At 42.8% G+C, this 922,719-nt stretch overlaps 3 protein-coding genes across 10 annotated transcripts; 2 read left to right on the forward strand and 1 right to left on the reverse strand.

The window, feature by feature from the left end:
• Window positions 1–386,647: 386,647 nt before the first annotated feature.
• ANXA10 (annexin A10) lies at window positions 386,648–553,294 on the forward strand. The gene is made up of 12 exons (XM_033958721.1): window positions 386,648–386,780; window positions 435,474–435,584; window positions 496,325–496,419; window positions 508,903–509,016; window positions 513,435–513,525; window positions 515,369–515,448; window positions 519,488–519,541; window positions 519,648–519,741; window positions 531,055–531,150; window positions 534,335–534,393; window positions 546,803–546,925; window positions 553,185–553,294. The coding sequence occupies exons 1-12, from the start codon at window positions 386,648–386,650 to the stop codon at window positions 553,251–553,253; spliced, it is 1,119 nt and encodes a 372-aa protein (XP_033814612.1). The 3' UTR covers window positions 553,254–553,294.
• Window positions 553,295–571,229: 17,935 nt separating this feature from the next.
• On the forward strand, window positions 571,230–634,191 carry LOC117359345 (flocculation protein FLO11-like). Of its 3 annotated transcripts, none has more exons than XM_033941959.1 (7): window positions 571,230–571,641; window positions 583,887–583,973; window positions 598,005–598,238; window positions 600,827–600,849; window positions 605,554–605,696; window positions 609,421–609,524; window positions 631,267–634,191. In XM_033941959.1, exons 1-7 carry the CDS (start codon window positions 571,459–571,461, stop codon window positions 633,919–633,921), a joined length of 3,429 nt encoding a protein of 1,142 aa, XP_033797850.1. In that variant the 5' UTR covers window positions 571,230–571,458; the 3' UTR covers window positions 633,922–634,191. The 3 variants fall into 3 exon arrangements, with proteins under 3 accessions (XP_033797850.1, XP_033797860.1, XP_033797846.1); XM_033941969.1 differs by having other exon boundaries at window positions 571,232–571,424; XM_033941955.1 differs by having other exon boundaries at window positions 571,500–572,307.
• Window positions 634,192–655,199: 21,008 nt separating this feature from the next.
• LOC117359357 (probable ATP-dependent RNA helicase DDX60) lies at window positions 655,200–909,945 on the reverse strand. Of its 6 annotated transcripts, XM_033941983.1 has the most exons (38): window positions 909,711–909,932; window positions 900,499–900,754; window positions 894,304–894,373; window positions 889,525–889,714; window positions 883,329–883,670; window positions 879,035–879,136; window positions 858,866–859,039; window positions 857,563–857,721; window positions 855,211–855,352; window positions 844,832–844,981; window positions 837,680–837,779; window positions 826,784–826,899; window positions 822,610–822,773; window positions 814,667–814,916; window positions 807,275–807,441; window positions 804,095–804,247; window positions 801,388–801,537; window positions 792,395–792,514; window positions 789,971–790,066; window positions 785,992–786,107; window positions 783,900–784,036; window positions 769,542–769,651; window positions 750,700–750,804; window positions 743,180–743,308; window positions 736,274–736,401; window positions 733,740–733,898; window positions 727,726–727,867; window positions 726,702–726,854; window positions 725,965–726,069; window positions 715,943–716,143; window positions 708,273–708,377; window positions 700,928–701,069; window positions 689,139–689,266; window positions 686,260–686,407; window positions 679,446–679,588; window positions 671,914–672,065; window positions 665,808–665,870; window positions 655,200–656,013 (listed from the first exon to the last, which is right to left on the reverse strand). In XM_033941983.1, exons 1-38 carry the CDS (start codon window positions 909,912–909,914, stop codon window positions 655,908–655,910), a joined length of 5,577 nt encoding a protein of 1,858 aa, XP_033797874.1. In that variant the 5' UTR covers window positions 909,915–909,932; the 3' UTR covers window positions 655,200–655,907. The 6 variants fall into 6 exon arrangements, 5 of the variants coding, with proteins under 5 accessions (XP_033797874.1, XP_033797883.1, XP_033797896.1 ...); XM_033941992.1 differs by lacking the exon at window positions 743,180–743,308 and having other exon boundaries at window positions 909,711–909,933; XR_004539215.1 differs by lacking the exon at window positions 671,914–672,065 and having other exon boundaries at window positions 655,955–656,013; window positions 909,711–909,938.
• Between the last annotated feature and the right edge of the window lie 12,774 nt (window positions 909,946–922,719).

Consider the following 922,719-nt stretch of genomic DNA (forward strand, 5'->3'; position numbering starts at 1 on the left):
TCCTTCTCCTTTTTCTCTAAGGCTGACAGGGAGAGCTGAGAATTTCTCAGCACTTTTTTTAACAAATGCAGGTTCTCTTAATATACCTTTTTGAAAAGGACAAAAAGAATATTGGATATGTAATAAAATGTTAATGTATATTCAGAAATGAATGTAAAAAACAAATAAGATTTCTGAAACTTTTAAACATGTAAAGGAATTTTCTTTGTCTAAATTTAAAGACCACCTCTGTTTTTAATTGGCCCATGGCCAATGATATCACACTGGACTAAAGGTATATAATGGGGAGCTTCGAAGTATCGGGTGAAGTTCATTATCAGAAGGCCAGCATTTTGGCAACTATAACGACCTCCCGCTAACGCAACTAGCCTTTTGAGTTCCATGATGGAAAAATAAAAGCAATAAATAATTATATTTTGGTAAACCTTGCGTTATGCGTTATTTCCATATTTTTGTTATTTTGCACACCTTGAGTGAAAGCTAGCAGCTTAATTGGCAGCTGCAGCTTTATGAGTGCGCTGGCATTCAATTCCCCATGCTTAGGTGGCATGCTCCTCTACAGGTCACCTCTATACCACTATTCCCCTGCCTAATGGTCTGCAAAACACAGAGCAAACAGTCTGCACCTGCCACCTGCTTCATACTTGACTGGCTGTGGGACTAGATAACATACCTTTCCTGTGGGTATAGGCCACTGGAATAATGGAGCTTGTCTTTGGCTGCATTCTGGGTGGATCAGACAGATATACCCGAAGTGACGGGTTTAGCCCAGCATATTTATCTGCTGAGCCCTTAAAGGGAGGCCTTATGCAAATCTCGTTTATCAATCTTCTTTGGCAGGGAGCACCCATGAAGGGAAGTTGGGAGGTGGACTGGGTTGCCAACATGTTTTTGTCCCCACAGGGTTGTGTTAGATTCACCTAAGCAACTATAATGCTACCTGTGCCACAGAGTACACATGTGAATCCAACAAAGGCCTAGTATGGGCGAAGATAGTTCCCCAGGCTACAGTGGCAACATGTCATTTAGGTGACCACTCAACCCTGTACTGTGTGTCACAATGCTGTATAGTTTACCTGCTTTGACTGCTTATGTAGTGGTGGTAATCGTAAAGGGCCAGACTCCTCTCATCCTGGGTGGATTTGATTTAAATCAAATCAATTTTAATCACGACTTAAATCACTAGTCAAAAAGACTTGATTTAAATCATGGTTTTCTACAGAGACTCATTCTTGCTGGTATAATCTTAATATTTAGAACCAGGTGAATGTTTCAGTTTCTGAAAAATAACTGTTCAGATTAGTTTTACAGTTAAATATAAAAAATTACTAATTTGGTTATAATATTAGAACTACATAGATAAATAAATATGAAATTATTGCGAGGTAAACTATCTCCTGCTTAATCATTCATATTTGGACAACTTTTCTGCTGTACTTTATTAAAAGGAGAAAAATAGTCATTACCTTAATGTAGCCTAGGTCTCCCCTAAGGTAGAATAAGGTACTTTACTTAAACCGGCCCTCAGCAGAAAACCAGGTTATCATATTAAAATTACCTCATCCCAAAAATGTATAAACCGGGATGATTTTAAAAAGTAAAAGAAGCAGACATGTTTCTGTAAAGTGCAACAAAATTTAATTTTGGTTTTGCACTAAAGTACATAGGAATAAACATTCAAATGATTAATTGTAAAAGATATTCCATCAGTGGGTTTTTTTTTAATTCAAGCAATCTCAAACACTTAGGGCTCCTTTTACTAAGGTGTGCTAGTGGTTTTAGCGCACTAGAATCCATAGAGCTTGCATTAGTATTTTTTGTTTAGCGCGTGCTAAAAATGCTAGCGCACCTTAGTAAAAGGAGCCCTTAAATATCTGAAAAGGTGTTTTTTTTTCCTTTAGGTTTGTACTTCAAGTTACAGTTTCTGAGGTTTCTCTACTCAAAACAATCTGTCAGATAAGGAATATTGGGGGTCTTTTACTAAGGCGCACTAGACGATTTAGTGCACGCTAAATATTAGCATGCGCTAAATGCTAACGCGCCTATTATATTCTATGGACAAATTAGCATTTAGTGCATGCTAAATTGGCTAGCGTTCCTTAGTAAAAGATCCTCATTGTTTCTTATTATTAAATCTTTTTTTATTAAGTAAAGTCCCATGTTAGGAATTGATTTTTCCCGCTTAATTTTTGTCTTTTTTTTTGCTCTTTATTCATTTTCAAAATTACATTAAGTGTTATGAACTATTCCTTCACATTAACAATAAATACATCACTTATATACAATCATCAATACATTTCATAAATTCTTATCTCCTTATGCTTAATTTTTGTCTTACAGGTTCACCCTCCTTGGAGATCCAGGTAAGTATGTTCTTCTTTTTCTGTTCTTCTCGGTGGGTACCTTTTCTCTTTGCACTTTTGCTTGTAGTCAGATGAGCCTATGCCCTAACTTTAAGAGCTTTAAAAGAAAAACCTACCACCTAACAAAATGTTTCCTATGATTCTCTGTCTTAATCTCCCTTAAATGAAAAAATACGGTAATTATAAAACCCTTATCTAAACCCTCCCACAATTTGCCATCAATTATATATAACAAATTAGTGAGTGTAATAACCAGTGTTTAATTAGGGAAGTATAAACCAAGGTTCAACCAAATTTAAATCAGTTTCTTTTACTAAAACTGCATGAGCATAGCAGCAGTGCATACATTTAAATTAGAACACTCAGCCTCAAAGCTTCAAACAACTTTTAAAAGTAAAGGCTTTAAACAAAGGTCTTCAAAACATTATCAAAAGACCTCAAAGCTTCTGACAGCTTTAAAAATAGAATACACTTACCAAATTAATTATTGATTTCACTGTACTGAATACTACAAGCAGCCACAGAGGGAGAGAGGCAAGGGAGAGACTTGGAAGGCAGGGGTTAGGAGAGGAGGAAAGCCAGGAGGGCACAGGGAGAGTGCAGAGCGAGGGGTAGCGGCAAGAGGTAGCTCCGCCCACCCCTCCGACGTCGGACCTCGGAGCTCCGCCTTAAAAGGGGCGGAGCCAACGCCAAACAGTCCAGCTTGCCTGCAAGCAGCCACAGAGGGAGAGAGGCAAGAGAGAGACTTGGAAGGCAGGGGTTAGGAGAGGAGGAGAGCCAGGAGGGCACAGGGAGAGTGCAGAGCGAGGGGTAGCGGCGAGAGGTAGCTCCGCCCACCCCTCCGACGTCGGACCTCGGAGCTCCGCCTTAAAAGGGGCGGAGCCAACGCCAAACAGTCCAGCTTAACTGCAAGCAGCCACAGAGGGAGAGAGGCAAGAGAGAGACTTGGAAGGCAGGGGTTAGGAGAGGAGGAGAGCCAGGAGGGCACAGGGAGAGTGCAGAGCGAGGGGTAGCGGCGAGAGGTAGCTCCGCCCACCCCTCCGACGTCGGACCTCGGAGCTCCGCCTTAAAAGGGGAGGAGCCAACGCCAAACAGTCCAGCTTGCCTGCAAGCAGCCACAGAGGGAGAGAGGCAAGAGAGAGACTTGGAAGGCAGGGGTTAGGAGAGGAGGAGAGCCAGGAGGGCACAGGGAGAGTGCAGAGCGAGGGGTAGCGGCGAGAGGTAGCTCCGCCCACCCCTCCGACGTCGGACCTCGGAGCTCCGCCTTAAAAGGGGCAGAGCCAACGGCGCGCGGCCGAAAGCGCCTTTGCGAAGGGCCTTGAGAAGGGCCAGGGCACTACACCAAGGTCAGCACACAACCAGAGGCAGAGAGTGAGTGTGGGTGTGAGGTGAGCACACAACCAGAGGCAGAGAGTGAGTGTGGGTGAGAGGTCACAGCAGCAGCAGGCAGAGGGAGAGAGGACACAGCAGCAGCAGGCGGAGAGTAAGAGTGGGAGAGGGGACACAGCAGCATCAGGCAGAGAGAGAGAGGACACAGCAGCAGCAGGCGGAGAGTGAGAGTGGGAGAGGGGACACAGCAGCACCAGGCAGAGGGAGAGAGGACACAGCAGCACCAGGCGGAGGGAGAGCGAGGGAGTGAGGACACCAACAGATCAGAGGAGACCAGAGTGGTGAGAGCCAGAGGAGAGAGCAGAACAGGCAGACGAGAGAGCGGAGAGCAAATAGACGGACCAAAAGAGCAGAGCAGAGAGCTGAGGGAGACCGGAGAGCGGAGCGGATAAGATGGAAATGGAGGCAGCCGGAATACACCAGAGCTTTCCAGTATACTGCATGGGGTGCCATATGTACGACTACCTCCCCTCGGGAAGGCGGGAGTACATATGCGGTCGATGCCGGGAGCTGGAAGGCCTGAAGTATGAGGTCTCGAGATTGCAAGCCAGGATTCAGGACCTGGAGGGGCTGCACGCTTCAGAGGAGCCATGCCAGGCGTCTGAGGATCCAGACAGAAACAGCTCCATTGAAGATCAGGTGAGGGACCTTGAGAGATTCATCGAGGAGAGCTACAGGAGGGTCGAGGAGCAGAACCAGCAGCAACTCAGACAGGTGTCATCAGACGAGAGCCAGGACCCACCGGAGGATGGACCTAGTGGAGAGGCCAGTGGAGAGGCCAGGAGGGCAGAGGAGGCCAAGGACCCCGAGGGAGGAGCGCCCAGATTCACTATGGACACGGACCTGAGGCAGAGGAGGCTCTTAAGGAAGGGAAAGACTGCAATTGTTGTGGGAGACTCGATCCTGAGGGAGGTGGACAGTCACGTAGCCGGAGGTCGAGAGGACCGGCTGGTGACATGTCTCCCTGGGGCCAGGACAAAGGACATTGCCGACAGAATCGAGAGGATCTTGGACGGAGCCGAAACGGAGGAGACAGCAGTAATTGTCCACGTCGGAACAAATGATGTGAGCCGGAGGAATTTCAGCATGCCTGCGCTAACAGACCAGTTCAGGGTCCTGGGAAGGAAGCTGAAACGGAGGTCACAGAGGATAGCATTCTCGGAGATCCTGCCGGTCCCGAGGGCAGATGCAAGGAGGCAGGTCGAGCTCCAGGAGGTGAATGCGTGGCTGAGGAGGTGGTGCAAGGAGGAGGGCTTCCACTTTGTGAGGAACTGGTCGTCCTTCTGGAGAAAGAGCAAGCTCTACAGGCGGGATGGCCTTCACCTGAGCACGGCGGGAACAAGAATACTAGCAGCCAACGTAAAGAAGGAGATCGAGAGGGCTTTAAACTACAGAGAGGGGGAAAGCCGACAGCTGACCTGATGACGCTTCGGACAGCAGTATCAAGAAAAGATGCTGAATGGGCTGACTGCAGGGAGGAGGACGGGGGTCCGATGGAACTCGCAATCAGACAGCGAGGGAAACACCAGGTAACAGCAACTTGCTGGGAGAAGTCTAAGGGGAAGGGGAAAACAGGGGATTCAGGAGGACAAGATGGCACCAGGGTGCAAACAGAAGGCAATAAGGCGGAGCCACAGGGCAAAGGGGAGACACAAGGCAAGGGGGAACAAACCAAGGCCCAGGGGACGATAGCACAGGAGGGGGCTGGTACTCCCCGAGGAAAAGCGGGGAGGTGGGGTGGAGGGGACATGGGGAGGAAGAGAGTTGCGAGGGTAAAGGCGGAGGGCACAGCAGAGGCACCGGGAGCGGGAAAACGGCCCGAGACCCAAGGGAAGGCGGCCCAGGTAAAGGCAGAGGTGGAGGACAAACACCGGGACCTACAGTGCTTATACGCAAATGCAAGAAGCCTCATGGCTAAGATGGGTGAACTGGAAGTCATGGCCAAGGGGGAGGACCTGGATATAATAGGAATTACAGAAACCTGGTGGACAGAGGAAAATCAATGGGATGTGGCGCTGCCAGGGTACAAGCTCTACAGGAGGGACAGGACCCACAAGAAGGGGGGAGGCATAGCGCTGTATATAAAGGACTATATCTACTCGATTGGGATCGATACGGCAACAAAGGCAGAGGAGCTAGAATCGCTATGGGTCAAATTGCCGGGAAAGAAGAGTGCAGACATAAAGCTGGGGCTGTATTATCGCCCGCCTGGTGCGTCAGAAACAATAGGACAAGACTTGGAAGCAGAACTGAGACAGGAATGCAGGACTGGAAGTGTAACAGTGATGGGGGACTTCAACTACCCGGGGATAGACTGGAGTACGGGACACTCCAACTCCACGAGGGAAGCAGGATTCGTAGAAGCTGTGAGGGACTGCTTCATGGAGCAACTAGTCAAGGAACCGACGCGAGGGGATGCTACTCTTGACCTCATCCTTAACGGATTAGGGGGGCCTGCAAGAGGGGTAGAAGTGGGAGGAACACTAGGCAACAGTGATCACAACGTGATCAGATTCACATTAGAAAGGGGGTCACCCATAGTGGGGAGGACAGCAACGACTGCGCTCAACTTCAGGAAAGGGAACTATGTTGCTATGAGGAAAATGGTGGGGAGGAAGCTCAGGAACGGCTTTAGGATGGAGACTGTAGGGAGCGCCTGGACCCTTCTCAGGGACACACTGCAGGAAGCGCAAAAACTGTACATCCCCAGTTTCAGGAAAGGCCGCAAGAACAAGCGGTCAAAAGACCCGGTTTGGATGACACATGAAGTAAAGAAGGTAATCAGTGACAAGAAAGTGTCCTTCCGGAAATGGAAAAGGGATCCAACGGAGGAAAATCACCAGGAGCACAGGAAATGCCAAAAGGAATGCCACCGAGAGATTAGAAAAGCAAAAGGGAAATACGAGGAGGGGCTGGCCAGGGAGGCGAAAAACTTCAAGGCATTCTTCAGTTACGTAAAGGGGAAGCAACCAGTGAGAGAGGAGGTGGGGCCATTGGACGATGGGGATAGGAAGGGAGTGATTAAGGAGAATAAAGAGGTAGCTGAGAGGTTGAACACGTTCTTCTCGTCGGTCTTCACGAGCGAGGACACGTCCAATATACCGGACTCAGAGGAGCTCATGAGTGGGGAGCAGGCCAAAAGATTGGGGCATATAGAGGTAAGTCGGGAGGATGTCCTCAAGCAGATTGACAGACTGAAAAGCGGCAAATCACCGGGACCGGACGGGATCCACCCAAGGGTTCTAAAGGAACTAAGTCAGGAAATAGCGGGCGCAATCCAGCATGTTTGCAACCTATCCTTGAAAACTGGAGAGGTACCAGAGGACTGGAAACTGGCGAATGTCACACCTATCTTTAAGAAGGGATCGAGAGGTGACCCCGGGAACTACAGGCCGGTGAGCCTGACTTCAGTTATAGGGAAGATGGTGGAAGCAATGATCAAGGACAGCATTTGCGAGCACATCGAGAAAAATGGCCTACTGCGGACAAGCCAGCACGGATTCTGTAAGGGAAGGTCGTGCCTGACAAACCTTCTGTACTTCTTTGAGGGAATAAGCAGTCAGGTGGACAAAGGGGAACCCATAGACATCATTTACCTCGATTTTCAAAAGGCCTTTGACAAGGTGCCACATGAAAGGCTGCTTAGGAAGCTGTGGAACCACAGGGTGGGCGGGGATGTACACAGATGGATCAAGCACTGGCTGTCAGGTAGACTACAGAGGGTCGGAGTAAAGGGCCAATATTCTGACTGGCGGGGAGTCACGAGCGGTGTGCCGCAGGGATCGGTGCTGGGGCCGCTACTCTTCAACATATTTATCAATGACCTGGAAACGGAGGCAAAGTGTGAGGTTATAAAATTTGCAGACGATACCAAGCTCTGCGCCAGAGTTAGGACCAGGGAGGAGTGTGAGGAACTGCAAAGGGACCTCGATAAGCTGGAGGACTGGGCAAACAAATGGCAAATGCGCTTTAACGTAGATAAATGCAAGGTCATGCACATAGGGAAAAAGAACCCGTTGTTCGAGTATAAAATGGGGGGGAGATTGCTGGAAGACACCGGACTTGAGAGAGACTTGGGTGTGCTAGTGGATCCATCCATGAAACCATCCGCACAGTGTGCAGCAGCCTCGAAGAAAGCCAACAGGATGCTGGGCATCATCAAGAGGGGCATATCAATCAGGACGCGGGAAGTCATCATGCCGCTGTATCGAGCGATGGTGCGCCCACATCTGGAATACTGCGTTCAATATTGGTCACCGCACCTCAAGAAGGACATGGCAGTTCTTGAGAGAGTCCAAAGGAGGGCAACGAAACTGGTAAGAGGGCTGGAAAACTGCCCATATGCTGAGAGGCTGGATAAACTGGGGCTCTTCTCTCTGGAAAAGAGGAGGCTCAGGGGGGATATGATAGAGACCTTCAAAATACTTAGGGGCATAGAGAGGGTGGACAGGGACAGGTTCTTCAGACTAAAAGGGACGACAGGTACGAGGGGGCACTCAGAGAAACTGAAGGGAGATAGGTTCAAATCAAATGCAAGGAAGTTTTTCTTCACCCAAAGGGTCGTGGACAAATGGAATGCGCTCCCGGAGGAAGTGATCCGGCAGAGTACAGTACAGGGATTCAAACAGGGATTGGACAGATTCCTGAGGGAAAAGGGGATCGTGGGGTACTGAGGGAGGTGCTGGGGTGTTGCATAAGTATAGACAGCTCACCAGGTCGTGCAGGTGCAAGGCCGGAGGGTTAGGACATTGATGGGAAGATAGGACTTCGATGAGAAACCTAGGGGGCAAGGGGGCCCGTTCTGGTGATTAAGGCAGGTCATGACCTGTTGGGCCGCCGCAGGGGCGGACTGCTGGGCGGGATGGACCTCTGGTCTGACCCGGCAGAGGCACTGCTTATGTTCTTATGTTCTTAAACCTTTAAACCAGTTTTTAAAGACCTTCTGTCAGAGTTATTGACCAAGAAACGTTTTTTTTAATCTCAGTAAATTATTCTATCCAAATTTACTCAAACCTAAAGGCACAATAACATAGAGTTTCTAAATTTCACCTATTCCAAGACCAAAAATGGAAACTTATCTTTCACAAAACTAATTTCCTCAAGAGCCAACAAACACAACACCTATCACTCACATAACCAACCTCCCAACTGTCAACCTGACAGTTTAGAACCTCCACCCTTCTGATGACTTCTGCACGAGGTAAGTACACCTGTTGCAGAAGTCAGCAGCTTGCAGTTCCAAAAACTGCAACTGCTAATACAAAAACAAACCAGCCAAAAATGCAAAATAAAATAAACCATTAAACATTACCTTTTGATGTCTTCAACACCTTTCCAAACTTCAATTTTCTCAAGTTTTCTTCTGCCATGGAAACCTCCGTGAGCTCCGATCAGGCTCTGAGCATGATCCTGCTCAGGAGCAGTTGCCATGACTCCTCCGATGCTTTCCCCACATGCCCGTGCCATTGCTTCCATTCAGGCACTGGTTAACCCTCACCCCCCAAAAAAAATTAAAAAGTGTGCAAACTGTGATTAAAATCTTCCGAGGAGGCTCTCTGGAGCTTCTTCCTATTCTTTCTGACCACCCACCAGCCTCTTTGATGCTTTTGGCACTTTAAAAATTCCTCTTCAAGCCATCTAGGCCCAAGCCGGCATTGGGGAGTTATTGCGCATGCGTGGTTGCTCACCAATTATGTCACTGCAAATACGTGATGATGTCACTAGTATGCACTGCCACCGCAATCATTCCCCCACGGGCAACAAGCAGTGCTAGCCAATTCCTGCTCTCCTCCCTCACTCCAGCGGCTCTCCAGCAGCTGTGTCTTCAGGCAGGCCTGTTCCATGCCCTGTCAACTCTGCTGGTTGACGTCTCCACCCCTATGCAATGAGCAATACTAGTAAACTCCTGCCCCTCGTGCCCCAGCGGCCAGTTTAAAAACTATCTGGGCTGCGCCTGCCTGGAAAAGCCAGTAGACTTGACCTGCCTCACACAAATGCCAGCATGAACACGGCAGAGATCCTGAAATGCCTGGCAATAATCCTGCCCGGCTAACTGGGCCAAAATGTGGCACTCCTCCGACAGCCAAAATGCATCGGCCCTGCCTCCTGCACTCTCCTGCTGCCAGCCATGTAACTTTAAAAAAAAAAAAATTATATATATATTTAAAACCTTGTACATTAATAACAATTTAAACACTTTTATTTAACCAAAACAATAACATTATGTATTCTTGTATTTGCTTAAACATTCATGTTAACTGATGTGATTAAACAAAATGTCTGAAACCTCTTTGTTTGCCTGAATACTGGCAAGAGGCACAAAAAGTCATTTTTATTTGTAGAGGACCAAGGCCAGGACTAACTTTCAAGCTGGATTCTTGAAGCAAGCAAGCACCAGACAATCCACATTCACCTTTCTCTCCAAAATGATAGGAGATCACACCAGATCTGTAATTTCCAAAGTCAACTTTACTTTTCTCAAGGTGAAAAGAGGTATTCTCTACCAGTGAAAGGTTTCTTTAGCAATAGACCAAACTATGTATAATATCTCCTAGTGGTAAAGATTTTTAGATGCTATAGAATCGTTCTTGTTGGATGGATTCAGATGCATATGCACTGGTCAGTTGGTAGGAGAGGGGTCAAAAGACAAAAAGTCTGCCATATTTGGTCTTAAATCTCCTCTGGAGTGAGGTCACATTGCCTAAGACCACTATCCAGGAAGTTCAAGAGCTAGGCTTGGCATCTCACTTTTCTTCAGGCTTCTGGAAGCTGCTGGGTTTCAAAGGTTGGAGTTCCTGACAGTTTCCAGAGGTGCCAGCTAATCTGCATGTACTCTGCTATTCCCTTGGTAACACGGGTGCAGATAGCAATTTGAAAAGACACAGCTTACAAGTTCAAATCCCCCTATTCTCAATTATCACCCTTTTTCTGCAACCCAACTGGCTATAGAAACTTATAGTACAGCATTGATAATGTAGAAGCTCTTCCACTTGGCAGTTATGGAAAAATGCATGTACTCATTACTTTTTTCTTCTAATGCATATCATTAGCCCAGGGCTATATATCTTAACAAAACAAACAAAAAAAACCTTAAACTATCAACCAAGTCCACACATGAAAAATTTAAAATACTGTCTTCTGTAGCTCACTCATTTTCTTGTTTGTTCATAATATGGAAAAGAAAAACAAGCTTTATTGAGTCCCAGTTTCTCAATTTGGAATGAATGAATCCAAAGGAAGAGAATATTCTGTCTATGCCAGCAGAAGAAGCTATTGCTGTTAAAAGTGAAATCATTACTTCAACAGTCTCTAAAAACAAGTGCTTAAAAATTGACCTCCACCATTTCACCAGAGGCTGTTATAGGGGAAAACACCCTCCAGGGATTCAAGATGAAGTTAGACAAGTTCCTGCTGAACTGGAATGTATGCAGGTAGGGCTGGTCTCAGGGCACTGGTCTTTGACCTGAGGGCCGCCGTGGGAGTGGACTGCTGGGCACGATGGACCACTAGTCTGACCCAGCTGTGGCAACTTCTTATGTTCTTATCATTGACAAACATATATTTCTTGAATGGTTCCCTCTTAGCTCTGAAATTTATTACAGTTGGCACTACAGATGGATGATTCCTGGATACCTATGTTATAGCTAACTCCTCTTCTTTAGTACTTAAGGTTTGATCCTATTGACAATATTTGCAAGAAAATGAGCTGGAAGCAGTGCTTGCCCCATTCATTTTTTAATGCCTGTAATTTAATTCTATCATGGTGCAGTTTTTTAAGTACTCACTCAGTTCTTTCCCAATCTCAACAGCATCAGAAATAAAACAACTATTTTTCTGTATTTTGTTTAAAACTTTAGGAATGGGTTTCAGGCTTCTCAGAAAATCAGTTAGCATAACAGGGTTTTAAATAAGTTTAGATAATTTCCTAAAAGAGAAGTCCATAGGCTATTATTGAGATGCCTTGGGGATATCCACTGCTTAGTTCTAGGATAGTCAGCATAAAATCTATTTTACTCCTTGGGATCTTGCCAAGTTCCTGTGACCTGGGTTGGCCACTGTTGTAAACAGGCTACTGGGTTTGATAGACCTTCGGTCTGTCCCAGTATGTCAATTCTTTTGTTATTATATTATATTCTCTTAAGCCCAATGTTGTGGAATTTGACCATAAAAGTGCCATCTATTTTCTCTCAATTTTGTTCAGAAATTGACATCAGAATAGGCCAGTTCTTGATATACTGCTCAAAACTATCTACTATAGAGTTCCACCTAACATCTTGTGGGAGTGTTAGCTTGGGTCTACCTATTCTTTTCAGAGCTTCTGCTGCAGCAAAATGATTGTTACTGAAGTAGTTAGCAATTTCAATGACATCAGAATTAGAAAAGGCAACAAAAATGATTAAAGGGATGGGATGACTTCCCTATGAGGAAAGGCTACAGCAACTAGGGCTCTTCAGCTTAGAGAAGATACAAATCAGGGGTGATATGATAGAAGTCTATAAAATACTGAGTGGAGTGGAAAGGGTAGGTGTGAATCATTTGTTTATGCTTTCCAAAAATACTAGGACTAAGGGCATGCAATGATTTAAAACAAACTGGAAAAAATATTTCTTCACACAACATGTAATTAAACTCTTGAATTCATTGCCGGAAAATGTAGTAAAATTAGCTTAGTAGGGTTTAAAAATGTTTAGATAATTTTCTTAATCTGTTTTACTGCTTGAGATCTAGATAGGTACTTGGGATCTGGGTTGGCCACTGTTGGAAACCAGAAAAAACCAAGCAGGAGAAACAAACAAAACTGCAGCCTCTTTTTATTGCTTCCTTGAGACGGTTTATTTTTTGCAGCGATTCTCGGCAAACACAATATACAGGCACTTTGTTACTTATCTTCATTTTTTTATGGTATGTCCCAACCTTTTTCACTATGGACCCCTGACGAAGGTTTGTCCGAAACATGGACCTTGTTGGGTCCCTTGATTGGTAAAAGGGTTTTATTTTACTTATTTGCATTTTAATTTTGGTACAATAAATTTTTGCCTGCATCTTGTACACAGTCTGCAGTTTTGTTTGTCTTTATTTCTAGGACACTGACATCTTTGGCAAAGAGGTGCAGCAAATGAGCATTGCAACCATGTTATTAGCTTGATATTTTCTTCATGCTTTTCTAAATTTCTTCTCATCTTGGATACTTTTGCTGCATTGTGACTAAATTGAATACTAGATATTTCAATTTTTGTTCAATTTTTTATTATAACTTTTGCTGCTACTTCCTATAAGCATTCTGTTGTTTGTACATTTCCTGAGGTATCAATTGTTTCTGCAATAAATACATTCCCTTTTTCTGTTGTTATACAAGCACCTAGAACATCAAGACTTGAGTTAACAATTTTACCCTCTAGATCTATTGCACATTGCTCCATTTCTCTGTCATTCACTTTATCCAGCAGTTTCCCTGCAACATCTGCTATGCTGGATGGATTGTATGCTGGTCTCAACGACCGAACCATATTAATTAAGAATGGGTTTTCAATCAGATATAAAGAAGATTTTGTTGCTTAAACAAACTGGGCAATTTTTTCATCATTACCTATTTTTTTCAAATCTGTTGGGTTTTTTTTATCACAAACATATATATGGTAGTTCTTGGATGGTCAGATTTTTTTTCTTTCCAAAAAAAGGAATATTTGCTTGGATGGTCAGATTTTTTCTTAAAAAAAAAAAAGAGAATATTTTCTTCCCAAAAAAGGAATATTTGCTTGTTTCAACTCTTTATTTCTTTTAAACAACTGCATCAAAATGATAGTAACTTGCAGTAATAATAACAAATATATCTTTGCTCAAATATGTCATTTCCTCAAGGCAGGCTTTAAGAAATATTATGAACTCAAAAATGTTTATCAACCTGAAGATCCTGCTTGTTAAAACATGTTCCTTTTGTTATCTTCATCAAAACACTTCTGACCAGTGTCGGACCCTTTCCTTTCCGCGTTTACCACTTCTCATGATGTTGGTTCATTTGGGTCACCAGGCCTTGCATTTCTTTGATGTAGTGTTTATATTTTGCATACATGCCTGACTTACCCATAGGTAGAGGAACGTCATTAAAATATTCCCAAACTGGGTCTCTTTTATAGCCTGCTGTCATTATGGCCCAGATTCTCTATATGGTGCTGATATAGGTAGCCATCTATAAAGTGGCCACCAATCACATGTCAATCATGTGACAGTGTCCTATACAGAATCACACCCCTGTGAAAGATAGATGCTGCAAAAATAGGCCTAGGTTTTAAGGGCCTACATTTTTGGCGCCTATCTTTGTCATAAATCATGACTAAGTAGGCACTTTTGGCCACCTAATGCCACTGCCAGCATTAGCCATGTCCAAAGTGGTGTTCAGTGGCCTTTAAACCTCTACATAGGTATGATTATAAGCATTTTAATGGTGCCTTTTTAAATGGTAACTAAATCAGTTAAATTTAGTTCAAAAAATGCAAAAAAAAACCAAAACCCCACACCTCCCATTAACCCCAGCAGATTAACACCTGGGTTTCAATGGTTCTTAATCCTCTTCATCCAGGAAATTATTTGTAAATCCACATTCTGCTAGGAAGGGTTAGAACAGGGGTGAGGAACAAAGGTCGCAATCCAGTCAGGTTTTCCTCAATGAATATTTTTGAGATCTATTTGCATACAATGAAGGCAGTGCATGCAAAGAGATCTCATGCATATTCACTGGGGAAAGCCTGAAACCCGACTGGATTGTGGCCTTGGTTCCCCACTCCTGGGTTAGAAAGTTGCATTTGTGGGTTTAGGTCTGATTTGGAGTTTTGATTAGTCAAGTTTTTGAAGAGCAATTTTTTCTCCAATGAGATATGGAGTTTTTTTGCTGTTCTCTTTTTCCCGATTAAAATAAACTGATGATAACAAACGGGCTTCAGATTTAAACAGTCACAAACTGAAAAAGTCTGTTTTTGGAGTTCTGAGACTCGTATTTTGATCAATGAGTGTAATCAGCTTAATCCCGGCTCTTCCCACATAGCAACAAAATATTAGCAAGTTGTGGTAGGCTTTTTTATTGCTGGCCAAGGCAGTATTAACTCCGATGCTTATAGAATTCCTATGTCAAATCAAAATCTATAGTGTAGGCTATTCCGGACTGGACTCTAGCATACTTATTTCAAATTCAACACCAGTCAAACAATCCTCATAAGAAATAACATAAATTCTTAACGATCCTCAGAGGGTTTAGAATGTCCCATAGGTTCTAACGATAATAATCACCGGACCCAATCGTCATAGGATCAGTAATTTATGTATTGTTTATATATTGTTTATATTATATATTTTTATCTTAAATTATTCATCAATCAAGTTTTACTTAGCTTTATAGTTACTTCACTCGAATTGGGAGCGCCTCTATGAGCATTGACGCTAATACTATTGCGGACGGTGATAAAAGAAACTAACGTGGCTTTGTAAAAGGGGGGGGGGGTTTGTATTAAATATTTTTTTTCTTTTAACACAAACCCTTTAACTGTTTTCAAAGTCTGTCTTTTCTTCCCAGAACCGTGTCTTTTCTGCAGTGCAGTTTGTCTGACTAAAATTTGAGAGCAAATCCTTAGAGGACATCAGTCTGATCCAAAGTACCTTCTAGTTTTGTTTTTTCCTGTGCTAAAAAGCCAATCTGAACCTGTACAGAAGTGAATACCACCTCTGACAGGTTTAAATCATTCTGTAGATGTTCAGAGATTACTTTCATGTAAAGCAAGGAATCTTTGAACTTATCATTTGAAATATGCAGCACACAACTATAATTTGCCAACAACTCCACAATGAGCTTGGGCTTTGCAACCAGCACTTTTTCCAGAGAAGTAGAAAACACACTAGCTGGACAGACAAAATTACTAGAATTAACAGTAGTAAGTTGCGTTAATGTCTCAATGTACATATCCATGGCATTTTTGTAGAGCACAAGCCAGCAATTTTGTGTAATGCAACTCATTCTTGCACAGACTCTTCTGCCAGTGACAGTAAACCATTAATCACAGAACCCAAAAGAAAATATATCAGTTCTTATCAGCAAATGTATATCTAAATCTGCAGATGCAGAACATAAGAATAGCCATACAAGATCAGACCAATGGTCCATTTATCCCAGTCTCCGATTTCCAACGGTGGCTAATCCAGGTCACAGTAACCCAAATAGTAACTACGGTACATTCCATGTAACCAATCCAAGGCAAGCACTCTCCTGAATGATCCCCCAGTTCTGTAAGGAGGTGTCTCCAGTCCCAAGTTCACACATTCACTGGCAGTAAGAATACTAAGAGGATTATTATTGTATAATTGGCAAACAGTGAATAACACAAACTAGTGATATTTTTCTTAGTAGTAGTTTTTTTCCAAACTTATCTCATAACCGCTAATAAATTCTACATAACCTGACTCAAACTTTCCAAAAACAAATTCCTCTAATTGACCCTAAACCCTAAGAAGAATGTAATAAGCATCCGTATAGCCATTTCTGGCAAATAAGATTTATTTATTTGGGTAGATGGTGGTGCAGTGGTTAAGCTGCAGCCTCAGCACCGTGAGGTTGTGGGTTGAAACCCACACTGCTCCATGTGATCCTGGGCAAGTCACCTAATCCCCCTAATTGCCTCAGGTACGTTAGATAGATTATGAGCCCACCAGGACAGACAGAGAAAATGTTTGAGTACCTGAATAAATCCATGTACTCGAATATAAGTTGATCTGAATATAAGTCGAGATCCCCTTTCCCCCCAAAAATGAAGGAAAAATGGTTGACTCGAATATAAGTCGGTCAGCTTAATATTCAAGTGCCCTGCCTATCAGGCTCTGCACCAAGCTCCCTCCCTGCCAAGCTCTGCACCCAACCCCCTTCCCCCCCTGCTAGGCACTGCACCCAGCACCCTTCCTTCTCTCCCCTGTCAGGCATTGCACCAGCCCCCTTCCTTCCTTCCCTCCCTCCCCTGTCAGACTATGCACCCAGCACCCTTCCTTCCCTCTCTCCCTCCCTCCCCTGTCAGGCTCTGCACCCAGCACCCTTCCTTCCTTCCCCCATCAGACTCTGCACCCTTCCAAGCTCTGCCCCCTGCCCCTTCCCTTCCCTAACCTCAAACCTCATCTTGCTGATCCCCGGTGGAGGTACAGCGGGAAGGAGTAAACTTTCCAAGTTCCTGCCCTGCTGCTAACCAGCTGCCGTGAGTTTCTTCAGCTGCTGAGCGGCATGAGCAGGAACACAATTTGGCACTGCTCGGTACTGAGAGGCATCCTTACTGGCTCCCATGAATGGAATTTTTGGATGCCTTTCCCAAAATGTCCAAACAGACTTAGACATCCTATTGAAAATACCCCTCTACGTAAGTTAAATTCCATTGCACAAGGTGCTGTCTGCTAGCCTACACCAGAAAGCCCACTGCTGCCAGGTTGCTAAATTTATTCTTGCAATGCTGACTGTAGCCAATCCAATCTCTTGGTTAGTGAGCCAAGTGTGCAAACTTCAAGGGCAGAGGGATGTTCCTGAATTGCTTGCTATCATTTTGGTACTGCTTTCACCCTCCATTGTTGCATATATTCTTGGTGTTCTGAGGTCACTACACTCTAACCCAATGGTGGGCAACTCCGGTCCTCGAGGGCCAGAATCCAGTCAGGTTTTCAGGATTTCCTCAATGAATATGCATTGAAAGCAGTGCATGCAAATAGATCTCATGCATATTCATTGGGGAAATCCTGAAAACCCGACTGGATTCTGACCCTTGAGGACCGGAGTTCCCCACCCCTGCTCACACATGATCTATGTTGGGTTAGTGAAAAATTCTATATGATGACTCATTCCTTGTGGTTCTTGCTCTGTACCTTTGTAATTGTTCTTGATGTTTATCCTGCTTTGTTTTACTGACATGGCTACCCAATACCTCCAAAGACTAATATTGCTAACTAATCACAAAAAAAAGAATGTTGTATAGATTTGTCCCATTTCAATCCTGTGAAGTTTACCAGGCAGCATTTCCTCATCTTGTTCTTCATAGTCAACATTTTCTTCTGCTCCTTAGCTTTTCCACTTCTTCTGATGGTAATATTACTTCTATCTTTTCTCCATTGCTGACATCTTTGGAATACCTCTATATTCACTGAAGGTACTGGCTGATCATTGCCACTGCTTTCATTAGTCATGACATCAGCAGTCTGTGTGACTGCTGATTGAGTTGCTTGCTTATTTACTTTCAAGTGCTAATATCAACAATGGAGGGAGGAGTTATCGTCTACGAATGATGCCACTTACCTGTCTGTAAAAGAGACACCAGCTTCTGAGGTGGAAAAAAGGCCATTACACTTTTGTCATCAAAAGTACTGCTTCTAGCTGAGTCCTACCTATAGAATGGCATGGGTCAAATTTGTCCCAATCCCCACAGGAACTCAATTTCCCCATCCTGTCCCTGAGAGTTTTGTCCCTGTCCCTGCCCCAATCCTGTAAGCTCTGCCTTAACCGCACAAGCCTCGAACACTTATGGTTTTAAAGTGTTTGAGGCTTGTGCAGGTACAGATGGAGCTTGCAGGAATGGGGCAGGGACAGGAAAATAACTCACGGGGATGGGAAAATGAGTTCCCGCGGGGACAGGAAAAATTTGGCCCCATGTCCTACCAATATTTTCAGTGCTAATACCAACAATGAAGGGAAAAGTTGTCACCCACAAATGATAACACTTTCCTGTCCATAAAAGCAATGCCAGATCATGAGGTGGAAGAAAAGCCAGTACCCATAAAAGGACTGCTTCCAGCTAAGTACTATCTACGTTTTCCAGTACTAATAACAACAACAGATGAAGGAGTTGTTGCCCATGGATGATATCACTTACCCATCCAAAGAAGAGACACCAGCTTCTCACGTGTCACACATCAGGCCAAAGTGGAATGCCAAAGGGGAAGGCCACACCCCTCTGTATGTCCCTTTATACAATCTTTTTGTGCCTAATGCTGACTACTGAGGCCATCTGCAGCACAGCGCTATTTTATTTTGAGTTTATCTTGATTTATTTTATTTATGTTTAGAAGGTAGGACAAGATGCATTGGCCAATGTTATGTATTCTATCCTGTTTGGGCATTGGACTACTGGAAGAAATTTTATTGGATTATTTAAACTGTATGGCATTCCTACTGTTCCGTCTTGACGACTACATCAATGCAAGCCTCATTATGGTAACTTAAATACTACCAACATAATAGATTCTCTTGCGTCCTTTCTATCAGTTCTTGCAATTGTAATTGATTAAAGATCATGCCCACAAGATAAAAGAGGTAGAAGCCAGATCATTTGATTTATATACCTCTTAGGAGTAACCATGAAGAACTGGATGATTGTATCACCATAGAATGTATTTATTTTAATGTAAGATCTGTGTGTAATAAGTCACAAATAATTAAGGGTTTGATAAGAGACTCTCAGCTAGGCCTGGTCTTCATAGTGGAAACATGGATCCCTGATTTAAATTCAGCTGTATTTTATACATTAGTCCATCAGGTTATAATGTTATTAATTGCTCTAGGTAGCAGGAATAGCTTTGGATTATAAAAATCTATTTTCCATTAAATTGATAGTTTTAGTGACCAAACCTTAGACAGGGGTGTCCAGCCTGCGGCCCCATGAAGTATTTTGTGCGGCCCTGGTCAAGGGTGATGTAGTGTTTTCCTCTGCTACCCCCGGGTGTTTACCATCTTGCCGGCTCCCTCTTCTGTCTTCTGCAGCGTTTGCGCATTTGTGCGGCCCCAGAAACATTTTTTCGGCCAATGCGGCCCAGGGAAGCCAAAAGATTGGACACCCCTGCCTTAGAGCTTATGGAATGTCAGGTAATAGACTCAATCATTTATGGAGCTTTAGGTCTGGTTACAATATATAGGTCTTCTGGGAACTGATGTTTAGTTCACAGAATTTGTACAATTCAGTTTCTTATTATTCTACTGTTTTTAGTGAAATGGAGGGGCATTTTCAATATGACATCTAAATCTGATCTTGGACACTGAGGAAAAAACGTCCAAAAATCCAGTAGAGAAAATTGTCATTTTCAAACCAGAAAAAAAATGTGTTTTGAAAATGGCCATTTGCTAGATGTTTTTGAGTTTGGTGCATCTATCTTTTAAGACCATTAATTTTTTTTTTTTTTTAAAGTCCAGAAGAAAAGTGCACACAAACAAGCCATTGGGATATAGGAGGGGGACAGCATTCTTAGGAGACTGTCCACACAGAAATCCTAGCAGAGCACAGAGCAGTGGGGCATCCTAGGAGACACTTCAGTGAACTTCACATGAAAAGTACCAAGTACACATCTCACCATAACTCCCTTATATTATACAGTGAGCCCTCCAAAACACATCTAAATGTATACAACCTATTAATTTTTTATTTATTTTAAAATTTTTTTAAAAAACTCATCTGGGAAGGGGAAAGGTGGCAGGGTCCTATGGAAACTACGGAAAATTGGTATTAATGGTGATGATCTGTCCTAGAATAACCCTGGAGATGATATGGAAAAATGTGCTTCCCAGAATAAGAAAAATTAATTAATGAAAACAAGATGAATAAAAGGACCAATCAGTACGGGCCCAGTGCCCTCGTAATAACCGTTGGCCCCGGGCAGGTGTTTATGAAGTGACAAGCACATAGAAATGAATCTAAATAAACCCTGCCCCGTACATCATCTTGTCCTTATATTATGTGTGGTTTATATAGAAAAAATATATCTATACGTAATAAATAATCGGGAGCACAATCATCCCCAGATTAAACCAAAAGGAAAGAAAATCACCCCAAAAAAACTCCCTGAAACCTACTACAAAAAAACACAAAATGTGAAAATGAAAAAACCAAAATGCAAAAAAAATGACAAAAATCATCAAAAAACAAAGAAAAATATAAATATAATATCCTCAGTCTCGTCCATCAATCCACAACGCAGTGAGCCCTATGCACCTGTCACAAATTGTTCGTGAAAGTAATGAAAAACAGTGAAAAACAGTGAAGAATACTTAGCTCAAGTGGCTGAAGTAAATCCAGAGCGAGACAAAGTTCAGAGTTCACCAATCATCACTGTTCAATTCCGCTCGCTACTCAGTCCCGCTCACTTCAACTCACTCAATGAAGAGTCATAAAAGTCGGTCCATTCGCCGTTGAACTTAAATCACTCAGTCCCATGCAGTCAAAAAAGACTGTTCAATAGTGTTCACCACACGTTTTGCTCACTCGACAGGTCCTGTTTCAATATCCTCGTCAGGAGGGAGCAAGAAAATTCAAAAAGGTTAGTAAACTGACTGAAAATTCATACGCCCAGTCCCTACATATAAAGGACAGAGTAATCCACAGCAGCGGCACAATCAGGCTGCTTTGACAAATGAGTGCCAAGAACAAGGAGTTCTTTTAAAACACTTTAGGAGCCCCACCTGGGACAACGCATACGTAGTGACGTAGGAGAAGTGTCAACTGGATCGAAAAATAAAGGAATGAATAAACCTTTATGTAAAACATTTGTCAACATTCTCATTCAAACCATGAGGGGGGAATGCTTGTAAATTAAAAATTCAAAAATTCTCCCTTACCAATAAATAATTTTGTCTATCTCCCTTAAAGTTGATAGGAATTTGTTCCAATACACACCACCTAAGTTGGGCGAATGTGTGATGATATTTTAAATTGTGAGCCACCATAGGAGCAGTAAGTTTTTCAGTTTTAAGGCAGCTACGATGTTCAATCAATCTGACCCTGATAGCCCGACTGGTACAGCCTACATAAATTAAACCGCAGGGGCAGGAAATCACATAAACTACGTATGTAGAAACACAAGATGTAACCGCTCTCAACCGATAGTTCCGCAAGGTTTTAGGGTGTATCCATGAATTGCCTTGGTAGGAAGTAGTACACACCGAGCAACAACCACACGGGCCGTGACTACCTTCTGTTACCGAAGGAGAATACTGGGTAGTAAAGTCCGAGGAAACAAGGTGCTTGGATAGATTTCTGCCTCTGGTGAAAGCAATGCACGGATGATCTTTAAAAGCAGGATGTAACTGCAAAACGTGCCAATGTTCATGTAGACTCTGAGCTACCACTGCAGATTGAGTTGAATGGGAGATGACACAAATTTGATTGGTAGATGTCTCTTTATTTTTTTGAATGAGAAGGAGATCTCTATTGGCATGACGAGCACGTAAATAGGCTTTCCGAATGACAGACTCAGGATAACCCCTATTCAAAAATTTATCCCTTAGGATCCTAGCTTCAATTTGAAAATCATGAAGAATGGTACAAATCCTCCTGGCCCGTAAAAATTGGCCTATCGGAATCGCCGCTTTTAGGCGTCTGGGATGGCAACTGGCATAAGATAAAAGATTATTTCTTTCAGTATGTTTATGGTGCATCCTGGTGGAAAGACTACCCTCATTGTAAATGACTTCAGTATCTAAAAAAGAAATACTGTGAGTATGACAAGTATAAGTAAACCTGAGGTTGGTTGTGAGAGAATTTATCCACGAAATGAAGAGCTGAAGAGCTTCCATGGATGATGTCCAGATGAAAAAAATATCATCTATAAATCTAAACCAACAAGCCATCTGTTGGAGATAAGGATGGACATATAGATGTTGTTCCTCAAAGTTAGTCATAAATAAGTTGGCTATGCTTGGGGCTGCCGTGGTGCCCATAGCTACCCCTTGATTTTGTTGGAAAAAGTCTTGATCAAATTTAAAGTAGTTCCTAGTTAGAACTAGGGTAGCTAGATCCAACAAGAACTTAGTAGAAACTCTGTCTGAAGTGTCCCGTTGATTTAAAGTAGACTCAACGACTTTAAGAGCTTCAATCTGGGGTATGCTGGTATAAAGAGACACGACGTCAAGAGTCACCAGGATACTGTTTGAAGAAAGAGAACCAATCCCTTCAATTTTACGGAGGAAATCAGAGGTATCCTTGATATAGGATCTGGCCTGACATACAAAGAGTTGCAAAAAATAGTCGAGAAATTGAGACAAAGGCTCTAGCACGGTGTTCTTCAAGGAAACTATGGGTCTGCCAGGGGGAGATGTAAGGGATTTATGAATCTTAGGAACGGTATAGAAAACAGGAATTCTGGGACTGATAGGTAATAGAAACCGTTTTTCTGCCTTGGTAATCATCCCCTGTTCCCATGCTGTGTGAACAATCGAAGTGATAGCTTCTTGTAATTCCTTGGTGGGATCACGGGAGAGACGACTATAATTAATAGTGTCCCCTAACTTCCTTTGTACCTCCTTCAGATATTGATCCCTATTTTGGACAACTATTGAGCCGCCCTTATCAGCAGGTTTAAAAATAAGCTGAGGATTCTATTTAAGGGTATTAAGGGCCTGAAATTCCGCAGATGTCATGTTAGCATAATATTTTTTTGGAAATTTTTTGGAACAAATTCCTATCAACTTTAAGGGAGATAGACAAAATTATTTATTGGTAAGGGAGAATTTTTGGATTTTTAATTTACAAGCATTCCCCCCTCATGGTTTGAATGAGAATGTTGACAAATGTTTTACATAAAGGTTTATTCATTCCTTTATTTTTCGATCCAGTTGACACTTCTCCTACGTCACTACGTATGCGTTGTCCCAGGTGGGGCTCCTAAAGTGTTTTAAAAGAACTCCTAGGGGGGGAGAGATCCAAGATGGCGACGGAGTGAGTCACCCTTGAAAGCTGCTCCTGCTTGGCTTGGTGAATTTTATCTCATTTAAAATTTTCCTACCTCAATTATGCCTAAGCGCAGAGGCAAACAGAGAGGCGTTCTTCCAGCCTCATCTGGTACTTCAACGGCGAGACAGGTGGCAATTACAGCGTATGCCACACCGGCTGGATCGGGCATATCCGCTGACCGAGGGGGGCAGACCTCGGTCTTGGAGAGCGAAATTTCGCTTAGCCCTATGGGTCCTGGAGCTCCTCCGCGGCCCGGGAGGATGTCGGGGACACCGTCGGCAGCGCAGGAGGCACCAGAGACGAGTTCTCCGTTGATGCTGCTGAACTCACCTCTGACCCCGGAAGTGTTCCACGGCTTGCCGACTCTCTTGCAGTCGACAATGGAGAACGGAGGAGCAGTTGCTGGTGAGGAAGCAGGGACAGAGGAGCAGCGAACTAATGGGGTAATCCCTGGAATATCTTTCCCCCCTCCTCTGGTAAGACCTGAAGTCATCGATATGGAAGCAATCTGGAGTGGACTTGAATCAATACATAAGGTATGCTCTCAACTTTTTTCTTCAACACAGAGCACTAATTTACAAGTTAAAACTTTGGAAGAGAAACTCCAAAAGCAGTCCAATAGAATGGACAATTTGGAAAAATCAGTGTCAGAAATAAAGGCTTCTATGAATTTACATTTGAAGGAAAAATCTTTGCTGGTTAGAAAAATGGAAAATTTGGAAAATGCAAATAGAAATTTAAATCTTAGACTGTTGAACTTTCCGGTATCCAAATTTCAAACTCCAAGAGACTTATTTAATTCCTTCTTACAATCAGTGTTGAAATTTCCTGAAAATAATATGCCACCGCTCCAAAAATTATACTATTTGAACATTCCCAAAGAAGAGAAAAGCAAAGGGATTGTATCAGGAGACTTGGATCTCACTGGTATGCTGGAAACATCAATTCAAGAAGAAATAATTGTTAGAGCAACTTTACTGGTGACCTTTGTTTTTCTTCAGGATAAAGAGGCAGTTCTCCGTTTATTCTATAGGACTGAGAATGTGGAATTTCACGGCTCCAAAGTTTCAATATTTCCTGACGTATCAAAATTGACGCAAGCCAGACGGAAGAAATTCCTGGCTTATCGACAGTCAATTTTGAACATGGGAGCAACCTTTCACTTTCGTTTTCCCTGCAAATGCTGTCTTACCTACCAGAATGTTAGATATATATTTTATGATCCTGATCAATTAAATTTCTTTTTAGAGGGTAAGATGGAGTCCAGAGCTCCAGATCCTTCCATACAGTCCTCTATCCAGGCAGATGATTAAATCCAACCGCACTCTGTAAATTTGTATGAGTTTTTCTTTTCTTTTAGATCCAACTTCCCTTGGAGGTGATGGACTCTCTCTTCAATATGTGGTCTCTGATTAGTCAAATATGTGGAATTATTATATATAATTTAATATAATTATTTTCTTTTTCAATTGTTAATTTCTTTAGATTGTTGTTAAACAATTTGTGAAAATTATAAATAAATAAAGTCAAAAAAGAACTCCTTGTTCTTGGCACTCATTTGTCAAAGCAGCCTGATTGTGCCGCTGCTGTGGATTACTCTGTCCTTTATATGTAGGGACTGGGCGTATGAATTTTCAGTCAGTTTACTAACCTTTTTGAATTTTCTTGCTCCCTCCTGACGAGGATATTGAAACCGGACCTGTCGAGTGAGCAAAACGTGTGGTGAACACTATTGAACAGTCTTTTTTGACTGCATGGGACTGAGTGATTTAAGTTCAACGGCGAATGGACCGACTTTTATGACTCTTCATTGAGTGAGTTGAAGTGAGCGGGACTGAGTAGCGAGCGGAATTGAACAGTGATGATTGGTGAACTCTGAACTTTGTCTCGCTCTGGATTTACTGCAGCCACTTGAGCTAAGTATTCTTCACTGTTTTTCACTGTTTTTCATTACTTTCATGAACAATTTGTGACAGGTGCATAGGGCTCACTGCGTTGTGGATTGATGGACGAGACTGAGGATATTATATTTATATTTTTCTTTGTTTTTTGATGATTTTTGTCATTTTTTTGCATTTTGGTTTTTTCATTTTCACATTTTGTGTTTTTTTGTAGTAGGTTTCAGGGAGTTTTTTTGGGGTGATTTTCTTTCCTTTTGGTTTAATCTGGGGATGATTGTGCTCCCGATTATTTATTACGTATAGATATATTTTTTCTATATAAACCACACATAATATAAGGACAAGATGATGTACGGGGCAGGGTTTATTTAGATTCATTTCTAAGTGCTTGTCACTTCATAAACACCTGCCCGGGGCCAACGGTTATTACGAGGGCACTGGGCCCGTACTGATTGGTCCTTTTATTCATCTTGTTTTCATTAATTAATTTTTCTTATTCTGGGAAGCACATTTTTCCATATCATCTCCAGGGTTATTCTAGGACAGATCATCACCATTAATACCAATTTTCCGTAGTTTGGATTATCGTCGTTATTAGGGTCCTATGGAGTCAGGGCCCGAGTTTTGGGTGGCCTGATTTGTGGAGAGGAGGAACAGTATTGTGGGCCTGCCACGATAATAACTAATTATTGTTCACAAAATATCCAAATATATAATGAAACTCAGTACATAATTATCACACAACTTTGCTAGATAAATAAATAACTAATTCTTACATACACTAGATAATTCCTTATAATAATGATTCCTGAATAGCAGCAGTCTATTACAGTTTATCACCCAAAGTAATTAACAACTCTTTTCCTGTCACCAATCATTGCCCCACTGATAAGAAAATATAATTCCTTGCTCACCATCCCTAAGGTAAATCCTCCTCCGATCAAGGAGTTGGAAATTTTCCTCAGCGTAGCATGTGGTAGAAATTCTTCTGGTCAGTAAGAGTATGTAATTTACTGCAGTGAGCTGTAAAGTCTGTCAGCAATAGTTCTTTAAGTGATATGAAAACCAGGTCTGGGTAAAAGTCCTGTTCCTTCACTCCCTGGAAGAGAGCTAATCACAAGAGATACTTTTCAGGTCTTAATTATTATAGAAGATATGCGTGTAGAGAGCACAGCGCTAAGATTCGAGCTTCCCCACACCCTAGCACAGACTAAAATAATAATTAGATACCTTCTTCTTAGTTCTCATCAGATGACCTCCTTCTGACCAATCCAGAAACAATCTCAATTAGTAGTCTTTCACCAATTAGTAGCCATTCTATATCTTCGTGTACCAGCCTTCAGAGAGGTGCCTCAGTAGATAACAGAGAGACATACCGATCATGGAAGCTAATTCCTCCTACAACTTTCTCAGAAGCTGAGCCGGACAGATGTCCTTGACTGGAGAAACACAGAGTTCTTGTAAACAAGTCCAGAATGCACCTGGCAGGCAACAAAGATGATTTCTTCTTTTCTCTTCTTGTAAAAGATGGTTCAGGCTTTGTGACATCATAGAGAGGCCTACCTTCGGGTGTGAACAAGGAATCACCCCTACAGAACGGCCTGATGTGAAAGAGCTTCTCCTCTTTTGTAAAGCCTACACTGGTTACCAGTGAATACACAAATTGGATACAAAATAGCATGTTTGATTTTTAAGTCACTCTAAAGTCAAAGTTCTGAAGAGTTGATTCAATTCATATCCCTAACTATAGACAAAATTCTTATTTTTTATAATTTGTACAACTGTTATCCATAACTTGTTCAATCACTCATAAGTTATGCAACTGGGACCCACTACCATGGCTTTGTAAAAAGGCCCATAGTGTTCTATAACTTATGCGCACAAATGCAGCACATGCCCCTGACCTGCTGAAGTGCATACACACACGCTTTATAGTTGTGCACTGGAGCATTTAATTTAAACACTCTTCCTCATATCAAGGTGCAAAAATGTGCACTAGTTTGCCTAAAGAACTAAGGCAAATTTCTGAAAAGGTGAAAAGGTGACGGCGAAATCTAGAAGGATGCTAGGTTGCATAGGGAGAGGTATGGCCAGTAGGAAAAAGGAGATATTGATGCCCCTGTATAAGATTCTGGTGAGACCTCATTTAGAATATTGTGTACAATTCTGGAGGCAGCACCTTCAAAAAGATATAAAAAGGATGGAGTCGGTCCAGAGGAAGGCTGCTAAAATAGTGTGTGTTTTTTATCATAAAGCATATGGGGACAGACTTAAAAATCTCAATATGTATACTTTGGAGAAAAGGTGATAGAGGGGAGATAAGATGGAGACGTTTAAATACCTATGTGGTATAAATGCGAGAGTCAAGTTTCTTTCATTTGGAAGGATGCTCTGGAATGAGAGGACATAGGATGAAGTTAAGAGGTGACAGGCTCAGGAGTAATCTAAGGAAATACTTTTTTACAGAAAGGGTGATAGATGCGTGGAACAGTCTCCCGGTAGAGGTGGGACAGAGACTGTGTCTGATTTCAAGAAAGCCTGGGATAGACACGTGGGATCTCTTAGAGAGAGGAAGAGATAATGGTTACTGCGGATGGGCAGACTGGATGAGACATTTGGCCTTTATCTGTCATCATGTTTCTATAACTTGAATCGTCATCTATTTGCTAAAGGGAGATAAATTGATGAGGCCGCTGTTATATAATCCACCATGAATCTTTACTTGGAAATTGAGTGGATTGTAAGACATAGAATAAAATCTCAGGCTTTAACAAATATGATATAATCATGGAAGGGGTTTTTGAGTAGATGGACATGACTTTTTCCAGGGCAGCATTCATTTCTGCATGTCAGTCTTTCTGCCCCTCCATCCCCCACCTGCATATGATGGAACTGTAGTCTGAAATTTTGCAGACATTTGCAATTATTTATTTATTCAATTTTCGATACCGTTCTCCCAGAGGAGCTCAGAACGGTTTACATGAATTTATTTAGGTACTCAAGCATTTTTCCCTGTCTGTCCATGTGGACTCACAATCTATCTAATGTACCTGGAGCAATGGGGGTGGAGGGTAATTAAGCGACTTGCCCAGGGTCACAAGGAGCAGCGTAGGTTTGAACCCACAACCCCACGGTGCTGAGGCTGTAGCTTTAACCACTGTGCCACCAAACGTTTCACATGTAAGATGTAGTCTGCTGTTGGTAGGCTTTTGTCTTCAACCCTCCTTGCTACAGAGGGATCTAGACCTGTTCTGTTTTGCTATACAACTTATTACACCTGGTTGCACTTTGAAAAAAAGCAAAATAGGCAATCAGTCAAAATGGTGTTGACTTACAGTGACTTTCTGTTGTCCACAGACCTAGGGCAAACTACATAGTTTTGAACTATTGATCCCCTTTGTCTACTCTATCCCATAAGATTCCAAAAATTGGGCCTTGTGACACTTTTTTTTGCAACCCCACCTAGTTCATCACTTTCTTGTCTACTCATTGGCTAATCATGCAAAAAAGGTACACCAGGTACTCAAAGTTTGAATGCTGATATTCATTAAGCATATGCAGTTTATTCATTTATTTATTTCGATTTCTATCCCATTCTCCTAGAAACTCAGAACGGGTTACAGGTAGACATTCACAATCGTTTGAAAACAGACTAGTCATGACAACAAATAGGTTACAGTAGACAATAACAAAGCTTATTCAAGAGACCAGAATGGTCATAGCGAAGAGTACTAGGAGAAGTATACTGAGGAGGCAGTTTTTAATGGCCCGATTGGCAGAAGAGGAAGGTCTTTACTGCTCTGCGGAAGGTCATTAGTGAATCTAGTGATTGTTGTGATTGCATATGGCCTATTTTTTAAAGCAAATAGCTGAATGTTATATACAAAACATGCTTTTCATTTCTGAACTTCCAATATTTATTTGACAGAAAGAAATATCATTTTAATACACAGAAAACTGACAATAAGGAAACAACCTACAAGTATCATCAATCTATACTCAGATTACACTATATGTTTGGATTGGTAAATGCTGTATTTTCAGCATTTTTTCTGGACAAATGTAATCAACTGTTCGTGTGTCGGCTAACAAATGGGAACCTCTACCGTTCCTTTCAAAAGTAAATATATTTGTGAAATGGTGCAATTCCTTACATTTGGCACAGTAATAACAGTTTAATCAATCACTAAAAGACAAATGTACTCACTGCATACTAATCAGTGTTTCTGCTAGGTACTTGAGACCTGGGGTAGTCACTGTTGGAAACAGGATGCTGGGCTTGATGGACCTTTGGTCTTTTTTAGTATAGGAGTTCTTATGTGAGCCAAGTATAAGATCAAGCCATTTTGACATCACTGATACGGTTGGCTTTTAGGCATTGGTGAAATGAGGTATTATGACATCACAATATCAGCTCTGGAATGTTGCTACTCTGGGTTTCAGCAGGTATTTGGGACCTGGGTTAGCCACTGTTGGCACAGGATACTGTGCTTGTTGGACTTTCAATCTGTCTCAGTATGGCAATTCATATGCTCATATGTTCTTATACTAAACTTTCTTTCTCCATTTAAGGATAAATTTTGAGTAACCTACATATTTTTTTAGTAGGTGCATAATTTTCCTGTGCAATGAATTTGTATCTTATTTTGAAAGAGAAGTCCGTTACCTCTGAATTGTATAAATGACATTTTGAGTTGTACCCGCAAATTTACTGTAAGTGTGCACCCAATTGGTGCATGCAACTTAATTGAATATGAGTTAAGTCAATTATTAGCATGAATTGGTTTTAATTTAAATTTATGCATGTATATGTGGGATTCTCACCTCGGATTTACATGCTGTGCTAAAAAGGGGGCATGGAAATGGGAGGGTCATGGGTGGATCGAGGGGGTGGTCCTTAGTTATACCCAAAATTATAGAATAAGGGACATCTGCACCTAAGTTTAGGCACCATGTTTTAATGGGTGCAAATAGTTGCAGCTCCCAGGGCAACTCCCAGGAGTAAGTGCTATTCTATAAACCACACCTAACTTTAGGCACCATTTATAGAATAGCACTAAGTGGGGGGAGGTTTTGGCAATAACTATTTAGGCACAATATATGTAGAATTCAGTCCGTAATGTATAATAGAGAGATTTATTTATTTTAAAAATTTCTGTTTTGCTTAATGACTAAGGCCCTCTTTTACTAACCCCCTCGTTTACTAAGGTGCGCTAAGCTTTTTAGCGCACGTTAAATATTAGCACACGCTAAACATGCATTAAATGCTAACACATACATGTTATCCTTTGGACACGTTAGCGGTTAGCACACACATTGATTTAGCGCATGCTAAATCTGTGCTAAAACGCTTAGCGCATCTTTGTAAAAGAGGGCCTAAGGTTCACTAACCGATTAGCATGCGCTAATTGATTTAGCGCGCACTAAATGCTAATGCGTACATGTTAATCTATGGACGTGTTAGCGTTTAGCATGCGCTAATTGATTTAGTGCGCACTAAACGCTAATGCGTGCATGTTAGTCTATGGACACATTAATGTTTAGCGCATGCTAATTCAATTAGCGCGCACTAATCAGTTAGCACACCCTAGTAAAAGAGAGGGTAAGAGAATTACAATAAAACATACATATCTTATCATATCAATAAAACATCAATACATCCAGTGGCGTAGTAAGGGGGAGCAGTGGGGCAGAAAGGGCAGTCCACCACAGGTGCTGTCTTGGTGAAGGCGCCAGCACCCCTCCTTCTCTCCATCCACCACTCCTTCCCACTCCTCCCCCTGCTGCATGCGCACCTTCATTTCCCCTCCCCTTCCCCCTCACCGTACCTCTATCTCTTTGCCAGTGCAAGTGGCAATTCGAACATGCTGCTCACGCCCCTGTTGGCTCTCTCTCTGACATTTCTGAGTCCTGCGCCTAGAAAGTGGCATCAGAGGTAGATCCAGTGCCAAAGGGCAGCAAGATGGCGATGATGCTCGTGCTGGGGAAGTTAAAAGAGGTACGGGGTAGGCCAATCAGGGATTTCCTTAGACTCCTCCCTAAGGAAGTCCCTGATTGGCTGAGGCGCCTCAGTCAATCAGTGCCTTAGGCCCCTCCCCGTGCATCAGGGTGTGGCCTAAGGCCAGTATCGCAGTGGAACAGCAGGAGCAGGAGGACTTTGGGCTTCCACCTGCTCTAGAAGACGATCACGGGAGGCCTCAGGAGCAGGAGGGACTGGGCACCCTTCCTGCTCCCAATTCTAAAGGTACGGGGATGGGGTGGGCTGGACCCTGCCAGCCAGACAGCCTACTACAGGGAGGGCCAGGCCCAGCAAGGTGGCATTTAAGATGGCAGGAGGGAGTTGGCTTCCCTCCTGCCTTGTGTTGGCGGGGCCTCAGCATGTTGGGGGACATCAGCGTGGGGGGGGCATAGCAGGGGGCATCGGCATGGGGAGCAGCACAAGCCACAATTTTTTTTTTTAATTTTAAGTATTTTACATAGACCAGGGAGCCTGTGGTTCTAACCCACTTTAACCCATGGGTTAAAACCACAGGCTCGCAGTGCGGGGAAGGGTAGGAGAGGTTTGGGGCAGCAGAGAACAGGGCCAGTAGAGAGCAGGGCAGAGAGCAGGGCTGGAGCTGGAGAGTCAAAAAGAAAGTTTTGACTGGTCCCCAGCAGTCGCTTTTTGGGTTGATCGGCCAGCCTAGTCGGATCGGGAAATTTGTTTAGTGAATCGTGTCCCTACCTACTTTGCATGCAGTTCCCCTCATTTGCATGCACGGATTGGAAGTGGATCACAGGAGAGATTAGTGAGTTAGGCCGGATGGAAATTTGGTTGCTAAGGGGTCGCAAACCAATCGGTACATGATCGGTTTGCTTAGTGAATCTAGCCCTAAGTGGCTTTTAAGAATTGCACATGAGCATCCTATATAGAATCGGGTCTGTCCTCATGGACAGATGCCTAAGCCCACTAAATACCACTATTCTTTAACCAGTATCCATGTCACAGGCACCGGTTAGAGAATCGGGTTCCTACTAAGCAGATTGCAGCAAGGAAACCCATGCCTTTTCCCCGCAAAGACTACCAGCGGGAGGGATGCCCAGTCCCACTTGCCAGAACCACAGAAGCCATCCCCCCTACCCCCGAATGTCTGCAGCAGGAGTGCCCAATTCCTCCTGCTGCCACCACACCAAGACATCCCCCAGTAGGAGGGATGCCCAATCCCTCCTGCCGGAATCCCCCCTGAAAGTCAGAGAACAAATACGGATCACCTCATAAGTTATCCAATCCACAATTGAATATCATTGATCCAAAAAAAGGGGTCTTTAGGATAATTTATACATTTCCTTTAAAAAAAACTTTTTACACATTAGTGTCAAAATTCTATTTTATGATTTGGTAAAACATTTATGCTCCCACTACACTTTATATCATTCATATGATGTCCCACTTTATCAACAAACTTACCCACATGAGAACTAAATTAGGAGGTTGAAGTATCATAAAAATGCTCTATTCTCAGTAAAGGGACCTCTTATAAAATGGATGTTATTTCAAGTCCTCATCCTAAATGCATGTGATGTATTCATTTACTTCAAACCTCCTTCCTATCCATTAATTCTACATTTTATTTTATTTTGTAACTAACATTGGGTTCAGATTTTTACTATTTATTGTTTTATCAAGAATTGGTTGTGCGACCTCTTCATACAAAGGAAAAGCACAAAAAAGTACTAAGAGAGGAAAATAGACTTGCCGCATTTTAGCTCAGATCCACCATCTTGGAACCTCTAGCACACATGTATTTAGATATCTATTCATTTTACTTCTAAGGACTCATTTTACTTCTATTAACAAATTAAGGGCTCCTTTTATAAAGCCACTAGTCTTTAAGCCCGTTACATTAACGGGTGCTAGAATAGATGTGTGTGTCTTTATTTCTTTCTCTCTCTCTCTTCTTGGCCGCTTTCTGTCTCTCTCTTTCCTTGGCTGTCAACCATCACCCCTTGCCTGTTCCACCTGTCCAGCAGTAGACCTTCTCCCTTCCTTTTACCTCCCCCTGTCCAGCAGCACTCCTTACCTGCTCCACCTGTCCTTCTTCCCTGCTCCCCCTGTCCAGCAGCACTTCTTCCCTGCTCCGCAGTCATTCTTCCCTGCTCCCCCTATCCAGCAGCACTTCTTACCTGCTCCCCTGTTCCTCTTCCCTGCTCTGCCTGTCCAGCAGCACTCCTTCTTTTCTCCCCCTGACCCTCTTCCCTGCTCCCCCTGCCCAGCAGCACTCCTTACCTGTGTCTCTCTTTCTCCTTAGTGTTTTATTTTTTTCAATCTGTCTCTTTAGCCCCCTGTCCTTCTGTGAGTGTCTGTGTGTCTCTGTCCTTGTGCACTGTTGTTTGTTTGTTTTTTTTAATCTCTGTTTAGCTCCTGATCCCCTCTGTTTCCATGGCAACCCTGTTCGCGGATGTGAGGGCCGTTTTGTGGTGCCGGGTCTGGCGGCGCCGTGTAGGTCGGAAGCGGAAGACGGGCCTCAGCGTTTTGTAGGGCCGGGTCTGGCATCGCCGTGTAGGGCAGAAGCGGGAGGCGGGGCCTCAGCACCGGCCGGGCGGCATCTGGCATCGCAGTGTAGGGCGGAAGCGGGGCCTCAGCACCGGCCGGGCGGCTTGCGCCACCGGCCCCCAGGAGCTCGAGGCCGGCGGCGGACATGGCTGGCGTGGCATGGTGGAGGAGGAACAGAGTTCGGTGACGTAAAACCCACGCAAGCGCAATCGTGTTTCCGCGACGGGATCAGGGAACACAATTTTTTAGTGCGCATGCACGTCCTACCATTTTATTATATTAGATGATTGCTGCAGAAATTACTCTGATGCCTATAGAGATTTAGGGCTCCTTTTACAAAGCTGTGTTAGGGCTTTAACGCGTGGAATAGCATGCGCTGAATTGCTGCGCATGCTAGACCTTAACGCCAGCACTGAGCTGGCGTTAGTTCTAGCCGCGTAGCGTGTGGTGTAGCTCGTGATAATATCTTGCGTGCGCTAAAAATGGTAGCGCACCTTAGTAAAAGGAGCCCTTAATGGGCATCCAAGCATTTGCCACATGAAACCTACTACTTTGTTAAAAAGGGGGGAGGGGGTTATTCAGTTGTGGTCATCATGTGTTAAATAGCTTTATGGTCTCCAAATAGTCAGGCATACAATATTAGAAAACTGGTATTTTTGATCATTTCTTTCTTGCAGTACTAAATTCTTGTCCTGAACCATTACTCCTATATTTGTGATATTGGAATTCATTGTAACTATTGAGAGATGCTTTTGACCATATTTGTTCACTCCTACTATACAGATGATTCATCTATCCTACACACTTAAAATACTGATATACTTATTCTCCAAATAATAACTTATGTGCTGGTAAATTCAATCATTTCTAGGCATCACACCATATCAGTGTGTTGTCTTGTTGCCCATGAATTCAACTTCATAAACCTTATCATGATTAATATGCTTTTTATATAAAAGAATTCAATTTATATCTACTTTTTTGCAATGTCATAGAATATATTTTTTTGCAACCTTGAGTCTGACAGCAAAAACAATTCATTTCATGCTGGTCCCTCTGTTTTGTTCATTTCAAGTAAAAGTGACAATTAATAAAGCCTTTTTTTTTCCATGTAGGCAATTTATTATCAAGCAGCGTTGATGACACAACAGTTCTTGACCTTCAAAATAAAAAATAGGTACAAGCTGGAGTCAAGGTGCATATATCATATTGCAACTATATCTCTTTCATTTGTTGAGATTGTTAAAGCAGTTTCAGAACACTTTTCATAGAGAAATGGGCAACATATTTGAAAGTCACATAAGGTTGGCTCAAAGGTATTCACTGTATCGCTATATGACCTTCGCTGAGGAAAATTCTAACTGACTGAAGAAGTTTCAGTGAGTGCCGATGAAGATCATTAGTTTGTGAGGGAAGTTTTTAAAGCTGTCTAGCTGGGCAGGCCATCTGTTCTCCACTGAGAAGGAGTGAAGCGGATAGATGATACACATTTATTGTTACTGCCCTCAACCTGACAGTATCTGCTGAACAAAACGAAATGTAAAAAAGTGAGAAATACATTAACAAAGAATATGTCGTTATATTTAAGATATCCTCTGTGATGGTATTTTAATATCCACATTGGGCCGGGTTCTGTAAATGGCTCCTACATAAGGCGGCAGCTTCGAAAACTGTGCCGTCTGCGAGTCAATCTCGAGTAGGAACTGTTAGCAGAATTGTGGTTACAGAAACACTTAGGCCCAAATTCTGTAACCAGCGCCTAAAGTTAGGCACCTATTTTGGAGGTGCCTATCTAAATTGAATAACAAGCCCAATTAAGCTTTTTAATCAGCACTGATTGAAACCTAGGTGCCTATCAAGAAAAACGCAATTCTATAACAAGGCACCTCTAAATATTTAGATGGCCTTTAAAAAAAATAGGCACTATGCATGTTAGGCGTAGGCGCCTTCTTACAGAATCACTGCTCTTAAGCGCTCAGCTAGGCACCTAACTTTTAAGTGTGGCTAGAGCTGGCCTATTTAATGGGTTCCTCCAAAATAGGCGCCCAAATAGGTGCCGCTCAGCGTGATTCACTAAACAGCACCCACTTTTACTTGAATCACGCTGAACAGTGCCTATATAGGCGCCTAACTTTTGGGCGCTTCTTATAGAATTTGCCCTTTAGAGTTTTAAAGGCCTACATTACCAGTGCATAAGTTTGATGGAGAATCACGGTTCAGGGTGCCTAAAGCCATCTCTTTCCCTAACCATGCCTGCTTTGACCTTAGGCGCCATGAGGTGCCATACTTAGACATGATTCTGGCATCTACTTTTTTTTTTAATGAGCTTTTAACTGGTTTTTAACGGTGTAACCAATTACCACACTGATTAAAACCAAAGCAATTAAGTTAGGTGGAGGAAAGGCCTAACTTATGGTGCCGTTTCTAGAATCCAGGCCAATGCGTATTAAAATGGAAGTGAAAATGAACTGATACACATCATCTTGAATTTTTAATTTTATTTATTTATAGTTTCTTTATTTTAATGTTAACTTGGAAGAAATGGAAATTCATATTTTTTGCTTCATTGTTCTAATGTCATTGGGGGAATGTTACGGAAAATCAGTGAATCTCTGTGTATAATTTGTATGTGAAATAGTGAAGCTGGTAGTTCTAGATTAAAAACAATTAAAGAAAAGGTATTTCTAATTAATTCAAATTAACTATAATCTCATAAATGTGGTACAAGAAAGGAGGATGAAAGGCTTCACTACCCAGTGGCACAAGGCCACAGAGGGCTCAGGTTCTGTCATTCTCTGATCCTGCAATCTTACGCCCCCCCTTTTTACAGAAACATAGCCGGCCGTGGCGGTAACAACTCTGACTCAGGAATTCTGAGTGCTGGAGCTGTTACGGTTTTGTAAAAGGAGGAGGTTAATTAGGTACATATTTCTGCACTGTCTTATCAAACTAATTCTATTGTTCAAGGCAATTTATGTTGCATACATAAAACACATAAGAACATATAAGAAACCAAACTCACACCATATGACGGGAGCTCAATAATTTATCTACCTGAGTATGAAAGAAAGTATCAAGCGTGTTGAAACAGGTTTGTGCATGTTGTGGAGGGTGGTGGATGCCTGGAATGCACTCCCGAGGGAGGTGGTGAAGAGGAAAACGGTGACAGAGTTCAAAAAGGTGTGGGATGAACACAGAGGATCTCGAATCAGAAAAAATTAAGGCCAGTATTGGACAGACTTGCACGACCTATGTCCGTATATGTTCGTTTGGTTGAGGATGGGCTGGGGAGGGCTTCGATGGCTGGGATGGTTTAGATGGGCTGGAGTGAGCTTTGATGGAGACTTCAGTAGATGAAACCTAAGAATAGTACCAGGCAGAGCTTTAGGTTTTGGCCCAGCAATAGCGAAGAAGAAGGAAAATTTAAATTAAATTAGTAATTTAAAGAGTGGGTAGGGTTGGGCTGACTGGATGGACCATTCGGGTCTTTATCTTCTGTCATCTACTATGTTACTTTGTGACATGTCTCAAGTTTACTCATGCACAGTTCCAGCTCAGTGCAAGTCTAACATTCCAAGAGACAGGATGTAAGGAGAGTCTTCATGCAAATCAAGTAAGAAACTGCTAGATTTGGAGCACCGTTGAGTGATAATATGTCTCACAAAAGAAGGGAAAAACCAAATGAGATCCATGAATGCATGACTGCATATTATGGTGAGCCTGTCCCATCATCCTACAAAGTAAAATTTTGGAGCAAGCAGTATAAGTAGGGGAGAGAGTCCATTGAAGATTATCCTCACACTGGACAGCCTGTGGAATCAACTTCCACAGAAATGTGCAAGAAAGTCAAGGATTTAATTTTAATTTTGTCAGACAGAGGAATTAAGGTTTCCCACATAGCTGAAGTAATGGGCATCTCAGCAGGTACAGTTTGGAAAAATAATTCATGAAAATTTGGGTATGTCCAGGGTTGGTGCAAATTGGGTTCCAAGAATGCTGACGCCATGTCAGAAGTTCTTCCAATCAATAATCTACACTCAAACAAATACTTTGTTGAATGGGAATTCAGATTCCACCTTTTCAAACAGAAATGGTGGTTGTAGTGGTACTCTTCATTATTCCATTCACTGGTAAATTTTTTAAATATTTATAAACTTGCTTATTAAATCTTTTTATAAAATTTAATAACTTATCTTTAGATCCTTATCGGTTCCCCTTCCCGACGCATTTCGTATTTCTTTCTCAAGGTCGGGGGAACTGCAAAACAAGTACAACAACCCACATTATATCTTCCATCATCCATTCATATATCATTAAAAATAAAAAACAGCTACACTTACCAAAGGATAAGGGTAAACTTGTTCCATTTCCTACTGCCACTAGCGATCAAAAGATGGCCGCGGAGTTCACACTTTTGATCGCTAGCAGCAATAGGAAATGGATTTTAGAGGAAGAAGCAACAGGCTTTAGCAGTTTGTTGGATCTGAGTGGAAAAGGAGAGAGAGGAGTCAAAGATAACCCTGAGGTTGTGAGTCAATAAGACAGGGAGGAGGAGAGTGTTGTCCATAGAGATAGAGAATGTCCATCATGCCCAGTATCCTGTTTCCAACAGTGGTCAACCCAGGTCCCAAGTACCTAGCTAGATCCTAATTAGTACAACAGATTTTATGCTGATTATCCTAGGAATAAGCAGTGGATTTTCCTTATGCCATCTCAATAATGGCCTATGGACTTCTCTTTTAGGAAATTGTCCAAGCCTTGTTAAAACCCTGCTAAACCAACTGATTTCACCACATTCTCCAGAAATGAATTCCAGAGTTTAATTACACATTGTGTGACAAAATATTTTCTCTGATTTGTTTTAAATCTACTACTTAGTAGCTTCATTGCATGCCTCTTAGTCCTAGTATTTTTGGAAAGAGTGAACAAGCATTTTACATCTACTCTTTTCACTCCGCTCAGTATTTTATTGACCTCTATCATATCACCCCTGAGCCGTCTCTTATCCAAGCTGAAGAGCCCTAGCTGCTTTAGCCTTTCCTCATAGGGACGTCATCATAAACCTTTTATCATTTTATCACCCTTCTCTGTTCCTTTTCTAATTCCGCTATATCTTTTTTGAGATACGGAGAACAGAACTGCACACAGTATTCAAGTTGCAACCATACCATAGAGTGATATTTATTTATTTACCACTTATATGCTAAGTGGTTTACATTCAGGTACTTTATCACATTTCCCTATCTGTCCCGGTGAGCTCAAACTCTATCTAGTGTACCTGGGGCAATGAGGGGATTAAGTGACTTGCTCTGGGTCACAAGGAACAGTGAGAGATTTAAACCCACAACCTCAGGGTGCTAAGACTGTAGCTCTAACCACTGTGCCACACACTCCCATATACAAGGACATTATAAAATTTTCATCTTTGTTTTCCATTCCTTTTCTGATAATTCCTAACATTCTATTTGCTTGCTTAGCCGCCTCCGCACATTGAGCTGAGGGTTTCAACATATCCTCAACAATGACACCTAGATCCTTTTCCTGGGCAATGACTCCTAACATAGAACCCAGCATCATGTAGCTATAGGGCTCCTTTTACAAAGTCACGCTAGCGGTTTTAGCGCACACACCGGATTAGCACATGCTATAGCGCAGCTTTGTAAAAGGCCCTAGCGCAGCTTTGTAAAAGGAGCCCATAGTTTGGGTTGCTCTTTCCCACATGCATCACTTTGCACTTACTCACATTAAACATCATCTGCCATTTTGATGCTCAGTCTTCCAGTCTCACAAGATGCTCTTGCAATTTTTCACAATCCTTTTGTGATTTAGCACCTTTGTTTCATTAGTAAATTTAATTACTGTATTTTTCACTCCATAAGACGCACCCCAGATTTAGAGAAGGAAAACAAGAAAAAAACCCATTCTGAACCAAATTGTAAAATAATATATACCCGACACCTTTAAATTCTGTCCAAGCCCCCCCCCAATCAATCATCACTTTTATATACCCCCCAGCACATTTAAATTCAATCCTAGCCCCCAGCACCTTTAAATTCTGACTCGGCACCCCAATCAATCATCATTTTTACATACCCCCCAGCACATTTAGATTCAATCCCAGCCCCCCGGTAACTTTAAATTCCATCCCAGCCCCCCCAATCAATCATCACTTTTATATACCCCCAGCACCGTTAAATTCCATCCCAGCCTCCCCCCCCCCCAGCGGTACTTTTAAATGTTGGAGGTCGGTGGACAGCTGCCTGCTGCTTGTCGGGGCCCGCAACACACAAGCTCGCTAATGTCTGGGCCAGGACACTTCCCTAATTGGGCCGGTCGCTGGTGCTTCACAGGGCTGCTGCCTGCTGATTATCGGCAAGTCGGGACCAGCGGCGCACAAGTGTGCTGATGCGCGGGTGGGCGCCACTTCTGAATGACTGCTCAGTGGTTTTTTTGTATATTCGATTCATAAGACACACCCTTATTTCCGCCTACTTTTTTTGGGGGAAAAAAGTGCGTCTTACGGAGCAAAAATTACGGTATCTCACTAGTTATTCCTTTCTCTAGATAAACAGTTCTGCATATGCCCTCACAAGTTTTCTGCTTCTGATGTACCTGAAGAAGTTGTTACTGTGAGTTTTTACCTCGGTGCCCAGTTTCTTTTCATATTCTCTTTTAGCCTTCTTTATCAATGTGTTGCATCTAACTTACCAGTGCTTGTGTTACTTCTTTAGTTTCTTAATTCAGATCCTTTTTTCCATTCTTTGAAGGATGTACTTTTGGCTCTAATAATCTCTTTCATTTCCTCTTTTAACCATGCTGGCTGTTATTTGCTCTTTTTTCCACCTTTTTTAATATGTGGAATATATCTGGTCTGAGCTTCCAAGAAGGTATTTTTAAACAATATCCAAGCTTGATTTAAAGTCCTAAATTTTTGGCTGATCCTTTTAGCTTCTCTTTAACAATTTTCCTCATTTTATCATAGTTGCGTTTTCAAATTTAAATGCTGCTACATTAGATTTCCTTTCTGATTTCACTCCAGATACTAGATCATGTTAAGATCACTGTTTTCCAATGGACCCAATACCCTTACTTCTTACACCATGCTTTCAGGTCACTAAGGACTAGATCTAAGAGAGCTCCTGCATTTGATTGATTGTTTAATTCATTTTTTTTTCAAGATTAATATCAGGATTCTATTCTTCCAAAGGGGGGGGGGGGGAAATAGAAACTTTCTATGAGGAACATTGACATGATACTTAATACAGTTGACCCTTGGCACAATCATTATTTTTATTGTCTCTAATTGCAAGGAAACTACAGACACTGGCTATGCAACATATATTTATTTAAATGGAAGTACCTCTGATTTGGACCAACTGAGTATATATTGAGAAATCAAAGAAAATTTATGTAAAGTCTGCAACAGCTGGAAATTAGAGGTAATTGTGATGAAAACCAGTATGTGGTCTGCATAAACAGATAATTTGCATTCAATATATTTTAGTTTGATTTCCCAAATGTCCTCATTTTGTCAAATGGCAACTACCAGGGGCTCTAGTGCTATGATAAAAACAAAAGAGTGGCGATATATATGACATCCATGTTGATTGCCCCTAACACTAGGTTATTCATATGAATAAGTTTACATCCAAATGCAAATACCTGAAAAAAATATCTCCATTCAATGTGGTCAAATTTATTTACAAGTGCTGTGATGTTCTACAAGATGTTGGCATTATCAACAGTTGATTCACCATCATGAAACCATGTTGTTTATAATGAATGATATCCCTCAAAGTTGGTGTAAAACTTCATGCCTAAAGTGAGGCATGGGTCCCCCTTATATTTACTTGCGAAACTTTCAGGAATGTCCGCAATCCACCCATGACCTTCTTATTTTTGCATACCCTTTTTTGACTTGTGGCTAAATTTACATGCATATCTTTTAATTAAAACTAATTAACAACAATAATTGCTCATTATGATTCTAATTATTGGCCATAATTGACCTCTTATTCAATTAAATTGCATGCAGAAATTGAGCACATGCACAAATTTGCGCACACAATTTTTAGCGCTTTTTATAGTGTACATGTGGCTTGTACTGGTGAACTTTACTTGGACTGAACAGAGGCCTCCAGGGGCATTTAGGGAAAGGTTACATTGATATTTTTTGAAAATACACATGCATGCACATAAATTAGTCTAGAAAATTTTGGGGTGCCAAAAGCAGATGTAAATATGTGAGAATAATTTCCCAGAGGTAATTTTCAAAGCAGAATTACAGTATAAGCATGAGTTTCTTCTGAAAATTTACTCAAGAATGTGCAAGGACAGATAAACACATTTTTATACATGCACGCGGTTGCATTACTTCCATAGAGGGCCATTTTTTTAAAACCGTAAAAAGGGTATTATTTGTGAAAATAAGTTTCAATGGACTACGCACTCAACATAAAGGTAAAGCTACTTTTATAGTGACATTTCACCCAATATTTTCTTTCGTTTTTAAATTCTGCCTGTTCCTGACTGAGTTTTTTCACTGCAAGGTCGTGTTGGTTTGTAGTGTCACAAGATTTGGAGCAACGGTTTGATCGTTGTGTTTTAGAGCATATTTATCCAATTGATACCCAAAGACTCCTAAGACTCCTGATGCAGGCCGGGTGGCTGAAACATGATCATGTCGAGTCATTGAGTTACTTTGGATGAATGAGTTATTTTGGATGAATAAAGACATTTGGATTTATCAGATGAGTTGAAAGACACTTTTTGTGCACCATTCTGATTGGACATTTCCACTTTTGCTCTTGCTTGTTTGATTTTTGTGGATTTGTTTCCCCTGTTTTAGTGTACCCAATATTTTTAGCCTTGAAAGGTAGGAATTCTTGGAAATGGGTTTTGAAATTATGTGTATACTTTTATATTTTCAAAGGTATCTTTGTATTTTAATGCAGAGCATTTGCTAAGGATCTTTTTCCTTGGATACTTTTTAAAGTGAAAACGCACATGTGCTGTCATTTTGAAAATCTGTCAAAGTTCATGAAGTGAAAAATCTGTGTGTAGTTTCTACTCATGTGAACAGTAATAAAATTACCCCCTACTTACCGACTAATGCATTATATTGAAGGGCCCTTTTTTTAAGAAACAAAACACGTTGATGCGCTTTTGTGCTCAATGCGATACTACATATACACAATTATGGCTTTAATGTAGCATTCTGCAGTAGGAAATGTCAGTTTCAATTTTGGGAGATAAGTGTATACAAAGACACAATATCGGTACATTCATCTTCCTGTTCAAAGTTGCTTTTCTTCTTCAGCAAAGTAATGTAAACAGACAGGTTCTAGGGAACATGTGGCTGTCACCAGTAGTCAAAGCTCATTTCATAGCTGGCTTGGTACTATGATTTAATGATTGTGCACAAGGTCACAAGGAATGCTCTAAGACCTGAAATGGAGAAGTGTTTTTCCATTTATTCAGTGAATTCAGGCATCCATTCCTAAAGTAGTAGTTACTGAAGCAAATAAAAGAGAGACTTGTCCTTCGCGTTGATGTTATTTTTATTTTGTTGCTGATACAGAAAAACGGTCTCTTGCTTTTGCTGTGAACAAAGCCAGATATTATATTAATTATTTGTGGTTAACTGCAGGGATATACTTTGTATAGTAGGAAACAGAGATCCAGTAATCAGAGGTGCCCAAAAATGCCCACATATACATACAAATGAGTAACTATCTCTAGAAGAAAAAAACATTTTCTATTGTGCCAAATATAGGACTTGTTGAAAAAAATTACAGAATTGAAATACAGTAGACCAGGGCTGCTAAAGTCCTCGAGATCTACTGGCAGGCCAGGTTTTCAGGATATACACAATGAACATGCATGAGAGAGATTTGCATACCAAGAAGGCAGTGCAGGCAAATCTCTCTCATGCATATTCATTGTGGATATCCTGAAAAGCTGGTCTGCCAGTAGATCTCAAGGATCTGATTTGGGCAGCCCTGCAGTAGAATCTCAGTTAACCGGCACCCATGGGGATTGATAGATACCGGATAAATGTAGTTTCTGGTTGCTTGAGAGTTACTATTAAAAATAAGCCTAACTAATACTATACCCCATACTATGCCATAACATAAACTGTTCCAGAAAAACTACCGAGCACGTGGTAGGCAAAGTGTGGGCGTACTCAGGTGTGGCGTGCCAAGTTTACACTTAAATTTCTGCCAGAAATTGATTTTATTTTTATTTAAGGTATTACAGGATTTCTTCGATATTTTTTTCTGATTGCTTGAGAGTTCTGGTTAATTGAATTCTGGTTAACAGAGAGTCTAGTGTATAACCTAGAAATAGCAGCTACAAAATGAGTACACTAAATGCAATCACATACCTTGGGCCAGCTATTTGGGGAAAATGGCTAGTGACAAGTATACTGTGAGAGGCAGAGGAGACCAGATCCTAGTTCAGGGTCGTTGGAGTGGTGGAGAGTAGTAACAGTTCAAAGTCTTACAACAAAACAGCAACCCCAGAATAAATGTCTGAAAACCATTAAAAGAGTTTATTCCTTAGGCTAGGAGTCTACCAGAGCAACAGTGCACAAACAAAACCCCCAAAGAAACTCCTGGTGTTTAAACAAAAGGCAGTCTTATTGCTACTCATCAAAACATATAACGTGTGCCTCTCATCCGCTATAATAAAACCCTTAGCATGCATGCGCAGTTGAAACTTTGTGCGGTCGTGATCCCTGATCCATAGCTCCATGTCACCACATGCGCAGTAGGAGCCTTTGGCGGTTTGCAACGCGTGCGGCGGTTTCCCCAGCAACGTTCCTGCCCTGATCTCTGATGCCGGCTGACTTCTGATGATGCCTCTCCTTCTCACCCCAGACCAGCAGCGGCAGCAGCCGCGGGGCATTTGTTAGGCAGGCCCACTTCGATAATTTGAAGCGGGCCGGCCTTGCAAAAGCTCCAAGGCTGCCCGGCCTAGTGGATTCCATTCCATTCCATTACATTAGGGACTTCTATTCTGCCTATACATTGCAGTTCAAGGCGGATTACAAAAGAGCTAACTGGACATTTCCAGTGAAGTTACAACAGTTTTGGGTTTTGTTTTGTTTTTTGTTACAAGGGAGGAGAGGTAGCTGGATTAATTCCGGAAGAACTTGCAAATTGGATATTAAATTGACTGTACGTTACTGTGTGATATAGCAAATAGAATACAGTTAGAGTACAAATAAGATTACGTTACATTTCAGGGATCTGAATACTTGGTTGGTGTTTTGGGGAGGAAGAGATTATTTAAGTGGAGGTTTTGGGGGAGAATTTATCTAGGAGGAGGGGGAAGGGTTGGGTTAAGATATCTGGATAAATTTTTTGAAAAGTAGAGTTTTGATTTCTTTTCGAAAAGTTTTGAAGTCGCCCGTTGACAGTGAGCAGGTAAGGAAGAAGGGGTACTACTGGACATGAGGGGGAGGTAAAAGGAATGGAGAAGTGCTACTGCTGGACAGGGGGAGCAGGGAAGGGGTGCTGCTTGACATGGGGGAGGTAAAAGTAAGGGAGAAGGGAAGACAGACAGGGGGCAGAGAGAAAGAAAGTAGATAGAGTAGAAGCCTGCCAGAACAGTTAGGGAGCAATGCTTGAGTACCTGAATAATTTGTAATCCATATAGAATTGTAAGATATGCAGAATATAAATTATTAATTTCCACTTTAAACTCTCTACAACAGCATTTATTTTTTTCATCAAAACGGGACATCTATTAATTGTTAGTCCCACCCCCAATCTCTCCCTAGCCCCGCACCAATCCCATCCTAGCCCCGCCCTCAATCCCATCCCCAATTTCTTCCATGCATTTTTCATGTACACGTGGAGGGGCATAATTGAAAGGGACATCTAAGTCCATTTGTATCAATGCAGTGATTACAGGGGCTTATGGGTATGGGTCCTCCTTTCCATGAGTCCCTAACTCACCCCCAAGAGGACTTAAGCTGCCTCTGTGCTGGACAACTAGGCTTTCCTATGTCAGGCGGCTAGGTGATGATGGTCTGGAGGCTGAATTTTAGAGGTGTGATTATTATTTTTATGGGGGAGGGGTCAGGGATCACTGGGGTAGTGTGTGTGGGTCTGTTTTATGTGTTTTCAGTGCTTCTCTGCTGACTTTAGGTGGGTTTTTGTGACTTAGACCATATTTTACATGGTCTAAGTCACACTGTCCAAGTTCCGTTGATCGTCGGCTGTATAACTTTCAGTTATACATGCTGAACGACTAAGTCTAAGCCGGCCCACGTCCCGCCCAACTCCCACCCTCGACAATCCTCCTGAAACGCTCCATTTAGCTGTGGTCGTTCAGTGGCACTATGAAGGCCTAGGTCATTTAAAAATACGTCCTGAACATATTTTTAGTATCAGCACTTGGACATATTTGGGAAATGTTCATCCAAGTGCCGACTTAGGACGGTTTTTGGATGTTTTTCTCTTTCGATTATGAGCCCCATAATATCTTACTAATTCATAATGGTAACCATAAAATTTTTTAAAAAACCACAAAGCACACTATACACAGAGAAAATGTTAATTATCATTTATATTTTGGGGTTTTCAAAGATGTCAAGGCAGATGACTTTAAAATATGCAATGTCACCTCAGTAACTATAGAAAAATAGACAAATATAGTGCAAAATATAGACAACAGATATAAATTCTCAAAACTGACACATTTTGATCACTAAATTGAAAATAAAATCATTTTTCCTACCTTTGCTGTCTGGTGATTTCATGAGTCTCTGGTTGCGTTTCCTTCTGACTGTGCATCTTTTCTTTCATTTCTTTCTTTCTGCGCTTAGGCCCAACATTCACTCACTGCACTCAGGCCTTTCTATTCCCTCCCTCCTTCCTTCCTATGTCCTTAGTGCCCACAGTGCCTCCTTCCTATGTCCTTAGTGCCCCCAGTGCCTCCTTCCTATGTCCTTAGTGCCTCCAGTACTCCTTCCTATGTCCGTAGTGCCCCCAGTGCCTCCTTCCCATGTCCTTAGTGTCCCCAGTGCCTCCTTCCTATGTCCTTAGTGCCCCCAGATCCAGTGTCAGTTCTCCTTTGTACCTTTTTCCAGGTCTCCCTCTCTCTCTCTTCTCTATTATGATCTTGCCTCTCTTTGTTCTTCCTAAGGGTCTCTCCCACTCTGTCTGCACCTCCAATAGTCCTACATCTGCCTTCTGTCTTTCCCCTTTCTCTCTCTAGTCTTTCTTCTGCTTACAACCCTCCCTTTTTCTCTGCCTCTTTCTCTTCTACCTTCCTTCCTTCCTTCCTCCCTCCTTCCTATGTCTCCCTCACTGCCTTCCAGTCTTTGTCCCACCCCTCCCCCAAAGCTAGTCTGCCTGCCTACCTCCCTCCCTCCCTGCCAAGCCAAAACCAGCCTCCCTCCTTCCAGCACCTGATTCAACTTCGGTCCGCTACCACTGCTGCTTGTCAGCCTCTCTCCTTCCCTCCCTCCAGCGCCGATTCAAACCACCCACCCCCCCCGGTCTACCGCCACTGCTTGCCACTCAGAAGCCTTCTTCCCGATGTCAATTCTGACGTCAGAGAGGAAGTTCTGGGTCAGCCAATCACTGCCTGGCTGGTACAGAACTTCCTCTCCAACATCAGAATTGATGTCGGGAAGAAGGCTTCTGGGCGGCAAGCAGCGGCGGCGGACCGGGGGTGGTGGTTTGAATCAGTGTTGGAAGGAAGGAAGGAGAGAGGCTGGCAAGCATTTGCAGCAGCAGTGGTGGACCGGGGGGTTGTATTGGGCACTGGAGGGAGGGAGGCTGGCTTTGGAGCGGCAGGGAGAGAGGGAAAGCAATCACCTGACCCGTTGTCCCCATGCACAGCTTCAGGATGCTGTCCCTGAAAACGGGACATTTCAGTGTCCCGAAGCTGTGAGCAGGGACAGCGGGGCAGGGGATCTAGAAACAGGATGGTCCCATTCAAAACGGGACATATGGTCACCTTAGGTATACCCTGCAATAATTCTACCACTGTTCTCTATTAATGCTAGCCCAGTAATGTGGGAACAATCCACCCTTTAACTGGTTTTCACCATCTCTCCGATTCCCTTTCTAGGGTTATTACCATTGACTCTCAGCCTGTTCTCTGGAATCCCAGTCACCCACCATGAAGCACAGCTTGTGCCTCTCTTCAGATAATTATAAGCACTTCTCTAATTTGCTTGTGGGTTTAAAAATTTTAGCCTAAACACAGTATTTGATTCAGGAGGCATATTACCCACAATAGAAAAGCATATATTCCTCCTTCCAAATGTTGGATTCCTAACCCATTTCTTGCACTTCTGGAATCCCTGAACACATCTTCCCACAGTCCATGGGTTCAGTATCATTAATTACATAAGCATTTTCTGTTGAACAAGTAGACATTTGTTCTTCAAAGTCATCTACCTCTAAGCACTTCGGACTTGGATTCAAAGGCAGTTTAAATTCACCTAGCTTCCCTTATGAGCTAGTTCTTGGGGCAAGAGTAAGTTGGCTTTCAGTTTTCTTTCCCTCGTGTGTTCTGTGTGGTTTCCTCCTTCCCTCTAAGCTCTGAACTGTTTAATAGTCCTACCACGTGTGTGTTGAGCTCTGATTGGTTGAGCCATTCTGTAGCTTGTTGAATGGGCTGAAACTATGCTGTTTCTTTCCCCGGGTTCCCTTCCTTAGCACTCCAGTAACAGGATCTTGACAAGGTAAATAGGTCTTTATACTTGATAAACCTTTCTCCTGTGATTTAACTGAGGTAGAACTATTAGCTCAGTTTTGTGTACTTTTGAAAACTACACCTGTTATATGAATGCCCTAACTTACAAGTTTACTGGTCAGACATTTGGTCCAAAATCTGCTCAATTTTAAACATGAATATTAATGAGTTGCCCATGTCATATAAATCAATCATATTGTGTTCCTCTATTCTAGATATATCAATACCATCGTTATATAAAAAAATATTTGATTTCATGATTGCCTTAGCTATCCATCATATTGTTACCAATTGGAAAGACAATTCTAGGCTTAATTTTTATGAATGGTGGAATCATCTTTGGGCTCCTTTTATCAAGGTACGCTATAGGGGTTAGTGCATAGGACATTTCATCACTCGCTAACCCCCGTGGCACACCAAAAAACTAACGCCTCGTCAATGGACTAGCGCGGCAGGTGGTTGAACGCGCGGTATTCCGCGCATTAACTGCCTACCGCAGCTTAATAAAAGGAGCCCTTTGTGTCAACAGAAAGTATGAGGAAATAATAACATTCAAACAAAATAGCCAGATTCACAAAAATTTGGACCCCTCTTGATGAATATGTAAGGACTCATGTAAATCCCAATTAACTTTACTTTGTATATTAACTATACTATATTTTGCATACTATTGTGTATATTTTGGTATCTGCAGCTTATTGTTTTGTTTTATTCTTATAAGAACATAAGAAATGCCGCACCGGATCAGACCGTGAGTCCATTTAGTCCGGTGGTCCGCACCCGCGGAAGCTCAGCTAGGTGTTCCCCGACGAGGACCTTGGTCACTCGTATCCCTCAATGTGTCTTGCAAGAAGATGTGCGTCCAACTTGCCCTTAAATCCTAGAATGGTAGTTTCCGCTACAACCTCTTCCGGGAGTGCGTTCCAGGCGCCACCACTCGCTGTGTGAAACAGTATTTTCTGACATTTGTCCTGGTCCTGTCTCCCTTCAGTTTCAGTCCATGACCTCTTGTTGTTTCTTACTCTATTTTGTCAATTCCTTTTAGTATTTTAAAAGTCTCTATCAGATCCCTGCGCATTCTTCTCTTCTCGAGAGTGAACAATCCCAGTTTTCCGAGGCGTTCATTGTAGCTCAAGTTCTCCATATTTTTAACTAGCTTCGTCACTCTTCTCTGCACTCTCTCCAGTATTGCTATATCCTTCTTTAAGTAGGGAGACCAGTGCTGGACACAGTATTCCAAGTGTGGTCTGACCATTGCTCTATAGAGCGGCATTATGACATCCTCTGATCTACTCGTGATTCCCTTCTTTATCATGCCCAACATCCTGTTTGCCTTCTTAGCCGCTGCTGCGCATTGAGCCGACGGTTTCAGGGTCCTGTCTATTATAGAGAGTTGCACGGGGACAGAAATCCCACCCATCCCCGCCCGGATCCTTTCCGTCCCCACCCGTCCCCATCAGGTTCCTCTCCGTCCCCACCCATCCCCGCCAGGATCCTCTCCGTCCCCACCCATCCCCGCAAGGAACTACCTCCATCCCCACCTAGCCCCATAAAAAGCAGCAATTACTTCTGACAGGATCATCAATTCCACAGTTTCTTTTGTGTTTGCGCTGTTGTTTTCCTTGTGGAATCTCTTTGGTGGATCCCTTTTTTTGTTTTCTGTTCAGGTAATTAACTTATAAACCCCCTCTTTTACTAAGGCTGACGTGTCCATTATATTATATGGATGAACCCTGCTTCCAAAGCCTTCCATCCCCTTGGGAGTCCCGTTGGCTAAAGGGGGGTCCCCGTGGGAGTCCCGTGGGTTAGGGGGGATTCCTGCGGGACCCGCGGGATTCCCGCGATCCCCGTTCCCGTGCAGACCTCTAGTCTATTAGTATCCCCAGGTCATTTTCTTGCTCACACTTCTCCATTTTTACACCTAACATTTTATATTTGTGCTCCTTGTTTTTTCTGCCCAGGTTCATCACTTTGCATTTCTCTATATTAAACTTCATCTGCCAGTTTTCTGCCCATTTTTCTAGTTGGTTCAAATCTCTCTGGAGCTCTTTGCTGTCCTTTTGTGACCTGATTGCCCGACTTAGCTTGGTGTCATCTGCAAACTTGATGAATTTACAGGTCGTTTCTTCTTCCGGGTCATTTATAAAAATATTAAATAAGATGGGCCCAAGAACCGAGCCCTGTGGCACGCCTCTAGTTACTTTTTCCCAGTCCAATAACTTCCCGTTTATGCACACCCTCTGCATTCTATTCACCAGCCATTTACTTATCCATCTCAGTATATCCCCTTCTATTCCGTGGCTTTGTAATTTTTTGAGAAGTCTTTCGTGTAGAACTTGTCGAACGCTTTCTGGAAGTCCAAGTATATTATATCCACCGGTTCTCCGCTATCGATATGTTTGTTCACCATCTCAAAGAATTGAAGTAGATTCGTCAAACAGGACTTCCCCTTCCTGAAGCCATGTTGACTGGCTCTCATCAGGTCATGAGCATCCAGGTGTTGGACTATGCTATCCTTAATTAGTGCTTCATCCATCCCAGGGACCAATTTAAGACTCACAGGTCTATAGTTGCCCGGTTCTCCCCTTGATCCTTTTTTGAATATTGGGATGACATTTGTTATCTTCCAGTCGTCCGGTATCTGTCCGCTTTTGATCGATATGTTAGCCAGGGTTTGCAGTAGTTCTCCAATTTCTACCTTTAGCTCCTTTAATACTTATACTTTTGTATTTGTAATATTTCAATTTAAAAAAAAAAAGAAAACTTGCCTTTTTGAACAAGCTTTTGCCTAATTGGTAAAAGTAATGGAGAGCATATTCCTCTTTGCAGTGTTGATCTTTGAATGCTGTTTATGTTCTTTAGTATGAATTCAGTATTATATCCTATTTTTAATGGCATTCAATTCTATTTTTTATTGATGTATTTTATTGTAAACCGCTTTGAATTTTGCTGCAATTAAGGTGGTTTTTCAAGTTTAATCAATGATAAACAATAGCTCTAGACCAGTGTTCTTCAACCACCGGTCCATGGACCGGTGCTGGTCCACAGAAATTTTCTGCTGATCCACAGGGCCGGCACCTCCAGCGGGCCCAAGAGATTGTTCTGTAGCTGCCGGTCCTCGGTATGATCAATGCGGCGTCTTCGGGCCAGCTCCCTGAGTACTACAGTGCCCAAAGCTGTGGAAAAAGGCTCCTACCCATGGCCTGCACCTGACCTGGAAGCCTTCTCTCTGACGTCGCTACGTCAGAGGGAAGGCTTCCAGATGAGGCGTGGGACACGCCCGAGGAGCCACTTCCCACAGCTTTGTGCGATGCAGCACTCAGGGAGCCGGTCCGAAGTCCGGGGGGAAGGAGGGGGGACAGGCAAGAAGGCAAGGCATATGGAGGGAGTGAGACAACAATTTTAGGGGAAATGCTTTTATTTTTTTTTATTTAGTGATTTTACATCTACCCTAATTGTTTATCCTATCTGTTCAGGAAGAAATGCATTTGTTTCTTTTCCTCTTGGTTGTACTGCTTGCAGAGTCTTGCATCTTAGGGTTTGTTTGTGAATATTAGTACTTTTAGTTTTTGGTCCTGCATTTGCATGTGGTTATCTGTTTTCTGGTAGGAATGAATGTTGAAAAGCATACAGTGTGCTTTGTGTATTTTAATTTTGTGGTTATCCATTATGTGTTGTTAATACAATTATATAGTATGTGTGTATATATGAAAAATGGATGGGAAAAATGGTGTTACAATTAGTACTATTATGGGGGCAGGGTCTGGGGTGAAGATTAGGTGGAATTGGGCACAACATAGCCCAGTGTTCTTCAACTGCTGGTCCTTGGACCGCTGCCGATCCACAAAATAATTATTTTGTTTCCGTGGTCCATAGATGTCAAATGGTTGAAGAACACTGCTCTAGATTGCCCATCCGTAGTAACCATTATCTCTTTCTCTCTCTGTGAGATCCCACATGCCCACACGTTCTGTGTTTTGGCACAGGGGCAGGGACTGTCTTTCTTTCAGGCTGCTTAGTACTAGGTACTGCACTGCACTTAGAATCTTCCCTGCCATAATACATGCATGCTGATTTACTCCCTCAGCGTATGTAGATTCACCCTTTTTGTACTGTTTATCATAATTAGATTGTAAGCTCTTTTGAGTAGGGAATGTCACGTGCATATTTAATGTAGAGTTCTGTGAGTGCCTGGTAGCACTATAAAAATAATAAATAGTAGTAGTAGTAGTAGCCTATATTATTGCAATATCTTTTTTGTTAGAATTAGATTTTTTTAAAAAAAATTTTTTATATGCTCATGAACAAGATGTAGTAGAAATGTGATGTAGGATTTATTTATTTTTACCTTAGGCCTGTGAATAAATGGAAATTTCATAGGGAAAGATCAGTGAGAACAGAAATTGGACATAAATTATAGAACACATCAACAGACCAATGCCATCTAATGTTTTTAAAGTATACTGCACTGTATTATATCTCAACAATCCAATACAATGGCCAAAAGGTTAGAGTACTTAATGGTGCTTTCCTGAGAAACATTGCAGTGCTATTAAATTTTACTCCATTGAAACTTTCAGGAAATTATGGGGCTCATTTAAAAAAAAAAAAAATCCAAAAAATGACATAAAGGGGCAGATGGATGTTTTTCTTGCCAAATCCTTCCAATTTGTTATTTTCAAAACTTACAGTACATTCTAGACCAGGGGTGGGCAACTCCAGTCCTCGAGGGCCAGAATCCAGTCGGGTTTTCAGGATTTCCCCAATGAATATGCATTGAAAGCAGTGCATGCAAATAGATCTCACGCATACTCATTGGGGAAATCCTGAAAACCCGACTGGATTCCAGCTCTTGAGGACCGGAGTTGCCCACCCCTGTTCTAGACAGATAGCTATGCCATTGATCAATAGCTCGTCTAAATCTCAATGGCTGTGCAAAAAGCATTGTGTGGGTAGGACTAGGGCAGGTTTATGACCAGTGGCATAGTAAGGGGATGCAAGGGGGGGAGGTGTCTACCCCATGCGTGGTCTTCCTAATGGCATGGCACTCCTCCTCCTCTCTGCCCCCCCCCCCACTCCTTTCCTTGCCACATGTGTGCACTCCTTGCCTTCCCCGTATCTTTTTTACTTCCCCGGCGCAAGGTTGCTGCCCACATTGGCATTGGTGCTCTCTCTGACATCACTTTTGGAACCTGCATCTAGGAAGTGACGTCAAAGGGTGTGCTGACACTGACATTGGTAAGCTCAGGCCACGCCGGAGAATTGTAAAAGGCACGGGGAAAGGGAAGGGGGCATATGCATGGCAGGGGAGCAGGGAAGAGGGTGGGGGAGGGGTGCCACCGCCCCGGGTGCCGCTCACCCTTACTACACCACTGTTTATGACTTGGATGTTTTGAGAAAGAAGGGTCTGTACTTCTGGATTACGAGTATTATTGAGAAAATTAGAAAGATTTTTAAAGAAACATAAGTAAAATAAGGAGATTAACAAGTATTTCAGAGATTAATGAATACAGAAAAAAAAGAAATATAGAAAAGGGGTTTTTGCCATTGACTGTATGTATCAGTCAAAATTGGCATTTCTGCTGAATCATATAGAAACATAGAAAAAAGCAGCAGAAAAGGGCTATAGCCCACCAAGTCTGCCTATTCCAAGTATCCCCTCCCCTGAATTTACTCCCTTAAAGATCCCACGTGAGTATCCCATTTTCTCTTAAAATCCGTCACGCTGCTGGCCTTTATCACCTGGAGTGGGAGTCTGTTCCAATGATCCACTACTCTTTCGGTGAAGAAGTACTTCCTGGAGTCGCCATGAAACTTCCCTCCCCTGATTTTCAACGGATGCCCTCTGGTGGTCGAGGGGTCCCATGAGCCAGAAGATATCATCTTCTGACTCGATGTGTCCCGTGATGTACTTATATGTTTCAATCATATCTCCCCGTTCTCTTCTTTCCTCAAGTGAGTACAGCCGCAATTTTTTTAGTCTTTCTTCATACGTGAGATCCTTGAGCCCCAAGACCATCCTGGTAGCCGTTCGCTGAACCGACTCGATCCTCAGCATGTCCTTTCGGTAGTGTGGTCTCCAAAATTGAACACAGTACTCCAAGTGAGGCCTCACCATGGCTCTGTACAACGGCATCATAACTTCAGGTCTCCTGCTGACGAAACCTCTGCGGATACACCCCATCATTTGTCTTGCCCTGGAGGAAGCCTTCTCCACTTGATTGGCAACCTTCATGTCCTCACTAATGATCACCCCTAGGTCGCGTTCCGCCGTGGTCCTATCCAAGGTCTCACCATTTAGTACATAAGTTCTACGCGGGTTTCTCTTACCCAGATGCATTATCTTGCATTTTTTAGCATTGAAGCCTAGCTGCCAAGTAGTTGACCATTGTTCCAGCAACAGTAGGTCGTGTGTCATATTATCAGGTAATAAGCTTTTGCCTACTATGTTGCAAAGTTTGGCGTCGTCGGCGAACAGTGATACCCTTCCTCTAAGTCCTTGTGTCATATCTCTTATGAATAAGTTAAATAGAATCGGGCCCAGGACCGAGCCCTGCGGCACTCCACTGATCACGTCCGATGCTTCGGATGGGGTACCGTTCACCACCACCTTCTGAAGTCTACCGCTCAGCCAATCCCCAACCCATGTAGTTAGAGTGTCTCCTAATCCTATCGATTTCAGCTTGTTCAGTAATCTTCGATGAGGGACGCTATCAAATGCTTTACTGAAGTCCAAATATACCACGTCCAGTGACTCTCCGGCGTCCAGTTGTCTAGTAACCCAGTCAAAAAAGCTAATCAGATTAGATTGGCAGGATCTGCCCTGGGTGAACCCGTGTTGGTGTGGATCACGCAGTTTTTCTTCGTCTAGGATTGTGTCAAGATTCTGTTTGATCAGTGTTTCCATGAGTTTACACACTATAGACGTGAGACTCACTGGTCTGTAGTTTGCTGTCTCTGTCCTGCAGCCCTTTTTGTGGAGTGGGATTACGTTGGCGGTTTTCCAGTCCAAGGGGACCCTTCCTGTGCTTAGGGAAAGATTGAAAAGAACAGATAATGGTTCTGGCAGGACTTCCCTTAACTCCCTGAGCATTCTGGGGTGTAGGTTATCCGGTCCCATGACACGGATCAACTGTGCAGGAGGCTCTGTATTCTGAGACTTTTTCCCCTTAGATTAAATTAAACTAAACTAAATCAAATTAATTAAATTAAATTAACAAAAATTGAAATACTGTTAAATCTGCCTTGGAGTCAATCAATAAGGTACGGTTCTGCTCACTAGTGGAGTTATATATTTTGATTGAATGCTTTTCTGCCATAAACATTTAAGAATATGTCCAGGGCACAATTTGGATGTCTAGGGCTAGGTTTCTTTTAATAACAAGTAAGTACCGAAAAGGGAAAGGGAAAAGGGATTTGTATACTGCCTTTTGTAGTTATACAACCACACTCAAAGTGGTTTACATACAGGTACTTCAAGTATTTTCCCTATCTATTCCAGTTGTAACACAATCTATCTAATGCACCTGAGGCAGTAGAGAATTAAGTGACTTGCTTAGGGTCGCAGGGAGAAGTTTGAACTCACAACTTCAGGGTGCTGAAAGCATAGCTCTAACCACTATGCCACCCCTCCACTGACCAAATGACCAATGGAGGGGTAATAAACATGACCCCCCCCATACTTCCCCTATGGTCATTTTACCCTTCTCACCCCAGACTACTTCCCTTCTCTCTTGTTGTGCAGTGCACCTGGAACAGAGTGCCCGAGTTGGTACGTTAAGCCCGAATCCCTGGAAATATTCAAGTCTAGAATAAAATCTCACCTTTTTAAGGTTGCTTTTAACTCATAATCCCTTGCCCTAAAGTACCCTTGTGATCCTGGGAAGGTCATTTGGCACTCCATTGCTCCAGGTACAAAAAGCTTAGATTGTGAGCCTGCTAGGAACAGAAATAGTACTTGCTTTTAATGCATACAGTGCTGCATATGCCTAGTAGCACTATAGAAATTAGTAGTAGTAGTGGTAGTAGTAGAGCTACTAGATCCTTTATCTGAAATTCCAAAAGCTGAAAATTGAAATTTGATGCAAAACGTAAGCAGTTATTTTCCCATTGTGACATGAGCTGAAACCAAAACAGGTGGATATGTTTCTCCTTATCTCTGTGCAATTCAGGTCAGAGGGCTGAAAAGTGGCTAGATAGTAGAAAGCTGCAGATTCCAGGGTGGCAATGAGAAGCAGAAAAATCAGAGGACTGGAAAGTAACAAACAGAGATGCAGATTCCACTTAAAGCAGTGATAAGCAGAAAATGAAGTGGTTATCGCTATGAATAGCATAGAAAGTTGAAGTACTGAAGAAGCTTGATCATAGTATGTCTGTACAGTGGCTGACTGAAAAATATGGTGTGAGAAGAACAACCATATATGACTTAAAGAAAAAGAAAGATAAGTTATTGAGCAGGATAACCATAAATTAATAAAAACCAGAAAAACATTGCATGGGGTAAAAAATAAAGCTTTAGATTGAGTGCTGATTGAGTGGGTTTGTCAAAGAAAAGGTGAATGCATGCCATTGACTGGGCTGATGGTAATGAAGCAATCAAGAACTGAACACTGATGGTAGTTGAATATTCAGAAGATTGGCTGCAGAAATTTATGAAATTCCATGCTATTAAATATTTCAAAATCTGTGGTGTTAAAGCTTCTGCTGATTACAAGACTGCTGAAAATTACATTGCTGAATTTGCTAAAAGGATATCTGATGGGAACCTTGGCCCTGAACAAATTTACAATGCTGATAAAACAGTTCTCTACTGGTGCCATGTTCCTAGGAAAAACACTGATAAATGAGCACCATCAGGTTTTAAAAGGACATAAAGAACAGGGTAACTGTTCTTGCATGTACTGATGCTGCAGGCACACACTAATTAAAGTTGGCAGTGATTGGAAAAGCCAACATCCTCAATGTTTCAAAGGTGTACATCATCTACCTGTGCACTATTATACTAACAAGAAAGCATGGGTAACCAGAGAAACATTTACTAAGGTTCGCTAACCGATTAGCATGCATTAATCGAATTAGCACATGATAAACACTAATGTGTCCATAGACTAACATGCATGTCTTAGCATTTAGCATGCATTAATTCAATTAGCATGCGCTAATCGGTTAGTGCATCTTAGTAAAAGAAGGCCTTAGTGATTGGTTTCATAACCACTTTATGCCAGCAACAAGAGCTCATTGTAGAGAAGCTGAACTGGAAGAGAATAATAATGTTTTACTGGTTCTAGACAATTGCTCTATACATCCACCTCAAGAACTTCTTTTGAAAAATAATGTTTTCCTGCAATTGACCTCCCACCCAATGTGACATCCTTACTACAATTTTGTGACCAAGGAATTTTATGTTCCATGAAGACCAAGTATAAATACTTTTCTAAATTGCATGCTTGATGCAATTAATAGAGGCATAAGAATTGAAGACTTTCTCAAGTTCAGTTTTAAAGATGCCATTTATGCACTTGCCAATACCTGTAAAGATGTAACAAAATCAGCATTAAAAAAATGCTTGTGATAAACTTTGGCTATCAACAATATTCAATGAAAATGAAGCTGTAGAGGATGAATTTGAAGGTTTCCAAGTCACTAATGAAATGCTGATATCAAAGCTCATTGCTTATGCCAGAAGTCTATCATAAAAAATGTTAATAAATTAGAGGTAGCTCATATTAATGAAGTGCTGAATATTGACAAAGATGCATCTGTTGTGCTTTAGACACGATGGTTGTTACCAGTGGCTAGCCACGGGTAACCCACCTAAATGGTGACAAAAAAAGGTCACCGCAAATACGGGGACAAGGCCATTTACTGCCCCGTGGAGCGGTGAATGGTCTTGTCTCCACAGTTAAAGGAGTGAGCATGCGCGGTGAACGAGTGAGCGGTCCGGCAGCCCCCTCTCTCCCGTCAGCTGTCCGGCTGTGCATCTCCCTCCTTCCCTTGCCCTTACCTTCTCTTAATGGCAATTTCTATAAGGTTATGCGTTTTATTGCAGCCAGAGCCTTGAAGTCACGTCGCATGTGGCTGCTGGAAAAGTTTCCTCTGACGCAACTTCCTGTTTCCGGTTGCATCGGAGGAGACTTTTCCAGCAGCCAATGCGACGCGACTTCAAGGCTCCAGCTGCAATACAACGTATAGCCTTATAGAAATCACCACAAAGAGAAGGTAAGGGAAAGGGAGGGAGGGAGATGCACGGCCAGATGGTGGGAGGGGGCTGCTGGACCGCACGAAGGGTGCTGGGTGGGGAATGGGGAGGACAAGACACTGAAGCAGCCTGAAGGGAGCTGGGGAAGAAAGAGAAGGGAGAAGACACAGAGAAATGGGGAAGAGAGAGTGGGGAGAAGATGCTGGGAAATGGGAAAAAGAGAGTGGGGAGAAGACGCTGGGAAATGGGGAAGAGAGAGTGGGGAGAAGACACTGGGGAAGAGAAAGTGGGAAGAAGATGCTGGGAAAGAGGATAGATTAAGAATATTTGAATCGCTATCCCCTTTTGACTCTTCCCTATCAATCGCCCCTGCCTTTACTCCTTACCTCCCCACCTCCCTTTCCCAATTCCATCCACTTTGGTTAACCCCTTCTACTTAAAGAACAATCTTCTCTCTAGGTTTGCGGAGACGGGGCGGTGAGGGAGACAGAACTCGCGGGGACGGGACGATGACAGGGACCAAACTCGCAGGGATGGGACAGTGATGGGGACCAAACCCTTGGGGATGGGACGGTGATGGGGCGGAGACTGGGGAAAAAAAATTTCCCCATGTTATTCTCTATTGTGCATTCCTTCAGTGATGGCAAGAAATGTATGAGGATAGTAGTGATGATGAAGAGCTTGTGAACACTGGGAAAAAAAATCCCTGTAGATGATATGGTGAAAATGTGTGGCCAGTTAATTGCTGGCATGGAAGAGCATGCATTTATCAGTGATCATGGGATTATGGCAGTGTACTCGATCAAAGAGAGACTACTGAAACAAAAATTTTGTTAATTAGACAGATGGAACTGGAAGAAGTCTGTAAAAAGACTGCCACTGTTCCTCCACCATTGTCAGATAACCAAATACAGATAGAAGATGCATGTTTTTGGCTAAGAAAGACTATCCCCCTCTTTTACTAAGGTGCGGAATGCTTTTTAGCATGCGGTAAATATCAGCATGCGCTAATCACGCGCTAAATGCTAACGTGTGCATGTTATCCTATGGACGCATTAGCTTTTAGCGCATGCGTTAAATTAGCGTGTTTTTAAAGGCTTAGCGCACCTTTGTAAAAGAGGGCCTATGTGTGACTAAAGATGATGCTTCATGTTAAAGCTTCATTTAAGGTATTGCTTCATGTTAAAGCTTCATTTTAAGGTATTGCTCCAGTACCATAGTTTGGAACAAGTTTGTATTTGAAGTACTTGAAGTGTTTAATGGTTGTGACTCTTTCCCCAGTAATGTGCACTCTTTAGGCCCTTTTTACAAAGCCATGGTAGCGGCTTTGTTACAGGGGCCCGATTGTGAATAGTGGAATAGTGCATTTCCTCAGTTGTGCACATGCTTTGTGAAAGAGTACAGTTTACTAAACAACATGGAAATAAAAGACTATGGGGCTCATAATAATAATAAAAAAAAATCTAAAAAGTGACCTAAATGGGTACTTGGACGATCAAAAAGCCTGATCGTCCAAGTACCCATAACCAAAGCTGGTTTTAGACGTATCTAAAACCAGCTTAGGACATTCCCCTGCCTCTAAACGCTTAGAGCGAAAAGAGGCGTTTTTAGAGGAGGGGAAAGGGCGGAAGATGGACAGGAGGTGGGCCGACCTAGACATAGTCGTACAGTAGATATAACCAAAACCTAAAACAGGCTGCCTAATAGGCACTTATATGTTTTGACTTAGACCAAGTCAAAACAGGTATAAGTGCTGAAAAAGGGGCTGCTGAGCTGATTGCGGTTGCCACGATGAGCTCAGCAGGCCCAGCAACTTGCCCACCCCCCACCGCAACTATCGAGGCAGGAGAGATGGCTCATCTTCCCTGCCGCAACGGCGATCGGCCACCCCTCCAAACCGCGGCACTTCGAGGTGAGGATCGCGATTCTCACCCCTAAGTGCTGCAGTTCGGGGGGTGGCAGATCACCATCATGACAGGAGAGATGCCCAATCTCTCCTGCCGTGATCCATCCCCCTCCCGACAAGATCAGGACAGGAGGAAGTCCAACCCGCCCGCACCCGCAACAAGATTGGGGCAGGAGGGAGTCCAACCCTTCCAGCCCCCCTGAAACTCCCTACCCCCACCCCCACTAAGATACAGGCAGGAGGGATCCCAGGCCCTGCTACCCTCGACGTACCACCCCCCCACAATTGCCCTGCCCGAACCCGTGACCCCCCACCACCACCGACACCCCCCCTGTACCTTAACAAAGTTGGACGGATGGACAGGGCCCAAGTCCGTCTGTCTGGCAGGCCCGCCATCCTCAGAATGGTGGGCCTCAGGGCCTGATTGGCCTAGGCACCTCAAGCCCCACCTACAGGTGGGGCCTTAGGCATCTGGGCCAACCGAATTGGCCCAGTTGCCTTAGGCCCATCATGTGGGCGGGGCTTGAGGTACCTAGGCCAATCAGGGACATGGGCTGGGTTGGGCTCCCTCCTGCCCCAATCTTGTCGCTGGTGCGGGTGGGGGTTTCGGTTGGGCAGCAGGGGTTGAGCTCCCACCTGCCCGATCTGATCGGGGGGATCGCAGCAAGAGAAATCGGCTATATCTCCTGCCACGATCATTGCTGGGGGGTGGGGGGGTGGATTCTGTAACCAGTGTTCTTTTTGACAGACACCAGTTACAAAATCCAGCTTTTAGGTGAAGGATTGGCCCCTTCTTCACCTCAAAGCTCTTGTGTTGGGCATTTGGGACTTAAGCTTTTTTTTGGTTGATTATATGTTGTTAATGTAGACGTAGTGGTGGTCTGGGCGTTTAAACAGCTGAACGTAGAGGCAGGCCATTATTTAAAAAACCTCCTTTTGGACGTTTTATTTTTGAGAATGGACATTTTCCCTGCTTCTACTTTCAGCATTTAGGACCTAGGCCAAAAGGGGACTTAGACGTGTTTTTTATTATGCCCCTCCACGAAAATTGTTGGGATTTCTATTTATTTTATATTTTATTTTACTCTGTCTGAAGGGGTACACATATTCATTTTAATTGTTTTATTATGTACTTAGTGTTTAAGCCCGTTAGATTAACGGGTGCTAGATGTCTCCTGCTTTTGAACCTGGGCAGGGGCAGAGGCAGAGCCGGGGCGGGAGGGAGTGACGGTGGGAGAGCAATTTCAAAGCTTCAGCAGCGGCGGCTCCTTGACCAATCCGCGCTTACAACGTCCCCACACTTGTGGTCTGGCTGGCTCCCCCACCAAAGCCCTTCGCAGCGGCAGCCCATCCCACATCCGTCCCCGCGTCCCAAGCCTCTCCGAAGGCGGGCTCCCACGAAAATGGTACCCCTCTGTCCAAAGCCGCGGCGGAAGCCTCCCTCAAGACACATTTCAAATCTGACATATTGTAATCATAAAACAGAAAATAAAATTATTTTTCTTACCTTTTGTTGTCTGGTCATTATTCATATCATGTAGGGGTCCCAGGCTATGGTTGGCTTTTCATAACTCGCTTGCCAGGGCCCCTTCTTTCTTCTTCCCTCCCTCCTTCCCTGCAGCTGAAGACAGGCACCTCCCCCCAGTGGTCTGAGACAGGAGGGAGCAGTTAGGACAGGGTCTGAGGGCAAAGAGGGGCTCAACAGCACACAACCACCTTTCCTTCCCTCCCTCCATCAGGTGCTCCAGTGGTCTGAGACAGGAGGGAGCAGTTAGGAGAGGGTCTAAGGCTAAAGAGGGGCTCAACAGCGCCCAACCACCTTTCCTTCCCTCCCTCCATCAGGTGCAGTGAATCCACCAATGTTAAAAGGAGCCGCGTCGAAATCGGAGGCCTGCCACTGCTGTAGCACGTTCCCCTCTGCCTTGGTCCCGCCCCTTCTCTGACATATGGGACCGCGGCAGAGGGAATGTGTTACGGTGGCGGCAGGGCTCCAATTTCAAAGCAGCTCCTTTTAACATAGGCGGAGGTGAACTGTACCTGATGGAGGAAGGGAAGGAACGGTGGGCCAAATTTCGGCAACGGCAGGAATTGTTTTGCGGGCCAAGCACCGTGAAACTTTGTTTCTTTAGGCAGCCCCGGTTGTTTACTTGGATTCAATGTGAGCCGGGTGAGGAAGGCCGCCGCAGCCTCGCGGCTAGGTAGGGGGACAACAATGGCGCTTATGCTCAAGCCCCCGCCGCAACTCCTCTCTCGATCCTGGTGCGGTTCGAGAGGGGAGTCGTGGCGGTGGCTTGAACATAAGCACGATTGTTGTCCCCCTACCTAGCTGCGAGGCTGCGGCGGGGTTTCCATGGCAACCCGATCGCGGATCTCAGTGTAGGGCCGGGTCTGGCGGCGCCATGTAGTGCGGAAGCGGGAGGCGGAACCTCAGCACAGCGCCGCGGGCCCCCAGGAGCTCGAGGCCGGCTGCGGACATGCCTGGCGTGGCATGGTGCAGGAGGAACAGTGATCGGTGGAGAGCAGGTGATGACAGTGATAGGTGGCGCGAGGTGGAGAGTAGGTGATGACGTAAAACGTGCGCATGCGCACTCGTGTTTTCGGGACGGATCAGGGAACACGTTTTTTTTAGTGCGCATGCGCGGCCTAGCATTTTATTATATTAGATGTATACTCTTGTAATCTGCTTTGGATAAAGGCAGCCTAGAAATAAACTACACTGCACATTACTAAACAACATGGAAAATAAAAGACTATGAAAATAATTGGTATGTGCATTTCTATATTTCATTTTAGAAACATAGAAACATAGAAAGATGACGGCAGAAAAGGGCCATAGCCCATCAAGTCTGCCCACTCTATTGACCCACCCCATTAAGTCTGAATGCTAATGACCTAGTTCCTTAACTCGACCCCCGTAGGGATCCCACGTGGATGTCCCATTTATTCTTAAAGTCGAGCACGCTGGTGGCCTTGATCACCTGCACTGGAAGTCTGTTCCAGTGATCTACCACCCTTTCTGTGAAGAAATACTTCCTGGTGTCACCACTAAATTTCCCTCCTCTGAGTTTGAGCGGGTGCCCCCTTGTGGCCGAGGGTCCCTTGGGAAAGAATATATCGTTTTCCACCTCGACACGATCCGTGACGTACTTAAATGTCTCAATCATGTCACCCCTTTCCCTGCGCTCCTCTAGGGTATAGAGCTGCAGTTTGCCCAGTCTTTCTTCGTATGAGAGACCCTTGAGCCCCAAGACCATCCTAGTGGCCATCCTCTGGACCGACTCAGCTCGAAGCACATCTTTCCGGTAATGTGGCCTCCAGAATTGCACACAGTATTCCAGATGGGGTCTCACCATGGTTCTATAGAGTGGCATTATGACTTCAGGTTTACGGCTGACGAAGCTTCTATTGATACATCCCATCATTTGCCTTGCCTTTGATGAGGCCTTCTCTACTTGTTTGGCAGCCTTCATGTCTGCACTGATGATTACCCCCAAGTCCCGTTCCTCTGAGGTCCTAGCTAGCGTTTCTCCATTCAAGGAGTATGTTCTGCATGGATTTCCTCTGCCGAGATGCATGACCTTACATTTTTTAGCGTTGAAGCCTAGCTGCCATGTCGAGGACCAGTTTTCTAACGTGATCAGATCTTGTGTCATACTATCCTGTAGGTTGCTTTCACTTACTATGTTACACAGTTTGGCATCATCGGCGAACAGTGCTACTTTACCCTGAAGCCCCCGGGTCAAGTCCCCTATGAATATGTTGAAAAGGGATGGTCCCAGGACTGAGCCCTGTGGCACTCCACTAGTCACCTCCGATGTCTCAGAGAGGGTGCCGTTGACCACCACCCTCTGAAGTCTTCCACTCAGCCAATCACTGAACCATGCAGTTAGTTTCTCACCCAAACCCATTGATTTCATCTTGTTTAGTAGTCTACGGTGTGGGACACTGTCGAAAGCTTTACTGAAATCCAAGTACACTATGTCCAGAGACTCTCCCAAGTCTAGCTTTCCTGTCACCCAATCGAAGAAGCTTATAAGATTGGATTGGCATGACCTGCCTCTGGTGAATCCATGTTGACAGGGATCCCTTAGATTCCCTTCATCCATTATCGTGTCTAATTTACCTTTAAGTAGAGTTTCCATGAGTTTGCACACTATTGATGTGAGACTCACCGGTCTGTAATTCACAGCCTCTGCTCTGCAACCCTTTTTGTGCAGAGGAACGACGTTAGCTGTTTTCCAGTCCAGGGGGACTCTCCCCGTACTTAGGGAGAGATTGAAGAGCATGGCTAACGGTTCCGCCAAAACATCGCACAGCTCTCTGAGCACTCTTGGGTGCAAATTGTCCGGTCCCATGGCTTTGTTCACCTTGAGTCTTGAAAGTTCTCTGTAAACATCAGCTGGTGTGAACTCAAAATTCAGAAATTGGTCTTCCTTGCTTTCCTTTGCTTCCAGCCGTGGCCCGTGCCCTGGCGCCTCGCAGGTAAAGACTGAACAGAAGTAATCGTTCAGTAGTTTGGCTTTTTCAGAATCTGTTTCCACATAATTCCCGTCTGGCGTTCTAAGGCGTACTATCCCGTCTGCATTCTTTTTCCTGTCGCTAATGTACCTGAAGAAGGATTTGTCCCCTTTTTTAATGTTCTTCGCTAGAGTTTCTTCCATTCGAAGTTTGGCCTCCCTGACTGCTGTTTTGACTGCTGCAGACTTTGTCCTGTATTCAATGTTTGCTTCTTTTTCCCCCATGCGTTTGTACAAGAGAAACGCTCTTTTCTTATCCTTGACGAGGTACGAGACCTCATCAGTGAACCATTGGGGTTTCTTTTTTCTTTGTTGTTTAGTTACTGATTTTATGTAGCGGATAGTTGCCTCATGAAGGGTCGATTTCAAGGTTGACCACATAACCTCTACATTCTCCGTTACTTCTTGAACCTGAAGCGTCTGATGGACGAAGTCTCCCATGCATGTGAAGTCAGTGCCCCGGAAATTGAGTACCCTTGTTTTTGTTTGTGATCTAGGGAAGCCTTTCCTAAGGTTGAACCATACCATGTTATGGTCACTGGTGGCTAGCGGTTCTCCCACCGAGATCTCTGAGACGCTTTCCCCGTTCGTAAGTACCAGGTCCAGGATGGCCTGGGACCTAGTGGGCTCTAATACCAATTGTTTGAGTCGTACTCCCATCATGGACGTTAATATCCTCCTGCTATCATAAGTAGTCGCTGAGAGTGTGTTCCAATCTACATCAGGCATGTTAAAGTCTCCCAACAGAACAACGTCTCCCCGTAAGGTGATATTCTCAATGTCTTCAATTAATTCAATGTCCTTGTGCTCCGATTGTCTTGGAGGTCTGTACACCACACCAAGATACAGGCATTTTCTTCCGCCTCTGGCCAGGTTTACCCAGATGGATTCCCCAGTATACTTGATATCTGTGATTCTGGTTGTCTTGATGTTTTCTTTGATATAAAGTGCTACCCCTCCTCCTAACTTACCCTCTCTGTCTTGGCGAAGCAGGTTGTATCCTGGTATAGTTATATCCCACCCATGAGAGTCTGTGAACCATGTTTCTGAAATTGCTACTATGTCTAGGTCTGCATTAACTATTTCTGTTTCCAGTTCTAGAAATTTATTCCCTAGGCTGTGTGCGTTAACATACATAGCTCTCCACTCTTTTTGTTTACTAAGCTCATGCAGAGAACCACCCATTTGAGTTAAAGTGTCTCCTAGTAATTCTTTTGCAGTAAGGGTACTTACCTTAGACTTAGAAGCGGAGTTTTGGTTCGCCACATCAGGATTGTTACTTACTGCTCTGGTGTAAAAGTGGGTACCCACCCCCGACTTACCTAGTTTAAAGCCTTTCGAAGTAGGTGGGCTAGTCGGTGTCCAAAGACGTTCTTACCTCTGTTGGTCAAGTGGAGTCCGTCTGGTCCCTGTAGTCCCTGTAGTGTCTCTCTGTGATTCAGGAATCCGAAGTTCATCTCTCGGCACCATCGTTGTAGCCACTCATTCGTCTTCAGGATACGTTCGTCCCTGTCCCTTCCTCTGCCCCTAACAGGAAGAATTGAAGAGAATACTACCTGTGCTCCTGTCTGCTTCAGCCTCTTTCCCAGAGCTCCGAAGTCTCTGGCTATGTCCTCCAGGATGTTCTTGGCAGTGTCATTCGTTCCGACGTGGATGAGCAGCATGGGGAAGTAGTCCTGGGGCTTGAAAAGTCTATCAAGACAGGTGGTCACATCTCGTATTCTGGCTCCAGGAAGACAGCAGACTTCCCTCGACTGCATATCTGGTCTGCATATTGGTCCCTCGGTGCCCCTCAACATGGAGTCCCCAATGGCTATGACTCTACGCTTCTTTTGGGTGTGTCGATCCATTGTCCCCGGAGAAGGAGCTATGTGTTGATCCTGGTCTTGCTCCACGTCGGTAGTCTCCTCCTGCAAGACCTGGAATCTGTTCTTCAGGTTCAGATGTGGAGTCGATGTGAAGCTGTCCTGGTGAGAGAAAGAGTAAGAAGGTGAAGAGTTTGTAAATGGGGGGCGGGGTCTCCTACATTTACCTGTGGATGAGGTCACCAACTGCCAGGAGTCAGTGTCTCCATCCATCTCCTGAACTCCAACAGTTGGTTTCTGTGGTGACGGCCCTGGTGTCACCATGGGAGATCCGTCACGGGCCCGTTCTGTGATTTGGGACAGTTCCTGCACTATCCCATCGATATAGGCCTCATCCTCTCTAATGCCTCTCAGACGTTTCACCTCCTCCCTGAGGCTCCTGAGTTCCTGCATGATGTCGTCATCCTGCTGGCTGACCTCCTCTGTCTGTGTGGAGGCCGTAATGTACTGCTGTGGGATGGTCTCGGTCTGCATGGAGACGTCCTTTCCTGGTGCTGTGTTCTCCTCCGTCTGTACGTAGGTTGAGGTCATCTCCCGGATCACCTCAGTGCAGGGGATGCCGACCTTGCTTGTAGGTTTCACACTCCTTGTCCGCCCTGCCATAACAACAAAAAGGGAAAGAGTAAATGTGAGAGTATAAGAGATAGTATGAGAGTATGAGAGATAGTATGAGACAGTAAATGTGAGAGAGAGAGATGGTATGAGAGATAGTATGGGAGTATGAGAGATAATATGAGAGTATGAGAGATAGTATGAGAGTATGTGAGGTTAGGGCCTCTGAGGTTAGGGCCTCTGAGGAGTAAAGTTGAAGAGTTAGGTGTTAGAGAGTTCGGAGTTAGGTGTTAGAGAGATCTGAGCAATAGGGTGATTAGAATGAAGGATATGCCCTACGGTGTTCTGTTTGGCTCTTCTTAAGGCTCTTATATCTGTCCTACATGAAAATTTGAGGCAAGGCCATGTTATCCAGTGCAAATAAGTTTGTACTTGAAGTGTTTAATGTTTGACTTATTTTGAAATAAAAGAGTTTGGTGGCAATTTTATGGTCTTATGTTCTGTCTTTTTCTGGCTTAACATTGTCATTCCGAAAACTGAAAACCAAAATATGCCAGGTCCCAAGGATTTCAAATAAAGGATCCTGTACCTGTAGTAACTTCAGATGTTATGGCCAGTCCTAGTACAGCAGCAAGCAGCTCTCTGGATTAGCCTAGTGGTGGTGTAGTCAACTATAGAGATGGGGACTCGTGCCCATATCTCACTCGAACGACTACACTTATGGTGGAATATTTGAGCCTTCCAAACCCTACCCATATCCCACTGTACCTACATATAGGTGACACCTGCAGACATAAGGGCTAGTGGCATGGTGTACAGTTGGGTCCAGTAAGTTTTGGGTAGGTTTTGGAGGGTTCACTATAGGCAGTAATGGGGTTTTGTTGAGATGTATACCTGGGACCTTTTATGTGAAATTCACTGTAGTGCCCCCCCTAAGGTGTCACACTGCTCTGCTGGGATGTCTGTGTAGCCAGTCTACTACAAACGCTGGCTCCTCCTACATATCAAAAATGGCCCTCCACATCTCCCAACTACATGTTTAGTTCTAGGTTTGAAATGTTCTGTTTGGGCAAGGATAGAACTGGCTAAGTCTAATGAAATGTTGAGATCAAATGCTGAATGTAGAATAATGATTTTGTAAGTGAAGTTTTGTGTAGGCTGAAGATAATATTGGAATGGACTATTAGGAAAAAACCTTACTATTGGAATCATAGGTGTCGTTAGGGCCACAGAGGCCATGGCCTCTCCAAAATTTGGTGATGGTTTGGCTCCCCCAGCTTACTTCCTCTTCCGGCAGCTGTAATTTTAAATCTTCAGTGTAAAGAATATGTTCTTTCTTCCTTCCTTCCTCTCTCCCTGTGGCACGACCCTTCAGCTCCAGACTCCCCCACACCTGCCCCCCACTCCAGGTTACTATCTGTGTTCTGCATGTGTGACCAAGGCCAGGTGTTCTGGTAGGAATAAATGTTGAGAAGCATACAGTGTGCTTTGCGTAGTTTAATTTTGTGGTTAACCATTTTGTGTAGTTATTAAGATTATATTGTGCGTATATATGAAAAATGAATGGGAAAAAATGATATTACAATGAATACTATCGTTATTATGGGGGTGGGGTCTGTGGCAGAGCTTGGGTGTGGTCTGGGCAGAGCTTTTGGGTCCCCCAAACAAAAAAGTGTTCCGCTGCCTATGATTAGAATTATAGATGAAATTATCTTTCTGAAGATTAAAGTGGTAGGAATGAAAGATTGATTTGTTATAAGGGTTAAGGATATGAGGGTTGGATGGTTATTTTGTTAAGATGAAGATAGATTGGAAAAAAATTGACCTCTGAAATTTATGTTCTTAAGTTTCTACCCAATTTTCAGCCAAACTTAGGAGCATAGGTTAGCTGAATATTTATCTTATTTTATGAATTTAAAAGCTATTAGGAGCATGGCCAGTAAGCCTACAAGATGGCTGTTTAGAGATCAAGCTTGCATTCTCACAATACATTTGGGGTTCTTAACCTCTATATCAGGTGTAGGGAACTCCGGTCCTCAAGAGCCGTATTCCAGTCAGGTTTTCAGGATTTCCCCAATGAATATGCATTGAAAGCAGTGCATGCAAATAGATCTCATGCATATTCATTGCAGATATCCTGAAAACCCAACTGGAATACGGCTCTCGAGGACCGGAGTTCCCTACCCCTGCTCTATATTAACATTCCATCTATGATTTTAAAAGTGCCTAGACATTTTCTTTTCAGTACTATAAAAAATATTTTATTCTGACACTCGTGCTTTAGAACCAAATTACAAAGTAAACTAAGTGAAGGCAGCAGGACCAGTCTCAATGCTATACCAAATAACATTGAAAGGTATGAGAGACAATATCTTACTCTTGAATCTTTTGCGTGGTTGTGGTTTGGGTTTGGGTTTGAGTTTGAGTTTGGGTTTGGGTTTGGGTTTGGGTTCCCCCCCCCCGCTGTTGCAGAGCTGAACTTGACTAACCCCTCTTTTACTAAGGTGTGATAACCAATTAGCGCACACTAATCGAATTAGCATGTGCTAAATGCTTACGCGTCCATAGACTAACATGCATGCGTTAGCATTTAGCATGTGCTAATTTGATTAGCCCACCTTAGTAAAAGAGGGCCAAAGTCCTGTACAGAATTTGGTGCACAGGACTGTGGTTGCCATTTTCATTTTCTTTATTCCTTCTCTGCTCAGCTGTTTCAGCTGCTCCAGAGGTCTCATTGTATGGAATTTGGTATGGCTTGATAACCCTGAAGCATTCATTGGATTCTCTGTTTCACTGACAGTGTGACCTCATCCTTGTTGATGTTGGGCTAGATTAAATTGAACTCCATGTAAGAACTGGTACTCAGCTTTATGACTGCCATTTTTAACTTCTTTCCTCAATGAAAACTTTGAAGTTGGTTTGCTTTTGTAACAACCCCTTGGGGTATCCCTTGATTCATGGCCCAACCTGGATAGAGACCCCCTCGGGCAGTCTCTGTCGGTCCCTTGAGCAGTTGCCATATGGTGCTTCCACCTGGGGAAGAAAAGCATTAATGGGACGATTACCCACTCCTCCCCCACAGGGGAAATCCAAAGAGACCACTATGAACAAGATTGTCAAAAGCTTAAGGGCTAGATTCACAAAGCAAACCGATCGTGTACTGATCAGTTTGTGACCCCTTTGCGACCAGATTTCCCTCGGGCCCTATTCACTAACCTTTCCTGCAATCCATGCATGCAAATGAGGAGAAATGCATGCAAAGTAGGCAGGGACACGATTCACAACGCAAAATTCTCAATCCGACTTGGGCTGGCCGATCAACTGAAGAAGCCACTGCTGGGGACCAGTCGCAAACCTTCTTTTCTCACTGTCCAGCCAGGGGGAAAGCAGTGCCTGTTGGCTCCCTGCCAAATGAAGCAACTTTTAAGCAACTTTCATTCTCTCGCCGCCCAGACTGATCTCTGCTGCCTTCCCTGCAGTGCGAGCCCGCGGGTTTAAAGCGGGGCTGCATGCCGCAGTGTCTGACCCAGCGGAGGCACTGCTTATGTACTTATGTTAACTATGCAAATGTTCTGCTGTACAGATACCAACCAGCAGCACAATGCACCAAACAAAACTGGGTCAAAAGAGACATCTTTACTGCCATTTAGTCACTATTTATAGGGAGAATACATTTGGACATGACTGTAGTCTATACATACATTTTCTATAGAATACATCCTGAACACTTGTTGCCCAGGGCATAACCACTTTCCACCACAAATGAACCCCTTTTAGAATGCATACATATATTCAACATGCTGCAAAGGGACCTAACGACACTAGAAGAATGGGCCAAAAAGTGGCAAATGAGCTTTAACGTAGGGAAATGCAAGGTCATGCATGTAGGGAAAAAGAACCCGATGTTCAGCTACAAAATGGGGGAATCACTGCTAGGGGTAAGTAACCTTGAAAGAGATCTGGGAGTGATGGTAGACACAACTTTGAAGGCGTCGGCACAGTGCGCCACAGCCTCAAGAAAAGCAAACAAAATGTTGGGTATCATTAAGAAGGGTATCACGACCAGGACGAAGGAAGTCATCCTGCCACTGTATCGTGCAATGGTGCGCCCGCATCTGGAATACTGTGTCCAGTACTAGTCGCCGTTCCTCAAGAAGGACATGGCAGTACTTGAGGGAGTCCAGAGAAGAGCAACTAAACTGATAAAGGGTATGGAAAACCTCTCATATACTGACAGACTGAAAAAGCTGGGGCTGTTCTCCCTGGAAAAGCAGAGACTTAGAGGAGACATGATAGAAACCTTCAAGATCCTGAAGGGTATAGAAAAGGTAGACAGGGACAGATTTTTTAGATTATGGGAAACCACAAGTACAAGGGGGCACTCGGAGAAATTAAAAGGGGACAGGTTTAGAACAAATGCCAGAAAGTTCTTTTTCACCCAGAGGGTGGTGGATACATGGAACGCGCTTCCAGAGGCTGTGATAGGCCGGAGCATGTTACAAGGCTTCAAAGAAGGTTTGGATAGGTTCCTAGAGGATAAAGGAATTGAGGGGTACAGATAGGAGTAGAGGTAAGTCATAGGGATAGTCTGGGACCACTGCTCAGGCAATGGGCCTGATGGGCCGCCGCAGGAGCAGACCGCTGGGCGAGATGGACCTCTGGTCTGCCTCAGCGGAGGCAACTTCTTATGTTCTTATGTTCTTATGCTGCACATGAGTATGCCCACTTGGTTTTTATGGAATACTGCTTAGCATGTTCCCGGCTTTTAAGCAATCTGCTAACATAGCCATAGGTAGGCCCTGGTGGACACAGGCCCACCCAGCAGTGGCACAGCCGGCTTGTGACTGCTGGGGATCTCCAAGCACTACCAGCTGAAGACTTCCTGTGATCCAGCATCTCTTAACGTCCTCCGCAAATTAGGGTTACCATATCACTCCAGAAAAAGGAAGTATGATCATGTAACCCCCTATTACCATGAGCTATACTGGCTCCCAGTTGAGGCCCGGGTGATCTTTAAGTTGGGATGTTTATACTATGAAGTCGCTTTTGGTGCCGCTCCACTTTACCTTGTTGATAGATTTGTTACTATGATTCACGGGAACAGTAGACAATCCCATGCCCTATTTATGTTCCCTTCTGTTAAGGGCTGTAAAAATCAGAAATATCATGGGCACTGTCTTTCCTATCAAGCAGCTTAATTCGATAAAGAATTCCGCCCATTACTGACCAGATCAATATCTTATAAACACTACAGAAAACTTTTGAAAACTTTTCTTTTTTCTAAATTTGTAGCTAGCTAATTCTTGCGTATTGCATTATCTCTATATTCACTCATAGCATAATCTTTTTGTAAACCGCATTGAACTAAGGGTTATGCGGTATAAAAATCTGTTATTATGTTATGTTATGATGGTTTGAGACATTTGGGTTTTACTTCTATTGAAAGCAATGGAAGTAAGGAGGACAGATAAAGACATCTGGCCTTTACTTCTATTGAAACCAATGGAAGTAAAACCTGGATGTCTCAATCCATCCTCCTTTAGCTGGAGCCATATGGTAACCCTACCCCTAATGCCCCTTCCCACAGTACCTTTTAAATCCTTCAGTGCTGGGCCAGCAACAAGCAGCAACTCATAATAATTGCTCACACTGGCCCTGAGCCTTCCTTCTAAGGCAAATTCCTGTTAGTGGCTCAGGTAGGGTTACCAGATGTCTGGGAAAACCTGGACATGTCCTCTTTTTAGAAAAGACTGTGCAGTTACCCCGAGGGACTTTCAAAACCCAGCAGTTTGTCTGAGTTTTGGAAGTCCCTGAGCTTGCAGACATTGACACGATGATATCACATGTACATGCACATGTTGACATCCATGCATGCGCAGATGCTCTCCAGACATAGCTCCAGGCTCAGGGAAAGAGACATGAGGTTTGTGTGGGGGCAGGGCTGGGGCAAAACAGGGCAGGGCCAGATGTCCTCTTTTTTTTAGAAAAAAGGAAATCTGGCATCCCTAGGCTCAGGGCCAGCCTGTTTGAGTAGTCGTTGCTTGCTGCTGGCCCAGCACTGAAGGATTCAGAAGGTACTGGGAGTGTTTGGGGGAGTGAAGTTAAGAGATGTCAGATTGCCTGGGGATGGAGGAGATGCTGAGCAGACAGGGTTCCTGTGCTGCAAACCCACCTAAAACTGGGTATCGGGCTATGACTATGCAAATGGCGCCTAACTTTTTTTTAAAAGGAGCCCTTAATCACCTGTATCCTCTCCTCCCCCCTCCACCCCTCTCCCTACCCCCTTCCTCCCCACCTCTTCTCCATCCTACCCCTCTCCCTCTATAAATTGCCTTGAAACTACCTAGGTATGAGCAACGCAGAAATAGAAGATTAGATTAGATTATATAAGAAGAAATCTCAATGAAAAGAAAATGCATTCTTCATTAAACAAACCTGTCGTGACACATAGATCATATTTGTTCTGCTCAATCGCTTATGAATGTAGATTATTGTATCACATTTTGCTTTTTACCTCTTCAAGAACACGTTCTTATTTTTCCCATCCTCTAATTGTGACTGTGAATGTTTAAAGTTACTATTGAGGTGTTTTTTTTCTGTTGTTTGTAGATTGTTGTTTTTTATTTTTTTTTTTTGCATGGAGCATAACCATGTGAAAGGTCATTTTGCAATTGAAAAGCTTTTTAAAGCTTGCTGGGCCTTAGCCAAGTCTGCTGCTTTGACAGGTACACATTGTCATAAATTTTACTTTCAACCAAGAGCAAAAAGGAAAATGTCTTCTTATTTGTTTGAAAATCACAGCACGAGCCTCCATAAATCTGTGGGGCAAATAGAGCCTTCATGAATCATCAGCATGAGTTATCAGATAGCAAGATCACTCTGAACTCTATTTATAAGCATTTTATTGTGACTTGCCAGCTAATGCTACAATGAAATTTGCTTTCAATTTCAGGGAAACAATATACAGTAGTTTGTATGAGAGAGCCTTATGTGGGAAAGGTTGCATATGTCATTATGTCTCTCTAACCCAGGTTACACCTCAGCATCTTATTGCATAATCTAGGTAACCCAGCTTGAACAAAAATAAAATAAACCACTGGTTTACATAGTCTGTTAGGAGATTATCCTTCATAGAAATGAAAAGGTGACAAGTCCTCCATTATTCTTCAGGGAGACAGCTGCCCATGGCAAAGAATATTTATGAAGCTGAGGCTGTAGCAACATTTTTTTACTCCTGAGACAGTGAGTGGGCTGATTCTCTGGATAAGACTCAGATGGATGCCATGTTGCTGCTGCTACTATTACTACTACGACTACTATTTATTATTTCTATCGCGCTACCAGATACACACACAGCGCTGTACACTAAACACACACAGAGACAGTCCCTGCTCGAAAGAGCTTACAATTTAATTATGAAGGACACACTGGCCAAAAATGGTAAATCAATATATGCTGGTCATGTAGGGAAATACACAGGGAGAAGAGGCAGAGAGGGTAGGAGGACTGCAGAAGAAATGACAAGCAAATGTGGTGCTTTACAACCTGGCAGGGTTAGGACTTAAATGCAGTTTTGAAAAAGTGGGCCTTTAGTCTGGACTTGAATACCGTCACAGATGGAGCCTGACATACTGAGTCGGGCGGGTTGTTCCAGGCGTGTGGCGCAGCAAGGCAGAAAGGATGGAGTGGGAAGTTGGCTGTAGAGGAGAAGGATACGCACAAGAGAAACTTATCTGCCGAACAGAGTTCTCAGGACAGAGTATAGGGAGAGATAAGAAAGGAGAGATATCGAGGAGCCACAGAATAAATGCCATTAAGAGGAGTTTGAACCGTATGCAGAAGTGGACAGGGAGCCAATGAAGTGACTTGAGGAGGGGGCTAACGTGAGCATAACAACCCTATGGAATACAAGGCATGCAGCAGAATTTTGAACAGATTGAAGGGGAGAGAAATAGCTTAGCAGAAGACCTGCAAAAAGCACATTGCAGTAATCTAGGCAAGAGGTGACAAGAGTTTAGATGAGGGTCTTGGTAGCATGTTCAGAAAGGAATGTCTGGATTTTAATGATGTTTTATAGAATGAAGCAAAAGGTTCCTGAAGAAGGGGGTTTTCACCCTCGAAATGGAGTCCCGTTGGATGAACTCGATTTTGACTGGCTAACTCTCCACTTCTACGGAGAAGCTAAGTACCTCAAGTAGTTATTTCTGTGCCTGCTCAGCTGATTTTGGACGCTCCTGCCAGTGGCGTACCTAGGGCATGTGGCACCCGGGGCCCATCATTTTTTGACACCCCCCCCATGTAAAAAAATATTTTTTTGTAATGACCATGAAACGGAATAAATGGTCAGAATAGAAACAGGCAGTGAAAATTTTCTTATATTCCAAACATAACATAACATAAATTACCGTATTTGCCGGCGTATAAGACGACTTTTCAGTACCTTAAAATCCTCCCCAAAGTCGGGGGTCGTCTTATACGCCGGGTACTGTTTACATGCCCTTACTTTACATGCCCTAACATCTCCTTCCTTACCTCCTTACGGTGCTTACGGTACTAGTAAACCTGCCGGGACATCAGCGGGGCCATGGCGGGACATCAGTGTGACAAGGGTGCCATCTCCTTCATCCTGCACAGCGGGAAGCAGCGGCGCTCTGGCCCCACCCCTTTTCTCTTTACTACGTCTCTCGCACATGCGGCCGTGTGTGGAGTCTAGCCCTTAAGGAAGTTGCGGGGGCGAACAGGAGGCTTTTGAAGGCTTTTAAAGGGAAACTGTCATGCCAGCAAACTTGCTAGGGACTTGCCCGGCACTTGCTCTCTCCCTCTATGTGTTATCTTCCTTCTATCATTGACAGTTTCAGTTTGGTTAACAGTTTAGAAAACAAATAGCATGGCAGCTCCCATGGGTTTATTGTTCTATTCAGCTTTAGTGAATTAATTAAAATTGTTGAAATAAATTCTGATGTTCTTTTAAGTTTTATTTGTTGTGCAGAAGGTGTGCGGAAGAAGGGGTAGTCTTATATGGCGAGTATATAACAAACTCTATATTTTAACTGTAAAAGTTGGGGGGTCGTCTTATACGCCCAGTCGTCTTATACGCCGGCAAATACGGTATGTCTGAATTGTCATGACATCAGAAGTACATATGGAGTAGTTGAAGGTGATGCTTGGGACAGTTCTGATTGTGTTAGTTTGGTTTTATGTGTTTTTTGAATAGAAGGGTTTTTATTTCTTTTTGAAGGTTTTGCAGTCTGTGGTCGATGTCAATTGGTTGTAGAGTTGGGGGTCGAGTGTTGCAGCTCGAATGGCTAGGAGGTTGTCGAACAGTTTTTTTCTTTTGACGTTTTTGGTTGGAGGGTGTGTGAATGGTGCGTGAGTTCTCCTATGTCTGGTTGAGGTGGATTGAATTATTTAGCTGAAGAAATTAGTTACCCCCTCATCCCACACACATTAATTCTCTTCCATTTTTGTTCCCATTATAAAAAACACTGATAAGTTCCCAGAAAAAAATACATTAAAATAAGAAGTGAAAACAAAGGCCCCTACAGATGAGAACATAACATAAGAATAGCCTAACTGGGTCAGACCAATGGTCCATCATGCCCAGTAGCCCATTCTCATGGTAGCCAATCCAGGACACTAATACCTGGTCAAAACCCAAAGAGTAGCAACATTCCATGCTACCGATCCAGGGCAAGCAGACACTTCCCCCATGTCTTAATAACAGATTATGGACTTTTCCTCCAGGAATTTGTCCAAATCTTTCTTAAAACCAGCTACACTATCTGCTTTTACCATAACTTCTGGCCACTTCATTTTTAAGTTTAGATCTTTCCTTTCAAACAGAGACCTTGCTAGATGTCAAATACAGCACAAGGTAACTTCACATGGACTTAGCTGTGCAGGAAATGTGAATCTCCTCATACACCCACCATATAGTGCACCTCCGGATGAGGGACCGAGGCAGCCTTAACAACTTTGTTAGTTTATTGTTTACTATTCACTTTTAGCACACTGTTTTATGAATTGGTTTATCACAAAAAATTTATATGAAGGCAGCCCAGGGATGTTTCACAGATAATACCCTTCTGGGTGTATGCTTATGATAGCTGGTGCATTAGGGGTGTGTCCCCATTGCAAGCTGTGTGACTGAGGGCTTTCCTTCCATTACAAATATTTCTTATTGTGGTAGCATGCTGTTTGGGCTGTCTCTCCTCCTCACTCTTCACCCTTTGGGGTAGGGGAGATTTTCCTTTTGCATTTAACGTTTTTTCTCCCTTGTTTGTGGGTTTGTTTGATGTTTTATAGAATGAAGCAACAAATTTTGTCGGTCTGTTGGATATATGAAGAGAAGGAGAGAGATGAATCAAAGATGATTCCCAAGGTTGTGAGCCAATGAGACAGGGAGAATGAGAGTATTGTCTACTGAAATAAATAACAGAGGAAGGGGAGAGGCAGATTTAGGAAGAAAGATAAGGAGTTCAGTCTTGGCGATGTTTAATTTTAGATGGCAGCAAAACATCCAGGTAGCAATGTCAGACAGGCAGGCTCAGACTCGGTTCTGGATTCCTGTAGAAATTTTGGGTGTAAAGAGGTAGAATTCATCAAGCAGTGTTAGGCCTTTAAGTCACAGTAAATGGCCTTCACCGCAACTTAAAGAGGCCTAATTCCGCAAGGCCAAAAATAGTGTAGCGTCATTTAAGTAATGAGATGCAAAACAAGGGGACATGTTTTGCATCTCATTACTATGCAAATTGCCTAATGCGATTTGCAGTTATATACCACAGGCCACATTACGGCCCAAAACTGACAGTAAAATAACTCCAGCACTTTGCTTGAATTATTTTACGGTCCGGAAGCATCGAGCCACACAAAGCCACAGCCCGATGGTCCCAGGCAGTTCAGATAAAGTCCCCCCCATGTGCCAAGCTCCTCATCATTCTCCAAACCCCTAACCCCTGTGGTCCTCTGAACTCATGGCCCCTTGAACCCCCCTGAATTCCCCTATGGTCCTCTGATCCCTCAAACCCTTCTAGTGGCTACCTTGAGAATCCCTTTCAGTCTGGTGGGGTTCAATGGTGGTGGTGAGGATGGTCAAGAGTAGAGAATGACACGGTGACACAATTCATCACCGTTCCCGTCCCCACGGATAACCGTGGGAAATAATCTCATGTCATTTTCTAGTGTCTATTTCAACCTCGGTCCTTCTACACCAGCATTCTTCAAAGCAAAGCCTTTGGGTCAGTGGTTGTGGCCATTCATACTCTGATTCTTATATGAGCCAAGGATAATGAAGCCATTGTGACATTAGTTCTTAGGCACTGGTGGAATGAGGCATTATGACAACACAATATCTGCTGTGGATACCAGAGACTGTCATTCTGTAGTGTCTGTTTCAACCTCGGTCCTTCTACACCAGCATTCTTCAAAGCAAAGCTTGTGGGTCAGTGGTTGTGGCCATTCATACTCTGATTCTTCCCTCTCTCCTTAAAGAATGACATGAAGATGGTTTTCCGCGGTTATCCGCGGGGACAGGAACGGTGATGAATTTTGTCACCGTGTCATTCTCTAGTCAGGAGCAATACCTCATTGCTCCTGGCCTCTCCAGAGCCTCAAAGTAAAAAAAATCCCTAGCGGCCATCTTGCAAGATTGTTACTAGTTGTCATATTTTCATATAAATGTAACCCCTAAGGGGTTAAAAATATATGAATCCTGGGGCTCATGGGGAAGTTTATGTATTTGTATTTGCTGTGGCTTTCTAGCTTTGCATTTGCAGGTTTTGAAAGAATGTTCTCTGCTGTTCTGCTTCTGGCAGAGATTAGCTGATGCTGTTACAATAGCAAGATTCTAGAGCTGACAGTTGAAGCTGGTTGGAAGGGAAACTTTGAAAGAGGCAGCTGTGTGCTGGAAACTGCCTTTGTCACTGAGAGTTTGTTTAGTTAATTATATAGATCCCGCGGAATGTATTTGGCTCTTAGTGGCTGTGATTAGAACTGATATTTTGACAGTCTTGCTGAGAGAACTGTGTATTACTTTAACTATTAAAGAAATTCTAGTAACTTTAAAAGTTACTAGTTTCTATTTGAAGTTACTAGTACTAGTTTGAAGTTAAAGGTACTAGTTACTAGTGACTAGTAAAGTTATTAGTTACTAGTTTGAAGTTAAAGATAAATACTTTATATTGTGCTCACCATTGTTGTGCTGTGGTGATTGTAAGACAGCTTCTATTATGAGAGTTTTATATGTGTCTTCTCTTGATGTAAACTGAGTTGTGTTAAATACTTTAAAGCAGGGGTGTCCAACCTGCGACCCAGTGAAGTATTTTGTGCGGCCCCGGTCGAGGATAATACAGTGTTTTCTTCTGCTGCCCCCGGGTATTTACCGTCTTGCCGGCTCCCTCCTCTGTCTTGCTGTAGCGTCTGCGCATTTGTGCAGCCCCAGAAACATTTTTTTTCGGCCAATGCGGCCCAGGGAAGCCAAAAGATTGGACACCCCTGCTTTAAAGGATAGCCAAAGATGGTTTATTCCATTTATTATAAGACAGGGGTGTCCAATGTCGGTCCTCGAGGGCCGCAGTCCAGTCGGGTTTTCAGGATTTCCCCAATGAATATACATGAGGTCTATTTGCATGCACTGCTTTCATTGTATGCTAATAGATCTCGTGCATATTCATTGGGGAAATCCTGAAAACCCGACTGGATTGCGGCCCTCGAGGACCGACATTGGACACCCCTGTTATAAGAGAATCCTTGAAATTCATATCAATAAGCGTTAAAATCTTTTAAAATTTGGAGTTACAAAATTGATTGGTGATATTGGAATGTAACTGTCTTATGGCTTTCTGATGAGAACTGTATTATTTGAAACCTGGGAATGAATTTTAAGTATTTGGGAGATGTCTTTTAACTGCTTGGATGTTTAAATAATTTTGCATTTGCTAAGGGTGGGTTCAGTTTACGGTTCTCCAATTATTTGTTTATTTTTGATTAGTTAGGGTTGGTAAAACAGCTATATTGAAAAGATAAATACTATACGTTTCAGTATTTTCTTTAGGAAGATATAGGGCTCCTTTTACTATGGTGCGTTAGGGCCTTAATGCGCGGAATAGCGTGCGCTAAATTGCCACGCATGCTAGACCTTAAGACCAGCATTGAGCTGGCTTTATTCTAGATGCATACCGCGCGGTGTAGCGTGCAGTAATTTTGTGTGTGCGCTTAAAACACTAGCGCACTTTAGTAAAAGGAGCCCACAGGGTTTTGTTTAATGATTTATTAAAGATAGGTCAGTAGGCATCAATTAAGAACTACAGATAAGAAGGTACCCTACTCATCACAACCCAGAAGAAGAGAGAAAAGGGGCTGCACCTGAAATAGAAGAAAACATCAGCAGAAAGAATCACTCTTAATGGTACCATTTTCACATTGAGCTCAGTGCTAAAATGTAAAAGTGTTAACTTATTTAAAATGATCTGTTGTGACTAAAGGTGATAAATAGTTCTGACAATTCAGGGTTTATTGTAAAGAAATATAGAATACAAGCTTGAAATTGTTATTGTACTATTTCTTACATTTTGTAATTATTTTGATTACCAATTCTTTTGAAGTTTACATAAGAAAATAAAATAATAAAGTTAACTATTTATCTTAAATCCTTATTAGTTTATTTCCCTCCTGCTGTTTAAGAAACTGCAGGATGAGGTTAAGAACATAAGAATTGCCGCTGCTGGGTCAGACCCGTGGTCCATCGTACCCAGCAGTCTGCTCACGTGGCGGCCTTTTGGTCAAAGGCCAGTGCCCTAACTGAGACTATCCTTACCTGTGTACATTCTGGTTCAGCAGGAACTTGTCTAACTTTCTCTTGAATCCCTGGAGGGTATTTTCCCTTATAACAGCCTCCGGAAGAGCGTTCCAGTTTTCTACCACTCTCTGGGTGAAGATGAACTTCCTTACGTTTGTACGGAATCTATTCCCTTTTAACTTTAGAAAGTGCCCTCTCATTCTCTCTACCTTGGAGAGGGTGAGCAACCTGTCTTTATCTACTAAGTCTATTCCCTTCATTATCTTGAATGTTTCGATCATTTTCCCTCTCAGTCTCCTCTTTTCAAGGGAGAAGAGGCCCAGTTTCTCTAATCTCTCACTGTACTGCAACTCCTCCAGCACCTTAACCATTTTAGTTGCTCTTCTCTGGACCCTTTCGAGTAGTACTGTGTCCTTCATGTACAGCGACAAGTGCTGGTGAAGTATTCCAGGTGAGAGCGTACCATGGCCCGGTACAGCAGCATGATAACCTTCTCCGATCTGTTCGTGATCCCTTTCTTAATCATTCCTAGCATTTTGTTTGCTCTTTTCACCGCTGCAGCACATTGAGCAGATGGCTTCATTGACTTGTTGATTAGTACTCCCAAGTCTCTTTCCTGGGGGGTCTCTCCAAGTACTGCACTGGACATCCTGTATTCGTGTATGAGATTTGTTACCGACATGCATCACATTACACTTATCCACGTTAAACCGCATTTGCTATGTCGCAGCCCATTTCTCGAGTGTGTTTATGTCACATTGCAGGTCTTCACAATCCTCCTGCATCTTCACTACTCGTCTGCAAACTTAATCACCTCACGCGTCGCTCCAATTTTCAGGTCATTTATAAATATGTTGAAGAGCACGTGTCCAAGCACCGAACCCTGTGGCACTCCACTCATGACGCTTTTCCAGTCCGAGTATTGTCCATTTATCCCCACTCTCTGTTTCCTATCCACCAGCCAGTTTTTTTTGTTTGTTTTTTTTTATATAGATTTTTATTGGAAATTTTTTTTGTATAGTACAAACATACATTCCAAACTGAACAACAGTACAAAGTCAACAGCCAGTTTCACACTCAATTCCATAGCTCGCAATTTTTCGAAGAAGTTGTTCATGTGGAACCTTATCGAATGCCTTCTGAAAATCCAGATATAGAATGTCGACTGGGTCACCTTTGGCTATCTGCCTATTTACTCCCTCAAAGAAGTGCAAGTTCGTCAATCAAGATCTTCCTTTGCTGAAGCCATGCTGGCTGGTCCTCATTGTGTCCATCAAGGTGATCAATGATGCAGTCCTTTATCAGCGCCTCTACCATCTTTCCCGGTACCGAGGTCAGACTCACCGGTCTGTAGTTTCCAGGATCTCCCCTTGAACCTTTCTTGAAGATCGGCGTAACATTCGCCACTTTCCAATCTTCCGGAATCCTTCCTGATTTGATCGACAGATTGGCTATTAGTTGAAGCAGTTTAGCTATAGCCACTTTCAGTTCCTTGATTACCCTCGGATGGATGCCATCCGGTCCAGGGGATTTATCATTTTTAAGCCTATCAATCTGCCTGCATACCTCTTCTAGTCTGACTGTAAACCCTGTCAGTTTCCCATCTTTGTTTCCTGCGTATAGCCTGTCAGCTTCTGGTATGTGTGTATATCCTCTTCGGTAAATACAGACTCAAAAAATGTGTTCAGTTTGTCAGCGATGGCTTTGTCCTCCTTTAGCACTCCCTTTATTCTATGGTCATCCAATGGCCCCACCGTTTCCTTCGCATTTCCCCTTAATATATCAAAAGAACGGCTTGAAGTTTTTTGCCTCCTTGGATAGTTTTTCCTCGTAGTCTCTTTTGGCCCCTCTTACTGCCTTATGGCACCTGCTTTGATATTGTTTGTACTTGTTCCAGTTTTCATCCGTTTTTGACCTTTTCCATTCCTTAAACGAAGTCTTGTCTCTGATCGCTTCCTTCACCACTACAGTGAGCTACGCTGGTTCCTTGTTCTTTTTCCTCTTGGATCCCTTGATACACGATATATAGATTTTGTGCCTCGGTGACTGTGTCCTTAAAAAGGGACCATGCTTTTTCTAGCGTTTTTACAGTGCTTATCCTCTTCTTACTCTTCTTCCCCACCATGATTCTCATCCCTTCGTAATTCCCTTTTCAGAAGTTCAGTGCCATGGCCATCGTTCTGGATCAATGTTTTTGCTCCTGTGTCTAGATCGCAGTGGCGTACCAAGGGGGGGAGGTCCGCCCCGGGCGCAGCCTTAGGGGGGTGCACAGCCGGCCAGGTCCGGAAAATTCCTGGGTGGCGACGGCACTCAGCTGCATCGGCGCACCCCCTGCACCGTGACAGCACTCAAGTTCAGCCTCCTTCTCCCAGCATCAGCAGAACTTCAGATCGGCAACAGGTGCTCAGTCAAAAGCTTCCCCTGACTCAGCTTCCTGTTTCCGCCCAGGCTGTTCAGTTAGGGGAAGCTTTTGACTGAGCACCTGTTGCCGATCTGAAGTTCTGCTGATGCTGGGAGAAGGAGGCCGAACTTGAGTGCTGTCGCGGGGCAGGGGAGGCGCCGATGCCGCTCAGTGCCGTCACGGGGGGGGAGGGCTTTCCGATCTTGTTGCCAAAATCGGAAAGATGAGGGAGAAAGATGGGCCTGTGGTGGATGGAGAGATTGAGAGAAGGGGATAGATGATGGAAGTGGGGAGAAGGGGCAGATGATGGAAGTGGGGAGAAGGGGCAGATGATGGAAGTGGGGGGAGAGAAGAGAGCAGATGATGAAAGGAGGGGGGAAGATAGAGAAGGGGCAGATGATGGAAGTGGAGAGAAGGGGGAAAGAGAAGAGGGCAGATGATGGAAGTGGGGGGGAAAGAGAGAGAAGGGGCAGATGATGGAAGTAGAGAGAAGGGGGAGAGAGAAGAGGGTAGATGATGGAAGTGGGGGGAAAGAGAGAGAAGGGGCAGATGATGGAAGTGGTTAGAGAGAAGAGGGCAGATGATGGAAGTGGGGAGAAAGGGCACATGTTGGAAGTGGGAAGAGAGAAGAGGGCAGATGATGGAAGTGGGGGGAAAGAGAGAGAAGGGGCAGATGATGAAAGTGGAGAGAAGGGAGAGAGAGAAGAGGGCAGAGGATGGAAGGAGGGGATAAATAAAAAGAGGGCACATGATGGGGGAAAAGTATTGAGTTAGGGAAATACTGGAGGGGGTGAGGGAAAGAGGTGGCAAACTGTAGGTAGACAGTAAAAAAGGAAATTGATGAGAGGGTAGTAAGAAAGTAATCTAGATGGATGCAGAAAATAAATTGAAAAGGAAAACGAGGGAAGAAAGGGATTGCAGAAGAGAGGTGTGGGAGAGGGAAGGAGAGGAGAGAGATGCCAGACCAATGGGGGTGAAAGGAGAGATGGAAGGGGGAGGCATACAGTTTCTGGAAGGGGCATAGAAAGAGAGAAGATGCTATATAGGGGCAGAGAGATGGCAGACAGTGGATGGAAGGAAGAGAGTAACAAGAGATGAGGAAAACAGAAACCAGAGAAGACAAAGATAGAACAAAAATTTTCTATTTATTTGTTGCTTTAGGAGACATGTGTCACTGTTTCTGTGGTGTTGCATTGTATGCAGAGTCCAGCTTCTTGCTGGTTCAATTTAACCTTTGTCTATGTATTTCTATTTTATCCCCCCTTTTACAAAACTGTGGAGCGTTTTTTAGCGCCAGCCGTGGTGGTAGCAGCTCTGATGCTCAGAATTCTATGAGCGTCAGAGCTGTTACCACCGTGGCTAAAATCCACACTACAGTTTTGTAAAAGAGGGAGGGGTTAGTTTGTGATGACATATTCCATACTAGGCAAAGGTATTTTTTGTGTTCTTTGTGTTCGAAAGACATGGTTTTCTGTTAGGATTGATGGTGTAGGATTGATATGTACTAGTCTGGCTTGTTTAGTTTTACAATGGGTGTATTGATGTTGTACTGCTCACTGCATATGTAAGATGCTGCCTTTTCCTAGGTACTCATGTGTGACGTGTGGTTTGGTACTAAAAATCATGTTTTTCATATAGATGGGGGGGGGGCAAAAAATGATGGGCCCCGGGTGTCACATATGCTAGGTACGCCACTGCTAGGTTGAAGCAGATCATATTGTGATCACTGCTTCCCAGTATCCCTTGTACTTCTACACCTTGCGCCGGTCATTGTAGTCCATTTAGAATTAAGTCCAGAATTGCATTTCCTCTCGTATTTTCCTTGACAAGTTGTTCCAGTAAGTAATCCAGTATCCAGTATCTAGGAACTTGGTCTCCTTACCGCAGCTGGAGGTGCCTAGGTTCCAGTCTATCCTTGGATAATTGAAGTCACCCATGATAAATGTGTTGCCTCCCTTGCAGTTGCGTTTAATCTTGTCCGTCATTTCTCCATCAATTTTTTAGTAGATGTCGATCTTCGTTTCCGTTCCATTTGTTCCCTGAATTTTGACCCATAGAAACTCTACCTTATTTTTCATTTCTGGCATGTTTTCTCTGGTAGATTCAATTCCCTCTTTGACATATAGGGCAATACCCCCATCTTTTTGACCTACTCTGTCTGTGTGGTATAGCTTGTATCCCAGTAGCACAGTGTCCCAGATGTTTTCCTTGTTCCACTATGTTTCGTGATGCCGATGATGTCAAGGTTATCTTTTTGTGTCATAGCTTCCCATTTCCCCATCTTATTCCTTAGGCTCCTTGCGTTAGTTTATTTTATTTGTATTCTACCCCCGGTTTAGGGTTTTACAGGGCAACTCTACAACCTTGTACTTGCCTTGCGGCCACTAAAAACTGTCCTGGGGTAAGGTACATAAGGAAATTACATTAGGAATTGCCCTAATGGGTCCATCAAGTCCAGCATCCTGTTTTCAACAGTGGCCAACCCAGGTCCCAAGTACCTAGCTAGATCCCAAGTTGTAAAACAGATTTTATGTTGCTTATCCTAGTAATAAGCAGTAGATTTCCCCAGGTCATCTCAATAATGGCCTATGGACTTCTCTTTTAGAAAATTATCCAAACCTTATTAAACTCTGCTAAGCTAACTGATTTCACCACATTCTCTGGCAACAAATTCCAGAGCTTAATTCCATGTTGTGTGAAGAAATATTATCTCTGGTTTATTTTAAATCTATTACTTAGTAGCTTCATCACATGCTTCCTCATCCTAGTATTTTTGGAATGAGTAGACAAGCGATTCACATCTATTCTTAGACCTCTATCATATCACCCCTGAACCATCTCTTCTCCAAGCTGAAGACCCCTACCACTTTAGCTTTTCCTCATAGAGAAGTAATCCCATCCCTTTTATCATTTTCATTGCCCTTCTCTGTACCTTTCCTAATTCTGCTACATCTTTTTTGGGAGATACGGCGACCAGAATTGCATACAGTATTCAAGATGCAGCCATACCATAGAGTGATACAAGGGCATTATAACATTTTCATCCTTACAAGATGTCTTGCGAGACAGCCACTAGAAACACCATTTCCTTAGAGACACCAGAGGGACCAGAAACGATGGAGCATTGTTCCTGGCTGCCCCCTCCCACTTTGGACCCCCCCAGGACCATCAGGGATTTTCAAGGTAGCAACTGGGGGAGGGGGGATTCAGGAGTGGCTAGGGGAACTACAAGAGGTTTAGGGGGACATGGGGAGAACTTTTTCCCAGTAGCCCGGGAGCATCATGCCGTGGCCTAATGCTCCTAGGCCACAGGAATAACTCCGCTCATGAGGTGGCTCACAGGTAGGGTTACTCCTGGGATACCTCAGGTTACTGAATTCTGTGAGGCATCAAGGTGCTGTAAAGGGAAAACCTTTACTGCACCTTCATGAATTCCCCCCCCCCCCCCCTTGGCCACATTTTACTGCAGCTCAGTCAAAGGAACCTATAGAGTTTTATAAAGTGGTAATAAACATCCAGGACCATGAAGAGATTTAAAAAGAGAGAGAGAGAGAGAGGGAGAATGTTATCAATAAGCTACTCTTTCCAACAATATTTGTATCACCAATTTAACTATAAAGAAAGAAATTCTCATTTCCTGGTTTGAATAGGAGTTCCCCTGGTAGTTCTAAGGAAAAAGAGTGTAATGAGTACTAGCCTATTCTAAATTGTTAATTGACTTCTTCCTTTTTTTTTTTTTTTTTTAAGAAAACATAACGGGGAACTTGAGGTTTTATAGCAAATAGAGAAGCTGTTTTGTAATTGTTCTTAGGTTCTGTACACTACTGAGAGATTAACATCAGTTCCGCTTTCAAATAAGAAACAGGAGACCCATTTAATTAATGTTGTCAGCTGAAAGCATTGTATAATAATGCAGTCAGCACTTAGTGAATTAAACACCGTAACAGTCAATCACTGAAATGAGTCTGGGAGGTAGAAAAACATTTACAGTGAAATTGTAACATGGCATTATTATTTTTTTTTATTATCATGTATTCCATACTAGATAATTGTTTTGGAGTCAAGGTAATGGACTACAATCCGATTCATATATGTTTCCCTCAGATGAGCTTGAATGGCTTTCCTCCTTGAACTCCAAAAGGGCATTTTCAATATGATGTCTATATTTGATTTTTGATGTTTTGAGGAAAATGACCATTTTCAAACCAGAAAAACATTTTCTTTTTTTTTTTTAAATGGCCATTTCCTAGAAGTGTTTGTCCTCAGTGCATCTATCTTTCGAAACCATTTTTGGGGAAAAAAGAAAGAAAGAAAAATGGCCATTGGGACATAGGAGGGGCCAGGATTCTTAGTAGCCTGGCCACACAGACATCCCAGCAGAGCAGTGGGGCACTCTGGGGGGGAGAGGGGGGAGACTGCATTGAAATTCACAAAAAAGGTCCCAGGTACACATCTCACCATAGCCCCCATACATCATTTGGTGAACACTCCAAAACTCACTCACAAACTACTGTACCCAACTGTATTTCTCCTCAATAGCCCTTATGCCTGCAGGTGTCATCTATGTCAGTAAATGTTTTTTTTACTTTATGGAAACTTCATAACATTAAACACTATTTTGACTTTTTTCTTTTTTCGACTGCTGGTTCAATCTTTGATCTTAAGTATTTTAGACGATTGCAATATTATATACTTGAAATCTTTTAAGAAAACTATCAAATGACTGAGAATCGTTCAGGAACGCTGCAGTCCATCTCATCTATGGCCTCAAGAAATCTGATCATGTAAGCCCATATTACAAAAAACTACACTGGCTGCCCATGGAAGAAAGGGTTACATTTAAGTTTGCTTGCCTTTGCTTAAAACCATAACAGGTTCATCCCCAATCTGTCTATCTCATCATTTCAAATTTCCAGGCACAACTTGTACATGTAGTGCCTACTTGTTCGCTTTCCCATCTTTAAAGGGCTGTATCTAAAAGAGATTCATCAATAGAACATTATCATTCCAAGCAGGCAAATGGAATACTGTAAATGTTTAACCAACTTTATCTCAAACGCTCTTTCTTACCAAACTTTAGAAAGTCAATCAAAACTATCTCTTTGACAAATTTCTCCGACTCCATTTCTGCCATGATGTACTTCTAAAAACACTTCCAGGAAAAATTTGATTAATCTTACCATGCTAATGTAATTTTGAAAGTTTTTTTGTAATATTGCTGTCTGTATATAATATCTTCCTCTGTAAACTGCTCTGAACTGTATGTGGTATTGCAGTATATAAAAAATAAAATTATTGTTATTATTATAATAGTATTTTGATGGGCTCACACTTTCCACCACAAGTGTACTAGTTAGAGTGGGATATGGGCCTGTGCTTCCTTCTCTGCACTGACTACCAGGCTACTTCAGAGACCTGCTTGCTGCTCTAATTGGAATGGCCATAATATCTGAAGTTTTCATTTATATTGTTGGGGGGTAGGACGGGGTCAGTAACCACTGGGGGAGAAAGGGGGCATGCCTTCCTGCCTCCAGTGGTCATCTGGTCAGTTTGGCAACCTTTTTGCCACTCATTCGTTATTGAAGCAGGTCTTGTCTCGATCATCCAAGTTTTCTCCTGGACATTTTCTTCAATGTTCCATTATCGCAGGAAAAAGTCCAAATCATAAGTCATAGAAACATAGAAACATGATGGCAGATAAAGGCCAAATGACCCATCTAGTCTGCCCATCCACAATAACTATTATCTCTTTCTATCTCCGAGAGATCCCATGTGCCTATCCCAGGCCCTCTTGAATTCAGACACAGTCTCTGTTTCTACCACCTCTTCCGAGAGACTGTTCCACACCCTTTTCGTAAAAAAATATTTCCTCAGGTTACTCTAGAGTCCTCCTTAATCCTGCCCAAAACATGCCCCCTTGAGATTTAGATGCACTGATGACAAACAGCATAGATAACAATCTAAAAATATATATTTTGAAAATGGCAATTTGGACGTTTTAACAAATAAAGTGTCCAAATGCCACTTTATACCATTTTTGGACATTTTTCTCTTTTAGAAATGAACCCTATAGTCAGAAATCCTTATGATTCAGAAGGAATGCATTTAAATATATCTATGTATCTTCTGGAGCTAGAAGTCACAAGACAAAGATCTTTTGGTTGTTCCCACAATTCATTCTGTCACTAAAGCCGTAACTCGATCTTGTATGTTCCAAGTAGCTGGACCTTCACTATGGAACTCGGTTCCAGATTCCATCCGTTTGATTTCTGATTTTCTGGCATTTCAAAAAAGCTTGAAAGCCTATTTTTTTCCAACTTGCCTTTTCAAACCTGGCCAACTTACAATTACAGTATTTGGCTTTAATTATTTTAAGGTGTAGGTTTAAGGCTGTATATGGTATGTTGTTATTTATCATGATCTGCTATGTTTTGTTTTAATTATGTATGCAATTACATTATATTACATTAGTGATTTTTATTCCGCCATTACTTTGTGGTTCAAGGCGGATTACAGAAGAGGTTAACTGGACATTTTCAACGGTGTTACTGAATAGAACAGGTTGCTTCAGGGGATTGAGATGTTTCCTGTGGAGTTAGTTAGTCATCATGATCTGCTATGTTTTGTTTTAATTATGTATGTAATGTTGTTATCCGCATAGATGTCTGATATGCAGGCTACAAGTGTTTTAATTAAATAAATAAATATTGCAGTGAACTGGACTGCTCTGCATATTAGTATCATTATAGTGCTTTTGGTAGGAATTACCTTGATCTGTTCACATTAAATGGTAGATGCTACTGGAAGTAAATGATGGTATGTAAGTCTTCTTAGCCCATCTCATTGCCCAGTGACAGTACCTTATATTCTGTTTTACAGTCATATCTTTTAGGTAGCTTCTGAATGTAAATTTATCTGCAAGTAGAAGAGAAACCTAATGGTTAGAGAAACAGACTGAGGTCTCCTTACAAGCAAGTCTTACTTACAAGGAAACTATCCTACTGATGCACAAAAGGGTTCTCCATGGATGCTACAGATCGTTGGTAGCAGCCAGGAGAATCCTATACTAAATGCATTACAAGGGGCTTATTAGTATTCTAAAGAGCACCACATGTAATGCACAGCAGGGAAACACATTGTTTCCCATGCAGACTTTAATGACAGGGTCTGGGCTATCCTAGTCTTACTTTCCTGTCAGTGAATGCTGATTGGCTCAAGCACTGACAGTAAAGTAAGGCTATAACAGCCCACCCTGCTGGTAAAGGCCCTGACAACAAAGAAGGTGGGGAGGAGTCAAGATGGTGGACAGACTTTGACAGCATCTTTCTTGCTCTAGTGAGTACTTCTTTTAACTCTAATTTACTTACTTTTTCGGCTGCTAGATGATAATTTGTCCTCAAATGTTGCATTCCAAGAGGAAAGGGGCAGTTAAAGCTGATCCACCATCGGCATTAACATCCTCTCCAGTGCAGCTGACAATTCCCCAGGTGCTGGAATGTTACGCTGCCAACTCTTGACTGGAAGATCGGCGGTTGAGTTCTGTGCAGGACCTGAACAAAGGAGCGTCCGGCCCTTTAGAACATGACATCTCTCTGTCACCTCTGTTAACTAATGCACCACCATGTCCAGCAGTGACGAGGGGTTCAGTGTCAAGTTCCAGGAGATCAGGAGAGGTCACTCTGGAGCTGATTTCAGGTGGAGCCTTACTCTCAAGAGAGCTGCATGGAGCTGGGGATTTTGGAGAAGCTGAGATTTAAGATTCAGAGCCCACAGTGACTCTGGGAATGCTTCTGAATGCCATAAGGAAGTTGTATGCTACGTCAGGGAAAACCCCAGAAACAAAAAGAAACTGCAGAGTGAAATGTACAAGGTACAGGAACCTTTATTAAAAGTCAATAAAATGTTATCTTCCAAAGGATGGCTCTCATATACATCCGGAAGCATTCCCTCTGATGTTGTGATGTCAGAGAGAAGGCTTCCAGTTCAGGCACAGGATGCGCGTAGGAGCCGTAGCCCATGGCTTTGTACACACTGTGACAGTGAGGACGAGGGAGCTGCCAGAAGATAAAACACCCGGGGCGGTAATGAAAATGTAAGACACCCGCTGGAGGGAGGCACCTAGTTGAGACACAGAATGGAGGGAGGGAGAGGGGCATGTTGGGACTTAAGAAAGATGGAGCACAAACTTCAGCCAAATGATAGAAGGGAGGATGGGAGGGGGCATGAACTTGGGACATAGAATGAAGGGAAGGAGAGAGCAATAGAATGGAAGGAGGGAGAGAGTGAGGGAAAGAGATGCTGAGATGAGGGAGGGAATAGAAAGGGAAAACTGGGTGTCTGAGAGAGAGAAAGAGAGATGATGCACATGAGGAGATGAAGAAAAAGGAGAATTGTTGGGTAGAGAGAGGGAGGGAGAGAGAATTATTGGACATGGTGGTGGAAGAGGAGTGAGATAGAGAGATGCATGGGGAAAAGAGAGATGTCAGACCACTGGAATTGGAAGGAGAGAGAGTGTAGAAAGAAAGGAGGGGGTAAGAACATAAGAAGCGCCTTCTCCGGAACAGACCCTAGGTCCATCAAGTCCGGCGATCCGCATACACGGAGGCCCCGCCAGGTGTACCCTGGCATAGTTTTGGTCCCCATATTGCTCTAAGCTTCTCGTAAAGAGAAGTGCATCTAGCTTACCCTTACCCATGTCACTTCATGCCACTCATAAGGAGATGCACATCTAACTTACCCTTAAATCCTAGAACGGTGGATTCCGCAATTACCTCTTCTGGGAGAGCATTCCAGGTGTCCACCACTCGTGGTGTGAAGCACAACTTCCTGATATTTATCTTGAACTTGTCCCCCCTTAGCTTCAGCCCATGTCCTCTTGTCCGTGCCACATTGGACATTGTAAATAACGTTTTTTCCTGCTCTATTTTGTCAATTCCTTTCAGTATTTTGAATGTCTCGATCATATCCCCTCGTAGTCTCCTTTTCTCAAGGGAGAACAACCCCAGTCTCTTAAGTCTTTCCTCATAATCCAGGTTCTCCATACCTTTCACCAGCTTTGTTGCTCGTCTCTGCACCCTCTCTGGCAGTTTGATATCCTTCTTTAGGTATGGAGACCAATGCTGGATGCAGTATTCCAAGTGTGGTCTGACCATCGCTCTATAAAGCGGCATTATGACTTTCTCTGATCTACTCGTGATTCCCTTCTTTATCATGCCTAGCATTCTATTTGCGTTCTTCGCTGCCGCCTCACATTGCACCGACGTCTTCAGTGTCCTATCGATTAATACTCCCAGGTCCTTTTCCTTTTCAGATTTTCCCAGAGTTGCACCTGACATACTATACTTGTGTTCCTTATTTTTTCTGCCTAAGTGCATCACTTTGCATTTTTCCACATTAAACTTCATCTGCCATTTACCTGCCCAATTCTCCAATCGGCTCAAGTCACTCTGGAGTTCCTCACTGTCCTTCTGCGTTTTGATGGCCCGGCATAGCTTTGTGTCATCTGCAAACTTGATGATCTCACTGGATGTTCCATCCTCTAGGTCATTGATGAAGATATTAAATAAGAAGGGCCCAAGTACCGAGCCCTGGGGCACACCGCTAGTCACATTTTCCCAGTCCGAGAACTTCCCATTTATGCCCACTCTCTGCCTTCTATTCTCCAGCCATTTGGCTATCCATCTTAGTATATCTCCTTCTATTCCATGGCCCTGCAGTTTCCTGAGGAGTCTTACATGTGGAGAGATGACAGACTGCAGGGAGGAGAGCAGGGAAAGATAGAGATGTTAGACCTTGGAAGAGGGAGGGAAAGAGAGAGAGATGTCAGACCATAGGAGAGAAGAGAGATTCCAGGCTATGGGAAGGAGAGGAGAAAGATGCCAGACCATATGAGGAGGAAGGGGGAAGACACAGTTGTCTGACCATGGGAGAGGGATGAGATGGTACACAGAGATGGAGGGGAAGGGGAGACAGAGGGAGGAGATAGTGCACAGTAATGGATGCGGCGGGGAAGACAGATATGAAGAAATGCTTCTTATGGATAGATGGGAATAGGGAAGAATAAAGAGGGAGGAGATGGTACACATGGATAGAGGGGAAGGGAAGACATGGAAAAGTAGATAGATTTTGAGAAGAAAGCAGCAAAATTGAAAGAAAGTTAAATGTTGCAAATTCTAAAAATAGATATATAAAACAAAACAACAAACCCTACTCCCTGTTAGCGTACTGGGCTATTATCAAAAAACAAATTTAAATATTTTCAAAAACCATTCTTAAATATTTCAATGTGCTCATAAGTTCTTCAGCAGGGCACCACAACAGCGATACAAAGTTGCTGACACTGTGCTTCGATTTTAATCACTTCACATTTTAATGGAGCAAACTTGCTTACACTACATGCTGATACTATGGCTTTTCAAGTAGTATATAGTAGACCACTGTTCTTCAACCGTCGGTCCGCGGACCGGTGCCGACCCCCAGAAAATTCCTGCCGATCCGCGGAGGGCCGGAGAGATCGACACGGTTAAATTTCCCGTTAGTATCTCTTCCCCTTTACCTTCCAGGGCTCAGGATCGGCTGCAGACAGCAAAAAGAAACACAGAAGCCACGGACTTTTCCTCTTGCCTGCATGGCTATAGGCTCTGCCGATCCTGATCCCGCCCCCCTCTGAAGTGACTTCTTGTGTTTGAGGGGCAGGATTGAGACCGGCAGAGCTTATAGCGAATAGCAATGCAGGCAAGAGGAAAGGTCCCGCAGCTTCTGTCTTCGTTTAGAGTTCTGGGCAAGGGAACTGTAAGTAAACTGTTAAGAACCAGGCTGCTTCCAATTTAGTGTCAGTTATGGTGAGACCAGCCATTGTGACACTGGAGTCACTCTGGGGCCAGCACGTGTTGTGGGAAGGGGATGGTAGACCCGGGGGTGGGGGGGAGGGATTGATGTGACAGAAGGGAGATGGTGGATCCCCTTGGGGGAGGATAGCTATTGGAACTAGGTGGGAGTTTGAAGAATAGGGACACAAAGGCAGATACTGGACCTTGCAGGGGGCAGAGAGACATGGAAAATGCTGAACAGGAGGGTGGAGTATGAAGACAGAAGTAAGATGGGTAGAGGGAGTAGGGAGACAGAGGGCTTATGCTGGACATGGTGAAGGGGGAATAGGGAGACAAGGAGAAGATGCTGAATAAGGAATGGAGGGAGTAGGGTGATGGAAAGTATCTGCTGGATTAAGATGGGGAAAAGAGGGGAGGTACTGGAATACATTCAATATAAAATCATAACTGAGGCTTGTGTGGATGGGATCAGATGGTTTGCGGGAACCGAGCTTGCGGAGACGGGGCAGAAATGTGTTTTTTTAAAAATTTCAGTCTTAGTAGTTTGCCGGTCCACAAAATAATTCTTTTATTTCTGCCGGTCCACGGGTATAAAAAGGTTGAAAAACACTGTAGTAGACCACTTATCTGAAGAGATGTTCCTTTCTTCAGGAGCCAAGGAACATCTCTTCAGATAAGTAGTCTACTATCAGGGCCGGATTTTCTTATAGGCTAACTAGGCTTCAGCCTAGGGCCTCAAGATCCGTGTCACATTTTTTATAAAGGTTAGTACCAATAACAACATGTTTCATTTAACATATTGATATATATCAGAGTAATGATGTATTTTATTATCTTTCATATAATTTACAAACTTAAAAATGGGAGGTGAAAGGGTCTCATAAGTGGAATAGCCTAGGGCCTCTTTTCATCTAAATCCAGCCCTGTCTACTATACACGTACTCTAGCTTTATGTGTGAATGTGCAGTGATTTGTGCATGTGTGATAGTTCTCACTTACACAATGGGCACCCTCTTGAACAAAAATATTAATACAGAAAGAGAGGTTGCAGTTTAGCTGGGTAATTGCCAGCTAATCATATTTGCATATTGGCCATATTCCAAGAACCAGCGGTTAACTATTATCTAGATAACATGCACCAATTTATCTGTACATTGTATCATTTGCAAATTGTTATTCAGGGATATTTTAAGAAGTTATCCAGACAAACACTCTTTTCTGTCAAAGCACCCTGACAGAAAGCCTGCTGAAGGAAAGCCAATTTCTTTGCACGGGAGACAGAAATGGCTATTGACCTTGTTCTAAGGCACTGTGCAATTCTCTTCGAAGATGGAGATGCACACATTAAGTAGCAAGCCCAGTAAGATATTGCCAGGAAAGAAAATGCTGTGTATCACCTTAATAGAGATGTGGAAGACATCAAAGAAGTGGTGGGTGCTGAAAGAAGAAGACCAAACATAAAGAGGCTACTACTACTATTAATTATTTCTATAGCGCTACCAGACATATGCAGCGCTGTACAGTCACAAAGACAGCCCCTACTCGAAAGAGCTTACAGTCTAAACAGACAAGACAAAAAGGATGTCATGGGAACGGTTAATCTGCTGGCTGGATTGATGGGCAGTGAGGAGCAGGGTTATGGATTGAAGGCTATATCAAAAGGGTGGGTTTTCAGTCTGCTTTTAAACAAAGGAAGGGAAGGAGCTGGGCGGACAAACTCAGGTTATTTATTCCAGGCATAGGGGGCAGCTAGATGAAAGGAACAAAGTCTGGAATTGGCAGTGGAGGAGAAGGGTACAGCTAAGAGTGGCTTATCTGAGGAATGGAATTCTCTGGGGAGTGTATAAGGAGAGAGAAGAGAGATATTGAGGGGCAGCAGAATAAACACACTTGGAGGTCAGCAATAGGAGCTTGAGGTCATATGGCAGGCTTGGTGGAAGCCTGCAGAATATCGGGAGAGAGGGGGAACAGGTACAGGCCAGAGAGGTGGGACAGGGTGCAGAGCCTGGCAGGGAGGAAGGGGGGACAAGGTGGAGAGCCTGGCTGGGAAGGGAGTGAGGGGGGCTGGGTGCAGATCCTGGCAGGGCACATGAATATTACCCCACCCCCAACTTATATCCTAGTCAACCTTTTTTCTACCTTTGGGGGGAGGGGGGAAAGGGTATCTTGACTTGTATTCAGATTGTCTTATATTCGAGTATATATGGTAGTTTTTGGACATGTAAGTGATCTGCAGCACCACAGGATCATGCATGAAGTGTTCTTATATTTCACAGGCTCTTGACATGATCAGATTAATTACAAAAAAGAAAAACAAAACAGGTCAACTATGTTAGAAGGAGGTTAAGCAGATGTCTATTTCAAACCCATTTTATAAAGATATCGGTGTCCACTTGTTTATAAAATTGCCTTTCAAAAACTGCCAAAATTACATCTATAATAAGATTGGTGGAAATATATACATGTACAGTATGCACATATACTTCTCCCTCCGTATTTGCGCTTTCAGCATTCGCGGTTTCACTTATTTGTGATTTTCCGCATGCTGACTCGGCCCCCCAAAATTATGTTCCTTTTCTTTTACTGTACCGATAAAAAAGTTTAGCTTACCAACATTCACTCTGAAAATCGCTGCTTCCCAGCTTCCCAGTGTGCACAGAGAATAACGCTGCTTCCCAGCATGCATGGAGAAAATCGCTATTACCCTGAAAATCGCTGGGGATCTTTGGGAATCGACTGCTAAAAGCCCTAACAGCTTTCTGAATCGCTGCTTGCCTGCTAAAAGTCCTAACAGCTTTGGGAATCGCTGCTTGCCTGCCATAAGCCCTAAAATATCTGGGATATTGCCTCTCCTTCAGGAACAGGTCAGGTATCCCACCATGTCCACAAAGCGCAAGAGTTCAAGTGCTACAGAAAGTGCTCCCAAAAGGGGGGAAAAAAATGAAAACCTTACATGAAAAGATAGAATTATTGGATATGCTTCAGAGACTAAAGTCATCCTCCGCTGTTGCTCGACATTATGGCATTAATGAGTCAACTGTTAGGTACATAAAAAAAAGAATGAGAAACAAATCCATGAAGCTGTTGTGGCAGCTGCGCCAGCAGGTGCAAAGACATTACCTGTTGTGCGAGATGCCAATCTCTCTCGTACAGAAGCTGCAACGTTTCTGTGGGTACAGGATTGCTACAAAATGAGAATCCCGCTAGACTCTGTGATAAGAGGAAAGACAAAATCTTTGTATGATAAATTGAAGAGCAGGGATGGGAGAATGTCACAATCCACCGACTTTCTGGCCAGTAAAGGGTGGATTGATAAATTCCATCACAGGTATGGCCTGTGTAATGTGAAAGTGACAGGAGAAGCAGCATCTGCCAACCATGAGGCAGCTAGAGAGTTCCCTGCTACCTTTAAGGCAATTATTGAAGAGAAGGGATATGAACCTGAGCAGGCAGGCATTCAATTTTGGAAGGAAATTCCATAGAGGACTATCATTAGCAAAGAGGGTAAGCGAGCACCAGGTTTCAAGGCTGGAAGGGATAGATTAACCATGTTGCTTTGTGCGAATGCAGTAGGCCATATGATAAAGCCAACACTGATTTATAAAGCCGCAAACCCTCGAGCCTTGAAGGGAAAAGATGTTCCAGATGCCTGTTTACTGGATGAGCAACAAGAAGGATTGGACAACCAGAGCTCTGTTCCTAGAATGGTTTCATCAGTGTTTTGTGCCAGAAGTAAGAAAATACCTGGCCAATAAAGGAATGGAATTCAAGGTTCTGCTGGTATTGGACAATGCCCCTGGACACTCAGACACACATGAGTTCCACATTGAGGGTGTTGAGATCGTATACATGCCCCCCAACACAACATCTCTCATCCAGCCTCTCGACCAGGGGGCAATAAGGACCTTCAAAGCACACAACACACGGTATTCATTGGAGAGTATTGTGCATGCTATGGATGAAGGCTCCAACATCGAGAACACCATGAAAAATTGGAAGGAATTCAATATTGTTGATGTCATCAATATTATTGAAAGAGCAGTGAAAGCCAGAGACAGTGAACTTGTACTGGAAGAATCTTTGGCCTGAATGTGTAAAAAGGGATAAAACACTGTCAATATCACAGAGCCAGACCAAGAAATTATAGAAGACATCATTGACTTGGTAAAGCAGGTGGGCAGGGAAGGCTTTAAAGATATGAATATGGAGGATATTCAAGACTTTATAGACACCAGAGCAAATGAACTAACGAAAGATGATCTCATTGACCCGACTGCTCCTGAAGGTGAGGCAATACCAGATGAAGCAGAGGAAGGAGGAGTAGAAGAAGTACTGGAAGACAAGTTTACACTGGATAATATTTCAGAGGGCATACGCAGGTTCAATGGTGCGATTGATTTTTTCTTTGACATCGGCCCATCCATGGTACGTGCGTTAAAGATGAGGGAGTTAGCAGAAGCAGTGATTTCCATATACAAAAATATACATAAAGAAATGATGAAGCAGAAGAGCCAGACAGAAATCACAATGTATTTCCAAAAGATACCGAGAGTGATTGCCTCCTCATCTACTGCCTCACAATCCACCTCTTTCACCTATGAGGAGGCATCCCCCTTCATCTCTTCATCTTCCTCCTACTGAAGACCCACTTCCACTGCCTGAGGAGGCCCCTGGTGCTCACTTATCTTCTTCGTCTCCTCCTCCTGCAGTACTTGTACAGGATGATGAGGATGAAGACACTGTCCGAGTAGAGGTATTCCAGTACTGTATTGAACATTTCTTTTTTTTCCTTGTTGCGAAAACAGTATTGAACTGAGATTATTACTTTATACTACTGTATTGTTGTGTAATAAATATTGTTATTCTCCCAAAACTGCAAATTTCAATAGTAATACATAGTGGCTGTTTCTAAAAGCTGCGAATAGGTTTCAATAGTAAAAACTCTGGCTGTTTCCAAAAACCGCAAATAGCATTAAAAAAGTTATTTGCGGTTTTTCTATATTCGCGGCTATGTTCTGCCTGCATCCACCGCAAATACAGAGGGAGAAGTGTATACAGTTATTTCATAAACAATGCACATAAATCAAGATTCCACCTGTACTCCAAATAAAATCGCCCTTGAACTTGTTTACGCCCATCTCATTTGTTTTGAAGCTCAAGTGAAGAAGCATTGGGGAATCCCAACCACTGTTCCCACTAAGCTGAATGGGAATCCTCCATTTGTCAGTGGGGGGGCTGTTTCACTATCACATTTTCAATAGCGAAGGACAGGCAAGTTCCGCAGGACTCCAGGGAACCTGTCTGTCCCCACTGAAAATACAGTGTTGAAACACCACCCTCATCTGGTAGCAGTACAGCTGGAGGACACCACTCAAATTAGAGGGAGCAGTGGTCCCATCAATGCCTGCCAGCCTTCTATGGCACCCTTGACCCAATTACTGCCTTTTTCTGTGCCTTTTCTTTCACAAGTGATAGAGGCTATTTTTTAAAAAAATTCCTGGTGTATTATTCCTATTCCTCTTCCCCAGAGTATTGCTGAAGAGTGCTACAATATGGTCCACAGGAACTCAAAAGCTGTAATTGAAAGGACCTTTAACTTTTGAAAACTGGCTTCAAATGTTGGAAATATCTGGGGAAACTATCACCCTTTGATCCTAATCTTCAAACAGCCTCCTGAGGGAAATCAGCCAGAGCTTCTATAGAGCAAGGAAAAGGCTGCCAAGAGATAGAACACTATCAGCAAATAAGTGAGGACTGGTGGAAAGAAACAATTTGTTGCAGAAAAATGTTTTTTAAATCTATCTTTATTCATGGTGTATATTTTGACATAACTCAAGGGTTATGTGAGTACCCATGGCCTCCAATTTCTGCCATAGGCTGCCTGAACCATTCCATGAAGGGAAGTTTGGTCCGTGGTAACACTGGCTTCTGAGGGGAACAATAGCCCAATCGGTTCTTCGTATCCAGGGCCTGAATTTGATGTTAGTGAGAAATAAAAAGTTGTAGGGGATGGGAAGCTAAAGAAGAATAAGGAAAGTGTGTGTGTGTGTGTGGGGGGGGGGGGGGGGGGAGAAGATACTGCTACGTAATGGTGCTTATTTTAGAAGCACTATTAGATATTCATAAACTGGCACTTAGAGGTCCTAATTGCATGGATATAGAAAGCCTAATTTTACAAAGCCTAAAACTGTAGGATGCCTAGCAATGTCTAAGTCCGGTTTGGGCACCACTAGGTGTGATTCCATAAATGGCACCGCACGGTTAATTGACAACTGCACCTACAAGTTAGGAGCTGTTAGGCACTGTTTATGGAATCATGCCATTGTGTCCACTGAGAGAAGAAGCTCAGTCAGAAGTTTAAGGTTGATATTAAATAAAATTGGAGATGGTGTGGATGCCTGTGGCACCCCACAATTCAGTGCCCAAGGTAATATGTGCTCTTGCTGCAGGATTTGAACCATGCAAACACTGTCGCAGATACCATGATCTTATGATCCAGTGTTGAAGGCTGTTGAGAAATCCAACAACACTATTATCAAGGCAGATCCCCTGTCGTGGTTTCTGTGCAGATCATCAAGAAGAGACACAAGAACTCTTTATTCCAAAACCAGGTCTGAAGCCAGATTGACATGAGTCTAGCCCAGAGGAAGGCAATTTCAGTCCTTGTGAGCCACAGGCAGGTCAGGTTTTCAGGATATCCACAATAAATACACATGAGCTAGATTTGCATCTCAAGGAGGCAGTGCATGCAAATCCATCTTATATATATTCATTGTGGATATCCATTTTATATATATACTAGTGTTTAAGCCCGTTAGATTAACGGGTGCTAGATGACCGCCTCTCCTGCTTTTGAACCTGGGCAGAGGTAGAGCCAGGGCGGGAGGGAGTGACGGTGGGAGAGCAATTTCAAAGCCTCGGCAGCGGCGGCTCCTTGACCAATCCGCGCTTACAACGTCCCCACAGTCGCGGTCTGGCTGGCTCCCCCACCAAAGCCCTTTGCAGCAGCAGTCCCTCCCGCATCCGTCCCCGCGTCCCAAGCCTCTCCAAAGGGCGGCTCCCATGAAAATGGTGGCCCTCTGTCCAAAGCCGCGGCGGCAGCCTCCCTCAAGACACATTTCAAATCTGACATATTGTAATCACAAAACAGAAAATAAAATTATTTTTCTTACCTTTTGTTGTCTGGTCATTATTCATTCCATGTAGGGGTCCCAGGCTATGGTTGGCTTTTGATAACTCGCTTGCCAGGGCCCCTTCTTTCTTTTTCCCTCCCTCCATCCCTGCAGCTGAAGCCAGGCACCTCCCCCCAGTGGTCTGAGACAGGAGGGAGCAGTTAGGAGAGGGTCTGAGGGCAAAGAGGGGCTCAACAGCGCACAACCACCTTTCCTTCCCTCCCTCCATCAGGTGCAGTGAATCCACCAATGTTAAAAGGAGCCGCGTCGAAATCGGAGGCCTGCCACTGCCGTAGCACGTTCCCCTCTGCCTTGGTCCCGCCCCTTCTCTGACATATGGGACCGCGGCAGAGGGAACGTGTTACGGTGGCGGCAGGGCTCCAATTTCAAAGCAGCTCCTTTTAACATAGGCGAAGCTGAACTGTACCTGATGGAGGAAGGGAAGGAACGGTGGGGCAAATTTCGGCAACGGCAGGAATTGTTTGGCGGGCCAAGCACCGTGAAACTTTGTTTCTTTAGGCAGCCCCGGTTGTTTACTTGGATTCAATGTCAGCATTAGGGTTCGCCGGCCGCCGGGTGAGGAAGGCCGCCACTGCAGCCTCGCAGCTAGGTAGGAGGACAACAATGGCGCTTATGCTCAAGCCCCCGCCGCAGCTCCTCTCTCGATCCTGGTGCGGTTCGAGAGAGGAGTCGTGGCGGCGGCTTGAGCATAAGCGCTATTGTTGTCCCCCTACCTAGCGGCGGCCTTCCTCACCCGGCTCTCACGGCTGGTGGCCGGCGAACCGTAATGCTGACATTGAATCCAAGTAAACAACCGGGGCTGCCTAAAGAAACATGGTAATCATATTCTGTCCTGAAAGCCCCCGCCGCAGCTCCTCTCTCGATCCTGCTGCAGTTCGAGAGAGGAGCCGTGGCGGCAGCTTGAGCATAGTGCACAGTGAGAGCCAGGGGCGCGCATGCGCAGTCGTGTTTTCGCGACGGGATCAGGGAACACGTTTTTTAGTGCGCATGCGCGGCCTAGCATTTTATTATATTAGATATATATATATATTTTTTTTATTTTTATTTGATTTTTCATTCATTCATTGTGGATATCCTGAAAACCTGATCTGCCTGTGGCTCTAGAGGACTGGAATTGCCTACCCTTGGTCTAGCCAATTACTTTCAATTAGTCAGTCATTGAGTTGAATGCAGACTATCCGCTCCATAAGTTTTGCCAGGAAAGGAATGTTAGAGACTGGTTGGTATCTTTTAAGCTTGTCCTCAATAAGGGAGCTTTTTTTCAGTAGGGGGCATGCCATAGCTCTTTTTAGTGTTGTTGGCAGATGCCCTTCCACAAGTGAGGAGTTAAAAATTTTAGTTGCCCCTTCAATGAGGCCTAGGCTCACTTGTACTATCTTTTCTGGACAGGGGTCAAGAGGGCAGGTTGTAGACAGTAGGCCTTTCAGCATTTTTTCAAGAGCTTCCTCTGTGACCCGATTGAATGAGTCCCAGATGGCTTTGTAAGATAAGAGAAAAAGAGTGTTCTCTTTGTTAGCTGAAGGGAGCTTTGTAGGGACTGTCTGTAGGTTTTGATGGAATCATTGCAAGTTAGTTGTGACTAGGTAGGCTGGTTCTGTTGTGGAGTTTGCAGTAGGCTGTTTAATATTATAAATAGTTGTTTGATTGAATTTGCAGCTTGTTTGATATTTACAGAGAAATGTTTTGGCTGTTAAGGTCTAGTGGTACATTGCCATGTGTTTCTTACAGTTGAGTCTGTCTTCATCAAGGTGAGATTTTTGCATTTTCTTTTCAGTTGAGATCCTTGATGTTTAAGGACCCATACTTCTAGGGAGAACCACGAGGAATATTTAGGACCTTCTTCAGAGGGGCTGTATTTTTCTAATGTCATCGTTAAGCATGTATTCCAGATATCAACCTGTTCTGACACTGCCATCATCTTTTTATGCACTTGAGGGTAGGACAAGGCCTCTAGGAAGTTATCAGCAGTCAGATTTCTCATGTCTCACATTTCCTTCTAAACTTTATTTGGGCCAATTTTTTAAAATGTAGTTCTTATTAGAAAACTGTATTCGAAAATGACCAGACCATGAAAGGAGTGTTATCTTGATGCCAACAGCCTTCTGTTCAAAGATTTAAACTTATTTTCAGAACGCCAAGTCTATCATATGATCCTTTACATGGGTTAGGGATTTAATCACCTGAGTGAATCCTAGAGCGGCCATCATATCATTTCTAATCTGGGTAATTTATCTTGGAAGTTCATTGAAGACAGGTTCCTGAAGAAGGATTATTTCCAAAACTGAATCAGTTGAACCATCTATGTTTCCTAGAGTACAGCTTCTGCAATTGGACCCCTTGTGAAACTCATTTGGGGAGTTCCTGCTTTTGCAGGCCATCCACTTAAGTTAAGTCTTTTTACTGCTTTTTGGATAAACTGTGCAGTTATTCTACCTTGTTGTCAGTTAATGTGTTACTGCAACTTCATATTAATTTGTATGATTTATCACGAGTGTTTTTGTGCACTGTTATTTTGGTTCACTACACACGAGTAAGATTCTATGATGGTGTGGTTAAGCTTTTCACTTGGTGCCAAAAGGAACCAAACCACACAGTTTCAAAAGCAAAGCCAATGTTTCCTTTAATTAGAAATAATAATTCAATTCACAGTCATGTCAGATGGCATAATTGAGCAAATATAACAAAACAGTTGGAGTGCCCCCTGGCTAAGCAAAGTTCATAAACAGGACCCGACATTCAAGCTTTGCACTTCTTATAAACTTTATCAAATCAGAAAAAGGAAAAAAAAAACCCTCACATTCAAAACCAGGGTTTTTCCCTGTGCAGTGCTGAGGGAGCAGCCCTGCCCTAGATCTGTGGGTCAGGCTGTTTCCCAGCAAGAAACGTAATGCTGAATAAAGAAACTCTCCTCCCCACTCCTGGAGGTCTTATTGTTACAGTCTCTTATGAACAGTCCAGCAAAATAAGCAGCCTTGAAGAAAACCAGCTCGGGTTTAAAACATACCCAAAAGAAAAACCAGCATAATTCTCACAGTCTTTTTTATTTTGGAAAGTCCAGTTCAGGTTTTGTAACCACTTCCCTGGGTCCCACAAGTTCAAAGCAGAAAACATAGAAAGAAACATAAAAAGGCAAAAATAACTTTCTCAATACTTCCAGTCCTCGCCCTCATAAAACAGGCTCAGTTATTCGAGAGCAAAACATTCAAAACCCCAGCTTTTCTTACTGTCCCACAGAATGCCGGAAGCTTCTGGTTTTCCTTATACCGTTCATTCAGCTGAGTCTGTTTCAGTCGGCGTTACTCAGGTGCCCTGGGCTCAGGTTTCAGTCCAGAGAGAATTACACACGGTCAGCAAGCAGAGCAGCAAACTTCCTCAATGATAACTTTGAAACTCTGACCTGCTTTACACGCTGTGCTACCATGCATGGCTTCTAGCATAGGCAATTCCTCAGCAGGGAAATCTCCATCCTTGCTACTCGGCTGTTCCTCTCTTCCAGCTCTTCTCCAGGTTCTTCTCCTCCAGCTCTCCCCTTCTGGCTCAGCTTTGCTGGAGGATAAGGGCTCACATGTGCCAGGCCCCTCCCCCTAATTACTATCAGTGAGCACAGCAGAGGCTTCCTGGCTTGAAGCCAAGGTAATTTTCTGTCTCTTTTTAAAGGGACAGGATTAAAAGGTGCAGCACTTTCCCCAGCTGCACTGCTCTAGGCTCGAGAATAGACAGAGAGGAAACTTGAAGACACCATCCCCCTCTAACAAGAGCTCCTCCCTGCTCTTTCTTCCTGGCACAGAGAGCCAACTAGAGGCTCTTGGGAAGTGTAGCTTTCTGTATAGCAGGGTTTAAACCTAGGTTTGATGGAGGGACTAGGAACTTGTCGGGTGCTTGGCACAGGATATCTATCACCCTGCCACAATATATTGTTGCAGTATACATTTTTCTGCCTCAAGCTAGTGTTATCTAGAACTTTTTTGTCCACTAGCTCAGGGTTACCTCAGTCACCAGATTCAGCAGTTCTTGCACAGATGATGAATTGTTGCTTTGTAGACCAAAAGCAGCCATATTGGTTCCTTATCTCTCAGGGTCCAGAGAAGAGCGATTAAAATGGTTAAGTGCCTGGAGGAGTTGTCATATTGCGAGAGATTAGAGAAACTGGGCCTCTTCTCCCTTGAAAAGAGAAGACTGAGAGGGGACATGATTGAAACGTTCTCTTTCTCAAAGGACCCTCAGCCACAAGAGGGCATCCGCTCAAACTCAGGGGCGGGAAATTTCATGGCGACACCAGGAAATATTTCTTCACCGAGAGAGTGGTTAATCCTTGGAACGAGCTCCCGGTGCAGGTGATCGAGGCAAAGAGCGTGCAAGAATTTAAGAGCAAATGGGATGCCCATGTGGGATCCCTTAGAGCAGTGGTCTCAAACTCAAACCCTTTGCAGGGCCACATTTTGGATTTGTCAGTACTTCGAGGGCCGCAGAAAAAAATAGTTAATATCTTATTAAAGAAATGACAATTTTGCATGAGGTAAAACTCTTTATAGTTTATAAATCTTTCCTTTTGGCTAAGTTTTAATAATAATATTGTAATTTATAGCTAAAGAGATATGATCAAGAAACTGTTTTATTTTACTTTTGTGATTATGATAAACATACCGAGGGCCTCAAAATAGTACCTGGCAGGTCGCATGTGGCTCCCGGGCCGCAAATTTGAGACCACTGCCTTAGAGGGTTAAACCAAGGGAACCTGTCACCAAGTGGGATCCCTAGGATAGTAAACTTGGGGATGGGTCAGTAGAGTGGGCAGACCTGATGGGCTATGGCCCTTATCTGCCGTCATCTTCTATGTTTCTAAGATAATGAAGGGAATAGACTTAGTGGATAAAGACAGGTTGCTCACTCTCTTCAAGGTAGGGAGAACGAGAGGGCACTCTCTAAAGTTATAAGAGGATAGATCCCGTACAAACGTAAGGAAGTTCTTTTTCACCCAGAGAGTGGTGGAAAACTGGAACGTTCTTCTGGAGGCTATCATAGGGGGAAACACCCTCCAGGGATTCAAGAGAAAGTTAGACAAGTTCCTGCTAGACCAGAACGAACACAGGTAAGGCTAGACTCAGTTAGAGCTAAGGTCCTTGACCTAGGGGCCACCGCGGGAGCGAACTGCTGGGCACGATGGACCACTGGTTCTTATGTGGATTAGGAGGCATTCTGGCTCTGACAGGTGGGGGATGATTGTCTCTCGGACTTCCCTTGTCTTGGTTAGTGCAGGATAGTGAATCCTGTGGGGCATAGTTAGCTAGTGAGGCTCTTCTACTTTCATCCAGCCAGGATTCAGTTATTCCCAAGATTTCTAAGTGGTATTTGCTGATGACATCATGGATCATAGAAAAATTTGTATTGGCTAATCTGGTATTTACTAGGCTAAAGTTTCCAAGTACTGATCTGTTAGTTATAGCTGTAATTTTATGGGTTTCTTGATGGTAGTAGGCAGGTTTTTGAGTGGGAATAGTTAGATAAGCTTTTATCCTCTAGGCCAGTGTATTGCAAACTGTGTGCCACAGCACACCATTGTGCCTCCTGAGATTTCAGATGTGCTGCGACACACTGGCAAGGAGAAGAGTCATCCACACTAGCTGACTGCAAGTGCAGATGACTCACCTCCTGGCCAGAGTCTCTCCTCCTCTCTCCACACCTGCCATATCCCTCCACCGAAGCGGGTCGCGGCCAGATGGGCCTCCGTGTACTTCTGGGTGCCTTCCAGCCAGGGCACAGGATTTAGTGTGACACCGGCCGGAAAGTTTGCGAGACACTGCTCTAGACGGATGAGGGGGTCCATGTTTCCTTCCTCCTCAGGTAGATCTTTGGTTTACTAAGCCAAAACACATTTTTGTTTAAAGTAGGTAAGATTTCAAGATCTCTAGCTTTTCAGTATAACAAAAAGCTAGTTTGTCTTTGGTAGCAATTAGCAGTGGAGTGTTAATTACATAGGCAGTGCTTGATGAGAGTGTGTGTCTCTGAAGAATCTAGAAAGCAGATTCTCTTGAGATATGAGGTCAGAGAGGTGTTAGCTTGTAGCCTGTTTATTCCATCTATATTTTGTGCTTTTAAATCTTGCAACAAGATTAAATAGTTTTTAAAGACTATTATCTAATATCTAACAAGGCACTTCTGTTCATTGGAGACATAAATTAAATGACTGCACAGTATTTCACTCCTGTGAAATTATTTGTAAGTTTTAATGGAGAAGGAGATTCAACAAGATATCAGAAATTTAGATAAGTAAAAGATATGAATTCTATTGCATTTTCTGTCTGTAATTTGTAACCCGCTTAGGTTTTATGCAGGATATGTTTGCTAAATGAATAAATAAATTTCAACTCACAGAATTTCAATTATAATTTCATCATTTTGAAATTTCTGATCCTGATGTCCTTTGATGATCCAGTTGCTGCAGATCGCTGGAGGCTTTTCTGTTGTTCAGTTTAGATCATAAGCAAAAAGGAGTGTTTGTGTGCATGGAGATAAAAAGTTGCTTTTATCCAAACAAAACAAGAATCTAACTAAGGCCCTCTTCTATCAAACCGCGATAGCAGTTTTTAGCGTGGGAAGCTGCGCTGAAAGGCCCGCACTGCTCCCGTTGTTCATAGGAACTCAATGAGCATTGGGAGCAGCGCAGGCCATTCAGCGCGGCTCTCTGAACTAAAAACTGTTAGCGCAGTTTGATAGAAGAGGCCCTAAACCGCAATATGCAAATACTAAACCACAGGCCGATGAGATAAATGCCCTGATGCTCATTCAGTTCCTTTGAGTATCGGAACATTTACCTTGTTGGCCAGCGGTAAGAAGCTCTTCTGCAGTTAAGTAAAATCCAGAATAAGTAAAGGAAATAAAACTTAAAATAAAACTCTGGAGTGGTGCCTCAACATAGACTGAGAAGAAGTATGTACAATTTTGAGCAGTAAATAAACAAATAGGGGGGTATTCTCAGTGGCGTACTAAGGGGGGGGAGGTCCACCCCGGGTGCAAGCCCTGAGGGGGTGCTCCGGCGTCCGTTCCCCCCCTCCCCCCCGACGTCTGGTTCTTCCCCTCTGGCCTCCCCGCACCATTTAGAGTAGAAGTAGCCTGCAGCAAGATCGCGATGTCAGCGATCTTGCGCTGCTTCGTGCTGTCCTCCGCCGCGGTCCCGCCCCCTCCACTGACGTCAGAGGGGGGGGGCGGGTCCGCGGCGGAGGACAGCACAAGCAGCTCAAGATTGCTGACATCGCGATCTTGCTGCAGGCTGCTTCCCTATTCTAAATGGTGCGGGGAGGCCAGAGGGGAAGAACCGGACGTCGGGGTGGGGGGTGGGAGGGGGGAGTTGAGCGATCCTTCGGGGTGGGGCGGACAGGAAGGCCTTCAGGGGGAGATGCAGGCCTTAAAGGGGGGGACAAGCCTTCATGGGGGGAGACAGGCTTTCGGGGGGGGACAGGCAGGCATGCCTTCAAGGGGGGGACAGGCAGGCAGTCCTTTAAGGGGGGGACAGGCCTACAAGGGGGTGGGACAGGCCTTCAAGGGGGGGGACAGGCCTGCAAGGGGGTGCAGGCCTTTGGGGGGAGTGCAGGCCTTCGGGGGGGTGCAGGCCTTCAAGGGGGGGACAGGCCTTCAGGGGGAGATGCAGGCCTTAAAGGGGGGGGACAAGCCTTCATTGGGGGAGACAGGCTTTCGGGGAGGGGTACAGGCAGGCAGGCCTTCAAGGGGGGGGACAGGCCTACAAGGGGGTGGGACAGGCCTTCAAGGGGGGGACAGGCATTTAAGGGGGGAACAGGCCTACTAGGGGGTGGGACAGGCCTTCAAGGGGGTGCAGGCCTTCGGGGGGGTGCAGGCCTTCAAGGGGGGGGGACAGGCCTTCAGGGGTGAGATGCAGGCCTTAAAGGGGGGGACAAGCCTTCATGGGGGGAGACAGGCTTTTGGGGGAGGACAGGCAAGCAGGCCTTCAAGGGGGGGACAGGCAGGCAGGTCTTTGGGAGGGACAGGCCTTCAGGGGTGAGATGCAGACCTTTAAGGGGGGGGACAGGCCTTTGGGGGGGACTCTGGTATAGAAGTACACAGAGGGAAGGGGGTGTTCAAAGAGACGTGCATATGCCAGACTTTGGAGGGGAAGAAATAATGGGTCTGAAAATAGAGGAGAGGGAGAGAGATGATGGACCATGGGATTTAGGGAGGGAAGGAACAGAAAGGGAGAGAAATTGGACACAAGGGATGGTGTGGAGGAGGGATAGAGATACTGGATAGGAGGGTAATTGGGAAAAGAAAGGGAGAGATGGTGGGCCCTGGGGTGTTGGGGAAGGAGGGAGAGATGCCGGATGAAAGGGTAGTTAAGAAAAGGTGGATCTGTGGAGGGAGATGAAAAAAAGGAAAGATACCAGACTTCCTGGGGAGGGAAGGGAAATGGAAAGGGAGGACAGAGATGGCAGATGGATGGTTAGCATGAAGAAAGAAGGAGATCTTGGCAAGCAAGTTATCAGAAGACAACCAGAGCCTGGGACCAACAAGATTTGAAAAAAATAACCAGACAACAAAAGGTAGAAAAATTAATTTTATTTTCTGTTTTGTGATTACAATATGTCAGATTTGAAATGTGTATCCTGCCAGAGCTGGTGTTAGACCGCAAACGTGAGCTAGAATTTAACAGAGAGAGGAAAAGTCCTTTTTGTTTCTTTTTTTATTTACACCACAGCGCCAGTGTGGTTAGGAGAAGCCAAAGGGGGTGAAAAAGCTATAAAACCCACCAGTTTTTTTGAAAAAAATCACCCAACTGGGCAGGAAAATCGAATCGAAAAACCAATTAAATAGGATGAATCGAAATTTTTCTTCCTGAATCGGGCAGTTTGTGCTACTGTCTCAGACTTTAGGACCTGGGATTAGGGAGAGATGGCATCCTCAGTACTTTATAATGCAAGTGAAATGAGGATTTGGTCAGACTTTTGAAGGGTATGCAGAAGAAAAATATTGTATAGGCCGGGGACATGAGACAGCAGGAAATGGGAACTTTTCTTCCTTCTATTTTTGTGAATGGAAAGGCTGAGGATGTCAGAGAGTTCAGTTAAAATATGTGCTTTATAAAAAAATATAATAATGTGTTTTTTAAAGTTTATAAGCATTACTGGCCTACCCGGTGAGGTGTTCCTAGTGGTGGTGGTGGCGGTGGCAGTGTGTCAATGTGTTGAGAGAAAGAGGTGATCTGGGAAATTCTGCTGAGCAAACTCCGGGCCCATTTCAACCCCCCAGTTAGTCCACTCCACTCAACTGGTTCACACACTGAGTGGGTCTTTCGGTATTGTGCCTAGGTAGTTGTTTTGGGATCTCTTCCAGTGGTTTGTCAGTATCTCCTTGTGGTCCAAGGAAGGAAACTTTGTTAACTTTAGCATTGACCTTTTGTAACAATGCTGCTTGTGTGGCATTAGGCTATATAGTGATCGAAAGAAAAAACCAGACCTTTGCACATTTTTGCACTATATGTGGGTGTATGAGGAGATTCACATTTCCTGCACAGCTAAGTCCGTGTGAAGTTCCCTTGTGCTGTATTTGACATCTAGCAAGGTCTCTGTTTGGAAGGAAAGATCTAAGCTTAAAAATGAGGTGGCCAGAAGTTATGGTAAAAGCAGATAGCTTAGCTGGTTTTAAGAAAGATTTGGACAAATTCCTGGAGGAAAAGTCCATAGTCTGTTATTAAGACATGGGGAAGTGTCTGCTTGCCCTGGGTCGATAGCATGGAATGTTGCTACTCTTTGGGTTTTGACCAGGTACTAGTGACCTGGATTGGCTACCATGAGAATGGGCTACTGGGCATGATGGACCATTGGTCTGACCCAGTTAGGCTATTCTTATGTTATGTTCTCATCTGTAGGGGCCTTTGGTTTCACTTCTTATTTTAATGTATTTTTTTTCTGGGAACTTATCAGTGTTTTTTATAATGGGAACAAAAATGGAAGAGAATTAATGTGTGTGGAATGGGGGGCAGGGGTTTACTAATTTCTTCAGCTAAATAATTAAATCCACCTCAACCAGACATAGGAGAACTCGCACACCATTCACACACCCTCCAACCAAAAACGTCAAAAGAAAAAAACTGTTCGACAACCTCCTAGCCATTCGAGCTGCAACACTCGACCCCCAACTCTACAACCTATTGACCTCGACCACAGACTACAAAACCTTCAAAAAAGAAATAAAAACCCTTCTATTCAAAAAACACATAACACCGAACTAACACAATCAGAACTGTCCCAAGCATCACCTACAACTACTCCATATGTACTTCTCATGTCATGACAATTCAGACATAATTTATGTTATGTTATGTTTGGAATAATGGTTATATATATGAGGTTCAATAAAAGAATATTTTCACTCCCTGTTTCTATTCTGACCATTTATACCGTTTCATGGTTATTACAAAAAATATTTTTTACATGTGTCAAAAAATGATGGGCCTCGGGTGCCACATACCCTAGGTACGCCACTGGGTATTCTAAAAATGGCGCTGAAGCTTAGGCGCTGGTAGGTGACCAATCAGCACCTAAGTTAATTGAGCAACGCCATTTAAAACAGCAAAAAATAGTCAAAATAAACCTCCTAGGGGCACTTAAACAAAAGGCACCAGAATCACGCCTACATAGGCGCTTTACGGCGCTTGATGCCAATGTGGGTATGGCTAATGCTGGAAGTCAATACAACTCTATTATATCAGACTCAAAGGTTTTAGACCTCTTTAGACATCAAAAGATAGAACATTAGCTGAAAGGGTCTTCAAATGTTTATATATAAATTCAAACCCACAGACCTCGGAAGAACCGTGCTGTATGTCTAGTTTCTTCAAAAGGCATACAGACTAATTACGGCAACCATGGTCGTCATAGGTCTCTATAGCATTTTTTGTTTTTTTATATACTTTTAATTATTTGACTTAACAAGTACTTATCTTTTATCTACGCGGGTGGGGGTAGGCACTCTGACATAGACTATGTTTCGCCCCGAATGGGCTGTACCAAGGAATCCCCCTGCAATAGTAAAATTGTATTATAATTTATCTTATTTAGAACACTTCTAATGAGTTTACACCAATAAATATCGCAAACATTCAAACATACCTTATATCAAGCGACTCATGCTTCCCGCTATAGATTTTTAATCAGGAAACATGGCCGCGGCGTTCTAGGCTATAAATAGTCACAACGTTCTGTTTAAAAGCGGAGTGACGTATTATCTGGCGTGAGACACACCCCCTGCCTGATTGGCCAACTAAAACTAGTCTAAATTAGATTAAAGAGAACCATTCGATTTCAGCATTTAAACCTAAAGGTATAACAGTATTTAGTAGGTATATCCATTTCTGTTCTTTAAAATTTAGTTTTTCTTTAATATTTCCACCCTCCCACCCACATATAACCTGATCTATGACCCGCCATTTCAGATCCGAAATTTTATGCTTCTTATCCCTCCAATGTTGAACAAGGGGTGCCTCTAAGTTCCCTGTATTTATCCTAGATTTATGTTCAGTTAAACGTATATTTATTTTCCTACTCGTCCGGCCTATATAAAGTAATTGGCAAGGACATTGGATCATATAAATAACGGAAGAGCTCTGGCATGATGTATTCGACCTAGCTCGATAGATCTTATTAGTTTGTGGATCATTCCACCTAGGACCTTGTAGCGTTAAATCGCACCATTGGCATTGGGTGCAGGCTTGATGGTTGAATATAGTTCCGTCATCTCTTCTTTTAATTTCATATCGGTGAGTAGATAGAAGTTCTCCTACCGTCCTCCCTCTCTTGTAGGAAGCAATCGGATAGTTCTGAAATTGGGAGCTCAGCTGAAGAATCTGCCAGTGGTTTTTAATCACGGCAAAAAATGCAGTACTAAGAGGTGTAAAAGGCAGTACTGCTATTAAGTGATCGTCTTGAGTATCTTCATCTTTCTCTCTAAGGAGAAGAGATCTTTGTGCATACTTCGCTCTAAGATATGCTCGTCGAACAGATTTTTTAGAATAACTCCTCTCATAAAAACGATCACTAAGTATCTTGGCTTGTTTTTCAAATTCTTCCTCAGAAGAACATAGTTTCCTAATACGTAGAAATTGGCTCACAGGAATATTAAATTTCAGAAAAAAAGGGTGAAAACTGGAGAAATGAAGGAAATGATTTCTATCCACTTCTTTCCTAAATAGCGTTGTTTTGATTTGTTGATGTCTATCTTTCATTAATAGGATATCCAGAAATGAAATATGTTCACTATGGTAGGTCATAGTAAAATTCAGGCAGGGGGTGAGAGAGTTAAGCCACAGTAAAAAAACTCTCCAGTTCGGGTTCAGATCCGTCCCAAAAAATTAGAATATCATCCAGATATCTTTTCCAGAGGATAACATGCTTAAAGTTAGAAGAAGGAAAAACTTTATGTTGTTCAAAAGAAGCGACATATAAACTAGCTACCGATGGAGCTAGGGTAGCACCCATTGCGACTCCCTGAATTTGTTTATAGAAGTCCCCATCGAACCAGAAAAAATTGTTTGTTATCACTAATCTGGCTAGTTCTAAAAGCCATTCATAGTTAAATCTGCCCAAATCTTTCAACATCAATACCTCTTTAATCACATCTAAAGCAGCTTCTTGAGGTATTCGTGTATATAAAGATGTTATATCTAAAGTCACAAAATAAGTGATATTATCCACATTTTTATTTTCTTCAATAATACGTAACAAATGGGCAGAATCTTTTAGGTAAGATGGAATTTTAGGGACTTCAGATCTTAAAAAATAGTCTACAAATTTAGACAAAGGTTCAAGGATTGATCGCTGAGTAGAAACAATGGGTCGCCCCGGAGGGTCTTGTAGCCTTTTATGTATCTTAGGCAACATATAAATTTTTGGAGTAGAGGGACCTACTTCTAAAAGAAACCCTGCTTCCTTCTGGGTCAGAAACTTCCTTTTTGTGCCTTCTTCTATAAGTTTTTCTATTTCCAATTTAAGAGCTTTTGTTGGATCTTCATTCAGCTTCACATAGGCCGCAATATCCGATAATTGTCGGTAGACCTCTGTTTGATATACTCCTCGATCTTGAACAGTTATGGCGCCCCCTTTATCCGCTCTCATAATCACTATATCAGAATTATCTTGCAATTCTCTAAGAGCCAACCCTAAAGTTTTAGTAAGATTGAAGTTCTTATTCTGTCCATAGTATTGTTCTTCCAACTTATTTAAATCATTAAGAACCAGATCTTTAAAAGTTGAGAGGAAGGGCTTCAAAAAACTAGGGGGACACCATTTTGATGTCGTTTCATAATTGAAATGTCCATTCCAGGAGGATTTTCCTCAAAAAATATTTTTCATTGAAGCTTCCTAAAGAACCGAAAGAAAGCTATTCTCATCACAAAAGGGTCATATGTTACCGTTGGGACAAACCCTAGTCCTAGCTGGAGAACTTGAGTTTGAGAATCTGAAATCGTGGTAGATGATAAATTTATAATTAATGTTTCTGATGTTGTTGAGGTTGTTTCGATCTTAGACTTGGGCCTGTTTGATCGCGAGGTCTCTGCACGAACTTCCCTCTCCCTTTGGATGATTCGAATTGTTTTAGAGACGACGTTGAGCTATCTTCCGTAGTAGATTGTATGCTGGAGCTATCAGTTGTATCTCCACTACTTCCTTCTGAAGTACCAGAAGATCCGTCAAATGCCACTTTTTTAGTATTAGTATTATTGATGTTATATGCACCTTTTGGATTTCCTCTTGTTTTATTCCCCAAAGATTTTTTCATCCAGGTATATACCCGGTCATATTGGTAATCACGTTCGTCGCGCTTAAATTTCTTAATTTTATTTATGCGTAAGGAATCTTTAAAGGTAGAGATCATATCATCTAAGTTCTTTCTCTTCAATACTAGATCTTCATTATCGGCTTGTTGTTCCGATTGAATCGTTTGTTCAATATTCTTTATCTGCTCACGTAGCTCATTTTCTATATTAGAAGTAGTTTCTACTAGTAATATCATCAAGTCTCTACTGCATTTATTAAGAATAGCAGTCCATTTATCCATGAACTGCTTATCCATAGTGAACGTCTTCGGCTCCTTAAGGATTCGGAGACCTCGAGGGATCATACTTTTCCGTAAGTATTGCACTAACGTACTTTCATGCAGTTCAGCACGAGTCAACCTCTTCCAGGCATTCTCTAGGTCATCCCAGGAACTAGTCGCCATTATGTCACCTCCTTCATCCAGCAAACATGGTCTAAGAAGAATCTGCTGGAATTGTTCTTCAGTGTAACCTTCAAAGTTAACTTTGTGTTGAGCCATATTTCTTTTGTCAATACAACTCTATTATATCAGACTCAAAGGTTTTAGACCTCTTTAGACATCAAAAGATAGAACATTAGCTGAAAGGGTCTTCAAATGTTTATATATAAATTCAAACCCACAGACCTCGGAAGAACCGTGCTGTATGTCTAGTTTCTTCAAAAGGCATACAGACTAATTACGGCAACCATGGTCGTCATAGGTCTCTATAGCATTTTTTGTTTTTTTATATACTTTTAATTATTTGACTTAACAAGTACTTATCTTTTATCTACGCGGGTGGGGGTAGGCACTCCGACATAGACTATGTTTCGCCCCGAATGGGCTGTATCAAGGAATCCCCCTGCAATAGTAAAATTGTATTATAATTTATCTTATTTAGAACACTTCTAATGAGTTTACACCAATAAATATCGCAAACATTCAAACATACCTTATATCAAGCGACTCATGCTTCCCGCTATAGATTTTTAATCAGGAAACATGGCCGCGGCGTTCTAGGCTATAAATAGTCACAACGTTCTGTTTAAAAGCGGAGTGACGTATTATCTGGCGTGAGACACACACCCTGCCTGATTGGCCAACTAAAACTAGTCTAAATTAGATTAAAGAGAACCATTCGATTTCAGCATTTAAACCTAAAGGTATAACAGTATTTAGTAGGTATATCCATTTCTGTTCCTTAAAATTTAGTTTTTCTTTAATATTAATGCTGGAAGTGGCATTAGGTGCCGTAAAGTGCCTACGTAGGCATGATTCATGGCATAGATAGGCACTGGAAATGTAGGCCCGTAAAACCTTGGCCAACATTTCCGGCGCCTATCAGGGAGGCACAATTTTCTATAGGGCACCGTCGCATGATCGACGTGATCAGTAGCTGCTTTTTAGGTGGTCACAGATATCAGCACCCTACAGAGAATCCAGGCTACAGTGTATTATTTAATCTGAATTGTACAGTAGGAGCCGGATGTGAGCATAGCCTCTGCCTATGCCTACCTTTGTTCCAAGCTAGTTACTATTATGGGTTAACTGTAAAAGAAACCATCTTAAAGATAGCCTGCAGTGATAACTCCCTTCCTCTAAAAAAAAAAAAATCAGTACACGCAGACACAGAATCAATTTAATGCACATTAACCTATGAATTATTGTTCATACAATTAATTTATGTGCATTTGTAGCAAATAATCGGGGTCATTTATAAAACCGCAGTAACGATGCTACCGTGGTAAAAGGTGCAAAGCCCATGGGAATCGAATGGGCATCAGGCATTTAGGGCCGGATTCTGTATAGGATGCCTGGTCTCAGAAGCTGCCTAAGCGGCTTTTGCGAATCACACATGAGTCCTATATAGAATCATGTCCGTCCTCACGGACAGACATCTAAGCCCACCTAACACCATGATTCTCTAGCTGGTGTCCATGTCACAGGTGCCATTTAGAGAATCAGGTTGCTGCTGAGCTGATCATGGTAAGAGAATCTCCCTGACGTGATCAGTTTAGCGGCCATGGCAAGGAACCCGTTACTCCCACAAAGACTACCGGCAGGAAGGATGCCTAGTCCTTCCTGACGGAACCCCCAAAGCTAACCCCCATCCCAAATGCAGCAGGAAGAGTGTCTAATTCCTCCTGCCACCACCCTACTGACACACACTATTTTTTTGTCCAAGTATAAACACCAACTCAGTGGGTAGTTCAAAAATGTTTGCATATAATATAATTAGAGAATTATAGCAACGGGATATCAGAGTTGACCTTAGAGTTTATGGCACTCATCAGGCCTGTCAATTCGTCATTAATCCCTGCTTATTATTCTCATATTCATTTTTTATATATACTTTTTTTTAATTATCATCGTTCTTATTCTCTTAATGGATTTTACTTGTCCTCTTAATAAGTTAAATAATTTAAATAACTTAGCTTTTTTTTTTTAGAAAATATGCAATCTGCATAGTTTACCAGTGCTGTTCCAGCGTTAAGGTGATACTCCCCCTTGCCAACACATTTCGCATGTCTTTGTCAAGGCTGGGGATTCTGCGGGAACATTAAAGCACAGGGAAAAAGCTTTTAATTTACAATTTTACTATTTACTACCTAAAAGCACTTAGAGGAGACATGATAGAAACCTTCAAGATCCTGAAGGGTATAGAAAAGGTAGACAGGGACAGATTTTTCAGATTACGGGGAACCACAAGTACAAGGGGGCACTCGGAAAAATTAAAAGGAGACAGGTTTAAAACAAATGCCAGAAAGTTCTTTTTCACCCAGAGGGTGGTGGACACATGGAACGCGCTTCCGGAGGCTGTGATAGGCCGGAGCACGTTACAAGGCTTCAAAGAAGGTTTGGATAGGTTCCTAGAGGATAAAGGAATTGAGGGGTACAGATAAGAGTAGCGGTAGGTTATAGGGATAGTCTGGGACCATTGCTCAGGCAATGGGCCTGATGGGCCGCCGCGGGAGCAGACCGCTGGGCGAGATGGACCTCTGGTCTGCCTCAGCGGAGGCAACTTCTTATGTTCTTATGTTCTTAAATCAACTATCAGAAAAACCTACCATAGTTTAATATGCGTTGGCAAGGGGGGAGTATTACCTTAACGCTAGAACAGCACTGGTGAACTATGCAGATTGCATATTTTCTAAAAAAAAGCTAAGTTATTTAAATTATTTAACTTATTAAGAGGACAAGTAAAATCCATTAAGAGAATAAGAACGATGATAATTTAATAAAAGTATATATAAAAAATGAATATGAGAATAATAAGCAGGGATTAATGACAAATTGATAGGCCTGATGAGTGCCATAAACTCTAAGGTCAACTCTGATATCCCGTTGCAATAATTCTCTAATTATATTATTTGCGAACATTTTTGAATTATTCCAGCGATCAACCACCCTTTCAGTGAAAAATAATTTCCTGGTGTCCCCGTGCAGTTTCCCGCCCCTGAATTTCCACGGATGCCCCCTTGTTGCCGCGGGACCCTTGCAAAAGAAGATATCTTCTTCCACCTCAATGCGGCCCGTGAGATACTTGAATGTCTCTATCATGTCACCCCTCTCTTTGCATTCCTCGAGTGAGTACAGCTGTAACTTATCCAGCCGTTCCTCGTACGGGAGATCCTTGAGTCCTGAGACCATCCACTGGCAGAAGGGATGCCCAGTTCTTCCTGCTGGAATCCTCTCATCTACCAAAACATCCTCTCCCCAAGCCCACCTGAATCCCACCAGTACCTTCTTTAGTTGGCCGGAGGGAGGCCCATGTGGGGTGGCCTAAGGGATTTGATCAATCGGAATCCTAGGCCACTCCTAGTGCATCAGCAGCACTGGGAGAGAGGCCTAAGATTCCAGTTTGTCCAGGTGCCTAAGGCCCCTCCTATGGGAGGGGTAAGCATCTGGCTTTAGGCCCCCCTCCTCGGTGCATCCCACGATGTACCAGGAAGAGGAAGGCTCACCATTCAGTGGACGTGAGTCTGCCAGCTAGAGGGAATAAGCATCCCTCTAGCCTGCCAGCTAAAGAAGGTACTGCTGGGGTAAGGGCATCCCTCCTGCTGATGATCTTTGGGGGGGGGGGTCCTGCAGAAGGGACTGGATATCCCTTTTGCTGATGATCTTAGGGGGGCATGGGGAGGTTCCAGCAGGAGGGACTGGGCATCCCTCCTGTCAGTGGATGTATTGGTGAGGTGGCGGCAGGAGGAATTGACCACTCATTTTGCCGGTGGATGTCTCAGCAGGGTGATGGCAAGAGGAATTGACCACTCCTCCTGCCACGGATATTCAGGGGTGGGTGGCAGCTTCGGCAGTTGTGGAAGGAGAGACTGAGCATCCCTCCTGCCAGTAGTCTTCAAGGGGGCAGGTTCCCTGCTGCGACTGTTAAACTGATCACAACAAGGAGAATCCATTGTTGCAATCAGTTCAACGACCGCTTCTATTTGAAATGGTGGCTATCGCGGCTCTAGGGAGAAACCTAGGGCAGCCTAAGCCCGCCTAAGGCCACTTCCAGGTGAAACCACGCCCACACCTAGCCTTGGGCGAGCTTAGATAGCCCTACGCACTTCCCTAGGCTCATGAAGATGCCTTCAATGTATGCAGCCTGCCTCGGGGTGTGTTTAAAACAAAACAAACGTGTGCCCTGATTGGCTGGTTAGACAGCGGTAGGACACCTACTACCTCCTACAATCGGGATGCCGTTTATAGAATTTGCCCCCTTCTGTCTAAGCATTGCTACAGCAGCTTTAAAAAAGACCCCAAATATAAATTGTTTTTTTAATGCTGACCCAAATTTTTAATAGTAGGTAGCTGCTTCAATGATTAGATATTTCAATATAAAACATATTGCAGATCTGAACAGAGAATGCAGAATTTTTGCTTCAGATTTGTCTGCTTTTTTTTTTTTATAATGTATGAAGGCTATCTTTAGAAATATGAATGTATGGCCAGTAACTTGGAATAATCACACAAATAGCTACCAAACATAGACATTTCAGTTGTTTCAAGTAAAGCATGCACCCACCCGTCTTTTGGTAGCACGCTGTCTGAACAGACCATAATAATTAACAAAGAGGTCAGGATTAGCAATGAAAATGCATAACAAAATTGCATTTTTTTTCCCAAGGAAAGAAATGAGCCTGTGCTTGTGTTTTCAGCTAATCTGAGTGCTGAGGAGCTTGCTGGTAAAATGCAATCAAATGATGCTGTGAAATCTGCGGGAATACTTCTAAAGAGAAACAATGCAGAACGCCGATTCCTACCTGCAAGGCAAATTACGTGATGCTGATGAATCGTGCCACTCGTACGAGAACAGAGTAAAGCTGGAGGTCTTCCTGACACGCTTTTTTTCATCATTCTTCAATCTCAGCGTATCACTTTTGCTTCATATTGCAACAGCACCGCACAAAGATGAATACGATAGAAAAAAAATTGACTGGGACTATGAGACTGACAATGACAGAAGTAGTGAATTGGAAATGGCAGGTTGCACAGTTATCACTTTTTTTCCAAATTCTGTTCTATGTACTGCACAAAGAGAGTTCTGTTGCATATGATGATTGCTGATAGCATTTGTAACAGATGTTCCTAGCCTTTATAACAGAGTTCCTAGCATTCATGAAACAGTGTGCTAGAAAATGATGCTGATGTGACAAGAAGCCACAGCCTACTGGCTGCATGGGTAGAAAAGGCACTTCAAATGAACAGCATGTCTACTCAAAGCCATTTCAATTCAGTAGGCTTGATCATTGGTGATCTGGATAATAATGACTTTAAGGCCCAAATTCTGTAACCAGCGCCTAAAGTTAGGCACCTATTTCGGAGGCGCCCAACTAGATAGGCGCCTATCTAAATTGAATAACAAGCTTAATTAAGCTTTTTAATCAGCACTGACTGAAACCAAGGCCAAATAAAGACTAAAAAGTTACTCAAACTGATCTTATGACCACTGGAAAAATGAAAGTATGGTCCCCCAAACTCCCCTAGTGGTCACTGACCTGCTCCCACCCAAAAATATGTACATGAAATAGTACATACCTGACTTTAGAACAGTGGTTCACAACCCTGTCCTGGAGGACCACCAGGCCAATCCGGTTTTCAGACTAGCCCTAATGAATATGCATGAGAGATATTTGCATATAATTGAAGTGACAGGTATGCAAATCTGCTCCATGCATATTCATTAGGGCTATTCCGAAAACCCGATTGGCCTGGTGGTCCTCCAGGACAGGGTTGGAAACCACTGCTTTAGAACATCAGCACCTAGTAAAGGAAAGCCTAGTACAGGGGTAGGGAACTCCGGTCCTCGAGAGCCGTATTCCAGTCGGGTTTTCAGGATTTCCCCAATGAATATGCATTGAAAGCAGTGCATGCAAATAAGTCTCATGCATATTCATTGGGGAAATCCTGAAAACCCAACTGGAATACGGCTCTCGAGGACCGGAGTTCCCTACCCCTGGCCTAGTAGATCAGCACACAGGTGTCTTAAGTAGCCTGGTGGGTGGGCTAGTGAAACATAGAGAGGAGAACCCAGTCCCATAAGCCATTCTAACCACTACATTTATGGTGGAAAGTGTGAGCACACCAAAACCCACCTAAAACCTACTGTACTAACATATAGGTGCCACCTGTAGCTATAAGGGCTATTGGGATGATAGACAGGTGAGTATACTAGAAAAATAGAAGCATGAAGGCAGATAAAGGCCAAATGACTCATCAACTCTGCTCATCCACATCCCACGTGCCTGTCCCATGCATTCATGACCTTTTATATTGTCTTTGTCTCCACCACCTTTACTGGGAGACTATTTCACACATAAAACCCTTTCTGTAAAAAAGTACTTCCTTAGATTACTCCTGAGCCTATCACCTCTTAACTTCATCCTGTGCCATCTCATTCCAGAGCTTCCTATTAAATGAAAGAGATATGCCTCATGCACATTTATGCCTTGTAGGTATTTAAATATCTCTCAAGAAAAAATCAGAGTAATAACAAAATCAAAAATTACAAAAATATATATACCGGTATATTACTCACCAGAGGTGGGCTAAACACTCCCGATAAACATTTCATACAAAAGGTGGAGAGAAAAAGCCTCAAAATTCAAATAATCAGGAACCAACAATCAAAAAGTGATAAACGTTCAATACTGCTTCATTTCCTATCATAGGCAAAAAACTCCACCACCACTGAAATTAATTTATCAAAGGGTGAAAAAACCTATCTCTGTGCACAGAAAAAGAAAAACCAAAAAAGTTTACTTAGCTTAGGAAACATGGTCAAGATCACGCCAAAGATGGAAACGTCTGGCCAGACACAATGTTGATGGCGCTTCACCAGATGAACACTCCACAGACCATGTCCTCTTTCAAATTCCAACAAGTCCTTGTTTCACCTCACACGAGGCTTCGTCAGGGAATATGATGCAGATCAAAACTCTGTTTCCATTCCTTGCACATTGGCACAAGAAATGTCCGTTGCTTAAGAAGCCAAAAGATTGCACTTCCGAGAGCACTTCTGGGGTCGGCAGATGTCACCAGTACAGGAAGACTAGAACAGCTGATGGCCAAAACCCGCCTCCTAAAATTGGAGGTATAATTCCAATGTTGTTCAAAACTGGCCATATACAAATTGGCTATGGAAGGGGCAAAAGATAGCCACCCCATCCATTTTTGAAAAAATTTCCCATCAAAAATAAAATAATTCTGGGACATTGCCAAGGCCGTAAGTTGTAACAAAAAATCCGTGGGCACCAGATGGGGGCGAAATCTTTTATTTAGAACTTCTACCACTAACAACGCTTCTTCCTGCAGAATGCAAGTGTACAACAAACGTACATCCAGGGAAACCAAAAAAGTCACAGAGAATATATTCTGCAAAAATGCGTAGTGTCCTGAATATAAGAGGGTATCTCCAAAATCATCGGAGCTAGGAACGTGTCAATGTATTTACAACCTTGAAATCGATCCTTCATGAGGCAACTATCCACTACATAAAATCGGTATCCAAACAACAAAGAAAAAGGAAACCCCAATGGTTCACAGATGAGGTATCATACCTCGTCAAGGAGAAGAAAAGAGCATTTCTATCATACAAACGCATGGGGGGAAAAGAAGCAAACATTGAATACAGGACAAAGTCTGCAGCGGTCAAAACAGCAGTCAGGAAGGCCAAACTTCGTATGGAAGAAACTCTAGCGAAGAACATCAAGAAAGGGGACAAATCCTTCTTCAGATACATTAGCGACAGGAAAAAGAACACAAACGGGATAGTACGCCTTAGAACGCCAGACGGGAATTATGTGGAAACTGACTCCGATAAAGCCAAACTACTGAATGATTACTTCTGTTCAGTCTTTACCTGCGAGGCACCAGGGCACGGGCCTCGGCTGGATGCAAAACAAAGCATGGATGACCCATTTCAGAAGTTTGAGTTCATACCAGCTGATGTTTACCAAGAACTGTCAAGACTCAAGGTGAATAAAGCCATGGGACCGGACAATCTGCACCCAAGAGTGCTCAGAGAGCTGTGCGATGTTTTGGCGGAACCGTTAGCCATGCTCTTCAATCTCTCCCTAAGTACGGGGAGAGTCCCCCTGGACTGGAAAACTGCCAATGTTGTTCCTCTGCACAAAAAGGGTTGCAGAACGGAGGCTGCGAATTACAGACCAGTAAGTCTCACATCAATAGTGTGTAAACTCATGGAAACTCTTCTTAAAGGGAAATTAGACACGATATTGGATGAGGGGAATCTGAGGGATCCCTGTCAACATGGATTCACTAGGGGCAGGTCATGCCAATCCAATCTTATCAGCTTCTTTGACTGGGTGACAGGAAAGCTAGACTCGGGAGAGTCTCTGGACATAGTGTACTTGGATTTCAGTAAAGCGTTTGACAGTGTCCCACACCGTAGACTATTAAACAAAATGAAATCGATGGGGTTAGGTGAGAAACTAACAGCATGGGTCAATGATTGGCTGAGTGGAAGACTTCAGAGGGTGGTGGTCAATGGCACCCTCTCTGAGACATCGGAGGTGACTAGCGGAGTGCCGCAGGGCTCAGTCCTGGGACCATCCCTTTTTTTAGCATATTCATAAGGGACATGACCCGAGGGCTTCAGGGAAAAGTAGCGCTGTTTGCCGACGATGCCAAACTGTGTAATATAGTAGGTGAAAGCGATCTCACGGATGGTATGGCGCAGGATCTGATCAAATTGGAAAACTGGTCCTCAACATGGCAGCTGGGCTTCAATGCAAAGAAGTGTAAGGTGATTCATCTCGGCAGCAGAAATCCATGCAGAACATACACCTTGAATGGAGAAACACTAGCTACGACCTCAGAAGAACGGGACTTGGGAGTAATCATCAGTGCAGACATGAAGGCTGCCAAACAAGTAGAGAAGGCCTCATCCAAGGCAAGGCGAATGATGGGATGTATCAATAGAAGCTTCGTCAGCCGTAAACCTGAAGTCATAATGCCACTGTACAGAACCATGGTGAGACCTCATCTGGAGTACTGTGTGCAATTCTGGAGGCCACATTACCGTAAAGATGTACTTCGAGCTGAGTCGGTCCAGCGAATGGCCACTAGGATGGTCTCCGGACTCAGGGGTCTCTCATACGAGGAAAGACTGGGCAAGTTGCAGCTATACTCTGTAGAGAAGTGCAGGGAGAGGGGTGACATGATTGCGACATTTAAGTACGTTACAGGTCGTGTCGAGGTGGAAAACGACATATTCTTTCCTAAGGGACCTTCAGTCACAAGGGGGCACCCGCTCAAACTCAGAGGAGGGAGATTTGGTGGTGACACCAGGAAGTATTTCTATACAGAAAGGGTGGTGGATCACTGGAACAAACTACCTGTGCAGGTGATCAAGGCCACTAGCGTGCTCGACTTTAAGAATAAATGGGACATCCACGTGGGATCTCTACGTGGGTCGAGCTGCACTCTGACTTAATGGGGTGGGACAGTAGAGTGGGCAGACTTGATGGGCTATAGCCCTTTTCTGCCGTCATCTTTCTATGTTTCTATGTTTCTATGTTTCTACACGCTCCAGCATAGACCCACGAGCCGACACAATAGGACGGCCCGGAGGATGTAATGGATCCTTATGCATTTTTGGTAAAAAACACAAAACTGGTACCTTAAATATATGATGGGTTAAGAACTGATATTCAGATTTGGTCAAAAAAACCGGCCTTCCTACCCTCATTCAAAGTATCCAACAGCATAGAAAAAATGTAATCAGAAGGGTCACTAGGTAATTGTGCATATACAGTGCTGTCACTCAATTGATGGTATGCTTCTTGGTAATATTGAACCTTGTTCTGAATGACAATCCCCTCTCCCTTATCTGCTTTACGGATTATGATGTCCATATCACTACGTAAAGACAGCAAAATCTTTTTTTGATGGGGAGTCAAATTACTGTGCATATGATGTTGAGATCTTTCCAACTTTTCAAGCTCTGAATACACAAGAGCCTTAAAACCCGCCAACATCAGATCCATATGACCGGGGGAACCCAGGTGCTCTTATCACGAACCATGGAACGGTCATACTTGGGTTCAACACCAGATAAGTGCAACCGAATTTGCAAAATTCTAAAAAAATCTCTATCATATCGCCAATCTCTTGCCTTTCCTCCAAAGTATACATATTGAGATCTTTGTCTGTCCCCAAACGTCTTATGATAAAGACCATGCACCATTTTAGTAGCCTTCCTTTGGACAGATTTCCTCTGTTTATATCTTTTAGAAGGTGCAGCCTCCAAAATTGTACACAATATTTTAAATGAGGTCTCACCACAGTCTTATATAGAGGCATCAATACCTCCTTTTTCCTACTGGCCATACCTCTCCCTATGCACCCCTAGCATCCTTCTAGCTTTCACCGTTACCTTTTTAACCTGTTTGGCCACCTTTAGATCATCACATACTATCTCACCCAAGCCTCGCCCCTCTTTCATGCACTAAAGTTCTTCACCCTTTAAACTGTACTGTTTCCTCTGGTTTTTGCAGCCCAAATGCATGACTTTGCATTTCTTAGCAATAAATCTTAGCTGCCAAATTTCAGACCATTCTTCAAGCTTCGCTAGGTCCTTCCTCATGTTAGTCACACCATCAGGGGTGTCTACTCTGTTGTAGATTTTGATATTATCTGGAATGAGGCATATTTTACCTGAGAGTCCTTCAGCAATATCACTTACAAAAATGTTAAAAAGAACAGGCCCAAGAACTGAACCTTAAGGCACACCACTGGTAACATTCCTTTCCTCAGAGAGATCTCCATTGACCACTACCCTCTGTTCTCTTCCACTCAACCAGTTCCTGACCCAGTCCATCACTTTGGGGACCATTCCAAGGGCACGCAGTTTATTTATTAGATGCCTGTATTGAACAATGTCAATGGCTTTGCCAAAATCTAAATACATTATATCTAGTGAACTGCCTCTATCCAATTCTCTAGGCACCCAGTCAAAAAATTGATCAAATTTGTCTGACAAGACCTGCCTCCAGTGAATCCATGTTGCCTCTAGTCCTGTAATCCAGATATTTTTCCATTAATTTGCTTACCAGAGAATTCAGACTTACTAGCCTCTTCCTTACTTCCAGTTTTATGGAGATGGACCACATCCACCCTTCTCTAGTCCTCTAATTCCACACCCAATTCTAGAGAAACATTGAAAATGTCAGCAGGTTGATTTGCCAAAACTTCCCTCAGTACCCTTGGATGTACACCATCTAGCCCCATCATTTTGACCACCTTTAGTTTAACCAGCTCCTCACGAACACAATCCTCTGAAAATTGATTAGGGTCTACCTCACCTCCGTCTCTGCTTGTGTTTGTCTTCTGCAGTTCCGCTCCTGGCGCTTCAGCTGTGAACACAGAACAGAAATATTCATCAGATTCTACATATTTCTCCCCTTCATTTCCATACATTATCAAAAGTGATGATTTAGCTAGTGATTTTTATGTTAACAGAGCAGTATAACTTTTGTTGAAGTGAGCTAAATCAGTTAATAATAATAATAATTTTATTCTTATATACCGCCAAAGCCATGATAGTTCGAGGTGGTTTACAACAAGATGTGTTGGACAATCAGCAAAGTGGTCACAATATAGAGTTATCAAATACAAGCCGTGATAGTTCGAGGCAGTTTACAACGAAAGGTGCTGGACAAACAGTGAAGTGGTCACAATACAAAGTCATCGAATACAAGCTTACAGAATGGAAGAAGTGGAAAGCTATAAAATTCTTAGGTTACAGATTGATTAAACAAATTCGTTTTTACAGATTTTCTAAAATTGAAGTAGGATGAGGAATGCGTGATAATGTTACCCAGTGAACGAAACCAGTTGAAGTGAACTAAATTAGTTAAAAGTGAGCTGTATTTAGCCAAGCATAACTGGCATAACTGGGTTGCTCTCCGAATCTACCTATCACTCCCTCGTCCCTCTCTCCACTAAAACCATCTCCTACCTTACCTCCCCTCTTCGGAACCTGAGCTCTCTCCATGTTTTCCGCAAACATCTGAAAACCTGGCTTTTCTCAAAAATGTAAGTCTCTCTCCAACTTTGGTATCCCAAGTTCTCAAAAAACTCTTCATATCTGGCATCCCAAGTCCTCTAAATATTCTTCATACTTCGTCCTCTAACCCTTTATTGTAGTTCCTTCCTATCTCATCTCCTGTAAACCGTGCCGAGCTCTACGAACGTGAAGAAGATGCGGTATACAAACCTAAGGATTAGATTAGATTAGAATAATGCTATTAACATTTTTCATTCATTGGTGTGTTTGGTGTTTTTAAGGGTTATTCCTGAGGAGAGGATAACAACCAGTAAGCATCATCTCTATGAATGCATGAGATGCTTTGCATTCTAAGCTGCACCATTATTTCAGAAACACTGCCTCTGAAGAAGCCTTCAAAGTGAAATGGCTGAGTCAACCTTGGGTGAAAGCTAAGTGTTTCTTTCTGGATTTTATTTTTTTTTTTATGACATAGATGTTGCTATATTAATCTTAGTTGCAGTTTTTCATGAAAACAAGAGATTTATAAGACTTTCACATATGGTTTTTCAATAAAACATTAAACAATTAGTTTGTTTTTTTCAGCCAACAATATTATTCATAACTCCATTAAAGAGACAAGGTTATAACTGGTGTCTGGGTGTTTGAGGTCTTTTTCCTTCTAGAGTCACTTTATCTTTTTTTTGAGATAAGTAGACCAGAACTGAATGCAATATTCAAGGTGCGGTCGCACCATTGAGCCTAGCACACCATTAGAATTCACATTAGAGCCTACACACAAGCATCATGGGGTAAAGACCTAGAACAATTGCTTTCGCCCACTACTTATGAGGAATTTAGGAAATGTCTGAAAACACACCTGTTCCTAAAGTATCTAGACAACTGATCCTCTCTTCTCTCTCCCCTCTATAGCGATTAACTTGTTCTATTGATCACTCTCTCCTCAAAAATGGATTTTCTGTCCTATTAACCTTCTTTCTTCCTCCCCTCTTAAAGTAAATCAATTTGTACCTTTGCTTAATCTTTGTAAACCACATAGAACTTCACGGTTTTGCGGTATATAAGCTGTTATTATTATTACTAGTCTTTAAGCCCGTTACATTAACAGGTGCTAGAATATATGTATGTCTGTCTTTCTTTCTGTCTCACTCCCTGCCCTTGTGTCTTTCTTCTTTTATTTCTGTCTCCCTCCCTCCTATTATTTGTCTTTCTTTCTATTTGTCTCTCTTTCTGCCCCCTATGCAGCATTTATCTCCCGCCATATCAGCATTCTCTCCCCCTCCATTTCCTTGTGCATCAGCATTTCCCCCCTCCCTACTTCCCTGTACAGCATTTTCCTCCCTCGGGCTAGAATATATGTGTGTGTGTCTGTCTTTATTTCTTTCTCTCTCTGTCTCCTTAGCCACTTTTTCCTGTCCATTCTCCCTTCTTTTTACCTCCCCTGTGTCCACGACCACCCCTTCACTGCTCCTCTTATCCAGCAGCAGCCCTTCTCCCTTTGTTTTACCTCCCCCCTGTCCATCAGTACCTCTTCCTTCTCCCCCTGTCCAACAATAGGCATCACTTCCTTTTTCCCCCTGTCCATCATCACCTCTTCCTGCTCCCTCTGTCCAGCAGTAGGCCTCCCTTCATTTCCCCCCCCCCCGTCCATCAGCATCTCTTCCTGCTCCCCCTATCCAGCAGTAGGCCTCCCTTTATTTTTTCCCCCCTGTCCATCAGCATCTCTTCCTGCTCCCCCTGTCTAGCAGTAGGCCTCCCTTAATTTTTTTCCCCCTGTCCATCAGCACCTCTTCCTGCTCCCCCTGTCCAGCATTAGGCCTCCCTTCATTTTTCCCCCCTGTCCACCACCACCTCTTCATTGCTCTCCTTATCCAGCAGCAGCCCTTCTCCCTTTGTTTTACCTCCCCCCTGTCCATCAGCACCTCTTCCTGCTCCCCCTGTCCAGCATTAGGCCTCCCTTCATTTCCCCCTCTGTCCATCAGCAGGTCTCCCTTAATTCCCCCCCCTGTCCATCTGCACCTCTTCTTGCTCCCCCTGTCCAACAATAGGCCTCCCTTCCTTTTTCGCCCCCCCTGTCCATCATCACCTCTTCCTGCTCCCCCTGTCCAGAGTTTTTTTAATTACTCGGATAGAGTCCTTGCGCCCCCCCTTCCCTTGCCTTCCCTTGTAAGTCGGCGATTCAAGCAGCCTGTGCAGCAGTCTTCACACGCTGCTTCAGGTCCTTGTACTGCGCTTATTTGCTCTGCCGCGTCTCTGATGACATCATCAGAGACGCGGCAGAGCAAAGCAGGGCAGTAGAAGGGCCTGAAGCAGCATGTGAAGACTGCTGCACAGGCTTCTTGAATCGCCGGGTAGGTATTCGGGTCAGCGGCAAGGGAAGGGGGTGAGCGGCAAAGAACTCCTCTGGTCTGTTGCGGAGGGCGGCCCGGCTCGATTTATTGATTCGTTGGGGGGGGGAAATGCGCTGTGTTGGGGGGAAGGGTAGGCAGACGCGGGGACCGTCCAGTTCGAGAGAGGAGGCGGGGGTGAGGAAGGCCGCAGCAGCTATGGAAATTTTTTTTTTATTTGAAAGCCGCCCCGAGGCCGCGCATGCGCAATTGTTTTTTTGCGACAGATCAGGGAACACGTTTTTTTAGTGCGCATGCGCGGCTTACCATTTTATTATATTAGATTATTATTATTATAAATGGAAAAAGACCCCTGTGAGTTAAACACTATGTCCTAGAAAATATTTACATTAAGAAAACTTGCTTAAATTAATTTTTCTATGTTACATTGTACCCCAATAATCTATGTCTAAAACCTTTCAAATATATTAAATGTATTTTACTGAGAATTTAAGAAAAATTAACATAACAAACTATTGTAACTATGTATTTGTAACTATGACCTAAATGTGGGGTCCTTTTACTAAGGCACATTAACCGATTTAGCGCGTGCTAAAGATTAGCGCACTAAATGCTAAGGCGCCCATAGAATATAATGGGTGCCTTAACATTTAGCATGCGTCTTAGTAAAAGGACCCCTGTATTAATAACTTGTGCTGATCTATCTGTACTAGCAACTCTAGTGAACGTCCGTGTCAAACTGTCCATTGTAACTTCCTGGGTAATTGTCCCAACCACTTGCAATGTAACCCGACCTTGAACTGAATAAAGGTGGAATAGAAACCTAATTAACATAAGTGTACATTTTTAGTATATTTTAATTGCATGTTGAATATTTTTTTGACATTAGTTATTATGAATGTTGTTATGTAACCTGCTCAGAACCTATCTTAGAACAACAGGCTTTATGATGTATGTTGCATGATTCATTTTGCTTCTACAATGATTAGAGCTCTTTGTGGGCTGTGGAATAAAAATATTGGACTCTATATTCAAAAAACCTGCAAAGCTGAGCAGCATAATTTACTAATTCTGCCCTTTCCTTGCCCAAGTAAAGTGTGATTTCTTGATTTCAGTAAACAGTTTGGTGCATATTTCCAAAGGAGAAAACTGAGAGCATTTGCCATTAAAATCAAGATACATAAAATGTCTAACGCTGGGGGCAGGAGTATGATTTGCAATATACTGTCAAGTAGCGCTTCAGCCTGCCTCCACAGTTTTCCACATTAAACCTTGCTCTCTCAATGGGAGGTTTCGTACACACACCAGGGATAAGAGCAATATCAACAAAATAATTGCCTCATGTTTACTCTCGGGCTAAAAAAGACTTTCTGTCAGTTGGATTTCTAATATCTATCAATATGGCTTAAATGATTGCTACAATTAAAATGTTATTTGCTTGGGTTTGCAACCACTGTAATTGCCGCATAATTAATTCTGGGTGGAGACATGTGGAAAGATGGGACTAATATTGCCCAAACTTTTCTCATCATTCTGCTGAATTGCTGAAGCTGAACTGTTCACTCCATTTCTTAGATGCAAGGAAAACAGCATTTAACTTTTTAGCGAAACACGTATTTCTTTTTTTTTCCCCCTCTCACTGTATAAGCAACAGATTAACAGCAAAATATTAAAAATAAATACATTCACTAATATCATTTTCAGGCTATAAATTTCTTCTCATGTTTAAAATTAATATAATTAACACTCATTTGCGTATGTTCCATCCTAATACTTAGATGGTTTATACACATTTGTTTTGTTGTAAAGGACAAAAAATTTTCAATAAAAATATTGAACCAAAAAAAAATTTAAGGTATACCAGAAATTGCTGTTGCAATTTACCTTACTGATACAAAGATACATCCAATGCACATATCTACACCCCCAGGTACCACAGTTCTCTGTAAAAACATACATACAGGGTTACAAACACATTTCACATTCATTCCCTTAAAATCCCTGACCAGGTGTTCCCGACCTCTGAGGTGTGTCCTGGACTCCTCATCTCTCCAGGCTTCTCCAGAGTCCTTCCTGACCCTCCATTAGCCCTCCAGGTTTTCAGAAGTGTCCAGTGCCATTTACGGTCCCTCTGTCAGTTGCCACTGTCCCAGCTGGTCTCTCTGCTGGACCACTTTTCAGTTCTTTGGTCAATGCTCCCCAGGTCCTTGGAGTCTCCCAGCTTCTCCAACGCTCGATTGTCTTATCCGGCACACATACACTGAGGGCTCTCCCAGCCCCTCAGTTATCTTCTCACTGACACATGTACTGAGGAATGCTAGCTGCTCCTATGCCTATTCATCTTATCCAGCACACACACACACTGAGGGCTCACCCAGCCCCTCTGTTGTCTTCTCGCTGACGCACACACTGAGGACTCACCTGGATCCTTCTTCACTGATCCCACCTCTGGTTGTCATGCCTAAGTACCTCAACTTCAGGCTCTACCAGGTCCCCGGCTACTTCTTCAGCTCTTTCCACGCTGGTGTATAGATCCCCGTGGACCCTCCCACCACAGGCTTCACCACAGGGCCAGATCTCTCTGTTTCTGTCTGCTGATGTATAGGCCCCTACAGAGCTTCCCACCACTAGCCTTCTGTTCTCTACTGCACCAGTGCCCCCTGTCAGGACTGATCAGCCTGGCCACTCTACTCTACTGCACCGAGCTCTCTATCAATGCCAGTCAGTAGTGGCCTTCAGGGCTTACCAGGAGTTAGGCCAGAAATTAACATTCCTCCTTCCAAGGATCACCTAGCTCTTGAAGGAGCTCCTTGCTTTTTGAGCCCTCTGTGCTGGGAGCTGTTGTCTTCAGAACCAGAATCCACTCAGAGTGAGTAGGCAGCTCCCAGCACTTTCAGTTCTATGCAAGTTTCCAAGTTTATTTATAATTTGATAGACCGGCCATCAACAAGTATCTGGTCAGTTTACATTGCTAAAATTAACACTTTAAAATAATTAGGGGGGGGGGGGATGTAAACTAGACAAAGAAGACTGGGTGATGAGGGAGTTGATACATAAGGTAACAATGGAGGGAGGGTTTCATAAATACATCATGGTTGAAATTAAAATTAAAATAGAGGAACGAGGGGGAAGGGAAAAAAACAAATAGGGAGTGCAGGTTGCTTCTTAAAAGTAGTTCTTAGTAAGCGTTGATGAACAACTAAGGGGATGTCTAGCTTATGTTTTGATAGGCATCCTGAAATAGAAAGGTCTTAAGTTTAGACTTGAATTTGTCAAGGGAGTTTTTGAGATGGAGGTGTGATGGCATAGCGTTCCAGAGGGTAGGAGCAGCGGTGGCAAAGTTGGTGTTACGAGTTTAGAAAAGCTCTTTGATTGATGGAACGGTTAAGAGGTTCTGGTTGGCGGATCTCAAAGCTCGAGGGGAGGCATAGGGAATGCAGGTTAGCTCTTTCTTTCAACTGCGCAGGCTCCCTCTGCTGGCCTGGGAGAGGAACTTTACCCTATCACAAATGAATCGAGGGCCTGATTATATAAATGGTGCCTAGAATGGCAGGCACCTAGTTAAATGGTGTCTGCCTCATGTCAATCAAATCTAAGTCTTACACACTAATCACCTTATTAACCATATCAATAAATAAATACATCATATGGTCACTGCAGTGACGCTAGGCTTTTAAGTGAACGCTCAGACCCATAACCGAAACTCTAGTGAAAAATCACAGAGCCATGTAATGTATTTATTTATTGATATGATTAATAAGGTGAACAGTGTGTGAGATATATAAATGTATCATCTTAGAAGAAAGAAGTTCCCTCATATTTTGTGTGAATCAAATCGAAGTACCATTTAGAGAATTGTGCCTATAGGCAGTTAGCACAAGTATTGCAGGCGCCTACAATCAAAGCATTGGTTTTCATTTCCTAGATTGTAGGCTCCTGCCAGCACCTAATGCAGGTGCCTACTGGTGCTTAGGCTTTCCATGGCCATACTCCGCCCTTAACCATGCCTACTTAGGTATTAGGCACTGCTAAGGAATTTGAGAAATGCAATTTTCAAATTCATTTCCTGGCTTAAATACCAATTTACTTGAGTGAAATAGACAGAAAATTCTTCTTCTCAAAAATTGCTTAAAGTACATTCAGGATTTCTGGGGAAGTAGTACCATTTGGTAAAGCAACCTCTTTTCACACAGATCAGCAATATTATGGGAATTAGCCACTGGATTCTTATCTGCAGTACACAAGGGACCCCTTCACTGTATTATCTATCATATATTCTCTCACCATAAGATGGGTGATCTTCCTTCATCCATCTCATTCATGCAGGCAGGCTGCCATCTTCTAGAATGCTATTCCCTACTACACGTAAGATGTCATTGCAAAAGTAGCTGAACATGCAATGGTCTAATTTATATGTCTGGATCATATACACATACAAACAATGATCTTAGAAAATCGCCCCTACTTGTGTATACCTTGTGTAAGAGACTTGGGCGTGGTGGGGCATGGCTAGATCTGGTCTGAATACATATTATTTATGAAAATAATTTTGGACCATCAGATCAAATCGCAGTAAAAAAATAAAATAAAATAAAAATAACTCTCATCATAATCCTCATAGGCCCATTTCTTGAAAATGTTTTATTTTTACAATTTCTTTTATAATTTAATATCTCTTGAATTAACTAAGACCTCCTTTTATCAAGCTGCATTAAGCTCTGACGTTCATAGAATTCCTATGAGCATAACGCTGCATGATAAAAGGAAGCCTAAGTCCTTCACTTAAGATCTGTCCAAGAGCTGATGTTCTCCAGAACACCCCCACAATAAACAGTTTTCGGTTTGGATCCAATTGGTTATTTTCTGAAGCACTAACTAAGTGCTGCAGAAAATTACCAATTAGCCCCAAACAGGTGATTTAACTGACCAGGAGCCGTTTCTGGCTGCTTAAATCACATTGAATATCAACCCTAAAAATGAGTGGAGTAGAAGGGGTACAAATGAATCAATTTTTCACTCCGTCAAAAATTTTTAAAACTAGAGGACACTCAATGAAGTTACAGGGAAATACTTTTAAAACCAGTAGGAGGACATATTTTTTCACTTGGAGAATAGTTCAACTCTGGAACGTGTTGCCATAGATTGTGGTAAAAACGGACAGCATCGCTGATTTTAAGAAAGGTTTGGTTAGTGCATGGAGTAGGCATGCTCTATGATAAACGGTTTGCACAATTACATTTCCATGCACTAACCAATTAGCACATGGTTAGCATGTGAGCCTTTACTACCTACCAAATAGATGGCAGTAAGGCCTCACGCACTAATGGGAAAATTAGAACATTAGAACATAAGAACATAAGAATAGCCCCACTGAGTCAGACCAACGGTTCATCAAGCCCAGTAGCCCAATCCAGGTCACCAGTACCTGGCCAAAACCCAAGGAGTGGCTTCCACCATGTCTCTCTCAATAACAGACTATGGACTTTTCCTCCAGGAACTTGTCCAAACCTTTCTTAAAACCAGCTACGCTATCTGCTCTTACCACATCCTCTGGCAACGTGTTCCAGAGTGAGTAGCAATTGATAGGAAAAAAAAGGCATCCATTCTACCCCTGCAGAAAAAATGGTCTCAACACATGGGAATGACCCACGTAAACATGTGCTAAGGCCACTTTTTTATGCAGTTTGGTAAAAGGGACCCTAGAAAACCCTTTGAAGCACTTTGTGTACCTCTTTAAAAATATGTAATAATAAGAAGCAGTTTCAGATAATATCCATATCTGATGGAGCTGACCTATAAAAATTACTACCTATCTGATGCTGAACTGCATTTTTTTAAACTAACCAAAAAAAAACCCCCCACCTAATTTGTATTCAAAAAATAACACATTTTTGTACTTTACTGTGTATGTTCTGCTTAAAAAAATACAGCTGCATAATCATGCTAATTTGCATGTTGTTTTAAATTGTAATTCTATTTTTGTAGTTGTCAATATTCAACAAAATTCATTAAAGTGAAGAAGAGACTGTTCAATAACAAATCCTGCAATCATTAGAATTTAGATTACATGTTCATTTCTCTGCCTATAACAAAAATAGTTAGGTGGTATTTTTGTAACACTATACTTTATATGGCCTACAGCCTTGCCGCCCTGGGTAGGCCCATTCTTGCTATTCTTGCTATGTAGGGCTTGCTCGTGGTCGATGTGGTTCAGATGGGAGGGAGGGAAGGATGAGGGTTTGGCTGCGAGGGGGGGGGAGATGTTCGGGGGGGTGCTCACTCAAGGTTTCTGCTACACAAGGAACGGGAGGGAAGGGAAGCTGGGCAAGGATCCTGTCGCACAAGGGATGGGAGGGAGGGAAGGATAGAAGCTGGGTAAATCTGGATGTCTGCTAACCCTATTCATGCACAGTGAGGAATCCTTCCTGTGTGTTTCAAGACAGAGTACAGGAGTGGTTTGCCATTGCCTTCTCTGGTGCTGTATGTGCCTCCCTTGGTTTGCAACTACCCAGCAGCCTATGGCACCTGATGTTCCTCAGTGGTCCCCCATCCAGGTACTAGCCAGGCTGCTTAGCTTCTGATATATCAGGGGAACAAACAATGCAGCCTTGAAAAGTGCAACCACGCTAAGACCAGCCCCAGCGTGGCTGCACTTTTCAAGGCTGCATTGTTTGTTCCCCTGATGAGCCAAACATTGATGAAACAAGGTCGCTTTTTGGGAAGTTTGGAGAAGACATGACAGCGTTGGAGCTCAAGTCAGCGTTGGAGCTCAAGTCGTCTTTTGTCAGTTAAGTCCTTGAACATGCCTCCGGATGACTTTTCCCTTTTCTAAACCTGAGCTGTTCTGTGAGGGAGTTTTTTGCCAGTGAAAATATCAAAAGCAGTTTTGATTTGTACCTTTTAGTTCTATACAGTTACATTAGTCTGAGGCTTTTTCTCCTTCTTTTTGGGTGTATGCTGGGTTTGAAGAGGGGGGTACCTCGGTGCCATGATCACACAACATTTTGAATTATTATATGAGCATATTATATGTTGTGCGTCCTCGTATAATTTGTTAAAATTTAAATATATCACATTAACTTCCAAATGCTGTCCAAGGATCAGGTTGGCCACTGTTGGAAGCATGATACTGGGCTTGATGGACCTCGGTGTGTCCCAGTATGGCAATTCTTATGTTTATCCATGTTACAAGGTTTATGGTATATGGGTTGGAGGTTTTTTTTAAGCTGATGACTGACTTCATCAAAAATCACTGTAGGGGTAATAAACTCAACATATTCACTGTTGAGTGACTAAAGGTACAACTACAAATCTTGAAAAAAGTCACTCCATTAAGGTCAAAAATAAATTCAACCCAGATTCAATTTGTTTGCATATCTAGTAGAACTCTGCTCAGAGACATGAAGGCTGAAAACTCCGCCTCACCACCCAATCATCGCAGTGTTCAATGCAATTTCAAGCCAGTTCATTATCTTATCACTAGCTACTCGAGCTATAAAGAACGTCTCTTTTTAAATAACTTGAAAGTATATTGAAAATACTGAGACTTAACTTAGACTTTTTTACTGGTTCCGACGTGCCACGTTTCAGTACTGCTTCAGGGAACTGACATTAAGTTTAAATACAGTTTAAACTGGAGGTGAAGCCTCACTGACTTTAAATACGATTACAAAGACGCCAAACGAATTTCCTTCTTTGTTTTTATGACTGCCACTTCGAGGCTTTTTTTTCTCCACCCGGTTACAGTTGCTGCATGGTTTGTTATATGCTCACTCTGTGGCTTTACTCCCCATCAGCAGTATTTGTTAAGAGTTAGAATTGTTATTCTGTTGAAACCCTTATTTTTGTGGTTCACATTCTAATTTTCCCTTTAGCATGTGGCCATTAGCAGATGGGCCTTTAATACCATCTATTTTGTCATCAGTAAAGGCTCACATGCTAATCCTATGCTAATCAGCCCATATTCTATAAACGGTACCTTAATTTAGGTGCCAGTAAACACCCTACCTGTGCCTAAGTCCAAAATGCCATTTAAAAGTGGACTTGAAAATTCAAGGCACCTACTGGCACCTAAAAAAGCAGCACCAGAATCACACCACTGGAGGCATTTTACGTTGCCTAATGCCATTGTAGGCATGGCTAATGCTGGAAGTAGTGTTAGGTGCCATAAAGCACCAAGGTAGGCACTGGAAATATAGGCCTTGAAAACCCTGGCCTACATTTCCAGCACTTACTTTTGCAAGAGACGCAATTCTCTAAACGACGCCATCAAGTGATTGACAAGCAATAGGTGGCCGCTTTTAGGGCAGTCATCAATAATGGCGCCGTTTAGAAAGTCCGAGCCTAACTAATTAATATAGCCACACCTACTGGCAAAAGTCAGAAGGATAATTGGATCCATAGGGAAAGAAATGGCTGTAGCAAAATGGAGGTGATAGTATCTCCGTATGACGCTGGTACAACCTCATTCAGAGCAATGTGTTCAAATCTGCAAACTGCATATTAAAAAAAAAAAAAAATATATATATATATATATATATATATCTGCTTCACCTGATTCAATTCCTTATGTCAGCACCGCCAAAGATTACCCCCTATCCATTCCCTCCCCTGATTTGATCGCCATTGTCAACATCTTCATCTAAGATCAGTGGCATAGGGGTAGAGGCACTGGTAGTACTTCTGTGCCTGCCTATGTTTTTACAGTTTGAGGGCCAGGATTGCATTAAATGCTGGACAGATGGAACAGAGAACCTGTGCTATCAGCCCAGACATGTAACATGGTGCACAATAAATGAAAACCTTGTTACACTTTATTAAAAGGGCACCTTTGAATGATTATACTGATTATTACAAGATTGGACTACTGTAGTGCTCATGGTATAGGTTTTTATGCTAAATATATCTAAAGACTATAATTTATTCAAAATTGCTGTAATGTCTGCTGTACCTGGGATTAGAATTAGGGAAAAATTACTCTAAAAACTGTTCTAGCTGCCTATTGCTTTTAGAAGTAAATTTAAGATTTAATTGTCGGCTTTTAGAGTTTTAAATGGCTTCAGTAGAGGAAGTCTTAGGGACTGCTTGTTGTTTTATGGGCCTTCTCACTTATTAACATCCACTAATTATGCTGTTCTATCAATTCCCTCTGCAAGGGAGGTGAAGCTTGCCAAGAAATGTAAGATAGGTTGGTTTGGGGGTTTTTAGAAATCCTGTGACCAAGGAAATTCACTTCACTAAAGAATATGGAATATTTATATATCTTTTAAAGACATATGAGTCAATATTCAGCCAGCGGCAGTCAGCATATTTTAAACTCTTACCTTGACCAACTAAATGATGGAGAGCATATGGCACAGTGGTTAGAGCTACAGCCTTAGCACCCTGTGGTTATGGGTTCAAATCCCTCACTGTTCCCTGTGACCCTGGGCAAGTCACTTACTCCCCTCATTGCCCCAGGCACACTAGATAGAGTTTGAGCCCACCGGGACAGATAGGGAAATATGATAAAGCACCTGAATGTAAACCACTTAGGATATAAGTGGTATACAAATAATAAATAAATTAGTCCTGGATATTCAATGTCAGGCCATGTGCCAGTCCTGGAATTGAACATCTAGCACTAACTATTGCAGTGCTGCCCATTGGAGCAGTTGCAGTTTCCGGCCAATATTTAGTATCGCTAGAGGTCATGGCAGCCATTTTGGAATCTGTTAGGATCAGGAGTAAGTGAGCTTCACTTCTGCCCTCCCCCACTCCAGCTGGACCACAAAGGATTGCAATTGACTGTAAGGGGTGGGGGAGCTGTCCTGCACTTTGGAGGGATGAGAGGGGGTACAGAAGAAGGGGATCAGAATCCCATGATGAGGGACAAAGGGAATTGGGACTGGAGGGCAATCAGAGGGCCTCTGGAATTTTCTTTTGTTATGCGAGTCCCAACCTACTACCACCACCACTACTACTACTATAGCAATGAAAGCATTTTCCATATTCTCCCATTTCTGATGCAAAGAAGTTTGGACCTCCTTCATTTAAGTCCTGTTCTATAGCCTCTACTTTAGTAACAGTCTCTCTTGCATGTTTCTGCTCAATCTGTGATCTCTGCACTAACTGTGCTGAGAATTGAGCAAAGAACAAATCTTGTGAATGAAGTCAACCTCTAAACAAATATTAACTGATATTGTTATAGGTTTAACAAATGGGGGGGGGGGGGGAACCATTGGCATAGCAGGCTAGGCACCCAGCTCAGGCACCAACTCCATTCTCCTTGCTTTCTCCAAAGAAACAAGCTCTTCTGGGTCATATATATCTAAGGTGACCATACATCCCGTTTTCAACGGGACAGTCCCATTTTCGGACTGACCGTCCCATTGTCCTGACCCACCGCTTTGGGACACCGAAATGTCCCATTTTCAGGGACAGCGTCCCGAAGCTGTGCGTGGGGACACCAGGATGGGCGATCACTTTCCCTCCCTGCCGCGCCGATTCTAACCCTGGGCCACCGCTGCTGCTTCTTGCCTTCTTCCCGACGTCAATTTTGACATCGGAGAGGACGATCCGGGCCAGCCAATTGCTGCCTGGCTGGCCCGAACTTCCTCTCCAATGTCAAAATTGACGTCGGGAAGAAGGGAAGAAGCAGCGGCGGTGGCCCAGGGTTTGAATCAGCGCAGCAGGGAGGCAGACTGGCAGGCACCGGTGGTACACGGGCGGGTGGGCGGTTTGAATCCGGGGGGGGTTTGAAACCATGGGGGGGTTGAATCATGGGGGGAGGGGGTTGAATCAGGCACTGGAGGGAGGGAAGGAGGTAGGCAGGCAGGCTGGCTTCGGGGGAGGGACAAAGGCAAGGGAAGACATAGGAAGGAGGCACTGGGAGCACTATGGACATGGGAAGGAGGCACTGGGGCACTAGGGACACAGAACAGGCACTGGGGGCACTATGGACATGGGAAGGAGGCACTGGGGGCACTAAGGATACTGGACAAGCACTGAGGGCACTATGGACATGGGAAGGAGGATGGGATTGGGTGGGGCTAGGGTGGGATTGGGGGCGGGACTGACAATTAATAGATGTCCCCTTTTGATGAAAAAAAAATAAATGGTCACCTTATATATATCCCAAGACTGGAGTTCAGCTGCTACTCCTGGAGTCTCTGTTGTTTCCACAGTATCCTGTGAGGATGGCTTCACCTCAACATTTGCTTGGGATCTGCTTAAGTGCTCTAGCACCTGGAAACCTTCTCCATGCTGTTCTGATGGCAGTGAGTTTGGGAAAGCAGGGCTAAAGGAAACTTTGCCTCCTGAATGAGAAATGGTCTCCGGATGTCTATCTACTGCCAGACCACTCCTAAAGTCTGACTCCATGAAGTCATGAATTGATAGCTGATAAGGTGAGTGTAGAGGTAGGAAAGGGTTTCCATATCCTTCCGTTCCTTTTTTGGCATTATTTAACTATAGAAAATGCTGGAAATGTTTGCTATGATTAGGACCTCTTATTCAGCACATCTGCTTTCCATAGGGTTACCATATGGCTCAAGAAAAAGGAATATTTTCATAATGAAAACCCACTTCAAAAGATTATAAAAGACTAAACAACTAACTTATTGTTGGAACAAGATATACATCAATATCAACAATTTGGGAGACTTTCATCAATTAAATTTAAAATAATTAAATTTAAATGTTTAACCTATACACAGTGGATTTTTGAATTTTGAGTTTGAATTTTGCTTTATTAATAGGTGGCACATAGTAAATTACGAGAGGTCTGAGGATGTTCTCAATGACCATACCCATTTAGGTTGAGGTCTACTAAACTAGCCTTCATTGAAGGAGGCTGGTGGCTTTCACTGGCTTGTGAACTGAGGACTCTCGTACACATTTCACAATTATTTTTCACTTTAGGAACATTATTGTGGTTAGATCCTCTGGCAAGGTGTATATCTTGTTCCAGCAATAATTTGCTAGCCTTCAATATTGTATCTAGGTTTCCTCTGTTCTCTGTAATCTCGCCAGTCCTTCTGTCACCCCACTCTCTGAATCTGTGTTTGTTCTGCTGTTACCCACCCTGAGATTTCTGGGAGGGCAGGAAATAAATCAAAATGACCAGATAAACAGTAACTGCCTTTCTGAAATTCTGTAGTATCAGTTTCATCATTCTTTTCAGAAGCTTATTTAAATCATCCCCAATTCTCTGTGACATATTCAGCAATGCCATCTTCACCATAATGTTTGTTGCTTTCCCAAACCCATTTTCACAGTTAGTGTATAGAATACCATCATAATGATATCACTTTTGCACAGTAGGACAAGTAATTAAGCAGCGTTCTGACAAGTCAGTTATGCAAAGTGTTTCTTGTCATTTTTTTTTGGTACATATTACCCAAATTTGCTTAAAGTGTACCGTTAAACAGCTTAGTAAAAAGGGGTCCTAAATTTCTCAAAATTGCTCTAACTCCACCAATTGATACAATTCAAAACTGATATACTGGAATTTGAGTTGGAAGCTGGACTCATCTTTAAAAATCTAAGCCCTGACTACGACTTGCCAGTTTAATGTGCTAGTGAAGAAAGTTTCCTTATAAAGTATTCCTACTTTGAATTTGGAAATATATTTTCTATGATTAAATTAAGATATTAATACAGGAGCAGCACAGTCATGGAAGTTCAATCCTCCCTTCCCCATTACTCCGTTCATAACTCTGTCCTCCTCAAATGGCTATAATGTAGCACACACATTCTATAATTCCTTCTATTGTAAGTCACCTTGAACCTATTTAAGTATAGCATGAGTCAGAAATTCTGGATTAGATTAGATTAGATCGTGTCCTGACACAAATGGACTACAGCAATGCCTTATATATAGGTTCTTCAAAACAAGGGAAAACATTGTATAGGGATGGAGATCTGATAAGTTCTGATCCAGGGCATTAGAACACAGGCAAGGTCAGCACACAGGCAGTTCTGAACCAGGCCAGGTCAGCACACTGACCTAGGCCCTGTGTACAGATCTAGGCCCTGTGCACGATGTTAAGCAGAGAACCAGAAAAGAGAGAAAAAGATTTGTATATTTTTTGCTGTTTGAGCTCAGAAGCTTTGCAGCATCCAGAGTATAATGTTTTTATATTTGAGAGGTCACTAGCATTTCCAAGGTTTGAATGATTTCCTAAAAAAAGCAAAAACTGAGAAGAGAGGTGGATTTTTTAAAAGTTTTGTATGTTTTTCAGTTCCCCTCGACCCTGAAGAAAAACCTTGTTTGAAACATGCATGTCGGGAGAGGTGGCATTGATGAACGTTTGAGAGCTAACCTCAAAGCTAAGTAGCCAAGTAATAAGATTAAATTAGAAGAAAAAGATATTAAGTAAGGAAGTGAAGTGAACTAAAATGAAATACAATGAAGAAATATTTATGAAGTTATGAAATTAAGAATAAGTATGAAACTAAATGAATTTTAGTTTTGAGTAAATAAACAATAAAGTGGACTGCTGAAGACAAGAGATTGCTGGGCATTACTCATGATCCAGCTGATATCCGAAGGCCCATACAAATGAAAAAATGAAGAATTAATATATATATACATAAACACATATAATGAAGTGTATGTTAATATCAGACCAATAATCTCTTTACAGTGTATATGGTGCCGCAATATGTAAATAGGCACCATATAGCTTTATTAGATTAGAGATTTAAAAGAGTACAGAGAATAGTTAGTGATTCAGAGAGAAGTGAGATAGTAAGATTTGAGACATATCAGAAATGTACACATTGGGAATCACTTTATTGTAACTGTTATTATGTATTCATATGTCACGTGAGATAGTAACTCTGAGAATCATATGAAATAGGTAAACAATGAATTACCTTGGTCTAATCCTCACTGTAAATGCATTATGAAATTATAACCTTGTAGATCATTAGCTAAGTAATTAATGGAGCTATGATTCTCAATAAAAGGGGGAGAGACCATCCATTTAATAATAAGAAGAATAAGAATAACTTTATTTTTCTATACCGCCACAATCTTGTGACTTCTAGGCGGTTTACAATCAAGATAGCTGAACATTAAGCGAAATACAATAAGCAGATATTCAGTGGAAATACAATACAATAATCATGAGAGTTGGACATTCAATGAAATACAATAAGCAGATATTCAGAGGAGATACAGTGCACATAGATTTTAAGAAAGCAAGAAAATAGAAATACAAATTGCTGAGCAAGAGTTTAAGATGTACATTTTGGTGGGTGATGTCCGAGATGCCCTGTTAGGAATGGGCCGCATGTTTTAGAAAATAACAACAAACAATTCCGATAAGATAACAGTTTATAAGTATCACAGTGTCATGAAATTCAAGTGGACTGAGGAGGGGGAGGGAAAGGTTTGGGAGAGCGGGTCAATTGTTTAGGTATTTCAGGAACAGGTACGTTTTTAGGCGCTTCCTGAATTCCCCGTAGGTAGTGGGCGAAAGCAGTTGATCTAGGTCTTTACCCCATAGGGCTGCTTGGTTAGAGAGAAGGTGTTCGTGGTGTTTTTTTAATTTGCAACCTTTAACTGGAGGGGAAATGAATTTTGAGTGTGTGTTTCTCTTGCGCTTGTTGTTAGTAAATGAGGAAAGGTCCGTTATGTACTTGGGGACGAGTCCATATAGTACTTTGAAGCAGAATCCATATAGTACTTAGGTCGCCTCATCCCACTCTGAGCCTTATATGTGCAGCATCATTCCTACAACACTGACAACTTTGCAGAGCACAGCAACATTACTGATTTCCAGGGCAAAGATATAAGATAGAGAAGGGTATTTTTGATATGTCTACATCAAAATTTGGACATTTTATGGAAGATGCACAAATATCCAACAATGAGCATTACCATTTTCAAAACAAGAAAATGTCTATTGTTTTGTTTTGAAAATGGCCATTTCTCAGATGTCCGGAGGATAGCCTGGGCGGTCCGGCAGGGGGGTGGGAGGAGTACGGCAGGAGGGACTGGGCATCCCTCCTCCCAATGAAAAGTGCTTTGGGGGGGGGTGTCTGATGTCATTAGAATGGCGATTTTATGCTTTTTTAGCAGTAAAATGCTGGCACCACTATTTTATTTATTTATCGCTTAATTATTTATATACCACTTATATCCTATGTGGTATTTAAATTTGGCTCCTTTATCATATTTCTATTCTGTTCTGGTTGCCCAGAGTCACAAGGAACAGTGGGGGATTTGAACCAACAAAATCAGGGTGCTAAAGTTGTAGCTCTAACCACTGCACCAGACACACTCAGATAGTAAACTGCATGTCAGTTCTAAAGCCAAGCTTATATTCTCTTGATTTACAAGTAGTCATTTCTCTACGATAAATATCAAACATGTAGCTTCAATATTTGTCCAGTTCCTCTGCTGTTTTCTAAAAAAAACACCTCTTTTGGCCTCTGTGTTCTTCAATCAAAGCACATGAAAAAATATATATATTTTGCATTCTAAATTTTTGGTGTAAAGAGAACTCCTTGCAAAAGCAGGTTTACTTTTGAGTATGAGTTGGGCGCTAGATAGTCTTGAGTTAGGTGGACGTGACTTAAGTGTCACTTAGGTGTGCCAGAGACATCTGCATATAAGTGAATGGGACTTCTATTTTGGGGGGTATAGAAAACTCCAGTTTGATAATAGGGTCAAAAGATGTTCAATAATGCATTACTCAAGCAAAGCACTTGAAAATATATATATCGGAGGGGCATAATAAAAAAAAAAATATTTTGGCCTAAGCTCATAAACGTTAAAAGTTATCAAAACAAAGGCCAAAATGAGGTGATTTTTTAGAAATGCCTACCTTTATATTCTCAATTTAAACACCCAGACCACCACTACGTCTAACCTTTAAACACATTCCCAAATAAAAAATTGCCCAAGTCCCAAACGTCCAAAACAAGACCTTTTAGGTGAAGGAGGCGCCAGTGAAAAACAATAATGGTTACAGAATCCCCCCTGCAAAGATAATGGCAGGAGAGATGCCTAATCACTCCTGCCATGAGCGCGATCCCCCCTGAAGGGCCGCAAACCAGCAGGAGGGATCCCAAGTCCTCCTGCCGACACCCCAAACCCTTGACAATACTGAAAGGAAGGAGCCCAGGCCCTCCTGCCGAAAACGCAGCCCCTGAACATAAGAACATAAGAAACGCCTTCACCGGATCAGACCTAGGTCCATCTTGTCCAGCAATCCGCACACGCGGAGGCCAAGTTAGGTGCTCCCTGTTGGAGACCCGGATTTCCCGTACCCCCCGATATGATTTGCAAGAAGGTGTGCATCCAACTTGCGCTTGAAACCCTGAACACTAGTCTCCGCCACAAGCTCCTCTGGGAGAGCATTCCAAGCGCTCACCACTCTCTGTGTGAAACAGAACTTCCTGACATTTGTCCTGAACCTGCTGCCAGACAGTTTCAGGCTATGACCTCTTGTCCGTGTCACATCTGAAAATGTCAGTAATGCTTCTTCCTGGTCTATTATGTCAAATCCTTTTAATATTTTAAAAGTCTCTATCAAATCCCCTCTCAATCTTCTCCTTTCGAGGGTGAACAGTCCCAGTTTTCTGAGGCGTTCCTGGCAGCTCAAATTCTCCATACCTTTGACTAGTTTTGTGGCTCGCCTCTGCACCCTCTCCAGCAGAGTTATATCTTTCTTGAGGTATGGAGACCAGTACTGGACACAGTATTCTAAGTGTGGTCTGACCATTGCTCTGTAAAGTGGCATTATGACGTCCTCCGATCTACTCGTGATCCCCTTTTTAATCATGCCCAACATCCTGTTTGCTTTCTTTGCTGCCGCCGCGCATTGAGCCGATGGTTTTAGGGTTCTGTCTATCAGGACCCCCAAGTCCTTTTCTTGTTCGCATTCGGCCAATGTCACTCCCAATAATCTATATTCATGTTCTTTGTTTTTCTTTCCTAGATGCATCACCTTGCATTTGTCTATGTTGAAATTCATTTGCCACTTTATTGCCCATTTCTCCAGCTGGTCCCCTACCTCCCCTGACAACACTGGCAAGAGGGATCTCAGGCCCTCCTGCCAAAGACAGTCCCCCCTTAAACCTCCCCCCCCGAACCCCTCCTGATAATACTGGCATGAAGAAGCTCAGGCCCTCCTGCCGAAGATGGCCCCCATCCCCTGCAAACCCCATGAATCCCCCACTCCCAAACAACCCACCACCACCCTGGCCCCCACACACACTAACAGTAACGTCAGCCGGGTTCCTGGTCTGACCAGCAGGCCCACCATCCTCCCAGCTTGTTCACTGGAAAAGCTGATTACATTCTTCCACATATTAGTGGCCATCCCCATCAAATATAGAACACTACTGACACAAATAGAAACATAGAAACATGATGGCAGATAAAGGCCAAATGGCCTATCTAGTCTGCCCATCCACAGAAACCATTATTTCTTCCTCTCTCTAAGAGATCCCATATGCCTATCCCAGGCTTTCTTGAATTCAGACACAGTCTCTGTCTCCACCACTTCTTCTGGGAGACTGTTCCAAGCATCTACCTACCTGTCTGTAAAAAAGTATTTTCTTAGATTACTCCTGAGCCTATCACCTCTTAACTTCATCCTATGCGCTCACTTTTACGTGTTGTTGTTGTTTTAATTCCATTTAGTCCCAAACTCTATAAATGATGGCTAAAGTCAGGCACCTAGATTGGCGTGCCTAGTTGATCTAGGTGCTTAACTTAATTGGCTTAATCGGAACTGGTAAATAAAAGCACCATTAAAAAAATTAATTAGCTGGTAGGTGTCTAACTCGATAATTGCCTACCTCTTTGAGGTAGGCATCTACTCTGAAGCATCTACCATCAAGTAGGTGTGGTTAGAGGCAGATTCAGGGCAGATTTTGGACATGGTATAACTTATGCACTGGTAGGCACCTAAATAATGTGTACTCATTTATGCCAAGAAAATCCTGGTCTAAATGGGAGTGCGCCTAAGGTTTCAATGTCTAACATTGTCTAAGACCACTTAGGTACCGCTAGTCATGATTCGACAAATGGTGCCTAGCGGATGAGTGGCAATTGCTCTCAAAGGCACCTAAGAGTAAGGCTCTGTTTAGAGAATCAGGGCCTTATAGTAATGAATCCAAAGAAAACTTTGAAAACAGAAATTACTGAAAAAATTCAAAATTAATTAACATCATTAGCACAGTATAAAAAAAAAAAAAAAAAAAAGTTTACTATACATAGTTCACTAGAAGGGAGAGGAGTGAAGGATAATTCCATGGGAAATGAAAATGCAATTTTAAAAAAACCTAACAGAACAAAAGGTAAAGAGCAGAAACCTGAAGCAATCTAAATTCAAAACCTAAATTATGTTGGTGCGCTAAACGCAGACACAAAGACACTGTTACCCTCAAGGAAAAAAATGCAATTGAGCTGGTTCATAAAATATGTCTACTACCCTGATAGGTTATAAAGCATTTACAAGGAAACCTTTATTGATGCACAGCTCCAAGTGAAATAACAGCTTGACAATACTTCAAAAAAGTTCTCTTTCCAAAGTTCTTTTTCCAAAGTTCTGTCCATTGTTTAAGATTATATAATCTCAGCACCATTTCTTTTTCCTGATGAAATACAAAAGAGATCAACATTGTTGCATACCCAGAAAGTTTTATATCCGATGATTCCAGTAATGCAGAAACATCTAAAGCTTTCCCTTCATCGTTAATTTCTTTTTCGGTCTTTGTCAAATAGTATAAAACAGTATTGGTGGCATTTTCAAAACACTAAGGGCTCCTTTTACGAAGGCATGGTAGCAGTTTAACGCGCGTAACAGGGCACGCTAAACCAGCGGCCTAGTCCTAGTATTTTTACTCTTTCCCAAAAATACTAGGATTAGGGGGCATGCGATGAAGGTACTAAATAGTAGATTTTAAAACAAACCAGAAGAAATATTTCTTCACTCAATATGTAATTAAACTCTGGAATTCGTTGCCAGAAAATGTGGTTAAAGCAGTTTGCTTAGCAGGGTTTTGAAAAAGTTTGAATAATTTCCTAAAACAAAAATCCATAAACTATTATTGAGATGGCTTGGGGAAATTCACTGCTTATTCCTAGGATAAGCTGCATAAAATCTGCTTTACTCCATGGGATCTTGCCAGATACTTGTGACCTATGTTGGTCACTGTTAGAAACATAGGCTTGGGCTTGATGGACCTTCAGTCTGTCCCAGTATGGCAACTCTTATGTTCTTGGGTTCATGGTCTCTCCAGGATGGGATGTATGTGAACCATGGGCATTAGGAGAGATGTGATGAGGGGCATATCAACAGTAAAGGGTTTATAAATTAGATTGACTGGATCCTTTAAGAAGCAGCCAGGGAACATCAGACCATGGCTGAGTGGCCCAATGCTCCCTGCCAGGAAAATATAACACCAGCTTATTACTGACATTATTTTTCCAGGAATAACAGTTTACATTGTTCATTGCAAAACACGTTATTCAATTTGTACAGTACGGAGGTGTTCTGCATGCTGTATGTCTCATCGCTGTATATCTTGAGATATCCTAAATTAATGAGTAATACTATAATATAATGCATGTTATTGCCATTTAACACATGTAAGTAAGACCATAACACAACATAATAACTGGCCCCTATATTGTGAATATATTTTTTTTGCAAGAGAACGTCATTCTAATAGAAGAAGAGAGAGAACTTTTGTCCTTATGTAGCCCATTTCTCAAAACACCGACAGTAAACAGCATTCATTTGGTTTGAAAAATGAGGTTAACAGGGTTTCAGAGCTAATGCTGAGACACTGATTTTCCCTGTACTATTTGCCATACTTTGTTATATAACATTTCTTGCTGGGTGTTATTTAGAAAGACATAACAATACTCTCAGTAGCAATAAAGGCACACATGCAACAGTTCCTGAATTAATTAGCTTTATCCCTAGAGAATAATTTTATAACAGGTCACTAGGTTGGAAGGCCAAGTAGACACATGAGGCTGCTTAAAAAGCAAATAGACCTGTGTTTTTCAACCTTTTTACACCTATGGACCGGCAGAAATAAAAGAATTATTATGTGGACCGGCATCGGTCTGTGGACTGGCGGTTGAAGAACACTGGGCTAAGTCGCGGGCCAGACCCCGCCCATCTCTATACAATCTCCACCCCAGACCCTGCCCCCATAATAGTACTAATTGCACCTTGCACGTCCCGTGCCTCATTTGGAAGCCTTCCCTCTGACGTTGCAACATCAGAGAGAAGGCTTCCGGTTCAGGCGCAGGATGCCTGTAGGAGCCACTGCCCGTGGCTTTGTGCACTGAATCAGTGAGGAAGAGGGAGCTGGCTCGAAGATAACGCTGCATCGATCGCACCGTGGACCGGCGGTTGAAGAACACTGTTTTGGGCCTGATGCACGTGCTGGCCCTGTGGACTAGCAGGAAATTTCTGTGGACCGGCACAATTCCATAGGGTTTGTGTGAACATGATCACCATGAAAACAGCTTGTTCCATCCTACATCATCCAAGGGAAGAAGGAAGAAAAGGCCAAAGGACTCTAAGCAGCCCAGTGTCTGAGGCTCCCAAGGACTCAGAAGAGAAGCAGTGTCTGAGACTCTCAAGGATAGTAAGACCTGAAAAAAGAGGCTTGCCGTTGCCTCTGCTAAAGCTGTGTGATGTTATAAGCATTGTTTGGTCAGAAATAGACCTCATGAAAAGCCCAGGCCACACCCATTTTTTAGGAGATTTGAGGTACGTTAGATAGATTGTGAGCCCACCGGGACAGATAGGGAAAATGCTTGAGTACCTGATTGTAAAAACCGCTTAGATAACCTTGATAAGCGGTATATCAAATCCTAATAAACTTGAAACTTGAAACTTGACCGATGGTTGAAGAACACTGACATAGACTATATGTGTTCTTACAAAATAGCATCATTAAAGCTGCCAAAATCATGATTAAAATATGACTATACATTTGCTGCAGCTCATTAGCTATGGTAAATGTTTGAGACTGAAGTACACACACAAATAAGCATTTTATAACCTATTCACCTAAAGGTCCAGCCGCAAATAATCCCCTCAACTCTCTCCCACCAACAACCACTAGTTGGTGATCCTCTGGTCCAATCTACTGTGTTACCTCCCCAGGAATTTCCTATGAATGTCCCCACCCAAGCTGTCCTTAGATTACTGCACTGTCCAGCCTTGTCATTATGCTACTGTATTGTATGGTGTTGTCATTATGCTACTGTATTGTATGCTACTGTATTGTATGGTGTTGTTTTCACATACTGTGAATGTTGGCTTGTAACCCATTCTGAGCTCCCAGGAGGACAGGATAGAAATCAAATTAAGTAAATAAATTTGCACTCCACCAAAACTGATCTCCTAAACATGCCTGGCCTAAGGTCACATTAAAGCATACATCTTCTTGTACATTTACATGAGGGTAGTTTTATAAGTTTTTTTTGCACGTGTATACTCTTCCTGCTCCATATACATACTTTACCCCCAATATGTATAAAACCTTCTTCTTTACACCAGAGTTTGAGCCATGCATTGAAGATATTATTGAGGACAATTTTCAAACTGAATGTATTCCTATTAAATAGCTGTATTCTTTGTACCAGTTTTCAACATGAAAGTGCACACAATTTTCAAATTGGAAATTGCATATAGAAAAACTATCAGTATGTCTAGAAATCTGCATTTTTTGATTAGTCTGTAGAAGTTACTTTGAAAATTGCCCTTTCCCCAGGCCTGAATGGGCAATGCCAGTGAAAATGGCAAGGTCTTTGTTCTGCAGTTAAAAACTATGGCTTAAATTCTTGAACTTTCCCATGGATCGCCATTCCTCTGGGGATCATGGTGCTGCTGGCTGGGCGTGCCCTTCACTGCCACCTCTTTCGGCTTTCGGTGGCGCAGTTTAGACCATTGAGAGTGCTTGGATGGTGTGCGGCCTGCCTCTTCGGATCCTACCTTTTCCACCTCGTCGTCGGCAGGGTCATGTTCTTCAGCCGTATTGAAGCACTGCTGTTGGTTCCTTTCATGGTGAAGTCCTGGGCCAGGTTGGGAACAAACTTTTCCAGAGACTCCTTTGTTAAATTTGATTATTCCCCCCCCCTTCACTTCTTTACTTTCATTTTTATATTTATTTGATCTCGATTATCCATTTTTTGTGTTGTTTTTATTTTCTCTACTCTTTTGAAATGTACCTTATAGTTATATAGTTTTATACAGGTTCTTTAGTTAGATTCTGAGCCTGTTGGACAGATAGGGAAGTTTTCCAAGCACCTAATATCAGATATTTTATTATTTGTTAACCGCTTTGATTTGACTATAATTGTTAAGAAATGCGGTATATCAAATAAACTAACTGAAACTGTATGTTACCTTGACTTTTTTTGGTCTAGATCAGGGATAGGGAGCTCCGGTCCTCGAGAGCCGTATTCCAGTCAGGTTTTCAGGATTTCCCCAATGAATATGCATTGAAAGCAGTGCATGCAAATAGATCTCATGCATAGTCATTAGGGAAATCCTGAAAACCCGACTGGAATATGGCTCTCGAGGACTGGAGTTCCCTATCTCTGGTCTAGATCATTGGCCCCAACGTGAACTTTGCAATCATTTTTTTTCTTCTCCTGTGATACAAAGGCATTGAAACAGAAAAAAAAGGAAGGCAGTTATAAACCATAAGACCTATCCAATCTGCCTATCTATGCCATCTACTATCCCTTCCTTTTCCCTTAATTTCCAATGTCCCAATCTTTTTTGAATTCAAATACATTTTTCATCTCCACCACTTCCACTAGGAAGCTGTTCCATGTATTCACCACCCTTTCCATGAAAAAATATTTTCTGAGGTTACTTCTGAATCTGTCCCCTTTTACCTTCATCCTATGCCCTCTCATTCTAGAGTTTCTTTTCATTTGAAAGAGACTCGCCTCATGTGCATTTATGCCATGTAGGTGTTTAAATGTCTCTATCATATCTCCCTTTTCTCACCTTTCCTCCGTAGTATGTATATTGAGATCTTTAAGTCTGTCCTTTTACATCTTATGATGTAGACCAGGGGTGTCCAACCTTTTGGCTTCCCTGGGCTGCATTGGCCAAAAAAAAATGTTTCTGGGGCCGCACAAATGTGCAAACGCTGCAGCAAGACAGAGGAGGGAGCTGGCAAGATGGTAAACACCCGGGGGCAGCAGAGGAAAACCCTGCATCGCCTTCGACCGGGGCTGCACAAAATACTTCACGGGGCCACATGCGGCCCTTGGGCCGCAGGTTGGACACCCCTGATGTAGACTATCAACCATTTTAGTTTCCTTCCTCTGGACAGACTCCATCCTATTTATATCTTTTCGAAAGTGTGGTCTCCAGAATTGCACACAATATTCTAAATGAGGTCTCACCAGAGTCTTCTATGAGGGCCCAAAATCAGGATCACTGAATAGGAAGAAACATCCACATTTAAAAAGAAGAATTAGTGAGGATTAAAGATTAGCTAGGTACTTGAGACCTGGGTTGGCCATGATTGGAAATAGGATAGTGGGCTTGATGGAGCTTCAGTCTGTCCCAATATGGCAATTGTTATCTTCCTATGCTCTTAAGGACATGAAATCTGGATGTCCAAGAGGGATTACAGAAGGGGAAGAAAGATGAACTTATTTAGGCCTGTTTCAGGCACATCCAGGGTACAAAAAGATGCTCTGAAATTCATTGCCGGATAATGTGGTGGTCAGTTAGCTTAGCAGAGTTTTAAAAAGGCATGGATAATTTCCTAAAAGAGAAGTCCATAGGCCATTATTGAGATGGCTTGGGGAAATCCACTGCTTATTCCTAGGATAATCAGCATAAAATCTGTTTTACTACTTGGGATCTAGCTAGGAACTTGGGACCTATGTTGGCCACTGTTGGAAACAGAATATTGGGCTTGATTGAACATCCGGGCTCACCTCTGATCGTGGGACTTAGCTGGGCTGCCTCCTGCAATATGAATACCAGCCCCCAGTGTTCTGTTCCTGGAGGACTCACAATCTATATATATAAAATCGGATGTATGTATGTATGTGCCGCGATCACGCAAAAACGGCTTGACCGATTTGAACGAAACTTGCTATGCAGATCCCTCACTACCTGGGGTGATATGTTCTGGGGGTCTCGCGGCCCACAACTCTATGTTGCTTGCTCAAGGGTGGGTTCACCCAAGAATTTATATGTTCTTGCTCCAGGAGGTGAAACTAAAATTGTTGTTTATAATCACGTTTTGCGTTAGTTGTATTGTATTCATTTTGTCAAATATTTCACATTATAATTTGAATATTGTACTTTTTATTAAGCTGTAAAACAATAATTTCATTCACCACTATAAAGTATCTTTATTTCAATCCATTTACTGTGTTATTGCTATTATTAAATACCCGTGCAACGCCGGGGCATCAGCTAGTTACAAAATAAAAGAGCTGAAGATCAGAGTTGATGCTGGACCTTTTTTTATCCCTCAAACTTGCTACATGTTCTTGTACTGATTTATCCAGATGCATTCAGCCCTTCCTATAGAATTTACAATACAATACAGCTTCTTATATTCTGAAAATTTTGATAGGGAATCATTGTGGTTTACAGCAAAAAAAATTACATTTGTGATTCCAGATTAAAGTGAGCAGATTTAACGTAGATAGTTCAGAATTTGGGGGAGTGATGAATGCGAGTGCTAAACCATGGATAGCATTTATAACTACAAAGGGAAAAGGTATGTCTTGAGTCTTTTCCTGAAGAGACAGTGTGTGGGAATCTACTGCAAGTGAGTTGGTAGATTGTTCCAAACACATGGGCCAAGGAATTTGAAAGTGGAGTTAAACATTTTTTTTTCCGGCGTTTTCATTGAGAAGATGATAAAGGTATTTTCTCATACATCTTGAATTGAGGAAAGTGGGTGAGACTGGATTATAGGTCATTACACTTCCCTCTCCCCATTCGCGGTTTCTTCACTCGCGATTTCACATAATCACAATTTTTTTTTGGGGGGAGGGGAGAAAAAAACCTCATATTTTTGCCTTCCCCCCGGCATCCTGGCCTTACGTGGTGGTCTAGCGGGCTTACAGGGCAGGAGCGATCTTCCTACGCTCCTGCCCCGTGCAGATTGCCAATAGGAAATGGCTGCCGTGAGCTTCCGTAGTCTCTCGAGACTACGACGGGAACTCCCTACAGCCATTTCCTATTGGCGATCTACACGGGGCAGGAGCGTAGGAAGATTGCTCCTGCCCCAAAAGCCCGCTAGATCACCAGGTAAGGCCGGGATGCTGGGGGGAGGCAGGGGTGGATCAGAACCGGATATTCGCAATATTTCCCTATTCGCGGTCCGGCTCTGCCCCTATCCCCTGCGAATAATGAGGGAGATGTGTAGTCCACTTGAGTTTTCTCCGTAGATGGCCTTGTGGATAATACAAGAATTTCACCTTATTGCATGTGCAGCTTTTCTCATTCCCATTACTGCCTGCATCATTTTTCTTACTTGTAACCTATAAAAGGTCAATGGATTTCGTGCACAGTACAATTATTTATTTATTATTTATTTTAAAAATGTATATACTGCCTGTCTCCAAGCAGTTTCCAATTAAACATAAATATCATTAAGACAAATATCTCATTGCAAAGACAAGAACATCTTACTTTACATCTTCATTACTAACTGCTAAGATATATTACAAAAATGCATTAACAAAACAACTTGTTGAAGTCCTCTAAGATAATATACTAGCAATCTGTTAAATATTACAATGACAATTCTCATTGTTTAAGGACCCTAATTTTAATGGGCTAGAAATATTTTGTTTGTTTCTTTTTCAATGTTCAAAGATTTAACCAAACAGAGGAAGGCAAGTTACAGAATATCTACCCTCTAACTCTCATCAGGGTTTAACGGTCAAACTGCAGCAGCAAAACACTGCCAGCAGCAAGAGCAAAGAAGTACTTGCCGTCTGTAATTTATGGCTTGCCAGAAAAATTAAGCAGTGCCATGGATCAGATAATAGATGTGCAGGTAGGTTAGATATGCATTGCAAATGTGTTCATAATTTATAAAGGAAGCAACTCTAAGGAGTTATAAAAATGTAATATTGGTTCTGAAATAGCTACCTGGAGATATAATATAAGATCAGGGGTACATAAAATTCCAAATAATTATGAGAGGGAGAGGGAGACAGGAGAGCTGGGACAACAATCAGTTTTCTGTTCCTTTTTTAACCTTTTCCTCTAAGGTGTTCTCGTATAACGATGTGCTTGCTTCTGTGTAATTAAATGATCACCCAGTAGATTTCACTTGCAGCATGGTCTTATATTAAGGATAGTTCAAGGTTATATTTTTTTAGAATATAAGAGCATTTTGCATGGAGAGGGTATTTTCAAAGGCATTAACCTACAAAAATTGCCCTAAATTTTTCATAAAAGTACATATTTAACTATTAGCGAAGAACGAGTATGTTAAATTTCTGTTATTTCCTATAATAAAGTGCAGATATTCAAGGTTCATTTAATAAAAGAGTGCAAGATTTTTTTTTTTTGCATAAAATGTGTTGGTTTGTTTTTTTTAATCAATGTATCATTGCTGAGTGTGAAAACACAAAATAAATTTGCTCCAATAAGCAAAAATAACAAATGTTAAGAAAAGTAGAACCTTATGTAATAAGTAGCTTTGAGCGACTGCAGGATGGGCTTTATGTAATCGGTGACTTTCAGTGACCGCAGGATGGGCTTTAAACATTTTTTTTTTAACTATTTTCTGTTCAGTCATATTAAAAACATAGGAAAAACTTCAATTCGCACAATTTGTTTTCCAACTTTAGGTTTTTCTGAACAACTCTAAAGCACATGCGGGTTTCAGAGCACAAGTACTCTTACCAAAACATAACAAAACATCGGGGGGAAGGCTGGTGGGCCGGCGGCTTGCAATCGCTGCTTGCGCCTGGCCCTTCCCTTCCTCTAGTTGCAGCACCAGCGGGGCTGTAATTAAATGTAGCAGGCGGCAAGCGACGGGCAGGGAGCAGACTGGTGGGGGTGGGCGGCAGTCAGACCATGTACCCGCCTGGGGTACGCATACCGCACATTGAGAAACCCTGCTCTAGACCAGCGGTCTCAAACTCAAACCCTTTGCAGGGCCACATTTTGGATTTGAAGGTACTTGGAGGGCAGCAGAAAAAAATAGTTACACTTCACCCTCCGAATCTGCGGTTTCAACATCCGCGGATTTGTTATTCGCAATTTTTTAACAAAATTTTTTTTCATTTTTCAGGCTATTTTAAGCCCTGTAAGCCCCCTTTTAAGCCTTACCTGGTGGTATAGCGGGTTTTTGGGGCAGGAGCTATCTTCCCAGGCTCCTGCCCTGTTCAGATCGCTCATAAGAAATGGCTGCTTTGAGCTCCCATAGTCTCTCGAGACTATGACAGGAGCTCTAGGCAGCCATTTTCTATGAGCAATCTGCACGGGGCAGGAGCATGGGAAGATCGCTCCTTCCCCGAAAACCCACTAGACCACTAGGTAAGGCTTAAGAGGGGGGGCTTACAAGGCTTAAAATAGCTGGGGGAAAGTGGGGGTTAGGGGCAGAACTGGCCTGAATATTATTCGCAGTTTTTTAATATTCGCGTGCCAGCTTTGCCCCTAACCCCTTTGGATATGGAGAGAGAAGTGTAATGTCTTATTAAAGAAATGACAACTTTGCATGAGGTAAAACTCTTTATAATTTATAAATCTTTCCTTAATTGCTTCTGATAATTTCAACTATACACAGCTGAAAGCAGTGCAACATGCAGAAAGTTTTTTCACTTTCTGCATGTTGCACTGCTTTCAGCTGTGTATAGCTGAAATTATCAGAAGCAATTAAGGAAAGATGTATAAACTTTAAAGATTGCCTTATTCATATGCTTCTCCTTATAGCGATCAAGACCATACTCTCGAACTGGAAAAATCTTGAATCTGTGAGTTATGATTCCTGGTGGAACTCTGTTTGCTTGATAGTTAAATGTGAGAAAATAGCGGTGGAAAGATCAAATTCAATGCCTAAATTTAGCAGACTCTGGGGCCCACTCCTCCAATTTGCTGATTTGCCATTCGATAACTGACTTGTGTCCCCAATCCTTGTGATAGTAACACTTCAATACCCCCTCTGACATTATCATTCACTACTCATTATTGACAACACTATTAATAATTTTCTCCAGTGATGGTTATTATTCATAGATGTGATATGTTCCTTCTGTTAGATTCTGTACAGATGACACCATTGTTATTGTTTATGTATCATGAACTGTTTATTTCTCCCTTCTTCTTTGTCCCCCTCCCTTTTACTGATATGGAATGTTGAATATCAATGCCTAGTTCTGGGCGTTGTCTCGTGTAGATACTGTTTTCCAGCACAGATATTATTGTCAAGATCCATTATTATATTTTTGTATTCTTTTGCTCTTGTGTTATGCAAAATTTTCAATAAAACATATTGAACTTAAAAAAAAAAAAAAAGAGTTTTACCTCATGCTAAATTGTGATTTAGATTCTAAAGTATCAATTGCAAGAGACAAGATTTTGGTGTAGTCCTCTAGGGGAAAATCAATATCCGACTTGTGCCTGGAAAACTTGTATCTTAAGTGTCTGGTGGTCACGTCCGCAACTGCCTTCAGCTCTCACCTCCTCCAGCACCGGACACAACTGCCATCTTACATCAAGCAGTCACCGTCAGAGAGGTGCCGAATTTTGCGAAAGTTCACGAGATTACGTACACATGCACACCTCACAATCGCATACAGACGCAGGAAAGCGCTTGCATGAGATTACATCAGTGAGGCGGGCAATGTTCCAGAACAATGGTAACATACCGAGGACCTCAAAATAGTATCTGGTGGGTCGCAAGTTTGAGACCACTGCTCTAGACCAACTCTATCCTGGTTATATCTTTTGGAAGGTGCGGTCTCCAAAATTGTACACAATATTCTAAATGAGGTCTCACCAGAGTCTTGGGGCATCAATATCTCCTTTTTCCAACTGGCCATTCTTTTCCCTATGCACCCAAGCATCTTTTTAGCTTTTCAACCTGTTTGACCATCTTAAGACCATCACATACTATCACACTCAAATCCTGCTCATCTTTCGGCATAAACGTTCTTCAGCCTCCTAAACCGTACCATTCCCTCTAGTTTTTTTCAGCCCAAATGAATGACCTTGCATTTCTTAGAATTAAATTTTAGCTGCTAAATTTCAGACCATTCCTCAAGTTTCACTAGGTCCTTCCTCATGTTATTTACACCATCAGGGATGTCTATTGCACATTTTGGAATCATCTGCAAACATGCAAATGTTACCAGACAGCCCTTCAACAATATCACTTCCAAAAATGTTAAAAAGAACAGGCCCAAGAACCAAACCTTGAGGCACACCACCGGTAAGGTCTCTTTCCTAATATCAGTCTCCATTGACTACTACCGTCTGTCACCTTCCACTCAACCAGTTCCCGATGCAGTCCATTACTTTGGGGCCCTTTGACAAAGCTGTGTTAGACAGTAACATACACCTAATGCAATTTAAAATAGCGTACCACGGAACGCAGTCAGGTATCTTCTGCAACTGCCAAAAGTGCATGCACTAACCTCCCACTAAAAGTTTTTGGAGGGGGCTGAGAATGGATGTGCCTGCACTAAACAGCAGATCTACATTAATGAGCATATACCACTTACAAAATGGATGGTGGAAAGTGTTCCTAGGGTCATTTTTTTAAAATGACCACATGTTAAGGGCACTATTAGTACTGGGTCATTAAAACAACCGATAGAACACCAGGGAGCCTGATATTTTCTGTACACCTGCCTTCATTTTATTTTAAGAAATACATTTTGCTTCAGGAAACTGTTTCTCTTTCTACTGTAACTGTCAAGGTTTTTGTGCATTAAATATTCATCCCTTGTTTGGTGATACATTGTCAGTGCATGATGGGCTGCTTATGTTATTTGGGAAAGCATTCCAAAAATTCAGTCATTTGCAGGTTTTTTGCAAATACATTGTTTCACTTGAGCTGGATTTGCTGAACTCAATCTTGCTGAAAGCATAATGCATCACTCATACATCTGTGCAACCTGTAAGTAACATAGTAACATAGTAGATGACAGCAGATAAAGACCCGAATGGTCCATCCAGTCTGCCCAACCTGATTCAATTTAAATTTTTTTTTTTTTTTTCTTCTTAGCTATTTCTGGGCAAGAATCCAAAGCTTTACCCGGTACTGTGCTTGGGTTCCAACTGCCAAAATCTCTGTTAAGACTTACTCCAGCCCATCTACTCCAGCCCTCCCAGCCATTGAAACCCTCCCCTGCCCATCCTCCACCAAACGGCCATACACAGACACAGACCGTGCAAGTCTGCCCAGTAACTGGCCTAGTTCAATCTTTAATACCGTATTATTTTCTGATTCTAAATCTTCTGTGTTCATCCCATGCTTCTTTGAACTCAGTCACAGTTTTACTCTCCACCACCTCTCTCGGGAGCGCATTCCAGGCATCCACCACCCTCTCCGTAAAGTAGAATTTCCTAACATTGCCCCTGAATCTACCACCCCTCAACCTCAAATTATGTCCTCTGGTTTTACCATTCTCCTTTCTCTGGAAAAGATTTTGTTCTACGTTAACACCCTTTAAGTATTTGAACGTCTGAATCATATCTCCCCTGTCTCTCCTTTCCTCTAGGGTATACATATTCAGGGCTTCCAGTCTCTCCTCATACGTCTTCTGGCGCAAGCCTCCTATCATTTTCGTCGCCCTCCTCTGGACCGCCTCAAGCTGAAAGCAAAGGATCTAGCTCGGTGATTATTTAAAAGGGTAATTCTGTGACAGGCCATCTAAACTGTCTAGCAGGTAGGTTTCTCAGCTGCACCAATTTTCAAGGAAAAAGTATGCAACTATTTTGTTTCCTGCTATTTATTATGCATGTAGAGGGTAGTTTTTATAAGAGGGTGCCTATTAAAAAGGCTATTTAAGGCAATTATTTTAAGCCTATTTTACATAGAAAGGTAGATGTCTAATTTTCTTTATAAAATCTTAGGGCTCCTTTTATCAAGGCGTGCTACGGGGGGTTAGCGCTTCGAACATTTCATCACGCGCTAACCCCCGTGGCAAGCCAAAAAACTAACGCCTCATCAATGGAGGCATTAGCGACTAGCACGGCAGGCGGTATTCCCCCATGCAATCCGCTAAGAAGATCGACTGTCGGCTCCGGGCGGCTTTCCCGCAGAGGAGAGAATCCTGCATTCACCGTGGGCCTCATCTGGGGCAGCCTCCTTGGAGCGGCTGGGGCACAGGCAGTGTGTCTGGGAGGGAATGCATGGATGGGAGAACATCGCAGGGGAGGAGACATAGGCATCCTGGGACTGTCTGCCAAGTCTCTTCCCTGAAGAAGCCCTTTCTGGAAACGTCAATCGCTCCTCCTAAACTTACTTGCTCCACTTCATCACTGACGCTGAAACCGTGGATTGAAGACAAAGTTTTATTTTATTTTTCTTTCCAGCTTATGATTTATCTTTAATCTTATCTATTGTTTTGCCTTTTGTCTTTGTTTTGTTCTATTTCTATCATTTAAATTTCTCCAGAATTCTACTGTTCAACGGCTCCCCCTTCTGCTTCTATTCCTTTCTCTCCTCTCTTCTACCTTCCAAAGTATTTAGATCAATGCTGTCTTGTTAAAATGTTTATTTTATTTTTATTTTTCCTCTAACTCTACTTTTCACTTCTCTATTACCCTCCAGGTACTTTAGTTAGATTGTGAGCCTTCAGGACAGTAAGGGAATTTTTCAAGTACCTTTCTTATTTCTAATCTTAATGTATATTTTCTGTAAACCGCTTAGAACCTAACGGATGTAGCGGTATATAAGAAATAAATTACATTACATTACATTACATTAAACCCCTACCACGCCTTGATAAAAAGACCCCTTAGTGTAAATGGAGAATGGCATGCTTTAATTTAAGGTGTAATAATTTATACCATCCCTTATCCACACCTAGATTTTAGCTTGAATACTGAAAGGCCGGCTGCTTAGCCCTTCACATAATGACCTCAGCGCCAACACAGTTGCTGTTTCATATAATTATTTTAAGTTTAATCTATATATATAAAATCGGAGGTATGTATGTGTGTGTGTGTGTATGTGCCGCGATCACGGAAAAAAGGCTTGACCGATTTGAACGAAACTTGGTATGCAGATCCCTCACTACCTGGGGTGATATGTTCTGGGGGTCTCGCGGCCCACAACTCTATGTTGCTTGCTCAAGGCTGGGTTCACCCAAGAATTTATATGTTCTTGCTCCAGGAAGTGAAACTAAAATTGTTGTTTATAATCACGTTTTGCGTTAGTTGTATTGTATTCATTTTGTCCAATAATTCACATTATAATTTGAATATTGTACTTTTTATTAAGCTGTAAAAAAATAATTTCATTCACCACTATAAAGTATCTTTATTTGAATCCATTTACAGTGTTATTGCTATAATTAAATACCCGTGCAACGCCGGGGCATCAGCTAGTGAATAATAAAGTAAAAAAAGGCAGCTTATATGATATGCATCAGTAGAAAGGATATGAGGCAACTGTGCAAGCAAAGGAGAAAAGCAGATGCTAGCAATCTGTACAAGTCTCAGTTTGCCCTAACCCTAATAGCTTGACCTTTTATAGAGTATTACATAGCTAGTATGATTGGTGGATACATAGGGGTCCTTTTACAAAGGTGCGGTAGCAGTTTAACACACGGAATACCGCGCGTTAAACCGCCTGCTGCGCTAGTATCTAACGCCTCCATTGACGAGGGGTTAGGATTTTAGGCTGCCGCAGGGGTTAGCACGTGATGAAATGTCCGACGCGTGCCTGGATCAAAGGAGCCCATAGTCATTCTGATTGGTTCTTACATTTGGTAATTACTTATTGGTTGTCTTACAGGTAACTTTGGGTCAAAAATGACAGCCTCTCCTTCTGCTTCTTAGAGATTGCGGTTATCAATGCTTTCAGGGTGCTGTGTGTCTTAGGACACTTGAGTTATTCTTAGCCACTGCCCTACAGGACATGTCATGTTGACCTATTACAGTGGCTTATCTTGTGACCCATTGCTTCTTCTTGGAAATTTCCTCAGTAGCTAGTTGGCAGATGTCAGCATCTATCTGGGTCAGAGATGAAGTATTTTTGCAGAAGGCATTTGTATACTTTGCAGAATTCATTTTTATGCTTGGCCTGTTTTCATTACAGGCCTTGTCCTGTTAGCACTGTGTCTGTGTGGTCTCATGAGGGGGTCTTATCTCAATACGCATAAATGTACGTGCTGATTTGTTTGTTCATACTACTATAACCAGCATGGCTGGTTTAGAAGTAGGAGAAGAGGGAAGATAAGATCCAACTTTATGGAAACCCCAGGAAGCCTCCAGAGCCTAGGAGAATAAGACAGGAAAAAGAGACATTGGCCCTTACCTAGAGAACACATAGCCAAATGCTTGGGAAATTCCTCACAGGAAGAGTAGTCCTAATCCTCAAAGTACATCTGAATTCCAGAAAGCTTGAGACATATGGTCCTCATCTGCCTTCCTATTTCTATAGAAAAGGCAAGACTAGGAAAAGCAAGCAAAAACGGAACGACTCCAAGCTCTTATAAAATGTAATCTATGGTCCCCTCCTTCTGTAGGTGATACTCCGATGCTCATATAATTCCTATGAGTGTCAGAGCAGCATAGGAGGATTTAGCATTCTGAGCTGTGGTAGAAATCTCTACTGCTTCCATATGAGAAAATGAAGCCCAACAAAGATACCAGCATTACAAACTGTAATTGAAACTATTAAGGTGGTTTGGGCAATTAAGAAAGGTGCCTAAATCGACGGCTCTTATAGAATCTGGCCCAAAATTACCACAAGACACCTCAGCCCATCCCACGGTAAGCCCTTTCTTGCTGCAGTATGTACTCACTTGTTCTTACCATACCTTAGTAAAAGGATCCCTTATTCAGCTTTTTATTTGGACATTCATAACAATATGATCTTGAGAAACAGCGGTTAGAGTTAGAGTAAGCATTATATTGTCATCTTTTATTCTTGCTATGTTTTTCTGTGAGATTTATTATCCTGCCTCTACCTGTCCCTGTTGTTTCCATCCAAGATTTATTTTGTCTTTTTATTTTATATTTAGAACTTCTTAAAATACAAATGGAGGACACTTTCACAAATATACAGAGCTAAAGGTCATAGCACACCATTTTGTAAATGCCTCACTAAAATATTACAGCCACAAAAATCTCAGAGAGAACAAAGTAACATGAAGTAGGGCTTCCCCAGAATACCAAAAAGAAACAAAATTTATTTTCTTTAATTTTTAGCCTTTCTTTCCAAAAGAGCTCCGAATGGGTTACAAGTCAGGTACTCAAGCATTTTACCTATATGTTCTGGTGAGCTCACAATCTATCTAATGTACCTGGGGCAGTGGAGGATTATATGACTTGCTCATGGTTACAAGGAGTAGAGCAGGATTTGAACCCTCAACTGCAAGGTGCTGCAGCTGCAGCTCTAACCACCACACCACACTCTCTGTTGTATTCTTTTTTTGCTTATTATACCGTCCGATTCCTCATACCTTCCTTTTTTCTATTCTATGTTCTTTGGCCTTTTCCCTTTCCTCACTTCACTTCAGTCTCCTTCCCTCATCTGTCTCACTTTGCTCTCTCTTCTTGTCATTTTCAACTATGTGTAGTCTGTTAAGAATAAAATCCAATCAGCAGTATAACTACTCAAGACCCTTGAAAAAAGGCTAACAAAAGATCAGAAAGATCCCAACGTGCTCATAAATAGAGATGAAGACTATATATCTCAAGTGCCCAAAGCCAGTTACCAGAGCGAGTCATAATTACTAGGCTTATAGAAGGGCTATCATTGATAAACGTCTTATTTTCTCTATGAGCAGTGTATATATTTGGCTATTGCTTAATATACCGTGATATTATTTAACTTATGCTGTATAATACTTAGCTTGGGTCTAGTATATTGCCCGGCTTTCCTCCCGACGGAAGATCTCCGTTTCGCTCTCATCTACGTATGGAGAGCTTCTTCAGGACAGCATTTTGTTAAACAGTTATTAAGTTCTTATAGCCACCAAGCTATTATCGCCGCGGTCTTGTACATTAAAAGTCATTAAGAATCAGCCATAATGGTTGTTGTGGCTTCTCTCAGGCCCTTTTATACTGAGGCAGGCAATGCATTTTCTACAGTGAGCCAATTTGGCATTTGGCTCTTTCTAACTGCATTTACGATAGTCTATAATGCATCCAAGAATATGTTGTCATAAAATGGGATCAATAATAATGTGATGGGATCTTAAATAGTGTCTGCAATGAATTCAAGGACATGTTGGCATCATAAAATGGTATCAATAATAATGTGATATGTGCAGTAGCTCAGTTCAGTTATCTGAAGTAAGCTAGCAATTTACGTACTGGAAATAAACCATTGAATTTTGAATTGATTTGGGGGTCCTTTTACTAAGGCGTGCTAGGTGTTTTAGCATGTGCTAAATATTAGTGCGCGCTAAATGCTAACATGTCCATAAACTATAATGGACACATTAGCGTTTAGCGCGTGCTAAAATGTCTAGCACGCCTTAGTAAAATGACCCCCAAATCAGCTGTTTATTAATCTAAATTAAACTAAAACATGAATTTATAGACAGGATCATCTTCATATAAGCTCGACTTGGTTTACAATAAATTAAAAAATTGAAAAAATAAACTTAAACTTACAATTTTGAGAATAACCCGGTTTTTAAGTTTTTGCGGAAGGACTGAAGTGAGCCTAATTCTCTGAACCTTAGGGGAATATTGTTTATATATATATATATATATATATATATATATATATATATATATATATATATATATATATATATATATATACAAATTTAATGATTACAATATCAAATGATACCAGGGAAAAAAAAGATTCTTACACATAATTAACAATATTTATACATACAAATAAAATTCCTTTCCAAGCCCACAACCATGGGAAGACATGCTACAATTTCAACTACAATCTTTAACCAGTCCCTACTATTTGGGACTCTTACATTCTCCAATTTCTCAGTAGTGAAACATATTTAAAGAAAGAAAACTCGTTTCTGTTCTCTAGCTAATAAGAATTGTTGCAATTGAATGGGATCCCAAAATACATATTCAATGTCTTGTAATTTAACAAAAGCAGAATAAATGGCAATATTTTGAATATCTCAATCAGGAGCTGTATCAAAATGTCTGTCTCTAACTCGAAGCTCCAAATGTAATCTTATCACCACTAGTAGTATCCAATATCTCACTATGAGGAGACCTCAGCCCCACCACTCCACCGCTGTAGATCTACAGCGGTGGAGTGGTGGGGCTGAGGTCTCCTCATAGTGAGATATTGGATACTACTAGTGGTGATAAGATTACATTTGGAGCTTCGAGTTAGAGACAGACATTGTAATTTAACAAGACATTTACATGGAAATTTTAGATAAAACGATGCCTCAAGAGCTAAAACTCTTGTTTTTAATTTAAAAAATTCTTTCCTTCTTAATTGCGTAGCTCTTGAGACATCGGGAAAAATTCTAACCAAATCTCCACAAAATTTTGTCAACCTATTTTTGAAGTAAAGTTTCATTATTAACATTTTATCTATCTCACTCATGCGTGTTATTACCATAGTGGACCTACTCTGAATCACATCCTGACTATCTTCCAAAAACTCTATCAAATTTATTTCATTTGTAACCAGATGGTCCACCTCCTGGGCGGATTGTATTTTTCTTTGCGGAACATAGTAATAGTTATTTATTGGGAAATTTTCCACATTGGGTAATCACAGTATTTCTTTAAAATATTTCCTTAACAAAATTTCAGACAACTGGACGCCGGAGAGTCACTGGACTTCAGTAAAGCATTTGATAGCGTCCCTCATTGAAGATTACTGAACAAACTGAAATCGATAGGATTAGGAGACATTCTAACTACATGGGTTGGGGATTGGCTGAGCGGTAGAATTCAGAAGGTGGTGGTAAACGGTACCCCATCCGAAGCGTCGGACGTAATCAGTGGAGTGCCGCAGGGATCAGTCCTGGGCCCGATTCTATTCAACTTATTCATAAGAGATATGACGCAAGGACTTAGAAGAAGGGTATCACTGTTCGCCGACGACGCCAAACTTTGCAACATAGTAGGCAGAAGCTTATTACCTGATAATATGACACACGACCTACTGCTACTGGAACAATGGTCAAACACTTGGCAGCTAGGCTTCAATGCTAAAAAATGCAAGATAATGCACCTGGGCAAGAGAAACCCGTGTAGAACTTATGTACTAAATGGTGAGACCTTGGTTAGGACCACGGAGGAATGCGATCTAGGAGTAATCATTAGCGAGGACATGAAAGTTGCCACTCAAGTGGAGAAGGCTTCCTCCAGGGCAAGACAAATGATGGGATGTATCCGCAGAAGTTTCGTCAGCAGGAGACCTGAAGTTATGATGCCGTTGTACAGAGCCATGGTGAGGCCTCACTTAGAGTACTGTGTTCAGTTTTGGAGACCACACTACCGAAAGGACGTGCTGAGGATCGAGTCGGTTCAGAGAACGGCCACCAGGATGGTAATGGGACTCAAGGATCTCACGTATGAAGAAAGACTAAAGAAATTGCGGCTGTACTCACTTGAGGAAAGAAGAGAACGGGGAGATATGATTGAAACGTATAAGTACATCACGGGATACATCGAGTCAGAAGATGATATCTTCGGGCTAGTGGGACCCTCGACCACCAGAGGACATCCGCTGAAAATCAGGGGAGGGAAGTTTCATGGCGACTCCAGGAAGTACTTCTTCACCGAAAGAGTGGTGGATCACTGGAACAGACTCCCACTCCAGGTGATAAAGGCCAGCAGCGTGACGGATTTTAAGAAAAAATGGGATACTCACGTGGGATCTTTAAGGGAGTAAATTCAGGGGGGGGATACCTGGAATGGGCAGACTTGGTGGGCTATAACCCTTTTCTGCCGCTTTTTTCTATGTTTCTATGTTTCTAATAAATGAGTTACTGGGAAATTAACCAAGTGGAGATTCCTCGCTCTATACATATTTTCCATCGTTTCCATTTTAGAATGTAACACCGTAGAATCCTTAACAGCAGATACTGAGACAGCTTGAAGTATATTACTTAGAGTTTCAACCACACTTAATCTTTTGTCCAAACAACTTAAGTTGGAATCCACACTGTTAATTTAAATGAATAGGATTTCCCTAGTTTAACAATAGACACACTGTGTTTAAGAGAAGGAAAAGACAGTTTAAGTTTTTGCATAGGCCTAACCAGACCCAGTCTTTGAGAGTTCCAGGCAGGGCTGGATTTAGATGAAAAGAGGCCCTTGGCTATTCCACTTATGAGGCCCTTTCACCTCCCATTTTTAAATTTGTAAATTACATGAGAGATAATAAAATATGTCATTACTGTGATATATATCAATATGTTAAATGAAACATGTTGTTATTGGTACTAATCTTTATAAACAATGTGACAGATAATTAAAAAAAAAAAGTCGAGAACACTTATTTGGACATTTATTCTCAGCACCATATATAGTACTTGTAACAATAACTAATCAAACATAACACACAACATTGCCCCTTCCTATGTCCATAGTGCCCCCAGTGCGTCCTTCCTCACCTCACCCCCCCTCCGATGCCCGCCTGCCTCCCATCCCCCTTCCATTGAACACTCCCCATGCCATCCTGCCTTCCATTAAACTCCCCCTCCGATGCCAGCCTGCCTGCCTCCCATCTCCCTTCCACAGAAACCCCTCACCCCACCCCCGATTCCAGTCTGGGCCGCCCTGTCCTGACGGATCCACGTTTTGCCTCTCTCCCCATGGGGCTGGGCTTTGCCCAGCTGTTTCCGGACTGACGTCTTTCCCTCCCCGATCCTCCTCCCAGATCGAGAAAAAGAAAGGGAGAAGCCGAGTCGGCGCCCCGTTGCGGCTGGAGCCGGTTCCGATCCCGAAGCGTAGAATTTCTCCTTATTTTCGGTTCAGTGTTTTAGTGTTCACTGTTTTTAGAATAGTGTAATTTTAATTTTGCTAACAATTTGAATGTAGGCCCCTCTTGGTCTTGAGGCCCTAGGCTGAAGCCTAGTTAGCCTATAGGAAAATCCAGCCCTGGTTCCAGGAAAGAGGAACAAGTAGTGAGCATATGCCAGATAAAATCTTTAAAGTTAAACAGGCACATTTAAAGTGTATCCTCGAAAATATCAAAAGCCAATGAAGTTTAGCCAGCAGTGGAGATACATGCTAAAATTTACCCTTACTAAAAATCAACCAGCTGCAGTGTTCTGAATCAACTGGAATCTCTACAGGCTATTCTTGGTTAAACTTAGATAGATTGAATTACAATAGTCTAGCCATGAAAGGATAATAGATTGAACAAGAACAGAGAAATGCTACTGATGAAAACAGGACCTGACTTTCCTCAGCATGTGAAGGCTGAAAAAAACATTTTTTACTAGAGTTAATTTGTTCATTAAATGAGAGGGATGAGGATACAATGACACCCAAGATCTTAGATGAAAACTCAATCTGTAGAGATGTCCCTGACGGCAATGAAACAGTAGGAGGGAGATGATCCAGTTTTGGACCAAGTCATTGGAGTTTAGTTTTGGCTTCATTTAATTTAATTTGAACAGAGATAAGCCCAGGCCTGTAATTTCATTACGCACTGAATTATACTTGCAGAAAGATTTGAAAGATTCAAGTCTACCTCAAGGAGGATGAAAATATTGTCTGTGTAAATGTATAGGGATTCAAGAATTGATGTTTCAAGATATTTCAAAGTGGTCATATAGATATTGAAAAGGATTGGAGACAAATCCCTTTAAAAGAATATAAGAACATAAAAATAGCCTTACTGGGTGTCAGACCAATGGTCCATCAAGCCCAGTAGCCCGTTCTTCTCATTTGGATGTCTTAATTCAGGTGGCACTAGAGAGGGCCCCAAAACAGCCCCCAAAGAAGTCCCTTTGCTATGTGGATGAACTGCAGATTTTGGAAAAACAGAATTTGGATATTTTTTGACCATTATGAGATGTCCGTGTGATTTGTAAATTTATTTATTTATTCAATTTTCTATGCCATTCTCCCAGGGGAGCTCAGAATGGTTTACATTAATTTATTCATGTACCCAAGCATTTTTCCTGTCTGTCCCAGTGGGCTCACAATCTATCTAATGTTCCTGGGGTAATGGGGGGGGGGATTAAGTGACTTGCCCAGGGTCACAAGGAGCAATGTGAGTTTGAACCCACAACCTCAGAGTGCTGAGGCTGTAGCTTTAACTACTGAATACAATTTATAAATAAACTGAACCTCTTTGGTATGGCCCCTAAAGTGATTGGGGTTAGAAACTGTTTGAGGTAAAAACAAGACAGTAGTAAAAGAACAGAACCTCTAATCACCTTTGAGCTGGCTGGTGTTCAGTGTTTCTTTAAATGCTGAAAAGAAATGTAACTATCTCAACTCTATACACACAGAAACAGACAATGATGGCAAATAAAGACCATATGACCTATCCAGTCTGTTCATCCATATCAACTACTAATCTCTACTATCCCTTCCTCTCCCTTAGAGAACCTCTGCAATATGGGGAAAAAAATAGGGAGAGGAAAGATATGATAGAGATATTTAAATACCTCCATGTAATAAATGCACAAGAGACAGGTCTCTTTCTTGAAAATGAGGTCTGGAATGCAAGCCATAAAGTGAAGGTAAAATGGGACAGACTCAGGAATAATCTAAGGAAATAGTTCTTCACAGAAAGAGTGGTGGATACATGGAAATAGGAAATCATGAAAACATGGAATACCCATAAAGAATCTCTAAGGGAGAAAAAGGGATTGAAGAGCTCAGTAGCTATTATGGATGGACAGTCTTGATAGGCCATATGGTCTTTATCTACCATCATTTTATCTGTTTCTCTGTTTTAATTAAAATGCACTTAAGCTCCTATGATATAGCTAGATTGCTAGAAGCCCCATTTTTAATAAAAATAGATGACAATCAAAAGATTTGTCTACTTTCTTTTTCTTGACAGCAAGATTGTATCTGCTGGTTGTGGTAATTTCTGAGGCTTATTATTCCTCTGTAAGTCATACACAAAGTACATTAATTGTCAATGTCATCCATGCTTTGTTTAGCACAGAAATGGACCAACCAGAATGGATTTGTCCTAAATCTAAAAATGATAACAACAAAGGGCACTGAATGTACACGTTCACTCTTAAAGTCCTTTACAAGCTGAGATTCTAGAAGCTTTCATGGAATCAATCTATATTTTTGTAATACTGCCAGATACTTGTGGTCTCAATTGGCCATTGTAGCAAATAGAATGTGGGGTTTGATTGACCTTTGGTCTGACCCAGTATAGCAATTTGTATGTTAAATTAGTACATAAATCTCACCGGATAATTACCTTCAGCTCCCTCTGGTTACTGCAAATTGTCCACAATTATCAACCCATCTCTTCAGCTTTTATGATTTGCATTTTCAAAATGTCTCTTTTCTGTTCTGCAATGATTTGTGTTTATTTTGTACTAGTGTTATAATATCTTTCAGCAATGAAGATCTATTTTCTGTTTCACTTACTTACTTTTTAAAAAGATAATTACTGCATTTTTCAGACCATAAGATGCACCAGACCATAAGACACACCCACCTGTAGAGGAGAAAAAAACCAAGAAAAAAAAATTTGGTTCAGAATTTTTTTTCTTCTTGGTTTTTCCTCCTCTACACATAGGTGCATCTGGTGGTCTGGTACTGGGAAGCCCGCAGCCCGAAGCAACCTGCAGCCCAAAGCCCGAAACAGCCCGAAAAAGCAGCCTGAAGCCCGAAGTAACCTGCAGCCTGAAGCCCCCCTCCCCCCTCCACTTTTTAAAGTGACGGTGGTCCAGTGCGGTCTCCTGCTGGACGGCTGCCTTTCTCTGCAGGAGCACGACCTTTGTGCTTCCTGCTTGGTCCCATGCCGCTCTGTGATTGGCTGCAGTCAATAATTGCATTGTGCATCGCTCTGCAGAGAAAGGCAGCTGTCCAGGAGACCGCGCTGGACCACCGACACTTAAAAAAGGTACCGGGGGGGGGGGGGGGCGCACGTTTTCGGTCCATAAGACGCACCCCAAAAGTGTGTCTTATGGTCTGAAAAATATGGTATGTTATAAAGGATACTCTCACTATTTTATCCCCACCCTATCCCCCTTTTACAAAACCGTAGCGCAGTTTTTAGTGCCGGCCGCAGCAGTAACAGCTCTGACACTCATATGAGCATCAAAGCTGTTACCACCATAGCCGGTTCTATAATCCGCACTACAGTTTTGTAAAATGGGTGGGGGAGGGTTAATTTCTTAAGTTGCTCCTTGATTCCCAATTTTTACTACCTTTAGAGGTTGTAATGCTCATCTGATCATAGTAAAGGTGGTTCTAGTTTCTTTTCATTCCACCAAACATTATCTGTGGTGATGGAGTATCCTGTTTGGACCCGTAGAGGGTAATTTAGTAACCGTATGCCTAATAAAAGGTGCTGATTCTATTTAAACTTATCTTATAAAGCAAAGCAGGCACCTATTTTTCTTTTATGAGGTGTTCCTAAATGTTCTCAGCCTAAATTCTGAGTGTAATTTTGCCTCTGTAGCTGAAAAGAGTGTTATTTTATTTTGCAAAGTGCCAATTTGCAGAATCATAACGCTAAGTGTTGCCATTGTTTCAGATCCTTGATCGAAAAGTGTAGAATTTTCAAGTGTGGAACACCGAGCTGTCATGTAATTCCTATTCCTGCAGAAGAAAACTCCGAAGGAAATCCATGAATATATGAATGATGCAAATATTGAGTGACAAATGAACATACGAAAAGCCTTACTGGGTCAGACCAATGGTCCATCAAGCCCAGTAGCCCGTTCTCACAGTGGACAATCCAGGTCCACTAGTACCTGGCCAAAATCCAAGGTGTAGCAATATTCTATGCTACCGATCCAGGGCAAGAAGAGGCTTCCCCCATGTCTTAATAACAGACTATGCACTTTTCCTCCAGGAACTTGTCCAAACCTTTTTTAAAACCAGCTATGCTATCCGCTCTTACCACAAAGAAAATATGTGGATAAACCTATAAATCATTCAAAATGTAGCAGCCAGACTTATTTTCTCGGCAACCATGACAAAGTGACACCCCTGTACATCGAACTACACTGGCTCCCCTTTGAAGCAAGGTGTATTTTTAAACTATGTACACATTGATCTTCCATGATGAAACACCAGACTACAGGTTGAATTTAATCGAAATACCACCCAAAGTCAAATATTACCTGATCAGCAACCATATAAGAATAAGATTCCCAAATTCTAGAGGAATCAAATGCAAAACTCTTCACTCTACAAGCTTCCCAAGCCTGGCAGCAAAATGTCGGAATCCTTTACTAGCACAATTGTGCAAATGTACAGAGGGTTAAAGCGATTCTATGCTTTGTTTCTTGTGTATTAATCTATGAGTCAGACAATATTCTGTTTCAATAAAGTGAAAAGACTTCTATTACAGGGGCCATTAGGCAACTGTTTTGGTTCACAATGCACACTAAATATAGCCATTAATTTTGTGTTTACTTTACATCATGGCTCAAATTTTAGTATTTCTAGTTAACTGCCTTTTGCACTACTATATCTTGAATATTTGATTTTTTCTTGAATTTTCAGAAATATGATGTATAATACAGGAAGGGGCCAATTTTCAGACCATGGGAGGCAGCCTGGCTACTTTCCATGATCAGCGGCGAACCTGGAAATTCAATGCCGGGACCATAACCAGTGACCAGCATTGAATTTCTGGTCTATTTTCAACTGTGCTTGACCTAGCCATCTGAGTCAATATTCATTGGCTGACTGGCTAAGTCACAGCTGCCAAAGATGGACCTGCTATTTAGGCAGGCCTTACTAGTTGCTAAACTTAGCCAGTCAGCCAATTAATTTTGGTTCTGACTGGCTATGTCACGCAATATAGCCTATGACGGGGCTAACCACCTACTGGGATGTTCAGCAGGAGATAGCCAGCTATCTCCCACTGAATCTTAGCAGTTAGCTGCCTTAGCACTATTTAGCTGGCTAGGAGCTTAGCGACATTGCTGAAGGGTTAGAAGGTAAGGTTAGCCTATTTACAGATGATACCAAGATTTGTAACAGAGTGGACACCCTGGAGGGAGTGGAAAATATGAAAAAGGATCTGAAAATGTTAGAAGAATGGTCTAACGTCTGGCAACTAAAATTTTTTTTTTTTAATTCATTATTTATATTTTCAAAAAAACAAACTTCTTGTCAGAGAAATACAGCATAAACATTTGTTATACATTCAAAGAAAAAAAAAAAAACCAGTAGCATACTTGGTTAGCCTTCCTTAGATCACCACTGAAGGGGAGTTAAGCTCAAATTTATAGTCAAATATATTTTATTGAGCAAACAGAAAAAAGAAAACAGAACGAGCAACAATGTACAAAACCAGCTCAACAGTTTTTGAAATGACCCCAAAAGAACCCCTCCTACCCAACCCAAACCCCCTCCCCCCACCCTCCCACCCCCGGGTCCTCCTACCAAAACACAGTAACCAAGGAGTAAAAAGAATTAAGACATGAAACAAAAAGAAAAATACAAAAAAAGAATCAGCAGTTAAGAATCCGGCTACGAGCCAAAGGGGTCAAGGTAGTCCAAAAAGGTTCCCAAGTATTCTGAAATGAGTGGCCCTGGCGAGAAGACAGATCTTTCACATCCCTCCACTCCCACATCAGGAGAGAAATCATGCGGCATCTCCACAAGGAATAGTCTGGAGCTTCAGCCTCAAGCCATTTCAGCAAGATGCATTTCAGAGCAATCAGGACAGTCCACTTGAGGAAAGTTGCAACTCCTTTAGAGCAGGGGAAATGATGAGGAATAGTCCCAAACAAAAGCAGAGGAGAGCTGCGAATGATGACGTGCCAAAGGTGCTCAACAAAAGTAAAGACAGCAGTCCAGAAAAGTTGAACCCTGGGGCAGGACCAAAACATGTTTCCCAATCCCGCTTCCGGAGCCTGGCAATGTAAGCAAGCAGCGTTAAGACGGAAATGGGACAAATAAGCCCTCTTGGGAGAAATGTATAAACGAAAAATCAATTTAAAATGTTGTTCCCAAAAGGTAGAATATTTGCGAAAAGCAGGCAATCGACGGACAGCCTGAAGGAGCACATCAGAGGGCAAATCAACAGCAAGATCGCGAGACCAAGCCTCTCGCAACCGAGCATGATCAAACAAAGGGGATTCATCTTTCAAATGGCGATGATGGAACTTGAGGGGGACCGGATGTTGGGAACCAATAGTAAAAGCCGTGGACAACAACTCATGACAGGAGGCTTGCAAGGAGCCAGAAGGTAAGGAAGAAATATAATGGTGAACTTGCAAAAAAGCAAAATGGTCAGTGGGGGGGGGGGGGGGGAGATCAAAGGCTGCACTCAACTGAGCAAAGGTTTTAAGATTTCCATCATCATTAAGCAACTGAAAAACATAATGAATACCCTTTGCTGCCCACCGAGCAAAACTCGGCCCATCAATCCCAGGCAGGAAAGAGCTATTAAAGCGGAGAGGCAGGAAGGGAGAGACAGAGGGGGAAAGAGAGTGAAAGCGACAGACCCAACGCCAGACCTTCCTCAAGGGGTGGTGCAATATTTTCACAGAGAGAGAATCGGGTTCAAGAGAAGGGACAGAATGAAGATAGGCACTAAAATGAGTAGAATGAAAACAGGAAAGTTCCAAAGAAGTGTTAGTAAACGCTGAAGTACCCCTGAAAAGATCATTAATATGCCGCATACCACAGCAAACTGTTAAATATCGGAGATTCAATAAGCCCAGGCCACCCCTGTACCAGAGAGTTGCCACCCTCCTATAAGACAAATGAGGTCTCTTCCCAGCCCAAAGGAACTTCTGGACCAAGCGCTCCAATCTGTGCTCGTCACAAGAAGTCAAATAAAGTGGAAGGACCTGAAAAACATAAAGCCAACAGGGAACTATGAGTATATTATACAGGTGCACTCGACCCAAAAGCGAGAAGGGGAGAGTTTCCCAAAGGGCCAACTTGTTCTGAAGGGCCTGAAACAACGGGGAAACATTTAACTGATACAAGCGAGATAAGTCTAAGGGAATGGTAACCCCCAGATACCGTAAACTGGAATCAGCCCAGCGAAGCGGAAAGTCACCCCTTCACGAGGTACGTAGGTCCGGCGGAAAAGGTAAAGCCAAGGATTTATCCAAATTAAGAGAAAGTCCCGAATAAAAACCAAATTCAGAAATAAGGTCCAGGGCCGCCGGAAGAGAATCCTCAGGCCGGGTGAGAATCAAAAACATGTCGTCCGCATACGCCAGAGTCTTAAGCTCAAAGTCACCAATCGAGAGACCACAGACCTCCGCAAACCCCCGAAGAGTACACAATAAAAATTCCAAAGAAAGAAGGAACAGAAGGGGAGAAAGAGGGCAGCCCTGCCGGGTACCGCGAAGGATAGGAAAGGAGTCTGAACGGGTCCCATTGACTAGCAGAGAGGCCTGTGGATTAGAATAGAGGGAGCGCACGGCTTCCAGATAAAAACCGCCCAACCCAACATGCTCCAGGGTACGAAACAAGAAGGGCCAATGAATGCTGTCAAACGCCTTAGAGGCATCCAGGCTAACAAAAAGAGTCGGAAGCCGGCGAGATTGACACTGAGCAAGAGCAAGAAGGACCTTACGAACATTGTTTACAGACTGACGGCCCCGAACAAAACCAACCTGGTCCTCATGTATAAGCTGTGGCAAATGAGGAGCCAAACGATCAGCCAACATTCGAGCCAAGAGTTTTAGGTCCACGTTTATCAGAGAGAGGGGGCGATAAGACCCAGGGTGGTCAGCCTCCTTCCCAGGCTTCAACAGTAAAGTAATAAGGGCCTCATTTGCAAAACGCAGAAAGGAGCCCTGAGCAATAGATGTATTAAAATATGCCAGCAAAGGTCCAAAAAGAGTAGGAGAAAGAAGCCGGTAAAAGTCACCGGAAAAACCATCCGGGCCCGGAGCCCGATCAGAATGAAGTGCTTTAATGGCGGACTCCAATTCAGCCGCCCGAAACGGACTATTAAGCGAAGACACCACGTCCGCGGGCAGACGAGGGAGACCAGAAGATTGAAGATAGTCCGTCAACATCTTCGGAGAGACAGCATCAGGAGCATCGTATAACCGGCGAAAGAAGTCAAAGAGAACCCCAGAGATTTCAGACGTTTGGGACACCACCCCACCACTCCGAGTCCGGAGAGATAAAATCGGCCTCCTAACAGTCTCAGCTGTAACTAAACGGGCCATAAGGCGTCCAGGTTTGTTCCCATAACGAAGAAAGCGGTGCTGATAAAAGGCTCTACATTTTTGGGAACGAGAATGGAGAAGCGAGTTCAAAGCCGCCTGAGTAGTGAGATAACATTCCCGAGTCTCCCGTGAAGGGTGGAAAGAGAAGGACCGCTTCGCCAAACGTAAGGCCCGTTCCAAGGTAACTATCCCCTGGTTAATACGCTTATTACGAGCACACAAAAAAAGAGATAATCTGCCCCCAGATTACCGCCTTCCCAGCCTCCCAGAATAAAATAGGATCATCCAGGTGGGTAGCATTATTGAGAGAATAGTCATCCCATTGAGTCTGGAGAAAGATCCGAAATTCCTCATCCTGAGCAAGATAAAAAGGGAAACGCCAGGACGAAAGCCGGCGATACATGGCATCCAGAATAACATCCACCCAAATTGGGGCGTGGTCAGAGATGGACAGGGGACCAATCTCAGCCGACTGAACAGAAGGAAACAAAGAAGACAAGAAACTATAATCTAAGCGAGACCAAGAGCCATGAGCACGAGAAAGGTGAGTATAGTCACGGACTTCCGGGTGAAGAAGACGCCAAGGGTCCACTAGGGAAAGAGTATCACAGAAATCAGAAAGGAGATGACCCCTAGCACCCAAAGAAGAAGCAGGTGATCCAGACTTATTCAATTCAGGATTCATAACCAAATTAAAATCACCCATGAGAAGGAGAGGATCCCCAGGAAAGGTAGAACAAAGTGTAAATAGACGTTGCACGAAGGCCGATTCCCTTGAGTTGGGGCCATAGACCACTAAAAGAAGATAAGAACTGGCTCCCAAAATAAGGCGCAAAAACAAAGATCTCCCATCAAGCGCTGTATCGAGAACTTGCACCCCAATAGGAGAAGATTTCCGAACCAACACTGCTATGCCACCATGGCGGCCCTGAGAAGAAGCAAAATAAACCTCCCCCACCCAAGAACGACGTAGCTTAAGATGTTCCGCGTCAGTCAGACGAGTTTCCTGTAAGCAGGCAATATCCGAACGACCGCGCTGCAAGGCAGCTAAAATTTTAGATCGCTTCACAGGGGACGTGATGCCCCCAACATTCCAAGAGGTTAGTCTAAAAGGGGTACTCAGGCTAGAAAATCAGAATAGAAAAATCGAAAAAGAACAGCAAATAGGAGAATAAACCACCCCAGGGGCCCAGCCACCCCCCAGAGCAAGGATCCCATTCCAAATGCAACACCAGGGAAAAAATACAAGAGTAAATGAATCGTAAAATCAACAAAAAATATAAAGGTAAGGAGGACCCCCACCCCCAACAATCCAACCCACCCCACCCCAAACCTCCCCCCTTCCCAAACCCCCCAAAATACCCAAAAATCCCCCCACAAGCACACACCCCAGTCAGCCGACGTGGAGTGAGAGGGGAGTCACAAAAGATGTTAAAAGGGCCCCTGGTCCCCCCCACCCCACTAAGCAGTACAAAGCAAATACCCCTTGTACATACAGGCAGAAACCCAGCAGGACAGCCAAAATAATACTCTGAGTCCCCACTCTCCCCCCCCCCCCCCATCAATCACACTCACTCCAAAAAATCAATCAAGCTACATGAGCCCCAGATTGAGGACTCAAAATCAATGCACATAAAATACAGGACTCACACAGGAATAATATACCCCAGGCAAACCCCCAACCACAAACAAACCCCCCCATTCAAGTCACAAACATCCAAAACAAGTGGCAGGAGCCTCCAAGGGTCGGGTCTCCCAAGCATGGCATCAGAGACTCACGAGTCCGGGGATCCGTGCAAAGGGGGCAACACAGACACCACACCTGCACCCCACAGCCACAGAAAAGAAAAATAATAAGGATAAGGCACACAAACAGGGTGCAAGCATCAAACAACCTGCAAAGTATCAGGAGGTGGTGTAGAGAGTCCAAAATACAGTGCCAACCAAACCACCCTCAGCAAACCCCCCGAGCTTGTCACAAACCCCTCAAGGGAGTCCACTGGAGGTAAACTGTGCAAAGGAGGTACACAAAGTCCTCAGGCAGGCCCAAGGGATCCAGAAACGTCCTGCCCAGGTCAGGTCAGCATCCAAGGTGGCCAAGATCACAAAGTCACAGGCCCTCCACTCAAGACCTCCAAGGAGGGAAAAGATGGAACAGGAGAGCCGGAGGCCAAACCACAGGCAAAACTCCCACGAGGGCCCCAGCCAGGAGACGATCCCTCACAAAGCCACAGGAAAAGAACTAGGGCAAACTGAAAACCACCACCAGGACTCCGGGATCCTCAAGGGGCCGATGAAGGGCCAGATTCCCCGGGTAGGGAATCCAGGTAGACCTGCGCCTCCTCTGCCGTGGTGTAGCTCTTCCAGCCGGCATCCGTCCAATTCCGTAGTAGTGCAGGATAGGCGAGTTAGAACCGATGCTTACGGTCAAACAGGGCTGAGCAGACCCTTGAAAAGCGACAGCACCGCTCCTGCAACACTGGGGAATAGTCCTGAAATAAGCGGACTGGAGCCCCTTCATAGGTAAGCATGTTTCTCTTCTTCCTGTAGTGGCGCATCAGTTCAGCCTTATGCGCCGAGTTCAAGACCTTGAGTATAGTCACCCGCGCCCGGGTATGATCCTCAGACCGCTGACCCAGGCGGTGGGCGTGCTCCAATCGTATAGGCCCCATCCCAGCAGGAAGTGGCAACGTAGCCTGAAGCCAAGACTCCAAGGTGAGCAGCAAGCTGGATTCAGAAACTGTCTCTGGGAGCCCGATGAGACGTAAGTTGTCGCACCTCGAGCGATTCTCCAAGTCTTCAATCTTTTCTTCCTGGCGTCGGAGCAAATGCTGTAAAGAGGAGAGTTCCGCTGCAGAAGCTGTATTTGCGTCCTCCACGTGGGAGACACGGGTCTCCAACTCCCCGGTGCGACAGGTGGTGTCGGTAATTGCAGACTCCAGGGAGGCAAGTTGGGAAGAGAGCTGATCGAATCGGGCCTCCAAAGCTCTCACCACCGAAGCCGACAACTCCTCAATATGGGCCGCCGAGAGAGGAAGCGCGGAACCAGTCACAGCTGCCGCCGCCATCTTGGAGTCAGCCCACGAGGCTCTCACCTCCCTGTCCTTAGCAACGCGGCTAGATTTGCCGCTCATAGTGGGGCTGCCCGACTGCAAGTAGTGGTCCATGCACCGGAGAGGTAAGAAGGTGCTTCAAAGGAGGCAGAATATAGAATTGGGGAGGTGCAGGGGGACCCAGGGCCCCGGAGCTCAAGCTAAACACGTCGTGCTCGGCTCAGCACATCACGTGATCTAAGCTCAAATTTATAAGAGGCTTATTTAAATAAGAACAAAGATAATTGTAAGGGAAGGCTATAACGCAACTTAACTTGCCATTCTAATTACACTGGGTCAAAACTTCAAGCCATCTCTTTTAGCTCCAGAAAGGACTTTAGCTGGTCAGGAAGAAAACTTAACTTGTGCATACTTTACAACACACTTGCAGGGGTATGCCAACAGGAAAGAGGCTCCCAAAGCAATTGATTTCTGCCTTAAAGATAAGAACTGTTTCCGTCTTTCCTGTGTGGGCTTTGAAACATCCATATATGCCCATATTTTTTTTTTAACCATAAAACAGAGATTTTGAAAACCTAAAATATTGCTTCATAAATGAGTCCAAAGGCCTCTTCTATCAAACTGCACTGAATGGTCCGTGCTGCTCCCGGTGGGTTTTGTGTGCACATCTTACAGTCCCCATCATTTTCAATCTTGTGTATGGGTGTGAAATGTCAGAGTGACCTGCTGGCTTCTGCACTGGAAATAAAACTATACGGCAAATCTTTTTATGTCACTTTTTTCACCTGAAAAGCAATGAAAAGTTGCATAAGCTTGAGAATGAAACTCAATATCTTATTATTGAATTTTGAACCATGAAAGACATTTTGGTTCAGAAAACTTAATAACTTTACTGACGTCAAATAAACTGAATACTTCACTTTAAAGCGAGACATCAGCATGAAACCTCCCTAATCAGTAGTTGAAAATTTTGTTAAAAGTGCAACATTCTGTTCTCATTGAACCATGACTGCCATAAATTACAAACCCAGCAGACATGATTAATATATATATTATTTTATATACCAGTGACAGATAAATTTACTGTAGTATCATCCATTCCCAAATGCTTTTTCATAAACTATACTCTTATTAAATACTAGCAGGTTACCCGGTGTTGCCCAGATATTTATTTATCCAAAAATGTCCCACCCCCCATGTCCCATCCCCACATGTCCCCCCCCCACCCCCCACATATCCCATAGGAATGTCCCTCACTATGGGGCTGAACTTGGGCTTAAACAGCATTGGGAGTGTCAGTATTCATCTCAGTGAGTCTGAAAACTATGGGTTAGACACTAATATCTGTTGTTTTCGATCATTTTTAAATATCACCCCCTTTCCCCACACACAGTATTTTACCCTTCCCACCCCCACAGTATTTTTCCCCAGATAGTAAATGATATGTATACCAAGTTTTGTTGAAATCTCTCCATGCGTTTCAAAGTTATGCTGAGTATTCATCTCAGCGAGCCCTAAAACACTATGGGGTAGACACTAAAATCTGTTGTTTTGAATAATTTCTACATGTCAACTCCTTCCCACCTCCACAGTGTTTGTTCCCAGATAGTAAGTGATATGTATACCAAGTTTGGTTGAAATCTGTCCATTCGTTTCGGAGTTATGCTGGAACATACACACACAGATACATCCGAATTTATATATAGATATATAGATAGACTAGTCTTTAAGCCCGTAACATTAACGGGTGCTAGAATAGATGTCTGTCTGTCTTTCTTTCTTTCTTTCTGTCTCTCTACCTCCTGCTGTTTTTCTTTCTCCCTGACCCCCTTTCTCTGTCCCTCTTCCTGCCCCTGTGTCTTTCTTCCTTTCTTTCTGTCTCCCTCCCTCCTGCTGTCTGTCTGTCTTTATTTTTATCTGTCTCTCTCCCTGCTCCATATGTAACATTCCCCCCCTTCATTTTCCTGTGCAGCAGCATTTCCCTTCCCCGACCTCACTTCCCTGTGCAGCAACAGAAGCAGTATTTCCCTCTCCGTCCACTTCTCTGAGCAGCAGCAGGGGTATTTACCTTCCCCTACAGGTCCCTGTGCAGCACCATTTCCACCAATCCCCCCCCTCCACCCTTTGCTTCCCGTGGTCTGGCCTACCATCGCACTCACTGTGATAAAGGAAATCGAGAGGGCACAGCAGGAAAAACGGCACTACCGGTAGAAGTTTATTTTTAAGTTTAAAGTTGCTGCCGCGGCTCCTCTCACAATCGCTGCCTGCGTCGGAAGCCTTATCCGACGCAGGTGCAATATATATTTTTCATGTGCTTTGATTGAGGAACACAGAGGCCAAAGGAGGTTTTTTTGGGTTGTTTTTTTAAAACAGCAGAGGAACTGGACAAGTGTTGAAGGTACGTGTTTGATATTTATCCTAGAGAAATGACTTGTTTGTGAAGTAAGAGGATATAAGCTGAGTGTGTGGTGCAGTGGTTAGAGCTATATCCTCAGCAGCCTGAGGTTGTGGGTTCAAACCCTTTATTGCCCCAGGTACACTAGATAAGAGTTTGAGCCTACTGGGACAAAAGGGAAATATGATAAAGTAGCCAAATATAAATACCATCTAGGATATAAGTGGTATATAAATAATTAAAAGATAAATAAATAAAATATAATAGTGGTGCCATTTTACTGCATACAATTTTAATGTAAAAAAACCAGCATAAAATCACCGTTCTAATGATGCCATAACGCTAAAACACGATAACATTATAGACATTGCCAGGACGTCTATGTCAGTGTTTTTCAACCTTTTTATACCTATGTTCTGGCAGAAATAAAAGAATTATTCTGTGGACCGGCATCGGTCCGTGGACTGGCGGTTGAAGAACACGGGGCTAAGTCGTGGGCCAGACCCCGCCCATCTCTACCCCAGACCCCGCCCCCATAATAGTACTAATTGTAACACAATTTTTTCCATTCATTTTTCACAGATACACAATGTAATCTTAACAACACATAATGTTTAACCACAAAATTAAACTATATAATTTTGACAGCAGATGTAAATGCTCAAAATTGACATAATTTAATCACTAAATTAAAAAATAAAATCATTCCTCCCCCTACCTTTGTTGTCTCCCTCCCTCCATACTATGCCTTACCTTCTGGCCTGCTCCTGCCTGGCCATTTTATGCTGCCCCCGGTATTATCTTCAGGCTGGCTTCTTGCATCTGGAAGCCTTCCCTCTGACGTTGCAACGTCAGAGAGAAGGCTTCCGGTTCAGGCGCAGGACACCTGTAGGAGCCACTGCCTGTGGCTTTGTGCACTGAATTAGTGAGGAAGAGGGAGCTGGCTCGAAGATATCGCCGCATCGATCGCACAGTGGACCGACGGTTGAAGAACTCTGTTTTGGGCCTGATGCACCTGCTGGCCCTGTGGACCGGCAGGAAATTTCTGTGGACCGGCACTGGTCCATGGACCGGTGGTTGAAGAACACTGGTCTATGTGATGCATAAAAGGTGATTCTGTAAAGGACACCTAACTGTATAGGTGTGCCTAAACTTGCTGGATGCCGCTGAGCATGATTTTCTATTGTGCGTCTATGCATAATAGAATCGCGCTGAGGATTGTACTCCTGGACATCTAAATGATGCCTAACTTTTAAGCGTCCTTTATAGAATTTGCCCCAAAATGTCCAAAGTCAGACTTACCCATCTCTTTTACTAACCAAGTAGCATGTGCTAAACGCTAACGCATTCATAGAATAACATGCACGTGTTAGCATTTAGCGTGCGCTAAATTGATTAGCACACGTTAATCAGTTAGCGCACCTTAGTAAAAGAGAGCCTTAGATGCACTATCGAAAATGCCCCTCCACGTGTTCCAGATGTCAGGCCTATTGAATTCATTTAAACAAACCTATCTCAATTTTTTTTATTTATTTATTTTTTTTTTAACTATGTGCAGTCTTTCTGCACAACTCTCGTCAATTACTCTAGAATTCTTTCAATTGAAATATAAAAATAATGTTTTTCTAAGGTCTTTTTTCTCAAGCTTGTGAAATGATTAATTGTAATATTGTACCTTTAGAATCACTTTAGAATCACATTTGCAGCATAAAAACAATTTTGTTTCTATTACATGTATGCAAATTAATTTTCCTTCATTTTTACAATAGCTTAACAGCTTCTCATTTGTATTAGGAAGCATAGGAAGCAATTCTATGGTAAAAATTATGTCTTACCTGATAATTTTCTTTCCATAAGGGGTGGGGAGGTTTCATCCATGTGTACTACTGTTAAGATGGGCTATTTTGCCACAAATTCTGCTATTTTTGCAGAGTCCTATTTCATCCAATGAGACCTTGTACTAAAATAGCAAAATTTGTGGTAAAATAACCATTCTTAACAGTAGCATTCATTGATGAATTTCTTCCTTAGTCTCAAGAGATGAATCCAGATGTATGGGTTAAGCCCATCCACCAACAGGAAGAGATAGAGACCACTGAACTGTGACCAATAATATAAGATTGCATGCTCTATGATCTCTCAGTATTCCTCATCTCTTTTCTTCTCTTCGAATATCCAACGGACCAGCAGAACTTGTTGCTTCTTTCTATACAACATTGCTAAAATCTGGACTTTCCTTTCTGAGCATGCTGCCAAGACCCTCATCCATGCTCTTGTCGCTTCTCACTACTGGAGTTGCTATTGAAGCTTACTCCAGCCTATCCAAATCATCACTTTTACATGATTTAGACTGTGAAAGTTTGCCCACTCATATTCTAGTTAGATCGTCTGGCCCAGATTCTAAAAATGGTGTCCCGATTGTAGGCAGCAGTAGGTGTCCTACTTCTGTCTAACCAGCCAATCAGAAGGCACGTTTTTAAAAGAAAGCTCCCGAGGCAGGCTGCCTAAATTGAAGGTGCCTCCAGGAGCATAGGGAGGTGCGCAAGCCCACCTAAGCTCACCAAAGGCTAGGCAAGGGTGTTGTTTCACCTAGAAGTAGCCTTAGGCAGACCTAGGCGGCCGTTCGTGTCTCCCTAGGCCAGCAGGAAATGCGTACAATGTAGGCCTGCAAAATGCTGGCCTACATTGTAAGTAGACATGGCCACTAAGCTTATCGCAGGGTTCTCCCTGCGGCATAAGTTTAGTGGCCGCGATTGCGTCCACCAGTCCGTCCCCCCCTGAATGGCATGAGGGATGTCCTATTCCTCCTGCCCAAAACACCCCCCACCATAGAAATTGTAATGACACCGCCACCACCCCCCCCCCCCCCTCCATGCTTGGACCCCTCAATCCCCCTAACCCCCCCTCCCAGACCCCTCCCGCTAACCTTGAATGATGGCCGGATAAACTGTTCTTTCCACTGTCCATCCGGCAGGCCCGCCTCTGTTGAAATGGGTGGGATGTTTGAGTTGGAGGTCAGTAGACAACATGTAGATAGAAGCTCCATCTTCTCTTTTCAAAACTATCCATATCGCTTCTTCCTTTCCCCGGGCCCCCTGCATTTCAGTTGCTTGGATATCGGTCTTTACATAGAGAGCTACTCCTCCACCTTTTTGACCATCTCTGTCCTTCCTAGAAAGATTATAGCCTGGTATGTTTGCATCCCATGCATGGGAATCACTGAACCATGTTTCTGTGAGTGCTACAATATCCAAGTCTGCCTCTAATATCAGGGCTTGTAGATCATGATTTTTGTTGCCTAGACTGCAAGCGTTTGTGGTCATTGTTTTCCAGCTACTTTTCAGTGGCAATGTTATTTTTTTTACTAGTTTTTTGTTGTTGTTGTTTAGCCTCACTTTATGTTGCCTTGCTAAGAAGTGTATGGCTAATATTGTTATTTGCATTGCTATCTTTATTACCATCACCTCCGGTCTTTTGCTGGGGATGATTACTGTAAGTGTCCTGCATATATAAGCCACCCCCACCTTCTAGAAACACCTAGAAACATATTGTCTGAATTTTTCTTAGTAGACTGGTCACACTGACATCCCAGCAGAGCAATGGGGCACCCTAGGGGGCACTGCAGAGACCCTCCCAATAAAGATCCCAGGTATACATCTCATCATAACCCACTTATGGTGAGCCCTCCAAACCCACTATACCCAACTTTACATCACACCAATAGTCAAATAGTCATGCCTGCGGGCAATACCTCTATAGTATATAGGTACAGTGGGATTAGGATGGGGTATGGAAGGCTCACAAATTCCATCATAAGTGTAGTGGTTAGAGTGGCATATGGGCCTCAGTCCCCATCTTTGTGACTCACTACACTGCCCACCAGGCTACTCCAGGAACCTCTTTGCTGCTCTAATAGGACTGACCCTAATATTTGAAACTATAAAACAGGCAGGTATTTACTGTTTCAGTCACATCTTTTTTAGGGGGGTATAAGGGGGCCAGTGACCACTGAGTGAGTGATGCAGGAGATCATGCCTTCATTCCTCTAGTGGTCCTAGTGGTCATCTCATCAGTTTGGGCAACATTTTGGTACTCATTCATTGTTAAAACAGGTCTAACCTCATACATCTAAACCAGTGGTCTCAAACTCAAACCCTTTGCAGGGCCACATTTTGGATTTGTTGGTACTTGGAGGGCTGCAGAAAAAAATAGTTAATGTCTTATTAAAGAAATGACAATTTTGCATGAGGTAAAACTCTTTATAGTTTATAAATCTTTCCTTTTGGCTAAGTCTTAATAATAATATTGTCATTTATAGCTAAAGAGATATGATCAAGAAACTGTTTTATTTTACTTTTGTGATTATGATAAACATACCAAGGGCCTCAAAATAGTACCTGGCGGGCCGCATATGGCCCCCGGGTCGCGAGTTTGAGACCACCGATCTAAACTGTGCCTTGGAAGTATCTTAAATGTTTGATTATTGCAGAATAAAGTACAAATCATAAGCCCACCTTAGTACCGCCCAGATCATGTCTCTAACATGCTCCCTTGAGATTTAGATGCACTGTGGACAAGCACCGTAGAAATCTGTCTAGAAAATAGAAAATCTGTTTTAAAACTAGCAAATTGGAAAAGTTTGATGAGAAAAATGTCCATCTGTTCCTGTATGTCACATTTTGGATCTTTTTTTAAAAAAAATTCTTTATTGATTTTCCAAACTTCAATAGTGCAATACACAAATATATAACATATAATAAGTCAATAAAAGCACATTAAACTCACAAATATACATAACCAACCATTTTCTCCCACCCACCCACCCGTCCAATGATTAATCAATAAAACACAGAAACATTGATTATCCCAATAACCTTTCCCTATTAAAATGAATAATATCCTCCTACCCTCCTACCCACCCCAAGTGTAAATATTCAAAGAACAAAATTAGGACAGAAATAGCCCCCCTTCCCCCCCACACACACATTCCGTTTTTGAAAATGAGCCTCATTATCTCCAGAACAGTACACAGTACAGAAAGTTTTATGAATCTTTGGGAAAGTATAAACCATACATGGAATCATCAGTGCAGACATGAAAACTGCCAATCAAGTGGAGAAGGCTTCATCTAAGGCAAGGCAGATATTGGGTTGTATCAATAGAAGTTTCGTCAGCCGAAAGCCTGAAGTCATAATGCCGTTGTACAGGGCCATGATGAGACCTCATCTGGAGTACTGTGTGCAATTCTGGAGGCTACATTACAGTAAAGATGTGCGCAGAATTGAATCGGTTCAGCGGACGGCCACCAGGATGATCTCGGGGCTCAAGGGTCTCTCGTACGAAGAGAGACTGAACAAATTGCAGCTCTACACTCTCGAGGAACGTAGGGAGAGGGGAGACATGATCGAAACATTTAAGTACCTCACGGGACGTGTCGAAGTGGAAGATGATATTTTCTTTCTCAAGGGACCCTCGGCCACAAGAGGGCACCCGCTCAAACTCAGGGGCGGAAAATTTCATGGCAACACCAGAAAGTATTTCTTCACAGAGAGAGTGGTTGATCATTGGAACAAGCTTCCAGTGCAGGTGATCGAGGCAGACAGCGTGCCAGACTTTAAGAATAAATGGGATATCCATGTGGGATCCCTACGAGGGTCAAGATAAGAAAATTGGGTCATTAGGGCATAGACAGGGGGTGGGTAAGCAGAGTGGGCAGACTTGATGGGCTGTAGCCCTTTTCTGCCGTCATCTTCTATCTTCTATCTATCTATCTATCTAGTTGTCTATTTTTTTTTCAGATATTCTTCCCTCAACTGAATTACTATGCCCTTCTTTTTCTGCCAGTTTCATCATCTGTTCTCCTGACAGGCAATTTGTTCATCTTTCAAAGTATATGGACTTTTATAAAGGGTTGTTTTTAACATCGAAAATTGTAAAATGTATATGGAGGACAAGTGATTATAAATAAAGCATGTGAAGAAATGTTTGTACCTTTCACTGGAATTTTGACTGTCTTCTGCTTTAAGTTATTTGGTATTTGCACTTTATTGAAATCATTAGCAGAAGCGCTTGAACTTTTAGATGCAGAAATATTTTCTACTGCAATTCGGTTGAAAAGTCAAAATCTACATTTAAATTAAAACTGTAATCACAAAGGAGTATCATTTTCAGTTTACATGATTAGAGGAATGTTGAACTATGTCATACAGACTTGTTTTCTTTGGGTATTTTAACATTGTCATAATTTCTTTATCATAACCTAGTAAAATGACAAACCAAAGGCCTGTGCATGACCTTTTCAATCCCTAAAAGGAGAACATAAAATTCTGTTCATTTAGAAATACTTGTATGTGCTGTGTGTTGCAGCTTACTTTTATTTGATTTTCTTTGTAGAACATTTTAAAGTTTATGTAATCTTGGGCCTGAAGTTAATGTGTCCCCTGCAGGCAAACTCTATATAAATTAGAAAGAAATTCAATTACCAAATCCTGATAACTTATCTCAACAGAATGCAAATGGATTAAGATGGTTAAATGTTCATAGTCTTACAAATGTACAATTTTAACTAGAAAAAGGTTTTTGTTAATGTAGATTCACAGTGTTCATTTTCCGTATGTCTGCTTCCCATTTAGATGGCAATTTTTATAGCCTTTTCCATGTGTAAATTATGTTTTCTATAAGGAAATACACTCTTATAAAATCATATATTAGGGTAGGGCCAAGATGGTATCTGGAAGAGGTGTGTATGGATGATCCCAGCATTTCAAAGGCTAAAGAACCTTGGTACGGGGAAAAAGGAAGGGAAGAGCCAGACTTGCCCCTCAATTTGATGCATCTCCATGATTGGCTCAGACTACCCTTGAAGACTTAGGGCCAGATTCTGTATAGGATACCCGGTCTCAGAAGCTGCCTAAGCGGCTTTTGAGAATTGCACACGGGCGTCCCTTGTGTTATTAGAATGAGTATATCGTTTCTGACAGGTATTTTTTTATGCTAGTACTTCTCATCCTTGGCAGACTCCTGTGGCTCGTGATTTTCGGTCTGCTTCTTCTTCTACTTGGGTCTAGATACAGTCCTATATCGACCCTCAAAACTTTCTACCCACCCCATGTTTTATTCAGCTGCACAGCAAGAGGCAGAGCCATGACAAAAAGAGGATTGTGCATGCTTAGTATAGCATGTACACAATGAAATCAATATTCAGCTATGCAGCATAGTTTTATTGCCATCTAGGTCCATGTTTTTGAAAGTATGGTAGAAAGCACAGAGAAGGCAGGTGGGTTTGAATAGCATAACATTTATTTTTGCATTCGGCAAATTCATTGCATCAAGTTCATTGCGGATCACATATTAAAAACAGGGCATACCCTAGAATTATGGCATATCAGACAATACAATAATTCAGCAATATATGACACATTTCAAGATATAAATTTAAGCCCGGATTCTATAACCGCCATTGTGAGTAACCGCCATTGTGAGTAGCCGCCTTAAAAGCAGCTGCTGATCGCATGTCAATCTTGCAACGGCACCAGGTCCAGAAATGCGCCTCCGGCAAAGGTAGGTGCTGGAAATTAAGGCCAGAGTTTTTAAGTCTTCATTTCTGGCGCCTACCTTTGAAGTGAATCATGCCTTTGTAGGTGCTCTTGGGCGCCCAATACCACTTCCAGCATTAGCCACGCCTACAGTGGCATTAGGCAGCCTAAAGTGCCTACAGAGGCATGATTCTGGCACCGATTGTTTAGGCACCAGTAGGCGCCATGAAACTCACCCCCTCTTTTACTAAGGTACGCTATACTTTTTAGTGCACGGTAAATATTAGCGTGCGCTAATCACGCGCTAAACACTAATGCATGCATGTTATCCTATGGACATGTTAGCGGTTAGTGCACACGTTGATATAGCGCGTGCTACACGCGTGCTAAAACGCTTAGCACACCTTTGTAAAAGAGGGCCTCCGTTAAAAAACAATGTTTAAAAGGCATTTTTTTTTTTTTTTTTTTACTGAGCTTGGGTGCCTATTAGCGCCAGTTAGAGAATCCAGGCCCTAGTGAATAAGAGAGTCTTCAAAGATTTCCTAAAACTCTATAATCTACAATGAAAGCTGAGAAGGCAAGGATTTCCACCTTTGAGCGACCTGAAAAGCAAAGGAGAAATTAACCACTGGCTACTGGGAAGGTAAGCACAGTTGTCCTCTCAAGCACTCTAGTCAAATCAGAGATCCAAACAAGGAGTTATCCAACCATTATGCATGGCTGATAGCAGGGATAAATGCCAACAGTGTTCTTCTACAATACAGAATACATGTAGCTTAGTTTTAAAAGTCTTTGGGACACTGTTGCTAAAGTGCAGTGAACAACTGCAATTACTGCATGGTAATTACAAAAATTAACATGTGATTAAATTTGCAGATGACACAAAACTGTTCAAAGTTATTAAAACGCCTGCAGATTGTGAAAAATTGCAGGCAGACTTTAGGAAATTGGAAGACTAGGCATCCAAGTGGCTGATGAAATTTAATGTGGACAAATGCAAAGTGATGCACATTGGGAAGAATAACCCAAATCACAGTTACCAGATGCTAGGGTCCACTTTGGAGATTAGCACCCAAGAAAAGGATCTGGGTGTCATTGTATACAATATGACGAAACCTTCTGCCCAATGTGTGGCAGCGGTGGCCATAACAGCAAACAAGATGCTAGGAATTATTTTAAAAGGGATAGTTAACAAGACTAAGAATGTTATAATGCCTCTGTATCACTCCATTGTGCGACCTCACCTGGAGTATTGCGTTCAATTCTGGTCTCCTTATCTCAAGAAAGATAACTAGAAAAGGTTCACAGTTCAAAGAGGAGCAACCAAGATGATAAGGGGGCTGGAACTCCTCTCGTATGAGGAAAGACTAGAAAGATTGGAAAAGAGACAGCTGTGGGGAGATATGACTGAAGTGTACAAAATCCTGAGTGGAGTAGAATGGGTACAAGTGGATCAATTTTTTTACTCTGTCAAAAATGACAAAGACTAGGGGGACACTCGCTGAAGTTACAGGGAAAAACTTTTAAACCCAATAGGAGGAAATATTTTTTCACTCAGAGAATAGTTAAGTCCTGGAACGCATTGCCAGAGGTTGTGGTATGAGTGGATAGCGTAGCTGGTTTTAAGAAAGATTTGGACAATTTCCTGAAGGAAAAGTCCATAGTCTGTTATTGTGGAAGAAATAGGAGAAGCCACTGCTTGCCCTGGATCGGTAATATACAATGTTGCTACTCTTTGGATTTTGGCCAGTTACTAATGACCTGAATTGGCCACCATGAGAATGGGCTACTGGGCATGATGGACCATTGGTCTGACCCAGTAAGGCTATTCTTATGTTCTTATGTAAATGCAAAGACCCTGCATTAACTGTTGGGACCATATCCAGCAAATTCCTATATATTTAACCTGAAATAACCTGAAATGGAAGATTTAAGCCTTGTGTACACTAACTTTAAAACAGATTTTTTTTTTAAAGAAATTTCTTTACCCCCTCATTTACAAAGCTACGCTAGTGTTTTTAGCGCCAGTCGCCTGGTAACAGCTCTAACGCTCATAGAATTCCTATAAGCGTCCAAGCTGTTACTGCCACAGTCGGTGCTAAAATCACTAGCGTGACTTTGTAAAGGGGGGGAGGGGGTAATTTTTACCTTTTGGTTTTTGGCTTAGGTGGATGGAGCAAAGTGCAGGATATTAGCCTCATTGTTGGGATGGGGTGCAATTGGGGGTTAGTGGAAAGAGGGGGTTGGTCCCAGCTCCAGTCCTTTTCAAAAACAGCAGGCCCAACTAATATTTATCACTGGAGCAATTTGATGACTTCCGTGGTAGACTTCATGGCAGTAAAATTACTACAGCTTTTGCTGGAGTCATTAATCTGTGGTTCTGACTTCTGCAGTAAATTCTGCTGCAGCAATGAATTGTAACTATGCATTGTGTGACAAAATATTTCTCCTATTTGTTTTAAAAGTATTACTGTGTTACTTCACTGGCATGTCCACTAGTCTCTGTACTTTTTGAAAGAGTAAACAATCAATTCATGCTTACCCGTTTGGTTCCACAGGGGATTTTGTAGACCTCTGTCAGATGCCACCTCAGTTGCCTCTTCTCCAAACTGAAGAGCCCTAACCTCTTCAGCCTTTCCTCATCTGAGAGGAATTCCTTTTTCTTAATCATTTTGCTCGCCCTTCTTTGTACCTTCATTAATTCCGCTATTTCTTTTTACAGATGTGGTGATCAGAGTTGAACACAGTGCGCAAGGTGAAATCTCACCATGGAAAAAATAAAAAAGCATAATTATGTTTGTGTTATGTTAAATTCCTTTCTAATCTAATCTAATCCTTAGGTTTGTATACCGCATCATCTCCACGTTCGTAGAGCTCGACGCGGTTTACAGTAGGAGAAATAGGAAGAAACTACAACAGAGGGTTAGAGGTAGAAGTGTGAAGAAAATTTACAGGACTTGGGATGCCATGATATAAGAGTTTCCTTGATTCCTAAGTTGGAGGGAGACTTACATTTTTTGAGAAAAGCCAGGTTTTCAGATGTTTGTGGAAAACTTGGAGAGAGCTCAAGTTCCGAAGAGAGGAGGTAAGGTTGTTCCAGAGCTCAGTGATTTTGAAGTGGAGGGAGGTCCCTAGCTTTCCTGTGTGGGAAATGCATTTTAGCGAGGGGAAGGATAGTTTTAATTTGTGGGAGGATCTGTGGTATTAGGGTTTGAGGAATTCCAAGAAAGAGGGATAAAGGGAGGGAGGATACCATATAGGATTTTGAAAGTTAAACAGGCGCATTTATAGTGGACCCTGGCGATTATCGGAAGCCAGTGGAGCTTGGCCAGGAGCGGGGAGACATGGTCAAATTTACTTTTAGCGAAGATGAGCTTGGCCATGGCATTCTGAATCCGTTGGAGTCTGTGGAGGTTTTTCTTAGTTAGGCTTAAGTAGATAGAGTTGCAATAGTCCAATCTGGAGAGGATGATGAATTGGACAAGGAGGGTAACATTCTATTTCCATTACTGGTCAGAAGATTCCAATGTATTGGCCATGATTAGGGTTATCATATGGCTCCAGAAAAGGGAGGACGGATTAAGACATCCGGGTTTTACTTTCACTGAAAGCAATGGAAGTAAGGAGGACACATAGAGACATCTGGGCTTTACTTCCATTGAAAGCGATAGACGTCTCAATCCGTCCTCCTTTTTTGGAGCCTCATGGTTACCCTAGCCATGACGACACCTGGATCTTTTTACGGGGTAGTGACTCCTAATGTGGAACTTAGCATTGTGTAGCTGTAACTTGTGTAGCCTGTGTGTGTCTCTTTGTACTTGTTCACATTAAGGGCTCCTCTTACAAAGGTGCGTTAGGGCCTTCACGCGCAGAATAGCGCACGCTAAAATGCCACGCGCTAGCCGCTACCGCCTCCTCTTGAGCAGGCGGTAGTTTTTCGGGTAGCATGTGCTATAGACCGCGCTAATCCGGTGCGTGCGCTAAAAACGCTAGCGCACCTTTATAAAAGGAGCCCTAAATCTATTCTTTCATTTAATTGCCCAGACTCCCGGTCTCATAGGGTTCTCATGCAATTTCTCGCAGACCGCATGTGATTTACAACTTTGACTAGTTTTCTGTCTTCTGCAAATCTGATAACCTCACTCATTGTTTCCATTTCCAGGTCACTTATAAATATATTTTAAAAAGCGCTGATTAAAAAGGATGAGTGTAGCATCATCTTGTCTAGATTGTAAGCTCTGTGGAGCATGAAATTGTCTTTATTATGTTTGCATAGCACTTGAATATGCCTGGTAAGTACTTTTGAAATGATAATTATTAGCAGTAATAGTAACATGTACATTTATTATAAGGAGAAACATTTGTGGGGGTTGAGAGAAGGCAGGGTTGAAACAACTTGAAAATATGTGCATGCTTTAGAATTTTCAAAAGCACATATGTACTGCCCTCCAACCCAGCCCACTGATTAACTGTTCCCCTTAACTGTGTCCATGACATCCTGTTTGTCTGTCTTGCCTGTTTAGGTTGTAAGCTCTTTCGAGCAGGGACTGTTTTCATACTCTTTATGACTTTGTGCAGCACTGAATGCACCTGGTAGGGATATAGAAATAATTCATAGTAGTAGTAGTAGTAGTGTGAAGAGTTTCAGTCTTTGGGAAGCAGAGCTGAGCTTGTGATGTCATAATGCCTCATTCCACCAATAAGAGCCAACCTTATCAGTGATGTCAGAATGGCTTGATTGTCCTGTACTCTCCTCTGCCCTCCAACCTAGCCCGCTGATTAACCGTTCCCCTTAACTGTATCCATGAGATCTGTTTGGCTTGCCTGTTTAGATTGTAAGCTCTTTTGAGCAGGGACTGTTTTCTTACTCTTTGTGACTTTGTGCAGCGCTGTGTGTATCTGGTAGCACTACAGAAATAATAGTAGTAGTATTTTCAATTCTGATAAATTAGCAGGTGTATGCATGAGGGTACTTTATCTGGGATAATTCTGAAAATAAAAGCAGGGTAATTTAGTTTTTCTTTCTTTAAAATGTCTTGTATCTCACATACACCGACGATGGCCAACGTTTCACGACCAAACATTCGCTGCTTCAGGGCTCTAGGAAAGTGGCTCATATGAGCTAAGCAGTACCTGCAGCCACTTTCCTAGGGCCCTGATGCAGCAACTCTTTGGTCGTGAAACGTTGGCCTATCGCCAACGTATGTGAAATGTAAACATTAGCGGCGGGCATGTGAGTTTCTGAAGCATGAAAATGTTCCCGGCAGGTGTGAAAGCATTCAGTGATCCCTGGCTGCTCTATTGAACTACAAATTACAAGGACTCGGCACAGTGCAGATAAGAGCTGATTTTGGGTATTACAATGATTTGGCTAGAGTGCATGTAAATAGGGGTTTTTTTTGTCTATGAAAGAAGTGTGAAGGAGGGCTAGTTTGCACAGCTTTATCCTCCACAGCTATAGAAGTAACATTTTCTTCATAGCTTTTGAGGTTTTTTTCCTCCTGATAGTCACTCTTATTTAGAACCATGTAACACCGGAGCACCTAGCACACCGGTGTTACATGGTTCTAAATAAGAGTGAAGGAAGAAGGTGTTGATGCCCCTGTACAGGTCATTGGTGAGGCCCCACTTGGAGTATTGTGTTCAGTTTTGGAGACCGTATCTGGCGAAAGACGTGAGAAGACTTGAGGCGGTCCAGAGGAGGGCGACGAAAATGATAGGAGGCTTGCGCCAGAAGACGTATGAGGAGAGACTGGAAGCCCTGAATATGTATACACTAGAGGAAAGGAGAGACAGGGGAGATATGATTCAGACGTTCAAATACTTGAAGGGTATTAACGTAGAACAAAATCTTTTCCAGAGAAAGGAAAATGGTAAAACCAGAGGACATAATTTGAGGTTGAGGGGTGGTAGATTCAGGGGCAATGTTAGGAAATTCTACTTTACGGAGAGGGTGGTGGATGCCTGGAATGCGCTCCCGAGAGAGGTGGTGGAGAGTAAAACTGTGACTGAGTTCAAAGAAGCGTGGGATGAACACAGAAGATTTAGAATCAGAAAATAATATTAAAGATTGAACTAGGCCAGTTACTGGGCAGACTTGCACGGTCTGTGTCTGTGTATGGCCGTTTGGTAGAGGATGGGCAGGGGAGGGCTTCAATGGCTGGGAGGGTGTAGATGGGCTGGAGTAAGTCTTAACAGAGATTTCGGCAGTTGGAACCCAAGCACAGTACCGGGTAAAGCTTTGGATTCTCGCCCAGAAATAGCTAAGAAGAAAAAAAAAAAAATTTAAATTGAATCAGGTTGGGCAGACTGGATGGACCATTCGGGTCTTTATCTGCCGTCATCTACTATGTTACTATGACTATCAGGAGGAAAAAAACCCTCAAAAGCTATGAAGAAAATGTTATTTCTGTAGTTGTGAAGGACAAAGCTGTGCAAACTAGCCCTCCTTCACACTTCTATCATAGATCAAAAAAACCTCATGGTGAGTGTTTTGTTGTGACTTGAGGACGGTTGCCTGTGGTTTGGGTTGGGTGTGTATGGTTGGGGGGGTGGTTTTCTTACCTAGAATGTAAATTGTGACAGGCCTCTAACTAAGGGGCAGGGCAGGATTAATTCTTCGCGGGCCCCTAGGCACACAAGTACACTGGGCTCCCTAGCCCTGCCCCGCCTCCACCCCACCCCTGCCCCACCCATACCCCGCCCATGCCCTGCCCCTGCCACACCCCCATTTATTTACCATTTTCTTATTTACTTCTTTATTTCCACTTGTATTTCTTTTATTATAAAATTCAAAACAAACAACAAAGATTACCATACCAGTGCCAGTGTACAGTTTTAGTTCTATGCAAGCCCCCAAAATCTCTGAACAAATCCCCCTTCCTTCCCTTTAACTTTAACTCTGAACCCTTTCCATACAACAAGGCAAGCGGTTCACCAAAGAATCCAACGTGGAACAAAAGAAGATCAGCCGACAATAAGGAGATTCAAATCAGGTTTATTCAAGGTGCTTCCAAGAACCATACCTGAAGCATTTTGCCAAATAAGGCTGGTCAATGCTAACAGAAAACCATGTCTTTCATACACACAGAATCACCTGCGCCCAGTAAGGAATAAGTAATCACAAACTAACGTCTCCCCCTTTTTACAAAAGCACAGAAGAGTTCCGATGAGCGTCGCAGCACCACTGAGCATTCAGCACGCTGGACGGTGCTACAAACCGAAGGAACAGTACAGTTTAGGAGGTGAACTTATGCGCATGACAGAAGAGCAGGACTTGGGTGTGATTGTATGTGATGACCTTAAGGTGGCCAAACAGGCTGAAAAGGTGTCGGCGAAAGCTAGGATGCTTGGGTGCTTAGGAAGAGGTATGGCCAGTAGGAAAAAGGGAGTCCTGATGCCCCTGTATAAGACTCTGGTGAGACCTCATTTAGAAAATTGTGAACAATAATGGAGGCCGCACCTTCAAAAAGATATAAAAAGAATGAAGTCGGTCCAGAGGAAGACTACTAAAATTGATTGAAGAAACTTCATAGCTTGGGTATTATGTGCTCCAACCATTGTATTTTTGGTAAGGGTCGCTATTCTCCTCTAAAAAAAAAAAAAAGCAATATGCCTTTACACTTCCTGTGGGTCATCCATAGGTGGGATGAAAGGAAAGCAGATGTGCTGATTCTGGTGATTAGGGTACTGTTGGAGACTGATGGAGTGACCAAAAGTAGGTCAGATTGCATAATGAGAGAAAATGTTTGCAGAAGGAAGTGACTGGAGGATGGCACTAGATAGGAAATGATAGTAAACATCCACTTGGGCATTGATTCTGCCATGCTTAAAAAATAAAAATAAGGTATATCTTTTACTCATTAATAAACACCTTCTCTGTTCAGTCACTTCAACTGACAGACATGTTAAAACTAAGATTTTATCTAAAAGCCTTTGGTTGGTTGGTTGGGTTTTAATTTTACAAGGCCAGGGAGTTATCTTTGCTATATGAACATATTTTGTTTCTGGATCTGCCAGATCTTTAGTAAATTTCTAGTGTACATTTCCTTCAGGCCCTGCCTAAATCCTCACCTCTTTGTTTAATATCCCTTTCTGTCATGCCCTTCTTATGGACAGACCACTTTCTAGATCTGTTTTTGATAACTATTTCTGCAGTGTGCTCACAAATCATCCCCCTTCACAACTACCTTAGGTCAACACAGTATAGACCCCCACATCCCTACCCCCTTTTGATCCCTTCCTATTCCTACCTTTTCCATCAATGCCTTTACAGCTTACAGGACTGCATTGACTGCTGGAATACCTCACTTACTTGGTTTTGCCAGTGTGCCAGACCAAGGCCCAAACAACTCTCCCGTCCCAGCTCTACCGCAGAGCCCTGTCCCATCTCCCTCCCTTCCCCTCACTTTCGCGCGGCGGGTCAGTCACCCTTCTCCTCACCCACATGGCGGGTGAATCACCACTTATCTTCTTCTTTTTGATTTTTTTTTCAAACGAATACGGGGCTTGGCATAAGATCGACAACACGGCAGCAACCCTTCTGTTGCAAACGGTGCTGCTGCTGCTCGGCCAAAGCTTCCCTCTTTGAACCGCCCAGGCGGAAACAGGAAGGTGTGTCAGAGGGGAAGCTTTTGGCTGAGCACCGCTTGCAACAGAATAGTTGCCGGTTGCTGCCGCTGCCGGGGGAGAGGGGTGGTTGGCCGCATTGCCAAAAGGAAAAAAAAAAATCGGAGTCCCGTTTGTTTCTTCAGTAGGCCCCCCTGACAGTTTCAAGCCTTAGGCACGTGCCTCTTGGGCTTATTCATTAATCCAGCCCTGGCTAAGGGTCTCTTGTTCTCTCTCTTATTGTTGGCATGTTCTATTTCTTGCTATGACACTTGCTTGATTGTTTTGCACTTGATCCCCCTTTGGTTGTATGTCCCTTTTGTAATTGCTAATAAATATAATTGAAAAAAAAAAAAAAAAGAGCCATGATTCAATGGCATGTTTCTTACTGAATTGCACTGGAGGTGTATTTATATAGTGATTTGTGGTTTATTACTCCATTTCCTCATTTCTATAAGTGCATTTTTGGCCACTTATGCTAATACTTTATTAAAATAAAAAAGTAGGTTTCAAATAGGTGCTTTCCTAGGGCCTAAATCTTGCCCTACGCCCTTACAGAATTTATCCACTAGGCACCTATTTTCCTTTATAGAATACTAATACTTTTGATGAAATAGGTTTCTTAGATTTAGGGCTCCTTTTATAAAGGTGCGTTAGGGCCTTAACGCGCGGAATAGCGCGCTCTAAAATGCCGCACCTGCTAGTCGCTACCGCCTCCTCTTGAGCAGGCAGTAGTTTTTCGGGTAGCGTGCGCTAATCCAGCGCATGCGCTAAAAACGCTAGCGCACCTTTGTAAAAGAAGCCCTTAGGCATGAGCACTTGAAGACAAATGCACAACTTATCGTATTCTGTAAGTTACATGCAAAAACGTGAGTCCTACCCTGACTGCCCATATGTACAGTATGCCTATCTGTAAATTGCACATTGTGGCCCAAATTCTGTATATGGTGTCTAAAGTCGTGCACGTACATTGGTGTGCATAATAATAATAATAATAATAACAGTTTATAACTAATGCACCCAACTTAATTTATTAATAGGTCTAATTAATAGATCATTGGCGTTTAGGAGCTGATTCTATAAATAGCACCTAAATCGACCAGCACATAAATAAATGGCATCGGCTGCAAGTCAATCACACTTAGGCGCCATTTACAGAATCGCGGCTAGCAGCACCTATGTAAAAATACAGGCAAGAGTTTTAAAGGCCTATATTTCAGGCTCCTAAGTTTTTGGAGACTCACGCTTAGCGGTGACTAAGGCTCTCTTTTACAAAGGTGCGCTTAGCGTTTTAGCACGGATTTAGTGCACGCTAAATCAATGTGTGCGCTAACCGCTAACACAGCCATAGAATAACATGCTCGCATTAGCGTTTATCACGTGTTTATTGCGCACTAATATTTAGCATGCGCTAAAAAGCATAGCGCACCTTAGTAAAAGAAGGGGTAAGTTACGCTGTGCCCATAGAAATACCCACTTAGGCATTAGTGCTGGACACAGTACTCTAGGTGAGGGCGCACCATGGCCCGGTACAGCGGCATGATAACCTTCTCTGATCTGTTCGTGATCCCCTTCTTTATCATTCCTAGCATTCTGTTTTCCCTTTTTGCTGCCGCCACACATTGCGTGGATGGCTTCATCGACTTGTCAATCAGAACTCCCAAGTCCCTTTCCTGGGAGGTCTCTCCAAGTACCACCCCAGACATCCTGTATTCATGCATGAGATTTTTGTTAATGACATGCATCACTTTACACTTATCTGCCATGTCGATGCCCTCAAGCCTGATTATGTCACATTGCAGATTTTCGCAATCCCCCTGCATCTTCACTACTCTGAATAACTTTGTATCGTCCACAAATTTAATCACCTCGCTCGTCATACCTATGTCCAGATCATTTATAAAGATGTTAAAGAGCACGGGTCCAAGCACCGACCCTGCGGCACCCCACTAGTGATGCTCTTCCAATCCGAGTATTGTCCATTTACCCTCACTCTCTGTTTCCTATGCTCCAGCCAGTTTTTAATCCACGTGGGTATTTCACCCTCGATTCCATAGCTCGCAATTTTCCGAAGTAATCGTTCGGGCGGAACATTGTCGAACGCCTTCTGAAAATCTAGATATACAATGTCGACTGGATCGCCCTTGTCTGTCTGTCTGTTTACTCCCTCAAAGAAGTGCAGCAAGTTTGTCAAACACGATCTGCCTTTGTTAAAACCGTGCTGATTGGTCCTCATCAGCCCATGTCCGTCAAGGTGATCAATGATGCTGTCCTTTATCAGTGACTCTATCATCTTTCCCGGTACCGAGGTCAGACTCACAGGTCTGTAGTTTCCCGGATCTCCCCTCGAACCTTTCTTGAAGATCAGCGTTAGAGAATGACACGGGGGAAAAAATCTGTCCCAGTCACTGCACCGTCCCCGGCCCACCATCCTCTGCACCGCCCCGTCACCGCCGTTTCCTTCACCGCCCCGTCACCGTCACCGCCATCCCTTTCACCGCCCCGTCACCGCCATTGCCATCCCATTCACCGCCCCGTCACCGTCCCCGCAGCATCCATATAAGCCTTAGTACTGCAATATTTAGCTTATTCCTTTCTTATAAATCAAAGTTCCTGCTGCTGAACTAGAGATGTTTTGTTTATAAATTTTTATCAACACAACTTATATACTACTTTATCCTAAAGCAAAAAATAAATAAATAAATAGAATTTTTTTTCTACCTTTGTTGTCTGGTTTCTGCTTTCCACATCTTCTCATTCAATTCCTTCCATCCACTGTGTGTCTTCTCTCTGCGTCTTCCATTTGCTGTTACTGTGCCTCTCCCTTCACCCCCTCCCACAATTGGTCTAGCCCCCATCTTCTTTCCTCCGCTTCCCCATAGTCTGGCATCTGTCTTCTTCCCTTCCAGCGTCTTCTCCTCACTCTGCCTTCCACATTTCCAAGGAAGAGAAACTTTTCTCTTTCACCTCCTCCTTCCTTGTGTGAGCCGGAACACGCGGTCCCCGCAGCCCCCACCCGCACGCCGGCTCGATCGTTTAACCAGCTTCCTCTCTCCAGCTCTCCTTAGTTTGCCGGCTTTCTTTTTCGGTGACCGGCACGCTTTCAAAGAGCCGCGCACGCGCAGCTGCTCAAAGTTCAATCTTCTGCTCTGCTGCAACTTCCTGTTTCCGGTTGGGTCAGAGCAGAAGATTGAATACTGAGCAGCCGCGCATGCGCGGCTCTTTTGAAAGCGTTCCGGTCGCCGAAAAAGAAAGCCGGCAAACTAAGGTGAGGTGGAGAGAGGAAGCTGGTTAAACGATCGAGCCGGCGTGCGGGTGGGCGGGTGGGGGCTTCGGGGACCGCACGATCCTTTATGCCTCACTGCGGTGACAAGACCATTCACCGCTCCACGGGGCGGTGATGGCCTTGTCCCCGTCCCCACAGAGGCTGCTAATTTTCATTCCCCGTTTTTGGCGGGTTACCCGCGGCTAAAAGTGGTAGCCGCGGGTAAACCGCCACCGTGTCATTCTCTAATCGGTGTAACATTCGCCACCTTCAAGTCTTCCGGAATCTTCCCCGATTTGATCAACAGATTGGCTATTAGTTGAAGCAGTTCAGTTATGGTCCCTTTCAGTTCATTGATGACCCTTGGATGGATGCCATCCAGTCCCGGTGATTTATCACTCTTAAGCTTATCAATCTACCTACACACCTCCTCTAGACTGACCGTAAATCCTGTCAGCTTTCCATCTTTGCTTCCAGCATATAGCCTGATGGGTTCCAGTATGCTGTGTACATCTTCTTTGGTAAATATAGAAGCAAAAAATGTGTTCAGTTTGTCGGCAATTGCTTTGTCCTCTTTTAGAGCTCCCTTTATTCCATGGTCACCCAACGATCCCACCGCTTCCTTCGTGGGTCATTTCCTCTTAATATATCAAAAGATCGGCTTGAAGTTCTTCGCCTCCTTAGCTATTTTTTCCTCATAGTCTGTTTTGGCCCCTTTTATCGCCTTATGGCACCTGCGTTGATGTTGTTTGTGCTTGTTCCAGTTTTCGTACGTTTTTGACCTTTTCCATTCCTTAAATGAAGTTTTCTTGTCTCTGATCGCTTCCTTCACCTCTACAGTGAGCCACACTGATTCTTTGTTCTTTTTCCTCTTGGATCCCTTGTTGATACGTGGTATATATAGATTTTGCGCCTCGGTGACTGTGTCCTTAAAAAGGGACCAAGCTTGCTCTAGCGTTTTTACAGTGCTTATCCTCTTCTTATTCTTCTTCCCTACCATGAGTCTCATCCCTTCATAATTCCCTTTTTCGGAAGTTCAGTGCCGTGGCTGTCATTTTGGACCAATGTTTCTCCCCTGCGTCCAGATCAATGCGGATCATATTGTGATCGCTGCTTCCCAGCGTCCCTTCTATTTCTACATCTTGTGCCGGTCCTCACAGGCCATTTAGAATTAAGTCCAGAATTGCATTTCCTCTAGTATTTTCCTTGACAAGTTGTTCTAGGAAGCAATCGCCTACAGCATCCAAGAACTTGGTCTTTCTAATGCAACTGGAGGTGCCTAGGTTCCAGTCTATTTCCGGATAGTTGAAGTCACCCATGATAGCCGTACTGCCTCCCTTGCAGTTGCGTTTAATCTTGTCTGTCATTTCTCCGTCAATTTCTTCGGACTGCCATGCAGTCAAGTTATTGCCAATACATTTGTTGGATGGTTATGTAATCAATGGATATACGTGAGTGAATTCTAGTGGAGTGCAGTAAGCAAGTGTTAAATGTCAGGTGCCTTCCTGAAATGGAGAATGAATGTCTATTAATGTGCCCGCTACTGTTCTGCCCAAAACATGCCTATAACTATGCTCCTTTGCCATTTGTATACATTTAGGTTTGAGATATGCATATCCCGGCTTTATAAAATGGAATCTTAGATGTTTATCTTGCATAAACATTTAAGTGCTGGTTTATGCACATCTCAAATGTAAATTGGGTCGATAAAATGAGGGCCAAATGCTATTATTCTAATTACATAGGTGCATAATAGGCATAAATGGCAGCAGTCATGCCAGTCTCACAAAATGGCACAAAGGTAAATGTGGAAATCCAGAATGTTCTAAGGTAAACATAATGCATGTCCTGCTTTTATATGTGTAGCAATTAGTAATTATGTGGTTATTGCCAACTCTTTACCCCATGTACAGCTATACGATGGGAGGGAGGGTACTGGGGGAAGGCAACCTAGAAAAAGACCTGGGGGTATTGTTGGATAAAACAATGAAGCCGGCGGCATAATGTCCAGCAGCCTCAAAGAAAGCAAACAGAATGTTGGGCATTATCAAAAAAGGTATCACGACCAGAACGAAGGAAGTTATCCTGCCACTGTATCGAGCGATGGTGCGCCTGCATCTGGAGTACTGCATCCAATACTGGTCACTGTACCTTAAGAAGAATATGGCGATACTCGAGAGGGTCCAGAGGAGAGCAACAAGGATGATAAAGGGCAAGGAGAACCTTTCATATGCTGAAAGGTTGAACAAGCTGGGGCTCTTTACCCTGGAAAAGCGGAGACTTAGAGGGGACATGATAGAGACTTATAAAATCATGAAAGGCACAGAGAAGGTGGAGAGGGACAGATTCTTTAGACTAGAGGGGACAACAAAAACAAGATGTCATTCAGAAAAATTGAGAGGAGACAGATTCAAAACGAATGCTAGGAAGTTCTTCTTCACTCAGAGGGTGGTGGACACCTGGAATGCGCTTCCAGGAGAGGTGATAGGACAGAGTACAATATTGGGGTTCAAAAAGGGACTGGATGACTTCCTGGAAGAAAAGGGGATTTCAGGGTACAGATAGAGGGTTACTTTACAGGATATTAAATGAATAGGGTATAAACGTTTTAGGTAAGGAGCACTTACAAGTCATGGAACTGGGGGGGCCGATGCGGGAGCGGACTGCTGGGCACAATGGACCCCTGGTTTGACCCGGCAGGAGCAATGCTTATGTTCTTATGTTTACTGAAAACAGTATTAATCTTCTTGCAAAATTTTCATTAGAACTTAATATGAGTTGCATCTGTCTTGTTTACAAGTGTAATATTTGATCATCTTACCATCTTAGGGTAACTCTAAATAGCATTAAGGGGTCCTTTTACTAAGGCAAGCTAGCCATTTCAGAGCACGCTAAAAGCTAAGACATCCATAGACTATAATGGACGCGTTAGCGGTTAGCGTGCACTAATATTTAGCATGTACTAAAACGGCTAGCATGCCTTAGTAAAAGGACCCCTAATAGAGGTTTATATTTTAACTTTGGACAATTTACGAAACAATGAGATGGTTTCATGAAAATATATAGTTTAAATTATTTTCTGTGCATATTGCAAATGTCACAGTGTTACAGCTGGTATGCCGGTAATTAAACTGTCATATTCAGCTGAATTTTTAATAATGGAAAAAAAACACACATCAAGCCTCTGAGTATTTGATATTCTAATTTGAAATGAATAAATTCAACAGCATGCTTTCACTCTTTTCTTAAGAAAGTACTGCACTGCATTAGGTCGTCCCCCCCCCCCATTAACCTTTTCCTCAAGTGTTTATTCATATTTTTATTTTTATTCGTAGACTCTCTTCAATAAGGTTTGAGTCGCATGTGTTCTATTTGGCCTCTGGGGGAATGTACTTGGAAGAAACGAAATAACAGAAGTGCGTGTCAAAAAAATATTTTCCATAGCCTGGTAAGAGTTATTTAGAGTAGAGAATAACATGGTGACAAAATTCATCACCATTCCCGTCCCCGGGAAACCGTCTTCATTTCATTCTTAAGGAGAGAGGGAAGAATCAGAGTATGAATGGCCACAACCACTGACCCGCAAGCTTTGCTTTGAAGAATGCTGGTGTAGAAGGACTGAGGATGAGATAGACGCTACAGAATGACAGTCTCTGGTATCCAGAGCAGATATTGTGATGTCATAATGCCTCATTCCACCAGTGCCTAAGAGCCAATCACATCAGTGATGTCACAATGGCTTCACATAAGAATCAGAGTATGAATGGCCACAACCACTGACCCGCAAGCTTTGCTTTGAAGAATGCTGGTGTAGAAGGATTGAGATTGAAATAGACACTAGAAAATGACATGGGATTATTTCCCACCAGTTATCCGCGGGGACGGGGACGGGAACGGTGATGAATTTTGTCACCGTGTCATTCTTTAATTTAGAGTATGCAGGAGGCAGAACCAGCAGAGTTAAGAATATAAAAATAGCCATAATATAAAAATAGCCATACTAGGTCAGATCAGTGATCCATCTAGCCTAGGATCTTGTTTCCACAGTGGCTAATCCAGGTCACATGTACTTGGCAGAAACCAATTTGATCTAGTTAGTCCTTCCATTACACCCACAAACATACCATGCAACAAGTTAGAAGCATGGAAATGCCTAGACAGAAAAGTTTTGATTTGTTTACAGATTGCCTTTATTTTTCCTAATTTCTCAATATTCTGTTTGTTCATTTCACATATTTATTCCAATAAAAACTTTCAACACATCTTAGAACTTTTCAACATACATAAATCGATTGTATGCAAGTTAATTCATAGCTTAATATGCTTTTAATCAGTTTTGTGAGTACTAAGAGCCCCTTATACAAAGCTGCGGTAGCAATGCCGGCAATGTAAATACACCATTCGATTCCCATGGGCTTCGGAATACCACGCGTTAAACCGCCTGTCGCGCTAGTCGCTAACGTCTCCCTTGACGAGGCATTAGTTTTTTGGCTTGCCACAGGGGTTAGCGCGTGATGAAATGTCCGACGCGCTAACCCCGCTAGCGCACCTTGATAAAAGGAGCCCTAAGTGTTCACTAATTGCACGCTATTTATTTTTTTATAATTTGTGGGAGGGGGAAAAACATGAGCAGGAAATAGGCATAGAAGCGCTATCCACCTTGTATATTTGCATTGGTGTATGCTAACTGGACAACACAGGCTTAACATGGGAGCCTTAGCCCTTAGGAGGTTTTAAGTTCTTTTTGCAGGTACGAGCACTGATGCGAACATTAGCACAATGACATGAAAAATATATTTAAAAGAAAAAGATTAACCCCCTCTTCTATGAAACCGCGCTAGTGTTTTTTTAGCGCAGACAGAGCACAGAGAACCGCGTTGAATGGTCCGCGCTGCTCCCGATGCTCATTGAGTTCCTATGAGCGTCGGGTGCAGCGAGGGCCATTCAGCGCGGCTCCCTGCGCTAGAAAATGCTAGCGAAGTTTCATAGAAGAGGGGATAAATATGCTATGATAATTCGCCAAGCTTAGCATACAGGAAAATCCTGTTAGTAAGTGCTAAACCCAGATTAGCTACAGTTTAGTAAAAGGGCCCCTTAATGTGCACTAATCAATGCATATCTTTAATTATTGAATAATACTGAACTATAGTTGTGCCCTGTGTGATTCATTTAGTGGCACCATCATCTCCTGCCCCTCCCACTTCACTACCACCAATGAGAGAAGACAGTGGGGTGGAAATAATTTTTGCACCCTTCCATATTTGTGCTCTCTGCAGCTGCACTGCTTATGCAACCCTAAGTACCCAGTTAATAGATTATGTATATTATTAATTTGTTATACTACCTAATTTGGGAACAAGTATAAATGGTGTACAATGCATTAAAATAATTTTAAAAGTAGAAAGGAATTCCATTAAAACAGAAAAGATACAGTCACAACCTACAACATAAGGGCATAGAGGGTTAAGGTGATGGTGTCTGCATGTGACTTCTATCTTCTAGCATTGTTCACTGAAAAAAAAAAAATCAGCTATTAAAAGCAAAGGAAACAAATGAGTTTTAAGGTTATATCTAAATTTCTGATGAGAGATTCATGCAGAGTTTACCAATAGACTGGAACTACGGTAATTAAAAAAGCACAGTGCCGAGTGGATTTCCAATGTACCTGGGATGGGAAGATAATATCAATATGTGATCAAAGAGCATGAGCAGGAACATAAGGAATGGAAAGAGTAGCTACATAATTGGGAAGGCCAGTACAAACAGCTTCAAATGCTAACATCAGTTTTTTAAACTGAATATGTATCACAACTGGAAGACTGGAGGACAAGTAAAAAAAATATATATATATTTGCCAGATTGGGGCCTCTTGCTTCTGTGGGACTACTTTTTATAAAGTATGTTTTCCATGTACAGCATTTTTTATACACAGAAAATCAATCGTATAAAATTGTGTTACCAAACACATGTACAAGTGCACACACCAGCAAGATCCTGATTACTTATATGCACTGTTTCCTCTAAACTGAGCTTGTGTCCTCTAACTGCATTGCTGAAAATGTGTGTGGGGGTGGGGGGATGGGAGGGCAGTGCTTCAATATTGTGTTTTCAATCACTAGGGACAAGCAGGATACTTGGAGTTTTACAGAGCTTGCCTGTCCCTCCCTACTGAAAATGTGACAGTAAAATAGCACCACCCAGTGGTAGGACTGTAGGTGGAGGACTCTTGCTCAGCTTAGAGGCAAACGTGCTTATATGCATAATGAATATTAATTAGGGCAGAGCTAGGGAAGCATTGTCATGTATGCATATGGTTTTTAAAATATGTGAATGCATACATAAGGGGATTCTGGAAGTAAGACATCATCCAGCAGATATTATGAGCTATTTAACCAGCCAGAAACAGCTGCTGACCGGTTAAATAGCTTGTGATGCTAACTGCGAATGTTCAGTGGAACTTAAACCAGTTATCTCTACTCAATATTTGCAGTTAGTCCCTAAGTGAAACTGGCTATTTCAGGGGACTTATACAGTCAGGCACCAATATTCAACATCTAGCCGCATAAGGTAACCGGTTAAATTGGGCCGCATTAATAGCAGTTCTATCAACTGGTTAAACTTAAGTGCTCAGGCACTAAATATTGCCTTAACCAGTTGTGTTGTAGAAGTCAAAAATAAAACCAAATTTTTAATGCCAGTAGCCGTATATAACCCAGCGCTGAATATTGGGGTTTAACTCAAGTGGTGGATATTAAAAGCACTGCCTGCCATTGGCTGAATATCATGTAGTATATTTCCATGGACAGTGTGTCTACTGCATTCTATAAGAGCACAGATGTATATAAGTGTTATTATAAGTTATGTGGGAAAGTAGTCGTTCTGCCTATAGACTGCCTATAACAGTTATATATAGTTTACCACATATTTACCAGTATTCTCTGAATTTATGCAACATAAATTTAAGTGCCTGTTGGAGAATAAGAGGAATAAAGTAAATGCACACATTTACACGTCTGCAGTTGGTGTAAATTTGTGTTAGAGATAGAACATAAGGAAAGAATTGCCATAATGGGTTAGACCAGTGTTCTTCAACCTTTTGACACCTATGGACCGGCAGAAATAAAATAATTATTTTGTGGACCGGCACCGGTCCGCAGACCGGCAGTTGAAGAACACTGGGCTAAGGCGTGGGCCAGACCCCACCCATCTCCACCCATTCTCCGCTCCAGACCCTGCTCCATAATAATAATAATTGTAATACCATTTTTTCCATTCATTTTTCATATATATACACACACACATAATATAATCGTATTAACAACACATAATGGTTAACCACAAAATTAAACTACGCAAAGCACACTATATGCTTGCTTCTCACTATTCATTCCTAGCAGAAGACAGATAACCCCATGCAAATATGGGACCAAAAACTAAAAGCCCTAACATATACAAACAAACCCCAAGATGCAAGACTCTGCATGCAGTACAATCCCAGAGGAAAAGAAACAAATGCATTTCTTCCTGAACAGTGCAAAATACAGACAGCAAATGTAAATCAATCACTAAATTCAAAAATAAAATCATTCCCCCTACCGTTGTTGTCTCCCTCCTTCCATGCTGTGTCTTGCCTTCTGGCCTGCTCCCTTCTGGCCGTTTTATGCCGCCCCTGGTATTATCTTCGGACCAGCTTCCTCAGTGCTGCAGTGCACATAGCCACGGGCAGCAGCTCCTCATGCGTCGCATGCCTCATCTAGAAGCCATCCCTCTGATGTTGCAACGTCAGAGAGAAGGCTTCCGGTTCAGGTGCAGAACGCACGTAAGAGCCTCTGCCCACGGCTTTGTGCACTGCAGCACTAAGGAAGAGGGAGCCGGTCCGAAGATAACGACGCATCGATCGCACCATGAGCTGGCAGCTGAAGAACACTGTCTCGGGCCCGATGCAGGTGCCGGCCCTGTGGACCGGCAGGAAATTTCTGAGGACCCGGCGGTTGAAGAACACTGGGTTAGACAAAAAGTCTGTCTAATCTAATATCCTGTTTCCAAGTGCCTGGAAGAATTCCATAATAGTCAAAACATTCTGAAAACTTATTTTATAATGATACAGTATAAAGACTGTATTACCTTTACAAACCACAACAGAAAAGGAAATCAATGCAATAGCTAAAACAATCTAATTTCTAATATAACTCTGTGTATAAGTACAAAAGAAAATAATTCAGGTCTTACTGCAATTCAACTTTAATTTAAAAATCCTCATCCTTCCAACTCCACTGCAGCAACCACATGAACTGCTTATAAATGTCACCAGATGTAATCATTGGTCCAAAAAGTCTATAAGGTCACTTGCATCTATGTTTTTGAGGTGCTAACACTTATAAGGTGGGGTCCATAGTCAGACAACACAATTCAACTGGGCAGGAGAGGTAGTACACACATTTCAAAAAGGTCCATGTTAGCAATTCCACCTGCTTCAATTCACATTTAACTGTGAACTACATTCTGGGTTAGGTGAGAGCTATAAGGTAAGTTTGAGGAAGAGCATTATGCTTATCTCTCAGATGTTGAAAGCCACTTCAAAATCCCCCCCCCCCCCAAAGTACATTTCAATGTTGGGCTTCATAGTTAGCTCCCCTTTTATAAGTAATTATAAAAAACATCCTCAAGCTGGCATTGTTGGTAGCATACGACTAATGAGGATGCTCCTTGATACAGCTGATAGTGAAACATGACTTGTGTCGGGACCAGCATCCCCTGCCAAATTTATTTTTCTTCAGGATAAGTAAACTTTTTAGATTTAAATTGGGAATTATACAATGGATTTTGATATGAAAAAAGAGAAATGTTTCCGTATCTTGAGCCAATGACAATTGAAGTGAAGCAACTCGGAGTAAGTCTTTTATGACTCCTGAGTATCACTGCTGGGACCCCCTTTGACACTATTACTAGAGAGAAGGAGATAGTGGATGCTGCGGATGGGCCATTTGACCTTTATCTGCCGTTTCTATGTTTCTTTCACTTGGAGATTGAATTCTGTTGACTTCTAACATCTTATAAAGTTTTTGGTGCTGTGTTTAAATTGATCTGGTTCCTAGTATGAAACAACTAGTATGTATTCAATTGTATCTATGTTCCCGGCAGAAGAATGTGTAAAGATTTACTTCCCACAGATGCTTGAAATTGAATACCTCTAAAAGTATGGCTATTTTATTCCAATTTTATGGTTCCCCTTTGCTACCCTGTCTACCCATTATATATGCAGTATAGGCCAGATTCTGTAAAGGGCGTCTAAAACTTTGGCATTGTTTAGACATTCAGCAGCAGAATGCTGAGCGCAATTCTATAATTCATAGACGCACTATAAAGAATTGCGCTGAGCGGCACCGAATGAATCTAAGCGCGTCTATATTGTTAGACGTCTTTTGCAGAATCGCCTTTTAGGCGTTACATAGACATCCAAATAACATCTATAATGTTACCATGTGTTAGCGTTATGATGTCATTAGAATGGCGATTTTATGCTTTTTTTTTTACATTAAAAGTGTATGCAGTAAATGGCTGGTACCACTATTACATAGTAACATAGTAGATGACGGCAGATAAAGACCCGAATGGTCCATCCAGTCTGCCCAACCTGATTCAATTTAAATTTTTTTTTTTTTTTTCTTCTTAGCTATTTCTGGGCAAGAATCCAAAGCTTTACCCGGTACTATGCTTGGGTTCCAACTGCCAAAATCTCTGTTAAGACTTACTCCAGCCCATCTACACCCTCCCAGCCATTGAAGCCCTCCCCTGCCCATCCTCCACCAAACGGCCATACACAGACACAGACCATGCAAGTCTGCCCAGTAACTGGCCTAGTTCAATATTTAATATTATTTTCTGATTCTAAATCTTCTGTGTTCATCCCACGCTTCTTTGAACTCAGTTACAGTTTTACTCTCCACCACCTCTCTCGGGAGCGCATTCCAGGCATCCACCACCCTCTCCGTAAAGTAGAATTTCCTAACATTGCCCCTGAATCTACCACCCCTCAACCTCAAATTATGTCCTCTGGTTTTACCATTTTCCTTTCTCTGGAAAAGATTTTGTTCTACGTTAATACCCTTTAATTACATTTAATTACATTTTATTTATTTATCTTTTAATTATTTATATACCACTTATATCCTTTGTGGTATTTAAATTTGGCTCCTTTATCGTATTTCTCTTCTGTTCCGGTTGCCCAGGGTCACAAGGAACAGTGGGGGATTTGAACCAACAACATAAGGGCACTAAGGCTGTAGCTCTAACCATTGCACCAGACACATGTCAATTCCAAAGCCAAGCTGACCATAACCTGACCATAACCTGAACCCATAACCTTTGACAGATGGAAGAACTATCTTTAACCACTGAGCCACGGGAGCTTTTGTTTAGGCTGGGGGTTCCTGTTATTTTTTTAGTGACATTCTGCCATCTAGGTGCATATTGATAATGTCACGATGATGTCAAGATTGTGCATCAGACACATCCACTTGCTCTGAAGCACAGCCATTGTGAGTAGTATATCCTTTTTCTTTTCTTAACCTTTTGGAAATGAAGTTTAGTATGCAATATAGATATTTTTTTTCACGCGCTTTGCTTAAGTAATGCATTATTAAACATATTTTGACCTTAAGATCAACCTGGAGTCCTCTATAACCCAAAAATAGAAGCCCCGTTCACCTATAAATGGATGCCTACAGCACACCTAAGTGCCGTCTAAGTGGTGTCTACCTAACTCGTGCCTACCTAGCACCCAGCTCACGCTCAACAGTAGACCCAGTTTTGCAACGCCTACATTTTTGGTGTTAGGTAGATGTGTTCAGGCACTGAGCGGCATGTGTTTCTGTAAATGGACATCCAAATCAAAGCCATTCCCATGCCACACCCACGCCTACTTTTTAGGCACAGCTTTTTCCAACGGGCGTCCAAGAAATTGTGGATGTCTATTTGTAGAATTGCATCCAGCAGTTGGACGTCTAAGTTCCAATTAATGCTTATTAAAGTCTATAATTGGACTTATTATCCCCTTTATTTAGATGCCTAAATCGACAGACGTCCAGATTGTTGACGCCTAAAGATAGACGTCCTTTATAGAATTTGGCCTATAATACACAGATCCCTCTTAAACACACAATCACAATATTGGGGGGAGGGGTAACCATCTTTTTTTTCTGCTCATATCTTATCAACTATACAAAAACTTTCTGAACATTCACACAAATATGAGCTGCCCACTCCTATTCAATATTAGTTCTCTTTCTCTACTAATTCACTCTCTTATTTCACAGATTGATTATTGTAATTCTCTTCTCTGCTGTCTTCCACAATACTGACTCTGTAGATTACAGGTGATCCAAAATACCACTGTCAAATTAATTTACAGTGCTAAAATGTATGACAGTGCTTCTGAACGTCTTATAAAAGAATATTGGTAAGCTTTCTTCTGTAGGACTATTTATAAAATCCATTCTTTCTCTTCATGTTTGCTATTCCATATCTTCCGGCTCATATTCTTTGTTCTATTAACTACCACCTCTTAGTAATTCTCTGCTCTTTACAGATCTGCTCCACATCTTGCCTATTCTTCATTTACACACACACACACACACACAGTTTTTAATGCATGCTGGTGCACTGAATGCTCTGCGCTGCTCCCGACATTCATAGAGTTCCTATGAGCGTCAGGAGCAGCGCAGAGTATTCAGCGTGCCAGCCTGCATTAAAAACCGCTATTGTGGTTTTGTAAAAGGGGGGTTTATTAGATTTAAAACTTTTCTTAAAACAACCTTTTCAAAACATACCCATTTAGTCGATACAGCTCCCACACTTGAATTGCTCTGCTTATATCTTTCCTTCTCTACCTCTTTACAGCGCCACTAATATCGTCTTGTCACTTTTTCACTTCCTCCCCTCTTTTGCATCTTATTATTTAAGATGTTATATTTTATTTGTGTTTAAATCAATTTTACTGTATATCCCTAACCCTAACTCACTAGATTCTTAATCATATGGATGTAGCTCGTAATCCAGACCTCCTAGTGAAGTGGTCTCAAACTCAAATTCTTTGCAAGGCCACATTTTGGATTTATAGGTACTTGGAGGGCCTCAGAAAAAAAATATTGTACTTTTCGCTCCATAAGACGCACCTGATCATAAGACGCACCCTAGATTTAGAGTAGGAAAACAAGAGAATAAAACAAGAACCAAATTGTGTACTAATATATACCCGGCCAAAATCCCATGCTGAGAGAGACTCTTGAACAAAACAAATGAGAAAAAAATAGATCCAGCACAAGTGAAATAAAACAATTATCCCCTATTATATAACTCCCATGTTCTGCTCAGTTTCCTGTAAATATGCATTTATCTTTTCCAAGAATCTGATGCCTGTACTATACTGATTGTGAGCACAATCTCCAAAGCTTTTTACCATAATGAAGAAATATTTACCTGTAGCAAAAGTCCAGAGCCAAAATCCCAAGCCGAAGAGATAGTTCTGCGAGAGACTCAGTGGATCCTCTGACAAGCAGCTGCTACCTCTTGCTCGCATCCCTTTCCACTCCTATCTGGGCAGCGGGAAGAAGGGGGGCACGCGGTGCTTCTCCTCAGCATGCCCACTTGCAGCTTCCCCTTGGGGCTGCAATGAGGATGCACGGCTACGGCAGCTGACGTCACCGCTCTATACTCGAGAGGTTCTAGTCAAATATACAAATCCAACAAATCCTATCTTAAGGCCCCCAAAATGTGGGCTAGTATATAATGATGTGAGTAATCAGTATATTCGATTATATAGTGATGTGTATCTATTTCTTTGTTAATTTGGTTGTAATATAAATATATAAAGTTTAGTAAAATAAATAAATAAAATAATACATGTCGACTACAAGAGTTCCTGAAAGCAAACTTCACTTTGCAGCACTCCTGCACCCTCCCCTTCCACAGGAGCAGAGAAAGTCCGGTTGCAGTGAATAATACAGGGCCCTCACACATGCACATTGCCAGTAGCTCCCCTCCCCTCAGGTTCTGCAGCAATTATAGGCATAAATGCACAAACATACAACTGAGCTGACCCAGGGAGGCTTGCAGCTGCTCTCGGGCTGCGCACATTCGCTAGGAAGCGGGGGGTGGGTGGAGGGAAGGGAGAGAGACACGGAAGCTGATGGCACCACGCAACTGAGATGACCCGGGGAGGTTCACAGCTGCTTTCAGGTTGCGCGTGACTGACATGACCCAGGGAGGCTTGCAGCGGCTCTCGGGCTTCGCATACTCGCTGGGAAGCGTAGGGGGGGGATATGAAGGGAAGGGAGAGAGACACAGCAGCTGACGGCACTGCATGACTGTGCTGACCTGGGGAGGCTCGCAGCGCTCGCTCATGGGGAAGTGAAGAGGGAGGGATGGAGGGAAGGGCGAGTCTGGTTCAGAGCCATTGTCTGGTATATTCACTGCATAAGACGCACCCACTTTTACACCCCCTATTTGGGGGTGGAAAAATGTGTCTTATGGAGTGAAAAATACGGTAGTTAATGTCTTAATAAAGAAATGACAATTTTGCATGAGGTAAAACTCTATAGTTTATAAGTCTTTCCTTTTGGCTGTCTTAATAATAATATTGTAATTTATAGCTATAGAGACATATGATCAAGAAACTGTTTTATTTTACTTTTGTAATTATGATAAACATACCAAGGGCCTCAAAATAGTACCTAGTGGGCCTCATGTAGCCCCCGGGCCGTGAGTTTGAGACCACTGTCCTAGTGTATCTTCACTTTTGGAGTGGCCTGGTGGTTAGGACTGCAGCCTCAGCACTCTGAAGTTGCAGGTTCAAGCCCAGCATTACTCCTTGTGACCCTGGGCAAGTCACTTAACTCCATTGCCCCAGGTGCATTAGTCAGAGTGTAAGCTCACCAGGACAGATAGGGGGAAATACTTGAATACCTAAATGTAAACCACTTAGGCTATAAGCAGTGTATAAATAAATTAATTCTTCTCCCTCAATTATTATTTTTATTATGTTTTTTATTATTATTTATTAAATATTTGATATACCCTCCTTTTTTTTTTTTTTTTTTACAAAACCATAGTATGGTTTTTAGCCATGAGTGTCGGAGCTTTTACTGCCATAACCGGCTCTAAAAACAGTGCTACAGTTTTGTAAAAGGGGTGGTTAGATATTTTATATAATTTCTGATATAACACATATGATCTCTGGGTTCTGATTTAGGGCCCCTTTTAAAAAGGTGCGCTAGCGGTATTAGCATGCACTAAAATGCTACGCGCACTAGCTGCTACCGCCTCCTTTTAAGCAGGTGGTAATTTTTCAGCTAGCACGCACTAATCTTGTGCGTGCACTAAAAACGCTAGCGCGCTTTCGTAAAAGGAGCCCTTAGTCATTAAGATAAGCAAATCCAGTGGCTTGCGTTTTAAAAAGGGCAATTTTGATATCCATATGTTTCTGTTAGAATGTTATATTGTATATTCTGATTAACAATCTCAAATAAGAAAAGTTTTATCTTTACATTTTAAAGGGGTTAATAACCCTGTTAAATGTAAAAGAAAAACAGACCTGTTATAAAACTCAAGACAATGTCATTTCTTTTTCTGTTTAATAATATTTCTTGACTTTTTAAAATCACAAATAACAGAACATCCCCACATCCACCAAGGCACCATCAAGAGCCAGGTTTATACATTTATTCATCAGTCTGACAATAAGAATCCAACAAACCCCATATTTTTTAGGATATGTACCTTTGTTTACTGACAATATTATTATTTTGCACATTACAGTACTTATGTACTTCATTATTGTGATAGACACTTTGACTTTGTTATTTCTATATGTATATATTACCCTTGTAATCTTAAAACTTAATAAAGATCTTTGAACTTAAAAAAAAAAAAAAATTATGGCAAATGCTTCTGTTTTTCAGAAGCTACTTCCTCATACTTTTGCACCAAACAAACAATATTCCAACAGGCACAATCTGAACATTCAGAACTATTCTTCCAGCAAGTTAAAATTTGCTGAATCACTAAAACCATTAATACATCAAATAACTTAGCCTCTGCTTTATTTAACATTGCAGCCAAGACTGCAGACCACAGAACAACCAGTCTGGAAGTTAATGGAACATGAAATTTAAAAATAGCTACTGATTTTCAAAACAAGCAAATAACATATGTTGAAAGGTCCCCACCAAACAGGGTTCGTTGCTCAAAGACATTCTTCAAACAACACAAGACTGGCTTTTCACATGTTAAATTTAACAAAAGCCATGGATGATCCGGCCTTCTCTGAATCCTTGGATACAGAGAAGGCCTTTGATTATGTAGAGTGGACCTTCATGTATCAAGCAATGGATTGGTTTGGTATTGGTTCTGAATTTGTACAAATAATTCAAATCTTGTATATTTCCCCTTCTGCCAGATTACATATTAATAACACTTTTTCAGAAGGTTTTCATCTGGAGAGGGGAGTTAGACAAGGATGTCCATTATCTCCTTTACTGTTTGATATTGTATTGGAACCCTTGTTATTGGCTATTCAACAGGAAGAGGAGATACAGGGTATTCCTTACGCAAGTCGGGAATATAAAAAAAGTCTCTGCGTATGCAGTTGATATTTTGCTTCATTTGAAGAATCCTGAAACTTCCATCCTGCACTTACTGGATTTGATTGACCGATTTGGCAAATTTTATGTCTATAAAATAAATTGGAGTAAATCGGAGGTTCTTCCACTACATGTACATTGTCCAGAAGGATTATTTGATTCGTTCCCCTTCCTTTGGAAGGAAGAGGGTATAAAATATTTAGGTATTTGGATATAGAAAACGTTGGAAGAGACGATGAAAGTAAATGAAAAATCTTTACTGCTGAAAAGAACCACAACGACGGCACTCAACTTCAAAAAAGGAAATTATGATGCCATGAGGAAAATGGTAAGAAAGAAACTCAAGGAAGATGGAGTCCATAGAAAAAGCCTGGACCCTACTCAAGGGTACGGTGCACGAAGCACAGAACCTGTGTGTCCCCAAGTTCAGGAAGGGGTGCAAAAAAAATAGAACAAAAAACCCAGCGTGGATAACAAATGCAGTAATAAAGGCGATAAGTGACAAGAAAACATCATTCAAAAAATGGAAAAAGGACCAAACAAAGGACAACCAAAAAGAGCACAAAGAACACCAGAGGGAGTGTCACCGAGTGGTTAGGAAAGCAAAAAGAGAATATGAAGAGAGACTGGCGAGGGAAGCAACAAACTTCAAATCATTCTTCAGGTACGTTAAAGGGAAACAACCAACGAGGGAGGAGGTGGGACCCTTGGATGATGGAGACAAAAAGTGAATAGTAAAAGAGGAAAAGAAGATAGCTGACAAGTTAAATGAGTTCTTCACGTCAGTCTTCACGAGGGAAGACACAACCAACATTCCGGAACCCGAAGAGATCGCAAATGGAGACCAGGATGATAAGCTGGTCCAATTAGAGGTAAGCCAAGAAGATGTCTTCAGGCAGATAGATAGGCTAAAGAGTGACAAATCGCCAGGTCCAGATGGCATTCATCCAAGGGTACTCAAGGAACTAAGGAACGAAATAGCAGAGCCACTTCAACAAATATACAACCTATCCTTAAAAACTGGAGAGGTTCCGGAGGACTGGAAAATAGCTAATGTCACGCCCATCTTCAAGAAGGGTTCAAGGGGTGACCCAGGGAACTACAGGCCGGTGAGTTTGACCTCGGTCCCAGGAAAGATGATGGAAGCGCTGATTAAGGACAGCATCTGTGAGCACGTCGAAAACAATGGGCTGTTAAAGTCAAGTCAGCATGGTTTCTGCAAGGGTAGGTCATGCCTCACAAACTTATTGTACTTCTTTGAGGGGGTAAACAGCCAGGTGGATAAAGGGGATTCCATAGACATCATTTACCTTGATTTCCAAAAAGCCTTCGACAAGGTACCTCACGAAAGACTGCTTAAGAAGCTATGGAACCACGGGGTGCAAGGGGAGGTTCACCAATGGATCAAAAACTGGCTAGCAGACAGGAAACAGAGGGTTGGGGTAAAGGGCCATTACTCAGACTGGCAACGGGTCATGAGCGGAGTTCCGCAGGGGTCGGTGCTGGGACCGCTCCTGTTCAATATATTTATCAACGACCTGGAGGCGGGAACAAAATGTGAGCTCATTAAATTTGCGGATGACACCAAACTATATAGCAGGGTTAAAACCAAGGAAGACTGCGAAGATCTCCAAAAGGATCTGACGACACTGGAGGAGTGGGCCAAAAAGTGGCAAATGAGCTTCAACATAGGGAAATGCAAGGTCATGCATGTGGGGAAAAAGAACCAGATGTTCACTTACAAAATGGGGGGATCACCGCTAGGGGTGAGTAACCTAGAAAGAGACCTGGGAGTGATGGTAGACACAACATTGAAATCGTCGGCGCAGTGCGCCACAGCCTCAAGGAAAGCAAACAAAATGCTGGGTATCATCAAAAAGGGTATCACGACCAGGACGAAGGAAGTCATCCTGCCACTATATCGTGCAATGGTGCGCCCGCACCTGGAGTACTGCGTCCAGTACTGGTCGCCGTACCTCAAGAAGGACATGGCGGTACTTGAGAGAGTCCAGAGAAGAGCAACTAAGCTAATTAAGGGAATGGAAAACCTCTCGTATACTGACAGACTGAAGGAGCTGGGGCTGTTCTCCCTGGAGAAGCAGAGACTTAGAGGTGACATGATAGAAACCTTCAAGATCCTGAAGGGCATAGAAAAAGTAGACAGGGACAGATTTTTCAAATTACGGGGAACCACAAGTACAAGGGGGCACTCAGAGAAATTGAAAGGAGACAAGTTTAGGACAAACGCCAGGAAGTTCTTTTTCACCCAGAGGGTGGTGGATACATGGAACACACTTCCGGAGGCTGTGATAGGCAGAAACACGTTACAGGGCTTCAAAGAAGGTTTGGATAGGTTCCTAGAGGACAAAGGGATTGAGGGGTACTGATAGGAGTAGATAGGAGTAGAGGCAGGTTATAGGGATAGGAGTAAGAGGTAAGTACAGATAGGAGTAGAGGCAGGTTATAGGGATAGGAGTAAGAGGTAAGTTATAGAAATAGTCAGGGATCACTGCTCAGGCAAACAGGCCTGAAGGGCCGCCGCGGGAGCGGACCGCTGGGTGAGATGGACCTCTGGTCTGCCTCAGCGGAGGCAACTTCTTATGTTCTTATGTTCTTATGAATGTTACAGAAATGTGTGAGCAATGGAACGCTTTACATCTTTCTTGGTGGGGGAGAGTTCAAACTGTTAAGATGATGATTCTGCCTGTGGTTTGCTACCAAATGGGTAAGTTGCCAGTTTATTTTCATGGGTCCTTTTACAAGAAGTTGAATAGTATCCTTATCAAATTTATTTGGCTAGGTAAAACTGCTAGAATTGCTTTAGTATCTTTACAAAAACCAATTACGGTGGGTAAATTTCCCAACTTTTATAGGTACTATCAAGCCTATATTATACATCACGGTATGTATTGGATCCTCCCCGAGCTCATGGAAAATCTTCCAGACTGGTTATGGTTGGAATGATAACTCCTGTCTCCATTGAGATTGAGTCACATTTTAAGTATCAAGTTACCTATGTTATATATGGACAATAGAATTTTATTAGACACTTGGCAGACATTAAAATTTATTAATAATTTAACACCTATTCCAATTCATAAATCCATGTGTCAGTCCCTTTGGCAGAACTTCAAGATTCAAATTGGCGGGTTTAAGGTCCTTTGCTGATTTGTGGAATACATCTGGTCAGGGCTTCCAAGATGGCATTTTTAAATAACATCCATGCCTGGTTTACAGTCCTAACCTTTGCAACTGATCCTTTTAGCTTATTTTTAACCATTTTTCTCATTTTCTCATAATCACCCTTTCAAAAATTAAACACCTGTATAGTAGATTTCTTTTGCGACTTTACTCCCGATATCAGCTCAAATGTGATGATATTATGATCATTGTTTCCCAGCAGATTCAACACAGCTAACTCCTGTACTATGTCTTACATTCCACTAAGGACCAGATCTAAAATAGCACCCCCTCTTGTCGGTTCCTGGACCAGTTGCTCCAAGAAGCAGTCATTTATGACATCTAGGAATTTTACCTCCCTAGCACTCCCCGATGTAACATTTAATCAATCAATTTTGGGGTAATTGAAATCATACTATTTGAAAAATTGAGAAGAATATAGTGTTTCACCAACATATATATCAAAAACATATGCTAGACACTTATCTCGGTCTATCTGGTCTATAGGATCATGAGGCAAAATAAATCCAAAATGGAGCCATGCTAGAGCAATGTTTGTTCAACCAGAGGAGCACCATTCAAAAAAAAAACAATGTTTGGAGAAAAAAAGACCTCAGTTAAAGGGCTTCATGGGTCTAAAAAAACTCCAAAGTAGGTGCACCCACTCGGGTCACCACATTGTACTTCTATACTTTAAATTCTTCAATTTGTTGCAAATTTTACTCTAAAGCACAGTCCCAGATGGTGCACACTCAAGGTACAATCCCAGAAGATCGTTCAGAATCAACATGTCCTGCTAATCACAACTACACAGCACTGAATGTCAAAAAAACAGAAAGGGAGATTTAGCTTCTGCAAGGGTCTAGCAGTATTCAGCGATATTCAGCTTCTCTGCTGGTTCTACTCTGTACACAGGCTTTGGAGCTCTACCTGCCTCTTGGGTCCTGCGCGTGGAACTGGGAGCATTTCTGAAAATGCAACCCTGGAGGATCTGGATTTTAGCTTTCTACCTAAGAACCTAAATTTGGCTTCCAGAACCTCCCTCCTACATTTTCCTATGTCATTGGTACCTATATGTACCAGGACAGCTGTTTCCTCCCCAGCACTATCTAAAATCCTATGTGATACGTGAGGTCGCACCAGGCAGGCAAGTGACCAGGCAATCCTCATGCCCATCAGCCACACAGCTATCTACATGCCTAATAATTGAATCACCAACTATAACCGCTGTCCTAACTTTTCTCTCATGGGCAGAAGCCCCTGGAGACACATCCTTGGTGCAAGAAGATATTGCATCCCCTGGTAGGCGGATCCTAGCTACAGGATTATTTCCTACTTCACCAGGGTGATGCTCTCCTTCTAGGAAACCTCTCTCCTCCTTGGCAGCACTGGGGCTACCAGACTGGAGGTGGGACTTCTCTACAACATCCCTGTAGGTCTCCTCTATATACTTCTCTGTCTCCCTCAGCTCCTCCAAATCTGCTACTCTAGCCTCAAGGGAACATGCTTGTTCTCTGAGAGCTAGGAGATCTTTGCAGCGAGCACACACATATAACTTCTCGCCAACCGGGAGAAAGTCATACATGTGACACTCAATGCAAAAAACTGGATAGCAACCTTCTTGCTGCTGGACTACTGTCTGCATCTTGTTATTGAGCTAATTAACCTTTTTAAGCTACTAGGAATATATTAGACTAGTATAGAGAGCCTTAGGATTTTATTAAAAGTTTGTTCTTTTAAGATCTAAACTTTCTTTAGAAGGGAACCTACAGTTAAGCTTTCCTTCCCAAACCTATCAAAGCTCAGAGCAAAATAATGTATACTTAAACAAAGATATGTCTTCTACTTTTCTTCTCTCAGAAGGAGAATGTCCTCTTCACTCCTTCTCTAACAGTTCACAGGTTGCTGTGAAAACTATCTTTAATGCAGTTCCTCTACAACCTCCCTCCTAGAACCAGATTTATTGAGAGTTAGGCACTAGGATAGCATTCTTCCCCTAAAGGGTCACCTGTGGAATCTGATCTCTTAAGATAGTCCTCAGAGTTCAGTTTCTGAGAAATCATCTTGAAGCAGAGGAATTTGTGGTAGTTTTTAAAATCTATTATTACGATTTATATATTGTATTCCTTCATTTTTGTTATAGTTTTGTGACCTATTAAAAGCAAGCGGAAAATATTCATTGAGCCTCAGGAGAGAAAAGTGGAATGTGTCCATTCAAAACGGATGGACACTTACATGAATAACATTCAATGAAAAGCCATAAATGTGTTATGTGTAACTATTGTGCCTCTAGGGATAAATATTCTGTTCCTGTTATTGCCTGATAAAGTCATACATATGTATGATTCCTTTTATTTTGTAATTGCAGGATCAGGTTTGAGCATCTGCTCACTACCTGATAAAACAATCTTATTGTTTTAAGTAAAGCGGTGGTTATATATTACAGCATATCAGTTATTGTAAATATCCTGATATAAAGCCGTCAGCTTGGGTGGCAATGCATTTTAGTTGCTGCAAATGTCACAGGGTTAGAGTTGGCATTTCATAAGCTTTTCTTTTTTTCAGGAAACATATTTGTTTTTGCAAAGTATGTACAAATCAGAACTTAACAGTAGCAGATGTTTCTTTCCTGACATACGTAAAGGAGGTGGAATAATGAAGAGAGAATGCATTAATTTTCTCGCCTCCAAGTTGGCAGTTTGATTACTAATGGCAAATTGACCTTAACGTTGAAAACCTCTTATTGCTTTCCAGCTGGAGTACCTTCATCCATTGAAGAGACGGATGCTTTGTTTTTTAACGTGAGTTGCATTATCCTTTCAGTCATGTGGATCACAACTTTATAAAGTTTCACAATTAGAGAAAATCTTGGTTTAATCTGGATTCAAACAGGTTCAGGTTTATTTGTGAGCACCTGTTCAATTATTCTTTTAGTTTTTATAGCAAATGTTTTACAGTAGGAATTCTTTTCAGTTTCTTCCAAACTATTATGTTCAGCCAAGTAACGAAAACAATCACATATGTTTATAGACATCTTAGAATTATCTGACACACTGTCACTCTTAGGGAAGATGTAACACATTAGTAGGTTGAGATAAACTATAAAAAAAAAAAACTGTGAAATTACTCAACCCAGTGCCCTTAAATAACATACGCTCATAGGAATTGAATGAGCTTCAGAGCATTTACCTCGCCAGCTCACGGTAAAAAGCTCTACTGTAGCTTAGTAAAAGGAGCCCACAGTATGTTGGAACTGGTTTTAGTAATTATAAATTCCTTATCATGTGAGGATTAAAATTCTCTGTAATTCTTTTAACTGTACTGTAAGCCATGGTCTTTCGGACTAGTATAGTTCACTTTGGTAGCTGCCTACTATAAACCTAGAATCAACCTTTAAGTCTGTCCCCATATGCCTTATGATGTAGAAGCGCCAGGGCTCGGCCCTCAGCTACAGACAAGGATTGGCTCAGTTGACCCGTTTAGTAACTTTGAGTTTACGCCCAGCAGTGTCTACGGTGAGCTGTCAAAGCTCAAGGTTAACAAAGAAATGGGGCCGGACAACCTGCACCCCAGGGTGCTTAGGGAGCTGAGTGATGTCTTGGCGGAGCCACTGTCCGCACTCTTCAACCTCTCCCTTAGTACAGGCAGCGTCCCGTTGGACTGGAGGATGGCTAACGTCATTCCACTCCACAAGAAAGGCTCAAAGATGGAGACAGCAAACTACAGACCAGTGAGTCTAACATCGATAGTGAGCAAACTAATGGAAACTCTAATCAAACACCAATTAGATAAGATCCTGGATGAGGAGAATCTACGGGATCCCCGACAACATGGATTTACTAAGGGGAGATCCTGCCAATCCAACCTGATCAGCTTCTTTGACTGGGTAACGGGGAAGCTGGATATTGGGGAGTCCCTGGACATCGTGTACCTGGACTTTAGCAAAGCATTCGATAGCGTACCACACCGCAGGTTACTGAGCAAGATGAGTTCTATAGGATTAGGTAACACATTGACGAAATGGGTTGGGAGCTGGCTTGGAGGTAGGCTCCAAAGGGTGGTGGTGAACGGCACCCCCTCCGAAATGACGGAGGTGATTAGTGGAGTACCACAGGGCTCAGTCTTGGGCCCAATCCTATTCAACATCTTTATAAGAGACTTGGCAGAAGGGCTTCGAGGTAAAATAACATTATTCGCCGATGATGCCAAACTGAGTAATGTAGTGGGCAAATGCACAACAGACGAAGATTCAGTGCCCGACAACATGATGCACGACCTACTCCTACTGGATGGTCTCGGGACTCAAGGATCTACCATACGAAAAACGGCTTGACAAATTACAGCTATACTCGTTCGAGGAGCGCAGAGAGAGGGGGGACATGATCGAGACGTTCAAGTATCTTACGAGCCGCATCGAGGCGGAGGAAGATATCTTCTTTTTCAAGGGTCCCACGACAACAAGAGGGCATCCGTTGAAAATCAGGGGCGGGAAACTACGAGGTGACACCAGGAAATTCTTTTTCACTGAAAGAGTGGTTGATCGCTGGAATAGTCTTCCACTGCAGGTGATTGAGGCCAGCAGCGTGCCTGATTTTAAGGCCAAATGGGATCGGCACATGGGATCTATTCACAGGGCAAAGGTAGGGGAGGGACATTAAGGTGGGCAGACTAGATGGGCCGTGGGCCCTTATCTGCCGTCTATTTCTATGTTTCTATGTTTCTATGCACCATTTTAGTACCCTTCTAGACCGACTCCATCCTTTTTATATCTTTTTGAAGGTGCGGCCTCCAGAATTGTACACAATATTCTAAATGAGGTCTCACTAGAGTCTTATACTGGAGCATCCTTTGTCCTACTGGCCATATCTCTCTATATGCATCCTAGCATTCTTCTAATTTTCGCCATCACCTTTGCAACCTGTTTGGCCACCTTAAGATCATCACATATAATCACACCCAAGTCCTGCTCTTCTGTCATGCACTTAAGTTCTTCACCCCCTAAACTGTACTGTTCCCTCTGGTTTTTGCAGCCCAAATACATGACCTTGCATTTCTTAGCATTAAATATTAGCTGTCAAATTTCAGACCATTCTTCAAGCTTTTCCAGGTCTTTCTTCATGTTATTCACACCATCCTATTGCAGATTTGGGTATCATCCGCAAAGAGGGAAACATGGCCGCGGCTTCCTCTATTTTATTTTAGCATTTTATTTTATTTTAGCATTCAAAATAGTGTAGTGAGGTAAATATCCTTACGTGTCCAATTGGGAGGGAAAACCCTCTAATGACGTGGATAGATATTAATCTTACTTTAAACCAACATCATCCACTCCAATTTGGCATTCAGGCCCTTAGGTTTCACCGTATCAAGAATAAAAATCCATTTTTGTTCCCTAAAGTTAAGTTTCTCTGTTAGATTTCCACCCGAGCTTCACCTGATCAATCACTTGCCAGTTTATATCAGTGATCTTATGTTTTTTCTCCTGCCAATGTTCTACTAAGGGAGCTTCTATATTCCCTGTATTAATCTTAGATTTATGTTCCATCAGGCGAACCAATATTTTTCTACTTGTGCACCCCACATAAAGGAGATCGCAGGGACACTTTATTAGATAAATTACAGAAGTACTAATACACGATGTGGAAAATTTAGCATAATATACTCTTTTTGTCCTGTGGTCTATTCAAGAGGGACCAAACATAGTTTGAACACACCATTGACATTGTCTACATTCATCATGAGTATGTACAATATTGTGATCATCCACTTTCATTTCAAATTTATGTAGAGCCAGAAAAAAACATAAGATCACTGATATAAACTAGCGAGTGATTGATCAGGTGAAGCTCGGGTGGGAGGGTGGAAATCTAACAGAGAAACTTAACTTTAGGGAACAAAAAAGGATTTTTATTCTTGATACGGTAAAACCTAGGGGCCTGCAAGCTGAATTGGAGTGGATAACGTTGGTTTAAAGTAAGATTAATATCTATCCACGTCATTAGAGGGTTTTCCCTCCCGATTGGATACATAAGGATATTTACCTCACTACGCTATTTTGAATGCGTATAAAATAGAGGAAGCCGCGGCCATGTTTTCCTGCATGAACTTGAAAACGTGGGAGACATTGCTCCGGCCGATTTAAAGGTTAGTTTTAAATAACTGATAGAAAGAATTTCTTTTGAAAAAATCTTTTTAATCAATTGAATTATATACATGAGATAATTTTGCTAATTATAATTTTTGTTTATAGGGGGATTCCTTGATACAGCCATTTGGCAAAACATAGCTCTATGTTGGAATATTTACCCCCATGTCATGTTTCTTGCACATTAAGATGAGTATTTACATTTATTAAATATATTTATAAAGATTGCACTTCAAGCACTTTCTACAAAAAAACCTAGATCGATGATGATTTCTGGTGTATAATATGCTGTGTGTTCTAAAACTTGATTTTCACACGGTAACACCACTGAAGTCTATGAACTGCTGTAATAAGTTTATCTAAGGTTCCTTTGAATGAATATGAAGACATCAGAAACAGTTGCAGCAGAAAGTGAAAGACTGAGGATATTACAGACAAAAGGGATGACAGTAAAAGAGATGGGAATGGAATCAAATAAATATATAGTGAGTTTGGAGGAGGAAAGAATATATTTAATTTCCTCTTCATGGATTGTAGAAAAGGAAGAAATTGTGGCAGGGATTGAAGGAAAAGGATGAGAATAAAATAGGAAAAGGGAAGATAGGGGTGACCTGGTGGAGAACTCAAGGTTAATCTTATGAACCTTGTCATAAAGTACTTAGCCACAGTCTGGAGAGAAAGTGAAGTAGATTGGAGGAAAAGTCACTTTGGGGAAGATTTTAATGTGGCAAAGAGACAGGGTTGTATCCAAGAAAGTTTGTCAAATGGATGTAGTGGTCTTGTTTGGCAAGTGCAAGAGCAGACTGGAATGAAATGTATGAAGTCAACATGGGCACAAGATTTTAGCCAATCAGAGTGGGCACAAGAACAATGGATTCTGGATGTCGGGCAAGGCTGGGATTTGGTATATCATGGAGATGAACGGAAAATGAGAGGAGCAACAGTGTCCATAGCAGGGGAGAGAATAGTATTATAGGAAAAGGCAATCTCATTGACAGTCTTGAATAACATAGTGGAAGAGAAGAGAAGTGAAATAGTAGTGGAGAGAATGCAAGTATCAATAGCCTCTAAGAATATTTTCCACCTCCTAAAATGACCATGGGAGAAAAGATCCTCCTTCCTTTCTGGACTCTTCCAGACTCTTCCAGACTCTTCCAAATATTTATTCTGCCCAGCATCTCATTATGTCACTGGTAAATTTTTTATAGTACTTCCTACTTAGATATTAGAGATGTAATACATTCTCGCCCCATGCATTAATTTTTTGAGGTCACTACAATACTATGTGTAGTTTTTCAATATGAACACATGATTACCACTAAAAATTTTCCACATAATATAGAGTAATTTTATAACAGATTTTCTTGAGTGGGAAGCCAAGTAGGACTATATTTTAGGTTTATTTTATACATACATATACAGCATCATTTTAGATAGGTCATGGATGTGTGAATCTTGATGTGGTAGGACATATTTACAGAAGATGAGACATATTTTACAAGACCTGGGCTGCATGTATATGAGGAGGTGCTGAAAAGTTCTCAGCTCAACCAAGAAAAGAATGATGTGGATGATCTGGAACAATGTCAAAACATAGAATTTTAATTGGCACATAACGGAATAAGATAACACTCTTCTCAGCTACAGTGACAAAATAACACTCAGAATTTAGGAAGTTGGTTGGTTTAGCTGAGAACTTTTCAGTACTCCCTTGTATGTACCATGTAAAACATATTTATAATAATAATAATAATAACTTTATTCTTATATACCGCCATCAATCTTGCGACTTCTAGGCGGTTTACAATAAAAGAAACTGTAAATACAATCAAGAGAAACTTTACGAACAGCTAATTAAAGAGTATAGCAGTGTATATCTCGTACAACGAATTAGAGAATATAGCAGTGTACATCTGATAACATTAATAATGTTAACTTCAGTTTGTGTGTTGCAAGGCCAGGAAGTGCCAAGTTGTTTACACAGAAGTAGAAATATTCCGTAAGTTCATAGAGTGTTCATATTTAGCGAATAGGGGTTGGGGTTAGTAGTTTGCACATTCAGGTATGTGGTGATGTTACGAGGGGGGTTGATGTTCCGGTTCGTTACCTAGGTATTTCAAGAATAGGTAAGTTTTTAGGTGTTTCCTGAATTCTTCATAGTTGTTTGTGTGCATAATTAATTTTTCTAGGTCTTTACCCCATATGGCTGCTTGATATGATAGCAGTTGTTGATGGTGTCTCTTATATTTGCATCCTCTAGCCGGTGGGGAGACAAATTTCATGTGTGTTTTTCTTTCATGTCTGTTGGTTGGGAATGAGAAGAGGTCTGTAATGTATTTTGGGGCTAGACCATTTAATACTTTGAAGCAGAGACATCCTAGCTTGAACTTCGTGCGCGCCTCCATCGGCAGCCAGTGTAGGAGTCGGTAGGAAGGGGTTATGTGATTGGACTTCTTCAGCCCGAAAATCATCCTGACTGCTGCATTTTGTATCAGTTGTAGTCTTTGCATTTGCTTCTGGGGGATTGTCAGATGGGTGATGTTGCAATAGTCCAGGTGGTTTAGTATTAGGGATTGTACTAGAATTCTGAAAGCTGAAGTGTGGAAGTACGCCTTAATGGACTTAAGTTTCCAGAGAGTGAAAAACCCTCTTTTGATTAAGGAGTCTATGTGGTCTTTCATGGTTAGTCCTTGGTCTAGTATTACTCCTAGAATCTTCATCGTTGGTTGAATGGGGTAGTTTAGATTGTTAATGTGTAATGGTATTGTCGTATTCTGTGCGTGTGGCGAGGCTATGAAGAATTTAGTTTTTTCTGAATTGAGCTTCAGTTTGAAATCTGTGGTCCATTGATCCATCGTGTTTAGCGCTTCAGTTGCTGTGGGGGTGATTTCGGAGGGGGATGTTGTAAACGGGATTATGATTGTGAAGTCGTCTGCATAACTGAATACTTTTATGCCTCGCTGGGTTAGCTTCGTTCCTAGTGAAGCTATATAGACGTTGAAGAGTAGTGGGGATAGTGGGGACCCCTGTGGAACGCCTGATGGGTTTCTCCATGTTTTAGAGAGGTTATAATTGAAGCGAACTTGATAGGTGCGGGTCGTAAGGAAACCTCGGAACCAATCCAGCACTTCGCCTCCGATGCCGATTGAATCTAAACATTGTAGTAGTTTTTTGTAATCTACCAAGTCGAAGGCTGAGCTCATGTCGAATTGCATCACTAAGGCTTTGTGGCCCTTACTAAATAAGTTACGTAGGTAATCTAAGATTGCTGCTAACACCGTCTCAGTACTGAACAGAGGTCTGAAGCCTGACTGGGTTTCATGTAGCAGTGAGAACCGATCTAGGTAGTCCATCAGTTGGGTTTGTACCAAGCCTTCCATTATTTTTACGAAAAATGGGATAGATGCTACTGGTCTATAGTTGGTTGCTGAAGTTAGGGGTAGTTTATGATTTTTTGGGATTGGGGTGATTATAATGTGACCGTTTTTTGATAGGAATTTTCCATTTTTGAAATTGTTGGACATATGAGTCCATAGTGTTATCTTAAAGTCTAAAGGGGCTGCTTTCATTATGTTGGGTGGACAGGGATCTAGGATGCAGTTTGATGTGGTATATTTGTTGTAGAGTTTTATGAAGTTATTCCATTCTAGGTCCTGAAAGGAGTTCCAATACATGTCCACTGGTGTTTCGTTTTCGTGTATGTTGGCTATTTGCTGTTCATCTGTGTTATTTGTTGGGCAGTTGTTCCTTAGGTTCACAATTTTTGAGTTAAAGTGTTGTGCTAGATCGTCTGCTGATGGAAGTTTTATGTCGTGCGTTGATTGACTGTGGCGTGTGGTGTCAAATAGATTTTTTACTAGATTGAACAATTCATGAGTGTTAATTCCTTTTGCACTTGTGTTGGATGTGTATATTTTGGATGAGTAGAATTTTTTCCTTTTATCAGTTGTTTATATTCCTTTATGTTTGATCTCCAATTATTCCTGTTGGATATTTCACCTGATTTGTTCCAGATCCTTTCTAATCGTCGTATTGATTGTTTCATTTTTTGTAGTTCGGAGTCGAACCAGTTGTTATATTTATTTGAGCGGTTTGTTCTGTTTTGTTTGGGAGCTATTTTGTCTAAGATAGTTGTGCTTGTTTTTGACCATTGTTCCCAGAATTCACCTTCTTCATTCATCTCCTCGCGCGCTTCGTAGTGGGCCCAGTATTCCTCTGGGTTAATGTGGCCCCTTGTGAGATGTTCTTTTTTTATCCTTGGGTGAGTTTTTACTTTAGTTTGGTTCCAGTTTAGATTAAAGTAATAGGTGTAGTGGTCGGACCAGATGTCGTGGTTCCAAATGCCGTTTGATATGGAAATAGTGGGATTTAGGATTTCTTTTGTGGACATAGCTACTAGATCTAGCTGGTGGCCTTTTTCATGGGTTTGTGTGGATGAAGGAAGATTGAAGTTGAGTGAGGATAGGAAGTTTTTAAAATCTTTTGTGTCGGGATTTTTCTTGTTTTCTAAATGTAGGTTTATATCCACCCCACCCCCCTGGGGGGGGTATAAATGTGGATATTATGAAAATAATGTAATGGCACATGAGCAAAGCTTGAAAATAGGGGGGCAGAATTTTGCCAAGAGTCGCTTTTAGCCTCTGATCCATGAGTTTCTGTGCCAGGACCTTTATGGACCCCTGAGGAAGACTGTTTAGTCAAAACACAGACCATGTTGGATCCTTAGTCCCCAATGGTTTGGGTCCTAGATATTTCCTTTTGTGGATTTTTGGATTGAACTTTTAATAAAACCTGCATCTTGATCATCTTCTCCACAGTGTCTCTGGTTTTATCAGATTTGTATTTCTGTGGAATACTTAGGGTCAACGTTTTGGTTGTGAAAGCAGGTCCAAATACAGAAACACTTTTGGTACCTGGCTGCAGCGAAGTCTCTTGGATGTGGAAGACAGATGTGCAGCACCTACAAGGAAAAATATTTACCACATTTATTTGATACTCAGATTTCCTCATTGGGTGCTGGAATAGATGTTATCCCACTACAAAGACTGAAGGTATTCAATTTTGAGTCTTTTGGGGAGGTGATTTCAACTATGTGATTTTCTCTGGGAAACCAGATACAAGTTCTTTCCTTCAGTTGTACTTTGGTTCTCTTTGAAAATTTAGATTTTAAAAATAGAGTTTCAACTTTGGAAAAGTAGATTATGAGACCAGATTGAATACATTAGACTGATTAGAGGGTCAAGTTTTTTGACATGGGGTGAAAGACAATGACAGTTTACATTCAAAACAGGAGATTTGGGAGAATGCTGCCAGAAAATGCAATCTCAGGATTATAAATTTTCCTAGAACATTTTCAGTTATTGCTCAAGATATGCTCAGAAGATATTTAACTGAGACTTTGAAATCTCCAGAGGCCTCATATTCATCTCCCTCTAAAGTTTATTATTTGCCTGAGAAGAAAAAGAAACAGAGTCTTAGCGAACAGATTTTGTCTGCAGAGAATTTGGACTTAACAAATTTCCTAGAGAGAACAGATACTGAGGCACTATTTCAGCTACACTTTTGGTACAATTTGCTATTGATTTGGACATAGAATGGTTGCTTAAATTGGGTTTTTTTTGTTAGCATAGGGATTCTTTGTTTATGATATATAAAATAAGAATGTAACCAGATGTATCTAGGTCAATCCAGAAGAGAAGAAAACAGATTTTGATATTGAGACCTCAGGTAGTACAGCTGGGAGCTACATTTATTCTAAGATACCCATGTAAATAGGAGTCTGAGAGCTCGTCTCAACAGGCGTAAATAATGTGGGGTGGGGAGGCCCACATGTGTGTTCGATGGTGGGCTCATGACGGCTACAGAGCTGTGTCAGAGCGCTATTGGCTGGCGGGGCCTTTCCCACCAAACAGGAGCTGATTGGGCGGCCACAGTTGTAGCGGGGTGAGGGAGGTGGATACAAAGCCAGAACCTTGGATGTCTCAGGGTTTACCTGGTCCTCCGAGGTAGCTTTTCCCACCTGCCCTACCTTTAGGTTGGCTGGAGGGGTTGATTAGGGTAGGACTGTGGAGCAGTATCCCGAGCTACTGGCTGTTGGGCTCATGGGGGGGGGGGGGATGAGCTGCGGGCCGGCGGGGAAGCCATGCCCGGGGGGGTCAGCAACCCTGGAGAATGGGGCATGCTGGAGACATGCCACTCCTCAGATCCTTGCTGACATGGCTGGGTTGGGGGCTATGTTTTGATGTTCTTCTGTAACTCGGGACAAGTGTTATATTGTTTGAATTGTTAACACCATGTTGTATTATGACAGGAAGTTTGGGGATCAGGGGGAAGAGGTGAAGCAGGCCTTTCCCAATCTCACTGTTAATGTGTTGTCACTTATTCTGGAATAAGATACTTACTTTTTTTTTTTTTTTTTTTACCTCAACAGTTATCCAATTTTATTTCTGGTAAAGGACAAGTGATAACAAGCATGCCATGAGAGTTGTCTTCATTCACTCTAAGTAATTTTGCCAGAATTTCTTCAAGCATCATCTTTATTTCCTTGAAATGTATTACTTGTTTTTCTTTTAGGCTCTCCTTTACAAAACTGCGCTAGCGTTTTTAGCGCCAACCATGGCAGTAAGAACTCTGATGCTCACAGGATTTCTATGAGCGTCAGAGTTCTTACCGTCGTGGCCGGCGCTAAAAATGCCAATGCGGCTTTGTAAAGGACGGGGTTAGTTCTGTCTTTTCTGTAGCTCCCCCTTTAAGTTTGTGGACTAATAATTACAATGTATGATTGGAAATTTTCCTTAATTTGTTTAATTCAAAAAATACATCTTTGTTCTGTGTTTTTTGGTTTCTAAATACATTGATTTCCTGTTGACCAAATTGTCATTGTAAAATGAAAAGTTGCATAAACAAATAAAACAGATCCCTGCTTACCTTCTTATCCTAGGCACTCTTTCATATAATTGCCCTTAACATCTATATTTTCTCTCTCGTGCACAACTTCATCAATCACTATCTACATCATGCATTGTGATTAATAAATCACAAAATCTTCATTGGCCAGTCTTTGCATTCTAGAATAATCTATTAATTCTAAATGGTTTTACTTAAAAAAAAAAAAAAGATTCCCTTTTTATGTGCCTGAGAGCACTCTTTTAAATTCAAATAAAGTCTCTTGATTATTTTCAAGATAATTTTATTTTAGACATTTTAATAATTTAATTGGAATCATATATCACCTGAAGTATTTGTTTCACTACAACATTTTTCTTTTCTTGTATTTATAAATAATTCTTTTCATACTGTCCAGAATGCTGATGAACTGATTTATAACTATAACATGTAGCTGTCAACAATCATTGATTCTCTGGCTCCTAAAATAACCTGCTCAGTTTAGTTATAGTCACAGCTCATAATGTTTTAATGAGAAACTGTGGGATATAAAGGATGAAGGAATCAGCTGGAGATTGCTGAAGTAAGAATATATGATCGGGCTGCACTTCAGGCAAGTAAGATGTATTTCAGCTGAAAATGCATTAGAAAAAAAACTTACAATATTGGATCTGTCTAAATTATTTTTGAGCGGGCACAGTTAAGAAGAAGAACACCTCGCCTTGAGATACAGACAGTCCAAAGAAAGGCAAGGGAGACATCAATTCAACCAATGAGAGGATCTTTATTCATAAATGTAGTCCCAACGAGGATCCAAGTTTTGGTGTAATCAGGACGCCTTTCTCGTGTAAAACTCACGTAACGTGCTGAAAAGTGGAGCCACGTGCAGTAGCAGGCAGACGCTCCAAGCGGTGAAAACGAAAGTCCCGATTACGCTGAAACGCGGATCCTTGTTGGGACCATATTTAATGATAAAGATCCTCTCATTGGTTGAATCAACGTCTCCCTTGCCTTTCTTTGGACTAAATTATTTCTGAAACAGAATTAATTGTGCTGGATAGGCTCAGGTCTAACATGAAAAAAAATGTACACGTAAAGGGGGTGGGGGGGATGTAGGCTAGAACCTGTCAGTGGATATAGGATTGAGGGCCCCTTTTACAAAGCTGTGGTAGGGAGTCCCAGTGCAGCAAGTGCGACACAGCCCAAAGGAACTGAATGGGCGGTGTCACATTTCTCGCACAGGAAATGCTCCTGTGGCTTTGTAAAAGGGGCCCTGAATTCTTTATATCGAGCCTAAAGAATTAGAGCTGAAAAAAAATGCCTAAGTGCTACTTTATAAATAGCACATAAGTTAGGCGAGGTTTAAAGCAATGAGCTTATGCCTGGGAACCGTAGCTAACTTCAGACCCATGAAATGAACAAACCACAGTGGTGATGTTGGTGTGCAATTTATTAATGAATCTTAAAAGTCTGTGCGGTGGCTGTTTTCAGAGCAAGTTAAATGCTGAGAAAGACAATCAGCTTAATGCTTTGGTTAAGTAAGGAATGAAATGCCTATTTCAGAGCAAAATTATATGCTGAAAAGGCGGGTCAGTTTAATGGTTTTGTTTTGGTGTTTTCTTCTGAGTTCAGCTGAGGGTGGAGTGATGATGACAGAGCAAGTTAAAGGAATGATGGTATCATCAAGGGGGTGGACGCTGATAAAAGAAAACATCCCCTAGTCTTGTAGAGTTGCAGTAGTGAAACCCCGAGAAGGGGGGCAGGAAGATAATTTGTATATGCTAATGTTCAAATAAGACTGTCCATTAATCCTGTTCTCTTTGTGTGCAAGTAAGAGCCAGGAGCTACAGAAAGCAGCGGATGTGAATATAAGCCTTCAGACATCAGCAGTCAGTGTTCAAGAGGAGAAGAGACGTGTGAATTTTTATCCTGACTGTAATAGAGTTCCGAAAGGAGAGCTACTGATGGTAATGCAGTGACTGAAAAGGGTCTGTCTCTGAGCCATCTCTTAGAAACAAGGGTATCTACTACTGCTAGGTAGCACTGTTGTCCCTAGAGAGCAGCCTGTTGTCCCTAGAGAGCCCATACCTGTAGAAGTCTTTGAGCCTTCATCCAGAAGATGAGGCACTGATCCAGGTGAGGAACACCTGCACCGTCTCCCTCATTCCTGAGGGGTTGACCAGGGTAGTCTACCACACTATTCTAGACTCTCTATTCTATAAAACACTTTCTTAGAGAATATGTAATATCAGAAAAAAAATGACACTTGATGCAGAGGTTCTTCAACAAACTCCATATCCACTTGACAACCCATGCTTTTTAGCCCTTTCTTGGTGGGGGAGGGGGTATGATAGCTGTGGAACGAGGTTGGTCTGACACTGAGAGAGTATACAGCATGGGGAGTAGTAGCGTCCTATGGATGCTCTCACAGGGGGGGGGGGGGTTGGTTAGATAGTTTTAAAAGCTCTTAGGCTTCTGGTAATTAAGTAGTTTCTCAGTTATCCCATACCCTAAGAGGGGGGGGGGGGACACTACAAGGTTGCCTGTTGGGATCATGTCAAAAATAAACAGTTTAATTGATATAAATTGTTTTATAAATTACAAATTGTTTTGTAAATTACATTACATTACATTAGGGATTTCTATTCCGCCATTACCTTGGGATATATTTTCTTGCCAGAAACCTCACCACCACCACCACCTGGCGACCAAATTTCCCCCATCCACCCGTCGACCAAATTTCCCCCACCCACCCGGCGACTATCCCTCCACCTGCCTACCCTCACCCACCCGGTGATCCCCCTAAAGGGGAGACCACTACCCCCCAACTCCCTCCCTCCCATGGTAGCTTGTAAACAGAAGTGTATTGCAGTTCACATGGTTGGCTTCTGATTTAGGGAAACTGACTTTTATCACCTCTGCTTTTTAGCAGAAGTTAAACCTGACCAACCAGGTCTGGTATTCCCCCTTGATCCTTGGGATCTTGGTGGGCAACCAAAGAACCCACTCCAGCAGTGCTTAGCACTTTTATTTGTCTTTCCGCTCCACTCTCTCATCACTATAGTGACCCCCAGGAGATCATAGAAACATAGAAACATAGAAAGATGACGGCAGATAAGGGCCATAGCCCATCAAGTCTGCCCACACTATTTACCCACCCTCTTAAGTCTACTGACCCCTTAAAGTATAATTGTGATTATACTGTCACTCTACTGACCCGCTCATTCAGTCCTAGTGACCCTATCCCTTGGCATGACCTCGCAGGGATCCCACATAGGTATCCCATTTGTTCTTGAAGTCTGGGATGCTGCGTGCCTCGACCACCTGCACTGGAAGCTTGTTCCAGTGCTCAATCACTCTCTCCGTGAAGAAGTATTTCCTGGCGTCTCCACGAAACTTCCCTCCCCTGAGCTTGAGCGGATGTCCTCTTGTGGTCGAGGGTCCCTTGAGAAGAAAGATATCATCTTCCACCTCGACCCATCCCGTGATGTACTTAAATATCTCAATCATGTCTCCCCTCTCCCTACGCTCCTCGAGAGTGTAGAGCTGCAATTTGCTCAGTCTTTCCTCGTACGGGATACCCTTTAGCCCCGAGACCATCCTGGTGGCCATCCGCTGAACTGATTCAACTCTGAGCACATCCTTACGGTAATGTGGCCTCCAGAATTGCACACAGTATTCCAGATGCGGTCTCACCATGGCTCTGTACAATGGCATCATGACTTCAGGTTTCCTGTTGACGAAGCTTCTCTTGATACAACCTATCATTTGCCGTGCTTTAGATGAAGCCTTCTCCACTTGAGTGGCTGCTTTCATGTCAGCACTGATGATTACTCCTAAGTCTCGCTCTGCCGTAGTCCTGGCTAAAGTTTCTCCATTCAGGGTGTAAGTTCTGCAAGGATTTCCATTACCGAGATGCATGACCTTACATTTCTTGGCGTTGAAGCCCAGCTGCCAGATCAAGGACCAATTTTCTAAAGTACGCAGGTCTTGCTCCATAGCATCCTGAAGATTATAGCCGTTTACTATATTGCATAGTTTGGCGTCATCAGCGAACATGTAACATGTAACATCACTGTATACGTACAGTCTCTTCTTTAGTATATGCCTTTTTATTACTGCTATTTATGTAACATCTCTGTAAATGTAACAACACTGTAATATGTATCATCGCTGTAAATGTACAGTCTCTTCTATTGTTAACCGCATTGAACTTCCATGGTATTGCGGTATACAAGAATAAAGTTATTATTTTATTATTATTACCTTGCCTTGAAGCCCTTGAGTTAGATCCCCAATGAATATGTTGAAGAGGAGTGGGCCCAGGACCGAACCCTGTGGCACTCCGCTGGTCACCTCCGACATTTTAGAGAGGGTACCATTGACCACCACCCTCTGAAGTCTGCCACTAAGCCAATCTTTAACCCATGCAGTTAGAGTCTCTCCTAACCCCATCGATTTCATCTTGTTCAGCAGCCTGCGGTGTGGGACGCTGTCAAACGCTTTGCTGAAGTCCAGGTACACGATGTCCAAGGACTCTCCTGAGTCCAGTCTTCTTGTTACCCAGTCAAAGAAGCTGATTAGATTGGACTGACATGACCTACCCTTGGTGAATCCATGTTGGCTGGGATCCCGGAGATTTCCCTCGTTCAGGATCGTATCTAATTTATACTTAATTAGTGTTTCCATGAGTTTACACACTATTGAGGTGAGGCTTACCGGTCTATAGTTCGCAGCCTCAGCCTTACAACCCTTTTTATGTAGAGGAACGACGTTGGCTGTTTTCCAGTCCAACGGAACTTTCCCTGTACTTAGTGAGAGATTGAAGAGCACTGCCAACGGTTCCGCCAAGACATCTCTCAATTCTCTGAGCACTCTTGGGTGTAAATTGTCCGGTCCCATGGCCTTGTTTACCTTTAGCCTTGCCAGTTCGTTGTAGACGTCCCCAGGTGTGAACTCAAAATTCTGAAACGGGTCATTCACGTCTTGTTTTATCATCAACTGTGGACCGTGTCCCGGTGCTTCGCAGGTGAAGACTGAGCAGAAATATTCATTTAGTAGTTCTGCTTTTTCTGAATCTGCCACCGCGTAGTTTCCGTCCGGTTGTCTAAGGCGTACTATACCGTCTGTGTTCCTTTTCCTATCGCTGATATACCTAAAGAAGGATTTGTCCCCTTTTTTAATGTTTTTTGCCAGAGTTTCTTCCACTCGACGTCTGGCCTCCCTAACTGCTGTTTTGACTGCTGCAGATCTGGTCTTATATTGTACTTTAGTTTCTCCTCTCTGCGTGCATTTGTAGGAAAGAAATGCTTTTTTCTTCTCCTTAATGAGGAGTGAGATCTCTTCAGTGAACCATTGAGGTTTGTTGTTTCTTTGCCGTTTTTCTACTGATTTTATGTAGCGATTAGTTGCTTCGTGTATGGATGATTTCAGGTACGACCACATAGTTTCCACATTGCCGGTCTCTGCTTGGTCCTGCAGCGTGTGATGAACGAGATCTCCCATGCGTGCGAAGTCGGTGCCCCGGAATTTGAGCACCTTTGTTTTTGTAATTGATTTAGGGGATCCTTTCCCAATGTTGAACCATACCATGTTATGGTCGCTGGAGGCTAGCGTATCTCCTACCGAGACCTCTGAGACGCTTTCCCCATTGGTGAGTACCAGGTCTAGAATCGTCTGGGCCCTAGTGGGCTCCGTTACCATCTGTCTGAGATGTACTCCTTTTATGGAGTTCAAAAGCCTCCTGCTGCTGCTGGTTGCTGCTGAAAATGTGTTCCAGTCTGCATCAGGCATGTTGAAGTCCCCCAGCAGCACAGTGTCGCCCCTTAGAGTTATATTCTCTATGTCTTCAATTAATTCTGCGTCCATGTTTTCCGGTTGTCTTGGAGGTCTGTATACCACACCAAGATACAGGCATTTTTTACCCCCTCATGCCAGGTTCACCCAGAGGGACTCCCCGGTATACTTGACATCAGTGATCCTGGTGGTTTTGATGTCCTCTTTAATGTATAGTGCTACCCCTCCACCTAACCTGCCCTCTCTGTCCTGACGAAGTAGATTGTACCCTGGTATAGCCATATCCCACCCATGTGCGTCCGTGAACCAAGTTTCGGATATTGCCACCACGTCTAGGTTGGCATCCCTTATTTCAGTTTCCAGTTCTAGAATTTTATTGCCTAAACTGTGTGCATTAACATAAATGGCCCTCCACACTTTGTGTTTGTGTTTGCTTAGTCCCTGTAAGGCTATTCCTGACTGAGTCTGTGTGGCTCCTAGAGAACTGTTTGCAAATTGGGTCCTTACCTCTGAAACCGAGTGTCGACTCGTCCCATCAGGATAGTTCCTTTCCACCCCAGTATATGAGTAGGTCCCCTCCCCCAACTTACCTAGTTTAAAGCCCTGCAGCAGAGACTTCTCCTCAGGAGTTATACTGGAAAAGAGTATATATATATATATATATATATATAATATTTTTTTATTTTAAATACTGTATGGTTTTTGTGTAGAATATGTCTTCCATGATTTCTCATCAGACAGGCTGTCATTCTAACAGATTGCCTTAATTTTCTCTGCTTTTACTTCACTATTGGTTTGGGAGGGGTTTGATTGTGGTTTACAATTGCAAAATGGACTTTCGGTGGTCTGACCGGGATTGGGACCTATTGTGTTAAAGTTGTCATTATTGGATTGCTTTGACTTGCATGTGTCAGTTTTCTTACTTTTGTATTGTGCTTAGATAATGTCCTGTTCCTTTGTTATGACCATGCGGAAGTTCTAATAAAGATATTATTTTATTTTATTTTTTTTTAAATGCTTTCTGTTCCATCACTTACTTTGAAACTATTTCCCACTTATAAGAAGCTTTTCAATCCTGAGCTGATTCATTATGGACTTCATTGCTGTCGGATTTGCAATTACTTAAGATTTTGTAAATTGCTAAAGAGCGGGTTTTTCAGAAGATATTTTACTTCTTAGTTTTTGTTTTATATAGCCATCTAATGAGATATGTATATTCTTGGTTAAGTGTTGGTAATTTAAAAGACATTCTACCCCTTAGAGACTTCGCTATTTAGACAGGGTTTTTTTTTTAAGCTATTGTAATTGTTTTCATTTTTTTTAGTTTTTTGTAAACTGTTCTGAGCTATTGGTTGGATACAGTATATATGAATTGTTATGTTATTTCATTGAGGATTGAATTGGGTTGCAGAGAAGAGTGCATGCATATGTTTTAAAGATGTACACCTACACAAAATCATTTCAAATTGTTACTCAGTCTCAATCTCTATAAACATGTGTCTCAACAGAAAATTAAAATGGGCTAAGATTTGCTTGTTGCAAAATAAAATGGAATTGAAGTAATCCTGTCTTATATTTCATAAAGTTGTTAAATGACAGATTTACAATAATGTTAATACCCAGATTTATTTCTGTAGATCCCACTGGACATTTTAGAAATACAAGTCATACTCAGTAAATTTATGCCAACTACAGTGCTTAGGTGTCTTGGGTTCTGCCGCTACACTCTAGCCAGTTGAATATTTGTGGTTAAGTATACAATATTTGTTTCAATGGGGAACTTATAACTTTAGAGAAGAAAGGAAAAAAGAGGGTAACAATTAGTTTCACAGTACAGGCAGTCCTTGAGTTACAGACACCTGACTTAAGTACGACTTGTTTTCCAATGGCATAGACTCCTATACTCCTGCAGCAGATTCAGGAATGATGCATGGCCACATTAACAACAGAGTGTGGTTGTGCATGCTGTACCTTAGAGAGAACACTGGTAGGGACAGATGGCCCTTTTGTCAGCTGGGAGCAGAGGTAAGCAGCAAGAATCTTAAAATCTAAATGTTCTGAGTTACATAGAAATCCAAATGAAAAATGGCTTTAAAAACGTAACTCATTCTTTTTCTGTTTAAAGTCTTAACATTGGGACTCAGTAACAAGCCATACATTCAATTACTACTTCACCTCAATAACTCCAGTTCAACTAGAATTGTTGGCATAACATTGGCCACAGCTTTATTTATATTAACCCATTAAATTCCATAACCAATTTCAATAGCTGATAAATTTCAGCATATATCAAATACAAACTTGAAAATCATTGGATCCTCACTGGAGCCATTCAGCAACGAAACTAGCTCCAGTATACAATAAATTACTTTATAACATTTTTGTGACTTACGGTGCCGTCAAGCCACCTTAACTCGTGGCTGTGTCGCCCACGAGTCCATATTTCAATTACTCTCTTATCAAGTCTTCACTTCACCCCTTCCGCAATAAATGTTCATATCTAGGCCACAAGCAGTGACAGAGACACTCTTGTCACTGCTCCCTCCAAGAAAACTACAAACAATTAGCCAACCAAAAACCCCTCCAGCAAATCCTGAATCGTACTCAAAAAGATATTAACCCCCAATTACCGATAAATGCACCCCATCAGGCCAGAATAAACCAGGACAGTCAACTGAAATGAGATCATGTAGTAAGACTAATCCCCCCAACATAGCAACAAATCTAGAAATATCCACATTTACTTACCTACGAAGGCAATCCACAGCAACTGGCTTCCTTTCTCCCTTCCAACAACGCCTCGGCAAAATATGTGACCATACCAGGTGAGCCGTGGGGAACAAGCAAGCCACTGACGAGAAATCCGCTTTCATTTGATGAATCAACTGAAGCCCTATGATTGTACACAAATCATTTCCTCCTAAATGAATTAAAATCAAGAATGAAGAAGAGAATCGCCTCGCTTGCATAAGGGTAGGCAATAACTGGTCCCAGCACATCCCACGAAGGGCCAGCTAGCGAATTTTGATGCCATGTTCCACCAGTCCAAGATTAGGACCCCAGCGAGATTCTCATGAAAGCAGCCACTCAAGTGGAGAAGGCTTCATCTAAAGCACGGCAGATGATAGGTTGTATCAAGAGAAGCTTCGTCAACAGGAAACCTGAAGTCATGATGCCATTGTACAGAGCCATGGTGAGACCTCATCTGGAGTACTGTGTGCAATTCTGGAGGCCACATTACCGTAAGGATGTGCTCAGAATTGAGTCGGTTCAGCGGATGGCCACCAGGATGGTCTCGGGGCTAAAGGGTCTCCCGTACGAGGAAAGACTGAGCAAATTGCAGCTCTACACTCTTGAAGAGCGTAGGGAGAGGGGAGACATGATTGAGACATTTAAGTACATCACGGGACGGGTCGAGGTGGAAGAGGATATCTTTCTTCTCAGGGGACCCTCGACCACAAGAGGACATCCGCTCAAACTCAGGGGAGGGAAGTTTCGTGGAGATGCAAGGAAGTACTTCTTCACGGAGAGAGTGATCGAGCATTGGAACAAGCTTCCAGTGCAGGTGGTCGAGGCACGCAGCATCCCAGACTTCAAGAACAAATGGGATACCCATGTGGGATCCCTACGGGGTCATGCCAAGGGATAGGGTCACTAGGACTTGAATGAGCGGGTCAGTAGAGTGGCAGTATAATTACAATTATACTTAAGGGGTCAGAAGACTTAAGAGGGTGGGTAAATAGTGTGGGCAGACTTGATGGGCTATATGGCCCTTATCTGCCGTCATCTTTCTATGTTTCTATGTTTCTCATGCTTGTTTATGGGCCCAGAAAATGTGCGAATGTCCACAGACCCACACACAGATATCTGGAGGTAAATGATCTGAAACAGAAACAGAGAAAAACAAAATTAAGAAAGCCTGAAGTTGTAATGCCGTTGTACAGGTCCATGGTGAATATTGGACAGGTCATCTGGAATATTGTGTTCAATTTTGGAGGCCACATTATGAAAAGGATGTGCTGAGAATGGAGTCGGTTCAGCGACTGGCCACCAGGATGGTCTCAGGACTCAAGGATCTCCCATATGAAGAACGTCTAGATAAGTTGCAGCTATACTCTCTTGAAGAATGCAAAGAGAGGGAAGACATAATAGAGATGTTCAAATATGTTACTAGCCGTATTGAGGTGGAAGAAGACATCTTTTTCCTTACAGGACCTACGGCAACAAGAGGGCATCCATTAAAAATCAAGGGTGGGAGATTCCATGGAGCAATTAGGAAGTATTTCTTCACTGAAAGGGTGTTGATCATTGGAATGATCTTCCACTTCAGGTAATTGAGGCCAGCAATGTGCTCGATTTTAAGAAAAAATGGGATAAATATGTGGGTTCACTTCGAGGAAGTGCTTAGAGGGGAGGATTCTTCGAGTGGGCAGACTTGTTGGGCCAATGGCCCTTTTATGCCATCATATTCTATGTTTCTATGTTTCTATAGCAAAGGCCCTTCATAAGGGATCGGAAAACCCTCCCCAAAACCTACCCTTAACAGAAAAGAAGACAGACAGGGAAGATATAACAGAAATAAAGAGGGCAATAAATGACAAAAAAGTATCCTTCCGGAGATGGAAAAAGAGCCCAACGGAGGAAAATCACCAGGCGCACAGGAAATGCCAAAAGGAATGCCACCGAGAGGTTAGAAAAGCAAAAGGGAAATACGAAGAGGGGCTGGCCAGGGAGGCGAAAAACTTCAAGGCATTCTTCAGTTACGTAAAGGGGAAGCGACCAGCGAGAGAGGAGGTGGGGCCATTGGACGATGGGGATAGGAAGGGAGTGATTAAGGAGGATAAACAGGTAGCTGAGAGGTTGAACACGTTCTTCTCGTCGGTTTTCACGAGAGAAGACACATCTAATATACCGGACTCAGAGGAGCTCATGAGTGGGGAACAGGCTGAAAAATTGGAACACATAGAGGTAAGTAAGGAGGATGTCCTCAAACAGATAGACAGGTTAAAATGCGGCAAATCGCCGGGCCCAGACGGGATCCACCCAAGGGTTCTAAAGGAACTAAGACAAGAAATAGCGGGCACAATCCAGCATGTTTGCAACCTATCCTTGAAAAATGGAGAGGTACCAGAGGACTGGAAATTGGCGAATGTCACACCTATCTTCAAGAAGGGATCGAGGGGTGACCCCGGGAACTACAGGCCGGTGAGCCTGACTTCAATTATAGGGAAGATGGTGGAAGCTATGATCAAGGACAGTATTTGTGAGCACATCGAGAGAAATGGCCTACTGAGAACAAGCCAGCATGGATTCTGTAAGGGAAGGTCATGCTTAACGAACCTTCTGTACTTCTTCGAGGGAATAAGCAGTCGGGTGGACAATGGGGAACCTATAGACATCATTTACCTCGATTTTCAAAAGGCTTTCGACAAGGTGCCACATGAAAGGCTGCTTAGGAAGCTGTGGAACCACGGGGTGGGAGGGGATGTGCACAGATGGATCGAGCACTGGTTGTCGGGTAGACTGCAGAGGGTCGGAGTAAAGGGACAATATTCTGACTGGCGGGGAGTCACGAGCGGTGTGCCACAGGGATCGGTGCTGGGGCCGTTACTCTTCAACATATTTATCAATGACCTGGAAAAGGAGGCAAAGTGCAAGGTTATAAAATTTGCAGACGATACCAAACTGTACGGCAGAGTTAGGTCCAGGGAGGAGTGTGAGGACCTACAAAGGGACCTGGACAAACTGGAAGACTGGGCAAACAAATGGCAAATGCGCTTTAACGTGGAAAAATGCAAGGTCATGCATATAGGGAAAAAGAACCCGTTGTTCAACTACAAATTGGGGGGGGGGCATTGTTGGGAGACAGCAGTCTTGAGAGAGACTTGGGTGTGCTGGTGGATGCATCACTGAAGCCATCTGCACAGTGCGCAGCAGCCTCGAAAAAAGCCAACAGGATGCTGGGCATCATAAAGAGGGGCATAACAACCAGGACGCGGGAAGTCATCATGCCATTGTATCGAGCGATGGTGCGTCCACATCTGGAATACTGCGTTCAATATTGGTCGCAGAAGGACATGGCAGTACTTGAGAGAGTCCAAAGGAGAGCAACGAAACTGGTAAGAGGGCTGGAACACTGCCCATACGCCGAGAGGTTGGATAGGCTGGGGCTCTTCTCTCTGGAAAAAAGGAGGCTCAGGGGAGATATGATAGAGACCTTCAAGATCATGAGGGGCATAGAGAGGGTGGATAGGGACAGATTCTTCAGGCTGAAGGGGACAACAGGTACGAGGGGGCATTCGGAGAAACTGAAGGGAGATAGGTTCAAAACAAATGCAAGGAAGTTTTTTTTCACACAAAGGGTCGTGGACACTTGGAATGCACTACCGGAGGAAGTGATCAGGCAGAGTACGGTACAGGGATTCAAACAGGGATTGGACGGATTTCTGAGGGATAAAGGGATCGTGGGATACTGAGAGAGGTGCTGGGATGTAACACAAGTATAGAAAGCTAACCAGGTAATAAGTATAGAAACCCAATCAGGTCGTGCATGTGCAAGACCGGAGGGTTAGGACTTCGATGGGAAGATAGGACTTCAATGAGAAACCAAGGTGGCAAGGGAGCCCCTTCTGGTGATTCAGACAGGTCGTGACCTGTTTGGGCCGCCGCGGGAGCGTACTGCTGGGCAGGATGGACCTATGGTCTGACCCGGCGGAGGCACTGCTTATGTTCTTATGTTCTTATATGATACAGATGTTTAAATACTTGAAAGGTATTAATATAGAACCAAATCTTTTCCAGAGAAGAGAAAATGGTAAAACTAGAAGGCATAATTTAAGGTTGCAGGGACAAAGACTCAGGAGCAATGTTAGGAAATTATTTTTCACGGAGAGGGTGGTAGATGCCTGGAATGCCCTCCTGAGGGAAGCGGTAGAGAGGAAAATGGTGATGGAATTCAAAAAAGCGTGGGATAAACATAGAGGATCTCTAATTAGAAAATGAAGGAAATTAAAGAGTTAAGGCCAGTACTTGACATTCTTTCACGGTCTGTGTCCCATATGTGGTGATTTGGTGTAGGATGGACTAGGGAAAGCATCAATGGGAACTCCACTAACTTGGAACAAGAGGATGTGACTGGTCAGACTTTATGGTAGATATCCTGCAAACAGGATGGTTGGATAGGCTGGAGTGAGCTTGGATAGAAACTTCAGCATTTGGAACCTACAACAATACCAGGTGGACTTTACAATCTATGACCCAGAAATATCAAAGAAGAGACAAGTTAATTTAATCATGTATTTTAATGGAAACAAATTAAGCGAATTGAACAAAAATGAACCAAACTAAAAATGTTTAGCATGCACATCCCTATTGGGAGGCTTAAAAAAATATGGAAAGAAATACTGGATGGAGTCTAGACCCAGGGCGTTTCTCACTTTTATCTTTGTAAATTATTGTCCTGTGTATCCTCTGAAGTTCTGTAAAGGAAGATTGAAGAACTCTTAATTCGGCACCTGTCTTCTTTCTCTTCCCTCCCTAACTCCATAGTAAAGGATGGCTGGGCCTCTGGTAGCTCCTATGAGGAAAAGCATGTCATTAACCCCTTCTGAAAACTTGTGCAACACACTATATCACCAAAATATATAGGTTTCAGGATTCAGGTTTATTTAAAAATTTGATATACTGCCTTATCAAAATTCAAAGCGGTTTTACATAATATAAAAGCAAAAAATAAAAAGGGCATGAATTAAAATCAAATTACAATTAATATTACAAACAGTCAAACGCACAGACAAACATTAACATACCGATACAAAATGGAGAAGGATAGAAATACATTTGTATAATGAGAAAGAGAGGGAGAAGGATCAAAACAAAAGGGAGGGGGAACAGAAAATAAATAGTCTGGTACTTTGTAAAATAGGTTAAAATGATTAATAAATGGCAAGGAACAAGTTTCCATTGCCATCCTTAAAAGGACTGTTATACTCCAAATGTGTCTTTAAAAAGAAAGGCCTTCGAGTTACTTTTAAATTTATCAAGTGATGAAATTTCTCTTATATAATTTGGTGTTGAGTTCCAGATAGTAGGGGCCGTAACAGAGAAGATATTAGTGCGCATAGTGTTAATGTGTCTTAAAGAGGGAATGGATAGCAGGTTTTGATTAGATGAACGTAATGTACGGTGGGGAGTGTGGGGGATTAATAACCTGTTGATGAAATCAGGTTGGCCAGAAGTTATAGTCATATGTCAGTAACATTATTTTATAGGAAATTTGATGATCTATGGGAAGACAATGGGCGTTAATCAAAAGTGGTGTGACATGATCAAACTTTCGAGCTTTTGAAATAATTTTAATGGCAGTATTTTGAATAATTTGAAGACGTTTTATTTCTTTCTTAGTGATTCCTTTATATAATGCATTGCTGTAGTCTAAACATGAAATGACAAGAGAATGAATGAGTATATAGGCTACTGCTAGAGCCACAAATCCATATATCATTCATTAAATTCAATTTAATGAATGATATATGGATTTGTGGCTCTAGCAGGAGCCTATATACTCTTATTCATTCGCTTGTCTAGCAGTAGCCTATATATTTTGGTGATATAATATGGATGTCATGACATATGAATCATATCAGTAGAGTGTCTTGATACTATTCTACCTCATTACTAAAGATGTTTGCATGAAGATGTAGTTAGGGCTCATTTTCCCTGTACTCCTAGAATCTCTGTCTAATGGTATTTTTTTTCTGATATAATTATGAATGAAATAAAAATTTAGAAATATCCTTTTAAACCCTCTGACTCAGATCTAAGAACCCTTTAGTGTTAACTGACTGCTGGTGTTAGCTGTGTTTAAAAGTTAGATTTAGACAAGTACAGTTTGAGGAAAGAGAAAGATGCAATTAATGTCCTTTCTGAACAATGTTGCCATAAAATGTCATAAATCACTTTTGCTGAAATGTATTTCCTTTGCAATTGATGGAAGATATGATAATAAGTACAACATTTCTTGCTATGTTTAGTATATGTTATTTTGTAAGTGTTATATTATTTTCTTGGAAAATAATGTTATATTCTCACTACAGACAATTTTTTATTTTTTTTTTTGCTATAAGATTCTAAGAGAAAATCAATGTATGTATATGTATGAGTGAGCAATATCACAGTATAATACTTAATAATAAATTTTGATGAGCAATTCAGCTGTTTTAAAAATTGCTTTCTCACCTCAAGAATGCAAAGATAACTAATGTCCAAAATGTTAAGTAATATGCTCACAAGAACTAGCTAATTGGTTCAATAATAGCTCTGCAGTCAGTCTTGGGTTTCATTCCTGGGCCACAACTCCATTTCTGGACTGAAGATGCTAGAAGAGTTAGCATTTACAACCCTGGGGGTAGGGAGTCCCAGACACCACACAATGGTTACCCCTACTGGTTGAATTCATGATTGCACATTTTTAGAAATACACTAGTGCTAAGCTCTCAGGTTGCAATGACTTGGTTAATGAGTTAGGAGTGGAAGTAGAGCAGAAGAAAATGTCATAGTTAGGTGGAAAATAAAACCTCATGGTGTGAGATTTCAGTCCCAATGCTGATTAAGCTAGAAGCCCAAAAGACTAAGAAGAAACTGTAGGGCCAAAAATAACAACAAAGCAATCAATTTGTATACAATTAGTACATTTTCCAATGGTTTCCCCACATAAAAAAAGTCCATAAATTGTTTGTATCCACAAACATTACACCTAATTTCAAACATTTCTTGTAGGTATAATGGATCCACAGACTTCATCTGCTTATTCTACAGATGTATTTTTATTGTAAACAATGTTGATAGATTTGAAAAACCATTTTACACTCACTTTTCAATGGATAATTATTTATTTTTGGTTTTACATATAATTTCATGACCAAGGAAAGACAAGTCTTGTTTCTTTTGCTTCTACCATGGCAAATTCCTGCTCCTGATGCAGGCCAGTTGACCAAAACACAACTCCTGTCAAGTCAAGCAACTATGATCATACAGTGGTTTCAATTAAGTTTGGTTTGATTTATATTCATGTCTATCTTTGCTAGCTAATCCACTGTTATCTGTTTGTGTTTGTGTTCTTCTTGGAGAGGGGGAGGTCTCATTCTGATGAGCAATTCTTTTTTGCCAGAGGTCTGTTTCACTAAAGTCATAAAATTATTTTGGCAACACAATTTTTAAAATAAGGGATACTTTAATAGGCATTACAAAGTGCATTTGCATGCTTGTCTAACTTCTATCACACAATAGAAAAAGGTTCTGAATAAAGAAAACAAGAAGCATCATAACCACTGGTAAGTTTAGATGCAAAGCACTAAGTACAAAAATAAAAATAATGCAAAGAGAAGCTTGCTACAGAGGTAAAAACTCATAGTAATAACTTTTTTGGTCTTTACCAAAAAAAGATGTAAGATATCTTCCTATACCAGTAATTGTTTTCAAGAGAGACAATACAGAGAGACTAAAAGAATTCTCAGTGAACATGTATGATGTTCTGAGCCAAACTGATAAACTAAAGAGTAGTAAATCACCTGAACTGGATGGCATATACCCTAGAGTACTGATAGAACGCAAACATGAAATTGCTGATCTTCTGTTAGTGATCAGCAACTTGTCATTAAAATTGTCCATAGTACCTGAAGGTCAGAAGGTAGTCAATGTAACACTGATTTTAAAAAAGGATTCCAGGGTAATACAGGAAATTACAGCACAGTATGAATAAAATTATTGATCACATAAACAAACATGGTTTAATGGGACAGTGTCAGTATAGATTGAGTCATGAGAAGTTTTGCATTACCAATTTGCTTCATTTCTTTGAAGGCATGATTAAGCATGTGGATAGCGGTAAGTTGGTTAATATAGAAAGGCATTTTCGATATGACATCTAAATCTGAGTTTAGATGTTTTGCAGCACACGCACAAAACTCCAGTACCAAACCTGCCAGTTTTCAAAACTGCAAGATATCGATCTTGTTTATTTCAAAAATGGATATTTGTGCTTAGTGCGTCTATCTTCTTGAACCATTTTTGAAAGAAAACACGTCCAAAAGAAAACACACAAAACAAGCCATTGGGATGTAGGAGAGGTCAGCATTCTAGTAGACTGCTTGCACAGACATCCCAATAGAGCACTGCAGTGAACCTCACCTTAAAAGTCCCAAGTACACATCTCACCATAGCCCCCTTATATTGTATGATGAGCCTTCCAAAATCCCACTGTATTCAACTGTACATCACAACAATAGCCCTTATGCCTGCGGGTGACACCTATATATAGGTACAGTGGGATTAGGATGGGGTTTGGAAGGCTCACACATTCTACCACTAGGGTAGTGGTTAGAGTGGAGTATGGGCCTGAGTCCACATCTCTATGGTTGACAACAGCACTCACAAGGCTGCTCCAGGAACCTGGTTGATGCTCTACTAGAATTAGTCATAACATCTGAAGCTGTCATACAGGCAGATATGAACTGTTTCATTCACATCTTTGGGTAGTAGGATGGGGTCAGTGACTACTGAGGGACTGTGGGGGGTCAAGCTTACATCCTTTGAGTGGTCATCAGGTCAGTTTGGGCACCTTGTGGGTACTTAAAGCAGGTCTAGCCCCAAATGTCTAAATGGTACCTTGGACGCATCTAATATAAGAAAACGCTAGGCCGCGCATGCGCACTCCCATCTGCGTGCGCCGGTTTTCTGTGAGCTGTAGGGCACCGCAGATAAGAGTGCACATGCGCGCGAAGCTCTCTCTCTCCCTCCCCCCAAGGTGGATGTCGGCCGCGGCGGCTGTCGGCGGCCTGAGGAGGATGTCGGCCGCGGCGGCTGCTGGCCACCCGAAGCTCTCTCTCTTCCTCCCCCCCCCCCCCGAGGCGGATGTCAACCACGGCAGCCCGAGTCGGATGTTGGCCACGGCAGCCCGAGTCGGATGTCGGCTGCGGTGGCTGTTGGCCGCGGTGGCTGTTGGTGGCTGCAGGCCGCGGCAGCCAAACCCGGAAAGCATTTTAACATAAGTAGGGCATGGAGTTCAGGAGGAAGGTATGGAGGGGAGGAAAATACTGCACAGGGAAGTGGGATGGGAGGGAAATGCTGCAACACACGGAAATGGAGAGGCAGAAAAGGGGTTGATGGACAGGGAAAGAAGTGCTGATGAACAGGGAGGGGGGCAGAAAAATGAAGACAGGTCTACTGCTGGACAGGGGGAGCAGGAAGGAGGTGATGATGGACAGGGGGAGGTAAAACAAATGGAGAAGGGCTTCTGCTGGATAAGGTGAGCAGTGATGGGGTGGTGGAGGACACAGGGGAGGTAAAAGGAAGGGAGAATGGACAGGGGGAGCAGGCAAGGGGTGGTAGTGGACAGCCAAGGAAAAAAAAAAAAAAAAGACAGACAGAAATACAGAAAGCGGCTAAGGAGAGAGAAAAAAAAAAATAAAGACAGACACACACACACATATATTCTAGCACCCGTTAATGTAACGGGCTATAAGACTAGTACTTTAATAAATGTTTGATTGTGGTAGAAAAATGACCAGGTCATAAACCCACCCTAGTCCCACTCACACCATGCCTCGCGATTTAGATGAACAGCATAGATATCCATGTAGAAAAGAGGTTTCAAAAATAGCAAATTGGAGGGGTTTGGCAAGAAAAACATTCATCTTCCCCTTTGTGCCACATTTTGGGTATCTTTCTTTTTTGAAAATTAGTCCCATAGTGTATCTAGATTTTCAGAAAGCTTTCAACAAAGTCCTTCATGAAAGAATCCTGAGAAAATTAAAAAGCTATGGGATAGGAAGCAATGTTCCATTGTGGATTAGGAACTGGTTAATGGATAGAAAACAGAAAGGTGGGTTTAAATGGCTATTTCTCTCAGTCAAGGAGGGTGAGTAGTGAAGTCTCCCAGGGATCTGTGGTGCTATTTAACATATTTCTAAATGATGTAAAAATCAAAACGATAAGTGAGATGAGCAAATTTGCAGATGACACATGTTCTTAAAACACATGTAGATTGTGAAAACCTAGAGGAGAACCTTAGGAAATTGGAAGACTAGGCATCCAAATGCAGCTGAAATGTAATGTGAACAAATGCAAAGTGATACACATTGGGGAAAAATAACCCAAATCAACATGACCAGATGTTAAGAGAAAAAGAAAAACGATATGGTTCTCCAAACCAGTGGTGGAGAAAATAAAGTGAAAATAATTTGCATTCGTGAAATATTTTTTTAAAACGCAAGACGTACAGAAAGGAATACCAGATGAAACTAAAAGAAGCTAAGAAAAAGACAGGCCTGGTGAAAGCGCAAATAGAAAAGCAAATGACTAGTGTGCTGTCTAACTCCTACTATACAGCTACATTTCACTGCATAGTATCTATCTCAGGTTTTTGTGCTGAAAGGAAGGACTCCTTTAAGTTACACTGGCAACTGTAAGAGGTTCCTGTTCAGCCAACCCCTAATTCTGTATTAATTGAACAGGTCTTTAATAAATGAAGAAAAACAACTTCAATGCAGTTCAAGCCTAGTTCATTGCCTCTTATTCTACCAGCATATCGGGGTTAGAAACATAGAAACATAGAAAAATGACGGCAGAAAAGGGCCATAGCCCATCAAGTCAACCCACTTTATTGACCCTCCCCCTTAACTACCCTCTGAGAGATCGCACTCTGATGACCCTTAACTCTACCCTCTTAGAGATCCGACATGGGCATCCCATATATTCTTAAAATCTGGCACGCTGCTGGCCTCGATCACCTGCACTGGAAGCTCATTCCAATGATTAACCACTCTTTCGGTAAAGAAATACTTCCTGGTGTCGCCATGAAATTTTCCACCCCTGATTTTCAGCAGATGCCCTCTTGTGGCCGAGGGCCCTTTAAGAAAGAAAATATCATTTTCCACCTCGAGACAACCAGTGATATACTTAAATGTCTCAATCATGTCTCCCCTCTCCCTACATTCTTCGAGAGAGTATAGCCGGAGTGCCCACCTTGTGGAGATGACACCATTCTCCAAACCCTAAGCTGTGTTAGAGCATTAGAACTGAAGGGGTGAAAAAAACCTGGTGGCAGAACAACACCACACTCAGGCTCTCATATAGGCATGCGCTCAGCAATATGGCCACTGCTCTCCCCACACTGGAGAAGGAGGCGGGCCCATGCTCTGTGGAAGCAGCCCAGTCCTCATGAAAGCAAAGCCCTCTGGGAACTTGATTCCACAGAACACCCATAAATAATACATCTAATGCAAACAATTAACTGAGCAAAAGCCCACATAACATGGGGGCAGAACAACTAGAAATGTGAAAAAGGGAGGCAAAAATTTTTTCAGGTATATTAGTGAAAGGAGAAAGACAAAAATGGAATTGTGAAACAGAAAGAAGCTTTGAACCGCTATGTGGAGAAAGATGAGGAAAAAGCTAACATGCTAAACAAATACTTCTGTTCTGTGTTCACAGAAGAAAATCCCAGAGAAGGACTGCTATTGGCTGGCAAAGTTATACATCTTTAAGGGTCTTTTCTATATAACAGCTGAGCTGGATTCACCGAGCTCTACAATGTTTTTCACTGTGACTAATTCTTCCTGAAGTAATAAATTGTATTAATTTTGTCATTAATGTGCCTAAGGAGAGCATGCCTTTATAAAGTAATTGTTATGAGTCTCCTTCCATGAAAGTAGAGCGAACACAAAAGACCCATCAACACTTGTTTGATAGCAAACGGCGCTGTCAGGATGGTACATTTTTAAGACAATCACACCAAGCTGCCTGGGCTCTGATGATGAAGCATGCTCTGGTGATAAACGAGCCTTTCAAAGAGATGATCACACCATAATGTTTGTCTTATCTCTTGGTTGCAGTGCTTTTCAAGGTAAAAGAAGAATCACCTAATTTTGTAATTATTTACAGCTGCTGTCCTTTTTTTCCGAAGCTAGACTTGTTATTGTGCACATAAATTCTATTACATACATAAACAAATACCAAGAATTAAAAATTTAGTGAGCGGGTGGGGATAGGACTAAAGATGTAGACTGGAAGACTGCCTTCAGGATATCCAGCAACAGGACACACGTCTTAGATTCCTTTTTGTTATAAAGTTCCCAGAAATATTAATACAGTTGTTTTATTGCTATTAATTATTTCTATAGCACTACCAAGCGCTGTACAGAGTCACAAACAAGAAGAAAACAGTCCCTGCTCAAAAGAGCTTACAATCTAAACAACCAAGGCAGACAAACAAAGGATGTGGTAAGAGCGGATAGCGTAGCTGGTTTTAAGAAAAGTCTGGACAAGTTCCTGGAGGAACAGTCCATCATCTGTTATTGAGAAAGATATGGGTGAAGCCACTGCTTGCCCTGGATCAGTAGCATGGAATGTTGCTACTGTTTGGGGTTCCAGAATCTTTTGTTACTCTTTGGATTCCGGAATCTTGCTGTTCTTTAGGATTCTGAATGGAATGTTCCTACTTCTTAGGTTTTGGCCAGGTACTAGTAACTTGGATTGGCTACCGTGAGAATGAGCTACTGGGCTTGATGGATCATTGGTCTGACCCAGTAAGGCTATTCTTATGTTCTTAAACAGGATGTCATGGATACAGTTATTAGACTTTTCTATGTAATATCGTCCAGAATTATAAGTCTTGATTTTACATCAAGGATGCTATTCCTCTTGCTAAAACGGCATGTTTGCTAGCTAATTACAATCAATTGCATAGTAATGATAGGAGTCAATTGAATAAACTACATAAAAAATCAGTAGGTAACATGCGTGATCTACTGATATTATTGTGTTATTTAGGGGTGTCTTTTACTAAACTTTGTTAGGTACCTTACATAGCTTAAATAATGCACCGTGGGATGAGTTCAGGCATCTTGTGATAAACAAAAAAACTTGGGATAAAATATAACCACGTGGGTAATACGTGGAGCGGATGCTAATACAGAAAACACCCACATGTATACTTTTATGAAAACACCTTAACAATGTCAATAGTGCTCAAAACCAATTAAATGGTATTTAAAGATCGCAATGGGGTAAAACCCTGAAAAATGTGCCTTTAATGTTCAGTGACTGCACTTTGATCATTGTACTGGTTGCGATGAACTCCAACTACTTAAAGACTTAAATAATTAAAAAAAAACTATTGTGTACTTATCTTGGGTGTCCAATATTCCAGGTTCTGATGCGTTTCGCCAGACCAGGCTTCCTGAGAGAACCCAAATGTAAGATGTATCAAAGTTAATGTGATCTAATGTTCTTTCCTACTGTTAAGCTGTTTTCATAAAAGTTTACATGTGAGTGTTTTTTGTATTAGCATCCTGTGATAATTGCCAAATGTGCACGTGCTAATAATCTGCTAATAAAATATATCTATATATATAAAATCGGATGTATGTATGTATGTGCCGCGATCACGCAAAAACGGCTTGCCCGATTTGAACGAAACTTGGTATGCAAATCCCTCACTACCTGGGGTGATATGTTCTGGGGGTCTTGCTGCCCACATGCACACGTGGGCGGAGCTACAAACAGAAAATCAGATTTCACCCATTCATGTCAATGGAAAAAATGTAAAAAGCTGTGGGACCGATTTGAATGAAACTTGGTATGCAGATCCCTCACTACCTGGGGTGATATGTTCTGGGGGTCTCGCAGCCCACCTGCACATGTGGGCGGAGCTACAAACTGAAAATAAGATTTCACCCATTCATGTCAATGGAAAAAATGTAAAAAGCTGCCATTCTCACAGTAATTCACAAACAGCTTGACCGATTTGAACGAAACTTGGTATGCAGATCCCTCACTACCTGGGGTGATATGTTCTGGGGGTCTCGAGGCCCTCCTGCACACGTGGCCGGAGCTACAAACAGAAAATCAGATTTCACCCATTCATGTCAATGGAAAAAATGTAAAAAGCTGTGGGACCGATTTGAACGAAAATTGGTATGCAGATCCCTCACTACCTGGGGTGATATGTTCTGGGGGTCTCGCGGCCCACCTGCACACGTGGGAAGGGTGGGTTCACCCAAGAATGTATATGTTCTTGCTCCTGGAGGTGAAACTAAAAATGTTGTTTATAATCAATTTTTATGTTAGTTGAATTGTATTCATTTTGTCAAATATTTCACATTATACTTTGAATATTTTACTTTTTATAAAGCTGTAAGTTTCCAAGTTTCCAAGTTTATTAATTTTTAATATCCCGACCATAAACCAAATATCTGGCCGGTTAACAATATAGTTTAAAAAATAAAGGGGGTAAAAGGGAAGAATGGATAAAATATTTAAGTGAAACATGAATGACAAAACAAGACAGACTTGACTGTGAGGATAGTAAGGGAGGAGGGGAAAAAGTTACATTTAATAAGAAGAAAAGGGAAGAATGGGTAGGGGAAAAACGTGAAGGTAAGGGCATGTTGTAGTAATAATTGCTTGCAAGAGGAAAAAGAATGGAAATAAAAGAGAAGGGAGAGGAAATGGATAGAAGAAAATCTAGGTTCGGTTATAAGCGTCATGGAATAAGAAAGTCTTTAGACAAGATTTAAATTTAACAAGTTGTTGTTCGTCGCGGAGGTATTGTGGCAAGGAGTTCCATAATGTAGGTGCTGTTACGGCAAAATTTGTTTTGCGAGTATAATAGAAATCTTTTAGAGGGGGGATGAAAAGAAGTTTTTGATCAGATGATCTTAGAGTGCGGGAGGAGCATTGAGGTATCAGAAGTTTGTCAAGGAATGAAGGTTGATGAGATTGTTTAATTTTAAAGCAGAGTAAAATGATTTTATAGGTGATACGGTGGGTGATAGGGAGCCAGTGAGCTTCTTTTAAGAGTGGAGTAACATGGTCAAATCGGCCTTTTTTATAAATAAGTTTTATTGCAGTATTTTGTAATAATTGAAGGCGACGTAATTCTTTTTGGGGAAGGCCATTGAGAAGGGAGTTACAATAATCTAGGTGGGAGATTACTAAAGAGTGAGTCAATACTGTAATAGAATCAGTGTCCAAGATAGAAAGTAGGGATCGAATAATGCGCATTTTGAAGAAGCAGACTTTAACGATTGAGCTGATATGATCATGATAAGTGAGATCTCTATCAATAATAACCCCTAAAAGTTTAATTTTACTTTCCATGGGAAGTGGAATAGATTTAATAGAGATAGTTCCTAATAGAGTTTCAGAAGTTTTAATTGGAAGAAGAAGACCACAGGATTTCTCGATGTTAAGAGAGAGCTTGTGTGTATAGAGCCAATCATATATGTTATCTAATTTATTGTTTATATCTATTATTTCTGAAATGTTGGTGGTGTTGATTGTAACAAAATTATTTCATTCACCACTATAAAGTATCTTTATTTAAATCCATTTACAGTGTTATTGCTATAATTAAATACCCGTGCAACGCCGGGGCATCAGCTAGTATACTATATATATAGATATAGATATATACTGTATATATATAGATATATATATAGAGAGAGAAAATTTTTAAGGGGTGTGTCAGGGAGCAAAGTGTGGGTGTTCCTGTGCTAATTAACTGAGCTCTTACCACCTCCAAAATGGATGGCAGTAAGGCCCAGATTTTCTAACCGGCAGCCACTGATTGCGTGTCAAGCATAAAACAGTGCTGTTTAGAGAATCGTGCCTCCGGCAAAGGTAGGTGCGGGAAATGCAGGCCAGAGTTTTCCAGGCCTAAATTTTTGGCGCCCTCCTTTGATATGAATCGTGCTATTTTTTAAGGTACTGATAGGCGCCTTGACTATCAGCTTAAAACGGCATTCTTCACTGCGATTGGGTATCTACCAGCGCCATGAAAAATGGCATCATATAGAGAATCCGGGCTTAAGTGCTCACATGGCGATTAGCAGATGGCCACTAATACAAAAAGTAGAAAATTGGCCATTTTATGGCTGCAGTAAAAATGGCCTTAGCGCATGGGAAAAATCCCATGTAAGAACATACTAAGGCTACTTTTTACTACAGCTTAGTAACTGGACCCCTTAACTTGGTATTTGGAAATCTGAGATATACAATGGGCGTCCAATACTTTATGTACCCGAGTATGAAAGAAAGTAGTAAGCATGTTGAAACGAGTCCGTGCATCTTGTGACATGTCTCAAAGTTACTCATGCACAGTTGCAGCTCAGTGCGAGTCTAACATTCCAAGAGAAAGGATGTCAGAAGAGTCATTTTGCGAATCAAGAAAGCCCTCGGAATGTAATACAGCAGAACTGTATGAGGGTTAAGAATCTTTGTTTCCTAAATTTGCCCATTACACACTACCTATCTCCATTGGAGCTAGTAAGAATGTATATGAGGGAAATTTTACAATATGCCAATGTGGATACTTTTGAGCCTGATAACCTATAAATGGTGTTTACCTCCAGTGGTGCAGTAAGGATGAGAGGCGCCGGGGGGGCGCTCCTCCCCCACCCTCTTATCTACTCCTTGCCACAACCTTTTCTTCCTCTGTACCTCTAACTTTCCCAGCACGAGCAGCATCAGAGGGAGAGCTGACACAGGTGCAAGCAGCAGGTTGGAATTGCGGCTTGTGCTCCAAAGAGCTAGAGGTACATTGCGGGGGGGGGGGGGGGAGGGGAATTAAAGTGCATGTGTGGTGGGGAGAGGAGTGGAAAGGAGCCGGGGGCAGAGAGGAGGACGGGTACCAGCACCTCACCAAGACGGCGCCCAGGGCGGACCCCCCCCCCCACCCCCCACACACACACACCTTACTATACCACAGCTTATCTTTAAACGCCTGCTTATAGAAGTGTTCCATTAGAAAATTTTCCTGTAGACTGGATTCTGATGGTGGATTTCTTTTTCATATATCAACTAGATCTGAAAACTGGGACTGAATTGGTCCTACAGAGTTTTGGAGACCCCATAATGTCTTAAGGCTGACTGTCTCATGTGACAATTCCATCCAGCATATTGCAGACAAACTCAGAGGCAGAAGCAGAGGAAAAATTGGCACGTTTCAATTAACTTGCAATTATGAACTTATTAATGTGGCAGTGTTTGTTTGCGATATTATAATTAATTGGCACAATCCTAATCAAATTCCCTTGCCTTACATTTGACATCAGTTTCAAAATTATATCAGACACATTTCAAGATGGTTAAAATAATGAATTTCAGATCAACTCACCTAGATTGCTTTTGGCCTTAGGATGATAAGCAGAGCCAAAAAAGAGAGAGATAAAGGAAAAAAAAAAAAAAAGAATGTCAGCCATTGTAAAACTACTATTCAGGAGATTTTCATCATAAACAAAATATTGGCCACGATCCTGGAAAAGATACTCAGCTTGTATTGGAATATCATAGATGTTTCCTCCTCTCCGCCATTTCACCCATGGGAGTGGCTTAGTGGTTAAAGCTACAGCCTCAGCACTCTGAGGTTGTGGTTCAAATCCTGTGCTGTTCCTTGTGACCCTAGGCACTCAATCCTCCATTGCCCCAGGTGCATTAGATAAATTGTGAGCCTACTGGGACAGATAGAGGAAATGCTTGAGTACTTGATTGTAACCCACTTAAATAATCTGATAGGTAGTATATAAATACCAAAATACAAATACAAATAAACCTTACATTTGCCATCAGCTGCACTCAGACACAACTACATCACTCCTGTTTAATCTTGAGGCTATTTTATAAAGACACACAGACCCTTTGTATCTTTATAAACAGAGCTGCTCCTGGTATTAGGTAAACTATATGACCACTTAGGGTAGCATAATGTTGGGGGACAGCAGTGCAGCTCTGTCCCAAATACTAGAATTGAATAAATTAATAGTCTCAGCTGTGATCTCTTCTATAAGATATGACTGCATTGATGCAGTGGCATACCTAGGGGGGGGGGGCAGTCTGCCCCGGGTGCACGCCCCAAGGGGATGCAGAGGAGAGAGCTGAACAGGGACAACGGGGGACCCCCGGGGTTAAATACAACTTGAGCAGCGAGGCTCGTCTTCTGTTCCTACCTGCCCTGCCGCGCACACATAGCTGACCGGATATCAGCGCTGACTTGGAGGGAGGGCTTACGCAAAGCCTGCCCTCTGACGTCAGCGTTGACATCGGGGAAGACTTTCGGTCAGCTATTTGTGTGTGGCAGGGCAGGCAAGAAATGGAAGACGAGCCTCATGGCTCGAGCTCCATTCGGCTGAAAAATTTGCTAAGATGAGGGCTGGGAGGCAAACGCGGAACACAAAAGGGGGGAGGGAGTGCATGAACTTGGGAAAGAGGATGGAGGAAGGGAGGGAAAGAGATGCTGAGGTAGGGGAGGGAGTGCATTTTTGGACACAAGGCATGAACTTGGGAGAGAGGATGGAGGAAGGGCGGGAAAGAGGTGGGGGAGGGAGTGCGTTTTTGGACACAAGGCATGAACTTGGGAGAGAGGATGGAGGAAGGGAGGGAAAGAGGTGGGGGAGGGAGTGTGTTTTTGGACACAAGGCATGAACTTGGGAGAGAGGATGGAGGAAGGGAGGGAAAGAGGTGGGGGAGGGAGTGTGTTTTTGGACACAAGGTATGAACTTGGGAGAAAGGATGGAGGAAGAGAGGAAAAGAGGTGGGGGAGGGAGTGCGTTTTTGGACACAGAAGGCATGAACTTGGGAGAGAGAAAGGGAAGGAAAGAGATGCTGAGGTGGGGGAGGGAATGCGTTTTTGGACACAGAAGGCATGGACTTTGGGAGAGAGGAAGGGAGGGAAAGATGGTTGTGTACACGGGAGTCATAGGGAGGGAGTGAGGTACAGATGAGAGGGAGAAATATTGTGGTGGAATGGACAGATTGAAATGGATGCAAGAGGGAGGAATGTTGGACACAGTGGTGAAGGGAATGGAGGGAGAGATGTGGCATGGTGCTGGAGAAGGTTGATAGAAGGAGAAATGTTGGGCATGAGACTGGTGGGCAGGGGCAAAAGATGAGAAAGGGATAAATGCTGGATCATGGTAGGAGGAACCAATGGACAGCAACAGAAGAATTTACAGAAGATGGGAAAGCGGAAAAAAGAAACTGGGACCAACATTATGGAAAAATAAGTCTCCAGACAACAAAGGTAAAAAACGGAATTTATTGACTAAAATATGTTAGCTTTGGGAAATGTATATAGCAGATGTCTTTGTATTGTGTTCAAAAGAAAAGGAAATGCATTTCTGGTTTTATTTCTACAATGTTGAAGCACTTGCTGTGACTGGTGGGGATCCCCAAGCACCGCCAGCAGAGGACCTCCTCTAGAGACATCCAGAACTCCCCTCCACCAAGCACAGCAGTCGCTGGCAACATCCATGAGCCACTGAGGTGCCAGCATCTGTGACTCAGGGACGCTACTGCTGCCTGCCAAGCTTGGCAAAAGGGACCACCGGCCAACTGCAAAGGAAGTCCTCAGCTGACAGCTTGGGGGTTCTCATCAGCTGAGTATTTATATTTTATATTTACATTAGAGGCTCTGGTAGAAACCCGTTTAAAAAGTATGTATTCTTCCCAATTAATATTTCCAAATTAATAAAGTGTTTTTGCTTATTTGTAAATGGGTCTCTACCAGAGTCTTTAATTCAGTAGCATAATTAAATGAAATAACTATTTCTGAAGTTTATAGGTACGGGCGGAGACGAAGGGAATTCCTCGCGGGGACAGGTGGGGATGGAGGGATTCCTCACGGGGACGGGTGGGGATGGAGGGATTCTTCACGGGGACGGGTGGGACTTTTGTCCCTGCGCAACTCTCTAGTGCATAGCCGGCCATCCTCCCTATTCTGCCACTGCTGCTTTCCTTAACCAGCAGCAGCGGCAGTAAACAGGGGTGTCCGCAGGTGCTCACCGGCGTTGCTCATCTTCTGGCTGGCTTCCATGCTGAAAGCCATGGGCGTCCGCTCCTCACACGATCTGCAGCTGCATTGGAAGCGCTCCCTCTGGTGTCACATCAGAGAGAAGGCTTCCGACGCAGCTGTGGATCGCGCGAGGAGTGAACACCCATGGCTTTCAGCAGGGGAGCCGGCCAGACATGCTGGGCAGGGAAGGGGGGAAGGTAGACATGCTGGGCATGGAAGGAAGGAGGGTAGAAATGCTGCACAGGGAAGGTGGAAGGGTAGAAATGCTGTACATGGAAGGGGGGAGGGTAGAAATACTGCACAGGCAAGGGGGGGAGACATGCTGCTGTTGCTGCAGCACCCAATTGGGAAGGAGGGAGAGGAAGGAGGGAAGGAGGGAGAAGGGAGAGGAACCAGAGATGCCAAGTCAATGGGAGGGAGGGAAAGGAAAAATGGAAAGGAGATACTAGACCATGGAGGGGAGGAAGAGATGCCATGACATGAGGGAAGGGAAGGAGATAGAGATACCACACCATGGTGTGGAGTGGAAAGGAAGGAAGGAAAGGAGAAGAGAAAGAGAGAGATGCCAAAGCATAGGGGAGGGGTGGAAACAGAAAAATGGAGAGGGGTGAAGCTGAAATGAATCATGTGCAAAGGAGAGAAAGGACCCCAGATATACAGTTTATTGAAGGAACATAGAAAGAGGGAAGATGCCATATGGAAGAGAGAGAGGGTGGACAGTAGATGGAAGAGGCAGAGAGAGTGTGGGTAGTAGATGGAAGGGGTAGAGAGGGCAGAAGCTGGGTGGAAGGGGCAAAGAGAGGGCAGATGCTGCATGGAAGGGAGAGCGGACAAAGAAGAGAGCAAAGAAGATGATTAAAATAGAAACGACAAAAGGTAGAAAGATTTTTTTGTTGCTTTACTTAGAATCAAGTAGTATTGTAACTGTATTGATAAAAGTTTATAAATAGGAAATGGAAATAAGGCAATTTTTTGGACTAAACCCCTTTCCTCAGGCCAGGATACCATAACAGCAGTATACTGTACTGTTCTGAAGAAAGATTTGGCTTCTGAAAGCTAAAAACTGGATTAGTCCAATAAAATGGTATTTTCTTATTTCTCATTATTTGTTTTATTTTTATTTGTTAATTTGTAAAGTGGTGATTGTTATGTATCAGTTTTTTCAAATTTATATCTACTGTCTTTATATTTTGCACTGTATTAGAGGACATGTGTTACTGTTTTTGTGGTGTTGCATTGTATCCAGGGTCTGGTTTCTTGGCGGTTCAGTTTAACTTTTGTCTACATATTTCTATTTTTAGTTTGTGATTATTCCATATTGGGCGAGGGTGTATCTCTGTTCTGTGTGTATGAAAAGGACATAGTTTTCAGTTGGCATTGACTACAGGATCAACTGACTATGTGGGATCTGGCTTGTTTAGTTTTACAATGTATGTGTTGGTGTACTAGTACTCACTGCATGTTTAAGATGCTGCCTTTTCCTAAGTACACTCTTGTGCAATATGTGGATTGTTACTAAAAATCATATTTTTGATATAGATGGGGGGTGTCAAAAAATGATGGGCCCCGGGTGTCACATATGCTAGGTACGCCACTGCATTGATGTGAGACTGGCTTCACGTCAATGATCTGGTGTTTAAATTGAAAAAGATACAGGTATAGTGAGCACTGTTGTTCAAAATACATATTAACACAGTAAATGTATCAGAGGAGTCTGTCTTTAGGAGATATGACCATTTGAAAATATCCTAACATTAAGTCTAACCATTTGGTTTTTACCTGAGCATCCAAGACACATCATTTCTGGGAAAAGGGTATGCATTCTTAATAGTGACTAAATTCAACTTCCTGTAGTCACCGCAAAATCCATTAACTCAAAAGTCACTAACTCAAATCCATGTATCTTAAATTGTTCAAAGATGTCTATGAGGTTGTTTAATTGGTGCCAGATAAAACCAATGTCATGAGCATTAACAGAAAATACTTGTCAATGTTTCCATATCAATCACTTTAAATGGAAAGTTTTGTTCTGAATTAAGTTGTTACCAATCAGTTTTAACAAGAGGAATTTGTTCATGTCACATCATTATTTTCATTGGACTGAACAAACCCATTTTAGGAGTCATGACTTCTGCTGGTTTCTATACCTCAGCTACTCTTCTTCTGATTGAAATAACAATAACACTTTAATTTATCTTTCCCACAATAATGTTTCCATCCACTGGGTGGACTAACACATTTGACCACCATGATTTTCTCTGGTGAATTGATATTTCTCTTTGCTGTCAACATCATATTGCAAGCTGTAATTCCACTAACACTGTGGCATATGCCTTTTAAATACTCCCTTGCCTTTTCTGATCTACACTGTGAACAGAAAATAAAACACACCAGAATGTTCTTTTGTTCTATCTTCCACAGAACTCGACCGATTCTTATGAAATTTAGTGTGTCATGTCCTGAATGAAGTTTATGTAAGATGTTGTAAATATTTCCCACCACATCACAGCACTACCTTGTGAAAATAAATTATGAACTGAATAAAAACACATCAAAAGGTTTTATGGCATATCTTACGGAAAAATGTAAAGTCAAAAGTAATGTTTCAATTAAGCAAATGTTCAAAATGTGCTCCCTTTGCACGAAGCTACACCCTTAGCCTTGGTCGCCACTGATCTATGGACTTGTCAATGATGCTCTGCTTCAGCTCAGCCCAAACAGAAATGAGGCGCTATTTAAGGTCTTCAAAGTCAAATATCGCTGTCTGGTAGATGCGTTCCTGTATCAGCCCTCTGATCCGGTAGTCAACTGAGTTTAGGTCTGGTGAATTCACAGCCAGAGGTCTGGACTAATGAAGTCTGAGGTCTCCTGATGTAGCAGTTCTACAGTGTCCTTTGTCTAATATACTGGGGCATTGTCCTGTTGGAAGATAAAGTAATCTCCCGCCATGTGATAGATTGCTGGCAACGGCTTTTACATCAAGAGGATGTCCCAGTAGTATGCACCATTAATTAATCCTAGGATAGATGAAGAACAGATCTGTGAATCTCAGTTTCGAGATTGTGTGTGACTGATTGGCTGAGGCGGCTCCGTAGTAGACCTTTGACATTAACCTCAAGGTTCAGTGTTATTGAAGGCATGTATAGGTGATCATTCTATGTGTTAAGCGGTAACGCTCCCATGGCGAGGGCCGAACAGTTCTGGTCGCCTCCCTCCGCTCACCACCCCTCCCCACCCCCGTGCCTAGGTCCCTGATCCTGATTGGTTCCTGACCCTAATTGACCCCCCCCCCCTTCCTGGCCCTATTTCTCTCTACCTCAATTTCCCCTCCCTCCCCCCTTTCCCTCCCTCCCTAGGCAATGGCCTCGGCCATTTTGTCGTCGCTGCCCCCTATACAGTGGGGCGCATGTCCTAAATATCTTTTCATCTGTAAATCAGATGAAGCTGATGGATACTTGGTCAAAAAGCTGCTTTCACCATTTCAGGTGTGTCTTTGTTGTGTAAAGTTAACTCTTGGGCACGATGTTTTATAAGGCACTTTAATTTCAGATTGTCATAAATTACCCGAACCACAGTTGTCTGGAATATGCCTGCTTCTCTTGCTATTTGGTGAGTTATTCGGTGTGTTTGTGGTGTATCATCTGGCTCAGTATAATATCACATACAACATCAATGTTTTCTTATGTGTGAATTGAGCGCTTTTGCCTGGTTTACGATCCACAGTGCCTGTTGTTCAGATCTTGTGTAGCAGCACATCAAGGCCGTTTTTGTTCCAACCCTTCTGCGGGAACTCTTTTAATAAACATTGGCTGCTGTGACCTTTTGGCAGTACCAAGTTATCAGACTTCGGTCTTCTGCAGTGAAAAACATTTTGATACAGAGACTGTGTACAATCTATTGCCTGCTTCTGCATGTATCCCTAGCAACAATTCATTTTCACAAGATAGTGTTGTGGTGCAATGAGAAATAATTACAATATTTTATATTAACTGTGGAAGATAAGACAAAAAAACATTTTTGGTGTGGAGGTTTTTTCGGTTCACAGTGTAGATGTCCTATGCAAAACTGGGCTTTCTATTTTCAAAAAAAAAACTTAAAAGAAATATGTCTTCCAATAACATATTAAATCACTATTGTAAAAGTGCATTTGCATATCTTTTTCATTTTGTACCCTCTCTAAGGTGAACCAAATGATGATACAGTAAAAAATATTTGCTGACAACTGGTATTAGTGCTACAATTTCATCTCATCTAGGAATAGAGATGCTAATTGAAGCTATCCTTTTCCAAATCAATTACAGCAAAAGAGATGGGCTGTCACTTTACATCAATTACTTTGTCAATGCCTTGACAGAACATGAAAGTTCTAATGAAGCTGAATATACACGATATCACATGCTTCTATCCAAGCTTCAAAACTAGTCAGACATCTGATAAGCACCAAATGATTTTGCTAGGTTTCTGAATTTGAAAGAGTAATTGTAAGCTTGAGAAGAGTATGACAGAAGGGCTATAATAATATATATATCTATATATATAAAATCGGATGTATGTATGTATGTGCCGCGATCACGCAAAAACGGCTTGACCGATTTGAACGAAACTTGGTATGCAGATCCCTCACTACCTGGGGTGATATGTTCTGGGGGTCTCGCGGCCCACCTGCACACGTGGGCGGAGCTACAAACATAATATCGGATTTCACCCATTCATGTCAATGGAAAAAATGTAAAAAGCTGCCATTCTCACAGTAATTCAAAAACGACTTGCCCGATTTGAACGTAACTTGGTATGCAGATCCCTCACTACCTGGGGTCATATGTTCTGGGGGTCTCGCGGCCCACCTGCACACATGGGCGGAGCTACAAACAGAAAATCTTATTTCACCCATTCATGTCAATGGAAAAAATGTAAAAACCTGCCATTCTCACTGTAATTCAAAACCGGCTTGACCGATTTGAACAAAACTTGGTATGCAGATCCCTCACTACCTGGGGTGATATGTTCTGGGGGTCTCGCGGCCCACCTGCACACATGGGAAGGGTGGGTTCACCCAAGAATGTATATGTTCTTGCTCCTGGAGGTGAAACTAAAAATGTTGTTTATAATCAATTTTTGCGTTAGTTGAATTGTATTCATTTTGTCAAATATTTCACATTATACTTTGAATATTTTACTTTTTATAAAGCTGTAACAAAATTATTTCATTCACCACTATAAAGTATCTTTATTTAAATCCATTTACAGTGTTATTGCTATAATTAAATACCCGTGCAACGCCGGGGCATCAGCTAGTATATATATATATATTCCTATCCGCCACACAAGTGGGTAAGGAAGAGATATGGAGGGGCATTAAAAATAAAAATCTAAGTCCCCTCCCCCCCAAAAAACACTGTCCTGCTCATAACATTTAAAAAAGCATCCATTTCACAGCCATTAAAAAAAAAACTGGAAAAATATCTTGATTTCCTGTTCGATTGTTCTCGTAGTTGTGAGATGGATGTCTGCACTGAAAACATCCAACTTGAAAAGTCATTTTCCAAAGTGAAATGTCTAACTTCAATGACAAAAAAAAAACCAAAGACATGAATATGAGGGGGTACTGAAAGGTTCAAAGCCTAACCAACCAACTTCCTAAGTGCTGAGTATTATTTTGCCAGTGTAGCTGAAAAGCGTATTATCTTACTGTATTTTGTTTAAGTGCCAATTTGCAGAAATGAAATTCTATGTTTACACACAGCTTCACATCATTGATTGAACCATATTCACATCATTCTCTTCTTGGTTGGGCTGAGAACTTTTCAGCACCCCTTCATATTTGTCTGGCATCATTTTCAAAAATATGGTTACACAGCAATCCCTGCAGAACAGAACAGGTGGTTAGTGAAGTTGACTGTAATACAGAGGACACAGGTTCAAACTCCACTATAACTTTTTTTTTTTTAATGTAAATGTGATCCCTCCAGGTCCTGAAAAATACCTACTGTACCTGAGAGTATACCACTTCAATCGCCTTCAGGATTGCAAGTATCTAATCAGTATATTTGGGTACAGTAGGTATTCTTTCTGTTTCTAGAAGGCTCAGAATTATAAATCAACCCAAAAATGCTGAATGGAGCTTGAAACTGGGTTTCTTGACTCAAGCTACTCCTCTGTTGTTGATTATATATCTTACATTAGACTTGGACAGAGAGCGGCTTTTGAAAATATATGCTAAGGTCCTTGGTTCTTGAATTGCAAAATAAGAATGTTCCCAGATACCTTTGTAAGTGTGATGTAAAATATATGGGTTTGAAGTATGTATTTTTTTTGAACCACAACGTCTGAGAACCTTTCTAGGTATGAAGAAGATCATAAGAGTTACAGAGTCAACTAAGGAGTGAATTAAGAATATGAACTCAAAAGGGATTCAGTTTTTTGCTTTTTCCTTAAATTTTATTTCCTAAATTTCTTCCGTGTAATGATGACCCTCCTCCTGAATATTATTGTGGTATAAGGAGGTTTATTATTTCTTTCTTTATTTCCTTTTTTGGGAGGAAAGTATGTAATGATTTCCTCAAAGATGTTATATGCCATGTTTCTGTATCAAGTGTTTTGTTTGTAAATTATAATTAAACTTATAAAGAAAAAAGAATGTTCCCAGATATTTGTTGTAAACATATTAACGAGTGCTAACAATTAGTGTGCACTAAACGCTTAGATGCCCAATATATTCCTATGGGGGGCCTTAGGCCTGGATTCTCTATGCTGCCGATCGTGTGTCAATCACACGACAGCTTCGTATAGAGAATCGTGCCTCTGGGAAAGATAGGTGCAGGAAATACAGGCCAGGGGTTTCCAAGCCTACTTTTCCAGCACCTATCTTTAGCATTAGGCACTTTACAGCACTTAACGCCACTTCCGTCATTAGCCACTCCTATAGTGGCGTTAGTGGTTAGAGCTACGACCTCAGCACCCTGAGGTTATGGGTTCGAATCCCATACTGTTCCTTATGACCCTGGGCAAGTCATTTAATCCCCATTGCCCCAGGTACATTATTTAGAGTGGGAGCTGCTGGGGTAAAATGCTTGAGTACCTGAATAATTTCTAATCCGCATAGAATTGTAGGATATGTGGAATATAAATATTAAAATAGGACAGGGTTTTAAAGGTCTACATTTCAGCCACCTAAGTTTTTGGAGAATCACGCTTAGCGGCGCCTATTTATTTAGCCCATCCTCCCAAAAGAGCCCAGAACGGGTTACAGGAGTAAATACATAGTATATTCAAGACAAATATGGGCAAGTTGTACTTGGAAATTGAGTAGTACAATGACTGAATTATGGTAAATAGAGAACATCTGAGATACAGTAGGTAAATATACATGTTATACTAGAAATAAACAGCCAAGGTACATTAATTAATTATACATGCTATAGTGGATATAAACATCTGAGGTATAGTAATCAATTGTAGTAGATATAAATATCTGAGACACTCTAATTAACTATACATACTTTGGCCAGGAACTTAGCATTATCTAATCTATCTAATCTAATCTTCCATTTGTGAGTCGCACATACCTATACAGGCTCAAGGCGACAGATCAAAGAAGAAGGGAAAGTTGTAGGGGAAGGGGGCATGGAGAAGCAAGAGGAGGGAAATAGAAGTAGGGGGTGCTATACAAAAACTAAGACAGTTAATTGTCAAAGAGGTGAGTCTTCAGGTTTTTTCTGAACGTGATGTAGTATGTCTCTTTCCTGATAGTTTCAGGTAGGTCATTCCAGGTTTTTACATCCAGATAAGTTAGTATAGAGTGGAAAATTTGCTTGTAGTGAAGGTATTTTGTGGATGGCAGGTTCAGTTGGATTCTGTTAAGGATTCTTTTTGATGTTGACCAAACAGTAGAGAATAATTGGATGAGAGGGGCTGCTGAGTTTCTGTATAGAATCTGGTATAGGATACATGATGATTTGATAATTATTCGGGATGATATTGGGAGCCAATGTAGTTACCTGATGAAGGTTGTGATTGAATCAAATTTCTTTAATTTGTAGATTAGTCTAACAGCTGTGCTCTGGATGAATTGCAGTTTGTGGATAAGAGTAGTGTTGATGCCAAGGTAGATAGAGTTGCAATAATCTAGTTGAGGCAGAACCATCATCTGGACGATCAGAGCAAAGTGGTGTGGGTGGAAGTATGATCTTGTGAGTCACAGTTGATGAATAGTGTAAATGGTGTTTTTCTGAAGGTTAGATATTTGTGGTTCCATTGAGAGAGTGTCGTCTAAGATGCAGCCTCGTACCCTGGTGGATTTTTCCATAATGGGAGGATTTTAATGAGGATCGGTCTGTAGTTAGATGCTATGGAGAAGTCTGCTTGGGCTGTTTTTGGTTTAGGGGTTAAGGCTATTTTACCCATTTCTTTGGTTCAGATGCCCTTGGTTCAGTTAATGATATGATGCAGAGCTGATGAAAGAAGGTATGGAGGACAGTTGTCTAGGGGGCTGCTTCGTAAGGCTAGCTTTGATATTAGTTTATTAGTATCGGGGATGGAAAGGTTAGCGGGTTCAGCATATTCCATATAGTTATGTTGGTAAGTGTTTGTTGTGGCTGTCTTAGCAACTTCCAATTGGACCAACTTGACTTTGTTGAGGAAGAAATCTGCTAGTTCTTGGGCTGAGATTTTATTAGAAAAAGTTGCAGATTCTTAGTTTGGGGGATGTCAGTTGTTGTACTAGGAGAACCAATTTTTTGTTGTCGGTTGTGTTGTCTCCTATTTTACTGGCGTAGTAGTTTTTCTTTGTTTCGGATATATTGTCCTAGATCTGATAGTGACTTTATGAAGTCTTGTGGGGTGCCCGCAGTATTTGGGTTCTAGCTGGTGCGGGGGTTTTGTGGGTGTAAGGTGCTAGGTCGCCATTTCTGCCTTGTCCCATGATGATTGGTATGTGGAATGGCATTATTTGAGTGCAGAATACAGTAGTTAAAAGGAAGGAATGAGAGTTTAAGATTTTGTGGGTGCTAATGGGGAGTATGGGAATGGTTTCTGGCTTGATCCTACTTGGGAGGACTGGAACATAGAGTTTGGCTTGGTCCTGTTTGGTATAAAGGGCCATATAAAGGGACCTTTGGTGGGTCCGGCTGGTGGGAGAGGCCTGCCTGCACGGTAGCTCTTTAAAGGGCTGAAGAGGAGGCAGGGAAGCTCCAGTGAAGGGGGTGGGGCTTCCTGCCGAAGTTTGAAGCGCTAACTGATGAAAGATGGTATCCTGATGCAGTGAGGGGGACAACTTGGCTTTCCTTCCCCTCACTGTGATGCTGGATCTGGCTGCAGAGCATCTTAAATTAGCCTGTCATGCTCTGCCCATAAAAATGCCCACTTAGGCATTAGGTGTTGCTCCTATCTTTTATAGAATCAGATAGGCATCTATCACCCAATTAATTATTATTATTATTATTTTTACCAATTATTGAGGCTATTAAGGGTATTTTGCCAATTAAGGTGGCCTTTATAGAATCAGCCCCTCAATGAACAGTTAAGCTCTAGAACTCATTGCCAGAGGATATAGTAATAGTGATTAACATATCTGGGTTTAACAAAGGTTTGGACAAGTTCCTAGAGGAAAAGTCTGTAGTCTGTTATTACCACTACTACTTCTTATAATTTCTATAGCACTATGAGACATTCGCAGTGCTGTACATCAATACATAGAGAGACAGTCCCTGTTCAAAAGTTGAGACAGAAACGGGGGAAGCCACTGCTTGCCCTAAGATTGGTAGCATTAAATGCTGCTACTATTTGGGTTTCTATATTTAAGCTAATAGGGTAAACAGACAGTTAATAATCAAATCATGTGATAATATCTGGCCAACATATGCCTACAACTTAGTTTATTTAATTATTCTATTTCTTAGCTTTTCTTTCCTTTTTATCCAAAAACCACTTTATAAAACCTTAGGTGATAAACTAGGAGGGTATATCATATGGTATTATTAGTTCTCAGAGCATAGGACCTCACATAACATACATTATCCCAAGTCCACATTCTGTCCACAATGTATAATCATTTATACCATATCCTCCATCCCTTCCCTTACTCATTTATAATCTTAATGTATATTTTCTTCAAACCGCTTAGAACCTAACGGATGTAGCGGTATATAAGAAATAAATTACATTACATTACATTAATACTTAAAAATACACTTTTATTATTTTAAACTTTATGAATTATTTTTAATATATCTTCCTAGCTTATTGAAAATATTGAATTGATGTATGCCATTACTAAACAGTTTTCAATTTCATTATTAGGCTACCCCAAAACTGAGTTTGCATTTGATGCTATCTCTTTGCCTCAATAGTTTTCAATTTCATTATGCTACCCCATAAATAATTGTGCATTTAGTACTGACTCTTTATTAGGAACTATAACTCAATGCTACTATCAGCAACACTTATCTTGCATATAGCATAATGCTTAATCCAACATTGGTCTTGGAACTTAGTCTGCCCGAAGCTCAGTTTTTACTCGAGCGTTTCAGTCACCTGACCTTCGACGGGAGAAATGGATGTTGCTGAATTAAAGCCTCATGTCCCATCTAACGTGTGACGAGCTGCAACAATTATTTGGGTTTCTGCCAGGTACTTCTGAGCTAGATTGGCCACTGTCAGAAACAAGATATTGGGTTAGATGAACCATTGGTTTGACCCAGTATGGCTAGTCTAATTTTATTTGTAGATTGGATTACCATAGGTGCCTTCATGGCACCTCAATATAGACAACCCCTTATAGAATTGACCTCAATGGAATCTGAATGCCAAAATATCAAAATTCTCCTTAAAAACCTCTAAGATACAACTCCACTGTGGAGATAGAGGGGCAAGAAATGCCCCATATCTCCACAGTTTATTTATGTTTTCCATGATGGGGGCAAGAAATGCATCAGAATGTCAGGTTTCTCCCATAACATTAGTTTTCTTTTTTTCTTTCTGCAATAGACTTATAAATAGATACATCTCACTTGGGACACTGAATCTACTTATGGTATTTTGGGGTATCTGCTCTCCATGTTCATGTGGCCAAGTAGATCACATAAGAAGGCAATACCTAAACTGTATGGATCCCTGCTATGAGGTCATACAGCTTTTTCTCATTTCCTGAACTCCTTATGACATGAAGATCTTGGGCACTAAGTTGCCAAACCCTTTATACTTCCTTTGAAATCTGTGGAACTGGTTCCTCCAAACCTGTGCCTGGCAAGGATGTCCATTCCCCCATTAAATCATATTATTCTAGGGTTTAGTAAGAAACAGGGAATCCAGAATCTTCCTCAAATAAACTAAGAGCCATAGTGACGGGGGTCCTGCTACATTTGCATATGACATTAAGTAGGAACTAGGAAATTAAGCTTGGGATATCCACAATTCCCAGAGTATTCACAAAAGGCTCACTGAACATAGAGCCTTTTGTAAAATACATATAAAGAGCCTCTCCTGCCTGTTTAAGCCCTATTGATATTGGGTCCACTATTTATAATGTTGCAGCTTTAGGCCTGACATTAGCTGGAGAAAACTGCAAAGGTAGTACCGTAATGATCACAGTTCTTTGGGGTGAGGGAAGAATCCTAGGTATTACAAATCATTTGAAACTTATTAACTAATGATATATGTTTCCAAAAGGATTATTGTGTCCTCTCACTTGTGGAACTGATTGGGACATATAGCAAAGGGAAAGGGACATAAAACAAATGGGGAAAAGTGATAAAAAGAATAGAAAAAAATGGTGTATTTATGAAGCATATTCTGGGTTATGTAGGTGTTATTTCTTGGTCCCTGACGGGTACCGTGAATGGAATATTTAGAGCTATCTAGCAGATGAAAATAGTAAAGCAAAGTGTTCAGACAAGCACATTTGTTTCCTTACTGTCAGAAAAAAGTCTTATCCCAACATAAAACAATCTGACTCTGGGAGGTTCGTTACATGAAGTAAAGTTGCTATTTACTCCTTGACTGCTGTTTGTTTCTTCCATGGTGAAGCCTTGCTGACATCTCATCTGGAGACGGCAGGATACATGTGCAAGCAAGGCAAATACCAGCAGAAAAAAAATTATGAATTTGCTTAATAAAAATATGGTAACCTTGTCTTCATCTGACAAAGCATCAAGTACGGTAAATAAAATTTTAAAAAAATGTGCTGATATTAAAAATATAAATAAAGATTTGGCTAAATGGTCCTCATCCCTTAAAGGGAATGTAAAGGCTAGAAACTAGTCACTTAAATGATAGATAATGGACAGCAGTAAGAGCCTTTTTTTTTTTTTCCCCAAGCACATGCACTTTAAGGACCTTATATACTGTGATGTCTTTGGGGGTCTATTGATGATATTAAGATTTTTTATTTTTTATTACATATTCCTTTCACATTTCTTTAAATTCTTTTTCATTATATTTTATTGTGTCCTCTCCCTTGATGGTAATGTTTAATAGGCATTTTTTATGTTCATACTGAATAGAGTGGTCACGTCCAGATGGACTAAAGGTCCTGCCAATCCAATCTAATCCGCTTTTTTGACTGGGTAACAAGAAAGCTGGATATGGGGGAGTCCCTGGACGTCGTGTACTTGGACTTCAATAAAGCGTTTGATAGTGTCTCACACCACAGATTATTGAGCAAGATGAGTTTGATGGGATTAGGTGGAACATTAACTGCATGGGTTAGGGACTGGCTTGGAGGTAGACTTTAAAGGGTGGTGGTGAACGGTACCCTCTCCGAAACGTCGGAGGTGATCAGTGGAGTGCCGCAGGGCTCTGTCTTGGGCCCGATCTTATTTAACATCTTCATAAGAGACTTGGCTGAGGGGCTTCGAGGTAAAATTACATTATTCGCCGATGACGCCAAACTATGCAACATAGGTAGGCAAAAGTACAGTGCCTGACAGTATGACGCAGGACCTACTCTTACTGGAACATTGGTCAAAAACTTGGCAACTAAGTTTCAATGCCAAAAAATATGCCAAAAAATGTAAGGTCATGCACCTTAGCAGCAGAAATCCATGCAGAACTTACACTCTAAACGGTGAGACCTTAGCAAGGACTGCAACAGAACGAGACTTGGGAGTGATCATTAGTGAAGACATGAAGGCTGCCAATCAAGTGGAGAAAGCTTCATCCATGGCTAGACAAATCATGGGTGGTAGCCATAGAAGTTTCGTCAGCTGAAAGCCCGAAATCATAATGCCTTTATACAGATCCATGATGAGACCTCATCTGGAATATTGTGTACAATTCTGGAGGCCACATTACCCAAAAGATGTGCTGAGAGTTGAGTCGGTTCAGCGAATGGCCCCCAGGATGGTCTCAGGACTCAAGGATCTTCCATATGAGGAATGAATGGGTAAGTTGCAGCTATACTCACTCGAGGAATGCAGAGAGAGGGGAGACATGATTGAGATGTTCAAATATGTCACGGGCCGTATCGAGGTGGAAGAAGATATCTTTTCTCTTATAGGACCCATGGCAACAAGAGGGCATCTGTTGAAAATCAGGGGTGGGAAATTTCATGGCGACACCAGGAAGTACTTCTTCATCGAAAGGATGGTTGATCACTGGAATGATCTTCCACTACAGGTAATTGAGGCCAGCAGCGTGCCAGATTTTAGAAAAAATGGGATAGGCATGTGGGATCTCTTCATGGAGGAAGTTAGGGTGTGGGTCATTAGAGTGGGCAGACTTGATGGTCCGTGGCCCTTTTCTGCTGTCATTTTCTATGTTTCTATGACTAAATGATGTTTGGGGCAACTCTCATTTGGACTTACGTCTGGTGCTAGTCACCTATGAGGTACAGCCAAAGCCTATACTCTTCCATTTATCCACAAAAGGCTCATACTGATGTCCATTATCTATCATTTAAATGCCTAGTTTCTAGTCTTTACATTCCCTTTAAAGGATGAGGACCGTTTAGCCAATTCTTTATTTATATTGACATTATTGGCTAACCTAGTCCTTTAGGGTTCTGTTTTTTGAGCTGATATTAAAAAACCATCTGGCCCTGGGGCCAAATTAGAAACCTTGCATTAGAGACATATGCTAATGCATATAGGGGATCTTTTACTAAGGCGCACCCATTATATTCTATGGTAAAGACAAAGGGTTCCTTTTACGAAGGTGCGCTAGAGTTTTTAACGCACACAACGGATTAGCACGCGCTATAGCATGCGCTAGCCAAAAAACTACCGCCTGCTCAAGAGGAGGCGGTATCAGCTAGCACGTGTGGCATTTTAGCGTGCGCTGTTCCACGCATTAAGGCCCTAACGCGCCTTCATAAAAGGAGCCCAAAGTTTTGCTCCTTAATGCAGTAACCAAATAATATGCAACTGGGCCCTGTACCAAAAAAAACAAAATGTGTGGACACTAGAAGAGCACAACTACTGCATGCATGCATGGGACCACGCTAACAGACGCTATGTGTTGCGCACAAATCAGTACTTAGAGCTGCATGCACACACATCTGCACATGTGCGGTATTGCTATGCCGGCAATCAGATCGCAGGATAGCGAGGAACTCCAGAGCAACTTGTGTCAGTTAGAGAAATGGGCAGAGAAATGTCAGATGAAGTTTAATGTGGAAAAGTGCAAAGTAATGCATTTAGGCAGAAAGAACAAGGAACACGAGTATAGAATGTCAGGTGCAACTCTGGGTAAAAGCGAACAAGAAAAGGACCTGGGTGTACTAATAGAAAGGACCCTAAAACCGTCGGCACAATGCGCGACAGCGGCAAAGAAAGCAAATAGAATGTTAGGCATGATAAAGAAAGGAATTACGAGTAGATTGGAGAAAGTTATAATGCCGCTTTATAGAGCGATGGTCAGACCACACTTGGAATACTGTGTCCAACATTGGTCTCCCAACCTAAAGAAGGATATAAAACTGCTGGAGAGAGTGCAGAGATAAGCAATGAAGCTAGTAAAAGGTATGGAGAAATTAGAATATGAGGAACGACTTAAGAGACTGGGATTGTTCTCCCTTGAGAAAAAGAGACTGCGAGGGGATATGATCGAGACCTTCAAAATACTGAAAGGAATCGACAAAATAGAGCAGAAAAAAAAATTATTTACAATGTCCAATTTGACACGGACAAGAGGACATGGACTGAAGCTAAGGGGGGACAAGTCCAGGACAAATATCAGGAAGTTCTGCTTCACGCAAAGAGTGGTGAACACCTGGAATGCTCTCCCAGAGAAGGTTATAGCGAAATTGACTGTCCTAGGATTTAAAATCAAACTAGATGTGAAAGGTCACTTGGACACACAAAGTCAGAGGCGTGAAGAAGTACAAGTTTTATTCACAGCATGCATGCTGGACCCCTGAGCTCCAAGCTGGCTCAGAAGTGCCGAAACCAGGAAGTTACAGAGATATTTATTCATTTTTCTGGCTATAAAACTGAATTCTAGAAAAAGCTTTTCACGTGTTACTTTTCTTAACACTCATTGGTTCTAAGCTCACACTAGCAGGTCACTAGCAGGACACCTATCTAACTCTAACAGTTAAATGTACAGAAGGGCAGGGTACATCATGGCTCAAACTCTTATCTATTCAGCTTACAATGTGGTAAGGTAGGGACATACATTTTAGGCAGATGCAGTCAATAGATTATACACTGTTTTCAGCTATGTAGGCCAGAGCAATATTTTAAACAACAGTTAACTATTTCATGACCCTACATTCCCCCCTTTCAGGCTGGCGTACCTAAGGAGCCAAGCCTGACAAAATAAAGTTAGGGGTCAGGAAAGTCGGGGTCCCCAGTGGGTAAGGGACGATACTGGGAGAGGGCCAATGCAGCAGTGGAACGTTTGACAACAGAGTCCATAGTTCAGTGGAGCAGCTTTATGGCTATGGGGACCACACAGGGCAGGCAGCAAAGGAGCAGAGAAGACAGGGCAGCAACCAGCAAGATGATCTTCAATGCTGAACCAGAGGGCAACCAGGAGCTGAAGGTACCAGAGATCCAGTCTGCAGTAAGGTCACGCCAGGTCTGGTCAGGAACATGAGCCAGTTTGGTGATACGATCCACATCGTTCTCAATCACTTTACTCAAGTTCAAGGCAGCAGTTGGAGAGGTTGAATTTATCACAGGCACAGCAGCTAGTAAATAGTCCAAAGCTAGACGATTCTGATAAATAGCAGTGCGCATTTTAACATTCGCTCTGCCAATGGTACTCAAAGCTCGGGAGGTCTCATTGGTTATCAGTTCAAGTACAGCTTATAGACAAATAATGCAGTTCAGCATATAGATTGGGGTCCGATAGCCCCAGGTGTCATCCTCGGTCCATGTGGCAGGTTCATAAGCAGCAATGATCCGTTCTGCAGGCCAGTCATTACCCCATTCACCTATTTTAAGGGAATTGGTGGAAGTAGACCGCTTTTGGCGACCTCTGGTGTTGAATACAGGGGCTCCCAGGTGTTCACCATCGGCCAGTGGTAACAGGAAGAAGCTGGGACGGATCATGCAAAGCACACATGTACCAGTCTAGTTAGCAGGCAATCAAGAGTAGGCAAACAGATCACAGAGCCAGTATCATCATTCATAGGAAGTTCCATTAAGCAGTGTCTGAAGGGCGCTGAAGACAGTGGGAAGCAACAATGGAGGTTCACAAGGCCCATCGTGAAGGTCGTGGACCTAACGTAAAAGTGAGGGTCTGTGAAGTCAGGTTTAACATGTCCAGCTGCTTTGCCTCCCATAGCCACTGTTCTCCCATACCAGTCCCTCCTCATACAAAATAATTGCTAACATTAAGAGTCTGACCTATAGTTTCAGCAAACTATATAAACAGATTTCTAGTGATTACAGGATATTAGTATCTACTTTCATAATTTCATAAAACTGGGGAAACACCACAGAGTGATAGACAGGAGCACATGAGTGGGATACAATTCGGACATATACATCAGTACCTGATTCTCACCTTTTACCATCAATATACAATGCCATGCAGTCTCTGGCCTTCTGGACTTGGACATTGGCATTCCAGTTATATGGGTCAGTGATAGTGAAAACCATGGGATTACAGTAGCCTGTAGTACACAAGGGGCCGGAGCTAGGACCTATAGTAAGGGAGGCAGACGGGGTATTCTTTCTCATAAAGGACAGGCTCCACCATTAGTGAAGGTTTCCTCATAGGGGCAGTTCTTAAAAGGCATCAGGTTATACAGACCTATATACTTAGCACATTTGTTATAATAATGCTGTCAATCTAGGGAGCCACACAAAACTGAATTAGGGGTAGTACCATGACCTTGAGAAACATCAAATAGCACACATGTATCACAATACAAAGACACCGGGTGAGTGGGGTCTACAATAAGAGTCTAGTTGATAAGTGGACCCTCAACATCATCAATGTAGATTTCCGCCCACTTTTAAACTTCATCACCAGTAGGTTGGGAACAGAAAATACCCTCAAATGTTTGACATTTTCTGTACTTAACTCCTTCATGCAAACAAACATCAGGCAAAGGGGCTGCACTTGTTAAGTACAAAATACAGAAGAAAGAAACATAAGTGAGGGCAACACAAATATCATATCTATATATACTAACATAGGAAGCTCATTTTTCTTTCAGGCACAACTTAGAAAACTTCAAACAGTTATACTCAAGACACTTGCTAAAGGCAGTGTGAACCACAGGCAGTCAATTAAACTCAAACACTTATAAAGAATTATATTCAGAACACCTGCTAAGTACAGTGGTAAATATTCAGAACTTTTGAGGTCTTAGAAAGCTTCAGCTGAAGATCCGTGTTGTAGTGGAACCAAGTTTCATGTCCGGACACCTTGACAACTGTAAGAGAAGAAATTATTACAGTAAAAGGACCTATCCACCTAAGTTTCAGGGGTTTGACTTCCAAGTTTTAGCCATACTGTATTTACAGGGACATACCCATGGACTTGTGTAGCTATCGATAGTGGGGCCCTTTCCAGGACCCATTTGTGGAGCTCTTAAAGGGCTTTAGCTAAAGACTGGACCTGACTCTAGAGGATATCTGATCCCAGAGTAGCAAAGGAACCAGGATCTGGGTTCACAATGGGTGGTGGCCGGCCGGACATGAGCTCAAATGGGGCTTAGATGGGATGCATCTAATCTGAAAAAGAACAGAAGGCAGCAGGACAGGCCAGGACAGATTAGTTTCTTCAATTCATTTTGTGAGAAGGGTCTTAAGAGTTCTGTTTATTCTTTCGACCTGACCAGAGCTCTCAGGATGGTAAGCAGCATATAATTTCTATTCAATTTGGAGGGCCTGAGCAATTTGTTGGACAACATCGGCAATGAAAGCAGGGCCATTGTCACTGCCTATAAAAACAAGGAGATCAAGGCACGGAATTATTCAGGAGGTGTTTGGTTACGTCTCTGGCGCGTTCAGTGCAAGTAAGGAAGGCTTTGACCCATCTAGTCAGGGTGTCTGTGAAGACTAGGAAGTGACTGAGGGAACGGGAAATGGGCATGTGGGTAAAATCTACAGACAGAACCTGCATCGGATATGTTCCAATAGGTTGGTATCCAAGAGGTGGCAGTCATCTGATTGGGAATTTTATTCTAGAACCGACAACACACTGTCGGACCATATTCCGGACTAGCTGATCAAGGTGATTGATAAAGAAATGTCTCTTGAGAGTCAATTTTAATAGCGGGTTCTCCAGAGTGTGCCAGATCATGGCATCTTTTGACAATCGTGAGGGCCAGGTGTTGAGGAATGAATATGAGGGTACCCGCTGTGCTTGCGTTTGAAGTATCAGTGTGTGGGTCTGGATTGGCACTTGAATTGGTGCATTTTGTATCCACCCCCCTTTCAGGACAGACTGGCCCAAAATAATGCATGCCCAAGTCTGTTCCTGAGAAGCGTACTGGGGTGTAAGGGAATCCAGAAAAGGAATGATTGTATACAGAGGAGCCGAAAGAGGGGGCAGAGACTGGCAGCTCGGGCTGTGCGGTCGGCAAGGGCATTGCCACGAGAGACAAGGTCCATCACGCGTCTATAAGCATGGCAGTGCATAACAGAAACACATGAGGGTAGTTGTACGGCCTCAAGAAGGTCAAGAATGAGGGGAGCATGATGGATCAGGCGGCCGGAGGCTGTAATGAAACCTCGATATTTCCAGATGGCCCTATGGGAATGCAAGTTAAGGAAAGCATATTTGGAGTCAGTATATATATATTGCAAGACTGAGAGGCAGAGTGGCGCAGGGCAAAAGTGAGGGCATAAAGCTCAGCTTCTTGGGCAGAAGGGCCAGAAGGCAGGGGCCTGAGTCAGAAGTTTTTGGAGGCAGCGAAAAGACCGCTCCTGAAGTTGGGTCCAGACAAAAGGGGCTGAGTCAGCGCCTTTGGTGGAATCATACAGAGGACGAGCAATAGTAGAGAAATCAGGGATCCAGATGGGACAGTATCCTGCAATACTGAGAAAGGTGCTCAGAGCCTTGCAGTTATCAGGGACAGGGAGACTACAGACAGCCTGGACACAGGTGTAGGAAGGGACCTGGATTTGAAAGCCAAGGTAGGTGACACGAGGAAGGCATACTTGAAATCAATGTAAATATGGCCACAGGAAAATTTAAAAGGCAGACCCACTATCTGAAAGACTCAGATAAATAATAATAACAGTTTATATACCGCAATACCGTGAAGAGCTATGTGGTTTACAAAAGATTAGAGAAGGTACAAAATAATTGAACTTAAGATGTGCACTAACACATAAGAATTGTTCTCAATCCCTATTCTATATCAGGTTCCTACCCCAAAGAGCTGACTTATAAAATTAAGCTAAATGCAGTTCTGGATCCACCCACTAAGCAGGGTAGTCTGACACAAGCGCTCTCTAAAGCAGCAGTCCCTTCACTATCAGCTGACTGGCAAAAATATTTACTTCAATACAAAAGCATTCCTAAAAATTACATTGTTATACCTAAACTTACATTTTTTATATACAGAAATACAAAACAAAGATTGGAATATACAGTAAAACTTTGGATTGCAAATAACTTGGTTTGCAAGTGTTCTATAAGACAAGCAATGATTAAATTTTAACTTGCTATACCAGCAACGTCTTGCAATACACGTACATACAGTATAGAAGCATCACATTTTCACAACTGAGCCAATGGTTCCTCTCTATATGACGCTGCAGGAATGCAGTGACTGTTCCAAACGAGCAAGGGCTTGCAATACAAGTATGTATATTTTTGTACACTAGTGCCCTGGAATACAAGCATACTTCTGGAACAAATTATGCTCCCAAACCAAAGTTTTACTGTACTCACAAGTTTAAACATTGTTCATTTTTATTTTTTTTTACAATCAACATGGGTCTCAGTAGAGACTTACTCCCCCTTCCTACAGAATTTCACAAAGGAGAGAGAGTTGCTTAAAGATCAAAGAGATCAAATTACAGATGTAGTCCTTTTCAGAACTTTTAAATTTAGACAAATAACTACTAAATTTGGACAAAGAACTTCTTTTTAGCATGGAATATAAGTTCCAGAAATCATATTTTTCGTTTATATGCATTTCTGAATATGCATATACATTTTATAACATAGCCAAAAACTTAAAATGCAAAACCACTTATCTGTTTCAGGAGAAACCACATTGGAAGTGCTACACACTTCATGGCCCTTATCAGCACAAAAGGAAAAGTACTCTCCTCTCATGCTGTGAACAACTGACAGTTTAAACTTCACTGATACATTTGAACAGACAGAAGTCATAAAGAACCCGGGATACTGCAGGACTTGGGAATCAGATGAAGGGAAGAATTTGGCAAGGTCTGAAGCAAGGGCAGTGCTGAATAGAGAGGGGCTATTTTTAAAGCCCTGGGGTAGACGGGTCCAGGTTACTTAGGAGGTTTGTCCAGTGGAAGGGTTTTCCCATTGGAATGCAAAAATTGGCTGACTGGAAGAGGAACTGACAGCAAACGAATGCATAAAAACCTGACGAGTTATGTCCTCTTCCAGGGAGCCAGAGGGGGCCAGCCCACACCAAATATCGGCCATTCTAACTGGCACAGACAAATAAGGGTTGATTTGTTAAGTATAATCAAAGACAAATTCCTTTTTTAAAATTAGCTAACATATCAAGGGATCCCCACAGGTAGACAGACATCCCCCCATTGTGCAATGGAGGACAAAAACACTTCCCTGAATTCCTGGCCCCGCCCATCTCTGGACTAGGGAAACGCAGTACTAACAGGTCCACACTCGCTTCGTCCTCAAGGACGTCTCAGACACTCTCAAACACACAAAACACAACAGATTTCAGTTCAGTTACTCAACCAGAAAATAACAGTTCCTAGAATCCCTTTCCCACAACTTTTCAGCGACAGATCACGTGGCTTACTAGGCAGGAGACGAGAGACAGGATAGGGATGATCAATCCCCACTTACCAGATAGTGGCCACTCCAGGTACAGATACAGATACAGATACAGATTCTTGTACTTTAAACTGAGACTAGATAAGTCAGTTGAAGCGGTCCAACGTCCTGAGGTCTGCCAACCCCCCAAAAGGAAGGCAGCCGGCTAAGCAGACATATCAGCCGTAGGACCAGAAACAAGTGACCAATCGAGTAACCAGTGGTCAAGAGACCTTCAAGTCCCTGTTCGGGCGCCAAATGAAAGGTCACTTGGACACACAAAGTCAGAGGCGTGAAGAAGTACAAGTTTTATTCACAGCATGCATGCTGGACCCCTGAGCTCCAAGCTGGCTCAGAAGTGCCGAAACCAGGAAGTTACAGAGATATTTATTCATTTTTCTGGCTATAAAACTGAATTCTAGAAAAAGCTTTTCACGTGTTACTTTTCTTAACACTCATTGGTTCTAAGCTCACACTAGCAGGTCACTAGCAGGACACCTATCTAACTCTAACAGTTAAATGTACAGAAGGGCAGGGTACATCATGGCTCAAACTCTTATCTATTCAGCTTACAATGTGGTAAGGTAGGGACATACATTTTAGGCAGATGCAGTCAATAGATTATACACTGTTTTCAGCTATGTAGGCCAGAGCAATATTTTAAACAACAGTTAACTATTTCATGACCCTACAGATGCACATCTCCTTACGAGATGCATAGAGGGATATGGGTGACTAAAAATTACGCCAGGTGTACACCTGGCTGGGCCTCCGCGTGTGCGGATCGCCGGACTTGATAGACCGAAGGTTTGATCCGGAGATGGCGCTTCTTATGTTCTTATAATGTGTTTTAAATAACATGCAATGGAATAAATGAAACAGATAAATGAAATATTTGTAATACTAATATTTATGTCCAGAATAACAAATTTATGCACGTGCATCTTGAGTACCAATGCAAGTTTGTGTGAGCAGCGCTTTGTGTATACCTATGCCTCCCACAGTCCAGCACTTACGCTTTGTATACTAACATGCACCTTGGCCCTCCCTGGTGGTCTGTTGATTAGGATTCATCATTTTCACTGCCACAACTTAAGTTCAATTCACAGTTACTTTGTACCTCCCAAGTGAATGTCTTGGGGTTTTTTTCTTCCTTATTGTAAACTACTACGAACGTTATGGTATTAGTGACATATACGAGGGGGTGCTGAAAAGTTCTCAGCCGAACTAACCAACTTTCTAAATTCTGAAAATTATTTTGCCACTGTAGCTGAAGAGTGTTTATCTTAATTCGTTAAGTACCAATTTGCAGAAACAAAAGTCTATGTTTTGACATTGTTTCAGATCACTAATTGAACCATATCCATGTCATTCTCTTCTTGGTTGGGCTGAGAACACTTCAGCACCCTCTCGTAAGCATAATTGTAATGTAATGTGTAATGTAAAATGACTCATCAATGTTAAATTATGAAGAAGTGGAACCTCTGCAGAGTGCCAGCTTCAACTCTGGTCACCTTGTTAGGCAGACTCGATGGACTGTAGCTCTTTGTCTGTTAACAATTACATCCCCCACCCCACACACACATGCTTTAAAACACATTCTCTCAAATTCTATAAAGTTTCCAAGTTTATTTAAAAGTTTCTATCCCAACCTAGGGAAAACCTTCAAGGCGGCTTACAATCTAAAACATATTTGAAATACACAGTACTGTATACAGAATAATCCATACATAATACTTACTGGGCAATTAAGATTATGTGCAGACCACTACAGCTTTAAGAAGATGTTGAAAACCAAGCTGTTTGTAGATTCACACTTTTGACCTTGTCTAGGCATTTTCATAAAATCTTATCAAATATGTTATTGAAGAATTTGTAGGTTCTATTGTTATATGTTTTGATATTATTTTGAAGATTTATTTGTATTCAAGTTTCAAGTTTATTAAAAATTTGTTTGACCGCTTAATCCAACTTCTAAGCGGTTAACATAATAAAATTACACAAAAATAAATTAAACATATTAAAACAGGGGAGACAAATGACTTACTCAAAATATACTGCAACAGTAGGGCAGATGGGGAGGAACTACAATAAGTATAGGATAGATAAGTCATAGGGCTAAAACAGTAGGTTAGGTAAAAATTGAAAAAAAAGGAAAAGAAAGAAGAGTGGCAATTTAACAAAAGGCGTCTCGGAATAGAAATGTTTTTAATGCTATTTTAAATTGTTTTATATCTAATTCATTGCGGAGATTTATAGGCAGTAAATTCCAAAGGGAAGGGGCAGTGACAGCAAGGTTGTTGGTACGTAAAGTATTTATTGATTTTAATGATGGTATGACTAAAAGATTTTGAGAAGCGGAACGTAGGGATTTAGTTGTTACATACGGGATTAAAAGACTGTTAATGAAATCAGGTTGGTTATTCATTTTAGTGGTAAATGTTAAAAATATAATTTTATAATTGATTCTGTATTCGATAGGCAGCCAATGATCATCAACTAAAAGTGGGGTGACATGATCATATTTCTTTGCCCCACTAATGATTTTAATAGCGGTATTTTGAATGATCTGTAATCGCCTGATCTCCTTTTTTGTGATTCCCTTACAGAGGGCATTACAGTAATCTAAACACAAAATAACCAATGAATGAATTAAAATTTTCAATGCGGCAGCTTCCAGTAAATTAGAGAGGGAACGAATCATTCTTAATCTATAAAAACATTTCTGGACGACTGTGCTGATATGGGAATGATATGAAAATTTGCTGTCTAGAGTAACGCCTAAAAGTTTTAAAGTTGAAACAGTTTTAATGGGAGTAGATTCAAATTTCAATGGAGCCAGAAGTGTTGTACCTTCTTTTAACGGAAAGATCATTAGTTTGGTTTTATCGATATTCAATGAAAGTTTATTCTTTGTTTATTGGTTTTGCTTTATGTATGTTTATAAGGAAATCACTCTGACTCCAGGCAGTATAGCAAGCCTTTAAATAAATAAAAATAATATAAAACAATCATTTTAAAAACCCCCAAACATTAATGATATTTTTTTGTCTTCCAAGATCCCTACAGCACTACCCATTATACCTGAAGTATGCATGAGTGAAAATATAGGTCTTTAAGTTTAATTTATCTACTGAACTTACTGTTTTACGTGCCAATGGTATCAAATTTCAATATTTTGGACCATTTACAGCAAAAATTGCATCTCTTACATGTTCATGTACAATATCTTTGTACAATGAAATTATAAGCAGGGGATAGACTTAGTAGATAAGGACAGGTTGTTCACCCTCTCCAAGGTAGGGAGAACGAGAGGGCACTCTCTAAAGTTAAAAGGGGATAGATTCCGTACAAACCTAAGCAAGTTCTTCTTCACCCAGAGAGTGGTGGAAAACTGGAACGCTCTTCCGGAGGCTGTTCTAGGGGAAAACACCCTCCAGGTATTCAAGACAAAGTTAGACAAGTTCCTGCTGAACCAGAACGTACGCAGGTAAGGTTAGTCTCAGTTAGGGCACTGGTCTTTGACCTAAGGGCCGCCGCGTGAGCGGACTGTTGGGCATGATGGACCACTGGGCTGACCTATCAGGGGCAATTCTTATGTTCTTATGTTCTTAAAGATCTCAAATTCCTACCCTCTACATATGGATCCAACAAACGTGCTAGATATCATGGCTCATCTGCTCTCAATACCTTGAATGTCCACCTAAAGTTAGACACCTACATCAGCATGCCTAGCCAATGTAGGCACCTAATTTAATTGAATAAAAGAATTCATTGGCACTGCTAATTGCTAATTATGAGGCTTAATTGACATTAATTGAAGCTTAGGTGCATAGCAATCTGTGCATATTCTGTAACAGTGCACCTACTAAGTAGGAGTCGCACAACAAGAAAATGGACATTTACAGAGATAGGCAGGTGTATGGTTTATACTTAGGCATATTTTTACAGAATCAGGCTACTAACAATGCCTATATTTATGACGGGGTGCTGAAAAGAAGCGATATGGTGGATATGGTTCAGTCAATGATCTGAAACAATAGAACATAGAATTTCATGTCTGTAAATTGGCACATAATGAAATAACACTCAATATCGGATAGAAAACAGAGGGTAGGGTTAAATGGTCATTTTTCTCAATGGAGGAGAGTAAACAGTGGAGTGCCACAGGGATCTGTACCGAGATCGGTGCTATTTAACTTATTTATAAACGATCTGAAAATTGGAATGACGAGTGAGGTGATTAAATTTGCAGATGACACTAAACTGTTCAAAGTTGTTAAAACGCATGCAGATTGTGAAACATTGCAGGCAGACCTTATGAAATTGGAAGACTGGGCATCCAAGTAGCAGATGAAATTTAATATGGACAAATGCAAAGTGATGCATATTGGGAAGAATAATACAAATCATAGTTACCGGATGCTAGGCTCCACTTTGGGGGTTAGCACCCAAGAAAGGGATCTGGGTGTCATTTAAGACAATATGATGAAACCTTCTATCCAATGTGCGGTGGCGGCCAAAAAAGCAATAAGATGCTAGGAATTATTTTAAAAGGGATGGTTAACAAGACTAAAGATATTATAATGCTTTTGTATCACTCCATGAGCAACCTCCCTAGAGTATTGCATTCAGTTCTGGTCTCCTTATCTCAAGAAAGATATAGCGGCACTAGAAAAGGTTCAAAGAAGAGCAACCAAGATGATAAAGGGAATGGAACTCCTCTCGTATGAGGAAAGACAAAAAAAGTTAGGGCTCTTCAGCTTGGAAAAGAGACGCTGAGGGGAGATATGATTGAAGTCTACAAAATCCTGAGTGGAGTAGAACAAGTACAAGTGGATCGATTTTTCATTCTGTCAAAAATTACATAGACTAGGGGACACGCGATGAAACTGCAGGGAAATACTTTTAAAACCAATAGGAGGAAATATTTTTTTTCACTCAGATAATAGTTAAACTCTGGAACGCATTGTGGTAAAGGCAGATAGCGTAGCTTGTTTTAAGAAAAGTTTGGACAAATTCCTGGAGGAAAAGTCCATAGTCTGTTATTGAGAAAGACGTGGAGGAAGCCACTGCTTGCCCTGGATCGGTAGCATGCAATATTGCTACTCCTTGGGATGTGGACAGGTACTAGTGACCTGGATTGGCCACCATGAGAACGGGCTACTGGGCTTGATGGACCATTGGCCTGACCAAGTAAGACTATTCTTATGTTCTTCATTGTCCCTTTGGGTTAGAAAGCACCTGTATTTTAGGAGAAACTATTCTGCCTTTCAACATCTGTCTCTAGCTAACTTATTCTTATTTACTGTATATCTCATATTTCCAGTAATGTTTATAGTTCCTTTTTCCTGGGTATTTTTGCCACACCTCTGTGGTTGTTCTATGCTGTTTACACTTGTTTTCTTGCCCAGCCATGCAATTAGTTGGCTCACCTGCCTAAATTTAAAAAAAGTTTATAGATCCAGTGAGGCCAGGGCACCTACATCCAGGCTGGAGACTTTTAGGCCATTCCTGGTTTTGAATTTATATCTCAAAACAGTCTGGGATTTGTAGTGCCCGATCCTGTCCATTGAAATCTGTGTGCAAGTTCCATAATGCACCAGATGAGGTGGTCAGAAATCTAAAATGTCCCAAAATCTCCAGCCTGAAACTGGGTAACTTAGGAATGTCTATAAATAGAATCAGCTGGTTTTGAGTACCTGCACTAGCTTGAGCAGAGCTGCCAAGTTACTTGAGGGAGACTTTTTGGCCAGCCCTAGTTTTGAACTTTCATTCCAAAACAATGTGTGATTTGTAGTTCCTATTTATCAGAATTCGGTCTTCTGCAGTAAAAACCATTTTGATACAGGGAATATATCCCATAGCAACAATTCGTTTTCACAAGGTAGTGGTGTGGTGGGAAATATTTACATTTTGCATCAACTTCATTCAAGACACAATACACTAAATTTCACAAAAATTGGCCAAATACTGTATAAAATACAACAAAAAACATTTTGGTATTTTTTCTTTCGGTTCACAGTGTATATCAAATTTTACAATTCCTGGTATCCCTATCCATTTAGGGCTATGGCTTTGCTTCAATGTCGTGAGGCTGGGAGCAAAGAGGGATTGCTCCTGTTCTAACACTAAACCATTGATATTCCCAGTAAGTTCCAGGAGGATCAGATGCCTCTTTGGTGTGGAATGGAGTTGATGCATTGCCTAATGTTAGTGTTGGCAGGGGGGATTGATAGGGCATTGAGGTATGTGTTTTCATCAGTGGTTCAAGTTGTAATTGGGGAGTTGAGATGGCTTGTTGTAAGCTGGTTTTTGTTTGTTTGTTTGTTTGAGACAGCAGATATTACCATTTGTAAAAATAAAATAAAGCAAAAACAAAAAATTATAAATAAATAAAAACTACAAAATGATGCTGGAAACTAAACAAACAAACAAAAAAAGCAATTTACCTGCACACCTCTAGTGGGAAGTTGGTACAAGGTTCATTTATAACAGTATTCTTAATTAAAATCGAATTTATTATTTATTTAGATTTGGATTTAGCTCACATCGTTTTCAGCAGTAGCTCAAGGTGAGTTACATTCAGATATGATAGATATTTTGCTTTCCCCTGAGAGCTTACAATTCAAATGGCCCCTTTACCAAAGTGCAATAAAATCTTCTAACTTGAAACTTTCTTGTGCACTAAACCCATATATATACCACAACATATTTTCATATTGTCTACTAATGTTTGTATTAGTGTGTGGTATCTGCAATAAAAAATATGGGATCACTTAGGGCTATTCTGGTTGGCCCAGGCACCTTAGGCCCCACCTGTGGGTGGGGTTTCAGCCGCCTGGGCCAATCCGGCCCCATCCAGGAGCCGGCTGGCCTGCCGGGCGGACTTGGCACCCGTCCGTCCGGCCAAAATTTAACAGGTATGGGGGGTGGGATTGGGGGGGGTCGTGGGGTCGGCGGGGGGTCGCGGGTTGGCAGGGGGGACCGATCGTGAGTTCGGGGGGGCGGTCATTGGGGGGGGTAGTGTCGAGGGCAGGAGGGCCTGGGATCCATCCTGCCCGTATTGTAGTGGGGGGTGGGGGGTAGGGGGTCCGCCTGGGCAGGAGGGGTTAGGCTCCCTCCTGCCCGATCTTGTAGGGGGTGGGGGAGAGAGGCCAGGAGGGCTTGGGCCCCCTCCTGGCCCCATTGGACTCAGGTGGGATTGGGAATTGCGGGGCAGGAGGGCTTGGGCTCCCTCTTGCCCCGATGTTGTCGGGGGGGGGTGATGTATCGCGGAAGGAGATATGCCTCATCTCCCCTACCGCGATGCCATCACTCCACTACCCGAACTGCCACAACCCGCGGCAGGAGAGATAGGGCATCGCTGTAGGGGAGATGAGGCATCTCTCCTGCCGCGATCATTGCTGTAGGGGGTAGGCAGGTTGCTGGGGCCGCTGAGCTGATCGCAGCGGCCCCTTTTTCGGCACAGACCTGTTTTGACTTTATCTAAGTCAAACCGTATAAGTGCCAACTAGGCAACCTGCCTAAAGTTTTGATTATATTTGCTGCACGCCTAGGTCTAGGTTGGCCCACCTCCCGCCCACCGCCCGCCCTTTCCCCTCCTCTAAAAACGTCTCTTTTCTCTCTGTTTAGAGGCAGGGGAAAGGCCTAAGCTGGTTTTGATTATGGGTACTTGGATGATCAATTTTCCATCAGGGAATAAAACCAACAAAAGAGATACCCCCCCCTCCCCTGGATATGTGTGTGCTAAAACAATGAAAAATAAAATAAAAGACAACTATAACAAAGCCACAAAAGACGTCAATGGACCCCAAATTCAAAATAAAATGCTTGAGTATTTTCAGCTCAATACCTCGGAGGAAATCTCTCTAGAAACTATTTGGGACACTTTCAAAGCTACAAGAAGGCACATAATTTCGTATTCGGCACAATTATTTTGACTTTATAGTCACAGTTGGCCTCGAATTGGGATCAAATCACCTTGCAGGCTCTTTTGAAAGCTAAATATAAATATAATGAGATTTCCTCACAATTGACTGCAGCTTCATAAAAATAGCCCTTACTGTGCTAGCTTGATATCCCATCCATACCTATTCCCATTCCATGCTCATGACACATACCTTCCAAAATGTATTAAAAATTAACAACACACAGTGCTAGGAAAAGGGATCATTGCCACAAAATGCTTTAATGCATGAGGGCAAATCAAAAATTAAAGGCAATTTTTAAATTATGTGATAACCAGAACAGAGCTAACGAAATGCAACATATGTGCTCATACATTGCCTGTTGGATAGTTCATCCACGCACAGTGCAGCACTCAGCCTTTAGTTGTGTGGCGGCCATGAGGTCAGAAAGATGGACGGTCCATTGCAAGATTGCACCATGCAGTAGAGCACTTTCTTTGGGCAGAGGGAGTGAAACCTGTGGAAGTTCATCATCGGATATTGACTCAGTATGGACACAGTACCAGGAATCAAGAAAAAGTTTATGAGTGGGTAAAAAGGTTTAAAACAGGAAGAACAGGTGTAACCAATGAAGGTCATTTTGGTCGTCCATCAACAGCATGCACACAAGAGCACATTGACAAGACAGATGCCTCAATTAGAGAGACCGACAGATAACGGTGTCTCAATTGGCTGCAAATTTGGATATCAGCTATGGATCTGCATTTGCCATAATGCATGATGACTTGGGATAGAGGAAAGTCTGCCCAAAGTGGATTCCCAGACAGTTTACTGATCTGCACAATCAACAGTGTGTGGAGGTTGCGACCCAGCTCCTGAGGCAGTATGAAGAAGGTCCAAGTATTCTGGAGAGAATTGTCACCAGCGATGATACATGGGTGCATCACTGCATGATGAAGACATAAACACGCTCGAGAAATGTGCCACGACATGGCAAATGAGGTTTAACATGGATAAGTGTAAGGTGATGCAGTACTCGGAGAGACTCCCCAGGAAAGAGACTTGGGAGTACTGGTAGACAAGTCAATGAAGCCATCTGCGCAATGCGCGGCGGCGGCGGCAAAAAGGGCAAACAGAATGCTAGGAATTATTAAGAAGGGGATTACAAACAGATCAGAGAAGGTTATCATGCTGCTGTACCGGGCCATGGTATGCCCCCACCTGGAGTATTGCATCCAGCACTGGTCGCTGTACATGAAGAAGGACTCAGTACTACTCGAGAGGGTCCAGAGAAGAGCGACTAAAATGGTTAAGGGGCTGGAGGAGTTGCCGTACAGTGGAGATTAGAGAAACTGGGCCTCCTCTCCATTCAAAAGAGAAGACTAAGAGGGGACATGATCGAAATATTCAAGATAATGAAGGGAATAGACTTAGTAGATAAAGACAGGTTGTTCACCCTCTCCAAGGTAGGGAGAATGAGAGGGCACTCTCTAAAGTTAAAAGGGGATAGATTCCATATAAACATAAGGAAGTTCTTCTTCACCCAGAGAGTGGTAGAAAACTGGAACGCTCTTCCAGAGGCTGTTATAGGGGGAAACACCCTCCAGGGATTCAAGACAAAGTTAGACAAGTTCCTGCTGAACCACAACGTACGCAGGTAAGGCTAGACTTAGTTAGGTCTCTGGTCTTTTACCTAAAGGCCGCCATGGGAACGGACTGCTGGGCACGATGGAGCACTGGTCTGACCCAGCAGCAGCAATTCTTATGTTCTTATGTTCTAATTGCTCACAGTTATTTCTAATAAAGCCATTAGATGTATGTTGTCCTTACTTTTTGATTTACCCTCGTAGTTTACAGTAAAACTTTTTCTCTTATGCATTAGGGCTTATCACCCTTTAGTAAAAGAGCCCATATGCTTGTACCTGGTGCGAAGAGGGGTTAAATTAGTTGCTGAAGATCACAGTTGCAGTTTTCTCCTTTTAAAATAACCTTATTTTGTAAAATAAGATGTAGTATACAGTATAGTTATAATTAGTTCTACCTAGTTCAGAAATAATTTGGTCTTTCAGCAACACTGTACTAAAGGACAGAGAAAACACATGCTAAGCAATATTTCAGACAGTAAAATACAAATAACATTTTGGGACAGATGGATGGTAGTGAGGTAGCATTACTCATGGTATTATATATTAGTCTGCTACAGTACTGCTTTGCATAGCATTTTCAAAGTTCACTTGGACTTTGTAGCACTCTGAAAAAAAAAATAACTCATGAGCTCAAGCCTTTTTCCATAATTTTTCAAAATATAAAAGTTATTTTGGATAATAATTTTCCAAAACTTAATCCTGTTGAGATTGCTTTTGCTGCCTCTTTGGGGCAAGGAATGACCTCCACTCTCTCCTGGCAATGCTAGTTCTAGTCTCAAAATGGCTGACACAACTGTCCACAGCAGCCCTCATGTGGGAAGATGTGACAGTCGTTTTGACTGCAAAACAAGAATGGGCAGGAGCGAATGGGAGTCACTCCTGCCCCATAGAGGCCACTAGACCACCAGGCTTTTAAGATAGGTCTGGGGAGAGCCTTTAGGTCAGGCATAGGGAGCTTGTGATTGGGAAATGGCAGAAGCATTTTTAAAAAAGAGCAACTGTGAAAACAAAATGTACTTATGATGTACCGGCAGGTACTGGCTCAAAAAGAGCCCTGAACATGACCAGATTTCTAAAATAACCCCGTCTACTGTACTTTCCTTATTGATGACTCTATTAGTTTGACTCACTTAGGGCTATAATTTATATACAGTCCAAGTTCATGTATTACTAAAGGTCTGTGCTTAATATGCACAGACAAAATAAACTGCTTCCATGCAAATAGGGGCAAAATAAGGAGAGGTTTGTGAAGGTTGGTAACCAAAGCACCAAACTGGCTTTGATGCCAAGTTAAGAGAGAAATTATTTTTTTTTTATCCTCCTTTCTGCTAATCTATCTACAGGGATCATAGAGTTCCTAAGTTACAAAGGTTTGGGAATTGGCTTCGATATTGAACAATAGATACAGCTGATGAATTGCGATCATTTACCTACTTTTCACCTAGAATTGAAGAGGATAGCTCAGGAGACTTAGGATCAGTGGTGGGCAGAGGATCAGAGTTGCAGGGAAAGAGGTTAATTTGGAAAGATGATCAAGGCTGGAAATATTAAAAGATGTATCAGGATAGACAGTTCTTTTTGGAAAACAGATAAGAGAGAGGGGATATTGCTTGAAGGCATCCACCTTTGAAGTGACCCCTGAGAGAAAAGATAACTCCATCTCTAAACAGGGAGATATTTTCCCATAAATAATACTGCTTATATAGTTTAATGCAAGCCGCATTATTTATTTTTCATAATAAAATATTGACCTCATTATGGGGCTCTATGTGGGTTAAAACAACGGGCTCGAAGAGAGCAGGGTGCTTTTTGCACACGGGAGATGCTTTATTTTGATGGTTTTATTTTTGATACTGGGATTTCAGGGCGGCAGAGAGCAGGACAGTCGGCAAGGATGTGAGTGACTGGTCCTCAGCAGTCGCTTCTTTTTGGAGCAGCAAGCCCAATCGTTATTCCTCCTCTTGGGAAGCTGTGTCTCTGGATGAGATTTGCAGAGCTGCTACATGGTCTACCTTGCACACTTTCACCAAGTTTTACAGGATCAATGTGGCGGCCTAGCAGGATGACGTTTTTGGTTTTTCTGCATTGGCAGCAAGCTCATCAGTCCCACCCTGAATTTTTGGTACTGCTTTGTTATATCCCAGTGGTTCCGGAATAAAGTGGGATTGTACAAAATCGAAAGATTAGGTTCTTACCTCTGCTAATCTTCTTTCTTGTAAATCTTCACTTTATTCCGGGAACCCGCCCTATGCCTTGCTGATTCTCTGTTTGCCTGCTTTACGAGTACTGGTAGGCTGGAGTTCTGTTTCCTGACCAACCTTTTTAAGAGTGACTCGCTGCCTTCCTACTTATGCATGCCGTTTCCCCTCATTTGCATGTACGGATCACATCAGGTGCAGATCAGATTGGGCAGAAGGTTAGTGAATCGGGTCCTGGTCGGAGAAGACTCGCAAATTGGTCGGGACAAGATCGGTGAGCTTAGTGAATCTAGCCCTTGGTTGATTGGGCTGAGAACTTTTCAGCACCCTCTTGTGTAAGATCAAAAGGCAATTCACTGAGATTTGAACCCTTGCTTATTTAGCTCTTAGTGTTCCTTCAAAGCTATTGGCATTCCTGTGAGGGGGGGGGAGAGTGGTGCTCTCACACTTTAAATTGTCAGGGACTGTCATATGCAGTATGTGATTTTACAATGAAGCAAACCCAACGGAGGAGTATATAATGTAAGAACAAGAAGAAATTCTCCCCTAGTATCCACAGGGTAGGGGGGCAGAGATGGCATACTAGATACAAACTAATAAATTATTGTGAAAAGGGAAGTCCTCAGCCTCACAGCCGGCTTGGACTTATGCCATTGATTTTTTTTTTTCCATCTGCGGGTTCCTGATGAAGGGATGCTGAGTTCCCGAAACCGGGCTTGGTTGAACCTGGTATCTAGGGATGTATTGACTATCTATTTCCCCTTGTCTTTGCTGTACGACTTATGAAGACTACTTGAAGTTAAGTCCATTGTCACTGTTTGGGGAGTTGGCTGGGGGGTTCTCAGAGTGGTCTCAATGATCGATTTCACCTCTGTTTTATTAGTTACTAGCTGATGACCCGGCGTTGCACGGGTATTTAATTATAGCAATAACACAGTAAATGGATTCAAATAAAGATACTTTATAGTGGTGAATGAAATTATATTTTTACAGCTTTATAAAAAGTACAATAATCAAATTATAATGCGAAATATTTGACAAAATGAATACAATACAACAAACACAAAACTTGATTATAAACAACATTTTTAGTTTCACCTCCAGGAGCAAGAACATATAAATTCTTGGGTGAAGAGACCCCCAGAACATATAACCCCAGGTAGTGAGGGATCTGCATACCAAGTTTCGATCAAATTGGTCAAGCCGTTTATTATTTACTGTGAGAATGGCAGCTGTGTATAATTTTTCCATTGACATGAATGGGTGAAATCTGATTTTCAGTTTGTAGCTCCGCCCACGTGTGCAGGTGGGCCGCGAGACCCCCAGAACATATCACCCCAGGTAGTGAGGGATCTGCATACCAAGTTTCGTTCAAATCGGTCAAGCCGTTTTTGAAGTACTGTGAGAATGGCAGTTTTTTACTTTTTTTCCATTGACATGAATGGGTGAAATCTGATGTTCTGTTTGTAGCTCCGCCCACGTGTGCAGGTGGGCCGAGAGACTCCCAGAACATATCACCCCAGGTAGTTGGAATTACTGTGAGAAAGGCAGCTTTTTACATTTTTTCCATTGACATGAATGGGTGAAATCTGATTTTATGTTTGTAGCTCCGCCCACGTGTGCAGGTGGGCCGTGAGACCCCCAGAACATATCACCCCAGGTAGTGAGGGATCTGCATACCAAGTTTCATTCAAATCGGTCAAGCCGTTTTTGAAGTACTGTGAGAATGGCAGTTTTTTACTTTTTTTCCATTGACATGAATGGGTGAAATCTGATGTTCTGTTTGTAGCTCCGCCCACGTGTGCTGGTGGGCCGAGAGACTCCCAGAACATATCACCCCAGGTAGTTGGAATTACTGTGAGAATGGCAGCTTTTTACATTTTTTCCATTGACATGAATGGGTGAAATCTGATTATCTGTTTGTAGCTCCGCCCACGTGTGCAGGTGGGCCGCGAGACCCCGAGAACATATCACCCCAGGTAGTGAAGGATCTGCATACCAAGTTTCGTTCAAATCGGTCAAGCCGTTTGTGAATTACTGTGAGAAAGGCAGCTTTTTACATTTTTTCCATTGACATGAATGGGTGAAATATGATTTTATGTTTGTAGCTCCGCCCACGTGTGCAGGTGGGCCGCGAGACCCCCAGAACATATCATCCCAGGTAGTGAGGGATCTGCATACCAAGTTTCGTTCAAATCGGTCAAGCCGTTTTTGCGTGATCGTGGCACATACACACATACATACATACACACATACATACCTCCGATTTTATATATATAGATTTCACTGTGGTTTGATTCACATTTTGATTTAAGGCAAACAAGAGGTACCCGATGATGGTGTGCAGGCGGGGGTATGGTTGCCTCTGCCTTGTGTGAAGCGCTGGAGAAATTCTCCCTTCGCTGACCCTCCACACTGAAGGTACCCAATTACACTAAATATTTATTATATTATTTCATTTTGAAGTTATATTGATATTCACAGGGACTCTTGTCTTTGAGTTACCACTCTTAGAACCTTTTGACTTGTTCTGCCTTTTTGTAAGTATCTTTTGTAAGTTTCAGTGGTAGGTTATCTGGAGTAGTGTAGTGAGTTCTTTAGAAATACTACATGGAGCACTAAACAAAAGTGCTACATGTGATTAAAGTGCAAAGAAAGCAAACAGTCAATAATTATTCATCAACTAGTCTTTAAGCCCATTACATTAACAGGTGCTAGAATAGATGTGTGTGTCCGTCTTTCTTTCTCTTTCTCTCTCCTTGGCCGCTTTTTTTTAGCACACCCCTCCTCCTAAAGCAGCCCCCTTTCCCTCTCTCCCTGGCCCCCTGTTGTGCCATGCCTGTCTGCTCTGTAGAAGAACCCAGCAAACAACACCCAAAATGACTGAAGGATGACAGTTCCACCCCCCTACCCAAAACCCAACCCACTCCCCCCACCGCCAACCCAACCTCCCCCTCTTACTCCCCAATACCAACTCTCGCCCCACCCACCTAGGGAGACGGAGCGACGGAGTCACTAATGATGTGAGCAGGGCCTCCAGCTTCCCCCTCCCCCCGCTGAACCCCCCCCCTAGGAAACCACCCCTGGGCCAAGATGAAAAAGTGCATCCATACTTCACCCAACCAAGCATTCCACATACTCATTCACAGTCAGCTGCATGTCTGTCCATCGGCAGGGGGAGAGAGGGAGAAGGAACTCCAAACCACTGAATATTTTCAAAGGGCTACCAAATCCACCACCGACACACATACCCCTTTACTCAAATAACAAAATAAAATGCTCACCCAAACAGACACTCTCTGAGCCGATGCGCCCGATTGAGCCTGAAAGGCCCCATGGCCGCCGATAGCGGTAGCTTAGTCTGTGAGTCAGGGACCGTTTCAGGTAAGCTGATTAGGGACAGTCTTCAGCGGCTCAGAGCCCTCCTCCCGGCAGCCGCCGCTAGCGCCATGAGAGGGAGCGGGGCCTGGGCGGATGAGAGGAGCCGCTGCAGCGTCTAAAGAAACTTCGGCCGGTAAGGCCTTATTGCATGAGGTGGAGAGCACCACAAACTCCACTGAATCTCCAGTCCCAATTCTAAGTATTGCTTTCTGTATCTGTCAGCCACCGCGGCCTCCTCCCAGCAGCCGCTGCTCCCACTGCCTTGCCGCGGCAGCGTCTAAAGACACTTCAGCCGGTAGGGCAGCGTCTAAAGACACTTCAGCCGGTAGGGCTGTATTGTGAGGTGGAGAGCAGGGAAGCTTTTCTGGCGCACATGCGCACTCGTGCCACCGCGACAGATCAGGGAACACGCGGCGCGAGTGCGCATGCGTGCTTAGCGTTTTATTATATATGATTTAAGCCGTCTCTGCCCCTCAACCTGAGGGTGCACAGCGACCAAAGTCCATCCAGGCCACACTCAAGATCGGAATGCTGGAAAAACAATACTTTAAAATTCAGCAAGGAATTTATCTTCTCCCAATAGAGTAAATATTGAAGTCCAAAAGCTGCATGTTTGTAATGTCCAACAGGGCTCCGTTTCTGAGGCTTACATGACCCCCCTTCCTCAGGAACTAATACTGCTAATGCTGCTTGCTTGCACAGAAAATCCAGCGATCAAAGAGAGGCAAGTTTGAAAAATGGCGCTGGGTTTGGGTGTAACTTTGTGGCAGCTGGGCATTAGGGTTGAATTCCCATTGCGGGCTGTGAGACTGAGGACTTCCCTTTTCACAATAATTTATTAGTTTGTATCTATTACGCCTTCTCTTGCTCCCCTAACCCATGGGTACGAGGGGAGAATTTCTTCTTGCAAATGCAGTATGTGAAGATAGGATTCCCAGCTTAGAAAGAATATTGGACTCAGCCTACCTTTCTTACTACTAGGCAACTCCAAACTGAAAATTCAGGTAACAATGAGCCTTCCCATGGACTTTACAGCCTATATACTCACTTTCAAAAGGAAATTCTTAGGTTGTATTAGCTAAGAAGTGATTGTCACTAAAGTGCACGGTTCACTTTCCTTTAATGATGGCCTCACCATTCAAGACAGAAAGAAAGAAATTGAGAGGAGAGAGGTAGTAACATTATACTAATCTGTTACCTTTTAGAGAATAGAATAAAATACCAAAATGGAATGCAAGTGACACTTTACTGAGGAAATGAGAGCAAAAATTCCATGTTCTCAGAAGGGCTGAGTTCAGTGTTTAGAATGCAGATGATTCAGCTGAACAAGGTGTACATCCATACTGCCCTTTTCGTTGTATCTATGATAGCTTTATTGATTAATTGTTGTGATTCATTTATGTATGATCTATTTAAATATTAATAAAAATTATTGAACTTAAAAAAAAAAGAATGCAGATCTAGTACCAATATCTCTGTGACATATAAATGTGGAGGGGCATATATAAGCTCATATAGGGCTCCTTTTACTAAGCTTTGATAGCGGTTTTAGCGTACGCTTAGCGCGTGCTAAATTGCCGCGCATGCTAGACCTTAATGCCAGCCCTGAGCTGGCGTTAGTTCTAGCCACGTAGTGTGGGTTTAGCGTGTGCTAAAATCCTGCACGCGCTAAAAACGCTATCACAGCTTAGTAAAAGGAGCCCATAGACTCAAATAAGCATTAGACTTCTGGTCAAGGAGAGAGCTCATCTTCAGAATCAAAACTGGACAATATTTAGCCTGTGGCAGTCCGGGCACCGGGTTCGGATATCTGGGGCTAATTAAAATGGTGCTGGTCACTGGATCTTATGCTGCTGTAGCAAAATGACTGCCATGCCACACGGCACTAGCTAGTGCAGGAACCCAGTAAAACCAATGGTTCCAGGCGGTAATGCTTTCCAGTACTCAGTGTTAACTACAAGTCACATTATGGAATTTAAATAGTAATGAGATGCTTTACATAATTTTGCATGTTTTGCCTTTCTTATCATGAAACTTGCAGCATTAGGACAGGGAATGGGAAGACTGACCATGGCCAACTCAACACAGGACAACTGAACACAGAGAATTTGTATTTCATCATTCCTTTTAATTGTGAGTCATGGCACAATCTGAATGTGGAGAAATTTATTAACAAATATGTTAATAACATGTGGTTTTTTTTAATGTCTTTCTGTTGCATTATTTTAACTTTTTAAAATTTCTCTGTATTGTTGTCCCATGATGAGTTGGCTGTGGTCACTTGTACTGTGGATATTTGGCCATAGTCCATTGTCCTAGACTTGTTTTAAATCATACCATTTTATTTGGTTAAATGTTTTTCAAAATGGCACTGTGTGTGTATGCCTTTGAGTTGACCCATGGCTGCATTCACAGTAAAGAATCTTCTCTGTGATGTTCCAAGGCAGAGTACAGGAGTGGTTTGCCTTCTCTGGTGCAGTGTGGGGCTCCACTATGTTGCCACTGCCCAACATGGGGCCCTGCAACCTACAGCACCTGGTATTCCCCAGTGTTCCCTTATCCAGGTACTAGCCAGGCCTGACCCTGCAAATGATGCTAGGCTGGAGTAAGCTTCGACAGCAACTCTAGTAGTTAGAACCCAAGGAATCGAGCTTCAATAGTAACTCCAGTAGTTCCAGCAGACTTCTATATTCTAGCACCCAGTAATATCAAAGAAAATCTGAATGGGTTATGCCTCTTGAGGACATGGCTACCCATTTATGTCTTATCCCATGTCTTTTTAATTTCAAAGGTTTTTTTTAAATTCCAGATATAGTACTGGTAGTTCAAGTTCAAGTTTAAGTTCAAGTTTATTAGCTTTTATATACCGCCTATCAAGGTTATCTAAGCGGTTCTACAATCAGGTACTCAAGCATTTTCCCTATCTGTCCCGGGGGGCTCAGCTTTATCCACATGTTTATTCATACCTTCAAAAAAATGTAGCAGATTGGCAAGGCAGACTACTCTTGGTTAAATTCATGTTGGAGGAATCATAGTCAATCATATTGTTTATGTGCTCACAATTTTATTTTTATACTACTGTCTATCATTTTACCTAATACTGTTGTCAGACTCGCTGATCTGCCGTTTCCTGGATCACACCTGGAATCTTTTTTAAAAATTGGTATTAATTTAGTACTTTCCAAACAAGATATTGAGGGGCATTTTCTAAGTTTGACTTTGCATGTATCCTATAAGAAGTCAAAATATCGAAGTGGGGAAACATCCATTTTCAAAACCGCTAGACATCCATATTTTTTTAAATGACCTATTTGGATGTCGTGGCTCCTGAAGTAATGCCACTTATTTTACCTCATTGGAATGACTACGAGACAGCATTGTATGTTCCAAAAACAGACAATATTTGTTTATTGTTAGTATAAAAGGTTACAAAAATGGCAGTAGCAAAGGCGTAGTAAATATATTGTCAGTTCAGAATATGCAATGGAGAGCAGAACTAACACTCATATGCTTAGCAGGGGGCTAGCAGTTCCCTGCAGCATAAGTAAGCAAATCTCTCTGGCTCTACCTAAAATACACGTGTTTTTTATACAGAGCAATTCTTCCTTTGTTCCAAAAAAGTCCATCCCCGAATTCTGGTTATGTAATTCCCTATTGGTACATAAAATAATGTACATCTAACTCCTCATCTCAGTCCACGCCTCTCTCACCTCCACCCCCCTCTCCCCAGTAGGGGGGCCTTGCAGAAACAGAGAACTCTTGGTGAACTTTCTTTCTCCAGCGCTGAGATGACTTTGTAGATGTTAATTAGTGGTTTTACAATTCTGTGCATCTTCGGGATAGTATCCTTGTATGCTGAAAGTTGGCAAAGGTGACCTTTTAACAATCCAGCTGCTTGGTTCCCATAGCTTGGTTCAGAGACAGGGAGCAAATGTTTTGGTACCAAGTTCTTTCATCTCGCTACACCCACATCGTCCTGCAGGGATCCTTGCTCATTATAAAAGTTTTATGGCTTTCCAGGGTGCCTGGCATATGAAGTCATACAGCACTGATAACAGTTCAGCAGAACCTTGGAGAAATATCCTCCCAGCAGGGAATGGAAACAAAAACGTTGTTAGCATTGCAAAGGCTGCAGGTGTTTACAGACAGCAAGGTACAGGCTGGGCCTGGCTATGGGAAAATATAGGTCTGTAGTGTCCAGCATACACAAGTGAGGCCAGTATGTCCAGTTGAATCATCTGTATGTCCAGGTTATCCATGTCATTCCTAAGGATGCCTAACTTTTTTGGTCATTTTTGTCCATGTTCAAAATGTCCTAATCCAGACCATTTGGACAAGGGAGGGGCCAGCATAGTATTGGATTGGCCACTTAGACATCTCAACAGAGTAGTGGGACACCTTAGAGGGCACTGCTGTGAACTTTACATAAAGGGTGTCAGATGTCATATATCTCACCCTAACCCCCTTATAATTTAAGGTGAGTCCCCCAAGACTCCCCAAAAACCTACTATACCCACCTGTGTTCCACTCCAATAGCCTTTATGGCTGTATGTGGCACTTATATGGCAGCATAGTAGGGTTTGGGTGGTTTTGATGGGCTCATACTTAATATCATAGATGTGGTTAGAGTGCCTTATGGTCCTAATTCACTAGCCCACCCTCAAAGCTACTTAAGACACCTGTGTGCTGCTCTACTAGACTTTCCCATACCAGATGTTCCTGTTCTAGAGTCAGTTATGTACCTTTTTGTTCTCATTTTTGTGTGGTGGAAGGGGATCAGTGAACCTTGATGGATGCAGTGGTCATCTGGTCAGTATGGAAACTTTTGTGGCACTTAGACACTTCTAAAACAGGTCTAGGTCCAAACGTCTATGTTCCATTCAGGACGTCTTGGAAAAAGTTTGATTATTGCTGCAAGATGTCCAAGTCTAACCCACCCTTATGCATGCCTAAATCCACCACCGCCTCTCCCACCCCCCACCCCCGAAACATGCCTCTACAATGCCCATCTTGAGTTCTGGACACACAGAGGCTGGGACACCTCGCTAGGCAGCCAGAAAGGCAATTTTGATTATCAGCACTTGGACGTCCTGGTGATTAGGACGTCCAAGTACCAATTTAGAATGCTTTTTAGATGTTTATATTTTTTTATTTATGAGCTCCATTATGTGATTTTAATGACAGATTACAGATTATTTAATTGTTAATTTAGTTTAATGCAGTCTTATAGCCCAATACTCTCGGCTTTAAGACTGTACACAGCAGATTGCAACAAAAGATAGGGCAACAATAATAATACATCAATTAGCTACCCTACCCCTTCAAATTGTAAATCTGCAATTTCATTTTTGAATTCTTTCAGTACTCTGAGATATATACCATCAGGTCACGGTGATTTCCTGCTGTTTAATTTGGCTTGCTAAACTGCAGAGATAGTTCAGTGGTAGATAGCAAGGAGAACACGAATCTGGTACTCTGCAGAAGATCTATACAAAATCATCCAGCCTTGTCATACTGGTATAAGGAACGCTGGGAAGATGTCAGTGTTTCTGCACACTGACTATGTTTCAGAGATTTTTTTTCCCCCCCAAATGTGCTTTCTTCTTTCTTTCTCCTTTTTTTTTTTTTGGTTATGTTTCATTTCTAATGCATGCTATCTGCATATTATTTATTTATTAGTTCAATAATGCACACTAAAAACAACATGCTAGCCTATTGACTAAAAGAAAATAAAGACAAAGAAAAACAAAATTATTGTACTTTTCTTGCTGCATGAGTGTAATATATTTGACCAGCTTTGGGACCCCCTTCTTCAGATCCAAAGGGGTCCTTTAAAAAAACTGTGGTAAAAAGTGCCTTATGACAAAGACCATGCACCATACTTTAGCCTTTCTCTGGACTGACTCCATCCTGTTTATATCTTTTTGAAGATGTGGTCTCCAGAATTGTACACAATATTCTAAATGAGTCTTATACAGGACCATCAATACCTCCTTCTTCCTACTAGCCATATAGAAGCCAGCCACGAGGAGGCAGGAGTGAGAAGGCCGTGCTCCTGCCACAAAGACCCCCGCTGGACTACCAGGTACCTTGGTAGGTTTGGGAGGGGGATCGTGGGGTTGTGAGGGAGATTAAAAGGTCGGGGCCTAAAGAGCTACAGCCACATGCAAGAAAAGTCTCACGTGGCTCGCGAGCCGCAGGTTGCCAACCAAGGTGACAGGCAGGTGAGGACCAGATGAGGGATTAACTCAAGGTGCCTGTGATAAAGGGTACTAAAATCCTGATCTGGTATCTCTTCCCTTCTTTCCCTCCCCTCTTCTCTCTGCCTGCAGTTCAGTATCCACAAAATGTGGGAAGGGAAGAGAGAGAGATGCCCGATTGTGATTTTGGTGTCTTTTGTCACCAGTGGGGAGGGACTTGAAAGAGAAGGGGAGATACTGGATCATGAGCTGGAAGGGGAGAGGAATAGCTACTGGATAGTAGGCGGGGGGGGGGGGGGTGGAGGGAGTGAAGAGAGAAGTATACTAGATTATGGGGGTGGAGGGAGTGAAGAGAGAGGTATACTAGATTATGGGTGGGGCCCTGATGCAAAAATTGGCCACAGGGTGCCACAGTTCCTTAAACCAGCTCTACAGGCAGTGGAAACATATGACTGTTCAAAATCTTTGGACTCTGTTGAGTCTTTTCTTCTGTGTTTCAAAATGTCTGCTTATTGTAACTTCAAATATGTTATGTTCTTAGATTGTTTTCAATTTCTAATATATTTGATTTTCAGTTCTTACAGGACAGGAAACCATTAACATGGAAACCTAAAATAGCAGAGAATCCTTAAAGATGCAAGAGAGTCAATTAGACAATTCAGAGACTGACAAGATTAAGGTTTCAATTTAACCATATACTATAAGACTTTGAAATGTAATCTTTAAAACCCTTTTTTTCAATCATGAGATTTAAAGTGAAGGAAAGGAAAACATGCTTTTTTTTTGTAATGTAATGAATTTTATGATGATTGCAGCTTATTTCAACATTTTTATTGCTCATTTGAGTCCCATGTTAAAAATTGCTTAATTGCCTAGTTATTAATTAAGTGATGCCTAGCAATTTAAATTTCAATGCGTATGATGATATAATTTGTCCTCTTACAAAGTGGAAAAATATAACATTTCCTGCTAGTTGGTTTTTCACTGTAAAATTGTAACTGTTTCAGAGCTGAATAGGCAAGATATGGAGAGTGGATCCATAGGGTTTGAAATAGAGTTGGTATTATCAGATGTAATCCCCCTCACCCCCCCCCCCCCCCCCGGTTCAGTTTTTTTTGTTTTTTTCATTGCCAAGGCCACCTAATATTACCCTGGAGTTGATGTGAATATTCTATTAATATCTCTGTAAAAGATATTGCAAATAGCATAAAAATAAGAAGAGTTTAATGCAAAAACAAAAGATGCAAGATTGACTGGTTTTAGGAGTAGAGTTGATACTGTTGAGTAGTTTGTGGGAAAAAAACTAAACAAGTCAATGCAGAAGTAATTACCGTATTTTCACCCATATACCGCGCACCCATGTAAAACACGCACATGGGTATAGCGCACGGGGAACACAAATTTATGTAAAAAAAATGTAATATAGCGCGCACACGCGTATACCGCGCATGCTAAAACCTCTTCCCGCCTACTCCGAACCGGCATCCTCCCCCCCTCTCGCTTACCCGAGAGAGCATTTTTTTTTTCATTCGAATCCGGCATTCCCCCTGCGAACCGGCATCCTCCCCCCCGCTCGCTTCACCCCCCCTCTCCTGCGATCCTACATCCCCCCAGCACCGCAAAACATCTCTTACCCGATTGGGCACCGGCACCGGCACCAGCACCAATGCACAGGATGTGCCAGTGCCAGTGCCCGAAGATCCTCCCTCGTTGGGTTGGGATGGGCTGGGCGGGGCGGTGCGGTGCTAGAGAGATCCCTCTTCTTCCTGCGCCGGGCTGGACTAGGCTTTGAGCATTTGCGCATGCTCAAAGCCTTCTGGTCTCGCTCTCTTTGCGGTGCTGGGAGGGATGTAGGATCGCGGGGGAGGGGGGTGACGCGAGAAGGGGGGAGGTTGCCGGTTCGCAGGGGGGATGCCAGATCGGATTGAAAAAAAAAAGTTGTAAAACATGCTCACATGTATAACGCGCACGGTTATGCACGGTTTGTAAAAATCGTGTATAACGCGCGCGTTATATGCATGAAAATACGGTAGTCATCTGGCAGTTTAAACAGATAAAAAATGAAAGTAGAAGTCTCAGTCTATGTTTTTTGAACTTTCCCATGGTTCTGTATAGGATTCTATTGTATAATCTAGATGATCAATTCAAAGCAGTGGCGTACCTAGGGTATGTGGCACCCGGGGCCCATCATTTTTTGACACCCCCCCCCCCCTCATGGAAAAATTTTTTTTTATTTTTTTTTGCAATAACCATGAAATGGAATAAATGGTCAGAATAGAAACAGGCAGTGAAAATTTTCTTTTATTGAACCTCATTTATGTAACCATTATTCCAAACATAACATAACATAAATTATGTCGGAATTGTCATGACATCAGAAGTACATATGGAGTAGTTGCAGGTGATGCTTGGGACAGTTCTGATTATGTTAGTTTGGTTTTATGTGTTTTTTGAATAGAAGGGTTTTTATTTCTTTTTTTAAGGTTTTGTAGTTTGTGGTCGAGGTCAATAGGTTGTAGAGTTGGGGGTCAAGTGTTGCAGCTCGAATGGCTAGGAGGTTGTCGAACAGTTTTTTTCTTTTGACGTTTTTGGTTGGAGGGTGTGTGAATGGTGCGTGAGTTCTCCTATGTCTGTTTGAAGTGGATTGAATTATTTAGCTGAAGAAATTAGTTACCCCCCCATTCCACACACATTAATTCTCTTCCATTTTTGTTCCCATTATAAAAAAACACTGATAAGTTCCCAGGAAAAAAATACATTAAAATAAGAAGTGAAAACAAAGGCCCCTACAGATGAGAACATAACATAAGAATAGCCTAACTGGGTCACACCAATGGTCCATCATGCCCAGTAGCCCATTCTCATGGTAGCCAATAGTGCTGCCCGATTCAGAGAAAAATATTTCATTCGATTCGATTCACCCTGTTGAATCGATTTTTCGATTAGATTCACTGTTAATGACACCGCTTTTTAAGTTTAAACAAAGTATAACAATAAATTTCACAACAACAATAAATTTCACAAAGTACTTAAAAAAAAAAAAATCACATTTTTCCATTAAAGCAGTTCTGGAGACATTTGCTTGAACAGTCTTTTTTCCCAGTCCATAAGCAAGCAATATGAAAAAGATTTCCTTAATTATCTACTCAAACATTTTTGCTATTTACTTTCATTGTACCTAGACTATTATTCAGTAGAAAAAATTTAGTTTGTTCAATCAAGCAGAACATTCACTCATAGAAGTCCAATGTCCACACAGGATTTGATTGAACAAACCATATTTTTTCTACTGAATAATAGTTTAGGTATACTGAATAGCAAAAATGTTAAAGCCACACAGAAAAGCAGTAAAAGTCAATAGGTTCTCCAAGTGGGAACAACCTGATGTCTCAGCACTTGAGGAAAAGACCACGTAATAATGTTTATAAGATAAATCATATAAATGATTATACTGAAGCAGGGTGTCCTCAGCGTGAGAGGTAAGCGAGAGGAGAGAATTCTCCAGTGCTTTACACAATAAGGCTCCTCTGCCTGCAGTGCACACCATCATAGGACACCTCAGGTGTGCTCAAATTAATCAATGTGATAAATTAAACAGTGATAAACAATTGGTCAATCACAAGAGTGCAAGATCAAACAGGTTGTTCCCACTCAGAGAACCTATTGACTTTACTGCTTTTCTGTGTGAGTAGATAATTAAGCAAATTTCTGATAGCCTACAGAACTGATTCTCACCTTCCATCCCCAGCCCACAAGACTTACCAGACCCCCCCCTCTGCCGATGTATTTACTTACTGCCTGAACTGGATATTAAATCGTGGGGAAGAGAGGAGAAATGCGGGGAAAGAGCCAGCCAAAACTAGTATTTGTTGCTGCTGAGTGCACCAATCCAGGGCAAGCAGACGCTTCCCCCATGTCTTAATAACAGACAATGGACTTTTCCTCCAGGAATTTGTCCAAACCTTTCTTAAAACCAGCTACGCTATCTACTTTTAACATAACTTCTGGCCACTTCATTTTTAAGCTTACATCTTTCCTTCCAAACAGAGACCTTGCTAGATGTCAAATACAGCACAAGGTAACTTCACGTGGACTTAACTGTGCAGGAAATGAATCTCCTCATACACCCACCATATAGTGCAAAAATGTGCAAAGGTCTGTTTTTTTCTTTCGATCACTACATAGCCTAATGCCACACAAGCAGCGCTGTTACAAACATATTCTGAAGGTCAATGCTAAGGTTGACAAAGTTTCCTTCCTTGGACCAGAAGGAGATACTGACAAACCACTGGAAGAGATTCTAAAACAACTACCCAGAAATAACACCCAAAGACCCACTCAGTGTGTGAACCAGTTGAGTGGAGTGGACTAACTGGGGGTGGAAATGGGCCCAGAGTTTGCTCAGCAGAATTTCCCAGACTACCTCTTCCTCTCAACACACTGACATGCTACCACCACCACCAACACTAGGAACACCTCACCGAGTATGCCAGCAATGCTTATAAACTTTATAAAACACATTATTATATTTTCTTATAAAGCATATATTTTAACTGAACTCAGCCTTGCCATTCACAAAAATAGAAAAGTTCCCATTTCAAGCTGTCTCATGTACACTTTTCAAATCTAACATATTGTAATCACAAAACAGAAAATAAAATTATTTTTTCTACCTTTTGTTCTCTGATCAATATTCAAATCTTGTTGGTCCCAGGCTCTTGTTGTCTTGCTTGCCAGGGTCTCCTTTATCCGTGCTAACCATCCGTCTGCCATCTCTGTTCTCCCCTTCCGTTTCCCTTCCCTCTCCCGGAGATCTGGCATCTTTCCTTTTTTTTGTCTCCATCCACAGATTCACCTTTTCTCAACTCCCCACCACCCCAGGATCCACCATCTCTCCCTTTCTGTTCCCAACTATCCTCCTATCCAGTATCTCTATCCCCCCTCCACACCATCCCCTGTTTCCAAGTTCTCTCCCTTTCTGTTCCTTCCCTCCCTAAATCCCATTATGCACCATCTCTCTCCCACTCCTCTGTTTTTAGACCCATTATTTCTAACCCCCAAAGTCTGGCATATGCACGTATCTTTGAACCCCCCCTTCCCTCTCTCCCTCTGTGTACTTTTACACCAGGACCCCCCCTCCCCCGAAGGTCTGTCCCCCCTCAGAAGGGCTACACCCCACCCCTGAAGACCTGCACCCCCCGAAGGACTTTACCTCCCACCCGAAGGTCTGTCCCCCTCTGAACGCCTAAACCCCACCCCTGAAGGCCTGCACCCTCCCCGAAGGATTGTACCCCCCACCCGAAGGTCTGTCCCCCCCTGAAGGCCTGCACCCATCCCGAAGGCCTGCACCCACCCCGAATGCCTGCACCCACCCCGAAGGCCTGCACCCACCCCGAAGGCCTGCACCCCCGAAGGCCTGTCCCCCCCCCCTTGAAGGCCTGACCCCCCCTTGAAGGCCTGCCTGCTTGTCCCCCCTTGAAGGCCTATCCCCCCTTAAAGGTCTGCCTGTCCCACCCCCTTGTAGGCCTGTCCCCCCTTAAAGGTCTGCCTGTCCCACCCTCTTGTAGGCCTGTCCCCCCCTTGAAGGCCTGACCCCCCCTTGAAGGCCTGCCTGCTTGTCCTCCCTTGAAGGCCTGTCCCCCCCTTGAAGGTTGGCACCCCCCCAAAGGCCTGCACCCCCTTGAAGGCCTGTCCCACCCCCTTGTAGGCCTGTCCCCCCCTTGAAGGCCTGCCTGCTTGTCCCCCCTTGAAGGCCTGTCCCCCCCCTTGAAGGCCTGCAGCCCCCTTGAAGGTTGGCACCCCCCCAAAGGCCTGCACCCCCTTGAAGGCCTGTCCCACCCCCTTGTAGGCCTGTCCCCCCCTTGAAGGCCTGCCTGCCTGTCCCCCCCCTTGAAGGCCTGCACCCCCTTGAAGGTCTGCACCCCCCCGAAGGCCTGCACCCCCCCGAAGGCCTGTCCTCCCACTTGAAGGCCTGCCTGCCTGTCCCCCCCTTGAAGGCCTGCACCCCCTTGAAGGTCGGCACCCCCCCTGAAGGCATGCACCCCCCCTGAATGCCTGTCCCCCCTTGAAGGCCTGTCCCCCCCCCTTGTAGGCCTGCACCCCCTTGTAGGCCTGTCCCCCCCCCCTTGTAGGCCTGTCCCCCCCTTGAAGGCCTGCCTGCCTTGCCCCCCCTTGAAGGCCTGCACCCCCTTGAAGGTCTGCACCCCCCCCCCCCGAAGACCTGCACCCCCCCTTGAAGGCCTGCCTGCCTGCCTGTCACCCCCCTCCCCCTTGAAAGTCTGCCTGCCCGCCCGCCCGCCCCACCCTGAAGGCCTGATGCCCCGACCCACCCCGAAGGACCATTCGCCCCCCTGGCCTCCCCGCACTACCTATGAAGCAGCCGCAGCAGGATCGCGACGTCAGCTATCTTTGCGCTGCTTAGGAGCTGCTTCCTGCGCCGGGCTACCTTAAGCTACTGCCCCCCCCACGCCCGAAGGACCGCTCGCCTCACTGACCTTCCAGCACACCTATGAAGCAGCCCGCAGCAGGATCGCGACGTCAGCAATCCCTCAGCTGCTTGGGCGCTGCTTCCTGCGCCGCGGTCCCGCCCCCTCCTCTGACGTCAGAGGAGGGACGGGACCGCGGCGCAGGAAGCAGCGCCCAAGCAGCTGAGGGATTGCTGACGTCGCGATCCTGCTGCGGGCTGCTTCATAGGTGTGCTGGAAGGTCAGTGAGGCGAGCGGTCCTTCGGGCGTGGGGGGGGACTGAGCGGCAAGGCCGGGAACACCCCCTCAGGGCTGGTACCCGGGGCGGCCCGCCCCCCCCCGCCCCCCCCTAGGTACGCCACTGATTCAAAGTGATTTAAGAAGGCAGAAGAGGCTGCTATGCCCTTAAATTACAGTCAGAGGACTGGCTGCTGAAATTCAGCAAAACTTAACTGGGCAGTTCCACTTAATTTTGGCACTAAGGGCCCGATTCTATAAGTGGGGCCTAAAACTTAGGCGACAAGTAGTATGGCACTTAGGCATGATTCTATAAAAATTAGGCCCACTTTATAAAATCACATCTAGTGGCACCTAACGGGTACTTAGGCATACCATATTTATGTTAGGGTTTTCTTGGCCTCAGTGGTCCTAAGTCCAAAACACAGCCATGATCCACCCTCTAACCACACCTGCTTTCTGGTAGGTGCCTTGAACTAGGTGCCTATCTCAAAGTGGTAGATGCCTACCAATTTAGGCTCCTACCATCCAATTAAGTACAATTAATGTTGTCAATTGCCAATTATCGGCACCAGTAAACCTTTTAAACAATTAAGTTAGGCATCTAGATCGGCTAGGCATACTGATCTAGACACCTAACTTTAGGTGTCTAGATCAGTATGCCTAAATGTCCAGACTGAAACCAGGTAGGAGAGGAGCATTACAGAGGCACAGTTGTGGAGGAGCCGGCATTTATTCCAGTCCCAGAAATATTCAGTGCCTGTGCCCATATAGCGAACCAGGAACATAGGACCACATAAAAGCAGTCTTATCTTTGCCTGGTTAGCCACAATCAGCTGAGCGGCCGTGGCCATGGCAGGGAACCCCCCAAACCCCATCAAAAGTCAGTCAGCAGGAGGGATATTAACGCCCTCCTGCTGTAAACCCCTAAACAATCCCCAGCAGAAGGGTTACTCACTCCCTCCTTCCCCAACATCCCCAGCAGGAGGGATGCCCAATTCTTCCAACCAGCACTACCCTCCCCCCCCCCCCAACATCTCTGGTAGGGTGGATGCCCACTCCTTCCTGACGGCATACCCCTGAACCCCTACCCCCCAAAGCCCACCATGAACCCTCCCCGTACCTTTAATAAGAAGACCAGCCTCTTCAGAATGGCAGGCCTTCCCATTCCCGGTGCATCCTGAGATGCACTAGAGAGGGGCATAAGGCCCTTATTGGCCCAAGCACCTAAAGCCCCTCCCCTAGGAGGAACTTTAGGCACCTGGGTCAACTGAAGTCTTAGGCCTTTTTCCCAGTACATTCTGGGATGCACTGGGAGTGGCCTAAGACTCCAATTGGCCAGATCCCTAAGGCCACTTTCATGGGCATCCCTTCTGCCGAGGATAGTTTGGGGTGGTTCGGAGGTTCTCTGCTGCTGCCGTTTAGCTGATCCCAGCATGGAGATTCTATTTACACAATCAGCTCAGTGGCAATGCGATTCTCTAAATGGCGTCTGTGACATGGACACCAGTAAGAGAATTGGGATGGTTAGGCAGAGTTAGACATCTGGCCATTAGGATAGACGCAATTCTATAATGGACAGATGTGATTCTATATAGGATGCCTGTGTGTGATTCTCAAAAGCTGCTTATGCAGCTGCTGAGACTGAGCGTCCTATACAGAATCAGGTCCTCAATGTGTTCTTGAGTTAATCAAGATAAAGCTTGCAATACTGTTCAGCTCCTCTTCTCTTCAGGAAGAAGTGTATTCAAAAGGGAATGAAGGCATCTGCTTCCCAATATTCAGCAGAGACCTGTAAACAGTAAGTGATTTGTGCAGGTCCCAGCAAAATATCATTTGGGGCTCCACATAAGATCTGGCAGCTAGCACATGCCATCATGACCCTGGTGCACAGATATGGATTGGTATTAAATACCAGGGCCTAGTTCTACCCACAGTAGTCAGTGTCTGAACAAATGCTGATTGCTGCCAGCTGAACATTGACCAAAATGTGCTTGTGTGCCCCACCCATGTTCTGCCCAAACTGTGCCCATCTGAACAGCCACCTGCATGCAACAAATTCTTATAAAACGACCTCCTTAAACAGCATGGTTAGATGTGACGATGTATAATAAAATTGGAAGAACAGCAATATATTAAGTTTAACAACTTTACTTCTACCCTCTGGATCTACAAAAAGGAACTGAAAGTTGACCTTTGAAAAATTACAAAACTGAGATTAAGTACAAAATAAAAATTGACCTTCCAGCTGTATTCCTTATGGATGTCCATTATTCTGTCAGATTAAAGTGGTTATTATTCCTGCTTTTTGGTGAAATGAATTTATAGTGCTCTACTTATGATTTTCAAATGGAATAAGAAAAAATTGAGCTCTCCTAATAAGGGACAAAAGAATCCTGTGTAATAAAACAAAAAAAGTTACTATAAGGACAATTTTCAGAGTATTTTACTTGGATAGATAGTGGTTTGCCTGTCTCAAAAATTACTTCCTCAGAGTAGCTAAAAATTAAATGCAGATTTCCTAAAACACAAGCTCGTATCCATACTAACTGGGGGGGATGCACAAAACTTACCGATCTTGTCCAGTTTGACCAGTTTGGCAATCGATCATATCGGATTCCCCGATGCACAAAACTGCCCACATGTTTTTCTCCTCGGTCGCCCATTTAACGATCAGATCCGATCCAACCTATGCAAATTAGTAAAACTTGTTTGTACATCAATCGCTGTTGTTGACTCAAGTCTCGTAGAAAAACTGTCTCCTACCATATTCCTGATTGGTGCTTTCCTCTACCTTCCAGCACCAATCAGAAATGTCCACCTCTGCATATTAAGAAAACAAGTGGGCAGTTGGCCCTCAGGGGCCAAAGTGGAAAGAAACAAATTGGCAGACCGAGCCACAAAAGTTGATTCAAACACCTTTATTTAACAACAGTTGCTGGAGCACCAATCAGATATGTCCACCTCCATATATTGTACCTTCATTACCCTAGCAAATCCTCCTAGGTTACATCCCTGAAAACTCAATCTCACTTAATTCACACACCCCTCCCTTATTCCTCCTAACATCCATTAACTACCCCTTAAAATTAGTCTAACCCCCATTAGCATTAGCTTGGCCATATTAAGGTGCCTCCCAACCAAAACCAGGGATACTTTCCTAATTAAGCTTTGAAGTTAGTTGTTGTAGGATATGATAAAATCTGTTAGAGTAGCTGGACTGAGAAAAAAAATAGATTTGAGCAAGTTTCTGAAAGGAAAGACCATAAACTGTTATACTTGAGGAAAGCCACTGCTTATCACTGGGAATAAGCAGCATGGGATCAAGATACTTATTTAGGATCCTGGCAAATACTTGTCAACCAGATTGACCACTGATAGAAACAGAATATTGTGCTTGATGGACCTTTGGTGCAACCCAGTATTTCAATTTTGATGTTTTAATAGATTGTTAGGTGGTTAAAAATGGAATTGTGACTCATCTGATAAAGACTATGAATAAGGAAAGAAATTATGCCCTGGCTGTGCTAAAAAACATTCAAAAAAACCTCAAAAACAAAAAAAACAGGAAGCTTACAAATATAAGGGGAATCGGAAAGTAATTGTTTGTATAAATCAGTGTCTCTCAAACATGTTTAGCTCCGGCACACTGAATGGAGCAAATATTCTTCATGGCACTGAAATTATAAAATTGCAAAACCAACAAAAATGTAAATTTGAGAGTTATTTATTTAAAATTAAGAACATAAGAAGTTGCCTCCACTGGGTCAGACCGAGGTCCATCTCGCCCAGCAGTCCGCTCCCGCGGCTGCCCATCAGGTCTGCGACCTGTGGAGTGGTTTCTGACCACTTCTATAACCTACCTCAAGTTATATCTGTACCCCTCTTTAAGTTATGTATGGGTACTTGTAACAGTGGTGAAACTAAAGTAGACAGAATAGAATTGCTAATCAATGCGATGGATGTGCTCGTTTTTTGAGTGCAAATTAACTCAAAACATGGCTCGAAAGTTGACAAGCAAACATGCATTCCATCATCCATCTGGAGTCGTTCTCTTTCTTTTGATTTAATTTCTGTCAGAGCTGATAATCCAAGTTTGCAAAGATAAGAAGATCCAAATAGTAACAAGGCCTTGTTTGCTTTGTTGCTCAGGTTAGGCTAACTACTGCATAAAAAGTAAAAATAAAATTACTTGCTGTTAGTTTTCAAGGACCAATCACCTCAAAGAATGATGCTTGTCTAGATGATTGTAACCTTATGCACACAGAAGCTCATAACATTGACAGACTCTTGCGTATGCAATGTACATGTCATCTAGTCTAGTGTATACAGTACTTGTGAAGGAAATTTTAAAAAAAATAAAGTAAAATTCTGGGATCTCTTGTGCACACCTAGAATCTCTTTTGGCACACCACTGTGCTGCAGCACACAGTTTGAGAGACACTGGTATAAAACATGCTCTGTTTGCTTACTTTTTTCAATATTTATATGGATCTTCTCTAGCAGGATCTTTCACTGTCAGGAATTTTGTAAGGAGAAAACCTTGTATTGAATGTGGTTTACATTTTTATTTACATTTGATATACCACATTAGGAATAACATCTATGCGGGTTACATATTAAAATTAAAATTTTAAAAATCTAATAGAAATTAGATTCTAGAGTGGCACACTTTTCATAGAAATCTTGTAAGAGAAACCAGGACCACAGACAGCTGATGTCAAACAAATCTTACCAGGAAAAGCACATGCCCAACCTCATACAAATCAAAAATAGTTTTCATAAGCGCCTCATCTTTGACCTAAAGAAATGGGAACACGTCACCCCTTTCTACCACCAACTTCACTGGCTGCCATTCAAGTCTAGAGTTCTTTTTAAATTCGCATGCTTCTGCTACAAGGCTGTAATGGTTCTTCACCAAGTTACATCAATCCCCTCTTTAACCTCTATTGCACCAACAAGAAATCCCATCAAATTCAGCTGTTCGCCTTCCCTTCGCCCAAACTTTGTCACCTCAAAAGATTCCTGGACAAAACCTTCGCCTTCCAAGCAGCTAAGCTGAACCCATGGCTAGCCCAAATGATACTCGAGGCCCCCACTTACCTCGGCTTCAGAAAATTACTTAAAACCTACTTATTCAGCAAACAAGACCCTAATTGTCCCCCCCTCCGACAATAACACCTCGCTCCCCCCCTCCACTTCTCCTCCTTCACGATGCCATCCCTTTTCCCTACTTTCCACATCCTCTGTCTAGTTCGATCAAAGCTGTAATTTCTGATAAATAGTTGTAAATCTGCTTGTCTACGCAGATCCTAATCTAACTGATGTAAACCGCCTAGAACTCGCTGGGTATGGCGGTATATAAGAATAAAATTATTATTATTATTATTATCCCCCAGCCCCACCCTCCTCTTTTAATGAGCCGCAGTACAGGTTTCTCCTGCAGCCCAGAGCACTAAATGTTCTGACATTCATAGAATTCCTATGAGTGTTAGAGCAGTGTCAATGCATTAGCACTCCAGGCTTCAGTAGAAACCTCTACCATGGCTTAGTAATAGAGAACCTATAAGTTCTGGTAATAAATAAATAAATGCACACCAGCACTCAGACATGTTACAATTTGGGGTTAAAGTCAACTGCTTGGCATTGCAGATAAGCCTTTCATAATGAGCCAGAAAGATCCCTGTTGAGATTCCCGCATCTCTTTCTAATTGCATGCAGTGGGGACTCACCAAACCTATTAAAAGGATAACTCTATCAACCTGGAAAACCCCCCATCAACTGCCTAGAAGATAGTGTCTCAGCTAAGGTTTAATTTAATTGTATTTAATTTAGCATTTATATTCCGCCTAACCCATCAACATTCAAGGAGAATTGCAATAAAGTTGTATTGGTCCCAAGGGTATATAGCAACGATCTTAAATTTATTTGAGGAGCTAGAAGAAAATGACTCAACATGGAGCTATGTTTTGACTTGAGAACGCCTGCCTCAAGGGTCATATAATATGTAGGCCTTCACTTTGATGTCCAGGGTTCTCTCAAATGTAGATTGATTACTACCACCCCAGAGGAGCATATGAAGGTGTTTCTAAGCATAGTTCACAGAGTCACTTCAGCATCTGATTTGAAACTTTTGGAGAGCATAACTTGTATTAAAAGTATGCAGTGCATGTACTTGTGCTTAATTCTGGTTCCTGTCACAAGGTACAATTAAGAGAAACCAATATAAAAAAAAATTCAGAGAAATACCATAATAACTAAGCACATATCTACTTGTCATCAAAAACAAAACAGTTTCTTAAATATGTGTATCACAAACACTAATACAGGGGCACTATAACAAGTGCCCATAGAAGCAGAGAAACCAATAAAATGGAAAATGAGGAGGAAAAATCCTTAGATCCCAACCTCCACCCTACAGAGATAGGTGACAGGTATAGCAGGGTAAAAAAAAAACTCATAGGTATTAAAAACCTCCTCGTAAGACATCAATTACCCCCTTTCCCTTCCCTTTTTTTAGCTCTGGATGATGTCTTATAGCCATGTTTTTGAAGCAACAAGACACCACTGGGGTGGTTTCTGACAACACAGGTATTTTTTTTTTATTATTGTTTTCTCCTTTATATAATACAGCTAATGTATTTTCTCCTTTATAGAGCTAATGTATTTTTCAGCACTTAAGTGTATGCATGTATCTGTTTTCTGAAGTTATTATGGTCTGTGTAGTGTGTAGTGTGTTCATACCCTGAAACAGACATGAATGTGAAATGCTATCCATCGTCGGAGTGATATACCTTTTCTAATGCAGATAAGCTTTTATTTGTTAATTTTTGAAATTTCAACAGATTTACTTGCATTGCACAGAGCACTAATTTGTACATGAGGAGGATTTTTATGTTTATAAGGTATTTTAGCCTGCTATACCTGTTACCTGTCTTTGTAGAGTGGAGGTTGGGCTCTAAGGCCTTTTCCTCCTTATTTTTCATTTTATTGGTTGCTCTGCTTCTCTGGGCACTTGTTGTAGTGCACCTATGTTAGTGTTTGTGGCACACATATGCACCTGTTTTGTTTTTGATGACAAGTAGAAGTGTGTTTAGTTATTACACTATAGAGTTACATCCAGTGGTGTAGTGAGGGTGGGAGATACCCGGGGGCGGTAATGCTCCATCCTCAACTCTGCCACCCCGCTGTGCTTATCCCTCATCCCTTTTCCCGCACCTCTTTAACTTCAACGGTGTGAGCAGCATCTCCAACTCCAAACCTTGACTCTCCCTCTGATGTCACTTCCTAGTCCCTCGTCCAGGAAGTGACTTCAGAAGTAGAGCCGAGGCCGGCACAAGCAGCAAGTTAGAGCTGCTGCTTGCAGCGGTGAAGAGTTAGAGGTACAGGGTAATGGAAGGCGTACGCACAGAGTGATTTGGGGTGAGGAAGGCCCAGGCAGTGGAGAGGAGGAAAGGTGCTGGCGCCCCCACCAAGACAGTGCCTGGGGCAGTCCACCCCCACTTACTACACCACTGGTTACACCAGGCATTCACTCATATCTATCAGTCCTTGTATAACAATGATGCCTGCTGTTCGTGTCTAGTCTAGAGATTCAATCTACAAAAAAGCCTTAGAGATTGACGTACTAAAGTGCAATGTTTTTGTTCTTAGCAGGGCACAATATGTGGCAAAATGTGCAGAGCAGCGAATGACATGCAAAAACACCAGTGTTTGCTATTTGTAATACTCTTTCATGCAGTGCTATTATTTTATTTATTTCATCATTCCAGCAGTGCTTGCAAAATGGAAATCGATATGTCATTTCCATCATTTCTACAGTGAACTAGTGAAAGTTTCCAGGGGCAGACTGATCTGACAGCAGGAAAGTAGAATCAAATCATTTTTGGTTATGTTAAATCTCATACTGCTGAGATTCTTGCATCTGCTTGCAGAAAGACAAGTTTCTATGTACTCCAGGCTTCAGTTCTGATCATTGTTGGCCTTGTATGAGCTCTCGAAGGTGAGATTAATGGGGACTCACTTTCAAAGCACTTAGACAGAAAAAGTACCTTAGTATTGCACTTTGTGTATCTAAGTGCTTTGAAAATGAGCCCCTAAATATGAGTGGCGCACGGAGGCATTTATTTATAATCATGATGTTGTATTCTGCTCGATGAATGGTTCAGAAGCCACCATTCTTTGTGTTATAAAATACAAGTAATTCATTGAAAAATATCATACTGCATTATGGCAAAATAAGTCATCTGTTGAAGCCTGTAATGTTTTACAATTGACATATTCCTAGGTAGAGAACTATAACAGACATTTCTATTTTTTTCCCATGAATCAAGAAGCTTTTCTTTATCATTTCTAATGTTGAACATATATATAAAATCTTTTCATGTTGAGGTAATTTTCAGGGACAGCAGTCAGCGGTTAAATTAGAGTGAGACATTTAAATTAATTAGTATATTCAGCACCATGATAAGGGCAATTCTATAAAGCACATACTCTAAGGGCTCCTTTTACGTCGTGTATGTCATTGTTTTTATCTAATCATGTATGTTTATTTTGTTAAAGGTATGTTAAATTATATTATCTGTTTCTGCCCTATTTTTAAAATGTATTATCACCTTGAAATAAATGATAAGGTGGTATATCAAAATTTAATTAAACTTGAAACTTGAAGCTGCGTTAGCGGTTTAACGCGCATAATAGCGCACGCTAGACTGCCGGACGCGCTAGCCGCTACCGCCTCCTCTTGAGCAGGCAGTAGTTTTTCGGCTAGCGCAGGGGTTAGCGAGTGATTAAAACGCAGCTTCGTAAAAGGAGCCCTAAGTTATATACTGATCATGCATGCAAGTCATTAGAATAATGGCATATGCATATACGGTAGTTTATTTAAAACTTGCTATACTGCTCAAATTGACAAGGAAGGGCTAAGTGGTATACACTCTAAAAATTAGAAACATGAAAAGAACAATAATAATAAGACAGAGTTACATGCATGCAAAAGAAGGACCATCTAGACGGAATGGGACGATTCATTGCAGCCGTTTCTTCACGGGACGTTTCATTGCAGCCATGCTGAATCGGCAGCGAATCAACCATCCTAGACCCTCTGGCAGTAGCACAGCTCAAATTGTTCCATTTTGGTGATGCAGAAAATACTTTTTGAAGGAGAGGGGGAGGGTAGAACGGCAGTCCCATTCTGGCAGTGGAGTGGCTTAGTAGAATTTTTGGGGGGGTATGGGGGCATTGTGTCCCCTCCAAAGGCTGCCATACATGTATATGTTTTTTGAAAGGGAGGATAGAATGTAGTATGTGGACAGGGAAAAGAGGGGGGAGGGGTGGGGGGCATCATCCCTCCAAACGAAATGCTGACTTGTGCGGACATTGAATGGACAGGGAGAGTAAAACCTCTTTTTGTCCACAATTCATCCACCTATCGGCGAGACAGAAACCATGCATTGCAGCTGATTCAGTGCTAAAATGGCCACGATGAATCGCCCTAGACCCAATATAGGAGGAGGTTAGAAAGAGGGGGAAAGGAAAGAAGGGAGGGGTGAACATTTACACCCATGGCAAAATTCTACCTAGACGTTATTCTATAAAACTGTGTATAACTTATGAAGTTCATCGTGCATATTTTACAGGCAGGTGGACACATAGGTGGGTGGGCCATAAAGTTGTGTGCATAGCTGATAGAATCCTATAAGTTATGTGTATATCTCGACAAACAGTACTTCATAACATGTTCATTTATAATTTTTACTTATTCATTGGTCTTCAGAAGTGCCAGTATTAGCCAATTGGTGGCCAAATACTAATCTCCTCATCAGACCATTATGTTTTATATAAAGTGCTTTAGTGCTACAGTGCTTGAATTAATAAATACTTAATCTTTCAACTTATCTTTTTTTCTGCATTTTCTGAGTTTTCCCTTTTTCAGTAGTCCCTTCCCGATAACTACTGTGTGAGGGGAATGTTACAGAAGAAAAGGGTTGAAGGGGAGGGAATGTAAAAGGGGTTGTGAGGGGAGGGGATGTGAGAGGGGTTGGGATTGCCTGAGAGATTGCTTCGGATTTGTAGGGGGAAAATGCGTAGAGCAAAGGTCGGTCTGTTTAGGTGATGAATTTGTCAAACAGAGTGGTTTTGATTGATTTTCAGAATGCGTTGTAGGTCTGTCTGGTTTAATTATGTAGTTTTCCAGCCAGGATTGTTGTCTGTTAGCTTGGAACATGAAGGTTCTGTCAAGGAAGGATTTGTATTTGCAGCCAGTGATTTTAGGATAGGCAAAGATATTTTTGTTTCTGGTTGTTCATGTGGGGTTGTGTAGAGTGAAGTGTGTTTGCAGGTAGGAAGGTGCTAGGCCCCAGATTTGTTTGAAGAAGATGCATGCAAATTTGAACTGTATTCGCGCTTCCATTACTCATCTAGCAGTTGTGAAGTTCATGAAGAAAGAAACATGCCTAAAAACTGAATGCTTGGAACGAGTACTTAGAGCACTGAAGTAAGATAGAAGAGAGAAGAAGAAGGCCTGGTTTATATATGCATAAGCAAACAAGATATTAATAAGCACCACCACGCTGTTGTATAACTGCTTAAAAACTTTAATAAAAAGCTCTCTAAGTTACTATAGTGATTAGTTTAGAAGCTGTATTTTTGACTTAGACATGCATAAACTGGCATTCAGATGTGTATATCACATACACATCTAAATCCTGATTTTAGATAGCCACAATATGCATATCCAAATTGTAAATATATGCATATTGCAATGAGGCATAATATATACATGATTTCCCTGTTTTATAAGGGAAGTGCATAATTTTGTCCACTGAAATCAATATTAGGATTTACAACTGCTCCTGAGGACATCTAGGTTATATAAAGGTATCATTTTGTGCCGTGCTCTACTTAATATATTGACTCTAACATCCTAGGAAACAGATATATAGATTTCTGAAATGGCAGCCATACATGTATTGTTCCAAAAGAATGTCAAGTAAATGAAGCACAATGGGCCTCCAAGAATGAGTTGGCATCCAAAGTTTATTGAAGCACCCTGTGTTTTGGACTCGGCTCTTCAATAATCTTCGAATGCCCATGGGAGGGGGTTAGGTATATGGCCAATCAGAGTCTTAGGCTCTCTCACTGTATCCTAGGATGCACTAGGAAGGAGACCTATGACTCTGATTGGCTCAGGTGCCTAAGACCACTCTATGGGAAGGCCTTAGGTATCTGAGCCAATCAGGGCATTAGGCCCATTCCTGGTGCATCCCAGAATGCACCAGGAAGGGGAAGGCCTGCCATTTTGGAGTGGTGGGCCTGCCGTCCAGAGGGTATAAGCATCCCTCTGGCCAGACTTTCTTCTGGAAAGGTACGGGAGTATGGGGAGGTCTGGAGGGAGGGTGTCGCCAGTTGCTGTGGGGGATTGAGAAGTTCCAGGAGTTCAAGGGCAGGAAGGAGTGGGCATCCCAACTGTTTGGCTCTTTGGGAGGGGTTTGTGGGTTTGAGGCAGGAGGGAGTGGGCATCCCTCCTGCTGGGGTACTTCACAGGGGGGATTCCTGCTGCAGCCACTCAGCTAATCACGATGGGGGGATTCTCTTGCAGTGTTCAGCTCTGTGGCCCCTTCTATTTGAAATATAGGCCAGGTGTTTGTTGTAGCACTAGGGAGATGCCTAGGGCCGCTTAAGCTCCCCCAAGACCACTTCCAGGTGAAACCACACTCAAGCCTAGTCTGGGCTTAAGTGTCTCAATGCGTCTCCTTCAACCATGACAAATGCCTATAGTGTAGACAATCTGCCTCGGGTGTTTTTTTTTTTAAAAAAAACATGTGTCCCAATTGGCTGCTAGACAGTGGTAGGATGCCTACCGGATGCCCATTTATAGAATCTGCCCCACTGTGCTTTTAAAACTTAGGTACACACATAGCATGATTGCATGCATAAATGGGCTATTTACATATGCAAATGTAATACAAGCCTTCTAAAATGACCTCCAGGAATCTAATGAAGAGCCAGTTGCATTTCCTTTCTTTAGGCATATAAATTTGAAGAACTATGACATTAGATTATATTTACTTAAGGTTTCTGAAACTGTATGTACTGTATATGGTATGAAACAGATTACAGATTATATAAAAACTCAGTGTTATTTCAGTTTAATGTCATTTACAAATTGGAACATTGGTTTAACATACAGAATGAATAGACTTGCAATAGACGGAATAGACTTGCAATAGAATGAATAGACTTGCAATAGACGGAAATTTGATCTGGGATGTTTCCTTCCTTTCAGATAATTTCCTAGTCTGAGCCATTAAAAACAGGAAAGCTTTCAATGGTCCAGAGCTATTTAAAAGAGATTTTAAAAAACAAGAGTAATGGATCATATTGCAGCATTAAAAGACAGCTAAAGGTGAGAGCTGAAGTAAAGCACATGTAAGCTGAGATATCTGCAAAGCATCTATTATTTAGAGGTCAGAACACAATTATAATAGAGAACAAAGATACATTACTTTGGATATGAATAGCTCTACGGCACATTGAGCCCGGGGAACATCCAACCCAAATATTAAAGTCAATAGGTCTTCTATTATCCATAGTGGCAATATGTATGAAAACACTCCAACTATAATTTTTACACAACTAGATAGCTGTCTATTCATGAAAAAAAATCTTTGAAAATTGCCCTATTAGAGAGCAGGTCACTTATGTCAGAAGTTCCTAAAGGCACCTATTTTGGAACTATTTATAAAACAGCCTCACAATCATGACCTAAATACACACTTGAAAGCAAGTATAAATGTGATAAGTATGTATATTATTTTACAATCTTCTTGATTCACATCTCTGCCCAACATTCTCCCTCAGACTTGCTACTCTTGAGTTATATAAATGTCAGTGTGAACCACACACTTTTTTGTTGTTGTTGCATATAATTTTATAATTGCATATAATTTTATAGGAGATCTTTTACATTTGCAAAACAGGGTTTATGAACATAGGGAAATGCATAACATTACCCTTTTAGAACGTAATTTTATAAAGTCATTCCGATGCATTTGGGACACACACACACACACACACAACGGTTGCGACTATTTTGGTCATACCATGAGAAGAGAGAGATCACTGGAGACGGATATCATGTTTGGGAAGATCGAAGGAACCCGACGAAAAGGGTAACCTGCAATCAGATGGCTGCACACATTGAAAACAACCATGGGGATGACGCTGGAGGACCTTTCCGGACTAGTACAAAACCAATTTATTTTTAGATCTGCAATTCATCAAATCGCTAGGACGCGAACACGAGTCAATGGCACCTAACAACACCACAAGAAAAGGGCTTCTTAGAAAAATATACACCATGACATGATGGCACATACATTGCTAGTGGGAGCTACTACTACTACTATTATTAATTATTTCTATAGCGCTACCAGACACACGCAGCGCTGCACAAAGTCACAAAGAAGAAAACAGTCCCTGCTCGAAAGAGCTTACAATCGAAACAACCAAGACAGACAAACAGGATGCCATGGATACAGTTAAGGGGAATGGATAATCAGTGGGCTGGGTTGGAAGGCAGAGGGTTTTCTGTCTGCTTTTAAACAAGGGAAGGAGTTCTTTTACTAAGCTATGACAAATTTGGCTTTAGTGCACCCTTAGGCTGGTTTTTCCTGTGTGCTGAGGCCACTATTTCTGGGGCCAGAAAATGGCTGATTTTTCCATTTTCTGAATTACTGGCCATATGCTAATTTTCCTAACACACCAACCAGAAAGAAGGTACAACTCAACTAATGTGTGGAGAGAAAAAGATCTCAGAAGACTCAGGAACAACACTTAAAGATTTCTCAACATGTTGTTCTACAATTTAATTTCATTATCATTCATTGGTCAGAAAAAAAACCTCCCCTTTGTTTTATGCAAAAAAAGTGACTCATGGGGGAATTTATCAAGCAGCATTAAGATCTTAAAGCGCCTTAATGCATGTGGGCTACATGCTAAAATCCAATAGGCATAGAATGGGCTTCTAGCATTTAGGGGCTGATTCTATAAACAGTACCTAAATTGACTGACATCTAGAAAAATGGCACCAGCTGCGTGTCATTCACACTTACGCACAATTTATAGAATTGCGGCTAGTGGTGCCTATGTAAAAACTTAAGTGCCTGAAATGTAGGTGAGGGTTTTAAAGGCCTACATTTCAGGTGCCTAAGTTTTTGGAGAATCGTTTTTAGTGGCGCCTAAGTCATAGCATCGCCACACCCACTTGACACCAAAGCACCAATGTGCATCAATAACCTTAGTTATCCCATTCAACCCACTATGAAGATATTGGGAGTAACACTGGACCAGAGCCTGGCCATGAAAGACCAGGTAGACTCCTTGATTAGAAAAATCTTTCTCACCCTCTGGAAGCTTCGGTCCATCAGAGCTTACTTCGACGTCTCATCATTTCGAATTCTGGTACAATCATAAGAACATAAAACATAGAACTTAGAAAACTAGGACTGTTCTCCCTTGAGAAGAGGAGACTGCGAGGGGATCTGATTGAGACTTTTAAAATAATAAAAGGAATCGAGAAGATAGAGCAGGACAAAAAGTTATTTACGATGTCAAATGTGACTTGGACAAGAGGTCATGGACTGAAGCTGAGGGGGGACAAGCCCAGGACAAATGCCAGGAAGTTCTGCTTCACACAGCGAGTGGTGGACACCTGGAATGCTCTCCCGGCAGAGATTACTGCGGAACCCACCATTCTAGGATTTAAGGGCAAGTTAGATACACATCTCCTCGAAAGGCGCGTAGAGGGATACGGGTGACTAAGTTTTCGTCAGGTTACACCTGGCCGGGCCTCCGCAGGAGCGGATCACCAGTCTTGATGGACCCAGGGTCTGATCCGGAGATGGCATTTCTTATGTTCTTATGTACACTGGCTGCCGATGGAGGCACGTGTGAAATTCAAGTTTGGTTGTTTTTGCTTCAAGGTACTTTATGGCTTAGCCCCTAAATATATAACAGACCTTTTCTCTTTCTCAACCAACAGACATAGGCGAAGCTCACACCCGAACTTTTTTTCTCCACCGGTCAGAGGCTGTAAATTTAAAAGTCATCACCAACATCTATTCTCACATCAAGCAATTCTGTGGTGTAAAGACCTACTACTTATAGGGAATTCAGGAAACACCTAAAAACACATCTGTTCCTGAAATACTTAGGAAATCAACCTATACAATTTTAGTCCTGAACAAACGATCTCTAGAACTATCAGTCACTAAGTCTGTACTTTGTTCATTCCACTCAATCTGTAACATCTTTAATCATTGTAAACCGCATAGAACTTCAAGGTCCTGCGGTATATAATTTGTTATTATTATTATTATTACTCCGCCCATAGAAATGCTCACTTAGGCGTTAGACACCGCTAAGCACATTGCAACAGGCGCCTATCTTTTATAGAATCAGATAGACACCTATTACCCAATTACAGGTTTTTTGTAACCAATTATTAAGGCTATTAAAGGTATTTTGCCTATTAAGTTAGATGTCCTTTATAGAATCAGCCCCTTAATGCATGTTAAGGTCATAATGTCACTTAATGAATTCCCCCCCTCAATGAGATAAATTTTAAAACATAAGTTTGTAAGTCATCCCTAATAAAATCCTTTCTCACTATTTGTTCCAGCACTTCAGTGTGATTAATAAGATCCAAAATGTGTACTTATCTTTAATGGTCTTTTTCAAAAATCCCAATGGGGACACTGCTTCTTCTGGGGAAGTTATAATGTGCTCAAATCTATAACTTAAAAAAAAAATACAAGGAACTATTATCATAATAATTATAGGGAATCCAAAAGAGTTAAGTACACTTACATTCTCTTGGCAAACAGCGCTGAACATCAATGTGCAACCTAAGCTCAAAATGGTGCCAATTAGTTGGTATACCTTCTTTGTGGTTGGGTGCCTTATGCATCCATTAAAAATTTAGCCCGTGAGCACTTACCAATACCTGTTTTGTAGATGATAAGGGCTCACACATTAATCCTGCGCTGATCAGTTAGTATGTGATAATGCAGCGGCACTAACTGATTTGCACTGTTTTAACCACTCTCTTCTTCCACATGCAAATTGCAAATTTACCACAGGATACCTCAGGATGTCCCATAGTATACCCTTATAACCGGAGGTAAGCATTCTCTAGTACTTACTGCAATTCATTAAAAGGACCCCAAGGCACCTTAATCTACATGCATAAAGTAGGTGCCTTCATTTAAATTAGCTCTCAAACATGTGTAAGTGACCATACCTATATTCAAAACACATTCTCTGCTACATACCCTAGTGCAGTCTCATAATAAGGGGGGCGGTCCACCTCGGACACCATGATGGTCGGGGCCCTGACACCCCTCCTCCTCTCTGCCCCTGCCTCTTCCCACTCCTCCCCTCGCCACGCGTGCACCCCTTCCCATCTCCCGTACCTCTAGTTGTTCACTGCCGTGAGCAACAAATTCAACGTGCTCCTCACGACCGTGTCGTCTCTCCCACCGACGTCACTTCTGGGTGCCGTGCATAGGAAGTGACATCAGAGGGAGAGCCGACGCGGTCGAGAGGATCACGTTGAAGTTCTCGTTGCTCACGGCAGTGAACAACTAGGGAGACAGGAAGGGGGGCGCGCGCATGGCAGGGAGGAGTGAGGAAGGAGCTGAGGCAGAGATGAGGGAGGGGGAAGAGAGCCCCACCCTAAGCTCCTTTCACCCTCGCTACACCACTGCCCTAGTGTTTTTATAAAACTAAGGGCTCCTTTAATCAAGCCGCACTAGTGGTTTAACACGTGTAATAGCGCACATTAAACCACCGGCGGTAGTTTTTAGGCCACCGCGAGGGTTAACGCATGATGAAACATCACGCACGTTAACCCCGCTAGCGCGGCTTGATAAAAGGAGCCCTAAGTAAGTAGTATCTACTCACTGTTCCCTTTTAGAAAAATACCTTCCACGTCTTGTTGCTTTAGTGCAATTGCATATCAGTACTTCAGAAGCTATGTAACATTTTACAGTATCTTTACTACTTGAAACAAATCTTCTTCATATTGAGATATAATTCCAGTTAGCTGATGGTTGTTAAAGGTGACAGGTAAAATCATTTTTGACAGTTACACTCAGCTCTCTGGAGAATAAGGGTGAAATTCAGAATATAAACATTAAAAGAGTACTCTGTACCTGTGATACTGAATTTGACAGGTTTGAAACTCATTTTCGGTAGAATAGCTCAAATATACAAAACATGTCAAGTCCTGCTAAAATATCTAGAGGCTGTAGAAGATATCATTCAGGTGGTAAAAAAATGTTGATGTTCATAATGTTTGGGACTACAAGATGGCTTTTAGCATGTGCAAGTTCATATACATTTTTGAAACAGTTAGTAAAATGATAAAGCATGTGTTATTTTGCTAAGAATTACCATTACTAGCAGACTCATAATCAAAAAACATAAACATCTAAAAAGCATCCTAAATGCCGATAATCGAAACTGTCTGTACATTTAGCGAGAGGTTCCAGAAGCTGTACGTTCAGAGCACGAGATGAGCGTGGTGGAGACATGTTATGGGTAGGCTTTGGGTGGTCTCAAGGGCAGGTTAGACAAGACGCCACTGAACCTTCTTCCCTATATCGATGGTTAAAAGGAAGGCAAAGACCTGGGTTTTTCCAGTCGTACCTGGGTCAATATATATGATGTAACATGACTCCTTGTTGTCTTCATGTTTGTTTTCAGAGCAAACTCCTTAATACAAGTTTGGTGGGACACAGTTCATGCTTGTAATATTGTGCCGATATGGCAAACTGTCTAAAAAATTAGTAACGTGTATCTCAGAACCATGACGTACTAGCTGAATTTCAATTACAGATCTGAAATCAGCATCATTAAATTAACTAAGAACACTTCTTAAGTTCTCAGTAGCAAAGAAAAACTTTTTTTTGTTGACCTGTGTTATTGGTAAAATTAAAATAGTTGTTTCTACCAGGTGGAGAGTGTTCATTTTGACTTTTTCTTATTATAACCTGGATAGCCATGCAAATGATTACTCGTAACTGGAAAAATTGGTATCGCCTTAATTTTACTTTTTGGTGGGCGAATTTATGTTTAAGTTATAAATATGAGAAAATGAATCCTGACATGCTAGGGCATACTAAGATATCCAAATTAGTTTGGGGTCCATTGACCTATTTTGTAGAGTTGTTATAGTTGTCCTTTATCTTTATTTCCCATTGTTTTAGCACCCAAACATCCAGGGCAGGGGGGGGGGGGTGGATTTATCTTTTGTTTGGTATTATTCCCTGATGGAAAATGTTGGATGAGAAAGGGAGTTTTATTTTTGTATTAATACTGATTGATTATAAGTGCTTATTTGATTATTGTGTTTTGTATGTATATTATATTGCACTTTTTGTTGGATTTGAAAACAAGAAAGTTAAAAAAAAAAAGAAAGAAATGTGAGCAGATAAATTGTCTGTGTATAGTAAGCATTGCTATGCTATGGATTACAAATCCCTGGAATTCTATAGTCCTTTGTGATTGGCCCTGTCTGAGCACACATTCCCTGCTTCCAGTGCCTTATGGAGCTCTTTGGTTGGCTTGCCTGGCCCTATGCATGCTGGTTGAGGAGCTGACTTCCCCTCCCATCAAATGAATTTGAGTTTTGAGGAGAAAGAAGCCATCCAGCAGGTTGAAAAGCTTAAAGTTCTCCACCCTGAGTCAGAAATTTGATGCTTGTGCTTGTAAGCCTCAGTGATTCGTGGTGTTTTCATTTGAATTCACCCATAATAGCATTTACATATTACCAACCATGTAGCTGATATCCCAGCCATCCTTCACCGTGAGGGGAGATGATCATAGAATAGACTCATCTCAACTGTAAGTGTTTTGCTTTCCTTATCACCTGATGAACTGTATTAAAGAATGATTGGATTAAGAATTGACATCTACACTAGTAATGAAATACTGGATTTAGCTAGCTGTTAGAACATTATAATTGGAAAAAAAAAAGCCACTCTGTTGGTAATAGCATTTTTTATTTTTTTTTTTAATAAAAAGTATAGTAGAAGAAGTTTGGAACCACACAGGCTCCTTCTTCAAATGTTTAGCTTGCCTCTAAAGTCTTTTTAATCAAGTTATTCTTCACTACTGCAAATGTTTCTATCCCACACACCTATTGTGCCTTAGCTGTAGACTTCATGCTGATTTATTTTGCTAATGTCATTTATGTCAGTATGGCTTAATTACATAACTCGGATTTTAAAAAGTAGTTCAGTTTACTTTTAACTGTCAGAATTCTGTTCCGATTCTTAGAAAAGCAAAAACTGATAAATGCTAACTAGATTATAGGTAGGAAGACTGAGATCTTGTGGTACAATCAGTAGGTCACATGTTTCCTGTGCCTACATCTGATCTGAGTTTAAACTTCTACACTGGGGTTTTTTTCAGGTAGCCAGTCTCTGGCCAACTCAGTCATCCATCCATTTTTAGTCAATATCCCCGGATTCTATATATGGTATTGAGAAATATATACCAAAATATATGCATAGATCAAATAATTGATGTCAGTCAATTATTGCAATTAATTAGAAGTAATTGGAATTTGCATGTGCATCTTCCTGCGCGCTATAACACCAGCCACTCAAATCCACTAGCGCTCAATTAAAAAGAGGGCATGGATGGGGGGAGGGCAAGGGCATTCCAAAAAATTGTGTGTATTATTATGAAATAATGCCATTCCCACTCATATAAGAACATAAGAATTGTCATTCTGAGACAGACCAAAGGACCATCAAGCCCGGTATCCTGTTCCCAACAGTGGCCAACCCAGGTCCCAAGTACCTGGTAAGATCCCAAGCAATAAAATAGATTTATGCTGCTTATCCTAGGAATAAGCAGTGGATTTCCCCAAGATGAGCAGTCATATAGCAGTATTTTGGACAATACTTTTTATAACTGTATTTTACATATAACAGTATTTTTTATAACTGAGAAAGGAAGACCAGTGTATATAATGTTGCAGTAGTCTAATTTTGAAGTAACCAGTGCATAGATGTCATTTCTGTGAAAAGCATTGGCTCTTTAGCCAAGCCTTTAATACACTGGGTGATTGACTATACCAGGGCTGCCCAAGTCCGGTCCTCGAGATCTACTGGCAGGCCAGGTTTTCAGGATATCCACAATGAACATGCATGAGAGAGATTTACATACCAAGAAGGCAGTGCAGGCAAATGTCTCTCATGCATATTCATTGTGGATATCCTGAAAACCTGGCCTGCCAGTAGATCTCGAGGACCGGAATTAGGCAGCCCTGGACTATACACTCATTCTGCACCAGGACTAGCTTGCCACACATACTAACGCCACACATACTAACTAACCTCCCTTTTATCAAGCCATACTGCTGAGCATAGCAGTAAATCACCTTGAACCTAATTAGGCATAGTGTGACTCAGAAATACTGGATTAGGTTAGATTATTTCAGTAATTTTGGTAATTGGCAATCTAAATAAGAAAAACAGGATATTCACTGAAGTAAAACAATATATGCCTAGATACAACCACCTGGGATGAAGGGATCTAATCTCTGAGCCATCAAACACTACATGTTAATAGATTTCTGTCCAGCTCTTCTCTCTTTAGCAACCCTCTGAAACCAGGCAAGGGTAAAGAGAAGTTGCTAAGAGTGTTTTGATTGGAAAACCTTTCTGGTCCTGGGTTTAGCTGCTTGAGTAGTAGACCAGCTTTAGGGTTCAATTTTCACTGTAACCAAAATGATTGGGTAGCCTAGTTGTGCAAGAACTGCAGGTGATTTGTGGCTAATTAAACAAGGAGGGGCACCGGTAGTCATTTATTATAGGGAGGAATCACAGCACATTCCTGGCTGCTGGTGACCAAGCAATTATTAAGGGACCCTATTACTAAGCTGTGTTAAAAAGTAGCCAGCACTATCACCAGAGCACGGCTTTTCCACACACTGAGGCCACTTTCAGTTGCATCTGTAAAATGGCCGCCATTCCACATTGTCTCTATCAATGAACTTTCAGTAATTTCTCCATATGGAAATTAGCTTGTGAGCCCTTATTAACACCTAATTTCTAGATACTAAACTAAACTAAAACTTAGATTTATAGACCGGGTCATCTTCATATATTAAAGCTCATCTCGGTTTACATCAATTAAAAATATATATATAGAAAAGAACATAAGTTTACAATTTAGAGAATAAGCATGGTTTTAAGTTTTTACGAAAAAGTTGAAATGAACCTAATTCTTTTAACCTTAGAGGAATATCATTCCATATTTCTGTTCATTTGAAAGAATAGGATTTCCCTAATTTACCAGTAAAAACGATTCCTTTACGAGAAGGAAAAGACAGTTTGAGTTTTTGTGTGGTTCTAACAAGACCCAATCTTTGAAAGTTCCAGGAAAGAGGTACAAGTGAGGAACATATGCCAAATAGGATCTTAAAAGTTAAACAGGAACATTTAAAGAGTATCCTGGAGAGTATCGGAAGCTAGTGAAGTTTGGCCACTAGTGGAGATACATGTTCAAATTTACCCTTGCTGAAAATCAACCTAGCCGCAGTATGGTAAGTGTTCCTGAGCTATTGTAGCTCCTGGCTTTTCTTATTTATTGCCTTAGCAGGAGGTTGGGGTTTGAAGGGAAGGGGACATGGGGGGGGGGGGAGGTAGAAATTTTGGTCCTGTCTGAATGTGGGTTTCCTTTCAGTGAAAAATCTGTGACTGACTTTTTTCTAAATACAGAATGAAATTTCAAGGGTTTGAGAGATGAAGAATAACAGACGCTTGCCAAGCTCACAGTTTATTTTCAGGAATTAAATCCCATGGTTTTCTGTCATAGGTGCTATCTCTGTGGGTGCTGAGTAGGACTGGGTTATTTGTTAAAATGTTGGCTGTGAAATATATTGTTGCAGCTAGTTTATTGGAACTTCTATAGAAGGGAAATTTTTAAACACAAAATTGCTACATAATGTATTAAGCGTCCACAGATTTATTAAACAGATATTGCTATATAATGCATTAAGGGGCTGGTTCTGTATAGGATGCCAGTCTCAGTGGCTGCCTAAGAAGCGGCTGAGAATTGCACACCAGCGTCTTGTACAGAATCACATCTGTCTCAAAAAACAAATGCCTTACCCTCAATTCTCTAACCGGCGCCCATGTCACCGGCGACTTCAGCAGATCCAGAATACAGCAGCTAGGTTGATCTTCGCAAAAAGTAAATTTGATCATGTTTCCCTGCTTCTGTCAAAACTTCACTGGCTTCCAGTAATTTCTAGGGCTCAATTTAAGTGTGCCTGCCTAACATTCAAGATCTTGCATGGCATTCTTCCTCCTCTAATTCCACTATCTTGGAATTCTACGAGACCTGACACTACCAGATCCATCCAAAAGCTTAAACTATCTTTCCCCTCGCTAAAAGGCATTATCTATGCTGGAAAATTAGGGAAATCTCTTTTCTTCAAAATCACTGAGCTTTGGAATAACCTTCCTGCCCTGCTGCGGAATCTGGGCTCCTTCCAATTTTTATGAAAGAATCTGAAAACTTGGCTATTCTCAAAAATGTAAATTTCACTACCCTCTTTATAATCACTAACTCTTATTATGATTTTCCTTCCTATAAGCTGTGCCGAGCTCCATCTCTATGGAGAGGATGTGGTACATAATTAAGGTTTAGTTTGTTTACAGAATCACACCTGGTTACAGAATCGCACCTGATTGAGGGATCCCTTGCCATCAGCTGATCACAGGAAGGGAATCTCTGATCAACTGAGCCGGTAGGATTCCCCAAAGCGAGTCCTGCCGACTCAGCTGATCAGGAAGGAAAATACCCCTGCCGCGACTAGCTGAAGCAGCTAAGGCAGGGGACCCCCAGTACCCACCCCTCAAATCGGCACGAGGGATGCCCACTCCCTCTTACCCAGTCTGTGATCCCCGACACCCCCTCCCCCAAAGCACCTTTTAGCAGGACGGATGCCCACTCCCTCCTGTCAACACCCCTGAAACTCAAACCCCTGATACCCCAAAACCTCAACATCCTCTGACACCCCCCAAACCTCAACACCTACCTCAATACCTGTAAGCCCCTCCTGACACTCCCCCACCCCCATATACCTTTGTGGAAGAAAGGCTGGCCGGAGGGATGCTTAATCCCTCTGGCCAGCAAGCCCACCTCTTCAAAATAGCAGATTTTCCCCTTCCTGGTGCATCCTGGGATGCACCAGGGAGGGGCCTAATTCCCTGATTAGTTCAGATGCTTAAGGCACCTCCCATAGGAGGAGCCTTAGGCACCTGTGCCAATTAAAGCCTGAAAACTCCTTCCCGGTACATCCTGGAATAAAATGGATGTGACCCAAAATCAGGATGTCCAAGCCTAAAAAGGACATCCTAAGTTAGACTTGTTTCATTCATATCCAGGGAAGAAAAAGTACTCTGATTGAGCAGCTGACTACTGGAAGGATTAAGGCATGACACCTCAATAATTCCTCACACACATACCCCGGTTGCTGTCCCCCTCCCTCTCCCCTGAAAGTGAAACTGAAAGGGGATGCCAGGCTCTAAAAGCTTCAGGTATTATGGGCATTCTTTGCATAGTAGGAAATAAGTCTGAGGAGTACTGTAGTGGTTAATACAGTAGACTTTAACCAAGGGACCCACACACACACACACACACATATATATATATATATATATTGTAACCCGTACTGCGGTCTAACCGGGACTCCACAGCACCTCCAGTGGTTACAATAACGAACAGCCATAGCGTGTGACCCGGCCTGGAGTCACCCTGCAGGCCTGGACTGACACCAATAGAAAATCGAAAACAGAAAACTAAATTCTACCAAATAGGTTGAAATACAAAATGCTTTACTTTTATTCTTTGGCAAAGCGCAAAAGCCATTGTCTTGTGAGTCCAAACAAAACAGGTAAGTAGACCCCAAAACTTCAGACAATCCAAACTCAAAAGAAAGAGCAATAAACAGTTCAAATATACAGTCCAAAGTGTTTCTCTTATTTCACACCTCTGAGGTTTGTGCTCACCTCAGAATTTAAATCAGCCTACTCCTAAGCAGGATATTCAGTTCATCAAAAAAAAAAAAAACAATAGGGTTTAAGGCACTGGATACCCTATTCACAGAACTCCAAACTGAAGCCTCTGGCAGCCATGCATTTCACTGCCAGGAAAAGGAGAGTGCCTCAGGTTTGCTTTTTATCTTGCTATAATATAGCCTCAAAATGCCCTCCCAGGTAACAGCAAACCTCTCCCAAACAGACACTATCAGCTTCACAGAAAATGCAAAACAGTAAAGAAAAGAAAAGAAAAGATCCTAAAAGGTTCAGCTTCAATAAACAGTCTCTCAAACAAAGCAAGCTGAAAACACATTCACAGATTCAATCCAGTTGGGGCTTGTAGCTGGTGGAAAGACCAACCTCCATGGCTTCTTCACCAAAACTTATTCCCTCAGGCAGGTTGTCCAGTTCCATGGGGAGATCAGGATCTGAAAAGGCTTCCTCCAGCATTTCTCCGGCCTCCTGCACCTCCATAGGTGAGGCTGTATCACCCTTGCTTGGCCCAAGGACACTCTCAGGGAGGAAAGGTCTAAACCTTCTCCCTAGCCTGCCTGTCTGTTTGCTCTCAGCTGCTGGTTTTTGTACTCTAGGGGCACGCCCTATTCTACATGAGTCAGCAGACCTGCCTGGGGCTCTTGGGCTCCTCCTGTGGTGACCTAGATACTGCTCATCCAGGAGATCCTTGGAGATTTCAGGCTCCCCCTGGTGGTTAACCTGAAAATCATCCCTATCTACCTTAACATCTTCTTTATAAAATCCCATCCGGGTTTTCCTATTAACTTTTCCTCCGGGCTTAGCTGGGACCTTGGCATGCTTCTTGTCTGCCTGGTCACAATATATATATGTGTGGGTCCCTTGGTTAAAGTCTACTGTATTAACCACTGCAGTACTCTTTTTATTTTACTGTGAGCTCTCTAGAAACAGAACTTAGTGCCAGTCCATATGAGAGGTTATGGCAGACATTTTTTATAGGCAGCTGCTAGGTGCAAGAGTAAGTGAGATTTCTTCCTGCTCCTGTCGCACAACTGGACCATCAGGGAATCAAAGGTAGGCCTGTGGGAGGGTTATTATGATTGGGGGTGGGGAAGAAGTATAGACTTTTCCAGAGGAGTGAGAGGGTATCGGGGGCCTCATTGGGTAGGGGGTTCGGGACTGGAGAATTGGGAGGGAGAGGACTGGAGGAGAAAATAGCATCTTTTTATGTTATGCATGTTCCAGCCAATATTCATCCCAGGCCAGCATATATAGTGCCCTCAAAATTGGCACAGACTAGAACGTTGCTTAATGTGCTCCTACAAGGTGCATATACTATTTATAGAAATGTACTGAGCATCAGTGCATCACATAACAATTAGGTGCATCCATTTAGGCTAGCTAAAACCATCTCAAAATGCCTGTGCCTAAATTGTGTGTGGATCAAGCGTATTCTACAATAATGCACATAACTTTTTGGAATGCCCATGATCTGCCCATGCCCCTCCCATGACAACTCACTGTTTTGAAATGTGTGCACTAGAACTGGTGCATACTTTTTATATTTATTTATTGATGCATACTGGTGCATACTTTTTATATTTACAATAAAACCTTGGTTTCCGAGCATAATTAGTTCTTTAAACATGCTTGTAATCCAAAGCACTTGTATATTAAAGTGAATTTCCCCATAAGAAATAATGGAAACTCTCCGCCACTCCCTGCTCTAGTCGTGGCCCTGCCGGGAGGCCCCTGTGTTGAGGAAGAACCAGGGGAAACCCCGAATCAGGGGGCTGGGCTTGCGATAAATCCAGCAAGCCAGGGAGAACAGAGAGCCGGCTTGGAAACCAGCTTCTTAACACCAAAACCGGCGGTGATTACCCTTGAGAGCATTTGGGAAGCTCTCGAGAGGCTGAATTCCTCAATGACCAGGTCTTCACAGGAGATTGCGACTCTTGTAAGTACTGTGGATGTTCTTGGAAAGTCTTTTAAAAAAAAACCAAAGAAGAATTTTCTAATGAAATTCAACAAGTTAAAACAACCATGACAGACGTTCAGGCTGTTACTAATGACTTGATTAAAGAGAGAAACTTTTTGCTTAGAAAAACTGAACAGCTGGAAAATTATCATCGTAGATTAAATATTTGTATACTGAATTTTCCTAAAGCTTTTGGTGTGGCACCATTAGATATGTTTAGAAGATTCTTGATTGAAATATTAAAAATTTCCTCAGACTATATACCGCCAATTAATCAAATTTATTATTTACCAACTAAAAAAGTTATTGGAGCTACGTCTGAATCACAGACTCAGCAAGATACTTCTCTAAATATCACCGAGCTGTTGGAAACTACTTTATCAGAAAATACTGAGGGGGCCACTCTATTGATATCATTTGTTTTTGAGCAGGACCTGTACGCCATTATGAAATTATATTTTCGGAATTTACAAACTATGTTTCATGGGAATAAAATTTGGATTTTCCCAGATGTCACCAGATCTACGCAGGAGCGCAGGAAATTGTTTCTTGCAATGAGAAAGGAGACATTAGCTCTTGGTGGGACATTTCTATTAGCATACCTTTGCAAGTGTTTAATAAAATATCTGGGAGTCAAATATGTCTTCTTTGTACCGGAACAATTAAGATCCTTTTTGGATCTAAAGACTGGCGAAAGGGGGAATATCAGAAACTGTAAAACAGTAGTTATAAATATGGTATTATAGCTGTTAAGCCTATTTTCAGATTATTGTATTGAATTGTTTTTCCTTTTTGAGTCTCTCTACTCTATGGAATTCTCCTCCTCCAAGTTGTGGTCTGAGAAAGATTGAATATATTTTGTTTGTTAATTAATATTCTTAATTAACATTAGTGATGTAATCTCTTTTATATGTTTTCTTTCTGTTTTTCTTGAACAAGAAGATTCTTGTGAAGTAATTGAAATTTCAATTAAAAAGAAGAAATAATGGAAACTCAAACGATTCGTTCCACAACCCCAAAACTTTAATAGAAAATACTGTACTGTAGTACGTACTTGTATTGCAAAACTTCACATCATCAGAGAGAGAAGAACCATCGGCTCAGTTGTGACGCGCGTATACAGTGTGTAGTTGTATTGCATGACTTCGTAGTGTCGTCGGCTCAGTTGTGATGACGTGCCACGTGTATAAGTACTCATATTACAAAACATCACTCATTTATCAAGTTAAAATTTAATAAAACATTTTGTTCATCTTGCAAAACACTCGAACACCAAATTACTCGCAATCCAAGATTTTACTGTATTTATTTATTTACAACATTTTAAATCCACCTTTATCCAAGGCAGCTCACAAATTTCCATACACAAAACTTCCATACATAATAAAATAAACATTTTAAAAGGAGACATACATCAATTAGAGGAAAATACAAAGTCATAGCATTATATCATCGTATTCTTGACAAGATTGCAATCAAACTAATTATCAAGTAATCACCATTCTTCAATTTAGTACACTATTTTTCAATAAAAAAAACATAACTCAAAAGATGTTTTATATTCACTTAAAGAAGGCTTAAACAAACAGATGGGTTTTAAGCAACTTCCTGAATTGCAGGAGATTTCTACAATGGCATAACGTTCTGAACAAGGCATTCACATCAATGGTCCGGCTATAGAGAAACAAGAACTCTTTGTTCAAACATAGCGAGTATTGCTTTCCAAGTTGTAAATGCAACTTTAATTAGTACCAAATGTGCCAATTGTGAGGTGTTAATTGTCAATCATCACCAATTAGGCCAATTAATCAAGTAAGTTGTGCATTGAAATAATCTGTGTGCACCAATTTGCAGAAATGACTTAAGATGCCCTATAAAGAATTTGAGGTAGGATTCACTAAGCAAACCGATCGTGTACTGATCGGTTTGTGAGCCCTTTGCGACCCGATTTCCCTCCTGCAGTATTCACTAACCTGTTTTGTGATCCAATTCCAATCCACACATGCAAATGAGGGGAACTACGTGCAAAGTAGGCAGGGACGCGATTCACTAAACAAATTTGCCGATTCAACTGCTGGCCGATCAACCCAAAAAGCAACTGCTGAGGACCAGTCGCTGAAGCCCTTTCTGACTGCCTTCTGCCGCCGTGATCTCAGCCCTGTCAGCCCCGATCTCCTGCTTCCCCAATCTGCCTGCCTGCCCCGACTGTAGCTGCCTTGATCGCCTGCCTGCCCCAATCTGCCTGCCTGCCCCGACTGTAGCTGCCTTGATCGCCTGCCTGCCCCAATCTGCCTGCCTGCCCCGACGCTGCCCTGAACGCTTGCCTGCCCAGACACTCCCCTAATCGCCTGCCTGCCCCAATCTGCCTGCCTGCCCTGATGCTGCCCTGATCACCTGCCTGCCCTGACTCTCCCACCCTTTCCAGCAGTGTAAGCCTGTGGTTTTAACCCGCAGGCTTTAAAGCGGGTTAAAACCACAGGCTATAAAAAAAGTTGGAAAAAAAAAGTGCCGGGCTAGAGGTCCAGTGCATGTGCAGACCATCTAAAGATGGCCTGCTGTGACAATCCTGCATCCCAGAGTCTTGTCACAAAGAAATATGGAAGGAATTACAAACCCCGATGCAGAAGGGCTGACCAAGTCAGAGGCCGGGGTTGTAGATCAGCTGACTATCCTATGGACAGTGAAGAAATGGAAGTAGAACAGAAAAGTTGTGACTTCCCTGAAACTGTCCTGAAGCCAGGCAGTAAAGTTTTACCTTGCTGTTTTCCAGGTGCTATTAAGCAGAAAGCAGCACAGCAGGGTGCCTGGAGAGAGATGATTCAAGCCAGGGAAGGAAACTCTCCTCCCTGCAGCTAAAGGGGAGTGGTTTCTTCCCACAACTTAAACAGAGGCTCTGTAATGAGCTTAGGGAAGCAGCAGGAATGGAGCAAAAAGGAACCAGCAGAGCCCTCGAGACAGGAGCAGTGCAGGAACACGAATCCCAGCATGAGGCTGAATAAGCCTGGAAGCAGCCAGAGCTACTTACAGACGGGGACTGGGACATGAAGGAGGAACAGGTTGGGAATTCTCCTTTACAATACTGTGTGCCTGAGCCCATGATAATTGATGAAGGCTGTGCTCCATGTGTGACTCCTGCTGAGCCAATGGAGACGGCATAAGGGATGTGCAGTTAAAGAGGGAAAGGTTGCTGCTCCTATCTGTTTCTATGCTGTTCCACTGCTCACAAAGAAAAGGTATGCCTAAAGTTATATTCATAAAAACTTACCAGCATTGTTCTTGATGTTAGGACCAAATAGGACACCATAGCTTATATGTTCTGGGGAGATACCAACCTGCACCTAGCTGAGTCAAACGCTGGCAGAACGACAGCCTGTGTTTGCCCTAGTTTCAGGTTACAAGCCTCTGTGCAGGTTTGCAAGTGCTAATTGATCTCCATAGCAACTAGTGAGAGGCTACGAGTACTGCCTGCCTTTAGAGTCTTAACCCAAATGCTGGTGAAAGGACTGTTCATGAGTGTTGGGGAATTATAGTCCCCGTTTATTCAGCTCAATTATGCTAACTGTACTTCAGTGAAACTGAAAGCACGTTTGATTGACAGAAGTTGCACTTTTTAGTTAAGAGACTCTGGTGAAGAGGACTGTTTATACCATGATTTATCTTGATGAAGTCCAGAACATGCTGAATTATGTATGAGTTAAAGAAGTGCCTGTTTTTGTATAAAGTTTATACCACCGGGGAAGCCGGGCTTGTTTGGTGCTTGTTTGGTGCCGTTGGCCTAATAAAAGCTATAATTTACAGTTGAAGCCTTCCTGACTGCTGGCGTTTCTGTACCAGAACACACAACGTTTACCCCAGGCAATAAACTAGAGGTATCCCAGGTGAAAGGTCGCCCTACTTAAAAGGGGCTCAGGCCAAGTTTCAAGTCAGATGTTACTGCCTGGCTACCTAAATCCGCTCGGCCAAAGCCTAGGCAGTGACACTGCGCATGTGCGGGGATTGCTAAAGAGCGATCCGTGCCGGCAGATGGGGGTGTTCCTCCGATCGCCCTCATCTGCATGTTGCAGTTTGGTGAATTTGCTGGACCTGCCCAGATCGGGCCCGATGGGCAGGTTAGTGAATCTAGCCCTTGGGAGTTTGTAATGAAAGGGGCCCTTTTACTAAAGCTTAGCATGTATTAAATGGGACCCTTTTACTGAAACTTTCCCCCTGTTTTACTAAGGTGTGCTATGTGTTTTAGCGTGTGTTTAGTACACGCTAAATATACACACGCGCTAACGTGTCAATAGACTAACATGCAGGCGTTAGCATTTAGTGCGTGGTTGGCACGTGCTAAAATGCTTAACACACTTTTGTAAACGGAGCCCTTAGTGCATGCTAAATGCAAAGAAGCCCATAGGTATACAATGGACTTCCATGTATTAAATGCTTGGAAGTCCATTGTATACCTATGGGCTTCTTTGCATTTAGCATGCACTAAGTTTTAGTAAAAGGGTCCCAAAGTGAGAAAATAAGGGGAAAGGAAGCACCCTAGTCCTTGAGGCATCTAGATTGGAATCAGTTGGTTACAAGTCTCTATAATCAAGCAGGTTGATGTCAATAAGTTAGTGCTGACAGGCACCCAGCAAGGCCATGGGGACTGAGGGGACCGAATGTTAGTATAATAATAATAATAATTTTATTTCTTATATACCACTATACCATAAGTTCAAAGCGGTTTACAACAAGTTACATACAATGAGAGTAAGAGATGTTTACAACAAGAAGTAAGAGATGTTTACAACAAGAAGTAAGAGATGTTTACAATGAGATACATACAATGAGTGTATGAGATGTAAGGGGAACAGAAAAAGTACTTTCTGGTATACAAATTGCAAATGGAAGAGAACCAAGATGGTTTGAATCAAAAGGAAGTATCTAGTCAGAGATTGGGGTGCAGGGGAAAACAATTTGGTTGGAATACCTTTACAAATGGGAAGAAGGATGAGTTAATCTAAAATCAAGAGAATTTGGGGAATGGGATGAGGCTAGCTGAGGGGGAATTGGGCAAGAATTGGGAATTAGAATTTGTTAAAGAGACGGGTCTTCAGTGATTTTCTGAACTCATAGAAACATAGAAATAGACGGCAGATAAGGGCCACGGCCCATCTAGTCTGCCCACCCCAATGACCCTCCCCTACCTTTCTCTGTAAATAGATCCCACGTGTCTATCCCATTTGGCCTTAAAATCAGGCAAGCTGCTGGCCTCAATAACCTGAAGTGGAAGACTATTCCAGCGATCAACCACCCTTTCAGTAAAAAAGAATTTCCTGGTGTCCCCGTGCAGTTTCCCGCCCCTGATTTTCCACGGATGCCCCCTTGTTGCCGCGGGACCCTTGAAAAAGAAGATATCTTCTTCCACCTCGATGCGGCCCGGGAGATACTTGAATGTTTCGATCATGTCACCCCTCTCTCTGCGTTCCTCGAGTGAGTACAGCTGCAACTTATCCAGCCGTTCCTCGTACGGGAGATCCTTGAGTCCCGAGACCATCCGGGTGGCCATTCTCTGGACCGACCCCAGTCTCAGCACATCCTTACGGTAATGCGGCCTCCAGAATTGCACACAGGATCTATACAATGGCATAATGACTTCAGGCTTAGGGCTGACGAAACTCCTGCGTATGCAACCTATGATTTGCCTTGCCTTGGATGAAGCTTGCTCCACTTGATTGGCAGTCTTCATGTTCTCACTGACGATCATCCCTAAGTCTCATTCTGCTTCAGTTCTTGTTAGGATCTCGCCATTAAGGGTGTAAGTCTTGCATGGATTTTGGCTGCCCAGGTACGTAAGAAGTGGCCTCGAGAATGGGTTTTACGAGCCGAGAACTGCAAGTTTTTGGAAGCTATTCAGATGATTATTAAAAAAAAAAAAAAAAGAAAACCACCTCATACTGCTGAAGATTATTCTTCTCTAAGAGTATTCTCATCTGGATCTGTTGTTTTAACAAAAGCAAATTAAAGTAGTATTTGAATTTTCATACTGATATTGAAGTATGAGCCTATCCTGAATAATTAAGCTGTGATATTTGGGTTTCTTACCAGTGTAATTTAAGGTGCTATCCAGCCTGATTACATTATTCTTAGCAAATTCATTTGGTACAAATGAACATTCCATATGCACTTTCATAAGAATCACTCGGTAATTCAGGATTATTAGCACTATTTTAAGAAATGTAGTAAGTCATTACAAAGTCATTAAGGATAACTTAAATATCATTAATCGTGATCAATGGATGTAATTTCTCCTTCCACAAAAACTCAGCTGCAGTTTAAAATGATGTGCAGAGCTATCATTTAAAGTGTGCCATTCTACTCAAATATCCACATAATCAGTTATTAATATCATACCTTTCAGAAAAAGGTTGGGTAGGGCAGTGCTTTAATTGTTCTGGCAGCATGATCTTTCCAGACATCTTACCAAAATTATGTTCAACATGTTTTCAGAGTTTTGGTTCTTTTAGTCATGCTACAAACTGCTATTATAAATTGTCTAGGGGGTAGATCATGTTATTGAGAAAGGCATGGGGGAAGCCACTGCTTGCCCTCTATCGGTAGCATGGAATATTGCTACTCCTTGGGTTTTGACCAGGTACTAGTGGCCTGGATTGGCCACCGTGAGAATGGGCTACTGGGCTTGATGGACTATTAGTCTGACCCAGTAAGGCTATTCTTATGTTATGTGATTACCTCCAAGTCTGATATTTAGGACTAGATTAAAGCTCTGGTCCAAAAACATGTAAAAAAAAAAAACCTAATACTTAAGTCATGAGAAATTTTGTGTACGATGGACTCATTTTACCACCAAGTAGAACATAGAAAACTTTCCATCAAAAACACCTAAGCAGAGATGCCATAAAAGGGTGAGTTCATTATGGGGCTCATTTTCAAAAATGATGGATGTCCATGAAGAAGTAGGAACAGTAACGAGAATTTGAATGTTGTCAGTGTAACAATAAGGACTGCAACCTAATAACTGAATAAGGAGTGCTGACGGAGATAAGATATTGAAAAGCCTGGGAACCAGAACAAAGCTTTGACAGATAACAAGAAAGAGTTGAGAGAATGCTGAGCCAGAAGAGATTTGGAAAGAATATCCTGTAAAATAGGAAGAGAACCAGTTCAACACAATGTGATGAATGCTAAGATTGTGCAAGTGACAGAGAAGGAAGGAATGATCTATAAGATTAAAAGCAGATGTCAAGTCCACAGATACCAATATTACAGAGCTGGACTGGTCTAATGCCATTCTGATTCATTAATCAAGGTAGAAATTCAGCACTATCCCCTTCTTTTAAAAAAATAAATAAATAAAATCTATATATATAAAATCGGAGGTATGTATGTGTGTATGTATGTGTGTGTGTATGTGCCGCGATCACGCAAAAACGGCTTGACCGATTTGAACGAAACTTGGTATGCAGATCCCTCACTACCTGGGGTGATATGTTCTGGGGGTCTCACTGCCCACCTGCACACGTGGGTGGAGCTACAAACAGAAAATCAGATTTCACCCATTCATGTCAATGGAAAAAAATGTAAAAAGCTGCCATTCACACTGTAATTCCAACTATAAAACACTTTCTATGACACTATAACCACTAGGGACATCGTTTCTATTCTACCACGGACACCATACATATAGAGTTTGTATGTTCTAACTGTGTTTGTAACTGTTTCCTTCATGCACCCCAGTTCATAATGTTATTACATTACATGAGTACTCACATATCCTGAACTAGGAACACAGGTTCCATTCTGAACCGGGAACAAACTACATGGAGTTTCTTTTCAACCTGAGTTTCCATATATTGAGTTGTTTAAATCAATACTGGAACTTTTGGATGCCACTTATTCCAACAGATCTTCCTTTTCAGTTTAAGAGATTGCAAATTCCAGTGAGACTTGCATTCTCTATCACAATCAACAAATCACAGGGACAGACTATTACATACTGTGGAGTGGATTTAAGATCCCCCTGTTTTTCCCATGGACAACTCTATGTTGCTTGATCAAGGGTGGGTTCACCCAAGAATTTATATGTTCTTGCTCCTGGAGGTGAAACTAAAATTGTTGTTTATAATCAAGTTTTGTGTTAGTTGTATTGTATTCATTTTGTCAAATATTTCACATTATAATTTGATTATTGTACTTTTTATAAAGCTGTAAAAAAATAATTTCATTCACCACTATAAAGTATCTTTATTTCAATCCATTTACTGTGTTATTGCTATAATTAAATACCCGTGCAACGCCGGGTCATCATCAGCTAGTTATTTATAAGATTTTCAATTTTACAAGCATAAATTAACATTTACCTGATACAGATCGAGTAAATATAAATGATCAAAGAATACCATAAGAAAAATAAACTCTTTTTTAGTCCACAATATGGGAAATCAAGAAAAGAAATTAACTTCCAGAAATTATCAAATAATTTATATTAGAGTGACAGCAATAGATTACTCTTCCTACAGCCGAGTGGCAAGTCATATATCATTAGGCATGGTTACCAGCCCCTCTTTTGACTCAGTAAATTCTATAAGCTGTTTAGGCTACAAAAAAAAAGAAAGAAAATTCTTTTTTTATATAATTTTTATTCATTTTTAAAACTTTCAACATGTGTAATATAATATACAATCATTTTATACTTTAACATCACTTAAAATACCATCAAAGTTTAACTCATATCAAATATCCCTCCCCCCCTTATATCCAACAATTGTACTTAAGCATAGTAAATCATAAAATATTCCCTCCCCCCCCTCCCCACTCTGGATGTGTATGAACAAAGGGAGAAAATAATATTCATTCTGTATAATATTTTGTTAATGGCTCCCAAACATCCCTAAATTTCTTAAAATGCCCCTGCTGTATGGCTATTACCCGTTCCATTTTAAAGATTTGGCATAATGAATTCCACCAAAAATTATAATTCAGCCGATCCCAATTTTTCCAAGATACATACCATTTTGCAGGAAACTTAACAAGAAATGTAGCCCCCAGATCAAGAACCCTTTGCCTCAGGGCCAAGAATTCTTTCCTACGACTCTGGGTTTTTTGAGACAAATCTGGAAAAATCCTAACATTAGAGCCTAAAAACTGCAGGTAGTCAAGGACTCAAAATATATTCAGTGCCCAGTATAGGGAGCTGCCACGTAGAGGTGCAAGACAGAGGTTAGGAGGGAGCACAATTTCTCTAACAGGAAAGCCACCTCCTGGCACTCTGTCATGCAAAATGAATAGCGCTTCTTGGGGGGGGGGCAGTACAGGGTCCCTCAACCAGCAGCAAAAAGAGTCAGGGTGCAATCCTGGAAGACCCTGGAAAGGTAAAGACCTACACTGCCAACAAGCCCCCACACTCACCCCACCTATGGGATACCCTGCTAAACATCTTGCCACACTCCCATAATCCTGCCTGACCCAGTCAATGACAGTGTTGCGAGAGACGATGACAGCTTTCTCAGAGAGATGTCTCTTGTACAACTGTCATCATCCCAACCCATTCCCCCACATGCTGCCTCTTCCCCAAGATAGCACTGCCTCTCCTGGACAAAACCTGCTAAAAAGGAAAGCATGCTCCCCCCCCCCCCTTGACAGCCATCTAAAGCAGATTCTATATAATGATTAGCCATCAGGGGCACCTACAATTAGGCACTGGGATACAGCGCACTAGGTGCAGATTCTATAACAGCAATTGTGAGCATAGTTAGTGGAGGAGTAGCCTAATGGTTAGTGCAGTGGGCTTGAGTCCTAGTAAACTGGGCTAAATTCCTACTGCAGCTCCTGGTGACTCTGGACAAGTTACTTAACCCTCTATTGCCCTAAATACAAAACTTAGATTGTGAGCGTACTAGAGACAGGAACCTGCATATAATGTGTACAGCACTGCGTATGTCTAGAAGCCCTATAGAAATGATTAGTAGTAGTAGAATACTAACCTAAGTCCACATAATGGAATAGTAAGGGGAGTGGGGGGGGGGCGGTCTGCCCCAGGCGAGGTTTTGGTAGGGGAGCCAGCACCTGTCTTCCTCTCTGACCCCCACTCCCTCCCGACCTCCCCCTCTTCCTCCTCACCCCACTCCTTCCTTTCCCTCCCCCCATACCTCTTTAATTTTCCCTATGTGAGCAGCCCGTGTTGGTGTCGCCTCTCTCTGATGTCACTTCTGGGCCTGGCGCCCAGGAAGTGATGTCAGAGGGATAGCTGATGCAATGCAGGCAGCAAGTTCGTAATATCCCTGCCTGGAAAATTAAAAAGGTATGGGGAAAAGGGAGGGGGTGCACATGCAGCAGGGGGGTTGGGAAAGAGTGAGGGGTGGAGAAGAGGGTGGAGGAGGGACATGGATGTGTTTTGTTATGTGACTAGCATTATTTAGACTTTAATTTCTATGAATGAATAGAATGAAAATGATATAAAATTGCATGCTTGTTTTTATGTGTGTGCACTGAAGGTAAGTGGAGAGAGAGTGGGCTGAGGACGTTGAAGGGAAATGGGGAACAGAGAGAGGGGAAAAGGCGCTGATTTATAAATTGACAATTGTACAGAATATTGTTTCTTTTTATACTTTAATATAATAAGTTCAATATAAAACAATTCAAGGCTTGTGTGGATGGAATCAGGTGGTTTGTGGGGATGGGGAACGAGCTTACGGGGATTAGTCCAATAAAATGGTATTTTCTTATTTCTCATTATTTGTTTTATTTTTATTTGTTAATTTGTAAAGTGGTGATTGTTATGTATCAGTTTTTTCAAATTTACATCTACTGTCTTTATATTTTGCACAGTATTAGAGGACATGTATTACTGTTTTTGTGGTGTTGCATTGTATGCAGAGTCTGGTTTCTTGGCAATTCAGTTTAATTTTTGTCTACATATTTTTATTTTTAGTTTGTGATTATTCCATATTGGGCAAGGGTGTATCTGTCTGTGTGTATGAAAGGGACATGGCTTTCTGATAGCATCGACTGTACAGGATCAATTGACTGTGCAGGATCTGGTTTGTTTAGTTTTACAATGTATGTGTTTGTGTTCTAGTGCTCACTGCAGTGTTTAAGATGCTGCCTTTTCCTAGGTACACTCTTGTGCAATATGTGGATTATTACTAAAAATCATATTTTTCATATAGATGGGAGGGGGGTGTCAATAAATTATGGGCCCCGGGTGTCACATATGCTAGGTACGCCACTGCGGCAGGCTCAACATAATGTTCCCTACCCTCAGTGGAGACATTTGGATTCAGCAACCCTAACAAAATATCTTCTGCCTCCATAAAAATATCACCTGTATCCCTTCCCCATCCTTTTTCTCCCTGTAAATTGTACCAAGCAGCTTCTTCCTTTCTCTCTCTTACTATTGCATTTCTCACAATCAATCCTGACAAAGCTAAATATTTTGTGGCATCTCTTAGTAAAACTCTTCGTGAATCCTCCATTAGTATAAATTCAACTACATATACAATTCATTCAACGATCAAAATATTAGGATCCTGTTCATATTAATCATTCATCCAATCATCATCTGTTATCTTCATTCTCCGTACCATCGCTAGTGTCATGCCACTTTTCCATATTCTCACTACTTTCATGGTTTAGGAATGTCAAATATGTTTTCATTTTCATATGATTTTGTTTTTTAAGTTACTCTTATAAGTTATTACTAATTAAGCTTCATTTTTACAGTTTTTGTTTGCGGTTTTATTAGATACCTTATCCACCTGGGTAGATCTATTGATTTATTTCTTTGTTGCATGTATTTTTTATTTTTTTTTTTGCTTTCATTCCGGTCTGCATATACCTGCATTTTTGCATGTTCTTCTTTCAGCACTCTTTCTTTCACAGTTCTCCATCACGTTTATGGTCACCTATTACAACAGAATTTTTGCATGACACACTTGTCATTCAACGTTATTTTATCTTTTTTGTCACGTAGGTTGGTTTCTGATTTAATGGTTTGTGATAGCTTTTGTATATTTTCACATGTGCACACATTTCACTTATATACATGCATTTGTATATTCTTTATACATTTTTATTCTTCAGGTACATTTTGAGTTGTTTTATTTTGGCTTATTATGACCCCTGTTGAAGGCATGTTAACCGAAACACGGACCATGTTGGGTCCTTTGGTTTGGTTCAAGGTGGTAATACTAACTGCATTCATAATTTTATTTTAATAAATTTAGCCTGTATCATTGTACATTTGTCTGCAGTTTTCTTTGTTTTGGTCTAGATCAGTATCTCACCATGAAGACTCAGATAGATGCAGTAGTACGTAAAAGTTATTTCACCTTATGAAGGTTACAAACAATTAAATCCTAGTTTGAATTTGCTGCTTTTCATCTATTAGTACAATCACTATTACTGAGTCTTCTTGATTACTGCAACATTGTCTATTTGACAATCACTAAGAAAGAATTAGGGAGATTGACACTAATACAGAACACAGCGGTCAGGCTGATCTACAGCCTGAAGAATTGTGCCCATGTCACATTCTATTACTGTGAATCACATTGGCTTCCTATGGAAGCTCGGGTGCTGTTTAAGCTGAATTGTTTTTGCTACAAAGTACTATATGGATTAGCTTCTCCTTATTTGGTCAATAGGTTATCCTTAGCTTCATATAAACACAGAAGAAAAACTCATCCTTTGTTTAATTTTCCTTCTGTCCAAGGCTGTAGAAGTAAAAAATGTCTTGATCATACACTAGCATACCAAGCAGCCTCTCACGACAAAGAATTTCGAGCATTATTGCTCACAGCTTATTCTTATAAACATTTTAGAAAACAAACAGCTGAAGACATCTATTTTCCAAGTATCTGATTAATTAATTCATTTGTACTATGCTTATCATTAATAGTTTTTTGTAAACCACATTGAACTTGTGGTTACGCGGTTAAAAAGCACAATGTAATGTAATGCAGACACTCTTATCTGCTATTCCTTCACCTACTAACTTCCGTCCCTCATCCTGTTGTCCGCTTTCATCCTCTTTCTTCTCCCTCACTTTCTCATATCCTCTCTTCCCATCCTGACCACATCCCACGCTCCCCTTTTTGCTCCATCTCTTCACTCTTCCCATCTTGTGCCCTGAACTTCCCTTCCTCTGTCCTCCACCCAGTCTTCATTTCACTTTTCTGGGTGCCAGCACCACTTCTCCTCACCGCACACCCATATCTTCAAAAATCTTTGCTGGCAGCAAGCAGCATCTCCTACCTGCTTCTTGTACCAGCCTCAGCATTCTTTCTGATGTCACTTAACGGTGGCGGGACCAGGAAGTAACATCAGAGGGAGAGCTGAGGCCGCAGAAGGTAGGAGACGCTGCTCGCTGCTGGTGAAGATTTTTCAAGAGGTATATGAGATTAGCCACAGTGGTGAAGAGTTGGGGGTGGAGCGCATGTGGAAAGGAGGGAAGGGGCAAGGAGCCCAAGGCATGGCAATGCCAGATGCTACCACCCTGGGTGCCTCCTTCCCTTGCTACGCTGCTGTCCATACCTTCTTTGGTTCCCTTCTTGCTCTGCCTCCCACCTAACCAGGTCAAAAAGTAATAGATAAGGCTAGAAAAAAAAATCATTCAAAACTTGAAGTATATCTACCATACCTGTAGTACTTTCCAAAACAAGGGCCCTACACAAAAAGGCAATGCTCGTTGGCCCACAACATCAATACTATACTGGGTTGAGAGAGCCCCAAGCCTGCCTGAATCTAAAGAAGGCACAATCTGGTAATGGGCTTTAGGATCCCCTCCCAAATTTCTGCTCTGGCCCCCGGCATTATCTAACACCAGCCCTGATGGATGGACATTCTAAAATACTGATATATTCTAAACCCTAAATAGAAAATAAAATTATTTTTCTATCTTTCTTTTCTAGTCATTTTGTTTTTTCTAATTGGTTTGGTCCCAGTCTCTGTTTCTATTTTTTTCTGTCTTCTCTTACCTTTTTTGCCAGGGTCTCCTGTCCATTTGATATTTATTTTCTCCCCATGACTATTATCTATCTCCCCTTTGTGAGTCCCTATCTTCCTCTGTTCATCATCATGTTTCTATGTTCATATACATTCCCCTGTACCCAGCAGCAGTCAGATATTAAGGAACTTTATGACCAGAATCAATGGCTTGATACTCCTGGGGGCCTTTAGAATGTGTAATTAAACTCTGGAATTTATTGCCAGGGAATATGAGAAAGCAGTTAACTTAGCAGGGTTTTAAAATGGTTTGGATAATATCCTAAAAGAAAAGTCCATAAGTCATTATTAAGATGAACTTGGGAAAATTCACTAATTATTTCTAGGATAAGCAGCATAAAATCTGTTTTACTCTTTTGTGATCTTGTTAGGTACTTGTGACCTAGATTAGCCACTGTTGGAAACAAGATACTGAGGAGGAGTGTGTGGCGCAGTGGTTGGAACTACAGCCTCGGCACCCTGGGGTTGTGGGTTCAAACCCGTGCTGCTCTTTGTGACCCTGGGCAAGTCACTCAGTCCTCCATAGCCTCAGGTATGTTAGATAGATTGTGAGCCCACCGGGACAGGTAGGGAAACATACTTGAGTACCTGATTGTAAAACTGCTTAGATAATCTTGATAGGCGATATATAAAAACCTAATAAACTTGAAACTTAATGGACCTTCAGTCTGTCCCAGTATGGCAGCTCTTATATTCTTATGTTCTGATAGTCCAGTAGGCCTCACAAATGGTGGCATAGCGAGGGTAGGAGGTGCCCAGAGTGGTGGCACCCCCCCCACAACCTCCTCGCAACCCCCCCCCGTGTCTTCCTCATCACACCCCCACCCCTACTCATGGCCTCCCCACCACTCCTCCACACACACTTGCACCAGTGCAAGCAGTTTCTCCAGCCTGCTGCTCATGCTGGCTTTCCTTCTGATGTCACTTCCTGACCCGCAATCTGGAAGTGACATCAGGGATAGGGAGTGACATCCCGCAATAGGGAGCCAGACCGGCACAAGCAACAGGCTAGAGTAGTTGCTCGTATTAGCAAAGATTTTAAAGAGGTAGGGACAAGAAAGGGAGGGAATGAGTGCAGCATAGTTGGAGTGGAGAGGTGCCGGCAACCCCACCAAGATGGCACTTGGGGCGATCCGCACACCTCTTACTATGGCACTGCTCGCAAACACCTCCAGCAATGAACAGGATCTAAATGGTAAAAAGGCACCCTCAAATGTGTCCTGTCAATACTTTTAAAATAAATAGGAGGGAATATTTTTTTTATTCAATGAATAGTTAAGCTCTGGAATTCATTGATGGAGGATGTAGTAACAGTGGTTAGTATATCTGGGTTATAACAAGTCCCTGGAGGAAAAGTCCATAAACTGCTATTGAGACAGACATGGGAAAAGCCACTGCTTGTCCCTGGAATTGATAACTTGGAACCTTACTACTATTTTGCCTGAGACTTGTAACCTAATTTGTCCACTTTTGGAAGCAGGAAGCAGGTGCTAGATGGACCATCAGTCTGACACAGTATGTCTATTCTCATGCTCTTATCCCTCCATCACTGACTTGGAGCAACAAAATGTTAACTGTTGGTCTCCGTATAAGCCCCACTCCTTCAGGATTCACCCCTTACTACTACATTAAAGATGAGGGCTGGCCCTGCTCCCTACTCTTTCAAAGGACTCGGGGAATATTGCAGATAAAGCCAATCCTCAATACTACCCCAGAAACCCCCACTTTTAAAATGATACTGCCTGATCCACAGCAGTAATACTTTGGTACTACTACGAGGGTTTAGTCTACCAAAGAAGAAAAGTAGTATACAATACAGTTGCCAGCGTCAAGCAGCACCATTTTATCAGCGGAGCCATCAGTGTCCCTTTGGGTGAATCAGGGTTTCAAGGACATGAAGGCAGAGCCAACCTCATCTTTTTTTTTTTTTTTGTATTAAGAGCCTAAGCTTCTTTCCCTCCCACAGAGCTCAGTGACAAACATTTAATTTTCAGAAAGTCACTAAAAGGTCACCCATGAATATCTCTAAAAGTTAAACAGTATAAGCTAGGACTTGTAGGAAATATGACTTCTGCTTTACCCAGCTGCAAATTATACAAAATGAATGTCTAGCCTCAAAAGAATTTGGGGTGTTTTAAATGAACAAATATTCATGCAAAACTAACATTTTCATGCTGCAAATGGAAAAACACAATGATGAATACAAAAAGAATTGGGGGAAAAAAAAGAATTATGACAGCTCTTAAAGTTAATAAATGACTGTGAAGCTTAATTGCTTATGTTACGACTAATTTCATAGCGAGAAGGTGCCTTCAACAGCTAGTCATGAATAATTACTGTCTTGGAATCTATCCAGCCATAAGCACTTTTTTTTTTTTTTTTTACTTATTTTAAAACTTTAATTATGAACTGTATCTATAGAATGTTATCAGTAAAAAGGCAGATACTAATTAGTTCCAGAGTTACCAGGAAAAGCTTCTATTCAGCACAAGGGATTAGAAGTCATAAAGGCCAAAAATATAGCCAGGTCAATACTTAGCTGTGGTCAGCATGTTTAAAATGCAATGGCCAGTGGTGTTGTGAGGATGGGAGTTGCCCCCTCACCCTCTTTTTGGCGCCCCTCTCCCGTCCTCGCCTTCCTTTTCCCCATCCATGTTTAGCTTCCCCAGAGCGAGCAGCATAACTAACCTGCTGCCCGCACCAGCATCTGCTCTCCTTCTGATGTCATTTCCTAGTTGCGGGACCCGGAAGCAACTTCAGAGGGGAGTGCCGAGGCCAGGCTGAGCAGCAGGTTCAAGCTGCTGCTGCTTGCGCCAGTGGAGAGCTAAAGGTACGGCACCCCTACCAAGACAGCTCCCGACGTGGTCCACCCCCCCCCCCTTCCCCTCTTACTACACAACTGGCAATGGCCACTGGCTAATTTATATTTTTATATTTAGTGCCAGGTCGTATCCAGGCTCCAACATTGAGGGCCAGATTCTATAAACAGCACCTAACTGCACCTACCCTTTGGGCACCAGTCTGCACAATTGTCAACCGCTAGGCACTGCTTATAGAATCATGCTTATCAGTGGCTAGGAGTGCTTAGGCATCGTTAGACACCCTAGAGATAGGCCATTTAATCAATTTAAAAATAATTTAATTGCACACAGATTTAGGTTAGGTGGCGTAACCTGGGCACCATTTATGGGATCTGGGCCAATAGCTGGAAGTAAAGAGGTAAAAAGGCCAATAGCTGGAAGTTATGCAATACGTTTTCACCATAGTGTTACAAGATATAGCACTGTTTTACAAGCTCAATAGTGCATGTACAGAATTTTGTGCATCCTGATGGGGGTGAGGAATTCTGCACAAAGGAGTATGAAGTTTTTCAATGCTTGCTTTTCATGGATATTATTTAAACCGTGCAAAAACACGGTCCATGTCAGGTCATGCTTTTGAAGGCAATACCTTCTTCTTTGAGTCAGAAATGAGCAAATGATGAACAGCGCTAGACATTTAAATTAGTCTCATAAATCTATTAAAATAAATGGCAATCCTGCATTTAGAAACATTCCCCAGATATTTAATTTCTATGGTCAGCAGTGCTTCCATACTGATCTCGTTTATAGACCCACTAAAGGAAGAAATAATACAAAAGTCGAGGAAAAAACTCAAAGGGCTAACTACAGTTAAATAGACCTTTGATGGAGTTTATAGGAAATACATTTTCTCACAGGGCTGTATCAAGAGACTGAGTCCTAGACAACGTAGTAAGGGAAGTGTTTCACTAAGTCTAGTTAAACACCCAAAAGGCAGGAAGGCAGGAACCAGGAAGGCTTAGAGCAGGAAGAAGCAAACCTGCAAAGTATACTTATATAATGTAACTTTGAGGGGCAACCAGAATGGAATGGGATGATTTATCGTGGCCAGTTCATCGCTGGGACGTTTCATCGCAGGCACGATGAAATGGCCCTGATAAATCATCCCATCCCGCTGCAGCCATCATCAGTCTTTGGCCCTGTTCTCCAGACTTCGTTGTGGGACTTGGGCTGCTGCTTGTCGGAGCAAGGAGGGCAGGGAGGAGGGCCATTTTCTCTTCTGGGGGAGAGCAAAGGTCGGCGGTGAGGGCAGGGAAGAGGCCATCCAGCTACAACAACATTAATGAGGCTGCTGATGGGGACGGGGAGGAGATCTTGGGAGGGGTGCACTGATGATGCTGCGATGGAGAAGGAAGGGAGGAAAATCAGATTCATCGTGGTCAGTTCATTGCACTGAAAGAGCTGCGATGAAACAGCCAAGATAAACTGTCCTAGACTCAACCAGAAGGTAGGAAAGCTTTTTAAAACTTGTAACATTGTGCACACTGGAATTTTTCTGTTATTTGCTAAGAACCCATGCCTGTTCGTTTAGTTTATGTGAAATGCTGAGCTATAGCCTGCAAGGGGAATGCTTTTCAGTTTGAATTACACTATCAAAGACTTTTGGCATTTACTTTTAAAACTCTATCTGGCTCCTTGGCCTATAATTACTCACATCACCACATAACACTTCAGATAAATAGGAGATAAAGTACTGTTATGCTACCTATCATATATTTAAATTAAGAGGGTATACAAAGATAATCAGCCAAAATAGCTAGTGCAAATTTAGGATCCCAAATGTTGAAAATCAAATACGTATTTAAGTAATAACTCTTAAAATAACTGAGGACATACATGGGGGAGGTCACTGTTTGCACCGAGATCGGTAGCATGGAATGTTGCTATTATTTGGGTTTCTGTCAAGTACTTGTGACCTAGATTGGTCACTGTGGAAACAAGATACTGGGTTAAATGGACCTTTGGTCTGACCCAGTATGACTAATCCTATGCTTTTATGTTCTTATGACTTCTATAGAAAGAAAAAGAGAGCAGTTGATGAAAACCTTTATTGAAATGTACATGGGATAGTTGAAAAGTTCTCAGCCCAACCAACAAAGTTGGGACAGTCTCCCAACCTAAGGAAGGATGCAGAGACGAGCAATGAAGCTAGTAAAAGGTATGGAGAACTTGGAATACGAGGAACGACTTAAGAGACTGGGATTGTTCTCCCTTGAGAAAAGGAGACTGCAAGGGGATATGATCGAGACTTTGAAAATACTGAAAGGAATTGACAAAATAGAGCAGGAAAAACAATTATTTACAATTATTTACATGGACAAGAGGACATGGACTGAAGCTAAGGGGGGACAAGACCAGGACAAATATCGGGAAGTTCTGCTTCACGCAATGAGTGGTGGACACCTGGAATGCTCTCCCAGAGGAGGTTATTGTGGAATCCACCATTCTAGGATTTAAAAGCAAACTAGATGCACATCTCCTTATGAGAGACATAGAGGGGTATGGGTGACTTAATTTGCGCCTGGTGTACACCTGGCAGGGCCTCCGCGTGTGCGGACCACCGGACTTGATGCACCAAGGTCTGATCCGGTGATGGCAGTTCTTATGTTCTTAAATAAATATGTTGCCCATACTTCACCCATGTATGCACCCTCCTCACAGTTATGTGCCAAGCATAGGACTCTATAAATGGTTCTCAAAAATGGATAAAAGCTTCAATCCCTGCTCACTCAATATTTACAGTGTATGCTTATTGTGCTTTTTTTATATGCTCAAAGACATGGAGATCAACAGGGAACTCCATCCCAATTTTGTGTCTCAGCACCCAATCACCGCATGTATGGATGGATCTTGCCACTGAGTTGGCCACTGACTCATGGCAAAATACACAGTGAGGATGTTTGTCCTGTGATGTTTCACGACAGAGTACAGGAGCGGTTTGCCATTGCCTTCTCCCATTCTGCGTGTGGCTCCACTATGTTGTTGTTGCCCAACATAGGGTCCCTTAGCCTACAACACCGATCTCCATGTCCCTGAGCATATAAAAAAAGCACAGTAAGGGTCAGATAGTAAATATCATGTAAGCAGTATTTAAGTTGCAGTGGAAGGGATTGAAGCTTTTTTCTGGTTACATTTTTCCTTCTTTTGTTGTTCTCAGAAATGGATGGCAGAAAGGTCAGCACTAAGCACAATTCCATAAAAGACACTCACCCCTTATAGAATCATGCTTCACACCAATTCCTGCCCCCTATGAGTACCAGATTTGTGCCTGCTGAACCCTTGAGTAAATGTTGGCACCCAAGTTGGGCTTAATGACCTATTATACTGTAACAATGTGTACAACCTTTTGGAATGCTCCTGATATTCCCAACCCCACCCAACCCCACCCCCTCCCACACAGTGCCATGCACCATGGGATTTGGGTGCCAAGTGTTGTAGAATAGCACACAACCAGATATGCATTATTTATTTATTCCATTTTCTATACCTTTCTCTCAAAGGAGCTCAGAACGGTTTACATGAATTTATTCAGGTAGGCATCTTTCCCTGTCTGTCCCAGTGGGCTTACAATCTATCTAATGTACCTGGAGCAATGGGGAGATTAAATGACTTGCCCAGGGTCACAAGGAGCAGCATGGGTTTGAACCCACAACCCCAGGGTGCTGAGGCTGTAGCTTTAACCATTGTGCCAATTATTGCTTAAGGGCTCATTAGCCAATTAAATTGCATGCACATGTCAGGATCATGGCCAAATGTGTGCAACATGTATAGATTCTGGGGGTAGGTGATCTTTATAGAATAGCTTCTAGCACTTACACATGTTAATCCCAATTATTGTCACCTCTTGACACCTATAAGTGCTGCTAGCATCCTATAAATTATTTGTATACTTATTTATTTATTTATTCAATTTTCTATACCGTTCTCCCAAGGGAGCTCAGAACGGTTTACATGAATTTATTTAGGTACTCAAGCATTTTTTCCCTTTCTGTCCTGGTGGGCTCACAATCTTATTTAATATACCTGGGGCAAGTAGGCATCAAGGTATAGAATGAGAGTGTTTGCCTTTCTTGACATCACATCAAGATCCTATGGGAAATATGTTAGGATTTCCCATATCACAATTCTTATTCTGTTTGGCATTACACCTACTTATTACTCAATGGGCTATGGAATTATTCTTAGTTCTCATAGGGCTAGATTCACTAAGGACACCAATCGTGTCCCGACCACTTTGCGACCTCGACCCGATTCACTAACCTTACTCCCAATCTGATCCGTGCCTGATCCGATCCATGCATGCAAATGAGGGAGAATAGCATGCAAATGTAAGAAGGCAGCGATTCACTAAAAAATTTCAGGAGCACTGACTGGACTGGCTGATCAAAAAATAAGCGACTGCTGAGGCCCAGTCGCTCATGTCCTTTCCAACTGCCCTGCTCTCTGCCCCAACTCTCCTCTTGCCACCCTGCTCTCTGTTCCAATTCTCCTCTTGCCGCTCTGCTCTCTGCCCTGACTCGCCACCCTGCTTTCTGCCCCAACTCACCTCTTGCTGCCCTGCTCTCTGCCCCGACTCTCCTGTCCTTCCCCACAGTCCGAGCCCGTAGTTTTAACCCGTGGATTTAAAGCGGTTTAAAACCATGGGCTCGCGAAGTAAAAAAGGTGTTTTTTTTAAGTTTCAAGATCTGTAAGCATGCGCAGACCATCTACAGGCAAAGAAGATGGTCTGCACATGCTTCGGAATCGCTCTTCAGCGATCCTTGTGGTCAGTTGGGGGCATGAATCCGATCACCTCCATTTGCATGAGGACGCATCGTGAATCGGGCGGCCGGCAATCTCACGGATCGGATCGGATCCATGAGGTTAGTGAATCTAGTCCATGGTGCTTACAACCCTCACACACACTGTTTTTTGATCATTTGAAGCAGTATTTGAAGCATAAAATCCAAGTTTCCCATCTACACCCCCACTCGCACCCTCCGCTCAAAATCGGAGATACGCCTATGCATTCCCCCTGGAAAGTCCCTCCTCTCAGAAACTGCCCGCAAACGATCCTACAGCCTCTTCATTCCATATCTCTGGAACCAACACCCCCCTCAACTCAGACTACAGAACTCATTATTGATGTTCCGTAAAATGGTAAAGACCCTCCTCTTCAACTAAAGGTCACCCTGTCTACACCCCCCCCCTTAAGCCCCACCTCTCTCTTCTCTCTCCTGTCTATCTTTTCCCTAAATTTCAGTATAGTCTTCTCTTAGTCTGTACTCTGAGAAATTGTATCTAAACTCAAATAACTTGTATTTAAACTAAACTACTTATACTTAAACTCTACTCTTAATTTGCTGTATACTCCCTGTATTTAAACTACTGCTCAGTCTTGTATGTCCAAACATTTAAACCTATTGTATATCTTATATGTCCAATTACACTCCATTGTGTATGTTCACTTGTAGACCGTTCTGAGCTACTGGGAGGATGGGATAAAAATCTAAATAAATAAATAAATACGCCTCCTGTGATCATCATTGGGGAGAACAACTGTGAATGGTGAAGAATTTTTAAGATGACATCAGGATGACATTAGGGGCTCCTTTTATAAAGGCGTGCTAGGGCCTTAACGCATGGAATAGCGCGTGCTAAAATGCCACGTGCGCTAGCCGCTATCGCCTCCTTTTGAGCAGGCGGTAGATTTTTGGCTAGCGCGCGCTAATCCGGTGCATGCGGTAAAGCCCGTAGCGCACCTTCGTAAAAGGAGCCCTAGGTCTGGAAGAATGTGCAAAGACAAACTTTTGATAATGGAAAACTAAAGAAAACTAAAAAATATCTCTGACATAAGACTGTAGCAAAAAAAAAAAAAGAAAAATATACCTTGAGCAGAAAAGAAATGCCTTGTAAGTATTCAGGAGTAAAAGAAGGTGCAACAATCTAGCTCAAATTATTGAGAAAAAAAGGTCAAGCAAGAATTACAGAGGACTGAAAATGATAGTGAAAAGTACTTTAACAGTACAGAATCAAATATAAGATATCATTCAGCTTGCTATCCCTGTGTTATCACAGAGCTTTCAAATTATAGACTGGCCTCATAAAGATCTTGAAAAATTGGATACAACAACAAGAAAATTCCTTCTTTCTCACTAGATAATCTATAAAAATTCAGTGTATGCTACAAATGTGCATCCCCAAAATTGAATATACATAGTGGGTAATTCCATAAAGAAGGTCCTAACATGTACATGCTGATTACACACAAAAATAATTAAAATAATGGCATACATGCACATAAATTCCTAAATTCCACCCAGGTGCTCTTCTGTAAATATGTGCATATTTTTTGAATATAAGAATATTCATACTGGGTCATACCAATGGTCTATCTAGCACAATATCCTGTTTCACTCAGTGGCCAATTAAGTCACAAATATCTGGCAGAAAGCAACATTGCATGTGTTTTTTTACAGGTAGGCATACACATGGACAGAACCTGGACAGAGCATGTGCAGGAATCTCGTATGCATGTGTAACTTATAGAATACTATAGGTTAGGCACAAGCACTTGGCATGGGCTTTATGACTGACATAAATGCCCATGCCTAAATTATAAACTCATATGCTAGTATTATATAGAGAAAAATATTTCCTACTATAGGCACATATGTTGTCTTTACAAAATAAGTTCTGACTTCTGGTTGACGCTCAGGCTTGATGGCAGCGTGAGCTGTAAGCTCCCACTTCCTGCTACAGAAAGACTATCTTTCCAACAAAGTTTTTGCTGTATCTGGACTCATATTCATTGCCTTTCTTAACCTTCTCTAACACGATGATGACTAAGAAGGCCAAAACGGATTCTCTACCTGCCAACAAATGACTTAAGTCGGTGCCGCCTTCACCGGAGAAATCAGGCGGAAAGGATGACCACGAGGCCGAAGACAATCCCATACTGGCCAAGTTAAGGAACCTCAAAACGATGATGAAAACCCACATCGACATCTCTAAGGATATGAGAATTGAACTTGAGTCTATACACTCGCAAATCGCTACTTCGCAACAGCACTTTGAACAACTTACCCTTCAGCTCTCCACGGTTGAAAAAGACCTGCCTGCTGTTCACGCCAATTCAGCTGCCATTTTAAAGCTGACGGCCGATCTTGAAGATATGGCGAATCGCAGCCGACGGTGCAATTTGCAAATACTCGGAATGCCCGAAGGGGCCGAAGGAAATGATACCTTAACCTTTATGACCTCGTGGCTTATTTATTGTATAAGGTATTGATTATATGATAGGAAAGGGTGGGAAGGGTGGGAGATAAGAGCATATGATTTATACCATTGATGATTATTAAGTGATATATTTATTGTTAATTTGTTTGGACATATTGTCACACTTATTGTAAGTTTGAAAATGAATAAAGAATAAAAAAAAAAAAAAAAGAAAGAAAGTGGGCACCTACTAGAAGAGCATTATCAAAGAGAGAATTCTAACAGTTATCTTATATTAGAGAGACCCATTTCCAGCCATCTGTAGATATAGATCTTGCTTGCTGTGCTGTTCAGTTTCAAACATGTTAAATGGCAAGTTCTACAAGCAAACTATGGAACTGATCAAAAATACCAGTTTGGTTTACAAATGAATTGAGAACACCAACCAGCAGTTATCAGTTGTCATGACAACTGAGACCCAAGCTGCATGCATTTTCATTATTTGACTTGCATACAATCTGTTTCTTACCTGGGGGCACAGTGGAAAAATAAAAAGGCAATGCATGGATCAGGTAATCATTTTTCTGTAATGTACTCCTATTATGGGTTATTTTTAAACACTACTAATTTTATTTTATTTTTTATGCTTTTATTTCAGTTTTGCTTTAACAAATAACTGTAAAGAACCTTCAAAAGAAAATAACAGCACTACACTAGTAATTATAAAAATTCTTTCTAAATTCTTTGTTTTCTTTTCTGTGGAGAACTCCTCCCCAAGAGCTGTGATTTTCTAGTGCCATTAGGTTAGTTTTTCATAAAATACCATTGTATTTCTACGCTTGCTATTCCATTAATTTGGGCATTAACTGGTCAAAGTCACAACCAACTTGTACATTAGAATCAAAATGAAAGATGACCATCAGGTCCAATCTTTTATAACTGACAAATATTTAATGCCGCTAAGCCAAAGGAAAATATCAACACTCTGAATTTTTAACCAATTTGTAACAAAATAGAATTAAAAAAAAAAATTCTGCATCTAAATATGGTGATCAGTTAAGTTCCAGGAGCAGTACTTTTCCTTAGAATATGTTAAAGAATTATATCTAAAGTGAAACTAAAGTTTATTTTTTATTTGCATGGGTCTAGTTGCACTAAAGTCAGCAATCCTCGCTAAACCTGTTTTCACAGTTTTAGCAACTATCCCTTTTACCGACCCGATGCACAAAACGACTCACCATGTGTTTTTTCCCTCAATCGCCTATTTTCCGATCCAGCCATGCAAATTAGCTAAAACCCCATGCAAAGTAGCCAAGTGGTTGATGCACTAGCATCATTTTACTACGCAAAAAAAAACAAACAAACCAGAGGTTAATCGGAATAAACCGACTGGTCAAGACCTCTCAGTAACTATGTTACCGACAGGTCTGCCTAGTTGCATTTGGTTTTTTTTTAATGGCATGCATATTTTGTGTATGAAAATGAAAAAAGTCCTCCACCACCGATAATGGCCCTCCTCAATGACCCCCCCCCCCCACAACTGGCACCGCGATCCCTCCCCTACATCAGCGAAAATGGCAGGAGGAATGCCTACTTCCTTTGCAGGTCCCCTTAACCTATTTAGGATTAGATCCAGAGTGGCATTTCCTCTCATTGGTTCTCTAACAAGCTGCTCCATGAAACAATCTTGTATAACCTCCAGGAATTCTGTCTCCCTAGCGCATTTTGAGTTTCCAAGACTCCAGTCTATTCAAGGGTAGTTGAAGTCTCCCATAATAACCGTGTTACCGCTTTTGCATTCTCGCTTCATCTCGGCTTCCATTTCTTCATCGATATCTCCGGTTTGCCCAGGTGGACGATAGTATAGGCCCATCTTTATTTCAGGCCCTTTCCTTCCCGGTATTTTAACCCATAGCGATTCCAGCTTGTTGGTCGTCTCTGCTGTGTCCATTTTTGTCGATTGTATGCTTTCTTTTATGTATAGGGCTATTCCACCTCCTTTCTGTTCTGACTTGTCCTGGTGATAGAGCTTGTACCCCGGCTGTGCTGTATCCCATTTGTTTTCTTCATTCCACCACATTTCAGAGACTCCAGTGATGTCTATGTCCTCTGCATTGGCCATGGCTTCTAATTCCCCCATTTTGTTTCTTAGGCTCCTTGCATTAGTATATATGCAATTTAGATCCTGGTATTTTCTTGCCTTCATTTTTTTTCCCTGTGCTTCGGTCTTTAGTTTCTTCTCTTTTGTTACAATCCTTCTAACCTCCTCTTCTGGATTAGTCAACTCCTGTAATTTGTCCATTGTTTCTTCCCAGCCTTTTTTCCCCTCGGTATCTTCACGGGATACCTTCTTCCGAATCGTCGACGCTTGGTCGACTGTCGGCTTTACCCTTCTTCTTAGTTTAAAGCCTGTTCTATTCCTCTCCTGACGTTGTTTGCTAGAAGTCTTGTTCCCGCCATGCTCAGATGCAGTCCATCTCTCCTGTAGAGCTTGCTCTTGCCCCAGAACATTGTCCAGTTCCTCACGAAGTGGAACCCTTCTTCCTCACACCATCTTCTCATCCATGCATTTATTGATTGTAGTTCCTCCTGCCTTTTCACATCTGCCCTCGGTACTGGTAGGATTTCTGAGAACGCTATCTTCTGGGTCCTCATCTTCAGCTTCCTTCTCAGAATCTTGAACTGTTCTATCAGCTTGCTTCTTCTGTAGTCTCTCCTGCTGACATTGTTCGTCCAGTTGTGGATCATTACTGTGGTCTCTTCCGTCTCCGCTCCTTCCAGGATCTTTCCAATTTTGTCCACGATGTCCTTGGTTCTCGCTCCTGGGAGGCAGGTCACCAGTCGATCCTCTCTCCCTCCTGTTATGTGGCTGTCCATATGCCTCAGGATCGAGTCTCCCACTAGGATCGCTGACTTTTCCTTCTTTAGGTTTTGCTTCAGTCTCAGGTCAATGTCCTCGGTGTGCATCGCTGCTTCCTCTCCTGGACATCGACTAGCCATTTTCTCCCCCTCGTGCGATGTTCCACTGTGGGTGTCTTCTATGAGGTCATCTTCTTCTTGGTCTCCCTTCCATGTTGGTGTTGGTGTAGCTTCATCGTTCATCTGAAGTTCGTTTTCTTCCACTCTCCTCCTGTAGGCTTCCTCAATGAATTTCTCGAGTTCCCTGACCTCCTCCTCAATGTGTCTCTCATTCATAAAGTCTATAGCTGTCCTGATTGGGTCCTCTGTAGTGTGAAGTCCTTCTAGCTCCTTTATTTTGTCCTCTAGTCGCTTTATTTCCTTCTTCAAGCTTTCCAGCTCCTGGCACCGATCGCATACATATGACTCCCCGAGGAGAAGTAGTCATGCATATAACAGTCTGTGCAGAACACTGGAAAGCTCATCTACTGGTTTCCCTCTGCTTCCATTGTTGTTCTCTCTCTCTCTCTCTCTGCCTGCTGCTGGTGTCCACTCTCTCTCTCTCTGCCTGCTGCTGGTGTCCACTCTCTCTCTCTGCCTGCTGTTGGTGACCTCTCTTTCTCCCTCTCTCTCTGCCTGCTGCTGCTGTCCTCTCTCTCTACCTGCTGCTGGTGTCCTCTCTCTCTCTCTGCCTGCTGCTGGTGTCCTCTCTCTATCCCTCTCTGCCTGCTTGCTGTCCTTCCCTGGTGTCCTTGGGTGTAGTGACTTGGCCCTTCTTGAGGCCCTTCGCAAAGGCGCTCTCACTAAGGCAAGCACCTTTGCTGCTCACCTTCGCCGCACGCCGAACAGCCGCGCGCCTTTGGCTCCCCATTGCTGCCAGCATTCCCCTCCTACTCGGCTGCAAAGGAGGTGCTGGTCCCACTTCCCAACACCGACGCTTCCCTCGGAGCGTCACTAGGAGAGGACAGAAAGAAGCTTGTGATTGCTCCCTGTTGCAATAAGGTAGGCTCTGGCTGTCGGACTCCCGCCACTCTACCTCTTCTTTTAGGCATATCTATTAAGCTTTATCGAGCAGAAATGAGGAAATTTCATTCTCCAGCAGGAGCAGTAGTCACAGTGTCCTTCTACTAAGACGCCATCTTGTTTCTCTATAAATGTTTTTGTTTTTAAAATATTCTTCAAGCAAATGGCAGATAAAGGCCAAATGGCCCATCTAGTCTGCCCATTCGCAGTAACCATTATCTCTTTCTCTCTCCGAGAGATCCCTCCAAAGTCTTATACAGAGGCATCATTAACTCCTTTTTCCTACTGGCTATACCTCTCCCTATGAACCCTAGCATCATTCTAGCTTTCGCCGTCACCTTTTCAACCTGTTTGGCCCATTATCCCTCAAAAATTGATGAATATAGAGGAATTCTTTAACATAAACTCACAGTGTTTATATACTATTATAGTATAGAGATTTATGTTTTCTTATAGGCTGAAAGACCTCAAGTGTTCACAGCTGACTTGAGGTCTTTCAGCCTATACAAAAACATAAATCTCTATACTATAATAGTATATAAACATTGTGAGTTTATGTTAAAGAATTCCTCTATATTCATCAATTTTTGAGGGATATTGGTCTTAGACTTTATATATTGAGGATTAGCACCTTAAGATCATCACATACAATCACACTCAACTCCCGCTCTTCTGTCGTGCACATAAGTTCTTCACCCCCTAAACTGTACCGTTCTCTCGGGTTTTTGCAGCCCAAATGCATGACCTTGCATTTCTTAGCATTAAATTTTAGCTGCCAAATTTCAGATCATTCTTCAAGCTTCGCCAAGTCTTTCTTCATGTTATTCACACCATCCGGCATGTTTACTCTATTGCAGATCCGCAAAGAGGCAAATCTTACCCTACAACCCTTCAGCAATATCATTTCAGTTCACAGAGAAGTGGTCTCAATATTCCTCTAGAGATCCTCATTCTCACTGCAGGTGCACTCTAAAAATACACTAGTGCTCAGAGATTCAAGAAATTGACATTTCCATCGCTGATTTAAAGACTGGGTTTAGTGAGAGACCTAAAGGGCTTTACAATGTTATTAAATATTTTCCATTTAAAGTAAGCAAACAGGTCTATTTCGCTTGTATTTTAATACCCTAAATTAAAGTTCAAGTTCTAAGCTGTGTTCCAGGAACAAACTTTGTAACATCAGGTACTAATGCTAACTAGAACGCCATGCGGCTCATTTTCAAAAAAAGACAGACATCCGAAAGACAGCATGAACCAGCATTTAGACATCTTACTAGACAAAATGTCCAAGCGGACATTCACAAAGCTGACTTTCTGGATGTCTAGCAGGACTTATAACCCACTGTGCATCCGGAGTAGAAATGGGTGTGTTGGGAGGTGTGCTGTGGGCGTAGAATGGGAGGGATTTTGGTGGGCTTAGAACTTGGAGGAGGAGTGTGTGGCACAGTGGTTGGATCTACAGCCTCAGCACCCTGGGGTTGTGGGTTCAAACTCCGCGCTGCTCCTTGTGACCCTGGGCAAGTCACTCAGTCCTCCATAGCCCCAGGTATGTTAGATAGATTGTGAGCCCACCGGGACAGATAGGGAAAATGCTTGAGTACCTGATTGTAAAAACCGCTTAGAAAACCTTGATAGGCGGTATATAAAATCCTAATAAACTTGAAACTTGGATGTCCTGCAGCTATAATCAAACCTTTCTCTGGACGTTTTCAATTAGACCTGTTTGAGAAGCATCTAAGTGCCAGAAAGGTACCCAAACTAGACAGATGATCACTGGAGGGATTAAGATATGACCCCCACACACTCTCCCAGAAGTCATTGACCCCCCTCCAACCACCAATAATTTTGAATAAAACAGTACATATCTGGCTCTAGAACAGCAGCACGTGGCATGGGAAAGCCTAGCAGATTGTCACACAAGTGTCTTAAGTATTCAGGTGGTTGGGCTAGTGAACCATAGAGAGGAGGAGCCAGGCCCATAATACACTCTACTACATTTATGGTGTACCTTGTGAGCCCACCCAAACCCAATACTGCTGTATAGATGCCACCTACAGTCATAAGAGCTATTGGGGTGGTGGACACGTGGGTATAATAGGTTTTAGGGGAGTTTTGAAGAACTCACCATATATTAGAAAGGGGTTATGGCGAGATGTACTTCGTGCACCGTTTATGTGAAGTTCACAGCAGTACCTTCTAGCATGGTCCAATGTTCTGTTGGCATGTCTGTGTATCCAGTCCATTAGAAGACTGGCCCCTCCCACATCCAAATGGGCTTCATTTGAACATTTTTAACTTAGATCAGGGGTGTCAAAGTCCCTCCTCGAGGGCCGCAATCCAATGGGGTTTTCAGGATTTCCCTAATGAATATGTATGAGATCTATTTACATGCACTGCTTTCATTGTATGCTAATAGATCTCATGCATATTCATTAGGGAAATCCTAAAAACCTGACTGGATTGCGGCCCTCAAGGAGGGACTTTGACACCCCTGACTTAGATGGTTTTGTGGTCGAAAATGGGGTATAAAGTTAGACATCTTGAGGTTGGATTTCTAGTTGGATGTCCTGGTGGATAAGATGCCCAACTAGATGATTTTTTAAAAAAAATTTTGGACATCTAACATTTTCAAAAATGGACACTTCTGGAAGTCCAATTTTGGATGTCTAGCAGGAAACGTCCAAAGCTGGACTTGGACGTACCATCGAACATGCCTCTCCACACTTGCTGTCTCAAATAAAATTTTACTTGATGTTATTTTAATGACTTGCTTCTTTCTCTCCAGGTTATGTTGTGCCGAACTGAATCATCACTATATTCTGTCCATGCTCAGCAAATTCCAAAAAAAGACAAATTATTCATTATCTGCACCCTGCTGCCATCAAAGTCAGAAAGGATATGAATTTGATCATTGAGCAGTGCACCATTTAATTCATATTCCATGCTGTCAACAATGTCAAGATTGAACATCTGTATACTCTGCAAAATGCCTTACTGTTGGACTTCATTAAAAAAGATAAGCAGGCAAATATTTTCTTTTCCTTAGTAATGTGTCAAAGTGTGTTCATCTTACAGATAATTCCTTCATTGATTTAACCTTTCAACTACCACTGGGAAGGGACTAGAAATGCTCTGTCTACAGCATTGTATGCTTTTAAGTATGTGTTTTAAATACCCCCTCCCCCTTTTAATGAAGCTGCATTAATGTTTTTTATCACCTGACGTGGCAGTAAAACTCCAATGCTGAAATAAATTCTGAGTATTGGAGCTTTTACCGCCACAGCCGGGGGGGGGGGGGGGGGAGGTTGTAATGCTCACCATGCATAATCTTGCTTTTGTTTGCCTGTTTATATTGAATTTTAATTGCTTTGATATAATGTATAACTTTTTTACTATGCCAAATAGTTTTTTGAAGAAAATAAATTCAACTTGTACTATTTTTAGCTTGTTTGAGAAAACAAAGCCAACACAGAATAATCTGTATCTAAAAAACAACTGAATAATCTTCTACTTTAAAACTGTTCTTACGCTGAATAGCATATTGGCCATTGCTAAAGGAGAGCATAGTTCAAATTTTTGGATGTATAGGGTTGACTAGGCCTCACTATATCATAAAACATGGAAATTTATAGTAAATTGAAGTTTCAGTGGTCTGTAACAAGTGATGGTTGATGCATATAACCAATCCTCATAGGATAGGTTTTCTAAACTGCAGTGTGGGTGACTTCACTATGGGAGATTGTCATTGAGATAAGCAAGGGAGAGACAGCAGGAGGCTGTACATGTTTGAGCTTCTGGAGGAAGAAGTTGCCTTTCTTCATCACTGAGGGAGTGCTTTGACCTCATTTGTGTGGCTTGAAGTTTCTAGTAATGTCAGGATGGATCTAGCTGTAATCAGACTCAGGAAGGCTCCTATTCCAAGGTCTAAAGAATTGAGGGACCCTTTACTAAGCTGTGTTAAGCAGCTAGTGTTGCCTGACCATGTGGTGGCCCACATGGGATCTCTTAGAGAGAGGAAGAGATAATGGTTACTGCGTATGGGCAGATAGGATAGGCCATTTGGCCTATATCTGCCATCATGTTTCTATGTTTCTATTAATATCTACCACATATTAAAACCAGCAGGCAATTCAGACAGAAATGTTTGGAGGAGTGGCTAAGATGGCGGCACTAGACTGGTAGTGTTAAGAACGCTTTGGAAGCTATGGAGGTTGCGTGCTGCCCGACTGAAAAAATGAAAATTTTTTTCCACAAAGATGCCACATACGAAAAGGAAGGGTAGCATGAGGGTGCCTACCTCCTCAACCCCCTTGTCTGCCCTTACACAGCGTACACTAGAGCATTACCTACCAGTGGTTTGCTCTGGAACGGGCAACTTGACTCCCACTGCGAGACTGAGTAGAGAAGGCTCATTCTCGCTGGGACAGGAGACCTCGCTCTCGCCTGCAATAGATGTCCCGCCTCCCTGTCTGGCTGAGGCAGCTGCCCTGGAAGTGAAAGGATTTGGAGTCGAGAGTGCATCGGATCCAACCATGGAGGAAGGTTTCACAGCAGATGAGCTTCTGCCGATGCAGACCAGCATTGGAGAGTTTTCCCCTGTCAGAGAAGACACTTTAGCTGCAATCTTCAAGACGCTCCAGAAATTGGATATCGCTACAATGAAGACACCTGAAGAGGTAATGGCTCTTGGAGCCAAATTGGACAATATAACTAAAACTTTTGAACAGTCAAATATCGAAACTAAAAATTTAATTGGAAAACTACAAAATGAGGTCCAATCAATACAAGCTTACAAAACAGCTGCAATAAAGGATAGCGAATTGTTACATCGGAAAATAGAGAATATTGAAAACTACAATCGTAGTCTGAATGTGAGGATTCTGAACTTCCCTAAGTCTCCAGGGATTTCTCCTTATGAAATGTTTAAAAAATATGCGTTAGAAGTTTTGAAATATTCCTCAGAATTTATTCTCCCATTAAACAAGATTTATTATCTCCCATTGTCTGCAAAAACGTCCCAGGAGGTTATGCAATCTTCACAAATAGATGTTAAAAATAAATCCGCTATCCTAGAGGAATCCATTTCTGATTCAACATTGAGAACAACATTATTGATATCCTTCGTATTTCAACAAGATTTGGACTCATTTATGAAGTTGTACTTTAAGTTTTCTAAAAATGTGTTTTATGGCAAGAGAATATGGGCATACTTAGATGCCCAGGAAAGAAGGAAACAGTTTCTCTCTCTATGACAAGAAGTAATATCCCTGGGAGCATCTTTCCTATTAGCTTACCCTTGTAAGTGTATTGTGAAGTATGCCCAAATTAAGTACTTTTTCTTCCTGACCATTTAAAATCTTTTCTGGAGCTGAAAAAGATAGCCTGAAGTTGACACAGTGAATTATAAGAAAGCAAACTTGTGTTATAGCCTTTCCTTTAATAATTTGCCTTATTGTTTAAGGAATTTACTTCTCATATATTCTGGCCTTAAACTCCCCTCTGTTATGTTGTGGTCTAAGGAAGGATATACAATTATTCCACTTTTCATTTTTGTTTAAAATGATAAATTGGTAAATTTTATTTTTGCTGTATTTCTTTCACAAGAAGTCTTATTTTCTTGTACTCATTGAAAATTATAAAGAAAGAAAGAAAAAATAAACTCAGCAGTGCAGTACAAAAACCCATGCTAGCTGCCTAACATGAGTAAGAGCGAGAGCAGAGTGTGACATGGGCTGGTTCTTTCAGAGGCATATTTATTTTATTATTAGGTATTTATATACCACCTATCAAGGTTATCTAAGTAGTTAACAATCAGGTACTCAAGCATTTTTCCTATCTGTCCCGGTGGGCTCACAATCTATCTAATGTACCTGGGGCAATGAAAGATTGGATGACTTGCCCAGCGTCACAAGGAGCAGTGAAGGGTTTGAACCCACAACTTCAGGGTGCTAAAGCTGTAGCTCTAACCACTTGGCCACTTCTTCCTAGGTGGGGGTGCAAGGGGAGAAGCTGTTCCCCCCCAAAAATGAGTGGCTTAGTGGCCAAATTGGACTGGGTAAATAGCAGTCCTATCTTTGGCTGCTATAAACTTAACTGGTCAGTGATAAATATTAACTTAGCCAGTTATTTATTATTTAGATTTTATTAACTGCCTTTTCATGAAGAGATTCACCTAAAGCGGTTTATAATTCATTGAAAAGAAATCAGGTATTCTTAAGTGTTTTCCCTATCTATCCTGGCATGCTCACAATCTGACTGTGGTACCTGAGGCAATGAAGTGTTAAGTCCTGGGGCAATAGAGTGTTAAGCCCAGAGTCACAAGGAGCAGGCTGGGATCAAACTCGCAACCTCAGGGTGCTGAGGCAGCAGCTCAAACCACTAGGCCACCTCCTCCACTAAGTTAACTTTTTAGCAGCTAAAAAACCTCCACAGATATTCAAAACTGGTCCACCAGAAATGGCCCAGTTCTGAATAACCACAGTCAGCACTGAACTCGGGAGTCATCCAGGCTGCCTTCCAGAAGCTGAATATCGGTCCGTGTGTGCCTAAAATTGTCTTGTACTCCAAAAAGGGAAGGACATAGGTGAGTTGGGGTGTTCCCAAAATTTAGGTGCAGCGTTATATTACAAGATCATTTACATGCACAACTGCCATCAGTTGGATGCCAAGATATACATATGGTAACATAGTAAATGATGGCAGATAAAGACCATCCAGTCTGCCCATTAGTTATACCCATTAAAAATACATTATTAAATCAACTTGTCTCTTCTTTGATATTTCTGGGTCATAGACTGTAAAGTCCACCTGGTATTGTCCTAGGTTCCAAATGCTGAAGTTGCCATCTAATCAAGCCATTGTGACATCACTGCTGAGGTTGGCTCTTAGGCATTGGTGAAATGAGACATTATGACATCACAGTCTCAGCTCTGGAATGTTGCTACTCTTTGGGTTTCTGCCAGGTAACATAGTAACATCATAAATGACGGCAGAGAAAGACCTGAATGGTCCATCCAGTCTGACCATTAGTTATACCCATTAAAAATACATGATTAAATTAAGTTGTCTCTTCTTTGATATTTTCTGGGTCATAGACTGTAAAGTCCATCTGGTATTGTACTAGGTTCCAAATGCTGAAGTTGCCATCCAAGCTCACTCTAGCCTATTCAACTATCCTGTTTGCAGGTTATCTACCATAAAGTATGGCCGTAACATCTTCATGTTTTAAGTTAGTGGAGTTCCCATTGATGCCCTCCCCATATGGTTTCAGCAGGGGTAAGTCCTTGTGCTCAAAGATGGATATAGAAAGCCTAGAACACCTTTTATAGAACACCATTTAGCATGGATTCATCCCATCACCTAATTCCGAGTGCCATTTGTAGAATTTTCCCCTTAACATGCAGTTTATCATAACTGCTCAATTGCTGCAAATATGGCTCTGTGCTACACAATAAACCTCAAGTTAAGAACTAAGGTCAGGATTCTCAAAAAACCTCATTTAAAAAAGTGATGTTCTGCTAACGCAGCTGTTTTGATAGCGAATCGAAAAAAGCAAGACAGTCTCAAAAAATCACGCATGCAGATGAGGTCGGCAGACAGCAGCAAAAATTCACTAAATTTGCATGTACCTATCGCTGGTGATAGCGATGGGCACATGCACAGAAAAAACAAATTTAATCCCCACCCCCCCAAAAAAAACACAATAGCCGGAAAGATGCCCACTCTCCCTGCTTCCAAGAAACGCCTGCAGCCGCTTGGCCACATGCACCCCCCGAAGCGGGAGAGATGCCCATTCTCCCCGCTGCCAAGTGACCACCACCATAGAACATCACCCCTACCTCCGATGCCCCTTCCCCCACCCCCACCCCTTACCTCCACATAGATGCACAGAGGGATGCAGACTCTCTCCTCCCAGCTGGCCTAGGTCATTGAAAATGGGCCTTCCCCTCCCCAGTGTATTTTGGGATGCACCAGGGAGGGGACTGAGGCTCTGATTGGCCCAAGTTGTTTAAGGCCCCTCCCATGGGAAGGGCCTTATAAAACCTGGGCCAATCAGAGCCTTAGGCACCTCCCCAGATGCACCATGAATGGGCCTAAGGCTCTGACTGGCCCGGATGCCTAAGGACCCACCTATGGGGTGTCTGGGCCAATCAGAGCCTTAGGCCCCTTCACAGTACATCCGGGGAGAGGCCTGAGGCTCTGATTGGCCCAGGTTTTATAAGGCCCTTCCCATGGAGGGGTTGAGCAATGATGGGAGAGAGTAGGCATCTCTCTCATTACCGGGGGTGTCAGGAGGTTGTGCAGGAGAGTGGGCATCTCTACTGTCAATCTTTGATTTGTTTTTTTTTTAATGCAGTCATATTCTGCACATGTGCTAATCACTACCACCAGTGACTCATCTCAAGTAAATTTAGTGAGGCTCCGATCCTTTCTGCCAACCTCATTTGCATGCACTGTTTTTGGAGAATGACTCGCTTATTTTAAATTGTTACAAGAATGGCTTCTACAGAGACCCGTCGTTTTTTACCATGAAGCTTTGAAAATCTTCCCCTACACTGAAAGGCTGTCCTAACTTTCCTCCTCTTTTACATAAGCTGGCAGCGTGGACCAGTGCAGTAAATTCTCCAATGCCCATAGGAATTGAATAGAAATTGGAGCATTTTCTGCACGGCACTCAGCTGTGCAGCTTTGTAAAAGGTGGCCTTTATGTGCTGAATAAACTGGGCACTGTTCTGAACATCAGCTGGTGACAGGTTAGCTTCCAAGTTGCCACACATAACTGGATATTCAATGTCAAAAACTGCACATGCCCTAATATTGAATATCCAGGGTTAGTTCAGCCCATGATTGTGAATGGTTTAGAAGCCACTTACTGTGGTCTGAATATTATCTCTGTTATTTTTTGGCATCAACTTGACGATTGTGTTTGGACCAGGCTACCAGCATTAGTTTCAGCAATCAGCAAGCAACCATATGAGTACTATAATCATGGATATGATAAAATATTTAGGCTACAAATAAGCTCTTCATAAGCTGTTAAAATCAGTATCTTTCAGGTAAGAGTGGAAGCAATCTTGTCACACTGGAGTCAGTATAGCACTAAAAACAAAAAATGCAATTCCTATATCCATGCACTTGGAGAGATACATTATCTGTATGTTTTTTAATTTGTAAGGAAATATCCCAACCTTATTGCATCAAAAATATGAACTTCATTTTCAATTAATTTGCCTAATTGATTTGGGGGATGTTCATTTTCAGGCAATGAATACAATCATTTGATAGCTCAATTTTCAACTCTCATTTTAATTAAATCATTGCTGTTCAAGACTAGAGAGCTAGCCAATTAACAATTTATATTGCATTATTTTAGCTGGACTTAATGTTAGTACCAACAAAGAGTGGCTCACTCTCCTGCCTCAATATTAAACGGATCTTTCATCTCTGGTTGCCTAAATCTCAAAACTGTGGTTATTAATGACACTCTTGCAGACCAAGGACATGGCCAAGGTATGCTACCAGTCATTCATCTTCTTTTCTTGAAAAGATCGAAAAGGGGTTATAACACATATGGCAGCACTCATATTTAGTTAGTATAAACACAGTGATCCAGATTACAAGTGAATATAACCCATTCTCCTCCAGCAACCCAGTCTCAAGGATGTATGACTTGTACTACTACACTGTCCATACCATCCTAGCTCACATCCTAGTATTTCAGTTCTTAATCCAAAGCATTATGGGATATTAGCCTCTTTTTGTGATGTATAACTGAACAACAAACTCAACATTTTATTATATTGTTAGTTAAAAAAAAAAATAGCACTGGGCAAGCTGTGTTCCCAATGACAGGCAACTCATAAAATGAATTATTATTCTTCCCTAGCCAAGATGACCATAGTAACGACTATGTCATTCATTTCACAATAATACTGACAATCTATCAAAGCAACTTAGAAGTCAATGTAATTTTCCTTCATTTAAATAAACTTCATATAATGATCAACTATGATGGAAGAGGCTGATTTGGATTTAGTGGCAGTCACAGAGAACCATGACTAGGATATACCGTACTATACCAAGCTATAATCTGTTCAGGAAAGAATGGTAGGAAGAAAGGGAGGGAGGGAGAGCGGCATTATCCCCCTCTTATACTAAGGTGCGTTAACCGATTAGCATGCGCTAATTGAATTAACGCATGCTAATCGAATTAGCGTGTGCTAAACGCTAACGCGTCCATAGACTAACATGCTAATCGGTTACTGCACCTTAGTAAAAGAGGGCCTATATGTTAAAGATAATATTAAAGCCATACAATTGCAGGTCTTGCAGAGTAAGGAAGAGGCCCTGTGGATCAAACTGGAAAGGGGGAATGGAAAATTTATTTACACTGGTGTGATATACCGACCTCCTTCAAAAACAAAAGTGAACTTTTCAGCACCCCCTTGTAAGATTGTAGAGCGATAAACATCCAATCTTATCTGTTTATTCAAAGGAATATCAAACTGAATTTTATTAACAGAACATAAAGAATAAGCCAGATAAGCTTCATTGTTTAGGTCTTTACGAGGGGGTGTTGAAAAGTTCTCAGCCCAATCAACCAACTTCCTAAATTCTGAGCATTGTTTTGCCACTGTAGCTGAAGAGAATGTCATATTTATTTCATTAAGTGCCAATTTGCAGAAACAAAACTCTATGTTCTGACATTGTATAAGTTAAGTTTAAGTTAAGTTAAGTTAAGTTTATTAGGATTTTATATACCGCCTATCAAGGTTTTCTAAGCGGTTTTACAATCTTAGGTTTTATATATCGCCTATCAAGGTTATCTATAATATCTACGCGGTTTTACAATCAGGTACTCAAGCATTTTCCCTATCTGTCCGGTGGGCTCACAATCTATCTAACGTACCTGGGGTTATGGAGGATTAAGTGACTTGCCCAGGGTCACAAGGAGCAGCGCGGGGTTTGAACCCACAACCCCAGGGTGCTGAGGCTGTAGCTTCAACCACCGCGCCACACACTCCTCCAAAATGTGTGTGGCATAGTACTTCAAATTGTGTTTGCTGTTGTATAGGCAACCAATGAAGTTTTTTTAAATGGGTAATATGATCATAGCAAGATATACCTGAAATCAAATGGGCAGCCCATTCTGAGCAACTTGTAACGTGTTCTTATTTTCTATTGCTTCAAGTTTCTTAGGTTTTTATATATCGCCTATCAAGGTTATCTATAATATCTACGCGGTTTTACAATCAAGTACTCAAGCATTTTCCCTATCTGTCCCGGTGGGCTCACAATCTATCTAACGTACCTGGGGCTATGGAGGATTAAGTGACTTGCCCAGGGTCACAGGGAGCAGCGCAGCATTTAAACTATCTTGGGGGGGAGGGGGAATAAAAGACCTAAGTACAATGAGTTACAATAATCCAGAAAAAGAGACACTACTGTAAGTAATAGAGTCTGAAAATTATAGTCCAAAAGTATGCTTTTAAATTGCCTTATCAATCTAAGTTTTAAAAAAAAGGTTTATCTTAATAGTATAATTATAGGGGCATTTTCAAAACACAAAAAATGTCCAAAATCATCACTAATTCTAAGAAATACGACCATGCTTCTCCGTTATTGAAAAATGCCCATTGGCTCCCTATCCGTCATAGAATTACTTTCAAAGTTGCATTACTTACATTTAAAACATTTCAATCCAGAGAACCGTCCTTCATTGATAAGTTTCTTATCCCTCATATCCCACTTAAAACACTCAGATCTTCTTCCCAAAACTTACTTTTAGTGCCTACTCTTAATACATTTGGCACTCACAGGGACTCCTGTTTCACCGTAACTGCTCCCTTCACTTGGAATGCTCTCCCCTCTTACATTAGAGAGGAAATTGGTAAAAACGAGTTGGTTCAACCGATTTGTAAACTAAGAATTTTTATAGCTCTGTTAATTCAACCAGTAACCTAAGAACTATATAGCTTTCCACTTCTTCCATTATGTAAGATTGTATTGACGACTTTGAATTGTTACCTCTTCGCTGATTGTCCAGCACTTCTTGTTGTAAACTGCCTCTAACTATCATGGCTTTGGCGGTACATAAGAATAAAATTATTATTATTATTATTATTATTATTATTAATAGAGGCTAATATTGAATATAAAGGCACAAATCATTCCATGGCAGTCAGCATTTATGAAAATACTAACTGCTGTCAGCTCACAGATCATTGCAAATGCAAACAAAATCCACAGTAGTAACATTGGCCTTTAGATTCCAAACTACATACAGCACCTAATCTACCGAAAGACCTTTCTTCCAATCAGTGGCGTACCAAGGGGGAAAGCGGGGGGGGGGGCGGTGCGCCCCGGGTGCCAGCCCTAAGGGGGTGCTCCAGCCTTGCCGTTCATTCCCCCCCCACCCCCGAAGGACCGCTCGCCCCACTGACCTTCCTGCACCACCTGTGAAGCAGCCCGCAGCAGGATCGCGAAGTCAGCGTCAGCGATCCCTGCGCTGCTTAGGCGCTGCTTCCTGCGCCGCGAACCCACCCCTCCTCTGACGTCAGAGGAGGGGCGGGACCGTGGCGCAGGAAGCAGCGCAGGGTTCGCTGATGCTGACTTCGCGATCCTGCTGCGGCTGCTTCATAGGTGGTGCGGGGAGGCCAGGGGGGCGAGCGGTCCTTCGGGATGGGTCGGGGCATCAGGCCTTCAGGGTGGGGCGGGCGGGCAGGCAGGCAGGCTTTCAAGGGGGAGGGGGGTGACAGGCAGGCAGGCAGGCCTTCAAGGGGGGACAGGCCTTCGGGGGGGTGCAGACCTTCAAGGGGTGCAGGCCTTCAAGGGGGGGCAGGCAGGCCTTCGGGGGGGTGTAGGCCTTTGGGGGGGTGCAGACCTTCAAGGGGGTGCAGGCCTTCAAGGGGGGGGGGGACAGGCCTTCAAGGGGGGAAAGGCAGGCAGGCCTTCAAAGGGGGACAGGCCTACAAGGGTGTGGGACAGGCCTTCAAGGGGGGGACAGGCCTTCGGGGGGGTGCAGACCTTCAAGGGGGGTGCAGGCCTTCAAGGGGGGGTGCAGGCCTTCAAGGGGGAGACAGGCCTTCAAGGGGGGGAAAGGCAGGCAGGCAGGCCTTCAAGGGGGGACAGGCCTACAAGGGGGGGACAGGCCTACAAGGGGGTGGGACAGGCCTTCAAGGGGGGGGACAGGCCTTCGGGGGGGTGCAGACCTTCAAGGGAGTGCAGGCCTTCGGGGGGGGGGTGCAGGCCTTCAAGGGGGTGCAGGCCTTCAAGGGGGGACAGGCCTTCAAGGGGGGGAAAGGCAGGCAGGCAGGCCTTCAAGGGGGGACAGGCCTACAAGGGGGGAGAAGCTACAAGGGGGTGGGACAGGCCTTCAAGTGGGGGACAGGCCTTCGGGGGGGTGCAGGCCTTCGGGGGGTGCAGACCTTCAAGGGGGGGACAGGCAGGCAGGCCTTCAAGGGGGGGACAGGCCCAGTGTTCCCGCTAAGCTGCGCTGGCGTGCGCTGGCGCACAAAATATTACATCGCAGCGCACAAGTTTCTCGTCACAGCGCACACACGTGCTTGCAGGCAGGCGAGCTGGCAGTCCATGTAACGCGTCGCAAAGGTAAGGGGAGGCTGGGGGAGGAATCGGACGTCGGGGTGGGGGTGCGAGCAGGGAGGGGGCGATCGGAAGAGGCATACGGCAGATGGCAGAGGAGAGTCGGGTGGGGGGGGGAGTAACTTTTTCTTGTGTCGCTCAATCGAGCGTGGGCAGAGGTGAGAGGAAGCGGTGGTCTGCCCTGCTCACGCAGGACCGGTGAGATCAACATCAACAATTTCCTGCCGGTCGACAAGATGTAGTTCGCGCAGTCCGACAGTGTGCTCTCTCCCCTCCCAGCGGCTTTCCTTACTTAGAAGCGCAGCAATTCAGGAAGGAAGCCTTGGGGCTTTTGCTGAGTCGCAGCCATCTCTGATGATGCAAAGTCCGCTTTCCTCAGAGGCGGTGCGACCCAACAAAGGACCCAAGGCTGCCTTCCTGAATCGCTGGGCTGGCAAGTAAGGAGAGTTGCTGGGAGGGGAGAAAGCCACTGTTAGAGGCTGGGAAGCTGCTGGGCATGGTGAGAAAAAAAGGGACAGCTGCTACTGGGCCTGGAGAGGGATAAGGAGAGATGCTGCTGGGAGGGGAGGAGGGAAAGGAGTCTGGGAAGCTGCTGGGCAAGGGGAAAAAGGGACAGCTGCTACTGGACCTGGAGAGGGATAAGGAGAGATGCTGCTGGGAGGGGAGGAGGAAAAGGGAAGGGAAGAGAGTTACTGCTGGACAGGGGGAAGAGGGAAGGGAGAAGAAAAAAGGAAGGAAACAGCTGGCAGGGAGATTAGAGGAGGGGAAGGGGAGAGACAGGAATGAGATGGGAAGGTGGGTCAGCAGAGAAATTGAGAGGGACAAATATGTTAGATCTGGTGTAGGAGAGATAAAAATGAAGAGAGCAGTGAATCTGGAATGAATCATGTGAAAACGAGAGAGGGGCATAGGCTGGATGGAAAGGGGAGAGGGGCATAGAAAGAAGACAAATACCATATGGAAGGGGAAGAGGTCAGACAGTAGATGGACGGGGCAGATGCTGGATTGAAGAGACAGAGAAGGCAGACACTGGAAGGAAGAGAGTGAAAAGAAGATGAAAGCAGAAACCAGAGACAACAAAAGGTAAAAACAAATAATTTTATTTCTATTTTGTGATTTGAATATATAAGATTTGAAATATATATCCTGCTAGAGCTGGTGTTAGACATAACTGGGGACTGCAGAGTCCAGGCAGTGGCTTAGGGCTCTCTCTGACCAGGGAGGCAGTTGCCCTAGTTGCACTCCCCTAACCCTATTCCTGCTATGTGTGACTGCGGTATTCTGTTAGCATGATATTTCTGTGTAGCATTCTGTAATAATTTGGCTTATTCAGTTTTCTTGGTAGTGGAGGGGATATATGTGAAGGGGAGGGGAGACAAGGGTTTTGTTGATCCTTGCTCTGTATTATTTGTATTTATAAAATGACAATTGTACAGAATATTGTTTCTTTTTATACTTTAATAAAATACATTCAGTATAAAATCATAACTGAGACTTGTACGGATGGGATCAGATGGTTTGCGAGGACCGAGCTCACGGAGACGGGACGGAAACGGGTTTTTGGAAAACTGAGTAGAATCGAAGAGAATATTTGTGAAGATTGAAGACTGATGATATTACGTAATTAAAAAAATTTTAAGTAAATTGTTTTTCTTCTAAGTTTTGAGTATTTAACCCTCCCACAATCTCACGGGCACTCGTCCTCCGCGCCTGCTCATAAATTTGTGGATTATGTAACTTGTCACTCATGCATATTTTTTTTCGCACACACCTCATCAATCCTTAGAGGGAACATTGGACAGGCCTACAAGGGGATGGGACAGGCCTTCAAGGGGGGTGCAGGCCTTCAAGGGGGGACAGGCAGACCTTTAAGGGGGGACAGGCCTTTGGGGGGGACCATGATTTAGAAGTACACGGAGGGAAGGGGGTGTTCAAAGAGACGTGTATATGCCAAACTTTGGGGGGGGGGAAGAAATAATGGGTCTGAAAATAGAGGAGAGGGAGAGAGATGATGGACCATGGGATTTAGGGAGGGAAGGAACAGAAAGGGAGAGAAATTGGACACAAGGGATGGTGTGGAGGAGGGATAGAGATACAGGATAGGAGGGTAATTAGGAAAAGAAAGGGAGAGATGGTGGACTCTGGGGTGGTGGGGAAGGAGGGAGAGATGCCGGATGAAAGGGTATTTAAGAAAAGGTGGATCTGTGGAGGGAGATGAAAAAAAGGAAAGATACCAGACTTCCTGGGAAGGGAAGGGAAATGGAAAGGGAGGACAGAGTTGGCAGATGGATGGTTAGCATGCAGAAAGAAGGAGACCCTGGTAAGCAAGTTATCAGAAGAAAACCAGAGCCTTGGACCAAGATTTGAAATATAACCAGACAACAAAAGGTAGAAAAATTAATTTTATTTTCTGTTTTGTGAGTATAATATGTCAGATTTGAAATGTGTATCCTGCCAGAGCTGGTGTTGGACTGCAAACGTGAGCTAGGATTTAACAGAGAGAGGAAAAGTCCTTTTTGTTTCTTTATTTTATTTACACCACAGCGCCAGTGTGGTTAGGAGAAGCCAAAGGGGGTGAAAAAGCTATAAAACCCACCAGGAGTTTTGAAAAAAATCACCCAACTGGGCAGGAAAATCGAATTGAAAAACCAATTCAATAGGGCTGAATCGAATCAAAAATTTTTTTCCTGTATCTGGCAGCATTAGTTTGCGCTACTGTCTTAGACTTTAGGACCTGGGATTGGGGAGAGATGGCATCCTCAGTACTTTATAATGCAAGTGAAACGAGGATTTGGTCAGACTTTTGAAGGGTCTGCAGAAAAAAAATATTGTATAGGCCGGGGACATGAGACAGCAGGAAATGGGAACTTTTCTTCCTTCTATTTTTGTGAATGGAAAGGCTGAGGATGTCAGAGAGTTCAGTTAAAATATGTGCTTTATAAGAAAATATAATAATGTGTTTTATAAAGTTTATAGCATAGCTGGCCTACCCAGTGAGGTGTTCCTAGTGGTGATGGTGGCAGCGTGTCAATGTGTTGAGAGAAAGAGGTGGTCTGGGAAATTCTGCTGAGCAAACTCCGGGCCCATTTCCACCCCCCAGTTAGTCCACTCCACTCAACTGGTTCACACACTGAGTGGGTCTTTGGGTGTTGTTTTGGGATCTCTTCCAGTGGTTTATCTCCCTCTGATCCAAGGAAGGAAACTTTGTTATCCTTAGAATTGACCTACAGAATATGTTTGTAACAGCGCTGCTTGTGTGGCATTAGGCTATGTAGTGATCGAAAGAAAAAAACAGACCTTTGCACATTTTTGCACTATATGGTGGGTGTATGAGGAGATTCACATTTCCTGCACAGCTAAGTCCATGTGAAGTTACCTTGTGCTGTATTTGACATCTAGCAAGGTCTCTGTTTGAAAGGAAAGATCTAAACTTAAAAATGAAGTGGCCAGAAGTTATGGTAAAAGCAGATAGTGTAGCTGGTTTTAAGAAAGATTTGGACAAATTCCTGGAGGAAAAGTCCATAATCTGTTATTAAGACATGGGGGATGTGTCTGCTTGCCCTGGATCGGTAGAATGGAATGTTGCTACTCTTTGGGTTTTGACCAGGTATTAGTGTCCTGGATTGGCTACCATGAGAATGGGCTACTGGGCATGATGGACCATTGGTCTGACCCAGTTAGGCTATTCTTATGTTATGTTCTCATCTGTAGGGGCCTTTGTTTTCACTTCTTATTTTAATGTATTTTTTTTCTGGGAACTTATCAGTGTTTTTTATAATGGGAACAAAAATGGAAGAGAATTAATGTGTGTGGGATGAGGGGGTAACTAATTTCTTCAGCTAAATAATTCAATCCACTTCAAACAGACTTAGGAGAATTCACGCACCATTCACACACCCTCCAACCAAAAACGTCAAAAGAAAAAAACTGTTCGACAACCTCCTAGCCATTCGAGCTGTCAATTGACATCGACCACAGACTGCAAAACCTTCAAAAAGAAATAAAAACCCTTCTATTCAAAAAACACATAAAACCGAACTAACACAATCAGAACTGTCCCAAGCATCACCTGCAACTACTTCATATGTACTTCTGATGTCATGACAATTCAGACATAATTTATGTTATGTTATGTTTGGAATATAAGAAAATTTTCACTGCCTGTTTCTATTCTGACCATTTATTCTGTTTCATGGTCATTACAAAAAATATTTTTTTACATAGGGGGGGGGTGTCAAAAAATGATGGGCCCCGGGTGCCACATACCCTAGGTACGCTACTGCTGCCAATGACTTAATTTTTTCAGAATTATTCCTCTTTATGTTATGATGCCCAAGATATGTTTCTTTTTAACTATAACAACCCTCATTCCTTCTCATTTGTCATGCAGAAAAATAAAAAGCAATAACAGATATTGGAAAGGAGCCTATGACAAATAGCTACCTTAGCCAGCCAACAAATTTAAAAATTAATCATTCAAAGCTGAAATAGAAACAATTTAGGAAACTGAAAGGGGGCTATTTGAAATCTAAATTTCTATCATCTGATGAAGCATTTTGTCCTACATTTGCTACTTCAGTTCTGATTGCAAGAACATCTGAATCCCTTTTCTGAAAATCAAAGCTGCTCACATGATGCCTGCAAAATCTGGATTTGGGCAGAAAAAATGCTTTAAACATGTATGGACCAAGATGTTAGTGTGATAAAAAGGGGAAAAGCTAGAATGCTTATTTTCTTTTAGCCAGCTTATTAATTCCTTTAGAGATTCTCAAAAGATTGTCTAAAATAAGGTGCCAGTATGATGCTCTGATCACAAATTCTTTATCAGCAATTAAGCATATACAGTCAAACCTCGGTTTGCGAGTGTTATGCAAGACGAGCAAAACATTCCCACAAATCATGCCTCGCATCCCTTACCCCAATTTGGCACCGGCACCAGCACCAATGCACAGGACATGTCGGTGTCGGTGCCGGTGCCCGAAGATCCTCCTTCTTGGCTGGGCTGGGCTGGCCTGGGCAACGCGAGCGGTGAGGATGCCGGATCGCGGGGTGGGGAGGGGCGTTTGCTGGTGGGGGGGTGTGTGATGCCGGTTCTCGGGGGGTATGGAGCAGCGCCAGTAGCCTCGGGGGGGGGAACGAATCAAGTGAGTTTCCATTCATTCCTATGGGGAAACTCACTTTGATATACGAGCAATTTGGTTTACAAGCATACTTCTGGAATGAATTATGCTCGTAAACCAAGGTTCCACTATTATAGAATACTAGTGTAAGTCCTAAGTCTGTGTTTCCAAAATTAGTCGGGGCGTACTCCTTTGCCAGTCAGGTGTTCAGAATATCCACAATGAATGTGCATGAAAGATTTGCATATAATGGAGGTAGTGTATGCATATTGATTGTGGATATCCTGAAAACATGACTGATAAGGGTAGGAGGCCTGGGGGGTTGGTGCCTCCTATGCACTTCTCTCCATCCCTAGCTCCTTCCCTGCCTCCCACACCATACTCACATCCTCTCGGCATTGGCTTTCCCTCTGATGTCACTTCCAGGCCCCACAACCAGGAAGTGATTTCAGAGGTGAGCCAGGCCGGCATGAGCAGCAAACTGGAGAATTTACTCATACTGGTGAAGATTTAAAGAGGCACGGGATGGGGGAAGGACGTGGGCGTGAGCATGGTGTGTCATAGGGGTCAGAAAGGTGCTGGTGCCCCCACCAAGATGGTACCCAGGATGATGTACCATCTTCCCCCCTTATTATGCCACTGGTCAATGGGGTACTCTAGGACCAACCTGAAGAAAGCTGCACTAAGGCCCTCTTTTACTAAGGTGCGCTAACTGATTAGCATGCGCTAATCGATTTAGTGCACTCTAATCAATTTAGCATATGCTAAACGCTAACGCGTGCATGTTAGTCTTTAGACACGTTAGCATTTATCACACGCTATCGGTTAGCACACCTTAGTAAAAGAGGGGGTAAGTTACATATTGTGATATGCAGGATGTAGAGGGAGCTCAGGGACTGAGTTGCAGTTTTCCCCTCCCCCGCGCTATCCCAGGGTTTGTAACCGGATATCCTCTGCACCTGGGAGTTTGGGGCGTGGTTGCAAGTTCCTCAACCTTAGGACTGAGCTATTAGAAAGGCAAAAGGAGAAGTGGAGAGGAGGAGAGCAGCTGCAGCTAAGACTGGCAGCTAAGCTCAGGGCTGAGAGCTCTGCAGGGCCACTGACTGCCTGAATGCATGGAGTTTACAGAAGCCGGTGCTGAGCTAACTCCTGATCCAGTGGAAAGCACTCAAGACATGGAATTGGAACCGGAGCCTAATGCTGAGGCACTGAATGAAGTTCAACCCATGGAAGTGTGCTGGATCAAAGGCAAGTGAGAGTAACTGCCTAATTAGAATATAAAGCTTGTGTTTTGTTTTTGGACTGGTTTTTTTTTATGAGCTGTGCTTTACGTACTTGTTGAATTGGAAGCAGGGGAAGTACATGGACTAAGAACTGTAAAGAACTTTCACTGAATTGTTTGATTTGATTTTTCTTCCTTGTTTAGAAGGTGGATTTTTTCTTTGTCAAGGTGGTGGGGGTTTGCCCCAAGTTATTGAGGTAGGATAGAGGGCCTAAATTGTGGCAATTATCACCACGTGGAGCACACCACTTGTCCAGCACTTTTTCATTGCTGGGGAAGAACAGTGCTGTTGCACTGGCATTAGTTCAGGTTTGTAACCTGAAGGAAAAGACGGGGGGGGGGGGGGGTTTCTTTGAAGAAATTTTTCCAAGCTGGGACTCTCTTGCTAAATATAGAGCCCGTTGCGGCTTGAGAATAAATTGTATTGTTAATGAGTTGGAAGCTCAAGATTTTGAGACTGTGCTATTTGATGAAGTATCCTGACAAAGTTATTTTTTTTTTTGTATTGAGTTAAAACTGGTATATGAACACTCAAGTGAAGCAGCCTGTTTGCTTGGATGTTAGCAATAAATCCAGTCCTGATTTTGATGAATATTTTCCTGGTTTGTTGGCAATCCTTTCACTAAACTCTATATTTTCTTTTTCCTTGTGTCACCCGCAGTGGCACACAAGCGTTCCTCCTTGTCCCCGCAGCCCTGTACCCGTTGCCCTGAGGTTGAGGGTGACAAATATAGAAACATAGAATGTTTCTATGTATACCTAATTTTGATGCAAGCACTTGCACTAGCTCAATAGCTGGCGGAAACTTTTGCATCTAACTGCTGTCAGGTGCTTAACTGATAGTATTCTGTAACCCAAAGGTCCACACCCTCTTGCAACTGTTCACTATGGATTTTGTATGGACAATTTGTAGGATCCTAAGGGCAGTTAGGTGGTGCCAGCAAAATACAGGAGAATTAGCTTTTGATTGTGACTCCTGATGTAAGAATCCTATGTGTTAGCTTTAGGAATCATACAATATTACAGTACAAATTGTTTAAATTTATTGCACTTATATTTTAAAATTTTTAAATCATAAATATGTTAAAATCTTAATATTTTCAATAAATACTTTTAAACAGTGTTTCAAATCCCTACTGGCCAATACTATAGTGCAAAGTGACAACCAGTTTACAACCACTGCCAATATTTTCAACAAGCCAACAGTGGAACTTGTCAAGAACTATTTAATAATAATAATAATAACTTTATTCTACTATAATGCCATAGTCAGATGACTTCTAGGCGGTTCACACTGAAGAGAGCTGAACAATCAGCGAGTTACAAAATGAGAGGGCGGGTATTTTCAGAGAGTTAGGAAGAAGATAGGTGGAAGGAGGTATTCCAGATGTTAAGATTTAATCAGGGATTTCTTGAAGAGTATGGTCTTTATTTCTTTTCTGAATAACTTGTAGTCTGTGGTTGTCAGTAGATTGGAGATTTGGTTATCTAATTTCACTGCTTGAGTGGCTAGGAGGCCGTCGTAAAGTTTTTTCAGTTTAACTTCTTTGATTGGTGGGTGGGTGAATGGGGTGTGAGTTTTTTCTATGTCTGGTTGAGGTATTATGGATGTCGGTTGTTCAGATAGATTGGGCTGTCTCCGTTTAAGGTTTTAAATAGTGTGCAGTAAAATTTGAATAGTATTCTTTCCTGGATTGGGAGCCAATGTGAGTTAATAATGCTTCAGTAATGTGGTTGTGTTTCCTTAAGGAGTAGACACGTCTTAGTGCTGTATTTTGAACTGTTTGCAGTTTTTTTTATCATTGTTGCAGGGCAGGGGAGGTAGAGGATGTTGCAATAATCAAGTATACCCAGGATAATAATAATAATAACAATTTATATACCGCAGGACCAAGAAGTTCTATGCGGTTTACAATGATTAAAGATTACAGATTGAGTGGAATAAACGAAGTACAGACTTAGTGATTGACAGTTCTAGAGATCGTTTGTTGAGGACTAAGATTATATAGGTTGGTTTCCTAAGTATTTCAGGAACAGATGTGTTTTTAGGCATTTCCTGAATTCCCTATAGGTAGTAGGTACGAGTAATTGTTCTAGGTCTTTACCCCATAGTGCTGCTTGATGTGAGAAAAGATAAGGGATTGTACTATGAGCTGGAATTGTGCTCTTTCGAAGAATTTGCGTACTTGTCTTAACGGTGAAAGATTTCTGTATTGTTTTGTTTATTTGCGGTTGCATGGTGCAGCATCTGTCTATTGTCATGCCTAGTAGTTTTAGGGTGGTTTGAATGGGGTAATTGATTGAGTTGATTTCTATGTTGGTAATAGTTGAGGCTTTGTTATTTTCAAGGAAGATGAATTTTGTTTTGTCTGGGTTGAGTTTCAGAGTCTTTTTTCACTAAAGTCCCTATTAAGCGATACAGAGGCATTATAACATTCTTAGTCTTGTTAACCATCCCTTTTTTAATACTTCCTAGCAACCTGTTTGCCTTCTTGGCTGCTGCCATACACTGTTGAAAGTGTATGAGGATAAGATCTTTCAGTTTGGATTCAGAAAAGCATACTGTAGAGACCTTGTTGATATCAATTGGTGATCCGAAGAGAAAAGGCATTTATAAGATTCAGACCTTTTGTTTAGTGTCCTTAGATGTTTCTGGCACATTTGATTCTGTTGATTTGAATTTGTTGTTATTAAAGTTAGAAACATTAGGTGTGAAAAGAGAGGTTCTTGTGTGGTTTTCATGTTATCTACTGGATCACTCTGCAAATTTTGAGTAAAGGTGAGATTTATGCAGTGATAAAAGTGAAGCAGGGTGTTCCACAAGGGTCTGTCTTATCCGCTTTTCTATTTAATGTGTATATAGTATCCATATGAGAAATTTTTGAAAGATTGAACATACACAAAGATAATAACATAACAAACTGTAAAAAAAACCCTAACTGTTCAAAAACAGCCACATTTTGTTCAAAACATACTGTAAAATTAAGAAAAAAAACCCCAATGAAATAAATGCAAAAAAAGGGGGGTTTCTACTGACTTCTAGAGAGAACCAACAACCCCTTTTTATAGACACTGTTACAATGCACAGCTTATCCAGTCATCTCTTAAGATATTCCTATCAAGAAGGCTGTCTAGGCCAATGTCAGTCTCTGACCATTCACAATGATCCCAATGGCTACTCCAAGGAGGTAGGTAGCAAAATCAGCTGCTGCTTTCAGGGTATCAGATATTTGAGCCACTCCATTGTGTACAACTCAGAGCCTTGCTTGGTATAATAGAGAAAAAATGCATCTGCTTAGACACCAGCATTGAACAAGCTGAGCCAAAGGCCTTCCTTTGCATGGCTACTCTACAAACACAAAAGGCAGTATGACAGATAGTCCAACTTCACACCACCTCAGAGAGCTTGCAGAATAGCTTGTTTATGTCCAAAGTACAAGACCTTAAAGATCACAAGCCTAAGGTGAGGATCAGATTCACGTCTTTGTCTCACACATGTACTTGCTCAGTCCGAAGAGAACCTAGATCTTGTTTATCGTCTTTTCAATGTTCACGCCCCCCTCATATATATACAATTACTATTTTACCTTTTATTTTATTTATTTTTAGCATTGTAAATGCTTGTTGATGGTTGGTATATTAAACACAATATACTTGAATTTGAACTTGAAACTAGATATTTGTAGTTGGAGATTGTACAAATAATGCCTTTGGAGTTCACCATATGCTACACTCTCAGGAAGCCCAATCATACAGAGATTGTTCCATCTAGATCAGTTTTCCGGGTGATCTACCTTGTCTTCTAGAAATGCCACTTTTTTTGCAACTGAGCATTGGAGGCCTCCAGTTTGTACTTTGTCTTCCAGAATGCTGGTACTCTTCTTGTATTCATCTAGCTCTAGACCAAAACTGTCGAGCTTCTCATGCATTGCATCTATATGATCAATAATATGTTGAAATTTCGTAATTATCATCACCTCCAGAGTCTTAGTTACTTCAGCGACACTCGCCTGTCCATGCAGAGCTGATTGAAAGGCTTGGCAGATCAAAAGCTGTAGCCATCTTAGATTCCATAATGCAAGGACAATCCTTGTCTCTCTTCCTAGTCTTAGAGACCATCTGCACACTTCAACTATGTGGCAAACCAGCAAAAAAGCAACCAGATGTTAGTGTTCCACTCTTTAGTAAAATAACTGTGCTCAACACTCTGAAAAGGGGGGAAATTGGGAGAAGGGTGCAGCAGCTGAGCTGTTCAACAGCTGCTCCTCATGATGGTACCTTTTATTTTTTAATGCTGCAACCTACTGACCATCTCGATGCGGAGCTGAAAATTTCTAGACTACAAAAACTTAAAGCTACTATATCTTTGTCTAGGCATGGTTTTTCTCACTCCTAGTAAACATATGAGATGCAAATGCAATAGGTTTCTCATAACTATCCTTATCTAAATTTGCAAATGCAGCTTCTATACTATAAAATGAAATATTACTAACCTATTGTTAAGCAAGTTGCCATCAAAATGGATTAACAGCCCAAACTGTCTATTTCTGAGCTGCTAATAAAAGGCACATAACATTCCAAAGTGCTTTCCTACTTTTTCCAAAATGTATTTATTGATTTTAGTGTGGGCAGACAAGCTTGCCAAAGATAGCATCTGAACTCTGAGAAGTTTTGGCTACGAGGTTCTCTGCAATGACTGCATCAGAGACATAACCTGGGTGTCATAAGCAAGCTTGTATGGAATTCATGATACTTTTGTGAGCCAAAGTTTCATGTATTCCTGCCAATAATTACAATGTTATCAAAATATGACAATTTCAAACTCTTGCTAAATTTGATTCATGAATAAGTTTGATAGACTATTTTCTTCATTTGCAAGACTGAAATATACTTTTACATACCAAAATTATTTTTTAAATATGTATGACTAAATATCGCCTAGAATTCATATCTACTGGCATACACATTCAATTTTGTGAAAATGTCTCCTTTGCCAATATTGCAAATAGGTTCTGAGGATTTGGAAGTGAATATTTGTCAGAAGCCAATCACTAGTTTATGGTTTATTTATAAACTCCACATGGCCAAATATACAGCAACTTCATGCATGGTAAAAACTGGAACAATCCATTCATTATAACCTGCCAAGGAGATAATTCCCCCAAATTGAAATGCTTCAATTCAAATTTTTTTATGGTGCCCTTCAGAACATAAGATAATGGTTGTGCTAGGGCTAGAGAGAGCAAGAGGGTTGACTGCCATATGCATCATAAGAATATAAGAATTCCCATAATGAGACAGACCAAAGGGCCATCAAGCCCAGTATTCTGTTTCCAACATTAGCCAACCCAGGTCCCAAGTACCTAGCTAGATCCCAAGGGGGTTTCAAGAGCAAGGGCCTTATACCTATGGGCAAAAGAGACAAATGCTTCAGCCCTATATAACAAGGTATCATGGTCAGTTGCATAAGTCTCAGGCAGCAGAAAACAGCCTGCTACTTTTTAATCTATCCCCTTCCCTCCAAGGCAGCATGCAAGAAACAGCAGAAAATTAGCTTTGAATAAATAGAGCACAGACACCCTCCCACCCCCACCCCCCACCCCCCCTAAAAAAAAGAGAGAGTTACTCTGCTCCAGAATACAGTTCCTCCTTTTCCAACCCCAATCCCATCATTATAGAAAGAATAGGGAAAGGTTGTACAGAGCAAAGAATAGCCGCCTGGATGTCTCACCACCATGTAAAATTAAATATGGCTAAAACAAAACTGCTCATCTTCCTGCTTAAACCCATCTCTCTGCTTTCCTCTTTCTCCATTTCTATGGACAATACTCTCATCCTTCCTGTTTTGTCTGCTTGTAATCTCAGGGTCATCTTTGACTCCTCTCTTTCACCACCCAGATACAACATAGTGCTAAAACCTGCCGCTTCTTCCTCTATAATATTACCAAAATCTGATCCTTCCTTTCTAAGCACACACTGAAACACTTATCCATGCCCTCATCATCTCGCGCTTAGACTACTGCAACTCGCTACTCTCAGGCCTTCTGCTTAGCATCTTGCTACATTCAAATCCATCCAGAATTTGGCTGCAGGACTCATATTCCAGGAGAGCCGCTATACTCACGTTACCCTTCTCCTAAAGTCACTTCATTGGCTTCCCATCAGTTTCTGAATACAATTCAAACTTCTCGTACTGACCTACAAATGCACTCACTCAGCTGCCCCTCACTATCTCTCTTCTCTTAGGTCCCCTTTGTCCCGTCCCTCCTCTCCCCCGGGAGCTCCGTTCAACTGGTAAGTCCCTCTTATCTGTGTTCTTCTCTTCAATTGCCAGCTCCAGACTCCATCCCTTCTACCTTACTGCCAGGGCCGCCATCAGGGCAGTACCACCAGTCCTGCATTCAGGGGCCCGGAGCTGACAGGGGGCCCGGGCTCCCCCAGGGTCCTAGGCCACAGTCTAGGGGGAGGGGCGGTCCGCCCCACGTGGACAGGAGAGAGCTGGACGGGGGACCCGCGGAGTTCAATACATCTCGAGCCGCGAGGCTCGTCTTCTGTTCCTGCCTGCTCTGCCGCTCACATATAGCCGATCGCAAGTGTTCCCCGATGTCAGCGCTGATGTCGGAGGGAGGGCTTAAGCAAAGCCTGCCCTCCGACGTCAGTGCTGACGTCGGAGAATACTTCCGGTCGGCTATTTGTGCGCAGCAGGGCAGGCAGGAAACAGAAGACAAGCCTCGCGGCTTGAGCTTCGTTTTGCTGAGAAAGTTGCAAAGATGGGCTGGGAGGCAAACGCGGAACACAAAAGGGGGGAGGGAGTGCATTTTGGACACAAGGCATGAACTTGGGAGAGAGGAAGGGAGGGAAAGAGATGCTGAGGTGGGGGAGAAAATGGGTTTTTGGACACAGAAGGCATGGACTTGGGAGAGAGTAAGGGAGGGAAAGAGATGCTGAGGTGGGGGAGGGAATGAGTTTTTGGACACAGAAGGCATGGACTTGGGAGAGAGGAAGGGAGGGAAAGAGATGGTTGTGTACACGGAGAATAGAAGAAAGGAGAATTTTTGGTCATAGGGAGGGAGTGAGGTACAGAAAGTGGCATACCAGGGTGGGGGGGGGGCAGTCCGCCTCGCCCCGGGTTTACGTCCCAAGGGGGTGCACAGCTGGCCACCCTCCAGTGTTCTCCCTAGGCCGGCAAACTGCGGCTCTTTAGCCACTTGAGTGCCACCGCCGCCATTGGGAACAGGCCGACGCCAAGTTCTCCCTGCTTTTCCCTGTGGGGCCGGCCAACTCTCGCCACTCGCGTCAATTCTGACATTGGAGAGGACGTTCTGGGCCAGCCAATCGCTGCCTGGCTGGCCTAGAACGTCCTCTCCAACGTTAGAATTGACGTCGGGTGGCGAGAGTTGGTTGGCCCCGCGGGGAAGAGAAGCAGGGCGAACTCGGCGCCGGCCTGTTCCCGATGGCGGCAGTGGCAGCCTATTCCCCAGTGGCAGTGGCAGCATTTTCCCAATGGTGGTGGCATAGGGGAGGGCAGGGAGAAAGAAAGAAAGGGGGGACAGGAAGCCAGAAAGAAAGAAAGGGGGCAGGGTGAAACAAAGTTAAATGGGGCATGGAAAGAGAGAGAGAGAAAGACAGACATACAGAACGAAAGAGGGTGTGGAGAGAGAAAGAAGGGGGCAGGGTGAGAGAGAGAAAAACAGACATACAGAAAGAAAGGGGGTATGGAGAGAGAGAAAAAGAAAGAAGGGACAGGGTGAAACAAAGAAAAAGTTTGGGGAGGGAATGAGGTCTGGAGGAGAGGAAGCATACAGGAGGCTTAAAGAAGGGAAGAAATATTGGATGCACAGTCAGAAGAATAAAGTGCAACCAGAGACTGATGAAATTACCAAAGGTAGGAAAAATGATTTTATTTTCAATTTAGTGATCAAAATGTGTCTACTTTGAGAATTTATATATGCTGTCTATATTTTGCACTATGGCCCCCTTTTACTAAACCGCAATAGCGTTTTTTAGCGCAGGGAGCCTATGAGCGTTGAGAGCAGCATGGGGCATTCAGCGCAGCTCTCTGCGCTAAAAACCGCTATTGCGTTTTAGTAAAAAGGGAGGGGGAATATTTGTCTATTTTTGTATAGTTGTTACTGAGGTGACATTGCATAAAGTCATCTGCCTTGACCTCTTTGAAAACCCGCGGAATATAAATGATAATTAACATTTTCTCTGCGTACAGCATGCTTTGTGTTTTTAAAATTTTATTGTTGGTAGATCATTTTGACTTGGCCACAAAGGTAAGGGGGAGGGAGGGAGGGGAACTGCTAAAAGACATCTAGTAATCCTTGAAGGCTTGACTGTGCAGGGAATTATTTTTGTAAAATCATGTTTTGTTATGTGACTGGCATTATGTAGACTTTAATTTCTATGAATGAATAGAATGAAAATGATATAAATTACTTACTTGTTTTTATGTGCGTGTGCTGAAGGGAAGTGGAGAGAGAGTGGGCTGAGGACGCTGAAGGGAAATGGGGAAGAGAGAATGGGGAGAAGACGCTGATTTATAAATTGACAATTGTACAGAATATTGTTTCTTTTTTATATTCATCCATAGCTGCATGTTAATGATGTGCTCATATGCACTTATTTATCATCATAACATATACATCATCATTAACATGCAGCTGTGGATGTGTAAGGACAGGCTGAGGAGGATGGATGGGAAGGAAGGAAGGTGCACATATCAACATATCGTACATTTTTAACATTCATGATGCAGCTATAGGCAAGCAGAGGAGGATGGGATCATACAGATGTGTATGTTCAGATATGCGCTCAGATGTGTAGTTTTTTCTGATATATTTATTAAGCTTACAGTATTTATAAAAACACATTTAATATTTGTTACAAAAAATATTGTGCAATTGTGATCTACTTCTGGCCTACAAAGGTCAAAAGAAATCCTTAACTGAGATTTTACATTCAAAAGTGAATTATAGCTACTAGCACTATTATTTATTAGTTATTTATTATGCAGATGTTTGTTAGTTTGTTATTAGTTCAGTATTAGACATATGTTAGTTTAGAATAGATAGGTATAGATTAGTTTAGTTTAGGTTAGGTTAGGGCCCTGCTGAAAGAGTCTACCTTGACGTGGTTGCAGGCTTACAAATCTTTTGGTCAAAGAGTGCGGCGACAGAGCAAAGTATGTGTGTATTCGGCCCATGGAAGAAGGGGAGGTCGGGGGGGGGGGGGAAGGGGTGCATGGGGGGCCCAATAGGATTGCTCAGTAAGGGGTACAGAAATTTCTGATGGCGGCCCTGCTTACTGCACCATATGCTTGCAACAAGCTACCCAAATCCCTATGGTGGGCTCCATCTCTGGAAGTTCAAGGCCTAGTTAAAAGCCCACCCCTTCGAGAATGCTATCAACTCCTAACTCCTCTTACCTAAGAACATAAGAATAGCCTTACTGGGTCAGACCAATGGTCCATCAAGCCCAGTAGCCCGTTCTCACAGTGGCCAATCCAGGTCACTAGTGTACCAATATTCCATGCTAGTGATCCAGGGAAAGCAGTGGCTTCCCCCATGTCTTTCTCAATAATATATTATGGACTTTTCCTCCAGGAAACTGTCCAAACCTTTCTTAAAACCAGCTATGCTATCCACTCTTACCATATCCTCTGGTAACGCGTTCCAGAGCTTAACTATTCGCTGAGTGAAAAAAATTTCCTCCTATTGGTTTTAAAAGTATTTCCCTGTAACTTCATTGAGTGTCCCCTAGTCTTTGTAATTTTTGACAGCATGAAAAATTGATCCACATGTACCCGTTCTGCTCCACTCAGGATTTTGTAGACTTCAATTATATCTCCCCTCAGCCGTCTCTTTTCCAAGCTGAAGAGCCCTAACTGTTTTAGTCTTTCCTCATACGAGAGGAGTTCCACCCCCTTTACCATCTTGGTCGCTTTTCTTTGAACCTTTTCTAGCACCACTATATCTTTCTTGAGATAAGGAGACCAGAAATTAATGCAATACTCCAGATGAGGTTGCACCATGATGCATTATAATATTCTTATTCTTGTTAACCATCCCTTTTTTAATAATTCCTAGCATCCTGTTTGCTTTTTTGGCCTTAAGTATTCTGGCTTAGATCACTGGTGTTACAGTTTTTCACCCAAGCATATGCAGCTCAGGTCAGAAATCCTATGTATTTTTGCATTTGGTGGCAGGCTTTTGCTCCTTCAATCTATTCAAATGGTAATTGAAATCACACATTATTATAGTGTTGCCCATTTCTCCAGCTTTCCTAATCTCTGAAAATATTTCTTCATCTGTCTGCTCATTTTGTCCCAGGGGACGGTAGTATAACCCTACCTTTATATTCCTCCCTTCACACATGGAATTTCTATCCATAAGGATTCCACACTGCTATCTATAGATTAAAAACTGGCTGGAGCATAGGAAAAATAAAGTGGGGGTAAATGGACAATACTCGGACTGGAAGAGCGTCACCAGTGGGGTGCCGCAGGGCTCGGTGCTTGGACCTGTGCTCTTCAACATCTTTATAAACGATCTGGACATTGGTACGACGAGTGAGGTGATTAAATTTGCGGACGATACAAAGTTATTCAGAGTAGTGAAGACGCAGGGGGATTGCAAAGATCTGCAACGTGACATAATCAGGCTCGAGGAATGGGCATCAACATGGCAGATAAGTGTACAGTGATGCATGTAGGTAACAAAAATCTCATGCACGAATACAGGATGTCCAGGGTAAACTAAACTAAACTAAACTAAACCATTAGGTTTGTATACCGCACCATCTCCGCATGTGCAGAGCTCGGTAAGGTTTACAGAGGTTAAGAGGAAAGGAATTACAAAGAAGGGATATAGGAGAGGGACTGAGGGGATAGAGAGGGGCAGGGTACTAGAGAACGGGAGGAGATTAGATTTTTGAGAAGAGCCAAGTTTTCAAGCGTTTACGGAAGGATTGGAAGGAGCTAGAATTTCTGAGCGGGGATGAGAGGTTGTTCCAGAGTTCAGTGGTTCTAAAGGGGAGGGATGTTCCAAGTTTTCCTGCGCGGGATATACCTTTTATAGATGGGAAAGATAGTTTCAGTTTTTGGGAGGGTCTAGAAGAGAGCGGGTTTGATGAATTCCAGAAGAGTGGAATAACGGGAGGAAGGATGCCATGTAGAATCTTGAAGGCTAAGCAGGCACATTTATAGAGGACTCTGGAGTATACTGGGAGCCAGTGAAGCTTGGAGAGGAGTGGGGAAACGTGATCAAACTTGCCTTTTGCGAAAATAAGCTTGGCAGCGGCGTTCTGAATTAGCTGAAGTCTATGGAGGTTTTTCTTAGTTAGGCTTATATAGATGGAGTTGCAGTAGTCTAGTCTAGAGAGGATGGTGGATTGGACGAGGATGGCGAAATGAGAATGATGAAAGCAAGATCTTACTTTTCTTAACATATGGAGGCTAAAGAAGCATTTTTTTACCAGGGAGTTGAGGTGATCGTTGAAGGAGAGAGAGGAGTCTAAGATGATGCCTAGGACTTTGCTTGAAAACTCAAGATGAAGAGTGGGGCCGGAAGGTAGAGGGATGGAGGTGGGTAAATGATCTGAAATTGGGCCGAGCCAAAGGAGTTTGGTTTTGGACTCATTCAGTTTCAGGGTAGTACTTGGAGAGACCTCCCAGGAAAGATACTTGTCGATGAAGCCGTCCGTGCAATGTGTGGCAGCAGTGAAAAGGACGAACAGAATGTTAAGAATGATAAAGAAGGGGATCATGAACAAATCGAAGAGGGTTATTATGCCGCTGTACCGGGCCATGGTGCGCCCTCACCTGGAGTACTGTATCCAGCACTGGTCGCCCGCCGTACATGAAGAAGGACACAGTACTACTCGAAAGGGTCCAGAGAAGAATGACTAAGATGGCTAAGGGGCTGGAGGAGTTGCCGTACAGTGAAAGGTTAGAGAAACTGGGCCTCTTCTCCCTTGAACAGAGGAGATTGAGAGGGGACATGATTGAAACATTCAAGGTACTGAAGGGAATAGACTTAGTAGATAAGGGCAGGTTGTTCACCCTCTCCAAGGTAAGGAGAACGAGAGGGCACCCTCTAAAATTGAAAGGGGATAGATTCCGTACGAACGTAAGGAAGTTCTTCTTCACCCAGAGAGTGGTAGAAAACTAGAATGCTCTGCCGGAGTCTGTCAAAGGGGAAAACACCCTCCAGGGATTAAAGACAACGTTAGACAAGTTCCTGATGAACCAGAACTTATGCAGGTAGGGCAAGTCTCAGTTAGGGAATTGGTCTTTGACCAGAGGGCCGCCGCTTGAGCGGACTGCTGGGCATGATGGACCCTGGGTCTGACTCAGCAGCGGCAATTCTTATGTTCTTATGTTCATATATCATGCAGAATGTTTATTTTATTTGATTCAATTCTCTCTTTAACATATAACACAAACCCCCCTCCAATTTGATCTACTTTATCCTTGCGATATAATTTGTACCCAGGTAACACAGTGTCCCATTGATTGTCCTCCTTCTACCAGGTCTCCAAGATGCCTATTATATCTATCTCATCATTCAATGCTACATACTCTATCCTATTTTCTTTTTTAGGCTTCTGCATCCCCAACCCTATGTGTCATGTCTGTCTGTCCAAGTTAGATTGTAAGCTCTTCTGATCTTCCAAGCAGGAACCATCTATAAATGTCTAAATGTACAACGCTGCATACGCCTTTCAGTGCTAGTAAGTGATTAGTAGTAGCAGTAATAACACCCTACCTGAGTCATATAAAAATATGTACGTTCCTGTGACCATACATTCTTTTACCGTGTAAGCCATAAGATATTTTAATAAGATTTTTAACAAACATTAAATAAGGTCTACATGTGAAATATCTTGTATAAAATTATTCCCTTAGATTTCTGAAATTGAGCCACTATTTATATGTGCCAACACATATGTAGAATATGCAAAATTAACACTTCCACAAATAATCACTTCCAAGGGATGTCGTTCTTTTTTTCTACATTTTGACAGAATTGCTTCTCCTGCTGTGTTGGCAAATACACTTCCGTTTGCCAGCATTCTTACATGTATTTCACAAAAGGCTCTGGATTCATCAGAATATTTTATAAATACCAGATAAACATGACCATCCTGACTTGGACATTCCATTTCCCATGTTGAGCGTCTATGCAAGACAGTTTCATGGCTGATTTTCAGCCTAAGTTCTAGCTGGCTCAGATTATATGAAAATCAACATAATCTTGGCTAGCCGTCAGAGTCACCCAAACCATGGAGAAAAAGGTTAACGAATAAGGCTCTAAAGGTCAAATGTAAATTATTAACATTGCTTTCTATTCAGTAGATTATGCATTCTTCAGCGGTTGGCTGTCTTGCCTATCTTGAATAAACATGGTATGCAGTGGCAGGATGCCGAATGTAAATCTGTTTGTTTTATGCAGTGACTCCGCTTGTTCTCATATGAGTAATGGTTACGTACACATGTGTATCTCTAAAAATAATTTTTGAAACAGGTGTTCCTTTCTATTTCATTGTTTCGGAGGAGTTCAGTGTGATTGATAAAAAGGTTGCATTGTGATTGGATGCTTCTTGCCTGATTTCTCGGTATTCAGATGTTCTTGAAAGAATAAGTACTAATCTGACTGATTTGTCACGTTTCATTCTGAACAACAGCTTGATCTGTACTGGAGGAGAAGATTTACATCAGAATGTATTCCGGGGACTATGTGAGTGTAAAAATTATTTCTGCTGTTGGGTTCTGAGTCACAAGTTATGTTAGATGTGAATTATTTGTTTACTCTTTTCAAAAATACTAAGACTAGGAGGCATGCAATGAAGCTACTAAGTACCATAATAAATTTTTTAAAACTAGAGAATATATTTCTTCACTCACTGTGTAACTAACTCTGAAGTTTGTTGCCAGAGAATGTGGTAAAAATAGTTAGCATAGCAGGGTTTAAAAAATTTGAATAATATCCTAAAAGAAAAGTCCATAAGTCATTATTAAGATGAACTTAGAGAAATCAACTGCTTATTTCTAGAATAAGCAGCATAAAATCTGTTTTACAGACTTGGATTGGCCACTGTTGGAAACACAGTACTGGGCTTGACGGATCTTTGGTCTGTCACAGTATAGTAACTCTTAAATAGTACTGTGAGTAATATAGTAAACTAGCTGATGACCCGGCGTTGCACGGGTATTTAATTATAGCAATAACACAGTAAATGGATTGAAATAAAGATACTTTATAGTGGTGAATGAAATTATTTTTTACAGCTTTATAAAAAGTACAATAATCAAATTATAATGTGAAATATTTGACAAAATGAATACAATGCAACTAACACAAAACTTGATTATAAACAACAATTTTAGTTTCACCTCCAGGAGCAAGAACATATAAATTCTTGGGTGAACCCACCCTTGATCAAGCAACATAGAGTTGTCCATGGGAAAAACAGGGGGATCTTAAATCCACTCCACAGTATGTAATAGTCTGTCCCTGTGATTTGTTGATTGTGATAGAGAATGCAAGTCTCACTGGAATTTGCAATCTCTTAAACTGAAAAGGAAGATCTGTTGGAATAAGTGGCATCCAAAAGTTTCAGTATTGATTTAAACAACTCAATATGTGGAAACTCAGGTTGAAAAGAAACTCCATGTAGTTTGTTCCCGGTTCAGAATGGAACCTGTGTTCCTAGTTCAGGATATGTGAGTACTCATGTAATGTAATAACATTATGAACTGGGGTGCATGAAGGAAACAGTTACAAACACAGTTAGAACATACAAACTCTATATGTATGGTGTCCGTGGTAGAATAGAAACGATGTCCCTAGTGGTTATAGTGTCATAGAAAGTGTTTTATAGTTGGAATTACAGTGTGAATGGCAGCTTTTTACATTTTTTCCATTGACATGAATGGGTGAAATCTGATTTTCTGTTTGTAGCTCCACCCACGTGTGCAGGTGGGCAGCGAGACTCCCAGAACATATCACCCCAGGTAGTGAGGGATCTGCATACCAAGTTTTGTTCAAATCGGTCAAGCCATTTTTAAATTACTGTGAGAATGGCAGCTTTTTACATTTTTTCCATTGACGTGAGTGGGTGAAATCTGATTTTCTGTTTGTAGCTCCGCCCATGTGGGCCGCGAGACCCCAAAACATATCATCCCAGGTAGTGAGGGATCAGCATACCAAGTTTCGTTCAAATCGGTCAAGCCGTTTTTGCGTGATCGCGGCACATACACACACACATACATACACACATACATACCTCCGATTTTATATATATAGATGACAGCAGATAAAGACCTCGATGGTCCATCCAGTCTGCAAAACTGTCACATTCATTAGCAAGGCAATGTTAAATCAAAAACCAGTAAATATTTCCAGCAAGAATTTGACTTCTATTTTTCTTGCTTTCAAGATTTGGGGGTATTTTTACTAAGCTACAGTAATAGCTATGGTTAATGGGAAATTAATGCATGGAAAGGGGAAATTAGGGCATTTTACCCATGCAGAAAAATGGCCTTAGCACACAGGAATTACCTGCATAAGCATGCGCTTAGGCCACTTTTTACTGCAGTTTGATGAGTCCTTTAAAGCTGTGTCAGATCTAGAGCCTTTTCAGTGGTTAAAGAAGTAAGGTTTTTATTGTCTTTATTGCATGGTATATTTTTACAAGATTGCATGTGTTTCAGATTTTCTTATGTCTTCCATCAAATAATTCTGTTTAATTTCTTCATGCATAAACTCGATGAAAAAATAAAATATGCCATAGAAAAACTACAGGTTTCTTATGGCAGATCTATAGCGTGGGAATGGGCATTTATCTGAAATATATATTGTTTTGTTTGTAATTAATTAGATTTTTTTTTAAACTTTTTAATTATTGGTATTTTTACGGTTTATCTGTTATTGTATGTATGCATAAAAATCTTAGCAGAGGTATCTCGGTATGGTAGAAAAACTTTAAAGTGGTTTAAATCTAATGACAGAATGTGAACTTGTATACTGCCTTTTTGTGGCTTTGGCATTTCAAAGCTGACTTTCAAGGTGGTGGGCACTAGAGGATTATTTGACCTTGCCCAAGTTCAAAAAGAGCAGCACTGGGATTTGACTGCCTGTGAGCCACGCCTTCCTCTCGTATGTGTTATTAGAGAAGAAAAAAAATAGAGAGCTATGGAATGCTTTCCTAGTAAGTTCCTCATCATTTGTATGACCAGTTGAAGATCTATGCTATTACATCTCCAAATATGAAACACATATTGTACATGTCATATGCAAAATATAAGATCAAAAATACTTAGCTCTTTTGGAATCTTCTGATAGAGATTTTGCTAAACTTTCAACATTGGTTGCTATGGTGGCTTTAGCACCTGATAAGATATGGATTTGGAAGATGCTCTTTAAGAACAGACATGAATTGTTTCTAGGATTGAAGATTCAGATATTTCCACATGCTTCTCACACAAAAGCAAAGATAGTTGTTGCTTTTGAAACCAGGGGCTCCTTTTACAAAGCTGCGATAGCGTTTATAGCGCACGCAGAATTTTAGTGCGTGTTAAACCGACGCTATGCGGCTAGAACTAACGCCAGCTCAATGCTGGCGTTACCGTCTAGCACGCACGCTAAAACCGCTAGCGCAGCTTTGTAAAAAGAGCCCTAAGTGTTGCTCAGATTGGAGGACATTTTTACTTGAGATATCCTTGCAAATATATAGTGAGACTAGCTGATGACCCGGCATTGCACGGGTATTTAATTATAGCAATAACACAGTAAATAGATTGAAATAAAGATACTTTATAGTGGTGAATGAAATTATTTTTTTACAGCTTTATAAAAAGTACAATAATCAAATTATAATGTGAAATATTTGACAAAATGAATACAATACAACTAACACAAAACTTGATTATAAACAACAATTTTGGTTTCACCTCCAGGAGCAAGAACATATAAATTCTTGGGTGAACCCACCCTTGATCAAGCAACATAGAGTTGTCCATGGGAAAAAACAGGGGGATCTTAAATCCACTCCACAGTATGTAATAGTCTGTCCCTGTGATTTGTTGATTGTGATAGAGAATGCAAGTCTCACTGGAATTTGCAATCTCTTAAACTGAAAAGGAAGATCTGTTGGAATAAGTGGCATCCAAAAGTTTCAGTATTGATTTAAACAACTCAATATGTGGAAACTCAGGTTGAAAAGAAACTCCATGTAGTTTGTTCCCGGTTCAGAATGGAACCTGTGTTCCTAGTTCAGGATATGTGAGTACTCATGTAATGTAATAACATTATGAACTGGGGTGCATGAAGGAAACAGTTACAAACACAGTTAGAACATACAAACTCTATATGTATGGTGTCCGTGGTAGAATAGAAACGATGTCCCTAGTGGTTATAGTGTCATAGAAAGTGTTTTATAGTTGGAATTACAGTGTGAATGGCAGCTTTTTACATTTTTTCCATTGACATGAATGGGTGAAATCTAATCTAATCTAATCTAAATCTTGGGTTTATATACCGCATCATCTCCGCAGATGGAGCTCGACACGGTTTACATGGTTAGGGAAGGAACGGAACTCCAGTGGAATTATATAAGTATGAGAGAAGAGAGGTTGGTGTGAGAGTGCCAGGAGCGGGACGGGGTTACGTTCTGGAGAAGAGCCAGGTCTTCAGATGCTTACGGAATGGTAGAAGGGGGCTCAAATTGCGGAGAGGGGAAGGGAGACTGTTCCAGAGCTGAGTGATTCTGAAAGGGAGGGAAGAGCCAAGTTTACCAACAAGGGAGATGCCTTTTAAGGAGGGGTAGGATAGTTTTAATTTTTGAGTGGATCTAGTGGAGGTTGGATTTGAGGAATTCCAGGATAGAGGGATAAAAGGAGGAAGGATACCGTGGAGGATCTTGAAGGTTAGACAGGCACATTTAAAGTAGACCCTGGAAATAACGGGAAGCCAGTGGAGTTTGGATAGGAGCGGTGTGACATGGTCAAATTTACTTTTTGAGAAGATAAGTTTGGCCGCGGTGTTCTGGATTAGTTGGAGTCTGTGGAGGCTTTTCTTTGTTAAGCTTAGGTAAATGGAATTGCAATAATCCAATCTGGAGAGGATAATGGATTGTACGAGGACGGCAAAGTGTTTTTGGTGGAAGCAGGATCTCACTTTCCTCAGCATGTGAAGGCTGCAAAAGCATTTTTTTATCAGGGAGTTGAGGTGGTCGTTGAAGGATAATGATGAATCTATGGTGATGCCCAGAACTTTGCTAGAGAATTCCAGCTGTAGAGCGGAGCCTGTGGGCAGTGGGATGGAAGTGGGTAATTGATCAAGTTTAGGGCCGAGCCAAAGTAGTTTAGTTTTGGACTCGTTCAATTTCATTTGTACAGTGTGAGCCCAGGATTGAAGTTTGGTTATGCAAGAAGAAATGTTAGCTGCGAGATTGGTGAGGTTCGCGTCGGTCTCGATGAGGACCAGGATATCGTCGGCGTAAGTGTAGAGTGTTTCTAGGGGGGATAGGTGGAGAAGATTCAGGGAGGACATATAAATGTTGAAGAGGATGGGAGAAAGGGGGGAGCCTTGTGGGACTCCACAAATCGGTTTCCATGGGGAGGAAGAGGAACCATGTTTGGTGACGGTGTAAGAGCGAGAACGTAAGAAGTTCGAGAACCAGTCAAGGACTGTAGAACTAATGCCTATCTCGGAGAGTAGGAAGATTAGAATGTCATGGTGGACAACGTCAAAGGCAGCAGAGAGGTCGAATTGAAGGAGAACGGCAAATTTTTTGTGAGAGTGAAATTGTTGGATCTTCGAGATTAGGGAGGCCAGGAGGGTTTCGGTACTGAAGTTGGGTCTGAAGCCGTATTGATAGGGTAGGAGGACAGAGAATCTTTCCAGGTAGGCTGAGAGTTGGGAGGAGACGATGGACTCTAGCAATTTGGTTAGGAGCGAAATCTGATTTTCTGTTTGTAGCTCCGCCCATGTGTGCAGGTGGGCAGCGAGACCCCCAGAACATATCACCCCAGGTAGTGAGGGATCTGCATACCAAGTTTTGTTCAAATCGGTCAAGCCGGTTTTGAATTACAGTGAGAATGGCAGGTTTTTACATTTTTTCCATTGACATGAATGGGTGAAATAAGATTTTCTGTTTGTAGCTCCGCCCACATGTGCAGGTGGGCCGCGAGACCCCCAGAACATATCACCCCAGGTAGTGAGGGATCTGCATACCAAGTTACGTTCAAATCGGGCAAGTCGTTTTTGAATTACTGTGAGAATGGCAGCTTTTTACATTTTTTCCATTGACATGAATGGGTGAAATCCGACATTATGTTTGTAGCTCCGCCCACATGTGCAGGTGGGCCGCGAGACCCCCAGAACATATCATCCCAGGTAGTGAGGGATCAGCATACCAAGTTTCGTTCAAATCGGTCAAGCCGTTTTTGCGTGATCGCGGCACATACACACACACATACATACACACATACATATCTCCGATTTTATATATATAGATGACAAACTTTGAAATATGTTTTCTTGAACCATCTCATCTTAAGCCATTTCGGGCTATGAAGAGTATTGAGGGAATCTAAGATGATTCTCCTATTTAGCTCTTATGTTTTGTATATTCTCTGCTTCTTGCATGCCAGGTATTTTTCTTTCCTTTCCTTTTCTAATCTAATTTGATTTCTTATGTTTTTTTTCCACTCATTCTAGTCTTGGATCCATATAGGTGGACTTGAGAAATGTATACTTGAATTGCTTTGCTCACAAATTTTCTTGATTTGTAATATATATATTTCATTTCTGTACAAGTTTTTACATGGTAAAAAATGAAAACTTATTAAATAAAAAGTTTTAAAAAATAATTAACTCTATGCTATAAGCTCTGAACAAAACAATGACACAACATCCAATATTGTATAAAAACCTGACCAGGTACCAAGTTTTGTTTTGTGGAAACTTTAATCAGTTTCAAAATGGCCATATTTTTTTAGTTATACATCTAACATTTTCAACAGAACGTCTAAGTAGGAGGTTGGACATTTTAGGTAAGACGTCCATAAACCCAGTAGAAAAAATGTCCATTTTCAAAGCTGTCAAATGTGTATCTTTTTTTTTTTTTTAATGGCTCTTAATAAGTCTTTTTTTAAACCATTTTCAAATATACAGACTTCCACATGCTTTTCGGATGTTCAAACAGCTAACATGTGGTACCTTGTCTGAACAGCTTGCCATCAGCTGATCATGGCAGGGGAATCCTGATCAGCTGAACCATTTTCGTGCAGTCCTGCCAGCTCAGCTGATTGGGGATTCCCCTGCCAAGATCAGCTGAACCAGCAGAAAGAACCACAATTCTTCTCTCCCTTCCTCACACCCACCGATCCCCCCAGTCCCCCTCCAAAGAAAGCCACTATCTTCAGAGTCCTACACCCTTCCCCCAACCTCCCTCCAAATCCCCCGACATCCCCCAATATCCCAGGACACCTCCCTGGTCATCCCGCAAACATCCATGGACACCTCCCCCCTCCTAGTATCACCCAACATTCCTTGAGGGGGAAGGCTGATCATTCTAAAGAAGTGGCCCTATCGGCTGGAGGGAGTGGGCTTCCCTCCTGCCAATTTTTCATCAGAAGGTGCGGAGTGCCAGGGGATATTCAGGGATGTTGGCCGCACTGTTCCCTCTAAGCTGAGCAGGTGTCCTCCAGCTGCATTGCTACCACTAGGGGGTGGAATATTTTCAGTCGCTAAGGACAGGTATGTTCCCTGGAGTCCTGCAGAACTTGCCTGTCCCTCACAATTGAAAAATGTGACAGTAAAACAGCACCCTTTATTGGTGAGACTGTGGGTGGAGGACTCCTGCTCAGCTTAGAGGGAACAGTGGGACTGTCAGAGGTGTCCATGTTTGTCTCAATAACAGTCTATAGACTTTTCCTCCTGGAAATTGTCCAAACCTTTCTTAAAACCAGCTACGTTAACTGCTCTTACCACAACCTCTGGCAACAAGTGTCATCGAGTGTCCCCTAGTCTTTGTAATTTTTGAAGGAGTAAAAAGATTGATTCACTTGTACCTACCGTATTTTCACGCATATAACACGTGTGTTATACACGATTTTACAAACCGAGTATAACCATGCGCGTTATATGCGTGAGCGCATTGTACAAATTTTTTTTTACATAGTTCCTCCCCCGACGTCCGATTCATCACCCCGAAGGACCGCTCGCACCCCCACCCCAAAGGACCGCTCGCACCCCAACCCCGAAGGACCGCTCGCACCACCACCCCAAAGGACTGCTCGCACCCCCACCCCGAAGGACCACTCGCACCCCTCCAGCCCCCCCCTGCACGGAGAAGCTGCCTACCGTTGTTTCCCAATGCCAGTGAGCCCTGCTGCTTCCTCTGCCGGCGGTCCCGCCCCTTCTCTGAGCCCTGCGCTGCGCTGCTTCCTCTGCCGGCGGTCCCACCCTTTCTCTGATGTCAGAGAAGGGGCGGGCCTGCGGCAGAGGAAGCAGCGCAGCGCAGGGCTCAGAGAAGGGGCGGAACCGCCGGCAGAGGAAGCAGCAGGGCTCACTGACATCGGGAAACAACGGTAAGCAGCTTCTCCGTGCGGGGGGGGTGCGAGCGGTCCTTCGGGGTGGGGGTGCGAGTGGTCCTTCGGGGTGATGAATCGGACGTCGGGGGGGGCATAAGGCTTTCAGGGTGGGGACAGGACTTCAAGGGGGACAGGCAGACCTTCAAGGGGGGACAGGAGACTCGGGGCAGAGGGCAGGGCGGCAAAAGGAGAGTCGAGACCAGAGGAGACTTGGGGCAGGGCGGCAAAAGGAGAGTCGGGACCAGAGGAGACTCGGGGCAGAGGGCAGGGCAGCGAAAGGAGAGCCGGGACCAGAGGAGACTCGGGGCAGAGGGCAGGGTGGCGAGAGGAGAGTCGGGACGGCAGAAGGAGATTTAAATTCATGGAGCAGCATGCGCGGTATACACATGTGCGCGCTATATAAAAATTTGTTTACGTATATTTAGGTTTCCCGCGCGCTATACCCGTGTGCGCGTTTTACACGGGTGCGCGGTATATGCGTGAAAATACGGTATTCTACACCACTCAGGATTTTGTAGACTTCAATCATCCCCTCAGCCACCTCTTTTCCAAGCTGAAGAGCCCTAACCTTTATTGGACTAGAATGAAACCTGGATCTATAAGAAACTGGAATTTTTAACTTACTTTATTCTATTTTCTTCAGTTTGTTTAATGTCTGCTCTCTGTTTTACTTCCTTTTTTTTTTATTTCTTTTCATTTCTGCTTGATATTATATTTATATTAATTTTGTTAATTTGCTACACTACCCATATTACTTCATTCTTCTTCTGGGTTCCTTGTTAACAATGTTTTAAGTTTATCTGGGGCTATTCTTCCTTTTTTTCCTCTTTTCTATTTATCTTTATCTAATTGATGTTTTTCTCCAAGGCATTTTAGTTAGATTGTGAGCCCATTTGGAACAGTGAGAGTAGCTACAATACATGTATAATAGATTTAGCACTGTGAATGTAACCCATTCTGAGCTCTTAGGTGAGGAAGGGATATAAATCTAAATAAATAAATTTAGTCTTTCCTCATATAAGAGGAATTCCATCCCCTTTATCATCTTGGTCGCTCTTTTTTGAGCCTTTTCTAGTTCTGCTATTTCTTTCTTGAGATAAGACGACCAGAACTGAATGCAATACTCAAAATGAGGTTGCACCATGGAGCAATACAGAGGCATTATAACATTCTTAGTCTTGTTAACCTTCCCTTTTTTAATTATTTCTTACATCTTGTTTGATTTATTGACCATCGCCACACATTGGGCGGAAAGTTTCATCGTATTGTCCACAATGGCACCCAGATCTTTTTCATGGGTGCTAACCTTCAAGGTGGACCCTAGCATCTGGTAACTATGATTTGGGTTATTGTTTCCAATGCGCATCACTTTGCATTTGTCTATATTAAATTTCATCTGCCATTTGGACACCCAGTCTTCCAATTTCCTAAGGTCTTCTTGCAACTTTTCACAGTGTGTCTGAATTTAAGAAGGTGTGGGATAGGCACGTGGGATCTCTCAGAAAAAGAAAGAGATAATGGTTACTGCAGATGGGCAAACTAGATGGCCATTTGGCCTATATCTGCCATCATGTTTCTATCTGGGGGATGCACAAAACTTACCGATCGTGTCCCGATCATCGCTAAACCAGTTTGACCAGTTTAGCGATCGATCGGATTGGATTCCCTGATGCACAAAACTACCCACCGTGTGTTTTCCCATCCGATCTGATGCAACCCATACAAATTAGTAAAACCCCATGCAAAATAGCCAAGCGATTGATGAACTAACACCTCTTAGCTATTTAGCAACGGGTTTTACCGATCCTAAAACCAAATTGCTCTACAGTAGACCTGTCCGTAACTGTGTTACCGACAGGTCTGCCTGGTATTTTTTTCATTGGCACAGATATTTTGCATGTATTAGACATGCAAAATATCTGTCCCATAAAGAAAAAAATGAAGTCCCCCTCCAAAAAACACGATGCTCCCAGAATCCTCCAAAAATGGTAGGAGGGATGCCTGCTTCTTCCTGCAACGAAGGCACCTCTCCCCCCTGAAAAAAAGGCAGGAGGGACATCCATTCACTCCTGCCATGAAGGCACCCACTCCCTCCCCCTCCCCGAAAAAAAGCCAGGAGGGATACCCACTCCCTAGTGTCATGAAGGCGCCCACTTCCCCTCCATGCCCCCCTGCCCCGTTCCTTAAAAGCTGGGAGCAAGAAGTACTGAAAACACCTTCTGCTCCCCCTCCCTCGAAGATGACACTGGGCCTTAGGCCCATCCCTGGTGTATCATGTGATGCACGGGGAAGGGCCTAAGGCCCTGATTGGCTCAGATGTCTCAGGCCCCTCCCAAGGGACAGGGCCTGAGATGTCTGAGCCAATTGGAGCCTTCCTTAGGCTCCTTCCTGTACCCCGGATACAAGGGGGAGGAGCCTAAGACCCTGATCAGTGCAGTCAAGTCAGTCAGGGACTTTGGCTCCTCCCCCTTGTATCTGGGATACAGGAAGGAGCCTAAGGAAGGTCCCTCCCCATCCATCAAATGATGCACCGGGTAGGGGCCCAGTATCATTGAGGAACGAGGAGCAGGAGGTGTTTTCGGTACCTCCTGCTCCCAACTTTTAAGGTATAGGGCAGGGGGGACTAAAGGGGGAGTGGGCGCCTTCATTACAGGAGGGAGTGGGCATCCCTCCTGCCTTTTTGGGGGGAAGGGGGAGTGAGTGCTTTTGTGGCAGGAGGGAGTGGGTGCCTTCGTGGCAGGAGGGAGTGGGCATCCCTCCTGCCTTTTTTTTCAGGCAGGGGTGAAAGAGTTCCTTCAATGACAGGAGGGAGCAGGCATCTCTCCTGCCATTTTGTCGTGGGTCAGGGGGGTGGACGGTGGTTCAGGGTGCCAGTGCAGGGTGGTTTTTAAAAAATTTGACAGGCTGTGCATGTTTAACTCGTGCACATCTGTTCCATTAAACATGACGGCAGATAAAGGCCAAATGGCCCATCTAGTCAAGGATTTAATTTTGTCAGACAAACAAATTAAGGTTTCCCCAATAGCTGAAGAAATGGACATCTCAGCATATACAGTTTGAAAAAATAATTCATGAAAAGTTGGGCATGTCCAAGGTTAGTGCAAGATGGGTTCCAAGAATGCTGCACCAAGTCAGAGAGTCATGAGGCTCCAGTGCTGTCAGAAGAACTTGGAGATGCTCCATGAAGATCAAGTGAATTTTATTCATCTTTTGGTGACTGGAGGTGAGATTTGGATCTATCACAGAGATGCTGAGTCCAAAATGGAGTCAATACAGTGGAAGCACAAGTCATCCCCACCCCAAAAATGTTCAAAGACAGAAAAATCTGTAGGCAAAGTCATGGCAACTGTCTTCTGAGATGATAAAGGACTTTTGTTTCTGGAGTTCATGCCACACATGACAATCATAACCGGGGAGAGTTATGCCAACACAATTATCACTTTGTGGGAGTCAATCAAGGAAAAAAAAGATGACGAGTGGTCGTTCTATGGGCAAGAGCCGCACGAAGGGATAAATAGCCTTGAAACACTCCCCCCCCCCCCCCCCCAGGGTGAAACATGTTGGCTGATTAGTCCCTGTAAATTTGACCATGAAATTTAAAGCTAAGTATTTAAATATTTAAATATTTGAATTTTAGTATTTGATAAACATCGGACCCAATGAGGATTTGATGTATAAAGCCATATACTATGAAATCTAGAGTATAATGGTGACATCTCTGAGGGTCCATGAAAATTTAAGATTCAAGGGACAGTCTTTTTAGGGATGATCTTATAAGATGATCTTTATACTGCATTGTATGAAAACTCACATCAGGCATGCTGCTTCTTCACGACAATGTGCCCGTGCACATGTCATGACAATCACAGGCTGCCAGCAGCTGAACCATCCACCTTGCAGTCCTGACCTAGCTCCCTTGGATTATTCCCTGTTTTGAGTTTTGAAGAAATCTCTCTGTGGACAGTGGTTTTCAAGTGATAAAGACGTCAAGAAAGCTCTGACATCTTGGTTTGAAGGTCAAACAGAATAATTATTTTCAAAGGGTTTAAAGTCATTGCAAGAGAAGTGGATGAAGTGTATGGAGCTATCAGGGGACTAAATTGAAAAATAAAACAAATTTTTTTTTAAACTCTTCTTCCCTACTGAGGTAAATATATTATTGAACACCGCTCATACTAAGAGTTTCCTGAGCAGAATAATGAAGCAGTCTACAATATGAAAACCTATAGGGTAACTACAAGTCCTTGAGTACTTTGTATTGACCACAGAATTTCCCTTTGAAAATGGAGATGGCTACATTTTAAATATACGAACGATCCAACGAATCTGCAGTGAAGTGTCAAACGACGAAAACAAGGATAAAAAAAAACTGCAGAGGTGGTGTACAAGGTACAAAATCTTTACTGGAGAAAATACAATGTAGCAATGGTTCTCATATGTGAAGACACAGGACCCGACACGGTCTGTGTTTCGGAAACACTTCTTCCTCAAGGGTCCGGGATGTTATGGTACATAAATGTAGAAAAAATTATTTAAAAAAAACAAAGAAACAAATAACACGGGTAATCCGTGAACGACAGGCAACATAGAGCTCCGGTCCTGCCGCTAGTTAACTGTGGCAGTTCTTATTTAGACTTATGTCTGGTGCTGGTCACCAATGAATTACTATCTGAGCCAATAATCCCTCGTGTTTAATCTGAAGGGCTCATACTGATGTTCATTATTTAAGCCTTTTTACACCACACATTCCCTCCAGGAGAATAAAAGTGTTAGCCAATTCTGATTTGGATTCACATATGAGAACCATTATTTGGATTGCTAGATTGTATTTTCTCCAATAAAGATTATGTACCTTGTACATCACATCTGTAGTTTATTCCCTTGTTTTCGGACATTGTAAATATGTTAGTAATCATAGTTTTGTCTCTGTTCTGCAAAATGGACAAAACCTATGGCTTAAAACACCCACAGAAACTTCAAATGAATGCCTCTCAGTATCAACATCTAGCTAAATCCTGCCCTGGACTCAGTCCTTTTTGCCAAAGGTAAAAGTCACTGTGATGTTTCATGTCATGAAGACTTAAACAAAGAAGAAGATGCCAGTTTGAAGTAGGGTATTTGAGGTGAGCAAACAGCTGTTCACTCACAAAAAATAAAGCTTGGAATGTGCCTTTTCCCGTTGTAAACATACAATACTTATCAGGGCATTTTAGGGAAGTAGTTTCTAAATGCCATTAATGCAACAACTGGTGCTGTAAATCCATTTCTCTTGTGGAATGTAAAACTGGTGTAAGAGGTACTGGTGGTAGATTTGTTGAGCAATATTGATTCTAATGCAATCAAATTTGACATAATCACTGGATGGAATAAAGTAAATAAAAGTCAATGCACCAACCTTTGACATGTAGATTCTGATAAATGGGGAGATTAGGAACAGTTGCAAAGGTAAAAATGTGCATGCATGTGGAGATGATTATTTCAAATAACATTATGATGGCCCAGCTAAAATGCATCCATTTTAAAAGTTGCTAAAAGGAAACCAAAATTATCCATGCATATAGCCATGCTGGCAATAACATAACATAAAATCAATTTCTAGACCACATAACCAAAGAAGTTTTATGCGGGTCACAAAAGATTAATTAAGTAGAACAGCAAGGAGGAATCAAGACTTATACAGAGTGCTAAATACCTAAAAACATTGGAGTCCTTTTACTAAGGCGCACTAACCGATTTAAAGCATTCTAGCTGATTTAGCGCACACAGCCATATAATATAATGGGCGCCTTAGCATTTAGTGCGCTCTAAATAGATTAGCATGTGCTAAATCAGTTAGCGCGCCATAGTAAAAGGACCCCATTATGAATAGATCAGTTTTATGTTGACTTCTGAAGTGAAGATAGGAGTACACTTCCCCCTCCCCATTCGCGGTTTCGGTAATCGCGATTTTACATATTCGCGATTTTTTGGGGAGGGGGAAAAAAGAAAAAAAAAAAACATCGTTAAGTCTTCCCCCCGGCATCCCGGCCTTACCTGGTGGTCTAGCGGGCTTTCGGGGCAGGAGCGATCTTCCTACACTCCTGCCCCGTGCAGATCGCCATTAGGAAATAGCTGTAGGGAGTTCCCGTCATAGTCTCGAGAGACTACGGGAACTCACAATCACTTAACAAAGCTTCTAAGCGTGGTACAAAAGAAAAATTTAAATTGGGTACCATGAAATTAAAACACACAGACATACTTACAAGATACAAATTATACGGACTAACTTGTTTTAATACTTTGACCTGGTGTGTCCTTGCCATTGGCCATGGCCTGTTACTGTGTTTAACTTGACCGGTACTATAAGTCTGCATTTTATGTTAAAATATGATAACCACCAAGAACTAAGTTATAGAACTAGTAGACTAAAAATCTTCTGAAATAAGTAAATAAAGGCTGCTTTGAAAAAGACTATTAAAACCTAAACAACGTGCTGTAAACACTAGAAATTAGGTCCTCCTGAGGAAAAGAGAAACGAGAATGAGCACTGGAAAATGAAATGTGAAACATTAATAAGGAAAGTCAGAGGAGAATTCAAGAAGAAACCTGCCAAACATATAAAAATTAATAATAAAAGCTTTTTCAGGGTACATTAAAAACGAGAAGCCTGTGAGGAAGTAAGTTGGACCACTAGTTGGACCACTGATGACAATTTCCCCATAATCATTTGCACTGGTAAAACAGTACTTTACCTGGAAATGTTTTGGGGGTTTTTAATGTTTCCCTGAGAAGGCAGTAATGTTTTATTTATGCTGTCCTTATATACATAGCTTTACCCAGACTCTGCAGCATATTGTTGGATAGGGGTTTGCATTTACACACATACTTTTGAAAATTCAAGTGTTTTCACATAAATTAACCATGAAAATTTTATGCATGCTAAAGAGCAGGTGTGAATGCAAGCATATAAATTCCCTGTGGTAATTTTCCTCTTTTTATTTTACATTCTATGTCTCAGATTTTACAGGATATTACAGGAAATGTGATTATAGAAATTCACATATAAAAAGAAAGTGAGGAGGGTGCTGAAAATTTCTCAGCCCAACCAAGAAGAGAATGACGTGGATATGATTCAATCAGTGATCTGAACTGAATGTGAAAACAGAGAATTGTGTCTCTGCAAATTGGCACTTAATGAAATAAGATAACACTCTTTTCAGCTACAGTGGCAAAATAATGCTCAGAATTTAGGAAGTGGGTTGGTTGGGCTGAGAACTTTTCAACACCCCTTGTATGTAATAAAAGTGAGCCAAGTATAGGATAATCAAGCCACTGTGACATCACTGATGAAGTTGGCTCTTATTGGTGGAATGAGGCATTATGACATCACCATCTCAGCTCTGGTTACCAGACACTGAAACTCTTCACACTATGAGGGGGTGCTGAAAAATTCTCAGCCCAAACAAGAAAAGAATGATGTGGATATGGTTCAATCGATGATCTGAAACAATATCAAAACAAAGAATTTTGTCTCTTCAAATTGACACTTAACAAAATAAGATAACACTCTTCTACACAGTGTTGTAGAAGGGGGTGGTGGTTTTTTTTTTTAATGGGTCAGATGTTCTGCTTGTGTAACACATGCACAACTTCTGTGCCATAAAAAAAAATGAAAAAAACCCCAAAAGCTGAGTGACAGGAGGCTGCTTTAAGGCTTCTCCTACCAGTCAGCTGTTCAGGCTTCCCCAAACCGGCTCTGCGCATGTGTCAAAGTCGCTTTGAGAATGAGTGGTTGAATGGGATTACGGCGAACCTCCGTGCAAATCATGGAAACTTGTTGGAACATCGATCGCTGTTCCACAATCGGCCACAAAGTCAGCCAAAAGCGACTCGCAGAGTCTTACCCACCTCTTTTATACGTGCTAAATGCTAACGCATCCATAGAATATCATGGGTGCGTTAGCATTTAGCACGCCTTAAGTCAGTTTGCAAGTGCTAATCGGTTAGTGCACCTTAGTAAAAGAGGGGGTTAGTGACCATGTTTAGTGCACCTAGCCCTGAGTGTAAACAAAATTTTTATTTTTTTTTTTTTAATTAGTAAACTCGGCTAACATGATGGCTAAGTCATAGGACAGTTACACAAATACAGCATGATGGTATTATCAGGTAGCTATTATCAGTGGAGACTCGTTTTCAACACTCCAGATAAATTCTTTTAAAAAAATCAAGTATTCAACTAACATCTTGTATAAGGCAACGAGTTCAGGCAATCTCTCTTTGTGAAAATGTAGACAATCTGGAGTATGTAAGGACAACCTCCCTATTATTTGTTCGGTTTATCAGAGGGCTTATAATTCATACTCAAGGTCAGATCTTTCCCATGGAAATGCACAAATACATTTTAGGCCATTTTTTTAGTTTATAAAGGAAAGAATACTGTGCTTTGCTTTGTGACAAAAGGTGACTACTTATGACCCATATACATAAGAATTTGTGCCTTAATTTTGTGAAAAGCAGCACAGAGAGCTGTTTTTATGAAGTGCCTCTGAACACCCTTGAGGTGAAGAAATATTAGTCATGCAAGGTCTCAAACTGCTTTTGTTTGGGGAAATGCATCAATTTAAAACATATCTACTTTTTGAAACCAGATTTTCCTTCAATTTTACTCAAACTGGCAGATTTTGTGATAAGTTCAGCTGTGAGAATTAAGCAAATTCCAAGTTTTTGATTCAGTGTGAGGATGTTTAGAAAAGCTTACAACAAACTAAGCAGTAAGGTGGTTATTGATGGATATAGGATCCATTATAAAATTAGAAACCACTGCAAATTTAGTACTAAAGAGTAATAACATTATAGAATGAAACCCTATCCTGGAAGAATCAATTATATACTGAACTCTTAGAGCAGGAGTTTTTAACCTTTTTTTATTCCTGCAGCCCTGAAATCCTTCCTAAACCTTTGCTTTTGAATGAGCCCTCTCTATACCCGTCTTAATATTAAACCATACCATGCAGTAATCACTGGATGCCAGATGATAACCCACTGTAACATCAGAAACACTTTCCCCGTTTGTAAGTACTAAGTCCAGTATGACCCCATCCTGCATGGGTTTCTTTACCAACTGCTGAAACAGTTCACCTTGTAGAGAATCCAGAATCTCCCTACTTCTAAAATACCCCGCAACAGGGAGACACCAATCAACGTCCTGCATGCTAAAATCACCTATTAGTAAAACTTCCCCTTTTTTAGATATATTCTGAATGTCTACTATTAAATCTCTGTCCACTTCTTCTGTTTGTAAAGGAGGCCTATATATCATACCAATGTAAATATATTTACCATTCCCTCTTTCCAAATTGTTCCACAGTGCTTCTTCCTTGCCCTACAGATCAGATCCTGCAATTGTGTGGTTTTAATATGATCTTTAACATATAACAACTACTCCCCCCTCCTTTTCTTCCTACTCTATCTTTCCTGAACAGGATTATAGCCCGGTATAACTACAACCCAGTCATGGTTCTCTGTGAACCACGTCTCTGTGATAGCCACTATATCCATCTTCTTCCATCACAGCTTCTAGATCCAGAATCTTGTTTCCCATACTTTGAACATTAGTATATATTGCTTTCCAGACATTACCGCCTTTTCCCATCCGTGTAGAGGTATTCAGTGATTTACTTACCTGAGGGCTTATACACACCATGCTTTGATCACCCTGCCCCATCATTTCTAGTTTAAAGCCCTCTTCAGAAGATTAGCCAGCCTGCCACCGAAGACACTTCTTCCCTTCTTTGACAGATGTATAACAACCGCGTCACCAGCGGAGCCAGAGGCCGGACTCCCCCTTAAGAGGAGGGGAGCCGCGGCGCGAAAGCAGCACAAGCCGCGTGGAGGCTTGTTGGAGAGAGGAGCCGGGAGACAGAGAAGGTAGAGGCGGCGGCGAGGGCGGGCAGAGGCGAGAGTAAGCTCCGCCCACCCGCACCGCGTCACCAGCGGAGCCAGAGGCCGGACTCCCCCTTAAGAGGAGGGGAGCCGCGGTGCGAAAGCAGCACAAGCCGCGTGGAGGCTTGTTGGAGAGAGGAGCCGGGAGACAGAGAAGGTAGAGGCGGCGGCGAGGGCGGGCAGAGGCGAGAGTAAGCTCCGCCCACCCGCACCGCGTCACCAGCGGAGCCAGAGGCTGGACTCCCCCTTAAGAGGAGGGGAGCCGCGGCGCCCAGCCGTTCGGCGCGCGGCGAAGGCGAGCGGAAAAGGCGCTCGCCTTAGCGAGAGCGCCTTTGCGAAGGGCCTCAAGAAGGGCAGGCCAGGTCACTACATCCAAGGACTCCAAGAAAGGAAGAAAGCAAGGTAAGGAAGTAACACATACACGCACACACACAAGTAAAAGGGAAGCAAACACAGAAAAGAAGGAAGGAGTAGGCCCAGGAAGGACCACACATCAAAGGAACGACAGGCAAGGAAGGCACTGAAGAACGGTAGCAAGGGCAAAAGACAGGTTAGAAGCAGGCTAAGAAGGTATCACACACACATACACAGAGACAGCAGTAACAAGCTCAACAGGACAAGAAAAGGAGGACTCAGGAGAGAACACGAGCTAAAGGAAAAGGCAGCCACAGAGGGTAAGCAAGGAGCAAATAGCACAAGCGCATAAGTAAAAGGAAGCGAAAGACGAAGAAGGTAAGGAAGAGCCAGGCACAGGAGTGAAAACACTAGCAAAGAGCAACAGGACTCCTAGAGAGCGGACAAATATGGAAGCGGAAGGAACCCGAAGGATGAGCTTCCCAGTGTACTGCACGGACTGCCACATGTATGACTACCTCCCCTCCGGGCAGCAGTCATATGTGTGTGGACGATGCCAGGAACTGGTAAGCTTGAAGAGCGAAGTCAGTCGACTGAAGCTCAGGATCCAGGAGCTGGAGGGACTCTACATCTCCGAAGCCCCCTTCCAGACAGCCGAAGACCCCATGCAAGATGAGTGCAACGAGGAACAAGTCAGGGAGCTCGAGAGGTTCATTGATGATGCCTACAGGAGAGTGGAAGAACAGGAGCACGGAAATGAGGAAGACACACAGAGCAGAGGACAAGGAACATCTGACACCAAGGTAGAGGATACCCGCGGAGGAACCTTGCTGGAAGAAACAAAGAACACCAAGGACACAGACCTGCGGCCGACACGGAGGCTGAAAGAAGGGAAATCTGCAATCCTGGTGGGAGACTCAATCCTGAGGCACGTTGACAGTCACATAGCAGGAGGGAGAGAGGATCGGCTAGTGACCTGTCTCCCAGGAGCGAGAACAAAGGACATCGTTGACAAGATTGAGAGAATCTTGGAAGGAGCAGAGACGGAAGAGACAGCAGTGATAGTCCACGTCGGGACGAACGATGTCACCAGGAGGGACTACAGCAAGAATGCACTGACTGAACAATTCAAAATCTTAGGAAGGAAACTGAAGATGAGGACCCAGAGGATAGCCTTCTCAGAGATCCTGCCAGTACCGAGGGCAGAAACGAAGAGGCAGACGGAGCTACAATCAATTAACGCATGGATGAGAAAATGGTGTGAGGAAGAGGGATTTCTCTTCGTGAGGAACTGGACAACGTTCTGGGGAAAGAACAAGCTTTTCAAGAAGGATGGTCTACACCTGAGCAAGGCGGGAACCAGACAACTAGCAAATAACGTCAGAAGTGCGATAGAGCAAGCTTTAAACTAAGAAGAGGGGGAAAGCCGACAGTCGACCTGGTATCGACGGTTCGGGAAACAGTACCCAATGAGGGTACTGAGGGGAAAGATTTTGGGGATGACACAAGTGGCAAGCAACAGACTATGAACAAACAAGGGAGTCAGATGAAGCGAGAGGGGGCCAGGATGAACATACTGGAAGGGGAAGTCAAAACGGGATTGGATGTTGAGAGAGAACAAGAGGAGGACAATAGGAACATGCCACAAGGGGAAGGCAATAGGAATCTACCACAAAGAAAGGCCAAAAGAGACAATACTCAGGAGTTGGCAGGCCAGGAAGGGGACAAAATGAAGAATGAAATGCAAGATGAAATAGAAAGGAAGAGAAAATGCCAGGACTTGAACTGCATGTATACAAATGCAAGGAGCCTAAAGAACAAAATGGGGGAACTAGAGGTCATGGCCAATAATGAGAAACTAGACATCATAGGGATCACGGAAACATGGTGGAACGAGGAAAACAAATGGGACATAGTACTGCCAGGATACAAACTCTACCGAAAAGACAGGACTTACCAGAAGGGGGGAGGAATAGCACTATACATAAGGGATACAATTCACTCAACCACTGTGGACACAGCAGAGACAAATGCCCAACTGGAGGCATTGTGGATCAAAGTACCAGGAAGCAACGGAGCCGAGATAAAGATGGGACTGTTCTACCGTCCACCTGGGCAAACTGAAGCTGAAGATACAGAAATGGTAGCCAAGCTGAGAAGGGAATGCAAGAACCCAAACACCATAGTTATGGGAGATTTCAACTATCCTGGGATAGACTGGTGTCTCGGAAACTCAAAATGTGCAAGGGAAACGGAGTTCCTGGAAGCAGTACAGGACTGCTTCATGGAACAACTAGTCGAGGCACCAACGAGAGGATCAGCGACTCTGGATCTGATCCTCAATGGGCTGAAAGGCCCCGCGAAGGATGTGGAGATCATAGGACCACTAGGAACCAGTGACCACAACATGATTCAGTTCAAAGTGCAAGTAGGACTACCTATGGGAAAGAGAACCAAGGCAACAACATTTAACTTCAAGAAAGGGAACTATGATGCCATGAGACAAATGGTGAGAAAAAAGCTCAGAAACAGCTCCAAGGAAACGCGGACTGTGGAGCAAGCCTGGTCCCTATTCAAGGACACAGTAAACAAGGCACAAAACCTATATATACCAAGATTTAGGAAAGGTTCCAAGAAAAATCAGACAAAGGACCCTGCATGGATAACCAGTGAAGTAAAGAAAGTGATAGGAGACAAGAAAAAATCATTTCGGAAGTGGAAAAAGGACAAAACTGAAGGAAACTGGAGAGAGCACAGGAAGCAACAAAAAGAATGTCACCGAGTAGTCAGGAAAGCCAAGAAAGAGTATGAGGAGAGACTAGCCAAGGAAGCAAAAAATTTCAAACCATTTTTCCGATATGTGAAAGGGAAACAGCCAGCGAGGGAGGAGGTGGGGCCCCTGGACGAGGGTGACCGGAAGGGAGTGGTGAAAGAGGAAAAAGAGGTGGCTGGTAGGCTAAACAAGTTCTTCTTGTCGGTCTTTACAATAGAGGACACATCCAGTGTGCCAGAACCGGAAAAAATCTTCAGGGGAGATCAGGAGGGGAAACTATCATGCATGGAGGTAAGCCTCGAAGACGTTCTCAGGCAGATAGATAGATTAAGAACGGACAAAGCTCCGGGCCCAGACGGGATCCACCCGAGAATACTAAAAGAGCTTAGAGACGAAACAGCAGAATTACTGCAGCATATTTGCAACCTGTCCTTGAGAACAGGGGTAATCCCGGAGGACTGGAGGATAGCGAATGTTACACCGATCTTCAAAAAAGGATCGAGGGGCGACCCGGGAAACTACAGACCGGTGAGTTTAACCTCTGTTCCGGGGAAGATGGTCGAATCAATGATCAGGGAAGGTATCAACGAGCATATAGAAAAAAATAATCTGATGAGATCGAGTCAGCATGGTTTCTGTAAAGGCCGATCATGCCAGACAAATCTACTGCATTTCTTTGAGGGGATAAGTAAGCAATTGGACCAAGGTGACCCAGTAGACATTATATATCTGGATTTCCAAAAAGCCTTTGACAAGGTGCCCCATGAACGCTTACTGAAGAAGCTGTGGAGTCACGGGGTGGAAGGAAACGTGTACAGATGGATCAAAAATTGGCTGGCGGACAGGAAACAGAGGGTAGGAGTAAAGGGGCACTACTCTGACTGGATAGGGGTCACAAGTGGTGTTCCGCAGGGGTCAGTGCTGGGACCGTTGCTGTTCAATATATTTATTAATGATCTAGAAACGGGGACAAAGTGCGAAGTTATCAAATTCGCGGATGACACAAAACTCTCCAGCAGGGCCGGAACTGTTGAAGAATGCAAAGAACTGCAGAGCGACCTGAACAAACTGAGTGAGTGGGCAAAAAAATGGCAGATGAGCTTCAATGTGGAGAAATGTAAGGTCTTGCACATAGGGAAGGGGAACTACATGTACAGCTATACGATGGGAGGGAGGGTACTCGGGGAAGGAAGCCAAGAAAAAGATCTGGGGGTATTGGTGGATAACACAATGAAGCAGGCGGCGCAATGTGCAGCGGCCTCAAAAAAAGCGAACAGAATGCTGGGCATTATCAAAAAAGGTATCACTACCAGAACAAAAGAAGTTATCCTGCCACTGTATCGAGCAATGGTGCGCCCACATCTGGAATACTGCGTCCAATACTGGTCACCATACCTCAAGAAGGACATGGCAATACTCGAGAGGGTCCAGAGGAGGGCAACGAGGATGATAAAGGGTATGGAGAACCTTTCATATGCCGAACGGTTGGACAGGCTGGGGCTCTTTACCCTGGAGAAGCGGAGACTGAGAGGGGACATGATAGAAACTTATAAAATCATGAAAGGCATAGAGAAGGTGGAGAGGGACAGATTCTTTAGACTAGCAGGGACAACTAAAACAAGAGGTCATTCGGAAAAACTGAGAGGAGACAGATTCATAACGAATGCAAGGAAGTTCTTCTTCACTCAGAGGGTGGTGGACACCTGGAACGCGCTTCCCGGAGAGGTGATAGGACAGAGTACAATTCTGGGGTTCAAAAAGGGACTGGATGACTTCCTGGAAGCGAAAGGGATAACAGGGTACAAATAGAGATTTACCTTACAGGACATTGAGTGAACAGGGTATGGGTATTTTAAGTTAGGTAGGGAACACTTTCAGGTCATGGACCTGGGGGGCCGCCGCGGGAGCGGACTGCCGGGCACGATGGACCCCTGGTCTGACCCGGCAGAGGCAACGCTTATGTTCTTATGTTCTTATGTTCTTAACCCTGTTCAGCAGCACTTGGAAAATCATCCCATGGTCCAGGAAGCCAAAATGCTCTCAATGACACCATCCACCTAGCCATGCATTCATCTCCAGGATAGAAACATAGAAAGATGACGGCAGAAAAGAGCTACAGCCCATCAAGTCTGCCCACTCTTCTGACCCACCCCATCAAGTCTGAGTGCTAATGACCCAGATCCTTAGCTCGACCCCCATAGGGATCCCACGTGGATGTTCCATTTATTCTTAAAGTCGAGCATGCTGGTGGCCTTGACCACCTGCACCGGAAGTTTGTTCCAGTGATCTACAACCCTTTCTGTGAAGAAATACTTCCTGGTGTCACCCTTAAATTTCCCTCCTCTGAGTTTGAGCGGGTGCCCCTTGTGACCGAGGGTCCCCTGGGGAAGAATATATCGCTTTCCGCCTCGACACGACCTGTGATGTACTTAAATGTCTCAATCATGTCTCCCCTTTCTCTACGCTCCTCAAGAGTGTATAGCTGTAGTTTGCCCAGTCTTTCTTCGTATGAGAGACTCTTGAGTCCGGAGACTATTCTAGTGGCCATTCGCTGGACAGATTCAGCTCGAAGCACATCTTTTTGGTAGTGTGGTCTCCATAATTGCACACAGTATTCCAGGTGAGGTCTCACCATGGTTCTGTAAAGCGGCATTATGACTTCAGGTTTGCGGCTGATGAAGCCTCTATTGATACATCCCAACATTTGCCTTGCCTTGGATGAGGCCTGCTCCACTTGTTTGGCAGCCTTCATATCTGCACTAAAGATTACTCCCAAGTCCCGTTCTTCTGAAGTCCTAGCTAGTGTTTCCCCGTTTAAGGTGTAAGTTTTGCATGGATTTCCGCAGCCGAGATGCATGACCTTACATTTCTTAGCGTTGAAGCCCAGCTGCCATGTCGAGGACCAGTTTTCCAACGTGATCAGATCCTGCGTCATACTATCCTTGAGATTGCTTTCACTTACTATATTACACAGTTTGGCGTCGTCGGCGAACAGTGTTACTTTACCCTGAAGCCCTCGGGTCAAGTCCCTTATGAATATGTTGAAAAGGGATGGTCCCAGGACTGAGCCCTGTGGTACTCCGCTAGTCACCTCCGATGTCTCAGAGAGGGTGCCATTGACCACCACCCTCTGAAGTCTTCCACTCAGCCAATCACTGACCCATGCAGTTAGCTTCTCGCCTAAACCCATCGATTTCATCTTGTTTAGTAGTCTACGGTGTGGGACACTGTCAAACGCTTTGCTGAAATCCAAGTATACTATGTCCAGAGACTCTCCCGAGTCCAGCTTTCCTGTCACCCAATCAAAGAAGCTTATAAGATTGGATTGGCATGACCTGCCTCTGGTGAATCCATGTTGACAGGGATCCCTTAGATTCCCTTCATCCATTATCGTGTCTAATTTACCTTTAAGTAGAGTTTCCATGAGTTTCCATACTATTGAAGTGAGACTCACTGGTCGGTAATTCGCAGTCTCTGCTCTGCATCCCTTTTTGTGCAGAGGAACGACGTTAGCTGTTTTCCAGTCCAGGGGGACTCTCCCCGTACATAGGGAGAGATTGAAGAGCATGGCCAACGGTTTCGCTAGAACATCGAATTAGCTCTCTGAGCACTCGTGGGTGCAAATTGTCCGGTCCCATGGCTTTGTTCACCTTGACAGTTCTCTGTACACATCAGCAGTTGTGAACTCAAAATTCTGAAATGGATCTTCCATGCTTTGCTTTGTTTCCAGCCTTGGCCCGTGCCCTGGTGCCTCGCAGGTAAAGACCGAGCAGAAGTAATCATTCAGCAGTTTGGCTTTATCGGAATCTGTTTCCACATAATTCCCGTCTGGCGTTCTAAGGCGTACTATCCCATTTGTGTTCTTCTTCCTGTCACTAATGTACCTGAAGAAGGATTTGTCCCCTTTCTTAATGTTCTTCGCTAGAGTTTCTTCCATTCGAAGTTTGGCCTCCCTGACTGCTGTTTTGACCGCTGCAGACTTTGTCTTGTATTCAATGTTTGCTTCCTTCTCCCCAGTGCGTTTGTATAAGAGAAATGCTCTTTTCTTCTCCTTGACGCGGTACGAGACCTCATCAGTGAACCATTTGGGTCTCTTGTTTCTTTGTTGTTTATTTACCGATTTAATGTAGCGGATAGTTGCCTCATGAAGGGTCGACTTCAAGGTTGACCACATAGCTTCCACATTATCAATTACTTCTTGAACCTGTAGTGTCTGATGAACGAAATCTCCCATGCGTGCGAAGTCAGTGCCCCGGAAATTGAGTACCCTTGTTCTTGCTTGAGATCTAGGGAAGCCTTTCCTAAGGTTAAACCATACCATGTTATGGTCTCTGGTGGCTAGCGTTTCTCCCACCGAGACCTCCGAGACGCTTTCCCCGTTTGTAAGTACCAGGTCCAGGATGGCCTGGGCCCTAGTAGACTCTAGCACCATTTGTTTGAGCTGTACTCCCTTCATGGACGCTAATATCCTCCTGCTATCACAAGTTGTCGCTGAGAGTGTGTTCCAGTCTACATCAGGCATATTGAAGTCTCCTAATAGAACAACATCCCCCCGCAAGGTGATATTCTCAATGTCTTCAATTAATTCTGCGTCTTTGTCCTCCGATTGTCTAGGAGGTCTGTATACCACACCAAGGTACAGGCATTTTTCTCCGCCTCTGGCCAGGTTTACCCAGATAGATTCCCCAGTATACTTGACATGCGTGCTTCTCTGACCTGGTCCTTACCCTCGACAGAGAGGATGGACGAGAATACCATCTGTGCAACTGACTGCTTCACCTTCTCTCCCAGAGCCACAAAGTCACTTTTGATACATTTACAGGGGTACCTGGCAGTATCATTAGTGCCACCGTGGATGAGCAGCATCAGCTAATAGTCATAAGGCTTGATGATTTTTGGCAATCTCTCCTTAACATTTTGGTTTTTGGTACCGGGAAGACAACATACCTACCAGGACATCATGTCTGGTCTGCAGATGGACACTTCTGTGCTCCTCAGTAGGGAATCATCAACTACCATTATCTTACGCCCCCCAGTGGTCAGGGAGCCAGTAATCTTGGGGATTTCAAGCTTTGGTCCTTCCTCTCCCTGGAATGCTCCTATCTCCTCCACTTCCAGGGCAGCATACTAGTTCTTCAATTCAAGGGCAGGTAGAGTAACAGTACCAATCTTGCAGGGTACTGTAATCTGAGTCCAACTGTCTTCCCTCAGCTCAGCCTCTTCTTTTCCACAGCTGGAAATCTTTGATGCCTCATGAACCATTTCATCAATGTACCTCTCATTTGCACGGATGCTTCTCAGTCTTGCCAACTCTTCTCTCAGTTCCTTTACTTCCTTCATAAGGAATTCAAGCTGAAGACAGCACATGGAACCACTCCCTCTGCCCTGGTAACATTTTCTGTCTGCACAGAGACAGAAGCTGTAACCTGAGCAGCAGCTTTGGTGACACGATGTTTCCCAGTCATACTGTGGTTGCAGAAGTGCTTATACCTTTTCTAAGATAAGTTCGCAAACTTAATTATCAGACCTCATATGTGGCTGTTAGTTGCTAAGGGTGCTAACTGCTAGCATGCCACTGAGATTAAAGTACCCAACATATATACTTCCAAATAAGTTATAGTTAAAGCTACAATGCTACATGAACAGTGGTGTATTTAGATTTTAGCAAAGTCTTTGACAGTGTTCCACAAAGATGTCTAAAAAATAAACTGAGTGCCCTTGGGATGGGTCCCAAAGTGGTGGGCTGGGTCAGGAACTGGTTGAGTGGAAGGCGACAGAGGGTAGTGATCAATAGAGATCCCTGTGAGGAAAGGGATATTACTAGTGGTGTGCCTCAAGGTTCTGATCTTGAGCCTGTTTTTTAAACATTTTTATAAATGATAATACTGAAGGGTTGTTGGGTAAGATTTGCCTCTTTGTGGATGATAGCAAAATCTACAATAGGTAGACACACTGGATGGTGTGAATAGCATGAAGAAAGACCTGGCGAAGCTTGAAAAATGGTCTGAAATTTGGCAGCTATAATTTAATGCTAAGAAATACAAGGTCATGCATTTTGGCTGCAAAACCCCAAGGGATCAATACAGTTTAGAGGGTGAAGAACTTATGTGCATGACGGAAGAGCGGGACTTGGGTGTGATTTTATGTGATGATCTTAAGGTGGCCAATCATGTTGAAAAGGTGACGGCAAAAGCTGGAAGAATGCTAGGTTGCATAGGGAGAGGTATGGCCAGTAGGAAAAAAGGAGGTATTGATGCATCTGTATAAGACTCTGGTGAGACCTCATTTAGAATATTGTGTACAGTTCTGGAGGCCGCACCTTCAAAAAAGGATGGAGTCTGTCCAGAGCAGAGATCTCAAAGTACCTCCTTGAGGGCCACAATCCAGTCGGGTTTTCAGGATTTCCCCAATGAATATGCATTGAAAGCAGTGCATACACATAGATCGCAGGTATATTCATTGAGGAAATCCTGAAAACCCTACTGGATTGTGGCCCTTAAGGAGGGACTTTGAGACCCCTGGTCCAGGAGAAGGCTGAGTGATCTTTGTGATAAGGCGTATGGGGACAGATTTAAAGATCTCAATCTGTATACTTTGGAGGAAAGGCAGGAGAGGGGAGATATGATAGAGACGTTTAAACACTTACGTAACGTAAATGTACATGAGTCGAGTCTTTCATTTGAAAGGAAACTCTGCAATGAGAGTGCATAGGATGAAGTTAAGAGGTGATACGCTTCGGAGTAATCTGAGGAAATACTTTTTTACAGAAAGGGTGGTAGAGGCATGGAACAGTCTCCCAGAAGAGGTGGTGGAGACAGATACTGTGTCTGAATTAAAAAAGGCCTGGGATAGGCACGTGGGATCTCTCAGAGAGAGAAAGAGTTAATGGTTACTGCGGATGGGCAGACTAGATGGGCCATTTGGCCTCTATCTGCTGTCATGTTTCTTTGTTTCTATTTTGAATAAATGGCTTGCCACAAATCTAATCTAATCTAATCCTTAGGTTTGATTATCGCATCTTCTCCACGTTCGTGGAGCTCGGCACAGTTTACAGGAGATGTAATAGGGAGGAACTACAATAAAGGGTTAGAGGTCGAAGTATGAAGAATATTTAGAGGACTAGGGATGCCAGATATGAAGAGATTTTGAGGACTTGGGATACCAAAGTTGGAGAGAGGCTTACATTTTTGAGAAAAGCCAGGTTTTCAGATGTTTGCGGAAAACTTGGAGAGAGCTCAAGTTCCGAAGAGAGGAGGTAAGGTTGTTCCAGAGCTCAGTGATTTTGAAGTGGAGGGAGGTCCCTAGCTTTCCTGTGTGGGAAATGCATTTTAGCAAGGGGAAGGATAGTTTTAATTTGTGGGAGGATCTGCTGGTATTAGGGTTTGAGGAATTCCAAGAAAGAGGGATAAAGGGAGGGAGGATACCATATTGGATTTTGAAAGTTAAACAGGCGCATTTATAGCGGACCCTGGCGATTATCAGAAGCCAGTGGAGCTTGGCCAGGAGCGGGGAGACATGGTCAAATTTACTTTTAGCGAAGATGAGCTTGGCCACGGCATTCTGAATCCGTTGGAATCTGTGGAGGTTGTTCCAAATGATACATACTAGATTACAAGACCATTCTTGGGAACTCAACTGCTGATCACCAATAATGTACTCGCTTACAACACTACAGTTTTAGTACCTTTATGTTCTGTTCTTAGTGAATGCTGCCCTAAAACTATGCTATGCCATGTAATATCTCCTATGCATGCTGCAAACTCTTCTAAGCTATGTCTGTCAAATATGTCTCTCACCAATTTTGTCCTTTCTATACTGTGAATGTACCTTTGTAACCCATTCTGGGCTAAAAAAAAATAAATAAATAAATTCTCTGTAGCCCATTTGGACTCATCTCACAATCCTTTGGGATGTGGGTACTAGTGCTGTCCAATTCAATAATCAGAAAAGACTGCAGGAATGCACTCCAGCACTGCAGCAGAAAAACAGCTGAATAATATATTAAATACAAAACTTTTGCTTTAAAAACCAATATTAGGCAATCTGAGTTTAATCAGTTGTCTTACAAAGTAAAGGAATTAAAATTCTCTATTTCCTAGTACTTAATACTTCTTTTTAGTAGCAGGAGTCACAAAAATCCAGTTTAAATTCTGAAACACACTTTTCCTTTGAAATATAATTCCCTCCCTCTCGTTTTTTTCCTTTTTTGTAATTTCCAACATCAAATGAATTTGTAACTTTTCCCCCCTTTCCCCCTTCAATCATGTTTGTCTTTAATCTGACTGCAAAAATGTTAGTCGGTTTATTTAATTTGTATGTTGTCTTTTATATCCAATCATATGTGAGACCACTAACTAATGGCTTTTTAAATTGTTCATCGCTTAGAAAATTTGTATAAGCGATTCATCAAATGGTAATAAAACTTGAAACTTAAACTTGATATGGATTGTTTTGAAAAGAGACCTCCGAATCAATTGCAGCAAATTGAAAAAGAGCTGTTACAGATATTTAAAAAAAGTTGGGAAAGAAAGGGGAGGTACTGTTGCTGGGTGATTTCAACCTGCCAGATGCAGACTGGAAAGTTCCGTCTGTGGAATTGGAAAGAAGTAGGGAGATTGTGGATGCCTTTCAAGGGGCTCTGCAATGGAACCCATGAAGGAAAAAGCAATAATGGATCTGGTGCTCACAAATGGTGAAAGTGTCTCTAATGCCCGAGTGGGAGCCACCTGAGAAGTAGTGATCATCATAAGGTTTGGTTCGATATAGCAGCCAAAGTGGAGGATGGCCACACAAAACTCAAAAGTCCTGGATTTCAAACATGCAGACTTTAGTAACATGGGGGGAGTACCTAAAGAAAGAGCTGATTGGATGGGAAAACATTAGGGAAGTGGAAAAACAGTGGTCCTAGTTGAAAGGTGCAATAAAAACAGCTACTGATCTTTATGTGAAGAAAATAAATAAAAATAAGAGAAAAAGGAAACTGATATGGTTCTCCAAACTAGTGGCAGAAAAAATAAAGGCATAAGAATTGGTGTTCATGAAATATTTAAAAAAAAACTCAAGAAGAGGAGCACAGAAAGGAATATCAGATGAAACTAAAAGAAGTCAAGAGAGAGATATGCCTGGCGAAAGCGCAAATGGCTATAAATATAAAAAAAAGAGACAAAATTTTTTTCAGGTATATTAGTGAAAGGAAAAAGGCAAAAAATGGAATTACGAGACTGAAAGAAGGTTTGAATCGCTATGTGGAGATTGATGAGGACAAAGCAAATATGCTAAACAAATTTTATTTATTTTAAAAATTTCTATACCGTTTAAAACTAAGCAGTTTATATGAACTAGATACACAAATTCTAAAAGAACATAAAAAAACAATCGTAGAAAAATATCTGAAAAATAGCAGCAAACACTTGAATAAACCAGAGAAAATTACTGACTATAAAAAGTATCCACAAATAATTATAATAATCGAAATAATCGGGGCTCATAATCTAAAGTGAAAAACATCCAAAAACCGGCCTAAGTCGGCACTTGGATGAATATTTCCCAAATACGTCCAAATGCCAATACTAAAAACGGGTTTTGGACGTATTTCTAAACGACCTAGACCTTCATAGTGCAGCTGAACGACTAAAGGTAAACAGAGTGTTTCGGAAGGAGTGTCGAGGCCGGCTTAGACTTAGTTGTACAGCATGTATAACCAAAAGTTATACAGCCCATGATCGACAGAACTTGGATGTTGTGATTTAGACCATGTAAAACATGGTTTAAATCACAAAAACCCACCTAAACGCAGCAGATAAGCACTGCAAACACATAAAACAGACCCCCACACACTACCCTAGTGATCCCCGACCCCCCCACCCCTATAAAAATTTTAATCACACCTTTAAAATTCAGCCTCCAAACTATCATCACTTGGTCGCCTGGCATAGGAAAGCCTTGTTGTCCAGCACAGAGGCAGCTTAAGTCGTCTTGGGGGTTGGTTAGGTACTCATGGAGAGGAGGACCCATGCCCATAAGCCCCTGTAATCACTGCATTGATACTTAAACATGTGCACTCCCCTATACACCCCCCAAACCCTTTTGTACTGGCATATAAGTGGCTCCTGCAGCCATAAGGGCTATTGGGGTAGTAGATAAGTGGGTTTAGGGGATTCTGGAGGTGGTTTGGGGGGCTCACCATGACCTATAAGGGAGCTGTAGTGGGGAGAAGCCATGGCACCCTTTTTGTGAAGTTCACAGCAGTGCCCTGTAAGGTACCCCCTATTTAGGTGGCATGTCTGGATGTTCACTTTGCAGACCTCTCCCACATCCAACAGGGCTTGTTTTAGGCGTTTTGGACTTGGATGAAAAGTTGGACAGAAATGTGGTATAAAGATGGACGTTTTAGCGACTTGGACGATCAGAACGTCAGGACATATAATTAGACGATTTTCAAAAGTAAAAAAATTTTGGATGTATTTTTCGAAAATGTGTCCTAGGCTGTTTTTTTACTTTGGATGACTTGCAAGTTGGACGTAAATAGATTTAGATGTCCCTTTCGATTATGCCCCTCCACGTCTTTAGCAATTTTTTAAACAGGCCCCTTTCACGACAATTTCATATTTGGCCCACAAGTGAGTTCCATATTTTAACTCCTGCACAACAGAAAGTCATTTTACTTCTGTTTGGTAGTCACAAAAGAAAAACATGGAGAAGGACCGCGATTGGATAGCAAAGTTACACCTGAGAAAAGAGTGGATACTGCACCGTTAATGGAAGAAAGTGTTTTTGAACAACTTGAAAAATTGAAGGTGGACAAAGCTATGGGACCGGACGGAATCCATCCCAGGATATTAAGGGATACAGTCAAAATAAAGGTAGATGGGGGAGGGGATATGGACTTGGGGGATTTGGTGGACTGGAGGAGAGATGGGGAGAAGATGGATGGGAGAGATGAACTTGGTGTAGGGGGGAAGATGGACTTGAGGGAGATCATGGAGAGGGGAGATGGGGGAGGGATAAAAGAAATAATGGATCTAAAAACAGGAGAGGGAGAGAGATGGTGGACAATGAGATTTACGGAGGGAAAGAACAGAAAGAAAGAGAAGTTGGACACAAGGGATGGTGTGGGGGGATAGAGATACTGGATAGGAAGGTAGTTAGAAAGAGAAATGGAGAGCTGGTGGGGAAGGAGGGAGAGATGCTGGATGAAAGGGTAGTTGAGAAAAGGAGAGATGGTGGATCTGGGGTTGGTGGGGTCCATCGCTGCAGCTACGGGAATAGAGACGGAAAAAAGGAAAGATGCCAGACCTCCAGGGGAGGGAAGGGAAATGGAAGAGGAGGATAGAAATGGAAGATGGATGGTTACCACAGAGAAAGAAGAAAATGACAAATGGGGCATCTTATTATTCAAATCATATTGGTCCTAGGCTTTGCTTTCTGTTTGTCTTCTGTTAACTCGCTCACCAGGGTCTCCTGCCCATTTGACATTTTCTTATTTTTCTGTGCTCACCATGCATCTTCCATCTCTCTACCTTCCCTTCCATTGCCATATCCAACATTTCTGTTTCTTTTCTACCATTTACCATTTCTCTCTCTCTCTTTTCCCACCTATTCCCCTCTATGCACCATCTCTCCCTGCCTTCTACCCTATGTCTAACCTTATTCTCCTTCTCTCTTCTCCATGCAGGTCTCCCTCCACTCCACCATATGCAGGATTTCTTCTTCTCACCCCTTTCTGTCTCTTTGCTGCATCTCCCTTCCTCTCCTCCATCCCATGTCCAACAATTCTTCCTCTCTCTCCTCTTCCCCCCCATGCATCAGCTTTCCATCCCTCCCTCTAATCCCCCTATGCAGCAGTTTTCCATTTCTCCCTCCCATCCTCCTGTGCAGCACATCCTTACCTGCCTCCCACCACTAGCACCATGAGATTTGACATTCCTTCGGGGCTCCAACAAGAGCAGCAGTGGTGGTGGTGGCCGACTGTTAGAAGCAGTGCCAAATGGGCTGTTTGCGGCCTGTTCCACATCATCAGTGATATGGCAGTAGGAAGGCCCTTGCAGCCAAACCACAAGATGCCTGTTCAGAGTTCTGCCTCCAATATCTGGCCACTGCCACAACTGCTGCTGCTACTTTAGAAGGCAAGCCCGGAGGTATGTGAGTTCTCTCTTTGTTGGTAGCCTTAACTCACTGCTCTGATGGCGTTGGGCCTTCCTCTCTGCCAGTCCCTCTTACTTCCTGCTTTTGCAAAGGCAGGACCCGGCAGAGAGGAAGGTCCAACGCAGGCACAGCAGCGAAGTTCCCGGATCATGACACCAACCTTGGGAGCACCCCCTCATGGCCTGCATCTGGGGTGCACCCCCCCCCCCCCTTCCGTACCCCTTGATAAGGCATTGGTTGGACATGACTGAAACAAGTCTAGATAAAAACACCCTTCTTTTTAGACATGGACATTTCTTATTCAAAAATCGCTGTTGGATATCCTATTTATGGGACCACCCTAGCCCTGTCCACAGCATTCCCCCTTGCTTTTTAAGCAAAATACAGTGTGCAATGTCCAAATTCTGACTTTCCAAAATCAGGCTGTGGATGTTTTTAACAGATGAACTTTTTTTTAAGGCATTATGAAGCATCTTTGCATGAGAATGCCCAGTTTAGCTACATATTAGGAACAGAATCACATTTCTAGAAATGTTACTTTATACAGGCATAATTTTAACATATGAATTTCAAAAGCACGCATATTAATGAGCCACATTACACTGCATGTGCAAACAAATGTGTTTTGCAGACTGTGCATATAACTTTATTTCATGCGCTAAAAGGACAGTACTCTGAACAGAAATATCCAAATCTATGGACACTACTAAAATAATAAAACTATTTTACAGAATATAATAAATACCTCAGCAGGAAGCATACACCTAACTCCAAATCACACTGTCTTGACATGTACTCCCTACAGCTCTTTCTTATTGCTCTCTATAAATTCCTTCTTGTGCTTAACTTGTTTTCCTGCTCACTTTGGAAAATATTGATGGTGGGATCTCCTTTCTGAGTCTTTGACTCCACTAAAAGCCTTTTGCCCACTACAATAGATTAAAGTCTTTTGCTCTAATACTTGATTTTGCAATGTAGCACTTCAGGATGCATTCATGGAATTTAATCTTTCGATGAAACTGCAGGTAAATACTTTTAGAATACGGGCCTTTGGAGCATTTGAGACCTGTTGGTCATCTTCTGTAGGCATTAGTCTGGGGAGGGGATGAATTTTGGGACTATAATGGTTGGGTAGGGTTTGGGTGGGTGCTGAGTTTTCTATTCTGTTATATAAAAACCTCTTTGTATTGTTGGATGTTTGTTCAGTTGTTCTTGCTGAATACTTTGTTGTCTTTTGAATCCACAATAAAATAGATTTGAATATAAAACCGGGGCTTATTTGTATATTATGTACCATGTCTATTTCTGCAGTCATCAATAAAAATTGTTGAACATTAAAACCAATAGGAGGAAATATTTTTTCACTCAGAGAATAGTTAAGCTCTGGAACGCATTGCAGAGATTGTGATAAAAGCGGATAGCGTAGCTGGTTTTAAGAAAGGTTTGGACAAATTCTTGGAGGAAAAGCCCATAGTCTGTTATTAAGACATGAGGGAAGCCTCTGCTTGCCCTAGATCGGTAGCATGGAATGTTGCTACTCTTTGGGTTTTGGCCAGGTACTAGGGACCTGGATTGGCCACCATGAGAATGGGCTACTGGTCTTGATGGACCATTGATCTGACCCAGTAAGGCTATTCTTATGTTCTTTAAACACTGCCTCTTGCATCTTTAGCCAACTCAGTACTTCAGTCTTGTCATTAGCCACAATTGTCTTACTTGGAAGGTACGGTATATGCTGAGGTGCTGGACAGGCTTCTACTATACCATTGTCAATGCAATGCCGTGTTAAGTCTAAAGCACATTTCCTTTACAATGTTCAATGTATTGAAAAAGAAAAATAATAATACTAAATTTGTGAAAAGTAATACACCTCCTTACTGTGCTTTCAACAGGTACAAGGAACAATCTTCCCAAACCCAAACTGCAATCCCATTATGGATGCCCAGATGCTTGGAGAAGCATTACAAGGATTTGGTTTGTATGCTGATTAATATTTTGCTGAGCTTTTCATACTACAGTGTTCCCCCGGTGGTTTTACGGTCGGTGGTTCGCGGTCCCGGTCATTCGCGGTATTTTCTGACCGCAAACCACCAACAAGGAGAGGGCAGCAGGAGAGAGCAGCTGGAGCGCCGCGAGTGCAGGAAATCACTCGCGGTACACTCCGACCGCCTCTTCCTTCACTAAGTTGGGCCTTATCCAATCAGGAGCTGCGTGTCAAAGCAGCTCCTGAATGGATAAGGCCCGATTTAGTGATGGAAGAGGCGGTCGGAGCGTACCGCGAGTGATTTCCTGCACTCACAGTGCTCTGGCTGCTCTCCTGCTGCCCTCTCCCGCTGCCCTCTTAAGGCTCACCCATGAAAAACCGTATTTGTGGTTTTTCGAGATTCGCGGGGGTTCCTGGAACCGTGAATCTCGGGGGAGTACTGTATAATACTATGGTGTGAAAAAGGCATAAAATATACTCACAAAAGTTAGAATGTTCAGCACAAGTGCTACAAATGTATTCAGGAATGCAGTCAAACCAGGCCTAAGCCCTGATTACCACAGGAAAATCATGTGTCTGCACTGTATCTTGATTATATGAGGGGGTGCTGAAAAGTTCTCACCCCAGCCAAGAAGAGAACATGGATATGGTTCAATGAATGATCTGAAAAAATGTCAAAACATAGAATTTCATTTCTGCAAATTGGCACTTAACGAAATAAGATAACACTTTTTTCAGCTATAGTGACAAAATAACTCAGAATTTAGGAAGTTGGTTGGACTGAGAAATTTTCAGCACCCCCTTGTATGTAATAAAAGTGAGCCAAGTATAGGGCAATAAAGCCATTGTGACATCACTGTTGAGGTTGGCTCTTATTGGTGGAATGAGACATTATGACATCACAATCTCAGCTCTGGTTACCAGACACTGAAATTCTTCACACTATGAGGGGGTGCTGAAAAGTTCTCAACCCAACCAAAACGAGAATGATGTGGATATGGTTCAATCAGTGATCTGAAACAATGTCAAAACATACGAGGGGTCTTCAAAATGTTTCTGCACTTTTATTTTATTAACACTATTTATTAAGGGGTCTATTTACTAAGGCGCTAACCGATTTAGCGCCTGCTAAAAATTAGTCCATTATATTCTATGGGTGCCTTAGCATTTAGTGCATGCTAATTTTTAGCGCGCATTAAATCAATTAGTGCGCCTTGTAGTAAATTGGAGGTTCTTCCATTAAATGTACATTGTGCAAAAGGACTTTTTGATCTGTTCCCATTCCTTGGAAGGAAAAGGGTATAAAATATTTAGGCATTATGATTCAAAATACATTGGAAGACACAATGACAGTAAATGAAAAATCTTTATTGCTGAAAGTCAAAGAAATGTGTGAGCACTGAAATCCATTACATCTCTCTTTGTGGGGGAGAGTCCAAACTGTCAAGATGATGATTTTGCCTGTAATTTGCTACCAAATGAGTATGTTGCCAGTTTATTTTCAGGGGTCCTTTTAAAAGAAATTGAATGGAATTCTCACAAAATTTATTTGGCTGGGAAAGTGTTTCAAGGAGCATTTGAATTTAGAGACTTAATACCATTATCTCCGTGCAGGTCTAAAATGGCCACAGCATCTTAGATCTCCCTCTTTATACACTCTCTCACATATAAAGAGGAAGATCTAAGACGCCACGGCCATTTTAGACCTGTACGGAGATAATGATGTTAAGTCTCTAAATGGGGATGCTCCTTGAAACAGCTTCTCTGCGAAACGCTGAATTCACGTCGGGGCCTCATTCAGTGTATCAACTTTGAGATAAGTTATTCAAGGTTTTTATACCATAAATTATTTAAAATAATGAAAAAATATATAAAAATAAAGATATGATAGAAGAATGACCGATGAGGAGGCTGGCTACAGTATAGCTTGGGCTTTACATGAAATATGAAGTCCAAGTGTAGCGCTGAGGTCACATGAGAACTGCATGTCAAGATGTTACATTTAAATGGTGTCTACTGAATGGCTAAGAGATCTATAGAAGAATTGAAGCAAGCAGTAAAAGAATATAATACAATATAGTGAGAGTGTGATATTGGCTTTTTGATTGACTCATTACGGTTATGTCATATGTTGAGTATCAAGTTACCCAGAATTTATAAGGACAATAGCATTCTTTTTACCACCTGGAAAACCTTAAAATTTATTGATAATTTAACATCTATATCTGTACAACAATCCACGTGTCAATCCTTATGGTTGAACTCCAAGATTCAAATTGGCAAGTCTAAGATCCTCTGGAAACATTGGCTGCAGGCAGGTATATGTACTTTAGATGATGTGTTATCAAATGGGAAAATGCTTGATTTTTCACAACTGCAACAATCATTCGGCATTGCAAAGTCTCAAATATATAAGTGGTTGCAGTTGAAGCAGGCCATTCAGAAGGGGTTCCCTGATTGGCGCAACTTAAAAAATTAGTATAGTTTGCCGGGCCTATGCTTCCAGACAGATTTGCTAGAGCATCAACCAGCCAAGTGATATAAATTAGTATCTGAATAAAAAACCTAAAACTAGTCTAACAAACATTTGGAGCATTGAGATAAAGCAACAAATTTCTGCTACTCAATGGCCACGGATTTGGACTTGGACGATGAGATGTACAGCGTCAGCATCTATGAGACAAACATGTTTTTTTTGTTGCACAGTTTATGGACCCCTGTTTGATTACAAAGTTAGATAGTTCAAAATCTAATAGATGCTGGCACTGTCATCTAGATATAGGGACACTGGATCATCTGTTCTTCTATTGTCCTTTTATACTCAACTTTTGGAAATCTATATGGGGAAATATTAATTTGATTCTGGAGACTGCAGTTCCGCTGTCTATGAAGCAGTAATCTGTGAGACTTTGTTATCTCCTACACCTCCAATAGATAGACATAAAAGCAGATTACTTGGTATAATGACTGGGCAAGCCATGCAAATGGTCACTAAAAAATGGAAGAATTTTGACAGATTAAATTTCACTTTTTGGTGGAATTCATTATGCTTGTGTTATAAATACGAGAAAATGAATTCTGAACAAATAGGTAATAATAAGTTATTTAAATTAATATGGGGTCCGTTGACAAATTTTATTAACACTGATTAGCTGGTTTATCTCCCTATTTCCTACTTGATTTGCACATCCAGGGAGGGAGGGAGGGTATTATATTGGGTTATATTTATTAATTAAATAGATATGTTTTATTATGATTATATAGATTGAATGAAATAATTTATTTGAATTTGGGTGGGAGGGAGGGCGGGTGTAAATGGTTTGTTATATCTTTTTGATTGACAAAAGTACTGTTTTTTTATGTTATTGTATGTATATTTGTATGCACTGTTGTTGAATGAAAAATTTTAAAAGATTTATAAAATCAATTAGCGCGCCTTATTAAAAGAACCCCTAAATATCTCAAAAACAAATTTTATCACTTTTCCACATAATCACCCTGTTTTGCAGTACATTTTTCCCAGCTTCCTACTAACTTTTTAATGCCATCAGAAAAGAATGTTTGTGGTTAAGCGCAAAAATATGAACGTGCAGAAACTTTTTTGAAGAACCCTCGTAGAATTTCATTTCTGCAAATTGGCGCGTAACAAAATAAGAACACTCTTTTCAGCTACAGTGGCAAAACAACACCCAGAATTTAGGAAGTTTGTTGGTTGTGCTGACAACTTTTTAGCACCCCCTCATACAGCTGCAATTTTTAAAGCTATAGCCACTTATCTGGACATATAAGGATTTATACTGTAGTACAGTATAAATGTGCTGATGAAAATGGCAAAGTCCACCATCTAGACCCTCTTATGACAGCTAATAGGAAGCTGTTAAAATTAGTGAAGGTGGGATTTGAACCAGTGAGCATGAGAAGATAGACAAGGTGCAGCAAGGCACATTAACTTGGTGATCCACAAATGCTTTCTTTGTGGTGACTGTGATATCATTCCTAAGCATATGATACATAGGCAGGTCAGTCAACTATGATATGACAGGGCAGGGAGATCCACCTGAGTAGAAGCTGATGTAGCTCAATGTGTGTGCTTTTACTAAGCTGCGGTAGCGTTTTTAGCGCGCGCTACAGATTAGAACACGCTAACTAATATCAGCTCTATGGAAGCGTTAGCATCTAGCGCACGCACTAAAACCGCTAACGCAGCTTTGTAAAAGGAGCCCTTAGACCAGCTTTTCATTCGCCTAAAATTTCCACTATGTTTAGACATGGTCAACTAGCGACTATCTGGTACCTATCCTTAACCACACCCACGTTACGCCCTCGTTATGCCCACGTCTACATACTTGGATGTGACTTTTCCAAAAACTCGCATCTACCTAGCGTCTATCTCCTGACAACTCCGTCTAAGTTCCAATTAACGCTTGTTAAGACTCTTAAATCACTCGTTAACCACTTAAATCAGACGTTTAAACCATGCCTAAAGTTAGGCGCAGTTTACAGAATCGGAGCCTACATGTTCAGTTCTGCCTAAATTACAAATTTTTTTTTTCTAAAACCTAGAAAAAAATCCTAACAACTGCAAAATATTCTTGAAAGTCATAAACTGAACAGTATTTGCCAAAAGGTGAAGAGGAGGAACCCAACTACAAAACTAACACCAGAATCTACTATGATAAAACCCTAAGCGCGCATGTGCACTCTTACCTGCGTGTTCCATTTTCCGTGATCACTAGGTCCCTGGCAGGTAGGAGTGTGCATGCGCGCTTAGGGTTTTATCATAGTAGATTCTGGTGTTAGTTTTGTAGTTGGGTTGTGCCAGTGGCCTCCTTGCTCTCCACCTCGCGCAGTCCTCCATTCTGGAAATACGGCCCTACAGCCCAAAGTTTATTTTTAAGTTAAAAGACGCTATGACGGCTCCTCTCACGAGTCGCTCCTGCGTTGGAGAAGGCTTCTGACACAGGCAGCAATCGCGAGAGAAGCTGCCCGGCACCTTTAAACTTAAAAATAAACTCCGACCTAGGAAAGTTAAATGTATTGACGGGACCACGGGAAGAGAAGGGAACGGGGGCGGCAAGGGACTAAAGGAGCCACGGCGCTATCCTGTCGGCTCCTAGACACAACCTACTCCTCTCGTGGCCCAGAACAACAACCCGACAATCCAGGACACCGAGCTCCACAGACGCAGTGTGGGCAAACCAGCTCCGCCCCCCGGCCCAGCAGAGGCCCTGCGCCAGAATGCGTCGGCAACCGATGCACAAGTCAGTTCCCCCAGAGCCCAAATCCCACCAGCACCAAGGTAAAAGGGGAAATGGGAGCCTGAATATGGTTAGGTAAAAGGAAGAGAGAAGGGCTACTGCTGGAGTGGGGGAGCAGGGAAAGGGTTATATTGGACAGGGGGGAGGTAAAAGCAAGGGAGAAGGGCTACTACTGGACAGGGAGAGCAGGGAAAGGGTACTATTGGACAGGGGGAAGATAAAAGCAATGGAGAAGAGCTACTGCTGGACAGGGGAAGCAGGGAAGGGGTTCTGCTGGACAGGGAGGAGAAACAGAAAAAAAAAGAAAGAAAAGAAAAGCCTAAGTCTACACATCTATTCTAGCACACGTTAATGTAACGGGCTAAAAAACTAGTACAGTAATATAATAATGGTGAAGTATGTCCTCAGTGTGCGGTTGCAAGCTTGAGGAAGCACAAAGTTAAAAAAGGACTACATCCACCACGCTTGAACATGCTGGGCTTTTTCCAAGGTAAGATAAACTTACAACTTAACCCCACACCATCATAGGAACATACTGTGTGTGAATAACAACAGTGAATGAACTTGTATAGTTCACGTACTATCAATCTAATTCACAAAATAACAGTGGAATTCCTGCCCCTCATCTCCAACCTAAAGAGCTAAAGTAAACAAGCTGACAAGAATCAACAGCAGCAGTACTTAGCTTATGAATCAAGCTGTCCCTTTCTTAAGGCACTGATGATAAACATCTGGAGAGGGAAAAACTTCTTATCAAAATCTACTCTAATCTCCAGGGTTAAACCAGGCGTGGTTTCAGGGACCACCACCCCTTTCTCAGGAACCAAACAACCAGATGCTAAACCACCAAACTTTCAGCAACTTGTCTGCCTTGCTGGAACTGAATAACTTTTTGTTTAGTCTCGCTTCCTAAAAGCATTTGTGGTCATTGCTTTCCAGTTATCTTTCAGTGGTAAACTCATTTTTTGATTAGCTTTTTGTTTAGTCTCTCTTCCTGCTGCATTGCTAAGAAGTAAGTTGCTAATATTGTTTACATTGCTATCTTTACTACCATCACATCTTGTCTTTTGCTGAGGGTGGCCACGATAATTGTCCTTCAAATATACACCAACCTACCTTCTAGTGTAAATGCCTAGAAACTTATTGTCTAAATTTCTCAGCAAAAATTATTTTTCCTGCTATAATAAGATGTAGCCCATCATTACAATATAGTCTCAAGAGACAAGATTGTCTTTCTATGTATTTCCCCATCTTCCTATGTACCTAAAACCTTCTTTGAGCTTTGAGCCACCTATTGAAGGCCTTGTATTTTGTACTCTTTCCTCCCCCTTTCAATATGAAGGCAGTACTACTAAAAAAGCTAGTCTTTACAAAAGTTTTTAAACCCTCCCCTAGCTCCTGAAAAGTTTTCTGCACTGCAGCCAATCAAGCAGGTAATTTGTTACCAGATGGATAACAACATCAGTATTAGAATTCTTAGTTTCTTCTTTAGTTATATTCAGTATTTGCCTGGTACTCCTGATAGCCAAGAAGCCTAGAACGCATTTCACTATTTTGGTCTCCTTGACCTGTGTTCCAAGGTTAATGCCTCTGATGATGAAATCCCCTAACAGAAATAGTTTTCTGTTTTGGGCTTTTTTATTTGTGCTTAGGGTGTGCTTTATCTCTTGAGTTACCTTTACTGGTTCTAGTTCCACCTCATTTCTTTTTGTATTGAGCATCACAATGCTCTATTGGAACAAAGGTATTATGTAGGAGTAATATTTGTGAGCCTACTGTGACCCATTTATTCCTGGGTTGTTTTATTCTTTGAGGCAATGGTGGTAAATTGGTATGATTTTGTGGAGTAATGAAAGCTGCTTTAATTGCACCCAATTCCTGTTTAATTCCCTCCTTTACAAAGCTGTCGGAGCTGTTACCGCAGCAGCTGGTGTTAAAAACGCTAGCACGGCTATGAAAAGGAGGGGGTAAGTTTGTAAAACTCCTCTTTAATACTAGCAAGCTGAAGACAGATGGAACAAGTCTTAAGCCTCCAAGTGGTGTGTCTTGGATTTAAAGCACCATAGTGATTATAGTGAATAAAATTAATCTTGATTGGTTTGAAAGTAAATTGACCATTTATTTATTTAAAAATGAATACCCCGCCTAAAAATCTAGGTGGTTTCCAAGCAACATACATAGTTAACTTACAAAAATGCATACATGTATAAGAATACTGTCTATTAACTGCCTTACTACATACCACATCATTCTCTCACATAAATGCATTTACAAACAAATGTGTGTTTAGTAATTTTTTTAAACTACTCTACCTGCAATTAAACGTACTGTATTTACCCTGGCAAGGCATTCCAAAATTTCACCCCGGCTGTAAAAATCATTGAATTATTTATCCTTACATGAAGTACTATTGCTATATTGCCTTCTGATAGTCTCATTCTACATTCAGATCTTAGTACCCTCCTTGGTTGATATATCTTTAACAAAACATGAAAGCAAACATGGAGCAACAAGATATACAGTCTGATGGATTATTGACAATACTTTGTATTGTACCCTCTGTTGAGTATTCTTGATTATTTGGTTCTCTAAATGAGTAGCAAACCCTGGGGTGGATAGGACTATAAGTCTTGTCCTTTTTCCTATTTGAAGGAAGCATGAGGAAAGGAAATATGATTTATCAAAGAACATGGAGGGTTGGGTTTTTTTTTTAAATATATATTGTGACCAGGCGTGGCCAAGCCCATGGGTCAAGCCTATACTTGTCTAGCACATAAATGCTGACCAAGCGGATTTAATCCGGAGTTGGTGAATACCATAGTACTGTGTAAAGAGTTATCAAAAAGAGTTCAAGTGTCACCAACATCTCTGGATTTAAAAGGTTTATTGGAACATGATATTCATCACAAACAGTTCAAGGAAAAACAAGTTTTATAGCACCAAGTAAAATATCTTCCTCCCTTTTTGGGGTTTAATAGCAACTTCAGTATACTTCTTTTCCCAAAGGCACAAAAATAAGTTTATGTTCGGATTCAACAGAAAAAAAAACAATCAAAACTTTCTCTCTTTAAGCACAGTCCTTGCCCATCTTGCAACAAGCATTCAGCCCTAGCTTCCTTAGGCTGAGCCAAACTTACATTCCTTAGGCAAGGCAAACAATTCTCCACAGCTTCTGCCTTCCTTTTAAGTTTCCCTGTCTTAGTTCATTGCAGTGCACAACCTGGTATGCGTATGCCTCATTGAATTTTTAGTAAGGCCAAACTCAATGGCATTAGGGACCATCAGGGCAGTACTACCAGTCCTGCATTCAGGGGCCCGGAGCTGACAGGGGGCCCAGGCTCCCCCAGGGTCCTAGGCCACAATCTAGGGAGGGGGCGGTCCGCCCCAGGTGTACAGGAGAGAGCTGGACGGTGAACCCGCGGAGTTCAATACATCTTGAGCCGCGAGGCTCGTCTTCTGTTCCTACCTGCCCTGCCACTCACATATAGCCGATCGGAAGTGTTCCCCGATGTCGGCGCTGACGTCGGAGGGAGGGCTTAAGCAAAGCCTGCCCTCCGACGTCAGTGCTGACGTCGGAGAATAATTCCGGTCGGCTATTTGTGCGCGGCAGGAAACAGAAGACAAGTTGTCGGCTGGAGCTCCGTTTTGCTGAGAAAGTTGCAAAGATGGGCTGGGAGGCAAACGCGGAACACAAAAGGGGGTAGGGAGTGCGTTTTGGACACAGAAGGCATGGACTTGGGGAGAGAAGAAGGGAGGGAAAGAGATGCTGAGGTGGATGAGGGAATGTGTTTTTGGACACAGAAGGCATGGACTTGGGAGAGAGGAAGGGAGGGAAAGAGATGCTGAGGTGGCGGAGGGAATGTGTTTTTGGACACAGAAGGCATGGACTTGGGAGAGAGGAAGGGAGGGAAAGAGATGCTGAGGTGGGGGAGGGAATGGGTTTTTGGACACAGAAGGCATGGACTTGGGAGAGAGGAAGGGAGGGAAATAGATGCTGAGGTGGGGGAGGGAATGTGTTTTTGGACACAGAAGGCATGGACTTGGGAGAGAGGAAGGGAGGGAAAGAGATGCTGAGGTGGGGGAGGGAATGGGTTTTTGGCACAAGGCATCGACTTGGGAGAGAGGAAGGGAGGGAAAGAGATGGTTGTGTACACGGGGAATAGAAGAAAGGAGAATTTTTGGTCATAGAGAGGGAGTGAGGTACAGATAGTGGCATACCAAGGTGGGGGAGGGTGGGGGACGGTCCATCCCGCCCCGCCCCGGGGTGCACAGCTGGCCACCCTCCAGTGTTCTCCCTAGGCCGGCAAACTGCGGCTCTTTAGCCACTTGAGTGCCACCGCAGCCATCGGGAACAGGCCGGCGCCGAGTTCTCCCTGCTTTTCCCTGTGGGGCCGACCAACTCTCGCCACTCGCGTCAATTCTGACTTCGGAGAGGACGTTCTGGGCCAGCCAATCGCTGCCTGGATGGCCTAGAACGTCCTCTCCGACGTTAGAATTGACGTCGGGTGGCGAGAGTTGGTCGGCCCCGCGGGGAAGAAAAGCAGGGCAAACTCGGCGTCGGCCTGTTCCCGATGGCGGCAGTGGCAGCCTATTCCCCAGTGGCGGTGGCAGAATTTTCCCAATGGTGGTGGCATAGGGGAGGGCAGGGAGAAAGAAAGAAAGGGGGGGGACAGGAAGCCAGAAAGAAAGAAAGGGGACAGGGTGAAACAAAGAAAAATGGGGCACGGAGAGAGAGAAAGACAGACATACAGAACGAAAGAGGGTGTGGAGAGAGAAAGAAAGAAGGGGGCAGGGTGAGAGAGAGAGAAATACAGACATACAGAAAGAAAGGGGGTATGGAGAGAGAGAAAAAGAAAGAAGGGGCAGGGTGAAACATAGAAAAAGTTTGGGAGGGAATGAGGAGAGGAAGCATACAGGAGGCTGAAAGAAGGGAAGAAATATTGGATATACAGTCAGAAGAATAAAGAGCAACCAGAGACTGATGAAATTACCAAAGGTAGGAAAAATGATTTTATTTTCAATTTAGTGATGAAAATGTGTCTGCTTTGAGAATTTATATATGCTGTCTATATTTTGCACTATGGCCCCCTTTTACTAAACCGCAATAGCGCTTTTTAGCGCAGGGAGCCTATGAGCGTTGAGAGCAGCGTGGGGCATTCAGCGCAGCTCCCTGCGCTAAAATCCGCTATCGCGTTTTAGTAAAAAGGGAGGGGGAAAATTTGTCTATTTTTGTAGAGTTGTTACTGAGGTGACATTGCATAAAGTCATCTGCCTTGACCTCTTTGAAAACCCGCGGAATATAAATGATAATTAACATTTTCTCTGCGTACAGCGTGCTTTGTGTTTTTAAAATTTTATTGTTGGTAGATCATTTTGACTTGGCCACAAAGGTAAGGGGGAGGGAGGGGAGCTGCTGAAAGACATCTAGTAATCCTTGCAGGCTTGACTGTGCAGGGAATTATTTTTGTAAAATCATGTTTTGTTATGTGACTGGCATTATTTAGACTTTAATTTCTATGAATGAATAGAATGAAAATGATATAAATTACTTGCTTGTTTTTATGTGCATGCACTGAAGGAAAGTGGAGAGAGAGTGGGCTGAGGACGCTGAAGGGAAATGGGGAAGAGAGAGTGGGGAGAAGACGCTGATTTATAAATTGACAATTGTACAGAATATTGTTTCTTTTTTATATTCATCCATAGCTGCATGTTAATGATGTGCTCATATGCACTTATTTATCATCATAACATATACATCATCATTAACATGCAGCTGTGGATGTGTAAGGACAGGCTGAGGAGGATGGATGGGAAGGAAGGAAGGTGCACATATCAACATATCATACATTTTTAACATGCATGATGCAGCTATAGGCAAGCTGAGGAGGATGGGATCATACAGATGTGTATGTTCAGATATGCGCTCAGATGTGTAGTTTTTTCTGATATATTTATTAAGCTTACAGTATTTATAAAAACACATTTAATACTTGTTACAAAAAATATTGTGCAATTGTGATCTACTTCTGGCCTACAAAGCTCAAAAGAAATCCTTAACTGAGATTTTACATTCAAAAGTGAATTATAGCTACTAGCACTATTATTTATTAGTTATTTATTATGCAGATGTTTGTTAGTTTGTTATTAGTTCAGTATTAGACATATGTTAGTTTAGAATAGATAAGTATAGATTAGTTTAGTTTAGGTTAGGTTAGGGCCCTGCTGAAAGAGTCTACCTTGACGTGGTTGCAGGCTTACAAATCTTTTGGTCAAAGAGTGCGGCGACAGAGAAAAGTATGTGTGTATTCGGCCCATGGAAGAAGGGGGGTCGGGGGGGGAAGGGGTGCGTGGGGGGCCCAATAGGATTGCTCAGTAAGGGGCCCAGAAATTTCTGATGGCGGCCCTGGGGACCATCCTCTCACAATGACCAGCTTTTCAGGTTTTAATAATTCAAAGTCCATCTGCAACATTACTTCCACACAGCAGGCTTGTCCTTATTTCCAGTTCTTTCCTTTTAGAATGAAAAGAAAAAAAAAAACCCAACAACTTTCTCTGCTTTGCTTTCCTCACACTGTTATACAGTTTTAAACAATGCTTGTATTTCCTCACATAAGTGCAGCCTGAGTTTTATAGTACACTCTTTCTCTTATGGCAGCTCTATCCAAAACTATCAAATATACTTTAAGTTTTCTGTTTTCAGTAGCTCAGGTAGAAAGAATAATGCCATACTATTTCATTTCCAGCACAGTTTCATTTTCACTCATAGTCAGTTTCCTCATAGTCAGTGTAACATAGTAGATGACAGCAGATAAAGACCCAAATGGTCCATCCAGTCTGCCCAACCTGATTCAATTTAAATTTTTTAATTTTTTTTCTTAGCTATTTCTGGGCAAGAATCCAAAGCTCTACCCGGTACTGTGCTTGGGTTCCAACTGCCGAAATCTCCGTTAAAACTTACTCCAGCCCATCTACACCCTCCCAGCCACTGAAGCCCCACCAGCCCATCCCCCACCAAACAGCCATACACAGACACAGACCGTGCAAGTCTGCCCAGTACTGGCCTTAGTTCAATTTTTAATATTATTTTCTGATTCTAGATCCTCTGTGTTCATCCCACGCTTCTTTGAACTCAGTCACAGTTTTACTCTCCACCACCTCTCTCGGGAGCGCATTCCAGGCATCCACCACCCTCTCGGTAAAGTAGAACTTCCTAACATTGCTTTTGAATATACCACCCCTCAACCTCAAATTATGTCCTCTGGTTTTACCATTTTCTTTCTCTGGAAAAGATTTTGTTCTACGTTAATACCCTTCAAGTATTTGAATGTCTGAATCATCTCTCTCCTGTCCCTCCTTTCCTCTAGGTATACATATTCAGGGCTTCCAGTCTCTCCTCATACGTCTTCTGGCACAAGCCTCCTATCATTTTCGTCGCCCTCCTCTGGACCACCTCAAGTCTTCTTCGCCAGATACAGTCTCCAAAACTGAAAACAATATTCCAAGTGGGGCCTCACCAATGACTTGTACAGGGGCATCAACACCGTCTTCCTTCTACTGGCTATGCCTATCTTTATACAGCCTAGCATCCTTCTGGCAGCAGCCACTGCCTTGTCACACTGTTTTTTCGCCTTTAGATCTTCGGACACTATCACCCCAAGGTCCCTCTTCCCATCCGTGCATATCAGCTTCTCACCTCCGATTATTAATCCCCAAATGCATTACTCTGCATTTCTTGCATTGAATTTTAGTTGCCAGGCATTAGACCATTCCTCTAACTTTTGCAGATCCTTTTTCATATTTTCCACTCCCTCTTCGGTGTCTACTCTGTTACAAATCTTGGTATCATCTGCAAAAAGGCACACTTTTCCTTCTAACCCTTCAGCAATGTCACTCACAAACATATTGAACAGGATCGGCCCCAGCACCGAACCCTGAGGGACTCCACTACTCACCTTTCCTTTCTCCGAGCAACTTCCATTAACCACCACCCTCTGGCGTCTGTCCGACAGCCAGTTTCTAACCCAGTTCACCACTTTGGGTCCTAACTTCAGCCCTTCAAGTTTGTTCAACAGTCTCCTATGAGGAACTGTATCAAAGGCTTTGCTGAAGTCTAAGTAAATTACATCTAGCATATGTTCTTGATCCAGCTCTCTGGTCACCCAATCAAAAAATTCAATCAGGTTCATTTGGCACGATTTACCTTTTGTAAAGCCATGTTGCCTCAGATCCTGTAACCCATTAGAATCAAGGAAGTACACTATCCTTTCTTTCAGCAACACTTCCATTATTTTTCCAACAATTGAAGTGAGGCTCACCGGACTGTAGTTTCCTGCTTCATCCCTGTGACCACTTTTATGAATAGGGACCACATCCGCTCTCCTCCAATCCCCAGGAATCACTCCCGTCTCCAGAGATTTGTTGAACAAGTCTTTAATAGGACTCACCAGAACCTCTCTGAGCTCCCTTAGTATCCCAGGATGGATCCCGTCTGGTCCCATTGCTTTGTCCACCTTCAGTTTTTCAAGTTGCTCATAAACACCCTCCTCCGTGAACAGCACAGAATCTACTCCATTTTCTCGTCTAACTTTGCCAGAAAATCTCGGTCCTTCTCCAGGATTTTCTTCTGTGAACACAGAACAGAAGTATTTGTTTAGCACATTTGCTTTTTCCTCATCACTCTCCACATATCGGTTCCCAGCATCTTTTAGTTTAGCAATTCCATTTTTCATCTTCCTCCTTTCACTAATATATCTGAAAAAATTTTTGTCTCCTTTTTTTCCATTTTTAGCCATTTGTTTTTCCGCCTGTGCTTTCGCCAGACGTATCTCTCTCTTGGCTTCTTTCAGTTTCACCCTGTAGTCCCTTTTGCACTCCTTTTCTTGGGTTTTTTATATTTCACGAACACCAACTCTTTCGCCTTTATTTTCTCCGCCACTAGTTTAGAGAACCATATCGGCTTCCTTAGCCGTAGCCATTTTTATCACTCCTTTCAGCTTAGACTACTGTCTTTCCACTTCTCTTATGTCCTCCCATCCTAACAGCTCTTTCTTCAGGTACTCTCCCATTGCATTAAAGTCTGTACATTTGAAATCTAGGACTTTAAGTAACGTGCAGCCGTGCTCCAATTTAGCCGTTATATCAAACCAAAACATTTGATGATCGCTATTTCCCAGGTGAGCACCCACTCGAACATTAGAGATACTCTCTCCATTTGTGAGGACCAGATCCAATATCGCTTTTTCCCTCGTGGGTTCCGTCACCATTTGTCTGAGCAGAGCCTCTTGAAAGGCATCCACAATCTCCCTACTTCTTTCCGATTCCGCAGACGGAACATTCCAGTCCGCATCCGGCAGGTTAAAATCTCCCAACAGCAGAACCTCCTCTTTCCTTCCAAACTTTTGGATATCCACAATCAGATCCTTATCAATTTTCTGTGATTGAGTCGGAGGTTTGTAGACTACACCACATAGATAGAAGTTCCATCTTCTCTTTTCAGAGCGATCCATATCGCTTCTTCCTCTCCCCAGGTCCCTTGCATTTCGGTCGCTTGGATATCGATCTTTACAAAGAGAGCTACTCCTCCACCTTTTTGACCATCTCTGTCCTTCCTAAAAAGATTATATCCCGGTATGTTTGCATCCCATCCATGTGATTCACTGAACCATGTCTCTGTGATAGCGACAATATCTAGATCTGCCTCTAACATCAGGGCTTGCAGATCATGAACTTTGTTGCTTAGACTGCGAGCATTTGTGGTCATCGCTTTCCAGCTATTTTTCAGCAGTAATCTCCTTTTTTGTATGGATTTTTGTTTCGTTTCACTTTCCGTTGCAATACTAAGAAATGAGCTTCTGATATTGTTTATGTTGCATTCTTTACTACTATCACATCTTTTCTTTTGCCGGGAGTGGTCTCTATAATTGTCCTTCATACATACATCACCCCCACCTTCTAGTTTAAATGCCTAGAAACATATTGTCTAAATTTCTCTGCAAGGTTTCTTTTTCCTGCTGTAGTAATATGTAGCCCATCAGTGCAATATAGCTTCTTGTCCTTCCATGTATTTCCCCATCCTCCTATGTACCTGAAGCCTTCTTGATGACACCAGGCTTTGAGTCATCTATTAAAGTCCTCTGTGTTTTTCACTCTTTGCTCTCCCATTCCATATGTAGGCAGTATTTCAGACAAAGCTAAAGTCTTTACAAAAGGTTTCACGCCCTCACCAAGCTCCCGAAAAGCTTTCTGTGCTGCAAGTGTGGAGTTGTTGGCCAGGTAAATGGTATCACGGGGCGGTAAACAAGTAGTGAACACACGGTGAACGAGCATTCGATCCGGCAGCCCACTCTCTCCCGCCGGCCGGCCATGCATCTTCCTCCCTCCTTTTCCCTTACCTTTTCTTCTTGAAACTGGCAATTTCTATAAGGCTACGAGCTGTATTACAGCCGGAGCCTTGAAGTCGCGTTGCGTTGCCTGCTGCAAAAAGTTTCCTCTGACGCAACTTCCTGTTTCCGGTTGCATCGGAGGAGACTTTTCTAGCAGGCAACCCGACGCGACTTCAAGGCTCCGGCTGTAATACAGCTCGTAGCCTTATAGAAATCGCCAGTTTCAAGAAGAAAAGGTAAGGGAAAAGGAGGGAGGGAAATGCACGGCTGGCCGGCGGGAGGGAGCAGCTGGCCCTCGTGAAGGGTGCTGGGGATGGAGGGATGGAGAGGAGAAGACACCGAAGACGGGGACGGGGCGGTGAAAGAAACAGCGGGGACGGTGACGGGGCGGTGAAGGGGACGGCAGAGACAGGGATGGGGCAGTGAAAGGACCAGCGGGGACGGGGCGGTACAGAGGATGGTGGTCCGGGGATGGGACGGTGACTGGGACAGAATTTTTCCCCGTGTCATTCTCTAATTTTGGTTTCCTCGCCTTGTGTTCCAAGGTTAATGCCTTTGATGATGGAATCCCCCAACAGTAATAGGGGGATTCCTGTTGGGGGATTCTTTCAGGTAAAGAAAAATCTGAATTATTTTCATAGAATTCCATGTGCTTTTCTTGGCTCAAGGCTTCCCTGTTATCAGAGTGATCTATCAGGAAATCCTCCTGCATTTCTACTTCAGGGTATTCAAATACTGTACATTCTTGAAGTGGTCTGACCTGATTCCTTTGGTGAGCTCTGCTTCTCCTCTTCAAATGTGGCTGAACTACAGGTTTCACTTCCAGCATCTGATCAGAGCTGCTGTTGCTGCCTTGTGCTCTATTGCTCTGCCTTCTTTTGCTAGGCTCAAGGAAGTTAGCAACAGGTGTAGGCTGTTCTCTAATTATCTGCCTCCTAGTGAGAGGTGTGTGTTTGTCTAAACCAAAGGTGTCCAACCTGCGGCCCCGTGAAGTATTTTGTGCAGCCCCGGTTGAGGGCAATGCAGTGTTTTCCTCTGCTGCCCCCTAGTGTTTACAGTCTTGCCGGCTCCCTCCTCTGTCTTGTTTTTTCGGCCAATGCGGCCCAGGGAAGCCAAAAGGTTGGACACCCCTGGTAAACTGACTCCCTGCTTACAACTTGGTGTAGCCTGTTTAGGAGCACTGCCTGCAACTTTGCTGCCTGGCTTTATGGTTCCTACCGGGACTGGCTTCATTTTACTAAACCTGGACCTAGAAAAAGATAAATGGGTGCCAAGTTGCTTGTAGACATTCTCTTTAGCATTTCCAGTGTGTGCCTCTTTCTTGCTCCTAGCTCTAGGCTGTGGTACAGGTTTGTGTTTGTCTGAAAACCGAGTCAGTTTAGTTTGCCTTTCACTTGTGACTAGTTTGTCTAGGTTTACACCGGCCCTCACATGGAATATATAGCTATATTTAGCAAGAAGCAGTATAAGGAGGAGAAGAGGATCTATGCAGGTATAAAATGTTATAATCAGTGTAAGAGCAGAAATATGAAATTCTGAGTAACTTAGCTTTTAGCTTTCCCACAGCACTATCCTAAAAAATGCAGGCAGCTTAGGAAATTTTTAGCATATGGCTATTAGTGTGTGAGTTTCTATCTCCACCTATTTTGTAGGTGGTATGACTCATGCTCTACACTCGTGCTAATCGGTTAGTATGCAGCAATGCCAGTGTGCTAACTGATTGCAAACGCAAAACACAGGGGAAACAAATTCACAAGGAACAGAATAGTAGAAAAAAGTGGAATTGTCCAATAAGAAAAGGTGCACAAAATAAAAGTGTCTTTTAACTCATCTGGTTCATCTGGTTATTCTTTATTCTTCCAAAAATACTCGACCCGACATGTACATGTTTCGGCCCTACGGCCTGCGTCATGGACATGTCGGGTCGAGTATTTTTGGAAGAATAAAGAATAACCAGATGAGTTAAAAGACACTTTTATTTTGTGCACCTTTTCTTATTGGACAATTCCACTTTTTTCTCCTAACTGATTGCAAAGACATATGAACATAATACAGTAATAGCCATACTGGATCAGACCAATTGTCAGTATAGCCCAGGATGCTCTTTCAACAGTAGACAATCCAAGTCACAGGTACCTTGCAGAAACCCAAATAGTAGCAACATTCCATGCTACTGGTACCAGGGCAAGCAGTGGCTTCCCCCATGTCTGTCTCAATAGCAGACTATGGACTTTTCCTCTAGGAACTTGTTGAACCTTTTATAAAGCCAGCTACATTAACTGCTGTTACCACATCCTCTGGCAATGCATTCCAGAGCTTAATAATTCTCTGAATTAAAAAAAAAAAAAAAGATTTCCTCCTATTGGTTTGAAAAATATTTCCCTATAACTTTGAGTGTCTCCTAGTCTTTGCAATTTTGGATGGAGTAAAAATTTAATCCACTCGAACCCGTTCTACACCACTCAGGATTTTGTAGACTTCAATCATATCTTCCCTCAGCCGTCTCTTTTCCAAGCTGAAGAGCCCTAACCTTTTTAGTCTTTCCTCATACGAGAGGAGTTCTATTCCCTTTATCATCTTGATCGCTCTTCTTTGAACCTTTAGAACAAAAGAATTGCCATAATGGGACAGATCCAAGATCCATCAAACCCAGTAACCTGTTTCCAACAGTGGACAACCCAGGTCCCAAGTACCTAGCTAGATCCCAAGCAGTAAACAGATTTTATGCTGCTTATCCTAGAAATAAGCAGTGGATTTCCACAAGCCATCTCAATAACAGCCTATGGACTTCTCTTTTAGGAAATTATCCAAACCTTTTTTTAAATTCAGCTAAGCTAACTGATTTCATCACATTATTCAGCAACAAATTCCAGAGTTTAATTGCATGTTGTGTGAAGAAATATTTTCTCCGGTTTGTTTTAAATCTACTACTTAGTAGCTTCATCGCATGCCCCCTAGTTCTAGTATTTTTTGGGGAAAAAATAAACAATTGATGCACGTTTACCCTTTCTACTCTACTCAGTATTTTATAGATCTCTATCATATCATTCCTGAGCCATCTCTTCTCCAAGACCACAACCAGATATTGAACACATAGAAAAATGCCAATTTTATGGGCCATGCTAGAAATGGGCATAGCATTCGGAAAAGTCCTGTGTTCAGACACCCTAAAGGGGGAATTCATTAAGCAGCATTATAGCCCCAATGCACCATGATGCACATTAAAGGAACTTGCTATGCCAAATGCTAAAAGCCCATAGGTATAGAATGGGCTTTTAGCTTTTAGGATGCGTTAATTCCTTTAATGCGCATTAAAGTCATAAAGTCACTTGATGAATTCCGCCCTAAGCCCATTTACTCGCACAGTTTAGTAAAACGTTCCCACAGTGCCCTAGCCGATACTGATTGAGGTGGAAGTCCAAAAGAGCAGGAGGAATAAAACAAAAATACAAAAATCAGGTGGAGGGAGGAAGGAAAGTCTTTGAAAAGCTTTTACTGTCAAAACAAACAAAAATGAAAAAAAAAGAAGTCTTCTTTATGCTTGACTAGCACTCCAGAGCTTTTATTTGATTCCATTAAAAAAAAAAAACCACTGAAAAGGGCTTTCTGCCTGCTAAAAAAAAAAAAGTACATCAATTATCATTAAAGTTAAAAGTACGTATCAAGGCATGACAAAAAGTTAATGATCAGTTAGTTCTCTAGAGAACCATTTTCTGCTTTTATTCACAGATCAAAAATGTACCAATTTACTAAAGCTGTTTTTTTCCACTTTTAGAGCTTGGATTTGCTACAGAATGAGAGGCTCTGAGTTATTATTTTATCCTCAATGCTTCTGAAGAAGGATACTTCAGGATGTTTCAATTCACCCTTATTGATCTTCAAAGGTTATAGAAGCCCTTTCTCTGCCTGTGGGTTACAGCAATGCCTAGTAGAATAGAACACCCACTTACATCTTCACGAAATCGGAAAATCTCATGTTTTAATAAGCCCTAGCTAGTGATTAGTTTGCATGCAGTACTTACTATATTCTTTTATGACTTGCCTGAAGCAAAGTCATTTGTACCCCCCACCATCCCCCCAAAGAAATACTTATCATGGAATTTAAATGATCACATTGATTTGCATTCTATTTAGATGCATTCCACAATTAAACTGAATTCATAGAGCTAAAGGGACTGAATATAATAAGATCTATTAGGTTTGGAGCAGCACTCATGGTTTGTAGGGTAGAAAAACATCTTATGAATAGAAGTTGGTGGCCTTTTAGCTGTACTTGAATTACATTAAAAGGATTTAAGTCAGGGATTCTTGGAAAATAATCTTAATGCATTTTAGTCATAAAGCAGGGCTCCAGTTGGAGTCAACAATACACTTACATTGAATATTTAATACATCCATATATTTCAATTCTTCAAAATGGCTTTCAGAACAAAACACACTTGGAATTCAGTACTGTATCTAATTGCAATTCCGTTCATGTAAAGAAAGAAGCGTTTGTAATTTAATATTAATTCTGGACTCTATTCTGCAAAATGTTGAGGTTTGTGGAAACCACATGCAAGAATGTCTTTGATGTCCATGAGAGTAAAGATGCCCACATTTCAAAGACAAAGTCTAGAGATGCAGGTTGGGGTGCATCTTTCGAATATGATATTGTTCAGTTTAAGACACTTATAAGGCTGGCTACTGCTTCAATCTGGAAATGAGTTATATGACTTATTTCAGTCTTTTGTTTTTTCCTTATCCTTTCAATGACGTCATTCACACCTGGAAAAGGGACAGAACAGAGGGAGGTGGTGGAGGTGAAAGGAGATGATGGTAATGTAATTCAAAAAAGCATGGGATGAACACAGAGGATTTCTAATTAGAAAATGAATGGTATAAAACAAACTAAGGCCGATACTGAGTGTCCCGTATATGGTGATTTGGTTTAGGATGAGCTGGGGAGGGCTTTGATAGAAGCTCCAGTGACAGGATGGTTAGGATATGCTGGAGTGGGCTTCAATGGAAAATCCAGCAGTGGGAACCTGAAGACAGTACCAGACAAACTTCTATGGTCTATTGCCCACATATACTAAAGAAAAGACAATTTAAGCAAGAATATGTAATGAGTGTGAATGTTGGGCAGACTGGATGGACCATTCAGGTCTTTATCTGCTGCCATCTACTATGGTAGTAATCATATACTATCTGTTGGTGTCATTGAAGAAAGACTCAAGCAAAAAATTGAGGGGGAAGAAAATGAGCCAAAATTTTACCATACCCCCCTCCTTTACAAAGCTGCGCTAGTGTTTTTAGTGCCGGCTGCTGCGGTAACAGCTCCAACGATCATGGCATTCCTATGAGCGTCTGAGCTGTTACTGCCACGGCCAGCGCTAAAAATGCTAGCATGGCTTTGTATAGGAGGGGAATAGTGCAGAAACAAACTATCATAAACATATCAGTGTTGAAAGCAGAGTCTACAGAAGGATGACCTGGAATCAGAAATGCCTTCCCACATCTATAATAATAAAACTCTAAGCGCGCATGCACACTCTCACCGCGTGCTTCCCTGATCCCTGTTCTGTCGTGCTGTGCCGGCAAGAGTGTGCATGCGCGCTTACTACGTCACCAGGACTCCAGGAGGCGCGGAGCGGCGGCTGCCGGGAGGACAGAAAGAAAGAAAGACAGAAATACAGAAACAGGCTAAGGAGAGAGAGAGAGAGAAAGAAATAAAGACAGACACACACACATATATTCTAGCACCCGTTAATGTAACGGGCTATAAGACTAGTTTGCAATAAAAGTGACAGTATTCTTATTTTCAGCCTTCAGCTCCAGCATCATGAAAGAGTGTAGACACCAAAGCCTTCTGGTATCTCTTAGATACAATAGCCCCACTTTTAATGGGGATATAACATTGGATCTACTAGGCCTTCATAGATTTCCAGTCAGACGATTTCTTCAAGGAAAGTGACAAAGGGGTTTGCACAAAATAAAATCCTTTTAAAATACACTTTAGCCATAATGTGTTTCTGTCTTTTCCAGATTTGTACATCCTTGCATCTAATCTAAATCCCCTGAATGTGCTCTACACATTACCATTCCAGGCACTAGGCTTGCTTTCGTCTAGCCCACACATTCCTTGCTTACAGAAGAGAAGGGTTTGTTCATCGATTTTTTTTTCCCTTCATTTAGAGTTTGTTTTAATTTGTCTTCCTTTTGTTTTGTTTCTGTTTTAGCAAGCATGATTTACAAATAGCAGGCATAAAATGGAAAAGAAATAAAGCAAAAAACAAAATTTACATTGGGGATTTAGACATGAAACAAATCTGCTTGATGTGTTGTGTTTTTCATGATGCTTCAAAACAAATGCAAATCCCTAACAGAAGGCAGATATCGGTACCACATTCCTGCTCCAGTCACAATCTATAATATTCCTACAGGATAACACTCTATGTAAAGAGCTGCGCAAACCTTTGTATATCCGGCAACTGGCATTGAATTTCCAGTCTATTTTTGGCTGGCCAAGACATAGCTGGCTAGGTCAATATTCAGCAACTAGCTGGCTAAATCTCAATAGCCATAGATATAATACCCTTTTAGATGACTCTATTTGGCAGTGACATGTGGCACAGCCGGTCACCAGCCAATCCACTGAGCCGGATATTCAGCGGAAGATAGCCGCCTATCTCCCACTGAACATTGCCGGATAGCCAGTTATGCAGTATTTCCAGCCGTCTAAATAGCATTGAATACCAGACCCAATGTTTGAGACAAACAGAAAAAAGGTCCAAAAATCAGGAAAAATCCCTGGCAGTCTAATGGGAGCAAAGCAATGTCCAAACAATCCTACCCATGTGGATCTGTGTGGCATAGTAGTTAAAAGCTACAGCCCCAGCACCGTAAGGTTGTAGGTTCAAACCCACACGGCTCTTTGAAGACAATTCTGTTCGCCAAGCACTTTGGAAATTAACTACTTCTACCTCTCCTGCTTTAGTTCTTTTTTTTTTTCATCTAGTTCTTTTGTATTTTTCCTTTTCTTAATGTTAACCGAATCGAGCTCCAAATTGGCTGATGACCCGGTTTATAAAACTAAGGGGTCATAAGTACATAAGTACATAAGTAGTCGCCTCCGCCGGGGCAGACCAGAGGTCCATCCAGCCCAGCGGTCCGCTCACGCGGCGGCCCATCAGGCATATTGCCTGGTCAGCGGTCCCTGACTAATTTTATTGCCTACCTCTACAGTTATCTCTAAACCTTCCACTGCTCTTATCTGTACCCCTCAATCCCTTTGTCTTCCAGGAACCTATCCAGGTCTTCCTTGAAACCCTGTACTGTGCTATTTCCTATCACGGCCTCCGGAAGGGTGTTCCATGTGTCCACCACCCTCTGTGTGAAAAAGTACTTCCTTGCGTTTGTTTTAAACCTGTCCCCCTTCAATTTCATCGAGTGACCCCTTGTTCTTGTGGTTTCCTTTTACAAAGCTGCGCTAGCGGTTTTTATCGCACGCACCGGATTAGCGTGCACTATAGCGCGCGCTAGCCGGAAATCTACCGCCTGCTCAAAAGGAGGCGGTAGCGGCTAGCGCGTGCGGCAATCTAGCGCGCGCTATTCCGCACGTTAAGGCCCTAGCTCGGCTTTGTAATAGAAGCCCTAAGTTTTAGTTTAGTTTTGTGACCCAGGTACATTAGATAGATTGTGAGTCCCCCCAGGACAGACAGGGAAAAATGCTTGCATACCTGAATAAATTCATGTAAACCTCAACGACCACCTCAACTCCTTGGCAAAATCGTGCTTTTTCAGCCTCCACATGCTGAGGAAAGTAAGATCCTACTTTCGCCAAAAACATTTCGCCATCCTCGTCCAATCCATCATCCTCTCCAAACTTGACTACTGCAATGCCATTTACCGCACTTATGCCTAACAAAAAAAAAGTCTTCAAAGACTCCAGCTTATCCAGAATACTGCAGCTAAGTTGATCTTTGCAAAACACAAATCTGACCATGTCTCCCCACTCCTGTCCAATCTTCATTGGCTCCCAGTGATTTCCAGAATCCATTTCAAATGCTCCTGCCTGGCTTTTAAGATCATTCACGGCATCCTTCCTCCCCTAATCCCACTATCCTTTAACTCCTCGAGTCCTGACTCCACCAGACCCGCCCAAAGATATAAACTATCCTTCCCCTCTCTACGCGGTATTCTCTATGCAGGTAAACTGGGAAAATCTCTTCTCTTCAAAATCACAGGTCTCTGGAACGACCTTACTATCCCTCTGTGGAACCTGGGCTCTCTCCAACTATTCCGCAAGCAACTGAAAACTTGGCTCTTCTCTAACATGTAATTCTATTTCCCCCCTTACTCTTCCATTCTATATATAAGCTCATGTAAACCTTTTCCTTTCTCTTCTTATATTTTAAGTTCTTGTAAACCGTGCCGAGCTCCACTTCCGTGGAGATGATGCGGTATATAAACTTAAGGTTTAGTTTAGTTTAGTAAACTGTTCTGAGCTCTCTTGGAAGAACAGTTTAGAAAATTGAATAAATAAATAAAATGTCACCCCTCACCCCATATCTCTTTTGCCCCTCCCCCTCCTCTATATTTAAGTCCTCACATCTCTTGATATGTCTTTTGTTGCAGAGACCACATCATTTTGCTTGCTTGCTTCTGGATCACCTTTAGCCTCTTTATATCCTTACTGAGATGGTCTCCAAAACTTAACCAGAATACCCAGATGAGCACTATAAACCTTGCAAAAGTCTGTAAAGAAAACTAAGGGCTCCTTTTACGAAGCCGCGTTAGCGGTCTAACGCGCGTAATAGCGTGCGCTAATTTGCCAGCCGCGCTAGCCGCTACCGCCTCCTCTGGAGCAGGCGGTAGTTTTTGGCTAGAGCAGGGGGTAGCGCACGCTAATGCGGCTTCATTAAAGGAGCCCTAAGAGAAGCAAGGTGGAAAAGATGACCCCTTGCCTGGTGATAATTCACCAAAGGGCTTTATTATATATAAAGAACCCAACATGAATCCATGTTTTGGCAACAAAACGCTTTCCTCAGGGATACATCACTAGATCATAAAACATCAGACTCACTGCCAAAAGCCTTAACAAGCACTAAGTTCAAATACACACCAGAAAAACCATTTGTGATGGCATTCTCTAAAAGAGTGCTATCACAGAGGGTTTTTCTGGTGTATATTTAAACTTACCCGCTCTTTTTTTTTTTTTTTTACTTTTTTTAGTTTTTAATGCCAACAAAAAGTTCAATACGATTTATATACAAATAATGATAATCAACCAAGCATTTAATCAATCAGTATCTATACAAAAGATAAAAATTCCCTCCCCCATCCATCATTACTATCAGGAATAATACCAAAACAAAGATATATCCCCCTCTCACTCCCCCCCCACCCCCGGATGTGTAGGTGAAAAACAACGGAAAATAAAGATAAAGGACAACTATAGCAAATCTGCAAAAGACATCAATGGACCCCCAAACTAATTTGAATATCTTATTATGCCCCAGCATGTCAGCATTCATTTTCTCATACTTATAAGTTAAACATAAGCTCGCCTACCAGAAAGGAAAACTAAGGTGATCCCAATTCTTCCAATTGCGAGTAATCATTTGCATGGCTATCCTGGTCATAATAAGGAAAAGCCAGCATTTATAGCATTCTATGGGGGCTTAATATGCAATAACGTTCCACATATGTCAATGGAATTGATGCCTCCAGAATGGTATTACTCTGTCCCCATAATGACTTCCAAAAGTTAAGTATCAAAGGACAATAAAACAGCAGATGATCCAGTGTCCCTACATCAAGATGACAGTGCCAGCATCTATTAGATTTAGAACTATCTAATTTTTGTAAATGAACAGGGGTCCAGAAACTTCTATGTAACAAAAAAAATATGTTTGTCTCAAAGATGCTGATGCTGTACATCTCATCCTCCAAGTCCAAATTCGTGGCCATTGAGATGCAGAAATATGCTGCTTTATATCTCGATGCTCCAAATGTCTCTAAGACTAGTTTTTGGCAACTTACCCCCTCTTTTACAAATGCGCATTAGCTGTTTTAGCGTGATCTAAATATTAGCATGCGCTAAACGCTAATGCGTCCATAGACTTATAATGGACACGTTAGCGTTTAGTGCACACGTATATTTAGCGCATGCTAAAACGCATAGCACACCTTAGTAAAAGGAGCCTATAATACTTGTTAAGGCTTTTGGCAGTGAGTTTGACATTTTAAAATCTAGTGCTGTACCCCTGAGGAAGGTGTTTTGTTTGCCAAAACATTGATTCATATTGCATTCTCTCTATATAATAAAGCCCTTTTGGTGAATTATCACCAGGCAAGGAGTCCTCTCTTCTACCTTGCTTCTCCAAAACTAAAAACCTATTTCAATTAAAGCTTCTCCAATGACCTGCAGAAGAACATTATCATCTCATTTTCTCTGCTGGTTTTGTCTCTTTGTATGGAGCCCAGCATCCCTTGGACTTTGATCTGTAACAGGAATTTTAAAATAATAATACATTTAAAGTACTTACAGGGGAGAGGCAAGAAGGAAATGCTGAGAGCTGATCAGAGGCTCGGCCCATGCATGGATCCAGGCAGTTGCAGGGAAATCAAAAACATAAGAGAGAGAATCTGAGGCAGGAAGTTTGGGGGAAGCTGCGCTTAATAGCAGATGTCTCATTAAGAGCCCCAGGACCTTTATTGTGAGCTAGAGAAGAGCAGTGAGCTTAAGGCAGCACCAGGAGTTGGTGAGGAAATGGTTTGTGGCTGCTGAGTGAAAATTTGTATGTGAGCTCTGGATTTTGTATGTGTGTGGAAGGAGTGAACTATTTTGAAATAATATTTCCAATAAATGTTTGATTTCATGAGAAATGCTACAAATTAAACCTGTTTATGGGCAGTTGAGCTGAGGTAAGTAATGAGAAGTTTGGAGTTATATTTCAAAGGAAAATTGATAAGAACTTTTAAAGTATGTTTCAGAATTTAAGCTGGATTTTCATGACTCCTATTGCTAAAAAGAAATATTAAGTACTGGGAAATAGAGAATTTTAATCCCTTCACTATTTAAAACCATTGATTCAACTTAGATTGCCTAATATTAATGGTCTTTAAAGCAGATGTTTTGTATTTAATTTAGTATTCAGCTGTTTTTCTGCTGCAGTGATCTGCTGAGATCTTAACCAGTATGCACAGTTGTGTGAAACTTGCAGAATCTGAAACTATTTGTGAAAGCTAACGGCCTCTTTTACAAAACTGCGCTAGCGGCTGCCACACGGCAACGGCCCCCGAAGCCCATAGAGATTTAAAGGACTTCGGGGCTGTTGAAACGCGGCAGCCGCTAGCACAACTTTGTAAAAGAGGCCGTAAATGTTGTTTTGAGAACCAAAGGTCTATAGCCTGAAGAGTGATCTATTGTTTTAAAATTCTAAGAAGTTCTGTGGTGCAGAGCTGTTTCCAGTGAGTATTTCTGATATACTAGCAGGCTCTGTGTGAGAAGACTATGAGGTAATTACTGAGTTTGGTCCTTGTCCCTGCCCCGTCCCCGCAAGCTTGATCCCATCACTGCCCTGCCCCCACAAACCATCTTATCCCATCTGCACAAGCTATGATTTTATATTGAATTTATTTTATTAAAATATAAAAAGAAACAATATTCTGTACAAATAATGCAGAGCAAGGATCAACAAAACCCCTGTCTCCCTTCTCCTTCACAAATATCCCCTCCACTATCGAGAAAACTGAATAAGCCAAATTATTACAGAATGCTACACAGAAAAATCATGCTAACAGAATATCGCAGTCACACATGACAGGAATAGTGTTAGGGGAGTGCAATTAGGGCAACTGCCTCAGAAAAAGCCCAAAGCCAGCTGAAAGATAAAGAAGCATGGCATGGGCTTTGCAGTCCCCAGTTATGTCTAAATACCAGCTGTAGCAGGATACATATTTCAAATCTGATATATTCTAATCACAAAATAGAAAATAAAAGTAATTTTTTGTTGTTTCATCATTTTATTCTTCAGATCATGTTGGTCTCAGGCACTGGTCTCTGTTTTCTTGTTGGTCTCTTAACTCACATGCCAGGATCTTCTGACCATTTGACATTTCTTCTTTCTCCTTGCTCACAATCCATCTTCTACCTCTGTGTATGTATTGTTCCCCATGTTCAACATCTACCTTTTCTATGTCTCCTATATGTCCCTTTCTAGTATTTCCCCTGTGCTCATCTCCCTGCCTTCATCATCTCACCATTCTATGATCCCCTCCCCCTATGTACAATATCACTCCTCTATATCCCTATGCCCCCTTATCCAGCATCTTCCTTCTGTGTTCTTATTCTCCACCATGTCTAGCCATCTTCTCTCTATGCCCATATACCCTCCAATGTCTAGCATTACTCCTCTGTGTCCATATACCATCCCCATGGAGCATTCCCAGTTTTGTCTCTGTTCCTAGGCTCCCATCCATGCCTATCATCTCCCCTCTTTTTGTATATCTCCCTGTGTCCAGCTTTTTTCCCTCTCTTACTCCCTTACACCAATGTGTCTCTCACACTCTCTCTTTCCTCCCTCTGCTATGTTCAAAATTTTACTCACTCTTCCTTCATCCCCTTTGTTCAGCTTTTCGCTTTTCATTTCTTTCTCTTTCTTCTTCTCAACAGGTCCTGAAACTCTGTCCCATCCTTCTAGCTCCCTTCCCATGGGTCCAACACCTCTATCCCCTCTCATCAGTGCCCAGGTGTGGGTCTGGCACCTCTCCCCTCCAGCTCCACTCCATCCACCACATGGGCCCAGCACCTCTTTCCCTTCCCTCCAATCCCCAGACCAGATCCAGCAACTATCTCCTTTCCCTTCAGCTCCAGCCGGTCTAGTAGCCCAAGCAACCCCATTCACCCTTCATGGGTGCAGCAGCAGCCCCCCCTCATGAGCCCAGCAGCCCCCTATCCTCCCTATCACGGGTCCAACAGCCCCCTCCCTCAATCGCAGGTAAAAAACAGCAAAAAAAGCCCAAAACTGTGACTTCCCTGGGTCGGCCCCTTTGAGCCTCCCAGAATGGGCCTACTAGCCTCTTAGAAGCTTCAGGGACGAAGAGGCAACATTACACACAGGATTGTTCCTTAACCTTCTTCCCGCTGAGTCCATCCTTCTGATGTAACTTCTGACAAAACCATGAGATTATAGAGTCCTGCAACCCATGTGAGGACAGCATATCGATGAGTAGGCAGTGATCTACCGTGTCATAAGCTACATAGAGTAAATGGAGTAGAGGCCTTTGAATTTGGCCAGGAGCAGATCATTGGAGACTATAGTAAGGCCAGTTTCTGTAGAATGAAGAGGGCAAAAGTCTGATTGGAGTGGGTCAAGGATAGCTTATGATGAGAGAAAGTTAAGACAACAGCGGTGAACAGCATGTTCAAGTGGCTTGGATATGAAAAGAAGGAGAGAGACAGGGCATTAGTTGGAGAGGCATGCAGAGTCCAGCAAGGTTTTTTTGAGGAAGAGTGTAACAGCATGTTTGAAGTCATTAGACACAATTGCAGTGAAGAGTGATAGGTTGTGGATATGGCAGATAGAGAGAATGACAGTAGGAGAGAGAATGATAAGTAAATGGGTGGGGATGGGATCAGATGAACAAGTGATCCAATCCAATCCAATCCTTGGTTTTATATACCAATTCAACCCTACAATAGGGCTTGACTTGGTTTACAGAAATTATTGTAGGATATGGAAAGAATATTGAGTTGCAAACATCATCATTTATAATCACTAATTTAAAACAGAAGAATCAGTTAGGAATTTCTGAAACAGATAAGTTTTCAAGGCTTTCCGAAAGATTAATAGGAAAGGGAGAAGTCTAACTTCTGAGGGAAGTTCCTTCTAAATTTTTGCAAAAGAGAAAGGAAAAGATTGGCATATATTGCCTAAAGCTTTAATTCCTTTATCAGAAGGAAAGGGAAGTTTGTATTTATGAACTCCCCTGGAATTTGATGGCTTTTGGGATTTGAAAACGACAGCAACCAATGGAGAAAAAAATACCATATAAGATTTTAAATATTATGCTGGCACATTTAAATTAGATTATCCGAGAATCCTTTGAAGTGCTTTTAACAAAGGAGTAACGTGATCATACTTATTATTTCCAAATATCAGTTTGGCTGCCATGTTTTGAATAAGTTGTAGCCTTTTCATGTGGTGAGTATGGAGGAGGAAAGAAAATGAGTGGTTTCCTCCTCAGTGATTTCTACAAAGGACGAGAAGGCTGTGAGGACCAAGGAGCAGGCTGGGGGAGGTGGCTCAGTTGAGAACTCAAGGTTAATTTTGTGAACCTTGTCATAGAACTCAAGGTTAATTTTGTAGAGCTTTGTCATAGTTTGGGGGGAGAGTGACAAAGGATTTGGAGGTGGGGGGACCTTGAGTAAGGAGTTCAGTGTGCAAAGAGACGGTGAGGGTTGGAGCAGAGAGAGTCAGTCAGGTGGATGTAATAGTCTTGTTTGGCAAGTGAGAGAGCAGACTAGAAGTTCAGGAGAAATTTAAAGTGAATGAAGTTAGCCTGAGTGTGGGATTTGAGCCAGAGACACAGTGAACTTTTTCCTTCAGGAATGATAGTAGTATCACCTATCAATAAGAGTTACTGAATAACTGTAGATAGTTATTTCATTATTACTATGACCTCGTCTAGTATTGAGTAAATAGAAGTCAATCTACTTACCTTTGTTTGCAATAATTTTTAGTTATTTTCTTATTAATATTTGCCTCGTTTTGCCTCCTTCTTGTATTGTGGACTTTGTAAATTGAGATATATGTAGTGATTTTTCTGGTATATTACTTTTTAATATTTATTTTTCTATGATTATTTCTCCTTTTTTCAAATGTAATGCTTGTATTTAAATTCAAAAGCTGCACAAATAAAAAAATTAAGCCTGTCAAGCATTTGACCACCTCAAGCATATTAGCAGAACTGAGCTACCAGTAGCTTGCTAGTTTCATCTTTCCTTCCCAAAGCTTTGCGAGTCATCTCTTGGCTTCATCTTTTATCATAGCCTAAGTCCTCACTAATTTGTCTCTTCTATGCTCTCTCTCACACACTCCTCTACCACTCTCTAAAACTTTTCAGATCATTCTAATTTTATCTACGCTCTTAAGTGTCCACTATGTTGCAGATTTTCATCTCTTTGGCAGCAAGGCACACATTTCCTTCCTTCTAACCTTTTGGCAATATTGTTCACAAGGATATTGAACAGAACTGGGCCTAGAGCCAGTCCCTGTAGTATTGCCACACCATATGTTCCTGTCCTCCAACTGAATTCTGTTTACTAGTACCCTCTGTCCTCTATCAGTCAACCAATTTCTAATCTAGTCCTCTACCATGGGACCCACATCTAAGCGGCTCAATGTATTCATGAGTCTTTTATGTGGAACAGTATCAAAGGTTTTGCTGAAATCTAAGTAAACCCTGTCCAGTGCATGCCCTCAATCTAATTCTTTAGTCACCTAATTGAAAACATCAGTCAAATCCATTTTCTTAGACCTGCTTCTAGTTGAACTATACTGCCTCAGAATTGCAACCCACTGGATTGCAGATAGTTCATTTTCCTTTCTGTCAGCAGCATCTCAAAAAAATTTTCTGATCACTGAGGTAAAGCTTACTGGCCTTTAGTTTTCAAAATCTTCCCTGTTAGCACTTCTGTGAAGAAGGATTATATTTTCTGTTCATACTGATGGCTCAATTGGCAATTATGTTCAGTCATTCATAAAAAGACGTGGAGGGGCATTTTCAATATGATGTCTAAATCCAAGTTTAGATGTTTTGCGGAACACGCACAAAAATCCAGTAGAGAACATGACCATTTTCAAAACGTCTATCTTGTTTTTTTCGAAAATGTGCTCTGTGCATCTATGAGTGCATCTATTTTATGAACCATTTTTTTTGGGGGGGAAACCCCATATCCAATTGAAAAACACGCAAACAGGCCATTGGGATGTAGGAGGAACCAGCATTTGTATTAAACTGGCCACACAGATGTCCCAGCAGTGCAGTGGGGAACCATAGGGGGCACTGTTGGGGAACTTCACATAAAAGATCCCAGGTACACATCTCACCATAACCCCTTTATGGTGAATGATGAACCCTCCAAAAACCCACCCAAAACCTACTGGAACCAACTATACACCACACCAATAGCCCTTATGCCTGCGGATGACATGTCACATGTGGGATTTGGGTGGATTTTGTAAAGCTCACAGATTCCACCGTAAGTGTAGTGATTAGAATGGAATATGGGCCTGAGTCCCCCTCTCTATCGTTGACTACACCACCTTCCAGGCTACTCCAGGAATCTTCTTGCTGATCTACTAGGACTAGCTATACAGTAACATCTGTAGCAGGAATACAGGCAGGTGTGTACTGTTTCATTCACATCTTTGGGGGTTGGGAGGGTTCAGTGACTACTGGGGAAGTGTGAGGGGTCATGTTTATATCCATCCAGTGGTCATATGGTCAGTTTGGGCAACTTTTTGTCTCTTATTTATTGTTAAAACAGATCTAGAAACATAGAAAGATGACGGCAGAAAAGGGCTACAGCCCATCAAGTCTGCCCACTCCACTGACCCACCCCATTAAGTCTGAGTGCATATGACTTAGTTCCTTAGCTCGACCTTCGTAGGGATCCCACGTGGATGTCCCATTTATTCTTAAAGTCGAGCACGCTGGTGGCCTTGATCACCTGCACCGGAAGTCTGTTCCATTGATCCACCACCCTTTCTGTGAAGAAGTACTTCCTGGTGTCACTACTAAATTTCCCTCCTCTAAGTTTAAGCGGGTGCCCCCTTGTGACCGAGGGTCCCTTGGGAACGAATATGTCATCTTCCAGCTCTACACGACCTGTGACGTATTTAAATATCTCAATCATGTCACCCCTTTCCCTGCGTTCCTCTAGAGTATAGAGCTGTAATTTGCCCAGTCTTTCTTCGTATGAGAGACCCTTGAGTCCGGAGACCATTCTAGTGGCCATCCGCTGGACCGACTCGGCTCGAAGCACATCTTTACGGTAATGTGGCCTCCAGAATTGCACACAGTATTCCAGATGAGGTCTCACCATGGCTCTATACAGTGGCATTATGACTTCAGGTTTGCGGCTGACGAAGCTTCTCTTGATACATCCCATCATTTGCTTTGCCTTGGACGAGGCCTTCTCTACTTGTTTGGCAGCTTTCATGTCTGCACTGATGATTACTCCCAAGTCCCATTCTTCTGAAGTCCTAGCTAGTGCTTCTCCATTCAAGGTGTATGTTCTGCATGGATTTCTGCTGCCGAGATGCATGACCTTACACTTCTTAGCGTTGAATCCCAGCTGCCATGTCGAGGACCAGTTTTCCAGCGTGATCAGATCCTGCGTCATATTATCCTTGAGATTGCTTTCACTTACTATGTTACACAGTTTGGCGTCGTCGGCGAACAGTGCTACTTTTCCCTGAAGCCCCCGGGTCAAGTCCCTTATGAATATGTTGAAAAGGGACGGTCCCAGTACTGATCCCTGCGGCACTCCGCTAGTCACCTTCGATGTCTCAGAGAGGGTGCCGTTGACCACCACCCTCTGAAGTCTTCCACTCAGCCAATCATTGACCCATGCAGTTAGTTTCTCACCCAACCCCATTGATTTCATCTTGTTTAATAGTCTACGGTGCGGGACACTGTCAAAAGCTTTACTGAAATCCAAGTACACTATGTCCAGAGACTCTCCCGAGTTTAGTTTTCCTGTCACCCAGTCAAAGAAGCTGATGAGATTGGATTGGCATGACCTGCCCCTAGTGAATCCATGTTGACAGGGATCCCTCAGATTTCCCTCATCCAATATCGTGTCTAATTTGCCTTTAAGTAGAATTTCCATGAGTTTACACACTATTGATGTGAGACTTACTGGTCTGTAATTCGCAGCCTCCGCTCTGCAACCCTTTTTGTGCAGAGGAACAACATTGGCAGTTTTCCAGTCCAGGGGGACTCTCCCCGTACTTAGGGAGAGATTGAAGAGCATGGCTAACGGTTCCGCCAAAACATCGCCTAGCTCTCTGAGCACTCTTGGATGCAAATTGTCCGGTCCCATGGCTTTGTTCACCTTGAGTCTCGACAGTTCTCTGTAAACATCTTCTGGTGTGAAATCAAAATTCTGAAATGGGTCTTCCATGCTTTGCTTTGCTTCAAGCCGTGGCCCGTGTCCTGGTGCTTCGCAGGTGAAGACTGAACAGAAGTAATCATTCAGCAGTTTGGCCTTATCGGAATCTGTTTCCACATAGTTCCCTTCTGGCGTTCTAAGGCGTACTACCCCGTTTGCGTTCTTTTTCCTGTCGCTAATGTACCTGAAAAAGGATTTGTTCCCTTTCTTAATGTTTTTCGCTAGATTTTCTTCCATTCGAAGTTTGGCTTCCCTGACTGCTGTTTTGACCGCTGCAGACTTTGCCCTGTATACAATGTTTGCTTCTTTTTCCCCCGAGCATTTGTATACGAGAAATGCTCTTTTCTTCTCTTTGACGAGGTACGAGACCTCATCAGTGAACCATTGGGGTTTCTTTTTTCTTTGCTGTTTGGTTACCGATTTTATGTAGCATTGAGTTGCCTCATGAAGGGTCGATTTCAAGGTTGACCACATAGTTTCCACATTATCAGTTACTTCATGAACCTGCAGCATCTGATGGACGAAATCTCCCATGCGTGCGAAGTCAGTGCCTCGGAAATTGAGTACTCTTGTTTTTGTTTGTGACCTAGGGAAGCCTTTCTTAAGGTTAAACCATACCATGTTATGGTCACTGGTGGCTAGCTTTTCTCCCACCGAGACCTCCGAGACGCTTTCCCCATTTGTAAGTACCAGGTCCAGGATGGCCTGGGCCCTAGTGGGCTCTAGTACCATTTGTTTGAGCCTTACTCCCTTCATGGACGTTAATATCCTCCTGCTATCACAAGTTGTCGCTGAGAGTGTGTTCCAGTCCACATCAGGCATGTTGAAGTCTCCTAACAGAACGACATCCCCCCGTAAGGTGATATTCTCAATGTCTTCAATTAATTCTGCGTCCTTGTCCTCCGATTGCCTTGGAGGTCTGTACACCACACCAAGATACAGGCATTTTTCTCTGCCTCTGGCCAGGTTTACCCAGATGGATTCCCCAGTGTACTTGACATCTGTGATCCTGGTTGTCTTGATGTTCTCTTTGATGTAAAGTGCTACCCCTCCTCCCAACTTTCCCTCTCTGTCTTGTCGAAGCAGGTTGTATCCTGGTATAGTTATATCCCACCCATGAGAGTCTGTGAACCATGTTTCGGATATTGCTACTACGTCCAGGTCTGCATTAACCATTTCTGTTTCTAGTTCTAGAAATTTATTCCCTAGGCTGTATGCGTTAACATACATAGCTCTCCACTCTTTCTGTTTACTAAGCTCCTGTAGTGAGCCATCCATTTGAATTAAAGTGTCACCTAGTGATTCTTTTGCAATAAGGGTACTTACCTTAGACTTAGTAGCGGAGTTTTGGTTCGCCCCATCAGGATTGTTACTTACTGCTCTGGTGTAAAAGTGGGTACCCACCCCCGACTTACCTAGTTTAAAGCCCTTCGAAGTAGGCGGGCTAGCCTGTGTCCGAAGACATTCTTACCTCTGTTGGTCAGGTGGAGTCCGTCTGGTCCCTGTAGTCCCTGTAGTGCCTCTCCGTGATTCAGGAATCCGAAGTTCATCTCCCGGCACCATCGTTGTAGCCACTCGTTCGTCTTCAGGATACGTTCGTCTCTGTCCCTTCCTCTGCCCCTAACAGGAAGAATAGAAGAGAATACTACCTATGCTCCTGTCTGCTTTAGTTTCTTTCCCAGAGATCCGAAGTCTCTAGCTATGTCCTCCAGGGTGTTCCTAGCAGTGTCGTTCGTCCCGATGTGGATGAGCAGCATTGGGAAGTGGTCCTGGGGCCTGAGAAGTCTATCAAGACAGGTGGTCACATCTCGTATTCTGGCTCCGGGCAGACAGCAGACCTCCCTTGACTGCATATCCGGTCTGCATAATGGTCCCTCGGTGCCCCTCAACATGGAATCCCCAATGGCTATCACTCTACGCCTCTTTTGGGGGTGTCGGTCCATTGTCCCTGGAGATGTGTGTTGATCCTGTTGCATGTCCACAACGGTAGTCTCTTCCTGCAAGACCTGGAATCTGTTCTTCAGGTTCAGATGCGGAGTCGATGTGGAGCTGCCCTGTTGAGAGAAAGAGTGAGAAGGTGAAGAGATTGTAAATGGGAAGGGGGGTCTCCTACGTTTACCTGTGGAGGAGGTCACTAACTGCCAGGAGTCAGTGTCTCCATCCATCTCCTGAACAACAACAGTTGTTTTCTTTATCTAGCCCCAAACACATCCCTTAAGATATAGACGAGCTACTGATCAGCAGCATAGATATCCATCTAGAATATAGGTTTTGAAAATAGCAAATTGGAAGGGTTTGGAGAGAACGTCTATCTGCCACTTTATACCACATTTGGAATGTTTATCTTTTTTGTAAAGGAGTCCCATAATGAAATGCAAAGGACTGGATAGAGACAGATAGGGTCCTTCTCTGCCTTTTCCAATTAGCATCCTCCATATCTGCCTCAAATATCCAGAATCAGCTACAATGATGGCTTCCACTATCTCCGCTAGTAGACCTCCTCTCACCTTGCCATTTTCATCTTTGCTTCTTATAAAACCCCTACTTAAACCATCATCCACAGCCCTTTCTCTGCCAGATTATCAAATGTTTTCAATACACCTGGCAATCAACAAAGTTAATTATGTAACATTAAAAAGAAAGATCCAGATTGAGCTTTCCCAATTTGGGTTTAACTATGGCCCCTCTACTCTGGTTTTAAGAAAGGTTTGGACAATTTCCTGGAGGAAAAGTCCATAGTCTGTTATTGAGAAAGACATGGGGGAAGCCTCTGCTTGCCCTGGATCGGTAGTATGGAATGTTGCTTCTCCTTGGGTTTTGGCCAGGTACTAGGGACTTGGATTGGCCACCGTGAGAAAGAGCTACTGGGTTTGATGGACCATTGGTCTGACCCAGTAAGGCTATTCTTATATTTTATGTCATCTAACCTGAAAAACATGATATTGTGATGCCGCTGCTATTCATGATTACAAATTTCCCCCAATATTTTCTTGTAAATCTAATGCAATCATATAACTGTTATTCAGGGTTGTACTTAGTGCATGTTATCTTACTACTTTTTTGGAGGTACATAGGTCTCACAAGGTGTCTGCTATGGCCTGAACTGCCACTTCATGTTATGTATACTGAAGCATCATTTCTTGGTATCTTTAGGGCTTTTTTGTATTTCTACCAAGCTTTTATGTATTCTGATACCATTTTCATCTTCACAATCTATTCCAGAACGACATTGGAGGCATCCACCACATTTCCCACGAAAACATATTCCTGAATCTAGCTCTTTGGTGCTTCATATCATAATCCCTAGTTTTGCAACTTTCTTTCTATTGCCAACATTTTCCTTCATTTGCTTTATTAATGTCTACAGATATTATATCCACCAGCCCACCCCCAAGCCTCTCTTATCCTAAGGTATACATATTTAACTTCTTCAGTCTCATTTGATATAGCTTTTGGTACAGATCTTGCACCATTTTGATTGCCTTTCTCTGGACCTCTCCACTTATCCCTTTAAATGATCCTTTTGTCATTTGCCATCAATTAAAGACAAACCTTTTAGTCACGTAGGATCCCAGATTTGGAACCATCTGCCAGTAGAACTAAGAAAACACCTGAACTTACATCATTTTGAAAAGAATGTGAAAGCACGGTTACGTCAGCAGAGTTGCAGGAAAAGTGATTAATTTAAATGTATTTTATTTTCTGTTTAGTTGTGCAAATGTTATGGTGTTTATCTTCTGTAAGGCTTTTATGCAGTCTGCCATGATGCATGTTTGAAAGAGTAGAATATAAAGGAAATAAATGAAAAATAACACCATGGTCTCTTTTTCTATTCTAGTCTTTTTCTTCTGCTCCTCACCCTCTCTCATGTACCATTATTCTCTTCCAAGAGCATGATTCAGCATTTTTTTTTTTGTTGTTACTCATCCTTAACTCGCGTTTTCAGCTGCTCCTTAAGTTTTCTTAGATCACTTCTCATTCTTTCTACTCCCAACTACAAGTATAAATAAAATACCACATATTTCTTTTCAGTGTTTTTGCCATATCATCTGTGTTGCTATTTTTCTAAATATTGTTTCTGTTTTATTCAACTTTTTCACCCCAGATGACAGTAATCTCTTTTTCCACCAAATCCACCATACATAAAAATATGAAAAAGTTCATCAGCAGCTGGCTTTCATTCTGCACTTCATGCCCTTCTCTGTGCAAACATCAAGGCGTGAACTATTTCAATGTGCTTCTTTCACCTTTAATCTAAAAAAAACATTGTTATCAGAGAAGCATGCAATCTAAAAAGAGTAAATGAGGGGTGGTGTCATTAAAATTAGTCTGATAATGGGTCCCATGACTTACAGCAGTCTTGAACTTTGAACCTCCATAAAGAGTCCACATATGTACTTCCTATCCCACCTTTTTTTTTTTTTTTTCTAAGCTAGGTGTAATTATTTTGTATTTGTAGAAACCTGATGTATATTGTGAAACATCTGATTGATACTTTAATATAGTAAGGGTAGCAGCTGTTGAAAATAGTTCTTCCATAAGTCATCTTTCTTAGGGTCCTTTAACTAAGGTGAGCTAATGATTTTTGTCCCTCTTTTACTAAGCCGTGGTAGAGGTTTCTACTGCTGCTTGGGACACTGAGGCCCACATTCTGTAACCAGCACCTAAAGTTAGGCACCTATTTCAGAGGCGCCCAACTAGAAAAGCGCCTATCTTAATTGAACAACAAATTCAATTAAGTTTTTTAATCAGCACTGATTGAAACATAGGCGCCTATCAAGAAAGCGTGATTCTGTAACAAGGCGTCTCTGAAAATTTAGGTGACCTTCAAAAAAATAGGCACTATGGGGCTCATAATAGAAACAGAAAAACATCTAAAAACCGGCTTAAATCGGCACTTGGACGATCAGTAACAAAAAACATCCAAGTGCCGATAATCGAAAAGGGTTTTAGACATATTTAAAAATGACTTAGGCCTTCACAGTGCTGCTGAATGACCAGAGCTAAAAGGGGCGTTTTAGGAGGAGTGGTGAGGGCGGGATTTGGGTGAGACATGGGCCATCCTAGACTTAGTCGTACTGCCTAGACAGAACTTGGAGGTTGTGTCTTAAGCCATCTAAAACCAGGTCTAAATCCACAAAGGTATCCAAAGTGACCAGATAAGCACTGCAAACACAAAGTACAGAGCCCCACACACAGCCCCAGTGATTACTGACCCCCCACCCCTATAAAAAATGTAATAACTTTACATATCTGCTTCCAGAACATCAGCACCAGGCAGACTGGCATAGGAAAGCCTAGTAGAGCTGCACAGAGGTGGCTTAAGTGGTCTTGGGGGTGGGTTAGTGAACCATGGAGAGAAGGATCCAGGCCCATAAGCCACTCTAATCACTGCATTCATGGAGAAACATGTGCACCCCCCAAAAAAAAAACCCAAACCCTTTTGTACTGCCATTTAAGTGGCTCCTGCAGCCATAAGGGCTATTGGGGTGGTAGATAGGTGGGTCTAGTAGATTCTGGGGGTGTTTGGGGGGGGCTCACCATGACCTATAAGGGAGCTGTTGTAAAATGTTATGTGGTATCCTTTTTGTGAAGTTCACAGCAATGCCCTGTAAGGTGCCCCACTACTCTGTTAGCCAAAAAGTCACAGAGTCCACAGACTAATAAACCCAAGAAATGAGTTTATTAAGAGGTCCGAAAGGGGTATCAGACAGCCCTACAAACCAGTGAAGTTTGAGGGGATACGCTCTTCATATACCCCACGGTACCTCCTCCTCCGTGTTAATTCTTTTTCTATTTTATTTTATCTTATTATCTTTTTCATTGTTATTTATTAAACATTTGTACTGCTGGAGCTATATTATAAATACTTAGCTTTCAGCCTTGATGTCATTCCCCTGAACGCCAACGCGTTTCGAGTTCTTTGTCAAGGCGACATGGGGAAAGCTACTAAGGTGAACATACTCTGCATACCGCCGCTAAGCTTATCAAAAGGTCTTTTGGCTTTAAGATATTTCAAGCTATCATTAAGAGGAATTGGTTTGTTAGATGGCCCACTACTCTGTTGCCATGTCTGGGTGTTCAGTCCCTTACTTTTCTGGCCCCTCCCATTTCCAAAAGGTCTTTTTCTAGGTGTTTTTGACTTGGAAGATTTTTTTGCGAAAATGGGGTATAAAGATGGACGACTTTTGGACGATTTTCAAAAAACAAATATGCTGGATGTATTTTTTTAAAATGGACCTTTTCTCGTGTCCGACTTTGGACGACTTGTGAGTTAGGCCAAAACAGACTTAGATGTTTCTCCACGCATATTAGGCATAGGCATGGCTACGTGTTAGTCACCTCCTTGCTCCAACGCTCTTAGGAATTCTATGAGCGTCGTAGCATTTGGCCTTCCAAGCAAAAAAAAAAATCAGTGAACACAATTACATTTGAATTTATTCAGGAACTATGGAAGCTTATTATGTTTTGTTTTAGATTTATGTTATATTGGGTTTCTGTTTTGAGATTGTCTTGAACTGGACTTTTGCCTAACCATAATGTTTCTAATCAGAAATTTATTTTTTTCTCCTTTCCCTGGATTGTTCCATTTAGATTTCTTAATATTAATAATAGGTGAAAGTATATGTTGATTTTGTTATGATTAAAAATGTCTCATACTGTCGAGCAATTTTTAAATGTGAATAGGTGGTTGCAAAACTGCAAACTTTGCTCCTGTTTTCGCAAGGAAACAACACAAGTACTTTTGAAAATGCAAAACTATGGGGTCTATTTACTAAGCTGTGCTACGTTTAATATGGATTTTACCATGCATTAACAGTAAATATGGAGGGTAAAAAAACATTTAGGGAGAAGTTATCAACATGGGCTTGCATTGAGATATATTATTGTACTGTTAACTCAGGTTATTAGTAACTAGGTCTCATAGCATAAAATGGGACCTGTGTTAAAATAGTGATAAAATAACGTCTTAACAGTGGCCCACATTGATAACTTCCTTCTAAATGCACCATGTTATCAGTTAACTATGAGGTCCTTTTATTAAGGTTTAAGGTTTATTAAGGTTTATTAACCCTTCATTGTAGTTCCTTTCTATCCCATCTCCAGCAAACCTCTACCTTTCATTGTAGTTCCTTTCCATCCCATCTCCTGTAAACCGTGCCGAGCTCTACGAATGTGGAGATGATGCGGTATACAAACCTAAGATTTAGTTTAGTTTAGTTTAAGGTGCACTAACCGTGCTAAAGATTAGCATGTGCTAAATGCTAAGATGCCCATAAGATATAAATTGGTTAGCAAACCATAATAAAAAGACCCCTATATTAACTGCCACACTGAATGCCAATCACTATGGAATTTCCAACAGATGAAGGGATAGGAAGTGCACCTTGCAGTTAATGTAGGCAGGGCTTAATTTGTGCCAGAATAGGATGGAATGACATTCTGGCACATTTTTCTAGCTGGAAATGATGTCACCACCCTGTTCTCCCTGACCAGCCCACATTCTTAACTCTCCTCCTTCCTTAACTCTTCCTTCCTCCTCCATTCTTAACTCTCCTCCTTCCCAGCTAGCAACCCGGCATCTTTCTTGCCTTTTAATAACCCAAGTATACCCTTTAAAAGTAGTCTTCCCTGCTGGAGGCAGCCAGCAGTGAACAGCGATTCAGATGCATTGTTAGCACCAATTTCAGATCCTTCTCTCTGATACATTTCCTTGGAGAGAAGGCTCTGTGGTGGCCATGAACAGCATGTTTGAATCAGAGCTTAATGCTGGCTGCCTCCAGCAGCAAAGACCATGTTTGAAAAGGTACACTGGAGTGGGCTGAGAGGGAAGAGGTGAGTGTGAAAACATAAAAGTTATAGCTATAATACCAAGAAATTTGCTCCATTAAGCAAAAAATAATAGCAAATTTTAAGAAAAATGGGGCTTTATGTAATCAGTGGTTTGAGAGACCCCAGGATGGGCTTTAAAACATTTTTTAAAAATTATTTTCTGAACAAGCACAATCACATTCATAGGGAAAACTTCAAGAGTTGAAAGCAGTTTCAAAACAGTGGGCTTTTAGCTTGGATTTGAATACTGCTAGGGATGGAGCATGATACATTGATTCGCGCGAGACAACGGCGCGCCGACAACTGAGCGCAGACAACTGAGCGCAAGGTTGATGGTGCGCCGAAGAAAAGCACTATTTTAAAGGGTTCTAACGGGGGGGTGTTGGTGGGGAACCCCCCTATTTTACTTAACAGACATCGCGCTGGCGTTGTGGGGGGTTTGGGGGGTTGTAACCCCCCTCATTATACTTGAAACCGAACTTTTTGCCTGTTTTTTAGGGAAAAAGTTCAGTTTTAAGTATAATGTGGGGGGTTACAACCCACCAAACCCCCCACAACGCCAGCGCAATGTCTGTTAAGTAAAGTGGGGGGATTCCCCCCTCACACCTCCCGTCGGAGCACTTTAAAATAATGCTTTTCTTCGGCGCGCCATCAACCTTGCGCTCAGTTGTCTGCGCTCAGTTGTCAGCGCGCCGTTGTCTCGCGCGATTTAGTCCCGTCACCGTTCCAGGCATACGGTGCAGCAAGAAAGAAGGGGCGGAGTCTGGAGTTGACAGTGGAGGAGAAGGATGCAGATAAGAGGGTCTTACCCGATGAATGGAGTTCACAGGGAAGAGCATAGGGAGAGATAAGTGAAGAGAGATATTGGGGGGTCTTCAGAGTAAGAAGGCAGGAAGAAGAGTTTGAACTGTATTCGGATATGGATGGGGACCCAATGAAGTGACTTAAGGAGAGGGGTAATGTGAGAATATCGGCTGTCACGGAATATGAGTCGTGCAGCAGCATTTTGAGCAGATTGAAGAGGTGAAAGATGGGTGAGCAGGAGGTCTGAGAGAAGTACGTTGCAGTAGTCTAAGTGTGAGGTACTGTTGCATATATGCCTTCCCCCCCCTTGCCATGTCAACTCATTGAGTTTACAGGGGGATTGTAGGTGCAGACAAGAGGTAGGCACATCACATGTAGCACATGATGTGTGAACCAGAGCAGATGTAGGGTTACTGTGTGGGCACTTACATTCCTGCCCAAGGTACCATCTAGTGTTCCAGATGAGGTCCCTGTTTTCCTGCTGCACCTTCCTATATCGCCGCCTCAGGGATTCCAGATCCCGATACAAGCCAAAGCAGCTGCAAGACACAATTTGGTGGGGAATGGGGTCAGATCATGGACTCTCTTGGCTTCACATGCAATATCATTATCAGTATATAGATGTTCATGTGATATGGAGGGCCACCTTCAGAAGATAGGTGTCATAGGCTTTAGGATATGGTGGTGCTGCAATTGGAAAATGGTGATGGTCCCCATCAAATACAGCTATACAACACATGCTGGTTAATGAAGGCACTGAACACATGCATTCTACTTCTTCCTCAAATATATGGAGTGTTAATTTTCCTATTCATAGATTCTTCACGACTTATTTTGTCCTATGCCTTCTCAGTGATGTCAAAGAGACGGGGAAGGGTCACATTTTACCTCTTTTGCAATGAGATGTGTGCAATGATCCATGCATGTAATCAAACAAATGCACAGCATAAAGGGTACAAAAGACCTCAGAGACCTTTAAGGCAACAGTGCTGCTTGAATATAGCAAATGAAGCAGGTCTTGTCTCAATCACTGGTCAAAACCTCAGATGCTTTTAGTGTTCAGTGCAAAGTAAACTTCAAAACAAATATTTAAGACAAAAAAGTTAGCACAAATATTTTAAAGACAGCACTTATCTTTTGAAAGTGAATGCCACGCTTTGGAAGCCAGCACTGCATAACATAGAAACATGATGGCAGATAAAGGCCAAATAGCCCATCTAGTCTGCCCATCTGCAGTAACCATTATCTCTTTCTCTCTCTGAGAGATCCCACGTTCCTATCCCAGGCCCACTTGAATTCAGACAGTCTCTGTTTCTACCACCTCTTCTGGGAGACTGTTCCATGTAACTACCACCCTTTCTGTAAAACAGTATTTCCTCAGATTACTCTGGAGCCTATCGCTTCTATCCTATGCCCTTCATTGCAGAGTTCCTTTCAAATGAAAGAGACTCAACCCATGCACATCAGGCTTCGTCAGGGGAAGTGCTACAAACCTTTAAAACAAAATTAATGTTAATATTGAGTAACAAATTTGCAAAAACAAATTTAGAAATGTTTGTAAAAGACAGCAAAGTGGAACGCTACATAGTATCAAATGTTCATTCAAGAATATGACATCTGCCTAAACTAAACTAAACTAAGCCTTAGATTTATATACCACATCTTCTCCACTGAAGTGGAGCTCAACACGGTTTACAGAGTTTAAAAAATATGGGAAGAGAGAAGAGAAAGAGTTTACAAAGCATAAAAAGAGGGGATGTAATCAGGAGAAGAGATTATTATATGCTAGAGAAAAGCCAGGTTTTCAGTTGTTTTCGGAATAGTTGGAGGGAGCCCAGGTTCCGCAGCGGGACAGTGAAGTCATTCCAGAGGCCGGTGATTTTGGAGAGGAGGGATCTACCCAGTTTACCTGCATGGAGGTTGCCATGTAGAGAGGGGAAGGATAGTTTATGTCTGTGGGCAGATCTGGTGGTAGTTGGTGTCGGGGCGAGGAAGGATAGAGGGATTAGGGGCGGAAGGATGCCTTGAATGATCTTGAAAGCCAGGCAGGAGCATTTGAAATGAATTCTGGAAAGTACTGGGAGCCAGTGAAGATTGGTACGTAGAGGGGAGACGTGGTCATATTTGCGTTTAGCAAAAATCAGCTTAGCCGCAGTGTTCTGGATAAGCTGGAGTCTGCGAAGACTTTTTTTCGTTAGGCCTAAGTAGATGGCATTACAATAATCGAGTTTGGATAGGATGATGGATTGTACAAGGATGGTGAAATGCTTTTGGTGAAAATAGGATCTAACTTTCCTCAGCATGTGGAGGCTGAAAAAACAAGATTTTGCCAGGGAATTCAGGTGATCGTTGAGGTAAAGGGAGGAGTCGATAGTGATGCCAAGGACCTTGCTTGAGAACTCAAGGTGTAGAGCAGGGCCTGTGGGTAGGGTGAAGAGGGCGGGCAGGTGAGCTAATTTTGGGCCGAGCCAGAGTAATTTTGTTTTTGATTCATTTAATTTCATCTGTACTGAGAGGGACCAGGCGTGAAGTCTCATTATGCATGATGTGATGTTCTCTTAGAGGTTTGTAAGGTTTGGATCTGTTTCGAGGAGGATGAGGATATCGTCTGCATATGTGTAAATTGTTTCAAGGGGGGATAGTTTAAGGAGCTTCAGGGAGGTCATATACATGTTGAAGAGAATAGGGGATAGGGAAGAGCCCTGTGGAACACCACAGGATGGTGTCCATGAAGCGGATTTGGAGCCGTTTGTGTTGACAATGTAGGAACGATCGCGAAGGAAGTTTGAGAACCACTTTAGGACAGAAGAGTCTATCCCAATCTCGGAAAGTTGGTAGATTAGTATGTCGTGATGCACGACGTCAAAAGCCGCGGAGAGATCAAACTGTAGGAGAACAGCAAATTTGTTTCGGGCGTGTAGTTGTTGCACCTTTGAGATTAGGGAAACTAGGAGGGACTTGGTGCTGAAATTGGGCCTAAATCCGTATTGGTAGTATTGGAGAATGGAGAATCTCTCTAGGTAAGAGGAGAGCTGAGTGGCGACTATGGTCTCTAGAAGTTTTGTTAAAAGAGGGATGTTTGCTATGGGGCGATAGTTCGATGGTGAGGAAGGGTCAAGATCGGTTTTTTTCAGAAGAGGGGATAAGGCAATGTGTCCCATTTCGGTGGAAAACAGGCCCGATAGTAAGACTTTGTTTATGAGGTTAGTAAGGGAAGAGATGGCCTGTGTAGGGATTTTTTCGTAAAGGTAGGATGGGAAGGGATCTAGGATGCACTTGCAGGATTTAAGTTTGAGGCAAAGTTTAGAGTTCTGGGTCTCGGATACAAGTTCGAATGTAGTCCATGATCTGTCGGCAGGGATAGCGTCGGAGTCTTTCGGGGGGAGAGAGTTGTAGGAGATAGCTGAGGGAAACGAGCTCTTTATGGTAGTGATCTTCTCATTGAAAAATTTGGCTAGGTCATTTGGAGATGGGAGGGGGGAGGGGGCGGAGTCATTTTTAGAAGTTAGGTTCCGCCAGATGTGGAACAGTGTACTGTTTTGGTTTTTTGACCTGGAGATTTTGTCTCCATAGTAATTCTTCCTAGCTTTTTTTAGTACGGAGTTGTAGGATTTGATGTTTTCTCTCCAGGATTGCTTATCTAGGGGGGATTTTGATTTTTTCCATCTCCGTTCCAGGGCCCGACATTTCTGTTTTAATTCTCTGTGGTAAGGGAGGTACCAGGGAGCCTTGTGAGAATAGGAGATGGGTTTAGTGGTTAGAGGGGCAAGGGCACGGTACGTGGATTCGGAAAGAGTCACCCAGTTGTGCCAGATTGAGTCAGGGTTCGTGTGAGTGGGAAGTGGAGGGAGTTTGTTGAGAAACTGGGACCAGAATAGTTCATTTGAGATCTTTTTGCGGTAGGTGATGGAGTTTGTGGCACGGGTTGGGGTATCAAGGGCTGACATGAAGACAGGGAGGCAGAAAGAGCCTAGGAGGTGATCCGACCAGGGGACATGTTCCCAACGGGTCGTATCTGTGGAAGTTTTATGCTCAGTCAGGTCAAGAAAGCTAATGATGTCAATGGAGTGCCCCTTTTCATGGGTAGAGGTGGGCGGGGAAGCAGTGAAGCCTAAGGAGGTGAGGAAGTCTTTGAACTCAGTTGAGTTATTGTTGGTGTTGTCGTCTAGGTGAAGGTTTATGTCACCTATGATCAGTAGTCTTTGGAATTTTAGATAGGCCTTTGTTATGGTCTCAAGAACAAAGTCAGAGGATTTATTCCAGGGGTTGGGTGAGCGGTAAAGTAGCAGGATGCCTAATGGGTGGGGGCGAAGTTCGTCGTTTATTGGACATAATGAGACATAATGAGGCTAGCATGAATTCCAGGGAGGGGTGACTACCCTTTTCTAAGAGCTCAACATTAAAGAATGATTTGTAGAGAAGGGCTAGACCTCCTCCTTTTCGATTTAATCTAGGAGAGAAAAGACCGTGGTAGCCTGGGGGACAGAGTTCATTTTGTGTGAGTAAGTCATCTTTTTCGATCCATGATTCAGTGATGCACAAAAAACCCGGATCAAAATCCTCAAGTAAATCTTTTACTATTTGGGTCTTATTTCTGACGGACCTGGCATTACAATAGAGAGTAGGGACTGGGGTGAGAGAGTCAGAGGTAAGGATGGGCAGGTTTGCTGGGGGAAAAGGTTTTAGGGAGGAGAAGTTTGCACCTCGGTGCTTTTTGAAATGATGGGGTCTGGAGGATACTAGCATGGGAATTCTGAGCCCAGGACAGATGTTGTTGGGGAATGTAGCATCGGGAGAGTTTGGGGAAGAGGTTTTTGGGAGTGGGAAGTGTTTGTGAGGGAGCAGAGAAGGAGGATAAGAGGCCAGAGTGAAGGAATTTGGGGCGGAGCAGGGCTCCCATGCGGCCCGAAGTGGCGGTTGGAGTGAGGAGCAGCACCCGATGGCAGAGGTGCTGCTCTTGAAGAAAACTCGGTCCAGCAGGGGAATTCGGGGGTGGAGCAGGGCTCCCACGCTACCCGAAGTCACCGGGCCGAAGAGAGGAGCAGCCCCGAAGGCAGGGAGCTGCTTCTGAGGAGAGCGATGAGAGTCTCTGGACTTCGGGGGCGGAGCAACTCTCCCCAGGAACTCCTGCTGGTGGCTGGAGGGTGTCCGGTAAAGGCTGTGCGCCGTTGGCGCTTTAGATTTTTAGATTCGGGTCCCCCGCTGGTCTGGGAGAGGGGCGGAGCAAGGGCTCCCACGCTCAACTCTCCCCAGGAACTCCTGCTGGTGGCTGGAGGGGGTCCGGTAAAGGCTGTGCGCCGTTGGCGCTTTAGATTTTTAAATTCGGGTCCCCCGCTGGTCTGGGAGAGGGGCGGAGCAAGAGCTCCCACGCTCAACTCTCCCCAGGAACTCCTGCTGGTGGCTGGAGGGGGTCCGGTAAAGGCTGTGTGCCGTTGGCGCTTTAGATTTTTAAATTCGGGTCCCCCGCTGGTCTGGGAGAGGGGCGGAGCAAGGGCTCCCACGCTCAACTCTCCCCAGGAACTCCTGCTGGTGGCTGGTGGGGGTCCGGTAAAGGCTGTGTGCCGTTGGCGCTTTAGATTTTTAAATTCGGGTCCCCCGCTGGTCTGGGAGAGGGGCGGAGCAAGGGCTCCCACGCTCAACTCTCCCCAGGAACTCCTGCTGGTGGCTGGTGGGGGTCTGGTAAAGGCTGTGCGCCGTTGGCGCTTTAGATTTTTAAATTCGGGTCCCCCACTGGTCTGGGAGAGGGGCGGAGCAAGGGCTCCCACGCTCAACTCTCCCCAGGAACTCCTGCTGGTGTTTTTAATAATTAAATAATTAAATAGATGAAGAATTGTTGTTTAAAAGGAGGGAGCTGAACTGTCAGCCAGCCACCATCCAGCCTCCAAGTTCCGGAACAGGTCAGATGCTGCTGGGAATTTTAACCAATGTCTACTAAAAACGTCAAAACTCTGACATCCAATGAAAATGATCAATTACCACTAGACCCTTATAAAATGAGGACTTGAATGAAAAATACAGTTAGAATGCACCCCAATCAATCCTGTCATTTAAACCTTTCGGATATAGTGACTGCAGAGAAAAAAAATCTAAAACAATTCCCTCCTTCTGAGGGCAAGATTATGATCTCCTCCTCGCGGATGTTTATTGACGACCTCAATTGCAAAACACCTCAGGTCGTTGAAACTGTGTTAGTGAGTGATACAATGCCACGCCAGGGGTTCTTTAATGTTCTGTCTCTTGATGTTAGATTTGTTCTCTAAAAGATGAATTTTGAACTCCCTGGAGGTCATGCTGGTCATACGGGTATTTGATAACATAGACCACATGGTTGGATTTGCAACTGCTAAAATGTCTAAGTACATATTTTTTGCCAGTGGTCAGATGAATGAATTATTTTATTTGCAAAGTTACTGGAAATATGGAACAAGAACCACATTTATAGTGTCCTAAAGGTAACACATTAACTGTGAGTTTAATCGGTAAAGATGATGGACACAAAAACTCTTTCAAGTTTTTGTCCCCTTATGCTGTGCATTTGTTTGATTACATACACAGGTGTTTTTGGTTTTCACTTTGTGATAGTAACACCTGCAGTTGAATTTTGGGTACTTTGTTTGATGCTGTGCAATGATCTCAATGTGGTGTTAAGACAACTGGGAAGAGGATGCTTACAGGGGCAGGGCACATGGGGGTTTGTTTAATTAGGGCCCACTCAAGTCAGGAGGTCATTGGTGTTACACTGACTTTGATAGTATATGGCACTGAGTGACACTCACCTATGAAGGGTACTCCAGATCTGCCTCCAGGCCCTTGTGGAGTCAACACGTAAGGGCCTCTGGCCATGGTTCTCAAAGAGATGCTTCCAGAACCAGAGGCAGAGCACTGCAAGGCACTCCATCTCTGCCCTGGTGTAGTTTGGCTCTCTCCTTTCCCTCACACACAGATTCACACCCTCACTCACTCTCTGTCACTCACTGAGGCACTCTGGGTGAGCACTCACTCTCACAATCACGCCCTTTCTTACTACACCTCTATCATACACACAGACTCTCTCACACTCACTCACACTGTCACTCCTTCAGTCAGAACTCAATTTTTTCTAACCACCACTCAGAACTTGTAGCACCCACAAAGATCGGGATTCCACGTGCAGGGCTATAAAGCACAACACTTTGTGATGCTAGCAGTGACATCAACACGTCCGGTAGGATGACCAATGGAACACCTATTCTAGACATCCAGCATGCCATATAATGGATGCCCCTATGTTTCTATACTTACATGCAATGAAGGTCATATAATCAATAGATTTAGACGTACGACAGAAGCTTGTTTATGCAGCAATCTTCTAGACATATAGCTATGCCATAATCGATTGCCACATTTCTTATAGACGCATTATCTGTTATGGTTGCATGATGTTGGATGTACAGTATAGTATGTTACGATTTGGACATTCACGGACTTTTGATTATGTCCCTCCACATCTATCATGCGATGTTTTCCATCCCATGTCTACCACACTAGGTTCTATCATATTGTGTCATACTGTTGTGTCATACTAGCTCAGCCATGCATGTAAAACTATGCTTGCCATGCTATGTTTTGCCATGCTATGCCCATCATATTATATCTCACCATACAATGTTTTTTGTCATGTTATGTTTTTACAATGCTTTAACTATGTTTTGCCATCTTTGTCAGGCAATGTCCTACCATGTAATGCTTGTCATCACTTTGTATAATTACACTTTAATGTGTATATAAACTTGTAACCCGTTTTGAGCTCTCCCAGGAGGACGGGATATAAAGCCAAAGAAATAAATAATTCTTTCCCCCCCCCCCAATTTTATAAATTGTACTAAAAATTGTGTGCGCAAATTTCAGTGTGTGCCAATTTGCATGTGCAATTTAATTGAATTATGAGCCAATTAGCATCAATAATTGGACTTTAACAATCAATTATTGGTGCTAATTGGAATTATTTAACAGTTTTGCATGCATATTTACACATAGCCCAAAAGGGGGTGTAGCCATGGGAGGATCAAGGGTATTCCTGAAATTTATGCACGCTGTTATAGAACAAGGAGGATCCGTGACTAATTTAGGCATGAGAATTTACACCAGAATTTAGTTGGGGTAAATGGCTGCACCTAAAGTTAAATTCTATAGTGGCACTGACTTAACTTTTCACCAAGGGTATACAATCAGTATAAACCAAGTCAAAGGGTGAAACAGACCTTTGTCACCCCTAAGTGCCCTGGAATACTCGTGAATTTTATCCCGATCCTCAGCGGCACCACTTGGAGCTCAAAACAATCTCATTGCTCCAAGCTTTACGTGTCATATCGTCACTGGATCGTTTATGTTATAATGTTATAATATTTATAATTTTATAATTTTACTTCACTTTTGTATATTCTATATTCATATTTTGAACTATTCAGCTTTTGAAATAATTTAAAGCATATCACTTAGCTTAGTCATGTGGTCTTTGGCAGGGGATTAACACCGACATGTTTCGCTATATAAGCTTTATCAAGGATAGTGGTCAGAGTTTGGCGGCAGTTCATGTTGAGGGGTTATCCTTGATAAAGCTTATATAGCGAAACATGTCGGTGTTAATCCCCTGCCAAAGACCACATGACTAAGCTAAGTGTTATGCTTTAAATTATTTCAAAAGCTGAATAGTTCAAAATATGAATATAGAATATACAAAAGTGAAGTAAAATTATAAAATTATAAATATTATAACATTATAACATAAACGATCCAGTGACGATATGACACGTAAAGCTTGGAGCAATGAGATTGTTTTGAGCTCCAAGTGGTGCCGCTGAGGATCGGGATAAAATTCACGAGTATTCCAGGGCACTTAGGGGTGCACCTAAAGTTAGGCATGGTTCTCAGTGCCAAGTGCTATTCTATACACAGTGCTTAATTGTGAGCATCATTTATAGCATAGCGCTTAGCATGATTTTTTTTTTTTAGTCAGTGTTGATTTTTCAGTGCCGTTTATGTTATGTGTTTATGTTCATATTTTTTTTTTAATACACAAGTAAATTGCAACTCCAACCATTCTCTGCCCAAATTCCATAACTATGATTGCTTACACTCCAGTCTATACCACATGTACTTTTTAGGCATGGCCTAATTTTATAAAAGCCTTTGGGGCTCATAATCAAAAGAGAAAAACGTCTAAAAACCCACCTAAGTCAGCACTTGGATGAACATTTCTCAAAAACGTCCAAGCACCGATAATACAACCAAGTTTTGGACGTATTTCTAAATGACCTAGGCCTTCATAGTGCCGCTCAACGTCCAAAGCTAAACGGGGCATTTCGGGAGGCGTGTCGAGGGTGGGAGTTGGGCGGGACGTGGGCTGGGTTAGACTTAATCGTACAGCAATTATAACCGAAAGTTTACAACAGAGTCTAAGTCACAAAAACCCACCTAAAGTCGCCAGATAAGCACTGCAAACACATAAAATAGACCCCCACACACTACCCCAGTGATCACCAACCCCCCACCCCCATAAAAATTTTATTCACAACTTTAAATTTCAGCCTTCAGACCACATCATCACCTAGCCGCCTGGCATAGGAATGCCTAGTCGTCCAGCACAGAGACGACTTAAGTCATCTTGGGGGTGGGTTAGGGACCCATAGAGAGGAGGACCCATGCCCATAAGCCCCTGTAATCACTGCATTGATACTTAAACATGTGCACTCCCCTATACACCCCCAAAACCCTTTTGTACTGGCATATAAGTGGCTCCTGCAGCCATAAGGGCTATTGGGGTGGTAGATAAGTGGGTCTAGGGGATTCTGGAGGTGGTTTTGGGGGGCTCATAAGGGAGCTGTAGGGAGGAGAAGCCATGGCACCCTTTTTGTGAAGTTCACAGCAGTGCCCTGTAAGGTACCCCACTATTTAGGTGGCATGTCTGGGTGTGCAGTCCATCACTTTGCAGACCCCTCCCACATCCAACAGGGCTTGTTCTAGGCGTTTTTGACTTGGACGAAAAGTTGGACGGAAATGTGGTATAAAGATAGACGATTTAGTGTCTTGGATGATGAGATCAGCAGGACATATAATTAGATGATTTTCAAAAGTAAAAAAAAGTTGGACCTATCTTTCGAAAATGTGTCTTTTTGACTTTGGACGATTTGCGAGATGGACGTAAACGGACTTAGACGTTCCTTTTGATTATGCCCCTCTACGTGTGCACCTAAAATAATGTTTTTAGACATGGCAATAATTTATGAAATCACCCTTATTAAGAGCTCCTTTTACAAAGGCACAGTAAAGGTTTCTACCACAAACCGGTGAGGAAAATGCTCCAATGATCATAGGAATTCAATGAGATTCAGAGCATTTATCTTGCTGGCCCGCAGTAGAAACCTCTACCGCAGGTTTTTAAAAGCCAGCATAAGTGCACTTCAGTAAACAGAGGTCCATGTGCATTGTAATATTTTCCCTCATCTCCACCCTGCAGAATGCCTCCACTCAGTGCAGATAAAATTATGCCCATGGAGATAGTGAATCATTTCAAAAAGCTTTTTCGCCTGGGCAAACAGCCATTTATCAGAGTAAATAGCTTTGAAAATTGCCCTTACCATTTACAAAACTTTTTAATACCTCATGGAAAGATCTTAAGAGATTTACAGCACCTATGAGTGTAGACATAGTGGATTAAAAATTCATGCCTTAACTTACCTTAATAAAAACATGAAAAATTCCCCATGTCATTTTTTTTTAACATGCTACCTGAGCTTACTTGAGATATTCAGCACATTCTCACTCCAGTGCATGATTGTTTGGGGTTGGATTGGGGGGTTTTTGTCACATACCTCTGAATTTCTAGATTAGTGGTCTCCAGTTTCAAAACAGACGAGCAGTGTTAACAAATGATTCATAAACATCTTGCAGATGGTGTCTTAACCTAAAGAGCTTCCACTGTTGCCTTACAGTAGCAATTACAGCAAAATGCTTCTCTTATTATACAAAAGTGCTCATCCATTTTCCCCGAGTCATTCATGTCCGCTGCTTTAGAAGAATGTGGGAATGTTTCTGAAAATAATGCAAAACACTAGTCTGACAGTGGCACAGTAGCATTTAAAGTTACCATACGCAAAGGAAATACTGTAATGATACTTGCAAATCCCAAAGGGATATTCTACTGATCTATGGGGTCCCTTTGCTAAGCTGCAGCAAAAAAGCAACCTTAGTGTGCCCTTACATGGGTCTTTCCTGCATGTTAAGTCCATTTTTACTGCAGCCATAAAATGGCCAATTTTCTGTTTTTCTCTATTAATGGCCATGTGCCAATAGATACATGATGGCAGATAAAGGCCAAATGGCCCTTCTAGTCTGCCCATCCGCAGTAACCATTATCTCTTCCTCTCTCTAAGAGATCCCACGTGTCTATCCTAGGCTTTCTTGAATTCAGACGCCACCACCTCTTCTGGGAGACTGTTCCACACATCTACCACCTTTTCTGTAAAAAAAATATTTCCTTAGATTACTCTGGAGTCTATCACCTCTTAACTTCATCCTATGCCCTCTCATTCCAGAGCTTCCTTCCAAATGAAAGAGACTTGATTCATGTGCATTTACATCATGTAGGTATTTAAACATCTCTCAAGCACAACAATGTAGTAATAGAAAAATAAAAAAACTCCAACAATGTTACTCACCAGCAGTGGGAAAACCCACTGTAGATCCACATTAGTAGAAAAGGGTGGATAAAAAGCCTCAAGTCATATATATCACACAGCCATCAATACTGATTTTAAGCTGGCGTTGCTCTTGTCATTGGCATAAAAAACTCACAAATGTAAGGATCTAATAGGGAAACCCCCCCCCCTACTGTGCACTTTCAAATTAGAAATAAAGATTAAGGAAAAAATAGTACAGTAAAACCTTGGTTTGCGAGCATAATTCGTTCCGGAAGCATGCTTGTAATCCAAAGCACTCTTATATCAAAGCAAATTTCCCCATAGGGAAAGGAAAATGGTAAAACCAGAGGACATAATTTGAGGTTGAGGAGTGGTAGATTCAGGGGCAATGTTAGGAAATTCTACTTTACGGAGAGGGTAGTGGATGCCTGGAATACGCTCCCGAGAGAGGTGGTGGAGAGTAAAACTGTGACTGAGTTCAAAGAAGCGTGGGATGAACACAGAGGATCTAGAATCAGAAAATAATATTAAATATTGAACTAGGCCAGTACTGGGCAGACTTGCACGGTCTGTGTCTGTGTATGGCCATTTGGTGGAGGATGGGCAGGGGAGGGCTTCAATGTCTGGGAGGGTGTAGATGGGCTGGAGTAAGTCTTAACAGAGATTTCGGCAGTTGGAACCCAAGCACAGTACCGGGTAAAGCTTTGGATTCTTGCCCAGAAATAGCTAAGAAGAAAAAAAATAAAAAATTTTTTTAAATTGAATCAGGTTGGGCAGACTGGATGGACCATTCGGGTCTTTATCTGCCGTCATCTACTATGTTACTATGTTACTATGTTTAATAGAAACTCAGACGATTCATTCCACAACCCCAAAATTTTAATACAAAATACTATACGTACTTGTATTGCAAGACCTCGCTCATTTAGAACAGTCATTACACTCTTGCAGCGTCGGAGAGAGAAGAACCATTGGCTCAGTTGTGATGTGTGTATACTGTATGTACTTATATTGCAAGACATTGCTTGTATATCAACACTTGCAATCCAAGGTTTTACTGTATTTAGCTTTAACGCCTGAAGGTTGCTGCAGCAGCTATATTAATGATATCGACATCGCTCCTTTTTCAATGACATCTAGGTTATCCTTCATAGCACCTTACTCAAAAAGAGCCGGCGAGAGAGCCAGACGCCAACAAGATCTTGCTCCACCACATCTAGATTTCTTCAGGGATTCAAATTCTTCAGGGATTCAAATTCAGCTGTTCTGAAGGAATACAATTTGAATCCCTGAAGAAACCTGGATGTGGTGGAGCAAGATATTGTTGGCGTCTGGCTCTCTCGCCGGCTCTTTTTGAGTAAGGTGCTGTGAAGGATAACCTAGATGCCGATGAAAAAGGGGCAATGCCGGTATCATTAATATAGCTGCTGCAGCAACCTTCAGGCGTTAGAGCTAAGTATTATTTTTTCCTTAATCTTTATTTCTAATTTGAAAGTGCACAGTAGCGGGAGGGGGGGGGGTGTTTCCCTATAAGATCCTTACATTTGTCGGGTGTGAGTTTTTTATGCCAATGACAAGAGCAACGCCAGCTTAAAATCAGTATTGATGGCTGTGTGATATATATGACTTCAGGCTTTTTCTCCACCCTTTTCTACTAATGTGGATCTACAGTGGGTTTTTCCACTGCTGGTGAGTAACATTGTTGGAGTTTTTTGATTTAAATGTCTCTATCATATCTCCCCTCTCCTTCCTTTCCTCCAAAGTATACAGGTTGAGATCTTTAAGTCTGTCCCCATACGCCTTACCACAAAGACCACACACCATTTTAGTAGCCTTCCTCTGGACCGACTCCATCCTTATTATATTTTTGAAGATGCGGCCTCCAGAATTGTACACAATATTCTAAATGAGGTCTCACCAGAGTCTTATACAGAGGCATCAATACCTCCTTTTTCCTACTGGTCAAACCTCTCCCTATGCAACCTAGCACCCTATAGCTTTTGCCGTCACTTTTTTAATCTGTTTGCCTACCTGTTGTCATTAGTCCATAGCCATTTTTAAAAATGACTGTGTGAACACTTACCCATGTTATAGGTTATAGGTTATAGGGACAGATAGGGAAAATGCTTGAGTACCTGATTGTAAAAACCGCTTAGATAACCTTGATAGGCGGTATATAAAATCCTAATAAAAAATCCTAATAATAATAAGGACTCATGCGGTATTTCTGAGCTAACGAATTAGCACATGGTAATATAGTTATACTAACTGCTTAGGACAGGAATACCTACTTTCTGCCCCTTGATATAACCCCTCAGTATTTTTTTAGGATACAGTTAGGCCCTGATTCTATAAAAGACACTTACAGTTAGGCGCCTCGATCAGCGCACCTAGTCCATCTAGGTGCCTAACTTAATTGGCTTATCCGGCATTGATAATGAAAGCACCATTGAGAAACAAAAAACAATTAAAAAAAATGTAGGCCTCTTTTTACTAAGCCACAGTAGAGGTTTCTACTGTGGCCCAAGGTGCTAAATGCTCCGACGCTTATAGGAATTCTATGAGCGTTGGAGCATTTAGTGCTCCAGGCTGAAGGAGAAACCTCTACCACAGCTTAGTAAAAGGAGGGGTTAATTTGCCAGTAGGCGCCTACCACTATGAGGTAGGCATCTACACCTCCCCCAACCTCCCCCAACCTCCCACAACCTCCCCCAACCTATGCACACCTACCCCATCTCCTGGCTCAGACCAATCGAACTAACTAAGCCCTCCAACCCTCTCCAACTCCTACAAAACCAACCAAAACAAGACCTTCATCAAATCACAGTACTAAACACCACCCGCAAACACCGCAAACCACACAAGAACAAGCTCTGCAACAGAAACATAAAAAAGATAACATTTTCGGAAATCCCTACAGCTAACAGTTACGAAAACATTAAGGGATATTACCTAAACACCCGTTCTGTGAGAAACAAAGCCCACATAATAAATGATTGGATACTACAAACAAAACCCGATCTCCTGTTTCTGACAGAAACATGGATGATCTCTGACACCGACACTATCATGAGAGAATTTCTACCTCAGGGATATAAAATTATCCCACTATCAAGAAACTGGAAAAAAGGAGGAGGACTAGCGATCATCCTAAAAGATCACTACAATTACACCATGACCGACTCCAAATCTTCAGATAACCTCGAAATACTAACCTGCATAATCACTAACGCACAGTTAGAAGAATCATTAACCACAACTCTATTCTACATCCCACCCAAAAAATGGTCAAGCGCGAAAGAGGAATTCGCCGAATTCCTTACCTTATCTAACCTAAAAGGCTCATACAACCTGCTTCTGGGTGACATAAACACTCACCTAGAACAAAAGACAAAACCAGAAATAACTGAAATCGCCAACCTCCTTATGTCACTGGACTTTCCAAACCCAGACACAGAAATAACCCACGAAAAAGGACACAAACTAGATCTAATCACCTTCTCCCACAAAGAAATACTAACCCCCAAAATACAATACCACTCAGGTCCCTGGGAAAAATGTATCTGGTCAGACCATTTCATTGGCAAGTTCAATCTACATTGGCAGAAACAGAATACACATCAAAAACACAAAAACGCAAATTTGAACACAGTAACCACCCGTGGCAATATTAACCCAACCGAATTCTGGACCCATTACGAGTTACAACCCATAAACAATGAAATTCAAGACTTCCCCGCATCATGGGAAATCTACAGCAAAGAACTCTTAGACCTAATAGCACCATATAAAACATACAAAAAGAAAAATAGACCACCAAACGAATGGTTTGACTGTGAACTTCTAACCACCAAACAGGAACTAAGAAAATTGGAGAGAATCTGGAAAAAAACAAACAATGACTCAGACAAGACAAACTGGAAACAAAAAATGAAAATATACAAAAATCTGATCAAAGAAAAACGCACTAAGCATTATGCAAATAAAATCGGTACATCAAAAATAAACAGCAAAGAATTATTCAAACTAGTAAAAACTATAACCGATACAACACAAATACTGAAAAAGGATACTGAGCAAACTCCATCAGCACAAACCCTAGCCAATTTCTTTCAAAACAAAATCACCGAATTAAGAGCAACTCTACCCACATCCACAGCAAATGCTCTCCAATTCCTGGATCCCCATGACCAAGACACCAGAGTAGACATGTTATGGGACCACCTCGAATACCCAAACTGGCAGCAATTCCTAAATTTATTTAACAAGTACACCAAATCTAACTGCCTACTTGATACATGTCCCTCTAAAATCATGTCAACTGCCCCCCTAGAATTTAAAAAGGAACTTTTCACATGGCTAACATTCGCCCTTGCAAACGGAACACTAAACAAAAAAAGGGGACATATACTAATCACTCCAATCCCCAAAGATCAGAAAGCCTCCCCAGCACTGACATCCAATTTCAGACCCATAGCAAGCATTCCCCTCTTCACAAAGATACAGGAAGGATTGGTCAACCTTCAACTAGTCAATTACCTAGACAAATTCAACCTCCTTAACGATCACCAATCAGGATTCAGAAAAGGATACAACACAGAAACTGTCCTAGCCTCCTTGCTGAACCACCTTTATGATCTCTTTAGCAAGGGCAAAAGCGCACTGATCCTACAATTAGATCTCAGCAGCGCGTTCGACTTGGTAGACCACGAAATCATGCTACTGTGCCTTGAAGCAATGGGAATCTCGGGAAAGGCAAAGAAATGGTTCCAAGAGTTCCTAACAAATAGATCCTACCGAGTAATCAGCAATGGAAACTACTCTAAACCATGGAAAAACCCTTCAGGCGTACCTCAAGGTTCCCCCCTATCCCCCACACTTTTCAATATCTATATCGCCTCCTTAGGTCACCTACTACAAAAACTAAATTTAATATACTACATTTATGCGGATGACATATCCATCCTCATACCCTTAAACGACATCACAAAAGAAATTATAGACAATCTCTCAAACACAATGACCGAAATCGATAAATGGACCACTAATTTCAAACTAAAACTAAACGCAGAAAAAACAAAAGTCTTTCTGGCTAGTCCCAATGACAAAATTACGAGAACATCGATAAAAATAAATAATCACGAATACGCAATTTCCAAAAACATAAAAATACTAGGCATCACTCTTGACACTCACCTAACTATGACCGACCACACAAACTTACTAGTGAAAAAATGCTTTTACACACTATGGAAACTAAGAACCATAAAAAAATACTTCGACCCTTCTTCATTCAGGTTGCTGGTACAGGCACTGATCCTATCCCTCCTTGACTACTGCAACATCATCTACCTAGGCATCCCACAAAAAACAATAATAAAACTGAGACTAATACAAAACACCGCCGTTCGCCTAATTTTTGGGCTAAGAAAAAACGATCACATCAGCCCCTACTACAAAAAACTACACTGGCTTCCAATAGAAGCGCGAATTCTATTCAAATTCGCTTGCACCTGTTTCAAACAAGCCTGGGGACTAGCACCTTCATACCTACAAACTCACTTCACCCTATACAACCCCACAAGAACGACCAGAAACAAAAACATCTTTGCATACCCAAAGATTACAGGCTGCAGATACAAATCCTTCTTGGACAGAACCTTCCAGTTCCAAGCGAATAGACAGCAAACCTGGCTGAAAAACCACATAAACGAACCAAACATGACTTATAATACTTTCCGCAAATCGATCAAAACCACCCTATTCGCTAAATTCATCGGCTAAAACGGTCCCTTCCCCACTAAGACCCCTCTCACGGATGTTCTAAATCTTTCAGACACTCATTACCCTTAGATCTCCAATTAATATGTAAGTTACCATTTAGACTATTGTACTGCATCTAGTCTCTTTATTCGGTACTGTATTTAAACTTATTGTATGTTTTGAATTTGGACTCACTCTACTATATTATATGTGAATTTATTGTATTGTATTAGTAATGTACTGTACTTGTTATTCGCTGAATGTCCAGCCTTCTTACAATGTAAACCGCCTAGAAGTCGCCTGACTATGGCGGTATAGAAAAATAAAGTTATTATTATTATTATTATTATTATTACTGGCACCTACCGACAAGTAGGCATGGTTAGGGGCGGATTTAGGGTAGAGTTTGTGTATGGATTGAGTTAGGTGCTGATAGGAACCTACATACCTTAGATGCACTCATTTAGGCCAAGAAAACCTTGGCCTAAATGGCAGTATGCCTACTTATTTGACGCCTATCAGTGCCTTAAGAATGCGTAGGCATTGCTAGGACGATTCTATAAATGGTGCCTAGCAGTTGTTTGACAACTGTGCCGAAAGGCGCCTAGGAATTAGGTGTCATTTATCGAATCAAGGCCTTAGTGCATGCACACCTGAGTACATCCCACAGTATGCCATTTTAAGCTTCATTAGGCGAGTGTTAGTTCAGCTCAACAAAACAGCCCCTCTTTAAGATACAAGAAATGATAACTTAAAGTTGAACAATGTTAGGTACACAATGATAAATACTGGTAAATACCAACATGTTATGTTTTAATCTCTGGATTTTGCTCTTCTTTACAGGATGCGACAAGGATGTTTTGATTAATATTCTGACCCAGCGGTGCAACGCACAGCGGCTTACAATTGCAGAGGCTTACAGGGACATGTATGGCCGGGTATGAGGATTTCATTATGGGGAAATAGTGAATTTTCATGCTTCCTAACTTTGAATCAAAAGCTGAAGATGAGAAAAGCAGAATTCCTGCTTTCGCACTATCCTGAAGAATACAGCAGGACATTGATAGGAAGGGACTGTAGAACAGTTGCTCAGAAGACAACAGATTTATTCTTACTGATCAATGGGTAGAAAAAATGATTAATTTAGGGACCCTTTTACCAAGCTGCATGAGGAACTGACGTGTGTCTGACACATAAAAAAGGCTAGCATGTAATACATTAAAGTATTCTACAGTAGATCTGTCATATGTGCGGGCTAGCTGTGCTTTATTATTATTTTCTCTTCAGTCGGCCTGTTAGAGGCAGAGAGTGGGTCATTCCTGTGCTAACCAATTAGTGCATCTATATTACTACACGCTAAGGGCTAGATTTCTACCACAGCCGAGAGCGCTAAATGCTCCAACTCTGCTCTGATGCTCACAGGGATTCTCCGGGCCATGGTAGAAACCTCTACTGCAGTTTAGTAAAAGGGGGAGATTAATTTGATGGTAGGCGCCTACCACTTTGAGGTAGGCATCTACACCGAGGTGCCTGAAAAATACTTAGCGCCTGAAAAAATCTATGCTTTAAAAAACGCTCTCAGCACTATTCTATAAATTGCACTCAAAGGTAGATGCTGTTTACAGAATAGAACTTGGCACTGGGAACTGCACCTAATTTTACGTGTGTCTGTTTACACCAACTGAAACATGGATAACACAGGATATAAAACTGATAAATAATCTCGCCTTAACTTTTTTCAGGTAACGCGCACTAATGTGAACATTAGCCAATGACCTGGGAAAAAAACTCATTAAAAAATGTTTACAATACTGTAAGAAAGTCTCACTTTTAAAACTCATTAAACTCATAAACTAACATGGCTTAATAAAAAGATCCCTATGTTTGCTCTAGAAGTAATGGAGAGTTAAGTGGTCTGGCCAATGCCACTGCTCTAACTAGGTTATCCCTCCACTCTTGTTCATGGGGTAAAGCTTAGTAAATCAAGTGCCTAGATTCAAGTGTAGGAAAGAGGTCATACCTAAAAGATGACCACATAAATCTGTACAAGAGATAACCTGATGGGCTTCCTTGCTATATGAAGGAGTGATGAAAAGTACTCAGCTCAACCAAGAATGGGATGACGTGCAGCCATGAAACGTACAAGTTATTCCACATACCCATCCCTAAGTTCAACACACTTTTCACATCATGTCTGAAGTTTCTGTAACCCTTCAAAAAAATACTCTAAAAGTTTGGTCACTGAAATACTGCTCCACTGCTGCAATCACCTCCGAATCACTCAAAGGGTTGGAAACAGAAAATCGATGGAGCAAGATCTAGTGAGTAGGGTGGATGGTCTGTGCACTGAAACCCCAAATGTGTCAAAACATCCATTGTTTTGCCAGCCTTGTGAGCAGGTACATTGTCTTGCAAAAAGTGGACTCCTTTCCGCAGCTTCCCTCTCTTCTTTTTTTTTCAATGCCTCCTTTAATCGGCATAGCAACTTACAGTAGTATTCTGCATTAACTGTTTGGCCCTTTGGAAGATAGTCAGTCATTACAACACTTTCCTGATCCCAAAACACTGTGGCCATGAGCTTTCCTGCTGACTTTTGGGTCTTGAATTTCCTTGGCTTTGGAGAACCTGAGTCTCACCATGGACTTATTTTGTCTCAGGATCCTAGTGGTATAGCCATGTTTCATCAACTATATCTAGTTATTCCAAAAAGTTGGCACTAGGTCACTGAAAATGCTGCAAAATCAACTTGGAAGTGTCCATTCAACATTGTTTCTTGTCAGCATTCAAACATTTGGGTACCCACTTAGCTGACAGCTTCTACCTACCCAGCTGCTCATATGGGGCAGCTGAAATGTTCTCAGCCTAACCAACAAAGTTGGGGCATTCTCCATTGAGGGTTATATTCTTAGTCCAGTGATTTTCTACTTTTTATGTTCCGTCGGAAAAATACTGAAAGAAAAAAGTGGAAAATTGATGGGCTAAGTGTATAGCCCTCAATGGAGACTGCCCCAACTTTGTTGATTGGTTTGAGAACTTTTCAGCTGCCCCTCTTATACATCCTATATGTTCCCTGGATACCTGTAGTGTCTCTGCAATGGTTTTAGCTGATATATGCTGATCTGCCAAAATCAGGTCATAGACATGCTCATCAATTTCAGGAGTTGACACCATTTGAGGCCTCCCCAACCTTGCTGCATTTTTGGTCTCAAAATCTCCACACTGAAAGTTTGCACACCACTTCTTCACTGTGGAGTATGATGGTCATTTGTCACTCAAGGGCAAATTCTATAAGAAGCGCCCAAAAGTTAGGCACCTAATTAGACACTATTCAGCGCGATTCAAGTAAAATTTGGTGCTGATTAGTGAATCGCATTGAGCGGCACCTATTTGGGCACCTATTTTGGAGGTGCTCAATCAACAGGCCAGCTGTAGGCACAACTATAAGTTAGGCGCCCATGCGAGCGCTTAAGCACGCTTAAGAGCAGTGATTCTGTAAGAAGGCACCTAACACATAGCTACGCTCGCGACAAACATGCATAGCACCTATTTTTTTGAAGGCTGACTAAATTTTTAGAGGCGCCTTGTTACAGAATCGCGCTTTCTTGATAGGCGCCTATGTTTCAATCAGTGCTGATTAAAAAGCTTAATTGAGCTTGTTGTTCAATTTAGATAGGCGCCTATCTAGGTGTGCGCCTCCGAAATAGGTGCCTAACTTTAGGTGCTGGTTACAGAATTTGAGCCTCAATGTCTGCATCGTGCATTCATGGATTTCCTTTAGCGTTTTCTTCTGCAGGAGTAGAAGCTTCATGATAGCTCTGAGTTCCACACTTGAAAATTCCACACTTTTCGTTGACATGGTTCAATCAATGATCTGGAACAAAATAACACTCAGAATTTAGGAAGTTGGCTAGGCTGAGAATTATTCAGAACCCCCTCATATAGCCAGAGATTCTTATAATCTATATTTATTTAAATTAATTTTATTACTTTACTAGTGGTCATTACTTTATGATTTTTTTGCCTTAAGGATAAATATTTTTAAACTTTTTCCAAAACAACCTGCTCAGTGGGAAAAAAAATCAACCATTTTCACTTTTTAGCAATATAATATTCACTTTAAGCATAATTTTAAAAGATAATGGCACTGTATTTTGGATAATTAATCCATACTAGTAATATGCTATAATGTTTGGGTTTAAGGGTACTTGATAATATCTCAAAGACATTTTGGCAAGTCCCATTAAGCTGTTCTGCCAAGTTACTGCTTTTGTAATAGCGATTATACTTGAAAAAGCAGCTGGTACACTTTTCAAATCACTCTAAGAGAGTAATTTACTAATGGTTCCTGTATCAAATGCTGATGTCATGTGTTATCTGCCACAGGGCCCATTATATTCCTTAGCCCTGCAGCAGATAATAATAATAACAGTATTAGCACATGCTATTAGTACATGACTCCATAAAAATGAATTCAGGATTCCAGAAGGATTATATTGCAATTAATTAATTAATTTTTAATTTATTGCCTTCCTGGTACCCAGCCATTCAAAAGAGTTTATTGCATATAGACACACACATGCAAATTAAAAGCAATACTATATAATAAAACAAATAAATAACACAAGATCACATCATTATCCTGAGTGCCAGCCATTACTTCATTCTTGAGAAATCTACCTGGTGGGAATAGAAAAGACTTCAATTGTTTTCAGAAGTGAGAAACATTTGTTTTAGAAAGCAATTTGGTCATCACCTTCACAGACTGAGTCCTGGGGGATTTGGGCTCAGTCTATTCTACTCTGGCAATGACTGGCTAAAGGCTCCTTTTACAAAGATATGGTAGCGGCTGCTGCTGTGGTAATCGCTCCATCACCCATAGAGATTTAATGGGTTTTGAGTGTTTGCCACAAGGCAGATACTACTGTGGCTTTCTAAAAGGAGGGGTAAATGAATTCAGTGGGAATCTACAGTAGAGTAGGGGAAAATAGTTGGAAATGTGGAAATACAGGTGTATACAGGTACTTATAGTATATGATCCCAGCCCTAGTTTTGATTGAGCAGAAGGAAACTGCCTGACATCTCCCTCCTCTCCTCACTCAAAAAAGATTGATATTTATTTATTTATTCATTCATTTATTTAGCCCATCCTCCCAAAAGAGCCCAGAACGAGTTACAGGAGTGCATACACAATAGAGTCAAGACAAATATGTACAAGACGTATCTGGAAGGCTAGTGGTACAATGACCGAGTTGTGATAACTAGAGAACATCTGAGATACATTAGGTAACTATAGGTACATGCTATAGTAGATACTAGCTGATGACTCGGCGTTGCACGGGTATTTAATTATAGCAATAACACTGTAAATGGATTCAAATAAAGATACTTTATAGTGGTGAATAAAATTATTGTTTTACAGCTTAATAAAAAGTACAATATTCAAATTATAATGTGAAATATTTGACAAAATGAATACAATACAACTAATGCAAAACGTGATTATAAACAACATTTTTAGTTTCACCTCCAGGAGCAAGAACATATAAATTGTTGGGTGAACCCACCCTTGAGCAAGCAACATAGAGTTGTGGGCCGAGAGACCCCCAGAACATATCACCCCAGGTAGTGAGGGATCTGCATACCAAGTTTCGTTCAAATCGGTCAAGTCGTTTTTGAATTACTGTGAGAATGGCAGCTTTTTACATTTTTTCCATTGACATGAATGGGTGAAATCTGATTTTCTGTTTGTAGCTCCGCCCACGTGTGCAGGGCCGCAAGACCCCCAGAACATATCACCCCAGGTAGTGAGGGATCTGTATACCAAGTTTCGTTCAAATCGGTCAAGCCGTTTGTGAATTACTGTGAGAATGGCAGCTTTTTACATTTTTTCCATTGACATGAATGGGTGAAATCTGATTTTCTGTTTGTAGCTCCGCCCACGTGTGCAGGTGGGCCGCGAGACCCCCCAGAACATATCACCCCAGGTAGTGAGGGATCTGCATACCAAGTTTCGTCCAAATTGGTCACAGTGAGAATGGCAGCTTTTTACATTTTTTCCATTGACATGAATGGGTGAAATCTGATGTTCTGTTTGTAGCTCCGCCCACGTGTGCAGGTGGGCCGCAAGACCCCCAGAACATATCACCCCAGGTAGTTGGAATTACTGTGAGAATGGCAGTTTTTTACATATTTTCCATTGACATGAATGGGTGAAATCTGATTTTCTGTTTGTAGCTCCGCCCATGTGTGCAGTTGGCCGCGAGACCCCCAGAACATATCACCCCAGGTAGTGAGGGATCAGCATACCAAGTTTAGTTCAAATCGGTCCCACAGCTTTTTACATTTTTCCCATTGACTTGAATGGGTGAAATCTGAAGTTATGTTTGTAGCTCCGCCCACGTGTGCAGTTGGGCCGCGAGACCCCCAGAACATATCATCCCGGGTAGTGAGGGATCCGCATACCAAGTTTCGTTCAAATTGGGCAAGCCGGTTTTGTGGAGGCAGTTTTTACATTTTTTCCATTGACATGAATGGGTGAAATCTGATTTTATGTTTGTAGCTCCGCCCACATGTGCAGGTGGGCCGTGAGACCCCCAGAACATATCACCCCAGGTAGTGAGGGATCCGCATACCAAGTTTCGTTCAAATCGGGCAAGCCGGTTTTGCGGAGGCAGTTTTTACATTTTTTCCATTGACCTGAATGGGTGAAATCTGATTTTCTGTTTGTAGCTCCGCCCAGGTGTGCAGGTTGGCCGCGATACCCCCAGAACATATCACCCCAGGTAGTGAGGGATCTGCATACCAAGTTTCGTTTAAATCGGGCAAGCCGTTTTTGCGTTGGCAGCTGTTTTACATTTTTTCCATTGACATGAATGGGTGAAATCTGATTTTATGTTTGTAGCTCCGCCCACATGTGCAGGTGGGCCGCGAGACCCCCAGAACATATCACCCCAGGTAGTGAGGAATCGGTATACCAAGTTTCGTTCAAATCGGGCAAGCCGTTTTTGCGTTGGCAGCTCTTTACATTTTTTCCATTGACATGAATGGGTGAAATCCGATTATGTAATGTAATGTAATGTAATTTATTTCTTATATACCGCTACATCCGTTAGGTTCTAAGCGGTTTGAAGAAAATATACATTAAGATTATAAATGAGAAGTAAGAAGGTACTTAAAAAATTCCCTTACTGTCCCGAAGGCTCACAATCTAACTAAAGTACCTGAAAATTAATAAAGAAGAGAAAATAAAGATGGTTGAAAAAAGAAAAATTCTATGTGAATTTATAGGATGGAAATTAAACTGACAGTGAAGAACTGTATGAAAAATACATATGGAATTCAGTTAGAGAGGGTAGGTTACAATCTATTTATGGTATTTGTTTAATTGGAAGGTGTTAAGGTGGGTAATTTGGGGGAAGGTTATCTGAAGGTAGGTGAATCTTCTGGAGGTAAAAGAGGAGGGGTTAAGATATTTGGATGAATTTTTTGAAAAGCAGGGTTTTGATTTCTTTTCTGAATGTTTTGAAGTTGTCTGATATTGTCATAAGATTGGAGATGGAATGGTTGATTTTTGCTGCTTGTGTTGCTAGAAGGTCGTCAAACATTTTCTTGCGTTGTGTGCCTTTGAGTGGGGGGAAGGCGAAAGGGTTCGATGTTCTTCTGTGTCTTGAGGTGGAGATTTGGTTTAAGCGGTTATTTAGATAGGAGGGGGAAGAGCCGTGTAATGCTTTGAATATCAGGCAGTAGAATTTGAATTGGATTCGTGCTTGTATGGGTAGCCAGTGAGAGTCTAAGAAGGCAGTTGTTATGTGATCATATTTTTTGAGTGAGTAGATCAATCTGAGGGCGGTGTTTTGTATGGTCTGGAGTTGTTTTATCATAGTGGCTGGACAAGGAAGATATAGGGAGTTGCAATAATCCAGCAGACCTAAGACTAGGGATTGGACGATTAGTCTAAATTGTGCTTGGTCAAAGAATTTTCTGATTTTACGGAGATTTCTCATGGTTAGAAAAGCTTTTTGGGTTGTTTTGTTGATCTGGGGCTGCATTGTGCAACATCTGTCTATCGTAACTCCTAGGAGTTTTAGTTCGGGTTGTATTGGGTATTTGGTATTTTTGATTTTCAGTTCAGTGATGGTAGGAGTTTGGGCTTTTTCGAGCAAAAGGAATTTTGTTTTTTCAGAATTATCTGTTTGTAGCTCCGCCCACGTGTGCAGGTGGGCCGCGAGACCCCCAGAACATATCATCCCGGGTAGTGAGGGATCTGCATACCAAGTTTCGTTCAAATTGGTCAAGCCGTTTTTGCGTGATCGCGGCACATACATACATACATCCGATTTTATATATATAGATAAACATCCAAGATACACCAAGATAAACTGGATAGAAAGCAGTAATTAAATCAGTGTATTTCACCCCTCCCTCCTTTTACTAAACCGCGATTGCGGTTATTAGCACAGGGAACCGCAATTACCACACTGAATGCTCTGAGCTGCTCCCTGCGTTAATAACCGCTATCGCATTTTAGTAAAAGAGGATGTTAGTGTTTCAGTGCAGAATATACTCTTTTAGTTGTGTCAACGCAAGGTCTTTTTTTTGCATTCTACATAACATATCTAAATTTTGTGTGACAAGTCTATGAACAGACAATTAACCTGGAATGCTGATTTCCAACACTGCACACAATCCACTTAACTCTGGTAAGAGATTTATTTATAGCATAAAAAAGTGCTAGACTGATCATTTCACCTGGAATTTCTTCTTCTATTTTGGGCATATGAGTTTGAGAAAGACATAGGAGAAGCCACTGCTTGCCCTGGATCAGTAGCAAGGAATGTTGCTACTCCTTGGGTTTTGGCCAGGTACTGGGGACCTGGATTGGCCACTGTAAGAATGGGCTACTGGGCTTGATGGACCATTGGTCTGACCCAGTAAGGCTATTCTTATGTTCTTAAGAGTTGCTGTACTGGGTTAGACTAATGGTCTACCCTGCCCAGTATCCTGCTTCCAACAGGTACCTGGGTAACATGTACCTGGGAAGAATTTTAAAAAATAACAAAATTGAACTTAGATCATATTCAAAAAGAGAAAAAACAGATGGCTACAAGCCAACAAATAGAAAGCAATTAACATTAAGGTTCAATTTTACTCAGGTCCACATTGATCCAAGATTTACTATCGGTGAGAAATAAAGACAATTCCTAAAAGAAACAAGAGCTTGAGACTGAAGCAAAATGTAATACTTAGTTCTTCTAACAAGCTTTCTGAACAAGTTTTGTATGCTTGATAAATAATTTGAAATTTACAAATAAATAATAATTTTTTTTAAAAACCCCAACAAGATTCTATGCTGCAACCAAGAGATAGGCAGAGGTTTTTGCCAAGTCTTACCTTAATAGCAATTTATGGACTTTTTCTTCAGGAATTTGTCCAAAGATTTTTTTAAACCCAATTTTTTTAAACTCAGGATTCCAGGCCCTTATTCCATGTATTATAAATTCATAATTACATTAAATTGTCTTTTTATTCTCAGTTATTTCTGGACCACTAACCATACAGTCCACCCAACACTGTCCTTAGTTTCTAGCTACTGGAGTTGCCATCGAAGCTCATGCTAGCCTATCCAAGCCATCTCTTTGTTTGCAAGATACAGACTGTAGAGTCTGCCCAGCACCATCCACATGATCCAAATCGAAGCCCTCCCCAGCCCATTCTAAACCAAGTCACCAAATATGGGACACAGAGCACACAAGTCTGTCCGGTACTGACCTTAGTTTATCAATTTATATCATTCATTTTCTAATTAGAGTACTCGGCCCTAATACAAATTCTAGACTAGATCAAAATTAGATAGTTGCTGGCACTGTCATCTCAAAGCTGGGACTATGGATCATTTATTATACTATTGTCCCTTGATACTTAAATTTTGGAGGTCCATATGGGATCGAGTGAACAACATATTGGAAAATCCAGTGGCATTAAAGTATGACATCATTTTATTTGGTACATTGATGAGAGCTAAAAGCCAAATATCTAATCGAAATAACAAACTTCTATTTATAATGACAGGGGTTGCTATATAGCTCATTTTAAGGATCGATTAAGTTACAATTTTTGGTGGGGATCTCTGTGTTACATTTTTAAAATGGAACGTTTCATGGCCATACAGCAAGGGCGTTACAGAAAGTTTATGGATGTTTGGGAGCCATTGGCTAAATTTTGTAAGGAAGAATAATTGATTTTATTTTATAGACTTGTAAACATACACATCCAGGGTGGGTTGGGGGGTGGAGGAAGGGAGTTGCATTGGAACTTGATTCAGGGTATATATGGATAGTTTCTTGTGGGTTTTATTTTATTTGAGTATTGGGTGGGAGGGTGGGGAAAATTTAATTGTATATTAATGTCTGAAAGTTTATTGTGCTTATCTTGTGATATTTTATGTACTGAATTACTTGTTGCACAATTGTAGTTTGAAAATCTAATAAAGATATATATATAAAAAAAAATTTTTTAAACTCTTGAAGGTATACTGGAGCTGGCCTCTGCAGATCATAATCAGCCACAGGATGGGCCCTGGCAGTTACACATACATATTTTAAAAGTTATTTTTAAAAACGAATGTGTGAAACATATATACACACACACACACAGAGGAACACTGGAAATCAATTCTGAAAAATTGAAACAAATCAAAACTTTCTTGGTCATGTACATCTCACCTCTATTTTTCTCTCTTCGGTCTTTTTTATTCTAGCCTCTCTGGCTGTGGCTGTCTCTGAGCCAGGTGCTTTCCTTTCTTTCTTGACTGCCCAATGCTGTTTTGAATTCAATAAAAAAAATATATGAACACCAAAAATGATCATTTCGAATTATTCATTCTCGCTTAGCATTTCTTTCTATGTACCTCCATTCTCCTTGCAAGGGGTAATTTTTAATTAGTCTTCATTTTTCCCATTAATCCTTTTTCCTGCAGACACGCTGTCAGCTGAGAAACGTCTTAATGAATTAATTTGTATTCCAAGTTTGATTTAGTAGTTGTCCCATAAAGCACATTCCATTTATATTACTGATTGTTTCTTCATCATAAATTCATGTTTTAATTTCAGTGGCTATTTTATTATCTTTTCTTTTTCTGTCATGTTGATTATACTGAAGACACCCTGTGGCTGATTTTCATAATCCTTTCTGGAGAGTGTGGGCTTTGCTCAGTAACTGTGGGGTTACTTACTGGCATGCACAGCTTATCGACTACTAGATCTTTTGGCAAGGGAGACAATTGTTATCAGCGTACGAACCGTACATTTGAGGATGTAATAGTGATAATAATTAAATTATGCATTTTAATAGTGCTGCTGGACATATGCAGAGTTAAACAGTGGTGATAACTATCAGGTACAAATGACTCTACCCAAAAAAGCTTACAATCTAAGTGGGTACTTAAGGCAATGAGAAATAATAGGGGCAATTCTTTACAGGTTGTCTGAAGTAGAGAGTTGCGTGGGGACAGAAATCCTACCCATCCCCGCCCGTCCCCACCAGGATCCTCTCCGTCCTCGCCAGGATCCTCTCCGTCCCACCCGTCCCCGTCAAGATCCTTTCCGCCCTACCCATCCCCGCAAGGAATTACCTCAATCCCCACCTGTCCCCATAAAAAGCAGCAATTTCTTCTGACAGGATCATCAATTCCACAGTTTCTTTTGTGTTTGCGCTGCTGTTTGCCTTGTGGAAGGTAATTAACTTATAAACCCCCTCTTTTATTAAGGCTGACGTGTCCATTATATTATATGGACGAACCCTGCTTTCAAAGCCTTCCATCCCCGTGGGAGTCCCGTTGGCGAGGAGGGTCCCCGTGGGAGTCCCATGGGCCAGAGGGGGGGTCCCCGTGGGAGTCCCGTGGGTTAGGGGGGGATTCCCATGGGACTCCCGCGGGATTCCCGTGATCCCCGTTCCCGTGCAGACCTCTAGTCTGAAGTTAAGTGCTGGGATAATGCACGCTAAGCGTGAATTCTAGAATGTTAATTTCAAGTGTAATTGCCATTATGGAAGATTAATGTAACTCCATAGTTTCACTCCTAACTTTAGGTGCAAGTACCAATGAGGGGCTGCTGAAAAGTTCTCAGCCCAACTAAGAAGAGAATGATGTGGAGCCATGAAACTTACAAGTTATTCCACACTTTTCTTAACACTTTTCATTTCAAAGATATGAAGGCTGACCTGGGTAATATAATACCCGACTCCAGAATAGAGCCAGAGTTCTCAATATAGCAGTACACTGCCATTGAGACACTAGACCAGGTTTTAGAGGGGGACACTTTATTTAAATAAGGATATACAATACCACAATATACTAGTGCCCTCTTTATAAGAACATAAGAATAACCTTACTGGGTCAGACCAATGGTCCATCAGGCCCAGTAGCCCGTCCTCTTATTAGAGTTAAGCTAGTCTTTCTTTTTTGCGCAATTCTAGTTCATCCATCATGCCGGTACTAAGTTTCTGGAACTTGACTGTGAACTTTCAGCCTTCTGGTATGCGCTATTCATGATTCTTTTCTTTCCAAAACTAAGCAGCTCGTAAATTCCTTGAGCCTGTTATCTGTTATCTCCTTTAGTTCTTTGTGTCCAATAACTCAGCACTTCCCACAGCTTGGGTCATTCACACCACATATGGTAGGTCACAACCTAGGTGGGAAGTAGACCATTGAGACACACTTTGGTGGGATAATGGATATTGCTGTGGCTGCTCAAAATCCTTGATAAGCACCAGCTACAGCTTCCACTTTCAACAGCTAATTTCACCATGCTTTCTCTCCCTAGGATTCATTTCCAGTTATAACTTAGCTGCTTACCAACTTAATTCTGTCAGCGTAGGGGCTGTTGGCCTCATTACACATCCTAGCAGATATTTTGGAGTTACTATAAGATTGCATAAACCCAGAGGTTCCATTCAATTTACTGTACTATGAGAAATTTTTGACATGACAAAAGGATCTCTGAACTGGGAGAGATATGACAGAACAAACAAGTGATAGATATAATTTGAGGGTAAAGGAAAAAGGTGATTAACAGTGCACCACCATGTGCCTTACAAAAAGTTGCAGGAGTTGCTGTTGCTCCTCAGATTGACCTCTGAATTCTGGAAGCTTTAAGTTAAGATTTGCACAATGCTCAGACTTATTCCATCAGCTTGATAACATTTCAGAAGATTAAAACATCCAAATTGCACTTGTATACTTTTTCTCTGCTACCATACTCTACATTTCCTCATTCCCTCGGGAAAGAAACCACTTCTCAGAGTGAGATCTTTCTCGTTATGTTTATTCATGCTGCAGTACAGAAGATTGTATGAACTATTAAACTTCCTGGGGCATTTTTGTTGATGTTGCTCTTTCATCATTGTTCCTTATTTCTTTTACAAAGGATATAATTGTGGATTTGAAAGAGAATTTATCAGATCATTTCAAAGACGTTATGGTGGGCCTGATGTATCCTCCACCAACCTACGATGCCCATGAACTCTGGCATGCTATGAAGGTACTTGCTTTTGGAATTACGAACCATCATTTTGTATATAATAATTTCACAAAATTACATTTATTCCAACCAACTGAAGTACATTAAATGGATTTCAGATGTGTTCTGTAATTCAGATTGATTGCACTCTTTCTGCTTGCAAAGATTGGACTAAATGATGGTACAATAATGTTCTTATCTTAAAAATGCAGAATACGCTGTACTTATCAACAAAACTAGGAAACCAAATAATAAAGAATTCATCATGCCACTGAATTAGAGGAATGGTACTTGTCTACACAACACCCTTTCAGTTCAAATTTCAGAGGTTGACCATGTATTTGTGATTTTGATAGCTTCAGTTCTATACTTGCTTCCAAAGTTGCCAGCTTGGTTCACAGATAGAACAAAAGCCTAGGCTTTCCCAACAGTAGGGAGTTGATTCATCTTCCCTTTGAAGTCCAGAGGAATCTCTGGAGTACCAACTGTCACAAAAGAGTCCATCTGGATGAACAAAATGTTGAGGCCAATTTTGAATTCCTGTGAGGTTTTTCTCTGAAAATCCTTCTTTCAACAGGATCCATAGCTATATAACTACATACAATTCCAGAGTTTCTATCAGTGAAGTAGCAAAGGTAGGAGATGGCCGCCTCCTGTGCCTTCTCTCTGCTCTCCTGCTCCTTCTGCCCCTTACACCACACTCAAGACCTCTCTTCCTCCCCCCCTCCCACCCCCCATATCTCTTTTTGCCAGCGTGAGCAACTCTTCTGGCCTGCTGCTCGCACCAGCATTGACTTTCCCTCTGATGCTACTTTCTTGCCCCGTGACCCGTAAGTGATTTCCGAAGGGAGCCAGGCCGGTGAGAGCAGCAGGCCAAAGAAGTTGCTCACGCTGGTGAAGATTTAAAGAGGCACAGGGGGGAAGGAGGGTGCAAGTGTAGCATAAGGGGTGGAGAGATGCTGGTGCCCCCATCAAGACAGTTTCCAGGGCGGTCTGCCCCCCCCCACCCCCCTTACTATGCCACAGGTTTCTATACAGATTGTCCAAATTTAGATGCCCAAAATTGGGTGTGGATCCTAGAACCACATGCAAAATTAATCAATTTCAATGATTTAATTTTTGGAGATAAGGCACTATGATTTGCACGCAGATCTGACTGTACGCTATTCTAGTACAATAAGCACCTAAATTGGATCATGTGCAACTCTAAATGGGGTGTGGCCATGGGAAGGACATAGGTTATTCATAGGTGTTCATAAAATGTAGGTGCAGTGTTTATAGAATAAGAACCACACCCAACTTTTGTGCCAGAATTTACAGCAGGTTTCAGCAGATCTAAGTCCTCGTTCCCACAGTTGGACGTGGAAATCCACATTAAGCACTATTCAATAGAGGGCATCCATCCCAGAGTGTCCTTATTGAACGACGCTGAGTGTGGATTTTTCCTAGCACCTAATTTTCAGCGTCATTTATAGAATCTGGCCCAAAGTTTGCAGGTGCAAACTATCAACCAAGAAACACACAAAGGGATTTTTTTTATTTTTTTTAAAGCCCCTATGAGTATTTTCTTGGAAGGCCTTGAACATCGAGGCCTGAGTCTCTTGGATTCCATGAGTATACAATGATTAATCTGGCAAAAATTTTCCCTAAGACCTAAAGGACACGATCTTTTATTTATAAAGATACACACCTACTAACAGTGCCTGATGGTTAGTACAACAGAATCAGATCCAGGGGAACTGGGTTGAAATCCCACAACAGTTCCCTGTGATCTTAAACAAACCACCTAACCCTCCATTGTCCCAGGTACAAAACTTAGATTATGAGCCCACTAGGTACAGAGAAAATACCTGCATATAATATGTAAACTACTTTGGTTATACCACAGAAAGGCAGTACATCAAATGCATTACCCCTTCCCATTACATCACTTTAGTACTTAGGTAGGGTTACCAGACGTCTGGGAAAACCAAGACATGCCCTCTTTTTAGAGGACTGTTCATGTTCCTTGACAGACTTTCCAAAACCTGGCAGTTTGTCTGGGTTTTGGAAAGCGCCAAGCTCCGGCCCCGTCTGGAGGGCCTTCAACAAGCATGCACAGATGATGCTACATGCATCCATGTATGCTGGAGAGCCTCCAGACGTGGCCTGCAGGTCATGAAAAAAAAAAAAAAAAGACGAGGCTTTTTGGGGGCAGGGCTATGCGTCAGGGTTTGTCCGTCGTTAAATATGGTAACCCAAGCCCTGGGCAAATTGTATGCACTGAAGTGAGGAGTTAACGGGGTGCATCTATTTTCCAGAACTGCAAGTTGAGAGTTTTTAAATTATCAGTGCTGTGTGCTGTGTACTGGTGTAGAAGGGCACCCTAGCATTCAGAGCTACAGTTGGAGTAAGAGCTCATGCACCTGGGTTTCCATTGGAACCACAGACTATGTGAAAACAGGCAGGCACATCTGGAAAAGGCTAGGGACTCAGGAGAGGAGTTCCAGCAGTTTACAGAAGCCTAAGAAAACCCGTAACAAAGCCAAGTCAGTTCCTGGACTTCCTGGAAGGTGGTCCTAGCTTTGTGACCTCACTCCAGAAGAGATTTAAGGACTGGATCTGGGCAGGAGATTTGTCTTTTGGTCAGAGCTCATCAGTGCAGCCTGATTGAGAAGAGTTTGGGGCTGTGAGTCATATCCCATCAACTGACCCCTTGAATTAAAAAGATTATCACATCATACTTTTCAGAGTGTAGGATGAGTTTGTAAATAGCTGGATGTGTCATTACCATTGCCATTATGTTTCATATTGCAACATATGGCTGCGAGACATGGACACTCATGAAAGCAGAGAGAATCCCATGGACAGCTAGGATCACCAACAAAGATGTTCTTGATCAATATAAACCTAGAGTTGTCCCTGGAAGGCAAGATTGCCAGACACTGACCTATTTCGGACATGTGATGGGGTGAATTCACTAGAAAAGGAGATGCTACTTGCATAGGCGTCGGAACAGGGGGGCCACTAATTGAAATATGTCCATTTTGAGAATTTATATCTGCTGTCTATATTTTGCACTGCTCAGGAAGAAATTAATTTATTTCAATTTCTCTGGTGTTATAATGCATGTACAGTCTGGCATCTTAGGGTTTCATTTGTGTATATTAGTACTTTTAGTATGTGGTCCTGTATTTGCAAAGGGGTTATCTGTGTTCTGCATGTGTGACCAAGGCAGGTGTTCTGGTAGGAATGAATGTTGAGAAGCATACAGTATGCTTTGTGTAGTTTAATTTTGTGGTTAACCATTATGTTTTGTTAATAAGATTATAGTGTGTGTATTTATGAAAAATGAATTTTAAAATGATATTACAATTAATACTATTATTATTATGGGGGTGGGGTCAGGGATGGAGCTTGGGCGGGGTATGGGTGGAGCTTTTGGTCTCCCCAATAAAAAAGTGTTCTGCTGCTTATGGCTACTCGGAATGGTCAGTGGTAAAAGGAAGCAGGTGAGACTAAAGGCCCGTTGACTGGATACCATCAAGAATGACATGGGAATGAACATCAAGCAATTAGAAAACAGGGAAGCAAGGCAAGGACTGGCTTACAGAGTATGCAAGGGTTGGACGCGACTGAATGGATAGTAGTATCCTTAAAGAAACTGTATACTATTCAAGGAAAGTGCCTCTGCTTATTTTCCAAAAAGTTGGAGTGTTTTGGACTTTGCATCCTGATGTTGTCTGCATTATTCAAAGAGAGAATGTGAAAATCTGGTGCATGCTTCCTGTGGGATCCCATTCTATGAGTGGGTCCCAGCTCTGGTCCTATCAAATCAAATTAACTTTGTGCGTCCCTTCCCAGCATCCGGGTATGCAAGGAGTTACAACAACTACTACTACTACCACTACTACTTATCATTTCTATAGCGCTGCTAGACGGATGTATGTGGCACAGTACATTAAACATGTAAGAGACAATCCCCGCTCAATAGAGCTTGCAATCTAATTAAAACAGACAAACAGGACACATAGGGGTTAGGGAATTTCTCACCGAGGGAAATGATAACACAGACATGGGTATTTTACAAGTAGCCCAGGGTTTCTTAACCCAGTCTTGGAACATACCTAGCCAGTTGGGTTTTCTGGATACCTACAATGAGATAGATTTGTATAGAATGGAGGTAGTTCATGAAAATTGATCTCATTGTAGATATCCTGAAAATCTTACTGGCTCAGTGTCCAGAGGACTAAGTTGAGAACCCTTGCTTTAGACACAGGTTAATTAAGAGCATTTTGGTACCCTGCTACACATACAGTATACACTCGCCATGTGATCATTCCAAATCAGCCATTGTTGCATAGGGATGAGTCTAACAAAGCGTTAACTGTATTCTGTCCTATTCTCATCAATTGATTGAATATTTCTGCAAATGTAATTATTTCTTTTTGTATTTGCAGGGAGCAGGAACAGAAGAAAACTGTCTGATTGATATTTTAGCCTCAAGAACCAATGGAGAAATTTTTCAAATGAAAGAAGCCTACTTAATGCGTAATTTCTATTTATTTTTGTTGCATTATACAGAAGTTCATGCATAATGTGTCATTGCTCTCAGGTGCTGCAGCACCAGTATAACACCAAGAGGCCTATTTATGAAACCGTAGATAGGTTTGTATGATTTTTATCAAAATTAACATGCAGTAACTGTGTTAACTGTTGCCATACGGTTAATGCATGATTAAGAACTTTTTTTCATTTTAACGCCATTGCAGATGGCTACATCTATTGAGACGGTGTTATCTACACTGAATTATCTGCCACATTAACAGGTGAAATGCAATTCTATAAATGAGCATGGTAGCTGCCATAGTATGATTGCAAGGGGGCATACACATAGGCAGAGCATGGGAGAGGCAGGGTATGTGGGTCTAAAACAATTTATCGCAGCTAGTTCATCGCAGCCGTTTCAGTGTGATGAACTGGCCATGATGAATCCAATTCAGCATATGGGGACAATGCCCACACACCCATCCAAAATTATACCACAATGTCCCCAACAACACCCCCAGAATTAGCAGCAGGCCACAGAGCAGCAAACCTCAGGGCGAGGGGGTAAACCAGGAGGTGGTGAGCAGCAGGCCACAGGGTGAGGCCTGGAAGCATGCATGGCTAGGGTTACCAGATTTTACTTTAGTACAACCCAGATCCCTATTCCCTCCCCCAGGCCCACCCAGTTCCACCCATCCCTACCCCGTTACACCCCAATCCCGCCCTAGCCCCACCCCTGTCCTGCCCCCCCACTACCTACTCTCATCAGGCAGGAGGGCATCTGCGCATGCGCAGATGCGATGACATCACATGCATGTGCACGTGACATCATCATGTAGCATCCACGCATGCATGGATGCCCCCCTGCCTGATGCGATTTCGAGGAAATCCAGATGTCTGGTAACCCTAGCGGGGAGAATGGGCCCTGTGCCAGAGTTTGCTCTTCAGCTGCATTACTGATAAGGGAGAAGCTGCCGCCAGAGGTGCTCTTCATAACAAGTGGTCAGAGGTAGCTGGCAGGGAGGCCCGGCCAGAGCTTTCAGCTGCTCGTCTCAGAAGCCCAGCCTCCCTGTAATGGGACAATTCATTGTGGCCGTTTTATTGCAGCTGCGATGAAACGACCCGCATTGAATCATCCCGTTCCAGAGCAGATCTTTCAACATACATGTTTAACTTATAAAATGCTATAAGTTATGCGCTTTGCCTGGCACACTTAGGCTCACCTAAGTGTTTGCCCAAGCCAGTGACCTGGCATAAATGGCCCTGACTAAATTTGAGTTTACTCTAGTATTCTATAATGACATTTTGGCATACAGATTTCATTATAGAATTGACACTCAGCATCTTGTATCGATGAGCCTTCCTGGAGGCACCAATTTCTAGATTTGCCCTCTTGGTGTGCCGTAACTACCTCTGATTCTCTGGGGAGTAAGTTATGGCAAAATTTTTGAACCCTGATCATTTCTGTTCCTCAAACTCAGCAAAGGTTTTTCTAATTGGAAATAGGTCAAGACTCTTGTTTAAGTCATACTGTACTGGATATCATTTAATACTTGTTTTCAGATGACTCACACCGAGTTCAGAGTTAATTGTTTTTTGGAGATGGCTGTGCCTTTTTAAATAATAGCAAACTAACACTTGGATGATAGTATGGCTGGCCAGAGTTAACCTACAATAGATAACAAAAGATTAGCAACACCATTATGGGCCTGTGAAAAGATTTTAAAAGGCACAATGAATAACTATGCATTGAAGGGATTTTATAGTCATTTGATATTAAACCTTTATGAGACCATTAAAATGAAATATATGCGCATATAAAAGACCCTTTTTTTCAATTGTGCAGAATACAACAGTGATCTTCAACAGGACATCTGTGCCGAGACCTCTGGTCACTTCAGAGATACATTGATGAATCTGGCCCAGGTACTGTATTTTTTCTGTTTTTAATGAAATTCTGAGAAGATTGACAATGTTTATCTATTGATCAACAAACGATCCTTCAGTATCATCATTGGAAATTGAACAAAACAAGAACTAGCACTTTTTCAGTAGCTGCCCTTATGAGCCAAATTCTATAAATGGCGTCCTGATTGTAGGTGGCCATCTGCTCCTAACCAATCAAAAGGGACGCACTCTTTAAAAAAAAAAAAACCTTCCAAGGTAGGCTGTCTACATTGGAAGTACCTCCGGGAACCTAGGGAGGTGTGCAAGCCCGCCTAAGCTCGCCAAAAGCTAGCTGTGGGTATAGCTTGGCCCAGAAGTAGCCTTAGACGGACCTAGGTGGCCGAACGTGCCTCCCTAGGCCCGCGGAAGATGTGTAATATGTAAGCAGACGCAGCCGCTAAGCTTATCGTGGGAAGGAATCTCCCTGCTGTGATAAGTTTAGCAGCTGTGACTACGGCCGCCTGTCCCTGGCAAGAGGGATGCCCAGTCCCTGCTGCCAGAACACCCCACCCACTCCCATACATCGCCAGCAGGAGGGATGCCCAGTCCCTGTTGCTGGAACACCCCCCATACACCACCAGCAGGAAGGATGCACATGGGAGTGGCCTAAGGTATCTGGCCAATCAAAATCTTAAGCCACTCCCAGTGCATCCCAGAATGCACTACAAATTGGTTCTAAGATTCCGGTTAGCCCAGGTGCCTAAGGCCCCTCCTATGGGTGGGGCCTTAAGTGCCTTGGCCAATCAAGGCCTAAGGCCCCTCCCCGGTGCATCCCATGATGCACCAGGAAGGGGCAGGTCTGCCATTATTGAGAAGGCAGGCTAGCCAGCTGGAGACAGGAAGGATGCCTTAGGCCAGCCTGCGATTTAAGGTAGGGAGTTTCCAGGGGGACTGGGGTGGTCTGAAGGGGTTGGTTGGGGGTTCGGGGGATGGGCTACAGGGGTCTGGTGGGAGAATGCATGCTATGTCGGGAGGGTGGGGGGTTCCAGCAGGAGGGACTGGGCATCCCTCCTACCGGCGATGTTTGGTAGGGGTGGGAGTGTTCCAGCAGGAGGGATTGAGCATCCCTCCTGCCGGAGATGTTCGGGGGGGTGTTCCGGTAGGAGGTATTGGGCATCCTTCCTGCTAGTAGTCTTCGTGGATGGGTGGGAATGGGTTGTTGCTAAACTTATTGTGGCAGGGAGATCTTTTGCCGCGATAAACTCAGCATCAACCCGATTCTCTAACCAGCGCCTGTCACATGGATATCAGTTAGAGAATCGGGCTCTTAGGTGGGCTTAGGCGTGATTCTCTATAGGTCGCCCATGTGCGATTCTCAAAAGCCGCTTAGGCGGCTTCTGAGACTGGGCATCCTATAGAGTCTGGGCCTATGAGCGGAACAAACTTCCTGTGGACTTGACAAACTTAGCCATGTTTAAGAAACCACTTTGACAGTATTTGCTGTACAAGGCCTTTGCTCAGGTTTGACTGATGTTCTGTTTGTAGAAACTGTTGGATTGTTGTAAGGAAGCACATTGGTGTATTTGTCTAATTGTATATTAGAAATGCTTTATTGCTATATATTTTATTATGTATGTTAATTGTTCTCTGATCTGGATATGGGTGGACTACAAATAATAAACTACTGTATAACTGACCATAACTATTCATTTTTAGCCCATAGCTATGAACTACAATAACTGTTATTTTGGAATTCTATCCATGCATGGGTATCGGAATGGGGGTGGCCACAGGGGCCATGGCTCCCCCAAAAATTGGCAGTCAGAGGTCAGAAGAGTTATGGCTCTCCCAACTCCCCCACCCATTTCCTCCATGGCTGTTTTCATTTTAAATCTTTTGGCAACCGTCGGCTGCAACGAGTAAGCCTGCTGCTGCCGTCAGCGTGCCCGGGAAGTCTTCATTCTACAGCTGGCCAAAGATTTAAAACGACAGTGGCCAGGGAGGAGATAGGTGGGGCAGCCGGGAGCCAGAGAAAGAGGTCAAGGGTGGACCTTTCTCCCCCCCAAACAAAAAGCGTTCCACTGCCTATGTATCCATGCTTGGATGTGATCATTGAAAACACAGATTTTCTATAATATAACATACAAGGGGGTGCTGAAAAGTTCTCAGTCCAAACAAGAAGACAATGACGTGGTTATGGTTCAATGACATGAAAGAATGTCAAAACACAGAATTTCGTTTCTGCAAATTGGTACTTCAAGAAATAACACTCTTTTCAGCTACAGTGCCAAAGAATGCTGAGAATTTAGGAAGTTGGTTGGGCTGAGAACTTTTCAGCACCCCTTTTACTAAGCCGCGGTAAGCAATAATCTGTGTTTACCACAACTTAAAATGCCTTGCCACAGGGCACGCTCAGACGTCTCGTGTAATTTTGACATCGGCACATGCTTCCCACATGATAAAACATGGATTCTATTTTTTAAGTGACGGGGGAAGCAGAGTAGGTGTGTTAAACACTAATCGATTAATGCAGCTACGTACTTTGCTACACACTGATTCTCCCCCCCCCCAATCTCCACAGATTCCCCCACTTCAATTTCCCAAACCCAATTAACCCACCATATCCCCCCTTTCTGATCCCCCCCCACTCTACTCTCCACCCCCCAATTCAGATGTTCCCCTACCTCAGTTCTGATGCCTCCCCCATATCTCCACAGTTCGAATATGGACGTTTTTGGCAGAGAACATCCAAAATGGATAGACATTATGCAAAATGAAACATCCAACTTATTAACGGCAAAAAACAGGGATAGGGACATCAACTGTCTGGCATCATTTTGAGGAAAAATAGCCACACAGATATCCAGGCCGAGCAAAGGGGCAGCCTAATAGTTAGTGCAGTGGACTTTAAATTAAAGAATTATGATTGAAATCCCACTTTAACTCTTTTATTTTGTAATTGTGAGCCTTTCAGATACAAAAAAATACCTACTCTACCTGAATATACAGCACTTCAGTAGCCTTCAGGCTTTCAGGTGACTTTTATGCACAGGATGGGCCTACTGGCGCCTAAAATATCAGCACTAGTTAGAGAATCCGGGCCTTAGTATGCACTAACTGGCAACTTACTGCACAACACTAACATGTAGTGCAGTGGTTAGATCAACAACCTCATCACCCTGAGGTTGTGAGTTCAAAACCCTGCGCTGCTCCCTGTGACCCGGGGCAAGTCAAGTATATATGATAGATTGTGAGCCCACCGGGACAGATAGGGAAAATGCTTGAAGTACCTGTAAAAGATATGTAAACCACTGAGAACTCTGTAAGATTCAGTGGTATATCAAATTTGAACAAACATAAACATTATATTAATAATAACTTTATTCTTGTATACCGCCATACCCAGAAGAGTTCTAGGCAGTTCACATCAATTAAACAGAGTTACAAGTGGTTCACATCAATTAAAACAGAGTAACAAGCAGTTCAAGACCAAATTGATCAGAGTTGCCAGGGGGGAAGGGGGGAGAGGTAGTGAGGGGGGGGGGGTTTATTTAGTTAGGAAGGGGCATTAAGGATCCTGGTCTTGGAAGAGGTGGGTTTTGAGCATTTTTCTAAAGCCGAGGTAGTTGGGGGCCTTGAGGGCCATTTGGGTTAGCCATGGGTTTAGCTTGGCAGCTTGGAAGGCGATGGTTAATCCTTTTTGGGTACATTAAGTGCACTTTGGGGCTTAACACCTTTAGTTAAAGGTCCCTAAGTTTTCTGAAAATCTGAAAGAAAGATAACTGGATAGCTTAATTTTAACTGAATATGTTTATGTTTATTAAAAACTTTATATACCGCATAATGGCCTAAAAGGATCCAAGCAGTTTACAATGTATAATTCGCGTTCATCAAGAAAAGAACTCCATTTAAAAATAGAAAAGGAAAGATTAAGAACAAAAGTAAAACAATTTTTTTTTTCTTCATAAAATATTATAACAAGCAACATCCCATTATTACTTTGATTTCCTGTTGCATCTTCTTGGAAGAACAAAATGTACAGAACAAATACATTCTGTTCCTTTATGTTTTTTGACAGGGAAGCAGGCAGGAAGGATATGCAGATCCAGCTATGGCTGGTCAAGACGCAATGGTAAGTATGAAAAGCTGTCATGTTTAGAAACTAGTAAACAAACATATTTCAAATCCTCCTTAAGGTGGTTTGGGACTGATTATCCTTGTCAACCTTGCTTACCTAGGTCCTGTGGGAAGCGTGTCAGCAGAAAACTGGAGAACATAAAAACATGCTACAGATGATTCTGTGTAGCAAGAGCTATCAGCAGCTGTGGATGGGTAATTAATGACTACACACTGTGAACATCACCTTATTTCAATGTACAGTACATTTACGTGTATTTCTATACTAAAAAAAGGGCATTTTTTTGAAGGAGACAATCATGCAGGGCATAGAATAACAATAAGGTAAGAAATTACAAGGAAGACTCAAGAATTCTCAATAATCACAAGATCTGCACATTTTGGGGTCCTTTGACTAAGCTACAATAAGCACTAACGCGTGCTCACTGCAGGTTAAACAGGTACTATGATGGAACATGCTAATTCACCATCTGCATACTAAATGCAGCAACATAAGGCAGAATGAGATATCTGATTCTTTTTTAAAAATTAACTGTTTAGCTACTATATTTTTTGCTCCATAAAACACACCTGACCATAAGATGCACCTAAATGAAGAGGAGGAAAATCCAAGAAAAAAAAATTCTGAACCAAATGATGTACCCTGCCACTAGACCTGCTCTGGGCCACAGGGCACAGGGCAGGTCTATTGGCAGTCAGACAGGCATCCCCCCCCCAAGACAGGCAATCAGGCCCTGGCCTCTCCCTCCTCCTTCCCTATTTTTAATTCAGCAGGGCAGGCATGCCCCAACCTCTCCCTCCCCCCCACCCACCCCCAATACCTAGTTTTAATTTGGCAGGGCAGGCCCCAGCCTCCCCCAGTACTTTTTTTAAAATAATGGTGCCCTCCCTCACTGGATGTGGCTGCCTCTGAGTCTTCTTCTCTTGCAGCAGAGTGGCGCACAAGGCTGCTTGCCTGGTCCCGCGCCGCTTCCCGTGAGAACTGTCAGTTCTTGTGGGAAATGGCACGGGACCAGGCAGGCAGCCTTGTGTGCCACTCTGCCACAAGAGAAGAGGACTCAGAGGCAGCCGTTTCCAGTGAGGGAGGGTGCCAGAATTAAAATAAGATAACGGGGGAGTTGGGTATTCACTCCATAAGACGCACCCTTATTTCCACCCACTTTTCTGAGCGAAAAATATGATAATCATAATGCCTATACAGTACTGCTCTTTTTATGGATATCTTATTATAGCCATCTAATCCTAATTAGATGCTTAATTGTTTCAAAATTACTAAAGTGTCTGGCCATTTGGATGTGTCTCTCTATTTAAGACTTCAAAGAGGAATAATTTTCACTAAGCAATTTAGTTCCAAGAAATGTATATACTTTTGAAATATTTTATACCTTTGAGTAGTTTTTCTGAAAATTTGCTAAAGTTTAAAACATTTTAGACTGAAGTCTATATACTGCACCTAAAAAAACCAGTACCTCAATAAAAAAAAACATCTAAGCACTATTCTACAGTAAAAACTGTGCCTAGTTTTTAGAATAGCACTTATTCCCAGGAGCTGTGCCTAATTTTAGGTATGATCAGTAGAAATCCCCATCCCCATCCCATCCCCCATGGTGCAAAACCTGAAGCCTAAAGTTAGGTGCGGATGCCCCTTATTCTATAATTATGTGTGTAACTTTGAGGAACGCTCCCAACCTGCCCATGACCCCCTATTTCCATGCCCCCTTTTTGGCACAACACATAAATTTTACACATGGATTCCATGTCTAAATTTATGCACATAAATTTTAATTTAAAACAATTAATACTAATAATTGCTTGTTAAGAAGTCAATTATTAATAATTATTCAATTAAGTTGCACACGCAAATTGGGCATGTCCCAAATTTGCACATGTAACTTAAAGTGTCATTTATAGAATTTGTTTTTTTTTTCCTGTTCATAAGTTTTATATATATACAGTATATATGAGGTGTAATCAAAAAAAATACAGTGAATGCTGCTGCCAAGCACCATCCAATGGAAAGGCGGGAATCTTCAATACGGGAAATAGTGCATCAAATCTCAGTAACAGTGTGTGACAAATTTCAACTTGTTTGATGTAGTCAGTCGGTTGTAAGCTACTGTTGAGAGAAGGTGTGTTTTAAAGTGTGCTGTAAATCATGGATCACGAACAACATGACATTTTGTTTCAAACTGCAAAACAGTGCTAAAGAAACATACAAAAAGTTAAAATTAGTTTATGGTGATGCTGCAGTGACCATTAAGACGGTTTACAAGTGGTTTGAGCAATTTCATAATGGTTGTGAATCGGTTGAAGACGAGGAGAGATCGGGACGTCCGTCAACATAAAAACCCCAAGAGAATGTTGAAAGAGTAAGCGAAATGATTCGATCAAACAGCCGATTGACTATTAGGGAAATTTCTGAGGATCTGAGCGTCCCTTATGGTTCTGTTCAAAACATTTTAATAATAGACTTGAACATGAGGCGAGTGAGTGCGACCCGAGAAATGGGCAAATGGTTTCATCCTCCATCATGACAACACTCTATGTCACTCATCACTTCTGGTATGGCAATTTATGTCAAATAAAAACATTATGGTATGTCCACATCTGCCTTATTCACAGGATCTGGCACTGCGCGACTTCTGTCTCTTCCCCAAAGTCAAAATGACCATGAAAGGTAAAGATTTTGAATCGATTCAGGACATTGAGGCAGCCATGACAGCGCAACTAAAGACAGTCATGAAAGAGGACTTCCAGAACTGCTTCAAAATGTGGCAAGAACAACAGGATAAGTGTGTTTAAAGCGAGGGGGAGTATTTTGAGGGGGATTTTTTTTTAATTAAATATTCACCCTGTTTTTTATATCACTCCTCGTATATATAAATTCTACTTATATATACAGTTTAATAAATTTTACTCCCCTCAGTGCAATTTCGGTTCCTGAAATACCAATTTTGTACTGTTGCTACAATACAGCTGCTGCCTAGTGAAGCAGCATGCATAATTTTGCTGGTTTAAAAATAAATATTCCTGAGGGGAGTGAGGTGGAAAGGTCAGAGTAGAGAAATAAAATGGTACATTTACGTGGAATTTTTAGAATTATGCACACTATTTAACGCCCCCACCCCCAATTGCCTGCACAAATACCAGAGGCAAAATACAGTATGTCGTAGCTAAGTAATTTGCATGCAGAAACTATCTGAATAGGCTTTCTTTGAAAAATAATTTGAAACTCTTCAGGGCAAAAGTCCCCTTACACTTAAAGCCAAAGCCAAAATTTAAAGCACATTGAGCATCTCAACATAAGTTCCTAACTTAGTGCAGGAACTCAGATTAGGTTTATATAGTCAACTGATCTATGGCATCTTGAATTCTTGTTGAATACAGTAGACACCTTACATGAGGGGCATAGTCATCAATGTGGACTACCATTAAGATATGTTTTTGGGAAAAAAGACAATCTTGTCAGTGTGGACCACTGAGGCGACTCCTTCCTTTTGGACCTGGAGAAATAAACTTCATACACTTTTGCTTTTGGAACGGAGAGGAGCTACTGCCAGCTATAAGCGTTAAACAACAATTCCTCCAGATCTGGGATCCCTACATTCAGTTCTTGGCCCCTAGGGCACGCATTGAGGTCCTAAATTCACTATCCTAATACTGAGGTTGCGTGGGTGGGTGGGTGGGGTCGACGGGGGCGCATGAAGGTTTTTTCTTCTGCTCTATCTGGGATGGGGTTTGCTTGTCTTCCCGCTTTTTGGGGCTGCGGGACCAGTAACCCGGGATGACGGGACAAAAGCGCGTGAGACATCAGCTTGCCGACATTGAAGCACCGACAATTCGACGCAAGACACCAGTGCGCCATGGAAAAACTTACTTTTAACGAGCTCTGACGGGGGGTGTGGGGGAGAACCCCCCCACTTTACTTCATACTCATCGCGCTGCCATTGAAGGAGGTGGGGGGGGGGGGTGCAACCACCCACATTATAGAGAAAACTGAATTTTTTCCTAAAAAATCAGAAAAAGTTCAGTTTACTCTATAATGGAGGGTTCCAACCCCCCCCACCCAACGGCAGCACGAAGAGTATGAAGTAAACCCACACCCCACGTCGGAGCTCTTTAAAAGTAAGTTTTCCTGCGGCGCACTGGTGACTTGCGCCGAATTGTCGGCACTCCAGTGTCAGCACGCTGATGTCTCACGTGCGAATGACTATGAACCGTAACCCAGAGGACTAGCAGAGTCCGAAGTTCTCCGAGCTTAATGCTGAAAGAATGTTTTGGAATGGGCTTCGAGGGGTTGGAGGTGGGGGGAATTTAGTAAGGGTCATTGAGATATTGGTTTTCCTCTTTTCATATTGGATTGGCAATTGCAGTGCATCACTGTGTTTTTCTGATTTGGGGCGCTTCAGCTTTACCCCTTGTGGGCTGTGGTCCTCTCTCTGGATGTTATTTAGTCTATTATTTAGCACTGCAGATGCTCCCTGTTCTGGGTGGAGGTGGAGGGCGGGGTGGGGGGCTTCTGCTATTTATCCTGGGTTATTGTTCCAGTTTGTATGAGACTTGATCCTGTTTGGGACTCTGCCCTCTGTATAAGTTTGAAAATCAATAAAAATTGTTATACATTAAGTCATGTTATTTTACCACTAACCTTTGCTATTTTAGCACAGGTCCAATTTTATGCAATAAGACCTATTTAGTAAGAACTGGGGTTAACAGTACAATAACACATTTTAACAGTAGCCCATGTTGATAACTTCCCCTGAGGCTCCTAAGTTAGGTCACCTAAAGCCTCTTCTTTTTATTAATGTTGTAACTCGCTTAGTAAATCTAAATAAGCGATTTATCAAATTAGAAATAAAACTTGAAACTTGAAACTTCTAAGTTATGGTGCCTAAGTTAAGTGCCCAGCAGTGGCTTTGCAAGGGTAAGAGGTGACCAGGGCGGTGGCGCCTCTCCCCCACCCGATCCTTCCCTGCCCCCTCCTGCTACGCACACATGCCCCTTCCCTTCACCCATATCTCTTTAATGCTCCCTACCTGCTGCTTGCTCCAGCGTCAGCTCTTCCTCTGACATCACTTCCTAGGTGCAGGTCCAGGAAGTGATATCAGAGGAAGAGCCGAGGCAGGCACAAGCAGCCAGTTGGGGATTGCTGCTAGCCCTGGGAATGTTAAAGAGGTATGGAGGAAGGAAAGGGGTGCACATGCAAGATAGTGGGGAGCGAGGAAGGAGTGGGGTGGTGGGAGGAGGATTGGTGCCGGTACCCCAAACCAAGATGGCACCCGGGGTGGACCGCCCTCCCCCTTACTACATCACTGGTACATCAACACTGAGCACCTAACTTAGGCCCCCTTTTATATGTTAGGGTTTTTATAGCAAGAATGTGAGCCTTAAACATAGAAACATAGAAACATAGAAAGATGACGGCAGATAAGGGCCATAGCCCATCAAGTCTGCCCACACTATTTACCCACCCTCTTAAATCTACTGACCCCCTAAAGAATAATTGTAATTATACTGTCACTCTACTTACCCGCTCATTCAGTCCTAGTGACCCTATCCCTTGGCATGACCTCGTAGGGATCCCACATAGGTATCCCATTTGTTCTTGAAGTCTGAGATGCTGCGTGCCTCGACCACCTGCACTGGAAGCTCGTTCCAATGCTCAATCACTCTCTCCGTGAAGAAGTACTTCCTGGTGTCTCCACGGAACTTCCCTCCCCTGAGCTTGAGCGGATATCCTCTTGTGGTCGAGGGTCCCCTGAGAAGAAAGATATCATCTTCCACCTCTACCCGTCCCGTGATGTACTTAAACGTCTCAATCATGTCTCCCCTCTCCCTACGCTCCTCGAGAGTGTAGAGCTGCAATTTGCTCAGTCTTTCTTCGTACGGGAGACCCTTTAGCCCCGAGACCATCCTGGTAGCCATCCGCTGAACCGATTCAACTCTGAGCACATCCTTACGGTAATGCGGCCTCCAGAATTGAACACAGTATTCCAGATGCGGTCTCACCATGGCTCTGTACAGTGGCATCATGACTTCAGGTTTCCTGTTGACGAAGCTTCTCTTGATACAGCCTATCATTTGCCGTGCTTTAGATGCAGCCTTCTCCACTTGAGTGGATGCTTTCATGTCCGCACTGATGATTACTCCTAAGTCTCGTTCTGCCGTGGTCCTGGCTAAAGTTTCTCCATTCAGGGTGTAAGTTCTGCAAGGATTTCCGTTGCCGAGATGCATGACCTTACATTTCTTGGCATTGAAGCCCAGCTGCCAGATCAAGGACCAACTTTCTAAAGTACGCAGGTCTTGCTCCATAGCATCCTGAAGATTATAGCCGTTTACTACATTGCATAGTTTGGCGTCATCAGCGAATAAGGTTACCTTGCCTTGGAGCCCTTGAGTCAGATCCCTAATGAATATGTTGAAGAGGAGTGGGCCCAGGACCGAACCCTGTGGCACTCCGCTGGTCACCTCTGACATTTTAGAAAGGGTACCGTTGACCACCACCCTCTGAAGTCTGCCACTAAGCCAATCTTTAACCCATGCAGTTAGAGTCTCTCCTAATCCCATAGATTTCATCTTGTTCAGCAGCCTGCGGTGTGGGACGCTGTCAAACGCTTTGCTGAAGTCCAGGTACACGACGTCCAGGGACTCTCCTGAGTCTAGTCTTCTTGTTACCCAGTCAAAGAAGCTTATTAGATTGGACTGGCATGACCTACCCTTGGTGAATCCATGTTGGCTGGGATCCCGGAGATTTCCCTCGTTCAGGATCGTATCTAATTTATACTTAATTAGTGTTTCCATGAGTTTGCACGCTATTGAGGTGAGGCTTACCGGTCTATAGTTCGCAGCCTCAGCCTTGCAACCCTTTTTATGTAGAGGAACGACGTTGGCTGTTTTCCAGTCCAACGGAACTTTCCCCGTACTTAGTGAGAGATTGAAGAGCACTGCCAACAGTTCTGCCAGGACATCTCTCAATTCTCTGAGCACTCTTGGGTGTAAATTGTCCGGTCCCATGGCCTTGTTTACCTTTAGCCTTGCCAGTTCGTTGTAGACGTCCCCAGGAGTGAACTCAAAGTTCTGAAACGGGTCATTCACGTCTTGTATTATCATCAACTGTGGTCCGTGTCCCGGTGCTTCGCAGGTGAAGACTGAGCAGAAATATTCATTTAGTAGTTCTGCTTTTTCTGAATCCGCCACCGCGTAGTTTCCGTCCGGTTGTCTAAGGCGTACTATACCGTCTGTGTTCCTTTTCCTATCGCTGATATACCTAAAGAAGGATTTGTCCCCTTTTTTAATGTTTTTTGCCAGAGTTTCTTCCACTCGACGTTTGGCCTCCCTAACTGCTGTTTTGACCGCTGCCGATCTGGTCTTATATTCTACTTTAGTTTCTCTTCTCTGGGTGCGTTTGTAGGAAAGAAATGCTTTTTTCTTCTCCTTAATGAGGAGTGAGATCTCTTCAGTGAACCATTGGGGTTTGTTGTTTCTTTGCCGTTTATCTACTGTCCCTTTGGGACAGTCAGGGAACTCTAAGTACTTTCTCTTCATCTTAATTAATCTTACTTAATGCATTTCTTCTATTTCTACTGTAAACCGCTTAGAACCTCACGGTACAGCGGTATATAAGAAATAAAATTATTATTATTATTATTATTATATCGCTGGCTGCTGCAGTAAAAGCTCCGATGCTCATAGAATTCCTGTGAGCTTCAGAGCTTTCACCACAGCGACCAGTGATAAAAAAAACCTCTGACGTGGCTTGACAAAAGAGAGCCTTAACTTCCCAGATTTAGCACTGCCTGTGGCTTGACCCATTTTAAGGCCCTTACAATTAGGTATTTTGTATAGATACTTGGGGATGGGGATGGGGTGGAAAAGTTTATTAAGCAGATCTAAGTGCCTATTTTGGGCGGCTAGCTGCAGGTAACCCGCTGAAACAGTGGGAAAAAAGTGTTCACCATGACCATTCACCACCCCATGGAGCGGTGAATGGCCTTGTCTCCACAGTTAAGGGAAGGAATGCGTGCAGTCACCGATCGCGCTCCCTCCTTCCTTACTAACGATTGCCACCACCACCGCTGTCCATCTGTCTGGGTACCTTCCTCCCTTCCCCTTACCTTCGTGGTGGGCGATTTCTAAATTTTCTTTCTACGAGCAGCTAGAGCCTTGAAGTTGCGTGTGACTGCCGGAAAGGTCTCCTCTGACGCAACTTCCAAAGGTACGGGGAAGAGAGGGAGAAAGGTAGGAAAGGTGGGGTGGAGAGGAACAGACGCTGAAGGGAACTAGGGGAAGGGAGAGAGGGATGGAGGGAAGGTGTGGTGGAGAGGAACAGACGCTGAAAAGGAACTGGGGAAAGGAGAGAGGGAGAGAGGGAAGGTGGGGTGGAGAGGAACAGATGCTGAAGTGAACTGGGGAAGGTGGGGTGGAGAGGAACAGATGATGAAGGGAAATGGGGAAGAGGGAGTAGGGAGAAGACGCTGAAGGGAAATGGGGAAGAGAGAGAGAGATCCCAGACTATGGAGGGAGCGGAGGGAAGAAGATGGGTGCCAGATCAATGGAGGGGGTCTGCTCCTAAACCTGCAGACCCTGAATCCAACTGGCATAACTGGACCGCCCTCTCCGAATCCACCTACCACTCCCTCGCCCCCCTTTCCACCAAATCCATCTCTTATCCTCGCAAAGCCCCCTAGTACCTCCCTTATCATAGAGAACTAAAGCAGAAATGTCGAGCCCTGGAGCGCAAATGGAAAAATTCTAACTCCCCTACAGACAAAAAATCCTGGAGAGCCAACATTAAGCACTATAATTCTACATTAAAAAAAGCAAGAAAGAACTTCTATGGCGAGAAAATCTCCAGATCCAATAACCAGAGTAGTACACTTTTCAAAATCTGGCGCTCTCTAACCTCCAAAAAAGACTCCACCTCTTTCCCCTCCTCTCCTTCAGCCGATGTTCTGGCAAATTTCTTCAATGATAAGGTCACTACCTTACGTTGCTCCTTCCCACCTGCAGTCTCCTACAACTCCCTGGTGCTCACTGACCCCAACCCTACTCTACCGGCCTCCAGCGCTATCCCAGCCGACAGACTCTGGGCTGCCTTCGACCAAGTATCCGATTCCATCATCCTCAAACTCTGTCTCAAAATGAAATCCTGCAATTGTTCTTTAGACCCTTTCCCCTCCTACCTCTACGAGGAAATACCCACTCAAGCCATCTCTTCCATTACCAAACTCCTAAACTCCGCTCTACATTCGGGCCTTTTCTCCCCAGAAATGGGCCATATCGCCTTAACCCCCCTATTGAAAAAACCCGACCTCGACCTTTCCACTCCATCCAGCTATCGCCCAATAGCAAATATCCCTCTCCTAACCAAGATGCTCGAGTCCATCATATCGACTCAACTCTCATCCTACCTAGAGAAATTCTCCATCCTCTTACCCTACCAATACGGCTTTCGTCCCAATTTCAGCACCGAATCCCTACTGACCTCCCTAATCTCCAAGGTCCAACAACTTCACTCCCGCAACAAGTTCGCTGTCCTCTTGCAATTTGACCTCTCTGCTGCTTTCGACGTTGTTCATCACGACATTCTACTTTACCAACTTTCCGAGATTGGCATCACCTCCACTGTCCTTGAATGGTTCTCAAAATTCCTTCGTTCCCGCTCCTACATTGTCAACATGAATGGTACCTCTTCCTCCCCCTGGACACCAATCTGTGGAGTCCCGCAAGGTTCACCTCTTTCTCCTATCCTCTTCAACATTTATATGTCCTCCCTAAAACTCCTCCATCTATCCCCCCTTGAAACAATTTACACCTATGCGGATGACATCCTTGTCCTTCTCGAGACCGACTCGAACCTCACTGATCTCCCATTGAACATATCCTCCTGTATCTCAAACCTCCAATCTTGGGCCCACACCGTCCAAATGAAATTGAATGAATCCAAGACAAAACTACTTTGGCTTGGCCCAAAATTAGCTCAGCTACCCCCCTCAATCTCACTGCCTTCCGGCTCCTCTCTGCAGCTCGAATTCTCCAGCAAGGTCCTGGGCGTTATCATTGATTCTACTCTGTCCTTCAACGATCACCTCAACTCCCTGGTAAAAAAATGCTATTTCAGCCTTCACATGCTGAGGTCAGTAAGATCCTGTTTCCATCAAAAACATTTTGCCGTTCTCGTCCAAGCCATCATCCTCTCCAGACTGGACTATTGCAATTCCATCTTCATATGCCTAACGAAGAAAAACCTCCACAGACTCCAGCGGATCCAAAATGCCGCGGCCAAGCTTATCTTTGCTAAAAGTAAATTCGATCACGTCTCTCCACTCCTTTCCAAGCTCCACTGGCTTCCAATAACTTCCAGAGTCCACTTCAAATGCATCAGCCTAACCTTCAAGATCCTCCACGGCATCCTTCCTCCATTAATTCCACTTTCCTGGAATTCCTCGAATCTTAGTACCTCCAGACCTACCCAAAAATCGAAACTATCTTTCCCCTCACTAAAAGGCATTTCCCACCCAGGAAAACTGGGGACTTCCCTCTTCTTCAGATTCACCGAGCTCTGGAATAACCTCACCTCCCCCCTTCGGAACCTGAGTGCTCTCCAACCCTTCCGCAAACATCTGAAAACCTGGCTTATCTCTAAAATCTAACTTCTCCCTCCTCTCTGACATTCTAGCTCTCTAACATTCTTCTTCCCTCCGATCTTTATCTAACCCTTTCCCTGGAGTTCCTTTCTTATTACAATCCCTGTAAACCGTGCCGAGCTCCACGACCATGGAGATGGCGCGGTATAAAAACCTAAGGTTTAGTTTAGTTTAGTTTAGTTTAGAGGGAAAGATGGAAGGGACAGGCACAGTAATAGAGCATAAGGAAGAGGCAGAGAGAAGGCAGACCGTGGATGGAAGGAAATGAATGAGGAGAAGATGAGGAAAGCAGAAACCAGACAACAAAGGTAGAAAAAAAAATTATATTTATTTATTTATTTTTTTTTTGCTTTAGGATAAAGTAGCATATTTAGTTGTGTTGATAAACATTTATAAACAAAGCCCTGCCAGCTGACATCTCTTTCTCTAGTTCAGCAGCCAGAACTTTGATTTATAAAATGACAATTGTACAGAATATTGTTTCTTTTTATACTTTAATAAAATAAGTTCAGTGTAAAACTATTTGAGGCTTGTGTGGATGGGATCAGATGGTTTGCGGAGATGGGGCGGGGACAGGGACCGAGCTCACGGGGATGGGACGGGGACCGAGCTCATGGGGACGGGATAGGGATGGGGACCGAGCTCACGGGGACAGGATGGGGATGAGCTCATGGGGACAGGGCGGAGACAGGGACAAAGTTTTGCCCCATGTCATTTCAACAACACAAGGTCCTCAAAATTGCTCACAAATTTATTTTCCTTAAAACAATTTTCTTGTGAAAAGTAAAAAAATAGATATCTATTTTGCCCACTATTCATGATTCAGACAGTTCACATATCTTTTTGATTTATTTTGTTTAAGTTTTCCAGGAGTTCCAAAATATCTCTGGACAAGACATAGTAGATGCCTTGAATGAATGCTATGATGGATACCTTCTAGATCTACTGGTTGCAATAGGTATTTATTTATTTTTTTATTTATAACATTTCTTTTCTGCTTATAACCTAAGCAGATTATAATAAAACAAACACAAAGGGCTGGATTCTGTATAGGACACCCAGTCTCAGAAGTGGCTTTTGAGAATCACACATGGGCATCCTATAGAGAATCACATCTGTCCTCACAGACAGACCACCTAAGCCCACCTAATAACACGATTCTCTAACCGGCATCCATGTCACAGGTGCCGGTTAAAAACTGGGTTGCCGCTGAGCTTATCACGGCAAGAGATCTCCGTGCTGCGATAAGTTTAGCGGCAACCCGTCCCCCGTTCCCGAAGATTACCGGCATCAGGGATGCTCAGCCCCTCCTGCCCGAACCTCCCCCACCCCTTGTACATCGCTGGCAGGAGAGAAGCCCAGTCTCTCCTGTCAGAACCTCCCCTGAATATCCCGGGCATCCCCCCTGTAGTGGATCTCTAAAACATCCTCGCACTGTAATATATCTGTAAGCATCCTGCTCTGTACGAAACTGTTCTCCATAAATTGTACTGAAAGTCACCTTGAAGCTTTGTAGACATAGCACAACTCATAAATCCCAGATTAGATTAGATCCCCCTCTCTATGGTTCACTACACTGCCCACCAGGCTACTCCAGACACCTTCTTGCTGCTCTACTAGGATGTCCCATAATATCTGAAGCTGTCATAATATCTGAAGCTGTCATGCATTGTTTCTTTCACATCTTTGAAGGGTAGCGGGGCCATGCCTTTATCCTTCCAGTGCTTATCTGGTCAGTTTAGGTAACTTTTTGGCACTTAGACTCAGTGAAAACCAGTCTATCTCCGAACATCCAAATGACACCCTGGATGTCTTGAAAAAAGGTTTGATGATTCCTGTAAGACTTTCAGATTTTATGATGAAGTTCCCTAGTGGTTGGAGGAAGATGTTGAAAAGCAGGGGTGACATAGCTGATCCCTGTGGTACTCCTATGCCTGTTTCTTTCTAGTTGTAATTTTACAAAGTGGATGCCAACATTTATGTAATGAATATGCCTGTAAATGACTAGAATCCCAGCATATGCATATGTAAGTGTGCACATATGTGTGTAAATGTCAAAAATCCAGTTGCACCATACTCTGTAAATATGCAGATATCTTGCATAGCGCATATTTTACAGGTGGGCACACACATGGGCAGAGTCTAGGCAGAGCATGGGCGGAACCCACATTTATACACATGGGGCAGATTCTGAAAATGATGCCATAAGTTAGGAAGCTTTAGGTGCCCGATCACCGCCTAACTTAATTGTCTTAATTGGTTTAAATCAGCACACCAATTGACTACGCTGATTAAAATCAATTAAAATCTCATTAAAAATAATTTAGCAGACACTGGAAACACATCAACAGAGTCACCTAGTGGTGCTCAAGGTCAAAGTAGGCATGATTTGAGCCAGAAATAACTTTAGGCGCTTTTAGGCATGAGTCTCCATCAAAGGTAGGCACCGATAATGTAGGCCTTTAAAACCCTGGCCTACCTAACTTGCACCTACCTTTAATGGGAGCTACGATTCTACAAACGACACTGTAGCACAATCGGCATGCGATCAACACTGTTTTTGTAAGCAGATGCCAATTATGGTGCTGTTTGCAGAATCGTGACCCATTCTGCCTGATATTCAGCACTATTTAACTGGCCAGGAAAGGCTCCTGACCACTTAAATAGCATTTCGTTGGCTAAGCGCTGATATTCAGCAGGGATACCGGCTATCTCTGCTGAATGTTAGCGCTTAGTGGATACAAATTAATTGGTTCTAGTGCGCAATAGCTGCTGATTTTAAATGCTGACCAGCCAAGTTTAGTGGCCAAATTGGAATGCAGAGATAGCTGGTCTTATCTTTGGCCACTATGACTTCACTGGCCAATGCTAGGGAAAACACGGATATGTCTTCTCTTTAGAGGACTGTCCAGTTGCCTGAATGGATTTCCAAAACCCGGCAATTTGTCTAGGTTTTAGAAGTCCCCAAGCTCGGGGCCGCATGTGCACAGGCACGTGACATTATTGCATCAACTCTGTGCAGAGGCCCTCCAGACCTTGGGGAAGGAGACAGGAGGTTTGGCTGGGGGGGGGGGCAGGTGTCCCCTTTTTATAAAGAGGAAATCTGGCAACTCTAGCCAATGCTTAAAATCAACTTAGCTGACTAAATAGACCATATATTCAATTCCAGTGGCATTGAATATCCGGGCTTAGCGCCAACCACAGGAGTTAGCCGGCCTCCTTCCCATTGGCCCCATAATTTATCAAATACTATAAGTTGCAGGTGTATGTCTGGCATTTAGGCACAAGCATTTACACCAGCTGGCATAAATGCTTGTGTCTGCTTTACTTTATAGACCACTGTAGGTTCCAAATAGGATAGATTCTTCAAACTACGGGGAACCACAAGCACAAGAGGGCACTCGGAGAAACTGGAAGGGTACAAGTTTAGAACCAATGCCAGGAGGTTCTTCTTCACACAGAGGGTTGTGGACACATGGAACGCACTCCCGGAGGAAGTGGTCGGGCAGAGTACGCTACGGGGATTCAAAGAGGGATTGGATGGATTTCTGAAGGATAGGGGGATTGAGGGATACAGAAAATGGTAGATATGAGTATGGAAAGAGTATAGATAAAAACAAGGGGGCTATAGGGCTAAATCAAGATAACCTGACTTTTCATGAACCTGATGGGCCGCCGCGGGTGCGGACTGCTGGGCGTGATGGACCTCTGGCCTGACCCAGTGGAGACAAATTCTTATGTTCTTATGTACCTCCTGTAGACAACTATTTCTAGGTGCCCTGTTATAGGGTTCTCTCTACATGCTCAAGGTTTATGACTAGAAATATGCCCCTCATGATGTTCTCTGCAATGTGCTCAGGAGTCCGCCATCTATGTAGTATATTATAATAACAGTCACCAAAGGTAGGTGGATCCCCAGAAGTCCCACAGAACTTACTTACTACTCTCAATTGAAATTGCAATAGTGCTACATTACTCTCTATGAAAGGAACATGGGTGGAGGAGTCTCATGCACTTTAGAGGGAACAGTGAACCTCCCCATGGTACAAATAAATAAACGATTCCAAAATATTTATATTTAGAAAATTCCATACATGCAATGTTAACCTCTCTCTCTGTTGTAATATGTTTATGTCTTATAGTCCTCTGTGTTCGAGACAAACCATCCTACTTTGCTTACAGGCTTCACAATGCGATTCATGTAAGTGTTTTTTCATGGTCTTCTAGCTGTGATTAGTCATGATGGAGCCCTTTTACAAAACTACAGTAGTGACGCACCAGAGCCCAAAGGAATTGAGTGCATTTACCATGGCAGCATCACTGCCACGGCTTTGTAAAAGGAGCCTTATGTTAGGGTTACTAGACGTTAGGATTTCCTCGGACATGTCTTCCTTTTCGAGGACATGTCCGGGGGTCCAGGCGGCTTTTCAAAACCCGACACTTTGTTCGGGTTTTGAAAAGCTTCCCGTCAAAATCGCATCGGAAAGGGGAATGTACGTGTGCGTGATGTCATTGCCTCACGTCCGCGTATGCGCAGATGCCTTCTGGGGGCAGGGCTACGTGGCAGAACGGGGCGTGACACAAGCAGAACAGGGTAGAACTAGGCAGGCCAGGGAGCGTGGAAAGTCTGGTAACCCTACCTTATGTGCACTACTCATTCATAGTTTTCTCCCCTCTAAACAGAATGGAAAGAGTTGTAGATGAATCAAGGCCCTCATTTTGTGTTATCTGCATGATCTGTGGCTTAATCTGGCATCAATAACTATTAAAACTGTGTCTGTGAAAATTCCTTAGGTAGCCATAGAAAATTCCAGGACTCTGCTTAATGTGAATGGTTGTGACATTTAATTGATTTGCTTCATTTAAATTCATTTTTTGAAAATCTGATGTGACTTCATCCTATGAGAGAAAAAGCTCAATGAATTACCACATTATAAGGACATTAGCTCCATCTAGTGGCTACAAAGCAATTCCAAGAATTTGTACTTTTTTTTTTTTACTTATGTAACAGCCCTCCTCTGCAATTCACTCTTTGGAACCCCATTTTTGCTCTTTTATTTTGTTAAATTCTTTGATATGGCAAATGAAGGGTGGTAAACCAACTACCCTAAAATCATAAATAAACAAAATGACATTTCCTTGAATGCTCTCAGGAGGAAAATACTACTAGAGCAACCCTCCCTGCAACCTTTTCAACAGAACAGGAGAAAACAAATGTTTTTAAAAAATATTTACGGAATAAAAATTCTCAGTACTGTGGCCAGCCCATCTGGATTTTTCCAGATGTAGCTATGTCCACACAACTACATCGTAAGGAATTTCATAAGGATAAAGTTACTTCCTTGGGAGATAATTTTTTTTCTTCAATTTCCTTGCAAATGTGTAATAACTTTACAATCTATAATAATAAAATGCTAAGTGCGCATATACACTCTTACCAGCGTGCTCCCTGAGATCTGATCTGTCGGGCTGTGGCCGGTAGGAGTGCACATGCACGCCATACAAGCCTCCCTGCTCTCCACCTCGCGCCGTTGCAGTGGGTCCTCTCACAAGACGCACCTGCGTCGGAGAAGGATTCCAACGAAGGCGGCGACCGTGAGGGGAGCCACCGTGGCACCTTCAAAATTAAAAATAAACTTTGGGCAGAAATGGCCCCACACTCGCGGCTCGGCTTCAGGCACGCAAGGTGGCTGTTGGCGCCTGCAAGCCGCGGCAGCTGCTTGCTCTATAGAGGAAGGGCTGCTATTGCGCTGTCTTTGCTGCTGCTCTTTACAGAGTTTCTTAGTTGAGGTTCCCTGGCAGCATCGGGCAATGACTCCTTCATTGCTCTCATTCGAGGATACGAATGCAACTTTGATGTGAAGATCAGTGGGTGGCAAACGTGTTGATTGTGAGCTGCTGAATTATGGATGTTGTTACTGCTGACAGAGGGGAGCAGGGAAGGGGTGTTGCTGGACAGGGGAATTCAGGGAGGATGGAAGGAGCAGGAGAGAGACAGGACAGAGGGGGGTGCGAAGAAAAAGGAAGGGAGGCCTACTGCTGGACAGGGGGAACAGGAAAGAGGTGCTGCTGGACAGGGGGGAAGGAAAAGGAAGGGAGGCCTACTGCTGGACAGGGGGAACAGGAAAGAGGCTGCTGGACAGGGGGGCAGGAAAAGAAAGGGAGGTCTACTGCTGGACAGGGGGAACAGGAAAGAGGTGCTGCTGGACAGGGGGGCAGGAAAAGGAAGGGAGGCCTACTGCTGGACAGGGGGAACAGGAAAGAGGTGCTGATGGACAGTGGAAGAGGTGCTGATGGACAGGTATTACCTGATTGTAAAAACCGCTTAGATAACCTTGATAAGCGGTATATCAAATCCTAATAAACTTGAATAAACTTGAAACTTGAAAAAGGATGGGGGGCCTACTGCTGGACAGGGGGAGCAGGAAAGAGGTGCTGCTGGACAGGGGGGGAGGTAAAACAAAGGGAGAAGGGCTGCTGCTGCTGGATAAAGGGAGCAATGAAGGGGTGGTGGTGGACAAAGAGGAGGTAAAAGGAAGGGAGAATGGACAGAGAGAGCAGGCAAGGGGTGGTGGTGGACAGCCGAGGAAAAAGAAAGAAAGAAAGACAGAAATACAGAAAGCGGCTAAGGAGAGAGAGAGAAAGAAATAAAGACAGACACACATATATTCTAACACCCGTTAATGTAACGGGCTATAAGACTAGTCTATTATATTTATTTTGAGATATTCTTGATTGAAAAATAAGTTTCTGTAGTGGGGTATGGGATATATGGGATGTGTTAAATATATAAGGAAGTGCTGGTGTGAATAGGAGATAGAGTCCATATTTCTAGCTTATCCAGAATAGAAACATAGAAACATAGAAAAAGACGGCAGAAAAGGGCTATAGCCCACCAAGTCTGCCCATTCCAATTATCCGCCCCCCAGAGTTTACTCCCCTAGAGATCCCACGTGAATATCCCATTTCCTCTTAAAATCCGTCATGCTGCTGGCCTTAATCACCTGCGATGGGAGTCTATTCCAATGATCCACCACTCTCTCGGTGAAGAAGTACTTTCTGGAGTCGCTACGAAATTTCCCTCCCCTGATTTTCATCGGATGCCCTCTGGTGTTTGAGGGTCCCATGAGACTGAAGAGATCATCTTCCGACTCGATGCGTCCCGTGATGTACTTATACGTTTCAATCATGTCTCCCCGTTCTCTTCTTTCCTCAAGTGAGTACAGCTGCAACTTTTTTAGTCTTTCTTCATACGTGAGATCCTTGAGCCCCAAGACCATCCTTGTCGCCATTCGTTGAACCGACTCAATCCTTAGTATGTCTTTACGGTAGTGTGGTCTCCAGAACTGAACACAGTACTCCAAGTGAGGCCTCACCATGGATCTGTATAACGGCATCATTACTTCAGGTCTCCTGCTGACAAAACCTCTGCGGATGCAACCCATCATCTGTCTTGCCCTGGAGGAAGCCTTTTCCACTTGATTGGCAGCCTTCATATCTTCACTAATAATCACCCCTAGATCGCGTTCTACAGTGGTCTTAACCAATGTTTCTCCATTCAGTACATAAGTTCTACGCGGATTACTCTTGCCCAGGTGCATTATCTTGCATTTTTTAGCATTGAAGCCTAGCTGCCAAGTAGTTGACCATCTTTCCAGCAGTAGTAGATCATGTGTCATATTGTCAGGTAATACGCTTTTGCCTACTATGTTGCAAAGTTTGGCGTCATCAGCAAACAGTGCAACCCTTCCTTTAAGTCCTTGCGTCATATCTCTTATGAATAAATTAAATAGAATCGGGCCCAGGACTGAGCCCTGGGGCACCCCACTGATCACGTCCGACGCCTTGGATGGGGTACTGTTCACCACCACCCTTTGAAGTCTACCGCTCAGCCAATCCCCAACCCAGGTAGTTAGAGTGTCTCCCAACCCCATCGTTTTCAACTTGTTCAATAGCCTTCTGTGTGGGACGCTATCAAATGCCTTAATGAAATCCAAATATACCACGTCCAGTGATTCTCCGGCATCCAGTTGTCTAGTAACCCAGTCAAAAAAGCTAATCAGATTAGATTGGCATGATCTACCCTGGGTGAACCCGTGTTGGTGGGGGTCACGTAGGTTATCCTCGTTTAAGATTGTGTCAAGATTCTGTTTAATCAGAGTTTCCATGAGTTTACACACTACAGATGTGAGACTCACTGGTCTGTAGTTTGCTGTCTCTGTCCTGCAGCCCTTTTTGTGGAGTGGAACTACGTTAGCTGTTTTCCAGTCCAAGGGGACTCTTCCTGTGTGTAAGGAAAGATTGAAAAGCACAGATAATGGTTCCGCCAGGACTTCGCTCAATTCCCTGAGCACCCTGGGATGTAGGTTGTCCGGTCCCATGGCCTTGTTTACTTTGAGTCTTGATAGTTCGTTGTAGACGCTACTAGGCGTAAACTCAAAATCCTGAAACGGGTCTTTCTGGTTATCTCCCGTCTGAAGTTGTGGACCAGCTCCTGGTGCTTCACAGGTGAAGACTGAACAGAAGTATTCGTTTAGTAGGTTTGCCTTGGCAGAATCTGATTCTGCAAAGTTACCGTCCGATTGCTTCAGCCGTTCTATCCCAACTTTGTTTCTTTTCCTGTCACTAATATAGCTAAAGAAAGTTTTATCCCCTTTCTTAATATTCCGTGCTAGCTCTTCTTCCATTCGGAGTTTGGCCTCTCTGACTTCTTTTTTGACAGATTTAGCTCTGTCTAGGTAGTCCTTTTTCGCCCCTGGTACCCTAAATGTTTGTAGGTGATGAATGCTTCCTTTTTCTTCTTAACTAGGTCCGAAATTTCTTTAGTGAACCATCGGGGTCTTTTGGTTCTCCTGCTTTTACTTACTGTTCTTATGTATCGGTTTGTAGCTTCATGTAGGATAGACTTCAGAGACGACCACATATCCTCTAAATTGTCAGATTTTGTTTGTTTATATAGCTCCTGATGGACGAAATCTCCCATATGGTTGAAGTCCATGCCTGTAAAGTTGAGAACCCTTGTTGCTGTGGTTGACTTAGAGAAACCTTTCCTGAGGTTGAGCCATATCATATTATGGTCGCTGGAGGCCAGTGTATCACCCACCGAGACATCTAAGACGCTATCCCCGTTAGTGAGTACCAGGTCCAGTATCGCCTGGTCCCTGGTGGGTTCCAGCACCATTTGCTTGAGATGTGCACCCTTTATGGAGGTTAATATTCTTTTACTGCTACCTGTAGTTGCCGTGAGTGTGTTCCAATCTATATCGGGCATGTTGAAGTCTCCCAGCACTACTGTGTCCTCGTGTAGTGTGATGTTCTCTATGTCTTCGATTAATTCCATGTCTTTGTTTTCCTGTTGCCTGGGAGGTCTGTATATCACACCAAGGTAAAGGCATTTTTCATTCCCTCTGGCCAGGTTCACCCAGAGTGATTCCCCGGTGTATCCTACATCTATGATTCTGGTAGTTTTGATGCTTTCCCTGGTGTATAGCGCTACACCTCCTCCCAATTTACCTTCCCTGTCACAACGAAGTAGGTTGTAGCCCGGTATACTGCAGCCAAGTTGATCTTTTCAAAACGCAAATCTGACCATGTCTCCCCACTCCTGTCCAATATTCACTGGCTCCCAGTGATTTCCAGAATCCATTTCAAATGCTCCTGCCTGGCTTTTAAGATCATTCACGGCATCCTTCCTCCCCTAATCCCACTATCCTTTAACTCCTCGAGTCCTGACTACACCAGACCCACCCAAAGATATAAACTATCCTTCCCCTCTCTACACGATATTCTATATGCAGGTAAACTGGGAAAATCTCTTCTCTTCAAAATCACAGGTCTCTGGAACGACCTTACTATCCCTCTGCGGAACCTGGGCTCTCTCCAACTATTCCGCAAGCAACTGAAAACTCAGCTTTTCTCTAACATGTAATTCTATTTTCCCCCTTACTCTTCCATTCTATATATAAGCTCATGTAAACCTTTTCCTTTCTCTTCTTATATTTTAAGTTCTTGTAAACCATGCCGAGCTCCACTTCCATGGAGAGAATGCCATATATAAACTTAAGGTTTAGTTTAGTTTAATATTTGATTAAGTAATTTCTTGTTGTCCCTTCTCATTGATGTGGACTATGTACATTCAGTTACTTTATTTCATTTGAAGTAAGTAATTAAATAATGATAGTCTTAATGCATGTAAATAGCATAGGGTGCAGACCCCAAAGTCCTCCATTTTGGCCCTCAAACAGTTAGCTGAAATACTCTTCAAATCCTGTAAATGTGTTAATTTCAATCTTACCCCACTGCAAACAATCTCTAAAGTGTGTTACTCGGGTGTCTCATTTATGGAATTTGCTACTGCTGACAATCCAAAATAAAGTGAGTCTTTAAAGTATATCCTTGAAGAGTTGTAGAATCAATATTAGCATTAATTTTTAATGTTTAATACCCAATCCAAACAAGAAGTCAAAGCGGTTTACAAAATTAGTGGCATATGTAAGTTTGAAATCTTTTGGTGGCCCTCACAACTTTCTCATATTCACACTGTGACCCTATAAACAATGTTGGAGACCACTGCATTAAGGGCTAGATTCAGTTTATAGTACCTGAAAAATTGGCACAAAAAAAAAAACAGTACTGAATGGCATTATATAAAGGACGCTCAACTAACACCAGGTGTAAAATCCCAGCACGCAAGTTGGGTGTGAATTATTTATTTATTTCATTTTCTATCATGTTCTCCCCAACAATGGATGGATTATAGGACTGTATACATAATATACAGTCAAGACAGGTTACATTTTGCCATACTTATAATGCGTGTTCATCCTAACTTGACATATACAGAGGATCCTGTATACATTTATTTCTTTTTTATTTTTTATACGGCAGTAGTCAAGGGATTAGGTGAACAGGTAAGTTTTTAATGCTTTTCTAAAGTTCAAGTCTTTTGAGGGATTTGATCTGCGGGGGCAGTTGATTTCAGTAGTTTGGTAAGAAATGGGAGTAGGATCGTCATCTGGTGTTCTGTAGTTGAAAAGCATGACCAGGGGGTATTTGGAGGTGTGTTTCCTCCTGGGAGCAGAGTGGTCTGTTCAGCACGTTTGTAGAAAGCTTAGTTGACGTAGTCTGGCGCCATGTTGTGCAGGGATTTGTAGGCTAGTATTAAGCCCTTAAAGACACAGCGTTTAGCTATGATAATAGCACCTGGGAGACAGGGTCGTGGGCATGAAGGTTCTTTAGAAGTCTGATTGCTGCATTTTGTACATGTTTGAGATGCTGTACAGTATATTCTTTGCTGTAAGACCCTTGAATAGCGCATCATAGTAGTTCATGCAGGAGGGGATGAAGCATAGATATGTTGAAGTGAGATTCTGAGAAGTAGTTCATTATTTTTTGGAATTGTCGCAAGTAGTAGAATGAGGAGAGATATGGTTGGAAAGTGATAGATAGGAATATCCATAAGCTGCATGCATGGTCCTTTGCAGTTATGGTAGTTGATTCCCAGAGCAGAGTGGGTCAGATGCATGTGAAATGCTCTTTGTGAATCCAAAGGAGTTCCATTTTGGAGGCATCCAGTTGCAATTTGTTGATGGACATCCAGTTTTTGATTTCCGAGAGGCAGTTCATGAGTTTTGTAATCTGGGAGTTGCAGATTTCTCTCATTGGTAGATACAGTTGGATGTCATTGGGAGTGAATCTGGATTTGGTGTTTGTGGGCTATGTCTAGGATGGGTCTAATGTAGAGATTAAATAATAGAGGGGTAGTAGAGCCCCTTGGGGAACACCATATTTGATTGGTTTTGATTCTGATAGGGTCGTGTTGAGTAGTACTTGATTGTTCTGAGATCAGTCAATAATAGAGCACTTCTATGTGATCTGAATAAAAGATGATGTTTTTAATAAGTGCATTTATTTTGATAATGCATTGGTTACTTAGAAGTTATGAAGGTTTAAAGGAGCCCACACCGCCTTAACAAGGTTTTATAACCATTGCTTGATCTCTCAGACACAGCACCTTCAGTGATAACTTTTCACAAGTAATTTCAGAAAGAATTTAGGGCAGTGGTATTCAATGGCAGCGCGCGGAGCAGTATTCAATGGCAGCCTTCTGGGCAGCCTGCACACCTGTCAGGGGTTCCACCCCCCCCCCCCCTCTCTATGCAGGATCCACTCTTCGAGCTGCCAGCAGCATGAGTGAGGTAAACACACTGCCTTTGGTGGCTCAGAAGCTTTCCCTCTGCTACTGCTTCCTGTCCCCACATAGATAGGAAGCAGTAGCAGAGGAAAAGCTTTCAGGCCACCGAAGGCAGCGTGTTCATTTCATTCACACTTCTGGTAGCCTGAAGAGTGAAAGATCAACTGCTGGAAAGGAGAAGGATGAGCAATACTGGAATCCATGGGGGGTTATCGAGTGAAGGATCGCAGGGGGGGGTGACAGGGGGAGGGTTACTAGAAAGATGCTGGACTACAGGGATGGGGAGGAAAGAAAGAGATGACAGAAAGAAAGGGAAAGGGAAGGGGAGAACAGAGTTGCCAGACCACAGTAGGGAGAAGGAGAGAAGGTAAGGAGAGGAGAGAGCTACCAGACCACAAGAAGGTGGAAAGGGAAGGAAAGAAATGTCAGACTACTGGAGGAGTAAGGAGAGAGAGATACCAGTCCAGGGAAGGGAGGAGAAGGAGATGAGATACCAGCTCACAGGAAGGAGAAAAAAGGGAAGGAGAGAGATGTCGGACTACTACAGGGGGAAGGAAAAAAGGAGAGATTACAGACTAAGTTAGGGGGAGGGAAGGACAGAGAGATGCCAGACCACAAAGGGAAAGGGATTTGTATATTGCCTTTTTGTAGTTTTACAACCACACTCAAAGTAGTTTATATCAGTGGCGCAGTGAGGGTAGAAGGCACCTGGGTGGTGGCACCCCGTGTCCTCCTTTCCACCCCTCCGCTCCTTCCCTACCCTTTATGCAACACTCATGCTCTTCCTTCCCCCATACCTCTTTAAATTTTCACAGCACAAGTAGCTTCTCCAGCCTGCTGTTCACACCAGTGTTGGCTTTCCCTCTGATGTCACTTCCTGGCCCTGCGACCAGGAAGTGATTTCAGAAGGGAGTCAGGCTGGCAAGAGCAGCAAGCTGGAGAAGTTGCTCACGCTGGCGAAGATTTAATGAGGTACGGGGAAAGTGAGGGTGCAAGCGTGGCATGGGGGAATAGAGAGGTGCCTGCACCCCCACCAAGATGGTTTATATATAGGTACTTCAAGCATTTTCCCTATCTGTTCTGGTAGAGGATTAAATGACTTGCCCAGGGTCATGAGGAGCAGTGCGAGGTTTGAACCCATGCCACACTCTCCTCCATGGTGAGAAGGAAGGGAAAGAGAAGCCAGACTGTGGGAAGGAGAGGAGAGGAGAAAGATGTCAGACCACCAGAGAGGGAGAGGGAGGGAGGAGATGCTGCTCAGGGATGGAGAGGAAGGGGAGAGATAGAGAGGAGATGGTGCTCAGGGATGGGGAAGGGAACATGAGATGGAAAACTGCTGTTTAAGAAAACATAGGAATAGGGGAGAAGAGGGAGGAGTTGGTACACATGGATGGAGGGGAAGGACAGAGAGAGGGAGGAGATGGTTCACATGGGGAAGACATGGAAAAGTACATATATTTGAGAAAGAACAGAAAAATTGAACAGTTGAATATTAAAAAGTTGATGCCAAAGGTGGATGTAGAACTATATTTCCTTAAGTAAATTCAGGGATATATACTATAAATACCAAGGTCAGAAAGAGGTTACTATATAATCACAAAAAAACTGACCCCTGAAGGTAATCTGTCTATAGAGGGTGATCAAAAAATGTATATAAAATGCTCAGAGATATGGAACTCTGAAGGGAAGGCTGAAAAACCTCCCTGTGTGAAGAGTTCACCTTCCAATCATTGAAACTTCATAAAAGTTTTTGATCACACTCAAAGACTTGAAAATTCAAAATGATATTAAAAGAATTTTTCACTATATGATGAATTTTTCAAAATATTATGAATCAGTGAAAAATTATTTCAATATCATTTTGAATTTTCAAGTCTTTGAGTGTGATCAAAAACTTTTATGAAGTTTCAATGACTGGAAGGTGAACTCTTCACACAGGGAGGTTTTTCAGCCTTCCCTTCAGAGTTCCATATCTCTGAACATTTTATATACATTTTTTGATCACCCTCTATAGACAGATTACCTTCAGGGGGTCAGTTTTTTTGTGATTATAAAGGTGGGTGTAGGGCAGAAAGTAAGGAGAGAAATAGAGCAAATGCATAAGAAGGCCCTAGAAACAGAGCTAAGAGCACAGACAGAAGGCAGTGCAACCAGAGTCTGGGTAAAGAGGATTAGAAAAATAAAATCACCAGACAACAAAGGTAGGAAAAATGATTTTATTTTCAATTTAGTAATTGAATATGTCGATTTTAAGAATTTACTTCTACTGTCTATACTTTGCACTATTCCCTACCCATTACTTTTTTTCAAATGTGAACACAACTGGCGCATACTTTTTATAGAATTGCACTTTCAAGTTGTACATGTAACTTAATTTGTGCCAATTAGTGTCAATAACAAACTGTTAATTGCCAATTATTGACCTCGATTAGGCCAATTAATCAATTAAGTTGCACACGTAGATCGGGGCAGAGATAAACATTGGGAGACTCAAAAGTGGCAGCCCCTGAAGAAGCAGAAAACTGGAGTGCTCCGTCGGGAATGAAGTAGTCACATTAAAAATGATTGATTTTAGTATCACGGTTTCTTAATGTATAGTTTTGACATTTTGGAGAGGTGTATGATGTAATGGTGCGGTCAGGTGGTAAAACCCACTTGGGACTACCTACACAAGACACCTTGGGGGTTAATCCAATAAACAGATAGTAACATAGTAGATGACGGCAGATAAAGACCCGAATGGTCCGTCCAGTCTACCCAACCTGATTCAATTTAAATTTTTAAATTTTTTCTTCTTAGCTATTTCTGGGCAAGAATCCAAAGCTTTACCCGGTACTGTGCTTGAGTTCCAACTGCCAAAATCTCTGTTAAGACTTACTCCAGCCCATCTACAACCTCCCAGCCATTGAAGCCCTCCCCAGCCCATCCTCTACCAAATGGCCATATACAGACACAGACCGTGCCAGTCTGCTGAGTACTGGCCTTAGTTCAATATTTAATATTATTTTCTGATTCTAAATCCTCTGTGTTCATCCCACGCTTCTTTGAACTCAGTCACAGTTTTACTCTCCACCACCTCTCTCGGGAGCGCATTCCAGGCATCCACTACCCTCTCCGTAAAATAGGACCCCCCCTTATTGAATTCCATCTCCAGGCAAGGCTTTTTAAGAATTTCGGATTAATCACCATACAATGAGCAGCCATGATATATGTATTACATACTTTGGACTACTAAAAAAGAAGAAAAAAATTTTTTCTGGAAGGGAAGGTTTGTTGATAAGACACTACATTATTGGAATATGTTTATAAATAAGATGACACCAAATACAAGTCCCAAAAAGCAGTTAGCAAGATCTTACACAATTGCTTGCACTTTCACCCTTATAAGCTGCAGTTGGTGCAGAAGTTACAACCTTCAGACAATGCAATGCGACAAAATGACCAGGTGCTCCTCAACTGGCCCCCGAGATTACCGGACATTATTGTTTGTGCCTTTTCCTTTGAGAGTAAGTGAAAGACAGAGTGTACGCGCCTCCACTACCCACAACTGACACATCACTGAAGCTATAAACGCGATCACACTGGATATGCTTTGGAGAGTCTGGTCCAAGCTCGATTATCACATCGATGTTTGCCGAGTAACAGGTGGGGTGCAAATCAAATGTATGTACCATATGAAACTTTATGAGTTGATGAAACTGTAGCCTCTAAGGTGAAAGAATATTCCAATAAATTTTGGTTTTGTAACCATTTAAATTCAAGGAGTGTTTTTGTAGGCACCCTGTATTGTAGTATCAGCTGACTGTCTGTATTTCATTAAATATAATGAATGTCTAATATGTAATAACTTCACACAAAGGTGACATCTTATGTTCAAATCTTTTTATTAGAAGGAATAGGAAACATCAAATAACAAATACAACAATGGCAATGAATAAGCTTCCAGTAATACACAAGTCAGTGCGTTATAGAGGCAAAACAGAAGAAACAGCCCCCCAGCCCCGAACTCCCCCCCCCAAACCTCCCGTTCCCCCCGTACAAACCCCCCACCCCCATCCCCAAAAGCAAACAGAAGCTAAAAGACGTAACTCCAAATTGCCAAAGGCCCGTGCTCTGGTGGCCCCCGGCAGACCCAATGAAAAGTCCATCCCTCCCTCAACAAACCTGAAAAGAAAAAAAAAAAAAAAAAAAAGAACTGCGGTGTCCGATCACGGGAGAAAGTGCCAAGAACCTCAACATGGCTAAGCCAGATGATTCAACAGGAGAGGGCATGAGCTTTTGAGTATCAGATCCCACTTAGACCAATGCCGCTTGCCATCTGCTTCTGTCACTTTTGTTACATCAGACTAACACAGCTACCCTTTTCAAAGGTGTGGGGTTTTTTCATACAAGAGTGTATGACTTTTTTTTTTTTTAGGACTGTGGTTTCCATAATAAAACAGTGATAAGGATTCTGATTGCCAGAAGCGAAATAGACCTGATGAACATAAGAAGACGGTACAAGGAAAAATACGGAAAATCTCTGATTCATGACATAAAGGTAATTCTTTCTAAAGAACACTTTATAGTAATATTATATTATTCAAATATAATAGATCTCATGACCAAAGTCAGATGAAAGATTTTCTTCAATCACTGAGAAGGAAGTCATAATCCCTGTCGATTTTAAGATTTTAGTTTGTCATAATTATTATGTTTGTTTTAACTGATGTAAACCGTTTAGTTCTTAAACAGTATAGAAAATTTTTTTTACAAATAAAATAAATTACTTATATATATACAGTAGACTCTCAGTTAACTGTTACCCATAGGGATTGGTAGATGCTGGATAAGTTTCTTGAGAGTTTACTATTAAAAATAGGCCTAATCACTGCCTGGCTGGCCCGGAACATCCTCTCCGATGTCAGAATTGACGTCGGGGAGAAGGCTTGTAGGCCAGCGCCTGGACCTTCCTTTCCTGTAGTTGCGGCGGCTGGTGGGAAGCAGCAGCTTGCGGCAGCGGTGGACCGGGTGGGGGTGGGGGTGTTGTGAGAAGAATCGGCGGTAGGCCAGGCTTCGGCGCAGCAGGGAGGGAGGCAGGCTGGGTGGCTACGGGGGAGGAGTGGGACATAGGCTGGAAGGTAGTAAGGGGGACAGAGGAAGGAGGGAGGAAGGATTCAGAGAGACAGAGAGGTACTTGGAAGCTGGTGTAGTAGAGGTAGAGATGCTTCTGAATCACTTGACCTGGGTGCTACTGCTACTGACTTAAGAAGGTTGCTCTCCTGTCCTGTTTGGAACATGGAGTTGCAATAAGAGTGAAGCTGGTGTCTGGGAACTGGAGCTGGGAACTGCTGCAAAGACAGCAAAGTTGTTACCTGGTGGCTGAAGCTGGAGAAGATGCAGTGATATATGGGGTAATTTTTCTCAGAAGAAAGTTGAACAAAATTAAAAACAGCCCTTTCACTGATGTAGGAGTGGAGGAAGGAGTGACAATCAAACATAAATCACAGAGAGAAAAGATCAGTAAAGAATATTATAGGACCCATCTGAACGGACACCAATTTGTAGTGGTGGAAGGGCTTGTGTGTTTCAGTGACTTGGGAGGGGGCTATGCTGTAGAGCCACCCCATATCAGACATATCAGACAGGCCTCAGAGGGGAAAACAGACAGAGATGGTATTTGAAGCAGAACTGCTGTGAGTCAACTCCTATGTTGGCATCTGTTTTAAGCCATTTCCTGTAACCAGGAAGTGACATCAGAAGGGAGCCGAGACTGGCATGAGAAGCAGATGGAAGATGCTGTTCATGTCAGTGAACATTTCATAAGGTAGGCGAAATGGCGGAAATTCTAAAATAAAATAATAAAAATAATATTATATGAGATTAAAATTGATATTGAAGTGTGCATTGATATCATGGAATAAGGCACAAGCCATTAATCAGCTGGCAATTCCTGCATTCTCATATAGCTCTTAAAGATCTTGAAAAATAAATGAGAAAACTCCTCCATGCCCATGAAATCATTTATAAGAATTGGTGTATGTCAAGACTGCACAATCCCTGAGGTCCCTGAGCAAAAGGACAAATGGGTCTCATAGAATAGCTTTTATATATTGAGCTGCTGTCATAGGCCTCAAGGCTTACTTAACAGCATCATTAGATCCAAATGCACAAAAGGTGTTGAAATATGATAGTAAACATCAAGAATTCATCTCCATCATTAAACATGCACAAGCATTTTGATAAGTAAAAGGAGTGAGTATTGCATGTGGGAAGCGGAAACCCGAGGTACAACTATACGATGGGAGGGATATTATTGAATGAGAGTAACCAAGAAAGGGACTTGGGGGTAATGGTGGACATGACAATGAAGCCGACGGCACAGTGCGCAGCGGCCGCTAAGAAAGCAAATAGAATGCTAGGCATAATCAAGAAGGGTATTACAACAATGACGAAAGAAGTTATCCTGCCATTGTATCGGGCGATGGTGCGCCCGCATCTGGAATACTGCATCCAATATTGGTAGCCGTACCTTAAGAAGGATATGGCGTTAATCGAGAGGGTTCAGAGGAGAGCGACACATTTGATAAAAGGGATGGAAAACCTCTCATACGCTGAGAGATTGGAGAAACTGGGTCTCTTTTCCCTGGAGAAGAGGAGACTTAGAGGGGATATGATAGAGACTTATAAGATCATGAAGGGCATAGAGAGAGTAGAGAGGGGCCGATTCTTCAAACTTTCGAAAAATAAAAGAACAAGAGGACACTCGGAAAAGTTGAAAGGGGACAGATTCAAAACAAATGCTAGGAAGTTCTTCTTTACCCAACGAGTGGTGGACACCTGGAATGCGCTTCCAGAGGGCGTAATAGGGCAGAGGTTTAAGAAAGGATTGGACAATTTCCTGCCGGAAAAGGGGATAGAGGGGTATAAATAGAGGATTACTGCACAGGTCCTGGACCTGTTGGGACGCCGCGTGAGCGGACTGCTGGGCATGATGGACCTCAGGTCTGACCCAGCTGAGGCATTGCTTATGTTCTTATGAGTGAGAATCCACCAATAACAAAAGGAAAGGAAGCATCAGAATTTGTAAAGGAAGAAAAAAAAATCTTCAAGGAATTAGATCAGCAAATGAGGGGGAAAAAAGGGGTAAATGCATAAATACAGTGGAGTGGGAGTTAGAAGATATTACTGCAGGAAGTATTTCCTGTTCAAAACTGGACACGTGAATGGTTACAGAAAAGTGAATTGACACCTAAGGATGAACAATTGATAGCTGCAAACCAAGACAGTGGATAGAAAAAGCTGGTGCAACAGTTATTTGTAGTTTCTGTAAGAAACAGCTGGAAATGGTCCCTCATCTTGTAACTGGCTACAGAATTCTGATACTATAAAATTTCTATACAGAGAAGCACAACAAAGTGGCACATGTCATCCATTGGAAACTTCGCAAACATTGCAGTAGTGCTGTACCGGAAAAATACTGGGTTCCAGACAAGATGTCTCAAACAAATAAAGCCTCCCAGTTAGAGTTACCATATGTCTGGATTTCCCTGGACATGTCCTCCTTTTCGAGGACATGTCTGGGGCTCCAGACGGCTTTTCAAAACCTGTCACTTTGTCCGGGTTTTGAAAAGCCTCCTCTAAATTGCGTCAGGCAGGAGGAAATCCACGCATGACGGACAAGAGCATGCAGCGGGGGGCAGAACTAGGGTGAGGCTAAGGTGAGACTTGGGGGGTGGGTATAGGGGTCCGGATTTTACTATACTAAAATATGACACCCCTATTCCTAATCGCTTTAAGTCAGGGATGCCCACACTTTTTGGGCTTGCAAGCTACTTTTAAAATGACCAAGTCAAAATGATCTACCAATAATAACATTTTTTTTTAAAAAAACACAAAGCACACTGTACGCAGAGAAAATGTTAATTATTTATATTCTGGGGGGTTTTCAAAGAGGTCAAAGCAGATGGCTTTATGCAATGTAACCTCAGTAACAACTATACAAAAATAGACAAATATACCCCTCCCTTTTTACTAAACCGTGATAGCAGTTTTTAGCACAGGGAGCTGCACTAAATGCCCTGCGCTGCTCTCGATGCTCATAGGCTCCCTGTGCTAAAAACCGCTATTGCAATTTAGTAAAAGGGGGCCATAGTGCAAAATATAGACAGCAGATATAAATTCTCAAAACGGACACATTTTGATCACTAAATTGAAAATAAAATCATTTTTCCTACCTTTGTTGTCTGGTGATTTCATGAGTCTCTGGTTACACTTTCTTCTTCTTCTGACTGTGCATCCAATATTTCTTCCCTTCTTTCATCCTCCTGTATGCTTCCTCATCTCCAGACTTCATTCCCTCCCCCAACTTTTTCTTCTGCTCTCCCTACCCCCCTTTCTTTCTTTCTCCCTGCCCCTTCTTTCTTTCTGTCTGTCTTTCTCTTTTCATGCCCCCTTTCTTTCTTTCTCCATGCCCCCTTTCTTTCTTTCTGCCTGTTTTTCTCTCTCCACACCCCCTTTTTTTCTGTCCCCCATTTCTTACTGTTTCCCTTCTTTCTTTCTGTCTCCCTGCCCCCTTTCTTTCTCCCTGCCCTTCCCCAAGCCACCGCCACCACAATTGGGGAACAGGCCCCCAAGCCATCGCCACTGAGTTCTGCTCTCCCTGCTTCCTGACGCCGTAAAGAGGATGCAGGAGTGCCAGGCCGAGCAGCCTTCCCCACCCAACATCGGAGAGGAAACTCCGGGCCAGCCAGGCAGCGATTGGCTGGCCTGGAACTTCCTATCCGACGTCAGAATTGATGTCAGGTGGGGAAGGCTGCTCTGCCCAGCACTTCTGCGTCCTCTTTACAGTGGGGTAGTGATGGGGACAAATTTTTTCCTCATGTCATGCTCTAATCAGGCCTTACATTAAAGATTCCATTTACTCTTTTTGTATTTTGACTCCCCTTTCTTTTATTTTAAGCAATGTATCTTCCCCATCTGCCCATATGTATCATGTTATGCCTGTACTGTAAATGTGAATTTGTTCCCTCTATTTTATATTTTTAAATTTTTTAAAAATAATTTGTATAAATTGGAAACTGCTTTGTTTATAAAAGCAGTATATCAAGACCTAAATAAGCTTGAAACTTAAACTTGAATCCTGTGATCCCATCATTCCATTGAAAGAGGTCCAACCTCTGTGCCTTTACTTGTACTTTGAGAATATTTAAATGCTTCTATCATTTGTCTTCTACTCCATCTTTCCCCCAGGGTACAGCATTTGGATCTTTAAGTCTGTCCCCATGTACTTTATGGTTTGTCACTCACCTCCCAATCAATAAATGACTGACTGGGTTAGAAACTGATTGAATGGGAAGTGACAGAGGGTTGTGTTAAAACCAAGGGTCTCAAAATCCCTCCTTGAGGGCCGCAATCCAGTCGGGTTTTCAGGATTTCCCAATGAATATGTATGAGATCTATGTGCATGCACTGCTTTCAATGCATATTGATTGTGAAGTAAAGGCTGCTTTGTTTACCTCATTGGAATAACTACAAGACGGCATTGTATCTTCCAAAACAGACAATATTTGTTTATTGTTAGTATAAAAACTTACAGTATTACAGCAGCAGAGACATATCTGAAAAATGTATTGTCAGTTCAGAATATGCAATGGAGAGAAGAACTTGCACCCTTATGCTTAGCAGGGGGCTAGCAGATCCTCGTAGCATAAGTAAGTGAATCTCTCTGGCTCTACCTAAAATACACGTGATTTTTGGAAATTCTTCCTTTGTTCCAAGAAAGTCCATCCCCGAATTCTGGTTATGTAATTCCCTATTGGTACATAAAATAATGTATATCTAACTCCCCCTCTCATTCCACGCCTCTCTCACCTCCATCCCTCCCCCCTCAGTAAGGGAGGGGCCTTGCAGAAACAGAGAACTCTTGGTGAACTTTCTTCTTTCAGCACTGAGACATGTAGCTGCTAATTAGTGGTTTTACAATCCTGTGCATATTCGGGATTATGTCCTTGTAAGATGAAAAGTTGGCAAAGGTGACCTTTCAGCAATCCATGCTTGGTTCCCATAACATGGTTCAGAGACAGGGAGCAAATGTTTTGGTACCAAGTTCTCTCATCTCGTTACACCCACATGAGCAGGGCTCCTTGCTCATTATAAAAGTTTTATGGCTTTCTATGGTGCTTGCATATGAAGTCATACAGCACTGATAACAGTTCAGCAGAACCTTGAAGGGATATCCTCCCAGCAGGGAATGGAAACAAGAACATCATTGTTAGCATTGCAAAGTCTGCAGATGTTTACAGACAGCAAGGTACAGGCAGGGCCTGGCTATGGGAAAATATATGTCTGTAGTGTCCAGCATACACAAATGAGAATATAGGTCTGTAGTGTCCAGTTGAATCATCTGTATGTCCAGGTTATCCAATGTCAATTGGGGAAATCCTGAAAACCCGACTGGATTGCGGCCCTCAAGGAGGGACTTTGAGATCCTTGTGTTAAACTGAGTGTGCTTAGAGGATAAAGGCACTGCCAGAGGTGTGCCATAGGGGTCAGTCTTTGGTCCAGTGGAAGGGCTGTTGGGTAATGTTTGTCATAGCCTGAAAAGAATCCAGAATACCTGAGGTTGTGGGTTCAAACCCTAGGCAAGTCACTCAATCCTCCATTGCCCCAGGTACATCAGATGGATTGTGAGCCCACCAGGACAGATAGGGAAAATGCTTGAGTACCTGATTGTAAAAAATGCCTAGATAACCTTGATAGGCATTATATAAATACCTAAATAATAATAATAATAACTAATTATTGTCTTTGTCTTGCAGCATTTTGCTTCAGGACATTATGAGGCAGCTTTGCTTGCTATTTGTGCTGGTGACACTGAAGACTATTAAAAGGCAACAAGAAAGAAAGTGGTTTCACATTATTTTTTTCACACTCAGAAACATTACTCAATTGTTTATACTGTACTAAGAATTCAAAAACTGTTATAAATAAAAGAACCTGCTTGGTTTCTCTTGGTTGGAATTTTGCTGTCTTTAGTATATCTCTTAAGCTTAATAAAATAAGTTTATTAAGCCACCATCGAAGTTTGAATTAGACTTGCAACATGAACACGTGGAGGGGCATTTTCGATAGGACATCTAAGTCTGACTTTGGACGTTTCCCACAAAATGTCCAAAACTGGACTTTCAGAACGGTCCATTTTCAAAAATACTGGATGTCCCCCAATTTATTTTATTTTTTTAAATCATCTAGTTGGACATCTTGGACACCAGGACGTCCAATTAGATGTCCAACTCTATTCTCCATTTTCAACCACAATACTCTCCAAGTTGAAAACGTCCAAATGAAGCTCATTTGGATGTTGGAGGGGCCAGCTTTCTAATGGACTGGCACATTAGAAGGCACTGCTGTGAAATTCACACAAACAGTGCCAGAAGTACATCTCACCATAACCCCCTTATAATGTATGGTAAGCCCTCTAACTCCCCCCAAACCTACTATACTCACTTGTCCACTACCCCAATAGCCTTTATGGCTGCAATGGCACCTATATGACAATAGGGTTTTGGTGGGCTCACACTTTCCACCATAAATGTAGTGATTAGAGTGACTTATGGACCTGGCTCCTCCTCTCTATGGTTCACTAGCCCACCCACCTGACTACTGTCTTAAAACACTTGTGTGATGCTCTACTAGGCCTTCCCATACCAAGAGCTGCTGTTCTAGAGCCAGGTATATACTGTTTCAATCATATTTTTAGGAGGGTGAGAGGGGGTCAGTGACCACTGGGGGAGTGTGTAGGGCTCATTACTTAAATCCTCCAGTCGTCATGTGGTCAGTTCGTGTACCCTTTTGGCACTTAGATGCTTCTCAAACAGGTCTAGTTGAAAACATCTAAGCTCTGTTTAGGACATCCTGGGAAAGGTTCAATTATAGCTGCAGGACGTCCAAGTCTAAGACCACCCAAAGCCTACCCATTCCCTGACCATGGCACGCCTACCAACATGCCTATTTCTACTCTGGATGCACAGCGGGTAAGAAGTCTCACTAGATGTCCATAAAGTCAGTTTTGAAAATGCCCGCTTGGACATTTTGACTAGTAAGACATCCAAGTGCCTGTTTATTTTGTCATTTGGGCATCTATCTTTTTTGAAAATGAGCCCCATAGTCTGCACATTGTACTATACATGGCTGGTTCTCCTCTCTTAAATCCATCCCACTTTATTTGAACTACAGTACAATATTACCACGTAATCACTGATTCATGTTTCTATTTTTAATTACTGTATCTTAAACTCCAAAATTATATTGGTCTATTGCCTAGACCAGTAGTTCTCAACTTTTTTTTTTTTTTTTTTTTTTTTTGGGGGGGGGGGCGGGACTCACCTGGCAGACAATGCTCGCCTATGTGACACACTTCCTATAAGACCTTCATGATCCTTTAGTCTAATACAATATGGCAGTTCTTATGAATTAACAGTAAGTATGTTCTGTTTCCAGAAAAACCCTCCTACAGTAAATGCAGTTCATAACTAGAACATTTTCTCCATTGAAGTTATCATCCAAAAAAATTATATCTAAGTAAAAGCAATATAAATCTCTCCATTACCAGGCGCACTGTGAAATAATACAAAACTTGAAAAATCCCATCTCAACATACATGTAGCAAGCCTACCATACAATAGTTGCCCAAATTTCTATCATTCAAACAACATGAACCCTACTTAAGGGTCCTAGAACAGCAATACACTTACTACTGGTAAAACAGAACAAGTGGAACTTCTACAGAATTCTAATAGAAACTGCAGGCAAGCATAATACCAGACCATTACCTCGCAAAAACACACAGACAGACTCTCACCAAATACAGAACAAGGGATCACAAATTTGAAACACAACTCAGAAGACAGAAATTGAATTGGGAATCCCAAGAAGTCAAACTAGGGGCTCCTTTAATCAAGCTGCGCTAGCGGTTTAACGCACGTAATACCGCGCACTAAACCACCAGCCGCACTAGCCGTTACCACCTTCTCTTGAGCAGGCGGTAGTTTTTAGCCAGCGCAGGGGTTAACACGTGATGAAAAGTTGCGTGCGTTAACCCCACTAGCGCGGCTTGATAAAAGGAGCCCTAGGTGTGTACCGTAATTCAGCATAGGAGAAATAAAAACAAAAATGCATTTAAAGACATCTGTCATGCACATTTCCCATAGTTAACATATTGCACCTAATAAATTCAAAATAGAATACTTTTTTACTACCATTATTGTCCAGGCATTTTATTTTTCCAAGAATGTTGGTCCTAGTTTCTCTTTTTTGCTTTCTTTTTTTTCGCTTGATATTTTATTTTAAAGAAGAATTAAACAACACATACAAAATACTTCTATCCAGAATAAGTACACTTCCCCCTCCATATTCGCGGTTTCATTAACTGCAGCTTTGATTATTCACAGTTTTTCATTCTCTGGCTCCGCCCCCAAATGTATATCACTGCTCCCAGCGTTGAACAGAGGACATCGCTGCTCCTGGTATTTCACGGAGAAAATCAATGCTCCCAGCGTTATACGGAGCAAATCGCTACACTTGCAGGTCAGGTTATTCGTGGTTTTGTATCTTTTTTAGGGCTTTTTTATTCGCAGTTTTTCTGTATTTGCTGCCATGCTGTTCCCCTGTCACCGCGAATAAGGAGGGGGAAGTGTAATTGCAAACAATAAATTTTCCCCCTAAAGTTACATTACATTAGTGACTTCTATTCTGCTTATACCTTGCAGTTCTAGGCGGATTACAGAAGAAGATAACTGGACATTTCCAGGAAAAGTTACAGGATAAGGTGCTAATTACATGGTTGAGAATTTGCTTGGAAAATTACAAGATTAGGAACAATTAAGATGTTTTAGTTTTTCTTGATAAATTTTCTGAATAGCAAAGTTTTAATTTCCCTTCGGAATTTTTTGTAGTTGGTCAAAGTTGTCAGTATGTTTGAGAGGTGGTGATCTAATTTTGCTGCTTGAGTTACTAGCAGGCTGTTGTACATCTTCTTGGCCTGTGTGCCTTTGATTGGGGGTGAGTAAATGGGGTCTGAGTTCTCCTAGGTCTGGTTGATTTGTTCTGGTTTAGGCAATCGATTAGGTAGGAGGGGGTGGTGCCGTTCATTACTTTGAATAATATACAGTAAAATTTGAAAAGTATTCACGCTTGTGTAGGGAGCCAGTATGAGTCTAGGTATGCGGTGGTGATGTGGTCATATTTGTTTAGTGAGTAGATCAGTCTGAGGGCTGTGTTTTGTACTGTCTGCTGTTGTTTTTGTCATGCTTGTGGGGCATGGCAGGTAGAGGATATTACAGTAGTCGAAAAGTCCCAGGACAAGGGATTGAACTATGAGACGGTATTGCTCTCTAAGAATTTTCTTATTTGTCTCAAGTTGCGCATGACTCCAAAGGCTTTCTGGATGGTTTTGTTGAATTTTAGGGCAGACTGTATCTGGTACTTGGTACTGTTTATTTCTAATTCTGTTATGGTTGGGGTTTTGTCCTTTCCTAGTAGTAGAAATTTTGTTTGGTCTGTGTTCAGCTTTAGTTTGTGGTATTTCATCCATTTTTCCACTGTTTCTAGTGTTTTTTGCAGTTTTTCTGTTGTGGCGGGGACTGGCAGGTCGAAGGGAAGGAGAATGGTGATGCCATCTGCATAGCTGTATGATGTTGCACCTAGTTTGTCTAAACTGGACCCAAGGGAGGCTATAAAGAGGTTGAAAAGCGTTGGTGATAGTGGAGTCCCTTGGGGAATGCCGCAGGAGTTGGACCTGGAGTCTGATTTATGATCATTTGTCTTGAGTCTGTAAGATCTTGATTGTAGGAATCCTTAGAACCAGGTATGTACTCTGCCTGAGATTCCTATGACTTCCAGTATTTGTAATAGTATGGTGTGATCTACCAGGTCAAATGCTGCAGAGAGATCGAGTTGAATAATCAGTATCCTTCTGCCTTTGCTTAGGTGCTCTCGGGCTGTGTCCTATATGCCCTACCATCCCCTCCCCCAATCATCTTAGGAGGCAAAATTAGAAGGATCAGCTGTAGTAAAACCCTCAAAGCTATCAAAAGTTGTAAGGTAGACCATATAGAAGAAACCTCTGGATATTTTCGATGTCTAAGCACTGTTAATTGTTCCAAGAACAAAATACATTTAAGGCTTTGCTGCCATCTAGTGGCTGATAGAACAGAAGCAGATTTCCAATTAGCTGCAATTAAAGACCTCGCTGCAAATACAGCATTTCAAGATAATACGTTTTTCAATCTTAGAGTATCAGAAATCCAATTAAGCAGAAAAAGATCTTTAGTAAAAATAAGCTGTATACTTGTCATACAGCTAAAATTCTCTTATATATGGGACTAAACTTCACAACCAAAGGGCAAGTCCACCAAATATGGAGTAAAATTCCCACTTGGCCACATTGACGCTAATAATTTGGATCTCTAGAAAGTAGTCTTTTACGCATAAATTGAGGAGTAGTACCACTATTAATCATTTCTATAACACTACAGATGTATGCAACACTGTACACATCTCTGTGCCTAGTGTACTCACAATCTCAGGCCCTTTTATTAAATCATGTTAGGGTTTTTTTTTTTAATCGCTAGCTGCTGCAGTAAAAACTCTGATGCTCGTAGGAACTCTATGAGTGTCAGAGCTTTTACCACAGTGGCCAGCAATTTTAAAAAAAATCCTAATGCGGCTTGATAAAAGGGGGCCTAAGTGTTTCTAACTGGGGCAATGAAGAGTTGAGTGACTTACATGATCACAAGGAGCTGCAGTGGAAACCGAACCCAGTTCCCCAGGATCTCTGTACACTGCACTAACCATTAGGCTGCTCCTCTACTCCACTTCAGCTTCAAAATAAAAAGTTACAACATTGCAACATATGGAAAATTTATCATTTTACTAGTGTTTGAGCCCGTTACATTAACGGGTGCTAGAATAGATTACTCTGATCCAGTATGGCTATTCTTCCTATGTCTTGCCCCCATATTCAGGCTCCCATTTCCCCTTCCCTATTTCCACCTTTTTTCACCAACTTAAAAATCTGTCCCCTTTCTCTGTCCTTCACCTCCATAGAACTCCCTCTCCATTCCCTCTTTCCCCATCAACCTTTGCTTCTGCATCTTCACTTATTCTTCCAGCTCCTATCTTCAGCCCCTTTCTCTCACATACCCCCTTTTTAGCTCCCAGCTTCAGTCTCAGTCCTTTTCTCTCACATGTCCCCTTTTGTAGCCCCCTTCTCCTTTTTTCATCCCCAGCTCCCTTCTCTCACACATTCCCTTTTAATAGCTCCCATCCCTAACCCCCTTCTCATACCTGCTCTTCCAGCACTCAGTTCTAGCACTCTCAGCGTCTCCTTATCACAACAGTCTTCCTTTTCAGACCCTAAATCCAGACCCAGACCCTTTCTCTCACAACTCACCTTTTGCAGTCCCAAGCTCCAGCCCTCTTCTCCAAACTGTCTTCTTTTAACAGCCTTCTACTTCAAGTCTCTTTTCCCAAGAACCCTCCTTCACTCACATGTCCCCTTTTTTCAGCCGCATCATCAAACCCCTTTTTAAGCCCCCCCAGCCCCCTTCTTTTCCCTTTCAGCCTCCAGCCCCAGCCCCCTTTTCTCAAATGTCCCTTTTGCAGCCTCCTTCTCTGCCCCCAGCCCCCTTCTCTTACACATCCTGATTGTCAGCTCCCAGCTCCTTTGTCTAACATGTTCCTTTTACAATTCCGACCCCAGCTCCAGCCCCATTCTCCCACCTACCCTTTTCTTCAGCCCTTAGTTCCCTTCTCCTATTTTCTCCTTATACCGACAGCATATCGTATGCTGAGACGCTTTCCTGCTCAATGGTTCTATTGTACTGCGCATGCATTTTAATGTGGCACGGAAGCATGGAGTTTCAATCATAGTGTGCATGCACATTATTATAGATACATACTAGCTGATGACCCGGCGTTGCACGGGTATTTAATTATAGCAATAACACAGTAAATGGATTGAAATAAAGATACTTTATAGTGGTGAATGAAATTATTTTTTTACAGCTTTATAAAAAGTACAATAATCAAATTATAATGTGAAATATTTGACAAAATGAATACAATACAACTAACACAAAACTTGATTATAAACAACAATTTTAGTTTCACCTCCAGGAGCAAGAACATATAAATTCTTGGGTGAACCCACCCTTGATCAAGCAACATAGAGTTCTCCATGGGAAAAACAGGGGGATCTTAAATCCACTCCACAGTATGTAATAGTCTGTCCCTGTGATTTGTTGATTGTGATAGAGAATGCAAGTCTCACTGGAATTTGCAATCTCTTAAACTGAAAAGGAAGATCTGTTGGAATAAGTGGCATCCAAAAGTTTCAGTATTGATTTAAACAACTCAATATGTGGAAACTCAGGTTGAAAAGAAACTCCATGTAGTTTGTTCCCGGTTCAGAATGGAACCTGTGTTCCTAGTTCAGGATATGTGAGTACTCATGTAATGTAATAACATTATGAACTGGGGTGCATGAAGGAAACAGTTACAAACACAGTTAGAACATACAAACTCTATATGTATGGTGTCCGTGGTAGAATAGAAACGATGTCCCTAGTGGTTATAGTGTCATAGAAAGTGTTTTATAGTTGGAATTACAGTGAGAATGGCAGCTTTTTACATTTTTTCCATTGACATGAATGGGTGAAATCTGATTTTCTGTTTGTAGCTCCGCCACGTGTGCAGGTGGGCCGCGAGACCCCCAGAACATATCACCCCAGGTAGTGAGGGATTGGCATACCAAGTTTCGTTCAAATCGGTCAAGCCGTTTTTGATTTACTGTGAGAATGGCAGCTGTTTACATTTTTTCCATTGACATGAATGGGTGAAATCTGATTTTCTGTTTGTAGCTCCGCCCACGTGTGCAGGTGGGCCGAGAGACTCCCAGAACATATCACCCCAGGTAGTTGGAATTACTGTGAGAATGGCAGCTTTTTACAATTTTTCCATTGACATGAATGGGTGAAATCTGATTTGTAGCTCCGCCCACGTGTGCAGGTGGGCCGCGAGACCCCCAGAACATATTACCCCAGGTAGTGAGGGATATGCATACCAAGTTTTGTTGAAATCGGTCAAGCCGTTTTTGAAGTACGGTGTGAATGGCAGCTTTTTACTATTTATCCATTGACATGAATGGGTGAAATCTGATGTTATGTTTGTAACTCCGCCCACGTGTGCAGGTGGGCCGAGAGACCCCCAGAACATATCACCCCAGGTAGTTGGAATTACTGTGAGAATGGCAGCTTTTTACATTTTTTCCATTGACATGAATGGGTGAAATCTGATTTTCTGTATGTAGCTCCGCCCACGTGTGCAGGTGGGCCGAGAGACCCCCAGAACATATCACCCCAGGTAGTGAGGGATCTGCATACCAAGTTTCGTTCAAATAGGTCAAGCCGTTTTTTAATTACTGTGAGAAAGGCAGCTTTTTACATTTGTTCCATTGACATGAATGGGTGATATAAGATTTTCTGTTTGTAGCTCCGCCCACGTGTGCAGGTGGGCCGCGAGACCCCCAGAACATATCACCCCAGGTAGTTGGAATTACTGTGAGAATGGCAGCTTTTTACATTTTTTCCATTGACATGAATGGGTGAAATCCGATTTTATGTTTGTAGCTCCGCCCACGTGTGCAGGTGGGCCGCAAGACCCCCAGAACATATCACCCCAGGTAGTGAGGGATCTGCATACCAAGTTTCGTTCAAATCGGTCAAGCCGTTTTTGAATTACTGCGAGAATGGCAGCTTTTTACATTTTTTCCAGACATGAATGGGTGAAATGTGAATTTCTGTTTGTAGCTCCGCCCACGTGTGCAGGTGGGCCGCGAGACCCCCAGAACATATCACCCCAGGTAGTGAGGGATCTGCATACCAAGTTTCGTTCAAATTGGTCAAGCCGTTTTTGAATTACTGTGAGAATGGCAGCTTTTTACATTTTTTCCATTGACATGAATGGGTGAAATCTGATGTTCTGTTTGTAGCTCCGCCCACATGTGCTGGTGGGCAGAGAGACTCCCAGAACATATCACCCCAGGTAGTTGGAATTACTGTGAGAATGGCAGCTTTTTACATTTTTTCCATTGACATGAATGGGTGAAATCTGATATTCTGTTTGTAGCTCCGCCCACGTGTGCAGGTGGACCGCGAGACCCCCAGAACATATCATCCCAGGTAGTGAGGGATCAGCATACCAAGTTTCGTTCAAATCGGTCAAGCCGTTTTTGCGTGATCGCGGCACATACACACATACATACCTCCGATTTTATATATATAGATTCCCCAGCCAGATCTTTAAGATCAATAGATCAGCATTTGCTGAGCATCCCGCCTCTGAAAATAATAGGCACCAGAAGAGCTACAACTTTTTCAATCATAGCACCCCAGCTATGAACACGTTACTAATTTATTTGCGTGGTGAAACTTCTTTAGAAAAATTTAAAAGCACATTAAAAAGCTACCTATACAAAGATGCATTTGAGTCACAAACAGGATAACTCTTTTATCAACAATCTCAGGTTCAAATACTTATATCTAACCAGATCTATATATAGTTCACAACTTCTCCCTTTCATTTTTAGACCTTGTTTTATTTGTAAAACATTTTTAATTACCCTCCTGATGTTGTTTTTCCTTAAATGTTCTCTTACTTTCTTTAATAATTGTAGTTCAATCCTTTTTCCTTATGTATCACTTATTAATTGTATACATTGATTTTAGGTTTGCCTGTTTAAATTGTTTTATGTTGTCCTCCCCCCAATTTTTTTTTTATTGTTATATGCATTGAAAATATTGATATTGCGTTTATATCAAAATTTTAATAAACTTGAAACTCTTCCCTGCTGGCACCCTCTACTGGCATCTCAGGACCCGTCTGGAAGGCCTCTGCACATGAACGGATGTCGCCTTGATGACATCACGCATGTGCGTGATGTCATCACGGCAACATCCACACACTTCCGGGTGCCTCGAGCCATGGTTACTACCTGCGGCCCTCGTTACATTTTCCGACTTCGTTGCGGCTCCGGATCATTTTTGAGTTGTGCAGGCGTGGATTAGAGGAAGAATTGATTGACTGTAGGAAGGCTTTCTTTAGCTGACATCAGCAGGTTTGTTGGCTAGTGGTCTAAGGCTGAGCCTGAGGGGTGCAGTGTTTACTGTTTTGTTCAGGTCAGCATAAGAGATTGTTTTAAAGAAGTGGTCTTAAACTCAAACCCTTTGCAGGGCCACATTTTGGATTTGTAGGTACTTGGAGGGCCTCAGAAAAAATAGTTAATGACTTATTAAAGAAATAATTTTGCATGAGATAAAAAACTCTTTATAGTTTATAAATCTTTCCTTTTGGCTAAGTCTTAATAATAATATTGTAATTTATAGCTAAAGAGACATATGATCCAGAAACTGTTTTATTTTACTTTTGTGATTATGATAAACATACCAAGGGCCTCAAAACAGTACCTGGCAGGGCTGAGAGTTTGAGACCACTGTTTTAAAGTAACTAAGGGTAACTATCGGCTCCAGTGGTGTATTGGTGAAGGGGTCTGAATAAACATCTGTGCTTTCTTCAAGTCTCTAAGTTTCGTTGCTGCCCAAAGTGACCTTTCATTTGGCGCCTGAACAGGGACTTGAAGGTCTATTGACCACCGGCTACTCGATTGGTCACTTGTGTCTGGTCTGAGAACCGACCTGTCTGCTAAGCCTGCTGGATTCCTCTTGGAATTTTTAGACCTCGTGGCTCTGGCCGGCTCAACTGATTAATCGAGTCCTGGATTAAAGTGCAGGTATCTGTCTGGGGTTGGCCACCAAACTGGTAAGTGGAGGAATTGATCATTCCTCTTCTGTTTTTTTTCTGTTGCTTTAGTAAATGACTTGATCCATCATTGAAACAGAGGGATTCTAGGAACTGTGTCTGTCTGTTTGGGAAACGAAACTGAACTAATCTGTAGATCAGAAGTTAGACAATAGACGTAAGCTGTTTGCATTTACAGGGCTCAGCATGATTCAGATGCATTCTTAAAAAAAACCCAAACAAAAAAAAACACAAAACAAAACGGTGTAGGTTGAACATTTCAGGAGTCAGGGAATTGGTTAGAACTGGCTATATTTCTATTGTACAGGAAGAAAATTGTACGAAAGTACAGAGATTGCTTTTTGCACGGACTGTTTATTGCATGTATGTGTGGGGGTTTTTGTATGTGCATGACATTCAAAACCCCCATCCTTTGTATTTCTATCCCGGGTTCCTTATGAGTTCTTTCTGTCCAATATGAATTTTTGTTCTCCATGTTTGTTTTATAAAGTACTAGCTGATGACCCGGCGTTGCACGGGTATTTAATTATAGCAATAACACAGTAAATGGATTGAAATAAAGATACTTTATAGTGGTGAATGAAATTATTTTTTTACAGCTTTATAAAAAGTACAATAATCAAATTATAATGTGAAATATTTGACAAAATGAATACAATACAACTAACACAAAACTTGATTATAAACAACAATTTTAGTTTCACCTCCAGGAGCAAGAACATATAAATTCTTGGGTGAACCCACCCTTGATCAAGCAACATAGAGTTGTCCATGGGAAAAACAGGGGGATCTTAAATCCACTCCACAGTATGTAATAGCCTGTCCCTGTGATTTGTTGATTATGATAGAGCAGTGTTTTTCAACCGCTGTTCCGCGGCACACTAGTGTGCCGCGAGATGTTGCCTGGTGTGCCGTACGGTCAGGGCCGCCATCAGGGCAGTACCACCAGTCCTGCATTCAGGGGCCCGGAGCTGACAGGGGGCCCGGGCTCCCCCAGGGTCCTAGGCCACAGTCTAGGGAGAGGGGCGATCCGCCCCACGTGGACAGGAGAGAGCTGGACGGGGGACCCGCGGAGTTCAATACATCTCGAGCCGCGAGGCTCGTCTTCTGTTCCTGCCTGCCCTGCAGCTAACATATAGCCGATCGCAAGCGTTCCCCGATGTCAGCGCTGACGTCGGAGGGAGGGCTTAAGCAAAGCCTGCCCTCCGACGTCAGCACTGACGTCGGAGAATACTTCCGTTCGGCTATTTGTGCGCGGCAGGGCAGGCAGGAAGCAGAAGACAAGCCTCGCGGCTTGAGCTTCGTTTTGCTGAGAAAGTTGCAAAGATGGGCTGGGAGGCAAACACGGAACACAAAAGGGGGGAGGGAGTGCGTTTTGGACACAAGGCATGAACTTGGGAGAGAGGGAGGGAAAGAGATGCTGAGGTGGGGGAGGGAATGCGTTTTTGGACACAGAAGGCATGGACTTGGGAGAGAGGAAGGGAGGGAAAGATGCTGAGGTGGGAGAGGGAATGTGTTTTTGGACACAGAAGGCATGGACTTGGGAGAGAGGAAGGGAGGGAAAGAGATGCTGAGGTGGGGGAGGGAATGCGTTTTTGGACACAGAAGGCATGGACTTGGGAGAGAGGAAGGGAGGGAAAGATGCTGAGGTGGGAGAGGGAATGTGTTTTTGGACACAGAAGGCATGGACTTGGGAGAGAGGAAGGGAGGGAAAGAGATGCTGAGGTGGGGAAGGGAATGCGTTTTTGGACACAGAAGGCATGGACTTGGGAGAGAGGAAGGGAGGGAAAGAGATGCTGAGGTGGGGGAGGGAATGCGTTTTTGGACACAGAAGGCATGGACTTGGGAGAGAGGAAGGGAGGGAAAGATGCTGAGGTAGGAGAGGGAATGTGTTTTTGGACACAGAAGGCATGGACTTGGGAGAGAGGAAGGGAGGGAAAGAGATGCTGAGGTGGGGGAGGGAATGCGTTTTTGGACACAGAAGGCATGGACTTGGGAGAGAGGAAGGGAGGGAAAGATGCTGAGGTGGGAGAGGGCATGTGTTTTTGGACACAGAAGGCATGGACTTGGGAGAGAGGAAGGGAGGGAAAGAGATGCTGAGGTGGGGGAGGGAATGCGTTTTTGGACACAGAAGGCATGGACTTGGGAGAGAGGAAGGGAGGGAAAGATGCTGAGGTGGGGGAGGGAATGTGTTTTTGGACACAGAAGGCATGGACTTGGGAGAGAGGAAGGGAGGGAAAGAGATGCTGAGGTGGGGGAGGGAATGCGTTTTTGGACACAGAAGGCATGGACTTGGGAGAGAGGAAGGGAGGGAAAGATGCTGAGGTGGGAGAGGGAATGTGTTTTTGGACACAGAAGGCATGGACTTGGGAGAGAGGAAGGGAGGGAAAGAGATGCTGAGGTGGGGGAGGGAATGCGTTTTTGGACACAGAAGGCATGGACTTGGGAGAGAGGAAGGGAGGGAAAGAGATGCTGAGGTGGGGGAGGGAATGTGTTTTTGGACACAGAAGGCATGGACTTGGGAGAGAGGAAGGGAGGGAAAGAGATGCTGAGGTGGGGGAGGGAATGCGTTTTTGGACACAGAAGGCATGGACTTGGGAGAGAGGAAGGGAGAGAAAGAGATGCTGAGGTGGGGGAGGAAATGCGTTTTTGGACACAGAAGGCATGGACTTGGGAGAGAGGAAGGGAGGGAAAGATGCTGAGGTGGGGGAGGGAATGCGTTTTTGGACACGGAAGAAATGGACTTGGGAGAGAGGAAGGGAGGGAAAGAGATGCTGAGATGGGGGAGGGAATGCATTTTTGGACACAGAAGAAATGGACTTGGGAGAGAGGAAGGGAGGGAAAGAGATGCTGAGGTGGGGGAGGGAATGAGTGTTTGGACACAAGGCATGGACTTTGGAGAGAGGAAGGGAGGGAAAGAGATGGTTGTGTACACGGGGAATAGAAGAAAGGAGAATTTTTGGTCATAGAGAGGGAGTGAGGTACAGATAGTGGCATACCAGGGTGGGGGGGGCGGTCTGCCCCATCCCGGGTTTACGTCCCAAGGGGGTGCACAGCTGGCCACACTCCAGTGTTGTCCCTAGGCCGGCAAACTGCGGCTCTTTAGCCACTTGAGTGCCACCGCCGCCATCGGGAACAGGCCGGCGCCAAGTTCTCCCTGCTTTTCCCTGTGGGGCCGGCCAACTCTCGCCACTCGCGTCAATTCTGACGTCGGAGAGGACGTTCTGGGCCAGCCAATCGCTGCCTGGCTGGCCTAGAACGTCCTCTCCGACGTTAGAATTGACGACGGGTGGCGAGAGTTGGTCGGCCCCGCAGGGAAGAGAAGCAGGGAGAACTTGGCGCCGGCCTGTTCCCGATGGCGGCGGTGGCACTCAAGTGAATTACTTTATATATAGTCAATATAGGCACAGAGTTAAATTTTTTAACATTTTCTAATGGTGGTGTGCCTCGTGATTTTTTTCATGAAACAAGTGTGCCTTTGCCCAAAAAAGGTTGAAAAACACTGTGATAGAGAATGCAAGTCTCACTGGAATTTGCAATCTCTTAAACTGAAAAGGAAGATCTGTTGGAATAAGTGGCATCCAAAAGTTTCAGTATTGATTTAAACAACTCAATATGTGGAAACTCAGGTTGAAAAGAAACTCCATGTAGTTTGTTCACGGTTCAGAATGGAACCTGTGTTCCTAGTTCAGGATATGTGAGTACTCATGTAATGTAATAACATTATGAACTGGGGTGCATGAAGGAAACAGTTACAAACACAGTTAGAACATACAAACTCTATATGTATGGTGTCCGTGGTAGAATAGAAACGATGTCCCTAGTGGTTATAGTGTAATAGCTAGGAAATAATTTCTTTCCTGCTAAACAAGCAACCATATTAGATTTTTACTGACCCTCAGTGGCACCACTCAGGACTCAAACCTTTCATTGTCCTGAGCTTTACGTGTCTGCTCGTCACTGGGTCTAATAATCTTTTTCTTAGAGCTAAATGTTTTTTAGACTTTTTAACTTTTTATATTTATATTTTTATACTTAGCTTAAAGCTGTGGCTAAGTCCTCTTGGCTCGAGATGTCAGCGTTTATAAGGGATGTCAAAGCCGACATGTTTCGCCTAAATAGCTTTTTCAAGGCTTCATCCCTCTTCACCACCGACTACCACTGTAACCGCCAATTCTTTACCTAGAATTGGCGGTTACAGTGGTAGTCGGTGGTGAAGAGGGATGAAGCCTTGAAAAAGCTATTTAGGCGAAACATGTCGGCTTTGACATCCCTTATAAACGCTGACATCTCGAGCCAAGAGGACTTAGCCACAGCTTTAAGCTAAGTATAAAAATATAAATATAAATATAAAAAGTTAAAAAGTCTAAAAAACATTTAGCTCTAAGAAAAAGATTATTAGACCCAGTGACGAGCAGACACGTAAAGCTCAGGACAATGAAAGGTTTGAGTCCTGAGTGGTGCCACTGAGGGTCAGTAAAAATCTAATATGGTTGCTTGTTTAGCAGGAAAGAAATTATTTCCTAGCTATTACATTGATATATGAAGTAAGCACCTATATTCATTCATTTATAGTGCTTTGGTTTGCCTAGTGGTTATAGTGTCATAGAAAGTGTTTTATATTTGGAATTACAGTGAGAATGGCAGCTTTTTACATTTTTTCCATTGACATGAATGGGTGAAATCTGATTTTCTGTTTTTAGCTCCGCCCAAGTGTGCAGGTGGGCAGCGAGACCCCCAGAACATATCACCCCAGGTAGTGAGGGATCTGCATACCAAGTTTTGTTCAAATCGGTCAAGCCGGTTTTGAATTACAGTGAGAATGGCAGGTTTTTACATTTTTTCCATTGACATGAATGGGTGAAATAAGATTTTCTGTTTGTAGCTCTGCCCATGTGTGTAGGTGGGCCGCGAGACCCCCAGAACATATGACCCCAGGTAGTGAGGGATCTGCATACCAAGTTACGTTCAAATCGGGCAAGTCGTTTTTGAATTACTGTGAGAATGGCAGCTTTTTACATTTTTTCCATTGACATGAATGGGTGAAATCCGATATTATGTTTGTAGCTCCGCCCACGTGTGCAGGTGGGCCGCGAGACCCCCAGAACATATCACCCCAGGTAGTGAGGGATCTGCATACCAAGTTTTGTTCAAATCGGTCAAGCCGTTTTTGAATTACTGTGAGAATGGCAGCATTTTACATTTTTTCCATTGACATGAATGGGTGAAATCGGATTTTATGTTTGTAGCTCCGCCCACGTGAGCAGGTGGGCCACGAGACCCCCAGAACATATCACCCCAGGTAGTTGGAATTACTGTGAGAATGGCAGCTTTTTATATATTTTCCATTGACATGAATGGGTGAAATCTGATTTTATGTTTGTAGCTCCGCCCACGTGTGCAGGTGGGCCGCGAGACACCCAGAACATATCACCCCAGGTAGTGAGGGATCAGCATACCAAGTTTCGTTCTAATCGGTCAAGCCGTTTTTGAATTACTGTGAGAATGGCTGTTTTTTACATTTTTTCCATTGACATGAATGGGTGAAATCTGAAGTTATGTTTGTAGCTCCGCCCATATGTGCAGGTGGGCCGCGAGACCCCCAGAACATAGCACCCCAGGTAGTTGGAATTACTGTAAGAATGGCAGTTTTTTACAATTTTTCCATTGACATGAATGGGTGAAATACGATTTTCTGTTTGTAGCTCCGCCCACGTGTGCAGGTGGGCCACGAGACCCCCAGAACATATCACCCCAGGTAGTGAGGGATCGGCATACCAAGTTTCGTTCAAAGCGGTCAAGCCAGTTTTGAATTACTGTGAGAATGGCAGCTTTTTACATTTTTTCCATTGACATGAATGGGTGAAATACGATTTTCTGTTTGTAGCTCCGCCCACGTGTGCAGGAGGGCCGCGAGACCCCCACAACATATCACCCCAGGTAGTGAGGGATCTGCATACCAAGTTTCGTTCAAATCGGTCAAGCCGTTTTTGCTTAATCGAGGCACATACACACACACACACATACATACATACACACATACATACCTCCGATTTTATATATATAGATAGAAGAAGAAGAAGAAGATTGTTTTGTATGTGGAGGGACTGGTATGGGAGAACAGTGGCCATGGGAGGCAAAGCAGCTGGACATGTTAAACCTGACTTCACAGACCCTCACTTTTACGTCAGGTCCACGACCTTCACAATGGGCCTTGCGAACCTCCATTGTTGCTTCCCACTGTCTTCAGCGCCCATCAGACACTGCTTAATGAAACTTCCTATGAATGATGGTCAGCTCCTGATGGTCGATATTGGTCCTGTGATCTGTTTGCATACTCCTGGTTGCCAGAAAATTGGACTGGTACGTGTGTACTTGGCATGATCCGCCCCAGCTTCTTCCTGTTACCGCTGGCCGATGGTAAACACCTGGGAGCCCCTGTATTCAACAACAGGGGTCGCCAAAAACGGTCTACTGCCACTAATTCCCTTAAAATAGGTGAATGAGGAGATGACTGTCCTGCAGAACGGATTATCACTACTTATGGACCTGCTACTTGGGCTGAAGATGGCTACTATGGTTATCAGACCCCTATTTATATGCTTAACCGCATCATTTGCTTGCAGGCTGTTCTTGAACTCATTACCAATGAAACAGCTCGGGCATTAGCTACTATTGGCAAGGCCAATGCTAACATGCACACTGCTATCTATCAGGACTGCCTAGCTCTAGACTACTTGCTGGCGGCAGAAGGTGGTGCCTGTGGCAAATTTAACCTCTCCAACTGCTGCCTTGAACTTGATGACGATGGTAAAGTGATTGAGAAAGTTGTAGATCATATCACCAAGCTGGCTCATGTTCCAGTCCAGATCTGGCGTGGCCTTACTGCAGACTGGCTCTCTGGCACCTTTGGCTCCTGGTTGCCCTCTGGTTCAGCAATGAAGACCATCTCTTGCTGGTTGCCGCCCTGACTTCTCTGCTCCTTTGCTGCCTGCCCTGTGTGGTCCCCATAGCCATAAAGCTGCTCCACCGAACTGTTGACTCTGCTGTTGACCGTTTCACTGCTGCTATGGCCCTTGCGCTTCCCAAGTATTCCTGACCTTCCTCCTTCTTGAACTTTATCAGGCTCGTCTCCTTCATTAAACTAGTCTGAAAGGGGGGACTGAAGGAGTCTGGGACTGGTTTTCCTAAATATTGAACTAAGTTTTCTCTTTAATAAAATGCTGAATTATGTTTAGCTGCAGATCTAACTTATCTCATGTTCTAGCCTGTCTGCACTGGGTGTTTTAGCTTGGGCATTCTAGCTTCTTATGGCTAAATCAGCATAAACGACATGTAACAGAAAGACTGCAGGGCTTAGATAAGTGACCTGCTAGTGTGAGCTTAGGACCAATGATTGTTAAGAAAAGTAACACATGAAAAGTTTTTTCTAGAATTCAGTTGTATAGCCAGAAGAATGTATAAATATCTCTAACTTCCTGGTTTCTGGACTTCTGAAGCCAGCTTGGGGCTCAGGGGTCCGCATATGCTGAATAAACATCTGTGCTTTCTTCAAGTCTCTAAGTTTTTTGGCTGCCCAAAGTGACCTTTCATTAATAGGAACAATGGAAGTAAAACCTGGATGTCTCAAACCATCCTCGTTTTTCTGGAGCCATATGGTAACCCTAGTTAAACCAGTCCTATAACTAAGTGTGTTTTGTTTGTTGGATATGCAGATATTGCTGAGGTCAACTAAACTGGGCATCTGGCTCAACAACCCAAGTGGGATAGATATAAAACATGAATAACAAGCTACAGTCAATGCATGTCCTCCGATTAGCATCTGGAAATATTCCTTAGCTGTGTAGGCATTAATAACTTAGGACAGGTCATCATTCCCTCCCCTTTTCTCACCCTCAAAACACAAAGACGCCTTATGACGTTTTCGGATATAAGAACAAACAAGCAAGCAAGCAAGCAAAAAAAACACTGCCGTAAAACTGCCAGCAACCCCTCGACCCTGGCTCCCAATTGGCTATGTGCAATCGTGCAATCAGCGAGGTCCTAATCCCGCATTGCATGACGGGCTCTGAGTCTATCTGCTGCTGCTGCCGCCGGCGCCGGTGTAGGTTTCGTTTCTGGCTGTAGCTCAGTTTCGGAGTTGCTCGAGCTCAGCGGAAAAGTTTTCCGCTTGGAACAGCTAGGTCGGCTAGGTTCCTTAAAACACAAAGACACCTTATGACGTTTTCAGATATAAAAACAAGCAAGCAAGCAAAAAACACTTCCGTAAAACTGCCAACAACCCCTCGGAACAAGCGCGCCCAGCCTCTGGCTCCCAATTGGCTACGTACAATCGTGCAATCAGCGAGGTCCTACTCCCGCATTGCATCATGGTCCCCGAGTCCATCCGCTGTTGCCGCTGTAGGTTTAGTTTCTGGGGGTAGCTCGATGGAAAAGTTTTCCGGTTGAAAGAGCGGTCGGCTAGGATCGACTTTATTTTATAACTTTCAGTTGCCTTCGGGTTTAGGGACTGACGCCTGGAGCGGTGCTAGTCGATTTGGTTACGGGGTGACTCAAGCGCGAGGAGCTATTTCCTTGCCAGTTCGCCTGGGGGCCATGGAGGCGAGCCTCACCTGCGCCGTGTGCCTCTGCCTCTTCGAGGAGCCCGTCACGCTCCCGCTCTGCTCGCACAACTTCTGCAAGCGCTGTGTGGTGGAGTGCATAGCCCCGGGCCGCGGCCAGCAGACCCTTCATCCCCTGGCCGGGGAGACGCAGGTGCCGTGCCCCCTCTGCCGCAAAGTTAGCGCCGTGCCGGGGGGCGCCTCCAGCCTGCCCGTCAACACCACGCTGGCCGAGGTGGTCAAGCTGGTCAAGCCGGGAGCGGCGAGCAGAGAGTGCGGGGCTGGGGACGGCGAGGCGGAGGCTCCCGGGCTGAAAGGCTCAGCCTGCCCCAAGCACCCGGGCCGTAGCCTGCAGCTCTTTTGCAAAATGTGCCGGCAAGTGGCCTGCGGACAGTGCGTGGCCGGGGAGCATAAGGGTTTATTCCATGCTATCAACCTCACTGATATCGTGTACCAGGAGGAGAAGGTGAGAGCCTCCATCCTGAGTAATTAGCCAGTCCCTGTCTGTAAAGCTATGTTATCCTATTGCAGTTTTCGGAAATTAATAGACCACTTTGTTCGATCAGTTTATTACTTAATGAGTTTTATTGTTGAAATTCTATTTTACAAATATTTGTATTTTTTACTGTATTATTCTATTTCGCTGATTATCCAGCTCTTTTTAGTGTAAACCGCCTAGAACTTTTGGTTATGGCTGTATAAAAGAATAAAAGTTATTATTATTGTATTCATCTCTTAGCAGTACATAAATATTGTGCTTATGAAAGGAGGCTTCTCCTGAAAAGCACTGATCAAGGAGTTAACATAACATAGATAAAGACCTGAATGGTTCCATTCTGTCTGTCTTTTTTTTCTTTGTTATTTCTGGGCCATAGACCTTAGAATTCTACTCTGTAATGTCATTGGGTTCTAATGCTGTAGTTGCATTTGAAGCTCACTCCAGCTCATCCAAATAATCTCCTTTGCTGGATTTGGACTGTGAAAGTTTGTGCATTTATACTCTAAGTCAGTGTCTCTAAAACTTTCTCAAGCCGGGGCACACTAAAGGTAGTGACCATGGCTTGAGGCACCCAAAGTGCGCGGATGTCACTGTGATGACATCACGCATATGCGTGACTTCATCACATCGACATCCACACATGTGCAGAGGCCCTCCAGATGGGCCCTGAAAGGACAGTAGAGGGTGGGAGAGGAGAGGCACTCACGCCAGCTGATTGCCTACAGCAGTGTTTCTCAACTACAAGCTAAGTACCCCCTAAGTCTAACAAATATTAACTGAGTACCCGAACCACAGACGTCCCTAGGTTCCAGATCCCTTCCCCTTTATTAATTGTAATGCAATTTTTTCCATTCATTTTTCATATACACACGCAATATACATAGCAGATATAAATTCTCAAAACTGACACATTTCAATCACTATATTGAAAATAAAATTATTTTATTTACCGGCAATCCTCTGCAGGTTGCTGTAATTAGCTTTAAAGGTGAGACTGGGAGGCCAGGGGAGAAGCCGGAGGACGCTAGAGAGAAAGGGAAAACATGCAGGTCTTTAGTGAATTAGGCGGCGCTGTACCATGTAGGGAAGTCAGCTGGTAGGCACCTCTCTTCCTCCTCAGTGTGCAATGGCACACTTGGAATCTCAGGAGGCACACCTCGGCACACAGTTTGAGATACACTGCTCTAATTAGTGATCTTCTGTGTTCATCTCACGCTTTTTTGAATTCCATCACAGTTTTCCTCTCCACCGCCTGTATAGGAACTCAGGAGTTTGGGGGTATGGAAAAATGTAAGGGTGTACCTAGAGGTGTCTGCTATATGGGCGAAGTGTTGAGGTATATGGAAATGTGTTTGGAGTGTGAGCATAGGAGCTTGCTGTGTGGGTGATTGGCTACCCCTAACATTGGACAAACCTTTTGATTTGGCCAGGGAATAATTTCCAAAGAGGAATGTTGAGTGTACAGAAGGGGTGTAGGTGAAGGTGGTGCAATTGGGGACTGTCAAGTACAACAGAGCAAAGCAATGGGTCATGCAAGCTAACCCATGCAACCATCCTTGATTACATAATAATAACAACAACTTTATTTTTGTATACCGCAATACCACAATCTAATCTAATCTAAACCTTAAGTTTATATACCGCATCATCTCCATGAGAATGGAGCTCGACATGGTTTACAAGAACTTAAAATAGTGGGTAGAGAAGAAGAAAAAGGATTACATGAACTTATGTGTAGAAGGGGGGAGAGAAAGGGAGGAAGGATAGAGCTACAATTTGCTGAAAAGCCAGGTTTTCAGTTGTTTGCGGACAACAAGCAGTTCAGAGTGGTTTACAGAGGAAGAGACTGTACACAGACAGCGATGTTACAGAAAATATTTTCAATTACATTAGTAAGCTGAGATAGGTTAGGTATATCCAGAAGAATATCAGGGATACAATAAGTATTTCATTATCGATGACCCACCCACAATAGTTTATATATAGTCAATGATAACTTATGGAGCAGTTACAGAATTATTTCAGTAGTCTGTCACTTGTTTTTGAAGAATATAAGAACAATGCCAGTGCAGTTTCTGGATTTTAAGTTGTTGCATTGTGCTGTAATGATACTGTAGAGTCATGAAATGGTTAACTGTTGTTTAAAATATTGCTCTGGCCTACATAGCTGAAAACAGTGTACAAACTATTGACCTCATCTGCCTGAAATGTATGTCCCTGCCTTACCACATTGTAAGCTGAATAGATAAGAGTTTGAGCCATGATGTGCCCTGCCCTTCTGTACATGTAACATTTAGAACTGTAAGATTTAGATAAGCAGATAAATGAGCTAGTTTCCTATAGGACTATAAGTTGTATCCCTGAACCTATCATAAGTGTTGGCTTAGGACCAATAATAATTGTAGAAAAGTTATAGAAGTAACAAATGAAAATTGTAGTTTTTGCATATATTAGTTTGCGTATGCTTAGTGAAAAGGGCATAAAAGTCCGTGCATTTCCTGTTTCTGACACTAGTAGGCAGGCTAACTGCACTAGAATCCAGCATGCTGTAATAAACCTCTTGTACTTTCTTCACGCCTCTGACTTTGTGTCAGGGTCAAATGAGACAAACATGTGGGATCTATCCGCAAAGATAGATAGGGAGGGTCATTGGAGTGGGCAGACTTGATGGGCCGTGGCCCTTATCTGCCGTCTATTTCTATGTTTCTATGTAAAAGCGCAGGCGTGCGCAGACAATTGAGCGCAGGGCGGAAGCGTGCGCCGCAGAAAATTACTGTTTTTAGGGCTCCGACGGGGGTGTGTGTGGGGGGGAACCCCCCCAATTTACTTAATAGAGATCGCGCCGCGTTGTGGGTGGTTTGGGGGGTTGTAACCCCCACATTTTACTGAAAACTTCACTTTTTCCCTGTTTTTAGGGAAAAAGTTAAGTTTACAGTAAAATGTGGAGGATTACAACCCCCCAAACCCCCCACAACACCGGCGCAAACTCTATTAAGTAAACTGGGGGGGGCTCCCCAACAAAACCCCCCGTCGGAGCCCCTAAAAACTGTAATTTTCTTAGGCGCGCGCCTTCATCTTGCGCTCAGTTGTCGGCGCGTGCCTTTGTCTTTCGCGGGGTTGTCTATGAACCCCAAGTGACCTTTTAATACTACAAGCATTGAAGGGACTGAAATGCCTTTTACATCTAACAGACTTATCAGGACTCAAGAATATCCTTCTGGCAATGTATGAGAAATTTATCATTCTGTTACATTTACTCAGGAGTCTGTACATTAGGTGCTTAGTCCATTCCCACAAGCCAAGTTTTGCAGAAGTGTGTCACAGCTTTCAGCACCTCCCACATTGACAGTGGAGTGGAATGTGCCCCCTTCAGTTTTTCCTTCTATAAGCGAACTGTTCAGAGAGGTGTTTCTGATCTGCTCTGCTTAGTTTTTTTTATTTTTAGTTGTAAGTTTGTTTTTCCTGAGGCACTGGTGCCCTGAGACCCCATATTTGGGTATTCTCTGCCTGGGAAAACACTGCTAATCTAAATATTTTGCATGTTTGAATGTTAGGTCTCTTCGATTCAAGGTACATTTAATCCAGGTCCTGTTAACTTCAGAAAAGTTAAGATGTTCGTGCACTCACAGAGACTTGGCTATCGCCGGGTGATGAGGGACAGCTTCAACAGGCTAGTCCACCAGGTTATAAAGTCTTTAGTCATCATCGCTCTAATAGGAAGGGAGGAGGCCTGGCAATTTTCCTTTCTGATGCTGTCACTGCCACAGAGGACATGTGTGCCTCTCTCTTGGTAACTGAATGCTTGGCACTAACAGTTTTCATCCTCTAGAAATCTCTCTTTTACTAGTTTATGCCCTACCTCCCATAACCCGGGCATTGTACTCGGCAATACTTGATCTTATCTCCTCCTTATCACTGTCTTCTTCTCTTTTACTACTGGGGGATTTAAACATTCACCTTGATCTTTCAAATTACCTTATATACAAGTTTCTGACATTTCTTGAAGACTGTTCTCTCTTTCAGCTTGTTTCTGGTCCCACTCTGGGCACTTATTAGATGTTGTTATAGCTAACATACCTATTAGTATCACCTCTCTATTTACCATGCCTGTTCCATGGTCGGATAACTTTTTAGTTCAATTCCACTTAAACCCAACATCTCGTGTCACCAACTTAGTAAATATGTACGAAACCATGACTCATTAACTGTATAGAACTTTTTTTAGAGCCTTTTCCTGACTACTTCTTAAATTGTGGTCTAGTACAGGAGTCCCCAACCCTCGGTCCGTGGCCCACTACCGGGCCGCGACCAAGCAGAACCCCACCGATCGCTGCCCTCCATTCCCAAAAGCAGCGACAGCACAACATGCTGCTTCGCTGCCTTCCTTTGCCGCCGCGTTACGGATGATGACATTAGTGACGTGGCAGCAGAGGGAAGGCTCTGGCGGGGAAGGCAGTGAAGCAGCCTGTTCAGTGTTGCCGCTGCTTCTGCTTTTCAGAACGGAGGTATGTCTGGGCCTTGCGGTTGGAGAGTCATCGGGATTCGGCTGCATATGTGGAGATGGAATGGTGTGCAGAGGGAAGTGTTGTTGCAGTTCTGCTGCAAGTGGGGGTTAGGAAGGAGAGATGGAAAGGTGCTGTGCAGGGAGATAGATTGGTGGGGTCATTGTAGTTATGCTACACACGTGTCACTGTCTTCCATCAGCTCCAGATAGGATCGTTTGGTTGCAGGTAATCGAGCTCAGGGCTCCCACTGATTCTGCATTATGGTAAGTTGTATAATTTCTATTATCTACTATAATAAAATGCTAAGTGCGCATGCGCACTCTTACCTGTGTGATCTGTGGCTGGCAGGAGTGCGCATGCACGCATACAACGGTCCCTCTCTTGGTCTTGCCGGCTCCCTTACACTTCACGCCCGGCCGAAGTTCGTTTTTAAGTTAAAAGCCGCGGCGGCGGCTCCTCTCATGAGCCACACCTGCTTCGGAGAAGGCTTCCTACGCAGGCGGCGATCGTGAGAGGAGCCGCCATGGCACCTTTAAACTTAAAAATAAACTCTGGCAAGGGACTAAGGGAGCCGGACAGACCACGGGGGGGGGAGGAGGCAAGAGACTAAGGGAGAAGGCCAGACCACGGGAAGGGAAAGGGGGTAGGGGAAAATGCTGCTGTTGATGCACAGGGACGTGGAGGGGGAGGGAAATACCACTGCTGCACAGAGAAGTTGAGGGGGAGGGAAATGCTGCTGCTGCTGCACAGAGAAGTGGGGTGGGGGAGGAAAATACTGCTGCACAGGGAAATGGAGGGGGAGGGAATTCTGCTGCGGCTGCTGCACAGGAAAGTGGGGTAGGGGAAATGCTGTTGCTGCTGCACAGGGAACTGGGGTGGGGGAAGGAAATGCTGCTGCTGCACGGGGAAATGGAGGGGGAGGAAATGCGGCTGCTGCACAGGGAGGTGGGGGGAGGGAAATGCTGCTGCACAGGAAAATGGAGGGGGAGGGAATGCTGCACAGGGGAGTGGGGGGGTAGAGAAATGCTGCTGCTGCATAGGGGGCAGGGAGAGAGACAGAAAGACAGACAAGGGGGCCAGAGAGACAGACAGACAGAAAGACAGCGGGAGGGAGAGAGAAAGAAAGACAGACAGCAGGAGGGAGAGGTAAAGAAAGACAGACAGCAGGAGGGAGAGGTACAGAAAGAAAGACAGACATATATTCTAGCACCCGTTAATGTAACAGGCTAAAAGACTAGTGATATTATAACTCAATAATAATAGAAATGTAATTTTATTGTGTATAAAACTTCCCTACAAACCCGCCCTGAATACCCCCACCGGTCCCTGGAAAAATTTGCTTCTATAAAAATGGTCCTTGGTGTCAAAAAGGTTGGGGAACACAGTCCTAGTAGACTAAACTGAAACCTGGGATAGGATCCTCCGCACCTCTTAAACTACTTAACTCTATGTGGCGTCAGTCACAATCTTGGTTCCATTCCGTTCTCGTACTCCTGCAATGTCAATTGTGGAGTGTCTTTGGAGGAAGACACCTACTGATTCTAAAAAAAAAATAAAATAAATTTAAATCACTCTCTAAGCATTACTCAGTTTCCTTGCAGAAGGCAAAGAGAAACTATATACATAGATTATCCCAGGACAAGCGGGCAACATATTCTCTATTTCCTTAGCAACAGCAGCAGATGAATCAAGAGACCAATGGGATAGCACACATCTACCAGCAGACGGAGATAGAGAAACTGATTAACAGGTGGTCCTATTGGCTGGCACGCCTCCTGTATCTTCAGTATGCTCTATCTCCCAGCAGGTGATGGTCGCTATTCAACTAGCTCCTGAATTCTGGCTGTGACTGGAAAATTATTTTCTCCTGTTGAGGTTTCTCTTCAGTGAGACTGCCATTCTATTTCTCCTGTTGAGGTTTCTCTTCAATTAGATGGCAATTTTATTCTCCTGTTGAGGTTTCTCTTACTTTATCCTAAAAAAAAAAAAGAATTTTTTTTTCTGCCTTTGTTGTCTAGTTTCTGCTTTCCTCATCTTCTCATTCAATTCCTTCCATCCACTGTCTGTCTTCTCTCTGCGTCTTCCATTTGCTCTGTTACTGTGTCTCTCCCGTCACCCCCCCCCCCCCAATTGGTCTGACACCCATCTTCTTACCTCCGCTCCCCTCATAGTCTGGCATCTCTGTCTTCTTCCCTTGCAGCGTCTTCTCCCCACTCTCTGTTCCCCATTTCCTTTCAGGGTCATTCCATGTCAAGTGATCAGATTCTTGGAAAGTGCCCTGCATGACCATCACGGATTTTGAAGAAACTTCATATGCAGAGTCCACCATGTCTCAAACGAACTTTGGTAAAGTTTTAGTTTCGCCTGTGGAATATTTGTGGAGATATAGCCATTTGTTTGACCCCCATACCACAATGAATACAGTACGACGATGACATTCTGACAACTTTGAGACACAATATCTCACGAGCTGTGTTTCCAATAAAACTGAAACTTAGCTACCCTGCACAACTTTTGGAGCTCTATTCAGTGCTACCAATAATAATTTTTGTCGAGCACTGAGTGAATGGCTGAATTACAGTAAACTTGGCCGAAAAAATTAGTGCTCCAAAAAAAGTCAAAGTTTGACATTACTTAGCTCCCACAATAATTGAGTAATAAATGCGAAATTTGGCACATAATGTCTCAGTACAACGTTGTTTTCAAAAGTACAATTTCAACCTCCAAGCTCTTTCCATTAGTTTACAAATTAAGTGTAAAGTTGCTAATTTGTGTAAAAAGGCCAAAAATAGGGTATTTTCAGCCTGCTTTTACAGAAAAATACCTTTTAGAAACTCTTTCAAATCAGTCTAATTAGAAAGAGCATATTTCAAACCCCCTAGAAAAGTGGACTTCATTTTTCAACGCAGGCTAACAATGGCTGAAAAAGGGGGACAAAGTTGGGAGACGTTGCCACGGCAACAACCTCTATTTCAACATAGTTCTGTCATTTTTAAAGTTACAGTTTTGTATTGACGTAGTATTACTACTACTCTATTGCGTTGGTCCATGGTGACATTGTCACTACCAGTTCAAGAGTTTGAACTGGCAACCCCATCGCCATAGGTGTCACGCCCGATAGCTGTGCAATACCAGCCACGGGTGGGCCACTTCGTCCAGGTTCCCAAGCCTCGCATTTGGTTTCTTTGTCAAGGTTCCAAAGCCTTTTGTTGGTATCTTTCTGGTTCCAAAGCCAATGATTAGGGTGTCTTATCCTAGGTTCCCAAGCCTAAATTGGGTATCTTATATGGTTCCCAAGCCGAAGTTAAGACCACTTTGTTGGCATCGATTCGTTGGTATCCATTTTAAACTGAATTAATAATAATGTAGATCTGAAAAAGAAAACAAGTTGTAATTTGTGATCTGCATGCAACAAAATTATCACCTCAATTTCTAGTTAGGAATAATCATTAATTAAGAACACTATAATTGTACCCAAAGCTTGAGTAAAAATAAACAGAGAAAAACAGTGTGAAAAGTGACATAATTGTAAGTTGAAACGTAGGCCGTTGCCATGGTGACATCTCCCAACTTTGTCCCCCTTTTTCAGGCATTGTTAACCTGCATTGAAAAATGAAGCCCACTTTTCTAGGGGGTTTGAAATATGCTCTTTCTAATTAGACTGATTTGAAAGAGTTTCTGAAAGGTATTTTTCTGTAAAAGCAGGCTGAAAATACCCTATTTTTGGCCTTTTTACACAAATTAGCAACTTTACACTTAATTTGTAAACTAATGGAAAGAGCTTGGAGGTTGAAATTGTACTTTTGAAAACAACGTTGTACTGAGACATGCGCCAAATTTCGCATTTATTACTCAATTATTGTGGGAGCTAAGTAATGTCAAACTTTGACTTTTTTTGGAGCACTAATTTTTTCGGCCAAGTTTACTGTAATTCAGCCATTCACTCAGTGCTCGACAAAAATTATTATTGGTAGCACTGAATAGAGCTCCAAATGTTGTGCAGGGTAGCTAAGTTTCAGTTTTTTTGGAAACATAGCTTGTGAGATATTGTGTCTCAAAGTTGTCAGAATGTCACTGTCGTACTATATGTCATTGCAGTATGGGGTCAAACAAATGGCTATATCTCCACGAATATTCCACAGGCGAAACTAAAACTTTACCAAAGTTCGTTTGAGACATGGTAAGGAAGACCCAGGGCCTGTGAGCAGGTGAAGTTCACAGATAGGTTTTGCTAAGGATGTGGTACTCTGGGGTCAAAGGGGAGCTTGAACAAATTTTTCTGCTTGCAGCAGTTATCCTCCGTTTTGGTTGAGATCTTTGAGATCCCATCTCCCTCCCCCTTTTCTTTCGCAGAGTGTTTTAAGTGAGTAACTTGTTCAAGCTGCCGGAGCCTGCATGCATCTGTGGGCGGAAGCTTCTCCGCTGACGCAACTTCTGGTTGCGTCAGAGGAGAAGCTTCACCCACAGATGCACACGACTGCTCGCAGGTTCCGGCAGCTTGAACAAGTTACTCACTTAAAATGCGGCGCGAAGGTAAGAGGGAGGGAGGGGGCCGTGCGTGATCTGTGACCGCGCACGTTCCTTCCCTTAACTCCGGGGACAAGGCCATTCACCGCTCCACAGGGCAGTGGATGGCCTTGTCCCCGTACCCGCAGTGAGCAGTCTTTCTGCCCCCACCGTTTCAGCGGGTTACCCGCGGGTAACAGCCACCGTGTCATTCTCTAAGTTGGATTATAATATATCTTAAATAGAAAACTATCTTTAGATAGATTTTTTCCTCAAAAAAGCATTTTTAATTTTAAAAAATCCAATTTCAAATTTTTTTTTTTTTTTTTAAATCATTGATTTTTATCCACCTTGGTTATTATGCCTTAATACCTCCATGGTTAACTGGTCAGTTAAGGCCCCTTTTTGTGAATTGGTCAGGATTGAAACAAGTCTAGATAAAAATGTTCCAATTTTTGCTTTAGACCAGGGGTGCCCAATACGTCGATCGCGATCAACCGGTAGATCGGGAAGGCAATGTGAGTCGGTCGCGGACGCGCCCATCCCGTGATAGACTCGTGTTGCCGTCCCGATCTACCGGCCGAACAGCCGACAATGCCGGGCATCCAGTTTAATCTGTTTTTTGTCATTTCGGTGGGGGGGAGGAGGCGGCAGCAGCAGCCTGAGAAAGAAATCATCCTGGCTGGGGTCGGTGTCATGCTCCAGAGCTTCTACAGCCTTCCTATCTGGCCCTCTCCCTTCTACTTGCATCCAGCCACACCCCCTGCTCCGCGGCTCTCTTCGGCAACTCAGCAGCAGCGATCGACGCAAACTTCTGACGTCGAGGCCTACCCTCTGCAAGTCCTGCTTGTTTCAACTTCCTTTTTCTACAAAAGTGGGACTCGCAGAGGGAAGGCCTCGATGTCGGCAGCCTGTCTTGATCACCGTTGCTGAAGAGGGCCGCAGGGCAGGGTGTGTGGCTGGATGCAGGTGGAAGGGAGAGGGCCAGATGCAGGACTCGTGGGTGAGAGAGGAGAAGAGAGAGGGGAGGGAAACAAAAGGAAATATTTCATACCGGGCTGGGCCGGAGTGGAGGGAGGGTGGAAAAATTCTGGCTACAAGAAAGGGGCGGAAAGCTGAAAATGGAGATAGTGACACAAAGAAGAGAAAGGGTAAGCAGGACCTACTGAATAAGGATAGAGATACAGAGGGGACATGAAGAGGACGTGAAATAGAGACATAGAAGTAATGCTGAAAAAGGGGGGGGGAGATAAAGACATTGAAAGGGCAAATGGTGAACATGGGGTAAAGACAAGGACAGAGACAAATTAAGATTCTGAAAAAGTGGTGAGATAGGGATATAGGTGAGATAGACACAAAGAAGGGTGATGCTGGAAAATAGGTGGAATGGTAATTCTGACAGACACAGAAGGGAAATGCTGGATCAAGGAGAGATGGGGCTTAGGCTGGATGGAATGGGGAAAAATGCCTGGTTGGCCCAGAACTTCCTCTCCTACGTCATAATTGACGTCGGGGAGCAGAATGCTGGTCAGCACAACGCTTTTGCAGAGAGAGCTTGGGGCGGCTGTGTCTTGGGGGCTGTTCCCTTATGAAGGCAAACCGAGTGGCTTGGGGGAAGGTAGGGAGAAGGAAAGAAAGGGGGCAGGCAGGAAGACAGAAAAAAGGAGGAACAGGGAGACAGAAAGAAAGGGAGGCAAGGAAACAGAAAGAAAAAGTTGGGGGAGGAATGAGGTCTGGAGGAAAGGAAACATACAGGAAGCTGAAAGAAGAAAGTGCAACCAGAGACTCATGAAATCACCAAACAACAAAGGTAGGAAAAATGATTTTATTTTCAATTTAGTGATCAAACTGTGTCCGTTTTGAGAATTTATATCTGCTGTCTATATTTTGCACTATGGCTCCCTTTTACTAAACCACAATAGCGTTTTTTAGCGCAGGGAACCTATGAGCATTCAGCGCAACTCCCTGTGCTAAAATCTGCTAGTGTGGTTCAGTAAAAAGGGAGGGAGTATATTTGTCTATTTTTGTATGGTTATTACTGAGGTGACATTGCATAGAGTCATCTGCCGTGACCTCTTTGAAAAAACCCCGTAATATGAATGATAATTAATATTTTCTCTTGCCTTTCAGTGTGCTTTGTGGGTTTTTTTTTAAAAAAAATTCATTATTGGTAGATCATTTTGACTTGGTCATTTAAAAAGTAGCTCGCAAGCCCAAAAAGTGTGGGCACCCCTGCCTTAGACGGTTTCCCCTTGTTCCATTATCCCTGAAAATCGTCCACATGTTTATCCCATCCAAAACACATGCCCCCTACCAGTTTAGAAGCAGAGATAGTCTCAAATCTGAGTTTCAAAAATTGTGATTTAATGTTTTCCTGTGAAAACTGTCCATGTGCTGCTTTTGGGATGTTTCTCTTTTGAAAAGGAGTTGCTTACTATCTGAAATATAACATATGCATGAAATAAAAATTTACATGTATGTTAAAAAAAAAAAGTTTATTGTACTTGCTTTAATGTTTTACTTTTCATCCTACAGCTGATGTTTTTCAGTAATCTGAAAAAGCTGAGAGAAGTGGATGACAGAGTAAAGAAGGAAATATCTGTGCATTCAAATGATGTTGAGGTAGGGTTTTTTTATATGCTTGATATACAGTGTCATTTGTATGAAATCTGCTCTATAAAGTGCATCCTTTTTTTAATGCTCCATTGCATCATGTGAATAGGATCAGGCGGTTTTACCGTTCTAGTAAATACACATATAAAGGGTAATTTTATAATAGATTTATATGGTAAGGCCATGTAGGTGCCTATTTACGGTCTGTTTTATAAGAACACATAGACATTAGGCCCATATTCTATAAACAGTGCCTTCTAGTGCAACAGCCACTCCATTCCTGAACCTGTGAGTAGTTAAACATTTCTCATTAGAATTCTTGTAGGGAGCTTCATTTGCGTTCTTTTGCTTTGCCTCCCATCCTCCTAGGCTGTCCTCCAATTCAAAGTGAGATGGTAGGAGCTTGTCTTTATCCCAGGACAAGCAGGCATGATATTCTCACATGTGGGTGACGTCATCTACGGAGCCCCGGCGCGGACAGCTTTTCAAGCAAACTTGCTAGAAGTTTCAAGTTTGCACACTGCACCACGCATGTGCGTGCCTTCTGCCCACTAGAGGGCGCATCCCACCTCGTGGTCCTCAGTTCAAATTTTTCCGCGGAGCAAGAAAGCCCTGTGGATCTGAGCTCCAGTGTTTTTGCCTTCTAGCTGCCGCGTTTAGTTTGTTTATTGATCGGATTAATCGCGGTGCTGCTTTATTTTTCGTCCGTCTTACAAAAAAAAAAAAAAAAAAAAATAATAATTGTTTTTCGTTGGGCTCCGGGGGCTCCCGGAAGCCTGAGCCGGGGAACGTCGGTCGTTCCCGGCCTTCTTCTTTTTCTCGTCGATGTCCCGTCCTGTTACGGGATTCAAGAAATGCAGCCGGTGTGAGAGACTACTCTCCATCACCGACCCTCACCGGTGGTGCATTGTCTGTCTTGGGCCCGAACATCCAACAGCCTCGTGTGATCGCTGTGCTACCTTCCAGAACAGGGCCCTCCGTCGCCGTAAGGCCAGAATGGCGGAATTGTTCGCCGTCGACGCGCCGCCCAAGGCCTCGACGTCGGCCCCGGCTTCGGCCCCGGCCTTGACCTCGGCCTCGGCGTCCTCGGGGGCCTCGGCGTCGCCTCGGCCCTCATCTTCGAAGCCGTCGTCATCGAAGCCAGCTTCGGGTAAGTCCTCTGTTCCATCCCCTTCAGCAAAGAAGCCATCCTCGAGTCAGGCCAAAGCGGGTGGGTCGACCCCGGCCCCGCATCGGACCTCGACTCCGCACACCCCGAGGGAATACTCGAGACCGAGGTCGCCCTCCAGGGAGTGTGCCCCGGACTCGGAACTCCCCCACCTTCGTGGGGATTCCGGCCTTCCAGGATCTCCTTCGAGCCTTGATCTCATCGGAGCTGTCGGGAGCCCTGGAAGTGCTGCAGCGTGCTGCGGGCCCGGCGACGTCGACCTCGGCCGGGGCGCCCTCGGCCTCGGAGGCCCCGGTCTCGGCTCCCTCGACCTCGGGAGCCCCGGCCTCGGCGACCTCGGTCTCGGGTATTGCGGCCCCGTCCACCTCGGTCTCGGCCCCGCCCCGGACCTCGACCTCGGGGGAGCCTCCTGAGCGCAGTGTCCGCCCAAAAGAAAAGTTCCGCAGAGTGCGCCGACTTTCCTCCTCGGCTTCGGGATCTTCCCCGGACGCCTCGCCCTCGAGGCGACCTCGGACGAGGCGCCGATCGAGGAAGCCTAAGCGACCCCGGGGCTCGCCTCGGCGCGATCGTTCCTCGTCGTTCGGGGGCGAGGCGCTGCAGGTGTCGGAGTTGCGCCTCGATAATCCGAGGCTCCTCCGCTCACCTCGGGGAAAGTCTTCCCGCGCCGCCTCGCCGAGGAAACGGGAGAGGACCCCACGGACCCCGGGATCCTCCCCCAGGGACTCCCCTAGGAGGATGATTTCACCCTCCCCCTCGAGGGCCGTGGAGAGAGGATCCTGGGATTCAGGATCGGTTAGGAATCCTCAGTATTCCCATGAGGCCTCCCCCCGCTCCTCGGTGGGACGGTCGAGAACCCCGTCCCCCCAGGCTAGGCCGTCCTCCTTCTCATCTTTTGTCCAGGACATGGCCCAAGCCCTGGGGATTGACCTGATGGTAGGTTCCAAATATTCCAAGGAATTTCTAGAGGAACAGGACCTTCCCACTCCCCCTAGAGAGGTACCTAGACTCCCTCTCAACAGTGTCCTCCTGCAGACCTGGCTGAAGAACTTGTCGAGCCCTCTTACAGGCACGTCTGTCCCGTCAAAAATGGAATCAAAGTATAGGACGATTCCCCCGAAAGGGTTTGATAAGGCGCAGCTCTCCCACCAGTCCCTCCTGGTGGAATCTGCCCTTAAAAAATCACAGCCCTCACGGGTTTCTGCGGCGGTTCCACCCGGCAGGGAGGGGCGGACCCTGGACAAGTTTGGCCGTCGCCTCTATTCAAACACTCTGATGGCCACCAGAGTTCTAAATTACTCCTTCACCTTTTCCTCCTACTTGCGTGGGATGGTGAAGGACCTTCCTCAATATCGGAACTCGTTACCGGACTCCAAAAGAGCAGGATTCGATAAGTTTATGTCCAACCTGTCTCAATTGCGGTTGTACCTTTTCCATTCAGTGTACGACACCTTTGAGCTGGTTTCGAGGGTGTCGGCCCTCGCAGTGGCCATGCGCCGCTTGGCCTGGCTTCGCACCCTCGACATGGACCCAAACCTGCAGGAACGTCTTGCAGACCTGCCCTGTGTGGGGTCCGAGTTATTTGACGAGTCTTTGGAGGCGGCGACCAAACGGTTGTCGGAACAGGAACGCTCTTTAGCATCCCTGGTCCGCCCCAAACCTAGGCCCCCGCCACAGAAACCTTTCCGGCCTCCGCCGCGCCGGTACCCCCAGAAGTCGACCCCGTCCTTCTCAAGACCGCCTCCGAGACGTTCGTCTCAACGAGGCAGAGGGGGACAAACCCAAGCCCCGGCGCAGGGCCCTTCTAAGCCCGCGCCTTCCTTTTGACGGGCTGAGCGGACGGGGCGGGTTCCCCTCCGCACCTTCACCAGAACCCCTTCCTATCGGGGGGCGTCTTCGGTCCTTCCGGAAGGCATGGACCGCGATTACCTCAGACGCTTGGGTGCTCCGGATCGTCTCCGAAGGCTACTCGCTCAATTTTGTGTCCTCACCACCGGACAGTCCCCCAAGTTTAGCCTGGTGCAACCGGTCGCAACTACCGACCCTTCTGACCGAAGCCAAAGCTCTCCTGAAGCTTCGGGCGGTCGAGCCGGTCCCCAAGGACCAGTGGGGGACGGGATTTTACTCCCGTTACTTTTTGGTCCCAAAAAAGACCGGGGACATGCGCCCCATACTCGACCTCAGGAAGCTCAACAAATGCCTGGCCAGGGAGAAATTTCGAATGCTATCTCTCCCGGTCTTGTATCCTCTCTTGGAGGAAGGGGACTGGATGTGCTCCCTCGACTTGAAGGAAGCATATACCCATGTCCCGGTGCACCCCACCTGCCGAAAATTCTTACGATTCCAGGTGGGAGACCTACACCTCCAGTACAGAGTCCTGCCCTTCGGCCTGGCCGCGTCCCCACGAGTATTCACGAAGTGCATGGTAGTAGTGGCGGCAGCCCTGAGGTCTCGCGGGCTCCACGTGTTCCCTTACCTGGACGACTGGCTCATCAAAGCCCCGACCAGGGAGGAGGTTATCTCAGCGACCCGACAGTCTATTGCCTTCCTGCAAACCCTCGGATTCGAGATAAACTTTCCAAAGTCTCAGTTGAGGCCGGCTCAGTCTCTTCAATTCATAGGTGCGGTGCTGGACACGGTGCGCCTGCGCTCCTACCTTCCGACCCAACGGTTGGAAGTCTTGGTACGGATGAGCCGCCAGGTCTCTCAACTACCAAGGGTGTCGGCCAAGCGCATGATGATGCTGCTCGGCCATATGGCCTCGACGGTACACGTCACGCCATTTGCGAGGCTGCATCTGAGGATCCCTCAGTATACACTCGCATCACAATGGCGCCAGGAGTGCGATCCGGAGTCGCGCCTCATTTCGGTGACTCCGCTTTTGCGGAAATCGCTAAGTTGGTGGACAGACTCTTCAAATCTGTCCACGGGACTAATGTTTCGCACTCCCCCATTTCGCAAGGTTCTGACCACGGACTCCTCGGACTACGCGTGGGGAGCCCACCTCGACGGTCTTCGCACACAGGGCCTGTGGTCGGCGGAGGACCGTCGCTGTCACATCAACGTGCTAGAGCTTCGGGCCATCTTCCTAGCACTTCGAGCCTTCGTTCACGTAGTACAGGACCAGGTGGTCCTCGTCCGCACGGACAACCAAGTAGCAATGTACTATGTGAACAAACAGGGGGGAACGGGGTCGTGGCCCCTCTGCTCCGAGGCCCTTCGCCTCTGGGAGTGGGCGGCCTCCCGGAACATCTTCCTCCGGGCGGTCTACATCCAGGGGGAACTGAATTGTCTGGCGGACAAACTCAGTCGACTCCTGCAACCCCACGAGTGGACTCTACACTCAGCAGTTCTGCACGAGGTCTTCGCTCGCTGGGGAACGCCACAGGTAGATCTGTTCGCCTCTCCGGAGGCACACAAACTACCACTATATTGTTCTCGGATGTACTCGCGGGATCGTCTGGAGGCGGATGCCTTCCTTCTCGATTGGGACGGGAAGTTCCTCTATGCATTCCCTCCTTTCCCTCTGATCATGCGAACGTTGGTACACCTCAGATCGTCCACGGCCACGATGATTCTCATAGCTCCTCGGTGGCCGCGTCAGAACTGGTTCTCCCTACTGCTCCAACTCAGCGCCAGGGAACCCCTTCTTCTGCCTGTCGGTCCTTCTCTGCTATCTCAGAATCAAGGATCCATGTTACATCCCAATCTGCAGTCATTGCACCTGACAGCTTGGTTTCTTGTTCCCTGACCCCTCCGGACCTGTCTCAATCAGTGAGGGAAGTGCTGGAAGCCTCCCGCAAGATCTCGACGAGGCTTTGCTATTCGCAGAAATGGACCAGGTTTTCCACCTGGTGCTCTTCTTTCCTCCTGGACCCGGTATCGGCCCCGGTACCCTCGGTTCTGGACTACTTATTCCATTTGTCGCGCTCTGGCCTGAAAACCACTTCGGTGCGTGTCCATCTTAGTGCGATTTCCGCCTTCCACCAACACCTGGATGGACGCCCTCTGTCTCTCCATCCCTTGGTGACACGCTTCATGAAAGGATTACTCAGGGTTTGTCCCCCGCTCAAACCTCCCCCAGTCGTATGGAATTTGAATGTGGTTTTAGCTCAACTGATGAAACCACCCTTTGAGCCACTCAACAAGTCCCTCTTGAAATTTCTGACTTGGAAGGTGGTGTTTCTGATTGCCCTCACCTCCGCTAGGCGGATTGGGGAACTACAAGCCTTGGTTGCGGACCCACCCTTCACCGTATTCCATCATGACAAGGTGGTCCTCCGCACCCATCCTAAGTTTGTCCCGAAGGTTGTTTCTGATTTCCACCTCAATCAGTCCATTGTCCTTCCTGTGTTCTTCCCTAAGCCCCACTCCCATCCTGGCGAGACGGCGCTTCACACGCTTGACTGTAAGAGGGCGTTGGCATTTTACCTTCAACGCACCAAGTCCCATCGGAAGGTCCCGCAATTATTCTTGTCCTTCGATCCCAATCGATTAGGGCACCCAGTTTCCAAGCGCACTCTGTCTAACTGGTTGGCGGCGTGCATCTCCCTTTGCTATACTCAGGCTGGCCTTCCTCCCCCGGGTCGAGTCACGGGGCACAAGGTCCGAGCAATGGCAGCTTCGATAGCCTTCCTCCGTTCCACCCCGATGGAAGACATATGTAAGGCTGCCACTTGGTCTTCGGTTCATACATTCACCTCTCACTACTGTCTGGACACTCTGTCCAGGAGTGACGGCCGGTTTGGCCAGTCAGTTTTACAAAATCTGTTTTCTTAAAATTGCCATCCTCCCACCTGCCCTTTTTGGTTTGGCTTGGAGGTCACCCACATGTGAGAATATCATGCCTGCTTGTCCTGGGATAAAGCACAGTTACTTACCGTAACAGGTGTTATCCAGGGACAGCAGGCATATATTCTCACAACCCGCCCACCTCCCCGGGGATGGCTTCTAAGCTAGTTATGGAACTGAGGACCACGAGGTGGGATGCGCCCTCTAGTGGGCAGAAGGCACGCACATGCGTGGTGCAGTGTGCAAACTTGAAACTTCTAGCAAGTTTGCTTGAAAAGCTGTCCGCGCCGGGGCTCCGTAGATGACGTCACCCACATGTGAGAATATATGCCTGCTGTCCCTGGATAACACCTGTTACGGTAAGTAACTGTGCTTTCTGCTCGGGTTTCTTTTCATTTAAATTCGGTCTTTATCGCTAACCTTTTGCAAGGCTTTTCGGTGCTGCACAGGATCCCTCTTGTGGGACAGCTCTGGCTGCAGGAGAACACAGACTCTGAGATCGAGAGTCTGCTTCCAAGGGGCAAACTACTTTGTAGTGCACCCACTTGGATAGCCTACACTAATAGTTCAGGGGCTCAGGGACCATTCCCTTGAGAGCAAGGCTCGCCCCATGTTCATTTGAAGTGTGCTTGAGCACAGGCTGAGTGGCTCCATGGCAGTTTTTCCAGGATCAGTGTCAACTGCTTTATTCCCCACCACCCCGTGGTGATCCGGTGGGGATTGAGGTCTCTAGCCAGTTCATTGGACCCAAGAGGCAATCAGAAGACACAAGCAGCCCGGATTTCAAGCACGTTGAGGAAGAGGTTCCCCCTGTAAGCTGTTTGCAGCTTCCACACTTGCAGCTTACAGCACACAGCAAGTGTGACTGACAGCCTGTATAACAAAATCGGTGTGTGTGTATGTGGGGGGGGGGGGTCTATAAAAGTGGGGGTGGGGGGATTCTAGGATTAGTCAGGTTTTCCTATCTCTAAAATACCTAGTTTTGGGATCCCAGTGTAGTTCCTCTGAGTTGATTTTGGTGCTAAAATTGCTGCAGCGGTGGCCATCTTAGATTCCTCAATTTGAAAATAAAACTCACTGCCTCAAAACACCTCAAATTTATTTAAAAACAGGTGTGATACCTTGGATTCAGACCTGATTCACAATGGATGGCCATCTGAGAATCATCCCAAGTCCCACGCATGAGGGGGTTTGTGAGCCAATAACTTAGTCTCCCCTAGACCCTTGGGGGATCCTAGTATCTAGATGGTGCAAAAGCCAGGAGAAAAGTCCAGGTTTGAGCTAGGGAGCAGTGTAAGTGTGTCCACAAAACTCCAGAAAAGAGCTCATGAGTGTCGGCAGGGGTTGGATGGATGTCCTGGACAGAGGTTCCCCCATGAATTCATCATTATGATGTTTAAAGCTTACATGATTGATAAGGGTCATATGAAATCCTTGGGGTTTGCACTGCTCAGAGTATTGCAGATTGTTTTCACAAGTGAGATTTGGACTCTGCGTCCACCAGCCAAGTGTACCCTGAGGAAGGTGACCTCCCACGTCGAAACTGTGATCCATGTTGGGACTACCTAAAATTCAATAAAGACTCAATCATTTGGTTGAAAAGATGCCTCCTTTGCCTTTCTTTTGAAAGTTTAAGATCTGCCAGTGGAATACTTGTGGAGATATAGCTCTTTGTTTGATACTATACCACGACCATGTACAGTATGTATCCTTGCTCAATTTTGGCAACTTTGAGTCAAATTAGTTCTTTGACTTTTGAAGCTAAACAAATGAAACTTGGCAATCTTATACAACTTTTTACAATCTATTCAGTGGAACTAATGCAAATTTTCATTTATTTGAAACTGACGTACGTAAAAAGACACAAAGTGGGCCGAAAAAATGTTTTTAAAAAGTGTTAAAAAAGGTCAAAGTTTAGCCTTCTGTAGCTCCTGTAATAATGAAACTATCCCTGTAAAAATGTCTTTTATTTTGTGACATGACTTTTTTTCTCAAATATACAATTTCAGCTTATAATATAATCTCATTACTATATCATTTTGATTTAAAATTTGTTTGTTTTTTCAAAAAATATTTAAAAAATGGGTATTTTTAACCAGCTTTTACAAAAAAAGAATATTCTGGAAACATTTTCAAACTTAACATTATTAGAGCATGTTTTAGACCCCCCTGAAAAGTTGGCTTTGTTTTTCAACACAAGCAAAACACAGTGTCTGAAAATAAGGGTCAAAGCTCATTGAAATTTCCTTATTAATGGCATACATTAACATTGAAATAAGGCCAGCTCTTCAAGTTATAAACTGTTTTGCATTTTTTAATGAGGAAAATATCTGATTGCGTTGGTCAGTGGTAGCATTGCCAATACTAGTTCAAGAAATTTGAACCAGCTATCTTATCGCTGTAGAGATCACGTCTAATAGCTGTGCACTACCACGGGTGGGTCTCTTAGTACAGGTTCCCAAGCCTATAGTTTTGGTTTCTTCACTAAGATTCCAAAGCCTTCAGTGGGTGTCTATCTGGTTCCCAAGCCGAAGTTCTAACTGCTTTTATTATTCATTCATTACATTTTATTAAATTCACTAATCTTATAGCCCGTTACATTAACGGGTGCTAGAATATATGTGTGTGTGTCTGTCTTTATTTCTTTCTCTCTCTCTCCTTAGCCGTTTTTTTTTCTTTCTGCCTTTCTTTTTCCTTGGCTGTCCACCACCACCACTTGCCTGCTCCCCCTGTCCATTCTCCCTTCCTTTTACCTCCCCTGTGTCCACCACTACCCCTTCACAGCTCTCCTTATGCAGCAGCAGCCCTTCTCCCTTTGTTTTACCTCCCCCCTGTCCAGCAGCACCTCTTTCCTTCTCCCCCTGTCCAACATTAGGCCTCTGTTCCTTTTTCGTCACCCCCCCTGTCCTTCAGCACCTCTTTCCTTCTCCCCCTATCCAGCAGTAGGCATCCCTTCCTTTTTCTCCCTCCTCCTACTTCTTATCCCTATGATACACTTACCTTGCTCTGCCCCTGATCATAGGTTCCCGTTAGCCGCCTAGTTGCACCCATTGGAAAAGTTCCCTCTGCCACATCCCGCACCCCCCCCCCCCCCCCGACGCGACTCCTGCTGTCTTTATTTCTGTCTCTGTCCCTGGCCCCCTTTGTCTGTCTGTCTTTCTATGTATCTCCCTGCCCCTGTGTCTTTCTTCTTTTCTTTCTGTCTCCCTTCCTCCCTCTGTCTGTCTGTCTGTCCAAAGCAGCATTGCCTCCCCCTCCATTTCCCTCCCCCCACAGCAGTTCCCTGTGCAGCAGCATTAGCGTTTCCTCTACCCCACTTTCCCTTCCCGCGGGCCCAACTACAAACCTGGTGATTCCAGCAGCGTATGTGCAGCAGTCTCCACACGCTGCTTCGGGTCCTTCTCCTGCCCTGATTTGCTATGCCGCGTCTCTGATGACATCATCAGAGATGCGGCTGAGCAAATCAGGGCAGGAGAAGAGCCCGAATGAGCGTGTGAAGACTGTTGCACACGCTAATGGAATCGCCACCGGGTGGGCGGAAAGTTGCTGGGCTCCTCGGTGGGAGCGCTGAGCGGCTGTGATCCCTCTCCTCCGATACCCCGCCCGCTGGAGATCGGCGGCTGGCTGCCCGACTGGTGGAGGCGATCGGCGCCGCAGCTCTGTCCCGACGGCTGCGCTGAGAGGAGAGCCTGCTGCCCAAAGAGGAGGAGCGGCGTTGTCTGAAGAGGCTGAGCTGCGTCATAGACCTCTGCTGGCTGCAGCGGTGGTAAGCCCGATGCGTGAAAACCGCGCATGCGCACTCGTCTTTTCACGACAGATCAGGGAACACGTTTTTTTAGTGCGCATGCGCGGCCTAGCATTTTATTATATTAGATGCACCATATTTGCCAAAATAGTTTCTGGAAACTGATATTGTTGACCAGATGAAGAAGTGTCTCTCAATTGCCTGGAGCTTCTGGCAATCTGGCTGGCTCTCTCCGCTTTGAAGGTCGCTCCGGCATTGGGCTGTCTGTGTCTTCTCGGACAACACCACAGCGGTGACTTGCATCAATTGCCAGGGGGACACCAGTAGCGCCTGCCTGAGCGTGGAGGCCCAGGTTTTCTTCCAGTGGACGGAAAACCTACTCGTGGTGCTTTTCAGTTGTGCACATGGCCGGAGTAAATAACATCCAGGCAGATTATCTCACTTGTCAGACTCTCGACCTTAGAGAGCATAGTGAAACGCTGGGGTCGTCCCACGTTCGACCTCATGGTATCAGCATCCAACAAGAAGGTGGATCGGTTCTTCAGCCGTCATTGTGGAACAGACAGCGAAGGCCTGGACTCCCTGGTTCAGCCTTGGCCACTGGAAGGTCTGCTGTATGTCTTTCCTCCATGGCCCATGACGGGTCATCTGTTGAGCAGAATTGTGACCTATAGGGGTCAGTTGGTGCTTGTGGTGCTTGATTGGCCGAGGTGCCCATGGTATGCTGACCTTGTTCGACTGCAACTGGATCAGGGTCTCAGGCACCCTTGTCTTATCACTCAGGGTCCCATTGTGCTTCAGGATCCAGACTGCTTTGGTCTTATGGCCTGACTATTGAGTGTGTGGCCTTAGTTCGCAGCCTGTGATCCTGACACTTCTCCATAGCAAGCAAAAGTCCAAGTCTGTGCAAAAGAAATGTTATCAACCCAGGTGTGTCCAGACACATGAAGATCCGTTGATTCCGTCAGTGCTTCAGATAATAGAATTCCTTCAGTGCGATCTGTCTAAGGGCCTGCCTGTGGCTTCTCTCTGAGTTCAGCTTGCTATTCTCTCCTGCCTCAGTCCTAAGCCCCTGAGGGGCTTCTTGGCCCCTCATCTGAATGTCCGTTTTCTGCGAGGCGCGCTGAGGCTTCGGTCCCCCCGGCGGCCACCCTGTCTGTCTTGGAATTTCAGTCTGGTCTTTTGATCTTTGGCTTCCCTGCCTTATGAACCTCTGGAACAAGCATCCTTCATGGATCTCTCTGTCAAGACGGTCTACCTGGTGGCCATTACCTCCTCCCACAGGGTTTCTGACCTTCAGGCTTTTTCCAGCCAGGATCCTTTTCTGCATATCACGGATTCTGGCGTGGTTCTGCGCACTGTTCCATCCTTTCTTCCAAAGGTGGTCTCTTTGCATTCCATATTAAATCAGGAGATCCAACTTCCTACCTTTACTCCCTCTGGTTCAAGAGAGCAAGACTGGGTCACTGGATGTGTCTAGGATTTTGTTGCCTTATTTGGAAGTCACGAACGAGTTTCGAGTCTCTGACCACCTGTTTCTGCTGGTTGGTCCTGCCCATAAGAGTAGGCTAGCCTCAAAGGCTACTATTTCCAGATGAATTTGTACGGCTATTTCATCTGCTTACGTTGCAACAGGAAAGAAGCCTCCTGTTTATGTCAGGGTTCATTCTACTAGAGGTATTTCCTCTTCTTGGGCAGAGTCATCGGCGATCTCACTGGAGGGAAATTTGCAGGGCTGCTACCTGGGCCTCCTTGCATACTTTTACCAAGTTTTACAGCAGGGGTGCCCAATAGGTTGATCGCAATTGACGGGTAGCTCGCCAAGGCAAAGTGAGTCGATCATCCAGGACTCACTTTGCCTTGGCGATCTATCGGGCCGATCAGTCTTCCTCTCCCCAACGTCAATTCTGCCGTCGGAGAGGAAGTTCGGGCCAAGCCAATCGCTGCCTGGCTGGGCGGAACTTCCTCTCCGACAGCAGAATTGACGAAGCAGGGAGAGAATGGGGCGTCGTCGGCCTTGGGGCCTGTTATCCATTGGTGGCGGTTTGGGTCCTGTTCCCCGGTGGCAGTGGCAATGGCTTGGGGAAGGGCAGGGAGAAAGAAAGAAAGGGGGCAGGCAGGGAGACAGAAGGAAAGAAGAGAAACAAAAAAAAAGAAAGGGGGCATGAAGAGAGAAAGAAAGAAAGGTCAGGGAGAGAGGAAGAAAAAGTTGGGGGAGGGAATGAGGTGTGGAGGAGAGGAAGCATACAGGCTGAAAGAAAGATTGGATGCACAGTCAGAAGAAGAAAGTGCAACCAGAGACTCATGAAATCACCAGACAAGGTAGGAAAAATGATTTTATTTTAAATTTAGTGATCAAAATGTGTCTGAATTTATATCTGCTGTCTATATTTTACAATATGGTCCCCTTTTACTAAACCGCAATAGTGGTTTTTAGTGCAGGGAGCCTATGAGCGTCGAGAGCAGCGCTGGGCATTCAGCGCAGCTCCCTGCGCTAAAAACTGCTATTGTGGTTTAGTAAAAAGGGAGGGGGGTGGGTATTTGTCTATTTTTGTATGGTTGTTACTGAGGTGACAGTGCATAGTCCTCTGCTTTGACCTCTTTGAAAAAAACCCCGGAATAGGAATGATAATTAACAATTCTATGCGTACAGTGTGCGTTGTGTTTTTTTAAAATTTTATTGTTGGTAGATCATTTTGACTTGGTCATTTTAAAAGTAGCTCGCGAGTCAAAAAAGTGTGGGCACCCCTGTTTTACAGGATCAATGTGACAGCCAAACAGGATACTGCTATTGGCTCCTTTGTTTTGGCAGCAGGCTCATCAGTCCCATCCTGATTCTATGTGACTGCTTTGTTATGTCCCACTAGTCCAAGAATAGAGTGGGATTGTACAAGAACGAAAGATTAGGTTCTTATCTTTGCTAATATTCCTTGTAAATCCACACTCTATACTGGTACCCATCCTGGGAGTTGCTGTTTCGCCGATGGTCTGCCTTTACAGTAGTGGTAAGCTGGTTTTCTGGGTTTCTGACTAGCTTTTGTAAGAGTACCATAAGCATGTATTTGGCACTTTGTCTTGGGGGTCTCTCATCCCTGCGTACCCTTCTGCTAATGCAGGCTGTCTCGTTACAGCACTGTTTTTTGATTGTTCAGGTTCCTCATGTTTTGATGACCTGTTTCTATTGCTCATGATTATTCTGATTTCATGTTCTTAGCAGATTTGACTTATTTGTCTGGGAGTATTTCCGTACCCCTCTCTTTTGCCTACGGTTCAGTCCTGAGGTAAGAGGGGAGGGGCTCAAGACTCTGTATAATGAGGTTCCTTACAAGCTGTCCGGTGATCATAGGAAAATTACCCACTAGTCCAGGAACAGTGTGTGGATTTACAAGAAGATTAGCACAGTTCAGAATCTATCAGCTCAATTAGCAATGTTTGCTGGCCAATTGCCATCCCTATACTTTGTACTTGCCATTGCATAAACACAGCTTAAGGTGATCATTATTGTTGGGAAAAACTTCATACATCCAAACACTGTCTAAACAAACACTTTTCACAAATTTGTCATACATCTCTTCAAAGAAATGTTCTTTTGCCATTTCTTTGAACATTTGAAAAATGTGGTTTGGTAAACAGTTGATTTTGATGGTGAAATAAGAGATCATTTTAAAATGTGCATGTACTATCAATAAAAGTCTGCTCTTCCTGTTCTTATGCACATTCATTGCATTACACAATTTGCTAAAGCACTGTGCATAGCACTAACAGTTTGATAAGTTGATACAGTGACTGCTATGTGACATGGTTGTTTGTATATGTAGCAGAAAGAGTTCCTCCTTACAACGCGATCTCATGTGCAATGTGGTCAAGGACTGATTTATATCAGATCACCAGTGTATTGAGAGCTTCTTGAAGTATACCACCTGTTAATTACTAAACACTTTTTTCTGGACAATTTGGCATCCCATATAACTTTATATTTTCTGAAGTGAATGAAATTGTATATAGATATTAGCATAGCTGTATTATCCATGCATTTTTTTTTAATGCCACAAATTTATTTTGTCTTTTACTACTACTATTAATTTATTTCTAGAGTGCTACCAGACGTATGCAGTGCTGTACGAGTCACCTTTTCTTTTCTTTTTTATTTCCTGAACATAAAGTATAGTATGAAGGTTTCATTTTCCAAGTATGATGTTTTATTTTTTCTATTGAGAAAGATGCTAAAACTATGTACATTGTATTTTTCTAATCTACTTTAACAAGATTTCTTTTTGAGTATTTTTAGCTTTGTTTAATATTGCTTACACTCTGATTTTTCTCTTTTTTTGATATTTAGGGAATTTCAAAGGATGTTAATGACATGGTCACAACTCAGTTTGATGAAATTTACCGACTTTTAGATTTGAAAAAGAAACAGGTGCTAAAAGATCTTGAAAATTGGAACAGTAAGAAAATAAAAGAACATCAAGTTTGGAAACAGATGAAAGACAGTCACAAGAAAACAATTGAAAACTTCTTGAAGGACTGTGAAGAGATTGTGGATGAATGTGATCCAGAATGCTTTCTTAAGGTGAAATGCCAGAGTTTTTTACTACCGGTATACATACACAAGTGTTAAAGCTTCTGTGTGATATAGAAAAAAAAGGTAGGGAGACAGTACAGAGGAAGTTTAACACTTTAAATCTGTGCCTTTTGGTAAAATGTATGAAACACCCTACATATATACATAGCAAACTAGTGTTACAAAACACATGCTTTGATTGAATTTAAAATGGTGATCACTGAAGAGAATGGAGCTAAGTGAAGAAAAGGAACTGAAGAAAAAGTGACAGAAATGTGGTTGTTGACAAACTCAAGGAATGTAGGGAAGTTCACATAGGACTTTAATCTTGCAGAAAAGATACTATTGGAATGTCTTGGAAGAAATGTTTGCTAACAGTAGTGATTTCAATTAGCCTAGCTTATATAGAAAGAGTACATGGTACCAGTGCTGCCAAGACTGAAATGATTCTACAAATCAGCAGCTACAAACAGTAATTTAGGGACACTTTTACTAAGCTGCCTTAGGCACTAGTGTGCACTAAAGTATCTTATAAGGATGTACCATGGGATGCCCTCAGTAAAAAATATTTAAAAAATTTTGGGAGGGGGCATGTCTGGGTTATGGTCAGGGCTAACATTGAATTGATTTGGTTTTTAAAAAATTTTATGGCAACTTGGTGCATGATGAGTGTAATATGATAATCTCCAAATTACTGAAACCTGCCTCAGTTTTGTGACTGTGCCATATAAGAACTGGAAAAATGTGTTTTTCTTAAGTTGAGCTTTAATCCAGCACTACAACTAATTTTTTTGTGTGTGTGCTATTGGGGAACGAATGGAGGAAAATTGCTTTTGTCTACTTTGGTTTATTTTTTGGGGGAGTGGATGGTGCCTGTCCATTGTCTTCTAGATTTGCAAATATGTGGATTACAGCCATTCTCATTTTAGGAAATTTGACCATGTCCCTTCAAAAGAAAACTTGCCTGTTTATACAGTATATTTCTGTATTATAATTTAAATGTAATTTTTTTTGTTTTACATAAGTTGTTGCTTTCTGTAATGGTGGTACTAAGCTGCTCTTAAACTGGTGATCCACAACAGAATGCAAACCTTTTTTAAAAAATTTCTGAAAAGTTTTTCCATTAATAAAGTACCGTATATACTCAAATATAAACTGTGATTTTTGGGCCAAAAAATTGGCCCAAAAATGGGGGTCCCGGTTTATATTCGGGTCATCCCCCAGTGACCACCCAAAATCCTCCCGGACTTCCTGCAGACCTGCCTTAGGCCGGGACAGGAGGGATCCCTCCCTTCTCCTGCCCTGACCAACACTAATAATTACCACCCTCCCTCGCATACCTGTTCCCTGGTGGTCCAGCGTGTATCCTGCGCTGAAATCCTGAAGATTGTAAAGGTATTAGCCAGCAGTGCACCCGGGCCGCATGCAGGAGCGAGCTTTTCGTGCTCCCGGCCGGTCCTGCACCGCTCCTTGATAGGCTGCTGCAAGTTTTCGTGGGATTCGCAGTTCTCGCAGCAGCCTATCAAGGAGCAGTGCAGGGCTGGTTGGGAGCACAAAAAGCTCGCTCCTGCGTGCCGGCCCCGGTGCGCTGCTGGCTACCACCTTTACAATCTTCAGGATTTCAGCGTGGGATATACACTGGACCACCAGAGAACAGGTACATGAGGGAGGGAAGGAGGAAGGGTGGTAATTATTAGTGTTGGCTGGGGCAGGAGACGGGAGGGATCCCTCCTGTCCCGGCTTACCACTAGGTGGTTTAAGTTAAGGGGAATGGTTAATCTGCTGTCTGGGTTAGAGGGCAGAGGGGAATATGGGACAATCAAGCCATTGTGACATCACTGATGAGGTTGGCTCTTTTTAGGGGGAAGAGGGTACAGGGAAGGAAGGTGGGACAGTGTTCAGAGCCTGGAAGGGAGGGGGCTTGGTTCACAGCCTGGTAGGGAATGGGACTGAGTGCAGAGCAGGGAGGGAACGGGGCTGGATGCAGAACTTGGCAGGGCAGGACACTTGAATATTAAGCCGCCCGACTTATATTAGTGTCAAGCATTTTTTCTCCTTTTGGGGGAAAAAATGGGGTTCTCGACTTATATTTTGATCGACTTATATTCGAGTATATACAGTATATGCCAATGTGATTGCTTTACTGTGATTTGTGCTGCCAGGTCTTGAATATTTTAGTCCAGTTTTACAAAAAGTGTTTTCATGTGCGTAGAGAATGACGATAGGACAATTTTCCCCGTCCCATCTCTGCAAGCTCTGCCCCTGCCCTATTCCTGCAAGCTCTCTCCTCAACTGCACAAGCCTTGAACAGGCAGAGCTTGCAGGAATGGGACAGTGACAGAACTCACGTGGATGGAATCGGGATATTGAGATCCCGTGGGGACAGAGACAGATTTGTCCCCATGTCATTCTCTAATTACATACAGCAGGTCTCATTTTTTGCAATGGGAATTATTTGATAAAAATATGCATTAACAGTATTAGTGCACTCTTTAACTTGGTAGCATATTTTAGTAGATCTAGCTCTTATGTAAGCAGTTTTTTTAACTTCTTACCTAAATCATTGTCTTGACTACAGTTTTTTGTTTCAATTGCAGGTGGCATGTGACTTGAATACAAGGTATAAATTTTATAACTATTCCAGTTTTAACTGAGAATGCATTCTTAGTGTGAGAAAAATTAAGTATGAGAGTAAATCAAAAAGTAAAGTCAAAATACATTTAATGGCTTTAATAGAAGGAACTGATCAGGAAGAGAAGCTGATCTTTTTCAGTAATCTGAAAAAGCTGAAAGAAGTGAATGACAGAGTAAAGAAGGAAATATCTGTGCATCCAAATGATGTTGAGATAGGATTTTTTTTAATATGCTCGATATCCAGTGTCACTTGTATGAAATCTGCTCTATAAAGTGCATCCTTGTTTTAATGCTCCGTTGCATCATGCAAATAGGATCAGGCGGCTTTACCGTTCTAGTTACCAGGCAGCTAGACAAAGGTGACCTGGTCAACATTGTATATCTGGATTTTCACAAGGCATTTGACAAGGTCCTGCATGAATGACTACTTTGAAAAATTGCGAGCCATAGGATTGAGGGTGAAATACTCCTGTGGATCAAAAACTGGTTGGCGGATAGAAAACAGAGAGTGGGGGTAAATGGACAATACTCGGACAGGAAAAACGTCACCAGTGAAGTGCCGCAGGGTTTGGTGCTTGGGCCTGTGCTCTTCAACATATTTATTTATTTTTTTTTTTTTAATCTTTATTCCTTTTTATTTCTCTCAACAAGTGTACAATATTATTACAATTAATTCACATAACTCACTTGACATTCTTACACAATATTATTATACATGTTTTAATTCCCCCCCACCCACCTCCCATCCCATATCAATAAAATAATCTATCCAAACATATACATACTTAGACATCCCTCTTCCTTAATACAATTAATCATACTTTAACCTATCCCTCCCCCCACCAGGCCTATATCTTCAACATATTTATAAACGACATGGAAATTGGAATGAGGAGCGAGGTGATTAAATTTGCTGACGATACGAAGTTGTTCAGAGTAGTGAAGACACAGGAGGATTGCGAAGACCTGCAACAGGACATAAACATGCTCGAGAAATGGGCCACAACATGGCAAATGAAGTTTAATGTGGATAAGTGTAAGGTGATGCATGTCGGTAACAAAAATCTTGTACACGAATACAAGATATCAAGCATCAAGCAAGCAGCATTATACAACCGGAAGTTCAGGAGCCCCAGACCCCCTCTAGCCCAAAACCCCATCAGAAACCGAAATGCGACCCATGGCCTCTCTCCCCCCCTCCCCCAACAAAAGCGAGAAAGCATGGACTGCAAGCTGTCGATATCCCTCTTCAAGAGCCATAAAGGTAGTAGCTGCATAGTATAGAGCCACTTAGGGAAAAGGACCATGTTAAATAACTATCCTACCATGCAAGGAAATAGGGAGAGAAGACCATCGGGCAAGAAACTCTGCCGAGTAACGTAGCAACAAATCCACATTAGTTCGATATAGCGTAGATGTAGTAGCTGTCAGTGTAATCCCCAAGTAGCGAAAGGAGGTAGAAGCCCATTGGAGAGGGAAGGAACCTGGCCAAGAATCCCACAATTGCGGGGAAGTAGCCAATGCAAGGGATTTGTCAAGATTAAGCTTGAAGCCAGAATAATCCCCATATTCCTGAAAAGTGGTCATTAAATTCGGTAGAGAGACCATCAGATCCGACAAATGGACCAAGAGGTCATCCGCAAAGGCAGAGATCTTAAACTCCGAGGAGCCGATGTGAATACTCGGGACAGCAATATTATGCAAGACATCACGAATTAAGGGTGGTTATGACAACAGATGCTAGTCTTCGTGGCTGGGGAGCCCATTGCATCTGTCATCCCATTCAGGGGCATTGGATGCCCTTTCAAGGAAATGGTCAATCAACCGATTTGAATTTCAGGCCATTTGCTTGGCTCTGGTGAAATTGTAGATGACTCTGGAGGGCCAAACGGTGAGTCTTCTCCAACAATGCGACAGCAGTGGCATATGTCAATCTGCAGGGAGGAACCAAGAGTTCTTTTCTGGCTCAGGAAGCCCATCTGCTCTTTCTCTGGGAGTAGACAATGTTCAAGCAGATTTCCTTAGCAGACAGACCTTGGATCCGGTTGAGTAGACGCAATCCTCAGCTGCTTTTCAAGCCATTGTGTGGTGCTGGGGTCAACCTCACTTCAACCTCATGGCAATGGCAAAGAATTCCAAAGCTATACGATTCTTCAGTTGAAGATCTGAGCCTGGATGCAAGGGCCTATATGCTCTAGTACAGCCATGGCTGTTACTGTGCTATATGTTTTTCCTCCCTGACCCATGATAGATCAGGTCTTTTGCCGAATTTCAGCTCAATCAAGGAAGGGTATTGTGGTGGCTACAGATGGCTTCACAACCTTGGTACACAGATCTGATGCGTCTTCACATAGGTCACAGCCTTTGGCTGTGGGTTCTTCCAGACCATCTCTCTCTGGATCCAGTTTGCCTAGAGGATCCAGTCGTTTTGCTCTTATGGCATGGCTATTGAACGTGAAGCATTAGAGCATAAAGGAAATGATGTAGTCATTTTTACTCTTCTGAAATCTATGAAGTCAACTTCTGTGTCTGCTGAGTAAATTGCAGCTATACTCACTCAAGGAACACAGAGAGAGGGGAGACATGAAAATATATCACGGGCCGTATCGAGGTGGAAGATGATATCTTTTTTTCTTAAATGACCCACGGCCACAAGAGGGCATCTGCTGAAAATCAGGGGCGGGAAATTTCATGGCGACACCAGGAAGCATTTCTTCACCGAAAGGATGGTTAATCATTGGAATGATCTTCCACTGCAGGTAATTGAGGCCAGCAGCGTGCCAGATTTTACGAAAAAATGGGATAGGCAAGTGGGATCTCTTAGTGGAAGAAGTTAGGGGGGTGTGGGTCTTTAGAGTGGGCAGATTTGATGGGCCATGGCCCTTTTCTGCTGTCATTTTCTATGTTTCTATGCCTATGCTAATGCAACATTGGTGCAATCAGTCTAGTGTGGAGTCCTATTCTGCTCTGGTTTCAATGATGCTAGCCTTTCTCCAGGTGGGCCTAGTGGGCCAAGGCTAAGTCAAGCTCCCCTGAGGAGATTTGTAGAGCAGCTACTTGGTCCACTCTGCACATATTTGCTAAATTTTATAGAATGGTTGTGGCAGCAAGACAGAACTCTGCTTTTGGGTCCTCGATCTTGAGGTGTCAGCACAGTAATCCCACCCCAGCTTTTTGGGACTGCTTTTGTACATTCCACATGTCTGGAATGTCTCACCTATTGCACTGGAAAAAGAGATTATGTCCTTATCTTGATAATATCTTTTCCAGGATCCTTCTCTTCTGGATCTAATAATCAAGACTGTCTTTCTAGTTGTCTTTATCTCGGCATGGCACATTTAGGAGCTTCTGGCTCTTTCGTGCAGGGAACCCTTTCTCTGTATTACGGCTGTAGGAGTTGTCCTCCGTACTGTGCCTTTCTCTCTGCCAAAGATGATTTCTGTCATCCTTGTTCTTCTGTCTTCCTTGTTTGCCTGCGTTACATTCCACAGGCTTGGAGCGAACAGATCAAATCAGGTTGGATGTTAGGAGAGTCTTGCTCCACTATTTGGAAAGGACTAATGATTTCTGGCTGTCTCATCACCTTTTTGTTTTGACTGCTCTGATCACTTTTTTGTCTTGACTGCTGTGTCTTGCCAGAGTTGGCCGATGTCCAAGTCTTTGATCGCTCAATGGATTCAAATGGCCATTTCTGTGACTTATGTCATCCATGGCAAGCAGCTGCTGGTTTCTCTTAAGGCCCATTCGACTAGGGATGTTGCTGTGTCGTGGGCGGATGAACTTTGCAAGGCATCTACTTGATCCTCTCCTTTTACCTTTCCCCGGTTGTTCCAGGTGGATATGGCGGCACGCTCTGATTCTGCTTTTGAAACCTCTTTTGTTGGAGGCAGGCTCTTCTGTCCCTTCCTAGCTGTTACCATTGCTTTAGTATGTCACCTAGCATATGAAATCTGGAAGAGATGTAACAGAATGGAAAATTAGGTTTTTACCTTCGATCTTTCTGTTAGTCCCTGTAGGATTCCATATGACCCGCCCTCTCTGTGTACACTCAATGGTCTAGAATAGTCTACTTCTTTCTGTCTTGATTATTCTCCTTGCAGGCTTGATGACTTTCCAGCCTGTTACCGGAAGCTGTGGGGAATTTTCCACTTCTATGAGTATATTTAACTGAAAGCTGTTTCATCTGTGTGTTTTTCTGGATTTCCTTTGTGCCTGTTTACGACTTGTTTTGTGTTTTGCAGAACAGACCAGTTCAGAAATTGTTTATGTTGCTAAGGATCTTCCCCCATACCCCTCCCCTCTTGTCATGGATTTGTTCAGGTATGTTGCTTGGCTTTGGGACTCAACTGGATATATTTATAGCTTTTAGTCTAAGATGAAGGAGCATGTGCTCAGAAAAGTGTTGGATTTCTACAACTCCCCGATTGCGGGTTGGGATTGAACACCTAGCACATTGAATCCTACAGAGACTAACAAAGAAGATTATCGAAGGTAAAAACCTAATCTTCCAATATTTTGTTCTGATTTAATTTGGGATGATGAGAGCAGACCCAATCTTCAATAGTATTATAGTGCAAGCAATAGAACGATAGCTAATATCTCTGACTCTAATTGGGATACTGGAAGAACAGTAATGTCATCTGCATATAAACTTAATTGTTTTTCTTTTTTTTTTTTTTTTATTTAACAGGGTGAAAACTTATCTGGATCTAATAACTATAGCATCTCTTTATAAAGAAACACCAAATATAAAACCAACTGAAATAGATATAAAACCTACACTTGATGCTATTTCAGCCCTGCATATAACAGGGGACTTAAACGTCTTTACAGGTAATATAAACTAACAAATAGAAGGTGACTTTGTATATGTTAAAAAAAAAATCATGGTACTGTTAAATGGTAGAGAAACAATTTCAGGAATTGAGGTATTTGTCAACTATATTAATCTTTGAATTAAAAAGGTATTAAATCCTACAGCCATCATAAGTGATGAAACTTTGTATACCATAGCTGAGAAACAAACACTGCATTTAAAATTCAAGACTTGGGACCAGGCCCAGGAAGAAGGTTGGAGATGCTGCTTGTGCTGGCAACGTTAAAAAGGTATGGTAGAAGGAAAGGGGGCATGCCTGGGGTGGGGGCAGTGGGCACCCTGCCCTGGGTGCCTCTTACCCTCGCTACGCTGGTGCCTCTTACCCTTGCTATGCCGGTGCCTCTTTAGAAGACAATTTCAGAAGAGAGAAGCAAATCTGTCTGGGAGAGGGGAAGGAGATGGTCTCCATAGATGAGAGAGGGTGGAGAGATGTTGCCCATGGATGGGGGAGGAGAAGAGAAAATAGATAATTTGAGATTGAGGCAGAAAAATGGAAGAAAGCCGAGTATGAAAAATCAGTGCCAAAAGGGCTATTCAAGAAGAAATGCATTTTCTGTTTTGCTGTGTACAGAGTCTGGCATCTTTGTTTCATTTGTGTATATTAATGCTTTTAGTTTCTTGGACTGCATTTGAAGAGGATTTATATATTTTTTGCATCAGGCACTATTAGCCAGCCCTGGGACCAGTCAGCATTTGACCTGACACTGAGGATTCATATGGATTCGTTGTCATCCTCTTTGGCACTAAGGGATTGTGATGCCAAGCAATGGGAGAACCCCAAGAAGCATCTGCATCGATCCTCCTTTATGCACTGTACTGGGAGCACCGGGTTATTGGGTGCTCCAATTCCCAAGAAGCATTGGCACAGAGGATTGGTCTCCTTTAGTGAAGGTGTTAATGTGCCATTCTCTGGGCAGCCAAGTCCCAGCTTCTGATTCAGCACCGCTGCCTTCTTAGGCTGTCCTTGTACCGGTTCCCCAGCTTTTTCCACTGCTTATCTCCGATGAGTGGTACCAGACAATCTTCAGAGAGGAACTGGCTCAGCTTCAGGCTGCATCAGCACCAAGAATGCTTGTGCCTATGGAGGCTCAAACTTCCCTCCTTTCTGAACCTTGCCAAGAGCCTATGCATCAAGCCCTGATGCTAGTGCCTCAAAGGACCCAGGAGCTGACCTCAGTGCATGCACTTCTACATGCTATTTTAAGCCCTTCAACATTGAGGAGGGGGGAGCCTCCATAGAATCAAATGGTATGGATGCACCTCAATGCTCTAGGAAGCGTGGATGTCATTCCACCAACCAGAGGCAGACTTGAGTCCATCTACACTCACTCTGGTTTGGAGGAGGACTCTGACTGGTAATACTCTTGGGATTCAGATGATGATCCACATTAGTTCTCAGAGGAAAAATCCATCTGATCTTTCACCACCTCAGGAGAGAAGTATCTCTCCTTCAGACTCTCTCTCCTTCACTGGTTTTGTTAGGGAGATGGATTCAGCCATCCTGTTTAAGTTGGAGACAGAGGAGGAACCTAGAGTAGATATGTTATAGGACTTGGACTATGAGTCTGCTCCCAAGGAAAGGGGTCATTACACCATTTCACCCTATCCTTAAGAACACACTGACAAGAACTTGGGAGACCCCCCTCTCAGTGCAGATCACACCAACGAAGAAGGTAGATAACAATTTCTTAACCAAAAGACTCCTAGATTCAAGAAGGCCCGGTTTCCTCACCACTATATTCTGGTGGTAGAAGTACTAGGTCTTATACCTTGGCTCCTCCAGGTAGAGAGGCTAGGCCTCGGATTCATTTTGGAAAAAGACATGTCAGTCCTTCATGCTTATTGCCTGCATCCAATTCTGTCATGTATATGAACACATACTTCAGTCTTTTGCTCACAATACATTATCTTTGATTGATTCTCTCCCACAGGAACAGGCTGAAGAGCTTTGCCAGCTAGAAGAAAAGCAACTGCAGTATAGGAAATACATAGCCGGGAGCACCTATGATACTTTTGATATATCATCCAAACTCTCTGCAGTGGGTGTTGAGATGTGCAGACTATTATGGCTGTGTGTCTCAGACCTAGATCCAGCAGTTCAGGCTTGCAACCGCACCTTGCCTTGGAGACAACTTGTTTGGAGACAAAGTTGAAGAGGTGACTGACATATCAAAAAGAGTATAGACACGGTCCAGACCATGTTCTGGCAACCTGCAGCTGCATCTTCCTTCTCAACTAGGAAGTGTTTTGGTGAGTAGAGGCGGCATCCTTATGACTTTCAAAGACATAGGTACCTGCATTTGAATCCCATTCCCAGCATTCTGGTCCTCGTTAGTCCAAACAACAGAAGTTCCAGCTTGCTCCTTGGGGAAAACAAGGATTGAGCCTTTGATCTCCAGCAAATATAGCCACCATCAAAGTAACTGTCCTGGATGACTTACTGGTGGGAGGGAGGCTGAATTTTTTTCCATCAAAGGGGCCTCTTGTAACCTCCAACTGGTGGGCTCTTCAAATACTCTGTCCCGATTACGCTTCAAAATGCTCACTGAGAGCATCATGTCTCAGCACAAGCAGGCACTACTTCAAGAAATCTCTGTGCTTTTCATGACCAATGCAGTCGAACTGTGCCACCCAGGGAAAAAGGGAAAGGATTTTACTCAAGGTGCTTCCTTGTAACTAAAAAGATGTTTTGTTCCATCATAGACCTAAGGGCCCTAAACAAATATCTGGTCAAAGAAAAGTTCAGATGCTCTCCTTGGGCGCTTTGCTTCCCTCGATTCAAGAACAAGATTGGCTATGCTCTCTGGACTCAAAGGATGCTTATACCCATATTCCAATACTTCAGTCACAGGAAGTATCTCAGATTTCAAGTAGGGAAACACCACTACCAGTACTGCATTCCATAGTCTACTGTTGAGATAGACTTGGGATGGTAGCATGGACTGCTGCTACTATTTGGGTTTTTGCCAGGTACTTGTGACTTGGATTGGCCTGGGCTAGGTAGACTATTGATCTGATCTAGTAAGACTATTCTTATGTTCTTATGCTATATGACAACTCCTTCCTTCACACTTTGAGTGCATTCAACGAGAGGGATTGTCTCTTCCTGAGCTGGAACCAGGACAATTCCTTCAGAGGAAATTAGCCTGGTGGTGACTTGGTTGACCATTCATACTTTCACCAAATTTTATAGGGTGAACATCACAGCTCGAGAGGATTCCTCCTTTGGAGCCTCAGTTTTGGAGGCAGGCTTTTTTACTAGTTTTGTGTCGCACACTCTAAGTAGAGAAGGATACCATACAGATGGCTGTTTTATACCTTTTATTGTGGTTTACTTTATACCTTAGCAACCATGGACCTTGAGGAAGGAGTGTTTTCTGAAACACGGACCATGTCAGGCCCATTGGTTTGTTATAAGGTGGTATTTTCAACTGCATAAAATATTTGTTATAATAAACATTGCCTGCATCTGGTACATAGGAGTCTGCAGTTTGGTTTTTGTTTTTGTTATATCTTGTATAACTTTATATGACTATAAATGTACCTATGTAAAATTGTTATGTAATACTTATTAAAATTTCAGTAATGAAATGATCTACCTTTGTATCAAAATTATTTTAAGCCTAGAAACAGAGAAATTTAGTTCATAATATACAGCTTAACAGCCTTTTGTTTTGACAGATCCTTTTACTGAAAAAAATAAAGATGCAAATGAAAGGTTTACATTTAAAGATTCTGTGAAACAGTGGAAAGAACCAAAAAATGCAGACTCCGAGAAGTATTGTGTAAGTATCTTTAGTTATCCCAGGACAAGCAGGCAGCATATTCTTAACGCATGGGTGACGTCACCGACGGAGCCCCGGTACGGACCTTTTTAACTAGAAAGTTCTAGTTGGCCGCACCGCGCATGCGCGAGTGCCTTCCCGCCCGACGGAGGAGAGCGTGGTCCCCAGTTTCTTCGTTTCCGCGGAGCGAAGAAGACGCATGTGTTTTCAACGGCCGTTGAAAAACTAATTTTTGCCTTCCCGCTCGCGTATTTTTTCACTTTTTTTCCTTTTTTCTTATCGGATTCCCTTTATTTTTGTTTTCAAAAAAAAAAATAAACTCGTAGAGTTTTCCTTATTTTTTCTGGCCGGCCCCGGCGGGGCCTGTTGCCACCATACAGGCCTCCGGGTTCGATTTTGCAGAGGCCGTGTTTCCATTCATGCCCCCTCAACCGGGTTTTAAGAAGTGCCAGCGGTGTGCACGCCCGATCTCCCTCACCGACCCACACAATTGGTGCCTCCAGTGCTTGGGTCCAGAGCATCGAGCTGACACCTGCACCCGCTGTGCTACGCTTAAAAAGCGTACTTTGAAAAATCGGCAGATCCAGCAAAATATTTTGTTTGGTACCGGATCTGCCATGGAACCGGCTGCGACGTCGACGGCACCACAAAAGTCGGCACCGACGACATCAACACCACCGGACCCTTCCTCGGGGTCGTTGGGCCCAGGTAAGCCGGCTAAGAAGCCTCCCACTTCCCTTGAGCGCCCTCCTGCCACGGTTGCGACACCGGTCCTCCCGGCCCCGCACCGGCCCCGCAAACGCTCCGCTCCGATCTCGGTGAGTGCCTCATCATCGGCCTCCTCATCACCGGAGCGTAGAGCGGCACCTATGATACCGAAGAAGATAAAAGCGGTACCGGTGCCTCCCCTGGACGACCGCATCGCGGCCATACTCCAAACACAGTTACAGGAACAGCTGCAACAACAGCTCCAACAACTGTTGCAGGCGTTGCTGGCACCGCACCTTCCGGTACGGGACCGGTCCGAGCCTCACACTGTCCCATCGGTGTCGACCCCCTCGGTACCGATTAATACTTCCATGCTGGTGCTCTTGGCAGAAACACCTACAGTACATACCCGTGATGCTGCCGACCCTGTCCGGTCCCAGGAACGACATCGGTCTTCCTCACCCGGTACCGCCTCGGTGCGCTCAGGCAAATCTATTTCAAAGACCCGCCATGCCGAGCCATCCACACCGATGTCCAAACGTACGCACCCCGACGTTAGGGACCCAGATTTGTGGGAAGACTCCCCTCACGGTACCGAGGAGGATGCTTCGTCAACCGACGAAGAACCCTCCATGACCGACACCGTCTCCAAACCAGAGCAATCCTCTTTCTCCAAATTCCTTAGGGAGATGTCAGCAGCTCTTTCCATTCCCTTAGAGTCCGACTCTAAAAAGTCTCAGGCTTTCCTCGATGCCCTAGACTTTGAGCAATCTCCCAAAGAATTTCTGAAGTTGCCCGTCCACGACATCTTACGGGAAACTTTCTATAAAAACTGGGAAGCTCCCCTCACGGTTCCTAGAGCCCCTCGTAAATTGGATAGCTTGTACCGGGTTATTCCAATCCCAGGGTTTGATAAACCTCAATTGCCCCACGAGTCCCTCCTGGTGGAATCTACTTTGAAAAAATCTCAGGGTTCCAGTGTATATGCCTCCACCCCTCCTGGCAGAGAGGGAAAGACCATGGATAAATTTGGTAAGCGCCTTTTCCAAAATGCCATGTTAGCCAATAGAGCCAACAACTACACCTTCCACTTCTCCTTCTACATGAAGCATCTGGTGCAACAGCTCTCCTCCTTACAGAAATACCTTCCTGAACGTAAGGTCCCTCTTTTCCAGCAACATATTTCCAGCCTCCTCCAACTCAGGAAATTCATGGTTCGCTCCATCTACAACTCTTTTGTGCTGACCTCTCGCGCATCTGCCATGGCGGTGGCCATGCGACGTTTGGCATGGCTGAGAGTCTCTGACCTGGACATTAACCACCAGGACCACCTGGCTAACGCACCTTGTCTGGGTGATGAACTCTTCGGAGAGTCCCTGGACTCAACAACCCAGAAACTCTCAGCACATGAGACCAGGTGGGACACTCTGATTAAACCTAAAAAGAAGACTCCACCTGCTCGCACCTACAGACAGCAGTCTTCATACCAGCGCAGGTTCTCGGCCAGACCTCTCAACCCGCCTCAACAGCAGCCCCGCCGACCTCGTCAACAGCATCAATCTCAGGCTCGCTCACAGTCTCACCAACCTGCCAAGCCTCTCCCTCCGTCAAAACCATCTCAGCCCTTTAGACTTTTTCCTCCAGGGCATAGCCAGTCTCCCATCATCATTGCCTCTTCCTCAGCCTAACGGAGGTCGCCTCCAAATCTTCCTCAGCCGTTGGGAGGTCATCACATCAGACCAATGGGTCCTCAACATCATTCGCCACGGCTACTCTCTCAACTTCCAGACTCTTCCACCAGACAATCCTCCCGTAGAGTCTGCTTCTCACTCCTCCCAAACCCCCCTCCTCCTGAGGGAGGTCCAATCCCTCCTTCTCAATGCCATCGAAGAGGTGCCTCCGGACCAAAGGGGTCAGGGATTCTACTCCCGCTACTTCCTGGTTCCCAAGAAGACAGGAGACCTTCGTCCCATCCTCGATCTCAGGGACCTCAACAAGTGTCTGGTCAAGGAGAAGTTCAGAATGCTCTCCCTTGCCACGCTTTACCCTCTTCTCTCTCAACACGACTGGCTATGTTCCCTGGACCTCAAAGAGGCCTACACTCACATCCCAATCAATCCGACTTCATGTTGCTACCTACGGTTTCAGATACAGCACCGTCACTATCAGTACAAAGTGCTACCTTTTGGCCTCGCTTCATCGCCCAGGGTGTTCACCAAGTGCCTCATTGTGGTGGCGGCCTTCCTCAGGTCTCACAACCTCCAGGTGTTCCCCTACTTGGACGATTGGTTGGTGAAAGCACCTACGTCTCCACTTGTGCTACAAGCCACTCATCACACCATCTCTTTCCTCCATCTCCTGGGGTTCGAGATCAACTACCCCAAGTCGCATCTGCTTCCCACACAGCGACTTCAGTTCATTGGAGCAGTTCTCGACACCACACTAATGAGGGCGTTTCTCCCCTCCGACTGTCAACAGACCCTGCTCCACCTCTGTCGTCAGGTGCTCCATCATCACTCCATTCCTGCCCGACAGATGATGGTCCTCCTGGGCCACATGGCCTCGACGGTCCATGTGCTTCCTCTGGCGCGACTCCACCTCAGGACACCTCAATGGACTCTTGCCAACCAATGGTCACAGACCACGGATCTTCTTTCTCATCCCATCTCTGTGACATCATCTCTTCAGCAATCTCTTCAATGGTGGTTGAACTCCTCAAATCTTTCCAGGGGTCTACTCTTTCATCTACCCCCTCACTCCATGATCATAACCACGGATGCCTCCCCCTATGCGTGGGGAGCTCACCTGGGAGATCTAAGCACCCAGGGACTCTGGACCTCTCAGGAGCGTCAACATCACATCAATTTCCTGGAACTCAGAGCCATGTTCTATGCTCTCAAGGCCTTCCAGCACCTTCTCTGCCCTCAGGTTCTTCTCCTGTGCACAGACAATCAAGTCGCCATGTACTACATAAACAAGCAAGGCGGCACCGGATCTCGCCTCCTTTGTCAGGAGGCTCTCAGCATCTGGACCTGGGCCACGGCCCGCAATCTCTTCCTCAAGGCTGTCTATATCCAGGGCGAACAGAACTCCCTGGCCGACAATCTCAGCCGCATCCTTCAACCTCACGAGTGGACTCTGGACCCTTCAACACTCCACTCCATCTTTGCTCGCTGGGGCACTCCGCAGGTGACCTCTTTGCAGCGCCCCACAACCATCAGCTGCCCCAGTTCTGTTCCAGACTCTTCTCTCCTCATCGTCTGACCCCAGATGCATTCCTGCTCGACTGGACGGATCGGTTCCTCTATACCTTTCCTCAACTACCTCTGATGTTGCGGACGTTATCCAAACTCCGCAGGAACAGGGCCACCATGATTCTCATCGCTCCTCGGTGGCCTCGCCAACACTGGTTCTCCCTCCTGCTTCAGCTCAGCTCCAGGGAGCCCATTCCTCTTCCTGTGTTTCCTACTCTACTTACGCAGCAACGTCAGTCTCTACTGCATCCCAATCTGTCTTCGCTCCACCTGACAGCTTGGTTTCTCTCGGGCTGACCTCTCCAGAGAATCTGTCTCAGCCTGTCCGTCGCATTTTGGATGCCTCCAGGAAACCGGCCACCCTCCAATGTTACCATCAGAAGTGGACCAGGTTCTCCTCTTGGTGTCTACTGCATCATCACGATCCCACCTCGTTAGCGGTGGAACCTGTACTGGACTATTTGCTCTCTCTGTCCGACGCTGGCTTCAAGTCTACCTCAATCAGAGTCCACCTCAGTGCCATCACTGCGTTTCATGAGCCTATCCTCGGAAAACCTCTCACGGCTCATCCACTGGTTTCCCGGTTCATGAGAGGCCTCTTCAATGTCAAACCACCTCTGAAGCCTCCTCCGGTCGTCTGGGACCTGAATGTGGTTTTATCAGCCCTCATGAAACCCCCTTTTGAGCCTCTTACCACAACTTCGCTCAAACTTCTAACATGGAAGGTGCTTTTCCTCATTGCCATCACCTCTGCCAGGAGGGTTAGTGAGATGCATGCACTGGTCGCCGATCCACCGTTCACTGTTTTTCACCATGACAAGGTGGTTCTGCGTACCCATCCTAAATTCCTTCCCAAGGTGGTCTCGGCTTTTCACCTCAACCAGTCCATTGTGTTGCCTGTCTTTTTCCCTAAACCCCATTCTCATCCTGGGGAACAGGCGTTGCATACGCTGGATTGTAAGCGTGCCCTTGCATACTACCTTGACCGTACCAGGGCTCACCGCTCGTCCCCTCAGCTCTTTCTGACCTTCGATCCTAACCGTCTAGGTCGTCCTGTCTCTAAACGGACGCTTTCCAACTGGCTTGCTGCCTGTATTGCGTTCTGTTATGCTCGGGCCGGTCTCTCACTGGAAGGTGCTGTCACGGCCCACAGGGTCAGAGCTATGGCTGCTTCTGTGGCTTTCCTCCGTTCCACGCCCATCGAGGAAATCTGCAAGGCTGCCACTTGGTCCTCAGTTCACATGTTCACTACTCACTACTGTCTGGATGCCTTCTCCAGACGGGATGGACACTTCGGCCAATCTGTGTTACAAAATTTATTTTCCTAATGGCCAATCATCCCTCCTCCCTCTCTGTTAGCTTGGAGGTCACCCATGCGTTAAGAATATGCTGCCTGCTTGTCCTGGAATAAAGCACAGTTACTTACCGTAATAGGTGTTATCCAGGGACAGCAGGCAGATATTCTTACGTCCCACTCTCCTCCCCGGGTTGGCTTCTTAGCTGGCTTATCTTAACTGGGGACCACACTCTCCTCCGTCGGGCGGGAAGGCACTCGCGCATGCGCGGTGCGGCCAACTAGAACTTTCTAGTTAAAAAGGTCCGTACCGGGGCTCCGTCGGTGACGTCACCCATGCGTTAAGAATATCTGCCTGCTGTCCCTGGATAACACCTGTTACGGTAAGTAACTGTGCTTTATGTGATGGGAGTTTGTGTGGGGAGGTTTTGTATTTTTTAGTTTTGTAGGTGTTTTTGGGGGAGGGGGGTTTAGTTGTGTGGGGCTTTGGTTTTTTTTTTGTTTTTGTTTGTTTTTGGGGGAGGGGGGGTGAAATGGTAGTTTGCATTTGTCATTGCAGTCCTGACATAAATTCAGTTTTTGAGTCTTTAAAACATTCTACAGCCAGTACTTAAAGAGGAAAAAACTTTGGCCTAGATTCACTAAACTTACCGACCTGTAATGACGATTGCAAAACCAGTTTTATGGAAATGCTTTTAAAACAGAATAGTGAAGTTTATGGAATCTGATGGATTACAGGACCCAAGGCAACATAGATTCACTAGAGGCAGGTTTTGTCAAACAAATCTGATCATTTCTTTGACTGAGTAACCAGAAAGTTGAGTAGAGGGAGAATGCTAGATGTGATGTATTTAGTTTTTAACAAAGCCTTTGACACTGTTCCACACAGACATCCAATAAATAGACTGAGTGCCCCTGGTATAGGTCAGGAACTGGCTGACTGGAAGGCAACACAGGGTAATGGTGAATGGAGATCACTCCGATGAAAGGGGATGTTACTAGTGGTGTATCGCTAGGTTCAGTTCTTGAGCCTGTTTTTAACATTTTTGTAAGCTATATTGCTGAAGGGCTATCTGGTAAGATTTGCCTCTATTCAGATGATACCAAAATCTGCAATAGAGTACACATAGTGTGGATAACATGAGGAATGCTTAGTTCCATCTACTGGAGTCTCGATCAAAGCTCACTCCAGTCCATCTTAACCATCCCTGCCATCGAAGCCCTTCCCAGCCCGTCCTCAACTGAATGGCCATATACGGGACACAGGCCATGTAAGCCTGTCCAGTAATGGCCTTAGTTCCTTCAATGTATAACCATTATTATCTGATTAGAGATCCTCTGTGTTCATCCCACGCTTGTTTGAACTCTCACCATTTTCTTCACCATCTCCCTCGGGATCTCATTCCACGCATCAATCACCCTCTCCTTAAAGAAGAATTTCCTAACATTACTCTTGAAGCTACCATCCCTCAACCTCAAATTATGACCTCTGGTTTTGCCATTTTCCTCTCTCTGGAACAGATTTTGTTCTACGTTAATACCTTTCAAGTATTTGAACATCTGAATCGTATCTCCCCTGTCCCTCCTTTCCTCTAGGGCAGTGTTTTTCAACCTTTTTACACCTGTGGACCGGCAGAAATAAAAGAACAATTTTGTGGACCGGCAAACTACTCTAAGACTGAAATTAAAAAAACACATTTCCGCCCAGTCTCCGCGAGCTCAGACCCCGCAAACCATCTGATCCCATCCGCACAAGCCTCAGTTATGATTTTATATTGAACGTATTTTATTAAAGTATAAAAAGAAACATTATTCTGTATAATTGTCATTTATAAATACAAATATACAGAGCAAGGACCAACAAAACCCCTATCTCCCCTCCCATTCACATATATCCCCTCTACTATCAAGAAAATTGAACAAGCCAAATTATTACAGAATGCTACACAGAAATATCATGCTAACAGAATACTGCAGTCACACATGACAGGAATACTGGTCAGAGAGAGCCCTAAGCCAGCTGTAAGCTAAAGAAGCACTGCCTGGGCTTTGCTGTCCCCAGTTATGTCTCTAGCAGGATATATATTTCAAATCTGATATTTTCTAATGACAAAATAGAAATAAAATAATTTTTTTTCTACATTTTGTTGTCTTTGGTTTCTACTTTTATCTTCTTTTCCTTCCGGCATCTGCCCTGTCTCTTCAATCCAACATCTGCCCGTTCCATCCACTGTATGCCCCTTCTAGAAACTGTCTCCTCCTGCCATCTCTCCTCTAGAATCCCCCCCCCCTTTGGTCTGGCATCCATCATCTTCCCTCTTTCCTCATGGTCTGGCATCTTTCTCCCTTCATCTCTCTTTCCCTCCCCCCTGTGGTTTTTAGCATCTCTCTCTTCTCATTTCCTCCGCTCAGATCTGATATCTCTGTCTCCTTCCCCGTTTTCTGGCATCTCTCTCTCCTCTCTCTCTTCCCTTTCCTTCTCTGGTCTTCCTTCTTTATTTTCTGCCTCCATCTAAATTAAATTCTTTCTTACTATGCAGTCTTCAGTTTCTCTCTTTTCACTGTGTCTACCCACAGCATGCCACCCCTTTCCTTCACCCCTCCACTATCTCACTAACTCTATCTTCTTCCCCCCCCATCCAGCATATGTCCTTTTTCTTTATCCCCCTTCCATCCAGTATGTGTTCTCTTTCTCCACTTCCATTCAGCATTTGCTCTCCCTTCTCCCCACTTCATCATCTGCCCTCTTCTCTTTCCCCACTTCCATCATCTGCCCTCTTCTCTCACCCCACTTCAATCATCTGCCCTCTTCTCTCTCTTCCCCCACTTCCATCATCTGCCCCCTTCTCTCAATCTCTCCATCCACCACAGGCCCATCTTTCTCCCTTTCTCTCACCTTTCTTTCTGATTTTGGCAAGAAGATCGGCAACGCCCCCTTCCCCCCCCCCCCCCCGTGATGACACTCAAGATCGGCAACGGGCCTCCTCCCCTGGCATCAACAGCACTTCAGATCGGCAACGTGGTGCTCAGTCCAAAGCTTCCCTCTGACTCGAACTGCCTGGGCGGAAACAAGAAGCTGAGTCAGAGGGAAGCTTTGGGCTGAGCACCGCGTTGCTGATCTGAAGTGCTGTTGATGCTGGGGGGAGAAGGAGGCCCGTTGCCGAACTTGAGTGCCGTTGCGAGAGGGGGGGGAGGCTCGTTGTCGATCTTGAGTGCCTATCTTGAATTGTGTCGCTAGGGGGGGCCCGCCGATGCCGCTCATCGCTGTTGCAGCCCAGACACTGCTGTTGGCCTCAATCCGATCTTGCAGGCCCTGCGCTGACCGGCAGGAATTTTCTGCGGACCAGCAGTTGAAGAACAATGCTCTAGGGTATACATATTCAGGGCTTCCTGTCTCTCCTCATACGTCTTCTGGTGCAAACCTACCATTTTCGTTGCCTTCCTCTGGACCACTTTAAGCTTTTTATGTCCTTTGCCAGATACAGTCTTCAAAACTGAACACAGTACTCCAAGTGGGGCCTCACCATCGTCCTGTACAGGGGCATCAACACTGTCTTTCTGCTGGTCACGCCTCTCTCTATACAGCCTAGCATCCTTCTAGCAACAGCCACCGCCTTGTCACACAGTTTCTTTGCCTTTAGATCTTCAGACACTATCACCCAAGGTCCCTCTCCCCATCTGTGCATATCAGCCTCTCACCTCCCAGCACATACGGCTCCTTCTGATTTCTAATCCCCAAATGCATTACTCTACTTCTTTGCATTGAATTTTAGTTGCCAGATATTAGACCATTCCTTTAACTTTTGCAGATCCTTTTTCATGTTTTCCACTCCCTCCTCGGTGTCTACTCTATTACAAACCTTGATATCATAGAAACATGACAGCAGATAAAGGCCAAATAGCCCATCCAGTATGCCCATCCACAGTAACCATTATCTCTTTCTCTATGAGAGATCCCATTTGCTTATCCCAGGCCCTCTTGAATTCAGGAGATTGTTCTACACATCTACCACCCTTTCTGTAAAAAAGTATTTCCTCAGATTACTCTGGAGCCTATCACCTCTTAACTTAATCTTATGCCCTCTCATTTCAGAGTTTCCTTTCAAATGAAAGAGACTCGACTCATGCACATTTATATTATGTAGGTGTTTAAACGTCTGTCATATCTCCCCTCTCCCGCCTTTCCTCCAAAGTATACAGATTGAGATCTTTAAGTCAGTCCCCATACGCCTTATCACGAAGACCACATACTATTTAGTAGCCTTCCTCTGGAACAACTCCATCCTTTTTATATCTTTTTAAAGGTGTGGCCTCCAGAATTGTACACAATATTCTAAATGAGGTCTCACCAGAGTCTTATACAGAGGCATCAATATTTCCTTTTTCCTACTGGCCATACCTCTCCCTATGCAACCTAGCATCCTTCTAGCTTTCACCATCACCTTTTCAACCTGTTTGGCTATCTTAAGATAGTCACCCAAGTCCCGCTCTTCTGTCGTGCACATAAGTTCTTCACCCCCTAAACTATACTGTTCCCTCTGGTTTTTGCAGCCCAAATGCATAATCTTGCATATCTTAGCATCAAATTTTAGCCACCAAATTTCAGACTTTTCTTCAAGCTTCGCCAGGTCTTTCTTCATGTTATTCACACCATCTGACGTGTTTGGTATCATCCGCAAAGAGGCAAATCTTATCCCAGGACAAGCAGGCAGGTATTCTCACTAATGGGTGACGTGATCCAACGGAGCCCCGATGCGGACGCCTCACAAGCAGACTTGCTTGAAGAAACTCGAAGTTTCGAGATGCACGCACCGCGCATGCGCGAGTGCCTTCCCGCCCAGCACAGGGCACGTCTCCTCAGTTCTTACTTTTCCGCGGAGCCGAGATGTTCGTCTTCGACTCTCTGCCTGAAGTAATTTCACTTGTGCCGCCTTAAGTCCGCGGTTTTTGGGTTATTTTTCTCAGAAACGCTGATTTTTGTCGTGCTTTTCTTGTTTAAAAAAAAAAAAAAAAAATTCTTCCATCCGTTCGACCGGGCAGGCCACGTGGCCGCAGCCCTGCAGCTTCGATCTTGCGGCGGAGCTTTTTCGGCCTATGTCCCGGCCTGCGACCGGTTTTAAAAATTGTACCAAGTGCCAGCGCGTGATTTCCCTGACAGACCCTCATCGACGCTGTCTTCAGTGTCTCTTCGGTGTCTTGGGCCTCAAAACCTCCCGAAATCGTGCCTGCCTTGCTCAACACATACATCCCGTGCTTTCAAGCGTCGTTGCATCTTGTGGGAGCAGCTTTACAGCATGGAGTCTTCGATGGAGCTTTCATCATCGAAGGGTGCTTCACCGTCGACCTCATCTGAGGCTCTCCAGGCTTCCAAATCTTCTGCTCCGGGTCTCAGCAAACCTGCATCGTTTGTCCCGGCTATGTCTTCGACGTCTGCTGCGGTGCCTTCCTCTGTCTCTTCAGGTCAGGTAGCACAGCAGCCCATTCCCCCGGTAGTGCTTAAAGTGCCCAAGGCTTCTAAGTCCAAGCACTCTCACACTGCCTCAAGGGAGCAAGAAGCCCATGCAGGTGGTCCCATTGGAGATGCGGATCCATCCTTGCCGGCTTTGTTCCAGACCTTGTTGGAGAAGCAATTCATTCAGCTCTTTACCACAATGGGGCCGAAGCTTCTCTCTCAAATCCAGCCTGGGCATGCAGAGGTCTCCCGCGAGGTCGAGCCGCCTCCGTGCCTCAGTCATTCACGCACTCTCTACAGGGAGCAGAGTCTCTGTGAGTGTCTGGTCTGGTATCGATGCATGCATCGCAAGGAGCAGAGTCTTTGCCTATGCCTCCATTGGAACCTATTCACTCAATGCAAGGAGCAGAGTCTTTGCAAGTGCCTCGCGGGTCTTCCATACACCCGCTTCTGCTTTGATCTACAGCCTCCAGCCCCATCCATTCTCTGGGGGCTTCGACGAAGACTCATTCGAATAGATTGTCGAGGCCCGCTTCGAGGCACAGCTCACACCATCGATTGAAGCATTCTTCGAGGCACTCATTCAGGCATGCCTCGCCTCATTGGAAGCAGCCTTTTATTCAGTATTCTCCACTGGCTACTGCAACTCTTCCTCTTCCGGATCTCGACACAGTGGGGTCTTTTTCTCCATCTTCATTGGACCAAGCTGCCTCGATGTCCTCGAGTCCCTCTCAAGGCCAGACTTTGGCGGATCAGCTGTCTTTTTCTTCTTTTTTATGTCAGATGGCAGCTGATTTGGACATTCAACTGGACATGTGGTCCAAATTTTCCAAGGAGTATCTCGAGACCATGCATCTCCCTCAACCTCCTGCTGAATCCCTCAAGCTTCCTCTTCATAAGCTGTTGGATCAAACCTTTGTCCTCTGTCTGGAAACTCCCTATTCTGTTCCAGCAGTTCCAGGGAAATTGGATTCCAGATACAGGACTGTCCATCACAAGGGGTTTGACAGTGCCCAATTGTCTCATCAATCCCTTCTGGTGGAATCTTCTTTGAAGCGGTCTCACCCTTCTCAGGTCTATGCCACTGTTCCCCCGGGAAGGGAGGGCAAAACGATGGACAGATTTGGTCGTCGTATATACCAGAACTCCATGATGACCTCCAGGGTCCTTAATTATAATTTTCATTTCATTACTTATTTTGAAATTTTTCTTTCCATCCTTCCTAAGTTCATTCCCTGTTTGGATTCTTGGGCACACTTTGAGTACCAGGAAGTCCTGGCATCTTTGTCCCAACTTCGACTGCAACTTCTTCAGTCCTCATATGATGCCTTTGAGCTGTCTGCTCGGGCTACTGCTTGCTCGGTGGCCATGCGACGCCTGGCGTGGCTCAGCACCATCGACATGGACCCGAATCTACAGGACCGGCTGGCTAATGTACATTGTGCTGGCACTGACCTCTTTGATGAGTCCATAGAGGCAGCCACCAAGAAGCTTTCGGACCACGAGAAGCCTTTTCAATCTATTCTCCGTCCTAAGCCGAAGCCAGCTCCTCCTCGTCCTTCACGCCCACCTCTGATTTACCAACAGCGTTTTCCACCCAAACAGCCTCCTACCATTCGTCAAAGGTCATGCACCTTGGCAGCAGGAATCCGTGCAGAACTTACACACTAAATGGTGAGACCTTAGCTAGGACCAAGGCAGAACGTGATTTGGGGGTGATCATTAGCGAAGACATGAAGACTGCCAATCAAGTAGAGAAGGCTTCATCAAAGGCAAGACAAATGATGGGTTGTATCCGTAGAAGTTTTATCAGCCGGAAGCCCGAAGTTATAATGCCGTTGTACAGATCCATGGTGAGGCCTCATCTGGAATATTGTGTACAATTCTGGAGGCCACATTACCAAAAAGATGTGCTGAGAGTTGAGTTGGTTCTACGAATGGCCACCAGGATGGTCTCGGGACTCAAAGATCTCCCGTATGAGGAAAGGCCAAATAAATTGCAGCTATACTCACTCGAGGAACGTAGAGAGAGAGGAGACATGATAGAAACATTTAAATATATCACAGGCCATATTGAGGTGGAGGATGATATTTTCTTTCTTAAAGGTCTCTCAGCCACAAGAGGACATCTGCTGAAAATCAGGGGTAGGAAATTTCATGGCAACACCGAAAGGGTGGTTGATCATTGGAATGAACTTCTACGTCAGGTGATTGAGGCCAGCAGCGTGCCAGATTTTAAAAGGAAATGGGCTCTAGGGGGTAAAATCAAGGGGGGTGGGTCATTAGAGTGGGCAGACTTGATGGGCTATGGCCCTTTTCTGCCGTCATCTTCTGTGTTTCTATGTAACATGTTAAGAGGCAACATCCTCAGAAGCAGCAGAAGCCTCAGCCACCTGCTGTACCCAAGGCTCCTCAGCCTTTTTGACTGTCTCCTTCAAAGCATAACTTCAGTCATTCTGCCCTTTCCCGTTTTTCCCCCTATCGGAGGTCGTCTCCATCATTTTTACCACCGATAGACGACTATTACCACCGACCTTTGGGTCCTCTCCATCGTAAGGGAGGGATACTCTCTTCAATTCCATCAAGTTCCTCCGGAACATCCTCCAAGAGAGTATCCTTCCTCCTCTGCCCAGACCGCCCTTCTTTTTCAGGAAGCTCAGGCTTTGCTGCAGCTCTGAGCTATCGAGCCGGTTCCTGTGGCTGAATTGAACAAGGTTTTTTACTCCCGGTACTTCCTTGTTCTGAAGAAGACGGGCGATTTGCATCCTATTTTGGATCTCAGGGTGCTCAACAAGTTTCTGGTCAGAGAGAAATTTCGTATGCTGACCCTAGCATCTCTGTATCCCCTCCTCGAGCAGAACGACTGGTTATGCTCTCTGGATCTCAAGGAGGCCTACACTCACATTCCCATCCATCTGGCCTGACCTCAGATTTCGGGTGGGACATCTACATTATCAGTACAGAGTGCTCCCTTTTGGCCTGGCCTCGTCACCCAGAGTCTTCATCAAGTGCCTGGTTGTGGTGGCCGCAGCGCTCAGGAACCATGGTCTTCAGGTGTTTCCCTACCTGGACGACTGGCTCATCAAGGACTCCACGTCTTAGGGCGTCGTCCTAGCAACCCAGCGGACTATCTGGTTCCTGCAGAGTCTGGGATTCAAAATCAACTTTCTGAAATCCCATCTCCAGTCTTCTCAGACTCTTCCATTCATCGGAGCTGTTCTGGATACAGTCCAACTCAGAGTGTTCCTTCCTCAACAACGTCTGAAGACTCTTCTCCATCTTTGTCAGTCAATCTCCTCTCGCCTGTCCATCTCGGTGAGACACATGATGGTTCTTCTGGGTCACATGGCTTCCTCAGTACATGTGACTCCTTTTGCCAGACTTTTTTGTTAATCCTATTCTTTAATAGGATTAACATCAAACATACAATATTTCTTAGACCATCACAAATCTGTTATTCTTTTTTCATTAGATATCTCTGCTGCTTTTGACACTATAGACCATGATTTACTTCTACAAAGGTTAGAATCAATAGGCATAACTGATAAAGTTCTTTCTTGGTTCACCTCATATCTCGCTAATCGCACTTCTTCTGTTAGGTTTAGTAATGAAATGTCCACAACTTACTCCTCTACTTTCGGAATCCCTCAAGGATCTATTTTGTCCCCTCTCCTGTTTAATATCTTTCTCTCTTCACTGTTAAGCATCTGCCAGTCCATAGGCTTCACTCCTTTCTCTTATGCTGATGATATTCAACTCATTCACCCCTTGGACCCAGAAAATAATAACGATATTACATCCATCAACCACAAACTGGAAATAATACAAAACTGTTTTAATACAAACAAATTTGCACTAAATATAAATAAGACTAAATCAATGTTATTTACCTGGAAAAAAAGATATAACCCTGATAAATTCATTCATTCTCAACAATACTCCACTTATTTTAGTTTCCTCTGTTAAAATCCTTGGTGTAATAATTGATGATAAACTGCTCTACCACGAACATATTTCTCTTACTGTTAAAAATTGCTTTTTTAAACTACGTCTGATCCGGTCAATCGCCAAATTTCTGAGTTCTAATTCTATCAAGATACTAATTCATTCTTTAATTATAGCAAAACTCGACTACTGCAATGCACTTCTCCTTAACATTACTCATAAAGAAAAAAGGAGACTTCAGTTGATACAAAATACTGCTATTAAATTAATATACAATGCTAGGAAATATGACCATGTTTCACCACTGTTAATAGACGCCCATTGGCTTCCAATTGGTCATAGGATCACTTTTAAAATAATGTTGCTTATCTTTAAAATTCTAGCCTTCAATGAACCCCAATTTATATCTAGATTATTAATACCACACAGTACTCAACGCCCACTCCATTCATCTGGTCAAAATCTCCTTACAGTTCCCTCTCTGAAAATTATTGGAACAAGAAGATCTGACATGTTCTCTGTGATGAGACCTCAATGGTGGAATGCCCTGCCACAGTATATTAGAAACGAAAAAGACGTCACTATATTCAAAAAACTTTTAAAATCTTATCTATTTAAAGATGCTTTTAATATTTAAATTTTTAGTGAGATTTTAAATTCATGCTGTGGTTTAACTACCCCTTACCCTCATGTTTTTTCCATTTTCTCCTACCATAAATTGAAAATTGTAACTTTATTCTTCCCTCCCGACTCATGTTTGTATTCTATGAAAGTATATTGTTAAAATGTTTGTTTCTTTATATTATTCTCTATTTTGATTTTGTACATCGCTTAGTAATTCTAATAAGCGATTCATCAAATATAATAATAAACTTGAAACTTCACCTCAGAATTCCTCAGTGGACCCTGGTATCTTAGTGGTCGCAGGTTTCCGACCCTCTGACTCGACACATCCAGGTCACTCCTGCTCTGATACAGTCTCTTCACTGGTGGATGCTGTCTTCCAATCTATCCAGAGGCTTACTTTTTCACACGCCCTCTCATCAGAAGGTTCTCATGACCGACTTTTCAACTTACGCTTGGGGGGCTCATCTCGATGGTCTCCGTACTCAAGGCTATTGACAAGTGCGGATCGTCAATGCCATATCAATCTTCTGGAACTCGGGGCGATTTTCAACGCTCTCAGTGTTTTCCAGCATCTGTTTCACGACCGTGTAGTCCTCATTCACACAGACAATCAAGTCGCAATGTATTATGTCAACAAACAGGGAGGCACGGGATCTGCCTACCTCTGTCAGGAAGCTCTGAGAGTTTGGGATTGGGCAATTTGCCACAACACCTTCCTCAAAGCGGTCTACATTCAGGGGGTGGACAATGCCTTAGCAGACAACTTGAGCCGTCTTCTACAGCCTCACGAATGGATTCTCCATTCCACGCCCCTTCATCACATCTTCTCTTTGTGGGGAATGCCTCAGATAGATCTCTTTGCATCTCCCCACAACTTCAAGCTGCCTCAGTTCTGCTCCAGGATCTACACTCCTCATCGCTTCGAGGCAGATGCTTTTCTTCTGGACTGGATGAATCTCTTTCTATATGCGTTTCCTCCATTTCCTCTCATTCAAAAGACGCTGGTCAAGCTGAGGTCCGACCATGCCACCATGATTCTGGTTGTTTCTCGGTGGCCCAGACAACCCTGGTACTCCCTTCTACTTCAACTCAGCAGCAGGGAGCCATACCTTCTACCAGTTTTTCCCTCTCTGCTTCATCCCAACCTGCAGTCTCTACACCTGTAGCTCCTCTACAGTTTTCCCAATCTGTGAGGGATGTTTTAGAAGCTTCCCGGAAGCCTACTACTAGACAATGCTATCACCAAAAATGGACTAGATTTTCTACTTGGTGTTTTTCTCTTCATAAGGAGCCTCAACGTTCCTCCTTATCTTCTGTTTTGGACTATCTGTTGCACCTTTCTCATTCTGGTCTCAAGTCTACCTCGATCCGAGTCCATCTTAGTGCAATTGCTGCTTTCCATCAGCCTATTGAAGGGAAACCTCTCTCATCCTTTGGTTTCCAGATTCATGAAAGGACTTTTCAATGTCAATCCTCCTCTCAAACCGCCTCCAGTGGTTTGGGACCTCAATATTGTTCTTACTCAACTGATGAAACCTCCATTTGAACCAATGGACAAGGCTCATCCCAAGTATCTCACTTGGAAAGTGGTGTTTCTCATTGGCCTCACTTCTGCTCGACGAGTCAGTGAGCTTCAAGCTTTGGTTGCGGATCCACCTTTTACAGTGTTTCACCATGACAAGGTGGTTCTTCGCACTCATCCGAAGTTCCTTCCTAAAGTGGTCTTGGAATTTCATCTCAACCAATCCATTGTTCTTCCAGTGTTTTTTCCAAAGCCTCATTCTCACCCTGGAGAATCAGCTCTTCATACTCTGGACTGTAAATGTGCTTTGGCTTTCTACTTGGAACGCACCAAGCCACACAAAACTGCTCCTCAACTTTTGTCTCCTTTGATCCGAACAAGTTGAGACGTCCTATCTCTAAGCGTACCATCTCCAATTGGATGGCGGCTTGTATCTCATTCTGCTATGCCCAGGCTGAATTTCCTCTTCACAGGAAAGTCACAGCCCATAAGGTCAGAGCAATGGCAGCTTCCGTAGCTTTCCTCAGATCTACACCTATTGAGGAAATTTGTAAGGCTGCCACTTGGTCCTCGGTTCATACCTTCACCTCATTATTGTCTGGATATTTTCTCCAGACGGGATGGACAATTTGGCCAAATAGTATTGCAAAATTTATTCTCCTAAGTTGCCAACTCTCCCACCATCCCACTTTGGTTAGCTTGGAGGTCACCCATTAGTGAGAATACCTGCCTGCTTGTCCTGGGATAAAGCACAGTTACTTACCGTAACAGGTGTTATCCAAGGAAAGCAGGCAGTTATTCTCACATCCCACCCACCTCCCCTGGGTTGGCTTCTCTGCTAGCTATCTGAACTGAGGAGACATGCCCTGTGCTGGGCGGAAAGGCACACTCGCTCATGCGGAGTGCGGGTGTCTCAAAACTTTCAAGTTTCTTCAAGCAAGTCTGCTTGTGAGGCGTCCGCATCGGGGTTCTGTTGGATCACTTCACCCATTAGTGAGAATAGCTGCCTGCTGTCCCTGGATAACACCTGTTACGGTAAGTAACTGTGCTTTACCCGACAACCCTTCAGCAATATCATTTATAAAAATGTTAAAAAGAACAGGCCCAAGAACAGAACCTTGAGGCACATCACTGGTAACATCCCTTTCCTCAGAATGATCTCCATTGATCACTACCCTCTGTCGCCTTCCACTCAACCAGTTCCTGATCCATCCCATCACTTTGGGACCCAACCCAAGGGCACTCACTTTATTTATTAGACGTCTGTGTGGAGCACTGTGAAAGGCTTTGCTAAAATCTAAATACACCACATCTAGCGCACATCCTCTAACCCAGTGATTCCCAACCCTGTCCTGGAGGAACACCAGGCCAATTGGGTTTTCAGGCTAGCCCTAATGAATATGCATGAAGCAAATTTGCATGCCTATCACTTCCATCATATGCAAATCTCTCTCATGCATATTCATTAGAGCTAGCCTGAAAACCCGATTGGCCTGGTGTTCCTTCAGGACAGGGTTGGGAACCACTGCTCTAACCAATTCTCTGGTCACCCAGTCAAAGAAATTGATCATATTTGTCTGACAAGACCTACCTCTAGTGAATCCATGGTGCCTCCGGTCCTGTAATCCACAGGATTACAGAAACTTGACCATTCTTTGTTTTAAAAGCGTTTCTATTAATTTGCTTACCACAGAAGTCAGTTACCAGCCTTTAATTCCCTACTTCTTCCTTACTTCCGCTTTTGTGGAGAGGGACCACATCCGCCCTTCTCCAGTCCTCCGGTACCATTCCTGACTACAGAGACTCGTTGAAAAAATCAGTCAGCCGAGCTACCAGAACTTCCCTAAATTCCTTCATCACCCTCGGATGTACACCGTCCGGCCCCATCGCTTTGTCTACCTTTTTTTCGCTAGCTTCTCATGAACACAACCCTCTGAAAATCGATTAGGGTCTATTATTCCTCCATCCCTATTCTGCAGTTCCGCTCCCGGCGCTTCAGCCGTGAACACAGAACAGAAATATTTGTTAAGCAATTCGGTATCTAAAAAATGTCTTGTCTCCCCGTTTACTTTGTCAGCTATTTTTCTTCCATTTGCATCTTTGCTTTCCTGACTACATGACCAGCCTCTCTTAACTTTTTCAGATATTTTTGCCTGACTTACTCTTTCTGCGATCTTTTGTTGAATTAATTGAAAGCTACCCTCTTATTCCTTACCTTCTCAGCTACTACTTTTGAGAACCAAAGCAGCCTTCTTTTCCTCTTACTTTTACTTACTTGCCTAACAAAAAGGTTTGTCGCCCTTTCAATTGCTCTGTTCAATTTTGCCCATTCGCAAAAAGGCAAACTTTTCCTTCTAACCCTTTGGCAATGTCGCTCACAAACATATTGAACAGGATCGGCCCCAGCAACGATCCCTGAGGGACTCCACTACTCACCTTTCCCTCCTCCAAGCGAATTCCATTATCCATCACTCTGGTATCTGTCCGTCAACCAGTTTGTAATCCAGTTCACCACTTGGGTCCTAACTTCAAACCATCAAGTTTGTTCAAGAGCCTTCTGTGAGGAACCGTGTCAAAGGCTTTGCTGAAATCTAAGTAAATTGCATCTAGCATATGCCCTTGATCCAATTCTCTGGGCATCCAATCAAAAAAATTCAGATTCGTTTGGCACGATTTACTTTTAGTAAAACCATGTTGCCTCGGATCCTATAACCCATTTGCTTCTAGGAATTTCACTATCTTTTCTTTCAGCAATGCGTCCATTATTTTTCCAATAAGCGTAATGAGGTTTACCGGCCTGTAGTTTCCCGTTCCATCTCTGCGACCACTTTTGTAAATAGGGACCACATCCGCTCTTCTCCAATCCACAGGATCCACTGTTTCCAAGTCCCTGTTATGATACGATGTATCTTTGCTTTATTACTTATAGAACACAAAGTTCATTCTTCATTTGATATCCTTGATAATGCGTAACTGCCTATCCTGCTCCTTGTTGTTGTTCAGCTCTACATCAGCTGCTGTTTCACCTCTCGGCATCCGTAGGTTGTTCAAGCTTAGCTGAATACCAATTTTCTCACTAATTCTACATCAACACAGTACATAATATAACTATAATAGTACAAGTATAACTATTGTTTTCTTATCACATTACGTATCGACAGTTAGTCAAGATAGGTAATCTGTTCACCAGGAAGACCATTTATAGTATTGCCAATATGGCTACCATCTGTATCCATTTACTTTGTTGCTTCCGGTGTTCATATTTGAATATGTAATTATTTCATTAATTATTTGAATTGTATTCCATTCTACTTCCTTGTTTAATCTATTAAGTTCCATTGTGTCCCATAGATATATTAATTGCTGTTCCTTTTTAAAAAATATAGTAGATGGGTTCTCACCTCGGTTCAAATCAATCTTGATTAATACTATAAACTGCAGTTCACTTATAATATGATTTTCTTGTTTCCAATGTAGCACTAGTGGTGTATCTTCTTTCATAAGAACATAAGAATTGAAGCTGCAGGGTCAGACCAGTGGTCCATCGTGCCTAGCAGTCCGCTCACGCGGTAGCCCTTAGGTCAAAAACCAGTGCCCCAACTGAGATAAGCCTTACCTGCATACGTTCCGGTTCAGAAGGAACTTGTATAACTTTGTCTTGAATCCCTGGAGGGTGTTTTCCCTTATAACAGCCTCCGGAAGAGCGTTCCAGTTTTCTACCATTCTCTGGGTGAAGAAGAACTGCCTTACAGTTTATACGGAATTTCTCAAATTGGTTAAATGTGCTATTTGTAACTTGATTTTCCTTTTTGTTTGCCCAATGTATCATTTATTACAAGGGCATGTGATCCCATAAACTATTTGTTCCGACTCACAATTAGTAATAGATTTCAAATAAAACTTTGTGTTCTATAAGTAATATAGCAAAGATACATCATATCATATAACAGGGACTTGGAAACAGTTGGGGGGGAAAGCTTTTTTATGGACTGTTTTTTGAATGAAGTAAATAACATGGAGTATGTTCAGAATCTGATACAAATTTGTTTGACAGCATTTTGAAAATTAATTTTGATATTTTAGTAAGTGAAAAAAGGAATCTAAAATGGTAAAAATACCATGCAGTTACTTTGAGATTTGATGTTACTTGTAGAGCAGTGGTCTCAATCTCAAACCCTTTGAAGGGCCACATTTTGGATTTGTAGGTACGTGGAGGACTTCAAAAAATAGTTAATGTCTTATTAAAGAAATGACAATTTTGCATGAGGTAAAACTCCTTATAGTTTATAAATTTTTCCTTTTGGCTAAGTCTTAATAATAATATTGTAATTTATAGCTAAAGAGACATATGATCCAGAAACTGTTTTATTTTACTTTTGTGATTATGATAAACATACCAAGGGCCTCCAAAATAGTACCTGGTGGGCCGCATGTGGCCCCCGGGCCACGAGTTTGAGACCACTGTTGTAGAGGTAAGGTGATTATTATCCCTTTGGGAAGAGACTTCAGTGACTTATGCACATTAAAAATGTTTGTCAAGCAGCTGTGAGTACAATTTAATTTTTCTCTAGACTATTTTAAACAATATGCTATGAACTTTAGAACATTTAAGTGGCTTATGTTTAACTGTTGCTGGTGCTTTTAAAAAGATCTAATAAGGGTGAAAATTCAGCTGCTTTAAGTGCAAATCCATTGCACCTGAACATGTGCATTCCTCGCTCTCTTTTCTGTTGATTTCTTAAGTAGTTCAGTACAAATCTTGATTAAACCAATAGAGGCTGACACAGCAGAATCTGCAAGGTTTTCAGACAGTAATGGTTGAATTCACAATTAATTGGTTATGGTTATCTTTAAAAATGTATTTATTAATAAATAAAAAATCTTGCTTTGGTGATTAATAACATCCTCAATATTTTACATCTTAATGTTTCTTTAAACAGGAGCTGCATCAAAAATATGAAACATACCATCAAATGTCATCTGATTGCAAGACAGAGATTTTATCAAAAGATGACTCTGGAAAACCTACTTTACAATTTGGTCTTTGCAATATGCATACAACTTGGAAGATCCCAAAGGAAGTAAGAAGGTTAAAACCACACAAAATGATCCGGCAAGCAGCGTTTGATGAAACTAGTACTTTAAATCCTGAGAGTAAGACATTTACTTTAAAAAGATACAATGAAAAAAGATCTCAGAAAATGGATGGAATAGCTGACACCTCAGAACATAATTTTCCATTTCAAGATAATATAGAAAATCCTCAGTCTACTCCAAGTACTATTTCTGGTACAGCACAAAACCAGCCAAGTAATCTTTCAAATGGTGTAGCTACATCACCTCTGACCACATCAAACATACCTTCTGTTAAGGAGGGATCAATAGCATTTTGTTTTACATCACCACCACCATTCTGCTTTAAAGTTAAAAGCAAAGATACATCTGTTCTTCCAGGTTTTAATTTTGGAAAATCAGATAACGAAAATGTGACTGGAAATGTAACTACAGGAGTGGGGTCATCAGCAGTATCTACAGTTCCTGTGTCATCGTCATTTACTTTTGGCAATTCAGAAAACAAACCTTTTTTAAATAATGTGACTGGAAGTGTAATTACAGGATTGGGTTCATCAGCAGTATCTACAGTTCCTGTGTCCTCGTCATTTACTTTTGGCAATTCAGAAAGCAAACCTTTTTCAAATATTGTGACTGGAAGTGTAATTACAGGATTGGGGTCATCGGCAGTATCTACAATTCCTGTGTCCTCGTCATGTACTTTTGGTAATTCAGAAAGTAAACCTTTTTCAAATATTGTGACTGGAAGTGTAACTACAGGATTGGGGTCATCGGCAGTATCTACTGTTCCTGTGTCCTCGTCATGTACTTTTGGCAATTCAGAAAGCAAACCTTTTTCAAATATTGTGACTGGAAGTGTAACTACAGGATTGGGGTCAACGGCAGTATCTAGTGTTCCTTTGTCCTCGTCATGTACTTTTGGCAATTCAGAAAGCAAACCTTTTTCAAATATTATAACTGGAAGTGTAACTACAGGATTGGGGTCATCGGCAGTATCTAGTGTTCCTTTGTCCTCGTCATGTACTTTTGGCAATTCAGAAAGCAAACCTTTTTCAAATATTGTGACTGGAAGTGTAACTACAGGATTGGGGCCATCGGCAGTATCTACAGTTCCTGTGTCCTCGTCATTTACTTTTGGCAAGTCAGAAAGCAAACCTTTTTCAGATATTGTGACTGGAAGTGTAACTACAGGGTTGGGGTCATTGGCAGTATCTACTGTTCCTGTGTTCTCGTCATGTACTTTTGGCAAGTCAGAAAGCAAACCTTTTTCAAATAATGTGACTGGAAGTGTAACTACAGGATTGGGGTCATCGGCAGTATCTACTGTTCCTGTGTCCTCGTCATTTACTTTTGGCAATTCAGAAAGCAAACCTTTTTCAAATAATGTGACTGGAAATGTAACTCCAGGATTGGGGTCATCGGCAATATCAATAGTTCCTGTGTCCTCGTCATTTACTTTTGGCAATTCAGAAAGCAAACCTTTTTCAAATAATGTGACTGGAAATGTTACTACAGGATTGGGGTCATCGGCAGTATCTGCAGTTCCTGTGTTCTCGTCATGTACTTCTGGCAATTCAGAAAGCAAACCTTTTTCAAAAACAAAAGCTAATGGCCCACTGAATGTAATATCACCATTTTCTTTTGTTTTTGATCAGAAAGATAAATCAGCTGAATTAAATGGCATATTTCAGATAACTAAAAAGACAGAAAATGCTGTAAGAAAACCTGAAGGCATAATTAAGACAAAGTTGCCTGTTGATGAACTATGTGAGCAAAATGCTGGTTCCCTGACAACTTGCACTGCAGCCAAAAGTACAGTTAAAGAAGAAAATGATATTTCAAATATTTTTCCCTTTTCTCCTACAAGCTTATTTTCATCTTCCTTAAATAATTATGTTCAGAAATCTAAATCTACTGAAAAGTTTTCATTTGGGCATGAAGTCCAAAATGTGTCTTCATCTGTAACTATAGCCATGAATGCACAGCCAAAGATTAAACCAGCTGGTATGGCTGAGTCAGTTGGTGAACAGTTATTTCCAGCACATACACTGGCTGTTACAGAGCTATCTACTTGCTCATTCACGTCACTAGGAAAGTTAACAGTAGATGCCACTACAGGGGGTTCAGTAGTTCAGAATAATTCGCCTGCTTGCAACACCCTGTTTTCTTGCCTATTTCCTACTGAAACTAGTCATTTCTCCTCTTCCTTTTCTGCAATATCTGTATCACACACAAGAGAAGATGGCAGTGCTACTAAAAATAGTAAAACCCAACATGATTTAGGTGAGTTTCTCGGACAGCAATCTGGGCTTGAATCTTTGAGAGATGTTTCAAATGATCTTATTCCTACAACATATGATCAACCTTCAGAGAATTCAGTCAAAATGGGGGCAATGTGTGTCCTTCCAGCTGTTCTTTCTGATTTAGATGACTCTGATGAAGAAACTAGTCAAGCTTCTAGCATTATATCTCAATTGGATGATCCATATAGCAAAGAGAATCTCTTTCAAGTGTATAACTAAGAGCACTGATTTCAATTCCATTAGAGAATAAAATGAAGAATTCCTACCAAGGTAAATTATTTCTAGCATATTTCTAGTTCATTAAAATTTTATCAGATTCAATTTATTACTTAAGTTAATAACTGCACCTAGTAAATTTTATTAACAAGGTTTCATTCAGCTAAAACATTTTGGCCCAAGAGGGCAGATTCTGGGACATGCTTGGTGTTTGGTGGAATATTAACTGCTGTAAAGCCTGAGAACTTGCATTAAAATATTTGTTGAATAAAATCTTGATCATTCAGAGAGATTTATTTACTCCTGTCTCAAGTGTAAAACCATCTTTTGCTGCCACTGATGTGTATTTAAACTTTACTTTTCCTTGATCTAAGACTGATTTTTCTCTTAATATGAAATCAGTGTTCATGTAATCAGACATTCAAGATTACCGTATTTTTCGCTCCATAAGACACACTTAAGGGAGCATCTTATGGCGCGAATATCCAAACCCCCCCCCTACCTTTTTTTTCATTGTCACTCTCCCTCACTAAATGCAGCTGCCTGCCTGGTTCCAGCAAGCAGTGACAGCTGACGCGGCTCAAGTCCTCTTCTTTCCCTTGCAGGTAGGCCCCTCCTCCCCCCCCCCCCCCCCGTTACCTATTTTTTTTTTCCATTCTGTCGCCCTCCCTCGCTAGATGCAGCTGCCTGCCTGGTCCCGGCAAGCAGTGATGGCTGACGTAGCTCGAATCCTCTTTTCCCTTGCAGCAGAGCAGCACACAGGGCTGCCTGCCTGCCTGGTCTCACGCCACTTCCCAAAGGTAACGGGGGAGCCTGCCTGCCTGCCAAATTATACATAGGGAGCAGGGAGAAGCTGGGCCTGTGGGGCTGCCTGGGAGGGGGGAAGCCTGCTTGCTTGCTTGGGGGGACTGCCTGGGGAGGGGGGAGGCCTGCATGCTTGGGGGGGATGCCTGGGAGGGGGAGGCCTGCCTCCGTGCATGCATGCCCTGTCCCTACCTGCAAGCCACTAGGTCTGTCTGCCCTATGCCCTGTCCCGGCCTACCACTAGACCACCAGAGAGGGGACAGTGTACAGAGCCTGGCAGGGAGGGGGGACAGGGTGCAGAGCCTGGCAGGGAGAATTTGATTCAGAATATGTGTTTTTTCTTGTTTTCTTCCTCTAAATCTGGGGTGTGTCTTATGGAGCGAAAAATACGGTATGTAGGTTTGTTTTAAGGCAAAACCGATAGCACCTAATTATCCACTAATTGAACATTTTTCTGGTTTATTTATATGAGGACCTAATGTTAATAGCTTAAGCTGTTTAGTAAAAACAATTAACACTTAGGGCTCCTTTTATCAAGGCACGCTATGGGGAGGAGCGCGTTGGACATTTCATCACGCGCTAACCCCCGCAGCAAGCCTAAAAACTAACGCCTCATCAATGGAGGCGTTAGCGACTAGCGCGGCAGGCGGTATTCACTCGTTAACCGCCTACCGCACCTTGATAAAAGGAGCCCTTAAAGTTAAATGTGGGGATTCTCAACCTTGTTCTGTTTTAGCTATTAATGTGTGGTAACGGGCAAAGACTGTGCCTTATAGGTGCTAATTTACACCCTACAAATATCCATTAATTGTGATGTATTACCAGCTGTCTAAATAAGTATAGCTAACTGCATTATTTCAGTTTATGCACAGTAAAGGACTTCTCTGAAAACTAACAGTGTAGAAAATCTACACAATTTGGGTGATGTCATTGCCTGAGAAAGCTTTTCCATCTTAGAATATACTATTTATTTATTAGAATATACTATTTATTTATTTTTAAAAAATTATCAACCGCCTGTATCTAGGTGGCTTTACAATAACATGCACAGAATATAACAAACAAGACTTTTACAAATATCTTGGGTTACAGATGAATAATCGCATCTTAAATAGACCTTCTCTCATTGGGGAATTCCCTTTGTTACATCACTGATGATGTCATCAGTAAAGCAGCACATGGAAGGCCACGAAGCAGCCTGTTTAGAGTACTGCTGGCCCGATGCTGCTCTGGAGGGTGGTATGTAGGGCAGTTGGCGGGGTTCGGATGGGAGGGAAGGATGGAGGATCAGCAGGGGTGTTCGGCTGTGCGGCGGGGGCGGGTATTCAAGGGTTCTACTGCACAAGGGATGGGAGGAAAGGATGTAAGCTGGGCAAGGGTTCTGCTGCACGGAGGAATGGAAGGATAGAAAGATGCTGCAGAGGCAAGGCACAAGGGGATGGGCAAGAGGTGAGGAAAGATGCACATAGGGAGAGAAAGGAAAGAGAAAGAATTGGGGTGAAGGAGAGGAAGGGAGAGATGATCATGTACATTCATTTTATACAATAAGCCTTAAGTTTTCATGTTTTGCTACCTTTTAAAGACCAAAACCTTTTATGTTATGACGTTTACATTTAATTTATATTAGTTCACACAAACACTCCATCTGCTCTTGGTCCGGCCCCTCTTTCAAATTTAAGAACCCATTGTGGCCCACGAGTCAAAAAGTTTGCCCACCCCTGCTTTAGGTAAACATGTGATTCCATACAGGCTGTTAAATCCTGACACACTACCTAAGGTACAACAGAGCTAGAACAACCTGTTAGTGCGATAGAGATCTCTCAGGCGACGCCCAGCACAGTTTGAGCAGGAGAGTTGTCTTGGGTGGGAGGAGCTCAGCAGGACAATAGCAAGGCAGGGACACTGGATGGGTTGTAACCTGGGTCTATCCACTGGTTCAAGCTTCTGTCATCTCAAGGAACAGGTATGTCTTCTACTCAAGAAACAGGCTCAGGATCAAACTTTTGGTTTCCACCTTGGGGGAACAGACCTGTGGAACCAGGTTTATGGAACAGAACTCCTGAAACCAGACTTCCATGGATCAGACCACGATGACCTCTGGGAATGTCTCCTTTATATTCTCTGGTCCGAGGGCTTATCTTTGAAAATGAGATGTTCTTCCTGGTTCTTGACCTGGCCTTTCAAAAAAATATTTCCTTAATGTCACTTCTTCAGGAACTTCGGCTCCTTGCTTTTTGACTTCCAGAGAGTTCTGGTACTGTGGTGGCTGGAGGGTTGTATTGCCCTCAGTGCAAGCTCTAGGCAAGAGGGTTATGATGCAATAACAAGTCGAAGTTGCATCAGCTCAGTAAGCCACAGACGTCTTAGAAGCAAATGTGGAACAAAGGTCCTCTCTGCTTCAGGCATAGTCTTTGAATTCTGCAGCAGGCTTATAAAGCTTTGTGTAAAATCTATATGCAGGGATTTAACCCTACACAAGGATAAAATTTTCCAAAATTTAAGATTTTTCAACTAATACGTATAAATCAAACAATAGAAAAATCTCCCCAATATGTAAATTTTTTAAAAATATATCTTTCTCACTCTATGTAATACTTAATCCTATATAATAAAACCCTAGAGCGCGCATGCGCTCTTGAAACTTTGTGATCCCTGCCGCTGTGATTTCTGATCTGTGGCCGCGTTCCATTTTAGAACGTGGAGGCAGGGATCACTCTAGCCACTCCCCTCCTCCCGCCCTCACCAACCCAAAGCAAGCTCGAACACACCTCCCGCCCTCGCTCACCGCTGCTGATCCTCCTCTTCGGGGCAGCCTGCAATCGTGGCCTGCTTTGGCGGGTTTCGCGGACCGCTTTCCGGCCTCGGTGGCACGTTCCTTCTGATGCACGGGATCGCATCGGGGGGGAGCATGCTTCCGGGTTGGGGAGCGGCCTGCGAGGTTCGCTGGGGCCGGCCACCACGATCGCTGCCTGCTTTGAAGAGGAGCAGGCCAGAAGATGCCGGGATGGAGGGAGGGTAAGCAGGGGGATCAATACAGGGGGCCAGAGGGAAAGGGGGCTGCTTTGGGGGGAGGGGTGTGCTGAGGGGAGACGGAAGGGGCTAGGGAGAGACAGGGAGAGGGAAAGGGGGCTGCTTTGGGGGAGGGGTGTGCTGGGGGAGACAGAAGGGGCCATGGAGAGATAGGGAGAGGGAAAGGGGGCTGCTTTGGGTGGGAGGTGTGTTGGGAACAGACAGCTTTGCTCTGGGGGGAAGACAGGGCCATGGAGAGACAGGGAGAGGGAAAGGGGGCTGCTTTGGGAGGAGGGATGTGCTTAGGGCAAACAGCTTTGCTCGGGGGGGGGAGACAGAAGGACACAGACAACGGCCAAGGAGAGAGAGATAAAGAAACACAGACAGACAGTCACATAGCCAGAGGGAGAGAGGACAGACTAGTGACATGCCTACCGGGGGCAAGAACGAAGGACGTCATCGACAGCATTGAGAGGATCCTGGAGGGAGCCGAGACAGAGGAGACAGCAGTAGTAATCCACATTGGGACCAACGACGTCAGCAGGAGGAACTACAACAGGACTACACTAACTGACCAGTTCAGGACCCTGGGGAGGAAACAGACTGAGGACAAGGAGGATAGCCTTCTCAGAGATCCTGCCAGTACCGAGAGCGGATGCGAGGAGGCAGAGTGAACTACAAACAATCAACGGTTGGCTGAGGAGATGGTGCGAAGAGAAGGGTTTCCACTTTGTTCGGAACTGGACAACTTTCTTGGGGAAGAACAAGCTCTACAGGAGAGACGGACTGCACCTGAGCACGGCTGGGACGAGGATGCTGGCACGCAACGTCCAGAACGTCATTGACTTGGCTATAAACTGAGGAGAAGGGGAAAGCCGATAGTCGAACTGACCTTGACACATCGGACAAAAGTATCAAATAAGGATACTGAGCAAGGACATTGTAAAAGAGGGCTCGGGACTGAGTGGGAACTATTGGAAAAAGGACCTAAGGACGCAATGCAGGGGCCCAGGGCACAAAGGAAACTAGCAAGCAGGATTAACAGAGAACAACGGGAGCCAGAGGGGCAACCAAAAATGGGGAAACAGGCAGAGGACGAAACAGACACACCACAGGAGGAGGATGACCGAGATGAGGCTCGGGGACTGGCAACCCATGAGGGGGACGGCAGGAGCACCAAACCATGAGGAAAACCAGCAGGGAAGGCAAACAACTGGGACTTACATTGCCTGTATACTAATGCTAGGAGCCTAAGGGCCAAAATGGGAGAGCTGGAAGTCATAGCTAGCAAGAAGGACCTAGACATAATTGGAATCACAGAAACGTGATGGACTGATGACAATAAATGGGATGTGGCCATACCAGGGTACAAACTCTACAGGAGAGACAGGACACACAAAAAGGGTGGAGGAATAGCCCTATATATAAAAGACTCCATACCCTCAATCAGGATGGAAACAACAGCAAGGGGGGATGGCTTGGAATCACTATGGGTTAAGCTACCGGGAGGAACTGGAGCAGACATAAAATTGGGTCTGTACTATCGCCCACCTGGACAGTCGGAAGAAATCGACCAGGACCTGGAGACTGAACTGAGGCAGGTATGCAAAAGCGGAAGTGTGGTGGTGATGGGGGACTTCAACTACCCTGGGATTGACTGGAGTATCGGGCACTCTAACTGCACGAGGGAGACCAAATTCCTGGAGGCCACGAGGGACTGTTTCATGGAACAGCTGGTCACGGAACCAACATGGGGAGATGCCACTCTTGACCTAATCTTCAACGGGCTAGGGTGACTCGCAAAGGAGGTGTCGGTACGAGCTCCACTAGGAAACAGCGATCACAACACGATCCAGTGCAGGCTAGAAATTGGATCATCAAAGGTGAAGAGAACCACAACGACAGCACTCAACTTCAAAAAAGGGAATTATGATGCCATGAGGAAAATGGTGGGGAAGAAACTCAATGGCAACACAAGAAGGATGGAGTCCGTAGAAAAAGCCTGGACCCTACTCAAGGGCACGGTGCATGAAGCACAGAACCTGTGCGTCCCCAAGTTCAGGAAAGGGTGCAAAAAAAATAGAACCAAAAACCCAGTGTGGATAACAAATGCAGTAAAAAAGGAGATAAGTGACAAGAAAGCATTGTTCAAAAAAATGGAAAAAGGACCAAACAAAGGACAACCAAAAGGAGCACAAAGAACACCAAAGGGAGTGTCACAGAGTGGTTAGGAAAGCAAAAATAGAATATGAAGAGAGGCTGGCGGGGGAAGCAACAAACTTCAAATCATTCTTCAGGTACGTTAAGGGGAAGCAACCAGCAAGGGAGGAAGTGGGACCCTTGGATGATGGAGACAGAAAGGGAGTGGTAAAAGAGGAAAAGGAGATAGCTGACAAGTTAAATCAGTTCTTCACGTCAGTCTTCACGAGGGAGGACACAACCAACATTCCGGAACCCGAAGAGATCGTAAATGGAGATCAGGATGATAAGCTGGTCCAACTAGAGGTAAGCCAAGAGGATGTCCTCAGGCAGATAGAAAGGCTAAAGAGCGACAAATCGCCAGGTCCGGAGGCATTCACCCAAGGGTACTCAAGGAACTAAGGAACGAAATAGCAGAGCCACTTCGACAAATATGCAACCTATCCTTAAAAACTGGAGAGATACCGGTGGACTGGAAAATAGCAAATGTCACTCCCATCTTCAAGAAGGGTTCAAGTGGTGACCCAGGAAACTACAGGCCGGTGACCTTGACCTCGGTCCTGGGAAAGATGATGGAAGCGCTGATTAAGGACAGCATCTGTGAACACATCAAAAACAATGGACAGCTAAAGTTGAGTCAGCATGGCTTCTGCAAGGGTAGGTCATGCCTCACAAACCTATTGCATTTCTTTGAGGGGGTAAACAGCCAGGTGGATAAAGGGGAATCCATAGACATCATTTACCTTGACTTTCAAAAAGCCTTCGACAAGGTGCTACACGAAAGACTGCTTAAGAAGCTATGGAATCACGGGGTGCAAGGGGAGGTCCACCGATTGATCAAAAACTGGCTGGCAGACAGGAAATAGAGGGTTGGAGTAAAGGGACATTACTCAGACTGGCAAGGGGTCACGAGCGGAGTTCTGCAGGGGTCGGTGCTGGGATCGCTCCTGTTCAATATATTTATTAACGACCTGGAGGCGGGAACAAAATGTGAGGTCATTAAATTTGCAGATGACACCAAACTATACAGCAGGGTTAAAACCACGGAAGACTGCGAAGATCTCCAAAAGGATCTGACGACACTGGAAGAGTGGGCCAAAAAATGGCAAATGAGCTTCAACATAGGGAAATGCAAGGTCATGCATGTAGGGAAAAAGAACCCGATGTACACTTACAAAATGGGGTGATCACTGCTAGGGGTAAGTAACCTTGAAAGAGACCTGGGAGAAATGGTAGACACAACATTAAAGGCGTCGGCACAGTGTGCCACAGCCTCAAGGAAAGCAAACAAAATGTTGGGTATCATCAAAAAGGGTATCACGGCCAAGATGAAGGAAGTCATCCTGCCACTGTATCGCGCAATGGTGCGCCCTCATCTGGAGTACTGTGTCCAGTACTGGTCACCGTACCTCAAGAAGGACATGGCGATACTTGAGGGAATCCAGAGAAGAGCAACTAAGCTGATAAAGGGTATGGAAAACCTCTCATACACTGACAGACTGAAAAAACTGGGGCTGTTCTCCCTAGAGAAGAGGAGACTTAGAGGAGACAAGATAGAAACTTTCAAGATCCTGAAGGGCATAGAAAAAGTAGACGGGGACAGATTTTTCAAATTATAGGGAACCACAAGTACAAGGGGGCACTCGGAGAAATTGAAAGGGGACAGGTTTAGAACAAACACTAGGAAGTTCTTTTTCACCCAGAGGGTTGTGGATTCATGGAACGCGCTCCCGGAGGCTGTGATAGGCTGTGAGGCTTCAAAGAAGGTTTGGATAGGTTCCTAGAGGACAAAGGGATTGAGGGATACAGATAAAAATAGACGTGGGTTATAGGGATAGGAGTAGAGGTAGGTTATAGAAATAGTCAGGGACCACTGCTCAGGCAATGGGCCTGATGGGCTGCCACGGTAGCGGACCGCTGGGCAAGATGGACCTCTGGTCTGCATCAGTGGAGGCAACTTCTTATGTTCTTATCTATTCTAGCACCCATTAATGTAACGGGCTTAAAGACTAGTATAATTGCTCAGTATACTGTACAGCAGTCCAGCCAACAATGGTGTACTCATAACATCATAGCACCATAAGCCCATCTAACCATCCCAATGTTAGGACAAGCAAAAATTAGGTTGATTTAAATCAGCTGATATCAATAAATGAAAGTCACTTATCTTGAAGATGGTAAAGTGCAAAATAATCCTTGCCCAACTCTTGCAGGTAAATTGTGTCCATTGTTAGATAAATGGTGTCTGTTGTTAGATCTGGCTGTACTCCCTCAAGTGAATAACAACAAAAAAGTGAAAATCCCCAAAGTTCAGGTGAAAAATCAAAATGTCCAAAACTAAATTAAATGGTCCATCTGATAAAACTAACTCATGATTTCGTTTTTCATTTATTGCTTCAGGAGGAAGATATGTCTCCTAAAGGACAAAATATATGTATAAAAAACACTCAATTTATGTCGTTAAAAAGTTGATAATACCATAAATCAATGAATCCAAATATTCAAAAACACTTTACAGCTGCTACCTCGAAGGGAAAACTACAGGACCCACATGTGATCTTGCTCCTCGTTTGACAAAAAGAAGTTTTCTACCAGCAAACTGACTAGTCATTGTCTACAGATGTCATTTTATATGCTTGAAGTCAGAATCACCGCCCATTCTATCTCTTTGTTTAGGCCCCCTGGATCACCATACACCATGAGATGATCATCTTTTGTTCTTGATATATTAAATTTCCTTAGCAACAGCAGCAGATGAATCCAGAGAACAATGGATAGCACACATCTACCAGCAGGCGGAGATAAAGAAACTGATTAGCAGATGGTCCTATTGGCTGGCATTCCTGTATCTCAAGTATGCTCTATCTCAGTGCTCGCAGTTGTTCTCCTTGTTGGGTTTCAGTACAGCAGTAGTAGTACTGTTTATTCTGAGGCTCTCTTTCGTAGGTGTTAGTCAAGGCCATGTGCAGCTGATTGTGCAGGTGCCGGTTTATAGCAGCACGCATGAGATGGGACATGTTTTTTCCGGCGCTATGGGAAGCACCGCACCGTTCTTCTGGTTATTCCCCAAGTCTGATTTTCTTTCTATGCAGGCCGCGGCAGGGTTAATTTTGCGGGGCTTGAATCCGACTATGTTTCTAGGAGCATTGATGCAGCGGCCACGTTTCAGCGAGTATCAGGCATGCGCTTGGGTCTCCGGCGATGGCGAGAGAGCTGCAGCGTTCCGGTAGTTCATTTACAGCTGACTTTGGCCAGGGTATGCTGCGGCTTCTCTCCTTTCCGGTTCAGACAAGTTGTACGTGTTTCACCAGCTTTGGGACAAGCTTGAGCAGATTTACCGTATTTTCACGCATATAACGCGCGCGTTATACGCGTTTTTACCTACCGCGCATACCCCTCGCGCGTTATATGCGTGAGCGCGGTATACGAAAGTTTTCAAACATAGTTCCCACCCCGCCCGATGCCCGATTCACCCCCCCAGCAGGACCACTCGCACCCCCACCCCGAACGACCACTCGCACGCGCTCCCACCCGCACCCGCATCCACGATCGGAGCAAGAGGGAGCCCAAGCCCTCTTGCCCGGCCGACTCCCCGACGTCCGATACATCCCCCCCCCCCGGCAGGACCACTCGCACCCCCACCCCGAAGGACCGCCGACTTCCCGACAATATCGGGCCAGAAGGGAGCCCAAACCCTCCTGGCCACGGCGACCCCCTAACCCCACCCCGCACTACATTACGGGCAGGAGGGATCCCAGGCCCTCCTGCCCTCGACGCAAACCCCCCTCCCCCCCAACGACCGTCCCCCCCCCAAGAACCTCCGACCGCCCCCCCAGCCGACCCGCGACCCCCCTGGCCGACCCCCACGACCCCCCCACCCCCCTTCCCCGTACCTTTGGAAGTTGGCCGGACAGACGGGAGCCAAACCCGCCTGTCCGGCAGGCAGCCAACGAAGGAATGAGGCCGGATTGGCCCATCCGTCCTAAAGCTCCGCCTACTGGTGGGGCCTAAGGCGCGTGGGCCAATCAGAATAGGCCCTGGAGCCTTAGGTCCCACCTGGGGGCGCGGCCTGAGGCACATGGGCCCAACCCGACCATGTGCCTCAGGCCGCGCCCCCAGGTGGGACCTAAGGCTCCAGGGCCTATTCTGATTGGCCCACGCGCCTTAGGCCCCACCAGTAGGCGGAGCTTTAGGACGGATGGGCCAATCCGGCCTCATTCCTTCGTTGGCTGCCTGCCGGACAGGCGGGTTTGGCTCCCGTCTGTCCGGCCAACTACCAAAGGTACGGGGAAGGGGGGTCGCCAGGGGGGTCGCGGGTCGGCTGGGGGAGCGGTCGGAGGTTCTTGGGGGGGGCGGTCGTTGGGGGGGGGGGGGGTTTGCGTCGAGGGCAGGAGGGCCTGGGATCCCTCCTGCCCGTAATGTAGTGCGGGGTGGGGTTAGGGGGTCGCCGTGGCCAGGAGGGTTTGGGCTCCCTTCTGGCCCAACTACCAAAGGTACGGGGAAGGGGGGTGGGGGGGTCGTGGGGGTCGCCAGGGGGGGTCGCGGGTCGGCTGGGGGGGCGGTCGGAGGTTCTTGGGGGGGGCGGTCGTTGGGGGGAGGGGGGTTTGCGTCGAGGGCAGGAGGGCCTGGGATCCCTCCTGCCCGTAATGTAGTGCGGGGTGGGGTTAGGGGGTCGCCGTGGCCAGGAGGATTTGGGCTCCCTCCTGGCCCGATATTGTTGGGGAGTCGGCGGTCCTTCGGGGGGAGGGATGTATCGGACGTCGGGGGGGGGGCATCAGGCTTTCAGGATGGGGACAGACCTTCAAGGGGGGACAGTGCACGGAAGTCAGGGGGGGTGAACGGAGAGTCGGGACAGCGCACGGAGAGGCGGGGCAGTGCACGGAAGTCAGGGGGGGGTGAACGGAGAGTCGGGACAGCGCACGGAGAGGCGGGGCAGTGCACGGAAGTCAGGGGGGGTGAACGGAGAGTCGGGACAGCGCACGGAAATTCAGGGCAGTGCACGGAAGTCAGGGGGGGGTGAACGGAGAGTCGGGACAGCGCACGGAAAGTCGGGGCAGTGCACGGAAGTCAGGGGGGGGTGAACGGAGAGTCGGGACAGCGCACGGAGAGGCGGGGCAGTGCACGGAAGTCAGGGGGGGTGAACGGAGAGTCGGGCAGCATGCGCGGTATAATCGTGAGCGCGTTATACCAAAGTTTTTGTGCTTATCATCGTGATTTCTGCGCGCTATACACGTGTGCGCGTTTTATACGGGTGCGTGTTATTTGCGTGAAAATACGGTATATGTCTATATCTGTGTTCCTGCTGTATTCCCTTGAAGGAAGCTGCTAGTTTAATCGGACTCTGGGGTTAGCACTCAAGGGGATTACCAGACAGACTGACCTGTGCTAGGTCACCCAGTCTCGGTGTATCTCCGGACTGAGCCTACATACTGCAACTCACGGTACAGTAAGATCAGCAGTAAGATAGTGCCCTGTATTTCACACGAGTATCTCATTGTCTCTTTTGGGGTCCCTGCAGATTGAACCTTTGTCTGTTGGTAACGGTCCTTCTTATTTGGGCCTCTGTGCGGCGCTGCATGTGTCTAATAGTGGCATAGGATATATATGCCTAAAGGTAGAAACATAGAAAAAGACGGCAGAAAAGGGCTATAGCCCACCAAGTCTGCCCATTCCAAATACCCGCCCCCCTTAAATTACTCCCTTAGGGATCCCATGTGAATATCCCATTTTCTCTTAAAGTCTGGCACGCTGTTGGCCTCAATCACCTGCAGTGGGAGTTTGTTCCAATGATCCACTACTCTTTCAGTGAAGAAGTATTTTCTGTAGTCGCTATGGAACTTCCCTCCCCTGATTTTCAGCGGATGCCCCCTGGTGGTCGAGGGTCCCCTGAGGTAAAAGATATCTTCTTCCGACTCGATACGGCCCGTGATATACTTAAACGTTTCAATCATGTCTCCCCTCTCTCTTCGTTCCTCAAGTGAGTACAGCCGCAGTTTATTCAGTCTTTCTTCATACGTGAGATCCTTGAGTCCCAAGACCATCCTAGTGGCCATACGCTGAACCGACTCGATTCTCAGCACATCTTTCCGGTAGTGTGGTCTCCAGAATTGAACACAGTATTCCAAATGAGGCCTCACCATGGACCTGTATAGCGGCATCATGACTTCAGGTCTCCTGCTGACAAAACCTCTACGGATACAACCCATCACTTGCCTTGCCCTGGAAGAAGCCTTCTCCACTTGATTTGCAACCTTCATGTCATCACTAATGATCACCCCTAGATCTCGTTCCGTCGTGGTCCTGGCCAAGGTCTCACCATTTAGTATGTAAGTTCTGTGCGGGTTTCTCTTTCCCAGGTGCATTACCTTACACTTTTTAGCATTGAAGCCTAGCTGCCATGTTGCTGACCACCGTTCCAGCAGCAGTAGATCCTGTGTCATATTATCAGGCGTGGTGTTTTTACCTACTATGTTGCAAAGTTTGGCGTCGTCGGCGAACAGTGATATCCTTCCTCTAAGTCCTTGGGTCATATCTCTTATGAATAAGTTGAATAGAATCGGGCCCAAGACCGACCCCTGCGGCACTCCACTGATCACGCCTAACGTTTTGGATGGGGTACCGTTTACCACCACCCTCTGAAGTCTACCACTCAGCCAATCTTCAACCCATGTAGTTAGAGTGTCCCCTAATCCTATCGACTTCAGCTTGTTCAATAACCTTCTGTGTGGGACGCTATCAAAAGCTTTACTGAAGTCTAGATATACCACATCCAGTGACTCTCCGGCATCCAGTTGTCTAGTAACCCAGTCAAAAAAGCTGATTAGGTTAGATTGGCAGGATCTGCCCTGGGTGAATCCGTGCTGGTGGGGATCACGTAGGTTTTCCTCGTCTAGGATTGTATCAATATTTTGTTTGATCAGTGTTTCCATGAGCTTGCACACTATAGATGTGAGACTCACCGGTCTTTAGTTTGCCGTCTCTGTCCTGCAGCCCTTTTTGTGGAGTGGGATAACGTTGGCGGTTTTCCAGTCCAAGGGGACTCTTCCTGTGCGTAGGGAAAGATTGAAAAGAACAGATAGTGGTTCTGCCAGGACTTCTCTCAATTCCCTGAGCACTCTGGGATGTAGGTTGTCCGGTCCCATGGCTTTGTTTACTTTGAGTCTTGATAGTTCATAGTAGACGCTACTGGGCGTAAACTCGAAGTCCAGAAACGGGTCCTTCTGGCTGTCTCCCATCTGAAGCTGTGGACCAGCTCCCGGCGCTTCACAGGTGAAGACTGAGCAGAAGTATTCGTTTAGTAATTCTGCCTTGGCAGAATCTTATTCTACAAGGTTACCGTCCGATTTCTTCAGGCGTTCTATTCCATCTTTGTTTCTTTTCCTGTGACTAATATAGCTGAAGAAGGATTTATCCCCTTTCTTAATGTTCCGTGCTAGATCTTCTTCCATTTTGAGTTTGGCCTCCCTGACTGCTATTTTGACAGCTTTTGACCTGTCCAGATAGTCTTTTTCCGCCTCTTGTTTTCCTAAATGTTTGTAGGTGATAAATGCTTCTTTTTTCTTTTTAACGAGGTCCGAAATTTCTGCGCTGAACCATTGGGGTCTTTTGTTCCTCCTGCGCTTACTTACTGTTCTTATGTAGCGGTTTGTTGCTTCGTGTAGGGTGGACTTCAGAGTCAACCACATATCCTCTACATTGTTAGGTTGTGCTTGTTTTTGCAACTCCTGATGGACAAAAATTCCCATGCGGTCGAAGTCTGTGCCTCTAAAGTTGAGAACCCTCGTTGCTGTGTTTGACCTTGAGAAACCTTTCTTGAGGTTAATCCATACCATATTATGGTCACTGGTGGCCAGTGTATCTCCAACTGAGACATCCGTGACGCTGTCTCCGTTGGTGAGTACCAGGTCAAGTATTGTCTGGTCCCTGGTGGGCTCTAGTACCATTTGCTTGAGTCTTGCACCCTTTATGGAGTTCAAAATTCTTTTGCTGCCACTCGTAGTTGCGGAGAGCGTGTTCCAACCTGCATCGGGCATATTGAAGTCACCTAACAGCACTGTGTCTCCCCGTAGAGTGATGTTCTCAATGTCTTCGATTAGTTCTATGTCTTTGTCTTCCTGTTGTCTTGGAGGTCTGTATATCACCCCAAGGTATAGGCATTTTTCATTTCCTCTGGCCAGATTCACCCAGAGGGATTCCCCAGTGTATCTAATATCTGTAATTCTGGTAGTTTTGATGTTATCCTTAGTGTATAGTGCTACCCCTCCCCCTAACTTGCCCTCTCTGTCGCGACGTAGTAGGTTGTAGCCTGGTATAATCATATCCCACCCATGTGAGTCCGTGAACCAGGTTTCTGATATTGCTACCACGTCTAGGTCAGCGTTTATTATCTCAGTCTCTAATTCTAGAATTTTATTGCCTAAGCTATGTGCATTGACGTACATAGCCCTCCATATCTGTGAAGAGATTCCCTTTTGGGTTAGAGTGACTCCTAAATTTTTATTGATAATTCCCTTTAAATTATCGTGGATAGCATGGGTACTTACCTTAGACTTAGAAGTGTGGGTGTGACTCGCCTCCTCAGGGTGGTTTCTTACTGCTCTGGGATATAAGTATGTACCCTCCCCCAACATACCTAGTTTAAAGCCCTGTGGAGTAGGTGGGCCAGGCGATGTCCGAATACTTTCTTACCTCTTCTGGTTAGGTGGAGTCCGTCTGGTCCCTGTAGTCCCTGGAGTGTCTCGCCGTGGTCTAGGAATCCAAAGTTCATTTCTATGCACCATTTGCGGAGCCAGTCGTTAGTCCGTAGTAGTACTAACAGTAGTAGTAGTACTAACAGTTTCCAAGTTCGGGCTGTCTCTATGGGAATAATGACACTTCGCATTTTTCTGCGGCCAGGACTCTTTCTCTATTTCTGAGAGGGCCTGGACTTCAGATTTCCATGCTTATCACGCTGGTTTCTCCTGTCGCCATCTCATGGTACATGCTAAACAGACCCCCCATTCTGCTGAATTAGTTTCTCAGGGTTACACATTTCTGCAGAAAAACTGGGAGAAAATTTACATTTTCACTATGGACTCCAAATCTGCACTAGGTTTGCTTGCCTCTCTTGAAGCAGCGCTTTTGGTTTTGGCACATGCCATTTCACCTACCCAAGGTTTCACGAACATTTTAGAAAATGTGGGCAGTGGTACCGTTTTGGCGCTACCACGCGATTCACTTAATTTCTTCTTGACTGACTGCTCGATTCGGACGTCTTTCAGTCAGGCCATCTGACTGACACGAAAAGGGTGGTTTCTTTTCCTCAGTTCTTTGGATGTGAATCTTCGAATTTGCACAGTGCTCTTTTCTCCTGTACTGTTTATAGGTATATCGGGGAGATGTTTTTATTCATATAGGAGAGAAATGTGTTTCTTCCCAGAGACTAGGGTGATGGGTCACAGTCTCAGGTTTGCATTCTTCGGTCACCATGACCAAGAGTATGGGATTCTGTACAGGTTCTAGGATCCATATTGCTGACTCCACTGGGAACTTCGGCTTGCTTTCCCATTATAACGCTATAGCAGTTGCTTTTGTTCCGGTGGTTCCCGGTATCTCAGGATTCCAATTATTTGGTAGGCTCCTCAATCATCGCTCTGTATGATTTGATGGCTCTGCGAGATTTCTCTCCTTGGCTGCTGTCTGTCTTTCTGTCTCTCCTTGGCCGCTGTCTGTCTTTCTTCTTTCTATCTCTCTCCTGCTGTCTGTCTTTCTTCTTTCTGTCTCTTACCCGCTGTCTGTCTTTCTTCTTTCTGTCTCTCCTTGGATTCTGTCTGTCTTTCTGTCTGCCTCTCTTCTTGGACGCTGTCTGTCTGTCTTCTTTCTGTGTCTCTCTCCTTGGACACTATGTCTTTCTTTCTGTCTCCTTGGACACTGTCTGTCTTTCTTTCTGTCTATCTCTCCTTGGACGCTGTCTGTGTCTTTCTTTCTGTCTATCTCTCCTTGGACGCTGTCTGTCTGTCTTCTTTCTGTCTATCTCTCCTTGGACGCTGTCTGTCTGTATACGTCATAACGTGATGACATAAGTACGTACAGTTTGGTGACGGGGAAAAGAACTTGTCCAAAGGGAAACTATCCAATTACAGTTTAAACACGGCCATTGGGCTAGTAAATTCCTCAAAGGCAAAAAATAAATAAACAGATGATGCATTACAGGAATGCCAGCCACTCTATTTCATTATTAAGTCCATACAGATGCAGGGTGTTGAGGGTGTAGATCCATTTTTGTTCTTTCTTCCATAGGATGTGAGCTACATTGCCTCCTCTGGTCATCAAGACTATGTCAAGGATAGAATATTTCAAATCCGTCAAATCATGTTGTTTCTCTAACCAGTGGGAGACAAGGGGGGCTTCCTTGATACCTGACCGAATTCTATCTGATGAGTTGGACTATACGAAGGGTTTTGTTTATGCATGGCGTATGGAACGGCCTACATATACATAGACCTCATCTGATACTTCTGATGACGATAAGAAACAATAAACTACTTCCAATCAAGGCCAATCTGTCTGTTTTCAGGGGGGGACCCAAACCAAACGCCCGAAGGCCGGTCAGAACAAAAACAACCAGGATACAGCCATAGCATTGAACGTGTTTAATCTCTCTCATAGAACCTTGTCCACAGTGGAACTATCAGTATTGAACAAAGGCCTTTCTTTTGTGCCAACCAGTTCATACCATTCATTTGACACTAGGATAGCAATGTTTAAATTCATTAGAAAATGCAAATTAAAACATTTTTTTCATCAAGAAGGGGAGCCTATTGATCAATCATTTTCATGTGAGAATGCACTAAGGATTAAATCCACATGGTGTCCTCCCGACACCGTGGATCCTCATATTCAATCATTTGAAAGCTTAGTGTTAAAAGATATTGCAATTTTGGAAAATAACCCTTCTGTTACACAGTTTAATTTATCATGGGCACAGCAGATAACATTACAATCTCTTTCTACAGATAACAGCATTATTATCCGACCAGAAGATAAAGGGGGGAGGGGTAGTCCTCCAAGACGTTGAGCAATATGTAGCAGAAGCTGTTCATCAATTATCTGACCATAGTTATTATATACCTCTACAGAAGATCCCACGCAACATATCCAGGATGTAATCTCCCATCTTGTAGTACAAGCGCTTGAATCAGGGGTAATCACAGATAGGGAATTCAAATTCTTGTGCAAACACCCGAAAATCCCGGTTATTTACTTTGTCCCAAAAATTCACAAATCCTTAGAAAAAAACCCCGCTAGACCTATTGTCTCCGGGATAGGGTCGAGTAGATCGGAGAAAGTTATAATGTCGCTTTATAGAGCAATGGTCAGACCATACTTTGAATACTGTGTCTAACTTTGGTCTCCCAACCTAAAGAAGGATATAAAACTGCTGGAGAGGGTGCAGAGACGAGCAACGAAGCTAATAAAAGGTATGGAGAACTTGGAATACAAGGAACGACTTAAGAGACTTGGATTGTTCTCCCTTGAGAAAAGGAGACTGCGAGGGGATATGATTGAGACTTTCAAAATACTGAAAGGAATCGACAAAATAGAGCAGGAAAAAAATTATTTACAATGTCCAATGTGACACGGACAGGAGGATATGAACTGAAGCTTAGGGGGGGACAAGTCCAGGACAAATATCAGGAAGTTCTCCCAGAGGAGGTTATTGCGGAATCCACCGTTCTAGATGCACATCTTACGAGAGGCATAGAGGGATATGGGTGACTAAAATTACACCAGGTGTACGCCTGGCTGGGCCTCCGCGTGTGCAGATCGCTGGACTTGATGGACCAAAGGTCTGATCCGGAGATGGCAGTTCTAATGATATTGGAACCATTATTTACCATACTGGACACATATCTTAAGGATAGAGTCCCTTTAGCTCCCTCATATGTATTGGACTCAGCCAACATGATTAATATTCTAGCAGAATTCCACAATGTACCTTCACATGCTACACTCATCACCTTAGATATTACGGCATTATATACTAATGTACCACAAGCAGCAGCTGTTGAGGTTATAGCTGAAGAGTTACGGGCACTAGAGTTATCTGAAAGTAGGATTCATTTTTTGACAAAGTTGGCACACACTGCCTTAAGCATGAATTATTTCCAGTTTGATACGGTATATTACAAACAAATTAAAGGCACAGCGATGGGGGCTAAGATGGCGACGTCCATAGCATGTCTATATGTATCCAAATTTGAACAGTCCTTTCTGTACTCTTCTGACTTTTGGAAGGATTACTTACTTTGGAAGCGTTATACAGACAATATTTTTGCTGTATAGATTGGGCCCTCGGCAAACCTTAATTTATTCCTTGAATGGTTAAACTCTTGCGATAACTTGCAGTTCACTATGCATATAGATCAATGTCAGGTATCTTTTTTGGATATCAACATCATTCTAAATCAGGGTCAGTTTTACACCAGTATCTACTGGAAACCTACCAACTGGAATAATCTACTGCAATATAGCAGTTTTCATCCCAAACATGTAAGAAATAACATTCCTGTAGGACAATTTTTACGCCTCTGAAGATTGTGCACAACAGTTCATGAATATGTTAATAAAGCCAGTGAGATGAAATTTAGATTTCAAGAAAAGGGTTATCCTACTTCAGTGATCCATAAAGCATATAAAAGAGCGCTATATGCCAATAGAACGCTATTACTGAATTCTCCACCCAAACAAGATGAACAAGCATTAGTTTGTGTCCTCCCATATTCTATTCGGGCGGTCCAAATCAAACACATTATAAAGCAGCATTGGAGCATCATGCAATATCATCAGGAATTTCAGGATTTACCTAGGTTTGCTTTTTCTAAACGATGTAATTTAAAGCAGCGGCTGGTGCGTTCACAATTTCTTAGACAACCACGGATTAGGAGATCAGGGGAACATAGCCCCTGTGGACATTGTAAGATGTGTGAACACAGCATTAGTTTGAAGCATATGCATGCCAACTCTGAAATCCTGTACAAATCCAATTGTCCTGCAACTGATTGCAATTCCCAGCAGGTTGTGTACATAATCCAATGCCCATGCTATCTCTACTATGTAGGGTGCACGACCCGCAGCATTAAAGATCGAATAGGGGAGCATATTAGTAGAATTCGGTCAGGTGTCGAGGAAGCCCCCCTTGTCTTCCACTGGTTAGAGAAACAACATGATTTGATGGATTTGAAATGTTCTATCCTTGATATAGTCTTGATGACCAAAGGAGGCGATGTAGCTCACATCCTATGGAAGAAAGAACAAAAATGGATCTGCACCCTCAATACCCTGCATCCATATAGCCTTAATAATGAAATAGAGTGGCTGGCATTCTTGTAATGCATCATCTGTTTGTTTATTTTTTGCCTTTGAGGAATTTACTAGCCCAATGGCCGTGTTTAAACTGTAATCGGATAGTTTCCCTTTGGATCACGTTATGGCGTATACAGGGAGGATCTTTCCCTGTTCCTTTGAAAAGCTGAGTAGTACACAGCGTCTTTCTGGCAGTTGGAACATTCAGAATCAATTTTGCTATCCAGCAGCGGTATGTACTGTTAAGTGTCTTGCATTTTCCTTTTCATGGTTAGCCAAGATAGAAGTCATAGTGTGAGTATGGAACTGTTACCCACACTTGACATGAAAATATTCTCATTTATAAATGTGACTGCACGTCACGAAGTTAATAGAACAATTACTATCAGCCTTGAGGATTTTAGAATATTCACAATCGGGTCTCCTGCAGCAGAGATTGAAACGGGGCCACGTTGGGACCCCTTGAACTTTATTTATAAGCTAAGTGAAAGCATTATAGTTCATTAACATAGTGATGGTTGCATTTTGTTATAAGAAGAGAAGATATCACTCAGTATTGTTGAACGTTTAAAAAGGACTTTGAAATCAACTCAAAATATTTACCATGTCTTAGAGTGTGATCATTGCCTAAAAGAAGTTGCAATGACTGGAAGGTGAAATTTTATTTTTATTGTAACAAATTGTTATTAATGTAACAAATTGAAAAAAAAAATTAGGATCTGTGAGTATTAATTTAGGAAGAACAAACTGTATTATGCAAATATCACTGTAACCCGTTTGACTAATTATTACTATGTAACTTGTTTTGTCCAAGTATTATGTGCATTACCTTGTAACCTGTTCTGAGCTCTATGGGGAGGACGGGATATAAAACAAATTAAATAAATAAATGTACTTTCTTTACAAATGTGTCTTGCCACATTTTGGGTATGTATAGTGAGGGTGTCCACCCTATTCCCTTTAGGTTGTGAATGAGGTGTTGAAATATACACAAAAGAATGAGATGTCACTACCACCCCATAACTGTGTCTAAGAAACTAGTGCTGATGTGGTCTATCCAATGCAATTTTCTGACTCTGCCCCAAATAACCCCAAGAACAGGCACCAAGAAAATATTTGTTTGCCTGTTTTATGAATAGAGCAAAAAGAGGGACATAGAATATTGTGTAACAGCAAGGGAAAAGGAAAGGAGATGGAACTTGTGGTTACAATCAGAGTGGTTTATATTTGAGATTCAGAGACTTATTTTGTGCCTGGGACAGTAGAGGGTTAAGTGATTTGCCCAGAGTCACAAAAAGTTGCAATGGGAATTGAATCCGGTTCCCTAGGTTCTCAGGTCACTGAACTATCCATTGGGCTACTCTTCCACTCTGATAGCAGAGAAATATCCATATTGTAAAACAGCTATCCAACTATCCATATGGAGGAATAGCTTAATGGTTAAATCGGCCAGCTGCAAGCTACAGCAGAGATCTGGAGGTGGCTGGTTCAAGTCCTGCTATAGTGTTATGTCATTTTTGTTTGTTTTTTCTTTAATTGTGGGCACTCTGTTATCTCCATTTAGTAGAAAATTGCTCAATCCAAGCACCTTTCTGTTACTTGGATAAGTGCCAGGTCTAAATATGGACATCCAACTTTTAAGACTTGGACATGCCTTTCCCTTCTGTAATCAGAATTGAATGTTCATATTTTGGGCCCTCCCTAATCCCACCCAAAGCATACTAGATAACTCTTCATTGCCATATGTAGGTACAAAATTTAGTTTGTGAACCCACTAGGGACACAAAATATCTGTATAAAATATATGTAAACTGTTTTGGTTTAACCATAGAAAGGCAGTATATTAAATTCCTTTTATTGTCCATACCTTGCTTTAGTAAAATTAGGATTCAGATATCCATGCAATATGAAAGACAAGCAAGATGTCTAAGTCAACCAACAGTAAAATTTATTTACATGAAAAGTTCCAATGTAATTACTATACTTGGATCATAAAAGCTAACAAATCCTGACTAAGTTTCAGTAATCTGGAATGTCTTCAGGGGACAAGCAATTGGCTAAAACCAAAGTAAAACATATAAAACTTATAAATATATGATTATCAACAGTTATACATGAACTAAAATAAAGCATATAACAAATGAAACTACTGTAATGTTTGAAAAAAAAAAAAACAAACACATAATAATACAGCATCAAATCAGGTGATAGCTTAAACCAAGAAGCAAGTTTTCTTCTTGTTTCTCCATGCAATATGACCATCTGAAATAAATGCTAGTTTTCAGACACCTAAGACTAGAATATAGCTTCTAATATAACCACCACTGAATATTAAAATTAAATTTACTCTGAGATATTTTAAACTAACTTCTTGTATGCCTAAATTTCCCTGGATTTGTTTAGATTTATACAAAAAAGTTTGAAGATAATGCAAACATTTATCTTCAATATAACAGTGAATATTCACTTCCAAACTAGGCAAATATGATACAAACTGAGACAATGTAGAGATTCATGTTAAGCAGTTGAATATCTCAAAACAGTTTGCCTCTTCCTGTGTTGAATAAAAGAATACATTTTATGGAAGAACATAATTCTTTTTCTTATTTGTGAATCTCTCCATGTTCCATTAGTTAATTTTCAGACAATTTTAGTTTCTCTTCATAACTTTTACTCAGCTGTTGAAATGCCAGCAGAACATTGTCATTCTCATTCTCACACAGTTCACCTAAAGAAATGCTAGAAAAGAGTGTAAATAATTTTGGTACTTGCATGAGATTCAATATCAATATAGATCTAAATCAGTCAATATAAATGCTGGCTTAAAAAAACACCATACAACAATTTATGAAAGGAATGTCATTAACATTAATGATGTTTTATGTACATTAATAGGCTTTTATTGAAACTGTCCTCCTGATATGCATACAAGTTGCACATAAGCTTAACTACACTAAGGCCCTGATTCTCCAAAGTGCCGTCCCGATTTTAGGCAGCTGTAGGCGTCCTACAGCTGTCTAATCAGCCAATCGGGATGCATGTTTTTTAAAAAAAAATGCTCCCCAGGCAGGCCTGAAGGCGCCTCCGGGAGCCTAGGGAGACCCGCAAGATGCCTAAGCTTGCCTAAGGGCCTTAGGCGGGCCTTAGGCGAACCTACGCGTCTCCCTAGTAGAGAAGCTTAAAATGTAGGCCAGTAAAATGCTGGTCTACATTGTAAGTAGACGCGGCCGCTATACTTATCGCGGCAAGGGCTCTCTCTACCGCGATAAGTATAGCGGGCCGCGGCCTGTCCGATCGTTGGCAGGAAGGGTGCCCAATCCCTCCTGCCCGAAGACGCACCCTCCCCCCCCCCCCCGACATTATCGATCGCTGGCAGGAAGGGTGCCCAATCCCTCCTGCCCGAAGACGCACCCTCCCCCCCCTCCGGCGCTAACAACCCCCAAACCTCCACCCCACCAAACTAACTTGTTCTTACAGCCAGATGGGTCTTGCCCGTCCAGCTGGCAGGCACGCCTGGTCGAAATGAGGCAGGCCCGCCCCTTCCCGGCCCATCCCGCCGAAGTCTAAGGCCTGATTGGCCCAGGCTCTAGAAGCCTGGACCAATCAGGCCTTAGGCATAGCGGGTCCGCCCATCCCCACTTAATCTAAGGCCTGATTGGCCAATCAGACCTTAGACTTAGTGGGGATGGGCGGACCCGCTATGCCTAAGGCCTGATTGGTCCAGGCTTCTAGACATATTTGTAAATAGGCATTTTTGCATAAATTAGGTGGCCTGTTGTTTACATATTCACATAGTTATATATCACTTTAATTGACAATGAACTCTGGGATGCTTACAATATACTTAATAGGTGATACAATCCATCTATATAAGAGGTTTTCAGCCATGCCCTTAGGACATACCAAGTCAGTCAGACTTTCAGGATATCCACAATGAACATGTATGAATGAAATTAATTGTCCACCACTGAAAACTGGCAGTGACCAAAAACTTCCAAATCAATTCTAACTTCACCAATGATCTGACCCAATTTGCCTATTTGAATTGATTCACCAAGTCACTTTGGTGAATCGATTTGTTCTCTTAAAAAATCGGGCTCACCGATTCAGTGACCACCCCCCCCCCTCCACGATGAGACCTGATATACCTCCACTTTGAACAGGCAGGAGCGGCCTTCCCCACCAGGGCCTGCCCTCTGCCGCATCATTGATGATGTCACTGATAATGCGGCAGAGGTAAGCCCTGGTGGGGCAGGCCGCAGGCAGCCTGTTCAAAGTGCTGCTTCTGTTGGCCTGCTGCTGCTTTAGGAGGTCCGAAGTATGTCAGATCTCACATTGGGGGAAGGGAGGGGTTTGGTTGAGAGGTGCTGCACAGGGGGATAGAAGGGATGGAAAGCTTCTGCACGGGAATGGGAGGAAGGGATGAAAAGCTGATGAACAGGGGGATAGGAGGGATAGAAAGCTGCTGCACATGGGGGAGAAGAAAAATTGTTGGACTTGGGGTGGAAGAGGGGAAGGGAGAGATACAACAAAGGTAGAAAGGGTTGAGAGGAAGAAATCCTGTATGTGAAGGAGGGGAGGAATATATGCATGGAGAAGAGAGGGAGAAATGTTGAACATAGGGTGGAGGTCAGGGAGAGATGGGCCATGAGAAAAGCATGTTTCACGTGATAATGGAGGGGATGAAGGGAGAGATGCTGGCCCACGTTGGTGCATGTTACATTTCATATTTTCATTGGTTAACCATATTCATTATCTCACTTATTAATCTATTGATTGGTTAACATTTCTGAGTGATACTGTATGTCACGCCTTTTCCTCTAAGTCTATTCTATTTCCCCGTAAATGTCCTGTTAATATACCAAGTTCCTCTTTTGAACACCTGGGCCTAACAGCTTCCAACTCTGTGGTTAACTCTCTTAAGTTTTTACATCTTTATTCTTGCGAAGCATCCCTTCAGCATCTTAGTGAAGCTTTCCATCGGCATCCTTATTTTGTGAAACTTCTGGTAGCTGCTGGCCCTGCTAACTGGGGGGGTCAGGATCCCTTTTTCACTAGAATTGTTTTTCTTTCCAGCTGTGCCTTCTGTTTGACCTTGCTCTTTTCATAAAGCAGAAGTGTGTCTTTCGGAGCTGACAGTTTTTAGTTAGAGTGTGTTTTTAGCCATTTTACTCTTCAAGCAACCATTTTAGGTTTTAGCTGTATTGGCCTGTTTCTGCTATATTGGGGAATTCTCAGGGGTCTTTACCTGGGCTTTTCCTACACAGGACTTCTCTTCCCTTCCTCACCTTCTCCCCACTTCTATCATCTGCCCTCTTCTCTCTCCACTTCCATCATCTGCTCCTTCTCCCCACTTCCATCATCTGCTCCTTCTCCCCACTTCCATCATCTGCCCTCTTCTCTCTCCCCACTTCCATCATCTGCTCTCTTCTCTCTCCCCCTTCTCTCCACTTTCATCATCTGCCCTCTTCTCTCTTCCCCTTCTCTCCACTTTCATCATCTGCCCTCTTCTCTCTCCCCCTTCTCTCCACGTCCATCATCTGCCCTCTTTTCTCTACCCCTTCTCCCCAATTCCATCATCTGCCCCCTTCTCTCAATCCCTCCATCCATCCATCACAGGCCCATCTCTCTCCCTCTCACCTTTCTGATTTTGGCAACAAGATCGGCAATGCCCCCCCCCCGCCCCTGCGATGATACTTAAGATTGGCAGCGGGCCTCTTTCTACCCCCAGCATCAACAGAACTTCAGATCGGCAATGCGGTGCTCAGTCCAAAGCTTCCCTCTGACTCAGCTTCCTGTTTCCGCCCAGGCAGTTCAGTCAGAGGGAAGCTTTTGACTGAGCACCGCGTTGCCGATCTGAAGTACTATTTGATACCGGGGGTAGAAGGAGGCCCGTTGCCGATCTTAAGTGTCATCGCAGGGGGGGGGGGGGCGTTGCCAATCATGAATTGCGTCACAGGGGGCCACCGATGCCGCTCATCACCATTGCAGCCCAGACACTTTCGCTGGCCCCAGTGCGATGTTGCCAGCCCTGCGCGGACCGGCACCGGACGACCCAGACCTGGCCGGCTGTGCACCCCCCCTAAGGCATGCACCCGGGATGGACCGCCCCCCTTGGTACGCCACTGCATCCTGAAAGGGTTCAAAATGAGCCTTGGTGAATCTAGACAGCACCAGGTTGAGATCCCAGGAAGGGAATAGTGGCCTAACTGATGGTTTGAATCATATAAAAGAAATCTTGAACCAAGGTTTCAGAACTGATCCGAAGTTCTCCATCAGTCAGGCCAGCCTGGTGTATGCTCTATTACTCTGTATGCTGTAAGCTATTGCTGTTTAATTATTAAATTCATATTATCTGAACCAGCAAAAAGAGAGTCAAGTGGTCTATCAGTGAAGGCCGTAATAGCTGAATAGAAGTGGAGAAAGAGAACACATACTGGTTGGAAGGAGGGATAGAGAAAAAGGACTTATGCTAGATGGGGGAAGAAGATAGAGATAGTAGAGGGGTGAAGGAAAGGGGTTTCATGCTGTGGGTAGACACAGTGAAAAGAGGGAAACTGAGGACTGCATAGTAAGAAATAATTTAATTTAGACGGAGGCAGAAAATAAAGAAGGAAGACCAGAGAAGGAAAGGGAAGAGTGAGAGGAGAGAGAGATGCCAGAGAACGGGAAAGGAGACAGAGATATCAGATCTGAGCGGAGGAAATGAGAAGTTTCAAGTTTATTATTAACTTTCAAGCTTATTAACTTTTAATATACCGACCATCAACTAGTATCTAGCCGGTTTACAATAAAATGCTAAAAATAGGGATAAAAGATTATATTTATAAAAGGAGTTAAAGAAAGTGTACATTAAGGACATGAACTGGACGAACTTGAGAGTGATGGTAAAAGGGAAGGGAGAGGTAAAGTTACATAATTAGGAGAGGAGGAGAAAAAGAAGGAAAAAAAAAGAAAGAAATGAAAATTGAAAGATGGAGAGATGAAGAGAGAGATGCTAAAAACCACAGAGGGGAAGGAAAGAGAGATGAAAGGAGAAAGATGCCAGACCATGAGGGAACAGAGGGAAGAAAATGGATGCCAGACCAAAGGGGGGGTCTAGAGGAGAGATGGCAGAGGGAGACAGACAGTTTCTGGAAGGGGCAGACAGTGGATGGAACAGGCAGATGCTGGATTGAAGAGACAGGGCAGACGCTGGAAGGAAAAGAGTGAAAAGAAGATAAAAGCAGAAACCAGAGACAACAAAAGGTAGAAAAAAATAATTTTATTTCTATTTTGTCATTAGAATATATCAGATTTGAAATATATATCCTGCTAGAGACATAACTGGGGACTGCAAAGCCCAGGCAGTGCTTCTTTAGCTAGATGGAAGGGGCAGAGAAAGAGGGCACATGATGAAAGGAGGGGATAAATAAAAGGAGGGCACATGATGGGGGGAAAAGGATTGAGTTAGGGAAATACTGGAGGGGGTGAGGGAAAGAAGTGGCGAGCTGTAGGTAGACAGTAAAAAAGGAAATCAATGAGAGGGTAGTAAGAACGTAAACTAGATAGATGCACAAAATAAATTGAAAAGGAAAATGAGGGATGAAAGGGATTGCAGAAGAGAGGTGTGGGAGAGGGAAGGAGAGGAGAGAGATGCCAGACCAATGGGGGTGAAAGGAGAGAAGAAAGGGGGAGGCATACGGTTTCTGGAAGGGGTATATGAGAGAAGATGACATATAGGGGCAGAGAGACGGCATACAGTGGATGGAAGGAAGAGATTAACAAGAAGATGAGGTAACAAGAGATTAACAAGAAGACAAAGGTAGAACAAAATTTTCTATTTATTGCTTTAGGAGACATGTCACTGTTTCTGTGGTGTTGCATTGTATGCAGAGTCCAGCTTTTTGCTGGTTCAATTTAACCTTTGTCTATGTATTTCTATTTTATCCCCTCTTTTACAAAACTGTGGAGTGTTTTTTAGTGCCAGCCGTGGTGGTAGCAGCTCTGGTGCTCAGAATTTTATGAGTGTCAGAGCTGTTACCACTGTGGCTAAAATCCACACTACAGTTTTGTAAAAGGGGGAGGGGTTAGTTTGTGATGACATATTCCATACTAGGCGAAGGTGTTTTCTATGTTCTGTGTGTTCGAAAGACATGGTTTTCTGTTGGGACTGATGGTATAGGATTGATCTGTACTAGTCTGGCTTGTTTAGTTTTACAATGGGTGTATTGATGTTGTACTGCTCACGGCAATATGTAAGATGCTGCCTTTTCCTAGATACTCATGTGTGACATGTGGCTAGTTACTAAAAATCATGTTTTTTGTACAGATGGGGGTGTGTCAAAAAATGATGGACCCCGGATGTCACATATGCTAGGTACGCCACTGTCGGGATGCTTCCCGCTTGGACTTGATGCTCAAGACCGTGCTTCTGGTTGCTATTACCTCAGCATGGCATGTCTCAGAATTCCAGGCTCTTTCATGTAGGGAAACCATTCCTATGCATTTCGAAGACTGGGATTTCCCTATGTATAGTTCCTTCCTTCTTGCTGAAGGTCATTTTGCCTTTCCACATCAGAAAGTATGTTTGCCTGTTTTTGAGCCTACTGGTTCATCTTTGGAAGAAACTTGATGTGCGCAGAGTGCTTATTCACTACCTGGAGATCACTAATGAATTTCATCTCTCTGATCATCTGTTTGTGCTGACTCATTCTGGGGCACTCCTGCTTCCAAAGCCACAATTTCCAGATGGATCCATAAGGCCATTTTGTCAGCCTATATTCTTTTTGGGAAACAGTCTCCCATTTCCATCAAGGCACATTCTACAAGGAGTGTGGCTTCATCTTGTGCTGAAGCTAGAGCTGTCTCCCTTGAGGAGATCTGCAGGGCGGCAACATGGTTCTCTCTACACACATTTTGGATCTTCTGTCTTATGGGCTGGTGCAGCAAGCCCACTCTAGCTTTTTGGGAACTGCTTTTGAATGTCTCACCTATTGCACTGGAAAAAGAGATTATGTACTTACCCTGGTAAGCTCTTTTCCAGTAGACGAGTGAGACATTCTAGGCTCTGTCTTTCCTGTGCCTACCTACTGTTTCAGTCTGTTTATGCTTCTCTAAGCCCTTGGGGGCTGGGAAGAATTCTGTATATGTGTTACTTTTTCTGCGGGAGTAGTTTCTGAGTTCCTTTGAGGCCTTTGTTGACTGTTAGTAGTTGATGATCTTATGTAACTTTTTGAGCAGATTGGTTGTTGCTGAACTTGATTGCCTTTACTTCACGTTTATGTAGTGGCTCTCGGTGCTTGGGTACTAACTATAGGAAGAGCTAAGGAACCCAGTGAAGTAACAAGAGGCACAGAGAAAAAAATCCGGAGTGGATTCCTTCTGCAGATGACACTGGCCATGGGGACACAACCTATATGTCTAGAATGTCTTACCTATCTACTGGAAAAGTGCTTATCAGGGTAAGTACATAATCTCTTTTTTGAACTAGTCAAGATTTAAATAAACTGTTGTTAACCTATCTAAAGGAAGTTCATTTCACATCTTAGCAGCTACAAAAGGAAAATTAAACTAATAAATATGTTTATATTTGACCCCTTTGATGGAAAGCCTAATTTAATCAGGTTTCTGGATTTTGTCACCCTATTAGAAAACAATAAAGATATAAAAAAAAAATCACATAGTGTGGGGCTTGATCATATAGAATCTTAAAGACTATCGTATACACAATGGACACGAGGAAAAAATTTGTCCCCGTCTTCACCTCTTCCCCATGAGCTTAGTCCCTGTCCCTGCCCCATCCCCATGAGCTCGGCCCCTGTGTCTTCCCTGTACCCATGAGCTTGGTCCCCGTCCCCGCAAACCATTTGATCCCATCCGCAGAAAGCCTCAAATAGTTTTATACTGAACTTATTTTATTAAAGTATAAACAGAAACAATATTCTGTACAGTTGTCATTTTATAAATCAGAGTTCTGGCTGCCAAACTAGAAGAAGAGATCTTGAGTTGGCAGGGCTTTGTTTATAAACTTCTATCAACATAGCTACAATACTACTTTATCCTAAAGCAAACAAAAGAAAAGAAATATAAATTGTTTTCTACCTTTGTTGTCTGGTTTCTGCTTTCCTCATCTTCTCGTCATTCTCTTCCTTCCATCCACTGTCTGCCTTCTCTCTGCCTCTTCCATATGGCATCTACTTTATTTTTATGTCTCTACCAGAAACTGTCTGCCTCTCCCTTCAAACCTCTCCCTCCCCCGCTATTGGTCTGGCACCCATCTTCCCTCTGCTCCCCCCATGGTCTGGCATCTGTCTTCTTCCCTCTCATCTCTCACTCCCTCCTTCAGGTGGGTTTTAGCATCTTTCCTCTCTTCAGATCTGGAATCTGTCTTCTCCCCCTCCCCCAATGCTCTGGTATCTCTCCTCTCCCTTTCCCTTCATTTTTTGCTCTTCCTTCTCAATTTGTTTTCTACCTCTTGTCTACTTTCTTACTTTACAGTCCTCAATTTCCCTTTCATTGTGTCTATCTACAGCTTGCCACCTCTTTCCCTCATCCCTTCCAGAATCTCACTAAATATCCTCTTCCCCCAATCCAGCATGTGCCCTTTTTTCTTTATTCTCTCCTTCCATCCAGTATGTGCTCCCCTCTCTCCTCCCCACTTCCATGCGGCTTCTGCTCCCTCCTCTCTCCTCTCCATTTCCCTTCGGCATCTGTTCCTATCTCCCCTCCCCTTCAATGCCACTTGACCTCTTTTCATCGGACCATCTCTCTACCTTTCTGTCACCTTTGCAGGTGCTTTTCAGAATCGAGGTTTTCTCTCCCAGCGGCCCGGACGCCATAGTCTTCTCACAAGTTGCATGCGACAGCCCCAAAGCTTCTCCTCTGATATAACTTCCTGTTTCTGCCTGGGTGGCTCGTGTCAGAGAAGTTTTGGGGCAGTCGCGCACGACCTGTGCGAAAGCTATGGAGTCCGGGCCACTCAGTGAGAGAAAACTCTGAAAAGCGAAGGTGAGGGGAAGGGAGGGAGATGGCCCGATGAGGGGAAGAGATGCCTGGACCACGGTGATCGGGATGGAGGAGAGAGGGGCTGCTGGACCACGCGATTGCCAGGAAGGCTGCTGACTGGGAAGGGTAGAAACGCTTGGCAGATAACTTTACTGCATAGACAAGGCCATTCACCACTCCACAGGTCGGTGAATGGCCTTGTCCCCATACCTGCGGCTACCAATCTTTTTTTTGCCTTGTTCCTGCGGGTTACCCGCGGCTAGCCATGGGTAACAGTCACAGTGTCATTCTCTACTGTAGTACATACTTTGAAGGTAATGTGAGCTTTGCACTGGTAACCAGAAGGCCTTAATCACCAACGGTTTATCCAAGATTTCAAATTTATTGACAGATGCAATGCTGCATTCTCTAATGTCTGCAATTTCTTCATTATACTTTTCAAACACCCTTCATATACAAATTACAATAGTCTAATTGACTTACTACTGTATTAATAATTGGAAAACTGATCTTGAATGAACCCTTAGAACCATAGAAATTGCAAGAAATGGATGAGTGGAGCACCTACAGGTGGGCAGGGGAAGAAGCAGCTCCTGTTCAGAGGGGAGGGGTAGGGAGTTAGAGAGACAATCAATACAAAGCACTAATTTTTGGCTTCTCCCAAAAATACAGTCAGTTTTGGCTGAAACTGAAACTATGGCTATAGCCTTTTGTCCTAATTTTAGCTTCTTAAGTAGATAATGGTCTGAATATGTCCACTAACCAGTTAAGACCTGGCTTCTCCCAGGCCCTGCCCAAGCTCTATCTAAGGATTGCCCCAACACAGTGCAGGGGAAGTTGATGGTGATATTCAGTGGCACTGGCCAGATAAGTGCAGCTGAATATTAGCACTTAAGTAACCAGAGTGGATTTAATTGGTCAGGAGTCTTTCCTGCCCCGTTAAATCCTTTTGAATATTGGGTGGCCAGGTTATTAGAACTGACATCCCAAATAAAACATAAAATACCACTTTCTACTTCTACAAAGGTCTATTTAAGTCAATTTAATTGTTTTGTAAATCACTTCAAATCCTTTGGGCAATTTAGCGGTATATAAGACACAACAATAAATTAAGTGCAGACTATTCTTGGATGCCCTTTTATTATGCTGCAGTAAGCACTAATGCATGCTTCAGCTTAACAGAGTTTATAGTGGGGCATGCTGAAGCGGTAAAATTATAATGTGCATGTGCTACATACATGCTAAAAAATAAATTTTATTTTTTGGCCAAAGGGGCATGTCTATGCTAATCTGTTAAGGCAGCCACATTGCTGCATTCTAACTGATTAGTATGTGAGCTCTTACCACCAATAATATGAGTGGTGGTAGAGCTTACACACTAATGGCAACATTACTGTATGACCATTAATGCTGAAAATAGCAAATCAGCCATTCTCTATTCACTGCTAAAAGTGGCCTTAGTGTGCAAGAAAGACCCTCATAAGGACAAGCCACTTTTTGCCAAAGCTTTGTAAAGAGTCAATATATATATATTTGCTGTATCTTACCTGACAGTTTTAATAAGGAGCAAAAAATCTTTGAGCAGGTAGAAAGCATCTCCTTCATTCATCCTACAAAGTAACACAAAAGACTTAGAGTTAGAATTGTATTTTCATTCTTTTCAATTAGTTTTTAAGCATTAAGGTTTTTATTGAAATTTTAAAATTTTGTTATCCTGTGCTTCCTGAAGGGGTTTATTCATTAAAGTGCAGTAAGCTGCAGTTCTATTACCTTGGGCTATGATATGCATAATTCCATTGGCCCCGTTTTTTTTATTTTCTGTTGGGGCCAATTCAATAAAAAATTGTGTGGTAATGGTAGCACAGGTTATTATACTTTAGTGAATCAGAACTGAAGAGGGCATCCTCCTACTAAATCTTATGTTTCAAAATAAGGAAAATATATATATAGCTTCCCAGGTGAAGAGGGCAACTTGCAATCCGATGGCTGGACATGTCGTAAACAACCATGGGGATGATGCTGGAGGACCTTATTTGACTAGCACAAAACCGATCTATTATTCCCTGAGTTACAGATGCCCGACTTAAGTACGATTTGTACTTAAGAAGTCACAGCTTCATTTGATTTCACTTAGCAGTATTTCCAGTGGCATAGACTCCTACACTTCTCCTGTAGCAGATTTGGGAATGATGCATGTCCATATTAATGGCCTCTTTTACAAAGCTGCACAACAATAGCCCCGAAGCCCTTTAAATCTCTATGGGCTTTGGGGCCGTTAGCACAGCACAGCGCAGCGCAGCTGCTAGTGCGGCTTTGTAAAAGAGGCTGTAAGAACAGTGTGTGGTTGTGCATGCTATCAAAATTCTGGGAGTCATACTACACCAGTGGTCTCAAACCCGCGGCCCGTGGGCCACATGTGGCCCGCCAGGTACTATTTTGAGGCCCTCAGTATTATAAAGAATGATTCTTTATGGAAAACTTGTGCCTTAAGTGTCCAGTGGTCATGTCAAATGGTCACGTTCTGGAACATTGCCCGCTTCACTGCTGCAACCTCACACAAGCGCTTTCCTGCATCTGTACACAATTGTCCTCTCCACTCCACCTCACAATCGCGTACAGATGCAGGAAAGCGCTAGCGTGAGGTTACAGCAGTGAGGTGGGCAACATTCCAGAACGTAAGGTAACCATTGGAGGCAGTGCAGATTGTGCGTGTGTCCGGTGCTGGAGGAGGTGGGAGCTGAAGGCGGTTGCTAACGCAACCACCAGACACTTAAGGCACAAGTTTTTCATAAAGAATCATTCTTTATAATACGGAGGGCCTCAAAATTGTTGGTCCAAAATCTTGTCTCTTGCTGTTGATACTTTGATAGTTTTTCACTTTCTGCTGTTGCACTGCTTTCAACTGTGTATAGCTGAAATTATCCGAAGCAATTGAGGAAAGATTTATAAACTATAGTTTATAAATATTTCCTTGATTGCTTTTGATAATTTCAGATAATCCACATTTTGGATTTGTAGGTACTTACCTCATGCAAAGTTGTCATTTCTTTAATAAGACATTAACTATTTTTTCTGCGGCCCTCCAAGTACCTACAAATCCAAAATGTGGCCCTGCAGAGGGTTTGGGTTTGAGACTACTGCACTAGACCGACATTTAACACTAGCAGAACACACAAACTTAGTGGTACAAAAATGCTGTTTTACATTGTGGAAATTAAGAAGCATAAAAAAATATTTTGATCCTTTATCGTTCAGACTATTGATGCAGGCATTAGTTTTATCTATTTTAGACTATTCTAACATCATCTATTTAGGAGCACCCAAAAAAATTCTAAGGAAATTAAGGATAATTCAGAATACAGCTGTTTGATTGATTTTTGGTTTAAAAAACAACGACCATATTAGTCCATATTATCGTTTACTTCATTGGCTGCCTTTGGAGACAAGCGTATTATTAAAATTTTCCTGTATCCACTTTAAGCTGATATCAGGATTGTCTCCAGCTTACCTTTTTCCTCATTTTGTGTTGCATAGACCATCAAGAGAAACTAGAAACTTCTACTTATTTGCTTATCCAAAAATTAATGGGTGTAGATATTTAGTTTAGTTTAGTTTAGATATAAGACCTTCTTAGATAGGACCCTAGCATTTCAAGCTGTTAGGCAACAATCTTGGTTAGGTAAATGTATTCAGGTGTTTGATTTAAGCTTTTTGAGAATGACAAAAAATATATTGGGTATGTTATAATGTTTTATGCATATTCAGAAATTAATGTAAACAAAAATATGATTTGTGAAACTTTTTTATGTCAAGGAATTTTCTTTGTTCAAATCTAAGGACAGCTTCTGTTAGCTGATTGGTTGACAAGTGATGATGTCATACTGGATAGACGGTATATATTGGAGAACAACTATTATAGAGTGGGATTCTTTGCTAGAAATGCCAGGTTTTGGCTTCTGACCTTTTGATAGTTGTTATGGAAATTAATAACATCAATATCTTTTTGGAAACATTTTGCGTCATTTGCCATTATTTCTGTACACTTTACGCACTTAAGAGCAAGGCTAGCTGCTCAATACCCACCTGTCTACCACTCTAGTAGTCCTTATGACTGCATGTGGCACCTATAAAGCAGTATAGTAGGATTTTGGTGGACTCACATTTTCAGCCATAAATGTAGTAGTTAGAATGGCTTATGGGTCTGGGTCCTCCTCTCTATGGTTCACTACAAATTACTTAAGACACCTGTGTGATGCTCTACCAGGTTTCCCTGTAGCTATTCTAGAGACAGATATGTACTCTTTCATTCAGATTTTTCAGGGGTGAGAGGGGGGTCAGTGTGTGTTGGGGGGGGGATAGTCATGCCTTCATGTATTCAATGGTCATCTGGTCAGTCTAGGTCATCTAGGTACCTTTATGGCACTTAGACACTTCTAAAACAGGTCTAGCTCCGAATGTCTAAGTTCCATCTAGGACGTCTTGGGACAGGTTCAATTATTGCCCAAGGAAACCAATTAAGCCTGTTCATAATATACTTCCCAACACGCCTTCAAGAACTCTGGATGCACAGTGGGAGAAATGTCTTATTTGACATCCAGGAAAAGGGTTTTGATTATTGGCACTTGGACTTATGACAGTTTTTGGCCGTTTTAATTTTTGATTATGAGCCCCAGATGGCAGCACATACTGGAGGTCCCTACATTACTTCCAGTATCACAGTACCCGCTGCCATCTTACATGGATCACTTGACAGGAAGTGACGATCACCCAACACCAACTCCCCTGCCCAACATGCGCAGTTTGTTTTTCCCTGTCCTTTGTTTTTATCTGTTCACCCCCTCCCAGCTTGCATTTTAGTCTTGTTTTTAACAACATATAAAAATGTTCAGGTGAAACATCTTCCTTTCAGAAAAAATAAAATTCAAATTTTTAGACACTGTTTCTATTTCTTTGTGGGGGAAAAAAAAAGCAGTATGATTTCTCTCACAGACAAAAGCAAAAAATGATTGGGTTTTTCTCTCTCTCTCTGCAAATGTTTTAAGGGTCTTACACAAGTCATGCAGAACACAGATAAACTTGGGGGTAGGGTTACCATCTGGCTCCGGAAAAAGAAGAATGGATAGAGACATCCAGGTAAAACCCAGATTGCTTTCAATGGAAGTAAAACCTGGATGTCTCAATCTGTCCTTTTTCTGGAGTCTTATGGTAATTCTAGGGGAGAGAAGAAAGGGAGGGGTTGTGGGATATATAAAACACAGACAGATTTGAAAGCTTCAGTGTTATCCTCTAGAAGTATAAAACAGGCATGTTGGTTTTGTGAAAGTCATCTTTATATATGTGTGCTGAGAGAGAGATCCTGCTGCTTTTTTATTAATTTCACAGAAAGCTTTTTAAACAGGTAAGCTACATGTTTTGAGAGGCTGTCACCAGTGTTGTAGTAAGGAGGGGGTGAGGGGACGGATCGCCCCAGGCGCCATTTTAGTGGAGCATCAGCACCTCTTCTTCTCTCCACCTCCCCTGTAAATCTAAGGCCCAGAATCACTAAAGATAGCGACTCAATCACTGTTAGCCAATTTTCAAACAGCGATTGATTCACTATCAAGTTTGCATGCAAATGATTTGTACAGAGGTGCAAATCATTTGCATGCAAACTCACCGACTCAATTGCTCAGTGAGCAATTGAGTCAGTGCAGAGCCCTGACAGTAATGACAGGAGAAGCAGCCTCCTGTCACTGCTGTCAGGGATTCTGCGGGGGGTAATTTTTTTTTAATGGCACAGATATTTTGCGTGTATTACACATGCAAAATATCTACCCAATGAAAGATGCCCCTCCCTCCCCACCAATGTTGCCGATGCCAAAAAATGGCAGGATGGATGCCCGCCCTCCCTCCCCGCCAATGCCAACAAATGGCTGGAGGGATGCCCTCCCTCCCTCCAATGCCAACAAATGGCAGGAGGGATGCCCACTCCCTCCTGCCACCATACACCACCACCCTGCCGCCGCCGAAGATGAACTATTAAATATGGCAGGAGGGATGCCTGCTCCCTCCTGCCACCATACACTCACTGCTAACACCAACGAATGGCAGGAGGGAATGCCACTCCCTCCTGCCAGCAGAGACCACCCTCCCTCGGTCCCCCTCCTCCCTGTTACCTTTATTTGGAAACAGGAGGAGTCCCTGCTGCTCCTCCGCCAGCCGCCGCTGTCTACAATGCAGGCCTTAGGCCCCTCCCTGTGCATTAGATGATGCACAGGGAGGGGCCTAAGGCCCTGATTTGCTCAGATGCCTCAAGCCTCTCCCCTTGGGTGGGGTCTTAGGTGTCTGAGCCAATCGGGGACTCCCTTAAACTCCCTCTGTAACTCAGATACAAGGGGGAGGAGCTAAGGCTGCCATTTATTGGCATTGGGGGGAGGGAGGACATCCCTCCTGAAATTTGTTGGCATCAGCAGCGTTGGTGGGGAGGGAGGGGGCACTTTGTCGGGGGTTTCTTTTTTTTTTTTATTGGGTAGATATTTTGCATGTGTAATACACACAAAATATCTGTGCCATAAAAAACCCATGGAAAAAACCCCCAACAGACCTGTCAGGTCTACAGCAGTTGGGTTTTAAGATCGTAAAAGCCAATGCATAATAGCCAAGCAAATGTTAGTGAATCAGTCACTTGGCTATTTTGCAAAGGGTTTTACAAATTTAAATGGACGGATCAGAAAATGGGCGATTGAGGGGAAAAACACGCGGTGGGCCGTTTTGTGAATCGGGTTGGTTAGCAGCGATCATCCGCTGACTTTAATAAATCAGGGCCTAACTCTTCACCGGTGCTAGGGTGCATAGGGGGAGAGGTGTGGCCAGTAGGAAAATGGAGGTATTTATGCCCCTGTATAAGACTTTAATGAGACCTCATATAGAATATTGTGTACAATTCTGGAGGCCGTACCTTCAAAAAGATATAAAAAGGATGGAGTCGGTCCAGAGGAAGGCTACTAAAATGGTGCGTGGTCTTCATCATAAAGCGTATGGGGATAGACTTAAAGATCTCAATATGTATATTTTGTAGGAAAGGCAGGAGAGGGGAGATATGATAGAGACGTTTGAATACCTACGTGGCGTAAATGCGCATGAGTCGAGTCTCTTTCATTTGAAAGGAAGCTCTGGAATTAGAGGGCATAGGATGAAGTTAAGAGGTGATAGGCTCAGGAGTAATCTAAGGAAATACTTTTTTACAGAAAGGATGGTAGATGCATGGAACAGTCTCCTGGAAGAGTTGGTGGAGACATAGACTGTGTCTGAATTGAAGAATGCCTGAGATAAGCACGTGGGATCTCTTGGAGAGAGGAAGAGATAATGGTTATTGCGGATGGACAGACTGGTTGGGCCATTTGGCCTTTATCTGCAATCATGTTTCTAAAGGGTCCTTTTACTAAGGCGCGCTAACCGTTTTAGCGAACGCTAATGATTAGTGTGCGCTAAATGCTAAGGTGCCTATAGAATTTAATGGGCGCCTTAGCATTTAGCTGTGCTAATCTATAGCACACACTAAATTGGTTAATGCACTTTAGTAATAGAACCCCTAAATGACTTTGAAAATAGTTTGCCAAATAATTAGATGTGTCAATATCTAGAAATTAGCATTGGAAAATACAGTGTACATACCCATTGTCTTGTGTCAATGCTTGCAAGCAGCCATGTTTGTAGAAGTCGAGAGCATAAGCATTGAGTCTCATTTTTCTGCCTCGAGTATCATATCTCTTGATATGAAGGAGAGGAATATCATTGACATTCACTCCAACTGTTTGTAGTATAGCCTGAGAGGGGAGAAAAACCCAGAATCATTCAGATGTTAGTTATTAGATTTTGATTATGTATGTTTAGTTGTAAACTGCCTGGATTTGAAAATGGGTGGGTATAAGAGATTTTAAATAAATAATATAAATAAAAAATATTTAGACAATTCACTAGCACTGTTTAATTCATGAATAATAAAAATTTAAGGAAAAAAAATCACATTCATGTAGACAATAGACATACCGCTTGATATTCAGTGCTATTTAGCTGGCTGGGAACAGGTCCTGGCTGGCTAAATAGCACTAAGCTGGCTATCCGCTAATACTCAGTGAGAGAATGCCAGCTATCTCCCACTGAATATCCCAGTAGCTTGCCTGGTCACTAGCTATGTTGCACTACATAGCTGGTCAGCATCAATATTCACTGGCTGACCAGCTATGTGATAAGACGTATGGGGCCAGACTTAAAGATCTCAATCTGTATACTTTGGAGGAAAGGCAGAAGAGGGGAGATATGGTAGAGACGTTTAAATACCTACGTAATGTAAATGTGCATGAGTCGAGTCTCTTTCATTTGAAAGTAAACTCTGCATTAGGATGAAGTTAAGAGATGATAGGCTCCGGAGTAATCTAAGGAAATACTTTTTAAAGAAAGGGTGGTAGATGTGTGGAACAGTCTCCCGGAAGAGTTGGTGGAGATAGAGACTGTGTCTGAATTCAAGAGGGCCTAGGATAGGCACGTGAGATTTCTCGGAGAGAGAAAGAGATAATGGTTATTGCGGATGGGCAGACTAAATGGGCCATTTGGCCTTTATCTGCTGTCATGTTTCTGTTTCTAAATCTAGAGGCCAGATAGACCTACCTAAGCAGACCTATCTGTAGCCGTTATGACTTAGTCAGTCAGCCAATGAATATTGGCTTAACTGGCTATGTTCAATGTAACTAACCTCTCACCCCCCCCCCTTGAAATTCAATGCTGGTGGCTTGGATATAGCCACAAAACTGAATTTCTACATTTGCCGTTGATGGTGGGAGGTAGTCGGGCTGCCTCCCGTGGTCTGAAAATGGTCGCACGTATCCAATGCAAAAAGGTAGTCCTGGAAGCAGGCTGACCCCCACACACGGGGCCCACCAGGACAAACAGATGGTCTGACTGACAGAAATCATTAGTGGCCTCTAGGTATCTCAAAAGGAGACGCCGTGCATCCAGATACCGCAAAACACGGTCCTGAGACAAGGAACCCGAAAGAACAAAAGGCTTGCAAATGAACTTTCTGGGTGATGTGGGAAGCAAAGAAGGCCGAAGCGCCGTGCGACAGCAACGGCATGGAAAGTGACACAGGCACCGAGACAATAGCGGGATGTTGCCACTGACTTTCAAGCATACCAGCAAGGGATCAGTTGGACATGCTGGAATCCAAAGGCTGCACGACTGCCACACCACAGTCTGATAGGGAGACACAGGCATAGCCTGCTTTCTCATGAAAGCCTGAGACATCATAGCCACAAATTCCAGCGGAAATTAGTCCTTGGTGGCCAGAGCCGATCAGCAGAACTCTGATTTGAAATGGTTTGAAGACTGATGAGACTTTCCCTGGAACTGTGCTTGCGTTTTGCGAAAATGCCCTCCTCGCCCAATTTCGGCGTCCCAGACACTGGAATCGCATCTCTGGCGGAAACGGAGGAAAGCAGGTCCTCTCTGGAGGAGGATAGTATGGAATCTATGCACGATTTATGCCCCTTGTGGGCCGCAGCACACAGAATACGTGGCTGCAAAACTGCAAGCCATCCGCCATATTTACGGCATGAATCCATGTCATCCTGTCATGAGGCGGCCATCTGTGAAGTTTGGAGCAAAAATGAAGCTTCTAAGTCCAAAAACTTTTAAAGAAAATCCAAGATGGCTGCCACGGGTGCCGTTTTTGACAGAAAAACGGCCGTTAAAAACATAGGACAATGCTAAAAATGGCAAATTTAGGATTTTACAGATAGGGGGGAACAGGGCATGCAGGGAAACACCCCCAAAACCCCGATTTGAGGACCCACCAAAATCAGCAAACTCTGTGACTCGCAGACACCACAGAGACATGTGCTGCAATGCATTTCAATGGCAGCCAGCAATACACAGTGCAAGCATAGGGAGATCATTACCTCAGGAGCTGATTAAACTGGATTTTTTCAGATCTTCTAGCTGCCTCAACTTCCCTGTCACCTCAGATCATGACCACTAGGACCCCTCAGGGAAGACACACAGCACGGTTCCAATCCCGGTGTACCTCCTCGGAATCGCAGCAGCCTGCACTCTACCCCTTTGCAGACGAACCAGGGGAGAGATAGCTCCTGAACCTGGAGACCCGATCCAATCTGCAAGCTGTCCAGAGGGCTTACTGCAGTTTCAGGCTTACAGAGCACCCTCAAGAAGCAGATAAACTTTAAAATGTCTGCGATCTCCCGCCGAAGGATCACTCGCACAGAGTTGATCCACAGCAAGTGGGCAAAACCGCAAAATAAATAAAAAAAAGACTAGGAATTGAAAACAAATCACGAGCAGAATTAATTTCAACAATACAGTGAAGCTACAGGAACAAATTGAGCAGGTCATGAAGCTCCCGGGCAGGTAGCCCAAAGGGGAGGGATCTTTTAGTTGCCCTACAGCTGAAGCTATCAGAGATGCAAGATCCCCCCAGTTCAGCCTCCAGAGAGATTGTACAAGAATACATCCACACTTTAAACAAAGCAAAGAAAATAAAGAAATAACATAATGGTCAAATTAGCTCAAGTCCTCTATTATGGATCCAAGAGGGTCTTACAAACGAGACAAAAGAAAAGTATAATTCTATACATCTAAGATATGCTATAGGATACAAATCTGGAACTGGAATACCAAATTTAACCTATAGAGATCAAGATTTATCTCTGTCCATATGAGACAAAGCCAAAAAAGCAGTTAATTGTTGAGGTTCAAAGAATACATATTTAATTGAACGGTTACGAACAATACACTTACAAGAGTGCCTTAGATAGAATGTAGCCCCTAATGAAGTGACCCCTGGTCTCAAGAGAAGAAACTCACAACGGCATTTTTGTATTTCCCTTGAAAGATCAGGAAACATTTGAATTTTACAACCAAGAAACTCTTTCTGTTTATTTTTAAAGAAAAGTATCAATATCCATACTTTATCAATTGAAAGAGCTACCGTTAAAATTAGTGTAGCAGAAGTTGCTACTTCCCTATCTGATATCTCCAAAATCTCAGAGATGTTCATCACTTCTTGTTCAGTATTTTTTACTTGTTGTTGAGGTACAGTTCTATCAAGTAAATAATACACCTGGAAGAAAGGAGGTAAATTTTCTTCTGGGACTTCCAAAATTTCTAACAGGTATCTCCTAAGCATTTCCCTAGGGGTTACCCTTGTTAATCTAGGAAAATTTATAAGCTTCAGGTTGTTATCATGTGAATGATTTTCAAGTGTGTCTACTATTCTTCTGAGATTTACATTATCCTTTACTAAGGAATCTTGCAGTTGTTCAATTTTCTGAACTGAGTTTTTAGAGACAGTTATATCTTTTTTTTAACTCTTTCAGCTCTTCAGAATGTTGTCAGGTTTTTTTTTCAATATGTTGAAAATTGGGACTAATTACCTTAGCAAAATTAGCTACCAGGTCCCAAAGGGATTCCAAGGTCACCTCAGGGGGCCTTTGCCAAAAGGAAACTTGTTGTAATATGTAAACGTGCTTACCATCCACAGAAGTTCCTTGGCTTTGTTCCTTCTGGATCTGACCACCTTCCATTAACTGAAATTGCCCCAGATCTTCTTCAGATATTCCCAGTATGTTTGGAGCTCTGCAACCAAACACCCCAATGAAATGCTGCCTGCCTCTGGAGGAAGGACTGCCCCTATCTGCGGGCTTTCCTCACCCCTGGGAGAGCTGGTGATCCGGAGCTGTGGAGATAGAGCTCTCACGTCAGGGCTGAGAGCGGTATCTGGCCCAAGAAGAACATCTCCAGTCTTTCTGGAACCCGGCATCCTCAGCGGGCTTACCCCCGACATTGTCACGGCTACTCCCTGTATCCTCTGAACTAGCTCCTCCATGTTGCTGAAATTCGGCCCTCCGGTGCACCGCGAGACGCCAGCAGCGCTCTGTCTCTCCTTTTCGGCATCAAGGTAATAAGAAAAACTTTCTGGCATTGCTAGGTTACCTATAGAACAATCTAACTACTGGAGCACTGCGCGGTACCAATGCATGTTACCAGCGCATCTTTTCAGCAGCCATCTTGGATACCAGGCTCTTGAAACTTAATTTTCATGGTGGTAGATCACCAGCCCTTTTGGCCGGAAAAAGTAGATCATGACCTGTTCGAAGTTATTCAGCCAGTGGTGGTCAGTGTTTTTTTAAATGCTTACCTTAATTAGATAGATTAGCCCTCAATATTCAGTGCCAGGCCATGTCCAGGCACTGGTATTGAATACTGGGGACTAATTTCAGGCAGGCTGGCTGCCAGAGCTTATGTGCACCCGGCCAATATTCATCTGGGACCCACATAACTTATATTTGGGTCTATTTGCCCCTTTTTTGCCCACTGATCCCACAAAAAAGCTCTTCCTCCTCTCATTCTCCCCAACCCTTGACTGAGAAAACCATCTCTCCCCTACTGGAAAGACCCCCCCCCCCCCGACCCTCCAGATCCCCATGCCTATCTTTCCTCCTTGGTGATCCAGTGGGGGCACTGGGGGCAGGAGAAAAGTCCCCTTCTCTTGCCCATTGCCACTATTTAGAAATAATATCTGCCATAACCTCTCATGGCAGCTCAGACTACTTGAGTAGTACCCTCACTGAAAATTGCTTTGTTACATCCCACTCATCTCTGGATTTATCTGCTTTGATAATAAGAAAGAAGAAATTATGTTTTACTTGATATTTTCTTTCTTTGAATCACTGCAAATGAATCCAGAGGCCCTAAGGGACTCATTACTACATTTTAATATTTATCAGAAACCTTTTGAAATTCCTCTGCATTTGGAGGGCTAGTTTAACAAAGTGAAGAAAGTGAATAAAATGCTAGGCATGATAAAGAAGGGAATTACGAGTAGATCGGAGAAAGGAATACTACCGCTTTATAGAGCGATGGTCATACCACACTTGGAATACTGCGTCCAACATTGGTCTCCATACCTAAAGAAGGATTTAAAAGTACTTGAGAGGGTGCAGAGACAAGCAACAAAGCTAATAAAGGGCATGGAGAACTTGGAATATGAGGAACGATTTAAGAGACTGGGATTGTTCTCCCTTGAGAAGAGGAGACTGCGAGGGGATATGATCGAGACTTTCAAAATACTGAAAGGAATCAACCAAATAGAGCAGGATAAAAAACTATTTACAATGTCCAATGTGACAAGGACAAGAGGACATGGACTAAAGCTAAGGGGGGACAAGTTCAGGACAAATATCAGGAAGTTCTGCTTCACGCAACGAGTGGTGGGAACCTGGAATGCTCTCCCAGAAGAGGTAATTGCGGAATCCACCGTTCTAGGGTTTAAGGGTAAGTTTGATGTACACCTCCTTATGAGTGGCTTAAGGTGGCATAAGTAAGGGTAAGCTAGATGCACATCTCTTATGAGAAGCTTAGAGTGATATGGGGACTAATACTATGCCAAGGTACACCTGGCGGGACCTCCGCGTGTGTGGATTGCCGGACTTGATGGACCTAAGGTCTGTTCCGGAGATGGCACTTCTTATGTTCTTATGTTAGGACACCTATGTAAGAAGTCCAAATATGTGCCTACTTTACAAAGACAATAGAAGCCTATGTGCCTTTAGAAAATAGGTTCACAAATTTAAGCCCAGTGGTGCACAAATGCCAAAGCACACATTTATGCCTGCTCAGAAGGTTCATGTATATCAGAATTACAATGGTCAATTGAAACATTTCTAGCCTGACCAAGAAAGAGCAAGATTAGCATCACAATTCTATAACTGTCTGACAGATGGCATTGACAAATGTCTATGTCTAAGTCTATGCTTATGTCAGTTTGATGTCTAGTTTTGTTGCGTCAGCCTTTTAAAGTGAACAACTTTATTTTTTAAAAATGGACAAAATTAAGTATAATGCTGTGATAAAATTCCATCTTTTGAAGGGAAAATCAACTACCCTAATTAAAGCTGAGTTAGATGCAGTGTATGGTTATGCATCTCCTTCATTTTCAATGGTGAAAGCGAGGGCTGCTAAGTTTAAACTGGGCTGGAGAAGCATTGTTGATGAAGATTGCTCTGGATGTCCAAAAACAGCAACAATGATGAAACTGTTGATGAAATTCACCTAATAGTAATTAGAAGATTGCCAGTTGATCTTAAAGAAGAGAGCAGAGGCTGCTGGCATTTCATCAGAATGTGTACACACCAGCCTACATGAATATGTAGTAAGTATGAGAAAGTTGAGTGCACGATGAGTGCCACATTTGCTTACCATCGACCAAAAATAAGTTTAATTGGACATTTCGAAAATATGTCTTGAACGTTTTAAGTGCAATGAGAACAACTTTTTGCAGTGTTTTGTGACTGTGGATGAGACAATTTCCATTTTGTTACCATTTTATAGATTAGCATGTGGCTGGAATAATGACATTTACACACAAATGTGCACACATATGTACATATATGCCAGTGTTTTGGTCATTTACATACATTCTTGGCACTACATGTTAGTACCCTCCTTAAAGTATTATCCAATGTGCGTAGGCCCCATAGTTTCCTCGCGGCACAGAAATCTTTATGATCCTCAAATCAAAAACGAAACAGCACTGTATGACTCCAAATGACAGACACTACTTAGCTGAAAAGAATCCAGCTGAGGGATTGATATTGTAGATCTGTTTCATTGTTCTCGATCCAGTCCTGGGGACACACCGAGCCAATCAGAATATCCATAATGAATATAGATGAGATAAATTTGCATGCACTGCCTTCATTATAGGCAAATCTGTGTAATGCATATTCATTGTGGATATCCTGAAAACCTGATTGATTGGGTTGAGAACCTCTATTCTTACTGAACAGGAGTGCTCAGTGCTGTTTCACAATCACATTTTCTATAGTGAGAGACAGGCAACTTGTCTCGCTAAATACTGAAGCATCACCCCCACTGGCAGCAATGCTGTTGGAGGACCTGTGTGGCCAGTGGATGCAACAAATAGTTATAGAGGCTGGCTCAGCCAATGCAAGATGGAGAAGGGACACAGTAGCAGCAGGAAGAGCGAAACAACAAGGTAGGAAAGTTTGAGGATCAAGGGCTGGGCTATGCAAGACTAGGCCAGCAGGATAGAAAGGCTGGGAGGAATAGAGGGGGCTATGTAAACTCTTCATTCACTTGCAAATGTTTTGTGTTAGAATAAATCCTCTTACATTGTTAATAGTATGGATGTCCAACAAGTCTTGATCCACAATTCCAGACAGGCAGGCAAAAGGTGAGACAGCAGTTCTCTGCTTACTGCAACTAAACAGGTGTCCAACTATTTCAGAGTCATCACACTCCTTATCTGCAAAATCTAATGAGATACAGTTGTAATTTGCAAACCAAAAAATAAGCAGACTATACAACAAAATAAAATAGGCAATTTATTAAACAAATGGGGGAAAATTCTGTATAGGACACCAGTCTCAGCAGCCACTTAAGAAGCAGCTCAGAACCGCACACTGGCATCCTATACAGAATCATGTCTGCCTTAATGGACAGACGCCCATGGCAGGATTAATTCATCGAGGGCCCCTAGGCACACAAGTACACTGGGCCCCCTGACCCGTCCCACCCCACCATGCACCCTGGCGGAAACAGGAAGCTGCGTCAGAGGAAAGCTTTGGGAAAGCAGCACCGCTTGCACAATTAGTTCCCGTTGTCTTTCTTATCTACGTTGCTTGCTTGTCTTACTTTCCGTCGATGGGGAAGGGGAGCCTGCATTGCCGAACGATGCTGGAGGGGCCCATCGCCATTTGGAAAAAACAATGTTGATGCCCTCCTTCATTGGGCACCCCTGACCATTTCGGGCACTAGGCACGTGCCTACTTGGCCTATTGGTTAATCCTGCCCTGCAGACGCCTAACCCTGCCTAACTGGCCCGATTCACTAGCCGGCACCCATGTCACAGGTGCCAGTTAGAGAATCGCGTTGCCATCAGCTGATCATGGCAAGGTAATCCCCTGCTGCAATCAGCTGAGCGGCTGCGGCAGAGACCCCACCCCCTGATATTGGCTGGCAGGAGGGATGTCCACTCCCTCAAGTTTCAAGTTTCAAGTTTATTAGTTTTTCATATCCCGATCATAAAGTAAATATCTGACCGGTTAACAATAAAAATTTAAAATAGAAGAGTAGGAACGAGTTAATAGTGTATTAAAGAGTATAGGGGAAACATATTAAACATATACAGACAAACACGATCGTGAGGATAGATGGGGAGGAGGGGAAAAGTTACATGATATTAGAAGAAATGATATAGTGGGAAGGGAAAGAACATGAAGGGTAATTGTGCGTGATGTTATGAGATGCCCTAATGAAGAAAATAAGAGCAGCCTAGATTCAGAGGTCAAATCAATGCAAAATACTTCTAGTGACGTACCATATGCAGGGATGGGCTCTAGCCCAGACACGGAGGCCAAATCATTGCAAATCACTCCAATTGACACGGCACAGGGTTAAAACTACAGTCTCAGTACCCTGAGGTTGTGGGTTCAAACCCAGGCTGCTCCTTGTGACCTTGAGCAAGTCACTTAATCCACCCATTGCCCCAGGTACATTAGATAGATTGTGGGCCCGCTGGGACAGTCAGGGAAAAATGCTTGAGTACCTGAATAAATTCACATAAACCATTCTGAGCTCCTCTGGGAGAACGGTATAGAAAATTGAATAAGTAAATATACCAGGAACTGGTACCCTCAATCACTTTAAAACAGTTTCTCTTAGTGACCTGAGCAAGATAGTAGACTCACTATGCCCCTCGGGCTCAGTCCTATACCCCTGTCCAACTAACCTGCTGATTTCAGCTAAAAAATCTTCCTACAGTCAATTCTTTCTTTAATCAATTAATCCCTATGGTCTGGAAGGGTATCTGTGAGTTGGAAACAGGCCATGGTTTGACCTATCCTAAAGAAACCTAACTCAGACCTTGATCAACCGAACAATTTTAGACCAATCTTGAATCTCCCATTCTTATTAAAGGTCTTGGAAAAAGTCATTCTACAACAACTGCAAGATTTTGTGGATAACCAAAAAGCACTGTCCATCTACCAATCAGGGTTCATAAAATTCCACAGTACTGAAACAGTTTTATTAGACATTATCGACGTGCTGCCTTCAATACTAAAGATCACACTCTTCTCTTATCTAGGCTAACTAGCATTGGTACCTGTGACACTGCATTGCATTGGTTCTACTCCATCCTAGACAAAAGATTGCAGAATGTATTACTAGGATCAGATATGTCACAACCCAAACCACTTAAATATTGCTTACCGCAAGGCACCTTATTATCACCACTTTTTTTTAACATGTATGTTAGACCAGTACTTGACATCGCTTTAAAATATGATATGATCCACTCTTTTGCAGATGATATCCAACCTGCCACTTGGAAAGAATGATGACACTCAAATCATAAAACTACAATGCTGAAATCAAAGACTGGATGACCATAAACAAACTACTGTACAGTTAAATGCATCCAAAACAGAACTGTTTTAGATTCACAAGAAAAGCTGCCCCACCCATTTTTCTCAGTGGAGGAGGGTAAATGGTGCAGGGACCGGTGCTATTTAACTTACGTATATATAAATGATCTAGAAAGTGAACTATGAGCGAGATGATTGAACAATTTAGTCTTATCTATAAATTTAAAGTTGTTAAAATGGTTCATAGACAGTGGCGCGCAAGACGCCAGCGCGCTGACAATCCAGCGCAAGACAGAAGCGCGGGGGAGAAAAAGTAATTTTTAAAGAGGTTTGACGGGGGGTTTGGGGTGGCAACCCCCCCCCCCCCACACACACACTTTATTGGTTAGTGTTTGCGCTACTGTTGGAGGGAGGGTTCGGGGGGTTGGAAACCTCCATTATATCAAAAACGGAACTTTTTCTGATTTTTTTCGGGAAAAGTTCCGTTTTCTCTATAATGTGGGGGGTTTCACCCCCCCACACCCTCCCGCAACGGCAGCGCGAACACTAACCAATAAAGTGGGAGGGGGGTTGCCACCCCAAACCCCCAGTTGGAGCTCTTTAAAAATTACTTTTTCCCCCGCGCGCTTCTGTCTTGTGCCGAATTGTCGGCGCTGGATTCTCAGTGCGCTGGCGTCTGGCGCGCGATTATCCCGTCACCAACAGGAAGGGTTCCCAGTGTGAAGAATTTAATGTGACAAGGGAGGGGTGGAGTCAGGGGAGCAGGAACTAGGAAGTATAAAAGCTAAGAACATAGCTAGGTTAAGGAGGCCTAGAGGGATGCCCAACTGTATATACCTCCATCACCAATGTATGAACTAAAACTACAACAGTCAGGTAGGCCAAGTTTGACTTGGGACCTTACAACTTGACATCTCTAACCCTTATAGACAGACACAAGCTGGTCTAGATGAACTGCTGACAATTGTATTGTTAACTCTGGGGAGCTAGACCAGAACTGTAGCTGTAGCAGGAGCAGGCCACAGAAGGGACACTTGTATGAAAGGACTAGTTTGTGATTTTTTTTTTTCTCCTGTGAATGCAACAGGACTTCTACCTGACACTCCAAAATAGATGTTATTTTGTTCACCTTAACCTGCTGTCTGGCTCTGTTTTTGTCCTGGCTCATTCATGTTACCACATATAATTCTGGTGGTGGGATAGGAGCTTACCCTGCCAGAAAAAGCTGGACTCCTTAGCCTCCAGGGCCCAGGTCATGTAGGATTTCCATGTAGGAGTAACAGGCTAAAAGAGGTTGGGTCTGCCCTGAGAGAGAGAGAGAACTTCAGGAAGTATAGTAAGAGCTGGACAGGTAGGGTTTTGTTTTTATTCATTCTTGTGCAGCATATGCTATGATGGTATGGAAAACTTATAGAAATTACTCCACGCCTTGGTGGAGGGACAACAACAGCAACAATTCATGCAGAAACAGCATCTGCAGTAGCAGCTGCTAGAGACCATTGTACAGAGGCAACATGAGCAACAGCAGGCATTGCAAAATTCATTGGAAATATAACACAACTCCTTGGTACAAGAAACACAAGCATTACATGCATCCAGAGTGCAAGCTGCTCCCCCAGTTCCAGAGCTGATGAAGATAATAGCAAAAGATGATCTGGACTATTTTCTGATGAACTTTGAGAGGATGTTCACTTATCTAGTTGACCAGAGTCATCAAGGAAGGCCTACATAAGGAATCTTTTGACCAAGAGCAGCCAGACTGCCTTCCAGGATGCTAACTCCATCAGTACAGACACCTATATGGAAGTGAAGACCAATATTTTGGAGGTTACACCCAAGAATTCTATCAGCAATGGTTCTAGAAGGGGTCCCTACAAGTCAAGGAGACTTATTTATTTATTCAATTTTCTAGCCTGTCTTTCCAGAAGAGCACAGAATGGGTTACAAATTTACATACATAATAACAGTTAGCGATAAGAAAGTTTGGGGAGTGATTGCTAGTAGTGTTCATTGAAAGAAAGTTAGTGTAGAGATATCTAAATAGTGACTATAGAGTGAGCACAAAATTAGTGTAGTAGCAGGACAATTTCCATACAGAGAAGGACAAATCCTACATTGGTGTTTGGATTAATTACAGTAGGATGACATCTTTACAAAACTGACAGGTATTAGGACTATTTACAGTACAGGATAGTTTTAGCAATTTTTCACAATCCATAGGAAATGGTTTGTGGGTATTGATGTACGGAGAGTCTGGGTTAGCGTTGGTTTAGGGATAGGAGTAGTCTTTGTGGACGGTTCTAAATTAAAAGATGGGTTTCTACTGCCTTCCTGAAGTTGAGTATTCCTGCTAGTTATCTGATAGTAGGTGTGATTCCATTCCATAATATAGAGAAGAAGTGAGAATAAACGCTCTTGCAGGCATTTTCTAATTGGAGGTTTTCGTACTGGCGGAGTAAAAAGTCTTCTTTCGACCTATGATCTTAGAGTCTGGTTACGGGTATATGTTAGTTTTTCTGACATGTAGGCTGGTACCATATTATCAAATAATTTGAAGGCCAGTGTCAGGGATTTAAAGATACAGTGGTTTCAAATGGGTATCCAGTGTACAGTGGCCAAAGCTGGAGCAATGGTGCTGGGAATGTTCAGATTTTTCAGTGGGTGAACTGCTGTATTTTGCACATGTAATCGTAGTAAATTCTGTGAAGTCAGCCCCATGAATAATGAGTTGCAGTAGTCCATATGGGTTAGGACAAAGGCATAAAGTAGTTTTGTAGATTCTGTTTCGGAGAAGTATATTTAAATTTTTTGTAATTGGCATAGTTAGTAAAAAGACATGCCTCATAAGGGCAGAATCGAGTATAACTCCAAGGCTGCGTACTTGGTCCTTAGTTATATGGGTTATATTATCCCAGGAGAAAGAACATAAGAATAGCCTTACTGGGTCACACCAATGGTCCATCTAGCCCAGTATCCCATCTTCGCAGAGGCCAATACAAGTCACAAGTACCTGGCAAAAACCCAAATAGTAGCAGCATTTCATGCTGCCATCCCATGGCTGTCTGAAAAGCAGACTATGGACTTTTCCTCCAGGAATTTGTCCAAACCTTTTTTAAAAACAGCTACATTAACTGCTCTTTCCATATCCTCTGGAAATGTGTTACAGAGCTTAACTATTTTCTGAGTGAAAAAATATTTCCTCCTATTGATTTTAAAAGTATTACTCTATTACTTTGAGTGTCCCGTAATCTTTGTAAATCTCGATGCAGTAAAAAAATTGACCCACTTGTGCCCATTCTACACCACTCAGGATTTTGTAGACTTCAATCATATCTCCCTTCAGCCATCTCTTTTCCAAGCTGAAGAGCCCTAACCTCTCTAGTCTTTCCTCATACGAGAGGAGTTTCATCCCTTTTATCATCTTGGTCGTTCTTCTTTGAACTTTTTCCAGTGCCACTATATCTTCTTTGAGATAAAGAGACCAGAACTGAACGCAATACTGAAGGTGAGGTTGCACCATTGAGCGATACAGAGGCATTATAACATTCTTAGTCTTGTTAACCATCCCTTTCTAATAACTCCTAGCATCCTGTTTGCCTTCTTGGCCACAGCCGCACATTGGGCAGAAGGCTTCTGCGAATTGTCTACAATGATACCCAGATCCTTTTCTTGAGCGCTGACCCTCAAGGTGGTCCCTAGCATCCAATAACTATGATTTGGATTATTCTTTCCAATGTGCATCACTTTGCATTTGTCCACATTAAATTTCATCTGCTATTTGGACGCCCAGTATTCCAATTTCTTAAGGCCTTCCTGCTGTTTTTCACAGTCCACATGTGTTTTAACAGGTGACGGAATAATCGCGCGCCAGACGCCAGCACGCCGACAATCCAGTGCTGACAATTTGGCGCAAAACAGAAGTGCGGGTGGGAAAAAGTAATTTTTAAAGAGCTCCGACTGGGGGTTTGGGGTGGCAACCCCCCCCCCACACACACTTTATTGGTTAGTGTTCACGCTACCGTTGCGGGGGGGGGGGGGTGAAACCCCCCACATTATAGAGAAAATGGAACTTTCCCGAAAAAAATCAGAAAAAGTTCCGTTTTCGCTATAATGGAGGTTTCCAACCCCCCGAACCCCCCTCCAACAGCAGCGTGAACACTAACCAATAAAGTAGGGGGGTTGCCACCCCAAACCCTCCATCGGACCTCTTTAAAAATTACTTTTTCCCCCGTGCACTTCTGTCTTGCACCAAATTGTTGGCGCTGGATTGTCAGCGCGCTGGCGACTTGCACGCAACTGTCCATGAACCGATTATATCTCGTCATTTTGGTTCCTACTTCTTTTTAACAGCTTCACTTGTTTGCTGTGGAACACCTGCATCATTTCCTTTTCATAATGGTCTTCACGTTTTAAAGATTAACCTCACAAGGGTCACTCTTTTCTCAGATACCTAAAGTACACAAATGACTGTCAGCACCTGTGCAAAGAAGTGACCAACAAATCTGACAGATTATTTATAGAAGACGTTACTGCATACATTAGTCTTTTTAGTGCCTACCAGTTCTGGACAGTGGAAGCTTGAATTCTTCTTCCATATATGCCAATTTGGAAACAGTTAGAAGGAAGCCGCCAAAGATATCTTTTATTTTGCTGTTATACTCCTCTACAGCAGCAGCAAAATCTCTTGGGAGATCTTCAAGAAACACCTGTAAAAAAAAAAATACTCTTTGTTTTACATACACATGCCCACTAAGGGCTCATTTTACAAAGGTGCGCTAGGGCCTTAACAAGCGCAACAGCGCACGTTAAATTCCCAAGCGCACTAGCTACAGGAGGCGGTAGATTTTCGGCTACCGCATGCTATAACGCGCGGTAATTTTGTGCGTGCGCTAAAAACCCTAGCGCACCTTCGTAAAAGGAGCCCTAAGAAAGTAAAATGGAAACCTAGTAGATAGTTTAGATGTCTTAGCTCTTTCTGAAAACATATTATGTTATGTTAATCAGGTTTTCTATTCCACCTTTACCTATTCAGTTCAAGGTCGGATTACATTACAAGAGCTTAGGTCAGTTATCCAGGAAGTTGCAATGGACAGTTTGATACTGACATTCAATAGAGTTGCTAGTACAGGTAGATCAGTACAGTTATTAATACGTTAGGTCATAGTTACAAATACAGTGGTACCTCGGTTTACGAGTGCACCGGTTTTGCAAGACGAGCAAAACATTCACAAAATCGGCACCTCGGAAACCGAGCATGGCTCGATTTACGAGCGCCTCCCCCCTCGCCCCTCCCTGCGATCTGGCACGCTCCCCCTGCTATCCAGCCCCCTCGATCGGGCACCCTCTCCCGCTATCCTGCGAGTTCACGGAGAGAACGTGAACTCGCAGGCCTTGAGCATGCGCAGATGCTCAAGGCCCAGCAAGAAGAGGAGGCCGATCTTCGGGCACCGGCACCAACGCATAGGACATGCAGGTGCCGGTGCCCAGATGACAGTAAGCAGTGGCGGAGGGGGGTGCCCGATTGTGGTGGGGGGTGCCCGATCGTAGGGGGGGTGCTGGATCGCGGGAGGGGGAGGGTGCCGGTCGCAGGGAGGGCCTTCAGGAGGAGCAATGCCGGTTCTCGTGGGGGGGATGGGGGGGAACGTATCAAAGCGAGTTTCCATTATTTCCTATGGGGAAACGAGTTTCCATTATTTCCTATGGGGAAACTCGCTTTGATAAACGAGCATTTTGGATTACAAGCATGCTCCTGGAACGGATTATGCTCGTAATCCAAGGTACCACTGTACAGTTACAAATTTAAGTAGGTTATCTTTGTTTCATCGTTATATCCCAGGAGTTGCATTGGACAGTTTAGAAATGGGATTTTACAATTACCATTTCAATTACTTCTGGGTTAGCTTCCTGTCTTGGCACAGAAATGCTTTTAAAAGTTTTCTGAACCTCAGATAGTGGATGATCTTTAGATTCTTTTGCTGCATTTGAGTGGGGCTAGTTTGTTTAGGATTTGTTCATTAGTCCTCCCCCTTCCCTCCATCCCCCCCCTCCCAAATCATGGCCCTCTCAACTTATGGACCAAGGCCCAGATTCTCAAAACTTTAATGCCGTAGCTAAACTGTTTTCCAGCGATTTAGCCTGCATGCATTTTAGTGGCAGATTATCAAAACGGATTATCTGTCTTTAGCGAGGTTTTTAACAGTCTCCAATAATGACATGCAAATGGGCTCTTCAACATTAAAATGAGCCCTCCGGTGGATTCTTAAAAAGTGCCAAGCCATTTTCTAAAAGTGGCGTTGGCTTTTTGCTACAAAAATAAGCGACTGGTCCATGGGTGCCGGCACAGTGACTGCACTGTTTTAAACCCCAGCATGGCAGTGTCAGAGACTGCTAAAAAGCCATGTTATGATGCAGCAGAAGAGATACTCATCCTCTCCTCTTGCATCACAACACCCATCCCCAGCAGCGGTGGTGATGCCGATTCTCTCCCACTGCCAACCAACAACCCCCCCCCCAATCTCTCCTGCCCAATCTCTCCTGCCACAAACAACCTCCCTTGCAGTGGCGATGACCCCCCTTTAAAGTGAGAAAGATGCTGATTCTCTCCTGCTGCCATCCAACATACCTCCACCTCCGATGCCTCCCTTCCCTCTATGTAGATGCGCGACCTCAGGGACATGGATTCCTTCCATCCAGCAGGCCTGCGCCTTCCAAAATGGGCCTTCCTCTCCCTGGTGCATCTTGGGCTGCCATAGGTTCTCACGGGACTCACGAGAACTTACGGCAGCCATTCGGAAAGCAGCAAGGGGCCGAGCAGGAGATCGTAAAGCATGCTCCTGACGTCCATGCTGCTGATCTCTGCACTGCTGGCCAGGAAATAAGGAGGAGCCCAGCAGAGCGAAGGCTGCGAGCACCAACTGCTAGGTAGGTGCCGCGGCAGGGAGGGAGGGAAGCTGACTGAAGCTGATGAGCAAGGGAGGTGGGCTGGAGCTGACGGACCCACAAGCAGGGGATGTGTGGGCAGGATTAAAAAAGGTTCGGGGGGATTGGCTGGCCTGGTTGGTTGGTTTGGGGCCTAGGGCTGACTGGCTGGCTGGCTTGGGGCTGGCTGGTTTTGGGAAGGCTTGCTGGCCTGGGGCTGGCTGGCTGGGGGCGGGCTGGCTTGGGGCTGCCTACCATTAGACGTGGCCACCACTAGATGTGCCCTGTACCCTGTCCTGGCCTACCACCAGAGGGGGGACAGGGTACAGGGCACATCATTTGGTTCAGAATTTTTTTTTTGTTTTTCCTCCTCTACAGGTGGGTGTTTCTTATGAAGTGAAAAATACGATAACTATTTCTGGCCCTTACCAAAAACTTCTGACTTAAACAAATCAAATGTTTCATTCATCCTCTTACTTCCATTTGGTTAATATACAGACCAGCATGCTTTGTTCTTACCTTTGACTGGTAAAAATGAATGTATTTCCTTTTTTCATAAAAGCTTGCTGGAAAATAATTGATTCCAAATATGTTTGCCAGTATTAAGACTAGTGTTTCCATAACACTTTCAGAAAAAACCTTTGAACCTATTCAAAACAAATATACATGAATACAAACAAAAGTAAATACAAAAAAATTTTTTTTTTAACAAGATAGAGAAATTAGAGGGGCATTTTTGATAGTGTATAAGTCTGACTTTAACTCTACCGACATTAAACATCCATTTAAAATTGTAGCAAGTAAATTATTAATTCATCAATCTCTTATGCTATACTATGGTCTTCAGATCATGCCAACCACCAGCCAAAATATTCGTAGGCTCTTTTTTTTGTAGGCTTTTGTTTATTGGCGTTTTAGTCATCATAAGACCTTAATAAATAAATTTTTTACTTAAAGTGCTTTGTGCAATTCATTGTGTATATCATTGAAAAGTTCATTTTAAAACATTTTAAACTGCTTTTGTACTTAACTTAGCTTCAGTTGTATTTTTAATTGTATGTTTGAACCTCGGGTGTGAACTTCAATAAGATAAGTTGCTCAACATTTCATATTCTGCTCTTTTCACTGGTTTTCAGCATTATATCGGCTTAATTTCTCTTCTCCTCCCTGTTTCTTACTTAAAAAACAAAAAAAGCACAAAAAAAGAAACCCTTCTCTATCCTCTGTTAAATCTTATTTCCTCTTCCTCTTCATAGGAATAAGGGTAAGACTTTATTAACTCTAATTAAATCCTGGTGCCTGTGGCTCAAGGTGACTAAAGTAGGGAAAATCCTGTTATAAATCCTGTGTTTTAGGGTAGCCACTGATTTGTTATAGAACCTGCATTTCTGTTTAAAATGCTGTGTTTTAGGTGGTATAGAGCCTATATTTCTGACTTACTAGTTTTTAGCTATTGTGTCTGCTGATTAGGTGGAGAAGGGAGGGGCTCTGTTTTACTTCTAAGGTTAACTGCATTATCTTTGGGACATTGCTGTGAACAAGGCTGCCCTGTGAACTTCAATAAGATAAGTTGCTCAACATTTCATATTCTGCTCTTTTAACTGGTTTTCAGCATTATATCTGCTTAATTTCTCTTCTCCTCCCTGTTTCTTACTTAAAAAAAACAACAAAAAAGCACAAAAAAATAAACTCTTTCCTCTGTTAAATCTTATTTCCTCTTCCTCTTCATAGGAATAAGGGTAAGACTTTATTAACTCTAATTAAATCCTGGTGCCTGTGGCTCAGGGTGACTAAAGTAGGGAAAATCCTGTTATAAATCCTGTGTTTTAGGGTAGCCACTGATTTGTTATAGAACCTGCATTTCTGTTTAAAATGCTGTGTTTTAGGTGGTATAGAGCCTATATTTCTGACTTACTAGTTTTTAGCTATTGTGTCTGCTGATTAGGTGGAGAAGGGAGGGGCTCTGTTTTACTTCTAAGGTTAACTGCATTATCTTTGGTACATTGCTGTGAACAAGGCTGCCCTGTGAACTTCAATAAGATAAGTTGCTCAACATTTCATATTCTGCTCTTTTCACTGGTTTTCAGCATTATATCTGCTTAATTTCTCTTCTCCTCCCTGTTTCTTACTTAAAAAAAACAACAAAAAAGCACAAAAAAATAAACTCTTCTCTTTCCTCTGTTAAATCTTATTTCCTCTTCCTCTTCATAGGAATAAGGGTAAGACTTATAGTCCCACCATATATAGACTCAATTAATCAGGACTACTCAAATCAAGTCACTTCACAACCAATCAAGATGACCTTTATTCTATGCAATCACTGTGGTGCTTTAATTCCAAGACATACTATTTGGAGGCTTAAGGCTTGCCCCATCTATCTTCAACTTGCTAGTATTAAGGAGGAGCTCTGCAAATTTAAACAGGAATTGAATACAATTAAAGCAGCTTTCATCACTCCACAAAATCATACCAACTTACCACCTCTACCTCAAAGAATAAAACAGCCCAGGAATAAATGGGTCACAGTAGGCTCAGGAAGACTGCGACATGTAACACAGAAACATCCACCTTCACAAATATTACCTCTACAGAATTCCTTCGCTCCACTAGTGCACTGCGATACTCAAGAAAACAGAAGGGAGGTGGGACTGGTACCAATGAAGGTAACTCAAGAGAGCAAGCACACCCTAAGCACAAATAAAAAGGCCAAAAACAGAAAACTATTACTGTTGGGGGATTCCATCATCAGAGGCATTAACCTTGGAACACAAGGCGAGGAGACCAAAATAGTGAAATGTCTTCCAGGATCCTCGGCTACCAGGAGTTCCAGGCAAATACAGACTATAATTAAGGAAGAAACTAAGGATTTTAACACTGATGTTGTCATCCATCTGGGAACAAATGACCTGGCCAACAACTCCACACTTGCAGCACAGAAAGCTTTTCGGGAGCTTGGTGAGGGCGTGAAACCTTTTGTAAACACTTTAGCTTTTTCTGAAATACTGCCTGCATATGGAAAGGGAGAGCAAAGAGTGAAAAACACAGAAGACTTTAATAGATGGCTCAAAGCCTGGTGTCATCAAGAAGGCCTCAGGTACATAGGAGGATGGGGAAATACATGGAAGGACAAGAAGCTATATTGTACTGATGGGCTACATATTACTACAGCAGGAAAAAGAAACCTTGCAGAGAAATTTAGACAATATTTTTCTAGGCATTTAAACTAGAAGGTGGGGGTGGTGTATGTACGAAGGACCACCCCCGGCAAAAGAAAAGATGTGATAGTAGTAAAGACTGCAACATAAGCAATATCAGCAACTCATTTCTTAGTATTGCAACGGAAAGTGAAACGAAACAAAAATCCATACGAAAAAGGAGATTATCGCTGAAAAATAGCTGGAAAGCGATGACCACAAATGCTCGCAGTCTAAGCAACAAAGTTAATGATCTGCAAGCCCTGATGTTAGAGGCAGATCTAGATATTGTCGCTATCACAGAGACATGGTTCAGTGAATCACATGGATGCGATGCAAACATACCGGGATATAATCTTTTAAGGAAGGACAGAGATGGTCAAAAAGGTGGAGGAGTAGCTCTCTATGTAAAGATCAATATCCAAGCGATCGAAATGCAAGGGTCCTGGGGAGAGGAAGAAGTGATATGGATTGCTCTGAAAAGAGAAGATGGAACTTCTATCTATGTGGGTGTAGTCTACAGACCTCCAACTCAATCGCAGCAAATTGATAAGGATCTGATTGTGGATATCCAAAAGTTTGGAAGGAAAGAGGAGGTTCTGCTGTTGGGAGATTTCAACCTGCCGGATGCGGACTGGAATGTTCCGTCTGCAGAATCGGAAAGAAGTAGGGAGATTGTGGATGCCTTTCAAGAGGCTCTGCTCAGACAAATGGTGACGGAACCCACAAGGGAAAAAGCGATATTGGATCTGGTCCTCACAAATGGAGAGAGTATGTCTAATGTTCGAGTGGGTGCTCACCTGGGAAGTAGCGATCATCAAACGGTTTGGTTTGATATAACGGCTAAAGTGGAGAGCGGCCACACGATACTTAAAGTCCTAGATTTCAAATGTACGGACTTTAATGCTATGGGAGAGTACCTGAAGAAAGAGCTGTTAGGATGGGAGGACATAAGAAAAGTGGAAAGACAGTGGTCTAAGCTGAAAGGAGCGATAAAAATGGCTACGGACCTTTATGTGAAGAAAATCAATAAAAACAAGAGAAAAAAGAAGCCGATATGGTTCTCCAACCTAGTGGCTGAGAAAATAAAGGTGAAAGAGTTGGTGTTCGTGAAATATTAAAAAAACCAGTGTTTTTTATAATGGGAACAAAAATGGAAGAGAATTACCGTAATATGTGTGGAATGGGGGGGGGGGGGTTAACTACCATAATTTCTTCAGCTAAATACCGGTAATTCAATCCACCTCAACCAGACATAGGAGAACTCACGCACCATTCACACACCCTCCAACCAAACACGTCAAAAGAAAAAAACTGTTCATTCTTATAAACAACCGTATAACTTTTAATCTAGAGTTAGTGAGTATGAATTCAACAACAAGAACAGAAATCACATGTTCATTCTTATAAACTATAACATTAACCGGTAGATCAAACGAAGTATTAAGGACAAAATAATCTAAATACAGTTACCGTAGTTACGGTAAAGTTGTAAATAAACAAAGTTTACAGGTTTATTCAGTCATCATCATCACAGTCATCTGAATCCTTGAATCCATCAAAATCCGAATTGTCATCATCGTCATTAAATAAAGTGAGCACGGCCTGCAGACGATCTTCGTTTATTTCCGAAGTGATATCGTCATCATCGTCATCATCATCGCTGATATCCGTGTTGTTGCCTTCTTCCAATGCACTGGTAGTACCCTTAGTGTCATTGGTTTCATAAACAATGCCCGCTTTTCTAAATCCGTTTCGAATGGTATCTGGTGTTATTTTGTCCCATGCTGAAGCCACCCACTTGCAGACTTCAGTGAAAGTTGCCCGCTTCAGCCGCCCCGCGGGTGTGTACTCGTGCGTGCCGCTCTGCATCCACTCCTCCCACTCCTTTCTAATAAAAGTCTTGAATGGATGATTCACTGCGATGTCAAGTGGCTGCAGCTTACACGTCAGGCCTCCAGGTATCACAGCGATGTGGGCACGAGTAGAATTAATGTAGGCCTGAACATTTTTTTCTTTTTGGGCAGCCATTGCATCAAAAATTAACAAGGATTTTTTTGCAAAGAATCCACCCTGTCTTGCCCTAAAGCATTTATCTACCCACAATCTCATTACGTCGCAGTCCATCTATCCCTTCTTGTTGCAGTGCACAACCACACTGGTGAGCAGCTTCTCACGGAGCATAGTGACCCTTTTGAAAATGAGCATGGGCTTTAACTTAACCCCGCTAGCTGAGCAACCAAGAACGACTGTAAAACACATTCTTTCATGCCCAGTTGTGGTGATGGCAACAGATTTAGTACCTGTGGAGGCTACGGTTCTTGTCGCTGGAATGTCAAATGCCATTGGAATTTCATCCATGTTGATGACGTCCTTTGCAGTGATGGCAAGTTCAGATATTTTTTTGGCGACAAAGTCACGGAAATCAATCAATTTTTGCTGCCAGTCATCCGGAAGTCGCTGGCCAACAGTTGTTCTCATTCTAACTGATAGTCCGTTCCTTTTCATAAATTTTGAGATCCATGTGAAGCCAGCTTTGAAGTCGGGTATTCCTCTTCCATTGGCAAGTAGTTTTGCCTTCATCTGAATCGCAACAGTAGAGACTGATTGATTTTGCTCCCTTCTCGCCAGAATCCACTGCTTCAAGTCATCCTCCAGCTGAGGCCATTTTGGTTTGGCCCCACGACGTGCCCGTTTTCGCGGATTGCATTTCTCCAGTTCCTTCTTATCTTTTCTCCATTCACGCACCGATGTTTCTCCAACATCGAACTCTCTCGCTGCGGCCCGGTTGCCTATTTCCTCAGCTTTCGCAACGACTTGAAGCTTAAAGTCCGCTGTATATGACTTTCGTCTCATTCCTGCCATTATGGCGGTAAATTTAAATTTAATTGATAAACTCTACTACCGGGTAGATAAATGCAGAATACCTATCTGAAGAGATCAAATTACTGAAATGTGGGCTCTACATGCAGCATTAATCTTTTATAGGCTTACCCAAAGGCTGAGATGCTGTTGTAAAGGCAAAATGGTATTCACTGGGCAAATTACTAGGCCAGATAAAGGGGGGTCAAAAGCACGCCGCGACAAAGGCCCGCCTTGGTGACAGGTCAAAAGCGCACCCCGACAACCCGGCGCAGAAAACTGAGCGGCAAGCATCCTCAGACCATCTTCTTTGTCTGTAGATGGTCTGCGCATGCTTACAGAGCGGCAAGCAGGACAGGGCGGCGAAAGGAGCAGTTGGAATGAGAGGAAACTCGGGGCAGGGCTGGAAAGGTTTGGACGGGACCAGAGGAGACTTGGGGCAGAGTCGGGACGAGAGGAGACTCAGGGCAGGGCTGGAAAGGTTTGGACTGGACCAGAGGAGACTCGGGGGCAGAGTCGGGACGAGAGGAGACTCGGGGCAGGGCTGGAAAGGTTTGGACGGAACCAGAGGAGACTCGGGGCAGGGCTGGAAAGGTTTGGACGGGACAAGAGGAGACTCGGGGCAGAGTCGGGACCAGAGGAGACTCGGGGCAGGGCTGGAAAGGTTTGGACGGGACCAGAAGAGACTCGGGGCAGAGTCGGGACCAGAGGAGACTCGGGGCAGGGCTGGCAAGGTTTGGACGGGACCAGAGGAGACTCGGGGCAGAGTCGGGACCAGAGGAGACTCGGGGCAGGGCTGGAAAGGAGAGTCGGGGCTGCGACTGAAGAGTCGGGGCGGCAAGCAGCATGCGCGGTATAAGCGTCAGCGTGCTATATAAAAAATTTTTTACATCTATTTCGGTTTCCCGCATGCTATACCCGTGTGTGCGTTTTACACGGGTGCGCGTTATCTACGTGAAAATACGGTAAACAGCGAAGAAACAATAAGCCTCAATGGTTCTCTGCGGAGATTTCGGACCTCATCAAGGAGAAGAAAAAAGCATTCGTCTCTTACAAACAATCAGGGAAACAGGAATCTAGGGAAGTATATCTGGCCAAGTCAAAAGCCATCAAAACAGCAGTTAGGGAGGCCAAATTCCGCATGGAGGAGTCTCTAGCGAAGAACATCCAAAAAGGAGATAAATCCTTCTTCAGGTACATCAGTGAAAGAAATAGGAACTCAGGCGGGATAGTACGTCTTAGGAAACCAGACGGAGACTTTGTAGAAACGGATTCGGAAAAAGCCCAACTGTTAAATGAATACTTCTGCTCAGTCTTCACCCGCGAGGCGCCGGGACTCGGCCCTCAGCTACAGACAAGGGTTGTCGGAGTTGACCCGTTTAGGGATTTCAAGTTTACACCCTGCGGTGTCTAATGCGAGCTGTCAAAGCTTAAGGTTAACAAGGCAATGGGACCTGACAACCTACACCCCAGGGAGTAATGTCTTGTGATGTTGTTGTGTGATGTCTTGGCGGAACCGCTATCCACGCTCTTCAATCTCTCCCTTAGTATAGGTAAAATCCCGTTGGACTGGAGGACAGCTAACGTTATTCCACTCCACAAGAAAGGCTCCAAGATGGAGACGGCAAACTACAGACTGGTGAGTCTCACATCAATAGTGAGCAAACTAATGGAAACTCTAATCAAACGCCAATTGGATACGATCCTGAACGAGGAGAATCTACGGGATTCCCGTCAACATGGATTTACTAAAGGGAGATCCTGCCAATCCAACCTGATCAGCTTCTTTGACTGGGTAACGAGGAAGTTGGGGAGTCCCTGGACATCGTGTACCTGGACTTCAGCAAAGCATTCGATAGCGTACCACACCGCAGGTTATTAAGCAAGATGAGTTCTATGGGATTGGGCGATACATTGACGAAATGGGTTGGGAACTGGCTTGGAGGTAGGCTTCAGAGGGTGGTAGTGAACGGCACTCCCTCAGAAATGACGGAGGTGATCAGTGGGGTGCCGCAGGGCTCGGTCCTGGGCCCGATCCTATTCAATATCTTTATAAGAGACTTAGCAGAAGGGCTGCGAGGTAAAATGACATTATTCGCCGATGGCGCCAAACTGGGCAATGTAGTGGGCAAAGCACAACGGACATAAATTCAATGCCCGACAATATGATGCACGACCCACTACTACTGGAGCGCTGGTCTAGGTCCTGGCAACTCAGCTTCATTGCCAAAAAATGCAAAGTCATGCACCTGGGCAGCCAAAATCCATGCAAGACTTACATCCTTAATGGTGAGATCCTAACAAGAACTGAAGCAGAATGAGACTTAGGGGTGATCGTCAGTGAGAATATGAAGACTGCCAATCAAGTGGAGCAAGCTTCATCCAAGGCAAGACAAATCATAGGTTGCATACGCAGGAGTTTCTTCAGCCGTAAGCCTGAAGTCATTATGCCATTGTATAGATCCATGGTGAGGCCCCACCTGGAGTACTGTGTGCAATTCTGGAGGCCGCATTACCGTAAGGATGTGCTGAGACTTGAGTCGGTCCAGAGAATGGCCACCAGGATGGTCTCGGGACTTAAGGATCTCCCGTACGAAGAACGGCTGGATAAATTAAAGTTATACTCACTCGAGGAATGCAGAGAGAGGGGTGACATGATCGAGACATTCAAGTATCTCACAGGCCGCATCGAGGTTGAAGAAGATATCTTCTTCTTCAAGGGTCCAGCGGCAACAAGGGGGCATCCGTGGAAAATTAGGGGTGGGAAACTGCACGGGGACACCAAGAAATTCTTTTTCACTGAAAGGGTGATTGATCGCTGGAATAGTCTTCCTATACAGATTATTGAGGCCAGCAGTGTGCCAGATTTTAAGGCCAAATGGGACAGACACGTGGGATCTATCCACAGAGAAAGGTAGGGGAGGGTCTTTGGGGTGGGCAGACTGGATGGGCCATGGCCCTTATCTGCCGTCAAATTCTATGTTTCTATGTTTAAAAAATGTGGGAGTGGGGGTGGTCCTCCTCGGGTGCGGTCTTGCTCAGGGCGCCGGCACTCCTCCTCCTCTCCATCCCCCTTCCCACTCCTCCCCCTGCTGTGCAGCTTCCCCTTCCCTTCCCCCATACCTTTTTGGCTTCAGTGCGAGTAGCCACTAACTTGTTGCCCGTTTCGGCTTCAGCATTCTCTCTGATGTCACTTCTGGTACCCGCACCTAGGAAGTGATGTCAGGGAGAGCGCCGAAACTGATGTGTGCAGCAAGTTGGTGGCTGTTCATGCTGAAGTTAAAAAGGTACAGGGAAGGGGCAGGCGGGCGTGTGGCAGGGAAGAGGGGCGCCGCTCACTTCGCTACGCCACTGATTGGGGCCTCAGTCAAGTTAACATTCACCATAGTAACATAGTAAATGACAGCAGATAAAGACCTGAATGGTCCATCCAGTCTGCCCAACAGTCACTGTAATTATCAATTCATGATTAAACCAACAATGAATGTGATATAAAATATTTGATCACGGTCTTTCTTTGGCATTTTTGGGACATTGACTCTAGAAATCCACTCCAGCCTATTGGAATTCATTTGCAGGACACAGACTATAAAAGTCCACCCAACACTATCCTCACATTCCAACTACTGGAATGGATTGCCATGTTTGGGACACAGAGCATACAATCTGCCTGGCATTGGCCTTAGTTCTTCACAGCTGTGGTCGCCATCTAGGTGCCAGTTGACACAACCCTCCTGCAGCCATTTCAGGGTTTATTTTTTATACCATCCATTTTTTAATGAGAAATCCTCTGTTTTCATCCCAAATCTTTTTGAATTTCGTCACTGTCTTTGTCTCCACCACGTCCCCCAGAAGGGCATTCCAGTACACAGGTTGAAGCACTCCTGACTGTACATAGAAAAATCGTGGCTTTGACTTTGCAATCTCCCACCGAAATGCCAGCTGACTGCTGTACTGCATAAATGCAGTAGTGCTTGCTCTTATCCTGCAGTACTTCCAAATTACAAGATACTTCAACGGCACAGCAGCTAGGCTCAAAGCCACCAAATAAAATAAAGCCACCAGCCACCAGAAACACATTTTCCCTAGCTGCAAAGGATAGCATACCTAGCAGTAACAATAAGGTAGAATATAAAGTAATTAAATTAACTTAGCACTACTGCCTGTTGAACAGAAAATTCAGTTTGAGCACTTAAATATTAAACAAGGAAAGATCTGAGGCATAATAAACCTATCTGCTTAAGAAAAGAGGGGTAGTCGGAGAGAAAGGGGGAACCTGGGACCCCCAGGTGCTACACTGCCAGGCAGATAAGATGGCTCTGTCAGCAAAAGCTTTCGGTCACTAGAAACCTTCATAATCTGCTCCTAGCCCTAAACTGTTAAGACTGATCAAGTTAAAAAGAATATTCTACCTGATCACCTTGGGTTGCTCAGGATGCTAAATCTGCCATCTGCTGGAAACTGAGAAATACCAGCTGACCAAGTTGCTGCACAGGATTCTTAAATGATATCACAACTCAGTAGTTATCAGTCTCTTACTGCTGGCAGGATAGATCAAGCCCAAGTGTCTGGACTGGTCTGATGGGATGATATGGAATTGTCTAATATTTGTCAGTATTTGTCCATAACTCGTATTTGTCAGTTGTTTAAATCATCATGAATGCTTTGTTATTCACCATACTGATCAGTCCTGACTTACAGTGTGGTCTAAATGTTTTATCAAATAATTTATATAAATAAGTAAATAAATGAATGATTGAATAAAAATGACAGCAAACAAGGATCATCTTGCATCCCATGAACTGACTAAATGTATATTTATTGTAAACCGTTTCTATCCCATGTACTGTCAAATGTATCTTTATTGTAAACCGCTTCGAACTTCACGATATAGCGGTATATAAGAAATAAATTATTATATTATTATTATTATCAAGTCCATCCAGTTTGCAGCACATCATTCCCAGTGAAATGTCATAAGTCCCAACTGATCCCCAGACTCCCCTTCACCTTTCCCATTAGGGATCCTAAGAACTTTCCCTTGAATTTTGTTATGATTGTTTACAATACCACTTTCCTTGCATCCACATCCACAACAGTATCTGTAAAGAAATATTTGCTGATGCTTCTGACTATCTTCCCGGAGCGTCACACCATTTTGTTATCCTAACTCTGCCTTTGGATCTTTTAAAGATGGAGTCTCAAGAACTTGACATGAGAATCTAGGTGAAGTCTCATCCTTGATTTTCAGAAAGGCGTTTTTAGCCTTTTTGGTTGATTATTTTTCTCTGTGTACTCTAGTATCTACATTAGTCCCTGCCTTAGCACACTGTTTTTCTACCTTTTTAGATCATCAGATAAATTTGTTCAGCGTATATTAGCTTCTGCCCTCTCCACTGAATTTTACCCCAAATGCATAACTACTATTTTCTGCATTTAATCCTGACAGGCATTCAATGATATCTCAGGCCACTTCTTAAAATCTCAGGCCACTTCAGAAAATCACTGAAGACCCGTCTCTTTAACAAATCCTAATCCTAATTCTTGTCCAATCCCTCTCAGCTATCCTCATCCCAATCCCCAATTCTATTGATTTTAGATTAACTTCCTCTTCCCATTTGTAATGGTATTCCACCCAAATTGTTTTCCCCTGCACCCCAATCTCTGACTAGATACTTCCTTTTGATTCAAACCATCTTGGCTCTCTTCCACTTGCAATTTTGTATCCCAGAAAGTACTTTTTCTGTTCCCCTTACATCTCATACACTCATTGTATGTATCTTGCTGTAAATATTTCTTACTTCTTGTTGTAAACATCTCTTACTTCTTGTTGTAAACATCTCTTACTCTCATTGTATGTATCTTGTTGTAAACTGCTTTGAACTTATGGTATAGCGGTATATAAGAAATAAAATTATTATTATTATTTTAGGATACTACTCGTTCTGTCAATTAACTCAGGATTGTAAACTGCATTGCAAATCTTAGGGGTCCTTTTACAAAGCTGCGCTAGCGGTTTTATCGCACGCACCGGATTAGCGCGTGCTAGCTGGAAATCTACTGCCTGCTCGAAAGGAGGCAGTAGCGGCTAGCGCGGGCGGCAATCTATTCCGCGCATTAGGGTCCTAGCATGGCTTTGTAAAAGGAGCCCTTAGTTTTGACTATAAAAGGAAAGCTATCCTATCCTTTGCAATACTACTGAAAAACACTGAATAGAAGTATTATTAGTTTAGCTATAAAATGCATCCTTACCACTCTTGATTGGCTGACATAACTTGTGGAATAAGCCTTTCACTAGAAAGCTGACCAGAACAAAATTTCCAGGTTCATGATAATGCAAATGGCTTACAAGTCCAGCAAATCCCACTGGGATACCTTCTTGATTCAGATAGCCCTGGGGAATGACAATTTGTTAATTCAGGACAAATATCTCCACTAAGAATACAGCATATGAAACATTTGGATCATTGTTCTCATTGCTCTCTCTGAAAGGACTTGATTAGTAATTGCATAAGGACCAACAGGAAACACCAAATAGCATCTGGCCAAGGAAATCAATAATCTATAGTATAACCAAATAATAGAAATCATAATACACAAGATGACCGAGTTTTGAAATGCTATAACTTAGTTAAAGCTAAAAAAAAGTCTAAATTTTCTAAACCAACTTTTCCTATGAGGAAAGGCTAAAACAGCTAAGGTTCTTGAGCTTGGAAAAAGAAAGCTCAGGGGAGATATGATAGAGGTTTATAAAACACTGAGTGGAGTGGAACAGGTAGATGTGAATCGCTTGTTTACTCTTCCCCAAAATACTAGAACTACAGGGCATTTAATGAAGCTACTAAATGATAGATTTAAAATAAACAGGAGAAAATATTTCTTCACTCAGGCCCTGATTCTGCAAAATACGTCTAAAGTTAGGCACTGTTTAGATGCCTACGTTAGGCATCCTTTGTAGAATCACACTCAGCATTGTTTAGGCATCTACCTTTTTAGGCATACTTTAGAGAAACAGGTTTTAGGTGAGATTTAGATGTCCAAACAATGTCCTTAATGTTATAATATTTTATTATGTTATTAGAATGGTGATTTTATGCTGTTTTTCATTATAATTGTGATACTAGGAGTTGGATCTGTTTAATGCTTTTATTTATTTCTCTTCCATAGACAGAGTGACTGGGATTCGAAACAGCAATATTAGGATAGCAGAGTATAAGTTTAACCAGTGTGCTACAGAGTGAGCTAGCAAGCTGCATAGCAATTGTAAAACTGGGTCTTATAGGCATTGTAAGGAAGTCTACTTTTGAGCACAGTTTAAGCTTCAGATCTGAGTTCTATGGACGGAAGTTAGGCATTCTTTGGATGTTCTTCCGGAACTTAGGCACAGTTTGGATGTCCTTAATACGATCTGCTAAATAGCTCTCTGGGTTTTTATTTTTGGTTTATTAAGCTCAAAATATATTAAATAAGGCACCATATAAAGGGGCACATCAAAACAGATATGCTGCATGCAAAACCTATTTTTGTGGACAAACAGCAATGCTATTTGCTAATTAGAGGAAAAGATCCATTAACTGAAGCAAAGCACATGAAAAACATAGTTTTAGTTTTCTTGCTAAAAAGTTACCATTTTTTTCTGACTAAACAGTGCTCCAATCAGCACATTTTTGAAAGCAAAGAAAGCACATGACACAAATATATAGATTACATACATAACTTAATTTGCAAAAGCTTAAGAACAGAAAAAAAACTCCAGATACAGACCTTAGCATGGCTTCTACTTCATTGCAAATGGAGGTTTGCAGCTGCACAATGGTGACCTCATTATGAGATCATCAAGGTGCACCTGCAAGGTAGAATGCCACAATTAAAATATGTGCTGGGGAGTTGGTTGGGATTTGAACTTATGACCTCTGGAAGAGAAGCACAGGGCTTTTACTTATTGAGCTATAGCAGCTTCCAAGCAACTGGCTCTGACTGCCCTGTGATATGATAGTTTAGAGATCTGCTGATTTTGGCTGCCGATTTTGGCTGGCGTTGGGGGGGAGTTCATGGTGGCAGGGAGTGGGCATCCATTCCTCCTCCATTCTGGAGAGGGCTGTCATTGGCGGCGGGGGGCAGATATTATGCGTGTGTAACACATGCACAACATCACGCCATTATAAAAAAATGAAAAAAAAAAAAAAAAAAGGCAGACCTGTCGGTAATAAATTACCAATGTTGTTTTATTCGGGTCAGTAGGAGCTATCACTATTTTTTGTGCCATGTTAGAGCACCATTCAGTCAGATAGTTTGCATGGCATTTCAATATTAATGACATTATTTGCATGGTCATATTGGAGAATGTGCGATCACAGGGAAAAACACACAGTGAGCCATTTTGTGCATTGGGCCAGCAAATATGATCGGTCGCTAAATCAGTCAAACTGGTTTAGCAACAATCGTTAGACAATCAGAGACTTTAGTGCATCTAGCACTGAGATCTTGGGAGTGACCAGGAGGGTACCCCAGGGTTGATGACTGGCAGAAGGCCTGATGCTGGTGTGAGAGACCAGAGGAGTGAATGATTGGGCTGTCCTCACAGAGAGCAGCTGAGGGACAGGAAGTAAGTCCCAGGAAGAGCCCTCAGAGAGAAAATGGCTGGGAGATCGGAAGAGTCCTCAGGGTGTGTCTGGGATACGATGACTGAGGGACTGGGAGAGTCCTCAGTGCATATATCCAGAAAATGACGCCTGAGCGACTGAAAAAGCCTAGAAGGAGTAGTCGGAAGGCCCGGTAGAGCCTGGAGTCCATGAAGTCCAGTCGGGTTTGATGACTGGTGATTGGACTAGCAAAGTTTCCAGGACCCATGAGGCTGGGGAGCGTAAGGACTGGTGGTGGCCCCACAAGAAGAGTCAAAACTGAGGGGGTCTGGCAAGCAACTGGCGAAGACACCAGATGAGCCCAGGGAAGCAGCCTGATAGACCCGGCTGTGCACTTGCCAAAAGTCTGGTGGGCCTGGTGGCAACCAGCATATAGACCAGTAATGGCACTGGAAGCTGCCGGAGGACCTGGAGATAACAAAGAGGAGCCTGGAGGGACTTGGCCACATGTTTTAAGAGTGTATGAATGATGTGATGTTTAACTGTTGTGTTTTAACAGAGACTCAGTGAAGCAGAACCTAGAGAAGACCAGAAGTACCTGGGGATGGTGTGAGATGGGTGTTGACCGCTCGGCCCGATCATATGATTACAATCCTCTTTTTTATCTCTGCAAATATGATAATCCTATTGTGGTGGACCGTAGTCTTATCTTGCTGGGATAGGAGGCACTGTTTTGTTGTGGATTAAAAACTGGTTATTGGACAAAAAAACAGAGGGTCATTTTTCTCAATGGATACATACTAGTAGAGTGGAGTGTTGCAGGGATCTGTACTGGAAACTGGAATGATAAGTGAGGTAATTACATTTTCAAATGACACAAAACTATTCAGAGTTTTCAAAACGCATGAGGACTGTGGACAATTGCAGGAAGACCTTAGGAAATTTGAAGATTGGGTATTCAAATGGCAGATGAAATTTAATGTGGACAAATGCAAAGTGATGCACATTGGGAAGAATAATCCAAATCAATCAGCACCCAAGAAAAAGATCTGGGTGTCATTGTAGACATTATGCTGAAATCTTCTGCCCAGTGTATGCTAGGAATTATTAGGAAAGGGATGGTAAATATTGCCAAGAATATTATAATGCCTCGGTATTGCTCCATTTGTGTATCCGCACCTTGTATATTGTGCACAGTTCTGGTTGCCGTATCTAAAAAAAAAATAAAAAGCAGAGAAGAGCAACCAAATTGATAAAAGTGATGACACTCTTCTCACATGAGGAAAGACTAAAGAGTTTGGGGCTCCTCAGCTTGGAAAAGAGATGGCTGAGGGAACATGTGATTGACGTCTACAAAATCCTAAGTGATATTCTCTTAGATATTCAGCACGATGAGTTGTCAAAACTAGTTTTCCACAGGGGTCAGACTTGTACGCCATGCTCTTTAATGTTTATCTCCAACCACTATGTACATTGTTACATGATCTTGGGGTGTCCTATCGGTTATATGCTGATAACATTCAGTTCTTTTTTTTCCCATGGAGAGTATAATGGATGAGGCTGGTGAAAGATTAAATGAAGTCATGTTAAGAATAAGGGATTGGATGGATGTGAGTAGATTGAGGGTCAATATAGCAAAAACAAAGGTGATGTTATTATCCAAAAATCTGAATGAGTTGTCATTGGCCCCTGTTCAAATTTTGGGTACCGTTTTGCAATTTTCTGAGGAGATGCGCTATCTTGAAGTGATCCTCTGATGCAACTTCCTGTTTCAAGTTGCGTCAGAGGAGAAGCTTTGGCAGCCACACGTGATTTGATGAAAGCCGGCTCGGGCAGCTAAACAAAAATAAAGGAGAATCGCCAAGGTAAGGTAAGGGGGAGGGAGGGAGATGCCCGATCAGTGACCACACGCGTTCCCTCCCTTAACTGCAGAAGACAAGGTCAGTCACCGTGTCATTCTCTAGCAGAGCTGCACTCAAGTAGCTAAAGAGCCGCATGCAGCTCGCAAGCCACGGTTTGCCGACTACTGGGTTATGCCATCTAGAAACGAGTTGCGTTTGCAAACTATGAGGGCTGCAACATTTTCATCTGCAGGCCCAGCAGAGTAGAATAAACTCCTGGTTTACATACATCAGCAAGGAAGTCTTAGCACATTTAAATGTTTGTTAATACATCGCGTGTTCTTACAGATGAAATATGGGTACTAAGAGAAAAGAAAATTGATAAATAAATAAATTTTATTAAAAAAAAACAGAAAAGAAAACGTAGTTTTACGGCTTGAGTGTTCAAATGATATAAAGAAACAGGGTTGGGTAATTGTGGCATGGAAGTACTGTACTGTATGTGAGTGTAGGGTGGTCTGTTTTTTGATGTGTATTTTATGTAAGACAAGGCAGCTAAGACAAAACTGTGTTTGCATGTATGTGTATTTGTAGTGTGTGTATTTTGTGGGGTTTTTTTTTTTTTTTTTTTTTTTACTATGTATGTGTTTTAGAACCTGCTTTATATCCCGCTTATAACGTGGGATATAAATAAAAACAAAAAACATACAGAGCGGGTAAATGTAAATCAATTTTTACTCTTTCAAAAATTACAAAAAACTAGGGGACACTCAATGAGGTTACCTTTACAACAAATAGGAGGAAATATTTTTTCACTCAACAAATAATTAAGCTCAGGAACATGTTGCCAGAGATGTAACAGTGGTTAGTGTAGCTGGGTTTAGAAAGGTTTGGACAGATTTCCTGCTATTTGATACAGGCTCTTGGATCAGTAGGCATGGAATTGTGCTACTATTTGGGGTTGATAGGTACTTGTGACCTGGATTGGCCAATGTGGAAACAGGCTACTGGGCTAGACGGATCATTGGTCTGGCCCAGTATGTCTATTCTTATGTTCTTATGAATGCAGGATGCAAGTGGTGTGATCACATTACACCCTTTCTGGAAAAACTGCACCAGCTACCAATAACTTACAGGGCTAAATATAAAACTATGTTTTGTTTTTCAAGGTTTTCAGACAAAATGGACCAGAGTACTTGAAGAATAAGTTAGCCTTCTACCCACTTTCAAGATCTTTAAGGTCCTCTCAAGGAGCATTACTATGTGTACCCTCATCAAAAGAATTTGCATAATGTGATACCCTCCAGTGAGCCTTCTCAAGAGTTGCCCCCATACTCTGGAACTTTCTCCTAGAGGAGCTACATCTAACCTGAAACTACTTCTACTTCATAAAGCAAGTGGAAGCCTTTAATACATGTGGTGACTGATCATACACTTGTTCTGTACCTGGGCTAGCTTGCTGCATACCTTGTAACTTAGACCAGTGCCTCATATCTCATTTTACTATACACAGAACTTGCCTTGAGTTTAGCCACCCATCTATTTTTCCCAGTTGATTTTGTACTACCCGTTTTATTCACATCTATATTTCTGTACATAAGAACATAAGAATAGCCTTATTGAGTCAGACCATTGGTCCATCTAGCCCAGTATCCTGTCTTCACAGAAGCCAATTCAAGTCACAATTACAAGGCAAAAAACCCATATTGTAGCAGCATTCCATTCCACTGATCCAGGGCAATCAGTGGCTTGCCCCATGTCTTTCTCAATAACAGACTACGGACTTTTCCTCCAGGAACTTGCCCAAAGCTTTTTTAAAACCAGCTACATTAACCACTCTTACCACATCCTTGGCAATGCATTCCAGAGCTTAACTATTTTCTGAGTGAAAAAAATATTTCCTCCCATTGGTTCTAAAACCATTTCCCTGTAACTTCATTGAGTGTCCCCCTAGTCTTTGAAATTTTTGACAGAGTGAAAAATCAATCCACTTGTACCCGTTCCACTCCACTCAGGATTTTGTAGACTTCAATTATATCTCCCCTCAGCCGTCTTTTTTCCAAGCTGAAGAGCCCTAACTTCTTTAGTCTTTCCTCTTAACCCTTGTCTACATAGTTAATATGTCTCTTTGTATTGTAGGAATAGCATCACATCTGTATTATTTGAATGTTATAATATTGGATTATTAAGGCCCCCTTTTATTTGGACATCAGAGTTCCTGTGAGCGTCGGGAGAAGTGTGGCTCCTGGCACTAAAAACTGCTAGCGCAGTTCAATAAAAGGGGGCCTAAGTGTTCCATTGCTGGTATGCTGACATTGTATTACATTTATATTATTTTGTTTGTATGGTTCTGGCTAACTAATGGGGAGAAAACTCGTTTGAACTCATTTTTAGCCCTAATTATGCACTAGTTTTTGCACAGCACTTTAACTCAGCTGGGGATACTTCAAATCTATCTACCCAACCACTCAGCCAATTCAACAATATACAGATAAGTGGGTTTTTTTTATAACGTAATAAATGCTTTTATAAGATGTAAGACAATACATTTAATGGTTGGGACAGTGAAGTCAATGATGGTCCCTGAGAGTACCCCAGCTTGGTGACATCACTAAATCAACGGGTATTAGGTCTGAGAACTTCACAATTAATTTGTTATTTTATGAAAAGCTGTGATAATAAGTACGGTTTGTATGGTTCTGACATGTTTCATATTTCTGTTATATGACTGTTCTGCTGTGCTATTAAATGTGTGTACTTCTGATGCTGTTTCATGTCAATCCTATTACTAGGTTTCAATTCACTGTTTCCTAATTTACCTCATTTATTGTATTTATGTTTACAGTATATTTGGTCATTTTTCTAGTATGCTGTTAACAAAATTGTATTATGTTATATGTTAAAATACTGTTCCCTGCCTTGGGTGAATCTCTCCATAAAGGCAGTTAATAAATCCCGATAAATAAATTAACTCTTACCTACTTGCTGCATGACACCTATTGCACTGCTAATGTCTGTTAGCACACACTAAGCTTTAGAAAAAGGTTTCCCAAATGGCACAGTCATGTGATCATGTGGTATTTCAGAATATAACTACTTTTTCATATAGTGACATGTCGCTTTAGAAAAAAAGTTAAGAAACTGTAGAATACAAACAAAAAAAAAATCACTCACCTCTTGAATTAAAAACTGACAAGAAAATAAAAAGTAAAGTTTTAGCATTTCTTCTGTCTTAGGCCGCTTGAAAGACAACAATGAGTGCTTCAGTATAGACATGACCTAGGATTTTAAAAAAAAAAATGTTTATTTCTATAGTACATATGAAAATAATTTTGAGAAGAAATAATCAATTTTGTTTGGATTTTCTGCTTTATGTATGTTTAAGAGCTTTCTGAAAAGTTTTCATTTTTTTACCTGATAGTTTGAATTTAGATTTTAGATTGACTATTCGTCTTTCCAAATCTGAGCCAAGATAAGTTACAGTGGGTTCAGAATATCCTGTGAAACATAAGGGCCAATTCTGTATAAGAGAAAAAGTCTTAGCCTGAATGTTAAACCTCTTTTATGATGTTCACGCTATGCAAATTCTCAACTGGAAAAGTCATAGGGAGAACACAAAGTACCTGCAGGTCTGGAAGATCTAAAGCAGGGGTGCCCACACTTTTTGGGCTTGCGAGCTACTTTTAAAATGAGCAAGTCAAAATGATCTACCAACAATAAAATTTAAAAAAACACAAAGCACACTGTACGCAGAGAAAATGTCAATTATCATTTATATTCTGGGCTTTTTTTCAAAGAGATCAAGGCAGATGAATTTATGCAATGTCACTTCAGTAAATGCAGAAGATGCACATGTAACATATAGCAGGCTGTTTTTTATATGATGTCCAAATTAGAGTTTGGACATTTTACGGAAAATGCACACAACTCCAGTATTGAACATACCCATTTTCAAAACTGCAAAATGTCTATCTTGTTTTTTTTTAAAATGGCCATTTTTCAGATGTGTGTCTATCTTTTTGTACCGTTTTTGAAAAAAACATGTCCAAAAGAAAAACGCACAAAACAAGTGATTGGGATGCAGGAGGGTCCAGCATCTGTAGTAGACTGGCCACACAGACATCCTTGCAAAGCAGTGGGGCACCTCAAGGGGCACTGCAGTGAACGTTACCTAAAAGGTCCCAGGTACACATGTTACTATAACCCCGTTATATTGTGTGCTGAGCCCTCCAAAACCCATTTAAAACTAATACTGTAGACTCAACTACATCATAACAATATCCCTTATGGTCCAGTAGGTTTTGGGTGACTCACACACTCCCCCACAAGTGTAGTACTTAGAGTGGGATATGGACCCGGGTCCCCTTCTCTGCAGTCTACTGCACTGATCACCAGGCTATTCCAGCAATCTGCTTGTTGTTCTAATAGGACTGGCCATACCATCTGAAGCTATCATTCAAGCAGGTATGTACTGTTTCATTCACATCCTTGGAGGGATGGGAGGGGGGTCAGTGACCACCGGGGGAGTGGTAATCTGGTCAGTTTGGGTACTTACTCATTGTTAAAACAGGTCTAGCCCCAAACATCCAAACTGGGCATTGGACATATTCTAAAATGTTTACTTATGGCAGAAAAACATCCAGGTCATAAACCCACCCTAGTTCCACCCACACCACATCTCTTATCACGCCCCCCCCCCCTTGAGATTTAGATGAACTAAGGATGAACAGCATAGAAATCTGTCTAGAAAATAGGCTTCAAAAATAGTGAAATGGAAGGGTTTGGCAAGACAAATTTCCATCTGCCCCTTTATGCCACTTTATAGATGTTTTTCTTTTTTTGAAAATGAGCCCCATAGTATTTTATAACTTATGTAGAACTGTGCACCCCCAAAGGCACTCTTTCCATCTTTGTCTATGCATACACCCACCATAGATGTGCACATTTAAAAAAAAATTATTAACTCAGATTCAAGCAGCAAAAAAAACAACATTAAAACGATACATATATACTGCTGCAAAATCATATCTAATGACAATGATAACTGACATTTTCAATTTTTCCCCACCAATCCCTTCTTCCCTCCCCCACACCCCTCCAAAGAAGCAGTTAATTCACCTGTTGGAACTGAACAATGAACAATAAAATTTAAGGTTTTTTTTACAAATTTAACAAACAACTAAGGGCGGTAGGTGTTAATGAATTCCAGAAGGGCTCCCAAGTGTCCTAAAGAATTCTCCCACCAGTAGAGTCTGTGTCTGCAATCATCTGTCGTTCCATTTGAAGAAGGTTGATCATATTTGCTCGCCACTGTGCCAAAGAGGAGGCCTCCACCTCCAACCAGTTTATCAATATGACCTTTTTCTGCCAAAAGGAGAGCTTGCTTCATAAAAGTTTGCAGACTTTTTGGCACTGATGCTACAATATGGTAAAGTGAAAAAAGTATTGTAGGGGTTAAAATACAACGTGCTTGCCACAGAAATTAAATATGGTCTAACAGTCTCTTCCAAAAAACTTCTATTGCAGCACACGAATAAAACATATGACCAAAGAGGTCTCGGGTTGCATATTTTTCGGGCAATTAGAATCTTGCATTAACAAAAGTTGTTTGGCCCGTTTAGGAGATACATGTAATCTCATGATCATTTTAAAGGGGAATTGATAACTTCTTTTTAGACATATTTTTAAGATATGAGTGATGATATACAAACCTAATTACTACTCCAAGTTCCTGCTACCAGTGTTGACTAAGATGGTAATAATCATAATCGGGTAACATTTCCTGTAAGAATTTATGGTGGTAACACAATGGGATGTGTTGTTCGGCATCCAAATAAAAAGCCTCTTTCAAAGTTTCCATGGTGGCAGCTGTTAAGACTGAACTTGGAAATGACAATACATAATGACATAGGGCTCCTTTTACTAAGCTGCGTTAGGGCTTTAATGTGCGGAATAGCGCACGCTACAATGCCGTGCGCTAGATGCTAATGCCAGCATTGAGCTGGCGTTAGTTCTAGCTGCTTAGCATGGGGTTAGCATGTGCTAATCTGCTGCGTGCGCTAAAAATGCTAGCGCACCTTAATAAAAGGAGCCCATAGTTGCCAATAAGAAAAGAGGTCCCAATAAGAAAAGAGGAGCCCCAATTCCAGTTTTAAATCTGAGAAGGCTTTAAGGGAACTATTATCATTCAAAACCTAGTAAAGGTGTGGAGGGCCATACTCAAAAGAAATGTCTAAGTCCGTTTTGGGCCTAAGTCTCAAGTCGCCCAAAGTCAGACATGGGAAAAGGTCCATTTTTGAAAAATACATTCAACATTTTTTTTTTCTGAAAATCATCTAACTGTACGTCCAGCCGTCTGATTGTCCAGATCACTAAGTCATCCATCTTTATACTCCATTTTTGACCAAAAATTCATCCAAGTTAAAAATGCCTAGAAAAAGACTTTTTGGATGTGGGCAGGGTCAGCAAAGTAAGGGACTGGATTTGTATGTTTTCACGCTAAGGAGTTTTATTCACACGGTGATTCTGGATAAGTTTTCAGCAGTTGTTTTGATTTGGGGACTCACTTGTTTTATTGTTATTACTTCTCAACCAGCTATAACAACAAGGAATAGTTCATTGCACGTCCCAACACCTACGAACAGTTCAGAAGTATACTTATGACCATCTTGATAAGGCAGACTTGATGGGCCTTGGCCCTTTTCTGCCGTCATCTTACTATGTTTCTATGTTTCTATACAGCCCAATGATAATTTAGTTAGGGGTTATATTATAAAAGGATATCTGAAGAGAAATAATTAGAAAGCTTTATACCTGGTAAAATGGTGTTCATTGGTATTTGATATTTGCTAAATAAAATAAAAAAAAATGGTCTCTCTTTATTTAACTTACCAGGTATAAACAGTGCAGTGCACATCTCTGACATAAGTTATTTTGTTATCACATTCTGTACGTGTGTATGGTCTCTCTTAAATGACATAATAATTATGTCCAGAACATAAAAAGGTATATTTTCTGAATGTCCTACAGAATACCTTTAAGTACATTAGTGTTGTTTCTCTTATCTCACACAAATACTATCTTACACACAAGTATTGTGTCAAATGTTATCACATTCTGTACGTGTGTATGGTCTCTCTTAAATGACATAATAATTATGTCCAGAACATAAAAAGGAGTATTTTCTGAATGTCCTACAGAATACCTTTAAGTGCATTAGCGTTGTTTCTCTTACCTTACACACAAGTATTGTGTCACATGTTATCACCTTCTGTACATAAAGTGGTTTTTCTCCTTTTTCTCTTATACTCTCTTTTACCACTAGGGGGGTTTAATGTAATTAAAGCATTGAAGATAAACAATCATGAGGAAATATTTTCCTTGAAAAATCACGTACTGGGAAATGTTATTACATATAGACTTTCATCCTTTTGTGATAAAATTGGTCAGCTCTGCTCTCTCATTCTGATAATTTGGCTAACATGTTGGGTTACGAGAAAATTTCACCAGACCGAGAAGATGAAGATGCAACCAGACATACAATGCCGTGCCATGAGGCTGTTATGTGGCACCAACTGGGGAATAGAAGTGAGCCCATATCCTGCCACTTCACATTAGGGCTGGTCTCTGGAGGTGGTGCCTGAAAATTACATGAGTGAAGGCATGTGAGTGACATAGCAAGCCTATTGAAACCGGAGCACAGCCAGACCCTAACCAAAGATGCTAAGAAAAACGGGATACCAGATAACTGCGGTGATCGATGGTGAATATGAAGCTACCCTAAATGTATGCCATGAGTAAGAGCACAAATATAATATTAATAAGATTATTAATTTTCATGATTCCCAATACGTGATACTTTCAAGTGAAAGGCCTAATTAGCAAGAAATATTACATAAATATGTCTGTGTTGCTAGCAGTACTGTTGAACTTGTGATTCCTGCTATTCAAGCTCCCTTTTCAGTATGTTTACAGAATGTTAGTGTGTTGCAGTGGGCAAATAATGCAACTTATCATTTTTTATGAACCCTGGATATCAAATGTAAATGTTAATCTTTCTTTTGCCGATGTACTTACTCCAATTATTTTATTAAAGAAAGCCATGCAAAATATAGCAATCCTACATAAAGCAAATCAGCAACGTAACCTTACCTTGCTACAGCATAAGTTATCCTTATGTTAACATTTCTTAATTGTGGATTTACCTATTGTGTATACAAACGAACACTCTCTCCCTCTATTCGGATGACTTCTTATTCGGAAATACAAACTTGAGGATCCAGGGGTGGAATGTTAGGCCTAGGGCCCGGGGGTAAATAAACTTAGCATACATGTCTCCTCAAGTCTGTTTTCCTAACCTCCTTAACCTTAGTATTACCTTGACAACATCAAATGCTTTACTAAGAACCCAACAGCTTTTCCCTGACTTCAGTTGCATGCGTACTGCTCAAATAACATCAGTAAGGACAGACCTGGGTGTTACCAAAACAGAGAACAATAGAGCAAGACCAGCTGTTTACCTGTCCCTGCAACACCTCATTAATAACCTCAAAAGGACAGTAACGACAGATGGGACCTGAATGTTATCCAAACAAAGAAACTGGCCAGAGGGGTAACTGAAATTCAGCATGCTACCGACATGAATCCACAAGTCTGTTTATCTGACATTTTGACCTCTTTGACCTGAATGTTGCCCAAACAACTTCAAAGGGACCGACCTGGGGTGTGCCTGAATCAAAGGACGCTGTTACTGCAGGACCAGCTGTTTAACTCAGCAGCTTATAAGGACGGAATTCTGCTCCTAGAATCCAGAATCCTAGCCGGCTATCCAAGACGTCAGGTCTAAAGGGGCAGACTCCTGTGTCCTACTCGCCTATCCATTGAGGGATTCCGAATGGTGAAGGGAGGGTTTACGTGAGATACGGTGATGCTAATTTATTCTTATATATATATATATATATATATATATATATATATATATATATTAAAGTGTTATTGTTTATGCTTTATATTGTCTGTGTGTTTTTCTGAGTATCTCTGATCATCCCACTTGACAGAAATTAGTGGCGGAACAATACTTTACAATGGAGATTTTTCATCAGTTCATCATTATCTTCTGAATTCAGCTAAGTATTTTTCTACAAACTTATATCTAATAAGGTGTTTAGGGTTGGTAGGTAGGTGAGTGCAATGATGTAATGATAATACATCTTTATTCTATTAACCTGCTGGTTTGAATAAGATACCACACTGAGCACTCTAATTTCATATTTTATATATTTTTTAATATATATGCTCTATTTGATTAAACAATTTAATTCACTTTATTTCATACATTATAAGGTTAGTGAATTGATCATTAGAATTTCATCTCCATTATTTTTATTTTTTGAGCATCTAAATATTGCACCAGAGTAGTGGGGTACCTTACAGGGCACTGCTGTGAACTTCACAAAAAGGGTGCCACGTACACATCTCACCACAACCTTATAGGTCATGGTAAGCCCCCACAAAACATCCTCCCAGAACCGACTAGACCCACCTGTCTACCACCCCAATAGCCCTTATGGCTGCAGGTGCCACTTATATGGCAGTACAAAAATGTTTTGGGGGTGCACGTTTCACCATGGGCCTGGGTCCTCCTCTCCATGGTTCACTAACCCACCTCAAGACCACTTAAGCCACCTCTGTGCAGCTCTACTAGGCTTTCCTGTGCCAGGCTGCAGGTGCTGATGTTCTGGAGGCAGATATGTAAAGTTGTTATTACGATTTTTATGAGGGGGGGAGGTCAGTGATCACTGGGGCAGTGTGTGGGGGGTCTGCACTTTGTGTCTGCAGTGCTTATCTGGTCACTTTGGATACCTTCTGTGAACTTAGGCCTGGTTTTAGATGGCCTAAGTCACAATGTCCATGTTCCGTCTGGGCAGTGTTGTAAAACTTTTGGTTATACATGAAGTACGACAGCCCATGTTCTGCCCAAATCCAGCCCTCAACACTCCTCCTGAAATGCCCCTTTTAGCTCTGGGAGTACTGCAGCACTGTTCAGGCCTAGGTTGTTTTTAGATATGTCTAAAACCCGGTTCGATTATCGCCATTTGGATAACTTTTGTTACTGATAGTCCAAGTACCGATTTAGGCTGATTTTTAGACATATTTCTGTTTCGATTATGAGCCCCTTAGTATATTCTGAGATGCCCGAAATTTAAATGTTATTGCTTGCATACCCAGTAAAAATTCAGGGTTATCACCAATAGGTAGTAGTGGAGAGACATTGCACCTTAGTCCTAACAAGGAGCATACCCATTTCCATGCCCAACGCATAGCCTGACAGGATAGGAGTAGAATACAGGGTACAGAGCTCATGTGGGAGCGTGTAAAAGTACAAATAAGTACTTATAAAACCTTACAATACTTTATCAGATTACCTGGTAACAGGAAGATAGAAGTTTTGTATCATGTATCAAAATGATCAGACTTTTGATACACCCTGAGGCAGCAAGTTGGTGTACCGATCAACAGAGATAAGTGGAAAGTTTTTTCTTCTATCAACCATGCATAGACAGCCCTGCTTATAGTTTTTTACTTTGGGAGTACAATGGAGGTTTTTACCATTGTGGTGGTGGGAGGGCTTTTGTCTGAGGCTTTTCCTCCAGTTCAGTTTGAACTTTCTCCTTTGAACTAAAGCAGCACTGCCTACATTCATATATGACATTGTTCTCTTTTTTGTGAAAGTGTGTTTCATTATAGAGTAGTTGACATACATTATAGTCCCTATCAAAAACCAATAAGAAAACACTCTCTGAAACATCAGTGCAATCTAAAACAACACATTCTATGTTCTGTACCTTTGCCTTGGCATCCTCTTTATCATCTGCTTTTGCAGCCAGTAACATAAGTTGCAGCACTAAAGTTATTCTAAAAGGGAATTGGCCTTTCAGTTCAGGAACATTTGCTTTAATGAGCTTTTCCACCTTGGGCAGTGGAATATCATAGAAAAACACGTTTCCAATCATATCCTGGCCACGTCTTCCAGCACGTCCAGACATCTAAAGTAACAGTACAGAATTTGAAAAGAGTGTTATGTATGTAGTCTAACATGTAAGGTCTTGTCTTCATTTGCTGGGTAGCACCTGAATGTGTACACTATAACTGGTGGATAGGTGCTAAAAGATGCACATATAGAAGAATAATCTTAACTGTATGCACTTAAAGCTGGGTTCCATATTAGGAGTTGCAGAGATATACAAAATCATTTTCATTTCACTCCATTTAATACATTTATAATCAGCCTATCTTTGAAACTGAGTTTAATACAAAATTAATCACAATATAAATTATAATAACAGTAAATATGTTAAACAACAAATAAAACCATTATCATTCAAAAGGCAACCTAAATAGAAGCGATTCTGGTTCTTTTCTAAAATCCATACCCAATGGGGTATGAAGAGGGTTTCAGTCACCTTGAGTTTACATAGAACTGTGTATTACGTATCTGAAGTTCTCTTTCCCTGGCTGGAGTAGTTTTGGATTACAGCAGCCAGACAACCCTTGGAAAGGATTCCTTTTATCTCAGTCCATGAAGCCCACAGGAAGTGGCTGAACTCCATTAGCCCCTCCCAGTAGTGACAAGATTTATTTATTTATTTAATTTTGTTGTAGGTCAGGGGTGTCAAAGTCCCTCCACAAGGGCCGCAATCCAGTCAGGTTTTCAGGATTTCCCCAATGAATATGCATGAGATCTATTAGCATACAACGAAAGCAGTGCATGCAAATAGATCTCATGCATATTCATTGGGGAAATCCTGAAAACCCGACTGGATTGCAGCCCTTGAGGAGGGACTTTGACACCCCTGTTGTAGGTGAAGCAGTTTTAAATGATTTCTTCTTTTTTCTTTTTTTTTTAATAACAAACAGAAAATGAAAATAATAATAAATCCGATCTTAAAGGAAGAACATCAAATTTGCATAAACACTAACATTTGATGATCCTTTATGCAGAAATAAAAAAAGAATTGTAACACTAAAGATAAAATGTTGTGGAGGACAAGCTGACAGAATAAGATGCACGAAGAACCTGCTCTTGATTCTTCTCCTTCTTACCGAGGAAAATTATTGCTCCTTTGCCTAAGCAATGTGATATTTATCAGGTTTGAATTTAGCTAGAAAACTCTTTAAATAACAGAGAGGCATTTTCGATAGGACATCTGTCCAACTTTGGAAGTTTTGAGAAAAACGTCCAAAAATCAGGTGGAGAAAATGTCCATTTTCAAATCCGCAAGTCGTCAATCTTTTTTTTCGAAAATGGCCCAAGCTAGACATTTTGTCCAGTTAGACAAAATGACAAGAAAGATGTCTAGAAAGTTAGTTTTGAAAATGGCCACTTGGACGACTAGTAAGATGTCCAAGTGTCAGTTTATGCTATGTTTTGAAAATGCTTTGAAAATGAGCCCCTTAGTATATGAACTTCTGGCATTAGCAACACAGTCATCCATGTTATTTATGCATAAGCATTGGTGCTTTGTATAAATATTGATGCCATCTTCTGTAACTGCTAGTGTGCTGGGAACTTGATGCGGCTTGACTAAACAGTAAGTCTAAACATAAATTGATATGATTTAGTACGCTGTTGTAGTGACATGGCTTTCTAACTCTTATTTTTAACGTTGGATTTTTTTTAAATATTATAGACACAATCAGGCTGAAACAAGCATAGAAGGATATGACCCCTGAATAAGCCAATATTAATGGTGAAACTGGCCTCATTGGGTTGATTAAGATAATCTAATCTAATCTTCAATTTCTGGGTCACTCTATGCCTATCTAGGTTCAAGGCGACTAACAAATCAAGAAGTTTACATTATGTTTAGGAGTTACAACAATGAAATATAAAGTAAGCAGTATAATCTGTGGTAATTACCAGAGATAGGAGAAGTAGTAATAATTCAATAGAGGAGAACATTGAGCTGTCAATAGAATTACAGAATTGAATACAGTTGAGTTACATACAAGTAGATTGGTGTGATTGTTATGTAGAGTTTGGGAGGCAGCTCTTTTGGTTTCTAGAAGGATGAAATACTGTGTTGGTTGCTGTGGAAAGTAGATCTTGGGATATTTTTTGTGCCAGTTTGAGGAAGAAGTAGTTATACTTGATCCATTCAATAATACAAGTATTCTGAGATTATTGGCAGATGACATTGGGCCCTATGTATGAATGTAGAGTTAATGCCAGCATAGAAAGAGTTACAATAGTCTAGTTGGGATAGCACAAGCATCTGTGTCAATATGGCAAAGTGATGATCATGGAAGAAGAATCTGATTAGTCTTAGTTGGCTCATGCTATAGAAGGTTTGTTCCATAGGTTGGAGATTTGGGACTCCTAAGATAGGGTAGAGTCAAGTATAATTGTGAGGACCTTCGAGGTTTTATCTATATTTAGAGAGGTTCCTGAGGGCAGTTTAGAAGTATTCAAAGTGCATCATGGATTGATACAGAGGCATTATATTATTTATAGTCTTACTTATCATCCCTATCATTCCCAATCATTCCTAGCACCCTATTTGCTTTTTGGGCTGCTGCTGCACACTGGGAAGAAGATTTCTGCGTAGAATCTACAATAACACCTATATTTTTTTCTTGGATGCTGACTCCTAAGGTGGATCCTGGTAACTATGATTTGGATTAGTCTTCCCAATGTGCATCACTTGCATTTGCCCATATTAAATTTCATCTGTCATTTGGATGCCCAGTCTCCCAATTTCCTATTATATTCTTGCAGTTTTTCATAGTCCACATCTGTTTTAACAACTTTGAAAAGTTTTGTGTCACCTACAAATTTAATCTCTTCACTTGTCATTCTAATTTCTAGATAATTTATAAATAGCACTGATCCCCTTACAGATCCCTGCAGCACTGCACTATTCACCATCCCATTGAACCTTCTCTTCAGTTTTCGGTCTGATAACCAATTCCTAATCCACAGTTGAGCACGAGCATTTACACCAGCATTTGGTAGATGTACATGCTCCTGCCCAAAATTAGGAACGGAAATCCATGCTAAGTTAAGATTCTATAAAGGGTGCTCAATGCTCAGCAACCTTTATAGAATTCAAGCTTAGTATAGATCATCCCAGCATCTTATTTTGGACACCATTTGCAGAATCTACCCCTAATAGTATATTAAAGTGACATAATAAAAAAAAAGTCTAAGAATGCTAGTTGCCCAAAGTCAGAAATGTCCAAAGTCCACTTTCAAAAAATACATCCAAAATATTTTTTTTTTGAGAATCGTCTACCTCTACGTCCAGCCGTTTGATCGTCCAGACCACTAAGTCGTCTATCTTTATATCCCATTCTCATCCAAAACTTTGTCAAAGTCAAAAACACCTAGAACAAGACTATTTGGATGTGGGCAGGGTCAGCAAAGTGATGGACTGGTCACCCAGACATGGCAACAGAGTAGTGGAGCACCTTACAGGGCACTGCTGTGAACTTCACAAAAAGGGTGCCACATAAACATCTCACCACAACTCCCTTTCAGGTCATGGTGAGACCCCCAAAACACCCCCAAAACCTACTATACCCACCTGTCTACCACTGCAATAGCTCTTATTGCTGCAGGTGACACCTATATGGCAGTACAGTAGGGTTTGGGGGGAAGGGGGGTTTGGTGGGTGCACGTGTTCTACCATGAATGCAGTGGTTAGAGTGGCTTATGGGCATGGGTCCACTAGCCCACCCTCCAGACTACTTAAGCCACCTCTGTGCAGCTCTACTAGGCTTTCCAATGCCAGGTGCTGATGTTCTGGAGACAGGTATGCATGTTTTATTCTGATTTGTGAGGGGGTGGAGTCAGTGATCACTGAGGGAGTGTGTGGGGTCTGTACTTTGCGTCTACAGTGGTTATCAGGTCACTTTGGATATCTTTGATCACTTAAACCTGTTTTAGATTGCCTAAGTCACAACGTATAAGTTCCATCTAGGCAGTCTCATTAAACTTTCGGTTATACTTGAAGTACGACTAAGTCTAGGTTAGCCCAGGTCCCGCCCAAATCCCGCCCTCACCACTCCTAAAACACCCCCTTTCAGCTCTGGGCATACAGCAGCAGTAAAAAGGCCTAAGCTGCTTTTAGATATGTCTAAAACACATTTCAATTATCGGCACTTGGACAACCTGTCTTTTTGATCATTCATGTGCCGATTTAGGCGGGTTTTTAGATATATTTCTGTTTCAATTATGAACCTCATAGTGTTTAAGCTGTCCTTGTTCTGCTCTTTTGTTTATATATATTATGTATTTTTTTAAAATCTCAAAAAATAAGTGACTTAGAAAAAAGAATATTCTTTGTTTTATTATCCATTCTTTGCCTAACATTCTATTTGCTTTCTTGGTCACCACTGCACTCTTAGCAGAGAATTTCAATGGATCAGCAACTATGATAACTAGATCTATTTCCTGGCTGTTGACTCATAATGTGAAACTTTGCATCATTAAGTCATAGTTTGGGTTGTTTTTCCCTACTTTCATTACTTCACATTTGCTTCTATTACATTTTATGTGCTATTTGGATGCCTGGTTTCCCAGCCTAATAAGTTCCTCTTGCAATTGAACAATTTTGAATAACTTTGTGTTATGAGCAAATTTTACCACCTCACTCACTATTCCTATTTTATAAATATAATAAAAAGCAGCAGTATCACTACAAACCCTTATTGAGGCTATTGACTACTTAATCCTACTCTCCGATTTATGTCATTTTTGGTTGTTGTTTTTTTTTACTAATTCTTAATTCACAACAGGATATTGCCTCCTATTCCATGACTTTTTAATTTCGGCAGGAGTCTTTCATGATGTACTTTGTCAAATGCTTTCAGAAAACCTGGATACAGAATATCAGCCAGTTGACCTTGGTTATTCATACCTTGAAACAAATGTAGTATAAATTGGTGAGGCAAGATCTCCTTTGACTAAATCTATGTTGGCTTTTCCTAGTAAACCACACCTACTTATATGTTCAGTAATTTTGTTCTTTATAATAGTCTCTATCATTTTGCCCAGCACTGACATCACGCTCATCAATTTATAATTTCCCAAGTTTTAAAAACTGATGTTATGTTGGCCCCTTCCAATTTTCAGGTACCACACTCGGGAGTCCTTTTACTAAGGGCCTTTTTTTTTTTCAAAGGTAACGGCCCCAAAGCCCATAGAGATTTAAAGGGCTTCAGGGCTGTTGCTGTGCGGCTTTGTAAAACAGGCTGTAAGATGCAGCTACAAATTGCCTTAGTGTGTCCTTACATGGGTCTATCCCATATGCTAAGGTGGTAAGGGTTCCCAAGTGAAACCATGCACTAACCAGTTAGCACTTGGTAATGTAGATGCACTCACCACTGTCATACTCCCTCAAAAAAAAAAAAAAAAAAAAGCCAAACAGAAAACAATTACTGCATTATTTGCATGTGTAAATGGAAAAACTAACATGGAATATTTTAGCATGTCCCATGTTAAAGTCATTTTTGTTGCATTAGGTGTGCATTAATGCCTAATGTAGCTTAGAAAAAGGGCCATTTCATTTTAAAGACAGGTTACAAATGACTAATAATAGAACTGCAACTTCTTTTTTTTTTTTTTTAGTTCTATCTTTACTGTGGTGTCTAGGTGATTTGTTACTCTTTAGTTTGTCAATTTGCCCTATTACATCTTTCATGTTTACAGAAATTTGTTTTAGTTCCTCCTAGAGAATGGCATGGGGAAAAAAATCTATCCCTGTCACTGCCCCGTCCCCGGCCCACCATTCCCTTCACCACCCCGTCACCATCACCGCCATCCTCTTCACCGCCCTATCACCGTCACTGCCATCCCATTCACAGCCCCGTCACTGACCCCGCAGCATCCATACAAGCCTCAGTACTGCAATATTTAGCTTATTCCTTCCTAATAAATCAAAGTTCTGGCTGCTGAACTGGAGAAAGAGATGTTCAGCTGGCAGGGCTTTGTTTATAAATTTTTATCAACACAACTAATATACTACTTTATTCTAAAGCAAAAAAAAAAGAAAAAGAAATAGAATTTTTTTTTTTTACCTTTGTTGTCTGGTTTCTGCTTTCAACACCTCATTCAATTCTTTCCATCCACTGTCTCCCTTCTCTCTGCGTCTTCCATTTGCTCTGTTACTGTGCCTCTCCCTTTCTCCCCCCCCTCCAAATTGGTCTGGCACCCATCTTCTTCCCTCTGCTCCCCCCATAGTCTGGCATCTCTGTCTTCTTCCCTGCCAGCATCTTCTCCCCACTCTCTCTTTTCCATTTCCCTTCAGTGTCTTCTCCCCACTCTCTCTTCCCCATTTCCCTTCAGCATCTTCTCCCCACTCTCTCTTCCCCATGTCCCTTAAGAACATAAGAACATAAGAAGTTGCCTCCGCTGAGGCAGACCATAGGTCCATCCTGCTCAGCGGTCCACTCTCGCGGCGGCCCATCAAGCCCATCTATACCCCTCAATCCCTTTTTCTTCTAGGAATCTATCCAAACCTTCTTTGAAACCATTTAATGTGTTCCTGTCTACCACAGCCTCCGGAAACGTGTTCCATGTATCCACCACCCTCTGAGTGAAAAAGAACTTCCTAGCATTTGTTCTAAACCTGTCCCCTTTCAATTTCGCTGAGTGTCCCCTTGTACTTGTGTTGCCCTATAATTTGAAAAATCTGTCCCTGTCTACTTTTTCTATGCCCTTCAGTATCTTGAAGGTTTCTATCATCTCTCCTCTAAGTCTCCGCTTTTCCAGGGAGAAAAGTCCTAACTGCTTTAATCTGTCGGTATAGGAGAGATTTTCCATTCCCTTTATCAGTTTAGTTGCTCTTCTCTGTACTCCCTCAAGTACCGCCATGTCCTTCTTGAGGTACGGCGACCAGTACTGGACACAGTACTCCAAGTGCGGCCAAACCATTGCACGATACAGCGGCATGATGACTTCCCTCGTCCTGGTCGTGATATCCTTCTTAATGATACCCAACATTCTGTTTGCTTTCCTTGAGGCCGTGGCACACTGCGCCGATGCCTTCATTGTTGTGTCTACCATCACTCCCAGGTCTCTCTCCAGGTTACTGACCCCTAGTGGTGTTCCCCCCATTTTGTAAGTGAACATCGGGTTCTTTTTCCTCACGTGCATGACCTTGCATTTCCCTATGTTGAAGCTCATTTGCCATTTTTCGGCCCACTTTTCCAGCTTCGTTAGATCCTTTTGGAGATCTTCGCAGTCTTCCCTCATTTGAGCCCTGCTGTATAGTTTGGTTCATCTGCGAATTTAATGACCTCACACTTGGTTCCCGCTTCTAGGTCGTTTATGTAGATATTGAACAGGAGCGGTCCCAGCACCGACCCCTGTGGAACTCCGCTCGTGACCCCTTTCCAGTCCGAGTAATGGCCCTTTATGCCAACCCTCTGTTTCCTGTTTGCCAGCCAGTTTTTGATCCATCGGTGGACCTCCCCTTGCACCCCATGGTTCCATATCTTCTTGAGCAGTCTCTCGTGTGGTACCTTGTCGAAGGCTTTTTGGAAGTCGAGGTAAATGATATCTATAGATTCCCCTTTATCCACCTGGCTGTTCACCCCCTCAAAGAAGTACAATAAGTTTGTGAGGCATGACCTACCCTTGCAGAAGCCATGCTGACTCGGTTTTAGCTGCCCATTGTTTTCGATGTGTTCACAGATGCTGTCCTTAATCAGTGCCTCCATCATCTTTCCTGGGACCGAGGTCAGGCTGGGTCGCCCCTTGAGCCCTTCTTGAAGATGGGCGTGACATTTGCTATTTTCCAGTCCTCCGGGATCTCTCCGGTTTTTAAGGATAGGTTGCATATTTGTCGAAGTGGCTCCGCTATTTCGTTTTTTTGTTCCTTGAGTACCCTTGGGTGAATGCCGTCCGGACCTGGCAATTTGTCGCTCTTTAGTCTGTCTATCTGCTTGAGTACATCCTCTTGGCTTACCTCTAAATTGACCAGTTTATCATTTTGGTCTCCTATTACGATTTCCTCGGGTTCTGGAATGTTGGTTGTATTCTCCCTCGTGAAGACTGACATGAAGAACTCATTTAACTTGTCAGCTATCTCTTTCTCTTCTTTTACTACTCCCTTTCTATCTCCATCATCCAATGGTCCAACTTCTTCTCTTGCCGGTTGCTTCCCCTTGACGTATCTGAAGAAAGACTTGAAGTTTGTTGCTTCCTCTGCCAGTCTCTCTTTGTATTCTCTTTTTGCTTTTCTAACCACTCGGTGACATTCCTTCTGGTGTTCTTTGTGCACTTTTTGGTTCTCTTCTGTTTGGTCTTTTTTCCATTTTCTGAATGATGCTTTCATGTTGCTTATCGCCTTCAGCGTCTTCTCCCCACTCTGTCTTCCCCATGTCCTTTCAGCGTCTTCTCCCCACTCTGATTTACCCATTTCCCTTCAGCGTCTGTTCATCTCCACCCCACCTTTCCTCCCTTTCTCCCTTCCTGCCCCTTACCTTCGTGGCGCTTTCACCCCCCCTGCAGCAAGAACACCTCTTAGCTGCTTCCGCCATGCACCAGCGCCCCTCCACCCTGGATAACAGGCCTGGTCCGACAACTGTGCCGACAAACCTCCCTGCTCTTTACCTTTGTGGCCGGCGATTTCTAAACTGCCTTCTTACAGCAGCCGGAGCGTTGAAGTTGCATATGGCTGCCGGAAAGGTCGTCTCTGATGCAACTTCCGGTTGCGTCAGAGATGACCTTTACGGCAGCCACACGCAGCTTCAACGCTCCGGCTGCTGTAAGAAGGCAGTTTAGATATCGTGGCCATGAAGGTAAGGGGCAGGGAGGGAGTAGGAAGATGTTTAGACTCGGCGGCAGCAGTAAGGAGGGAGGGAGCGCGATAGGTGACCGCACGCATTCCCTCCCTTAACTGCAGGGACAAGGCCATTCACTGCTCCACGGGGTGGTGAATAGCCTTGTCCCCATAGCCACGGTGAACACAGTTTTTTCCTCACCGTTTTGGCGGGTTACCTGTGGCTACCAGCGGGTAACAGCCACAGTGTCATTCTCTATTTCCTCCAACTCATCAGTATTAAATACCATTTCTGGCATGGGTATCTCCTTCACATCTTCCTCTTTGAAGACCGAAGCAAAGAATCCATTTATTTTCTCTCCTATTACCTTGTGCTCCCTGGGTGTCTTTTGCCTCTTGATCATCTAGTGATCCAGGCTGATTCTCTTACTGGCTTCTTGTCAGCTTCTTACTGGCTTATTAAAGACTCTACATTCGTATGATTGCCATACAGCAGGGACATTATAGGAAATTTAAGGATGTTTGGGAACCATTGACAAAATTCTGTAAGGAGTGATTGTTGATTTTGCCCTTTGAACATACACGTCCAGGGTGGGGAAATACTTTTAATTTAATTATGGTTGAGTGCAATTGTTGGGTATATAGAGGGGGGGGAGGGTACATGTATTTGTTATGAAATATAATTTGATTGAATTTCACTGCTGTTAAAGTGTAAAATGTCTGTATAATATGTTGCACTTATTTTAAGCTTTAAAATGAATAAAGATATTTAAAAAAATAAAATAAAGACTCTACATATATGTGCATATATTTTTCTAGCACAAGGACACAATAACTAACATTTAGGGCTTCTTTTACTAAGCTGCAATAGCGTTTTTAGCGTGTGCAGAATTGCCGCAAGCGCTAAACCCATGCTACGTTGCTAGAACTAACACCAGCTCAATGCTGACGTTAGCATCTAGCATACGCTAAGCCCACTATCGCAGCTTAGTAAAAGGAGCCCTTAGTCCTACCATGCAATTTTAATGACACTTTTGATATCTTATTTCAGTTTTTAGGCAATTACTATATTTCCAAACCTGTCTATAGTTCAGAGCATCCAAGTAGAGGGAATCCTCCATGAAAACTACTGATTTACAGGGCATATTGATTCCTAAAGCAAGTGAACTTGTAGCTGATACCACCTAGAAAGAAAACAGAAAAAAGTGTTTATATTAGAGTTACAATTAAAATAAAAATCCCCCCCTTTATCAAACCACATTTGGGGGTTTTTTTGTCGCCAGTCGCAATGGTAAAAGCTCCAATGCTCATAGAATTCCTATGAGTGTCAGAGCTTTTACTGCAGAGGCTGTCAATAAAAAAAACCTAATGCGGCTTGATAAAAGAAGACCTTTGTTTTATATTGTATACAATGCAATTGGGTCCATAATGGCCTTGCAGAACACCATCTGGAAACCCCTAGAATCATCCTTGCTGTCTCTAATCTCTGCAAACATTTCCTAGACAATATAATATACAGATTATTACCAGTGTTGGGCAAGTTACTTTGTAAAAATAATACATTAAAATTACTATTATTGCAAGGAAAGGTAGTATATCAAGGTTACTAGTTATGAAGTTACTAGTTATCCTCAGCAGACAAAAGTATAAGACACTTTTCTTACAAAAAAATAAAAATAAATCTAATTAGGATTAAATATTTGGGCCAGGAACAGTACAGAGTATTTCTTTAGGAAATTCCCATATATTGAACTCTAAGGCACAAGATGAAACCAAATATACTGTACATGAAAAAAATTAAGAAACAACTACTGACCCCTAAGTATCCCATCCTGAACAGCATCTCCACAACCTGTCTTCCTTTCTGAAACAAGGGGCCATGATGGTATCCAATTCCTGACTCTACCAGTTTTCGTATTTCCTCGCCTTTTTTTGTATTCGGAAGTCGTTTCAGGATTTTCTGCATAAGCTATTAATTTAAAAGAATGAGAGGAATATTAATTAGAATCAATGAGGTTCACAGGCAGATTTATAGTTCTTTTTCGACCCCTTTAACAAAGCCACGGTAGAGGGTTTTAAGATGACATTCTCTGCAGTAATACTTCTGTGCTGAGGAATGTGCAGTAATACTTCTGTGCAGTGTCCTAAGAATAACATCCGAAAAACTTGCTCTTGTGTGTTTTTCATGTGGACATCTTTATATTTGAGTATGGCCAAAAAAGATAGATGTACTAAGGACTAAGACATCTACACAGGTCGTAAAAAAAAAAAAAAAATAGACATCTTGCTGTTTTGAGAATGGACATCTTCTCTACTGGATTTCTGGACGTCTTTCCCAAAACATCCAAACTCAGACTTAGCCATCCTATCAAAAATTCCCTCCACGTTGAGAAATATAATTGGGTTTTACTGAACTTTTCAAATCACCCTCACATACATGTGACAATTTTTACTTGTGTATATCACAAATAGGACTTCCAAAATAAGGGCAACATGACTTAAGAGCATAAGTAAAAAATCAAAGACAAAAAAGGTGACCTGAGATGCTCAATCTATTTATTCACTGTTAAGACCCGACATGTATGTGTTTCGGCCGTAAGGCCTGCCTCAGGGGGTCTTATCTAAAAAGACGGTAATTAAGACACTGGATGCAGCCTCTCTTGTTGTAAACCATCTTGAAATGAAAGGTATGACGGGATATAAATAAAGCTATTATTATTATTTTACATGTAACTAACTTAACTACATCATATTTTATGAAATTTACTGTAGCATTTAGAGTTGAAATAATTTATAATTCCTACATGCACTCTCATAATTAAAATGACTGAAAATCTTACCTCATCATTCACAGATTTGCAATTTCCATAAGTGCAGTCTGGTGGAATTTCATTGCATTTTTTAAGCTTTTTGTCTAATTCTTCCTTTTCAGAAGCTCTGAAAATGTTACGTTCTGTTTTGCTTGCAGACAGTTTTCCTTTACTGCATCAACAAACCAAAATACTCGTATTAAGATATCTGTTTTAGGCAACCTGTATGCAACAATAAATATATATATATATATATATACAGTGTTCTCCCCAGAAATTTTTTCCAGACGGGTGGCATGAAAAAGTAGCCGGGTGGGGCGGGATGGGGAAATTTGGTGGTGGGGAAAATTAACCCCCTCTTTTACTAAGGTGCGCTAGCATTTTTAGCACGCGCAAACCCCTGCGCTACGTGGGAAAACTAACGCCAGCTGAATGCTGGCATTAGCATCTAGCACATGTGGCAATTCCTCCGTGTGCTAAGCGCACGCTAAAACCACTATCGTAACTTAGTAAAAGGAGCCCTAAATGTGTACTATTTTTATTAGTTAATTATTATTATTTTCCAATGCTCAATATGACTTCCTTTTTTAAGGTTTGACACTTGTGCCAGAATATTTTTACTAAATTTAAGAAGTATTTGGCCTCTTTCAAATGGTATAGAGGTTAAAAAAGGGAAAGGCGTTAATGAAGTCATTAGGTTCAATCTAGCCACTTATTTCTGCATGAATTTAAACAACTAAAAAAAAAGATAAATATAGCCCAGTCATACAAGAAATGGCTCTACAGCAGGGGTGCCCACACTTTTTGGGCTTGCGAGCTACTTTTAAAATGACCAAGTCAAAATGATCTACCAACAATAAAATTTTTTTAAAAACACAAAGCACACAGTACGCAGAGAAAATGTTAATTATCATTTATATTCCGCGGGTTTTCAAAGTGGTCAAGGCAGACAATTCTATGCAATGTCACCTCAGGAACAACTATACAAAAATAGACAAATATACCCCCTCCCTTTTTACTAAATCGCAATAGTGGTTTTTAGAGCAGGGAGATGCACTGAATGCCCTGCGCTGCTCTCGATGCTCATAGGCTCCCTGTGCTAAAAACCGCTATTGCGGTTTAGTATAAGGGGGCCGTAGTGCAAAATATAGACAGCAGATATAAATTCTCAAAACAGACACATTTTGATCACTAAACTGAAAATAAAATCATTTTTCCTACCTTTTTGTCTGGTGATTTCATTTGTCTCTGTTTGCACTTCCTTCTTCTGACTATAAGTCCAATATTTTTTTCTTTCTGCCCCTCCCTTTTTCTTTCTGTCTCTCTCCCCCTCCCCCCCCAAGCCATTGCGCCAATTTCTCTACTTCCCCGATTCTTTCCCTACCCCCTAAGCCACCATGCCGATTTCTCTCGAGCCAGGCCAGGAATGTACAAGCGCCGGATTCACAAGACTTCACCTCTGATGTCAATTCTAACGTCAGAGAGGAAGTTCCAGGCCAGCCAGGCAGCGATTGGCTGGCCCAGAACTTCCTCTCTGACATCAGAATTGACGTCGGAGGTGAAGTCTTGTGAGTCCGGTGCTTGTAGGCGCCTGGCCTGGCTCAGGGAGGCAGGAAGAAAAAGATTGCCAAGGCAACGCGATCGACTCACATTGCCTTTGCGATCTACTGGTCGATCGCGCTCGACCATTTGGGCACCACTGCTGTTATAGTATCCTGTTCTGACCTGAGGAAAGGGGTTTAGTCCCCAAAAAACTGCCTTATTTCCATTTCCTGTTTATAAACTTTAATCAATAGATACAATACTACTTGATTCTACGTAAAGCAACAAAAAAATTTTTCGACCTTTTGTCATTTCTGCTTTAATCATCTTGTCTTCACTCTTCTTTCTAGCCAGCATCTGTCTGCTTTGTCTTCCATGCAGCATCAGCCCCTTCCATCCACTGTCTGTCTGCCCTCTCCCCGTTCCATATGGCATCTTCCCTCTTTTTATGCTCCTTCAATAAACTATCTATCCTGTGCTCCTTCTCTTCTCCTTTGTACATGATTGATTTCTGCTCTGCCACCTCTCCATTTTTCTCTCTGTCACCACCTATGCTCTGACATCTCTTTCTTCTCCTTTCTTTCCTTCGTACCCCACAGTCTGGTATCTTCCCTTCCCTGATTCTCTGGCATCTCACTCCTTTCCTTTTCTTCCATCTCTCCCTCCCCCTCCATGCTCTGACATCTCCTCCTTCCTATCCCCCTTCCTTTTCCCTTGATCTGGCATACTTTCCTTCTTCCTTCCATGCCCTGGCATCTCTTCCTCCCTCCCTTCTCTCCAATCCCTGGCATCTCGTTTCATTCCCTCCCTCATCTTCTTTCTCCCTCCAGTTGGGTGCAGCAAGTCTCTCCTCCTCTGCTCCCTTTCCTCCTTCTGTCACCCAAGGCCTGGCATCATGAACTTCTTCAGGCAGCAGCATTCACAATTCACTGCTGTTGCCAGCTTCGGGCCTTCTTCTCTGTCAGGTCCTGCCTTCATGGAAACAGAAGTAGGCAGGACCTGGCAGAAAGGAAGGGCTGAAGCTGACAACAGCAGTGAATTGTAAATGCTGTTGCTAGCCAAAGAAGTTCACGACACCAGGCCGAGCACCCGGGGCAGACTGCTACTCTCCCCCCCCCCCCCCACGACCCTCCTATCTCTCCCTCCCTCCCATCATGAGACTCTAAACAGCACTGCTCTACTCTAAGCAGGCTGCTTCAGGGCTTTCTCCTGCCATGATTCCCTCTGGCACGTCACTGATGAGGGAAGGAAGTAAAGGAGGGTCGGATCGGGTTGGGGGGGGCGTCCAGAATGATGATGAGGTTGCTACTGCCAGCGAATCCAGCAAGGGTAAGGCCCCAAAGCACAGCACTGGCGGGCCCCCCCTGACTATTTTGGGCCCTAGGCCTGTGCCTACTGGGCCTATCCTTTAATCTGGCCCTGCTTCCCCCCCCATATGCCCTGACATCTCTCTCTTCCACTCCATGGTATGGTATCTTCTTTCCCTCCTTCCCATGGTCTTTGCATCTCTTTCCTCCTTTTCCTGATCTTCCTTCTCCCTCCTTCCCTCTCTCTCCCCAATTGGGTGCAGCAGCATTTCTCTTCCCCCTCCCCCCATTGGGTACAGCAGTATTATCAGCATTTCTCTTCCCCCCCAATTGGGTACAGCAGAAGCAGCATTTCTCTTCACCCTCCCCCCTAATTGGGTGCAGCAGCATGACTCTTCCCCCTCCCCCTATTGGGTACAGCAGCAGCAGCAGCAGCATTTCTCTTCCCCCCCCCCCCCCCACAATTGGGTACAGCAGAAGCACCAGCATTTCTCTTACCCCTCCCCCTCTAATTGGGTACAGCAGCTTTTCTCCTCCCATTCCCCACCCCCCGTCTCACATACCCGGCAGATTCCTACAGACAAAGGCAAGTTGCAAGTTTCCCTTCGTCGCTGACCTATCTCCCAAAGGTCAGCGACAGAGGGAAGCTTACAATTTGCTGCTCTTGCTTACTTCGGGCCTTTCTCGTTGCCGGGTCCTGCCTTCGCGGAAACAGAAAGTAGGCAGGACCCGGCAGCGAGAAATGCCTGAAGTAAGCAAGAGCAAGTAAGCTTCCCTCTGTGGCTGGCCTATCTCCCGCATGCTCCGGGGCTCTAATGGTCCGTGCCGGCTTCTCTTCCCTACACCCCCCCCCCATAACGTAACTTCCAGTTTCGGAGGGAAGCCGGGTTCGAGTTGCTTGCTGGGTTTGGTTTTAAGTCGGGCGGGAGTCTTTCGGCGGCTCTTCAGGCTGCGCGTTAAGCAGTGGCGGCAGCAGGATTCAGCAGATGACAGCTGGGCGGGCAACTAAATTTGCTGGGCGGAGCGCCCGGCTGAAAAGCGCTGGTGAAAACACTGTATATATATATATATATATATATATATATATATATATATATATATATCTCCCCTGATCTCCAGCCTGTGTTTGACAGCAGAGAAAGTGAAGTTGCTTACCTGTAAACAGGGGTTCTCTGAAGACAGGAGCCACACTTGTTGGTGAAGTCCTCAGACTTATCTGGTGAGTTGGTGCTCTCCTCTAGCAATAGTAAGCTTTTGGCTTGCTAGGCATGTGCAGGGATTCCCGCCTTCAGTGGCTCTTGCCCTCACCAACTCAGTTTTGTCTCCAGCTGAAAATGCTATTTTCTATTGGGGATGGCAGGAGGGTAAGTTTGACTGCATTTCCCTACTGTCTGTGGAGAATCCCCGTTACAGGTAAGCAACTTCACTTTCTCTGGAGACAAGCAGAAAAGATGCAGGCACACTTGGTGAGTCCCTAGCTACAAATTGTATCAGGGTGGTGGTGATAGATCAAAGAACAAATAGGTTTCATAGGATGGACTGTTCAGAACGAATGTCTTGTGCTGTGGTCCAAACAGGAATGCTTAGTAAAAGTGTGAACTGAGGACCAGGTTGCAGCTTTGCAGATGCTTTGTATCAGATTTGATTGGAAGTTTGCCACCGAAGAAGGTGTAGCGCATAATCTGTGTGTGCTGATCCCGCCAGGATGCAGTTGAAATGCTTTACTGTGGCAGATTCAAAACAGCGGGAAGTCCACATGGAGATGATTCATTTAAAGGTTGATTGACCCAGGTTGGCCTGGTTGTGGGTGATGAAAAACTGATTGGTATGAAGCAGGGCTGTAGTTTCTCTGAGGTAAAAAAAAAAAAAAAAAAAGTAGTGCTCTCTTGCAGTCCAGGGTATGGAGGCATATAGCGTGAGGAGAAGCAAGACCGATACATTACAGCTAATAAGAATTTTAAGAAAGGCTGTTTCTCAGATTCTCTCACATCTTTGGAGCCGTGGTTCATGTTTTTTGGCTATATTATTAGCCGTAGTGTTTACTACAGTGAGGTATGTTAGTAACCTTCCGCCATATTGTTGTGATGAGAATCATGCTTCTAAGGCCCACCTGATTGCCAGAAGGACTATCTCTTTAAACCACATATTTTTCTGCTCCAGCTAACAAGAGTACATTTGTATTAAAGGGAGAACCTCCCTGCCTAGTTTCACAGCTAGGAAAATACATGCACCGATCCTGAATATTTTATCAGTTGTACAAGACTTAACAGGATAAAACTTTAAGAAATGCCCAGCCATCTGCTATAAACAAGCTTTTTTTTTTTTTTTTTTTTGGGGGGGGGGCGTAGGGGTTACACATTTTTCTCTATTTCTGGATTTTCCCCTCCTCCTGGAACACTAAATAAACTCTATTGTAAAATCTAGTGAGTCAGGAGTTTCTTCAAGACTTCACTCTAACAATTCTATCATAGGTTATCTACAATAAAATATGTTAGAACTTTTCTGAAACCAGCACCGAGAGTGTGTGCACAGACTTTGATTGTAGAGCTGGTCTGTAATATGCCTTGCTCCATTATTTCCTAGGAGCAAAACAGATAGCTGAAGAACCCTCATCTATGTCTATTTCCTGCACACTCCTACCAGTTAGGTCTTTCTATGTGGGTGTCACCAGTTGTGATACCTTCAAAGCAGTCACTTTATGCTATGAATCCTGATTTACCTGAGTACCTGTGTATAGTGATTCCCATCTACTGTGGTAACAGCTCCCACGCTCACTATGAGCGTTGGATCTGTTACCACCAAAGCCGGTGCTAAAAATTGCACTACGGTTTTGTAAAAGGGGTAGGGTTTAGACACACTATTGAAAATGTCCCTCTATGTTAATACTGCTTTCTAAAGTTCCCATATTGCATAATAATAATGATTTACTTAAAATTGGAAAGCAAAAATAATACGTACTAAAATTTCTTTCAATCTTGATATACAACACTTATCCAAGTGTATTTCATTGTGCTGATCTGTGCAATCACCCATTGTTGCTATTGATATTAATATTTTGTTATTTATTAAAAAAAGAGTTTTAATAACGATATTGGAACTTAAAAAAATTTAAATTGAATGGTTAATAGAATGTTCTGCAAATTAAATATCATTCCACTGAGGCAATTTAGGGATTTAATTGAAAACAATACTTACGAAGGCAGACTAGTTTTCAGGGCCTTTTCCACTTTTTGTAGCTTATTTGTTAAGTGCCATTTTTCTTTGTCAATATTTTGTTTCTGTTTGCTTTTTTGTTTCTCTCTCAGAAACAATAGTATATTATTTGGTATGGTTTCTACAGAATGAAGGTTGAATCTGAAATCATATTAAACAAAAAATATATTTTTAAAGGACAAATCAGAATCGTATTTATAATGTTAGCAACATACTTTTCATTCTTGACATATTAATATTGCTATAATAAATTTTAGATTAAAATATTTACTGCAATATCCCTCCCAATTCTATATATGGCACCTAAAGTTATGTACATATATCAGTGCGCATAGCTGATGTACGCACACAACTTGATTAATAGGTCTAATCATGCCAATAAATGGCAATTAACACCTCATAATTGATGCTAGTTGGAGTTCATTGAAAGCTACAAGCACAAATGGTTGGCATATAGCACAAAATGTCGTGTCCAGTGCGTGAACCTTAAAGGGGGTATGGTTAGGGGACAGATCGTGGTCATTCTTTTAAGTTATGTGCAAATTTTTAGTCATTTAGGCCAGGTTTTCCTGAGCTTAAATGGGTACACTAAAAGTTATGATGCATAACTTAGTGCACCCATGCACTATGCACCCATGCACTATGATGCATAACTGAAGCTAAGCATGATTCTATAAGTTGCGCATAATTTTTATAGAATCATGCTTAGCTCCACACTAGTCAGTGCCAATTTTTATAGGTGGAATGTATAGAATCAGGCCCTAAAAGTCAAAAGAAAAATGATATATTTTACAATTATGCTCTCATTTATCAAACCAACATAAAATACCATTTTTAAAAGCTTTTCTAAAAAACAAACAAACCCCTCCCACACAGAGCTTGAATAAAAAAATATTTTCTCCTATTTCTCTACTGTGACCTCATAGTCAGCTGGATGTTGTTTGTGTTACCTACTGTGCCTGCTAGCTATGAAAGGATCACATAAGGGAATGGGTACAAGTGGATTGATTATTTTACTGCATCAGGATTTACTAAGACTAGGGGACACTCGAGGAAGTTATAGAGTAATACTTTTAAAATCAATAGGAGGAAATATTTTTCACTAGTGACCTGGATTGGCCACCATGAGAACGGGCTACTGGGCTTGATGGACCTTTCGTCTGGCCCAGTAAGGCAATTCTTATGTTCTTAAGCTCTGGAACACATTGCCAGAGGATGTGGGAAGAGCAGTTCCTGGAGGAAAGTCCATAGTCTGCTGTTGAGACAGACATGGGGGAAAGTCACTGCTTGCCCTGGTGGCATGAACTGCTGCTACTAATTGGGTTTTTTGCCAGGTACTTGTGACTTGGATTGAACTCTGTGAAGATGGGATACTGGGTTAGATGGACCATTGGTCGACCCAGTATGCCTATTCTTATGTTTTCAGTGTGCTACTATGCAACTTCACAGAATTTTCCGTAGTCTTTGTACTTGTTGAAAGAGTAAACAATTGATTTGTGTTTACTCATTCTACTCCACTTAGGATTTTGTAGACCTCTATCATGTCCTCCCTTAGCCTTCTCTTTTCCAAGCTGAAAGGCTCTAACTTTTTAAACCTTTCTTCATATGAGAGGCATTCCGTCCCCTTAAGCATTATTGTCTCCCTTCTTCGAACATTTTCTAATTCCACTATATCTTATGTAGCACCTAAGGCTAATGCACATGGGCTGGTAGTTGTGGTTTATGATGCAGCCTCAAAGAAAGGTAGACATTTGCTTCCTCAACATCTATGGCACCTCTCTATATGGAGAACTAAGCTTGGCAGAATTGAGACAATAACAGTCCAAATCCAGTACAGGTTTTTATTATCTGACTCAAGGCAGATCACAATCATAAAACAACAAGAGGTAACCCCTTATTATAATAATATATTCATAATAATTCATAATACGAGGGTTCTTCAAAATATTTCCACACTTACATATTTTCACGGGAAATGGTTGGACATTCTTTTCTGATGGAATTAAGAAGTTAGTAGGTACTGGGAAAAATGTGTCATAAAACAGGATGATTATGTGGAAAGTGTAATTTGCTTTTGAGATATTTAATAAGTGTTTAAAAAATAAAAGTGTGGAAACTTTTTGAAGATCCCTTGTAATTATGATCAATGATCATGCATTCTAGATGAGTTATCCATCAAATAATTATTGCAGCTTCAGCTACACACCATGCACACCCTTGCACCAGCCTCAGGTCTTGGACCCAGACCTAGCAGGTCACAAACAGTAGCTTCCATCTGCATGCTGCAACCAAAAAACTACTATCATTGTATATAACCCCTTAAGCAGGCATGTGTTAAATATGCCTATGCTAGGTTTTATGTCTTTTTAATAAATTATTCATTTTGGACTTTAGGACTTACTTCAACTGGACATATTATTGTAGTTCATATCTTTGACTCTTCTCAAATACTCTTAATACACTTGAAATATAAACAATAATCTCCCACTGAAGTTATAGCATAATACAGTACTTACATAAACAACAATGCTGGCAATTTGTTCATTTCCTTCAGCTTTTCAACAAAAAGTGGAACTTTTTTCTGCATATCTTCATCAGAACAGCCGGCATGATAAGGTTTAAGGTGTTGCAGCAGCAGATCAGCCTACATGAAGTATACACCATAATCTATTTATTTATTCAGTTTGCTATACTGTTCTCCCACGGGAGCTCAGAACAGTTTACAGCAGGGGTGTCCAACCTGCGGGCCGAGGGCCGCATGCAGCCCGATGAAGTATTTTATGCGGCCCGGTTGAGGGTGATGCAGTGTTTTCCTCTGCTGCCCCCGGGTGTTTACCATCTTGCCGGCTTCCTCCTCTGTCTTGCTGCAGCGTTTGCGCGGCCCGAGAAACATTTTTTTCGGCCAATGCGGCCCAGGGAAGCCAAAAGGTTGGACACCCCTGGTTTACAGGAATTTATTCAGGTACTCAAGCATTTTTCCCTGTCTGTCTCAGAGAGCTCACAGTCTATCTAATGTACCTGGGGCAATGAGGGGATTAAGTGATTTGCCCAGGGTCACAAGAAGCAGCATGAGTTTGCATCTACAACCTCAGGGTGCTGAGAATGTAGGTAACCCTATTACATGATTGAATTTTCCTGAGCCTGCAAGAGGTTTTACTGCTGAGTTTTGAACTAGTTGCAAACATCTCAGTTCTGAGGCCTTAACACCCTGGAGTTCTAAGTTTGAAATTATTAAAGAGTGAATAAAATTTTGCAGTGTAGATTTTGTGAAAAGTTTATTTATGGAGCAGATCATCTTTAATTTGAAGAAACCGCAGTGAACAATATAAGAAATAAAAGGTGAGTCTGACATCGGTGCCGGGCAAAATGGTAGAGACTATTATAAAGAACAAAATGACAGAACATACAGTATACAGAAGCATGGATTAATGAGAGAAAGCCAACATGGTTTTAGTCAAGGGAAATCTAGCCTCACCAATCTACTGTATTTCTTTGAAGGGGTGAATGAACATGTGAATAAAGGTGAGCCCGTTAATGTACATTTGGATTTTCAAAAGGCGTTTGACAAAGTACCAACAAAAGAGAGAAAGTGGGGAGAGAACTGTACACATCAACCTATGACAGTGTTGAGTTTCAAATCATTTATTCAATACAACACATATATAAATAAGTATCAATCCATATAATATATCCTTTTGTGGATCCTTTCAGAATCTCTTGTACCCGACACGGTCCATGTTTCGGCTATAACACTGAAGCCTGTGTCAGGGGTATGGGTAATCAATCCACTAGATGACGTTAGAACACTTTGCACTCCATCTTTTATATCTTTTTGAAGGTGCGGTCTCCAGAATTGTGCCCAATATATTCTAAATGAGGTCTCACCAGTCTTATACAGGGTCATCAATGCCTCCTTTTTCCTACTAGCCATACCTCTTCCTATGACCCCAATCATCCTTCTAGTTTTCACCATCATCATTTCAACTTGTTTGGTCACCTTAAGATAATCCAACTAATCCTCCATGTACTAAGTCTATGACAAATAACCCTAGAATATTGATGTATGAAAGTTCTTAATCACAAAACCCACCTAAAGATATTCACATACAATCACACCCAAGTCCCACTCTTTCTTCATGCACATAAGTTCTTCACCCCCTAAATTGTACCATTCTTTCAGGTTTTTGAAGCCCAAATGCATGACCTTGCATTTCTTAGCATTCAATTTTAGCTGCCAAATTTCAGACTATTCCTCAAGCTTCACTAGGTTATTCTTCATATTATTCTACTCTAGAACAGATTTTGGTATCATCTGCAAAGAGGCAAATCTTACCTGGCAGCCCTTCAGCAATATTGCTTATAAAAATGTTAAAAAGACCTGCCCAAGAACAGAACCTTGAGGCACACCACTGGTAACATCCCTATCCTCAAAGAGATCTCCATTGACTACTACCCTCTGTCATCTTCCATTCAACCAGTTTCTGACCCAGCCTGTCACTTAGGGGCCCATCCTGAGGGCACTCAGTTTATTTATTAGAAGTCTGTGTGGAATACTGTCAAAGGCTTTGCTAAAATCTAAATACACCACATCTAGCCCTCTAGCCAATTCTCTGGTCACCCAGTCAAAGAAATTGATCAGATTTGTCTGACTAGACCTACGTCTAGTGAATCCATGTTGCCTCCAGTCTTGTACGGACGTACCTTGAATACTGTGTACAGTTCTGGTTGCCATATTTCAAAAAAGATATAGCGGAATTAGAAAAGGTACAGAGAAGTGAAACTTCCCTATGAGAAAAGGCTAAAGCAGCTAAGGCTCTTCAGCTTGGAGAAGAGATGGCACATGAGTGATATGATAATGGTCTATAAAATACTGAGTGGAGTGAAAAGGGTAGATGTGAATCATTTGCTCACTCTCTCCAAAAATACTAGTACTAGGGGCATGTGATGAAGCTACAAATAGATTGAAAAAAAAAAACAGAGAAAATATTTCTTCACACAACATGTAATTAAACTCTGCAATTCATTGCTGGAGAATGTGGTGAAATTAGTTAGCTTAGCGGGATTTAAAAATGGTTTGGACAATTTCCTAAAAGAGAAGTCCAAAGGCTATTATTGAAGCCTTAGGGAAATCCACTGCTTATTCCTAGGATAAACAGCATAAAATCTGTTTTACTATTTAGGGTCTAGCTAGGTACTTGTGATCTGGGTTGGTCATTGTTGGAAACAGGATACTGGGCTTGATGGACCTTCAGTTTGTCCCAGTAAAGCAATTTTTAAGGTTGAAAGCTGAGATTTGTTTCAAAGAGCACACCCAAAATCTTAATAGTAGATTTGAGGGTTACTAGGGTAACCAGGGCAATTGGTGTTAATGAACCTGTGCAAGAGATTAATAGTGCCTGGTAAACTGAAATACTCCAGGTCACCTTGCTGGCAAGTACACATATAGATTAGTCTCTCCTTTCTTCTTAGTTTCTCATAAGAGAAGTAGAGAGTTCTCTGTTCCTTCAGTCACCGTACAGCATTGATGCTTAAGTGGTTTCTAACTCCTATATACTCCTGGGTTACTCATTTCACTTATAATACTAATTAGGGTAGCACAGTATAGAAACATAGAAACATAGAAGATGATGGCAGAAAAGGGCTACAGCCCATCAAGTCTGCCCACTCTGCTTACCCACCCCCTGTCTATGCCCTAATGACCCAATTTCCTTATCTTGACCCTCGTAGGGATCCCACATGGGTATACAGTCTATAGAATTTCTGTGATCTATATGGATAAGGTTTAGGTTAGAAGAGTTCTCTCCTAACAGGAATGGCCAATAACTAGGGAGGTACATAGCCAAAGATAATTATGCAAATGTAGCACTGCAGTTTTATACTTGAGAGGTTTCTTCTAGTACAGTTCCCTCCATATGTAACACTGATTCATTAAATCCTCCTTCCTTCCAGATGAGATGGGAAAACCTACTAACTATGTAATGCGCTGTCCAGCAACTACTACACAAGGTAAAAGCCTTGCTACAGTTCCGCATAGATGACTTATAATAAAATTTGTGCCCTTGGTAGGGGCCCTAAAGTGACTGGCTAGGTTAGAACATAGTTGAGTAGAAGACAGCAAAGTATAGTGGTAAATGGAGGTCACTCTGAGAAAAATGATGTTACCAGTGGTGTGCTATTTGGTCTAGTTCCTTTTTAACATGTTTGTAAGCGATATTGCGGAAGGGATGTCTAGTAAGATTTGCCCTTTACAAAATGATAGAACTGTAAGGGGTAAACCCCTCTATATAGATTTTACACACAGCTGAATACACCTCCTGCAGAATTTAAAGACTAAGAGGTACATAATCGAAATAGAAATACGTCTAAAAAAACCCCATCCAAATTGGCACTTGGACGACCTAAAATACAGGTCACCCAAGTGCCGATAATCAAAATGGGTTTTAGATGTACAGTGGTACTTCGGTTTACGAGTGCACCAGTTTGCGAGTGTTTTGCAAGACGAGCAAAACATTCACAAAATCGGCGCCTCGGAAACTGAGCGTGGCTCCCCCCGAAGCCCCCTCCCGCGATCTGGCACCCTCCCCCCCGTGATCCAGCACCCCCCCCCCCCGAACTGAAGTCCCCCAGACCCACCCAAACCCGCTTCTTACTTTCAGCTTGGCCTCGGAGAATCTCAGAGAGAACATGAACTCACAGGCCTTGAGCATATGCAGATGCTCAAGGCCCAGCACAGAAGAGGAGGCCGATCTTCGGGCACCGGCACCAACGCACAGGATATGCTGGTGTCAAGGCCGAGCTGAAAGTAAGAAGCGGGTTCGGGTGGGTCTGGGGGACTTCAGGTCGCGGCGGAGGGGGTGCCGGATCGCAGGGGGGAGGGTGCCAGATCGTGGGGGGGGGCTTCGGGGGGGAGCAATGCCGGTTCTTGTGGGGGGGGGGGGGAATAGAACAGCACCGCTGGCCTCGGGAGGTGGTGGGAACGTATTAAAGCGAGTTTCCATTATTTCCTATGGGGAAACTCGCTTTGATATATGAGTATTTTGGTTTACGAGCATGCTTCTGGAATGAATTATGCTCGTAAACCAAGGTACCACTGTATCTAATAGTAGCTTAGGCCTTTTGACACTGCTGTGTGCCCAGAGTGAAAAAGGGGTGTTTTTCAAGAAGTGGTTAGGGCGGGAGGTAGGTGGGATATGGGCTGACCTAGACTTAGTCATCCTGCAGCGATAATTAGAAGTTTAATGAGACTGCCTAGATGGAACTTATATGTTGTGACTTAGGCGATCTAAAAACAGTTATAAGTGCCCAGAAGGTATCCAAAGTGACCAGATAACCAATGCAGGAACAAAGTACAGAACCCTACACACTCCCCCAGTGATCACTGACCCCCACACATCACCATAAATATCAGAAGAAAAATGTACATACCTGCCTCCAGAACATCAGCACCTGGCATAGGAAAGCCTAGTAGAGTTGCACAGGGGTGGCTTACGTAGTCTGGGAGATGGGCTAGTGAAACATAAAGAGGAGGTCCCAGGCCCATAAGCCATTCTAAACACTGCATTCATGGTAAAAAAATGTGACCCCCACCAAAAAATCTCTAAACCCTACTGTACTGCCATATAGGTGGCACCTGCAGCCATAAGGGCTATTGGGGTGGTAGATAGGTGGGTTTTAGAGGCGTTTTGGAGGGTTCATCATGTCCTATAAGGGAGTTGTGGTGAGATTTTGTGGCATCCTTTTTGTGAAGTTCACAGCAGTGCCCTGTAAGGTGCCTTACTACTCTGTTACCATGTCTGGGTAGCCAGTCCATCACTTTGCTGGTCCCTTCCACATCCAAAAGGTCTTTTTCTAGGCATTTGGGACTTGGACAATTTTTTGGGACAAGAATGTGATATAAAGATAGACGAACTAGCGGTCTGGATGATAAATTATTGAATGTCCCTTGTATTATGGTTACCCTGGACATATAATTAGACGATTCTCAATAAAAATATATTTTGTACGTATTTTTCGAGAATGGACCTTAGACGCTGCTGACTTTGGACAACTAGTGCCCTAGGCCCAAAACGGACTTAGATGTTTTTTTTTATTATTATGCCGCTCTTTGTCTGAAGCAGAGGTGAACTCTGGCCTACATTTTCTCCTTAGTAAGAACTGCCTGTGGCGCTTGACTAATGGCACTTGGACATGATATTGTATCATAACCCTCTTTCCCAAAGCATGTACTGAGGGCAAGATGACCCTCCAGGCAAAAGGTGCCAGAACTCTTTGGATGCCACCAGCAAGGAGCTGAGATTCCTAGAATTACAGTTTGAGGTAGTGTTAAAAAGATATTTCTGGAGATGCTAAGGTCAACAGGTTGGAACTGGAGGTGGAGAGAATATCTTATCACCAAAGATAAGCATTCAGACCAGAGGGTATAAAGGAGGCATCCCTGGAGATCTTTATTTTCAAGTCTGCTCCATGAATCAGGTTCCAGAGATCTGTTCCCTGAGGCAGATACTAGAAGTCTGATCCTGATCCTGCTCATTGTGTCAGAGCCCTGCCTGTTCCCTAAGATGTCAAAGGCCTGAACCAGTGGATAGATCTGGGCTGCCTATAACCCTGCCTTGTCAGCTTATTATCTCCTTGCTGAGCTCCTACCACCTGAGAGACCTCTCCTCCACTGAATATACTGGGCGTTGCCTGAGGGAATATACTGGGCATTCTCCTGCAATGAATATGCTGGGCATTGCCTGAAAGACCTCTCCAGCGTTGAGCGGGGGGGGGGGGGGTTATCAGAAGGAAATTAAGATTTTTGTTTGTTTAGGTTCCATTTAATATTCAATGCTGGGGCCTGTATAGATAAGCAGACAGCTTTTTGTCTGGTGTAACTTGCCTGGATAGCTATCCTAGCACTGGCACCTGGATGTCAGCTATTTCAGCAGTTGGCCCAAAATTGTGGAATGCTCTGAATGGACCATTAAAATTGTGTTCTAATTTTGGATCATTCAAAAAACTACTGAAAACTCGCCTATTTGTAAAAGTTTTCTATGAATAAGGAATTACCGCTTTGATGTACTTATTTCCTAGGATCATTTTACCTGTTAAATTTATTCTTTTGCTGAGTTTGTATTTTAGATTGATTTTTATTTGAATTTGTATTTTTGGTAGGCCTTTCATTTTATGTATGTTTATTTTGTAATCCGCCTAGTTGATAGGCGGAAGAGAAATGTTTTATATAAATAAATAAAATAAATAAGTAACGATGGTGCTTGGATATTCTTAACTCTGCTTTCAATCTTCTGAACTGCTCCAGATATTCAGTGGTGCTATTCAATTAAGTGCTGCTAAGCAGGACAGTGAGAGTTAATTAACCATTTAGAAGTCACTACTACCCAGTTGACTCTTGCTGAATATTAACTCCAATTTTTCTTAGTTACCTTCTTTTTCTGACCACATGAGATCCAGTTTGTTAATTCTTTCTTGAGCTCCTCTTCATATTTTCTTGCATGATGCTTCTTGATTATTATTTTGTTCTTGAAACATCTGAACTCCTCAGGTTCCAGTTCCTTCAAAACAGATATAGAACATTTGCTCATGGCATCCAAAATGACAGTGTGAAATTGTCAAACATTTGCCAAACTAATCAATCCAATGTTGGATGGTTTTTAGGGATAAAAAAACAACTCTAAGAAGATGAATGTAGAAAGTAGTAGAATGAAACCTATTTTAATGAAATAGAAGTCATATTTGTGCACAGTAGGTCTATCACAGCCAGCATAGCATTAGTATATCATGGGAAGCAATGAATTCTAGTTCTAGTTTATTAAGTTCAAGGGCCTTATTTATGTTGGATTTTCTCCCATGTTAAGCCAACCGGAAAACTTTGATTAGTTATGATGGAAGTGTTTTTGTTTCACAAAGAAACACGAGACTACTCTTTCAGTCTGTCTTCTACCATTCTAGTGCTGGTCAAATATACTGAGCTTCCTTAATATGCATACTGCTTTGTACAGAAACTATTCAGTTATATCAAAAATGGGCTGATACACAAAACCGTTTTTAACAGTACAACGACTAGAGAACACTTCAGGAAACTAATACATAGCACATTTAAAACAAATTGGAGAAAGTATTTTTTTTTCACTCAGTGCAAATTTATTGGTAGAGGATGTTGTCCAAACAGTTATCTTGCACATCATATTTAACCTCCCCCCCTTTATAAAACCACAATAGCATTTTTTAGCTCCGACTAGAGCGCTAAATGTTGCTCCCGACACTCATAGTGAGTGTCGAGAGCAGTATGGAGCATTTAGCGCTCTAGCCAGAGCTAAAAAATGCTATTGTGGTTTTATAAAGGTGGTGGGGGGGGGGAGTTAGGTAGCTATTCCCTATATTGATACCTGGGAGAAGACCTGTACAGGCAGATTGTGGAAAGGATTTCCATCTCAAATAAGGACATCCAGAGTTAGTACATTGCATATGGATGTCCATTTCTCTTATATTTAAGAACAGGATCTGCCAACATACAGCCTGTTCTAAAATACATCTAAGGATAAATATAGAAGTATCAAAATCATTTGCAATCAGTATTTTGGCAAGATCATAGAAAGCTACATGAGGAAGGGGAGAATGAGTACATAAAAGTAGGAGTTTGTGGTGAGTCTTCATACAGTAACAAAAAATAACTGTTCAAAAACATTTTTTTGCATAGCATATGAACAACGGTGGGTAATCAGGCACTCCTGGGGGTGGCTGGATGTACAGATGCATTTTGTCTTTGTTCTTGGATGAGTGTTTTTACTTTCCTTTTCCCATTGTAGTTCTTTTCCAATTTTTTTTAAAGAATGCTGCGATCTTCTTGCAGTGTACAAAGATTTTATTATACATAAGAATAAACACAGATGAAGAAGGTCATGAGGAGACATGGGGGATGAAAAGCTGGGTAAGATAAATAACAGGAGACAGAGAGAAAGAAGTAGAGAAGAGGAAGTAGAGGAAAGGTAGGAGATGGCAGGGAAGGAAGGGACACTTCTCATGATCCTCAGCTGTTAGATATGGAAGTAGTGTCACTCAGCCATTGGTCACTGCTACAGGCATCTCAGATGTACAACATTCTTTTCATTGCTAAGGAAAATGAGCTTCTATTTCTTTCAACAGGTCCTGATGAAAAGTCCAGCAAGAGCCTGGCCATGACTAAGGATCAGTTGTAGGAAGAGACAGCTAAGACTACCTACATACTACAGACCAGCTCAAGAAGTAAAACAAGGCCCGTAAACAAATAGATGTGCAAATAATATTTAAGACACTGGAAGAAAGAGGAACTATACCCTTGGAAATTATGCTCATTTGTCTTTACTCGGAACCCATACCCTTTAAATTATGTTTTGAAGTCTTTCCTTTTGTTGCAGGCATTTCTAGGTCATGATGTTAGTACGATATGATGTGTGATCGAGCTGGCAATGGTTCTGTTGTTCCTTCTTATCATATTTTTCTTGAATCTGTCTAGCCCACTGTGAGCTCCCTTTGTATGTCTGGTGTTTTATATATTTCCATTATTATATTATAAATTGCTTTGTTGTGAATGATGACAGGCGGTACGTCAAATTTTAATAAACGAAAAGACATGCCATTAAAGAAAGGCAGAAGATATCCTGTGACAGGAAAAGGACGAAAGCACATTCAATCATCCAGAGCCTGGAAAACCTGGCTCTGCACTGTATAGCTTCCTCTATAGTGGAGAGTATTGGGTTTTTTTCTTGTCTCTTTAACTTTCTTAGGCTTCTTCCCCTTTTCTCTCATTCCTTCTTCCCTTTATCTCTATTGCTGAAGTCCAATCAACGAAGTCCAATCAAAGAACTTAACAGAACTTTTTCAAATTAAATTATGAAATATTGACAAAACATCTGCAGCCAGAATTGGAAACTTGGAAAAAGTTTAACATTATCTTGGTGGGGATGAGTTGCAACCATACAAATGATGGTCTCACCAAAAATTTTTTTTCTGTTTTCTCAACTCCTTGTTATGATTCTCCTGAAGGATCAGGTGCTGCAGGGTTTTATATAGAAAGGCCATCAATACAAAGGCTGTTTGGACAAATTGGTTCAAAGAGAAGGGTCAGGGAGGGCTGAAGATTCCTAATCTTAGGAATTATTGCAGGGCAGTGCATGTGCACTATCAAGAACTTCTGGAAACTCATTGAGTCCAGATGGGAGAGTGGGCATTAGTAACATACCCCTTTTTTGAGCTGAGGAACAAGTTAGAGGGGGAGGGAGATATTAATATTAATTTATAGAGGGGGCACTTCTTGGCATTCTTGATAAAAAAAGAACGATTAGTGTTATTTGAAGCAAGTTTGAGTTGTGTTCAATCTACCTGGGTATGAAAAAAGTAGCAAGCATGTTTAAACAAGGCTGTGCATGTTGTGACATGTTTCAAGGTTACTCATGCACAGTTGTGGCTCTGCACAAGTCTAACATTTCAAGAGACAGGATATCAGGAGAGTCTTTGTGCAAATCAAGTATGAAATTGCTGGATTTGGAGCACCGTGATAAAATTTCTCACAAATGAAGGGAAAAATCCAAAGGAGATCCATGAATGCATAACCGCAGTTTTTGGTGAATCTGCCCCATCCTACAAAGTAAAATTTTGGAGCAAACAGTTTAAGTGGGGTAGAGATGACACTGAACAGCCTCTGGAAGCAACTTCTACAGAAACGTGCAAGAAAGTTGAGGATTTAATTTTGTGTTAGACAAACAAATTAAGGTTTCCCGAATAGCTGAAGAAATGGGCATCTCAGCAGGTACAGTTTGGAAAATAATTCATGGAAAGTTGTGCATGTCCAAGGTTAGTGCAAGATGGGTTTCAAGAATGCTGACACCATGTCAAGGCCAAAAAGCTCCAGTGCTGTCAGGAGAACTTGGAGATGCTCCATGAAGACCAAGTGAATTTTCTTTCATCGTTTGGTTACTAGAGATGAGACTTGGGTCTATCACAGAGATCCTGAATTCAAAATGGAGTCAGTGCAGTGGAAGCCCAAGTCATCCTCCACCCAAAAATTTCAAGACAGAAAAATCTGCAAGCAAAATCATGGCAACTGACTTCTGGAATGATGAAGGACTTTTGCTTCTGGAGTTCATGCCACACAAGATAACCATAACCAGGGAGAGTTATGCCAGCACAATGATTGCTTTGTGGGAGTCACTCAAGAAGAAAAGATGAAGAAAACTCTCAGCAGGTATGCTGCTTCTTCAGGACAATGCGCCAGTGTACATGACATGACAATCATAGGCTGCCAACCAAGAATGTGGGTTTCAGCAGCTGAATAATCCACCCTATAGTCCTGACCTGACTCCCTTGGATAATTTCCTATTCCAAGTTTTGAATAAATCTCTCGGGAGAAACAACCTGATTCGGAGGTGTAACTTGTGGGAACTGTTTGCTGTATCCGGATAGCAGTGCTCATAACAGCTCAGCAGGAGACTTCAGGTGCCGAATCTCGGTGGGCACCCACGGAGACAGACATCCTGACATCACTCGGGTCCTGCACCCGTGAGTGAAAAAGACGCCGCGACTGCTTACTCCTGGAGAAACAACCTGATTCGGAGGTGAAACTTGTGGGAATTGTTTGCTGTGTCCGGCTCAGCAGGAGACTTCAGGTACCGAATCTCGGCGGCCACCTGCAGAGACAGACGCCCTGACGTCACTCGGGTCCTGCACCCGTGAGTGAAAAGGACACCGCGACTGCTTACTCCTGGAGAAACAACCTGAGTCGGATGTGCAACTTGTGGGAACTGTTTGCTGTGTCCGGATAGCAGTTCTCATAACAGCTGAGCAGGAGACTTCAGATGCAGAGAAAGATGCCCTGATGTCACTCGGGTCCTTTACCCACGAGTGAAAAGGATGCCGCAACTGCGGCACATGGCCGCAGGGTGTGGCCAAAGGGGCGTGCCCTAAGGGGCACGTTAGGCCCCTTGGGAGCCCCTTGGAGACATGGGCTCCCAAGGGCCTAACGTGCCCCTTAGGGAACGCCCCTTTGGCCATGCCCTGCGGCCACGCGCCGCAGTTGCAGCATCCTTTTCACTCACGGGTAAAAGACCCGAGTGACATCAGAGTGTCTGTCTCTGAGGGTGCCCGCCGAGATTCAGCATCTGAAGTCTCCTGCTCAGCTGTTATGAGCACTGCTATCCGGACGCAGCAAACAGCAAACATTGTATGTATGAAATTTGACTTTATGATAAAGTATGGGGAAAAGAAAAGGTAAGGCAAAAGTTTCCACACCTATTATGGCTGGCCTCATAGATAGACACCTAGTGTCAACCAGTGCCTTGGGCCTTAGCCAGGGCGACGATTCGCTATCAGGGGCTTCTCTCAGTCCCCCAGAAAGAACTCCTCCTCCTCCACCAAATATTACTGTTGGTCTGGAACCCAAGAATGGTTCCAGTTCCCAGCCTGTGGGAATATCAGAGCAACAGGTATCTTCCTCATTAGTTTATAGGGAGATACCAAAAGCCTTATCCTTTCAGGAGGAGGCATTAGTTGAAAAAGAAACCCAGGTTGGGCCACAGGAGGTTTCTCTTAAAGATTTATGGCTGATTAACACTAGAGTGGAGGGGTTATTAATGTCAGTGGTGACTCAAAATGTAAAATTTTCACAGGAAGTAATAAATAAGTTGGAAAATGTTAATTCAAATTTGAAGATTATGGAAAAACGTATTACAACAACAGAATCTCATGTAGTTACTTACATTGCAAGCGGTATCTTCATCAGCTGTTAAAGATTTTTATATTACCCATACGAAATTTGAGAAAATGGAAAACATCTTAAGGGCAAAAAACCTACGATTGGTCAATTTCCCAAAAACTCATTTATTATCCCCAGAAATTTTAATTCGGAAATATTTTAAGGAAGTATTGGGGCTGGCCGACACAGAAAAATTGCTCATAACAAATCTATACTATATCCCACAGAAAAATAAAATTTCTGCAGATATGGGTAGACCAGTTGGAACAGATAGAGTTTGATCTAACCGGTTCCCTGGAAGACTCACAGGACACAATCCAAACTAGATCTACCCTACTGATAACATGTGCAAGAGAGACAGATAAATCTTTAATTATGAAAGCTTATTTTCAGAATAAGCTTCTTAAATTTTGTGAAGATAATGTATTGATCTTTCCAGATGTGGCCTAAACTACATAATTGAGAAGAAAAGCTCTTTTAGCTTTGAAATCAAGGGTGTTGGCGTTGGGAACCACATTATTATTTAAAGTTTCCATGTAAATGCTTAGTTAAATTTAAAGAAAATGAATATGTATACTGGGACTCTATCCAATTGGAACAATTTTTACAACTTCATGAAACTTGTAAGGTCACCATCTGAATTTAATAGTAGTTGGAGTTTAGATTTATGATGTACCATAAATATTTGATTTTTTAAAATCATGATTATGTTTGAATGTATCGGTTAATTATATCAGGATATATTTTCCCATTATGTGGACTAGAGGAGATAGTGAATTATATTTGAAATGTTTTACTTTTCTGTAATTTTCCTTTATTATTATCTGTAAAAATGATAATGATTGAAACTCGATAAATAAAAAAAAAATTATAAATAAAAAAATCTTTCTGTGGACAGCAGTTTTTCAATGATGAAGACATCAAGGAAGCTGTAACATCCTGGTTTGAAGGTCAAACAGAAGAATTCTTTTCAAAGAGGTTAAAGTCATTGCAGGAAAAGTGGATGAAATATATGGAGCTATCATGGGACTATACTGAAAAATAAAATAAATTTTTTTTGAAAGAATGCCCCTTGTATTATGGTTACTCTAGGTAGTGTCTTTTGGGGCTAATTCTGGGATGAGATAGGGTGATCTTAGCTGTGAAAATGGCTACTGCATGGTAGAGGAAGACGGAAAAGAACTGGGAACTTCACACCTATGTAAAGATCACGTTGGAGTTGAAAGGACAGTCTAAGGGGTATAAGAGGCACTGGTGTCAGCTAACCTGTTTATATAGAGACAAGAGTTTAAGATCTTGCACTCATTTATATATCTTCACCCACCCCCAACACACACATTCTGCAAGGGAAGCAAAATGCTGGCCTACATTTCAAAAAGTTGCGGCTACTGAACTGATCATGGCAAGAGAATCTCCCTGCCGCAATCAGTTTAGCAGCCGCAGCAGGGAACCCATTCCACCGTGAAGTTGGTTGGCAAGAGAGATGCCCAGTCCCTCCTGCTGGAACCCCCGAAGGCCCCACCCAAAATGTCCGCAGCAGGAGGAATTGGGCACTCCTCCTGCTATGAACATTTGGGGATTCCATCAAGAGGGACTGGGCATCCCTCCTACTGGGGATTATTTTGGGGCTTGCCGCAGGAGGGATTTGGCACCCTTCCTGCCAAGGATTGTTTTGGGGTTTGTGGCAGGAGGGATTGAGCATTCCCTCCTGTTGCGAACAGTGGGGTGGGAGGGGGGTTCGGGAGTGGTGGCGGGAGGGAGTTGGGCATATCTCCTGCCAGCCAACTGGTGGTGGAGGGATGGGTTCCCAGCAGCAGCTGCTAAACTGATAGCTCCAGGGAGATTACCTTGCGAAGATCACCTCAGTGGCAATGTGATTCTCTAACCGGTGCCTGTGACATGGTCGCCAGTTAGAGAATCGGGATGGTTATAAAGGGTTAGGCATCTGTCCATCAAGACAGATGCAATTTTATATAGGACACCCATGTGCGATTCTCAAAAGCCGCTTAGGCAGCTGCTGAGACTGGGTGTCCTATATAGAATCCGGTCCAAAATGGCTACTAATCCACTGCCTCCTAACATGTATTGATGGAAAACCATATTAAACAAGAAACAGATAGTACAGATGTCTAAAATGTGCATGGTACTATGAGAATTTCTAAGTAATAACCAAACAGAACAACTTTAAAAATATTTTTCATATGTTTACCAACTTACCTTGGCTCTGGGCCATCCTGGCCAGATTTTTAGCATACTGTCATAAAGCTGGATGCTTTCTCGTGGAGAACAGGTAAGATCTTTTGGAATGCCATATTTCTCAATCTGCAAGTACAATAATGAGAATTACATCAGAAAGCACATGTGATTTGCTAACTGCTTTCTTTCTCTCTCTGCTTTCTCTTATATTTTTGACTATAGTTCAGCACGTGTTTAGCTCATATTATGTTTTATTATTTTGTCAAAATTAACTTCCTAAAGTTTCTTTTACCTTGCTTTATATAGGACTAACATATTTTATATTTAGTTTTAATTTAGCATGGCCTGGTGTAAAGAAGCAGCAATATGGATCATCTTTGAAAGAGAAAATGGAACCTCCATACACATGGGTGTCATCTACAGCCCTCCTACATACACAGATAAGTTGGACAAAGATTTGGTCATTGATATTCAAAAGATAGGAATAAAGGGGGAGGTGCTGTTGCTGGGAGATTTCAACCTGCCAGATGCAGATTGGAAGGTTCCATCTGTGGAATCAGAAAGAAGTAGAGTGAGTATGGATGCTTTCAAAGAGTACTGAAACATAGAAACATGATGGCAGATAAAAACTAAATGGCCCATCTAGTCTGCCCATCCGCAGTAACCATTATCTCTTTCTCTCTCTGAAAGATCCCACGTGCCTATTCCTGGCCCTCTTGAATTCAGACACAGTCTCTGTCTCCACCACCTCTTCTGGGAGACTGTTGCATGCATCTACCACCCTTTCCGTAAAGAAGTATTTCCTGAGATTACGCCGGAGATTATCACCTCTTAACTTCATCTTATGCCCTAGCATTGCAGAGTTTCCTTTTAAATGAAAGAGACTCGACTCATGCACATTTATATTACGTAGGTATTTAAACATCTCTCTCACCTTTCCTCCAAAGTATACAGATTGAGTTCTTTAAGTTTAGAAACATAGAAACATAGAAAAAAGCAGCAGAAAAGGGCTATAGCCCACCAAGTCTGCCCATTCCAAGTATCCCCTCCCCTGAATTTACTTCCTTAAAGATCCCACGTGAGTATCCCATTTTCTCTTAAAATCCGTCACGCTGCTGGCCTTTATCACCTGGAGTGGGAATCTGTTCCAATGATACACTACTCTTTCGGTGAAGAAGTACTTCCTGGAGTCGCCATGAAACTTCCCTCCCCTGATTTTCAGCGGATGCCCTCTGGTGGTCGAGGGTCCCATGAGCCAGAAGATATCATCTTCTGACTCGATGTGTCCCGTGATGTACTTATATGTTTCAATCATATCTCCCCGTTCTCTTCTTTCCTCAAGTGAGTACAGCCGCAATTTTTTAAATCTTTCTTCATACGTGAGATCCTTGAGCCCCAAGACCATCCTGGTGGCCGTTCGCTGAACCAACTCGATCCTCAGCACGTCCTTTCGGTAGTGTGGTCTCCAAAACTGAACACAGTACTCCAAGTGAGGCCTCACCATGGCTCTGTACAACGGCATCATAACTTCAGGTCTCCTGCTGACGAAACCTCTGCGGATACACCCCATCATTTGTCTTGCCCTGGAGGAAGCCTTCTCCACTTGATTGGCAACCTTCATGTCCTCACTAATGATCACCCCTAGGTCGCGTTCCGCCGTGGTCCTAACCAAGGTCTCACCATTTAGTACATAAGTTCTACGCGGGTTTCTCTTATCCAGGTGCATTATCTTGCATTTTTTAGCATTGAAGCCTAGCTGCCAAGTAGTTGACCATTGTTCCAGCAACAGTAGGTCGTGTGTCATATTATCAGGTAATAAGCTTTTGCCTACTATGTTGCAAAGTTTGGCGTCGTCGGCGAACAGTGATACCCTTCCTCTAAGTCCTTGCGTCATATCTCTTATGAATAAGTTAAATAGAATCGGGCCCAGGACCGAGCCCTGCGGCACTCCACTGATCACGTCCGATGCTTCGGATGGGGTACCGTTCACCACCACCTTCTGAAGTCTACCGCTCAGCCAATCCCCAACCCATGTAGTTAGAGTGTCTCCTAATCCTATCGATTTCAGCTTGTTCAGTAATCTTCGATGAGGGACGCTATCAAATGCTTTACTGAAGTCCAAATATACCACGTCCAGTGACTCTCCGGCGTCCAGTTGTCTAGTAACCCAGTCAAAAAAGCTAATCAGATTAGATTGGCAGGATCTGCCCTGGGTGAACCCGTGTTGGTGTGGATCACGCAGTTTTTCTTCTTTAAGGATTGTGTCAAGATTCTGTTTGATCAGTGTTTCCATGAGTTTACACACTATAGACATGAGACTCACTGGTCTGTAGTTTGCTGTCTCTGTCCTGCAGCCCTTTTTGTGGAGTGGGATTACGTTGGCGGTTTTCCAGTCCAAGGGGACCCTTCCTGTGCTTAGGGAAAGATTGAAAAGAACAGATAATGGTTCTGCCAGGACTTCCCTTAACTCCCTGAGCATTCTGGGGTGTAGGTTATCCGGTCCCATGGCTTTGTTTACCTTGAGTCTTGATAGTTCGTCATAGACGTTACTGGGCGTAAATTCGAAATCTTGAAACGGGTCTTTCTGGTTATCTCCCGTCTGCAGCTGTGGACCAGCTCCCGGCGCTTCGCGGGTGAACACTGAACAGAAGTATTTGTTTAGTAGTTCTGCCTTCTCAGAATCTGATTCCGCAAAGTTACCGTCCAATTGCTTCAGGCATACTATCCCATCTTTGTTTCTTTTCCTGTCACTAATATAGCTGAAGAAAGATTTATCCCCTTTCTTAATTTTCCGTGCTAGCTCTTCCTCCATTCGGAGTTTGGCTTCTCTGACTGCTGTTTTAACAGCTTTAGATCTGTCTAGATAGTCCTCTTTCGCCCCATCTCTGCCTAAATGTTTGTAGGTGATAAATGCGTCTTTTTTCTGTTTAACTAGGTCTGAAATTTCTTTACTGAACCATTGGGGTCTTTTGTTTCTCCTGCGTTTACTTACTGTCTTTATGTATCGGTCTATTGCTTCGTGTAGGATGGACTTCAGAGACGACCACATATCCTCCACATTGTCAGATATTGCTTGTTTATGTAGCTCCTGATGGACAAAATCTCCCATGCGGTTGAAGTCTGTGCCTCTAAAGTTGAGAACCCTTGTTGCTGTGTTTGTCTTAGGGAAACCTTTCTTGAGGTTGAGCCATACCATATTATGGTCGCTGGAGGCCAGTTTGTCTCCTACTGAGACTTCCGTGACGCTATCTCCGTTGGTGAGAACTAGGTCTAGTAATGCCTGGTCCCTGCTGGGCTCCAATACCAATTGCTTGAGACGTGCACCCTTTATGGAGGTTAATATTCTTTTGCTGCTACCCGTAGTCGCGGAGAGTGTGTTCCAATCTGCATCTGGCATGTTGAAGTCTCCTAGCATTACTGTGTCCCCGCGCAGTGTGATGTTCTCTATGTCCTCGATTAATTCCATGTCTTTGTCCTCCTGTTGCCTGGGAGGTCTATATATCACCCCAAGGTATAGGCATTTTTCATTCCCTCTGGCCAGGTTCACCCAGAGGGATTCCCCGGTGTATCTAACATCTGTGATTCTGGTGGTTTTTATGCTTTCCTTAGTGTATAGCGCTACTCCTCCTCCCAATTTACCCTCTCGGTCGCAACGAAGTAGGTTGTACCCTGGTATAACCATATCCCACCCATGCGATTCCGTGAACCAGGTTTCGGATATCGCTATCACGTCAAGATCGGCGTTTGTTATCTCAGTCTCTAATGCTAGAATTTTATTGCCCAAGCTGTGTGCATTAACATACATAGCCCTCCATATATGTGAAGAGATTCCTTTACGAGCTAGTGTGGCTCCTAAATTATCAGTGATATTTCTCCCTGAATTATTGTGGATATCATTGGTACTTACCTTAGACTTGGTAGTGTGAGTGCGACTTGCCTCCTCAGGGTGGTTTCTTACTGCTCTAGGATATAAGTATGTACCCTCCCCCATATGCCTTATCACGAAGACCATACACCATTTTAGTAGCCTTCCTCTGGACCAACTCCATCCTTTTTATATTTTTTTGAAGGTGATGCTAAATCTTAGGTCACAAATGGAGTGTGTCAATGTTCGAATGGATGCCCCCCTGGTCAATAGTAAGAACATAAGTATTGCCATACTGGAACAACTTTAGGTCCATCAAGCCAAGTATCCTGTTTCCAACAGTGGCCAACTCAGGCCACAGGTTCCTGGCAAGATCCCACACAGCAAAACAGATTTTATGCTGCTTATTCTAAGAATAAACAGTGGATTTCTCCAAACCATCTCAATAATAACCTATGGACTCCTCTTTTAGGAAATTATCCAAACCATTTAAAATCCTGTTATGTTAACTGAATCTATTGCAGTCTCTGGCAATGAACTCCAGAGTTTAATTACACATTGAGTAGAGAAATATTTATTCCAGTTTGTTTTAAATCTACTACTTAGTAGCTTCATCGTATGCCCCCTACTCCAAGTATTTTTGGAAAGACTAAACAAGCAATTCACATCTACCCTTTCCATTCCACTCAGTATTTTATAGACCTCTATCATATCTTCCATGAGCTGTCTCTTCTCCATGCTGAAGAGCCCTAGTCACTTTAGTCTTTCCTCATAGGGAAGTCGTCCCATCCATTTATCATTTTCATTGCCCTTCTCTGTACCTTTCCTAATTCTGCTATATTTTTTTTGAGATTTGGCACCAAAATTGCACACAGTATTTGAGGTGTGGCTGTACCATACAGCAATACAAAGGCATTATAATGTTTTCATCTTTGTTTTCCATTCCTTTCCAGATAATTCCTAACACTCTATTTGAGTTCTTAGCCGCTAGCGCACACTGAGCTGAGGGTTTCAATGTATCCTCAATGATGACATCTAAATCCTTTTCTTACGCGGTGACTCCTAAAGGGAACCCTACATCACAAAGCTGTAGTTCGGGTTCCGCTTTCCCACATGCATCATTTTGTGCATGCTCACATTAAATGTCATCTGTAATTTAGATACCCAGTCTCACAAGGTCCTTTCATAATTTTTCACAATCCTTTTGTGATTTAACAACTTTAAATAACTTTTTGTCATCAGCAAATTTTAATTATCTCACTAGTTATTCCTACCTCTAGATCATTGATAAATATGTTAAAAAGCAGTCTTCCGGTACTATGCTAGATTTTAAAAATAAATTACTAACAATAGCTCTGCAAGTTCATTCTTCAATTATATCAGCACTCTGGTATGTATATCATTTGGTCCAGGAGATTTCTACAATTCAATTTGTCAAATTGATCCATTATGTCTCCTAGTGTTAGAGATTTGTTTGAGTTTCTCTAGTTCATCAGCATGAGTTTCTCTGATAGATTTAAAATAAACTGGAGAAAATATTTAAAACTGGAGAAAATATTTCTTTACTCAATGTGTAATTAAACTCTGGAGTTCATTGCCAGTGAATGTGATAGATTCATTGGCATTGAATACAATTTCTGGCACCGGTATCTCCACCACATATTCCTTGGTGAAGACCGAAGCAAAGAATGCATTTAATCTTTCTGCTATGACATTGTCTTACCTGAGAGCCCCTTTTATCCCTCGGTTGTCTAGCAGTCCAACTGATTCTTTTCCCGATTCTTTCCTGATTCTTACTTTTAATATACCTAAAACGTTTTTGCTGTGTGTTTTTGTTTCCAGCACAATCTTCTTTTCAAGGTCTCTCTTTACTTTCCTTATTAGTGCCTTGCATTTGACGTGCCATTCCTTATGCTGTTTACGATTATTTTCAGTCAGAAACTTCTTCTACTTTCTGAAGGATTCTCATTTAGCTCTAATAGCTTCCTTTACCTCACTCGTTAACCACACCATTTGCTGTTTGGTCTTCCTTCCTCCTTTTTTAATACATGGAATATATTTAGTCTGGGCTTCCAAGATGGTATTTTTGAATAACATCCATGCCTAATGTAAATTTTTGACCTTTGCAACTGCTCCTCTAAGTTTCTTTTTCACCATTCTCCTCATGTTATCATAGTCTCCTTTTTTAAAGTTAAGCTACTGTATTGGATTTTTTGTGTGGACTTATTCCAGGGATATCATATCTAATCATGTTATGATCACTGTAATCAAGCGCACCAATTCATGTGTTTCACTAAGAAATAGGTGTAGAACTGTTTTACCTCTTGCCAGTTCCTGAACCAACTGCTCCATAAAGCAGTCCTTGATTTCATCAATGAATTTTATCTCCCTAGCATGTCCTGATGTTACATTTATCCCTGTCAATATCAGGGTAGTTGAAATCACCTATTATTGTGTTACCCAGTTTGTTAGCCTCCCTAATTTCTGATAACATTTCAGTATCTGTTCATTCATCCTCGTCAGGCAGATGGTAGTACAGTCCAATCACTATCCTTTTCCCCTTTACACATGGGATTTCTACCCATAAGGATTCCAAGATGTGTTTCAGTTCCTTTAGAATTTTCAGTTCATTTGATTGAAGGCCCTCCTTAATATATAGCATTACGCCTCCAACAATTCGATCTACCCTATCACTGTGGTATAGTTTCTATCCTGGTATGACAGTGTCCCATTGGTTATTGTCCTTCCATCAGGTCTCAAAGATGCCTATTATATCCATCTTTTCATTTAGTGCAATATATTCTAACTTTTCCATCTTGTTTCTAAGGCTTCTGGCATTTGCATACAAACATTTCAAACAATGTTTGTCATATCTATTTACAATTTGTTCAGCAGTTGGCATGGATAATATGCAATCCTTGAAATCAGACTGCTCTGAATTTAAGGAAACCTGGTCTACTGTGGCCTGTATTGCAACCTTGCTATTGGGATGCTTTGTCTTTCCTTTTATAGTGATATCTTTTAAAGATACCTTGTTCCAAACTTTGAGTGACTGTCAGTTTCTAGTTTAAAAGCTGCTCTATCTCCTTTTTATTTTTTTTTATATTTTAAATATTTATTGAAATTTTCAAAATATTCAAAGAATAATTGTAAGACCAAATAAACATTACAGAGCAATGACCACCACAAGAAATAACCAGAATACATGAGCTAAAACTTTTGACAAAAAATGACAAAGGGCTCCTTTTACAAAGGTGCGCTAGCGTTTTTAAGGCACCCACCGGATTATCGTGCACTATAGCGCACGCTACCCGAAAAACTTCCGCCTGCTCAAGAGGAGGCGGTAGTGGCTAACGCACGTGGCATTTTAGCGCGTGCTAAAACCACTAGCACATCTTTGTAAAAGGAGCCCAAGGTCTCAACCCTTTGAACTGCTCCCCACCATAGAGTCTACTAACACAGCAGGATCTCCAAGTCCCCCCTCCCCCAAAGCTCCTTGCCCCAGCAGAATACCCAAATGTGGAAGGAAAAGAATAAACCTCCCCATATCCCCCTCTCCCCAGATCAGGAAACATACAGGACTCCCCTTATAAAAGTTCCAGCTTAGCACTAAACACAGACCAATTACCCAGAGATTGAGCATAATACCCCCTCTGCTTTGCAAGCATCAGCTCCATAGACCCCATATTATATAAGTGCAAATGCCAAGCACTCAAATCTTGGCGCATTAGGTGACTTCCAGGATCCTGCAATCAGGCATTTGGCAGCCACCAAATCCAATCTTAATAGTTGTGTCTGCCACTTGGTAGAACAGATATTAGACAGACCCAAAAGGCAGCTCTAGGGTGTAAAGCCTACAGGTGTACCCAGAAGTTTAGTCAAAGAGTCTACCACAGCCCTCCAAAAAGATGTCAATTTGGGACAAGCCCACCAGACATGGATGAAGGAGCCTAAAACAGCATTACAACACCAGCAAAGAGCAGACGTCTGTGGATACATCTTGTGCAATCTCTCTAGTGTATATATCACCTAGAAAGAACGTTATAGGCATTCTCTTGCACTAAGGCACAAGAAGCTGCTTTCCCTACCTCAGCACATATACTATCCCATTCTCTGGAAGTAAAAGTGCATCCCAAATCATGCTCCCAGTGATGCCTAAAAGAAAACACTGGGACTTCACTGCCCCTGCAATACTTATAAAGTATCAAAATAGACCTGGGGACAGTTTTCAAGAGTAACCACATATTCTCAAAACGTTCCTTCCCCACTGGTGAAATACAATCCCATTGCTGAGAACATATATAATGCCACACCTGCAGTAAGCTAAATAATTTCCTCCTGGAAGTCCATATTTAGTTTGTAGCACAGAAAAAGGCACTATGCCACCCCCTTGCAAAAGATCCCTAAAGGTCACCAACCCTAAACGCTCCCATCGCTCAAAGACCTTATTAGTCTGACCCCCCCCCCCCCCCACAAACACACACAAAGAACTGGGGTTCCATACGTAATGAAGCCATGGAGGAGACCCACAAGTCCCGATTAAACCCCCTCTTCACCTGTCCCCATATCTTAAGCAAATGTAGTAAAAAGGGATAAGCTCGGAAAGTTTCTATCTCCTTTTTAAATGTTGATGCCAGCAGCCTGGTTCCACCCTGGTTAAGCTTGAGCCCATCTTTGTGAAATAAGCACCACCATCCCCAAAATATTGCCAAGTTCCTAACAAATCTAAAACCCTCCTCCCTGCACCATTGCCTAATCCACTCATTGAGACTCCAGAGCTCTGCCTGTCTCTTGGTTCCTATATGTGGAATAGGGAGCACTTCTGAAAATGCCACCCTGGAGGTTCTGAATTTTAACTTTCTACCTAAGCCAAAATTTGGCTTCCAGAGCCTCCCTACCACATTTTCCTATATCACTGGTACCCATATGTACTAAGACAGTAGGCTTCTCCCCAGAACTATCTAAAATCTTATCTAGGTGGCATGCAAGGTCCGCCACCTTCGCACCAGGCAGGCAAGTGTCTAAGCGATCCTAACGTCCACCAGCCACCCAGCTATCTGCATGCCTAATGATCAAATCTCCCACTATAATGGCTGTCCTAACCCTTCCCTCCTAGGCAAAAGCCCCTAGAGACATATCCTCGGTGCAAGAAGATATTGCATTCCATTGTAGGCAAGTCCTGGCTACATGATTGCTTCCTACTTCACTAGGGTGCTGCTTTTCTTTATGAAGAGCTCTCTCCTCCAAGGCAGCACAGAGGCTGCCAGATTGAAAGTGGAACTTCTCTACAACATCCATGAAGGTCTCCTCCAAGTACCTTTCTGTCTCCCTCAGCTCCTCCAAGTCTGCTAATCTAGCCTCAAGAGATAGAATCTGTTCCCTGAGTGCTAGAAGTTCTTTGCACCAAGCACACACATAAGACCTCTCAACAACTGAGAGATAATCAAGCATGTGGAAATAAAAATGGATCAAGGCATGCTTTGAACCCACAGCATTTCAACTCATAGTTCAGATATCAGTAATGGCACATATGGATTATTGTAACATCTTATATGTTGGATGCCATACTTCAGTATGTTACCGATTACAATTATTACAGAATCCAGTGACCAGACTGTATGAGCTTTTGTCCTGGCATATCCTATTAAGTATTGCCATGCTTTTTGAGTATTATCATGTCATGATCTACAATGAACTGTCAAGCTCTACATTACTATACCCTGTTCTACTTTATTATATATACCCTGTTATGTCTTATTATGTATGTAAGCTTGTAACCCATTCTGAGCTCTTCTGGGAGGATGAGATATAAATCCAAATAAATAAATAATGGCATAATGGCTACTGATGTGGTGTACAGTTGGGTCCAGTAGGTATTGAAGGGCTCACCATACACTATAAGGGGGTTATAGTGAGATGTATACCTGGGACCTTTTACTTGAAGTTCACTACAATAACTCCTACAATGCCCCACTGCTCTGCTGGGATGTCTGTGTGGCCAGTCTACTAAGAATGCTGGCCCCTCCTACATACCAATGACATGTTCTGTGCATTTTTCATTTGGACATGGCTATTTTTGAAAATGGTCAAAAAAGATAGACACACTAAAGCAAACACATCTAGAAATAGTCATTTAAAAAAAGATACTGTATTTTTCGCTCCATAAGACGCACCTGACTATAAGACGCACCCTAAATTTAGATGAAAACAAGAAAAAAACATTCTGAACCAAATTTTCCCTGCCAGGCTCTGTACCCAACCCCACACTCATTGCCAGGCTCTGCACCCTATCTTCCCTCCCTACCAGGCTCTGCACCCTGACCCCCCTCTGGTGGTATAGTGGTAGGCTGGGACAGAGCACAGATGACAAGGCAGATGACTTTTTAAAATATGCAATGTCACCTCAGTAACAACTATAGAAAAATAGACAAATATAGGGCAAAATATAGACAGCATAAATAAATTCTCTAAACTGACACATTTTGATCACTAAATTGAAAATAAAATCATTTTTCCTACCTTTGTTGTCTGGTGATTTCTTTCTTTCCTTCCTTCGGCCAAACAATTATCCTTTCTTCCCTCCTTCCTATGTTCCCCTCACTGCCTTCCAGCCTGTCGTCTTCCATCCCCAAGCCTGCTTGCCTGTCCGCATGCTGGTTTTAATTGCCTGCCGCTGTGAGAACACATTCACGAAGCAGCAGCAGCCGGGGGGGGGGGACTCCTGTATAAAGCACCTAGAATAGCCCGAGAATTGCTGGGAAGGGCCAGGCAGGTGCAGCGATTGCACATACAAAGCCCAGAAGCCTTACCCCCGACGTCGATGAGGAAGCAGCAGCAGCGGTGGGGTGGGACTCCTGGCTCAGCGCGGCACCCAGAACGGAAGGAGTTGCTAGGAAGGGCCAGGCAGGTGCAGCGATTGCACGACGCTGACCCAGAAGCCTTATTCCATCAATTCTGACATCGGGAGTAAGGCTTCTGGGCCGGCGGCGTGCAATCGCTGCACCCGCCTGGCCTTTCCCTTCCTGTACTTTCAGCTGCAGTGAGCAACCAGCAGCAGCAGCGGCGGGTGAGGGGCGAGCAGTGGTGGCAGCCTAAATAAGGTAAAGGGGGGATTGTGGTATTCGCTCCATAGGACGCACCCTTTTTTCCACCCACTTTTTTGTGTGGAAAAAGTGCATCTTATGGAGCAAAAAATACAGTATTTTGCAGTTTCAAAAAAATGACCATTTTCTGTACCCAAATTTTGGGCTCACTTTTGAGAACATCTAAACTCGGATTTAGACATCATATTAAAATTGCTCCTCTAAATAAACTGAACTAAATTTGGGGAGTGGAAAGAAAGAGGGCAGAGGCTGGATGGAACAAGGTGCAGAGGAGGGCAAATACATTGAGGGGAAGAGAAGGAGAGCAGACTATGGATAGAAGAAGAGAGAAGAAAGGCAGACACTGGATGGAAGGACAGTAGATGCTAGATGGAAGGGGGAGAGGAGGGCAGATGACAAACATAGAAACATGATGAAAAAATAAAGGCCAAATGGCTCATCCAGTCTGCCCATCCGCAGTAACAATTATCTCTTCCTCTCTCTAAGAGATCCCACGTGTCTCTCCCAACTTTCTTGAATTCAGACACAGTCTCCACCACCTCTTCCTGGAGACTGTTCCACACATCTACCACCCTTTCTATAAAAAAATATTTCCTTAGATTACTCCTGAGTCTATCACCTCTTACCTTCATCCTATGCCCTCTCATTCCACAGCTTCCTTTCACATGAAAGAGACTCGACTCATGCGCATTTACATCATGTAGGTATTTAAACGTCTCTATCATATCTCCCTTCTCCTGCCTTTCCTCCAAAGTATACAGATTGAATCTGTCTCCATACAGCTTATGACGAACACCACATACTATTTTAGTAGCCTTCCTCTGGACTAACTCCAACCGTTTTATATCTTTCTCAAGATGCAGCCTCCAGAATTGTACACAATATTCTAAATAAGGTCTAACCAAAGTCTTATACAGGGCATCAATACCTCATTTTTCCTACTAGCCATACCTCTCCCTATGAACCCTAGCATCTTTCTACCTTTCACCATCATCTTTTCAACCTGTTTGGCTACCTTAAGATCATCACATACAATCAATTTTCAGAGGATTGTGTTCGTGAGGAGCTAGCTAAAATAAAAGCAGACAAGTGATGGGGCCAGATGGTGTACATCCAAGGGTTCTGAAGGAACTTAGGGAAGTTCAGGTGGTTCCGCTGACTGACCTTTTCAATGAGTCTCTAGAGTTGGGAGTGGTACCGGAGGAATGGAGGAATGGTCCCTCTCCGCAAAAGTGCAAGTAAGGAAGAAGTAGGGAATAACTGACCGATAAGTCTGACTTCTGTGGGAAGCAAATTAATGGAAATGCTTTTAAAAAAGAGAATTGTGAAAACATAGTAAATGATGACAGATAAAGACCTGAACAGTCCATCCAGTCTGCCCATTAGTTATACGCATTAAAAATACATGATTAAATTAACTTGTCTCTTCTTTGATATTTCTGAGTCATAGACTGTAAAGTCCACCTATTATTGTCCTAGGTTCCAAATGCTGAAGTTGCCATCCAAGCTCACTCCAGCCTATCCAACCATCCTGTTTGTAGTATATCTATCATAAAGTCTGTCTAGTAACATCCTCATGTTCCAAGTTAGTGGAGTTCACATTGATGCCCTCCCCAGCCCAATCCTATACCAAATCATCACATATGGGACATAGACCAGTATCAGCCTTACCTCTTTAATTTACATTCTTCGTTTTCTAATTAGAGATCCTCTATGTTTATCCCATACTTTTTTGAATTCAATTACCGTTTTCCTCTCTACCATCCCTCGGGAAGGCATTCAAGGCATCTACCACCCTCTCCTTGAAAAAGAATTTCCTAACATTGCTCCTGAGTCTTCCTCCCTGCAATCTCAAATTATGCCCTCTAGTTTTCCCTTCCCTGGAAAAGATTTGGTTCTATATTAATACCTTTCAAGTATTTAAACGCTATATCATATCTTCCCTGTCCCTCCTCTTCTCCAGATTACTACCCTCAAATGCATCACTCTGCACTTCTCCGCATTGAATTTTAGTTGCCAGACATTAGATCATTCTTCTAACTTTTGCAGATCCTTTTCATGTTTTCCATTCTCTCAGGGGTGTCCACTCTGTTATAAATCTGGGATCATCCGCAAAAAGGCTAACTTTACCTTCTAACCCTTCAGCTATGTCGCTCACAAACATATTAAACAGAATCAGTCCCAGCACCGATCTCTGAGGCACTCCACTAGTCACCTTTCCCTCCTCAGAGCGAATTCATTAACCATCAACCTAGCTTCTAATCCAGTTCACGACTTTGGGCACTAACTTCAGCCCGTGGAGTTTGTTTAAGAGCCTCCTATGAGGAACTGTGAAGTTTCTGGAATCCTGTAGATTACAGGACAGGAGGAAACATGGATTCATTAGAGGTAGGTCTTATCAGACAAATTTAATCAATTTATTTGACTGGGTGACCAAAGAATTAGATAGAGGGAGTATGCTAGATGTGGTGTATTTAGATTTTAGCAAAGCCTTTGACAGTGTTCCACACAGATGTCTAATAAATACACTGAGTGCCCTTGAGATGGGTCCCAAAGTGACAGACTGGGTCAAAAACTGGTTGAGTGGAAGCCAACAGATATTAGTGAGCAATGGAATGTGAGAAAAGGGATGTTACCAGGTTCTGTTCTTGAGCCTGTTCTTTTTAACATTTTTATAAACGATATTATTGCAGGGCTGTTGGGTAAGATTTGCCTCTTTGCGGATCTGAAATAGACACCCAGGATGGTGTAAATAACATGAAGAAAGACCTGGTGAAGCTTGAAGGTTGGTCTGAAATTTGGCAACGAAAATTTAATACTAAGAAATGCAAGGTCATGCATTTGGGCTGCAAATCCCAAGAGAATGGTACATTTTAGGGGATGAAGAACTTATGTGCACAACAGAAGAGCGGGACTTGGGTGTGATTGTATGTGATGATCTTAAGGTGGCCAAACAGGTTGAAGAGGTGACGGTGAAAGATAGAAGGATGCTAGGGTGCATAGGGAGGGGTGTGGCCAGTAGAAAAAAGGAGATATTGATGCCCCTGTATAAGACCTCATTTAGAATATTGTGTTCAATTCTGGAGGCTGCACCTTCAAAATATATAAAAAGGATGGAGTTGGCCCAGAGGAAAGTTACTAAAATGGTGTGCGGTCTTCGTCATAAGGTGGATAGGGGCAGACTTAAAGATCTCAATCTGTATACTATGGAGGAAAGGCGGGAGAGGGGAGATATGATAGAGATGTTTAAATCACAATAATTATAGACATGTCACTCACCAGCAGTAGGCTATATCTCTAAGATCCCATATTAAATTAAAAAACAGGTAGAGAAAAAGCCTCAAGGCATAACTTATAACTGGCATTGTTCTTGTCATTGGCATAAAAAACTCACACCCCAAGAATGTAAAGATCTATAGAGGTAAAAATTCCACTACTGTGCATGACATAGATGGAAGCTGGATTTAAGAATCCCTGAAGAAACCAAATGTGTGTTGGTGAAATAAGATCTTGTAGGAGCTTTTTTTCTCTGAGCCGATTTTCAAAGCTTAGACTGTGAGAAAGTTTTGAATGCCGTTGAAGATAGGAAGTCTGTATGACACCAGCAGCAGAAGTAAATCTCTGGCGCCAGAGCTAAGATATCTTTTTTCTATCTTTGATGTTTTTGAAAATTAACTACAAAATTAAAATATAAAAATGTTGATTGACTGTGCACAGTAGTGGGGTTTTTGCCTCTATAGATCTTTACATTCTTGGGGTGTGAGTTTTTTAAGAACATAAGAAACGCCCTCACCGGATCAGACCGAGGTCCATCTTGTCCGGTGATCCGCACCCGGACCCGGATTTACCGTATCCCTCAATATGATATGCAAGAAGGTGTGTATCCAACTTTCTCTTGAATCCCAGTACAGTAGTCTCCTCCACAACCTCCTCCAGGAGCGCATTCCAAGCACCCACCACACGCTGTGTGAAACAGAATTTCCTGACGTTTGTCCTAAACCTGCTGCCACTCAGTTTCAGGCTATGACCTCTTGTCCGTGTCACCTCTGAATATTTCAGCAATGGTGCCTCCTGGTCTATTTTATCAAATCCTTTTAATATTTTAAAGGTCTCTATCAAATCCCCTCTCAGTCTTCTCTTCTCAAGGGTAAACAGTCCCAGCCTCCTGAGTCGATCTTTGTAGGTCAAATGTTCCAGTATGGAAATACTTTTTTTTACACAAAGGGTGGTAGATGTGTGAAACGGTCTCCCAGAAGAGTTGGTGGAGACAGAGACTGTGTCTGATTTTAAGAAAGTTTGGGATAGGCACATGGAATCTCTTAGAGAGAGGAAGAGATAATGATTACTGAAGATGGAAAGACTGGATAGGCCTTTATCTGCCATCATGTTTCTATGTTTCTAAGTCTTGCTCTTCAGTCGTACACATAAGTTTTTCACCCCTAAACTGTACCGTTCCCTCAGGTTTTTAGAAGGGGAATGAGAAAGAGGATACCTTGATAGGAGGGGGAGACAAGAGAAAAGGAAGGGAGATGCTGGTCCTGGGGAAGGAAGGACTAGAGGGGAGGGGGGAGGAAGGTCTAAAGAATAAAGGGAAAATCTGAACATGAGGAAGGATAGGGGACATAGAGATGCAGTGCTAGACAAGGGGAGGGAGAACAGGGCCCGTGATCTTGAGTTTTGCTCCTGACACTTGTCTTCATTTTTTGCTCTCAACTGACATCTCCTCAGTGCGTCCACCCGAGTGCATGTATGCACTGTGCCACATTCAAGTCAGACTCTTGAAAAAGGCACAAGCGCTGAAACACTGCCAGTGTCGAGTCTATCGAGCCCATGTGGCAAATTCATCAATAAAGTGATTTTTTGAACAATACTACCCTTGGATGATCTATTGACATCCTGCCCTCATGATTCCCTCGTTGTGTAAATATTTAAAACAAATCATAGAAAGTATTTTTTTCACATAATGCAAAATTAAGTTCTGGAATTCATTGTACAAGGATGTGGTAAAAGTAGTTAGCAATTCTGAGTATAAAGTGAAAAAGTCCATAAACTGTTATTAACAAGGTAGAAGTAGGAAATCTACTATTTATCCTAGGGGATTCTATAGAAACATAGAAAAAAGCAGCAGAAAAGGGCTATAGCCCACCAAGTCTGCCCATTCCAAGCATCCCCTCCCCTGAATTTACTCCCTTAAAGATCCCACGTGAGTATCCCATTTTCTCTTAAAATCCGTCACGCTGCTGGCCTTTATCACCTGGAGTGGGAGTCTGTTCCAATGATCCACTACTCTTTCGGTGAAGAAGTACTTCCTGGAGTCGCCATGAAACTTCCCTCCCCTGATCTTCAGCGGATACCTCTGGTGGTCAAGGGTCCCATGAGCCAGAAGATATCATCTTCCGACTCGATGCGTCCCGTGATGTACTTATATGTTTCAATCATATCTCCCCGTTCTCTTCTTTCCTCAAGTGAGTACAGCCGCAATTTTTTAAATCTTTCTTCATACGTGAGATCCTTGAGCCCCAAGACCATCCTGGTGGCCGTTCGCTGAACCGACTCGATCCTCAGCACGTCCTTTCGGTAGTGTGGTCTCCAAAACTAAACACAGTATTCCAAGTGAGGCCTCACCATGGTTCTGTACAACGGCATCATAACTTCAGGTCTCCTGCTGACGAAACCTCTGCGGATATACCCCATCATTTGTCTTGCCCTGGAGGAAGCCTTCTCCACTTGATTGGCAACCTTCATGTCCTCACTAATGATCACCCCTAGGTCGCGTTCCGCCGTGGTCCTAACCAAGGTCTCACCATTTAGTACATAAGTTCTACACGGGTTTCTCTTACCCAGGTGCATTATCTTGCATTTTTTAGCATTGAAGCCTAGCTGCCAAGTAGTTGACCACTGTTCCAGCAACAGTAGGTCGTGTGTCATATTATCAGGTAATAAGCTTTTGCCTACTATGTTGCAAAGTTTGGCGTCATCGGCAAACAGTGATACCCTTCCTCTAAGTCCTTGCGTTATATCTCTTATGAATAAGTTAAATAGATTCGGGCCCAGGACCGAGCCCTGCGGCACGCCACTGATCACCTCCGATGCTTCGGATGGGGTACCGTTCACCACCACCTTCTGAAGTCTACCGCTCAGCCAATCCCCAACCCATGTAGTTAGAGTGTCTCCTAATCCTATCGATTTCAGCTTGTTCAGTAATCTTCGATGAGGGATGCTATCAAATGCTTTACTGAAGTCCAAATATACCACGTCCAGTGACTCTCCGGTCTCCAGTTGTCTAGTAACCCAGTCAAAAAAGCTAATCAGATTAGATTGGCAGGATCTACCCTGGGTGAACCTGTGTTGGTGTGGATCACGCAGTTTTTCTTCATCTAGGATTGTGTCAAGATTCTGTTTGATCAGTGTTTCCATGAGTTTACACACTATAGATGTGAGACTCACTGGTCTGTAGTTTGCTGTCTCTGTCCTGCAGCCCTTTTTGTGGAGTGGGATTACATTGGCGGTTTTCCAGTCCAAGGGGACCCTTCCTGTGCTTAGGGAAAGATTGAAAAGAACAGATAATGGTTCTGCCAGGACTTCCCTTAACTCCTTGAGCATTCTGGGGTGTAGGTTATCCGGTCCCATGGCTTTGTTTACTTTGAGTCTTGATAGTTCGTCATAGACGCTACTGGGTGTAAATTCAAAATCTTGAAACGGGTCTTTCTGGTTATCTCCCGTCTGCTTATGGAATATCATACTCTTTGGGATCCTGCTAGATACTTTTCAAATTTAAGTTTCAAGTTTATTTAAAATTTGATGAATTGCTTAATCTTAATTCAAAGCAATGAACAAATCTAAAAAACATAATACGTCACCAAATTTGGGGAGACAGTACCAATAACAAAACAAAAACAGAACCGAAAGGGAAGTGGGGAGGAAATACAATATATGATAGTAAACGAGACGAGTATGGATATGACAATAAAAAATCTAGCTGGAATTAAAAAGTGTGATCTGACTAAAAAACTAGCAGTCAAATGCATCTTTAAAAAGAAAGCATTTTAACTTGCTTTTAAACCTATCAATAAGATATTCTTCCCTTATGTGTATTGGGAGAGAGTTCCACGGTTGTGGAGTGACGACTGAAAAAATATATTGCCTCCAAGGGAACAACCAGCAAATGTTGGTCGTTAGATCTAAGTGACTGGACGGGGGCATAGGGAATTAAGACTCGGTCAATAAAGGCAGGAGTTTTATAAATTATTGATTTAAGGCTTAGTAGGCATATCTTGTAAGTTATTTGATGTGCCACCGGGAGCCAATGAGATATCTTGAGGAGTGGTGAGATGTGGTCAAATTTCTTTGCTTTTCATATGAGTCTAATCGAAGCGTTTTAAATAAGTTGTAAAAGTCTAATTTCTGGATTGGGCATTGTTAGAAACAGGATACTGACCTAGACAAACCTTTGATTTTACCCAGTTTGTCAGTCCTTATGAAAGATTACTTATGTATGCAAATAACTATGGGGAATTTAGGAAAAACCTAAAAACATATCTGTTCTTGAAGTACCTAGGTAACTGATCTGCACAATCTCTCCCACAACAACTGATCTCATAAACTGTTAGTTGCCTATCTCCAACTATTTAAGTCCTACTCAGTTTGTAGCATTTTTTCTTTAATCGTTGTAAACCGCATAGAACTTCACAATCCTGCGGTATATAAACTTATTATTATTATTCCTAGTTTTACTTGCTCCTGTTACTGATCCCCTTTCAACTTTCCATAGCTCCTATTACTGTTCTGCTAGTACTATTTATTTCTTGATATCTATGACGTGCTTTGGTTTAAAGAAATGAAAAATTCAGAATAATATGAATTCTAAAGATGACAACACACAATGATATGCTTACATGATTGACAGTTAACGCAGCACATGGATGATAGTGTTCAAAGATGAAATCACCTCTCTTCAGTGAGCAAATATACTTTTCCAGATCATTGTATCTTTCTCCATAGATAACTAGAAAGAAAGAAGAACTTCAGTGACACTACCAGTCACCATCTAGATTTATTCATAAATACATGAACACGTATAGCCCCAGTTTAGATAGAATATGGAGAGGGGAATTCAAACTTCCTGGTAAAGACAAAGAAAGTTCTCATACTATTTGACAACATTCTCTGGCAAACTTAGAGCCTTTTTAAAATAGGTGCAGGCTGGAGAAATTAGGTTCTTACCTGCTAATTTTCTTTCTTTTAGTCCCTCCAGACCGGCACAGAACAAATGAGTTTATGTTCCTCTGCCAGCAGGTGGACACTGAGACACACTGGCTTTTGGCATTAGTGCAAGTGGACTGTGCAGTCCCCTTTACTATCAGTCTGACGAATAGCCAAGCAGAACTACACATCTCCCTCGTTATTCGCGGGAGATAGGGTAAGATAAAAGGGACCCGGATCAAACATTGGAATGGGACCCTATGTTAGAAGGTTGTCCAAGAGAGGCAGAGGAAAAGGATACGCCACCAGATGCCTCACCAGATCCACGTACCACGGTCGTCGAGGCCAATCCGGAGCCACCAGAACCATGAGGCCCGGATGGTGAATTATGCTGAGAAGAACTCTGCCCACTAATGGCCACGGAGGGAACACATATAATAGCCCCTTCGTTGGCCATGGTTGAACCAGAGCATCTAAGCCCTCGGCCTGACCGTCTTTGCGACAACTTAAGAAGCGGGGTGTTTTGACATTGACACTTGTGGCCATCAGGTCCACGAGGGGCTGACCCCAAGACTGCACTATCAACTGAAAAGCCACAGGGCTTAGATACCACTCTCCGGGATCTAGCACGTGACGACTTAGGAAGTCCACTTGAACATTCTCCAAGCCGGCTATGTGGGATGCTGATATTTCTTGAAGGTGCGACTCCGCCCAGACCATGAGCAGAGTCGCCTCCTGTGCCACCAAAGTGCTCCTGGTGCCCCCCTGATGATTGACATAGGTCACCACCGTGGCATTGTCTGTCAGAATCCTGACTTACTTGCCCATTAGAAAGGACTGGAAGGCTAGCAATGCCAGACGGATGGCTCTGGTCTCCAAGACACTGATCGACCAAGAAGCCTCCTCCATGGACCAGGTGCACTGAGCTGAGTGACCTAGACAATGAGCCCCTCAACCAAGAAGACTGGCATCCGTGAGCAGCACCGTCCACTGAGGCTCAGCCACCAACGAAAACTGCCCCGAGGTAAGCCCGGAAGTGGAACAGGGTGATCCAGACTGTGCCTCTGAGGTAACCACCTCCAAAGAAGAGCATACTGAAGAGGACGCATGTGGGCTCACGACCACCTCACTACATCGAGGGAAGCCGCCAACAACCCCAAGACTTGGAGGAAATACTGCGCCCGAGAACACCGGGACGCCATAAGCAGGTGAATCTGAGATTGCAATATACTTACCCGGGCCTCCGGAAAGAAGACCTTCCCCCAAGGAGGTGTCAAACAGCACCTCTAGATATTCCAAGCGCTGAGATAGAGACAACCGGCTTTTAGCAAGGTTGACTACCCATCCCAGCGACTGCAGAAACTCCACCACCTGAGTAGAGAATGACATGGGGAAAAAATTTATCATCGTTCCCACCCCGTCCCCGTGAGCTTGACCCCGTCCCTGCCCCATCCCCACGAGCTCAGTCCCCATCCCTGCCCCATCCCCGCGAGTTCGGTCCCCATCCCTGCCCCATCCTACAAGCTCAGTCTCCATCCCTGCCCTGCAAGCTCAGTCCCCGTTCTGCAAACTGTCAGATCCCATCCACACAAGCCTCGAATAGTTATGATTTTATACTGAACTTATTTTATTAAAGTATAAAAAGAGACAATATTCTGTACAATTGTCATTTTATAAACACAAATAATACAGAGCAAGGATCAACAAAAACTATGTCTCCCTTCCCTGTCACAAATATCCCCTCCACTATTGTGAAAACTGAACAAACCAAATTACTACAGAATGCTCCATAGAAAAATCAAGCTAACAGAATACTTCAGTCACAAGAATAGTGTTAGGGGAGTGCAACTAGGGCAACTGCCCCCTGGTCAGAGAGAGTGAGCCCTAAGCCAGCTGAAAGCTAAAGAAGCACAGCCTGGGCTTTGTAGTAGAGAGTTGCGCGGGGACAGAAATCCCACCCGTCCCCACCCGTCCCGCCAAAATCCCACCCGTCCCCACCCGTCCCCGTGAGGAATCCTTCCGTCCCCACCCGTCCCCGCGAGGAATCCCCTCCGTCCCCACCCGTCCCTGCGAGGAATCCCCTCCGTCCCTACCCGTCCCCGCGAGGAATCCCCTCCATCACCATCCTTCCCTATAAACTTCAGAAATAGTTATTTTATTTAATTATGCTATTGAATTAAAGGCTCTGGTAGAGACCCATTTACAAATAAGCAAAGAGACTTTATTAATTTGGAAATATTAATTGGGAAGAATACATACTTTGTAAATGGGTTTCTACCAGAACCTTTAATGTAAATATAAAATATAAATACTCAGCTGATGAGAACCCACAAACTGTCAGCTGAGGACTTCCTTTGCAGTTGGCCGGGGGTCCCTTTTGCCAAGCTTGGCAGGCAGCAGTAGCGTCCCTGAGTCACAGATGCTGGCACCTCAGTGGCTCATGGATGCTGCCAGCGACTGCTGCGCTTGGTGGAGGGGAGTTCTGGCCATCTCTAGAGGAGGTCCTCTGCTGGCGGTGCTTGGGGATCCCCACCAGTCACAGCAAGGGTCAACAAGTACTTCAATACTGTAGAAATAAAACCAGAAATGCATTTCCTTTTCTTTTGAACACAAAACAAAGACATCTGCCATATACATTTCCCAAAGCTAACATATTTTAGTCAATAAATTCCATTTTTTACCTTTGTTGTCTGGAGACTTATTTTTCCATAAAGTTGGTCCCAGTTTCTTTTTTCCGCTTTTCCATCTTCTGTAAATTCTTCTGTTGCTGTCCAATGGTTCCCCCTACCATGGTCCAGCATTTATCTCTTTCTCATCTTTTGTGGCTGCCCACCAGCCCCATGCCCAACATTTCTCCTTCTATCACCCCTCTCCAACACTATGCCACATCTCTCCCTCCATTCCCTTCACCACTGTCCAATATTCCTCCCTCTTGCATCCCTTTCAATCTGCCCCATTGTTCCCTTGCCACATTTCTCACTCTCATCTTTTTCTTCCCTATCACATTCTGTACCTTCCTCCCTATGACCAAAAATTCTCCTCTTTCTTCCATTTGATGTGTGTACACAACCATCTCTCTTTCCCGCTCATTGACACACCCACACCCAATTCTCTCTTTCTATTCCCTCCCCCACCTCAGCATCTCTTTCCCTCCCTTTCCCTTCCTCTCTCCCCAGTTCATGACTTCTGTGTCCAAAAATGCACTCGCTTCCACCACTTCATTCGAGTCCAGATAACAGCAGGGGTTGGAGGCAACCTGCAGCAAGCCATATGTAGCCGACCCAGAAGTCTTCCCCCGAAGTCAGAGCTGACATCGGAGGGAAGACTTTGCATCAGTCTGGCGGTGGCTGAGGTGTCAGGTGGGAGGGGGTAGATACTGAATGTAGGAGGTGAGAGGAGACAGACTGTAGATAGAAATGGGGAGGGATCAGACACACTGGATGAAAGGGGAAACATAGAAACATAGAAAGATGACGGCAGATAAGGGCTACAGCCCATCAAGTCTGCCCACACCATCGACCCTCCCTTTTAAGTCTAATGTCCCCTTTAAGTAGAATTGTAATAATGCCATTCTACTGCCAAGTCTATACCCTAGTGATCCTATCCTTTGGCTGACCCTCGTAGGGATCCTACATATGTATCCCATTTATTCTTGAAGTCTGGGACGCTGTGTGCCTCTATCACCTGCATTGGAAGCTTGTTCCAATGCTCAATCACTCTCTCCGTGAAGAAGTACTTCCTGGCATCTCCACGAAACTTCCCTCCCCTGAGTTTGAGCGGATGACCTCTTGTGGTCGAGGGTCCCTTCAGGAGAAAGATATCATCTTCCACCTCAACCCGTCCCGTGATGTACTTAAATGTCTCAATCATGTCTCCCCTCTCCCTACGCTCCTCGAGAGAGTAGAGCTGTAACTTGCTCAGTCTTTCCTCGTACGGGAGACCCTTTAGCCCCGAGACCATCCTGGTGGCCATCCGCTGAACCGATTCAACTCTGAGCACATCTTTACAGTAATGTGGCCTCCAAAATTGCACACAGTATTCCAGATGAGGTCTCACCATGGCTCTGAACAATGGCATCATGACTTCAGGCTTCCTGCTGACGAAGCTTCTCCTGATACAACCTATCATCTGCCGTGCTTTAGATGAAGCCTTCTCCACTTGAGTGGCAGCTTTCATATCAGCACTGATGATTACTCCTAAGTCTCGTTCTGCCGTAGTTCTGGTTAAAGTTTCTCCATTCAGGGTGTAAGTTCTGCAAGGATTTCTGTTTCCGAGATGCATGACCTTACATTTCTTGGCGTTGAAGCCCAGCTGCCAGATCGAGGACCAGCTTTCTAAAGTACGCAGGTCTTGCTCCATAGCATCCTTTAGATTATAGTCGTTTACTATATTGCATAGTTTGGCATCATCAGCGAATAAGGTTACCTTGCCTTGAAGCCCTTGAGTCAAATCCCCAATGAATATGTTGAAGAGGAGAGGGCCCAGGACTGAACCCTGTGGCACTCCGCTAGTCACTTCCGACATTTTAGAGAGAGTACCATTAACCACTACCCTCTGAAGTCTGCCACTAAGCCAATCTTTGACCCATGTAGTTAGAGTCCCAACCCCATTGATTTCATCTTGTTCAGCAGCCTGCGGTGTGGGACGCTGTCAAACGCTTTGCTGAAGTCCAGGTACACGACGTCCAAGGACTCGCCTGAGTCCAGTCTTTTTGTTACCCAGTCAAAGAAGCTGATAAGATTGGACTGGCATGACCTACCCTTGGTGAATCCATGTTGACTGGGATCCCGGAGATTTTCCTCGTTTAGGATCGTATCCAATCTATACTTAACCAGTGTCTCCATGAGTTTACACACTATTGAGGTGAGGCTTACCGGTCTATAGTTCGCAGCCTCAGCCTTGCAACCCTTTTTATGTAGAGGAACGACGTTGGCAGTTTTCCAGTCCAACGGTACTTTCCCCGTACTTAGTGAAAGATTGAAGAGCACTGCCAACGGTTCTGCCAGAACATCTCTCAATTCTATGAGCACTCTTGTCCGGTCCCATGGCTTTGCTCACCTTGAGTCTTGCCAGTTCGTTGTAGACGTCCCCAGGTGTGAACTCAAAATTCTGAAACGGGTCATCCACGTCTTGTTTCTCTTTCAACTGTGGTCCATGTCCTGGTGCCTCGCAGGTGAAGACTGAGCAGAAATATTCATTTAGTAGTTCTGCTTTCTTGGAGTCCGCCACTGCGTAGTTTCCGTCCGGTTGTCTAAGGCGTACTATACCGTCTGTGTTCCTTTTCCTATCACTGATATACCTAAAGAAGGATTTGTCCCCCTTTTTAATGTTTTTTGCCAGAGTTTCTTCCACTCGAAGTTTGGCCTCCCTAACTGCTGTTTTGACTGCTGCAGATCTGGTCTTATATTCTACTTTAGTTTCTTTTTTTTTGCGTACGTTTGTAGGAAAGAAATGCTTTTTTCTTTTCCTTAATGAGGTGCGAGATCTCTCCAGTGAACCATTGGGGTTTGTTGTTTCTTTGCCGTTTATCTACTGATTTTATGTAGCGATTAGTTGCTTCGTGTATGGATGATTTCAGGTACGACCACATAGTTTCCACATTGCCGGTCTCTGCTTGGTCCTGCAGCGTCTGATGAACGAAATCTCCCATGCGTGTGAAGTCGGTGCCCCGGAAATTGAGTACCTTTGTTTTTGTAATTGATTTAGGGGATCCTTTCCCAAGGTTGAACCATATCATGTTATGGTCGCTGGAGGCTAGTGTATCTCCTACTGAAACCTCTGAGACGCTTTCCCCGTTGGTGAGTACCAGATCTAGGATCGCCTGGTCCCTAGTGGGCTCCGTTACCATCTGTCTGAGATGTACTCCTTTTATGGAGGTCAAAAGCTTCCTGCTGCTGCTGGTTGTTGCTGAAAATGTGTTCCAATCTGCATCAGGCATGTTGAAGTCCCCTAGCAGTACAGTGTCGCCCCGTAGAGTTATGTTCTCTATGTCTTCAATTAATTCTGCGTCCATGTTTTCCGGTTGTCTTGGAGGTCTGTATACCACTCCAAGATACAGGCATTTTTTGCCACCTCTTGCCAGGTTTATCCAGAGGGACTCCCCGGTGTACTTGACATCAGTGATCCTGATGGTTTTGATGTCTTCTTTAATGTATAGTGCTACCCCTCCTCCTAACCTGCCCTCTCTGTCCTGACGAAGTAGATTGTACCCCGGTATGGCTATATCCCACCCATGTGCGTCTGTGAACCAAGTCTCGGATATTGCCACCACGTCCAGGTTGGCATCTCCTATTTCAGTTTCCAGTTCTAGAATTTTATTACCTAAACTGTGTGCATTAACATACATGGCCCTCCACTCTTTGTGTTTGCTAAGTCCCTGTAAGGCTATTCCTGTCTGAGACAAGCTGGAATGCCTGGGGAGAGAGAAAAATACAGATGATGGATGTAAAGAAAAGGAGAGGGGAGGAAGACATTGAATGGAAAGGAGGAGAAGGGGAGGATACGGATGGAAGGGAGGAAAGAGAAAGATGGAGCAGACACTGAATAGAAGGGGGAGAAAGAGAAATGAAGCAGTTGCTGGGCTGAAAGGGGGGAAAGATGGGCAGATGCTGGATGGAAGGGGGAGAAAGAAGGGTGGATGATGGATGGGATGACAGAGGGGGCAGAAAGGAGGAAGAGAGGAGACAGATCAGATGCTGGGCAGAAGCAGCAGACAGAGGGGCAGATGCTGGATGGAAAGAGGAGGAGGGGCAGATGCTGGATGGAAAGGGACCTCAGGTCAGCATCTGAATGGCCGTGCAAGTCTACATGGGTCCAAATGGTGCAACACACTGCTAGATCCCCCCCCCCCCCAGTCCATTGTGCTTTCTAGAAGCCAGTATTGTGGTGCAGCCTGGTCCCTGCTAGGTTTTCTCCCCCTAGATTGGGACAGACTGTGCTTTTGCCAGCAGAGGCAGAGTGGTGAGCCTGCACGATGGCGCAAACTAGCCCCCCTTCCCACCCCACCCCACCCCACCCCACAAGTGTCCTCCACCCAGAACAGGACCGAATCTGAGTTCCCAGTGGCTGAGCAGTGAGCCTACCAAGGCATCCCCTACCAAGAATGGAACCAACTCTGTATTCCCGGCCTTTGTATGAGGGAGGTCTGGTGCCCCAGAGTAAGAAGACTTAGAGCAGGGGTGCCCACACTTTATGGGCTTGCGAGCTACTTTTATAATGACTAAGTCAAAATGATCTACCAACAATAAAATTAAAAAAAAACACAAAGCACAATGAAAGGCAGAGAAAATGTTAATTATTCATATTCCGGGTTTTTTCAAAGAGGTCACGGCAGATGACTCTATGCAATGTCACCTCGGTAACAAAATACAAAAATGGACAAATACCCCCCCTCCCTTTTTATTAAACCACAATAGTAGGTTTTAGCACAGGGAGTTACGCTGAATGCCTCGCGCTGCTCTCAATGCTCATAGGCTCCCTGCACTAAAAAACGATATTGCGGTTTAGTAAAAGGGAGCCATAGTGCAAAATATAGACAGCAGATATAAATTCTCAAAACAGACACATTTTGATCACTAAATTGAAAATAAAATCATTTTTCCTACCTTTGCTGTTTGGTGATTTCATGAGTCTCTGGTTGCACTTTCTTCTTCTGACTGTGCATCCAATCTTTCTTCCTTTCTTTCAGCCTCCTGTATGTTTCCTCTCCTCCAGACCTCATTCTCTCCCCCAACTTTTTCTTTCTGTCTCCCTGTTCCCCCTTCTTTCTGTCTCCCTGTCTGCCCCCTTTCTTTCTTTCTCCGTGCCCTCCCCCAAGCCACTCGGTTTGCTGCCACCGCCATCGGGGAATAGCCCCCAAGCCACCGCTGTCCCAAGCTTTCCCTGCAGAAGCATCGCGCTGACCAGCATTCCGCTCCCTGACATCAATTCTGACGTAGGAGAGGAAGTTCCGGGCCAACAAGGCATTTCTCCTCATTCCATCCAGCCTGAGCCCCATCTCTCCTTGATCCAGCATTTCCCTTCTGTGTTTGTAAGAATTACCATTCCACCTATTTTCCAGCATCACCCTTCTTTGTGTCCATCTCACCTATATCCCTATCTCACCACTTTTTCAGAATCTTCATTTGTCTCTGTCCTTGTCTTTACCCCATGTTCACCATTTGCCCTTTCAATGTCTTTATCTCCCCCCACACACACACTTTTTCAGCATTACTTCTATGTCTCTATTTCACCTCCTCTTCATGTCCCCTCTGTATCTCTATCCTTATTCAGTAGGTCCTGCTTACCCTTTCTCTTCTTTGTGTCACTATCTCCATTTTCAGCTTTCCCCCCTTTTCCTTTGTTACTGCACCCGGTAGCCAGAATCTTTCCACCCTCCCTCCACTCCGGCCCAGCCCAGTATGAAATATTTCCTTTTGTTTCCCTCCCCTCTGTCTTTCTCTCTCTCTTCTCCTCCCTCACCCACGAGTCCTGCATCTGGTCCTCTCCCTTCTACCTGCACCTGGCAACACCCCCCTGCTCCGCGGCTCTCTTCAGCAACTCGTCAGCAGCGGTGATCAAGACAAGCTGCCGACATCGAGGCCTTCCCTCTACGAGTCCCGCCTTTGTGGAAAAAGGAAGTTGAAACAAGCGGGACTCGCAGAGGGTAGGCCCCGACATTAGAAGCTTGTGTCGATCGCTGCTGCTGAGTTGCCGAAGAGAGCCGCGGAGCAGGGGGTGTGGCCGGAAGCAGGTAGAAGGGAGAGGGAGACAGGAAGGCTGTAGAAGCTCCGGAGCATGACACTGACACTGACCCCGGCCAGGATGATTTCTTTTTCAGGCTGCTGCTGCCGCTCCCACCCCCCACCCGAAATGACAAAAACAGCCTAATGCCCGCGTCGGCGTTTTTGACGTCGGGGAGAGGAAGGCTGATAGGCCCGGTAGATCGGGATGGCAACACGAGTCTATCACGGAGCCCGGGATGGGCTCTGCGATCGACTCACGTTGCCTTCCTGAACTACCGGTTGATCGCGATCGACGTTTTGGGCACCCCTGACTTAGAGCCATAGCGCAAGAGAGAGACTCCCATGGGGATGAAAACAGCCTACCTAAATTCTGGCGATGCAGCTTACAAGTCCGGCGTCGCGGCGGGAAATAGCCATGCTGAGCAGTGAGCTCAGCACGTACACAGATGAAAGCCTTGCTTGCTGATTGGTCCGGCGGCACGGCGGGGCAGGGCCGCCGGCCAATCAGCAAGCAAGGCTTTCATCTGTGTAGTGCTGAGCTCACTGCTCAGCATGGCTATTTCCCGCAGCGACACCGGACTTGTAAGCTGCATCGCCAGAATTTAGGTAGGCTGTTTTCATCCCCGTGGGAGTCCCGTGGGCCAGGGGGCGTCCCCGTGGGAGTCCCATGGGTCAGGGGGGCATCCCCATGGGAGTCCCATGGGCCAGGGGGCATCCCCGTGGGAGTCCCGTGGGCCAGGGGGAGAACCCGTGGGATCCCCGCGGGATCCCTGCGATCCCCGTTCCCGTGCAGACCTCTACTTTGTAGTTCCCAGTTATGTCTAATACCAGCTCTATCATGATACATATTTCAAATCTGGATTATTCTAATCACAAAATATAAAATAAATTTATTTTTTTCTACCTTTTGTTGTCTGGTAATTTTATTCTTCAAATCACATTGGTCTCAGGCTTTGGTTTTGGGTTCCTTCTGTCTTCATCGTTGCATGGCTAGCTCCTGAAGATAAAATAGGCGCAAGAGGAGCTGGGGAGGAGATACCGAGTCTGACATGAGCGCAATTTTTTTACCACAGGAGCAAGACTTTTCACCGCTCCCGTGGGGCGATGAAAGGTCTTGTCCCCAATCCTGCGGGGCAATGAAAGGTCTTGTCCCCATTCCTGCAGTAAACCAGTTAAAAAGTCTCCATTCCTGCGGATTAATTGTGGTGACCACGGTTTACCGCAGTAAACTGTCCCCGTGTCATTCTCTACACCTGAGCCGTGACCCGGGTGCTCTCCTGGAATGACTTGGCTCGAATCAACCAGTCGTCCAGGTAGGGATGAACAAGAATGCCCTCTTTTCGCAACGCCGCCATGATGACCACCATCACCTTGGTGAACGTCCGTGCAGCCGTGGCCAGACCAAAAGGAAGAGCACAGAACTGATAATGTTGCCCCCAAGATCTCAAAGCACAGGATGGCTGGAATAGGAATGTGAAAGTAGATCTTGGTCAGATCTAGCGAGGTCGGAAACTCCCCTGGTTGAACCATCAGAATCAAAGACCGCAGAGTTTCCAAGCGGAAGGAAGGCACTTGAAGAGCTCTGTTGACCCCCTTCAAATCCAGGATGGGCCGAAAGGTCCCTTCTTTCTTTGGCACCACAAAGTAAATCGAGTACCAACCTGTGCCCCACTCCTGCGGGAGAACTGGAACCACCGTGCGGAGATCTAACAATCTTTGAAGGGTCTGATGAAAGGTGTGCTGCTTCCACGCCACCTGCGAGAGAGAAACGAGAAAACGGTCTGGCAAGGACCAGGCGAACTCCAGAGCATAGCCATCCCGAATCACTTCCAGAACCCACTGATCAGATGTGATGTCTGCCCACTTTGGATAAAAATCCCTCAGTTGGGCACCCACCGGAACCAAGATGGGTGCCGGCAAGGAGTCATTGGGCAGGACGAGCGGCATAGGACCCCTAGCAGGCCCCACAAAAGGACTGCATGCACTGGAAGAATCTGCCTCTAGAGAGCCCAGAAGATGGAAAAGAGGCAGCCCCTCTACCAGGGCAGAAGCAGCGGACACCACGCTCACACCCACGAGCAGTGTCACCTCGAGCCAGTGGCTTAAGCCTATCCTCAGGCAAACGAGGAACTCTGGAATCTGTGAGAGTCTGAACTAACCTGTCCAGGTCCTCACCAAACAAGAAAGATCCTTTAAAAGGAAACTTCGTCAACATAGCTTTGGACGCAGAATCCACCGACCAAGCTCAAAGCCACAAGGTATGATGTGCTGCCACTCCAAAGGCCAAAGCTCACAAGAGGTCATACATGGCATCCAAGAGATAAGAAGCACCCATTAATTTTTGGCAACTTCTTGCTTTAGCAAGTCCTAATTCTCAGATTTACTGTCAAGTACATGCTGGGCCAAATGAAAACACACTCGAGCCACTAATCCACCACACATCGCCTCCTGGACCGACAGAGCTGTCACATCAAAACTCTGTTTAAGGAGGAACTCCAACTTACACTCTTCCGGGTCCTTCAAGGCCGCACCACCCTCAACAGGCACAGTATGCCTTTTAGAGATAGCCGAGACCACCGCGTCCACGACAGGTGACTTCAGAATGTCCCTATCCCCTTCAAGAATGGGATACAGGCGGGCCATGGAGCGCGCAAAATAAAAAGGTGCTTCCAGCACCTGCCACTGTGCGAACATAATATCCCGAATATCCTGAAGCATAGAAAAGAGCGGATCCCTTTAAGCAAGTGGTCCACCATACGTGGGGGCTCCGACACGGTGTTCTTAAAATGCAAAACCGAGGAGACCTGGACAATTAACTCATAAAGCTCTTCCCACTAAAAAATGTGCACCACAGACACATCTCCACCAGCTGGGGGGGTGCTTGAATCCCTCGCTAGCGGGAATTCGAACCCCCAAGAGGTTCCTGGAAATCTCCCCAAGGGTCCAGGTCCTCCTCTGGGCAAAAATCCGCATCCCAAGAGACCCTCGGGCATTTGGATGAGAGAGGAGTGGAGGGTGGCAAAACCACCGCTGTGTTGGGCCACACCAGGGAAGACGTCGATGGCAATCCCCCCCTCTAGACCCCCAGAGTGGACACGGAACCTCCAGCCGCCAGCACATAAGCCTTACAAAGTACTAACATAAATTCAGGGGGAAAGACCCCCGACAGCCCCAAGGGACTCCCTGCCCTAGCAGGGGACCCTACCATATCTTGCCTGTATTTTCAGAACAGGGGGAAGGTCACCTGAGGTAACTGAGATGAAGGAGGAGGTTCCCGCCGAAATTGGACCTGAAACCGTCAAAATCGAATCTTGCACAGGCCGGCCGCGAGTACCTCGCGTTTGGAGCACAACGAGCAATTTTTCCCTTTAAAAGTGCTCATTGTGCTGAAAATCGCCCTAGCTGAAAGAAAAGTGCTGGTTAGATGAGAAAATACAGTAAAAAGGCAATTTTAAAAGGAAATTAGCCTTTAGACCGGCACACCGGCTGAGGCACCTCTACAAAAATGGGGGAAGGTGGGGGGAGGGACCCAGCATGAGACCCACTGGGTTTAACACCCCCAAGATTGGACGGATTCCCAAACAGGACCCGTCCAAGCTCTATCTGGTACAAAAGGGGAACCAGGAGTTCAAAAAGAAAGTTCCAACAGTTCTAAGAGGGGAGCCGAATTAGCCTTACCACCTGCTACCGGAGACTGAGGAAGACTGGATTATTAGGGGGGAACTATACTGATATACAAGTTTGATCTCAGTCTCCACCTGGTGGTAGCAGTGAGGTATAATACTCATCCATAAGGAACTATACTGGTCTACCAGGCGATACAGAATATTTAATTCTTTGTAAACCACACAGAACTTTTTGGTTATATCGTCTAGAAATTGATTTTTATGTTATGATTATGTTATGTCATAGCTGGTCTATGTGAAGAATGCCAATATAGTAAGAGATATGGATGAGAAAGGCAATGAGGAACTAGGTGCGACACTAAGAGATGGCTGACTGGCTGAGGCCACGATGGAAAGTCAGGACACAATGGAAAGTCAGAACTCAGGACACAATGGAAAGTACAAGTGGCAAAGAAGGCTAGGGACATGGTGATCTTAAGATGAACTGGCATAGTTCTCCCTCTATGTGTGATGAAATAACAGGAGGGACTAGTTCTTGACAGAGATGGTGTATGGCAGGCTTATCAAAGTGCAACCTAGTGAAGCACTTTTCATCAGTGCTATCTAGGATCTGGGTCCTGGTCCTATATATCTGATGATGGCAATGGTTCCTGGTAGCCCTTCTTTGTTCCCTATGTGCCTGTTGAAGTAGGACTTCCACTGCCCAGATGATCACCTGTGACATGTCTCCCCCTTCTCACACCCTGCACCCAGTGAGACCCAACACCAGAACCCTCTCAGTCTACACCAACATCCTCTTAAAGGGTCAACACAGCAATCCTGCAGCATACACACTTTTAGCACTCTCATACCCACCTATACAAGGATACAAGAGATCATACTATGACAGGATTAGTTACAGAGGACTGATGCACAGAGAGCTACAAGACAGTAGGACACAAGTACACAGACAATGACTGGGGAAAGGTGGGGGTCATTATTCTATAAATTTAATACCCCAAATTTACAGCATGTAACTGTAAAGGGGATGTGCATATGGAAGGTGCATGAATGGATGAGAAGCAGACCAAACATCTTTGCATTCAGCTTCTAGAATCATATTTATTTATTTATATACCACTAAGTGGTTTACATTTAGGTACTCAAGCATTTTCCCCTATTTGTCCCGATGGGCTCACACTCTATCTAATGTACCTGGGGCAATGGGGATTAAGTGACTTGTTCAGGGTTACAAGGAGCAGCATGGGATTTGAACCTACATCCTCAGGGTGCTGAGGCTGTAGCTCTAACCACTGTGCCACACACTCCCACTCCCATATCAGTTACTTACACAACTGCAACATTTAGTCATGGACGTTTACATTACCCATTGACAGGGCAAAAGCAGCTAAGACTAAATGTTGGCATATAAACAACAACTTAAGTTAGTATTCTTATGGACCCAAGAATGTGAAGATGTAGGAGTCATGACAAGATCCATGGAAGTAGGAGAAGACATCTACAGTTGCACAAAGTACACAGCTTCATAGTACCTATCTTTAAGCAACCTGTAAAGAATGTACTCCAATACTCCATTTAATAGACATTAAAGTATCTCACACATGTGATTATGAAGGCATGTGGTTGATTAGTGTGTGCATTAAACTTTAATTTCACAAATGAAGTCAGTTTCAAAATTGACAAACTTGATTTTGGCACTTACTCAGCCTAACTTTGTAAGAGTATTTCTCGTCCCTCTGTCCTTTAGGATTTTTTGCCGATTTCCTGTTAGCTAGTACATAATCATTGCCTATTGTGTTATCAGCATTCTGCCAATACCTTTTTACTGACTGCAGCCACCTTAAATATTAAAATAATGCATTGTTTATTATGTTTAAACAGAAAATTGCTAAATAAATCAAGAAAAGATAAATACGTCAAGTACAGTATCAACAGTTTTAAAATTAGACTTTCATGTAAAACTCTGGTATTTTCAATTCTAATTTCATGGAACTGTTAGGAAAAGCAGCCTCAATCTTTGTCTTCCAGAAGATTGCTTTCTTTTCTGACTAAACAACCAGAAAACAATATATTACATTATTACAATGTTCTAAGGATCCTTATTCAAAGAGGATTTTGTCCCATAGGCAGAGAAGGGGAAAAATCCTGGTTTCCCCTATTCCTCCTTCCACAGTACCCAATGAGTTAAGTACTAGAGCTACGGCTAGTTCAGTGGCAGGGGTGAAGCTTTGGAATAAACTGGTTGGACAATCGAGAATGAAAAATAACATTCAGAGATTTAAAAAATAATTATTAAAATTATCTCTTTTTATAGAAGCTTTTTAAGAGGTTAAGAAGTAGTGACTGAAGAAATGAACTGCTGGATTCTCTAAACAGCTCTATTGTTGTTGATATCGGCCCCAATCACGTGTCAATCACGCGACGGCACCATTTAGAGAATTGTGCCTCTGGCAAAGATAGGCGCTGGAAATGTAGGCCAGCGTTTTCAATGCCTACATTTCCGGTGCCTACCTTCAGTGGTGTGGTGAGGGTGAATTGGGTTTTACATGTGCATGCGATATGCACATGTGTGAGTTTCTACATGTGTATAATTATGAATGTGACTTCTAAAATATATACAGTATATCCTGACAGGTAATGTCAGAGTTTACACCTGCTCATGCTCATTCCCATATCAAAGGGAAGTTCTAGCAAGGTGCCTTCTTATCTCCCCCATCTATTCCCTCCAATCACATTTCCACCGCTCCAGCCAAGTTCCTGCCCCCCAACTGATCACATCTTCACCCAATCATACCCTCTCTTGATTATATCACCATATTATCACCCCCTCCTGATCACATCTCTATCTGATCGCAAGCTCCCCAATCACAGCTCCACCAGATCCTACAAACCGGCAGAAGAGGTCATCTACTTCCTCTCTCAGATCTGAGCCCCCTTCTCTGATCCTCTCCCTTCTATTATCCAAACCCCAACTCCAAGTCCCTCATTCTTGAGCAATACTCACCCCTTCCCCCATTTTCCTGGACCCCCTACACACATCCTGAATTTACCCAGTGGTGATTTATGATGGTCCTGTGTTCCTGATTGGGAATGTTCTCCTTCTACTCCTACCCTGTTTTATTCAAAATGGCACTGATTACCCCTAACAGTAGTCTTGTAATATTATAATTAGGGGTCAGCTTGAATGGCTAAACCCTAGTGGTAGTACTATGAGACCACTACAAAGCTGGATCCAGACAGGGTGGGAGTGGAAAATGAGTGGTCCCATCCAGGGACACTGGAACACCAAGGATCACATCTAGGGGTGGATGTTGTTCAAAGGGAGGGTCTTGGAGGTGGGATTTGGGAGTTTGAATCCAGGGTGGACAAGAATTGGAGGGGGGTGGACTCTGATCAAGGAGAGAGAGGGGATTGGAGCATAATAACAGCCATACTGGGATAGACCAATGGTCCATTTAACCCAGTATTGTGCTTCCAACAGTGGCCAATCCAGGACACAAATACCTGGAATAATCCCAAATAGAAGCAAGATTCCATGCTACCAATCCTAGGGATAAGCAGTGGCTTTCCCTATGTCTGTCTCAATAGCAGACTATGGACATTTCCTTCAGAAACTTGTCCAATCATTTTAACTATAAAACATATCCCAAAGAAAACAATGCAATTGATTTCACATAAGAGCACAAAGGAAAGCCAAAAATAAAGATATTTTAAGTCTAGCCCTCATATCAAATATATTGTCATGTAGTGTTAAATGATTTATTTTGCTTTCTAAAGAAGAAAATAACATTTACTCTTTAAGATGATCTGGGTTACTTATAGTTGCAGAAAGTGCAAGAAAAGGGCATCGGATCATCACTAAAAGATGCTCCCAAACCTCTGCTCCAATTTCTCCTCCAAGACAATGGACCTGTAACAGGAAAAATACTACAATTGAAACATGGACACCAGTAAAAAAAATTCTAACATTTGCTCTGGTAGAATTTTGAGGGTCAACAATCAAAATGATTTCCCCAAATACGAAAGGCTCCTACTCTGTTAAATCATAGTGAGAAGGCCAACTAGCCATGGTACATGACTGGCGATAAAAAGCCTAATGCGGCTTTGTAAAAGGAGGGGGTGGGGGATAAATTTGTGGAAAGAGTCTGTATCTATGGAAAACGTATCATCTCACAGTGTTTTTCTGACAGCTCCTTTTTGCTTCTGAAAATTTTTTTTGTAATTATTAAGGTATCAGTATCCTAGACTTTATTTAATAGTTGTCTGAATGAACTATGCTGATCTTTACTACTTCTATTTATCATTTCTATAGTGCTGAAAGGCGTATGCAGCAATGTACATTTAACATAAAATAGACGGTCCCTGCTCAGAAGAGCTTATAATCTAATTTGGACAGACAGGGACAGATTTTGTAATTGGGTGCCTAGAAAGACAGGCACCTAAAGTAGGCACCTATTTCATGGCAATCACACATAGACGCCCATTATAGAATCATGCCTAACTAAAACTTAGGTGCCTAAAATGTAGGCCAGAGTTTTAAAAGTGTACATTATAGGTGCCTAAGTACTGTAAAGAATGGCTCTTAACTCCTTCTCTGCCTCTAAACAAGCCTACTTTGGAGTTAGGCACCATAAGATAGGTGCCTATCTTATGTAGAATAGTGCCTAAGAAGATAGGCGCCTATCACCCAAATAAATTTTTATTTTTTCAATTATGAGCCTATTAAAGCTCATAATTGAAGACAATATACTAATTAAGTTAGGTGCCTATTTGGCACCTATCTTTAGGTGTCTTTTATAGAATTTCCCTCACAGAACAAATAGGGTTGGGGAGTTTCTTGCATAGAGAATGATAGGATGGACAAGAGTATCTTACAGTGAGTGGGAGTTAGGAGTTGAATGTAGTCTCAAAAAAAGTGGGGTTTTTAGCTTGGATTTTAATACTGCTAGAGCTGGAGCTTGAAGTATTGACTCAGGCAGTCTGTTCCAGGTATACGGCACAGCAAGATAGAAGGGACGGAGTCTGTAATGTTAACAATATTTTTCATCTGACTGTACTTTCATCGACACTTCTTGTAATTTAACTGATGACCCTGATATTACAAACACTCAGAGGCAAATTCTATATACGGCGTCCCAATTTTAGGCGGCAGTAGGCATCCTACCGCTATCTAATCACCCAATTGAGACGCATGTTTATAAAAATAGCACCCCGAGACAGGCTGCCTACACTGTAGGCGTTTTCATGAGCCCAGAGAGGGGCATAGGGCTGCTTAAGTTCACACAAGGCTAGGTGTGGGCATGGTTTCACCTTGAAGTGGCCTTAGGCGGACCTAGGCATCTCCCTTGGGCCACGATAGGCACCTGAAATGTAGGCCAGCATGGGGTGGGGCCTTAGGAAGGGGCCTTAGGGATCTGGTCAATCTGAGTCATAGGCCACTCCCAGTGCATCCCACAACACATTGGGAAGGAAAAGATCCACCTTTTTGCAGTGGTGGGCCTGCCGGCAGGAGGGACTGAACATCTCTCTTGCCGGCCATCGAATAAAGATATGAGGGGCGTACGGGGAGGATTTGGAGGGTGGCAGGGGAATCTTGGGGGTGTCAGGTGGGCATTTTTGGAGTGTCAGAGAGTTCTTGGGGTGTCAGGGAGTGTCAGGGTTGGAATCCGGGAGTGTGGGATGGAGTCGTGAAGTGTTTGGGGGACAGCGACAGGAGGGAGTAGGCATTCCTCATGCCAGGTGATTTCTTGGGGAGGTGAGGGGGATGGCAGGAGGAATTTGGCACTCCTCCTGCTGTGGACATTTGGGGGAGGTTTCGGGGGTTCCGGTAGAAGGGAGTGGGTATCCCTCCTCCCAGGGGATGTCTAAGGTGGGTGACAGAAGGAGGAATTCGACACTCCTCCTGCTGCAAACATTTGAAGGAAGCTTCGGAGATTCTGGCAGGAGGGAGTGGGCATCCCTCCTGCAGAGGGATGTCTCGGGGTAGTGGCAGCAGGAGAAATTTGGCATTCCTCCTGCTGTGGACATTTGGGGGAGGGGGAATTCGGGGGTTACGGCAGGAGTGAGTTGGTATCCCTCCTGCTGGTCGACTTCACGGGGGGGAGGGAGGGAAGAGGTGGTGGGTTATGTGCTGCAGCCGCTAAACTGATCGCGGCAGGGAACTTCCCTTACTGTGATCAGTTCAGTGGCAATAGTAAATCAACATCTGTCCTATCTTTTTACTTCTATGTTTTAAAATTTTTTTATTTGTACTGAAATGTATAATTTTACCAACGAAGCATCCACTTGTACAGAAAATATGAGAGTTCTTCAAAAGGTTTCTGTACTTTCATATGTCCGTGCTCACCGAAAACATTCTTTCCTGATGGTATTAAGAAGTTAGTGGGATGCTGGGAAAAAATGTATCGCAGAACAGGGTAATTAAGTGGTAAAGTGATAATTTGCTTTTGAGATATTTAATAAATAGTGTTTAAAAAAATAAAAGTGTGGAAAGATCCCCTGTAAAAGAAACAAATGATACACAAATACATTCTATATAACAGAAGAAAATATTCCATATACTATAATCCTCAATAAGAGGGAAATCAAAGTTCAAGAGAAAAGGAAAAGTCAAAAGCTGGCTCTTTAAACAGAAGATCAATTTAGTGTGGCTCATCTACCACTAATATGGGGGAAGAAGTCCTATTCCATCCTTCCATTATCCCTCTAGAACAGCAGTTCTCAACCTGTAGGTCATGACCCCTTTGGGGGTCGAATGACTTTTTCACAAAGGCCGCCTAAGACCATCGGAAAACACATATTTCCGATGGTCTTAGGCAGTGTTCTTCAACCGTCGGTCTACAGAAATTTTCTGTCGGTCCACAGGGCCGGCACATCCATCAGGCCCAAGACAGCGTTCTTCAGCCGCCGGTCCACGGTGCGATCAATACGGCGTCTTTGGGCTGGCTCCCTGAGTGCTGCAGTGCACAAAGCCGTGGGAAAAGGCTCCTATGTGCAGCCTGCGCCTGAACCAGAAGCCTTCTCTCTGACGTCGCAATGTCAGAGAGAAGGTTTAGATGAGGTGCGGGACGCATGCGAGGAGCCGCTGCCCACAGCTTTTTGCAATGCAGCACTCAGGGAGCCGGCCCGAAGATGCTGCGTTGATCGCACAGTGGACCGGCCCAAAGATAACACCGGGAAGCAGGCCAGAAGGCAAGGCACATGGAGGGAGAGAGACAACAACGGTAGGAAGGTTGAGAGCCACTGCTCTAGAAGAAATAAAAGCAGATAGCTGAGCACAATCAGAGAAAGCATTTATATGATCTATACTGGATTACACATTTGAAAGGAAACTTAAGAAAGAACATCTTTTCACGTATGATCCTACAAATTGCTTTCCAAGTGTACTTGGTTCAGATATCACAGAAGAAAAAGGTAGTCCTGAAACACAGAACTAATTTTTTAAATAAGTAGGATTATATGCAGGGATTATTTTTCAGTCAGATTTGACTCAGAAGAACTTTTATAACATACTATTACAGCACAGATAGCCAAAAGACAGAAAACTGGTATTTACAGTACTACTTAGAATATTCCAACAAAGCCTGCTTTTGCAGCATGCTACGTGGCCCTAAAATAAATTTGTAATGATGAAGCTTAGAATTTGGTCAGATTAATCTGCGATGTCAAGTTTTCATGCATTAAAACCCCAATAGTAACTTTCTAAAAGTAAATTACAGTACACTACAGTTTTGTACCTTACTAAATATGAGAGTGAACTTAAACAAAGCTTACTTCATCAAATATCACATATTTGATGCGTTTAACCCACTGCTGACGATGAGGAGCTAGTAGGAGGATCTCTAAGCACTGTGGCACTGTCACTAATATCTGTAAAAAAAAATTTCAGGTAATCAGTTAAATTAAAAACCATATAAAATATTCACAACTAATGGATACATTTTCATCCTTACAAAGAATTCACATACTTCACAAGCCACAGAAGTAAACCTGTTCTTCAAACAAAAGTTTCCTTAACAGTTTGGCCCTGATTCTATAAAGCTGAGCGTGACTTTGGCGTCTAAACTAAGGCCTCTTTTTACGAAAGTGCGATAGCAGTTTCTAGCGCCTAATGGCCCGTGCTGCTCCCGATGCTCACTGAATTCCATTCACCGTGGCTCCCCGCACTAGACCACCACCAGAGCAGCGAAACTAGACAGACAAATCACCAATCTGCTGTCTTCGACCACAGACTACAAAACCTTCAAAATAGAAACTAAAACTCTACTCTTCAAAAAATACATAAAACCTATTTAACATGACCAGTTCCTTCCCAAGTTCCACCTACTACACTGTCTACTCCTCAAATCTAAAATGTTAAAATTACCCAACATGTATTACCTTAATTTCTCAACAATTCTTATGTAATCCACCTATATATCTTGTAACTTCATGACAATTCTTATGTAATCCGCCTTGAACTGCAAAGTAATGGCGGAATAGAAATCACTAATGTAGAAACTGCTATCACAGTTTCTTAAGAGGTGGGTAAGTAGTTAATAAACCATTTAAGAGCTTTAATGAGCAATAATTGGTACGTAGGCGTCCAAAGGACGTGGACGCCACTTTGTAGATGCGACCATAATTTCATGGGCGTGGAATGGATGTGGGTCTGGGCGATGATTCAATATGGGCATCCTTTGATTCATTTACATAATGAGCAAACTAGGGCGTCCATATCATGCCTATATTGCAGGTGAATGAAAACCAGGTCTGCTTTTGAGCTTAGTTTGGGCTTCAAATATATCTGAATTCTATGGACGGAACCTAGGCACTCTTTAGACGTCATTAATGTAATCTGCTAAATAGCTCTCTGGGATTTATTTTTGCTTTATTAAGCTCAAAATACATTTAATAAAGCACCACATAAATAGGGCACTTCGAAACAGATATATTGCATGCAAAACCTTCTATTTTTGTGGACAAACAGCAATGCTATTTGCTAATTAGAGGAAAACATCCATTAACTGAAGCACAGCACTTGAAAAACACAGCTTTATGTTTCTTGCTAAAAAGCTACCCTTTTTTCTGACTAAACAGTGCTCCAATCAGCTCATTTTTGAAAGCAAAGCACAAGAAAACATATATAGATTGCATACATAACTTCATTTGCAAAAACTTAAAAAATGAAAACAAACATATAAAGACCTTAGCATGGCTTCTACTTCATTGCAAATGGAGGTGTGCAGCTGCACAATGCTGACCTCATTGTGAGATCATCAAGGTGCACCTGCAAGGTAGAATGCCACAATTAAAATATGTTTTGGGATTTGAACCTATGACCTCTAGAAGATGGGAACAGGCTTTTACCATTGAGCTATGGCAGCTTCCACTAATATCTTTCTTCTTCACAGCTGATATGATAGCTTAGGGATCTGCTAAGCTATGATCTTCTCAGGTATTTTCACCTTCACATGGCTAGGATCACTTATGGTAAGAACCCCCACAACCAAAATGAAGCAGCTGTGGCTCACCAGGTAAAAGCCCTGTGCTCATCTTCCAGAGGGCAGGATCCTGCATTGGTAAGGGTTGGAAAGCCTGAGTTTAATTTTAGGTAAAAGGCTGCTGTAACCTGAAAAGGGGCAAGATGTTAAAATTCATATTTTATCAGGGAAAGATTCCATTATAAAAGTACCCCATTTTTAAAAATTTTAAGTTTAGGTTTAAATAAAGTAGAAGCCTAAAGAAGTTTGGCCTTAGCCTTAGTCATTTCAACAAGTGCTCTAGTGAGAAAGCAATTAGAGAAGTATGGCTGCTGTTGTCCATTTGGCCAGAGAGGCACCCTGACAGTGGTGACATTAAACATGGCTCACCAGAATCATCATAATATGTATGAGAGAGATTTGCACACAATGGAGCCACTGCATATAAATCTTACATATGCATATTCATTGTGGATATCCTGAAAAACACTATTTAATTGATTTCCAAAAGGTTTTATGGTTTCTCATATCACTTAATTAGGAACAGATTTTATTATATTCCTACCCAAAATTTAAAGTAGTTAAAATATGATCATTTTACATAGTACTTAGCACTGGCCATGGCGGTAGCAGCTCCCACGCTCATATGAATTCTATGAGCGTCAGCTGTTACCACCACAGCCAGCACTAAAAACCACGCTATGGTTTTGTAAAATGGGGGGATAGTGCATTGTACCTGAGAGTTCAGGGCATCAGTACGATAATCTCTTGTAAAAACTCCACACAATGACAACCCATCTGGTAATGATTTACTAAACCGACTGAATACTGTAGCAACCACTTGGTTTACCAGTGCCTGATTAGAAAGAAGAAAACCAGAATTAATACATAAAAATAAATTTAACAATATAATATTACTAAAGACAGCAAAAGCGACCCTTAAAATTTTCAAAGCCTTGTATATTGAGTAATTTGTGGCTTGGTTGAAAACTACCTTGAGAGGCTAAAAGTATGTGTAGGTTTCTACAACAGATATTCTTATGGTAGTGAGAAAAAGGCATGTTTAGCCTAGGGAGGAAAACAGTGCATGTACATTTTGCTTTTTAAATTGGCAAGTCACTTCACCCAGTGGTGTAGCAAAGGTGAGAGGCACCTGGGGTGGTGGTGCCCCTTCCCCGCCGTTGTCTCTGCCCCCCCCATTCATGTCTGCTGTGTGCTCCCCCTCCCCCACTCATTCCCCTATCTCGCCTGCCGTGCATGCCCCCTCCCTTCCCTTCCGCCATATCTCTAGTTGAAGTTGTTGCTTACGACAGTCAACAACATGCTCCTCGCGACCCTGTCGGCTCTCCCTCTGACATCATTCCTTCCTCAGGGGTCCAAAAATATACCATATGCTGGAGAACCTTATGGATGATAAATGAAGATAACGGTATGGTGAATGGCTTACCAAGGAACAATAGCACCACATAGGAGCTCACTTTGCTTGCTAAGCCGTTCACCACACCGTTATCTTCAGTTGTCATCCATAAGGTTCTCCTGCATATGGTATATTTTCAGACCCCTGAGGAAGGAGTGTTTCTTCACAACACGGACCGTGTCGGGTCTGGGATCACCAACCCTTGTGGACACAAACTGTTTTATGATTATATTTATGATTTAATATATCTTTGTTCATTAAAGACTTGGCGCCTTGTACACCATTCCTGCAGTTTTTTCTTTTGTTTCTCGATTAATCATGCTTAGGCGCCATTAACAGAATAATGGCTAAGGACGCCTATGTAAACATGTAGATAACTGCAATGTAGGCGAGGGTTTTACTCGCCTACATTGCAGGCATATAAGCTCAATTCTCGCTCCACCCCCTAACCACACCCACTTAGGTGTTAGGCGCCCTGCTATAGATGTTGAGTAGGTGACTATTTTTCAATTATGAGTTTGTTAAAGCTCATAATTGAATCTATTAAGCTAGTTAAGGTAATAAATGCGGCTGCATAAATTGGTGCCTAATGGCGCCCACTTTAGGCGTCTTTTACAGAATCTGGCCCATAACATCCAAAGAAACAGTCATCTCACATTCACGTCGAGATTTCTTGTTCAATTATGGCTACGAGATGGATGTTTTTGTACTTAAAATTTTCAAAATGAAAAGCTATTTTCTAAAGTAAAATGTGGGGGGGTGGGGTGGGGGGGAGTGGGAGTGGGAATGGAAATGGTATTGATAAAGGAATTTATGAATAATTTCATGAAGATTTTAATATATTTGTATTGGGTGGGAGGGGATAAAAATCATAGAGCATTAATGTTATACATTTGTTGTGCTTGGTTTGTAATACCCATATTTGTGGTCCATTTGTTGCACAATTGTAGCTTGAAAAATCAATAAAGATTTATATGAAAAAAACAACAATAAACCAGGACCATGAACATCTGTCTTGCACCATTTTCAAAAATATGGCCACACAGACATCCCTGCAGACTCAAGGAATAGCCTAGTAGTTTGTGCACTGGACTGTAAACCAAGGGACCTAGGTACAAACTGCACTATAACTCTTTTTTTTGAAAACTTGATCCCTCCAGGTCCTGAAAAATGCCTTCCGTACCTCACACCATTTCAATAACCTTCAGGCTTATTTATTTAGGTATAGTAGAAATTTTTCTGTTTCTGGAAGGCTCAGATTTATATATATATATATATATATATATATTTTTTTAAAGAGTTAAAGTGAAGTGGTGAGGGGCGTGGCTTAGCGCGCACACAAAATGGTCGTGTGATCGCAGCGCTCCTCTTACCTGGGCAACCGTTGAATAAATAAAGATTTCCTTTTAAACTGTTTTCGGCTGAAAACATCGGAGAGGACAGCGGGAGCATGGCGAGCACTCGACAGAGTAAGAGTGAAACCGGAGGGGCTGTGAAAAGGCAGAAGCAGGATCAAATTACCCCGAGTAAGGTTCCGCTTCCTGCTGATGTATCAGAGGAGTTAAGCAAAGCTGAAGTTATGGGGGAACTGAGGCAAATCAAACAAATGCTGACAGAGACTGTGAGTAATATGGCAGAACTGAAGGAAGAAATCCTGAATATACACAGACAAATGGAAGTAGCTAATAAAAGAACAACAGAGTTAGAAGTTAAAATGGAGAGCTTAGAATGTGAAGGAAAAAGATGCAAAAATGACAGTTTGGAAATAATTCAATTGAAAAGTCAGCTGGAAGATTACGAAAACCGTGGAAGAAGAAAGAATATAAAACTTTTTGGAATACAGGAAAATTTGGAAGGGAAAAATGCAATACAGTTTTTAGAAAATTTAATTCCTAGATTATTGCAGTTGGATTTCAAACAGCCTTTGGAAATAGAATGGGCACACAGGATTCCAATAAAGAGTCTGGAAAATCAAGGGAGACCAAGACCATTAATATTCAAGATGTTAAGATACCAGCAAGCAATAGAAATTTTAAATGCTGCCAAAAAAGATAAAAACTTAAACTATAAAGGATCCAAAATATGGTTTTTACCAGACTTTGCTAAAAATACAGCAAATATTAGGAAGAAATTCCTTGATCTGAGATCTCAATTAAAGGAAAAAGGATATAAGTATGGGTTATATTACCCAGCAAAAATGAGGGTATCTTGTGGGGATAAATCTTTGTATTTTGTTGATCCGGAAAAACTAAAGACCTTTCTTTCAAAATCAGAACCTATGTCATTTTAGCACAATGGGTGTTGAAATGAAGGGATAAATACTAAGACTGGATTGGTGGATAATGAACATAAAATTAAATATAAAGAACTATGGGACTTTTGTTTGTTGGAAAAAGAAGAATATGCAACAAAGAACAGGAAATAAAAATGAACAAGTGAAAAAGAAAATAAAAGAATGTAAAGAAGAAAGTAGAAAGAAGGATAGACTGGAAAGACATTAAAGTGAAGTTATTAGACTGAACTTTTAGGAGACTGAAAGATGGATGGTTGGAGTAAAGAATGAACAAGAAGGATTAAAGGACTGGACAAATTAACACAAAAGGAAAAGTGAAGACTGAATAGGAAAATAAATAGATGTGAAGAAGAAGAAAGTAGGACTGATAGACTAGACTAAAAGGATATTATAAAAAAAAAAAAATGAATGACAATTGGCAGTCAAAAGTCTTTAAGAGTGGATGGATGGAGATAAGAAATAAATATGAAAGTTCAGTTTATTTAATAAGTCAGAAAAGGAGAAAGTAAAGAATGAAAGGACAATAAGGAAAAGATTGCAGAATGGACTAATGATAGAAAGGACAAGTTATATGATATTTAAATGCAAGTAAAGGAAAGGAAAATGAATAATATAAAAGAATGATACATAAGAATTTATTGGTAGCTGAAGGAATGTAAAGATTGATGTTGTGATAATATAGTTTTAAAAAGATTGGATTTAATTTGGAGAAGAGGAAATATAAAAAGGGGGAAAAAAATTATTTTGAAAATGAAATACAAATGTTTAAATACAAATAGGGGATAAAAACTTATAAAATTGAAATTTATTATTTTTTTTTTACAGAAATATATGAAGAGATGGATATTTGTTGTTGGATATTTAAAGGAGGATAGGAGAAGATGGATTAGATAATATAAGATATAGGAAAATGATACTTTTTATTAAATATATGACTATGATAGAATTTTCTTGAATGAAATAAAATGTTGGGGGAATGAATTAGAGATTGGTGAAATGATAAAAATGCATTAATGGAATGTTAGGAAATAAATATGGTTATGTGACTAAAGGTTAAATAATAGATAGAGAAATTAATTACTTTAAAATGGAAAAAAAAAAAAGAAAAAAGGTTTTATGATTAGAAGAGAGATATAATTAGATATATTGTGGAGAGGTAGTGAGTTTGTCTCAATAAAGGATAAAGGGGTTATTAATAAATATTGGTTGCCTGGGGGGAGGGGGGAAGTTGGGATTACTGTCCAATGTGTGTCCTTAAGCAGTCATTATATTGGGGGGGAGGGGTGGGAAGAAGGTGGGTATTAAAGATATTACTAGGATGATTAAGGAAAAGATTAATAAGGGATTGGGTAATTTGGAGGTAAGAATGTGTGCTATGGGGAGAAGTGTTTTAGATCTTAGTTATGGAAGAAGGGAAGAGGAAGATTATGATAAGGAGTATCTTTTAAGATATTTTCTATTAATGTCAATGGCCTGAATCATGTAATCAAAAGGAAAAAGGTATTATCATTTTTAAAGAAGCAAAACGCGGATGTTTATTGTCTGCAGGAGACCCATCTTAATATAAAGGAATCACAGAAACTAACGGGTGGGTGGGTGAAAGAATGTTTTTTTGCTCCAGCAGAGGGTAAAAAAGCAGGAGTAGCAGTTCTTATAAATAAAAAGTGTATGGCCAATTTTAAGATAGTAAATTCGGACCCACATGGAAGATGGCTACATGTTGATATAAGTATGGGAAATAATGCCCTGACGTTGTTCAATATATATGCCCCTAATTCGAATCAATCAGAATTCTTTAAAAAATTGCAGAGTATGTTGTTACCACTGGCTGCTTCTAATTTAGTGGTGGCTGGAGATTTTAATGCTGTAATGGATCCATTAATGGATAAAAAACCAGGTAAAAGTATAAAATCTTTAGGTTTAGATAATTTGGTTCAATCATGTGATTTGAAGGATATATGGCGTATTCTTCATTTTAATGATCAGGAATTTTCATTTTGTTCACAGGTTCATAAATCATTTTCAAGAATAGATTATATTTTTATTTCATCACATAAGGTGCAGCAAGTGATTAAGGCTTCCACTGATCCCATTATCATTTCGGATCATGCGGGAGTATGGATAGATTTAATATTAGATCAATTAGAAAATAGAAGACCTCTTTGGAGATTTGATAATGCATTGCTTGTGGATGAAAAATTTTTGGAAAATTTTAAAACACAAATTAGTGATTTCTTTCAAATTAATTTAGTGGAAGATACATCTATTGAAAATGTATGGGACGCTTTTAAAGCGACTATGAGAGGTCATATTATATCATATTCGGCTTTTGTTAGGAAACAGATTAAAAAACAGTATATAGAGTTAGAAAAAGAAATTAAAATACTAGAAACTAAATTGGTAAGCAAATGGGAACATGATGTATTACAAGCTCTTTTGAAAGCAAAAGGTAAATATAACGAATTAGCTTCAAAAATGATAAGAAGAGACTTGTTTTCCAAACAGACAATGTATTATGGAAATTCTAATAAGGCGGGAAGATTATTGGCAAATTATCTTAAAGCAAAAAAAAGAAGAACTAACATTAATGGGATAAAAGATGATAATGGTATAATAACCAATCAAACGGATATAATTTTAAAGCAATTTCTAAAATTTTATAAGGACCTGTATTCTTCCGAGCCTTATTTGGAGAGGCAAAAAGATGGTAAAAATTTTTTAGATTTAATTATTGGACCTAAGGTTCCTGATCATATAAAACAGAGTTTAGATGAACCTATATCATTAAAAGAATTAGAAACAGCGTTGAGATCTCTTAGAGTTAGATCCGCTCCAGGTGGTGATGGTTATACAGTAGAATTTTATAAAACATTTCAAAATGTCCTTTCCCCATATTTACTAAATTTATATCAGACACAACTTATAAAAGGTGATATTAAAGGTACTATGGCTGAATCAATAGTGATTGTTTTGCCTAAGCCAAATAAAGATCCTACTTTGGTTTCAAACTACAGGCCTATATCTTTAATAAATGTGGATAATAAACTTTTGGCGAAAATTTTGGCTTTGAGATTAGCCAAAGCTCTCCCACATATTATAGACACGCATCAGACGGGTTTCGTTGCTAAAAGACATTCCTCTAATAACTCTAGATTATTGTTTCATATGTTAAATTTATCAAAAAAAAATGTTTACAGTTTCCTTGGATGCAGAAAAAGCGTTTGATAGGGTAGAATGGAATTTTATGTATCAGGCTTTAGAATGGTTTGGTATAGGTTCTGGATTTATACAAATGGTAAAAACATTGTATAGCTTCCCGATTGCAAGATTAAATATTAATAATATGATATCTGATGGTTTTCAATTGCAGAGGGGAGTTAGACAAGGTTGTCCTTTATCTCCTTTGTTATTTGATGTTGTATTAGAACCCTTATTGTTAGCAATACAGCAAGCAAGGGGGATACAGGGCATTCCATATTCTGATATGGAATATAAAATTTCGGCTTATGCGGATGATATTTTACTTTATTTGAGGAATCCAGAGTCTACCTTATCTTGTCTATTGGTATTAATTGATATGTTTGGCAAATTTTCAGGTTATAAAATTAATTGGAGTAAGTCTGAACTTATACCTTTAAATGTTCATTGTGTAAAAGGATTATTTGACGCTTTTCCGTTCATATGGAAAGAAGAAGGATTTAAATATCTTGGCATTCAAGTTAAAAATACAATTGAAGATACAGTAAAAGAAAATGAAAAATTTGTATTGAAAAGAGTTACAGAGTTATGTGAGCAATGGAATCCGTTACATCTTTCTTGGTGGGGGAGAGTTCAAACTATTAAAATGATGATCTTGCCTGTAGTTTGCTACCAAATGAGTATGATACCTATTTATTTCCAAGGGTCCTTTTATAAAAAGCTTAATAGCATTTTAACGAAATTTCTTTGGCTTGGTAAAACGCATAGAATAGCTTTGGTATCTTTGCAAAAATCAATTAAGGAGGGAGGGGTAAATTTTCCAAATTTTTATAGGTACCATCAAGCCTATATTTTACATCAGGGTATGTATTGGATCCTCCCAGAACTGATAGATAATGCACCGGATTGGTTATATTTGGAATGGCGCCTTATGTTTCCCCTAAATTTAGTTCATCTTCCAAGTATCAACATGCCTAGAAGATACAGAGAAAATAAGATATTAATGGATACTTGGAAAACGTTGAGGTTTATTAGTAAATTAACACCTGTCCCAATAAACAAGTCAACTAATCAATCTTTATGGATAAACTCCAAGATTAAAATTGGCGGAGCTCAAATCCTTTGGAAGGACTGGATTATTGCAGGCATTAGATCTCTGAATGATGTTATTTCGGAAGGTAAACTGCTGGAATTTTCACAATTGCAACATAGATTTGGTCTTAGTAAAAAACAAAGTTTTAAATGGTTGCAATTGAAGCAGGCCATTCAGGTTGGGTTCCCTGAATGGAAAACATTGAATAATCAATATAGTTTAGAGTTCTTATGCTTCCAAGCAGACTTCCTAGGGCATCAAGCCGCATTGTGGTATAAATTAATATCTGGATATTTGAATAAAAAAACAAAAAATGGTCTAAGAGACATTTGGAGCATTGAGATTAAGCATCAAATTACTGCATCTCAATGGCCACTAATTTGGTCTTGGAGAATGAGATGTACAGTGTTAGCATCTATGAGACAAACTTGGTTCTTTTTATTACATAGAGCTTTTTGGACCCCTACACGTTTGCAAAAATTAGATAGTTCTAAGTCCAATAAATGCTGGCACTGTAATCTGGAACCTGGGACGTTGGATCATTTACTGTATCATTGTCCCTACATTAAAAGTTTTTGGAATGCAATTTGGCCACAAATTAATAAATTGATGGAAAATCATGTAGCAATATCATATGATACAGTGTTATTTGGAATGATGATGAGAAAAAAAAGTCAAATTTCACCAGAAAATAACAAGCTTTTACTAGTCATGATGGGGGTTGCCATTCAGCATATAACCAATAACTGGAAGAATCATAGTAACCTTTATTATACATTTTGGTGGAATACAATTTGTCATATATTCAAAATGGAAAGAGTAATAGCAATACAAAGAGGGACATATCCTAAATTTATAAAAATATGGGGGCCATTGACAAAGTATTGTACTGAATGAATAGTAGGATTTATCTTCTTCTTTTCTTCTTTTTCTTGTCTTCTTTATGGCACACATGGAGGGGGGTAGTGAAAATAATTTTACATAACATGTTATAATATGGTATACAATATGTATAAGGTGATTGGAAAGTACTTGAAGGGTGGGGGGTGGGAGAGGGGATAAAAAAATTTGTTCAGAATATTATGTAATAGATATAAAAGTGATATTGTGTATTCATTAGTTGTAACTCAATATTTTGTACACTTCATGTAAAATATGAAAATGAATAAAGAATTATAAAAAAAAAAAAAAAAAAAGAGTTAAAGTGGGACTTGAGCCTGGGTTCCTTGGGTCACAGTCCACTGCATTATCTATTAGGTTACTCTCAGGCCCTGCTTGCTATTTTGTTCAGAATGGCTATAATATCTGCGGCTGACATAAAGCCTGTTTTTTCTTTCCAGAGAAGGACAGCAACTACTGGGGGATTAAGGAAAGGACATGCCTTAATCCCTCTATTGGTCAGCTGCTCAATTACAGCAACCTTTTGTAACTTGGACATGACTGAAAATGGTCTAAGTATAAAGTCCTTTTTAGACATGGATGTTGCTTCCCATTTGAAAATCCCTGTTGAACATTCTACTTTTGGGCTTTTCCTAGTCCTGCCCAAGCACTTCCACTTGCTGTTTGGACCAGCTGCAGTGTGTTAAAATTCTGACTTTCCAAAATCAGGATTTGGATGTTTTTAGCAGATGGATTTTTTTTCAGGTATTTTAAAGACGTCCATTTGCTTCGAAAATGAGCACCATAGATGGACACATAGAGATAAAATATATATAATGCACCATTTACCTTTGTAGGGGCAACATATACAACTATTCCTTCATTGCTTTCTCTCAAAATTTTCTCCATGCAGTAATAAGATGCATAGGTTTTTCCAGATGAAGTTGGGGCAACAATTACTGCGGATTCATTGTTGTCAACAGCATCAAGAAGTTCTCTCTGCAGAAAATAATATTATTATTACATCTCTAATCAAGATATTGGGACTGTTAATCAAAGGCACTTATCTGGTTAGTACCAGATAAGTGTTAGAGAGAGAGAGAGATTCAGCAGCACTAACTCTACAGAGCCAGGGGATATACTCTCAGCCCTATCTAGACTGTGCCAGAATGGTCTATGAATGAATCCTGGGTGGAGCTAGAGGTTATCCAGTTAGCAGCCATATTCAGACCGTTAACTGAATAATGTTAGGATAGGAAAAAGTTTATCCTAACTTTATCCAATTAGCTATTTGGTTAGTTGTCTTTAGTTTTTAATTAGTCCAGCATACCATGATAAAGTTATTATTTAGTGCTAAAATCATTTGATAGGATGATGTCACTATTACAGGTAGAACACTAGTTACCCATTCTTTTCAAATTCAATTTACTATACTTTCTATTGTTCATAGGACATGCTCTACTGGATTCCCAACATTCCTCTATGGAAGTCTTATATAATATTCCACTATTGGCTACTACTGGAAACAGGATACTGGGCTTGATGAACCTTCAGTCTGTCCCAGTATGGCAACTCTTATTTTCTACTGAGGAAGTAATGTCAGCTTCCTGAATGACAACCTGAATTTCGAGCTCCCGCTTCTCCATCTGCATTAAAAGGTTTATCTCACTTTATTTGCGAGATATCACTACATAAACCAAACCAGTGCTAGGTATAACAGCCTAGATGTCTCAGAGGATGAAGCTGTCGGACATTAAGGAGGCTTTGAAGCTTTATAGATGGACGGGAACTGACGAAGCCATGAGGCAGGCCCCATTACCTAAGACACCTACCCTAATACAGGAAGAAAGGCCTAAGCGACTCGAGAGAAGAAAGTGCACAGGATTCAGTCAATCTTAGAAATCTTAGCAGAGAGGTATACCGTTGCTTTAAAGAACTACGCAAAGACATGGACAAAGACAGAGGCTTATTGGATTTGGACTATTAATAAAGCATGGTCTTTATTCAGCTCCAGTAATTGGGTAGTGTTGGTGTTTGAACTCCTTAGTCTCCTAAATTTCTGTGCACCCTTAAGAGGTGTGCAACCATCCTGTCACGTGCCACTCAAACACGCTCTAGCCTAAGGATGGCTGTGACAGTAGGTATTTAAACATCACTATCATATCTCCCCTCTCCCACCTTTCATCTAAAGCAGTCTTATATAGGGGCATCAATACCTTCTTTTTCCTACTGACAATACCTCTCCATGTGCACCCTAACAACCTTCTAGCTTTCACCATTTTTGACCTGTTTGGCCACCTTAAAATCATTATATACTATCATAGCAAAGTCTTGCTCCTCTTTTGTGCTCTAAAGTTCTTTCCCTTGGAATTTTGCAGCCCAAATGTATGACCTAGCATTTCTAAGCATTAAATCTTAGCTGCTAAATTTCATACCATTCTTCACGCAGACATCCCAACAGGGCAGTATGGCACCTTAGGGGGCATTGCTGTAAACTTCAGATAAAGGGTGCTATGTACATATTTCATTAGAATCTCCTTTTAGTGTATGGTGAGCCCTCCAAAACTTCCCCCAAATCTACTATACCCACCTGTCTACCACCACAAAAGCCCTTATGGCTACAGGTGTCACCTATTTGGCAGTACAGTACACTGTTTTGGTTGGGTTCTGGAGGACTCACATACTCCACCATAAATGTGGTGGGTAGCATGGGATATGGGCATGGATGCCCCTCTTTATGGTTTACTATACTGCCTACCAGGCTACTCTAGACACCTGTTTGCAGCTCTACTAGGATGTCCCCTAATATCTACAGCTGTCATAGAGGCTGGTATGTACTGTTTCTTTCACATCTTTAGGGGATGGGAGGGTGTCAGTGACCACTCGAAGAGTGTGTGTCTGGGGGGTGGGGGAGGGGCATGCTTTCATTCCTCCAGTGCTCATCAGGTCAGTTTAGGTCTTTTTGGCACTTAGATGCTTTGAAAACAGGTCTACCTCTGGACATCCAAATTGTACCCTGGATGTCTTGAAAAAAGTTTTGATTATCCCTGCAAGATGTCCAAGTGCTAATCCAACCTCTTACACAACCCCTTAACATTTAGACGTCCTGGAGGATGAATGCTCTTCAAAACATCTAAAAACATAGTTTTGAAAATTGGCACTTGAACGTTTTGGCAATTAAAATGTCCAAGTACCAGTTTATCTTGGATTTCTGTTTTGGGTTGTTTTGGGATTTTTTTTAAAACGAGCCCCACAGTATAACATTGCTTAGAAGGTGGCTCATAAGCAGTGTCATTCCTCTACCACTGGATTCAGCAACCTGTGGGACTAGGATCCTGCAGGTTGCTGAATCCTGTGGGAAATCAAAGTGTGGTAAAAGGTGAACTTTTACTGCACTTTCATAAACAACCCCTTAAATGTCCTTTTCACTGGCAACCTACTACCAAGTCATCTCACAATGCTGTAAGAATTCAAAAGCTGGAAAGTTTAATGAATGCACGTTATAAATCATCAAATGTTGATTATTTTGAATTAAATCTGTTTAAATATCTGTTACCTGCCAGGTGTCTGGTATGAAATGCTGTACTCGAAGGTCTGAATCCTTTCTCTCATCTCTAAACAAGTAATGGCCCATATGCTGTAGCTGAAATCGAGCTGCTCCTATATCGAGCACATAATTGGAGAACTTTTCTCTCTCACTTTCTGTTATCTGTGGCAGAAATGATCATTTTAAATTCTGCAGTTCAGTTGTGTTTTCTAATGAAATTAATAAGTTTCAATTATAACGACAGAATTCATAAAGCCAAAGGTCCATTATGAATGTCTATGAAGCAGTGTGTGTTCTTTACAGAGTATGCCTATGAGACAGCAAGTGGACAACCAAAAAGGTGAAAACTTGAAAGAGTAGAGGACTGACACTTTTGAAGCTTCTTTGATCTATAAGAAAACACAAATTTGTAGCACTTTATCTGTATATATCTGCATGAATGAAGAACTGCACATTCAATGCCTGAAAGCATAACTGATTAAATCAAGGAGCAAATCAGCTCCAATTATTTTAATGATTCAATCCATTAGAACCAGCTCTGTTGCTGCTGTGGGTGCTTGAACCCCCCTTGCATGGAGCAAACTCCTTGACAGTGTCAGGGTGGGTGGGGAAGTTGGCTCCTACGATTCAATCAATCACCCAGTTACTTCTGCACACCCTGTAAGGATATATTGCAGCTGCCAATATAGAGAATGACTGCTTACAAGATCTCTCTCCTCTTCCTTCCCATGTCTACTACTACTACTACTAATATCCATTCAGTCGTGTCTGACCCTTGGATACTCTGTAGGCCAATCCTCACGATGCTTCCCTGTTCCTATGTCTAAGCATAAAAACACTTTGAGCACTGGGAAGGTACCGTGATGTAAGAAAAACCTATATAATGTGAAGGCATTTTTCAATATCAATGGCTCTTGGACTCAGGTGAGTCCTTACTGAAGTCCTTCCCTTAATTCATAAAATTTAAACATAAATTTATTGAGGCCAAATGTATTCTGTCATCATTAAAGCTTCGAAGGTAAGAAACCCTTTATTGGATCGTAGCCAATAAACTCCGAAAGATAATGCAAATAAAAGGAATTGGCTAAATCACCTGATCCTTGGAGAGAAGAAGTCTGAAAAGATGGGACAAATCTGTAAATTTGTAGATTAAACAATGGACATCAGGCAATTCTCAATTAGACTGATGTCTGGTGCTGGTCACCTTTTGAGTTGTTGCCTGAGCCAAAGTTTCAGGTTCGTTCATGCACGAAGGGCTCATACTGGTGTCCATTGTTTAATCTACAAATTTACAGATTTGTCCCATCTTTTCAGACTTCTTCTCTCCAAGGATCAGGTGATTTAGCCAATTCCTTTTATTTGCATCATTAAAGCTTGGCAGGTTTGTTGTTGGGTTCTACATTATTATTCATTTAACCTCTCCTTGTATTTGGGATACTTACTGTTATTTCTTGGAATAATTTTCTTAGCTCACTATGGAAATTCTGGCCTGGCAATGTACTCTTTATTTTTCTAATGAACATGTTACTCAATTGACCACTTGTCCAGCAGGGTAAGAAGGAAGGCCCTTCTATCATGTCCCACCTTACTCCACTGAAGCAACTTCATTGGGGGGTAGCAAGGCTTACCCCGACAGGCAGGAAGCCCTGTCCATTAGCAACACCGTCCAGATCTTCAGCCCTTTACAGAGCCGGCAAATAACAACCCCCTATCCAGCCCCCTATCCACGCAACTCCCTATCCATGCAGCCAGCCAGGAGAAAGGCCCTTCCATCATGACCCTCCTTACCCCATCCAAACAACTTCAGCAGGAGACAGCAAGGCCTGCCCCGACAGGCAAGAAGTCCCACCCACAAGCAGCATGAATGGATTGAAGCCGAGAGTGACTCAAGAATATGTTAAGAAAATAAAGTTTATGTTCCCTGCTGTGTTTTAAATGATTTTTGGTGTTCACATCTTTTACAGCATACGCATTATACATTTTTTTTAGAATATTCTCATGTCACTGAAAGAGTAGTATAGTTTACTGGAAAAAGAAAGCAATCTATCTATCTAGTATAATAAAGCCCTAAGCGTGCATGTGCACTTCCACCTGCGTGCTCCCGTTTTCCATGCGCTGTAGGGACCTGCAGGTAGGCGTGCGCATGTGCACGGCAGCGCGGAGCCTGTCGGCCGCGGCAGCTCTTGCCGTCTGAAGGATAAAGCCAAGAAGCACAACCCACGCTCGCGGCAGCAGAAAGAAGAGGCCATACAGCGCCGCGTCTCCCACAGCTTCGGAGTATGAACTGGCCAGGGCGACATCAGCGGGGGCCGGACCAGAGCTGGAAGGGAAAGGAGCTGCTCTCCTCCCTCCTCCTCTCCCCCAACAGACTTTAATTCCTGGCTCCCAGGCTTCTCCTCCTGCTCTGGCTGGGCCCGCATAAAAAACTCAAAAACCCCCAGAGCTCGCTTCGGGTCCGGCAAGGTCTGTGGGTCCTGAAACCTTCCGATTCAAGCAGCGTCTGCTGCACTCTACACACGCTACTTCTGTGCCTTCTACTGCCCCGATTTGCAGGGCAGTAGAAGACCCCGAAGAAGCGTGTGTACAGTGCTGCAGACGCTGCTGGAATTGGAAGGTTTGTCGGGACCGCGGGAAGGGAAGGGGGGTGGGGGCAGTAAGGGACTAAGGGAGCCGGCCAGACCATGGGAAGGGAAAGGGGGGAGGGAAAACGCTGCTGCTGCACAGGGAAGTGGTGTGGGGAGAGGGAAATGGAGGGGGAAGGAATGCTGCTGTGGCTGCTGCACAGGGAAGTGGTGGGAGAGAAATGCTGCTGCATAGGAGGCAGGGAGAGAGACAGATAGACAGAAAGAAAAGACAGACAGACACAGGGGCAGGGAGAGACACAGAAAGACAGACAGACAAAGGGGGCCAGGGAAAGAGACAGACAGCGGGAGGTAGAGAGAGACAGAAATAAAGACACACAGACATATATTCTAGCACCCGTTAATATAACGGGCTAAAATACTAGTAATGTAAATAAACTCTGGTACATTGAAGTATTCTATTTCAGGCAACTGACACAATCATCAGTTTTTAAATTGTGTTACTACATTGTCCTGTGAGCTAACAAGTCAATTTTCCATGGAGTTTTGCAATATAATAACAAAGCCTATACTGAGTAAAGTTTTTCTATGAAAAAAAATACAGTACCTGAGCAGTATCTAAAGTGTGGGCCAAATTCTCAAAGCCAAAATATTTAAGACATTTTGCTATCCTTTCTAAATGGTCCTTCTGCAATAGATCCTGAAATTTTTCCAGCAGAATATGGATTCTCACCATCACTTGAACAGCAATATCTGTGTTTCTTGATTTTTTGTCTTGGGAAAAATACATATAGGAGCAAGTTTATTTTCTCAAAATGTTAAAAAAAACATAATACATTTTAGCTTTAAAATGTTTGCAATTTTTGCATCTAATATTGTCTGTTCATGAAGGGCCATATTCTATATAGGACACCTATATCAAGTGCCACTGGGTGCCCTAATTGCGGCTGCCTAGCGATGTCTAAGTTTGGGATCTGCACCTATTTTTTTTTAATTGGCGTGATAATTGACTGCACCAATTTTCAGCCAATCAAAAAAAGATTAAAGAATTTGGTGCCCATTTCTTAGGACGTTTAAAGACACCTAAGTGGAGATACCCTCCCATGCCTAAGGATGCCTAACAACACCTATCTGAAAAAGTAGGTGTGATTAGGAGTGGAGAATAGGTGTGGTTGACTTAGACGTCATCTGAGATAGGTAGCTGTAAATTAGGCCAGTGAAAAGCTGCCTTAATGGATGGGCACCTACCTTAAGTATGCCTAGTGACACCTAAGTCTGCTCAGGCACCACTAGGCGTGTTTCTATAAATGGTGCCTAGCAGTTCATTGACAACTGTTTATAGAATCCGGCCCAAAACAAATCAGTCCATGAAAGATTAGGGAAACTGGGCCTTTTCTCCCTCGAACAGAGGAAATTGAGAGGGGACATGATTGAAACATTCAAGGTACTGAAGGGAAGTCTTAGTAGATAAGGACAGGTTGTTCACCCTCTCCAAGGTAGGGAGAATGAGAGGGCACTCTCTAAAATTGAAAGGGGATAGATTCCGTATGAACGTACGGAAGTTCTTCTTCACCCAGAGAGTGGTAGAAAACTGGAATGCTCTTCCGGAGTCTGTCATAGGGGAAAACACCCTCCAGGGATTCAAGACAAAGTTAGACAAGTTCCTGCTGAACCGGAACATGCGCAGGTAGGTCTAGTCTGAGTTAGGGCGCTGGTCTTTGACCAGAGGGCCGCCGCGTGAGTGGACTGCTGGGCACGATGGACCACTGCTTATGTTCTTAGTCACCCAATATTCAGTAATATTTAGCCATCTGGAAACAGCTCACAGTCAGCTAAATACCACTAAGCCAGCTAACCGCTGATATTCTGCGGGAGATAGCCGGCTATCTCCTGCTGAATACCCCAGTCAGTGGTTTGACCAGTGATTGGCTATATAGCTGGTCACTGCCAATATTCTTTGACTGATTGGCTAAGTCTAGCAGCCAGATAGACCCATCTGAAAAACAGGCTTATCTTTGGCTGCTAGATCTTAGCTGGTCAGCCAATGAATATCAGTTTGGCCAGCTATGTCTCCAGGGACTGCACTTGACCTGGGTTCTCTACTGACTGCGGCAGGTAGCTGGGCTGCTTTCTGCAGTCTGAATATCAGCCCCCCAGATGCATAACTTCTAGAAACAAAGGGCAGTTCTATAAAGGGTGCCTAAATTTAGGCACAAAGAACTGGATACTGTAAATGGCACCTAAATTGGCCAGCGTTTAGAAAAATGGTGCTGGCTGCTTGTCAATCACGCTTAGGCACCTTTTCCAGAATTGCACTTAGTGGCGCCTATGTAGAACCTTGAGTGCCTAAAATGTAGGCCAGGGTTTTAAAGGCCTATGTTTCAGGCACCTAAGTTTTTGCAGAATCGTGCTTAGTTCTCGTTCAGTCTCTAAAAACACTAATTAGGTGTTAGGCGCTACTAAGTGCCATACGATAGGTGGCTATCTTATATAGAATCGGGTAGGCGCCTATTGCCCAATTATTTTTTTTTTAATTATGAGCTTGTTAAAGCTCATAATTGAAGCTATTTAGACTGTTTTGCCAATTAAGTTAGGCGCTTAACTTTAGGTATCTCTTAAAGAATCTGGCCCCAGATGCAAACACAAAATTTATACAATAGGCGCACTCAAGCACGTGAATGATCTCACTCACAAAAATATTTAACAGAATCAGCCTCTGAGGCATTCCACTACCCACCTTTCTTTCCTCTGAGCAAAATTCCCAGTCAGCGGATTGACCTGACAACCCCAACATTACGGAACACCTCCCCCTACATCACCCGATACCTCTGCACCTTCCGCTGCAAAATCGTCAGGAGGGAAGCCCACTCCTTGTCTCCCTATGTTAAAAATTCCCAGATACATATCTCACCATAACTGCTTATATTGTATGGTGAGCCCTCCAAAACTTACTGCACCAACTTGTACACCACAACAATAGCCCTCATGCCTTCAGGTATCATCTTTATGTAGGTACAGTAGGTTTTGGGTGAGTTTTGGAGGGCGCCAGTTAACTCTTAACAGCTGGAGCTACAGCATTATGTGGCCTGAACTATACGGTCAAACTTGTAGAGGTTTTTGTTCACACTCGAGGCAATTCTTTGCTAGAAGACCTATAGTTGATATTACTGATCTTTGACTTTCTTTTACAGTATATTGACTCTTAAAAAACTTGCTTTTTGGTGCCACAATGTGGTGCCATATTGGATCTGTCTAAATTGAACAAATAACCTTTTCTCTGTGGAATCTTTTGTTCCTGCTTGGAAGTCTGCTGCTCAACTGTATTACTTTTTCTGTGATTTTTGATTCATGGGGTTTCTCTCCAGACTTTGTTGTGAATTGCAAAATCTTTCCATGCTTTAGTAAATAGGCCCATGTATATAAAAAACTGCACCTGAAGTTGTGAGTGAAGGGTAAAGTGATTAGGGTAAAGCTGAACATGAGCTGAACAGGAGTATTTTTTTTCTTCAAATTCAAACTTCCTTTTTCAAAGAACTTTGGGGTCCTTTTACTAAGGTTCGCTAAACAATTTAATGTACGCTAACTGATTTAGCTCGTGCTAATTGATTTAGTGCATGTTAAAGATTAGCGTACACTAAATGCTAAGGCGCCCATTATAATCTATGGGCGCCTTAGCTTTTCGCACATGCTAAATCAGTTAGCATGCACTAAATCGGTTAGCGCGCCTTAGTAAAAGGACCCCCAAATTTGGTGCTAAACTGCTTTTGTCTTTTTTTTTATTATTATTATTGAAAAATGCAACAGATTTCAAATACTCATTTTAAATTTGCAATATATATATCCTATGGGTTGGTATTGAGGAAAAATTTATATTACGATATTAAATTATAAGTTTATTGTTTTAAAGTCTTGATAGGGGAAGGAAGAGATATAAGTTGCCTGGGGGAGGGATAGTAGTGATTGCTAATCCTATGTGGGCTCCAAGGCAGTCATTTTATTTGGAAGGAGGGGGAGGGAAGAGGGAGGGGTTTTTCTTAAATATGGGTTTGGATGTGCGAGGGGAAAATAATCTCATTGATGTAATAGAAAATTTTGGGATGCATTGGAAATATGATTCATTTGATGATTTGTGGCATCTCTTTCAGTCCCTTTTTACTACAATGTTAAAATGGAGTTGAAATTTTTTTTGTTAAATGTTAATGGCCTCAATCATCCAATAAAGAAAAAAAAACTTTCCTTTCTGAAACAACAAAATGCAGATATTTACTATATTCAAGAGACACACTTAACGGCCATAGAAGCTAAGAAATTGGAAGATGGCTGGATAAAGCATTGCTTTTTTGCCCCGGCAATAGGGAAGAAGGCAGGGGTAGCCATTTTGGTGAATAAAAAAATGTTCAGCTACTTTTAAAATGATGGATTCAGATCCCTTAGGAAGATGGGTACATGTAGAAATGAGCATGGGAAATACTATATTGGCGCTATTTAATGTATATGCCCCAAATTCGAAACAAAGTGAATTTTTCAAAACTCTGCAACAGTTGATACTACCATTGGCCACTTCTAATTTAGTGGTGGCGGGGGATTTTAATGTTGTTATGGATCCTTTGATGGATAAAAAACCTAGTAAAATTATGAAATCATTAGGATTAGATAATTTGGTACAATCTTGTGATTTAAAAGATATATGGCGGGTACTTCATTTTAATGAACGGGAATTTTCTTTTTGTTCTCAGGTTCATAAATCCTTTTCAAGAATAGATTATATTTTCACTTCAAGTCAATTAAGTCAGCAAGTAACACAAGCTTCCATAGATCCAATTATTTTGTCAGATCATGGAGGGGTGTGGATTGAATTTAAACTTGGTGATCATTGTGGAGATTCGATAATACATTGTTAGAGGATTCAAATTTTCTTGAAGAATTTCAGCTAAAAATGAATGAATTTTTCCACTTTAAGGATTCAAAAGAAATCTCAGTGGTAACTTTATGGGATGCTTTTAAGGCCATCATGAGAGGTCAAATTATTTCATATTCAGCATATGTTAGGAAGCAGCTTAAAAAACAATTTTTAATTTGGAACAGGAAATTAAGGTTGAGAGTCAAAATTGGTTGAAAAATGGGAACAATCTACTCTACAGGCTCTTTTAAAAGTAAAATGTAAATATAATGAGATTTCCTCACAATTTGTAAGGAAAGATTTGTTTTCTCAACAGACCATGTATTAACCCTTTCAGGACCAAGGGACATATTTGTCCCATAACTTTAAAATCCTATAAATTTTGATTGGGATAGTCTACAGTTCTAAATTTGATATGTACGGATTCCATAGGATACTGCCTTTATGTAAACAAACTGGTTCCGACATTCATTCATTAGCGTCGTTGCCAGATTGACGAGAAGATTCACTTGCCACACTGTCCATAAGCCAGAAGTGTGATTTAAAAAAAAAAAAAAAATGATATTTCACAAAAAAAAATCAATTTTTTGGCATCTGCAAGCCCTTTTTACCATAAAAATGTCGTCAAAACCACAAAAATTGGCCTACGATCCTTATGGTCCTGAAAGGGTTAAGGAAGCTCAAATAAGGCAGGAAGATTATTGGCAAATTATCTTAAAGCAAAGAAAAGAAGGATAAAAATTATTGCAATAAAAAATGAAAATGGTGATACTCATTCTCAAATTGGTCCTATTTTAAAGCAATTCTTAAATTTTTATAAAGCTTTATATTCTTCCGAGCCTTATTCAGATAAAGAAAAAGAGGGTTTAGAGTTTTTAAAATTAATTAATAGTCCAAGAATTCCTGATCATATAAAAAGAAGCTTAGAGGTGCCTATATCATTAAAAGAGTTGCAGTCAGCATTGAAGTCCCTTAGAGCTGGATCCGCTCCAGGTGGAGATGGTTTCACAGTAGTTTTATAAAAAATTTAAAAATGCCCTTTTAGTTCATTTATTAAACTTATATCAAATCTAACTGAATAATGGTTGCATTACAGGTACTATGGCTGAATCTCTTACTATAGTCTTGCCAAAGCCAAATAAAGATCCCACATTGGTTTCAAATTACAGGCCTATTTCTTTAATCAATGTAGATGCTAAACTTCTAGCTAAGACATTGGCCTTGCGCTTGGCTAAGGCTCTCCCTTTTATTATTGGTATGCACCAAACAGGATCTGTTGCTCAGAGACATTCCTCCAACAACACCAGACTGGCTTTTCATATGTTAATTTTAACAAAAGCCATGAAAGATCCAGCCTTCTCTGTATCCTTAGATGCAGAAAAATCTTTTGATCGGGTGGAATGGACCTTCATGTATCAAGCAATGGATAGGTTTGGAATAGGTTCAGGATTTATACAAATGATTCAATCCTTGTATAGTTCCCCTTTTGTTAGACTGTATATTAATAATAATCTCTCTGAATGTTTTAGTTTGCGAAGGGAAGTTAGACAGGGATGTCCCTTGTCTCCTTTGCTTTTTGATATTGTATTAGAACCCTTGCTATTAGCTATTCAGCAAACAAAGGAGATACAGGGTATTCCTTATTCAGATCGGGAATATAAGGTCTCTGCATATGCAGATGATATACTATATTTTGTGTCAAGGTATATATTGGGTCCTCCCAGAGCTCATCGAAAATATCTTAGATTGGTTATGGTTGGAATGGCGACTCATGTTTCCTCTGCGATTCTCAATATCAAAATGCCTAGATTATATAAAGAAAACAATACTAGTAGATACATGGAAAACCTTACGATATGTCAGTAATTGAACACACATTCCAATTCACAAATCAACAAATCAAACTATTTGGCTAAACTCCAAGATTCAAATTGGCGGATTTAAAGTCATCTGTAAGCATTGGATAATAGCAGGAATTCATACTTTAGAGCATGTTATATCTAATGGTAAGCTGCTTGACATTTTACAGTTGCAACATAAATTTGGACTTAATAAATCACTGTTATAGATGGTTGCAACTGAAGCAGGCCATTCAGGTAGGGTTCCCTGAATGGAAAAATTTAAATAATCAATATAGTTTGGAATTCTTATGCTTTCAGGTAGACTTCCTGGGACACCAGGCCGCACAGTGGTATAAATTGTTAGTTGGATTTATAAATAAGAAAACAAAAACTGGTCTTAGGGACATTTGGAGTATTGAGATTAAGCACCATATTCCTGCATCTCAATGGCCACGAATCTGGACTTGGAGGTTGAGATGTACAATGTCAGCATCTATGAGACAAACTTGTTTTTTTCTGTTACATAGAGCATTATGGACCCCTGTTTGGTTACAAAAGTTAGATAGCTCTAAGTCTAATAAATGTTGGCATTGTCATCTCAAAGCAGGGACTTTAGATCATTTATTTTTCTATTGTCCATTTATTTTGGCTTTTTGGAAATCAATATGGGGCCAAATAAATTGTTTGTTGGAAAATCCAGTGGCATTATCCTATGATACTGTGCTTTTTGGCATGTCAATGAGAGCTAAAAGTCAAATATCATCTAAGAACAACAGGCTTTTATTAATAATGACAACAAATTACGAGCAATTGGAAGAATTGGACGAGGCTTAATTATAGTTTTTGGTGGAATTCATTGTCATATGTATAAAATGGAAAGAATATTAGCCATTCAGAAAGGGAATTTTAAGAAATTTCAGGAGACTTGGGAGCCATTAGCAAAATACTGTAACATGCACATCCGGGAGGGGGGAGGTTGGGGGTCTGATAGATTAATGAATTTAGATATATTGGGGTTCATTATAGAAATTTTATTTGATGGGCATTGTGATTGTTAAGGAGGGGGAGGGACTAATTCTGAAATGGATATTAATGGAATATTAAGTGTGTCATTGATGTATAAAATGTGGCATTTATGTTACACTTACTGTAAGTTTTGAAAATAATAAAGAATTGGAAAAAAATTGCAATATATACTGTATGTAATAGAAGGTTTTTACTTTGTTTCTTCTAGAGGTAATATGATATCATTCAATACCTTGACTCTTGCAATGCTGTAGCCACACTTCAAAGCAGGTATCTAGACCTGCCATCTCTGCAAACAACTTAACAGAATTACTGGAACAGGTTCTGAGAAAATCATCCAGTCTTTTTATTCCAGAAATATAATTCTCTTTAATCTCCTTCTTAATTGATTCTGACAATCCATTCCATTTTTCTAATTGCTTTTGGTCCTCTTTGGCTTTCTGATACTTCTGGTTAATTTCAATAATAACGGCTTTCTTTTTCTAGAAAAAGGAAAACACAAGAACATAAGAATTGCCATAATGCATCAGACCAAAGGTCCATCTAGCCCAGCATCCTCTTTCCAGTCTAATCCAGGACACAAGTACATTACATTACATTAGTGATTTATATTCCGCCATTACCTTGCGGTTCAAGGTAGATTACATCCAAACTAAAACAAAAATTACATTCAAAATTTGAAGGAATAGAATAAGCGATGACATAGAATTTTTAAGGTAATATATGTTGGGTAAAGTACCTGGCAGGATCTGAGAAAATAACAAGTTTCCATGATACTTAGGGAATAAGCAGTGAATTTCCCCAGGTTTTAATAATGGTGTTTGCCCCCAAAGGAGGAAGAAGGCAGTCTACCCCAGGTGTAGTCCATAAGGGGATGCTCTCAGGGCCAGTGTAATATTCCAGGAACTTCTTCTCCTTCACAACTCGCTGCTCTGCCGGCGTCAGACCTTCCTCTCTGTTGGGTCCTGCCTTTGCGGAAGCAGGAAGTAGGCCTCCAGAATTACTGTGTGCAATTCTGGAGGCCACATTACCGTAAAGACGTGCTTAGAGTCGAGTCGGTTCAGCGGATGGCCACTAGGATGATCTCGGGGCTCAAGGGTCTCTCGTACGAAGAGAGACTGAACAGATTGCAGCTCTACACTCTAGAAGAACGCAGGGAGAGGGGGGACATGATTGAGACATTTAAATACATCACAGGACGTGTCGAGGTGGAAGATGACATCCTTTTTCTCAAAGGACCCTCGGCCACAAGAGGGCATCCACTTAAACTTAGAGGGGGAAATTTAGTAGTGATATGAGGAAGTATTTCTTCACGGAAAGAGTGGTAGATCACTGGAACAAGCTTCCGGTGCAGGTGGTCGAGGCCACCAGCGTGCTTGACTTCAAGAATAAATGGGACATCTACGTGGGATCCCTACGAAGGTCGAGTTAAGGAACTGGGTCATTAGCATTCAGACTTATTGGGGTGGGTCAGTAGAGTGGGCAGACTTGATGGGATATAGCCCTTTTCTGCCATCATCTTTCTATGTTTCTAGGCGGGACCAGCAGAGAGGAAGATCCAATGCCAGAAAGCGAAGCGAATTGTGAAGACTGCCACTTCCAAATGCAGCACCTGATTGGGTGGGGGAGGGAGGGTTAATGAAGAAAGCCTCCAGTTGTCGGGGGGGAGGGAGGCAGGGAGAAGGAAGATCAGGGAAGGGAATAGAGAGGAGAAATGCCAGACTATGGGGAATGGAGGGAGGGGGGAGGGAAGGAAGGAGAGAAAATACCAGAGTATGGAGGGGGAAGGAGGGGAGAGATGTAAGGGGAGGAGAGAGATGCCAGGGCATGGAGATGGTAGGGAATGGAATGAGACATAAATACCAGACCAGGGGGAAAAGAGGGAGGGAGAGAAAAGAAGGAGAACAGATGCCATAGCAATGGAGGGGGAGGATGGAGAGGAAGAGGAAGAGAGAGATACTAGGGCATGGGGGAAGGAAGGGAAGGAGACAGCGATGCCAGACCATGGTGTGTGATGAGGTAGGCTGGGAAGGAAGGAAGGAAAGGAGAAGAGAGTGATGCCAGAGCATGGGAGATGGGTGGAGATATAGAAAAATGGAGAGGGGGTGAAGCTGAAATGAATCATGTATAAAGGAGAGAAGTGGCATGGGATAGACAGGTTATGGAAGGGGCAACAAAACTAGGAAAATGCCATATGGAATGGGGAAAGGGCAGACACTGCATGGAAGGGGAAGAGGGCAGACATCGGATGGAAGGGAGAAAGGGCAGACAGTGGATGGAAGGGGCAGAGAAAGGAGGACAAATGCTGAATGGAAGGGAGAAAGATGCTAGATGGAAAGAAGAGAGTGAAGATAAAGCAAGCAGAAACCTAGTAACAACAAAAGGTAATAAAAAGATTTATTTATTTATTTAAATAAAGTAGTATTGCCAAAATCCCTTCTTTAGGTCAGAACAGGATACCGAAACAGCAGTATACTGTACTGACCTGAGGAAGGAGTTTTTGGCCTTTGAATTCTAATTGAACAATGGATTATTCTAATAAAATGGTATTTTCATATTTTATTTCTATTTGATAATCTGTAACGTGGCAATTGTTATTTCTCAGTTTTTTCAACTTTATATTTATTATCCTTACATTTTGCACAGAATTAGGGGACATATGTCACTGTTTCTATTTCAGTGGTGTTGCATTGTATGCAGTCTGGCTTCTTAGCAATTCAGTTTAGCATTATTTATTTATTTTTATTTATTTATTCAATTTTCAATACCGTTCTCCCAATGGAGCTCAGAACAGTTTACATGAATTTATTCAGATACTCAAGCATTTTTCCCTGACTGTCCTGGTGAGTTCACAATCTATCTAATGTACCTGGGGCAATGGGGGGATTAAGTGACTTACCCAGGGTCACAAGGAGCAGCATGGGATTGAACCCACAATCTCAGGGGGCTGAGACTGTAGCTCTAATCACTGCGCTATACATATTTCTATTTTTAGTTTGTGATTACTTATTCCATACTGGGTGAGGGTGTATCTGTGTTCTGTGTGTATGCATATTTTAACAGGATATCTACAACCACTAAGATGTATTTTAACTGTTGTTGTAATGGGTCAAGGCAGATATATCAACTACCGTAAATCAGCTTGTCATTGTGTATCTATGTCTGACAAGATTGTCTTGTTTCTTTTATAATGGACCCTAGCAGGTCTGTTTAAATTATACACACTTGGCCTGGAACCCATCTGGCTACATCTTTTCTGCTGATTGTTTTATTATGCTTTTTAGCTGCTTAAAGTAGAGGGTTTATGCCCCCCAAAGCTTCCTGTTGCTTTTTGGGCCATAGCAAATACTCTTCAACATTTTTCTATTCTCTGTTTTATTAGACTGATTCCTGTAGCAGTCATTTTTTTTTTTTTTAAATAGCTGTGAAAGAGAGCCTTTTTTCCACACTAGCTACTTGGTTTAACACAGCTTATGATCACCTAGTCTTTCTACAGTCTATAAGTGCTTGTTCCTATCACGTGTTATTTGCCACATCATTTCCTTTAAGCCCTCACCATGATAACAGAACAGCTACCACTAGTGCTGCCCGATTCACGATTCGATTCACCGATTCACTTCAGATAAATTGATTCTAATCGATTCACCAAAAAATCGGCCTCCCGATTCTTTGACTGACCCTCCCCCCTTGCCCCTAAAGCAGGAGCCTCTTGCTGGCCTGCCGCTCCTGCTTTAGAGGGCGAGTGGGGAGGGTCATTCGGGAAGTGGCTTCCCCGCTAGTGTCCAGCTTCTCCACATCAATTTACCTAAATTCAGCAGCCTGGCTTTAGCGATCTTTGCAAGCTGCCATACATCGTCCGAGTTGTATTCTCTCTTCTGCGGTCCCGCCTCTTCTTTGATGTCAGCAAAGGGGCAAGACCGCGGCAATGAGAAGACAACTTGGACGACGTATGGCAGCTTGCAAAGATCGCTAGAGCCAGCAATCTTATGCAGGCTGCTGAATTTAGGTAAATTGAACACGCAGGCCTTCTGGGGGGAGGGGGGTGTAGTCCTTCCGGGGGGGTGGTACATGCCTTCGGGGTGTGTGCAGCTTTCCAGGGGGGTACAGGCCTTCAGAAGGGACAGGCAGGCCTTCAGGGGGGTGCAGGTCTTCGGGGGGACAGACTGGCCTTCAGGGGAGGGGTGTAGGCCTTCAGGGTGGACATGCAGGCCTTTAGGGGTGGGGTGTACGCATTCAGGGGGGACAGGCTGGCCTTCAGGGGTGGGGTGTAGGCCTTCAGGGTGGACATGCAGGCCTTTAGGGGTGGGGTGTATGCATTCAGGGGGGGGACAGGCTGGCCTTCAGGGGTGGGGTGTAGGCCTTCGGTGGGGACATGCAGGCCTTCAGGGGTGGGGTGTAGGCATTCGTGGGGACAGGCTGGCCTTCAGGGGTGGGTTGTAGGCCTTCAGGGGGACAGGCTGGCCTTCAGGGATGGGAACATGCAGGCCTTCAGGGGTTGGGTGTAGGCCTTCAGGGGGGTGCAGACGTTCATGGGAGGGTGCCCTGGTGTAGAAGTACACAGAGGGAGAGAGGGAAGGGGGGGTTCAAAGAGACGTGCATAGGTCGGACTTTGGGGAAAATAAATAATGGGTCTAAAAACAGAGGAGAGGGAGAGAGATGGGGGAAAGAAATAATGGGTCTAAAAACAGAGGAGAGGGAGGAAGATGGTGGACAATGGGATTTAGGGATGAAAGAAACAGAAAGGGAGAGATGCTGGATGAAAGAGTAGTTGAGAAAAGATGGATCTGTGGATGGAGACAAAAAAAAGGAAAGATGCCAGACCCCCGGGAGAGGGAAGGAAAACGGAAGGGGAGGACAGAGATGGAAGATGGATGGTTAGCACAAAGAAAGAAGAAAGAAGGAGACCCTGGTAAGCAAGTTATCAGAAGAAAATCAGAGCTTGGGACCAACAAGATTTGAATAATGACCAGACAAGAAAAGGTAGAAAAAATAATTTTATTTTCTGTTTTGTGATTACAATATGTCAGATTTGAAACATGTATCCTGCTAGAGCTGGTGTTAGACCGCAAACGTGAGCTAGGATTTAACAGAGAGAGGAAGAGTCTTTTTTGTTTGTTTATTTTGTTTACACCACGGCGCCAGTGTGGTTAGGAGAGGGCAAAGGGGGTGAAGAAGCTATAAAAGGGATGAAGAGGCTATAAAATAAACCCACCAGGATGTTTTAAAAAAACACCCAATTGGGCAGGAAAATCGAATTGAATCGAAAAATTGATTCAATAGGCTGAATCGAATCGAAATTTTTTTTCCTGAATCGAGCGGCACTAGCTACCACCCAAACGGTCACCAGGACATGTTCAGATATGCCTCTTTTTAAGATGTATTTGCAACTAAAAGGTTTTGTTTGGGGTCAAAGTAAATCCTCTTCAATAAAGTTTGCTTCATGATTATCATCTGTTTCCCTGTTTCAGGTGGATATAATAGCACTGCAACCCAGAAGTGATTTCAGAGGGAGCCAGGCAAATGCAAGCAGCAGGCCGGAGAAGTTGCCCACACTGGTAAAAGGTACCTTGGGGGGGGGGGGGATAAGAAGAGATGCGTGCAAGCGTGGCATGGGGGGCACAGGTGCTGGTGCCTCCACCAAGACAGTGCCTGAGGCAGTCCACCCCCTCCCTGACCCTCCCCTTCTACACCACTGTATTTAAGTAGATATCTCTGGTATTCTGTTAATTTTATAGATTTTTTTCTGTTAGTTTGATTTATATTGTAATCAGGGATATCGTGGCTCTCTTTCCTTTTTTTAAAAAAAAAATCTTTATTCATTTTTAAAACTTACAATAAGTGCATCAACAAGTACAATCATTTGAACTTAGATAAAACACTTAGAGGGGCATAATCAAAAAAAGCGTCTAAGTCCCCTTTTGGCCTAAGTCCTTAAACGTTCAATGCAGAAGCAGGGAAAGTGGGGAGAGGGGGGTTCCGTCGAGGGCAGGAGGGCCTGGGATCCCTCCTGCCCGTATTGTAGTGGGGGCTGGAGGTAGGGGGTCGCCGGGGCCAGGAGGGCTTGGGCTCCCTCCTGGCCCAAGCCAGTCACGGGGGGGGGGGTGGTCGCCGGGGCCAGGAGGGCTTGGGCTCCCTCCTGGCCCAAGCCAGTCGCGGGGGGGAAGGGGGTGTGTGGTTGCTGGGGCCAGGAGAGCTTGGGCTCTCTCCTGGCCCAATGTTAATCGGGAGGGGAGAGGGTGATGGATCGCGGCAGGAGAGATGCCTCATCTCCCCTACCGCGAAGCCATCACTCCTCTACCGGAACTGCTGCGACCCATGGCAGGAGAGATAGGGCAGCCTTCAGCTCAGCGGCGCCTTTTTCGGCACTTAGACCTGGTTTGACTACGTCTAAGTCAAAAAGTTCTAAGTGCCAACTAGGCAACCTGTTAATGTTTTAGTTATACCTGTTGTACGCCTAGGTGTAGGTTGGCCCACCTCCCGCCCACTGCCCGCCCTTTCCCCTCTTCTAAACACACCTCTTTTCTCTCTGTGCGTTTAGTGGCAGGGGAAAGGCCTAAGCTGTTTTTAGATACGTCTAAAAACCAGCTTTGGTTATGGGTACTTGGACGATCATGCTTTTTGATCGTCCAAGTAGCCATTTAGGACACTTTTTAGACAGTTTTTTTTTTATTATTACCCCCTTAATATTCAGCAATAAATCAAATTATAAAGTATATCTCCCTCCCCCCAACCCTTTCATATCATGTATTAAACACATATACCATTTATAAATACTTTCCTACCTTCCTTACCATTAATAAAAGATCATAAACTTCCCCCCTCCCCTTATCATGAACTTATAATATTAAGGGAAAAATGAAATTTATTCATTACAATAATTTGTTAATGGCCCCCAAACATCTTGAAATTTATTAAAATTCTCTTTCTGTGTGGCTATTGTTTTTTCCATTTTATATATGTGACACAACGAATTCCACCAAAAACTGTAGTTAAGTCTCTTCCAATTTTTCCAATTACTCATAATTTGTTGTATGGCAACCCCTGTCATAATAAGTAGAAGCCTATTATTCTTAGATGATATTTGGCTCTTAGCCCTCATTGACTTGCCAAATAATACAGTATTATACGATAATGCAACCAGGTTTTCCAATAAACAATTTATTTGGCCCCTTTTTTTTATTTGGCCCAATTTTTTTAGGTATTATCAAGCCTATATTTTGCACCAGGGTATGTATTGGGTCCTCCCAGAGCTCATCAAAAATATCCCAGATTGGTTGTGGTTGGAATGGCGACTCATGTTTCCTCTGCGATTATGCCATGTTCTCAGTATCAAAATGCCTAGATTATATAAAGAAAACAGAATATTAGTAGATACATGGAAAACCTTACGATATGTCAGTAATTTAACACCTATTCCAATACATAAATCAACAAATCAGACTATATGACTAAACTCCAAGATTCAAATTGGTGGATTTAAGGTCATCTGGAAGGATTGGATGACAGCAGGTATACGTATTTTGGATGATGTTATTTCTAATGGTAAACTGCTTGATTTTTCACAGTTGCAACATAAATTTGGTCTTAATAAATTACAAAGTTTTAGATGGTTGCAACTGAAGCAGGCTATTTAGGCGGGGTTCCCTGAATGGAAAAATCTTAACAATTAATATAGTTTGGAATTCTTATGCTTTCAGGTTGACTTCTTGGGACACCAGGCTGCACAGTGGTATAAATTGATAGCTGGATTTTTAAATAAGAAACCAAAAACTGGTCTTAGGGACATTTGGAGCATTGAGATTAAGCATCAAATTTCTGCATCTCAATGGTCACGAATTTGGACTTGAAGGATGAGATGCACAGTGTCTGCATCTATGAGACAAACTTGGTTTTTTCTTTTACCTAGAGCATTCTGGACCCCAGTTTGTTTACAAAAGTTAGATAGCTCTAAGTCTAATAGATGTTGGCATTGTAATCTTGAAGCAGGGACTCTAGATCATTTATTATTCTATTGTCCATTTATCTTGGCCTTTTGGAAAAAAAACCTCTTTCCTTATTTTTATCGTAATTTGCACTAAGCCTACTTGGCAGTGTAGTGGAATATAAGTTCTTGTATTGTATATTATAAATTCAGTTTTAAAGAAACAAAACAAAAATAAAATGTAATGAACTTACACTTGAAGATTTACTCTTTTTGTCATGCACTTCAGATTTTAATGGCTTATCCACTTGGGTTACAATTGTCTTTGAAATGTTGCCTTCCAGGGTTTGTCCATAAAAGTGTTGAAAGCGTTGCAACTTCTGTTTTTCTTTGAGTTTCTTAGGATCAGTTATCCTCCCTATAAAAAAAGGCAACAAAAAATATAGTACTATCAATTTCTGGCCATTAAATAAGTTTGTTTGTTTTTTTTTATTTATATTGCATAAGCCTTTTGGTTCTATGTGGTTTACAAAAGAAGTAGAACTGAACTACAACATAAGAGGTTTACAGAAGAGGTAAAGTTGATCGAAGACAAAGGGCTATAACAAAAGCAGGAACGGCAGTTAGTAGAATTACAAAGGTTAACAACTGGAGTGGGAGAGGAGGTAGAGTAGGTCTACAGCAGTGGTCTCAAACTCAAACCCTTTGCAGGGCCACATTTTGGATTTGTAGGTACTTGGAGGGCCTCAGAAAAAATAGTTAATGTCTTATGCCATGCCTCCTAGTGGCTGTGAAAGATGCCTTTGTAGACTCCATCCGATCAACACCTTTATACAAACAGGCATAGCGCCCACAAACTCGAAGTCAACAGTCATCAGACTGATCTTGAAAAAAACCCATACTTGACCCTAAAGTGCTCAGCAACTTTAGACCTGTCTCCAAGATCCTGGAAAAAAACAGTGTTAAACCAATTACACTCCTTTATCAACAAACAAACAAAGAGTCCTATCCTCCTTCCACTCAGGATTCAGGAAATGCCACTGTACTGAAACCATCCTTCTCAACATTATTGATGACTGCTGGAAACTCATGGATAAGAGTAATGATATTCTTTTGGTGCTGCTGGATCTCAGCATAGCATTCAACATTATTGACCATCCTCTCCTCACTGTGTGGCTCTCTGAAATTGGAATCCGAGACACTGTGCTATGATGGTTCACCTCCTTCCTGAATAATAATTCCCAAAGTACACTGCTCAACGATGTGCTATCGAAACCAAAACTGATCAAATATGGTGTTCCACAGGGAGCTCTATTATCCCCCCTATTATTCAATCTTTACATTAGACCAGTTCTAGACACAGCCCGCAAATACCAAATATAGATTCACTCCTTCACGGATGACGTCCAACTATACCTATTGTTAGGAGAAACCCTTGATGCCCAGTTCCCAAAACTTCTAAAATGCCTCTCGGAAATTAAAAACTGAATGTCCGTCAACAAATTACAACTAAACACCTCCAAAACAGAACTCCTTTGGATCCGCAAAGAACATTAGAACCATGCCCATCCCTCACTATGCTGGGACTCGACTACCATAACTGTGAAGGACCAAGTATGCAACCTAGGGAATACTCATTGACTCCAACCTATCACTTTCCAACCATATTTCTCAGGTGGTATCTTCCTCATTTTACTACCTGTGACAACTAAGAAAAATAAGGAACTAATTTTCGGAGTCTGACTTCACCCAACTACTCTATGCCTTAGTCCTCTCCCACATGGACTACTTCAACGCCCTATTCAACAGTCTCGCAGCGAAGAACATACAACCTCTCTAGCATGTACAAAACACAGCAATCAGACTTCTAAAAAACCTCCATGCTCATGACCCTATCTCTCAGACTCTATTGTCAGCTCACTGATTGTAGCCAAACATTGTGTCTTCAAGGGCCTAATGTTAGCGTTCAAAACCTTAAACGATATGGCGCCAGGCTACATAACGACTAAGCTTTCTCCATACATGCCAAACAGGCCCTTCCACTCCCAGGATGGAATACGACTCAAAATGCTCCCTAGTCATGCCCTTCAACTGCAAACCGCCAAACGACATTCCTACTCCCACTTCATACTGAGCCACTGGAATCAACTGCCCCCGCAGATCAGATCCCTTAAGGACTCAAATTCAGCAAAGCAATAAAAACATACCTCTTCACCTAACTCCCCTGCCTAAGTCCAATAGATTATAAAGTGTAACCCGCACACTCAGGGCAAAGTGTCCAGGACTGCGGGGACAAGAATTTTCCCTTGTGAGCCGCGGAAGGCTCCACAAGGAAGGGAAAAAGCAAACTAGTTTAGAATAAGGATTTTGCCCATAAGTCAGGTAAGTTGTTCATGAAAACCAGGACTGGATTTATTTGAGTTGCCAAAACAGTGAAATCAAAAACATAAATAATTTGTCAGGACTTTTCACCAAACTATCCAGTCTTTTCAAAAAAACAAAACTCAATTTCAATATCATATCAATACAGTCTTTCAATCCACATGAAAAGTGTCCTGTATTCATTAATGATCTTTAGTTTGAAGTTTTTCCAAAAATAAAAATAAAAAAAAACTGATAAGAAGAAAATAGTCCCTTCCTTTTTGAAAGTGTCCTTAAATCACCTTCAGTGACACAGCACTGCTCTTCCTCAGCAATATATCTTAAGCTGACCAGGTGGTGTGCTCCACGTGTTGTAATACTGCTACAAAATAGAGCCCTCTATCCCACCTCAAAATGTGGGGCTAAATCCCCTACCACACTGGCTGGATAAAGTGTAACACAAAAGATTAACAAATGTCAGTTTTACAGTCTCACACTTCTGTGCTGCTCTGCTTCAGTTTCAGCAGGGCAAAAACACATCCTCAAAAGAAAAATAAACCAAAACAGTTCACTGTCCAAGGCAAAAGAAATTGAAATACTTTTTAGGCAGATTTTGTACTTGCCTTAGAGAGACACACTTTCATGGGTTGATAATCTGATTGAACCTCTGGGCCTGGTTCTGATTCTAACTCCATAGCTTGTGAAACTTCAGAGAGGTCAGGAGTCATCTCAGTCCCAGCTTCAACAATCTCCATGCATTCTGGGGTTTGTTGGTCCTGCAGAGCTCTTAGTCCTGAGCTAGGCTGCCAATACTTTTCTTGTGACTGTTCACCTCTCCAATTCTCCCTTTGCCTTTCCAACTGCTCAGACCTGAGATTAAGGAACTTGCAGCCCCGCCCAACCTTCCCAGGTGCAAAGCATTTCCGGTCACAAGACTTGGGAAGGTGAGGGGGAGGGGAAGTCTGTAGCTCAACCCCCCAAGCTCCCTCTGCTGGCCTTAGTGAAAATAGCAGGCGAAAAGGGAAACTGTTCTTTAGCTTGAGCAGAATGGGCACTAACTGCTCCAGGCATAGGCCTTATACTAGGGCCAGTCCTAGCAGGCCTACCTCGCATACCACAAAAGAAATATTAATGTATATTGATACTAGATCCTCGGTGTCACATAGGATAAAAACTTATATTGATAAATCTTGCAAATTTATCTTGTAAACTGTATATTATGTACATATATTGGTATTAGATCCCTAGTATATATCAAATTAGGATAAAACTTGTATTGAAAAACCTTGCTCTGTAACTGTGGCAAATTGTAACCTGAAAACTCTGTACTATGTTTATTGGTATTAGATTCCTAGTATGTGCTGATGTTCTGTACTATGGCTCAATGTGACAGGAGGATGGGAAATGCTCAATGTGACAGGAGGATGGGACGGTGACACAGAGAAGAGATTTTGGACAGGGTGGATAGAGACATAAGGAATGAACACTGAGAGAGAAGAAATACCAATTGAACAAGGAGAGCCTAACAAGAGAGCTAAGGGAAGACAGAAGAAAGTGGAAGCCAAAGCCTTTGACCAACATGATTTAAAACAATTAAAATGGCCAGACAACAAAGTCAGAAAAAGGAACTTTATTTTTTAGTAACTGATTAGAATATGTTAGTTTTTGGAAAGTACATCTGCCAGAATTGGTGCTCAACATGGCTAGGACATTTTCTTGCAGTCCTAACATAGTAAATGATGGCAGATAAAGACCTGAACGGTCTATCCAGTCTACCCATAAATTATTAAGGGTATAACTTATGGGCAGACTGGATGGACCGTTCAGGTCTTTATCTGTCATCATTTACTATGTTTAGGACCGCAAGAAAAATGCCTCATGCGCTTTCAAACATAAGCAGCTTGTAAAAACATTGCTGCATGACTCCATTCAATACAATTTTCTAAAGCTTCACTAGCTGTGTTGCTTTATTTAACTAAAAAAAGAGCTTTAGGGGGGGAGGGATTTGTATAATGCCTTTTTGTGGCTTTGGCATTCAAAGCTGACATTCAAAGTTAAGTGTTTTACCTTCATAATTACATTTTGTTCTGTCATAGTCATCACTAAGAGGCTTTTTAGAATGCCAATGTAAAAGTTCATCAAATTCTTTTGGTTGCACCATTGAAGCCAGTGTTGAATGATCACTGCAAATAAAACAAACACGCTGCAATCAATGATCATTTTCAGACACAATGTTTTGATGAAATTTAAAACACAGCACCACAATTGGTGTAGCTACCATTGAGCGAGCCTGGCAAAATACCATGGGTCACCGAATGGTAGGGACTGCCTGAAATTCCACCTTCCCTTTCTCTCCTCTCATCTCCTCTTCTTTCTCCCATTAGGGTCCGGTGTCTCTCTACTCCACCCCCTTCCTATGTGTATCCAACCTCTGTCTCCCTCATCCCTACCGTTCTAGAAGCAGAATTGAAGGCTACTCTCTGTCTGGTGGGGCTTTGTCTCTGCTGTGACCCACCCACAGGAAATTACATCAAATGACAGGAATCCAGTGGCTCACAATGTAACCAGCCTCAGTCTGTAGTTCTGTAACACCAGCCTTACTTTCCAATCCTTGTGCAATCCGTTTCCGTTTGTATGCAAACCGAAAAATTTACTAAAAGCCTGCATGCAAATGGAGACAATCGTTGGCACGCCCCCCAGCCAACTGCATAGATCGCTAAAGCCCTGACAGTAGTGACAGGAGAAACAGCCTCCTGTCACTGCTGTCAGGGCTTCTGCCGGCTTTTTAAATTTTTTTTTTTTAATCGGGCAGATATTTTGCGTGTTTTAAACCCCTCCTCCCAACAAGTGCCCCGAACCCCACAAAAAATTTGCCCTGCAGCCTGCTCTCTGCTGCCCCGAAGCTCTGCCCCAAATCTGCCTGCCCCGACTCTCCCGCTCTCACCCCAAATCTCTCCTGCCAGCCCACTCTCTGCTGCCCCGAATCTCTCCTGCCCTTCCCCCATGGTTTTAACCCACGGGTTAAAGCAGGTTAAAACCACAGGCTCCCTGGCCTACAAAAAAGTTAAAAAAAGTCAAGGCTCATATGCATGACGTCGATGCTCCCCCCGTGTCGATGCCCCACAAAAAGCAGGAGGGATGCCAACTCCCTCCTGCCTTGTTAAACCCCTCCTGGCGGAGAGGAAGTGACGTCATCGTGGCTGATGGCAGCCTAGAGCGATAGCTCCGCGGACCCCCGTGCTGATTTCTGCTATCTTCGCGCGATTTTGCGTGCCTGCACTGTCCACTTCCTTCAGCTTGTCTGTAAAGCTGATTTACTGCCTCTCGATGGCGACGCGAAAAAAACAAACGGACATCAAAGCGTTCTCCTCACCGATCCCGAATGGGCCTCCTAAAAATGGCTCTAAAATGGCGCCCGATCCGACCGCAGCTGCGGAAGGCTCACTTGCTGATGCAGCGTTGCCGACCTTACAGCTGGAGATGCGTGGCTGGTTCCAGGAACTGAAGTCTGAAATCTCTGCGGTTCGGGCTGATATCCATGCTGTTGTTGCTGAGCTAAAACGTGAGGTGGGTGAAATCGGGAATCGAGTGGGAGAGACAGAGGTTGCAGTGGAGGCACATGGCTCTGAACTGACACAGTTGAGAGGCAGGATTGCAGCGCTGGAGGAAAAAGCTGATGTGAGCACCCTAAAGCTGGAGGATCTGGAGAATCGCTCCAGACGGTGCAACCTTCGCTTTCGGGGTGTGCCAGACACTGTTTCTGACTCTCGCTGTATGGAGGTGATTGATCATATTTGTATTCAGGCACTAGCGACTGCTGGCTTACCTGTGGAAGTGGGAAAACCATTGCTAGATAGGGCTCACCGCATCCCTGGCCCTCGTGATGTGAACCGCCCTCGTGATGTTGTGGCCTGTTTCCATCGGTATATGGATAAGGAACATGTGCTTAGGGCGGTGAGGCGTTCTGGGGGAGCTGTTAAATGGGAAGAAGCGGACATTGATGTCTATCCTGATGTGGCTCCAGCAACCCTGGCCCGCCGTCGCACATATAGAGACTGTACCCGTATACTGCAGGAGCGCAGTGTTAGATATCGATGGATTTATCCTATTGGACTGGCTTTTACACATGCTGGCAAGAACTACACTGCATTATCTGTGGCTGATGTTCAGTCTCGATTGGTGGAAGCAGGTTTGATGACGGCTTCGGAAATGGCTCCACTGCCTCAGAGGTCACCTATACCCAAATCAGGAAGAGGGCTGGGATGGCAGAGAGTGGCTAGGTCGACTACAGCCCGTCGCCCTTTGGAAGCGGCCACGTCTTCATCCCTTTGAACTTTGGTGTTTGTGGGCTGTGTTCCTGACCTTTTGTGCTGTGTATGTTTCTTCTTTTTTTTTTTTTTTGCAGAGCGGCTTCTGTCGCGAAGGTTGTTTATTGGGCTTGTTCTGGGGGTCCATTTGTGAACTGTTTCTCTACACTTCCTGTACCGTGGTTACCAGGTGCTTTGGTAGCTGGACCATGTGGGGTGTTGTTGGGGGGTTGGGGGGAGGGGGGGTGTTGGTGTTGGGAAGGGTTGTGACCGAGTGCTTTTATGTGTGGTTGTATGGGAGTATGTTTGTATATTGTTTTTCTTAAGGTTGCGATTGCAGGGGTTGGTTGATTTGGCTGCTTTGAAACATGGTATGGATTTGGTGATGAAGTGCTTTTTCTTCTCTAGTATAAATGGATAAACTTACTTTGCTGTCTTATAATGTACATGGTTTGAATTCTCCACAAAAGCGACGCTTGTTATTTAAGGAATTGAGCCGCCTGAATAGTGCTGTTGGATTCATTCAGGAGACCCATTTTCAATCTCACTATGAGAAATTGCTTACACATAATAGCTATCCTCATGTTTTCCTTTCCTCTAATAAGATCCGGAAAAAGACTCAGGGGGTGGGTATTTTAATTCATAAGCGTGTTCAGGTGGTATTGAGAGAGGTGGTGCGAGATGTTGAAGGCCGCTACATTCTGGTCAAGGCTGAGTTGGATGGCACCTTATATAGTTTACTGAATGTCTATGCCCCAAACGTTGGTCAGGGGGCCTTCTTTACGTTGTTAGAACGTGTGCTGTTGGACCATGTAGAAGGTACTCTCCTTGTTGGTGGAGACTTTAATCTTACCTGCTATCCTCAGGAGGATAATTCCAATTCTTCCATCCGCTATGCTAGAAGCGACAGAAGGGCTTTTCTGCGCTTTCTGCGTCGGCAGGATTTGATAGATGTGTGGCGTTATTTACACCCTGGCGCGCGGGATTACACCTTTTATTCATCAAAACATGATTCGTATACTAGAATTGATATGTGGATGCTGCCTCGTGTTGCTCTGCCTCGTGCCCTGGCCTCCAGTATTGAACCCCGGGTGTGGTCCGATCATGCTCCCTTAACTTTGGAGTTACAGGTTGGACTGGTTAGAGGTGGTCGTCGTTTGTGGCGTATGAATGATTCTTTGTTGAAGGATCCCAGTACCTTGACTTTGTTAGAGGCTGATGTTAAGGAGTTTTTTGTTTTTAACGACGTGGCCGGCATTAATGTTGCGATACTATGGGAAAGTTTTAAAGCCACCCTTCGGGGTTGTTGTATTTCGAGAGGGTCGTATCGTAACCAATGTCGAGTTGCTCGTAGATTAGAGCTGGTGTCCCGCCTTCGACGCTTGGAGAATGCTCATAAGAGAGCTCCGTCGGTGGCTGGGGGTGTAGCGCTGACGGAGTGCCGGAGGGATTTACAGGAGCTTGATTTAGAGGGCATGGCTTGGGCCCTACAGAGACGGAAACAACGGTTTTTTGAATGGGGTGGTAGGGCGGGTCGCTTGTTAGCTACACAGATCAAGCAAACTCAGGCGCAACATTCCATTACTCGGATTCGTAATGAGTCGGGACAGCTTTGTGCAGATGACGTGGCCATTCATCAGGCTTTTTTATCCTTCTATCGGACTCTGTACTCTCCAGAGATTGAAGCCACGGAGGGGGAGATAGATGCTTTTCTATCTAACGTCACCTTGCCTTGTTTGGCGGACGTTGATGCGGAGTGGCTCTCTTCCCCTATTCAACCCGCTGAGGTGGTGGCGGCTATACATCATTTAGCTGCTTCTAAAGCACCGGGTGTTGATGGTTTTTCGCCCCTGTTTTATAAGAAAATGGAGGCCCACATAGTCGCTCCTTTGACTAGATTGTTTAATTCTTTTTTGGAGGGGGATTGTTTGCCGTATTCGTTTCGTCAGGCGGCGGTCTCTCTTCTTCTTAAACCCGGGAGAGATCCCCTCCTTTGTGGGTCCTACCGCCCTATTTCGTTGTTAGGAGTTGATTATAAGCTGTTTACCCGTATTTTGGCAGTCCGGTTGCAACGTTTTTTGCCTTTCCTAGTTCATGGTGATCAATGTGGTTTTATTTCAGGGAGGCAACCTGGTGATAATATTCGAAGAGTATTAGATCTTATTGGAGTGGCCCATCAAGATTCTGTTCCAGCTGTCTTGTTATCAGTTGACGCTGAAAAAGCCTTTGATAGGGTTTATTGGCCGTTTATGCTAGCAGCTTTAAAGAAGATGGGCATTTCGGGTACTTTTCTACATTGGGTGACCTTATTATATGCTGCTCCGGAGGCTTGTTTAAGGGTTAATGGAAGATATACTGCTAATTTTATGATTCGTAGAGGAACTAGGCAAGGGTGCCCTTTATCACCGCTGATTTTTGCGTTGGTTATGGAACCTTTAGCAGCTGCTATACGTGCGAATGCTGATATTCAAGGGATTGTGGTGGGTGACGAAGAACATAAGATTTTACTGTATGCTGATGATATTCTGTTTACCCTGACCCGCCCACATCATTCTTTGACGGAGGTGCTTCGTGTTTTGACTATGTTTGGTGTGGTGGCTGGCTTTAAAATTAACATTGAAAAGTCTGAATTGCTTAATGTTTCCCTTCCGGACATGTGGGTAACGGACTTACGTGCTAAATTTTCGTTTCGATGGGCGGCTAAATCCATTAAGTACCTTGGTGTGCGTATATCTCGAAGACTGTCTGACCTTTTTGAATTGAATTACCCTCCGTTGCTACGAACTGTGTTTGCTGATCTGGATCGATGGGAGGGATTGAGGTTGTCTTGGATGGGTAGGATTAGTGCTTTGCGTATGAATGTGCTGCCTCGTTTTCTATACCTGTTTTCCTGCCTGCCTCTCTCAATTCCTAAGCGGTTCTTGCTTAGGCTACAACGGCGGGCCTTTGCTTATATCTGGACACGTAAGCCCCCTAGGGTGCGGAGGGAACGTATGTATTGGGACAGGTTACATGGGGGAATGGGTGTCCCTGATTTTTCTACATATTATTATGCATCCCAATTGCAAGGGCTGTTTCATTGGGCATATCCCTCCCAGCGCTGGGTTTCTCTGGAACAGGCTCTACAGCCAACCTACCCACTGGCAGCATTGCCTTGGCTGTCTTTTGATATCCTTCGGGATTTGCAGACTGGGACGTCTTATGGGATGGCGTGTACCTTGCAGGCGTGGAGCCGGGTTCGACAGGCTTGGTTCCCACGTCAGCGCTATTTTTATGCTACTCCCATTAGATTTGCCCCTGATTTTCTGCCTGCTAGGGATACTGTGATTTTTCGGCGTTGGGAAATGGAGGGTCTTCGGGTCCTGGGTCAGTTGATAGTGGGTGGACATCTGGTACCCTTTGCTGCCTTGCAATCTATATATGACCTCCCCTCAACGGATTTTTTCGCCTATGTCCAACTTCGGGATTTTATGGTGAAGAGGGTGATCCCTGAGTGGGAAGGGGCAGACTCTGCTTTTCTTCAAGTTTTTAGGATGGGATTTGGGGTGGGCCTTATCTCACGTCTTTATAAAGCTCTTCTATACACTAGGCCACAGGCTCGCACATACGAACATCGTTGGGACATCTTGTTGGGGAAGACCTTTGATTATCAGCAATGGGACCGCCTTTATGGTACATTGCTGAGAGTTTCTTTAGCATCCCCCTTAGTTGAGCAAGGGTATAAGATGCTATTTCAGTGGTATCTTACGCCAGAAAAGGTGCACCGTTTCTATCACTGTGGAGATGGACACTGCTGGCGTAACTGTGGGAGTCTGGGCACTTTTGGGCATATTTGGTGGGATTGTGTTATGATTGTACCTTTTTGGAAGATGGTTCAACAACTGATGATTGATGTGTTACACCTACCCATTCTATTGCGTATGGAAATATTTTTACTTAACTATCCTTCGGGGAGTTTGGATGTGGATCAGAATCATTTTGTGGCCCTAGTTGCTACGGCGGCTAGACTTACTGTGGCTACATATTGGAAGCGTGCTTCTTTGCCTTCTCGTACTGAACTGTTAAATAAGATTGACCAAATTTACTTGATGTCTAAATTGACTGCTTTAAATAATGATGCCTGTGGTACGTTTCATCGTCAGTGGTCTCGTTATGGCTCCTGGCGGGGTCTTCTCTGAGCAATCCTCATTTTCATCTTCCTTTGTTTCAGGCTTATGCTGTATAACTCGGTTGGGGGTGGGGGGGTTATGTTGTTTTATATGGGCAATGTACTTTTGCTGTTGGCATGCTGCCTGTGTACTGTTTTCATTTTGTTGAATAAAATATTAAAATTTCAAAAAAAAAACAAAAAAATAATAAAAAAAAAAAAACCCCTCCTGGCCTGGCCTGGCCTGGCCGGGCCCAGCCCACCTCCCTCCTTGAGGCAAAATCTAGTCCAGCCGGCTTGCCGGGCCGGGCCGAGCCAGGCCCACCCACCAAAAAACAAACTGCAGGAGGGATGCCAACTCCCTCCTGCCACCCCCCAGACACCCCCTCCCCATTCCAGGCCCCCTTTCCATCCACCCTCCCTCTCCATACCTTTAATGGAGCAGGAGGGGTGCTCAACCCCTCCTGCTCCAATACCTCCCGCAATGACTCTGAGGCCTTAGGCCCCACCCTTGCGCAACATGTGATGCATGGGCTGGAGCCTAAGGCCCTGATTGGCTCAGGCTCCTACCTTGGGAGGGGCCAGGGGCACCTGAGTCAATCAGGGACTTCCTTAGGGCTGAGCCTTAGGAAGTCCCTGATTGGCTATTGCTTTGACCAATCAGGGACTTCCTTAGGCTCAGCCCTAAGGAAGTCCCTGATTGGCTCAGGCACCCCAGGCCCCTCCCAAGGTAGGAGCCTGAGCTAATCAGAGCCTTAGGCTCCTCCCTGTGCATCATATGATGCAATGGGATGGGGCCTAAGACCCACATTAGCAGTGCGTCATCAGGAGGGGCAGGAGCAAGAGGAGTTTGCAGTTCCTCCTGCTCCCCAAAGACATCACTGGAGGCCTAAGGAGCAGGAGGGACTGAGAACCCTTCCTGCTCCCAACTTTGAGATACAAGTGTGCCAGGCCAGGCCCGGCCCAGCTGGGGGTTGTGGTGGTGGGAGGCCTACGGAACAGGAGGGATTGAGCACCCCTCTTGCTCCCAACTTTTAGGTTCTGGCCGGGTCAGAGGTGGGCCGGGCCTGGCCAGCCGGCCTAGAGTTTAAGGTGCAGGGAGGGAGGGAGGGAGGTGGGCTGGGCCTTTTGTGGAGCATCAGCATGGGGGGCAGCGTCTAAACTGCGACTTTTTAAAAACATTTAAAACTTTTTAACCTCTTAGTCGGGCAGGGAGCCCGTAGTTTTAACCCGCTTTAACCCACAGGTTAAAACCACGGGCTCGCAGTGTAGAGAAGGGCAGGAGAGATTTGAGGCAGCAGAGAGCAGGGCTTTTAATGGAGCTGGAGAGTCAAAAAGACGTTTTCAACTGGTCCCCAGCAGTCGCTTTTTGGGTTGATCGGCCAGCCCAGTCGGATCGGGGAATTTGTTTAGTAAATCGCGTCCCTACCTTCTTTGCATGCAGTTCCTCATTTGCATGCACGGATTGGAAGCGGATCGCAGGAGAGGTTAGTGAATCAGGCCGGGGTCGCTAAGGGGGTCGCAAACCGATCGGTACACGATCGGTTTGCTTAGTGAATCTAGCCCTCTATCCTTAATGTAGTCGTGTAGCCAAGTTACCTCAGGCTAGATGTACAATATACAGATGAGGTCTGAACAGAGAAATGCACCAATCAAATCTTGACTGAGTTATTTGTCAAGAATAATGTGACTGGGATGAAATTTGAAATTAATTGAGAATCAGACTCAGTGTTACAAATAGCACAAATATGTTTTTTTTTCCTTTTTAAATTGCAAACGATTTTTTTTAATTGCAGTTTGTCCAAATAAAATATTTTAAAACCCTTTAAAACTAATTTAAGAATTTCAACATGAAGTTTAAAACTTTAAAATTACCTTGGAATTAGAGTTAAATATTTACAAACACTTTTCCAATATAAATTTGTGTACATTTGTATCCTATTTACCCAACTAACTGGATCCAGTATTCCTATTTCCAATTACAATTCTGAAGTAAAAATTTCAATAAGCTTATTAAAAGTATATTCAAATAATTAGTATGGAGGTTTTACAGGTACTGTCTTTGTAAAAAGTCTCTCTTTAATCTTCGTGCACTTGGCTTTTCTTCCATCTTTAATTTCCGCTCCTCCTTCTTTCTTGTATATTTTCACTTGTTCTTCTTCCTAAACTTATGCTAAAATAAATAAAAAGGAGAGAAACTATCTCCCTAACAGTGTGTGCAGCTATGAAATATGCCTGCCTATGCACAGTAACCTAGTACTGTATGCCTTTCTACATAAAATAAATATTTCCCTGTCTAAAGAACCTAAACCTCAATCTCTCTTATACAACTTTATTTTCACTTAAATTCTACTTTCTCTAACTAACCCCCTCTTTTGCTAAGGTGCGCTAGCCGTTTTAGTGCACACTAATATTTAGCGCATGCTAAAACAGCTAGCACGCCTTAGTAAAAGGACCCGTAAATGTCTTTGGGCTCCTTTTACGAAGGTGCGCTAGCATTTTTAGCGCATGCACCGGATTAGCGCGCTCAAGAGGTGGTAGTAGCTAGCGTGTGCAGCATTTTAGCGCGCGCTATTCCGTGCGTTAAGGCCCTAACGCACCTTCGGAAAAGGAGCCCTTACTCTCACAGAGCACTCACTCACAACTTTTCTCTCTTCAAGATCCTTAGTTGCTTTTTTCTTAACCCTAACTGTCACTACACAGCCAGCTTCCTGGCTTGTTCCAGCCAATCAGCATCATGCATTGGCAGTCTATGGAAATGCCTGCACATTTACAACATTATATTTGCTGGATACTAGAAAGTTAAGTCTTTTAAAAACTGTCAGGTCTTTTCTATCCCAGGCCAGCTATAAAATATATATTTATTTGTAACCACAGGTTACAACAAGGAGCTTTCATCAGCTGGGTAAGAACCACATTGAGATCCCATGATACAGTAGGAGGTTTGACAGGGGGAATAGTCAGTAACAAAGTCTCATGAATTGAACAATTAGAGGCTGTACAGTTTTTGTGTAGGGCAAGCGAAAAGATCTAGGACCTTGCAGTCACACCAGATGGCAAACCTCTTCCACCTGAAAGAGTAACACTTCTTAATGGAGTCTTTTCTGGAAGAAAGCAAGATTCAGGAGACCTAGAGATTCAAACTCTATGCTCTCAACATCCAGGACATGAGAGCAGAGACTGGAGATGGGATGTAGCAGAGGATGGGCTCGGAATGGGCTGGGGAGGGCTTCAATGGCTGGGATGGCATAGATGAGCTGGAGTGAACTTTGATGGAGACTTTAGTAGTTGGAACCTAAGCACAGCACCGGGCAGAGCTTTGGATTCTTGCCCAGAAATAGCTAAGAATTAAAATTGTATCAGGTTGTGCAGACTGGATGGACCATTCGGGTCTTTATCTGCCGTCATCTACTATGTTGTTATCCCTCTGCATGATGAGGTTCGGAAAACAGTCCAATCTCCACGGTTCTTCATAGAACAAGTTCAGAAGAAGAGGGAAACAGATCTACCTTGGTCAATAAGGTACAATTTAGGATCATAGTTCTGCGATTTTGCTTGAATTTAAGTAAGGTCTTCTCAATAAGAGGTATCGGAAGATAAGTGTACAGAAGGCCTGTCCCACAATGTAGAAAGAAGGTATCCAATGCTAGTCTGCCTGAAACTGAACTGGGGGACTTTGTTGTTGAGATGAGTGGCAAAAAGAGCCACTGAGGGGTGCCTTACTCTAGGAAGATCTTTCGGGCTATACCCATGTTGAGTGACCACTTGTAAGGTTGCAAAGCCCTACTCAGTTTTTCTGTCAGCTGTTGTCCTTGCCTGCAAGGTATGTGGCATAAAGGACCATCCTGTGAAGGAGAGACCACTGTCACATCCCCATAGCCTTCTGATGAAAAGGGGTAGGAACCCATATCTCCCTGCTTGTTCACATAAAACATTGCAATCTGATTGCCTGTTTGAATGAGAATAATTTGATTCTGAAGTCGATCTCTGAAAGCCTTTAGAGCTCTTAGTTCCAGGAGATAGATGTGAAGCTCTGTTTCATGAGCTGACCATTTTCCCTGGGTATGAAGGCTCCCCATCCCAAGTTGGATGCATCCATTGTTAATACCTTCTGAGGAGGTAAAATTTGAAATGGAAGATACAAAGTCACTATGAGGGAGTGTATCGGATACTGCCACTCCCACTGGTGGATACTCCCTCACAATGCCAAAGCAACCCCCTTTCCCCCCCCCCCTACACACACACAGGCAAAAATACCAATTCTTTACTTGTCATAGAAAAGGAGTAAAGTCAAGGGAGAGTATGCACAGTGATGTCATTTTGAAAGCCCTACATGCACCTTCCACAGTTTCATTTGCACCTGTTCTATACTATTCAATTTTCATAGGGATATCTCAAAGGTACAGTGTACCTTAAAACATCTTCACAAGACATCTCAAAATTGCCCCATACCTCTATACCTGCACATAATATCAAGCTTTCTTACATGTAATAGTAAAACTGACTTACCTACTTAAAAGCAGATCTTTCAAGACATCTCCAGCATACTCTTCTACCAACTCAGAATTTATTGGGATTAAGCCTGTATTAGGAATCTTCTTTTCAGGAACTTTACAGTTTTAAAACATATGATACATATGCCATTAGGATTGATCTAGCATTTAAAACCTAAGCATAAACAATATCACTGTACGTGAACATTCAGATTCTGATAAGCCTTTGATCTTTAATATCTACTGTAGAGCTGACATAAAAGAATAAAAAATAAATTGTCCAGATGCTAGCAGAAATTCTATAGGCCATATCAACTTACAACATTTTCAAAGTGCTAGGACAAAGTCATGACATCCTGCTGTAGAAACAATCACAGAGAAGAAGAAAAAGTAATTGTCTTCTAGTTTTCTACTATTCTTACTACTTTAAAGCAGAAATAATACCACATTTCTGAATAGGCTCTTTCGTCATCTGATTGGCCCTATTATAAAAACAATTGCTCCCCCATTACAGATGAATTGACTATTTTATGGGCAACTGGCAGGGCTTCTAACATGTGGACGGGCATAATCGAAAGTGTGCCTAAGTCTGAGGTTAGACATTTTGTACAAGATGTCCACAAACCCAGTAGAAAAAATGTCCATTTTTAAAGCTGCCAAATATCTATCTTTTATTTTTGAAAATGAGCTAGGTATAAGTTTTGGTCCTTAGGACGTCTACCTTTTTTGCCCATTTTCAAAAATAAAAACATCCACATGAAAAATGTACAAAAGCAAGTTTTGTAGACATACCCACCAACTACCTTGTCTGATCGTGGCAGAAGGAATCCCCATCAGCTTAGTCAGATTAGGGGATTCCTGGTAGCTCATCTGATAGGGATTCCCCCTGCCAGGTTCAGCTGGCCTGCTGAAGATTTTGAACCAATCTGGGCTTTTTGCCCCTCCCTCTGCATCCCAAGATGCATTGAGAGGGGGGACGCCCCGTCATTTGTAGCACGCAGTCCTGTAGACAGGAGGGAGTGGAATTCCCTTCTGCCGTTTTTGCATCCAAAGGTACGGGAGGGTCTGGGGATATGGGATGGGGGCCCACGAATGTTGGGAGGGTGTGGGGGGAGGCGGAGATGTCAGGGGATGTCGGGGAAGGTCTGGGGATGTCCGGGGATGTCGGGGAAGATCAGGGGATGTCAGGGGGATTTCAGGGGGATGGGTAAAGGGCTCTACGACTCTGTTGATCCTAGCAGGGGGAATCCCCATCAGCTGAGCCACCAGGATTCCTCTGCTGCGATCAGCTGATGGGAAACATATGGGTTTGAGTTTGGTTTTTTTTGCTCTTTGGGTGGTGGGAGGGGGTCGTGACTATTGGGGGAGTAAAAGAGGGGGGGTCATGCCTTAAATCCTCCAGTGGTCTTCTTATCAGTTTGGTCACCTTTGTGGAACTTAGACGCAACTCAAACAGGTCTAACTGCTGGCGTCTAAGTTCCCTCTAGGAAAGCTTTGATTATGGCTGCAGTAAGTCCAGGTTTAAGCCCAATATAAAAACAGGTTTCTGCACACAACTGTGATTTTATGTTTTATAATCAAGAGGAAAAGACCTCAGATGCCTGCGCCACATAGAATATGAATTCAAAAAGTGGTCAATAGCAGTTACAGGATTTCTGTCATCGGTCAAAAACCTCTTGTAGCTGATCGAAAGATTTAAATCTAGTGAATTATACACTTAATCATTATTACTATGATCAGCTTATTGATGCACTTATCTTAATGTTGATAAGAGCCCGACGGGACCCGTTTAAGCAGGATATTGGCTTCGTCGGGGGACTTTTTTTGAAGCCAATATCCTGGCAAAACGGGTCCCGTCAGGCTCTTATCAACATTAAGATAAGTGCATCAATAAGCTGATAGTAGTAATAATGATTAAGTGTATAATTCACTAGATTTAAATCTTTTTTCGATCGGCTACAAGACCGATGATAGAAATCCTGTAACTGCTATTGACCACTTTTTGAATTCATATTCTATGTGGCGCAGGCATCTGAGGTCTTTTCCTCTTGATTATAAAACATAAAATCTCAGTTGTAACATAGAAACATAGAAACATAGAAATAGACGGCAGATAAGGGCCCACGGCCCATCTAGTCTGCCCACCTTAATGTCCCTCCCCTACCTTTGCCCTGTGAATAGATCCCATGTGCCGATCCCATTTGGCCTTAAAATCAGGCATGCTGCTGGCCTCAATCACCTGTAGTGGAAGACTATTCCAGCGATCAACCACTCTTTCAGTGAAAAAGAATTTCCTGGTGTCACCTCGTAGTTTCCCGCCCCTGATTTTCAACGGATGCCCTCTTGTTGTCATGGGACCCTTGAAAAAGAAGATATCTTCCTCCGCCTCGATGCGGCCCGTAAGATACTTGAACGTCTCGATCATGTCCCCCCTCTCTCTGCGCTCCTCGAGCGAGTATAGCTGTAATTTGTCAAGACGTTTTTCGTATGGTAGATCCTTGAGTCTCGAGACCATCCGGGTGGCCATTCTTTGCACCGACTCCAGTCTCAGCACATCCTTGCGATAATGCGGCCTCCAGAATTGCACACAGTATTCCAGGTGGGGCCTCACCATGGATCTATACAATGGCATAATGACTTCCGCCTTACGACTGACGAAACCCCTTCGTATGCAGCCCATGATTTGTCTTGCCTTGGACGAAGCCTGCTCCACTTGATTGGCAGACTTCATGTCCTCACTGACGATTACCCCCAAGTCTCGTTCTGCTACCGTTTTTGCTAGGATCTCGCCATTAAGGGTATAAGACTTGCATGGATTCTGGCTGCCCAGGTGCATAACTTTGCATTTTTTGGCATTGAAGTTGAGTTGCCATGTCCTAGACCATCGCTCCAGTAGGAGTAGGTCGTGCATCATGTTGTCGGGCACTGAATCTTCGTCTGTTGTGCATTTGCCCACTACATTACTCAGTTTGGCGTCATCGGCGAATAATGTTATTTTACCTCGAAGCCCTTCTGCCAAGTCTCTTATAAAGATGTTTAATAGGATTGGGCCCAAGACTGAGCCCTGTGGTACTCCACTAATCACCACCGTCATTTCGGAGGGGGTGCCGTTCACCACCACCCTTTGGAGCCTACCTCCAAGCCAGCTCCCAACCCATTTCGTCAATGTGTTACCTAATCCTATAGAACTCATCTTGCTCAGTAACCTGCGGTGTGGTATGCTATCGAATGCTTTGCTAAAGTCCAGGTACACGATGTCCAGGGACTCCCCAATATCCAGCTTCCCCGTTACCCAGTCAAAGAAGCTGATCAGGTTGGATTGGCAGGATCTCCCCTTAGTAAATCCATGTTGTCGGGGATCCCGTAGATTCTCCTCATCCAGGATCTTATCTAATTGGTGTTTGATTAGAGTTTCCATTAGTTTGCTCACTATCGATGTTAGACTCACTGGTCTGTAGTTTGCTGTCTCCATCTTTGAGCCTTTCTTGTGGAGTGGAATGACGTTAGCCGTCCTCCAGTCCAACGGGACGCTGCCTGTACTAAGGGAGAGGTTGAAGAGCGCGGACAGTGGCTCCGCCAAGACATCACTCAGCTCCCTAAGCACCCTGGGGTGCAGGTTGTCTGGCCCCATTGCTTTGTTAACCTTGAGCTTTGACAGCTCACCGTAGACACTGCTGGGCGTAAACTCAAAGTTACTAAACGGGTCAACTGAGCCAACCCTTGTCTGTAGCTGAGGGCCGAGCCCTGGCGCTTCTCGGGTGAAGACTGAGCAGAAGTATTCTACGGTGAGCTGTCAAAGCTCAAGGTTAACAAAGCAATGGGGCCGGACAACCTGCACCCTAGGGTGCTTAGGGAGCTGAGTGATGTCTTGGCGGAGCCACTGTCCGCGCTCTTCAACCTCTCCCTTAGTACAGGCAGCGTCCCGTTGGACTGGAGGATGGCTAACGTCATTCCACTCCACAAGAAAGGCTCAAAGATGGAAACAGCAAACTACAGACCAGTGAGTCTAACATCGATAGTGAGCAAACTAATGGAAACTCTAATCAAACACCAATTAGATAAGATCCTGGATGAGGAGAATCTACGGGATCCCCGACAACATGGATTTACTAAGGGGAGATCCTGCCAATCCAACCTGATCAGCTTCTTTGACTGGGTAACGGGGAAGCTGGATATTGGGGAGTCCCTGGACATTGTGTACCTGGACTTTAGCAAAGCATTCGATAGCGTACCACACCGCAGGTTACTGAGCAAGATGAGTTCTATAGGATTAGGTAACACATTGACGAAATGGGTTGGGAGCTGGCTTGGAGGTAGGCTCCAAAGGGTGGTGGTGAACGGCACCCCCTCCGAAATGACGGAGGTGATTAGTGGAGTACCACAGGGCTCAGTCTTGGGCCCAATCCTATTCAACATCTTTATAAGAGACTTGGCAGAAGGGCTTCGAGGTAAAATAACATTATTCGCCGATGATGCCAAACTGAGTAATGTAGTGGGCAAATGCACAACAGACGAAGATTCAGTGCCCGACAACATGATGCACGACCTACTCCTACTGGAGCGATGGTCTAGGACATGGCAACTCAACTTCAATGCCAAAAAATGCAAAGTTATGCACCTGGGCAGCCAGAATCCATGCAAGTCTTATACCCTTAATGGCGAGATCCTAGCAAAAACGGTAGCAGAACAAGACTTGGGGGTAATCGTCAGTGAGGACATGAAGTCTGCCAATCAAGTGGAGCAGGCTTCGTCCAAGGCAAGACAGATCATGGGCTGCATACGAAGGGGTTTCGTCAGTCGTAAGGCGGAAGTCATTATGCCATTGTATAGATCCATGGTGAGGCCCCACCTGGAATACTGTGTGCAATTCTGGAGGCCGCATTATCGCAAGGATGTGCTGAGACTGGAGTCGGTGCAAAGAATGGCCACCCGGATGGTCAAGGATCTACCATACGAAAAACGGCTTGACAAATTACAGCTATACTCGCTCGAGGAGCGCAGAGAGAGGGGGGACATGATCGAGACGTTCAAGTATCTTACGGGCCGCATCGAGGCGGAGGAAGATATCTTCTTTTTCAAGGGTCCCACGACAACAAGAGGGCATCCGTTGAAAATCAGGGGCGGGAAACTACGAGGTGACACCAGGAAATTCTTTTTCACTGAAAGAGTGGTTGATCGCTGGAATAGTCTTCCACTACAGGTGATTGAGGCCAGCAGCGTGCCTGATTTTAAGGCCAAATGGGATCAGCACATGGGATCTATTCACAGGGCAAAGGTAGGGGAGGGACATTAAGGTGGGCAGACTAGATGGGCCGTGGGCCCTTATCTGCCGTCTATTGTTTCTATGTTTCTATTCATTTAATAGTTGGGCTTTTTCCGAATCCTTTTCCACATAAGTCTCCGTCTGGTTTCCTAAGACGTACAATCCCGCCTGAGTTGTGTGCAGAAACCTGTTTTTGTATTTCTCATTTACCACTTTGAGGTTTCTATCCATTCTTTATTTTTGGCAGGTTTAAGCCCACCCAATTCCCACCCATAACACACCTCCCAACATGCCCCTTTGATCTCTGGATGCACAGCAGCTTAGAAGTGCTGCTGCATGTCCAGAAAGTTGGTTTTGATTATCAGCACTTGGACGTCTCTACTATTAGGACATGGCTGGTTTTTGGACATTTTAAAGTTTTGATTATGAGTCCCATAGTCTCTGAATGAGAATCACCATGAGACTCATTTTCAAAAGACGTCTAAAAAATGGCATAGACTGGCATTTGGACGTTTTTCTCACCAACACATCCAAGTCTCCATTTTTGAACCAACTTTCTAGACGTTTTGCTAGACTTTTTGGCTGCAGTGCATCTAAATTGCAAGGGGGTGTGCTAGAGGCATGTTATGAGTAGGATTTGGATGGGCTTAGCACTTGGATGCTTTGTAGTGATAATCAAACTTTTTACAAAACGTCCAGGGCACAATTTGGACGTTTGGAGCTAGACCTGTTTTTTAAATGAATAAGGGCCATAAGGTGCCCAAACTGACCAGATGACTGCTGAAGGGATGAAGGCATGCCACCTCCACACTCCCTAGAGGTCACTGACCCCCCTCCCATTCCCCAAAGATATGAATTAAACTATACATATCTGTTTCTATGACAGCTGTAGAGAGCATGGCAAGCCCTAGTACAACAGCAAGAAGGTTTCATGAGTAGCTTGGTGGGCAGTGCAGTAGACTCCAGAGAAGGGGACCCAGGCTCACATCCCACCCTAACTAGTACACTTGTGGGGGAAAGTGGGAGCCCACAAAAAATGTACTATACCTACATATAGGTGACACCTACAGCCATAAGGGCTATTAGGGTAGTAGACAGGTGGGTCCAGTAGGTTTTGGGGGTGTTTTGGAGGGCACAGCATACAATGTAAGGGGATTCTGATGAGATGTACACCTGGCACTCTTTATGTGAAATTCACAGCAGTGTTCCCTAAAGTACTCCACTGCTCTGCTAGCATATCTGTGTGGCAAGTCTAGTTTGTAGATGGTCCAAAAGACTTAGAACTCTTGCTTTCCAAGCAGGCCAACAGAACGATTGGCTGGGTAACATCATTAAGCACTCCTCATCCTACCTTAGCTTTAGAAAACTAGTCAAAACAAACTTTTTAACTGATTTGTAACCTAAGAACTCATATATCCTCGTATAGATGTATAGCCATATAGTATTATACATACATGTACTCGATGATCCTACATTGTGTCTAATTCTCTGACTTTCTCCCTTTCTCTGATTACCTACATGTATTCGACGATTTTCATTGTAATTATTTCACTGATTGTCCAGCTCTTCTTATTGTAAACCGCCTTGAACTACTATGGCTTTGGCGGTATATAAGAATAAAATTATTAGTAGTAATAGTATAGTATAGTCTATTATAGATATGTCCCAATGGCTCAGTTTGGGACATTTTGCATTTGGACAGTTTTGTGTTAAAAAATGGCCAAAAAAAGATGAACTAAGGGCCAAAACATCTAGGTAGGTCATTTAAACAAACAAAAAAGATAGACATTGTGAGGTTTCAAAAATGGACATTTTCTTCACCCAATTTTTGGATGTTTTTTTTCAAAATATCCAAATTATTTGTGAATCTCTAAGATGGTCATTATCATTCTGTTTTATTATTACCTTTAAGTGGAACCTGTTCTGTTTCAAGGAAAGGTTTTGATGTAATTCGCAGAGGGAAAGGTTCCCCAACATCACAATTGTTGGCTAGTTTCGATATAGTGTTCCACAGATCTTGATATTCTCTTTCAATTATTTTCCCCAGCCCTAAACCTATAATATATAGTAAAAGAAATAATTAATAATGTAAGTTATATAAAGTATTTTTGATACAGTACATGCAAAATTGGAATGTCCATGATTAACAAAGCAGACTTCAAAATGTTATCTAAATTAGTTGGGAAAGCAATTTAGAAACATAGAAATAGACGGCAGATAAGGGCCACGGCCCATCTAGTCTGCCCACCCCAATGACCCTCCCCTATCTTTCTCTGTGAATAGATCCCATGTGTCTATCCCATTTGGCCTTAAAATCAGGCACGCTGCTGGCCTCAATCACCTGAAGTGGAAGACTATTCAAGCGATCAACCACCCTTTCAGTGAAAAAGAATTTCCTGGAGTCCCCGTGCAGTTTCCCGCCCCTGATTTTCCATGGATGCCCCCTTGTTGCCGCGGGACCATTGAAAAAGAAGATATCTTCTTCCACCTCGATGCGGCCCGTGAGATACTTGGATGTCTCGATCATGTCACCCCTCTCTCTGCGTTCCTCGAGTGAGTACAGCTGCAACTTATCCAGCCGTTCCTCGTACGGGAGATCCTTGAGTCCCGAGACCATCCGGGTGGCCATTCTCTGGACCGACTCCAGTCTCAGCACATCCTTACGGTAATGCGGCCTCCAGAATTGCACACAGTATTCCAGGTGGGGCCTCACCATGGATCTATACAATGGCATAATGACTTCAGGCTTATGGCTGACGAAACTCCTGCGAATGCAACCTATGATTTGCCTTGCCTTGGATGAAGCTTGCTCCACTTGATTGGCAATCTTCATGTTCTCACTGACGATCACCCCTAAGTCTCGTTCTGCTTCAGTTCTTGTTAGGATCTCGCCATTAAGGGTGTAAGTCTTGCATTGATTTTGGCTGCCCAGGTGCATGACTTTGCATTTTTTGGCATTGAAGCTGGACCTAGACCAGCGCTCCAGTAGGAGTAGGTCGTGCATCATGTTGTCGGACATAGAATTTATGTCTGTTGTGCTTTTGCCCACTACATTGCTTAGTTTGGCGTCATCGGCGAATAATGTTATTTTACCTCGCAGCCCCTCTGCCAAGTCTCTTATAAAGATGTTGAATAGGATCGGGCCCAGGACCGAGCCCTGCGGCACTCCACTGATTACCTCCGTCATTTCGGAGAGGGTGCCGTTCACCACTACCCTCTGAAGCCTACCTCCAAGCCAGTTCCCAACCCATTTCGTCAATGTGTTGCCCAATCCTATAGAACTCATCTTGCTCAGCAATCTGCGGTGTGGTACGCTATCGAATGCTTTACTGAAGTCCAGGTATACGATGTCCAGGGACTCCCCAACATCTAGCTTCCTCGTCACCCAGTCAAAGAAGCTGACCAGGTTGGATTGGCAGGATCTCCCCTTAGTAAATCCATGTTGACGGGGATCCCGTAGATTCTCCTCATTCAGGATCGTATCCAATTGGCGTTTGATTAGAGTTTCCATTAGTTTGCACACTATTGATGTGAGACTCACCGGTCTGTAGTTTGCTGTCTCCATCTTGGAGCCTTTCTTGTGGAGTGGAATGATGTTAGCCTTCTTCCAGTCCAACGGGACGTTACCCGTACTAAGGGAGAGATTGAAGAGCGCGGATAGCGGTTCCACCAAGACATCACACAACTCCCTGAGCACCCTGGGGTGTAGGTTGTCAGGCCCCATTGCCTTGTTAACCTTAAGCTTTGACAGCTCGCAGTAGACTCCGCTGGGTGTAAACTCGAAATTACTAAACGGGTCATCTGCATCAACCCTTGTCTGTAGCTGAGGGCCGAGTCCTGGCGCCTTGCGGGTGAAGACTGAGCAGAAGTATTCATTTAACAGTTGGGCTTTTTCCGAGTCCGCTTCTACATAGTCTCCGTTTGGTTTTCTAAGACGTACTATCCCGCCTGAGTTCTTATTTCTGTCACTGATATACCTGAAGAAGGATTTATCTCCTTTCTGGATGTTCTTCGCTAGAGACTCCTCCATGCGGAATTTGGCCTCCCTAACTGCTGTTTTGATGGCTTTTGACTTCCCTAGAGTCCTGTTTCCCTGATTGTTTGTAAGAGATGATTGCTTTTTTCTTCTTCTTGATGAGGTCCGAAATCTCCGCAGAGAACCACTGTGGCTTATTGTTCCTTCGCCGTTTACTTACTGATTTAACATAGCGGTTTGTTGCTTCTTGTATGGTGGCTTTCAAAGTCGACCACATTTCTTCCACGTTATTGGTTTCTGCTTGGCTTTGTAGCGCCTGGTGAACAAAGTCTCCCATTTCTTTGAAGTTTGTGTCCTTGAATTTGAGGACCTTGGTCAGTGTGGTAGATTTAGTGAAACCTTTCCTGAGATTGAACCATACCATGTTGTGGTCACTGGAGGCCAATGTGTCGCCCACCGAGACCTCTGTGACACTTTCTCCATTGGTAAGTATCAGGTCCAGTATTGCTTGATTCCTTGTTGGTTCCAACACCAGTTGCCTGAGTCTTGCTTCCTTCATAGAGTTTAATAGCCTCCTGCTGCTGCCGGAAGCAGAGGAAAGCGTGTCTCAATCCACATCAGGCATGTTGAAGTCACCTAACAATACTGTGTCCCCACGCAAGGTGATATTCTCTATATCTCCGATTAATTCCATATCTAGGTCATCCTGTTGTCTTGGGGGTCTGTATATTACGCCAAGATACAGGCATTTGTCCTTCCCTCTGGCCAATGTTACCCAAAGGGATTCCCCTGTGTAGTAGACATCTGTGATTCTGGTGACCTTAATGTCATCTTTAGTATATAATGCTACACCTCCTCCCATTTTGCCCTCCCTGTCCCGGCGAAGCAAGTTGTAACACGGTATGACCATGTCCCACCCGTGGGAGTCCGTGAGCCAGGTCTCAGATATCGCCACCACATCCAGGTCAGCATTCCTCATTTCTGTTTCTAATTCCAGGATCTTGTTTCCCAGACTGTGGGCGTTTACGTACATAGCCCTCCATGTTGTGTTTGTTACGTCTCAGTGGGGATGTTCCCGCTTGAGCTACTTTGACACCTTTAGCATTATTCGCATGTTTTGTACTTTCCCTAGACCCAGAGTTACAACGTGCACCTATCCCGGACTCCCCAGACCCAGAACTACAGTGTGTTCCTATCCCAGACTCGGAAATGTGTGTACCCTGTGGGGGTATTCCCGCTTGGGCTACTTGAACTCCTTTAGTACAATTCAAGTAGCCTAAGCGGGAATACCCCCATAGGGTACACACATTTCCGAGTCTGGGATAGGAAATTTGGAGTAAATTTAACCCAAATATTAACTAGCTCTGAAGACATAGCTTTTGAAATACAACCCTTTTCTGGATTAGATCAGAGGTATAAAACCCTTGTTTTTGATGGTCATAAACATGACTGCTTTTTAAGGGAACCCCAAAGTAAGATAATTCTCCATAGATGAGAGAATTAAACACAAATATGTAATATTATCAGATGATGCTGGGATTATAACAGTTCCCCCAGAGCTCAGAATTAACCTCAATTCAACTCTCAGTGAGACAGGTGGGACTGTGAGCTTAATTAATCCTGCTATCTTTGGAGAATACCCATTACAACATTAGGCACACAATAGGGTGAACATAAGAATAGCCTTATTGGGTCAGACGAATGGTTCATCTAACCCAATAGCCCATCCTCACATTGGCCATTCCAGGTCACTATTACCTGGCAAAAACCCAAAGAGTAGTAACATTCCATGCTACCAATCCAGGGCAAGCAGTGGCTTGCCCCCATGTTTTTTCAAATAACAGACTATGGACTTTTCTTCCAGGAAATTTTCCAAACCTTTCTTAAAACCAACTACGCTATCCACTGCATGCCAGAGCTTAACTATTCTCTGAGTGAATAAATATTCCCTCCTATTGATTTTAAAAGTATTTCCCTGTAACTTCATTGAGTGTTCCTTTGTCTTTGTAATTTTTGACGGATTGAAAAATCGATCTACTTGTACCCGTTCTACTCCACTCAGGATTTTGTAGACTTCAATCATATCTCCCCTCAGCCATCTCTTTTCCAAGATGAAGAGCCCTAACCTTTTTAGTCTTTCCTCATATGAGGAGTTCCATCCTCATTATCATCTTGAGCGCTCTTCTTTGAACCTTTTCTAGTGCCACTATATCTTTCTTGAGATAAGGAGTCCAGAATTGAACGCAGTACTCCAGGTGAGGTGGCAACATGGAGCGATACACAGGCATTATAATATTCTTAGCCTTATCCTCCTAAGGGAGGTGCTGGAGAGGAAAATGGTGATGGAATTCAAAAAAGCTTGAGATAAACACAGAGGATCTTTAATTAGAAAACAAATGGTACAAAAAAAAAAAGAATTAAAGCTGGCAATGGACAGACTTGTATGGTTTGTGTCCCATATATGGTGATTCGGTGTAGGATGGGTTGGGGAGGGCATCAATGGGAACTCCACTAACTTAGAACATGAGGAGATTACTGGCCAGACTTTACGGTAGATATCCTGCAGTGAGCTTAGAAGGCAACTTCAGGAGTTGGAACGTATAAAAAAAACCAGGTGGACTTTAGTCTATGGCCCAGAAATATCAAAGAAGAGACAAGTTAATTTAATCATGTATTTTTAATGAGAGTAAGTAATGGGCGGACTGGATGGACCGTTCAGGTCTTTATCTACCATCATTTACTATTTTAACCATCCCTTTTTTAATAATTCCTAGCATCTTGTTTGCTTTTTTGGCTGCTGCCACACATTGAGCAGAAGGTTTCATCGTATTGCTAACCCCCAAGGTGGACCCTAGCATCTGGTTACTGTCATTTGGATTATTCTTTCCAATATGCATCACTTTGCATTTGTCCATATTAAATTTCCATCTGCTACTTGGATGCCCAATCTTCCAATTTCCTAAGGTCTCCCTGCAATTTTTCACAATCTGCATGCGTTTTAACAACTTTGAACAGTTTAGTGTTGTCATTCCAATGTCCAGATCATTTATAAATAAGTTAAAAGGCATAGTCCCAGTACAGATCCCTGAGGCTCTCCACTGTTTAATCTCCTCCATTGAGAAAAATGATCATTTAACCCTACCCTCTGTTTTCGATCTGATAACCAATTTCTAATCCACAACTGAACTTTGCCACCTAGCCCGATTACTCTTTAATTTTCTCAGGAGCCTCTCATGAGGAACTTTGTGAAAAGTTTCCTGAAAATGTAGATACACTTCATCAACCGGCTCATCTTTATCCACATGTTTATTCACACTTCAAAGAAGTCAAGCAAATTGGTGAGGCAAGATTTTCCTCAGCTGAACCCATGCTGACTCTGTCCCTCTAACAGGCTTACCAGTCTGTAATTTCCCGGATCTACCCTGGATTCCTTTTTAAAAATTGGCGTGACATTAGCCTCCCTTCAATCTTTAGGTACTACAGATGATGTTAGCAACAGATTACAGATCACTAACAGATCAACAATTTCATGTTTGAATTATTTTAGTACCCTGGGATGTATACCATCTGGTCCAGGTGATTTATCACTTTTAACTTGTTGATTTGGCTTAGTATATCTTCCAGATACACCGAAATTTCTTTCAGCTCCTCCACATCATCACCCTTGTAAACCATTTCCAATCCAGGTATATGTCTTACATCTTCCTCCGTTAAGATCGAAGCAAAGAATTAATTCAGTCTGTCCGTTCTGGTCTTATCCTCCCTGAGTGCCCCTTTTTCTCCTTGATCATCCAACTATCCGACGGTTTCCCTCACAGGTTTTCTGCTTCTGATATACCAATTGTAATTTCTCATAGAGATCTTCCAATTGTAGGACCTGCAAAGCATACCAGGACTTATCCAAATTAAACCGAAGAGAGGAGGACCCTGGATAACTCTTATGCCATTGTTCAAGGAAAAGTATTTGTTACCGCAAGGCCTCTTGTTTCCTACGATGCTCTCGGATCTGATAAGCCCTCAGAGAGATGACGTTTCCCCTCATAACCACCTCCATGCCTTTCCAGAAAATTGAAGGGGAAACATCATCCCTACTATTGAACTGTATGCATTCACGCAGGCCTTGTTCTAACTGGTATACATTTTTTGGGTCCAAAAGAAGCCTATCACATAGCCTCCAGTAGCGCTTACCAAATGGAGCTAAATGAGAATGTATTGTAAATGTAGCAGGGGCATGGTCTGACCATACTCAGGACTCTATATAAACATCTGTTATCTGAGCTATCAATTGTTTACTAACTCCCCAATATTACTACTACTATTTATCATTTCTATAGTGCTGAAAGGTGTACGCAGCACTGTACATTTTGACATTAATAGACGGTCCTTGCTCAGAAAAGCAGGGTATACTAAATCCAAAGAAGAAAATAGAGATCTCAATTGCTTCCTATCAGCTTGCCCATATTGAATTGTCGTGCCCGAGTTATGAAGGCTAGTATCATAAGTAATATTAACATCTCCTCCTAAGATCAAATGCCTCACCACATTGACCCTCAGCATGAGATCTAATCCTTCAAAAAAATTCTTCTGATCGGAGTTCGGAGCATATATATTTACCAAAGTGAATAAAGTTTGTTCCAATTCAACTTGCAGCAACAGATAGCGGCCTTGCACATCATGCACTATATGTTTCACTTGAGAATGGAGTGCACTAGCTATCATGATGCCAACTCCATGCTTTTTAGTACTTTGTTTATTAGAACAAAATAAACATGAGAAAATTTCTGGTGATTAAGAAGCTACTTGTGCTGAAGTTTCAATTGTGTTTCTTGGAAAAATCCCACTCCCGCTTTTAATCTTTCAGCCTTTTTGAACAACGACTGCCGTTTTTGTGGGACATTCAGTTCCTGAACATTAAATGTGAACACCTTTATCCTTCTAGTTCCCATCATTGATGAATATAAAGGGATAGCCACTACAAGCAATATCATTTCCTCCTGTAGCCACACATAGCAACTCTCACATCCCACTCCAAACCTCTCAAACACTCACTACCACCCTCAACCCTCTTTGCCCAATTTTCTTCCTCTTGAATTCCAACTTTCCCTACGTAAACCCCCTCCCCAAGCCCCCTCCCACTTCTACAAATAGGCCCGCAATGTCTTGGACCATGGAGGAAAGCATATTGCCCATGTAATAGTTCACCACCAATCTCCATAGGCCCCTTGCTCATATTAGAAAGCATGTTAAAACCAACTAGTCAGACATGGGGAGAATAGACCAAAAGAACCATCATGAATGTCCTAAATCATTAAACTGCTTAAACAAAGCACTGAGTCCACCAAAAGGGCTAGGTCTTTATATTTATCTCACATGCCAGGGTTAATGATCAGTCCAGAGCATCTGCTGCATGCACTTCGGAGCCAGAATGCTGTTGAAGACACTTACTGCTATGAAGAATTTGCTTCCATCTTTGAATGGATTGGGAAGCCTTTGCATATTGTTCAGTCTTTGAAGTCAAGGCATCTTTCTCTAGTGGCAAGATATCTGCCACATGTAGCACTTATTTGGCCTCCTCCAACTTAGATACTTTGTGCAGATGGCTGGCCATTGTAAATGAAAATCCAAACAGGTAAGTCCACTTATAGCGAATATTATGGGAAGACAAGCACACAGTAACCTCCCGAAACTCTCTACATTTGCATAGTATGAAGGAAGAGAAATCCACAAAAATTTCCACCTTGGAATTTTCCCAAATGATATGTCACACTTTTCTTGCTCCTTGTAGTACCTGAGTCTATAAGTCATTCTTCCACTGCACGTGGGATCTCTCGGAGAGAGAAAGAGATAATGATTACTGTGGATGGGCAGACTAGAAGGGTCATTTGGCCTTTATCTGCCATCATGTTTCTATGATCCTTTAAAGGAAATCTCAAAAATCAAGCTACTATGTCCCTAGGACAATCTCCAATGCGCAGGCCAAATGCACAATGGACTCTTTCAAAGTCGAAGATCAGCATTAGGGTCCGCTGCTAGAAGAAATTGATGGCAAATTTCCTGTAACAATAACTGGATATTCCAGCAGCTGTTTATCCACAAACCTTCAAGCACTGTGAAGCTGCCACTAGAGCCTTGCAGCCATTTTAGACTGCAGGCCAGCACAGGTAGGAGTGAGTAGACATCACTCCTGCCTGATTCTTCCTCCAGGTAAGCCCAGGGGGCCTTCAGAAGTGAGTGTGGTCTGAGGCAGCCCTCTATTGCTTTGAGGGAGAATGGGAAGAGTAAGTATCAGAATGCGGGAGATCTGCCAGACACAATTTGAGTTTAATCAGTACTGGTCAATATTCAGACCGGCACCTGTTTTACTTGGCGCATAAAGTTAGAACAGCTTTTTTTCTGACTTAACTATATACACTAATCTAGCCAATTAGGACCATGTTCTGCCTGCTCTCCGCCCCTGGTCTGTCATCGGTTAGGATTGGCCATTTAGTAACAATATTAGCAGTACTGTTTGTTTAAGTGCTGTTGAATATTGCCTGTTAACCCTGACCATGCAATTTAAACAGCCAGAAGCTTTTAAATCATTTTGAATACTGGGCCCAGAAATTCCTCGTGAAGCTTCCCTTTTAGTTAACTGATGCTTTGAGGATCTCTTATCCTACATACTTTACAGGTACAAAGTATAATACAGTAGATTCTCTGTTAACCAGAACTCAAGAAATCAGAACTCTCAAGCAACTAGCAAAAAAAAAAAAAATCAAAGAATACTATAATATTTTAAATAAAAATAAAATCAATTTCTGGCGGAAATTTAAGTGTAAACTTGGCTCGCCACACCTGAGTACACCCACGCTTTGCCTACCACTTGTCCGGTAGTTTGTCTGTAACAATTTATGGTATGACATAGTATGGGGTATAGTATTAGTTAGGTCTGTTTTAAATAGTAACTCTCAAGCAACCAGAAACTAAATTTATCCGGAATCTATCAATCCCCATGGGTGCCGGTTAACTGAGAGTCTACTGTATATAAAATTAAAGCAAAACAAAAGGAATAAAGGTGATACCTTTTTTATTGGACTAACTTATTCACCCTTCACTCCCCTTTTATCAAGCTGCATTGGGGGTTTTTATTGCAGGTAAAATCTCCGATGCTCATAGAATTTCTATGAAAGTCAGAGCTTTTACCACCATGGCCTGCGATAAAAAACCCTAACACAGCTTGATAAAAGGAGGGGGGGGGGATAGTGCATTGTTTGATTAGCTTTCAAAGGTAACCCTTCTTCTTCAGCTCAGAAATAAGCAAATGTTGACAAACACTAGCATATATAAGTGAAACATAAAAGCATTCCAGTGATAGTCTCAGAGGAGGAAGGAGGGCTGGATAGGTGAGAGACAGAGCGATATGGGTAGGTGATAAGGTGACAAAGCAGTAAAATTTCATGATTGGTAATGCAATAGAAAACCAAGTTGAGTCCTGTCTGGTGGGTGTTAAAATATTTTAAACATTTTGATTTAAAAGGTCTTATGTTCCTGGATTGTCTTAAGATTTCCTTTTAGTGTTTATTGTATTATCTTAAACAATGGATTCAAGGCTACCACACCATTACACTCAAGGTGCAAAGTATGAAATTCCCATATTTAATATTGTTGCAAGCTCACCTCATTCCCAGTCCCAGCACTATCTCTTTCTCAAACAAACTACGGATAATGTGAACAATTCAGGCATGGTAGTTTCCATCACAGAGAGGATAATTTTTGAAAGGCCTTTCTCCATGAGTAGACACTCCTTTACACATAGAGAATACCTTTGAAAATTGCTTTCTAGATGGCCTTTAGGCCATTCTCATTGTCAACCCTTATTGAAGTGCTAAAATGACTATAAAGTTACCTCCTTACCGTGCCAAGATAAGCTCACCTGGCAAGTACTGTAAACTCTAGAATGATCACACTATTGTTCTTTAATAAGGTTTAGAATCTAGAGCTACTAATGTAGAGGAATGGCCTAGTGGTTACAGCAACTGCTTCAGCATCCTGAGGTTGTGTGTTCAACTCCCACTGCAGCTCGTTGTGACTCTGGGCAAGTCACTTAACACTTCATTGCTCCAGGCACAAAATAAGTACTTGGTACCTGTGGTGACATTGTTAGAAACATAAGACTGGACTTGATGGACTTTTAGAATGTTCCAGTATGGCAATTCTTATGTTCTTACATACCTGCCTAAAATATGTAAATCACTTGGATTGTAACCACACAGAAAAAGTAGTATATCAAATCCCATAGCCTTTAATATAGATATGCAAGAATATATACCTAAGCAGGCTTCTGTTTCATAGTAATGTGCAATATTTTTCCATAGTTGATTATCACTGAAGTCAGGCAGGTATGTTAAATCCACTTTCCAATCAATATCATCATCCAATATTTTCAGAGCCAGATGTGTATATATATGTTGCTGATAGATTGAATATGAAAAAAAGCAACATTACATTAATAGCTCATAGCAGACTTTGCATTGCTAAACATTTTTGGAATGCTTATTTGGACCAAGTCAAAACAGGTATAAGTTCTGAATAGGGGCCGCTGAGCTGATCACTGCTGCTGCGATCAGCTCAGCAGCCTCAGCAACCTGCCCACCCCCCACTGCAACGATTGCGATCCCCCACCTCGAACGACCGCGAAATCACAAGCCTTCCTGCCGACACCTCCGACAATACTGGCAGGAGGGAGCCCAGGCCCTCCTGCCAAAGATGTAGCCCCCAAAACCCCCACCCCTGCCAATTCCGGTTGGCTCAGTTGTCTAAGGCCCCTCCTATGGGCGGGCCATAGGCACCTGGGCCAATCAGGCGCTAGATCCCACCCCGGTGCATCCCACAATGCATTAGGAAGGGGCAGGCCCACCATTCCAAGGATGGCGGGCCTGCCGGCCGGACCGGAAATCAGCCGGCCAACGTTACGGTTAGTGTGGGGGGGTCCAGGCTGGTGGTGGGGGGTTCGGGATGGTGGGGTTTTTTGGGGAGTGGAGGGTTCATGGGGTTTGCAGGGGATGGGGGCTATCTTCGGCAGGACGGCCTAGGCTCCCTCATGCCGGTATTATAAAGGGGTGGTGGGTTTGGGGGGTTCACGGGGAGGGTGGGGGACTGTCTTCGGCAGGAGGGCCCGGGATCCCTCCTGCCGGTGTTGTCGGGGGTGTCAGCAGGAGAGCTTGGGATCCCTCCTACCAGTTCACGGCCGTTCAGGGGGATCGCAATTACAGCAGGAGTGATTAGGCATATCTCCTGCCACGATCGCTGCGGGGGGGGGGAGGGCTTCTGTAACCGGTATTGCTTTTGACTGGCCCCTCCTTCGCCTAAAAGGTCTATATTTTGTACTATATTTGTCTATTTTTCTATAGTTACTGAGGTGACATTGCATTTTTTAAAGCCATCTGCCTTGACATCTTTGAAAAAACCCCAAAACTCGTAAATGATAATTAACATTTTCTCTGCGTACAGTATACTTTGTGGGTTTTTTAAATTTTATATTTACCATTATGAATTAATAAGATATTGTGTGTACGGGGGTGGGGCTAGGGCGGGATTGGGGGTGGGACAGAAAATTAATAGATGTCCCGTTTTGATGAAAAAAATAAATGGTCACGTTATTTATACCATACCATACAGTTTCATAAACCCTACAATTATCAGTGAGGAATCACTGCAGCTTACAATAAGGTTAATGGCTACTCATAGCAGTAACACCAAGGATCATGGTAATGTTGAGTTTTAGTCCTGGATTAGAATGAGTATAGATATGTCCTTAGTGACTTCCTGAACTGAAGGTAGGAAGGGTTGTCACAAGCAGGCTGGGAAGCGATTTGAAATCTTAGGACCTTGGAATCTGAATAATTTTTCAGTCCTGGTTTTCCATGTAGCCTATCGGTTGGCTAAGCTTCCTTAGGAATACCTGGCCAATGGGCTGTAGGGGAAGGCAGGAGCAGTATCTACAGAGACAGTACCTTAGCAACTTGCTTAGCAACCTTCAGTCCTGTTTTTCCCTGCAGCCTAACTTCCTTTGGAATGTCTGACCAATGGGCTGCAGAGAGAGGCAGGAGCAGTAGCTACACAGACAGTGCTTTAGCAACCTGCTTAGCAAACTTCAGTCTTGTTTTTCCCTGGAAGGGTTACAGGTGGAGGCAGGAATATCTGAAAAATCCCTCATTTGACCAGCAAATGAGTTTTGCCAAACTCCAGACCTACATAAATCACTTTCTCACAGTGAAAACCGTAGATTGACCCAATTTCATCAAAATCCTTAGAGCTGTTTTCAAGATCATTAGAGCTTGCTCACTTTACATAACAAGATAGGACATCTGGTGCTAGATTTATAAAAGGCAAGAATATTTGGAATAGCAAGATTAGTAGACTATATGAATCCAATCCAAATACAATTTTGTCTCCTTGTGTTTACTAGGAACCAATAGGTGGATCTGATTTACTGGGACCTGGATATGAGAAACAGGATCTCCTTCACCTGAGAAGGATACTTCCCTAATACTGTGTGCATACTCTAACAGCTCATGTAGGAGATCATGTTCAGACAGATGCTTACCTACAGTTAAGACACATAAGTAGAACATCAATATCAATAGTTTTACTTTTGTAACTTGTATTATTCTAGTCATACCATTTTCAAAAATGTAGACACTCGCTTATTCCAGTAGGATTCCACGATCTTGGATCGAGCACGTTGTGAAAGTGGCAAAAATGAAAGAAAAATGATGCTGAGGCAACGCATTCTGCAAAGATCAGCCACTTCTTGTAGTGTTAATGGTTCATTATTTTCCTGTCCAGGGACACAATTAATAAGAAAATGAAACATATAAACATGTATATATTTAAGGCCAAATTCTATAAAGGACGTCTATGTTAGATACCACTAGGTGCCCTAATCAAATACGCACGCAACTTTTTTTTAATTGACAATTGACGTAGTAATTGACCATGCCAGTTTTCAGTCAATCCAAAAAAAAAAAAAAGTTAAATTACCAATTAAGAGTTCTGTGCAGAACTCTTAGTACGCCTAACGAGGTGCTTAGCGATGCCTACCTGAAAAATAGGCCTAATGTACCAGGGCCTACCTCTACAGTGCCTAGCCACACCCAAACCAGTTTAGGCACCACTAGGCATGATTCTATAAGCGGCGCCTAGTGGCTGATTGACAACCATGTGGAGTGGCGCCTACAATATAGGTGTGTTTAGGCCCTTAGAAAATCCTAGTACAGCAGAAAGCAGGTGTCTAGAGTAGCCTGGTAGGCGGTGTAGCCAACCATGAAGATGGAGACCCAGACCCATATCATGCTCTAACTACTACATTTATAGTGGAAAGTGTGACCATGCCCCAAACCAGTCATGCATGAATATGCATGAGCTGCAAATGCAGTCAATGGAGGCAGTGCAGCATGTATATTCAGAGTGGACATTGTGAAATTCTGACTGGCTTGTGGTACTCATGGACCAGAGTCGCCTACAACTAAAGGAGCATTTCAAGCCATTTTGCACAAGATTGTCCATTGATTCCATTTTTCAGGACAGGCTAATCTAGTCCTGATTTTACTCACTGCATGCAGAATAGTTTTGATTCTTTAATTATGACTCTATGCATGCAGTGGAAGAAAGCCTCAATAAACAGGAACATAATGAGAAAATATAAATTAACACATAGAATAAAAATGTAAGAATAGCCATATGGAGTCAGACCAATAGTTTATCTAGCCCAGTTTCATGTTTCCAACAATGGCCAATGCAGGTCCCAGTACCTGGCAGAAACCCAAATAGTAGCAACATTCCATGCTACTGATCCAGGGCAAGCAGTGGTTTCTCCTAGGTCTTTCTCAATAGCAGACTAAAATATTGCCTGTCATATTTTTCAAACATTGAATCATCTGAAGCAGATATACTTTTCTTTTCAGAATCTTAATAAAAGGTACCTGGTGAATCCCACTTGTTGAGTGTCCTTCATCAGGAATTTCAGAGGCTTCTGAATTTTTTGCCCCCTTGCTGTACATCTTCAGAATCAATGAGCATGTTACAACACAGAGAATTCGCCTGATGTCGGATCCTTCTGGCCACAATTGCTTAAGCTGGTTTATAATCTGGTGCATCTAAATTATATATAAAAAAGTGCATTTTCTAAAGTATTCTTGTTTCAAATGCTTTATAAATCACAATTTTTGTTGGGTCTGGAGGGGCAAGGGGAAGACTATCTCCAAGGCCCTTGTTGTAAACACTGAAACTGTTTGAGGATTACCTCCTGCTGGTGCTCAGTGGTGACCACTCTGGGAGGGAGCCACCTGTTTAAAGTTGCTTGGGATCTCAGTTCCAATCTTGACTTTACTCCATGCCTTCTTTATAAACACCACTCAACACAGTTCTTCTCTCCACTCTCTCTCAATATACCATAGACAAATACTAAGATAAACTGCAGCTTACTTTACTTTGTGCGAACAAGTTTTTAACTGAAATAAGAGGTTCTCTATTGTTTTACAGTTAAAATATCTTATAAGGACTTCAATTTTGACCTATTCCCTGGAGTGACAGTCAGCAGTGGTCCTGTGAGCCAGTGAACATTCACAAACTTCTACCCCCTCCTGAATAGGATCCAGTTAATATTAGAATCCATTGTAGTGCAATATTTAGCTTAGAGCTATATCCTAGGGCCTATATATTATAGAGCCTATATACCATGAAGGATAGCATTGCATAGGGCTGTAAGCTGCATAGTTTCACAGGTAGACATGGCGAAATTGCCATTGTTTTTACTGTCTCAACCATCAGTAAGGCAGATGAAACTTTTTCAGTGCTTGTTAGGGTCTGCTGAGAACTGAACTCTTTATCAGTGAGGTTAATACATTGTAATTTAGACTGAATAGATTCTCTGGCTAGAATTTTCACATACTGATATGACCTGTTTTTCCTCACTATGAGTAGATGTCTTGTTCTTACCTTACAATTGTAAAAAACATGCATCAGTTTCATATTCTGGGAACATGTACCATTTTGTGCTTTTGTGTGTATAAAGCAATCCTCTCAACGTGGCTGGCTTGAAGTTCACCTGTGGGGTAACTTGCACTTACTGCCCAGGAACCCTCATGTGAGCTCTTCTGGCCAGACAATTGTTAGAGGGCTTCCCGGTCTTTGCTAGAAAGGCTAGAAGATGCAGCATATTTTTCACGGTGATGTATTGTTTACTTTCTTCTTTGTAAATATTCTGGTATTTCTTTCTCTCACTGATCTTGAATGCTATATTCAGCGGTAAGTTGAAACTAGTGTGATCTATTCTGTTTTACCCTAAAACGTCAGTGGGCTATAATTATGTCTGCCAGTTAGCTGGCTGCAGGAGATTTGTATCCAATTTGTGAAAGTCACATGGCTGAGTGTGCAGAGAGGTCTGGTTAACATTCTATGCAAATTATGCACTGAGGGATAAACACTAAGATACTTGGGTTAGAGAATGACACGGGAACAATTTCTCCCTTTCCCCACAGGAACTCAATTTCCTCGTTCCGTCCCTGTGAGTTTTGTTGCTGTCCCTGTCCCTGCCTCATTCCTGTAAGCTCTGTCTTAACCGCACAAGCCTCAAATACTTATGATTTTAAAGTGTTTGAGGCTCTTGCAGATGAGGACAGAGCATGCAGGAATGGGGCAGGGACAGGAAAATAACTTGCCGGGATGGGAAGGGAAAATGAGTTCCCGTGGGGACTGGAAAAAAAATTGTCACTGTGTCATTTTCTAACTTGGGTATAATGGTATGCATTTTAAGAGATTATTTCATGAATGGGAATAAAGCTTGTGGGCCCAAATGAATGTAATGATGTAAACTGAGAAGAGCTGAATCAGAATAGGCGAAGTGCCATGATTTCAAAGGAGGGAGAAAATAGTGGGGAAAAAAGCCCAGAGAGCTGGAAATTGGTTTTGAAGAGTCTGGAATCCATGAATTCTTTATTTATTGATTTTAACATTTGACATTTTTCAAATTTCAAGTCAAAAGAAAAAATACAATGTAACCACAATCAAACATAGAATCAAGATTTAGGAATTTAAGCAAAATGTTACAAAGTATAGTTAGTCCACCATTTAAATGAAAGCGGAGCTGATGATAGGCTGAAATTTTTAAACAAATAAGCAAATTTAAAAAAAAGGAAAATCAAGATGCAGTCTAATTTCTCTTAAACTATTCTTTCTGAGCTATCTGAGAGCCACCGATGAAAGCAAAAACAAAAACTGTGGATACAGATGTTCTGGAGATAATTTATTAAACACTGACATATAAAACCATGAAAATTCAATTAAAAAAGTACAATGATAAAAAAATACAGTGATAAAAATCCAACCGGACCCAGTGATTTTTATCACTGTATTTTTTATCATTGTACTTTTTAAAATTGAATTTTCATGGTTTTATATGTCAGTGTTTAATAAATTATCTCCAGAACATCTGTATCTACAGTTTTTGTGTTTGCTTTCATCGGTGAATTGTTTTCACTGTGGATCATTGGGTCTCCCCATTTTTCTTTGTTGTGCTGCTATCTGAGAGCCAGCCATACCCATAATTAATCAAGAATTACTCTTAATGGAGATAAATTTAGATAACTGCTATGGCTCATAGAAGACGTATCTGTCTTTCTTATAAACCAAAACACATTTACAGGGGAATCGGAGAACAAAAGTTGCCCCCAGCTGAGTAACCTGTGGTCTCAAAATAAGAAACTGTTTTCGTCTTTTCTGTGTAAAGCGAGATACAGGAAACATTCTGATAGTATTAGTCAAAAATGGAACATCTTTATATTTAAAAAACAGCTTTAACATCCATTCTCTATCAGAATCAATAGCAAAACCTGAACCTCAGTTTCCGACTTCTCAAGGAAAATAGTTAAATCCAAACTATCAGCAGATAAATTCTGCCGGTTTGGATTTTGACATTTAATCTAATCTAATCTAATCCTTAGGTTTGTATACCGCATCATCTCCAAGTTCGTAGAGCTCGACGCGGTTTACAGTAGGAGAAATAGGAAGGAACTACAACAGAGGGTTAGAGGTAGAAGTGTGAAGAAAATTTAGAGGACTTGGGATGCCAAGATATAAGAGTTTCCTTGATTCCTAAGTTGGAGGGAGACTTACATTTTTTGAGAAAAGCCAGGTTTTCAGATGTTTGCGGAAAACTTGGAGAGAGCTCAAGTTCCGAAGAGGGGAGGTAAGGTTGTTCCAGAGCTCAGTGATTTTGAAGTGGAGGGAGGTCCCTAGCTTTCCTGTGTGGGAAATGCCTTTTAGCAAGGGGAAGGATAGTTTTAATTTGTGGGAGGATCTGGTGGTATTAGGGTTTGAGGAATTCCAAGAAAGAGGGATAAAGGGAGGGAGGATACAATATAGGATTTTGAAAGTTAAACAGGCACATTTATAGTGGACCCTGGCGATTATCGGAAGCCAGTGGAGCTTGGCCAGCAGCGGGGAGACATGGTCAAATTTACTATTAACGAAGATGAGCTTGGCCGCGGCATTCTGAATCCGTTGGAGTCTGTGGAGGTTTTTCTTAGTTAGGCTTAAGTAAATAGAGTTGCAATAGTCCAATCTGGAGAGGATGATGGATTGGACAAGGAGGGTAAAATGTTTTTGATGGAAGTAGGATCTAACTTACTTCAGCATGTGAAGGCTGAAAAAGCATTTTTTTACCAAGGATTGGAGGTGGTCATTGAAGGACAATGTGGAATCAATGATGATGCCCAACTCTCTTTGGAAGGTAATATATCTTAGAGAGAGATGGATAAAAGGATTCTGGCACCTTCAGAATCTCATTCATATATCTTTTAAACATAATTAAGGCAGTTATTGAGAAAACTTATGGGAAATTAATGATCTGTAGATTACATCTCCTTATGGAATTTTCCAACATTTCTTGCTTGAAATGTAAATTTGCAGTCTTTAACCCAAGTTAAAGCTTGCGCTTTCAAAGTTTTCATCCAAATTTCCAAATCATCAGATTTATTTTCCAAAGTTGTTACTTTATTTTTAAGTTCCAGATTTTCTGAAACTACCTTAGTACACTGAGTGGAAAATTGCTGTATTTGGTTCCCCAGTGAGAATTGCAAGTTAGCAATAGCATTCCAAATTGATTACCTCAGGTCTCTGGAGGGGAGAAAACTCAGTTCTAGGAGCCCCTGTTGCAAACAAAGTACCTGTATCCACAGTAGCTACCGTAGAAATTTCATGAGCCGGCCGTGCTTCCCCCACAGATTGCTGTGATGACAAATCAAACAGTTCCTCCTGCCTCAAACCAGAGCTGGATCTGCCACTTTACAAAACCAGCAGGAGCACGCCCCGGGCTGCTGCTTCTTCCGCTGCTGTGGGGCAGTTTGGTGGACTGCGCTCATCCCTTGAAGGAAAACTCCTGCGCCTCAGCCTGCACTCGTTCTCCAGCTGAGGAAGTTCTCGGTTGTGGTGTTCGTGAGCTACGCTCGATGAATACGTCCATCGGGCCAGTCCACAGCACATTTCATCCGGGAAGACCTGGACCTTCGATTTCCTCTTTACCATCTGGTAAGTGATGAAAAATTCTGAGATCTACCACGACAGCGTCCCCAAAGACCTCAGTCCGCCATCTTGGTCAAGCTCTCCTGGTCCTCTCAGAGCTCTGTTATTAACTAGCACAGAGTTCTTTTTAGAGGTGAAATGCTGTGTACCAGCAGAGATGTATCATTTGGGGCACTCCTGAAAAAAACAGATTGGTAGCCTTTGGGAGCAGGGAATTCAGGGCAGAAAAAGACAAGCAGCCCTTGGGATTTGGGATCAAGGCAGGCAGTCAAACTCAGGGCAGAAGAAAAGGGCCTGCTGAGGCATTATTGGTGCCTGAGGACCAAGAAGAGCAAAGGTAGGCCTCTAGTGGATACCCTATCACTGGTGGTCACTGAGCCCTGTTGAAGGATAGTAACCAGGACCCCAGCACCCAAAGGCTCCTCTTGAAGGTGGTGAAAGCTACAAAAGTGTGGATTGATACTAGTAGCCCAACAGAGGCACCAGGCCACTGGGATATGATTGATACTAGTGACCCAACAAGGAAGAAGGCTCCCTGGAAACCAGCAGCAGAGATGGAGCACTCTTGGGAGGGCAAGGGCCCTCAGAGCTAAAGTGGAACCACCAGGAATCTACCATAGGAGTAAGCCCATTGGCCATAGAAAACAGCACCTACCTACCCCAAAGAGCTTCCACAGATTGGGTGAGAACTTGGAGACTAGGTGAGGATGAACTGGAAAGGATAGGAAGGCTCTAGGTATACAGCCACGCCTACCTAGTGACTAAGGTAAGAAACTTGGGAGGAGCCTGCAACTACAGAGGAGGCAGTCATAACTAAATGGTCTAAAAGGTTCAAAAGATTTTGAACTAATGATTTAAGAACATAAGAATTGCCACTGCTGGGTCAGACCAGTGGTCCATCGTGCCCAGCAATCCACTCCCACGGCGGCCCCTAGGTTAAAGACCAGTACCCTAACTGAGACCAGCCCTACCTGCGTACGTTCTGGTTCAGCAGGAACTCATCTAGCTTTGTCTTGAATTCCTGGAGGGTGTTTTACCCTATAACAGCCTCCAGAAGAGCGTTCCAGTTTTCTACCACTTTCTGGGTGAAGAAGAACTTCCTTACATTTGTATGGAATCTATCCCCTTTTAACTTTAGATAGTGCCCTCTCGTTCTCCCCATCTTGGAGATGATTAACAACCTGTCTTTATCTATTCCCTTCAGTATCTTGAATGTTTTGATCATATCCCCTCTCAGTCTCCTCTTTTCAAGGGAGAAGAGGCCCAGGTTCTCTAATCTCTTGCTGTACGGCAACTCCTCCAGCCCCTTAACCATATCTTTGTTAGTAATCCCCTCATTAAAATTCATTTATTCAAGGAGAGATATGATCTTTTCAGTTACAGCTCCTCAAATTTGGAATTCGCTTCCATTCAACATAAGAGAAGAAAAATTACTTTACAAGTTTAAAGGTCTACTAAAAAGTTAGCTGTATAAGGATGCTTTTAATTGATTCATTTAAAATTATTTGATCTCACTCTGGACCTTGTAATGAACAAGGAACATTGTCAAGCAAAAATTAAGTGGGTAATGTTCCCCTACCTTTTGTTTCTTTACCCATCCCTTTTTATTTGTTTTGGAATTGTATTTAATCCATTTTTTTACCCTCCCCCCTCCCCTCAATTGTACTATTTGATTTAATTGTTTTTAATGTCCTGTTTGTTGGATTTTTTATTTTGTCAATTTTTAACTTATGTAAATCGCATTGGATTTGGATATTGCAATTATATCAAATATTTTAAATAAACTTGAAACTTCTCTGGACCCTTTCAAGTAGTACCGTGTCCTTCTTCATGTACGACGACCAGTGCTGGACACAGTATTCCAGATGAGGACGTACCATGGCCTGGTACAGCGGCATGATAACCTTCTCCGATCTGTTCGTGATCCCCTTAATCATTTCTAGCATTCTGTTTGCTCTTTTTGCCGCCGCTGCGTATTGCGCAGATGGCTTCATCGACTTGTTGACCAGTACTCCCAAGTCTCTTTCCTGGGGGGTCTCTCCAAGTACCACCCCGGACATCCTGTATTAGTGTATAAGATTTTTGTTACCGACATGCATCACCTTACACTTATCCACATTGAACCTCATTTGCCATGTCGATGCCCATTTTTCGAGCATGTCTATGTCACGTTGCAGGTCTTCACAATCCTCCTGCGTCTTCACTACTCTGAATAACTTCGTATCATCAGCAAATTTAATCATCTCACTCGTCGTACCAATTTCCAGATCATTTATAAATATGTTGATGAGCACAGGTCCAAGCACCGAACCCTGCGGCACTCCACTGGTGACGTTTTTCCAGTCCGAGTATTGCCATTTACCCCCACTCTCTGTTTCCTATCCGCCAGCCAGTTTTTAATCCAAGTATTTCACCCTCAATTCCATGGCTCGCAATTTTTTGAAGTAGTCATTCATGCAGAACCTTGTCAAATGCCTTCTGGAAATCCAGATATACAATGTCCACCGGGTCACCCTTGCCTATCTGCATGTTTACTTCCTCGTAGAAGTGCGCAATGCTGTTGGGTTAATTGCATAATAATTTCTTCAAGGTTTGATCACTGAAACTGTTGAAAGTTGTGTATGATAGATGACTTTGTGATTAGGCCTATGTATATAGTTAAAATAAATCTGTCTAATTTATTTGCCAACCTTGTTCACAGAAGCATTTTTTTTTAATTTTCCTGGAGGGAGAAAAGGGTGAACCCACCCACTAATACTTCTTTTCCCCAGGTGTAGGCACTGAGCGCTAACCGAGTGAAGGACCAACAGACTGCCTTTGGGGGACTCCAGCCAGGTTGGGCCCTTGATCCAGAGCTGCCCTGAAAGGGGTGTTAAGACAGACTATTGAGGTCTGGGAGTACACACTGACTCATAGGCCCTGCAAAACTGCTGCCACTGTTTCTACTATTGTGGGTGAGACAGGGAAAGGGGAGACAGACTATTTTATTTTAACCATTGGAGATAAAGTGAATTTTCATTTGTTAAAATGGGGTCATATTTGAATAAAGTGAATAAAGCACTGGCTCACTCATATGAGCTGAACAACACAAAATTTTTTTATAATTTTAAAACAAGTTTTACTGGGTTTAAAACAAGTTTTACTGCATGACTGGATTGTGTACATAAAAAGAACATATGCCAAAAGATCTTGAATACTTTTAAAAGGGGAGAAAATATGCGCTCCTGGGGTCATAGTTAGAGCAGCAGAGGTAAAATTGTAATAATGTCTATGAATATTTACTAAAATACACAGACACATAGATAGGCTTTAATATGCAAAATGAGTTAACTTGGTAAAAGAGGCTCCTACATGTTTATTAATAACTAGTTTTTAGCCCGTTACATTAACGGGTGCTAGAATAGATGTGTAGACTTAGGCATTTCTTTCTTTCTTTCTTTCTGTCTCTCTCCCTGCCCCCTTTCTTTCTTTCTGTCGCTTTCCCTTCCCCATGTCTGTCTTTCTTTATTTCTGTCTCTCTCCCCCTGTCTGTCTTTCTTTCTGTCTCTCTCCCTGGCCCCCTGTCTGTCTGTCTGTCTTTCTTTCTGTCTCTCTCCCTGTCCATGGTAACAGTAATTAGCAGGCTCGGGAAGGCGATGGCAGGATTCCGCATTCGCTCGCCTGTGGTGACATAGTAAGTGCGCATGCGCACTCTTGCCAGCACATCCCGACAGATCAGATCTCAGGGAACACGTGGTGAGAGTGCGCATGCACGCTTAGCATTTTATTATTATAGAAACAATTATTTTCTAGAACTCTAAAAGTCCTATCTTCAATAAAATAATAAAAGGGATAAAACCATAGGAGGTGCCAGGAGGAGCAGCTGCATTACCACTGGCTTGAAATATGAAAATTTGATTTCCACTACAGACAGACATCAAAAAGATTTTATTCAGCACCATAAAGTAAAATAATAATATAAAAAATCCAGTGCCACTCTTTATGGGTGTGATTAATATACAGTATATGTCTTTTCAGCAAAAAAGTTATATCTGAATAAACCTGTGGACCTTTTATTAATTTGTTTTCATTATATCTGGATATGATAACTTTTTTTTTTTTGGGGGGGGGAGAGGGGAGCGGGAAGAGAATGATATATCACACGTGTCCTGCCGTTCTTCTGAGCTCCCCTCCTAGGACCATAGAACTGAGCTTTTAAAGCACACAAAAACGTTCAAATCCCCAATGAGTGCAGAGCCAAGCGTCTTTAAATCCATGCTTTTTAAGCCTCTCTCCAGCACTCTACAAACTGACAGTGTAATAGATCAACACATTTCACAGGGAGGAGAAGGCTGGAGGCAACTGAACCGTTACCACTTCAAGACCTCACTCACTGCTATTACCCCTTGGCACCGGGGAAATACAGCACATTTCCCAGTGGCAGCCAGTGGCAAGCTTGTTTATAAAGTAATCATCTCTCACTCTCTGTCCCTGCGCTCACACAGTGGCAGGGTGTGAAGAGCTGTGTTATGCTGAGCCCTGCTCCAGATCCTTTTTTTTTTTTCCTTTTTCTTTTTACGGAGCTGTTAGCAAGCAGGTAGGAACAGGGGATATGTCGTGGGCATGCGCAATCGGGCTCTCTCGCTATTCCCTCTTCTTCTCCCCCCCCCATTCCCTCCCCTACCCCTTCTGGAGAACTTGGCTCGTTGCCCATTCAGGCATTCATCATCAACTCTTCAGGGATCAGCAGGCAAAGTCACAGTCTGCACAAACAGAGCTTTCAAATTCATAAAATTCATATGATTTTTCACAAATGAATGAACACAATTTTCTATCAATTTCCTCATTATGCAAATATGCAAAATATCAAAATGAAGGGGCAGCGTGGTGCGGCCTGCTCTGAGGGGAGGGGGGAAGTCCGCTGAGTTTTCAGCCTCCATTTTCGCTCCGCTCTTGTTTCCACCGCACTACGTGCCCGGGACGCATGGTAAAAGTAAGTAGCAGGCTCGGGAAGGCAACGGCAGGACTCCGCATTTGCTCGCCTGTGGTGACGTAGTAAGCGTGCATGCGTACTCTTGACGGCACATCCCGACAGATCAGGGATCAGGGAACACGTGGAGAGAGTGCGCATGTGCGCGTAGCGTTTTATTATTATCTAATATAATAAAACTCTAAGCAGCACATGCATACTCTCACCTGCATGCACCCATTTTCTGTGAGCTGTAGGGCACCACAAAACTCTCTCTCTCCCTCCAGAGGCGGATGTCGGCCGCGGCTGCTGGCCACAGTGGCTGTCGGCAGCTGCAGGCCGCTGCGGCCAAACCCGGACGGCATTTTAAAATAAAACAGGTAAGTTTTTAAACGATGGCTTTTCAAACCCCCCACCACCACCGTCGACGCAATACCTTTTAAAACCCTCCCCCCCAGCTTTGTGGTTAAGGCCTGGCTTCTTCAGGCAGCAGCAGCGTTTAAAATTTGCTGCTGTTGCCGGCTTCAGGCCTTCCTCTCTGGCGGGTCCTGCCTACTTCATGTTTTCATGAAGACAGGACCCGCCAGAGAGGAAGACCTGAAGCTGGCAACAGCAATTAATTATAAATGCTGCTGCTGCTGCTGCCCGATGAAGTTGAAGGAGGAAAGGGAGCAGAAGGGGAGAAAATGGTAGGGCATGGAGTTAAGGAGGAAGGTATGGGGGGGGAGGAAAATACTGCACAGGGAAGTGGGTTGGGAGGGAAATGCTGCAGCACACGGAAATGGAGGGGCAGAAAAAGGAATGGAGGTTACTGCTGGGCAGGGGGACCAGGAAAAAGGGGTTGATGGACAGGGGAAGAGGTGCTGATGGACAGGGGGGGCAGAAAAATGAAGGCAGGCCTACTGCTGGACAGGGGGAGCAGGAAGGAGGTGATGATGGACAGGGGGAGGTAAAACAAAGGGAGAAGGGCTGCTGCTGGATAAGGTGAGCAGTGATGGGGTGGTGGAGGACACAGGGGAGGTAAAAGGAAGGGAGAATGGACAGGGGGAGCAGGCAAGGGGTGGTAGTGGACATCCAAGGAAAAAAGAAAGACAGACAGAAATACAGAAAGCGGCTAAGGAGAGAGAGAAAAAAAAATAAAGACAGACACACACACACATATATTCTAGCACCCGTTAATGTAACGGGCTATAAGACTAGTAGATAATAACTTTATTTTTATATACTGCAATACCACAAACAGTTCAGAGCAGTTTATGGGCTCCTTTTATCAAGGTGTGGTAGGCGGTTAACGCGCGGAATACCGCCTGCTGAGCTAGTCGCTAACGCCTCCATTGACGAGGAGTTAGTTTATAGGCTTGCCGCGGGGGTTAGCGTGTGATGAAATGTCCGAAGTGCTAACCACCATAGCGCACCTTGATAAAAGGAGCCCTATATACAGACAGCGATATAACAAAAAACTTTCAAAATTACATTAACATGGTAAGATAAATCAAATTTTTCCTGGAATTTTTTTAGAAGTACATTAAGGCAGAAGTGGAGTCATAGCAATTTATCAAAGAGATAACATAGTAACATAGTAGATGACGGCAGATAAAGACCCAAATGGTTCATCCAGTCTGCCCAACCTTATTCAATTTAAATTTTTTTAATTTTAACTTCTTAGCTATTTCTGGGCAAGCATCCAAAGCTTTACCCGGTACTGTGCTTGGGTTCCAACTGTCGAAATCTCTGTTAAGACTTACTCCAGCCCATCTACACCCTCCCAGCCATTGAAGCCCTCCCCAGCCCATCCTCCACCAAATGGCCATATACAGACACAAACCGTGCAAGTCTGCCCAGTACTGGCCTTAGTTCAATATTTAATATTATTTTCTGATTCTAAATCCTCAGTGTTCATCCCACGCTTCTTTGAACTCAGTCACAGTTTTACTCTCCACCACCTCTCTCGGGAGCGCATTCCAGGCATCCACCACCCTCTCCGTAAAGTAGAATTTCCTAACATTGCCCCTGAATCTACCACCCATCAAATTATGTCCTCTGGTTTTACCATTTTCCTTCCTCTGGAAAAGATTTTGTTCTACGTTAATACCCTTCAAGTATTTGAACGTCTGAATCATATCTCCCCTGTCTCTCCTTTCCTCTAGGGTATACATATTCAGGGCTTCCAGTCTCTCCTCATACGTCTTCTGGCGCAAGCCTCCTATCATTTTCGTCGCCCTCCTCTGGACCGCCTCAAGTCTTCTTACGTCCTTCACCAGATACGGTCTCCAAAACTGAACACAATACTCCAAGCGGGGCCTTACTAATGACCTGTACAGGGGCATCAACACCTTCTTCCTTCTACTGACTACGTCTCTCTTTATAAAGCCCAGCATCCTTCTGGCAGCAGCCACTGCCTTGTCACACTGTTTTTTCGCCTTTAGATCTTCGGACACTATCACCCCAAGATCCCTCTCCCCGTCCGTGCATATCAGCTTCTCTCTTCCCAACATATACGGTACCTTCCTATTATTAATCCCTAAATGCATTACTCTGCATTTCTTTGCATTGAATTTTAGTTGCCAGGCATTAGACCATTCCTCTAACTTTTGCAGATACTTTTTCATATTTTCCACTCCCTCTTCGGTGTCTACTCTGTTATAAATCATCTGCAAAAAGGCACACTTTTCCTTCTAACCCTTCAGCAATGTCACTCACAAACATATTGAGCAGGATTGGCCCCAGCACCAATCCCTGAGGGACTCCACTACTCACCTTTCCTTCCTTCGAGCAACTTCCATTAACCACCACCCTCTGGCATCTGTCCAACAGCCAGTTTCTGACCCAGTTCACCACTTTGGATCCTAACTTCAATCCTTCAAGTTTGTTCAACAGCCTCCTATGAGGAACTGTATCAAAGGCTTTGCTGAAATCCAAGTAAATTACATCTAGCATATGTCCTCGATCCAGCTCTCTGGTTACTCAATCAAAAAATTCAATCAGGTTCGTTTGGCACGATTTACCTTTTGTAAAGCCATGTTGCCTCGGATCCCGTAACCCATTAGATTCAAGGAAGTACACTATCCTTTCTTTCAGCAACACTTCCATTATTTTTCCAACAACTGAAGTGAGGCTCACCGGCCTGTAGTTTCCTGCTTCATCCCTGTGACCACTTTTATGAATAGGGACCACATCCGCTCTCCTCCAATCCCCAGGAATCACTCCCGTCTCCAGAGATTTGTTGAACAAGTCTTTAATAGGATTCGCCAGAACCTCTCTGAGCTCCCTTAGTATCCTGGGATGGATCCCGTCTGGTCCCATCGCTTTGTCCACCTTCAGTTTTTCAAGTTGCTCATAAACACCGTCCTCCGTGAACGGCGCAGAATCTACTCCATTTTCTCGTGTAACTTTGCTAGACAATCTCGGTCCTGATCCAGGATTTTCTTTTGTGAACACAGAACAGAAGTATTTGTTTAGCACATTTGCTTTCTCCTCATCACTCTCCACATATTGGTTCCCAGCATCTTTTAGCCTAGCAATTCCATTTTTCATCTTCCTCCTTTCACTAATATATCTGAAAAAAATTTTGTCTCCCTTTTTTACATTTTTAGCCATTTGTTCTTCCGCCTGTGCTTTCGCCAAACGTATCTCTCTCTTGGTTTCTTTTAGTTTCACCCTGTAGTCCTTTCTGCTCTCCTCTTCTTGGGTTTTTTTTAAATTTCATGAACGCCAACTCTTTCACCTTTATTTTCTCAGCCACTAGGTTGGAGAACCATATCGGCTTCCTTTTTCTCTTGTTTTTATTGATTTTCTTCACATAAAGGTCCGTAGCCATTTTTATCGCTCCTTTCAGCTTAGACCACTGTCTTTCCTCTTCTCTTATGTCCTCCCATCCTAACAGCTCTTTCTTCAGGTACTTTCCCATTGCATTAAAGTCCTTACATTTGAAATCTAGGACTTTAAGTATCATGCGGCCGCACTCCACTTTAGCCGTTATATCAAACCAAACCGTTTGATGATCGCTACTTCCCAGGTGAGCACCCACTCGAACATTAGAGATACTCTCTCCATTTGTGAGGACCAGATCCAATATCGCTTTTTCCCTTGTGGGTTCCGTCACCATTTGTCTGAGCAGAGCCTCTTGAAAGACATCCACAATCTCCCTACTTCTTTCCGATTCTGCAGATGGAACATTCCAGTCCGCATCCGGCAGGTTGAAATCTCCCAACAGCAGAACCTCCTCTTTCCTTCCAAACTTTTGGATATCCACAATCAGATCCTTATCAATTTGCTGCGATTGAGTCGGAGGTCTGTAGACTACACCCATATAGATAGAAGTTCCATCTTCTCTTTTCAGAGCAATCCATATTGCTTCTTCCTTTCCCCAGGTCCCTTGCATTTCGGTCGCTTGGATATTGATCTTTACATAGAGAGCTACTCCTCCACCTTTTTGACCATCTCTGTCCTTCCTAAAAAGATTATATCCCGGTATGTTTGCATCCCATCCATGTGATTCACTGAACCATGTCTCTATGATAGCGACAATATCTAGATCTGCCTCTAACATCAGGACTTGCAGATCATGAACTTTGTTGCTTAGACTGCGAGCATTTGTGGTCATCGCTTTCCAGCTATTTTTCTGCGATAATCTCCTTTTTTGTATGGATTTTTGTTTCGTTTCACTTTCCGTTGCAATACTAAGAAATGAGTTTCTGATATTGCTTATGTTACAGTCTTTACTACTATCACATCTTTTCTTTTGCCGGGGGTGGTCTCTATAATTGTCCTTCATACATACACCACCCCCACCTGACTTCCTAAAAGTTTAGTAAGAAAGTGCTTTTGAGATAAAGTTAATTAAACTTTTATTTCATTTGCCTGCTTGGAGTGATAGTGTTCTATCAAGGAATCTCTTGTAGATACAGCCCTTCAAGGATAGAAAGGCAAACAAATAGGAACCATGTGTACAAGTTGTGCCTGGAAATTTGAAATGATGGGATAGATAGTTTGGGGATGAACTTGTTATGGTTTTGAAGCAAAAGAAAGCAAACTTTAAAATAACCCTTGCTTCCACGGGCAGCCAGTGTAGTTTTTGTAATACGGGCTTACATGATCCGATTTCTTGAGACCGTAGATCAGTGGCGTGCCTAGGGTATGTGACACTCAGGGCCCATTGTTTTTTGATACCCCTGCCATCATTTTTGACACACACCCCATGTAAAAAAATATTTTTAGCAATGTTCCCCCAGGTGCAAGCCATGAGGGGGGTGTTCCCGGCCTGGGAGTCATGGTCCGGGAACTTCCCTTCTCACAGCCCGGTGCCAAGGCTCTGGGTAGTCCCCGTGGCCCAGCATGTTCCCAGCCTTCTCTCCTGTCTGATGACCCTTTACCTTCTGTGAAGCTGAAGAAAACTGCCGGCCTCGGCAGTGATTCAGCTACATCGCCCGTGGCTCCCCTTCCTGCTTTCCGTGTCTGCCTCTGCCACAATCCTGGGCGGAAACAGGAAGTTGTGTCATTGGCAGACGCGGAAAGCAGGAAGGGAAGCTACGGGCAATGTAGCTAAATCACTGCCGAGGCCGGCATTTTTATCAGCTTCACGGAAGGAAAAAGGCCATCGGACCGGACAGGCAAGAAGGCTGGGAACATGCTGGGCCTAACATGCTGGAGACTACCCAGAGCCCCAGGCCCATGAGAAGGGAATACCTGGACCATGACTCCAAGGCTGGGAACAACCCTATCATGGCTTGCACCCGGGGTGGACCGCCCCCCACCCTCCCTTGGTACGCCACTGCCGTAGATGAGAGGGACTGCAGCATTCTGTAAGATTATCAGTCGTTTGATGGTTTTCTTTTTTAAAAAAATCTTCATTGATTTTATTAAGCATATAAAAGTGTAACACATATACATTCAAAAATTCAATAAACAGCGCTTACATACTTGCAAATTACCCATCCCTCCCCCCCTTCCTGGATTCATGTGGAACTAAGATCAGATCTGGTAGGTGAATACTAATCATTAAGGTGTTTAACAAATGATTCCAATGGACTCCAAATTTCTTTAAAATTCCTAATTTTCCCATATTGCTCCGCTAACATTCTTTCATAACAGTAATATAAAAAAATTGTTTCCCACCTAAAAGTAAAATTCAGTCTATCCCAATTTTTCCAATTTCTGGTGATTAGTTGTATGGCCACCCCAGTCATTATAAGAAGAAGTCTATGACAACGGAATAGAGACACCTAAAACAAAATTAATTTTACCCCACATTGATTTCCAGAAATAAGGGCCTGTTTTACAAAGCCGCGCTAGCAGCTGCCGCATGGCAACAGCCCCGAAGCCCTTTAAATCTCTATGGGCTTCGGGGCCATTACCGCGCGGCTTTGTAAACCAGGCCCTAAGTATCAACGGACAATAAAATAAAAGATGATACAGTGTCCCCACTTCAAGATGACAGGGCCAGCATCTATTTGATTTTGTGTTATCCAGTTTTTGAAGTCTGACTGGCGTCCAAAATATTCTATATAATAGAAAAAAACAAAGTTTGTCGCATAGATGCTGAAGCTGTGCAACACATCCTCCGAGTCTAAATCCGTGGCCACTGAGTAGTAGAAATGTTTTGTTGTGTTTCCATACACCAGATATCTCTTAAGCTTGTTCTTGGTTTTTATGAGAGGTATTCATATGTATACCATTTGGAGGCTTGATGTCCTTGAACATCCACTTGGAAACATATGGCTGGCAGACTATGCTGACTTACTAAAGAACGCCATTCAGGGAACTCTCTGAACGGCTTGTTTTAGTTGCAACCATTTATAACCTTGAGTTCTTGGAATATTAAACGATTGCTGGATTTGAAGTAAAGACACTAATTTATCGTCCCGTATTACATCATTTAATGTTCGAATGTCTGCCTTTAGCCAATGTTTCAGTTTTAGGAATAGGAATAGGAATTCAGCCATAGGGATTGACATTTTGTTTTCTGTATCGGGACTGGAGGTAAATGATCTAAAAATTTTAACGTTGTCCAAGTTGAGTGAACTGATGGTTTTCTTTAACTTGTGGTCAGCGAGCCATTCTGGGATAATTAGGTGCATCTATCTGGGTAGTACCTTAGAATATCCTCTCTGACTGCCCCACCACTATCTGGATAATTCCAGGGAAATCTGGGTGGAGTTAACCAGTAGTGGCAAAATTCAGCTCCCTACCCATTTAGCTAACTGGGTAAAAATAGGACAGCAAAAAGACTTTCTTAACTTTAACAAGTTAGCTAACGGATAGTAGACCGAATATTGGTGTGTGCAATTACCCTCTCCTTAATCCCTCCATGAGTACTCTCCCCTTCCTGAAGTCCACCACCTCCCCCCCCCCCACCAGAGCAACTATTCTATCAGGCCTTGACCCTTGTGGTAGTACTCCAAGATTACTGCTAAAGATTGCAGCCACCACTTTAAATCCAGGATCAGCATGGGCAGGAGCGACCCTAGTGGCTCCTAACCATGCCAACTCTGAGTTCAAAGTGGTGGCTGCAACCTTTACCAGTAATTTTGAAGTACCACCTTATGGGTCAAGACCCAATAGAGTATAAAAACAAATTTATAGATTTTCAGAATAGATCTAAATTTTTGTGTTTGAATTTATGCACTTTTAGGAATGGTTCTAGATACCTGTTTTATAAAGGCACATAGGGACCTATGCTGCTTTTCTTCATTAATTCATTGGGATTTATTAACCACCTTTACAAAAAGGTGCATAGCAAGTACAGCTTGGCATAAGTGGTGCATAGCATGTACAGCTTGGTATAAAACTTATAATTTTGTTAACAGCATAACAATAGTAAAATGACCAAATATAAGTACCAATATAATCAATGAGGCATACTTGGAGATGGCAAATTGAATTCTAGAAATATGACTAACATGATACAGATTAAGAAAAAATAATCATTTAACAGCATTATAAAATAATCACATAACAGAAATATGATGTCAGCTGAATAAGAATGATACCATAATAGATAATATGGAAGAATATGCATTTAATATAGATTATAGATTCACTAGAGGTAGGTCTTGTCAGACAAATCTGATCAATTTCTTTGACTGGGTGACCAGAGAATTGGATAGAGGGATGCACTAGATGTGGTGTATTTAGATTTTAGCAAAGCCTTTGACTGTGTTTCATAGAAACGCCTAATAAATAAACTGAGTGCCCTCGAGATGGGGCCCAAAGTGACAGGCTGGATCAAGAACTGGGGTAGTGATCAATGGAGATCACTCTGAGGAAAGGGATGTTACCAGTGGTATGCCTCAAGGTTCTATTCTTTGGCCTATTCTTTTTAACATTTTTATAAATGATATTGCTGCAGGGCTGTCGGATAAGATTTTCCTCTTTGCAGATGATACCAAAATCTGTACTAGAGTAGACACCCAGGATGGTGTAAATAACATGAAGAAAGACCTGGCGAAGCTTGAAGAATGGTCTGAAATTTGGCAGCTAAACTTTAATGCTAAGAAATGCAAGGTCATGCATTTGGGCTGCAAAAACCCAAAGGAACGGTACAGTTTAGGTGGTGAAGAACTTATGTGCATGACAGAAGAGCAGAGCTTGAGTGTGATTGCATGTGATGATCTTAAGGTGGCTAAGCAGGTTGTAAAGGTGACAACTAAAACTAGAAAGATGTTAGGCTGCATAGGAAGAGGTATGACCAGTAGGAAAAAGGAGGTATTGATGCCCCTTTGATGACTTTGGTGAGACCTCATTTAGAATATTGTATACAATTCTGGAGACCGCACCTTCAAAAAGATATAAAAAGGATTGAATCGGTCCAGAGGAAGGCTATTAAAATGGTGCATGGTCTTCATCATAAGGTGTATGGGGACAGATTTAAAGATCTCAATATGTATACTTTAGCTTAGAGGAAAGGTGGGAGAGGGGAGATATGATAGAGACATTTAAATACCTACGTGTCTTAAATTCGCATGAGTCGAGTCTCATTTGAAAGGAAGCTCTGAAATGAGAGGGCATAGGATGAAATTAAGAAGTGATAGACTCAGGAGTAATCTAAGGAAGTATGTTTTTACAGAAAGGGTGGTAGATGTATGGAACAGTCTCCCAGAGGAAATGGTGAAGACAGAGACTGTATCTGAATTTAGGAAGGCATGGAATAGACATGTGGAATCTCTTAGAGAGAAGTAAAGATAATGGTTACTGCAGATGGGCAGACTAGATGGGCCATTTGTACTTTATCTGTCATCATGTTTCTATATGATACTCACAATGTCAACATTATACAAATAAGAACATATCAGAACATAAGAAACACTTAATAGGCAAGCATTAAAACATTCAAATAGAATATAATAAAGAATATTAATAGGTAGTTGAGTGAGCAAGAAGAGATTAGATAAATATATAGTACACGGGACAAGATGGGTAGTATAGAATCATCAGGATAAATGGATGAGTTGTTGAAATATATTATAAGTAAAGTTGAATAAGATATCAGAAACTGGTCTAAGCTACAGGTTGTGCAACAAGTTAGTCCAGGTGCGGAGTTCAGTGTAATCCCTCTAGGAGTGATTTCTCGTGTGTGGGAGCTAATCCTTAGAAGGCCTGCTGGTGGGTATCACATCATGCAACTTCTTTTTAACAAGGGTACTGATAATGATATTCCTTGAGAAGATCTTAGAGTCCTTAAAGGTGTGTTGAGAGCTAACATATTCTTTAGATCAAGGGTGTCCAACCTCTTGGTTTCCCTGGGCCGAATTGGCCCCAAAAAATGTTTCTGGAGCCACACAAATGCTGCAGCAAGACAGAGGAGGGAGCCAGCAAGACAGTAAACACCCAGGGGCAGCAGAGGAAAACACTGCAATGCCCTTGACAGGGACCACACAAAATACTTCACGGGGCCGTAGGTTAGACACCCCTGCTTTAGATGCTCTGACCCATTTTGTCTGTGAAGACTTTGAAAATCAAAGATAACATTTCAAACCTGGCCCTATAAGGCACTTATAGCCAGTATAGTTTTTGCAGGAAGAGGATGATGTGATCATGCCACTTGCAGCTCTCTATCACAGAGCTGCCAAGGAGGCAAGATTTTTCAGAGGGAGATTTAGAGCACACCCATAGCCCTGCACCTCTCCATCCAGCCCTATCCACATCCCCACCCCAGCTCTGCCTGGCCCCGCCCCATAGTCTTTGCCCATGGTGCCAGCAGTCAGTTCCTATTCCAACAACAGCAGGAGACAGCTTAATAAAAAAAAAAAAAATCATCTACAGCTGCCACGAGACCAGTCCTGTGATAACAACAGTGGGACTGATTCTGTGGAGGAGATTACTTTTTATTAAGGCATCTCCTGATGCCATTGGAAGGCTCAGCAAGAGATCCCGGCTCATCATCATAAGAACATAAGAATACCCTTATTGGGTCAAACCAATGGTCCATCCAGCCCAGTAGCCCGTTCTCACGGTGGCCAATCCAGGCCACTAGTACCTGGTAAAGAAACCCAAAGAGTAACAACATTTCATGCTACCGATCCAGGTTAAGCAGTAGATTCCCCCATGTCTGTCTCAATAAGATTATGGACTTTTTTTCCAATGTTCTGTTAACTAGACATAATTGAAAGTAAGAAACAGCACTTACCTCTTTTTGAATGTTGCTTAAATTCAACTGGTCAGGCAAAGAATTATATTTTTCCTCATGCTGGATCAATGTTTGGATGGCATGTTTTATTTTCTCCTTATTCTACAGAAGTGAATATAAAATACTATTCATGAGTTTTCAGTCTGAAGTCAACTGAGTGATATGAGATGATAAAACATACATTTAATAGATTAATAGGAAAGGAAATGATTATTCCAGTGCAATAGGTGAGACGTTCTAGACAATAGAGTTATTTCTCTTTAGTCACATAGTTGCAGGATGAATCCACTCTGGATTTTTCACTCTGCCGCCATCCTGAACGAGCATGCACGCAACCTCACCTCTCCTAAGTCAGCCTCTGCCCCGACAACACGCTCACCACTTACAAGCACGCAGGATGTCCTACATGCTTGTACGTGGTGAGCGTGTTGTCGGGGCAGTGGCTGACTTAGGAGAGGTGAGGTCGCGCACATGCTCGTTCAGGATGGCGGCCGGCTTGGATCGGGAGCCAGTAGGTGCTGACGGACGGCAGGAGGGCAGCCGCACGGGGACCCCGAGGGAAGGAAACAACCACTTTGGAAGCGCTGCAGCACCCCCAGGCAGGTACTCACCCCTGGGCCACCATTGGAAACAGAGCTCGTTTATCGGGGCAGTGCTAGGTTTGCGAGACAAAAGTTTGCTGACTGTTTTGCTCATCTTGCAAAACACTTACAAACCGGTGCACTTGTAAACTGAGGTACCACTGTATTTTATAAAAGCACTTACATGCGTTAAGTTTTCTTATAGAATAGGCTCACTGCCTGCAGAAAATAGGCACTTACACTTTGATGACCTGTTACAGAATTGCCTCCTATATGCCAGAGGTGTCAAGGGTTGAGGAGTTAGGGGGCCGGAGGGCACCACAGCACTGTGAAAAGAGGATCAGGATCTGGGGAAAGGGTAAGGGCCTTTACATCATTTTTAAAACAGGAATCATGGGAGGGAGATCAGGGGAAATTTCCATTTTAAGAAATGGGGATAAAAGGGGGTGTGAACTTTAATTGTACAACAATGATAAAGAGCTAATCTTTTCCTAAGTACTGGGTCTGAGCTCAGGCCCCTGTCTTTGCCTTGTTTCTAGCTGGGAATATACAATATTAAGAATATAAGAATTGCCATACTAGAACAGACCAAAGGTCTATCAAGCTCAGTATCCTGTTTCCAACAGTGGCCAACCTGAGTCACAGGTACCTGGCAAGATCCCAAGAAGTAAAACATATTTTATTTTGCTTATCTTAGGAATAAGTAGTGGATTTTCCCCAAGCCATTTCAAAAATGGCTTAAGGACTTCTCTTTTAGGAAATTATCCAAACCTTTTTTAAACCCTGCTAAACTGAGTTCACCACATTCTCTAGCAATGAATTCCAGAGTTTAATTGCATGTTGAGTAAATAAATATTTTATCTGGTTTGTTTTAAATCTAGTACTTAGTAGCTTCATCACTTGCCCCCTAGTTCTAGTATTTTTGGAAAGCGTAAACAAGCGATTCACATCTACCCTTTCCGTTCTCTAAGGTCCCTTGGGACCTGGAACAAACAGCTAAGAAGAAGACCCACTAGGAAAGCACTTCTACCTGAAACACAGAGGCCAGTAAGGAGCTGGACTCAGGACAGGCAAGCGCCAGAAAATAAGGGCTTTTGCCAAAAAATCCACACATGTGCTTTTGATACAATTTTATTGGGACCCCTGAGGAAGACATTTTGGTCGAAACACGGGCCATGTTGGGTCCTCCTCATCAATCATATATGTGGATTATTTTACTACACATTCAATAAAGCCCACATCAGGAATATCTGTCTCCACAGTTTCTTTTGCTTTTAACTTTCAGTTAACTCCAATTAACATCTATTATGAGTTAATTGCCAATTATCAGCACTGATTAGGCCTATTAATTAATTAAGTTGTTCATGTACATCAGCTGTGTGCACCTATGTACATACACAACTTTAGGCACCATATATAGAATTTTTGCTAACATTAGTGCATGGCCATAAATGAAACAAATAAAAAAAAAGCCCTTTTTGTTGGCCGCATTAGAAATGGGCTTACCAAACGAAAAAGGCCAGTGCAAGGATATGCTAAGCCCATTTCTCAGCATAGCTTAGTAAAAGGTCCCCAGAAATGCAGGTACAAATATTCAACTGTGGAAAATCGGTAAATTGAATATACAAATATATAACCTGCCTTTTCACCCAATAGAGGGTAATCAAGGAACTGAAAGGGGTTATAGCTGAACTGCTTCAACTAATAACCAATCTGTCGATCAAATCGTGAAGGATTCCGAAAGACTGGAAAATAGCAAATGTTACTCTGATCTTCAAGAAAGTTTCGAGGGGAGATCCGTGAAACTACAGGCCGGTGAGTCTGACCTCGGTACCGGGAAAGATGGTAGAAGCGTTGATAAATGACCGCATCACTGACCACCTTGACGGACACAATCTGAAAAGGACCAGCCAACATGGCTTCAGCAAAGGAAGATCTTGCTTGACAAACTTGCTGCACTTCTTCGAGTGAGTAAACAGGCAGATAGACAAAGGTGACCCGGTCGACACTGTTTATCTGGATTTTCAGAAGCCTTTTGACAAGGTCCCGCATGAACAACTACTTTGAAAAATTGCGAGCCATGGGATTAAGGGTGAAATACTCACGTGGATCAAAAACTGGTTGGCGGATAGAAAACAGACAATGGGGGTAAATGGACAAAACTCGGACTGGAAAAGCATCACCAGTGGAGTGCCGCAGGATTCGGTGCTTAGGCTAGACTCAGTTAAGGCTCATTTGAACATAAGAACATAAGAACTGACGCTGCTGGGTCAGACCAGTGGTCCATCATACCCAGCAGTCCGCTTACGCGGTGGCCCTACGGTCAAAGACCAGCATCCTAACTGAGACCAGCCCTACCTGCACACGTTCTTGTTCAGCAGGAACTTGTCTAACTTTGTCTTGAATCCCTGGAGGATGTTTTCCCCTATGACAGATTCCAGAAGAGCATTCCATTTTTCTACCACTCTCTGGGTGAAGAAGAACTTCCTTACGTTTGTATGGAATCTATCCCCTTTCAACTTTAGAGAGTGCCCCATCTTTCTCCCTACCTTAGAAAGGGTGAACAACCTGTCCTTATCTACTAAGTCTATCCCCTTCAGTACCTTGAATGTTTCGATCATGTCCCCTCTCAATCTCCTCTGTTCGAGGGAGAAGAGGCCCAGTTTCTCTAATCTTTCGCTTTCGCTCCTCCAACCCCTTAACCATCTTAGTCGCTTTTCTCTGGACCTTTTTGAGTAGTATCATGTCCTTCTTCATGTACGGCGACCAATGCTGTACGCAGTACTCCAGGTGAGGGCGCACCATGGCCCGGTACAGCGGCATGATAACCTTCTCCAATCTGTTCAAGATCCCCTTCTTTATCATTCCTAGCATTCTGTTCGCCCTTTTTGCCACCGCCGCACATTGCGTGGACGGCTTCATCGACTTGTCGATCAGAACTCCCAAGTCCCTTTCCTGGGAGGTCTCTCTAAATACCGCCCCGGACATCCTGTATTCGTGCAGGAGATTTTTGTTACCGACATGCATCACTTTACATTTATCCACGTTGAACCTCATCTGCCAGGTCCTTGACCTATGGGCTGCCGCAGGAGCAGACCGCTGGGCATGATGGACCACTGGTCTGACCCAGCAGCGGCAATTCTTATGTTCTTATATTACATAAACATTAACGCTGGGTTTTACTAAACTGTGGTAGAGGTTTCTACCACAGCCTGGCGAGGAAATTGCTCCAACGCTCATATAATTCTTATGAGTGTTGGAGCTGTTACCTCTCCAGACTGCAGTAGAAACCTTAAAAGGAGCTCTAAAGAAGACATACTTTTATATAATAATGTATACAAAGCAAAACACAGCACTTAAAATCTACCATTAATAATGAGGAATGTCATAATATTCAATTTACCTAGTTACCTGCATATTCAGATAAATTATTGGGTTACGTCAGGCAGCTGAATAAACCTTGTTAAAGTTAACCAAACAGGTTCTATGGTTATCTTTAGGTCAGGTATTTATAAGACCCAACTTAAGTAGTAAACCTTAACCAGATGCCACCTTTGCCTGGACAAAATTTAACCAGCCTGTAGATGAATTCTGAATACTCATGATTTGTTCTGGTAATCTTTTGAATATTGATCCCATAATTATGACAGCATAATAAATTTGTATCTGATATAACAAAAACCAGTGCAGTACATGAATAAGAGATAATTTACCTTCTGAAATATTCTAATGTGGTAGTATTTAGACTGAATAAGATATCCATATACTCTTAAGACATCTGATCTTTGTCCTGAGATGAGAACTACACTGATTTTCTGCCCCAGAGCATGATGTATAAATACATTTAAAAAACAAGTTTGAAGATGATTCAATCCTGTGTCATCAATAATTAAAAAATAGGGATGCCTTTCTTTCAGGAACCTCTGCCATTCTGGTGCCAAACAGTTGGTAAATTCACTGTGAACCTCAATATCAGTGTTTTGTTGAAGATGGAAAATGAATGCAGTACGAAGAGAAAGGAGATTGGGACATGTGTAGTAAAAACATTCAGCATCCTGTAGAAAAATAAAAAAAAAATAATGGATCGATTCAAGTAACAGTAAGTCAGTAACAGTTAATGATAGCAGATAAGGACCAGAATGACCCATCCAATATGCCCAGAAAGGTGACCAGGGCTGTGCCTGCTTCTCCCTTCAAGTTAGTTTCACCACCTAGTTTTTTCGAGTTTTAACCATCACTTCATGCCTGTTACCCTTCTCCTTGTCTTCTTTAAAGTATGAAAAAGTAATTTGGGCCTAATATTCAGCTTTATTTAGATGGCTGGGAACGCCTCTTGGCTGTCTAAATTGCACATAGGTAGCTATGTACTGATATTCAAAGGGGCATAGCTGCCTAATTCCTGCTGAATATCCAGCTTAACAGATTGGTCACCACCAATATTCAGTGGCTCACCGGCTAAGTTTGACGTCCAGATAGAGCCACCTAAAATAGTAAATAACCAGCCAAAATTTATTAATAACTTACGTATCTCATATATCCAAACTAGGACTTTAAGATCTACAGCTCACAACCTTCTTATCATTCCCTCATTGAAACATATCAGCACAATGAAGACTACAATTTTCTCCATTAGTGTCCCCTCTCTTTGGAACAGTATCCCAAATTACTTACGACAAAAAAAAACTCTTGCCAATTTTAAGGTGAAATTAAAGACATTTCTCTTCCATGAATGCTTTTGTAACTTAAATTGTCCTTTTAAGGATGACTTAGATTCAAGAAAGGTTTTTACCATCAGTTCCCCATCCCTTTGTCATTCTTTCCCTTATGTGTTCTCTTTCTCTCTATCAATTGTAGTTCTAATCCATCTTTCCTTTTGTTCCTATTCGTCAATGTCTTTAAAAATTGTTATTTCCCCTGGTCTGTTTCTGTTTAAATTGTATTTTATTTGGGGCATTGTTTTTGTACACCATCTAGAAGGCTTGATTGGGTGGTATAAGAAATTTTAAATAAACTTGAAACTTCCAAATTGATGCATTATTGATGTGCTTTGATGCTGTATTTGTTGTATTTGATGATGTTTGCATCAATAAAACTGTTTGAATCTAAACTTGAAACTTGGTATATATTTGGCTGTTGAGACATAGCCGGCTAGTCGTTGAATAATGACATAGCCAGCTATGTTCAACCAGCCAAAAATAGAATGGAAATTTGTTGCCATGGCTGGATACGGTGGCAGTATTGAATTTCCAGTATTGCCAAGGACCGCCAGAGACTGCTGACAATTTCCCATGGTCTGAATATGAGCCTGATTTATGTTTTGCTTTGAGTATGTGTTTTTGCTTTTAAAACACAATAAAAATATATTTTTTTAAATGCCTTTATGGGTACTTTTTCAAAAGGGAGAGAAAAGCCAGAGAGGCTTCTACGACGGGGAGAACAATCCAAAGATACAAGAGTCGTGAGGAAAAGATGTCAACCATATAGCAGTGGGCAATCCAAAGCAAACTTTATTTAGTCAGTGCCTATAATGAGAAAATGTGTTGTACTGAATAAGAACCAATACTGAGTAGAATCTTAGTTTCAACTAAGATATTTGTAATTCCAGAGAACAGCTGTGTGCATTTCAGTTTCTGTGCTGACAGACTTTCACAATGAACTCAGACACTGTGAAGCTGAGGCATCCTATCTACCCATCCTTGTCCAGGAGCCAGCTGTGAAGCTTCAGTTTGGAGTCGGATAGGGAAAGGAGAGACCTGTAACACAGTGGGAGTCAAAGGACTTTTCTAGGCAACCGACAGGTAAGGTCAGTTATCCCTCCTATAGTAGGGGTGAGATAGAAAGCATTACTAAGTTCTAAGTGTGAGTCAGGACTTTTTTGACAGGTGGTTCTTAGGTCAGCACCATTACATAAGAACATAATAGCCTTACTGGGTCAGACCAATGGTCCATCAAGCCCAGTAGCCCGGTCTCACGGTGGCCAATCCAGGTCACTAGTACCTGGCCAAAACCCAAGGAGTCTCAATATTCCATGCTACCGATCAAAGGGCAAGCAGTGGCTTCCCCCAGGTCTTTCTCAATAACAGACTATGGATGTTTCCTCCAGGAACTTGTCCAAACCTTTCTTAAAACCAGCTACGCTATCCACTCTTACCACAACCTCTGGCAATGCGTTCCAGAGCTTAACTATTCTCCGAGTGAAAAAAAATTCCTCCTATTGGTTTTAAAAGTATTTCCCTGTAACTCCGAGTGTCCCCTAGTCTTTGTAATTTTTGACAGTGAAAAATTGACCCACTTGTACCTGTTCTACTCCACTCAGGATTTTGTAGACTTCAATCATATCTCCCTCAGCCTTCTCTTTTCCAAGCTGAAGAGCTCTAACCTTTTTAGTCTTTCCTCCTACGAGAGGAATTCCATCCTCATTATCATCTTGGTTGCTCTTCTTTGAACCTTTTTTAGTGCCACCATATCTTTCTTGAGATAAGGAGACCAGAATTGAATGCAATACTCCAGATGAGGTTGCACCATTGAGTGATAAAAGGGCATTATAACATTCTTAATCTTGTTAACCATCCCTTTTTAAATAATTCCTAGCATCCTGTTTGTGTTTTTTGCCACCACCACACATTGGGCAGAAGGTTTCATCGTATTGTCTTGGATGATACCCAGATCCTTTTCTTGGGCGCTAATCCCCAAGGTTGTCCCTAGCATCCGGGAATAATTATTAGTTCCACTGATTTCTATCTTGCTGTTTTACTTTGTACTGATAAGTCTTACTGTAAAGTTTTATTATTGCATTGCTATATTAATATACTATACTTTATACTCATAGAGTTTATATATTTTTATATTACCTATACATTGTAATATATTTCCAGAATGTGGTTCTTGTCTGCCTTTATTACCAGGGTTACACAGAGTCTAAAGGACACAGGTGCAAATCATCCTTTAGAACAGTGGTTCCCAACCCTGTCCTGGAGGACCACCAGGCAAATCGGGTTTTCAGGCTAGCCTTAATGAATATGCATGGAGCAGATTTGCATGCCTGTCACTTCTACTATATGCAAATCTCTTTCATGCATATTCATTAGAGCTAGTCTGAAAATCCGATTGGCCTGGTGGTCCTCCAGGACAGGGTTGGGAACCACTGCTCTAGACAAGCCAGTTAGCCTATAACAAATAATTTGGATAATGATATAATCCAAAGGCGCTTACATAAGGGTTTTTCGTCTAGGAGATTTACACCTTCCCCCTTTTACAAAGCCATGCAATAAGTTTTTGGTGCCAGGCGGCGCACTGAATGCTCTGCGCTGCTCTGATGCCATTAGAGATCCTCATAGAAACATAGAAGCATAGAAACATAGAAGATGACGGCAGAAAAGGGCTACAGTCCATCAAGTCTGCCCACTCTGCTTACCCACCCCCAGTCTATGCCCTAATGACCCAATTTTCTTATCTTGACCCTCATAGGGATCCCACACGGGTATCCCATTTATTCTTAAAGTCTGGCACGCTGTCTGCCTCGATCACCTGCATTGGAAGCTTGTTCCAATGATCAACCACTCTCTCTGTGAAGAAATACTTTCTGGTGTCGCCATGAAATTTTCCGCCCCTGAGTTTGAGCGGGTGCCCTCTTGTGGCCGAGGGTCCCTTGAGATAGAAAATATCATCTTCCACTTCGACACGTCCCGTGAGATACTTAAATGTTTCGATCATGTCTCTCCTCTCCCTACGTTCCTCAAGAGTGTAGAGCTGCAATTTGTTCAGTCTCTCTTCATACGAGAGACCCTTGAGCCCTGAGATCATCCTGGTGGCTGTCCGCTGAACCAATTCAATTCTGCGCACATCTTTACTGTAATGTGGCCTCCAGAATTGCACACAGTACTCCAGATGAGATCTCACCATGGCCCTGTACAACGGCATTATGACTTCAGGCTTTCGGCTGACGAAACTTCTATTGATACAACCCAATATCTGCCTTGCCTTAGATGAAGTCTTCTCCACTTGATTGGCAGTTTTCATGTCTGCACTGATGATTACTCCTAAATCTCGTTCTGCTGAAGTCCTAGTTAAAGTTTCTCCGTTCAAGAAGTACGTCCTGCATGGATTTCCGCTTCCGAGGTGCATGACCTTATATTTCTTAGCATTGAAGCCTAGCTGCCAGCTTGAGGACCAATTTTCCAATGTAAGCAGGTCCTGCGCCATATAATTCTGTAAACTGCATTCACTTACTATATTACATAGTTTGGCATCATCGGCGAATAGTGTTATTTTACCTTGAAGCCCTTGAGTCAGATCCCCTATGAATATGTTGAAAAGGAGTGGACCCAGGACCGAGCCCTGCGACACTCCACTGGTCACCTCCGATGTTTTAGAGAGGGTACCATTAAAACATCGGAGGTGACCAGTGGAGTGCCGCAGGGCTCGGTCCTGGGTCCACTCCTTTTCAACATATTCATAGGGAATCTGACTCAAGGGCTTCAAGATAAAATAACACTATTCGCCGATGACGCCAAACTATGTAATATAGTATAGGTAGGGAGAAGGCAGAGTTGGTGGGCAGACCAGGAGGATAGGGTTTTTGTCGGGGGATGGGGAGAGGGAGGGACTGTACTCGGGGGAATGGGCTTGTGCTGACAGCAGCAGCAGCAGTGGTAGAAGGCAAGGGTACGGTTTTGACTTCAGTTCCTGCCAAAACCGAGCAGTAAAATTTGGCTGCAGATTCAGTTTCAGCCAGAACTGAAAGCCGTACATTTTGTCACCCTCTAATGCAGTGTTCTTCATCCGCCGGTCCGTCGACTGGTGCCAGTCTGCAGAAATTTTCTACCGGTCCACAAGGCCGGCACGTCCATAGGGCAGAAGGCAGTGTTCTTCAGCTGCCAGTCCACGATGCAATCAATGCGGGGTCTTCAGGCCGGCCAGTGCACAAAGCCGTGAGAAAAGGCTCCTATGCATGTCCTGCGCATGAACCGGAAGCCTTCTTTCTGACATCGCAACGTCAGAGGGAAGGCTTCCAGATGATGCGCGGGACGCTGCCCACAGCTTTGTGCAATGCAGCACTCAGGGAGCCGGCTTGAAGACACCGCGTTGATCGCACCATGGACCGGCCCAAAGATAACACCGGGGGGTAGGCCAGAAGATAACACAGGGGGGTAGGCCAGAAGACAAGGCACAGCATGGAGGGAGAGAGATAACAGCGGTAGGGGTGAATGCTTTAATTTTTTTATTTATTGGTTGATTTACATCTGCTATCTGTTCAGGAAGAAATGCATTTGTTTCTTTTCCTCTGGGGTTGTACTGCTTGCAGAGTCTTGCATCTTAGGGTCTGTTGTAAATATTAGTTCTTTTAGTTTTTGGTCCTACATTTGCATGGGGTTATCTATTTTCTGGTAGGAATCAATGTTGAAAAGCATACAGTGTGCTTTGTGTATTTTAATTTTGTGGTTAACCATTATGTGTTAATACAATTATATTATGTGTATATATGAAAAATGAATGGAAAAAATGGTGTTACAATTAGAACTATTATGGGGGCGGGGTCTGGGGCGGAGATTGGGTAGAGATGGGCACTACTTAGTCCAGTGTTCTTCAACTGCCGGTCTGTGGACCGTTGCCGGTCCACAAAATAATTATTTTATTTCTGCCAGTCCATAGGTATCAAAAGGTTGAAGAACACTGTTCTAATGAATTGCTTTACTAGTATTTGCATATAACCTACTGACCTAAATCTCAATGCATTAGCGCAAGACAAGCTGTGGTACAGCCCTTTAAGTTGCATTAAGAGGATAATAATTTAACACACTAGCATAGTTTGATAACCTCTCCCCTTAATGTTTTATTTAAAAATATTGTTTGACATATAAATATTGGAAATCTACATTCATTAAATTAATAAATAATGCACTATTTTACCTTGAAGAAAACAATTATATATTTTGCTCCTTTTTCAGTCAAATTAAATAGAAAGCGCTCCACTAAGTAAAAGAAATGCAGAGTCTGTCCTTTCCTCAGCGTCTTTTCCAAAACTTGTGTGATTAGCAAAGAATCTCCATCAATCAGAAAAAATTCAGACTCAACATAGTCATTGAGTAAACTGGAAAATCTAGAAAAGAAAAACAGAATTAAAGACATATAATCCTCCAGAATCATAAAAGAGGCTTTAGTTACATTGCGGTCTATGTACTAAAACACACTAACCAATTTCTCAAGAGCTAAAAGAGTTTGTTGCATAATAAACCATCATCCTAGGTCGTGTGTGTGCTAACAGAGCAGATCGCTGGTATATAAAAATTGCACTACAGACAAGTTTCAAATCAGTCCTGGAAAAAAAGAAAGAAGGTTACATTTAGAAATGAGTAATAGTGGAGAGAACAGATAGTAAGGAATTTCAAAAGGAGGAAAAAAGGGAAACCCCGAATCCACAATGACTGAAGTTTTTGACCCAAATAAAATAATATAATCTCAATACACTTTCGACCTGGTTTCCAGCACAGCACAACTACTCATGAAAGATCAGCAGAGTCCACAAAGAGAAGTACTAAACATTCCACAGGCGTAGAGTTCCAGAACAAGGCAGAAAAACCCACAATTTGCACATCAGCAACGCTTCTTCTGTGAAAATTATTAAGAGGGGCTTGTGTGGTGTTTGAAGTTTTTGACCCTCCATCCTCGTTTTTCTCACCTCATGTATTTATTTTAAAAACAAAGAGTCTGTCTAAAACTTAGACTGATTACAAAAGAACATACACAATACAGTGCTCAATAAAAAAGAGGGGGTTCATACGGAAAGACATTGGAGAAAGTGGAACACCCCAGAATTTTTCACCAGGAATGGGACAGGTATAACAAAGTTGGAGAAAGGGAGAGGAAGAGATCAGTGCAGGAAAATTCAAGCCATGTTCAGTTAATACCACCTATTACCAGCTTATCAAACAGACCTCTCGCATTCATGTACAGTGAAGTATTCTGTTCTCATGAATAAATGTAATGCATTGTAGTCAAGAATAAACCTCTTTCTAAGTTCACAAAAAAAAAAAAAATTACTGTATAAACTTTTTCTCAAGACAAATAGTTGATTTTTCACATATATCCGTAATAAGGAGCAATTCCCAATTGGTTACTATCAGGAGTGATCAATCCTATGATATACTGTATACATTTGAAAAGTGTTTTAAAGGAAATAAGAGAAATTGGAGAAGAAAAAAAAGTAAAATATTTCACAATCTGACAAAACGAAAGAATATAAAGCTATCTGGGATTTCAGGGAAAGGGGATGGGACTTAATATACTACCTTTCTGTGGTTACAATCAAAGCAGTTTGCTTATAGGTACTTATTTTATACCTGGGACAATGAAGTATTAAGTGACTTGCCTAAAGTCACAAGGAGATCTAGTAGGAAGTGAACTCAATTCTCCTGGTTTTCTGGCTACTCATAAGAACATAAGAACAGCTATACTGGATTAGACCAATGGTCCATCTAGCACAGTATACTGTTTCAAACAGTGGTCAATCCAGGCTACAAGTACCTAGCAGAAACCCAAATGGTGTCAACATTCCATGCTACTGATCCAAGGGCAAGCAGTAGCTTCCCTCATTTCTATCTCAATAGCAGACTGTGATTTTTCCTCCAGGAATTTGTCCAAAACCTTTTTAGATACCCAGATATACTAACCCCATTACCACATCCTCCAGCAAAGAGTTCCAAAGTTTAACTATTCTTTGAGTGAAAAAATATTTCCTTCTATTAATTTTAAAAATATTCCATGTAACTTCAGTGAGTGTCCCCCTACTAAATTGATTCACACTTACCCATTCTACACCACTCAGAACTTTCTAGACCTCAATCATTATTCAGTAGTTAGTGATAATAGTCAAACCTCAAACAAACATGTCATGCCTTAGCTTAATACCAAATTTTATTCTAGGATATCCAAAACCAAGGGTAAGTATTTGACTAGATGACTCTTTTAAAACCAGAAAGTGTTTCTCAGTCCCAAAGTTCAAAATAATACAAAAAGTGTATATCTGTGTGCACACAAAAATAAAGTATTTTTTAAAACCCTTTTTTTCACTGGTATCATCACTTTCTTACATTGGGTACTGCTGAGTTGTTTTCCCCATCACCTGTCTGGAACCAGCAGCTCTTCAGAAGTAGTGCTGCCCAATTCACGAATCGATTTAATTTTTTTAAAAAATCAGCCTGCCGATTCGATGACCGACCCTTCCTCCTTGCCTTCTTAAAGCAGGAGCGGCAGCGCTGCCTCTTGCTGGACATCCACTGCCACTCCTGCTTGAGGGGGGAGGGTCAGTCAGAAAGGCCTGCATCTTCCCCCAGCTTCCCCGCTCTTACCTTAAGGCTAATATGGCAGCCTGCAGTATCTCTGGTGCTATAGTGATCCTTGCAGCTGCCCGTCATCCTCAGCGGCACGTTCTCTCTGCTACAGTCCTGGCTCCTGCTCTGACATCGATAAAGGCAGGGGTAGGGTGGGATGGCAGAAGAGCCCGTGCTTCCCGGCCTCCCAATAGAAAAAGAAGCCCTGCATGGCCCAACGTCCCATAGTTAAACTTTGGAACTCTTTGCTGGAGGATGTGGTCCCATGCCCACCTTTACTACCCCCTTCACCCCCCACGGGGGGGGGGGGGGGCGAGTTTCCGTCATGCCTTGCTCAGTCAGGACTTCGTTCCCGAAGCGGAGGATTAAAGGGGATGGGGTGCACGAGGAGAGACGGTGGCTTCAGGAACCCCATTCAGAGATATGTGTCACCGCTACAACTCCCCCACCACCCCCTTGCCATCTGGGCATTGAGATAGAGTGCTAGATAGGAGGATACGGTGTCGGCGGCAATAGAAAATATATGAGATAAAGAAATTAACTGCCATGATAAAAAATTGTATGAAAGTGGTTAAGAAAATGTGGACCCCATTTCAGTGTTTCATCTTGAGGTTATGAGTGATTATTATTAATTGGTATAAGGAGACTGGAGGATACAACCTTGATTTTGTCTTTATTTTATAGAGTTACCGTATTTTCTCGCATATAACGCGCGCGTTATACGTGGTTTTTACATACCACGCATACCCTTGTGCATTATATGCGTGAGCGCGTTATACAAATTTTTTTTACATGGTCCCCCCCCGACGTCCGATTCACCCCCCGCAGGACCGCTCGCACTCCAACCCGACCATGTGCCCAAGGCCCCGCCCCCAGGAGGGACCTAAGGCTCCCGGGCCTATTCTGATTGGCCCAGGCGCCTTAGGCCCCACCAGTAGGCGGAGCTTTGGGACGGATGGGCCAATCCGGCCTCATTCCATCGTTGGCTGCCTGCCGAACAGGCGGGTTTGGCTCCCGTCTGTCCGGCCAACTACACAAAGGTACGGGGAAGGGGGGTGGGGGTGTCGTGGGGGTCGGCCAGGGGGGTTGCGGGTTGGCTGGGGGGGCGGTCGGAGGTTCTTGGGGGGGGGCGGTCGTTGGGGGAGGGTGGTTTGCGTCGAGGGCAGGAGGACCTGGGATCCCTCCTGCCCATAATGTAGTGCGGGGTGGGGGTAGGGGGTCGCCGTGGCCAGGAGGGTTTGGGCTCCCTCCTGGCCCGAACAACTAGCGGGGGGGGGGGGGTTCCAGGGCCAGGAGGACTTGGGCTCCCTCCTGGCCTGAACAACTAGCGGGGGTGGGGGGGTCGCCAAGGCCAGGAGGACTTGGGCTCCCTCCTGGCCCGATATTGTCGGGGAGTTGGGGAGTCGACGGGGCAAGAGGGCTTGGGCTCCCTTTTGCCCTGATCGTGTCGGGGAGTCGGGGGGGCAAGAGGGCTTGAGCTCCCTCTTGCCCCGATCGTGTCGGGGGTGCCGCGGTTGGCTGGGGCAAGAGGGCTTGAGCTCCCTCTTGCCCCGATCGTGTCGGGGAGTCGGAACCGCCAAGAGGAAGCAGCAGGACACCGGTAGGAGATTCTACATGATGGGGGGGTCGGGAGGCTGTGGGGGTGCGAGCGGTCCTTCAGGGTGGGGGTGCGGGTGCGGGTGGGAGTGCGTGTGAGCGGTTCTTCGGGGTGGGGGTGCGGGTGCGGGTGCGTGCGAGCGGTCCTTCGGGGTGGGGGTGCGAGCGGTCCTGCGGGGGGGGGCATCAGGCTTTCAGGGTGAGGACAGGACTTCAAGGGGGAGAGGAGAGTCGGGGCGGGCGAAAGGAGAGTCGGGCGGCGACGGGTGAGTCGAGCAGCATGCGCGGTATACGGGTGTGCGCAGTATATAAAAATTTCTGTACATAAATTTGTGCTTTTCGCGTGCTATACCCATGTGCGCGTTTTACACGGGTGCGCGTTATCTATGTGAAAATACGGTACTCCATTCAGCATCCAGAAAAGATGATCAATAATCGTGTTTATTCTGATGTAGCTAAACATTGCATAAATATAACAGAAGGACAGTGATGAATGAATGCACTTAGGGCTCCTTTTACAAAAGTGCGTTAGGGCCTTAACGCGTGGAATAGCGCATGCTAAAATGCCATGCGCACTAGCCTCTTGAGCAGGCGGTAGTTTAGCTCGCGCTAATCCGGTGCGTGCGCTAAAAACGGTAGCGCACCTTTGTAAAAGGAGCCCTTAATTTGTTATGATGATTATGACAATAAAAATAAAGTTAAAAAAATAAATTCAGTTACATTATGATTGCATTTATTTATTTTATCATATTTACTCACTTACTTAGCTTTTGTAAATTCAGCCACAATGAAATTATACATTCTCTTCAGAAATCCAAAGCTTGCCTTTGTTTCTGAAAATTCAAAATGAACATATCATTTTAGTAACCAACAAAAACACAGTAATATCATGTAAAAGAACCCATATGAATGCTGCTCTAAAAGTATGCTGTCATGTAATATCTTCTATGAATGCTGCAAATTCTTCTAACCTATGTCTGCCAAATATGTCTTTCACTTACGGCCTCTTTTAAAAAGCCATGCTAGCAGCTGCGCTGCGCTGCGCTGCGCTAACGGCCCCAAAGCCCATAGAGATTTAAAGGGCTTCGGGGCTGTTGCCGCATGGCAGCCGCTAGTGTGGCTTTGTAAAAGAGGCTGTTAATTTTGTCCTATCTATGCTATAAATGTACCTTTGTAACCCATTCTGGGCTCCTTTGGGAGGACGAGCTAAATAAATGAATAAATAAATAAATATTTATAGACCTCCTATCCCTAAGCGATTCACAGTAAAACATTCACAATAGTTCTAGACAAAATACATAAAAAACCATCTTCAGTTACAGCACAATCACATACTAGCAAGTAATCAGTATTGTATATCTCCACATTTTTTGTACATAAACTATCAAATATCATGACTGTAAGACACTTAGGCCTGGATTCTCTAAACAGTGCCATTGTCGGCAGCCGCCTTAAAAGTGGCCACCAATCGCATGTCTATCATGCGACAGCGCCTTTTAGAGAATCGTGCCTCCGGCAAAGGCAGGCGCCAGAAATGTAGGCCAGGGTTTTCAAGGCCTACATTTCTGGTGCTTGCCTTTGATATGATTCACACCTCTGGAGGCGCCTACCGGCACCTAATGCTACTTCTGGCGTTAGCCCCACCTACAGCGGTGTTAGGCGCCAGTAGGCGCCTTTGGAGGCGTGATTCCGGCAACGCTTATTTAGGCACCAGTAGGCGCCTTGAAATTTTATTTCAGTACATTTTGGAAATGGCATTTCCTTCTTAACTTAGGCACTGGTAGGACACCCACAGGTAACAGCAAACAGAAAATCCAACAAAACTGCAGTGATGATGTACAGGATGTCAAGCCTTTAATAAACAATCATAAAAAACATAAAATAGTTTGTTTAAGACCAGACCCGACACGGTCCGTGTTTCGAAGAAATACTTCTTCCTCAGGGGTCCTAACATGTACCAAAAAAAGAGAACCTGATGGATAGCAACTGAATAAAAACTGGAAACAGCCTTGGATAGCCGTTAGTGCTCTTGAGCGATGCAGGGCAAAGAAGTAAAAGCATCGCGCAAGAACACTAACGGCTATCCACGGCTGTTTCCAGTTTTTATTCAGTTGTTTTCCATCAGGTTCTCTTGTTTTGGTACACGTTAGGACCCCTGAGGAAGAAGTATTAAAGACTTGACATCCTCACTGCAGTTTCTGTTTTTGTTCTTCGCCTAAGTTAAGGTGCCATAGAATTTCCCCCTATGGGCCCAATTCTTAAAGCGGTACCCTAAATTAGGTGGTGGTAGGTGCCCTATTGCAACCTAATTGGTTGCTTTCAGACACAGTCTCTGTCTCTACCACCTCTTCCGGGAGACTGTTTCATGCATCTACCACCCTTTATGTAAAAAAGTATTTTCTTAGATTACTCCTCACCTCTTAATTTCATCCTATGCCCTCTCATTCCAGAGCTTCCTTTGAAATGAAACTTGACTCATGCACATTTACACCACATAGATATTTAAACGTCTCTATCATATCTCCCCTCTCCTCCAAAGTATACATACTGAAATTTTTAAGTGTGTCCCCATATGCCTTAAGATAAAATCACCATTTTAGAAGCCTTCCTCTGGACTGACTCCATCCTTTTTATATATTTTTGAAGGTGCGGTCTCCACAATATTCTAAATGAGGTCTCACCACAGTCTTGTATAGCAGCATCAATACCTCCTTTTACCTACTGGCCATACTTGTTCCTATGCACCCTAGCATCCATCTAGCTTTCGCCACCACCTTTTCAACCTGTTTGGCCACCTTAAGATCATCACAAACAATCACACCCAAGTCCCGCTCTTCTAACGTGCACATAAGTTCTTTGCCCCCTAAACTATACTGTTCCTTTGAGTTTTTGCAACCCAAATGCATGACCTTGCATTTCTTAGCATTAAATTTTAGCTACCAAATTTCAGACCATGCTTCAAGCTTTCTTCATGTTATTCCACTATCTGGGGTGTCCTTTCGGCTGTTGGTTCAGTCAACTGTATTGTCTATCTTGGATTACTGTAATATTGTTTATTTAGGGTTACCTAAAAAGATTTTATCAAGACTCCGACTGGTTCAGAATGTTGCGTTCCACTTGATCTTCGGTCTCAAAAAATATAATCATGTTAGTCCTTATTATGCCAAACTGCATTGGCTGCCATTTGGGGCCAGAGTGTATTTGTTATAAGGCACTTTTTGGATTATTAACCTCTTATTTGGTATCCTATTTGAAATTGTCTTATTCAACAAAATGTACCAGAAATTCCGGTATGTTCATTTTCCCTACCCCAAGGGCCTGTAGTTACAAGACTTTTTTGGACAGGACATTGGAGTATCAGGCAGGGAAGATGAACTTTTGGATGGGCCCGTTGATTGCTCAAGCTTATTCTTATCTTACATTTAGGAAATCATTAAAAACTTACCTATTTGATTAACAAAAATGATTGATTCATTTAATTCATGATGGTGCTTTATACTTCAATTTTTATTTCTGTTTAACATATTTTAATTAATGCTGTACTAACGATTGTATGTAGATGTGTGTCCTGAAATTGTATTTTCTGCTGACTTGTCTCTGTTTTCTGTTGTGAACTGCCTAGAGGTTTCTTTGAAACTTTGGTGGGGCGGTATACAAGAAAATAAATTATTATTATTATTATTATCTACTCTATTGCAGGTTTTGGTATCATCCTCAAAGAGGCAAATCTTACCTGACAGCCCTTCAGCAATATCGCTTATAAAATGTTAACAAGAAAAGGCCCAAAAACCAGAACCTTGAGGCACACCTTGGTAACATTCCTTTCCTCAGAGCAATCTCCATTGACCACTCCATTCCACTCAACCAGTTTCTGACTCAGCCCGTCACTTTGGGACCCATCCCGAGGGCACTCAGTTTATTTATTAGACATCTGTCAAAGGATTTGCTAAAATCTAAATACACCACATCTAGCACACTCCCTCTATCCAATTTGCTGGTTGCCCAATCTTCACGACAATCACAGGCTGCCATCCAAGAATGTGGGTTTCAGCAGCTGAACCATCCACCCTACAGTCCTGACCTGGCTCCCTTGGATTATTTCCTGTTCTGAGTTTTGAAGAAATCTTTCCGTGGACAGCAGTTTTCAAGTGATGAAGACATCAAGGAAGTTGTGATGTCCTGGTTTGAAGGTCAAACAAAAGAATTCTTTTCAAAGGGGTTAAAGTCATTGCAGGAAAAGTGGATGATGTATGGAGCTATGAGGGGACCATATTGAAAAATAAATCAAAAATGTTTTGAAAACTCTTTTCTTTCCTACTAAGGTAGATAAATTATTGAACACCTCTCATATAAATGCATTAAAGTAGAAGGAAATCATGCATTGCTCTGGTTTATATAAAGAGAGAAGGCATATATACTAGTGCTCAGATTTTTCCTATTAAGTTTTTCTTGTTACTTTCTATCAAATTCAACATCTTCATTAAGTGATATCTCATACTGTATTTATCTAATATAATAAAATGCTAGGCCGCGCATGCGCACTAAAAAAAATGTGTTCCCTGATCCGTCGCGAAAACACGAGTGCGCATGCGCACGTTTTACGTCATCACCTACTCTCCACCTCGCGCCACCTATCACTGTCATCACCTGCTCTCCACCGATCACTGTTCCTCCTACACAATGCCACGCCAGGCATGTCCGCAGCCGGCCTCGAGCTCCTGGGGGCCGGCGGCGCTGTGCTGAGGTCCCGCCTCCCGCTTCCACACTACATGGCGCCGCCAGACCCGGCCCTACACTGAGATCCGCGATCGGGTTGCCATGGAAACCCCGCCGCAGCCTCGCAGCTAGGTAGGGGGACAACAATCGCGCTTATGTTCAAGCCACCGCCACGACTCCCCTCTCGAACCGCACCAGGATCGAGAGAGGAGCTGCGGCGGGGGCTTGAGCATAAGCACCATTGTTGTCCCCCTACCTAGCCGCGAGGCTGCGGCGGCCTTCCTCACCCGGCTCACATTGAATTCAAGTAAACAACCGGGGCTGCCTAAAGAAACAAAGTTTCACGGTGCTTGGCCCGCAAAACAATTCCTGCCGTTGCCGAAATTTGACCCACCGTTCCTTCCCTTCCTCCATCAGGTACAGTTCACCTCCGCCTATGTTAAAAGGAGCTGCTTTGAAATTGGAGCCCTGCCGCCACCGTAACACATTCCCTCTGCCGCGGTCCCATATGTCAGAGAAGGGGCGGGACCAAGGCAGAGGGGAACGTGCTACAGCAGTGGCAGGCCTCCGATTTCGACGCGGCTCCTTTTAACATTGGTGGATTCACTGCACCTGATGGAGGGAGGGAAGGAAAGGTGGTTGGGCGCTGTTGAGCCCCTCTTTAGCCTTAGACCCTCTCCTAACTGCTCCCTCCTGTCTCAGACCACTGGAGCACCTGATGGAGGGAGGGAAGGAAAGGTGGTTGTGTGCTGTTGAGCCCCTCTTTGCCCTCAGACCCTGTCCTAACTGCTCCCTCCTGTCTCAGACCACTGGGGGGAGGTGCCTGTCTTCAGCTGCAGGGATGGAGGGAGGGAAGAAGAAAGAAGGGGCCCTGGCAAGCGAGTTATCAAAAGCCAACCATAGCCTGGGACCCCTACATGATATGAATAATGACCAGACAACAAAAGGTAAGAAAAATAATTTTATTTTCTGTTTTGTGATTACAATATGTCAGATATGAAATGTGTCTTGAGGGAGGCTTCCGCTGTGGCTTTGGACAGAGGGGTACCATTTTCGTGGGAGCCGGCCTTCGGAGAGGCTTGGGACGCGGGGACGGATGCGGGAGGGGCTGCCGCTGCGAAGGGCTTTGGTGGGGGAGCCAGCCAGACCACAAGTGTGGGGACGTTGTAAGCGCGGATTGGTCAAGGAGCCGCCGCTGCTGAAGCTTTGAAATTGCTCTCCCACCATCACTCCCTCCCGCCCCGGCTCTGCCTCTGCCCCTGCCCAGGTTCAAAAGCAGGAGACATCTAGCACCCGTTAATCTAACGGGCTTAAACACTAGTGCTATATAAATATGTGACCTGGGTGTCCTAACAGCTCTTACAACTAACAGAGAATGCTCTGGAAGCAGGCATAGAAGGATAAACATCTAAGATTATACTAGCTGAGTACCTATCTGAGATATAACTAGGGAGGAGTTAAGTGAGTTCCTCAGATAACTGAAGACTCCAGTTTTGGAGGGAAAGTGTCTTCTCTTTTGCTTCTTTTCTGCCACTGTCCAATACCCTATTAGACTTGGGTCCTGAAGAATCACTCAGAACTCAGTGCAACATGAAAAAGATAGCACTCTAAGAAGAGAAAAGTTCTGGTTCACTAAATCCTGCTTCCCAAGAAGCAAAGAGAGCTCTAAATAGGGAAGATATCTATAAATGTTGTGAGGATGGTATCCTTAGAACCACTGAAGTAAAAGGATAAGAAAAAACAGAAACTACCTTACTACAAGGAGGGGTAACTTAGGAATAAGTGGAGGTCAAGCTAGGGTTACCATATGGCTCCAGAAAAAAGGAGGATGGATTGAGACATCTGAGTTTTACTTCCATTGAAAATCATGGAAGTAAGGAGGACAGATTGAGACATCCGGATTTTACTTTCATTGAAAGCAATGGAAGTAAAACTCAGATGTGCCAATCCATCCTCCTTTTTTCTGGAGCCACATGGTAACCCTAGGTCAAGCAGATAGTGGTGTAGGCCCTTGGAGAAGAGTCTCTGGACCCAAAAATAGAAACCAACTTCTGAAAAGCCAGAATTTACCTTAGCTAGCAGAATTGCCAGGACCTGACTTGCAGAAATGGTGTCCAAACAGGGACTGAGTAAACATAAACTGCTTTTGCATTCCTGCTCAAGACTTCCCAGTTACAAATACTATAATTATAATAATAAGCACTGCAGTTAAAAAAATAAGATAATTTTTATAGAAACCTACCTGGATTTTGGAACTTAGGACTGTCCACGCATGTCTCATAAATTTCAGAATCATCTTCTAAATCACTCTGTACCTCTGCTTCATCAGCTTCAACGCTGGAAATCTCATTAAATGTTTTATCTGTTTCTTCCTCTTGATTTCCTTCAAGCAAGGTTTCAGCCCTTGAACTTTGAGCTGAGATCTCACTTTCTTCATTCTCAGAATCTGTGCACAGGTAATCTTCCCATGAATCAAGTACTCCAGAAGCCATAATGTTCTATGGAAGAAAAGTTACACATTCCCAATTATAAAACAACTGTGGTTCCTGATCTTTAATATTTTGATATTTATACAAACTCTACATCAGGAAACATAAAGCAAATTGCATGCAGGTACAATGAGAACTCCCTCAGGAGAGCTTATAATCTAAATGGATGTCTGAGGCAATGGTAGATAAAAAGAGATATTTTCAATATGACATCTAAATCTGAGTTTAGACATTTTGCAGAACATGAATAAAGAGTCCAGTACCAAAGATGGCCATTTTCAAACTGCAAAACATCTATCTTCCTTTTTTGAAAATGGCCATTTTTTCAGATATGTGTCTACACATCTCCCTCGGTATTCGCGGGGGTTGGGTGCAGAGCCGGTACGCAAAGTGTGAAACATCGCGAATAAGTTTTTGCCAGGCTCTGACCTATCCCCACCTCATTCCGGACCTTCCCACCTCCCTCCCGGCATCCCAGACCTTACCTGGTGGTCTAGCAGGCTTTCGAGACTATAACGGGAACTCACAACAGCCATTTTCTATGAGTGATCTGCACAGGGCAGGAGCGTAGGAAGATCGCTCCTGTCCCGAAAGCCCGTTAGACCACAAGGTAAGGTCTGGGATGCCAGAAGGGAGGCAGGGAAGGTCCGGAATTAGCTTTAAAAAAAAAAAATCGCGAATAACCAAATCTGCGGATACTGAAACTCAGGATTCGGAGGGAGAAGTGTTTATCTTTTTGAACCATTTTTGAAAAAAAAAACCAAAAAACCTCATCCTAAAGAAAAGTGCACAAAACAAGCCATTGCGATGTAAGAGGAGCCGGCATTTGTAGTACATTGACCACATAGACATCCCAGCAGAGCAGTGGAGCACTTTAGAGGGCTCTGTAGTGAACTTCATATAAAAGGTCCCAGGTACACAACTCACCATAACCCCATTATAGTGTATGGTGAGCCTTCTAAAACCCACCACAATAGTCCTTATGCCTTCTGATGGCACCTATATGATTGTCTAATAGGTTTTTGGTGGGCTCACATATTCCACCAGAAGTATAGTAGTGGGATATAGGCCTGAACCTCCATCTCTATGGTTTAACTTTATTATTATGTATATACCACCTATCAATTGAGGTTGACTATACTGCTCACTAGGCTACTCCAGACACCTCCTTGCTGCTCTACTAACAGTACCTCTTCCCTGCTCCCCCTATCCAGCAGTAGCTCTTCTCCCTTCCCTGCTCCCCCTGTCCAGCATCCGCTAGCCCTGGCAGCCTTGGGGCTTTTGTTATGCCGGCCCGCTTCACATTATCGAAATGGGCCGGCCCTAAGGCTTTTTGAACAAAATTTAAATAAGAAAAAATATAACCTAACATAATCCACCTGGAGGGGAGCAAAAGTTTCAAAGAAACCTCCCTTGGGAATTAAGGGAGATAGATACTAAAATATATCAAAAGAAATACGAGCAATAAACATCTTTCCTATTTATTCCAAGTCCACATTTATACTGGTTCAGTCTGATCCACGGTAGTTACCCTTTTATTCTCCAGGAAAAATCCCAATTGGGTAGGATCAAAAAAGAAAAATGTACTTGTTTCCTTGATAAGAAACAAAGCATTTACAGGGAAATCTTAATTGGAAAACTGCCCCTAATGAGGTCACACTTTGGTGGTATGTCAGAAATTCTTTCTGCCGTGATTGTGTCCATTTGGAAATGTCTGGAAATATATATATAGGAGACCTGTTTCTTTTTAAAGTATAATTTCAACATTTCTTTCTTAATGCCACTGTTGCTAGTAGTATCGAGGATCAATGCCACTATCTTGTCAACCAGCTGCCAGAGTTCAAATAACTTGTAAGATGCATCTGCTTGTGATATGCCTGTAGCTTCAGATAAGTTTGGCACAGCCAGGAGTTCACCTTCTGTGTATTCTGGAGCAGCAGATATAAGCACTGCAAGTTGTCTGTGAGTCTCTCTGAGATGATTTTTAATCACTATACCGACCCAGTGAAGAGCAGTATAGCGTGGAGAATTCTCTCATACAGTGGCACCTTCAGCAATTTTTTTGTCTGTTAAGTCATTCTGCTACAGCATATAGTTTGTTGCAAGATGTCAAAGTCGCTGAGGTCATCATTGCCAGACTGCTGAGACAATGAGAGTAGTCTGATTGTTTGGAAGAACTGAGAGATTGAACTTTACTTTTTGGTGGGAAACTCTTTGTCAGTATTATAGATATGAAAGCCATGGTAGTTCGAGGCGGTTTACAACAAGAAGAGCTGGACAATCAGCAAAAATAGTTACAATGACGTCATCGGGTACAAGTGGGGAAGGGCGGATACAAGTTGAGTGGGAGTGAGTCAGAGAGACAGACACAGAGTAGAGGCATCGAGTACATGTAGGAAGCATACTTGGTAAGGCATTAAGAGTTCTTGGTTATAAATCGGTTGAACAGGTTTGTTTTAACTAGTTTTCTAAAGTTAAGGTAGGATGAGGCATGCTTAATGATGTTACCCAGCCAACCGCTCTGTTGGCCTGCCAGGAAAGCAAAAGTTTTGCCCAGATATCTCTTGAATCGGCAGGCCTTTAATGTTGAGTGTACCCTGCGAGTAGGCCTGTTGGAACAGTCCAAGTTGAAGTGGAAAACCAGATATATGGGGGGCCAAACCTGCTGAACAATTGGGACATAGTAAAAAGTTTAAAGAAACATGGGGTCCATTAGCAGCATTTGTTAAAAATGATTAATCGAATAAACCCTTAATTCCTAGTTGATTTCTACACATATCAAGAGAGGGAGGGGGAGAGAAAATGTACTTTGTATTAATTTTTATTTGGCTATAAGTGCTGTTTAATGTATTATTTGATTGTATATTGTTTGCACTTTGTATTTGATCTGAAAATCAATAAAGATTTACAAAAAAAAAAAAAAGAGAGTAGTCTGATTGTCCCATAGTTTCAGTCTGTCAGCTGCAGCAATAGTTTCATCACACTGCATTATTTTCCATGGAAGTTGAATTGTTATGAAGTCGGCTGCCTTGGTCTGTTCTCTAAGTATGAAATCATCAACTTCCATGTCACTTTCTTCAGTACTTCCTGCTTCAATATCCATCTCACCACTGTCACTTAAATGTTAAGCATCCTTGCCTTTTCTTTTTCAATCTGTCGCTTTTCATTTAATTTAAATGTTTGCATCACTGCCTTTGTTGCAAATATCTTATCATGTCCAGATATGGTTGCCTGTCTTTTGCCTCTTTGGTCAAGGTAGAAGACCACATCAGCTTTCTGTTACAAGGAGCACTGTACTTCCAATACCATTTCAGATTTGACTCCGATTACTGGAGTAAATTCAAGTTAATCCTTCACAGGTCTGATCCTAAATTCAGACTTAAATGCCAGAACTTTAAACAATGCTGGTTAAAGTATTCAATGGGGATTTAAGAGAAAATCTTTTTTTTTTAAAAATCCAAAACAAAACTGTACAATCTAAGGAGTAGAAACATAGATTTGATTACACTAAAATTTTCTACATATTAAGCCCCCCCTTTTTTTTTTTTTTTACAAAATCACAAAATTGGTTATTAGCGTAGGTCCGTGCGCTAAATGCTCTGCGCTGCTCCTATGAGCGTCGGGAGCAGTGCAGAGCATTCAGTGTGCCAGCTGGCATTAAAAAAGCTTTCATTATTTTGTAAAAAATACTACCACCAGATCTGCCCACAGACATAAACTATCCTTCCCCTCTCTACACGGCATCCTCCACGCAGGTAAACTGGGTAGATCCCTCCTCTCCAAAATCACCGGCCTCTGGAACGACCTCACTGTCCCGCTGAGGAACCTGGACTCCCTCCAACTATTCCGAAAACAACTGAAAACCTGGTTTTTCTCTAGCATATAATAATCTCTTCTCCTGATTACATCCCCTCTTTTTATGCTTTGTAAACTCTTTCGCTTCTCTCTTCCCATATTTTTTAAACTCTGTAAACTGTGTCGAGCTCCACTTCAGTGGAAAAGATGCAGTATATAAACCTAAGGCTTAGTTTAGTTAGTTTAGTTTAGAGAGATTAGTGATAAGGTTCTCAAATATGCTGCCATTGGAATTCACTGCAGAAAGAATAGAAAAATGGTAGACCTAGGTTTAGGTTCAAACAATTTTTATTGATGCAAACAATATCAAATCCAATGCCCTGGCACCCCAGGGTGCACAATACAAACAAATATGCATCTTTTAATAGTATATTTCAAGTATTCACTTGTACAGAAAGTAGGTTAGTGAAATATAACTTGTTACCAAAATAGATCACTATAAACTTAAGAAAATTCTTTCAACTAACCCAACTCAAGTCCACAAAAGAGGATCCAAGATTACGTTAAGCGAGACAAAGGAAAAGAAAATTATAAAGAATAGACATATTTCAGACAAAACTGAGATTAAGGAGCAGCTTAAATAAACTATTGAGCTATAGTTGTTTCCTCTTTATCCAGTCGAAATGAGACCAGAAAAGCTGTTAACTGATAAGGTTAAAAAAAAACATATTTGATTGAACGGTAACAAATAATACATTTGCAAGGATATCTCAAGTAAAACGTCGCGCCCAATGAAGTGATTCCAGGTTTCAAGAGTAGAAATTCTCTACGACGCTTTTGAGTCTCTCTTGAAAAATCAGGAAATATTTGTACTTTGCATCTAAGAAACTCTTTGTTTTTGAAGAAAAGTCTCAATAACCATACTTTGTCCATTGCAAGAGCTAAAGTCACAACCATAGTAGAAGGTACTGCTGACTCACTATCTGATGTTTCTAAAATTTCAGAAACAATCAGTGGTCTTTGTTTTGATATATTAGACTGCAATTGAGCCCCTTCTTTATTTGGTAAATAATAGACTTGAGTAAATGGTGGCAAAGTTTCCTCAGAAACTTGCAATATTTCAGTCAAATATCTCCTTAACATTTCCCTAGGAGTAACAGTGGTTACTCTAGGAAAATTAATAAATCTCAAATTATTATTCCTGGAATTATTTTCAAGTATTTCCACTTTCTTCCTGAGATTAGTATTGTCTTTGATTAGGGACTCTTGTACATGTTTGAGTGTTAACAATTCTTGATCATGCTTTTGAATCGTGGTCTTTGAGACAGCCAAATCCGTTGTTAAATCTTTCAGCTCTCTAGTATGTTGAATCAATTTCCCTTCTATATATTGGAAATTGGGACTTATAGTTTGTGTAAAATTTGCTATCAAATCCCATAAAGAATCTAGAGTCACTTGTGCGGGTTTCTCCAAAATAGGAAACCTTTGCTGAGTGTAAAAATGCTCACCGTCCTGAGAGTGAAAGCTGTCCTGCTTGATTCTGACTGGAATCCTACTCCGGCTGCTTGTCCTGCCTCGGTTTCTTCTACAGTTGCGCCCTGGTCAGGGAGCACTGCTTCCACTATCTCCAAGATAGAATTGTCTGCCTCTGGGTAAAGGACCTCCCCCTTCTCCGGGGTTTCCTCTGCCCCTGGAGAGCTAGTTAACCGAGGTCGCGAAGGTGGGGCTCTCAGGTCGGGGCTTAGTCTAGTATCAAGCCCTAGAGAGACAAACCCAGCCTCACTCTGTCCGGGTACTCCCAACGGGCTGCTCTCCGACATGGACGACGCTACTCCCTGCATCCGCCGCAGAAGTGCATCTATTCTGCCAAGGGAGGGCAAATCCAAGCGCAGCGAGGCATCAGCCGCGCTCCTGCCCCTTCTCTTCAGCATCCGAACAGGAAATCGGGCTGGTAAGCCGCCAAATCAAGAAAAAGAGTAAATGACTGAAGCGGTCCGGAGCAACGCTCTCAGTATGTTCAGCGGCCATCTTGGTCTCCGGTAGACCTAGGTTTAATACTCATATCTAACTCTTATTTCTTGGATTATGAAGAGTCCATGGAAGGAGGACTAAGGAACTCTTTTACTAAAGTATGTTAAACAGTTAGTGCATTAATTAGAACATGGTAGCCGAGTGCATGTTTATCACAGGAACTATTACCATACATAATGGCAACCACAAAATAAAAAAAACACAAAGCACACTGTATGCAGAGAAAATGTTAATTATCATTTATATTCGGAGGGGTTTCCAAAGAGGTCAAGGCAGGTCACTTTAAAATATGCAATGTCACCTCAGTAACAACTATAGAAAAATAGATAAATATAGTGCAAAATTTAGACAACAGATATAAATTCTCAAAACTGACACATTTCGATAACTAAATTTGAAAATAAAATCATTTTTCCTACCTTTGCTGTCTGGTAATTTCATGAGTCTCTGGTTGCACTTCCTTCTGACTGTGCATCCAATATTTCTTTCTTTCTGCCTCCTGCATGCTTCCTCTCCTCCAGACCTCATTCCATTCCCAAACCAACATCTCTCTCTCTCCCTCCATGAGTTCAAATTTTTACTCTCTGCCCTCTCCCCCTTCCCATGAGTGTGGCATTTCTCCTTCCCTCCTTTCTTCCCTCCCCATCCATCTCTCACACTCTCTCTCCATGGGTCAAGCACTTTCTGCCTCCTGCACACTCCCTCTCTGGACCTCATTCCTTTCCCCAGCCAACATCTCTCTCTGTCTCTCCTTGAGTCTATCTCTTCCTCTCTCCTCCACCCCTATTGGCAACAAGTTATCTTCCCTCTCTCTCACTGTCCATGTGTCTTGAGAGATCCAGGCATCTTTCCCACTCCCTCTACTGTCACATCCAACATTTCTCCCTCTCTCATTCCCCAAATCATGTGCAGCATTTTTCACTATCTCCACTGCCCACCAGCTCCATTCCCATTTCTCCTTATATTACCCCTCTCTAGCACAATGCCACATCTCTCCCTCTGAAGGAGTCTGGGACTGGTTTTCCTGAGGCTTGAACTAAGTTTTCTTTTTAATAAAATGCTGAATTATGTTTAGTTGCAGACCTAGCTTATCTCATGTTCTAGCCTGCCTACACTGGGTGTTTTAGCTTGGGCATTTTAGCTACTTATGATTATCTCAGCATACACAATATTGTATTACGCCCTCCTGGACATGTAACAGAAAGACTGCAGGGCTTAGATAAGTGACCTGCTAGTGACCTGCTAGTGTGAGCTTAGGACCAATGATTGTTAAGAAAAGTAACACGTGAAAGTTTTTTCTAGAATTCAGTTGTATAGCCAGAAAAATGAATAAATATCTCTGTAACTTCCTGGTTTCGGGACTTCTGAAGCTGCCAACTTGGTGCTCGGGAGTCGCATACGTATGCTAATAAAAACCTGTTGCTTTCTTCAAGTCTCTAAGTTTTGTGGCTGACCAAAGTGACCTTTCACCTGCATCACTATGTCCAACATTCCTCCCCATTGCAATCCCCTTCAATCTGTCCCTCTGTTCCCTCTCCACCACCATATCCAACATTTCTCCCTCTCATCCTTCTCTCTTCCATGGATCCTCCTCTCCTCTCTCTCTATGACCAATTTTTCCTTTCTTTCTTTCCTTCTCACTCACACACTCCAAATTCTCCCTATTTCCCCTCTCCTATGTCCCAAGTTAGTGGCCCCTTCCTCCCTCATTTCTGTGTCCAATGTTCTTGCCCCCTACCTTCCATCTGTGTTGAGTTCGTTCCCCCTCCCTGAATGTAAGTAGCTGCCCGTCCGTAGAAGCCACCGCTGCCTCGGGGGATCCCGCCTTCCTGCCCACCCCCTGCCACGGCTGGGGATCCCTCTCTCCCTGACTGCTCCCCCCCCCAGCCAACTGAGTTCTTGTTCGAGCCGCACTTGCTCCTTCTGTCTTCAGCAGGGATGGTACAAGCAGCGATTCATAAGCTGCATGTGGCTGATCCATAAGCCTTTCCTCTGACATCAACTCTGACGTTGGAGAGAAGGTTTCTGGGTCAGCTACTTATGTGCAGCGTGTGAATCGCTGCATGCACTGTCCATGCAAGGAGTGCTGCTGAAGACCGAAGGAGTACGGCTCGAAAGTGGTAACTGTGTTGGCGTTCGGGACAGGGGGGAGCTTGAGTGGGGGGGCAGGCAGAGATCACTGGAAGCGGCTCCAGCGGCAGGGGAGGGGGCAGGCAGGAATGCGGGATCCCTGGCGGCAGCCGTCTCTATGAACGACTGGGAATTGGTGGCCAGGCCATGTACCCCCAACAAGCGGCCCGTGTACCCCCAAGGGTACGCATATCGTATGTTGAGAAACACTGCCCTACATAGTACAAGGCTATCAGACAATATACAAATATTGCTTTGCTTTTCCTATTGAGTTTTATCAGAGTGTATAAATGCGTTTTTGGTGGAACTCTGTGTGCCATATATATAAAATTGAAAGGACAATAGTTGTCCAAAAAGGACATTATAGCAAATTTCAAGATGTGTGGAGGCCATTGATAGATTATTGTAAAGATTCAAAATTTTCTTCCCTGAATAAAAATTTTAAGATATTATGGGGGGGAGGGGGGCTGGGAATTTTTTAAATTATTATTATTGTGATAAATCATTTTCATAAATAAATAAGGGGAGGGTAATATTTTATTATATGTGGATCAATGATAGGACCTGAAGTGTATTTGAAAATCCAATTGATAAATGTCATTATTGTACTTGATTTAAGATTTGAAATGAATAAAGATTATTAAAAAAAAAAAAAAAGGGTATAAATGCAGCTGTCCAGCCTCAAAAACTAGACCAGCGTGCAAAGAAGCAGAGCTGGAAACAACAGAATCAGGAGAGTTCCAAAACCTTAGACTTTACAAGCATATAACTGAACACGGAGACGGTTCAATAATTAGATTAAAAGAAATTCTAATTTTTTCCAAAACAAACTGCGGGAATAGGTCAGAGTACAATCAGCACTCTTTCTAAATTAAATTCGGTTTGGAGGATTTACAAAATCTCGGCGCACTTTTTTTTGAGGCGATTTCCAGTTGACATCTTGTTTCACGTCAGCTGGAAACTTCCCCCCAGGAACTAGAAAGCAGCCCGGCTTCATTTCGCCACTTACCTGCGGAGAGAGCGCGCTGGACCCCAAGCAGGGGTGCAAAAGGCGAGCCGACGGCACAGTGCAGGGATGGGAGATGGGGCTCGTGCTCAAAGCAGCAGCAGTTGGACCAGCTCGGCTCAGCTCCCCTCCCACTGGCAAGAGCGGCAGCTTAAGTTTCGATTCCCCGGGATCACGCGCTAAACAATAATCTTCTCTGTTTGCCATGAAGGCAAAGTCTCTGAACGTCGGCTGGGTGGGACATTCACGCCACCTGAATTATGAAAATGTCACCAGTGCTAAGTGTGCTGAAGGGCAAGCAACTCATGAGGCAATATTTTGCCCAATATAATATCAGGAACTAAAGTTTAGGGGAGGGGCCGGGGGAAGCAGAAGTTCAGACTTCCAATGCTGCAAAAAGGCAAGGTTTTTGCAATATCCCTAATGAATATGCATAAGACAGATTTGTATGGATATTGCAAATTTTATCACTTGCATATTCATTAGAGATATCCCTAAAATGTGGCCTGTTTGCAGCATTAGAGGCCTAAGCTAGAGGTCTGCACGGGAACGGGGATCGCGGGAATCCCGCGGGACCCCCCCTAACCCACGGGACTCCCACGGGGACCTCCCCCTTTGGCCCACGGGACTCCCACGGGGACCCCCCCTCTAGCCAACGGGACTCCCACAGGGATGGAAAGCTTTGGAAGCAGGGTTCGTCCATATAATATATTGAACATGTCAGCCTTAGTAAAAGAGGGGGTTTATAAGTTAATTACCTGAACAGAAAACAAAAAAAGGGTTCCACCAAAGAGATTCCACAAGGAAAACAGCAGCGCAAACGCAAAAGAAACTATGGAATTGATGATCCTGTCAGAAGTAATTGCTGCTTTTTATGGGGACGGGCGGGGATGGAGGTAATTCCTTGCGGGGATGGGTGGGGACGGAGAGGATCCTGGTGGGGATGGGTGGGGATGGAGAGGATCCTGGTGGGGACGGGTGGGGATGGAGAGGATCCTGATGGGGACGGAGAGGATCCTGACGGGGATGGGTGGGGACGGAGAGGATCCTGATGGGGACGGGTGGGGACGGAGAGGATCCTGGTGGGGACAGGTGGGGACGGAGAGGATCCTGACGGGGACGGAGAGGATCCTGATGGGGACGGGTGGGGACGGAGAGGATCCGGGTGGGGACGGAGAGGATCCTGATGGGGATGGAGAGGATCCTGACGGGGACGGGTGGGGACGAAGAGGATCCTGACGGGGACGGGTGGGGATGGAGAGGATCCTGGTGGGACGGGTGGGGACGGAGAGGATCCTGGTGGGGACAGAGATGATCCTGACGGGGATGGGTGAGGACGGAGAGGATCCTGGCGGAGACGGGTGGGAATGGGTGGGATTTCTGTCCCCGCGCAACTCTCTAGCCTAAACTCTTACCTTCCCGAGAGATTGGTTTGCAAGGCCCCTCCTAACATAAAGATGTTCTACTGCCCTTGGTGCTTATGCCTCTTCCCTCCCTGTAGTCTGCCACCTGGACCACTGCAAATCGGTGCTTCTTGTATCCCTCAGCTACACTGAGGCATTTGATACTGTGGAGCATTCCCTCACAAACCAAGGAAAGTGCATGACAAAAAGAGAGCCTTATGGTTTCCCAATCTACCTTATTAGTATCACATAAAAATGATTTCTTTTGGGGAAAAAAGAATCACAGATGTACAGTTCTGAAGACCACACCTTCAAACAGTTATTACAGATAGAGCTGATTATTAAAAAGAATACACAATACACCAAGGAGCTTTCAATATAAATCCTTGTGTTAAAATTTTTGGTATTAAAAAGAATATAGTCTTACTGGGTCAGACCAATGGTCCATCTAGCCCAGTAGCCCGTCCTCACGGGTGGCCAATCCAGGTCTCTAGCACCCAAATAGTAACGACATTCCATACTACTGATCCAGGTCAAGCAGTGGCTTCCCCCATGTCTGTCTCAATAACAGAATATGGACTTTTCCTCCAGGAAATTGTCCAAACCTTTCTTAAAACCAGCTACACTATCTGCTCTGGCAGTGCGTTCCAGAGTGTAACTATTCTCTGAGTGAAGAAATATTTCCTCCTATTGGTTTTAAAAGTATTTCCCTGTAACATCATTGAGTATCCCCTAGTCTGTAATTTTTGATGTAGTGAAAAATCGATCCACTTGTACCTGTTCTACTCAACTCAGGATTTTCTAGACTTCAATCATATCTCCCTCAGCCGTCTCTTTTCCAAGCTGAAGAGCCCTAACCATTTTAGTCTTTCCTCATACGAGAGGAGTTCCATCCCCTTTATTATCTTGGTTACTCTTCTTTGAACCTTTTCTATTGCCTCTATATCTTTCTTGAGATAAGGAGACCAGAATTGAACGCAATACTCCAGGTGAGGTAATTTCACATGATGGCTTCCTCAGGGGATGTATCTACGATAAATTTCAATTAGGGGAAAGTGGGTTAATAAATAACAAACATGTTCAAAAATACTCCACTGTGTTGGCTGAAAGTCAAATCTAACAAAAGAAAAAGCCTCAGGTCTAATTCGGTAGAGCTCAAAGCTCAAACCACCTCCACCCACATCATTGGCTCCTGCCCCACCCCCTTGTAGACCTGTCCACCCCTTGAAGGCCTGCCTGCCCCCCCTTGAAGGCCTGCCTGCCCCCCCCTTGAAGGCCTGTCCCTCCCCCTTGAAGGTCTGCACACACCCCCGAAGGCCTGTCCCCCCTCTTGAAGGCCTGCCTGTCCCCCCTTGAAGGCCTGTTCCCCCTTGAAGGCCTGCCTGCCTGCCTGTCACCCCCCTCCCCCTTGAAAGCCTGCCTGCCTGCCCGCCCGCCCCACCCCGAAGGGGTGTTTAGAATGACCCTTATGCCACTAAAGTTATTTTTAAGGGACTAAGATATTAGACAACGGTGCTCTTTACTGTATGGTTAAACTGTTATGGTGTCCTAACCTTTGCAACTGATCCTTTTAACTTATTAACCATTTTCCTTATTTTATCATAGTTGCCCTTTCGAAAATTAAATGCCTCTACAGTAGATTTCTTTTGCATCGTCACTCCCGGAATTAGTTCAGATTTGATCACGTTATGATCACTATTTTACAGCGGGCCCAACACAGTTAACTCCTGTACTATGCTTTGCATTCCACTAAGGACCAAGTCTATAGTAGCTCCCCCTCTTGTCGATTCCTGGACCAGTTGCTCCAAAAAGCAGTCATTTAAGACGTCTAGGAATTTTACCTCCCTAGCACCCCCCGATGTAACATTTAACCACTCAGTGTTAGGGTAATTGAAATAACAATATTAAACTCCCATACTCTATAAGCACTCACTATAAGGAATTCCCCCCCCCTGCATTGAGTATATGGCAAACAATGGCATAAATGTGCACTAAATGGCAACAATACACAGCAAAAAAAAAAAAAAAAACCACAACCCCCCCCCCCAAAACAAAACAAAACAAAACAAGGGAAAAGAAAGAAAGTGGAGAAAAAAACTCAGTTTGGCTTCATGGGTTCAAAAAACTCCACTTTCAAGTCTCAGCAATAGTCACACAGGCATATATCCACAATGTTCCTCTATACCAGGGGTGTCCAACCTTTTGGCTTCCCTGAGCCGCATGGGCCGAAATAAATGTTTCTGGGGCCGCGCAAACGCTGCAGCAAGACAGAGGAGGGAGCCAGCAAGATGGTAAACACCCGGGGGCAGCAGAGGAAAACACTGCATCGCCCTCGACCGGGGCTGCACAAAATACTTCACGGCCGCAGGTTGGACACCCCTGCTCTATACAAACATACAAGAGGGTAACACTCAAAATGCAGAGAAAATTCCAATGTATCCCTAAAAAAAGGGCACGGTTCAAACAAAACAGAAAAGTAACACGAGAGGCAAAGAGAAAGCCGATACTTAGCTGCTAGTCACAGTCTCGCTCATACTGTACTCCCTGATTCTCCTGGATTCCTCACACAGGATATCATTCACCACGAACAGGCAAATCAACAACAGGACCCCTGAATAACTATCTGAACAATTTAGTACAGCTGTTTTGCTTGTCCAATGAATTATTTGAATACTAGCACTGAATACAAGCAGTACCCAAATAGTTTTGGCAGCCACTTTAAACCACAGTCAATGTTCTAATGGAACAAAAGGGTTCTAATGGAATGTTCTAATGGAACAAGAGGGTATATACTGCCCTCTTTTCCCATCCATATAAAGGTATTCAGTGATTTACTTACCTGAGGGCTTATACTCACCCGGGAGTTTTGATTACCCTGCCCCATCACTTCTAGTTTAAAGTCCTCTTCAGCAGATTAGCCAGTCTGCTGCCAAAGACACTTCTTTCCTTCTTTGATAGATGTACACCATCCCTGCTCAGCAGCCCTTAGAAAATCATCCCAATGTCCAGGAAGCTAAAACGCTCTTGATGACACCATCCAAGTAGCCAAGCATTCATCCACAGGATGCGAGCTTCTCTGCCCTGGCCTTTACCCTCGAAAGGGAGGATGAACGAGAATACCACCTGCACACCTGACTGCTTCACCTTCTGTCCCAGAGCCACAACGTCACTTTTGATACATTTGCAGGGGGGTTCACAATTTTATTTTTTTATAATTGCTTCCACTATTTTGCCTGGTAATGAATTCAGGCTTACCAGTCTCTAATTTCCTGGATCTCCCCTGGAACCCTTTTTAAAAATCGTCATAACATTGGCCACCCTCCAATGTTCAGGTACTACAGATCAGAAATTTCATGTTTGAGTTCTTTCAGTGCCCTGGGATGTATACCATCTGATGCAGGTGATTTATCACTTTGTAACCTGCCAATATGGCTCAGTACATCTTCCAGATTCAGCGATATTTCTTTCAGTTCCTCTGTATCATCACCCTTGAAAACCATTAATGGTTCAGGTAGAATTCATACAATACAAAGGAAAAAATCACAACCCCACATGTGAATTGTAAGAGCAGAAAAAGGGAGTGGGTTAGGGACATAGGTCAAACCACTATAAGGACAATTAGTTTATTTAAAATGTCAACAAATTTAGGTTTAAAATACACAAATATATGAATAAAACGTGACAGGCATAGAAAGTCCTTTATAATAAAATATATATTGGACCCCAACACGGTCCGTGTTTCGGCTAAATAGGCCTTCCTCAGGGGTGTAAAAGGTAGCCTAAAACAACAGAACAGTAAAATAAAGGTAAACCATCAAAACACAAACAAATGTAAAATGTACCAGAGGTTATACTTTAAAAAGCTACTGAGGTGTGCACATAGCGGACATGCAATAAAACATAAATACATATTTGAAATATGAATACCATAAATATGTGACCATAAATAACATTGTGAACAAGCAATAAAATATTAATACAGTAGAGAAATAAAAATAAATAGATATATGAAATATAAATACCATAAATATGTGAACAATGCTATATCTATATATATAAAATAGGAGGTATGTATGTGTGTATGTATGTATGTGCTGCGATCACGCAAAAACGGCTTGACCGATTTGAACGAAACTTGGTATGCTGATCCCTCACTACCTGGGATGATATGTTCTGGGGGTCTCACGGCCCACCTGCACACGTGGGCGGAGCTACAAACAGAAAATCAGATTTCACCCATTCATGTCAATGGAAAAAATGTAAAAAGCTGCCATTCTCACAGTAATTCAAAAACGGCTTGACCGATTTGAACGAAACTTGGTATGCAGATCCCTCACTACCTGGGGTGATATGTTCTGGGGGTCTCGCGGCCCACTTGCACACGTGGGCGGAGCTACAAACAGAAATTCACATTTCACCCATTCATGTCAATGGAAAAAATGTAAAAAGCTGCCATTCTCACAGTAATTCAAAAACGGCTTGACCGATTTGAACGAAACTTGGTATGCAGATCCCTCACTACCTGGGGTGATATGTTCTGGGGGTCTCGCGGCCCACCTGCACACGTGGGCGGAGCTACAAACATAAAATTGGATTTCACCTATTCATGTCTATGGAAAAAATGTAAAAAGCTGCCATTCTCACAGTAATTCAAAAACGACTTGACCGATTTGAACGTAACTTGGTATGCAAATTCCAGTGAGACTTGCATTCTCTATCACAATTAACAAATCACAGGGACAGACTATTACATACTGTGGAGTGGATTTAAGATCCCCCTGTTTTTCCCATGGACAACTCTATGTTGCTTGCTCAAGGGTGAGAATTTATATGTTCTTGCTCCTGGAGGTGAAACTAAAAATGTTGTTTATAATCAAGTTTTGTGTTAGTTGTATTGTATTCATTTTGTCAAATATTTCACATTATAATTTGAATATTGTACTTTTTATAAAGCTGTTAAAAAATAATTTCATTCACCACTATAAAGTATCTTTATTTGAATCCATTTACAGTGTTATTGCTATAATTAAATACCCGTGCAACGCCGGGGCATCAGCTAGTAACTGAATAAAATGACATGTAAATGAAAACAGCAGATATAAGCTGGAAAACCCCCCAGAATAAAGCCAGACCTACCCATTAGATGGCGCCAAATTGCATAAAATCAAGTAAAAAATGGTTACTAAAAAGTAAAAAGATAAAGACTCAATACAATACTAAATGATGAGAGGTAAAAGCCAATACAAACCCAGCACCATAAAAACCAAAAAAAGAAAAGAAGAAGAAAGTGTCAAGAAAATGATATGACAATAAATACCAAAATAAAAGCGGGCATGAGAGAATAAAAAGCCAGGAGAGTAGATCATAAACACAATGAAGGATCGTAAAATTGCATATGAGTTACCTTGCAATATGTATTATAAAGTTCCTGCTGCCTGACATAATGTCTAAAAAAATGCTAAATCAAAACCAAAAAGAGCATTGAAATGTAATAAAACATAACTGATAAGCCTCAGACTTAAATCTTTCAGTATTTCATCAGGTCCTGAGCAGGTTTCTGAGATTCTTTTTCCTCTCATATATAACTAACACCTTTTATTTGTTATTAGAAAGCCATATTTACTTTTCAGCTTGGACAGACTTAGGGCCCGATTCACTAACCTGCCCAATCGTGACCGAACCATGTCCAATCCGTGGCACGCCAACCAATTCACTACAGGCTAATATTCAAATGGGGGCAATCGGAGGAATGCCCCCACCAACCTCTTGGATCGCTACTGAGCGATCCCAACTCATGCGCAGACCATCTTCTTTGCCTGTAGATGGTCTGCGCATGCTCTCCGCTGGAATTTTTTATTTTTACTTCCCCATACACATTGCACTGGAACCTTGTCTTGCCCACGCTTCCAGGCGAAGGGGAAGAGGGAGGGATGTCAGCGGATCTCCTCCCTCCTGCTGATGTGCGAGTGCTGCCGACTCCGTTGCAGGAGATGGAGAACCGAGGGGGGCTGTGGAGGAGAGTTTTGTGACCAAAATGGAAGTCTGTGCAGCCCTGACTCTCCTGCTCTCTGCTGCCCTGCTTTAAGCCCATGAGTTAAAATCACAAGCTTGCACTGTGGGGATGGGCGGCAGAGAGCAGGAGAGTTGGGGCGGCAAGAGCAGGTCTCATGAAGGATTAGAAGTGCAGCGATGTATCCCTGTTCGCCACCATTTGAGGCAGAGATGCAGGGCGGCAGAGATCAGGTGGCTTTTTTCATGGTTTGATGGGCTGCAGGGCTGGGATTTCAGGGCGAGGACAGTCGGAAAGGACGTGAGTGACTGGTCCCTTCTTCTGGTCACTTCTTCTGTTGATCGGCCAGCCCAGTCAGTGTCCCAGATTTGTTTAGTGAATCGCATCCCTGCCTTCTGTGCATGCCATTTCCCTTCGATCGGCACAGAGGTTAGTGAATCTTATTGGAGGAAAATCGGGTCACAAAGGAATCGTAAACCGATCGGTACATGATCGGTTTGCTTAGTGAATCTAGCCCTTAAAGATCTCAATCTATATACTTTGGAGGAAAGGCAGGAAAGGGGAGATATGATAGAGATGTTTGAATACCTACGTGGCGTAAATGCGCATGAATTGAGTCTCTTTCATTTGAAAGAAAGCTCTGGAATTAGAGGGCATAGGATGAAGTTAAGAGGTGATAGGCTCAGGAGTAATCTAAGGAAATACCTTTTCACAGAAAGGGTGGTAGATGTATGGAACAGTCTCCTGGAAGAAGTGGTGAAGACAGAGACTATGTCTGAATTCAAGAAGGTGTGGGATAGGCACATGGGATCTCTTAGAAAGAGGAAGAGATAATGGTTACTGCAGATGGGCAGACTGGATGGGCTATTTGGCCTTTATCTGCCATCATGTTTTTATGTTTCTTTGACTCTTGGAAATTTGTGCTATTATATTATGGTGGAATTGCTTTGCAATTCTTAAATGACAATTGTAGGGTTTTTTAAAAAAGTTACTTTAAATTACGCCCGATACTGGATTTTAGATATGAATTTAGATTACACCTTTCTCCGTAGTAGCTTACGGTAAGATACATTCAGATACAGTAAATATTTCCTTTTTCTGGAGGGCTTGCAGACTATGGGTTCCTTTTATGAAGCCGCGCTAGCGGGGTTAACGCGTGTGACTTTTCATCACGCATTAACCCCTGCGCTGGCCAATAACTACTGCCTGCTCAAGAGGAGGCGGTAGCAGCTAGCACGGCCGATGGTTTAGCACACGCTATTACGTGCATTAAACCGCTAGCGCGGCTTGATAAAAGGAGCCCTATGTGTACTTAAAGCAATGGAGTGTTGAGGGACTTGTTCATAAAATGAATGAGCTATAGTGAGATTTGACTCTGGATTCCCATTAGAAACAGAGATAAATGAGAACAGATAAAGACCATATGGTCTGCCTATCCATGCCATCTACTATCCCTTCCTCTCCCTAAGAGATCCAATATATTTGTCCAAGCTTTCTAAAATTCAGAGACATTTTTCATCTCCACTACCTACACTGGGAGGCCGTTCCACCTTTTCTGTGAAAAAGTATTTACTGAGGTTACTTCTGAGTCTTTCTTCTGTCACCTTCAACCTATGCCTCCCCCTCATTTCAGTTTCCTTCTGAGAGGAGAGGAAAATGTGGTAAGCTCTGGTATGAAGAAGAAAATACATTAAGTAAGTCCTTGTATGATACAGGTGAAGCACAGTAAGTCCTTTAACTAACACTAAAGGTGAAGAGACCAGACCTCAAAAGGGAAAAATCCCTTTTCTCCCCCCCTCAGCCCCCCCACCCCCCGCTCTAATAAATCAGTATATTACCAATCTAAATACAATCCATGGGACATATCTGACTACATTTGCCAGCTGGCTGTCATGTGCTGGTTGGGAAATAACCTGCTAGGAGAAGCGAAACCTATAATAAGGAACAAACAAGCAAAGATCCAACGCTTCTGCATGACAACAGGCCTCACAGCTGCTATGATATCATAAAAGGATAAAAGCAGATATAGAATTCTCAAGAATATCATTTAGCAAGAGTATCTTGTGATGAAAGGGCAGAGGAGGGGTGAAGCTTGGAATTGCTGATGTGGTAAGATTAAAGGGACATTTGCGGGAAAAGGATAGGCCTTACGGTAAACTGGACAGACATATAGCGTGACACAAATATTATAAACTAATTAATGAATTAACAGATGTAATGACGTGTAAGAAATAAACAAAAAAGATTTATCATGTGATTTAGACCAACGTGGTGCTGGCCACCAAGAAATGTATAAAAACAGGCCTTTAAGAGGAAGTAAGCAGAACAGACATCAAAGGATCCTCAGGCCTGAAGATCACATTCTGTTACTCTATATGCTGAATGATTCACTCTCGTAAGCTGTTACTGATTTGTTAATAAATGTACTTATTGATTTATACCAGTATATGGAGTGTGAGGTCTCTATCTCGGTGTAGGCTCCGACAGCGGCCTACTTCACTTCCAATCAAGAGACTTGCTCCATATGCATTTATTTCAAGTAGGCATTTAAATGTCTCTATTATATCTCCCCTCTCTTGCCTTTCCTCCAAAGTGAATTGTGATCTTTTTCTGTCCCCCATATGCTTTATGATGAAGACTGTACAAAACCAAAAAAGGAAGAAGGGGGCTGGCCTCAAAATATTGAACAATGATTTATGTTGGAAATTTGTTGTCAATTTTAATAAATGTAACTGTGAGTTGGAATAGACATTTCTCTTGCTCTCTTATGATGAAGACCACCTACCAATTTAGTAGCCATCCTCTTGACCAATTCCCTTCTGTTTATATATTTTTGAAAGTGCTGTCTCCAGAATTGTACACAATATTCTAAATGAGGTCTCATTAGAGTATTATACAGGAGTATCACCTCCCTTTTCCTACTGGCCATTCCTTTCCCTACGCACCCAAGTATCCTTCTAGCTTTCATGGTTGCCTTTTCTGTTTGCCAACTTGGCCACATATGATCAAGTCCTGCTCCCTTTTGTGCACAAAATTATTTGCCTCCTAAACTGTGCCATTCCCTTGGGCTTTTGAAGCTAAAATGCATAATCCTGCATTTCTTAGCATTAGATCTTAGCTGCCAAATTCCGAACCATTCTTCAAGCTTTGCTATGCCCTTCCTCATGTTGTTAGCACGATCACGGGTGTCTATTCTATTGCAGATTTCTGTTTCTGAAAGACTCAGGATAAAAAAAAAAAAATTAAGTGGGACTTGAACATGGGTCCCTTGGTTCATAATCCACAGCACTAACCACTAGGCTACTTACCTAACCAGCTTGCTACTCTGTTGAAGCTGATGTAGAACCTGGTTTTCCTTTCCAGTTGCACTTTCAGAGAAGGAGGGGGGACAGCAACTATTGGCGGATTAAGGAGGGGTCATGCTTAATCCCTCCAGTAGTCAGCTGCTCAATTAGACTGAAACAGGTCTAGATAAAAATGCCCTCCTTTGAAGTCATGGACATTTCTTCCCATTTGACAATTTCTGTTGGATATCCTACTTTGGGCCTTCCATAGAACTGCTCAAAACACACCTACAACATGCCGCCTTAGTATTTGAACATTTTTAGCAGATGGACCTTTTCTTAGGCATTTTAAGATGTCCATCTGCTTTGAAAATGCAGTAGATGATAGTAAAGAGGTGTTTCCCTATTAAACATTGCTGCAGAGAGATAATTTCTGTTATTATAAAGGGATATATCACAGGGTATTTGGGCAATTATTTCCTCTAGTCAGGAGCCTCTCAGCTTGTTAGTTTTCATTCATCCCAGATCCCTAATTCCAGGATTTGGAGTTCTCAGCCTAAGGGACACCAGGGAAATGACGGTATAGGAGTCATGTCTCTGACAGTTGGGGGGGGGGGGTTTGCTGTTGGTGAACAGATATAAGAACATAAGAACAGCCATATTGGGTCAGACCAAAGGTCCATCTAGCCCAGGGGTGGTTAACTCCAGTCCTCAAGGGCCGGAATCCAGTCGGATTTTCAGGATTTCCCCACTAAATATGCATTGAAAGCAGTGCATGCAAATAGATCTCATGCATATTCATTGGGGAAATCCTGAAAACCTGACTGGATTCCAGCCCTCGAGGACTGGAGTTGCCCACCCCTGATCTAGCCCAATATCATGTTTCCTCATAGTGGCCTATCCAGGACACTATCCTGGCAAAAACCCAAATATTATCAACATTCCATGTTACCAGTCCCAGGGCAAACACTGGCTTTCCCCATATCTGTCTCAATAGCAGACCATGGGCTTTCCTCCAGGAACTTGTCCAAACTATTGTTACCACATCCTCTGGCAACGTGTTCCAGAGCTTAACTATTCTCTGAGAAAGAAAAAATATTTCTTCCCATTGGTTTAAAAAATATTTCCCTGAAAAACATAATATTGGGCATTCTTTCTTCGCTAATTCCTTTCCTAGCTCCATTTTAACAACCATCTATTGATTTGGCGACCCATACAGTAGTAACCATCAGTCCACTACAACTGTTATGGAGCATATGTTTCATCTTCTGAAAACCCTCTTCAGCATTACTAATATATGTAATACTATATAGATACATGTAAAAGATCATACCTCATCTGAGGCACTTAGGTCCAAATTCTGTAACCAGCGCCTAAAGTTAGGCACCTATTTCGGAGATAGGTGCCTATCTAAATTGATTGACACCTGAAAACTTGGCTCTTTTCAAAAATGTAAAACCTCCCCCCCCCCCTCTGGCACCTTGGCCCCTCTATACACTCTTAGCTCCTATCCTATAACCCTTCATTGGAGTTCCTTTCTATCCTAATTCTGTAAACCCTGCCGAGCTCTACGCTTGTGGAGATGGCGCGGTATACAAACCTAAGGTTTAGTTTAGGTAGATTAACACGTTTAATTGAGCTTTTTAATCAGCACTGATCGAAACATAGGCGACTATCAAGAAGGTGCAATTCTGTAAGAAGGCGCCTCTAAAAATTTAGGCGGCCTTCAAAAAAATACGTGCTATGCATGTTAGGCATGAGCGTGGCTACATGTTAGGCGCCTTGTTGCAGAATCGCTGTTCTTAAGCGTGCTCAAGCGTGCCTATTTCTTGGGCGCCTCCAAACTATGTTCCGCTCAGCATGATTCATTAAACAGCACCCAATTTTACTTGAACTGCGCTGAACAGTGCCTAATTAGGCGCCTAACTTCTGGGCAATTCTTATAGAATTTGCCCTTTAATAATGTAGTCAAGACACAGCTTGGAAGCAAATAAGAATTTATTACAATTAACATGGTTAAAATGAACAAGGATCTGCTGAGGAAAAGCGAGGATTTCTTATAATGTACATGCAGCCTCAAAATGGTGTTTTAAGCAGGTTCTGAGTACGACCAGCAAACTTTCCACTACTGACGCCTGCCATAATTAGCAGTTTCTAGCACAGGGAGCTGCGCTAAATGGCCCGCGCTGCTCCCGACGCTCATTGAGTTCCTATGAGTGTCAGGAGCAGCGCGGGCCATTCAGCGCAGTTCTCTGCGCTAAAAACCGTTAGCACAGTTTCATAGAAGAGGGGGGTAAGTTTTGTATAACATTATA

Source organism: Geotrypetes seraphini, chromosome 1, assembly GCF_902459505.1.
Source record: "Geotrypetes seraphini chromosome 1, aGeoSer1.1, whole genome shotgun sequence".
Taxonomy (NCBI): domain Eukaryota; kingdom Metazoa; phylum Chordata; class Amphibia; order Gymnophiona; family Dermophiidae; genus Geotrypetes; species Geotrypetes seraphini.

What these genes read in the sequence shown, in the direction of transcription:
- ANXA10 (XM_033958721.1), top strand. Translation starts at nt 386,648, where the DNA reads ATGGAGTTTACAGAAGCCGGTGCTGAGCTAACTCCTGATCCAGTGGAA. An exon ending in GAAAGAAGCCTACTTAATGC is followed by an intron (nt 513,526 to 515,368) that starts GTAATTTCTATT and finishes TCAATTGTGCAG; the next exon opens with AATACAACAGTGATCTTCAA. An exon ending in GGCTTCACAATGCGATTCAT is followed by an intron (nt 534,394 to 546,802) that starts GTAAGTGTTTTT and finishes TTTTTTTTTTAG; the next exon opens with GACTGTGGTTTCCATAATAA.
- LOC117359345 (XM_033941955.1), top strand. Translation starts at nt 571,837, where the DNA reads ATGGAGGCGAGCCTCACCTGCGCCGTGTGCCTCTGCCTCTTCGAGGAG. An exon ending in TGCATTCAAATGATGTTGAG is followed by an intron (nt 583,974 to 598,004) that starts GTAGGGTTTTTT and finishes TTTGATATTTAG; the next exon opens with GGAATTTCAAAGGATGTTAA. An exon ending in GCATGTGACTTGAATACAAG is followed by an intron (nt 600,850 to 605,553) that starts GTATAAATTTTA and finishes TTTATTTAACAG; the next exon opens with GGTGAAAACTTATCTGGATC.
- LOC117359357 (XM_033941983.1), bottom strand. Translation starts at nt 909,914, where the DNA reads ATGGCAAACAGAGAAGATTATTGTTTAGCGCGTGATCCCGGGGAATCG. An exon ending in CTGATGCCCTGAACTCTCAG is followed by an intron (nt 790,067 to 792,394) that starts GTACAATGCACT and finishes TTTTTTTTACAG; the next exon opens with ATATTAGTGACAGTGCCACA. An exon ending in TTCATTTTTACCAGTCAAAG is followed by an intron (nt 686,408 to 689,138) that starts GTAAGAACAAAG and finishes TTTTTTTTACAG; the next exon opens with GTGTTTCTTGAAGATCTCCC.